Genomic DNA, 1153433 nt, shown 5'->3' with positions numbered 1-1153433 from the left:
TAGGTCATTCCAGTTGTATTTTTCCTGTGCATTCCCAACACCCTGCAGTAGTGATGTACATTTCCTCTAGCTCACAAAGGACACTCTTGCATCTGTTTCATGAACCACAATTCTCATCCACCTCTTGGTTTACTGTGCTAGTCAGTTCCTAGATTATTCTCTAGCATTCTGTCAACTGGCATTTACATCACTAGACTACAATTTTCAGCCACATCCCTATTTGTAAACTAGCTAGTACTATTTTTACCATACATTCTATACATTTCCACACTTTTACAGTTAAGCAAATTAAAACTTCTACATGCATTAAACATCAATAGTCCATCTCAGTCCTTCTCTTATCTCTGTTAAGAATCCACCACCTATTACCAGGTCTTGAAGACATTTTCCTACAATTTCTTCTAGAAGTTTTATGGTGCTTTTTTTTTTTTTTTTTTTTTTTTTAGGTTTTTGATCCATTATGAGTTAATTTTTGGATAAGGTATGAGATAGAGGTCCTCTTTCCTTCTGTTGGCTATAGATATCCAGTTCTTTCAGCACCATTTTGCTGAATGGACTGTTCTGCCCAAGCTGTGTGGGTTTGAAAGGCTAAGTCAAAAATCACTTGACCATACACATGAGGGTCTGTTTCTGAGCAGTTTGGTTCCATTGGTCTATGTATCTGTCTTTACACCAGTACCATGCTGTTTTTACCACTATAGCTTGGTAGTATGATTTAAAGTCCAGAGATGAGCGTTCGCTTTTCTTTTTACGACATTTCGGGCTATTCAGGACCCCTTATCCTTTCAAATAAATTTGCTGATTGTGTTTTCAATTTTTTTTAAAAGGCTGGTGGAATTTTTATCAGGGTTGCTTTGAATCTGTATATCAATTTGAGTAGAACTGACATCTTAATGATATTTAGTCTTCCAATCCATGAGCATGGAATGTTCTTCCAGTTATTTAGGACTTTTAAAATTTCTTTTAACATTGGGTTGCAGGTTTCTGAATACAAGTGCTTTACATTGTTAGGTAAGTTTATTCCTGACTATTTGAGTTTTATCTGTCATAGTTTATTTTCATCACTCTTTTGGCACTTTTAGTTACTTTTATTGATATAATCTTCATTTCTAAACTCTCTTCCAGGCCTCTCTCTCCTGTCTTTTCTTTTCAGGCTCTAGCACACCCTTTAGCATTTCCTGAAAATCTGGTCTCTTGCTTAGAAATTCTCTCAGTTTCTGTTTATCTGTGAATATTCTAATCTTGCCCTCAATTTTGAAAGACACTCTTGCTGGATATAAAATTCTTGGCTGGAAGTTTTTCTCTCATAGTATCTTAAATATAGCAGACCACTGTCTTCTTGCCTCTATGGATTCTGGTGAGAAATCAGCACTTAATCTTATTGGGTATCCCTTATATGTTATGCATTGCTTTTCTCTTGCTGTTCTCAAAATTCTCTCTTTATCTTTGGCCTTTGACATTCTGATGAGTATGTATCTCAGAGTTGGTCTATTTGGATTTTTTCAGATGGGAGTACATAGTACTTCTTGGACATGGATATCTATGTCCTTTAATAGAGTTGGGAAATTTTCTAACATTATTTCTTTAAATATTCCTTCTGCCCTTTTTCCCGTCTCTTCTCCTTCTAGGACACCCATGACACATTTGTTTGCCCATCTCTGACTGTTGTTTATTTCCCTGAGACCTTGTTCAATTTTTTCCACTCTTTTCTTCATCTATCCTTTTGTATGTTCACTTTCAGAGGCCATTTCTTCAAGCTCACTAATCCTTTCTTCTGCCTCCTCAAATCTGCTATTATATGATGCCAATGTTTTTTTAATTACATTTATTGTGCCTTTCATTCCCATAAGATCTGCTGTTTTTCTATGTATGCTTTCAAATTCTTCTTTGTGCTCATCCAGTGTCTTCTTTTTTAAAAAATATATATATATTTTTTTTAAGATTTATTTATTTATTTCTCTCCCCTAACCTCACTCCCCCCCAAGTTGTCTGTTCTCTGTCTATTTGCTGTGTCTTCTTCTTTGTCCGCTTCTGTTGTTGTTAGCAGCATGGGAATCTGTGTTTCTTTCTGTTGCATCATCTTGTTGTGTCAGCTCTCTGTGTATACGGCACCATTCCTGGGCAGGCTGAACTTTCTTTTGTGCTGGGCAGCTCTCCTTATGGGGCGCACTCCTTGTGCGTGGGGCTCCCCTACATGGGGAACATCCCTGCGTGGCAGGGCACTCCTTGCACGCATCAGCACTGCGCATGGGCCAGTTCCACTCAGATCAAGGAGGCCTGGGGTTTGAACCGTGGACCTCCCATGTGGTAGATGGACGCCCTAACCACTGGGCCAAGTCCACTTCCCTCCAGTGTCCCCTTAATATCCTTAATCTCTTTAGCCATCTCATTGAATTTATTAAGGAGATTTGTTTGAACATCTATTTTTAGTTGCTCAACTCCTGTATGTCATCTGGAGGCTTATCTTGTTCCTTTAACTGGGCCATATCTTCCTGTTTCTTGGTGTGGATTATAATTTTTCATTGGTGTCTTGGCATCTGGCTTACTAGAGTATTTATTCTGGGTGTAATTTTTCTCTTTATTTTATGGCTTCCTGTCCTTTATCCCTTGCAGGTTGTGCAGTAGGAGCCAAGGATATAATTGGTGCTATAAGCTGTGGAGGCTCAAGACACCCTCATTGCTCCAGGGACCGATAAAGCGTTTTCCAACTTTCTCCATTCCCAGAGGTAGGGACAGAGACACAGTTGTGTGGAATAATCCAAGTAATGCAGGCCTAGACTGTAGTTGCCCAGAGACGCTTCACAACCCTTTCTCCCCTGCCTGGGGCATTGATGAAGCTGCAGGTGTGGGCAGTAATCTATGCAGTGCAGGTCCAAGATGACTGCAGTTGCCCAGTAGACTTCTGATTATTCAGTTTGTGCCAACCAAAAGTACCCTCAGTTACCTGGATATATTGGTGCTGAGCTAGCCAGCCTCCTTCCTGCCAGAGGTGGGACTGAAACCTAGGCCAGGGCTGCAAGCTAATGTGGGTGAAAGAAACCGGTTCCTTCCATCACTGTGATTTTCGGTCCTGGCTTCCCCTCAGGCTGGGGGCAGAGTCAAAATGGCAACCACTGGCCTCTTTCCAACTTGGACAATTTCACATCCCAGCTGGACAATTTCACATCCCAGCTTAGCCATCCGAGCTTACCAATCCCTAGCTGAAATCAGCAGCCAACCATCTCCTTCTCCCCTGTTTTTGGAAAATGAAACTTCCAATTCCAGGCACAGAACAGCTCCTGGGGCAGCTCATGCCTCCAGAGTAGGACAATCACTGGCCTCCGCAACTTGGCTGGCAGTTTCCTGGGAGGATGGCACAGATCTCTGCAGCTTCCTCCCTGCCAGAGGTGGGGTTGGGGCCTAGGCTAGAGCTGCAATCTGACCTGGATGGAAAGAAGCTGGTCCCCACTAGCACTGGGATTTTCAGTCCACCCCGCTTCCCCTCATGCCAGGTGCAGAGTTAAGATAGCAGCTCCAGGCCTCTTTCTGACTTCAACAGGTTCAAACTTTAGCTGTTCTCAGGATTATACTTTAGCCTGCTGAATTTTACTCATCAGGAGCTGAAGTTGGTGCCCAACCATCTCTTCCTCCCCCATTTTTGGGAAGTGGAGCTTTCAATTCCAGCCGCAGAACAATTCCCAAGGAGGATGGGCACCAGCCTCCAGGGCATGGAGCGCTCTACTTATGAGTCTTCTCTGCAGATGGGCAGCCTCCCTCTTCTATTCCTTCAAGGATGTTGCAGGATGCCCTTCTGGACTCCTGGAGCCCCCGGACAGGTTCCTAAGCTAGCTCAGATAACTCTGGTTGTTTACCAACTGCCCTGTGGCAGGAGCTGATTCTAGGAGCTCCTTACTCCACCACTATCATGCTGTAATCCTCTCTCACTGTAGTTTTGATTTGTATTTCCCTAATTGATAGTGATATTGAACATTTTTTCATGTGTGTGTGTTTTGTTTTATTTTTTTGCCATTTGTGTTTTTTCTTTGGATAATTGTCTATTCAAGTCTTTTGCCCATTTTTTAATCAGGTGGTTTGTCTTTTGATTGTTGACCTGCAGATTCTCTTTATATATCATGGATACTAAATCCTTATCAGACATGTGATTTCCAAACATTTTCTCACATTGAGTCAACTGCATTTTCACTCTTTTAGCAAAGTCACTGGAGGTGCCAAAGTATTTAATTTTGAGGTGGTCCCATTGATCTATATTTCTTTTTGTTGCTCATGCTTTTGGCTTAAGATTTCAGAAACTACTGCCTATCACAAGGTCTTGAAAGTGTTTTTCTACATTTCCCTCTAGGAGTTTTATGGTTGTTGCTTTTATATTTAGGTCCTTAATCCGTTCTGAGTTAATTTTTGTATAAGGTGTGAGATAGAGGTCATTTTTCTTTCTTTTGGACATGGATATCCAGTTTTCCCAGCACCATTTGTTGAACAGACTGTTTTGGTCCAGCTGAAGGGCTTGATGGCCTTGTCAAAAATCACTTGACTATAAATGTGAGGGTCTATTTCTGAGTTCTTGATTCAGTTCTATTGGTTGATCTATCTTTGTGCCAGTACCCTGCTGTTTTTACCACTGTAGCTAAGTAATATACTTTAAAATCAGGAAGTGAGAGTCCTCCAACTTTGTTCTTTTTAAGAACTTTTTGACTATTCAGTATCCCTTACCCTTCCAAATAAACTTGATAATTGGATTTTCCATTTCTACAGAAATAGTTGTTGAGATATTTATTATGATTGTGTTGAATCTGTAAATCACTTTGGGTAGAATTGACATCTTAACAATATTTAGTCTTCCCGTCCATGAACACAGAAGGTCCTTCCATTTATTTAAGTCTTCTTCAGTTTCCATTAGCAATGCCTTTTTAATTCTCTGGATACAGACCCTTTATGCCCTTGGTTAAGTTTTATTCCTAAATATTTGGTTATTTTAATCACTGTTATAAGTGAAATTTATTTTTCTGATTTCCTCCTCAGATTGTATATCATACATTGACCATGGTTACTAGCAATGTTCAATATTTGCACATCAATTTTAACAAATGTACCATCTGCATATAAAATGCTATTAATAGGGGAGAGGGGAGAGGGGGGAGGGCATTGGGTATATGGGAATCCCCTACTCTCTCTATGTGACTTCTTTAATCTAAAACTTCTTTGAAGATAAAATGAAAAAAATAAGACACTAGGGGAAAATACAGAAGAAAATGTCACTGTACATACAAGACAATAGATCTTACAGTGATGAAAGACAATATCTAAAAAAATTTTATTATTCAAATTTTTTTATATTTTATATTTTATCTGTTACTTTTAAAATATTATTATTATTTCATTTTCTTATTAAATTTAATTGGTTATTTTGTTGGCTTCATTTTCGGAGAGGCTTTGAAACACAGAAGGGTCACAACTGTGGCAGGGGAGTAGGACTGGTGTGGTGTGTACATGATGGGGGGATGCTTGGGGAGGAGTTCACCTGGGGCATGTCTCTAAGGCATATGAATATGTTCAAGTGCTTATGGGGCATTGTCTTGGTGGGTGGAGACCTACACAATAACCAAAAGAATATTGAATTCCCATCCTGGGGAGTTCTGCTACATTCTCTAATAGGATAGCAAGAATACCCCAAGTACAAGGGCAGTGCTTAGTGAAGGAGTACAAGCCCTTATGCCAGGCCCTTGATATTGATGATTGCACATATGAACCATTTCTTGTGAAATTGAAACTTAGTCTAGTATTGTATATTGCCTAAGAGTTACCTCCTGAAAGCCTCCTTGTGATGGAAAAGCCAAGGATGAAGGATTGCCAGCAGTCAACCCTAGAATGATACAGTTTTCTGGAAGAAAGCATCACCCACCTTGATGATGCATTAATTTTAGTCTTCTCCTAGGCTCAAACTGTGAGCCAAAAAATTACCATTATTTAAGCCAACCCATTGCATTGTATTTGCTTCAGCAGCCAGTAAACTAATACGGCCAATTTCTATGTGCCAGGCAAGTGCTGAACAGCAAGTCCCTCATGCCACCACCAGGTAGATTGGGTCTGATATATATGCTTCCAGTATGTGCACGAGGGTAACTCTGCTCCCTCTAGAGTGGGGACCAGAGGTCTGCACAGGGAGTTGGACCAGACTAGCACTAAGCTGATGAGGGCTGGGAGAGGGTCCAGCTAGGGTACCATGCAATCTTATTGCTTTCAAGTAACCTATTTCTTGATTTGGTGCATGCCCTATTACTGAAATCCTTTAACTGTTTTTTGGAACTTTTCAAAAGATGTTTCTGCCAGTTCTTGCTGGTTGCTGAAGAGTTCTGCAGTGGGTCAGAGCTCTGAAACTTCTCATTCCACAATCTTGATTGGAGTAGAGCCTTGTCATTACTTTTAATGACAGAGTTCTTCATTTCGACCTCATGTTTGGTCTGATTTCTTTATCAACTATCACTCAAATGTTTGGGAATATGTTTCACATCTTTATTCACAAAACAATTTGACTTGATATAAATTCTTAGGTAACCCTTTATTCTCTCTTCTTATACTTCTAAATATATTGCTGTAGTATCTCCAAAATTTGAGGTCAATCTGCGTTTTCCTTCCTGAATGCCATTTACTCTTTTTTTTTTTTTTTTCCTTCAGCAGCACATGCTCTGAGTTATTTATTTTTTATCTTTTTGTTTTTGTTGTTCTTGAAATATCCATGCCAAAGAATAACTGTCTTCGGGGTCTGGAGACATGGGTTTCTGTATTTGACCTAATGTATGACTTCATACAAGTCTTTGAAATGCTCTACGCCTTAATTTTCACATAATATAGGAGGATGGATTACTTTATCTGTTAGAGATCTTTTACATCCAAATCCAAAAACCACCATTCAAATACATGGCTCTAAACAATCTATTAAAATCCTTTATAAACAGAGTATTATAACAAGTTTAAATTCATTATAATAAAGAAGGGAGAAAAATGTGGACATGGTTTAACTCTTTCTCCTTGCACAGTTTTAATGGGTTACATTTAACATAAATTAATGCTCACATGTATGATATTATTTAGAGGATATGGGATAATTATTAGGAGAAGAATATAACCAAAGCATCAGGCTTTATTCACAAGGTCCAGATCCACTCATCCTCAGAAGCATCATAGTGAGAGGAAAGAACACTGAGCTATGAGTGAGAACATCTGAGACCAGATCTCATTAATGTAACTGACTCATTTGTATGAGTTTCAGCAATGGATCCAGGCAGACCTAGGTTTGAGTCTTGGCTTTGCCATTTCCTAGCTGTGTGACACCAGGCAGATTACAGAGCCTCTCTGAGTCACAGTTTCCTAGTATATGAAATGACATTAATTATTCCATCTTTATACTGATGTTGTGGTTATTAAGTGAAGCAAGTTTATTTAAATGGATGCTTAGTTCTCTACCCTCCAGCTACATTCTCTCTGTGCTCTCTTCTCATTTTAAAATTCTATGAATCTAATTAAAGTTGGGATAATATAGTATATTATTCATTTTCCTCCACTTCTCTATTTTTGTAAGGTGCTTGCCATTAGCCTGGTGTAATATTTTTTCTATTACTTGGAAATCTCATTTTTAATGAAATTTTTACTGAAGACCCATTTATAGTCCTTAATTAGGCATGACAGATGGGTATCCCTGAGACTACCATTTAGTAACTGCAAAATAGATACCATAAAAATGCATAAAGAAGAAGAAAACTGACTTATAACAGCTAGATTCTCCTCATTCCTTTACCTAGAAATTTCATTAGATTTGGGGAATTCTCTAAGGTCAAAAAGAAATTAGATGTGCGAACAAGAAACAACATTTTATTTCTAAACAATCTAGCTGCAGAATCTGAATTTGACATGATAATCTTGCCCAATTAAAGAAAGGAACAAGTTAAATATTTTTGAAACAATAAACAGGTATGGGTGAATACACTGTATTTTGGTTTTGTTAAAAAATGCAAAAGAGAAATAAAGTGTATGCTTAACTGCTTTAACTCTTGTAATTTTGTTTTTCGAAGCCATTTATCATCTAGCCAGGTGAATGATGAAATCATTTAAATTCAATTCCGCCCCAAAATAGTTCATAGGTTACAAATAAAATTGTCACATTTTCCATTTATAAAAAGAAAAGGTAGGAGATGAACAAATTAGTAGCCTAACAACCCCCTTAGGCACTGTTGTATTAAGTCTTATTAAAGTAATAAGCAATGTGGTAGAACCAACATTGGAATCAGCTCTATTTACTAGCAGTGTGACCTAGAGGTAATTGCTCCACTTTTTTGGGCCTCATTCCCTTCATCTTTAAAGTGGGATTTTAAAAAATACTGAAAGGGTAGTTTTAAGGATCAGATTAAAAAAAACAACCTTGAACTGCACTGTAAAAGGAAATGTTGTCACTAATAATGGTTAATAATTAAAATAAAATCCAGGCTTCTATTTTCCTTTTTATTTCATTTCTCAGAATCCCAAATTAAGAATAATTTTATTTTTCCTTTTTCTCTCAATTTTGTAGGGGAAAAGTAAGAATTTGAGAAACGATCACATTTCTTTAGATCTTAGTGCCAAATGTAAAGTGTAAATAGAATCCGTCTAATGAAATCAACACATCTTTGTTGAACCCCTCATGTGTGCAAAGTGTTGCATTAGCCACTGTAAGGAAAGAATGCAAAGGCATCTTAATTTATGGAACATTATGAAATAGAATCATGTTAAGGAAAGGCTGCCTCATCATCAGTGTAAACGGTGCTGAACATTTGAGTCATCTTTTTAAAAGAACTTAATTCTTAACCTTCCCATACCCCATGCTAGATACCTTCCTTTTGCCTTTTTGGAGCCGTCTCCCAGCTTTTCCGCCTTACTATCTGTCCCCTGGCACCATCAGCAGGCTTCCTTGCCCTGCTCAAGTTCAGTTAGTGTAGATCCTGGCAGGAGACTGGAGGGGAGAAGTAGGGGGCAGGTGGGGAGTTTCCCCTAGGTAGGCTGACTGTGCCCCTCAGCTGAAGGTCACATCTTCTCTGTATGCTGGAGATTGCTCCTTCCTTCACTCTTGCTGGCTGGGGGTGTTAATGAGTATGCTAGATCGAATTATGTATCCAGTTCAGACATATTCTGATCTTAATCCAGGCCCTGTGGGTTGAATCCACTGTAAGTAGGACTTACGAAGACGCTGTTTTTAGTTATGGTGTGGCCGCCTGAAGCAGGGTGGGCTTTCGTCTGGATTATTGGAGGTCTTATAAAGAGAAGAAATCTGAAGCCGGGTCAGAGAAGGCCACAAGGAGAAGCCAAACATCTGCGGGAAACGACGCCGTGTGATGGAGGGAAGAGATTCAAGCCAAAGAACTCGAGGATTATGGCAAACCAGCACAGAACGCTGCTGACCCCAGAAGAAAGCAAGCCTGGTTGCCTCCAAAAATGTGAGAGAATACATTCTCGTTGTGTAAGTCAGCCCACTACGTGGCATTGGTTATGGCAGTCTGGCAAGATATTGGGTATTTGGGCATCTGTACTTCCCTTTACGGTTGTCCTACACCCTACCACATCTTTATAGTCTCTTTAATAAACTCTTCTTTAATTACTGATTTTGAATATCCCTTTGTTTCCTGCAAAGACCCTGACCTCCTACCTGCTTTACCTATCACCCACCCACTTCCAAATCTAGGTCCTTTTTGGTTTGAAGACTCTATACCAGGGTTTCTCGGATTTAAAAACTTGAGAATACATTTATGACCTCTCAAAAGTCCACTGAACCCAATCAGAAAAGCATTAGTCTATTTAGTATTTCACCCACATCCTCAGCATAAGAGCTCCCTGGTTAACCCTTTTTCTATTTAATGGAATCTGACTTTGTTAGGAAGAATTTCAAATAGAAATTATATGTTATTACTTATTTTTTATAGTTTATTATATATTACAAAATCCCAATAGTCTACCACTCCTAAACTTTTTTTATGTCTTTTTTATTTTTATTTTTCTATTTGTTTATTTATTATTCATAACACATGCAATTTATCTATGGATATAAATTGCATTGTCACAATCATCACTAATATTGTCCCGTTTTACACTTAGCATAATAAAAGTATTTTTATTCCAATGAATGTATGAATATATATCTTGATATTTAAAACTCATAAGAATTTTTTTTGTGGATATTTGTTTTTATTTCTCTTGGGTAAGTAACTACACTCCTAAACTAGAAAAATTAGAATCTAAACCACTGCTATTATTTCATAAATGAATGAATTAATATTTAGAGAAGAAGAGGGATTTACTCAAGACCATGCAGCTCTCATTGACCAAAGCTACAATCTACCTCCTGAGTTCTAATCCAATGCGATTTTCTGCCCCACCATCATATCCAGTTTGCATTATCTTATAAAGAAAATAACAATAAATAAAATGGTGTGTGCCTGAATAGGAAGACTTTTCAAGGTATCTATTCTAAGAAGATAGGGGAAATTATAGATTTATGAAATATTAGGGCTAGAAGATACTTTCAGACTCTCCCTGGGTATATAGACAGGAAATCTGAGCCACAGGAAAGAAAGCCCCATATTTCCTGGAATATTTCCATAACATTTTCCACATCATTTTCAGGAGCTATAAGTGAACTCTGAATAATTTCATACCCAGAGCATGACCATAAATCTATCTTTTTTCTCCATTGTTAAGATCTTAAGACTCAAAGAGGCTATTAAGATATAGAATAATGAAAAAGCAAAGTATGTTATCTGACAGCAAATATCACTAGAACTGACCTGTAATTTGAAATATCAGTTAGTTAACAACTCCATTTATATTCTCTTGATGGCAACTGACAAAGGCTTTCAGAAACAGGATATCCTTGACCTGCGAGCCCACAAAGTCAAGGTACCTCTGGTAATGCATTGTTGCATTAGTATGTTCTCTGAGGCTAATGTTTACAAGGGATGTCATCACCTGTGCAAGACGTTCAAGATAAAGTTTTCAATCTCCATCTGAGAAAGGAGCGATTGCCATTCAATCTACGGGAACACTTTCTTAGCGTCAAAAGATGCTATTAGCACTGAGCTGGCATCATTTTTCATCTTAAAGAGGATATTAAATAAGCACGGTAAATTCAAACAGGTGAACCTGCATGCACTAACCATAAAACAGCACATTGTTCAGGCTGAATTCTTTTATGAATGCTGATTCTTGAGTCAATTGCCCAATAACTTTGCCAAATTGTTAATATTTATATTGAGGAAGCCCATGAAATGGAGGTCCTTGGCCACAATATGATAAAATCAGCTCCAATTTTCTTCTTCTGCCATTATTAGTGGATACATTGGGACTTAGAAAGAAACCTTGGCATTTTGTTCTCTGATGTCCCTTTCATTTAACTCGCGTCTACTCACCCCTGGAATCTAGACATTACCCTTTCTCACCTCTAGAATAGAGAGACCTTTTTTAATACAAGCATTTTTTTCAATCAGGGTAGAAATTTTCTATTAAAAAAGAGATGGATGATGGGGGAAGGTGGCATGGAAGAGGTAAGGTGTCTCTGGGTCAAGGATCCTACTGAGGAAATTTATAGATTAGTAACTTAGGAAAGTGATTGGACTAGATGACCCCCAAGGTGGCTTTCAACTCCCTAATTCTTTGGTTTGCCATGGTCTGCATTTGTTATAGCTGAATGTAATCCATAGAGGTTTGCTACAGTATAACCTAGACTTCTGTGAGTCTCACTGAAAAACATTTCTGTCCCTCTTCTTCCACTCTGTCCCCCTTCCCAAATGGCAGTGCTATGACTATCTGAGACTCACCTGGGCTAAGAGAGTATCCTCGAGGGCTGCAGAGGTATTCCAAGGCCTGCCCTTTTGTGTGAAATCCCTAAACTGGATTCAAAGCAAGAGAGAGTCCAAGGGTATATCCCATAATGGCCACTGGAGTGTTTGGCCCAGTGTAGAGCTGAGTGAGGCCCTGGAATCACAGTTTGGGGTTTGAATCCTCTCAGAAACTTGGTCCAAATGAATAACCTCTCTGAGTTTCAGTGCTCTCATCTGTGAAATTGAGTACAGATATTTACCGAATAAGGTGTACAGAAGGATTAAATGAGGTAATAATATATGAGGTTTGCACTGAAGTTCAGATTTAGCTTTGAGATTTAGCCAAAATCTGCTACGCAGCCTTAACTTTGGCCTTGATTTTTAGAAAGCATAATAGACGATTTACCTATCTCAGCATCATTTTTGGTATCCCCCATCTTAAGAATGACCAATGATTGTGTGCTCTCATTGGTTATCCAAGACCAATACAACACATAACAAGATCAGTAGTAAAAGCAGAGGTTCCCATCAGACTTAATGTTAGTATCTGCATATTCACCTTCCGTATAGGTAAGTCATTTCTGACCCTGCTTTATTTTTCTACATAGCCTTTATCAGGACCTGAATTAATAACATAATATTTATGTATTATCTATATATTGTCTGTCTCCCTATCTAGTATGTGAACTACAGAAGGATACGAACTTCATTTGTTTTTTTTACTGCTGTATCCCAAATGCCTAGAACAAAGCCAGCCACTTCACAGGCACTCAGTATATTATTGTTGAATAAACAGATGAATATGCATGGACCCTAATGTCTACCTTCAAACACAGGTATGCAAAAATAATCATTTTTTAAATTTTTTTATGACTAACAGAATCCGCCTTTCACCAGATTGGCAGTGTGGGATTCCACAGTGGAGGGTGGACGGTCGCACCTGAAAGGTGGGGCTGTGTGCATATCAAGGTATTAGAGGGTGGACACCAGGTCCTCGTGGTCATTCTTCCATGACCCGCATAGGAATATCCGTTCTGGTCACTGCTGAGTCATTCCTCCTACTCCACTGAGCTTCTTCTGTTTAGTAGTTTTCTCTGCTACTTCCGGGCCACTGCTGGATGCACAGGAATCATTTTGCCCTTTCCATGCCATAGTGGAATTCAGGGGGACTTGGAGTGCCTAAAGACCTGGTCTACCTAGACACTGCACAGTCATTTCTCTTCTGGAGTCTTATCTCTTACTCAGGGGTCTACCCAGGAGAAGGCTCAAGTACCCTCAGATTTCAGATCCCACAAAACCATCTGGGTTCTCCAGTGGCACCATCCTCCCTGGCCTGGGGCTGGGCTCAGAGAGTAGGACACACAGAACCTCTTTCTCAGGGACTCATCAGTGCTTCATCTACCCAGAGAAAGAATTTTTGGTCACTCTGGTAATCAGAGCCTGTGCTTTTGAAACCCAAAGTCAGAAAAGCAATTCCCTTTTCTCTTCTCTCTGTAGTTATAGTCTATTTCTGAGCCAATGAACAATAACCAGCTTAGCCAGTCAAATATATAAGAAGAATCAAGAGATAAATGGAAATATAAAGAGAAAAATGTTTATTAACATGCCAAAGTATTGTACTACACACACCAAAAAAGAGTAAATTTACAAAATAACAGTCTAGCTCTTTCACAGCCTCTCAATGATCTCCAGCCCTCTCTTGCTTGGGAAATGGTGGAACAATTTATATAAGAGCTCTCAAACCTCTTTATAATAAGCTTGTCTACTTATTTCCAACAGTGTTTATAAAAGACAGAGTACTAAATTCCTAATTTCTGGATATACCAAGTACCATGCCAGGTGACATGACTTTCTCATTCTACTTAGTCTGATTAATCTTCACTTCTTCTAAGAAGTCTTCCCAAATCCTCCTATAAAAAGGTTAGCAGTCACTCCTTAGTGCCCTTCACTGTGTCCTATAGCATTGTCAACTAATTCAAAGGCTGCTGCAGAAAACTCAAAAAATTAGTGGTTTAAACAAAACATAAGTTTATTTTTCTTTCAGATAGATGAAATCTGGACATAAGAAGACTGAAGGCTGGCTTCATGGCCATCAACAATCTCGGCTCCTTCTGTTCTGCTGTTGTACTATTTTCTGCTAGCCTGACTTCCACCTCATGCCCAATTTAGCTGCATAGGCTCCGCTATGACCCCCAAACTCCAGATGCGTGTGGAGGCAAAAAGAAGAAAGGGGAACTTAAAACAATATCCTTTTACCTTAAGGACACATCCCAGATGTTACACACAGCAATTCTGCTGCTCTCTCATTGACTATAACTTACTTTCACACCTACCTGCAAAAGGACAGGTAGCTGGAGCACAATGTTCCCAACAATTTGGAGTTCTTTTTTCTAAGACAGAAGGACGGATGGATAATAGTAGGCACCTAGCAGTTTCTTCCACCCCGTGAACGCGTCTAGAAAAAGTTACCACATTTATTTACCTGTCTTCTCAACCAGAAAGAAGGGGAAAAAGGTGTTTATTCATGTTTCTTCCACAGAATCTAGCACAGGGCCTGATTGGAGTAACACTTAATAAATCAAGAAGGAGAATTTGAAACATCTGCAACGGCACTTAACATATGTAATACATAGTTCTTAAATAAAATACAAAAGCCAATAAAAGTAAACCAAGAAAAAAAAAAAAAAGAACCTGTTTCTATCACATTTTATGAAAAAATTAACAGGCTCAGCAACATGAGGACTTACCCAAGATCTCATGCTGTGTGAGCGGCAGAGGTTAAGCAGGAACAGAGCAAGGGCCACCGGACTGCAAAGCCAAACTCCTTCTACTCTGTGGGCTCTTCTAGGCTTTCCTTCCCTGTCACTTTTCCTTACCAACTAAGTAAGCCCTTCCTCATTTGATCTGACTCTCAACCTTCTACGCCAGGTACTCCTTCACTCCATCACAGTACTCATTCCAAGGCCTGGCTGATAAGACCATGTTTTGCTTTGTCTTGATCACTGCTTACTTCATTTGCTTCGAGTTTTGCTCACTGTATTATCTTAAAATGGGGGCTGCAGCACCTGGACCACCAAAAGCAAAGCTTTCAGAGTCCATTCCTACCCAAGATTTCTGTCCCACTTGGTGAGACTCCACTCAATGTCCTTGACTCTCATTATTGCTAAGGTCCCAGAAAGGTAGAGCCTCACATCCTTCTCCTCTCCATCATGATAGTGTCCTAAAATAGCTTACTATCTAAAATCTATTCCCCCAAATCCACTGGTTTAGGATATTCTATTTCCATTGAGATAATACAAATTATTTCTAAGCATATGTAGCTACATAATTATAATTTTATAAACCTTTTAACCAAATACATTTCATATGCTTATTAATTAAACTAATAAAATCCCCAATAAAATTTCATACTGATCTATATTACACATCACATCTCACTACGTTGCTTCTCAAACAGGGAAATTCTTAAACAATTTTAGCATATGGCTCTACAACTAGAAGATTAGACTATAAGGTTATGGAGGAAGGGACAAACTCTATTTCTTAAGTGTCTAGATGCTCTGGCCCTGGCCTTGCCTCACAACCTATTAACTTTTTTTTCCCCTGGTTGATCCACATGGTCTAGAGCTGGCACATCAGACTCCAGCTCTAATTATTCATTCAATTATATTCAGCAGCAAATTATGTTCTCCTAAGAACACAATATTAAGTACGCATGACCAAGAATGTAGAGTTTTTCAGTTCTCTCTAAAATAGATATGTACAAGAAACCAATTAGATTTAAGCAAAGGAGAGTTTGTTTCTCTTTGAGTTCTACATTTTCTGATCAAGCTAGGTGGTAATGGGGAGCTGTGATATTTTGAAGCTGTTTGTGAATCCCAAAAAAGATCTTGAATCATGTTCTTGGAGTTAATCCATGCCTGAGGGTTTGGGACCCTTTGGTTGGCTTGATCCGTTGGGAACATTTGATTGGATTACGTCAGTGAGCTGTGACCCAGGGTGGGTCTCCAGACTCTTGCTGGAGCCCTTTGTAAACAGAGGACTGAAAGCACAAACACGCACAGAGGAAAAAAGCCACAAAGAAAGCAAGCTTCCATTTCACCCTCCCATGAAAAAAAGAATTCCAGGCTTGCCTGCAGCTGCAGAAAGAGAGAGAAAGCTCGAGAGGCTGAGAGAGAGTCCAGAGGCTGGAATCAGCAGAGCAGCCAAAGCTGAAGCAATGGTGCCCCACAGAAGGCAAGGCCCATGGAGCAACTCAAAACTGAAAGAGTCAGGCCCCGAGGCAAGGGGAGAGATGAGTGGGCCAGCATTGTGCCCTGCCATGCACCTGCCTGCCCACATCTACAACTTGGGAGACAGCATCTCTTGATGATGCCTAGATCTGGACATTTTCACTGCCTTGGAACTATAAGATTTCATCCTAATAAATTCCCATTGTAAAAACCAACCCATTTCTGATATATGGCATTGGCAACTTTCAACAAACTAAAATAGAATTGTTTTAAGAAAAATTTTACTAGAATAACAAACAGGCCAAACAAGGGTAAACAGTCCTCATTTTCCTTAGGGTGTGTTTATGAGAGCCCTGCCATCATCTCAATAAGCCTTTGATTACAGTCAGTGAGTGGCAAATTAAAACACCACTGGCACCCAGGTACAGAGCTGAAAGCCTCCAAGTCACTGGAACCTGGAATAGGTCTGGAAATCCTGAAATTTAAAGGAAGTGTTCAAAGCCATAAAAACAATTCTATTTAACTTAATTCAAGAAATATGTATTGAGCACCTATTACACATCAAAAATTGTACTGGACACCAGGGATGTGTAAGTAAATAAAGCATATACTATCTTCCATGGGTTTACTGTCCACAGAAGGATATATATATATATATATATATATATATGTAATTAACTGATGCTTGTCACACTGTGGCATGCATTCCAACAGAGGCATAAGAATATAAACACACATACAAATATAAGAATAGCCAATATTTCCTGAGTGCTTGCTATGAACTCTATATGCATTATCTCATTTATTCCTCACAGCAACCTGTGAGGTAGATGTTGAGACACTGTAATTTGCAAGCAGGAGAAGGTATTGATAGAAAGGAGTAACACATTATGCCTTCAGGCATTGGTAAAGGCTTCGTAGAGGAAGTAATATTTGTTGGCATCATCAAATCTGGTTCCTGGTATAGCACCCAGCAGGCAACGACAGAATTTCATAATAAAGTCACTAATAGAAATTTCATACTGGGGGATTTCCAATAAAATTGTTAATGGGGAAACTGCCTTTACTAGATAACTAAATATGTTGTTCTGGGTCATTAAAATTGCATTATGCATATACTGAGGTTGGGATTGGCTAAAACACTCTAGAAGGATGCTAATCTGATCACTAGACCATGTAGAGTAAATTTGTTCAGGGATGAGCCAAAGTTAAAAGTATAAATCCAGCTGTAAATAAGGAAATAATTGGAACTGACTGCATCCATTGATGGGAGTCTCTGGCCAGCTGGAAACTTTTAAAATTTTTATTTTTCATGAAATATTTCGAATATTTTAAAAAGTAGATATAATGAATATATAAGGTATAAAGAATAAGTGAGTGAACATTTATGGGCCCATGACCAGCTAAAGACATAGAAAATTATTAATTCTGTTGAAGCCCCCGATATCCTTCCCAGCAATTTTTTAAAAATTTCCCTACCTCCCTACGAAGGATTTTTTTTTAAATTAATAGACTATTAGAACAACTTTAGGTTTTCAGAAAAAAAAATTGAGAATTAACTACAGAGTTTTCATATACCCACCATCCTACCCTCCTTTCCCACATAGTTTTCCCCCATTATTAATGTTTTGCATTAGTGTGGTACATTTGTTAAAACTGATGAACCAATTATTTTACAGTATGTTACAATTTTATATATTGTATAATATATATGTGGATACATTATTACTAAGTAAAGTTCATAGCTTATATTAGGATGCACTTTTGGGGTTGTACAGTTATATTGGTTTTGACAAATGCATAATGTCACATATCCACAATTATAGTATCATACAGAATAGTTTCACTGTCCTAAAAATCCCTTTGCTCCACCTAGTCGTCTTTCTCTCCCTTTCCCTGAACCTTTGGTAACTACTGATCTTTTTACTGTCTCTATAGTTTTGCCTTTTACAGAATGTCATATAATTGGGATCATACAGTATGTAGCCTTTTGAAACTGGCTTCTTTCACCTAGCAATATGCATTTAAGGTTCTTGCTTGGAATTTTGTGGCTTGACAGCTCGTTTATTTTATTGTTGAATAATATTCCATTGTATAAATGTACCACTTTTTATCCATTCACCTATTGAAAGACATATTGCTACCAATTTTTGGCAATTATGAAAAAAGCTTTTATAATCATTCATATGTAGGTATTTGTGTAGACACAAGATTCCAATTCATGTGGGTAAATATATAGGAGTTTAATTGCTGGATCATATGATAAAGTCTATGTTTAGCTTTGAAAGAAACTGCCAAATTGCCTTCCAAAGTGGCTGTGCCATGTTAAATTCCCACCAGCAATGAATCAGAGTGCCTGTTGCACTACATCCTTACCAGCATTTAGTGTTGTCAGTGTTTGGATTGTTGTCAGTATTTACCATTGTAATAGATGTGCAGTGTTATCTTGTTGCTGTTATTTTCTTTTTATTTAGAAGTTTTGTTTCTTGTTTTTTATCATATAGTAAAATTGACTTATTTTTTTAAATATACAGTTCTATGAATTTCTTTTTACCTTTTTTTAAACTTTTTATTTTGAAACAATTTCAAGCTTACAGGACAGTTGCAAAAATAATACAAACTCCATACAGAGAATTCCCACAAACCCCCATACTCCCAGGTTCCCAGATCCCCATATTTCTACCTTTGCCATATCATTCTAGCTAGCTAGCTAGCTAGCTATCCATTATTAAAATAAAAACATGAGCAAAATTTGGTGTAATCTCAGAGAGTTTTGACTCAATTCATGAACTGGGGACATTCTAATCACCACGAAGTAGAGAGGGATTCCACTAAACAAAGACTCATGGGCTTTTATAGACAGAATAAGTGAGTACGTTGGGAGGAAATTTTCATTGGTTAATGGAGATTACATTTCCTAATATGTTTAGTGCAGGTAGCTGCTTAGAAATGAGGAAGTTGGCTGGTGAAAGGATAGGGAGTTGGTGATAACTGATTGGCTCATTTAAATTCTGTTCTTTTGGGTTGAGCCAGGCATTACAGGAATTAGAAATATACTTAGATTTTGGTTTCACTGACATGGAGCTTAGCACAAGTGCCTCCGGTTTTCCCTTTTGATCCAGCCCTCAGTGAAGCCAAGGGCTAAGATAAAAATTTAGGGCATTAGACCTTGAGCCACTCTCAGTGACTGCTGAGAGACTGCTGGCTCTAGATGTCGCTTAGAGGTGATTAGCTCTGTTACATATGTCGAGGGATTGGCCATTTCTGTTCTTTTAGCAATTCTGTTGTTCTGGGTTGATGGACATCATTTGGTGAGATGGCTGTTTGCAACCATTTAAAACTTTGGAGAAGATGCAGTGCACTAGGGAGACTATTATAATTGTTTTGAGTGGTAAAATGCCCAGTGTTTGGAATTTGCTTTTGAACCAAGGATCTCAGTAACCAAACCAACTGAAATCAAAAAGATGAAAAATGTTCCTGAGGAAGGACTTACTTGTTTGAGCCATGTAGCTTGTTTGACTATTTCATGTCACTGCATTTCGACTTCCCCAGAAGTGTTTATATAAGTACAGCAGGTGGTATTGATGGCAGTACAAACTCCTCCTTGCTCAGCCAGCAAGTAGTCAAGTCCAATTCTATTACAAAAAAACATCTCTAGCTAAAGAAACTAAAGATTTTTGTTGTGCAGCAATAGCCTTTGCAGTGAAATCAACAATTGCTCCTACAGTTTTAGATAAATTTCTAAAAGTAGTTCATTGGTGTTAATTCCTAACAAAGCAATAATAGTCTAATTAAAGAGACCCATTCAGCATCAGTGACACCCACATACAATTTGCATTTGGCCCAAGGATGTAAATTAAGTGGGGTAGTCCAGTGTGAACTTCAGATTTGTTATGAATTTCTCAGGGTGTCAGAGAGTACATTGTCTTATTGCCATTGTTGTAATTTGAGGCTTTTATGGACCCCAGAAAAGATCATGTCCTTAGAGCTAATTCATTCCTGTGGGTATGAATTTTTATAGGTGGGACCTTCCTTTTCCTTACATTACTTTAATAAGGCATGACTCAGGGTAAATCTTAATCCTCTTACTAGGATCCTTTATAAAAGGGATGAATATAGACAGACACACAAAGAGAAATCCCCAAAAGCTGAGAGAGAAAGCCACGAGAGGAAGAAGCATAAATCACTGGAACCCAGGAGAGAGAAAGTCATAGCAGCAGGGAAAAAGCTGGAGGAAGCCAGATGCTAAAAGCAATGAGACCTGAAGGAGAAGGGAGAGACAGTTGATACTGCCACAGTGCCCTGCCACGTGGCAGGAGTACAGGAGGCTGGCAGCTGGACCTCAGGGGGAAAAGCATCTCCTGATGAAGCCTTGAATTGGACATTTTCATGGCCTCAGAACAGTAAGATTACAAGTTAATAAATCGTCATTGTAAAAGTCACCCCATTTCAGGTACATTGCTTACTAAACTAAACTAAACTAAACTAAAACATTTTGGCACTGGGGATGGGTGATTCAATTACAAACTCTAAAAAAGTTTTTAAAAAGGGTTTTATCTGGATAATGAGTTAAGGCAGGAAGAATTGTGAGATGCTAGATTTAAAAAAAGGTCCATATTAGACCTAGAAATATTATTGCTAAGATATATATGCAGAAGAACTGAAAGCAATGACATGAACAGACATCTATAAACCAAGGCTCATAATAGTATTATTCACAATAGCCAAAAGTTGGAAACAGCCCAAGTGTCCATCAACTGATGAATGGATAAGCAAATTGTGGTTTATACACACGATGGAATATTATGCAGCAGTAAGAAGAAATGAAGTTGTGAAGCATAAGACCACATGGAACCTGGAGGGCATTATGGCAAGTGAAGCAAGTCACTGTACAAATACTGTATGGTTGTACTACTATGAACTAAGTATATTGTGTAAACTCATGAAGTTAATAATTACAACATAGGTCACCAGAAAATAGAATGGAAAGCTGAATTAGTTAAAAAGCTGTAAATCTTTGGAAATAAACGGAAATGGTGAGAGCACATCACACTACTTGTAACTAGCGGAGCTATTATTTGGGTATGACAATGAATGGGAAAGTCTAAGGTCATGTATATTACTAGGAGGAAAGCTCAAAACTTAACATGGGACCATATACCATAGTGTAACCTCATGTAAAATACAAATATGGGTGATATTACATACATAAGACTGGTTTTATTTATTTATTTCTCTCCCCTTCTCCCCACCCCCCACCCCCACCCCCGGCTGGCTGCTCTCTGTGTCCATTTGCTGTGTTCTTCTGTGACCGCTTCTATCCTTATCAGCGGCACCGAGAATCTGTGTTTCTTTTTGTTGCATCATCTTGTTGTGTCAGCTCTCTGTGTGTGGCGCCATTCTTGGGCAGGCTGCACTTTCTTTCATGCTGGGTGGCTCTCCTTATGGGGTACACTCCTTGCGCATGGAGCTCCCCTACACGAGAGATACCTCTTCGTGGCACGGCACTCCTTGTGTGCATCAGCACTGAGCATGGGCCAGCTCCACACTTATCAAGGAGGCCCGGGGTTTGAACTGCGGATCTCCCATGTGGTAGGCGGACACCCTATCCATTGGGCCAAGTCTGTTTCCCCGTAAAACCGTTTTGACAAACTATAAATACACATATACTAGAGAGAAGGAAACAGAATAGCAGCTATGTATGGCAAGGTAAGCATAGAGAGATTGAGAGGTGATGAGTTTTGTTTGGTTGGTTGGTCGGTTTTTGTTTTTTAGTATTATTATTATTACTGGAATTATGAAAATGTTCTAAAAATTATTGGATTGATGAATGCACAATTCTTTGACTATACCAAATATCATTGATAGTACACTTTGAATGGATTTATGCTTTATTAACAAGTATCAATAAAATTGATTTGTTAAAATAAAAAAGCCCACATTGCTTTGAAGAGATGGTTGGTAGAAATATGAACACTAAAGCTACTTCTGATGAAGGTTTCTACAAAAATAATGAATATGCCATTGTAAATTGGAAGAAAGGCAACTTTAAAGTGGCAGAGAATTTAGCAAAATTGAGTTCTGGTGCCAGATGGAAGGCAGAATTTGAAAGTGGTGATTTTGAATATTTAGCTGAGGAGATTTCCAAACTAGATGCGGAAAGAGTAGCTTGGCTTCTCCTTGCAACTTATAGTAAATTGTGAGAGAAAAGGGATAAGTTGAGAATTGAACTCTTGGGCACAAAGAAACCAGAAATCAATGGTTTAGAAAATTCTGAGCTTTAGAAAGCAAGGCCCCAAAGAATAGTGCCCCATGTGAAGACTTAACAAAACATGAAACCAGTCAAACATTTCAATATAAGTCAGGATTGGAAATCCAGTTTTTTAGAAAGGATCTATGGGAAGTCTTACTGTCTGATGATTGGGACCCCTGTGTGCCGCATGTGAAACCAACAAGTTTTTTGTGAGATCTGTATGCATGGAACCACTGCCAGCCTGGACCCAAAGGGACATTTTCAAAAAGGGACAAGTTAGAGGAAAAAATGACTTCAAAGGCAGAACCATGGAAGCAGAGATCTGGACTGAAGACATCTTCTCAAGACTGGAGAGTGAACCCATCCAGGTATATTGAAAGGGTGAGTATGCCCAGGCATACTTGAACAACCCCATTGTTGAAGGAAAGTTCTCCTGCCCTGGTTTCACAGCAGGTGGAGTACATTCCCCAGGGATTGGGGAGAGTCTGGCCACCACCCCCACTGTTCTAGGGGGTTGAGTTTGTGCCCCAGAGATTGGGAAGAGTCTGGTCGTCACCCTGATGTTCTCAGAGAGTGGGGCCTAGCTTTCTACCCCTACCCAGATGCCTAATGAGGATGGACCTGAGAACATGGAGAACATGGCCGCTGAGCAAGCCCTTGGAAAGGGTTGGATGGCTGCTCCATCAGGCCCCAAGGACAAGAAATGATGGTTCTATAGCTGACTTTCAGACCTTGAAATACAATGGAGTATGTCCTGTAGGGTTTTGGAACTGTTTGGGAACCTATGGCCCTGGTTTTCCTTCCCTATGGAAATGGGAATTTTATCCTATGACTGTCTCTTCTTTGTATATTGGTACCAGATCATTTGTTTCACAGGTCCACAACCAAAGGAGAATTTTTCCCCAGGACAGACTATGCCTATAACCAATTTTTATGAGACTTTGTACTTAATATTGTTACGGAAATAATTTAAGGCTTTTGAAATACTGTGATGAAATGAATGTATTGCATATGGAGAGAACATGTTTCTTGGGGTTCCAGAGGGTGAGTGTGGTAGTTTGAGGATTTTATGGGCCCCAGAAAAGATCAAATCCTTAGAGTTAATCCATTGCTGTGAAGAACCTATTGTAGATGGGACCTCCTTTTGATTAGATTACTTTAGTAACTCATGACCCAAGGTAGATCTTAATCCTCTTACTGGGGTCCTTTGTAAACAGGATTAATATGGAAAGAGAGACAGAGAGAAACTCCTAGAAGCTGAAAGAGAAAGCCACAAGATCAGGAAGCTGCTATCAACAGAATTCAGGAGAAAACCATAGGAACAGAGAATAAGCTGGAGAAAGCCAGAAGCTGAAAGCAATGAGACTCAGAGGAGAAGGGAGAGACAGAAGATGCTGACATTGTGCCCTGCCACGTGACAGGAGTCCAGGATTACCAGTAGTTAATCTTCAGGGAGAAAGGCATTGCCTGATGAAAGCTTGATTTGGACATTTATGGTCTCAGAACTGTAAGCTGATGAGTTAATAAATCACCATTGTAAAAGCCAATCCATTTCAGGTATATTGTTTTCAACAGATTTTAGCAAACTAAAACAACTGTTCAATGACCTATGTGGAAGTGACCCAACCAGAAGAGGTCTTATTTCCTCCACAAAAAAAAAGTAAACCCTGGAGGTGTGCAGTCCTTCCCTAGAGATGCCAAGGTCATCTTGGGGATGCCTCTAGATATATAAGTGAGCCTTTGTTATTTTCATTATACTGGAAGTTGTTTCATCTTGCCAGGTTACCCAGGGATATGGGAAAGAAAGGTGACCTGTTAAAGGCTGAGCTTTTATCTTTATCATGGGATATAATGGAGTCCTTTCTAATGTTTTGTACAAACGTGAGAGAAGGGTAATCAGTTCCTGTTTTAGTGATTCTGACTCAATAGAGAGGAGAGAGAGATCAAGGATGAGTGATATTTTTTAAGGTGGCTTCTGGGACCTGAGTGTGATTTACCATTATTAAAACAACTGGGTCTCAGGCATCATGTACAGATCATGGTTTTTGGTGACAGATCCAAGAATCAATTGGTTCCCCCTTTTGCAATGACCTGGGGAAAATGAATGATAGCACTGTCTTTTCAGACTGTGGCAAGAAGGGGAAAAGAGACCAGCAAGAAGAATGTAAACCTTTTTTGGTGGTAAATTTTCTAAGCAAGTTGGAAATGGTATGCAAAAGGGATGTGGAAACAATAGAAATGCAATGGTAATTGTAAATAATAATATGGTAAGGAACATGACAGGAATATAGAACTTCATAGGGTCTTGTTTCATGATGTTGGGTGGAAGCTGTTCACCTTGTGAAGCCCTCTACTTCTTGTCCTAGTTAAGTTTTGTTTGTAAGTCTCTGGTTTGGTCACAGATCCAGTTGTTGGAAAGCAGAGACTTTTTAAGTTGTAAGATATGAATCCAAGGTTCAATCACTTCTAGTTTCACTGGAGTGTCTAAAGTTAAGGGTACCTGGTAAGGTCCTTTCCATTGTGATTCAATAACTATTTTGCACTGATGTTGCTTCCAATATACCCAAATCCCAGAAGTTAAAGTGTGGGGAAGATTCAGGTCTGGAAATACATTCCTCAACTGTTGGAGATAATCTTTTGCAGAAGTCATTAGATATTTACAATATTGAGTTATCTCCTGCAAGGGGTAAGGGATTAATGTTAAGATAAAGGCCAATTAAGACAGGTCTTCCAGTGAAAATTTTGTAAGGAGAAAATTTATGTTTCCCAAAAGGTGTGCTTCAAATGGCCATCAGGGCCAGTGGAAGAATTTTAAGCCAAATAACAAGGTTTCCTCAGTTAATTTGGACAATTTAAGTATTAATATGCCATTCGTTCTCTCCACCTTGCCTGAGAATTGAGGGTGATAGGAACAATGGTAATACCAATTTGTTTGTAGAATCTTAGTGAAAGCTTTAATGACCTGCTCAGTAAAATGAGTGTCATGGTAACTAGAAATCCTGAAGGCATTCCCCAGATGAAGAATATGTTTTCTTAAAGTTTTTTTTTAACAACTGTTAAAACACTGTGTTATGAACAGGGAAAGCCTTTGTCCATCCTAAGAATAACAGACAATGACTAGAACATAGTTATCATTCATGCTGGGTGGCAATTGAAGTCTAGTTGTAAATGCTCAAAGGGGCCAGAGGGTGGCGATGTATAACCTCTACTAACTGGAATGGTTTATCCCAAGTTGTGCTGTGGACTAATTATTCATTATTATAAATGCAGGCAGCAGTATTATAAAAATTTCCCCACCAATATTTATTCAGTATTTGAGCCATTTTGTTGGCACTCTGGTGACAGAAGAAATGTAAATTTCTGAGGACTGTTTCACTTAAAGACTCAGGAGGTACCAAGCAACCATCTTTACTCTCCCAAAAAAGTCTTCTGGAATTAACAATCTTTCATCTAGCCAAGTTTGTTTTTCAGTTATAGGGACATTGTCTTGTTTTACCCTCTGAGCACATTTGATTAAAATTAGGGACTGACGTGTCTACGAGAGAAAATTGAGTGAGGACCTCTGAAGGTTTTTGTGTTGCCACTGTCTTTGCATGGAACTCTGTTAGGGTATTTTCTAGATGAACTGCTTGTTTTTTTTGTTGGGGTTCTTTTTGTCTTGTTTTGTTTTTTTAGTTTTTGTTTTGGTATGAGTCTCAACTTTAATATTAGCAATAGATTGAGGATGTATGTTGGCAGGTAGTAAATCACTTACTAGTTGTCCATTCTTTAATAGGGGATCCTGTTGAGGTAATGAAACTCCTTTGTTTCCATAACATTCCAAAATCATGGACAACTTGGAAAGTATACTGAATATAAATGTTAACTATTTCTGAGATGGCAGTATTTGAGCTCTACTAAGCATATGGTTTTGCTTGTTAGGCCAAGGTAAATGGAGGTAAGTTACCTCATTCAATTAGGTAATTGGGTTGCCACTGCATATCCAGCTTGTAATTTTCCATTATTTCCTCAGATATAGGATCTGTCAACAAAGAGAATAAGGTCAGGGTTGTGCAATAGTATTCAAGTAAGTTAAGACAGGGAGTCATTAATCGAGAGATAATCAGCTCACATCTGGCAAAGGCCATGGGGTAGCAGGATTAAGGCTATTGTATATTTTTAGAATTAAATTAGAAGGTGATAGTAAAAAGAATTTCATTGGAAGTCACTTGGCTGAGAGTAGATGCTGAGTAAATTCAGAGTTTAAGATGCTTTGGATATATGAGGGATTTATAAATATACATCCTTCCCAAGTGGTATTTCCGCAGATGCTTCAACTATTTTTGCAATTGTGGCTACTGCTCTTAAACAGGCAGGGTATGCTCGAGCCGTGGCATCTAATTGTAAACTCTAATAGGCAACAGGTCTTAGTTTTTCCCCAAGGTCTTTTGTCAGTATGCTAAGAGCCTGTCCTTTACTTTCAAGTGAATAGAGTAATTAGAATAATTTGATAGCCTCAAGGCTAGAGGGGCTAATAAGGCCATTTTAATTTGTTTAAAGTCCTGTTCTTGACAGCCATCCTAAGGTGAAGTTTTGGGTGTAGTGGCTTTAGTTAATTCATAAAGAGGTAATGTCAATGAAGAAAAATTTGGAACCCAGAATTGTCAATAACCTCCCAACCCAAGGAATCCCCTTAATGTTCTTTAAAAAAAACAGATTTCTCTTTACTTAATATACTTTTTGTTGTGGACTTGGGAATCCCTGGATCATTTTTATTCTTTTGGATGATAGGTGAAATACTTCAGCATTTAAATCATGACCCAAGTAGTGGACTGTCTCTCGAATAAGCTGTAGTTTTTCTTTAGAGACTTTATGCCCCTTTTGAGCTAGCTGTTGGAGGAAATAGAATCTCTTAGAGTTCTCTTTAGTGGAGGAAGAGAGCAATAAATCATCCGCATATTATAATGGAGGGGAGCCATTAGAGAATTGTAGGGTGTTCAGGTCCTGATGTAACATTTGAGAGAAATAAGAAAGTGCATCTGTAAAGCCTTGAGACATAACTGTCCAAGTATATTGCTGATTATTCCACATGAAAGAAAATAGATATTGACTTTGTGAATGTACTAGAATGTTGAAGAATACAGAACACATATCTACAATTGTAAACCATTTAAAATTAGGAGGAACTTGGGATAACAGGGGATATGGGTTTGGAACTACAGGAAAGCGAGGGATAACTAATTTGTAAATGGCTCTTAAATATTGAACAAACTGCCATCCACAACCATAGGTTTCTTTACAGGTCAAATAGGAGTATTACAAGGACTAGTGCAAGAAATAAGGAATGTATAAGAGCCTATAGAGTCCTTGTAACACTAAGTCTTTAACTCCTGGGGTTAAGTGCAGGCAATGGCCTCAAGTTTAAGTGGATGTTGAGGACATTTTGATAAGGGTTTGGATGTGTCTAGCTGTATTTTTATAGGTTGAGCACTTTGGATTCTCCTTATATTAGTACTGAATATATCCCATAAAGATTCTAGTATAGCAGATAGATCAGGGGTATCATGAGTCATTTCTTCATCCTTAATATCTAATAAAGTTTGCAAAGAGCATATAAGGCTTGCCTCAGTATCTTCGGAAAATTCTAAAAGCAGTTCTCCCTCTGGGGAGAAGCGAATTAAGCCTCTCATTTTTGATAGCAGGTTTCTTCCCAAAAGATTTATGGGGGCAGAGTTGCAAAGCAAATAGGAATGTTTTTCAAAAAAAGGGCCAAGAGACACTTGACTTGGTTGGGATAAATACTCCTGTTGGACTTTCTTGCTAACTTCCACTGTTATAATTTATTTATTTTTTTAAAGAGGCAACAATTACTTATTTTTAACAATTCTCCCCTTCCCCCTTCTTCTTCCCCTCCCTCTCCCCCCTCCCCTGCTGTTTTTGCTGTCTGTATCCATTCACTGTGTAATCTTCTGTATCTACTTCTCTTTTTGTCTTCTCTTCTCATTTTTCTCCTCTAAGATTCACCAGGATTCCATTCTGAGGACCTCTGATATGGAGAGGTTCCCTGTCACTTGTGCCACCTTAGTTCCTGGTTTCTGCTGCACTTCGCCTTGACTCTCCCCTTCTTCTCTCTTTTGTTGCATCATCATCTTGCTGCGTGACTTACTTGAACAGGCACTGGCTTGCCACATGGGCACTGGCTCACCACGCAGGCATGCTTTTGTTTTTTTAACCAGGAGACCCCAGGGATCAAACTCGGGTCCTCCCATACAGTGGGCAAAAGCCCAGTGACTTGAGCCACATCTGCTTCCCATGTAATTTGCTTTTGACTCTGAGGGACCTGTTCTATCAGTGTGGAGGTCAGAATTGAAAGTGTGGGTAGAGTATCTACAGGAATTTACATGTTTCCCATTTATTTTTAATTCAGTTTCATCTTGGAGATATAAAGGGATGGGGAAGAGGCCACTGAGTTCCCCAGAGCCCTGTCACTAGTTGAGCAGGGTGTTCTTCATGCCCTGGTAGAAAGTTTTTTCATTTTACCGAGGACAATCATCTCTCTTTCAATGGCCAGGTTGATTGCAAATTAGGCACCTTTTTCTAAGTCATCATTTGTTTTCTGGATATAAAATTGCAATTGGTTTGAAACTGATTAGTTAGTCTAGGTTTGGGCCCTTGTAATTGCTTTAACTGCAAGGATGTAAGTTTGACTGTTGTCTGTTTTTTTAATGTTTCTAAGTTTCTTTTAAAATTTTCAGCCATAGTTATAATTTCAGCTAGATCTGTTGCCTCCCAATCTATTATTTGTCTTATTTATTTCCCCTTATTTTGGGGAATAGGCCATTTGCAATTAAAGTCACCAATGTGGGCTGAGTACCAGCAGATATTTCTTTAAATCCTGAACAATATGGAAAAAAGTGTTTATAATCCAGTTTTAAAATCTACCACAGATTTATATCTTTTTTTGTTTGTTTACAGGTTTGAATGATTGACGAATCAGTGAGTGGAAAAACTTTAGGAACGGTATTTAGTAAATTAGCTGCAAATTTGTACACTTTTTCATACTCATGGGCAGAAAGCCCTTGGAGATTTAGGGGTTTTAAATATCTTCCCCAGGCTCCAGTCAGTCTGCCTTGCACATCCATTTTTGAGCCTCCCCTGAGCCTAGGAACATGTGGATTAATTGATAAAGATCTGGCAGCCCTGGGTCATAGAATCCTATGTATTTTAAGTTACTCACAGAATTTTTGAGGGTCTTCCCATGACTTGGGAAGTTCCTTGATTATGACTCTTAATTAAGCCTTTGACCATGGAGAGAAAGTTATTCCTGGTGGTAACTTCAGGGCTTTAACATTAAAAGGCAACTGTTTAACTTCCTAATCCAGAAAGTAGGGTAACTCTGTTAGGAGTGTGTTAATCGAGAAGGGGTTTTCAGGCAAAGGTTGATAAAAAGGAGCAATTGGGGTAAGAGTGGAGTGAGCCAAATGCTTGCTGGTGTTTGAGCCTTAATTTCTCATTCACTTTTTCCAAGAAGTCCTTTAAGGAAGATATTTTAGTGTCTTGACTGTTTTTTTGATGACTCTTGGAATACCAGTTGAAAAAGGCATCCCATCCTGTTTTATTAGGGATTGGCCTTTGTCAAGTGCACTTCTAAAAGCTATTGTAATTCTAAATTATGCTTAGTGACCGTTCAGTCATTTAGTTAAACAGGCGAAACTCCGTGTCCTGTAATTCCTAAACATAAAAGGTCTTGGGGTGGCAGCTGGCCTAGTTCTCTTATTCCGAGGGGCCCATAACCAGCAGCAAAATGCTACAGCCAAAATGCTGTGAGCAAAACCAAAGTGTAAGGAGGCAGGTTTCTTATAAGGGAAATTCCTGCGGAGAATAATCACCCCCGTTAGCCCCTTGGCAGTGAGATCAGCGTTCAAACACAAAAATGTGGAGCCCAGAAGGAAGAGGACCCACCTATGTCCCTGAGAGGGCAGTGAGAAGGACAGTGAACACAATGGTTCCAGCAGGGGCCCGTCATTCAGGTTATTCGCAGAGTCTTAAGCAGTTTCCTTAGGTCCCTTCCTGGTCGCCACAAAAATCTGTTAAAATAAGCACTTGAGTAAAAAATTTTTTTTCACTTGAGTAAAATTGAGCAGAGAGTTTTATTGAATCAATTTGTGAATTGGGAGATTCCAATTGCCATAAGACAGAGAGGAATTCTGCTGATCAAAGAAAGCAGCAGTCTTTTATAGACAGAACAAGGGAGTACAGTGGGAGGAAATTTTCATTGGTTAATGCAAATGACATTTCCTACTATGGTTCGTGCAGATGGTTGTTTGGTAATGAGGAAGTTAGATGGCAAAAGAAGGGAGGTGGTGATAGCTGATTGACTGATTTAAATCCTGTTTTCTCAGCAAGCTAGGAATTTATAGGGAATAATAATTTAGATTTTGGTTCTGCTGACATGGGGCTTAGCATGGGATGGCTCCAACTGGGCATAGTACATTTTATTTTTCTCTGTCTGTCTATCGTCCATTTCCTGAACATTTGAGAGCAGATTGCACCATCATACTCCTTGAACATACAATACTCCTGTGTACATTTTCTATGTACAAGGATATTCACTTATGTAACACCTTAAGTGCAGTTATCAATTTCAAGAAATTTAATGTTATTATAAAGCTTACATTCTAAATTCGATTTCTTTCCCTTATCTTTCAATAATGTCCTTTTGAGACTTTTCTCCTCCTTTATTAAATCCTATCTCGTATCAAATATTGCATTTAATTGTCATTATCTCTTTAGATTCTCTCTCTCTTTTTTTTAATTGTGGAAACATACACAACATAAATCTTCCCATCCCAGTCCTTCTCAAGCATGCCATTCAGTGGGATTTAATCACATTGACAATGTTGCAGTATCCTGATCACCATCATTAGTATAACTTTCCCTTCTTCCAATATAAAAACCTATACCCATTTTGCATTAATTCCTATTGCTCATGCCCCTCACATCTAGTAACCTGTACTCTACTTTCTGTCTGTATGAGTTTACATATTTTTTTCTTCTTTGTGGTTAACATGGAGCCTAAATTTAACATTCTATTTCTTTAACAATCTCATTTGCTTTGATACCAACTTAACCTCAATAGCATTCTTAAACTGTATTCCTACACCCCTCAATCCAACCATCATTACATAGTTCTTGTAACAAATTATATATGTATACATTATGAGTCCAAAATCACTGACTTATCATTACATTTCATGCCTTTTAGACACTGTAGGAAGTGAAAAATAGAGTTACAGATATAAAAGACAGTAGTACTGGTATTATTTTTTTTTTTACTGTATATCTTTATTTTTTCATATGGCTTCAGGCAATTTGCCTAATGTCTTTTCCTTTCAACCTCCAGATCTCCCTTTGGCATTTCTTACAGGGTTTGTCTAGTGGTGGTGAAATCCCTCAGCTTTTATGTACTTGAGAATGTCTTCATTCCTCCTTCACTTTTCTAAGACAGTTTTGCCAGATACAGAATTGTTGGTTGCCAATATTTTGCTTTTAGCACTTTAAATACGTCTACCCACACCTTCTTGCCTCCATGGTATAAAAATCAGCACTTAATCTTATTTAAGCTCCCTTGTACATGGCACTTTGCTTCTTTCTTCTAGCTTTCAGAATTATCTCTTTATCTTTGGCATTTGACAGTTTGCTTATAACAGTATGGTGTAGATCAATTTGGGTTTAACTGTTTGAAGTTTGTTGAGATCTAAGATGTATAGATTCAGGTCTTTCATTAAAGTTGGGAAGTTTTCAGCCATCATTTCTTTGACTTTTCTCTCTTTCTTCTCCTTCTAGGACTCCCACAAGGTGCATATTGGTACACTTGATGATGTCCCACAGGTTCCTCAGGTTCTGTTCACTTTTATTCTTCCCTCTTTCTGCTTCTCAGACTGGATGATTTTAATTGTTTTATCTTCAAGTTCACTGATTCTGCCACCTCCAATCGCCTGTTGAACCCTTTAGATAGTTGTTGGTTTTTTAAAAATTCTGTTACTGTGGCCTTCAGAACCTTCCAATAATTTCATCTCTCTACTGATATTCTATGTGGAGGGCAAGTTCTGAGACAGTAAGTCCCTCAGGCTACCATAGACATATTGGGTCAGACATACATGCACCCATTATGTACACAAAGGTTACTCTGCTCTCTCTGCAACTGAGACCAGGAATCCGCACTGGGAGCATAGTTCCAGCTCTGAGCCAAGCCAGTGAGGGGTGGAGGAGGGGTGAGGCAGGGTTCCATGAAAGCCTACCATTTTAAGTAGCTTGTTCTTGATTCAGCTTTTGCCCTGTTACTGCAATCTTGTTTGATTTGCAATTTTCCAGTGACATATAATGTTAAGTATCTTTTTATATTATTATTTACCATCTGAATCTTTATTGGTGAGATATCTGGTCAGTTCATTTGCCTATTTTTAAATTGGATTGTTTGTTTTCATATTGTTGAGTTTTAAGTATTCTTTGTATATTCTGGATACAAGGCCTTCATTAGATATGTATTTTGAAAATATTCTTTCCCAGTTTACAGTTTGTCTTTTCATTCTATTAACAGTGTCTTTCACAGAGCAGAAGTTTTTATTTTAATGAAGTCCACCTTACCAATTTTTTCTTTCAAGGGTCATGCTTTTAGGTGTTTAATGTAAAAAGTCATCACCAAACCCAAGGTTTCCTGAATTTTCTCCTATGTTTTCTTCTACAAGTTTTATAGCTTTGTGTTTTACATTTAGGTCTAAGGTCCATTTTGAGTTTATTTTTATGTAAGGTAAAGGTCAATGTCTAGTTTCAATTTTGTATGCTGGTGTCCAGTTGTTATAGTACCATTTATTGAAAGACTTTCCTTTCTCCACTGAATTGTCTTTGCTCCTTCATCAAAGGCTTGTTTGACTAGATTTGTTTGGGTCTATTTCAGGGCACTATTCTTTTCCATTGATCTATTTGTCCTTTTTTTTTGCCAATGTCATACTCTCTTGATTACTGTAGCTTCAAGTAGTCTGGAAGTTAGGTATTATAAATCTTTTATCTTTTGATACTAGGATTCTCATTTTTTAAAATAAGTTTTACTACATATCCATGTCTTTGTAAAATACACACTATTAATTTTTATACATTTGAAATTTATATAAATTAAATCATACTCCTTGTATACCTTTGTTATTTGCTCTTTTCACTCCACATTATATTATTGATAATCCTTAATGTTGAAGCATGTAGTTGTATTTAATCATCATGCTACTGTATAGTATACAATTTATTGATCCATTCTCCTATCAGTGGACATTTGGATTGATATTTGGGTAAACATGATGTGAACATTCATGTACATTGTGTACATGAGGAAGAGTTTTTCTATGGTATTTTCCTAAGGATGAAATTGCTGAGTCGTGGGATATGCTTTTCTTCAACTTTAAAAAGTAATGGCAAGTAATTTCCTAAAATACTTGTACCAATTTACACTCCTGTATGGTCTAATGGTCTTACATTCTTACCAAGACCAGTCTGATGGGTGTGAGCTAGTAATTCACTATAGCTTTAATTTGCATTTCCTTGATTACTAATTATACTGAATGTTATCTTACATTTACTAGCTTTAGGGTTTTCTTGTTCTGTGAAACGGCTTTTCATGTCTCCTGTCCATTTTTCTCTTAGGTTATTTTCTTATTTGTCTTCTGATAAACAAAGTTTCTTATGTTAATGAAATCAAATTTATTACTTTTTTTCTTTTATAGTTCACACTTCATGAGAGTTGTTTTGTTTTGTTTTGTTTTTTAGAAAATCCCTATGCTAAAGTAAAGATTTGGCCTACATTTTCTGTTAAAATGTTTAAAGATTTCTTTTCACTTTTAAACTTTTAATTCACCTAAACTTTAAATTTCAAATATGAGGCAGAGATCTAATTTTATTAGTTAAAATAAGGCTTGGCAACTGTCCCAACACCTTGATTGTGGAGTCCATTTTATCCCTTATTCTGCAATTGTAGCTATGTAGATGTCAGAGGTCTGTTTCTGGGCTCCCTGTTTTGTTTAGGTGGTCTCCTTTTCTACCATTACATAAACCTAATTACTAGAACTTTTTAATAAATCTTTCTAGCTGGTAGATCAAATTCTGCCACCTTTTTCATTTTCCTTTTATAGGCTTTTTTTTTTTTTTTTTTTTTTTTTTGCTGTTTGCCCTTTCCTGTTTCCTATGCACTTTTATCAAGCTTTTTAAAGAATCCAGTTGATATTTTGACAGATGAATTTTGGCAGAGGTTACCACCTTATCTATGAACAGGTCATGTGTCCATTTATTTGGGTCTTCTTTTATGTCTTTCAGTAAAATCATGCATTTTTCTACAAAAAGGATGGAGACATCTTTTGCTAGATCTATTCCTTGGTATCATATTTTTTGTTGGTATTGGAAAGAGTATTTTATTTAAAATTAAAACTTTTATAACTGTTGGTGGCTTTTTATTGCTATGCAATTGATTTTTAAAGTCGATCTCATATCTAGCAGTTTTGTTTAACTCTCCTAATATATGTGTATGTGTATATGTGTGTATATATACATAAATACATATTAGGTCTTCTACTAAGAAAATTTCAATGTCATCTGTGAATAATGACAGTTTTGTTTATTTCTTTACAATCATGGCAACTTCTGTTTATTTTTCCTGTCTTACTCCAGTGGCTGGGACCTCCAGTAAGATCTGAATAAAAATGATAATATTTACCTTCAAAAAATTAGAATACTTTCACAAATCTTCATAGCATTCTTGCATAAGTCATGCTAATATTCTTAGAGATATTGTTACCTCATTGTTAATGTAGGAGCATCAAAATGAGAAAAAGGCTCAACTCTGCTCTCCAGTGTAGTGGTTGGCTTCTCGCAGGTTGGACCTGAAGAGATGATTGTGCAGGTATAGGCTTTCTTCAGAGGAGGGGCAGAAATGCTTGCAGAACAGCAAGTTCAAAGCCCTTGGACTAGTATCATCTCACTGACCATATCTCCCTTTATCCCATATCCTTGGAAAACCCTTTCAGCTCATGAGTAGCCGTAAGATTTGTTTGTGCTCTCTTATTTAAATTTTTCAGCATTCAGTCCCTTGCCTTTTCTTTTAATACTTTATTACAAAACTTGAAATTTTCACAGTCAGGAACAGTTTTTGGTCCATTCTAATTATTTTTCTGGCTCATGAAAGTGAAATCCAGCAGTTTATTTTTAACTATGTTGGCCATATAATTTATTGCACAAACAAGAACAGTTTTGAAAGTGAAAAAGGGTACTAACTAGGTAGGACACCTGAGTACATTCATAAACTGAGACTTTCCTGAGAAAAACAGTTTATAGTCACTCCAGCTATAAAATTTTCTCTTTTTAAAATTTTTGTTAATTAGAGAAGTTGTAGATTTACAGAAATATATAAAAAAAACATTTCCATATATCCCCTATTATTAACACTAGTGTCATACCTTTGTTACAATTGGTAAAAAATATTATAATTGTACTAGTAACTATACTCCACCATTTAAATTAATGAGTATTTTTCCCCATATGCAACCCTATTAATACTTTGTAATAGATGGTACATGTGTTACAAATGATCAAAGAACATTTTTATAAATATATAATTAACTATAGCCCATTGTTTAGAGTACGGTTCACTATATATTACAGTCCTATGTTTTATCTTTTAATTTTTATTCTAGTGAAATAAAAGAGGATCTAAAATATCCTCTTTTAACTACATTCACATATATATTTTAGTGCTATTAATTACACTCACAAAGTTGTGCTATCAACACCATTGATTTCCAAAACTTTAACTAAGCAACCTACATAGAAAATCTGTGCAAATTAAGCATTGACTCCCCATTCCTTACACCCACCATAGGCCATGGTAACCTATGTTCTAACTTCTAACTCTGCAAGTGTGTTTATTCTAATTTTCATATCAGTAAGGTCATTTTTTTTGCATCTGTCTTATTTCATTCAACATAAAGTCTTCAAGGTTCATCCATGTTGTCTCATGAACCAGAACTTCATTCATTTTCAATGCTGAACAGTATTTCACTGTGTGTATATATCACATTTTGCTTATTATTCATAGGTTGATGGACAGTTGGTTTACTTACATCTTTTGGAAATTGTGAATAACCCACAGTAAACATTGGTGTGCAAATAGCTGTTTGAATCCTTTCTATTAGTTATTCTGTGTCTATACCTAGTAGAGGTATTGCTAGGTCATATGGAAATTCTATATTCAGCCTTCTGAAGAGCAGTCTTCCACGTTAGATACACCATTTTACATTCCTGCCAGCAATGAATGAGGGTTCTTATTTCTCTGCATCCTCTCCAACACTTGAAAATTTTTTTTTTAAATACTGGCCACTCTAGTGGGTATGAAATATCTCATTGTGGTTTTGATTTGCATTTCACTAATAGCTAATGTTGTTCAGCATCTTTTCATGTGCTCTTTAGCCATTTGTATATCCTCTTTAGAGAAATGTCTATTCAAGTCTTTTGCCCATTTTTTAATTGGATTGTTCATCTTTTTATTGTTGAGTTGTAAGTTTTCTTTACATATTCTGGATACTAAATCTTTATTGATATGTGGTTTCCAAAAATGTTCTCCCATTGACTAGGTTGTATTTTCACTTTCATGATAAAGTCCTTTGATGCACAAAAGTTTTTAATTTCCTTGAGGTCCCATTTATCTACATATTATTTTATTGCTTGTTCTTTGGGATTAAAATCCAAGAGACCACTGCCTAATACAAGATCTTAAACGAAATATCCTGCATTTTCTTCTAGGAGTTTTATAGTTCTAGTTTTTAAAATGAAGTCTTTGAGCCATTTTGAATTAATTTTTTGTATATGGTGTAAGATAAGGGTCCTCCTTCATTCTTTCACATATCAATATCCAGTTCTCCCAGTACCATTTGTTGAAGAGACTATTTTTTCCTAATTGAATGGACTTAGCACATTTGTCAAAAATCAGTTGACCTCAGATGTAAGGATCTATTTCTGAACTCGCATTCAATTCCATTGGTCTATATATCTTTACTTCTGCCAATAGCATCCTGTTTTGACTACTGTTGCTTTGTAATAAGCTTTAAAGTAAGGAAGTGTGAGTCTTCCTATTTCATTCTCCTTTCTCAAGATGGTTTGGCTATTTGGGCCCCCTTACCTTTCCAAATAAATTTTATAAGTGACTTTTTAATTTCTTCAAAGGAGGCTGTTGAAATTTTGATCAGGATTGCATTGAATCTCTAAATCATTTGGGGTAGAATTGATATCTTAACCATATTTAGTCTTCCAAAACATGGATGTGGAATGCCCTTCATTTATTTAGGTCTCTTTTTATTTCTTTTAGAAAAGTTTTGTAGTTTTCCTTGGCTAAATTTATTCCTAGATATTTGATTCTTTTAGTTCCCATTGTAAATGGAATTTTTTCTAGATTTTCTCCTGAGATTGCTCATTACTAGTGTATAGAAACACTACTGATTTTTGTGTGTTGATCTTATATCCCACCACTTTGCTGAACTCATTTATTAACTCTAATAACTTTATTATAGATTTTTCAGGACTTTCAATATATAGGATCATGTCACCTGCAAATAGTGAAAGCTTAAGTTCTTTCTTTCAAATTTGGATAGCCTTTACTTCTTTCCGTTGCCTTACTACTCTGGCTAGAACTTCCAATACGATGTTGAATACCAGTGTTGACAGTGGATATCCTTACCTTGTTCTAGAAACCTTGCAGTCTTTCACTATTGAATATAAAGTTAACAGCGGGTTTTTCAAATATACCCTTTATCATGTTGAGGAAGTTTCCTTCTATTCATATTTATCTAAGTGCTTTTACCAAGAAAGGATATAGAATTTTGCCAAATGCCTTTTCTGCATCAATGGAGAAGATCATGTCTATTTTCCCTTCATTTTTTTTTAAGATTTATTTTTATTTATTTATTTTTAATTCATTTTTTAAATATTACATTCAAAAAATATGAGGTCCCCATATACCTCCCACCCCCTTCACCCCTCTACTCCCCCCATCCCTTTGTTTTTAAATGTGCTGTATTACATTAAATGATTTTCTTATGTTGAACCACCCTTGGACTAAACTACCTGGGATAAAATCTACTTGATAATGGTATATAATTCTTTTAGTGTGCTGTTGGATTGATTTGCAAATATTTTTGGGAGGATTTTGCATTTAGATACATAAGAGAAATATTTCTATAATTTTCTTGTAGTATCTTCATCTGGCTTTTGTATTGGGGTAATATTGGCCTCATCCAATGAGTTATGTTGCATTCCCTCCTGTTAAATTTTTGGGAGAGTTTGAGAAGGATTGATGTTAATTCTTCTTAGAATGATTAGTAGAATTCCCCCTGAAAGTCATCTGGTCCTGGTCTTTTCTCTATTAGATTTTTGATGACTGATTCAATCTCTTTACTTGTAATTGGTCTGTTGAGTTCTATTTTTTTCTAGAGTGGGTCTAAGTGGTTCATGTATTTCTAAGAATTTTTCCATTTTATCTAAGTTGTCTGATTTGTTGGCATACAGTTTTCCATAATATCCTTTTCTGATCCCTTTTACTTTGTGGGGTCAGTTGTAACATTCCCTTTTTTGTTTTATTTATTTGCAGCTTCTTTCTCTTTTTTTGTCAGTCTAGCTAAGGGTTTGTCAATTTTATTGATTGTTCCAAAGAATTAACTTTTGGTTTTATTATGCTCACTATTTTTTTAAATTCTCTATTTCATTTATTTCTGTTCTAATCTCTTTTATTTCTTTCTTCTGCATGCTTTGGTTTTACTTTGCTGTTCTTTTTATAGTTCCTCCAGGTATGAAGTTAGGTTTTTCTTTTAGTTCCTTCTTTTTTAATGTAAGGATTTAGGGCTCTAAATTGCCCTCTCAACAATTTAGTCAAGGTTCTCTAGGGAAACAGAACTAACAGGAGATAACCATAAAAAGTATGAGATTTAATTAAATTGTCTCACATGGCCATGGGGATGCACAAGTCCAAATTCTGTAGGGCAGGCTGAAAACTAGGAACTTTGCTGAAGGTCTTTGATGAGTTCCTTGAGAGTCACTGACTGTCTGAAGTAGAGATAGAAATTCTCTCTGAATGCTGACATCACTTCTCCTTTTAAGACCTTCAACTAATCGGATGAGGCATCACTCATTACCGATGGCAAGTTCCTCAGTTGATTGTAGATGTAACAGACCATCTATGCAATCAACTCACTGATGATTAAAGTCTATGAGGGAAGCAGATTTAGCCCAATGGTTAGGGCGTTCCTCTACCACATGGGAAGTCCACGGTTCAGACCTCGGGCCTCCTTGACCCATGCTGAGCTGGCCCATGCACAGTGCTGATGTGCACAAGGAGTGCCGAGCCACGCAGGGGTGTCCCCGTGTGGGGGAGCCCCCCGTGCAAGGAGTGCACCCCGTGGGGAGAGCCGCCCAGTGCAAAGGAGGGTGTAGACTGCCCAGGAATGGCGCCACACACATGGAGAGGTGACACAGCAGGATGATGCAACAGAGAGAAGCACTGATTCCCGTGCCACTGACAACAACAGAAGCAGACAAAGAACATACAGCAAATAGACACAGAGAACAGACAACTGGGGTGGGGAGGGGGAAGAAGGGGAGATATATAAAATAAATAAATCTTTAAAAATAAAATAAACTCTATGAAATGCCCTGTATTACAATTAGCCCAGTGTTTGCTTGACCAAACAATTGGGCACCATTATTTGGCCAAGTTGACATATGAGTCTAACCATCACAACAGCCTTCCTTGCATCCCATAAGTTTTGATGTGTTCTCATTTTCAATTATCTCAAGATATTTACTGATTTCCTTTGTAATTTCTTTCTTGGGATATTTAACTTTCATATAATTGTGGATTTTCCAGTTCTCTGCCTATGTAGTCTCCAAATAGAGAAGTGGAAAATTGTATTCTGAATCTTAATGTCTCCAACTATTATTATAGAGGCTTCCATTTCTCCCTTCAGTTTTGCCAGTGTTTGCCTCATGTAGTTTGGGATATTGTGCTTAGGTACATAAATATTTATGATTGTTATTTCTTCTTGGTGGATTGCCCTTTTATTAATATATATTGTCCTTCTTTGTCTCTTATAATAGCTTTTACTTAAAGTCTATTTTGTCCTATAGTAGTATGGCTACCCCAGTTCTTTTTTGGTTACTAGTTGCATGGAATATCTTTTTCCATCCTTCCACGTTCAACCTATCTGTGTCTTTGGGGCTAAGGTGAGTCTCTTGTAAACAACATATAGTTGGATCATAACTTTTTTTCCATTGTTCCAATCTGTGTCTTTTGATTGAGAAGTTTAATCCATTAACATTCAGTGTTATTACTGTAAAGGCAGTATTTACTTGAGCCATTTTGTCCTTTAGATTTTATGTCTTCTTTTTTGTCTCTCTTTTCCTTTATTTCAACATCTTTTTCTATACAGTTGATATTTTGTGATGTATCTGACACTGATCTCTTCCTCATTTCTTTTTCTGTATTTTTTAAATACTTTCCTTGTAGTTATCCTGGGGAATGTATTGGACAACATACATCTATAACCTACAAATTTGAAAAGATACTAACTTAGCTTCAATAGCATATAAGTTCTCTGCTACCATATCTCTCCATTTCCCCTCTTTATGTTGTTTTTGACCCATATTATCTCTCTAAATTTTGCATGTACCTTATCAGGAAATATGACTTTTTCTTGTTAATTGTTTTGTGACTATTGTAGGAATTAAAGAGTAGAGTTGTCTATTAATGATACATTACTATTTGGTTTTGCATTTACTCTTTTAGCTACTTTTACTAAAGATTTTCATTTCTTTACATTGCTCCAAGCCACTCTCTCCTGTCTTTTCCTTTCAACCTGCAGAACTCCCTTCAGTAATTCTTGTAGGACAGGTCATTTTTTGTGAGCTCTCTCAGTTTCTGATTAAATGTGCTCTTCTTCATTTTTGAATGGCAGTTTGCTGGCTATAGAAATTTGGGCGAGCAATTTTTCTCTCAGTACCTTAAATATATCATACCACTGCCTTCTCACCCCATAGTGTCTGATGAGAAATTAGCACTGAGTCTTATTGAATGTCCTTTGTATGTGATGAATAGCTTTTCTCTTGCTGCTTTCAGAATTCTTCATTTTTGGCATTTGACATTCTAATTAGTATGTGCTTGCAATAGATCTATTGGATTTATTCTGTTTGAAATTGTTGCACTTCTTAGACATGTATATTTTCGCCTTTCATAAGAGTTGGGAAAATTTCAGTCATTATTTCCCCAAATACTTTTTCTTCCACTTTTCCCTTCTCTCTTTCTGGGACACCATGGTGTGTATGTTTATGTGCTTCATGCTGTCACTAAAATCTCAGACACTGCTCACTTTTTTTTCTATTATTTTCTCTACCTGTTCTCCTGTTCTCCTGACTTCTATCTGATTTCTATTGTTCTGTCTTCTAGTTCACTGATTCTTTCTTCTGCCTGTTGAAATCTGCTGTTGTATGCCTCTAGTGTATTTATAACCCCCATTATTGTACCTTTCATTCCCATAATTTCTGTTATGTTGCTTTTAAACTTTCAAATTCTTCTTTATATTCACACATTGTCTTCTTAATATGCTTTGGCTCTATATCCATATTTTCCTTGATCTCCTTGAATTGATTTAGGAGATTTGTTTGAACTTCTTTGATTAATTGTTCCAAATTCTATGTCTCCTATGAAGTTTTAATTTGTTCCCTTGACTGGGCCATACTTTTCTGTTTCTTAGTATGCCTTGTAAATTTTTGTTGATGTTTGGGCATCTGATTATTTTGCTGAGCTAATTCTGAAGGTCAGTCTCTCCCTCTTGTCTAGAGTTTTATTGTTGATTGACTTTATGTGAAGGCTCTTCTTTGATACTTGATTCAACTTACCCTGCACCTTTAGAGTAACCAATGTTTAACTGTTCATATTTTCTCAGCTCCTCTTAATCTGATTCTTGCCCTGGATATGTGATACACTTTTTAAGATTGCACTTTTTATGTAATTGTTTTGCCTCCAGGAGAAAATTTCCTTTCCTCTGTTCCTTCTCTGGGAATCTTAATCTGTTCTGTTTGTTTTTGTGCAGAATTTTCTCTGAATTTCCTATAATTTCTTTAAATTCTCTCCCTCATTCTGTATCCCCTTTTCCTTATAATTTTCAACTCTGTGAACCACCCTGCTTTACACCAGGTCAGTTCCCCACTCTTTTTTTGTGACACATTTCTGCCTTTGGTTTCTTCCCCACTAGGATATTCCGTCCCAGTGACCCAGATAGGATCAATACAGAAAGTGGGTCACTCCAGAAAATTCTGTTTTGAGTTTAGGTGATCCTGCTGACAGATAATGGTTATGCACACCTCTTACTACTAGTTCTGCCAATGTCTCCCTGCTCTGGTACCCTTTTGTATGTGGTACTCTTCAGCTTCTTGTGCTCTACCCTTGGTTTGTGTGGACTTGGGTCCCATTGCCTAGATATGCATGGGGTTCTAACTCACTGCTGTGAGTGGCTTTACAGTCTGCATGCTTGGCAGGAGGGACATGACCATGTCACCTCTGTGTGCCTCCCAAGCTACATGGAGCTGAGTGAGGGTGAGCTTTCCAGAATGGTAGATCTGGGAAGAAAGTCTCCTACCTGATCTTGGAGATTCTTTTTCTTTTCTTTCTTATTTTTTAGATTTGGCATTTGTGGAGTTCTTCTCCTGTCTCTGTCATCTTCCTCAGCTTCAAGCAAGTGGAATTTGTCCTTTCATTAGTAGATTCTGAAGGGAAACTTTTCCAGAGGATGTCTTCTATTGCCATGTTGATGACATTACCTATAATACTTTTAAAAGTGTCCATTACTTTCTCAAACTCCCCTCCTCTATGATATTTATTTGTGTCATGTTTCATCCCTGAATCAAAAATTTTTCAGTTTTGTGTTATGAGAGATTCACTCAACCACTGTCTGTCCTACCAGTCTCCACTTGCAAACTATGAAACTGCAAATGAGATTTAGCTTAATAAATATTCCATATAAAATGATGTAAAATTATTTGAAAGACTATACAATTGACCACAAACTCAGTGTTTCACATCTTTGTACTGTTCTTTTGTCTTTTTATGTAATTTTTAAAATTTAGAGCTGTAAATTTCCCTCTAAGCACTACCTTTGCTGCAACCTATAAGTTTGGGTATGTTGTACCTTCATTTTCTTTTGCCTCAAGATATTTCCTAATTTCCCTCATGATTTCCTCTTTAACCCATTGGTTGTTTAAGAGTATGTTGGTTAATTTCCAAATATTTGTGAATTTTCCATTTCTCCTTCTGTTATTGATTTTGAACTTTATTGCATTGTGGCTCAAGAAATCATCAAAATCATATGATTTCAATATTTTTGAATTTATTGAGGCTGGTTTTGTGACCTTGAGTATGGTCTTTCCTAGAGGAATGATCCATGTGCTGAGAGAAGAATATGTATTCTGTTATTGTCAGATGAAGTGTTCTATATATATCTGTTAGGTCTAGTTGGTTTAAAGCATTGATTAAGTCTTTATTTCCTTATTGATCTTCTGTCTAGATGTTCTATCCATTTTCAAAGGTGGTATATTGACATCTCCTACTATTAATGTAGAACTATCAATTTCTCCCTTCAAATCTGTCAGTATTTGCTTATACTTTGGAGGCCTGCTCTTAAGTTCATACATATCTATAATTGTTACTTCTTCCTGTTACACTGGCCCCTTTATCAGTGCATAATGGTTGTCTTTGTCCTTCATGACAGTTTTTGACTTAAAATCTACTTTTACTGATACAGGTATAGCTACCCCAGATCTCCTTCAGTTAAAATTGCATGGTACATATTTTTTCCATCCTTTTAATTATGTCTTTGAATTTAAGGCAAATCTCTTGTAGACAGCATATAGTTGAATCATGCATTTTTATCCTTTCTGCCAATCTGTGCCTTTTGACTGGGAAATTTAATCCATTTACATTTAAAGTTATTACTAATAATGCAGGACTTTCTCCAACCATTTTTATATGTAGTCTGTAAGTTTTATATCTTTTCTGCACCTCCCCCCATTCCTCCATTAATGTCTACTTTTACATTTATTTAATTTTGGGCACTTTACAATTTTGAGTTCCTTCTCATTTCTATCTGGGTATAGTTTTCATATATTTTATTTGTAGTTACCATGGGTTAAAATTTAACATCCTAAATATATACCAATCATATATGATTTGATACCATCTTGACTTCAGTAGCATTCACACATACAATTCCTATATTTTTCTATCTCCCCACCATATTTTGTACTTGTTATAAATTACATCTTTGCATATTGCTTTCATTGTCCCGAGCTCCTGTTGCCTGTAGGGCAAATTCTGGGGAAAGCATGCACACTAGAGAGAAGCTTCCAAAGTCATTCTTTCCCAACTGAAACAAGGCCAGGGACCCAAAAAGTGAGTATTATCTGGCACCATAATGCCCTGGAGAGGGGATAAAAGAGGGATCAGGAAGCATACCAGTAGGTTCTTTCTTGCTCCCCAATGATGCACTTTCTTAACCTGCCCAGCAAATGCAGGCCTTCAACTTTCCTTCACAGCCTGAGGATAAATATCGTGTTTCTGTCTTCTCCACTGCCTTTGTTCAGCTTGGAACAATGCCTGCCCTCAGAACCACTCCCCCAGCAATCCAAAGTAGCTAATGAAAAGCCATAATCAGTCATCAACCCGTGCCCATGCCAGATCTTGAGAAATTAAAATTTTGTGTTTCTTTCTGGCTCTAGCAACTATGATAGGGGCTGGACCCCATTGCTGCCCTGTACAAGAGTGGGGATGGATGCTGGTAGCTGCCGTGCAGCCTCTTCACTGGATGCTGTACAGTGCTCTGCTAGACCCTGTTTCTACTGGACTCAAGTTTCAAAATAGTTGATTCAGACAGTTCCTGCCTGTTTAATATTTGTTCTGGTGGAGGAACTGATTTCTGGAGTTTCTTACTTCTCCATCTTCCCACATTTCATATTTCCTGATATTCCAAATGGTCTCCTGAAAGCTTCTTGTTTCATATTTTCCTGGAATGATGTACCTGAAGAGCTAGATTCAAGATGAGCATTGAGTCTACTTTTTTATAGGTACATAGGGACAGACAATTTCACAAAATAGCAAATGGTAATAGTAGTTAATATTTATTGAAATCCGACTATGTACCAGGTTTGTAGTAGGTAAAGAGTTTAATGTATTATTATTTCATTTAATCCACATGAGCCTGTAATGGAAGTACTACTGTTATCATCTTCATTTTACAGATAAGAAAACTGCAAAACTTTCTTAGGGTCATACAGGAAGAGATGGAGCTGGGAGTTGATTCCAGAGCTAAAGTTTTAAACACATCAGAGTATAGAGTATAGGTTGTAGTCTGTATGGCTTAAGTGCCAAAGCATTGATGCTTGTCTTCAGAAACCTTTGCCAGCCAATTTTGCAGACTTATCCAGCATACCTAAGACCTGGGCCCCATGGACTACAGTAAGATACAAACTTATTTCCTCATCCAGTCATCCATTCAGTCACCAAAAATATACACTGCTACAGAAATACAAAGAAGGAAGGTTGCTTTCAGAATGTGGAAATACAGCAAAATTTCACTGATGAGGTTAGACCTACTTGGTCTAGAAGGGAGGATCCTCAAGGTCAGTGACCATGACATTCATCTTAGTGACCTTCCACAGTACATCTCATGGTGTCTGGTCATCTAAAGAAATGAAGTATCCCAAGAAAATGTGCTTTTCTAACTTGGATCAAAATTGTAAATGAACATAAATGCATTCAAGTGGTATAGCCGAGCTATCATAAGGAGATAGGAAGAGTCTAAGGAGTTATCAGCATTTCATTAAAATTCCTAAAATCACATGATCTAATAATAACTAACATTTTCTCTGCTTGTGCTTTATACCAGCCAGTGTTCCTCATTGCTACATCTGGCATCTCAAGCACCTCAAGAACCCTATGAGTATGCACAATTTGCCCAGTGTCCATTTGGAAATACTAGAAGTCTTTAGTAATTGTTGCCTTATTAAACTAAAATTAGTGTGTTACTAGAATTTACAAAAGCTTCTAATCTAGGGTTCTTCTGAGCCTGGCTACTCTTCAAGGTTTGGCAAAATTGGGAAACCTATACTGCAGGGATAAATAAAATTCCCATTGTATGGGGGGAAGAAAGCTTCTTACCAGAATATTGTTCATGTTGTCTTGGGTGATTAAGGTTTTCAACAGCAGCTTTTCTTGCTTTTTAATAACTATTGGTTTGCTTTCATCATTTTCACTTCACATTTTTGGGGTTGGTTAATTCTACTCTGTTATGACTTTTTGGGGCAGGGCCTATATTTTTTCAATACCTAATATAGAAGAATTGGGTATGATTTCAATTATTGTACACTTTTTCAATTTTGTTATCATTTTTTATACTAGAAAGTAGGACTGGTTGAGATAGATGGGTCAAGGAATCTTTTTATTCTTTAAGCAGGCTAGGTTAAAAAAAGAAGTGGGGAAAACTGACCTAGAATAAGGATAAATAAATGTCATCTAGCACTCCCTTCTTGCTTTCTCAGCTGACATCTCTAATAAGTTATAGAACATTTTCCCACTAAGCTAATATGCAGCTTTAGAATCCTTCTCAACTTAGCATTCTGGGTGGCATGTGGGCAGAGGAGTCAAAAGCTATTTGCAGTCTTTATCCTATAGCTTTACTCTAATCTTTGATTGAAAAAAAATACACAATGTATTTATTGCTTATAAGTCATTGTTTTGTCTGGCACATTTAGTACGATCCAACATAATCAACATCATGACTCAAAGAGCAATGTTTAAGCATCATGCTGAGGACATCATATATTATCTCATTTAGTCTTAGTAACCAGGTAAGGCAAGTACAACCAATCCCCACTTTGTGATAGTTTCATAGTTTAATTCTCAGAGGCAAATCTATTTCCAAGCTATTGACAGTGTTGTAGTCCCTGGATCCTGACAACTAATGGCATCTCAGCTTTTGGGAAAACGAAGGAGCACCCTGAAGAATATTCTAAAGAAGCTTCCAAGAGCAAATATCTAAGCGATCCTAAAGAAATATGAATGTAGGTACAATGAGTAAGGTATAGTCCTAAAAGATGAGGCAAATACATAGTGGAGGTTTTTCAAGGAAGACAAGTTTAGGGTTGAAGTTAATCCTCTTTATATAATACAGATAAAGAACAGAAATATTCTGCAAGAGTCTACCTTATGTCAGGCTCTTCGACAATTACCTTCATAACACTTAATCTTCACAACTAGCTAGGAGGTGAACATTATTAACTCCTTCTGCAGAGAAGAACACCAAGATTGCAAGAGATTAAGTCACCTTTCAAAGTCTCACTTCAGGGGAATAAGGTCAATCCAAGTAGGCTGATGGAAAATCTTAGAGCCCCCTGATGAGGCAGCCTGAGAAATGCATCAGTCCTAAATGATTTTTTGATTGGGCTCAGAATAAAAGCACTGTCATAGTAAATCAGAGCCACCAGGTCCTACAATTTGAGATTGGCTAAAGTCTGTGACAGACTCCAGAACAAATCTCTAAGTCAGCTTTCAGTTTAAGCGGTAAGAGGGGATAAAGAGTGACCCCAGTATTTGAACACTGTCTTGCTAAGTAGCTTTTTATTTTAATTAAATATTTCTTCTCTCTACTACAATAAACTCTTTTACCTCCTCGCAAAAGTACAGGTGCCAAAGCCCATCATCCTTTATTTTACCCCCATTGTATTGTCATCAGATAAATAATTCTTGTAATCATTTCTGCTCAACACTTGCCAGTGAAAATGCATCAGGAAATGTCAACCTTCCATTTCTCATCTTAAAGATGACAACATTAAATAAGAACAGAAATTCACACAGGTGAACCCATCTGTGCTGAGCATAAAACCACACAATCTTCAGGATGAGTTATTTCAGAGTTTAAGCTTTTTGAGTCAGATAGCCAACCCTGCCAAATTATTAATGCATTGGGCGTTTTTATTTTCTCTCAAAAAGAGACAGAATTCAGAAAGAAGTTCCCACTCACGCCCCCTTAGAATCTTAAATTTAAATCTAGGATTTCATGGTTCTAAATTTCTTGACATTTTGAATACAATCTGAGTTTTAAGGACATTTTACCATTTTTCTTCTTGGGCTGCATTAAAAACATGTCTCCTGTTAATTCACTATCAGTGAGCATTTCCCTAAAATCAAGTAAGTTTCCGCCTCTTTCCCCAACCCCCTAGGATAGTGACATCAGTGAAACGTCACTGAAATCTCACTTACTTGCTATTACAGGTAGTGCAGGAAAGTATAAGATAGCTATTACCGTCAGGATTCTGGAGCTTTAAACTTTCCAATTGGTTTTATTTTTTCTTAATTTTTAAAAAATGAGGGCAATTATGCCTCCTTTCATAAAATATTTCTCTACATGGAGTATAACTTATGCACCAATAAAAGTTTGTAAGTTCCTCCCTAGCAAGCAAATTTTAAAAAGTAATAATTTTTTACTTACTTAAAGAGTATATTGCTGGATTTTGGTTTTAGTATTACCGTCATAATAATAAATACCAGTCTTTTCAGAATTATTTGTCAAGTCTTCCATTCTTACGTATAGCAAGGTTCAAAATTAGGAGCTTAAACATGAAAATTAGGCTTAAACATAATTACCTAACTTCTCAGTCCCTACATAAATCCTATATGTGTATAAATATATAGATACACACACATATATATACTTTTGCTATAAGAAATAATATGCATATTATAGATATAATTTTAAAAATATATACATTCTTTGTGTATATATATTATTTCATTGTTTTGTGTATACATATTATTTCATTGTTTTCTTGGAAAAGCTTTGCTAAAAACAATACAAAATAAAATTCATCTATACTCCACCACCCAGAGTACAGCTCTGCTAATATTTTAATGTAGATTTCCCTGTCTTTTCTCTTTCCCGATAATAAGTATGCAGTAAGGTATTCATTGGTTGGGGATAAAAAAAAAAAAAAAAAAACCTCACTTGAAGCAGGTAAAGCAAAAGGGGAAAGGGGGATTTGTTATAAGGATAGTGGTTGTCTTCCTGAACCCACAAGCAGGAAAGTAGGCAAGCATCAGAACTAGACTAAACCACTGCAGGGAATTGGCAAAATTTGTTTTCTCTGTGTTTTGTCTCTATTTCCTGGTCCTGTGGCAGAAAATGGCTAGTAACAGCATCTTGTGATTTTAAATCTCCTCTATTCAAGAGAGCAGCCAGACTGATAGTGGACAGTCTTGGTCACTATACCAAATCCCCCTGAAAGGGAGTAAGGCTTGCTTAAAGAACTCTTCCCCAATCCCATCAGCTATGGCCAGGGCCCATGTATTGACTCTATAAACCTGGCTGTTTCCCTTGTAACCATGTGTGTGGCTTGGATAGAAAAAGAATTGTTATGGGCTTGGTAGACAGCGTGGTGTCTCTAGTTTTTATTTTGCAGAAGTGAAAATAAATTATACATATTGTTTTATAACTTTCTCTTCCTCTCTTAATACATGATGACTAATGGTCAAATGAACTTCTTTTATTCCCCATTTAATTTTGTTATAATCAAACTTTCTCTGCAATTTGTTTCCCTAATGCTGTGCTTCCTAATCTTTGACATATGGCACCACACACATAGAAAATAATATTTGTGTTTCATATTCAGTAAACTAAAGAGACTATGAAAGCATTTATATAGGGCTTGGTGAAAAATTGTGTTTTCTTTATATTATAAAATTATGGTAGAAAAAGTAAAATAGTAAAATATAAAATTGAGGAACATGTTAAGTATGAGATTTGTAGAAAGCTTCCAAAAAAAATATTTCAAGGTATTTAATGAGAAACTTGGGCTTGCTTTCACAACTCTAACTTTAACAGGTTTTATGCTTGAAATAACTATGCAAATTCCTAATGAAGAAGTTTTCATGATGATATTTCAAATTCTTTGTAGACACTGTCACTGAGAAACTTTGTTTGCACAGGGAGGTGACAGAAAATTTTAAAGCTTTTTTACAATTATTCAAAAATGCACACATTTAAATTATATTTAAAGAAACCAACAGCTCTTCCTGTTCTTTTACCTATTAATGTAACATTGTAATTTCTTGCCAACAGAATTTGAATCCAACAAAAATTTTTCATATTAAGTATTTCAGAATAATGATAATGCTCTAATTTTCAGAGTATACATGTATTCTTAGTGCAGCTATCCTGAAGCTAGCTAAGATGCTGCTAAAAAGGCGCTTTGCCACAAATGGACAGACAGTTTAGATACATGTACATAGAGAGATTTGAGGTTATCACAGGGAGCTGTACACACCCAGAAGCCCCCACCCTGGACCAACGCCACCTGATGCAAGTGCCCATACTTCTCTCATTAGCATCTTGGACCCTTCATTAACGTTGGATGCTGAGATATCCCAGTGGTAAAACCATCCCTTGTCCATGGTTCAGCACTGCATTGTGGAGCAGAGCACAAAGGGGGAAGCCTGTGGATACTGCAGGACACACCACAGACCACTAACCCCTCAGAGAGCTGGGGATGATGCAGCTCCCAAGCAGAACCCCACAGTCACAGGCGCTCAGTATCTCATGGCGTGGCTTTAATCTATGTGTAGGAGTTGGGCAATGTTCTGGTCTAATGAAATGCAAGTTTTATTCCTTTTATTCCACTAATGCAATGGTTGTCAAACTGTGTTCTCTGGAGCTCCAAGATTTTGTTACAGTTTCCTTATGTGGGTGTAAAGCACTGTCCAGTAGTTAGAGTTTGTTGTTGTACCTCAACCAGATCAGTCGTCACTATCTCCTTTATTTACAGGTGTGAGGGTGGAGATCTCAACTGCTAAAGTCAAGCAAGCTTTAACCTACTGCATTTGTATTCACCTTTAAAATTAAAAATAACCTATATGAAGTCAGATACGTCTATCAATATCAAGTCTAGTATTCCTTCCTGTGAAAGATGTAACATTTTACTACACCCATCTCACCTTTACTGTCCAATTTTTGTTAAACATCATCTTTGACTTTAAATCTCAATCTTTTCAATATATTTGGCACTATTTATCTTCTCTTTCTTTTTTTTTTTTTTTTTTGGCATTTGCCATAAGTTTTCTAACTACATTAGCAGTAGAATTAATGCTATTTCACTAGACCCAGCTTTAACTGCTTTTTCTTTTATAAATCTTACTGATTTCTAATTTCTTTATTATGATTAATTTCTTGGTTCACTGGAGCACTTATTCAAGTAATTTTTTCAAGAAGGGTATACCAAGCATATGCTTTCTGATGCCTTATGTATTGGATTTTGTTTTTCTTCTGATCTCCCCCATGAAGGCAAGTGTGGCAAGAGCTGGAATTTAGGGAACACAATATTTTGACCTTCAAAATTATGAGATCAGTGTTCCATTACTTTCTGCTAGTGTTAATTTTAGAAAAGAAGAGTTCTGCTAGAGTTAATTTTAGAAATGTCAATTATATTATTTTCCTGTTTAATGAACCCAGTTTTCGCCTCCTCTCAAACCTGCATGCTTAAAGCATTGAGAAATCATTGAAATTTAAAATTTTTCCCAATATATCCGGTCCTTTTAATTATTTTTGCCCAATATTCAATGAACAATTTCAAGACTAGGACTCAAGTGTTTCCGTCACTTAAAAATATTTTTCTTTTACTATTTCTTGTATTGTTATTTCTCCTCAATCTGATATGTCCTCTCCTAAAGGTAGTTCAATTATGCGATATCAGATCACCTAGATCATGTCTCATGTCTCTTCTTTCCTTTCATTATTCCACTACTCTATCCATTTCGTTATTGACTAGGGACAGTTTCTCAAGGAAGCTGCTCATTCATTAATACAGTTTTTTCCTGTCTTCAGTTTACTATCTGCTTCCTCCATTGAATGAATTAATTCAGAGATCATGTACTTCATCTCTAAGAAATATTTTTTACTTTCAGAGTGTTGCTTTTTTAGGACTGCCTACTTCTGAATCATAAAGACAATATATATTTATTGAAAATACAAATTAGAGATTATCTGAGATAATTCCTGTTTCTTCCAATGACTCATTTTCAAAAGACAATGTTTCTGCTGGTTCATTAGAATGTCCACCTTTTTTTTTTCTTCTTTATTTTCTTTTAAATATTACATTCAAAAAATATGAGGTCCCCATATACCCCCCACCCCACCCACGCCACCGTTCCCACATCAACAAACTCTTCCATCATTGTGGCACATCTACTGCACCCGGCGAATATATTCTGGAGAACCGCTGCAGCACATGGACAGTGGTCCACATTGTAGTCCACACTCTCCCCCAGTCCAGCCAGTGGGCCACAACAGGACACACAACGTCCAGCATCCATCCCTGCAGCACCACCTAGGACAACTCCAAATCCTGAAAATGCCCCCAAACCATATCTCTTCTTCCCTGTCCTGACCATCAGCAGCCACCGTGGCCACCCTCTCCACATCACTACTACAATTTCTTCCCTTACTAATCACAATAGTTCCCCAGCAGAACACCAGTAAATCCACTCTAATCCATATTCTATTCCTTCTATTCCTCCATCCTGTGGATCTTGGGATGGTTATGTCCAGTCCCCCCCTACATCAAGAGGGGACTTGGATTCCACATGGGTGATGGATGCAATTCTCCTGCTGGCAGCTGTAGGCACTCTTGGCTCCCCGGTGTGGTGGTTGACCCTCTTCACCTCCCTGTCAGCTGGCCTGGGTAAGTCCAAGAAGCCAGAGAGTAAGAGCCGCAAGTCTGCTGAGGCCTAGGGCCTGGCCATCCCATGGACAGTTCAGAGATTCAGGTCTCCTGAGTATACACCCTCCCAAATGCCAACCACAGGTCTGGTAAAAGTGAGAATGTCCACTGTTTTTAAACTCACTGTCATGTCCAAATGAGTTTTCTGTTTGCCAGATCTGCAGAGAGACAGCTATGCTTGCCCAGCACTGGGAGTTTAGGCAGACACAGATCCTGCCACAGAGAATATGGGCCCTCATCAAATATTTCAAGCTCAAGACAAATAGAAAAGGAGAGGATTTAGATTTACTCCAGTTTTGCTTTGCAATTTTAGAAGTCTGGTTACCCCCAGGAAATCAAGAGTAAGCTACAGACACAAGCAGTCAGTGCAGGAAGCTCCACCTCTTGGCCAGCAGTTCTTTTCCTTGTCATGGCAGCCTGAAAGTTAGTAACACTGCTCTTGTTTCCCTTCTCTAACTGGCAGACCTGCTTTCATCAGAAGACAGTTGTGGCAACATTACTGTACAATTTATCATCTGTGCTAAGTACAACCCTATGATGGGATTGGTTTCCTCATCTATCAAGGGGGGAAATACTAGTACTTACTGCATTGTGCTGTTGTGAGAACTAGGGGAATAATTCTATGGAAAGTCCATAGAAGCCTCCTGGGACATAGTCAGTACTATGTCAGAGTCCACTGTTTCCATATTTACTTGCCCTCTGGGAATTTTGATACCAGCTACCAGGAGTGCAAGTGGATGAAGATACCCCTGAAAACCCACACATGTATCACACATGTAACTTCCCTGCCTCCAGCCCCTGATGCTTCAAGTTCATGGGTATTGTGACTTCCGCTGGGATCCCTTGTCTGCCCAGGCACGAGCTCTTCCTCCACCTGCAGAGATGTCAACCCTGGGAGGTACTCTGCTCCATCTGCACTCACCATCCAATTACATTAACTTGCTCTTTTCAATGGGAATTTTGAAGAAAGAATGTGTTTCTTCCCTCCTTCTGACAGTATCTAGTATGTAGTCCTTAATTTAGGTTTGTTACCTGAAATACTATCTGTAGCATCAACTCCCTTCTAATTTCTAAAACTTTCCTGTTTTTAAGTGTGTGAGAATGTCAGAGAAATTATTTTAAACTCCTTTAAGGCTTGGGAGTTCGAAAGGCAATTGGTCAGTTGTGTTAGACAAGAGGCCTGGAAATTTACTGAAGGGCTTTAAAAGAGTTGAAACACCTAAAAGAACATATCCTAATCCAAGATAGACCAGTTGCTAAAATCTGTTCAAAGGCTTTTAGAGCTCCTACACTCAGCTACTTGTAATCACTGTATTTAGATAAGAGAGGACTAAGCTGGTCACTTTGGTATATTGAGAAATGGTGCATGAGGTTTGAGATTGAGAACAACGAAGCAGAATCGTGGGTCTAACATTCTCCCTCACATCAAGAGTGCGAGAGAATCCAAATAGCTCTCTACATCATGGAGACTAATACTGCTTTGCAGTTTCTGTAATAAGTTCAAAATAATACTGAGTTTGGAAAATAGAATGGAAATCATTTTGGAGCAACCAAAATTAATTCTTCCTTAATGATTAAAAGCATGGTATATCCAAAATAAAACAAATATCAAAATGGCAAGAGTCAAACTACATAAACAAGCTAAAAGGGTTTGAAACATAAGAAAATAAAAGCAATAATTCAGACCTTTATGAGGTTTCATCCCAGTGGATTTGGTCATATGTGGGTATATGTGGTACAAAGAGAAGTTGGTCAGGTAAGTTCAAAGCCATTGTTACTTATGACAACTTAGCAATGCCTAAAATGAGGCTAGATCTTAAAAAGAAAGGAGCTTTTACACCCCTCTCCACCCTGCTCTGTGCATTAAACTCTTATGTAAGTCACTGAGACTTTGGGATTTATTTATTACTGCAGTGTAGCCTAGCAGTTGACTTTCACTAAGTTATGCTGTGAAAATGAATAACCACAAAATCTCAACATCTTACAACACCAAGTGTTTATTTCTTATTCACATTAGTTGTGACTGTGGGTTGGCTCTAACTCTGTTCTATGTGACTTCTTTACTCCAGGATCCAGGCAACGAAGCAGCTCCTATCTGGCACGCTGCTGTTCTTGTGCAGAGTAAAGGAGAACTGGTAGAACTACATGATGCCCTTTAAATCTTCTGTTTGGTACACAGCACTCTTATCCCCATTTTAGTGGCCAAAGGTAAGTCGCATGGCCAAGCCTGACTTCAATAGGTCAGAGAATTATAATCCCTTCTCAGAAATGGGTAGCAAATAATTGGGAACGATCACACAATCTATCACACTATCTTCCTGACTGGCCATGAACCTACAGATTTGGTTCTGCTGAAGTTTGGTGGGGAATTAAGATTGAAAAACTAAGCAGGCCACTTCATATAGCAAAATAGTAACAGTTTATTAGGGAATTTACAGACCAGGAAACTGGTCCTGGGTGGCCACAGGACAGTGTAGTGCTCTGCGCTGCCCGGCGGGTTACAGGGGATTATATTGGGTAAGAACAAGGGAGGCACAGAGCAAAGTTCACAAGATTGTAAGCATGTCTCTTTGAAATTACAGGTATGTAGCAGGAGTGGTTCTAGTACCGATAGCTATTCAATTTAGGAAATGTGTGTGTGCACTTTAAGATGCACTCACAGGGTGGGGGTAGGGGGATTGTTGAATCTAGGAATTTATGGGTTTTCTTTTTTGTGGCCTTAAACTTAACCACCCCCTAAAACCCACTCCTACATTCTACATGGCCCTGTTGTGCAAATATCCCTGAGTGGCAATTGAGGGACACATCTGGAGGCAGAATTCACAGTAAAAATATAAGATACATATACTAATACCTATGCTTGCTAATGTTAAGAGGAAAATTGGTAAAGCAGATTCCCAAACCCCACTCTGTTAGGTTAAAAGGCAATATTGCCCAAGGCATTCCATCTCCAGCAACTGTCTATACATCCAGCCATCAATCTGGTTATGGGCCACTTGAGTTTCCCATTTCAGGAATTCATTACCTTCTGTTATAAAGATTAGAAACATTAACCTTGGTACAAAATATAAGATGTTTAGTAGGAACTAACATGGGGAGGTCATGGCCATTTGGTAATAGGCAATTTACAAACCCATCTCCTGGAAAGATAATTCCCAGCATTGGTTTCTCCCCCCGGGAGTTGTACAAACCTTAGCCCCCAGTGGCTCTATGGCATCAAATAAGACATTAATTGTAAAAAGAACACTGTGTTAAGCCATAATAAGAGAGCAACTTCTTCCCCAGCTTCTATAGAGGAGGCTTTCTGTAAACCAGAGCAACAGAGACCTTTTACATATAAAACAGAAGTTAGAGTTATTGCTGATTCCTTTCCTTATCCCCAAGGAATAAGAATACGTAATCATTTGGGTCGCATTTTCTAACATCAGACCCACCAAATTTGGTGGGAGCCTTTGGGTATGGCCTGTGGCAATTTCAATATGAGTCCCTGTTCCATTATAATTGGAGGAGTACCTTGTTTCAATGTTACTTCTATTCTTACTGCTAATGGAGTGGACATCAGGGTCCTGAAACATTCATATACTGAGGTTTGTCCAGTCATTGATGCACTATTTATCAGCCTAATTGCTTCCTGTAAACAAGGTGCCCATACATGCAATGAGTGTTTGGGAGATAACTGCTGTAGCTGCTGTTTCAAAATATCATTCTCCCTTTCTATCATGCCAGTTGTTTGGATGTCGTATGACAGATGAAAACACCAAGCAATTTTTCTTTCCTGTGCCCAGTCCTGGACTTGGTGACCTGTAAAATAGGTGCTTTGGTTGCTGTCAATGTGTTATGGGTAACCATACATACTGGAACACTTCTCAAGCCCTCGTATTGTTGAAGCTTGGTTCACTTGTCAACATCCCAAAGCTTACAGAATGCCTGAAGCTGTATCCACACAGGTTAGTGTGTACTTTTGGCCACCAAACAGAGGAAGGGCCTATATTAGCCAAAAGGGTGCTGATGCAAAATCCCAGAAATCTATTGGCTTTTATAAACCAACAGATTTATTTGGGGTAGAAGCTTGCAGTCACAAGGCCCTGGAGTCCAAACTCAAGGTACCATAAGAGGTACTTTCTCACCCAGAGTCTGTTACATGTTGACGCAAGATGGTGGGTGATGTCTGCGATGGTTCAGACTTCCTCCTCCTCCCAAGATCCAGGGTCCCAGCTTCTTCCTATCTCAGCCGCAGGCTGGGACAAGTCTTGTCTCTCCCAGGGCTCATTTCTCTCTGGACTCAGCTGCTCTGCTCTCTTCACAAGTCCAGCTGTAAACTGTCAGGCGAATGACTTTTCTCTCTTTTCAGGGCCTCCACCATGTCTGATGGAGCCTTCTCTCTTGCCACACATAGCTGTGTGCTTACTTCCCAGGCTCCAGGATCCAAAACACTGTCTCCTTTGCCTTGTCATTTTCTCTGTGAGTCTATGCCCACCAAAGGAGCGGGGACTCGACATCCCACCGACATGCCCAATCAAAGCCCTAGTCATAATTTAATCAAGTAAAAGTGAAACCTCTGAATTCAATACAATCTAAGAATATCACTAGCTCAGAGGAACAGACCAGTTTACAAACATAATCAGTATTTCTTTTAAGAATTCATCAATAATATCCAACTGCCACAGGGCCCGATATAGACTACTTGCCAGTGTTGATTTGCCTGCATTCCCCATGTTGTCTGCCTCATATTATGTAAGTAGGGAGCACCTCCATTGAACGCATCTTGGACAAGACTCTCAGGACATAAGCACATTACTATATTTCAAAGAGATACAACTTTTTATGTAATTCCCTTACAGTCTTAAGTTCCTTATGTCCCAATTTACAGTATAGCCAATCTGCTTGGTCATGGTTTTCATCAACCTATCCAATTTTAGCTAAGGTGTTGGCTTCCAAATTTTCCAGATGTGTGTGTGATGTATGGGCTAGAATGTGCCAGACAGTTATTTTGGCATCAGGGCTTTGTTCTCAAACCCTGGTATCTTCCCACAGGGCTTTACCCCAGATGTCCTTATTCTGTTGCCACTGTCCCATCCAGAGAGTTAGACCATGATACATGGTCCAGCTGTTGGTACATATGGAAATCAGCTTAGGCTTATAGACTTTAACATCCAGACAGTTCACAGCTCAACCCACTGACTGCTCTGACATTCTCCTTCATCCATCCATATGGTGTCCATAGTTATTTGAACTGCTATTGAGTGCCATCGAGGGGGTTGTCCTCTGCCTTAACCATCAATATACCAGGCAACTTCCAATGGGGCTCCTAACCACTCTACTCTTGATCCTACTTTCTCTATTGCTGGCATGGATGGTGTAGGGGAATTCAGATTCTCGACAAATATAACTGGTCCCATAATTTATATAACTCTTCAGATAGTGAGCTAGTGTGGCAAGAACTCCATTGTTGTAAATAAGCATGCCATTTTTGTAGTGCACAAGCACTTTTAGGCTAAATACAAGTGTCTTTGAACCATCCACTTATTGGCAAAGATGTTCACAAAGTTATTGGCTAGATATACTGCTAACTGTTGTTTTTCAGGAGGACTATCTATGGTTGACTATCTACGAATACTTCAAATGGCTGAATTATTTGAGCTAGGTGGAGTATAAAGTATCTCCGGTAATTTAATAAGCCTGAAAAGGGTTGCAGTTCCTTTATGGTATGGGGAGTTGAGCACATTTGTACTTTATCTATGACGGCCGCTTGAACAACCTTTGTCTTACCCAACCCAGCCACCCCTAGGAATTTTACAGACTGTCTGGGACGCTGGATCTTGGCATCATTGATGGCTCATCCTTGTGCCTTAAAAGGCACTATAATGGTGGGGCTGCTATTTCTAGAGATTCAGTACTATCAGAAGTAAGCATAATACCATTACTATAGTAAAACTGCTATATTTGGTAGCTTTTCCCATCTTTCTAGGTTAGCTGCCACCATCCCATGACATACAGTGGGGTTATGTAGGTACCAACCTCCCCACATGAATGCAAATTGATCTTGGCTATTTTCAAATAGTGGGGTACTAAAAAAGGTATTAGTTAAGTTTCATACATAATGGAACTCTTGTAACTGGGAGAAGCATTGCAATATTAGGCACTGCTGCATGAATAGGAGGAAAAATCTTGCTCAATTCTCAATAATTAACCATCATTCTTCAAACCACCATTAGGTTTTTTCACCCACAACGCAGTATTCTGTGCTGGTCATATGATCCCCACTGTGGCCAGTTTTTGTAACATCTCACTGATTTCAGCATGTCAACCCAGGAGGCAACATTGTTAGGTATGAATGATTCTCTTGGGTGGAGGCAGGTACAATGGAGGCCAACCAGCAACAATACTCTGTATAATTGGTTTCACCATGCGGATGTGAACATGAAATTTACCAGTGGTGATGAAAAAGTCTTGTAACACATCTACCCCTAATTATATTCAAGAATGGGAGAAATACATACAATATACTTTCGGGGGTGAGGCAACAGTTTTGTAATGTTAGGGTAGTTTGCACTACTTGCACGGCTTTTCCCCCATACCCATCTTTCACTTTTGGGGCCCATTAAATCTCTGGAGATTCCCGTAGATGAGTGTGCATTCTACTCCAGTATCAATAAGGGCTACAGTGTGCAGTTTGTTGGAGACAAGGAGACACCTAGCCTCCAATCACCTGCTGTCACCCTTATTTTTAGGCAACCATGGCCTCATGCCTAGGAGTCAGGGATAAAGAGAATCGACCCCCCTTATAACAGACTTACTTTCCTCAGGGGTGCCGTGGGAGGGATAACAGGTAGCACGGATTTAGATTTAGCAGAGGTTGATATAATTTTTCCTTAGGCAACTCTTACCAGAGTCCTACTAACATAGCATTAGGTTATTTATCTATTTTTTCTATTGGGGTACCTGTAGCAATTAAATCAGCCCATAGTTGTTTACAGGTTGCACGTACAAGCTCTTTCTCCCCCTTCCCTTGGGAAGTCTGTTTGATTACTTTCCTTTCCCCTTTTGACTATTCTTTCCATCTCCCCCAAGTCTGCCACTGCCTTTGCCACCCAGTGAATGGCCTGGCCAACTACTGGGCTTAGAATAGCTACCAATGCCCCATATCAGGCTAAAGGCATGGTTTGGAGGATTATATCCTTCTTCCTGGCCATGAATAGTTCATCATCAAGTCCACAAAAGTGTTCAGCATATGCTGCATGCTTCATTCCTAATTCTCTAACTATATACTTTAATTCCTCCATTGATGACCATTTGCCTATTATGGGTGGCATATCCCCTCATAAGGCCAGGCCAATTTTGCAGCTAATATGAACCATACTAATAAATTTTGAATGGTGTCTTTTGCCATGCCTGGTAAAGATGCTGACAAAGAGAGGGACATGTAGTTATGCTGGTCATTTTTGCTATTTCCACTCTTGAAAGCATAATACCAGTGGGGGTATAGGGCCACGTTACTGTCTGCTTCTGAGGAGGAGTCTTTTCCAGAGGGTCATCAGGACCCTGGTGGTTTTCATTTTTGTAGCTAATAGACTTACTTGTTTAGGCTTGCCTTCAATTTCAATTTTCTCCTCCGATTTACCCTCTTCTGCACTCTGGCAGGGATCCCATACATTCAGATCCCAACCTTCTTTCTGGATAACCACTTGAACCTGCCGCAGCATTCTCCTCCATTTTGTGCATATTCACAATTTTACATGCCATTACTTCTTACGGTCCCCCTTAGGTCTGCACCTTTTTTGCTAATACATTGGCATTGTTGGAATGTACTAACCTAATATCCTTTTCTAGAGTTAAAGCCTCTTCTAATCTCCTCACTTCAGCTTCTGCTTTTAAATGGGTTTTTGGTAATATATCTAACTGCCCATAATAAGAGCCATGTGGTGGCAGCAATTGCTTCTTTTCCTTGTGATTCCCATTTGACCTCCAGGTTTCCCTTCAGGTCAAATAACACGCTGGCTGGTGTTTTCAGGGCATTTCTATACTCATGCACTGAACCATACTCTTCCTCAATGGGCTACCGCCCACATTATAATGGAAGTTGGCCACCCAAGATTAGGTCTACAGATTCTCATTTCCTTTGGTGTGTTTCATTTTCAGTCTCCTGGCTGGCTTGCCAATTGTTTGGCTGTGAATCTGTAGAATTGGTTCTGCTGAAGTTCAAGGGGCACTTAAGAACTTACAATGAAGCAGGACATTCCCTATAGCAAAATAGTAACCGTTTATTAGGGAACTTACAGACCAAGAAGCTGGTCCTGGGCGGCCACAGAGCATTCAGAGTAGCACTCCATGCCACATGGTGGGTTACAAGCAGTGATATTAGGTAAGAACAAGGAAGGCACCAAGCCCAGTCAGGATTTGCAAGATGAGAAACATGTCTCTTTGTAGTTATAGATACGCAGGAGGAGTGGTTCTATTATAGATAAAACCCATAAGTGCATGAGCACTTTAAAATGCACTTATGGGTTTTTTTTTCCTTATCTAGGAATTTATGGCTTCTCTGGTTTGTGACTTAATACTTACTTTAATACAAATATTGGTACTAGAAATGGGAAGTTGTCATAAATTCAAAAACAAGAAATTAATACATGCAGTATTGGCCTAGTAGTAAACAGTAATGAAACTGATACATGAAGTTGGAAAGCTTGAGGTTCATGTAATGCATTTTGTAAAACCATCTTTTGTAGTAACATGAGAATCAGATCATATGTCTACCAAATAGGCATCTTTAGATGAAGACATCGGAAAATGGAAATTTAATTGTTTGTTGTTATTGACTGTGTTCAGCAAAAATGAAGTACATAGAGATTTCAGAAATGTGGGATCTTACAGTGCTAGAAAGGTGACTGTTTCCAAACCTGTAACAGTAAGAGATGAGATTTTAAAATGGATTTTGATGACAAACTGAAAAACAACTTTGGGTATTTTGAAGTAGACCTGCTTACTCACCCTGGGCCATCTGAACTGTTAAGTGAAAACTAAATATCTATCTTACTTGAGCTACTGTGTTTTGGGATATCTTTGTTAAAGCAGCTTAGCTTGCATACTAACACACAACTGTAAATTCACTCTTAGTAACCCTGCTTCTAAGACTGAGTTATGTGATAGAACTCTTGAAGGCCAGAACAATTGTCCAAGTTTGTTTGACACCTAACCTAACTTTAACTAACATCTTGCTCATTTAACCTTTATAATTCCCAAAAGAGAGGATCTGATCAAGTTTGTTTGTCTTCTACTATTATGAAATGTCATTTTTAGAAAGATAGCAAAGAACTCAAAGGCAAGTTCCCTGCCCTGCAAGAAATTATAATCTGGTATAGAATTTACATTGAATGCAAAGACAGGTAAAGAAGCAAAGTCAAATCTAAGTACTGACATTCTCCCCAATTCAGTTCAATCCTTCCAATAGCTATTGCAAAACAGAGAGATAGAGAGTTATGCAGTTTCTATCTTAAGAAAGGTACAATTGACTAAAGGAAGCATACCAATAAGTAGGCAATTGTGAAATATGTGGTAAGTGCTATTACAGAAGAAAATAAACATGGGATGCTGTGGGGAACACAGAATTGGGACACATCTCAGTTGGGTACAAGGATTCAGGACAAGTTTTGCAAAGGAACAGATGCTTTAGCAGAGTCTTAAAGGAGAAAGCGAAGGAATTACCCTGGCAAAAAGGGAAGAGTTAGTATTCCAGGCAGAAGGAGCTATAGGTGTTAAGTCAAAGATGTGAAGGACTTGTCTTTCCTCCTACCTTAGGGTCTACAGTGGAATATTTTATCCAAATCTGACCTTTTTTTCCTGAGAACCTGGGCCCTTGGACTTTAGAAGCCAACTATTGTGTTTTCTTTTGTTGGGGGACTATTTTCAGATGGCCAGCCACATGTGTGAGAAGTAGCTAAGGCTTAATATTCTTTCTCTCACATGGTTGACAGTCCTTCTTGGTGTTTCTGCCAGTCTTGTATTAGCTCTTGTTCTGGACTCTCTTTTCAAAGATGTTTATATAGCGGGCAACCTTGGTAAATAGAGATGGTGTCTCCCTCCAAGACAGAGAGATTTGTTTCCTGACCCACAATAATATAAATAATGCCTCCATCTAGGGCAAAGTTTGAGCAAGTTTACTAGCAGTACCCTTTAAAAAATAGGTCTACCCTAAACTCGAGATTCCTCAGTTATGACACAAACCTATTATGCACTCAGCATTATCTAAATCTGCCTCTATATATTCACTTTGAGACTTGGAAGCAGGGGGAACAACTGTGAATATGAAACTCATGCTGCCTGCTATGCCATGGATAATCAAATCCTTTGTTTCTGACCCAGCAGTCTCATCTCATCTGCCAGCATCTGTGATTGTGACAGGCTAACTTGTTAGCTTTACATTACTTGGAATTCCAGAGATATTTTCATTTTGGGTCAGAAACATTTTCTATAGCCCATGGATGGATTTCCATTGGAGAAATTTAGACATCAGCAAAAGAGAAAGACATTTTTTAAGCAATGGACACTTTCATAGTGTCACCACTTGTCCAACTGTGTTAGGACAGCCCTGGCTAAGTGCCTGGGCACTGGTCACCCTCTGAAGTAAAGGACTGAGAAAACCAGGGTGAGTGCAATCTTTAAAAGGAATTAATGTAACCTCCAGGAAGATGGTGGACTAGAAAGACAAGGAACTGTCTTCTTTCACAGAAAAAATAGCTAGAGGACAAGAAAAAACAGCCTGGAAAAAATCTTCTAGGGTTTAGGACACCACGGGAAGGCAGGACACCTCCCAGAGGGAAGAGGGCAAAGGAAAAGAATCACAGTGGCAAAACTGTGAGTTAAAAGCTGCAACTGTAGGGCGGCAGACTTGGCTCAGTGGTTAGGGCGTCCGTCTACCACATGGGAGGTCCGCGGTTCAAATCCCAGGCCTCCTTGACCCGTGTGGAGCTGGCCCATGCGCAGTGCTGATGCGCACAAGGAGTGCCCTACCACGCAGGGGTGTCCCCCGCGTAGGGGAGCTCCACATGCAAGGAGTGCGCCCCGTAAGGAGAGCCACCCAGCGCCAAAGAAAGTGCAGCATGCCTAAGAATGGTGCCACCCACACGGAGAAATGACACAAGATGATGCAACAAAAAGAAACATAGATTCCCGTACCGCTGACGACAACAGAAGCGGACAAAGAAGAAGACGAAGCAAATAGACACACAGAACAGACAACTGGGGTGTGGGCACAAGGGGAGAGAAATAAATAAATCTTAAAAAAAAAAAAAAAAAAGCTGCAGCTGCAAATGCTGACATCCTCCCCCATCTTATAGACCAGGGACACTTAATCTTTTTGTTCCAAAGACCCTTTTGCCAGTCAGGTGGAAACCACAGACCCCTTACTAAGTCTACACTACACTGTATATTGTGTAATAAATATATCACTTATCACACCTGCACCAACATGTCCTCACAAGAATGTTTTTTTTAATTTCAATTCAAGCTCAGGGACCCCTGGTTAAGAACCCCTGTGATAAACATTTTTTAATTCTCAGGCCTCAGGTCTGGTGACTACAGATAAAGGAGAGCGCAGTGATCCACCTCTCCAGGAAAGGGGAAAGAGAGCGACACAGCCTAAGGCTGACTCAGCTTTTGACGCACAAATTTGGTCTGCTGCATCCCACAAGCCCTTCCAGGTCGGATGGGACCATACCATCATTTGTCTTGGGAGCCTGCAGGGGACTAGAGAGATCCCACACTCTCAGTCTCCCTCTCCTGACCAGGACTGGTTGTTGAGGATGCAGAGGAGAGTGGAATTATTTCCTACCTAGGAAAAAGGAGGGAGCTGCCAGCAAAGGTTGGAAAACTGCCCCTGAGAAAGTTTGAATTAAGAGGTTCTTAGCCTCCAGGTAGAAACATCTGTCACATTGATCTGGTCCGAGTTGCAGCAAACACAAACCGACTAGGCACTGAAATGAGAGGACTTCCAAAGAGTACCATCTGCTAGCAGATTAAGGAAGTACACATGAGGAAATTAAAAGTCAATAAGTAAGAGGCTTTTTCAGGCCTTTACAACCTCTCACTCCAAGGCCATAGGAAGTGGGTCTGCAACTCATAATTAGGTCCAGGGCCCAGCTTTAAGCAACTAACAGGGACAATCCTAAAGACCCAAAACAGGTTAACCAAGAACGAAAGAACAGCAGTAACACACAGTCTCCTGTCACTAAAACCCTACAAAAGAGAAAGAAACTGAGCATCTGAGTAAACTCAACACCGTAATAGATGCCTAAACATCAGCAAAAAATTACAAGCCATACTAAGCAAATGGAAGAAATGCCCAAGAAAAGGAATATATCAAAGCCCCGGAAGAGACACAGGATTTGAGAAAACTAATCAATGAGATGCACACAAAGTTCCAAAATCTTTAATTAATGAGTTGAAGGACAATATGGCTAAAGAGATAAGGGCATCAAGAAAACATTGAGTAAGCACAAGAAGAATTTGAGAACCTGAATTTAAAAGTAACAGAGTTCATGGAAATGAAAGACATGATTGGTGAGATCAAAAATACATTAAAGGCATACAAGAGCAGACTCAAAATAATAGAAGTAAAATAAGTGATACAGAAAACAGAACAGCTGAAACTGAAGAAAAGAAGAAAAGGGCCAATCCACCAGGAAGATACAACAGTCATAAATATCTACACACCTAACCAGGGTGCCCCAAAATACATGAGGCAAACTCTGGCAAAACTGAAGGAAGAAATAGACATCTCTACAATAATCATTGGAGACTTCAACACACCATTCATATCATTAGATAGAACAACTAGACAGAAGATCAACAAGGAAACAAAAGTTGAACAATATAATAAATGAATTAGACCTAATAAACATATGCAGAACTTTGCACCCAAACTCAGTGGGTTACACATACTTCTCAAGTGCCCATGGCTCTTTCTCCAGGATAGACCACATATTGGATTACAATGCAGGTTTCAATAAATATAAAAAGATTGAAATTATACAAAGCACCTGATCAGATCATAATGAAACAAAACTGAAACTTAATAATAGATGGGAAAGAAGTAAATTTGCAAATGTGTGGAGGCTAAACAACACACTCCTAAATAATCAGTGGGTCAAAGAAGAAATTGTAAGTGAAATTACTAAGTACATTGAGACAAATGAAAACAAGAAAACAACTTATCAAAACTTATGGGATACAGTAAAGGCACTCTTGAGAGGGAAATTCATGGCCCTAAACACCTAGATTTAAAAAAGAAGAAAGAGGTAAAATCAAAGATCGAATTGAGCATCTAGAAAAACTAGAAGAAGAACAGCAAACCATTCCCAAAGCAAGCAGTAGAAAAGAAAAAGATTAGAGCAGAAATAAATGAAATTGAGAACAAAAAATGCAATAGTGAAAATCAACAAAACCAAAAACTGGTTCTTTGAGAACATCAATAAAATTGACAAACCCCTAGCTAGACTAACAAAGAAAAAAAAGAAAGACGATGCAAATAAATACAATAGGAATAAAAGGGGAAAGTTATGACTGACCCCACAGAAATGGAAAGGATCATGAGAGGATTTTAAGAGTAATTCTATGCCAACACCTAGACAACCTAGATGAAATGGACAAATTCCTAGAAAAGCACAACCTACACCTGACACTACAAGAAAACAAGAATTTAACAAACCAATCACGTTTAAAGAGATTGAATCCGTCATCAAAAATCTCCTAACAAAGAAAAGTCCAGGACCAGAAGTTTTCACAGGTGAATTCTACCAAACATTTCAAAAAGAATTAACATCAATCCTTGAAGAGGAGGGAAAACTACCCAACACATTTTATGAAGCCAACATCACCCTAATACCAAAGCTAGATGAAGACACAACCAAAAAAAAAAAAAAGAAAAAGAAAATTACAGACCAATCTCTCTAATGAACATAGACGAGAAAATTCTCAACAAAATACTTGCAAATCAAATCCAACAGCATACCAAAAGATATATACATCACAACCAAGTGGGATTTATTCCTGGTATGCAAGAGTGGTTGAACATAAGAAAATCAATCAATGTAATATACCACATTAACAAATTGAAGGGAAAAAATCATCATGATCATCTCAATTGATGCAGAAGAGGCATTCAACAAAATCCAGCATCTTTTCTTGATAAAAAAAGACTTCAAAAGATAGGAATAGAAGGAAACTTCCTCAATATGATAAAAGGCATATCTGAAAAACCCAGTCAACATTATACTCAATGAAGAAGAAAATGTACGGAAACATCTTAAAAACCTTGTGATAGGCAATGGTTTCTTGGACCTTACTCCAAAAGCATGCACAACAAAAGAAAAATAGAACAATGGAATCTCCTCAAAATTGAATGATTTTGCACCTCACAAGACTTTGTCAAAAGGGTGAAAAGGCAGCTGACTCAATGCGAGAAAATGTTTGGAAATTACATGTTTGATAAGGGTTTAATAACCATGATATATAAAATAAACAACAAAAATAAAATAAAAACTACATGAATAAAAAAATGGGCAAAAGACTTGAATAGACATCTGCCCAAAGAAGAAATACAGGTGGTGAAAAAAACACATGAAAAAATGTTCAACATGACTAGGATTAGGGAAATGCAAATTAAAACTATAGTGAGATATCATTTCACATCTTGTAGAATGGCCACTATTAAAAAGACAGAGAACTACAAGGGTTGATGAGCATGTAGAGAGATAGGAACGCTTATTCACCATTGGTGGGAATGTAGAATGGTACAACCACTGTGGAGGACTGTTTGGCAGTTCCTGAAAAAGAATAGGTTTGCCATGTAACCTGGCAATATACTACTGGATATATACCCAGAAGAACTGATAGCAGTGACACAAACAGACATCTGCACACCGATGTTCATAGCAGCATTATTACTGATTGCCAAAAGTTGGAAACAACTCAGGTGTCTATCAATCAATGAATGGATAAACTGTGGTGTTTTTCACATGATAGAATATTATGCATCTGTAAGAAGTAATGAACTCTTAAAGCATATGACAGCATGGATGAACTTGGAGGACATTATGTTGAGTGAAGCAAGCCAGACACGAAAGGACAAATACTGTATGATTGCACTACTATAAACTAAATATATTACATAATCTCATGGAGTTAATAATTTGAATATGGGTCACGAGAAAGTGAAATGAGGTTAAAGAATGGAAAGTGGAGGATTACCTTGTGCAGAACTAGTAAAAAGGATGTGTGTTAACCTTTGGAAATGAATAGAAAAGGTGAAAACCCAACATAATGTTTGTAACTAGCAGTACTGTTACATGGGTATGAAAGTGGTTTAAAGGGAAAGTCTAAGGCAGGTGTTCTTAACCAGAGGTCCATGAGCTTGAGTTGAAATTTAAAAAAAGTATTCTCGTGGGGACATTTTGATGCAGGTGTGATATATTTATTAAATAATATACAATATAGTGTGGACTTAGGAAGGGATCCGTGGTTCTCACCTGACTGGCAAAGGGGTCTGTGGAACAAAAAAGGTTAAGAACACCTGGTCTAAATTCATGTATATTACTAAAAGGAAAGCTAAAGAATGTAACATGAAACTGTATAGCATAGTAAAACTGCATATGAAATACAAATATGGGTAAAATTGCATATATAAGACAGTTTCTTTGAAGCTGAACAAATGTATGTTAATATTTCAAGATGCTAATATGAGACAAAAAACATGCTAAGTGAAAGAAAACACACAAAGTACTGCATATTGTATGATTCTACTTATATAAAATGTAAATGTCACACTTACACATGCCTCAGCAGGGTCCCAGAGACAACCAAAGTAGATACAACCCCAGGTGCTGGTTCTCCTGAGGGCTACAGAGACCCACAGGTTCTATGGTCATGGCAGATGGTCTGGAGTTCAGTGCCATGTCAGTTGGCCCCGTTTGGCGTTTGTGTTCCTGAGTGTGATGGAGTGGAACTCAGATGTTACCTTTCTACACATGTCTCTTCTGTCACTTTTACTGGACCTGTGGTTGGCACTGGGGTTGGTATATACTCAGGAGACCTGAATCTCTGGACTGTCCATGTGACAGCCAGGCCCTGAGCCTCAGCAGACTTGCAACTCCTACCCTCTGGTTTATTGGACTTACCCCAGCCAGCTAACAGGGAAGTGAAGGTCAACCACCATACCAGGGAGCTAAGAGTGCCTTAACTGCAAGCAGGAGAATTGCATCCATCATCCATGTGGAATCTAAGGCCCCTCTTGATATAGAGGTGGAGTGGACATAACCATCCCAGCATCCACAGGATGGAGGAATAGAGTATAGATTAGAGTGGACTTACTGATACTCTACTACGGAGCTATTGTGTTTAGTAATGGAAGAAATTGTAACATTGATGTGGGGAAAGTGGCCACGGTAGCTCCTGAGGGTAGGGAGAAGGAAGAGGAGATAAGATGTGGGGGCATTTTTGGGACTTGAAGTTGTCCTGGATGGTACTGCAGGGACAGATGCTGGACATTGTATGTCCTGTCATGGCCCACTGAGTGGACTGGGGAAGAGTGTAAACTACAATGTAAACCATTATCCATGTGGTGCAGCAGTGCTCCAAAATGTATTCGCCAAATGCGATGAATGTCCCATGATGATGAAAGAGGTTTTGATGTGGGAGGAGTGGGGTGAGGGAGGTGGGGGGTATAAGGATCTCTCATATTTTTTGAATATAACACTTTAAAAAAATCAATTTATAAAGATGAATTTAGATTAGTGGTTATGTAAGGCTGGGGGAGGACTATTAAGGGGTGGAGTTTTTCTTTTAGGAATAACAAAATAGCTCTAAAACTTTTTGTGGTGATGAATGTACAATATTGTGATTATACTAAAAGCTACTGATTATCCACTTTGGATAGATTATATGGTATGTGAATATATCTCAATAAAACTACTTAATAAAAAATTTTAAAAGATGGGAAAAAAGGAAATTACTGATGTTCTCCAATGCATTGCAAAAAATGTCATTTAAAACCTTGTAATGGCTTAGGTATATGCTCATTTTTAAAATATTGTTAAATGCAGTATGTCAAGTTCTAGAGTGTGGCTCTGTAGTTAAATCAACTTTGTGGGAAACCATACATTTTGAACTTCCTGCCTTATGAGCTATTAAGGCTCTATCTTCCCTAGAGATAGTAATCAGTGCTATCTCAGCAACACAGTGTCTATTTCCAGCTTGTGGGACAGTAGAAAGAATGGATTTTTAGAAGCCAAGCAAATTTCTTTGAAGATAATGATATGGAAGTTGCATATTCACTTTCTACTCATACTCTTTTGGAAGAAGTTGGTCCTATGGCCATACCTAATTGCAAGGGAACTAAGAAATTTTACTTCCAGCTGGGTTGCCTCTGGCTATGACCTGATAAAATTTAGTGAGGTGAAGTAGAGATTCTGTAGTTACAGGAAGAGGAGAATAGACATTGAAGGTCATAATGCACTGTAATGTGCCTTCTTGCAATAAACCCAGTTATCAAAGGTAATTTGGATGAGTCAGTTCCTTAAGAAGTCCAACCAATGCACATGTTCTCATACTCAACAAGTGCTTCTTAGTTGATCCAGTCAGGTGAAGAGGTGCTTCTTCTATTGACTCAGAATGGCCATGAGAGCTCTTGTAAATGTTCATTGTAGGTCCAGAGAGAGGTCTGGAGCTGAGGCCCATACAGAAATAAAAATTCTTTGTGTTCCTGGCCAACTAGATTGACTTAGTATGGAAAGCTCAATACCACTCACATTGAATGGTAACAGACACTTCTCTACCAGGAGTTACCATAGAGTAAAAGTTACTGGTGGTGGAGGTGGCAGTGGAAGTGATAGTGATGGTAGGAGGAGTGATGTGGAGAGTGGAATTAATCCTCCTTTCTACTACATGAGCCTGTTTAGGAGAAGATAAAGAGAGAAAAAATATCTGCCTTTCCTGTATGCAGGTGGTTTTAGAATAAAGAAGAGAAGCAATGTCTGCTTAAGACTGGTCTTGTTTCTTTCTCAGTAAATTATCTAAATAATTCAACAACCTATTTTCCTGCTTGGTGCAAAAGAACCACTTTAAAAAGATGCCAACCAGCATTTTATTCGATATTGTAAGAATTTGGAAATGAGTTGCTACATTGGGTTTGGATCCCAAGAGTGATTCAAATCCAAGTTGAAAAAAAACAACAATAAAGAAACAAAAAACCTCCGCTCAACAAGCCCTCCATCAGGATTTATGTGTGTGAAGTGAAAACATACTCAACTAAATGAAAACTAACTTGGGAGCCTAGTGTCATCAGCACAATCTCTCATTAGCGGCTCATAGCCTGAGGGAAAGACACCTCTAACAGCTTAATCCTTCCACAGCATCACACACGCCACTAGAATCTGAAATAAACCATTTTCACAAGATACTTTTACTTATACTACTTTAGGTTGTTTTCACTCTATGCTGTCAATTCCAAAATGGCTCTCTCTCCTGCCCTCTCCTCAGCTCATGTGTTCTTCTGGCCACACATCTCTTTTCCTTCTGGATCCTCCACATCATTGCTAGAATAATCTGACTAAAACTTAATTCTTATTAGTTCAGTCCCCTCCCCTGAGTTCTCTTCAGTGGCTTTTCACAGCCAAGGACAGTGGTTCTCAATGTCTTCCCCGACTACAATACACAGTACAACTCTATCTTTAGATACAAGAATCCACTCATCATTAACCAAACCCCAAATTTTGTGGAGAAGCAAAGCAAATGCTGTCACAAATATTTGTCAGAAGTACTTGATAGAAAAGTCACCAGCCAAACATCCTATTTCATGAGCAAAGTAGCTAAATACTGCCAATCATTTTTTAAGGGAAGTCTTGGTTTACCTCGCCAGAACCCCAAGGTTCTTTCTATTTCGGGGTCCTTGTATCCTCCTGGCTCTTCACACAATTGGTTCTAACTTCATTCCAGTTCCTGCCCCATTACCATCTCCTTACAGAGGTCTTCCCTGACAGCTCCAATCAACACTGTCTATTCCTTTGCCCTCTTTGATTTTTCTCATTGCATTTATCACTCTCTGAAATCTTATAATGAATTTATTGGCTTTCTAATTTATTTTCTTCCCACCCAACAAGAATATAAACTGTTATGGATTGAAACATGTTCCCTACAAAGACATATTCACGTCCTAACACAAGATGCTGTGGATGTGTACCAATCTGTAAAGAGGATCTTTGAAGACATTATTGGTTAAGGCGAGGTCAAACTGAATCAGGGTGGACCTTAATCCAGGAAGACCAGAGTCCTTATAAGCAGAGGAAATTTGAACAGTCAGGAGTAGGAGTCAGAAGGAAACAGATGGTCAAGCGACAGAGGTGGAGACTGGGTTACGGATAGCTGGCAAGTTATTGACTTTGGAGAAAGCATGACTTGCTGACACCTTGATTTTGGACTTCAAGGAATTACAACAGTAAATTCCTATTTAAGTTGACCAGCCTATGGTATTTGTTTTAGCAGACCTAGGAAACAAATGGCAAGGTGTTGAATTTAAACTAGAGGTATCTGTGAACTTGAGACTTTTAAAAAAGATTTATTTATTTATTTATTTATTCTCACCCCCGTCTGCTCTCTGTATCCATCCATTCGCTGTGTGTTCTTCTGTGATCGCTTCTATCCTTATCAGCGGCACCGGGAATCTGTATTTCTTTTTGTTATGTCATCTTGTATCAGCTCTCCATGTGTGCGGCGCCATTCCTGGGCAGGCTGCACTTTCTTTCGCGCTGGGTGGCTCTCCTTATGGGGCACACTCCTTGCGTGTGGGGCTCCCCTATGCAGGGGACACCCCTGCGTGGCACGGCACTCCTTGCGCGCATCAGCACTGCGCATGGGCCAGCTCCACATGGGTCAAGGAGGCCCTGGGTTTGAACCGCGGATCTCCCATGTGGTAGGCGGATGCCCTATCCATTGGGCCAAGACTGTTTCCCGAGACTTTTTAATAGATGTATAAAAAAAGGTAATGTAAGAATGCACAAATATATGTATATGTATGCATGCATATACACATAGATACCTTAGCCTTGTCCACTGAGAAGACCTAGAGGCAATGCCACTCCAATAGAAATAAGCACACCATAAACCAAAATCTTGGTTTCTGTATACCATCCTACCTTAAAAGGAACCAGGGATCCTCGGAGAAATGGCTAATTCCAGGAGTGAGGTAGGGGAAATACAAGATAAGCCTGGAATAGCTTCTTGGACCAATATTAAAGGAAAACTTAAATAATGATGAGGATATATTAAAGGGACACAGGAACTAGGTTGAATAGGATTCCACTGGCCAAATTTGGGAAATATGAACATCAAAAGAAATACTGATTGTAACAGATTAAAACCCATTATTGAATAAAATAAAAATCAGTGAGTTCATGCTGCTCAAAATGAATAAATTAATGAATGAATGAGGAAGATGGAAAAACTTTTCCTTACAGTAGCAATCTAACTAATAACTGTGAATGGAATGATAGAAATAGAAAAACACCATGTGGCAAACAACATTTTTGTAGCTGTTTTAGGCAGAAGTCGTCATTAGATGAGGCTAGAGAGTGACCGTCTAATGATCATTTGGGACTTTCTCAGATCAGTGTATAGGACATATTACATAACTAATAATTAAAAGGGTTTTTTTTCCCCCTTTTCTTTCACAAAGTGACAGGAAGACCAACTAATAAATAATGTTTTTCACCAGCCTTATAATAGCATAAGCCCATATTTTATTTGTTTTAAGTTTTGGATTCCATTGTTCAGGTTACAGGTATCTTTAATTATGTATGAATGTCAGTATGTATGTATATATGTATGTATGTATTTATCTATCTATCTATCTATCGTCTAACTAATCTACTGCCTCCATAGAACAGCAAGGAAGGAAATATAGATCATGGCTATGGCAGCATTGGCAGCTTTCAATTCAAAAGAACAATTTTTATTCTCCTCGTAGAAAAAGAACCCAGAGTCATAAAGACAAGAAGTAAAAAAAGCTGCTAGAGGGTCATTAGATATAATCATGTGAGATACTGACTTGTTGGTTCCTTGAAATCTGTATCTTGATCATGGAGAGTAGAAGGAAGCAAACAAAGTACGCATTTTCATAGATTTATAGCATATGTTGCAACCTATAGACACCAACTTTAAAGGATTTAAGAAACATAGTCTTTAGTAGTCCATTGCTCCAGTTTAAGAGTAGCTGCTCCTGACTGTAGAGGTAAATGATAATGCCAGTGATTTCCAAAAGCATCACCCAATTGCCCTTTATTCTGCTGTACTGTACATTCTTTCGTCCAATTTGTATAGATCACCATAACACTGCAGAAGGCATTAGTATACCCAGGGTTAGTGCTGGCAGAGGAATGATGGGTGGGGAAAACAAATCCACATCCTCTTACTGAGGCTATGAGATACGTACCCTTATCTCCATTTTACAGATTAGGAAACCGAGATAGAGAAGTTAAATAACTTGCCTGAGGTCACACAGTAAATGGCAGAGCCAGGAGTCATACCCATTTAATCACTGTGACCTTAGCCACCAGACCTCTCTGTGAGAAGTTAGGGTGACTCAACCAATGGAATAACCAGATATTGGTTTTCTGATAATTGCTTTATTGCCCTTCATTCGCTGCTATATTACCTGCCTGCTTGGAGGGTACTAGAACGAGAGCACTGAGGATTTATAAACCCTAAGAGAGAAAGCGTAAACATTCTTTACAAAGCATAATCATTGAAAGTACTAAACATATCAAGTTGTTTATCTTACAAAGATGAAATGTGAAACCTCATTAATTTTTAAGTAGCATAAATTTAGTAGCATATATTTTCACCAAACAGAAGTAACGGAAATCTTTGTCACCCTCCTGTATGAAATACTTCAGTTATTCCCCATTGTTATTAATATAAAGTCTAAATTCTTTAGCCAGGCAAACTTCATGAACTGATCCCTGCCCAGCCACCCCTTCCCTATTCCTACCCCGCACCCCCCAGCCATATTGCCTCTGTTACATCCTCATTCCAGATTCCAATCCTACTTGAAATACAAGCATGCTCTTCCAAGTCCCCGGGCATTTGCCCAAGTTGTATCTTCTGCCCAGAAGGCTCTTCTCCTTTTGGTTTAAACCTGCCTAGCCCCCAGGGTGAGCTGGGCCCCTGCTTTTGGGCTACTACTACACCATGGCAGACTGCTGTCTTTGCACTTTCCATCCTCCTCAAGGCAATCCTTTATGTGATTGCCCTCTGTTGAGAGCCTGCGGGCTTCTGAGAAATTTTTTGCATTCTCAGTACCTAGAACTCTGTCACAGTGTAGGTTCTCAATAAGTGCTTATTGGGTGAAACAATTAATTCCTTAACCCTAGAAGCCACTGCATGTCAAGTGACTTAGAGTCAAATCTCATCACTTTTCAAAGGGTCTTCCCACTTATGACACATAAATCCAGGCAGTAACTTACATAAGAAAAATTAAAACCCAACTCATTGGTACATGTAACTAATTAATGTAAATATGAAATGAGGCTAACCATGGTAGCAAATGTACAAGTTGAAAAAAGTTTCACGACTGCAAAATATTATCATTTGGGTATAAAAATGTGTGTGAAAGAAGGTCTGAGTAATTATTACTTTCAGTCTTATCCCATACATCCCATTCCCATGAATCTGAGGGTTTATAAATTCTGTCTACTTGGTAATAGAATTTATCATGGTAACTTACAAAAAGAAGAAATGATCTACATATATTTAAACCCTTGATGTATAATAATGCATTAATTGTAAACAGTTTCTCACACTTGATCTTAGCCAACAGGCCAAGAAGCGATAGTTTCTCAATATTTCATTTCAGGTACCATGCTCTTAAAGAGGAGGGAAAGTCACATGTATCTGAGGCTTCTACTATGTGCCAGGGACCGTGCTGGGTATTCAGTTGTCAAGGTGAAGCCTCATGATAGTGATAAAAATATTTTGTCTGGTTGACCTGATTGTTTTTGCTGTTGAAATTGATGGGGCATTTGCTAATTCAGATTTTAGATCAGTTTCTAATTTCACGACAGATTACTCCACAATATTCACATTTCTTCACTTTGCATTTCTTTTATTAAGTATTTATAAATAAAACTGTAACCTATAGTGAATATTCAAACACTGGAAAATACCAGCAAACATTAGTGGGTAGTTATGGAAAACGTAACATTTGGATTCTCTATCAGTGTAAAAAGCACTATACAGATCTACATTTTTAAAATGCCAATTTAAAGACTTATTTTGCTTCCAAATTTTTTTTTGGGGGGGAACACCACTCACAGAATTTGTATGAAATATATAAGCCTGTACTCTTATAAATATTTATTATATTTACAAGAACGACATCCTTACCAACAGACAGGGTCATGAAAACACACATAACATAGCAACAGTTAGAAGTACGACTAATTTAATAGTGACCACCTCTCTCCTTCATGCTTCTATCCCAATCCCAGAAATGTTGACCTTAACCTTCAATTCTACCTGTCAGGCTTACCTGATTTTGCTTTCAATGTGACATCAGTAGAGTCTTTGAAACCAGCATTTCCCTTTGTTAACTGTTAAGCTTAATTCTTAAGGGAAAATCATAAAACTTAAATTTTCTAATTAGATGTCTCTAATTTTCTCAAATTCTTTACTGATTTTTCTCAAGATTCAGGAAATCATATAAATTCCCAAGAAATGCCAGACAGAATTCCTGCACAGATACCTGCCAGTGAAGTCTTCTCTGTGCACAGTATATAAAATGCTACAGTCCCCCAAATCCTACTCTTTAACCCCCATACTCTCCATTACTTTTCTCCATAGCAATATCACCAAGTGACATGATGGATATTTGTTTATTGTCATCTCTCTCCAACTAAAATATAAATTCCATGCAAGCATGAACTTTATTTTGTTTACTCCTGCAATTCCTAAGTGCTAGAACAGTGTCTGATACATGCTTTACTTTGTTCTATAACAGTGTTTGTTGAACGAATGAATGAATGAACAAATGAATAAACATTTTCAAACAGTTTATGTTGACGTTAAGTACAAAGCTTAATGCCAGATTGTCTGGTTGTATCACTGATGCACCCATGTTTTGAACCCCATGAAATCAGGTCCAACTGCTGTCAGGACCCTTGCCTTACCAGAGATGCAGCTGTTTATTTGAGGAACAACAGGAGAGGTAGTTACTTCCGAGGTATCCACTAAGACCTGCAAGGCATCACCAATTCAAGCCTTTTGTTGAAGATGCAAGGTTCAAGTTGGCTTTTAAAAATGCTGACTTTTTAAAAGTTTAACATTTCAGTGCTGCTTAAATGAAACCAGCTATGTTAGATGGCACTTTGGCTATGGAACATCTCCAAACAAAAGTAAGAAGATAAGAAATTAACATGGGAAGAGAGGCAGAAAGATGTATACCGATCAATCACGCTTACTACATTAGCAGAAATATTGCAAGGACATTCAAGAATGCACTTTTAAATTCATTTCCAAAACTCTTTAACTGGTTTCCCCTCTTGCAGCTGCTACCCCTTATGTTGAATGCAGTGTTAAAGACCTAAAAAAGAAAAAAACCTTCCTTCCTCCAGTAGACCCAGCATCTTGGCTTCCTGATTTAGCCAGGAGCACAGGGAATTTTTGAGCGTGGGCTCTCACTCCTCTTTTGGATTGTTACACTGGGTTCTGCAATGATAGTCCTTTATCTTTAATATTTGGACTTTTTTTTCTTTTAGGGATCACAGTGTTTGTCCCTAACTGTGTTTTCCCATTTTACTTTGAGACATTATAAATAATAAAACAAAAAGTCCATTCCTAATGTGAAATCTCCCTCTATTGAAGTTCCCTGGACTTCCTGCATAGTTGTTTATGTACCCTCAAATTCTCCAACCTTAAGAGAGCCATGGGGTTTATGAATACCAAATAAAGATTAGCAATGTACACACCCACTGAGCTGAGTTGTGGTAGTAAGAGCTCTCAGAGGAAGTCAGAAAACCTGAATTGAAATCTTGGCTCTACAAACAGGCCAATGACCTTGGGTAAATTGCTTACTGTCTCAGTCTCAATTTTATCAAAATTAAATGGTGATGATAAAAATCATTCATTCACTCATTCACATTTATTAAGCACCAACTGTTTGCCAGGCATTGGAAAAACGAAGATAAAAAATACAAAAATCCCTAAATTCAAGTGCTCATAATCTAGATCAGGAGACAGACATCTTAGCAGATGGCCAGTGAGAAAAATGGGAAGAACCTTAACAAGAGTTGTTTCGGTTTGGAACAGCAGCTGTGGGAGGCAGGAGGACCCTACCTGGCAAGATTATTGAGAGATTCAAATGGCATAACGAATTTGAATCCTTTGAAAACTCCAGAGGGAGATTTCCATGTGTACCCGATGCTGGTGGTGTCCCACCCACATCTCCTGCCTTTGTCACTTCAGTGCAAACTGGGACTTAAAATTGCCAGCACCTGCACCTCTGCCTAAGGGTTTTCCAGCCTCCAGAGCCTGCTTGCTTTGCCACCTGTGCAGCCCACCACAGAGCCAAGAAATCACTACTCTCCCCACCCATGCCCAGAGCAGCCCTAAACCAAGTAAATACCACGGCTTCTCACCCCTAGAATGGAATAACTGAGGCCTAAGTTCTACACTGGCTACCCAAATTTTCCTAGCAGGAGGAAGCTCCAGTCATCCACAGTGGTAACTTGCTCGAAAAGGCATCATTAATTGTCTACGCATCTTCCCTATGTCTCTTCCCTGCTCCCCCAACGGTTTCCTTCACCTGCCAAGCAAATACATGCACATCAATGCTTATCCCAGGGGATGCTTCTGAGAGAACCCACACTAACACAGCATGTAAGCCTTTTGTATGATTATTCTATATCATTTTGAAATGTGGCCAGAATTATACACACTATTTTGCATGTAAAAAGCACTGTTTTGTATTTGTAAATCCTCTTCTGCAAAGTTAAGATTTGATCCACTTTGGTTGTCATAACATAACACTTGCCTAAGAATTTCTTGAATCCATCCTAACCAACCTTGCTCTGCCTAAAGCCCTCATCTCTCACGTGGATTTGCACAAGTCTCCTAGCTGTTCTCTCTGGCCCCAGCCTTTACCCCGACAAATTCATCCTTCTCAATGTCTCCAGAGAGATCCACCTAGAAAGCAATTCTGACCAGGCTGCTGTTAAGTCCAAATGGCACTTTTGTGCAAATTTTAAAAGGCTCCTGTTACTTCATTTTGTCATATTCTATTATTTGTACAACAATATGTTTGATGGTCATTTTCAAGTAAATTGTCAAAATAAATATACAAACCTGCACTGTCTGGGATGAGTGATGCCCACTTAGATTGGCCTCCTTGTGCATTGCACAATCTACCCAACTGTACATGACTGCCCCACATGTGACCACAATGGTTCTGACCACTCCCTGCCTCTCCCACAAATTTCTTGTCTTTCCCAGCACTGACCATGAGTTTTCATGCTTCCATGCTTCTGTTCATGTTGTCCCCTCTGCCTGGGGACCTGGGCTTTTTCCTTGTCTTTTTCTAGTGATGCATTAAAAATGGCTTTGTCAGAAGTAATATCTGAACCCCTCTGGCTTGAATAGGTGTCCCTCTTCTGTGCCCCCTTGAAATCTCTGTTTATAATTCAACTTATACCCTTGGTGCATTGGGTTATAATTATCTGCTTATCAGTTTGTCTTCTGCAGTGAGGGCTTTCTTCATTCTCTTTGCATCCCCAGTAGTCCAGTGGAGTCAGGGCATTTAGGAAGCAGTGGAGTACAGTGTAGAGGTTGTGACATAGACTCTGCAGTCAGGCAGACTGGTCAAATCTTGGTTCTGTCACTTTCTAGCTATGTGACCTTGGGAAAATGAACTCACAACTCTACATCTCAGTTTCCTTGTTAGCAAAATAGAAATTATATTATTACCTCCCTTACAGTGATCGTGAGGCTTAAATAAGCCACTGCATGTAATTAGCACATTGCCTGTAGCAGGCACTCAATACATATTGACTATTATTTTTATTATAAGGTCAGTAAACACTTAAAGGGCGACGGTATCTCCCTTTATACCAAACAGGCAGTCCTCTAGGAATGACCAGAAAGAGGCATGGGGTAGTCGAAATATTCTATATCTTGATAGTGGGGAAGGTTAACAGGTATATACATTTCTCAAAACCATTAAATAGTACTCTTAAGTCTTGTGCATTTTACTGTAAGCAAAATACACTTTAAAAATAAGAGAAGTAAAAAGTGCATCACAAAATGAGGAACTGCCTTTGGTTGTTATATCTTAAAGAATGGATGTAAACTAAATTCTTGTATATCAGATCAATTTAGAGTTCAGTAGAAGAACTTGGCTAATGGAAAATCTTATAAAGTTTCTGTTCATTTATTCTTTAGCGAAAATTTATTTAGCCTAATTTTACTACATACTATCTGGATGACTTCAGATAAATGATTTATCTCCCAGTGCCTAGTTCACTTATCTGTAAAATGGGGATAATCCAGTTCCTAGCTCATGGCTATTGTGGAGGTTAAATGAGTTAATATATGTAAAGCTCTTAGAATAATGCCTGGCACATAGTGAAGGCTAGGTAAATGACAGTGATTGTATTAGTCAGCCAAAGGGGTACTGGTGCAAAATACCAGAACTCTGTTGGCTTTTATAAAGCATATTTATTTGGGGTAAAAGCGTACAGTTTCAAAACCCTAAAGAATCCAACTCAAGTTTCCTTCCTTACCAAACTCTGTTGCCACAGGTTGAAGCAAGATGGTGGGTGAGGTCTGCGAGGGTTCAGCCTTCCTCTTCCCGCTTAAGACTCTGTAGGTCCAGTTTCTTCTGATCTCAGCTGTAGGCTGGGATAAGACTCATCTCTCTTCCCAGGCCGCGTTTCTTTCCAGGCTCATCTGCTCTGGTCTCTTCACAAAGTCAGCTGTAAACTCTCAGGCGAATGGCTCATCTCTCTTCCCGGGACCTCTGCCAGGTCTATGGAGCCTTCTCTCTTTTCTTGTGATTCTGCATCCACATCCTCCTCGAGTGAGTGTCTGTTTATATAGCCCACCAAGGGGGTAGGGACCCAATCCTGCATGCCCTAATGACATGGTCAAATCAAAGCCCTAATCTTGAATCAATCAAGTAAGTGTAAAGCCTTTGAATTTAAATTAATCAAAGGGTATAATGCCCAGAGGAACAGGCCAGTTTACAAACATAATCAGTATCTCTTTTTTGAATTCATAGATAATATCAAACTGCCACAGTGATTAATACCATTATCCTCAGTTATGTGCCAGGCTTGTTGGATATAAATAGTAATATGACAAAATCCCAGTTCTAGAAAAGTTATAGTTGATAAGGGAGCATACATAATAAATTTATGACTAATTATGACACATAAATAAATATGACTATGCTTGGTATAATAATAAATTTGACCAAAGTGCTTTGAGAACATAAATGACCTGCTGTCTTGGCATGGAAAATTCTTTCAAAATGAAATAATCAGCCACTTAAATCAAATTTGGTAGCCATTTATAGTTTTCCAGTATGATCTCTACTGTAATTATTTCTCCTTTCCCTGGCATTTGAAATCTGGAGTTCCCAGGGCTCAGGCCTGTGACCCCTTCTCTTCTGTCTCTAGACTCACTCCTTGGATGATCTTATCTCTTCATGCTTGTGACATCTAGTTCATGTCTCTAACCCCAATGTCGTGCCTAAACTCCAACTGCCTGTGGTGGCTCACACTGAAGAGCTCCGAATCCAAATTCTTGATTCCCAGCCCCCCAAACCTGCTTCTCCCACTGGGTTTCCTAACTCAGAAATGGCAGCTCCATTTTCCCAGCTGCCTAGGCCAAAAGCCTGGCAGTTTTCCTTGCCTCCTCTTTCCTCCACCAAATCCTGAATCCAGTGACCGCTCCTCCTCCAAACTTTATTAACTCCTCCCACCTCAACTGCTGCATTAGCCTTCCAAATGGTCTCCTTGCTCCTACACTTGCTTCTCCTCAGAGCTATTCTCAACACAGCACCCAGGTGATTCTGTCAAAACATTGAGGATACACTGCCTTCTCCTGCATTAATTCCTCCAGTCCTTGTCATGGCCTTCAACGCCTTGTGGGATCTGGCCCCCAATTTTCTCTCTGATCTCTTCCCTCCATTCCAGCCACACTGATCTCCTTTCTGTCTCACCAACATGCCAAGAAATATCTTCCTTTGTGGCCTTTGCACAAGCTATTCCCACCGCCTGGAATGACCTTTGCCCTCACTTTACTCAAGCCTCTCATCAAATGTTATCATCTTAGCTAAAATAGCACCTACACCCCCACTCCCATCTCTAATGTCTCACCCTGCTCTGCTATTCTTCCTAGTGCATGACCTTCTATTATATTGTTTTATTGTCTTGGCTTGGCTATAAGCCTCATGGGGGCAGTGTCCTTGTGTATCTTGATCACATCCCCAGGGCTTAGGACAGTGTCTAGTGTATAGTAGACACATGAGATTTATAGAATGACTGAATGAGTTACTATTAACCTCACCTTAAGCAGAGCTTCACTTACAGATAAGTTAACAGTCTGCTTAACTTGCTCAAGGTCATGCAAGTATTAGAAATGATATTCAAACCCTAGTATTTTGTCTTCAAACCCAGTTTATTAATCATAATCTAAAATATGAGTAATGATAGTTTGTTAGTATTGTTCTAGACATTTTTCACTTGTAGAATCTCATTTAGCCTTCACAGTCATGCTTTGAGGCTGGCACTATGACTACTGTTATTTTACAGGTGAAGAAACTAAGGCAAAGCAAGTAGCTTACCCAAGGTCACAGAGCTAGTAGAGCAGTAGAGTCAGAATTTGGACCCTGGTAGCCTACCTGCTTGCTCTCAACCACCAAACCACTAAGCCTAGTCCATGAAATGAAGAGAATTAAATAAACTGCCGAACACAAAGAGACAAACATCAAATTTGCTCTAGAATGTTTTGCCATGATTAAACTATTTGCTTTTCTTGCATTTAGCAAAACTTTTTCTTTTTTTTTCTTTCTTTCTTTTTTAGATCATAAGGTGAAAAGCAGTTTCACATTATGTGGTTTTCTGTTTTATCCATCTTTGGGCAAACAAGGCTGTTTCTTAATTGAGAACTCACTCAGGAATCGTGGGTAGTGCTCGTGGTTTCTGACGATCTGTCTCCCCTCCTCTTTTGGTGGCTTCGTGGGGACTTTGCAGCCCCTTGCACAGATGGGCGCTCCCTCTGAGCTTTGATTCCCACCTCCTCCCTCCTCTCCTATTGACATGCCTTGTTTCATAAATTCTCAGCTTCCTTTTACCACATAACCTACATTGTAACAATTTCTTTTCCTTTCCTTTCTCCTCCTCAGAAGTAGGAATCTATTCAATTGGATGTGATGGCACCACAGGCAGGAATGTGGCAAAATTTTAAATGGTGAGAAATCCATCTCAGCTACCTGGATTTTGAAAAGCGTATTGTGATTTCTCAATTCATTTTGTATTGAGCTGGAAAAGTTAGATTAACTATAAAAGCCTTATCGACTTGTCTGCTTGTCTCCAACTCAATCAAATGTTTGTGAATGATGCCTATTTTCTTCTCTTTCCGCTATCCAAATTATTAGAAAGATGTACATGAAGTTACACAAACACTGTTGCATTAAGAATATCAAAACCTTAAGATCTTAAAGGAGCAAACACTCAGAAGTCGAAAGACAAATCAAGAATTTTCCCTGTTTCCAAGTTAATAGTTTCCTTTTTAATGTAATAGTCTCCACTTACCTGGGAACAGACTGTTCTCAAGTTATCAAAAACAAGGCTTAACCCCTGTTCCTTTGTCCTCAAACCCAGTTAATTAATCATAATCATCACATATTAGTAATAATAGGTAAGTCTATTAGTACTGCTATAGACACTTCATTTGTATCTCATTTAACCTTCACAACAATGCTTTGAGGTAGGTGCTATTATTATTGTTAACTTACAGTTGAGGAACCTAAGGCATAGCTAAGTAATTTACCCAAGGTCATGGAGCTGGTAAAGGTAATCTCATAGTGGTCTCTTCATCCAGGTATCTGAAATGCCTGACATGTGATAGGAGCTCAACAAAGTGTTTCACATAGTAACTGCTTAATAAATTCATACTGAATATATAGTACCTGGTCTTTTACTGACTATCTGAAGTTGTGTCTCAAAACAGCACATAATCACATATCCACACACACACACAATCACACACACAAATCTATATGCACATTAGGTTGTGAACTCTTAGAGGAGAGGATCAGTTCTTACTCATTTCTGCATTTCCTGATATAGAAACCTCCAGATAGCAAGTGATCATTAAATGAACATTGATTTGAAGGGCACTGAGGACTTTAACTTGTTACTTGTTTTCTCTCTCTACCCTTCCCCCGCCCTTACTTGTCCATTTGGCTCTCAAGGCAGAGTGCCTAAAACCATTGCATCAATCTAGTGGGCTATTTGAGAGCTAGAGATCTTGATTCAAATCAAGCTCAAAATTACATTTGTAAATTTACCCTGATGATCACATACGTAGATTTATCAACTAGCTAATTGCTATACCATGAGGGGATAAAAAACATAAGCTTAATGAATTTGGTCAGACATGCTGTATAACAGATGTCCAACATGCCATCATGAGCTTCAATGGTAAATATGATGCCTCTGTTCGGCATGGCAAATTATATTAGAGGTGCCTTATCATTTACTGGGTAACTTGCTGAATGGAGGGGGAACAATCCTGAAAAAATGCAGGAGCTTCCTCTAGTAGCATCTCAAAGGGAGCCCTGGAGAAACACAGATAATCTGCTTGCAATGATTCATCAAGTTGGTCTTTTGTTTCACTAATTTGAGTGTCAAGTGCATCGGTACAATAAAGAATTGCCAAGACCCGATAAGATTCTCTTCTGGCTGCTGCTTTTCCTGCCCTAACAACTGGCACTATTCATGCCTAAAGCACAAAGTGAATAAATAGCTCCAAGGCTGGCGATGTTGGGCAGTGTTTCCAATTTTTTGCTTTTCCTTGAAAGACTAAATCTGATGCATTTCTTGCTCTCCCACAAACAGGTTGCACTGATATTCATTGTTGCACTCAATAATTTTAACTTTCGTAATACTAAGTACAGAAGGATGCCTCATAAGTTAAAAATAGTTCCTGTTGTATGATCAGTCCAGCAATGGATTAGTGAAGATTTTAAAAGGACTGTAATGCCTTTTTTGGCCTCGAGAAGGCTGTTATTGTGTCCATGGTTTAGTTGCCTGCTGATCATTTCCATCATAATATAATCTTTAACATTACACTGTTAACAAGTGAGGTGTTAAGTAATACATTAAGACAACTATTTTCACTAGGCAATTTCAAAAGAAATACGTTGTTAGGTAAATTAGACATTTAACAAATACCATTTGTATTTCAGTACAGGAGAGAATGGGCCCTTAAAACAGGTTATACATATGAGATTCCCAACATAAAACAATAATTATGTTTAATTTTCTAATTTGAAGCTCTGAGTGTGAAATCATATCAGGGCATTAGATCAACATAAGGAAAGCACCAAAGACCTTAGAATTCTTATGAAATAAGCAGTGAGCAGTTTTATCTCTAGCAACCAGAAATATTTCATTAAAATTAGGAAGAATCTGCAGGTTCAGTTAATCGTGTGGACATAATGTGCTGAATGTTTTTAAAACTGTAAAATCACTTATATGAACAAAAGAAACCTCAAAGTTCAGATAGAAATGAAAAATTGTAATTATTTAAAACAAGTAATGAGTGGAGTAAGTTAGATGAAATATTACGATACAATGATTGCATGAGAATGACTGGATTTAAAAATTACGTTAAGGAAAAAGAGAATAAATCTTATAATTGGGAAACTAAAATAATAAATATTTTTGGAGAAATAACTTCGTGATAGATTTCTCCATGCAATAAACAGAAATGCATAAGCTATAAATAAGATCATTTGGGCGACTAACTAGTGGTTATCAAAATCACAAAACAGAAAATATAGTTTACAAATTTTCAAGTGGCTATCATATTCAGACTCCAACCGGGTTATCCTTCCTTTTTACTTGATAACTTCATAAAAGAAAAATAAGCACGCCGACCACAGAGGTGGGTACACTGGCTTGGTTAACTCTCTCGCCCCAGAAATTCCACTCGGCGGCCAAGATGATTATTTGGGGGCGGGGAAGGGGGGCTCTGCAGAGGGTTTTAGGACCCAGCAGGCGGCGGCAGGCGGCAGTTGTGTAGATCACTGAGAGACTACGAGGGTCCGGTTCAGTTTTAAGTCTGTCTCTAATCTCTGCCACAGCGGCGCTTCCCGGGTGCAGCGGCCCCAGCGCCAGCTCAGCCGCGGCCGGCCGCCGGGCGACCATCAGAGCCGCCTCCGCCCCTTCACCCACCATGGAAACCCTCCAAGAAAAAGTGGCCCCGGACGCGCGTGCCTGAGGATTCCGCACAAAAGAGGTGCCCAAAATGAAGACCCTGATGGTGAGTCAGTTGTTGCAACTCCTCTGGGCTGAGGCGGGGACCCCGGGGCGCACTGTCCCGGGGACGCGGGGAGGAGTCCTGGGAGCGGCTAACCCTGCACCGTGAGGTCGCCTGTTAAAAAGGGACAACTTTCCACCTGCTCCGCGTTCCCTCCCGATTCCCCGGCTCTGCTTGACCCGGAATCCCAGGCCGGGCTGGGGAACTCGGGTGTCCTCGGCTCCTGCGTCCCCCGCGAGAGGTCCGAGGGGCCGGCGGAGAGCGGGAGAAGGGTGGGGGTCGGGGCGGATTGCTCCCGCGATGGGAGATGCCCCAAAGCAACAGCTTGGCAGAAACTAAGAGGTGTGGGGAGGAGGGTCTTTGCAGACTTTCTTGCTTTCCTTGTCGGATTTCAAACTTGAAAGAATTGCCACGGGAGAGCCCCAGTGGCCCAGGAAGGACGGGGTGCAAGGGCTGAAGATTCCAGTAGCTGAGTTGGGCAGAGCGCCGCCTCCCCAAGGTGCGAGCCCACCCCTGCCCTCGCCCGCCGGGCGCCCTCTCCTCGCTCAGCCCGGCGCCTCGCAGCACCTGCCCTCTGCCGAGAGGTCTGGGCCGCGGCGGCGGCGGCAGCGGCGGCCAAGAGCAGAGACGCGCCGGGAGCATCCCCTGCCGTACGCGCGAGGATTGTGCCTCCTCTCCCCGCTCGTGGAGGGGCTGGAGCCGGGGCTGGGGCTGGGGCTGGGGCCGGGGCCCGGGCCGGAGCCACCTCTCGCCTCCGGACCTCTCCCGCGCCACTAACCGTGGCGCCGCGTGTCCCCGCCGGGCGCGCTCCTCCCTGCTCAGCGCTCAGCGGCTTTCCTCCGCTCTCTCCCGCCCGCAGCGCCATGGTCTGGCTGTGTGTTTAGCGCTCACCACCATGTGCACCAGCTTGTTGCTCGTGTACAGCAGCCTCGCCGGCCAGAAGGAGCGGCCCCCGCAGCAGCAGCAGCACCAGGCGGCGACCAGCAGCGCGCAGCCTTCGGCGGAGAGCAGCCCCCCGCCGCGCCCCGGGGCCCCCGCGGCACTGCGGCCGCTGGACGGATACCTCGGCGTGGCAGACCACAAGGTGACGGCTCGCCCGCCCGCTCGCCGGCTACGCGACCCCCGCATCCCGCACGCCTGAGCCTGCCCCGTGTCCAGGGGCTTGGATGGGGCCGTGAGTCGGTGCCGTTGGGAGACTGGAAGGGGGGAATGGAGCCGCTGGGGTGGAATGGGGTAGTTCACGCTCGGTTATGAACTCCTATTTGGAGAAGGATGCAAAGTTTTTAGGGAATAGGGGCGAGGTGAGTGGACGCCAAAACCTAATTTCCTAATACGACCTCGTTCTGGAACTAGAACTCTCCCTTGTCCCCAGAACTGCACCTGCCGGTGGGTGTCCGGTTCTTGAAACCTGGGGTTGGCGGTCAAGTCTCACCCTGGTGGGAGGAGGCGGAGGATGGAGCGAGTACAAGCCCGAGCGCTCCTCGGGACCCGGAACCCGGGACCCGGACCCCGGACCCCGGACCCCGAACCCGGACCCGAGTGAGGAGCTGCCAGCCCATGATCTGTGCTCTGCTGGCGTTTCCCCCCTGATCTCGCCTCCTGACTTCTCTGGGTTGGCTTATCCCAACTCTGGGGAGCATGCCCATGCAGGCGCCAAAGCCTTGAGGCACAAACCTAGCTTCCTTTGGTTTGAAACTCATTGTTCAAAGCCTGTGTTCCTCTCCCTTCCTGGAGGCTGCTCAATGGCTTGGCCAGTAATTAATAAGATGAATTTTTAAAAATCGGGCCTCCTTTCCCTGGAATATTAAATCTCTGGTTTCAGTGTATGAAGCCTCTGGGAGAACCCTAATCAAGTTTCCTGCTTCTGAAGAGATATTTTAATGCAGTTTAAATGAATCCCTCATTATCTGAAGCTGCTAATATATTTTTATTGAAACACAATTCTATTCTGTATCTGCTCAATAAAAATAGAGGGTTTCTTGAAACTTCCCAACTATTCGACTAAATTCTATGGCCGTGAATCAAAATATTTAGCAGGTGCTTCTTTTGTGTGAAAAGGTTGTTTTTACTGTGCACAAAAAAGCCAACTTTTAAAAAAATGAAAATCAAAATAGTGCCACTCATCCTGTGCAATGCATAGTGCTATGGATTTTGGAGGATACAAATGAATTTAAAGCAGGGCCAGCCTTCAGGGATCTTTGAATGCCTGTTTGGAAAAACAACATACCATGAAATGTGTATAGAAAGATAGATAAACATAGATACAGATGCATGTCAAATGCCAGATATAAAAAGTAAGTGCTGTAGGGTGTGCAGAGATGAGAAAGAGCATTGAGCTGGAAAGATCAAGGAAAGTTTCTTTGAAAAGGTGGAGTTTTACATAGGAGAATTCAGGGAAGCAGAAAGGAAGGCAAGATGTCACTGGAAAGTAATTTTGGGGGAGAAGAGGGTGCTGGTAGTCTCTTAAAATCCCAAAAGCAGAGGACCATCAATTTTACAATTACAGCTTCAGTTTTCTTTCTAAGTTGTTGATTGATTACACACTTTATATTTTCATGTGCGAGTGATCAATAAAGGCTGGAGTTCTGGGAAAGTTTAGACAATGACTTTGGCTGTGGATGGATGTGATGTTTATGGTAACTGTTGTATGATAAATATATTGAACTTGGTGGATTTTCATGGCTATCCTTTAGTGAAAATGACCATCTAACATTTGTGAAGTCTTGATCACAGGAATTTCAAAAGGAAAATTTGCTGGAAGTTTTCATCTTCCTTTGGAAAAATTCCTGATACTTTCTTTCCTGGGCTTTACTATTAGACAGAAACCAAATGATAGCTTAATCATAAAACAAAATATGATGTCCTCCTGTTCATTTTCAAAACAATCCTCATGCAGATATATTTTATTTTATTTTTCAGTGTACTCAAAGTCTTATTCCATTAAAATGAAGAGCAAACAGCCCTTTTCTACTTTGTAAGGAATGTTGAGACTTTACATAAGAAACTGAGATAATCTGTAGTAAAAGGGTTTTATAAATGGTGAACTATACTGTATGATAAATATCGTGAAAAGTCATTAGAATTCTTAGCAGAGAATTTTGAAAGTGACCAGGAAGGTCTTTGTAGATAATTATCAATCAAATGAAATTCTTTTATAGGAAACCAACATCTCACAAAAGTCCATGCCTAAAGAAGGTTTCAGCTGAGCTTTCCCCACCTCAAGCAAGGGAAAAAATGCAAATCTTAAAGTCTGTGTCTTCTTTCTAGGCATTATCCCAATTGTCCTATTGAACTAAATGTAAATTTCTCTCAAAACGCCATCATTGACCCTCTTTACTGCTACAATTTAGCTGTCTGAAAATTGGGCAGAGGTCCATTTCTGATGGTCATCTGAAGGTGCATGTGTGATATATTTATGTTCTTTCCAAAATTTGCTGTTTAGATTTTGTTTGGGATCTTCCTATAACCTTGCTTAGGCAGAGGTGGAAATCATGGGTTAAAATAGTGCCAGGAATTGTTGGTCCAATTAACACAGGAGAGGGTAAGAAATAAAAGCTTTTCTATTCTTACCATATTTTTCTATTCTGCCATATGATACTCTAATTGCTTTTTTTCCCCACTCTCACATCAGGTCTTAGAAAAATTATAGGATATGTTGAAGTGATGACCACCAAGCCATATATGTTGCTTATTGAATCATAATTCCAACAGATTTTTTCTTGCTATTGATTTAAAGAGTGTAGAGAGAATTACAGATGCCACTTAGGAAAATTTCCATATCTCTGTAGCTGTAGGTCCCAAAGACTGATAAGTATGTAGTGCTTATGTTCAGTTACATGACGGTATTAACATTATAACTCCAAGATTAAATTCAACAGGTGGTCCTAATCCCCAGCACCTGAATTTCACAAATTACAGTCTGTCTGCAATGATAGTCTTGTCTCATAAGGCTACAGACTGAATTATTGTTGAGATTAAATCACTATGTGCTTTTATTGAAAGATATGCTGCAAATCAGGGCAGTAATCACTGATGAGCAATATGTGTTGAAGCTTAAAAAATCACTTTCCATGGTCATATTCGCCATTTCCTTTTTACCAAAGATGCGAGCTGAAATTGTAATTCTAGCATGATTAAATGAAGTCTACTCAGAGTTTCTTGTAATAGTGAAGGCATTTCATTTTTTGTTAGATAGATTCTTACTCTCCATTCCAGGCTCCTCTTCCCAGACCTTTTCCCACAAATGTTCTACCATCTCATTTCTATCTTGCCACGTCTCTCTTTGCACCTACTGTGTCTGTGCCCTGCCATTACTCTCTTGTTCTCTGTTTCGGAAGCCTTGATTTCTAACCAGATTGTCCAGGTACAAGCAAGGAAGACAATTTTCATCTGCATTTGAGACTACAACATATAATGTATAACCAAATGGGGGGGAAAAAGCACAAGTACATATACATTAAATCAACAAAATGACCCTCAGAGGAAAGCTCCAAGTCTCACAACAGAGCTGAAAGGGTCATGGAGAGCCATTCTATCTCCAGTCTGGATCTGGTCTGGCCAGATAAAGTCATTTGCCATCTGGTGGATGTTGTGAAACAGAACCGTGAGCTGATTCTTATTTCCAGTGGAAAGGAGCCCTTATCACAGCAATCCCACTGTCACCTCGGCTCTCCTTCTCTGAGACCCCTTATGAAAAGCCAGTGATTAATGGGGTCAAGCTAACCAGCTCTCTCCTACTTTAGGAGTAGCCCCCTTGGGAGCAGATGTAGCTCAAGTGGTTGAACACCTGCTTCCCATGTACAAAGTCCCAGGTTCGATCCCCAGTACCTCCTAAAAACAAACAAACAAGCAAATGAAAAACACCACCTCACTGGGGAGCAGATGTAGCTCAGTGGTTGTACACCTGCTTCCCAAGTACCAGATCCTGGGTTCAATCCTGAGTACTGCCTTAAAAAAAAAAAAAAAAAAGGTAACCCCTAAAGATGGATTTTATACATATCATTAAAATACTTATCCTTGGACTTATCCTTGGTTCTTTCCTTCCTTAGATATGCAGTTACTCAAACAAAACAATACTGCTTAGTGGTGGTAGAACTATTACAATGAATTGGTAAATGTCCAGTTGGCATGATAAGATTGATCAATGCAAGAGTTGAAAAATAATTAAAAACCATACAAAAGGCACATGCTGTGTACCTTATTTTGAAAATATGGAATAAATAGAAAAATATTAAATTCTTAAGTGAAAGTTTACATTATTTAGTGAACCTCATTTTATGACATTTAAATCATCTAATGAATAATAATTTGGATCTCAAAAAAATTCAAAGATTAGCTAATTTTAAGTGCTTGGGTATCAAAATTGTAAGGCTTGTCAATAATGATGAAACCCTGTTTCCACAAAGCACCAATAAAAGGAATCATGGAAGGAACTGTTTTCATGGGTAAGGAGTCTGACAATAATGTGGTTGCTTTTTAATAGGAAAAGTGATTGTATAGCATTTGTTATAATGGTCAGCCTTCCTTGATTCTATGAGAACCGTGAGTATTTCTCCAGCTTCTCATAGGGGTAGTCCCAAGCTAGCTCCATGCCAAAGCCTAGACCACATGTGGTGGGTGAGTTTGACCTGGCCCCCTCTCAAGGTCCAGGCGTGCTGACCTTCTTGCTGATCCTTGAACACTCACTCTCTCTCAGGACATTTTCACTTTCCATTCCCGCTCCCTGGAAAGTTCTTCCCCAAGATCTTTGCATGGTTGGGTCCCTCTGGTCTTTCAGTCCTCAGATCACACATCATCTTCTGTGGACCACACTCTAAAGAGCCCCTCTTCAACAGTCCTTCTCTATCGTATCACCTGGGTTATTTTCCTTATAACACTTAGCAATATCTGAAATACTCTTATAAGTTTACCTGTTTAGTGTCTTCCCTCCCACCCCCCACCAAATCTAAGCTCTGGGACTGCTGAGTATTCGTCCATTTTGTGGACTAGTTTAACTCTAAGGCTTAGAACAGTACTTGGCATTAATGGATACACCAATACATATTTACTGAAGGAAAGATGGAAAGTGGGGAAGGAATGATACAGAGCTAACCTCACCTTTATGTTGGGTTCTTTCTCTAAAAGAAACATTAATGGAGTCCCAAAGCCTGGAATGTTTTGACTCAGATTCATCTGTCATAAATTTGCTTTTCAAAAAAAGAAAAAAAAGGTAAAGAGAAGGAAGAGTGAATGGGATTTAGGAACTTGCAGTTTTAACAAGTTTCCCTTATGGTTCTTATGTATATTAAAGTTTGAGAAAGACTGAATATTTTTAGTAATTAACACAATTTATGGTTCTGTAGTTAATTCATTTCTGGGTTCATGAACTAATCATAGCTCTTTATAAATACTCATTGAATGCCTAATAGTTGTAAAATTAGGTATTCTGGAGAGAGAACACAGTACCTACCCTCAAAAAAACTTACTGGAAAAAAAAAAGACAAGCAAGAAAAGTTAAATAACACAACTGCTAAATAATAATATGAAACCAGGAAACAATTGATCAGGGCACTGACATTAAAAAAGCAGGTAATTCCTGTGTTCTTTCTCCTCCTGTGATATAAATACTAATATTACCTTAGGCATTATAAAGCTTTCAAACTAACATTCTGTTATTTAGTAATCCCTCTCCAGTTATGAAAGTCCTAGATGGCATCTATTTCCAATAGAGGGCTGTTTCATCGACAGTGAAAATCTTTTATTTAGTGTAGCCATCTTCATCAGTGATCTTGGTTAGATCTTATGCATTACCTGCTATAGCTTCTACATCAGCACTTGCTGCTTCATCTTGCACGTCTATGTTTTGAAGATGGCTTCTTTCCTTCAACCTCATGAAACAACCTCTCCTAGCTTCAAACTTTTCTTCTGTAGCTTCCTTGCCTCTCTGAGACATCAAAGAATTGAAGGAGAGTTAGGGCCTCACTCTGGATTTAGACTTTGGCTTAAAGGAATGTTGTGGCTGGTTTGATCTTCTATCAAGACCACTAAGACTTTCTCCATATCAGCAATAAGACTGTTTTGTTTTCTTATCATTCCTGTTTTCATTGGAGCAACACTTTTAATTTGCTTCAGAAACTTTTCCTTTGCATTCATAACTTGGTCAATGCCTTTCTCAGCTCTCGACATGCCTTCTTTCCTATGCTTAATCATCTCTAGCTTTCGATTTAAAGTGAGAGATATGTGACTCTTGCTTTCACTTGAACATTTAGAGGCCATTGTAGATTTATTAATTGGCCTAATTTCAGTATTGTGCCACAGGGAATAGGGAAGCCTGAGGAAGGGGGAAAGATAGGAAAGGGTCAGTTGGTGGAGCAGTCAGAACGTACACAACGTTCACCAATTAATTATACTGTCTTATATGGGTGTGGGTCATGGTACCCCAAAACCATTATGATAGTAACAGAAAAGATCACAGATGACCATTAGAGATCTAATAATGATGAAAAAGTTAGAAATATTGCAAGAATTACCAAAATGTGACACAGACACACAAAGTGAGCACATGCTGTTGGAAAGAATGCATGGAAAGACTTGCTCAACACAGGGTTGCCATAAACCTTCAATCTGTAAAACACACAATATCTGAGAAGCACAAAGCAAAGTGCAATAAAACAAGGTATGACTATCAATTTCTTCTCCTGTGACAATTTGTAGCTCTGTAACTAATTCAATTCTGTGTCCTTGTATTAATCAGGGCCCTTAAACATACTCAGAGAATTTTAGAGCTAGAAGGGAAACTTAAAAATCATCAAAAGGGATTCACGAGTGGTTGTGTGATTTGCCCAAGGCCATGGGTTAGTGGCAGAAACCAGGCTAAACTGTGGGTCTCTGAAGTGAAATCATTACCAAGGGGAAATTCAGTGCCAATATCTTCTAAGCAGTGACTCAACATTATTTGGACAGAATTTATTAAAATAAAAAGTCTAGGCCTACCCAGTTATTGGAAAGAAATAAATATTTAAACATCTTATTATTCTGAAATGAATATGAGAATATGCCTCTGGATAGCTAAAAAGAGCCTTCCACCAACAACTGACTTAGCAATGAGGGCTCTAAAGACTGCATAAAATGCATGGTAACAATTGTAATTTGGGCAATTTGAAAATCAGAGTACATTTTGCCTTTAAAAAGTAAACCAAGGCAAAAGGAGTATCATGCTTAATTATTTGCAGAAAATGCCATGACCAGAAAGCTCATTTAGCTGAATTTCCTTCTCTATAGTGGAGAAGAAAGCTTATCATCAAGACCTCCATTACCCAAGGGTTTGAAGAATTGCCATTCAGCAAGTACTGTTGATTCCCCCCAAATTCTTAGATGTAATACTTATCCTGGGATAGAAACACTTTAAAGAAATAGAGAGTCATTTTTACTTTGGTGAAGAAAATTAATTTTCACAGTTCTTGAAGTTCATTGTGAAAAAAAGCCTTTTTATTATATTCTCCCTTAAAGGCCAAGGTGTCCACAATATTTCTGGCAACCTCGTAGTTTGAGTATATGCTAGCAGACTGCAATGTGTGTGGTGTTAAATCATTTTTTAAATAAGAAAGCGTATTCTGGAAATTAATTGCGCTGGTGGGACATTTCCACTGACTGAACTGCAAGCATTATCATATTTCTAAATTACATATCTTCTCACATTCCTTGTATGCCTCCAATGGCTTTCCTTTGCCCAGAGGATCAAGTTCATGCTCCTTAGGAAAGCTCACACAACCCTACAGGGTCTTTCTGTCCTACTTTTCCAGCCTCGCCTTCCCACAGCTCCCAGGTTCCACACATCCTGGGAACACAGCTTGTCACTTCATACTTACCTGCCTTTCCTAAAGCAAAGACTACCCTTTCTCCTTTGATCCACCAGACTTAGAACCATCATTAAGATCCAGCTCAAGTAGCTTCACTTTAAAGTCTTCCCAGATATGACAGCTGTGCAGAGTAGATCAGACCTTCTCTTATAGCACACATACATCAATCAGTTAACCACATATTGACTGAGTTCTTACCAATTGTTAGTCACAGGAGAAGAAATGAAATGAAGGACCATTCTCTGCCAAAGGGAAATCACAGTGAAGGTATAAATATTGTGATTACTGAACATTGGTAAGTGCTAAAATAACCATATCCTCTATATCGTACATGTACACACAATAGTACAATTATTTATCCACAAGCTTGTCTTCCTGGCTAGACTATACTTTCTGGAGGCCAGGAATATAACTTACCCATCTTAGTATCTCTAGAACCTGAAACAGTATTTCATACATTTTGATGCTTGATAAATCTTTGTTGAATAAGGGAATTTTGGTGGGCAGAGTCCTGTTTTCATTATAGGTAATGTGAAGAGATTTGCAGCAGTCTGGCTAATTGACTTATTGATTATAGGAATGGAAAGAACTGATAAGTAGGGGCAGAAAGGCTTCATTTTCTGGTTCCTTTTTGAATACAGCACTATATTTGCTGATCTTTCCAGAATGGTAGACCACGTGTCGAGATATAGGAATGCCATTGTTTGAGGACAGTTTGTTATCATGGGAAGCAGGGGAACATGCTCAAACTTTTTACTTGTTGTGAGCTCTTTGTCAAGTCATATAACTTCTAGTCTGTACATGAAGGGGTTAGACTATATTCCCTGATTCCCTCCTCTGTCAAGCTTTATTGTGAGCCTATCATACACCATAAATTGTGTAAGGAACCCAGGAGGTAGAGATGGATTAGGTATGATCCCTGACTCCACGGACCTTACATCTATCAAGAGAGGAAAAGGTAAAGACATAAAATTACAATGTAGATTTGGACAGAAGTATTTATATACTTTGGAAATTGGATTTATCCTGAAAACTTTGGGGAAGTCTTTGAGGGAGGGGTAAATTAGAGGGATGACTACTTCAAATGTGTGTTTCATATTGGTCACTTTGGATACAGTCTGGCACAGATTGGAGCAGTCCTGGGCTATGGGAAGAGGGGCCAGTTAGCAGAGTGTTGCTGTGATCAGGGTGAGGGCTGCTGGTGACCTGGGAATGAAGAGATTTTTGAAGCTTTGACCTGCCCGTGGGTCTACTATTCCCTGTCTCACTACGTCATGAAGACAGTTTGAATGCAGCTTCTGGAACAGCAGAAGGTTTGTGCTTCAAGACTGCTTCCCAATAGATGGTGAAGAGACTTTGAGGATGATCCCAGATGGTGCTTCAACGTTGTCTGATTTCGAACCTCACTGTGCATCTTAATACCACATACTGACTTGAACAAAACAACAGTGTTATGGTTAAGACTGAAACAAGCTGTTTGTGGAGACTCCACTCTGCACCCTAGCAACAGGAATTAAACCCTCCACCTGCAGCTGAGCCGGTGGGGTGTGGAATAACGCGCTGGCAGAAACTTCATTATGTAAAAGTTCTATCAGGAAGACTTTATTCTAGAATAACCTTATCAAGGGAGACATTGTTGCATAATAAATCTTACCAGGTATGATCTGCTGTAAGGACGCAGTGGAGAATGGTTTCCTCTCCTTTCATTTCCCATGTAGCTATAGAGAGAGCAATTATCGTTCTTTTAAATCACTTAAGTTTGTTAACAACTTCTAAGGAAAGTAAAGTTTCCATTTCACTTGCCTCAGAAGGAAATTGGTCATAAAGTAATGTAAAATTTGTCAAGAGGGAATCTGGTTCTTAATTCATTCAAAATAATTTGATTGGAAGAAGAAATACAAATATCTAAATGAACTCCAGTTTTATGGGACCTATATTTGGAGCTCCTTGGCAATGTCACATCTGCCAGGCTGCTCCTGGGGATTTCCAGGATGTCTCGAATTACCCAAAATGGTGTCTGCTTCCACTTGGTACTGCAAAGCATAAAGCCAGTTCATTTCATTTTTATTCTGCTTGTTTTAAGTTTTTAGCAATCAGAACGGTGTGCTGAAAGTGATAACATCCTCTTTGTGTACCAGAACATGAAAAAGGGTAAGAGGACTGTAGAAATCTGTGCATGTTCCACACAACTAATGCCCCGCCAGACCCAGGGAAGTTTTGCCTTGGTTCTCAGCTGTCACTAACACCTGGAGGACTTATTCCCATTACTCTCACGAATGACCATGTGTGGCTGTTGGCTCAGCTTGAAATGTAATGAGTCTTTAATCCCAAAGCTCAGAAATAAAAGTCAGAGAGAGATGTAATGGAGATATGATGCCTCGACTGAATGAGCCTGCGAGAGTGGAGGGTGAAGATGTCATCATGAGACCAGGACCAAGAAAAAGGACCAGAGTGAGAAACTGCACCAATTGTTTCTTCACCATTATCGGAGGGGCTCTATTTTTGGCTATCTGGACATGAAAGGCTGATTGGATTCCAGAAAGGCAAGTACATTGTCTTGTCAAGGCTCTTGCAGTATCTGTGAAGGAGTCACAGTTATTTGATCTTAGTACATTTGAATGTGATTTGTCATAAGTCAAAAATTAATTCTTCTGATTACTTCCCACAACAGTTGGGGAGGAGAAGCAGATCAACCTTTGCCTCAAAGGAGCAACAGGTTACCCCTCTGGGATGAATGAACTTGGGTCCTCCAGGGAGTATGACTCTCAATACTGAGTGCTTCTGTAAAGCAAAGGGCCATTTGTAAAGAGCCGGCCAAACATCTTGATGTTATGTCATCGCTCAGAATGTTTGAAGCACGGAAAGAGACCAGATCTTCTACTCTATAGCTTCCAGGGTATTCTGCCAGCACATTAACACCAAAACTCAACAGCATTTCATGCAAACTATGTTGCTAGACCACATTTGAGAGCCTGGAATGCCTTCCGTCTGGGAAAAGCTGCTTCTGTCTTGTCCCCACTAAAGCACACTGAAAAAAGAAATAAAGAAGAAGAGAACCAGAGGGCTAGTTCGGCAAACAAAGCTACCTTCTACCCAGTTGTAAATGCATGTATACGCCTTGTCTTCAAAATCAGAAAAGGTGAAAAGAAAAAAAAATGACAGATATTCATAAATCGACCACCAACTTATAAGTACTATTACCTTTGTAATTTAGTTTCTTACAGATTTTTATACGTATCGGAAATGTATATATGTGGCATTTTAAGTATTTCCTTCCACTTTTTATCCATACTGTAAGGCCCTATGTTGGGTTGCTAGGGTGCATGTTTGTGTGTATATCATATTATCAATAGAGTGTGATCAGTGGACTAAAGGAGGATGGGAGCGTTATTGTTGGATTGTAGTTCTAAAGACTTACCTTGCTTTAATAGCTTAAAACCAAGATAGGTTCCAAATACAGTTACTGGGAAATGTGTCTTCATGTTTGTGCTAAACTCTTCACTTACTGATCCTGAGGATGTACACATACCTCTCCAAAACGAGCTTAAAAACTTCTCTCTTCCCCTGTTGTTTACAACCCTCCAGCACTTTTAACTGTGGCAATGCCTCCATTCCCACCTTTCATGCCCTGCCTGTTTGCTCAGCTCCGGAAGGAGTGCCAGCGGTCGTTAAGTTTTAGTAATCATTCCCAATAGTCCCTTAATCTTTCTGGTCGCTTGCCTCTAAATTCCCTCTAACCCAGCAGTAGCGAGCATGGACTCTGTCAGAGCTGACTGCCATCTTCCTGGTCAGGGTGGGCCCTTCTCGCAGGTGCAACCTCGCATTTTCCTTTCTCCCTGGGTGACTGCTCTGTTATCTGGCAGGACCAGATCTAATTCCCTGTCCACGTACATTACAGGTTTATTTCCACATCACTGTTTTTCCTAAAATAAAATTTCACAGCACAATGATCATTACCTTTTTATAACTAGCAACCTTTCTCTGTGTATCTTTTTTAAAAAGACTTATTTTATTTATTCCCCCCCCCCATTGTTTGCACTCACTGTGTCTGTTCATTGTGTGCTCGTCTTCTTCCCACCTCTGCTCCCTGCTTTGTTGTGTCTCTCATTATGTTTTCCTCCTAGTGTCTCTTGTTGAGTCATCTTTTTGCATCAGCTTGCCACTCCAGCCTGTCATGGCAGCTCGCTGTCTTCCTTGTCTTCTTTAGGAAGCACGAGGAACCGAACCCAGGACCTCACGCGTGGTAGCTGGGAGCTCAATCACTTGAGCCATATCTGCTTCCCTATGTATTTTATTCATCTTCAGGTTTTAGAAAACACTTTAATTCCTTTTCTCTTACTGTAACCCCAAGTTATTGAATTTTATGGCAATTCTTTTCTTCACAACTTTATCTTTTTGTACCCGATGAGGAGTCTGTGTTACTTTCTATTTCTTACACTTTTCAAATTTGTATGTTAGCCATTACTTCTTGCTTTTGGCATAATTTCAGAACTCCCCTCATTATTCTTCCAGTCATGGGTAGAATAACTGTCAGAGGCACGGGGTCTGCTTCTCCCATGACAGCTAACTTCAGGGAATATATCTTGGTTGGTTCCTTCCAAGTAGAGGGATGAGTCTGAGAACACGAGAGATCTTTGCCAACCAGCTCTTCATCAAGTCAGTCCTTTATTTTGCTACCCGAGCTCTCTCCTTCATCTTCAATATTGAAAGCATCATTGAATCCTTTCCTTCTATTTATTGAAGGGCTTCCCTCCGCTTTCCCTCCCTTACCCTTCTTCTGGCATCACCTGGGTCTCCATGTTTATCACCTTCACACCTACACAGGTGGCCCTACCTTCAACTGCTCTCACCTCCACACAGAAAATAAAAGAGAAAAAAAGAGAAAGAATGAAAGCACTAACTGAATTAATTGTATTCCTGTACCTAAAAATAATGTTTTTAAAAAAAGGTAAAATACTGGAAAATAGGAGGGGGGAAATGTTCTCATTATCCTACCCCTTTATTTCAGCTAATGTTTTTGTTTTGCATTCTTTATTTTTTTTAAACAGAAATGTCAGCATAGTATATGTACAAAAAGGAAAAAGTGCATGTGAATAATCTGTTTTGTTTTTATGTTGCTGATATTAAAATAGTCCTTAAGTTTTTCTTTGATTAATGTTTGCCTTTTATATCTTTTTCCATCCTATACTTTTCAGTCTTTCTGAATAGTTATATTTTATGTTTGTCCAGGCCTGCCCATAATATTTGCAGAGCGTGATGCAGGAGTACAAATGGAGGCCCCCATACATTCTAATTGCTTTAATCAGCAATTTTCATATTTCAAAGGTTTCATCCAACCTATTCTAGTTGTAGATTTGATGAGAACAGTTTTCTTGCTTATTTTTATTGTTTTGGTCACTAATTAATTCTTCATTAAGTTAAAAAATTATCAAGTCCAGTTTGTGAGTTTTATGTGCTTGATGGATGTAATGCTTTCATTATTTCCAATTTTTAAACATGTAAACAGATTGCCACTTTTAAAGTTTTCCATTTCTTTTTTTAAGATTTATTTGTTTCTCCCCCTCCCGCCTTGTGGCTTGTACTCGCTGTCTGCTCATTGTGTGCTCTTTGTCTGCTCCTCTTCTTTTTAGGAGGCTGTGAGAACTGAACCTGGGGCCTCCAATGTGGGAGGGAGGTGCCTAATCACTGAGCCACCTCCGTTCCCTTCTCTTTCTTTTTTTTTCTTTCTGAATTTCCTTTTGGTGTATTTTATTTTCTCATAACCTTAAATTCTGGTCATCTTACTTCCCTCCTCCTCCCCTCACACACACTCTGAAGTGACAGTCTCCATCTTCAGCAGAAGTACAACCCACAAATCTTCATGGCATTCAAGCACAGTGGCCTTTGTGACTGGGATTCAGGACAAGAAATGCAGAGTAAGCATTTTTTTCTGGGGCCTGAATGCTTTTAAACAAGAAGTGAGTGTTTAGGATTTTGGATTGTGCTGTGACAGAATGGCAGGAGGGTACCTGCCCATGTAGTCTTCATGAAATTTGTGTGCGTTTGTGCCACGCTGCAGCTTCTAAAACAATGCTTCTCAGCCATTAAATCCACTTATGAATCACCATGGAATACTATTTAAATGCAGATTCTGAAACTTTAGGTCTGAGTTGGCACCCGAGAGTCTGCATTTCTCACAGGCACCCAGGTGATGCTGCTGCTACTGGCCCAGGAACTGTATTTTGAGTAGCAAGGCTGGAGCATACTGCCCAGATCTGGGATCCTCTTGTCCCATATTAAGGGTACTACTGTGTATGTCCTATAGGAATAGCGTATAACTGTAACTTATTTTAAATCCAAAATTACAGTCATTTTCCTTCAATGATTCCAAAATTGAGTTTAATTAATTTACATTTATAGTGATTTCTGCCCTTTGTTACTGATACTTGGGATAATTTTCCTAGAATTTACACTTCGGATTATTTGCCTTTTTTTCAGTATTTTTATTTATTCTTCTCCCTTATCCCTTTCTTCTGGATTTTTGTTTGAGGATGTTTTCACCCCTTTTTTTTTTCCCATAAAGTAAATATTTTATTGGTCATCAACATGTCAGACACAAGGGATAGAAGCACTCAACAAAAAGCAAAGGACTCTCCTTGCAAAGTTCACAATTTCCACCTAATAACCAGCCAGGTGCCTTTTAGCCTGCCTCTTCTGAGTGCTTCTCCCAACTCTAGGTCCATAATCAGATGAGGATGGCTTTCTAGGTATCACAGACCTAAAAAAGGAGGATACCTCTGCTCCAGCAACAAGCTGGCATCTTCAGACATGTTAACACTGTTTGGAAACTCAGGGGTAACCTGCAGAATAAATGGAAACACCTGGCCTCGGGTCCCTCCCAGCCCAGGTCCTGAGACATTATAGGAAAGTTGAGTGGCAGCTGCAGGTACTCTGCTGACCTGGCCTGTCAAAGTCTCTCCAGGTTGCTCTCACATGCAGTTGGAAATTCACCCCTTAATCTATTGTTTTAAATCTATATCGTTTTGGAAATTAAATATTAATTTTTATCTTTTAATGTCATTCTTGAAATTTTAACATGCATACTTACTAAAGTCTTAGATTAATTAATATCTTTGTTCTCCTATCAGATAAATGAAGGACCTACCAACCCAAACACTAATCTTGTATACTCTTCTATTCCAGTATTTTAGTTCTCTCTTTTTTTAAAGCCTAACAAGTTGGATATTAACATTATTATTGTTGTTGTTTCAGATAGCCAATGTTTGTAGAGATTTACCTGCACATTACCAATTTCCCTGCTCACCATTACTTTTACAACCTAGATCTCCACTTTCCTTCTTCCTGAAATATATTCTTTAGGAGTTCTTTTGATGAAGTTCTAAGGGTGGTTAGCAAAATTTTAGATTACCTGAAAATAATTTTATTTTGTCCATTTTCTTGAAGAGATTTGTTTGGTATACAATTCAAGGTGATTGGCTATTTCCTCTATCATTATTTTGAAGATCTAACTCCTGCTTTTTCCCCCTTGCATTATTGCTAATGATTTGTCTGCCACCAGGCTAATTGTCATTACTTTATACATAATCTTAAGCATTATCTCTTTGTCATTCCCTTATTCTATCTCTTCACAATCATTTATGTATTTTTTTCACAAAGCTCTATTTGAATAATTTTTTCTGATCTTTCTTTCAATTTTCTAATTCTTTGTTCAGCTGTGTCTAATCTAATATTTAACTCTTCCACCAGATATTTTATTTTAATAATTTTATGTATCATTTCTAGATTTCTCCGCAAATCATCCTGGTCATTAATATATTGTTTTCATTTCATTCCATATGATTTATTTCTGTATCTGATACTCTAGTATCTTAACTCTTTGAAGATATAAATATTTTCGTTTGTTTGTTTGCTGGATTCTATTCCAGGGTATTTTGTTTCCATATGTATTTAGTTTGTGTTTGTATAGATGGCTATGTTTATCATGACTTCATGTTCATTTAGACTATGTCTGGGGGAATCCTTAGTGACTTGTGTTGAGAATTTTCTAAAGAAAATTTCCATTTACTCCTGTCATGCTCCTAGGCACCCTACCGTATACAAACTACCATTTTAAGATAAAAGCCTAGATCTTCTGCACAATAGTGTACGAATGTGAACCACAAATCTACATGATTTTTTGTGAATTCTCAAGGGAGTCCCCACCCTTCATCCAGAGCCAAGAGCAGAACAGACAGATTTTCTTATATTTTCCCTGTTTTGTGTGGATTTTCCTTTTTTCTAGTTTACTTTTTTGCTGAGGATTTGGCCTTCCAGGATCTCCCCTTCTTGCTCAGACCCAAAGCTATGTCTCCTGTCCCTCCACATGACTACTGAAATCCAAAACTTCAGTTTAAAGGATTAGCGGTTACCCTTAGGGTAGCAGCTGTCTTCAGTGCCCACACCATCCTAGATTTGTACTCCAGCTTCATTTTGAGCTCTTTGTATTTCACTTCCTTTAATGTTAGGTCACATCATAAAAAAGAATTAAAAAACATTTTATCCAAGGAAAATCTAAGGTCATGTATATTACTAGAAGGAAAGCTAAAAACCGTAACATGGGACTGTATAAGGTGGTAAAACCTCATGTAAAACACGAATATGGGTGATATTGCGTATGAAAGACTTTTTTGCAAAATATAAATATACTAGAGAGAAGAAAAAGGATAGCGACTATGTATGACAGGGGAAGCAATGCAAAAATGTAATAATTCATCAATCATTTTTCAAAAACATTTTATTCTGAAATACTTTCAAACTTACAAGGCAGTTAAAAAAAATAACATAAACCCCATAAAGAGAACTACAACATATCCAGATCCACCATTTTAACATTTTACCATATTTTCCATATCATTCTCTAATCCCCACTTTCCCTCTCCCTCTTCCTTGAGCAATCGATTTTCTGAAAACTGAAGTATTGCATACATTATGCTCCTTAGACACTTAATTCTGCCATCTACATTTACTCGGATCATATATAACCACCTTAAGTGCAGTTATCAAGTTCAAGAAATTTAACATAAAAAACGTACAATCTATGTTCCAGTTTTTTCATATGATAGTGTTACTTTGAGCCTTTTCTCCTCCTTTGCAAGATCCTATCCAGAATCATATATTATATTTGATTGTCATTGTCTCTTTTGTAGATCTTTTCTTTTTTAATTGTAGGAACATATATATACAACATAAACTTTCCCATCTCAGCCATTCCCAAGCATACCTTTCAATGGGATTAATCACATTCACAATATTGCAGTACCCTCAACACTTTTCCTTTATTAAAACTCTCCCATCTCTCCAAGCAGAAACCCTATACCCATTATACATTAATTACCCCTGGCAACCTTTACTCTAATTGTTGGCTCTATGAACTTGCATATTTTCCAATATTTTCTTTGAAGTTACCATGGGGCTTAAATCTAACATCCTAAATATATAACAATCTAGTTTGCTTTGATACCAATTTAACTTCAATGGTATACAACAAGCTATAGTCCTAGCCCCTCCACCACCCACCTTTATGTAGTTCTTCTCACAAATTACGTATTTATACATTGAGTCCTAAACCACTGATTATCATTACATTTTTAAAAAATTTATTTCTTGCCCTGCCACTGAGATTTCCCTCTCTGATAAGTACCTGGGGCTGCTGGTTCCTGGATTTTGGGCTCAAGGCGTGGCCAAGCCTTTTCATTAGACCTAACATCTCCACCAGGCTGTGGAATGGAAACACAATGAAACAATAGAAAAGGAGGTGAGGGTGGTGAGGGTGGGAGATGGCTGCTGAGCATGTGACTGTGATTTCTTCAGCACTGTTTAGGCTGCTGAGCTCTAACATCTGTTGTAGAGCTGGTCCATTGCTGATAAAGTCCCTCAGCTTTTGCTTATCTGGGAATGCCTCAATCACTCCCTCATATTTAAAAGACAGTTTTGCTGGATATAGAGTTATTACTTGGCAATTTTTTGCTTTCAGCACTTTAAATATGTCACTCCATTCTTGCCACCATGGTTGCTGCTGAGAAACTGGCACTTAATCTTTAAAGGGTAAAGACAGCTGTGGCAGCTTGGAACAGCATCATTACAAATAGGCAGAGGGGAAGAATGAGAGACTGTATGGGACTTTGCTATCCTGTACCAAGGAGCACAGCATCTTACCACTCCAAGTTTACACAGATGTGAGGCAATGCTATAACTAGCCTGAAAAAAATGAAGGGCTGCTCTGTTCTTCGGTATCTATCCCACATCTTTGCTAGTTTCTAAATTCATTTAAAAGTCATTTTTGCACTGAGGATAAAAAAATATTAAAGTTAAAGTATTTCAATAACCTTTTTTATGTCATACAAATCCAATAGACAGATGCCCACTAAAGAGATTATAGTTTGAATACTTAATCCCAATTTGGATGTGTTTATACAAGGCAAACCTGGCCTTAAATGCAATGTACACAATTTAGTTTAAGTATAAAATATTAATGCAAAAACACAGCTATACATAAAGCCAGAGAATCCGGCAGGTGTATGTGGCATGTTGCTTCTCCCTTGAAGCTTTCAGAATGCTCTCTTTGATTTGGCATTTGGCAGTTTGATTTTAATATGTACAGTGTTGGTTTATTTAGGTTTATCATGTTTGGAGTTCATTGAGCATTTATATTAATGTCTTTCATTAAATTTGGTAAGTTTTTCAACCATTAATCTTTGAATATTTTCTCTGCCCCTTTCTTCACCTTTGGAGTTTCTTAAAATGTGTATTTTTTTTTTTTTTGTATCATCTACAGTGATTTATTGAGTGCTTTAATAATACAAGTGTACATCAACTGATCCACAGTCAAAAGTGGCAGGTCCCTAAGAAATTTACAAGTACTTTAAGTAAATCAAAGTACATATTATTTTGTTCAATCCAACAGTCTTCTGTGTGGGGGACAGAAAGCTAGTGATAAGCAGAGTTTCAGTAGTGCACAGTGATTCTGATATAAGCTTTTGTACAAAAACGTGTTCCCAGTAGCATGCACCCACTGATAAAGACTTCAGTACAAAAAAATTAACCCTACCACTACATTTAAGTGAAAATGAGATATAATTCTGACTGTGTTTTCCTGACTATCACATGAAAAGAACAAAATCAAAATAAACAGCAATAAAACAAAATCACACAGTAATACAAAGCTTTGTAAAGAAGCTCTTACTATTACAGATCCAACATTGTTTGCAGGGCTACTGATGCACTTGGCGAATGTGCTTGCACAGGTCCGCAGGGGCGGCAGGCAGCAGGTCCTTATGTGGCGTACCGCTTAGGTCTGGCCATCCGGTCATGCTCCATTCTGTTTGTCATGTACTGTATGGCAATGCTGTCCACCAGAGGGTCGGCAGGGTTGCAGTCTATGAGAATGGAGCAGATGGAGAGGAGAACTTTAGAAATGGTTAGGACTGGACTCCAATTGTCCTTCAGGATGTCCAGACAAATCATGCCTTGACTGTTAATATTACAGTGATAGATTCTTGTTCAGAAGGTAACCTTAAGGGGTTTAAATGGATAGTCTGGTGAAAAAGTAATGTCAAGAAAGAACACTCCTCCTTCATAGACTGATCCTGGGGGTCCCAAAATAGTTGACCTCCATTCATAAATGTTGTCTCCTTTGGGTCCAGCACTACAGTTGGGAGGAGGGTCCAGTGTAATCTCTGCAAGTTCCTTTTGGATTCTTTTAGCACTAGTTGACAATTTAGCAGATGTTTTGCTAGATAGTTTTCCCTCCTTTTTCTTGGGCTGAACTTGCTCTCTTTCTGGTTCTTGCTGAACACTTCCACGTTGGTCTCCATCAGAACTTCCTCCGCTAGTGCTTGGACTGTCATCAACTCTATGTGCCTCAGTGGACATTTTATATCCCTCAGAGCCGCCACTGCCTCTGACCGCCCCCATACCACCTTGCCAAGCTGCTGCCCACAGCTGCCACTGTGGTCACCCCTGACCCCAGGAAAGTGCCACCACCACCTCAGGGAGCCGCCGCCACTGCCGCCCAGCTGTCCGTGCCTAAAATGTATATTTTGGTATGCTTCATGATGACCCACAGGTTCTTCAGACTCTGTTAATGTTCCCTCATTCTTTTTTCTTTATGCACCTCAGAATAAATGTTTTCAATTGTCTTATCTTCCAATTCACTGATTTTTTCTTCATCCAGCTCCAATCTGCTGTTGAAGGCCTGTAGGAAACTGTTAATTTCTCTTACTGTCATCTTTGCTCTGTTTAGTTCCTTTTCATAATTTCCATCTCTCTATTGAAATTCTCTTTGTGTTCCTCTCTCACATTTCTAATTTCCTTTAATTCTTTGTCCATGTTTTCCTTTAGCTCTTTGAGCATATTTAGGACCATTTTTAAAAAGTCTTTGTCTAGTATTTTCCAGGTGTGGTCCTCCACATGGGTGATTTCTAATGCTTTAAACTTTGTATGTTTTGCGACCTTTCAGTGAACACAGCATATTTTGGTATTTTAATGTGTTGTTGCTGGAATTTAGACTCTGAAATATCTGATCCTTAAGCTTGTATCCAGATAGCCTTGAGACAGAGCTTTCCTTGAATGCACTGAGCTAACCAAAAAAAAAGGAAATATGTCTTTCTCAGTCATTGTAGATAGACTTGTGCAAATGCTCTCTTTCAGGGCTTATCCATATAATTAGTTTACAGGATATCTCCAGTCTGAAGTGTACAGGCCTTCCTGGTCCTTTCTGCACTTGTGTCTTATCTTGGACATGTGCATGTGGCCCTAGGAATTCCACCATTTACATGGATATGAATGTACCCTCTTCTCTAAGAAACAATTTTCTCATGGTTGGGTACTGCACTATATCTCCTACAGCCAGCAATCCCTTGTCCCAAGCAGTATGACTCTACTGTTCTCCCACAGCATTGTGTAGAATTCTTCTATATGCAAGTTCTGAGACAGCAAGTCTCTCAGGCCACTAACTGACAGATTGCACGAGACATACATGCTCCCAGTTTGTGCACAGGGGTTATTCTGCTCCATCCAGAGCCTGGACCAGAACTCTGCACTGGGAGTATGGGTCAGCTTCACCAGGCTGATGAGCTATGGGAAAGGTCAACCAAGGTGCCTGGGGTCCTCCCACTTTTGAGTAGATTTATTTCTAGATTACCCTTATTTCCTGTTACTGTAGACATTTAACTGTTTTCTGGTTCTTTGAGAAAGATATTTCTGCCAATTCTGCTAGTTGTTCAAAACTCCTGTCAGGGGATGGAGCACTGAAGCATCTTACTCCTCCATCTTGAATGGGGGGAGGTCATTCTTGTTCCCCTGATCCTTTGCCCATTTTTTAGTTGGGTTATTTGCTTTTTTATTGTTGAGTTATAAGAGTTCTTTATATATTCTGGGTCAAGTCTCTTATGATATATATGATTTGCAAATATTTCTCCCATTCTCTGGACTTTTTCACTTATTTGATGGTGTCTTTTGATGCACAAGTTTTTAAAATTTTGATTATTCCAATTTACCTTTTTTTGTTATTACTTGTGCTTTTGATATCATATCTAAAAAGCCATCGAATAATCCAAGATCACAAAGACTTATTCCTATATTTTTTCTAAGAGTTTTATAATTTTAGCTCTTACATTATGTCCGTGATCCAGTTTGCATTAATTTTGCAGGTGGTCTAAGGGAGAGATCTAACTTCATTCTTTTCATGTGGATATCCAATTACCCTGGCACCATTTTTAAAACAATTATTCTTTCCCTATTGAATTATCTTGGCATCCTAGTCAAAATAAATTGATCATAAATGTAAGGATTTATTCCTGGACTGTCAATTCTCTTCCACTGAGCTTTATGCCTATCAATCTAGCCATAACAGGCATCATATGTTCTTATGTGCCTAGGAGTGGCACGAACAATGATTTTCAGATGCCTGTGCAGCTGAGAGTTTGGTGGTTTATATAGACTAAGAATAGGTCTTTTTTGAGCACTATTGAGTAAGTAGTTAAAAGGTTGTAAAATATCTCAGGTCTCTCAAAGCTCACACTAGCAGGAAGCTTGATTTCACAACTACTACATGACAGTGTTGAATATAAGTACTCCCATGAGAGTGTTACTATGGAAAAAGAAAACACTATACCTCTTTCATCGCTGTTTCTGTTCTTTAGGGCTTCTTTGTTTATTGCTGGTGTTTCAAAAGATTGGATTTTTAAATAAGCAGCAAAACCTTAAGATAGATCTTAAATAGAACCATGCTTAAGACTTGCTTCGTTTTAGTCACAAAGATTTTCTATTCTCCCTGGAAGACATTCACCATTACTTGTAAACAGTGAAGATAAATGTGGTTTCGAATACATGTCTTCATGAATAGGCTGTATGTTTTTGAATCAAGGAAAAGCAGTGTCTCAAACTTTCCCTTCAATTCTAGAAATATCTGAAGGTATTTAAAATATTCCACCCAAATTAATCTCATCCCTGAATAAAACAGTGCATGTCTAAAGTAGGAAAACAGAAGACGCTTAAACAACACCACACAACAGCATATTTTTAAAAGTAGGGGTCACTTCCAGCTGAGATACAGGAAATCTAGAAAAGAAGGAAAAATTTTGACTTGCCTTTATCTGGCATTCTTTAATAAACACACAAAGAATACAGCAGATAGTACAAATGGTACCTTCAAAAACCCAACACATAATTAAACTCCCTCTTTTTAAGGTTTTGTACCTCTGTCTATCCAGTTGTGCAAAAAAAGGGAAAAAGATTAAAAGGTTAAAAAACCTCTAACTGCTTTATAGGCAATTCCCCAAAATGAATCAACATGTGTCTATTGCCCTGCTATAATCTGTTCTCACCATCTTGTCCAGATTCATGGCTGTAGCCCTAAGCATGTGAAGTTCCTCGGGAGCAGGATTTTGTTCTAAATATCACTTATGTAATTACTCTTTAATTTACAGCCATGCTCTGAGCTGGCATAAGGAATATCACAATGAAGAAGATGTAGTTCCTGCCCTCAAGAATTGTGAGAGCTTTCCCATCTCAAGGAAACATTTTCCGTTAGCCCAGAATTAGAATACAAAGCAAAATGCTTATTAAACCTGCCAAAAGGAGGCAGTATTTGCTGATACTTGCTGAAAGCGTTTAGGTGGACATTATAACCTTGAATAATATGAAAGCAAGAAAAGGAAGTGGAAAGTCTAATTTCAAAAGTGAACAAACTGATAAAAATAACTAATTATCCTTTCAAATCTTTCATTTTTACACTATGAAAGTAGAAACAATTTTTCCTAAATATATGACTGTAATTTCCTCACTGATTAAAAATAAATCATATTTTGATAAATTTATTGCTAATGAATATTTTCCATAATTTAAGAATACTGGTCTGTTGACATTATCTGAATATACTGTTAATTCAGATAATGAATTGTGAGCAGTTTTTGGATTAATCTTTGCTCAGAACAGTGGTGTTTGGCAAATAGAATGATGTTTATATTCAGCACATTATTAGCCTCATTAGATGTCAATGTAGTTTTCACTTAAATATTTTGTAACGGTCCTCTCTAGCTGCGAATGAAAAAATGTTTTGCTTTGTTTAGAACATGGAGGTTGAGGAAATAGAACAGTTGCAGTAACTTTCCATGGAACATTAATTCCAGCATCCTTTTCTGATTAAAATAATCAGTAAATTTATGTATAGCCAACAGCAAGGCCACAACATCCCCCTGCTCTGTCTTAGCAGCTGCCAACAGAGGGCAGCACTTGAGGTTGTCTCCAGCCAGGGCAGGGTGTCCTTCTCTTTATCAGGACAGCGTGCCACCTTGTGAATATGGGTTAAAGCTTAGGCCTTTATGTGGAAGAATTTGGGCCACGCCGAGGTGACATATGATCTTATAGTCTACTGTAGCATCATTTCAGCGCTTTTATTATAAGTCATCAGAAACTGTATTTGAGAGACATGAGGATAAATTATGGTACATTCAGAAACTGCTAGAAAAAAACAAGAAACGAGAATGGAGCACTTTGGGAACATCAGAACTAATGACTGATAAATGTTTTGTACTGGCTATGAGGAGATTTACCTCTTGTGGAGAGACTCTACTGCATTGATCTTCCTAACTGGTTAATACTTTCCTGACTCTTTTGCCTAGTGTAGCAAGTAAAATCTTATTTATTCTTTTCGGAAGTTTCTAAAGGGTCTTTATCAATGTGGATATTGCATTTTCGTCATATTATATAGTTGATTTTTAATTTCTCTTAGGTGTGCTATGAAGTGGTCATATAAAATAGAACAGTCTACTGCTAATTACAAATATGATATGATTTGCTAACTACAAATATGACATGATTTTTTTCCAAGCCCAATGGTACAGAAAACTGAAAAAGAATGCCCTAGAAATATTCTTAGGCATCACTCCTCCCATGAATTCTTCTGCATGGTTTTTCTCAGGGTCATAAGGTATTATCTTCCCATCTCCAGAAAATTGCTAGAAAAGGATACTTTGAGACTATCAAGTTCCCTTATAATTGTGATTATGTTTCTTTTTAAGAACATATAACAATGGAGTGTGATGCTCTAATTGGCTTCTTCCCAGGCTTCCTGCTCTCCACCTGTTCTGGGTGTGAGGTCCCATGAATACATGGGCTGTAAATGGTCAGGGGGTGATTTTCAGGTGAGAAAGATGAAAAGATGTGAAAGTCTACTACACATATCATTGAGGCGAATAAGAGACCTGCTCTTTTATAAAGGGAGGTTTATATTAGAGATTTAGATGATGGGAAGAAGAGGGGAAAGGACTCAAATTCATAGTATTATTGGGTGCTATGATATGCAACCAGTCATTAAAAGATGCTCATAACAATACTATTTATGATAGTCCCAAATGCTCATCAGTAGTCAAACAGGTAAAGAAATTTTGGTGTGTTCAAAATGGAATACCATGTGGCAGCAAGAGAGAGTGAGTTATAAAAAGCACATGATATGGAAAAATCTCACAAAGCTGTTATTGCTGAGTAAAAAGAGCCATTCACAAAACATACAAACTGTATGATTCCATTTGTATGAAGTTTGAAAATAGGCAAAATGAATATTTGTTGTCAGAAGACAGATTATTGTCTTCTTGTGGGTGGGGGACTGTGAATGGAAGCAGAAGGAGGAAGAGATGGACTTCTGGGGAGCTGATCATGTTCTAATTTTTTATATACATGCTGTATACATGAGTAAAAGTCTATTGACCTGTTCCCTTTTATTTATATACCTTTCCATATCTATATTATACTTTGTTAAAAGTGGAACAAAAAAAATAAATAAAAGCTTTGTTTCCTTTCAGTAGAGATAGGCAGCAAATCTTGATTATCTCCAATGCAGGAGTAGAGAATTTCCCCAAGGATGAAGTAGAGGAATAATCATTTGCAGAAATTGGAGTTATGGGGCATTTCCTGAGCATGGAAAGAATATAGACATTCCAGCTTAGCCATTTCATCCTTACTGTCTTGGGGCTGAACTATCCAGCAATTCTTCCCCGTGACAGGTTCATGATGGCTGTGGTCATCCCTGCCGCTTTGGTCAGGTGCTCTGACATCCTCCTGACCAGATTCACATAGAGCTAGGAAGCACAGAGTGTTGTGCAGAGGAGAGCAACAGAACTTACTTCTCTTTGTGGCTCCACTGTGTGCTTGTGTCCAGATCAAAAACCACCCTCACTTAACTCTCATGCATTGATGCTATGGATTGAATTGTGTCCCTGAAAAAGATATGTTCACGTCCCCACCCCTGGTCCCACGAATGGGATCCTATTTGGAAATAGGGTCTTCAAGATGCTGTTACTTATGATGAGGTCAGCCTGGATGAGGGTGGGCCCTAATCCTTCATGACTTGGTCCTTATATGAAGAGGCAATTTGGACACAGCCAGATCTGAGTGGAGAGCGCCACAGATTGCTGGCAAAACACCAGGCATGGAACGGGTCCTTCATTATGGATGTGGAAGGAAGCATGGCCCTGCAGATCCCTTGGCTTCAGACTTCTAGCCTCCAGAACCGCGAGACAAGACATTTCTGTTTTTTAGGTCACACACTTTATGGTACTTTGTTGTGGAAGCGCTAGCAACAAAGACAATTGATAAGTAATAAAATTGTTAACTGTTAGAGCAGTGTTTTTGGAACTGTGATTTGGGGGTGGGGAGTGTCCTTGAAGTCTAGGAAAAAATAAAAATTCTGTGCTTTGATAGTGAAAAAACAATAATTGTTCCACTTGTAAAGACAAACCTCTATTATTATTATATTATTATTATTACTTAGGAGGTCCTGGGGATTGAACCTAGGGAAGCAGGCGCTCATCCACTGAGCTACATCTATTCTCCAGGGAAAATTTGTTTTTTCTTTAGTTTGTTTTTAGGAGGTACTGGGAATGAACCTGGGACCTCATATATGAGAAGCAAGCACTCAACCACTTGAGCTACATTCGCTCCCCAAAACCTCTATTTTTAATTGAAAATATATTTTCATAGACGCAATCCTTAGTGTTCTATATCAGCCTTTTGTAAATTGGGGACCATGTATGAATTTGAAAGGGTCTTTAAGGTGTCACCAATAAATATGTTGGCGTATGTTTATGTTTGTTTGATGTATGTAGGAAGATTTGGGGGTGGGAATGATACATTAGTCACTTGTGTTTGCTGCAATCTTTTCTTAGAGCAGAGTGATTTTTAACTGTTGCTAGCATTGAGAAAGGTGCCTTCTGTAGTGCTACTGCTGAACTACATTAATCTCTTAAGCATGCAGAAATTTAGCATGACCTAACTGCTTGAAAGGAAGCAAATGCTTCATCATTTTGGGGGAGGAAAAGCCATAATGAGCACTTCCTTTCTCTTTTTCTTAACTGAACAGTGGCAAATGATATTTCAGCTATTATCTAGCAACAGAAATCCTGAGCTTATGTAAAAGAGAAAAAAAAAAGCCTGCCAAAATTCCTTTCTTTTGGACAGTAAGGAAGTTGAGTTAAAAGCCCTTTTGAGATGGAGAATATGACAGGTGACACACCCGCTAAACAAAGTGGGCTTTCCAAGAGCTTCTAGAATAAAATGAATCTCGTTAAGTTTCTCACACTGGTTTTTTGTTGGCAACACTTCTCAGAAATCATTTCCTCCATGGGGGAAATAGGGTGGAGGTGTCTTATTTTATTACTATTGCAAAAGGTGGAAGTATGAACTAGTATGAGAATGGCAGTTAAAATAATATCTGAACTTTTGAACTTCCTGATCAGAAAATTATTCTTGAAAGACTCTGCAAGATGGGGAAAGAGAATTAATGCCTGCCAAAGTGTTGAATTTTAGAGGAATACCATTATTAGCTATAGTACTTCTCCCCTGTATATATATTTTAAAATTTTATTAGAAAAGTTGTGAGTTTACAGAACAATCATGCATGAAATACAGGATTCCCACACCCTACCCCACCATCAATACCTTGCATTATTGTAGAACATTTGTTAAATTGATTATAGCACTTTTTTGTAATTGTACTATTTTTTTTAACAGTGGTTGCCTTTGTTATAATTGGTGAAAGTTTATTAAAATAGTACTATTAACTATCATCCAGAGTTTACATTAGGTATATTTTTCCCATATACCACCCTATTATTAACACCTTTTATTAGTTTTGTTCATTTGTTACAATTTATGGGAGAACATTCTTATACATGTGCTTACTACTAACTATACTCCATTGTCTACAATAAGGGTTCTCTGTGCTATACAGTCCTATGTTTAATCTTTTAATTTTTCTTCTAGTAACATATAAGACCTCATTTCCCCTTTTAGCCACATTTATCTATGTATTTCAGTGCTGTCAATTTACAGTCACAATAATGCTACCATCACCACCATTCATTTCCAAACCTTTGTAATCAGCCTAAATAGAAATTCTGTGAAAATTAAGCATCAACTCCCCATTCTCTAACCCCAGTCTATCCCCTGTTGACCTATATTCTATATTCTAACTCTATGAGTCTGCTTATTCTAATGAGATCATATCAGTGAGCTCATACACTATTTGTCCTTTCGTGTTTGGCTTATTTCACTCAGCATAGTGTCTTCAAGGTTCAACCATGTTGTCACATGCATCGGGACTTCATTCCCTTTTTACAGCTAATAATATTTCATTGTGTGTGTGTGTGTGTGTGTGTGTGTATGTGTGTGTATGTACCACATTTTTTTATCTATTCATTGTTTGATGGATACTAAGGTTGTTTCTATCTTTTAACAATTATGAATAATGCTCCTATGAGCATCAGTGTGCAAATACCTCTTCAAATTCCTGCTTTCAGTTCTTCTGAGTATATGCCTAGTAGCACGTTTGCTGGGTCATATGGTAATTCCATATTTAGCTTCCCGAAAAATCTGCCAAATTGTCTTCCATAGTAGATGTACCATTTTACACTCCCATCAGCAATGATGAAGTGCTCCAATTTTTCTATATCCTCTCTAACACTTGCAGTTTCTGTGTTTTTTTTTTAATAGTAGGCATTCTAGTTGGTATGAAATGATATCCCATTGTGGTTTTGATTTACATTTCCCTAATGACTAATAATGTTAAACATTTTTTCATCTGCTTTTTAGCCATTTGTATTTCCCCATTGGAAAAATGTCTATTCAAGTCCTTTGCCCATCAGTTGATTTCTTTACACTTTTTAGTTCTGGAACCACCTGTCTTGCAGCAATTCAGTTTAAACACTACCCCCCTTATTTTTCCTTTACGAGTCTTTTCTGCCTCTGGTTTCTTCTCCTTAGGGTATCCAGCTCTGGGGATCAAGATGGGGTCAATCCAGAAAGGTTGGTCACTGCAGAAAAGCCTGTTTTACATTTAGATGGTCCAGCCCACAGACACTGGATTGAGGAAATGTAGCACCTGCCAGCACAGTTCTGCAAGTCTCTCTATACTTCCCCGCCCTTCACCATCTCAGGCCCCTTCGTATGCAGCACTCCTCAGTGGCTTTTGTTCTGCCCTGGGTTTCTGTGGACTTGGATCCCCATGCCTGCGTGTGCCTGGGGCCCCACTCACTACTGTGAGTGGCTCTCTGGTCTATGTCCCCTGTGGGAGGTGGGAGGTGGGAGAGATCCGAGCTGCTGCCTCTGAACAACTCCCAAGCTGTGCAGTATCGAATAGCGCAGAGGAAAGTGGGCCGTTGGTCAGAGACGGAAGTTTGCTACCTGATATTTTTCTTTTTCTTCAATTCAGCATTTGTGGAGTCCTCCAGTCTCTACCATCCTCCAGAGTTCTAAGCAAGTGGGATTTGTCTTCTGTAATTTTTTCATTGTTGCATATAGGCATGACAAGGATTTTACAGAGATGCTTCTGATTGATAAGTTGGACTATATTCAGAAAGTTCTCTTAAATAGAAAGGTGTGTGTGTTCAGAACTTGCTCTTGTCTCTCTCTGCTTAGAAATGTGCATGATTAATGCCAGATAGCTGTTTTATCTCCAGTCCTCTCTCATGACTTGTATATCTGCATATCTAACTGCTTACTAGACACATCCCCTTGAATGTCCCACAGGTATCCTAGTTCAAAATTGAACTTGTCTCAACTTTCTCCCACCTCCTAAAATTGGCTCCCTTAAGAAGTGTTTTCCATTTCCATTTTCTATTAACCATTATTAAGCCATTTTCCTAAATCAAGTATCTAGGCATCATTTTTTCTCATGTCACACCCTCCCAATTACACATCTCCTAAGTGTCTCCTGAATCCACCCACTTTATGCATCCCCACAACTACCCGTCTAGAGGAGACCGCCAGCCTTCATCCATTTGGGTTTTTGTGCATTCTTCTAACTATTCTTCCTACTAGTTAGGAAGCATCTCTTTTGCTCCTTTTAATTCATTACCACCAGAGGGAACTTTATAAAACTCAACACTCACCCATCGTTCCCTTACCTAAAGCTGTTCACTAAGCTTCTATTTTTCTTAGGATAAAATCCTTAACGTAACTTACAGGGTTCTATTATGATCTTGCCTCTACTTACTGCTTTAGCCATCAGTGACCCCCCATTCCTATTACCTCTGGCCATTCCCAGCTCTCTTTGGTGACAGCAATTGTCAGGAAGTTCAATGGAGGCAGAAACCTGTCACATTTGCTAATAGTCCAAGTCAACTCACAAAAGCCACTAAGACCAAGACAAGGGTCCTTTCCACAGAGCGAGGGTAACAGATAGGTCAGACATTTGGTGTATTCTTGCCGGCTGCAACTCAGTAGTGAGAGAAACCCTTTTCTGTAATTTCTAATATCCCCAGGCTCTGGGCAGCCCCTTTAATTATCACTCAAGTCCTTCCCCACATGATCTCATCTTTTATCCTGAACTCAAATTATTCTTTCTCCTCCAAGGGTCTACCCCTTGTTACCCTTTCCCTGGTTACTCTGTGTTTCATTGCCTTATAAAGCATGAGGAAAAAGGTCCCATAATTGGGACTGATGCTTGAACTTGACCTCAGCTTCGCCCCACTTGTTGAATTCCAGCTTAAACCTGAATATAGAATATATAGGCTCTACCTGGTCCTCTCTTTTGTATTTTGTCCTTGTTTCATGTAATTTATTAAACATGGCCTCTAAAAACATTAATTTTGTGCAGTATATTTCTATTAGAGCAACACATAATATTTCCAGCATGTAAGACCACCCAGGAACCTCTGGAATGGTTCATTTCCCATATGCTCGATTAGCCTAAAACCTTATTTTTGTTTTTTTTAAGATTTGTTTTATTTATTTATTTCTCTCCTCCTCCCTTGTTGTTTGAGCTCACTCTTGCTCTATGTGTCTGTTCATCATGTGTTGTTTGTGTCTGCTTGTCTTCTTTTTAGGAGTCATCGGGAACCGAACCCAGGACCATGTGGGAGCAAGGCACCCAATCATTTGAGCCACATCTACTCCCTACTTGTTACGTCTCACATTGTGTTTCCTTGTTGTGTCACCTCATAGCGTCACCTCGTTGTGTCATCTCTCCAACCAGCCTGTTGCTCCATCCCATCGTGTCAACTCACTGTCTTGCTAGTATTCTTTAGGAGACACCAGGAACCAAACCTGGTCCTGTGTGGCAGGTGGGTTCCCTACTGCTTGAGCCACATCTGCTTCCCCTAAAACCTTATTTTAATGCAATAGTTTTATTTTCTGATGATACTATTCTTGCCTCTCACCATTTTCCCTCTCCAACCTAAGGTTCTGAGCAGACCAAGTTTCTTTTAGGTTCTTATACTTGCTAAGTCTTTCCTCAAAATGCATTTACATAACAGATTGCCTCTGCACCCCTGGGATCTTATTCCTTTTTGTTTAGCTACTTTATAGTCTTGATTTAGGCCTCGGTTTCCCCAGGAAATCTGAGTTGGAGCATGCTCCCATTCCCTTTGAAAAACACTTAACACATTATGTTGGGTTGTCTTCAATGTTTGTAAGCTCTCTAACAGCAGAGTTCATGTCAGTTCATGTCCTCCTTATTCACTGTTGCATCTGCAAAGCTTGGTGCAGTCCTAGGGCTTGATTAAGTATTTAATGTTCATTTGTTGAAGGGATGAATAAATTGATCATTCCAATAATAATTTAGTCAGTGAATCAATGAAATTATATTTCTATGTGATTTTTGATGCTGTGAATAACTGAAATTTTATTTTCTGCAATTATATTTTAGTTACACTCCTTAAAGAATCTGTATTATCCCTTCTTTAAATGGTAATTACCCAGTGTTTATTAAATCCATGCTGCTATACAGTAAAATACTTGCAGCATCTAATAGTGCCTTAAGAAACCCATTCAATAGTGAAAACTCTGCAGGCATCTCTCTCAGCACTTGGCTTTGTAAACTGAAATTATTGTTTTTTGTGTTACTGTAGTCTGTAAGTGCCTGAAGGGCAGAGAATATTTTATATTCATCTTTGTATCCTCAGTACCTCCATTCTAGTGCAGTACTGTTAGTCAGTAAATGTTTCTAAGATCCTAAAATAGGCCAGAATTTAAATTTTTCTCAAATCTTTCCTCTCCCTGACACTTACCTCAATACTTAAGCTCCCCAACCCTCAGTTTTCTCATCTTTAAAATGGGAATTCTGTTGGTATTTTTAAAATCATCTCTGGGTTGTTAAAAAGCATTACATAAAATATAATGTGAATAAGGAACTCAACACAGTGCCTGAATCATAAAGAAATTATGAATAAACTAGATTGAAGGGCAAATTCAAGTCCCTGTGTGAAGAATTCTGGAGGGTCAGACATAATTTTTCACTGTCACAGGCTTGCAAGACATGGCCTCAGATATAATAAAATCTTTACAATAAGAATAAAAGAGCAATCTTTCTAATTTTTATATTAAGGATATTTGTCTGAAATATAAAAGCAAAGAGAAATTGGAATGAAAATAAAGTACACTATGCAGCAATTTATAAAGAGCTCAAATTTGTCAGTTTCATAATTTGTCTTATTAATATTCTTTTGAAAGGAAGAAAATGAATTGGACAAATAATATTCTCAAACAATAAATCCTTGAAGATGAGATACAAACTTGGAGACAGCTTATAGAAAAAAGGGCAAGAAAATCATAGTAGGACCTGCTCTTTTCTAATTAAAATTCCATAGAGTTGCTTACAGTATGTTTGTGTTTTATTACTTTAGTAATTACTCTTACTCTTTTCTTTCAAATAACAGTAAGAAATCACCAAGGAAAAAGGCTTTCTTGTTATAATGTGTTTAGGAAAGTCAAGATGTTAAATATTCATATTATAAAACTGAGAAACAAATTTAAAGGAAAAGAACTGTACCTTTAAACCTTAAGCCTCAAATTTCCCAGCATATTATGCTTTAGTTTACTAAAACTAAGGTATTTTCTAGACTGCTGTTTTATTGTTGGGTTCATTTTAAAAACTATTTCATTTCTTGTATTGATTTGTGTGGTGATTTTCATATCATTTAGTGTTTTTTTGGTGGGAATTTGTAATCTTTTCCAATTGTTGCCTATTCCTCTGTAATTATTGTAATTGCATCTTATTATATAATTTGTGTAAATATATGCAATCATGGATTTAGAACATGCAGGGGGTGATATGCAGTGTCACAATTGCAGTGGTTAAAGATGTATAATTTTTTTAATCTTTGAAAAAAATAAAAGCTAAGTAAATATGGTAATTTCAGGGGAAAGCATTTCAGCTGTTTAAATTGATTGCTTAAAGAAGTCAACCGAACTTTTTATTTAGATGTACATAAGAAGTTTTGTTTTTCCCTGTACTTAAAACTTAGAGAAGATTTGGAAAGTTTAGTTTAATTAAAAAAATTTTTTTTTTCTTCTTTATTTCTTTTAATGTTACATTCAAAAAATATATGGTCCCCCACCCCCCTTACTCTACTCCTCCCACATCAACAACCTCTTCCATCATTGTGGCACATTCACTGCACCTGCTGAATACATTTCGGGGCACTGCTGCACCACATGGACAGTGGTCTACATTGTAGTCTACACTCTCCCCCAGTCCACCCAGTGGGCCATGGCAGGACACACACCATCCAGCATCTGTCCCTGCAGCCCCACCCAGGACAATTCCAAATCCCGAAAATGCCCTCATATCATATCTCTTCTTCCCTCTCCCTACCATCAGCAGCCACCATGGCCACTTTCTCCACATCACTACTACAATTTCTTCCCTTACTAATCACGATAGTTCCCCAGCAGAACACCAGTAAGCCCACTCTAATTCATACTCTATTCTTCCATCCTGTGGACCCTGGGATGGTTTTTCCAGTCCCCCTCTATATCAAGAGGCGGCTTAGATTCTACATGGATGATGGATGCAATTCTCCTGTTTGCAGCTGTAGGCAGTCTTGGCTCCCTGGTGAGGTGGTTGACCCTCTTCACCTCCCTGTTAGCTGGCCAGGTAGGACCTGAAGTTTTAGTTTTAAATAACCAGTTCGATATCTGGTGAAGCACTTATAAAGAAAACTTCAGTGTTATCTTTAAAACTTAAAATGCTGAAGATTCTATGATCCAAACAATACAGGTTATTATTAATATGAATTCTAAAGAAGTAATTATTAGTAACCTTTAGCTGCACATTATCAATATTAACATCTGTCTGTAAGGTTATAGATGTTGATATAAAGATACAGATAATGGTGATATATATGCCTTTCAAAATCCCTCTGATTCTACAATTCTGTTCCTCTGATTAGGCATCGGGTTAATGGTATCTTTAAATAAGTATGGTATGTTTAAATGCTACCCCCAAATAGCGTAATTCAGGTTCACCATCTACTGGAACTCTAGATGATTAAAACCAGGCTCTAATCAAGCTAACTCCTTTAGCGCTAGGATTCCATGTGCACTGGGAAAGTACATTCTATTGAGCTGCATTCATCTTTAATTAAAGAACTGTATTTACCCTTAGAAAATGAGGCATAGACATTTAAGTACATATTCAGGGAAGACTTGAGGCCAGAATAAATCTTGGTTAAGATTATAACACATTTATAAAGCTTCCTTGGTAGTAATGACAATCATTTTGTGTATTTAAGAATTTGGTAGGTGAAGGGAAACATGTTTTCTACCAAGATCAAGGCAAAATTTATTTAGTTATCTGCATTAAAAACTAAAACAAAGCCTCCCACTGACTCACTGCACTAATAGCTTTAGGAAAAAAGGGTTGAGCCAAGAAGGGAATCTAAAATTTGATTGAAAAGCACCCCTGTACCTGTGTTCTAAGTAAACAGGTCTGAGTCACAGAGAGTTTGCAGGCAGGCACGATAACAGATGAAGGAGGGCTGTAAGGAAGCCAGTCTCACACAGCTGCACTCAGCTCCTCCGTGTTGTCTCTTAACAACCTGTCCCTTGTACAGCATCTTAAAAACAGTCTTGCGTGGCCAGAGAGACTCTCAGTCTCTTGATTTCTCTTTAGCTCCCTTTTAAAAAGCAAATTCTTTATGGCCTATTCAATTGCCACGCTTTGGAGTTAGGGACTGGAACTAGAAACTTCATGATCATGAAAGTTTCTCTCTTCATTGTGATCTTAGTTTTAATTGTATTTTTCGGTGAGTGGAAAAAGTAAAGTTTCTTTAACCATCAAGAGTTTTGTATCCACTGGCAAATGAATCAATTATTAAAGTATGGAACTTTGAAGCAATCTTCAATTACTCAGGGGAAACCATAAGACTTGAATACACTGTTTCATATTTCTCTTTTAATGCTCCAGTTGAAGTATAAATTCCAGTTAAAATAGGTTTTAAAAAAATAAGTTTATGTTTGCCATTCCAGAATTTGCTGCTTTTGCTTGCTTTCCTTTTAGGTATTTTTCTTGCAGTTAGATAGAATTTGATGTTGTGTTATGTATTAGTCAGCCAAAGGGGTGCTGATGCAAAATACCAGAAATCGGTTGGTTTTTATAAAGGGTATTTATTTGGGGTAGGAGCTTACAGATACCAGGCCATAAAGCATGAGGTACTTCCCTCACCAAAGTCTATTTCCACGTGCTGGAGCAAGATGGCTGCTGACGTCTGCCAGGGTCCAGGCTTCCTGGATTCCTTCCTTCCTCAGGCATCTTTTTCCTGAGCTTAGGGTTCCTCTCTTCTGGGGCTTACTTCTGTTCCCTCTGTGAGCTTACTTCCTGGAGCTCCAGCTTAAGGTTTCAGCATCAAACTCCAGCATCAAAACTCCAATATCAAAAACTCCACGTCTGTCCTTTGCCATGCCTTTTATCTGTGAGTCCCCAACCACTAAAGGGTGGGGACTCAATGCCCTACAGGCACAATATAATCTCATTTGCCCAGAGGAAAAGACCAGTTTACAAACATAACCCAATACTTCTTTTTGGAATTCATCGATAGTAGCAAACTGCTACACCTTAGTTACGGCTTCACGGTTCAAACAATGAGCTTTCCCTACTGTTTGGTTAAACAAAAAATGTTAGCATAGTTTCCCTGCAAATTATTCTTTGTTGAGATCAGTATTAAGTGCCACTAAAAATGAAGTGTAGATATTAACAAGGTACAATAATAATAATAAAGGACAAACTAAAAAAATACTGGAAAAAAAAACAAATTCTAAGTTGAATTGATGTACCATTTTGAAATTAATTCCCTTCTTCATTAATTGTGACGTCTCTTCAAGGACTCCTTTGGGTGAGTGGAAAGCCAGTTGGTCAAAGCTATAAGACCCCTAGACCCCTTTAATTAGACTAACTTGACTGCAGGAAGGGATATTTTGATCCCATTATTTGACCCTGCCTTGAGCCAAGATCTTATGCATCTGTTTAAAATTTCAGTTTATAATAAGTTACTGGTAAAATAATCAACACAAACTAAAGATAGGCGAACTAAAAAACATCCAGTAAAATTTTTGGTAGACCACAGCTGACTTGTTTGTAAACATTGAACATTGCAAATCAATCTATAAAAAACTAGGCTAAGAATTGAGAGCAGGGTCAAAATAGCCTGATTTGTTCATGAAATATTATTAAACTAGGATTACAAACAAATATGTACAGTGTTCAAATTTTTGTGAAAAAAATGCTGAACCTATATAGACACACACAATATATTCCAGTTACCTCTGGATAGTGGGGTTTAAATAATTCAGATGTTTCAGTTTACACAATTTCTTAGTAGATAATCTCTTACCCAGGTAACTTATAAAAAGTTATTTTTTTAAAAAAAAAGAAAGTTAAGTTGGATAGAAATTATCTTCTTTCTAAAAAGTAGAGTTATAGGGAGGTGGATGTGGCTCAACTGATAGACCATCCGTCTACCATATGAAGGGTCCAGGGTTCAATCCCCAGGGCCTCCTGACCCATGTGGTAAGCTGGCCCATGCACAGTGCTGCTGCGCCCAAGGAGTGCCGTGCCACGCAGGGGCACCCCCATGTAGGGGTGCCCCACGTGGAAGGTGTGGCGCCCTGCAAGGAGTGGCACCTCACATACGGAAAGCTGACGCAGCAAGATGATGCATCAATAAAGAGACACAGATTCCCAGTGCCGCCTGACAATGCAAGCAGACACAGAAGAACACACAGCAAATGAATATAGAGAGCAGACAATGGGGGGGAAGGAGAAAGAAAGAAAGAAAAATAAATCTTAAAAAAAAAAAAAGAAAGAAAGTAGATTTATAATTGTGAATCAAGACGATAATGTACCTGACATCTTTTCTGGCTTCTCCTACAGATGGAGAATGAGGAAACAAAATGATCTCAATAAAATATTTAAATGTGTGGGTCCTTTGCCCCACAGCATCATCAGTTTTAGGAAAGTCAGAATAATGAGACCCTAAGCTGAGCAACAAACATGCTTCTCACTGCTTTAGTGTTTGCTAAATTTTGGTACTTTGGCTAACGTGTGGATTCTTTCCTTACCTGGGCATGCAACACAAAAAAACTGTAAATGGACTGTGTCCATTTCTCTCTCTCTCTCTCTCTCTCTCTCTCTCTCTCTTCTAGTGTGTGCTCACATACACACACAAAACTTTAAAATGAAATTGATTGAAATAGCCACTATACAAAAGAGTCATGGAGATTCTGTTCTGCCTATTTCCTGTTCTTTTCCCCATTTCTTGGTCTTCTTAGGTTAGGTTTACTGAAGTGTCATTAGTTATTGGAAAAGAGCCTTAAAGTCCTACCTTTAATTCCTCAAGTAAGCACCTCTTTGTTCTTCTTAACCAATGCCATGGTTCTCGGCCCTTCATTATCTTTCATCTGAGTGCAGGATTTTCTTAACTAGTTTCCCTGCCTCTGGTTTTACCCCTTCAAATTAATCTTCCATGAAGTTGCCCGAGTGATCTTTCTGAAGAACAAATGTGACCTCAGTTCCCCCAACATAAACGGCTTCAGGGTGCCCACATTACCCTGAAGATTAGCATGTGTTAGACCATCCCTCTCACCTCACCCTGCTTGCCCTCTAGCCCAGTCAGACTGTTTTCCTCCGGTGGTATTAAACAGCCTTGGTTTTCCACACTCACCACGGAATGTCTGCATCATTGTTCTTTCACTCCTAGAGTACCCTCCCTGCAGCAGCTCCCCACCTTTTTCCTTGAATGAATTTCTATTCATTCTTCAAGACATGGCTCGGGCATCTTCTCCTCCAAAAACTTTCTCCGCCACCCTCCTTCAGCAAAAGGACAAGGTGCCTCTCATCTGTCACCTAGAGGAAATTTACAGGTGGTTGCATTGAGCATAATTGAAACTTACATCCAATTATCTCATCTACGAGAGTGTAAGGTCCTTGATATTAGAACCTGTATTATTCATCATAACATCCCCAGTGCCTAACAGTATAAATGCTCAAAAAACGGAGGCTGAACTAACCTAAAGTCCCAAGGGTGAAGCCAAGAGCTCTTACTTTAAAAAAAAAAAAAAGGTCTGACCTTTCTTCATTATAATCCTGGCAAACTCAGAATACCTTTATCCTAAAATAACTTTGTAATTAGGGAGTCGAAGCTGGAATGAGAATGTTATTATATGAAACTTTAAGCATTACACAGGAAACAACAGAAAACAGCCATAACCACTCTCACAGAGGACTCCTAGTAAAATCAGAGAGAACACCATAAATACGGCATTAAATAAGGTGGAAAGCTATGCTAAGCCTGGAGATGGAAATATTTGTGGGAAAATAAGGCAGTGAGAAATAATGTCCTGTATCATGTTCTGACATGCTGTATTCATCTTTCTGGTGATAGCTATATTTCATGTGTAAACTAGGAAAAAAAAGGGAAAGCGAAATGTAGACATATTATATCCAGGAAAGAAGAGTCAAGTATCTTAGAATAGTTTCTCTAGTCTACTCTACATATCTGACCTTTTGAAGTGCTTATGAATTTTTTAATCTTGCCTTCTACAGAGAAATAAGAAAATTTAGAAATTTAAAAATCCTGGCTGCTGTAAATTCAGGGATTTCCATGAATCAATCTCAAATTGTATTTCACATCTTAAAGGAAAATGGCCATATGACCATCTTCGATGAATTGCTAACTCACATGCCATAAAGTCTGTGGAGACATTTAGACCTCAAAGTGCTAAAATTTAGTCTTAAAAAAACCCTGCCAGTTCAGATATAATGTGTATCATTGAATAATCCTACTTCAGCCTAGAGGCTAATCTTAGAAAAGAGATGTGGCGAATCAAGCTATTTGTACTGGAAAGTGACTGTCTAATCAATCAGATATTCTCTTCAAGAATACGAGTGCAGAAAGACGAGCGATAGAATAATACCGAACCAAACAGAACCCTGGTAACATGCAGGAAGCAAGGGCCACAAGGAAGCAGAAGATACAAGGTAGAAGGAGAACAGAGCGGGTTAGTATTTGGTTAGAGCACTAGGAATAATCATTTAGTGGGCGATAGTTAGTGTAGAAGTAGACGCTGACCAGCAGACTCGGAAACAAACTGAATCTTGGCTAGAGTGAAGTGAGAATAAGGAGCAGCAGGAATGAATGGGAAGTGAAAAGCAGAGAATGTAGATTACCAGCTTGAGAAGTTTAGTGGCAAAGGGAAGCAATAAAGTCATAGTTCAATGAGAGCTATGCCTGAGGGACTTTATTTCAAGTGGAATGGAATTGGGAGCAAATTTGTAGGCTGAAGAGAAGTTTGAGAACAGAAGAGAAAGCAGTTACTGAACATAGAATGACCTCCAAGGAGAAAGAATTGAAACAAACCTGGGAGTGGGTGAAAAGATGGAAGAAAGAGCATTCCTCTGACAAGAAGAGGTGAAGAGAAGTTGGGAAGACACCAAGGACTTGAAAAGTAAATGAGAGAGAAAAAAAGCTCTTCTTTTCCTTCTCTTGGGGACTTGAGCATCAGTATAAAGAAGAAGAGTGAGAAACTGGAAACTAGAACACAACAGAGAAAATCAATTAAACAAAAAGCTGGTTCTTAAAAAATATCAATAAAATTGATAAACCTCTAGCAAGACTGACAAAGAGAAAAAGAGAGAAGATACGAACACCAATATCAGAAATAAAATGGGATATCACCTCAGTGTCTGCAGCCATTAAAAGGATAATAAACAAATACAGTGAGCAAACTTATACTCATCAACTTAAAAGAAATGGGACAATTTTTTAAAAATCACTAACTACCAAACCTCAACCAAGATAAAATAGACAACGTGACTAGTCCTACAACCATCAGTAAAATTAAATTTGTATTTTAAAAGTCCCCCCAAAAAGAAATCTCTAGGTCCAGATGGTTTCACTGGAGAATTCTACTAAACTTTTAAAGAAGAATTAGCATCAAATTTATACAATTTCTTCCATAAAAATAGAAGAGCAAGAAACTCTTCCCAAAATATTTTATGATATTAGTATTATCTTGATACCAAAACCGAAGATATCACAAAAAAGGGAACTATAGATCAATATCTTTAATGAATTTAGATGTAAAAAAATCCCCAACAAAATATTAGAAAATTGTACCCAACAATGTATAAAAAGAATTATATACCATGACAAAGTGAGATGTACTCCTGGTGTACAAGGCTAATTTACCATTTAAAAATTAATTTATTCTAGTATATCAATAGGCTAAGAAGAAAAATATATGATTTGATGCAGGTAAGCATTTGACAAAATCAATGATAAAAACTCTCATCAGATTACGAATAGAGGGAACATAATAAATGATATCTGCCAAAAAAAACTATAGCTAGCTTCATAGTTAATAGTGAAAGACTGAATGCTTTCCCTCTATGATTTGGAACAAGGCAAGAATGTTCCCATTCACCTCTCTTATTCAGCATAGTACTGGAACTTCCAGACATACCAATTGGAAAGAAATAAAACTCTGTTTGAAGATGACATGATGTCCACATAGGAAATTCCAGGGAATCTATAAAAAAACCCAAAACTAATAAATGAGTTCAGCAAGGTCATAGGATACAAAATCAATGCAAAAATCACATTTCTATACACTAACAAAGTACAAGTGGAAAATAGATTAAAAATACAAAACCATTTACTCCAAAGAAATGAAATGGTTTGGAGTCTGTCTTGGATTTTTGCAAATACATCAATTGAAAGTCCTGTAGAAAACATGGTCAAATAGACAGCATGATGTAACAAAACATGTACAGAATCTATATGCTGAAAACAAATGTTGATGAAAGAAATTTAAAAAGACCTAAATAAATGAAGAGATCTACTGTGTTTGTGAATTGAAAGACTCAAAATAGTAAAGGTATCAGTCTATCTTAGGGCTAATACAATTCCTATCAGGATCCTAGCAAGGTTTTTGTAGACATGGATAAACTTACTCTAAAATTTATTTGGAAAAGCACAAGTCCCTAGGATAACTAAAACAATCTTGAAAAAGAATAGAGCAGGGAGCAGATATGGGTCAAGCACTTGGGTGCCCACCTCCCACGTGGGAGGTCCCAGTTTCAGTTCCCAGTACCTCTTAAAAAAGATGAGCAGACAACAAGATGATGTAACGAGGAGACACAACAAGGAGACACAACAAGCAGAGAGTGGAGGTGGTTCAAGAGGTTGGGCACCCACCTTCCACATGGGAGGTCCCAGGTTGGGTTCCTGGTGCCTCCTAAAAAAGAGGAGCAGACACAGTGAGCACACAAGCAGACACAGTAAGCAGACAGTGAGAGCAAACAATAAGCAGACAGACAAGGGAGCCATCTTGGGGGGGGATAAATAAATAAATCTTGTTTTAAAAGCTTAAAAAAGAGAATCCAGCAGAATAATAACTCTATCTTCTATCTATATAGCTATATAGCTACAGTAATAAAGACAATGTAATATTACAAAGGGATAGACACAGATTAATGAAAAAGAATAGAGAATACAGAAATAGACCTACATAAATATGACCAACTGATTTTTAAAAAATTCTCATTAGGCAACTCTGGGAACCAATTCTGGGACCTTCCAGAGTGAGAGAGAGGTGATTACTGACATGCACCACCTCAACTCCCTGTTCTGCTACATCTTCTTTTCTGTCTTCTGTGTCCCTTGTTGCATCATCTTGCTGTGCCAGCTCTCCACTTCGGCCAGCACTCCTGCGCAGGGCAGCTTTCCTGCCCTGGGCAGCATTCCCACGCATGGCCAGCACTCCACGTGGGCCAGCTCACCCTCACGAGGAGGCCCTGAGCATCGAACCCTGGACCTCTTATATGGTAGATGGGAGCCCAATTGGCTGAGTGACATCCATTTCCCCCAACTGATTTTTGACAAAGTTGCAAAAACAATTGACTGGAGGAAGGATAGACTTTTAGATAAATGGTTCTGGAGCAATTAGACATCCATAGGCAAAAACCAACAAACGAAAACAACCTTAACCTAAAACTCACACCTTACACAAAAATTAAGTGGGTCTTGGACAAATATGTGAAGTATAAAGATATAAAACTTCTAGAGAAAAAACTAGGAGAAAATGTGGGAGCTGGAAAGGGCAACATGAGGAATCCTGTGGTGATAGAAATGTTGTGTATCTTGACTTTATCAACATGAGTATGCTGGTTGCAATGTTGTACAACAGCTTTGCAAGATGCTACCCATGCTAATTAAGCAATATTACTTAATGAAAAGAAGAAAAAGAAAAAGTGCATAATGAGGAATAGAGGTTAGTGACTTGCAGCCATAGCAAAGTGTTTAGAACAGACCACGTGGAAAGCACTTCTTTGCCAACTAGTGATATTTTTAAAAGATTATCCAGTTCCATCACTAGTCCTGCAGAATAATTGGCACAATTAAGTATTTTTGGAAAAGAATGATCCAAGATATGACCGCCCTACCTCATTTCTACTAAATATCATACACAGAAACTACACTGTATCAGCCTCAACACTTTAAAAATTAATGTGCAATTCCAGTGAAAGGATAATGCATGCCTGCACACTTGGCTTTTGCAAATACATCAAATGAAAGTCCTATGGAAAACATGGTCAAAAAAGCAACATGATGGTACTAAAATTAGCACTGGAGCCAAGTGAGGGAAATCAGCTCTGCTGTGATACCAAAGAGGAGGAGAAACTGATTTCTGCTGGGTTGTCTTAATTTGTGTGTGTGAGCCCACATGTTCATATGTGGAAGCTGAGGCCTTAATTAACCCCAGATAAAAGAAGTAGTATTTTTATTTTAAAAGTCCACAAAACAGTATCTGTTCAATGGCATTGCTTTCTCACATCACTAAGCCTGTCTACTCCAATCCCAACAGTGAGAAGTGAAATGCAGCAAACAGAAGGGGTAATTACCTACTTAAGTATCTAGGGGCAATGTTTCTATATGGCAAGATTCATTCAAATCAAGTTTGTTGAAGGCAGGGATATCTCATTGCATCTTTTTATTCCAACCACAAATACCTTTATGTAGGGGGCACACAAGTATTTGTTGAGTGGTTGTTGAGTGGTTGGATGAATCCACACATACTTTTGAGAACTTGCTTTGTGTTGAACAGTTTGTTGAACTTTGGAGGATGCCAACGTATTTAAGACACTGTCCTTTCCCTAAAATATTTATAACTGGAATTTTTGCCTGCCTCCTTTTGTCTCTGTTGTCAGTTTTACTGATGGCTTAGTCCAAACTTGTTTCCTTAAATTCCTCACAGACTTTCACACACATACCTCTACATAACTCCTAGTGTGCAAGAACAACCTGTACATCAGCAGTTCTGTGAAGTTTAATACTCAAGATTTCAGACCAAGGATAAATTCAGCCAAGGGAGCCAAGAGGTTCCATGAGGCTTTGAAGGTTTAAGACATGTGTGATCTTGGGGGTCTGAACTTCTCTGACAAGTCCAGAACCATATGCAGTAATTAAGATTATTTTTCATAGTTTTCAAAAATAAAAAGAGTAAGTAATACTGGTTGGTATGGTGTAGCAGTTTGATATAGTTATGAATTCCAAAAAAAAAAAAACTGGATTATGTTTGTAATCTGGTCTGTACCTGGGCATGAATAAGTTATGATTAGGGCTGTGATTGAACCACATCATTAGGGTGTTGAGACCCCACTCCTTGGTGGGTGGGGACTCATAGATAAAAGGCACGGCAAAGAACAGAGTTGAGGGTTTTGGACTTTTGATGTTAAAGTTTGATGCTGAAGCCTTAGACTGGAGCTCCAGGAAATAAGCTTACAGAAGAAACAGAAGCAAGCCCCAGGAAGAGAGAACCCTGAGCCCAGGAAGAAGGAAGCCCTGGGAGGAGAGAAACTCTGAACCCAGAGAGAACTAAGACCCTGGAAAGGAAGAACCCAGGAAGCCTGAGCCCTCACAGCTGTTGGCAGCCATCTTGTTCGAACATGTGAAAATAGACTTTGGTAAGGGAAGTAACTTATGCTTTATGGCCTGGTATCTGTAAACTTCCACCCCAAATAAATATCCTTTATAAAAACCAACCAATTTCTGGCATCAGCACCCCTTTGGCTGACTAATACTATGGTTTCCTTGAACATTTCTGTAATCTACTTGAATTTGTCAGTTCAAAACTAAAGGCCTATTTATCTTTGCCATCAGAGTAACTCATACTTAAAGGTTGTAGAGCTAGAATGAGCCAGAGTCCATTATTCTGCCTCTAGTCAAAATTGTACCCAAATACAGAATAAGAGCTGTCTGTCCTTTGCTTTAAATTTTTGAGTGACAAAGCCTTCCATAGCAGTGCATTTGGTAGTTTTAATAGCTCCATATTAGGTACTGTCACCCAAAGAAGATACCTAAAAAAGAGAAGCAACCAAGTATGTGGGTCCTGTGTACAATAGTTATGTTTTTAAAATAAATATAGAAATAAAAAATCCTAGACTCAATTTTTGCAGGATTCCATTAATATAAACATTTTTTCCATGCCTTTAATCTGTGAAGGATACAAGTTGCAATTTCAAAAATTCTGCTTGTTCTGCTTTTGTCAACTTTAGAGAGATGATATTAAAAAGAAAACAAAACTCTCTAAGGGAAGCAGATGTGGCTCAAGCGACTGAGCTCCTGCCTAACACATGGGAGGGCTTGGATTGGGTTCCTGGTACCTCCTGGAGAGGACAAGCAAGACAGCTAGCTGATGTGATGGGCAGGCACAGCAAGCTGATGCAACAAGGAGACACAAAGAGGAAAGACAATAAGAGACATAACAAAGCAGGGAGCTGAGATGGCTCAAGCGTTTGAACCCCTCTCTCCCACATGGGAGGTCCCAGGTTTGGTTCCCGGTGTCTCCTAAAAAGTAGATGAGCAGACACAGAGAGTGCAAACAATGAGGGGGTAAGGGGGATAAATAAATAAAATAAATCTTTTAAAAAAAATCTCCAGAAGAAATGGCTGGGACTTAGACTGACACATTTTAATCCATAAACCGGCAATACTAAAACTATGTCTTTAAACCCACCTGCAGCTCTGTAGAGTGCCCCTTGCAGGTTTTATGGACTACCGTTCTGAAACTTAGCTGTGTCTGCAGAGCTTGGATACTTCCTTGCCTCTCACTCCAGCTGACACATCGTGAGACAACTGAGCAAATGAGTCTGGCATGTAGGCTCAAGGGAAGAAGGCACAAGCAATTCCAGGACTCTTTTCTTTCTTTGTTACATTATTTTTTCTTGTTATAAAAATAAAGCAAAATAATGGTAAAAAAAAAAAAAGAAAAAGAAAATATAGAAAACTCTAGAAGAAAGTCACTTATCTCACTATCAAGTAATCATATTTTGTCATAAAAATATTTTTATAAAGGGCAGTGAAGCAATTCTGTATGATCACATAATGGTGGGTACATGACATTATGTACCCTAATGTAAACTATAGACTTTAGTTAATAATAATATATCAATATTGGTTCATCACTTCTGACAAATGTACCACACTAATGCAAGATGTTAATAACAGGAGAAACTCTGTGTGTGTGTGTTTGGGGGGGCGGATGGGGACATATAAGAATTCTGTTTATTCTGTGAAATCTTTCTATAAACTGACAAATGATCTAAAAAATAGTTTATTGGTTTTTTTTAAATGGCATGCCTTTTTAGAAAATTCGAGCAACATGGGGAAAATATATCCCATCCACAGAGGCAATGATTGCTAATATTTCTATAAATACACAGTCATCTGCACATGCGGTTATCCCTGTGTTTATAAAGAGTCATCCTCTACATTCTCTATCTGCTCTGGCTTATTTTATTCAATTGAATTTCATGGAGATCTTTCCATATCAGAAAATATAGATAGATAATGATTGCAGAGAATTCCTTTGGATGGATGGATGGATGTCTGTTCTTGAATTTACGCAGTCTGTCCATTACTAATGAGTATGTAGGTTGTTTCTAGATTTTTATTCTTTGAAATAATGCTTCAGTGAATCATATTGTCCCTGTATTCTTGTACTTAACCTAATGTCTTCTTGAGATAAATTTCTGGAAGAGGAATTGCTGGGTCAATCTTTATGTATATTTCAGGACTGCCAAATGAAACTTGTGAGAATTTATGGTCCTATAAACCTTGTATAAGAAAAACGGATTCCCCATTCCCTTATCAGTATTATTAATATCTCCCCAATTTATTAGGTGAAAATGAAATATTTACACCATTTATTGGGTAAAAATGGTAGGTCATTTTTACCAGTTGTTTTTCACAACAACAACACAGTTGTTGACCACTAGTGAGGTCAAACAGTTTTTCATATATTTATTGACCTTTTTATTTTTTGTGTGAAATTTCAAATTGAGGCTTTTGTTTTGTTTAAAATTACATTGTGTTTATTTTATATTATACATGGTTACAAAATGTCTGTCATGTATTACAAATATTTTCCCAGTTATTCGTCTTTAGGATGTGTTTACAGAAATTTTAAAATTATATATATATATATCTTAATACCTTCAAATAACTCATAGTACAGAATTTTGTATCTGGCTTTTCTCTTTGTAACATTATATTGTTTCTATTTTCCCTTGTTAGTAAACATTCAAGTAAACTATTTTAGTAAATATATAAAAGTACATTTGAGGAATGTGCCATCATTTATCTATTTCCTTACTGTTAGTCATTTATACTGTTTCTAATGTCTCATCATTTTAAATAATGATTTTTTGGAGGCCAATGAGGTGGTAAAAATCGGGAAAAAATAAAGTAGCTGTGATTCTCAAAGGTCTGGTAATAGCAGAGATTGAAAGTGAAGTGTGACTGTTTTCTCCTTATGGGAAAAAGGACAAGGATTTGGCAAAGGCTCAACTGTGATGCCTTATAAAAAAAAGATGAGGTTAATGTTAAGAAAAAGTAACTCGTGGCAGGGGGTAGGGAAAATAATTTGGGAAGCTTATTTCATTTGTGTGTTTTAGTGGACAGGATTTAATTATCCTCCAAGTTTCCCTTTTTGTGATTTTTCCCTTTTATTTTAATAAGACATGGAGTCTTTTTCCCCTTATTTTAGGTTCCTAATTATCTCCACTGTATTTTGTTAGTCTTGACAACAATAAAATATATCCATTCCCTTGGGTTGTCTAATAAGCAATATTATTGCATTATTCAAGCATTTAAATTTGACTAATGAGTTTATCCATAACAGTTGTTTGTGACTCTGTTAAAGTCATTTATTTGTGATTCTGGTATAATTGTGCAGGCCAGTATTAATACTGCTTTTCAGAAGAGTAACCATATGCTATAGGGCCTGATTTGGGGTTCGGAGTAGAAAGTGGTGATCTTTTCCATGTGTGATTTATTGTAAGAAAACAAAGTTTGATGCAGACAATCTGGGAATACTATATTTGGAGGTAGCCTCCAATGGACCTTGTATTACTTTGCTATTATTCAAAAGCTTATTTTGTGGAATTTCTAATACCAATCATTGTGAAATGGAGTTTTCTACTAGGGTCGTTGTTTCTCTCTCTCTTTTCCATGCTAGACCAGGCAATGAAATAGAAAGATCTAGAGCTAGAGCTTTATCTTAATCTGAATCGTTTTGAATACTGCACTTGTATTTTCATCCTTCATTGATGTTTAGCGTGGTGTGATATATTATAGCCTGTAGTCATTATAGTGTGCCACATGAAAATTATGCCTTTGGAAGTGTGGCTTTTAATGAATGGAGATGCTTGTGGTTATGTGTGCCATATTAATTGTGTCATATCAAGTCTTTAATATACTGTAATTCAGTAGGGGTGTTTTTTTCCAATTTCATAGAAATAAGTGCAGCACATTAGTTCCATTACCTTACCTAGGTTTTAAAGCTGTTTTGAAACATTGATGGGTTTGCTTGTAGCTTCCATGGACATTTCACCCAAATCACATGGGTGAGAATCTACTCCAATTCATAAGGGTCAGGTACATAATTGGATAGCTATAATAAATGAGAAAGGTGCCTTATTTTGCAGATGTGCGTGTCTATTTTCTTATTTTGCCAAGGGTACTATAAAAAATACCACAACAGGTTGGCATGACCAACAAGAGTTTATTGTCTCATGGTTTTGGAGGCTCAAAGTCCAACATTAAGGTATTGGCAAAGCTTACTCTTTCCTGGAGTCTGATTGCATTCCAGTAATCCTCCATCAAATGGCTCTCTCTTTCTCCTTGTGTCTGTTCCTCTGCTTTCTGCTGGCTTCTGGCTTCTAGTTCTATATCCAGCCTCTAGCACAAGGTGGCATTACATGAATTAAATTGAATGAACCCAATCTCATCACCTGTTTTAGTTTCCTAGGCTGATCAAATACCGTGAATCATATTGGCTTAAACAATGGGAATTTATTAGCTTATGGTTTTGAGGCTGAAAGAAAGTGCAAATCAAGGCATCATCAAGGTGATGCTTTTTCCCCAAAGATTGCAGCACTCTGGACCTGGCTAACAGCAATCTTTGGTTCCTGTACCACATGGCAAGGCACATGGTGGCATGTCCTGGTCTCTCCCTTCTTTGCAGGTTTTCTCAATGTCCAGTTTCTTGCTTCCTATGGCTTTATCTCTCTCTGTCTGAATTTCATTCTGCTCATAAAGGACTCTATTAATAGGATGAAGACCCATCCTGGACCACATATTAACGAACGTAATCTCATCATTAGAATCTACTTAGGGAAGTTCCTTTGGATTAAGCAATTGAGCTCCCGTTTACTATATGGAGGACCCAGGTTCGATCTTTGGGACTTGCTGGTAAAAAAGAAAAAAGGCGTCTCAGACCTGTACTGTGCAGAGAGGTGCAGGCCACTGCATGACACAGTGACACGCAGACCCCCACACAGCGAAGTGGCGCACCAAGAACACAATGATGCAACCAGATAGAAAAAGAAAAAGATCCTACTTAAAATGGGTTCACACCCACAGAAATGGGTTAAATTTTTTTTTTTTAAAGATTTATTTATTTATTTAATTTCCCCCCCTCCCCTGGTTGTCTGTTCTTGGTGTCTATTTGCTGCGTCTTGTTTCTTTGTCCGCTTCTGTTGTCGTCAGCGGCACGGGAAGTGTGGGCGGCGCCATTCCTCGGCAGGCTGCTCTTTCATTTCACGCTGGGCGGCTTTTTCGTCACGGGCACACTCCTTGCGCGTGGGGCTCCCCCACGCGGGGGACACCCTTGCGTGGCACTGCACTCCTTGCGTGCATCAGCACTGCACATGGCCAGTTCCACATGGGTCAAGGAGGCCCGGGGTTTGAACCGCGGACCTCGCATATGGTAGACGGATGCCCTAACCACTGGGCCAAAGTCCGTTTCCCAGAAATGGATTAAATTTAAGAACATATTTTTCTAGGGTATGTACTGCTTCAAGCCACTGCACTATCCTAATATGTTAAGTAATCAACACACACAATTAATGATTTAAAAATTATAAAATCCAGCTTCCTTTAAGGCTCTCTTTCTTCCTTCCAAAATGTTTTTGAGGGCTTGCTCTATTTGGACATTGTTCTTGGCCTGAGAATAGAGTGGTGGAAATGACAGAAATAAGCTCTGCCTTTAGGGAGTTGCAATCTAATGGCATAACACAATAGTCTAGTTTGTCTGGTTCATATGCTTTCAGCTTTTAGGTTGGATAAACAAACCAAGCATCCCCCCAAATGCTAAAAGTACACTGCATCTGGGGGCTTTGCTACTGGTAGCATAGTATAGTAGAGAAGCATTGTGTAGAGCTGTGCTATTCAATACAGTAGGTCCTAGCCACATATGGCTACTAAAACTTGAAGTGTGCTAGTCTGAATTGAGACATACTGTAACTAGGAAACACATATAAGTTTGAAGAGTTAGTATGAGAAAAAGAATGCAAATTACCTCAGTAATTTTTTATATTGAGTGCATGTTACAAATAATAAGATTTTGGATATTTTGGGTTAAGTAAAATGCTATTAAAATTAGTTTCACCTGGTTCTTTATTTTTTTTCAGTTGGCTACTAGGTTTTTTTTTTTTTTTGAGGTACTTGGGGCTGGAGATTGAATCCAGGACTTCATATATGGGAAGCCAGTGCCCAACCACTGACCCACATCTGCTCCCCTGAGTTGATTTTTTCTTTTGTTTTGCTTGTTGTTTGTTTTGGTTTTCTCAGGAGGCACTGGAAACTGAACCCAGGACCTCCCATGTGGGAAACAAGCGCTCAACTGCTTGAGCCACATCCGCGCCCTAGAAAATTTAAAATTGCAGATGTGGCTTGCATTATGTTACTATTAGTGTGAGTGTAGAAAGAAGTAGAGCATAGTCCAGAGGCAGAATGTTTTGCTTTAATTCTGATCTTGTCCCTTACTGGCTCTGTGGCCTTTGGCAAGTTGCTTAATGTATCTATACTTCTATTACTTACCATCTTGTACAATCAAGAGAGTGATAGTACCTAAATCATAGTTTTGTTATAAGAATAGTTTATATGTGTAAATCACTTAGAACAGAGTCTTGCATGTAGTAAACACTATTTAAGTATTAATTTTATAAGCAAATAAATATACTGGTCACTATTGCTTCTGTCCCAGTGAGTAGAATTTCCAGAAGGGTAAATTAGTTTTTGACTAGTGGCTTTGTGAAAAGTCTATTTTTCTAGGGGCAGTAGTTGCAATCATAGACTGTCATGATGAACATGTTTATGGTTTACTAATTCAGTTTCCTTCTAGCCATCCTCTACTTTCTCCAGAACAGATGGAAAGAAACCAAGTAAAACACAAATGAATTAATTATGTAATGATCTAGCATGCTTTTTGGGGAAAGAATACTGAAATGAATGGTAAAGCTATAGATTTTTCTCTTCCACATTATTACAGTCCTCTACCACTTTTGTGGGCACACAGAAAGAAGTCTAAAATGTGAAAATCCTAGCTTCTAAGTTAGGGAACAGATTTTTTAAAAACAGATCCATTAATGAGCGTCATTGCCAGTTACCCTTCAACATTTATGTATTTGTTAACTACAATAGGAAAAATAAATTGAGTTCAGTAAAAAATTAAGGTATTTGTTAAATCTCTATGTAAAGGAAAAAACATGTATTGGTTGCAGTGGACACATTCTAAGGTTGTCCCAGGGACCCCTGCCTTCTTTTGTGATCCCTTCCTCTTGAGTGTGGGCAGGACCCATAACTGGCTTCTAACCAGTACAATAAGGCAACAGTGATGGGATGTTCATGATTACGTGGACGTTATAGAATGGCATAAGCATGTAGCGACCCTCTTAGAGGAGTCTCCCCTACCCTTGTTGGTTTTGAGGAAGCAGGAAGTCCTGGTGGGGGGCCCCACATAGCAAGTAACTGCTGGCAGCTTCCAGCAGCTGAGAGTGGTCTCCACCAAGAGCCAAAAAGAAACTGAAGCCCTTTGTGTTACAACTGCAGGGAATTAAGTTCTGTCAATAGTCTAACTGAGGGAAGCAGATTTGGCTCAACTGCTGGAGCATCCACCTACCTCATGGGAGGTCTAGGGTTCAAACCCAGGGCCCCCTGACCTGTGTGATGAGCTGGACCACACGCCAATGCACGCAAGGAGTGCTGTGCCATGCAGGGGTATTCCCCACGTAGGGGAGCCCCATGCGCAAGGAGTGTGCCCTGCAAGGAGAGCCACCCCGCATGAAAAAAGTGCAGTCCACCCAGGAGTGGCACCATACACACAGAAAGCTGATGCAGCAAGATGACGCAACAAAAAGAGACACAGATTCCTGGTGCAGCCAACAAGAAATACGAGTGGACATAGAAGAATACACAGCAAAGGCACACAGAGTGCAGACAACTAGGGGAGGAGGGAGGAAGGGAGAGAAATAAATAAAAAATTAAATCCTTAAAATAAAATAGCCTAACTGAGCCTACAGGCAGATTCTTCCCCAGTTGAGCCTGAGATGAGACCATAATTCCCCTCAGCACCTTGACTGCAGCCTTGTGAGACCCTAAGTAGAGGACCGAGCTAAGGCATTCCTAGACTCCTGACCCACAGAAGCTCTGAGATGATAAATGGGTGTTGTTCTAAGCTGATAAATTTATAGTAATAAGGTTATAACACATAGATAACCAACATGCTGGTGCTTTGGCCTAAGTATACATACCCCTAAACAAGATAAACATATTGAAGTTATTGGAACTTCCCTTTTCTTTTTGTCTTTTTTGTAGCATCTGCCCTCTTAGAGATTTAGGTGGTTGCTTCTTGGACTTTTGGCTAAGAATAAGTGTAGAGATTTAGGTATATATTCTTAATAATAATACCAGTTACTTTTTTAAAAAGTTTTATATTTTAAACAGCTTACATGTAATAGACTTTTGGAGGGAAGATAATGGTTCCATTTCCCATTTATTGGTCCAATATGACCATGTGGCTAGGAAGGTATCAGACACTATTTCTAGGTTCTCATAAAGAGATGAAGACCAGAAAAGATTTTCCACATGGGTAATTGGAGCTATTGAAATGTATAGATTCAGTTGATTACCTGTAGGAGGTAAAGACAAAGTACAAGACCTAGGGAAAAACAACTTTTAAGGGATGTGCAGTAGAAAGGTCAGTGAAAGGGGATACCAAGACAGAGAGATAAGCAGAGATCCAGAAGAGAGTGATTTCAGAGATGCCAAGAATTTCAAAATGAAGAAACAGACAAAAAGGAAAAGTGAAATGAGGCCTTGAAAATAGTTCATTAGCTTGAGAAATTAAGAAGTGATTGTTGGCCTTCATAAGTGGGTAAATCACTAAGAAAATCAGGAATGAAGAAATAGGGGTAAATATTCCCTTAGGTAATGGCATAAGGGAAAAATCGACTCAAGGAACGAGTGATGGAGGAGACATGATCTTTGTGTCGTGAAAAGTTACTAGAGGAGAAGTTGTCAGTATAGGAAAGGAAGGGGGTCATTGTTAAAACAAGGCCCAGGAAGAGGTTAAGGGGCCTGAGAGGGTGGGCAGCACAAAGAATTAGCCTTGATGGGAGAGAACACCTGTTTCTCTCAGACTAGCCGGAAGGAAGGAAGTGAGCCTAAGTGGGAAAGTGGGTGTATTCGTAGGTGTGGGGGTGAGAAGTCAGGGAATTTACATGGCCTCAATTTTCTCATCTGCTGAGAGTTAGTGGGTAGGGTTTTAGAGAATTAGATAGATAAGTAGGTAAAACTGCTGATGGAAATTGGAGGGGAGCCTCAATGAACACAAATGAGATGCGTGTTGAGCAGAGCAAGAGGAACTGAGACTCACAAAAACTGAAAGAAATACCATCATGAAATCTACCATGGAGCTGAAGGTAAAAGGGATTTTCATTTGTCTCTTGCAGGGTTAGAAACCTGAATTTGGGAGAAACCTTGCAGCCCTGCCTCAAAGCTGGTGCCAAGGCCATCCCTCCTGCTTCCACTCACAGACTATTCTCCTGTCTCCTGACTGACAAACTAGGTTTAAATTTTTAAAAATTAGCATAGCCACAAGGAGAAAAACCTTTAAGTCTTCAGACTGGAAATGATGGGAAAATCCACCTACAGGAGATATTCCTTGCAGGGGGTGGCATGCACACCCTTCTCACTAGGAGGGGAAACACGACTTTACTTTCTGCTTCCAGTTGGTAATACTTCCAGGGCCCACCTCTTACTTCTCCAGATTTGGGTCAAAGGAGGTTAAGTGTCATCCCTCATCTTCCTCTGGAAACTGTGTACGTGCATTGTAACTCTTCAGAGGTAAATGCTTTTTTCTTCAAGAGAATCTATGGCCATAAAACTTGGATTGTTTTCATTTCTTAAATGAACTCTTAAATTTTTGCTTATAGAGAAATGGTCTATGAAGGAAATAGTCCCCCTATCCAGATGATCTGTGTGTAGATGGAGCTCTGGCAATGGCTTCCACCAGAGCCAATATTCAAATCTTTTGCAATCATTAGAGCAGCTTAGTCTTTCATTTAACATTTGTTAAGCATCTGTTATGTGCCTAGCAATGTTCTAGGCTCCAGGAAGGACCACTCTTTCACAGGGAGCTAACACTCTTGTGTGCCTCTGGTGGGGGCAAGGGGAAACTGAAGTAAACAAATAATATAAAAATATTCCAAACAAGTGCTATGTACAAAATAAAACAGGAGACATGACAGAGAATGTCTGGGAAGAGGCTGACTTTGGACACTTAGAATATAAAGAATTTGGAAGGTTTTCAAGTTGGAATCAGAAAGCTAAAGGGTCTGTGAGTAACTTAGCAGGAACATAAATGGCCTAAGACCTTCTGTGTCCATATTTTTCGAAAGCTGAATCAAAGGAGAAATAACTTATTTTCCGGGAGCCCGGGAGCCTTGAGAAAACCTCGACATCGGCTAAAGTTAATATGGCCAGGCCATCCTTTCTTCTGCCAAAATAATGCCCCAGAAAACCAGAAAAGATGAAGGCAGGAAACCTTACAAGATGAGGAAAACCATATTTTAAAAACTTAGTCTTATGTCAATAAATAGCCAACCTCTTAGTGTATTTGCATTCAGAACTCTCTCCTGTTATTCCTCCTTCATTTACACTTTTAATCAATCTATTATATAATACTGATACATTAACACTATTCCCGTTTCATGGGATGGCCTCAAAACTTCACCTTTTTCTTTTGTTTAGGCACTGGGCTCTGTACTTTAACTTTATGCAGACTCTGGAAAATGGAGGTTTCTGAGGTTAGGTTTGTAAGATCTATGAGTGGCAGTCTCCCTTTGGCCACACAGAATTTGAAGAGTGGAATAAAAAATGGGAATTTAGTTCAAACTCCAGCAGTTTTTTCACCTCAGAAATGGAGCTGGCTGTGGCTAGCCCCAGGGAATGTAAACAGAACCTTACCTGTAATTAACCTAGGGCTTCTCTTGTTCTCAATGTAAATGGAGTTATAATTGTATTTCCTTTAGTAGAATAGAGAGCCTGTATTTCTGAGGGGAACTGGCAGTTGAATAGAGGACAAGCTATCTGTCTAACTCTGACAGCTCCCTCCTATCTCCTAGAAAACCTGAATGATGATAAAAACTGGAGTTGCATTTGATGTAAGGCATATGGTAATTACTATAATAATATTATCACCCGGGTTCTGCAATGGTTTTGTCAGTGAGGTGCAATTTCACATATTGTCTGCGATAAAATCCCCATTTTTGGTTATTGATAGCAATGCCTTTCTAAAATGGTATAGGTGTTTTGTGACAGCTGCAGAGTTCCTGCTTCATATACAGGTAATTGGGTTGAGAATAAGGCCTGCATTCTAAAAACTGATGATGTGAGAAGTGCTGAAAGCCCAGGGAATACTGTGAATATTTTCCTAGTTATTAACAGGCTAAACGGGAAGCCTTGGTTAGTCAGTTATTCTGAAGCAATCCTGAAAAAAAAAGGACAGCCCCCTTTAGAAAGACTCTATGGGGTCTTCAGTTAAGATTTTGAAATTTTGTGCTGATCAATTATAATATGAATCTGCGGGGAATATTTAACAGCTATATATAGTATTTACAAATTAGACTATAATTACTTTCGTTTCATTCTGTGTTGGTTGTTTCATAAGTCAAATTTTACTTTACTTAATTGCTGAGTTAATAGAAATTACTTCTGCTTAATATGTATGTGGGCATGTAATAAACACTTTTATTTATTTGTCACAGGAGGAATTAGTTCTGTGTATGTTAGCCTCAGCTAGTTGTATATATTTAATTTCATAGCTCTTTTCGGGGAACCAAATTTTGAAACACTAAAAACATGTTAAAATGGACTACTCTAAATCTTTTTTTTAAATTTATGTGGGAAATAAATAGTAACTAAAGATAGTATATCAAAATGTTTGTATTGCTTAGATTAATAAAAGGAAACTAATACAATGTCTAAGTAGAGGGAAACAAAAAGATTATGGGGTTTTTCCATTTTAATGTTACCCCTTGTGCAGAATTAATTTTTTAAAAATCCCACCAAAGACCCATAAAACAGTGAGCTCTATTCAGGAGTTATTATTTAGGCACAAATCATCACTAGTGGCAATGTTCAGTGAGTGTGGCAGAGTATATTTCTGTTGAATTGAATAAATAGGTATATGTAAAGGTATAGGTTGGGAAATTGATTCTGTTGTGAAGTGCCAAGTAACAAGAAATAATATTGCCAATTCGGGACTGAAAGTGGTATTGCGTTAGTTGGTTATTATGATTTATATGCTTTGCTTAATTCTTTTTTGGTTGTTTTGTTTCGTTAAAGGAAATGTTGAGCATTTGAATTGTGAAGCTAACACAAAAACCTTAAGCTTTTTGTATGAAAGACCTATAGCAAGCTGGTCATTCAAATCATTTTGATTCAATTTAATTCAACCAATATGTATTGTGTCTGCAAAGTCCAAACACTTTCTAGCCCCTAAGGATACAATATTGAACAAGATAAAGTCCTATTCTCATGAGCTTACACTTGTAGTATAAAGCATGGATTCTGTGCCTGACCCTGTATACAACATCTTGGGTATACTTAAGAATAACTCTTTGGGGTATACTTCAATGTCTTACCAGGCAGACTTGAGACTATAAGATCATTTGTTAGAAAGGGAGAGAACCAGGAACTGCTGACTCCCCCACACTCTGCACTTCTCTCTAGTGTAGTGGACAGGTTATCTTCTACAGGGATTAAAACATTCTTAATATTTCCAAAGAAATTTGCTAAAACAACATGTAATAAAGATACCTCTATGTAATGGTTAAGTTCTTGAATCAACTTGGCCAGGTTTTGGTGTCCATTTGTTTGGTCAATCAAGCACTGGTTTGATTGTTACTGTAAGGATATTTCATGGGCTTAAAACATCACTTAGTTGATTGCATCTATAGCTGATTAAATCAACAATCAACTGAAGACACTGACTTGAACTATGAGAGAAGTCTCATTCAATCAGTTGAAGGCCTTGAAAGGAGAAGTGATTTCAGCAGTCAGAAGAGATTTCATCTCATTTCAGTCTACCATCTCTTCCTGGGAAATTCATCAAAAACCTTCATCCCAGTTCTCGACTTGTGGCCTGACCTATGTAATTTGGACTTATCCATCCCCACAGTTCAAGTGAGTCAATTCCCATCTGAAAAATTGAATATTTACGTAACACACACACATATATCTATGAATGTATGTATATATATCCTGCAGTACTATTTCCCTTGAGAATCCTGACTAATAAATTCCAGTTGGATTGAATGTGTTGTGCATATTTGTTTACTCATTTTGTATTTCCTTTTGCAAATTGTTCTTAGACTATTTTACAGGTATCTAGTATTTTACTTTGATTTGAAGCTCATTATGTAACTAAGAAATTATACCTTTGTCATATACACTATAAATAATGCTTATACACTATAAATAATATCACTTTATTTTGCAAATATTTTTCAGCCAAATGTCTGATTCATTGTCTCCTATTTGAAGCAACAGATCTATCTTCAAATTTAAGTAAGAACCAAATTTGCAGTTAATTCGTTTGCTCTTCTCTTAAAATATAGTAAGGAAAGGCACACACCAAAAGTAATGGCCCATTTCTTCTTGTGAATGATCCTTTTTCCTTGAAGGAAAATCCATTGACAAGCTTCACTGAAGGACTTTCTTTCTTTGAGACATTATATTAGAGGGTGAGGGGAAAGGAGTAATTTCTACAAGGTAGTTCTCTTTGTGGGTGCAACCTTAATTTAGAGAATATTACCGTAATATAATAGTACTTGTGATGTTGACTAAATGGAACAAATCTGAGATATTAATTTTCAGTTTTAGATTCATTTCTCTTTTGAAATGGCACTAATAGTTGAACTTCAGATAATATCTTAGATACCAAAAATTTGTCTAAGGCCATATTAGAGGTTATGTGGCAATGGGGTAGAAAAAACACTGGACGCTATACAAGAGTATGTGAATTTTCACCTACAAATGTTAGGGCATAGACTGGATGGTTCTAAGGCCGTTTCAGGAGTTTTCAATTAGAATTATTGGGAAAGTCTTCCGTTTTTAGATAGGGATATTTTCCTCCTATTTATGATTTTTTTTCCTTTGTCTCTTCCTGGAAGATTCAGGGACATTCAAGAATTCAGTTGCACATGTTGAGTTTTAGATACCTGAGTTGGTTCTTAGTCATATGGGTTTGAAGTTCAAATGAAAATTTTAAATTGAAGATACATATTTGGGTGTTGTTGATATGCAAATATTTTTTAATACCATGGAAATGGATAACATGAAAAACATGTAAAATGAGAAGAATTCAGGAAGGAGCCCTGAAAATCCCCAGAAATTAATGGGTCTACAGGGGTCTGTAGAGGAAAAGCTGGCAATGGGGACAAGGAACTATGTCCTAGGCTTAGAGGTACCATTTGATAGTCTCATAAGATGTAGCATTGAATAAGATGTCATGGTTAGTGTCAAGGAGTTAACACAGATAATAAATCAAGAAAACAAAGATCTGTAATCTAAAAGGATGCATTCGAAGTGTCCATATAGTATTAACCCTTATTAATATAAGAAAGAGGCCTCTTATCTAGCTTTAGAGGAAAGGGGATATATTAGCCAAAGGGGTGTTGATGCAAAATACCAGAAATTGGCTGATTTTTATAAAGGGTATTTATTTGGGGTATGAGCTTACAGATACCAGGCCATAAAGCACACGTTACTTCCCTCACCAAAATCTATTTTCATGTGTTGGAGCAAGATGGCTGCTGACATCTATGAGGGTTCAGGCTTTCTGGGTTCCTCTGGGCTCAGCTCCTCTGTTTTCTCCACAAGGTCAGCTTAGACTATGAGGCTCTCTAGGCTTTGTCTCTCTCCACAAGTTCAGCTGTAGACTATCAGGTGAATGGCTCTGTCTTCCAGCTTCAGTATCAAACTCCAACATCAAAACTCAACATTAAAAGCCCCTAACTCTGTCCTTTGCCATGCCTTTTATCTGTGAGTTCTCACCCACTAAAGGATGAGGACTCAACACCCTACTGGCACAAGAAGTTTACGTAATTACTTAATCAAGTAAACCTATGAATCCAATAAAATTTAATATTTCCAGAGTAAACGATCAGTTTACAAACATAATCCAATATTTCTCTTTGGAATTCATCAGTAATATCAAACTGCTACAGGGGGGATGGGAAAGTCATCATCATGGGCATAATTAATTTGGGCCTAGAAGGATGAAGGAGAAGTGAGAGTTGAAGACATTCCAGGTAGAGGGGCAAAGCCCAGCCAAAGAAGGGAGAGGCCATAAATAAGGTGTTCAGGAGGCAGCATGGGCTAAGCGGGCTCTAAACAGGCCTTACCAAGTGAGCCGACGGCTGAATGGGACAGGCCCGTACGGCCCTAGCGTGAAGAGCTGTAAATGCCAAAGTGAGGACCTATTCATAACCAGTTAGGTAATTGGAAGTTACCAAGTGATTCTGGTGTGGAGAAACTTGCTCTACATGATCATTTAAAATGAGATTTAAAAATCATATGAGTAGACAAATTGTTTTTAGCTTATTGATTAAGCATAATAAATTAACCCTTAAACACATCCAGACCCAGAGAGTTTCCTTTGGGCAGAAGCGACAGCTAGAAGAAAATGCTAAAGACTCAGTAAGAAAGAGTCCCCTCGTGTTGACAAGACCATCGTCGGACTCCATCAGTTCCACCGAGAAGCAAGAATTCTCCAAATTGAATCTAGTGTTCATTCTCCCAGAAAGAAGAATAAACACCTTCTGACTAAATGGCAAGAAGCTCCCCCTTTCTCTGTGTTGATGCAAGGATTTTAGGACAGAATCCAAAATCAGAGGATAGGGGTAAAATTAGCAGGGATGCCCCTGAGGTTCCTGAGACGCCATGTGATGTTCGTCCCTCATTCAGCAAACACTACCCAGCTCATTCTGTGTGCCAGATGCTCAGAAAATCAGCCTCGTTCATTATTGACAACCACCCAATGGAAGGAATTCAGAAGATGCTCAGGAGGGCCTGCAAATTTTTTCTCCCCAACCTACCTTACCAATAATGTGATAACATTTATTCTCACAATTTCTCCCCCTCAGTAAGGTCCTTGAAAAGCTACGACTGAATCTGACCAAAATCAAAGGCTGAGAATTGCCTATTTCCTCTCTCAATTGTCCTCACTGTCCCTCAGTCTGTCGACATTCCATGCACAAGATTCGTTGGAAGAAAGAGGGAATGGAGTCAGAGAAAGAGTTAAAACAGGGGTTCTTAACCAGGGATCTGTGAGCTTGAACTGAAAACAACAACAACAACAACATTATTCTTATGGGAGTGTGTTGGTGTGGGTGTGATATATTCATTAAATAATACACAATATAATGTGGACTTAGTAAGGGGTCCATGGTTTTCACCTGACTGGCAATAGCGTCCGTGGAACAAAAAAGGTTAAGAACCCCTGAGTTAAAGGTTGGTGAATTGCTTCATACAACAGATGAGGGCGCAAAGAGGGCAGTGGCAGCAGGATTTGATGAGGATGGGTCACATGTCAAGTCGATTTCAAGAGAGTCAATGGGAATTTGTGACCCTTAGATCATGGGAGGTGAGAGAAGAGAGCCTCAAAACGGACTCTGGGCATGTATGTGTGCACGCATGCGCACGTAAGAGTGTGGTGGAAATAGCTATGAGACTTGTTTGGGATATACTGCTTGGAGGTGCTAGGCTGAGGTGATATGTAGAGTATTGAATATCATCTGTTTCCCCAAGAGCGGGCTGGGTGGAGAATATAATAGTCTGGAGGTCAGCAACATAGCAACAGTGACAGAAGCCAGAAAGGAAGAGAAGTTCCCTGGGGAGAAGGCGCAGCATGGAGGTGCTAAAGCAGCCCAAAGGTGGTTTCTGATTCTCACTTTTCATTTCTGTTTGTTTGTCTGGTTTTGGTGTTGGATTTTATAGGCTTTTCTGAAAGACTTAAGTTTCCCAAAACCATATACACTAAAAATAACAGGATTTATAGTTTGTAACCAGAACATTTACAAAAAAAAATAGTCCTAATAAGGTAATAGCACAACTTAAAAAACATGTTAAATTCCCGATAAACAGTGACAAACTGTCGTAAATATAGGCTTTATCTTGAAAAAAATAAGACAAGGATGAAATGTTGATAGCTTGATGGAAGGGGGTGTAAAGAAAGGATGAGACTGCTGAGTTGTAGAGAAAATAGCAAAATGCAGTGATTGGGAGAAGCAACCACCAGGCACTGCCAAGGCAGAGTACACGCAAACTTAGAGGAGGAACAGGGAATGAATGCATTGAGCTGACTTTAGCTCAGCTGCTGTTATTTGGCAGCACAAAACATTACAATGGACAGAAAAACCCAGTGTGAATCCATCCCTGATACTGATCTCTACCCTGTAATTACCAGAGGAACTAATGCACATAAGAGCAATGTATGGGTTTTTTTGCCTCCTCTGACCTAACCAATATTTATGTTTTCAGTAAGGTCCCAAAAGAGGTCAGAACCAACTGTACTCCCATCTGAATACCTTTAAGATTTAGGGGAGTCAATATCCATTTGTCACAGGCTCCACCTTTCCCTGTTGGCTTGTATCCTTCCCATCTCCCACCCATTTCACACATTTATGTTTCCTGACTTTTCTCTGTTGGGTTTTAGTTTGCAAACCCCTGTAGAGGAAAGACAAGAATTCCAGGTAAAAGAAGTGGTCAGCAGAAGGGTAGAAAGGGCGTTAGGGGAAAATGTTAGAGCTGAAACTGAAGGAGGAGACTTTCAGAAGACTAGAGTAACAAGTATAAAATGCCACAAAGAGATGAGAAGGATATTGGAAACTTGGTAAGAGCAGTGTGATATGGTGGGGGCAAAACCACACCAGGGAAAGGGAGCTAGAGGGGAATGTGCTCTACTCTTTCCAGAAGATTGATAAGGAAAGAAAGGAGAGAAGATGGCTGTTTTTATGAAGAGACATGCTGAGAGAACTCTCTTGGTACTACAAGGAATATTTGAGCATATTATTTCTAGATGGAAGAGAAATAGCTACTGAGGAGGAAAAAGGAAATGGTTGGAGACTAGAGATCAAGAGTGAAGAAAAAGAATAATGGAACAACACTCCAGAGAGCTTATTCTCATTATATAAGTCACTAAACAAATGTGGATTCATTTTTGTTCATTTCTAGCTACTTCTGACTGAAAGTATGATTTCTAGCTATATATGAACAAAACCCACCCCATTCCCTGCATATGCACACCAATAAATGCTCTGTGAAGTTCATCTGTAAAGGTATCTGTACCTTAGTAGTTTTCACAGGAAGACCTCTGCTGATAATGCTGCTTTTCTGCATGGGAGTGAACAGCTAACTGGAAGAACTAGGTATCATTGAAGGCCATTTCTGCCATGACATGGCCCTGAAGATGGTTAGCAGATATTTAGGATGAGTGGACCCCTTTTCTTACTGATGTATCACCTGCTTCATTATGCTTAACATTTCAAACATAATTAATTTTTAAGTGTTTGCATCTAATTATCTGCTTTACTTAAGCATCCAACTTCTGCAGCTAATGTTCTCAATGAAATATTTACTAAACAACAAATCCTTTGAATTCCTCAGAGCCAAGTGTTTTTAATTTGCAGCAAACCTTTCCTCCAGGAGGCTTCTTTTGCACCCTAGCCTTCTGGAAGTGGCTGCATTCTGAGTGCTTGTGGCTTCACCAGCCGCAGCGTTTTGTCTCAGGGACACTGTCAACTCTAATGGGATGGATCGCTGTGCTCACTACGAGCATTAGGAGGTTGAGTGCCTTTGGGACACTCACGCCATCTCCCTTTCCATTTCCCTCCCGTTTAGGGCTGGAACATGCATTAACAAAGAGCCAGTTCTAGTTCTGGGAATGCACAACAGCATTATTTGTGGTCAGAAGGAACAGGCACAATGAAAACTAATCACAGCTCCTACAAGAGATAGTAACTCACCCAATTGATCAGGCAGATTATCCAAAGAAAATCAAGACCCACTGTCAACGGGAATGCCATTTCCAGAACAGAGCTCCCATGAAACAGGCTTATCTGTCCCAGCATCCCTGTCACAGCTATCCTGTGACTCTGGCAGCCTTCCTAAGGAAGGAGGGGGAACTCACGTTCAACAAAACATGGAGTTGATTAAGTTAGTTTTCCATGAGTGGAGATGGAAGAATTGTTCTAGTCAACTTATGCTCACTAGGAGGGTCTCCCTTATAAGCGCACACTAGATCAGTGGAGGGCAAAGAGTGTGAGGGATTTGAGTTGGACCTTCATTCATTCCACAACTCTTAACTCACCATCTTCTGTGTGCCAGCCACTGTAGTAAGCACCAGAGATCAGAAGCAAATAAGACAGACCTTACTTCTACCTTCGAGTGAATATGAGACTCCAGGGTTTGAGTCATCCCTGTACCACTTACTAACTGAGTAACTCGGGAGAAATTACTTAACCTCGCCAAGTATCCATTCCACCCTCTGTCAAGTGGAGATTATCATAGGGCCTTCCTCATTAGGGTAGTTGTTATGATGAAATGAGTGAATGTATGTAGATTCAGAAATTGTAAGACTGGCACCTACCACTGGCTTCACTGGGTTTTTATGGCTTAGTTATGCATGTGTAGTTTCACTGAAAACTTTTATTTGGGGTCTCACAAAATGAGCATTTTTAACTATTTGGGGCCTCACAAAATTAGCATTTTAATTATGCATATTAAATAAAAATTGTCATTCCTGGGCACAACTCTAGTGTAAGTGGCAATTGGGGAGAAGTTACAGAAGTAACTATGGTGACCAGATGTTATAGAAAGTAACTTTCTGAGTTTGGGAAAGTGGGTCAGATGCATTAGTATAATACCTGACATAAAATAAATGCTCAATAAAAGCTAGCTGTTGTTAATGCTGTTGTTATCACTAAACTTCATATTAAACCTGAAACTCATGATGGACATGAGCCTGACAAATAAAACTGACCTAACGGAGCACTACTCTGGTGTATATAAAAAAATTAATAAAGGTTAGCTGATCCACACGTGCACACACACACATGAATGCACACACGCCCCAAAATTCATGCACCTATATACACTCAAGCATGTGTACACACACACACCCTTATACACATAAGCCCCCACACACATGAGTGCACATGCATGTGCACATGTGTGTGTATCTGTATGTCAAGGTTTTAAAGGCATGCATTATCTCAGTAAGATCTTAGAAAGGAAATGGCTGACTCCCTCAGGATCATGAAATCTGAAAGCCTGATTGGTGAAGAGACTTTCCCCAGGTCACTTAGTGGATGGTAAATTGGGGGCTAAAATCTGACCTTTTGCTCCAGCTGAATGAGTTCTGCTCTATCCCACACTGCCTCTCTTCTAATTACTGCATCTCATAGGTAATGGCAACAAAGATAAATAACATTTATGCCACAGCAGAAGACTGCAAACACCTTTCTCATCCATGTCAAGCCTAATTAGAAGTTTTAGAACATGTCAATTTTGCCTTCCCCGTTTCCTACCCTTCTGCTGGGTTCCTAATGAAAATAAAACCCAAACATGAAAGACTGGCAATCATAGTTGGTTTCATTGGATCACTGTGGCTTGGTCATGCTTGCATAGTTGACTGAAAACTTTTGTTTGGAGCCTCACAAAATTAACATTTAAATGGTGGATATTAAATAAAATTGTCTGCACTGTGTACAGCTCTAGTTAAGTAGCAGTTGGAAACAAAATATACAAGATGTGGCTGTGGTGACCAGATATCAGGATTGACAACTTCGTGAGCCTGAGAGGTTGGTCCGACAGTTTGTAACTTCTTGTTCACACAGGTCTTCCAAATACTACCTTTGTGTTTCCTTAAATATCGAGCATCGTACTCAGTTGTTTGCACCAAACATGCAAGCAGTATTTAGGAATGCTAATAGGCAGCTCTTTCTGTAATGGGTCTAGATTTATCTTTATGTTACCCACTTTCCCATGCCTAGTAGTTTATATTATTGACCACGTAATAGGCACTATCATTAATAGCTATTTTTGTGTGAGGTAATGCACAGAGTTCTGCTTGAGCCCCACAAATTGAATTAATAGAGCTGGTTGCTGCCCTCACTTGCTGTGGTACTTTGAATACCCCCCGAAAAGAGAGATCCACCTCCTAACACCTGGAAACCGAGTGTGATCTTACTTGGAAATATGGTCTTTCCAGTGTAATTAAGTTAAGGGTCTTGAGATGAAAACATCCTAGATTACCTATATGGGCCCAAAATCCAAAGATAAAGTGTCCTTATAAGAAACAGAAAAGGAGAAGACATGACACAGAGAAGAGGAGAAAGCCATTTGCTGATGGAGACAGAGATATGAGTGATGCAGCTATAAGCCAAGGAACACCTGGAGCCACCAGAACCTGAGGAAGCAGGAAGTGTCTTCCCCAGAGACTTCAGAGGGAGCATGGCCCGCTGGATGCTTTTCTTTTGGCCTCCTGGCCTCCAGAACTGAGAGAATAAATTTCTCTTTTTTAAAGCTCCCCAGAATGAGGTCATTTGTTATGGCAGTGCCAAGGAAGAAATAAACTTGCCAACTGGAAGTCCAGGGCTCTCCTCTGACCGAGGGATTTAAGATGGAGCCAGTTTCTCTGAGAGTCCGCTCTGAAGAACACTAGTTCTGTGAGTGAAGAGATGAGTGGGCTTTCTGAGGTGGAAGGATTGGCTGTACCTGCGTAAGTGAGAATAATGTTTTGAGAAGCCCAATAATGGGATTCTGGAGAAAGAATTTACATATTCGTCTGCACTGATGCTTAATTTGTAATAGGATTGATTTTTTGCTTGTTTTCTCACACCTGCTTCCATTTCTCCCCTCCTCATGTGTCTGTGGTGGAAGAATGTCCCAAATTTGCCTTTTATGATCTGTAAGTTGGATTTTAGGGCTACCTATTTTAGCAAATGATATTCTTATATTTAAAAAACAGACTATTTCTATTAATAAATCAGCATTCATTTTTTTCTTTTACCATTCATTCTCATGTGTCTACCATATGAAAGGCCAATGTTCTTTTAGGGTTGAAAAGTTCACTCATGGCAGAGATACTAGTCAAATTGCACCCATTAGATTACCCTTCAAAATATTTGGAGCAGTTTATATACACCCAATATCAGTGTTTGTCATTACCATTTGTGTACATATGCATTCATTCAGTCAGCCATTGTTGTGTTCCTTAAGTCCTGTGTGTGCCAGGCACTGGGCTAGCCCCAAGTGCACAGCAGGACACAGAACACACACGGCCCTGCCCCTGCAGCCCTCAGCATAGAAGGGCATCTTCAGAATCTTGGAAGACTCTGGACTTAGTGTCTGAGAGCCCTTCAATCGCTCTTTTTTAATTGGCTTTCTCTTGGACTCTTCTCCCGCCCAGCCTGAATTAGAGCAACCAAGACTTTCAAACGAGCTCTGAAATGGATGAGGTCTTTCATGGGGCCTCTGGGAATGTGTGTGGCAGAAATTTCCTCCTATCACTGTCCACCTCCACCGACATTTAGCGCAGCCCCTCTGCAATCCCAGGTCTAGACAAAACCTTCTTTGAAATGCGTAGCAGCCAATTTACACTGGATCTGGCACAGAAATGTAACCATGGGAGAAGTTGTCCTTCTAAAAGGGCTCATTCTTCTAATCTGAGTCATCATAAATTCCATTAAGAACAACGTTGTTTTTCTCCCTAAATTGATAATAACATGAAGAGGGTCACTCACAGAGAGTTTGACTAACCAACTCCAGTTATTTTCTCACTAAAAACTCTGCCTCCTTTCTCGGGCCACAGCTGACGTTTGCTGAGATGTTCATCTGCCCAGCATGGCTCTATGCATATTGGAGGTATTAGTTCCTTTGCATCTCAAAATCATCTGAGACAGGTGCTATTATCCCCATCTCATCGATGAAGAAACTGAGGTAAAAACTTGCCTATTTTTCAAGGCAATTAAGTGACATAAGGTGGGATTCAAACTTGGCAGAGCCCACTGTCTTAACCATTTTGTTAGACTTCCATCCCAAACCCAGAGGAACATACGTCACTATTTTTCACTGAAGATTGGTTGGCCAATCAGTAGCTGAACTGCAAAGAACCCAGATTCTTTGACTGCAGATACTGATCTCTTTGCTCTAGACCAAGTAAAAAATAATCATAGAAAAGAGGGAAACTGAATACTAAACTGTTGGGGCATTGTATGCTTGATGGAGTTAAAAGGGTCCTGAATTCTGTTTCGACTTGTCCAAAACAGCCTTCCACGCCCTGCAGGGGTGGAACTAGCTTCACTGAATTCTGCTACACAGCATGCAATTCTGAAGCATTTCCAAAGGCAGCCTCAGTTCCCCCAACACAACAGTCCTTTATACCAGATTAGGAAGAAGGACATCTCAGGTAATGTGAGAGGTTAACTGGAGTCTTTTTTTTCCTGGCGCCTCAATGTATAATTTGTGCTTTTAATTCTATGTTGTGACAAGACATTGCATCTAATTCAGGGAAACTATGTATGAAATGTAAAAGCACGTTAATAACCAAGATTTGGTTAATGCACGTTTCAAATGGTGTGGGATTTCTTTGGAGTACAACTATACCTGGATACTGAGTTCGTTAACAAAAGTAGGGTGTGGGCTTGCACATGTAGGATGCAAGAGAGTTGTGGGTGCCCAGCAGGTAATTTATTTAGTGGTCATGGGCTTGATAGGCCCAAGTGTCAGGCAGATCAAAAGAGGGGACAACTGTGCATGCCCGGTTTTGCCTCTCTTCCCCTAAGCTTGCCCAGGGCAATAGTTTTCGCCCTGGTAGGAACTCCTTGTAGGGACGCAGGAGCACCACCCCTGAGCCACAGTGCCAGAAATCCAGACCTAAACTTGTCCCGGTTCAGACTAAGAACACTGACAACAATTCCTATGGAACTGCCTTCATTTTTTTAAAAGAGAAAAATAGAGTGCGATTGTATCAATTATAAAGCAGTTCCACAGCTAATACTCTATAGGTCAAGATAATCTGGAGCCAAGAATGGTGATATTCATTATAACAGGGCATGAAGAAAATAACGTTTTATTAATAAAGGATGTTTGTTTAATCACAGGCCCAAGGGCAATGTGTACAGTATAAAAACATATTAGGGCACCCAGGATAAATTAGCTTATCTGCTTCCTTTCCCCCTTTCTTATCCTAGTTATTTATTGTGTCCCCTCTCTACACCCTCCCCCCAAACACACACAAGAATGTAAGCCACTTGGGCATGGGGATTTTGGTCTGTTTTGTTTGTTGTGGAATCCCCAGTATCTTGAACAGATTCTGACATATATTTGGTATTTTGTTCAATATTTGTTGATAAACCTGTGAATGAATGAACTGCGATTTGAAGAACGATCCTTTCTGAAGAAGGTATTTGTTAAAATAGGCTAGCCTGTTTCTTTGTAAAGCATTTCCTTGATTAAGGGGCAGGCTTTGAGGGTAACTTGGGATAAAGAGTTTGTGATTTTAGCCTGCAGCCTAATGACATTGCTCTTCCTCAGAAACTACTCCCTGCTTCCCTCCACCACCTCTTCTTTCCCAGCATTTATTCTGGATTTGTAGTTATAGCTTTTTCTCCTCAGAATTCACCTGAGGAAAAATTGTGGTTTCCTTACATTTGAAGCTTAGCAAATTGAGTAAAACCAGCTTAAGCAAAAGGTCTGGCCATCTTTCAAAATGTCAGAGGCCTGGAAGCTGAAAAGAGAAGGCACCATAGCTGCCTGGTTGGAGGCAGGGGCGGGGGATTAGGGATTGCCGTGGGACTCAGGGCAGCTTGGACCCAGACCTGAGGTGGTTCTCCTGGAAAATTGTGACTGACTCTGGATACTATCTTATCCCAGGCCAATGCCAGAGTCCTGAGTAAAATGGCTCTGTGGTGGGCAGGACATGAGGAGCAGGTGGTCAAATGGGATTTTATTTCCTCCTCTGTAAAACTCCCCTTGCTGGCCTGAGTCCCATCTAACTCTGACCTTCTAAGATTATAGGATTCATCCAAACTTGTGAAAGAGTCCAGAGGGCCCAGGGTCCAGGCTGAGTCGTTCCTTAAGCGTAAGATTATGATTTCTAATAAAATGGATTTGTGATGCCTGAGGTGATATTTGTGAGAGAAAAAAAAGGAAGATTAAAAAGACTGTGTCAAAATAGTGTTTTGATTAGACCAGCAGCATAATTTTAGGGAATGGAAAACTGTGAAAGTGGGCTTGGGACTAGCTCTCCTGGGGTGAACCAAGGTAATAAATCATTACTCTATTTTCCTTATTTTTCAGGTGTGATATTTTCTACATTTTCTAAACTTTAATTTCCTATGTTGTAGAAAAATAGCTTTTAAAAGACAGCCCCATATATTTAAGCTTTTATTATTATATTTGCCTTTTTTTAAATTTATGGAAGATATTTAATTTATCCTTTTCAAGAATATATAATGTTCCTGGAAGGAGAGAGAATAAGACAAGCTCCTTAGTTTAAGAAGAACTAACTGGTAAATTTCCCTCCAGTTTTCCAGGCCTATGGCAAATAACTTCCTTTCTGTCAACTGAACTTTACATCCCAACTTCCATTTATCTTAATATAAGCCATGCATTTTCTCCTTTTCACTGTGATATAAAGATTATTTTTCTTCTGAGTGAAATAATGGTTGCGAAGTCTTTTAGGTATTCACAGGAAAAAAAATAGCCTTTTACTTTTGTATTTTTATTGATTTCAGGAATGAGACAAAGAAAAATCCCCCATTTTACCATAAATACTGTTAATACAAAGATGAATTCTTAGTGTACAGAAATGATTGCTTTGAATGTAAATGAGTTTATTAAGAGTTTCTATCTAGATTCAGAGAAAACGGTGAAAATATCCAGTGATTGTGGCTAAATTTTAGAGTTTCTCCTTCAGTTGCTTAAATAAAACCTTGTATTTTCAGTGCACCCACTAAAAAAGGTGCAATCCACAATTTTGAAGTTTATTAGAGAGTGAAAGTATATACTTCACCTCCATTATAATTGCTGTTCATTCCCAAACTCACTCCCAAGGCAACTCACCCATTTCCTCCACCAGGTCCAGGATAAATATCATATTTTAAATGAGAAAAACCAGGTTGACTTATGATTTGACCAAACAGGTAGTGAATAGAGTTAGGATGCTGTTTTAAGAGAAGAATTAAGGAAGTCTGATTTTAATCTATGAAATAATGCTACAGAATTTAAGGCTGTCTTTAGTTTAGTTCTTTGCATTAGCAACAAATAATTACCTCCAACCAGAATGAAATGCAGGTCAAGAGTGGTTCCAAGTAATCTAGTTGAAATGTTACTTGTTTTATTGAACCTGCTAATACAAAGCTTTTTTTGGAAGAGTCAAGGAAGAAAAATGCCTCCAACTCAAACTGTCTTTTGAGTCTTTTCACAGGAGTCATCCAGAGACCAGCTGAAGTTGCCATTGTTTATTTTTAATATTTTAAATTTATTCATCTAAGAATTTTAAGTGATTTTTGGATTTGTGCTTTTGGTGTCTAAATTCAGTGATGCACTCTCTGTACATAAGGATAAACTCACACATGCATGTTTTTCGTACATATTTTCAAATCAGTGCACCTATATCTGAATGGGTAGATGGATGTCCTACCAGATTACCAATTTAATTTAAATGGATATGAATTATAAGTTTTAGTATGTGAAAGTATAACTGAGTCCAGTGTCCTATTGTGAGATACTAGATTTATGAAGCATACTTAACTCAAATTTAAACATATTTTTATTTACTCATAGTCTTCCATGGTTCTGATCTGTATGAGCAATAATTCAAATTCAATAATTTATTTTATTAACAACAGGGTAACTTTGAGAACCAAAATGCAATCGGTTTCAGAATCCTTTAATTTTTCATTAGACATTAGCTGAACTTTAGGATGAATATATTTTATATACTTGGACTAAGGACAATATAAAGAATGCAGGAAATCAGTAGATATTAAGCTTTCTAACCTAAATAAATAAACTTGAATTTGTTCAGGTTTAAATTAAATAATGATTACTAGAATATTTTGAAAGTACTGAAAGCTTATAGTTACAAAACATCTGAAATATTTAATTCACCTTAGGAGTTTTATATTTTAAGGGTTTTGTCTGGTAAATATTAAAGAAAAAAAAAAGAAGCAATTGGGGGAAACTAATACTTTGGGAAAATTAAAGCAGAGGAGAAAATTTGGGCATTTGTGCCAACACATTTGTATTTCTAAAAAGGATAGCAGAAGAGGATCTCCAGACTAATGCAAAATATTTAATCCTGCAGAAGTCACTTGTCCTGCATTCCTGCCCCTTGTCATCCTCAGATGAGGTGAGATTGATAGATCAGAAGAAAAGTCAGGAGAGGGTAAGCTATACTTCAGTAACAAACTCCAAAATGTCAATTGTTTAACACAATAAGTGTTTATTTCTCATTCACTCAAAGTCTAAACTGAGTCAGATGGCCCTCTTCCATCTTCTAGCCTGCAAGTTTTCTGTGACAAGGAAAGAGACAGCTAAATGTTTTATCACATCTTTACAGGCCAGGTTTGGAAATGCCTTTCCACGCTTCCTCAACTCAGCCATGTGGTCCCAACTTAAGGCAGGGAGAGTTGGAAAGTGAGTGGCCAAACAAGAGAACCTGAAGTGTCATAGGGCAGTTTCAACTCCCTTAAGCTCACCTGTCCTTAGGGGCCAGCAGCTCTCTTTTTTCTCTTCTCGAGGCTACATTGTGGGCCCTCCAATCCCCAGAATAAAATGTTCCTCCAACATATACATACCCTCCAGGGAGAGCACTAACTCCCACACCAAGCCTTGAGAGCATAGAATTCCAAAATGGCACCATTGTTTAGTGTTAAAAACTTCAAATTATCCTGCACATCAGAACTATTGAAATAGGGATACAAATTTATACCATTAAAATAAGAATATAAATATACTTCTCACTCTACCTCCTTTCTTCCTTATGTAACTACGCTCACTATAGTGAGTATAATAAAGTATTAGGTGGTGGCAGACTTGGCCCAGTAGTTAGGGCATCCGTCTACCACATGGGAGGTCCACGGTTCAAACCCTGAGCCTCCTTGACCCATGTGGAGCTGGCCCATGTGCTCAAGGAGTGTCCTGCCACGCATGGGTGTTCCCGTGTAGGGGAGCCCCACATGCAAGGAGTGTATCCCATAAGGAGAGCTTGCGCCCCGTAAGGAGAGCCGCCTAGCGTGAAAGAAAGTGCAGCCTGCCCAGGAATGGCACCACACACATGGAGAGCTGACACAACAAGATGATGCAACAAAAGGAAACACAGATTCCCGTGCCGCTGACAACAACAGAAGTGGACAAAGAAGATGCAGCAAATAGACACAGAGAACAGACAACAGGGGTGGGGGGTGGGGGGAAGGGGAGAGAAATAAATAAATAAGTCTTAAAAAAATAAAATAAAGTATTAGGTTGGTGCAAAAGGAATTGCAGTTTCAGACCATGAATTTTAAATCTTGATATCTAGCCTCAAACACATCTTTATTAATCAAAATAGGAACATTACAATCAATACATTTTTGCCAATGAGAAATAAGTTTGTTTATTTCTGTAGTGTAAAAATCTGTACTTTGGGATTCGATGAATTCTTGGAAAGCATTTTCTGCATTCTCTTGGCTGTGGAAGCGTTTTTCCTGCAAAAAGTTGTTGAGATGCTTTAAGAAGTGGTAGTTGGTTGGCAAGAGGTCAGGTGAATATGGTGGATGAGGTAAAACTTTGTAGCCCAATTCGTTCAACTTTTGTAACATTGGTTGTGCGATGTGCAGCCAGGTGCTATTGTGGAGAAGAATTGGGCCCTTTCTGTTGACCAATGCTGGCTGGAGGCATTGCAGTTTTTGGTGCAGCTCACTGATTTGATGAGCATACTTCTCAGATGTAATGGTTTCGCCAGGATTCAGAATGCTGTAGTGGATCAGACTGGCAGCAGACCACCAAACAATGACCATGACCTTTTTTTGGTGCAAGTTTGACTTTGGGAAGTGCTTTGGAACTTCTTCTCGGTCCAGCCACTGAGCTGGTCATTGCTGGTTGTAATATAAAATCCACTTTTTGTCACACATCACAATCCAATCGAGAAATGGTTCATTGTTCTTGCATAGAATAAGAGAAAACAACACTTCAAAACGATGTTTTAAATTTTCAGTCAGCTCATGAGGCACCCATTTATTGAGCTTTTTCATCTTTCCAATTTGCTTCAAACGCCAAATGACTATAGAATGGTCTATATTGAGTTCTTCGGCAACTCCTCATGTAGTTTAAGAGGATCAGCTTCAATGATTGCTCTCAATTGGTCGTTGTAAACTTCCAATGGCTGGCCACTACACTCCTCATCTTCAAGACTCTCATCTCCTTTGCAAAACTTCTTGAACCACCACTGCGCTGTACGTTCATTAGCAGTTCCTGGCCAAATGTGTTGTTGAGGTTGTGAATTGTCTCCACTGCTTGATGACCCATTTGGAACACAAATAAGAAAATCGCTTGGATTTGCTATTTGTCTAACATCATTTCCATAGTCTAAAATACATATAAAATAAACAGCAAGTAATAAGTCATTAGCAAAAAAGCATAAAGCAAGAAATGTACATTAAAATGATGTATAACATCACCACATTTATTTAAGAATGTATGCCAATATCAAACGGCAAATTTCAACAATGCAAAACTGCAATTACTTTAGCACCAATCTAATATTAGTCTAATTTCCCTACTCAGAAAACATCTCAAAAACCTCAAATTTCCTTCCTGGACCACTCGTTATCAAACTTATCCTCATTTCTTGAAGGATAACTATTGCTGAGCTGTCTCACTTTCTGCTGAATATTCTGTGACATTGTGGTCACCAGTATGACACTTCATGGACTCATCCAACCATTTTGAATGTCTTCCAAGTGCCAGGCCCAGGGCCAGCTTGTTCCTGAGGCTACACTCCCTCTCAGGGAGCTCAGAGTCCAGTACCTGACATCCAAGTTAGGGCAGATCCATTATAGGAAACATAACAGCTCTTTCTGGTAACCCATGCTCTGAGTTGTGTTGCTGGGTAAAAAAGAAAGACAATGGATTCTGAGATACTAGTTGCTCCAGAATAATCATATCCAGCAGGGACTGGATACATTAAAAAAAAAAAAAAAAAAAAGATTTGCTGTTCTCATGGGAGATAAGAACTGGAATTTGTTCTTCCAAAAACCAATTTTTCAACTCTCTGCAACAGTCTTTAGCTATCAGACTTTATTTGAGAATTGGGAAGGAAAAGAAGGCTGGTTCTGAACATTGTATGTGCCTGCCTTTAGCTCCCTTTTGCCACTAGAGATTCTTTTTGCTAGCAGCGATGCTAGTCCACAGTGTGGCTGGTATAAGGAGCAGAAGCTCTAAGGCAGGACTGCAGGAGAGGTGTTTTTAAGTCTTCCAGTAACTAACTCTGTGATCTCGGAGGAGTCCTTTGGCCTCTCTGCACTCTAGTTTCCTCAAGAGTGAAATTGAACGTTTGGCTAGACAAGGGCCTTTCTAGCTGACACCCTGTTATTCTGGGTGTCTGCTCCGGCCTCTGTAATTGAGGTCACCAGTCCTGCATCACATGGGTCTGCAGGGCCGATGAATTGGAGCAGTGTCACCAGGTTGATCAACTTGAGAGGCATCCCTCCCACAGTGACTTGCCAAGAAAAAAAACATTAGACACATTATCCCTGGAGCTCATTGGCATTGATTTTTTTTTCTCTCTGCAACTTCCAAATACTCACCATGGTCACAAACTGAAGAAGGCAATAATCCTCCAGCCTGTACAGTCGCTAATGTGGAATGACTAGATTTTTTGCACCCACTAACCCATCATGGGGACAGCCTTATCAAAGGGAACTTAATGCATTGCTGGAAGAGAGGCCATGAGTTTAGAAGGAGGGAGTTAGAGAAGGCAAAGCTCTGCCTGATACTCTGCCTGGCACTAGGAGCCCAGCTCAGCCCACGGGGATTTGTCACCCAGCCTTGTGAATTTTAAACCTTTAGGACTGCAAAGATGCTCAGTCTTCTCCCCATGTTCACACACATTTTACAGGTGAGGGAACTTAATCTCAGAGAGATTGATTTGCTCAAGGTCATGTTCAGTGGACAAACTGAGATGAGAATTTGCATCTACTTACCTCTACACCATACTTACTAAAAAGTTCATAGACACTCTAACTGAAGCCTGAATCTGGTATACAGAATAAAATATGATCTTAGTGATAGTACCAATAATGATAATTGTACATACCATATATTTATATTACATGTGCTTATATTATATGTATATCATATGTTGATTAAATATATATATATCATTCATTGAGCAGCCACTATTAATGAGCTCTATTTTTCACAACTCTATGAGATATACCTTTATTATTATTCCCATTACAGATAAGAAAATGGAAACTTAGCAAGATAAATTAACTTATTCATTTGGTGACATAATAATCTACTTATTCCATTGAACCATTTTTTAAGTTCTCACTATGTGGAGGCATTAAACTAGTCATGTGGTAAGATTTAGAGATAAATTAGGAAAGAACTCTGCCTTCGAGGAGATAATAGTAACATGATACAAGCCTCAGACATATATAACAGTAAATATGGAGAAATGGGACTGATGTCAAGAGAGCGGTATGACTAGATTCTGGGGGAATTCAGAGAAAGGTACAGATTTTTTTTTTCAGATTGAATGGGGTAGGGAAGGAAAGACAAGTGAGGAGGAAACTGCTTCAAAGGAAGGGAGTAGGTGTTGGGCACTTAGAATTGAGAGTGCAAGCCCTTCCTGAATAAAAGAAAGCCCAAAGCCTGAAAATCTGTAAATACAAGGAGCTGAATAGTAAATCGATTAGAAAGTTTGACTGTTGACAAGTACATAGGCCACATCAAAGAGATAGTAGGTAAAGACCAAATGTGACTAAATCATAAAGCAGCTGCCAAAGAGATCTTTCTTTCTGCTTTGGTTAAAGCCAAAGAAATAGAAAACCATTATGAAATTTGAAAACTTGGTGCCTAAACTAAAAGTAAAACTGTCCCAGCCCAATGTGAAATCTCTTCATAGAGAAAACTAGAAAACTTCCCTATAATCAACAGGGTTTACACTTGTAATAAGCCATTGATTCTGAATACACAAATCCAGATATTCCCTGGGTCAAATCTGTCTCCCCAAAAGATGGAATCTACAAAAGCTAAAAGCCTCATCCAGTTTCCCCCAACGCTGATATTCTTAAATAACTACAGTACAGTATCAAAACCTAGAAATGCATACTAATAGACTACTGACCTTCATAAATGGTCATTATTTTTTACATACACTTTGTGCATGTGTGTAGTTCTGTGTAATTTTATCCGATGTAACCACCACCACAGTCAGGATACAGGACTGTTCTATCACCATAAAGGAAACTCCTTCAAAACCATGAGACAATAAATTAGTGTTGTCTAAGCCAACACATTGTGTGGTGTTTGTCACAGCAACTCTGGTAAACTAAGATGATGAATGTCCCAGAATTTAAGTATTTAGGTTGAACAGGAAGAACATTTAGATTATATCCAGTTTTTGGCTATTACAAATAGGGCTGCTATAAATATTCATGTATTAAGTTTTTGTGTGAACATAATTTTTCATTTTTCTGGGATAAATGTCCAAGAGTGCAATTGCTGGATCATACAGTAAGTACATGTTTAGTTTTATTAAAAATTTCCAAACTAGTTTCAGAGTGGCTGTAACATTTTACTTCCTCACCAGGATCTTTGAGAGACCCAGTTTCACTGCATCCTTGGCAGCATTTGATATTGTCACTATTTTTCATTTTAGCTGTTCTTATAGTTGTATACTGATATTTCATTGTGGTTTTAATTTGCATTTCCCTAATGGCTACTGATGTTGAACATTTTTCATTTGCTTCCTTACCATCCATATCTCCTCTTTGGTGAAATGTCTCTTCATGTTATTGGCCCATTTTCTAATCAGATAGCTTGTTTCTTTACTGTTGAATTTTGAAAATTCTTTATGTCATATATGTAATTTACAAGAATTTTCTCCCAGTCTGTAGTTTGTCTTTCATCCCCCAAAAAAGATCTTTTGCAGAAAAAAAAAAAAAGTTTTCAATTTTGATGATGTCTAATTTATCATTTTTTTCTTTTTGAATCATGATTTTGATGTCATGTCTAGAAACTCTGCCTGGCTCCAAATTTCAAATATTTTCTTCTATGTTCCTTTATAAAATGTTTACAGTTTTCTGTTTGCATGTAAATCAATAATCTGTTGAATTAATTTTGTGTATTGTGTGAGGTGTTTTTTTAAAGATTTATTTATTTATTTTTCTCCCCTCCCCCCCACCCCAGTTGTCTGTTCTTTGTGTCTATTTGCTGTGTCGTCTTTGTCCGCTTCTGTTGTTGTCAGCGTCACGGGAATCTGTGTTTACTTTTGTTGCATCATCTTGTCATGTCAGCTCTCTGTGTGTGCAGCACCATTCCTGGGCAGGCTGCACTTATTTTCGTGCTGGGCAGCTCTCCTTACAGGGCGCATTCCTTGCGCGTGGGGTTCCCCTACACGGGAGACACCCCTGCATGGCACGGCACTCCTTGCACACATCAGCACTGTGCATGGGCCAGCTCCACATGGGTCAAGGAGGCCCGGGGTTTGAACTGTGGACCTCCCATGTAGTAGATAGATGCCCTAACCACTGGGCCAAGTCCACCGCCTATTGTGAGGTTTTAAGTCAAGTTTCTTTTATTTTTTTACATGTGGATACCCAATTGACTGGGCACCATTTTCTGAAAAGACTTATCATTCCTCCATTGAAATTTCTTTCATTTTTAATATAATTTATTTAATTGTAGGTTTAATTTTAATAGTGACTGTGCACAACAACCAGCTCGTAAATTTTCTGAAAATTTTAACTGTTGGTTCTGTGTGCCAGTCCTGGTCAGCTCCAGCACACCATTAACTCAAATTGTGTTATAAATTATTGGTTATTGGGGGGAAATAGAGAGGTGATTAAGGATAGTGAATATTTGTAAACATTGAAATATATAGCTGCAAAACCTTATAGAAGTGCCAAAGCTCAGAAGTGGCATTAGTACCATCTCATAGGTAATTAAAACTCAGGTTCAGGGGCTCTTTCACACTTAATTAGCTTTTGGGTAAGGGACAAGAATTGAATGGAATTCATGCTCTTATTTTGACTTTTGTAATGAATAAATCTCTCTCAAACTAATTGGGTGTCCATGAAGTTTGGTAGACTATTCATGGTCTCTGGTCAAATGGAACTAGATCTGAATCTGACTCTCTTCACCAGCTTAGGTACATTATTGACCTTTCGTTTTGTTTTGTGTTAAAATAGGGAGAATACCCAGTATCAAAAGCTGTTTTAATTCATTTAGCAGAATGAATGTCTGTACAAGGAATTAGGGATCCAGTGATAAGCAAAAATGTCCTCAAATGAACTTACTGTCCAACCGAGAGACAGACAGTGAATGTATATGCACATTAGTATGAAAGTATTACAAATTGTGGTGAGTGGTAGTGAATGGCATAAAGGGGAAAAAATCATGTGCTAAGATTCAACAAGTCCAAAAAAAAAATCTGCACACTTCCTAGTGCACGAATGTTGCTAAGTGGTAGCTAATCTTATTATTACAGATTTTGGGAAGATCAAGGCAGCCCAGGCAGGTTTGGAGGGCTCATCCAAAAGCCTAAGTCCCTGTCCTTTATGTTGCATAATATAATACCTGCTTTGCATGTAAAGCTGCATTTAATGTACTTTAAGGTCCCTTCCTACTCTAAGAATCTGTAAACATCATCATATATGTCAACCAACAATTTGTTTACATAGAATTGCAGAAAAATTCAGCAATCAATGTGGTAGTTATGGGGACAGGTGCTATCTGTATTTCTATTTTTAATAACATTTTCTACTATATGCCCTACTCAATATGTCCTTTTTAAATGGACTAAATTAAGAATGAAGAATTTAGGGAGCTAGAATCCTGACACCTGGGATGATGAAATGACTGCTTAAGTGTTTACCACTTTTATTTTCACCTTCTAGTATAAATTGGGTTTTGTTTGGAAGTAAATTATTGTTAATCAATGTTTTTTCATAATGAAGTCCATAAATCTACATTAAACAAACATCCAAAGTTGTTGATATCCTTTTGCTTTCCTGCTTAAGCTTGTATATTTTCATGAGAATAATTCACTGGGCTTCATCCGAGTCTTTTTACTTATTTGTTTTATTTGGGGGCAGGTTTTCTATTATACCTCCCCTGACTTACTGAGCAATCAGTCACAGTGTCATTTTGTCTGTCTGGGGCAGCCAAGGCAAGGCAAGGCTGTGGCGGTGTCTGAGAACTCCTTTCTGTCTTGGCTGATGTCCTCATTGTTTAAAACAAAAGGAATAATGTTTCCTCTTTACCACTATCTCCACGACCTCCATTTTTCAGTGGGAAGATGAGAAGAAAGAGGGACACAGCTATTTTCTGCATCCCTTCTTTTTCTCATTCTTTTCTGAATATCAAATTAACACTGCCTTATTGTAGAAAATTTGGAAAATAACGTAACTACAAAAGAGAACATAAAAATTATCCATGGTCCTACTGTTAACAGAATTCTTCCCCATACCTCAGAACACTGGCAGTGATGATTCCCAAATCAGAGTTTCACTCTGTTAGGGTCACTGCTTCAGCCTGCACAGCAGTTTGAGACCAATGGGAGAAAGCCATGTCCCCAATCTGGGCCCAAGGTCCAGGAGGAGAAAACACAGTTAACATACGTATAATACTGTGTTGCAGGAACTAGTCTAAGTGCTTTGCAGATTGATTTCTTGCAACAACCCCATAAGAATACTATTATTACTGCTGGTTTTCCAAGGTCACAGAGGCAGTAGGAGGCAGAAATGGGATGTAGACCCAGGAAACCTGGTCCAGAGTCCATGGGCCAAAGGACTTTATATACTGCAGAAAGCTGAATAACCATTTCCACTCCTCACTCTTCCCTCCGGCATATCCCCTTCTGCGTGAAAGGAAAGCCATTTTTGTATCTTTGTCTCAATTCAGGCTCAAGACTGACTTTATTCATATTTTGACTTGTTATGTGGTATTGTCTATCATTCCCATATATGGAATATATTTTGTCCCTTTGTCTTCTTTCCAGAACCTGCCCTACCATCTCTTCTACTAAAGGCCAACTGTATATCTGCAACCTGGCAGGATAACTCCAAACTGTCCCAGGTTCTGAACACAATGGCAGTTTTACATGATAACCAAAGTCACATACTATCTTGAATATAGATAGAGAAGAGAGACAAATAGATGATTTTAGTACACTTTTTAACAGCGGTGGGGGGGAGGGGAGGTTTTCTAAGGGTTCTAGGGGGAGGGCAGAGACTCCTTCTAATTATCTGGAAAATCACCTTTGTTGATTGATATATTTCCATTAATTTTATTTCTATCAATATATTTTTTAAGTTTATTTTATTTATTTCTTATTTTCCCCCAGCTTGTGATTTTGAAACATTTCATACCTACAGAAAAATTGAAAATATTTTCACTGAACACTTTTTACCATTACTTATATTCACCGATATTAATATTTGGCCACATCTGGTTTATCTCTATCCATTCATCCACCTACCTGTCAATCCGCCCACATGTACAGATTTTGTTGATCCATTTGAAAGTAAGTGGTGGGTTTTTTTTGCATTTTTTGTCTTTATTTATTTTTTTAATGTTACATTAAAAAAATATGAAGTCCCCATATACCCCCCACCCCCCTCACCCCATTCCTCCCCCATAGCAACAATCTTCTCCATCATCATGAGACATTCATTTCTTTTGGTGAATACATCTCTGAGCACCGCTGCACCTCATGGTCAATGATCCACATCATAGCCCACACTCTCCCACATTCCACCCAGTGGGCCATGGGAGGACATACAATGTCTGGTAACTGTCCCTGCAGCACCACACAGGACAACTCCAAGTCCTGAAAACGTCTCCACATCTCATCTCTTCCTTCCATTCCCCACACCCAGCAGCCACCATGGCCACTTTCTCCACACCAATGCCATATTTTCTTCAATTACTAATCACAATAGTTCATAAATAGAATATCAGTAAGTCCACTCTAATCCATATTCTATTCCTCCATCCTGTGGACCTTGGAATGGTTGTGTCCACTCCACATCTATATCAAGAGGGGGCTTAGATTCCACATGGATGCTGGATGCAATCCTCCTGCTTTCAGTTGTAGGCACTCTTGGCTCCATGGTGTGGTGGCTGACCTTCTTCACCTCCATGTTAGCTGAGTGGGGTAAGTCCAATAAACCAGAGTGTAGGAGCTGAAGTCTGTTGAGGCTCAGGACCTGGCTATCATATGGTCAGTCCAGAGATTCAGATCCCCTGGGTATATATTAAACCCCAGCACCAACTACAGTTCTGGTAAAAGTAACAGGAGAGGCTTGTGAAAAAAGATCACATCTGAGTCCAGCTCCATCACACAGAAACACAAACTCCAAAGAAGGGCCAACTGACATGGCACTGAACTCCATCTGCCATGACCATAGAACCTGTGGGTCTCTGTAGCCCTCAGAAGAACCAATACCTGGGGTTGTATCTACTTTATCTGTCTCTGGGACTCTGCTCAGGTGTGCATAAGGGCAACCCCTCTGATAACCTCCCAGTTCTTTTTGGAGACTCATAGCCATATAAACTCATTTGTCCTTTCCATTTCCCCCTTAATTCAGGTCAAAAAGCATCTTTAACTCCTGGTATTATATGTAGACTGATATATTCTCCTGGTCTGAGTTGACCCTTTTATTCAAGGTCATTTTCTAGTTACATCATCAGCTGGTACTTGGTAGTAATCCCTCGGCGCCAGGGAGGCTTATCCCCAGGAGTTGTGTCCCACACTGGGGAGAAGGCAACGCATTTACATGCTGAGTTTGGCTTCAAGACTGGCCACATTTGAGCAACATGGAGGCTATCAGGAGGTAACTCTTAGGCACCCTGCAGCTCTAGGCCTTGTTCTTATTTCAGGTGCACAGGCTCACAAGCATAGTCATTAGTATCAAGGGCTTGTTGTTGGACCTTCATTCTTTTTTGGTCTTTGCCATTGCACTTGGGGGATTGTTGCTGTTCCTTTAGGGACTGTGATAGAGCTCCCCTGGCTAGGAACTCAGTACTCCCTCAGTTGTTGTTTTTAATTGTATCCAGAAAGTAAGTGTTAAACATGATACTTCATATATAAACCCTACAACCAACTGTATCTCCTAAGAAAAAGGACATTCTCCTACATAACCATAATAAAATACCACAGTCCAAGAAATTTAACACTGATACCAGAATCTAAATGTACAGGCTTTATTCAAACTTCCCCATTTATTTAAAAAAATATCCTTTATAGATGACTTTTCTTCCAATTCAATATCCAATAAATGATAAGACATTGCATTTGTTTATTATGTCTACTTAGTCTCCATTAATTTTGAAGGCTGTCCCCCTTTTTCCCCATGTCATTGATATTTCTGAAAAGTTCAGGCCAGTTGTCTTTGAGATTGTCTCACTATTCTGAATTTGTCAGATTATTTCTTCATGATTAGATTCAGGTTAAACATTTTTGAAAGAGGGAAGCGGACTTGGCCCAGTGGATAGGGCATCCACCTACCACATGGGAGGTCTGCAGTTCAAATCCCAGGCCTCCTTGACCCATGTGCAGCTGGCCCACATGCAGTGCTGATGCTGGCAAGGAGTGCCCTGCCATGCAGGGGTGTCCCCCATGTAGGGGAGCCCCGTGCGCAAGGAGTGCACCCTTTAAGGAGATCCACCCAGCACGAAAGAAAGTGCAGCCTGCCCAGGAATGGTGCCACACACACGGAGAGCTGACACAACAAGATGACGCAGCAAAAAGAAGCACAGATTCCCATGCCGCTGACAACAACAGAAGCAGACAAAAAGAAAAACACACAGCAAATGAACACAGAGAACAGACAACTGGGGCAGGTGGGTGGCGGTGGGGGGGCGGGGAGGAAGGGGAAAGAAAGAAAGAAAATAAATCTTAAAAAAAATTTTTTTTGAAAGAATACCACATAAGTAACATTGCATACTTCCTGTTACATCACATCAGGAGGAACATAATGGTGGTATGACCCATTTCATTCATGCTAATTATGGTCATTTGGCCAACGTGCTTTATAATGCACTTTCTCCCCCCGTTTTTTAAACTATTGGTCATATCACCTTTTTTTGTGTATGTATATTTCTCTTCTGAGTGTTTGAATTTCTGATTAGAGGTGCTTTTAAATATCTGTGATGTTTTTATGGGTATCTAATTCAGTTTGAGGTTGTGGTACACTTTTCTTGTGCTTTGTAGTTTTTGTTGTTTTTCTTTTCTTTATTTTTAAAGCAGCTTTAGATCACATAAATGTTACATCAGAAATATAGGGGATTCCCATTAACCTATTCTCTCCCTCATACACACACTTTCCCTCATTAACTACATCTTTTATTAATTTGGTACATTTGTTACAATTGGTGAACAAATATTGAAGCACCGCTACTCAGCATGGTCTCTAGTTTACATTATGGTTTACTCTTTGAACTACACAATATTACAGGTTTTGACAAAATGTGTAATGGCTTATACATCATTGTCATTGCAATATCATGCAGAGAGATTCCAAAACACTCCATAATACATCTATTTTTTTCCTCTCTCTCCCCTCAGACCTCTGGTGACCACTATCTTTATATTCAACAAGTTCTTCCATTACTAGAATAATTATAAGTCTACTTTAGTCCATAGTTGCATTCCCACCTTATGTTTGTTCATTCCTCTGTCTTGAGGATTTGGGGATGGTGATGCCCTCTCTGCTTCTGACTGAGAGGGGCTTAGATCTCATGGGCCAGATGGATGAAACTATCTTGCTTACAGTTGTAGATACTCTCTGTTTTGGGGGATAGGTACTGCACAACATCATTCTTTTGTTAGCTGTCCTGGGTGAGTCCAATGGGAGAGTAGATGTTGGCTGTAACTCTGCTGAGATTCAGGGTTCACTGGGCATATCAACAGCTGGCAGACTTAAATCTCTGGGACATATATTTAATGGGTATATTGCTTATTTTAAGTTCAAATAGGTAGGGCAGAAGAACCATGTGCAAGAAAATTATACAGAAATCTAATTCTGATACTTTGTGGGAGATAGGTTGTCATATATTCCAAAGTAAGGTCCACTGACAGGGTACCAATTTCTGTGGGTTGTCTGCCCTGCTTACAGTGTCTAGATGTTCCTCTAGAGGCACTTTTTACTGTAGCAGTCAGTGAGATCCTCCTGACTCACTTTTACTTCCCAACTCACTTTGAAATCTCCTGGCCATAAAAACTCATTTGCATTTAATATTTCCCCCTTTTGGTCTATGTCTTTTTCCAAATGCATTACTGGTTGGCACTTGGTATTAATCCCTTAGTGCAAGGGAGGCTCATCCCCAGGAGTCATGTCCCATGTCAGGGGAAAGCAGGGAATTTACATGTGAGTTTGGCTTAGAGAAAGACACATTTGAGCAACAAGGAGGCCCTCAGGAGGTAACTCTTAGGGAATGCATATTACCAGGCCAAGTTTCAATTTTGCAAGAACAAGGTTCATAAGTACAAGCATCAATATCAAGGGCCTGGTGCACTGGTTCACCCCCCTTTGCTAGACACTGCCCATGTACTCAGGAGATTCTCACCACTCTACGAGAGAATGTAGCAGGACTCTCCAAAATGGAGATGCAGTATTCCATTGGTTGTTCTTTGGGTCTTCACCACCACACATGTAGTTGTCTTTGAGCTGGGAGGGATATTTTCACCAGCAGATATATTTTTATCTAATTTTTCAAAGTCTTGTCAAGATTTTGTGTGGATGTTATCTGCGTTTTAATTTAGAAATGTCTTATAGTTTCCTGGACCAGCAAAAATAGATAATTTTGTGTAGGCAGGGTAAGTTTTGGGGGAGGCTCACTTGATTTCTTGGTTCAAGAGCACTATCTTCTTTTGATATGTAGAAGTTGTGTGCTTCCTTTAAAATAGATGTTGCCTTTTCTTTTTGCATGTGGTAAAGAGAGGGAAGGAGGTGTGCCTTCTTTTTTCTGATGGACCACCAATTTCCAATATTTGCTTCCTTCTTTTTCTTCACTACCTAAGCTCGAAGGGTACCTCCCTCTTCCAAACACCTTCCTCTCCCAAAGTAGGGCCTGTCCATCTCTGGACATGTGCACCTTCAAGCCCCTTCCTTTTATATCCGCAGTAGCAGTGATCTGATACACCAGCTCAAAGACTTTTCTCAGTATTTATCCTCTCAGTGTGGCACTTTCTTTCCGGGAATAACTTTATCTGGGCTCTGGCACTTTTGGGTCCCCATAGTCTTTTCCTCTTTTCCACACATTCACCACCTGACTCTCATCTCCAGCAAAATGTTCAATGCTGGCTCTGCAGGTTTCTGATTTTTATTTCCCTACCTCTGTGTAAATTGAGATTTGTAGTGTTCTCTGTCTCTTAGTTATGCTGTAGACAGGAATTATGGTGGTTTTATTTCCACCCCTTGTTGATCTCTATAGGTTTGGGAGAATATGTGAAGCGATACATATTCAGTTAATTTACAGAAACTCACAGCCTCCATATATTTATTCTTTTTGATGTCTTAACATAAATAAAATTGTATATTTTGCATTTTAAGCTAATGTGGAAGGATAATTATATCTATCTTTTTCTCTTTTTCTATAGTTTGCTTTTTGCATTTTATGCTTTAAGGAATTCTGCCTTGCATTTAGCTTGCTGACCTAAGCTTTCTGTTCTGGCCTATGGGCACAATAGAATGTAAGGAACCATGGGCTCATTTGCTTAGAAATGGGCATATGGGCAGGAAGAGGGGCACAGGGACACCTAATTGCAAATTTCTTACAGACATTGAGTACCAGCCTCTTAGCACTTGGGGGTCTCAATTCTGCTGAGTTTTTTGAGGTCCATCTGCCCTTCTGAATTGGCTGCTCATCACATTCTTCAGATAGCTTTATGGATTGTCACATTCGTACTCACTTGTTTATGTCCCAAATTCTCTTAACTTTTTTCTTTTTTAAAAAATTAATTTATTGAAGTATATCACTCATACATAAGCACACATAAGCAATAAGTGTACAATAATAGTTGTGAATTTGCAAAACAAACATGTATAACATCATACAGGACTCTCATAACTCACCCTACCACCAATAACTTACATTGTTGTTAAACCTTTTAAACTAATGATTAAAGAGCATTGTCAAAATATTACTACTAACCAAAGTATTTTTCCCCCAACCAACCCTATTATATTATTTTGTATCATCTATATATGAACATACCTAAACAATTAAGTGTATAGTAAAAGTTGTGAACTTAACAAAACAAACATGCATAACATCATACAGCGGTCCCATACATCAACCCTCCACCAACACCTTGCATTGTCACAAGATGTTTGTTACAAGTTTTGAAAAAATATTGTCAAAATCTTACTACTAATGATAGTCCTTATCTTACATTTGGTGTGTTTTTCCCCCAACCCACCCTATTATTATTTTTTAAATATACTTTTTATGACAGAAGTTGTAGACTTATAAAACAATTATACACATGTGCAGAATTCCCAAACAACACCCCTCCATCAACACACCACACTGTAGTAGAACATTTGCTACAGATAAGATAATACCATCTGATTGTTACCATGTCCATAGTGTGCATTTGGCACACATTTTCCATACTGCCCCATTATCAACAATAGTACATCTTTGGCAGAGATGCAAGAATATTATATTATTACGACTAACCACAGTCCATAGGTTACTCCAGCTATATTTTTTTTCATGCTTCTCCACATTCCCAACACCCTGCAGTAGTGATGTGCATTTGCTCTAGCTCACAAAGGACACTTTTGCATCTATACCATCAATCACAATTCTCATCCACCTCTTGGTTTACTGTGCTATTCAGATCCTAGATTATTCTCTAGCATTCTGTCAGTTGGCATTTATATCCCTAGACTACCATTTTCAGTCACATCCCCACTTATAAACTAGCTGTTACTCACTATGTGTTACCATCCACTATACATTTCCACACTTCTACAACAAAGCTAATTAAAACTTCTATATACACTAAATATCCGTAGTCCATCTCAGTCCTCCTCTTACCTCCTTTAAGAATCCACCACCTACCACCAGGTCTTGAAGATATTTTCCTACAATTTCTTCTAGAAGCTTTATGGGTCTTGTTTTTATTTTTAGGTTTTTGATCCATTTTGAGTTAATTTTTGGATAAGGTGTGAGATAGGAGTCCTCTTTTCTTCTTTCGGCTATGGATAACCAGTTCTTTCAGCACCATTTGTTGAATGGATTGTTCTGCCCGAGCTGTGTGGGTTTGACAGGCTAGTCAAAAATCACTTGACCATACATCCATACATGTGAGGGTCTGTTTCTGAACCATCAGTTTGGTTCCATTGTTATATGTCCCTGTCTTTAGGCCAGTACCATGCTGTTTTTACCACTACACTAGGTAATATGATTTGAAGTCTGGAGATGAGGGTTCACTTTTCTTTTTTATGATGTTTCTGGCTATTCAGGACCCCTTACCTTTCCATATAAATTTGATGATCATGTTTTCAATTTTTTTTAAGTGCCAGTGGAATTTTTGGGGGGATTGCTTTGAATCTGTGTATCAATTTGAGTAGAATTGAATAGAAATTGAGTAGAATTTCTTTTAACATTGAATTGCAGTTTTCTGAATACAAGTGCTTTGCATCATTGGTTAAGTTTATTCCTGACTATTTGAGATTTATCTGTCATATTTTGTTTTCACCACTCTTTTAACACTTTTAGTTACTTTTAATGACATAATATTAATTTCTAGACTCTTCCAGGCCTCTTTCTCCTATCTTTTCTTTTCAGGCTCTAGCATACCCTTTAGTATTTCCTGAAAATCTGGTCTCTTGCTTAGAAATTCTCTCAGTTTCTGTTTATCTGTGAGTATTCTAATCTCACCCTCATTTTTGAAAGACAGTCTTGCTGGATATAAGATTCTTGGCTGGAAGTGTCTCTCTTGTAGTATCTTAAATGTATCAGACCCTGTTTTCTTGCCTCCATGGTTTCTGGTGAGAAATCAGCACTGAATCTTATTGAATATTTTTGTATGTTATGCATTGCTTTTCTTTTGTTGTTTTCAGAATTCTCTCTTTGTCTTTGGCCTTTAACATTCTGATGAGTATGTGTCTCGGAATTGATCTATTTGGATTTTTTCAGATGGGAGTACATTGTGCTTCTTGGACATGGATATCTATGTCCTTGAATAGGGTTGGGAAATTTTGTACCATTATTTCTTCAAATATTCCTTCTGCCCCTTTTTTTCCTTCTCTTCTCCTTCTGGGACACCCATGACCCATATGTTTGCACATCTTTTGCTGTCATTTATTTCCCTGAGACCTTGTTCAATTTTTTCCATTCTTTTCTTCATCTGTTCTTTTGTATGTTCACTTTCAGAGGCCATTTCTTCAAGCTCACAAGTCCTTTCTTCTGCCTTCTCAAATCTGTTATTATATGATTCCAATGTTTTTTAAAATTTCATTTATATCACCTTTCATTCCCTTAAGATCTGCTATTTTTCTATGTATACTTTCAAATTCTGCTTTGTGCTCATCCAGTGTCTTCTTAATATCCTTAATCTCTTTAGCCATCTCATTGAATTTATTAAGAAAATGTGTTTGAACATCTATGATTAGTTGTCTCAACTCCTTTATGTCATCTGGAGGCTTATCTTATTCCTTCAACTGAGCCATAGCTTCCTGTTTCTTGGTGTGAATTGTAATTTTTGTTGGTTCTTGGCATCTGGCTTACTAGAGTATTTATTCTGGGTGTAGTTTTTCTCTTTAGTTTAGGGTTTCCTGCCCTTTATCCCTTATTGACTGTGCTGTAAGCTGTGGAGGCTCAAGCTGCCTTCATTGCACCAGGGACCAATGAAACTTCTTCTAACTTTCTCCTTTGGCAGGGGTGGGGACAGAGTCACAGTTGTGTGGAATAATCCAAGTTGTGCAGGCCTAGACTGTAGTTTCCCAGAGAGACTAATGAAGCTTCACACCCCTCTCTCCCCTGCCTGGGGCATCGATGGAGCTGCTGGTGTGGGCAGCAATCTATGCAGTGTGGGTCCAGGATGACCACAGTTTCCCAATAAACTTCTGATTTTAAGTCTGTGCCAGCCAAAGTTACCTACATTTACCTGGATAGGCTGGCGCAGGCCTCGCTAGCCTCTGCCTGCCAGAGATGGTGCTGGAACCTAGGCCAGAGCTGCAATCTGATCTGGATGGAAAGTAGCCGGTCCCCACCAGCACTGGGACTTTCAGTCCGCCCCACTTCCCCTTGTGCCAGGCACTGAGTGAAGATGGCAGCTACTGGCCTCTTTCTGACTTGGATAGGCTGAAACTTTAGCTATTCTCAGAATTATACTTTAGCCCACTGAATTTACTCAATAGTAGCTGAAATTGGTGCCCAACTGTCTCTTCCTCCCCCATTTTTGGGAAGTGGAACTTTCAATTCCAGCCATGGAACAGCTCCCAAGGCAGCCTGTGCCTTCAGTGGAGGATGGGCACCAGCTTCTGTGGTGTGGTGTGCTCTACTCTTGATTCTTCTCTGCAGATGGTCAGTCTCCTTCCATTCTTTAAAGGTAGTTACAGTTTGCTCTTCTGGCTCCTTGAAGACCCCAAACAGGTGCTTCAGCTAGCTTTAGATAGCTCTGGGTGTTTGCTAACTGCCCTGTAACAGTTGCTGACTCTAGGATCTCCTTACTCTGCCTCCATCTTGCTGGTTCTCCCTCTCATATTAATTTTTAATCTTCTCATGAGCACCTACTACTTCCTCTTCTCCCAGGGCACCCAGACCAAGGCCTTGCCCAAAGTAGGCTCTCAGGGAATATTCAATTGCCTTTGAAAGCTTTTTTCCATGAGACCAAAAGAGGTGTTATATCCAAAGCAGGTTCTTTTTGGCGGACTGATTAGAAAAGAAAAGCACCTGAACAGAAATGCACCCTCTCTAAGTCCTGACTCCCTAACATCCTAACATCCTAGGCCCTCTTCATTTTGCTCAAGAAGTGGTAAGAGAAAAGTCTGTCAATAACTCCACTCTCCCCTCCCCCCATGGCTTTTTGCATGCTGTCTCCTCTCTGTGTCCATTTGCTGTGCGTTCTTCTGTGTCTGTATTTATTTATTTTTATTTCCCCTCCCCCATTGTTGCTTGCTTGCTGTTTGCTCTCTGTGTCCATTTGCTGTGGGCTCTTCTGTGTTTTTTCTGCTTGTCTCCCTTTTTTTTGTTGTGTCATCTTGCTGAGTCGGCTCTCCACAGTGCCTGTGGGCCAGACGGTGCTCCGTAGTGTGTGGGCGAGCCTGTCTTCACAAGAAGGCCCTGGGATGCAAACCCAGGGCCTCCCATAAGGTAGGCGGGAGCCCAACTGATTGAGCCACAGCTGCTTTCCAATAACTCCATTTTAATGATATATGAGTATAGCCAAAAGCAGCCACCCAAATATGTACTGGTCATTGCTCAAAGCACTTTTGGAGGGGCTAGGATACAAATACAATCAAGAAGCTTTCTATTGTAAATCCAAAACTTCTGATGTTATGGGAGTTCTGCAAGTTATCCTATTTAGAATTGTTATTCATGACACACATGCCCCTGGGCTGTACGTAAAGACAGAGAAACAGACAGAGGGACATGAAAATTGGATGATGTTACCTGCCCTTGGATAAAGCCCTTCAGTGGTTTTACTTACTCTTGGGGTAAGAAAGTAGTCCTGAAGGCCATCCCCATTCCCTTTGCTCCCTGTACACCAGTCTCACTGGATTCACTTTAAAGTCTCAAACAGTCCATCCATGCTTCTTGCCATCAGAGAATATTTGCATATAATGTTTTCCTGCTGCCCGGAATGCACCTTTCCCATCATTTTCCTTAGTTAATGCTTGTATTTCAAGTCTTCCTTGAATACCCCTGTTATATTCTCCCATACCAACTTTTCCTTCCCGGGTATTTCTTGCATTGGTAATTTTACATTTTTTGCACAATCTTTTCAGTAATGTTCTTCCCCACCAGACTGTAACCTCCATAAATGTAGGAATAGAGTTTCTTTGTGCCAACCATTGAATCTTATGCACTTCAAACAAAGCCTGGCTCACAAGAGGTACTAAATAAGATTTTGAATGCATGAATGAATTGATTAATGTACAGCAACTGATGAGAGCTAAATGTCCAAAATGACACAAATATGGAACAATCGTTTGTCAGAAAAATAGTTCGCCGATTTAAAAAATAATCATGGTTTGGCAATCTGTGACAAAGATGCTGAAACAACTGTCTATATACATAGCCTGAGAGACAGATGGGATAACTAAGAGAGAAAGTGTGGAAGAAGGTTGAAGAAAACCTGATAAAAAATTCAGAGCTACTTGCTGGTTACATCTACAAGCACAGTGTTCATTTCTAGTCACATCACTGCCACAAGGAATTTAAAGACACAGTGAGAAGAAGAGACTTGGAAGAGCAGCCTGGATGATCCCAGATCAAATATCAAGCCGCTCACAGAAAGTTTAGAGATATAGAGTGGAAAGTCAAGAGGACTTGAAGGAGTTGCAATTATAGATCCAAAGCTCAATCACTGAATGTAATAATGTCACCTGCTTTAATTTTAACAAAGATCTGTGTATACAACTCAGATACTACAGTGGAGGTCTGGAAAACTCAAAGCAAATTTATGAAATATTTTTATTTTCATCAGCAACTCAGGGACCTAAAGGCATAGATTACTGTTGGGTATTGAACTTAATATCTAAAGATAAAGCATTGTTGAATCTATGAATGGATTCTCTCTTTTCTCTGAAATGCACAGACATACACATTCTATTTCATTTATTTTAAGGAAAATATAACAAAAATATAGCAAAGAAATGGTGTTAATTTGGATCTTTTAAACCAAAATACTACATATTCATCTTGCATTTTAATCAGTCTCTTTTTTCACTGTCTGAAAGAAACAGAAATATGCCCGTTGTTTTCCACTCAGTGTGTTCTGTTGGCTCCAAAAGTGAAGGGAGATTTATAATTCTCTTCTGTTTACCAAGGGCTTTGAAGGGAATAATTGAACATTGACTTTTTTATATATTTGTTTTTTTAGACTTCTTACAGTTATGTAGATGGAATTGGCTTCTTAAAATAGTTCTTGAAATACATCTCTTCCACCCTGTGTATAATCTGTGCATATGATTTTGGGGGACATTTATGGAAGATCTAGTAAGAATTGAAAAGAAGGGAGCTGACTGGGAACACTCAGAACTAATACCAGGCTAAGGGGAGATTATGATAGTAGAGAAATGTTGTCCTTTAATTAGACCTTCAATAATTACTCATCCCATAAAAGAACATTACTAAAGGCTCAAATAAGCATATATTTTTTCCAAGTAGAAAAAAGTCTAATTTAATATTATTTATTGGTAATAGACTCAGATCGCACAGTGAGTGCTGCAGTCAACCAGATTTGCCGTGCATCCACAACCATTGCTATTAGAGCAGATACAGTTGTATCTACAAAATCACCATGGAAATGTACATGCCCAAAGACTGACTGGGTGTGAATTTTTTTACTTAAAGAGCCCTCAGCTCGTGGGAAGAAGGAATAAGTAGGACTAACTAAGTAAGGTGGGAACTAAGGAACCACTTCAGAACAGGGTTGAACTGAAGAATGGCATGTCCAAATCACAAGCTGGCTTAGGTGATTATCATCTACAAAGGGAGTGGGATGGGGGTTCTAAATTCAGAAAGTAGGCAGAGGTGACCAGAGGTCTCCAGACTGCTTCTCAAAGGCAGGTGAATACTTTGGGTATTTCCTTTTCTCTCCATTTCTACCTCTACTCCTGTGGTAAGCAGAATAAAGACCCCAACGATGTCCACCTCTCAATCCCAGGAACTTGTGATATTTTCTCTTACATGGCAAAAGAGATTTCGCAAATGTGATTAAGGTTTAAGGACCTTGAGATGGGGGAGATTATCCTCAATTACCCAGGTGGACCCAACCGAATCACATGAATCCTTAAAAATGGAGAATCTTTCCTGAAAATCAGAGTCAAGGGAGAGGTGAACATGGAAAGTGGTAGGAAGAATGGTAAGAGAGATGTAGTATTCCTGGCTTTGAAGATGGAGCGAAGGACCATAAGCAAAAGAAAAGACAGGTGGCCTCTAGATGCTAAGAAGGACAAGGAAATGGATTCTCATTTAGAGCCTTCAGGAAGGAATGCAGGCCTGCAGATACCTTGATTTAACCCAGGTTGGGCTTCTAACCTACAAAACTATAAGCTAATAAATTTGTATTTTTAAGCAAGCCACTATATGTAAGGTAATTTGTTATAGCAGCAACAGAAAACTAATACAACCCACAATCCAAGCCACCAGCATCATTCATTAGAACTACTGCAGTAGACCTCTAACTGGTTTCCAAGTCTCCACTTTTGTCCTCTACAACCCACAATTTTTCAAAGCTATCTTTTTGAAAAATATCACATCAGGTAGAATGGGAAGCTTTAGGGCTCTGTCCTCCCACAGAAGTTTGGAACAATCGGCAAGAATTGGCAGAAACATCTATCTTAATGCTCCAGGAAACATTTAAAAGATTGCAGTAACAGGGCAAGCACCAAATCAAGAAAAAGGCAACTTAAAAAGCAGTAGGATCTTCTGGTGGCCTGATGGGCCATGCTCCCAGTGCACATCCTGGTCCCAGTTATGGAGGGCGCAGAGTAACCCTCATGCATATACCAGGAGAATGTATGCCAGGTCCAGTAAGTTTGGTAGTGAAGTGAGGCACTGACCAGGATACTCATCACAGGTTTGCCACCCTAGAACTGAACCTTGTGTAAAAGAGAGCTCAGTGAGCGCTCCTACAGAAGGCTGTGGAAGAACAATCAAATCATGGCTGCCTGGGCAAAGGATTGCTGCCCGTAGTAAGGCAACCAGTTCCTAGGAAAGAAGGGACATTAGTAAACAGGGAATTCCAAGTTGGCATACCCAAGACTAGACACTTTCACAGAAAGGATCTGGGAGGCCTCTACACTTTGGCCTCCAGCATGTCTGTAAACTCATTGTATGGATAAATTCTGAGGGAAACAACTCCCACACGTCTCAATAAGATTAAGTGTTGACTTCTTATCAGAAACCATGGAGCAAGAAGGCAGTGAGATAACATATTTGAAGTGCTAAAAGCAAAAAAGTTGCCAATCAAGAATTCTATATCAGGCAAAACTGACTTTCAAAAATGAGGAAGAGATTAAGACATTCCCAAAGAAACAAAAAGTTGAGGGAGTTCATCACCACTAGCCTGATATTAATTCTTCTACTCCAGAATTATATGTCATGTTCGTCATATTTATTAAAACTATACATATTTTAAAGCACACAAAAATCATTGTTATTGTCTTATATGATTAACATTTAATTAATTATCCAGAATGGTGGTTTGAAGCTGTATATACCCCAGGGAAAAAAACAACAAACATAGTCTTAATCTAATCCATTCCTTTGGATGTGAACCCATTATAAGTAGGACCCTTTGATGAGGCTACTTCAGTTAGGATATGGCCCAGCATAACCAGGATGGGTCTTAATCCTATTACTGGAGTCCTTTTAAACAGAATGCATTCAGACATGAGAGAAACAAAGCCACAGAGGGAGCAGCCAGAAGCTGAAATTCAATGGAACCCAGAAGAAAATGGAGACATCAGGAGACAAGGCCATGTGCCTTGCCATTTGGCAAATGAAGGACCAAGGATTGCTGGCAGCCAGCCCCCAAACACCACAATTTTAGAGGAGAAAGCATCACCTTGATGGTGCCTTGATTCGGACTTTTACTCAGCCTCACACCATGTGAATAAATTCCCATTGTTTCACATGACCCATGTCATGGTATTTGCTTGGGCACTCAGCCCAGGCAACTAAAATATGCAGTTACCTTTTTATTGCTCCTCTTTGTTTTTATATTTCCAATCTTCCATGTGGGATCATTTCCTTATGCTTGAAAATCCTTTTGTGTTTTTAGTGTTGCTCTGCCAGTGACAAATTAACTTCATTTTCAGTTATTTTTAAATGCCTTTGTTTCACTTTCATTTTTAAAGCATACTTTTGCTGGGTGTAGAATTTTAGTTTGACAGATATTTTCTTTTAGCACTTTAAAGGTATAATTCTTTGGTCTTGTTTCTTTGTTGAGAAGTCACCTGCCAGTCTAATTTTTGCTCCTTTGAAGAAAAGCTGTCATTTTTCTCCAGTTTCTTTTTAGTTATTTTTAACCATAATATTTTTATCATAATATTTTACAATACTGTTCCTAGATGTGGGTGTTGCTTTATTATTATTCTGTTTGGGGTTTGTAGGACTTTCAAAGTCTATGGTTTGATGTTTTTCTTCATTTTGAGAAAATTATCAGTTATTATGTCTTCAAATATGGCTTCTACCCCTATTCTCCCTTTCTTTTCCTTCTGCTACTCCAATTATATATTTCACATAGAAATCGTCTGTGTAGCTGCTATGACTCTTACCTCTGTATTTTCCATCCTTTTTTCTCTTTCTGATTCACTATGAAAGTGTTGAAAGTGACTTTAGCCTCTCAGCTGCCACTCCAGAGAAAAGTAATCTTAAATCCCAGGCTCCATTTTCTTGGTATTTTGATTCCTGAACCTGAACTTGATGACTTTTCACTACTTTTTAGCTCTCCAATGACTTCAACAGACTTAAAAAAATCCTTTTCCAGGTTTTCTCATTGTTCTTGATGGGAGAGTTGGTCTAAATTAAACTGGTTCTCCACTGAACTAATTCAATTTTGGCCCCACATTGTTTTTATTAACGTTTTGAATAAGTAATTTATGTGCATTTTTCAAATATCAGAAAGTATAAAACATTTTATAAGCAAAGTCTCCTTCCCACTTCAGGCCTCCACCCATCCTGTTTCTATCCCTCTCAACACGTTAAAAGTTTATAACTGTTACAAATTTTTGTACTGATTCTTCCAGAAATATTTTATGCATATACAAGTCAATAGAAGGATACATTCTTTTCCTTTCCATTTTATACAAATAATACATACTTTATAATACATCTTGAAAGCTTTTTATATCTATACATAAAGATCTTCACCCTTTTTAATAATGTATAGGTTTCTCTTATTTGTATAGACCATAAATTTACTCACTCCCTTATTAATCAGATTTTGGATTGTTTCCAATCCTTTAATTTAATAAACCTGACTAACATAGTTCATATGTCATTTTGCACATCTGAATGTATAGCAATAGAATTCATTCCTTGAGATGGAGTAGTTGGCTCTATAGATAGATGCACCTGCCATTTTCGTTGTGCCAGTTGCCTTCCATATGATTGTACCATTTTACACTCCCATCATCAATTATTGAGATGGCCTATTTACCCATATTCTCACTTAAAGTATTCTTTGGGATTTATTTTGCCATTCTGATTAACTAAGAATGATAATTCAGTGTGGCTTTATTTTCTATTTCTCATTATGAGTGAGTGAGCATCTTTTCATAAGTTTAAGAGCCATTTGATCATTTTAATTTCCTTTGCCCCATTTTCCATTGGGTGTTTGTCTTTATTGATTCATAGGAGCTCATTTTATATCAGAGCTATCATCCATTTGTCCATCCAAATATTTTAACCAGTTTGTAAAACATTTTTTAAATTTCCTGATTTTCTTTGGAAGGGGTTGCTATGGATTTTTCTTTGACTATATAGAATTTTTCAATCTTTTATGGATTTTATGGCTTCTAGATTTTTGTGTTATAGCTGAAAAGTCTTCATCACTCTAAAGTTATAAAATAATCTTCCCATTTTTACCTCTAGTGTTTTTAATATTGGTATCTATAATACTCTTGAAATTTTTTTTATGTCAATATCATGTATTAAATATAATCATCATCACTTTTCCCATTGGTTTAAGTTACTACCCTTCATTAGATGCTAAAGCCCCATGTGTATTTAGATAGCTTTCTTTTTTTTTTTAAGATTTATTTTTTTATTATGTATTTCTCTCCCCTTCCCTCATCCCCCATTGCCTACTCTCTGTGTCCATTCGCTGTGTGTTCTTCTGTGTCTGTCTGCATTCTCAGCAGCACCAGGAATCTGTGTCTCTTTGTTGTGTCATCTTGCTGCATCAGCTCTTCGTGTATGTGGCACCACTCCTGGGCAGGCTCCCCTTTTTTCCATAGGGCAGCTCAATGCAGGGTGCACTCTTTGCGTGTGGGGCTCCCCTATGCGGGGGACACCCTTGCGTGGCATGGCACTCTTTACATGTGGCAGCACCACATGTGGACCAGCTCACCACACAGGCCAGGAGGCCCTGGGTTTGAACCCTGGAGCTCCCATATGCTAGGCAGATGCTCTATCAATTTGGGCCACGTCCGCTTCCCTAGATAGCTTTCTAAGCTTTATATTCTGATTGGATAGGTTTATTTGCCTCATTATATTCCAAAACTACATCTTTTTAATTACTGATTATTTTAATTATTATAAGCAAGTCCCCCCTTCTTATTTGTTTTCTTGGATATTCTAGTTTAGGAAATTAAGAATTAACTTATTTGGTTACAGGGGGAAATCATGGCGTTTTTATTAGAATTGAGTTAAAATTATAAGTTAAGCAAGGGAGATATCTTTATGATGTTGAATCTTCATATCAAACAATGTAGTATGCCTTTTCATTTGTTGAAATCTTCTTTTGTATTCTTCAGAAGTGTTTTAGAGGTATTCATTATTTTCTATTACAGGTTTGCAAAATTTTTGATAAATTTATTCGTAAGTATTTTATTATTTTTATTACTGCATAAATGGGATCTTATATGAAGGCTATTGATTTCTGTATAGTAGTTTTATAACATGATATATTGATGTATTCTTTTATTGCTTGTATAGGTTTTCAAATATAAAACCTTACATTCCTTCTCCTTTCCAATTTCTTTACCTCTTATTTTTTTTCTTATCCAAATTTTATGAGGTTGGAACCTTAGTACGCTGTTAAATAAAAATTTTAGTAGTTGCATGGTATTCTTCTAATGTCTTTCCATTAATGATGTTGGCTTTGTGGCAGAGATAGATATTATTTCATGTTATGCCAACTATTCATTGACTATTGTTTTATTGAATATTTATCAAGAACAAATTTGGATGGTGTCAAATGTTTTTCTTTATTTATGGAGATATTCATACTCTTTTTCTCCTTTGATATATTAAAATTATAAATTATATTTACATATTTCCAATATCAACTCATCTTTGCATTCCTGGAATAAATTCCATTTGGTCATAAAGATATTTGTCCTTCTAGAAGACAAGAATTTTTAGAGCAATTGTATTTATTTTACTCAAAAATTGAAAACAATCCACAGGTTTATCAACAGAGAAATTGATAAATTGGGATTTTTTTTCTTACATGAAATATTAGGCGGCGGACTTGGCCCAGTGGTTAGAGCGTCCGTCTACCACATGGGAGGTCCACCCTGGGCCTCCTTTTTTCCTTTTTTAAGATTTATTTATTTATATAACCCCCCCCTTCCCCTGGTTGTCTGTTCTCTGTGTCTATTCGCTGCTCTTGTTTCTTTGTCCGCTTCTGTTGTCGTCAGCGGCACGGGAAGTGTGGGCGGCGCCATTCCTGGGCAGGCTGCACCTTCTTTCCCACTGGGCAACTCTCCTTACGGGGCGCACTCCTTGCGCGTGGGGCTCCCCTATGCGGGGGACACCCCTGTGTGGCAGGGCACTCCTTGCGTGCATCAGCACTGCACATGGGCCAGCTCCACACGGGTCAAGGAGGCCCGGGGTTTGAACCACGGACCTCCCATGTGGTAGACAGACGCCCTAACCACTGGGCCAAGTCCGTTTCCTGCTGGTCCTCCTTGACCCATGTGGAGCTGGCCCATGCGCAATGTTGATGTGCACAAGGAGTGCCGTGCCACGCAGGGGTGTCCCCCGCATAGGGGTGTCCCCTGCATAGGGGAGCCCCACGCACAAGAAGTGCGCCCTGTAAGGAGAGCCACCCAGCGCGAAAGAAAGTGCAGCCTGCCCAGGAATGGTGCCTCGCACACGGAGAGCTGACACACAAGATGACGCAACAAAAAGAAACACAGATTCCCATGCTGCTGACAACAACAGAAGTGGACAAAGAAGACACAGTAAATAGACACAGAGAACAGACAGCAGTGGGGGGGGGGGGAGGGAGAGAGAAATAAATAAATAAATCTTTAAAAAAAAAAAGAAATATTATACATGAATAACATTGAATAGTTTACAAGCTTATGCACTAAGATGGATAAATCTCCCAAACATAAACTTGTAATCAAGTCTCCCCCACCACTCAACAAAAGCTAGACACAAATACTGCATGATAGCATATATACATAAGCATATGCATTTATATAAAGTTCTAAATGGGCAAAATTAAACTATAGTGTTTAGGGATACATCCTTGGTTGATAAAAGTTAAGGAAAAAGAAAAGAGAGGGGTGATTGGGCAGTTGCCTGAGGAGTGCTGGCAAAGTTTGAATTTGAATTCTTGACCTGAGTGATATGTGCATAGGCATGTGCTTTATAGTAATTCATAGAGTTTCCATTTACATTTAATGCAGTTTGCCTTTGTGTGTATATTAGATTATGAGTTAAAATATTTTGCTAATATTTTATTTCAGATTTTCACATCATGATTCAGAATAGACATGTCTATAGCTTTTTCCTTGATTTTACTCAATGTTTGAGATACTGATTTCATAAAAGAACTTTGAGATGTTCCTTCTTTGGTCTCTGAAAGTGTTGAAATCACAATGGAAACAACTGCTTTTCAAAGATTTGGTAGAATGCTCCGGAATTCTTAGGATTCTTTTGTTTTTCTTGTCGGAGGGGAAATTCTGCAGTGGTAATGAGCCCCCAAGTGACACCCGTGTTGCTTGCTGTCCCCACACATTGAGTAGCAAAGTGCTAGTTCAGTTATTTCTTATTTTATATCTATTATCTATATTAATTTTCTCCCTTCACTATTTGTGGCACTTATTTTGTTCCTCTTCTAATTTCTTGAAACAGGTCTTTAATCCATTTATTTTCATTTATTTAAGTCTATGAATTTTCTTATGAAGACTGCTTTAGTAGAGGCAAGAGATTTTGATATGCAGTATTTTTGCCACCATTATTTCCTAGATATTCAGAGCATTCCTTATGTATTTCCTCCGTGGCTTAAGGACTATATAAGAAAGAACTTTTAAATTTATAAGTGTGCTACAACATGGATGAACCATGAAAGCATTATGCTACACAAAAGGAGCCAGTCACAAGGAGCACATATTGTATGATTCCATTTCTATAAAATGTCCAGAATAGACAAATCTAAAGCCAAAGAAAGTAGATTAGTAATTGCCTAGGGCCGAAGAGGGTGATAGAGGGGCTGAGGAGTGATGGCTAAGGATGTGCAGCTTCTTTTTGGGGTAATGAAAATATTATAAAATTGATGGTATTGATAGATAAACAATTCTGTGAATATACTGAAAGCCACTGAGTTGTATACTTTAAATGGATGAAATGTATGGTATCTAAAGAAAATTCTTTAAAAAATAATGCCTCCTACTGCTAGAATTTTTTTTTGCTTATTTCTCCTTGTAAATTTCCTTTGTAGGTTTTACTTTGTCAATCTTCATACTTTTTAATTTTTAATTTTTATTAGCAAAGTTGTGAACCTACGAAACAATCATGCATAATGTGAATAATTCCCATACATCAATCACCCCACCACCAAAACCTTGCATTTTTTTTAACATTTTGTTTTTTTATTTTTAAAGAAGCTATAAATTACATAAATATTACATAAAAAATATAGGAGATTCCCATACACTCCAACCCCTTCCCCTCCCACACTTTCCCACATTAACGACTTCCTTCATTAGTGTGGTACATTTGTTGGAATTGATGAACACATATTGAAGCATCCACTGACCATGGACTATAGTTTACACTTTGCCCCACACATTTTATAGGTTTTGACAAAATGTATAATGGCCTATTTCTATCATTGCAAATAGCAGGACAATCCCAAGGTCCCAAAAATGGCCCCATGTTACACCTATTCTTCCCTTTTCTTCCCCTCAGAACCTCTGGTGGCCACTGTCTTTGTTTCAGTGATACAAGTTCTTCCATTGTTAGAATAACAGTAAGTCTGCTTTAGCCCATAGTTGCATTGCCCCTTAACGTTTGTTCATCCCTCTGTCTTAAGGAGTTTGGAATGGTAATGCCCACTCTGTTTCTGATTGAGAGGGAGCTTAGATATCATGGGGCAAATGGATACTCTTTGTTTTTATGAATGGGAGTTATTTATCATCATCATTTTGTCTGTTGTACTGGGTGCGTCCAATGAACGGGAGAGCAGGTGGTGACCACAACTCTGCTGAGATTCAGGGTTCAACCGGCATATGAACAGACTGAAGGTTTAAGTCTCTGGGACATATATTTAATGGGTATAGTGTCAATTATAGGTTCAGTTAAAAGGGGTAGTAGAATCATGTGTAGGAAAATTATACATGAGTCTAACTGTTACAGTGGGGAAATAGGTTGTCATATATTCCAAGTAAGGCCCACTGATGGGATGCTGATTTCAAGGGATTGCGTGCTTGGCCTAGTGTCTGGATGTCTCTAGAGGCTGCAGTATACCACTTTTTGCAGCTTTGTTTACTATGACAGTTAATGAAATCTGCCTGAGATATGCAAAAGTGTAACCTCCGAAATGTCCTCCCTACTAATTTTGAAATTTCCTAGCTCTAAAAACTCTTTTGTATTTAATATTTCTCCCTTTCAATGAAGGTTTTTTTTTCCAAATCCATTGCTGCTTGGTGCCTTGTATTAGTCCCTGGGTGCCAGAGAGGCTCATCCCTGAGAATTACGTCCCATGCCAGGGGAAAGGTAATAGGTTTATCTGCTGAGTTTAGCTTAAAGAAAGGCCACATTTGAGTAATGAGGAGGTTTTCAGGAGGTAACTCTTAGGCAATAGTTATTATTAGATGAAATTTTACTTTTCAAGAATAAGGTTCATAAGTACAAGCATATGATTTGTTAACTTTTGATTTCCAGGTCTTGTAGATGAAACCATAAGCACATTTACTCTTCCAATTTCTTTCTTTCTTCCCCTCTCAACTTTTCAGTTGTACTATATCTGTCACTCTAACCCACATTTCTTCTAGTTTAGTGGTTTTATTAAAACCACTTTTCTCAAACTTCTTAATTGCCACAAAAAGATAACAGAGAAATAATATTCCAATAGTTTTTGCATCTTTATAGCTGTAATTGGTTATATTTCTTTAATTGGTTATATTTTTTCTTTTATACCTTTCCTAAGTTCTGTCAACTCATATCTTACCTCCTTCCCTGCAATCCTGCCATATTCTCCCTGCATTATTCCATTCTCCCACATGGAGAAGATTGCAAAATTTTGGACTTTTCCTCTCCTCCAAAATCTATTGCAAAATATTTGTTCGCAAAGATCATCAGTTCCTTGGTAATATTTTATAGAAGGATATTCTTTGTTAATACATTTTGTTCCTTTTTTCTCTTTTGTTTTAGAGTATTGTGTACAGATGATGTGATAGCTTCCTTTTTTATTCTTTATTATTGAGTGATTTCCATTTTCCTAGACCGGCTATTTATGAAACTGTTCTTGAGGAGAGGTCAGATTAAATCCATCTTACACAGTTTCTCAATGCAAAGGTTCTCGGTTTCTGCAAAGACAGAATACTTCTACAAATATGTTGTCTTTTCTGCGTGAATTTTCATTTATCCTTGCGTCTCCTTTTTCAGTGAATCCGCCATGGTCCTTTTGAGGTGGAGAGGGATCTTCTATTTTCACACACCTTTGCCAGTAAGGGTATAACTTCTGTCTCTCCAGGTATACCTCTTGCATTCAGATTGTGAATTTTTGTTATCCTTCCTAAGATCTGTGAAAGCTGAGCTCTTCCAACTGATATCTAAAGATCTCTCTTCAGCCTTTCTTCCCTTCCTCCAAGGAGAACTCAGTCATTTTTAGGAAATCTTAAAAATATTTTATCATCTCTCAGGAAATTTATTAAAAATTGGGTTTGCATTTTGCTTCTTCCCTTCCATTAGGGTGGTTTTCAGGTAAAGAAGGAGTGTGGCTTCATTCCACTGCCATATATATATATATATATATATATATATACTGAGTGTTTTAACCCGATTCCCAACCTCCACCAAATAGACGTTCTTATTTTGAAGACTTTTTCTCCTCCCACCTGAGTTTCTTTGTACAGAGGCCAAAAATAGTACAAGAATATCTTCTTTGCAGCTGCAGACATTGCTCATCGTATGGCAACCTGATTTATGGAACTTTTCCGCAACAAAATTGATGGTTCTGAGCATGAATTCAAACAGCAGTTACCTGAACATCCAGACACAGGAGCTTTCATTCCCCAATCTGTCAGCTCCATCAGGTGGAAATGTGTACCTTCTCAGCCTTCTGCTGTCTCCGCAGTTAAGTTCTATATGGTTGAGTAGAAATGCCCAGAGGAAGAATCTCTAGGCACTGGCTCCAAGGTCTCTGGGCAGACAGCCAGACTCTAAAAGAAGGCAACCTGTGCCTCCCCAGATCCATTCCTGCTCCACCCACAAAATCTTTCCAGGTACAGTGAGTGCATAGAGCCAAAGGAAAATAGGAAAATGGATCTCTGAGTCAGCACTGGTTGACAAATTGTTTATGAACTAACCTCTTCTTGGTGGCAAACAGATGGCACACTTAACTTGGATAGTTTAAGAGCTTAATAAAAGGATTATTAATGAGCCCTCTGGAGTTATAAAGCCTGTGGCAGAGTTTAGGAAAAACAGCAAATAGAAAGTGCAGTATCTTAGGGTTTGTAAATAGCAGGGAGTATTTACCATCTCTAGGCCTGAATGGGCTAGGAATGGGAGTGATTACAAGAATCCAAAGAGGACAGTTGTATAGAGAAGGCTTGCTGAAAGGAGATGTGGCTTTCAACAGAGGGATAGAATCATCCTGGGGTGGAAGGGAAGGAGGGAGTTGGAGGAAAAGAAAATCCTAACCTCACTGTCCTCTCACTCTCCCAGCTCCTGCACATGCCCCCTTTGACCAAGGCCAATGGAAATCCAGAGGGTATTGATGCCCACTGGTCCACCCATAAAGGTCAGTCTCCTGGGGAAACCTGGCAGAGAAGAGAGAGTGGATCCAGATCAAGACAGAAGTAAAACAGCACCCCTATGGATCCACCAACTGGCTAAACAAAATTCTAAAGGAATCTTATTCTGTAGCAAACATGTTGACTTACAGAAAGCAAATACAAGTTTATTCTAAAGAAAACATAAGTCTGAGACCATGTCAATTAAGAGGTAGAATTTACAGCTCAACACAGCTCTCGCCCATTATGTGCAAATGAACACATACCTAGATTTGAAAATGAAGGCATACAATTATTTAACCACATATCCACTAAGCATTACCTGAAAATCAACAACTTTTTATTACTATTTTATCCTGAATTCCCCTGACCACTTACCCATTTCCATAAACCACCCTCCTCTACTACTTATTTTTAAATCCTGGATTTCCTACCTCCCCCTTCTTCTCTGCTAGTTCTACTTCTCTCCTGGACAGCCTTTTCCCTTCTTAGACATCAACTTCCATATGTTCTCTAGTGAGACCCCAAACTATTTCTTTTTCCATCTCTGTCTGTCTCATGAGCTCCCAGTTCATAGATCAAACTGTCTACTAGACATTTGCACCTGGATGCTGAACAGGCATCTAAAATTTACATGTTCAAAATGCAACTCATTATCTTACATTCTCACAACCCACAACCCTCTACCCTCCCACACACACTCCAGTTTCTATTTCTGAGTAATCAACCTGAATTAATATTTTCTGCACTTGATTTTGGTTTTCTAACAAAAATAAACATATGGAGCTTCTTTTTTAACAGAGAAATAAGTAAATATTTTACATTGTTCATTGATAGCATTTTTCATCAGTAGTTTCTCCAGTGAGGAGGAAATCAGTAGTTTATATATCCCATGAAGGTCAGTTTTTCAAAAGAAAGTCCCACTTCCAAATGGTCATAAGCCTGTTATGTAGGAACCACATCTTCCCTGCTTAGCACTGTATCACCTGTGCCTGCCACTGAAACGAATACTTCTTGAATGAATGAATGGCTCTATGTCTTTCAACTCTCCCCTTCTATTTCCACCCCATCCCTTCTTCATCTCTGTTGCCTCCATCTTGATATAAGTTCCTCACTATCTTTTTCCTATATCAACAAGGAGCCATCTAAGGGTCCTTCCTGACTCCAAATCATCCCTCTCTAATCCTTTCTTTTCCCTGCGGTGAATTACCATTCTAAAATGGACCAATTCTGGTCCTACTTTCCTCTTCTTTAGATAATAAAATAAAATTTAAAATCTCACTCACTCTGCTGGGGCCCCAAACTGTTGCTGTGCATTTGCCTTTCTGTGTGCCTTATATTAGAATTTGAATGCCTTTAGGCAAGGCATGCCCTCTCCAGTTACCTGCTGGACTCCTTGTTCCCACTGGCCTCTGACCAGCCTTGGTAGCCTTGCTATCTCTTACCTATAGGATAAAGATCCAATTCCTTAGCATGATAATCACCATGCTTTTCTAGCCTCTTCTTCCTCCTTACCCATCCACTGTCTTGGAACTTGGATGCCCCAAGTTTGCACCGTTCCCCAAAATGTATACTGTATGCTGCGTATCCTTCTCTCTCCCTGGGGAGTTCCTACTCACACTTAAAAGAAACGCTTCAAATAACACCCCCTCCCTGATGCTTTTGTGAAATCCCTATTTGCTTCTTCCTCTGTGATTTTGCAGTATTCTGTCATCGTTGCACTGCACTGTAATTACACCTTTATATGTCTGTCTGCCCAGATACTTCTCTAGCCCCAAAGTCCTAGATAGTATTGTAATTTTTCTTTGCATCCCACCCTCCAGTGCAAAATTTGGAAAATAGAGTTCAATCAGAATTTCTTAAATTAATGAACACTTTATTAACATACACATTTTGGGCACTCTTAGTATCCATTTAAACAGTATCATCTCTCTTATGTCTCAATGTTATGTTTCAATGCAGCTTTCTCTAATGAATTTTGTGAAAAATATTGAATATTGCTATACTATTCTCTGGTCATTTGGGGGCTTAATGCTTATTTATATTTTTCTCCTATTACCAGAAATAATGACTGTAACGACTTAGTTAGCAAATTTCTGAGATTCCTGTTTAAGGAAATTGTTATCACTGGGGAAATTTGAAAAGCTTGACCCTGCCAGGGCCCTATTCCTTGTATCTAAGCAGCTAATTCTCTCCTGTTTTATGTTTAGCTTTCAGCTCTGGAAAATGCTCAATGTATGCCTCCTTTGTGAAAATTTATCCGACTGCCTCCTCTTTCTTTCATTAAGCTCTCCCAGTAAAGCTGTATTCCTTCTGTTTTCAATTGTGAGTTTTTCTCCTCTGGAGCCTTCTGACTTAAAATCTATTTGAGGAAGCTTTAGATGAAATTGAAAAAGAGGGAAAAAGGGCCTGTTTTCAAAGGATTCCCTCCTTTTCACTTAACATTGGAGGGAATTTCTTTATCACTAAACAGACGTGTTAGAAAATAACACACTGTGAGATACACACACAACCGCGGTATCATTACAAATATATTCCCCCTACCAGAGAAGGCAACAGGCACATCAGTCTGCCACTCTTGCAAGGTCATATTTCACAGAGACTACCGAATTATGTTATGAAGCCAGTGATTTAGCGCTGTCATCTATTTTGATTGACATCAAAACCCCTCCAGGACAGTAAATGTAAAGATGTTAGTAAAAATCACTTACAAAATGCCTTGATAGCTCCTGTTAATGGGTTTTAAAATGTGGTACAACAACTTAATCAAATTGGACAGGTTCATAAAAGAATTAATTTGGTCATTGTCTCCCTTTCCAAAATGACTTTGTTTCACTCAAAAAGGTGAGATTTTTTTCTGTGGCTAAAACAGTCACAACTAAACCCAGAATCACCGTGACCTGGGGCAGATGACCCACCTCCCAAAGTTTTTCTAGAGCTGTCTGTATTGTTCCCTCCTTGTTGAATGAGCTGTTCACCTTAAGGGTCATTTTAATGAAAGAGAAAAAGAACATGCACCGCGTATTAAAATTCACAGAGCATATTTAGATCTTCCATATTGGGCAATTTGTATAAATTAAATTAAAGACACTTGTAGTGGCACTGAAATGCTATTAAGTGCCATCAGTGCAAGGGGATTCAGGAGTGTCACCATACAGCCCCAGACCACAACAGTCATTTCCTGTGTGGTCATGAGCAAAACACAGGAAAAAACAGGACAATAACCATTCAATGGCAGGCAAAGGCCTGCTTTCATTTTTTGTTAGCCTTTTGGACCAAATGCTGGAAAAAATGATTCAAAAGGTGGATGTGGCCAACATAAAAATGTGGGCTTGTGTTCAGACTAGAGTCCTAAGAAGACCCATTTCCTGTCTATTCATGCTCGATCCACAAACTCGTAGTGCACCTCAAGACTGGGTCTGGTTCTAAAATCAGTTTTAAGGAAATTACATGTGGCCAGAATTTTCTACCAATATGTGTAAGTCATCAGCATGGGTACAAACCGCTGTCGTGAGCTGACCACCACGTTAAGTAATAGACTTGCATTTAGGTCCCTGATATGTAAAACTTGTTTTAGGAATCACTTTCAGCCAAGCATTGAGACCCAAGGGGAGCTAAGACAGAGTGAGGGAAAAATCAGACTCTTAGAGCCTACCTCGGACTTACTATGGGCCACATTGTTACCGATGAGCCAGTAACATTTTTTAAATTGCAACTTCTCTTTCCCTTCTTTCCCCTCTTCTTCTCCCTGCTTTCTCACTCTCCTAGAGTTAAATTCCTGTGTGTAGTGCTTACCACAGTTGCTATTTGACATTTATTAGTGTGTTTATTAAATTTATGCCTGTGTCATCCATGAGAATGGCAGTTCCATTTGCAAAGGGATCATGGCTCTTGATTCACCATTTCATTCTCAGCCCCTAGCACAGAGACCAGGAGGAGCTGAATGAATATTTGTTAAATGAATGAGTAAATGGAAAAGAGAGACTGCTAGACCATAACCACATTTGCTGAGACCATCAATGTCTTCGAAAACTCTGCTCTTAGTAAATGTGGCTCAATCATGTTTCAGTGTTATAGGCCCCTTTATCATTTAAAAAGAGCTTTCACAAACATGGCCTTGTTATAAATATGACAGGCACGATCATTCCCTACTTTTCAGCAAAGAGGCTGAGACGTGGAGAAATTAAGCACTTGCCTTAAGTTGCACAGCTAAATTGTGGCACAACTAGGTCTTGAACCCCTGTCTTCTAACCCTGAGCCAGGCCAGCTGGTGTTCCCCAAACAGCGCCCTCTCCTAAATTTATGGGGATTCCTCTGTATCAGGGTCTATGAATTCTGAGCCCATGGAAGGCAGTCATCATAGCTCCCAACAAAGCTGTATTCAGCACCCACTCTGCACCAGACAATGCACGAAGCTTTTGGCAGCAAATAGAACAAGATGAAGTCATTGCCTTCAATATTACTCACAATTTAATGATGGGTACAGGGTTTCTATTTGGAGTGTTAGGAAATTTCTGGTAATGGATGGTGGTGACAGTAGCACTACTTCATGAACGTGATTAATCCCACTGAATTGTGTGCTTGGGAGCTGTTGAGATGAGAAATTCTGTGTTGTACATGTGTTACCACAATTTAAAAAGTAAGAGATAGACTGAAGAGACCATGCCAATTAAATGTAACACATACGTTTGGATTGGAGCTTATAACAGAAGACAAAATGCCCAAAAGGACATTTTGAAGACATTCGAAAGAATTGGACTATAGACTGTAAGCTTCATATCAATGTTAAATTTCTTTTTTTTTAAAAGATTTATTTATTTATTTCTCTCCCCTCCCCTCCCCCCACCCCATTGTCTGTTCTCCGTGTCTATTTGCTGCATCTTCTTTGTCTGCTTCTGTTGTTGTGGCACGGGTATCTGTGTTTCTTTTTGTGGTGTCATCTTGTATCAGTTCTCCGTGTGTGTGGCACCATTCCTGGGCAGGCTGCACTTTCTTTTGTACTGGGCGGCTGTCCTTATGGGATGCACTCCTTGCGCGTGGGGCCCCCCTACGCGGGGGACACCCCTGCGTGGCATGACATGCTTTGTGTGCATCAGCACTGCACGTGGGCCAGCTCCACATGGGTCAAAGAGGCCCCAGGGTTTGAACCGCGGACCTCCCACATGGTAGACGGATGCCCTAACCACTGGCGCATCAGCACAGCACATGGGCTAGCTGCACACGGGTCAAGGAGGCCCAGGGTTTGAACCACGGACCTCCCACATGGTAGATGGACGCCCTAACCACTGGGCCAAGTCCGCCGCCCAATGTTAAATTTCTTGAACTTAACTGTACTTAGATTACATATGTGAATATCCTTGTTCTGAAGAAATATGCATAGAAGTATTAAGAGTTCAAGAAGCATGATGTATACAAATTACCATCATTTGTTTTGAAGATAGATAGATGATAGAGAGAGAAAGAGAGATGATAGATAGAAAGATAGATAGATAGATAGATAGAATGATATGGCAAATGTGGCAAACTGTTAAAAGTTGATGGAGCTGGGTATCTGGGTGGGAGTATGTTGGACTTCTTTGTATGGGTTTTGCATTATTTTTGCAACTGTCCTGTAAGTGTGAAATTATTTTAAAAATAAAAAGTTATAGGTGGTGGACTTGGCCCGGTGGTTAGGGCGTCTGTCTTACCACATGGGAGGTCTGTGGTTCAAACCCCGGGTCTCTTTGACCCATGTGGAGCTGGCCCATGCGCAGTGCTGATGCGCGCAAGGAGTGCCCTGCCACGCAGGGGTGTCCCCCCATAGGGGAGCCCCATGTGCAAGGAGTGCACCCCGTAAGGAGAGCTGCCCAGTGCAAAAGGAAGTGTAGCCTGCCCAGGAATGACACCGCACACACGGAGAGTTGACACAAGATGACGCAACAAAAAAAAGAAACACAGATTCCCATGCCGCTGGCACCAACAGAAGTGGACAAAGAAGATGCAGCAAATAGACACAGAGAACAGACAACCGGGGTGGGGGGGGAAGGGGAGAGAAACTAATAAGTAAATAAATATTTTAAAAATAAATAAAAAGTTATAAAAAGAAAACACAATCTAATGCCAGCACCAAGTTTAAACATAAAAATGTTCAACTTCTACTGTTGAATTTTTGTGTGGTTGAAATCCTAACCTGCCTGCAGGTGCAGTGATATGCAGGTTAACTGGAAGGAAAAGCAAGGCTTGGTAGCATGTACCTGCTTTACAAGTGTTAGGGATGCTCATGATAGTGCATGCTTGCAGAACTGAGATCAGGAGGCTGGCATTTTGGAATTGGCTCTAGAACTTCCTTTAGTGTGTACAGTCAGAATGGCAATGGCAGTGTCAGAAGTTGTTCTGGAAAATATAGGCAGCAAAAGAATTTTGTCTTTTCCCTTATTCCAGCTTGAATGTCTCCATAGAATTCCAAGTGAGAAAAGGATCTGCAAAGGTGTGAGGTAGAAGTCACATTACAACATTCGAGCAGGTGAGATCATTAGAGATGACAGGGAAGAAAATGGCATTTTAATGAATGAGAGTAGTCTTCCAGGACTTGTACCGGGGTGTGTTGTATTTTAACAAGAAGAGTTCCCAGAAGGGTCAGTTTCAGGAATGTCACATGAGCCCCTGGAGTAGAATAGGTGGTGGATAGACTGTCACACTCACAGGTTGAGTGTGCTGGGTAAAGCAGTGTGGGAAAAGAGGTGAGGTCCCATGAAATGCCTATTACAAAACAAATCCATTTTTTTAAACTTGTTTCACAATAAATGACTTTGAAACAAAAAAAAGAAAACTACAAGTGAGTAGAGTAGTACTGCAAGTGAGTAGAAATGCAGGAGTAAAACCAACCAAAGGTTTAGTTTTCACATGTAGCACATATATGTTTGGTTTCATATTACTTTGTAGAGGCAATAACTCCTAGTTCTAAGAAAGGGTAGAAAAATACTCACCAAGGAGACATTATGAGAGGAACACAACAAGGTTGAGAAGGGTTCATGAAATATGGATCCTGGCCAGATTAGGTGGCTTTTGGTTCATAAACAACCTGAAAATCTTCTATAGAAGTTTTCCAACACAGCAGTGCTATCATCTAGAAGATGCTACATATGGTTTGTAGCTATTTTGTAACTTTTATTAGTTGATTCCCCTTAAACAGGATCCAGGAGAGATCTAAATCTCCCCTTATGGAATACTGTAATGGGTCGTGTCAAGATCCAGTATTTTTTTCCCAGTGTACTAAAGAAATAAAATTAAAGATCTATTATACAGGTTACCTTTGAAACTAACAATTAGGACAATTTGGGGTTGTACCTAATGTATAAATACTCTGAAGGTGATATTTTAAAGAAAAAATGTTTGGGACAATTACATTATATACTTGAACAAAATGCATTCTCATTTCAGATCCACTGACAATATGCAATGCCTATGATGACGAGATGAATTATGTTTTATGCTGAACAGAAGGAAAGGCCTCATTTGCAGAAGAGAAAACCTAATTTCCTTTACATGCCACTTACATATTGGTTTTTTTTCTCATTATCATTACCAAAATTTTTCTAAGTTTTAAAATGCCCTAGAGACTTTTGCAAAGCCTGAGCCATCATTGAGTAATCCAACAAAAGTCCAGAGATAGTAAAAGTTCCATGTCTAATATGTGTGAAATGTTAGGAGATGAAACTCTCTTTGGTAATTATACTCCAAAGAATATAGAATAGTTTCTGCCGTATGAATTACCTATCTGAGGATACTATTTGAAAGTCCTGTCTTGTGTAAATAACAGTCAACCTCTTATAGAAGGGAAGCTGTATTTTCATACCTTGAATGGAAATTATTTTAGAATCATTTCTATGCAACATTTTTTCACTATTGCTTAGACCTAGTGACTCTGAAATAGGAATAAACTCATACGGCTTGTTCTTTTCAGATAGAGTGATTCAATTTATTCTTGCTCCAATTTTGTAGGAAAATAAAAAGGTTGGAACTACCTTTTGGATTCAATGTCTTATTTCCCCTGGATGCCCAAACAAATGGCAGATGAGCAGCTTTGTCAGCTTTGGATTCTAGGACAATATGGGGTTTCACTTATAGTGTGTTTTATCTGAAATCTGGTGCTTCTCCATAAATAAATGAGGGATTTAGATAATGAACAAAATTCTTCATAGGTAACCAATGTCTTGTGGCTTTTCCAGATATTTCTCTGGCTCATAAAGTGGCAAACCACTTACTTTAATTCCAATCTACTGTGCAAATATGTTCTTTTGCATTTTACACTAAAACAATTTTGGGTGGATGTGGTCTAGCTCAAATTTGTTACTGTCCTGGGGTGATGACCTAGCAAGTCTGGAATGGTATCTTAGTTTGCCACAGCTGCTATAACAAATACCACACACTACTCACTTTAAACAACAGAAATTTATTGGCTCACAGTTTTGGAGTCTTCAAGCCCAAACCCAAGACACTGGCAGACCATTCTTTCTCTGAAGTCTGTGGTATTCTGGAAGTGACTGACCAGTAACCCATAATTCAATCTCTACCTCCATCACATGGTCATCTCTCTCCTCATCCATCTCCTATGCTGTGTCCAAATTTCCTCTTCTGATAAGGATCCATTCATGTTGGAATCAGGCCACACTGATTCATGTCGGCCTTACTTTAATAGCATCTTCAAAGATTTTATTTACCAATAGGTTCGAATCCAGGGAACCTGATGTTAGGACTAAAGCATGTATTTGTGGGGGACATGATTCAAAGTATAATAGGTGGAATCCAGGAATGTGTAGCTTTTAATCAGCCCTCCGGGTGGTTTTTATGATCAGAAGAGTTTAGGAAATCTTTATCAGTTACCTATTGCTGCCAAACAAGCCACTCCCAAAATTAGTGGAAAAATCAACATCCATTATTTAGCTTAAAATTGTACTCAGTGGCTTTTCTGGACTGGGCTGGTCTTATCTAATCTCTGTTGATCTAGCTCATGTAGCTGTGGTCAGTTGGTTGGTCACTTGGGGTCTGGCTGGTCCCACATTGCCTCAGCCATATGTCTAGTGGTTGGTTGGCTGTTGGTTGGAACAGTGACTGAGTCTCAAATCTCTCATCACCCAACAGGCTAGTCCAGGCTTGTTCACATGGCGGCAGAGTTGCAAGAGAAGAAAAAGAGCAAGCTCCAATGTGCAAATGCTTTTCAAGTCTCTATTTGTGTTACATTTGTTTGTCCTATTGACCAAAACGAGTTAACTGGTCAAGCCCAGAGTCAGCATGGAGGATTCTACTAGAGTGTGGGTAAAAAGATGTGGGAAAAGAGTGGGATTATATAATATAATCACTCTACCACAGTTTACCTGGTTAATTCCATTTTCTGATTAACTCTGGGTTATCTGCAAACTTTCTCTTGCCATAGAAAACAAATGAATAGAGAATAAGTGTATGAAGTTCATGCATGCCTCAGAACTACATGTCCCAACATGCCTTCAATACAATCCATTCATGTGTTCATTCATTCATTCAGTAAATAGTCATTGTGCAGCTACTTGAGTCTAGAACTCTTTTAGGTGGTGGCAATAGGGACAACAGCAAAATAGTTCAAGTCCCTACCCTCATGAGACTTACATTCTACTATATAGATGGATAAATTTAGGGAATTAGAATAAATGTGTTTGGATCCCCACACATAATCCAGAAAATGGTTTAAAGAAAAAAATACAATCTGAAAATAACTTTCATTTTGCATTCCTCACCTCTCTGCTTTTCTGAATATTTGAACATAGGAAAATAGTTTGGTTAGTTGAAAGTTTCAGGTAGTTTAATACCAGGAAGCAGATGTAAAGCCATATAAGGACATGAAATTTTACTTTTAACTTGTAATCTTTGTTTAAGGCAAATAATTTGTCTCTTACTCCCTTTAAATTTTTTAATGTATTCTTATTAGAGAAGTTGTGAACTTACAAAACATTCATGCATGTGTGTGGAATTCCCATATAACACCCCTCTGCCAACACATCGTTGTGGAACATTTGTTACAAATTATGAGGTAATATCATCAGATTATTACCACTAACTGGTCTATAGCATATATTTGCGATATTTTTTCCATACTCCCTATCATCCACTATGTTATTCAGTCCCTAGGTTATTCTCTAGTTTTCTTTCAATTGGCATTTACATCCCTAGACTACCTTTTTCAGCCACAGTCCCATTTTTTGCATTAGTCTAACTCACTATAATGTTCAATATCACTACTTTTGCATTGGGGAAATGCAAATCAAAATGACAATGAGATATCTCACCTTGCATAGAAGGACCATTATATTAAAAAAAATACAACAGTAGGTGCTGGAGAGGATGTGGAGAAATAGAAACATTCTTTCACTGTTGGTTGGAATGTGAAATGGTGCAGCCTCTGTGGAAGACAGTTTGGGGGTTCCTCAGGAAGCTAAATATAGAACTGCTCTATGACCCAGCAATTCCTCTACTAGGAATATATCCAAAAGAACTGAAAACTGTGGTGTGAATAGACATTTTCACCCCGATGTTCATAGCGGCATTATTAACAATTGCCAAAAAACAGAAACAACCCAAGTGCCCATCAATCAATGAATGGATAAGCAAAATGTGTTATAAACATATGACAGGATACTATGCTGCAGTAAGAAGAAATGAAATTGGGACACATATGATAACATGGATGAACCGTGAAGACATGCTAAGTGAAATAAGTCAGACACAAAAGGACAAATATTGCATGGTCTCACTAAAATGAAAAAAAAATACAAACAATAAATTCATGGAGTTAAAACTTATCATATAGGTTATTAGGAAATAAGAGAAAGGCTGAGAAGGAGTACTGATACTCCCTTTGTATTTTATGCACAATTCTGAGGTTAAAATTTTTGACCCCATCTGTTTGGAGTCATGAAATGTCTTGGTAATGGATAGTGGTGATGGTGGCACAACATTGTGAATATAATTAATACCCATGAGTGTAAACTTATAAATGGTTAAAATGGGAAATTTATGATATATATATTATATGTATTGATATTGATATGTATTTAAAGTAAGTACAAATAAAACTTTTGGCCCCATAGCTGCCTGAAGGAGGGAGGCTGATCTTTACTACTCAAAGGTCCACATAGTTGAATAGTGAAGGATGTTGAGAGTAGGCATTTTCTTTGGACACATTCTTCTTCCTTTTCATGATTGTGTGTGTTTAGTCCTGGGGAGTACAATGGGATTACATATATTTTAAGGTAGTCCCTCTTTGCTGGAAAGGGTTAATTTTTATAGACTAAGAGTATTCGTCAGCACCTGGAAAGGAGATTGGCTGATGCCCAGCCAGGGGGCCAGAGGTCCTGGGACACTCAGCACTTGAAAAATTTGCCAGTTAAAACTCATGTGCAAGAGGACTCATTGGATTCCAATCAAGCTTCATGTTTCTATGTAACTGGGCATCCAGTGGGGAGAACTAGGTGAGATAGCATTCACTTTGGAGTCAGAATGACATGTCAATTATAAGCAGAGACATTGGGCAAGTGATAACTTCTCTGGGTCTCAGTTTCTTTATCTGAAAGATGGGACAATAACACTTCCTACCTCATAAAAATTGAAAATATTAAGATAATATATATATACACATAGCACAGTGCCTGACAGATAATAGGTACTTGATAAGACTATTAGGTAAAATGCTATTCTAACCTACAGTGTCATCACCATAAGGCATGTCTTTGACCTGTTTCTTGGGTCCAGAATCAAAGCTGCAGGAGAGTTATTTTGTGAACCACCTAAGCCCCAACCCAAACTTAGATGAAGGCATTTCTGAAACTAAATTTTGCTGTTATTCTGTAGCCAATCAGAGATTCTGTTTGGACTACTGACTACTATTTGAACAGTTTTTAATAACTTAAAACTGCCATATAAGCAGCCAAAAAAAGCAGGCCCTCCTCAACAACATCAACAGAAATAAGCACCTAAAACACAAAAAACCTCGCCTGGAATGATTTTAGGGTGCTAGAAAGAGAGCCCCAAAATATCTCCTTTGTAACTTTGTACCAGACTTTCTGTAAGAGCCCACTACCAAAATGTGAATTTATTTAATCTCCTGTTTTCCTCTCTGGACTTAGCTGAAAGTAGCCTGGCCCAGTAGGAGTTTGGTTGGGAACAGACATTGATTAATGGGATGGGAGTTCTAATTAGTAAGCGGAGAAGGGATAGGGAATTTCAGATCATGGGCGTGGAAATCGTGCAACTTGTATTTTCTGGAACTTTCAGATCTCACCATAAACTGGGATGCTAGGAAGAGGGTCAAATGCTACCACCAGGTAGATAGGGGGAATTGAAAGACTTTAGTGCAGGGAGATAAAGGAATTGGGGAGGGGAAAGTGGGACCAAAGAGAAAATAAATGAGGGTAAAAGGCAAATTTTTCAGCTGAGTTATATGAGCAGCATTAACTGTTATGCAGTGTGGAAAAATACCATCTTCCTGTCCTTCCTCATGTGACAGGAAGTTGATCTGTCTGCCTAGATTTATTTCCCTCTGAGGCCGTTTTTCTCTTCTCACTTTTGTCTCACCTCTTACCATGTTATAGGTGATCTTTTTCCTCCTGAGGATATCATAATTCTATCACTGTGAAAATTGAAGTGTCTTCAAGTTTCCTACTGGTCCTAGAGAATATTTTCTTAGGACAAATTGCCAATTTCCTCTTTTCTGGAAAATACTAAAATGCTTTCTTTTTAATAGAGTGCCCTTGATCCCTTCCCATTTGCTGTTCTTTCTAATTTCCAGGCTGGTGCTAGAAGAATTGAATTGAAGGGATTGTCAGTGTGGTAGCAAATAAATACATTGAGAACATTAAAATATTTGCTCTGAGAAAGAAGATTGCTTGGGCAGTGACTGTCCATGAAGTGACAACACCATACACATAGGGCTTCATTGGGCTTGTCTTATCCAAACCCTCATACAGGGCCTGGTGCACAAAAGGTCCCTGATAAATATTTGTTCAGTGATTGGACAGATGGTCTATGATGTAAATTGACAAGCTTGCCAGATATAAGTGCAAACCATGGGAGCTGATACCTCTAAGAAGTAGCCTTCGGCAATTCTGCTATGGGAAGTGCTTCCCACCTTCCCTGGAGAAGTTTCCCCAGCCTCAACATCATCCTTCAGGGAAATGTGTGGCCCTGGGTCTTTACCCTAGCAAGCCGGGAGGCCAGGGGAGAACTGCATCTGAACCTGGACCTTCTGCAGTGACTCGCTGGCCACTCCTCTCCTTAAAGATGGTAAAGATTGTGCTCTAATTGATTTGGAAATGGAAATTCTTAGACTATTTATAGCAGCACCTGTAGCTTGGGGACAAATTGATTCAATTCACCAGTTCTTCTGAAAGTGATGTTTGAAAGGAAAGTTGATCTGCTTATCTTCGTAAAGAAACCTACTTGTCATTCTGATGTCAAGGTCCTCAAGAGGCAGAAATTTCTTGACCCTCTTCTGTTTCAATGCAAATAAGAGGCTTTGATCATTTTCCTTCAAGTCTGAAGCTGCCTCTGTCATTGGCCTCTGAAAATCAGGGTAAGAATACTCCAGCACTTTCTGGTAGGTAGATGATTCCTTCCTGGGAATAAGCTACAGCCTTTCCAAGGTCTGCCAGGGCCAGTGCAGTAACTTGTGAGATGAGATGACTGAACAGGACCACAGTGATTCAAGCTAATGAGAGTTTTTTACCTTGGGAAGCATTGTCTTCCAAACAGAATTAAAAGAGGAAGAAACATTTTTATTTTATGTACCTGGTTTCTCTGAACCACACAATCAAACTGGAATGAAGACTAGGGTCTCAAAGTATGATTGTGGAGGCAGAAAAATGTTAACCCTAGAGTAATAGAGTGCTCATTTGCTATCAAGTGTCAGAAAAGCCATTAAATATATCCTCTGGAAATGTTCTTTACCATTTAACAAATACCACAAGTGATTCTATACATGTTGTGGTTTGGGAATAACTATCCTTGAAGACAATCTCCCATTTGTAGTTTACCTAATTGTGCCTTTGACTGACTGAATTCATTATTTTTATTTTGTATTTAATAATATTATTTTATTTGGCATATACAATCATTTTTATATTTGTATATGTAGTGTTTAAGACTAATTATTTTGCATGTAATATTTTTATTTTGTAATATACTGATAATTAGTGTTAATGGAGTGGGTATATGTGTTGCTTATTATATATGATACTTTCCTAAGTGCTTTACATCCATTATCACAATTAATCTTTACAGGAACTTTTTGAAGAGGTAGTATAATTATTTCCAGTTTACAGATGAGAAAACAGAGGCATAAAGAGGCTAAATGACTTGCCCAAGAGTCCATAGCTGGCAAGAGGTAGAGCTGGCATTTACACCCAGGCCTGGCTGATTCTGGTGCTAAGACTTTAACTACCTCATTTCCCTTATCCAAGTGACCAGAAGCTTTTGGGAATTTGATTGGAGACAGTTGTGTCACTAGGCATGGAAAAGTATAAATCTGGGGGAAAGGAAAGAAAAGTGCCTTCTCTCCTGAAGTAATGTCTAGGTTTTTGAGTCCTAGATAAACTTACACCACCCATTTGTGACCAGGAGCATATTTAGTTTATTAATGACCAAGTTCATAGAAAAAGAAAATTTTCAGAACCCCAAAAGCACGTTGCCAAGATGGCTATGGATCCATAGCAACTCCAGGTCAGCACGTGCTCTGGAAATGAGGAAGGAAACGCATGAATGTGAAGCAGCTCTTAGGCCTCACCCAACCTGAGAGTGGAGAAGTGGGATGAGGTCTACTCTTCCTAGTAAAAGAACGAGTACAAGGTAAAAGAAAAGAAATCAAATCTCTGGGTAAAACCTTTTTAGATTTTCTCTTTTAGAGAGCCCCTTCTGCACTGGCAGAAAAGCTAGAAGGGCAAGTCCTAACTGAATTTAATGAGCCTCCTCTTGATGAGGCAGTCTGTGGCCATTAAGAGCAGTGGAAGGGCTTTTTATAATAAGCTGACCTAGATGCTTTTAGATAAAGTTACAAAAGATTATGGGTGGGAAAGTGGACTTGGCCCAATGGATAGGGCATCCGCCTACCACATGGGAGGTCCGCTGTTCAAACCCCGGGCCTCCTTGACCCGTGTGCAGCTGGCCCATGTGCAGTGCTGATGCGCACAAGAAGTGCCGTGCCACGCAGGGGTGTCCCCTGCATAGGGGAGCCCCATACGCAAGGAGTGCGCCTGTAAGGAGAGCCGCCCAGTGCGAAAGAAAGTGCAACCTGCCCAGGAATGGTGCCACACACACGGAGAGCTGACACAACAAGATGACACAACCAAAAGAAACACAGATTCCCAGTGCCGCTGATAAGGATAGAAGCGGTCACAGAAGAACACACAGTGAATGGACACAGAGAGCAGACAACTGGGGGGGGTGGAGAGAAATAAATTAAAAAAAAAAAAAAAGATTATGGGTAAAGTTTCCTAAAAGATCTTAGAATTCACTGATTCATTCCTAAACATTAAGGTGGCAGTTTAAGTCTTTTGTGGCCCCCCAGAAAATCCTGTTCTTAAGGTCAGTCCATTCCTATGTGTATAAACCTATTGTAGATAGAACCTTCTAATTAGATTCAGTTGAGGGACCTTCTATTTGATTAGATCACTTCAGTAGGGTGTGACCCAAGGTTGGTATCAATCTTCTTATAGGAGTCCTTTATAAATGGAGGAATAAAAAGCCACAGAATACAGACAAAAGCCACAGAGACAGAGAAGCCTCTAGAAGTTGAAATCAATGAATCTGGGGAAGAGAAAAGCCGCATACAGAGCAGCCGAAGCTGAAAGCAATGAGGCCCAAAGGAGAAGGGATAGATGAGAAAAAAGCCACCATGTGCCTGTTTGCCCGCAGCTGCAACTTGGGGAAAAAGCATCTCTGATGATGACTTTATTTGGACACTTTCACAGCCTCAGAACTGTAGCTTTTAACCTGATACATCCCATTGTAAAAGCTCACCCATATGGTATATTGCTTTGAGCAACATTTAGCAAAGTAAAACAATTTATCAAGAGCTTTCAATAAAACAAGCAGACCTATGTTATTGGGGGGGGGTACAGTGAAAGGGAATACAGTAAAAGGAGATATGGAAATGAGGAAAGAAATAGTCCCTGTCCCCAAGTATCTCACAGTTGTGTATCAGAGACAGACAAGTAAACTAGCAGCAGCAGCATGAAGCAAAAGCTCTTAAAATCTTCTGGGGATGGGGATGTCAAGTTCAAGAAAGCCTCCTAAGTGAAGGTGGCCTTGGATAATTCATCAAGGGTTTGCAGTTCCCCAGGGTGGTAATTCCAGGGTATCCCAGGCAAAGGGAGCAGTGTATGCACAAGAGAATATAAGGCAGAGGCAGCCTCACAACCCTATAGTTGCACTGGGAACCACCAGAACTAGCCATCTCGTCACCCCATTCTTATCTATTCTCAAAATATCTGGAACCCTGCGAACCCCAACCTGGAGACCATGTCTCAGTATGAAGTCAGACTCCCTGCTTCCTAAAGCCTCCTCTGTGATTCTACATATGATTTCACATTAATGCCACCTGGACAATGGGTAATCTTAAAAGGCATTCACTCTCTTTCATGATTTTGGAATTGTCAAAGAGGAAAGAAAGGAGCTAATATTTCCCGAGCAGTTCCTGCTGCCAAGCACAAGGCTAGGTGTTTTTGGTTTTGGTCTGGTTTGTTTGTTTTTTTAATAGAATCACCTTTACTAGGAGCTTTCATACCAACCTGTAGCTCTTTATCTTAAACACTGGGAAGCAGCCTCTTTTAACCCACAGATGTTTAGTGGCTCTGGTTTTCTCCCAGGGTTATATCTGCATGTGGGTACACCTCCTTCCTCTGTGAGGAGAAGCAAATCCCAATGCTACATTGTACTTCTTTGAGTCTGGCTGCCTGACAGCTCACTCCCAGCTGCCATTCATCCCTTAGGGACTATTACATTTATTTACATTGACAAGGTGACTCACCACTTTAAATGAAAGGATAAACAATTAATGTCCCAGCTCCTGGCAGAGGGCTGGCCTTTCTCAGATGCCATTTAGACTTGTCTTGAAGAGGGCTGTGCAAAATGGCTGCTCAGACTGAACTTTAACTAATTATTCAATCAACGATTTGGCAGGTCAGTCAATGGGAAACGATGTACAGTCAGCTGGAATTGATCACACTTCATTTCCCATCAATTGTCAAGCCAAATTGTGGATAAAGTCATAAGCAAAGGATCATTGCCCGTAATTCTTGGGACCGTGTTTCCTTATCCCCTTGGCTTTCTTCGATCCCAGGCTGATCAATAAAAACAAGAGTCTTTTGCTCCTACAGTATGAAATGATCACCACCTTCTGAGATGGAAGAGGAGGGGGAGAGCATTTTCTATTTCATAATTGATGCAGCTGCAGCCATTTAATCCCCTAACCTTGTCAAGCATATCAGCTGTGGATGTTGGATTTTAAATCCCGTGATCCATTATGTGTCACTTACTTCCACATCTATTACCATTCCATCGGCCAAGTGACAGGATTCCCCATAAGGTCCTTTGAGTACCTGGGGCCCTTCAACTTTTTGCCTATGAATAGGCATGTGGAACTTCCCACATGGATGATTTACCAGCAATTAGCAGGAGGCGATGACAGATTTAGTGTAGCTTTTCTGAAAGTTATGAATAAAGAATGTGAGGAGGAAGAATTTTTTCCCAAAAATATGGCTCAGAATGGTCCAAGCAATGAATTTTGTGACACTAACTACTGTCCTCACAAAAGATGTAAAATGGGCCATTGTCGACTGAGTTGATTGGCAGCTTCTCAAACCCACTGCTGGCAGGTTGGTAGGGTCCTAGCGGGTAGGCCAAATGGGTGAGGGGAAAAGCAGGGACACAGGCTCAGATTTATACACACGCTTCCTCAGGGCCTCTGTACCCCAAACCAACAGATCTCCTTCGTTGCACCCTGATGGACCGTTATGCAAAGAATTTTCCAGGACAGGCCATCAGCCACCAGAAAGTAATCAAGATTCAAAGTTTCTGAGAAACATGGCCACTTTAACTTTTGAAAGCCTCTGTGCAAATATCACCACATTTGTTCCTCACAGATAATTTGTGAAGTGTTAAGAGTAGGGCTACTTGAATCTGCATTTTACAGTTTAGGAAATGAAGGTTTAAAAATTCGACCTCCCTAATGTCATGTGGCTACTTAAGGGCAAAGATAGGTCTCAACTCCAGATCTCCAGGGCCAGATACTTTTTTCACTAAGCCATATTTCCTCAACCAGTAGCGTAGGAGTTACTGGTTTGCTTGTGCATATACATATGCTTTATTCTCTTGTTTATTCAACAAGTATTTACTGAGCACTTATTATGTGTGACACCCAGTATTAGGCACGTGAGTGCACCCTCAAAGAGCTCACAGTCTGATAGGATAGGTCATCAAGCCGGCAGAAATGATACCCTGTGAACAATGAAGCTTGGGTGCTTTGGGAGTAGAGAGGAGGGACACCTACTTCAGTCTGAGCAGGTTAGCAAAATCTTTCCTGAGGAAATGTCGTAAGACCGCAAGGACAAGGAAGAGGGAGCCAGGCTGAGCGAACTTCCCAGGTGAGGGAAAGACGACTTCCACAAAGCCCTTGTTAGCATCCTCCTCACCGGGAGGAGTGAAGGCGTGTGGTCAGCAGCAAGTGCTTCTGGAGGGGCTTCGCAGCGCTAAGGCCTCTGTGTAAAGCGCACAGGAGGGATTGCCCGTTCTAATGTTTTTCCCTACAAGGCCAAATAGCCTAAGTGATTTGACTGAGGTCACTCGCAGCTAGTCACAGGTGGAGCTGGGATCTGGGGCCAGGCCTCGGCCCCAGCTGCTTTTAGGTTGGTGTGGAACACTGCCTTCGGCCCCTTCCTGTGTCAGTCCTTCCACTCAGAACACCCACTGGGATGCATGCTTTTTAAAATTACATCTTCTTCTTTTCCAAATAGTTTCATAATGGATAAAATTAACATGATCCTCAAGCCTTTAAACTGTTCTACATCCAAAACAGGAGGGGGAAGGGGTATTATTGCCCTGAAATTAGCATCTTCAACTTTCTAAATATTTCCTTTTTAATTTGGTAAAAATACCATACTCATAATTGTTTTATATACAATGTGGTAACCCTCATTATTAAGACCTCTTGTTTCTAAGTGACATGAACCAATTTAAAAGGAAGCAGAATTAGCAATGGCTGGAATAGTACATTATGTTCTACAAGTCTGGGTGCAATCATTTCAAAAAATTTAGCCTGGGCCTTCTCGTAACATTTCGAAGTTGGTGAGCATGAAGGGCACAAACTCGGCTGGAGTTGCAGGCTCCGTAACCAGGACAAGGGTGGAAGCCAGTGAAGATGCAGCACCTCCCCGCTCCGATTGGTCCTCCCTCCAACTCTTTTAGTTAGAGCTATTCTTTAAGGATGTCAATTTCTATTTCCTTTAAGGATATTTCTAGTTCTTTAAGGACGTCAACTTCTATTTCCCTCAGCATCAGAATGCCGATAAAGTACAGTAGGGGATGTTTCCACAAGATATTAAAATGACATCTGAGTCTTACCCTGTTCACTGAAGAAGGCTGGCAGCCATCTAATCAGTTTAGTTTTAACGACTGGAAATACAAATGCCACCTGGAGCCAGAAGGAGCAATCAATGTGTGAGGCTGGTCTGGGTGAGAGCCAAAGGGAGAGCGGCAAATACCCGCTCGCATGGGAGACAGAGCCTCTCAGGTTTCAAAGGAAGTTGAAATTCAAATCTTTGGGTTTGTCGTGTGTGTGTGTGTGTGTGTGTGTGTGTGTGTGTGTGTGTGTGTGTGTGTGTGTTTATGGGAAAACTCTTGATTTTAAAAGGTTGCAATCTCTGGTTTATATCCTTAGTAGGAAGAAAAGTGATGGTTTATTGTATATTATTGACAGTTCCTTTGTAGGACTTTGTAAATCTCAGTAATAGCAAAAGAGATAAGCATGGGATAAGGATTTGGCATTAAATAATGAAAACATTATTTCTTCAAAATATGGAAGCCATAGTGCAGAGCTATGTCTACACAGAAGCAATATAGTTCTGTGGAAATAGAGCTAGGCATGAAATGAGAATTTCTGAGTCTCAGTTATCTATGGGCAAGGGCTTAGTTAGTCCCTGCCTCGGTTTCTTCATCTGTAAGGCCAAAGACTTGCTTCAGATTCTATCTGAGCTCTTTTCTAACTTTAACCACAGTGACCCCTCCCAAAAGAAATCCATGTGCATCTCATCAGTGAGTCCCCCTTAGGTTCTGAGAGGTTTTTTGTTTAATTCTGAATTGTGGGTTCTCTTCCATTATGTAACTTCAATCGAAACTAAGAAGATTCTCTCAAGGATGCAGGGAGTCAAGAAATAAGAAAGGAAGGAAGCTCCAGAAACAGTCACCCTTTGGAAAATTTGTAATACACCCTCATTCTCTTGCATCAGGAATTTTCCTATTCGGTGCTTCTGGTGTTCTCACTTTGTAGATCATAATTAAGCCTCCTCCAATGAAGAATCCTAACAATAGCAGCCATCTATGGAGCACATATCACTGGCAGGTACAAACACACACGTTCTTCTCAACAACCCCAAAGCATAGGTTCCTAGAGAACTGTTCCTGTAAGTATTTTGCAGCTGAGAAAACTGAGGCTCAGAGAGGAAAAGACATTTGTACAAGGTACACAGCTAGTAGGAGTTACATCACCCAGTACTCTGACTCCAAAGTCCAAATCTTGTGCTTTTGGACTCTGAGAGTCAGGCCTCAGTTTAAACCTTGCATCTGCCAGTAGCTGAGTGTCATTGGGGAACTAATTTTAACCTCTTTAAAGTCTCTGTTTTCTGATCTGTAGTTGGGAAGTAAAAGGTACCTGCCACAAGTTTTGAGGCTTAAAGAGCCCAGCAACTGGGATATAGGACACCTTGGATAAAAGGTTGCTGTTATTGTGACCAGCCCATTTTTATGCTCTACTCTCTTCATTCTCACTGAACTGCCAGAAGCAAGAGGCGGCAAAGCCACCCTGCCAAACAGGAAAGCAATGAAATCACAGAACAGACGAGCATGACATTTCACCAGAGAGGCAGAGACAGAGGCTGAGAAAGGCCGCGGGCAGCCTCAGCCCAGCCTCTCAGTCCTGCCAACTGGACAGATTGCTTCCTCGAAGGCACGAGAGAGCAGTGGAACCACATCAATTCTTCTGAGCTTCTCAGAGGATAAAAACGCCATGTCTCCTTACGCTGTTCCATCGTATAGAAATGACATCGTAGGACAGGATGACGGGGCAGGAGGAAAATATGCCTGGTCTTCCCAAATGAAATTTATTACAGGCAGAAGTATTAAATATGTCCCACAGCTCGGTGGCACGACGTGTGAAAAGCCGTCCTTTCTCTAGGTAGGAGCTGGGAAAGTAGAAGGTGGCTCTCCTGGCCGGCTGAGTAACGCGGGAGGGGCAGCCTGCACTTGCCACGGCAGAAGTGCGACTGGGCCGGAGAAAGCCTGTCAGTGCAGAAAGAAGCAGTCCAGTCAGGCCAGGAGTATTTTTGCAACTCTTCGTTTTTGTGGCACAAGATGCTCAAATACCCATGCGTTCTCACCATGGGAGCCTGCATCTGTAGAGCTAAAGGGGAGTCAAGAACTGAAAGTCGTTATGCAGGCAGTTCAAGGACAAAGTTCCCCAAACTATCTGGAGCACCATCTCCATTCTCCACTTCATGTTCATTCTAATGGCTGCCCTGGAAGAACTTCTGCATGGAATTTATATGAGCCTGGCTTTATGGAAGAGTCATGTCTGAGTCCTTGGTTTAACATGATGTGAATAGCAGAAGTGTTCCTGGAAGCGCTTGCAATTGCAGTGTTTAGGGGGTTAGTTCTTTTAGTGGGAAAAAAAACCCCACCTTGGATGTGCCTGCAGCCCTTCCCTTAGCAGTCCTGTAATTTGTGAGAAAAATTGTCTATGCCATATCTCCTGCTAAATGTGTCTGTATCTTTTGCTATGTAACAAACTACCCCATATTTGGCATAAAACCGTAAGAAACATTTAATCATTGCTCTGTCTGAGTCCTGCAAGTTGACTAGATTGAGCTGGATGGTTCTCACTCAAGGTTTCCCGTGTGGTTTGAGGCAGCTGGTGGCTGCGCGAGCCTCTCTGAAGCCTCCTGCCTCCCTCTCTGGAGGCCGATGCTGGGAGCTGACCGGAACACCTACAGGTGCCTTTCTGGTGAACCGGGCTTCCTCCCACATGGCCACTGGGTCTCAGGGTCGAATGTCCCAAGACAGAGAGCCAGGCAGAAGCTGGTTCACCATTTCTGATCTAGGCCCAGAAGTTGCTGCGTTCTGCTCAGTGGAAGCGAGGCACTGAAGTCAGTCCCTAATTGGGACAGGGGGTAGTAGAGCCCAGCTTTTGGTGAGAGAAGTATCAAAAAATTTGAGGACGAACAAAACTTCAAAGCATTCTTTTAAGAAAAGTAGCCAAACCAGCTTCCTTTCCTCCATCCGCCTGCTTAATCAACACATCCCCTTGCTTCATCAACTCAGGTCCTGAGGAATTACAACTCGAATGAGTCTACCAGAATACACAAACCAAATCGGTGCTGGGGTATGTGCTTTTATCTTTTCCAAGATGTATTTGTCTGTGAAACTACAGTGCCGGCTCCTCTTTCAGATGCCTCCAAAATTAGCAAATGATTCTCAAGCAGTGCAGGTAAAGCTCCTGAGTAATAATGACTTCATTACACTTTGGTGCCACCGTCCCTAGAGTCAGGCTGTTTGATGTGATTTGTATGTCTCCTGACATTCTCCTTAAGATAAGCAATAGGCAATAACCATTCCTTGAAAACCTGCATTGTTCACATGAGGCTTTGTCCGGGATAACAGCTCCTGTTCATCAAGATGATACATTGCACTCTGATTTTCTACTTCTGTCTTTCTTTGTGGATATTCCTTTCTCCTTTCTGATTGCTTTTTCTTCTTAGATCATTACTCTCGTTGATAGTGCCAGGTTATCATTGGATCCCATCTCCCTCTCCAATAAGCCTGTGATTGATACTAATCTTCCTCATGGGACACATTTTATAGGATGCACAGTGGAAGCCACTCTCTAAATCTTTGCTTTATGTGAGCTGACAATTTACAAGGTTGCACCTCACACTCATCTCAGGAGGCTTGAGGGGAAATTTGAGAACCGTGTAATCAGACCTCCTAATAAGAACAGAAATGCCTTTCATACACAGATGCTGTCTGCCATTCAGCAGGCTGCGCTGCACCCCTGTTTGTCTTTTTTTTTTTTTTTTTTAATCCTAGCCAACAAAATGCACATCTAGGTAAGTGTTATTTGGGACACGGCCAAGTTCTAGAAGCCCAGCATGCATCATTTCTCTCTTCCGAGGAGAGTGGTATTTTAATTACTCTAATGAAAGCTTTTGCTTGCCATAAATCCAATAAAAACAGAAAATTAAGGTGGTTGCAAATACCTCATTGAAGCCGAAAAGCCTTGCTTCCTAATATAACTGCCTCTTTCCCAGGAGACGTTGTTGCCCTCTTGGTTTGACACCTACTTAGGCTGAAATTTTTTTCACACCAAAGAAAGTGTTTTGTGAAAAGTTTTGATTTCTCATGAGAAGTTTGTACCTCTACAACATGCGGGGCAAGGAAGCCAGTGTTAGGCGGTTCTTGGTTGCAGCAGTATTAGACTGTATTCCTTAAATGCATGCTTGCAGCCAGAAAATAGATGTGCTTGTCAGACACAAAACTTTTAAACGACCCTAATTAGAATCATGATTTGCTGATTAGCTTACATGAAACTCAGAGGAGGAGGCCTCTGTCTCTTCAACCTCAGCCTGGTCACCACTGTGGACCAGGAAAGCAAAAGGTCATGAAAACCAGGCTTGTTTTATATTTTCTCTTCAAAATTCACAGCTGGTTATGTCAACTGGGGAAAATAAACATGCAAAAACCTACTTCTTGTGACAAGCTGGATTTTGTTCCCAATCTTGTTCTCACATCTGAAATTGGGATGCTCCTTTGAATTGGCACTATTAGGAGAGCTGGTATCTCACAACTCTGTTTTTCTTTCTCTGACATCTGTGTTCTTTTTGGATTAATATTTCTAGGCAAATCGAGGGCTTTCCCTTCATAGGACCAAACTTAATTTTTCTGGGTAGCTGACTAAAAGCCCCTTTTCATTTCTAGGCACAGCTCCTCATGAGCTGACAGTGGGCCTGTGTGCTGCCTTGGGGTTAGACTCAGTTTCGGGGCTCCCAGAGTCTGGCAGAGCCTGCACCGGCTAATGCAGTTTAAGCTGTTCCTGCTCAGGCTCCCACCAAGAGGCATGGAAAGTAACCAGAAGTTTGTGCTGACATAGCAGCATCAAGTAACAGAGCCCAGAGCCCTTCCGCACTGTGGGGTGACACGGGTCTAGGAGGAGTCTTCATTAAGGCCTGCCTGAAATCTGGGGCAGTCTCAGAAATCATGGCAGGAAAGGAGGCAGGAGCCTTCAATGTTAGAACTTGGGGCTGGCGTTTTTCTTTCTGTAGCTGCTGCACTTTATTATACTGTGTTTACACAGCTCAGGCAGAGAAGCTAGAGAGTGATCGTGAGGGCATGTCAGAATCCAGCCATTGTAATGCCTACTAGAAACACAGGAGCTTCAAGGCAGAGGGAACAACGGGGAGAAGTGACCTGGGTGCCACAGGCAGATGTCCTGTGCTGATGCTGGCTAAACACAGCTCACGAGGAGGGCCCTAGGCAAAATGCTGCAGCCTGGGCCCCTGGCACGGAGCAAAGGGCTGCTTGATTCATGTGGGCTTGGAGGCTTGGGGACTTCTCAAAAGAGGGACCGCATCTTTCTTTTAACACCCCACCATCAGACTGGATCAGCACCCCCAGCAAATATTCTCATCGTACCCTGTGCTTTCCCTTCATAGCATTTATCACCATTTGTATTATGTATTTCTGCAAATATTTGATTCATATCTGCTTTTCCCACTAAATTGTATGCTACATGAAGACAGAAGCTGTGACTATTTCACTCTCTATCATATTCCCAGTACCTAACTTGGTCCCTGACAAGAGTTGGCACTCAAGAAGTATTTGTTGAATGAATGGATCAATTGATAGATGCTGATGCCCTCCAGGCAGTCGATGCCTCATTCCTGGCACAGAACATTGTACTATGCATGGAAGGCCAAGGAAGTGGTGTCCTCCCAGGGACAAGCTGAGAAGCCTCAGCCAGCCTCGGGGACTTAGAGGGCAGGTGCCTCCCTGCAGAATGAAGAGCAGCTCGCTCTGGCTAGAGCTATGAGTGGAAAGTCCAATGAAGATCTCAAGGGCTGAGTCTGATCCAGGGGATTTCAGAAATGTCTTTGGCATTTGAGGACCAGAAACTCTCTGTGGGTCTCCAGAGAGGACGTGTGGCAGGAGGAGGCACCATGCTGCAGGCTGTTTAGCATTCGCCAAACATGCGCTGAGGGAACAAAGACTCGAATGGTTCACAGAGCACCAGAATCCCCAAGTGCCAAGTTCAGGGATTTCAGAGAAGCTGCCCATGCCATGGCTCCATCTGCTCTGAACCACCCTTCTGTTTGACTTCCACACTGAGCAAATCATCTCCCAGACTCTCTGCCCCTTCGAGCTTCTGTATCATGCCCGTGATTGCCAGCTCTCCCTCTGTGGACTCCATTTGTCCCAGGTGTAAGCAGAGTAAGCATCCCCCAACCTGGAACAATTTGAGAGGTGCTGAGAAAACTTCATCAACTCTGAAGTCTCTCACCCCTCACCCCAGAAGGAATTGAAAGTTCTTGGTAAAATGGAGAGATTTTCTTTGAGAATGCCGGATACAATTTATTTTGTGAAAGTTCATCTTTCTCTGGGCACTGGAATTGTTTCGACCAGATGGGTCATGGGGTAGGTCAATGTTGATCAGGAAATTCGGTTAAGAACAGTCTGGGACGTGGGGTACTGCTTGTAGCCACAGAGGGGTGCTTGGGTGACCACAAGGCTGGGAGCTCGAGCGTGCTGCTCTGTGGTGGAGTGAGGAGTATGGGGGTGGAATGGAGGTGATGCAAGCAGGAGGAGAGGAAGGAGGAGCCTAAGGGAAGACCAAGGTCAGCTAGTTCACACTCTCCCCCCTGTGTCAGGATCCCAGGGCCTCCCTCCCTCACTGGTGCAGCCTGTCCCCAGCCCACTTCTTTCTGACTGCATAGCCCCTACCTACCAAGGCCCTCTGGGCTAGAGTAGAGACAGGCAGGGAGAGGCAGGAGAAAAGATAGAGGCAAGTCTGCTCAGTCTGTCTCTCACACAGCTTGTGTGCAGAGGGACGCCGGGGCTCGTCCAAAACAGACATCCAGAAAAACCAGTACTTTTCAAGTTTGTCTATTAGGAAGAAGTACTGCATTATGGGAAAGGAACTGGGCTGGAGGTTTTCACTTAAATTCTAGTCCTGGCTTTGGCACTGACTCATTTTGAGACTTGGACGGGTTACTTCACCCCTGGGGCTGCTGTTCCTTCTGTGGTTCATCTGTGCTTTATTTTAAAGGTCATGCCATCTTTGACCTGTTTGCCGGGCAAAAGCACTCTGGGAGATTTGGTTAAGGTGAGATTCTGGTCCTTTAGCCAGGAGAGGAAACCTTCCTCTTCAGACTCTGCGAGCACTTTGGATCAGCCTCATTTCTTCCCGTGGTGATTTCTCCTCTCTCTCCAACCCTGCTCTCTCCATAGAAGGGCACAGCATGGCTTATTGCACTTAAAATGGCCTTGCCAAAATGGCCCTGCACGTGTCCTGGCTGGGTTGACTTAGTGTGGAGCTGGGACTGATCCATTGTTCAGAGGCCTAATTGCATCCTTGGCTCTGCCTTGCAGGAGGGCACAGGGAGCTTACCTCAGTGATTCTCAAAGGCAGGGGAAATATAGCCCTGACTCCCTGCGCCAAGTAGTGGCCTAAAGTCCTGTATTCCCCAAAGTCAGCAGAGAAGGCCTTGCTGGTGGCACCTGCGGGACTCCTCCCCGGGCAGGCTTGGGAGGAAGCTCTGCCCTGACCCAGGCACGAAGAGTGGACAGTAGGTTTCAGGCACTCCACATACTTTATTGGTTGATATCTGGTCAGACTCTCCCAATTATGTATCTTTAACGGGTGGCTGGAGCATAGTGGACTACTGAGAAAGATTTCCTAAATGAACAAATGGGAAACAGTGCTCTGCTGTGGAACGCACTGTTGGATTCTGGCCCCATCCTAAGCGACCTGGCTGTTCTTAAACTGATCAAGAGCAAGGCAGGCAGAGGTCCCAGGCAGCAAGCACATGGATTTGGGTCCTTAGCTGCCCCCGTGTCTTAGAGGGAGGCTGAGGGTGCGGAGCTGACAGAAGAGCTCCTTCCCCTCCACTCCAAAGAGGGGAAGTGATGAGTGCTGATGACACAGAGGAGAACAGCAAGGTGCCCATTTGTACTACACAGTATTTGTGGGTCCTGACAGAGTCTATAACGAAATTAATCTCAAGAAATGTATTCACTGCCCTCTAATCACAATAAAACTGAGCGTTGTTCTATTATACTGAAGGCGGATTGAAAGACGTCAAGGTTTCTTTATGTCTGGACCCAGCCTCTGAGTGCCTAGACTTGGGTACAGGGGTGAAGGTCCACTTGGGTTTTCCCTTGGCCTCCTTGACATGTCTGGAAGCACAAGCTCAAGACAGGTGATGATTTATTGAGCACCTACTGTGTGTCGGACGCTGGACTCAACTCTATAGATAAGAGAACATGCCCAAGGCCTTGGTAGACTAGTGAGGAACTCTGGCAACTAATCAGCAGTAGTGATTCAGAGCTGCAGTAACCCAGCTGTGACAGGGTAGAGCGCTGAACTGAGGTGTTTACAGTAGGAAGGAGAGTAGTGAATAAAACAGAGAGAAGTTGAGGGTGGAGTTAGATACCCAGACTTCTGTTTTGTTGACATGAAGGAACGGGAGGGGTTAGATGTGACTCCCAGTTTTCTGGCTTGGATGAGGATTAGAGCTTCACTGCCTGGGAGGAAGATGGACAGATTTGGGGGAGATTGAAGATAAGTTCAGCTTTAGTTATACTGAGGATGAGGTTTCTATGTGCCATCCAAGGGGGAAAGTCCATTAGGAAGTGGGATAATTGAATACCAATTGGGTCTAAAGAGTGGGAGAGTTTCACTGTTTTAATATTAAGCACCAATAATGTTCTCAAGACATGTCCTCCTGTGTTTAACTGAAGACTGATTTACAGTCCTAGTATCCCTCCAAAGTAAGTCTTATTTTTGAAGCAAACATCACATCAGCCCTGTGTGTAAGCGAATATGAGCTGGCCAGGCCAGCGGGGAATACGATCTGTCAAGAGTCTGTATTTAACAATGCCTCCCTCCAGTGACCCCTGCCCTGCGCCTTCTGGCCTCTCACGCTGTCAGCTGTGAAGGAGAGTTAGTCCTTCCAGCCTCAAATTGCTTAACCCTTCTATGGCATCCCTAGACAAACCCCAAGTATCTCTGAATTCTCAGGCATTTCCAGCAAGAAGTAAGACAAAAGAAAGTACCATCCACCTCAGTTCAGCCTGACAGAGTGACTCACTAAGCCTTGAGCTTAAAACTCAAGAAATGGGAAAGTTCTGGTAATGGATGGTTTGAATAATTAATCCCACTGAATTGTATGCTTGGGAGTGGTTGAGATGCAAATAGTTTTGTTGAATATGTTTATGGTCCTACAATTTTAAAAAAAGAGAGACTAAAGAGATAATGACAATTAAATGCAATACATGATCCTGGGCTGGATCTAATAGTGAAGAAGAAAAGGTCCAAAAGGACATTATGAAAAAACTGGAATATAGACTTTCAACTTTATATCAATGTTAAATTCTTGAACCAGATAGGTAAGTGAATATCCTTGTTCTTAGGAAATGTAAATGCAAGTATTATGTGTTCAAGGAGCAAGACATATACAATCCACTCTCAAACGTTTAGAAATAGGCAGGTAGATGGATGGACAGTTGGGTGGATAAATAGATGGATCATTAGAATGATATGGCAAATGTGGCAAAATGTTAAAAGTTGGGGGATCTCTGTACTGGGAATGCCAGGAGTATGTTAGAGTTTTCTGTATGGAATTTGTATTATTTTTGCAAGTGTCCTATAAGTTTGAAATTATTTTCCCAAAAAAGTTTAAGAATGGGGGAGGTGAGTGGCATATGGGATTCCCTTATGCCATATAGCATTTACGTAATCTAAAACTCCTTTAAAAATAAAGAAGTAAACAACTTTTTTAAAAGAATGGGGGAGGAGGAAGAAAGGAAAAATAAATAGATAGATAGATAGATAGATAGATAGATAGATAGATAGATAGATAGATAGATAGATAAATAATAGCCAAACCAAAAATAGAGGTTCCTATTATCAAGGCATGGGAAATTTCATCGGAGATAGGAAAAAATGATCAGAACTTCTTCAAAATTTCAGGATTTTAACATTTTAATCAGGCCTCTGATTAGAATTCAAGCTGGAGGAAAACATCATAGCCCCCTGAGTGAAGCATGAATGAAGGCACAAAACTGAATCATAAAACTTTAGGAATTCATAAGTTCATCCATTAAAAGATTGGGCATCTTACTACATTTGTGTCAATTTGGGAGACATTTTGAGGCACAAAGATAAAAGGTTACCACCGCCTCCCAGAGGTGACAATTGTGCCGTCATCAGTGAGGAAATAACTGCAGTATAAACTGGATATGCTAATGGCAGAGAAGCAGGCTAGAGGTTCTTTGAGGATTAATTCATTTAATTCTCACAGCATTGCGAGATATGTTCTATTATTACCTTTCTATCATAGATGAGTAAACAAAAGTACAACAAAGATTTTTCCCTATGTCACTAGGTGGTAAGTGATGGGATCTGAGCCCAGGCAATCAGGATTGAGGACGACTTTATTGAGCTATTACCATTATATCATAGATGAGTAAACAAAATTATGACAAAGTTAAGGTTTTTCTCTATGTCACTAGCTGGTAAGTGATGGGATCTGAGCCCAGGCATTCAGAATTGAGGACGACTTTATTGATTAAGTGGCCTTTCTTAGGAACTTGAATGGTTTTCAGTGACTGGCGCCAGGGAGGTGGGAGTACATTCCAGGTAGAGGCTGCTCTGTGGATAAGGCAAGGGTGATGCACATTTGGATAAGTGAGTTGTGGTCTAGTTTGGGGACTTTAGGGTTATTGAAATGGATCAGTGAAAAATAGGATATGAAGGGTCACTTTAAGAAAGGTAGGGATCCTTCTATAGGTAATAGGGAGTTATGGAAGATCATTGAGTTGAGTGATAGGATTAGAACTGTACTTTAGAAAGAAAATGTGGTTCCTGCACTCTAGCCACTTAATATGATAAGTGGAAAAGGGAAACAGTTTCCTGGCTGCCTGATATAATAATTATAGTTACAATGGCTGCTGTCACAAAGAGTTTTTTTTTAATGTATAAATAATTCAAAAATGACCGTTTCTTCCTGCTAACATAAGTCCGAAGAGTGGGGGTTCCTAATAGCTCTCATCCAAACAATGATTCAGGGACTCAGTCTCCTTCCATTCTGTGGCTGTGCCATCTTCAACACAGAGCTTCCAATTACACTGTGCTGTGTATCAAGGCTGCAGAAGGAGGTTGAAGAATGCCCCTGCTTCTTGACACCTGCTTGCATTCCATTAGGAGGCCCATGGCGCCCCCTAGAGGAAGGGGGTTAGCAATGTAGCCTCCAGCCGACAGCCACTTCTATCTATTGACAGCCACTTCCCTTCTTTCAAATGATTCTACACTGCGGAGGGGAAGCATGAATTTTGGTGGACGGTTAGCCAACATTTTCACACCTTAGTGAGGAAAGAAAAGCTTATTTGCCCTTCAGCAATAACTTTTCAAAGTAGTCTAGTACCTCATTTTGAAGTCCAGTTGAAGAATGAGTTTTGCAAGCGAGGCTTAAAATAATGTAAGCCCAGTCCCTTTTAGTACTAAATCTTATTTATCTAAACTATTTTTGAAGGTTCCAAATTGATTTTATACTCTCCTACCTAAGTGAACAGAGTTTAACTTAATTTAAACTTTTCTTGATGACTTATAATCCCCATTATGCCTGTCACTTATTATAATGCAGTGTGTTATATACCTTCAGTTTTTGAGTGGCATGGAAATGTTTGTTCCTGCACTGAATGCCTCTAGAATTCTAGGCTGTCCAGCTAAGTTTCCTCTTTAATCTTTCTGGTTCCCTCAGAATGTTTACAGGTACTGTTTCTTCTCAATGCCCCTCATGTCTTTGTTTATCAATGTTTTCTCATTTCTCCTGGCATTTTCCTTATCTACGAATCCCTTTCCTCTGGAGCTTTTCTTTTTTCTTCTTTTGTGGCACCTCAGTTTTCTTTTTTCCCCATCCTTCCATTCACCTCTGTTTGGCATTTTATGGTAGAAAAAGCAAGCACTGGCTTGGGAGTGGCATTGACCTGGTCACCAACACTGGCTGTGCCTTAAAAACTCAACGACCTTGAGCGATTTAACCTCTGACCCTCCATTTTCTAAAATGCAAACCAAGGTAATAATAAATATATTGCAGGTTTCCCTGGAGGATTAACTGAAATAATAATACCATATAAAACTTTCTCCATAAAAATTTGTAGTCTTTATTGTTATTGTGATAATTATGGGACCTTGGTTTTATTGGCACCACCAATAAAAAGAAAAAGAGCCCAGGGAAGTGGCACCCAGATAAGGATAGAGCTAGAATATGGGAGATGCCTCCTGGATAGGATAGCTAAAGCCATCAGTCAGGCCTTTGAAATGTTCCCAGGAGTTATGGATCTACTTGAATGTATTCCAAAGAAAGATCTAAAATAAATGGAAGAAGCCAACGGAGATACAGCAAGAAAAGAAGAAGACTGGGTAAAAATTCTCCCTGTTTCTTTTTTTAAAAAAACACCTCCCCCTAAAAACAACACTTCCAAACCCTGCAAATTTCATATGCTATTAATCCTGTCTGCCTTCATGTGATCCCAAGCCTCCTGGAGGAGCTGTGATGCGAATAACTATGTGTTAAGCAAAAGTGATTTTTCAATAATATGGAGTAAGCCATTCTATGGCCCAGAGGATGCATCATGTTTAGCAGGATTAAAGCAGGTGGCAAAGTACCTCCCCAGTGTGTACATCATGGCTGATGTCCATCAGTGGTCAGCAAATGAGGACACTGTGCTTGCACTGATAATCCTGTTCTTAGCCTCATGCTTTATTTATTTAACCAATGGCTGCTTTGCTGGTAGCTCATCAAGATGGTGTTTACTGAGCTTGGCAAAGTGAAAAATTATGATTTTGTTTACTCATTTGTTTCCAGATGGGGTGCTGAATTGTTATCCAAGCTGCTTCTGACGGTTGTTTCACTTGCAGAGCCTCTAAAGTAGGCAGTTCAATAAACAAGTCATCAACAAGAGAACCAAAGTGTCAACACTGACACAATCTGGTTATTTGCTACTTGGCAGTAGCCAATGTCCAGAACATCAAATAATGACTCATTCTGGAAACTCCCTTATCCTTAGATAATATAGTGAATAAAATTCAGATTGCAGTGCAATTGGTGGAATTTGTGCTACTCAGTTTTCCACGAGAAAATGAATATTTGCCCCAAATTAAATATTCTATTTTAAATGAATTTGTCTCTTGGTCTGAACTCAGGAATAATGAATGAAAACAGAAACCAAAAACAGTAAGCCAGGAGAATCTATGGCTCTGGAAAGATCCCCTCACCAGAATTAACTATTATATTTATTTGTATAGCAAATATTCAGTGAGCACCTACTGTGTATTCGTTTCTGAGGATACTGTAGTAACCTAACCTCACAGGCATGAATCCAGTTCTTAAGAGCCTTGTAATTTTGTGAGGAAGAGAGATACTGAATTATTGATTGCAGATGTGATGGGAATTATAAAGGGACAAACAGGGTGCTGAGCTAGTTCTGCAGTTTAGGGATGGTTTCCTGAGGAAGTGATGCTTTGAATGAGAGAGAAGTTTAAAAAGTAGTAGATAGGATGCTCAGGGGGTATGGTCTGATGTGGGACGGACTCCGGGGGAATAGCTGAAGGCTCATTTTGCCAAGGTGGGTTGTACCATTGGGAAGAGACCCAAGAAGTGAGAGTTGGGGTGGACCCACATCCTGGGGAGGACTAATGCCGTCAAATAGAGAGAACTGTATCTCTCGTGAGAAAGGATGGCTCCCAGGGCATTAGTGCAGTTGAGAAAGTCAGGTCCTGAATACTGCTGCAAGTATCTCTGGACATGGCTTCTTGGGAAATGGAGATTGGCTGGTGTTGTGGGCCTCAAGGGGAGGGGGAAAATGGATGTGGAATGGATGGAACCAAGGTAAATATGGGGGCAAGAGAGGAGTTCTGTGAGAGTACACGAGGATGAATATAAAACATGTACTATTACACCAGAAACATATAGGGGACGACAGACTAATAATGTAAACCATAAGGCAAAACATGGGATAACTAAAAAATTTAGAAAACTGTACAATCTAAAGTATGGACCACATAGTAAGCACAGATGTCACCTTGTTTGAAAGCTATTGTCCCGGAATCTGTACATCAGTATCAGGAAATATGATATGAATAAGCTAAAAGATTATCGCTGTGGAAGGGAAAAGGTTTTATGGTGGATCTGGGGAAGTACTGTATATTGTATATATGAATTTCGGTGATCTAAGACTCTTGTGAAGCTGACATTATGTTGGGATTCACTTTACAGGAAGTTTTGGATCACAGAGTGGTTCAACAATGGCAGCGGAGGAATACTGATATAGGATGTTATTGACAGGATATATATGGCTGACAGGGAGTTATACAGGGCATATGCCCAGGCTATATAGTAATGTCTAGATATACTCATAGTGGAAACAATTAAAAACAACAGCTGGGGCGGGTACTGGGCGCCTGGCTGGGGGGTCACGGTCATGGACCCTGGGGAGCAGCAGCAGTCCCCCAGGGGCAACGGCAAGAACCAGGAAGGAAGGAGGGCCCAACAGTGGGTTCCTGATACTAATGGCTTTGCTTTTGAGCCTATACATCTGCAATAAGAACAAGGCCTAGAGTAGCACTGTGCCTGGGGGTTTCCTCCTGACAGCCTTCATGTTACTCAAATGTGGCCACTCTCACAGCCAAACTCAGCGTGTAGATGCAGTGCATTCCCCCCAACGTGGGACATGACACCCGGGGATGAGCCTCCCTGGCACCGAGGGATCACTACCACATACCAGCTGAAGATGCAACTAGAAAATGACCTTGAATTAAAGGTTCAATACGGATCAGCAGAATATCCCTGTCTACATATAATAACATGACTTCAAAATGCTGTTTGACCTAATATAAGGGGAAATGGAAAGAAGAAATGAGAATATAAGGCTATGAGTCTCTAAAAAAGAGTCTGGAGGTTGTCAGAAGGAATGCCCTTATGCACAACTGAGCAGAGTCTAAGAGACAGATAAAGTAGATACAACCCCAGGTATTGGTTCTTTTGAGGGATAAAGAGACCCACGGGTTCTGTGGTCATGGCAGATGGCCCTTCTTTGGAGCTGGTGTTTCTACATGATGGAATTGGACTCGGAGGAGATCTCTTCCCACAAGACTTGCATGCTACTTTATTGGAATTGTAGTTGGTGCTGGGGTTTAAGATATATTTAGGGGATTTGAATCTCTGGACTGATAATATGACACCCAGGCCCAGAGCCTCAACAGACTTCAGCTCCTACACTTTGATCTATTGGACTGACCCCACTCAGCTAACATGGAGTTGAAGAAGGTCAACCGCCACACCATGGAGCCTAGAGTGTCTACAACTGAAAGCAGGAGGAGTGCATCCAGTATCCATGTGGAATCTAAGCCCCCACTTGACATAGATGTGCAATGGACACAACCAATCCAATGTCCACAGAGAAAATGTGGAATGGGTGTGGGAAGGGTAGTCATGGTGGCTGCTGGGTTTGGGGAATGGGAGGAAGAGATGAGATGTGGAGGCGTTTTCGGGACGTGGAGTTGTCCTGGGTGGGGCTTCACGTACAATTACAGGACATTGGAGATCCCCCCAGGGCCCACTGGATGGAACGTGGGAGAGTGTGGGCTATGATGTGGACCATTGACTACGGGGTGCAGTGATGTTCAGAGATGTACTTACTGGGTGCAATGGATGTGTCGTGATGGTGGGGGGGAGTGTTGCAATGGGGGGAGTGGGGGGTGGGGGCGGTGGGGTTGATTGGGACCTCGTATTTTTTGAGTGTAATTTGTAAAAATAAATAATTTTAATAAAAAAAAAAGATTCAACCCAAATAAATACCCTTTATAAAAGCCAAAAAAACAAATAAAATACAAATTTTAAAAATAATAATATAAAAAAAAAAAGTAGTAGATAGGAAAAAGAGACAAGGGATAGACATTTTTCATATTCTTGCTTCACTTAAGCTTGAAAATAAGTCTGCAAGGTAGGGATTTGTGCTCTCTTTTATAACTTCGAACGCTGAGGTTCAGGGGAAGGCACATGTCTGATGCAAAGGCCCTGAGGAATGCCTTATGAGTGGTTCTACTAGGAGCTAGAGGAGTGAGCTACAAGGTTGTAGAAGGTCAGTGTGATTGGAGTGTAGACAGCCATGAGGAGGTGGGGTACAGAAGAGTTTGGTGAGGTAGCAGGACCCAGGAAGCCACAGCAAGGACCACATCCTCAAAGCAACAGGAGGCAAGTCATGTAGATGTCCATATTAGAAAGGCCCCTGGATGGTGTGGAGAATTGACTGAAGATAGCTGGGGAGCGCTCGCTCTTAGGCTTGGCAACAGTAAGGTGAAGATGATAGTGGATTAAACCAGGAATGGGGTGAGGGAAGCAATAGGCAGGTGGAGAGAAGTGACCAAAATTCAACAGAGGTACAGGAAGTTGAGTTGGCCCACTAGTGAGTGACCGGAGGTGAGGGGAGATGGTGCAGCAGGTCATTCAAGAGGGTCTCTAAGAATTAAACCATAGTAATTCCAATAGTTCCTTCTTATTGAGAATCCACCATGGCCATTTTAAACATGGGCAAACTGAGGCTGAAAGTCGGGGAGTACCTGCCAGTAATGACAAAAAGTGTGGAACCCAAGTCTGATGCCAAAGCAACTGCTTTTTCCACCTTAACACAATAAATTTATTGTTATTCAATTAAATTTTTTTTCTCATTTGTTCTTCTAAAACCTTAGTTCTTCCTCCATTTAATTCAGCTCTGAGGTAGAACGTCAAGTCCTCAAGGTGCTCTCACCTTTGGCTATCAGTTCTTAGTTATCTCCCAGATTTGGACTATGCAGTATTTAGCTTCTTGCCTTTCCAATACAGCAGAGGCCAAGGAAGCCAGTTTTATAGGATTAGGCTCGTGGCGTCACAATAAATACCACCTTACGCCAATGAAAATGCAGATTTTTGTTTGTTTTTATAAACTCAAGGGGCTTTACCTCCAATATTCTCCTAGAGGAAGTAATTGCAAAGTGATCTTTGAAGGAAATCACATCTGGAAGTTAATTAAAAGGTTGTGGGGTGAGGCTGGGTGGAGCACCAACCAGTGTGCTGTCATTGCCGAGAAGAAATGGGCTCCAGTCCTGCTAGTATCACAGAGAAGTCATCCCTGCCACATTTGGACAGAGGGACGTCATCTACTGCTGGCTTAGAAAGTAAGACAGTCCTATATGAAGGGGTTTCTTTATTTCTTGAGCTCATGCCATACATAAGCCATGTACCAGGCAGGACCCCTGCCCTGGTGACACTCACTTTTTAATGAAGGATAGACAATAAAGAGATACAAATTTTAAACCAAGATTGTGGTAAGTGCCATAAAGGACATGTACAGGTCATGATGAGTGATTAAGTGTGCTTCAACCTCCTCATCTAATGAAATTCGGTCAATGATAGAATCTGCCTCTTGGAGAGGACTGTCTTCAGGATTGAGTGAGATTATCTATCTGTTTTGCTTTAAAAAAAAAAAAAAAAACAGTGCCTGGCACATTAGTTAACCATTTGGTCAGTGTTATTTGGGTTAATATCTTTGTTATAGAGTAAATGGGGGAGACCCCTTCCAGTTGGGGCAGTCAGGCCTCCTGGGGGAGATGACTTAAGCTGAGAACTGAGAGGTAAAAAAAGGTCAAACATGGCAAGAACTGAGGAAGCAAATGCCAGAGATGAGAGAAGGAATGCCTGGAGAATGGAGAGTGAAGGGGGGAGTGAAGTGAGGGGGACTATGAGGCAGGCAAAACTCTGGCCAGGTAAAGAGTTTGGATTTTATTTTCAAGCAAGGTAAGGGCGTGGCATGACTTATGCTTTAAAGCGTCACCCTGGTGTCTGCACAAAGAAAGAACTTCAAGGCTGAAAGCTGAAACCCAGGATAGAGCATTGGTAGATGGGGTGCTGCTAGGAGGGTGATAGGTAGAGGGTAGAGGCCTTGTCAGTGGCAGAAAGGTTCTGACTGGCCACACCTGGGAGGGCCAGTACTGGCCAGATGGAAGTCCCAGCGGCCAAACTTCTGAAGCAAGAGCCGCCCCTAACCAGACGCAAAGGCATTCAGTGTTTTCCCTATGTATTAGTTTGCCAGGCTGCTATGACAGATATCATACAAATGTTGGCGTAAACAAAAAGCATTTACCATCTCGTGGTTTGGAGGCTAGAAGTCCGGAATCAAGGCATCAGCAAGACGATGCCTTCTCCAGGAGTCCGTAGCCTTCTGATGCTGGCCTGCAGCCATGCTTGGGGCTCCTTGGCTTGTATCTCTGCCTCCCGTCACATGGCCGTCTGTCCTTGTGTCTACTCTTCCGGTTTCCTCTGACTTCTGGTTTCTCCCTGTGGCACCCTCTGACTCATTGTGCCTGAACTTCTGTTTATAAAGGAATCCAGTAAAACCAATTAAAGGTCTCCTCTCATTCGATTGGGCCACAACTTAACTATCTTCAAAAGGTCCTATTTACAAATGAATTCACACCCAAAGGAACGCATATTAAGATTAAGAAAATGTGTTTTGAGGGGGTACATAATTCAATCTATTACACCCAGTAATAGGGGATTTAGACATTCTGTAGATATTCTCAGATGCAGGTATTCCCAGTTACTTATTCCAAATAAGTGGAATGGTGGTGCAGAGGCAGGCAGCCCAGCTGAGGACAGCTTGTCAAACAAGGGAAGGGATATTCCTTCTTGTTCATCTGTCTCCTTAAAGCCACATCCATTTTTAGGTTCCATTTTAACTGTATTATTAATCCATGATTCCTTTTCCATGAGTCTGCGGTGACTTTGAACAATCAATGGACATAGATGAATTTTCTTAGAATTTTAGGAGTAAGGAGACCTGGGGGTTAGTCCAGGTGCTACCTTTAGTTATTTTAGCTTGAGCAAGTCCCATAACCTCCTGAGTTTAACTTCTTTGTATGTATTGGCTTAGCCGAGTTGATGAGGGTGCATCAAGTCTGAGAGGGCTTATTAAAACCCTCTGCAGGGCTTATTAAACCACAGATTGCTGGGCTCACCCCCAGAGTTTCTGATTCGGTAGCCCTAGTATAAGGCCCAAGAATTTGCATCTCTATCAAATTCCTAGGCTTTGTTGTTGCTGCTTGTCTCAGAACCTCACTGAGAGAATTACTGGCCTAGATAATCTTAGATTTCTGCCAGAGATGCTATTCTATGAAACTCTTTGCAAGGTAACATGAGGCTAAAGTGAATTTTCCACTTTAGCTTGCAAAACCTGCTTTACATATAATAATATTTCCCAGGCACCATTCACCTTATTTTTCACTTTGGATTTATCTGCTAGACATAAGCGTGCTGATTAAATGGGCCCACTTTCTTCCTCTCTGCTCTCTGCACATGGAGACCATCCACCATCCTCCGGGCAGTGGGTCCCACACACACAGGACTCCTCCAGAAGTCAGCGGAACATTGACTCAGCGTTCGATAGTGTCAGCTGCCCTTAGTGGCACTTATTTGGGGTGGAAGGTGGGGCACACTTTGTGAAACTAGAAACTGGAGAACGAAAGGCATCAATAAAGCTATGAAAAGATAATATCATTAGTCATTAGGAATGTGCACATCAAAAGTCCAAGCAGACACTTCCTCTCACCCACTAGAATGGCTGTAATCCAAAAGACAGACAACAGCCGGTACTGATGAGGAAGTGGAGAAATTGGAACATTCATATATTGTGGGTGGGAATGTAAAATGGTATAACTACTTTGGAAAGCAATTGGGCAACTTCTCAAAATGTTAAGCATAATGTTGTCATATGACCCAGCAATTCCTCTCCTAGGTATCTACTCAAGAGAAATGAAAGCATATGTCCATGAAAAAAGTTATTGCATGAATATTCATATCAGCATTTTTCTTTTTTTATTTTTAATTGCCTTTTTAAAAAAGATACTTAGATCACAAAAAATGTTACATTAAAAAAAATATAAGAGGTTCCCATATACCCTACACCCCAGCCCCCACACCCCCACCCCACATCGACAACCTCTTCCGTGTATATGAAATATCCAGAAAAGCCCAACCTGCAGAGACTAAAAAGTAGAGCAGTGGTCCTTATGGTTGGGGTGGGAATAGGGAATGACTACAAAGGGCATGAAGTTTCTTTTCAGGATAATGAAAATGTTCTAAAATAAGAGTATGGTGATGTTTGCACAACTCTGTGAATATACTAAAAGTCATTGAATTGAACACTTAAAATGGGTGAACTTTTCATCTTAATTTTTTTTACCAGAGAGTTGTAGGTTTACAGAAAAATCATGCAGAAAATAGAGTTCCCATACCCTCCACATGAACACAGTTTTCCTTATTATTAACATAGCTTTAGTGTGGTACCTTTGTTGCAACTGATGAAAGAATATCATTCCAATTGTACTATTAACTATAGTTTGTAGTTTACGTTAAGGTTCACTGTATTGTACAGTCTTACATGGCTTTTTTCCTAGTAGCATACATACAACCTAAAATTTCCCCTTTTAAACATATTCAAATATATAATTCAATGGTGTTCATTACATTCACAGTGTTATGCCACCATCCAAACCCTTCCACCACCCAAACAGAAATTCCATACCATTTAAGCAATAACTTTCCATTCCCTATCCCTATTCCAGCCCCTGGTGATCTATGTTCTAGTTTATAGCTCTATGAATTTGATTATTATAATTATTTCATATCACTGAGGACATAAATAGTTGTGATTTTGCGTCCAGCTTATTTCACTCCACATGATGTTTTCTAAGTTCATCCATGTTGTCACATCCTTTTTACAGCTGAATAATATTCCATTGTAGGTATACACCACATTTTGTTTATCCATTTGTCAGTTGGTGCTTTTTCCCTCAGATACACAAATAATTATGAAACACTTGAAATGACTTAAACTGTAAACCAAACAGTACAATCTGATAAATATTCCATGCATTGCAAGTTAGATAATTTAAATTACTAAAACTTTAGCTTGAAGCTATGTTTAGCAAAAATAAATGTATTGAAATCTCTTAGTACTAATACAACTATTATAATTCTTCAAAACAGACTAACTTTAAATCATATACCTGAGCTGACTTTTAGAAAATAAGCACATTATGTGTTAGTTGTTTTTAAAACAACTTTTAAAGGTATCATATATAAAAGTCACAAATAGGTACAATTATATAAGTTCATATATTCACATAAATGTAAGTGTATTATATGGAAACATGTCTTGTAAACATTGAATGTAACTACAGTTTGTGTGTGTGCAAATGTGATTAATATGTTTATTGTGGTTGCTTCCATCTTTTGGCAATTGTGAATAATGTCTCTGTAAACATGTGCAAATATCTGTTTGAGCCCATGCTTTCAATTCTTTTTGTATATACTTAGAAGTGGGATTGCTGGATCATATGGTCATTCTATACTTAACTTTCTGAGGAACAGCCAAACTGTTTTCCACAACAGCTCCACCATTTTACATTCCCGCTAACAATGAACAAGTGTTCCTATTTCTCCACATCCTCTCCAACACTTGTAATTTCTGTTGTTTTTTTTAATAGTAGTCATTTTAGTAGGTGTGAAATGGTATCTCATTGTGGCTTTCATTTGCATTTCCCTAAAGACTAATAACATTGACCATTTTTTCATGTGTTTTTTGGCTATTGTATATGTATTCAATTCTTTTGCACGCTTTTAAATTGGATTGTTTTAGGGGGAAATGGAAAGGACAAATGAGTTCATATGGCTATGAGTCTCTAAAAAAGAGTCTGGAGGTTGTCAGAAGGATTGCCCTAATGCACACCTGAGCAGAGTCTCAGAGACAGATAAAGTTAGATACAACCCCAGGTATTGGTCCTTTTGAGGGCTAAAGAGACCCACGGGTTCTATGGTCATGGCAGATGGGGTTCACTGCCATGCCAGTTGGCCCTTCTTTGGAGCTGGTGTTTCTGCGTGATAGAGCTGGACTCAGATGGGATCTCTTTACACAAGCCTTTCATGCTACTTTACTGGAATTGTAGTTGGGGCTGGGGTTTAAGATATATCTAGGGGATTTGAATCTCTGGACTGACAATATGATAGCCAGGCCCTGAGCCTCAACAGATTTCAGCTCCTACACTCTGATTTATTGGACTTACCCCACTCAGCTAACATGGAGTTGAAGAATGTCAACCACCCCACCATGGAGCCTAGAGTGCCTACAACTGAAGCAGGAGGATTGCATCCAGTATCCATGTGGAATCTAACCCCCCTCTTGACATAGATGTGGAATGGACACAACCAAGCCAAGGTCCACAGGAAGGAGGAATACAGTAAGGATTACAGTGGACTTAATGATATCCTATTCATGAACTATTGTGGTTAATAATCGAGAAAATGTGGCATTGGTGTGGAAAAAGTGGCCATGGTGGCTGCTGGGTGTGGGGAATGGGAGGAAGAGATGAGATGTGGAGGCATTTTCAGGACTTGGAGTTGTCCTGGGTCGTGCTCCAGGGACAATTGCCAGACATTGTATGTCCTCCCATGGCCCACTGGATGGAACATGGGAGAGTGTGGGCTATGGTGTGGACCACAGGCCATGGGGTGCAGCGATGCCCGGAGATGTACTCACCAGATGCAATGGATGTGTCATGATGATGGGGGGAGTGTTACTGTGGGGGGAGTGGTGGGGTGGGGGCAGTGGGGTGAATGGGGACCTCATATTTTTTGAATGTAATATTTTTTAAAAAATGAATAAATTGAGTAGAGTTTGGAGAAAAATAAATAAATAAATTGGATTGTTTGTCTTTTTGTTGTTGAGTTGTAGGATTTCTTTACAGATTCTGGATAGCAAACCCTTACCAGATACAGGTTTCTGAATATTTTCTCCCATTCTGTAGGTTGTCTTTTTACTTTCACGGTGAAGTCCTTTGATGTACCAAAGTATTTTATTTTGATGATGTCCTATTTATATAACTTTTCATTTGTGACTTGTGCTTTGGGTATAAAGTCTAAGAAACCATTACTGACAAGCAGATGATTTTCTATGTTTTCTTCTAGGAGTTTTATAGTTTTGATTCCTATATTTAAGTCTTTGATACATTTTTGGGTAATTTTTCTATATAGCTTGAGATAGGGGACCACCTTTATTCTTTCGCATGTAGATATCCCAATTTTCTAGGACTATTTGCTGAAGAGACTATTCTTTCCCAGTTGAGTGAATTTGGCAGCCTTGTCAAAAACCAATTGACTGTTCTCACTAATATGAACTGAATAAAAAGAACAAACACATCAAGTTAAAACCTAGATTATAGGTTAATGGGAGATAGGAGGCGGTTAAAAGGGGGTACTAATACTTAATGTATTTAGAAGTTTTAATTAACTTGACTGTAAATAGAGTTGATGGTAACACATTACAGTGAGTAGAACTAATGAAGCTGGTTTATAAATGGGATTGTGGCTGAAAAGGATAGTCTAGGGGTATAAATGTTAGTTGAAAGAAACCTAGAGAATGGTCTAGGGACTGAATAACATAGCGAACCCAGAGGCAGATGGGAATTTTGGTTGATAGTGCAAGTGTAAGAATGTCCTATGAACTAGAACAAGTATACCTCACTATTGCAAGGTGGTAAGAATGTGGAGAAGCATGGGAAAAGTACAATTAATGTAACCTACAGACTACAGGCAACAGCAATACTATCATAGTCTTGCATCAATGCCAAAGATGTACTGTGTTAATGACAGGGGGGTATGGAAAAAATACACCAAATGTACCCTATAGACCATAGTTAGTGGTAATAGTGTGATGATATTATCTCATAATTTGTAACAAATGTTCCACAACAATGTTCTGTGTTTGTGGAAGGGTGTTGTATGAGAATTCAACACATGTGCATGATTGCTTTTTTAAGTTCCCAACTTCCCTAATAAAAATTTATTTTTTTAAGAAAAGGACTGTGCTATGGATCAGCTCTGAAAAAAAAAACTGTTGATGTGAGAGTTTATTTCTGAACCCTCGATTTGATTTTCCATTGGTTTATATCTGTCCTTGTACCAATACCATGCTGTTTGATTACTATGGCTTTGTAGTAAGTTTGAAGATCAGATAGTATCAGTCCTCCAACTTTGTTCTTCTTTCTTAAGACGGTTTTGGCTATTTGGGGCCTCTTACCCTTACATATAAATGATGATTGGATTTTCGGTTTCTGCAAAAAAAGCTGTTGGAATTTTGATGAGATCGCATTAAATCTGTAAATTGCTTTGGGTAGAATTTGCATCTTAACAATATTTAATCTTCTAATACAAGTGCATGGAATGGCCATTCATTTATTTAGGTCTTCATTGATTTCTTTTAGAAAGGCTTTTTTAGTTTTCCACAAAGAATTCTTTATATCTTTGGGTAGATTTGGTCCTTGATCTTTGACTGTTAGTTGCTATTGTAAATGGAATTTTATTTTATTGATTTTCTTTTCAGACTGTTCATCACTAATAAGTAGAAACACTGCTGATTTGGGGTGTTGATCTTGTACCCCACTTTGTTGAATTCATTTATTACCTCTAGTGAGCGTTGTTGTGGATTTTTCAGGATCTCCATAAAAAGTCATGTCATCTGCAGATAAGGCAAGTTTTACTTCTTTTTTTCCACTTTAGATGCCTTTATTATTTCTTTTTCCTGTCAAATTTCTCTAACTCGAACTTCCAGTACAAAGTTGAATAACACTGTTTACAGTGGGCATTCTTGTCGTGTTCCTGATCTTAAGGGAAAGCTTGCAGTCTTTCACCTTTGTGTATGACGGTCACAGTGGGTTTTTCATATATGGCCCTTATTATGTTAAGGAAAAACAGGTTCATTTTATGATTTGTAAATTATATCTCAAGAAAGCTGTTAAAAGATAAATTTTTAAAATACAATGCCATTTTTAAAAAATTTAATCGCATCATGAGATTTCGTGGACATTTTTTTGAAGGTCATCTAGTGCTGAAAGTGGGAATAGCATGAACTTCCATAAACTGTGCTTTAGAAAAAACAACCTAGTTATCCAGGCAGAAAAATATGAGGAACTGGTTACTGGCAGAAAGATGATACTTAAATGCAATAAATGTATTTATTTAATGCCCTTTACGTGCCACAAACTGTGGTAAATTGGTTACATGCCTTATCATTCAATCATTAACTTAAAAATATTTGTTGCCCACTTTCTATATGCTGGACACTTTTTCTAGGTGCTGAATCTAGAATATGAATAAGGCCAACCCCCTCTTTTCATGGTGCTTACATTCTAGTAAAAAGAGATGCAGTAAACTTTAAACACAAAGGTCACCACAGGTGCTTCATGGGGATTTCTGTTCTTGCTCTTTGGACTGTGACAGAAATCAGACCGTATTCCCTGAGCACAGTTCCTCAAACAGGGATTGCCGCTGTGGCCACACAGCTTGTGATGAAAGCTGCTGTACTCCCTTATTCCCTCATTTTGTTTTTGTTTTGGGGAAAGGAGATACGTGGGATGGAAGGGATGTGGGGGAGGGGGAGCATAAGGGGAAGGGAGATCAGTTAAGAGTGTGCTGCAGGAGTTGAGGAGAGATGGTGGTGGCTTAGATGCAGGTAGTGGCATCAGGGAGGGTGAAAAGTGGTAGAATTTGGGATGTATATGAGAGAAGATATCGAACAGGTTTAGATGGGCTGTAGGAAGTAGAAAAAAAGCTTGTATCAAGGATAATTCTTGATTTTTTTGGCTTGAGAAAATTGGTGGAAAGTGCACCATTCTTTGGGATGGCAAACCTTTCCTTTGAGACAGACTTTACTGTCTCCATATGACAGATGAGGAAACTGGAGCTCAGAAAAGCAAAGCCACTTGCCCAAAATTATCCATCTAGGGAGTGGAAGAAACATGTTCAAGGCCAAGTAACTCCAAAGGCCATATTTTATTTTATTTTTTTAATAAATCAATTGTATTGATACATATTAATAAAGCATAAGTCCATCCAAAGTGTACAATGAATGATACTTGGTGCACTCACATAACTATGCATTCATCACTTCAGTCATTCTTAGAGCACTTTGATTATTCCAATAATAAAATAATAAAGAACAAACAAACAAAAAAACAAAATTCATCACCTCTCAATTTCTCTATGCTTCCCCTGCCGTACATAGCTGCCATTCTTCTTCCTTATCTCTACTATATTTGTATTTATATTTTGTAAAAACAGTCTCATAAATGCAATATCCCCCATATTCGTGTTTTACATGAGGTTTTACTCTTATATGGTCCCGTGGTACAGTTTTTAGCTTTCCTTCTAGTAATATACATGACTTAGACTTTCCCTTTCAGCCACTGTCATACCTGTACAATAGCACTGCTAGTTACAAATACCATGATATGCTTTCAACATGTCTATTCATTTCCAAAGATTTACAAACAACCTTTTCACCAATTCTACAAAGATTATCCCTCAACTTTTCATTCTCTACCCTCCTTCTATTTTCTGGTGACCTATATTCTAATTATTAACTCCATGAGTTTAGTTTACACAATATATTTATTTCATAATAGTGCAATCATACAGTATTTGCCCTTTTGTGTCTGGCTTGCTTCACTCAACATAATGTCCTCCAGGTTCATCCATGGTGTCATATGATTCACAACTTCATTTCTTCTTACAGCTGCATAATATTCCATCATGCATGTACACAATTTGTTTATCCATTTATCAGCTGATGGACACCTGGGTTGTTTCCATCTCTTGGCAGTTGTGAATAACTCCACTATGAACACCAGTGTGAAGAAGTCTGTTCATGTCTCTGCTCTCAGTTCTTCTGGGTATATACCTGGTAATGGTATTGCTAGGTCACATGGCAAGGCTATATTCAACCTCCTCAGAAATTGCCAAACAGTCCCTTACAGTGGCTGTACCATTCTATACTCTCACCAACAGTAAATAAGCTTTCCCATCTCTATACATCTTCTCCAACATTTACAGTTTTCTGACTTTTTAATAGGTATGAAATGATATCTCATTGTGGTTTCAATTTGTATTTCCCTAATCACTAGTGATGTTTAATATTTTTTAATGTGTGGTTTTTTGTTTGTTTTTTGTGTATATGTCATTTGTATTTCTTCTGTGGACAATTGTCTTTTCAAATCTTTTGCCCGTTTTTTAATCGAATGGTTTGTCTTTTTATCGTTGAGTTATATGATCCTTTTGTATATCATGGATATTAAACCCTTATTGGATATGTGCTTCCAAAGGCCATATTTTAAACACCACTCAGTACTTTCTCCTGACTGTAAAACTCTTTCATCCTTAGCCAACCAATAGATGAAAATCATTTAATATGGCAGTGGGTAGAATGAGGAGGACTTTTGGGTAGTGTAAAGCTGGTGGGTGGGCTTGTCCTTGAATAAGAGAGAAAGTTGCAGCTTGGAAGAGGAACATTTTTCTAGTGAATCACATTAAATAATCAGAGTGGTTTAAACCTAAAACCTAGTGTCAGACTGAACTGAGATTGACAGCTAATAAAAGCCTAGTAATTACAGGAAAACATCAGACTGAAAAGTGTAGAGATTCTAGAAACACCTGCAGCTATTTAATATATCTTATATTTGCTCCAGACCAACAGGCAGCTCCCAAAGCAAGACTGGTCTCATTACTGAGCTAATGGACATTATGCTCTGAGGTACCTTTTCCTCTGCCAAATAAATCAGAATTTTAAAAAGTGAAACCTGATATTGCCATGCTGCAAATATTTGCAAGGACATCACTGAGTGGTTTAGGTGTCAAGTTTAATTTGCCTTGGCCTGCTCCATTCTCTAAAGAAAACTCAGGAGGCATCTGCCTCTCTGCCTTTGCTCTTTGGGCTGCGACAGAAATCAGAGCTGATTCCCTGAGCACACTTCCTCAAACAGGGATTGCTACTGTGGCCACACGGCTTGTGATGAAAGCTGCCATGCTCCCCTATTCCTTCATTTTGTTTTTGTTTTGGGGGATGGGAGTACACATGGAAGGAGAGACTTTTTCACCCATTGTAAAATACTCAAATACTCATAAGCCCCCACTAAATGACAGGCACTGTCCTACATGCTGGGGAAGATGACAAATTATCAGAGAGGAAGTGACAGCAAAAATGAAATGGCCAAGTTCCAATATGTGTTACAACATGGACAAACCTTGAGGACATCATGTTGAATGAAGTAAACCAGACACAAAAGACAAATGTTGTATGATTCCACTCATCTGAAAGATCTACAATAAGGAAATTCATAGAGGCAGAAAGTAGATTAGAGACTCTCAGGGGCTTTGGGGAGGGAGGAAAGGAGCTGTTGCTTAATGGAGACCGAGTTTCTGCTTGGGGTGATAGAAAAGTTTTGGTCATATAATAATAGATGGTGGTGATGGTAGCACAGCAGTGTAAATTAATGCCAGTGAATGGTACACTTAAAAATGGTTAAAATGGAAATTTTCATTTTTTATCTATTTACCACATTTTATATTTATTTTTCACAATTAAAAAAAAAAGTAATGACAACCTTGGGGTGAGCACCCACCTGTCTGTGTGCACGTACACTGCCTCTCGAGCACCAGCCGCCCACCTGTCTCCCACGGGCAGCCTCCCAGGCCCAGACTGCAGCTCTGAGCATCAGCTGCCTGGAGAACCGGTAACCCCTCTGTGCACTGTAGATTTTCTGGGCATTTTTCACCTCACAACAGCTCTAATGACCTTGGCATCACGCTCTTACTAGGGATTAATAACTGGCTGGGCTTAATGGCCCTTACTGTGTCCTGGGCCATTTTCCCAGCCAGCCATTAATTCCAGGCAGTGCCCTGGGCTCTGGCCATTAAGGCTCCCCAGCCCCAGAGGCTGCTCAGGGCAAATGACCACAGCCTCCTTCTGCAGACAGAGGCTTCCAGAGCCCATTCCCCCTTCTCTCCACAGTCTCGGTACCAAGAACTGGAGTTAATAAGCGAATTCTTGTTAAATACATCTACTTTTTCTATCTCCGAAGGTAGGTTTTCTCAGAGGTCCATGAAGACAGGAGGCTGACATTCATTTTTTCATCTATCCACCTACCCATTCATTCAGTATTAATAAGTGGTTGATATGGTTCTGGATGGAAAAGAGATTTCCAAGATTGGGGTGATGTAATGCCAGTGTCCATGTTTCCTACCACTGGATGGAACACCTTCCAAATGGGGCTTTAAGGAAAATGTCCCAAAGAAGTGGGGAGGCTGAATCTGGGAGGATGAAGTCAAAGAATATGCCTGGTAGGAGGTGGGTCCTCCAGGAGCCATCTCCCCTCTGGTGTTTCATCTCCCAGGCAAACTGGCAATGTCGCAAGTTTCCCTTCTGGCGGTCTGCAAAAAGTGATTCATCAACCCAGCCTACCCATGCCTAAAGGAAGTTCTGTAAACACTGCATCTGGAGTCTTAACTCACCAAGGTGTGAATATTTCCACCCACGGCATTAAGATTAGAGTAGGACTGAGAAGTGGAGGAACAAGGATCTCTCAGAGGAATGTAAAACTTTCTGAGGCTAAGGGTCACACAAATTGTATAATAATTAGTCATTCTGCCTCCCAAAACATGGACAATTCCTCTGAATGCAGAAAACAGACTTTGGTTCCTCCTTCATTGGAAGTGATTCAGCCTTTGGTACATATTCTTCTCAGCTGCTGGAAGTATATCATTATGTTTAGAACAGCTATTGTCATTTCATTGGCACCACTTACTGAAAGGCACATAAGGCACAATTCAGGCTTTGATCTTTTTTGCATTGTTTGGTGCATCTGCACAACTCAAAGAATGGTTCTTGGTGCCTGAGGTTCCCAGCGCCTTGGAGCTAAGGCAGGTGGCAGGAATCCTACAGGCAGCCTTCTGGGACCAAGGGGACCCAGGGGTGTTTTGCTGCGAGTGCTCAGTTATCACAGAGGTGTGGCATGGTCAGGAACCTTGGACTTTTCCAGAAAGGATCTTCATCCAGCCTCCTGTGGGAAAAGGAGAGAGGGCCTTGGAATCCCCTTAAGGCGATGGCTGGTTCACCTATCAAACAGCCTTGAGCTGTGAGACTCACTGGCAGAATAATTAATTATGGAGGAAAGAGATGCTGCTGGACCTTACGTCAAAACATTTTCCAAGTGAAGTATAAATCAAACTAGAAAATTCAGGAGGCTAGTTGTATGTGAGGTTGATGACAAAAAGCCTTAGTTTCCAATGGCATGAACTCTTAAAAAGTGACCTTGTCAAGCAGATGTACTGAGGTACCTCAGGGGTATATTCAGTGCTCAGTAAATGTCTATTAAATGAATGAATGAATGAATGAATGAATATCATTTGGCCACAAGTATCTTGTTGATCCTCTTCCTAACCCCATTTTTAATAGGTGAAAAAGTTAAGTACCTCATTTGTGGAAAAAAGTTAGTTTTTCATGATGAATCTACTGATCCTAATCATCACTGAATAACATGCTGTTTGCAAATGATCCCTCTCGACTTTGTACAATTTTTTTTAGTGGGCTTTGCCTTGAGTGGCAATAAAGTAAGGAACCATCCCAGTTTGTCTAGGGCTGAGCTGTTCCCCAGGGTGCAGAAGGTCCAGGGCTGAAACTGAGGAAGCTTCAGGCAAACCCGGTCTGTTAATTGCCAGAGGTGTCAGAGTCAGAGTCAGTCCTATGCCTCTGCCCTGTTCCACCATGAACCCCTTATCAGCCCTTTCCAGCCAAGGTTCGGCCTCTCCTTCCTCACTCTGCACCACAGTTAGACCTCTGTCACCCCTGCACTATGGAGAATCTTTTGGTGGAGGAACACTTCTCCCGCGTTGTCTTAAATTGTTTTACCTGTGTTATCATTGCTTGGGACACTCTTTGACTACTCCCTCCTTTTTAAAATGGTCTCATCTGGTGTCCATTGCACAATCATGTCCTGATTGCCCTCCCGGCCCTCTAACTCTTCTAGCCAGGCTCAAACTCCCCTGCAAATTTGATCCAAGGCACCTTGTACTTCAGTATATTTTAGCACTTACTGCATATTCCCGTAATTGTTTGTCTGGGAGACACCCTCTCCTTGGACTATGTGCTCCTTGGCAAGAAGGAAAGAACCTTATATCTTTCTATATGCAGCACCAAGTTCAGGGCCTGGCATGTAACAAGGACTCCATGTTTGCTGAATAAATGTTGCTTGAACTTTCCCTTCTCATACTTCATGTACAGGATGTGCAGGTAAAACAAGGGAAAGGAAAACTTCGTATTCCCTCCATCCTTTGACCGTTGAAATTGCCCCTCATCCCCAGCAGTTCACCCAGAGGATTCAAAGGACTCCTCACTCCAGGCTCCAGCAATTGCCTGAGGGGTGCAGGGAATACTTTCTAGGAATCTGGGGTGTGATCTTCCTCAAAACGAAGGCTTGGTCTTAACCATGTCTCACCATCATGGACTTAAGGCTGTAGCTGGATAAGTCTACTGTGAACAGCTTCTGAGGCACTGGAGATATTGGCTAGAAGACCCTTACCACATCCACCCTTTGCAGTGCCCTAAGAGCTCTAACAACACTGCTGCCTAAGCAGTAGCACCACTGAGCTTCTGGGAGGGAGGAAGGAAGGTAAGCAATGTGTAAAGGAAACATCTGTGGCACTTTATTCTACTATACTGCTATGGCATAATGGTTAATCCCATGGGCTCTACAATGAGACTGAGCAAGTTCAAATCCCAGCTCTGTCACTTTCAAACCATATGATCTTGAGCAATTTGGTTCACTTGTCTATACCTTGGTATTATCATTTGTAAAATGAGAAGGATGGTAATAGGATTTACCTTATAGGGTTATTTGAAGAATTAATGCAGTTATATAAAGAACTCCAAACTGTGTCTGGCACATGATGAGCAATCAATAAATATTACCTGACAGCTCTTTTCTTTGTGCTCCAGCCTAGATGTGCTCTGCCAGCCCCTCTCCTCATATTCCATCACACTTTATCACACTCCTGCTCACCCTCACAAGACTACAAGATCTCTGAGGGCTTCTTCTGTCTCCGTCTTTGCATTCTTACAGCCCAGCCTGGTGCCTGCCACCTAAGAGGAACTGGGTATTGACTGAATGATGAGAATTGGCAATGATAGACTCTCCATTTCATAAGCACGTGTGTCAGCTGTAAACCCAAAGTGATAAGTTCTGTTTACTGAGTACCTTCAGCAGGCTCCACACTGACTGGTCATTATAATAGCAGCTATAATTTATTGAATGGTCACCTTATGCCAGGTCCTATGCTAACTACTAGGTTCAAGCACATAATTGCTCGTTTTGCAGATCCAATACTAGTAGTTTCAAATGGTCCAAGTTAATTCTGTGCATCCTTGTTGTTGTTGTTGTTGTTGTTGTTTTCACTCTGCCAGAGTAGAGTGAGACATGATCCTCAATTTAGAGTTGAGAAAACTGTGACTTGTTGAGATTAGTGGACTTGCCACAGTCTCAGAGCTGATAGGTGGTGGATGCAAGGCAGGAATCATCCCGCCAGTACAAAATGATAGAAGATGACTTGCCCCCGAGGTGCTTTCCTTCTGGTTCCGAAGACAGAGCCATGGCTCAGGAAACTCCCAGAGTAAATACAAGGCTGAACATACAAGGTACCAAATGGGGTCTGATTTCCTGAGGCTGTGCAGGGAACCAGCATGTCCTGCTCAAAGTGAACAGTGAGGAAGGGAAGAAGAAGCGGGACAGCTAACAGTGCAACATTCCCTCACCACGGTCTTGACTGTCATTTTCTCATGCACTTGCTAGCCTTGGCCTCAGGTCCTAATTACATTATCTTCAAACAGCAACTAAGAGATATCTCTCATTAAACATGCACAGAAGAATGTTTAATTTGTTAGAGCTTAGGTGCTCAGAAAGCAAATCGCTGGTGTGCAGGGTGTTGGAATGAGTGTTGCCATTGGAATTGGTCCTGGCGGGCACTGCACGGCCGGGACTTCCACAAAGCACGTGCTCACTGCAGCTGAGAGAAGGACAGGGTGGTGGAATCTCCGAATGAGGCCTGTGGCTCTGAGCTTGAGGCTTTCTTCACATTTATAAAGATGTACCGACTCAGTTTCTCTCCCTATCCCCTTAAAAAGGGGAAACAAGCTTGATTATCATTTCAAAATTACGTATCCAAGAGCTGATACTTTGCTTGTTATTTCCCACGTGGTTCCTTGACGATGCTAATGTAAGATAACAGTATTTCTATTCATTCAAGAATATTGATAAATGTGTAACTCCCAATAAGGAGCATGAAAAGCATCAGAACAACGCCACAGAAATTTGCTGTGTAGTCTTTTCTTTAACTGAGAGGGAACTTGGGATTCGGAAAGATGCCTGGTTGAAAGTGATTAGTAACTAGTGAGTAACTCTATTACTTTCTCGTTATACACCCTTAGGTAACTTCCTTAACATCTCAGTCTGACTGTACTCATCTATAAAATGGTGACAATAGCAACCTCACCAGGTTGATGCGACAGTTTGATGGTTCTATAGTATCAGTGAAGTCCCTAGCCCAGTGTTTGGCAGGTCAGTGCCCTCTCTCTTATTCTCTTGTGCAAATCTCCTGCTCACCCATTTGGACTAGAATGTAAAGGCTGAGGAGGTCATAGCAGAAGGGACATACTCGCGGGGAGATGGGCGTCTTTGGAGGTAACCTGCTGCTGTCAGGCGAAGCCTCTCGCTGCTGACAGCGTCCTTCTCCCCCCTGCCTTCCAGCCCCTGAAAATGCACTGCAGGGACTGCGCCCTGGTGACCAGCTCCGGGCACCTGCTCCGCAGCCGGCAAGGCACCCAGATCGACCAGACAGAGTGTGTCATCCGCATGAACGACGCCCCCACGCGGGGCTACGGGCGCGACGTGGGCAATCGCACCAGCCTCAGGGTCATCGCGCATTCCAGCATCCAGAGGATCCTCCGCAACCGCCACGACCTGCTCAACGTGAGCCAGGGCACCGTGTTCATCTTCTGGGGCCCCAGCAGCTACATGCGGCGCGACGGCAAGGGCCAGGTCTACAACAACCTGCAGCTGCTGAGCCAGGTGCTGCCGCGGCTCAAGGCCTTCATGATCACGCGCCACAAGATGCTGCAGGTCGACGAGCTCTTCAAACGCGAGACTGGCAAAGACAGGTAGGGGGGGCCCGGGGTGGGGGGCGGGGGGAGGGGACATGTCTTTGCTGGCCAAGTCTTCAAAGCCAAGCTTCTGGTAAAGGCTTCCTTGCAGGCTCATGTCATTGGTAGAGCTCCCCTGCAGGGTCCTTCTGAAGAATAGGGTGCTCAAGATGAAATTACAAGGCACAGGGAAAAGAAGCAACAAGGCAAGTATCTGGATAATTCAGGCCCAAGTCCCTTTCTTTTTTTTTTTTTTTGAGGAAGAGGCTACATAACTACTAACCTACACTGGTAGTAAGTGCAAGATAAGAGCTTTATTGCACTTCATTTAACTTGTGTTCTCACCTCTGTGTGTGAGGTGTATTTCCCTTTCAAAGGCAAACATTTCTTCAGTCTACAAATGTTTATGGAGTACCCACTACTGATGCTAGGAAGTCAAAAAACAACGCAGCTCTCAACTCTGCCCTCACACAATGTAAAGTCTTACAGGACAGAAAGACATTTAAAAAGTAATGGCCGCGTGAGGAGAAGAAAACGGTGCTGTGATGCGGAGTAAGGAGATCTGACGTGGTCTAGAGCAGTAGTTTTCCAAACAATTAGTTACAACTCCATAAACAGGACATACTGTAGTGAATCACTATGAGACTTTTTTTAATGTAATGGAAAGAGTGGAACAGAATGGATGGTAACATCATGCATCCCCAAAGTAAAGAAAAATATTGTTTCATGAAACCTTTGTTTTGATTTTATGCATATGAATATACATATAAATATTTTCTTTTGGGGGTGATGGAAATGCTCTGGAATTCTGTGATAGTGGTGGTTATACAATCTTGTGAGTATATTTAAAACCACTACATTATTTTTAAATTTTAAAAAAAATTTATTTTAAAAAATAAAATAAAATGAAAACCTAAATGTGTAGGTACATATATGTATAGCTACTCAATCCTGATGCAAAATGCATTTATCTAGGTTGAAATATATTGAAAAGCCCTGATCTAGGGGATGGGAATGAAACTTTCTTGACAAGGGGCACTTAAGCTGAGAGCTTGGCTGAGAAGTATTCGGGCAGGTGAGGAGAAGTATTCGGACAGGTGAGGAAGGACCTGAGAGGAATAGAGAGTGATGTATGAGTAAAAGTGAGCACGGGGTGTGGAGGAGAGTCCTCCCAGGCAGGCTGGTGGGGTGGGGAGAGTGGCCCGAAATGTGGCAAAGAGATGAAGGGCCAAACGGGCTGGCCGAATCTATGGGAGATAAAAAGACACTCAGTGTGGAGGGGGCAGTGCAGCTTTAGGTTGGAATTCTGGCTCTATCATTCACCAGCTCTGTGACCTTGGACAAGTTTTCTAACCTGGCAGAGACTCAAGTGACCTTGCCTGTGAAAAGAAGATAATGACTACATCAAAGGATTGGTCTAATGATTAAATTACCTTGTTTCTTGACTTCTAGAACATGCACTTTTATAATCAAAGTACATTTTAATGATGTAATTTACCCTCTACTTATAAAAAATTGAATGCATTGCTTTATCTTAAAGCTAAACAAATTTGATAAATGACTAAAGAATATAAAGTGTTGAACCCCTTGTTTGGCCAGGATAGGCAGCTCATTATTAGAGAATAGGACTGGAAAGAAAGACAAATGTCCGGTGTCCCTATATTCTTTGTATGGAGCTTTTCTTTTAAATCCTGGAAACCTTGTGACTGTTTGAGAACTGGTACGGGCAGGAGTGGGCATTGAGACTGACAGAGGAGAGTCTTAGCTGCTGCCCACTCTGGTCTCTGTCCCCGGAGGCCGAGCAGATGCCGTGCTCAGCCCCTGCCGGTAGACCTGGTCGGTAATCCTAATCCTTGTCACGGTTGCTACAAAATCCAGTCACTTAGTGCCCTTTAAAAGCACAAATAAAAGAGGCCATCACTCATTTAAATAAGATATTTAAACAAGAAAGCATTTTATAAGGGATGAAGAGAGAGGGAAGTTAAATTTACCATTTTATTTTCTACTGGTTGAAAAATTTGAAATAAATAGAAGCACTCTCTCCAATAGAAAACAGGTCTCTCTTTTGAATTATAATGACTGTATTGTGGTTCTTCAGAGAAACAGACCAGTAGGCTATAGATAGGAAATTGGCTTATGGGACAGTGGAGGCTGGCACATGTGGACTCCACAGGGACCGCAAGCTAAAGGTAAAGGTGATGCTGAATTCCTCAGGAGAAGCTGGCTGGCTAGAAATTCCTGCAAGAGCCAATGCTGAAGTTGAGTCAGAATTCCTCTTCTGACCTCTGAAATCCTCAGTGCTGGCCTTTAAGAGCTTCAGCTGATTGGATAAGAGCAATCTCTTTTGTTGATCATGGATGCATTCAATTGATTGTAGATGCAAATCCCATCTTGCAATACCTTCACATTAACAAGCAGACTAATGCTTGTCTGAACAACTGGATTCCAAGTTGACAAGCCAAGCTGACACATTGAATTAACCATCACAATAACTATTTGCTAAATTTAAGTATTCCTGGAACACTGCTGTAGTGTTAGTCATTTAGGATAATAATTGCTCCTGGATCTTCTTAAGGAATTATTTCAGATTGACAAGTTGGAGACTAAGCCATTCTGTTCTTTGGTCACTTAGATCTTTAGGAAACAATTGCATATTAAGGCACATCCCACTCACTAAAATCTGACCTGGTTTTGTTCACCAGGTCCTCTCCCCATGATCCTAACTACTGAAAAGGGAGCCAAATCCTTGTGGATTGGCTTCTGGACCTCTTTCTGTAAACAGCTGTGTGCTGGGCATCCACACAGCCCCTACAAAGGGAAGTCACAATTAGGGGTATAGAGTGCCAAAGTACATTGTCGCTTCCAGAAATTTTGGGCCTCTCATCTTTAGGAAACTAGCATAAAGACGCTACCATTGGCTCAATATTCTTGTGTCTCAATAGTCTTAGCCTGCAGCCCACTCCAGGGATTTTTTTTTTTTTCCTCTCTTTCTCTCTTTTTTTGGGGGAGAAGAGGGGACAAATATAGCCCTTTGGAATAAAACTATTTCTGTAAATTAAAACACAAAACATTTAGGGTCCAACAATATTTCCTTTATGTATGCTTTTCTTGTAACTCAGCACAACAGTAGCATGTATAATAGATACACAAAGTGTGGAATATCTAATTTCTTGCAAATTTCATGATCAGGACATTCATTTCAAGTTAATATTTAAAAGATATAGGATAATTCAATAGATTTTGAATTATAGAAGTTTCACCCTACTTCAAACTAGAGGAAAAAAATGACTCAGGAACTATATGCAATTAGAAACCATGACAAATGACATTGATGGCCAAGTAGTATTCTTTGATATTAGAAAGTAACTGTACTTGAAAATAACTTTATAATTGAATAAGGGTACATTAGGAAAATATGATTCAGAACCAATATTATAGTAATTAGATAAAGGAAGCATAAATGAAATAACTGCAGGAGAATATTTCCATAGAGATTATAAATGAGATTCTGGTAGAGCAGAAAGGCCTTTAATTGTAATTTAGTGTGCACTATAGAATTATCAGCTCAGTGTGTTACTTCATCATATAAAAGAATATCTGATAATTTTCCCTAATAAGCACATGACAGCTCTTCATATTCTTTCATTACAGCTGATTAAGTGTAAAAACAGTAGACATTCCTTTGTCGGAAAAAGAGTGGAAATCTTTTTAGAAAGATGGCACAAAGCAGTTGCATTTCTATAACATGTGATCCCAAAAGGCTATTATTTAGGGAGTCTCAGGAATTTTAAGTGGCACTTTAAAGAGTTCTTTACTTAAGTTTCTAAAGAAACTTCAAGTCTTCCACTTTGTATTCTCCCCATTTTTACTCTCCCCCTTTATATCCATGAAACTTTTTTCTGTAATGCCGCATCCTCCTGTATTTCAGGCTGTGACTTGTGATCTCTCCTGCATCGCACAAAACAAAGCCAAAATTATAGGGGAGTTCCTGCCCCTGGGAAAAGCCCCCATTGGCCTTTCTGACAGCCCTAAAAACAAAAGGTTGCAGGCTTCGTTCCCAGATCTGTGCCTTGGGGATATAAGTGAACCATCATTCTCTCCCTGAACTCCACATCCTCCTAGTTATTCACTCACCCAGTTTAAGTCTAGAATAACTGGTCAATGCATAGTCACAGCCACATAGATGAAGATGGACTCTAACTTAAGGGAAGGCACTTCCCTCCATCACTCCTCCCCATTCAGTCAGCTCAGCTCCCTCCCTGCTCCTCCAGTCTCTAATGTCTTGGGCATATATCTCTGATGAGTAGGAAGGGAGTGTCTGCATACTTAGGTGGACTGAACTTTGTAATTACTGCCTGACTATTAATTGGGGCTCCTACACAAGACCCCTGTAGAGAGTAGTAGAACAATATCTATTTCTTCATGGATGCTAGAAAGTGCTGAAAAGAAGGGCTGAATTATTTACTTTGTTTGCTCCAACCTAGCAACCAAAAGAGGAGGAAGGTACCTCAATATATCAACACACCAGGCTCTCACTTAGTCCTCAGAAATAGCCCTGTGAAATAGAAAGTCTCATACCTGCTTCATAGATAGGAAATCAAGGCTCAGAACCAGCAGTACCTTGCCTGAAATCATCCAGCTGGTTGGTGATAGAAACAGTAAGATTCCAGCCCATGTGGGTCCCATCTTTAGAAGCTTTTAAATGTACATCCTGGGATATTACTGGTTAGGATACCACGAAATGGGGCGGAGTGTGGGGGAAGAGCAGAAGGATTAAGAACTAGAAAGTTGAAGCCATGAACTCAGGAATGACTAAATCACTTGTGCTTGTCAGGTATTTGGCAAGACAAAGGACTCCTTAAAATGTACTCTTTCTTCCGTGGTCCATACGTGAAATGAAAAGAATGCAAACTATTTAACAGAAGGTCTTCCTTCTTCTCAGGGAGGGCTGCTACATGCTGCATGTAGAAAAGCTTTCTGCCACTCTTATTCTGTTATTCATATCACAGATGGTGCTGTGGCCAGGCAAAGTCAGACAGTCTGACCTTGGGGATAGGTGTTTGAAACTGGCTAATGAGGCATGCCATAAGCACTGAAAAAAAAAAAAAAAAACAACATAAAAGCAGCAACCCCTAAAGAATCGAAATTAATAGCCACATAGCATGGGAGACCAAGGGAGCCATTCTCAGAGCCAAATTATACCCTTATGTTACATCTCCACAGTTATCCCTAGGCTTGGCAGGTCATCACAGTGCAGTATGGAAGTTTGAATGGGCAAATGAATGAGTGTCAGAACACACAGATTCATTTCTTAAAATACTGGTTATACTCTGTCTTCAAAGGGCCCTGAATGTTCGAAGGAAAAAATAAAGCAAATGTTCAGTTTAAGCATAAGCATTCCTGTGGCCCTTTTCCTCTGGTCATTTGTCTTCCCAAATGAAGACATGCATTCAAGATGTGGGTGTTAATTAGGCTAATCAAAGGCTATCAAAATTAGATAGATACCATGTAATACCAAATAATAGATAGAAGTAGATGATTGATAAATAAATACAGACAGACATACACACCTATAAGTTTATTCATATTTAATAAGCTCTTCATTATCCAATCTGCTTGCAGAATAAGGAGTATTTCTAGTTTTTCAAATATTCTTATTAATAAAGAGTTATCACTTACACAGGAATTGTCATCTTACGAAAAATTGAGTGTGGTAGCATACACTTAACCTTGGAAGTACTGATCATCATCTTTGATGATATAGAGGTAGAAGTCTCTTGAGCATCAGGTAGTGCCACAAATCCAACCATGGTGGAGCCTCAACAGCAGGTATCATGTGGTGTTGGTAAGAGATTTCTGGATATTTACCAGATTGTAGTTTATGTGTACATATGTGTGTGTGCGTATTTGTTTATAGTCAACTTTGTTCCAGAGAAGATTTAAGATGGTTTGGGGTATAATAACTACTTTGCCAGTCTGCAGACTTGTTGTTCCTTCCAGGAAGATCTCCAACACATGGCTCAGCACTGGCTGGTTCACGATGACGATTGCACTGGAGCTCTGTGACAGAATCAATGTTTATGGCATGGTGCCCCCAGACTTCTGCAGGTAGGATTTATTCTGCAAGTGTGATTCAGCAGGAGTGTTGTGTGGGGTTTATAAATATCTGGTTCCAGAAATCAACCACAAAACTCATCTCACTGTCTTCTTGGAGCAATTAATTAACATGTCCCAAGGTCTGGTTCTAGAAACAACAAACAGCATTTAATTATGTGATATAAAATATTGAAAGTTTTTATTTGTACTGCTGGAGAATTAATCCATCTTGTGGGCTTCATTTACCCTCTGAATATTTATCAGCCAAAAGGAATGCAGTAATTGGCATAGTATTAATGATGAACAGCATTAAGAAATATTAGTTTTATTCTCATTTGAAAGATTGATGATAATTTTTTATGTATTAAAGAGGGCAATTCCTTTGACAGTGAGAACTGTTTTCTAAAATTAAAATATTCCTCTGAGCTCCTTTTGCTTGCCACATTAGTAGCCTCTGGTTTGTGCTTCTAAGGCCAAGAGCACAGTTATAATTATTTTGATATATCATTTTAAAGAGAATATGCATGTATCTCTGCTGCTACTTTGTTACCTCATAGTATGTGCCCTGGCAGACTTCTGCGTGTATCAACAAGTGCACTGAGAAATATTCAGAGCCTGATTTTTGGAAGTCTGCTTGAAAACTCACCCATAATTTAAAGTAGGGATGCCAATAAATGCCCACTTTTTAGGAATGCCTGTTGTCCTAGATATGACCTCAAACCTGATCTTTAAATTATAAACCTGGGATGGGGTTGGGGTGCATTTTAAACCTGTTTGTTAACAGGCTTAAATCTTTGTGTCTTTTAAACCCAGCAACTTCTCTAAGGTCAATGGGCCTTTTAGGCAAAAGCTACAATTGGGAGGTTTGAAGCAAGGGTGAGATAGAGTACTTCATCCTAACCATGCCATTGCCATTTTGCCACTTTCCTCTCAACCTGTTTAACCCAAAGGCACATAGCCCCAGTACTAGCCCATAGGAAAGAGTCAGGGCCACAACAGAAAAAGCCAGGTGTGGACAGAGGCAGCCTTTGGCATCTGCCAGGACTCGCCCATCTCCAGTGGTGACAAAATGTAGCCATGAGGGGTGGACTCTGTAGCCAGACTGCACAGGTTCAAAGCCTGACCGCTTAGTGGCCATGTGATCTTGAGCCAGTTCCTTAATTTCTCTGTGTCTCGTTTGCCTCATCTACAAAAATAGATGTGCTGATGGGCTCTGCCGCAAAGGGTTGTGGGAGGATTAAATACTCCTGTAAAGGGCGTGGAACAGCGCCTTGCACATGGCAAGCCTGAGATAAGAGTCAGCATGGATTCTCACCCAGTTCCTCATCACTTACTTCATTGCCCTTGTTTCCCTGTTTAGCATCCCACATGCAAAAAGTAGGTAGGATGGTGTAACAAAGCTAACTGGCTCCTCGAACCAACAGGCTAACAAAGGCAGTGGGAATAGCACTAACGGGCACACAAAGAGCCGTCAAAATTGATGGTTATACAGCAGATGTAATTATGCAATATTGCCATTAGGATGCCAGAGAGAAAAAGCATGAATAAATTGAAATGTTAATGACTTAGAGTGTTCAAGGAACTATTCTATTTTTTATGAAAAACAAATGAAAGGCAAGTTAACCTGTCATTTCTCTTATTCAGAGTTAGTTCATCATGACTTTACATACAGAAGATGGAAACAATTTGTGGAAAGATACTAACAAGGAGACCGAGAAAATGTTGATGGACCATATGTTGACCCCCGGCTCTGGGTTTCTCCTCCTCAGTTACTATCCCAAAGACTTAATTGTTGTTTCACAAGGTGCTTTTAGCAAGAACTCTTCAAAACGATCCCTACACCCTTGGTTCTGTCAGGGAAAGTGGAAAATATGCTGTGTGTGGTCTGCGGAGAGGGTTAGGACTAGAGAGAGAAACCTGCTCTCAGCCATCATGCCTGTTAGGGAAGGGTAAAAAGGGGTAGACCGAGAGCAGCATAGATGCATTCCCAGGTTCTTTTTATCTTCATTCCCAGCACGTTGCCTGAACCACACACCAGGCACTTACCATGATGACTAAGAAGGCAGACAGAGGTAGGCTTGCAGTATCGTTCTGCCAGGTCCTAACCGGGTGACCTTGAGACTTGGTTTCCTCATCTGTAAAACAGGGATAAGAAAATAATAATAAGAGCAATCAGGTCATGGTGGGATTAACCAAGGTAATTGATATAGAGTGTTTGACCCAATGTTCACACTTTAGAAACAGTCATCATTATTCCCAGTTATCTTGGGTTTTCCAAGCTGCTCTCACACATACTAAACAGTGGGTTAGCCTAAACAATGAAAATGTATTGGCTCACAGTTTTAAGCCTAGAAGAAGTCTAAAATCAAGATATCAGCAAGGCTTTCTTTTCCGCTGAAGACTAGCATTCTGGTGCTGGCTTCCGGCATTTGCTGGGTTTCCTTAGCTTGTGTTTCTGCCTCCCATCACATGGTGATTTCTCTTTTCTGGCTTTTGTGATTCCCCAGTCCTCTTTATAAGGCTCCAGCACTCTGGTTTAAGGCCCACCCTCATTCACCTGGTCTACACCTTCATATAAATAACATCTTCAAGAGGTCCTCCTTACAGTGGGTTCAGCACCCACAGGAATGTGAATTAAGATTAAGAACATGGTTTTTTTTCCGAGATACATAACTGAATCCACCACACTAGCATTTGGGAGTTGCCCTGAAGGGTGTGAAGCATTTTGGGGGATTCAAAGAGAAGGACAAGCTCTTGTCTCCTAGAAGCTTATGATAAGCCTTGCCCACAGCAAAATATAATGAACAGGGCTAAGTCGCTTACCTTGTGAATGAAAAGGAGGCAGCATTTTGCAATCCTCCTCCAAGAGTCAAGTGACTCTTACAAACTGAGAATGAAACATGAACTTGTCAATTAGTCTTGCTACTAGTCTGACCATCCCCCCGGTGTCTTTATTTTGAAAGAAGCTGTATCCATGTGGCAAAGAACATGTAGGTCCAAATCTATCAAATGCCAAATGTGTGGTACACAGGTAATGAGCTCTAGGGCTTAAGAAGTAAGATATCACCAGGGCCAAAAGTGGCAAAGGAAGATTTTTTGAGATGGCAGAAGTTGAACCTGCTGAATCCTCCCCAGCATGTAAACTACCTGAGGCCACATATTTTTGTATGTTTTGTTTACTCTTGAAGCTCTCGTGTATTGGAAAGTATGTATTTACTGTCTGGCATATAGCAGCTGCTCTGTAACTATCAAGTGAATGAATGACCTGTCCTCCACTCCCTCCTTTGCCCTGAGTAAAAAGGGCTTTGTAGATGAGTCAAAACAGCCATTTCTGCCTCTCAGAAGCTGTGTGACCTTGAAAAAGCTATGTGACCTCACTAAGCCTGAGTGACCTTGGGCAGATTATTCAGGAACTCCAAGTCAGGGAAGCCTTCACGTCCACATCTGAAAAATGATGATGACAGTACTTCCCACCAGAATTTATGTGATGTTTCTATGAGGTAACAGAGAAGATGTGCTTGGCACAGATCTGGTGGACATTAAACACATAGTGGGTTACCAGATGTAGGGACTCACTAATCTGTAAATGTGAATAGCCATAGTGCTTTTTAAGGAGATGCCCAGATAATACCAATTATTGGTGCCTAGTTGGTGAGGAGAGCCTAGTTGCTAGAAAGGGGGTGGGATGTATGCCTTCTGTGTGAACTGGATCCCACTTCTCTTCACTGTTGGAAATTGGCTCCACGTGGCTTCAAGTTCCTGAGGTACATCCAGTGGGGCTGCTCACAGTGTACCTATTACTTCCTTAAAGTGCCCCGTCTCTCATTGGAATAAATACTTAGCCACATGGGGCCATATTCAGCAAACAAAAAAGTGAGCCAACTGTTCATTTTTTGTCAAATTAGCTGTTTCAGATCTTAAGACACAATTGGTACTCTCAAAAGAAGTAATTTACTAAATTAATCATAGAGACTTTCACTCATTGAACTGACTCACATTGGACACTGGGGAGCTAATCAAAGATGAATGAGGGGAAGCAGATGTGGCTCAACTGATAGAGTGTCCACGTACCATATAGGAGGTCCAGGGTTCAGTACCCAGGGCCTCCTGGCCCATGTGGTGAGCTGGCCCATGTGCAGTGCTGCCACATGCAGTGAGTGCCATGCCATGCAGGGGTGACCCCATGTAAGGATACTCCATGCACAAGGAGTGTGCCCGGCAAGGAGAGCCATCCCACATGATAAAAGCACAGCATGCACAGGAGTGGTGCTGCACACATGGAGAACTGATGCAGCAAGATGACACAACAAAAAGAAACACAGATTCCCTGTGCTGCCTGACAAGAATGCAGTCAGACACAGAAGAACACACAGTGAATGGACACAGAAAGCAGACAACCGGGGCAGGAGGGCAGGGAGAGAAATAAATAAAAATACATCTTTAAAAAAAAAAAAGATGAATGAGACAGGGTCTCTGCCTTCAGTTGCTTGAGTCTCACTTGAAAGCAGTTCAGTCATGAGGTACTGAAGGTTCCACCAAGTGCCTGGTAAGAGAAAATACTCCCTCTCTTCTGTCAGCAGCATCTGACCCCCTGAGCTTTATTGAATCAGCCCTCTCTGGCTTTCAAACTGTACTCTGAGAGCTCTTACATTCCTCAGACTCGATCAGCTATAATGGGGTGGGATCAAGAAGTCAAGGCAACAGAATGTTGGAACCTGCAAGCCCATTTCATCTAGAGCAGACCCACCTCTATCTGTTTTACTTACGATCTTTCATAGAAGTTTTCTTTCAACAAAGTATCCTCTAGCAAATAAGAGCTTGGATAACCTCTGTCCTAAGATCCAATCACACTGCTTTCAAATCTAAATCAAACTCTCACACACTTTTCAGGAGAATTTAATTATCACTTCTTCATTGCCAGGGAAACCGAGGCATAGAGCGACAACACACTGAACTCTCCTACTGTCATTTCTAACAGCTTAGCATGACAGGGATCCAGAGAGAGTGTCAGCTGCCACATGCATGGCATAAAGAAGGGTCTGGGTAGGGGAGGGATGAGGAACTAAATTATGTCTTGGGGGAGCAAACAGCTAAGGAATCCACGACAGTCTGATTTCTGAGACAGTGTCGGTAAGACACTCACCCATCCGGCCTCAGGCTGTCCTTATCCAGCTAGCTTCCTTGGAGGTGTGGCCTTCTCATTCCACCTGAAGGGCCTGGGTTACTCCCATGGGTATGGCCAAAAACTTCTGGTAGCCTCTGAAAGTATTAAGTGCATGGAATCTTTGGGAAGAACTATAACCCTGCATCTGTAGTGAAAACCACAAATGGAAGCAATTAATGTATAACTGGCCCTGGTAGCAGTTGAGAGACCTATCTTATTCAAGACTTGGCAAAATCTAATTCTAACTAAAAGGTATTTGACCTAAATGCAAACTTTTGCTCTTTAATATGGTACAGTGATAGGCCCTGACCTCTGCAGTGCTTTCCTCTCCAAACCCTGCAGTGTTGTTAGATAAAACCACAAATCTGACCCTATCACTTGAAATCTGTCAGTGGCTCCCCTAAGTTTTTAGAGCAGCATTTGTATACCCTAGCTTAGCACACAAGCCCTTCACGATCCAACTCCTGCATACCGCTTTAGTCTCATCTTCTGTACTCATACAGATTTATTTTAGGCATACTGAAAAATGTGTAATGAAGTCACCCTGTAGTCACCTGCCTTTGCCCTAGCTTGAAATGCCCATCCCTTGCTTTCTTAATCTGGCTGATTACTTCTGGTTCTTTATAATATTGATGACTAATATTTGTGTGCACATGTCACATGTGAAGTATGAATACATTCAATATTACTTTGAACCCTTGTAATAATCCCATGAGGCAAACATTGTTATTGTCACCATTTTACATCCAAAACTTAAAGGCAGGAAACAGCTTGCCAAGGTCATAGTGTGGATATGTGCAGGGCTAAGACTTGAATTCAGGTCTCCAGGGCTCTAGAGCGAAACCTTTTAACCCCTCACTCCACCGTTTCAGATGAAGCAGGCACTCCTTGTTGAAGGACTCCTGGACATCCTGCTGGAGTCAGATCTCATCTGTGCCCCCACTAGGCCCTCCCCTCCTCTCTACCTACCCATCAAACTGGTGGATTTGTTAGGCTCCTTCATTCACCTATAGGCTCCCTAATGGGAGACCCACATTTGTATCTTTAGCACTTGTCGTGTCTGGCACATAATGTATGTTCAGGATGTATTGGCTCAATGAATATATATATTTAAAACTTTTCTCTCCTTGGAGGTGTTTCAAAAGTCTGATTCTGAATTTCTCTTGAGACCAAAAGTGCCAAGGAAATGAGAAGTATAATTAGAAAAGACCAATGTTAGATTTATTTTGAGGGACCCCAGAATTCCCTAGTGGCCACCCAGAGGTCAGACCCTCATGTCATTTTCAGCCAGGGCCAACACTGGGCCCTCAAATAGAGGCTGGGGCATCAGCTCCCACCGGCTTCCATCACCATGCTCCAGGCCTCATTCGTGTTCAGAAACCCACAGAAAACTAATGCCTTGCCACCAAAATATATTATCCTGTGGACGGTAGACCCTTAAATCATTCCATATACGAAGCCAAATCCATTCTCTTTAGATGAACTATAAATTTCAATGAAAAATCTGTTATCATTGCTTTCCAAACTAAGTTATGCTGAGTATTTTTAACCTCATTTTCTATTGTAAATTATTTGCTATAATAATGGGCCAAGCATTTGAATTCTACCTAAAATAATCTTTTTTCTGGTCATATGTAGCACATTGCCAAGTTTACAACTCTCTGCTACCCATCATTTCCCAAGTATTAATTAGTAGAGTAATGACTCAGAGTGATCACTGTCATGGAACTAAATTAATATCCCAGCCATAATGTGAAGGACATCTCAAAGGTATCGTGAATATCAGAGAGTTGATCCTGCTAGAATTATTAGCTAGTGAATATTAACAAAGCTGCCAGCATAGCAGGGAAAGTTCCTACCTGGTGACAGTCCACCACGAAGAATCAGATACTTAGAACAGGTTGGAATGATAATGCCACCCATATGGTTTACATTTTATGAAGTAGACTTAAAATACTTCGTTGTATTTCTTCCTAGATGCTTATTGTTTCTTCCAACTTTGCTGTCATTTGACCAACTCTTACTCACTTTTGAGTGTTTTTATGGTCCTCTTTCTCTCTTCCGTGAATACCATTTATCCTTGCTGAGAACTTAGGGCACACCTGAGGTCGCCTGAGTCATGGGGAGTGGGTGTCTGCAGGTGACTCACTTTGGCTCTTTGCCCCCTGAAGGGAGGGCAGCTGCAGGCTCTTGTTTGCTATGTGTCCCAGACACATGGGTATTATTATGCAAACTTCCATGGTATGCAGCAGTTTTTCTTCTAAAAGAGGTTCCAGGGGCAGAAATCGAGGCAGCAGAGTAGTTCAGTGGGTCTTAGAGGCCTGGGTGAGATGTCCAGGAAGAGCTGTTATAGGAAGATTTTCCTCTGAATGTCCCAGGGTGTCTCCAAAGGTCCCAATGCACACCAGTTTCTAGAACAGCCTAGACACGTGGCAACTATTCATTTGACTCTATTCCTCAATCATTTCCAGAGTATCTACTCTATGCCAGGTGCCATGCCAAGAATGGCAGTATATTTAGAAAGATTGGCTGAGCACTCTAGAGAGTGTCAAAGGCACTGTCCCTTCCTGGGGACATGTGTAGTCTTAGAAAGAAACCAGCCCCAAATCCAATGAGCAGGGTCAGTCCAGACCGTCCCCAGAAATGGAAGTATCCTTCCTTGCTTGTTTACATTATGGGGTTTCTTTCTAACTGTGCACCTTAGCTCAATAAGATTAAAAATGAAACATTACAAACCCAACATCCGTGAACATCAATGGGCAGAATTACAAATGAGCACCATGCCTCTGCTTCTCCCCCTGACCAGCTACCCAGAGCGAGCACCAGGCCTGGGCACCCACAGAGTGAGGTGCTCGGGAGAGACAGCAGCACAGAGTTGCTCCCAACCATGGGCTGCTGATCCCAGTGGGAACCTGCGGTGCCATTAGTACAGAAATCCCCATCTGGTGAGACAGCAGTTTTCCAAGACATAGAGCCTCCCTCTTAAAATACAGGTTCTAGGGTTCCCTGGCCTTGGTCTAAATCTCAGCTCTGAAACTTCCTCAATTTCTCCATGCATGAGTTTTCTCATCTATACAATGGGGGTAAGGGGGTGTTGTGAGGATGAAATTCCTATCTGTAGAGCACCTAGCACGGGTCAGGTCTGAAAGGGTCCAGTCTTGCCGCTTGGCTGGTAAATGAGGGAGGCCGTGTGCTTCAAGTCAGGCACTGGACTGTCTTCCTAGTGCCACCTGGAGGCTCAGTTTCTTTTCTTATCAAATGGAACCTTAGAGGGCTGATGAAGGTAAAAAGGAGATAACCTGAGTTAAGCAGATAGGTTTAGCAAATATTTACTAAGTCAGTCGTTTCAAACTCACCTGTATTTTATTTTATGTTTTTATTTTAAAAATTTATTTATCCATTTATTTCTCCCCACCCCTTCACTCCACCCCGCATTGTCAGCTCTCCATGTCCACTCACTGTGCGCTCCTCCATGTCTGCTTGTCCTCCCTCAGGCGGTACCGGAAACCAATCTCAGGACCTCCCAGAGTGGAAGAGAGGCACTCAGTCTCTTGCACCACCTCACCTCCCTGGTCTGCTGCACCTCTCACTGTCTCTCCTCTTTGTCTCTTCCTATTGAATCATCTTGCTGTGCCAGCTTTCCTCACAGGCCAGCATTCCTCTTGGGCTAGCCTGCCCTCACCAGGAGGCCCTGGGTATCGAACCCTGGACCTCCCATATGGCAGACGGGAGACCAATTGCTTGAACCACATCTGCTTCCCTCAGCTGTATTTTAGAAACTCCTGAGGAGCTTAAAAGTACAAATTTATACATATGTATGTGTTTTGTTAACTTTTCATTTTTAAGTAATTTTTGGCTTAGAAAAATTGCAAAACTGGTACAGCAAGTTCCCATATGTTCTTCATCCAGCTTCCCCTGATGCTAAATTTGCATAACTATGGTATAATTATCAATTCTGGGAAATTGACATGGGTACAGAACTCTTAACTAAACTAGCAACTTTATTCACATTTTATCAGTTCCTACACTAATGTTCTTTACCTGCTCTAGGACCCGATCCAGGATCCATTGGCATTTACTGTTACCTACTTAGTCTCTTCTAATCTGTGACATTTCCTCCTTCTTTTCTTGGCTTTCATGTCCTTAACACTTTTGAGGAGTACTTGTTAATGATTTTGTAGGAATGCCCCTCACATTGGGTTTTTCTGATGTTTTCTCATGGTTATATTGAGGTTAGGCATTACTGAGAAGAGTACCACAGAGGGGTTATGCTCTTCTTGGCACTTCCTATTGGGGGCATGTGAAATCAGTATGTCTTCTTATTAACAATAGTAACCTTAATCTCTTGGTTAAGATAACATCTACTATTATCTACTAACTATCTATTAACTACTAACATCTCCCCATTTTGATGTCATTATTTTCCCATTGTCATTAGTAAATATCTTTGGAAAATTACTTTAAGACTATGCAAATAAGCAAATAACTTGTTTCTCCTCATGTTTTCCCCCACTAATGTTGCATTCATCTGCAGATCTTACCTGCAACAATTACTATTGTGTTATTCTAATCATGACTTTTCTCTTTCCCTTATTCTTTCTACATTTATTAATTGGAATTCTTCTGTAAGAAAATGCTATCCATGCTTCCCCATATATTCAACCTTATTCATTGTGATGGTTAAGTTCATGTATCAACTTGGCCAGGTTATGGTGTCCAGTTGTTTGGTCAAGGAAACACTGGCCTGATGGTTACTGTGAGGACATTCTGTGGACCTAAAGCATTAGCATGTTGATTGCATCTCTGGCTGATTACATCTACAATCAACTGAGAAGATTACCTTTAATAATGAGAGAAGCTTCATCCAATCACTTGAAGGCCTTAAAAGTAGAAGTGATGATTTCAGCTGTCACAGGGGAGAATTTTCATTTCTTCAGCCAGCTAGCTTTTCCTGATAAATTTATCAAAAACCTTCATTGGAGTTCCCAGTTTGTGGCCTGCCCTACAGAATTTGGTCTTGCCATCCCCACAGTGGCATAAGCAGATTCCTATAAAAAGTCTCATAATATTTATATAAAAATATAAAATGTTGTATAGGTATAGGTATAGAGATATAAATTAGATGTAGATATAGATATAGATATAGATACAGATATAGATATAGATATATAGATATATCCTGTCAGTTCTTTTTCTCTAGAGAAACCTGATTAATAAAGGTTTTGGTGCTGGGAATGGGTGGAGGGCTGCTATTGCAAATACCAAAAATGTGGAAATGGCTTTAGAACTGGAAATGGATAGAGCTCGAAGAATTATACTTGATAGAAAAGATCTAGGTTGCTTTGAAGAGACTGTTGGTGGAAATATGGATGCTAACGGCACTCCCAGTGTAACCTTAGAAGAAAATGATGAATGTGCTATTGGAATCTGGAGGAAAGACAACCCTTGTTTTAAAGTGGCAGAGAACTTGGTCAAATTGAGCTCCGGTGTCAGATGGAAGGCAGAACTTGAAAGTGATGAATTTGGATATTTAGTTCAGGAGATTTCTAAGCTACATATGGAAAGCAAAACCTGGTTTCTCCTTGTAACCTATAGTAAAATGCAAGAGAAAAGGCATAGACTGAGCTCCTGGGCACAAAGAAACCAGAAATTAATGGTTCAGGAAATTCAGAGCTCCGAGAGACCGAGTCCCTGAAGAATAGTGCTTCATGTGAGGGTTTAACTAAACATGAAACAGCAATTTCTGTGCAAGTAAGGACTGGAAGTGGAGTTCTCCTGGAAGAATCTTTGGAAAGTCCTCCTGTCTGATGGTGTGGATCCCTGTGAACTCTATACGAAGCTGACAAGCTTTTTTGCAAGAACTATATGAATGGAATAACTGCTAGCGTGGACTAAAGGGAACAGAGAAAGGACAAACTGAATGAAGAATGACTTCAAGGGAAGAACCATGAAAGCCAAGGTCTGGACTAAGGCTACCTCCTCGGGCTAAGAGAATGAAAAGGGCAAATCTGCCCAATGCTTGGAGAGGGCAGGCCTGCTGCCCCATTTCTCAGGAAGAGTGCTGCTACTCTAATGGTCAGGGATGGTGGGGCCTGTGCCCTGGCCTTCCTGGAGGGCCTGGCTGCCGCCCCTGTATGGGAAAGGGCGGGGCTGGTGCCCTGGGAATTGTAGAGTCTGACCACCACCCAGTGCTCTGAGAGGGTGGAGCCCATGCCCCAGCATTCATGGAGAACATGGCCACCATCTGATGCTTAGAGCGGTTGGAGCCTTTACTCCAGGGTGCGGGAAGAGCATGGGTACTGTGCAGGCACTTGGAAGGAGTGGGGCTGCTCCTTCATCAGGACTGGAGGACAAAACATCGATTCAGAGACGACTCTCAGACATTCAAATCTAATGGAGATTGCCCTACTGGGTTTCAGAATTGTTTGGGACCTTCTGGGATAGAAATGTTTCTCCTATGCCTGTCTCTCCATAATCAATTTTTTTTGTAAGACTTAGTATTGTTTCTGAAATAACTTACTGCTTTTGGGATGTTGCAATGGAATGAATGTATTTTGCATGTAAAACTTTTTGGGATCTAGCACATAGAGTATGGTGGTTTGGAGCTGTATGTACCTCCAGAAAAACATGTTCTTAAATTAATCCATTCCTGTGGGTGTGACCTCATTTTAAACAGGACCTTTTGATGAGGGTACTTCAGTTAAAATGTGGCCCAGCCCAATCAGGATGAGTTTTTGTTGTTGTTGTTTTTAATTTTATTTATTCATTTTTTTAAAAAAATATTACATTAAAAAAATATGAGGTCCCCATTCACCCCCACTGCCCCCACCCCACCACTCCCCCCACAGTAACACTCTCCCCCATCATCATGACACATCCATTGCATCTGGTGAGTACATCTCTGGGCATCGCTGCACCCCATGGACAATGGTCCACACCATAGCCCACACTCTCCCACGTTCCATCCAGTGGGCCATGGGAGGACATACATTGTCTGGCAATTGTCCCTGGAGCACCACCCAGGACAACTCCAAGTCCTGAAAATGCCTCCACATCTCATCTCTTCCTCCCATTCCCCGCACCCAGCAGCCAGTAAGGCCACTTTTTCCACACGAATCCTATTACTGATTCCTTTTAAAGTAGAATGAAATTCAGACAGAGCTAGAAAGCCACAGGAAGCAAAAAGCTAAACATCAATGAAACTCAGAACAGAAGTGAGAGACTAATTGACACTGCCATGTGCCTTGCCATGTGACAAGCTAAGGACCAAGAATCAGTGGCCACCAGCACCCAGAATGCCACAGTTTTCAGGAAGAAAGCATTGCCTTGATGAGTTGGACTTTTCCCAGCCTCAAACCATGACCAAATGTATTCCCATTGTTTAACCCAGCCCATTTCATGGTATTTGTTTGAGCAGCCTAGGAAACTAAAGTATTCAGTTATTCATTGGAATCAGCATGGTCTCAAGGATATTTAAGTTCATAGATTGTATAATCTAATACTGTTATTTATTTTGATGCCCAAATGTAAGTTACTTTTTAAAAAATCCATGCCTGTGCCCCTCTCCAAATCATTTAAACCAAAATCTAGAGGGGTGGACCTCAGACAATGATTATTTTTTATAGCTTCCATGTATGCTAAGTGTTGGTTCTTTCAAGTTCCTCATCTTCTTCCCCTGAAAAAAAAAGGCCTCCCTTCTCACATCATTCTGGCCTTGGAGGCTGATGTCAGGCTACTGATACTTGGGGAACTGGCTCTGTGATTATCAAACACTGCTCCCCACCTTCACTCACTCAGCTTCATCTGGTCCCAAACAGGAAATGGAGTACTGGGATAGTTCCTTTTACAGCAGCTTCTTAGCAGAATTCTGCTGAAGATTACTGCTACTTTATTGGGGCTGATGGAGAAAGGAAAAGCTATGGCAGCCTTTAGAAAGTCAGGTTTGAGAAAAGTCCTCAAGAGTTATGACCTTAAACTAGAATGAGCTTTCTTAATGAATGGATCCCAGCTGATGGCAGGCTTACAACTAGGGAGAACTGTATCTGCAGGTACTGCACCCTGCCTTCCCAGTGCCTCACAACGGTTTTCTGCTGGTTGGACAGATTTTTAAAGTGTGGATACAACTTCCATTTACTTGAATGACTTATTTTGATGCCTTTGAAATCATAATAACAAAATAGCAAATTTAACCCTCCCTTTAGGAGATCAATAGGGAACCAGATAAGTTTTCATTCAAAGAGATGGTCTTCCTGAATAAGAAATTAATCCTATAGCATCCTTTAGCCAGTTTCCAATCACTCGCTATTCCTAGGTGCCAAATCAATCTCATGATATTTTTAGAAACCTAATTGTTCTTCTAGTCAGACTGATGCCAATAATGTGTCCAAAACTTTGATGAATCAGATTTAAAACCTTATTCATGATGAAATAAAAGCTTAACTCTGAATATACCATGGCAGCATGAATTAGGCATGGTTCTCAAAATTATGCCATATGAATCCAGAGAGATTTGTCTTACAAGTTTCTATTCCTTTTTGTTCATTTTTTTCCCTTCATAATGGGGAAAAATGACAAAAATTTAAATCCTGCCATGTCTGAATTTTTCCTAGTAGGCATTTTCAGTATTGAAAACTCCTTCTATTGAAAATGTAAGTGTACTTCAATTTCTAGCATAAGTAAATAAGTGAAATCTATAATACTTAGTCAGAACAGAGCAGGAACGATTGTTTCACTATAGAAAATTGAGATATGTCCAAGACGGGCATATTAGTGATCCAAAATGTTAATTCAGCACAAAGTCCAAGCCAGGATGAGGAATGTTTAAATGATGCATGTCAAAAATAAATCTCTCTTCCTGGAAGAACTTTAACCTAAAAGCAGAAGCAGCTCAAAGGTTTATTGTTGTCAGAGCCACAAACTTGACACCTCTCTTGATAAAACACTTCGATCTCTGCCCCCAGTAAAGTTGCTTCTCTAAAAGCCATTTGTGTATTGATCTACATTGAAGAAAACAAATAGGTGTCTAACAGAATGAGCATCCTTGGGAAACCTAGCTACTGTACTTAGAGTAGAGCCCAAGGGACCAGAGGGGAGTCACTGGTCATCAGGTGCTGAAAGGTGGTTAACAGGAAGCTGGCCTGCCTGTGCCATTTTTCTTCTAGTGTCTGAATCAAGGCCGGCTGGTGAACAAAGCTCAAGGCAGAAAGCCTTGCTGTTGGGAAGTTTTGACTAATCTTATCATTTAGACTTCAAAACACAGCAGAGGTGAGTGGACCAACCTAGAATGGAGACCAGCCTCTGAAACCACGGTTCTTTGATGTTAAATCTTTTCATAATTACAACAAAAGCCTCCCACCCATACCACCTTGAAGGAAGGAACCAGAGTTTTTTGTTTGAGGATGAGAGAGGGATATTAAGGTAGAACAGTGCTGGAACTGCTAGGCTACATTTAGAATTTCTGGATCTAAAGACTGTAGATTTTGAGACTAGTACATAATCTAGAGCAATCGAGAAAAATGGTGGCATCTTGCTTTCTGTCTTCTTTTCCCTTCCATGGGATCAAAGTAAGGTCATCCGTGTTCCATGCTTAGAGGAGACGTTTTCTTTAGAGGCTTGCTGTTAACCTGCTAACTCCATATAAATTTCTCTCAACACCAGGAATCTAAAAAATATGTATGGAACACCTACCTAGCATTATTCCAGGAACAAACCAAAATCCTTCCCTCATCAACAGACAATAAATAAGTATACACCAGTTACAATTTCAGAGAGTGATAAATACTATAAAGAAAACGAGAGTGAACGAGTGGAGGGAGTAAGCACCAGGGAAGGCCTGGCTGAGGAGGTGGCATTTGAGTGGATTCCCAAATGGTGAAAAGGAGGGAGTCATGAGGAGGCTATCATGAGGGCAGGTGACTGCCCTCAAATGCAAAGGCCCCAAAGTATGAGTGCGCTTGGCAGAGTTGAGGACCAGGAAGGCCAGTGCAACTGGAGCCCAGGGGACAAGGGGGGTGGAAGAGTGGAGAGGAGCTGACCATCCACGCTCTGTAGGCCATGCTCTTAGAATAGCAGGACGGCTCTGAGGTTTGGGGGTCGTTGGGGGATCTGTTTTATATATATTTATATATATATTTTTTAAGATTTATTTATTTATTTATTTCTCTCCTCCCCCCCAGTTGTCTGTTCTCTGTGTCCATTTGCTGTGTCTCCTTTGTCATCTTCTGTTGTTGTCAGCGGCACGGGAATCTGTGTCTCCTTTTGTTGTGTCATCTTTCTGCGTCAGCTCTCTGTGTGTGTGGCACTATTCTTGGGCAGGCTGAACTTTCTTTTGCGCTGGGCAGCTCTCCTTATGGGGTGCACTTCTTGCACGTGGGGCTCCCCTACGCAGGTGGCATCCCTGCGTGGTGGGGCACTCCTTGCGCGCATCAGTGCTGCACATGGGCCAGCTCCACACGGGTCAAGGAGGCCCGGGGTTTGAACCGTGGACCTCCCATGTGGTAGACGGATGCCCTAACCACTGGGCCAAGTCCGCTTCTCTGTTTTATATTTTTAAATAACTCTGTAGCTGCTTTTGATAAATAGACTGTAGGTGGGCAAGAGTAGAAAAAAGTTGTAGCTGAGTCTTAGGGATATGTAGTTTCAAGATCTGGGAAACCTAAATGCTTTATAGCACATTTTTTATCTCTTTGTTCGATAATCATGGTCACTGCACTTACTTAATAACCACAAAACCTCTTCACTTGCTTATGGCTTAAACATTAGAAAAACTGTTTCCTGAAATTCATTGAACCAGGAAATATGATTTGTGCTTAAGAAAACATCTCGCCTCAAAGAAGTTTTTTTTTTTTGCTTTTGCTTTAATCTGTTATCTCCTTTTCTTCCTGTAGGGATCCCAACCACCCTTCAGTACCTTATCATTATTACGAACCCTTTGGGCCTGACGAGTGTACAATGTACCTCTCACATGAGCGAGGACGGAAAGGCAGTCATCACCGCTTTATCACAGAGAAACGAGTCTTTAAGAACTGGGCGCGGACATTCAATATTCACTTTTTTCAACCAGACTGGAAACCAGAATCACTCACTATAAATCATCCTGAGAATAAACCTGTGTTTTGAGGAATGAACATGCCAGATCGAAGTCCCAAGTATCCACTATGGCAGACACCAGAGCACTGAACTTCCTGAGCCACCTGACAGGAAAAGGGAAGAGAACTCGAAACAGGAAACGGCATCCCTCCTCAGAAGTACCATGTTCAGGTGCTTACCAGGTGTGACTGCAAAGCAGGGCAGTCGGCATGTAAGGAAAATATCCAGAATTAAGACATTCTAATGAGTGATCACCTCTCAGAGGGGTTATCTTAGGAACTGAACACTCATTTTAATGATGCTGCCAAGGCTAAAAAACATTGTGGATTTCTTTAAATATTGCCTTCAAAACCAAAACATGAGCAACTCAACAGTATTAGCTGCATTCCTTTATAGAAATACTACATCAAAAGACGTTTTTATAATCAAGTTTTATCCTAACCTGATCTATAACCATTGTCATCTGTTGGACTCTGTATGTGTGATTTGTAAAAAGCAGCCTGAAAGGATGGATGTGATTTCTGAGGAGCACATCTCCACTGACTTTCATAAAGCAAATGTCTGATATTTATTTATTGAAAGTTTTTTAGTGTACCCTAGGCCAGTATTTTTATAGATTATGATTGTGTGGTAATTTATCCTTTCTAACTTTTTGATCCTGAGTGACGGTTGAAAAAGGCCTAGAATTGGGTGGATGAGTTATTGTGTTCACGAAGCTCATAGCTAGCCTGCAGGTGGCACTTGGCTTGGAAATGTTGTGTTGCATTTTTGAACCCCTGGGCCCAGGAATTGTTCTTTCCTAGCAAGAATAGCTGTGGTAATTTCCAATGTGCAGAAATGTTCCAAAATGACAAAAATTTAAAACAAAAAACTGTATATATTTTTAAAAGATGCTAAGAAGAAAACAGAAAAATAATTTTCTTCAGCAATGCTTGATGTAAGTCACTCCACTTTTTAAAGTCCTCATTTCCTCTTCTGCAGAAAGAGCTCACCAGATGACCTCTTAAGTTCTACTCCAAATCTAAAATTCTGAGAGCTTTTCACCCACCCATTTAAGGAATTTGCACTTGGAATGATAGGCTCCATGTCAGCAGGCCGTTATTTCTTGTGACCTTTTATATTCCCCTAACTATCCTTCCTTTTGTGATTAGAAACATACATCCTTGCTGGTCCATTGGCTAAATTCTTACCCTGCTTCTCTAGTGCTTCTTGCACCCTCACCTCCCCCCACTCTGCAAAAATTTCTGTGGTGTTCCCGGCTACAAGAGCAAGATGTGCCCTTCTGTAAGGCGAAGAGAATTCAAGGAGGTTCCCTATCGTGCAACTCACTTATCCTACGCACTCTTCAGACTCCCTCACGGCAGATCTTTATAGAGTTTTATTCACTGTCACCCCTTGGTCTGGAAGAGTAAGAAGGACTTATATTATTCAGAGGCAAGATCAATTAGTATTAAAGATTTTCATTTAAACAAGTAATACTGTTCAAAAATAGTCTTTTTAAAATATGACAGTGATTTCTTTACATGTGGCTTAGGAGGCATTAGTTTGTCTAATGCCAAATTGGAGGCACCAGCAAATATTATGTGTGAGGACTGACATTGTTTTATAGAACATGATCTAGTCTGTGATTAAAGATTTTTCACATTACCACTTCTTTTCCCATTGTTTAATTAGTAATGTTAGTGATATGATTATATCAGTGAGATTCCATTCCCTTGCACTAACTGCAGGATAAAAAGTACTATTAATTATATGGATTACTGTTGAGATGCAAACGTAGTGCAGATGTTTACATAGCAAAAATAAAGTTGGTATTATTGTGATGTCGCTTAAGCTTTTAAAAGCCAGTAAAATTGAAATGTCTGTCTAAAACATAGTGGGATGTGATCTTTAAATTTCCTCATAGTTGCTATTTTCCTTTTTTGGTTTTATTTTTTTAATTAAAGAAGGTTTAGTTTTAGAGAAAAATCATGCAGAAAATACAGACTTCCCATATACCACACACACACACATACACACATACACCCATTATTAACACCTTGCATTAATATGGAATATTTGCTAAAATGATGAAAGAATATTATTATAATTATACCATTAACTATATCCATGGTTTACATTAGGGTTCACTGTGTGGGATACTCCTATGTGTTTCTTTGGTTTTATTCTAGTAGCATTATATAAAACCTAAGATTTCCCTTTTTAGCTACATTCAACTTTATAATTCAGTGCTGTTAATTTTATTTACAACGCTATGTTACCATTACTACCACCCATTGCGCAACCTTTTCCATCACCCTAAATAGAAACTTTGAACAATTTAAGCATTAACTGCCCCTTCCCTACTCCTACTCCAGCCCCTGGTAACCTGAATTCTAGTTTTTGACACAACGAGTTTGCTTATTCTAATTATTTTCTATCAGGGAGATCATATAATATTTGTCCTTTAATGTCCAGCTTATTTCATTCAACATTATATCTTCAAGATTCATCCAACTTATCACGTGTATCAGAACTTTATTCCTTGTCATGGCTGAATGATATTCCATTGTATGTATATACCACATTTTGTTTATCTGTTCATCAGTTGATGGACACTTGGTTAACTTTCATCTTTTGGTAATTGTGAATAATGCTTCTATGAACATCAGTGTGCAAATATCTGTCCCAGTCCCTGCTTTAAATTTTGGGAGTATACTTAGAAGTGGGATTGTTGAATCATTTTATTTCAACATAATCTCTTGTGCAGCATGTATCAGAACAGTGCTTTATAAATTTATGAAAAAGTATATGAATTTTAGCCTCTTCATTTATAAGTCACCTTTACCATGAAGAGGTTATGTTGGTCAGATATAATTGTCTCCTTTGACAATATTTACATTTGCAAAAATTTGGAAAGACTTAATTGGGGCATCCAAGGATATAGCTATATTACCTAATCTAATCATATCTCAAATGTCTATGTATCTTCAGGTTTTAAAAAATGAACATTTTTTTTAAAAAATGAACATCATGATACCTCCATCTTTTTATAAATTTTCCCTTTCAAATACTCAAAAGAGCAAAAAAACAACCAAATTCTGAAATTGCTAGCTTCACAGGGAAATGTTTTGAATCTAAATGTAGCTGGCCATTCACATTTTAAATATATATACACAGTGTAAATAAGCATAAGAAATGATAACTTGGGCAGTGATTTTATTACAGCCTTTTTTAAAATGTCCAGAATGCTGACAGATTGTGCTGATAGACCTGGTTGTGGGCTATTGAACTCTTGTCATGCCACTATCAGTTCATGACTGTTGGTCTTAACACCACTCAATACCAAAAAGACGTAATCTCTGATATAAAAGATGACTACACAACCATGTTTACAGACCTCAGTGATTTCAAGACGCAATTGGGTTTGAAGCATTAGTATACTCGTTATGTTACATACCTTTTCTTCTCTGCCCAACTGTGCCATCAGCTTCCTCCCAGCATTTAAGACCACTGTAATACAATGCCACAGCTGGCCGATCCATGGCTTCTGTTATTTCAATGCAAGGACATTTGGCAGAGACCATTACAACAGATAGCCATTATGGGCAAAGATACAGGAATTCACAAACAAAATCAATCACTTCAAATGGCCCATAAAAAGAGGAATCTCACATTTAATATTCCACAGTAAATATTCACCCAAGAAAATGTACATTAAAAGAACATTAGGAAGTAAATATCCAGTGTTTGGTGTGGGGACCTAGCTGTGTGATTTCCATTATGGCTAATGGGTATTTGGCAGCTAAGTCCCTGTGCTTCACTAACCCTGGTATGTGCTCCTAAGGGCTTGACATAAAATAGCAATTCAGGGACTTTTAAGGTCCTAAGATTTCAGAGTCAGATATTTTTTGAAAAATAAATGAATGCAATACACAAATCACTGTGCCTGAAAGAGAAATGCATATTGTTTCTTGAGATCCTTAGGTGAAAATCAGATTTGTGTATCATATTCCAAAGGACACCTCTCAAGGCAGATTAACTTTATTTTCTGAAGTCCTCTCCATTACTGATATATTTGAATTATACACCTCGTTTTGAGATGAAGAAAAACTCCTCTTGAAAATAAAAATTATTGACTTAGAAGCCAAGTGAATGCTGGAGAAAAGTTGAAACCCTCTTACATTTAAGACAGTGTTAATAAAACTCATATGTAATATTTAATACCTGCCCAAATATTTGCTACTCACGTAGTGGTGACATTCTTTCAGCTATATACTCTGGATCATGCTGGGGTGCTGATTCAAATGGTTAAATAGATCTATTTTGGGGAAACAATCTATGTTCCTATTCTTTTTCTTTGCACTATTAGGAGGTGATGTTAAAACGTCTACATAGTTCATACCTGATACCCATTCAGTCTCCTTCACTGCTTCTCACATGGACTTCATTCAGTCCCTTTTCCACCATCCTCTCATGATTTTCTTCTTTTGTCTACAAGATGCTCTTAAACCAGCAGTCTTTTGGGACTGTTTGGATCTTCCTTGTAGGATTTTAAACTAGAGAACTATCTGGGGAATAGTCTTGGGGTAGGTACTCATGAGCAATGACCATGGGAGGTGGGAGGAGTACATTTGGACAAGGTACTTCGGAAGTGCCATCCTGGTTTGCCTGGGTCTGTGGAGCTGGGGTAGGAGTGGTTTCTAATGTGTGGGACTTTTGATGCTAAACCTGGACAGCCCTGGATAAACTGGGACTGTGCGTCATCCTGTCAGGAGGCCATCTCAAAGAGGATTTAACACTTAGGCACTGGGGAAAAGAATGAACCATTTGCCTATGTTGTAGTGCATGACGGTAGATACTCTTGGAAGGGGAAGTGGGGAGAGAGTGTTTGCAAGGCTTAAACATGAGCTTATTCTAGCTCACTCACCTCCACCTACTCAGGGTATTACGCCACCATAGAAATGCAAAAAAAAAGCTAAAATCCTGTTTGTTTCTACTCAGTGCCCTAATATTTTATGCTACCTTGGATTGTCCTTTGTCTTTTTACATATTTGTATATATTCTGTCAGTCTAATTAGCTTGTAAGCTCCTTGAGGGCAGGGACTGTTTCTCCTTTGTCTTTGTAGCCCCATGCCTAGTACAGTGCCTTGCATACAATAGGCACTCAATAGATGTCTGTTGTTGATGATCTCTTAACATTGACACTTTCAATTAGTAATTGTGTATAAATACATTATTCCATTTAAAAGTACCAGGGACAGAATAGGTGATAAAATAGTTAAATTATAAAGTAGAGAACCAAGGAAAGAATTGAGTGGCTTTTATTGGGTCTATCCTTAAACTTATCAACAACGTTTTATGAACAAAGCTGACTGTGACTGGGGTATGATGATGCTGATAAAGTCATTAAGTTTGCTTATGTTTTGGGGTATACTGAGCACACAGGCAAGTAAAGTTTTGCAAGCTTTATGCTCTCTCTGTTAGCAAGCTGCTCTTAGCACAAACTAAATTTAATTTTGCTAAACACTTTATACCATATGAAGAAAGGTAGAAAGGCAGCTTAGGCTCTGACTTCAGTGAGCTCAGCTGAAAGAGGGAGGCTACAAAGAGATGCAACATGACAACTTCCTAAAACTTCTGGGAATCTACCTGTGGTTACAAGCATACATTTATCTTTTAAAAAAATACAATAAAACAAACAACATTTCCATGAAGCAGATCCAAAATGTTTTCTTCTCAGAACGTAAGGGGAAAAGCGGTCCTCAGACAGAGCATCCGAGGCTCTCAACTCACCAGCACCTCGTGTCCAGTTATCTCCAGCACTAAGTCAGTAAAGGTGAGATCACTGGTAATGGATGCCTTTATCGGACCAGTCATTATCTTCTTGAACATGTGGACACTCTGAATTTCCCCTCTATCGTTTTCCACTTTCCCACATGCTTCCATTTTATTTTTTTAAAGCACAGGATAGGGGCTAGAGGACACTACCTTAACTAAGAAGAGTGACTGTTTTCGAATGAATAGGACTATAGATTATCCCAGGTTTTCAAATTTTTTATTATAATCTTAAAATGTTATCTTATCAAATATTAAGACAGTTTGCTGTCTTTGGGGGATATTAAGAAAAATCTAGTATAGACCATATCCAACTACTTATCTTAAAAGAATGTCTTTGCTCACCAACTAAAGCATCTCAAGAGTTGGTATCTTTACTTCTTTACCATATGATTACTTTTTCAAGTTAAAAGCCAAATATAGGAAATCCAGCAGATTAAATCAAAACAATTGTATTTCAATTACTACCTACTGGGTGCTTTGCACAATGGCTGTAGCTTTATATGTATTACTTCATGCTAATCTTAATTGATTTTGCAAATAAGCAAACAAAGCAGACAAAGAGGTTGTATATCTGGCCCCAGTCAATGCAGATGAGAGCACACATGCGACCTGCCACGCACCAGGTACTCTTCTAAGTGCATTACATACAGAAATGCATTGAGCCTCCCAATAGCCTATGAGGTAGGTTCTTTTATTGTTCCCCTTTTACAGATGCAAAAACTGAGGCACTGGGCACTTCATTAACTTAACTAAGGTCACTCAGCCAGTAAGTGGGAGAGACAGGTTAGAAGTCAAGAGTCTGTCTCTGGTGTCTGTCCTCAGTCACCATGTACTACTTGCAGAAAATTACTCCTCTGGGTAATGTACTTTCTATTAGAATATTCATCCTGTAACACTTGATATATACCAAATAATACATGGCAAATACGTAAATTATGAAGCAAATATAAGAATTAGAACACTATACTAAAGCTACTTTTCTTCTTTGTCCCTGAGGTAACTACTCTTTTGGATTTTCTGTTGATCATTCCCTTGCTTTTTAAATAGTTTTATTACATGCAGATATACTTGTAAATAATGCATTGTTTAGTTTTGTATATTTATCAACATTATAAAAATGCTATGATACTATGTATAATCCTTTGCAACTTGCTTTTGCTTTTTTCCAAGATTATCCCTTTACTTTACATGTAACTCAGTTGATTTTCACTGTTGTATAATGCCATTGTGTGAATACACCATAATTTATTTTTATTCATTCTCCTCTCTGAACATTTGGGTAGTTTTTTGTTGGTTATAAATATGTGCAATGCTTTATGAACATTCTTGATAAGTACTTCTAGTAAATATGTGCAAGAATTTTCTAGATTATATATCTGAGAATAAAATTGCAAAACTATAGAGTAAAACTTGTTCGTGTGTGCACGATACTGCCAAATCATTTGCATTGGTTAGACACTTTATATCCTAGAAATGGTTATCCATGTCCTTGCTAACACTTGGTATTTTCAGACTAAATTTTTGCCAATCTGGAAGATGTAAACTGTTTCTCATGGTGATCTTAACTTGTATTTCCCCCATTAATTATGAGGATAAGCACTTTTTCCTATGTTTATTCCCCATTAGTGTTACTTTAGCTATGAAATGGCTATTCATATCTTTGCTCACTTTTCTACCAGATTACTTTTCTTTTTCTTTTTTCTTTTAAGGAATCATTAATATATTTTTAGATACTTGTTGTTGTTGTTGGTATATGTCTTCTTCCAATTTGTGACTTGTTTTTCTTTTTCTCTCTGATGCCCTTTAATGAACAGAAACTTTTAAAATAATTTTAATAGAAATAAATTATGTTATATAACTTCTTAAAAGATTAGAGCTTCTTATATCTTATTTAATAAATCCTCCCCTACTCCTGATCATTAATGTTTTCCTAGTTTTATTCTAAAAATTTATTCTAAAATTGCAAAAGCATTTGTCTTTCTCACGGCAACCAGGGATTTATTTTTTTCTATGACGTGAAGCAGGAATCAATTTTGTTTTTATATCAATACCAATTGTCCCAGCACCAGAATCCTTTCAATTTTCTATATACATGGGGATTTATTTCTATTCTCTGTATTCTGCTCCATTTTGATCAAATTGCTTATTCCAATACTACTACTACACTGTCTTAATTACTATAGTTTTATAAGTCTTATTATCCTCCTCACCTTATTCTTCTTCCTGAGGCATGTCTTAATCTTTTTTTTTTAAGTTACTTTATTTTTACACTTTTACTGAGGTATAATTTTTACTCAATTAAGTTCACAAATCTTTTTTTTTTATTGACTTTGTAATAATATTACATTAAAAATATATATATGCGGTCCCATTCAACCCCACCTCTCCCCCCACCCCCAGCAACACTCGTTCCCATCATCATGACACATCCATTGGATTTGGTAAGTACATCTTTGGGCACCTCTGCACCTCATAGTCAATGGTCCACATCATGGCCCATACTCTCCTCCATTCCATCCAGTGAGCCCTGTGAGGATTTACAATCACAAGTTCACAAATCTTACATATGTAAATTTATGAAATTTTACTGTTTAGAGCTACTATGAGTAAAATGATTGTGAACATTCTTGTACATGTATTTGGTGGATATTTCCCTTGATTATAAGGCAAGGAGTGAAATTGCTGAGGCATTCCACATATTAGACACTGCCAGTTTTCCAAAATAGTTGCATAAATTTGTTTCACATACTTGCCAACACTTGCTACTGTCAGTTCTTTTAATTTTAACCCAGTTTATAGGTGATACAGTGGTACTATATTGTGGTTTTAAATAAGCATTTTCTTTGAGTAATGTTGTTCAGCATCTTTTCATATGCTTACTGAATTATTGGATATCCTCTTTTGTGCAGTGCCTACTCAAGGCTTTTGCCCATTTTTTATTGGGTGGTCACTGTTTGTCTTTTTGATTTACAGGAATTCTTTATATGGTTTTTGATTCAGGTCTTTGTTGGATATATGTGTGCAGAAATCTTACTAGTATGTGGCTTACCTTTTCATTGTCTTAATGGTATATTTTGATAACTAGATGTTCCTAATTTTAATAAAGTTCAATTTACTAATACTTTATATCTTTATATTATATTTGAGATCTCTTTGCCTAGTCCAAAGTCATGAAGGTAATCTCCTATGTTTTTTTCTGTAAGCGTTATTGTTTTACCTTCTATATTTGGTTTTATAATCCATCTCAAGTTATTTTGGCCATATGATGTGAGATAATGGGAGTTTCAATTATTTTCTCCTTGAGGAAATCCAATTGACACCGCACCACTTAATGAAAATACCTTCCTTTTAGTGGTGTTTGTTGGTAAATCAGGTTACTGTCTATGTATGGATTGTTTCTTCACTCTGAATGCTGCTCTACTTTTTTTTATCCTTGCAACATTAGCATATTATTGTAATTACTGTAACTATATAAGTCTTGTATCTAGAAGTGGAAATTCTCCATTTTCTTCATGTTCTTCACTATTACCTTGGCAGTGTTTTGATTTTTTAAAAATGCCTACTGGTATTTTGATTGAGATTAAATTGTACCTATTGATCAGTTCAGAGATTACTGACATTTTAAGAATATCAAGTCTTCCAATTCATGAATATGGTAAATTCCACTATTTATCCTGCAGTGTTTTTAAGTTTTAAGTGTACAAGTCTTACATGTTTTTTCCTTTTTTTTTCTTTATTTTCTTTTAAATGTTACATTAAAAAATATATGAGGTCCCCATATACTCCCCACCCCTCCCACATCAACAAACTCTTCCATCATTGTGTCACATCCACTGCACCCAGCGAATATATTTTGGAGAACCGCTGCAGCACATGGACAGTAGTCCACATTGTAGTCCACACTCTACCCCAGTCCACCCTGTGGGCCACGACAGGACACACAATGTCCTGCATCCATCCCTGCAGCACCACCTAGGACAACTCCAAATCCTGAAAATGCCCCCACACCATATCTCTTCTTCCCTCTCCCAACCATCAGCAGCCACTGTGTCCCCCCTCTCCACATCACTACTACAATTTCTTCCCTTACTAATCACAATATTTCCCCAGCAGAACACCAGTAAGTCCAATCTAATCCATACTCTATTCCTCCATCTTGTGGACCTGGGATGGCTATGTCCAGTCCCCCTCTACATCAAGAGGGGGTTTAGATTCCACATGGATGCAGGATGCAATTCTCCTGCTTGCAGCTGTAGGCACTCTTGGCTCCCTGGTGTGGTGGTTGACCCTCTTCACCTCCCTGTCAGCTGGCCAGGGTAAGTCCAAGAAACCAGAGGGTAGGAGCTACAAGTCTGCTGAGGCCCAGGGCCTGGCCGTCACATGGACAGTTCAGAGATTCAGGTCTCCTGAGTATATACCAACCCAAATGCCAACCACAGTTCTGGTAAAAGTAACAGAAGAAGCATGTGTAGAAAGATTATATCTGAGTCCAACTCCATCACACTCAGGAACATAAACTCCAAAGTGGGGCCACTCATATGGCCCTGAACTCCAGAGCCATCTGCCTTGACCATAGAACTTGTGGGTCACTGCAGCCCTCAGGAGAACCCGCACCTGGGTTTCCATTTACCTTGGTTCTCTCTGGTACCCTGCTGAGGCATGCATAAGCATCACCCCTGATGACCTCCTGGCTCTTTTTTTGGAGACTCATAGCCATATAAAGTCATTTGTCCTTTCCGTTTCCCCCTTTTATCAAAGGTCAAAATGCAATTTTTAAGACTTGATATTACAGGTAGGTTGAGATATTCTGCTGGTCTGAGTTGACCTCTTTGTTCATGGTCTTTTTGTAGTTACATCATCAGCTGGTGCTTGGTAGTAATCCCTCGGTGCCAGGGAGGCTCATCCCCGGGAGTCATGTCCCACACTGGGGGGAAGGCAATGCATCTACATGCTGAGTCTGGCTTAGAGAGTGGCCACATTTGAGCAACATGGAGGCTCTCAGGAGGTAACTCTTAGGCACCCCACAGCTATAGGCCTTGGTCATATATCAGGCACACAGGCTCATAATCAGAGCCATCAGTATCAAGGGCTCATCGTTGGACCACCCATCTTTATTGGTCTTTGCCATTGCACTTCGGGGATTGTTGTTGATCCATTGGGGAATATGATAGAGCTCCCCTGGTCAGGAATTCAACACTCTCTCATCTGTCATTTCCAACTGAAACCACTATGAAAATATCCAAACCTTTCTATGTACTCTATATACATGCCCTGGAGAACTCCCTCCCAACTGTGTGCTCCCCACTAATGACACCTCACACAAGTGCTCCTCCCCCACCATAGTTGAACTTCTCTGTAGTCCAAAACTTCCGCAAAAAGCAAGCCCAATATATTGCCAGGTTCCTTTAATAGAAAAATGAAATATAGTGATGGGTTTAAAAGTTAGATATAGAATACATAGAAATTTAGAAAAATTAAATAAAGGAAAAATAAATTGGGGTATAAAAGAATAAAAAAGCTTTATTTTTGACATTTTGACTTTCATCACTGCTACAGTGTTGCCCTGTATGTACAGTGGCAAGGCAATTTCTTCCATTTTTTCCTCATTGTCTACCTCCTTTCTTTTTCTTTCTTTCTTTCTTTCTTTTTTTCCTGATTATTAAGTTTCTCTTGACATAAGTTTTAGGTCACAGTAATTCACATATACAATATATGGTATCCACATATCTAACATCAAACCCTTTGTCCCTTCCCCAACAGTGATCTTTTTACATGTTCATTTTATATTTGCTGCAGCTAATGTACAGATATTGAAATGATAGGTTTCATACATGGTTCCATTTGGGTTTATATCATGGTTTATATTTTAGACTATACAATTTTCTAAATTTTTAGTTATCTTATGTTTTACATTATAGTTTACATTTTAGCCTATAGACTTTTATACATTTTGGTGTAATTTAACATGACCTATATCCATCATGGCATGATCTTGTGGAACACTTCCCACAGTTACCCTGATTCCATGTATTCAACACCTCTTTCCCCCTCCACACAGGGCCCACCATGACAATCAATCTTCATTACTTGAGGGACCATATTCAGAGATACTTGCAAAAATGTTGAGGGCTTCACATACTTGACTGCCCTAACCCATTGGGAGCCACCGATTCTCTCAAGAGATACAATTCCCTCTGTTTGAGAACATCAGTCCTCCCCAGGATGTGGATATACCTTCACTCTCATTGTATGGGCCAATGATATAATCCACTATGACAAAATGAGCACTCACACACTCCCCAGAAGCTTGCCCTGTGTCAGATGCCCACCCCCCCTTAAACATCCCAAACATGCAACCTTCTATATTACATTCTCTAAAGAGTTTTCTCTGCACCACAATTTCAACCACATATCTGACAATCTCCCATAACCAAATGTTCCCCTGACCCTCTCCCCAATTTCTTGGGCAATCTGACCCATCCTCCCATCCCTAGTGCCCCTAAAGCCCACACAGCCCCACCCAAAGTTATCCCTATCCCCCATTTTATCCCTTCCCTGTACAAATACTTACCTCCAGCTTATCATAGATTTCACCCAAGTAACTGTCAGCTCACAACCTTCCTCTATCCTCCAACTACCTTAAAGTTTGTCATCCAGTCTCTAGCTCTCTGAGACAGCTTGGTTTACTTATTTCATATAGAGAGATCATGTAGTATTTGTCCTTCAATGCCTGGGTTGCTTCACTCAACATAAGGTTCTCAAGATTCATCCATGTTATCACATGTGTTTGTACTGTATTTGTTCTTATAGCTGAGTAGTATACCATTGTATGTATATACCACATTTTATTTATCCATTCATCTGTTGATAGGCATTTGGGTTGATTCCAACTTTTGGCAATAGTGAATAGTGCAGCTATGAACATTGGTGTGCATATATCGGTTTGTGTCCTTGTTTTCAGATCTTCTGGGTATGTACCCAGCAGTGGAATGGTTAGGTCATATGGCAAATCTATAGCTAGTTTTTTGAGAAACCGCCAATCCAGAATGGCTGGATCCTTCTGCATTCCCACCAGCGGTGGATGAGTGTTCCCATTCCTCCACATCCTCTCCAGCAATTGGAGTCTTCTGATTTTTTGATAGCTGCCAGTCTTATGGGAGTAAGATGGTATCTCATTGTTGTTTTGATTTGCATTTCCCTAATAGATAGGGATTTTGAGCATTATTTCATGTGTTTTTTAGCCATTTGTATATCATCTTTGGAAAAGTGTCTGTTCAAATCTTTTTCCCATTTTTTAAATGGGCTGTTTGTCTTTTTATTTTCAAGATATAGAATTCTTTATATATGCAGGATATAAGTCTCCTATCAGCTATATGGTTACCAAATATTTTCTCCCTTTGTGTAGGCTCTCTTTTCACTTTCCTGACAAACTCCTTTGAGGTGCAGAAGGCTTTAATTTTGAGGAAGTCCCATTTATCTATTTGTTCTTTTGCTGCTTGTGCTTTTGGTGTGAAGTTCATGAAACCGTTTCCTAGTACAATGTCCTGTATATGCTTCCCTATTTTGCTTTCCAAGGTCTTTATGGTCTTGGGTATTATATTTAGGTCTTTGATCCATCTTGAGTTGATTTTTGTATAACGTTTAAGTTGGTAATCCTCTTTCTTTTTTTTTTATATGTGGATATCCAGTTCTCTAGGTGCTATTTGTTGAAGAGGCCATTCTCTCCCAGTTGAGAGGGTTTGGTGGCCTTATCAAATACCATATGGCTGTATATATGAGGATCTATATCAGTAATCTCAATTCGGTCCCATTGGTCAATATGTCTATCCTTGTGCCAATACCATGCTGTTTTCACTACTGTAGCTTTGTAGTATGTTTTGAAGTCAGGTAGTGTGATTCCTCTAATTTCATTTTTCTTTTTCAATATGTCTTTGGCTATTCAGGGCCTCTTTCCTTTCCAAATAAATTTCTTGGTTAGTTTCTATAGTTCATTAAAAAATGATGTGTTGATTTTTATTGAGATTGCATTGAATCTGTAGATCAGTTTTGGTAGGATAGACATCTTAATAATATTTAGTCTTCCTATCCATGAACAAGGAATATTCTTCCATTTATTTAGGTCTTCTTTGATTTCCTTCAACAGTGTTGTGTAGTTTTCTGTGTATAAGTCTTTTACCTTTTTAGTTAAATTTATTCTAAGGTATTTAACTTTTTTATTTACTGTTGTGAATGGTATTTGATTCCTGATTTCCTCCTCAGATTGCTCATTATTGGTGTACAGAAATGCTACTGATTTTTGGGCATTTATCTCTCTCCTCTGCCTCTTCGAGTCTGCTGTTATTTGCTGAGAGTGTATTTTTTATTTCTTTTTTTTTTTTTAAAGATTTATTTTTATTTTTATTTAATTCCCCTCCCCTCCCCCGGTTGTCTGTTTTCTGTGTCTTTTTGCTGCGTCTTGTTTCTTTGTCCGCTTCTGTTGTCGTCAGTGGCACAGAAAGTGTGGGCGACGCCATTCCTCGACAGGCTGCTCCCTCCTTCGTGCTGGGCGGCTCTCCTTATGGGTGCACTCCTTGCGCGTGGGGCTCCCCTACGCGGGGGACACCTCTGTGTGGCACGGCACTCCTTGCGCGCTCTTGAATTGTGCTGTTCATCACCATCATATCCATTATATTTTTGCATATGATTTCAATTTCTTCTGTATAGTCTCCAACTGTTTTCTTCATATTCTTAATCTCTTCTTTCACCTCATCAGATTGGTCCCTAATATATGTTTTGAGATCTTTAATTACTTATTCAATGTTCTGCTCCTCTTCCTGGTTTTTGGTTTGTTCATTGGATTGGGGCATGTTTTCCTGATTAATGGTTTGGTTTGTAGTTTTTTGTTGCTGTCTGGTCATCATTTTATCTTGACAGGTTTAGTCAGTTGCTTAGCTTCTTTGTCTGGTTTGGAGTTTAATTAGTTGTTTTTGCGTACATGTTAAGTTTTTTCTGTCACTTTGTTCTTCTTATTCTATTTCCTTGTTGTTGGCTAAGTTCACTGGAAGGAAAATATTAGGGCCAGAGGAAGCAAAAGGAGTAAGAAAAGAAAATGAATAATAGCAGTATTGATAGTAAATATTAACAGAGGAACCATGTGAGATATAGGAGAATGGATATTAGACCCATGTAAGGTATGTAGAGTTATAATGGTAAGAAAAGTTGAGTATGTAAAAATCTGAAGATGGGGAGGAATACAGTGTGAATTAAAAGGGCTGTGTGTTCAGGAGAGAGGGAAAGAGAAAAGAGAGGACAATAATACAAAGAGTGAAGGCAGATAATAGAACAAAAAGGCAGAAAATATAAAGGGAGAAAATAGAACAAAGGTATTAGTAATAAAAAGTCAAAAAAAAAAGGGGGGGCTAATAAAGAGAGGTGCAATGTAAAAGAAACAATCAATGATGGAGGATAGAAAGATGTAGAGGAAAGGGAATAGTGTTGGTGGCCAAAATCAATACACGCAGAAAAGAAGAAATAGAGGATAAGCAGATTTGCCACTCCTCTCTTCCCAGACTCTCCCCAAGTCAGCCGGTATGTTCCTCCAAGCACAAGAAAAGAAAAAAAGAAAAGAAAAAAAAGGAGGAGGGGGAACACCAGAAAATCGAACCTACACTAGCCAGACCCCCTACTGCACCCTCCACCGAATCCCTCCCACCCACAGAGTAAGTCCAAAACCGGAGGGCTAAGGCAATTCCAGACCTCCGGGAGTGCTGGACTTGGGAAAGGGAAGTCTGGGACTCTGCAGACCCAGGGCACATAGGTCCGTGGAATACAGGCTATGGGGGCTCAGGGGACATGGACCTGGGGACTACGCATCTGAGGACCACGGGGCACAGGAACACCATCGCTCACCAACAGTTCTCAGGAAACACCTCAGCCGCCAGCCCCAGGGGGAAGGGTCCTGCCAGTCCACAGCTTCCAACCTCTGTACTTGTAAGCTGCAATTCTACCTTTAGCAAGCACCACCTCTGCCACTCTCTCTCCAAATCGATATCCACACACCCTCCGCCCTGCAAGCCTCCAAGAGCCCCCTGCAAACCCACCTTGCAAGCAAGACTCCAACCCCACTCAGCCACCTCTTTGCAGGAGAGACCATAAGGCACACTCACTCAGACGCCATCTTGCCCACCTCCCTCCATATTTTTTGTTACATCTATTCCTAAGTATTTTATTTTTTGGTGCTATTATAAATGATTTTTTTCAATTTAATTTTCTAACCATTCATTTTGAGTAGAGAGAAATTCAATTGATTTTTGTATACTGATCTTACATCCATCATTATAACTAATTGCATTTGGTGATTCAAAGATTATTTGTATATTTATTTGAATGTTCTTCATACACAGTCATATTTCTGTGAAAACTAGCAGTTTTATTTCTTCCATTCCAATCTTTGTACTTTTTTCCTTATTATATTGGGAAGACTTCCAGTCCAATGTTGACTAGACGTAGTGAGAGTGTACATCTTCATCTTCTTCCCAACCTCAGAGAAAAGTGTTTAAGATTCACCAAAAGAATGATGACAGTTATACATTTTGGTAAATATACTTTATCCAATTAAGAGGGTTTCCTTATATTTCTAATTTGATAAGCATTTTAATTTTGAATGGTTATTAGATTGAATTAAATGTTTGTTCTACATCCATTAAGATGTACAGGGAAGCAGATGTGGTTCAAGTGATACAGCTTCAGCCTATCCTATGGGAGGACCTGGGTTCAATGCCTGGGGCCTCCTGGTGAAAAGGGAGAGAAAGTGTACTTGCATGGCAAGCCAGTGCCCGTGTGAGTGCCCACGTGGTGAGCCACTGCCCTGAGCAAGTGAGTCACACAGCAAGATGATGACACATCAAAAGAGAGACAAGGGATGAGTCAAGGTGAAATACAGCAGAAACCAGGAACTGAGGTGACACATTTAACAGGGACCCTCTCTCCCCATTAGAGGTCTCCAGGATTGAATCCTAGAGGAGAGCAAATGAGAAGAGAAGCCAACCCAGACAACAAAAACAGCAGGGTGCGAGGAGGGGAAAGGGGGAAAATAAATAAATTTTTAAAAGATACAATATTTCTTTTCTCCTTTGTTCTGTAATTGTGATGAATTACACAATTACTGCTTTTTTGCTTTTTATTTTTATCTTTATTTGGAGTGTTTATACCATTTATGTTTAATGTAATTACTGATGTAGATAGAGTTATACTTAATATATTGGTATTTAATGTTTTAAATTTGTCCCAGTTATTCCTTATTCCTTTATTTCTTCTTCCATGCTTTCTTTTTCATTGAGTGATTTTTAAAATCATTCTTTTTATCTTCCACAAGGTTTTTAGTCATACATTCTTTTATTATTCCTTAACAGTTATTCTAGCTTATAATAATTATTACTGAATTATTGAAGTCTATCCCTGATCTGTAGTTTTCCACTTCTAAAACAATGTAAAAATATTAGAAAGTTTACTTCATTCACCCTTCTTCCACTTTTGTGTTATTATTATATATTTATTTCTCTATTATAAACCCCACAAAACATTATTATTTGTTAAAATAATTCTTTTTCTTTCATAATTACCCACATTTTTATACTTTCTGGTGCTTCATTCTTTCCTGCATTTTTATGTTTCCACCTGGGATTATTTTTTTCAGCTTGAAGAACTCTCTTTAGTATATTTTTTAAGGCAGGTCTGAGGGGAGAATTTGCTCACGTTTTGTTTGCTAGAAGGCATTTTTATTTTGTTCTCATTTCTGAAGGATATTTTTACTGCACATTACATTTACTTTGGCAAATCTTTTTTCCTCTCAGCACTTGAATGATATCATTCTATGGCTGCATTTTTTTCCATACTGTCTGTAGAAAAGTGAGCCACCACTTTTATTGCTGCTCCTTTGAAGGTATTTCTTGTTTTCTTGGCTGATTTTAAGTGGGTTTTTTTGTTTGTTTTGGTTGGTTTTTGGTTTATGCGTTTTTTTGTTTGTTTGTTTGTTTTTGGTCTTTGATTTTCAGTAATTTGACTACAATATGATATGACAAAAAAGAGATTTAATGGTTCATCATTAAGTATAGTGTTTCTTATAGGAATCTCATACACACTTTTTTTTTTAAGTTAAGACTCATTTTTCTTGATTAATTTCATTAGAAATCTGCTGTTTTCATTAGTCTTTTTTAAAAACCAGCTTTTCTCTTTACTGGTTACACATTTGTTATCTTTTTTACCTAATTTCTGTTCTTACATTTATTGTATCATTCCTTCTTTAAGTTCTGTTCTTCTTTTTCTAATTTCTTACATTGAAAGAAGTTAGTGCTTTAATATATAGTTTCTTTTCTAATATAAAAAATATCTTTACAAAGTACAATTTTCTCTGCACTACAGAAATTATAGTTTAGTTTTAAAATTATTGTTGTACTTAAAATTTTCCATTATAATTCTTCACCTACAAGTTATTCAGATGTTCTTATTTTATTTTTAACTTTTTATTTTGAAATAATTCCAAACTAAAGAGGTTGCAAAGACAGTGCAAAGATTTCCCACATAACCTTTATCCAGCCTCCCCAAATGTTATATCATATATAAACATCATACAATTATCAAGATGAAGAAATTAACCATTACACAGTGCTATTAACTTATCTACAGATATTAAAATTTTGCCAACCCACCCATAAATGACCATTTTCTTGACCAGGTTCAGGCCTGCCTAGGATCCCACATTGCACTTAGTTGTCATGTTTCCATAGTTTCTTATCTGGGACACTTTCTTTGTCAAGTTTAAATTCAGGTTATGCAGGACCATGAAAGTAATAATGAGTTCTAATAAGTGCATCTTCTCAGGAGATACAGGATGTCACTATGTTTTATATCCAGTAATGATAGTTTTGGTCACTTCATTAAGGTGATATAACATGCTTTTTCACTGTAAAGTTACCATATTTCCCATCATAATTAGCAATCTTATAGGAAGATATTTAGAAAATATGCAAATATTCTTTTCATCATAGTTTTACATACTCATTTTAGCATCCATTGATGATCCTTGTCTGCAACAATTACGGCTGCAGTGTTTGATAAATAGTGATTTTTATATTTCCATAATTTATTCTATATTAGTTTTCTTTGGAATGGAATTCTGAGCTATCCCTTCTTCCCCAAGGGGTGGGGGGCTCAACATCCTAATAATGTGGCCCAATCAAAGCCCTAATCATAACTTAATCATGCCCAGGTACAGACCAGTTTACAAACATAATCGAATATCTATTTTTGGAATTCATGACTATGTTAAATTGCTACACTCCATGCTCTGAATACCAAAAAGACATTATAATATTCAAATAAACCTTAAATTAGTAACAATGCAACTACTAAATCATATCACAATCAATATAAAGAAATACAGTTTGTCTTGGGGCAAAATCTTATCTGCTATAGACCTCTGAAACTTACAAAATAATTTATGTGTTTCCAGTACACAAATGGACAGACAAAGGATAAACATTTTCATTACAATAAGGAGAAATTGGGAGGGAAACATGAGGCACAGGTCATCTAGAGTTCAGTAAACCTTCAGGGCATCTTCCCTTCAATTTCAGTCTAAGAGTCATTCTTAAGATGATGGTTTCTTCTCCTTGGTGCCTTATGGGAACCCACCCTTTCCACATGCTTGCCAAACGGCCATTTTCTTGGTTCCACCCTCAAGCATCTGGGTGTCGACCAAGATCCAGACCTCACCCTCCAAGAGTGTTGGGGTGATTGCCATACCTTACCTGTATTAGTCAGGGTTCTATAGGGAAACAGAATCAAAAAGGGATATCTGTCAATAGTAAGAGATTTATTAGAGTCGCTTATGCAGCTGTGGGGATGCACAATTCCAGGTTCCACAGGCAGGTTGCAACCAAGGGCTACAATGAAAGTCCAATGAAGGTTCTTGACGAGTTCTGGGAGATGTTGACTGTCCAAAGATGAACTGGGAAATTCTCTCTCAATGCTGGAATCACTTCCCCTTTTAAGGGATTCAACTGATTGGGTAAGCATCACTCATTGCTGATGGCAATCTCCCCGATTGATGTAATTATAACCAACTATCTATGATTTACCACTGCAGTAAGGTCAATGGTGACTAAAGAACATAAATGTCCTTGTATTACAGTTAGCCCAGTGCTCGCTTAACCAACAACTGGGCACAATTACCTAGCCAAGTTGGCACAATATTCTAACCATCACATTACCCTGTCTTTGGGTTTGAGTCTTAAACCCCCTAGTACAGTGATATGAAAACAACATTCCCCCTCACCTTTGGCAAACAGACTTAACCCACTCAGAGCAATGAGTTGACCACCTGGCCTTCCGTAACCTTTGATATACAGGCTCAACCCTCTCAGAGCAACAAGTTGACCACCTGGCCTTCCCTAATCCATGGGGCACAGGTCCACCCCTTTCAGACCTGTGGGGTGCTGACCTTAACCACAACAATCCTTGGAAAATGTGCTCCACCTTCTCTATACCCTTGGGCAGCAAAACTCTCCCAGAACATTGGACAGGGGTATCCGTCCTCTTCAACCGCTAGGGTAAACTCACCCTGTCTGTAAACATGGGTGGAGTTCTTCTCTTGGCCCAAGGTGATGTCTTAATTCTAGATCTCAGCTTCCATGATTTTCCTCTTCAAGCGGTTTCTCTTCAATCTCTCCTTTCCATGTCCCTTTTAGTCCAAGCTGACAGTGGTTTTGTTCATACAGTTCTCTCAAAAAGTTTGTGGGTTTAGCATGCAAGAAGAAGGGGTCCAAGCCATCAGACAGTAAGTCTTTCCACAAGTCTTTCCAAAATAACTGTATCTTCAATCCTGATTTACAAGTTCCAAGTTTAGTTAAGTCCTCCAATGGGGCACTTTCATCTGGGACCTTGATTTCCAGAGGCTTGGAATTTCTAGAATCAGTTTCAGTTTTCTTTGTTCAGTCTTCAGTATCTCTCTCTCGTCTAGCATTTTGCTATAAGCTGCAAGCAGAAGCCAAGCTTCATTCTCTGGGTTTACTTTGGAAATTCCTTCAGCTAAATGCCCAGGCTTGCCATTTTCAAATTCTGCCTTCTGTAAAACACCAGGAGTTAATCTTGCTAAGTTCTCTGCAACTTTAAAATATGGATCGCCTTTCTTCCAATTTCCAATAATAGCTTCATCATTTACTTCTAAGCCATCATAAAAAGTCTCTTTAGCATCCATATTGCTATCAACAGTCTCTTCAAAGTAATCTAGGCCTTTTCCATCAAGCATTTCACAATTCCTTCAAAAATAGCCCTTACCCATTTATAAAACCATTCCAGCATTTTGGTAATTCCAAAAGCACTTCCCCACTCCTCGGTACCAAATTCTGTATTAGTCAGTGATGCAAAATACCAGAAATTGGTAGTTTTTATAAAGGTTATTTATTTGGGGTAGGAGCTTACAGATACCAGGCCATGAAGCATAAGTTACTTCCCTCACCAAAGTCTATTTCTATGTAGTGGAGCAAGATGGCTCTGTCAACATCTGCCAGGGCTCAGGATTACAGGGTTCCTCTTTTCCCAGGTCCTACTTCTCTCTGGGCTCAGGTCCTCTATTTTCTCCATGAGGTCAGTTGTAGACTATGAGTTCTAGGCTTTGCCTCTCTCCACAAGTTCAGCTGTAGACTATCAAGCAAATGGCTCCGTCTCTCTCCCTGGGGCTTCTGTCGTGTCTAAGGAGCCATCTCTGTTCCTGTGTGTTCTCCTGGCTCCAGCTTAAGTCTTCAGCATCAAACTTCAACATCAAAAACCCTCAACTCTGTTCTTTGCCATGCCTTTTATCTGTGAGTCCCCACCTACCAGGGGTGGGGACTCAATGCCCTAATGACGTGGCCCAATCAAAGCCCTAATCATAACTTAATCATGCCCAGGTACAGACCAGATTACAAACATAATCCAATATCTATATTTGGAATTCATCTCAAACTTTATCCAACTGCTACAGTTACCAAAGGGGTCCCTATAGATGTACCTTCCATGAGACTACAGGTTTCTCTACTATATTAAATATGAGGTGTAGAAGGGGAGGCGAAGTCAGTCAGACTCAGTCATAACTGGGAGAAGGCCATAGACAGTTGATTGGCAAGAAGACTCTTGCTTTCATGATGTGCTAAATCAGGGTTTCAGTCCTCAGAAGAACTCTTTGGACTTCTGCCAAGCATTTTCAGCATTGACAATAGCAAAATAGCAAGTTCAGACAATATTGACAATAACAATAGGTTTCACTAAGGAAGTGAGACCAAAGCTGAACCTCAAGGATAAGTATGATTTATGTAAGTGAAAGTGAACATAGACAAAGCAGCAGAAAGCTACAAAGGGTGGAGAAGAGAGCTTAGAAATAAAACAACAAGCATAGGTTTGGATGAAATCTAACAGTTTCAAGTTGAAGGAGGTAGACTTTTTGGCAGTATATTAATAAAGTTCATTAAGCATAGAAGTTGTATGAATAAAGCAGTGTTTCCTGGAGTTCTAGTACTGCTAAAAGCTTTTTCTTATGCTAAAAAACTTTTTTTAAAGAAACACATAAAAATAACTTCAAATATCAATGTTTCACTTTTTACAAGATTACTCCTTGTTCTCAATGTAATTATAAGTGGCTCTAATGTAGAGAGAAAAGAATCTGTTTGAATTATTTTATTAGTAATAAATCTGCATCCTTAATACCAGGCTTCTTTCACTGTGGATTATTCTTGCCACTTTATGTGTGTGCATTTGTGTGTGCATACATGTGTGTTCATGTGACTGTGTATGTGTGTGCACAGTTATAGTCTGTCTATCCATAATGGGTTTCCTCATCAAGCAGGCGTCAGAACTTTTGGACTGATTCTGGTTCTTTTAAAATAAAGAAGTGAACATAGCTGAGGGCAGAAAAGGGAGCCCCAGTTCTCTGATCTGATTCAACACCTAAAAGACGGCCACTCAAAGCCAAGAGCAAGGTAGTTCTGCATACACAGTGGAGCAAAAGCCCTGTAAACCAGTACATCTTACAAGCCCACCCTCTACTCCCTTCCCAGCTGCGTGCCTCTCAATCACTTTGCTAACCCTCTGGTTTCTGTAAACTGGGGTTCTTCCTATAATTTCTATTTGTAGTGAGAATTAAATGAGAATTCATGAAAGGTTAGTGTAAACCATACAATGGTATATTGATTTTCATCAGGTTTCCAGCATGGGCAGATGTACAGCCTACTGCCTGGTCCAGAGAACTGTAGACATGCTTGGAAAGCCCTCTAAAAGAAATGGCTACATATTTCTGTAGACACCCATGAGGTCAAAATGTTGTTATGACCTTCTCCATGTTAAACATCCACCAGCCATTAAGCACTTCCCACTCAATGCCCTTCCCTTCTCCTTCTACCTTCTCTGGCTTCTTGTCTTTATTTTATTTTTAAATAAGCTTTACATTACATAAATGTTTCATCAAAAATATAGGGGGGAAGCAGATATGGCTCAGGCAACTGGGCTCCCGCCTACCACATGGGAGGTCCCTGGTTTGGATCCCAGTGCCTCCTAAAGAAGACAATGAGCTGATGGCAGCAAACTGACACAAGAGACACAAGAAGGAAAAACACAATGTGAGACACAACAGAGCAGGCAGGGGAGGTGACTCCACTCTTGAGGTGGCTCCTAAAGAAGTCAGCAAACTGATGTGACAGGCAGGCGTGGCAAGGTGATGCAACAAGAGATGTAAGGAGGAAAAGCATAATGAGACACAACAAAAGCAGGGAATGGAGGTGGCTCAAGCAATTGGGCACCTCCCTCCCACATCAGAGGTCCTGGGTTTAACTCCAGGTGCCCCCTAAAGAAACAAGGGGGACAAACAGACACAGCAAGTGCAAACAACAAGGAAGGTGTTGAGAAATAAATAAATAAAATAAATCTTAAAAAATATATACATATATAAATTCCATATATATATATGTAGGGGATTCCCATATACCCTACCCCCTCCCTCTCTCATACTTTCCTCCATTAACATCTTTCATTAGTGTGGTACATTTGTTACAATTGATGAACAAATAGTGAAGCATTGCTATTAACCATGGTCTATAGTTTACATTATGTGTTACACTTGCACTGCACAATTTTCTAAGTTTTGACAAAAGTAGAGGTGCTTGGGAAGGGGAGGTAGAAAGGGAAAAAAAATTTCACATGCATGGGTGATAAAGATGTGCATATGGACTGCTGACACAAAAGGGTCTCTAGGATAGCGAGGAGAGGAATCTAACTAGAGGGTCCCAGGGAGTCCTCTGGATCCTGTCTGGTAAGTTACAAATGTCTTTATTTTAGCTTGTCTTTTGCAAAGTAATTTAACCAATTAATAGGATACACTTTTCTATTGAGTTAGTAACTATTGGCTTATCTTTTTTTCTCCAACAGGTTATTTCATCTCTTCTGAGAAAAAAAGCTTTCAGGAATTATTTAATCTTTGTTTTGAGCCCAATTGATTATTACAGGACCTCTCCCTCCTTTGCATAAGTCAACAGAATCTAGTTTCATGGGGTTATGGGGTATGGGAGCACAGAGCTTTTGAATCACTTCCTCTCTTCTCTCATGTACATTGCACCCTCCCTGTTCAACACTCATTCATCTCACCTGGACGACAGTGACCTTCCAGAATTACCTTTCTTCAATTCATTCTACCCACAATGTAAAATTAGTCTCATAAAGAACAAACCTTTGCTCAGAACCTTTCTCTGACTTCTGACTGTCTGCTAGATTTTCCTCATTCCGTAGCTTGGAATTCATGGACCCAGGATCTGTCTACTGGTCTCACCTTGTGCTGCTCCTGGAATGTGTCCTTAAGCTCCATATATACCAAGTAACTGAAGATGGCTCCAAGCTTTGCTCATGCTCCTCCAATACCTATAATGCCAGTCTTTCTCCTGAGTCCCCACCTGTCAACAAGGCTTCATCATCACAGCCTTTTCCATACCTCCATACTGCCTTTGAGGCTTAGTGGGCGTAAATGTCCACTGGTGGCAGGTCAACTTCTGTTTCCCACCTTCCAGGTCACATTTTCCCATATTTTCTTCAGGTAATCCCTTCACTCACAACCATCAGGTTTGGACCCTATACACAGCTACAGAGGTGGACTCTGACTGGCTTAAACCTACTGGCATATTGTGTCTCCCTAGACACAAAAATTGTTTCATGGGTAGGAACATGACCCTATAAAGGAACACATACTCATCCCCTCAGCTCACGGGCCTTTAGAGTTTGGGACTGCTACAGCCATTTTTGCTAACACCAGGACAGCCACCTTCAGAATGAAGCTATCTCCAGGGAAGCAGAGCTGAGAAATGGATCTTAGACTTTCGCTGGCTCCTGGCTCAAGCTAAGTCTGAAGATAACTCTCTCCGGGACATGCTGTTATGTGAATAAATTCTATTTTTTATTTAACCATCTTTGTGCTGGCTTTTCTGTCACTTTCAAAACATTTGCGTCCAATTGATACTCTCAGTTCAGTGACACCATCTGGAAACTCCTTGATGCCCCCAGCTGTAAGACTTCTCTTCATCAGTGTCCCAGTTCCCCATCCCCCACTGTAAGCACGTTAGAGACAGAGGATGTGTCATTCACATACTTAATAAAGGTTGGACGAATAAGGATACAACGTATGGATCCGATCAGCAACAGGGAGTCATAAAGTGAATTTTCAGTACAAAGATTTACAAAGTCCCTGCTGGACATTTTTCTTGGCTGTGGTTCTCCTTGCCCTCATTTGAGTCTTCTTGGTAGTAAGTTTGGAGATGCAAATATAGCCAGATATTGCTGGGAAGCCATAAACTGATTATTGTGTAGCATTTCTATGCCATCCCAATAAAAGCAGCAGAGATTTTAAGGAAAACAAAGAACCACAAAAACTCTAGCTAATTGATTTCAAACTGTGGGTTATGACCAATTAATGAGTTCTAAAATCAGTTTTGTGCATTGTGAACAAGACTTTAAAAATAGAATTATAATACCATAGAAAAGAAATGTAAAGGGTGCGTTACATGAAGAAAGTATTCTTTTGTATCGATGAATACACATATCTGTACATTGAGTCACAACGTTAAAGTGTATTTCTGTGGGTGGAGGCAAAAGATTTTTGAAAACCATCGTTTTAGCTCCCATGTGAGATGATGATATAATACAAAACATAAAAGAACAGAAAATAATATTGTGCATGATATTAGAGAGGGCATTATTTTGTAAAACTTCTCTTTCTGTCATTTAGATAAATACACACACAGGTATACCAGGTCATAATATGAAATGGATTTCTCACTGATGGGGGCAGCCAAAAAGTTTGAAAACCACTGAGCTGTCTCCTATCTGAGACCAGAAATGCTATATAATAATATGATTGTCTGAGCTGTAGCCAGTGATGTGAAAGGAAAGAAGAGTCCATAATAAACTCAGCACCAAAGCCATGTAGGCAGGCGACGTGCTTGTCAAATGATGACAGCACAAGGCAGTAGTGAAGTGTCTGTCAGCTAGGTAGCAGGATTGCTCCTAGAGCCCAGGCAGATAACAGCGCAGGCCAGGCCAGGGCTCTATCTTTCCAGCCGGTTGCCCAGCCCCTTAAGGCATTTCAGTAAAAGCCACACAGATGTGTGGTCCAGGAACCTTTTGAGAAAGAGAAAATGCAAGAGGTTAAGCATTTGGAACCGCTTGCTATCTTTGTTTTTGGCCTAAAGAAAGCCCGAGAGGCATTTTGCAGAGAACCTCAGAACTTGGGAGTCAAAGGTACAGAGGCAATCTACTGGGATTTGTGGTGGCTTTAGTATCTGGAGAATAGCAAGAACCTAGATGTCTCTGTAAAAGCAGGTAATTAAAAAATGTTTACTCTTTTCATGTTTTAAATTATTCATCTCTTTGTTGTCTATATTTATTTTTACTTTGTTTTGTTCTCTAGATGTTTAGCACTTAGAGAATATTATATTCCTTTCACTAGTTTTAGCTTATTTTTAAACTTTCTTTAAAATAAATTGTTTCAGCTTCCTGGCTTACTCTTTATATTCCACTTAATTTTTACCTCCATTGTTTTCACTTTTTAAAAAAGCTTTTGTTTCCTTTTTTATACTTTAGCTTTATTCACAACTATTCCTTGAAATTCTAAGCTTTTGATTTGACCATCTAAATTTTTAATTCTTTTATCTCATCTGTCCCTAGTTATACTTTTAGTTTCTGAGCTTCTGGTTTTAATTTTTTTGTTTAACATATTATTTTTATTCCTTTTATTTGGTTTCTCTTATTTCAGCCTCAATGTTGTTTCTCCACCTTTGATTTTATTGGCTTATAAATATGTTGACTTATTTGTAATCTTAATTATTATATTCCTTTTATAGTGCACATTTATCATGGCTGACAAGAAACACAGATGCAAAGCTCAGGCTCTTAACCATGATACTATCCAGCCTTCTTAATCTGTAAACACTTTTATAGCTAACCAAAAATAGTTCCCACACCAGTCAGTCTTCCTCTAACATGTTTTTTTCCTGGTTTGATCCATCTCTCTCCTTGGCAGGGTTATAGGAGGATCTACCGGTTGCCTGTAGCTTCCCATCCCCTTGTTTTCCTTACAAGGGGCAAGGAGACGCCGCCTAGAGCCCAAAGAACCCAGCGTTTTTAAAACAGAGTCCATGCAACCCTAGTGGTAGGGCTTCTACCTGTATTGCAGGTCTTGTGAATGACCTGTGCTGGCTACCTGTCTGAGCTGTATTAACAGGTGGTCACTTCCATTTCTTTTTTTTTAAATTTTTTTAGATTTATTTATTTATTTTCCCCCTTCTCTTCCTCCTACCCTGCTGTTTTTGCTGTCTGTTTTCTTCTTTTCTCATTTTCTCTCCTCTGGGATTAACCAGGATTCAATCGCAGAGACCTCTGATGGGGAGAGAGGTTCCCTGTCAGTTGTGCCCCCTCAGTTCCTGGTTTCTGCTGCTCTTCACCTTGACTCTGCCCTTTTCTTTCTTTTGATGAGTCATCACCTTGCAGCGGACTCCCTTGCGCAGGGCACTGGCTCACCATAGGGGCACTCACGTGGGCACTGGTTCCCCATGCGGGCCCATTTTCTCTTCTTCTTTTTCACTAGGAGGCCCCAGGGATCAAATCCAGGTCCTCTCATATGGTAGGCGGAAGCTCTATCACTTGAGCCACATCCACTTCCCTGCTTTCATCTCTTAACCCTCAGTTTAAGTCTCTCAGGAAAGCCTTCAGAAGAGGGTGGCGGTGGTAAGAATGGGCTCAAACACTTTGCCTATCACTCTGGAAGGGAAGAGGCATAATCAGAACAATTTAAATGACTGTGGCCAGGAATCTCACCATTTAATGCCATCTGGTTTCTGCTAGGAGGTGTATCAGTCAAGGTCCAATGAGGAGAAAGAAATCAGATAGTAATTTGAATAAGGAAATGGAGTAAGAGGAGATCCCCTAGTGAAAGATTAAAGAGAACTCTAAAGAATAGAGGAAGGGCAGATAATTGGAGGAGTCACCACCCCTAGGGCTGAGGTTTAATACTCAAAGAGTGGTCACTCCCTCCCAGGGTCAAGATGCAGGTATTATGGGACAGGGAGCAGCAGGGCTCCCTGGATGGCACAGAAGTTCATGATGTGTCCTCTCAGCTAGGGTGCTAGCAGGAGCTGTCCTCAGGGAGGAGGGCACCTAGGAAATCACCAGCTGAAGGGATGTAGGGAGAGTTGTTCAGAAGGACACTATAGCCAGCAGCCCTCAGGGACGAACTGTCTGAGGGGGTGCACTGGAGAAGGAGCTCACTGGGATGTGTCCACCACCTGCACAGCAAAGCCCCTGGAGGCCCCTTGCCTGGGCCAGCCAATAGGAAGAGAAGCTTCTTTCTCCTGCAGCGTTCATCTAGCACCCTCTATTGACAAAGTTTAACATTGCGCTCCTTGCAAAGGAAAAATCCTGAAAGAGTTCAACTCCCTTAACACAGAATAGGTAGATGGATTTCAAGCTGAGAGACAATGAATTCATAACTGGAACACTACATCCCTGCTGGGGATTGAATCATGTCCCCCACAAAAGACATACTGAAGGCCTAACTCCTGGTCCTGTAAGTATGAACCCATTTGTAAATAGGAGCTTTGAAGGTGTTATTAGTTAAGGTGTGCCCAAACAGAAGGAAGTGGGCCTTCATCCCCTATTGTGTAACTCCTTATAAGCAAAGGAAATTGGACACAGAAGTAAATCTGGAGAAAACAGAGACAGATCTCCATGTGATGGAAACAGGGATTGAACCACCACTAGAATGCTGCAGACTTCAGAGAAAACATGGCGTGCCTTAATGTTGGACTTCGGGGCTCCAAAACTGTGAGACAATAAATTCCTGTTGTTTAAGCCAACCAGCTTGTGATATTTGTCATAGCAGCCCTGCCAAATTAGGATGATGCCTTTGGCCCCTTAGTTTCCTTTCATATTCACCTTTCTACACATATTTTAACTTTTGTCCAACAATGAAACACCTATATTTCCATCCAACAAAACAGTGTTATCCTCTTTACAAGTGAAGTAATTCTCACCCTTCACCAGACTCAGGAGATGCATAGTTCCAACAGGCACTTTATCCATTACTCACTATACTAATTATTCCTCAAATTCCATCACAGTCCCACTGAACATTTTGGTACCTAAAGACTACATTGTAAGGTTAACTACCACCAACTTGTATAAAAATTAATATGGGAAAAAGGAGAAGAAAAGAGTTTGTATATACAAATACACATATAACAAGCAATGAGAAAATATGCAAAGCTACTATAATTCTCATTTCTGTAGTTGATTATAAGATTCTAAGTTCTATCTACAGTTTCCTTCTTCTACCAGTTCTATATTTCCATTGCCCTCAGCCAGAAACTTAGATGGTTGTTTTCTTACCTGGTAGAGGGATTCAAACCTTCATTCAGAAGGGTCTGAGTCCTAAACTGTCCTCCCTTTTCGGTGGTTGTAATTTTCAATTACCCATTAGTCATGGAACTAATAAGGAGCACCCCAGAGGACCCCCGGATTCCACACATAATCTTCCATGTCCCCAATGTATACCAAGAAATCGACTTCCCTTTGGCAGTTGGGCTCAATCTCTCTAGTCAATAGAGTAACTCATTTTTTGTCTTTTGGTTCAGTGACAGAAGAGGTCAGAATGACCCAGTGGCAATTAAGTCTTCAAAATCAGTAGAACCACTGTGTCTTCCCTGATGGAAGCATTCCTCCTTTGTGGTGGTGGGGCAGTGGGGAGGGTATGATCTCTAGACTGGCAGAATTCATATTTGCCAGGACAAGAAGCAAATATTCTGTGAATGGATTCTTAGATGTTACAGTGAAAGGAATCATTCCCACTTCCATCTCTTTGTTCCCAGATATCCTGGCTATAGGGAAAATAGCACTATGTAATTGTCTCCAACTCAAAGCCTATATCACATCCTGTAAAGCAGAACCCCATCCTTTCACAGTGTTGTCTCCCAGCTGGTGCATGGGAACATCCAGTAAACCATTCCACTTTCAGTAAGGTCGCGCACCTCCGAGTTACAGTGTATGTGATAAATCCGGTTAATTCCATGGGCTTAACTTCTACACTTCATTTGCTATAAAGGAGTTCCTTGTTCAGATGCAATGATGTACAGAATGTCACAGTGGTGAAGCAGGCAATCTGTGAGTTCATGGATGGTGGCAGGCACAGAAACATTAAGAGCAGGAAATACAAATCCACGTACAGAATATGTGTCTATTCCAGTGAGGACGAATTTCTGCCCTCTCTATGATGAAAGAGGTCCAATATAATTAACCTACCACTAGTTAGCTGACTGTTCTCCCTAAGGAATGAGGCTCAATGTAGGTCTCTGCTCTTGGCAGATTAGGCACTCAGCAGCGGAGTTAGCTTGACCAGCCTTGGTAAGGGGAAGTCCAAGATGATGAGCCTATCCTGAGTCTCCATCCCTGCCACCATAACCGCTCTTGTCATGGGCCTATTGAGCAAGCGCTGGGGTCGCTGGGAGAAGAGTCTGTCATCCATAGGGCATGTTAATTTGTACAACTGACTATTAAGAAACTTCTCTGCAGTGGCTACTTGTTAGGAGTATTTATACGAGATACAGAAATCTTCACAATCTGTGGCTGTTCAGAAAAATGTGGAACATAAAATAAGAAAAGAAAATAGAGAAGAAAAGCTGGATAGCAAGGAAAAAGATGGCACATTCAGTTTGGAATATGTTGAGTTTAAGATTCCTGTGGGGCTTTCAAGTAGAAAGGGTGCTTCTGGAACTCAGGAGCAATATCTGGATATAGAAAATTGCCAGTGGTATGGAGGTAATAGTGGAAACCACAGATGGGGGATAAAAATATGCAGGGACAGTGCAGATTTTGAAGAGTTTGAGGACAGAGCTCTCCAGAACATCTGGCATGGGCTGCAAAAGAGGAGCTCCTGAAGAAAACTGGAAAGCGACCCATATCAGGGAGGCAGACAAGAAAGTTTCTAAGAGTGGGAGCAATCAACAGTTGTTACTTACTAAGGGGAGATTATAAAGATACAGATGGTAAAGTGTCCATCAGATCTGGCAATTAGGAGATCATTGATATGAATAAAGGGAAACGTTTCAGGGAAGTGAAGGGAGCAGAAGCTAGATTCAAAAGTGGAAGCCGAGTCAGTGAACTCAGCCACTAATTCAAAACAGTATGCTATGAAATGAAGTAGAGGACACATCTAACATTTAGAAAGGGAATAGGATGAGATGAATTTTTAGGGTAAGAAAGACTTGAACATCTTATAAAATGTAAGGGAAAGCACCTCTATGCAAAGGAAGAAGAAAGAAATGGGACGTAATGTACTTGGCAAGCAAGATCCCAGAAGGGATGGGATCAATTACAGCATGTAGAGGGATACCTACTCTAAGGCGCAGGAGGTAGAGGTTGGAATAGGAGAAAAGATAAATTTATAGGAGGTAGAGCAGGAGGTTGACTTGGTTACCTTCCCCCAATTTAATTTTCAGATTTTCTGATAACAGAAAGGACTGTTAGTAAAATGGGAGGATTGGAGAAAAACTACAATTTTGAAAAAGCAATAGTGGGAAAAGGAAAGGAAAATGTATAGAGATATCTAATCTGGTTGCCTTTGAATCCTGACTCATTCAAGTTTTACTTCTTCCTCAAAGTCTTTTCTGCCACTTTAGCTGACAGTAAATAATAGTATTATAGCAATAAAAATGCAAGTTCCTCTTTAAAACTCCCTATCCTATAGCTTTTAAAAGGCACTTGTCATTTTTCTGCTATGTATTTCATCTTTTCACGTACATTCTTTCTATAATTAATTTGTAACTCTTCAAGAACAAATCATATTTCTTTGTAATCTTCTTAGCACCTATGAAAGTGGGTAACACATTTAAAAGTGTTTCAGTAATGACTGCTGTGCAACAAAGCATCCTAAACTTAGGAGGGTAAAACAAACATTTTTTCTAATTTTATCTCTCAAGGTTCTGGAGCACGATTACGTGGTTCTCACTTGGAGCCCCTCATGTAGTTGTAGTCAGGAAAAACCTGAAATCTCCCTCATTCACATCTCTAGAGGTTAATGCTGGCTATGGCTGGGACTTCAGTCGGATCTGTTGGCCAAAGTACTTATACATGGCTTCTCCCTGTGGTTAGGTTTCCTCAGGAAATGGAGGCTAAATTCCAAAACAAGTGTCCCGAAACAATGAGCCAGATGGATACCGTCTCACCTTTTATGACCTAGCTTCAGAAGTCATGTAGTTTATTCTGCTACATTCTATTTATTAAAATTAGTCACAAAGGGTGGCCCATATTCAAAAGGAAACTCCACCTCTTGATGAGAGGAGAGTCAAAGATTTTGCAGATACTGCAAACAGTAAATGCTAACAAGATGCCTGGTTTTAAGCATTAACTACTTTGTTAATATCCTCAGAAAAAAAATGAGAATATCTACAAATTATGAAATTTTATGAAATTGTTTAATGCTACCCGGTGGGATGCATGAGTACAAACTCTGTAGGGCAGGCTGCAAGCCAGGAACTCCAATGAAGGCCCTCCATGAATTCCCCAGGAGAAGCTGTCTGTCTGAAGTAGAGATGGGGATTCTCTCTTCTCACTGCTGAATCATCAGTTCTCCTTCTAAGGCCATCAACTGATTGGATAAGACTTCTCTCATTGCTGAAGGCAATCTCCTCAGTTGATTGTAGATGTAATCAGCCACAGATGCAATCAATTCACTGAGGATTTAAGTGCTTGTAATAACAATTAGGCCAGTGCTTGCTTGACCGAACAACTGGGCACCATTACCTGACCAAGTTGACACATGAGCCTAATCATCACACATGAATATTTGTTTTACAAGTAAATTTTGTAATCTTCTTTTATAATCTCTTTTTAGGAAATAAAATTGATGTCACAGATCAGTGCTTCTACTTTCATGTGCATATGAATTACCTGGGGATCTTGTTAAAATGCATATTCTGATTCAGTAAGTCAGAGGTGGGACCTGACATTAGGCATTTCTAGCCAAGGAACTGCTGCTGTTCCATGTACCACATGTTAAACAGCAAGTTAACATGATCCCTCTGTTTTCTGGGTTGAGCCTTATATAGAGGTATGCCACAAGAAATCCTGCATGTGCTTTACGTGACCATGACCCTCTGGCCAAGTAAATTCCTAATGCTCATAGTAGAATTTTAGAACTGGAATTAAAGGAGGGGAGTAATTTTCCTTTCTGGTCGAGTAAGCAAGGATATGAAATTCTGGAGTTTCCAGTCATGTGAAAAAGTCAGTTTCTAGGAGGGATCAAGGGAATAAGAATCCAGGTGGCATTCTAGTCCCTGGTAAGGCTCCAACCAGATCCCCCTGGTAAAGGTTATTTGAAATATTCTAATATCCCTCCTACAAATTTCCATCTTGGCCTAAACTTGTTTCAGTTTGATTTCTATCATTTAAACTATAAAAAAAAAAAATTAAAAAAAAAATTGACTAACATGGGAAACGGGAGGAGATGTTTTTCTACTGAAAATACAGCATCTACTGTCAGAGTAATAATGTAGAAATTCATACTAGATTATTATCCAGAATGGGGTTCTGTGAGCTTGAATTGAAATTTATAAAAACATTATTCTTGTGGGGATAAATATATCTTACGGGTATGATATATTTATCAAATAATACACAGTATAGTGTGGACTTAGTAAGGGATCCATGGTTTTCACCTGACTGGCAAACGAGTCCATGGAACAGAAAAGGTTAAGAACCCCTGATCCAGACGATCTGGGACCTGGGGTTTGATAGACTAACAGTTAAATAACAAAGTTCCCAACAAAGTGCTAGTTCATGGAGAGAGAAGACACTAGAAACCTAAGTCTGAAAGAAGACTGAGAAAAGCCTCAATCTATCTGAAATAGGAAAAATCCTGCATGAGAGGGAAGAGAGTCTGTGAGTTAAATTTATTGGGTAGTGTTTGTAGCAGTTTAATATGGTTATGAATTCCAAAAATAGATATTGGATTATGTTTGTAATCTGCTCTATACCTGGGTGTGATTAAGTTATGATTAGGGCTTTGATTGGGCCACTTATTAGGGCATTGCGTCCACATCCTTTGGTGGGTGGGGACTCACAGATAAAAGGCATGGCAAAGGACAGAGTTGAGGGTTTTTGATGTTTCAGTGTGATGCTGAAGCCTGAAGCTGGAGCCCCAGGAAGTAAGTTCACAGAGGAAACAGAAGCAAGCCCCAGGAAGAGAGGAAACATGAAACCAGAGAGAAGCAAGACCCTGGAAGAGAGGAACCCAGGAAGCCTGAACCCTCACAGATGTCGGCAGCCATCTTGCTCCAACATGCAAAAATAGACTTTGGTGAGGGAAGTAACTTATGCTTTAAGGCCTGGTATCTGTAAGCTCCTACCCTGAATAAATATTCTTTATAAAAACCAACAAATTTTGGTATTTTGCATCACCACCCCTTTGACTAACACAGTGTTGAAAGAATGTGTGTGTGTGTGTGGAGGGGGAAACTGTTACCAGAAATGATGTCTGCTGCAAATGGAAGGGAATAGTGTAGTCTAGAAGTACCAAGGCTGATGTTTAAAGGGTGACTCCCACCTGGCAGATCTTGTGACTGGGCAATGATATGACTTGGGCAAATCTTAAAAGTCTTCTAGGGAAGCAGCTGTGGCTCAATCAGTTGGGCTCTCACCTACCATATGCAAGGCCCTGGGTTTGCATCCTGGGCCTCCTTGAAAGGCAGCCTCCCCTGCATCCTGTGTAGCACTGCCCAGCCCACAGGCACTGTGGAGGGCTGACTCAGCAAGGTGACACAACAAAAAAGGGAGACAAGCAAAAACACAGAAGAACACGCAGCGAATGGACACAGAGAGCAGACAGCATGAAAAAAAAAAGTCACGGGGAATTAAAAAAAAAGAAGTCTTCTAAAGTCGCTGAGGCTGCAAGCAGCCTGGGTGAAAAAGAATGACAGTGGCCACTTTTTCATGTCTGGAGTAAATTAGTTTTTAATAACCAATTTCTTGGTTATACCTTCACCTATATTCATCCCGTTACTAAAGAGCTACACAGTTAAATTAAACCAAATATTTCATACTGTTACCAGATTTTGTTTAGGTTCTTGGTTATACTGCAGAAATGAATTTTAAGAGCATGCTGGGTGAGTTTGGCCAGTAATTTATTCAGGTAGAGAGGGACGAGAAATGGGAGAAAATAACAGAGCAGGGGTTTCAGGTAGAGAGGAAGGGGTTGAAAAGAGATAAAGCAGGCTGATTTACAGGCTACAATTCCCCATTATAGGTTATAAATCCCCAGGTTTTACTTGCATGGCCACATGGCAGAGGAAAAATGGTAAGAGTGGTGCACAGAGGGCAGGAATGGGTCCAGACGCAAGAGAACTGAGCGCACGTGCACTCAGCCCTGGCGATCTGCTTTATAAACTATTAATTATTCTACCCCTCTGCTAATGGCTGGGGAGGGGTTCCAGCTGTTTGCTGTTTTGATTTATCACCCCACCTATCAATCCCCCAGTGAGGACCCAGTGATAAACTCCTTGGAGAATATCCGGGGCTTTTCCTTGCTTCCAGAAGAAGTCTTTGTTCTGGATAGCAGAATCTTGGGGGTTACTGATGTCCATGTGGACTCTCTGCCAGGTTCCAGATCTGTCTATTGATTCCCTATCTTACTAGCTTGCTTCAATACCACATTTCCAAAATAGTTTTTTGCACTAAAAGAAAAAGACTGGTTCTCACCAAGGTAAATTGTGAATGAATTGAAAGGTTTTCATATTTAAGCAGCAGGTGTTCAGAAATGTTTCAGATTCTTAGTTACGTGTCTGCAGACAGGCACATACCAAGCAGACAGCAACAGAGCAGCAAATATTTTGAAGAACACTTTCTTTGTGGTAAATGCCCTGGGGTATGAGATGTGACAATGAAGTAATGAGGCTGATTCCATAAAGCAAAAATGATCTTATTTCATAGCTATACCTTGTGGTATGCTTATAAAATATTTCTTTCACAAGTTAAACAATATCTTTTACAGATGGGTTTAATTTTGGTATAATCAACTGAAAAAAGTTCTATGTTAATGCAATACTTGTGGCAAAGAGTCTAGAAACACACAAGTCAAAATTTCAAATTATGATTCCCACAGTAACTGTAACTCTGCTATACAGCATACATAATGGAAGAAATGTTATCAATATATACCATAGTAGAAAATATTCAGTAAGCAGAAACAAGCTGAGTTATGCTTGTTGTGGGAATCATCATTTTCAACTAGCTGAGGATACAGAAAAATTGAAACCATAAATGCATGCATTATTTTTTAAATTTAATTCTAATTTTTCTTTACCCAATTTAATCTGCTTTGCATCCAAACTGCATTTCCCTTTCATCAACTGCAAATGACGGTCGTTTGTAATTTAAAAATTCACATCACTTGCTTTCTTTTTTAAAGGCAGGCTGTCTTTGCAGGATGGCCTCATTATACTCTGTCCCTCCCCCAAATGTCAGGACATGTCCTCTGGGATCCATTTATCTATATTCCTTTTCTCTTTGAAGGACACAGTGGGGGAGGAGAAAAGAATACCAAAGAGAATAAGAATCATATGAGTAGCCAAGAAAGGTAAACAAATGCAAGAGAAAGAGGGACATTGCCAGTATTAAGTTCCCCCTTGGTATATTCCTAGGCAAAAATAAGAACAATAATATCACCATATATTTACTAGTTCCAAAGTGTTTAGTCATAACATTATCTCATCTCACAACACTGTGAGAAAAGTAAAAAGAAAATACCTTTCAGTTGTTCAGCTTTGTGTTTCAAGTAGATTATATTTAAGCATGTGTTTTTATGTTAACAGTTAACATCTGGACCATTTAATTACATTTAAAATATTTCTTAAAAATACCACTCACCACATCAGAGGATTCCTTATTATTGAAGGCAGAATATAGTTTATGTAAAAAGATTATGGCTTTGGGCTAAACATTTAACATATTTTAATCTTTTTGCTTTAACTATATTTTGAAAATTCAGTAATGGAACAGAGAGAAATAACTGCCCTTTGAAACTCTGGCTAGGCAAAATTAATCCTATATAGTATACCCAGTATTATATTTCCCAGTTTTGTTTTAACTAGGTCACCTTTTATATCCTCTGAAAAAGAATACTTCTACTTTCCAGAAGTCTTTACCATCAGGACATGTTTCATTATGTTCAAACTAAATTACTTTGGCTCAAGAACAGTCATACTTCCTTTATCACCCTAAGTAGCTCCTCCCTGCCATAGTGCTCTAACCTTCTCATTCAAGTTTTTTGTCTCAGCACTACTATGATCAGGCTATTCAAATTTAAGTTTGCTCCCCGCCGCCCCCCTCCCCCCCACTGCTCCCTTTCTATGTTCAAAGGGATACTTCTCCATATAATCAGATAGAAATTTTCCTTCTTCACTTACATAGTGCACCAATAAAAATATTAATTAAAAGAAGAACCAGAGCTGGCAAAAGCTGCAATAACAATTGTTCTATTAGGTGATAAGTTAAACCTTTGCCTAGAAATTATGACCATTTTGTATGTAATTAAAGTACTACAAGAAAACAAATCCTAAGAAATATTAAGTTTAGGAGATTTTATTGTGGAGGAAGAGATGTCTTTTCAATGTTACTAGAATTATAGAACAATAAAACAGATTTTTGCAATGACTAAAAGATTAACATGCAAGTTCTTGGATAAAACAGGTAAACATATGAAGGCATCCCAAGACAACATGAATAGTGAACATTCAGTTTTTTTCCTCCTCATATGAAAACTTTTGAAAAGAAAGAACAGTATCTGGGGTTGATCACAAAGCACAATTTCAATACTATTTCTAGTTATGAGGAAGATGCAAAGATGTGTGGTAGGCTAAAAAAAAAAATCAGTGATGGAGATATGAGCTCTTTCATTGTCAAAGACCAGAAAGGAGACTTCAGGGTTATAATTACAAATGTCCCAAACAGTTCCTCCAAGTTATAGAATTGTTCTCAGGGAAAGTGTCAATCCAGCCAAAATAAAATAAAATAAAGTGCTTTTGACTATCTCTTTCAAGACAGAAACTGAAGAGGAGGGAAAAAATTCTAGAAGATCATGCTCAGAAATGGGGGAAAAAGGGTGAGAAGGTTGTTTCTCTTGAGTAGTTAATACGTCAAATTCCAAAATGTCTTAAATTTTCCAGATAAACTGAGCAAAAAAGGTCCTGAAAACTGTAAGTACCATAGATTACAGATCAGTTCTTTATACTTACTTTTTAATAAACCTGAAGATTCCACAAGTGACTGATGGTAAAATATTGACACATTAAAGAACCAAAGGAAAATCGGGAACACATGGTCCAAAAGCAGAATAGTGTTAATTGAACTACTATGCGGTCATCTATAATATGTTCTTAAAGAATACCTGAGGAGAGGGAAAAGGCTGGTAACACACTGTAAAACGAAAAAGGAGGCTACAAAATGGTATATTCTATATTGTCTCTATTTTGTAAAAAGAAAAAAAATTATGTACACAGGAAAAACTTGGGAGAGAATACAAAAAGATTTTAACAGAAGCTACTCTGGTAGTGAGAATTTAATGTCTTCACAGTTTTTTTTTTTTTTCTTTCCAAATGAACAAGGGATGAAGGGAAATTATTTTCAAATAGAATCAGTTTTTTTTTTTTACCTCTTTAACCCATTTTTGTCATAACACATAAAATGAAAAACGGAAACATATCTAGTGCCATGAAGCTACTGCATTATAATTTTCTTTAAATTAAAAAATCAATATATTTCACCCAAATTTATAGATTCCTTATATTTTTTGTCAATTCACACAAAAGCAATGATAGAAAAAAATATAATAATAACATAAATTTTTATCCAAGGTTGGAGTCTTCTGTGTAGTCTTCTTCATACATTGTATTTAGAAAATGAACTTCATATGCTTGATTCCATAAGTTTTAAAGAAAACCATGATAATGAGTGCCCACAATCCCAGAATAAAACCCCCAGGAGGATGCCAATCTTTGAGCTTCGGTTTCTGCAAAAAAGAAAAGAATATGTAAGAACCATATTAAGGACATTTACCTCATATGAAATTTTTACTATTGTTGCTATCCAAAGATATTCAATTTGGCTAAATGATCCCCCTTAAAACACAATCAGTGAAATATTTATATTTCATCAGTATTTGCTTTATTCGTTATTGAATTATTTACTATTTTTAAATGAAATTCTTGATTTCTTCTTCTGACTGTTCATACCTAGTGTATAAGAACACTACTGATTTTAGGGTGTTGCTCTTATAACCAAATTCATCCACTTTGCTGAATTCATTTATTAACTCTAGGAGTTTTGTTGTAGATTTTTTCAGGGTTTTCTGTATATAGGATCATGTTATTTTGCAGAATATATAAAACAAATCCCACAACTCAACAATAAAAAGACAACCCAATTTAAATATGGGCAAAAGACTTGACTAGGCATTTCTCCAAAAAAGATATGTGAATGGTCAAAAAACACATGGAAAGATGTCAATATCATTAGCTATTAAGAAATGCAACTCAAAACCAAAATGAGATTCCACTTCACACTAGAAAGGCTATTATTAAAAAATAAATAAATAACAAGTGCTGGAGAGGATGTGGAGAGATAGGAACACTCATTGATTGTTGGTGAGAATGTAAAATGGTATCGCTGCTGTGGAAACAGTTTGGAATTACTCTGAAGGTTAAGTATAGAATGACCATATGACCCAGCAATTTACTCAAAAGAATTGAAAGCAGGGACTTCAACAGATATTTGTTTGCCCATGTTCATAGTGGTATTATTCACAAATGCCAAAAGGTAGAAGCAATCCAAGTGTTCAACAACAAATGAATGGATAAGCAAGATGTGGTATATACCTACAATGTAATGTAACGCAGCCATGAAAAGATAAGCGGTTCTGATACATGCAACAAAAAGAATGAACCTTGAAAACATCATGTTAAGTGCATAAGCCAGGCACAAAAGGATAACTATTGTATGATTTAACTTATGAATAAATAGAATGAAGAAATTCATAGAATTAGAAATGAGAACATAGGTTATCAGGGACTGGGGAGGACTAGGGAATGGGGAGTTAAAACTTCATTGGTACAGAATTTCTGTTGGGAGTGATGAAAAAGTTGTGGGTAATGGATGATGGTGATGATAGCATAACATTTTGAATGTAGTTCACATCAATGAATTATAAATCTGAATATGGCTAAAGGGAGAAATTTTAGGCTATATATATGTACTAAATAGTTTTTTTAAAATGGAAAATAAGTTAATCCCTCCCTGGCACCCAAAGAACTGAAAGCAGGTACTTAAACACGTGTATTTGCACACTGATGTTTATAGGGACATTATTCATAATTTCACAAAAGATGGAAGTGACCCAAGTATCCATTAACAGATGAATGGATAAGCAAAATGTGGTATATCCATACAATGGAATATTATTCAGCCCGAATAAGGAATGAAGAGCTGATAAAGGAAATTTTAGATTATATATATGTTACAAGAATCAAAATTCTTAAAAAGCACTATAGGACTGTAATACACAAGCAGTGACCCCTAATGTAAATTATGGACTATAGTTAATAGTACAATTACAACATTTTTTCATCAATTGTATCAAAGCTACCACACTAATGCACTACCAGGGAAATTGTTAATAACAGGGAAACTGGGGAAGGTGGATAAGAGAAATACATATTTCCTGCATGATTTTGCTGTAAACTATAACTTCTCTAACAACAACAAAAAATTTAACAGCCCCCATTCTCCATCCTTCCTTGTGCCCATAACCTTTGTAATGTGGCTAAGTAGTTGATGCTCATCAAAAGATGGAGTCTTCAAATGTGGCCAGTCTCGAAGCCAAACTCAGCATGTAAATGCAATGCCTTCCCCCCAGCGTGGGACACGACACCCGGGGATGAGCCTCCCTGGCAACGAGGGACCACTATCAACTACCAACTGATGATGCAACTGGAAAATGACCTTATACGGAAGGTTCAATGCGGATCAGCAGAATATCCATGTCTACATAAAATACCATGACTTTAAAATGCTGTTTGACCTAAAGTAAGGGGGAAATGGAAAGGAGAAATGAGTTTATATGGCTACGAGTTTCTAAAAAAGAGTCTGGAGGCTGGCAGAAGGTTTGCCCTCATGCACAACTGAGCAGAGTCAGAGAGACAGATAAAGCAGATACAACCCCCAGATATTGGTTCCTTTGAGGGCTAAAGAGACCCATGGGAGTTATGGTCATGGCCGATGGGGTTAACTACCAGGGCAGATGGCCCCTCTTTGGAAATGGTGTTTATGTGTGATGAATCTGGACTCAGATGGGATCTCCCTTCATAAGACTTTCATGCTAATGTGCTGGAGGTGCAGTTAATGTTGGGGTTTAAGATATATTTAGGGGATTTGAATCTCTGGACTGACAATGTGATAGCCAGATCCTGAGCCTCAACAGACTCCAGCACCTACAATCTGATTTATTGGACTTACCACACTCAGCTAAGATGGAGGTGAAGGACAACCACCACACCATGGAGCCTAGAGTGATTACAACTGAAAATGGGAGGATTGCATCCAGCATCCAGGTGGAATCTGAGCCTCCTCTTGACATAAAGGTGCAATGGACACAACCAATCCAGTGTCCACATAGAAGAGGTGGCATTGGATTGGGAAAAGTGGACATAATGGACAAAGGGTATGGGGAAAGGCAGGAAGAGATGAGAGGTGGAGGCGTCTTCGGGACATGGAGCTGCCCTGGATGGTGCTTCAGAGGTAATCACCGGACATTGTAAATCCTCACAGGGCCTACATGATGGAATAGAGGAGAGTATGGGCCATGATGTGAACCAATGTATATGAGGTGCAGAGGTGCCCAAAGATGTACTTACCAAATCCAATGGATGTGTCATGATGATGGGAACGAGTGTTGTTGGGGGGGGGGGGGAGAGGGGGGGTGGGGGGGTGGGGTTGAATGGGACCTCACATATATATTTTTAATGTAATATTATTACAAAGTCAATAAAAAATAAAAAAATTAAAAAAAAAAAAAAAAAAAAAAAAAGATGGAGTCTTTTTCAAATCCTTTGAATTGGTTGGCCTCATGACATCTTTTGACTAACAGAATACAACATGAGTAACAATATCCCAGTTTTAGGCCAGCCTCAAGAGGCACTGCTTGCATCTGTGTTCTCTCAGATCACAGCTACCATTATGAGAAAAAGCCTAAGCTTGTCTTCTGGAGTACAAGACATTTTGTAGTAAATAGCTTACATGCCCTAGCCAAGAACCAGCCAACCAACCCTCAGAAGCAGAACAACATGACCAATTCAGAGTTGATCACAGGCTCATGGGGAGCCAAGCTGAACAGAAAAACTGCCCTGCTAACCCAGACTAAATTACCAATTGCAAAATTATGTTAATGTTTTAAGCCACAAAATTTTGGAGAATTTGTATGCAGCAAAAGTTAAGGAATATACCTATTGACTTGGCAATGTGGAAGGGAAAACACTGTTCATCATCCTAAGTAAGTAGAAAGAGTTTCTATTAACATATTTGTAGCTTCAGATTTCTGCAACAATGGTATAAATAAGAACAGGTAGAGGACATCTAATCACCCCCTTGTCTACCATTACACATGAACTTTGCTAGGGTAAGGGAGGATAGTCAAGACAATCTCCTCTCTTCCTCCACAAGTCCACAAAGTAGGGTTTTCCACAGTCACCTGTCTCGCTTGAATAGTATTCACCTCTGGACTGCTGTAGCTATCCAGTGAACATACCTGTCACACTGTCTTCCAGAAGTAGAGCTCAAGAATGTTCTCTTTCCTTACTATAAAGGTGATGCAGTGCTGTTCACTTCTAGCTCTCCCTTATAATCTTCCTGGAAAGAGATTGACCCCATCTGCCACGATGCTCGGAATTGCTCTCATGAAAGTGAAGTGGGGAAATAGACTAACTCACTTAGCCTCCCTCTAGCCTTCCTCTTTCATATATAGCCTTCCTCTTTATCATATCAGCAGTCTAGATATGATACCTAGTACCATTCTTTTTGAAATTTGCAAGTAGTATCAATCAGATGTCGACCCCTGGTAGAGAGACAAGCATGACCCAGGATCCCTATGAAGCAGGTTAGTAAAATGGGGAATTAATAGACGGATCTGGAACCTGGCAGAGTCCATGTGGACATCAGTAACTCCCAAGATGGCTGCTGGAAGACCCCCACCCCCAGGATTTTGCTGTTCAGAACAAAGACTTCTTCTGGAGGCAAAGAAAAGCTCTGGATGTTTCCTACGGACTTTATCATTGGGCCCTCACTAAGGGAATGATGGGTGGGGTAATCAATCAAAACAGCAAACAGCTGGAACCCCTCCCTGCCATTAGCAAAGGGGTAGAATAATTAACAGTTTAAAAGCCAGGAACAGGCTTGAGCATGCTCTTGCCCTGCTCTCTTGCCTCTGGACCCATTCCTGCCTTCTGCACGCCGCCATCGCCATTTTTCCTCTGACATGTGGCCACGCAAGTAAACTTGGGGATTTATAATCTATAATGGGAAACTGTAGCTTGTAAATCAGCCCTCTTTATCCCTTTTCACCCCCTTCCTCTCTACTTGAGACCCCTGCTCTGTTATTTTCTCCCATTTCTCTTCCCTCCTTACTTGAATAAATTACTGACCTCGGCATGCTCTTGAAATTAATTTCTGCAGCATAGCCAAGAACCTAGATAAAATCCAGTAATACCTATATACCATATCCATATAGATTTGCAAAGCAGTTCATCTAACCACGGATAATAAAAGTGATTTGTTTCAACTCTGATTTTAATTTTAACAGAAAGCTGACATAGTTTTTCTTTAACCATGAAAATAACTTATCTGTTGTAAGAATATCAACTATTAACATAGTTATTAGTTAATTTTACTTTGGAATTTGGGGCTAAATCCAGAGATAACTCCTAGGAAGGAGTAGCAAAATGGTAATTATGTGTAAACATTATGGTTAGATACATACAACCCCAAGAAAAGCAACAGAAAATAATTGATAGTAAAGAGACCATATTTTAGATAGATTAAAAAATCATAATCTTACAATATGCCAGTAAAAACACTCAGAAAATAGAATAGAAAAATAAATCATTAACAACAGCAATCAAAGATACAAAATACCTTTGATATTGATGGGTGTACTTTTGAACCTTGTTCCTGTGAAACTTAAACGTAACCTAGCAATATATATTGCCTATGAGTTCCCTCTTGAAAGCCTCCTTGTTGCTCAAATATGGCCTCTCTCTAAGCCAAACTCAGCATTATAAACACACTGTGTTCCCTCCCATCCCCCGGCATGGGACATGACTCCTGGAGATGAGCCTCCCTGGCACAGTGGGATTATTACCAAGTGCCAACTGGCAATGCATTTGGAAAAAAGACCTTGACCAAAAGGGGAAAATATTAAATACAAATGAGTTTTTATGAGATTTCAAAGTGAGTCAGGAGGTCATGCTTTGCACATCTCAGCAGGATCTCATTGACAGCCACAGTAAACAATGCCTCAAACATTGGGGTTCCTCGGGGTTCTCGAGACATCTAGACACTATGGGCAGGGCAGATAATCTCAGAAATTTGGCACCCTGTCAGTGGGACCTACTATGGAACATATGATCCCCAATGTAACACAGTTAGACTCATTTATAATTTCCCTACAAATGGCTCTCTGGCTCCTTTTATTTGAACCTATAATTAGCACTATACTCATTAAATATTTGTCCCAGAGACTTAAATCTTTGGTCTATTCTTATGCCAGTTGAACCCTGAATCTGGAGAGTTGTAACAACTACTCTGTAGCTCATTGGACTTGCCCAGGACAACAAAAGGATGATGACGAATGATGAACATGCCAAAAACAAAGAGGATCTACAAATGCAAGCAAGACAGTTCCATCTATTTGCCCCATGAGATCAAAGACCCCTCTGAATCAGAAACAGAGTGGACTAAATCCTCAAGATTGGGGGGTGGGGGTATATGGGGACCTCATATTTTGAATGTAACATTAGAAAAATAAAGACAAAAAAAATCCTCAGGATTGAACAATGAACAAGCGTAAGGAGGAAATGCAACTGTGGACTAAAGTAGACTTCTAGCAATGGAGGAACTTATATCATTGATATAAAGGGAGTGGCCACCAGAGGTTCTGAGAGGAGGGAGAGGGAAGAATTGGTGTAACATGGGGCATTTTTGGGACATTGGAATTGTTCTGCCGACACTGTAATGATTGATACAGGCCATTATACATTTTGTCAAAATTGTGTGGAGCTAAATCTGCTCTCCTGCCCTATTTTTCTGATGTAACAGTTATATAATCTAAAGCTTCTTTAAAAATAAATAAATAAATTAAATTAAATAACTAGGAATACCATAGTAGGAAGTGTAGGACAAGCAAACTATATTATTCTATAGACAGGAGTAAACCATCGAAAATATAAAAAAGGATATGATAAACCTATAAAATATTCTGGCACGAGAATAGAAAAATCATTAAAACAGAAGAGAGAGTAGGCAATCAGCCCAGAATCCAAGAATTTAATATACAGTAAAAGAGCTATCACAAATCAGAAGGCAAGGGAACATTATTATTAAGTGCTAGAACAATGAATTAGCATTTGAAAAAATTAAAGTTTGTTCCTGATATAACACTATAAACCAAAATATACTTTGCATAGTTTAGAATTAAATGTAAAACTAGGAAAAAAGATTAAAAATCATAAAAACAAATAAAAATAAGATATTAATAATTTTTCCTTTTTTAAAAATTAAACTAGTAAATGTTATTAAAGATGGTCAAATTTTGGGGAAAGCAGTTTGTTAACATGTTCAAAAGTCTTTTAGAATGTTCATACCTTCTTGTTCATTTATTATACTCCTAGGATCTACGTTAAAAAACACTCAGAAATGCTGACAAGATTTTGCACAAAAATTTTCTTCTTGGTATTATTTACATAATAAAAAATAACAAACAATCTATATAAACAATAATATGGAGAATATTGTGCATCCACATAATTAGTCATCCAAAATGTTTTCATTTATCCCAGAAATGCTAAGGAGGTTCAACATAAAAAAGTCAATGTAACCCACAACATTAATAGAATGAAGGAAAAAAAAAAAACCATGATCACCTCAATTGATACAAAAAGCATGTGACAAAATCCAACACTCTTTCATGATAAAAACACTATGAAAAATGGGAATAGAAGGGAACTTCCTCAACATGTTAAAGGACATTTATGAAAAACCCACATCATACTACAGCAAAACCTGAAAGCTTTCCTCCTAAGACCAGGAACAAGACAAAGATGCCACTTTCAACACTACTCTTTGATATTTTAATGATATTGATATTTGAAGTTCTAGCCAGAGCAAGTAGGCAAGAAAAAAAATAAAAGGCATCCAAACTGGAAATGAAGTAGTAAAACGATCTCTATCTGCAAGTGACAAGAAACTTTAAATACAAAATACAATCGATTTCACAAGAAAACTAGTAAAGCGAATAGACAAATTCAGCTGAGTGACAGGTTACAAAGTTAACACACAAAAGTCAGTTGTATTTCTATACACCAGCAAAGAATATTATGGAACAGAAATTTTTAAAAAAAATTCCATTCACAATAGTTCCTAAAAGAATAAAATACCTAGGAATAAATTTAATCAAGGAGCTGAAGGACTTGTACATTGAAAGCTATAAAGTACTGCTGAAAAAAAATTAAAGTAGACCTCAATAAATGGCAAGGCAGCCCATGTTTATGGATTGGGAAACTTAACATTATTATGCTGTCAGTGCTACCCAAAAGCAACCTACAGATTCAGTACAATCCCCACGAAAATTCTAGCAGCTCTTTTTGCAGAAATGGAAAAGCTGACCCTCATATTCATATGGAGTTGTAAAGGGTCCCAAACAGGCAAATCAATCTTGAAAAAGAACAAAGCTGGTCTTACACTTCTTAATGTCCATACTTACAACAGTACAGTACAGTAATTAAAATAGAGTAGTAGTGGCATAAATATAGACACAGATCAAAGGAATAGATTTGAGTCCAGAAATGAACGTGGTCATACAAAACTATGACCAACTGAAATACACATTTTTTTTATTTTTTATTTTTTATTTTTTTTTATTGACTTTGTAATAATATTACATTAAAAATATATATGTGAGGTCCCATTCAACCCCACCCCCCCACCCTCCCTCTCCCCCCCCCAACAACACTCGTTCCCATCATCATGACACATCCATTGGATTTGGTAAGTACATCTTTGGGCACCTCTGCACCTCATAGACAATGGTTCACATCATGGCCCATACTCTCCTCCATTCCATCCAATGGGCCCTGTGAGGATTTACAATGTCCGGTGATTACCTCTGAAGCACCATCCAGGGCAGCTCCATGTCCCAAAGACGCCTCCACCTCTCATCTCTTCCTGCCTTTCCCCATACCCATCGTCCACCATGTCCACTTTTCCCAATCCAATGCCACCTCTTCTATATGGACATTGGATTGGTTGTGTCCATTGCACCTCTATGTCAAGAGGAGGCTCAGATTCCACATGGATGCTGGATGCAATCCTCCCATTTTCAGTTGTAATCACTCTAGGCTCCATGGTGTGGTGGTTGTCCTTCTTCAGCTCCATCTTAGCTGAGTGTGGTAAGTCCAATAGATCAGATTGTAGGTGCTGGAGTCTGTTGAGGCTCAGGACCTGGCTATCACATTGTCAGTCCAGAGATTCAAATCCCCTAAATATATCTTAAACCCCAACATTAACTGCACCTCCAGCACATTAGCATGAAAGTCTTATGAAGGGAGATCCCATTTGAGTCCAGATTCATCACACATAAACACCATTTCCAAAGAGGGGCCATCTGCCCTGGTGGTTAACCCCATCGGCCATGACCATAACTCCCATGGGTCTCTTTAGCCCTCAAAGGAACCAATATCTGGGGGTTGTATCTGCTTTATCTGTCTCTCTGACTCTGCTCAGTTGTGCATGAGGGCAATCCTTCTGCCAGCCTCCAGACTCTTTTTTAGAAACTCGTAGCCATATAAACTCATTTCTCCTTTCCATTTCCCCCTTACTTTAGGTCAAACAGCATTTTAAAGTCATGGTATTTTATGTAGACATGGATATTCTGCTGATCCGCATTGAACCTTCCATATAAGGTCATTTTCCAGTTGCATCATCAGTTGGTAGTTGATAGTGGTCCCTCGTTGCCAGGGAGGCTCATCCCCGGGTGTCATGTCCCACGCTGGGGGGAAGGCATTGCATTTACATGCTGAGTTTGGCTTCGAGACTGGCCACATTTGAGTAACATGAAGGCTGACAGGAGGAAATTCCCAGGCACAATGTTGCTCTAGGCCTTGTTCTTATTTTAGGTTTATCAGCTCACAAGCATAGTCATTAGCATCGGGGGCTCACTGTTGAACCCTCACTCCCTCCCGGTCCCCGCCACTGTACCTGGGAGACTGTCGCTGCTCCCCTAGGGACCACGACAGAGCACCACTGGCCAGGAACCCAGTACCCCCCTGCTGTGGTTTTTAATTGTTGCCACTATGAGTATATCCAAACATTACCATGCACCCTGGACATATGTTCTGTACAGCTCCCTGTCAGCCATATATCACCTGTCATTGGTATCCCATACCAGTATCCGTCCACTGCCATTGTTGAAACACTCTGTGATCCAGAACTCCCCGAAATTTGAAGCCCAATATAATGTCATGGTCCCTTACTAGGGAATGGCATATAGTGATGGGTTTAAAGGATAGATAAAGAACTTGGATAAAGTTAGATAAAGAGCTTAGATAAAGAATGTTGACTTGAAAAAATTCCACATCCTATCTTTTTCTTTTTTTTTTTTTTCCCCCCCTAATTATTCAGCTTTTCTTCACAGGAGTCCTAGACCACAGCAATGTATATATATAATATACAGCACTCCCACACATCCACCAGAAAACCTTTTCCCTTCCACAGTGATACTCTTACGCCCTATTCATATCATATTTACTTAAAGTGATGTACAGAGTCTGAGACATTAGCTTTCTAACAAGGTGACATCTGTGCTTACATTATGGTGCATACTTTAGGATAGACAGTTCTTTACATTTTTAGTTATCCTATGTTTTACATTATGGTTTACATTATCAGTCTGTCATCTCCTATATATTATGGTGTAATATTGCATGTTTTATATCCATCCTTGTGTACTCTCAAGAAACTCCTCTCTTACCCCCCATTTACTTTCGTTCCACACATTTAACGTCCATTTTCCCTTCCACCTTGGTGCCCACAGTGACAGCCAACCTCCGTTTCCTGAGGAGCCACTTCCAGAGATAGATGGAATAGTGTTCAGGGCCTAACTTGCTCAATTGCCCCAATGCGCTGGGAGCCACCCTTTCTCTCGAGGGATACAGTTCCCTCTATTTGATGGCATTAGTCCTCCCCAGGATGTGGGTCCACCCCCACTCTCACTACTTGGGTTTCTACCCCATGGTGTCACCCACTCTGGCAGAATGAGCATTTAGACATTCCCCAGGAGCCCGTCCTGCATCAGACCCTCCCCTCCGAGCATTCTAAACAGGTAACCCTCTTTATTATATTTTGATATGATTTTCTCGGCATTTTACTCTCCACCAACACCTGACCCTCTCCTGTGTTCGTATGCTACCCCTCCCTCACCCCACTTTTGGGCAACGTTACCCATCCGTCCCTCCCCAGCCACCCTCAAACCCGCAAAGCCCCAACCAAAGGCACCCCCTTGCCCCCCTTTTATCTCTTCTTTGTGTTCATACTTACCACCATCTCGTCTTAAATTCCACCCCTGCAGACATCGGCTCATATCCTTCCTCCACCCTCCGATTTCCTGTAAGCCTATCGTTCAGTCTCTTGCTATCTAGGGCAGCTTGTTTATTTCATATCATTGAGGTCATGTAGTATTTGTCCTTCAATGTCTGGGTTACTTCACTCAACATAAGGTTCTCAAGATTCATCCATGTTATCACATGTGTTTGTAGTGTGTTTGTTCTTACAGCCGAGTAGTATTCCATTGTGTGTATATACCACATTTTATTGATCCACTCATCTGTTGATGGGCATTTGGGTTGATTCCAACTTTTGGCAATAGTGAACAATGCTGCTATGAACATTGGTGTACATATATCGGTTTGTGTCCTTGTTTTCAGTTCTGCTGGGTATATACCCAGCAGTGGTATTGCTGGGTCATATGGCAAATCTATGGCTAGTTTTTTGAGAAACCGCCATACTGTCCTCCAGAATGGTTGGATCCTTCTGCATTCCCACCAGCAGTGGATGAGTGTTCCCCTTCCTTCACATCCTCTCCAGCACTTGTATTCTTCTGTTTTTTTCATAGCTGCCAATCTTATGGGTGTAAGATGGTATCTCATTGTAGTTTTGATTTGCATTTCCCTGATAGCTAGAGATTTGGAACATTTTTTCATGTGCTTTCTTGCCATTTGTATTTCTTCTTCGGAGAAGTGTCTGCTTAAGTCTTTTTCCCATTTTTTAAATGGGTTGTTTATCTTTTTATTTTCAAGATATAGGAGTTCTTTATATATGCAAGTTATAAGTTTCTAATCAGATATATGATTGCCAAATATTTTCTCCCACTGTGTGGGCTCCCTTTTTACTTTCTTGACAAACTCCTTTGAGGTGCAGAAGGCTTTAATTTTGAGGAAGTCCCATTTATCTATTAGTTCTTTTGCTGCTCGTGCTTTTGGTGAGATATTCATAAATCCATTTCCTATTACAAGGTCCTGTAGATGTTTCCCTACACTGCTTTCTAAGGTTTTTATGGTCTTGGCTCTTATATTTAGGTCTTTGATCCATCTTGAGTTGATCTTTGTATAAGGTGTGAGATGGTAATCCTCTTTCATTCTTCTACATATGGCTATCCAGTTCTCCAGACACCATTTGTTGAATAGGCCACTCTCTCCCAGTTGAGAGGGTTTGGTGGCTTTATCGAATATTATGTGGTTGTATATGTGAGGTTCTATATCAGAGCTTTCAATTTGATTCCATTGGTCTATGTGTCTCTCCTTATGCCAATACCATGCTGTTTTCACCACCGTAGCTTTATAGTATGTTTTGAAGTCAGGTAGTGTGATTCCTCCAATTTCATTTTTCTTTTTCAGTATGTCTTTGGCTATTCGGGGTCTTTCCTTTCCAAATAAATTTCATAGTTAGTTTTTCTAGTTCCTTAAAGAAGGCTGCGTTGATTTTTATTGGGATTGCATTGAATGTGTAGATCAGTTTTGGTAGGATAGACATCTTAATAATGTTCAGTCTTCCTATCCATGAACAAGGAATAGTCTTCCATTTATTTAGGTCTTCTTTGATTTCCTTGAACAATCTTGTATAGTTCTTGTGTATAAGTTCTTCACCTCTTTAGTTAAATTTATTCCTAAGTATTTGATTTTTTTATTTACTATTGTGAATGGTATTTGTTTCTTGATTTCCTCCTGATCTTGCCCATTATTGGTGTACAGAAATGCTACTGATTTTTGCGCATTGATCTTATAACCTGCGACTTTACTAAACTCATTTATGAGTTCTAGAATCTTCGTTGTAGATCTCTCAGGGTTTTCTATGTATAGGATCATGTCATCTGCAAATAATGAAATTTTGACTTCTTCCTTTCCAATTTGAATGCCTTTTATTTCTGGTTCTTGCCTCAGTGCTCGAGCAAGTACTTCTAAGACAATGTTAAATAGGAGCGGAGACAGTGGGCATCCTTGTCTTGTTCCTGAGTTTAGAGGGAAGGAGTCTAGGATTTCTCCATTGTAAACAATATTGGCTTTAGGTTTTTCATATATACTCTTTATCATGTTCAAAAAATTCCCTTGTATTCCAATCTTTTGGAGTGTTTTTATCAAGAAAGGGTGCTGTATTTTGTCAAATGCTTTTTCTGCATCAATAGATATAATCATGTGATTTTTTTCCTTCAATCTGTTTATATGGTGTATTACATTGATTGATTTTCTTATGTTGAACCATCCTTGCATACCTGGGATGAATCCCACTTGGTCGTGGTGTATAATACGTTTAATGTGTTGTTGAATATGATTAGCAAGTATTTTGTTAAGTATTTTTGCGTCTAGGTTCATTAGAGAAATTGGTCTGTAATTTTCCTTTCTTGTGATGTCTTTGTTTGGCTTTGGTACTAGGGTAATGTTGGCATCATAGAAGGAGTTGGGTAATGTTCTTTCTGTTTCGATGTTTTGGAATAGTTTCAGCAGGATTGGTGTCAGTTCTTTCCGGAATGTTTTGTAGAATTCACCTGTGAAGCCATCTGGCCCTGGGCTCTTCTTAGTTGGGAGATTTTTAATAACTGATTCTATCTCTCTGCTTGTGATTGGTTTGTTAAGATCATCAATTTCTTCTTTTGTCAATATGGGCTGCTTATGTGTTTCTAGGAATTTGTCCATTTCCTCTAGATTGTCATTTTTGTTGGAATATACAATAATTTTAATGTTTTGGACAGACACTTATAATTTAATAATAAGGAAATAAAAGCAAGATGCAAATTGAATATGAAATAGGATCTTTATTTCCATAACAATACTCAAAGAAGAAAAATATACTAAAGTTTTAACAGTGTTTCTCTGGGAGAAGTAGGATTATGGGTGGCTTTTAATCTCTTCTCTATACTTTTGATAATATGTTTTCTACAATGAGCATGTATTTCTTTAATAATATTTTGGGAGGGAAAGGTGTATGCAGGGAAAACTTATATTAAAAGACTCTACCTAAAAATAGTTTGGCAGTAACTCAAGAAACTGAATATAGAACCGCTGTATGATCCAGCAGTCTGTTACTAGGAATATATTCAGAACTAAGGCAAGGACGCAAACTGATAGATGCACAATGATGTTTGTAGCAGCATTATTCACAAGTGCTAAAACATAGAACTAGCCCAATGTACATGAACTGATGAATGGATAAACAAAATAAGGAATATACATACAATGGAAAGTATTCAGCTACAAGAAAAAATGAAATCAGTATGCATATGACAACATGGATCTATCTTGAGGACTTTATGTTGAGTGAAATAAGCAAGAGACAAAAGGAAAAATATTGTACAGTCTCACTAATATGAACTAAATACAAGGAGTAAATTTACAGAGGTAAACTTTAGAGTATAGGTTACTAGGAGATAGACTGTAGGTTGAGAATGGGAGATGATGCGTAATGTATGTAGAATTTTTAATTACGTTTATCATAAAAATGTAGAAATGAATAGATTGATGGTTAACACATTATAGTGAGTACGACTATATGCTGATTTATAAATGTGATTGTGGCCGAAAGGGGAAGTCTGTGGATGTAAACGTCAATTGAAAGGAAGCTAGAGAATATTCTAAGGACTGTATAACATAGTGAGTTAATTAGTGGATGAAAATTGTGGTTAATAGTATAAATATAAGAATGTCCTTTTGAAAATGTTAAGAACATGGTGCTCCTTAGGAATATTATAAGTAATGTAACTTAAGAACAACTGTTAACAGTAATACTGAAATATATTTGCAGCAATGTCAAAGAAAATATAATATCAATTTTAAGGGACAGCAGTGGAGGGGTTATTAAGGGGGTATGGGAATTTTCCTTCTGGAGTAATGAAAACATTCTAAAATTGAGGTGATGATAGCACAACTATGTGATGAAAATCAGCACCACTGAGTGTACACTTTGAACTGATTGTACAAAGCACTGGACTGTATAATACAGGAAACCAGCGGTGGAAGATGGACTGTGGTTAAGTGGAAAAATATGAGAATATTCTCTCATGAGCTATAATAAACATATAATGCTAATACAGGGTGTTAATAATTGGATGGGTTGGAGGAAAACACACCAAATGTAAGATATGGGTTATAGTTAGTAGTAACATTTTGGTGATGTTCTTCATAGTTGTAACAAATGTTTCACAACAACTCAAGGTGGTGGTGGTGGTGGGATGTTGTTTGGGAGCCCTGTATGATGATATGCATGTTTGTTTTGTAAGTTCACAACTTCTACTATGCACTTACTGTTATGTATGTTCATGTATGAATGATACACGTCAAAAAAAATTTTATTTAAAAAAAAAAGACTCCACCTAGGAAAATCGTTATATATTCACTATTTCTAAATTAGGAGATGTACTACAATGATGTTTAGTACTTGATATCCTTCTTTAAGAAAAAGTAACATGAAGCATAAATAGCATGACAGCAACATAATATAATAATATGCTTTTTCAGTATGTAGGTAATGATATTGCTGCTGTATAACAATAATGCTATTTTTAAAACAACTAGAGGCAACATTTAGACATTCTACACTGACTTTACGTACAATCAAATGACAGATTGTTATAATTATTGCATTTTGTAGTACAGTTGCATCTAAGGTAAGTTTGTATTTTCTGTATATCTTGTAATTTAATTTGTGACCATCTTAGAGCTTCTCTTAAAATGACTGATTTTATGTTGTTAAGGAACTCTTAACTGCTATTAATTACATCCTTAAAAAAAAACTTGCATAGTAACATCTATAATCAAAGGTGAAAAGCACACATAAAACACTTCAATGTGTCATGAGCAAACACTTGAAAGCTTAAGGGCTGCCTATTATTGAAATGCCTAATATTTCAAATAAAAAAGATAGGTAGCTAAGCAACACTGCACTTCCAATTGTGAACAGTATTCTGTCTCTTCATGTTGCTAGGACAACATTACTATACAACATCAAAATAGTTAAAAGAGCATAAATCTAAATTTTTAAATTAAGTATAAAGAAGCTGAGGATTTTCAAAATTGTACTTGTTTATTAGGAAGCAAATGGAAAATTTCCAAGATTTCAAAGGAATTCTTTTTTTTATAATAAGCATAATCTAATATTTAAGTTAAAGTATATTTTAAAGAAGAAAAAAATTACGAAACATATTTACCAAGGATACAGTTATAATATTATAATTCGCTTAGAAAATAGCTGTTCGTTTTCAACTATTTAATCAGTGATAGATTATAAATATTGTCAGTTTACATCATTTATGTAAAATATAATTTCTACTCTTTAAATTATATTAGCAGTATAAATCAAACAGGCAGAATTTTAAGATAGCCCCCAAGATTCCCTTTCTCTGGTGTGGATGCCCTGTATAATCCCTTCTATTTTGAATTGAATTGTGTCCTCCAAAAAGATATGTTGAAGTCCTATCTAATCCTCAGATTGTATATTTGGAAATAGGTCGCTACAGATGGAATTAGGCAAAGGAAAATGAGATCATACTATTAATCCACACATATTAGTCCAATATGACTGGTACCCTTATAAGAAGAGGATATATTTGGACACAGAGGGAAAAATGCCATAGATGACTGAGGCACAGAAGCTGTGAATGCCAGCAAGCCACTACCAGATGTCAGGAAGAGACATGGAACACACTATACTCTGCAAATTTAAGAGGAAGCATGGCCGTGATGGCAACTTGATCTTGGACTTCCAGATTCCAGAACTGAAAGCAATTATTTTCTGTTGTTTTAAGCCAACTGAGTTTGGTATACTTTGTCATGGCAGACACCTTCTTGAGTGTAGACAGGGCCTGTTAATATGATGGAATATCATTCCTCCCGTGATTAGGTTACATTATATGGTGAAGGTCAGGGATTCTGCAGATGAGTTGACTTCCAGTTAATCAAAAGGATGATTACTACAGGGGGGTTGGACCAAATCAAATAATCCCTTTAAAAGAGGGTCTAGAGATCAGAGACAGAAGTCTGAGAGATTGGAAGCAGAGACAATCTTCTTTAGATCTGAATGCTAGGAAAGTCATAGACACACCTGGCAGCCATCTTCCAGCCCTCCTCTGCTACTTCCTCCACCCACCAACCTTCTCTATTGTGTCTAGATGTTGTGATATGTTTCCATAGCCCTGGGAAGATGTTGGATCTAATGGAATGGTCTTACCCTACCTTCAGTCTGGGAACAAGCCAGAGTGGGAACTCTGCACAAAGGTTGCTTAAAGCATGCTTTTTGTTCAGTGGCAGGGCCCCCTCCCCCTGGAGTATATAAATACCCAGCCTTTGGGCAGCACAGATTTGTGTCACACCTCCAACACCAAGTGGGTCATGCTGGGCCATCATCTACCAATCCTGACTTGAGCAGTTGGTGGAATCTCTTCTCCCTCTCTTGGAAAGTGTGCTGTGTAATAAAGCAGTAATTTGCTGAAAGTTTCTCTTGTGCTAAGCCAATGCACTATACAGCAACTCACTCCATACGGGAGGAATCAAACTTCCATTTTGTAGAAGAATATGACAGGGAAAGGGCAGGCAGCCTCTGAGAGCTGAGAGTCTCAGTCCTACACCTACAAGGAACTGAATTCTGCCAAAAACCAGAAAACTTTAAAGAGGACCCCAAGGCTCAGATGAGATTACAGCCCTGGATAATACCTTGATTAAAGCCTTGTGAGACTTTGAGCAGAGGACTGTGTCAGGACTCCTGACCCATGGAAAATGTGAGATAATAAGTGGGTATTATTTTAAGTTGCTAAATTTTTGGCAATTTGCTACATGGTAATAGAAAACTAATTCACAAACAAAACTGGATGAGTAAACTATAGATTAATAGTAAATGAAACTATTCATTATATCTGACATCTGTCCCTTGGATGGAATAATAACTTTGTTTAAAAAAAACAGAAGTAAATAGAATGGAATATTCTAGTGTAATCTTTTTCCCACTCTTTCATGCCTATTCATTCCATATGACTCAGTTCAAATATCACCTTCCTGATGAAGCCTGTCATCATAGCCCAGTAAGAATGAATTTCTTCGCAGGATACCAATAATATTTGGTTTATATCTCAAACTAAAGTTATTTTTTGGGTGTGATCCTACCACATTTTGATCTCTTTGTGATACCTTTTTTTTTTTTAAAGACTTATTTTCCTCCCTTCTCCCTTCCCTCTTCCCCTCCTCCCGCCCTGCTGTTTTTGCTGTCTATGTTGTCTTCTCTTCTCATTTTCTCTCCTCAAAGATTCACCGGGATTCAATCTTAGAGACCCCTGATGTGGAGAGAGGTTCCCTGTCAACTGTGCCACCTCAGTTCCTGGTTTCTGCTGTGCTTCACCTTGACTCTCCCCTTGTCTCTCTTTTGATATGTCATTATCTTGCTGCGTGACTCATTTGCATGGGCAATGGCTCACCACGCAGGTGCTTGCACTCACCCCGCGGGCACTCATGCAGGCACTGGCTGGCCCACATGGGCAGGCTTTCTCTTCTTTTTCACCAGGAGGATCCAGGGATTGAACCCGGGTCCTCCCATATGGTAGGCAGAGAAGCTCTATCACTTGAGCCACATTCACTTCCCTCTTTGTAATATCTTATCAATTTGTGAACCTCATCAGGGTCTCATAAGCTTTGAATATACCAGCATAATCAATTTGTCTGATTATGTATTATTTTCCTCTTGAAAAGAACAAATCAAAAGTGTCCAAATAGAAATAACCAATATTAAAGACTAATAGAACTTAAATTGCAGGTTTCAAGATAATCTCAGAATTAATAGAACAGGTAAACAAAAATCAGTAAGAACATAAAATACTTGAACATTATCAACCAACTTGATATAATTGATATTTCTTTTACTCCATCCATTGATAAGAGAATACAAATTCTTTACAAGTGCACATGTAGCGTTCACCAAGAGAGGCCAAATTCTGCCTTATAACATAAGTCTCAATAAATTTTAAAGAACTGAAATCACACAGAGGATGTCTTTTGCCACAGTGGAATTAAACTAGAAATCAGTGACAGAAAAGAGACCCAGAAAATCCCCCCCAAATACTTGGAAATTAAATAACACACTCCTAAATAACCCCTGAGTCAAAGAAGAAATTACAGGGCAAATTAGAAAATATTTTTAATTGAATGAAAATGAAAATGCAAACATTTCAGAATATGTGTCATGTAAATAAAATAATGCTTCATGGGATATATATAGCCTTAAATACTTATATTAGAAAAGAGTTCAAAAATCAATGATCTAAGATTCTATCTGAAGAATCTAGAAAAAGAAGAGCAAATGAAACCCAAAGCAGAAGGAAGAAAACAAAAAGATAGACAGTGAAATCCCTAAAAGAGAAAAAAAAGAAAAATTGATAACTAAAACCTACTTCTTTAAAAAGTCAATAAAATTGATAAATTTCTGGCAAAACTGATTAAGAAAAAAAGAAGACAAGAAGAATGAAAGAGGAGATGTCACTGCTGATAATACAGACATTAAAAGACTAATAGGATATAAAAATAACTTATAGCAATAAATTTAACAATTATGCAATGAAAGATTCTAACTACCATCTTATCCAATTTCAAACCCAAGTAGTAAAAAAGACTCATATTTCTTTATAGTCTTACCAAAAGGTTCTACATTCCTTATGGGCGTGGAAAGGAGGAGAGACACAGTCTAGAAAGAAGAAAGGGATCTGCATTCCCGGTCTAAAACAAAAGGGATCCATACTAGTCAACACCCAGAAAGAACTCAAGGGAGTGACACAGAAAGTAACCAAAAGTTGCTTTTGTAGTTAATAATGTCTGACATTTTTTATTGTTTATCATATGCTATGCATTATTCTAAGAATTCTCAATACACTAATAAATTTGCTTTTGAAGTAATAGCATTACCCAGATTTACAGATGAAATTAACAATTCTTATGACTTCATACCCATAGTCTAATTTAATCCTTACAACAGCATTGTGATGTAATTATTACCTTATTTTAAATATGAAAACACTAAATGAATAAACTGACTATTCACACACTAGGAGCTTTAGTAAGTGATTTTGCAAGGATTGAAACATTGTTTAGTTGGATTTCAAAATGTGAGTTCTTAATCACTATTAAACTGCAGAATTCTTTTGTGGTAATGTATCCAGGCTTCTCTTCTACCTGGCAACTCCCTTAATCTCATAGAGATGATGGGTTTTATCTATGGAGCTATTAAATAAGCACAAGAGTAGCAAACTACAGAGCATATATTGGATAGAGTTGGTGTTATGATTTGGGGGGATGAACTGGAACTGGGACATAAAGGTTTGGTACATATGTCAACCTGGGAAGAGGTTAAGTGGTTACGAGGCCTCATGCTTAGAGACATTGGCTGTCCTACAGTGTGCAGCTCTCCTGGCTATTGAAGGTCAAGAAGCATAGTTTCTATGAAGGCATATGTAATTGTGTCAATCTCTATTTTATACTGGCACAGCTGCCTAGAGTGGAAAGGTCTTTGCCACAATATGCAATTTTGATAATTCTAAGCAAGATATATTCCCATACATATATGCCCCTAATTTATATTTTACAGATAACTGGTTATCTTAAAAACTACCAGAATTAACATTTTTGTTGGGGGGGGAGGGTAAGAAGGGGGAGGAGAGTAATCCTTGTAACATTTATTTCCAGGTAGGAAAGGATATTTAAGTGCATAATAACAGATATAAAGATACTATCTCATCATGTTCAGCATCTTTAAAATGTAAAAATCCAATGTAAAAAAAAAAAACTATGTGAGAAATGTAAGTAAAACATGCTTTCCTAGTAGCTGACAGATGTTTTCAAAATTCAGAAATTCTATTTTGAAAGGAGAGAACAAGAATCACTTTGCTCTGTGTGGTTCACTGAACTATGTACCCCAATTTAGACATGTTTTTTAAAGATTTATTTTATATTTTTATTTCTCCCCACCCCCTCGCTGTTTGCACTTGCTGTATGCTGTGTCTTTAGGAGGCACTGGGAACTGAACCTGATACCTCCGATGTGCAAGGGAGGCACCTAATTGCTTGAGTCACCTCTGTTCCCTGCTTTGATGTGTCTTTCACCATGTTTTTTCTTCTTCTGTCTCTTGTTGCGTCAGTTTGCTGTGCCTGCTCAACACATCAGGTCACTGTTTTGCAAGTTTTCTTTAGAAGGAACCAGGAACATCTGCTCCCAGCTTTGCTGTGTCTCTTATTATGTTTTTCTTCTTGTGGCTCTAGTTGCATCATCTTGTTGTGTCAGCTTGCTGTACCTGCCCATCATGCCAGCTGGGTGTCTTTAGGAGACACCAGAAACTGAAGCACAGTCCTCCCATGTGGTAGGTGGGAGCTCAGTTGCCTGAGCCACATTCACTTTCCTAGACATATTCTCTTTTTTTTTTAAGATTTATTTTATTTTCCTCCCTTCCCCTCCCCTTACCCCCACTCTCACCCTATTGTTTTTAGTGTCTGTATCCATTCACTGTGTGATCATCTGTATCTATTTCTCTTTTTGGTCTTCTCATTTTTTCTCCTCTAGGATTCACCAGGATTCAATCCTGGGAACTTCTGATGTGCAGTTTCCCTGTCAGCTGTGCCTCCTCAGTTCCTGGTCTCTGCTGCACTTCACCTTGACCCTACCCTTTGTCTCTCTTTTGTTGCGTCATCATGTTGTTGCATGACTCACTTGTGTGGGCACTGGCTCACCTTGCAGGAACTCTTGCTATGCAGGCACTGGCTTGCTGTGCAGGCACTAGCTCACCACGTGGGCACTAGCTCACCCCACAGGTATGCTTTCTCTTCTTCTTTTTCACCAGGAGGCTTTAGGGATCGAACCCAGGTCCTCCCATATGGTAGGCAGAAACCCTATCACTTGAGCCACATCAGCATCCCCCAAGACATGTTCTTAATCATCATTCCTATGGATGTGAACTCATGTAAATAGGACTGCTGAATATGTTACTTTCAGTTAAGGAGTGGCAAACTGAACCAGGTTGGGGCTTATTCTGAATTATTGGAGTCTTTATAAAAGAGAAAGCCACTGGCAAGAGCAAAAATCAGAAGTCAGCAGGAACCCAAAAGAGAAAGGAGTGGACATAGTCGTGTGATGGGAAAGTGACGAAGCCCAAGGGTTGAGAGCAGCCTAAACCAGAAGGCTACAGTTTTGGGGGAAAAAGCAAACCCTGCTGATATCTTGATTTTATACATCCTGTAGCCTCAAAGCCATGAGACAATAAATTCCCATTGCTTAAATAAGCCATTGTATGTTGTCATAGCAGCTGGGCAAACCAAAACATATTACATCTGTTGCCTTGTATTTTCTAGGTTTTTCATTGATAATAAATATTCCCTGAGGGCCTACTATGTGAAAGCCTCTGGGGTTATATGGCTTGTAAATGTGGATAATTTTTCCCTTCCAAAAGTAGTAATATATGTTAACACAGGCTTCTTGTATTTATAATTATAGGTCATGAGAGAGGTCATTCTCTCTCACATTTTATAGAAAAGATACAAATCTGTACTTCTTGAAATAAAAGTTCAGGTATATGTAATAGTTTATAAATTAGACATTTTTGTGAGTATTGATAATTCTGACAAAGAAAATATGTCAATGTTTTACAGCAGGGGTCAGCAAACCTTTTCTGGTAAGAGTAAAAAAGTAACTATTTTAGGTTTCTGTGACAAATACTCAACTCTGCCTCCTTAACTCTGCCTCACAGGGCAAAATTAGCCATAAATGTTTGTAAATAGAGGCTTGGCTGTGTTCCAATAAAACTATTTATAAAAACAGGTGGTAGGCTAGATTTGATTTGTAGGCAATGGTTGGCCAACTCTTGCTCTAGGGAATTTTCTAGAGATTTTTATCTTTTATTCAGCATTTTGTTGATGTTAAATTGACAAAAGAAATAATTTAGCATTTCTCAAAAGAGGATCAAATGGTATTTTAAATATGATGCCTTCATAACATCCATCAGTTTATTAAAGATGATCAGAAATCCTATAGTAAAGAAACATAATTTTTGTTGAACTAAGCATTTTACAAACTTATTTTACTATGAAGTTCTTTTTTAACCCAATAACTACTATCCTGCAGAACCAGCATTTCAGAGAACAAATTATGGGTAACTCAGAGTTAAGCAAATATAAATCCCATAGTTATAGGTATGAACATGAGTTTAAATTGCATGGCAGAATATAACATATACAAGAAAATTTTTTAATGCACAGATTCCTGATATCAGCTTGTTTGCTTGCCATTTGTATCTCTTACAGAAGCAAAATGAAATAGGTGCACACACCAAAAAATTCTGATCATTTATGTATAGCATCTAGTTTTATTCTTGTTAAATGAATTTATTCTACATGTGCCTTCAGAGTTGCCAATAAGATACATAGATCAATGACTTATTCATTCAATCATTCATTCAATGAATATTGACTGAGTGCCTGCTTTGTACCAGTATTATGTAAAGTATTGGGGTACAGAGGTGAGTAAAAACAGACATGATCCATGGAGCTCACAGAGACCAACAATCAACAGATAAAATAAAAAATAATTAGAAGTAGAAAGATAATTCATCCATAAAAACCCTTTGATAGAAGGGATTCTGGCTATTCTCTTCACAAAAAATTCACAATATTCTTTGCACAGCAAGCAGATGTTAGAGAAAATTGATGCTTAAAATTCCCAAAGGAATATACAGAAAAACATTATTTTCTATTTGATTCTGATCATTAGCAATCAATGCAATTCCCTACAAAATTCAATGGTTATGAAAAAGGAGTAAATGCTGACCCATTCCTCCGCCCACTATTTAGGCAATGAGTAACTAAGTGACTCTTGTTGCTTATTTTTTTAAAGATTTATTTTATTTATTTCTCTCCCCTCTCCGCGTTCCCCCCTCTCCCCGCCCCAGTTGTCTGTTCTCTGTGTCCATTTGCTGCATGTTCTTCTTTTTGTCCGCTTCTGCTGTTGTCAGTGGCACAGCAATCTGTGTCTCTTTTTATTACGTCATCTTGCTGCATCAGCTCCCTGTGTGTGCGGCAACTTTCCTGGGCAGGCTGAAATTTCTTTAGTGCTGAATCAGCTCTCCGTGTGTGCGGTGCCATTCCTGGGCAGGCTGAAATTTCTTTCGTGCTGGGTGGCTCTCCTTACGGGGTGCATTCCTTGCGCATGGGACTCCCCTACGTGGCGAGGCACTCCTTGCGCGCATCAGCACTGCACGTGGGCCAGCTCCACACAGGTCAAGGAGGCCCAGGGTTTGAACCACGGACCTCCCATGTGGTAGACAGATGCCCTAGCCACTGGGCCAAGTCCACTTCCCGCTTCTTTATTTTAACTCATTCTCCATCCCAATAAAATTGTGCTCTTATATATGTTCTTCTAAATATGGGGGAAAGGGAGTTAACATTTTCAAGAACCAACATTTGTTGAGTATGAATGTGCCAGGTGCCTTACAAAACTGTCTTGTAATAATTCTTCAAGGACAGTATTATTAACCCCATTTTAATGATGAAGAATTAGGACTAAACGATGTAAGTAAATTGCCCCAAGGTAACACAATTATTAATTAGCAGAAGCTTGGTTTAAACCTAGTGCTAACTCACTCCAAAGACCATGCTTTTTCCACTATACCATGTCTTCCTTAAGACAGAATCTCAGAAAGCTGAAGAGAAAAGCAATAACCTCTCAAAATATGTGAAGATGGTTGGCAGATAGAACCAGGATTAGACTTGTTTTATATAGCCTCTAGTGCTAGAACTAAAACCAAGGAGTGGGCAGGACAGAGAGATTTTTTTCAATTAAATACAAGAAAGAACTTTCTAACAGAGTGGTCCAAAGTCAGAAAGGGCTGCTTCGAGAAGTGTGAGAAGACTTTTCTTTCATTTACAGTTATCTTAATATATAGTAGACAACCTTTTGATGGGATGCCATCAAAGAGATACATGGATTGGTTGGTCTAAAACAAGTCTACAGGAGTAAGTGTAGCTCAGAGGTTGAGAGCCTGCTTTGCATGTACAAGGTCCAGGGTCCAATCTCAGGTATCTCCTAAAAATATAATAAAACAATGAAAAAGGAAAATAACAATGCTGTTTATGGAGTAGGTGTAGCTCAGTGGTTGAACATCTGCTTCACATGTACGAGGTCCCGGATTCAATCTCCGGTACCTCCTAAAAAAGTCTGTAGGGTCTTCTAACTTTAAAATAATATGACTCCATGCAAGCAGTGAGGAATCAATATACCTAGATTTTTTTTTTAATGATTTCAAACCATTAGGAAAATTTTCTCATTCTAATATGAAAAATGCTAATTAATTAGCACAACTTACTCTAGCTGAAAATCTCGAAAGTATATCTGAATTACATTTCATGCCCTACCAAAAACAAAAACAAAAAAACACCAACACAGTTATAATGATTAATGCTTGTTCCCAGTTACACAATTCTTTTTTAAGTTTTTTAACAAAATTTATTTCTCTCCCCTCCACCCCCATTTGCTCTCTATGTCTATTCGTTGTGTGTTTTTCTGTGTCCACTTGCATTCTTGTCAGTGGCACCAGGAATCTGTGTCTCTTTTTGTTGCATCATCTTGCTGTGTCAGTTCTCTGTGTGTGCAGCGCCACTCCTGGGCAGGCTGCGCTTTTTTCACACAGGGCGGCTCTCCTTGGAGGGCGCATTCCTTGCATGTGGGGCTCCTGTACGCAGGGGACACCCCTATGTGGCATGGCACTCCTTGTGCACATCAGCACTGCATGTGGGCCAGCTCACCACACGGGTCAGGGGGCCCTAGGTTTGAACCCTGGACCTCCCATATGGTAGGCGGATGCTATATCAGTTGAGCCAAATCCGCTTCCCCACAATTATTTTTAAAAGGGTAAATAGTTAAGGAAAAAATTTAAGCTTCTATAATGGGCTTTAGTTACTTTTCTGTTTTAGTGAAAGTTAAAATCCAACTCCTTGATTTTGAGAAGAATTTGTATAACTCTTTTAAATGTAGTTCAACCAAGGCATGAACACAATGCTCTCAAATGTTAAAGTCTAAGGAGTAGCATTTTCTCTTTTGAGATATACAGTCTATTTAAAGGAAGAACAAATCAGTAAGCCTCCCTCTGTGCTTAATTGAAGTCATTCTTGGAAGAAATAAGTCAATTTTGGTCTAATTAATTTTCTGAAAATCATTTGTTGATACCTAAAAAAAAAGCACAAACTAAAATCCTGTTAAAATAAATTACCTAAAGCTTGACAAAAGCATTTTTAACAAAAGTAGTCACTTTTAATCATGGTAGTCATTATGAAAATGTTTAATATATTTGCACAACAAAAACAAAACTTACAATTATTTTTCCATACTCTACTTGTGATGATCTTTCCATGAATAAAGTCCCTAAACATGGTCAAATCAATGTCCATGCTCTGATGTAGCCCTGGCCACCTTCTACAATAGTTGCAGATAGTAGTTTAAAGTTTATACACTATTATAATTACTATTTTATTTTATTTTGGCAGCAAAAGTCAACTGAGATGTGTGAAGAAAGAGGTAAAACAAGAAATCTGAAAATGCTAAAGATTATTGAAATGTTGATAAAATCTACTCTATCATAAACTTTATAATTTTAGAGTAGATAGCTATTTAGCAAAAGAAAAAATTTTAATTAGTGTCTCACATATCCATTTATAACTATTATATCTCATTCTAGCAATATTACAGATGTAACAGAACCACCTAAAACTGAGTAAATCTATTTCATAAGATAAGATGTCTATTGGTATATTTTAAACTAGATACTCCTTAATCAAAATGAGGTACCATGGATAGTGTCTGCTTTCAAAGTAGTAAACTGGGAGGTAGAACTGGTAAATAAAAAAGATACACAAACAAAATCAAACAATTAACTACCTTGATAAGACACTGTATTGTTTCCTGGCTGCTATAACAAAGTACCACAAACTGGGTGACTTAAATCAGCAGAAACTTCATCTGGTGGCTACATGTTCAAAACCAAAGTGTTAGCAGTGCTATACTCTCTCTCTCAAGACTCTAGGAAAGGATCCTTCCTTGTCTCTTCCTGGACTGCAGTGGTTTGCTGGCAATCTTTGGCACTCTTTGGCTTGCAGCTGTAACACTTCAATCTGTCGTCATTGTCAGGTGGCCCCTTTGTGTCTGTGGGCAGATTTCCCTCTTATAAATATACCAGTAGTGTTGGATTAGGGCCCACCTAATCCATTTAGGTTCATTTTAACTAATCACATCTTCAAAGACCTTATTTCCAAATGAGGTCATATTCATGGGACCACAAATTTTAGGTCTTGAACCTATCTTTTTGGGGGACACAAGCCAATCCTTAATAGGAACTGATAAATACATTCAAATGTAGATCAAAGTAAAGCAAGTGCTATTTGAAAGAAGAATTTCTACTTGTCTAAAAGATATCAGAAATTATAATTTGACGTAATTGAAATAATAATGTGTTAATTACCACCAAATGTGATTGGTACAATGAAATCAATGTTAATCCTGAATATTTAAAATCTATGACTAAAGATATTGATTCTTTAATATAAAACATGACTATTCTTGACATGTATGTATCTGTTTTAAAGTGAATGATAACCTCAACTCTTAGCAGGAAGCACATTAAGGTGATTTCAGGTCAATTTAGATGACAGATTAAATAACTCCTAGTTACACTATTTTGATCTGTTTCAAACCAAAATCTAACTACTGCCAAGTATATAAAATAAAGCTGAAATTAAGTGAATTTTTTTTGTCTATATACAAATAATCAGAGAGAAGAGATCCCTTTGGACTACATTTTCAGTAGTACTTGCTCTTGGTGAATGACTGGGTTTGACTGATGCAAAGTTTATTAAGATGCATATAGGGGGAAATGGACTTGGCCCAGTGGTTAGGGCGTCCATCTACCACATGGGAGGTCCACGGTTCAAACCCCGGGCTTCCTTGACCCGTGTGGAGCTGGCCCATGTGCAGTGCTGATGCGCGCAAGGAGTGCCAGCCCACGCAGAGGTGTCCCCCGCATAGGGGAGCCCCACGCACAAGGAGTGCGCTCGTAAGGAGAGCCGCCCAGCGCGAAAGAAAGTGCAGCCTGCCCAGGAATGGGGCCACACACACTTCCCGTGCCGCTGACGACAACAGAAGTGGACAAAGAAACAAGACGCAGCAAATAGACACAGAGAACAGACAACCGGGGGAGGGGGGGGATTAAATAAATAAATAAATCTTTTAAAAAAAGATGCATATAGGGAAGTGGACTTGGCCCAGTGGTTAGGGCGTCCATCTACCATATGGGAGGTCCGCGGTTCAAACCCTGAGGCCTCTTTGACCCATGTGGAGCTGGCCCACGTGCAGTACTGATACACGCAAGGAGTATCATGCCACGCAGGGGTGTCCCCCGCGTAGGGGAGCCCCACGCACAAGGAGTGCACCCTGTGAGGAGAGCCGCCCAGTGCGAAAGAAAGTGCAGCCTGCCCAGGAATGGCACTGCGCACATAGAGAGCTGACACAACAAGATGACGCAACAAAAATAAACACAGATTCTCGGTGCCGCTGATAAGGATAGAAGCGGTCACAGAAGAACACACAGTGAATGGACACAGAAAGCAGACAACTGGGGGGAGAGGGGGAAGGGGAGAGAAATAAATAAAAAATGAATCCTTAAAAAAAAAAAAGACATATATATATATGTATATATATATATATATATGTATATATATATATATATATATACACACACCAATGCCAGCCAAAGCAATAATGTATCCCTCCCCTGGTTTTTTGTTTGTTTTTGCTAAGACCTCAACATACCTTACTGCATTGCAGATTAAACCTTCCTAATAAAAGCAAAGGCTGCATGAAGCACGAATGATCTGGTTCTATTTTTTCCCAGTGTATAATGTACAATGCACTTTTTCTTCCTTGTGCAGATTCTCTACCTTAAAAGTGGGTACAAATGCATATCTAAGGAACTAGCCAAGGAGCAGCTCCCAGTGGGACCATCTCCCCACTTTCAGTAGTGCTTAACTCAACCCCAGGAAGTCAACCTTTGTTCAAAATCTAACAATTTTCCACCAAAACACCCTTATTCCCCTAATATTACAGTTTATACTTCACTCTTAAGACAAATATAACCAGAAAACCTAAGAATATATCAAAAGCTATGTGATACATTTTGGCATAAAAAAATAAAGAAAATGAAAACATGCTTTATATGTGACACATTTATAAAATCAAAATATACTATAAAAGATCAAAATGCAATCTAGAACTGCTATATGATTCCACCATGGAATCTGTTTAATAAAATGAAATCCATCATAAAACACATTATAACAAGTCTTTACTATTTACAAAAGATATTTCAAAAGAAATATTTTATAATATATTTTCTATCCATCAAAAAGCCTTTTGTCTTAATAACTAAAATAATGAAGCTTTAATACAAAGGGAGTCAAGTTAATTACCGTCAAGTATCTTAACATTCAAAATAAAACAAAGGGCCAAATATCTAATATTCATTAGAGATGTTTGCTTTCTAAATGTTATAAATTCTAAATTACTTTGACTTGTGAAATAAATATGTATGTGTCTAGTTGTTTTTAAGTACTGATGGCTTTAGTTGTGTGTAGCTAATTCTCAAGTATTCAAGGACCACCGATACAAATGAATAACTATCAACACTCTTTGACATTAATTTTTCTTACCACTTTGGTCATTCCACTATTAGGCTGCCCACAGGGATGGGGAACGGATCAAGAATTAGTACAGGTAATCTTCAACCAGTGAAGCAGCTATATTCTAAACATTCTTTTTATCATCAGTTTTATGAAGTCAGGAAAGTTGTTCTTGGAAATCAAGCTGTAAACTATGATTAGGTTATCAGGATAGTTCACAAAAACCTATTAAATTTGTAAGGTTGTAGAATTACTGAACTAAATATGGATTCTCAGAATGGATGACCACATAGAATCAACTTTTTTTTTCAAGTGGAGGCACTTACAGGTAAACTTCTAAATAAGCAAAGCTAACCTTTAGCACCTTCCTCTATCACCTTTTTGTATCCAATCAGATCTCTACCTTATCTTCAACACTCATTCCTCTTAAATAGTCCAATATACCCAATAAATTTGGGGGCATGGGGTAGTGGAAATATAACACCAATATTACTTCAATGCCACTAACCTACAGTTACATTTTCCTAGTGGAAGACTGAACGTCAGCTCCTATCATGAGCAAATACCACTGTATCCTTGTAGAAACTCAAGTAACTTGTCTACACCTACAGCAAAGGTTGTAGACATAACTTTGGAGCCTCAATACCTTACTAAATCTCAGTATTACCATTAGGAAAGTAAACTGCCTAAATAATCCCTCATCCTGTTTTAAAATGGGGAGCCAAAGTGAGGAAGAGAATTCTAGAGGAATTCTCTTCAAGCCAGTTCCTAAATAAAGGAATATTTGTCTGCCAAAAATATTGAATCAAATTTGTTGATATTTACTTCCTCTAAAATTAACCAGAATATTCCTTATACCTGATACTTCATTTATGAAATTTTCTGGGCAGAAAGTTCTTCTGTAAGAACTTTAAAAATGCTCATAAAGAAGTTTAGCATAGTAGTTAAAAGCATGAACTTTGGAGTTTAAAAGACCTACACTGAAGTACTGGTTTTGCCACTAATGAGCTGGAAAACCTTAGGCATGTTATTTAAAACTTTCTGAATCTCAATTTATTCACATGTAAAATGGGAATGAAAACAGCTTCTTTAGTGGTACTAATTTTATGATGATTACAATTATCATTAAACTTTGGAATATTGGGTTTTGCACCTAGTTGCAGCTACAGGACAAAAATGGAAAGGAGTAGATGAATTTGAGAGTGATAGAATTAAAAATCATTTAAATATGGATATTATGGGGGAGGGGGGAGATTTATAGATGAAAAGAAAAGAAAGAAAGAAAGAAAAGAAAGAAAAAGATTTTAAAAAGTGAAAGTTTCTGAACCTGCATGATTGAGAATATAGTGGCATTAATTAAGATATAAAACATAATAGAAGAAACATGTTGGAGATAATTGTGACACATCCAGGTATAGATGTCTTATAGATAGTTAAAGTCTGTCTGGCAACTGAAGAGGTCATGATATTTGAGGGCCACAGGCATATAAATGACACTTGAAAGCCATTAGGATAAATTACACAGCAGGAAGTGCATACACATTGTATGTCCTGCCATGGCCCACTGGGTGGGCTGGGGGAAAGTGTAAACTATTATATAAACCATTATCCACGTGGTGCAACAGTGCTCAAAAATGTATTCACCAAATGCAATCAATGTCCCATGATGACGAAAGAGGTTGTTAATATGGGAGGAGTGGAGTGAGGAGGGTGGGAGGTATATGGGGACCTCATATTTTTTTAATGTAACATTAAAAAAAATAAAGACAAAAAAAAGACAGAATCTTAGAGAGGGATCTAGTTAGAAATCAGAAAAATAATTCAAAAGAAGTGATCAGAGAATTTGAGGAAAACCAGTGTACAGTGCTGGATCAAGAACAAAGAGAAAAAGTTTTCAAAACGATTAACAGTGCCAAATATCACAAAGAAGTTGAGAATTAAGATGATTTTTAAAATTAGGAGAAAGAATGAAGCCTGAAGGGAAAGCAGGAATGCAGAAGACTTTTCTTTTTAAAGGCTTAAGGACACTTAAGCCAGTAGTGAAAGACTATAAAGACAAGAGAGAAAGGCATAAGCGATGGAGCAAGGTCCCTGATGAAGTAAGCAAAGTTATCCTTGATACACTTTCACACACTTCTGACTCTAAGATGGCTACAAAAGATAAAAACTCATGCAGTTATAAATACGTTTGAAGCTATAGGGAAAGTATGCTGAAGGAGTTCTTGCTTAATGACTTCAATTTTCTCCAGAAGTAGGAAGCTAAGTCATAAGAGGAGAATGAAAGGGGAAAGAGATGAGATTGAGGCATGCAGATTGCGGCAAACATTTGGAATATCAGCTATGGGAAATTGGAGAGGGACCTCTATTAGTCAGCCAAAGCGGTGCTGATGCAAAATACCAGAAATCCGTTGGTTTTCATAAAGGGTATTTATTTGGGGTAGGAGCTTGCAGTTACCAGGCCATAAAGCGTAAGTTACATCCTTCACCAAAGACTTTTGCCAAGTGTTAGAGCAAGATGGCTGCTGACATCTGCCAGGATTCAGGCTTCCTGGGTTCCTCTCTTCCCAGGGTTCCTTTCTCTCCAGGCTCAGCTCCTCTGTTTTCTCCACAAGGTCAGTTATAGACTATGAGGCTCTCTAGGCTTTGCTTCTGTCCACAAGGCCAGCTGTAGACTATTAGGCAAATGGCTTGTTTCTCTTCCCAGGACCTTCTCTCATTCTTCACAACCAAGCTCCTCTGTATGCTTACTTTCTGAGGCTCCAGCTCAAGACATCAAAGCTCCAAATCTGTCCTTTGTCATGTCTTTTATTTGTGAGTTCCCATCCATCAAGGGGCGGGGACTCAACACCCTACTGACATGGCCCAATCAAAGCCTATATCATAATTTAATCATGCCCAAGTACAAACCAGTTTACAAACATAATCCGGTATCTATTTTTGGAATTCATGAACCACATCAAATTGCTACAGGACCCAACTCAATTTATTCAGCAGCAATTAACCCAGATGAAGCTGTCACTGTCCTCACTGTTGTTATAATGTTATTTAATCATCATCATCACATTTCTAATGTATGGCTTGCAAAAGAAAGACTTGTCCAAAATCAGACAGTTATTAAAAAGTGAAGCTTAAATTCAAATCCCACTCATTCATCAAGCATCCTGTGATATCATTCTATCACATCATGCTACTTCCTAGGAAATGCTGTAATGAACATAAAAACATAAATCTTTCTTCCCTAAACTAATTCTTTCCTCTGAATAAAACCCTAGAAGTAAAATTACTATTATTATTTATAAATACACGTAAACTGGCAAACTATTTTTTAAAAAGGTTGTATTAACATATCTCATCAGCAACTTTTTTAAAGCTTTATTTTTATTTATATTTCTACCCTTCCCCTCCCTCCAGTTGTCTTCTCTGTGTCCATTTGCTGTGTGTTCTTCTGTGTCCACTTGTATTCTTGTCAGCGGCACCAGAAATCTGTGTCTCTTTTTGTTGCATCATCTTGCTGTGTCAGCTCTCCATGTGTGCGGGCCATTCCTGTGCAGGCTGCACTTTTCTTTTTTCAAGCGAGGTAGCTCTTCTTACAGGGCACACTCCTTGTGCGTGGGGCTCCCCTACATGGAGGACACCCCTACCGGCATGGCACTCCTTGCACGTATTAGCACTGCACATGGGCCAGCTCACCACACAGGTCAGGAGGCCCTGGGTTTGAATGCTGGACCTCCCGTGTGGTAGGTGGATGCTCTATCCATTGAGCCAAATCCGCTTCCCCCTCATCAGCAATTTGTGAACATGCCAATCACACTGCCTCTTCACCAAACTCAAATATTCTCATTTAAAAAAATCTTTTTAAATTTGGTGAAAATAGGAATCTATTTGTTTATATTTTGAAATATTTAATGATTAGGGATACTGACATTTTCATTTCTAGGACAGAAGTTCAATATATCAGAACTATGAAAATAAATTTATAGATGGACCAAAAATTATCAAATTCACACAAAGTAGATGGAATATCACTATTGTAATGTTGATCACTATTTTCAAACAGCTCTATGGTTTCATTTATTCCTTGAGAAGTAACGTTTGTGAATGTCACTACTACACATAATAAATGAAAGCTGAGGTTAATTTATATTAATTAAAAGACATATCCTCCTTGATATTAAAAGAATAGTTCATGGCCTTCAAGTGGTTCGATTTTATTACTTGCCTTTTAATTGGAATGAAAACAAGTGAATAGTATATTATTTTCACTACACTTCAGTTTTAAATTGCTAGGTTAGGGAAAGCTTTATGAGATTTTAAAGCAATCTAAGTTAGTCTCTAGGCAGGGGATATGGATTCAGCGCCCTTTTGATGAATTTACCAATATTGAGAATTCAAAAGGCACGTTTTCAAAAAAGAAGGTATCACAGATTTTCTAACTGATAGGCATGTCAGTCCACTTTTAGGAAAGTTATTTATAACGGGGTAGTCATTAGTAGAATAGAAAAACATTAAAATGCCAGTGGAACAAGATAAAGACAAGTAACCATAAAATAACAAAAGGACTGAAAAATTATTCCAATCCATATCATAATGACAGGAGCTAGAGTCTCAGACAATATCTCAGAATGCAGAACAGGGAGAAGCGATTCTCAATTGTACATATTTTTAAATATCACAATTTTTATGTCTAAGAGTTTAGGCTATGCACACACTACAAATAATCCCCTGCAGTAGTCCTTAACCTTTGGTGGTGCTGCTCTGCAGGGAACATTCAGAAATGGTGAGGGCATTTTTTTGGTGTCCCAATGACTGAGAAGTACAACTGACAAACAGTGCCTGGAGGGGCAGAGATGCCAAACTGTGATGTATAGACAAGTCCTGCACAATGGAAGAGCTCTCCCACCCAAATGCGAAAAGAGACAATGGACACATTGGAATACTAATTATGAATTAATTAAACTGAAAAAATTATCTCTAGGATTTAAAAAGGATTAACAAAGAATAGATAAAATAACACTTTAATGATAATCTTTGTTTTAAGGCTGGACCTGGCAAAATACTACTGCCTGAACTTCTCTCCAATACAGGACCTTATTTTACCCAAATTCAACACACAGGAATTCAGGTATATGTAATTGGCAATTAAGAAAAATAAAGGTAGAGAGAGAATTAATTTTTTAAAAAATTATTTCTATGATTCATTTTGTTTACTTACTGTTACTAGGTGTTTATTTGCCTTATTTATTAAAAATAATGAGAGGTATGTTCGTATAAGAAATACTTACTAAATAACGGGGTTCATTATTATGTACACCCTATAGAGCTGGGTAGTATGGCAGCAGTGGGGCAGTTGCACAGGAGGAAGGGGCAGAATGCTGACCCAGCCTGGGTCTCCAGGTAACACCACCTTCCATCAAGCGCCTTTCTAGTCTCCCATTGGCCCTGCCAATTTTTTTCCTCTGGGGGAGGGGGTGGAGAGAACTTGCAACGGGGAAGGCTTCTGGGAAACACCTGGGTGAGAAAAATTTCTGTGATTAATTTTGTTTACTTATTGCTATTAGAGTGTTAATCTGCCTTATTTATAAAAAAAATGTGATAGGTTATGTTCGTATAAGAAATACTTATTAAATAATAGGGTCCACTATTAAGTGTGATTTTCAACTTCCACAAAGGGTTTTGGAATGTATTGGTCCATAAAATGAAATCCTACTGTAAATTAACTCTTTAATGGATTCATAGCACTTTAATACTCTTTTGTTCACTTTGTCTGAATAAAAGAGAATACTAAGTTTACCTCTATCACCATCTTGTACAGTGTGTAGAGATGTATTAAAAATATAAACCTTGTAAATCTATCAATCTTATCAAAATATTAAAGAATTAGGGGTCTTATAATTGAAATGGAAATCCAAAAAAAGACTGGAAATGGATAAGAAGAGAAGGAAAAATGTAATAACATATCTTTATCAAGGCAAAGTATTCCTTGATATATAACATTTGAGTAATTTGAAGTTTTTTAAAGCTTACATGAATTTGTACTTTTGTTTACACAGAGCCTTTGACTTAGTAGAGAGTCTTGAATTAATGAAGAAAAGATTGGTTCATAATGTTAAATTTCAGAATTGAATCTCAAATATATCTTGAATCCCAAGAATGCATCGACCAAAAAGTCTCTAATGAAGATGTTTAAATCATACATGTATCTTCTTGTTTAACAAAGGAACAGGCTGAGGTAATAGAGAGAGAATTTCACAAATGGGGACAATTATCATTAGGACAAAAAAAGAGACTACATGCAGGTTTAGATTCAATTAGTATTTACTAAGTTCACACACACCATAGCGCTGATGGCAAAATGTAACCCAGTGGATAAGAGCAAAGGCTCTTGAGCTAGACTGCTGTGATGGTTAATTTCATGTGTCAAAATGGTTAGGTTATAGTGTCCAGTTGATTGGCCAAGCAAGCACTGGCTTGATTGCTATTGTTAGGGTATTTCATGAATTTAAATTATTAGTCAGTTGATAGTTTTTAGGGCTGATTATATGTACAATCAACAAAAGAGATTGCCTTCAGCAAACTGAAGTTTCCTCTTCCAGTCAGTTGAAGGCTTAAACCTGTACTCTAATTTCTGGCTCTATGAATTTGCATATTCTCTAATATTTTATTTGTCATTATCAAGGGGCTTAAATTGAACATCCTAAAGCCATAACTATCTCATTTGCTTTGATAACAATGTAACTTCAACAGTACACAAACTATATAGCTATAACCCTCCATCCACCGAATCCTATGTAATTCTTGTCACAAGTTACACCTTTACACATTTATGAGTCCAACTCCATTGACTTATCATTAAATCTACACATTTGTCTTTTAGATCCTGTAGGAGGTAAAAAGTGGAGTTACACGCCAAGAATACAATAATATTGGAATTTAGATTTACCCATGTCATTACACTCACTAGAGATCTATGTTCTTCAAATGGCTTTAATCTATTGTCTATTGTCCTTCCCTTTCCACCTACAGAACTCTATTAAGCATTTATCATAGGGCTGGTCTAGTGGTGACAAAGCCCATCACCTTTTGTTTATTTGGAAATGTCTTAATTTCACTTTCATTTTTGAAAGATAGTCATGCTGGATATGGAATTCTTGGTTAGCAATTTTTTGTTTTCAGCATTTTAATTATGTCTTCCCATTGCTTTCTTGCCTTCTTGGATTCCAGTGAGAAATCGTCACTTAAATCTTATTGAAGCTTCCTTATATGTGCCCCATTGCTTCTCTCTCGCAGCTTTCAGTATTCTCTTTATCTTTGGTATTTGATAGTTTGATTATAATATGATGTGGTGTGGGTCTATTTGGGTTTATCCTGTTTAGAGTTTGTGGAGCATCATGGATGTGTGTTCATGTCTTTCATCAGATTTAGAAAGTTTTCAGCCATTATTTCTTTGAGTATTCTCTCTGCCCCTTTCTCTCTTTCTTCTCCTTCTGGGACTCCCACAATGCATATATTGGTATGCTTGATGGTATCCCACAGGTTCCTTAGGCTCTGTTCACTTTTATTCATTCTTTCTTTTCTCTGCTCCTCAGATTGAATGATTTCAGTTGTCTTATCTTCAAGTTCACTGATTCTTTTCTTCTTCCAGCTCCAATCTGTAGTTGAACCCCTCTAAAGAATGATTAATTTGTTACTGTGATCTTCAGCTCTGTTTGCTTTCTTTTCATAATTCCCATCTCTCTATTAATATTCTCCTAACATTCTCAACTATCATATTTCTAATATCCTTTAGTTATTTGTTTATGTTTTCCTTTGGTTCTTTGAGTATATTTAGGGCCTTTTTTTTTCTTCAAGTCTTTGCCTGGCACGTCCCAGGTCTGGTCCTCTTCATGGATGGTTTCTAATTCTTTAACCTTCTCCTTTGCCCTATCACTTCCTGTTTCTTTGTATGTTTTGTTGAAACCTGAACATTTTGATATTTTAATGTGTTATAGCTGGAATTTACTGTGAGGTATCTGGTCCTCAAGAATCCAGGTTTTGTTATAGTAGCACTTTCCTTGAATTGCTATTTCTTTTCGAATGAGTTTTGGTATTTATCATAGCTAGTGCTGCTATGACAGGGTTAGCTTAAACAATAGGAATTTATTGGCTCATGGTTTAGAGGCTAGGAGAAGTTCAAAATCTAGATGCTGACAAGGCTTGCTTTCTCCCAGAATCCTGTATCATTGTGTTGCTAGTTCATCACTAGATTTGGAAATCCTTTGTTTGAATCCCTGCCTATGTCAAATGACACTGCCTTCTATCTCTTCCAGGCTCCAGTGACTGCCTATTATCTATTGTCAAAAGGAAGGAAACCTGCCTATGGTTTTCTCTGGCAATATCTGAATTTCTTCAGTTTATGAATGACCCCAATAACCCATTTTAAGGCCCACATCTTAACTAAAAATAACATGTTCAAAACATTTTATTTATAATGGGTTCGGACCAAAGGAATATGAATTAAGATTAAGTACATCTTTTTTTTTCTGGGAAACATAACTATCCCCACAGTATTTCTATCATTCTAGGAATTTTTCCATTTCACCTAAGTTGTATAAATGTTACATAAAGGTCTTCATAGCACACAATTAAAAATTCTTTTAGTTTCTGAAGGGGTTGTGGTGATGTCCCCTCTTTCATTCTTGATTTTGGGTAATCTGTGCCTTCTGCATTTTGTTTTGTTTTCTTGGCCAGTCCAGCTAAAGTTATATCAATTTTGCTGATCTTTTCAAAGAGCCAACTTTCGGCTTCATTGATTCTTCTTTATTGCTTTTCATTTTACTTTTAAATTTTTATCAAACAACTACCTAAACATTGTTTTAGAAGCTAAATAACATGACTCTCATAAGGAAATATAGCTGTCCCCTTACCACCTCAACCCCAATTCTCCTTCCCCAGAGGCAATCATCTTCAATTATTTTGTCTGTTTCCTATGGTATATCCTCCAATTCTTCTAGATAACATGCATATATTGCCAATACTTTTATTTCAATCTGAGACATTACCTACTAAATTTATATACAAGAGGATTTTATTCTTTGACACCACCATTCCCCTTACCCCTTTAATTTAAAATAGTCAAGTGTTTCATTGTTATAACTAGGTAATTTTTGTTTGTATTTTAACCACAAAATATAATATGATTATATATTTTCTTGTATGCCTTTCCTTCTTCCTGAAGTTAATACTTGCTTCTCTTGTTTGCTTAATTTTCTGTGTATCTATTACTAATCTATTCTTAACTTTAAAAGTTCTCTTACTATGTTCAAATACATCAGATAATTTACCATCAATTCCACTGATTCCAGAGACATCCTGCTCTATTTGTATTCTTTGCTCTTTAAATTTCTACACAGCTGTTACCCCAGGTGTCACTCAAAGTCTTCTCTTCACCATCAATCTGGTAATTTTATTATCTTCTTGCCTTGCAGAGCAATTTCTTATTTCCTAAAGCATATGTTTTTTTGGAATTTTTTGGGTTTACTCTTTCATTTATTAAAGAACATCTCTAGTGACTTCTTGAAAAAGCATGAATGATAAAAATATTTGAGGCTGAATTTTTTCCTGTATCATGGTATTTAAGGATAATTTGCAGTTAATAGAATCTTAAGTTGGAAATGGTTTTCTCACATAATTTTGAAGATATTTTTCCACTGCTTTCTTGTTTGCAGCTGCTATTGGTAATTCTGAAAGCACTGATTCTTGGTTTTTTTTTTTTTTGTTTCTTTCTTTCATTGTGGCCCTTTTGGGGGGTCTGGAAGATTTCAGTGTCTTCTTTTTATCTTTATTGTTCTAAAATTTCACAAAAAATTGGTACTTAGGATTGAGTCTTTCTATTATTCATTATGTTGAGCACTTAGTGAACCATTCAGTTCTAGAATAGTTTTCTTGCCTTGTATCTTTAATAATATCCTCCACTCCATTTTCACTGTCCTCTTTTTTTTATCTCTTTAATTACTCAGATGTTGGACTTTATTGGCTATTGTCTGGAACTGTGAAGGGTATGAAATTTTACAGTATTTGCAAGCTAACAAGTTAGCATGACACATTTTCATGGATGCTTGCAAAAATCAAGAATCTCCTGGGTCACACAAAAGACTGTATTAATTATAGCAGCATCAGCTTCATGTTTGCGTCTGACTCTCTGCCCCCATGTTCCCAGGAGGGCAATACAGCGGCAGGCCCAGGTAGATGCCGCACACACAGTAGGTTTATGTAACACCTGAGGAATCCTGAAATTTAGAAATTCCAATTTTTTAAAAGAGCTGAAAGCAAATCTACTCAATCTTATTCTGGAGGAAGACATTATCTTTCTGTACTTTGCTTCTGAGGGGCCACTATCTAATTCTTTCAAGGCTGTTCACAGTAACAACATTCTTGACAAGATAGGCCAGAACAAAAGACTGTCAGTTCCTCTGTCATGAAACATACAGAAATGTGAGAGACCCATGGAGAACTGTCTAGCCCGAGAACTATTTCTCTTATTTTTTCATATTTTCTCTCCAATTTTCCTTCTCTTTGTCTTTTTGTTCTATCTTCTAAGCAATTTTCTCCATTTTGGCTTCAAATCCTTCTATTGAAGTTTTTTATTTCTACTCTAATAGTTTTAATTTCCTTGTTTTCTGAATATTCCCTTTTTGTTTGATATCTTGTTTCATCAATAAAATACCTTCTCATTTTTTTTTCTGAGGATATCATTATTATGATGATTTTTAAGTTTTCTTTTGTTCCTGGCATTTTCTCTGCTATATTCTCTTCTCCTATTTCCTTTGGTCTTTGTGTCTCATCATGGAGACTTTCCCCAAAGTCTGATTATTCTTGGTTGTACCTTCATTGTTATGAGACAGGCAATAAAAAAAACTGGCCTTAACTTCTTTGTGCATTAGCAGCACTGTGATGGCTAATTGATGAATCAATTTAACTAGATTATAGTGGCCAGTTGCTTGGTCACACACTAGCCTAGATGTAAGTGTGGAGGTATTTTATAGACACGATTAGCATTGGTAATCAGTTAACTTTAAGTAATGTGGGTCAGTCTCATCCAAACAGTTGGAGGCCTTAAAAGCAAAACCCTAAGGGTTCCAGAAAGAAGAAAGTCTGTTTCAAGACTACTCATCTATTCCTCTTTGAGTTTCCAGCCCGCTGAGCTCCCTTACAGATTTCAGACTCAACATAAACTTTTCCAGAATTTCTAGCTTTCTGGCCTGCCCACAGATCTGACTTGCTAGCCCTCCACTATCACGAGTCAATTTCTTAGAATACATCTCTAAACACACACACCTTGCTGGTTATGTTTCCCTGGAAAACTCTGACTGATACAAGGACTTTTCAACCAGTGACTAACCAGTGGAGTGAATGAACTGGGATTTGGCTATTAAATTGGGGTCTTATAAATGTCAAAATGTATATTGCTTTCTATTGCACTAGTATATTTAATGAGGAATCCTCCAATCTTCTGCCTGGAAATATGTAAGCCTGGTTACCAGTGTTCTGAGAGCTAAACTGGAAAAGGGCACTGGGGCGTTCATGTGCAGTTTGTGAATATTCATTTATCGCTTTACTTTACATATGCTGTCTCACCTTTACTCCCAGCTGCGACTGACATTTCCAGGTCCAGAGCATCTCTGGTTTAATGTCTTCAGATAGTAAGAGTGGGGAAAGTATAATTCACAGCCTGCATTAGGTGGACAAAGGGGCTCTAACAGCTCCATCAATGAACTTAACACTATGCACCTAGTCTTTGAAGGACCTAGTACCTAAAGTTTCCAGGGGTCTGAAATGCAAATTGGCTTGTTTGTTACAGGTTACCCCCATACTGCAAGCTAAGGTCCAGCATTTCCACTCTGCTAAATTGGTTACCATTTGTTAAACTACTTTTCTCCTTTTAAATTTTGTAATGCTTTCTTGTCTGCTATTCTCTCTTCTCCCATTCTTTTTGTCCTTTGGGGTTTCTATCGCTTTATGTTTTTACTCTTATTTTAGTGGCATTTTTTCAGGAGGAAGGAAATAACATGTGTTCAACCTGCCATGTTTGACTAGCTTATAAGCATAATTATAAATTTTGGCACAAATTAGCCAAATTGCCCTCATTTGGCATTTTGTACTAATTTACACTCCCCTCCAGCCCTATAAGTACCCCAGTCATCACTGAGCATTACTATTTTTCAAATCTTTGCTAATCCAAAAGGTAAAAAAAGATAATTTCTGATTTAAAGGAACAATTTTTTGATTACTAATGAATGTTTTCATCAGTTTATTGGCCACTTGCACTTCACTTTTTGAGGCATGTCTAAGTTCTTTGCTCCTTTTCCATTGGGGTGTTGAATTTCTTTCTTGTTTCTTTGTGAAAGTTCTTTATACAGAGACAAAGTAATTTTTTAAGGAAAACATTTTTTGACTTTGATATCTGCTTTTTAATTTTGATGTACAGAAGTTTTCCTTTTTTATAAAGTCAAATATATCAATTTTACTTTGTATTTTTGCCATTATTTTCATATGCATCATAAAAGAACTCATAAAAGTTCTTATCAATAAATATTTGCCAACATGCTATTCTATTGTTTTCATAGTTTTCATTTTTTGCATTCAATTATAATTAAATTAGAATTTATTTCCCATGCGTTATGAGGTATCTTGTCTTTTTCCCCAGACATAATCAATTGTTCCAGCATCATTTATTGAATAATTCTTTACTTTCCCCCTTATCTGTGGTAATTCCTTTATGATTTATATATCCCATATACATACTACTCTGCTTATATCTATTCTGCTCATAACATCTACCTAAATTTTTGCTTCAGGGTCACTTATAAATAAACAGTACGAGGTCTAAATATTTTAATATCTGGTAGGGATAACTAAAATTGATTCTTAATACAAAATAAAATAAAAAGACATGCCTAAATAGATGAGACTAAAGAAGAAAAAGTATTATGATACTAACAGCTATATTATGTAGTCATACATTACTGACCTTTTCAGTACATTTCTCCAAAATATTTTATTTCAAAGAACTTTTAAGTAACATCTGTATTTGAGACAACTCTAACATAAATTATTAACTACATGCAAATTTCTCCTAATACTTTGATTATTTTTATATACCTACTTGTCATTATTTTATAAATCAAAATGAATGAACCTACTGTTTAAAAAAATGTTATCGGGAAGTGGATTTGGCTCAACGGATAGAGTGCCCGCCTACCACATGGGAGGTCCAGGGTTCAAACCCAGGGCCTCCTGACCAGTGTGATGAGCTGGCCCACTTGCAGTGCTGATGCGCGCACGGAGTGCTATGCCATGCAGGGGTGTCCCCTGCATATGGGAGCCCCATGCACAAGGAATGTGCCCTGTAAGGAGAGCTGCCCAGTGTGGAAAAAGTGCAGCCTGTCCAGGAGTGGCGCCACACACACGGAGAACTGACGCAGCAAGATGATGCAACAAAAAGAGACACAGATTCCTGGTGCCACTGACAAGAATATAAGTGGACACAGAAGAATACAGTGAATGGACACAGAGAGCAGACAACTGGGGGCGGGGGGGGGGGAGGATGGGGAAGGGGAGAGAAATAAATAAAAAATAAATCTTTTTAAAAAATTATATAAAATAAATAAAAAATGTTATCTGATCCATCTGCATGCAATTCATTTCACAAACAAAAAAAATACCAATTTTTCATAAAAGCACCATATTATAGTCATCAATGTAAAATCTTAATTCTAATTAAAGGTATTAAAACAACAGCGTAAATGTAAATTTTACTTATATAGGAAAAACATCCACTTATTTCTATATCTGACCCAGTAAGATAGTTCTATACCTGTCTTCCTAGTAAATAGACTTAGAGAAAGAAAAACGACCTTTAAAGAGAAATTACCAAGAAGCACACAAGGTTAATAAAACCACTATCTTCATACATATTTTTTCTGCTATTTCTTCACAATATTCTAAATTCTAACAAATTGAATAAATCCCAAAAAGGTTAAGTTAATATTTCATATATAGTAGTGTGCCCTGCATAAATTATTCAATTTATGCTTCCCCATGATTTGTGCTTTTATTTAGCTGCGGAACCCCTAGAAATTCTAAAATGTTACATAATGAATCCTACAATAAACATTCTTTCTCAGAAATGTTTAATAAATACTAAATTGTTGGCTATGAAAGGAATCTGAGTATCATTACTGGTTTGTCAACAAGCTCTTTTTGACCTTCTTTTGAAACCCCTTAACATTCTTTGCTTCTCAGTCTTATGTCAAAGACACCTAAGTACAACAACAAATAGTTACCATCTTTATCCAATGTCTTCTATGTATCAGACACTCAATTTAATATCCCTAATAAAATTCACCAACTTTTGAGAAGGATTCATATCACTCTGGCTAACAGGAATGAAATGGAAGAAGGAATTATCAGTGGAGAAGGAGGAAAAAGTGAGAAAATCAGAAGACAAAAGAGGAGTCAAAAGATAGATAGGCAATGACAACAAATAAGGAGCATCCTTCATGATTTCTGTTCTATTCCTCTAACTGCTGCTAGTCATTCTGGTAACATGCAAGCAAGTGAGGAGAAGATATGTTAAATATTAACAGACATGCTGTGCACACCAGCCACTTCAGTGTATACTAGCAGGGATGGGGATAGTCTAAGATCATATAATATAAAACCTAAGTGGCAGAACACTGAATTTCTCAGTATCATGAAGCTATGTCAGCCACCCCCTATCCCCTGAGCTGTGATTCCCTCATCCTGGGAAGGAGGAGAAGCAAAAAAAAATCCTGGGTGTGAGTGACTTTATCTAAAAATGACTAGATTAAGTTTTCTGCCTTTAGGTAGAAACAGAAGAAGATAGAGGTTTAGTTGATAAGAAAACAAATCCAATTATAAGAAAATAAAGAAAAACATTTCCTTTACTGAAACATGGCTTCTGAAAATCATACACACTATATCAACTATGCTGAGGGGCATTCATATTATCACATTGTTTCCAGTTTTTGTGTTTTGTTTTGTTTTTGTGGTCATAAGTAATGCTACTTTATTTTTTTTTATTTTTGTTTTTATTTTTTTAAGATTTATTTTTTATTTATTTCTCTCCCCTTCCCTTTCCCCTCCCCCACCCACCCCAGATGTCTGCTTTCTACGTCCATTTGCTGTGTATTCTTCTGTGTCTGCTTGTATTCTTGTCAGAAGCACCTGGAATCTGTCTCTTTATGCATCTTTTTTTTTTTTAACATTTATTTATTTATTTCTCTCCCCTCCCCCCCGCCCCGCCCCAGCTGTCTGTTCTCTGTGTCTATTTGCTGCGTGTTTTCCTTTGTCCCCTTCTGTTGTTGTCAGCGGCACGGGAATCTGTATTTCTTTTTGTTGCACCATCTTGTTGTGTCAACTCGCCCTGTGTGTGGCGTCATTCCTGGGCAGGCTGCACTTTCTTTCGCGCTGGGCGGCTCTCCTCACGGGGTGTACTTCTTGTGCATGGGGCTCCCCTACACAGGGACACCCCTGCGTGGCAGGGCACTCCTTGCGCGCATCAGCACTGCACGTGCGCCAGCTCATCACACAGGTCAGGAGGTCCTGGGTTTGAACCATGGACCCCCCATGTGGTAGGTGGATGCCCTATCTGTTGGGCCAAATCTGCTTCCCAGTAATGCTACTTTAAATATCACTGTATGCAGATTCTTATATATCAATACTTTTATTTATATATTAGTAGTTCAAGACAGATTCTCATGAGTGGAAACATAGAGTTGAATGGCATAAATATAAAATATGAAGGGACAATGCAAGTCAGTGTTCTAAAAAAAATTAAGAATCATCTTTATCAACATAGTAGTTAAGTGCCTTTTTCCCAGCATCTGTGCCAGAAATAGGTGATTTTAATTTTTCCATATCTTTACTGAGATAGAATCCACATACCATGAAATTCAACTTTTACGGTGAGCACTTCAATGGCTTTTAGTATATTCACGGAGTTAGGCAACCACCACTAAGTTTAGAGCATTTTCATCACCCCAAAAAAGAAACCTGGTATCTTTTAGCAGTCAGTCTCCATCCCATCCCCTGACCTCATTCCAACTCTAAGCAACCAATCTACTTTGTGTCTATAGATTTGCCTATTCTGGACATTACTTATAAATGGAATCACAATAAATGGCCTTTTGTAATTGTCTTCTTTCACTTAGTATAATGTCCTAAGGGTTCATCAATGTTGTAGCATTTACCACTATTTTTATTGCTAAATTATATTCTACTGTATGGATATACTATATTTATCCATTCATCAGTTGATGAACATTTGACTTGTTTCTACTTTTTTGGCCATTATAAATGACAATACTATGAACATTTATATTAATAAATAGAATTTTGTGTGGACATGTTTGCATTTATCTTGGATATGTATTATACTTGGGAGTGGAATTGCTGAGTCATATGGTAACTCTAGGTTTAATCTTCTGAGGAACTGCCAAATTGTTTCCCAAAATGTAATTTTAATTGTTGCCAGTTTGATGGGTATAAAATAATTTCACTGACTTAGTAATGTGCATTTCCTTACTAAGTTTGAGCCTCCTTCTTCATTTATTGGCCATATAGGTTAGTTTTTTTTATAAACTGCTTTTCATATTCTTTGTCTTTTTATCATCTGGGTTGTTTTATATTTCTTTTGTAACCATCAAGACTTCTTTATATTGTATAATTTACTGCTGTTTTCTTTGTGAATGTATTTGTAGTGAATATAACATTTGTCTTTTAATATTGTTTATGGTATAGTTTATTATAGAAAATGTTCATTTTTATGGAGCTGAACATATCATCCGGGTTTCTTTGTTCATTAAGAAGTTCTTCCCTACTTCCAGATTATACATGTAGTTGCCTAAGTTTTCTTCTAAGGTTTTTATTTATTTATTTATTTTATACCTATGCAATTTTTTTGTGTACAGTATGAAATAAAGGTCTAACTTTATTTTCTTTCAGATGGATAGCCTTTGTGCCAATGCTATTAACTAAATTAACCCCTCTTTTTTGCATTGAAATGAACTATCTTTATCATATATTAAGTTATTATATATAGTGAAATCTTTTTCTGAATTCCAATGTTTTTCAAACCACAGGTCAGGATTCAAATGTTGCTTGTGAAATCACTTTAGTAAGTTTTAATCTACATTTAAAAAATAATAGACTAGAAAAAAATCAGAGTATATCTACATGTAATAAGGATAAATATCTCATGAAACTTTTATTTCAGTTTTTTACACTCACACTCATACACACACACAAAAGGTCATTATGTATGTAAAATATGTTTCTTACTATGAATTATAATAAAGTTTGAAAGCTACCTCTTCATTGTTCTATTGGTCTGTTCTTTTGCCATATCATATTTTTCAGATTATAGTGGCTTTACACTAAGTTCTGATATCTAATAAGGCAAGCAACTCCTTTCTTTTGCATAATTTTGGGTGCTGGACATTTATTCTTTCACATGTACCATGTAGGTTTTCTCCTACCATAAAAAACAAATTTAAAAAACTCTTCCCATCCAATTAGAATTGCTAACCTAGAAGAACCTATATTTTTATATTAACTTTTCCTAACCAAGTATTTAGTATGATTTTCTGTTTCCAAAATATGGTATGTTTCCATGATTCTTATTATATAGGTCCTATGGCTTACTTGCTAAATTTAATTCTAAGTACTTTAGAGTTCTTTTCATTGTTGGAAAGCAGTTTCCCCATGCTATTGCTGTGTACTTGGAGCAAACACAGAGAAACTATCAATTTTCTTTATTTACCTTACATACGGCTGTCTTACCAGATTCTGTTATTAATTATATTGTTAATAGCCTGAATATCTTTGGTTTGTTAGATGTACAATCATATTTACTAGGACCCCAAAGAAAATGATAAATAATTTGGTAGGACAAAATGGCAAACACTGGGAATATAGCCTAGTTCCAGATTTTAAAAAGTTTGAGTAACATAAACAAGAAACATATTACTCAAGAAACTGAGACTCATTTCTTTTTCTCTTCTATTCCTCAAGCTGCTCTTTGTACTATAGCCTCTATCCCCACTCCTTCCCTCAAAACCTCCATACAGCTTCTAAACTGTGCTACTAGTAACAGTCCCTGTCTTTTAATGCTCAGGTGATAAGGAAATAAAGAGATGTTCCTGGCTCTCAGGTAGAATTAAAAATGCATATCCAATCATTCAGATATATGCATAAATGGCACAAGGGAAGATGCTGAAGGGAATATCAGGAAAGTCCAGAAAGATAATCAAATATTAATAGTAATATAAGACATATAAATAAATAACTTACTTCAAGATAGAAAAGATACATGCTCCAAAAATAGCATAGGTAAAGCACAATACAAAATTAGAGGAGAGAGAAGCATTTCCCATAAAAATAATTATAGGTGGTAGTTAGTTATATATTATACTTTAAATATGTCATAGATTAAAACACTTTTGTGGTATTGGCTAAATTTAATTACATCATTTGAATCACTAATCTCTTACAGGAAAAATTACTTTAAGTAATCCACTTATAAATGAACTTCTAGTGACATAATTTGTGTTTCTTACAGCAAGACTGGATAGACCCAAAAGTGCAGGACAATACAGGGAAATAACAAAAGGAATTCAGTAAGACCCTGGTATGTAAATGACCTTTCCTGATTATCCCTTAATTGAGAACAGAATTAATTTTATTCAATAAAAATAAAGATAAAATAATCTCCACTATGCAAATTTTGTAAGAATCAAAATTTTGTAAAATTAGGTAACACAGGATTTTAATTCACTTCTAAATTAATACAGTATCTTATATTTTTAAAAAATCATAATCTAGAATTTTTACCAGGGTCAAAAATTTTCATTTTTGAATTCATATAGTGTATAATAGCAAAACACAGCCACTACATAAACCAGGAAGTTTATTGGTTCATTCATGCTATAAAAATATTACTGACATTTAATCTGGTCAGCTATCTAAAAGTTAATTCTGTTTCCAGTTACAGATTTTATTCTAGGTGAACTGTTCTGGGCAGATTCTATTTACCTATTCTGAACAAACCACAAACTGTTTCATTGCTCACTCTTACTGTTAAGAACATATTGACTTGCTGCCTGCTCTGCTGTTTAATTCATTTATGCTGAGAGTCAGGCATGAAGACAGAATTTTAAATGTGACATTTGCAGGCTGTTGGGTCATTTAAGCTCTACAACACCAGGGAATTCCTGACAGATAAACTGGACCTGATTACTGAGCACAGATGAGTTTCCCAGAGGGCCAAATTTCTGACAATTTTTGTAATTCCTCATAGAGTTTTAATATTAAATTTTAATGTCAATGAAATGATCTATATAGCCAACATTTTAAAAGTAAAAGCCTGTTTCCTTTAATAACTGCAAACTGGTTTCTAATCAATCCGTATCAGCTAATGAAAGTTATTTTTATTGACAACGATATGTAGAAAGACTCACAACAGTAATTAATATTCATAAAAATACTAAGAAATTCTGACACTTAAGGTCTTTTAATATGTACTATAATCTGTAAGGTTCTGAAAAACTACAGGGTCTAAAACCATAACTCTAGTCAAAAAACCCCTTAAAATTATTAGACTCCAGCCCAGTAGGGCAGAGGTTATATGCTGTCAAAATTACAGTACAAAATCTTAGTCTAAATGCTCTTAACACCGTCTTCTATAAGATTACAGTTAGGTAGAAGGGATGATAGAGTCACTATAATTGGAAATGGAAAAACTGCACCCATATGACATTCAGAACTATACTTTAAAGGGCTGATAATGAGGTGGAGTGGAGAAAGTAGGGCAAAATTGTTTTCTATTTTCAGCTACTCAAAGTTACACCAAATATTTCCTCAGCAATTTTTCCTTGCCAATAATAAGGCTCAAAATTAAAGTTTTCTGAAATTAAGTTTCTTGTTAAGTAATACACAGAATATAATTCTAATTTACCCTGTACTTTTATACTAAGTAAGAATTCTAGTGTTACACAGCAAGTAGCCTTTTAATATTGTGCTTTGAATGAAACTTGCTGTAATAGGTGTAGCTTAAATAGGGATAGACAGCCTCAGGGTCTTCAGCTACAGCATATTGATTCTGAAAAACTAACAAAAACAATTACTTTTCTGGGATTAAAAATTTATTTCTTTCAAAAGAATAAAATGTGAAGCAAACCTGGTGTATTATCTGAGCTACAGGAAGTTGTTCAGCATATTTTAAAGGTTCCATTAGTTCCTCATCCTTGTGGTCTTCCTTATATCTAGAAAAGGGAATTTAAAAATATGAAGCAAAGATAAATGACTTTTAAACATGCCAAATATAAAATATATTAGAATACATATATTTAATGTATTTTAAAAAATAATTTGTATTTATCAGAAATCTTTGAAAAACCACCTACATTAATTTTGAAATAACATGATTATAAATGTATCCGGTTGCATTAATTAACAGGTAATAAGGTAACATTAGCTAATATTCTCAGATACTGTTTTTCACTCTGAAGGTTAAAAATGTTTAAGAAACTCACCATTTTTATTGGGGAGGTGTGCTTTTTAGCATAGCATTTAAAGATTTTCAAAATCTGGCTTCAATCATGTTTAAGTATTATCTTTAGCAACGCTTTCTCTATGTGATCTTGTTCCAGCCAAAGACTAATACTTTCCCCGACCCACAATGGACCCTGCTCATCCAAAACTCTCTGACACTGCCTATGCTATTTCTTCTATTTGGATCTACTACCACTTTCTGGTTTACTCTTCTTTCAAACATATAATTTTTTATATTCCTCTAGGTACATTTTTTATCTCATTGAAGATAACCCATCTCCTTCTTCTCTTCTTCTTCTTCTTTGTATATCCGATGTTAATACACACAAACATTTGTTAATGAATGTATAAATATATGAATAAATAAAATGAAGACAACAGCAATGTTCTGCAAGGTTATTTTATATGGGAAATATTTTCTTTAGTATCTATATTTACAATGCATTTCAGAGTTGACAAAATACATATCTAAAAGAGTATAAAATAGGAAAGTACGGTTTAATAATAAAAAATAAAATCTTCCTAAATGAAAATTTGATGAAATGGTTTTTAAAAAGTATTGACCTTTTACAAATAGAAGATGACATTAGATTTTACCTTTTTTCTGTACACTAAATGTCAATTTATCAACTAAAATTAAAATTTAAAAAAAAACACAACAATCTAAAGTCTGAGTTATCTTGAAAATAAATCAAATTTATGAGATTGACCTAAATATCTAGGGTTAAAGTTAAGGCCGTGGATGAAAAATCTGGAGTATCTCCCAAAATAGGGGTAGAAACACAAACACAAATTTTGGATAGGACTGAGGAGGTTAAATAATCTCTGATCTAGGTAAAAGTTTGTGTATACCTTGCAGAATTAGCATAAAAATAATTAATATATTTTTGTGAAACTTTGAAGACACTGTCACTAATGATGAAAAACAATCTCAAGTATCATGTTTTAAAATATTTTACAGTAAACATTTTAAAAGCCTACCCATATTTTTATGTATTAAAAAACATAAGCAACAAAAGAAAAACAGATAAACTGGACCTCAACAAAATTTAAAACATAGGCTTCAAAGGACACCATCTAGAAAGAGGAAAAACAACCCACAGAAGGGAAGAACATTTTTGCAAATCATGTATTTGATCATGGACTTGTATATAAATGTTATAATTTAATAATAAAAAGACAAATAACCCAATTAAAAAATAAGCAAAGGGTGTGAACAGGTATTTCTCTGAAGACATAAAAATAGCTAATTAGCACATGAAAAGATGCTCAACATTATCAGCCACCAGGAAAATGCAAATCAAAACCTAAGCCAAACTCAGCAAATAAACACACTAGCCTCCCCCCAACCTCCCCTTACCCCAGTGAGACAAAACTCCCAAGGATAAGCCTCCCTGGCACCAAGGAATTAATACCAAGCACCGACCAGCAATGCATTTGGAAAAAGACCTTGACAAAAAGGGGGCAACATTAAATTCAAAAGAGTTTTTACAACTAAGAGATTTCAAAGTGAGTTGGGAGGTCATTCCAGAGATGATTCTTAACGCACACCTCAGGTGGATCTCACTAACTGCCACAGTAAACCAAACTCAAACAGGGTACTCCGAAGTACCAGACACTAGAGGTAAGGCATACAACTCCATGAAATCCAGACACTAGAGGCAAGGCATACAACCCCATGAAATCCGTACCCCATTGGTGGACTTTACCTTGAAATATACGATAAGCTATTTTCCCAATGTAACAGATTTAGACTTAATGATACTTACCCCTTTTACTTAAAACTATAATTAGCACTATATCCATTAAATATATGTACCAGAGAATTAAATCTTTGGTCTGTTCATATGCTAATTGAGCCCAGAATCTCAGCAGAGTTGCATCCAACACCCACTCTCCAGTTCACTGGACTCACCCAGGATAACAAACAAAATGATGATGATGGACAACTTCCATCCCCAAAACACAGCATATCAACAACTGCAAGTAAAGCAGTTCCTTCCATCTGACCCATAAGATCTAAGCCCCCCCACAATCTGAAGCAGAATGGGCATCACCATCCCAAAATCCTCAAGACTGAGGAAGGAACAAACTTAAGGGGGGAATGCAACCATGGACAAAAGTAGACTTATTATTGTACTAACTGAAGAATTTGTAACTCTGATATAAAGACAGTAGTTACCAGAGATTCTGAGGGGAGGGAGAGGGAAGGCTAGGTGGAACATAGGGCATTTTTAGGGCACTGAAATTGTTCTGCAGGATAGTGCAATGATGGATATAGGCCATTATACATTTCGTCAAAACCTATAAAATTGCATGGTGCAAAGTATAAACCATAATGTAAACTATACACCTTGGTTAGTAGCAATGCTTCAATATTTGTTCATCAATTATACAAATGTACCACACTAATGAAAGATGTTTTTAATGGCGAAAAGTGGGAGTGGTGAGGGGTAGGGTATACAGGAATACCCTATACTTTCAATGTAACTTTTCTGTAATCTAAAACTTCTTCAAAAATAAAAGCATTACATGAAAAAAAAAAAAAAACACAGTAAGATACTATTTCACTTCCACTACAATGGCTATAGTTTAAGAAAAAAAGAAAATTGGCAGGAACATAGGAGTGTGAAATGGTCACTTTGGAAAACAGTCTGGTAATTCATCAAAAGGTAAGTTATCATATGACCCAGTAATTCCATTCTTACTCAAGAGAAATGAAAAGTTATGTACATGTAAAACTTTGTCAGCAAATGTTTATAGTAATGTTATTTATAAAAGACAAAAAATAGAAACAATTCAAATGTCCATTAACTATTGAGTGGCTAAATAAAATTGTGGTATATCCATACAATGTAATATTATTTGGCAATAAAAAGAAATGAAGTAATGACACTCTGCTACAACATGGATGAACCTTGAAAAAGTATGCTAAGAAAAAGAAGTCAGTTACAAAAGGCCACATAGTATGTGATTCCATTTATATGAAATGTCTAGAATAGGAAAAACTATAGAGACAGAAAGTAGTTTGATTAATGGTTGCCTAAGGCTGTGAGGAGGGAGAGTTGGGAATTAGAATGTGATGGCTAAGAGCTATAAGGTTTCTTTCTGGGGTGATCACAGTATTCTAAAATTTACTAAAATGATGGTTGAATATACTAAAAGACACTGAACTGTATATTTTAAACCAGTTATTTATGCGCTGTGTGAATTATATATCAATAAATACTTATAAATTCCATCAATCTCCATCTTTCTCACAAGTATAAGTTACCAGTAGTAGGAGTCACTAAGTAAGGAGGGACTATGGAAAAATGAAGGTAAAGTAAAAGACTCAAAATCCAGCAGAACTTGCTATAGGTTAGTGGTGATTTTGAGTCAATCACTGTTTAGGAAAACTGGGAGTAGGAACATAAATAAATAAATAACTTTACTGATATTAGTGCTGATGGCTTAGAATCCAGAACCTCACAGTTACTAGCTCACAGATGCTGCCCATTCACCATGGAAGGTATTCTAGTAACTCCGGCTGCATAAGAAGTTACTCCAAAACTTAGTGGCTTCAGGGAAACGGACTTTGGCCCAGTGGTTAGGGCGTCCGTCTACCATATGGGAGGTCCGCGGTTCAAACCCCGGGCCTCCTTGACCCGTGTGGAGCTGGCCATACGCAGCGCTGATGCGTGCAAGGAGTGCCGTGCCACGCAAGGGTGTCCCCCGCGTGGGGGAGCCCCACGCGCAAGGAGTGTGCCCGTGAGGAAAGCCGCCCAGCGTGAAAAGAGCAGCCTGCCCAGGAATGGCACCGCCCACACTTCCCGTGCCGCTGACGACAAAAGAAACAAGACGCAGCAAATAGACACCAAGAACAGACAACCAGGGGAGGGGGGGAATTAAATAAATAAATAAATCTTTAAAAAAAAAAAAAACAAAACTTAGTGGCTTGAAGCAACAATAATAATTTATTATCTTCCATGGTTTCTGCAGGTCAGGAATTCAGGAATTACTTGGTGGATCAGTTTAGGTAAGTTACTTTTTATTATTCAGTCATTTACACAACAAATATTTTTAAACATCTACTGTATGCCACATCCAAGAGCTTTGGATACGTTAACGAACAGGGCAAATGATATGAGGTTTTTACTCATTAGGACCGGGCTACTTTCAGTTCATGTTCACACTAAAGGTACAGAAGTTTATAGTCCCAGTTTATTGTAGCAAAGAGTCTCCTGTTAGAATTTAGGCTTTGATACTGTCCTCTCAACACCTGGATATCAAAAGTTAAGTTTATAGCAAAACCTATGAATTATTCTTTGCAAAACAATGAAATCTTAATTTACTCAAGCCTTAGATCTAATCCAATTAACAGGGAATATAGGATAACATGAGGATTCAATCAGCTAAACTCAGAATGTGGAATACTCTACAGGACAAATGATTCAGTTTGTCAATAAATAGCATGAGAAAAAGAAAGAAAAAAGGAACTGTTACAGATTAAAAGAGAATTAAGAGACATTTTAACTAACTGTCATGGGTGAACTTTGGATCTTGGTTAGAATAAGCAAATTTTATGAAGGCTTGAGAAATTGAGCTCCCGTCTACCATATGGGAGGCCCTGGGAATCCTGGTTAAGGCCAAGCTGGCCCGCGCCACCACTGAGAGCAGACAGCAAAAGCAAACAAAAAGGGTGGGGGTGGGGTGAGATAAATTAAAAAAAAAAAATTTGAAAAATCATAGGGAATTTTAACATGGACTAGTAACAAGATATTAAGGTATTGCTAATATTGTTAGGTATGATGATATTCTTTTACATATAAAAAATCCTTTTCAGAAATAAATATTGAAATCCTGACAGGTAAAATAAGATATTTGGGATTTGTTTTAAAATAATTTTAAAAGGGAGGGGTGGGAGGAGGGATAAATGAAACACAGTTGGCAAAATGTTGAAAATGTTAAAGTTGGGTGATGATAGGTACCAGAGGATAACTTACATGATTCTCTATTTTCCTGCCTGTTTGAAACTTTCCATAATAAAAAGTTGAGTATTTCTTTGTTTTTCTTTTTTTTAATTTATTTTAGATTAAGTTTTAATTTTCCTGGATTGTAAAAGATTCTCAGAACAAACATGACTCGTCTATTAATCTAACTCTCTGGGTTCAATTTTCTCTCTATTTTAGTCAGCTAATTTCTTCTGCCTTGCTAGCCTTTAAAGGCTTTAAAAAGAAGACATCTTTCATATTTTATCCAACATTTTTCTTTTCAGCAGGAAGACTGGTTGAATAAACTAGTCCACTACTATCAGAAACTAGAGGTTTATTTTTTACAAAACTTTTTTGAAATTTTGAATTACTGGAAACTACATGCAAGGTACTGTACCAAGTACAACAAGAGACACAAAGATACTTTTTCAACCAGGGTTCCTCATCTGAACTACAGAATAAACTTATTTGAAAGACTGTTTTCTCAATTCTCTCAAGGATGGTACAAAACTGACACCAGTCTAAATGAACAGAAGAGAATTTAGAACATGCAATGGATGTTTGGGACATTAGAGCTTAATTCTCTTGCTTAATTACTGGTGAGAAAGTCTCTAGTTCAGCAGTTCTCTCTTTGGTCTTATATACTTTTCAGTCTTAAAAATTATTGAGGATCCCTAAACTTTTATTTGTATTATATCTCTTGAAATTTAATGTATTAAAATATAAAACGGAATAATTTAAAAATATTAATTCACTGAAAAATAAACCTATTACATTTTAACATCATATTTTAATGGAAAATATATTTTAAAAAATTGGTGAGAACAATGACATTGTTGTATACTTTTAAAAAATCTCTTCTATGTCTAGCCTAATAGAAGACAGCTAGAATTTTGTGTGTCCTTTTATATTCAATCTGTTGTGGTTTGGTTGCTTTGACTGAAATATATGAAAAAAATCTGGCCTTACACAGATATGTAGTTGGAAAAGGGAGAGTATTTTAATAATCTCTTCAAATAATTGGAAACATTTTTCAATAATTTTGGTATTTTAGTTTCTTAAACATAGCTTACCAGATGGAATCTGAAAACATATCAAACAAATTTTGTTATTTTTTGTTCTTTCTTATAATGTAAGTGGATCTTCACCCATGCATGCAATTGTAACAACATCATGCAGTGGTATTTCAAAAATATTAATTCACTGACTTATGCAGAGCTTTCAAATACTGACAAATATCACCCTATAATAATGCAAAATTAGATTTTTCAATATCATGACTGGTATCATGAAAATTCTGTAGATACTAGAAAGCTTCAGAGCTTACAAGGGTAGATACAATTTTTCCAAAATTTTAATTTTTGCTCAATAGTCCCAATTTTATCATTGGCAACAGACACTGCCAAGTTGTTTGTCTTGAGGTGATAGATTCGTACTCAAGAAAACACCTGTCAAATATCTAAGTCTGAATAAGCTTAGTTTTTCTGTCAGTTCATCTTTCAGAGTAAAAATGGTGTTCACATGAAAAAGATGATTAATTCAGCTCACAACTCAAACATGCTTAACTATGTTTCTTTAATCATACTTCTTATGCAGAAATGTTTTAAGAATACTTTGCATTTTATCATACAGAGTATTAAAAAGACATGTATGCAAAACCTATATTTAATAAGATTAATAATTTTTCTTTCCTCATCAAGGTCATTCAGTAAAACTGACATATTTTTATTTAATTATTTTGTACATGTGTGTGGTGGTAAAGAATATAATGACTATTAGTATAGTTTGGTATATTGTCTTGATTCCTGTTAAGGCACCAGCAGTTTCAATAAATACCTGTTGAAAATATGAATGAAGATCAGTTAAGTAATGGTAATTCTAAGAGTACACAGAAATATGAAAGTTATTCTTCACTGGTTATTCCAAAATCTAATGTTTATGATGGAATAAGATTTACTCTCAAAATGCCTCTCAGTCAAAATAAAAATATTGGAAATCTATCTATTTGTTTTGAGATACTTTTTTTTACATGCTTAGCAGTTTTTATGAAAAATTCCAAATGTTTCTATTTTTTTCATTTATTTATTTTTTAAAGATTTATTTATTTATCCCCCCCCCCCACCTTGTGGCTTGTTCTATTCTTTGCTGTCTCTTCTCTGTGTCCATTCGCTGCGCGTTTTTTCTGTATCTGCTTGTCTCCCTTTGTTGCGTCAACTTGCTGTTCTCTGCAGTGCATGGGCCAGCTTGCCTTCACAAGGAGGCCCTGGGACGCAAACCCAGGGCCTCCCATATGGTAGGCAGGAGCCCAACTGATTGAGCCACAGCTGTTTCCCTTTATTTTTTGCTGAACTTTTTGAAAAAAGTTGCAGATATTATAACAGTTTACATCTAAAACCTTCAGCATGCATCCAACAAGGATATGTTTGAAAATTTTCTTAATAACTGCAAGAAATTTTTAAAAAGTTGCTGAAAGTACAATTCACAAGCAATCTTGCATATCACTATGGACTTGGGAGCTTTTTATTTATTCAGTGTTTTACAATCAATTAAAATAACATGATTATTCATTTTGAATTTATTGATAGTTTTTGTCTATTGTTGTCTTGCTTTATATGTTATTAAAAAGTCTGATGCTAAGCTGGTTTTCTTTCTTTTACAATTATTTAAATTTAAAATTTTTCTGCATTTCTTTTTATTTTTTACACTTTTTTTATTAAAGTTAATAGCTCACAGAGAATGTTACATTAAAAAACATAAGAGGTTCCCATATACCCCACTCCCCACCCAATCTCTTTTGTAAATTGTATTTTTTAAAGACATATACATCACACAAAAAAGTTACATTAAAAAATATAAGAGGTTCCCATATACTCCCCAACGCCCCCTACCCCATTCCTCCTACACCAACAACCTCCTCAATCATTATGGCATACTCATCACACTCAGTGAACACATTTTGGAGCACTGCTGCACCACATAGATAAATTTACCCTGTAGTTCACACTCTTCCCCAGTATATTCAGTGGGTTATTGCAGGATATATAAAGTCCAGCATCTGACCCTGCAATATCATTTAGGACAACTCAAAGTCCCAAAAATGCCCCCACATCACATCTCTTCTTATTTTTAATATTTATTTATTACTTTTTGACTCAGAGAACAGATATTTTTATTTTTTTTTCTTATACAAGGATATATATGTAACAGTTGATTGCTCTAGTTAAATTCTCCCAGGTATGCAGTAGTTCTTTCATTTTTTTATTTCAGAAAAGTTTTTTAATTATAATTTTAAATGTTATTTCTGTTTATGTTCAGTTTATTTTTCTAAAATTCAGTGTCTTAAACTAAGTATCTTTGTCTATCAACATCTCTGATTCTTTTCATCTTTTATTTCATTTTCTTGCCTCTTTTACATTTTTATCTTTATGCCTATTACTAAACTTTTGGTTTCTTTCCAAAGTTCAGTCAGCTCATGTTTCACACATCTTTCTGTTTTGGTTTTTTTTTTTGAGTTTTTGAATGTCTGATTCAAGGTGTCCTTTCAGAATGGAAGTACTTGCTTAATAGAGGTTATTCATGGTCAAGTGTTGTCTTTCTATTTTCCTTCACTTTGTAGCTTTCTTTTATTTGTTTCATCCTCTCTCCCCCTTTCATTCTTTGTGTGTGTTTAATCTGTTGAGAAAGTTTGATTTACATGTTCTGTTTTTTTCTTACAGTAACTTTCCATAGATGCTGGCTTCTATTCTTTTAATGATTATTTGTGTTTTTATTTCAGAATCAGCAATAAACAAGTCATATTGGTGGGGGGGAAAGGAGGAGTTAGCTTATGAGGTTTCCCAGCTCAAGAGCACCCTCTTCTGTTGCTTCTGGGTAGTTCATTTTAACAAAAATGGTAACTTTTCAGGGGGGAGAAGAATTTCTCTTTTTTTATACTGTGTTGTTTCCAAAGGGCCCTTATCTTCAGCTCCTCCCTCCCTCCCTCCCTCCTTCCTTCCTTCCTTCCTTTCCTCCTTTTACCACCCTTCCAAGGAACACCTCTCCCTCCTTGTGTTTTTCCTTCTCCCATAATTAATGCCTTCCCAAGATTTCCTAAGGTTACTCAAACTTTCTAAGGTCCTGTCTCTCAAATCCTCAGTAGCTAATGCTCTGATCCACCATAGCCCAGACCTAGTATATAATTAGGAGACAGAGAAAACTCCAAATTTATTTTTATTTTATATGTGACTGCCACCATAAGGGAACTTGGAATTTTATCTAGCAAAATGACAAAGTTCTTTTTCTAAAAGTCATCCTAGTTTTGTTGGGGGTTTTTTGTTGTTGTTTTGTTTGCTTGTTTGTTTTCCTTACTCATGAAATTTCTGGTCTTGCACTTACTGGAAGGAACAAAGTTTTCCTAAGTGCTGCTTGCAGGTCCATCTTAACAATTTAGGAGAGGATACTAGCTAACATCAATTGCTAGTCACTACAAGCACATTACATGTATACTAACAGTAATACAGTAGGAAAATACTTAGCTAGTGCTCACTATGTGCCAGGAATAGTTTAAATTATTTTACATATATTAGTCTATTTTTTCCCCAGTATTCCCCTGAAGTTGTTACTACCATCATCCCCATTTTATAGATGAAGAAATGAACCCCGCAATTATAAATAACTTGCTTGGAATCATTCAGCTGGTACCAAGACCTGGATTCAGAAAAAGTTAGTTCAGCTAGAACTCTTAATTTTCTGAGTCTTTTCAAGGACCCTTCCATTATCTCATTCAAAGGACTCACTAAGAGATCTACTTAAATAAATTCATAAGGAAGTAATTTCCACTTGGAAAGTGTTGTCTGTTCCTTGTTTTACTTTATTTTTTTTTCTGTGTTTTTGTAGAAGATAATAAAAAATGGAATTTATTTACTCTGTGAAGGGATTTTCGATCCAATACAGTGATGCTACCAATTCAAATCTAAATGCAATTAAAATATTGTCCAAATCTCTGCATAAATAATATAATACTACTGTTTAAAATTGCAAAGCCTATAAAGTTCAGCTTTACAGCTCTCAGTCTCTTCTGTATCCTTTTTCTCTTTCATAGATGCCTAATGCCCTCAAATATCTTTCTCCTCTTTACTATCCATGAACTCCTGAAAACACTGTAAACTTATTTACTCTGCCTTCACATAAGGTCATTTCTGATTCAGAGAGGGGTAGAGATTTTATTCTAGGATGCCATATTGAGACAAGATTATGTATAAAATGATGTCATGTATTGTAGGCAGATGGCTAAGAGATCTTTTGAAACACTGAAAATATATCCAACTAAACAAAGAGGAAAGCAGAGACACTGTGTATGTTACATACAAACTAATAAGTTAAGATCTACAAATAATTCAAGACACATCATCTCGGGTAATCTAAAATCATTAAGAAGAAATTCCCTAAACATATCAAAGACAGGAGCCAAACAGTTACTGTAATCTCTTGAAGATGATAGCTCGAAAGAACTACTTCAAACTAAAAACTAAAGAACTACTTGAAACTTAAAGTATATAACAGAGCATAGTGGGTTGAACTGTGGCCCCCCAAAAGATAAGTCCAAGTCCTAACCCCAGAACCTGTAGATGTGACCTTATTTCAAAAAAGGGTCTTTGCAGATGTAATTAAATTAAGGATCTTGAGATGAAGTCATGTTCCATTTAGGGTAGGCCCTAAATCCAATGGCAAGAGTCCTTATTAGACAAAGGCAAAGGGATTTCTGAGACACATGGAAACAGAGGAGTGGTCCTGTGAAGACGGAAGCAGAGACTGGAGTTGTGAAGCTGTAAGGCATGGAATGCCAAGCATTGCCGGCAGCCTCTGGAAGGTTGGAGAGACGTGGGAAGGCATTCTCCCTCAAAGCCTCCAGAAGAAACCAACCTTGCTGACACCTAAACTGTAGATTTCTGGTCTTCAAAACTGTAAGACAATTTAATTTCTGTAGTGTTTAAACCATCCAGTTTGTGATACTTTGTTACAACAGTTCTAGGAAACTAATAAAAAGGGAAACTATTTTCTTCTTATAAACCTGTTTGGGAAAAAGGATGAAAAATCTCTATTCTTAAACTGCATTTTTCAAAATGTTCAGACGTTTTAAACTGACAACACATGCTGATATAATTGACAAACCTGCGCCCTATGACATTCCTGAAAGTTTAAAGACATTTAAAGGGGGGAGGGGTGGATGGGCCCTCAAGTTTATTGTCAATAGAGACCAGCACAAAATGCTGTTACAATTTCAGAAATGTTCCAAGAGTCACTGTATTATTTTTGTGTTGAGAGGATATACATCAATGACACAACAATATAATGCATCATCTTCCAGGAAATAAGACTACTCTCCCAAATTCCCAGCATCACCATTCTTCTAAAAATAAAAATAAAAACTTCTGAAAGAATATACAAAAATATAACCTCAGTTATAATCTACTTTAGAGAAGCACATGAAGATGATGAGCCAAGAGAAAGAGATGTAAAATGAGGTAGAGAATAAAAGTTAACTCTCAAGAAAATGGAGGTTACACTAACCTATGGCCTACGTGTTGAAATGCATCTAATTTACTTTCAGTATCAATGTAGTATAAAAATGCATATACTAGTTAAATAAAATGCCTCCCAGGTAACTCAGGAAATCTGATAAAATAAAATTCCAGAAAATGAAGCTCTAGATCTTTTGAGGAACTTTACAAGTAACCCCTTATATGGAAGAAGATATAGACAGACTTTCCAAAAGTTTGCATCATCAGCTAACTTGTACACATAATGAACTATAATTGCAGAGTCAAAGGCAATTCTAATATAGTAGTGGGAGGGAGCAGAAGAAAAATTGTTGAAATTATTGTGCATTTCCCTGTACTACGTACTTGAATAAAACTATCAGGAGTTTTATGTATACTGTTGTAGTCATTTTAAGTTTGCTTTCACACACATAACTACATATACATGAAAAATAAATGGAATGTTCACAAATGGTTTCATTCCTAAATTATACTATGTGTATAATTTTGCCACTTGCCTATTTCATTCAAACATTATGTTTCTGAAGCCAAAACATGTTGATGTGGTTATTAACCTAGTTCCTTATTTTTAACAGCTGTATCATATAAAGAAGCTCCATTTTATTTACACATTCCCATATTGAGGGATAATTTTTGCCAATATATAAATTATTACAAACAATGTAGCAATAAATATCTTTCCAGGCAATTTCTGTCTATGTGTGAAAGAGATTTTCTAGATCAGGGGTTGGCAAATTACAGTATACAAGCTAAATCTGACTTGTCTCCTGTTGTTATACAGCCCATGTGCTAAGATGACTTTCATACTTTTACATGGCTGAAAAAAAAAGAAAAAGAAGAAGAATATTTCATGACATGAGAAAATTGTGAAATTTAAATTTCAGTGTCCATAAATAAGGCTTTATTGGAACAGAGTCACATTCAATTGCTTACGTACTATATGTCTGCTTTTGCTCTACAACAGGAGAGTTAAGTATTTGGGACCTGCAAAGCTGAAAATATGCACTATTTGGTCCTTTACAGAAAAGTTTGCTAAACTCTGTTCTAGAATATCTGTTTGCTTATAGCATCTTAACTTATGTACATTTTAAATATTACTAAAAATGACCAAACTACTACCCAAAGTGTATGTATCGATTTATATCGGTGCCAGAAATGTGTAAGCTCCCATTTCCCTGAATGAGATACTGTATCTCATTACTTTAATTTCCATTCCCCTTTTAAAACATCCTTAAATGATCATTGGACATGAGTCTTTCCTTTCTTCTAAACTATATTTCCTTTGCTAATTTTTCTGGTGTGTCTTTCTCTTTCTTCCTTTCTTTCAAATCAATGTAAAAAATTACTTATACAATCTGGACAGAAATTCTAAGTCAGGGATTCTTAACAAGGGGTCTGTGAGCTTGAACTGAAATTAAAAAAAAAATTCTTGTGGGGGCATGTTGGTGCAGGTGTGATATATTTATTAAATAATACACAGTATAGTGTGGACTCAGTAAGGAATCCATGGTTTTCACCTGACTGGCAAAGGGGTCCTTGGAACAAAAAAGGTTAAGAACTCCTGTTTAAAGTAAACGTTGCAAATAATATCACCCAGACTTTCTCCTGTCTTTTAACTTTGTCTACTTTTTTTGGCTGTACATAAGATTTTAGTTTTGTTGAACCAAATTTTATCAATCTTTTATTAGCTGTGCTTTCGGTAGTATGACATCTTTCCCCGCTCCAAGTAAGAAAGATACCTTCATATGTATATATATGTGTGTGTGTGTGTGTATACATATATACACACACATATATATAAACTTTTTTTTTTTTTGAGGTAATGGGGGAGGGATGGAACCTAGGACCTCATATGTAGGAAGCCGGCACTCAACCACTGAGCCACATCAGCTCCCCGGAGTTGGTTTGTTCATTTGTTTTTAGTAGGCACCAGAAACCAACCCAGGGTCTCTCATGTCAGAAGCAGGTGCTCAGCTGCTTGAGCTACATCTACTCCCTAACTTTCCAATGTATTTTGTTTTTTATATTTAAATCTTTAATCCACTTGGAACTTATTTTTATGTACATTGCAAAGAGGAAATCTAATTTTACTTTTTTTTCTCTGAGGCAATACAATTGCTTCAACATGATTTTTCCTATTTTCCCTCTAATTTTTAATAAAACCACATCTATCATACACCTTTATACACAGGTCTCTTTTTGAGCTGTTGCATTGATTTATTTGTCTACCTAACTTAAACCAATATTACATTATTTTAATCATTCAACTTTAAAATATAAAGTCTCGGTCTCAGATAGAGCAAATCCCTCTTTCCCTGTACATTCTTTATTCACCTAAAGGGACTTGACTGTACTTGCTCCTTTATTAGTCCACATGAATTTGCTAGGAAGTTTATCAAGTTCTATGAAAGAATTTCTGGAAGAGCAGAATTCAGCACTGGTTAAGAGTGTGGGTCAAAAATCAGACAGCCAGCATCTCCATGTATTCATTGCAAGACCCAGGGCAAGTTACATAACCTCTCAGCATCTGTAGTAATAAGTAAAAATGACAACATTACACCACCATTGTTTTGAGGATTAAATGAGTTAACACAGAGTTACTATATGTGGCAGTTTGAGATTATTTTTGAATCCCCCCCAAAAAAGAGATTATGTTTGTAAACTGGCCTGTTCCTCAGGGTGATACCCTTTGTATTAAATTCAAAGGTTTTAAGTTTACTTAATAAAATCCGTTCAGGGCCTTTGACTTGACGACATCAGTAGGGCGTGACTCAGGGTTGAGTTCCTGCCCCTTGGTGGGCTGATATAAACAGAAACTCACTCAAGGAGACACAGGAAGAGAGAGAGCTCCATAGACACAAAAGAGAAGAGAACTTGGTCATTTTGGTCCTGCATGTAACAGAAAGAAGGATCAAAGAGCTGAAGCCCTTGGAAGAGAGATGAGCCCTATGCCAGCCTACAGCTGAGATTGGAAAAAGCTGGGTCTATGGACCCTTAAGAGGAAGATGGCCTGAGAGACCAGGCAGAGATCGTCACCATCTTGCTTCAACACATGGCAACAGACTTTGCTAAGAAAGAACCTCTTATGGTACCTCGAATTGGACTCTTTAAGGCCTTGAAAGCTTTTAACCCAAATAAATACCCTTTATATTCCATACAATGGAATATTATTCAGTCATAAAAAGGACTGAAGTACTGTTACATGATTCAACAAGGATGAACCTTGAAAACATTATGCGAAGCAAAAGAAGCCAGTCACAAAAAGCCAAATATTGTCTGATTCCAAGCTGGCATAGGGCTTGACTCTTAGGGCTTCCTTTTTCTCCTGGCATAGGGCTTGTTTCTTTCCAGGCCTTGTAGATCTGTCTCAGCTGCTCTGCTCTCTTCCCGATTTCAGCTATAAGCTATAAAGCAGAATGCCTCATCTCTTCCTGGGGCCTCAGCTGTTTGAGCTTTCTCCTTTCTGTCACATGGCAGGATCAAAAATGACAGAGGTCTCTCTCCCTGTGTCTATCTGTGTGAGTGTCCATTTATATCACACCCAGCAAAAGAGAAGGGACTCACCTGAGTCACATCCTGTGATGTAGTCAAATAAAAAAAGCCCTAAATCAATCTTTACAGGTAAAGGCACCTCAACTGAATTTAATACAATCAAAGGGTATTACACCCAGAGGAAAAGATTAGTTTACAAACATAATCTTTCTCTTTTTGGGATTTATAAAATAATCTCAAACTACCACAAGTGGTACCAGATGAAAATGGGATTTCTTTCTGGGGTGAGGAAAACATTCTAAAATTATGTAGTGGTGATGGCTGCACAACTCTGTGAATATACTAAAACCATTGAATTGTACATTTTTAAAGTGTGAATTTTATGGATTGAGGATTATATCTCAATAAATCTATTACATTAGGAAAAAATCATGACTATGCATATAGACTTGCTCCCTTATCCTCCTTCCACTCAATGCTAAAATAATATAAGCCTTTTCCTACTTCTGTACCTGCCAAAAGCATGCTAGAAAGATAATTAATCAGCCTACAATTTATGATTTCCAATCTCATCTAAGGATTGTTGGCACCAGTCACAATCTTTTTATTTGTTTTGAGTTACCTTTCTCTCCCATTCCCCTTAACAATCATTCCAAACACTTGCTGCTTCTGTCAAGTTGCCCAGTCAAAATCTGCCCCTTCATCAATCCTGAAAATCAGTGCTTCCAAACAAGAATGGTGCTGGGTGGGAACAAGAGGAGTCTGATCATTACTATCACCAGTAGTATTTATTCAACATAGCATCCTCTCCCCACAACCACCAGAAAATTATTCCATGCAAACTAACTTTCCCCTAATATTTTTAAGAAATTATAGCACTGAAAATAATTACTTTCAATTTCTTTCTCTTCCTTTAGACAGGTGGTCAGGGAAGGCTTCTCTAATAGAATGACATCTGAAAAAAAAAAATCTAAGTACTTTGTACTATTGAAATCCTTATTATTAGTTCCATAAGAGTAGAGACTAGATTTCACTCTGCTCCTCATATGTGCTCGGCTATTCTTTCATAATTAGAATTCAATAAATGCTTATTGAATCAAATTGAAAGGTAAAAGAATGGAATTTCTGTAAGATCATCCAAATCTTGAGATCACATAAATTACCCTAAGACATTAAAAGAATTTCCAAATGTAATTGAGGAATCATAGTTGGTACACTTGAGAAACTATGGAAAACTGGAGAGGGACCAGAGGGTAGAAAACAAATATTTCCCACAATGTAAAAATGGATGTAGCAGTTTGATATAATTGATGAATTCCAAAAAGAAATATTGGATTATGCTTGTAATCTGATCTGTACCTGGGCATGACTGACTTATGATTAGGGCCCCTTGGTGGGTGGATAAAAGGCATGGCGAAGAACAGAGTTGAGGGCTTTTAAAGTTGGAGTTTTGATTTTGGAGTTTGATGCTGAACACTTAGACTGGAGCCCTGGGAAGTCAGCACGCAGAGGAAAGAGAAACCAGCCCCAGGAAGGAAGGAACCTTGAAGCCAGAGCAAAGCAAGTCCCAGGAATGTAGGAATCCAGGAAGCCTGAACCCTCGCAGACATCAGCAGCCATCTTCATCCAAATATACATTGGTGAGGGAAGTAACTTATGCTTTATGGCCTGGTATCTATAAGTTCCTACTCCAAAAAATTTACCCTTTATAAAAACCAACCAATTTCTGGTATTTTGCATCAGCACCCCTTTGGCTGACTAATACAATGGGGAAGAGACAGTCAATAGAAACTAAATATGGATAAGTTTAACAAATTTCCATTTTGGTGTATTAGTCAGCCAAAGGGGTGCTAATGCAAAATTCCAGAAATCAGTTAGCTTTTATAAAGGGTATTTATCTGGAGTAGAAGCTTATAGTCACAAGGCCCTAAAGAATACAATTCAAGGTACCATAAGAAGTACTTTCTCACCCAGAGTCTGTTGCCATATGTTGACGCAAAATGGCAGGCGATGTCTGTGAGGGTTCAGTCTTCATCCTCCTCCCAAGGCTCCATGGTCCCAGCTTCTTCCCATCTCAGCCACAGGCGAAGACAAGTCTTGTCTCTCTCCCAGGGTTCACTTCTCTCTGGATAAGCTGCTCTGCTCTCTCCACATGGTTAGTTGTAAACTGTCTCGTCTCTCTTCCCAGGACCTCTGCCATTTTCTCTGTGAGTTCCTGCCCACCAAGGAGGCAGAGCCTTGACATCCTACTGATTTGACCCAATCAAAGTCCTAGTCATAATTTAATCAGCAGAAGTGAAACCTCTGAATTCAGTACAATCTAAGGGCTCACTAGCCCAGAGGAACACACCAGTTAACAAACATAATCAGTATTTCTTTTTGGAATTCATCAATAACATCAAATTGCCATACCAGGTTCTTGAATGACATTATTAAATAAACGTAAAATAATGGCCACAAAATCAACTTAGTTTATAAAAAATAAAAACAACCCACACTAACGCCATCCCATTTAAAAGAAAAGGATTACTAGGCTGCTATATTACTGAAAAGCTGTAGATATTAATACAGTGCTTTTTTTTTTTAATATCCCCCCTCCCCCAGTTGTATGCTCTCTGTGTCCATTCACTGTGTGTTCTTCTGTGACCGCTTCTATCCTTATCAGCAGCACCGGGAATCTGTGTTTCTTTTTGTTGCGTCATCTTATTGTGTCAGCTCTCCATGTGTGTGGTGCTATCCTTGGGCAGGCTGCACTTTTCTTTCACACCGAGCGGCTCTCCTTACGGGGTGCACTCCTTGCGCTTGGGACAGGAGGACACCCCTGCATGGCACGGCACTCCTTGCGCACATCAGCACTGCACATGGGCGAGCTCCACATGGGTCAAGGAGGCCTGGGGTTTGAACCGCGGACCTCTCATGTGGTAGGCGGACACCCTATCCATTGGGCCAAGTCCGCTTCCCTATAATGCATTTTAGTTTTAGTAAATATGTTGATGAATTTTAAAAGATTTCTATGCAAAGCAGAAAAGCACTGTGTGACAGATCCTGATGTCTATCTAACCAACAACCAATCCCCAGTTCTTAATTTGGCATAAAATCCCAATTTGATTAAAATACCTGATGGGACAGTAATTTCCTCAGGACGGAGGTACTCTCTCCACTAGCCCTGGTAGATAGGTGAATCACCAACCACATCTAATCAAACAAAGCAATTCCATTCTCCATGACAGGGATTGGCTTAGGCATAGACATATGACACAATTACACAAAAATTACAGAAAAAGATAAGGTTGCTGGGAGGTTTCCAGAAAATATCTTGGACTTCATTGTAAGGGAACCTAATGCATTTAACTGTAAGCAGCCATCGTGTAGTTATTAGGGGAAAGCCAAGACAGTACAAGAAAAGCTGACCCAGAGTCCTGACATCTTGGACTGAAATAAACAATCCTGGAAGAATCTCTCTCTGAAGATTTTGTTATGACAAAATTAATTCTTATTTCATTTAGATTTAGATACTTTGTGACCAAACACATTACAAATGATATGCAAGGACAATTCACTAATTCAAAAAGCATATATTAAAGTATGAGGACCATAGGGATACAAAGGTATTGAAAAACAGAATGAACAATAATGAACCACTATCAAGATGGATGGAGGTCTCAAGAGGCGAACCATAAGTTGATACCCAGCCATTTCCTTTTCAACGTTTACACCATTCAGGTGGCAACAAACAGAAAAATATACACACACATACATACATATATACACACATGTATCAGGTGAGCAAATGAGGATTCATAATGTATCAGATAGGCTGCATTTCACCTCATTTCCTGGCTCCCACTCTGCTTAATGTCCAATTACTTTTCTCTGTGCTGAATGGAATTCCAGCCCACTGACCTCTTTGCTCTTCCTAACACTACAAATCTCCAAATAGATTCCTATTTAAGGGTCTTTGCACTTTGTACTTAGCCCAGATACTCATATTGCCGGCTCCCTCCCTTTACTCAGCTTTCTGTTAAATGTCACATCATTAAAGTGAAGCCTACACTCTCCAACCTAAAAGAGCACCCCCCAACTTAAATTTTACTACCACCTTATCCCATTTTTTGTTTTTATCACAGCAACTTAAAACATAATATGGATTATTTTGTTAGTATGTGTTCCATCACTAGAATGTAAGTTCCCTGACAGCAGAGACTGCTCGCATTTATCACAAGCACCAGAAAATACATAACATATAACACAGCATATAACACAACACATAACAAACAAAAAAGCTGGTGATTTTAATTTGCATTTTCCTGATGATTAATGAAGTTGAGCACCTTTTCATATCTTTACCGGTCATATGAATATTCTCTTCTGTAAAGTACCTGTTTAGATTTTCTAGATGTTCTCACAGGGATGTCACATTTTTCTTGCTGATTTATAGGAGTTGCTCTACTAGTCTAGATAAAGTATGCTTTGCAAATAATGTCTCCTACTCTGTAGGCTACCATAACTTCTATAGCTTAGTAACAGGTCTTGCTGTCTTGCAATATATTGCCTTCCAGCTTGGTCATTCAGTGACAAGATTGCCTTTACTCTTCTTGGCCCTTTAATTTTCCACATAAATTTACAAATCATCTTCTCAACTTATACACAACATACACACACAGCAAAAACAATCTACTGAGAATCTGATTAGAATTGCCTTGAATCTATAGACCAAGCTGAGAACTCTGTGGATCAATTTGGCATATTCATAATGTACTTAGGTCTTCTTTAAATTCTCAGCAATGTTTTATAGTTTTCTGCATAGAGGCACTGCCGACCTTTCATTAGATTTAGCCCCAGGCATTTAATTGTTTGATGCTATTTCCATTCTAAATTGTTCTTTGAGAATATATAGAAATACATTTCTTTTTTACAGTGACCTTTTATCCAGCAACCTTGCTAATTTTACTATTTAATATTAATATTTCTTTATAAATTATCTTGGATTTTCTACATATATATTCATATCAGCTGCAAATTGAGACACTTTATTTCTCCCTTTCCAGTCCTTAAAATCTCTTATTTCTTTTGCCTGACTTACTCGACTGGCTATGACCACCAATAAAATATTGAATAAAATCAGTGATTAGAACAGCATCCTTATTTTGTTCCCAATCTCAGGAAGGAAGCTTTCGATATTATATCATTAAGTATATGTTTGCTGCAGATTTTTTGAGGTATATTTTATCAGAGAAAGGAAGCTGCTTTATATTCCTAATTTGCAATGAGTTTTTAAATGCATCTATGAGATGACTGTATGATTCTTTTCACTTTTTTATCTGTTATTTTGGGGAATTATATTGATTCCCAAATATTAACCCTACTTTGCATTCCAGGTATAAAACACACTCAATCATGGTGCATTATTGTTTTTATATACTGTTAGATCTGAACTGCTAATATTTGTTTAGGATAATTGTACCTATGTTAATCAGAGAACTTGTGGTGCAATTTACATTTCTGTAATGTCTTTGATAAGATTTTGACATCAAGGTTATGCTAATTTGTGCTAATTGCACAAAAAGAGTTTGAAAGTGTTCCCTCTTTTGTTATTCTCTAAAAGATTTTTGTGTAAGACTATTCATTTTCCTTAAATGTTTGGAAAAATTCACTAGTGAAGCCAACTAGGCCTTTGGTGTAGTGTGTATACAAGTTGTAAATATGCAGATTCAAGCTTATCAAAGATAACAGACTATCCCAATTTTTACTACTTCTTCTGATTGCTTAGATAACTTGTATTTTTCAAAGAATTTGTTCATTTCATTGATACTACCAAATTTATTAGTGTAAGTTTTTTTTTAATAATAATAAACACATGTTTTAAATGTCTATCATCTATAGCAGTGTCTTCCTTTTCATTCTGATATTGGTAATATGTGTTTTCTCCCCCCTTTTTCAGCCTTATAAGTGGTTTATCAAATTATTAATCTTTACAAAGAATGAGCATTTGGCCAGCACTTTCCCTTCTGTACATTTATTTCCTATTATATGGTTTGATTTGCTATTCTATTCCTAACTTCTTGATTTTAAATTAACCAATTTTCAGCTTTTCTTTCCAAAGAACATCTTTACATATATAAATTTCCCTCTAAGACTTGATTTAGCCATATTTCATAAGTTTTTATATGATCTAACTTCAATATAATTCAAGATAAAATATTGTCTAGTTTTCTTATAATTTTTCCCTGATCCACATAGATTAAAAATACTGTTTAATTTCCAGGTAACAGTGACTTTCTAATTATTTCTGTTACTTATTTCTAGCTTAATTCTAATCTCATCATTCTCTGAATGATTTCAATCTTTCAAAATTAGTAGGAACTTACTTTAAAGATCAGCAGATGGTGAATTCTGCTAAAGGTTCTATGAGGACATGGAAAATATGTGAATTCTATTTTAATTGGGTGCAGAGTTTGATAACTATGTAGTTTCCAATCTTTATCGCTTTTGTTTGGTTGTTTTTATTTGCTTTTGTATTAATTATTGAGAGATATGCTTGAGTTTAGCACTATAATTGTGGAACTATGATTGCAGTTTGTCTATTCCTTTAGTTTTCTCAATTTTTGCTTTCCATAATTTGAAAACATATTATTTGATACAAATGTAGAATTGTTGTATATTCCAGGTGAACTGGTACCTTTGTCATTATGAAGTATGCCTATTTATCTCCAATGTTTCCTGCTTCAACATTTACACATTTACTTTGTCTAATATTGGTACACCTACATTAGCTTTTTTTTTTTTTTTTGGGTTATATACACATCTTTCTCCATTTTTTTGCTCACAACCTTTCTGTGTCCCTAATTTGAAGATGTCTTATAAAACAGCTTATTTTAGGATTTTGTTTTTAATTTAGTCTGATTACCTTCCTCTTTCAAATATAGTATTTGGTTCATTTATATTTAATGTAATAATTGATATAGTTGGGTTTTCACGTTTTAATTACTATCCAATTTCTATTTGACACATCTATTTTATGTTTTTCTTTCCTTTCTTATTTTCAATAAATTAAATATTCTATTAATCTTTTTTGTTGTTGTTAAAATAACGGTTACACACACTTTTACCATTATTTTAGTGTTTACCCCAGACATTATAACACCCAAGTCTGACTTATTAGTCTAATACATCTGGTCACTCTTACCATTTCTTCAATAATAGTACAACTTTAGAACACTTTAATTCCACTTATCCCCTCTAGCCTTTTCATTATTTGTCATATATTTTAATTCTACAAGTATTTTAAATTAAGAGATTGCATTTTATTTATATTTTGTCCCATCATTATTCATTTATCTTAGCAGATATATTTGCTGACTTTGGTGCTCTTCATTCCTTCCTGAACTTCTGTATTTCCTTCTGTGATCATTTTATTTATGGCTAAAGAATGCAATTTAGGTGTTTATTTTTTTAACAAATCAATTTTTGATACATATTAATAAAGCATAAACCCAAAGTGTACAATCAATGGTATTTGGTGTAATCACATATTTGTGCATTTATCACTTCAATCATTCTTAGACCACTTTCATTTTTCCACTAATAATAAACAACAACAAACAAAACACATCACCTCTCAATCTCTCTGTTTTCCCTGCTGTACATAGCTGCTATTCTCTTTCCTTCTCTAAAGTATATTTGTATTTATATTTTGTAAAAAGTCTTATAAAAGCAATATCAACCATATTTGAGGTTTTACTATCATATACAGTCCCATGTTAGTTTTTAGCTTTTCCTTCTATTAATATATACAACCTTAGACTTTCCCTTTCAACTACTGTCATACCCATAAAATAGCTCTGCTAGTTACAAACACCATGATATGCTTTCATCATTTCTATTAATTTCCAAAGATTTACAAACAACCTTTTTACCACTTCTGCACAGATTAACCCTCAGCTTTCCATTCTCTACCCTCCTTCTATTTTCCAGTGATTTATAGTCAAATTATTAATTCCATGAGTTTATACAATATAGTTCATAATAATGAAAGCATACAGTATTTGTCCTTGCTTCACTTGATTTGCTTCACTCTACATAAAATTAAACATATAGTTTTAATTTATTTCAGGGGTACTGGCAACAAATTTTCTGTTTTGCTTGACTGAAATCATTTTTATTTCACCTTAATTGTTGAAGGATATTCTTCAAGTGCATAGAATTATAGATTAGGTTTTTTTTTTTCCTTTAAATATTTTAAACATTCTATAGCTTTATGACTTCCACTGTATAAGTCAGTATTAAAATAATGCCTCTTTTCTTCTCTGGTGGCTTTTAAGATTTTTTTTTTTTTTGTCTTTAATATTTGAGCATTTTGATGATAATAAGCCAAGTTGTTATTTTGTTTGTATTCATTCTGCTTGGGGTTAGCAGAGCTAATTGAATCTGTGGTTTCCTGTGTATCGTAAGTTGTGGGAAACTTTTGTCCATTATCTCTTTAAATATTGCCTCTGACCCATCTGCGATCTTTTCTTTACTTTGGGATGCTAATTATACATGTTATACCATTTAAGTGAGCCCCACAAAAAAAGTCTCTTACTCATTTCTGTTTTGTTTTGTTTTTCCCATTCTTTCTGTGTTTCAGTTTGGATATTGTATTAGTCAGGATTCTCTAGGGAAACAGAATCAACAAGAGATATCTGTCAATAGTATGTGATTTTATAAAAGTTTCTCATTCAGCCGTGGGGATGCACAAGTCCAGGTTCCACAGGCAGGCTGCAACCAGGGACTCCGATGAAAGTCCAATGAAGGTTCCTGACGAGCGAGTTCTGGGAGACTTTGGCAGTCCAAAGACCTGCTGGGAAATTCTCACTCAATGCTGGTATCACTTTCCCTTTTAAGGCATTCAACAGATTGAATAAAGCCTCACTCACTGCTGTTGGCAATTTCCCTGATTAATGTAATTGTAATCAGCTATCTATGATTTACCACTGCAGTCAAGTCACTGGTGACTGAAGTCCATAAATGCCCTTGTATTAGTTAGCCCAGTGCTTGCTTGACCAAACAAATGGGAACAATTCACATATCTTCTCTTGCCCTATATTCCAGCTCTTTAGCCCTACCTTTTGTAGTGTTCAACCTGCTAAGTCATCCACTGAGTTCTTAATTTCAGATATTATACTTTTCAATTCTAAAACATTCAATTGTTTTAGATATATTCAAATTTTGTGGTGAAATTCTCCATGTTTTCACCAACTTTTAAGAATTTTTATCTATTTTCTCGAATATTTTAGTTATTTTAAAGTTCCTGACTACCAAACATGAGAGATGTTGAGATTTGTTTTTCTCACCTACTATGTGGTCAAGTTTTGCATATATTACATGTGGGCTTGAGGAGGATGTTTACTCTCTAATTGCTGAAGTCGTGAGTTCAAGCTTATTAATTATGCTGCTCACATTTTCAATTTCAGTACTTTGGAGATCTGTTTATCAATGTCTGATAATGTAATATTAAAATCTTCCATTACAAGGGTGAAGTGATCAACCTCTTCTTCTAATTATATAGACTTTTGTTTTAAATGCTTTCTGGTTATGTTATTAGGTAAATAAAAGTTAACATTCTTTGCCTTCCTTTTTTTCTTTTTTTAGTTTTCTCTATCCTCTCCCCTCCCCCAGTTGTCTGTACTTGGTGTCTATTTGCTGGGTATTCTTCTTTGTCTGCTTCTGTTGTCAGCAGCATGGCAATCTGTGTTTCTTTTTGTTGCATCATCTTGTGTCAGCTATCCGTGTGTACGTCGCCATTCCTGGGCAGGCTGCACTTTCTCTTGCGCTGGGCGGCTATCCTTACAGGGTGCACTCCTTGTGTGTGAGGCTCCCCCAGTGAGGATCCCCCAGGCAGGGACACCCTGCGTGGCAGGGCATTCCTTGCACACATCAGCACTGTGAGTGGGCCAGCTCCACACCGGTCAAGGAGGCCCAGGGTTTGAACCGTGGACCTCCCATGTGGTAGACAGACGCCCCAACCACCGGGCCAAGTCCGCTTCCCAACATTCTTTGCCTTTCTGATGAACTAAACCTCTTACTATTATTAGTTACCCTACCCTATTTATGCTTGCTAATGCTATTTTATTAAACTATTTTGTCTACTATTAACACACGTACATAAACATTCTTTTGGTTAGCACTTGCCTAATAATCCTTTCATTATCAGCCATTTGTCCTTATGTTTTCTGCCTTTATTTTGATTTCTTTTTATTCGCATATGGTGATTTCTGTTTTAAACTCTGAGGTTAAATTTACTTAAGTTTATCGTGATATACAGCATAATTATAGTTATTTGTCTCCTTCCTCTGTCATTTCTATTTGCCCTGCCTTTTCTACCTTTCATCTTCACTCCTTTCTTACTTCCTTACTGATTTTTTCTTCCAATTTTTACTACTGTAATATTTTTCTGTTGTTGTTAAGTATTCATACATTTTACTGATAGTACTTTGATTAACAGAAGGTTAAAGAATCTCTTTTAATTTCATAATACTTTTAAACAATTTCCATTCAACTTATAATATATCAAATGAACTCAACTATTTTATTAATTCACTTTTCCCCAAGGTGAAAGATATTTTTGAGGACTTGACTCAGAGAAGACAGGTTTGAACACTATGTTCTTTTAAAGTGTTGAGATTTATTTATTTACTTTTTAACAGTCAAGGAAATTATAGGGTTAAGTATATGAAGCTATTTTGACAAAAAGATTTTTCTTTTGTATACTGAATAGTCAGGAGAAAAACTTTTTTGTAAACTTTTGCTAAAACAGACCACTACTAAAACTTGAATGCATATGGCAAGCTGTAGAAGGTACTGTGGTAGCATTGAGTAAGGGAATGTGTTCTGTGAAGGCAGAGTTTGTCTTGAAATAAAGTAACTATGCAGTTATGAATGGTTATAAGAATTTTGTAGAAACATTGCTTAAACTGAAATATTCAAATAGCTAATTAAAGAAAGTCATTATTAAATAGAAACTGAATTGATGATTAAAAGCCACCAAAATCTGCATATTACAGTGGTGATAGGGAAAAATAGTTTTAATCCATTGGAAATCTTAGGTTTTCATAAAATAATGAGGAAAATAGTTTTTCCTACTCCGCTAAAATAAAATACCTGCTAATTAATGTAATCATGATTGTATGTACTCAGAAATTTGCTTTGAGACAGTTCCCAAAATCATTTTAGTAACTTATATATGTTGGGTGTATAGAATGTGTCTTATTGTTAAGAAAAAAGACGTAATTTTGTCTTAAGATAAAACAAAACCTGAACGAATACAAAAAGTACTGATGGTTCATGAAAAAGTAATTTTTGTAGTTAAAGTTGATTACTATAAATTTTTTTTTTTCATTTATTTAATTCCCCCTTCTCCCCCAGTTGTCTGTTCTCTGTGTCTGTTTGCTGCGTCTTGTTTCTTTGTCCACTTCTGTTGTCGTCAGCGGCACAGGAAGTGTGGGCGGCGCCATTCCTGGGCAGGCTGCACTTTCTTTCGCGCTGAGCGGCTCTCCTTATGGGGCGCACTCCTTGCGCATGGGGCTCCCCTACATGGGGGACACCCCTGCGTGGCAGAGCACTCCTTGCGCATGGGCCAGCTCCACACGGGTCAAGGAGGCCGGGGGTTTGAACCGCAGACCTCCCATGTGGTAGACGGATGCCCTAACCACTGGCCCAAGTCCGTTTCCCTATCTATAAATTTTTTAAGCCATGATATCAAATACTGTAATATTTTATGTTATTTCCTCCATTTCTATTCATTTAGTGGTTAATCTCAAAATGTAAACTGTACACTCACCTTACTACCTACAGTTATTCAACATACTACCCTTCTTCCAAATAATTAAAAAAAAACAAAAACCTCAGGATACATAAATCCAGTTATTACTTCTCTTCTTACATAATACTGATGTTGATTAGTTATTTGATTTATTGACTCCCCTAAGTCATTATCATCATCATTATCTTCATAATTATATAATACACTCAGCCTTTAGCTAAATTTACTCACATTTTTAACCAACTTATTATCTCTGCATTCTTCCTTGAATCTCAGACCTTCCTTCTGGACTCATTTTCCTCCTTCAAGGGAGTATATCCCTTTAGACATTGTTTGAGTGTGGTTGTGCAATACAAAAACTCTCACCCATCATGTTTGGAAATGTCCTTATTTTCGTGTTTGTTCTTTAATGAGAGTTTAGCTGGGTAGCAAAATCTAAGCTGACACATATTGTCTCTATATACTTTATCGCTATTACTCCATTATTTTCAGTTACCATGATGGTTGCTGTCAACATGGTTGTTATTCCTTTATGGATAGCATCTATTCTCTCAGGCTCTTTTTAAAGCCTCTTCCTTGTTTATGGGATTCTAAAATTTTAGTATGATGTGTGAATTCTTTTTGTGTATCCTGCTTTGGATTTGCTGAACTAGCTTCAAAATGCAAAATTATAAGCCTTTCTCTCTTTGAATACTTCCTCTCACCCATTCTATATTTTCTCTCTTCCTGGAACTCTAATTAGTTAATAGTTTCTAATGATACCTTCCATGACCCATAACCTGCCTTTTATCCTTTCTATCTCTTTTTTAAATTTCACACTGAGTAATCTTTTGTCTATACTTCACACTGAGTAATCTTTTCAGTTCTTTATCTTCCATTTCACTAACTTTCCCTTCAGCTGTGCATAATCTTACAAAAAATGGCTAAAATATTTCAGTGCTCCCTATATCTATCCACTCCCTTTGCAGAGTGACTTTGAAGCTCCTTCCCATCAAAAGTTGTAGTTATTCCCCAACATTTGAAGTTAGTCTGGCTTTGTGATTCCTCTGCACAATAGAATTGCAGCAAGAGTAACAGTATTTCAGTTCCAAATTTAGGCCTCAAGAAGTCTTGCACACTTCCACCTTTTCTCTTTTAGGATTCTGGCCTCTGCCATGTGAACTTGCCCAAGCTAACCTCCAAAAATGAGAAACAGCATGAGAACCAAGTCAAGAGCCAAGAATCCAGAAACATCAGATAGTCCAGCCAAAATCAAGAGCCATTCATCCAGCCCAAAGATGACCACAAATACTGAGAAAGTCCAACAGTGAACAGAACCATGCAGCATAGCCCACCCTAAATTTGTGACCCACTAAACCATAAGCTGTTTTAAGTGACTACATTTTGGAGTGTTTTTTTATACATCAAAAGCTAGATGATACATCCACTATTTAACCTACTCGCTTGAAGAAATAACCAAGTTGTGAACTGTCTTTGGAGGGAGCCACATGACAAACATCTAAGGGCAGCCTCTAGGTTTTGAAAACAGTTCCCAGAAGATAGTCAGCAGGAAAACAGGGATGTCAGTCCCACAATTTCAAGGAACTGAATTTGGTCAAAAACCAGTAAGCTTGGAAGAGGACCCCAACGCTCAGATAAAATCACAGCCCCAGGTGACACTGATTTCTGCCTGCTGAAACCATGAGCAGAGGAACCAGCTAGCCTATAAACATAGAAACTGTGAAATAATAAATGAGTCTTGTTTTAAGCTGCAAAGTTTATGGCAATTTGTTACACAGCAATAGAAAACTAATACTCTTGTGGAGGCTCATATCTCGAACACTTTTTAACTTTAGATTGTGAGCACATATTTGAACTTAATCTGTGAAGGTTCCGAGGAAGCTCAGCTAAGAGTAATTCTTCCAAACAGAATTTGCTTCTGTCTTGCCTTGAGGTACTATCACCTAGTACCAATTCAACTTAATGTCTTTTAGACCAAGAAGGAAAACACAACACTAAATGGTGTGAGAGCTGGACTATGGTTACATATTCTCAGAGGAGCCTCTTTTTATAGCACGATCTGGAGACATATCAAATTGGAGAACTTTGTTGTTGCTATTATTGTCATCCTCTGCAAGTTGTTAAAGTTTGTTCCAGTCCACTCTTTGTTTGAGGGGAAAGTCTTGGAAGGAAAATGGCTTTAAGCAAAGGTCTTAAGCTCAAATAAGCTTAAATGGACCTACAGCCTTTTGTCCTGTCTCTCACAAAGCCATTCTAGTATCAGTAAATATCACCTAGGCAGCACTCTACATTCTAAAACTCTACATTCTAGTATCAGTATTACCTAGGCAGCACTGCTTCCATGTCCACTTACCACATGAGGTTTAGCTCTTTATGTGCTTTTTCCCAAGATATTTCTCTATTTTTGACCCTTGTAAAACTTCCTGTTGTGAGCCACTGTTAAGCAATGGGTTCCTGTAAACACTTTCTGACTCACAAATACAAAAGGCCAGCAGCAGAACAAGGTATACAATACCATGGGAGGGTATGCTTAAATCAAAATTCAGCTGGACACATCATGGGTTTGCTCCAAGAAAGGAAACCCACCCAGTGACACTCTCTTTTTATATTAAGTCTTTATAGGTCTAGCAAATGGAGAAAAAAGTCTGAGCTTGTTATCCAGTAAGCAGGGAAATTGCATATGTTTGGAACCCCAGTTGCTACCGTCTATAAACACCGTGGTAAGTTGATTTTATACACCCCCTTACACAGAATAAGAAGATACCACTAGTTCTATTTCAATCCAGAAAAGCCAATACTGTCACTCATTAAACAATCTTGCTTATCTCTACACACATAATTTCTTGTCAACTCAGCTATACATTTTTAAATAACTTTTTTTGTGAGTAATTTATAGAGCATCTAGGTATTAGAAAAGTCTAGTCCACAACAATTCTGAAAGTGAAGTCAATCAATAGATCTTTATTATCAATTTCAAACTATCTCTCTAACTCATATTAATTCCTTGGTACTGGAAAAATGAAGGTTCCTCTCTTTCTGCCTCTCTTTTTCATTTACAAGGTATTTTTTTTATTGAGAAATACTTTCTCATGAGGAAATTTCAAATTATGAATGCCAGAGGCCATTAAAGTCAAGTTATACTTACACATCTAAGGAAAAAATGGGAATTCTCATATTCAGTGTCAACTTGCTGGCAATTTTCATGTACTCTCCAGTATCAGAAGTTATCTATTTTTTGGATATCAAGGTTCACTATGCCTAATTTTCAAAGAATTAGAAATAATAAAACTATCCTTAACTCTTAAGACCCTACAAGACAAATTTCAATCATTTTCTATGGTTTAGAAGATAAGTATTCCATTGTTATAGTGTACTAAAGAAATTATGGGGAAGCGGACTTGGCCCAATGGATAGGGCGTCCACCTACCACATGGGAGGTCCATGGTTCAAACCCCGGGCCTCCCTGACCCGTGTGGAGCTGGCCCACATGCAGTGCTGATGCACACAAGGAGTGCCCTGCCACACAGGGATGTCCCCTGTGTAGGGGAGCCCCACACACAAGGAGTATGCCCCGTAAGGAAAGCCACCCAGCACAAAAAGAAGTGCAGCCTGCCCAAGAATGGCACTGCACACACCAAGAGCTGATACAAGATGACGCAACAAAAAGAAACACAGATTCCCGGTGCTGCTGATAAGGATAGAAGCAGTCACAGAAGAACATACAGTGAATGGACACAGAGAGCAGGCAACTGGGGGTGGGGGGAAGGGAAAGAATTAAATAAAAAATAAATCTTAAAAAAAAAATTATGAACATCAATTACTTTTTAAAACATAAGTCAAAGCTTTCTCTTTAGTTAGATATATAAGACTTTAAACACATAGATCATGTTTACTCAAAGCAATTACAGCTGTAATAACTCCTCTTTGAGCAACAGAAACTAATTCTGGACTAATTAAACTCAAAGGGAAATTTATGGGCAGCATATCAGAGAGTACTCAGAATTGACTAAAAAGCTGAAGGACCAGGCTATGAACTGGCAAAGGTAGGTAGGTATCAGCAAATAAAAACTATTCAACTCTGTCAAGATACAACATTTAGAATGAATAACTACTCATTTTTTCCATTTTGCACCAGATTTCACTACAGATTTAAAATCCTACGAGTAAGGGTCCAAACAGCTTGCCTTTGATCATACGTCTGCTACTTAAAGCAAGCATGGGGAAGGGGATTAGAGAGGATTCAACTTGTATGAACTAACATCGGGGTAGGGTAGAGGCAATATACCAAAGAAAACTGGGGCTTTGAGTTAAAAATAGACAGGAAGAAATCAGGCCTGCTCTTTCAACTCTGAAAATCTGCCCAATCAGTTCAGTCGATTCTTTTAAAAATACCTCATGGCAGACACTGCACTAAGGATACATTGTTCCTGACCTGACCTATTTCTGTAGTTTAAACTTCCTGCCTTCCATTGTTACTGAATCCAGAGACTCTATAATATCTCTACTCTCTCTTTCTACCCGACTCCTGTCAAAAATTTTGATAGTAGTCATTTGAAGTTGGCATCTCAAAGCTAAGGATTGCCTGTACTTATAATTTATGGACTCACCATATAGCTTATTATTACCTGCTTCAGTACATTAAAGAAAAAGTGCAAAAAAATTGTCTTAATACCAATACCTCACCCACCTCTCAATATATATCTTTGGTATAAAGAAATAAACACTTTTAAAACTAGATACAGGAAGCAGATGTGGCTCAAGCAATTGAGCTCCTGCCTACCAAAGAGAAAGTCCCTGGTTCGGTTCCTGGTGCCTCCTAAAGAAGACAGCAAGCTGGCATGAGGGGCAGGCATAGCAAGCTGATGCAACAAGATGACATGACAAGAGACAAAAGCAGCAAAACATAATGAGAGATACAACAAAGCAAAGAATAGAGGTGCCTCAAGAGATTAGGCGCCTCCCTCCCACATCGAAGGTCACAGGTTCGGAAAAGATTTATTTTTTAGCTCTCTCCCCTCTCCCCCAGCCCCTCCATTGTCTGCTCTCTGTGTCCATTTGCTGTGTGTTCTTCTGTGTCCACTTGCATTCTTGTCAGCAGCACCAGGAATCTGTGTCTCTTTTTGTTGCGTCATTTAGTTGCATCAAATCTCCATGTGTGCGGCACCACTCCTGGGCAGCCTGTGCTTTTTTGGTGTGAGGCAGCTCTCTTTGCGGGGGCACACTCCTTGCACATGGGGCTCCCTTATGTGGGGGACACCCGTGTCGCATGGCACTCCTTGTGTGCGTCAGCACTGTGAGTGGGCCAGCTCACCACACAGGCCAGGAGGTCCTGGGTTTCAACCCTGGACCTCCCATGTGATAGGCAGACACTCTATCAGTTGAGTCAAATCCGCTTCCCCCAAATATCTCTTAATTTCTGACTGTCAAAGTAGTTCAGGAGTGCTATTGGGTAGCCAAGCAAATTAGGTCCACTAATCCTCACAGCATGGTGCAAAGTAATTCCCAGTCAACATCCACACTTGTTACCATGTGACTAGTTCAGGTATTCTGAGATCATACCCATGAACTTGTGTTTCATAAATTTAGTTTTTCACATCTTGATGAAATAGTTGGAAATATTAACATTAAAAGCTGATGCCATCAGATGACTAAAGAGAAAAAGGCTCCCAATATTGAAGTCAAAGTGAAGTTCATCAAGCTCATTAATAAAGGCATTTCATACCAATATCAGCAGCATCCTTCTCTAAGTGAAAGCACTCTCAGAATAATATGTAACAATTTCATCAAATTAAAGAAAATGTAAAGTCTAGAATGTCACTGAGTATAACAACTTTGTATACATGAATTCCAAGAAGGGTAAAGATTGAGAATAATGTAGCTAGTGAATGCTTGTAGATAAATATCATCTGCAGCACAAATGAAAATTGTCAATAAATTTTTATTTCACGTAAACATTTAATTACTATATATTAATTCATGGCCAAAATCAAACAATATTTTTGAGTCTCCTGCTTTTTATTTTTATGAGAAAATTAATTTTGAAACGAGCACTTTAAATTACCTGGCACATTACAGGAATTTATCTATTACACTGATAAGAACACATACTTTAAATAATATGTACTATATCAGTGTAATGAAAACGCATATGAATGAATTTACCTTCTATTTTTAGGTACAATTTGGCTTTATTAAAAATAATATTATCATGAAATTTCAAATTATCTATTAGCTCTGAGAAAAATCTTACTTTTCGAATAAATTTAATAGATGTACCCAAAAATTTGCAACAACCATGGCCCTGTCCCTTCCCACTTTTCTTTTTCTCCTCCACAATAAAACCTATAGAGAGCTGAAAGCTATATTATTATGTCAGAACGAGTATCCCAAAAGATTGTTTTTTAAATGCAAGTCGACATGCATTGTTTTCTTTTTTTTTTAAGATTTATTTATTTATTTCTCTCCCCTTCCTCCCCCACCTCCAGTTGTCTGCTCTCTGTGTCCATTTGCTTTGTGTTCTTCTGTGTCCACTTATATTCTTATCAGCAGCCCGGGAATCTGTGTTTCTTTTTTGTTGCATTATCTTCCTGCATCAGCTCTCCATGTGTGCAGCACCATTCCTGGGCAGGCTGGACTTTCTTTTCACGCTGGGCAGCTCTCCTTATGGGGCGCACTCCTTGCGTGTGGGGCTCCCCTATGCTGGGGAAACCCCTGCATGGCACGGCACTCCTTGTGTGCATCAGCACGGCATGTGGGCCAGCTCCACACAGGTCAAGGAGGTCCTGGGTTTGAACCTTGGACCTCCCGTGTGGTAGGTGGATGCTCTATCCATTGAGCCAAGTCTGTCTCCTCCAAAAGATTGATAGGCTCAATAATGAACTAATACTTTAAAAATTATCATTAGTAAGTTAAAAACTGGAAGAAATAATCATACAGCCTTAAAATAGTTTTTAAAAATAAACTGCACAGGTAGGCATAGGAAGGACAATTCCTGTTAAAATGAGCCATATGTGGCATGGCTCATAAAAATGCAAATCAAGCCATATTAATAGAACTATAGTATACCAAATAAAGGCAGTAACACTCCCACTCTATCTGCTGCACTGGAGGAAAGACATCAGTATCACTGTGATGATTTTTAGATGACACCCTTTTAAAAAGCATTGACAAAGTATGCTCATTTTATATACATTACCACAATTCTCAAAATAACTCTGAATGTAGCAATTATATTACAATTTTACAGATAAAATATGTGCATTTCAGAGACCTTAAATATGCCTAAATGAATCCAAGTCTACTCACCCTGTGCTTTTCTACTATACCAGGATGCCTCAAAAGTTCATTTTAGAAGCAGAAGGCCATATAACAATACTTCATCTAAAGAACACACAAAAGCCAAATAAAAATGCATACCATGATTTCTAAAACAATGGCAATTTCTGAAATGGGATTATAGATTTATATAATTAATATAATGTCTTCTGTCCCTTTCTTTACCTAAGAGCTACAGTTCTAAAGTGTTACATGTAAATCAATCTTTTAAGAATTGAATACAGTTTTCTCCATTAATAAATTATAAAGATTGCTTTTATCTTCATTACTAATTAATCATAAAAAATCTCCACATACATATCTCAAATTTCTTGGTCAAGTAGTTAATAATATGCAAACTAATGTCTAAAAATATGCCAGAGGAGTGGTACATCCAAAGGATCCTTCAGATCTGTTTTATAGCCAAACTTCCATATCATTAGGTTTATTAAAGCAAAACAACTAGCATATAAGGAAATCTTTTATCATTGTTTTTTTAAACTGGTAATTCAAAATTAAAAGTCTCTTTCTCCTTTCAAGTGTCTGAAAAAAACAAACATCATGATTTACTTGAAGGTACAACCTACCTCAATGTCCAGCATTTAAAAAAATTGGATTGTTCAATATTTACAAATATATACTACTACTGCCATCTTCTGGTAAAACACAATTTCTCAATTCTAGTACTTCTACAAATGAGAAAACCCCAGATATGAAATACATATTTTCTTCAAATAAAAGAAAAATAAATAATTTTAACAAATGGATAAATATGTAATACAAATAGAATTCTAGCAATATTTAATTTTTACCAGTATAGGTAATATGATCCCTCAATATTGTGAGCACTTATTGAGCACTTTACTATGTCTGAGGCACAGGACTAAGTGCCTTATAAGCTAAATGAAATTTATAGCCATAGTTATTATTCCCATTTTATAGTTAAGGATATTGAGAATCAGAGAGATCAAGTAGTTTGCCCAAGGGTACACAGCTAGTTAATGGCAGAGGAAATGAAATCAGAAGTTGATTCTCATAACCTTGTTTTGATTAATATGCTGTAATGCCTCCTATTATATAAGATAAGAGACATTAAGTTGGTTTGTTAACTCATTTAGGATATTAAGGCTTAATTTAGTGAAGTGGAGCAATAATATTACAATTATTAAGTAGAACAAGGCAATCACTGGTACTTAAAATTGAACAGTTAAAATAAACCTTTTCCATATAACTCAGAATTTTATTCTCTAAATATCCCAAAGGATTGCTCCTAATGATTTCATAAATAATACAATATCATTTTATATTTTATACTACTTAAATTTTTCAGTTTCTATATGCTTAGTGTTTAAATTAAAATTAATTTTGCTTTGATAGATTTTGAAATATTAATAGACTCTAGTTGGAATCTACTATACTGGGAAGCATGATATTTACTAATTTATATTCAGGGAGGCTTTATATATGCAAAGGGGTATAGTACTATATTCTGCTATATTATTTATATAAACTGATTTTTTAGGTCATAAATCAACTCAACGGATGTTTTTATTAATTGTAAGCCATGCATTAAGTTGTTAAAAATAAAAAAGCTGCCCATGAAATGATCAACTCATTATTTTGAAACTATGCACTAAAAACTTTATGTATATACAAAATGACAAAATGGATTAAATATCAATTTTATACCTCAAATGAATCACATCTAATTTATGCTCTGAAATTCTACTTTAATAAGTTCTTGAATAACTGAAGTTACAGTTATAAATAACAATAAAAAATAAGTGGCCAAAAGAGATGCTTAAGATAATTCAGAATAATACTAATAAGTAAATTCATCACTTTGAGAAGTAAAGTAATATACAGATAGGTGGGAGATAAACCCTGTCAACTGTTATTCGAGCCATTTTGGTGAACCTTTGGTTCATAAAGTTACATAATCCTATCAATTTACTATGGGTGATTTTCAGTGAACATTTGACTACAAAGTTTCATGTTCCTCACAACCGATTTGCCCATCTCTCAAACACACTTTTACTGAACATGTGCATTTAAGTTTTTATTTCATTTCTTATTAAACATTATAGAGATTAGAAATCAGATGTTCACTAATATAATACTAAAGTAAGTCCTCTACATTTTTATAAACTTTTGAAACCAGCTTAGCAATCTCTACCAAAAAAAAAAACCTGCTGGGACTTAACTGAGATTCAGCTGAGGAACTATTAGAATTAATAAGAGTCAGAATACAGAGTCAATATACAAAAAAAATCTATTGTACTTCTGTATTTTAGAATAAACCGGAAAATAAAGTCTTTTTAAAATACCACTTAAAATGGCATTGAAAAAAAAAACAACACACACACAAAAACTTAGGAATAAATTTAATGAAAAGTGTGAAATATTTCTACACTTAAAACTATAAAAAACTGCAGAGAGAAATTGGAGATCTCAGTAAATGTACAGAAACATGTTAATTAATTGAAGTACTCAAAATTGTTAAGATGTCTATACCTTCCAAAATCAATACACAGAACTGGTCAAATCCAAATCCAAATCCTAGCAGGTTTTGTAGGGGTTGACAAGCTAATTTTAAACCTTATATGAAAACACAAAGGATCTAGAATAATCAAAACAACTATGAAAAAGATAAACAAATTTGGAGGATTTAACCTGATTTCAACACTTCCTATAAAACTACAATAATCAAGATAGCATGACAAGGATATAAAGACAAATCTAGCTTGATGCAACAGAAGAGAAAACAGAAATAGACCAATATTTTATATATGTCCGTGTAACTTCTGACAAAGATTCAATGTTATTCAATGAATAATGAATAATCTTTTCAACAAATGCTGCTGCAAGAACTGGATAATCATATGGGGACAAAAACCAACCACAACCCCTATCTCATACCATGTTCAAAAATAAATTCAAAATGATTCACAGACTCACTCCACTCTGATCACAATGGCTGAGTAAGATGCTTCAGGACTCCATCCCCCCACAGAAACTGTGAAGAACCAGCAAAAACTGGGAGAAACACCTTTCTAAAATTTCAAGAAAACAGTTAAAGGACTGCAGTAACAAGGTGAGCACCAAATAAAGAAAAATAACACTTAAAAGTAGTAGGAGGGAGCCGATGTGCCCTAAAGTAGCTAAACACCTGCCTCCCACATGGAAAGTTGCATGTTGGGTTCCGGTGCCTCCTAAAGAAAACAAAGTACAGGTAGACAATGAACAAAAATAATGAGCAGACAACGAGCAGACAATGAGCAAAAACAAGAAAACAATGAGCAAACAACAAGCAAAAACCAATGAACAATGAGCAAACAGATGAGGGAGCCAACTCTGCAGGAGGAAAAAGTAGTAGGATCTTGTGGTGCTCTGATGCCCCACCTGCTCAGCAAGGAAGTGGTCTGTGCTCCCAGTGCACAGATCCCTGGTCCTGTTTATTGAGGGAGCAGAATACACCCTCATGCACATACTAGGAGAAGTATATTTGGCATGTAGAAGGCAATTCAAAAAACTCTCCTACAAAACACAGGGACAGCTGCCTGGGGCAAGGGATAGCTGGCTATCGGACATGCAGTACAGTGTGAAGGATCATGAGGAATATGTCTCCTAGGAAAGAGGGGATATTTGGTATCATATAAATGAGGGAATTCCTAGGACCACATGTGAATATCCAAGACAAGACTTCTGTACAAAAATGATCAGGGACATTCCTACACTTTGGCCTGGAACTATTCTCTAAACTCATTGTATGGATAAGCCCTGAAGTAGAGCACTAGCATAGGTATGCAAAGACCACCTCCTCCTCCTCCCCCTCCTCCCCAGTGAACTTGAGGATAAGACAATTGAAACATTCAGTTAGAGAACTCAAAAAGACTCACACCACAACATATTATAATCAAACTGTCAAATGACAAGGAAAAAGAGAATTTTGAAAGCTGCAAAATACAAGCAATGTGTCATGTACAAGGGAGCCTCAATAAACTTAAATGCCAATTTCTCATTCAAAACCCTGGTGGCAAGAAGGCTGTGTGATAACATATTTGAAGTGCCAAAAGCAAAGACCTCCCAACCAAGAATTCTATATCCAGGAAAACTGTCTTTCAAAAATGAGAGAAATTGATAAATTAGCAGATAAACGAAAGCTGAGTGAGTTTGTTCACACAACTGTACAAAAGATGCTAAAGAGAATTCCGTAGGTTGAAAGGAAAGAACACTAGACAAAAGAACACAGCCACATGCGAAGTAAAGATCTCTGGTGAGGGTAACATCAGTACCATTGTACTTTTGGATTGTAATTCTTTTTACTTCCTATAGGATCTAAAACACAAATGCATAAAATTTAATGATAAATCAGTAGTTTTGGATTCATAATGTATAAACATGTAATTGGGGCAGGGGTGTAGGAACTTAGCATATACTGTTGAAGTTAAGTTGGTATCAACATAAACAATATTGTTATAGACTCAGGATGTTAAATTTTAAGCCTTGGTAGATAACTACAAAGAAAATATCAGAGAATATGCAAACTCATAGAGAAAGAAATTAAGAGTACAGGTTGCCTGAGTTGCGTATTGAGGAATAAGTAATTAATGCATAATGCATGTAAGGTTTCTGTTAGGAAAGACGGGGAAAGGTTTCAGTAATAAAATGTGGTAAAGGGTCTGCAATATTGTGAATGTGATTAATTCCACTGAAAGCATGTTTCAGAGTGGTTGAGATAGGAAGGTTAATGTTGTACACATGTGCCCACAACTGAAAAATTAAAAAGAAAGAGCAAATAAAGCAACAATATATTATCCTGGATTAAATCTAGCAAAGAACGAGAAAAGGCTGAAAGGGACATTATTGGAACATATGAAAAAACTGGCATGTAGATTGTAAAATTTAAATCAATGTCAAATTTCTTAGACTTGATAACTGTACTTTAGCTGGTAAAATAATTAAATATCCTTGTTCTTGGAAAATGAACCTGACAGTATTAAGTGTTCAAGGAACATGATGTGTATAACCCATACTCAAGTGTTCAGAAAATTGACTGATTGACAGACAGACACAGAATGATAAGGTAAATGGGGCAAAATGCTAAAATTGGTGGATCTGGGGATCTGCAGTGATAGGAGTACACTGGAGTTCTCTGCAAGGAGTTTGCATTGCTCTTGTAACTGTCCTGTAAGTTTCAAAATATTTCCCCAAAATAAGTTTTTTTAAAAATAGATCATAGATCTAAACTTAAACTAAAACTATATAATTTCTAGAAGAAAATATTTATGTGCTTGGGTTAAGAAAGACTCCTTGCACAAACAGCACTAACCATAAATGAAAAACTTATTAATGGATTTCATCAACATTAAATCTTTACTTTTCAAAAGATACTAGTTTAAAAAATGAAAGGCAAGTCACTGATTTGGAAAAAAATATTTTCGTATTCTAACAAAGAGCTTGAATCCAGAATATATGAGGAGCTCTTAAACTTCAGTCAGAAGATAACCCAATTAAAAAAAAAAAAGCAAAATATTTTAAATAGACACTTCATGAACAAATTTATGAATGATCAGTAAGCACATGAAATAATGCTCAACATCCTTTCTTATCACAGTGAGCTACTACTACACACCCACTAGAATGACTAAAATTAAAAAGACAATACCAAGTTTTGTCAAGGATATGGAACAATTTAAACTTTCTTATGTTGCTGGTGGGAATGCAAACATAGTCAATTTGGAAAATAGTTTGGAAGTTTCTAATAAAATTAAACATGCACTACCACATGATCCAGTAATATCACCTTCTAGGTGTTTACTCAAGTGAAATGAACTTTTTTTAAATGAAAAAAAATTCCTCTATTAAAAGTTTGAAGCAGAGATGGTAAAGATAATGACGACAACAATCATGGTTATAATTACGACAATGATAGAATAATATTACTATAGTGATAATAATGATTCAATAATAATAATGTGATTTTAAAAATAATGAGTGGAGTGGGTGTAGCTCAGGGGTTGATCGCCTGCTTCCTAGGTACCAGATCCTGTGTTCAATCCCTAGTACCTCCCAGGAAGATGGAGATGATGACCTGCAATGCCTGTTCTGATCCGCTCAGGGACGTTACCATATCGTTAAGGCTCAGGTCCTTGAAACCTGACCACAACACCCTCACCAGCTCCACCACAGACCCAACATCCCCCTCAGCTGCGGACGCCATCTTAAATCCAGGCACCCCTCAGGAAGCCCCCCCAGCTCCACACACCCCAAATGTGAGCAAAGCATTGGAGCATCACCCCCAATTCTGGCCCAGAGATCACCCACCTGAAATGAAAACTTATGTTTATGCTCACACAAAAATCTGTATGTAAATGTTTATAGCAGCTTTATCCATAATCTCCTAAATTGAGAAAAAACAAATGTCCTTCAATTGGTGAATGGATAAAAAAACTGTGGCACATCCAAACAATATAACAGCATTCATAAGAAAAAGGAGCTACTAAAAAATGTTTAAATAAAAGAAAAGAAAAAAAAAAAGACCTTATGCTACATTTGACAATGCAGATGAACCTCAAATGGAATATACCAGTCAAAGAAGTCAGACTCAAAAGCTACAAATGTATGGTTCCATGTTATAACATTCCAGAAAAGGCAAAACTATGGAGACAGAAAACAGATCAATGGTTTCTAGGGGGAACAGAGGGGATTTAACAAAAGAGATATGAGAGAATCTCTTGTGGTGAAGGATTTGCACAGTGATTATACAACTTTAGGAATTTGTCAAAAACTCATAGAAATATACACCAAAAAGGATGCTATAAGTAAATTATCCCTTAATTTAAAGAAACCTCAAAAAAAACAACTACAGGGGGAAGTGAACTTGGCCCAGGGGATAGGGCGTCCATCTACCACATGGGAGGTCCACAGTTCAAACCCTGGGCCTCCTTGACCCATGTGGAGCTGGCCCATGCGCAGTGCTGATGCGCGTAAGGAGTGCGGTGCCACGCAGGGGTGTCCCCCGCATAGGGGAGCCCCACGTGCAAGAAGTGCACCCCATAAGGAGAGGTGCCCGGTGTGAAAGAAAGTTCAGCCTGCCCAGGAATGGCGCCGCACACACAGAGAGCTGACACAAGATGATGCAACAAAAAGAAACACAGATTCCCGGGCCGCTGACAACAACAGAAGCCAACAAAAAGAAGAACACACAGCAAATCGACAGAGAGAGCAGACAACTGGGGTTGGGGGGTTGGGGGGAAGGGAGAGAAATACATAAAAAATAAATCTTAAAAAAAAAAAAAACTACAGCTACACAAAAATAAATGAATACCACAAATATAATATTAGCATTAGAAGCAAGATACAAAACATATACAGTATGACTCCACTTACATAAAATTTACCAAACAGGCAAACTGATGTATAGTATTTAGGTGATAAAACAGAAATGAACAAGAAAAAAGAGGAGTGTGATTCGAAAGAATAAAAAGGAGATAGGGCATAAATATTCATTATAAAGAATTTTCATAAAGATTCAGGTTTGTCAAATATAAAATTCAAAACAAAGGAATAAAATTTGATATCATTAGGTCCAAGCATTTCAAGGAGGATGGGACAGTTTTTATCCTTCCAAGGCTCTCTTCAGTAAATATTCTATTCTGGCATGATATTCATATCATAACACTTTCAATAATTAGCAATAGGTTTGCAGGGAAAAGGAAAGGTACCAATACATTCTGGGTGCCTATAAATTCTATATGCACTATCCTAGCTTTCATATGTTTTCATTATCTCGAGTTATGAGAAAAGCACTCTATTAAATCCTAAGAGAACCAATATACATATTTTCATACAAATAAACTAAGAGTTAGAGAAGTTACCTAATTTATCTAAGATCACACAGCCCAGAAATGACCTAACCAGGAATCAATTCCTGATGTATCTCTAAAATTCATGACCTTTAACCACTGTTATTTTTTGTGAGTCAGAAAAATAATGATGAACTTACATAAAGGGTTCCTAACCTCTGCTGAATAACAATGGCATAAAAATAGTTTTCTTCAGTAACAGTTGTGAGTGCAGTAAGCAATATGATAAACTGAATGAATGTTATTACCAGGTAAACTTGATGAAGCAAATTTAACAATTTTATATGACTGTTATAGCCAAATTGAAATAAAAACTTAAAAAAAGACTTTTTAAACTCACTGAATTTCAAACACGCTAAAATAGAAATGACATAATGTGGGAAGCTGCCTCTGACACTGGTATTGTATCGGCCATCTTGTTACCAAACACCATCTTAGATACTAACCCGGTTAAGTTTCTATTTCCCCATCCTCGCTGAAGTAGTTAAGTTTCTATTTCTCCATCCTCACGCCACTCCCCCGGGCTCCGATTGGGCACTCCCTAAAGTGCGCGAAAGTCTTTTCGCAGACGTTGCCAAACAACCATCTGCGCATGCGTGTGGCACGAAAATCGAAAATCTAGTTACCCAATCATTTACCGACACATGCGCTGCCGTCGGTACGTACCACCTCCTTCATTCCTGGCTATAAATATCCCTGATTGACCCTCAATAAATGAGACTTGATCAGAATCCTGTCTTGTCTCCATTCTTTGTGTCTCTTGTCCCTTTCATTCCCGCTCCCTCCCTCAGGTCTTGGTTCGACTGACCCGCCGGTCAGGTCAACATAAGAAACTTGGATATACTGTAGTCATGACTCACCATATCCTTGGCACTATCTTGTACACAAAGTCTCTGAGTGAGGAATATGGTTACCAATGGAACCACAAAACAAACTCTATCTATAAGCTATCCTCTGAAGTATGTAAGATATTCAGAAAAGGGAAGACAGTTTCCTATCAACCACTCAAAGTATAAAAAAAATTCCACCAACATACTAGAATAACATAGGACTTCCCAAGGAAAATGTCTCATCCAAGTTCCTGAACTCTAACCCATTCACACATCCATGGTTTTTTAGTCCTGGGAGTTAAAAAAAGTTGGTTGGGAAGGATCATCCTTGACCCCACCTCAAAATATTCCATCCAATTTTCAATAAATAGCATTAAAATTATTTTAATAAATTAGTGTACAGCCTAGCTCTACAACCTGGAAAGTTTTTCTCTACATCAGTAATACCCAAACATTGGTCTCTGGGTTAGTACTGGAGTAGGTGAATAAGACTCACCTAAGGAATCTGCTAAAAATACTGCTTCCAAGGTCCCCTAAGAGGGATTCAGATTCAGTGTATCTAGGGTAGGCCCTAGAAATCTGTTTTTAAGTGCCTAAGTTGATTCAGTCAATGTGCTATATCTGTGAAACACTATTTGAGGTAAAGATTATGATATAGGGTTAGGGTATACACGTATTCGAAAAAATATTAATCTTCAAAAAGTAATCAATGGATGATTTATCAGTCATCAAACTATACAAGCAACCTCTTAGGGGAAAAAAAGACAAGAAGTGTAAATACTAAGATTTTCAGAGCAGAAAAAATGATAGTTGATTACTCTTTGGCACAAATGTTTTACAGCATAATTCTTGGCAAAATGCAGAATATCCAAAATTAAATAGTAGCAGGTCATATGGGTTATCCCTAAGCAGAGAAAAAAAATTTTTTTATCCCTTGAAGTAAGTTGGAGGTTAAAACATTAATGTTGTTAAAACCAAAAAAACCTAAAAACTTAAGAAACCTTTTCACAGGGCATATGCCCAGGGTATATAGTAATGTCTAGATATACTCATAGTGGAAACAATTAAAAACAATAGCTGGGGGGGTACTGGGCCCCTGGCCGGGGAGACACTGTCGTGGACCCTAGGGGAGCAGCGGCAGTCCCCCAGGTGCAACGGCAAGAACCAGGAAGGAAGGAGGGCCCAACAGTGGGCTCCTGATACTTATGGGTATGCTTTTGAGCCTATACACCTGCAATAAGAATAAGGACTAGAGTAGCACTGTGCCTGGGAGTTTCCTCCTGACAGCCTTCATGTTACTCAAATGTGGCCACTCTCACAGCCAAACTCAGCATGTAGATGCAGTGCATTCCCCCCAGCATGGGACATGACACCCGGGGATGAGCCTCCCTGGCACCGAGGGATCACTACCACATATCAGCTGAAGATGCAACTAGAAAAGGACCTTGAATTAAAGGTCCAACACGGATCAGCAGAATATCCCTGTCTACATATAATAACATGACTTCAAAATGCTGTTTGACCTAATGTAAGGGGGAAATGGAAAGGAGAAATGAGAATATAAGGCTATGAGTCTCTAAAAAAGAGTCTGGAGGTTGTCAGAAGGAATGCCCTTATGCACAACTGAGCAGAGTCTGAGAGACAGATAAAGTAGATACAACCCCAGGTATTGGTTCTTTTGAGGAATAAAGAGACCCACGGGTCCTATGCTCATGGCAGATGGGGTTCACTGCCATGGCAGATGGCCCTTCTTTGGAGCTGGTGTTTCTGAGTGATGGAATTGGACTCAGAGGGGATCTCTCTTCACAAGATTTGCATGCTACTTTAATGGAATTGTAGTTGGTGCTGGGGTTTTAGATATATTTAGGGGTTCTGAATCTCTGGACTGATAAAATGACACCCAGGCCCAGAACCTCAACAGACTTCAGCTCCTACACTTTGATTTATTGGACTTACCCCACTCAGCTAACATCGAGTTGAAGAAGGTCAACCACCACACCATGGAGCCTAGAGTGTCTACAACTGAAAGCAGGAGGAGTGCATCCAGTATCCATGTGGAATCTAAGCCCCCACTTGACATAGATGTGCAATGGACACAACCAATCCAATGTCCACAAAGACAATGTGGAATGGGTGTGGGAAGGGTAGCCATGGTGGCAGCTGGGTTTGGGGAATGGGAGGAAGAGATGAGATGTGGAGGCATTTTCGGGACGAAGAGATATCCTGGGTGGTGCTTCACGGACAATTACGGGACATTGTAGATCCCCCCAGGGCCCACTGGATGGAACATGGGAGAGTGTGGGCTATGATGTGGACCACTGACTAGGGGTGCAGTGATGCTCAGAGATGTACTTACCAGGTGCAATGGATGTGTCACGATGATGGGAGAGAGTGTTGCTGTGGGGGGAGTGGGGGGTGGGGGCGGGGGGGTTGAATGGGACCTCATATTTTTTTAATGTAACTTTAAAAAAATAAATAATTTTTTAAAAAAAGAAACCTTTTAAAACCCAAAAAGCTTAGGTAAGCAGAGGACAGGAAATGTAAATAAAATCTGTCAGAAAAGGGTCCAGTCTCAAATTTCCTGCTAGAATCACAGATTTTTCAATCACTAAAGACTACCCCAAGAGAGAAGGAAATTCCAGTACAAGAGACAAAAAATACAATAACGAAAAATTCATAGACTTAAAGCTTAAAGTAAAAGTCAGACTAGGTAAGTTTCTTACCTAACTTGCCAGGATAAAAGTTGAAGGGTTACAATTCATATTTTCATGGACTCCATTTCCCCCTCCCCTTGTACAATGGCTACAAAAACTTAAGACTTCAATATTTTGGAAGATTAAAATGTGCCAGTCTTCACATTCATAATCTAGCGGATGTTTTCCCTACACAGTAAGGACACAAAACTGGTAGTCTGAGTAAAAAGTATGCGGACATGGAACTATTAATATCTAGGAAGCCCAACTCTTAGAGGTGGGCAGACTGCATATTTATCTGCATACTTATCCAAAGTAGACCTACACGTATTCCTATGAAGCAGATTTGAAGCGAGTTATATAAACTCAGCTTATTACAACCAGTCTGTGATGGTTAAATTCATTTGTCCACTTGGCTATGTTACTGTGACTTGTTGTTTCATCAAGCAAGCACTGGCTTAATAGTTACTGTGAGGATATTTTGTAGATTTAAATCATCTTAAGATGATTGCATCTACGGCTGGTTACATCTACAATCAACCACAGAGACCCATTTAATCATTTAAAGGCCTTAAGGGGAGAACCGATAATGCCAGCACTCAGAAGGAAGAATTTCCATCTCTACTTCAGCCAGACACCTTCTCCTAGGGAATTCATCAAAAACCTTTACTGGAGTTCCCAGCTTGTGGCCTGTCTTAAGGAATGTGGACCCACAGTCGCATAAGCCAATTCCTATAATTAATCCCATAATATTACATATATATATATATCTCCTCTCAGTTCTGTTTCCCTGGAGAACCCTGGCTAATACAGATTCTTATATAACCTCATCTGCCCTTACAAATAAGGAAGACAGTTAGTAAGACATATGCTGAAGCAAAGTATTATTACTAATTAGATGACTGCACCCTACCCAATATATGTTTCAGAAAACATACAAAACAGTTTTTCCATATAATTTCACAGTCCATTTTAATACTAAAATTTTCCATCATATTTAATTTTGTCTAGTGTACTCTAATATACGAAACATGAAATATGGATAATCTAAACCAATAGGTTGCATTATTTCCCTAGTATACGTAAAATATGTTGTTTAAAAAATAACTGCCAATTTTAATAACAATGACTCTTGATTAGTTTTAAACTAAGATTTGAAAATATATATATATTCTAGCCCATAATTACCTTAACAAAATAGATTTCTTCTGATATATGGATCTCTCATAAATATATTTTCTGTAAACGTCTGATTGCCATTCATGTGTACTTATAATACCATCTACACACAATGAGATAATATTTCTAGGATCCATGTAAAAGTTCCCACAGTATACTGGGAATTTACTTCTTATAAATCAATCAAATTTAATAAAATATACTTATAAACGCTAGAGGGAGTGTTAACTCAACAGTGCCTGGAATCTTTGATTTTTAAAATAATTTTCTCCCTAATTAAAGAAAAATTAAAATAATCTTCAGCACCAAAATTTTTTACTTTTATACTAAAATATGGAGAGTACTTGAGTCAAAACCCATTCTTACAGAACATAAAATAAGCAAGAATTCTACCTAAATCATTTTTTATCATACAATTACTACACATTAAACATTGTGTTGAGTGGAGAGAAGAAAATATAGGTACAAAGAAGTATAAGGATGGTCCTCATCTATAAAAGAAATGAAAACAATGTTCAGATGATTAAGAAAAGGGGAACAGATATGAAATAATTAGAATAAGCAAAATCATGGAGTCAGAAACTAGAATATAAAAAATATATTCTGTATATAGAATATATAATAAAGGAGCCAGGGTGGGGTATGGAATGGGGAGGTAAAGCTTAAAATGTATAGAGTTTCTAGTTGGGTTAATGGAAAAGTTTTGTAATAGATGGTGGTGATGTAGCACAACATTGTGAATGTAATTAACAGAACTGAATTATATATTTGAATGTGGTTAAAAAAGGAAATTTTAGGTTGTATATGTTACCAGAATAATTTTTTTTTAAAAAGACCATACAACACAGTGAAACCCTAATGTAAACAATGGACTACAATTAATAGTACAATTATAAAAATGGTCTTTCATTAATTGTAACAAATGTACCACACCAATGCAAAGTGTTAAATAACAGCATGGTGTATGGTAACTCAATATTTTATGCATGATTTTTCTATAACTTCTCTAATAAAAATAGAACAGAAAAAAAAAAAAAAAGAAAAGGCAAACCTTACATTTTATAGGCTTCAGTTCAAGGGAAATTGTAACATGAACTTGATGTAACCCTAAGTTTCAATTTTAGTTGCTAAGTATTAAAATATAATTTAACCATTTTACTAAAATAATTTAAAAGCTGCTATTTAAAGAAGAAACAAAAGTGATATTGTTGTAGAATCTCATCTGCTGTCTTAAGAAAATATTTTTAAAGCCAACATTTATAGAGAATTAGGGAGCGCAATCCAAATCTTTGAATATCTGGAATAGTAAATAGTTAATAATAATAATAATATCAACCTTAAACCTTAGTAAGAGGAGTATGTAATACTGTTTATTTATATTTATTTATTCCTACAACATTCATGGGCTCAATACAAATCTTTCAAATACTGAAAATTGTAAATAATTTATGTGCTGCCATTTGGTGATCTAGAAAACTTTCCTAGATAACAGTTTCCAATAGATGGCATTAGATAATCATAAATAACAAAGTTTGATGGCAAATAAATTGTCTATAGATATTTAAAAAGTGTTTATTAAATGATTAACTAAACCTAATAAAGTTATTTTACCTTTAAAAATATTTAGAGAAAAAAACAAACAGAATGTTATATATTTCTGAAAGTTACAGTCCAAAAACCAACCAATTTCTCCCTATCTCCCTCTGTCACAAAACATATACAGATGCTCACACACATACACACTCTCACAAATAATCTATTAATACGGAAGTTCCTGTTTCATACTTCTCTCATTCCTCTTCCCATTGAATTACCAAGAGCCCCCAAAGAAACACTGAACAGTGACACCTATTGATGGAGGGCAACTATAAATTTACAATATACCAAATATGTTATTTCAGATTAATACAGGGAAATGCAGCAACAGGAAAAAGCTGGAAATGTAAATGAACCAGGCTCACAAACTACCCAGACTCCAGGAACCAAAATTTGAGGTAGCCAGAGAACAAGTCAGATCACTAGATGCTGGAAAAATCCTAAACATGGGGAGGATTGTATTATAGTTTGCAGTATACATTTGGTACCTCCATTCTTTAGGAATTCACTTTCCCTTTTTATATTTATCTGCCTTGCATCTGCCACATTCCTAGAGCCCTTACTACACCCTAAATGCCCAGCTGGCAACCTCCCTATTCAATGTCCCATTACTAATACCCTTTACTGTAATAGATGACAGCACATACATAAGAGACCACCAGTGGATTGAAATGTTCACATACCTGCATTTTCACAAAAGTCTTCTGAATGACTGTATACACCCCCACTGACAGAAAAGCATAACTCTGAGATAACCAGTTATGGGGAAAGTTTTACCTTCTTGTCAAGTCTCAAATCACACTACAATAAGCATTATGTTTTAGATTTCTAAAATAATCCTAATCATGATCTTAGCTTCCCACTGATATTTGTTGTTTTTGTTTTTGTCCATAAATCTGAAAGCACACTAGGGTAGGGTCTATATTAAGTGAAGATTGAGTAGAAATGGGTAAGCAGAGAGGAGGGCCTATATAAAGTGAAGATTGAATAGAAATACATAATTTTATTTATAGTAGGGTAGGGTCTTCATAAAGTGAAGATTGAGTAGAAATGGGTAATTTTACTTATAAACACCAACTTTTATCTCTTAACATTATGTTACATCAAAATTTAAGATCTGTGAGACTAGAATATTCTATTCAAATAATAATTTAAGATGAATACCTGTTTTCAATTATTCCTGAATCTGGCTGCAAACTAATCGTCTCTGTTGTAATTTCCACTTTTCGTACACTTCCAAAGAAATCAGTTATTAGGACATTTTTAGGATTCCTCTGAAAAAGATCAGTGCGATGTCCAGGAGTAGACACACACAGACTTTTGGGACACACCTGAAACTGTACATAAAAAATAGTGAATACACATACATATAAAATTTTGGTTAAATCCCATGGCTGTTTAAAGCTAACCCAATCTAAAGAAGGTATTGGTTCTAAAGATTAAAGTTTCATTACTATTATAGTTCTTAACCATCTAAGATATACAAGTATTAAAACAGTGATAAAAGGGAAGTTGGGCATGGGGGACAAAAAACATCCACTTTCTTGAATCATATGCTACAAATTATATTGAATCCTTAAATCCTTAAATGCCCTGCAAACTCAGCTCAACCCCATGACAAGAGAAGTGCACTTGTTTTGCATCTATATCCATCTACCAGTGTAGTTTCCAAACATTTTGCAATCATAACCCATCATTCAAACTTTTTATTCAACTAAAATATTATTTATAATAGCTCAATATGTAAAATGATGAAAATAGAGGAGTTCTGGACTGTCGAAAGTTAAAGCACAACCTCCCCTTGCTCTCCTGCTATGAATCTATGTAAAAAGTTTTATAAATCAAATAAATTCAAGGCACCTCCACAGACATGCTAGTGCTCTAAAGAATACCTGCAAACCGCAACTTTACAGCTACACAGATCTCAATATAGTTTTTGTATAATTTTATTTTGATATTCCACATGAATGAATTACTGATAGACACATATTCATTCACTCAGCAAAGCATAAAAAGTGTCTATTACATACAGGTCAGACTCTTATCTTCCATAGAGGACACAGAGTTGGATAAAACATAATCTTGTTCTCAAGGCTTTCAGTCTAGTTAGAAATAAATAAACCTAACAAAGTAGAAAAAGGTGGCAGGTTTTATTTCAGAAAAGGATAAACTTGTAATAGTTGGAAGATGAGAAAAAAGAGGGAAAGGTATTTAAGCTAATTTTTAAAGGAAAATCAGGATTTACAGACAGGAAATGAGAGCATTCGTAATAAAGAAGCAGTTACAGATATGTGTAAAGTGTAATCTAGAAGGCTAAAGAACAGGCTATTTAAAGGGAAACAATTATAGGCACACTAGTAAAGGACAGAGCCCAAAAGTACCTACCCAGTTGTGGAGACAAGACCCTCTGCATAGGTAATCGCTAACACGACCAAGCGAGAAGGGCAGAGGAGCTGAAATTTATAAACACAGTGCATTAAGCACTATGCTAAGCAGCTTATAAATATCCTTATTTAAGGAGTCATTCTGAGGTGTGTAAAAATTATTGCCTCCACTTCAAACTAAGGTTCAACAAGATTAAGTAATTTGCCTAACAATACACTGCAGGCAAGTGGAGGATCTAGCTAATCCCAAATTCTTGCCTTCCCTGTTCAGGAAAGCAGTACAAGGAAACACAAAGAAGAAAGTAGAATATAAATTAAAAAGCAAAGAAGGGAAAAAATGGGGGGGGAGGGGAAACTCAAGAAAGCAAAATGCCAAGTAGGAAGGACAAAGCAGATGGAAGGCTGAGGAAACAGAGTAAAAGATAGAACAAACTAAGTAGAAATAAGATGGAAGTCCCAAATGGATTGAAAGTCTCTCAGGCAATCCTATATGAGCAATTTGGTAGCCTTTATTAAATTATGGTTATATCCTTAAAGTAGTAAAACCATACCTGACAAGAACAGCTAAAGATAAGGCAGGTCGGATTGTGAAAAAGATTGAATGAGAGGTTAAGGAAGCTGCATTTTATTCAATAGATAACGGGAAGATATTGAAATGTACTGAGTTGGGCAGAAAAAAGACCAAACCTGGGTTTTACAAGTACAGTAAAAAAAAAAAAACAAAAAAAAAAAAACAGTGTAACCATAGAATCTAGGTGGTAGGTATATGGGTATTCACCAAAAAATTATTTTAATTATGCTTCTTGTTATAAATTTTTCATAATAAAATGGTTTTTTTGGGGGGAGGGGGATAACTGTGCTTTCTATTAGTTCAGCTTCTGTGCCCCTACAGTTATGCCATTTTCTGATAGCATGCTATCCTTCTTGTCTTCTTTCAAACCTGAACACCCAACTCTTTCAAAAAATGTTTAATCCCAATGTATTTAAAGGAACCATAAAAATGTGCATTACTATCATGTCTTTTCATTGATTCAATAAATATTCACTAAGCATCTACAATTATACCAGGTACTACAATTAAGTTTTTAGATAATAACATGCATAAAACATGGTCCTATGCCTCTTAAGAAGTTCGAAGCTTAGGAGGAAAGTCAGAAACATAAACAATTACAGTACAATGCTAAAATTATAACAGAGGCACACAGCAAGAGTTTTATGATCACAGAGGAAAGAACATTACTTGGTAGGTCCAGAGATTTCATATAAGAAGTGATGCTTTTGGGACATTTTAGGACATTGGAATTATGCTGCATGATACTGCAATGACAGATACAAGCCATTATACATTTTGTCAAAACCTATAAAGTTGTTCACTGCAAAGTATAAACCATAACATAAACTTTAGACCATGGTAAGTAGCACTCCTTCAATATGTGTTCATCAATTGCAACAAATGTACAGCACCAATGAATGATGTTGTTAATGGGGGAAAGTGTTGGAGGCAGAGCATGTGGGGTATATGAGAATCCCTTATATTTGCAAAGTAGTATTTATGTAATCTACAGCTTCTTTAAAAATAAAGAAAAAAATATTTAAGGATATTAGTTGAAAATGATTCAATTATATAATATCTGCAGTTTAATTATTATAAGTATACCAATGTTTATTTCTTAATTTAGACAATTGTATAATGGTTATGTAATAAGTTAACATTAGGGAAACTGGGACGGCATATCTGTGTTTTCTTTGAAATTTGACTGTAAATCTAAAATTAGTCAAAAAATAAAAGCTCATATAAGATAAAAAAAAAATTAGATGACTAATTTGGACATTGATGGGGTCAAAACAAAAGCTAAAACAGCATAACTAGAGGTTTAATGGACAGCTGAGAACAACTGCTATCCCCTCAACATTAAAAGGCCCTATACAAATCACTTTTATTTTAAAAAAAAAAGTGATGCTTTATAAATATAAGTTCTTCAACTGTTACCAATGATACTATAAGTTTTCAAGGGGCTACTCACCACGTCTGCTGCTCCTGAAGCACCTAATATAGTAGTCTGAATATAGGTCATACTTAATCAATTTTACCACAGAAAATAGTAATAGTATAAAATGTAGAGATGTGTCAAACAAATGAAATACTAAACTACAAGGCAATGGATCACTTTTATTGAACAAAAATAGAACAATCACCATTAAATTTAAAAATTGGAGGTGGGAGGGATTAAGATAAGATGTTACTATGGAATGTTTACTAGAAACTAAATAGTAATTGCAAGCAATAAAAAAATATTAGTTTCTTCAGTCTTTCCATCTGCCTCTTTCACTACAGTATACTCAGTACTTGGCACTTAGCAAACTCAAAAAATGTTCATGAATAAATTGAAAAAAAGATGGAAAAACACAGATATACAGTAATTTCAAGCTTTTTATCATGCCTATTTTCAATAGCAACTTGAAAGTAGATCTATTTTAAAAGATACAACCAACATAAAAAAGTCAGGAAAAAAGTTTGAAATTCAACAAATAATGTCAAACACTACTAGAAGTTGTAGGGCACACAAAAATAAAGTAAGATCCCTCTCCTCCAGGATATTCCTGTTAAATGTGAAAGACATTTGTTGGGGATTGAATCATGTCCCCAACAAAAGGCATGTTCAAGTCCCAACCTGGACCCTATGGGTGTGAACCCATTTGTAAATAGGACCTTTGAAGATGTTAGGGTGTGCCAAAAATAATGAGGGTAGGCCTCCACCTTAATCCAATAAGGCTGAAGTCCTTTGAAGTAAAAGAAATTAGACAGGGAGAGAGAGAAATCACTGAGAGCAGCCAGAAGTTGGAAGTCAACAGAATCCATTAGAGAGTGGAGAAGATGCTGCCATGTGCTAATGTGGGAGAAAATCCAAGGAACCACAAAGACGACCAGCCAGATGAAAGATACCGACCCCAGAAGGAAGGAAACCTTATAGCTTCTGAAACCACAAGTCGATAAACTCCTATTGTTAAGCCAGTCCTTTGTACGGTATTTGTTTTAGCAGTGGAGAAACTAATATAATTTGCATACACAAAAAGCTAACTAAATTTTAAAAAGAGATTGTAAATGCTACAAAAAAAATAAAATTCAATGGGATCTCAGGAAAAGTAAAGATAAGTTCTAACAGGGAAGACTGAGGAGAAACTTCCTGAAGGAAGTAGGATCTGATGTGAGACCTGAAGAAGAGGCAGAATCTCAAAAAATAAATCTTTTTAAAAAGTGCATTTCTGATAAGGAAAGTGTATGAACAAATGAATGAAGAGAGGAAAGTGAATGAAGAGAAGAAAGTACCTTAAAGAACAGCAAGTAAACTGGGCTCTTGTAGCAAAGAGAGAGATACTACTCTAAAGTAAGAATCAAAACATTTTAAAAGCTATCACTAGGGAAGCAGCTGTGGCTCAATCAATGAGGCTCCTGTCTACCATATGGGAGGCCCTGGGTTTGCGTCCCAGGGTCTCCTTGTGAAGGCAAGCTGGCCTGTGCACTGTGGAGAGCTGATGGCCCACGCCCCACGGAGAGCTGATGGCCCACGCCCTGTGGAGAGCTGACAGCCCATGGAGAGCTGGCGCAGCAAGGCCATTACTCAACACATAGAACAGAACCCTAGTAGTAAAGGAAATAATAGACTTTATTTATCATATTAAGACTAGAGTATTTATGTTCTATATTTAAAACAGGAAAATACTTACAAGATCATTCATATTAGTTTGGCTAGCTGGATTAATTTCTTCTAAAAATTCCAAAACATAAAATGTGTATCTATCCATAAGATGGACTCCAATCGCAGGATCAGGCTGATGCTGTGAGAAGAAAAAGAAAAGTATATGTCCAACAGCAGCATTATAACAAAATGTTTGAAATATAATTAACATTTCCTTCTAAGGTATTAAAAATCTAAGAATAAGAAAGAACAGAAATATTGATAGAGCATATAAATGATTTCAGAAATAGCTACACATTCCAAAGACCATGAAGTTTACAAATGGGAAAATGCACCTACCGAGAGTGAATCTTCTCCTACTTGGCTACTAGCTAGAGCCATTATGTTAGGAGAATAAAATCGTTCATACATGGATGCTCCTTGACAAGTATCAATAATAAATAGTAGCTCATTGTAGCTGAAAGAAAAGAAATAATATCTTTGATGTGAATAATGCTGTTAATCATACACTAACTAATATTTATACACTACTTCCATAAGAAAAGATGAGTAAGTCATATTGGTCATTTCATTTGCTGACATCTGGAAACTTTTCAGGAGAATTCCCAACAACAATTTGGTAGAAAAGTTAAAGGTATAGTCCTATCGAGGGAAACTACTTCAACAGGGAGCAGTGGAGTACTGCAAAGTGGCTGCCCCAACTCTTTCATCCTATCTTGTCTATTCCACATGTACTTAAATCCAAACGAATAGTCAACAAATGCTTATTTGGTACCCATACTATCCTAGAAACTGAACTATGTTCAGAAAAAAAAAATGACATTGTAACCATACTCAAAGAGCTTAAAAACTTAACTGGGTGATAGTGACATAAATGTATAGCTAAACTGGAATGTGCTGTTACAAATGTTTATTGAGAGCCTACAATGTGCCTGGTACTCTGCCAGTAATATAACAGTTGACAGGACTAACATAGTCCCTGTTTTCATAGAGCTTAGAGTCTAACAATATCAAAATGCTCAGAAATCACTGAGAAGGGAGTAGAAGAACTGGAAGGATGATCAGGGAGACGTGATGCTTTACATGAGCAATTAAAGGATGGGTATTAAGTTTATCTAACATAGAAAGGGGGAACACATTCTAGCAGAGAAAAAAGTAGGTACTGGGAAGCGGACTTGGTCCAGTGGTTAGGGCATCCATCTACCTAATGGGAGGTCCGCGGTTCAAACCCTGGGCCTCCCTGACCCATGTGGAGCTGGCCCACACACAGTGCTGATGCGCGCAAGGAGTGCCACCCCACGCAGGGGTGTCCCTGCGCAGGGGAGCCCCATGCGCAAGAAGTGCGCCCCATAAGGAGAGTCACCCAGCGCAAAGGAAAGTGCAGCCTGTCCAGGATGGTGCCGCACACACGGAGAGCTGACACAGCAAGATGAAGCAACAAAAAGAAACACAGATTCCCATGCCGCTGATAAGAATACAAGCGGACACAGAAGAACACACAGCAAAATGGACACAGACAGCAGACAACTGGGGCAGGGGGGGAGAAGGGGAGAGAAGTAAATAAATAAATAAATCTTTTTTTTAAAAAAAAAAGGCAGGTACTAAGACACCCAAACATGAAAATGCATAAAATAATTGAAAAAAGAGAATTATACTGTGTAGATATAGTTTATTATAAATTTGAGAGACTGGAGGGAAATTAGTTTCAAAGAGATAGGCTAGGGTCAATTTGTAAAGGATCCCATATGAGGTATGAATCATGAATTTTATCTAGAAGTTTTAGAAAGTTACTGAAAGATTTTGTTTTGTTTTATTTTGTTTTTTGAGGTACTAAAGACTGGCAATTGAACCCAGGACCTCATATGTGGGAAGGTGGCACTCAACCATTGAGCCACATTGACTTCCCTGAGTTGGTTTTATCATTTGCTTTGCTTGTTGTTTGTTTTTGTTTTTTCAGGAGTCACAGGAACTGAACTCAGGACCTCCCATGTAGGAGGCGGGACGCTCAACCACCTGAGACACATCTGCTCCCACCAAAGGTTTTTTCAGTGAAAGAATAACTTAATGAGTTCTAATTTTAGAATGAGCTAGTTAGCTATGAAAGGGGAAATATGTTTTCTGAGGGTTTTTCTCAGATACTGGATGCAGTAAATGGCTAACATTGCACCTAGAAAAGAAAGCATGAAATCTTGAGCCACAATATCCAAAAGGATGGTGGAAGGCACAATTAATATGACACATTTGTTCTGAGGTAAAATCTGTGGAAGTTCCTAAAAACATCTAAGGATGTAGAAGTGGTATAGTAAAGCAAATAAGAGAACATACTTTGGAATCAGGCTACTTAGGTCTGAATCCTAGCTCTGACACTCACTAGCTATGTAAACTCTCAAGTTATTTATTTTCCCTGTGCCTCAGTTTACTCATTTGTAAAACTGGGAATAATAACAGTACCACCTCAAAGAGTTGCTTAGGATTAAATGAGACAATACATGAAAAACATAATGCCTAGGGCCTAGATGCATTTAATAAGTAAACTATGAATAAGATGTGACAAATATCTAGTAAAAGCTTCTTCCTTGACACTTCCACACATTCTGATTATGATTCTATTTTAATATTTGCAATATTTATTTGCAGCATAATTGTTTACATTCTCATATCCATTAGATTTTATGTACTTTGCAAATAGAGTAAACATCTTATTTCCTTTTATGCCATGTGCATAGAAGGTAACCTATAAGTGCTTATTGAAAATAATCAATGTAAGAACCATTCTAATGCTTCTTTAAATTCACTTATTAAGTTCATACATATGACAACTTTCAACCTAAAGCATGCTTATCGTGGATTATCAACAATGTCATCCTTAATGTGAGTTGTTATAAATTTCATACTAATCATAATTTTGGCAATTATTGTCCAAAGAAGAAATAACATATTGCTATCACACTGAGGGCTAGAGAATGTGCTGGAAAGTAAGAATAGGCACAAGTTTAAAAAATAAGTTTATGTTCTAATCCCCATAAATAATGTAGAACTTGGTTGGAGGGACTCTTACTTCCTCTGAAAAGGGTACTAAATAACAAGAGATGTGACCTCAAAAGATTGATTTTGTTCATGTTCTGCAATAACCTTGAATTTTTCTTTTAAAAACTACTCAGGTCAGTGGAAATAATGAATATAAACTTAAAAGGATAGAAAGAATGATTAAAATAAGTTAAAAATCTTATAAAATAAGAACAACAAATCTACTGATCACAGCAAAATCACATACTAATTTATCTTATGAAAGAGTCATTTGCTAATTACCGTCTTTTCTGCCACATTTGTTCAAAAGCATCTGCAAGTTCTATGTTAGTAATTTCTTCAGAATCTTGAAATTTCAAGAAACCATTTCCACCATGTCCTTATAAGAAGAATGAAAAAGATCAAATAGATTCCTTTTTTCAAAATGCAATCTACATACATGCTAACATATGCATTTATTTTAATCACTGTAATATGTTAATATCTGCTCATTTATATTCTAAAATAAGAAGCAGTGTGAAAACAAATTAATTTTCTGTTATACCAAATTAAAAAGAGTAATGATAGGCTTTGTAAAAACTAGTACATACAGTATCTTAGAGAGTTCTATCTTTCAATTCCAGAAAAGCTCATTGTATACTTTTCTACTGCCTCCATTATTACATCAGAAATGAGTTTTCATAGATAAAAATTCTTCAACACATTAAGCAAACATTGTTGATGAGACAGGAACTGAAGACACTAGTTAGTCCTATGGTATGCTAGTACTATTAAGTTACTAGCATACTTAGAAATGCTAATACTACTAGGAAGTACAGTTCTCACCTAAAAATTGATGTTTCCACTACCGTTAACCACCATTCCATAAGAGTTCACCAGAATTTCTGACACTTAGTATGTATGATAGAGTTATTCTGTCTAGATTCAAACATGCAAGCTTTGCCACTTACTATGTTATTTTAGGCAAATATACTTCAGTTTCCTCAGCTATGAAATGAGAAAAGTATCAGCAAGCCCATCAGTAGCCTGCCTACACAACTCCTTTTAAAAGGCATCCTCCTCTGGGCATCAAAGTAGAAAACATTGTCATTTTAGTGTCCCTTCTAGATATATGCAGTCCTATGCTCTCACAGGTGGTTGATGGCTATGCCTTTGTAGGGGAAAGAAAAGTACTCCTCCCTCCCATTAAGTACAACCCTGTGCCAAGGCACACAGCTTAGGAAGTGTAAGCACATGCTAGATTTCAGCTCCTACTCCCTCGCTTGGCCAGGCCAGACAGCTGTGTATGCAGTATCCAACCCCATAATCATAAATGAGGATTAAATTAGTTAATACATGTAATATATTTAGAATATTGCCTGATACATAGTAAGCATCAATAAATATTAGTTATTATCATTTTTATTATAATAAGCCCCCTTATTATCTCAGACCATGGGTCAGCAAACTTTTTCTATAAAGAGGCAGACAATAAATGTTTTAGGCTTATGGGCCATACAGTTGAATGGAGTACCCACTAAAAAAAAACTGAATATCTTTTAATCAAGATTCATATTTACTGAATACTACTATAAGATAGGCATTGGTGATGAAAAGAGGAAAAAGACAAAATCAATGACACCTTGGAATTCAAATTCTAGTGAAGACAATATACCCAAACAAGAAAGTAATAATCATTTAAATGCTGTGATGGAGATTAGGAGAGCCAAGGAAATGTAAGAGGTCAAAGGTAGGGCAATTATAAAATGCAATGTTCATACCAGGACACTACTGAAGGAGAAAAGACAACAACTGTAAATTGGGGCTGTCCCAGGCAATTGAGGGCATGGGTTACTGTAGACACAGAAAATAAGTCACTGAAGGAAGTGACACCTGAGCTGAAACTTAAAAGATAAGGAATAATAAGGCAGCAAGGTGAATGAGAAAACATCATAAACAAAGATAATAGTTGAAGCAAATGTCTGGAACACAGAAATAGTCATGTGCTTGCAAGAACATTAGAAGAAATATAAGAACTATGACTGAAAAATTATACTATGAAGGACTTTATCTCCAATAGCCCTTAAAATATAGTCAAAAGAAAAAAGAAAAAAGAAAAAATATATATAGTCAAAAGACCCCATATGATGTTATTATATATGTTTGCTCTGTAAATTCACAACTTATACTATCACTTATTGTTTATGTATGTTCACGTATAAATGATATAAAAATAATAATAGTAGGGTGGGTTGGGGAAAAATACTTTGGTTAGTAGTAATATTTTGAGGATACTCTTTAATGATTAGTTAAAAAAATATGTAACAATAATGCAAGGTATTGATGGTAGGTTGAGGTATGAGGGCCCTGTATGATGTTATGTATGCCTGTTTTATAAGTTCACAACTATTACTATACCTTTTTTATATGTATATGTATGTATGAGTGATATACTTCAATAAATTTTTAAAAATTTACAGGGATAGGTTGTTAAGAAAACAGGACAAGACTAGTAATAGCTTATATTTACTACAGATTTAGCCATACCCTTGCTAAGTGTTTCATATGTAATAAAATTTTAAAAAATAAAAAATAAAAAAAACATAGTTGAAAGATTACTTCCTCTCATATCTGGGACTATATGTACCATATATTTTCCTGAGCCCCACCCTGAACCAAAACTGAATCAGAATTTTAGAATAAAGCCTAATTATCTGCATTCCAGGTAATCCTTATCCACACTAAAATTTGAGACTCAATCAATGGGAAATCATTATAAAGTTTTAAGAAGAGGAACAGATTTTCAATTTCTATTAATCACTTTAGTAGAATAATTAAAAGGAGAACAATATTGGGGGGGGAGGGGGAGGACATTATAGTAGGACACTAAGTAAAAGGTGAAGAACTTTACCAGGGTAATAGTCAAAAGATTGGCAATAAGAAAATAAAGAAAAGCACAAATGTTATACTGTTTTTAGATAGCAATTTCAAGCTGTTATACATCATGGGTAAATAGAACCACATGACAATTTTACCAAAAAAATCATTTACAGTGTTTAAATTTCTTTTCATTTGTATTTCTTTTTGAAAAGAGTTTCCTTTTATTGCATGATAAAATCCCTAACTTCTAAAATTACCTGTCATATAAATAAGAATATTGCTTCTATCATCAGAAAGAAGACGTTTTGACCTAGGAGTACTAGGTGGGATCCTTCCAGTTAAGACCCGTAAAAAATTCTCCACAGTTACCTGAAAATAATAAGAAAAAATGGGAAAACTGATAAATTATTTATACTTTCAAAAACATCCCATCCTCTTTATCTATATATCACTCAGCATAATGAAAACAAAATACAAAGAGAAGTATAACTCAAAACAAAGTTGCTTCCATAAATATATATATATACTAAAAACTAACAAAAAAATAAATAATTCCGAACTTAAAACTTTAAATGCTACGCAAAGTACTGCCTTTAAAAATTAGCCAAAAACTTAAAAATTATTAATCTGTCTGCAGAGGCAATTCTTCAGGGAGATACAAAATACATAAATATGTAGAAAAATTCAGCTGCATTGTAACTATTGCAGTTAAACTGTTCAAATGCTCAAGTCAATTTAGATTACGCATGAAAGAGAATAGTAACAAAATATTACTATTACCCCAAATTACTTATCTTTGATTTTTTTATTAAAGTACTGAGTTTCTTTCACATGTATATTTTTGTCACCCTACCATTTCCATGTGTCTGACCACCTCTACTACTATGTCCTATCATAACCTTCCACACATTCTTAAAACCAAGGAAATGGTGAAGTTGCATCTTTAAAAACTAAAAAGAAATTTTGGACAGCAAAAATTTTTTTTCAGGATTGCCAGATAAAATACAGAACACAGTCAAATCTGAATTTCAAATAAACAATGAATATTTCCCATGCAAAATTTGGGATATACTAAACAATTATTCCTTACTCATCTGAAATTCAAATGTAATTGGATGGACAACACATTCTTGGCAATAGAACCTGGATATTTTCAGATAAGTTAGGGAAAGTTCTCATTCTGCATTATAAAAAGGATAGCCAGATATCAACTGTTACAAAAATGAAATAATACAGAAAATCTTAATAAACTATTTAAACTGTTTTGTTAAAGAGACTTCCTCCACTGCCAGAGATCTCGAATAGGCTCCTGGTTAGTCATCCAGAAGCCATTCTTCCCCCCACTCCCAGCACCCACTAAGATGGCTTCCTCTCTGTTTTGCTTGGTTTTTTTGCTCATTGTCTGTGTGGGGTTTTTTGGTTCATTGTCTGCTTTTTTTTTTTTTTTTTTTGGTTGTTGTCTGTTTGTTGTTTGTTATTTTTAGGAGGCACTGGGAACCAAACCTGGGACCTCCCTTGTGGGAGGCGGCTGCTCAACTGCTTGAGCCACAATTGCTTCTTGCTCATTTGTTTTTTGCTCATTGTCTGCTCATTGTCTTTGTTCATTGTCTGTTCATTGTTTGTCTTCTTTAGGAGGCACCAGGAACCGAACCTGGGGCCTCCCACATGGGATATGGCATTTAACTGCTTGAGCCACATCCACTCCCCCAGAAGCCATTCTTAACATAATTAATGAATTTGGCTTTCACTCTGGGAAGGGAACTACATTTTTCTCTATTTACTTCCATTTTTGTTTTAATATTTTCTACAGAACTAGAAGCTTTGTTTTAGAAGGTTGTTTTTGTTTTTGTTTCTGTTTTTTTGAAGAATTCTAGTGTTGATGGTTTTGAGACTTTTCATTCTGGTTTGATTTCTGTACATTTTTGGCTGGAGTATCTCATACAGAGTTCCTCACTGGAGCTTTTTCTTCAGTTTTCTCATCTTCAGTAGCATCTTCTTCAGCAGCACGTTTTACTTTGTTTTCTAAAATCCTGCTATTATATCCAGATTGCTTTCCAGATATACTTAAGAGTTTCACATCATTCTCCTCTTCATCTTCCTATTCTGCATCTTCATCCACAGCTAAGTGCTGTCCTCTAATACATGCATAGGCGCTGAACCACACTTCAACCATAAGACCACAGGGGGCATTATTTCAAAGCCTCCAAGGGAAACTAATGGCTGTACAGACATTTTCCCAGTTTCAAAATTGGGGTGCCTTCAAAATTCATTGCCTCTGCTTTATCAATGTACAATTCATCCTTTGTACTAGCCCCTAAACTTACTGTTCTTCAAGATAACTGGCAATAATCTTCATGATTTTCTACCTTAAAGTGATAATCTCTGTTGGCCTGTAGTTCACTACTGAAAAAAACGTTCTGGGGCCTCAGGGGCTCATGCCCATGTCCACTGAATCTTCCAGCAGTTGGTGGTATGCACTTAGGTGGGAAAGAAGGTAGGCAGAAATAAGCAACTACTGTTCAAGAGACAGGATAGAATCACACCAGAGTTATCTTTGATTTTTTTAATGCAAATTGTTATTTAGATTTCAGTAAGAATAGCTCTAACATGTAAACAAATTTAAAGCAGATTTCCCAACCTGAAATTTCTGGATCTCTGGGATTCTTTAAAAGTATATTTAAAACCATGGAGTATAAAAAGCACAAGTGTAAACTGAACAGCCAAGTCATATATTATTCAGATTTAAATTTAAAATTTAAGTATAAAATCCATTTACCTTTCTTGTTAGACTTTTCCCTAGATCATACATGAGTAAAATGCACATGAATACATATACATATACATACATATATTGTTTATGTATATATACTGTTTAGTGCACATTTTTCTTAGAAGACAGTAAAATGTGAAGTGTTTTAGTAGGACTTTTAGTGAATGAGGAAAGAAAATCTTTGGTCTACATTTTGTGATGAATAAGCAAACAGGTAAAATCTCAACCAATCGTACACATTTAATCCTTGAACAAATCTTGTTGTGTACCTACGATGAGCTATAGGTGCTTACTAGGTATAAGATAAATAAGATCCAGGCCATGTCCTCAAGGAGTTTACAATCTGGGAGGGAATAGATATAATTTTAGAAGTGCTTCAAAAATGGCCTGGGAACATAGAGGAAATTGTATCTTACTTTTGGAAGGCTTGGTAAAAGGGAAAGAAGGATTTTCTTAGAAGACTTCATGCAGAAAGACTGCAAATTTTAAACATACTCACAATCTACTATTAAATTTAAAAAGAAGTTTCAAAAGAAGAAACTATAGTATAATGCCATTTTTTATAATTTACATTTTTATTTTTAGCCATATATACATTAAAACATTAGAAGCACATTAAAAGTGGTTACCTCTAGATAGTGGAAATTTGGGTGAATTTTTTGTTAGTCATTTTCTAATTTTTCCTCAATTAATATATTTATTAGAAATACTAAACTTGAAATCTTGAGCCAGATATGAAAAACAAGCAACGCATTTACTGTAAAAGAAAGTTGATTCTTGAAACCTCAATATAGTAAACATTCTAACATATAAGTCAGTAAAAAGTTTTTCTATTTTAGACACATACCTGAAAATGCTCATGTTTTAACAGTTTTACTCAGTTTCCTTAATATGAACTCCAGAAACAGAATTATGTTCAAGGCCTCAGTAACAATTATGTACAAAGTTTAAAGAAAAAGAATAAGACAATTTTATTTTACCACTGTTTTAGAGCTAAAAAAAAAAACAAAAACTACATTTCAAAAATGCTGTTGAATAAAACAATTTACCTCATAGCTTCTATAATCCACTTCCACATCATCTCCATACACATTTAGCTCCATATTCTTGTGACTAAACACTGTAGCTGGTTTGGGATTTCTAGGGTTGCATGCCATATCATCCGCAAGCATTAGAACAATGTGGCTAGAAAAACAGAGAAAAAAAATGCTTTCAGTAAATATACTACTTAAATAAAACCAAAAAAAATTAAAAATAGATAAATTTTATTCATATCATGTTACAACTATGTTTTCTTTTCATCATTAAAAATAACTCTACAACTAAACAATTACTAAGTACATATTTTTTATATCCTTATGTAGCACAAGTTTTAGAGAAATTAGAGCAATCAGTCATGAATCCATAGAACTTGAAGTTACTAAATTAAAATTTTTCCCAATAGAAGATATTTTATGACATACAGCAAAGTAAAGCAATATAAAGGAACTACACTATCTTCTCTAAACCTTTTAAAGAATTTTGGTAATATTTGATATGGTTACAGAATCCACATTAAACTATGATGTTTCAAAGAAATGAACTTTCAAGAATTCCAAAAACTTAAAAATGAAACATGCAATCCATCAACAACTACAAACAGTATACCACCAAAGCACATCTCCAATCCAATCACTAGCTCCAATTCCATCTCCCTAATACCAGTTATTTCTTGCCTAGAATCTGGAATTGCTTCCTACCTGGCTCCCTGCTTCTACTCTTGTTCCCTTATTGTTCATTCTTATAGCCGCCAGAATGACCTTTCTTAATATCAAATCATTAGCCTTTCCCACTCAAAACTTTCCAAGGATTCCCCATTATAATTAGAATAAAATCAAAACTCCTTACCTTGGTCTAAAAGGCCCAAGTAAGCCCATACCACTCAACTCATGTACTCTATCTCATTACCCTACTTCATTTTCTAAAGAATATTTATGAATCTAAAATCTCAATCACCACTACCACCCCAAGGCCCCATTATAAGCTTTCTGAGGGCTAGAGCTTTATCTGTCTTGTTCACCAATATATCCCCAGACTCAGTAACAGTGCCTGACATATAGTACGGTAGTCAATAAATATTTGCTGAATTAAAGCAACATTTTCATTTTTGCATAACATTTCTTTGACAAAAAATTATAAAATTTCTTTTACATAATTCTGAACTTGATCCTACTATTTACACTGGTGAACATGATTAAGCAATTCATCATTCTACCATATATTTGAGCTTCCCCAACCTAAGGAAGAAATTAATGTGTCATACATATTTAGTTTGGCAGGAGACAGCAAGAAGAAAATGTTCTGCTGCATATGTTCCAAATACATTAACGTTCAGAAATGAAACATTATGAATTTTCTTGAAACTTGGCTAGATTTTTATTTTGAAAGTGTTCCAACCCTGCCACGTTCAAAGATCATATCTTCAGCTGTTACTGATTCATAATCACAGAATGGTAAAAGTTATTCCTCTTAAAATGAAAAAATATATCTTTTCTTTTTTACTTCTTAAAGAGATCATTAATTTATATTGTTATTATCAATTACATCTCATTTAGTTATAGGCCACTATAGAATAAGACTGAACTGACCTCCAAATCTCAACATAGAAATAAAAGCATTCCTTCGTTAAAGATTAACTTCATTTTTATGAACTAGATGATTACTCAATATCTATACAATACCATACCATAAAGTAGCAAATTTAGCTTAAAATCATAAAATTAATCAACATTTTCCTACAAATACTTTTGAGCTTCAATAAAATTCCCATCACCCTCAATTAATATAATCAATATATCATGAACATTATAAAATTTGCAATAATATGGATAAATGAGAAATAAGGAAACAGACTGGGTTTCAAAAGTTTAGAAGTCCAATCATAGATTCTAATCATTATTTCTCAAACTTAATAAATGTTCAGAACTCTTTAGGTGGGAAAAAAAAATTCTCACTTGGTCCAAGTATTACTTTAAATTATTTGTATAGGGGTACCTAAATATATACAAACATAAAAGCAAACTCCTGTGGTAGGTTGAATTGCGTACCCAGGGGAAAAAAACAGGTTAATAATCTTAATCTATGCCTGTAAATGGATTATAGCTAGGACCTTTCAAAGCCCTTTGTCTGGCTAAAGTGTGACTCAACTGATCCTATTAATCCTATGACTAGGGGTTTATGAACAAAAAGCCATGTGGTAGGTAGGAAGCAAGAGACTAGAAGTCAACAGAACCCAGAAGAGAAAGGAGAGGATATCACCATGTGACAGAAAAGCCAAGAACCCAAAGATCATAAGCTGGTCAGAAGACACAGACCCCAGGAGGAAGACGGCCTTCTAGCCTATGAAACCATAAACCAATGAAATTTCCTTTGTTAAGCCAAGCCATCAAGTGGTGTTTGTCTTAGCAACCAGGAAACTAGGACAACTCCTTAGGCTTACTGTTCTCATAAAACTAAAAACTAAAGACAAAGTTATAAATTAAATTCTAACAAAACTAACAAATTAATAATATTCCAAGAATATTAAATCCACTTTTAGTATGATACTGTTTTGTTAAACTAAATGATTGCTGCTATATTTAACAGAGGAAAGAGACAGCCTCAGAACTGATTCTACACTTATTTTGTATTTTGATATCCACACTACAATATAATTCAATGATAGAGAAAATATCTCTTCACAAAGTATATTGTACAAAATGCTATACACTTCCAGGCTCTGTTTACTAGTTCAGGATAACCTTATATTTAACTAAGACTTTGCCAATAAACATACACTGAATGCCAGTTATAATGAGATCCACTTGTTGACTTTTTAAAGTGTCTTTTTCACTTGCATATCAATCAGGTTAGCATCACAGCAGTTATTTAAATTTTCTGAATCAAAGTATCAAATCAATCACTGCTGGAATCAAGACCAAAAAGTCTACATTGAAGACATACTACCACATTCCAATTGATAATGATAGCAAGACAAAATCCACAAAAGATATCCAATCGATATATACAATATTCTTAGAATTTGGCAAGCCTACACTACCATGTGTGATGACTCAACTCTCTCACACTTCATTCTATTCAAATTCTAGCAAAACCTCCATCACACAACAAAACATATGGTAATATGGCCTACTCTCCATGCAAAACTGAAAGAAAAAGTGAGCACTGAAATTATATGGCAGTTCAGCTATAAAGTTATTATTTACATAAACAGTTTCCACATTTTTTTAAATCATGCACTCCTAACAGTAAAAAAAGAAAAGTGAAGATACATCCATTTATCTAAGATATATGTATTTACATATTTACTACTTTAAATATATACATTAAAAAGTGAAGTATAACTTCTTTCTCTTTTTATATTAAAAAAAAAGGGAGTATGGATTAGAGTGGCCTTACTGATATTCTATTCATGAACTATTGTGATTAGTAATCGAAGAAAATGTGGCATTGGTGTGGAGAAAGTGGCCATGGTGGCTGCTGGGTGTGGGGAATGGGAGGAAGAGATGAGATGTGGAGGCATTTTCGGGACTTGGAGTTGTCCTGGGTGGTGCTGCAGGGACAATTACTGGACATTGTAGGTCCTCCCATGGCCCACTGAATGGAACGTGGGAGAGTGTGGGCTATGATGTGGACCATTGATCATGAGGTGCAGCAATGCTCAGAGATGTATTCACCAAATGCAATGAATGTCTCATGATGATGGAGGAGAATGTTGCTATGGGGGGAGGAGTGGGGTGAGGGGGGGAGAGTGGGGTGAGGGGGGTGGGGGTATATGGGGACCTCATATTTTTTTAATGTAATATTAAAAAAAATGAATAAAAACAAAAAAATAAAAATGAAAAAATAAAAAAATAAACAAAGGGAGTGGATATGGCTCAAGCAGTTGAGTGCCTGCTTCCCACATTGGAGGTCCCAGGTTCAGTCCCCTGTGCCTCCTAAAAACAAAAACAAACAAGCAAACAAAGAAAAATGCCAACTCAAGCGAGCCAATGTGGCTCAGTGGTTGAGTGCCAGCTTCCCATACACAAGGTCTGGGGTTCAATTACAGGCCCTGGCACCTCAAAAAACAAACAAACAAACAAAAAAACAGAAACAAAACTGCTACTATTTTTTTCTGTTACCACACTTTGGTATCTGATGATTATATAGATTTTTAAAAGATTATAGTTAATATGAAAATGAAATTTTAAAACTTCCCAAAAAAGAAGTTGTGGTAGATTAAATTATGTACCCCAACTGAAATATGTTCTGAAGCTTAATATGCCTTACTATGGGTATGAGCCCATTGTAAATAGGATCTCTTGAAGATGTTATTTTAGTTAAGGGGTACTCCAACTGAATTAGATTGGGCCTTAATCTGGTTTACTGGAGACCCTTATAAATAGAAAAAGTTCACATATAGAGAAAGCCAGGGGAGGAGCCAGAAGCAGGAAGTCAGTGGGAACCCAGGAGGAAAGGACAGGGCATTGTCATGTGACAAGAAAGAGAAATAAAGCCAAGGAACCCAAAAGATTGCTGGCAAGCCAACATCAAAATGCTAATGACCCCAAGGAAGAAAGCCTTCTAGCCTCTGAAACCAAGAGACAATAAATTCTCATTTAAGCCAACCCATTGTGTGGTATTTGTCATAGAGGCATTGCAAACTAAGACAGAGGCATGAAACCCAATTTGAGAAACATGTAGGGGAAAAAATGGCCTAAAATAAATACTTTCCCATTACTACATTTGTCAAACATTGCAGAAAGAGGTTAGCTCTGATTCAGTCTGCTAAGGCCATTTATTACCTCCTTCCGTGAAAATTCTTCCTTGATTACAATAACCAGTACCCAATGGACAAAAAATGGACCAAAAAAAAAAAAAAAACCATTTTAAATAGTTGACTAATTCTTCATAGTACTGGCCTATATTAGAATATGATATTTCAAAAGTAATTTTCTGCTTAAAATGGACTGTTACTAAAACTTTTGCACTGAATGAAATTTAAATAAATTACTGTATTGGTCAAAATGTTTTCAACTGTTCAGTTAAAATTGCTTTACATCCTGTAGCCATGCTACAGGTACAGTCAGATATACTACCTTGGAGCATCTTTACCTACCAGAGCTAGGATCGCCAGGCTTACCTTCGATAACGTCATCATCCTAATTTAGACTAGTAGCTGAAATTAAAGCAGCAGGAGATATAAGGGCCTTGATTCTTTTTAAATCTCACCTTTCTGTCTCATACATGTTGCTTTTTTTCTGACATAAATTATTCAAGATATTCTCCAAATTACTGCTTTTGCAGCAATGTAATGACTGTTGGACCAAGCAAATTCAACAAATTTTGTTATGTAATCAGTAGCTTTGTGCCAGGGTAATTAACTTTTAGGGTTTTTTTCTTTCTCCTTTTCCACATCTTGAGGAATCTCCAAGTTAATAACTTTCTCCAATGCACTATGAAACTAATCTTAACAAATCTGCTAGTCACAGATGCTGAGCTATCAAGATTTTATGGATTACTTTCTATTTGCCAAATGTCAAACAACTGCTATTACTAAACTATAGGATGCTAGATACTTTATATTTGTATTATTAGAAATAAAAATTCAGAAAAAAGAAAAAAAAAACTGCACTGTCAGCACAGAAAGAGTGATGAGTAGTACATATTATTGTACTACCAAATGATATAAGGGTAGCGCTAGCTATAGGCTCGTGTATTTAAAGTCATACGTGACTTAGTATAATAAAATAATAGCTAACATTTATTGAGCACTTGGTATGTCTCAAGCAATATACCAGTAAGTACATTTGAAGCATTATCACACACATTTTTTCTATAAGATATGCATTATTATCATTCCTAATTTTACAGATGACAAAACTGAAACACAGAAATGCTTCAGCTCACATAGCTAGTAAACAGTGGAATTTGAATTCAAATCTAGATTTGTTTGACATAATCTTTAACTTAAAAACTGTGCTGCATTACCCTGAAAACTATGTGAACTGGCATTTGAAAGGATTTAATATGTTTTGCATTATATTGATCATTTAATCAACTCTTGATTAAATTAAATCTAAGAACTCATTGTTTTTGCTCAGTATTTATGGCTCATAACTGAAATAAAACTCTTGAAATTCTAAATAGAGCCATTCAGAGACCTTAGCAAACTCTCAAACAGAAGAATAGCACTAAGCATTTAATTTCTCCTTTAAATTTAGTGAAGAATAACAGAAAAATGAGTGAGTGACCTTTTGAATGCAAAAATCAGAGAACAGAATTTCAAGGAGATGCAGAGGTTAATGTCCTAGACAGTCTCTCAACTTCTTTTAACTCTTTTAAGCACTGGCGCTACATCCTGCTAATGTACTCCTTTTCTCACAAGGTCTTTTCAAAGATCAAGCCTGCCATTTTCACTCTCAATCATCTGCTCTAGTACTCTATGCCCTAAGTCTTTCCTATTTCACCTCTACCTCCAAATTCCCTCCAATGTTAACCACTCTTCCTACAATGGGGCAGGGGACAAGAAGCAGGAAGGTCCGACCATACCCTTCTCCTTTCCTCTCAAGAGTTAAAATCACTATTGTATAGACAAATTCTCCATCTCTCTCTTCCTATTTTCCACTGCTCTACTACCCACTAAATAGTTTACTGACTTTCTCAAACACATTAGCCTCAAAGCTTGGAATCCAATCTGTATATTACATTAACAAAATTACAAATTACCATATTTCTTGAACATTTTAAATGACTCACAGAAATAGTCAATCTAGGAATTTTGCATTCATGAATGTCATTGATCTAGTATAGGGGTTCTTAACTTTTTTTTTTTTTTAAGATTTAATTTACTTCTCTCCCCTTCCCCCCCATTGTCTGCTCTCTGTGCCCATTTGCTGTGTGTTCTTCTGTGTCTGCTTGCATTATCTGGTGGAAGTAGGAAACTGTGTCTTTTTTGTTGCATCAGCTCTCTGTGTATGCAGCACCACTCCTGGGCAGGCTGCACTTTTTTCACACGGGGCAGCTCTCCTTGTGGGGTGCACTCCTTGAGCGTGGGGCACACCTATGTGGGGCGCCCCTGCATGGCACAGCACTCGTTGTACACCGCAGCACTGTGCATGGGCCAGCTTCCCACATAGGTCAGGAGGCCCTGGGGATCGAACCCTAGACCCTCCATATGGTAGGCAGACACTCTATCAGTTGAACCACGTCTGCTTCCCAGTTCTTAACCTTTTTTGTTCCACACACCCCTTTGCCAGTCAAGTGAAAAACACGGGCCCCTCTCAGAATGTAGCAGCAGAAAGTTTTATGACACTCAACTAGCATCAGGTCTAACTACCATAATTTCGAAGTATGGATGAGCATAAGCAATTTTTCAAGATATGCAACTGTAATGTGATATGAAATGAATACTACTATAATTTACTGCATAAGTTCATAAGTGAAGGAAATGCTGGATTTCAGAGAAAACAAAGATAATAAGTTGATTTCTTCCAATTCAAGTTCACAGATCCCATGAAATCTTTCCACTGAACCTTTGGGAGTCTGTGGACCCCTTGTTAAGAACCCCTAATCTAGTATAATCTATTTTTGACAAAAGACATAAGATATTTTTTAAAACTTGGCATGTAACATATAGTCCATTATAACAAAAACCAATATGTACAATCTTTCACATATTCTTGTATTTAAAGAAATTTTACTTTTCTTATAGTTCTAGTAATGATCTATACTGATTTAGTCAGACTCCTTTACTTAACTACTTTCATGAAAAGTACCTTGGAATCTTTCTCAGAACCAACAGAAGATTTCAACAGTTACTATGCAACCTCTTGAGAAGGCGAAAAGCAATTTACTAGGACTTGACGACATAGCCCAAGTCACACAATTTGATTGAGAAATGGATGCAAATACCATTACTAATGCTTTGTCTAGTATTTCCATTCTCAAATGGCAAGAAAATAAAAAAGTCCTTATAATTTTCTCTAGGCATTACACAAGATAAATAACTAAGATATTCTTTCCATGAAGAGGACCTAAATGGTTATGTTCATTTTGAGATATCACTTTCATTATTATTTTTTAATCTATTTGGCAAAGGATAAAATATAGAGACACAAAACTGGTATGTTTTGTAGAATTAGTACTTTGCTACTGTTTCTGCTCTTCAACTCGAGCCTAAAAGTCAACTAGAACAAAAATTGAAGGGGAAAAATATAAAATGGGAAGTGTCACAGAAAAGAAATCAAAGAGTAATTAACTGGAATAAGCTAGATATAATGGGATACAGTATGGGATAGTAGAGACAAATGTGTTTTGCTTACGGTGTGACGGGCACTGTGCTGGGTCCTTTCAGATACTTAATTCTGGCACAAAGGAATACGCTGCCTTTCACCCCAGTCCCAACAGTGAGCATAGCCAAAAGAAATCCTTTAGCAATTTCCATACTCATATTTACAAACACTATAGGGACATCACTTTTCTTCAAAAGAACCTCATTGTAATGCTTCTATTTTCATGGTTCAATAAAAAATATGCTTCAAATTTAATCACATTCTTTATTTTAAATAAGCAAATCATTTCATTTTAGAGCTAAAGATTTTAAGTGTTGGGAAGCAGATTTGACCCAAAGGATAGGGCGTCCGCCTACCACATGGGAAGTCCAAGGTTCAAACCCAGGGTCTCGTGACCCATGTGATGAGCTGGTTCACACACAGTGCTGATGCATGCAAGGAGTGCTGTGCCACACAGGGGTGTCCCCCACTTAGGGGAGCCCCATGCACAAGGAGCGTGCCCCGTAAGGGGAGCCGCCCAGCGCAAAAAAAGTGCAGCCTGCCCAGGAATGGCACCGCACACACGGAGAACTGATGCAGCAATATGACACAACAAAACAAGACACAGATTCTGGGTGCCACTGACACAAGCGGACACAGAAGAACACACAGCAAATGGATAGAGAGCAGACAAGATTTTTTAAATCTTTAAAAAAATATATTTTAAGTGTTTTCACATTAAAAGAACTGAAAATCTTCACAAACTCTTTTAATTACAATAAAATCTGAATTATTAAGAATGCCTAAGGGATGGGGTATGTGGTAGTTTGGAGCTGTATGTGCCCCAGAAAAAAACACGTTCCTAAACTTAACCCACTCCTGTAGGTATGAACCTATTGTAATTAGGACTTTATGATGAGGTTACTGCAGTTAGGTTGTGGCCCACCTCAAACAGGATGGGTCTTAATCCTATTACTGGAGTGGTCTATAAGTGAGTGAAATTCAGATACAGTGATAAAGTCACAGGAAGCAAGAAGGTGAAATTCAACAGAACCTGCAAGAGAATGGCAAGGCCAAGAGAGATCACCATGTTCACTGCCTTGTGTCAGAGGAGCTAAGGATCAAGGATTGATGGAAGCCAGCCACAGCAGAAAGCATCACCCATCACCATGGGTCAGGAGGTGAGTCTTGCCTCACCACCTGGCAAGACTACAGGATCACCAATAGCTGATTTTGGTGAGAAAAGCACCTTTGCTGATGCCTTGATCTGGACATTTCTTGGCCTTGAAACTGAAAGTATTCACCCCAAATAAAATTCCCATTATAAAAGCCAACACATATCTGGTATTTTTGCATAGACAGCCTCTAACAAACTAATACAGTAGGCAAGGAGAACACAAAGGACATTCTCTGTGTTCCAGGTGAAATAAATGATCAAAAATAGAAGTGGGAGTGACCAAATAATGTAGTATATATGACAACAGATCAACAAATGAACAAAATCAATTGGAATAGCAAAGCAGTTAGTAAAAACTGAAGGCTACTTGAAAATTTTATATCTGTCAGAGAGAGAACAAGGAGTCTATGAAGGATCTTCATCGTGGAAGTAAAAAGATAAAAACAGTGTATGGGAAAAATAATTCTAACAGCTGTGTGTAGGACAAATTACAGGAGGAAAGAGATTAAAGGTAGGGAATAAATAGCTGCAAAGTTGATGAAGTACAGACATGAAACAACACAAATGGGCAATGGTAATAATGAAAAGAATATGAAAATTGGGGTAAAACCAAAGAAGCATTTCTTATATTTATTTAAGTAATATGAACTACACTTTGACAACTCCAGTTACTACATTTGACTTGTAGACATACATTTTAGAATTTAATAAGATATTTAAATAACCAGTGTGCATAATTATATCAATCTCTATGGGACTGTTTTAAGAATAAAATGAGATAATATATATTAAAAGAATTCTCTAATTGTAAATGTTACAGAAATATTAACTGTTGCAATTTGTTAGAATGGTGATAATTGAGATATAATAGAAGTTATGTAGCCATAAAATCAGAAGATCTGAATTAAAAATTCTGGTTCTATCATTTGATGGTTATATGACCTTAAGCAAGTTTTTTAACCACCCTAAATAACCATTTTTAATATGTAAAATGGGGGAAACAATTTCTCATAAAGACCTCAAGGAATAAATGAAATAATTCATTATAAAATCCCTAACATTATATTAGATTTTGATGGATAGTGAATGTACATTGCAGGAAGGATGAGGGAGGGAGTAAAAAATAGGGGCCATTTTGGCTGACCTTATTGGAAAGAAAGACACAAATGAAAATAATGGCAATGTCCTTTCCCATATTATTTTAATGCGGAATTACACAAGAAGGTTGCTGAAATATCTTATTAATGCCCCACTTTATATATGTCCTCTTATGTACAAAGACCTAATCTATAGCAGCATAAAAAGCAACAATCAAAAGTTATATTAAAAAGCGATTTAAAAACAACAAAACCAGGCAATTAGCAATTTTTTAAAAAGTTATTTTTAAAATAATCAAAATTAGCATAACTGTCCAAATAGCTCCCATTTTTAATTCTAATATTCATTACCTGAGAAAAGTTAAAAGTTTTGGACAAGGGATAAAAAGGAAAAATTACATACTGAGGGAAATTAAATGGTAAGAAGGTAGGGAACAAGTAAGGTTGAAGTTGACTTGTTTTAGGCAAGACTTATATGGACTTCAAACTGAAAGAAAGAAATCAATCTGAAGTGCCTTGTTGAGATTACCCCACACATGGATCCCTAAAGCAGGAGTTAGGAAAAAGTTTATAAAATCAACTACAAAGCACTGTTAGCTCAGTGGGGTTTGAGAAACAAGATTAAAAGAGAATACCAATAAACAGTATACCTAAATATTTCTTTTCTGGCTAGTCCAGTAAGGTACACTTGTCTACAGATCTTTGGCATACTGTTCACTCATTCATTTACCTCTGCACAATCTAACAAAGAAGGTACTATGAGGAATACAAACATAATATTAGACCCAGCCTTCAAAAAAATAAGATCATTATATATAAGAAAGTGCCATAAGAAATATAAATAAAATATGGATTGAATTTGGGCATAGGAAAACTGGAAGGGAGGGAGGAAGGAACTATATCTGGAAGGACCAATGTCAGGCAAGGGACAAAGGCCAATACAGTGACTAACAAAAAGGAATTTGGCTGAGCATTGGGATAGAAATGAAATGATCAGAATGTCACACTAGGAACCAGACTGCAAAAAGCCTTGAGTACCAGGAGAAGGGATATGGATTTATTCTGTATATACTAAAAGTTTTTAAATAAGAGAAGGTGACAAATAAAAGTTTAATTTAGGAATATTCACCTCACATCAGTGACATAATAGAAATATGGAGTAAGGAAAAAATAGTGTTAGGTGAACTCAGAAAAGCTGTTGATTTAATTATAGAAATTATAGTTCATCACACAGGGATCATTACAAAAACTCACATCCAACCAACTTATAGGAGAGCTAAATCACATTTTAAGAAAAATCATATACACCTTTACCTCCATAATGTAACTTAGTCTATACACTCAACAAAAAGAGAGAGAGAGAGAGAGAGAGAACAATTTCCAGTCCTAATAATATAAGCATTTCCAGAGTAGATGAGATGAGAGGCATGAATCTTTATTCCCTCCATCAGTCTCAAGTCCCATGAGCCTCTCATAGCATGAGGATCACAATTCTATTGTTAAAGACATGGGGTTTTTTTTTCATATAACATGACCCCTAATTATCAGTAAAGCACTTCACCAAATACTCACAAAGAGAAGGGTAATCTGTTCCAACACTGGAAGGAAAACTGACTGTGATAGACTTTACGAAAGACAATACTATACTTTATATGCTATTTTTAAAACTTTTCAAGAGTAATTTTGGCTCAAATACTAGAAGGAGCTAAAGTGGAATTCAGTTCAAAACAATTAATATTTGAGGGTATAATTTTCTACCCTCAAATATTAATTGTTTTGAACTAAATGTTCCAGAATCTAAAGCCAGATTACAGAAGCAATGGTACAAGACAGCTCTTCTCCATGGAACAGAGGTATGAGAATAATCACCATCAGGCTGGAGAGTACTCATGAGAGACTGAAGAGTACATCTTTTCACCTTCCCGCAGAAAAATAAAATCCCTTTCTCCTGAGTCAATATTTTGAAATAGTATAAAAAATTCTGTATAAAATAGTATAAAAAATTCACCTTATTTATTAAAATCTCTTTAACATCATATTAACATTTGCTAAAAGTAGACTAACAATTTAGGGGTTAGAAATGTTTTTTAAAGTACAAACTTCTGATTGTTTTGTTTGAGCAACTGATAAAATGTTTCCAAGTCACATTTTAATTTATGTATCCAACAACACCTGCTATGTGCCAAGCACTGCACTAGATGCTGGAGGTACAAAGTGAAATAACACTCAATCCCTGTTACCTTTAAGGAGTTAAAATCTAATGAGGAAGGCATACAATAATTATAATAAAAGTATACACAGGATGCTATGAGAGCAAATAAGGAGGCCAGGAAATGGTTTTTTGAAGGAGTATTTGAGTAAAGAGAATTTGGAAGTTCAGGTAGAAGTTAGGGTTGTTTTTCCCAAACTTGGTTATGCATCATAACTGCATATGTCTTGGCCTTATTTCAGATTTAATTTATTAGAATCTCCAGAGATAGAGCTGGGAAATTCATATTTTTAACATGTGCCGCCAATGGTGCAGAATTACAGACAAGTTTGGGCAGCGGTGAGCTAAAGTAAAGTACAGAAAACCATGCCAGGCAGAGAGAATAGCTTAGTATGGCTGAAGTTCGTGAAAGACAGAGAGCAGATGAGAGAGAAATTAGAACAAGTGATTTAACTAATGTGACATTTTAAACAGGATATGGAATTTTAAGTAGGTGTGAACTTCTAAACAAATAAACAATCATCTGTGTCATGTATTTTAGTGAATGACTTGTGACATGAATTAATTTCTTATTGAAATGTAAGTGAAACTAAATGCAAATAGTATGCACTTCAAGACAAAGGTAAAATGCTCCATTAAACAAATAAACCAAAATAGAACTATAGTCATCATTTTTATTAAATGCTTTGACCAACCATTTCTCTCAGGATACATTTCTGGAATCATGACAGAGGTTATGATAATATTGTTTTAACTTGAAAATGTTCTATAATGTATAAAATAAATTCAACCTGCACCTTGAAACTCAAGCTTTAAAACTGAAAAATGTTCCTAATGATTTAAAATTTTCATATTGTTGTTTAATACTAATTAAAAATTCACCTATAATTGTATCTTTACACTCAATTCCAGGTAGGAGTAAAATGGTACAAGTCACCAAAAAGAGGAATGTTTGCCATAATAGGCTAAAAGCTAAAGAAATTATTTTTTATTGATTTCTATGTGTAAAATAAATTGTTTAAATCACAAATTGTTTAAATCTCCAACTCACTACCCAATAAAGGTTCATAAACAGAGATGTAGACAGGAAAAATAAATAAGCTTTTAAGTAAATTCTTCAGAAACCTAGGAACAAACTTATTTAATATAATATACAAAAACATCCTATTACAACATTCTATTTCTAAAAAGTCCCTCTAAATTTTATTTAAACTGTTTAAGAGCATCCTAAAGACTCAAAGAACAAAGATTCATTTACCAACATGAAAAGGACCACCAAACCATGCACAGGGATTCCCTAGAGGACTACACAGGGTATAGAAGTAATAGCAGTTAAAAACCCAAAGACGGGAATGAATGTGGCACAAGCAGTTTTGCCCCCCCCTCCCACATGGGAGGTCCGAGGTTCAGTTCCCCAAGCCTCCTGAGAAAACAAAAACAAACAACAAGCAAAACAAACGAAAAAACCAACTCAGGAAAGTCAGTGTCGCTCAGTGGTTAAACACCAGCTTCCCACATACAAGGTCCCAGGTTCAATCCCTGGTCGCTGGTACCTCAAAAAAAAAAAAAGCCAAAGGACTAACTACATAGACCTCTTTGAGGGCAACCCAATTGACAAATTATAATAATTGGCTGATTGCAAGAATTATACCCATATATTTGATGTAACAAATAATACTTTCTCAGATTTCACTTAATGTATTTTTAATGGTATTATATTATCTAGTTTTTTAAATGTCCAGATGAAAGATGGAATTAAATTATAGCTTTATCAACATCTCAGGCTAAAATTATCTCTTTACACAGAATGTAACATAACTTTGCTTCCTGAATCATTTACTGCTTCCTTTCTGCTCCTGCAGTACTTTATACATAACTATTTCTTTAAATCCTGCAAAGAAAATACCATTATTACCATGCAACAGATTAGAAAACAGGCTTAGTGTGGTTAGGTGACAACCAAAATGACTACTAAAGCCAGATTTTGAATGCAGATCTGTTTGACCCCAAAGGTCTTTCCATACTATCTCACAGGTAGAGGGGATATGGAACTAAATAAATCAAACCTAAATAACTGAAATGACTGCAGTTTTTTTCTGGAACTGCTCTGGTAGGAGCAGAAACAAATCTACCATAACTGACAAGCCAGATATAAAGAATGCATATCTGGGGGTGGAGGTGTGAGGATGCTGCCTGGCATCTGAACTCCCTCTCTGTAATTAGGAAATTTCCCAATATGTGAGTCTTTAGAGAAAGCAGAACCCACCTCCTTATAGAGAAGCTAACAATGCCATATACTCATTCTTCCAGCTGCCCTTGAAGAATGGACATGAGCACTTGACCCAGGCTCTGCCAATATGATATTCCCACCATGGGCTCTATAGCAGTTTGATAATTGTTTATGAATTCCAAAAGTAGATACTGGATTACATTTGTAAACTGGTCTGGCATATTAGATTCTACTGGATTCAGAAGTCTCACTTCTACTCGATTAAATTTTGATGAAGGCTTTGGCCCATGTCAGTAGAACTGAGTCCTGCTCCCTTGGTGGGCAGGGACTCACTGAGAGTAGTAGGAGTTTTGATCCTGGAGCCCGGGAAGAAGCCTCACAGAGAAGCAGATATGTGAGGAAGGAGAGAAGGCTCCATTAGACATAGCAGAGGCCCTAAGAAGAGAGACAGCCATTTGCCTGATAGTTTACAGTTGGTCTTGTGGAGAGAGCAGAGCAGCTGAACCCAGAGAGGAATGAGCCCCAGGAGACAGATGAGACTCATCCCAGCCTACAGCTGATATTGAAAGAAACTGGGACCATCGAGCCTTAAGAAGACAAGGATGGCTGAACCCTCACAAACGTCGGCAGCCGTCTGCTCTGACACACAGCAACAGACTTTGGTGAGGAAAGTAACTTACACTTTATGGTCTTGTGACTGTAAGGTTCTACACCAAATAAATACCCTTTATGAAAGCCAACAGAGTTCTTGTATTTTGCATCAGCACCCCTTTGACTGACTAATACAGGCTCTGAATTAAATGCTAGAGACAATAAAAAGCCTGGAGGGTAAAGGTTGAATTTTGGCAGCAGGCAGCAGTAGCAATATTTTTCCATGTTTCCAAAAGCAAGAGTAGCAGTCATATAGTGGCATATAGTGAGTCTAGTGTTCAGCAACGACAGCTGCATTACTGTCGCTGGACTAGTTCTATGCTGTGATTTTTAGCTGTGTCTTTTCTGCTGCATAGCCTCTCTTGTTCCTGACTAAAGGCTAAAGCTTTCCTAACAACTTAGTGAACTAATCAATATGCTTTCAATAAATTCCTTTCCTGCTTGCATTAGTTAGAATTGCCTTTTGTTGCTTGCAATTAAAAGCCCTGGCTAAGGCATTTAATAATTAAATGAATGACACTAAACAATTATAATTCATCAAAATTTTTACCTTAGTATCTAATTGTTCTTTTATATAATTTGCCTTTATGGTTTTAAGTAGCATCTACTTTATACACCTGGTATGGTCTAAAAACAACAATAAATCACAAATAAGGGTGATTTTCACTGAGGTTCTGAGGTAAAAATTAATAAGGTTTCTTACCTGTCAGGAATACCTAGCCTCTTGACACTTCTATAAACAGAAAGTGTATTTGCAACATGTCGATAATTAAACCAGAATCGGGATGTGCACACCTGAAGTATTAAAGTATATTATTTTTGTGAATCAAAATAAGTCATGGAAATACAGTATTTCTTTAATAATATAATGAGATGCCTAAAGAAAGAATATAACAAAATTCACACTTATAAAAACTAAGAACTTGATTGTCAATAAAATCAATCTTGTAGAGAGAAGGCCTTTATAACTTGGTATTAAATAATAAAGATCATTAAGCTTAAGAGAAAAAAAAACTTTGAATAATTTAATCAAATTTTGAACCAATTTACTCTCAATTTATATGACTTGATAATGCACCCATTTCTAAAATATTTAAGTTCTTTAGAATAAAAGATAATGCCCATAATCTCTTCACAGAATAGAAAATTATCTACCTTGAGCTATATAATACTCCTTTCACTCTAAATTGCTTCCTAATTTTAGTTGTAAGAAACATAAGACACAGACTAAAACATGACATACAAAACAAGAACTGTTATAATAAAGAAGCTATTGAACTGAACTGAAAAAAAAAGAAAAAATTTCAACCAACTTTTACACTAAAAAAAACCACTCTGATTCCTGAAAACGATATCAAAGATCTAAGACCTTGCTTCAAAAGTTGGCTTCTTGTGGATCCATTTTAAGGGGCATAAATGAAGAGGGTATCCACCAAGCACCACATGTCTGTACTGACAGTAGGTAATGACAATTTTGAGAATAGTATAAATGCTCTTGCCGCTGCCAAACAGAAATGAACTACAGGATTTTTTTTCTTAAAAGTGAACTCTCAACCTGCAAGCCAGTAAGGAAAAGACTGAAACTTTCATTACATAAAAATATTAAAACTCCATAAGTAAAAAATATCATAAAATCCTAACTCAAATTAAAAACCCAAAATAATATTACAAGGGCTAATTTCCTTAACTACAATTCATTAAGGAAAAGATGAAAAACTCAATTTTGAAAAATGGGCAAAGGATAAGAACAAGCATTTCATATTAAAAATTATTAAAAATGGACAGTGAAACTCTTAAAGATACCAACTTCAGCTCAAAAATTGGATTCAAAAGTGTTAATATCAAAAGGTCTGCCAATGCACAGCATTGGAAAAGGTATAGGGAAATGAGTAGTCACATATTCTTGATGGTAACTAGGAAGATAGTTTGCAAAATACATCAAGTTTGAAAATGTACATATCACTTGATTTAGTGCATAAAGGTTTAAAAAAGTATGTATACAAGGATTTTCACTATAACATTACACATATTGGCAAAAAATCAAGAACAAAAAACTAGAAACAAAATCACTGCCCATCAATAGCAAAGAATCTACAGGCTTCCTAACTAGAAGTAGAAATACTATAAAACATTTTATATATGAATTAGTCATAATAAAAACCAGTATTTTAGTGCAATTTACTATACACAAAAGGCTATTCAAATCTATTATATTATTTAGTAAGTACGAATGTAAGAAACTGCCTTCATTTTCACCAGTAATTTATTAGGCAGGAAATTAAGGTTTAATTCCTTGTCCTTCCTTCCAGCCAATCCTTTAATACATTTTTTCACTGTCAATTTTATTATATTTTCTAATGATGTATGTATCATTAAATAAAAACATAGTAGTGAAACAATTATTCAAATATTTTCCAAGCATAGGGAAAACAAAACTGAAAACATGTATTCTAGTTTGGGGAATTAAAAACATGAATTTATGAATCTAGATAAACTAAAAATGGCAATACACACATGCACACAAAAAAGGCAGAAGAAAAAAATGGGCCAATAAGGAAACCTCCCTAATAACCTAAGCAAAACAAATTAAAACAAAACATAATTTGTTGCCCAGCAGCAGTTATAAAAAAAATAAAAATTAATAAATTGTATTAAAACTTAATTAATTGGTAAACACAGGAGACTTAGGTTTAGAAAAAGAGGTACAGGCTTTCAGGAGAGCAATTATGCTCTATAATTTCACATTCTGATGCCTAAGAATTTATTCTAAAAAGAAAATCAATTAAGTTCTCAAATATGTATATACAAGGATGATCAGCACAGTTCTTTTTAAAATAATGAAAACTTAAGAACCTAAACGCCCATGAACTGGGGGTTATGATGCATTTGTAAAATAGAAGACAAGAGAGACTTTGGAAAAGATTATGTCTCTCCATATGTACTGGTAGGGAAAGATCCCCAAGATCTAATACCAAGGGGTAAAAATAGAAAATATATACTGCTAAGGGGTTGTAAAATAGCAGGTTTAATATGATACTACTTATATAACATCATATATCTATATATCCTTTGTGTGTGTATATATATATATGAAGAGAGAAAGGGGTAATGGAGGTTCACCAAAGTGTTGACTCTGGAAGGTGGGGCTTAATGACATTTTTCTGTCTTCTTTTTTTTTTAATTGAGGTGAAATTCACTTAAAATTAACCCTGACTTCTTTTAAACCTTACTCTATAATTCAAATTTTCTAGAGAGGTCATTTACTGTTTTTGTAAACAATTTAAGAAAATATAAAGCAGCCTACGTAGAGAGTACCTACAAACTGATATTATACAGAAGAATTACAATTACTAGTTTCTAGCATTAAAATAAAAGGATTCAACATTTAATAAAATGCTTCAACATTTAATAAAATGCTTCCTTTAAAAAGTGGCACCCTAAGGTGTACTTATACTTCTTTACAGAAAACCACTTGACAGATATATTGAGGGTAAAGATTATTAGAATATTATTAGTAGTACATGCTGTCAACTTAAAAGATGGCCAAAATCAAAATAAGGAATTTGCCGTAAGATATAAGAAATAAAATTTTACTTTCAAAAATTTGAATCATGAAATTTCTCTAACACATATCTAAGATGAACAATAAGGTATACATTTATAGAATATACTTACCAAAACGGCCCAGTTATTTGTATGGCCACTTCTGAAGAACTGTTCTGCTTGTTCCTAACAGTGAAATAATAATAAAAAGATTAGAAGAACCATAATTTCCCAGGACAAAGACTAATAAAGGAGAGTTAAGATTTATGAAATGTTTACAGTTGTTATAATAATAATAATTCATCATTATGAAAGTTTATAGAGATCCGAGTATTGGCCTTATCAAGAACAAAATGAAAAATCAAAAGAGGTTATAGATTAAGGTATGATAGGGGGAAAGGTCCTGAACTGGAAGTCTAGAGATTCAGACTCAGTTCTGGCTTGGACACTGATTAAACAGAGTAGCCTTGGACAAGATACTTTCCCTCTTTGAGACTCAGCTCCCTAAATATGGAAAATTAAAGCAATGCCAACCCTACATCTATTTTTTTTTCATATTTTTATTTTACATTAAAAAGTACACAATCAATTCCAAAGCAAGCACTGGATTTTATGTCAGTTTATAATAATTTAATGTGCCTGCAAATTTTTGTGCAAATACATGTCATCTTTAAAATTAAAAATATGCATAGTACACTTTGGAAAAAGTTTAGACGCAACCATTTTTCCTTACAAAAACGTTTACATACATAAATATATAGCACTCCCTAATTCCTATTTTTTTTTAAAGATTTATTTATTTATTTATTTAATTCCCCTCCCCCGGTTGTCTGTTCTCTGTGTCTTCCTGCTGCGTCTTGTTTCTTTGTCCGCTTCTGTTGTCGTCAGCGGCACGGGAAGTGTGGGCGGCGCCATTCCTCGGCAGGCTGCTCCCTCCTTCGCGCTGGGCGGCTCTCCCTATGGGTGCACTCCTTGCGCGTGGGGCTCCCCCACGCGGGGGACACCCCTGCGTGGCACGGCACTCCCTGCGCGCATCACCACCGCGCATGGGCCAGCTCCACACGGGTCAAGGAGGCCCGGGGCTTGAACCGCGGGCCTCCCATGTGGTAGACGGACGCCCTAACCACTGGGCCAAAGTCCGTCTCCCCCTAATTCCTATTGATTGTACTTTTGGTTTAACTCCTAACCTCCAAGGAAATTTGAGAAACATGCAAGTATGTTCACATTCCTTGGCCATTGCACTTAACCAGGAAAAGTATTCTGTAAACATATTTTCTTGGCTTCAAATTACCCATATCTTCCCTCTTAAAGTAAATCCATCCCACTTCCACCATCCCCCCCATGTTTGTTTGTTTGGCGTGTTGTACAAAAATACAAATTTTTAAAAATGTAGACAGATGTCTTTATTAAATGCCACAATCGGAATTTTGGTGGTGTTTGTGCTCCCAGTGCCTCAAAGTCCTGAAAACAAAGGAAAAAGGGAGTCTGTACTTCCAATCTTATGGAAAAAGTAAAATACCTTGTTTCGCTAATGCTGTGAACAAACCATTTGATAAATGGTAGTTTAATCAGACATTAACAGGGGAAACATAAGCTATCTCACTATTATCTTAATGACAAACTGAGCTCACCCAATCAACCCTTCAGAATAGCTTTCTTTAAGGAAGAGTCAAAGCTGCTCTTTTTCTCTTCCTGTCTTAGTAACATAGGAGAACTGGGTTCTCCCTTGGTTATGTCTTCCAAAAGTAAATGTGCTAGCAAGTTCAGTATTTCTGCTATGTTTCAATATTACTGAATTTATTTTCTATTCACTTATTTTCTGTCTCCAAACACTCATGCCCTTTCACTTATATTTTCAGTTTACCAGACCTGTCCGTTGGGGCTTCATCCCAATTCTTTTTCCATCCCTCCACTTTCCCTTGTCCACATTCATAACCCACTCACAACATTCCTTGTCTATCAAGTTGGAACAGGCCACATGTATCAGTAAGTGTCTATCCTTTATGTGCTAATTTGTACATGAGGTCAATTATTGCTGAGCCTTGGTCCTCCTTCAGGACACCCATTCTGGGTGACAATGTACAAACTAGAAGTCCAAAGTTACCCATCATGACTAGAAGATTCTGTCTCTTTCTCAGCCCAGCTAATAAACTGCTACCTGATATTAAATCAATAATAGAATCTGGTCTTTGAAAACTAATTTCTGCTCTTGGCTTGCTCCATTTTCCTGGGCATCAAGTGTCTTGACCACTCTGGCTATCCCTAGTCTCTTCAGCTTTTCCACTAAGTTCATCTTCAACTGGTCAACATCAGGAAGGTTCCTCGAAGGTCTCAACCCATACATCTCCTGGGGGAATGTTTCACCTGGTTGGGAGGCCAAAAAATGTTCAGATATGTGCTCAAGGCTCAAAAGGCAAAGGAGAAGGGCAAGGTAAGATGGAGAATTTGATGGAGTGAAAGGAGTAACCAGGGCTTTGGACAGAGGCTAGAGGAGGGAGTTCTCTGAAATGGGGTTGTTGTATATTTTAGCAGAGATATCTCACTCTTGTACAAGTTTGGCCAAGCTCGCAATGCTACTGAAGGTTATAGTAGAATCTCATCATTCACCAGTGCTGAGCCTATAGGACATAGCAGGAGAATTCACAGCTGCAGCTGATGCACTGTTACCACTACTACTTCCACAGGATAATGAAGGGAACCCAGGCTGGGGGTGACCTGAGTGATTTCAGAGGGATGCAATATAGTACAAGTGCTGAAAGTGAATGTCAAGTTTGTGCATGACAGACACTTTTCTGGGTTTAAGGCTGCAACTATAACTGGTCCACCTGCTGAAGTAATGGGTAGTTGGAAGGTCCCTATTACTGACTTGGATATTGAAAGTTTCTGTTCTACTTGAAGAGTCTGCTCAACCTGAAAAGTGATATTCTCTTCTTCATCCTCTTCTAAATCTGAAAGGCAAGAGATGGTATCCTTGGGCAACTGCGTAAAGCCTTTAGTGATGACAGCTGGTTGTGGATCAAAGATGGTTCCCAAATCTGGTTGAGCAAGATGCTGCCAATAGTGCAGTTTGTAATCCTTCAAGGAACTTGACAATTTGCAATTTTTCTGGCATAAAACCTCGAAGGCAACTGGCACTCTGTGGTCTCTGACTGGTTGGTGCAGAGAGAGGCAAGGTTCTCTGTGGGGGGTGCCACAGCCACCAACCCCTTCTTTCTGGTCAGTCAGTACCTGGATCTTCTGCTCCCATTCTTCAGCAAAGAAGAGCTTCTCACTTAGTTTTGTCAATTCAAACTAAGGCATGACAGTGATGCAGCCAAATCGCTATCTCCAGAGGGTACTGGTTGACCCATCTTCTGAGAGTTCCATGGAACATTTTACAACTTGCTCCCCTGGCTCAGGAGTATTTCATCTTCTGCTTGCTGTAAACCAGACTCACAAAGCTTTACTATCATGATGACACTCAGGAGATTAGAGCCTGGAATGGGTAGCAGAGCTGGGAAAGGGACATAGTGGCTCTGTGAATCATTGGCAACCTTGACTGAATCAAATATCCATTTCAGTTGGGCTTTTTGCTTAAAAAGATTCCTCATCCAAATTTACCTTTTTATGCATGGTTCCTTTAATCTCAGCTGCTAGAAATTCCCAGTAAAAGCCCCAAATGACTGAGAGAAGTAGAGATGAGCAGAAGAGCTAGATCTATTATGAAATGCCTTTATTTTTTCCTGGGATTCATGTAACACACCATAGTCCTGTCCTGCAACTCGTGTAATTCCATTATTAGTTGTCTTTGAACATCCTTGAAAGCTTGTAGGTAAAGCCTCAGTCCTTCCGTTTCAGTCACATGTTCTTTAAGTTTGTGCTGAAGATCTACAATCTGAGACAGGAGAGAGGATATTCTTCTTGGTATCAAATCAGTTCATTACTCTTCCCTGACAATTCTTCAGTAATTCTTGACATCTGAGCATTTGTTTCACGAAGCTCTTTAACACAGTCATTGACAAGTTGTTGTTCCTTCTCTTCATAGGTAATAGTTTCCATCTTAATGTGACAAACCTTGGATTGAAAAGTCATGTTTTCTTCTTCCAGTTCTTTGAGATAAGCTAAAGGACTCATTGAACCAGAGAGCTGTACAAAAGCTGCAATCAGTTACACTCTCTTCAGAAGCAATGGAGACAATTCAAAGTAACTCATCTTTCTTAGATAGCTCATGCTGCAGCTGATCAAAGGCTTCTCTTAATTGGTCCTTCAGGGCTTCATTCTGTTCAGACAAGACATGGTTCTGCTTTAAGCAAGCTTGTCCAATTTGATTCACTAGCTCCAGATTGTGATCCCTCTCAGTCAGAAAATGTGTAACCATGTCAATGTCATCATAAGTTTTGGTCATCTTCTCTACCCTGTCTGTGCTCATGTCACAGAAAGTCTCTTCAGCATGGACTACATTTTGGTGCTGCTGTAAGGACTGAGTCTAGTCTTGCTTTTCATATAGAAAGAGAGAGTCCACTCTTAGCTTATACTGGGGTAGCTATTCTTCTAGGAGACTCACCAGCTCAACTTCAGGGAGGACCTCATTGGAGCAGACATCAGTGATGCTCTCCAAATCTCTATGATTGAAATTCATGAGGTTTCCTTCACCTGTTGGTGATATAGAAATGGCATTCTGGGATTGACTTATGTAGGATCCTTTCTTGCTTTGGTTGAGAAGGACAGCTTTGGTATGAATCTGAGTCAAGGAAATGCACCAAACCATTCAATAAAGAAATGGATCTAGACATATGGATTTTTTTCCTTTAAACTGATTGTTCTGAAGAATCAAATGACATCTGGAGCAATGAGCACTGTCATGTGATTATCATACCTTGGATAGTCATAACCTGTTAAGTGAATAAATGAGGTCTTTGGTCAAGTTACATCCTTGCAATGAGTGGCCTAGCATGTTCCACCCTCTGTCTGTGCTCCCTCAGGGACAAGCCCCTAAAATATCTGCAGCATGGGAGCAGGAGCTGGGGCTACCACTGCTGCCAGTAACTAACTGCCCGGGGATGGTAGGAACCACAGAAACTTCACAAAACCATCACTCAGCAACCTCGGCCCTGCAGCAACACCCAGTCACTCAACCCTACAACTATATTGAAAGACCTATAAAGATGCGTGTGCAAGAACTTGTTTGGAAAATTAAGAATTATAAAAATGAAAGCTGTATTATACAATTCATATCTTAATATTTTCCATACCTGAGTACTACTAAGAAAGTAGAAGTTTATCCCAATAGAGAACACAAGATTTGTTCAACATTTTTAACAAGACTGTTATTTAAAATGCAACCTTACCCCACTATTTTCCTTACCATGATTTTTTCCATTATATCTATCTTCTTATATTACATATCTTTAACTTATTTTATTATATGCATTATTGTCCATTTTTCCCCAATAGGATTTAAGTGCTAGAAGAAAAGGGGTTTTTATCTGTTTCATTCTCTGATTTATCCCACATTAACTTGACACATGGTAGATTTTCTTATTTTATTGAATGATACATGGTGCAAATGTGCTTACTGGTAGTGGACAAGAGTCTGTTCTGGAAAACTGAAAATACTTGGATGAGGGGGTCAGAATAAGGTCAGAAGATATTATTACATAAAGGCTGTTTTATAGAGTTTTAAGTTTCAAAAACTCCTTTTAGGTTATACTCTGATAATCCTTCTATTAAAGTTGTCACTCTGCAATGAGACTGTAAGATAATATGTTTATGCCAGCACTTTCTCAAAGATTAATATTTCACTTTAAGTAATATACTACAGATAGTTTTTATCCTCCTAAATATGATGACGGAAGGTATAGCAGTTTGATATTATTGATGAAGTCCAAAAAGAAATAATGGATTCTGTTTATAAACTGATCTTTTCCTCTGGGCATATTAGATTATATTAGACTCAGAGGTTTCCTTGATTAAGTAATCAGGTAAACCTCTTGTGCCAGTATGGCACCAAAGGGTAGGGACTTACAGATAAAAGGCATGGCAAATGACAGAGTTGAGGGTACTTAATGTTGGAGTTTTATTTTTGGAGTTTGATGCTGAAGCTGGAACCCTGGGAAGAGAGGAACCCAAAGCCCAGAGAGAAGAAGACCTGGGAATAGAGGAACCCAGGAAGCCTGAACCCTATCAGATGTTGACAGTCACCTTGCTCCAACATGCGGAAATAGACTTTGATAAGGGAAATAACTTACGCTTTATGGCCTGGTATCTGTAAGCTCCTACCCCAAATAAATACCCTTTACAAAAACCAACCCATTTCTGGTATTTTGCATCAGCACCCCTTTGGCTGACTAATACAAAAGGTAACATAATCTTTCTACCTCCTTAGCCAAAAAAAAAAAAAATTATCATACCTCTTTCTAATTTCTCATAGATTCTCATGGATAGTCTATTTTTTTTTTTTTTTTTTTTTTTTTTTGAGGTGCCAGGACCAGGATTGAACGCAGGACCTCGTATGTGACAGGCCAGCACTCAACCCTGAGCCACATCAGCTCCCTTGAGTTGGTTTTTTCATTTGTTTGCTTGTTGCTTGTTTTGGGGATTTTTAGGAGACACTGGAACTGAATCCTGGATCTCCCATGTGGGAGGCAGGTGCTCAAATGCTTAAGCCACATCTGCTTCCATGGGTATTCTTCTTTTATCCTTTAACTATTTAATAACCATCGTTGATACACTAAAATCTCTGCAATTTTTCTAACTCACTCTTCGATGTTGGTCTCCATATTAAACATTAAGGATCAGACATAAGTGTTGAAAATTTCATAAAGATTGATGAGTTTTATGTTTGTTGACAGAATTATGGGGATGAGTAGTTTGTTTTTAAACATTTTATCTCAAACACATTCAGGTCTTCCACATGTGATTCTAATTTTCCAGTTAGTCTTCAAAATGAATGATTTATTTCATGTCTTGATTCACATAAAAATTAATATCCTTTCCATTGAAATTTCATTCAACATTCAATCCTGCTATGTGCTGGATGCTTTCAATTACCGTATTTGAATGCACCACTATATTTGACTGAGCACATCCTTTCTAACATATTGCCATGTACCATTTCACTAATTTGTTAAAGTAATTCTAAATACTTGCCATCTTGAGACATTAAAAACCTTAGCATTCACTGCCATCCTGATACCTAAAAAATATGATTTTAATTATATATTAAAATAATAGTGGATATAAACCATACGACCTCAGATCTGCTCTCAGATAGTATTAATTACTAGAATAGTCAGACTTTCTGGGGTTAAATCTGAACTCTATTACTTACTAGCTGTTTAAACTTAGGAAGATTACATCAGCTTCTGACTCCATTTCCCCTTCAATAAAAAGATAAAAATACGACCTGACTCACAGAAGGTAGAAATAATGACACATACACAGTCACTGCATAACAAATGTTAGCTTTTATACTATTCAGCTAACAAGAATGAAAATTTTAAATGTCCACTAAAGTGTGTGTACAAGCTGCCTAGGTGCTAAAGAAAATTATGTTATCATTAATAGAGCATTGATTTGCGAATTAAAAGACCTGGGTTTTAGCCTTGGTCCTATCCTCCAGCTGGGTGTGATGTTGGGGTAAGTCATTTAGTTCTTTCAACTTGACTTTCCTCATGTAGAAAGTAAGAATTGACCTAGATAATCTGTAATGTATCTTCTAGTTCCAAATTCTTATATCATTAAGATATAATATTTTGTGATTGTTTAGACAATACAGTCACTGCAAAGCCACTCATTCATTTTAACATATAGTTAATGGAGTACCTGTTATGTACCCAGTACCATATTAAGTATGGTGATTAAAATATCACTAAAAAGCATGTTGCTTTCCCTCAAGAATCCCACAATCCTATAAAGGAGATAAGCATGCAAACACACTACACTACAATGTAACATTCACTCATTCATCACATTCAATGGGTTCCATTGACCTACCTGATCAGAACATGATGGACAAAAATGGCCATAGTACTTGCCTTCAATTGGATAAACACTTGCTAAGTACTTAACAGCATACTAAATTCTATGAAGAAAGTTACATAGTATGATGAAAGAGTATAATAGGGGAACCTAATCTGGTCTGAGGAGCTCAGGGGAGGTTTCCCTAAAGAAGTTAACATTTGGATTAATATCTAAAAAAAGAGAAGGAAGATAATTCTAGGCAGAGGAAGCATGGGCCCTAACAGCAGGAGGGTACTTAAAGGTTTTTAGAAACTGAAAGGTTAGCATAGCTAGAAGTCTGAAAGAGAGAACTGGAGGTGTATGTAGGGCTAAAGTATGCAGGGCCTTTGTCAGTCATAATGAAAATTTTATTCTTTATCCTTACAGGTGCATCAGATGACATAAACAGATTTGCATTTTGAAAAGTTTACTCTAGCTGCAGCTTGGAGAAAAGATTGGAAGGAAGAATGAGTTGAGGCAGACCAGTTGGAGAGCTACGCAAAAGATCTAAGTAAAAGATGATGGAAGAATAAAAGTATAAAGCATGCATGTGTTGAGTACTATACCAGATAAGTATACAAAATACAACAGTAAAGCAAAAGTGGGGATAGGAAAAGGTTCTACAGAGTTCATGCTTTTGTTAATGAATGTAGGAAACAGGAGGTATAAAACTTAGAAATGTAAAAAAGCATAGCAATAATGTATCTATAAAATGGTATGCAAAAGGAAGTAAGAAAGTCTACTAGAATGAACAAAGAACACAACTTCTATTCATATTTACTTATCTAAAATATGCTTTCATAATATCAAATATATAAGTTAAAAGTAATTTATAACACACAGAGAGTGCATGCTCAATGTCTTTTTTTTAACTGATGTTCTGTGTTCAAAAATGTTTGGAGGGAAGCAGATATGGCTCAACTGACAGTGTCCGCCTACCATATGGGAGGTTCAGGGTTCAAACCCTGGGCCTCCTGACCCATGTGGTGAGTTGGCCCATGTACATTGCTGATGCGTGCAAGGAGTGCCATGCCACACAGGGGTGTTTCCCATGTAGGGGAGCCCCACACTCAAGGAGTGTGCCCCTCAAAGGGAGCCGCCCCACGCTAAAAAAAGCGCAGCCTGCCCAGGAGTGGTACCGCACACACAGAGAGCTGACACAACAAGATGACACAGCAAAAAAGAGACACAGATTCTTGGTACCGCTGACAAGAATGCAAGCAGACAAGAACACATAGCAAATGGACACAAAGAGCAACAATGGGGGGGGGGGGGGAGGGAGGATTAAATAAATCTTCAACAACAAAAAAAAGTTTGGAGTCCACTGGTCTAAGTTCTAGGTGCTGAAGTGGTGGGGAGCAGAGGTTCCAATATGGAAAACAAGGACCAGATCATGATGTTCAGGAGAAACACTAAAAGGATTCTATCAAAAGGATAAGGTGGTCAAGTTTATATTTTATGAAATCAACCTAGCATCAAAGTGAGGAAGTTTGGAAGCCTAGAGGAAACAAAGGTACCACAATATTGTAGGCAAGAAATGATCAGGATCTGATTGAGCCAGTGGAACTGGAGAGGTGAAAAAAATTTTTAAAAATCAGACATAGAATTTAGTCATTTTTAGAAAACAGAGCTAAAGAGACGACTGAATTAAAACTCTCAGATTTCTAGCCTAAAAGCACTATTACTGGGCTAGGAAATGCAGGAGAAAAGGTGCATCTGATAGAAGATAAAACTGTGGACACGGATTTTCAAATGTCTGCTGACTGTTCTGATACCGTAGCCAGCTGGATATGCAGGCCTGGAACTCATGCTAGAGAGCTAATCGTAGAACTGGACCGCAGAATCGTCAGAGTACAGGGGATAATCAAATCTTCATAGAGCACCACAAGATCCTGTGACCACATATTTAAAATCGGGGGGGGGGGGGGGGGGGACACACACTTGTGACGGGAGTGAGGAAGAGCCGAAAATTAAACACCGCACTTCTCCGATTCTATCAAAGGGGATTCAGAAGTAGGAAAAGAAGTGCTGCGCTCCTAGGCCGACATTTCACCTGCCCCTTGGCCATATTTCACCTCCTAGAACTACAGACATTAGGAGCAAAAGATCAGACCCTCGACTCTCTTGGAGGAATTTTTGTTTTTAACTCGTCGTTTTAAAAGGTTGAAACCGACTGACACGGTCCTGTGCAGGTCCCCAGTGGTTTTCTTCCCACAGCCCAGCCTGGCTCAGAGGCTTCCCTCAACTAATCTAGATCGGACATCTGTTTGGAGCGCTAAGAGAGAATACAGCCGTCCTCTCAGAGCCCTGCTGCTCAGAGGAACCTGACTCCTACCTCGATCTGCCTAGCGATCAAGCCGCCGAAGGACAACAGGAGCAAACCTGCCAGGGAGAAAACAAGCCGGTAAAAGGAGAAGGCAGCTGCCATATTTGCCAGCTTCAGACTTCCCGCACCTAACGGGGCGGAGCCAGTGCCGTAAAGCTGAGCAGAGGCTTTTTTTTTTTTTTTTTTTGCGACGCCAGCTCCTCCTCTTAAGACCCGCGCTTCACCTGAGGTTTAAGTCAAAGTAGCGAGACTAGTGAAAGAGGTGAGACGGCTATCTTTAATTGCAGACAAGACAAGTGAAAGAGATGAAACAGCTATCTTTAATTCAACTAACGTTTAAGAAATTTTTGAATGGTTAGAAGAGGAAAAATCTGTGTTCCATAACTTTTAAGATGCTATTTCTGTTTTTGCATATTGCTGTCAGTTCTTTGAATATGTGATGCAGGGTGACGGGGGAAGTACGAGGGTTTGGCACAAAAAGATAACTAAAGAGATAAATTTCAAAAGGAAAAATGGGAGTCACACTTAAAATTAAAATAATAAACATGGAGAATTTAGTAATTTCTATTACTTCTATAGTTCTGTAACAATAGAGCTAAAATTTAACACAGAGACAATCTGACAATTTAATCCCATGTGTATAAATACCTGGCATGTGACAGTTATATATGTTCCATTCTTTGTTTTATGCATTCAATTTTAAATTGTACTTTTCATCTAGCAAGACATAAATATTTTTTTCATGTTTCTTCATAATCCTTGTGATTTTATAATTTACTGGTATATGGTACTCCATCCATTAGCGAGGTATTACCCAAATTGCTCTTCTTTGGACAGTGTGAAGTTTTCAAGTTTTCCAAGTTTAACTGTCAGTATAAGATTATAGAGAGTATCTTTGTGCATTTGACTTTTTTTTTTTTTTTTCATTCTTTGGATAATTTTCCTGGAATAGGAATCTTGGGTCAAAAGAAATAAAATTTTTAAGGCTGTCAATGATGTTGCCTTCCAAAGTATACAAACTTACAGTGTCACTAGAACACACAATCTAACACCAAATTACCATTTTTCCCCCCTAAATTCTTTGGCACAAAATGTAAACTCAAGTTTGCTTTATTACTAGTTCTTTGGTTAGTATCAAGATCTAATATTCCTTGGGCTTATAAACTATTCAAATGTCCTATTAGATGTAAATTTTCTGTTATAATTTTATGTTTTACATATGAATTTGAATATCCATACAAATAAATGACACCTTTGCCATGTATTTTTAAAAACTATTGCTTTTCCCATTCTCTTGTCTCTCTTTCCATTTTATTTGATTTTTTTTGTTACTGCATTTTGTGACATGTTTAATGTTAGGTAGTCAAACTTCAGACTTTTCTGTTGTGAAACCTAGGAAGTTAAAACACTTCCAGAATGTCTCTTTTATTCATTACTTCACAAAATATTTATTGAGTACTTATGGTGTACCAGGCACTATAGGAGTATACTGCAGTAAGAAACATTTAGAAGGTTCTTTGTCTCATGGACCCTACATTCTAGTAAGGGAAAGCAGGCGATAAGTAAATAAGTAAAAAATAAAAAAATAAAAAATGAATACAATGAATTCCTATAGTGATACAGAGAGAAGTAATAGAAGGATAGAAGGAGACACTACATCAGTTAAGTGATCAGGGAAAACCTCTCTGTAGAGGTACTTTGGAGCAAAGACTTGGATGACAAGAAAGAACCAGCTGTGCAAAAATATGAATGCTGCTCATTTCTAATATTTAATTCTGTTTTCTACTAGTCTTTTAATTTTACGGTTAATTTTTCATAACTAGAATATATTTTGATATATACTATAAAATATTATCAGTTATCTATTGCTACATATTAAACCTTTGTAAAACTTAAGGTATGTCCAGAATCAGAGACAGTGTGGATTCAGTGAGGCACAGTTCTGTGGGAACCTTTGCTATCATGATTTACCACTACTTTTAACAAAATTAGTCTTCAGTTATCCCAATATAACTTTCTCTTTTTTCATATTTTATTTTATTTATTTGTTTGTTCTTTTTTATTATTAAATTTAAAGAAGCTTTAGATTGCATAAATGTTACATCTAAAATATAGGGGATTTCCATATACCTCACCCCTCCCCCTCCCACACTTTTCCCCATTAACATCTTTCATTAGTGTGGTACATTTGTTACAATTGATGGACACATTGAAGCATTGCTATTAACCATGGTCTATAGTTTACATTATGGTTTACACTTTGAACTGCACAATTTTATAGGTTTTGACAAAATGTATAATGGCCTGTATCTGTCATTGCAATTCCAATGTCCCTAAAATGCCCCATGTTATACCTATTCTTCCCTCTCCCTCCCCTCAGAACCTCTGGTGACCACTGCCTTTATAACAATGTTACAAGTTCTTCCATTACTAAAATGATATTAATAATAAGTCTCCATTTGTCCATAGTTGCATGCCCCCCTCAAGTTTTTTCATTCTTCAATCTTGAGGATTTTGGGGTGGTGATGACCACTCTGCTTCTAGTTGAGAGGGGGCTTAGATCCCATGGGGTAGATGGGTGAACTGTCTGGCTTGCAGTTGTAGATACTCTCTCTTTATTGGGATGGGCATTGTCCATCATCATTGTATTAGTCAGGGTTCTCTAAGGAAACAGAATCAACAAGAGATATCTATCAATAGTAAGAGATTTTATCAGAGTCTCTCACATGACTGTGGGGATGCACATGTCCAGGTTCCACAGGCAGGCTGCAACCAGGGGCTCCAATGAAAGTTCAATGAAGGTTCTCAATGAGTTCTGGGAGACATTGGCTGTCCAAAGACAAGCTGGGAAATTCTCACTCAATGCTGGAATCACTTCCCTTTTAAGGCATTCAACAGATTGGATAAAGTGTCACTCATTGCTGATGGCAATCTCCCTGATTAATGTAATTGTAATCAGCTATCTATGATTTACCACTGCAGTAAAGGCAATGGGTTCTAAAGTCCATAAATGCCCTAGTATTACAGTTAGCCCAGTGCTTGCTTGACCAAACAAGTGGGCACAGTTACCTGGCCAAGTTGACACATTAGCCTAACCATCACAATCATCCTTTTGTTAGTTGTTCTGGATGAGTCTGAAGAAATGGAGAGTAGATGTTGGCAGTAACTCTGCTAAGATTCAGAGCTCAACTTGCATATGAACAGCCAGAAGATTTAAGTCTCTGGGACACATATTTAATGAGTATAGTGCTAATTATAGGTTCAAATAAAGGGGGCATAAGAACCATGTGAAGGAAAATTATAAATGAGTGCAACTTCAATACATTGGGGTGGAGAGGTTATCATGTAGTCCAAAGTAAGCCCCACTGACGGGGTGCTGAATTCCTGGTTTATGCCATGCATATAGATATCTGTAGAACCCTCAGAAGCCCCACTGCTTGAGACACTGTTTACTGCTGCAGTCAGTGAGATCCTCCTAAGACATGCATAAGCATAACCTCTGGAATGACCTCTTGACTCAATTTGAAATCTCTTAGCCATGAAAACTCATTTGTATTTAATATTCCCCCCTTTCAGTAAAGGTCTTTTTACAAATGCATCAGTAATTGTCACTTGGTAATGATCCCTTGGTGCCAGGGAGGATCATTCCTGGGAGTCATGTCCCACATTAAGGGGAAGGTAGTGACTTTGGCTTAGAGAGAGTCCACATTAGACAAAAAGGAGGCTTTCAGGAGGTAACTCTTAGGCAATATATAATACTAGGCTAAGTTTCAATTTCACGAGAACAAGGTTCATAAATATAACCATCAATATCAAGGACCTGGGATATTGGTCTGTCCTCCTATGCTAGGCACTGCCCGGTTACTCTAGGGATTCTTGCCACTCTATTAGAAACTGTAGCAGGACTCCCCAGGATGGGAAATCAATATTCCTTTGGTTATTGTGTGGGTCTCCATCCACTGAGACTATATCCCATGACCACTTGAACACATTCATATTCCATAGATGCATGCCCCAGTTACACTCCTCCCCACACAGCCCCTCACCACCAATACCCCACACCAGTGATCCTCCCTTGCCACAATTGCAACTCTTTCTGCAATTCAAAACTTCCCCAAACCAAAGCCAAAAAAAAAAAAGAAAGAAAACTAAATAAAAAATACACAAATTAAAAAAATTTTTTTTTGCTTTGTGTCTTTGCTTCCCATAAGATCTGTTATCTTTTATGAATAGTGACAATTTCTTCTGTATGTTCCTCCACTGTCTTATTTTTTTTCACTTTATTTTTAAAGAAGGTATCAGAAAAGTCACATAAAAAATATAGGGGATTCCGATATATCCCATCCCCTTTCCCTCTCACATGCACCCCTATTAATAACATCTCACATGAATATGGTGTATTTGTTACAATTGATGAACAAATATTGAAGCATTGCCACTAAACATGGTCAACAGCTACTATTATGGTTCACATTTTATACCGAACACTTTCATAAGTTCTAACAAAATGCATAATGGTCTGTATCCATCATTGCAAAATCATGCAGAACAATCTTAACTCCCTAAAAATGTACCATGCTCCATCCGTTCTTCCCACCTTCTCTCCTCGGAGGTAACGTGGTAACCACTAGGTTGCAATTTTTTAAGAATAAGGTTCATAATTATAAGCATTAATATTGAGTGCTTGACATATTGGTCTGTCTTCTTTTGTTAGGCATTTCCTTGTTTATTGTGTGAGTCCCCACCCACTGAGATAATACCCTATGGCAAGATGAACACTTTCATATTTCATAGAAACATGCCCCAGGTGTGCCCTTTCTCACATATTCCCCCACCCCTGACAACCGGCTCCAAAAACCCTCCCCTGCTGTATTTGCTTAAGGAATAGTCCTACCATTGTAGTTTTAATCACAGACCTACAAATCCTCAGTTATCTCTTCCTTCCTCCAGCCCTCCCCCCAGTTCCATGGATAGTCAAACCCAATCCTCCCTCATCACTCTCACATCCCTGCACCCCTATCACCCCATCCACTGCCAAACCACCACCTTCCACCTTATCACAGATTTTGCCCACATGGGCATTGGCTCACTACCTTCTTCTCCCTTTCTGTCTCCTGATAATCTATCTTCCAAGCTCTAGCTCCATGAGTCTGCTCAATGTACTTAGGGCCTATCAGTGAGTTCATGCAATGTTTGTCCTTTATGATTGGCTTCACTCGACATAAGATCTTCAAGATTCATCCATGTTATCCTGTGTGTCAATACCTCATTCCTTCTTACAGCTGAGTAATATTCCATTGTATGTATATACCATAATTTGCTTATCCATTCATCTGTTGATGGACACTTGGGTTGCTTCCAACTTTTGGTAATAGTGAATAATGCCACTATGAACATCGGTGTGTATATATTTGTTCATGTCCCTGCTTTCACTTCTGGGTGCATACCCAGCAGTGGGTTTGCTGGATCATATGGCAGTTCTATAGTTAGCTTCCTGAGGAACTGCCACACCATCCTCTACAATGACTGCACCATTCTACATTCCCGCCAGCAGTGGATGAGTGTTCCCTTTCTTCTGCATCTCTCCAACACTTGTAGACCTCTGTTTTTTTAATAACCACCAGTCTAATGGGTTTAAGATGCTATCTCACTGTAGTTTTTATTTGCATTTCCCTAATAGCTAGTGATGTTGAGCATCTTCTTATGTGCTTTTTAGTCATTTGCATTTCCTCTTTGGAAAAGTGTCTATTCAAATCTCTGGCCCATTTCTGAAGTGGGTTGTTTGTCTTTCTATTTTGAGGTGAAGAATTTCCTATATATCCTGGATATTAAGCCCTTATCAGATAAATGGTTACCAAATATTTTTTCCCATTGCATAGGCTGCCTTTTCACTTTCTTGGTGTACTCCTTTGAAGCACCAAAATTTGTAATTTTGAGGAGGTCCCACATCTATTTTTTTCTTTTGTTCCTCGCACTTTAGGTGTAAAGTTTTTTAAACAATTTCCCATTACAAGGTCTCATAACTGCTTCCCTACATTATCTTCTAGGAGCTTTATGGTCTTGGTTCTTTTATTTAGATCTTTGATCCATTTTGAGTTAATTTTTGTGTGGGGCATGAGATGGTGATTCTCATTCTTTTGAATATGGATATCCAGTTCTCCCAGCACCATTTGTTGAAGAGGCCCTTCTATCCCAGTTGAGTGGCCTGGTGTCCTTGTCAAATATCAGTTACCGTATATGCAAGGATCTACCGTATAATTTTCTACACAATCCTTAATTTTCCATTGCATCATGATATCTTCTTTATCAAATTCTTACAAGAAATAGAAGTGTCTCTGAGCTTTCTGTTTTTTCCTATTAAAATACATGTCAATCTTGAGGCCATCGCCATGTTATTTTAAGTATTGTTGCTTTTAATAGATTTTAAAATTTGACTGTTAGGACTAACCCTTTCATTGCACTTTTTCCCCCCACAAAGTTTTTGATGATTTCACTTGGTAATTTTCCAGCTCAATTTTATAAACTTACCAAGTTAGGAGAAAAAAATCTATTTGAATTTTGGGACAGGCTGAATAATGATTGCCCAAAGATAGGTGCACTATGTTACCTTACATAGAAAAAGGGACTTTGCAGATATGCCTAAGGTAAGGATTTGAGATGGGGTGATTATCCTAGATTATCTGGGTGAACCCAATGCAAACACATGCATCCTTACAAAAAGGAGGCAGGGGATCAGAACAGGTTATGTGATCATGGAAAAAAGAGGGAGATATGATTTGAGAAGAGAAGCAGAGGGCAGTTAGAATGATGTGGGGCCACTAGCCAAGGAATTCTTACAGTTCTTAGAAGCTGGAAAAGTCAAGTAAATGTATCTGCCCCTAGAGCCTCCAAAAGGAATACAACCCTTCTGGTCCATTTTAGACTTCTGACCTCTAGAATTGTACGATAATTGTGTTGTTTTAGTCAGTAAGTTTGTAGCAATTTGTTAAAACAAACTTATAAAAATAATATACACTTTTACTGGGATTATACAAAATCTATTAATAAATTTAGGGAAACTGTCATTTTTTAAAATATTTTATCTTCCCATTCAAGATCATGAAATTCTCTCATTTATTTGTAGTTTTTAAAATTTTTCATAATAAAACTTCAAACCTCAGATATCTACAATTAAGCTTCTTCCTAAGTGTTATTTATATTTGTGTTATTGTTGATGGAGTTCCTTCTTCATTATATATTCTGATTGGTTATTGCTAATCTGCAGGTCTGCATTTGATTTTAATATACCTATTTTGTGTCCAATTGCTTTACTAAACTTTCATTTGCTTAATAATGGAAATTAATAAAAACTCTTTGGCTTTTACAGTTTTACAATTACATTATCTGTGGATTATATTTGTATCTTTTCTTTTCTAATATAATTCCTTTTATTTCTTTTTCACAGTTTATGTTTTAGCTTAGTATTAATAACTAGTTAAAATTAATATTTAAGTATTGCTTATAATAATAATTATTCTATAATATAAGTATAATTACCCTATATGCAGTAACATATTAGTATTATATATTACATATTAATTTATATTATATAATATATTATATTATTTTATTAGATACAATAAAAGTAATAATGTATTACATTTAATCATATATTATAATAAAAATAATGGTGATACCAGGCAGCTTTCCTTTTTTTGTTTCTATTTTCAAAGGAATGGTTTTAGCATTTTTCCATTATGTCTACCATTAGGTCTTGGGTTAGAATAAATATTCACTGTTAAATTAAGGAAAGAGATTTCAATTATTCTTTGTTCTTTCATTGAACCACTGATTTTCAAGTACTGAATGCAGCCAGTTTCATACCTAAATGTAGGACACATGAGCAGTTTTAAACACCATTCAACACGGGGAACAATAATTCTATGTATTTAACAAACAAAAACACTGATACTTAAGAAAACGTTAAAATTTGGTTAGAATCATTAACCATAGTCTATGTTTAGACTAGAATTGAAATCAATTATTCATTAAGTTTCTAAATGATTTAACACTTAAAGAGAAAAACAGACATTTGTTTGATGAAAATTAACACCCACAAACACATACATGCATGCACAATCAAATCCATAGCTTCTCTAACAAAAATTTTTATTACTGTTTTATGTATGTTATTACTACATAAAGTCTGTTTTTATTGTTGTTCTTCCAAACAAAAACTAAGATTGCCCCTATTGACTCTAGTGTTGTATCAATGTTTATTTTTACCAACACCTCTTAGTTCTTCTTCTCCCATATCTTTTTTCATCAGAATTGTTAAGTTCTCTGCATATAGATTCTATACATATTTATGTAAGTATTTCTCTTTTTTTGGTGCTCTTCTAAATGGTTATTTTTAAATTTCAAATTCCCATTGTTCATTGCTGGTATCTGAAAGCAATAGAGGGAAGTGGATGTGGCTCAAATAATGGGGCTTTCGCCTACGATATGAGAGAAACTGGTTTGATCCCAGGGGCCTCCTGGTAAAAAAGAAAACAAGAAAGCATGCCTGCACAGTGAGCCAGTGCCCACATGGTGAGCCAAGTGCCCGCATAAGTGCCCACATGGTGAGCAAGGGTCCACACAAGGGAGTCATGCAACAAGATGATGATGCAACAAAAGAGAGATGAAGGTGAGAGTCAAGGTGAAGCGCAGCAGAAACCAGGAACTGAGGTGGCACAGGGCACAGGGAAATTCTCTCTACATCAGAGGTTGCCAGGATCGAGTCCAGTAAATCCTAGAGGAGGAAGAATGAGAAGAGAAGACAAGAAGAGAAATAAATATAGAAGATGACACAGCAAATGGACACAGACAGCAAAAACAGCAGAGCAGGGCGGGGAGGGGGAGGCATATATAAATAAATAAATTACAAAAAAAAAAAGAAATAGAACTGACTTGATACATTAAAATTTAACCTATAAAAAAACAAAAGAGAAAAAAAGAAAGCAACAGACTCTGGTATATTAAATTTGTATCTTGTGGCCTTGCTAAAATATCTTATTAGTTCCAGGAGGATTGTTTTTTCTTTTTTTCTTTTTTTCCTTTCAATACTTCGGGATTTTCTGTGCAGACAATCATGTCATCTGTTAACATGGATGGTTTTATTTCTTCCCTTCCTATTTATATACTTTTTATTTCCTTTTCTTGGCTAATTGCACTAGCTAGGACTTCCAGTATGATGTTGAATACGAGTTGTGAGAGGGAAAACCCTTGTCTTGTTCTCAAAGTTAGGGGGGAAATGTAGAATTCTTTATCATTAAGTATGAAGTTAGCTGTAGATTTTTTGTAGATGTTCTTTATCAAATCGAGGGAGTTCCTCTCTATTCCTAGTTTGCTGAGAGTTTTTATCATAGACGGATGTTGGATTTTGTCAGATCATCTTTCTGCATCTATTGATATGATCATATGATTTTTCTTCTGTAGCTTATTGATGTGGTAATTACATTAATTTATTTTTGAATGATGAACCAGCCCTGCACACCTAGAATAAATGCAACTTGGTCATGTGCATAATTCTTTTTTTTTTTAATTTTTAAGATTTAATTGTCTTTTTTAAGCATAACTCTTTTTATACATGGTTGGATTCAAATTGCTGATATTTTATTAAGGATTTTTGTATCTATATTCATGAGAGGTATTGGTCTGTAGTTTTCCTTTCTTATAGTGTCTTTATCTAGTTTTGGTATTAGGGTAATGCTGACCTCATACAAACAATGAGTTAGGAAGTGTTCTTTCTGCTTTTATTTCTGGAAGAGATCTTAGAGAATTGTTATCATTTCTACCTTAAATATTTGTGAAGCATTCTGGGCCTAGTGCTTTCTTTTTTGCAATATTATTAATTATTGTTCCAATTTCCTCAATAGATAAAGGCTTATTCAGATTATCTATTTCTCTTTGTGCGAGTTTTGGTATGCAAAAAGTGAACTGAGACATTTTAAAAAATTGTTGTTAAAGTTTATTTGGGCAATAAATGATTTGCAAATTGGCCAGCACCAAACTGAAAATGCTAAGGAGCTCCACCAAGAATATGGAAAGTGGGAAGCAAGTTAGAAAATACTCTGATTGGATAGCTAAGCTGTCTTGCCATATTTGGGCTGTTTGTAGTGAAAAGCCCCTTCTTAAGGTATCTATTTTTGACTGGCTAGCATTAAGTTTCCATTTTACATGGGAGGGGAATCCTTACAAAGTGGGGAGTAGACATACCTTGTTTAATACATTATGTCCATCCTAATAAGCTATCTCTCCTAGATTGGTTTATCACCAGGGGTTGCTTATCTGCAATTCTGTAGGGTGTGTTTCATTGTTCCCTTTTCTTGGGAAGTCCCTGCAAGTGCATTGTTTTTGTCTTTTAGAAAATCCTATCTCAGAAAGGGTCCCTTCTGGCAATGCCCATGCAGCCCATTTTATTTTACTTAAAGATAGTTTGCATCTTTCAAGGAATTAGTCCATTTCATTTAAGTTATCAAATTTGTGGGCTCAACGCCGTTGATATATTCCTTTGTATTCTTTTAATGTCCTTGAGTTCAGTAGTGATGATCTCTCTTTCATTTCTGATACTGGTAATTTGTGTGCTCTTACTTTTTTTCTTCTTTAAACAAATGTAAAAATCTAAGAGGAGTTCCAGTAGGAGATCAACCATGTAAGGGAAACCACAGTAGTTTTCCTAAAGAAATGAACTGAGCTGAATTAATGAGATAATGAACCAAAGAGGGAGATGAGCTAAGAACTCTTAAGGCAGAGGAAACAGCCCTTGCAAAGACCTTGTGCCTGAAAGGGCTTGGCTTCCTAGAGGAACTTTTAGAATTACCTTGTGCGTGCAGTTCAGAGAACAAAAGAGAAAGTGGTGGATGTAAAATGAATTGGCTTGTAGGTCAGGTTAAGGCTTACCTTCTTCCTAAGAGTAATGGAAAGCCTCAGAATGGTGATGGTTAGGCTGACTCCAGTGAGGGGGATGACTGCAAGTGGGGCATTTAGGAGACCATTGCTACGGTCCAGGCAAGAGATAACAGTAGAGTGGACCAGAGAGGTAAGAGTGGTAAGAGTGAAGATGGTGACAAATGGAGAGAACCAATATGGATTTGAAAATTCAACCAGCAGAACATAGTGATGGAGTATTTTGGAAGGCAGGAGAGAGGATGATTTCAAGGATGAACTTTTGGCTGTCTGGCTTGTACAACTGAATGCATGGTAGTGTCATTTTTTAAAATATAGAGAACACAGGAGGAGGATCCAGTTTAGGACTCGAAGAAGTAAAATTTGTTTTAAATATCACCCAGAGCAATTTGGAAGAGAAACATGCCTTGATCTTATTATAAATAATTTTGTGATTACTAAATAATTTTGTTATCAAATAAAATGAGTCAAAAGGATAAATTTAATCAGAGTCAAAACATGGCCCCTAGAGAGATTTTGCAATTTGCTTTATCCTACCCAGTTTAATTGCTACAGGCAAGTCTGTATGCTACAATGATCGGCACAAGTAGTTGATGCAAGAAATTTCATCTAGAATTCAAAATGTTTCTTTGGGCAAGATGAAATGAAATAAAAGGAAATTAGATATGTAATAAAAATACAAATTTAAAAACTAATGAAAAGAAAGCAAAAGAGCTTTTTTTTCCAATGTACTTGCATCATTTCCTAGTATTGAATTTGATGTTGGACGACCTTAAGTTCTATATCTAACTGGCCTCAAATTTTTTCTTCCCTCCTTCTTCAGTGAGCCATTTAACAATAGTTTGTTAGTCTGTTGTAATCTGTTTCCATCTCATGACCTTTTCCTTAGCTGCAAAACTAACTCATAATAACATTATTTCAGTGCAAGACTAGAGCAACTGCCCTTCAAAGCCTCTTTTTTTTTTTTTAAATATTGTACTCTCACTAAAATGGCATAATGACCTGGACATGAAGTCAAGCCAAATACATTAGTGATTTTACATATGATTTTAGAGAGTGGATTATTAATTTTTTACAACTTAAGATGTTTTCCCCCTGTTTCATTATTAAAGGTTTATTCAATGAAACGATATTTAAAAGCTTACAAATCTGAGAACTAAACTCTACATGAATAGGATGACAGGATATTCAAGACTATTTTTATATATATATATATATTTTACTAACAACCTGTCCTGGTAGCTGGGAATAAATGGTTCCCTAAGAAGATTATGGATTATATTGCTTGGCTTCTACCTCAGATTCATGTTTGTTTCATGACTTAGTGTATTTTGAGTTTGGTTGGTTTTTTTTTTCATAGTCTGACCTTCAGGAGTTCTGTCTTTGTTTTACACAGAAATAAACATTTTTAATTAGGGAAAAAAAACCATTAGTGATATAAAACTTGACGTTTCAGTAGTAGTGTAGTCTTCCTTTGTCAATCAAAAAGCCACTAGTTATATTACAAAGCTAATTGATAGAGAGTTTCATGCTATATGAGCTAAGAATTTCAGACAAGTGCAATTGATTTTATGCAATTGGCTTTTATTTAATTGTACATTAATTTTATTCATTAAGCACCTTGTGAGAGTCTTCAAAATTGCAAGGACATTAAATAGATATTTTAATTCTACCATATTTAGGAAAGTATGGGACGTCCTGAACAGCCTCTCTAAGGAAAATGTTGGAGTGGTAAGGAGGGGTGGGAAGAGTATGTATGCTTTACAGAAAATTGTTGGAAGGATTCTGTGGCAGGCAGAATAATGCCACCCACCCCCCAAAAAGACATTCATCCCCAGAACATGTGATTATGTTACATGACATATGTTATATGACAAAAGGGACTCTGAAGATGGGCTGACATTAAGAATCTTAAAATGAGAACATTTTCCTGGATTATCCAGGTGGACCCAGGATAATCACAATGGTCATTAGAAGAGGGAGGTATGAGAGAAGGAGATGTGAGACTAGAAAGAGAGGTCAGAGTGAAACAATTGCTGAAACAGGGCCTCCAGCAAAAGGAACATGAGCAGCCTTGGGGAGCTGGAAAAGGTAAGGAAAAGGATTAGCCTCTAGAGGCTCCAGAAGGAGCCCAACTCTGCCACCTATTTTGGGCTGACCTCCAGAACTGTAAGATAATACATTTCTTTTATCTTAAGCTACTGAATTTGTGATAATTTCTTACAGTAGGAGTAGGAAACTAATATAGGTACTTAAACTGTTAACAGTAGTAACCAACCCCCGTCCCCACCCCAAAATTTGGGAATGAAGATTAGAGTTTCAGGGGACTTTTACTTTCCAGTCTTTAGTAGTGTTTGAACTTTTTGTTTTATCATGGATGTATATTGCCTTTTAAATAAAAATAAATAATCATTAAAAGAAAAATGATATAACAGTAAATGAAAAGACAATACGGAAAATTGTATATGGAGTAATTTCTCAGCCATGTTAAAAAAATAGAAAAAAAGAAAAAGCCTTACCAAAATGTTCAGTTTTTATTCCTGAGTATTGGGATTATGGACATTCTTTTTTCTTTTATCCCTTTGTTCACTCAACAGTTATTCATTGAGCACCTAGAAAATGTGCTGGGAAACTGATAACACAGTGAGGAAGAAGATAGACACAATCCTTGCCTCATGGAATTTACATATAGCAGAGGATACAGATGTTAAACAGATAATCACATAAATTAATAATTAATTATATTGTGATAAGTTCAATAAAGGAGAAATATAGGGTGTAATAGAGCAGCCAAACCCATTCGAGGAACGCTTTCCTGAACGACTTCAGCTTAGATCTAAAGGATAAATGTGATATGCCAGGCAGATATGAGAAACAAAATTTTCTTAGTTTTCTACAAAGAGCACATATCACTTTTATTATCAGAGAAAATGAATATTTTTTAGTGTTTTTCAAAGGAAAGGATTTTCTATCTAGTAACAACAGTTGCTCAGCACTGGAAATGATCTGTTCTGCTTGATTTAGGGTATTTCACAAAATCCAGTTTAATGATCAGACATTTTTTCTCTCTCAAACGCTTCAGTCAAATGAAATACTTAAGAAATTGAGGCAACTAGACAAAAAGTAAAATAATAGCAAAGTATACCCCTCGTCTTGCACTTACATTACAAAACTATTAGATTTATTACCTTTTGGTAGCCAATCTATCAAAAAAAATTTGTGAAATTCACTTAATATTTACCTGGAGGGAAATGAGACCCAGTTTGTCTTCCAGTTAAAGTTCTATTTTTATCAGATAGAAATAAGGAACTCAAGTGAAGGAACAGAGAGCAAGTTTTATTTGGAAATCAACACAAAGTGTATCACAAAAATAATTTTTCTCAAAGGAATTTCTTAAGTGAAATAGGTATCACTGGGTAATAAAAAATAAGGATTTCAAATTTCTCAGAAGTAGAATTTTCTAATAGTTATAATTTTCAGGGGAGTAATAATTTTCCAAACTATGAGGGGGATTTGGGGAGATAATATCTACAATAATTATGCACTAGTGATTTTCATAGGTAAGGATTAACATCCCTAAGAAAACCAAAAGGAAAAAAAAATTGAGTCTATTAGTAAATGCCAGCAATATGCCATCAATTTTGTGATGACTGTTTATTTGCTTGTTTCTTGGTACCCTTATGTGTGTCTGTAACACTTTGAGTGGTGATGTCCTTTCATGAAAATCAGCAAAAATATGCTCTGCTTAACAAAAAAAATACCATAACGTAGAACTGACTTATAATGATGATGATGTAATGAGAAGTGCCATTTGCAAAAGAGATTTATGTCAGCTAAATTGAAAAGAAGAAACTAAAAAGTAATGTCATCAAAAACGGAAGATTTAGATGCTTGATGGTCCTAGGACAGAGAAACGTTAAGATACGGACGACCGAAGACATAGGAAGTGACGGAAGAATGCGGAGGTGTACGAAGTTTCAAGATGGAGGTGACTGCGTGGATGACCGAGGGACCCTGGGAAAGACCCTACAAGGTAAAGGAAGCCAAGAATCGCCCATATCCTACTTCTAGCAGCCCTGCGAACTCAGCAGTTGTTTGTTTGTATGTTTGTTTTAAATGAACGAGTAAACAATACAGATTTGAAACATGGGACGGAAATCTACATCATCCACCAAGAATGGAAAATTTATGAATCCAACACACCAGGCCCGAAAAGAAGCCTGGAAGAGAGAATTAAAGAAAAACATTAAACAGTGCAGGATGTTACCAGCTGCAGTTTTGAAGAGGAAGGATCCCAAGCAGATTATCCCAGACTTGGAGAAATTGGATGAAATGCAGTTTACCTCCCCGCAACAGCCACAGTTAAATGAGAAGGTGCTGAAAGACAGATGTAAAAAGCTGCATGAAATCTTTGAACATATTCTATGGCTCTATGAAAAAGAGAATCCCAATATTTACAAAGAATTAAGAAAGTTATAAGTAAAATATGAACAGAAGAGGGCTCAACTTAGCCAATAGTTTGATGCTGTCAAGAATGCTCAACATGTGGAAGTTGAAGTTATTCCTTTGCTGAATATGCCTCATGCACCTTCCAACATCTGGATCCGGGATATTCCACTTTCTGGTGTCCAGCCACCTTCCATCTCAGGCAGTTTCTATACTTCCTCTTCTTGGACATGGTGTTTCACATTTACCCGCTGGCAGAAAACTTCTTGGTCCTCCCCCTGGCCTACCTGCTCCTCAAATCTTGCAGATGTATGGCCATAAAGTGGGCTTTGCCCTAGATCTTCCTCCTCATAGGCAAGATGAAGATACGTTTTATAGTCCTGAATTTACTCAGTGATGTTACCATGATGATGTTTCCAGCACTAGTGAGGATAACGGCTACCCTGAGGTCATGGATCAGGTTAAGCATGATAACAGCACTGATGACAGTGACACTGACAGATCAGATAGAGAAAGTGAGGGGAATGAATTTGTGCACCATGATGGTGGTGAAAGAGACAACGATGAAGAAAAAAAAGTCAGTTCTGAGTGTAGGATTTGCAGATATGCCTGGAAAATCAAGGAATAGAAAGAATATGATGGAACTGACCCCTCTTCAAACCATGATACTTTGAATGGCAGGTCAGGAAATCTGAGAAGCAGAATTGTCAGAGGTGATGATGATGATCTGATGATTCTGAAGTAGAAAAGTGATCACAAAAATAATATAAAGAGAAATCTCTTTATGATGGCAAATCCATAGCTTCTTCACAGCAGGCTCCTCCATACTCTGTTCCTCCTTCTCAGATATAAGCACCAACTATGCCAGGACCACCTTCTCTTGGACTGCCACCTGCACTACCTTTGTGGCCACCTGGACCACGTACAGACCTTCTTCCTCCATTCTTGAAACCATCTAGAATGCCAGGACTCCAAGGGCTTTTACCTAGACTTTTACCTCCAGGACCACCACCTGGCTGACCCCTTGACCCTCCCCCAGGCCCACTCTAGGTCTGCCTCCTGGCCCTCCTCCTCAGGGACCTCCACCAAGGCTACCTGTCCAGGTACCCTTCCACTTTGTCCTGGCATGATGCGCCCACCGTTGGTGCCTCCACTTGGATGTGCCCCACCTGGGCTATTCCCACTAGCTCCCTTGCAGAACCCAGTGGTTTTAAGTGCCCCACCCAATTTGATACCATGACTGAAGGTGGATGATAAAAGTGTAACCACCATTGAGAGGAAAGCCACAGAAACCCTCAGTGCAAGCCACAGATCATTAATCCCAAGAGAGAGATTACTCGATTTGTGCCCACTGCACTGAGGGTACATCAGGAGAATAAAGGGCTACTGCTACCCCCCAAAGAAAGCCAAAGGATGCGTCTCTTGCCAAAGCAGCCCCCAAATCTGGTCCTTCTGTTCCTTTCTCAATACACACTGAAGATGATGTCTGTGAAGCTTTCATGAAAGAGATGGAAGGGCTGCTGTGACAATGTTTGATGCCATTACAGGCTTTGTTCACATCAGTGGTTCATGGAGAAGGAGGCTTTTATTAAAGATAGGTGAAAGCTACTTCCACCATCATGGTATTTTCTAATTTCAGTGCAAAAATATCCTAAAGTTTAGCCTTGGTCAGGAATTTATTGCATTTTAGAGATGATATTTCATTTAGAATAGATTGATCACTGAAGCACTATTGTTAACATCCATTTCCTTTTATATCACCATTTCCATCCCATTTCTTCTCCTCCAATTCTTGAAACATGTTATCAATGGAATCTTACTCATTTGTTTTCACTTTCCTCTCTTGTGTGCTGTGGGCTCTGGAGTAGAGATTTCTGAGGAAATGGTTTATTTCACCACATCTTGGCTTTTGTGTGTTATTTATTTATTTATTTTAAAGACCCTTTAGATTACACAAATTTATATTAAAAATATAAGGGGTTCCCATATGCCCCACTCCCTCCTCCTCTCACACTTTCCCACATTAACAACATCCTTCATTAGTGTGGTACATTTGTTACAATTGATGAACACATACTGAAGCATTGCCACAAACCATGGATTATAGTTTACATTATAGTTTACACTCTGTCCTATGCAATTTTGTAAGTTATGACAAAATATATAATGGCCTGTATCCATCATTGCAACTTCCTGCAGGACAATTTCAATGTCAAAAAAATGTCCCCATATTACACCTATTTTCTCTCTCCCTCCACTCAGAACCTCCAGTGGCCACTCCCTCCACATCAATGATAAAAGTTCTTCCATTGAGAGAATAATGGTAAGTCTAAAGTAGAACAATAGTGATAGAGTTGGACTCATTTGTAGTTTCCCTACTCGTGGCTCTTCTGCCCCTTCTATTTGAACCAATAATTAGGACTAAACTTGATAGGTATATGTCCAAGAGACTTAAATTTTGGTCTGTCCATGTGCCAGCTGGGCCCTGACTCTCAAAAGAGTTGCAACACCTGCACTCCAGTTCATTGGACTCACCCAGGCCAACTAACAAGGTAATGATGATGGACAACGCCCATCCCAAGGAAGTAAGCAACTGCAAGCAAATAGTCCCATCCATCTGCCCCATAGACTCTAAGCCCCCTCTCAAGTAGATGTGGAGTGGGCATCACCATCCCAGAATTCTCATGATTGGGGAATGAACAATAGTCTAAAGTGTTTGAGTTATTTTAAATACTTTCTTGTAAATATTTTGTAATATTTTACTTGTAGTGAAATGGATCACAAAGTCATTTCCTAACACAAAGCAAGATTTGTGGAAGAAAATGTATAATTCTTTGATTAGAATTATTTTCCATTGGCCTAAACTTTGAGAGTTTTCTGGAAAAAATAAACATTCTACACCTACAACAGCAAAAAAGGAGAATTTGGAGTTCAGATATTCTTGTTACAGGTGAAATAAATAATATTCAAGAATGTATGTAAATATGATATAAGTAAACCTCTTGGCAAAACTTCTAGTCACAAAGCAAGAGCTCAATGAACAAATCTCAGATATTATTATTGTTCATTTTTCCCTACCTTTCCCAGAAGCATCGCCCCTCTCTTATGCTCCTATATCATCCTACATATATTTCTATAGTAGCCCTTCTTTCATGGAATACAAATTGAACTCCTTGAGGCCAAAGACCATGCCTTCTTTTTATCCCCATGACCTAGTGTGATCCTAAAAGGTGCTTATGAATGTTTGGTAAATAAATAGATAAGTGAGTTTTCAAAGAAAATTTACATTAATTGGAGAAAAGAATCTAGAAATTATGAAAATTTTATATTAAAAGAAAATGAAACATATCAATGAAAAGTACAGCCCACATTATTGTTAAACAAGAAAAGACAATTGCAAGGACCAAATTCAGTAAAATAATCTACAAAAAATTGACATGGTATGTCAAAGAAAACAAAATGGGTCAATTATTATCAAGAAAAAATGGGGACTTTCTAAATAAGCTAAATCTATGTATTATATAACATAAAACGTGATTTTAACTATCTTGTTTTAACCCCCAAACAAATATATTTTAATCACATTTGCCAACATATAGCAAGATGGATAGATTTTAATTGCAAAATAAGCAGAGCAATTATAGTGGCTGTTAGCTAAAGGCAAGAGGAAAAAAGTAGAAGGGCATGGATAATCCATAAGTGCTAATCATAACTAGACCTTTAGTGTTAACTGTATGTTAGTGCTGGACAGATTCATCAACAATTGAGAAAGTCTTTGAGAGGCATAACATTTTTCACCAGCCTAAAAATTCCTCCCAGTAATGACCCCGAATTTACCCAAATGTCACTATTTTCCTGAAGAGCTATACTCAACATTTTGTAAAGTTAACTTGAGTATATATGGGTAAGCAACTGTTCATCATTTCTGCTTAATAAATTAGGGTTTAAATTTCAGTTTTGTAGAATTAAATTAGACATCAGAAAGAAATTCATGCCCTAATTTTTTAAGGAGGTTCTGAACTATACTCCTTAGAGATTTTTAAGAACATTGAAAATACTGTATCTTCACAATGGTTTTGTCAGTAAGACCTCTACAGTTATCATCTAAAATTATGTTATTCTATATGTACTTTTTTATTTTTTTGAGGTACCATGGTCTAGGGATTGAACCTGGGACCTTGTATATGGGATGCCAGTGCTCAACCACTGAGCCACATCAGCCCCCCGAGTTTGTTTTTTTATTTGTTTGCTTGTTGTCTGTTTTGCTATATGGGTTTTTTTTTCAGAAGGTACCAGGAATTGAACCTGGGACCTCCCATGTGGGAAGCAGCACTCAATTGCTTGAGCCACCTCTGCTCCCCTATGTACTTCTCAATCCTCCTATTTGTGCATTTGGTTTCCTTATTGTCTAAGAACTATTAATAAAATAGGGAGTCCCTTCCAAGGACCCCAATGCCAATAAGTAGTCAGTCTTGACTAGAAATATTTTTTCAACTCCCTATTTGCTGATATTCTTAAGTTTAACCTAACCATCTTATATAGAATGACCATGAATCATTATTTATGGAGGTTAATGCCCACCTTTAAGTCTCTTCCACCCGCAATGACAGAGTGGTTAAAAGTCCAGCCTCTGGGGTCAGGACCACTTGGGTTTCACCAATGTTACTAGTAGTGTCTCCTTGGGCAAGTTATTTAATCCCTCTCTATATATATTATATATTTTTCTCATATATAAAATGGGAATAATAATAATGCTTATGTCAAAGAATTGTTATGGGCTTAAATAAATTGATGCATAAAGGAGTGGAAAAGCCCTTTCTTAGGTTAGCATTGTGTCTCATACCTAGAGAGTGCTCAATTAACGTTAGTTATTATTTCCCTCTTTTCATCCCCTATTGTCAGCCCCATTCCCTGTCTCCAGTGAAATTCTTCAGCTTGTTCTCTGCTTGCCTTATCAAGACACCACATTACAAATCTATGAAGGCAAAAATTATTTGGATAGTCTGACTTTAACTTTACGACAAAATTAACTTTCATTGCCTTTCCTGAATTTCATTTAAAACATTTCTGTTCAATGTTCTTGCAAAATTCAAATTGATATTTTTAATATTTCTACCCATGAACATAGTAAAATAAACAGAATTACATTACGATTTATATTTCCTGACATCTCTCTCTGTAATGGTGCATTCTGGCAAAAATAAAATAAATTTTTCCCATAAACTAGAGCTTTCCTAGCATTTTTATTTGATCTGTCAGTTCTGATGAAAGAGTCTAATGTTAAGTGTGGTTTCAAAAGCTTTTTGCCAATAAGAGATGGATTGTTTTGAATAGAGAAGTACTCATCAGTGAAAGATAGGTGTAACTATTAAGTCAGTAGATTTCTCTAGCTGTGGCCTCATTGTTTTAAAAAGCCAAAGGAAAACAAAAATTTAGTTCTTAAGGACATCATTAGGTACAGACGTCTAAGAACAAATTTAATCAAAATAAAATGCATTTTTGCTCCTTTTGGTTTGCGTCAGCACCACAAAATTAATATGAATGCTCTGTTTAAATATTATTTCTTTTGACAGTTGAAGATTTTTATCATCTGAGATCAAAGCTGATTTTTCAAATAAGCAAAACTAGTTTTAATGTCCCCTTGTGGCTCCCTCCATTTTCTTCCATCCCTTTTTTAAAGGGGATTTGTGATTATTCCAAAGAAAGATGTTAATGAGATCATTTTAATACATGTTCAAGGATTAAAAGGAAATCGTGTTAAAGGAGACAGTTATCGTAAACTGATTTTGGACATTTTAATGAAGACACAATTCAAGCAAGAGACAGTACTTTCTCAGTAACTACTATATGCCAGGGATCACAGTGAACACCAAGGATATATTCTGAATATCACAATTCTTAGTTGCAAGGGCTCATGCTGCAATAAGGGAGCTAGGAAGGAACAACTTGAACAAGTAATTGTGTAAGTGTGTGGTAGAGCTATAACGGTATATCTAAGCCCCTACCGGAGTACAGAGAAAACGGTAATTCATTCTAACCTCTCTAAGCTAGTCTCCCTATTTGTATAATGAAAATTATTATTACCTCCTAACTTATATGGCATTTAAAAAGACTAAATGAGATAATAAATGTACAGTGCTAAGCATAATGCCCGGCATATGGAAAGTGCTCAATAAATGTAGCTGCTGTCATTATTTTTACTATTGCTGTAATTAATATTAGAGAGAGTCAGGGAATGTTTTACTGAGCAGTGGACATAAGGACTGGGTCTTCGGGGATGGGGAGGAAAGAATAAGAATTTTCCTGTTTGGAAGGTACAAGCAAAGTGAGTGAAGATACAGAATCAGGGAAGCGGACTTGGCCCAGTGGTTAGGGCGTCCGTCTACCACATGGGAGGTCCGCGGTTCAAACCCCAGGCCTCCTTGACCCGTGTGCAGCTGGCCCATGCTCAGTGCTGATGCGCACAAGGAGTGCCCTGCCACACAGGGGTGTCCCCGGTGTAGGGGAGCCCCACACTCAAGAAGTGCGCCCCGTAAGGAGAGCTGACCAGCGCAAAAGAAAGTGGAGCCTGCCCAGGAATGGTGCTGCACACACGGAGAGCTGACACAACAAGATGATGCAACAAAAAGAAACACAGATTCCCATGCCTCTGACAACAAAAGAAGCAGACAAAGAAGACCATGCAGCAAATAGACACAAGAACAGACCACGGGGGGGGGGGGAGGGGAGAGAAATAAATCTTTAAAAAAAAAAAAAGATACAGAATCACATAAGGGCATGCTGTATACTTTTGAGGAAGGAGCATAGGAGCATGGCTGTGAGTGGTTGGAAATGGCACTAGCCTGCGAGGAACCTTGCACTCTGTGCAAGAGTGCACAAGCGTTATAAACTTACAAGCAGCAAAGTAACATGAGTAAATTTATGTTTACGAAGACAGCGGCAAAGAGACTGGAGATCATCAGGTTGGGTGAGTAAAGAAGTAACAGCTAAAGCCTACATAATGCTTGCTTTGTGCATATGGTAGCTGTTTACCATATATTTATGTGTATTAATTCTCATACAGTCCTATAAAGTAGATGCCATTATTACTTATAAAGGAGTAAACTGAGGTAAGCAGTTATTGAATAACTTGCTTAACTTTACATGGCTACTATGTGTTGAGGCTAGAATTTCAAACTCAAGTAGGCTTGCTCCTGAATCTGTAGATTTGACCACCATCTTTCACTGCTTCTCAAGTAATAAGAGTCAGGCTAGGGGGGGAAAAAAAATAAAAAATGACAAGGGAAATTGCATACAAGGAATGTTTTGAAAGTAGAATCAACAGAATTTGATGACTGATTATTAATTCAGTAAAGATTTATCTAAGACCCACTACATGGCAAGCACCTGCAACTACAACAATGAAAAAAAAAACAGACAAGGGCAAGGCATCTGTGAAGCTTATTTGCCAGTGTGGCAGCAGACAACATGTGACTCACGGCAAGAGTGAAGAGAGAAATAGAGTGATGGGTAATAGAGATTAATAGAAGGGGATGAAAGAATGTCAAGTGGGGTAGGAGACATTTTATTTATAGGTGATGCCAGGTCAAGTAGAATTAGGCTCAAGGCAGTTGAAAATGTGATATTAGAGGTTAGGGCTGAAAGTAGACACTATTTGTATAGATTATACCATATGAAGTTGTAGAAATGCTTCAAATTTCAAAGAGGAGGCCTTGACGAAGAGAGAAACTGAAGAGCCAAAACCCAGAACCTCTCTGTTTAGGACAAGAGTAAGAAACGAGAAAAAGGAACTGATGGAAGAGGCAAGAAGAAAAGAAAAATTGCCTGGTATCACAGAACCTAGAGAGAAATATGCAAATGGAAATGGTCACCAGTTAAGAGTAGATGCTGTGGGATAACAGCCCGAGGCATTCACCAATGTACCTTCTAGCCCCCTCTGTATCTTCCTTCTTTGCCCATTCCCTCACACTTCCTCATAAAAACTATCTCCCCCTACTTGGTCACAGTCATCTATTGCCTCCAGGGTTAGCAGGATGTACAAAGAAGTGGTCAACACTCACAGCTTTTGAATTCCTAAATTCAAAAGTCTAAAAGGTAGGCTTTTAAAACTAGTTGGTTTTTGGGTTTTAGAAATCTGAGTCCTTTAGAATTGAGACATAAGATTTCTTTCATTTAAAAAAATCAGTTTGAAAAAGAGCCAGAGTAATATCCACTGGCCATCCTCTGGGGAGCAGAGCTTCAAGAGGGCAAGCAGAAAGCTTCGACATGGCAGGTCCTTCTGAGAAGCCTTTTCCCTGCCTGCTCCATGAGTTGTCCTTGGCAGGGGTGATGATAAGTCCATAGTATTAACTATGGGGGAGTTCCACGGAGGGGACTTGTGTCTTTCACATCTGGAGCTTTGAAAGTGAGGCAATTCCAAAGATGATCCCAAAGATGTGCTTTGGGCCACAATGGGGTACGGCAGTGGGTCAGAGAAGCCCAGTGCCAGCTCTGGATTGCTCACAGCCCCAGAGAGGGGAGGGACAACCACTAAACTTTCTGCCTTGCCTCAGAGAAGAAAGAATACAAAGGAAGCAGCTAGAGGTGCAGAGGGTCTTGTAGTTCTTAAAAAAGATGGCATCTGCAATATCAGTGTGGACTATGAAAGCAGATAACCAGGGGCACACCTGATAAATGTTAACATGAGCAATTTCCAGCCTCCTTGGACAACTCCAGAGGTCTCTGCTCACCCAACGCCACGATGACCCCTCCAGCGCCTGTGCTCCTCCCACCTCAAAAGAAATGCCATCCTGGGGAGACAAGATCAAAGGAAAACACTCTGAAATAATCTGCTTTCAACCCTGAAATAAATAAGAAATTTCTGGATTTGCCTGAGTTTTCCTCAAGTAATAAGATAAAGCTTTCTGCCATCATATAGGAAAGGAGCTGGAAGTAGAAATTAAATTTAGTTATAGAAAAATAAAATTAATTGCCATCTTCTGCATACATGAGGTTGTGACTATGAAATTTGTATCCGCAATACATACAAGTCTAATAACGGTCTTAATCTTTAAATAATCACAATATTCTACTTTTGATGCAGGCAAAAAAAAAGAAGCAGAGAAAACGCTTAAAATTAGCATAAAATTGTACCAATGTAATGTGTAACAGTGCCACAAGGATTACATATGAGTATAGATGTAAGAGGAAAATGAATTTAGTATTCCACTGTATAAAATTAAATGATACATACTCAATTTTCATTACTGCTTTTCTAACTATGGATATAAAATACTGTTAAATGTAATCTGTACAGTTTGTCAAATATTAGTTGTTATCTATTCTAAGAATGTAGAAATGGAAACTTCCAGAAACAAGTTAATAAAATACTTTTGAAATAACTTGGACAAAAGATCAATTTTTACTCCAAAATCCCATATCAGGGAAGAAAGTGCTTCTAAAAATCCATTACAAGGAAAGCGGCTGTGGCTCAATCAGTTGGGCTCCCGTCTACCATATGGGAGGCCCTGGGTTTGCGTCCCGGGGCCTCCTTGTGAAGGCAGGCTCGCCTGCACACTGCGGAGAGCCGCAGGCTTGCAGGCACCGTGGAGAGCCGACTCAGCAAGGTGACGCAACAAAAAGGGAGACAAGCAAAAAAAAAATGCAGAAGAACGCACAGCAAACGGACACAGAGAGCAGGCAGCAAGCAAGCCGCGGGGGGGAGGAGTAAATAAATAAATAAAATACAGACACAGAAGAACGCACAATGAATGGACACAGAGAGCAGACAGCAAGAAAGCCACAAAGGTGGGGGGAGAGAATAGATAGATAGATAGATAGATAGATAGATAGATAGATAGATAGATAGATAGATAGATAGATAGATAGATAGATAGATAGACAGACAGACAGACAGACAGACAGACAGATAGATAGATAGATAGATAAATACAGACACAGAAGAATGCACAGCAAATGGACACAGAGAGCAGACAGCACGCAAAAAGCCACAAGGGAGGGAGGATTAAAAAAAAATCCATTACAAGGGAGTGGATGTGGCTCAAGCAGTTGAACTCCTGCTTCCCACATAGGAAGTCCCAGGTTCGGGCCCTGGTGCCTCTTAAAAACAAAAAAAACAACAAGGAAAACAAAAGAAAAAACCAACTCAGGAGAGCCAATATGGCTCCGTAGTTGAGCACTGGCTTCCTACACATGAGGACTGGGGTTCAATCTCTGGTCCCATTAGTTCAAAAAAAAAAGAAAAAACAGTTAAAAAAAAAATCTATTACATTATTCCAGCCAAGACATGTGAGTGAAGTATAGTGATGATTTAGTCTAATACAAAATAAAGCTTTATAAATAAAATCTAACTTCATTTACTTCTCTGAATTAATGTTACAGAATGTACAGAATGTACAGGATGCCACTTAAGTGCCAACCGTTGGGTTTGATCAATTTAAGATGCAAGTAACCTGTTTTTCTCAGGTACCCCAACTGGACAGCAGAGGTATAAGGGGTGAGCATTGCAAAAAACAGGTAATGAATGCAGTCTATGGCTCTGAACTTCCACCCAGCAGAATTGCTGGAGTTCATCAATATTGCCTCACAAAATGTCCCAGGAACCTCTGGCCTTTTCCACCTTAACCTTAATTCCCCTACCAAACAGGACACTTATTGAGTAGTTCAGGAAGTCTGTGGTCCCCATTATTTGTTCCATAGTCCTTAGCCACTCCTTCCCTTTAAGTCCTAGATCTTGTTAATACCAAAAATTACAATCTACATTTCAAGCATCCAACTTATTACCACCACCTCTAATTTTCCAGCTCACATATTTATAACCCTGTTTATAAAGTGGTTCCAACTATCTCTGGTCCTATAAAAACCAACAATCCATTGATTCTACCACCTTTTCATCTTCCCTTACCGCACCTCAAGTCCTCACACCTCTCTCTATGCAGTGTAACTTTCATGTTCAATCATTGTAATCAATTTTCTTGTATCCTTGCTCACTTCACTATACTCTGGTTTATAGCATATAAGCTTATCTAAATCCTAACCTCTGTTATAGCCAACTCTCTTTTTTTTTAAGATTTATTTTTTATTTATTTCTCTCCTCTTCCTCCCCCACCCCCCCAGTTGTCTGCTCTCTGTGTCCATTCGCTGCATGTTCTTCTGTGACCGCTTTTATCCTTATCAGTGGCACCGGGAATTTGTTTCTTTTTGTTGCCATCATGTTGTGTCAGCTTTCCGTGTGTGCGGTGCCATTCTTGGGCAGGCTGCACTTTCTTTCGCACCAGGCGGCTCTCCTTACAGGATACACTCCTTGCACGTGGGGCTCCCCTATGCGGGGGACACCCCTGCATGGCAGTGCACTCCTTGCACGCATCAGCACTGCCCATGGGCCAGCTCCACACGGGTCAAGGAGGCCCGGGGTTTGAACCACGGACCTCCTGTGTGGTAGGCAGATGCCCTATCCATTGGTCCAAGTCTGCTTCCCTATAGCCAACTCTTGATCAACAACACACCCATACCCTACATCTAATCCATCATCAAATATGTCTTCAGAATACATTCTGAATCCAACTACTTTTCATCACCTCCACCATCAACACACTGATCCAAGCCACCATCACCATCATCTCTCCCTAGGTTATTGCAATAGCCTCCAAACTGGCATCTCTGAACTTGCTCCCTAGACTCCATTCTCCATTCATTAGCCAGAATTAATCTATTAGCATGTAAGTCAAATCATGTCACTCCTATGCCCAAGAAACTCCAATAACTTCCATTTCATCCAGGGTAAAAGTCAAAGTCCTCACAATGATCTACAAGACCCTACCAACCAAATATATACACTAAATAAATATTTGTTGAATGCATGAATGAATGAATATTTCTGGATAAAGAACCATTTAAAATACTCATCCATAATACCTAAGGATCCCCTTTCTGTGCTCTTAAGAGCTGCAGGCTCAAAGTGAGTTATGCCTGATGTATCCTCTAGACAAGTACTGAAATTTTTTTCTTAATTTGACTTGAACTAAATGTGGTCAAGAATCAAATTGTGTTTATTTCTGTAATGCTATTACTTAATATGGTCTGGGCACAGAGTAGATACCCAATATATATTTGTTATATATACTAAAAAATACCATGTATGAGGTAGGAAAGGATTTATGTAAGATTAGCGAACCTGCCCAGGGTGGCTTGAGACCTTCATTAACCAGTATTAAATAAATAAATCCCTGTTGATTCCCATCCTAAAGGATACTGCAGAAGACTCTCACATGAGAAAAAGTTTCATCAGAAACCAACACCTGCCATTTGGAATGCCTAGGCCTATAAATTTCCAGTTGGAATCTGTGTTGGAAATCCCAGTTTTGTTTCTGTATCCTTGATCTTTTAATCAGTATGGCACATCTTTCCCATAGACCACAGACACACAAGCCTCTTATACTTCAGTGTCAGTTTCTTGCGAGGGTAACTGCCTAGTTCTTTGGAACAACCAACAGGACTCTCCAAAGTCAATTTCATCTATGTCGTGTAGTCTATAGTTTAACGCAAACCATCCTAAACAAATTCCTCTCAAACATGAGGAATCTCATCCAAGTGTTTTTGGATGCTATAGTAACAGAGAGACCAATAGACAGAAACTTCATCTTATTTACATAAAATAAAAATATATATGCTTCTATAAATATAGATGCCATCCAGAAGGAAAAATAAGGTACTATTAATAGTAGTTACCCCTGGGCCATAGGATAACATTTTGGCATAGAGGGCAAAAAAGTAGAAGTTTGCTTTTGACTTCCTTATTTTAGGAAAGTTTTAAAATCCTTAGGCCTATGTTATTTTATTCATTTTCCACTCAACAAACATTTATCAAGCACCCTATATACCTATGTGGCTAAATCAAAAGTCTATTGTTATTCATCAGAAAAGACAATTTCATATATTTCAGCAATAAAAATCACACCATGTGGATGAACATTGGAGAGAGTCTGCTATCGTGCCCTCTTCAGCTCTACTGGGAGTTTTCACCTCCTGCACATTGCCTGTACTCAGTGCATGTGTCAACTGAATTTGCCCTTTTCTTTGCTCATAGAATAATATAGGCAGGGTAGAAAAGTCACAATCTCATTTAGTGGTGATTTTTCCTATTAACTCCTCATAGATAGCAGGTGTACAAAATTATCTTTCCCACCAGAGCTTAGTGGTCACTCTACATTCCAATGTGAGGGTCCTTGTTATCTCAACTCTCCTCCTTCTCTCCTGCTAGAGCCCCTGTCTGGAGCTCTTTGTAATTTGGAAATATTCTTAAGTATCTTAAACTCAGGGAAAAATAATTTGAATCTTTGTAGACATTCTGAAAAATCTACTTTGTTTCTGTGTTGTTATGTCCATGGCCTCATTCAAACCATTTCAAAATTATAATAACAGTTAACATTTATTGAGCCATGAGCCATCCACTGAATTTTCATAATTCTTTAAGGCAGTACTAATTTTATCCCCATTGTTCATATGAGGAAAGGAAAGCAGTGAGAATTTAAATAATCTGCCAAAAAGCTTAAGCAACTTGCTGGAGAGGGCAGAATCAGGATTTAAACCCCAGCAGTCAGACTGAGGAATCTGCCCCACTAAACCATCAAGATATACTTCCAATTTTTATCCAAATATGAAGATTTACTTTTCTGTCAATTAAAAAAGGATCCATTTATAAAGAGAAAGTGAATAGAAAGTGGCCCCAACATCCTGCACAGGGGCATCATAACTAAGAAGTTGTGGTTAGGGAATGGCCTGGAAGTAAACTAAGTCACAAGAAAAAGACAGAAGAACTAGCAGTATCAGTGACTTTTCTAATCTTGATTGAGTCATTAATTCCATGAACTCTCTGCAAAGCACTGAAGACTCACAATGGAATGAGGTATTCTTTAGTGGGAGAGGTTTGCAATTTAATAGAGGAGACAGAGTAGTAAAGAGATAATTTCAATAAAATGTGGCAACTCATGTTTGCACAGGTATTGTGACAGGTCCATCTTGGGAGTTCTTGGAAGGCTTCCTGCTGGAGAAAATACAAATAAATGCATGAGCTGAGTCTTGGATTAATGATCCAAAAATGCAAGGGACATGAGCAAAGACAGTGAGCCATGAAACAGCAATGTCTGTGTATAAAGCTGAGAGCTAAGGGAGTGTGGCCTGCAGGTGTTTAATTCAAGCAGTATGATATTACAGAATGAAGCATGGAATGTAAGGAAGAGATGGACTAGAGAGGTGTCAAGGATAATGTCCTATAGGATTTTTAAAAAAATTTCTCCCCCACCCCAAGATGGCTCCTTCATCTATTTGCTTATTGTTGGCGCTCAGTGTCTGCTCATTTTTTGCTTATTGTCTGCTCATTGTCAGGTTTTTTTACCCGTTGTCTGTTTTTTTTCCTTTAGGAGGCACCAGGAACCGAACCTGGGACCTGCCATGTGAGAGGTGGGTGCCCAACTTCTTCAGCCACATCCGCTCCTTGCTCATTTTATTTTTGCTTGTTGTCTGCTTGTTGTTTTGCTCATTGTCTGCTTGTTATTTTCACTCGTTGTCTGCTCGTTATTTGTTTGTCTTCTTTAGGAGGCACCAGGAATTAAACCTGGGACCTTCCTGTGTAGGAGATTGGAAATCAACTGCTTGAGCCACATCCACTCCCCACTAATTTTTTTTTATTTTCCAGGACAAAATGGTTCCTGCTAGTTCATAAAGGAGGAATTGGGGCCAGAGGTAACCTAATTAGCTAACTCTCCATTTCCATGTTAGGTAAGAGAATCTCAGCCATTATATGATATCCCAAAGATTCACAGTATTTACTCTTGTGGTCTGCTTAATAACAGAAGTCCGTGGTTGTAATTTAATTTTTGGCACTCTCTCAGATTGTCTCAGGAATGTACCACTGTCTACCAGCAAAGTTGTAAATACCTATGAGACAGGAGTAATAGTCTTCCCTATTATGACCCAGAGCTACAAATAGCATGCTAATCATGTGGCAGTCCTTCAGTAAATATGTACTGAAACGAGTAAGAACTAATGAATTTTTGAAAAGATTTATAGTTGCAAACTGAGAAAATATTTCCCCCTAAAATTTATATTTTCCTTTTGCAAAGTACATGTCCTTTTATTTGTTCTCATGTCACCATCATTTCCTAAAGTTATCACAAATAATAAAAGCACTTCAAAATTTTCTTATATAAAAAACAAGTGTGAAGAATTTCATTCATTTCTAAAGGTAACTTTCACATTTCACTCTCTTTCCTTTTCCTTTGATTCCAGGCTTAAAATAGCCTGGAAAGAAATGTCAACACCCAAGAGAATTTAACCCCCAGAATGGTTTTTGGGAAGCATTGGATGTTTACATTATATAGTAGGAGAATTAGCTGTGGCTAAGAGAGTCCTTAGAACTTATTCATTCAAACCAAATTGTAAGCAAGCATCAATGATTCTGACATCCCTGTTGCAGAAAAAGGAGGACAGATCATATAGTAAATATACTAGTGGTAATTGCCAGTGTTTAACATTTTTTGTGCATATGCTAAGAATTGTACTTGAACTTCACATGCATTGTTTCTAAGCTTTAAAATAAACCTACACAGTAGCTCTGGTACATTGAATTATATACCCTGATTAAAGGTACCTTCTTAATCTTTTTTTTTAAAGATTTATTTATTTATTTATTTCTCTCCCCTCCCCCCGACCCTGGTTGTCTGTTCTCTGTGTCTATTTGCTGCGTCTTGTTTCTTTGTCAGCTTCTGTTGTCAGCGGCACTGGCATCTGTGTCTCTTTTTGTTGCGTCATCTTGTGTCAGCTCTCCACGTGGGTGGCGCCATTCTTAGGCAGACTGCACTTTCTTTCGCGCTGGGCAGCTCTCCTTATGGGGTCCACGGGGCACACTCCTTGCGCGTGGGGCTCCCCTATGCGGGGAGACCCCTGCATGGCACGGCACTCCTTGCGCGCATCAGCACTGCACAGGGGCCAGCTCCACACGGGTCAAGGAGGCCCGGGGCTTGAACCGCGGACCTCCCATGTGGTAGACCGGCGCCCTAACCACTGGGCCAAGTCCGTTTTCCCCATTCTTAATCTTAATCAGCATCCCTGTGGGTGTGAACTCATGTGTAAATAGGACCTTTTTTTTTTTTTTTTTTTAAAGATTGATTTATTTATTTAATTTCCCCCCCTCCCCTGGTTGTCTGTTCTTGGTGTCTATCTGCTGCGTCTTGTTTCTTTGTCCGCTTCTGTTGTCGTCAGCAGCACGGGAAGTGTGGGCGGCGCCATTCCTGGGCAGGCTGCACTTTCTTTTCACGCTGGGCGGCTTTCCTCACGGGCGCACTCCTTGCGCGTGGGGCTCCCCCACGCGGGGGACACCCCTGCGTGGCACGGCACTCCCGGCGCGCATCAGCATCGCGCATGGCCAGCTCCACACGGGTCGAGGAGACCCGGGGTTTGAACCGCGGACCTCCCATATGGTAGACGGACGCCCTAACCACTGGGCCAAAGTCCGTTTCCCAAATAGGACCTTTTGAAGCTGTTATTTTTCATTAAGGTGTGGTCCAACCAAATCAGGGTGGATCTTACTCTATATTACTGGGAGGCCTTATAAAGAGAAGAAATCAGAAGCCTAGGAATCAGAGAAAGCTTTAAGGAAGAGCCAGAAAACAGAAGTGAGTGGAAACTGGAAGAGCAGACAATTGAAGTGAGGTATCACACGTGACTGGTGGCAAACAAAGGAACCCCGAGGATTGCAGCAAGGCAGCACAGCATGCTACAATTGTTTGGAGAGAAAGCATTTCTTTGACAGTGCTTTGATTTTAGATATCTAAGCGAAAACTGTGATCCAATAAATTCCTGTTGTTAAGCCAATCCATTGGTTGGTATTTGTCATAGCAGACTGGCAAGCTAAGATAGTAGCTATTACTTACCTTTTTATAAAGTTGAGGAAATTGAGGCACAGAAATGAAGCTATGTGCCCAAGCACCTAATAAACAGTATAGTGGGGAGAAAAAGCTGCTCTATTTCACATGAAAATTGATTTAGTCATATACAGTTCTTCTGCATTAGATTACTTCTACAATATATTACTTCTTAAAAGAGAAGCTAATTTTTTATACTTTCTGTGGTCTATTATTTGTTTACCTAATAATAGTGTATAGGGGCACAATAATTCAGACTTGAAAATGCAGGTATACAAAGTGTAAATTCTTTATTTTGTTGGCAACTATTCTAGATCTCCCGCCTGAGCCCTTGTCTATTGATAAATGGGAACAAAGACAATTTTTAGTTCAATATGTTTTAAATTTTAGTCTGACACAATCATTTAAATCCTCCCTTTTGGTAGTAGTCAGTCTCTCTTGGGTGAAAAGTGTCCCTCAGACAGCCTCCCCTGCTTCTCTCCCTGAAATGGCCCTCAGGTGAGTGAGGGTAGGGTGTGCCCCAGGTGGGGAGGTGGCAGAGAAGACTTGCAGTCCTCAGCCACCAGGTCCTCTGCTTCCTCTGGTGTCCTGTGTGAGATCCCTTGTTTATCTGCTGCTTGACCTGGAGCTGCTAGAGCAACTCATGATCTTGTTCCTATTGGTTGGTCTGAGCCCAATCCTACTTCCTGCTAACTCAGCCTCATCTCAGACAAGGGAGAGGGACTAAAGAAGTTTCCTTCCTTGACTGCTGGGGCTAGCTGATCAGTTTCATTTTGTTGGATAAAACCACTATTCTCTTTTATGAAAACTCCTTCCCTGGTGGTGGCAGAGTTGTCCCATTTCTGTTGTTCTCACCACTGATAGGGTTTCCAGTCTATTATCTCAGTCTGGGCTAAGTGAGGACCCTAAGACATCCCACTGAGGAAGTACTCAGATTTTAAAACTCTCCTTGAGCACTGGTGGTTCCTTTTGAGACTGGGCCTGCTCAGTTGGTTGATTCCTGGCTGGCATTATGCTACATGCCTTTCTTTGCCTCATGCTGCAGCAGTCCCCAACAAGGCTGTACCCCCATCTCTGAGGCAGAGGTGGGGCCCATCTACTGTAGCTCTTGAAAACAGGGAACTAGCAGGGTAAGTTTCTGCTGCCAGGCCACCTGGCCTACTACAGTCATGTCAGCCCTCCCCAGTACTCTTTCCCTCACTCTAATAGCTCCAGCAAGGACAGAAAGCCATGGCTCAGCAGACATCCACCAGGCTTTGAAAAGTCTGTCTGTCCATCTTACCACTACTACTCCAAAAAACTTTATGAGAGAATCTGTTGGGTTCTCTCCCCAAGCTTCAAGGAAATAAATGGTTGAACACTTTCTCTTCTCTCAAGGAAGAAGAGAAGATGACACACTCTATAAAACACTCTATCTCCCCAAAAAGGTGACCTTTTTGTTTCCAGTTTCCACCCAAACACATGTTAATTCAGCTCTGTAAGGGCAGAGACTGTCTTTTTTGTTCTCTGCTGCATTCCCAATGCCTAACACAGCTTTTGCTTATAATGGGTATTTAATAAATATCTGTTAAATCAATGAATGAATGAATAAGTCAATGAGTGGTGTAGCAATTTGATATTGTTTATGAATTCCAAAAATAGATATTGGATTATGTTTGTGAACTGGTCTTTTCCTTTGGGCATATTAGATTATTTTGGATTCAGAGGTTTCACTTCTATGTGATTAAATAATGATTAAGGCTTTGATTGGGCCACATCAATAGATTGTTGAGTTCCCACCTCCTTGGTGGGTGATGACTCACAGAGAAACTGCACCACAGAGAAGGGAGGTTGGAGTTTTTTAACTGGAGCCCAGGAAATAAACACAGAGAAGGAGATACAACAGATGCCCTGGGAAGAGAGATTGCCTGATAATCTACAGTTGGCTTTGTAGAGAGAGCAGAGTTGTTGAGCCTGGAGAGAAAGAAGCCCTGGAAAGAAAGGACCCCAGGAAGCCCGAACCCTGGCAGACATCGGCAGCCATCTTGCTCCAACACATGGCAACAAACTTTGGTGAGGGAAGCAACTTATGCATTATGGCTGGTAACTATAAGCTTCTACACCCAAATAAATACCCTTTTGAAAGCCAATAGATTTCTGGTACTTTGCATTAGTACCCCTTTGGCTGGCTTGGTTTGGGGGCTGCAAAGTGAATATGGCAGAATCCAGGAGAGAAGGAGATAGAAAAGCCAAAGGTTGCCAGGGCCCAGAGGAATTATTCACACCAGGAAATTGTGTTTCTTCTGCTCCTGGATTGGGAAGGGAACCCTGGGGAATATGGGCTTACAGCCTCAGCCCTAGGCCCCTTCATGACCTTCCAGGAGATCCAGGACATAGACCTTCACTCACGACCTTGTGCGCCATTTCCCCTTAGACAATTGCATATTGCGTTTCTTTCTGTTTTATTCTAGAACAGTGGCTCATAGTAAGTTAAAAATACACCGATGTGTCCACAATTTCAGTGGAACAGATGACTCACAGTTCAAATCACATGAAGGGAAATGATTATAAGTCAGCTGTGAACTTATTTGTTCCAGAATAATTTAAGGCACTAGCCTGCCTAGTTCAATGAAGGTACTAAAGGAATCTTTTCTACATGTGATCCATAGTCATGAGTAGAATTGATTTCCCATTCTCCTTAGGGTGCTTTCAATGTTCCATGTGGTACTATAATAGTAAAGAGGTTACATAATGTTAGATTGAATTTTGTTTTCCATTGAGGAGGATACCACAGGAAAAAAATGAGATTCCTCCTTTCCTGTGCTCACATTCAAACTTCCAGTCATGGGAAATCAGAGCAGAGAATAAGGATGTGCTCTTAGCTCATATGAATCATTCAACAAATTATTACCAGACATTCCAGTTCTTCCTCTATCACAACCTTCATAATAATTTATTATTATTACTACTTTAATCAGTGTCTTCATTGGTAGAATGTAAGCTACTTGAGGAAAGGGACTTTGTAGATCTTATTCAATATTAAATCCCCAGTCCCAGCATGCCTGACATATTGCAAATGTTGCACATACATTTGTTGAATTAATGAAGGGATTATTGAGTGTCTTCTATGTAGAAGGCATTGTAAAATACACTGGGTGATACCAGGATGAATCAGAAATGACTAACTCATGTCTAGAAAAAGAGGTAAAAATGTATACAAAACAGCAAAAAACAATAATAATAAATAATTGCATATAAAATAGGAAAAACAACAATAATAAATGTGGAAACTATTTATTGAGCACTTACTGTACCAGGCTATATTCTAAGTGCTTTTTGTGTATTAATTTCTTTAAACACAAAGATGTCATGAGGTTTATCCCCATTATACAGCTGAGAAAACTAAAGCATTGAAATTAATTTATTCAAAATAACACAGGCGATGGAGCAGATCTGAAACTGAAGCAATATGATTCTGAGGCTGTTCTCCTAACCATTAGTCAGAAAATGGTAAATGCCGCCAAAGAAGGACGGACACCCACTGGCCCAGGTGAATCCATTCATTAGATCTGCCTTGTCTCTTCCAAGGTGATACCTGGGCTGGGAACTATACCGTCAGGCTGAGATGAAATTAAAGATGCAGGTGCTGAATGTGGATCTAGTTGAATTAGAGGACTGGAATATAGAATTATACCACCAGGTTCCTCACATTATCATAGATCAATTGTTTCAAAATAAAAGGCCTTGTATAGAAATTCAGCAGTAATCAGCAGCCATCCACTAAACTGTTGTCCATGGGTCAGTTAGATAATATAGGCCTTCTGTTTAGAATAAAATATTTCAGAATGCTGGTTTAATGAAGACATCAGACAAATAAGAAAACAGTATGTTAAAATATTAAATCTTATAGAGTGTGGGAAATATGGAGCAGGTATCATCTACAAATATTTTACATTAATAGAGAGAAAAATATTCTAAAGAACTTGGAAATCAAAGATTTTATCAAAGTTAAGTCAGTGGCAGTCTCAAAAAACAATATGAAACAGGGAGGTATTTATGATATACAGCCTACATATTTAACTATTAGAGACTGAAAAAATGATGAAGATTTTGGATATGAACTTATGGAGGTGCTAAATAACAGTATATTAAACCTAAGCAGAAACAATAGGAAGGAAGGAAGGAAGGGAGGGAGGGAGGGAGGAAGGAAGGAAGGAAGGGGTTCATTTGCTTCATTGCAAGGAGTGAAAAAGTTTATCTGTGAATCAGGATCAAAAAGGCAAAGTTGCTCACAGAGGACATTGAAACCATTTGTACATATTCATTTTTAGTGGGAAAGTGGAGATGATGGTCATTGCTGCAAAAGAAAGGACAATCAATAGCACCAGCAGACCTAAGAGACTGTACATAACTGTCTACTGATTTGATCCCAGCATTTTCTGGTGCTCCCTGATTGTTGAAGACTGCTATGAAAGTGGTTCTAGTTCACTGTCAAATCATATTTACTCATCAGAGAGCCCTGGCTTTTAAAAAATATGTATATTCCACCAATAGATGTGCTTTATTTCAACATCTGCTTAAATATGAATTAATGTGGAACAATAAGTTTCTCTAAAGGGTTAAAATGTGTTTATTGAAAAATAGAACTTGGCCTGCCCTTCCATTTGTCTCTGAATTCAGTTGACTGACTCATTCGTGACAGTAGTCCCTCAACACTTATCATTTTCATCATGCACAAAATCTAAAATCTTTGGGTAGCACGTCTCATTTCTCTGGAAATCGTTTAAACTTCTTCCAGTTGCAATACGGCAAGGTTTTTATCTGCTCATATTCAGTCCATTGAAGACACAAACATCCCTCAATTCTCTTGCTTAAATTTGCAAACATGAGTGACTCTAGCAGTGGAAGAAATTATATCATTGATGTAGAGACGGTGGTCTCAGGCGTTGCTGAGGGCAGGGAGAGGGAAGAAGAGGTGTGATATGGGGCATTTTGGGGGCTTGGAGTTGTTGTAGCAGTCTGATATAATTGATGAATTCCAAAAAGAAATATTGGGTTATGCTTGTAATCTGATCTGTACCTGGGCATGATTGAGTTATGATTAGGGTGTTGAGTCCCCACCCCTTGGTAAAAGGCATGGCAAAGAACAGAGTTGGGGGCTTTTAATGTTGGAGTTTTGATGTTGGAGTTTGATGCTGAAGGCTTAAGCTGGAGCCCCAGCTTAAATTAGCTCACAGAGGAAAAAGAAGACAGCCCCAGGAAGAAAGGAAACTTGAACCCAGAGAAAAGCAACCCCAAGAATGTAGGAACCCAGGAAGCCTGAACCCTCACAGACATGGGAAGCTATCTTGCTCCAACACGTAAAAATAGACTTTGGTGAGGGAAGTAACTTATGCTGGCCTGGTATCTATAAGCTCCTACCCCAAATGAATACCAACCAATTTCTGGTATTTTGCATCAGCACCCTTTTGGCTGACTTTAATACAGTAGTCCCGAACGATATTGCAGGCACAGATGCCGGACATTATTTATCCTACCATAACCCACTGGATGGACTGGGGGAGAGTGTGAACTATGATGTAAACTATGGTCCATGCGGGGTGGCAGTGCTCCAGGGTGTATTCACCAAATGCAATGAATGTGCCTCACTGATGAAAGGGGATGTTGATATGGGAGGAATGGGGGTGAGGAGTGAGGTATATAGGAACCTCTGGTATCATCCTTGAAACTTTACTAACACATTTACCAACAAGGCATTTTTACAAATAAGAAAAATTTCTCTTAATCAAAATGAGGTCATCTGGTCCTTGTAAAATGGAGATGGTTAACTCTGTCAGGGATTCAAGTTGTCTGGTCATTATTACTTAATAGAAAAATATACTTAACATAGCCATTGTGCCCCAAGCATAAAGTTAAAAACAGGTTAGGGGAGTGGATGTGGCTCCAGCAGTTGAGTGCCTGCTTCCCACATGGGAAATCCTGGGGTTTGATCCCTGGTGTCTCCTAAAAAAAACCCCGAAAAACAACAAGCAAAACCAACAACAGGAAACAACTCAGGAGGAGCTGATGTGGCTCAGTGATTGAGTCGCTGGCTTCCCACATAAGAGGTCCAAGGCTCAAGCCTGACCCTGGTACCTCAAAAGAAAGAAAGAAAAAAAAATCAGGCCTTTTCTAAAGAACAAAGGGCAAGACAAGGACTAAGGATGGAGAAGGGAAATTCCTTCCGAGAAACTCCACAGTGATGAGAAGCTAAGTGTTTTTTCTCCAAAATGCACTAGCTCTCTGGATAAGCAGAAGAGGCTTACAGAGACACCTGCAGTAGGAGCTCAGCAGAATCCCTCCTGAATGCCTCAGATCCTCATGGCCAGTTACACATCTTTCAGGATAAAAGTGACAAAGGTCAGCATGTAAAGAGAGGAGGTGGGCATCCTCAAGGAGATGAACTAAAAATGTTTCTGCTGCCTCTTGTGAGGTCAGCAGGGCCTGGGCTTGCCAGATAAAGTCCATACCAGGAGAGCATTTAGTGCATATTTTTCTTTCCAGGAGACTGAAGGGCAGCTTATCAACAGAACTGAGCTCTTCTGAAGCTTTCTTATCTCCTTCAGGATCCATGTCTCTGTGGGCCACACTGACCTAAGGAAGTGCTGAGGAGGAGTGGAGGAGTGAGGGGGCACTTCTGGCTTGTGCCTGGGGGTCTACCCTCCCTCCCCAGCTCCCTTGCTTTCTAGCCTAGGGCTTTGAGAGAGATTCTGTTGACTTTACTAATATTTGCACGAACACATAAAATGAGTTTACTTTGACAATTGGTAATTTAATTCATTATATATCCTCAACGTCCTTGAAAGTAAACTTTACAACGATGGGTTCCAAATTGCTGCTGTGGGAAACACTCTTTATTTATGAAGATTCAACTATGAAACAAATGGGATTATCGGTAAAATCTTTTCTTAAATAGCTAAAACATTTTTTTGATGATTAAATAAAATTATATTTATTAAATATAGTACAGTGCCTGAAAAAATAGCAAGTGCTTAATATAGGTGGTTTTTTCCTTACGTTTTTATTTTGAAACACTTTCAAACTTGAAAGTCAATTACAAAAATGATACAAACCCTATACAAAAAACTCTAACATACCTCAATCTTCCCAGATACCCAGATCCACCAATTTTAATGTTTTGCCACATTTGCCGTATCGTTCCAGGTATCTATCATTTTATCAGTGCAATTACCCAACTATGTGTGCATCTGTCCCCCTATTTCTCAATCCATTTTCTGAACACTTGAGTGTAAGTTGTATATATAATGCTCCTTGAATCCTAAATACTGCATGTACATTTCCTAAAAGCAAGGGTATTCACTGTGTATCTACCTTAAGTCCAGTTGTCAAGTTCAAGAAATTTAACATTGACATAAAGTTTATAGTCTATATTCCCTTTTTTCATATGTCCCAATAATGTCCATTTAAGCCTTCTCTCTTCCCTGGTTAGATCCCATCCAGGATTGCGTATTGCCTGTGTCATTGTCTCTTTAATTCTAAGCATACCATTAAGTAGGATTGATACCATTCACTATGTTATGATACCCTCACCACCATCCATTATTAAAACTTTCCCATCTCTCCAAACAGAAACCCTATACCCATTTTTGCATTAACTCCCCAGTTCCCTTACAATATGGGACACAGGAGTGAGAACAATGCTGGCAACACAAAGGTGTAAAAGTCACTTGCTGAGAGGTGATTGGTAGAGCCATAAAACAAATGAGTGGAAAGGTGTTTATAATAAATTGAAAGGGAATTTAATGAATGCCTTGACTTCAAGGTAAAGATAATAATACTTTTTCTCTCCACTCTTATTGAATGGCAGCTGTCAAGCCCAAAGATACGAAACTGCCAGGGCCATGTTAGAAATCACCTTCTTTTGAAAGCAAGTGCTCAGCATAACAGAAAATACAAAATCTTCCCCTTTTCCTTTCATACATTGGTTCTAACATTGGGACTTCCAACATTTGCCAGCACGAAAAAATTTTCACAAACCACACCTGCCAATTTCTGAAAATTATAAATGGGAATTTTATGGAAGACAGGAGGAACACAATTAGAAATTTTCTTAAAACGTATATGGCACAATGCTCTGCTGAATTTTCTGGAGATGAGAGGAGTAATGGCCTCTGGGGCTTGTAATTTGAAAATAGATTAAGTGATTAAAAGTACTGTTTTGCTTTATTTAATGGACATGTAGCAATGGCCAACAGCTTCTTTGAATAGCATGAACAAGGTCATGGTCATATTTTTTGTACAGATGATCATGATTCTGCAAAAGTAGTGACCAGCGACAGATGGATGGAAAGCCACCTGTCACCAAGCACCAATTGCCAGGGATTAGAGGACACAGTATTTGTTTGATTGATTTAAATTCGCATCTTGTTTTCTAGCTACAGGCACAAGAGATAATAGTGAAAATGTGAAAGCAATTCAAATGTGTAGGCACCAAATTACAGTAATGAAAAGAGAAACTTGGGTCTATAACTTGATGTACTTAGTTCCCCCACATACCCAAGTTTTGTCACTGTTAAAAGGGTTTGTAAATTATAATCCTAGAAAATAATGGAGTAAATCAATTTACAATTTCAAAGCACATCAAGCAATGGGGCTGCAAATGCTCAAAAACAGAAGTAATATTTAAATTTGTTATAAACTATTCAAGTCATTTTAGAGTACTTGTTATGGATATGACACTGTGATGAGCAGCATAAGGTTTCACTTATGAAGGTGTTTACATTTTGGGGGCTGGATGAGATGATAGAAACAAATGCACATAAATAAGCTACAAGGCAAGTATTTTAGTTTGCTAAAAGTTGCTGGGAGCAATATGCCAGGAATGGATTGGCTTATACAGTGGGAATTCATTAGGTTACAGCTCTGAGGCTGTGAAAGCATCCAAGGCAAGGAAGGCATCATCAGAAGATGCTTTCTCTCTGAGCTGGGCAGTGAGAGATCAGGCACATGGCAGGGTCCACTCATCTCTCCCCTCTCCTCCAGACCTCATTGCTTTCAGCTTCAGGCTGCTCCATCTGTGGTTTTTCTCTCTCCCAGGTTCATTGATTTCAACTTCTGGAGCCTTCTTATATTTCCTGTGTCCATGACTTTTTATTCCTCTGTTTATAAGGGACTTCAGTAAGAGGATTAATACCCACTCTGGGTTACACGATCTAATCAAAGGCCCTTAACCAAGGTAATTTAATCAAAAGTTTCCACCTGCAATAGGTTTGCATGCACAGGAATGGATTAGCTCTAATGACATGATCTTCTGAACTCCACACCAGCTTCAAACTGTCACAGCTAGATAGAGATTCAAATAACATTTTAGAGAGGACAAAGTAAGAAATTTTTCAAATCCATTAGGGTTGAATGAAGATGATATTAATACAGAAGGTTCCATTTATATGGGACATGGATGCTATGAAGACCATTTCAATAAGTGGAAAACAGAGGAAACCAATTTTAAGCTGAGGGAATCAAAGTCAGTAAAGGCTCAGAGACAGAAAAGTGCAGGATGTGTTTGGGGTGTTTCAAGGTGATAGCTTGAAAAAGTTGAGTGTATGGGTTATATGTGAGAGGTATAGTGGAAAATATAACTAGTAAGGCAAACAGGAATGAGATTACAGAGGGCCTGGAACTCTATACTAAGAAATTTCCAATTTATTCTCTAGACCGGCACTTTCCAGTAGAACTTTGTGATGATAGGAATGTTCCATATCTGCACTAACATAGTCGCCACTAGCCACATGTGGCTATTGAGCACTTGTAATGTGGCTAGAGCAGCTGAGAAACTGAAGTTTATATTTTATTTAATTTTAATGTATTTAAATTTAAATAGCCACATGCAGCTAGTGGATACCCTGTTGGATGGTACAGACTATGAAAGCCACAATTTTTTTTTTTTGTTTTTTTTTTGTCCAAGAGAGCAGCATGATTGGAGAAATTCTTTAGAATTATTTTTTCATTTGCCTAATCTAAAATGTTGATCTATTTGGGGATGATTACTTTAAATTAATCACTGCTTATATATCTTTAGTAGCTCTTTAGTTTTATCATTTCATCTAGTTAGGAAAAACAGTGTGAATGTTAATCATATCACAGGAGAGCAATTAATAGAGGAAACATGGCTAAATGGAATTGGTAAAAACAGTAGCAGATGGCAAATTCTGGGAAGTTTTAAAAATTTCTAGCACACCAACCTGAATGCCTTGTGACTATTGAGAAACAACACATTTTATTCCTTGGATGGAAAGATTATATCTTACTCATACTAGGCTGATCAATGTATGTATTACTAATAGGTTATTCATGAAACATATAGTAAAGTGACAAAATTATGCAATGTAAACACTTAAGATGAGCCAGCTGGTTGTGACACGTGTGTGATTTAGAAATTTTAGGCCTCTAGGCTCACAGAATTGCTCTTTGCCGATAATGACAAAAAATGATAAAAATTCAAATGTGTTATTTGTATTCTTTAAAAACAAACTTTTAAAAAATTTATCCTATACTGTTGTTTTTCTCCAAGGCTTATATGACTCAAAAAAAGCTTTTATTCCCAGGCATGTCAGAATGTTTGTTTAAATCAAAATGAAAATGCTCTGTCTATATTTTACATACAGTTTTGAAATTTAGAGGCTCCTTGGAGTTCCCGTTGTTTCTTTATTTGTATACTTATCTCAGCCAAGTTAGGTTGACTGATGAAGACTAGATTTGATGGAATTACAGATTTCCCATTGGCAGGTAAAAAGATTTTTGCAGATGGACATTGAAATTTCAAAATATTAAGTTTCAAGCCTATCTTGAAGCCTTTCAAAATATTAAGTTTCAAGCCTTTCTTGTCTGTGAGCACTGGAACACTGAAGGTTGCCATAAGCCAAGGATTGAGGCTGAAAACAAAAATAGGATCAGTGACAAGAAGGGAGCACCTACTATGTGCTCAACCTCTTCAGAGCTAGGTGTCCTTGTTGCTTTTCTGGGTTGCACAAGGTTCCTTACAATGTATCTACTTTCCCAAGTTATTATCAGAAGCTTGAGGCCAATTAATTTGTAGTCTGCTTACTATCCTTAGGCCAAAATCCATGAAGTCATCCTTGACTTTTCTATTTCTTTCCTACCCCGTATTCCATCTGTCAAGAAATCTTGCTTGTTCTATCTTCAAAGTATTAATGTATTTAGACTCTAACCATGTCTCATCATCTCTGTGCCAACAGTCTGGTCCACGCCTTAGTCATCCCTCACCTGAATCACAAGAGCCTCCCAACTGTTCTCCCTGCTCATAACTTTGCTGTCCTACCTATTCCTAAACCAGCAGACACAGAGGATCCTTTTAAAATGTCAGTTCCATCATGTTGGTCTTGACTCAGAACCTTTCACTACTTTCCCATTTTATTTGAAGTAAAAGCCTGGAACTTACAATGGTCTTCAAGGTCCTATGTGATTTAGCCTCATTCCTCTCTGCCTGCTCCAATGCTGCTCCTCACCTTGCTCCAAATACACTGGCCTCCCTGCTGTTGCCAGAACATTCCAGGCATCCTCCACCCTAAGACATTAGAACTGGCTGCTCCCCTGATATTGGCAGGGCTCACTCCCTTGCCCCCTCAGATATATTTTGCTAGAATGTCACCTTCTCAATGAGGCCTTCCCTTACCATCCTATTTAAAATTGTGACCAGCCTTCTGGTCCTCTTTACAATGCTCTTCTTTTTCCCTCACAGCATTTATCACTGTCTAAAAACCACAAAATCATATAATAGACTTATTTATGATAGTTAATGTTTATTGCCTCATTCTCCTAGATATGCACTCGATGAATATATTTTCTCTTTTTTTTAAGATTTATTTTTATTTATTTCTCTCCCCTTCCCCCCCCCCCCCACACCCCGGTTGTCTGTTCTCTGTGTCTATTTGCTGCGTGTTCTTCTTTGTCTGCTTCCGTTGTTGTCAGTGGCACGGGAATCTTTGTCTCTTTTTGTTGCATCATCTTGCTGTGTCAATTCTCCATTTGCATGGCCCCATTCCTGGGAAGGTTGCACTTTCTTTCGCACTGGGCGGCTCTCCTTACGGGGCACACTCCCTGCGCATGGGGCTTCCCTACATGGGGGACACCTCTGCGTGGCACGGCACTCCTTGAGCACATCAGCACTGCGCGTGGGCCAGCTCCACATGGGTCAAGGAGGCCTAGGGTTTGAACCACGGACCTCCCATGTGGTAGACAGATGCCCTAACCCCTGGGCCAAGTCCGCTTCCCGGTTTCTCCTGTTTTTGTACTTTATATAAATAGAATCAAATAACATGTATCTTTTCTGTCTACCATTTACTCAAAGTTTTATTCATGACACTCATCCATATTATTATATGTAGTTGTAGAATCTTGATTCTCCCTGCTTATAGTATTCCATTTGTGACTCTATCACCATTTATGTATTCTACTGCTATTGAACATTTAAGTAGTTTCCAGTTTAGATTATTTAGAATAGTGCTTCAGTGAGATTCTATTACATATCTGCAGGTAAACACATATGTGCATGCTCAGCTTCAACAGTTATTTCCAAACAGCTTTCCAAAGTGGTTATACGAGTTAATATTCTCCCAGCACTGCATGGGAACTCTGATTGCTTCACAGCCTCACCTACATTTGGTATTTAATGACTTTCTTTCAATTTAATCATTCTGATGGATGTATAGTAGTATCTTATTGTGGTTTTAATTTGTATTTTCCTGATGACTAATAAAGTTTGCCTTTTCAGATATTTATTGGTCAGTTAGATATTCTTTTGTGAAGTGTCTTTTCAAGTCTTTTGCCTGTTTTCCTAATGCATTGCCTTTTAAATTAATTTGTAGGCGTTCTTTATACATCTGTGCTCTTTATTGGATATGTGCATTGTAAATATCTTCTCACACTCAACAAAGTGCTTCTTAATTCTTTCAGTGGTGTCCTTTAAGGAAAAGAAGTTCTTACTTTTAATACAGTTTGTCTTATCACTTATTTTTTATTATTAACATGTCTTAGGCCCTATTTAAGAAATCTTTGCCTACTCCAAGGTCACAAATATGTTCTTCTATGTTTTCTTCTTCAAAATTTTATTGTACTGCCATTCAGATTTGGATCTAAAATCCATCCAGAATTGATTTTGTATATATAGTTCAACACTTCTTAGCTGTGTGATCTGAGACTCAGTTTCACTTTATTCTTATCCAGAAGAGTTAAATAATACATACTTCAAATTATTATTGTGAGAATTAAATGAGACAACGTGAAAGTAGTTCACACATTAGGTCCCACAACATGTAAGGCTCTTTGCTGAGCATTCTGATAGATACAAAGATAAATCCCTTCCAAAAGGTGCTTACAGTCTACTGAAGGACACAGAGAGCTTTGCAAACAGAGTGTTCTATATGGCAGAATATGACAACTACTCTAATTGAATCACAAACAAGAGCATTATCATGGGAGGGCAACAAGAAAGGTAAATAATGGAGGAACAAGGAATGATGAAAGCAAAATGACAAAAGGTAATATTTAGCAAGGTAGATGAGAATTAAGTCATGACGGAATTTTTTAAAACTGGTAGTTTTTTTCTATTAAGATAAAATTAAGACTAAAAGATGTAACTTCTTATTAGTGAGAATGTAGTAAAGCTGGACCTCTCACCTATTCAAACATTGTTTACGACACTCTAAATGAACTAGACCCTTCTGCAAATTTGGCAGAGGTTCAAGCACTACAAAGTGTATCTTCCATTTTATTCAGTACCCCATTTTTGTAAATTTATTCTAAGGAATAAAATTTTTTTGAAAAAAATATGCACAGAATTCTTTAATCCAGAGTTGTTTATAGTAGCATAACAGTAGAAGCAACCAAAATGTCTAGCCATAGAAGAAATGATTAAATTGTTTTTATCAATGCTTCTGAATGAGCTATTACAAAATAATAAAAATAGATGAATATGTAGACCATGGAAATGTGTATAACTACAGGTATTAGATGTTTATGAAAAGCTATGTATCTGGTGGGGGTGGGGTAGAGCTAGAAGGGAAGACAGTTAAAAGTTAAATAGTTTTTTGAGGGTTGTGAGAAAATTTGAAAAAAAATTCTATTTTTTAAACTTTTTTAAAAACCTTTTTTTGAGTCTTTTGTGGAAAATCCTGTTCTTAAAGCAAACTCATTCCTGTGCCTGTGAGCCCATTGTAGATGGGAACTTTTGATTAGATTCAGTTAAGGGACTTTCTTTTTGATTAGATCACTTCAGTAGGGCATGGCCCAGGGTGGATCTTAATCCTCATACTGGAGTTCCTATAAGTGGAATAATAAAGGCCACAGAACCAGAAAAAAAGTCATAGACAGAGAGGAATCCACTTAACAGAGAGAACATCATGAGAGCAAGAAGATGAAAGCGTGGAGTATGTGGGAACCTCTTATATTTTTTAATGTAACATTTCTTGTGATCTATGTATCTTAAAAAAAAAAAGACAATTTAATAATAATAAAAACAGAACTGTCAGCTATTACCCCCAAATAAAAATTCCCTTAATAAATGTGAAAAAAAAAAAAAAAAAAAGAAGCTGAAAGCAACACAGCCTGAAGGAGAAGGTTAGAACCGGTGAGCTGCCATTGTACCATGCCACATGGCAGGAATCCAGGATTGCTGGAGATCTTTGGAGAGAGAGCTTCTCCTCATGCTTTGATCTGGACATTTTTCTCAGTCTTGGGACTGCAAACTTATAAACGAATAAATCTCATTGTAAAAGCTAATTCATCTCTGGTATATTGCACTGGCAGCCTTTAGCAAACTAAAATACTTTCTAAATGCTTTTATTTTTTATTTATTTCTCTCCCCTTCCCCCCCCCCAACCCTCCCCCCATTGTCTGCTCTCTGTGTCTATTCGCTGTGTGTTCTTCTGTGACCGCTTCTATCCTTATCAGTGGCACTGGGAATCTGTGCTTCCCTTTGTTGCGTCATCTTGCTGTGTCAGCTCTCCGCATGTGCAGTGCCGTTCCTGGGCAGGCTGCACTTTCTTTCGTGCTGGGCAGCTCTCCTTACTGGGTGCACTCCTTGCACGTGGGGCTCCCCAACGTGGGGGACACCCCTGTGTGGCATAGCACTCCTTGCACACATCAGCACTGCGCATGGGCCAGCTCCACACCAGTCAAGGAGGCCCAGGGTCTGAACCTTGGCCCTCCCACATGGTAGGCAGATGCCCCATCCATTGGGCCAAGTCTGCTTCCCTCTAAGTGCTTTTATATCATATTCCATATTCATGTTTATATGAGTCTTGTACCTTTGTGCTACACCATAACAACCCTTCTCCACATATCTATTTCTATCATATTATTGATATGTATTATAACATTTATCTATTTAATTTTCTAGGACCATCTTTCCCTACTAGATAGTAAATCCCTTGAGTCTTGTACTTTGTATTCCCAGCTCCAAACTTGAGGCCTGGAACAGAAAATGTTCATAAATGTTTGATAAATTAATGCATTAATTAATAAATGGATAGATATTGATGAAGAAGCGAGATAGGTTTTTACAAATCTTAGCTATTCTTTGTATATAAATTATCTCACCTGAAAACTTTCCTAATTCTTTCAGCTATTATGGAAGACATACATTTCAATCTCTTACCTCCAGAATCCAAGTGTCTGACTGAGCCACTGAGCCAGTGTGGGGTAAGGAAATACAGCAGTGAGAAGTTCTCCTTTAGCTAAAGAACTGTATATCACACCATTATATCAGCCTGAGTTTACCCAGATTTCACAGGCCATTGTCAACATTTCATATCTACAAAAAGTGAAAATCTCAGAAGAACTTCTAAAAAGGATACATGCAAACAAGTGGCATATTTATCAGGACTATATTCACAAACATAGAAAGTCTTACATAATTAGGTCTTTTATTTCTGAGTAAACAACATATTTACAAATGGCCCTGGCACACACAAATGGTTCAGTGGGAGGGTGGTCAATAAGTGAGAGAAATTGAATAATTAGAAGGGTGATATTCTTTCTGGTACTAAATAAGAGAAATTCAACACTCAAAAATTCAGTAATTCCATCTCTGAACCATGAATTTTTCAAACAGAAAAAGAATCCTGAACAATTGAAAATTCCTAAACTTGTTGCTACACATGGTTTGTTATGCTTGCTGTGTTTCAAATAAATGTGTTTTTCCCTCTAATAAAAAAATAGCATCTGCTGAAAAATGAAAGGAAGGACGGAAGGAAACAGGGAAGGATCTGTAGAAAATATGGAAAGGTATAAAAAATTGCAAGCCTTTGTGAACTTGAAAGCACTAGACAAATGTAAGGCCTAATGATGATGTTCTAGGGGATGAGGATGCACAGTGATAAAAGGGCACAGTTTTGCAGTTGGACTGACAGAGATACTATTAGCAGAACATTGAAATCAGGCTCTCTGAGTCTTGGTTTTCTCATCTATATAATAAGAATAGTACATATCTCACGGGACTGATTTAAGAACTAAATATGAAATATACTTTATGTAAAGTGCTTAGTATACTGCCTGACTCATAACCAAAATTCAATTACTATTTACCTTGGATTATGGTTAAACTTGTTATCTCATTATTACAATCAACCAGAACCCTCCTGGAGCAGGGAAGTGCAACACGAGAAATATTTTGTCCTTCATTGCTAAAATTTCCTATAAGTTAACTGGCCCCAGTTAAATTATGAAAGGCCTAAGTATCTATTAGCTGTGGGTGAGGGTGTGAGCATGGGCTCTGGCCATCTCTGGGGGGGTTGGCGATAGAGTCCCTTGAAACTTTTCTGCATGAATGGGGCAAATGGTTCTTGCTTGTAGATGCTTGAGTAATAGGGACAGAGGGGTTTGGCCCTTTGCTGAGATATAGATCAGCACTGTGCCATCTCTCGAGATGACCCAGGGAAACATTTCCACCAAAAGCCTCCTCCTCAAGGATATCTGACCTTCTAGAAGGTCCTAATCATCATTTCCAGCGGTTATTTCCATTCCCACTTCTTCTGCCACTCCCAAAACTCATATGGGCCCTTTGCCCCTTTGATTCAAATCAATGGTTTGATTTTCAATATTATCACATGTATTGCTACCTGATATTTTCTTGTTTATGGGGTTTTTAGGGGGAGGATATTTTTATTGTTTATCTGTTGTTTATCATTATCTGATGTTGTTTATGCATTTTTATTTATTGATCATCTGCCCTTCTTAATGTCTACTCTCCAATAGAGCATAAGTTTCCTTCCATCCAGGATGGAGTCTGTCTAGTTCATTGTCGTATGTAAGGACCTAGCATACTCTCCCAAAGTGAGGACAGAAGAGATTCCTATCTGGAGACACTAGCCATGTAGTAATCACTTTGATTTGTCAGAGCCCACAGGAATGCATCCTTGAATAAGCAAAGAGCAAAGGGCCATGAGCCCTTTATGTACTCTTAGAAATTGTAACCTGCATTAAAAATTTCATCACAGGAAATTGGCAGGCCAGCTCTCCCATGGTAAGGATGTATTTGGTATTCTCTTTCCTTTCTTCCAAACCATCATTAAGCATTATACTTCCCTCACATAGCCTTTCCCTACAAGTCCACAACTCCTTTTGCAAAAATTATTATGAACATCTTGTCTCTTTCACACATCTCTCCCCAGACTGGAACACTGAATGTCAGTGCATAAAGCTAGTTGAAAACTTGCTCCACTTACTACACTTTTCAGGCTATCTAGAATGATTAGTGCAATGAAGACTTTCTTTATAAAAGCAAGCTGCCCATTATTTGTCCAGTTACATTAAAGTATACTTGGAATAATGCAGCCACTCAAAGACTGTGATCTGAAAGGTGGAGATGTGAGCTGTGTTCTGCCATATTCTTGGCCTATAAAGGATATCCTTGAAAAGTTCCGCAGAAAGTGGCCTCTTCAGTCCTGGGAGATTCATTTCAGCTCTGCCTGCTCATAAAGTAAGCCTTCATGCCATGGACCTTAGTATTTTCAAGCATTAGTGCTATAAAGAAAAGGCAATGCTTTCACTACTGCCATAGCCTGCTCTTCAGTAAGGTAAAGAAATGTCAGAACCTGGGACTATAAGTGACTTGGCATATTCTGAGGGCAGAAACAAATTTCCAGGAATTGAAACATGTGTCTCAAACTCAGTTAAGGCTACTTTATGACACATAGTCTCAAAAGTGTTCAGAAAACATTATTTACTTTACTAGTTTTTGTGCTCCCTCTCTCGGATAAAATAAAGCCACAAATATAATCAAACCTTGAATAGCAGTTGCTTGTGTAACAAGGAATAGAACAAAGAAAAGTTCTGCAAAGATGAACTTGAAATGGACGTTCAAACACTCATTCGTGAAGCAGTGTGTCTTCTGTCTCTGGACAGGCCCCAGGTGCCCGTGTCTATCAACACCTCTTTTCCCTCAGACAGTCTTAGTTTGCCAGAGCTGCGATGACAAATACTACACATGGTTTGGCCTAAACAATAAGAGTTTATGGGCTCATGGTCTTTGAGGCGTGAAGTCCAAAATCAAGATGTCAGCAGGCCATGATTTTCCCCCCATTTGGTAGCATTCTGGTGATGGCAGTTCTCTGTCACCAGATCTCTCTATTCTCTCTGGCTTCTTTTGACATCTAACTTGTACTGATTTCTGGCTTCTACTTCTTCTGGTTTCCAGCTTCTACTGATTAACTGCATCTGAATTTTCCCTTTTATTGGGTCTCTAGTCATAAGGATTAAGACCCATCCTGATTCAGCTGGCCACACCTATAAAGGATCTTTGAAAATCCTATTCACAAATGAGTCCACACCCTAAATTTAACATATTCAAAGACACTGTTTACATTTCACAGGAATACCCAAAGAAATGCAGATTATGACTTGAACATGTCCTTCATGGCGTACATGACTCAATCCCCAACACACCCTCTCCCACAGATTCAAGCCTTGAATTTAGAGACCATTTCTTCAGGGTAGCGTGGACCAACTATCAAACAGGCAATGAAAGAAACTCGTAATGAGGAATAAGTCATCTTGGGAGCGTGGTGGGTTCCCCTTGGCCATGGTCTGTAACAGGAAGGAGCTCAGTTAAAGCTGCCTTAGGGCTCCCACCCAAGCTCATCCTGGGTGCTCCCAGAGCCCACATTCCACTGACTGCATGCCTCAGATCTGGTTAATGATGCTCACCTACTTTTTTATTTTCCACACAGGGTGGCTCTCCTTGCAGGTTGCACTCCTTGCACATAGGGCTCCCCTACTGGGGGGTACACACCTGCGTAGCAGGGCACTCCTTGCGCGCATCAGCACTGCACATGGGCCAGCTCACCACACAGGTTAGGAGGCCCTGGGTTTGAACCCTGGGCCTCCCATGTGGTAGGCAGATGCTCTATCAGTTGAGCCAAATCCACTTCCCCCAAGTTCACCTACTAAGCACGGTTCCAATGTAAGACCTCTCCAGCCTTCCACCACCATCCACTTCTCTCCTCCACCTTTCCATTCTTCTCCATGAAGATAATTAACTAGTTGACTACTTACCAATCCCTTTGTTACTAAAGAGTCCAGGCTCACTATAAATCCTTATAGCGAAATCTTGCAAGGGTTTTGATGAAAAACAACAACAACAACAAGAAACCAGTTAGCATTTCCCAAAGGACAGAGATAGTCAAGATCTAGAAATTATCTTGGAAGGGATGGATTCCACATCTCGAATTCCAGGATTCCACATCTCGAATTCCACTTTCTTCTTACCTCCAGCTTACCATCATAAAGGATCCTTAACCTTACGAATAAATTAAGTCTGTGACTATTTTCTTCCCGGAAGCTCCTTGGAGACGCGGGGACAATGTGGGGAAGGGGACGAGGGGGATATACAGGCCCGGAGAAGTGAAAGGGTCGCAGGTTTCAAAAGACCCTGACCCTGATGCCTCGGCCACCCGGTCCTCGGTCGCTACGTCCCTGGGTCGCGCTCAGGGAAGCGCCGCGCTCTGGCGGCGGTGCGGCACGGGTGGGTGTGACTGCCAGCCCCCAGCGCGCTCCCGCCCCCACCCCCGCACCCCGCGCCTGCCAGCATAGCGTGACTGGTCGCCGCCGCAGACCCGGCTCCGGGAGGCGCCCGGCACGCGGCGCTGAGCTGCTGCCTCGCATCGGCCGCGCTCGTCTCTCTCCTCCTTTCCCTCCGCCCCTCCTCTGGCGGCCGCGCTGCCTAGGAGCCCGGGAAGCCGCGGCGCCGCTGCTCCGAGCCAGCGCTCGGACGCGGGGACCTGCACTGACGCGGGCGCAGTGGGAGTGCAGAAACCACAGCACTGGGGAGAGGCGAAGCGGACCCTGACCACCGCGGGGAGGGCTGAGCGCCCGAGTGTGTGCGCGAGGGAGCCAGGGCTGCACCCGTGCTCGGCGCTGACCCCGCCAGCCCAGCCCAGGTCGCTGCAACCCGGGAGCTTACCCCGCCCTGCGCCTCCAGGCACGCGCGGCACAGCCATGAACACCAGCGATGCCAAGGAGTATCTGGCCCGGAGGGAAATCCCTCAGCTTTTCGAGGTAGGGAGCTAGGGGAGAGAGAGGAGTGGGAGGGTCAGGGGAGGCATGCGCGGGGTTCAGGGTGGGGAAGCCGAGCCCCGTCCCACTTTCCCCATGTGGGGCACTGAAGCTCATTCGCCCGCTCCCCCAGGAGTGGCCGTTTTGCCCGCGGGTTGCCGGGGCCCTTGTCCGAAGGCGGGGCTCAGAACCCGCATCTCGCAGATCAAGTTTCAGTCTTCTAGCCGGGTTCCGGACTTCACCCAGCGAACCAAACCTCTCTTTTGGGGACACACAGTGTGGGCTGCCAGCCGCGGCCCGGTCTCGGTCTCTGAAGGCAAGGGCCAGGCCAGGTGGGTACCCGGCGCCCAGGCGCGAGCAAGGACGCGAAACTGAGGGGTCGAGTGCCCTGGTCCCTCCACGTGCCGAGGCTCGGGACACCCGCGGGGCCGGGGCCGTGTAGACTAGAGCAGCCCTCCTTAGGGATAGCTTGGAGAAGGGAGATGGAGATGCAAAAAGCAAATCCCAGCGCATCAAGTGCAGCGCTACCTCCCTAGTGACAAGCACCCCGCGCTGCTCTGCGCTGTCAGTGAATGAACTCCCGAGCACGTTTTCCCACGGTCTTGGAAGGGATGGTTCTCCCCCCTTGCCTCCGCGTCCCAGCTTTCGCCCATCCTCTCCAGCTCACCTAGAGATGAGCAGTGACTCCTGTTGCTCGGGCTTCAGATGGCAGCACAGCCTCGTCCGCATAGGAGTCCCGGGGGGTGGGGGAACACTCAGAGAATGGGAAGTGAGGCTTGAGGGGTGAGCTCCGGGAACCTCGGTTAGTCGTAAGCCACAGCCTCCGTCGGGGGTCGTTTTGCTTCCTTTCCTTCTCTCCATATGTGGATTTAAGAACATTCCTGAATCCTGTGTGCTTTTGCTTAGGTTTTAAAAAAAATTGGAGCGAGCCAAGCTTCACAGGGCGAGCCTGAGGGGAAAATCCATTCACTGCAAACCTGGTCATTGACTGATATAGTAACTAACAGCCATGGGTTATTCTTTTCCCTGTTTTTGTTTGTTTGTTTGTTTGTTTGTTCTATTAAAAGGAGTTTAAAACACCACTTGAGAAAACAATTTTGTTCCAGTTTTCCCAAACTATCTTTAAAATGGACTACCCTAATTATAGACCTTCATTCTCTCCCATCTCTATAAGTCACCCTTGTCAGGTTCATCTGAAGACAAGATTTACAAGTAAACCACCACTGAGCTCAAGCTTTGTACGTGAAACCCAAATCTAGAAAGTATTTTACTCATATATGAAAAGAATCAGTGTGGTTGCATAAGGACAATTTTGGGAGTGTGCAGAATCCTTAAGAGTTGTCCTTTCTTTTTTAAAAAAAAATTCACAAAGTGAAAATGGAGATGAGGAGCTGAAGGTTTTTGTCACAAACATTACTACTGAGGTTAATTTCATTCCTACACTTCTAAAAGAATAGTTAGAAACATCTGTAGGACAGTCACCTGCTTGCAAAGTGTTGCTAAATAGTACATCTTTTTTCTTCATAAATGTGGGTACTATTTTTGCTCCTCCATGGAAGGTAACCACAGAGAATGCTTGAGAGTTTATTCATGAAAATATACTCTGTGTTTGCAAATAAATGATGGCAGGCATTTCTGTTCAGGTTTTATGCTTTCCTGCAGATGCATGAGATGTTTTAAAATAGTGCACACCCAGAAAAGAAAGCCAACTTACTTAGGTGAAATGCAGTAACACAGTGTGCTTAGATTCATTCTGGCACAATGGGAAGATGGAGGGAGAATGCTGGTGACTTCTGAAAGCTCCCAGAAAGATGGATCTCTGCTGTGCACAGCACAAGAGGGAAACAAAACCTGGCAGTTCTCCATGTGCTGGTGTAAACAGCAAAACCAAATGCTTTGAGGATTTTCTTCCTCAAACCACAATATTTTCAGTATACAAAGTTAACAACTAGATAACTATCAAACCCAAAATATTGACCCCTCAGCTGTGGATATTAGACACCATTATAGATGAAGTGACTTATTATTAAGTCTACATATTGTCAAGTAACAGGAGATACCTAACTGACTTTTTCAAATTTCTTCCTGATTTGAGACATCACATAGGTCAAATAGTATACAAGTTTGAACTGTGTTTCCATTTTTATATCAAATGTTAACAAAACACATTCTCCGGATTTTGTGGTGGGTTCTTAACTACCTTATGCTATATGTGTACTAATGTACCATATGGCAGAGATTTAGCAATTAATTTGAATTCTGTGGAAAGCCAAATTTGATTATTCAGGACCTCAAAGGGTTAATTCAAAGAAACTGAGTACAGTAATAAGGCCTGCTGGTTATCTTCATTCCCTGATAGTGTCTGATTTAAAAGAAAGGATTTAAATTATTCTTGAAAGGGTGGAACCCATTCCCCCCTTTTAAAATCAATGCCCTTTGGAATCAATTTTGTTTAGAGAGGCTAGAAATGTACATTTTGCAGTAAAATAAAACAAAATCAACCTTCACGGAGTATGTTCACCCATTTTAGGGAATGGTAAGGGTAAAAAAAGATGTAAAACAAAATCTTTTTTGTTATGTGATTTATATTGTAGATAGATTATGTATGGGGCACAACAATCTGGTGTTTTCTTTTACCTGATATCATATTCTAGAAAGATGTAGAGAGAGGAATATATGGGTTATGAAATCAGGAACATCGGAGTTGGAACCCTGTACCTACCATTTTTTTTGCTGAGTAACCTCAAGCAAGTCTCTATCATCTCTGAGCCATTATTTCCTCATCTATAAGATGGGGATAATAATGCTATATAGGACAGAGAGTGGATTAGATAAAATAATAAATATAAAAACACAGAGTAAGCACTGACTCAATGTTAACTGTATCAGTATGAAGAACGTCAGGATTGAAATTGTAGTGTGTGTATATGTCACACAGATCATGACATACAAACTGGATGCAGATGCCCAACTTTAGTTTTTCCCTCTTCCTCCACAATTGATCTCCTCTGACAGAATTATACACTCTGTCTCACAGCTTAGGACTTCAGAAAACAAATGCACCTGGTAAGAATTACCTACCATGCTTGGTTCAATTGAAGAGGAATAATTTGAAATTAGAATACTAAATTTAGGAAAAGGTGTGTTTTATGCACTAAAAATCTATATTGGTGATAATAATTCTCTGTGCTTTTTTCCTGAAATACATAAAAGGGAAATATCTTGCATCAGTCCAGGTCCCAGGAGTCAGCATTTCAAAACGTGTGGCATTCTTAGACACCAGTACATATGACACATTGAATGAACACTAGGAACACTAGTAATAGCAGGATCATGCTTTTTAAATTTTTTCTCATAAACTCAAAAAGTATATTGTGGTGACTTATTACATATCAAATAGCAATTTTTTTTGAATCTCGGACTTCATGTTTGAGTGATTTTTTTTTTTCTAACCAGAAAACCATTCAATATGTATCTACCATGTGTCAGGGAAAGTGTCAGGTTCTGGGGATTAAAAGATAAATAAGAGCCTCTCTGTATTGTTGAAGAGTTATAGTTTAGAAGAGGAGACTGACACACAAACAAATGATTTCAGTATAAATGATGAATTTGATGGTTTATGCTGAGTTCCTAGAGAACACGGAAGAGGTAGTCTACAGACCAACCTGGAGGTTCGGAGGAGACTTCCTGATAATAATAATGATAATGATAATAGTAATAATAACTACAACCACCACCAACATTTATTGGATACTTCTATGTACCAGGCACTGTACACATATTAACTTCTTTAATTCTCAAAAAACTCTATGAGATAGATATTATTATCCCCATTTTACAGATGAAGAAACTGGGGCTTAGAGGTTTTAAGTATGAGTAGAAGTATGGTAAATAATGACTAAGGACATTTTCACATGCTGCACTTAATGTCACTTTGATAGGGCTCTTCCATTTTAAACTATATGATTGCCTGAATTGTTTACAGAGGGAGAACTCTGAGCTGAAAACTGACTGAGCAAAAATTTGAGGGATTATTTTAGTTGTGCAGTCAGATCATAATTTTAATTCTGATTGTTTATTAAAAGACAAAGGAACAGAACAAAAACGACCCAGAATTCAAAGATGGGCTATAAGACTATTTTTAAAAAGGTGGTTTGAAAACGTATTTTACTTGGACATACTTTATTGTTATATTTCAGAGTCTTTTGAATGGACTGATGTGTTCCAAACCTGAAGATCCAGTGGAGTACTTGGAAAGTTGTTTACAGAAAGTAAAGGAACTAGGTGGCTGTGACAAGGTGAAATGGGATACATTTGTCAGCCAGGAAAAGAAGAGCTTACCTCCGCTCAATGGAGGACAGTCACGGAGATCCTTTCTAAGAAATGGTAATGTATATGTAGAATAATAGACACTTTGTAGTCATAACAAGTCTCTTTAAAACATACCATGTAGACTATAAGTAGGGATTTAATTTACTGGGTTTCCAAAAACTGAGGAGAATATATAGCCCCAGATTCACCTGATTGACCTGTCTTTGCTCCTGATTCTAATAACCTCCACAATAAGACAAACAATATTACATACCATTGTCACACAATTCATCAAAGACTTAATGAAGTTGTATTACTGACTTCTTTTTTCATTCAACAAATATTTATTTTGCACCTGTCACATGCCAGGCACTCTGCTAAATGTGCAGTGTACAGCAGTCAACAAAAAAGACAAAAATGTCCTGCCTTCATAGAGCTTACCTTCCAGTGGAGAGTGATGGGCAATACATGTTAGTAAAAAAGTAAATTAGGGCAGCGGACTTGGCCCAGTGGTTAGGGCGTCCGTCTACCACATGGGAGGTTCACTGTTCAAACCCCGGGCCTCCTTGACCCGTGTGCAACTGGCCCATGCACAGTGCTGATGCGCACAAGGAGTGCCCTGCCACACAGGGTTGTCCCCCGCGTAGGGGAGCCCCGCGTGCAACGAGTGCGCCCCGTAAGGAGAGCCGCCCAATGCGAAAGAAAGTGTAGCCTGCCCAGGAATGGCGCCGCACACACGGAAAGCTGACACAACAAGATTACGCACCAAAAGAAACACAGATTCCTGTGCCGCTGACAACAACAGAAGCGGACAAAGAAGACGACGCAGCAAATAGACACAGAACAGACAACCGGGGTCGGGGGGAGGGGAGAGAAATAAATAAATAAATCTTTTTTTAAAAAGTAACTTATATTGTATGTTAGAAGGCTGTAAGTGGTAGAGAAAAAAATAAAACAGCAGAGGTGTGATAATTAGTCTTAGTTTGTCAGGCTGCCATGACGAATACAACACAGCAGATCGGCATAAACAAACTCACGGTTTTGGAGGGTATAAGTCCAAAATCAAGGCCTCAGCAAGGGGATGCTTTCTCCCTCAAGTCTGTAGCCTTCTGATCCTGGCTTGCCTCAGTCCTTGGCTTGAATCTTGGCCACCTGTCATGTGATGTCTTTCCCCCCTTGTGCTGCTCTTGCAATTTCTACAGCCTCTGGCTCCTTCTGTACGGCTTTCCCCAACTTCCGACTTCTGGTTTCTTCTCTTTATAAGCATGGATTGCTCGCCACTCTCATTCAGTTGGGCCACACCTTATCTAAAAATAACATCTTCCAAAGGTCCTATGTGCAGTGCATTCACATCCACAGGAATAGGGATAAATGTCAAGAACATTTCTAAATTGTCTAAATTGGGGGTACTTAATTCGAGCTACCACACAATTCTAAATGAAGTGGCTAGGGTTAGCTTCCATGAGAAAAATACTTGAGGAAGTAGACCAAGTGAGTATTTGGGAGAACAGCTAGAGAAAGGTGGGAGACTGAGTGCCTATGCGGCTGGAGGAGAGTTTGCAGGCGAGGTCAGGGAGGCAAGGGTGGTTTGGGGTCACAGATCATTTATGGCCATCGGAAAGACTTGTGGTTTTCCTCTGAGTGAAATGGGAAACCCCCGAAAGCCTTTGAGCAGAGGAGTGACATGACCTGATCTACATTTTAAAAGGCTTGCTCTGACTACTCTTCATTTTCATCTACAATGTACCTGGAAAGCCTTTTGCACAGAAATGTGTTTGGGCAGGGGCTTGGCTGGGGCCCACCACGGGGTGGTCTGTGCAAAGCTCTATGTTACCTTAGGAGGGCTCATGTGAAACCTACTCTGAGGTTGGGGTACAAAAAAATCTTCACAATAGAAATGTAAATCTGTCCTAAACATCGTTTTTTAAAAAAAACTTTTAAAAAGTACGAAATGTAACACACTTATACCAGAAGGTGCACAAATCATAAATGCACAGCACAGTGAATTCTAATAAAACAAATTCTCATGAATTCTAATTAAGCAAATACTCATGGAGGGAAGCAGACTTGGCCCAGTGGTTAGGGCGTCCATCTACCACATGGGAGGTCCAAGGTTCAAACCCCGGGCCTCCTTGACCCGTGTGGAGCTGGCCCATGCGCAGTGCTGATGCATGCAAGGAGTGCTGTGCCACACAAGGGTGTCCCCTGCATAGGGGAGCCCCACTTACAAGGAGTGCGCCCCATAAGGAGAGCCGCCCAGCGCAAAAGAAAGTGCAGCCTGCCCAGGAATGGTGCAGCACACACAGAGAACTGACACAACAAGATGATGAAACAAAAAGAAACACAGATTCCCATGCGCTGACAACAACAGAAGCAGACAAAGAAGACGATGTAGCAAATGGACACAGAGAACAGACAACTGGGGGGGGGGGGGCAAAATAAAGAAAGAAAGAAATCTTTTAAAAAAAATACTCATGTAACTACTACTTAGGTCAAGCAATGGGCCATTATCACAGCCTCAGAAGCCCTCAGGCAGCCCTTTCCAATCACAACTTGCTTCCCATTCCCTACAGTAATCATTCTCTGAATTTCATGGTAATAACTTGTTTTCCTTTTTACATTTACCACCTATGAGTGCAGTATTATGTACTGTATTTTTGTGTGTTTTCTTTGGTAACTGGTTTCTTTACTTCAACGTTACATTTTTGAGAGTCATCCATGTGGTTTATAGCTATGGTTCATTTACATAGCCATATATTCCACTGTATGAATATATTTCAACATTCTACTGTTGATGGATGTTTGGGTGGTCCCCGGCTTTGACTCTTCTTATACAGGTCTCTAGGTGTACTTCTGCAGGCATGTCTGTTGGCTATATACCTAGGACTAGAATTGTAGGACTATAGGGTTTATGTAGGTTCATCTTTAGTAGATTATGTCAGTTGCCTTTCAGAATGATTGTATCACTTTGTACTCTTTCTAGCAGTGTGTGGAAATTGCTGTTGATCCCTATTCATCTCTATAGTTAGTCATGTCATTCTTTCTGATTTTAACAATTCTGGGGCTGGAAAATGGTATGTAATGACATCTCAAAGTGGCTTTGGTTTGTTTGAAGCAATTTTATTGAGATATATACATATACCACACAACCCATCCAAGGTGTACAATGAATGTCTTTTAGTATCATCACACAGTTGTGTATTCATCACCATAATCAATTTTTGAAGATTTTCATTACTCCAGAAAGAAAACCCCCATACTGTTTAGCAGTCCGCTCTCAATCCTTCTATTCTTCCCCAGCCCTACATAACCACAACTTAATACTGACCCTATAGATCACTTTGTATTTATATTTTATACACATATAATCATACCATATGTAGTTCTTTGTGTCTGGTTTCTTTCACTTAGCATTTATACATATAATAATTGTAAAAAATATTTTTAAATAGAGAAGTTTCAGGTTTACATTAAAGTCATGCAAAAAAAAAAATACAGCCTTCTCACATACCTCCCTATTGTTGACACTTTGCAGTGGTGTGGTACCTTTGTTTCAATGATGAGGAAATATTAAAATATTACTGTTAACTCTAGTCCGTGGTTTGCATTAGATGTATTTTTTCCATAACCATCTTATTATTAACACTACTGACATTATTTTGCAAATTGTTACATTAGCAAACTAGGAATTTTTCTTAAAATTGCAAATAAGATCTTGCCAAGTAGAATACAATTAAAACTGGTAGTTACAACTTAATGATTCAAACTTTTCCTTTAGTTAGAGATTTGGATTATTAATATGTTTCCAAAATCAGAGTTCATATTAATGCATCTGCATGAATGCATGTAAAATTTATACTAGTTAATTCAACTACATATATTAAGCAGCTACTAAATGCTCTGTGTTAGATTAGGCATTTGGGTGCTACATGAAAACATGAAGATAAGAATTTGTTTAACTGTAAGGGATAGTTTGTAACAGAACTGGACATCACTAGAGGATATTCATGGTTTTCTGATCTCTTTCTGAAATATGTTCTTATCAATATTACTGGCTCATTATGAGCCAATCAACCTTTCATGCTTTAGGTGAAGTTGAGAATTATAAGTATGTGCAAAATGGAACCAAATCCAACCAGGAGTTTCTTAGTTAATTCTTTCTAATCACCAAAATGATCATGTTTTTTATTTTAAACCATTCTCAACAACTATGCCACAAAACATGTCAGCTACATTGGCAGAATTTGAAGTGGAAACAATTCTATTTGCAATAAATATAAGAAGGAAACACATCTTAGTGTGAGCTTTATCTTATTTGGTCATGACCCACTTAGATTTTATCTGAAGGCAGTGTGGGGAAAAGTCAGTGTATGTTAAAACACACAAGCAGAAGAGGGAAAGCAGAAATAATGTTACCCTAGAAACATCTCCAAATAGGAGACGAGTCCTTCCCTGTCCATGTAGGGGTCAGTATGAGGTGATTTAGGTTTTGGTACTCAAATGTTTTGCTGGAAGATGATATGACTCTCCACCAAATACTACTAAAAGGCATTCCAAATATCAGAAGTTGCTATTTACAACCTTTTCCAGAAACTTTCAAATATTATAACAGACCAACAGTACAGAGGAATAATTTTAAAATATTTGGTGTGAGAAGATAGATTAGTTTTCCAAGTCAGAGAGAATAGTTGAGTGCATTACTGTCTTGAGTCTCTCACTCCAATCCGTCCTACATATAGGAAAAAATAAACCTAGTCAGACCTTTTGTGGTAAGTCTTAAGGTTAAGGTCACGTCCTCAGATGCTTACTAAATTGAATTTGTGCTACATGTTTTATTTTGACCCTGAGGACCATTCCAATACTAAGGAGATTTTCACTGTGTCTACTAGTAGTCCCAGTTTCTGGTTGATATCAGAAGAGAGTCCCAAGTTGAAATTTTCACTTTTTGGGTATCAGTGAAGTTCCTGGTTCACTGGGAAAAGCCCAGTGTACACTGAGTAGTGAGTGAAGAGAATTGGAGTTTGGAGTTCCAACTCAAACTGTGTAGATAATTTAAATTTGGCATCTCTGTGGGCTGTAGGAACCCCCGGAGGTACCAGAGTACCACTTACCCAGTTACCGCTGCAGCACACCACTTAGTTACTGCTTTGGTGAACAAATGATACTCTGGTAGGCTTGAAGAGTTCACACAACTTCCCAAAATGGCTGACTTGTTTCCCAGGGTGTCACACTGTTAGAATCTGTCTCAATATTAAATACATGCTCCTACCCTTCTTAGTTTAAGTGAAATAAATATGGGGAACTGCTTTCTAAACCATAAAGCACTAATAAACCTCAGGCATTACTGTATTTATTCTAAGATATTTTTATATTATTGAAATTAAACCTAAGATGTTATGACATTCAGTTAACTGAAAAGCTGCTCTCTGACTGGTTATCAAAGTGAGTTTAGCAACAAAATGAAAACTACTTCGTATTGTCACTTGGCTTGATTATAGTAGGAGCCAGACAGGCCAAGTATAATAGAAAATGGTAGGGACTGTGGCCAAATCAGAGAAAAGAACTAAGAGCACATTCATCATCTAAAGGCAGTCAAATAGAAATTTTTGAAAAATGCTCAGCTGTACAAAACACATATATGGGGCCATATTGGACCCACAGATGTCCAGCTTGGAATTCCTGATCTAAAAGTATAATCGAAAACAAGAATGGAAAATGTTGGTTTAATTTTAATTAGAATTAAAACTGCTTGCTAATTCTAGGGTCTCCATATCTACCAACACTTTACTGAAGTTCCCACTTGGAGATCTTTCAGTTTCATCAGCTAGAACCTTTCCACGTCCTATGGTGAAAAGAGTGTCGTAGCACACTGTCTTATGTCTAAAACAAACACTAAAAGATGGAAAATGGTTTCTAAATGAATGTGTCCTGTAATAATAAAATTTTATTTTAGGAAATGCTTGACACATATGTGCTTTATAGGCTTTAGCTGTAATTTGTAGAGTAGGTAATTGAATTCAACAAAATTGCTAACTGCCCACCCAGTAACTTAAAGCATTATGCTTATTACTAGAGATAGAGTGGTTCATGCATTTTTGGCCAAAATATTGACATAACTATGCTAATATATGATTACCATGATAAATTATTCAATGATATAAAATATTTACATCATCTAGAAAAATTGCTCTCAAGTAAAAATATGATAAAAGTAAGGATAAATTATTGGTTGACAGTTCTTTAAAGTATTTTACTGTAAGTGTGAGATGAGTATCCATTGTTTTCCTGCCATCCACAGTTTGAACAGATAATAACCTCTGAATAAGAATTCTAGTTCCATAGCTCCAAATGTCCCTAAAGCTTCTCCTCTTAAATGTCTCATTGTCATGTTATAGTCAATGTCCAAAACCAAACATATTCTATTTGCTTCAAAGCCAGCACTCTTATCCCCTTTTCCTGTTTCTATGAAGTCAGTCAATGAGTCAGTCAGGTAATGAAATAATCATTTATGGGATACTATTATGTGCCAGATACTTTCCTAGGACTGAGTATGCAGCCCTCAAAAAGAACAGACTGGAACCTGCCCTCATGGAGTTTATCATCTATGACTGAAGTCAGACATTAATATAAAATAACAAGCACAATGGATGCTATAGGGAATGCTGTGAATTATGGAACTAGCCATGTTAATGGGGGGATGGATCCAATCTAGCCTGTGGTTCAGAGAAGACTTCCTGAAGGAAGTTACATATATGCTAATAACTAAAGACAGAATGCCGAGTAGATGTTATCCAGAGAAGGATGGAGGAGATTGAGAGTATTCCAGGGAACAGAAACAGAAGTTCCTGAGGGGAGGGAGAGGCTGTGATGTCAGGAATGAGAGAAGCCTGGTATTTCTAGAGCAGAAGAGAGAGGACAGAGAGATATTGTATTAAATGCAATATGTCCTACAGAGAGCAGACAATGGTGGGGGAGTGGGGAAAATAAATAAATAAATCTTTAAAAAACTGCAATATATCCCTTACTCTTTTAGACTTGAAATCTGGAAACTGTTTTTTAATTGTCACTTCCCTTCACATCTCATATCCCAGCCTATATCATATCTTTCACATCTCACCATTCATTTCCATTTTGCTTACTACCACTCTAACCTAAACCCTCCGTTTCTCATCTGTGGATTACTTTACAGCCCCCACCTACTTTTTCTGCTTCTAATCTCTCCCTATTAAACTCATTCTCACTGCCACCATGTTAATTTTCTTAAACTCTATATTTCATCATGTCCCTTTCTCTACCCAAAAAAATCCTCCTGTGATTTTCCACCAGATAAAAGCTAAATCCTGTACCCTGGTGTGACAGTTTGATATGGTTATGAATTCCAAAAATAGATCTTAGATTATGTTTGTAATCTGATCTGTACCTGGACATGATTGAGTTATGATTAGGACATTGCGTCCCCACCCCTTGGTGGGTGGGGACTCACAGATAACATGGCAAAGAACAGAGTTGAGGGTTTTCTGATGTTGGAGTTTTGATGTTGGAGTTTGATGCTAAAGACTTAAGCTGGAGCCCTGGGAAGTCAGCGGGCAGAGGAAAGAGAAGCCAGCCCCTGGAAAGAAGAACCTTGAACCCAGAAAGAAGCAAGACTCTGGAAGGGAGGAACCTAGCAAGCCTGAATCCTCACAGCCATTGGCAGCCATCTTGCTCCAAAATGTGAAGATAGACTTTGGTGAGGGAAGTAACTTATGCTTTATGGTCTGGTAACTGTAGGCTCCTACCCCAAATAAATAACCTTTATAAAAACCAACCAATTTCTGGTATTTTCATCAGTATCCCTTGGCTGACTAATGCAGTATTTGGTACTGAGAAGTAGGGAAGTGCTTTTGCAATTACCGAAATGCTAGAATGATTTTATAAATGGGTAAAGGGTATTTGTTGGAGGAAGTGTGAGATGTTTGGAAGAAAAGGCCTAAATTGCTTTGCAGAGATTGCTGGTAGCAATATGGAACCTAAAGTTTTAATTACTTTTTAAGATTTATTTTTTATTTATTTCTCTCCTCTTCACTCCCCTTCCCCCCCCGCCCCCCCCCCATTGTCAGCTCTCTATGTCCATTCGCTGTGTGTTCTTCTGTGGCCCTTGCATTCTTGTCAGTGGCACTGGGAATTGTGTCTCTTTTCATTGCGTCATCTTGCTGCACCAGCTCTCTGTGCATGCGGCACGACTCCTAGGCAGGCTGTGCTTTTTTCATGTGGGGCAGCTCTTGCGCTTGGGGCTACCCAAGTGGCAGACACCCCTGTGTGGCACGGCAGTCCTTGTGCGCATCAGTACTGCACGTAGGCCAAGCTTACCACACAAGTCAGGAGGACCTGGGTTTGAACCCTGGACCTCCCATATGGTAGGCGGACACTTTATCAGTTGAGACAAATCCACTTCCCTAAAGTCATTTTTGATAAAACCCTAGAAGGAAATAATTGTGAGATGGGTGCTAAAGAGACTTTTTATGATGCCTTAGAAGTTAATGATAAAACTATTACTGGAAACTGGGGGAAAGGCAATCCATGTTTTAAAGTAGCAGAGAATTTAGCAAGATTAACTCCTGGTGTTTTATGGAAGGCAGAATTTGGAAATGGCTAGCCTGGGCATTTAGCTGAAGAACTTTGCAAAGTAAACTCAGAGAATGCAGCTTGGCTACTCCTTGTAGCTTATAACAAAATGCTAGACAAGCGAGAAAAGCTGAGAACTGAACTGTTGGGCACAAAGAAAACAGAAACTGATTTGGGAAATTCCAAGCCTCTAGAAATCAGGCTTCCAGATGAAAGTGTCTCATTGGAGGACTTAATTAAACTTGGAACTTATAAATCAGGATAGAAGATGCAGTTATCCAGGAAAGTCTTGTGGAAAGTCTTACTGTCTAATGGCTTAGACCCCTGCTTCCTACATGCTAAACCAACAGACTTTTTGAGAGAGCTGTATGAACAAAACCACTGTCAGCCTGAAATAAAAAGGACATGGGAAAGAGAGATTGAAGGAGAAACAGCCTTAAGAGGAAAACCATGGAACCTGAGATCTGGAATTAGACAACATCTTGGGCCAAGAGAGGAACCCCACCCATGTGTACAGAGAGGGTGAGTTTGACCCAGCAGTTGAAGAGGGTGGATGTTCCCACCTGATGGTTTGGGACAGTTTTGCCATCCCAGGGTACAGAGAGGGTGGAGCACATTCACCCAAGGATTAAGGTGGATAAGGTCAGCACCCCACAGGTCTGAGAGTGGTTGACCTGTCCCCCAAAGGTTAGGGAGGGCCAGGTGGTCAACTCATTGCTCTGAGAGGGTTGAGCCTGTATGCCAAAGGCTAGGGGGAATATTGTCTTCACATCACTGTAATAGGGGGGTTAAGACTCTAACCCAAAGATTGGGTAAGGTGTGGCAATCACCCCAACACTCTTCGAGGGAAAGATCTGGAGCTTGGTCCACACCCAGATGCTTGATGAGTGTGGAACCAAGAAAATGGTTGTTCGGCAAGCCCGTGGAAAAGATGGGATCCCATAAGGCACCAAGGAGAAGAAACCATCTTCTTAAGAATGGCTCTCCATTCCCTAGTAAGGGACCATGACATTATATTGGGCTTCAAATTTCGGGGAGTTCTGGATCACAGAGTGTTTCAACAATGGCAATGGAGGGATACTGGTATGGGATACCAATGACAGGTGATATATGACTGACAGGGAGCTGTACAGAACATATGTCCAGGGTGCATGGTAATGTTTGGATATACTCATAGTGGCAACAATTAAAAACCACAGTAGGGGGGGTACTGGGTTCCTGGCCAGTGGTGCTCTGTCGTGGTCCCTAGGGGAGCAGCGACAGTCTCCCAGGTACAGTGGTGGGGACCGGGAGGGAGTGAGGGTTCAACAGTGAGCCCCAGATGCTAATGACTATGCTTGTGAGCTGATAAACCCAAAATAAGAACAAGGCCTAGAGCAACTTTGTGCCTGGGAATTTCCTTCTGTCAGCCTTCATGTTACTCAAATGTGGCCAGTCTCGAAGCCAAACTCAGCATGTAAATGCAATGCCTTCCCCCCAGCGCGGGACATGACACCCGGGGATGAGCCTCCCTGGCAACGAGGGACCACTATCAACTACCAACTGATGATGCAACTGGAAAATGACCTTATACGGAAGGTTCAATGCGGATCAGCAGAATATCCATGTCTACATAAAATACCATGACTTTAAAATGCTGTTTGACCTAAAGTAAGGGGGAAATGGAAAGGAGAAATGAGTTTATATGGCTACGAGTTTCTAAAAAAGAGTCTGGAGGCTGGCAGAAGGTTTGCCCTCATGCACAACTGAGCAGAGTCAGAGAGACAGATAAAGCAGATACAACCCCCAGATATTGGTTCCTTTGAGGGCTAAAGAGACCCATGGGAGTTATGGTCATGGCCGATGGGGTTAACTACCAGGGCAGATGGCCCCTCTTTGGAAATGGTGTTTATGTGTGATGAATCTGGACTCAGATGGGATCTCCCTTCATAAGACTTTCATGCTAATGTGCTGGAGGTGCAGTTAATGTTGGGGTTTAAGATATATTTAGGGGATTTGAATCTCTGGACTGACAATGTGATAGCCAGATCCTGAGCCTCAACAGACTCCAGCACCTACAATCTGATTTATTGGACTTACCACACTCAGCTAAGATGGAGTTGAAGAAGGACAACCACCACACCATGGAGCCTAGAGTGATTACAACTGAAAATGGGAGGATTGCATCCAGCATCCAGGTGGAATCTGACCCTCCTCTTGACATAGAGGTGCAATGGACACAACCAATCCAATGTCCACATAGAAGAGGTGGCATTGGATTGGGAAAAGTGGACATAATGGACAAAGGGTATGGGGAAAGGCAGGAAGAGATGAGAGGTGGAGGCGTCTTCGGGACATGGAGCTGCCCTGGATGGTGCTTCAGAGGTAATCACCGGACATTGTAAATCCTCACAGGGCCCACTTGATGGAATAGAGGAGAGTATGGGCCATGATGTGAACCAATGTATATGAGGTGCAGAGGTGCCCAAAGATGTACTTACCAAATCCAATGGATGTGTCATGATGATGGGAACGAGTGTTGTTGGGGGGGGGGGAGAGGGGGGGTGGGGGGGTGGGGTTGAATGGGACCTCACATATATATTTTTAATGTAATATTATTACAAAGTCAATAAAAAATAAAAAAATTAAAAAAAAAAAAAAAAAAAAAAAAGAATGGCTCTCAGACTTTGAAATCGAATGGAGAATGTCCTGCAGGTTTACTGAACTGTAGAAGACCCATGACTCATGTTTCCCTCCCAAGTTCTCCTTATTGTAATGAAAATATTTATCCTATGTCTGCCTATTTGTGTATTGGAAACAGATAAATTGTTTTGCAAGTTTCAGAGATCTATAAGAGACAGGACTTTGCTCCAAGAAAAACTGTATTTCTTTAATTCATTGTGATATGATTTAGTACTTGCATTTTTACTGATTTAAGGTTTTTTCGAATATTGTAATGTCTTTCTGGAATTCAGGGGGTGGAGTGTAGCAGTTTGATATGGTTATGAATCCCAAAAACAGATATTGGATTATGTTTGTAATCTGATCTGTACCTGGGCATGACTGAGTTATGATTAGGACATTGCGTCCCCACCCCTTGGTAGGTGGGGACTCATAGATAACATGGCAAAGAACAGAGTTGAGGGTTTTTGATGTTAGAGTTTGGATATTGGAGTTTGATGCTGAAGACTTAATCTGGAGCCTCAGGAAGTAAGCTCACAGAGGAAAGAGAAGCCAGCCCCAGGAAGAAAGGAACCCTGAACCCAGAGAGAAGCAAGACTCTGGAAGGGAGGAATCCAGGAAGCCTGAACCCTCACAGCCTTTGGTAGCCATCTTGTTCTAACACATGAAATTAGTCTTTGGTAAGGGAAGTAACTTATGCTTTATGGTCTGGTATCTGTAGGCTCCTACCCCAACTAAATACCCTTTATAAAATCAACCAATCTCTGGTATTTTGCATCAGCACCCATTTTGTTGTCTAATACACCTGGTATTCAAGGCTCGCAACATTGCAGCACACTCTACCTACCCACTTTGTCTTCTGGCTCATCTCTGTGGGATACCGTCTATTTTAGCAAGGCTGTTCTCATCATTATTAATTCAATAAATATTGAAAACTGACCATGTGCCAAGCATAATTCTAGATCCTAAGGCTACAGAGTTCTAGATGATAGGTGAGGCCTCTGCTCTCATGGAGCTTATATTCTAATGGTAGAAGACATACAATAAATGAATGAACAAATAAGTAAGTGAATGAATGAAAACTAATAGATGGGAAGCGATAGGTGCTGTGCAGAACATTAGAGTTAAGTCCTTGAGATTAACTGGGGGGCCACACTAAATTAGAAAATCAGGAAAGTCCTCTTATAGGAGGTGACGCTTGAGCTGGGGTATGAATGACAAGAAGCAGCTAGCCATGGGATCTTCGGAGTGAGAGCATTTCAGCTGTGGATTTTGGGTCAAGTGTGGAAGCAGACAAAACAGTGAAGAGTCTATTACAGTGTCCAGGTAAAAGGTGATTGTGTTGTGGGCATTGTGGTGGTGAAAAGAGCTAATTGTAGCTCTTACTACTTTATGAAAAATATTCTCTGTCATCTACAGACTATCCCACTCCTTTTATGGAACTAAAGTGAGGCCAGTGAGTGAATAGTTGATAACCACATTTCTTGTACCAAGAGAAAATGGAAAGTCCTAATTGATCAACACCCAAAGGATGAGATACCAGCATTATGGCAGTCCAAGATTAATATAATCCCCTCTGTAGAATCCCTTAGGCCAGGGGCCTCCTGTCTCCTTTGAGCTGGTGCCTTTGGGTACTTAGGTTTCTCTATGCTTCCAGGGATAGGGGGAAGGGAGCCATGAACTACATCTTGACAATTGGTTTAGATCATGTCATCTGCCTGATTTGGGCTTGCCAGCTCTGTCCTTTTGAACTTATCATTTGTACATTGGATTCTGACACTTGTTGTTTCCACCAACTGGGGTATGCTTTCCATATTTCATCACTAATATTTGTATTCCAAAGTTCAGATACTGCCTCTTCTGCAAGTTCTTTTCTACCATTCCAGTCCAAAGGGATCTACCCATTCTTTGAACTCCTGTGGTGTTTACCATGAGGGGTGTTCATTTTAGCACTTAGTAGTATAGAGTCCTGCCTGGTCTGCATACAGTTGTCAGATACAAGCATGCAAACTGTAGATTGTAATCTCTCATGGGACAGGACTACATCTTATTCTTCCATCAACTCACCTTCGACACTAACACACCTGGGAATAAATGGCAAGTAATTTTGCCAATGTAGATATAAAATAAACTTAAATATTCATGTTTACATTTTAAGTGAAGGAGGTTAAAGATAAGTATTAGGAAAGTAAAATTAAGTGATATTAAATGATATTCCAAATGTAGAAATTCTTTACTACACTTTTACCTGGCTTGTACAAAATCCTAATTTTTTATGCATTTTTTTTCAGTGGGTTATTCCATTGGGCCATTAGGGTACCTGGATCATAGTGAGTGCACATCTGTATTTATTGAATGAATGAAATACATGATGCATAAGCATCGGCTCCAGGGACAGCTGCATATTGTCATGAAGGCTGTACACTTTATAACTTCAAGGAACACCATTCACAGAGGACAGAGTGTATACAATCTATCCAAGCAGGAGGAGGCAGTAACTGAGAAAGTACCTCAAGGGCAAGGGTCAGCAAACTATGGCCTATAGGCCAAGGCTGGTCCACTGCCTGTTTTTGTAAAAAAGTTTTATTGCAACAGAGGCATATCCATTTTATTTATTTGTTTGTTTGTTTATTGTTTTCCTGCAACCATGGCCATGTTGAATATTTGCAGTAGAGACTGTATTAGCCTCAAAGCCTAAACTATCTACTATCTGAACCTTTAAGGAAAAGTTTGCTGACCCCCAGGGAGTTTTCTTCCAGTTGAAAACTAACAAAATCATTTAGTTTTTAAACTTATTCTACTAATTTTTTAAGTGTAAGAAATGTTTTATTATGCTTTTTTTCCCCCCCGTTTCAAAATTATCTTACTCTTTTGCAGTGATGCCTGAAAATTTGAACTTTCCATATCGGCGATATGATCGACTCCCTCCAATCCATCAATTCTCCATAGAAAGTGACACCGATCTCTCTGAGACTGCAGAGTTAATTGAGGAATATGAGGTTTTTGATCCTACTAGACCTCGACCAAAAATCATCCTTGTCATAGGTATGAAGACAGAAAAATTTTTCATGCAATTCCTAACTTAGTTTATATATTTACATTTTCAAAAAATTATGGTAATTATACATCTTATTTGCAAATATTTTAGTTGGATGATGACAAGCTGTAGAAATAAAAGCTCAAGAGACAGTGGATGAAATATTTTTAGCACAATTTTCAATAAAAAAGAGAGATCGCTATAATTATATGATCTAATGCCTGTTGCATTTTTGTATTTCTGTGCTGTTATAATGTTGCAGAAATTCTCTATAATGAAATGAAAGTAAGTAATCTCTTCAGTATTTATTGGCTTGTTTTTTATTTATTTAATCTTTAACAAGATAAATGAATCCTTAGTAGTTTCCTAACATGATGTGTTTTTTTTCCCTTCGACTCAACAAATTGAGTTTTTACTCACGATTAACTTTAGAGGGAAAAATAAAGAATAATTTATTGGTAAAGACTCATATAAATGAACCTTCTTTATGGCAAATGACACAATAAAATCCAAGTTTCAGTGTTATTAGTCAAGCAAATCTAATAGAATGGTGTTCTACACAGTACATTTGAGTATTGATTAAAATAATTATAATTGTCAATTTTTAAAATTGCCACAATGACTCTTATGTTGAATGTGAAAATAAGAGTACTATGCCATTTCACAAGGAGTAGATATTCAAATGTTTTAAATACTTTTGCAAAATGCATTTTTGACCACTTTTGCACATTCTAACTTTCTCAAAATCTATGAATCAATGCAAATAAGTAGTCAATGTCTAACTGTCCAATCCAACTTAGCTTTCACAGAGATGACTAAGTGTGAAATGCTCGAAGCTAGTAACAGGGCAAAATGTATATATCCCCGTTTTAGTTTGCCAAAGGGCTGCCCATGCAAAGCACCAAAAATCTGTTGGCTTTCCTAAAGGGTATTTTTTGAGTTAAAAGCTTACAGTTACAAGGCCATGAAAAGTCCATCTCAAGGTTGCTTTCTCACCAAAGACAGTTGCCAAGTGTTGAAGCAAGTTAGTTTCCCATCTCTGGCTGTTTTCTCCTTCCCTTCCAGGTTTCCTCTTCCTCTTGAGGCTCTGTGGGCCCAGTCTCTTGATGCTTCTTGCTTAAGTGAAGTCCTCTCTCTCCTGGCATAGGGTGTGTTTGTTTCTGGGCCTCCTATTATCAGTGTCAGTTGTTATGCTTTCTTCTGCATCTCAACTGTAAGCTATCAGGCAAAATGGTTTATCTTTACTCAGGCTTCAGCTCTTCGAGCCTTTTCCTTTCTGTCACATGGCAGGTTCAAAAACGATAGAGCTCTCTCTTCCTGTATTTGTCTGAGTGTCGGTTTATAACAGACCCAGCAAGGGGTGGAGACCCAACTTGAGGTACACCTTACTGACATAGCCCAAGCAAAAGGCCTAAATCGATCTTATCAAGTTATCTAATTAAAGGCCCCGTCAACTGAATTTAATACAATCAAATGTTTGTATTACCCAGAGGAATAGTTTACAAACATATTCTTTCTCTTTTGGGGATTCATAAAATAATCTCAAACTGCCACAGCTTTTATAAAGGGGATTTATTGGGGATAGAAGCTTCCATTTCCAAGGCCACCAAAAATCCAAACCTAGGCATCTTCAAAGATGCCTTCTTTCCAAAGTTAGATGCCATGTGGTAGAGATGGCCGCTGATCTCTGCCAAGGTCTCTGCCTTCCCCTCCGGAATTCACCATCTCTGGGAGCACAGCTCCTGGAGCTCAGCTGTCAGCTTTCAGGCATAGAGCTTATCTCTTCATGAGCTGCTCCATGGGCCCAGCTTCTTGGAGCTTCATGTTTAAGTGATCCTCTAGTCCACTCACATGGCAGGATCGAATATGGCTGCTTCATTTTCCTTGTCTGTGTGTCTCCATTTTTATCAGACCCAGCAAGAAGGCAGAGATTCAACATGAATCACTGATGTAGTCTGATCAAAAAGCCCAAAGGTGATCTTATCAAGAAATCTAATCTAAGGCCTCTCAACCAAATTTAATGCAATTGGAGAGTATTACACCCACAGGAATAGGTTGGTTTAAAAACATAATCCTTCTCTTTTAGGGATTCATAAAATAATTTCCAGCCGCCACACCCCCCATGCAGAGAAATAGTGCTCTCAGAGGACATAATAATGATGGCAACTAGGGAAAAATGCACTCAAATAAACACACCAAGCTATAACAAGAATTTAAATTCACTAGACTAGGAGGAGTGACAGTTGCATATTTCAAAATGTGATGAAATATGAAGCTGCAAATATATTTAGCCCTGAATTGTTAAAAACAATATGGTGGGAAGAGAGTAAGACATAACCTTTCTAAAAATCAGAATATACTTATGACTTATAGTAACCACTATTATGACACGTATCTTTACTACTGAAAAATGGACATTTTTTTTCATATTTAAAACTTTGGGATCCTCATCTGTAAGGCAAGGAAATACTTTATTAAGAATAGAAATGAGGTAAAGTATAATTGGAATTATTTCACCATTTTATACTTTATATGTGACTAGAACACATTCAACTTTGCTATTGCTGCTGTGATTAAAGGATAGGTGATTGTTAGTATGATGAACAAATGAGAACTTGATTGTACCTGAAAATGGTGTGGTACTAAATTGTTCTTGGGGAAAATAGCACAGTGCATTTTATATGAAGATGATTAAAATAGTTCAATAAATAAAAATCTTTGCAGAAATTCTAAATGTTCAACTATTCCCACTTCACTATTTTTAACTCAGTAAAATCACCTTGCTTTCTAAAGGCATGATTCTGGTTATAGGTTTACAGGCTGTATCATAACATTTTATGTATTACAAGAATGATTCAGAACCAATGAGCATAAATACGTCTTAGAGGATAGAGATAAAGGAAGACAGAAAAAACTAACCCTTAGGTTGTCTGAGAAAATTGGGGCAATTTATGACTTTTGATGAATTGCAAAATAACTATACCTGAACCTTAAAAATTCTTATTAGTTTTAACCTAAAAGGAGGCCCACATGATATTATAATTAAATAAACAAATATTCCCTTCTGGCAGTCAGATTATTTTTTTTAAAGCTGGTCTTCTAGGCACAGATATGACTCTGTCTTATGTTAATGTATTTTTTTAAAAATCTTTTTTAGATTTTTATTTATTTATTTTTCTCCCCTTCCCCCCACCCCAGTTGTCTGTTCTCTCTGTCTATTTGCTGCATCTTCTTTGTCCGCTTCTGTTGTTGTCAGCGGTATGGGAATCTGTATTTCTTTTTGTTGTGTCAGCTTTCCGTGTGTGCAGTGCCATTCCTGGGCAGGCTGCACTTTCTTTCACGCTGTGTGGCTCTCCTTACGGGGCGCACTCCTTGCACGTGGGTTGCCCTACGCGGGGGGACACCTCTGCGTGGCATAGCACTCCTTGCGCGCATCAGCACTGCGCATGGGCCAGCTCCACACGGGTCAAGGAGGCCTGGGGTTTGAACCGCGGACCTCCCATGTGGTAGACGGACGCCCTAACCACTGGGCCAAGTCCGCCGCCTATGTTAATGTAAACATAAAATCCAAGACTTCAATGGATCCGAATGTTCATAAGTACTAAAGATAAATAAATAAAACAAAATGAAGCCTACTCTAGCTTTAGAAAAAGAAAGTAAAATTAATTTATTAGGAAATTTCAGTAATGAAGCTTATCCAATAAATTAATGCTATTCTCTGCAAATTGTTATATACATACATATATATATTTATAATTTTTTTTCAGTCAGATGGTATCTCCATTAGTTGACCAAAAAACTCCACAATTTTCCTTGAAGTTGCCGTAAGTTTTTCACTGTGTTTGAACTTTTTATAATTCAGTAGAATTTATAATCTCTGAGTTTGATGGTTTCTGAGATCAAGTTTGGAAATGTAGTTTCTGAAAAATTATTTCAATTCTTAAGAAATCTAATCAGTTTTAATTTATTGATGGAGTAGGTCATATAATTTTTTTCCTCAAGCCAATCCATAATTTATCCATATGTTAATTGGCAAAAAAAAAAAAACTATTTAGAACCAAAACTTACTTTGATTTTCAAAGAAAAGAACTTAATCTAGTGTAGGTAGTTCATAATGTTCAGTCTGATAGGATAGGATTTAGAATCTTTTAGAAAGAGAATGATCAAAATGTAAACAAATTCCAGTCCTAAATTTAATAAAGCAGTAAAGAGGTGAAAGCTAGATATTATTAAGTACATTTTTGGGGAGTAGGGGTAAAAATTGTTTCTCATTATGTTTGTTGCTATTTTAATCCTTCACATTAAAATTTTTAGGGAGGAAAACAGCCCTGATCAACCAAGTCTGTTTACTGAGAACTCTTTTCACAAGGAGGAGGCAGAGAAAGAGGAATGAAAAAGAACAGGACAGGCAGGGGAAGAATTTTGGTTACTATCTGAACAATAGTCCTTCTTTCATACTTATAATTTGCAACAAGAAGAGAAAATATTTACTAAATAATTATATATAAAATAACCTCAACACTAAAGAAACGATACATTGTATTAGTAGTGAGAACAACTCGTTTTTCTATTGAAGTTTTGTTTGCAATATGGCTTAAAGTATTATATTACGTGTCAATGAATATTACCAAAACAATGTTACTTGTCAGACATTAACATTTTTTTTCTTATTTTAACATTATTGTAAAGAGGTGTTTGACTACAGAAAAGTTACATCCAAAATATAGGTGATTCCTGTATACCCCACCCTCTCCCCTTCTCACATTTTCTCCTACTAATAAGACCTTACATGAGTATGGTACATTTATTACAATTGATGAGCAAATATTGAAGCACTGCTACTAACCATGGTGTATAGTTTATATTATGGTTTACACTTTGCCCTGCACAATTTTATAGGTTTTGACAAAATGTATAATGACCTGTATCTATCATTAGAAAATCATGCAGAACAATTCCAACGCCCTAAAAATGCCCTATTTTCCATCTAATCTTTCCTTCCCCTTCCCTCAGAACCTCTGGTGACTACAATCTTTAAATCAATGTTACAGGTTCTTCTGTTACTGCATTAAGTCTACTTTGGACTATGGCTGCATTCCCCCCCTTAGGTTTGTTCGTTCCTCAGTCTTGAGGATTTTGAGATGGTGATGCCCACTCTGCTTCAAACTGAGAGGAGATTTAGATCTTATGGAATAGATGGAAAGAACTGGTTTGCTTGCTTTTGGGGATGAAGGTTGTCCCTCATCATCATTTTGTTAGTTGTGCTGGGTGAGTCTGATGAACTGGAGAGTAGGTGTTGGCTGTCACTCTGCTGAGATTCAGGGCTCAACCAGCATATGAACAGATCAGTGATTTAAGTCTCTGGGGCATTATATTTAATGGGTATAGTGCTAATAGACATTGACTTAAAAAAATGCTTTTGCCTATATTCGGTGATTATATGCTTCAGTGCTTGAAAATGTTTCATTTTGTTAATTGCCATCACCTAACTAGACTGGGCTGATTACTATGTGCTTTATTATGAAATTTATTCTGTCTCTAGGTGCAATTATTCTTGGTTGCTTAGAAATATAAATTTAACTAGAAAATTAATCTGATATGATTTGGAAATTAAATCTGAGGCATATGTATTTATATTTTATGATTATTTTAGTATTTATGTTTTAAAAAATAAATGCAATTACCAATGATTAGTAATGAGTTAAGTGGCAAAATGTTGATTATTTCATACTAATGAAACAAAAACCCAAAATTAACATGAGTTCTATGAAATTGTTCTACTTTAAGGACTGATTCCATTCACCCTGAATGTTAGTCGTATAAAATTTTCTCTGAATTTAAGAGAGATAAGACAAAGACATGCTTAAGCAAACAGAGTTCAAAAGAGAATTAAATAATATATGTCAATATTGGTGTGCTTTTGGTTTAAAAATAATTCTTACATTAACTGTTAGCATGGAAAATACATTTTTGTTATTTCAATCATTTTCTTTTGTATCCCATAGATTTTTCTTTGATTAGAAAGTATATTAGATTTTACATAGAAAAATAGTAAAGATTTCTTTAAATTGTATTGATCAAAAAAAAATTTTAAGTTATTTACTAAAGCAGGAAGAGGGGGAAAAGTTTCTTTCATCTAATATAGTTGGTAGACAGTCCTACACTTTCTGTGGCTAAGTCCACACTCGCTCTGCCTTCAGAGGTAACACTGGGAATAGATGTTACCCACCCTGGTAATGGTAGCTCAGAATCTGCATCTCAAGAAGTGAGTAGTTCTATTAAAGGAATATTATTAGGTTATTATTATTGTATCAGAAGGTCACAATTTTTTCCTGTTTTGACTTTTAGGAGGTCCAGGAAGTGGAAAGGGTACTCAGAGTTTGAAAATAGCAGAACGGTATGGATTCCAGTACATTTCTGTGGGAGAATTGTTAAGAAAAAAGATCCACAGCACCAGCAGCAACCGGAAATGGAGTCTTATTGCCAAAATAATTACAACTGGAGAACTGGCCCCACAGGTACTGCGGTGTAATTTGCTTCTCTTCTGCGAAGATTCATGTATCATTTGTGAGTGAGCCAGGCTTACCTGTGGTTTTTTTTATCGTTTCTTTTTGTAAAAGGAAACCACAATTACAGAGATAAAACAGAAATTGATGCAAATACCTGATGAAGAGGGCATAGTTATCGATGGATTTCCAAGAGATGTTGCCCAGGCTCTGTCTTTTGAGGACCAAGTAAGATTGTCTCTTTATATTTTAAATGACCTACTTTTCACTTAATACATTGAAATTAAAAAAAAAAAAAGATTTCTTGGATGACTTACTATTTTTGATGAATGCTGGTCTGGAAACATTAGCAAGTATACCAGTGTGTGTTGGCAGAAGCTCATTTCCTTGGCAAACATGTTTAAAATTTGAAGACAACCTCTGCCAAAAAGAAAAGATAAAAACTAATAATTCATTATTTTAAATTAAAAATGCAAATTTCTCTTAACCCTATTTCAAAATACCTGTCCTAAGATTACTTTTTATCTTGAATTTTTAAAAACAAGCCTTATTCAGTACTATCCAGGCATGTAAAACTTCACCAGGTACTTACATTCCTACCAATTAAGGAAACCCTCTTCATTGAATTGTGAGATGGTGAATGACTTATCAATCTTAAAGTAAGGTTCAGGTTTCCAAAATTTACTCACACGTGAGTAGACTATGCTTGTTTAACACCTCACACATTTGTTTTAAAGAGAAATAAGCCAGTTAAAATCTTTCATAATCTCTATTTAATCTTTTAAAAACTGACAAGACAGTGTTTCATTAAAAGTTTTTGATTACAAAAATAATATATGATCATAAAAAATTTAAGCCCTGGTGTAAAAAGCAAAAGTCCATTAACATCCTCCTTTCATCCACTGCCCTTTCTCATCCAAGAAATAGAAATGTTGTTTGTTATATATTCATCGGGGCTGGTTTCTCTACATTACACACACATACATGCATGCACATGCATGTACATACACAAATACTTTTGAATTTTTATTAGTTATTTCTATACCTCCCTCCAAAAAGCCTTTCTTAAGTTATGCTCCAATCAGTGCTTTTTTTTGTTTCTTAAAGGTTTATTTATTTATTTATCCCCCCCTTCCCCCAGCTGTCTGCTCTCTGTGTCCGTTCGTTGTGTGCTCTTCTGTGACCGCTTCTATCCTTATCAGTGGCACTGGGAATCTGTGTCTCTTTTTTGTTGCATCATCTTGGTGTGTCAGCTCTCCGTGTGTGCAGCACCATTCTTGAGCAGGCTGCACTTTCTTTCGTGCTGGGTGGCTCTACTTATGGGGCGCACTCCTTGCGCATGTGGCTCCCCTACATGGGGGACACCCCTGCGTGGCACGGCACTCCTTGCGCGCATCAGCACTGCTCATGGGCCAGTTCCACACGGGTCAAGGAAGTCCGGGGTTTGAACCGTGGACCTCCCATGCAGTAGGCGGACGCCCTATCCATTGGGCCAAGTCTGCTTCCCTGCATTTTTCTTGACCATGTTTAAAATATCTTTTGCCATGTGGTAAGTTCATCCATAGTTTTCTGTTGGCTTTTGCAGCTGAGTCTTAAGAAAGTGATGCCTGTGTACTCACAAGCACATTCTGTATTTTCTAGTTATTTTCGGTTTTGTTTTGAAGGTTCAGATATTTTATCTTCGTTAATTTTGGCATATAACTTGAAGTAGAATTTTATCATGTTTGAATGGAAACGGACAACATGTTCAGTGGTCCAAAGATCACTTATTGACTAGTGTATCTTTCCCTCATGGATTTGGAATGACTTAATATCAAATTCCTCTATCAATGTTGGTCTGCGTATGGTTTCACTATCAACTATTTTGTCTGTTTATGTATTTCTGCACCAATATCATGGTTTGATTTGAAGACCTCTAACTTATATCTTAATGTCCAAAGGGCAGTCCCCTTCTCTTCTTTTTTGAATTGGTTATTCCCACACATTTAATCTTCTTTATGGAGGTTTAGAATTAGTTTGTCAGATTCATGAAAAAAATCTTGAGATTTGTATTTGAATTTTTTTGTTTTATAGATTAATTTTCAGACAACTGACATCATCCCACTCTGATTGCCATATCACTCCATTTATTCAAGTCTTGTTTTATGTTCTTCAGTAAGTAAAGCTGTGTCGTTTTCCATACAAAAGTCTTGTACATGTTTGTTATCTTTGTTGCTAAGCAGTTTATGGTTTTGCTACTATTATAAATGAGTTCCTTTTTTTCCTAACCAGTTCTTCTTAGCGCTCAATTATCTTGGTAGAATTATTGTTTGTGTTGGTGGGTGTATCTGTCAGTCTGTCTTTCTCCCTAACAGGCTTCTGTTCTGTTCTCCTTAAAACAGAGCTTTATCATTCATGCTGCAAATGTCCTTTCTTCTTCCCTTTTTGCCAGTGCTGTCCCTATGACCTCCACGCCTCCCCTGCCATACTACATTCAGATCTACTGAGTGTTGTTGATTTGAAATGGCAAATGAATACTAAAGCCATGGTATCCAGGCAAAGAAAAGATTCAAAGGAGTGCTTAAAAAGTGATCTTGAGTTCAATTTCTCATATCTTATGTAAATCTATGGGGTTAGTTACAACATCGTGGGCTTGACTCTCTTTTACTATGTGCTCTTAGCCAATTTACTGACCCTCTTGAGGCCTCATTATCTTCCTTTGCAGAATAAGGATCACGATACTTCACAGGCTTGTTGTAAAGAATAAAAGAGATAATGTATCTATAGTGTTTAGAACAGTGAGGGGCTCGTAGAAAACTCTTCACAAAAGGAAGTGGTTATTATTATTAGATTGGGTGACTGGACATCTAAACATGTTGAGGATAATACCCCATAGTGTTATAAAGGGGAAGGGCCCTCACCAACTCTTTATTCCCTTTTGTCAGGGGCTGGTATTTGTTTTTGTTTTTTAAACTTTTTGTTTCTTTTTTAAGATATTGGAGCGGGAGATTGAATCTGGAAACTCCGGTGCTCAGCCACTGAGCTACATGGGCTCCTCTGAGTTGGTTTTTCTGTTAGTTTGTTATTTGTTTTGTTTTTAGGTGGTACCGGGGATCAAACTGGGACCTCATGCATGGGAAGCATGAGTTCAATGGCTTAAGCTACATCCGTCACCAGGGGCTGTTTTTCAATTTGTCTGGTGGATCACTTAGAAGCTGCCTTGAGGTGTTAGGATTGCCCACAACAGCTCTGCTTTTATTTATGTTCTGAGGTTCCATATAAGATTTTGAAGGAAGTTTTCTACTGTCAAAAGTATCTGGAAACCACTCCAGTGCTTCTGTCAGCCTGAAGCCTGGGGCATTCAAGCTGCTGGATAGGAAGCACCTGAAAGCCCACTAATATCTGCTAACATTGGTTCACTCATGTGATGTGTGTCTTAGTGCAGTGACATCTATGCAGGCCACGATAGATCAGAGGTGTGTTCAAATATGCGTCTTGGTTTCACATATTTAAATGAACCCCAAACGCCCACCATTCTGTGTACTCTGTTTTGATTCCACCTGATTTGTCTCCTAGTATCTCCCTCTTAAAGGGTGGTCCTGCAGTGCTGCCTACTTCCCTGTCCAATTAGGCTTGTCCATCAACTTCTACATGATATTACTGTGGAGAGAGGTTTGGCATCCCTGGCTACCATTTTGGGTACCTGTGGAGACTTTTTGGTGATAGTGCGGACTGGTTTTCTTTCAAATGTATTCAAAAATATATTTTGTATTTTTGTGGTCCAAATGTGCCAAAGATCCAGACTTCTACTTTCTATTGTATTTATAGATACCAATTGGTATAAAACTGACCTAATTTTTCCACTATCCCAATACTTTTTATACTATGTTGTATAAAGTTTCTAGAATGCTATACATATCTCTTAATTGATTTTTATCATGTTGCACTTTACTTCCTAACATTAGCTGTTATTATTCCATTTTCCAGGTAAAAATGAAGGCTCAGAAAAGTTAAGTAACTTGCCTAAAGCCACCAACAACCAAGGTATATAGCTAGAACTCCAGTCCTGGAGGGGCCACCAATCTAGACTGCCAGCTTTCTTTAGCCTATGATGACAGACTGGCAGCCCTTAGGCTAAATGTGGGCTGCAGACAATTTTCTAAAAATGTTTACCAAATTCTAAAATTGGGAGATTTCAAATTAAAAAACAGATGTCTGGCTTTTCTTGAAAATCTGGCAGTTCGGGGTCCAGGTTCTTACATCTGGGTAGTAGCTGCCGTCGTTAGACAGGGCAGGAGCTCTCCAGTACCTTGCAGCCCCTCGGCTGCCTTTGGCCAGCCTCTCTTACCACCACCAGCCTGGTACTGAGAAGGCATCTGGGTCCATCCTTACAGTGCAGCTTGTGCCCCGCTTTCTCAGCTGAGGCCCTCCTTTGGCAAAGCTGAGACCCAAGAGACTGCTTAGCCTTCCCCATCTCTCATTTCTTCTGCTGTTAGAGATTCTGTTGGGATTCTGTTTTCCTTTTCCAGTACAGCCTGTGACCTCGCACAAGATGACAACATGGTCAGCTCCTCTCCCTGAGGCCGTTCCTGGCAGTGAGTCAGTCAAGGTTCCTGTAAATGCTTAGCCTGTTGAAGAGCAGAAATCTGCTGTCTGCCAGGCACCCCCATCCTCTCTGAGGCCAGGAAGTGCAGAGTTAGCTATTTGCCTGATTAGCACAGGGGAAGGGAGGAAGAAATAGTAAATTAATAATAGTTGTAATAATAACAATGTACCAGACATGATTCTGAGCACATCATATATGCTAGCCTTCAAAACAATCCTTGGATGTAAATAAAACTGTTATCCCCATTTTTACACATGAGGAAATGGAGGCTAATTCTAAAAGAGATTGGATAGCCTGTGTAAAATCACAACCAGCAAGAAACAGAGATGGGATTTGAACCCAGGTAGGCAGTCCTGAGCCTACATTCTTGACCTCCATCTGCTTTATTTTAAAACAGATTAATATTTCAGAATATTCTCTAGCTATAGTCGTTGTGATATTACTTTTGTAACCTAAAATCTACTAATACTAAGTGAAACAAGCAAAAGGTTTGGGGATGGAACAAGGTGTAAGAAGATGTAAATAAAGTAAATTGGATAGTTTAAATTCCAATTTAAAGATATGCTTTAATTTTAGCAGAGGGATACAATGAAAGGGAGAGAACACCTAGAAGGTCCTTAACATTCCAGATTATAAAAAGACCCAGGAATCTCAGGAGAAGAAATTTCCTTCAGACAGGAGCTTTTTATAACTTATGCATTGGTCTAACATTTTATAAGACAGAGTTCAAAGATTTGATTCAAATCTAAACTAACTTTATGATAATAATTGGATTTAACTGCTATTTTGCCACAAACAATAGCTCATGAAGAAATATTTAAATTACAGAAATTTAATTTAACAGATATTTATTAAGCAACTACTATGTTCTAGACTATTATATTTACTGCTGGAAACATAAAGCTGAATGAATCCAAGAGTTTTTTGGAGGAAAATGCAATGTATAATAGAGATACATACAATGTTTAGTGTGTGTTCTCCTATTGTTTTTATTTTAAATTTTAATTTTGAATAAAGAACGCATTTACCTAGTTACATAGGATCCAAGATGACAGACTTTCCTACTCTTCTCCTCCAGTTCCCATCCTGGAAAGCAAACAATGTTACCGTTTTCTTATGCATCCTTCCAGAGATATTTTGTACAAGGAAATATGTATATAGATACTTTCTTCCATCTTTTTGCTGTTTTCACTTAATGAGTTTTGGATCTTATCTCCCATGAGTTTTTTATTATAATATCATTAGTAAAAATTATTTGAGAATGAATCATTACTATACATTATATTGTAATGTATTTAATACACACACACAAAGAAATATTAGATGAAGGTGAAATAAAGTATTTTTAACAATTTATGTTTTATTTTAGTACAAAAATCTTTATTTTCCTTTCACTAGCATATTTTAAGCACAATGCAATTTAAAATGCAACTCAATTTTGGAGAGACTTGGTTTAACTCTTCCTGAGGCACAGTTCAAAGATTTGATTAAAAACTAAAGTAATTTTATAGTGACAATTGATTTTAACTACTGCTTTGCCACACACACAGAAAGAAAGACCTTAGTCTATATATGTTGTCTATATATTAAGTATTTTTGAGCTTTATTTCTCCTACTTGTTTAAATTTTTTAAAAAATATTTTTAAGTAGAAATTCTGTTACTTCTTTCCAGAACTCCAGCTCATCATCTTCTACTATCTTCCTGGGCTGCCATACACTCTACTTCAGGGGCTTAAATAATGTCTAATACATAATGACTCAGAGATCATCTGGAGAAATAACTGAAGTAGTGGCTTCTTACCATAAATTCAAACTCTTATTTAAAGCAGCAGTCTCCCATCATGGTGCTTTTGTTTTCTATGGGGTGTTATTTGGTTTTGAGGTGTAATGTTCATAGTTAAAGTAATGATGCCTAATGATGAGCAGCACTAAGCATTTTTACTTGAATTGTAGTTTGTTTGGAATCACCTAGGGTGGGTGAGATAATAGGAATGGTATATGAAATCCCCTCAAAGACACTGTAGCTTTCACCAGTGTTTGGAGATTATTTCTTGTATGTAAATTAATGGATTCAAGATTTTCCCTGCTATATGGCCACTCCACTCAATCACATTCCTTCAGGCTTCTTGAGTGAGGAGAAAAGGTTCCAGGAATTGTGCTAAAGGTGTAACCCATGAGCATATGCAGCCATATAGCCTTTGTGAACTCCCTCCATTATGCACTGTGGGATAAAAGAGGGTGGGATTGCTGGCACAGGTATATATAACTACCTGTTAATTTTTTTTCTTTGCTAGCTGTGATTTTTTCCTAGGAGCTGTAATTTAACCTCAGTTTTGCCTTTTAAAAGGAGTCTAAAAATAGAGTTAAGTTCTGAGGTTGAGTGAGTGCGATAGAAAATTCTTGGCTAGATAAATATAGTAAAAACAAAGCTTAGAGATAAAAGAAAATCAATCCTCAGAGAGCTGTCATCCTACTTGCATGGTGAATTGATTTGACAGACTCATAATTTGATTTGCTCTTCCTAAGGGGGACTAATTTGATTTGCTCCTAAGGGGGAGTGATTTAATTTTAATTAAGCAAATTTTTTCCTAAGCATTAACACTTTCATGAAATATTTTAAAGAAATTGTTGATGTTTTCCCTGGAACTAATGCCTTAGAAACTTGCTTATAATTATTTAAAAATTAGGTTTTGAAATTGAAGTTATATGAGGACAAGATGGTTGTTAATTTACTTTTATTGCAATGTGTTGTGATACTATAAAAGGTCATTAAAGTTAAAAGGCTGATAAGATTTTTTATAATTGTCCTATTTAAAGGCAATTTCTCAACTCCATTTATAGATAAAATCATGGTCATCTTTGACTTTGCTATGTATATTAGTTAACATTGCTAACTAACAAATCATTTCAAAACTTAATGGCTTAAACCAATAATAATTATTGACCACCTCTCATGGTTTTGTTGGGTCAGGAAATCAAGGACAGCTCAGCTGAGTGACTCAAGGTCTCTTGGGAAGTTGAACTTAAACAGTGGTTGGGGTGAGGGTCATCTTGAAAGTTATTTTATTCACACGGCTCATGTTTGGTTTGGAAACACAAAAAGCTGGAGGCTGGCACAGCTGGGGCTCCTCAGGCATCTTTTCTTAGCACTATTTCATCACACCACATGGAGGTCATACGGTAGCTAGATTTCATGGCTCCTCAGGCGTCCAAACACATGTAACCCAAGAGAGCCAGAAGGAAGCCCTATCACCTTTTCTACCCTAGCTTCAGAAGTCACATAGAGTCCGTTCTACCACTTTCTATTCGTTAAAAACAAGTCACACAGGCTGGTCCATATTTAAGAGGAGAGGAATTAGAATCCACTTTTTTGGTAATGGGATGAGTGTCAAAAAACTGGTGGACATGTTTTAGACCACCCCACTATGACACTCAACAAATATCTGCCCACTCTTCTTCACTTTGCTCATACCTGTCATCCCTTCCCTTCCTTTCTTGCTCTCCCTTTTCACATCAGGTACTCACTCCCATCTATTTGGACTCTGTGAGTCTTCCCTTATCTACCTTCCCTGTCCTTTTTCTTTTCCTCAACCAGTCTATCTTGTGCCCTGTGGCCAGATTAATCTTTCTGTCATTAATTCATTCTTCTGGTTGAAAGCCTTCAATGACCATTATTGTCCATAACCACATTATGGTTTATACCGGAATCAGGTATGTCTTGTTAAATGCAGATTCCTCAGGACTCTTCACAGAATTATTGAACTAGAATTTCTGTCTGGTGGAACCCAAGAATCTATACAAGTTAACTAGTTAAAGTTGATTCTTAAGCACATTTTAAAAAAACGTTAATTTAGTACTTAATAGACACAGCAAAGTTTCACAGCCATAGCTTGTTGCCTAATAGAGGCCTATTGCTAATAATAATGAAATAATGAAACTAGAGCACACCCACAGTATCTCAATAATGCCAGCTTTACAGCTTCACTCATCTTCATATTTACTTTCTTGAGTGGAAGAGAAGTTCTTTAAAATGGGAGAAATTTCTTATGATATATGTTTCTAGTATAAACGTCTTTGGGTACATGTGTCTTGGTAGAATTACTGCCCTATGCAATCTGATTTGAGCTGTACTTGGCTTGTCTTACCACTATACCTTAAGCAACTTCATCTTTGCTCCTTTACTATTTAAGACTTAGTCTTTTGTTTTTTCTGATTGTCAAGTCTCACCTTCTCTTGGATATATTCCCTTAGAATCCCAAGCCTGGGAGATTTCTCTCCACCCTTGCTTGTATAGCAAATTATTTTACTGTTTGTAACATTTATATGGCACTTTTCATATAATACCTTATATTGTTAATTATTAGTTCATCAGATTACTGTCAGTGAGGTAATTTCCAGCAGGAAAGAGATAGCACATTCAAACAGGCTAAACAGTAGAGTGTTTAATAAAGAATGTGTGCATAGGATATGAGAAAACCAAAAGGGATAGGTTTTGTCAACCCCAGGGCTGACAAAAGTAGGACGTGCTACCATCCCTAGACCAACAGGCCCAAGAAAAGGGAACAGTTACTTGCACCCAGAGAATGATAGCTGAATGGAGAGGGGTTCCATACAGGAGCCTTGACTTAGAGAGGGGTATTCAGATCATGATGACCCCACAGGGTGGGACCCATGGGAATAAATCCAGACTTTCCTCTCCTTCTTCCTTTGATCTCCTGTCAGTGCTTACTATTGAGCAAATCCAACTGAAAGCCAAGGCAGTCCATTGATGCATTCCAGAAGATCCAATCAACCAGGACACAAAGACAGGTAGAGAATGCTAAAGAGTGGAGCTGAATGGGTAAAAAGAGATATATACAACACAGTCGCAAATTCATTAAGGGTAGAAATGCTTGCATAAACTTTTTTTCTTTCTCACAGATCCACAATGACCTGCATATAGTAGTTTCAATAATAATATCTTCATTCTTTTATGCCAACATACATTGGCTTCATTTCCCCCAGAATGCATGATAAGCATGAGTGGCAAAAGGCTTTCCCATTGTTAACATTTTGTATTTTCTGCACAGTGATTCACTCAGGCATAAATTACTATATTTCCTTAATTTCCAGGACCAATTCCCTTAATGTCTTAGATAGAAAAGGCCAGTTCCTTGAGAAAATGCAGATACAGCTATAATTTGACTCTCCTAAGTAATTACCAAAATTATAAATTCTAATTAAATTGGCCATCATATATTTTGGAAGTACAAAATTCTATTCTCAGATCCCACCAATTTAGCTTCACTGACTTTAGACACATTATACTCTGTATATGTGCACAAACATGCTCCATGTTGTGAGAAAATAATGTGGGAATTGTTGAATTTCTAAAATGAATAAAGAGTTTAATTGTTTATACTACAAAAGAATTCCTACCATTACAGAAAAATTCAAATGAAACTTTAAATATTTGGGTAGAAATGAACATACTTCATTTTTACTATTTACATAGCTTTTTTTTTTACAGTTTACAAAGTAATTTTATATCTCATGAACTCTTAAAGCACCGTTCAAGGTAGGTATTACCCACAGTTTTTGGATTGAGACGTTAAGGCACAAATTTAAACCCAAATCAAACAGCTCTTAAACAGAAGTATTTCGAGAAGTACTCAAGTTTTCTTACTACAAATTTGATATTCTGAAATTCCACTTCCAGTAATGGTAAAATAGCCCATATCAGATCTACTCTACTATGGATAATAATTATAAACTCTGGACAAAATATGTATTTGAAAACCTGTTGGAAGGCAACAGAGATTTAGCAAATCTTGACAAACTGGAGAGTGCAGTAAAGACATTTTCAGCTGAAAGAAAATGGAAAGAATTTGCTGCTAGCAGATCTGAATTACAAGAAATGCTAAAGGAAGCTCTTCATATTAAAGGGAAATAATGCCAAATGGGAAATCATATCTTTAAAAAGGAATAAAAAGCACCAGAAATGGCAAATATATAGGAAAATGTAAAATACTATCTTTTTTCCTCTTAACTTATTTAAAAGACATATGATTATTTAAAGCAAATAAATATAAAATTATATTGTGAGGTTTGTAACTTATATAAATATGATAGATATTGTAGGCATAAAGTAAAACATGGGACTATGCAATTGCAAGTTTCTTACATTTTATGTGAAGTGGTATAATATTAGCTCTAAGTAAACTATGAAAAGTTGAAGATACATGTCATAATCTTAAGAGTAACCCCCAAAAATACAATTCAAAGGATTACAGCTGCAAATGGTAAATTTAAAAATAAAATTCTACAAAAGTCTAATTAACCTTAAACAAGACAAGAAATGAAGGACCAAAGAATAAAATCAAATGAGCTAAACAAACCAAACAGCAAAATAATGACCCTAAACCAATCAAGAATTACATTAAATGTAAATGGATAAACACCCCAGTTAAAGGAAGTGACTGGCTTTTTAAAAAAAAAATAGCAAAGCCCAATAAATTATAAGAGATGCTTTTTAAAAATAAAGACACAGATAGGTTGACAGTAAAAGGACAGAAAAATATATACCATGCAAACACTACCCAATAGGAAAGCTGGAGTGACTTTATTGATATTAGATAAACTAGATTTCAGGACAAAGGCTTGCATCAGAGATAAAGAGAAACATTTCATAATGATAAAAGGATCAATTTATCAGAAATATATAGAAGTTATAAATGCACATGCACCTAATAAAGTTTCAAAATGCATGAATCAAAATTGGATAGACTTAAAGAGAGAAATAGACAAATCCACACCTGTAGTTGGGAATTTTAACACTCCTTTCTCAGTATTTGATCTAATAACTAGAGTAAATATAAGTAAGGACATAGATAATCTAATGAATAATTGACATATTTAAAACACTATATACAATAATTGCACAATACACATTTTTTTTCAAGTGCATTTGGTACATTCACCAAGATAAACTACATACTAGGTGATAAAATAAGTCTCAATAAATTTTAAAAGCTTGAAATCTTACAGAAAATGTTCTTTGACCATGAGGGCAGAAAAAGTATTTGGCAATGTTTAGTATCAGTTCATGTAGATAACTCAGCAAGTTCTGATTAGAAAGAGATTCCTTCGATCTGATCAAGGGCGTCTATAAAAAAAACCTACCACTAACATCTTATGTAATAGTGAAATATGGAATGCTTTCCTCTTACTCTTGAGAACTACAAAGATGTACACTTTATCATTTCTTTTCAACATTGTTCTGGAGACTCTAAGCAGAGCATTAAGGCAAGAAAAAGGATAAAAGGCATAAATATAGGAAAGGAAGAAGTAAAATGGTCCATATTTGTGCATCATATGATTGTTTACAAAGAAAATCCTAAGGAATCTATAAAACGCTATTAAAACTAATAAGTTAAATTTTATATATTAATCCAAGATCAGTATACAAAAGTAAATTATATATATTAGCATCAAATATCTATATATCATCATAGGGAGAGCCACCTGTGGCTTATTCCTTAACTTCCCATGATGATTCTTTAAGAAAACATTGATTAGAAGAATAGCATCTTTATTTTTTAATAGCATTGTTTGATTACGTAGTCATTACTACCTCGCTAAATGTGTGGATGGGGTAAAGGGTGATATGGTTATGTTTGCATAATAAGAGTAGATAGTGACTAGTTTTCTAACATGGGAAGTAGCCCTTGATTATTGCTTAATCTGTATGTAGCCCTCAGTTTTCTCTCTTTATTCTTCCTTAGTCATGGCCTAAAGAAAATCTTCCTGTTTATGTTTTAAATAATGCCCTCTGTAAGTACTTGATTCATAGAAGAGTAACTCAGTAACTTCATCCTGCATCTCCTGTCCTGTGGTCCCTGCCTCTGGAGTTGCTGAGTCATTGCAAAGGTACAAGGCTAAGCAAACATAAGCATTTTCTCACTCAACTGATACCAAGAGTATAGCTTTTACATTATGGAGAGTCTTAGGATTTTAAAAAATACTTTAAAAATGTTCTTGAATTGAAAAAAATAGGTAGGGAAGCATACATAGCTCGGTGGTTAAGCACCCACTTCCCATGTACAAGGACCCAGGCTCAATCCCCAGGACCTCCTAAAACAAAAAAAGTAGTAGCCACTGGTCTCAATTTGTAGTTGGGAAAATTGAGGCTCAAGGATGTGTTAAGTAACTGGCTGGAATTCAAAATCTAGTTAATGTCAGATCTGGAATAAGCAACCCAAACTCCTGAGCCCTTGTTCAGTATTCTCTTCACCCAACTACCATATCCCTGAGCAATAAAAAAGTCAGATCTAGTCTCAAAGGACTGGGAGTTACTATGCAAAAGAATGTCTCCAGTCAGATCTAAAAGACAAAGTTCCAGGGGGTAAAGAAACAGGAGTTTATGCTTAAATTATTCATAGTTTCTATTAGGATTGATGGAAATGTTTTGGTAATGGATTGTGGTGATGGTAGCACAGGATGGTGAATGTAATTAACAGCACTAAATTATGTATTTAAATGTGGTTGAAAGGGGAAATTTTTGGTTGTATGTATGCTACTAGAATGAAAAAATTTTAATACAAAGGACTGTACAACAGTGAACCCTAATATAAACAATAGGCTATAGTTATTAATACAATTATAAATTGTAACAAATGAGCCACACTAATGCAAGGTGTTAATAATAGGGTGGCAAATGGAAACTCTAAATTTTATGCATGCTTGTTCTGTAAACCTACAACTTCTCCAATAAAAAACAAAGCAAAATAAAACAAAAAATACCAAAAGCAGTTCCAAAAATGTTTTGAACAGTGGACAGCATCATTAAAATGAATATCTAATTTCTGAAAAATCTATTATGAAGGAGTAAGCATGTTCGGTTGTTTAAGGTCTGCTGTATTTATTTCAAAGGTATTGTTTCTTCATCATCATCTCATGACTTTTTTTCCAAGCAGATACCTGCGTTCTATAAATAGTGTATTGTCCAGTTTTTATCTGCAGAGTATATGGATTTTTATTTAGGAAAATAATTTTGAATTGTATATGAGGAAAATCTCCTTAAAAGAACCAGTTGTTAAACAATAGAACAAATGATTACAGCCAACCATTGACTTCTTCCTTGGAAATTTTTAGGGATTCTTTAACTTTACTTTCGAAGCATTCAGTATTTACTGAAAGACGCTGAAAAAATGAGTGAGCAAACAAATAAACAGAATAGAAAGGAGAAATATTTAAAAAGGGTTTCCAGTTCAGTTTTTCTTCTGCCCAAATCACTCATACATTTCAAAAAATGAGGAAACAATAAAGCACTAAATTAATAATCTAAAAATATCATGTTAGAGTGATTATACTTCAAGTCTCTGGCTCCCTGTTGGAGCAGAAAGGCCAGGCTGAAGGCAGCCACAGACAACAGATGCTGAAAATCGGGGCTTAACGAAATGGCACCAGCTCAATTTGAAAAGACCCATTTTTAAGCTGTTGTCTTCTAGAGTCTTGGAAAATTACCTTTTCATTAGGGGAAAACAAGTTAAAGATTAGCCTGCTGAAAATGCCAAGTACAATATTAAAAATGGATGTCAACGATTTGCAGAAATAACTTTTTTGGTTTTGATAAAAATGTTTCTTCTGTCCACCACCATTGAAAATCCAGTTACTTGAGAATAGAACATGTTAGAAAAATGTTCCTCATCATTTGTGTGTGTGTGTTACTCTTAGAAGACTTTAGAATAATGAGACTGAAAAGAATTTCCCCCCTTATATGTATAAACATGGGATGACAAGATAATTTCATTTCATATACCACATTCAAATGATAATGGCTCTCTGAGCTGCTGTGTTGAGAAGGATTCTGAAGCTGTATCTAGTGTATAATAATCATTAACAACAATGATTCTCTGCCAATCCCAGGTGTAAACCCTCCTGGGTGGAGCTATGTCTATGGGTGTGTAGTCTGGAGAGTGTAACACTTTGAATTCTCATCCCAGAGGTTCTAGAACACTGACTCTACCAGGTTTTATTGATTCTCTGCTGTTTTTTTTTTACTTCACTGTATCATTTATCTCCTCTCTAGTCTTCTTTTTTACCTTCCTTCTGCTCACGTTGGGTTTAGTTTGTTCTTTTTCTAGATCCTTTAGTTTGAGATAGGGTCTCTGATTTGAGATCTATCATCTTGTTTTTTTAAATGTAAGCATTTAAAGCTATACATTTCTCTCTCAACTGTCCTTGCTGTATCCCATAAGTTTTGGTATCTTGTGTTTTCATTTTCATTCACCTCAAGATATTTCCTAATTTTCCTAGTGATTTCTTCTTTGCCCCATAGGTTGCTTAAGAGTACATGTATTTGCAATTTTCCATTTCTCCATTTGTTTTTGGTTTCTAGCTTCATACCAGTGTGGTCAGTGAAGATACATTGTGTGATTTCAATATTTTTTAATTTATTGAGACTTGTTTTGTGACCTAACATATGATGTATACTGGGAAATGATCTGGGAATATTAGATTGTGTTATATTCAGAGGTTTCACTTTTACTTGATTAAATTTTTTTTTTTTAAAGATTTATTTATTTATTTAATTCCCCCCACCGGTTGTCTGTTCTCTGTGTCCATTCGCTGCGTCTTGTTTCCTTGTGTGCTTCTGTTGTCGTCAGCGGCACGGGAAATGTGGGCGGCACCATTCCTGGGCAGGCTGCACCCTCTTTCGCGCTGGACGCACTCCTCAAGGGCGCACTCCTTGCGCGTGGGGCTCCCGCACGTGGGGGACACCTTTGCGTGGCAGGGCACTCCTTGCGCGCATCAGCACTGCACATGGGCCAGCCCCACACGGGTCAAGGAGGCCCGGGGTTTGAACCACAGACCTCCCATGTGGTAGACGGACGCCCTAACCACTGAGCCAAGTCCGTTTCCCTACTTGATTAAATTATGATTAAAGCTTTGATTTGGCTATGTTGGTAGGGCATTGAGTCCCTGCCCCCTTGGTGAGCGGGGACTCACAAAGAAAGCAACATAGCAGAGGAGAGAGTTTGAGTTTTGATGCTGGAGCCCTGGGAAGTAAATACAAAGGAGAAGAACACAGAAGAATAGAGACAACTCCATAGACACAGTAGGGACCCCAGGAAGAGAATGAGCCTGATAACTTACAGCTGCAGCTGAACCTAGAGCGAAGCAAGCCCCTGGAGAGAGATGAGACTTCCCAGCCTACAGCTGAGATTGGAAAAAGCTGGAACCACAGAGCCTTAAGAGAAGAGAAAGACTGAGCCCTTGCAGAGACTGGCAGCCATCTTGCTCCAACATGTGGCAACAGACTATGGTGAAGGAAGTAACTTACACTTTATGACTGTAAGCGTCTACCCCAAGTAAATACCCTTTATAAATGCCAACAAATTCTGGTACTTTGTATCAGCACCCCTTTGGCTGACTAATACAATGGGGTAAATATTTAACACCATAAATCTGTATCAATCATGTTTGCTTTGATACCAACATATCTTTAATAACATACGTGTACAGTGTTCCTAAACTCTTCTATTCCTCCACATTTTTTATACTTTTTACAAATTATAACTTTGTACAGTGTATGTCCAAAACCATTGATTTATCCTACTTTTTAAGCATTTATGTTTTAGCACCTGCTTGAAGCAAGAAGTGAAGTTACATAAAAAACAATATAATACAATAGTAATGGCATTTATAATTACCCTTATGGTTACATTTACTAGAGATCTTTATTTCTTTATGCTGATTTGATCCATGATCTAGAACCCTTCCCTTTCAGTTTGAAGAACTTCCTTTATCATTGTTTGTCAGGCAGATCTAGTGGTGACAAATTCCCTCAGCTTTCCTTTATCTGGGAATTTCTTATATCCTCCTCATTTTTGAAAGGAAGTCTAGTCTGGTATACAATTCTTGGTTCACAATTGTTTCTTTCAGCACTTTTAATATTTCATACCACTGCCTTCTTGCCTCTGGTGTTTCTGATAAAAAATCTTATTGGAATTCCCTTGTACTTAACTTGTTGTTTTTCTCTTATAGTTTTTGAAATTCTCTTCTTGTCCTTGGCATTAAACAATCTGATTACTGTGTCTGAGTATTGTTCTTGAATTTATCCTGTCTGGAGTTTGCTGAGCTTCTTCAATGTACATATTTATATCTTTCATTAAATTGGGGAGATTTTCTGGCTTTGTTTCTTTGAACAGTCCTTCTGCCTCTTTCCCTCTCTCTTCTTCTTCTGGGTCTCCCATTATATGTGTATTGGTACACTTGATGGTGTCCTACAGTCCCTTAGATTCTGTTTGTTTTTTTATTATTTTGTCTTTCTTCTCCTCAGCCTGAATCATTGCAGTTGTCTTGTCTTGAATTCACTGATTATTTCTTCTGATACCTAGATGTTGTATCAGATTATTTCTTCTGATATCTAGATGTTGAAACCATCTAGGGAATTTTTCATTTCAGTTCTGTGTTCCTCAACTCCAGTATTTCTCTGGAAAGACCCCCATATGGTTCATTCATTGTTTCCCCCATATCCTTTAGCTGTCTCTATGTTTTCCTTTATCTTCTTGAGCATATTAAGAATCATCATTTTAAAGTCTCTGTCCAGTAAGTCCAACGTCTGGTCCTCTTTGTTGATGAATTCTGGATTTTTATCTTGTTCCTTTGGATGGCCCATCATTTCCTGTTGGTTTTTTTTTTTTCCTTTGTTTTATAATATTTTGTTGTACACTGTACATTTTAATGTTTTAAAGTATTAACTCTGTGATTTAGTCTCTGAGCTATCCCTTAAATTTGTATCCAGGTAGTGATATGTCAGAGATTTTTCTTGAATATCAGGACCATAAATGCAAAGAAAGCAAAAAGCACCTTTCACTTTCCTTTGCAAATTGACCGGGCTTTGCTGGTGGTGGCCTTCAGAGCCCAGCCCTCCTACAGTGCAGGTCAGCCCAAGGCAAATGGCAAGTATGGGGTTCTCTCTGTCTTATCTGAATCTGGGTGGAGCTGGCTAGGGACCCTACTTCTTCCCCTGGGCCTGTGCTTGCTAGAGGCACCAGAAATTCCCTGTTTGCAGCCCTCACCAGTCTGAGTGAATACCCCTTCCTCTCCCTTTGGAACACAACTCCTCCCAGTCCTGGGTGCCCTTTCAAGTGGTTTAATGCTGGTAGTTCTTGCCTCCAGGCTGTTTCAACTTAATTGTTTCTCACACTATCTTAGCTTTCCACAAGTGGCTTCCTGTCCTCAGGACAGCCTGAATTTGTTCCCTGGCTCAGTCTCAGACTTCCACCTGATAGACTGGCACTCACACACATGCACCCCAGGATGCACACAGGAGCCACTCTGCTACCTCTGGAACAGGAGCAGGGACCTATAACGGGACTGCAAGCTGACTGTACCCTGTGTTGTAGAGAGAGTGAGGGAGGGGCCAGCAAGGGCCCCAAGAGCTTCTGCTATGGCTTTCAAAGCTGTATTTTCTTAATTCAGCACTGGCCTTCTTAATGCAGTCTTTTAACTGTTTTCTGTAGTTGTGAGGAAGGTTACTGTCTTTAAGGACCTCTGCTGCCTTTTCCCCACTGGGGTTGGAACAATAGCTGCCCCTCCAGCCAGCCCCCAGCCATCCGAAGCAGCTGTTCAGAGGTGGAGATCTGGAATCAGACCTCACATCCTGGAGTTTGGAGGATTAGTTCTTTATGTCCCAACCTGGTACCAGCAAGCAGTCCCCCTGGCGCAGGCCACCAGGCTGAGGGAAAGGAGAAAAGGAGCTCCTGCAGGGAGGGTGAAACTCACCAGTCTGTCCAAATTGCCAGCTTCTTCCTTCTGTTCTTCCCTGGATGCCACATGGTGTTCCTCAAGACTCCAGAGTTTCAAAGTGATTGATTTAGATAGTTCCTGCCAGTTCAAAAGTTATTTGATTCCCGGTACTTCTTACTTCACCATCTTCCCGCAACCCTTTCCTGGCCAATTTACACTTAATGCACTCTTGAAGTTCATTTCCTCCAAGAAATCCTTTTAAAATATTTGAAAATGTGCTTTTAGGTTTAATAATTTTTAAACCACTCTTCTAACATGCCGTTTGAATACATGTAATATGTTTTAAAGCATAAGAGCAGGTGTCAAAAATAGGTAGATCAGGGGAAACTGCACTGTTTTTTTGCTTCTTAAAATGAATGTAGTTTTTATTATTTGATGGAACAAAAAATATGTTTTGTTTTTAGCTCTAGTATTTTTTGAAAATGAATTAATATGCAGCAGATCAAATAGGGATTTGGACCACAGGAACTTTGTGATACTTCTTGCCCTTCTTTGCTTCAATGAATTTTTTAACTTACTTGGCAATATAAGTCAGGTTTGCGTCCATGTATCCATGAGTCTCGTGGATAATTCTTCCTATTGTCAGTATCATGGATTTAAATGTTAAATGTTTGTAAGGAAGCAAGGTATAGAGAAGGGCTGGTTTAGAAGTTGGCTGAAAGGTGAGCATTAGCAATATGATGAGGCCTTCCACTTCTTTAGCATCTGTCTCTTCAGTGATTTCCTTGGCTGGGTCTGGCTACATCACCCAATATCAACCAAAATTTACTTCTTAATAGATTCTGTTTTCTGTGGTCTAATCGATATGTATCATGTGCACTAGTAAAAACTGGCCACTATTGTTAAATAAGTTAACAGATTTTATTTACGTTCTTGGCTATGCTGCAGAAATGAATTTCAAGAGCACACCGGGTGAGTTAGGCCAGTAATTTACTCAGGTAGGGAGAGACGAGAAATGGGAGAAAATAACAGGTGAGAGGTCCCAGTAGAGAGGAAGGGGGTGAAAAGTGATAAAAGGGGCTGATTTACAAGCTACAATTCCCCATAATAGATTATAAATGCCCAGGTTTACTTGCATGGCCACATGGCAGAGGAAAAATGGCGAGAGCAGAGCGCAGAGGGCAGGAACTGGTCCAGAGGCAAGACAGTGGAGGGAGAGAGCGATCATTCAGGCCCCGCTTGGCTTTTTGAACTTTTAATTATTCCACCCTTTTGCTAATGGCAGGGGAGGGGTCCCAGCTGTTTGCTGTTTTGATTGATTACCCCACCCATCAATCCCCCAGTGAGGATAAAGTCCTTGGGGAATATTCAGGGTGCAGGGGTGGGGGTTTTCCAGCAGCCATCTTGGGGGTTATTGATGTCCACATGGACTTCTTGCCAGGTTCCAGATCCATCTATTGATTCCCTAGTTTACTAGCCTGCTTCACTATGAACCAGTCAGGTATTGCTCGTCTCACACATGTAGAAACAACTGACATATTTTTGGACTCTAGCTCTTTGCCTTCATTCCTTTCTCCCCTCCAAATTTAGAAAGTCCTTTTGTTTTATGTCAGTACTCTTTACCTAATGCTGGCACTAATAGTTCCCCTTATTTCCTAAATCATTAAAATGAAGCACATCTATAAAGACAATATTAGGAATAACCATCATGTGTTACATTATATTTTATTTGACTTCAATTCTTAACGGGCACATCATTGTAGACAGTTCAAACTCATTAACTCTTCTAGATGACTTTCTTGTCTCCCTATTCAAAACATACCCTGCACCCCCACAGGCTCTCACCGTAAAATACAAAATCTTACTCCTATGTTTGCAAGGTAAAACCCCATTGCTTTGCATGGAATACAATGCCAGGCCAATTAGCCTTACTCTGCCTTTCCAAAACATCACCTTCTGGCTCATAGGAGAAGACTAATAAATATTAGATGAGTAAACAAAGGAATGAAATAAATACCATTTATTGGTATTGGTGGTAGCAAAAAAGACAGTTTGGGTAAAAATAGTATTGTAAGCTCACATTTTTTTCCTTGTTGTCAACCTGGTACATATTAAATAAAATTTAATCTTATACTTTTCATTCAACACCTACATTTTGGCAGTTTTAATGTACCACAATTGCTTTTATTGAAATGAATATTTGCACCATAATAATCAAACCACAGAAATGTACTTTTCATAGACTAACGTTAATGATATCTTTCTGAAACCATTAATGATCTACTCAGTTCAGCAGATATGATTAATCTGACTTGTGACAAATTGCGAAAAGGACAGAGAAACCTAGACTTAACTAAAGTGGTAAGAACAATATGCATTTTGGACTATAAGAGATTATTACCACAGGGTCATGGAAATGGATTTAATGCAGTTTTTAAAAAAGAAATGCCCATGCAAAAAGAAGGTTTCCACATACTATTAATATTTTTCTTTTTAAGTAAAACAAAAGTTAATTTCTCTCATTTTTGAGCTTAATTATATTGATCCACTTTAGATTTTAATTGTTATTTTTTACTTTTAAAGATCCTACTACTTCACTGGGATCCTCTTTTGACCACTCATTTCTTTATATATGGTTTCTTACACTATAAAGCAGACGTTCTCAAACTGTAATGTCTATCAGAATCACCTAAAGAGCTCTTTAAAGTTTAGTTCCCTGAGAGCTAGCCCCAAAGTTTCTGATTCAGTGGGACTGAAGGAAGCTCATAAATTTATACTAGTGCAAGGATTACCCTTTCAGTAACATGGCTATAAAAATTCTCCTTCACATCTAAATCAAAGTTTGCCTCAGTGAAACAGATTGGATCATTGCAAACATGAGGGATTAAAATGATATTTGGCAGACAACTGGGGGAGGAGGGCAGAGAAGGGGAGAGAAATAAATTTTAAAAATAAACAAATCTTAAAAAAAAAGGTATTTGGGAAAAACTAAATCCTACCCTCAGTCTAGCAACCCTGCCAACAAAGTCCCAAAGTCAAATACATAAGGGATAGCAATGGACAATGAAAAACCATTCTTTTGGGTGAAACTCTGTCCCAAAACCACTGAGAACCCAAGAGTTGGTAACCCAGCCAGTGTGATAGCAAAATCCATACGTATTATTTGGAAAAAGAGGGCAGAAAAAGAAAATAGATGGCAGAACTTCATATTTGCCAGGACCCTAGTTAATCTGTTCTGAAGTCTAGAATCTTCCACTTGTAAACGTCTTAATTTGGAGAAATCTCCCACCAAGGAATTAAAATCATCCACTATCTTGAAAAAAAAATCACCTACCTGTCTAGATTATCTCTTCTCTAGAAAGACAATGTCTAAAATATTCTCATGAGCTATATATTCCAAGCAAAGTTTGTACATGTTCTTCGTAGGCCCACGTGCCCATAGGCCCACGTGCCTATCCTTCTCTATGCATTCGTTGTCTTGGGGAAAATCACTCTTCCTTTCCTTTGTTTCCTAGTTAATTCTTCCTTATCTTTCAGATCTCAGCTCAACTGTCAGTTCCTCATAGGACCTTTCATTACCTCCCTGATAAAACCAGCTCTCCCTCTTATATGTTCTCATTGTACCAAGTATTCCACCTCTCCACAGTTAGACTTTTACATTTATTTCTGAGCCTTTCATTAAAGTTTGTCTCTTCCATTGGCTATAAGCTCCATCAGGATAAGGACTAGGATTTATTTTTTCTCATTTTTAGTCTTTGGTGCTTAAACACAGATTTTAAGCATATTATTAAATGAATTATCACAAACATGCTTCACTTGCTATACATCCTTATTAACTTATGATATTGTTGATTTTTTAAATTTTAGCAATGTGGTGGGTATGTAGTTTCAGCTTGCATTAATGATATTGGCATCTTTTCAGTAATCATTTGGATGACCTTTTTTGTGAAAAATGCCTGAGTCTCTTGCCCAATTTCTTACTGGATTTTCTCTTTTTCTTATTGATTTTTTTAAAAGATTTGTTTTGTTTATTTGTCCTCTGTGTCCACCTCCATTGTTTGCACTCACTGTCTGCTCTCTGTGTCTGTTTGTTGTTGTGTGCTCATCTTCGTATAAGGAGGCACCAGAACGGAACCTGGGACTTCCCATGTGGTGGGGAGTGTCCAATCACTTGAGCCACATCTACTCCCTGCCTGTTGTGTTTCTCATTGTGTTTCCTCATTACATCATCTTGTTGCATCACCTTACCTCACCAACCCATCCCGTCAGCTCACTGTCTTGTTCCTCTTCTTTCAGAGGCACCAGGAACCAAACCTGGGACCTTCCATGTGGTAGGTGGACTCCCAACTGCTTGAGCCACCTCTGCTTCCCTCTTATTGATTCTTAAGATCTCTTTTTTATATTTTTGAAACAGACCCTTTGTCAATTGTGTATGTTGCAAATATATCCTCTCACTTTGTAGATGTCCTTTTCATTCTCTTAGAAGTATTTTTCAATAAATATAACCATTCTTTTAATTTTAAAACATTCCAATATATCAAACTTTTCTTTAAAAGCTAGGGATTTTTAGGACCTGTTTAAGATATCCTTGCTTACTTAAGACCTCGAAGGTATTTTCTCACATGTTAGACCCTAGAAGCTTTATTATTTAAGTCTGAAAATTCATCTGGAGCAAATTTTTGTGTATCATATAATGTAAGGAGCCAAGAGACATTTTTTTCCATATGGATATATAACTGACCCAGAACATGCATTGAAAAGACTGTCCTTTCTCCACTGCAGTGGAGTATCACTTTGGTCATAGGTCAAATGCCCATATATACATGGGTCTGTTTCTGAGTTCTTTCTCCTGTTCCAATGGTTTCCTGGTCTTCTTTATACCAATACCACACTGTCTTAATTACTGTAAATTTATAATGAGCCACACTCTGACAATGAGTCATATCACTTATTCTTTTCTTCAAGATTGTCTTGAAGATTGCTTTAGTTATATTTAGCCCTCTGTATTTCCAAATAAATTTCACAGTCAACTTTTCAATTTACACACCAATACAAACAGAAAAAGTCTGCTAGAATTTATATATTGCAGTTGAACATATAGATCAATTTGGAAAGAATTGGAGTCTCTATGATATAATATTCCCTTTGTAAATCTGGCATAAACCTCACTTTATTTAAATTTTCTTTAATTTATGCCAACATGTGCAGCATTCTTGTACCATTCTTCTTTAGACTCTATCCTTAAATAATTAAATGATTTAAAGCTTAATTAATGTTTTAAATTCATTTCTAATTGTTGTTAATATAAAGAAATAAAATTAAATTTTGTGTTTTTTCCTGGTACACAGAGACCATGCTAAATGGGATTATTTATTCTAATATTTTGGATTTTCAACACAAACAATCATATCTACAAATAATGGCAATTGCATTTCTTTCTTTCCAATCCTTGTACTTTTTCATGTTTTACTTCTTTTTCATATCTTATTGCATTTTCTAAGATCTCAAGTATAATATCTAGAAGTGATGGACATCTCTGTTTCATTACTGATCTCGGAGGGAAATTGTTTCAACATTTCCCAACTAAGTATAATGTTTACTATATTTTCTTTCTATTCTTTATCAGATTAAGGAAGTGCTTTTCAATTCCTGGTTTGTTGAGAGTATTTATCATGAATGAATGTTAAATTTTTACCAAGTAATTTGTCTGCATTTATCAAGATGATCATATGATTTTTATCCTTTATATTGTTGGTTTGGTAAATTATTGTGATTGATTTTTGAAATGTAAGCTAATTTTACATTCATGGAAATGAAATTGGTCATGATGTATAATGATGGATTCATTTGCCAATATTTTACTTAGAATTTTTGGATCTATGTTTGACATCAATTGACCTATTACTTTTCTTTCTTCTAATGTCTTTGTAAGCCTTTGTTTCTAGATTATGCTGGCCTCATATAATGAATTGAGAATTTCTCTCTTTTAATATTTTATGAAATGGTTTATGTTAGATTACTGTTGGGTACAATTCACCTGTAAAGTCTTCTGGGTCTGGATTTTTTTTTTTTTTTTTGAGTGTGAGATTTTTAAATTATGGATTTAATATCTTTCAAAACTATAGAACCATTCTAATTTTATGCTTAACCTTTAGTCAGTTTGGGGGAGTTGTGCCTAGTAGCAATCTGTCCATTTCATATAAATTTTCAAATTATTTTCATAAGTTATTCTTCACATTCTCTTTTATCATCTTAATCTCTTTAGGATCATTAGGGATACTTCCTTTTTTTATTTTAAATATTTATTATTTTTGCCTTTTCTCTTTTTTCTTGATTTGTATCACCAGGGATTATAAATTTTGTCAGTCTTCAAAAAACAAACCTTAGCTATAGTATTTTAATTTTCCATTTTCTTAATTTGTGTACTTACCTTTACTTTTCCCTTCTTTCTATTTTCTTTACATTTAATTTTTCTACCATTTTGGGATGGATGCTAAGTCACTGACTTCAATCTACCTCTTTTTTTCCCCTAACATATGCATTTAAGGCAATAAATATTCCTCTAACTACATCCCACAAGTTTTAGAGTGTTGTGACAGTTTGAGATTCTTCTTTGAATCCAAAAAGATTATGTTCCTAAACTAATCTATTCTTGTGGGTGTGGTACCCTTTGAATGCATTAGATTCACTTTAGATCACTTAATTAGGTTGCTTTTGATTGGACTGCATCAGGGAGGTCTGACTCAGGTTGCTCTCTGAGGAAAAGCCAAACTGTCTTTACAGTGACTACACCATTTTACATTGCCAACAGTATGGTCAAGTGCTCCTATTTCTTTAGATCCTCTCTAATGTTTATTTTCTTTTTGGGGGGAAGGATTAATAACAGTCATTCTAATTGGTGTGCAATTGTATTTTACTGGGTTTTGATTTACATTTCCCTGATAGCTAATGATGTTGAGCTTCTTTTCATGTGCTTTCTGGCCATTTGTATATCTTCTTTATAGAGATGTCTATTCAAGTCTTTTGTACATTTTTAAGTTGGGTTGTTTGTCTTTTTGTCTTTGTGTTGTTAAGTTGTAAGATTTTTTTATATATTCTGTAAATTCAGCCTTTATCAAATATGTGTTTTTCAAATATTTTCTCCCATTGTGTAGGTTGTCATTTTATTTTCATGTTAAAGCCTTTTGAGACACAAAAGTTTTTTTATTTTGGTGAGGTCCCATTTATTTATTTTTTTCTTTTCTTGGTCATGCTTTGGGTATAAAGTCTAAGAAACCATTGCTTAACACAAGGTTCTGGAGATGCTTCCCTATGTTTTCTTCTAAGAGTTTGATAATCTGGCTCTTATATTTAGGTCTTTGATTCATTTTAAGTTGATTTTTGTATAAGGTGCAAGGTAATGGTCCTCCTTTTTTTTCCCAAGTGGAGATCCAGTTTCCCAACACCATTTGTTGAAGAGACTATTTTTTCCCCATCAGGTGGACATGGCATCCTTGTGAAAATCAAGGATTTGTAAAAACAGTTGCCCATAAATGTGAGGGTTGATTTCTGAGGTCTCAATTCAATTCCATTGGTCTGTATGTCTGTCCTTGTCCCAGTACATGCTCATTTGATTACTGTGTCTTTGTAATAAGTTTTAAAACCAGGAAGTGTGAGTTCTCCAAATTTGTGTTTCTCTTTCAAGATGGTTTTGGCTATTCAGGGCCCCTTACCCTTCCATACTAATTTAATGATTGGCTTTTTCATTTTTGCAAAGAAGGTTATTAGAATTTTGATTGGAATGGCATTGAATCTGTATATTGCACTGGGTAGAATTGATATCTTAGTATTTAATCTGATAATCCACTGTGTTAGTCAGCTAAAGGAGTACTGATGCAAAATACCAGAAAACAATTGGTTTTTATTAAGGGTAGTTATTTGAGGTAGGAGCTTACAGTCGCAAGGCCATAAAGAGTAAATTACTTCCCTCACCAAAGTCTGTTGCCACATGTTGGAGAAAGATGGCTGCCTGTCTCTGTGAGGGTTCAACCTTCCTCTTCAGGCTCTGTGGTCGCAGCTTCTTCTGAGCTCAGCTGTAGGCTAGTATAAGGTTTGTGTCTCTCTCCAGGGCTCATTTCTTCCCAGGCTCACATGCATTGTTCTCTCTACAAGATCAGCTGTAGACAATCAGGCTCTTCTCTTCCTAGGGCCTCTGCCATGTCTATGGAGTCATCTCTATTCCTCTGTGTTCTCTTGTATACTTACTTCCTGGGGCTCCAGCATCCAAAACTAAATTCTGTCCTCTACCATGTGGTTTTCTCTGTGAGTTCCCACCCACCAAAGGGGCAGGGACTCAATGTCCTACTGACATGGCCCAATCAAAGCCCTGATCATAATTTAATCAAGTAAAAGTGAGTCCTCTGAAGTTAATACAAACTAATATGCCTGGAGGAACAGAACAGACCAGTTTATAAACATAATCCAATATTTATTTTTGGAATTCATAAATAATATCAAACTACTTCATTCATGAGCAGTGAATGTATTTCCATTTATCTAGGTCTTCTTGGATATCTTTTAGCAACATCTTATAGTTTTCTGTGTGCAAGTCCATTACATCCTTCATGAGATTTATTCATAGCTATTTCATTCTTTTAATTGACATTGTGAATGGAATTTTTTTCTTGATCTCTTCCTATTGGTCATTGCTTGTGTATATAAACATTACTGATTTTTTATTGTTTTGTTTTGTTTTGTTTTGTTTCCACAGCTAAAAAAGTTTATTCATATGGCCACAAAGTGACCTCTAGTTTAAAGTCCAAAACATTTAAATGAAGTCCATTTAAGTGTTGTTTTCTTTTCAAAGGAATACTATAAAATAATCACATTATTTTAGTTCTTGAGCCAACAAGTGTACACAAATGTTCTTATACAGTTAAAATTAGAAGACCAATTTCAGTGTGCCAAAGATAATAGCGTTCAGTTGACTTTGCAGAGTTCACGGAAAGAAATTTAGAGATTTCTTAGAGAAGTGACCAAGTTCTGGGTTGTTCCTACAACAGGGGCAGGATCCACTCCCTATTTCAGAGTTGCTCTGTGATAGCTGGATCATCTTCATCTTCTCACCTAGGTTCATCAGTTTTCTTTGTGGCTTTCCTGGCAGGGGCAGGCCTGCTTAGTCCCGCAGTGGCTGCCCCTGCCAGACAGGGAAGGGCTGACCCTGTCGCTGCTGCTGGCACCAGCAGGAGCGCGGCCAGGTGTGCACGGAGGCTGCAGGTGGAGCTCTCCTGCACCTGTCTGTGCTGCTTCCTGAGAGGTTCACCTTGGGGCTCAGCTCACTCCTCGACTTCTCTTTCATGGTCACCAGGGTCTCCAGTAACCCAGGTTCCCGCAGGAAGCCCCTCTCTCGCAGCCCCAGCCTGCGGCTCCCGCATCTTGCTCTACTGCGCCTGCGCCGCCGGGCTCCTCTGCAGGTCCTGCCTCGTGACCCCAGGGGGCAGAGGAGTATCCTGAGGCAGCAGAGCGGAGAGCCCCCAGCCAAGGCAACCCCGCAACCCGCGCCTGGGCAGCTCTGCCCCTATACCCCCAGCCGCTGGTGGGCCAAGCTGAGGAGCCCAAGGTGCTGTTCAGTGCTTGATCTTCCTGTGCAGACCCTGCTGAGTTCCTGGATGACTCCTACTCCTCCTGCTCAAGACCCTGCAGACAAGCTGCGGGTTGCTGTGCCAGCCCGTTCAGGAGTCTGCAGACGAATTCAAGTAACTCTTGGTCTGTAGGGTCCTGTGGAATCTTTGATATCAGGATGATGGTGGCCTCACGCAAGGAATGAGGAAATTCTCTCACCTTCTATATTTATATTTGGAAGAGTTTGAAAACTATTAGTTTTGAATTATTCTGTATATTTTTAGTATAATTGACCAAGGAAGCCATCTGGTCCTGGACTCTTCTGGGTGGGGAAATTTTTGATGATCGTTCAATCTCTTGTTAGAGGTCTGATCTTATTTTCTATTTATTCTTCAGTCTGTTTTGGTAGTTTGTGTGCTTGTAGGAAGTTGTCAGTTCTACCTAAGTTATCTAGTTTGTTGTACTATTGTTCATGATATTCTTTTACTGACCTTTTACTCCTCTAAAGTCTGTAGCTTGAGTGTAGTTCATAATTTTCACTGAGTTGTGAATTTTCCAGTTTCCTCTCTCTTTGGCAGGAATGATTTTTTATTGTTGACCTTGTACCCTGCCACTTTGTTGAATTTGTCTGCTGGCCTTTTGCGTTTATTTTGGATTTTTCAGGATTTTCTGTATATAAGAGCATGTCATCTGCAGGTAGGGAACATTTTACTTTTTCCTTTCCAATTTGGATGCCTTTTATTTCTTTTTCTTGCCTTATTGCCCTGACAAGAACTTCCAGTACAACATTTCGACAGTGGTGACAGTGAGCATCCTTGTTTCATTCTGATCTTAGAGGGAAAGCTTTCAGTCCTTCACTATTAGGTAGGATGTTAGCTGTGGGATTTTTATATATGCCTTTATCATGTTGAGATGTTTCCTTCTCTTCATAGTGTTCTAAGTGTTTTCATCAAGAAAGGGTGCTGGATTTTGTCTAATGCCTTTTCTGTATCAATTGAGATGATCATTTGGTTTGGTTGTTTGTTTTTCTTCCTTATTGTGTTAATGTGGTATATTACATTAATTGATTTTCTTATGTTGAGCCAACATTGCACTTGATCATGGCATGTAATTCTTTTAATATGCTATTGGATTCAGTTTGCTAATATTTTGTTGAGGATATTTGTATCTATATTCATAAGAGATATTGAGCTGTTGTTTTCTTTTTGTGTGGTAACTTTACATGGTTTTGCTATGAGGGTGATGTTGGCCCCTTAGAATGAGTTTAGTATTCCCTATTCTTCAATTTTTTGGAAGACTTTGAGCAGGATAGTTGTTAATTCTTATTGAAATGATTGGTAAAATTCTCCTGTGAAGCCTTCTTTTTATGGGTTTTTCTGATACTAGCAATTGGTTTGTTGAGATCTTCTATTTCTTCTTGAGTCAGTGTAGGTAGTTTATGTTTTTTTAAGATTTGTCCATTTCACAAGGTTATCCTACCATTTTTAAGTTACCTATTTTCTTAATTTGGCACTTGCCCTGTTACTGCAATCATTAATTAATTTTCAGGGCTTTAAGAAAAATGGTTCTATCAGCTCTTGTTTGTTGCTTGAAACTTCTGTGGGGGAACAAAGCCCTCTGCTACCTTGATTCAGTTTCTATTTTTTAATTCAAGTATTATATTCAAATTTAATATAATTACTTATGTATTTGGGGTTAAATCAGTTATTTCACTATTTACTTTTTATTCTCCCCACTTGTTTTATGCTTTTCTTCCCCTGCCCTCCTTAAATCTTTCTTTTTAATCAAGTACCTTTTATTATTCAATTTTTTCCTTCTGTTGGGTTGTTGGTAATACTTTCTTTTACAAATTTAAGTGGTTATTCCAGAGCAGAGGTCAGCAAACTAAGGCCCATAGGTCAAGTCCTACTGACTGCCTGTCTTTATAAATAAAGTTTTAAAGGAATACAGCCATGTGCATTAGTTTACATACTGTTTATTGCTACTTTCATACAAGACCATATGGCCTGCAAAGTCTAAAATATTTGCTATCTGGCCCTTTACCAAAAAAGTTTGACAAGTCCTTGTTTAGTATCCTTAGTTTACTAAAGTCTCATAGATATTAGTTCTTTTACCACTTCCTGAGCAATGCAAAGACCTTAAAAGTGTTGAACTTAATTTACCTGTCTCCTAAACTTATGAGCTGTATCTATATTTTTAATACCACAAATATTATTATTATAGTCTTTGTGGTTAGTATTTTTTAGGCTTACCCAACATATACCATTTCTGTTGATCTTCATTCATTACTCTCTTCCAACTTCTATCTTGGATCATATTTCTTCAGCCTAAAGAAATCCCTTTAAGGTTTCCAATAATAAAGAATTTCTAAAGACAAATTCTCTGTTTTTGTTTGTTTGAGAATATCTGTATTTAGTCTTAACTTTTGAAAGATATTTTTGCTAGTAGAGAAATCTCGGATGGCAATTATTTAGTATCAGCAAGTTTAAGATATCATTTTATTGCTTTCTGACTTTCATTGTTTCTGCTGAAAATTCAGCTATCAATCTTATTATTGCTCCTGTGAAGGTAATTTGTCATTTCTTTCTTTTCTGGTTGCTTTAAAGATTTTTGTCTTTGTAGGTTTTCAGCAGTTTTACTATGTGCTTATGTCTAGTATTCTGTTTTCTGAATTTTCTTCTTGGTTTTTATATTTCCTTGTGAATCTGGGACTTGATGTTTTTTTGTCAGTTTGGAAAATTCTTAGTTATTATATTTTCAACTCTTAGTTCTTCTTCATTGTCTCACTTCTTCCTCTTCTAAAACATTCTACCCATGTCTTATATGTCTCTTTTGCTCTTTTCCATACTTTTCCGAACTTTTTTCTCTCCTTGCTTTCTTCTGGATACTTTCTTCTGACCCATCTTTTAGTTTACTACTTCTCTTTTCAGTCAAGTTATTCATATGTGAAACACATTCAATCACCTTAGTCTAATAAGGATTTAAGATGTTTCTAAATCAGATTTAGTCCCGTGTGGGCTGGTTCAATCTTAATATTATAGTATAACAATTTAGAGTTCCAGCTAAATACCTTGGGTGGGGTCAGAGATGGTAATTTCTAGAGCTTCACTTCTTGATGGACCTCATACTCCAATTTTTGTCCCTGAGCCCCATAGTTTGTTGAAAGCTTTGCCTGGAAATTATCTCTATGTTAAATGATATGAAGTTCAGGTATCTATCCTTTTTTCCTTCTATTATGATCAAGTATATCTCCTAAGATAATGATATATATTCAGTAAATGTTTAATGGGTAAAAGAAATAATTTATTTTGCATTTTTCCCATAGGCAGATAAGGAAGAAAATTTTAGCCCAGTATTAGAAAGAACTTCCCATTATTAGAATCATCAGTAATGAAAGGGATTGCCTCATAAGTACAAAGTACCCACTAACAGAAATGTTCAGGCAGAACAGTCAAGTTTAAATGTTCAAGTTTAGAAACCATTTGACAGGAAGGTTGTGGAGATGATTACAGGTTTGGCATTAATTTGGGTTAGATAACCTCCAAGTTTTTTCCACATCTTAGTTTTTGTGATTCCTGTTTTTGTTTCAACTGTGAGCTTCTCTTTATTTTAGTACTTTACTTCGTGGTTTCTGACAGTGCAGTGTATCTGAATTTTATTGCCTATGGCCTTTAACATGTCTTTGTAAAGAATAGGGTAGTCAAAAGAACTGGCGTCTAAGAACAGGAAGTATTCAAATGAGCTCACTCTGCAGGCTGCACAGTGAATATGTCTTTGCTTATATAAAAGTAGTCACCAGTTCTTTTTAACTAAACAATCATTCAAGTAAGGGACTTAAAGAAAATGGATAGAGTGAGATTGACTTGTCTATAGAATGACAGGGGAAAAAATGATGTGGTTGGTTCAACCGGTAAAACAATATTAGCAGTTAGGAAGTTTACTGCCATGGAGACAAAAGTGATACCCCAGTTTTTATTCTCAGTTATTTACCTAGTCACTCATTCATTCAAACAGCAAGTATTTTTTGAGAACATAGGCTGGGAGAAGATGTTCTAAGAATCTTATGATAGTCACTTTGTTCAGGGATATTTCTCAATGTTTCACGAGTGGATTTCATTAAAATCTTCTAGGGGCTTCATGCCTTTTGATACATAATGGAGTCTACTTCTACTTTATTTTTTAAGAAATAAATAAATGAATAATTTTAATATTGTTCCCTCTAAAATCTGAAGCCACATAGAGCAGGTATTTGTAGGGGTTGGAAGGTGTCATATGACCAGAACTTGTTGTTCACTTGGTTGAGCAGTCACCTTGTTATCACTAACTGCCATGGTGGTTTTGACTGCTTTACATTTTAATTTTTTATTTCCAGTCATAATGTCATTTAATTTATACCAAGGAAATTCAGCAAATTAATGACAATTATAAAATTGAATAACTTTGTAGATTCGTATCAAGGTAATCTTTATCAGATTTCAAGTTACATTCATTGTTCAAATACCTTATATAAAGTTCAAGCCATCTATAGTATTTCAAAACCCAATAGCAAAAGTCAAAATATAATAATGATTATATATATGGCTAATCATGACCTCACTGTGTTATATAGATAGAAGCACTTACAATGCAGTCTGAAACAAAACATAAAATTTTAAAAGCAAATCATTTAATTGTTTAACTGCAAATTGCAAGATTTACAGAATGCAAAAAGTTTTTGTCTGCATTCAGGACTGAACTAGTAGTTCAGGGTTTTTTTCCTACATTTTAATATACATTATCACCAAATCAAGCATACTGTAATGTCTTTTTAATTTATTTGTAAAAAAACATTTTTCCTTATATGAATTATCTAAAGCAAATTTTTTAAGTGTGTCATTTATTACATTGAGTAACACTCAATATTACCAAAGATTATAATAAATATGAACTTAATTGTATAATGTTAGATAAAATAAGTGTTTTATCTTTATATATTTTCATTATCATACTGTAGTAGCAGAGAGAAGTCTGGTGTACACGGTATTGAAGGCCAGGTCATGAGAATTCTGAGAAGGAAGTTGATTTATTTCAACCGGCCGGACTTAGAGGACTCTTGTCCTAATAAAAACCAAGCCCTGAATAGGTTTTTTGGGTCCCTTTTATACAGAGGAAATAAGATGTGATCTTTGTTCACAAGCCTCTCCTGTTACTTTTACCAGAACTATAGTTGGTACTGGGGTTTAATGTATACCCAGGGGACCTGAATCTCTGGACTGACCATATGATAGCCAGGTCCTGAGCCTCAACAGACTTCAGCTCCTACACTCTGGTTTTTTGGACTTACCCCACTCAGCTAACATGGAGTTGAATAATGTCAACCGCCACACTATGGAGCCTAGAGTGCCTACAACTGAAAGCAGGAGGATTGCATCCAGCATCCATGTAGAATCTAAGCCCCCTCTTGATATAGAAGTGGAGTGGACACAACCATTCCAAGGTCCACAGGATGGAGGAATAGAGTATGGATTAGAGTGGACTTACTGATAATCTATTCATGAACTATTGTGATTAGTAAGCGAAGAAAATGTGGCATAGGTGTGGAGAAAGTGGCCATGATGGCTGCTGGGGGTAGGGAATGGGAGGAAGAAATGAGATGTGGAGGCATTTTTGGGACTTGGAGTTGTCCTAGGTGATGTAGCAGGGACAGTTACCAGACATTGTATGTCCTCCCATGGCCCACTGGGTGGAACGTGGGAGACTGTGGGCTATGATGTGGACCACTGACCATGAGGTGCAGTGGTGTTCAGAGATGTATTCACCAAATGCAATGAATGTCTCATGATGATGGAGGAGATTGTCGTTAAGGGGGGAGGAGTGGGGTGAGGGGGGTGGGGGGTATATGGGGACCTCATATTTTTTGACTGTAATATTAAAAAATAAATAAAGACAAAAAAAAAAAGAGTGGGGAGTAAAATGGTGCTTGTATGCAAAAGGACTTTTTGTTAGTTTATTCAAGTGTTTTATCTGAGTGTTAGATACGTTATTTCCTCCAGCTTTATTTAACATATATCCCCCACATTCCAGGTACACTTGAGTTAACACATATTCCCCACATTCAAGGTAAACTTTTAACATGAACCCCCCTGCATTCCAGGTAAGCCTGACACATTTGGCTTGCATCCTTCCTGAATATCCAGAGCCTATAGAGTTTATACTTCTCAGTTGGCTTTCTAGGCATATTTGGATATAAAATAAGTTTGAATTTATACACAGACTATATTATTTCCCCCCTCTTTGATGCCTGCTTAAGGTTATTAGGCTTCGTCATCACTATTGTCAGAGTCTCGCTGGACTGACTGGTATGTATATAGAGCCATGAGATGGGCAGCTGTCTGCGTTTTTACTATACCATTTATTAGGGTGCGCATTGTGTTTATGATGAAAGGGAGGAGGCAAGGAAGGATGGTGCAAACTCCTATGAGGAAGGCAATTATTCCCAGTAGAAGCTTGAAATTGTTTACTATTGACTGCCAACTTCCAAATGGATTACTTAAATTCCAGCCATTCTAGGTCTGCACTGGAACATGGGCAATTTTTCCATTTTGCTTGTGATTTCATCAATAACCTTTCCAGTGCTATCTAGTTCAAGGCAGCAGTTAGAGAGACTGAATTTTCCACAAACTCCCCTTTCAGCTGCCAAGAGATTGTCTAGGGCGAGATGATTTTGATAGATAGCATTTCTGAATTTAGTTTGCTGTTGGGCTCATAAGTTTAGAGCATGGGCAGTTTCATTAATTATTGTTTCTACCACGGCTTGTAAGCGGATGATTAGGTTTAGCATTTAGATAGGGGTTCAATAACCCCACATGCCATCTTCTGCCCAAATCACTGTCCCATAGTACTGGATTATATGCTCAGGGGGCCATTCTTCACTTCCCCAGGTAATGACAGCCCTCTCTTCTCTTATGTTTTGATACACTGGCTGGCTTAGCTCTTTCCCTTCTGCTAAGGGAAATGAGGAAAAAGGAGGGTTTTATTGTACCGAGCATACAAGTACCACACCAGTTTCGGGGAAGTTCTCGGAATGCAGCTTTCCCACAAATCCAGTACAGACCATTTAGGGCAGTAAAGGAGCCTTTTGTGGTGGAGTTCCACACTGTGATTAATTTGGGGAAAGTACAATTTATGAGAATGAGGTCAGAGTCATTCCATGGTCCCCAAGGCGCTGTTGTATTGGTGGTATAATTCTGGAATTTTCCCCCTGTACATGTTAGGTTTTCAACAGATATAGAGGAGGTTAGGCAGGCCCTTGAAGCACAATATTTCCTATGACAGAAGTTTGCAAGGCCACATACTATCTCGGGACAGCTGGGAGGACAGTTTCATTATAAGGTTGGCTGTAATTGTATTCTCTAGTTTCCCAGGGCCATTGGTCTCCCATATTAGTACCTCCATATACATAGCACGAGGAGACATTTAAGACTGCCCCTGCTACTTCAACTAGATTTATGAAAAGGTTTCTTGCTGCTTGTGGAATGGAAAAGGGCTTTTCCATTTCTTCACAGAAGGAATGGAACACAGAGTGGGCTTTACTTGTGAGTGAGTGTTCCCGATACCCAATCCAGATGTAGGCTCCTGGGTCTATTTCTTTACCATCAATGTAGAGGCCCATTTGGACTCCCTGAGTCTGCCAGGATTCAGGTTTAAGGATGGTGAGGTTTAAGGGGTTACATTGACCACATGGGCAGTTAGCCGGGGCCATACCCTTGGTAAGGATGGCTGTTTGTTTAGTGGTGTCTGTGTTCCAGGTGGCCCAGTTGACACAGGACCAGTAAGGGCAGTAGTATGCACTTATGTATTTGTACCAGTAGTCCCCTCCCACTTGGGCTGCACTTTTCATTTCTGGAGCACACATGTACTTATTGTTATGAGTATATTTTTGTTCCCAGCAGAGCCCTCCACAATTGGTGTTCCAAGGTATTCTGGAGTCTATAACTTGATATGCATCAAATAGGAGGGACGCTCATTGGTTCTGGCTTGTGACTGGGGTAGAGCTAAGTAGCTCCCCATTTTGATTAAGCACCCTTATTTCCCATTTATGGGAGACTGTTGGGGGTTTGGGGTCATAACAGGTTATTTGGCCAGATGCGTTACAGACACTATAGGAGATTCCTTGAAACTGGCAGGTGGTTATATGGCCCTTGCAGGTGTAATGCCTATGATATATTAATGTGGTATTGACACATACCCCCATTCGCACCTTCTGGATACATGGCTCACACTCTGTGGTGCCGACCTGGGACCACGAGAGGGTCAGGACTAGAAGTAGGGAAAATAACCAAAGGGGCATTGTAACTGGGATTAAACCGGGTTTCTGTTCTTCAGCTGTGTGTAAACAATCAGCTTCCCGGGTGTGACTGGAGCAGAGCTCGGTGTTCCGTCCTCAACCTTTGGCTGTGCGTGGACCAGTCAGCTTCCTCGGTGTGACTGGGGCAGTGCTTGGTGTTTTGTTCTTTCGCAAGATGAGTTTGGTTGAGTTGGGGGTATCTGAAATACAGGTCCAGGACTCTGGGGCAGCTCACTTGACCCAGCTATGGTGTATCCACGGGGTGATTTCAGCTTCTTTAAATGCAGTGGGGGTGGATAAAATGACAAGATAGGAACCTCGCCATGGATGGGTTAGTGGAGCTGATTTCCAGTCTTTGACCCAGAATGTATCTCCCGGCTTGTACGGGTGTATGGAGCTGCTTAAGCTAATGGGGGCCCTTTCTGGACCCAGTGATGCAGGTTTTGTAGGGTTTTTCCTAAGCTGATCATTTGCTGAACTACTGATAATTTTCCTCTTTCTCTGAGATCCCCGTCTGTATTTTGGATTAAGGGGGTGTCTCCCAAAAAGGATTTCATAAGGGATTAGGCTTAGCCTTCGACTTGGCCTGGCCCGAACTTGGAGGAGAGCACTCGCAAGTACTTGCACCCATGTTAGCCCAGTTTCTTGGCAAATCTTGGTGATAAGTCTTTATTGTACAGTTCATTCACTCTATTTCTCCTGAGCTTTGAGGATGGTAAGCGGCGTGCAGTTTCCATTTTGAGTGATTTTGGAGATGAAGGCAGGTCGGTTGTCAGAGCCAATTGAGAGGGGTGGCCCATATCGAGGAATGATTTCCCTGAGGAGCACTTTGGCTACTTCTTCAGTTTTTCTGTTCGAGTGGGAAAGGCTTCCACCCAGTCAGAAAGGGTGCAGATGAGGACTAGGCGATATTTAAGCTTCCGAATTGTGGCATTTTAGTGAAATCAACTACTAAATCTTCAAGGAGCATACTGCCGATTCTTTGGACTCCTGGGGTTCCCGTGGGCCCCTGGCGAGGGTTATTTTTTTGCACATGTCACGCACTATTGGCATACGGCATGGGTGATAGCAGCTAGACTTGGGATGTAGAAGAATCTTTCTAACACTTCTTTAAGATGGGTTTTTCCCAAGCGTGTGTTCTTGTGGTAGTCTTGAACTACAGTTGCAGCTAATATTTGTGGTACAACTATTCTGTGATCAGGCAGTGTCCATCGGGCAATGATTGTCCTTGTGTCTCTCCCTCACAGAGTATCCACTCTCTTGGCTTGAGTATATTGTGGCTCCCAGTGATTCAGAGGCTGTGGGATGAGAGCAGGCAGTGCATACTGGAGTTTCTGATAAGTAAGAGGTTGAGGAATGAGGACAGAGGCCAGGTTTTCAGATAGGGATCCTTCCCGTGCCACTCTTTTTGCTTCAGCGTCTGCCCTCGATTTCCCTGGGCGACAGAGCTGTGGCTTGTCTGGTGTCCCTTGCAGTGTATCACGGCCACTTTGGTAGGCTCCTAAACTGCTTCTAGTAGCTCCAGTATCTGTGTGCCATATTTAATGCTCGCTCTTCTCAAGTTAATGAACCCCTTTTGTTTGTATAAGGCTCCATGCGCATGCAGGGTAAGAAAGGCGTATTTGGAGTCTGTGTAGATGTTAGCCTTGGCCCCAGCTGCAAGTTGTACAGCTTGGGTGAGGGCAGTGAGTTCGGCTTTCTGTGCTGATGTGTTATCCGGGAGGCGCTGGGCCTCTACTGTGGTCTCAGATGTTACTACAGCGTATCCCGCTCACCGATTGCTTCCTTGTATAAAGCTACTCCCATGAAGAACTCCACGTAAGGATTTGCCAGTGGCTGGTCTTGAAGGTCTGGCCAGCTGGAATATACTTCTTGCAATGTTTCCAGGCAGTTATGGGCTGGATCCCCGGCTCCACAGGTGACAAGGTGGCAGGATTTAGGGTTTTTACAAGTTCCAATTGGATGGACAGATTTTCACATAATAGGGTTTGATATTTAACCAGGCAGCTGTTAGTAAGCCAGTATGTTCCTTTGGCTTCTAAGATTGTGATTACTGCATACGGAACCTGGACAATTATAGGCTGCCCAAGAATTAATTTTATGGCTTCTAGTGTTAGCGTTGCTGCAGCTGCTACTGCTTGCCGGCATGAGGGCTATCCCTGGGCTACAGTGTCCAGTTGTCTGGAGAGATAAGCTATAGGTCTTTGCCAGGAACCGAGGTATTGAGTGAGCACTCCTACTGCGATGCTTTGGCGGTTGTGAACGTAGAGGTAGAACGGCTTACTGAGCTCTGGAAGCCCAAGTTTCAGTGCTTCCATTAGAGCTTGTTTGAGAGCAAGGAAAGCGGTTTTCTATGGGCTTCCCCAGAGCAGGGGATCACAATCTCTCCCCTTTGTGGCTTCATATAAAGGGCACGTGAGAACCCCAAAATTGGAGATCCAATTGCGGCAGAATCCAGCTGCTCTGAGGAACTCTTGCAGCTTCCAGTGGGTGTTGGGCTCAGGGAGACTATAGATTGCTTTCCTTCTTTCAAGTCCCAATTCACTGCACCCCTGCATTATTTTATAAACTAGATATTTAACCTGAGGTAAGCAGATTTGGGCTTTTTTCTTAGACATCCAATAGCCTTTTTGCTGTAGATGAATTAAAAGGGCATGGGTTCCGCCAGCTCAGTCTTGGTAGGTGGGACTTCTGAGGATGAGGTCATCTATATATTGGAGGAGGAAACAGTTATGGCTTTCTGGTTTAAAGGATTTGAGATCAGTGGCCAGGGCTTGTCCAAAAATAGTGGGTGCATTTTTAAATCCCTGAGGCAATCATGTCCATGTTAGCTACTGCTTTTCCCCTGAGTTCAAGTTGTCCCACATAAAAGTGAAAATTGGCTGGCTCCGGGGTGCTACCCAAATGTAGAAGAAGGCATCCTTAAGATCTAAGCATGAAAAGTAGATTGCCAATGAGGGTATTAAGCTGAGGAGAGTATATGGATTAGAAACCACAGAATGGAGGTTTATTACTGCCGAATTAACTGCTCATAAGTCATGGACTGGGTAATAATCCCCATCAGATTTTTTAAACTGTAAAGAGTGGGGTATTCCACAGAGACTGGCATGGCTTTAATATGCCTCCATTCAGTAATCTCTTGCACTTTGCATGGAACTGCATATTGCTTTATACTTACTGGACTGGCTTGGGCTTTATTTCAATAATAATTGGAGGAATGTCATGTGCCATCCCTATTGGGTTTGGGCACATCTTCAAAGGGGAGCTCTGTGGCTGTGGATTGGCCAGTTTTGCTGAGGCAAAACAGTCTCCATTCCTCCTGCAGAGGAAGGGTTAGCACTATTTTTCAGAGGGTCTTGTGGTCCCAGCGTAAGTGTGGATTGCCCCGTGGCATTAAAGGTAATTTAAGCCTGCAGTTTAGACAGCAGGTCTCGACCCAGGAGGGGGACTGGGCACTCTGGAAGATAAAGGGTGACCTCCTTACCCCCAATGTTACAGGTCCTGGCTTGAAGGACGGGCCATTGGGTACTTTTGCCAGCTGCCCCTACAATAGTAGCTTGTCTTTTTGATAGAGGCCCAACTAGCTTCATCATTACAGAATGTTGAGCCCCAGTGTCAACAATCATATGTATGGTGCCGCCCCCCATTTGGACTCCAATCACAGGCTCCGTGAGGCTGAGAGAATAGGAGCCCGGTCTGTCCTAATAATCTCTATCAGAGTCCTCTATTTCTGCTAGTCCAATGATTTGATTTGCAGGGTTTTTTTTCTGAATTTTTACAAACTCAGGGTTTGGTTTGTGATGCTCCGCTAGCTTTCCTGGCTAATGTTTTGGCTGCTTGCATTGCAGTGACAGGGTTGAGTGACTGGCTGGGACACTCTCGCTTCCAATGCCCCTCTTCCCTATAGTACATGCACTGATTTCACCCTAGGGGCAGGCCCTTCCCTCTCCTTGGGGCTTCCCAGTTTACTCTCCTTGACACAGGATTGGATCTTTCAACTATTGCCATTGCCACATGATCTGCTTTCTTTTTCATCTTCCAATTTTCTTCCCTCCTTGTTTCTACATCGGTTGACATATACCTTAGTGGCTATTTCCATGAGCTGAGAGATATTCATACCAGCAAACCCATCCAACTTCTGCAGCTTTCTTTGGATGTCAGCCTGTGATTGGGCAATGAAGGCTGCACTTACCATTGTTTGGCTTTCGGGAGCATCTGTGTTAAAGGGTGTATATACATGGAACTCTTGGCACAGTCTTTCATAGAACTGAGCCAGACTCACTGAGAGCCTGTCGGATTTGGGTGGTTTTTTCCATGTTTACTGCTTTCTGGCTCCCCGCCCTGAATCCTTCAACTAACGCCCTATGGAACGTTTCCAGTCGGTTGAGCCTGGTTGTGTTATTTGGATCCCACTGGGGATCTTCGTCTGGGAACTGTGAGTGGGCATATTGGTCACTGTCCAGAGTTCCCTCAGGTGGGTGCTCTCTAAGCCAGGTTAGAGCCCCCTGTGTGACACGCATTCTTTCTTCAAAGTTTAATAAAGTCATTATAAGTTGTTTACAATTAGCCCAGGTGGGTTTGTGGGTCTGTATGATGGACTGGAAAAGGTCTGTCATGGCTTGAAGCTCCTCCAAGAATGGTGGGTGTGGCTTTTCCAGTTAGAGAGATCCATTGTAGTAAGGGGCTGGTAGATGAATATTCGGTTTCTCCCCTGAATCTGACTATCTGCATCGTAATAAATTGGGGCCCAGGCTTCATGGAGAGGTAACTAGAAGGCCACCTTTCTCTCTGCTCCCTCTGCCCCCAGGGCTCCCCATGGTTTGAGTCGCCACTTTTCAGAGTCTCCTTTCCGACTGATCAGCAGCACTGTGTTGCCAGGGGCAACTGGCTGTGAAAACAGCTGGTCTGCATTTTTCAGTGTGGGAGGTGCCAAAGACCACTGTGGGGACGGTGTAGGTGCCCCCCCTGGTGCAGATGGTGATAAAAGCAACTGCGGAGATGGTGTGGGTACCTCCTCTGATACGGATGGCGATAAAAGCAGCTGCAAGGATGGTATGGGTGTCGCACTTCCCCACGCAGATGACAACAACAGGGTGCTGCTTAGGGAAGCTTGTTCATTCTCATTCCTCAGCACTGCAGCGGTAGGAGCAATCGCATAAGGCGGCAGGAGGTCATTTTCATTTGGCCCTTCAAAAATGGGTGGGTCAGCACTGGACTTGAAGCGCACTTTCTCTGGACTTTTTTTCATGGTGTTTGTTTGGTCTGGTTCCTGAGATGGCACTCCCCAGTTTTTGTATTAGGCAAATCCTGGCTTCCTTAGTCGTGCACTTCCCTGACCAGGGCGGATTTTGACTCACAGCATTTTGCCAGGCACTGATATAGGGGAAGTGGTCTGGGTGCCCTGGGTTTCCAGTTACTACATCATGGACTTTATGAGTGATCTGGGGATCTAAAATGCTCTTGTGGGGCCAGCCTACACTGAAAGTTGGCCATTCTAATTCAAAAAGCATTTTAAGCTTTCCTGGCTGCAACCTTATGCTGTGTATTTCTCCACGGAATGCACAGGGGAAACTTTTCAGCATACAACCTAACGGGGTCCTACTTTGTGTGTTTCCCATGTTTCCACATGGCACAACACTCACTCAAGCTTTATGCTTCGTCCATCCCCAGCTGCATCCCTCGCAAGAGCTTATGGCACCTCTTCACCTTAACAGGTCACTATAAACCCCTGACTCAGAAGAGGGTCCTTTTGCAAGGAGGCCTCCCAGACTGCCCTTGATTATATGAGGTCACCATGGAACCACAGATCACACATGCCCCACAGAAGTGATTTTCCATGTCTCACTCAGTCGCCACAATCATACACACACAACCACACCCCTTTTCCTTTTCTTGGACCTAGAAAGGAGATGGCTTCCTCCCATATTCTCAGGAGTACTGGGGCTTCCTCCTTTAGAGAGCTGATAGGGCTCCCTCCTAATTTTAGAATTAGGCTTTTCCTGCACTATACCCCCGGGGGTCTTACCCTTCTAGCATGTGGTGCTCCTTGCTTCATTCTTAGGGTCTCTTAAACCTTTTGGTGCATCCGGTTCTTCCAGGAGGTCTCTGGTGAAGTACACAACCTCTTTCTGGACTAAAGTGGGGAGTCCAGGGGTGCCTAGGCTGGGTTTTGCCCAGGCCCTCCCGGCCTCCTCGGAGACATCCGGGAAGAGCAAACAACCATTGCCGCCTCTGACCTTCTCAGCATAATCCTGGATGAGCCCCCAGAAATGTAGTAGCAGAGAGAAGTCAGGTGTATGCTGTATCAAAGGCCAGGACACAAGAATTCTGAGAAGGAAGTTGATTTATTTTGACCAGCTAGACTCAGTGGACTCTTGTCCTGATAAAAACCAAGCCCCGAATAGAATTTTTTGGTCCCTTTTATACAGAGGAAATAAGAGTGGGAGTCAAACAGTGCTTGTATGCAAAAGGACTTTTTGTTTCTTCAAGAGTTTTATCTGAGTATTAGATAGGTTATTTCCTCCAGGTAAGCTTGATTTAACACATATCCCCCACATTCCAGGTAGGCTTGAATTAACATTCCCCATATTCCAGGTAAGCTCTTAGCATGAACTCCCCACATTCCAGGTAAGCTTTTAACATGAACCCCCCCACATTCCAGGTAAGCCTGACACATTTGGCTTGCATCCTCCCTGAATATCCAAAGCCTATAGAGTTTATACTTCTCAATTGGCTTTCTAGGCATATTTGGATATAAAATAAGTTTGAATTTATGCATAGGCTATATTAATAAAACCACACAAAAATTACCAAGTGACTTTTAAATTTTTTAAGGTTTCTCAGAAATGATTTACAAGTTTTAAAAAATTGGAAAATACTAAACCATTAGGATGGATTCTTTCCCCTTTATATTTTAGATGGTCGTCCAAAGAGGTTGAACAATTTGTTCAAGGGCAAGGAACTGATAGATGGTAGAGTCTAGATTCAAACTAAGGACTGTCTGATTCTAAAATTAATGCTTTTATTCATTTATCCTAGTGTGTGCCTGTGCTTACACCCTGGTAGTAGAATGGGGGCAGCAAGAGTATGGATGGCTTTTCAAAGTCAAATCAGTAGGTAGTGGGGATAGTTCAGAGAGGTTAAAGTTTTGGTGACCAAGGGTCAGAAATGATACAAAGGCTTCTAGCTGAAAGATCTGGGAAAATTTTGTTATTGTCATAAAAATGAATAAACAGGGAGGCAGACTTATCCCAATGGATGGGGCATCCGCCTACCACATGGGAGGTCTGCAGTTCAAACCCCAGGCCTCCTTGACCCATGTGGAGCTGGCCCATGCGCAGTGCTGATGCACGCAAGGAGTACCATGCCACACAGGGGTGTCCCCACGTGTAGGGAGTGCACCCCATAAGGAGAGCTGCCCTACGCCAAAGAAAGTGCAGCCTGCCCAGGAATGGCACCACACACACGGAGAGCTGACACAACAAGATGATGCAACAAAAGGAAACACGGATTCCCAGTGCCGCTGATGAGGATGGAAGCGGTCACAAAGGAACACACAATGAATGGACACAGAGAGCAGACAACTGGGAGGGGCGGGGGAAGGGGAGAGAAATAAATTTTAAAAAATAAAGAAGTCCTTTAAAAAAATGAATAAACAAATTTTAAAAAGCAATGATGGGAATTTCATTTAAGTAGAAAGGTATTAAGATTAATTTTGACCTTGCTGAGTCACAGGTAACATTAAGACTTATGGGTAGATCTTTCATATGAACATTTTTTTAAAGGTTTATTTATTTATTTGTTTATTTATTTCTCTCCCCTTCCTTCCCCTCCCCCCCTCAGTTGTCTGCTATCTGTGTCCATTTGCTGTGTGTTCTTCTGTGACCGCTTTTTTCCTTATCAGCGGCACCAAGAATCAGTGTTTCTTTTTGTTGCGTCATCTTATTGTGTCAGCTCTCCATGTGTGCGGTGCCATTCCTGGGCAGGGTGCACTTTCTTTGTGCTGGGAGGCTCTCCTTATGGGGCGCACTCTTTGTGCATGGGGCTCCGCTACATGGGGGACACCCCTGCGTGGCACAGCACTCCTTGCACGCATCAGCACTGAGCATGTGCCAGCTCTGCACAGGTCAAGGAGGCCCAGGGTTTGAACTGTGGACCTCCCATGTGGTAGGCGGATGCCCTATCCATTGGGCCAAGTCTGCTTCTCTATATGGGCATTTAAAAATGTAGGACTGAGGTGCTATTAAAACATCAGCGCTGAATATGTAGATTTAGAAGCCATCAGCAAAGGGTAGTTGCACTGTGACAGTGGAAGGGTGTTTAAAGAGAATGAGAGCCTGTAGAGGGGGCAGAAATATGATCCAGGTCTTCAGGGTTTGAGGAGGAAAAAGTATAAATGAAGGAAACTACAACAGGAGCAATAATAAAAACTAACAGAAAACAGACAAATAAGCAAACATCAAAACAGCATCAGAAAACCCACAGGAAGTTAGAGGAGAACCAGGACCATCCAGTGTCGTGACAACCAAGAGATAATAAACATGGTTAAAATTTATTGAGCACTTAAACAATGGACTTCATCTATTCTGTGTATTTTGCACACATTATCTTATTTAATCTTCATAATTCACAGAGGTAGGTTCTTATAGCTCCCTTAGCACTTGAGGACACCAAGGTTTGGCAAGATTAAGGCATATGTCCATCATTCAGCTAATATGTCCTGAGGTGAAAATGGGAATTCAGTTTCCTAGCCTCTAAAAGCCCATTTTCTAACCAGTGGTCTCCACTGTACATAAAACAGTCCATTTTAACATGGGAAGAAAATGTTTGAATTATGATTATTACATCTCATCTGTCTTAATTTCCTAGCTGTTAAAATAAATACCAGGACGCGGAGGTGGCTCAGATGATTGGGCTCCCATCTACCATATGGATGGCCCCGGGTTCGATTCCTGGAGCTTCCCGGTGAAGGCAAGCTGGCCCATGCTGCCATGAGGAGCTGATCACCCACACTACTGTGGAGAGCTGATGGCAGACAATGAACACAAACAACAAGGGGAAGGGGGAGAATAAATAAATGAAATAAAATAAATAAATCTTTAAAATAATAAAATAAAATAAATACCATACAATAGATTGGCTTTAACAATGGGAATTTATTGGCTTATGAAACTAGGAGAAGTCCAAAACTGAGGCATCCATAAGGTGACATTTTCTCCCTGAAGACCGTGGCCTTCTGGAGCCAGCAGCTGATGATCCATGGTCCTTGGCTTTTTTATCACATAGCAATGTATATGGCAATGTATTCTCCTTTCTCCTCTGGTTCTCTTCATCTCTGTCTTTTTCTGTGGCTTTTTTTCTTATTTGCAATTCCCTTTGCTTTTAAGAACTTCAGCCATATTGGATTAAGGCCCACCCTCATTCGCTTTGGGCACACCTTAACCAATAGCATCTTCAAAGATCCTATCTAGAAATGGATTCGCACCCACAGGACCAGAATTTGGATGTGCCTTTTCCAGGAGACATTATTCAATCCCCAAGAACAGCCTTTTAAAATTTTATTTTTGTGCATCTTTTGCAATATACATCATATGTCAGTGTAGTAATACATGAATATCATTTATAAATTAATAAGAATATGTATATTTTGGTGTATGCTCAAAAAATTTGCTAATGGGAGGATGCAATAAAAATTTCTAGAGACCATTGTTCTAAACCATACATTTTTGAACGGTTGCATCATCAACATTAAACTTCATTTACCTCATGTGCATCTTGTTACCTTTGAAATGCAATTAGTTCAGTAAAATTAAAAACTTTTTATTTCACATGTTCTTTTCTTGTCATTCTTTAGCATTTTCAGAGATTCATGAGGTCTTTGGGCCATTTAGTGTTTTGGGATAGTGGAAAGTATGTAGACCTTAGACCAGACAAACCTGGTTTCGAATATTAGCCTTCTATCTTACTAACCACATGTGGCCTCAGACAAGTAATTTCTCAGAGCCTTAGTTTGCTCATCTGTAAAATGGATATAATATTATTTACCTTGCAGATTGTTGTAAAGTTTAGCAATAGTATATTGAAAGAACTTAGCACTGGACCTCACATACAGTAGGTACTTTTAAAATGGTAGCAAATAGAAATAATAGCAGTAGTACTTGTTTGCTGTAGAGAACACCTGTAGCTTAATAGAGATTTCCTTCTAAAATCAGGTCACATATACCTTCGGCAAAGTTTGGTCTGTATTGTTCTCAATTCAACCTGGAAACTTATTTGAGCACAAACAAAGTGTTTTCCCATAATATGTAGGGCTGCTGCATACAGCCATGCAGGTAGAAGTATGCCGTTTGCATGAACTATAACGGGAATGGCTCCTCCTGGCCTTGTGGAGAGCAGCAGCAAACATAAGGCAGCCTCAACAGAACCAAAAGAGATGCATGCTGCTGCCCACACTGCATTGGTTTATTGAATGCCTGTCTACTTGGATGTTCTTCACAGATCTGTACTCCTGACTTGGTGGTATTCCTGGCTTGTGCCAACCAGAGGCTCAAAGAAAGATTACTGAGGCGTGCAGAGCAACAGGGACGGCCTGATGACAATGTGAAAGCCACCCAGAGGAGATTAATGAACTTCAAGCAGAATGCTGCTCCGTTGGTTAAATACTTCCAAGAAAAGGGGCTCATCATGACAGTAAGTGACACTTCTACATGTCCAAACAAGAATGATATTTCATATTTCTGTTTAACTGCTGTCCTCGTTTAGAAAGCTTCTTTACCTTAAAAAAAGAACAAACAAAAAAACTGGCTTGTTCTGGGTGCACAGCCAATGAAAAAGTTGATCGTCTTGCCTTGATTTGCCTCTATTGAGCCATAATGATTTAAAAAAACACTTTCATTTTGATTTAATCAATTTTGAGTAAGACGATAAATTTTAATCTTGGCTAGAATATCCTATCTCAGGTTTTGAAATAAATATTTGGATAATTTTAAGTAATACTTGCTCAATTTCTCAACTCTTCTGTCTTTGGAAACTTATTAAAATTATAAACTTAGATAGTTACATGGGGTTTTATTGGACTTAAATTGTTTTATTTATCATAATGTATCTTGTAAAGAAATGATTCTCACTGTGTGAAAAAACTTGCCTAAAGGTTTGACTTGTCATAAGGAAGTAATGTTTCAAAATGGAAGGACTTAATCATTCTGCTCCATTTGATAAATGCATATATTAATGCTTCATAAATGTTTAGTTATTTGTTTCCTGATTAATGATATTCAAAGTGCCAAGGAAAGATATGGTTGAATTATAAATTAATACAATTATTAGAAACAAAAAGTTAGAGGTGAAGATTCAACTAAATTTATGATCCCCAAACATGAGAGATTTAAGTATTGAAACAAAAAAGACAAAGAGGATCATAGGCCATCTGGAGAAAACATTTTTCAGAAGAGGACACTACAACTAGAGCAATTTGTGACAGCTGGATGATAGTAGACCTTGGCAGAACCCTTCTTGGACCCTTTCCACCAGACCAGGGATTCTTGTCTAGAAGGGTCACAAGCCCTGTTGAGAATCTGATGAAAGCATGCATGCACTTCTCAGTAAAATGTATGTAAGATGTTTTTCATAGATTTTAGGTAAATCAGCTATAGCCCATCCATAGAGTTTCTGTGGCCCAACAATTGCTGGTTAAAAATCTTTTCATAAACTAAGGTGCCCTTAAACCTGAAAGAGACAATCAAGACATTTGAATAATATTCTCTTTGCAGACTTTTTATTATAGCACTATAAGAAAATATTTATTACAATTTGCTCTTTGAATCAAAGTTGTCATGTTAGAGAATTGTAAACCTGATCTGAAAATTGTTCACAATGTCCAAGTTCATTTTTTGGTCTAACACAGACATTGAATAACAGGAAAGATTTAAGAAAATCAGGGTGGGTGTTTCTGTGGCTATTGTTTGTTGGAGTTGTTCTTTGTTTTTCTTGCAAATCATCAAAGCTGACTTCTGCATTGTATCATGAAAAAAGAAATAAATTTACGCTACAGACCAAACCCCATTTGTAAGGTGCAGAACCAGAAATTTAATTGATGTTTGCAAGACTTAAAGGTATTACTGGAGTGTCTCTGTGATTACTCCCTGCTTGTCACATTCGTCATCACAAGCAGAGCAGATTTCCCAAATGAATGCAGAGTGGAGATTGTTAATTTACTAATATTTTGCATGGAGGTGAAATGCCATTGCCTCTAATTGAGGGAGTCAATAATGATGTGGATGGCAGTCTGCAACCCCACTCACTGCTAAAACCAAATGAGCTTTAAGATACAGGTCTCTAATTACTGGGAGAAGACTAGCCTTGGAAAGTCACCTTTTAGAAAATGATGAACACAAACACAGGCTGAGCTCTGGTGAATATAATTTGAGAAAATAGTCTGACAAATGAACATGTACTGCATCCTGAAATGCGTGCTCTGTTTAAGAACATGGATCAGAGCTCACTCCTGAATGAATATATGTTTAGTAGCACTTCTGGTGTTAAAGATGAGTTAAATAATAACAATCCTAATTAGCCACAAGCATATTAGAATATTAATACAAATCTGTGGGTTAATGGATCACACCCAAATATTTCCTTTGCTCTGTAGTTTTTTGGGTTTTTTTTTGCTTTTGCTTCTAATTGCCCCTCTATTCCTTCAATATTTATTGAGAATGAGTGGGTTCCAGATACTTTGTTAGATGCTAGGTGTGCAAAGCTAAGTAAATCAAGAAAAGAATCTTCATTTTATTCACTGATATGTTTCAGGCACCTAGAACAGTACCTGCCCACTACATAGTAAATTCTCAATAAATGAACAGAACTTAGAGTCCATGGGGAAAGAAATATTAAACAATGAGTTATGAAGTATGATTAGTATAGCAAAGGAAGCTCTCCGGGGTGACCTCACGTCACTTGTCCTTTGTGTTAGGCACTGGTGTTCCTGGCAGTGAATAGAACAGACCCATTCCCTGAGTAGAAATGGATCTTTTCTCTCAGTGCTTGGCTCTTAAGGAACACAGAGTCCATGTCCCTCATCTATCCCGTTGAGAAACTTCACTAGGGTTTTGGAATCTGAAACATCTCAATTGCAATACCAGCTCTATCGCCATTTAATAGTTTCGTGATGCCCCACAAAATAGTAATCTCTAAGCCATGGTCTCTTGTAATTGGAGATGATATTACCTACTCCATGATGTTGTGCCAGAGAAATGAGCGAATGCGTGTTCCGTGGTAGATGGTGACTATACAAAGGCCGTGGCTAGGGTGCGCCGTGTGGCCACTCATAGTTCAGCTGCACCACCTGTGAGCTGTGTGACTTTGTGCAGGTTACTTGTCCTGTGACTCAGATGCCTAACCTATAAAATGAGTATATCATCAATCCTGCCTCCATGGTGTTGTGAGATTAAATGTATGTGAAGTGCTTAGAACAGTACCTTGAACATTAAGGGCAACTTATGAGAGTGATATTATTTTATTACTTTTTTTATTTCTTCCTCTCTTCTTTCCCCCGTTAATGCTCACCTTTTGGAACCTACAATTACAATTCTCTGCTCCTTGAGAAAACTTTGTCACCTTTCCCCCCTTAGATATGATATTGAAGAAATCCCATATGAAGAATTTGATTTTAAAAACTCCATACCAAATTCATGTTTTTTTCTTTAAAAGTGTCTGCTAATCAGTAATAAAATCGTTTCAATGTTTTCTTTACCTTCTATATTGTCCATGTAATCAAGCCATATAATAGTTGTGTCTGAATAATGTTGAATTGAATTCTGTTGAATTGAAACAGAAATGGCTCCATTATTTTTCTTTTTCACTTCATCACTGACTGTGTTGTCAGGTTTGACTAAAGAGAAGATCCAATGTGACTAAAGAAAGAAATCTAACAAAAATAAACAGGAAAACCAGGTTATTGCCTTGATAATATGTCACAGGGACCCCTATATTCATTTTATTCTATTGTATTTGTCTATATACAGTCATGTGTGCAGGTATGAATGAAAATATTAATAATATGACATGCATTGGAGTATTACCCAGCCTTAAAAAAGAACAAAGTTCTGAAACATGCTATTACATGGATGAATCTTGAAGACATGTTGAGTGAAATAAATCATACACAAAGAGACAGACCTTGTATGATTCTACTTACATGAAATAACCAGAAAATGCAAGTTCATAGAGAAAGAAAGTAGAGTTTACTGAGGGTGGGGGGTGAGAGTGAGGTAAGGGAATGGAGATTTACTGCATAGTGGATATAAGGTTTCTGTTTGGGATGATGGGAAAATTCTGGTTATGGTTGGTAGTGAAGATAGAGCAACATTGTGAATGTGATTAATCCCACTTAATGATATGCTTGGAATGGATGAAATGGGAAAGTCTATGCTGTATATATGTTTGCACAACTAAAAGGGAGAAGGAGAGAGACTCAAGAGACAATGACAATCAAATGCAATAATCCTACACTGGATCTATTAATGAGGAAGAAAGGGCCCAAAAGGATATCTTTGGGACATATGAAAAAACTGGAATATGGACTGTAAACTTTCTATCAATTTTAAATTTCATGAACTTGATAATGTAAGTTATCTTAAGTTAATTTAAGATGGTTATATTAATATATGGGAATATCCTTTTTCTTAGGAAATATACAGGACAGAGAAGTGTAGTGTGTTTAAGGAGCATGCTGTACACAACCTATTTTCAAATGTTTAGAAAACAGGTAAATGGATAGATACATAGGTAGATGGATAGGTAGACAGAGAATGATAGCAAATGTGGCAAAATGTGAAAAGTTGGTGGATATAGGTATATGAGTGGGGATGGGGGTTTTGTATTGTTTTTGCAACTGTCTTATAAGTTTGAAATTGTTTCAAAATAAAAAGTTAAAAAAATAATATGAACACAGAAGGCTAGTATATTAGGGACTTTTTCATAAAATCTTCTCAGGCCATTTTTTATGTGTTTTTTTTTTTAACTTACCATCATTTAAATTACCATGTAATCACTCATCATGTCTTTTAGGGCTTTATGCTCCCAATTAAAGATTAAGGTTCTATGAGTTCTCAAAATTTGACTGAAGTTTTTCTTTGATACTTGTTTGGATATTACTGGAACTAGGAAAGCTAATTATTTAGTGTAACTGAGTAGGCTGTGTCTCATGGTATTTTGAAACACTTGGACTGGATGACACTGTATAATTCTTGAGCAATAATTTCCCTTTTATAGATTTTTAAAAAGCCTCCCTAGAATGTTTAGTGATGGTTTTCCTTTTATTTTAAAAACTTGAAAAAAAAAGAACAAAAAAAACTAGGGTCTTTTTAAAAATCATCTTCACCAAGTTGGAACCCTTTTTTAAGAAATAGCATTCGTTAAGGCAGGTCATATCTTTGTAAAATTGATGACCTCTTTTTAAAAATACATAGTTTTGTGTATTTTTTAAGAAAGGGGCCTTGTAAAATGTGTGAAAAATAATAAGGTGAGATGTAGTGGTTATGTAATCATTTTTCAAAATGCATTCATGGGTGCATTTGATAGTCCATTCCATGAGAAAAACATTCATGTGCATTGAATAAGAAACATTTTATATGGGTGATAATCACTAAGGACCCACTTTAGTTTTAGATTGTAGAGTAAGCAAGTGGTCATTTCTCTTCTGGACTATTTGTAGGAAGAAGCAAGAGAAGCATAACTTAAAATGAGAAGTTGTAGTCATAGGATGTATAGATTTTCCACCTGGATTTCCCTAGCCCAGAAAAATTTAACTGTTAAATTTAACATTTAACTGAAAAATGTTAAATCAGAACTATTTCTTCTTCACCAACACCACTTTTCCTAGGGAAGTGGCCAAGGACTAATTATAAACCACCTTGCTGAGTAGAAAGGCCACATTGACCAGCGTCTCTCTAATTTCAGTACTTACTAGATGACTAAATTTAAAAACAATATAGAAAGTGGGGCTAAGATGAAGTTGGACTTTTTATTTTACTAAGAGTATTAGAAAAGAGAACCATCCACCATTACCATCATTTGGAAGGGAAGGTTTTAACCTACAAATGTAGGAATGAAATAAGCTCCAAATAATGCCTCTGAATGAATCTCTTTGGTTTTTAGAGAAACTCCCATTCTCCTACTTTTCCCCATTTGTGAATTAGGGAACACTTCGTCACAAACTGGCACCAGTCTAGGGACTGGCATAGAGAACTCATCCTTGTCAAAATCACACTATTGTTGATTCGCAGACATTGTCACTGAGACCCAGGAAATCCCATTTGCACTAATTGGCCCTGTATCATTTCCTTCGAATTTGAGAATCCACCCATGATATATTTCAAATTTACCACTGAAACCACGTAATTCCCATCCCACCAGACACCCTTACCCAAAGGAAAAATAAAGAGGAATAATAAAAGTTAATTCAGACAGAACCGCTGAATAATTATTTGTTAATTAACTTCAAGCTTCAACACAAACATTTAAAATACAAGTACACATATCCCTAAACATGCAATGCACAGCCATCGGGTAGTTATCACCATCCCCAGTAGCACCACTGCCTGGGTTGTGCAAATGAGAAAAAAGCTTAGAGAGAAAAGAAGTCTAAACACCATGAACCAGCAGATTCAGCAATAAAACCATGAGAGGCAAAGAAACTACACAATGACAGTTTGTCCCGTCACCCCCCAAAAAAACATTCTTCTGAAATTAGTAGGAGGAAAATTCTGGTATTGCCTCCAAATACTTAAGACGTTGGTGAATTTGTATATGTAACATAAAATTGTTTCTTTTAAGTACCAACAATTTTTTTATCCTGTTAAAACATCCATTATCGTATAAACAAAAACCCCTCACCCCCCCAAGTTTCCAATTTGATGGTTTTAGTAACTAAGGCAGAAAAATAACCAAAGAGGAGTCTTAAAAGGTTAATATATAGCCAAGGCTATGGAGTTACTCGGGAAGATATCTACTTGGGTGATGATGGTATTTATATGCACCTGGATAGGAGGCCTCTGATTTATTTTTCAGTTGTCCAGAATATTTTCATGAACGTCATTATTGTGGTCTCTAAAAATGAAAATACAGTGACACCAGTTTTACTCTGTGATCATTTGTATAGAAAGGAAAACAGTCACGGCTAAAGCCATTTGCTCACAAAGTGGCAACCTACATATAGCAAAGCAAATTCAACAATCCTGGAGGCAGATTACACTGGTTACTAACCAGCATCAAAACAACAGGGAAAAACAAATGGATTCTGCATTTATAGCTAATTCTGGCACTCTGTCTCTGTAGCAAGCGAACGCCTTGACTCACAACTTTTCTATACCCAAGGCTTGCTCAGTATCAGTCGTGTTCACACCCAGTAGGCAGAGAGCAAACCAAATGACTCAGCGACTGCATCTCCTTTCAAAGTTGAAATTCATGCCGATTATATGGCAATCTTATTGTCAGCGCCTGATGATAAATTCTCTTAGCACCAACAAATTCAACATTCTCCCTGTGATGTTTCATGCAGGTGTTTACAATAAAATGAGGAACTTAAAGAATGAACATACTTCTTTCCCTAAAAGGATATACAATATTTTTTGTTAATTTTATTATCACAGATATCCATGAAACAGAAAATGTAGCCAAAGTGCCCCATGAACAACTTTTTAATCATCTTAAATAAAAAGTAGGACTCTCACATGATAACCATGAAACAAATGATATGAACAAAATAAAGATTAATATTCAGGGGAACACCTTGGAAAATACACATTAAGAAAATTCCAAGTACTGTTATTGACATTTCTCTCTAAGAATACTTTAGTTGAGGTTTGAGCTATTAATATTTCTATGGAGTTGGTTTTCAGAACACCTTGTCAGTATTTGTATTTTTTTTAAAGTAAATAAAACAGATTAATAAATAGTTGGTAACTGAATGTCATGTCTCATAACAGCTTCCGCTAAACTATTTCAGTTCTACAGTCTCTGATGGGGTTAAGGGGAGGGGAGTGTGAATGTGTGTGTGTGTGTGTGTGTGTGTTTCAGCTGGTTGATTCTCTGGGAGACACTGTGTTTAGAGCAATAATTTTGATGATAGTGTCAACAAACTTTCCAAACTTCCAAATTTAGGTCTTAATCTCTATAAAAAATGTTATATTGAGACTTATTGGGAACATGATTAAGAAAATGACAATTTTGGTAAACTTCTTGGACTAAATGTTTTCATGTTTAAAGCCAAACTAACTGAAACTGATGATATCTTTAAAAAAACAAGGCACAGTAGTTAAAATAAGGAACAAAAAGAAAGACAGGCAAGTAAGGCTTGTCAAGGTTAGCAAATACAAGAAACAATTATGAATAGATGTTGCCTGAAAAAACAATAACATTTCTGAGTACCTATTATGTACCTGATATTATTCAAAATGCTTCATATGTGGTAGCTCATTAATTCTCACCACATCTCCATGCGATGGGCACAATTAGTAGCTCCATTGCGCAAATGATAAAACAAAAGCACCTGAAAGTAAAGCTTGCCCCGGATCCCACAAGAGCCATGGAGCCTCAGACCAGACTCTGGCTGCTGAGTCCAGAGGCCCCACTTGCGCTCATTGTGTTGTCCCTTCATTAAAATGTGACACTTGCATTCCAGCTCTTGAGAGAAAGCCCTTCACAGCTTTCCCTGGGCATCTATCGTTTGATAAGCACCTCTATTTAGCTATAATCACTTCATTTCTGTTTTTCAGAAAAGAATAAGTAAGAAAATTAATTCTCCTGGCAATTTCATTGAGAGCTTTCAAAAAGGTAATTTTACTATGTAAAAGATGTAACATAATTAAGATAATTCATAACACTGATTAATCTGAGCACACAGTACTAGCAAGGAAATTCTACCACAATAACCAGTGGTAAGGCCGTATACTTTTATTTATCTATACTCACCCATCATCTCCATACTCAGTTCTGTATTTCGAATGTAAAAACATGGCGTCTTTCGTGCTGCAGGCAAAACCTCTCCTTACCTATTTGAGCCTTATAGTTAGTTCATCTTCTTCCTTATGATAGTCCTTTCACAGTCATCCACACAAACGATTTTACCAAGGGCCTCGGTATGAATGATGCCTTTTCATCAGACAACGGTGATCCTTCTATCATTCAACAAGATTCTATCGGTGGTTAGGGCATTCTTCTACCACATGGGAGGTCCGTGGTTCAAACCCCGGGCCTCCTTGACCCATGTGGAGCTGGCCCACGCACAGTGCTAATGCATGCAAGGAGTACCGTGCCGCTCAGGAGTGTCCCCGTGTAGGGGGGAGCCCCACATGCAAGAAGTGTGTCCTATAAGGAGAGCCGCCCAGCACAAAAGAAAGTGCAGCCTGCCCAGGAATGGCCCCGCACACACGGAGAGCTGACGCAACAAGATGGCAGCAACAAAAAAGAAACACAGATTCCTGGTGCCGCTGACAACAACAGAAGCGGACAAAGAAGAACACACAGCAAAACAGACAGAGAACAGACAACTGGGGTGAGGGGGGAAGGGGAGAGAAATAAATAAATAAATAAATCTTTGATTAAAAAAAAAAGATTCTATCAGCCCAGTATTGCTTCATGGCAAACAAGAGCACTTTCCCATATACAAAGTACCATGTTGGGCTCTAGGGTAATAAAAGAGGATGTGGGGATAGATCCCGCCTTCATGGAGTAGATGATCCAGACATACAAATATACACATAACTTGAGTTCAGCCCAGGAAGGAAGAGGTAAGTGCCACACAGCAGTATCATAGGCCAGGAAGAGCCAGGGGCAGGGGAGTGACTTCCTCCTGGCAATATTAGGGAGGACTTTGAGGGCAACATCAGGTCCTTGAGGTGAGGGGAGGAGTTGGGATCCAGAAATGGAAGGAAGTGCTCGGCTAAAGAGGAAGGGTTTTCTGTGGGCAGGGACAAGCTTTAAAATCCCTGAGCAAGGAAGTGACATCATTAAGCTGGTAGCTATGTGTAAAATAGAGTGAATGGAGGAAGCATCTGGAAAGGATTTGCTATTGCCCTGAACTAGGAAGACAGACAGCCCTACATAGAGGGCATAATTCTGTTATAACACTGCACAATAATCAGTTATCACCAAAAAGAAAAGGTTTATATCTTTTAAGAATGTATTTGGCTACCAGTAACAGAATAGCTGTTCCACCACCTTTAATGAGTTTCTTCATGGTAGCTGAGCTGCTGCTGCTGCTCTAGTCATCAACTCTACATTCCAGGCAAGACAAAAGGGTTAGAGCAAAGAGCTGGGAAGATGCATCGAATGCCCTTCATCAGGAAAGCAAAAACTTTCCCATTAAATATCTCATTGGCCAGAACTTGTTTCCCCTACCTTTAAGGGAGTCTGGGAAATGGAATATTTAACTTCCTTGCTTGTCATGTAGAGGAAAGCATAGGAGAAAGGAACTGGAAGAGGTGTAAGTGAGCCAAACCTACATCAATCACCATAAGATAAAAACATTTTTCTGTTTTCTCTGTTTAAGAAGTTATGATAAAATACATTTGTGAGTAGTTTTATCAAAAATGGTTAAAATAGAAAATATCTGTGCTTAATAATAATAATAGCTACTTTTCACTAAGTACCTTTAATATGCCACACTCTTTTTCATCTTACAATTTCTCTAATTCTGCACTTTCCTTGAGGACAGGGGTTGTGTTTTAACCATGTTTGTGTCCCCAGTGCTTAGCACAGTGCCTCGTACAGAGGAGGTCAAAAGATACTTGTTGATTAACTGAGTAAATGTGCTTATAATTTCCCACCAGTGCTTAACACAATGCCTAACAAATAGTAAGTGCTCAATAAATGTTTGAAGAACTGAATGATCATCCTCCAGATAAATTAATGTAGGAGCTGTATTACTCTGCCAAAGGGGTGCTGATGCAAAGTACCAGAAATCTATTGGCTTTTATAAAGGGTATGTATTTGGGGTGAAAGCTTACCATTACCTACAGAATCCAACTCAAGTTTGCTTTCTCACCAAAGTCAGTTGCCATTGTTAAAGAAAGATGGTGGGCGATTTCTGGGTGGTCTCTCAGGCCTTCTTCCTCTTAAGGCTCTGTAGGCCCAGCTTCTTCCAATCTTATCTGTAAACTGTCAGGCAAATGGCTCATCTCTCCCCAGGGGCCCAGGATCAATCATGACAGCTATCTCCTCTTCCATGTCTACAGTGCTCTCTCTTCCTGTGTCTTCTTCTGTGAGTGCCCATTTATATCAGCCCCCATCCCTGAGTCATGGTTGAATCAAAGCCCTAATCTTACCAGGTAATTTAATCGAGACATTTCAGCTGAATGTAATGCATTCAAAGAATATCACACCCAGAGGAACAGACCAGTTTACAAACATAATCTTTCTTTTTGGAATTCATAAATAATCTCAAACTGCCACAACCATTCTAATTCCTTGTCAAACACCCAGCTACTCCCACCCCCTGCCATTACATTTGTGCACTGTATAAAGTAACCTTAAGAATGTACTCCATTTCATCAGTTTCTTTTTAGGCCATTGTTAAGAGATTTCCAGCTAAAATGAAGTATTCAAATATTAATGAGGATATTAATTCTGGACATTCTGAGCTCCTCCAAGAAGTAACAAAACAATCCTGAATTTAAAAGGATATCTACAGAAAAAGCTCCTGAATGTGTATAAATTGTAGCATGACTTAGGATAGTCTCTTCAGTAACCTAGTTAGGAGGGACTGTTCAGCCAACACGGTGCCAGATGCATAGAGAGTGCTTGAAAATGTTGGTGGAATTAATAAATTAGTCAGTTGGACTGAACGAATTTGGTCTGATAAGTTGAATGTGAACAAGAACATGTTTAGACATCATTCATTTGGATTGGATAAGTTGCTTTTCAATAATATTTTAAACTTGGACTTTGGAAAATTCGTGCTCTCCCTCTGTGGTCTGGCCTCTAACCATTGCCAATCCACAGGTTATTTGAAGGTGTCAGCAACAGAGAGATTTCTCAGGAAATACCACAGAATGTTGCTTCAAAGAGTTTCCACAATTGCTGTCAAATTCAGGTTCAAGGCAGACAAAAAGAAACAACGAATTTTTGAAATAAAGAATCTTGTTTCTTATTAAAAGTTTAATCTGAAAGTGTTGATATCGTACATTTTGAGATACAGTTTTTCCTCTATTCTGAAACCTCTCCTTAGTAATATGAATACAGATATCACCATCACTTGATAATGTTTATTTTTAATTTTTACCCAAGCTTTAGAGTTCATATGTGCATGTTAAATTAATTCTGGCAAAAGTCCAAAAAGGTGAATGCTCCCTTGCAACTAAATGATTAATACAGCAGTACTTTCAAACTAAACTCTGGCTGTCTCTGAAAGTCTTATAAAGCCCTTAGGTGAAATCCTCCTGATCCTATTAGCAGTGTTGAATGAGTGCAGCTTGCTTCTTAATGCCTATTTGATCAGTTCAAACTGATTTTTTATATTAACATCAATTAATTAATTTCATAAAACTGCATGGGTAGGCAATCCATCATGGTGCTGCTCTACTCGCTATGCTGTGAAATGACAGCTTGACTTTAAAATTGTAAGAGAAGAGAAGAAACATAGGAAACGTCAGTTATCTTAAATTGTCTTCCTTTACTTGTAACTGCTCATGCATTGCATTCTCTTCAGCTAAGGGCTGTCCACACACCCTGCCCCTGCCAGCTGCCCTGATTATCCCTACCACTCTGCTTTGCCTTGCCATAGTATTTGGCCTTGCCATAATACTAGAGAAGTCTTCCTCTGAAAATCCACCCTCATGGGGACAGAAGCCCCACCCATTAGCTCCCATAGCACCCCATTAGGATTCCTATCATGGCCATTATTATACTATTTTCTAATTCTACCTCTACTTTATAATTTCAGTCTCTGTACTCCCACTGTCTACTTTCTTCTTTAGAATTCCACCATCATTGTCAATATTTTATTTTTAGCCCTCAACTTGGAACCCTTGGGTTGGTCTTCAATATGTATTTACTAAATGAATGGAACTTATTAATGGGTTGTCAATTATATGATGGCCTTCATTAGATATATTTGTGCACTTAATACATATGGGGGAAGAAAGCAAAAACAAAGCCAAAAAAGACTCTTCAGCAAGAAAACCTCTTTTTGCATCTTCTCTGCAGTTGGTCCTAGGTAACACCTTCTAAGAATTCTAGTTTTTACATTGCAGTAGTAAACATTCTTTGCTTTCTTTTTAAGTCTTAGGCATCTTGGCTCAAAATTTTAAGTATTAAATTGCACATTATGTTTTTATTTTTTGTGCTACACTTCCATAAGATGAATTCAAATTCTTCAAATAATGCAAATTTTGGAAATAATGTAGACTGTATAATCCCAGGGGAACATAAGCTCCATGAGAGCAAGTATTTCGACTCATTTCTTTACCACTAAATCTCAAGGTCCTAAATTAACACTGCCTGACACACAGTAGGTGCTAAAAAAATATTTGCTACATAAACATGGATTTAAACCAGTTGCCCTAGTCATATCCTGGATTTGGAGACCCAAAGAGGAGAACCTAGAATAAATGAACTTGGCAAATGAAAGCAACACCAGATCAAAGGAGAAAAATGGAGCTGGTGGTGAAAAACTCAGAGGTCAAAAGCAGACAAGTCATGGTTCCAGGTCAATCACTTTGTGCAAGTTTCTGAGACTCTCAGGGCCTTGTGTCTGTGATCTGAAAACTGAATCTCATAATACTTACCTGCTGGGTAGGTAGTGAGGCTTGAGTGAGAAAAGGTAATTAAAGCATTCAGTGCAGTGCCCAACACAGAGAAGGAACTAACCAGACACAGGCTGTTATTATTTTGATGGTGGTGTCTCCCATACTGGCCAGAAGTATTATTAGTGCTGTAGCAGCCTTGGGTGCTGTGTACTTTCTCATTCTGGTTCTTTTATTGAATTGGATTTATGATGAGAGAGATTCCTGTATTCTAGTGGCATTTTTTAAATCTCAGGAAGGTGCCTGCTGCATATCCTGTGAAGTGATGAACTGAGAAAATTGAACACAGCTGAACAGTCTGAGAGAAGCATTGCCAAACCTGTCACCAGCTATAAAAACCCTTCAGAAGCTATTTTATGGGCTCTCAGTGTTGATTTCTCTCTCTTCTTCCTTCTTCCAATTTTGCTTTCACCTTCTTCACTGATTTTTCTCCCTACCTCCCCCTCTAAGTAGGGTCTCAGTAGGCACTGAGAACATTGACAGGGCTGCCTGTTTCATACATTTATTCAAGCATACATCATTCAAAACCACTGCTCAATTTCTGATATAGCCAAATAAATCCCATGATAGAGAAACGCTGCAAGACTCTCAATGATAAATATGACAGTAAACAAAATGTTGTGTGGTATGGTGGGCCAAGAGCTGGTTTTGAAGTCATGAAGACTAGGGCTTGAATCCTGTAAAGTTTCTTAACCTCTCTGAGCTGAAGTATCCTCATCTGTTAAAGGGTAATGGAGATAACTGACTTGCACAAATAAAAGTATCCATGTCACGTGGGTGGCTAAACACATAGTATCTGTAATTATTAAGGAAATCTATACCCCATTCCCCAAAATGTTTAGAAACTGGACTAATCAAAGTATGTGCTAAATAATAGTAATAAAATAATTTTGAGCACTTAACTGTGTTCAACAGCATCATTCAATTATGTTTTAAAAGATGACATGTGCCTGGTGATAAATTCTCTTCTATCACGTGCTCAGACATGTCTAAGGTATATCCATTAAAAGTGGTAGGTTGGTTCTAAGAGAAATCTGAAATCGAGTTCTGAAAGCTCCTTATTACTTTTCAAAATGACTAAATCAGGAGCCAACACCAACAGCTACTTGTTTTAATGGAGATGCTTTTCAGAAGAAATGTCAACCACAAATCCCTCTTGGCAGATGCATGCCATGTTATTTTCTATCATTTTCTCAACATTGCCAAGCAGGAGCTGCCTGGAGGATGAGCAGCTTTCAAGTTTCTATTAAGAGGAAGAGAAATGGAGTCTATTTACTTGTGTTTTTCATTCTTTTTATATAAGAATTTTATGGTTGCTTTTTAAAACAAGTAATGTTTGTGGAGGTGTTGTGTGTGTGTGTGCGTACATGCGTGTGTGTGTGTGTGTGTGTGTGTGTGTGTGGCCACCTGCCTGGGCGGATGTAGGTGTGGCGGCTGAGAAATGCAGAAATGTATTAGGTGAAAGTAAAAATCACCCAATGTTCTGCAACCTAGAAATAAACATTTTGTGTCTTTTCCATGCAGTGATTTTCTAGGATATTTTGACAATATCATAGTCAAAATCATATTGTATCTTGCCTTTACATTTCTTAACTTCAGATTATATCATGAGCATGTTTGCAAGACATCTGTTGGGTAATTAATTAACCACTTCCATGGCTCAATCACAGAACTGAACAGAGGCTCAGATTAGAACTCATGTGAGAGTCTCTCAAAAGTCACTTACAGAGAACACAAGTGATATTATTATTATTATTATTTATTCAGATCCCAATGTCGGGGGAAGTCGAAAGGCACTTAGTTATTGAGCATCTGCCGAGCAGTATGCAGGTCAATGTAGGAATCCAGGAATGACACAAGGCATAACCCCTGGCCTCAGAGTTCACTGTCAGGTCCTGGAGATGAAGCTTAAATACGAAAAGTTAGAGAAAGGTAGAGAGCGAAATTCTCCTACTGTCTTTAAGTATATTGCCCTTAATTATTTAAAAAGGGTTCTCAGTTCTTGAATTCCCTTTATCTTTGGCTTTTTTTATTTTAAAATGAGTCATGCTTCAGAGAATTATTTTTCCTTACCTCAGACACTAATTTTACCTGCAATAATGTGATTTATCAGTTCAAGAGTAAATTTCCTATCCCCTCCAAAAGACAGGGAGAGAAAGAAAAGAAAGAAACCTATTTTTTTACAAACTCAGATCATTTCTAATGATTGACTTAACTTAAAACCAGTGTTTTCACTGAAGGAAAAAAACTGAACTACAAAAATGGGGGGAGGGATAGGACAACAAGAAGAAAAAAAGAATTATAAAGTCAGAAAGCCCCTTAAGATTCTACTAATTTGTGCTATAGAAATTTTTTTAACTATTTCTTTTTTATTCTGATTTTTTATTTAATATTTTTAATTAGAAAAGTTGTAAGTTTACAGAGAAATCATGTAAAAACACAGGGTTCCCATGTATCTACACTGTTTCCCCTTCTCTATTATTAACACTTTTTGTTAATGAGGTACCTTTGTTAACTATTTCTTTTTGTCATAACCATAGTAAGGGGATTTTTGCTGAGTAATTATCATGTAACTACGGAAAATCTGTATGTGTTTGGTTATGTCTGGAAGGTGGAATTAAGATTGATTTTTACATTATCTTTTTCTACAACTTTTTCTACAATAACATGTATTTTGTTGATAATCTGGAAAAAAAAAAGATTAAAACTTATTTTTAAAACTGCAAATGCTTGAAGATCAAAAATGCCAGTAAGTCAGCCAGTTCAAACATATGGAAAATGGGGGAATTCAGCTCAAATAAACAAAACACAGCAGTGGAATAGCTACAGGAAACCAATGAAATATTTTCCATAAGGGAAAAGTAAAGCTAAGCTTACTTGAATTCTTTGCAAAACCTCTCCCCCAAAAATGTACTAGCTTTACTTCATATTATTTATTTGACTTCATGGTATTTCAAAATATTGTCAAATTAATGGCAGTGTTTATTTCCCCTCTATGGTGTCTACCAGGAATTAATGGTATCAAAACTTAAACAACTTTAAGCTAGAAATTGAATTAACAGACCAAGGGACAAATCATGGTTTAGTTGATGCTCAGACATAGATTGATGATAGAACTAAGTGGTTTTGCAAGATTTAGAAAGAGATGCAAGAATTTTATAAGAAAAGATTCAAAAGGAACAGAGAACACAAGGAGAGAAATGGGTTTTCTTAGGACTCACACATAGAAGGTTGTCTGTCCATGCATTAATTCAAAGTATTGTCTTTGATGAATAGATGATGATTAAATAAAATTGCCTAGAGAGCAAGTAGCATCTTGAGGAAAGGCAGCATCTTAAGGCTGTTGAAAGAAAATGAGGCAAGGAGAGGAAGCAAATGATCAAAGACATGGGAGAAAACCAGGAGAATGTGCTATCATTGAAGCTAAACTAAGACTGTTCCAAGGAGAAAGGAGCCAAAATTGCTTCTCTGGGAAGACAAGCAAAAGTCCAGGACTGGGGGAAAAAAAAAAAAACACTTAAATTTTAACAATTGGAAGGTAGGTCATGGATTTTATCATCCACTGCTTGTTTGGTGGATCGACAGAGACAGAAAGCAGATGGGAGTAGGCAGAGGAATAGTGGGAGGTGAGGAAATGGAGATGGATGGGCAGGTGTAAAACACTCTTTCCAAAAGTTTGACTGAGAAGAAAAGAAGCAAAATAAGGTGCTTTAGAAAGGGAAGGAGTTGAGGAAAGAGTTTTCAGTTTGTGTGTTGGTTTGTTTTGGCTGTGTATTATATTGTTTTGCTTTAACGGAGGAGAGACTGGAGCATGTTTAAAGCTGGTAGGAGGACCCAGTTGAAAGGCCAAGACTGACCCTCAACCCGCTAAGCTAAACAGCCTTATCTAAAAATACAGAATAGATCAAAACCAGGGAGCCAATTAAACCCAACAGATAGCAAACAGATAGAAAGTCCTTACAGGCTAGAGATAAAAAATGAACAAAGATAAACTCCCTGCCTTTCAGATGCTGCAGTTGATGGAAACTCACATACAGGAAGGCTGTACAGGGCAAAAGGCAGGAGGCCACATGATTAGTATATGTCAAAATAAAAGACAGAAGTAAAATACCAGAAAAATAAGAAATACCAATGCAAGTTCACAAGGCAATATAAACTCTCTCCACTAGCCTGGTCTGCTTAATGTTCCCAAATCTGCCATTCCAGTTACCCTGCCCTTTCTCTTCCGCTGTATCTTTCACATCCTGTCCCTTGTTATCCCTCATTATTTCACCTTTTATCCAAGACTATTCCAACTTCTATCAATCTCCTCTGTCTCTGACTGCCTTTACTACTTAATGTCTGTAGCACACGTTTTGGCTCCTGTGAGTCAGTGTGGCATTAGGGGGAGGAGAACCACCTTTGGACTCACAGCCGCCTGGGTTCAAATCCAGCTTCTGTCTTTTACTACCCACAGAATCTGGGCAAGTCCTGTATCTACCTATCTCCAGAATGAAGAGATAAATCTACCTATTAAGGTGGCTAGCAATATTAAATAAGATATGCATAAAACAATTGATAAAAAGTTTGGAGTCTTATCCCAGACTGTATGTGTTCAAATCCAGGCTCTGCGTGGCATCCGGGGCAGGTTACTTCGCCTGTCTCTACCTCAGATTCCTCCTCGTTAATATGGGGCTCACAACTGCTACCTACCTCACAGAGTTGTGGAGAGGAATGAGGCAATGCACGTGCTTAGAACAATAACTGGCACATAGTACTATGTAAATGTTTGCTGCGATTATCATTTTCTTTGCTGTCATGCATTATTACAAGAAATGATAGTTGACTACAAATGTTTACAATGTACCCTCTAGCATTATTAACAATATTTCTAGTTTTCAGATAATTTCATTCCAATGAACACAATGCTTTAATTTTTAAAAATTTCTTTTGTAATCTCTTGATTTCTCTTTTTATTATGTGGTTTAAGAAATGGGCTGTATAATATATATTCCCAATTATAGTTTATACTTAGAACTTCCATTGTCCGCCCAATTATACGCACTTTTCTAAAATATCACAACTCATGAATTACCAAAAAGACCATATGGCATCAATCTGATCATTCTTCACAACCTGTACTTCCTTATCCTTTAAATAAAAACAAAGAATTACAAATAATAAAGCTTTAAACTACACAAATTACAATTTAAAAAAAAACAAAAAAACACCCACAACAGAAAACTACTCTAAGCAGGACATAAACAGCCAATGCACAGAAGAAAGAAAAATGATCAGGGACGCAGACTTGGCCCAGTGGATAGGGCGTCCGACTACCACATGGGAGGTCCACAGTTCAAACCCCGGGCCTCCTTGACCCATGTGGAGCTGGCCCATGTGCAGTGCTGATGCGCACAAGGAGTGCCCTGCCACGCAGGGGTGTCCCCCGCGTAGGGGAGCCCCACGTGCAAGGAGTGTGCCCCGTAAGGAGAGCTGCCCAGCACGAAAGAGAGTGCAGCCTGCCCAGGAATGGCACTGCACACATGGAGAGCTGACACAAGAAGATGATGCAACAAAAAGAAACACAGATTCCTGGTGCCACTGAGAAGGATAAAAGCGGTCACAGAAGAAAACACAGTGAATGGACACAGAGAGCAGACAACTGGGTGGGGGGGAGAAAAATATATAAAAAATAAAAATCTTTTAAAAAAAAGAAAAATGATAAACAAGCAAAAATGTTGCTTTGCTAGTCATCAGAAAAATCAAATCAACATTATTATACATGTCAAATTAAAAGAGATTGTTTGAAGTATAATACTCTCTTTTGGCTGGGAATATGAATTGTTACAACCTTGGAAAGCAATTTGACAACAGGCAGCAAGAGCTTCAGCATGTGCATGACCTTTGACCTAATAACTTCAGCCCTAGAAATTATGAATAAGAATATTCATCAAAGATACACTCATTTCCTTGGTGATCTCATCCAGCCCTGTGTCTATAAATTCTCTATACACATTGCTGACTCCCAAATTTATATTTCTAAACTTGACCTCTTCCTTGAACTCCAGACTCCTATATCCAACTTCCACTTGTCATCTCCACTTAGATGTCTTATACCATCTCAAACTTAACATGTACAAACTGCCCTCCTGCCCCTGATCCCTGCTCCACACAACCTGGCTCCCATAGTCTTCTCCATTTCAGTTGATGGCACCTCTAGCCTTCCCACAATAGCTTGAACCAAAAACTTTGTAATCTTTGATTTCTCTCTAGTCTCACACCGCACATCCGATCTGTCAGATCTAAGTCCTCTTGGCAACTCCTTCAAAATATAGCCAAAATCCAGCCCCTTCTCACCACCTCCACCACTACCACCCTAGTCCAAGCCACCACCATTTCTCCCTTGAATTATTGTAGTGGCCTCCTAACTGGCCCCCTGCTTCTAACCTTGCCCTCCTGGAGTCATCTCATAACATTTATAAAAGTTAATCATACTATGTCACTGTCCTGCTCAAACCCTTCAATGGTGTCATCTCAGGCAGAGTACAAACTGAAGTCTTTACCATAGCCCACAAGGTTCTACCTGTGATGTGTGTCCTGCTACCTCTCTGGCCTCATTGTCTACTATTTCCCGCATTATTCCACTTCCATAACTGTCCTCCCGACAGATCTCAGAATGCCCCAGGCACATTTCTACCAAAGGGCCTTTGCTTTTGCTATTCCCTATGCCCTGATATTCACATGGCTTGCTTCTTACCTCCTTTAAGTCTTTGTTCAGACTTGACCTTCTCATTGAGATCTTCTTTGATCCCCTACTTAGAATTGCAACACCCCTTCCCTGGGTCTCCTTATCCCCCTTACCTGCTTTTATTTCCCTTCAATACACTTATCACCTTCTAGAATGCAATATAATGTATTTTATTCATTGTCTACTTCTTCCTGCTTGATTAGAAACTCCACAGAGTCTGGGAATTTTTTTTGATCTGTTTAATTCTTTGCTATATCCAAGTGCCTACAATAGTGCATGGCACATGGTAGGTATTCAATTAAGTATTTGTTGAATGAATGAATGAATTTACAGGAACAAAAAAAGCGGAGGTAAGGTACAACATTAGGACACCTGTTAAATATATCATGAAACATTCAAACAATGAAATGTTTATGAACATTAGGAGTTGTGTTCTCAAAGACTTTTTGTTTTCTTTCTTTTTTCTTTTTTTTCTTAAATTTCTTTGTTTTTTCCCAGACTTTTAATACCATGGGGAAATGTGTGAACTTAAAAATTGTTTCATAAAATTATACATTAATTTAAGATCTGTAAGCAAATATAGCAGACTCATCTCTAGTTGTCTCTCAGTGGTGAGGGTATAAGGAATCTGCCCAATTTTTAAAAAAATATTTTTGTAGTTATCTTTTATTTCCAAATAGTCTACATAAACATTACTTTTATAATCATTTTTTTTTCAAAAGCAATGTAATGCATTTGGTTGGAAATAGGATAATAATATAGCTACTGTTTATCGAGGGTGTCAGAGACTTTATTTACAGGTGCTAAATCCTGTATATGTATTACAAAGGAGACAGAATAACCAAGTTTTGAGTCAGATAGGTTCAGATACTACTTTGTCACTTTAAACCTCACTTTACTCATCTGTGAACTAGGTTAACAATTGCCCAGAAAATTTCTGTTTGGATTAAATGAGTTAATATATATATAAAGCATTTGGTATAATGCATAGCACATTGTAAAACTGCAATAGTTGGTAGGTGCTATAGCTATTTTTGTGTTGTTTGTCATTATTATCTTTCATCTGTATAACAACCTTTAATAGTAATATGGATACAACTATTAAATTTAGAGAGATTAAGAATATTTTAAAAGTGTGTGGCAGAGCCGCAATTCACTCCCACGTCTGCCTCACTGCAAAGCCCATGCCCTTTCCGCCACACCATTCTGCCTGTACTCCAGGAATAATGGTTGCAAAGTTTTACTTTCACTGTGAGTACAATATGTGTGTTATCAAGCTGTCTGTACTCAGTTGCTTTATTTTTGACACTCTGCTTTGAATTAATGTGTGAACAGGAACCACATGTCTTGGAGTTATATATCAGGAAAGAACATGTGGTTTTAACTTATGGACAATTTTCAGTTTATAGTCTCTCTTTACTTTTCCATAAGGTCAAGTAATAAATACAAGGGATTATCACTAGACTAAAATGCTGCTAAATCATCAGTGATTTACAAGTGGCCTTTAGAATACATATATATATATAATAGAGTTACTTTGTGCTTTTATTATTTCTTGACTAAGGATAATTGATGTGTTTTAGCCTTCACCCATCACTACTAAATGTTGATGGCTGAATGTGAATAGTATCATCACATTTCAGAAATGCTGAGACTCTGCAGTTACTTTCTGTCGGTCTTTAGTTTCAAAACTAATTATACTCGAAAACTTGTGAGGTGCACTGTTGGGGACTTTTCCCCTTCTGATTGAAGTATGTGATAATACTTTAATAATTATTGATGCATCTCTAAACATTAATATAATATATATGTAATCTTTATTTTACAATCCAGCTTCACTTAACAATCAAAGATGGTTTAAATAAACCGCACTCCTTAGTCAATCCTATTCTGTTTGTAACTCCTGCCAGGTCTACCAAATGTTTGTTTGTTGAAAAGGTGCTCATTTTCATCCGTATTCAAAATCTTATTCAGGTGGGTTTTGTTATCCATTTTACAGATAAGAATGCCAAGAGTTAGAGAGGTTAGCTAACCTTTCTAAAAACAGGTAGTAGGTAATAAATCCATGCTTCAAACCAAGATTTATCTAATTCCAAAGCCTATTCCCTCTCCTCTACACACTCTTAATTTTATTCCACAGAGTATACATTTTAGCAGATCTAGTTTTAAAATATAGAGAGTGGTCTAAATTTTTAATGCAAATATTTAGCAAATTATTTAGTCTATGAAAAGATGCAACTTCAATTTTCCCTGATTTTCTTCTTCAAATAAATGATATATATCAAGACATATTACATCTCATCAAAATGTCACAGACTTTCCAAATTATTCAAGTTAACATTATTCTCTGTTGTCATCTTAGTCTTTATCATACTTATTAACCTTTGTATCTCCCATATCAATTCAATGTGTGCGTTACACTAATTTTGGCCTCTTCCATTTGTATAGCTGAAGAAAATCCAGACAGCATTGTCTTTTGTGTAATCATGCAGTGTATGAAAATGGTAAACACAAATTGTTTAAAATGAGAAGAACCTGTAATATTAGAAATATTTGTATTGCAAGAAAGCCTTGTTTTACTAATCATCATCTTTAAAGGATAGTAGACATTTTGACAAATGCATAATGGACAAATTCCTCCTAAGTTATTACAGGAAAATAGGCAAGTTTTGGAGTTTGGAGTACCACCCTGCCCTTCCATAAAATACACTTTATTTTTTTTTTTAATTTATTTAAATTCCCCTCCCCTCCCCCGGTTGTCTGTTTTCTGTGTCTTTTTGTTGCGTCTTGTTTCTTTGTCCGCTTCTGTTGTCGTCAGCGGCACGGGAAGTGTGGACGGCGCCATTCCTCGGCAGGCTGCTCCCTCCTTCGCGCTGGGCGGCTCTCCTTATGGGTGCACTCCTTGCGCGTGGGGCTCCCCTACGCGAGGGACACCCCTGTGTAGCAGGGCACTCCTTGCGCGCATCAGCACTGCGAATGGGCCAGCTCCACACGGGTCAAGGAGGCGCGGGGCTTGAACCTCAGACCTCCCATGTGGTAGACGGACGCCCTAACCACTGGGCCAAAGTCCGTTTCCCATAAAATACACTTTAAAGCTGACGTTAAGTGCCGATTCCAATCTGGCACTTACTATTTCTGTGAAATGGCAACTACATCTGGTTGGAGAAAGCCATATAACTTCTCCGTACTGCTTGTCTTCCCCTTCTCAGCAGACTGTCTTCTGCCCTTGCAGTCTGCGGCCGAGGTGACAGGAGCTGCCTGCAGGGAATCCGAGTCTGGAGACAGGAGGCTGCAGCCTTCCTGGCTCTGATCCCACCAGGCTGGTTCTCACCTGTGCACGCCTGTCCCAACCAGCGGGTACCCAGCTCTTGTTTTCACACTTCACCTCCAGCCCTGTGGAGAATCCCAGCAGTGAGCTTGGCTGCCTGCTGCTTTTTTCCTAAGTCACTGAAAAGTGATTAAGCCCCAAATCTCAAAGCTGAAAAGAATCAAATTCTTTCCTTCAGCCTCTAGCAAACCATCCCCCACATTCTCTCAAACTCACAGGCAGCCTCAAAGCCTCACAGGCTCTCTCAAGTCAACTTTCACACCAAGCAGAAGAAATTTTAAGCACTTGGAGGGGGGGACGCATTACATTATTGTTAAACTATGTTTTAATGAATGAGGTTTAAAAGCTACAAAGATGGATTAAGGTTGTCATATGGGACAAAGGAATGGGTTAGAGATACTGAATGATATTCCCACTCTTTCATTCTCCCATTTAGTATAATTTTTTTGTACTGGAAAGCCACAGAACATGGAAAGGAAGGAACGTACCACCTTACCTAGTGCAAGGAGAGGCTACACTCCAGCCTCCACTAAGGCCAGCCCAGCAGTGCAGGGCCAGCCTGGAAACCAGGGTTCTAAGACTTTTCCTTCCTACCAGCATTGCTTTAAAACAACCCGGTGCCTCCTTAATCATTCAGTGATTCCCAAGAGTAGCTGGCTGTCCAGTGCTATCCTGAAGTTAGCACTAAGTGCCATACTTTTTTCCTTACAATTCCTTTCTGAAGTCTTTCTTTACTAGTTTGGCTTTTATCCTTTTTCTTTCTTTTTTTCCTTCATTTTAATCATCTTTGCATGGCTGGATGTGACATTTCATTACCTGCTGACTCCATCCCATGCTGAACCAGAGAGGATGTGGGCAGGGGAGGCTATAAATATCCTTACTCTCTTTCCATTCACATGTCTTCACAGAATTAAGTGGCTTCTCTTTTCAGTCAGAATTTTCCAGCTCTGATTCATGGTAATGTGCTTTTATTCCTAACTATAGTTCTCATGTGACCAGGATACCTTTTTGCCATCTTTTAGAGCCTTCCATGAATGTATTTCTATTATAAGTCTATTGCTCTTGTCCAGGAACTGGCTATCTAGCCTGTCCAGAGGGGCAGGGCCCAACCTGATATCATTTTCCTTCAGCTCTCCAAAGGGAAAGAGTATCTTATAGAGCTGGAGGTGCTGTTTGCAAAGGGGGTGTCAAAGGAGATGGCAAAAGCAACAAGCACCTTTAGGCCTGCTAGTAAATTCCTCTTTGGCTGGGGTCTCCTCATATGGTTCAGTTTTATTCTCACTGTTGCCTACTTTACAGGCTTTTGAAAACCCACTTGACAGCCTAGTGCAAAGAATTTGGGCCTCCTGTGCTCACTTACCACCCACCTGACAGTGGAACAGTTTATCTTCCAGCAGGGTCAGTTAGCTTCTCTATAAAATGGAAGTAATAACTCCTAATCCCCATAATTATTAGGAGGATTTTTAAAAAGATAACTTATATAAGGAACCTCACTTAATAAGCAAATTTCACTTCCCCTTACTTGGTGCACAACTTAAAGAATGATGTATTTTAAAGCTTTATTATTAAGTCCTGGTACTTATTAGCCCTCTGTTTTGGGTTGAATAGTTTTCCCCAAAAGACATGATCGAGTCCTAACCCCCGGTCCTGTGAATAGGACCTGATTTGGAACGAGGGTCTTTGAAGAGGTTATTAAAGATGAGATCTACCTAAGTTTACCAGGGCCACTGTGATAAATACCACAGACCGGCTGGCTTAAACAACAGCAAATTCATCGGTCAACAGTTTGCAGGCTCTAATTCCAAAATCAAGTTGTAGGCCGGCCATGCATTCTCCTAAGTCTGTAGTGGTGGCTTGCCAGCAGTCAGGCTCTGCTTCTGTCGCACAGTGATCTCCTTCTCTTTCTCCTCTGGCTGCTACTGCCATGTCCAAATTTCCTCTGCTTATAAGGACTCCAGTCATATAGGATTAAGGCAGATCCTGTTTCCATTTGGCCTCTTCTAAATAGGATTTCAAAGAGCCTACTTACAAATGAGTCCACACCCACAGGAGTAGGGGGCAGGGCTTGAACATGCCTTTGTGGGGACATGATTCAATCTAACATGGGGCCAACCTGGATTAGAGTGGCCCTAATATAAGTACAGGTGAATTTGAACTCAGAGACAGACAAGAAATAAAACGGCCATGTGAAGGTGGAGGCGAATTATACTGCCCCAAGCCAAGGAACCTGTGGGCCACCACGAGCCAGACGAGAGGCATGGGAAATATTCTTCCCAAAGAACTCAGAGGGAGGGTGATCCTGCCAACACCTTGAGTTTGGAATTGCAGCCTCCAGAACTGTGAGAGAAGACATTTCTGTTAAGTCGCCCAGTCTGTGGTACTTTGTTACGGCAGTTCTAGGAAATGAAAATGCACTTCTTGGAAAGATGCATCTTGGGAGAAGACGGAGGAATCAAAGTAACAGAACTTCATGACTTAATTAGTTCTAACCGGTCTGCTTGACCCCATCAGAAATAACCAGGGGGAGACCTGCACTCCTCAGTGAATGCATGGCTCATCTGAATCTTTGGATTTCCCTTACCTGCTTTCAAGTTTGCTTATCTTTCTTATTCCCACCCTTACTAACGCAGTATGTGCTTTCATCATGTGACCCAATCTTTGGTAAATCACTTCAAATAATAACCTTCCCTATTACTATATTTTTAGTCACTGACACCAGGCCCTGAATACTACCTCTAGATTTTTTCAAACATGCATTTCCTTGGAAATTTAACAGTGATTTATAGAAAAGTGCTTTACAAAATGCCAAGGACAAAAATTGCACAGCACAGTATGAGAAGTGTATGCCATTTTCTCCCACAGTAACGGGTCGTGAAAATGCTGGGACTTAGTCCAATCATAATAATACTCCTTTTATGAGTACTTACACACCAAAATTTAGATATCTAAAGGCTTCCCACATGCCACCCCCACCTTTTTCATGAAAAAAATTATTATTTAATTTCAGCTCTCTGGGGAATTTTTTTTTTTAAAGACATTCTAGCAAAGCTAGGCTTACTGTTAAATCTCTGCATTCATATCCTAAAACAGAAATATGACTCTTAGACATTCTTAAACTATTTAACTTGCTAATATCAAAATGCCAGTACTTCATAATGAGTTTCTAAACCTTGTTCTCTCCTAAGAAGAATTATCTACCAAATCATGTTGGTATAGAAGGGCTCAAAAAGCAATACTGGGAGGAAGCAGCTATGGCTCAAGCAATTGGGCTCCCATCTACCACGTAGGAGGTCCAGGGTTTGATGCCCAGGGCCTCCTGGTGAAGGCAAGCTGGCCTGTGTGGCAAGCTGACCCACGTGGAGTGCTGGCCTGCGCAGAAGTGCTGCCCCACATAGGAGTGCTGGTGCAGCAAGATAACACAACACAAAGAGACATGGAGGGGAGATAATAAGAGATGCAGCAGATCAGGGAGCTGAGGTGGTGCAAGAGAATGAGCACCTCTCTCCCACTTAGGAAGGTCCCAGGATCGGTTCCTGGAGCTGCCTAATGAGAATACAAGCAGACACAGAAGAGCAGACAATGGGGTGGAGTGTGGGGGTGGGGAAGGGATAAATTATAAATAAAATCTTAAAAAAAAAAAGAGAAATATTGTGTAAAAGAAGCTCCATAAGTCTTCTTGCCATCTGAAAACCACTAGACAAAAACATTGAGCCACAATTTCCAAACATTTTGATGTTCTTCTTTCTAAATAAAATATAAATAAATGAAATATAATGTGGGTACACATGTTAGTCAGCCAAATGAGTGTGGGTGCTGATGCAAAATATCAAAAATCTGTTGGCTTTTATGAAGGGTACTTATTTGGGGTTGAAGCTTACAATTACAGGCCATAAAGCACAAGTTACTTCCCTCACCAAAGGCTATTGCCATGTGTTGGGACAAGATGGCTGCCAATGTCTGCCAGGGTTCAGGCTTCCTGGGTTCCTTTCTTCCTGGCACTCCATTTGTCTCTGGGCTCAGCTGCTGTGTGTGCTGCACAAGGCCAGCTATAGATTATCAGGTGAATGGCTATTTCTCTCTCCCCAGGGCTTCTGCCATGTCTAAGGAGCCATCTGTATTCCTCTGTGTTCTTCTCCTATGTGTTCACTTCCCAGACTCCAGCTCAAAACTTCCAGCTCTGTCCTTTGCCATGTCTTTTCTCTATGATTCCCTCCCCCACCCACCAACCAAGGGGTAGGAACTCAATGCCCTACTGATGTGGCCATCAAATCCTAACCATAATTTAATCAATTAAAAGTGATAACTTTGACAGACCAGTTTACAGACATAATCCAATAACTATTTTTGGAATTCATAAACAATGTCAAACTGCTACAATATGCATAGATGAAAGCATCTTTTATATTATGTTTACTGTTTGTTCTTAGAGTTTTAGCATGCTCATCTACCAATTAAAATTTCTACATAAACATCATTCTCTTGACTACCTTGCATTCCTTGGTAGGGATCTAATTTGCTTAACCCTTCTTTTATTCTTCGATTCTTATGTTTCCAAGCTTTTACTGTTAGAAAGATGTGACAAGCATCTGTGCCTATATCCTTGTCCACATTTTAAATTATTTTCTTAGAGTAGTTTCCAAGAAGTGAAAATTCAATTCTGATTCTTTTTTAGACTCCTGATACATACTGCAAAATTACTTTCCAGAAAGTTTATAAAATCTTATACTCCCACCAGCTATGTGGGAAGATTTCCCACCTCCCTGCACCCTCACCAGCATTGGGCACAATCATTTTAAAAAATATTTTATAGTTGAGGCATAGACTTCAAAGGTGAAAGAAATCTTAGTTGCATTTAGCATAAACTTTGTTCAAAGGAGAACTTGTCTTCCTGACTCTATAATTGTAAATTCCTCAAGAATAAAGAATCTGTCTTATTTATTATTATAATCCCAACACAAAAAGTAGAGCTTCACACATGTCGTGATTCAATAATATTTATTGAGTTAATGAGTGAATAAGTGAATATGTGAATGAATGGACATCCTTGACAGTCATCAACTGCCAGATATTATTCAAAATTTCATTGTAAATTTTAGATGCTTTTGCATTTAAAAGAAACATCTAAATCTTAAATATTATACTGTATTCAAAATATCAAAAATGTAATTTAAAAATTACTATTATTCTAAATAACACATTTCAAAGGAAAATACATGTATGTCTTTTAGCCCATAAGATACATACATTGGATAAAAGTATTGTTTCTGAGATTTCCATTTGGAGCACAGGCATCTTCCAGCTGAATTCTAGCCCAAAGTCTATAAACATTTACCTGAAATTAGATTTATATCTCGGTTTCTTTTCTAAAACATGTGCCAAAATTATAGAATTTAGGTGTCTTTTTTTGTTGTTTTTTTAAAGATTTATTTTATTTATTTATTTATTTATTTCTCCCCACCCCCTCATTGTTTGCACTTAATCACTTGAGCCACCTCCATTCCCTGCTTTGTTGTGTCTCATTATGTTTTTCTTCTTCTATCTCTTGTTGTGTCAGCTTGCTGTGCCTATGTGTCATACCAGCTCTCTGCCTTCTTTAGGAAGCACCAGAAACCAAACCATGGACCTCTTATGTGGCAGGCGGGAGCTCAATCACCTGAGCCACATCCGCTTCCCTATAGAATTTAGTTTTAGTCTCTTGTGTGCATACCATACTCAGTACTATGGTATAGTATAATAACCCAAAATGGATATACAAATTTCTTTTAAAACCCAGAAACACTCCAGAAAAGTTGTCTGAAGCTTGTCTCTGAACAGTGCCCAGTTTTGTTTTCCTAACCAAGTAAATGCTCTTCAGCTTGCTTTGATTCTCTCTTTTATCTCACTTGACAGTAAAATGTCCAATTAACTTTCCAAGTAGTTATCATGAAATTCTCCCAAATAAGAATTTCTTTTGGAGTTGAACTTCTCCATTACATTTCAGTTCAATTCCCTTATGGTAGTTGAGGTAATGCTTTTTTTAAGAACCTAGAGAACGAGGCCAAAGGGTCAGGTTTAGAAGTATTCCTTCCAACTATTTTCTATAAGTACAGGTTTGTTTTAAGGAAAAAATATATTATAGTAGGTAGACCTAAACGTTATCATTGACAAACCATTTAATACATTGTTTTAATGTTCACTAAGTATATGGGATTCCTAAAATTTAATTATATTAGTAAATACATTCTTAAACTTTTCCTTTTGACTTGTACCTTATATAACATAAATAACAAGACCACCATTTAATCAAAAGATGCCAGGCAGTGAGCTAAGTGATTCATATTTATTATATCATTTAGTCATATCAGTAATACTGTACTATAAGGAATTATTAGGCTCCTTTTGTAGATGAGGAAGCTGAGTCTAGAGAAATGTGAAGGTACTTAGCCAAGGTCACACTACTAGAGAGTGGGAGAGTTGCAGTTCAATCCACATCAAAACCTTGTGCTCAAGGTGGTGCTGCCAAGGAGGTTGGCCAGATCACTGACCTAAAGCAAGATGTAAAAAATATTTTATCTGGCATGCCATACCTGATGAGTAGCCCACGTAGACACTGTGCTAGGTGGGTGAGCAATGTGAGTTCTATCAGAAAGAGTGTTGGGTTCACTTAGCAATGTCTGCCGGCAAGGGGATTTACCATCCCAAACCTAAAAGAAATAAAACCAGAGTATGTGGGAATGAGAACTAACAATCAAAAGCTATACTTCCCCAAAGGGTTGATGCTCTGTGCCCCATCTATATTCTCCTGGTGCTTTGTTAAATGTGAGAACAGGCTCTTTTTTTTTAATCTCTGTAGGTGACAAATATTTTGATGGACTGGATTTTCAGCGTTCTGGAAGGTTGCTTCCTAGGTCCATGTCTGAGAGTATTGTGCAGTAGGGGATCTGTAGAGCTGGGAAATTGGGATCCTACTGATCATCTTAATGCTGCACTAGCCCATACAATAGAATGCAGCCATTCAGAGAGGCTACAATAATCAAACAGATCCAAAGTACTATTTCTACATGGGAGATAGTGTGGTATAGAGGAAGAAGCGCCTGATTTGGAATTTGGAATCCTGGGATTAACTCTCAACTCTGCCACTTGCCACATGTAGGATCTAATGACTTAACTTCTTCTGTATCTCTTTCCTCTACTATGGCAGTGGATAATCATGTTAATACCTATTTCTCTGGGTTAATACCTATTTTCTCTGGGTTCTCTGGGTCTGTGAGAGAATGTAAGTGAAAATGTGCTTAAATTATCCAGAGAGCTTTGTTTTTAGTTTTTAGATATCGTGTAATAGCTAATGATTAATTTTTAAATTTTTCAACAATTTCTTATGGAAAAAAACAACAGTAAATTCATGCTGCCGTGTTTAACACATTCACCACAGCCTCATATTCCTGGCAGTGCATGAAAACTCAGAGAGCACCACTTATTTATGTCACTTGAGACTACAGGCACTGCACAGTAATTAGGAAACATGACAATAATTTCATTTAAAGTCTACAGCCACACAGTAAAGGCTCCATCCTTCTCTCTTCATACCCAACCTTAGCAAATCAAGAGGTAAGGAGAGCAGTTTGCATTTTAAGCAGGCTCTGATGGTGGCGATTTACCAGTGACTAAGTACAGGAAGCCTACCAAATCTATGGTTGATGCAAAAACAAGCTAAAAAGCAAAAACTTCAATGCATTCATGCTAGCAAAAAGCTTGTCTTATTTTTCAAAATTATTATTATTGTCAACTGATCAGTGGTGCATGTAGCTATTCCTGTGGGTCTTCTCTTTAATTTTTGAAAAGAACCATTGACATTTTAATGTTGCTTTACTAGGGAAGTTGCACAATATCAGACAAAGAATAAGAGATATGGATGAAATAATAAATAAACAGAAGTCCGTTTTCATTAAGTGACACCATTAAATAGCACTGTTGTGTACTAAACTTGTAGTAAGCATTTGTATCACTTTACTTGAGTACTTCAAGTGAGGTAGCAATATCCTGCCCCCAAAGTATGAAGAAACTACTTTTCCCATGTTTTGTGGGCTTTTTCTCCTATTAGAATTTGTGTTATAGTTCTTGGTTTCTTTCTTGATGCTTCTCTTTTCTCCTTATATTATGTGGGCGCTCCAAAGACATTCATCAGACTCCCTAACAGGTGATCTTCTTGGAGGTCCCATGGGCAATTTAACCCAACCTGTCCAAGACTGAATTTATAATTTCTGCCCTTCTCAAAACTTGCTTCTTCCCCACATTCTTTATCTCGATGAATGTCAACACTCTCTCCTCAGGAGCCCATGTCAAAAACCTCAGTCATTCTAGACCACCTTCTCTCACTTACCTCCCTGTCTAATCACGGACAACGTTAGAGTCATCTCAACTTCTAGATATCTCTTCAGGTTGTCCCCTCTTCTTTATTTCTGCTGCTGTAGCTTTCATTTAGACTCCCATCACTTTTTCTCTCATTACCACAAAAGCTCACTGCTTTACCTTTTCCAGCGCCGTCCCCAGCAAACACCCACATGCTTTACAAGATATATATGTATATATAATCATGTTACTCAACTGCTTCAAAATCCTTCAATGCTTCCCATATCACCTATTGAATAAATGAGGATTTCTTAGTGTGGCACTTAGGGCTACTCTACCATGTTTCCTTCTCATTATAATGAAATATTAGTGGTTCCATAAGTAATACAGTTTTATACCTCTGTGCTTTCGTAAAGGATGTTATATATTTATGATATATTTTGTATATATCATTTTCCTTTGAGAATTCCTATTCCTTCTTTAAGAATTAACTTGAATGTCATAACCTTTATGAAACCTTCCCCCTTTGTGTTCCTGTAGCAACTTGTAAACACCTCTGTGATAGCACTTCTCAAGTTGTTTTATCATAAGTGTTCTTTTCTAAAATCATGAAACAATTTTATTCAAATTATTCATAAGTATCTTTACTATCAATGTATTTGTCATCCTTAAAACCATTCTTTAAGTTCTCTAACTCAGTTTTCCAGAACACATCAACTTTACCTCCTTACAAACCCTTTGAGACATAGCACTTTTTTTTTAAAGATTTTTTAAAATTTCTTTCTCTCCCCTTCCTTCCCCACTCCCCCCACCCCCCATTGTCTGCTCTCTGTGTCCATTCCCTGTGTGTATTCTTCTGTGTCTGCTTGGATTCTTGTCAGTGGCACCAGGAATCTGTGTCTCTTTTTGTTGCATCATCTTCCTGAGTCAGCTCCGTGTTTGCAGCACCACTCCTGGACAGGCTGCACTTTTTTTGCATGGGGTGGCTCTGCTTTATGGGGCACACTCCTTGCGCATGGGGCCTCTACATGGGGGACACCCCTGCATGGCAAGGCACTCCTTGGGTGCATCAGCTCTGCGCATGGGCCAGCTCACCACATGGGTCAGGAAGCCCTGGGTTTGAACCTTGGACCTCCCATGTGGTAGGCAGATGTTCTATCAGTTGAGCCAAATCCACTTCCCTAAAAATCCATGTAAGATGCTATGATGGTTAGTTTTATGTGTCAATTTGGATAGGCTCCAGCACCTATTCAATCAAACAGTAATCTAGGTATTGTATGAAGATATTTTATAAATGCGGTTCATATTTACAATAAGTTGACTTTAAGTAAAAGAGATTGTCCTCAATAATCTTCGTTGCCTCACCCAAGCGGTTAAAGGCCTTAACAGTTAAACTGAGGTTTCCCTGGGAAAGAAGAAATTCTGCCTATGGACTGTGGTGTCAACTTTTGCATGACAGTTTCTACCTGGTGGCCTGCCCTACAAGTTTTGGACATTCCTGGCCAACCTCCACAATTGCATAAACCAATTCCTTGCAATAAGTGTATCTATCTATCATCTATCTATCTATCTATCTATCTATCTATCTATCTATCTATCTATCTCCTATTAATTCAACTACTTTTGTTTCTAGTTTAGAACCCTGAGTGAGACTAATATTGGTGCTGAGAAGGGGTGCTACGGTAACAAATACCTAAAATTTGGGCATAACTTTGGAATTGGGTAATAGGTCTGTGATGGTTTGATACTAGATGGACCCTAGTAATTCATGTCCTTAGAGCTAATCCATTCCTGTGGGTGTGAACCTATTGTAGATGGAAACTTTGGATTAAATTAGTTCAGTAAGAGGTGAGCCAGGGTGGGTCTTAATCCTCTTACTGGAGTCCTTTATAAATGGGGTGAATATGGAGAGAGAAACCCTAGAAACTGAGAGAAAGCCACAGGAGCTGAGAGAAAACCAGAGTAAGTCAGAAGCTGAAATCAACAGAACCCAAGAGAGAGAAAGCCAGAAGCTGCAGCAACGAAACCCAGAAGAGAAAAAAGAGACCAGCAGATGCCTCCATGTGTCAATCTTTAGGGAGAAAGCATCCCCTGCTGGTGCCTTGATGTGGGCACTTTCATGGCCTTAGGTCTGTAAGCTTGCAACCTAATAAATCCCCATTGTAAAAGCCAACACATTTCTAATATATTTCTTTTGACAGCTTTTAGCAAACTGATATAGAGTAGAAGTTGGAAAAATTTTGAGTCTGATGATAGAAAAACCCTCATTTGCCCTGAAGACACTGTTAGAAATATGGATATTAAAAGTGATGCTGGTGAAGGCTCAGAAGAAAGTGAGGATCACAATAGAGGAAGCTTTTATCATTTTAGAGAATACGTATGTTGTCATGAACAAAATGTTAGTAGAAATATCAACATTAAAGGTACTTCTGGTAAGATCTCAAAAGGAAATGAGAAGCATCCTTTTGGAAACTGGAGGAAAGGTGATCGTCCTTATAGAGTGGCAGAAAACTTGGCTGAATTGATTCTACAATGGTGTGGAAAGTAGAAGTAGTAAATGATGAACTTGGATATTTAGCTGAGAAAATTTATAAGCAAGGTGTTGAAGATACAGACTGGTTTCTCCTTGCTGCTAATAGTAAAATGCAAGATGAAAGAGAAAAATTGCAGAAGTAACTGCTAAGCAAAAAGGAACCAGCACTTAATGATTTGGGAGGTTCTTGGTCTCTCCAGCTTGCAAAGGATGCTAAAATTAGAAAATTCACTCTTGGGAAAGCATGCTCTAGAGAAATACCCAAGGGTATGGCTGGACAACCTTTTGCTGAAGAGATTAGGCATATGACTCATAGATCCCATCAACCATCTCAGCAGAAGCCAGGAATTGAGATGGGGTTATCCATGAAAGATCTATAGAGAACCCTCTGGTTTAGTAGTGTGGCTCCCACACCCACCAGGTATTTCAGAAGTTGGATCAGTAGAAACACACTGCCATCTCAGACTGAAAGGGGCAGAGACAGGATGAAGTGAGAAAAGGCTGTTATACTTCCAGAATTGCACAGGCAAGAAGTGAGGTGATAGAGTTATTTGTATGGTAAACAAGCGTTACTCTTTATGAAAAAGGAAGAATGGCCCTGAGGATAGAGCTGCTGTAAGTGGTGCTGCTGTAGGAGGAGCCTCTGCAAATCCAGAGGACAAAACCCTGAGCCATAGAGGGTTATTATCAGGCCTTGAAACCTAATGGAATTTGCCCTGCTGGGTTTCAAACTTGCTTGCAACCAGCCACCCTTTTATTGCATCCAATTTCTTCTTTTGGAATGGGGTTATCTATCCTTTGTGTGTCCCACCACTGTGTTTTAGAAGCAGATGGTTCGTTTTCTAATTTTACAGGTCCACAGATGGAGAGAGATTTTGCCCCAAGATGAATTTGCCCCAGGATGGATTATACCCATAATTAGATGACTTAGGTGACAAGATTTAGAACATCTTGAGCTGATGATATTTAGTTGAGATTTTGGACTTAGAGTTGGTGCTGTAAAAACTCTTGGGAATGTTGGGATGGGAATTAGGGAGTGAACTATAGTAGGTTGAATGGTGGCCCCCCAAAAAGGTGTATACTAACAACTGGAACCTTAAGTGTGGCCTTATTTGGAGCAAAAAAAAAAAAGCATTTGCAAATGTAATTAAGTTAAGGATCTTGAGATGAGATGATCCTGGATTACCTGGTTGGGCCCTAAATCTAATTATAGGTATCCTTATATAAAATGAAAAGGCATTTAAAGATGGAGGTGGAGATTGTACTTATGCAGCCACAAGCCAAGGAACACCTAGAGTCAACAGAAGCAGGAAGAGACAAGGAATGGAATATACCCTAGAACCTCTTTATTAAGTGTGAACCTATTGGCACCTTGATTTTGGACTGTGAGAGAGTAAACTTCTATTTTTGTAAGCCATCTAGTTTGTGGTCATTGTTGTAGCTGCCCTAGGAAACTAATGCAGATGCTATCACTGAAATTTTATCCCAAGTCTTGAGTACCCATTTGAATAATATTTGAGGTTTGGGGGCGGTTGTAGGGTTTTTATCTATATGTGCATTTTGGTGGTCTCTGCAATATAACCACTTACAATATTTTTAAAATTTTTAAATTGTGAACTATATCATAAATACAATAGAGCAAATTTAATGTACCTGTACAATTTTAGTAATAAGAAGAAATCAAACATCCATACCTCTCCTCTCAGCCTAAGAAATAAAGCATTGCCAATATATTTAAAACCCCTTGTATGACCTTCCTTAATCCCATCCCTTGTCCAGTGGTAACTATTCTGAATGTTTCATTATATATGTCGCTTCCTCTAGACCTTGAGTTTTCTGAAGGTTTAAGCTGTTTTCATATTTATACAATGAAATGAATGTATTAGAAAAATATACCATACAATATTAAGGAATTAAGGTAAAAATGCAAATAATGTAAAGTCAACTGATGAAATAACTGAGTCATTTGGGACATTGTTCTGGGAAGGATTCTTTGAGGAAAGATATTTTGAACTATGCATTATAGGAGAATTGAGGAAACTGCCCGTTTCTGTTCAAAATGTGGAAATTTGGAAAGAACATCACTCTTACCCTTATAACAACAACAAAAAAGGGCAAACATTCTACAAATTAATGACCTTCCTTAAACCCATCAGAGTACTGAAATTTCAGGGAAACCAAAGAGTCAGAAATCTAGGGAAAGAAAGGTATCTGCAGGGAAACGCAGGGTACAAGCACTTGCTTACCTGGAGTAAATCCAGCCATATACTTGTAAGAAGAATTCAGTTAGAATAATTAACAAATTGGTGGAGACCAAATATGGACTGACAAAGAGCGTAAAGAGCCCCCCTCTGTGGGGTCACATATAGAGAGATTGGCACCCATCAGGTGCTTATGAAAAAGTTGTTGAGAATCCTGAGAAAGAGTCCCTTGTGGTACAGCATGGAGGAGAGAAACAACAGCTACTATGGGAGGATCATGAAAACCTTTCTGGACCCTTCTTCTTTAACCTATGGAAATAAGGCCTTAATTTATGGGGAGAAAGCCACAGTATCTCCTTAGGGCATTTGTGAAAATCCACTGCAGCTGGGGGAAAGAAACAGAAAAAGACTTCTACTCCTGGAGGAGGAGCAGGAATACGTGCTGGACCCAGAACTATAGCTATGGTTAGCAGAAGAAGCACTAAGGCTAAAACCATGGAAGTCAGGGACACATTGCCTTCCTAATACCAAGACTTATCAGAACTACAGAGAACACCCCCCTCCACCACTACCACCAGGATAGTAAGCATCATGTAGCAAGTAGTAATAGAAGACTCGTAGAAGAATTGCAAGAATATGGAAACAGATCTCACTGAGGCTAAACATAAAGACGGGACCTAAAGCTCAAGGTGAAACAAAAATTGAAAACAACCTCTGGCAGGTTACCCCACACTCCAAACAAAAAGTATCCGTAAAGGAATTTGAAGCTTGTGGTTAAGCACTGAGGGCAACCACTGCAGCAACAAACCTGACCTTAGCAGCTTAACTCCTGACTATATGGAATCAAACCCACACTAAAAGCTGAGTTTCCAAATATAAAAATTATTTAACTCACTCCCTACTGTCCTGTCCATGATATCTGGCTTTCAACAAAAATCACAAGGCATACAAAAAAGGCAAGGAAAAAAGACATACTCCCAAAAGACAAAGTTCAGCAGAAGCAGATATGATAAGAGATATTTGAACCATCTGACAAGGAATTTAAAACAACTATGATTAACCTTTTAAAAACATTAATGGAAAGGATAGACAACATGCAAGATCAAATAGTAGAGAGATAGAAAGCATAAGAATCAAATAGACTTTGGACAGATTATATGGTATGTGAATATATCTTAATAAAGCTGCTTAAGGGAAGTGAATATGGCTCAAGTGATGGAGCTTCCACCTGCCATGTGGGAGGACCTGGGTTTGATCCCTGGGTCCTCCTGATGAAAAAGAAGAAAAGAAAGCATGCCCACGCAGCGAGCCAGGGCCCATGCAAGTGCCTGTGTAGTGAGCCAAGGTGAAGTGCAGCAGAGACCAGGAGCTGAAGTGCCACAATTGACAGGGAATCTCTCTCCACTTGGAGGTCCCCAGGATCGAATCCCAGTGAATCCTAGAGGGGAGAGGATGAGAAGACAAGACAACACAGACAGCAAAAACAGCAGGGCAGGAAGAGGGGAAAGGGAAAAGTAAATAAAGAATAGCCAGAAATAGCAGCTATGTACAGCAGGGAAACAGAGAGATTGAAAGGTGAGGAATTTTCTTTGTCTATTTTATGTTTATTGTTATTATTATTAAAATAATTAAAATGTTCTAATAATGATTGAAGTGATGAATGCACAACTCTGTAATTATACCAAAATCATTGACTGTACTCTTTGGGTGAATTGTATAAATATGTTTTATTAATATGCATCAATAAAATTGATTTGTATTTTTTTAATCAAATAGAAATGTTAGAAATGAAAAATACAGGGAAGCGGATTTGGCTCAACTGATAGAGCATCTGCCTACCACATGGGAGGTCCAGGGTTCAAACCCAGGGCCCCCTGGTTCATGTGGTGAGCTGGCCCACATGCAGTGCTGATGCATGCAAGGAGTACCGTGCCATGCAGGGGTGTCACCAGCGTAGAGGAGCCCCATGCACAAGGAGTGTGCACCGTAAGGACAGCCGCCCTGTGCAAAAAAAGTGCAGCCTGCCCAGCAGTGGCGCCGCACACATGGAGAGCTGACACATTAAGATGATGCAACAAAAAGAAACACAGATTCCCAGTGCTGCTGACAAGAATGCAAGCTGACACAGAAGAACACATAGTGAATGGACACAGAAAGCAGACAATGGGGGGAGGAGGGAAAGGGGAGAGAAATAAATAATAAATCTTAAAAATAAAAAAAAAAGAGAAAAACACAGTTTAAGATAAAGAGCACCATTAATAGGCCTTTCAGTGGACTCAACACAGCCAAGGAAAGAATCAGAGAACTTGAAGATAGCTCAATAGAAAGTATCCAAACTGAAACACAAAAATAAAAAGCGGTGGAAAAAGAAAAAGAAAACAAAACAGAACTTAGCATTCAAGAGTATGGGGCAATATCAAATGGTCTAACATGCATGATTGGAATCCCAGAAAGAGAGAGAATAGGGCAGAACAAGATGGAATGATGTAAGTTGAAGAATATGTTTGTAAAACAATTTTAAGCTGTGATTTCCTCTTTCCTGTTAAATGAGTCATTCATATTCCATAAGAAGGCATAAGAAGCAAGATGCTCTTAATAGAGGAAAATGTGGGTAGGGAAGGGAAAAGGTTATATGGGAATCCTCTATACTTTTGATGTAACTTTTCTGTAATCTAAAACTTTTCTAAAAATGAACTTTATTATTACAAAAATAATAAAGACCAGTGATTAAATTAGGAGCCATACGTGGTATAGAGCCTGCACTCTGGGTGAGCCCTGGCAGCATGCTTCAGATGGCTGCTACCCCAGAGAAAGGTGCCTCTCTTGCAATGGATGCAGTTGGCATCTTTAGCACCCCCTCTGGAGATTTGTCCACTGTGGTTTGTAAAGCACATTAATCATAATCATTATCACAGAACCCAGAAAGTGGGAGGCTTTGGATTTCTTGCTTCTTTTTTCTGTTGACATCAGGGTTATTCTTCCTATAGATTTAGGAGCCCTACAGATTAGCATCAGAGATTCCTGAGGGCTGATACTAAGTACAGATTTAAATGGTCACGGATTAAATTACATTTAAGGTTCTTGGTTCATAGTGATCCAAGTAACTTTCATGATGGCAGTAGGAAACCCTGCAAAAGCAGTAAATCTGATGGTGGAGGAAACTTCTGTGTCATGAATTTATTGCGTTAATTAGTGACTTTCTTAACTCCATAACTAGGATATTTGAGCTTTTTTTAAAGCAGAGGTTGTCTGTTTTTAAAGCATAGACATGGTGTCGAAGTTTAATTTGAAAACGAAATAAGTGTAGGGTGCAGAAACAGAGTATATTTTGTCAATGCTATTTGCTCTCCATTGCTTTTACTGCATGGGCATTTCTCGGATTATAACTTGTGTAAGACATGAACTTGAAAAACATAAATCACTCATCTGGGTTGGTGCTTAAAGTGTGCCTTTCATTCAGACTTTGAAAGACTTGATTTTATATCTGTTTTTGTAGCATGTCAACAGCTTGCAGGGTTCCAAGGAAGTAATAATTACTAATGACAACATCCTGAAGGTTCCCATTGAGTCCAGAGAGTAAGGAGTGTTTGAAACTGTTAATAAGGCATACACTGAATAAACCATCTGAAATGTGAAAGCTGCGAGAGTAAATCTTCTGTTTGGCATCCTCCCCAGCAGGGCTGGGATGGCGGGAGGAATTGCTGAGTAAACCATCACTTCAGCCCTGTAGTCAAAAAGAAAGTTCAGGAATGTGCAAAACCCAAGCCCAGAGCTCTCAGTCCTTCACTATGCAATAATAATAGCTCGCATTTACCAAGCACTTGCCAAGTACCACATTCTTTGCTAAGCACTCTACAGCCAATCCCCACAAAACCCCGCGTGGTCGACACTATCGTTATCTCTGGGAAACTGAGGCTTAGAGAGGTTATGTAACCACCTGAGATCATTCAATTAGTGAATAATAAAGCTAGGCCAAGAGCCTGGTGATTAACTCTGGAGACCAAATATCTAGCCAGTTGCACTCTACCACCTCTGTGACAGTTTGAGATTATTTTTGTGAATCACAGGAAGAGAAAGATTATGTTTAGAAACTAAACTAATCTCTTCTTCTGGGTATGATACCCTTTGATTATATTGGACTCAGTTGAGGGGCCCTTGATTAAATTACCTGTTAAGATTAGGGCTTTGATTTGACCACGTCAGTAGGGCATGACTCACTTTGAGTCCCCGTCCCCTCAGTAGGCTGAAATAAATGGACACTCACTCAAGAAGACACATGCTGGAAGAGAGAGCTCTATCATTTTTTATCCTGTGGCCCCAGGGAGAGATGAGCCATTTTGCCTGATAGTTTGCAGCTGACCTTGGAAAGAGAACAGAACACCTGAACTGATATAGAAAGCCCAGAAAGAAATGAGCTCTATACCAGAAGAGAGAGGAAGCCCTGAGATACAAGCCCTCAGCCAGCCTGCAGCAGACGGAAGGGAAGCCGAGAGGGGAAGGCTGAGCCCTTGCACAGATCAGCAACCATCTTGCTTCAGCACGTGACAACTGACTTTGATGAGAAAGCAATCTTGAGTTGGACTCTTATGGACCTTGTAACGATAAGGTTTTACCCCAGGTAAATACCTTTTATAAAAGTCAACAGATTTTTGGTACTTTGCATCAGCAGACTAATACAACCTCCCACATTAATTTATCTGGAGGATGGTCATTCAAGTCCTCAAACATTTTTGAACACTGACTACATGTTAAGCATTGTGTTAAGCACTGGTGGGAAATTATGAGCATATTTGCTCATTTAATCAACAAACATCTTTTGACCCCTTCTCTGTACAAGGCACTATGCTAAGCACTGGAGACACAAGCATGGTGAAAACACAACCCTCAAGGAAAGTGCAGACTTGAGGAGGGGACAACACAAAACTCATCATATGGAGTACTGTGGGCCCTCAGGATAGAGGTGATATAGAGGCAGGACAGACAAAGAAGGTTGGGGAAAGTCTCCAGGACTAAGTGGTCCTGAGCTGTGATACGAAAGAAAAAATAGGGATTCGTTGGGCAAAGAATAGGACCAAGAAAGGAGCATGGAGGTGAAAGAGTGTGGCATGGTCAGGAAACAAATTCATTATGACTGGAGTTTAGAATAAGGAGAGGGGACTTGGCAGAGGTGAAATTTAAAATCCTAATTCTACTTTTCAGTTTAATGCTGTTAACACTTTAAGGTTCAGGACCTCTTGGAAAATTAATGAAGAAATTCTCCCTTTCACGTGTAAGAGACTCAGTTTAGCCCAGATTCCAATCGTCCATTTATTCCTTCAACAGATATTTAATGCATGCTGACTCTGGCACCAGACGTTCAAAGAAGAACAAACAATAGGCCTGCTTTCAAAGACAGAATACATGAAAGAGCCAGACAAGTAGACAAACAGGTAGTTACAGAATACGTGTTTGCTAAGTCCTCAGTAGCACAGTTTCCTTGTCTTAAAAGAGGTTTGCTTAAGGATTCTGAGCTTAAGGAATTCTGAACCCTACTTCTGGTTCCCAGTTAGCTCAATCTTATCGTTACCGATATTCTCCTATTATTACCAACTAGCATTCCCTATTATACATATTCAGCTATCTCTAAAAACTCCCTAATTTATCCAAAAGCAACTAACATCTTATTAAGCTGAATAAATTCCATTCTGATGTGAGAACTCAAAATAAATAAGCAAAGTCATAGACTAATAGAAGAAAAACTTTAACCTGGTTATTAAATTTGGGGGATTTCTCATGAGGCCTTCCCTACTGCACACAGCCCCCACTCCAGCACAGAGAGATGCTGGACTGGTTGAAGGTGATTACCATCCTGCCTGGGTATTTCAGCCGCGGTTTTCATATAGCAGTTCCTCCATGAAGTTTTGCAAAACACATTCTCAACTCTTTCTTCCATTGAGGATTCCCTTTTTGCATAAAGATGATATTAAGGCCTATCCATCTTATTCCCTATAAACTAGATGAACCTAATTCTTCTTACATGTCCTCATAAGACTCATTTCTTAGTTCTTTAATTATTCTTTTGTTGCTATTTAGAAACGATCTTCAAAGAGTGGGACATGGACAAATGATGGTAGTGGCTATTGGATTTTAATATCACTATAGTTCCTAAAAAACAGAAAGCAAAATTTTTCCTATTTTTATTCTGTTTTGATGGTACTTGAGAGGTAGCATCATCATCATCATCATCATCATTAAAAATCATACCATTTTAGGATTTGAGCTAGAAGATACATTAGAAACCATCTAGCCTAACATTCTTGGTTAACAGTTGAGGAATCTGAGGCCCAAAATTGGGGATGACTTTCTCACAAGCATACAGAAGGTTGATAGTGGGGACTGATGTTATCCATGACATCTGTAGTGGCAAAATTGGTAAAACAAAAACAAAAACAAAGTTCAACAGAGAAATAACCATAAAAACTCTGGAAAAAAATATTAAGGCATCTTAAGGCTAAGCTGAGACTAAATCTTTACAAATTCATTGGTAAACTGCCTAGATGACCAATTTATGAGCCTATGTGTAAAATATGCTAAATAAGAGAAATGCAAAGTGAATAAGTGACTATGTTCATCTGTTCATTTGGCATTACTAAATAAATCATATCCAAGAATACAAAAGCGTGATTATGGTAAATATCAGCAAAATTATTAGAAAAAATAATGAGCATGTTAATAAATAGTTTTCAAGTATACATTTCATAAAATTGTGTATTTATTTAGATATTCTTAAAGTAAAAAATTAAGCATAAGATCTTTTGAACAAGATTTACTTGAATTTATAAGTGTTCATACTTTAAAAAATGCATATTACAGGCATTTCCAAACAAAATGAGGGTACACTTTATTGTACTCATACTTCCTATTAAAATGGCAGATTCCTGATTCCTGCCATTGTAATAAGTTCTTGAAAAATGGAGTGTCAATTGGGGAAAGAGAGAAAAAGATCACTACTTGCAAACAATTTATGGATAGAAAATCTAATACAATAAATTAAAAGCTATTTGAGATGATTTAGAAAATCAAGTAAACTGATTATAAATGAGAAATAATGAAGAAAAAATATCTCATTTACTGTACCAATGAAAATAATGACTATTGTCTACTTAAGCTACTGTGCATTCTCTAGCACTAAATAAATAAAATTGCCAAAATTTAATGGGAAAAACACAAGATTTGATTAAGGGCCAATATAAGCCTTGCTGTTTAAGAAATCTCCCAGTTAGTGCAATTCCAATAAAAAAGTCAAATTGTAAAAAAGTTAGTGAAATTATTATAAAATAAAAATATATAGATATATGTTAAATCAAGTATTTCTAAATGGTGATAATGGTTTCAGAAATTAATAGTTGTCAATATGGAGAAAAATCAGTTTAACTCACACATTATACCATAGGCCATGATAAACTCCACTTAGATGAAGCAATTAAATATGTGGGAGCTTTTTAGAAGAAAGTACAACAGTATAATTTGTCCAATTCTGAAGAGAAATGTATTTCCTTTTACTTTTTGGCCAATAGAAGTAGATTAATTTTATTAAAAAATAAAAATATATTGTAGTAGGGATATAATGACCAACTTGAAATGATAATTACCTTCACATCTGAAGAAAGTTCTAAGCTCACTAACAGTTCCTCATTGGATAGATGGTCATGAACAGGCAAGATTTAGAAGAAACGTTTGCACTTGGTTGGTAATCAACAAAATATTAATTAATCAAAACAACTATGCAGTGCCAAGTCACATCTATTTAAATTACCAGAAATAATGAAACTCCACATTGACAAAACTACAGAGTATACCCACATATTGTAGGCAATAGCATAAATTTTGTAGTATCATTATGGAAGACAGGTGAAAGTCAATAACAATATCTTTCAAAATGAGCATGCCTTTTTATGCAGTGATATTTCCAGGATTATGCAATGATGGTGATGATAATTATAGCTTCTATACTTATTGAGAGCCTACTTAGTAGACACTGCACTAGATACTTTACAAATACTGTTTCACACCATTACTGAAACAGAGCAGTTGAATATTACCGACACTATTATAAAAATGAGGAAACTGAGATCCAGAGAGGTTAAATAAGTCATGTGTGTCAGAGAGATTCGAATCTTGGTTTACCCATTTTCTTTCTACCATACCGTAATGTGTGCCCATGATGGTTAATTTCATATGTCAACTTGGCTATGTTATGATGTCCAGTTGTTTGGTTAAGGAAGCACTGGCCTCATGGTTACTGTGACAGTATTTTGTAGACGGATATAAATCTTCAGTTGATTGCATCTATGGCTGCAGTCAGTAATCAGAGAAGTCTCCTCATCCAATCAGTAGGAGGCCTTAAAGAGAGAATGAGGATTTCAGCAGCTAGAAGTATTTCTACCTCTACTTCAGTCAGCCTGCTTCTCTTGGGAAAGTCAACATCATCTTCATTGAAGTTTCCAACTTGCAACCTGCCCTATGAATCTGGACTTGCCAATCCCCCTAGTGACATAAGCCAATTCCTATAACAAATCTCTTAATATTTACACACACACATCTCTTGTTGGTTCTTCTCTGGACAACCCTGACTAATACATGCCTCTGAAACAACGGAAAAGGAAAAAAAAAAAAAAGGAAGAGAAATCAAAAGAAGAAAAGGAAAGGATAAGAAAAGAGAGGCGGCGGACTTGGCCCAGTGGTTAGGGCGTCCGTCTACCACATGGGAGGTCCACGGTTCAAACCCGGGTCCTCCTTGACCCGTGTGCAGCTGGCCCATACACAGTGCTGATGCACGCAAGGAGTGCCCTGCCACGCAGGGGAGCCCCACGCATAGGGGAACCCCACGCACAAGGAGTGTGCCCCCGCCCCTGTAAGGAAAGCCGCCCAGCACAAAAGAAAGTGCAGACTGCCCAGGAATGGTGCCGCACACACGAAGAGCTGACACAAGATGACACAACAAAAAGAAACACAGATTCCCGTGCTGCTGACAACAGAAGCGAACAAAGAAGATGCAACAAATAGACACAGAGAACAGACAACCAGGGTGGGGGGGAAGGGGAGAGACATAAATAAATAAATAAATCTTAAAAAAAGAAAAGAAAAGAGAAAGGAAAAAAAGAAATGGGAAATCTTTTTTGTTTCATTTCTGCATGACTCATAAGGCAAACTAGAAATAACCCGATGCACAACAATCATGATAGAAGCCAATCCAAGTATACAACAGGATCTATCAAAATGGGCATACTCTTTTTATGCAGCAATAACTTCTAGATTTTTTTCATGACAACACTACTGCTACTAATAATAACGACAAATCAGTGAATAGCAGGACTCTGGATTATTTGGTAGTTGCTGGAGTAAGAGGCAGTACAGTATAATGGAAACGAATTGCCTGAGTGCCAGTCACAGCTCAGCCCCTTACTCGATGTAAACCAGTGATGTTAAGCTCTTAAACTTTGCATTCCTCTGTTTCCTCATCTGTAAAATGTGAAGAGAAAAATAGTGCCACTTCATAGCAGATTGGTGGACCAAACCAGTTGATAAAAGCAGAGCACTTAGAACAGGGCCTGATGTACACATGCCAGTAGAAAAGAACACAACATGTATTTACACATTGATGATATGCAAAAAATATGCAAAAATCTATGTGAACACATTCAAAATAGGTCATAAATGCAGAAAATATTTGATGTTTTAGAAAGAGCCCTATTTGTATCTTTCTGAAATATTTGAAAATACATTGTTGGAAATTATAGCTTGGCAAAGGCAGTACTTTGTCAAGTGCTTATACAGAATATAAATATGAAACCAAACAGTTACTTTCCTGGAGGGTTTGACAGATAATGGAAAGAAAATATAAAGGAGACCATAATGACTATCACTGTTTTACATACCTTCCTTAGCAACCATTTATGCAAAAACAGTGTTTCATATTCCTATAAAAGGCAACCTGTTAGGAAATAGAACTCAAAATCCTTCGGTGACCTATTTAGCGCCACATAATTCAGAAAAGAAAACAAATAGTTCTGTGGACTGTTTAATACCCTGAAGGAATTTAATGCCTAACTGGATAAAATCTGGTCCAAATACTCATTTTTGGAGGCCAGATTAGAGGAAGGAGACAAACAGAAACATATATTGTTTAACTTTATGAAGACAGAATATCCAAAATGTTACTGATATGTGAGAAAAACTTCCCTCCTCTGAGAATTCCACTCATTTAATATCCGTCGGTTAATCAATATATATTTGGTGAACATCATCTTTATTCCTGGGACTGTACTGTATACTATAATGCAAAAGTCAATGCCTATTACAATAAGACTTCCCTAAATATTTGACGTTCTGTAATTTCTGCTTTATCAACTATATTATTTATAAATGAGATGAAAATTATTTCAAAATCATACTCCCTTTTACACAGTAGAACTATTTATTATGTATAAAATTTTAAATCCTTAAGTAAATTAGATAGATAGATAGGTGGATAGATAGATAGATAGATAGATAGATAGATAGATAGATAGATAGATAGATAGATAGATGATAAATAGTAGGTAGACATTGAAGGAAAGCATACAATTTAAGATCCAGTTGTAAGTAATATTTTAATCAGAAGTCAAACACTATTATTACTATATTTAATCCTGCTTTTAAATACCTGATTAGAAATTGATTCCTCTTTTATTTCCAGTTTTAATATTAAGTAGATTTGGGTCTGATCAAGAATGACTCATTGACTCATATGTGTATTTCCTCTCCCTCCTGAAAGCCACTACTATGATGTTTAGTAAAAGAATAAAAAGTTGCATAAACAACAAAGACAATGATAACAGAAGAGGCCCATCTACGAAGAAGAGATTCCAGTAAATTTTCGGAATACAGAAGGCAGGTGAACTATGAGTGAACGATTTAACAGGGAAGAGGAAGTCAGCTTAAAACATATAAAAAGGAGGTTATAAATTTAAAAACAAAAATAAAATAAAAAAAAAAACCAAAAAAGCAAAACCTTGGAGGGGGCAGGATTTAGATGCACGAGGTGTGGCAGAACTTCGGGATGGGACTTAGCACCGAATAGAGCAGTTAGATTAAAATTTAGAGTGGCTAGAAGCATGGGCCCTGCCTGCTGAACCCATGTACAGAACACTGTTACTCATGCCTCGTCCCCTGAGAGAGTTTTGAAGGCTCTACTTTGAGAATTTAACCAGGAAAAACTCAAGATGCAAAAGCACCAAGTAGAGCAGCCAGGTGGGAAGATACAGGGTGAAAGTGGGATGGAAAGCCCACCCCTGAGACCCCAGAGCACAGCACTTTCCTCTCCCCCAGCGTTGCTCCAGCAGCCAAGACCTTCTTCCCTAACCAGAGATCAGAATCAACCTCCCTGTAGAAACTGATGGGCCAATGAAGAACGTTCTGACATTTGGGGTGGGGTGGGGGAGTCCCTCTGCAAAACGGCCTCACTCATAAATATGTCTGGTCAACCAAAAAGGCTTCTGAGGAAAGGTTCCCTCATGAAAGAGGGTACAGTATAAACAACAGAAAATAATGAGCCTGGAAGAAAAGGAGATATGCAGGAAATGAGAGAAAACATTAGCAACACTGCAGTTATATCTTCAAAGAAATATGAGAAAATTGTGTCACCACAGAGCAGAAATAGGATGCCATGAAAGAGAGTTAATTATTTAATGAAAATATCAGTATGTTATTATTAGGAGATCACAACAATGCAATGACGGAAGGTGGGAAGTGGTATAAGAGATGAATCCTAAAATTGGGAAATCAAGAAATAGTTGTAAAAGAATATTATCTATAATAGCAATAACTTTCAAAACGAACAACTAAAATAAAAATGTGTTTGCCAGCAAAAGAGTAGACTGCTATTTTTCATTAAACCTTTCATACTATATTCTGTTATTTTTTTTAGTGCTGGAATTTTTTTACTTTTATTTGTTTTTAAACAAAAGAAAGACTTAGAATAGTCATAACCTTTCTTAGTATGATAATTGTGTTGCTGGCATTGTGTGTAAATTGATATTTATAGATCAATCAATATTATCTTTGTGCCCTTAGTAAGCCCAATAAATTATTGTAGGCTCTTGGGAACACAGAGAATTGTACGACCGTTCATTCCTTCAAGGAGTCTAGTTTATTTGGGATGGCAGTATTGTAAGACAGCATGTTTCAACATTATATAACATTATATATAAAAGACTGGAACTGTCTCAGAACTTTGGAAGGAGATGATCTGGGCTGGGGTTCATGGAGAAAGGAGATATGAATTGAGCTTTGAAAAGAATGAGATTAAGCAGAGAACTTTCCAGTGGCTATAACATGAAGCACATGGGGCAGAGGCTAAGATGTGATTGTGAGATGAGTAGTAAACCAGATTGGCAGCAACATAAGATTTATGTTGGGAAAAGGAAGAAACAAGCATGAAAGGGCAGTGTGGAGAGACCACAGCAGGTGTCAACTTTATCTCCCAGGAAATGAGAAGTGCCTGGAAGTTTTTTTTTTGTTTGTTTGTTTTTTAAAGATTTATTTACTTATTTAATTCCCCCCCTCCCCTGGTTGTCTGTTCTTGGTGTCTATTTGCTGAATCTTGTTTCTTTGTCCGCTTCTGTTGTCGTCAGCGGCACGGGAAGTGTGGGCGGCGCCATTCCTGGGCAGGCTGCTCTTTCTTTTCACGCTGGGCGGCTTTCCTCACGGGCGCACTCCTTGCGCGTGGGGCTCCCCCACGCGGGGGACACCCTTGCGTGGCAAGGCACTCCTTGCGCGCATCAGCACTGCCCATGGCCAGCTCCACACGGGTGAAGGAGGTCCGGGGTTTGAACCGCGGACCTCCCATGTGGTAGACGGGCTCCCTAACCACTGGGCCAAAGTCCGTTTCCTGGTGCCTGGAAGTTTTTGAGCAAGATGTAGGCGAGGTCACCGTGGTGGGGGCGTGTGGGATCCTGTGACCAGGAGACCAGTCCAGAGATCAGGGAGGAGTGGAGAAGTCATTGCAATATTCCAACTGGGAAGTGAGAGTGACTTTAACTAGAACAGTGGAAGAGGCAACGGAAAGGAAGGACTTTAGAATATTAAAGATGGAAAAAACTTGGGAATTCACAACATTTTTCACCTCCAAGAAACTATAAAATGATTTTATCCTAATGGTCAATGGACACTTCTAGAATAACATGACAGCCACTTGGAAACTTTGATCAGCATGAGCAAACCTGTTACTTTACAAAGTTGAAAAGCCAAGCAAAGAAACTTGAGGTTTTATTTGTTTTTTAAGAGCATTCTTATGGATCAAAGTACAATTTTCATTAGGCATTCTGAAATTAAAAATTAAAAAACCTAGAAAAGTATTTATGGATGCTGGTCACTGCTTTCCTAAACTCTAGGGAAAGTCCCAAGTTAGAAACCACTGACTGAATCTAGAGTGTCTCCATCTGCAAATGGACTTAAGTTACATAAACCAGATTTAAATGATATATAACTTATTCACAGAATAAAGCCAGAGTAAGGTTTTTGCATCTTGTTCAGTTACCTAGGTTCTGCTGAAAATTAACAGCACTTGGTATCTGACAAATAATACTTGGCAATATATTTTAGGGGATAATTATAAGTAAGTCATTTGAAAAGCAAATAGTTATCCCCTCATTTATCTTTTGCCTACGACTGGATTTTCCATTATTTAAGGTTTGCTCAAGGCAAGATAGTCCAGTAACTCTGGGTTAAAATTGGCTGCTAAAACCACCATCTGGATACTTTTTTTAAAATATCAATTTCTCAGCTACTTATTTTCCTATTATTCTGTCATTTTAAGAACAAACATTACTGTTCCTTGATCCATTAAGACATAATGGTACATTAATGATCACATTGTTTAAATGTTCCATTGTCATGCACATTTATAAATGGGGCTTTAACAGACTAAAGGTCTGCATTCCTCATATTTCAATCTGTGACATTTTTTTCTTCTATAACTCTGCAAACAGAATAATGCTAGTGTTTGGCATTGATTGTTTATGCAGACCAGCCTCACTCATCTCCATGGTGACATACATATTTTATGATACAAGTGGAGTTGCTAGATTAACAGATGTTTGCCATTAAAGGGAAGGAAAAGTGAAACAGCAGTCACAGCATCTCTGTGCCCTGTGTGTGATCAATGTAAAGTGCTATATATGGGGAGCAACTTAATATATGTATTGTATTCTGAATTTATCATCACCCACATTCTCACTCTGTCCATAAGCTCTCCTCAACATTCAGGCAGAGCCTTTGTCAAGAAATTTTTTACATCTCAGAGCAAGCCTAAATCTAATTCTGGATCTTAATTTTTTTTCTCCATATTAAGTGTTCCTCATGTATGGGAAGCTATGATAATGTAAAATGAAATGTGGGAGAAATAATTTTAAAATCTTGTCAGCTACATAAAGCCTGACATTTAAAAGAACTATTATGCACCACTGAAAACAAAGAGTGGGAAGGATGAAATCTATTTAAAAAAAAAAAAAGTGAAGTGGATTTGGCCCAATGGATAGGGTGTCTGCCTACCACATGGGAGGTCCAAGGTTCAAATCCAGGGCCTCCTGACCCGTGTGATGAGCTGGCCCATGCGCAGTGCTGATGAGCACAAGGCATGCCATGCCACGCAGGGGTGTCCCCCGTGTAGGGGAGCCCCATGTGCAAGGAGTGCACCCCATAAGGAGAACCACCCAGTGCAAAAACGTGCAGCCTGCCCAGGAGTGGCACCGCACATGCGGAGAGCTGACACAGCAAGATGACACAACAGGACGAGACACAGATTCCAAGTGCCACTGACACAAGCGGACACAGAAGAACACACAGTGAATGGACACAGAGAGCAGACAACTGGGTGGGGGAAAGAGGAGAGAAATAAATAAATAATTTTTTAAAAATTGATTACAGTTTTGAGCTTTGGTTTGGCCAAAAGGAGAATGCAAAGTGGAGCAACTGGAATGCTTGATGTTCAGTAGACAAACTGAGTCACGGACCACAAATTCGATAAGCAAATTCAGAATATCAGAAATATATGGAAAAAGGTAGAAGAGAAGTTGGAGGACTTGAAGGAGGAACTAACTTGTGGAATGAGAAGTATTCTGTCTATAAAATTAAAGGGTTAGAGATGACCAAACAGCATATTTAAGGATCTGTAGACAGCATTGATTATAGTGAATGGCTTTTTCGACTGAACTAAAGCCCAAGTTGCAAGGGACTATTTTAGGGGGCCCTATGGTAGATAGAAGCTGGATATCCAAAGGATAACTTCCTGGTATTTCTAGAGGGAGAGTGTGGAATTATTGATGTGATACACTGTTGGTGAAAGCCAAGACCACATCTGGTGGAGATAGTGGAAATAGTGGAGATGGGAAAAAATAGTGGAGATGGGAAAGGAGTAGTAACATTTTGTTTTAAAGCATGTGGGAAAGAGGTTTGCAAATTCTTGAATCACGTGCTTTGAAATGAATGAGATTAAGTGGAGAACCATGTGGAGAACTTTCCAGTGGATGTAACACAAGGCATATGCGAGCAGAGGCCAAGATGTGATTATGAGATGAGTAGTAAGCCAGGCTGGCTATAGCTATAGCTGAATCTGTAGCTACAGCAAGAACAGTTTTTGGATCTTGTTGATAGGAAAGAAGAAAGAGGGAGAAATAAGAAGCATTATCTGGAACACAGAGATTGCCTATACATAGAAATGCTGAACTACATAAGTAAAGAATAAAGTGAGTGAAAAGGAGGAAGAAGTCCATGAAAAAGTGGAAGACAGAGGAAATGAATAAAACTTTAGCTTTTTTAGAAATTAATAGGATGATTAATAAGGAATTTGTGTAAATTTGGGAGGTAAAATAATTGCAAATATATCCATTATTTTAACACCACAGTTTCTTTGAAATTTTTTAAAAATAAAGAATAATTTCATAGGTAGACTTCAAGTATGGGTCTATCTGAATTCAGGAGTAAGAAGATGGCCTCAGCTGGATACTCAAGGTCCATCGTAACCTTCAGGTTCTGTGAGTTGGTGATAGATCACCAGATATTAGAATACTTAGATGTTAGATAAAACACTTTCAGAATAGTAAGTAGTTCATTCTGCTCTTGTCCAACTATCATATTTAGTTAAAATCAGTTATGCTCAGTTTCATAAAAAAGCTACCTTGATGTAGCACAATCTCTAATTCTGTGAAATGTCTTATACCACACATTCATCTGCAATTATTCATAATTGTATTATTTATCATGATTTATGAAACAAAATTTGCAAGTTTTGACCAGAGCATGTGTTTCACTATATGAAAATACTATTTTGCCAGGCTATTATATTTTTGGAGGGCCTCTTCACTCGATTTCAGTGAACAGTTAACTGATAAAGACTGTTACCCTGAATGTATATGTGAGAGCGGGGAAACCCGTATCAGCTTAGGGTTTATCCAAGCTAACAGAGTACTCCTACATAGAAGGACAAACCCAGACCACTTGTAAAAGGGATAAAAAAATGAAAAATAAATCAACGGAAAGAAGCACTTAACCAGGGAGATAATCAACAATCAGCATTCCACCCAAAAAAGAAGAAAGGCTTTTATTTCAATTTTGAAAAAACATAGGAAATGAAAACAAACCCCCAAAAAGTTTTTTTAAAGATCTTAAATGAGATTTTTTTTGTTGTTCTGTTTAATTTACATCCATTATAATTCCATGATTTCTTAGGTTCAAAGTGAAGAAGTTCTAAAGAAGCTGACCAGTAAAGAAAGACATAGAGAACCCTTAATAAGAATACTTTCAAAATATTGTATTCATTCACTTTGAGAGAACAATAAATTATTTTATCTATGTATTTTAAAGACGCTCTAGAAATACTTGGTTAGCCATATTTGTGTATTTATTTGGTTTTTATCAGCATTTTTGTTAAAACAGTGCATGGCTATGCTCTGTCTTGGGTTGAATTTTCTAACATCAGGGCACCTGGCAGGATGTACTCTCAAAAGACACCTGTCACTGAGGGAGGGAAGAAGCCAGGACTGGGTGGAGGAAAAAGCCAGGCTCAAATAAATGTTGTCAGGAGGTTTCTAGCCTCAGTCTGCTCCCACAAGCAGCTGTGGAGAGTGAAAGGCGCAGAGGTGGCCCCAGGGGGTGGAGGCTGCTGATGAATTCTCTGGAGAAGGTAGGGGGTGAACTGTTAGGACCAACCTTGCAGCCTCTGGGGTTTGGCTCCACCAACCCAATATATATATTGATCTCTCGTAGTAACTTCACATAAGAAAGACCTCAGGTTGCTATTGTTGCACAGTGCCTGTAGCAGGTGCTCAGTTTAGTGCTAAAGGGTAAGTGACTACACAGAGAGACGCTACAGGAAAAAAAACAAAAAAAAACACCCTGAAGAACGAGATAATGAGAAATAGGTAATAATAATAATAACTAACATCTACAAAACATTTGGATGTGCAAGACTCTCTGCATGGATTATTTTTGTCAGGTAAAACTGTAATTGTCCCCATGTTATACCCTTAGAAACCAAGGGTTTCATTACCCAGAGCCACAAAGCTGGAAAACAGAGCCTGTGCTCTTAACCTCTTCATTACACCACATGCTCAGAAATGGGGAAGGTGAAATGGGGTAAAACAAATACTGGAAGCTGCTGAGCCCGAGTGTTTTCAGCTTCATAGAGTAGCTTTGTTTTCCTTTTGTAAAACAAAATTAACAGCTGTATCTCCCTGCTCCTAAAAGGAGAGGTATATAGATTCTGAGATAGTCCCTGAATAAGAATTAGAAGTTCTGGAATCCTTAGATCATGCAGAACCATTGAAACAGCCAGAAGATTCCCAGGCTTTTGTTGCTGCTACATCATAGATTAACCATTGACTATGTGTATATATAATTATACATTCCAAGTCAGATGTTTATGTTTAGGCCTGGCTATAGTTAAAAATATGCCATAAGTACTATCAGAAGGCGTGAGATGGAAGTGCATGTTAATTTTTCAGCATCCCTCAAGGCACCATTTCCCAGACTCAAAATCGCATGAATCAAATGAGAAAAAAAGCTTTGGGGCCGTTCTAATGAGTTGCTTAGCTCTTCTTCAGGGTAATTACTGGTTTGCTTTGTGCCCTACATGAGTTAAGTGACAAAGTTTAAGCCAAGACCTCTTTAATTTGCTTGCTGTATTAAAGAAAAAATTAAAATAACACATTTTAAATGAATACTAACATTGTCTTAAAGTGAGATAAGTATCTGGCTACTTACCAATCTTTAACAATTATGTGTCTGAATTTTAAAAAGACAGAACCTGTATTGATTTCTCTTTAATATGTCCTCAGGGGATTACATTCAGCTACCCCAGCTGTCATTCATTTTTTTTTTTCCTTCTGACTGAGCATTCACAGAATCCAAATCTGCACATTCACAATAATGGTTCTGACTCTCCTGACAAGACAGCTAAATGGGTCACGATTTTATGCCAACAGGAAATAACCCTTTAGTGGCCAACGGAATGACTGATTTTTATACAGTGTGAAAACTGCCTTGCTAATCTAGTATTAATACCAACGCTGTAGCTTCTATTCCATATTCATCACTTTGCCCACTAGCTCTCATTATTCTTTCCAAAACTGTGCTAATCTAGTATTAATACTTTACCCACTAACTCATTATTCCCTCCAAACAGGAAATAATGCTGGGAGTTCCTTTTAAATATTTTAGAATTCAAGAAAGCATTTTACAATACTGTAGTTATTACCAGGTTTCAGGGTAAACACAGAAAACTGGCCTAGTTCTTAGGGCACGATTTTTGTAAGCCTTATACTTCTTTTTGAGGTAGAGCCCTCGAAATAATAAACTTTCATTTATTCATTTATTCTCTGGCTGAACGCCTCTTTATATTAGTGACTGTTCCAGGTCTGGAAAAGATTTTGGAAAAGTAAAAGCGGTGAGGTACAGCTTGCAGTCGCCTGTGGTATTTATTTTTTTTATTATTGCTATAATGATATTCATAAAATAAATGTAAACTAGGGTGACTGAAAAAGAAAAAAACAGAAGCAATGATGAAACCTTAAGAAGTTGTCAGGAAGAGGGATAAACCATTTTGGCCTTAAAAGACTTTATCCCATTTTAAATACTTCAAAAAAATGATTTGACATAAACTACTATTGGCTGCTGCTCGTACAGTAAGAGGTAACATTTTTTGAGATATCACTGTGTGCCAAGATCTATACTAATAATGGCTTCTCTTACTTAACCCTTTCAGCAATCCACAGCCCTATGGAGTAGGCACAATTATCACCTTTTTGTAGATAATAAAAAATTTTAGAGATCAGCAACTCCTCCGAAGTCCCTCAATTAGTAATGGTAGTGCTGGGATGAAGCAGGTGGCCTAGCTCCTGAGTCGCACTCTGCTCCCGAACACTTCCCCTCGGTGTTACATGTGAACAGAGCAAAACAGTGTGTTTTTATGCATGTCCTCTCCACATCGAGGTAGGGTCTTCCATTAAAGGTGAGTAACAAGGTACCATTCGAGCATGAGGAAACTTTCATTAACTCATTCATTAAAAACACTTACTGATTACACATCAATGTTCATAACAGCATTAGTCACAATAGACAAAAGGTGGAAACAATCCAAGGGTCCGCTGGCAGATGAATAGATAAATAAAATGTGATACATACATACACTGGAATATTATTCAGCCATAAAAAGGAATGAAGCTCGCTACATGCCACAACATGGAAGAACCTGGAAGACTTCACGTTGAGAGAAATAAGCCAGATGCAAAAGGACAAATGTTGTATGATTATACTTACATTAAACATCTAGAATATGCAAATTCATAGGGACATCATAAAGTAGATTACAGGTTACCAGGGGCCGGGGAAGGGACAGCATGGGTTGGTAATGTGGAATTATTGCTTAATGGGTACAGAGTTTCTCTTTAGGGTACTGAAAGAGTTTGGTAGTTGAGGGTGATAGCACAACATTGTGAATGTAATTAATACCAATGAACTGTCTACCTGTAAGAGGTTAAAACAGGAAATTTTATGTTTAACATATGTGTCTTAGTTTGCTGAAGGCTGCCAATGCAATATAGCAGAAGTGGGTTGGCTTTTATAATGGGAATTTATTAGGGTAAATGCATACAGTTCCAGGGTTGTGAAAATGTCCAGACCAAGGCATCATTAAAGATGCTGTCTCATCCAAGGTTGGCTGCTGGCAATCCTGGAGTCCTGACCCATGGCAAGGCAAAATGGCCGCCTGTTTCTGCTTTCTCCTACATTCTCACTTTCTCTCCAGGCTCAGCGGGGGGTGATCAGGCACATGGCTCATCTCTCCCTTCTCCTCCCAGCCTCTTTCAGCTTCAGGCTACAGTGACTTTCTCTCAGCCTCTGTGCTCCCTAATTCCAGCTTCTGAGTTCTTTTCTGTCTCTGCCACTTCTTTCTGTGTGTCTCTGCTTTTAGTCCTCCATTTATAAAGGACGCCAATAAGAGGATCAGTACTCACCCTTATTGGAGACCTGGCTATGTGCTTTCTGGTTTGTAAATTGTACTCAAGTATGAAAAGAATAGCTCTACTGATATTCTTTGTGAATCTAATTGAAAGCGCCCTTACCTGAACCTAACCAAAAGGTTCTACATACAATAGGTTTACGTGTGCAGAAAGGGTTAGCTTAAGAATATTATTTTCTGGGGTCCATAAAAAGCTCAAACCAGCACAGTATGTTTCCACAATTATACGAAAAAAACATTTATTGAGTAGATACTGAGTACCATGCCCTTAAAGAGTTTGCAGTCCCGTGTAGGTGACAGCCACTTGAACCCTAACATTAATACAGATAAGGGCTGCCACAGAGCTATATAGAAAAGTGCAGTGGAAGAACAGAGAGGAAGAATGGTGTAAGTAGTCATAGAGGTAAGGAGGATTCAGAAGGCTATGTGAACAAAGTAGTAACTGTAAATGTGCAAATGAGAAAGGAGATTGAAAGCCATGGAATGATATATGTTGAATTTCAGGATAACCCAACATGACTAGAAAAGTACCAAATAAAAAGAAATCCATTAAACAGTTTTATGTCTGAAAAATTGGAATGCATCTTTTTTGCAAATTAAAGACAGACTATAAAGTCAGAGTTAGAGTTAGAATGTTCCCTGCTCATCAAATTAAAAACAAAATCTCTGTTCATAAAAAAAATAAGATAAAAATTTTAGCAGAAAAAACAAGAAGGCTATGTGGGACATATAGGAGTAAGGATTAAAGAAAAGTGTCATAAAAGTCCTGTCTGGGTTTGGCTGTCCCACCAGATCTAGTAGACATATTCTTTCCATACTTGAGAACAGTTTACAGATCAGAAAGCACATAGCCAGGTCTGCACCATTTTTATTGGATTGAGAATATTAGGTTTCCACTTTCAAGTATCAAACATCAGTATTAATTACATTCACAATGTTGTGCTACCATCACCATCATCTATTACCAAATTCTTTTAGTACTCTAAACATAAACTTTGTACCCATTAAGCAATAATTCCTCATTACCAACCCATGCTCCCCCTTCCCCAGCCCCTGGTAACCTGTGATCTACTTTGTGTCCCTATGAATTTATATGTTCTAGATGTTTAATGTAAGTGTAATCATACAACATTTGTCTTTTTGCGTCGGGCTTATTTCTCTCAACATGAAGTCTTCCAGGTTCATCCGTGTTGTGGCATGTAGCAGAGCTTCATTCCTTTTTATGGCTGAATAATATTCCAGTGTATGTATATATCACATTTTATTTATCCATTCATCTGCCAGCGGACCCTTGGGTTGTTTCCACCTTTTGTCTATTGTGACTAATGCTGTTATGAACATTGATGTGTAATCAGTAAGTGTTTTTAATGAATGAGTTAATGAAAGTTTCCTCATGCTCGAATGGTACCTTGTTACTCACCTTTAATGGAAGACCCTACCTCGATGTGGAGAGGACATGCATAAGAGGTGAAAATACAATCTTCTTTACTATATTTATGATGCACCAGTAAAATACCTTTGCCTGCTACTCACAGCAAATGGTAGGTATTCAAATATTTTTTGAGTAATTGAAAATCAACTTTTAGAACTTTCCAATGAGCTTGAAAATTCAAGAATATATTAAGGATAGAGAAACTGATTGTGACTCACACAGTTTTTAAGTTACACAAGACCTGACAATATCTAGGACAAGAGAACTTTAAATCTGCAGCCCCCTCAATAATATTCTCTTCTTCCTCTGTTGGGGGAAGGGGGAGTAAGCTGTCCCTGCAACGAAGGATTGCAGCTCAAGGAAGGAGGAAAGAAGACTAGGGACATTCTGGGAGAGTTCAGAGCAGGTGCTGATCCCCTACACTCCTGGGGAAAGTGGCAAATGTTCTTTTTTTAGGATAAGGATAGAGCTTTGCTTAGCAGAAAAAAAGGGTCCTGCAAGATGTGACAAATTTTCTAGGTGTCCTACAATGACACAATGCCATTTTGTAAAATCTGTTGTATTACTTTTTTTGTGTGTGATCAAGGCTGTCTCATTCTACAAAGACTGAAGGCTGCTTATAAAACAGACATTAATTTTGTTTTTTTCAGGCTCAGCTTTTTGCCTTGAGGCTCCTTAACAGATTCTGGTTGGCTTCAGTCTCCACTGACATCTTCCATGTATCCCAAGTGGAATGTTGTCTATAAAAATTGGAGGAGCAGAGCGGGTGTAGCTCAGTGGCTGAGCACCTGCTTTGCATGTACGAGGTCCTGGGTTCAATCCCTGGTACCATCTAAAAAAATTTTTTTTGGAGGAACCTGTTGTTTTGCAAAAATTATGTACTTTTTTTGTACCTTAGTAAGCTTATCAATTCCAGGCCCCTTTAGGAAAATGTTTACCATATCTGTGGTTGCAGAGGGAAAAATATAAAGATAAGACTTGGCTTGAAGCAGCATGGAGGCAAAGATGATTTTCAGTTGCTGTGTTCACTCTGCGTTTGAGTTAAGTCAAACTTCCGCAGAACAGAATCTCTCATTGCTAATTTCTACTGGGAGGCTAGGGAGGATTTCTTCTAGAGTCTCAAGCATATCTGAAAATAAAAAGAGGTAGATGAATAATTAAACAAAAAATAAACAAAGAGAAGGTAAGACCAGGACCTACATGGACAAGTTTCCACAGGGTGAAATAGAGGCACAATCTGCATCTCTATCCCCTGCCTCACTCCTTTTCTTTCCCCTCTACTCACTCATCACAACTACTGCCTGAAAGATCTGTTAATACCATACTTACTCAACAGAATCAACACAGGACTACACTCGAATCTGAATTTATTGACTGCATATTTGGTCGAGTGATGGGTAGCCAACAAGAAAGAGGGAATAGAGTTATTTTTCTATCTGATTCACTTCAGTTCAGTTCAGTTCAGTAAATAAAATACAGTTATTGCTTACAGATGGCAAGTATTCTCTTTTACACATTTTGTTTCTTGTCAAAGGTCTCACCTGTTTAGCAAAGGGATAAGAAGAGTAACCATCCTTACACAAAGTCTTGGCACAAGAAACGTATAAAAAAACACTATAAGGGATTTTCAAAAATCCATTTGCCCATTAATTTCCTCCCCCTATTCATAGACCTAAATATAAATTCCAAATTACAGATCTAATTTATCTTAATTTTCTTTTTCCTCTTGCTATATAGTTACACTTTTCCTAAAACTCAGCGCAAAATTGCTCAGTTTGGCTATTAAGGTGTTACACAATCTTCCAAGTTTCCATTTCGTAATTACTTTTTACCATCAACCTGCTATTGCCATCTTGCTAATAAGTTAATTGCTCTGAAACAAAGCCTGGTTTGGTATTGTGGGAACCCGGTACAAACAACATTATCACTAAGTACTAGCTAGGGATCACTGAGTAAAGGAAAAAATGAGGATGGCTGTTTAAATGGCTCTGAATTTGGAAATGACCTTAAAGCTAAGGATAGGGGAGGGAAAAGAAATGAATGTGGAATAACAGAACTGAGGATTTATTCTCTGCAGAGCCAGCATAGCTTCATTCTTCAGAGCAAAGCCTGGTGGTCAGATCTGAGTTCATATCCAATCCCTGTTCCTTACTAGTTCTATGACAAGTAACTAGTACTTGTTACTCTGGGTCAACTATTTCCTCTGGAGAGTGAGACTTTGGGGTTGATCTGAGGTTTAGTGGAGATGTTTGTGAAGTGCCTTGCCTGTTGCCTTGCATGTAGTAGGTGCTCAATAAATGATAACTACTGTTACACACATGAGCCTACCTCAGGTATACACACAGCACACACTCACTGTAACCTCATGTCCAAGGATCTCTAGTAGACAATAGTCTGCTACCAGACTTAAAAACTCCAAGAAGGTCTTTTGAGCAAGAAGATACATGTCCCATCCCTTCTCAGAATGTGAATCCCGAGTTCTCAAGGCAGAAGTCACCCTCTTTTTCTTCAAGGAATTTATGCCTTTCACAATTTCATGCCTTCTAACTGCTATTGCCTCTAGCTGGAATGTTCTTCCTTCCTTTATTTTGCTTAGTCTCACTTGTTTTTCAGAACTTGATTCAGAATATCAGCTTCCTCAGGAAATCCCACCCCTGTCCCCAGCACTTGGAGCTCCCCATGCACAACCCCGTCACATGCTTCCCACACTGAAGAGTAATTAATGATTTACTTATCAGTCTCTCAACCTAGACTTTAACATCCATGAAGGTAGAGATGTTGCCATCTTTGGTTCTAAATTATAAAAGTAACTTCCCCCTGGGAAGCGGCTGTAGCTCAATCAGTTGGGCTCCCATCTACCATAGGGGAGGCCCTGGGTTTGCATCCCAGGACCTCCTTGTGAAGGCAGGCTCGCCCGCTCGCCGTGGGGAGCTGGCGACCTGTGCACCATGGAGAGCTGGTGCAGCAAGATGACCCAACAAAGGGAGACAAGCAGATACAGAAAAAAACGCGCAGCGAATGGACAGAGAAGAGACAGCAAAGACAGGAACAAGCCCCAAGGGGGGGAATAAATAAATAAATAAATCGTTTAAAAAAAAGTAACTTCCCCAAAGCCACAACTCTGTGTCTACTTCACCAATCAGGGGAAACATTAGGGTGATCGTTCCAGCAACCATTTTACTATCCATAATCAATATTATTGTGATAAAATATGCTTTCATAAATGTTAAATGATATCCTATAGATGGAAAAGAGAAATACAATCTCCTTCTGTCCTGGTAAAAATTGGATGTTTCTATTAACTAAGAAGGAATCTGACTTAAAATCCAAACGCTTTTTCTACTTCGTTAATGATGTGATTCATTGTAAAGTCCTGTGTATATATTGCAGGATACCTTTCCCTTAGTTTACTATTTTCTAAGCTAGTCCCTTTTATTCCACTGATCTTCATCACTCTTCCACATGATTATGAACTGACAGTATTTGGTCATGGTAGAAAAAAAATTTAAATAAAAGGATGAAGCACCTCCACTAAGAGAAAAAAAAATAAGGAAAAAGAAAAAATAACCAGACTGAGCCTGATCTTACCAGGCCTAAATTAGTCCATAGTGGCACCTCTGGAGTTGGGCAGTACAGTGAATTTTTTTCAGGCTTCCAGGGTAGCACTGAGAGCTCTATAGCACGGAGACACTTGAGCATTAAAGAGAATGAAGCCCATAATTAAAATGAAGCCAGGGAAGTGGACTTAGCCCAATGGAAGGGCATCCGTCTACCATATGGGAGGTCCGCGGTTCAAACCCCGGGCCTCCTTGACCCGTGTGGAGCTGGCCCATGCACAGTGCTGATGCACACAAGGAACGCCGTGCCACACAGGGGTGTCCCTGGCGTAGGGGAGCCTCACGTGCAAGGAGTGCACCCCGTAAGGAGAGCTGCCCAGCGCGAAAGAAAGTGCAGCCTGCCCAGGAATGGTGCCACACACACGGAGAGCTGACACAACAAGATGACGCAACAAAAATAACACAGATTCCCGTGCCGCTGATAAGGATAGAAGCTGTCACAGAAGAACACACAGCGAATGGACACAGAGAACAGACAACTGGGGGGGAGGGAAGGGGAGAGAAATAAATAAAAACTAAATCTTTAAAAAATAATAAAAAAGAAAAGGTGCCAAATGTCACCCAAGGCTGAAATTTGACTTCTGGGACTCTAATCATTTCTTTATTTTGGAAACCTTCTTGAGAGATGTTTAAATCTTTGTCTCACAATCTTGCGGTTTTGCAAAGCCTCAAATTGCTGGAATGCTAGGAGAAGAGAGGAAGAAGAGAAAGGAAGGAAAAAAGGGTATTTTAATTAATTGAATTATCTGGTTAATTCAATTCAATGAGTATTTGTTGTCGAACTTCTGGGCTCACAACCCTGTTAAGTGGGGTAGAGAAAAAATAGAAAATGTACAGTGTGATTCTTTTCTACAATGAGCATGTCTTTTCTTACCTTCTCCGTTTTCTCCATTTAACCCTTTCCTTTTCAAGTCTTTTCAAATTAGTTTAGGCTTCTTTGATGCCTTTGTTATGTATTAAAAAATTAATAAGATTTAACCTTCCTTCTGTGTATCTTCAGTGCCTGGTACAATACCTGACATAAAAAAGGTGCTCAATAAGTCTTTATTGAATAGAAGTGAATCATACAGGAGGTACAGGACACTGGATAGACTCTATCTTGGTCCCAAGACATGTTCTAAAATGTTATTTATTTGAAAAAATCCATTAGCTCAACCAATTTGCTGTGCATTTATCTGTATCTTAGTTAAATATTGGGAGAGAAGGAATACATCATTTATTCAGTATCATTTTGATAAAAACTTAAATCTTTTTGGTGTTTAGAAACAGGGGTTTATTCCAGCTACCTCCACTAGAACGCGCATGCCTTTTATATGCTTTTTAGCGGCAACATGATTTTCAAAGTGTTCCATCATAGGGCCCACAGGTTAGTGAGTAGAATACAGGGGTACTGATAACTGCTCACGATGTGAACATTGGTCGGTGTATTAGACAGCCAAAGGGGTTTTGATGCAAAATACCAGAAATGGGTTGGTTTTTATAAAGGGTATCTATTCAGGGTAGGAGCTTTCAGACACCAGGCCATAAAGCGTAAGTTACTTCCTCACCAAACTCTGTTTTCACGTGTTGGCTCAAGATGGTTGCCGACATCTGAAAGCGTTCAGGCTTCTTGGGTTCCTCTCTTCAAGGATCTTGCTTCTCAATGTGTTTAGGGTTCCTCTCTTCCCAGGGCTTGCTTCTTCCTGGGGCTTTCCTCTGTGGGCTTATTTCCTGGGGCTCCAGCTTAAGGCTTCAGCACCAAACTCCAACATCAAAAACTTTCAACTCTGTCCTTTGCCATGTCTTTTTTCTGTGAGTCCCCACTCCCATGCCCTAATGACATGGCCCAATCAAAGCCCTAATCATAACTTAATCATGCCCAGGTACAGACCATATTACAAACATAATCCAATATCTATTTTTGGAATTCATAGCCATATCAAACAGCTACAGTCAGACTAAGGATGTTCACTCTAGGGCTGTACCTGAGCCTGCAAAATTTAAATAATAACCATTACAGTCACCCACTCATAACTCAAAAGTTATTTCAGACCCTGATTCCTGCCACCTATGTGGATTCTTTATTTTGGACTTTTTCTTTCAATAGCATCCTCTTGCATAGCCTAGGACCTGGGCTTCCCCTACCCTTTTTTTTTAATGGGTAATTATAATACATTATGATATGTTTTGTTTTGTTTGTTTATTTTCCTCCTCCTCCCCTCCCCAGTCCTGCTGTTTTTGCTGTGTCCATTTCCTGTTTGATCTTCTGTATTTTCTTTTTGTCTTCTCGTCTTTCTCCTCTAGGATTACACCAGGATTTAATCCTGGGGACCTCTGATATGGAGAGAGGTTCCCTGTCAGCTGTGCCACTTCAGTTCCTAGTCTCTGCTGCACTTCACCTTGACTCTCCCCTTTGTCTCTCTTTTGTTGCATCATCATCTTGCTGTGTGGCTCACTCGCGCAGGCACTGGCTCACCACACAGGCACTCGACTTGCTGTGCAGGCATTCAACTTGCCACACAGGCACTGATTCACCACGCAGGCACTGGCACACCATGTGAGCAGTCACGCAGGTACTTGACTCAACACGCAGGCACACGGCTCACCACACAGGCACTTGCACGGGCTCTCAGCTCACTGCACAGGCACTGGCTCACCATGTGGGCACTGGCTCACCACACGGGCACTCACGTGGGCACTCAGCTCACTGCGTGGGCACTCAGCTCACTATGCAGGAACTGGCTCATCACGTAGGCACGCTTTCTCTTCTTCTTTTTCACCAGGAGGTCCCAGGGATCGAAACCGGGTCATCCCATATGGTAGGCAGAGGCCTTATTACTTGAGCCACATCCACTTCCCTCTCCTCCTTTTTTTGGGTGGTCTGGCTTTGGATCCACCATCCCCTAATGAGATAACCAGAGCAAGGAACTCTCAAAGTCTCCTGTCAGTCTCAGGGACCAGGGAAAGCTGAAGCTCTGGCTGGGAATTGGCCAGGAGCAACTGAGCTGGACCTTGTGTCTGTAGGTGACAGTGGTTGAAGCCTTGGAGCAGAACCAGAAGCAGCTTCTACAGGAAGTGCCAGACCCTGTTCTAGTTTCCTAGGCTGCATAAAGATATCATGAAATGGGTTGGCTTTTAACAATGGGAATTAGTTACCTTACAGTTTGAGACTGAGAATAATGTCCAAATCAAGGCAGAGTCAAGACAATGCATTCTTCCCAAAGACCAGCTGCCAGCGATCCTTGACTCCTCTGCCACATGACAAGGCACATGACACCTCTGTTGGTCTCACCCTTCTATTCTGGGTTCATTGCTTCAGCTTTTTGCCTCCATGGCTTTCTCTCTCTTTGTCTGGATTTCATTCTCTTATAAAGGACCCCAGTAAGAGGATTAAGACCCACCCTGGGCCATGCCTTACCCAAAGTTATGCCATCAAAGGTCCTACTTAAAATAGGTTTACATCCATGGGAATGGATTCATTTTAATATCATTTTCTGGAGTACACACAGTTCCAAACCACCACTGACCCAAAGCAGAAATCTATTCTCCTACCCTAGAGGGGCTCCTGGAAGGGCACCAGACCTGCTCTTCCTTTGACTACTGAGGAGTATTAAGTGGTGACAAGGGGAGAAAATGGAAACCACACTGGATGACCTCAGTCCTCTCAATAAACTAAAAGACAGGGTTGGTTGCCAAGAAGAGTTTCAGAAGGCTGCTTTGGAGAATGCAACTAGAGTCAACAATAAACAAAAGGATTGCTGAGTATTAACCAGTTTCCCTGTGAAATGTGATTTTTTAAGCTAAAGACCCCCAAAGAGGGCTCTGGCAAAAATTGGGAAGTCTTCTACCTCTTACAGTCAGCTTTGTTTGTCCCTAATCCTTCCCAAGCTCATGGCCTCCTGGCAGGGAACTTTTGCCAACAACCACAGCATCCTACATACATCTTGCAGAGAAGTAAAATCACCTCTTACAGCCCCAAAAGGGGAGCTAAGATAAAGAACATTTGAGTATATTGCATCTGGCCCTGATTTGGCATCTGAGGATTCTTGGGGGTCCAACCTGAGAGTATTTCTAAAAGTTTTGCTTTGTTCCACAAGTGTCCAGTCAAGCTCTAAGACTGCCCTGATGGAGCCAAGAGCTAAAACTGGTAGCATATGTCAGGTGGTGAGGTTCGGTTTGATGTAGACAGATGTGCATTTTGGACCTAGCTCTGCCACTTTCATGATCTTAGACACGTTATTTAATTTCACTGAGGCTCAGTTTTTGAATCTTGTAAATGGATATAATGATACCACTTTATAATATTGTTGCAGGGGTTGAATGATTAAAGTGTATAAAGGAACACCTAATACAGCGCATAGCACATAGTAGATTTTCAGTAAATGGTAGCTTCTTAGTGCCTTATTTAGAGCCCTTTTTTGGGATGCTGATGTAGATTCTGACAAATGTTCTCCGAGCTGATGTAGTAAGAGAGATCAAAATTATCTTCATTTAGTCTTTTCTACATCTCTATCACAGCATAAGTCAAAGTCTTATTCCATTGTTAAGGTTTCAAGTTGAAGAAGAAGAAGGGTTATTTTTCTTTAACAACTTCATAAATATTGCAATTATTTTCCCTGAAATATCTTTGTAGTTTTGACTTTTTCCCAATAAAATTTTCCAGTTTCTATCTATAATTTGCATATTCTGTTAAATAAAGATTCTGTGCAGAAGGTTGAAAAAATAATTCTTTTAGTCAGATATCCATAGATTCCAAGTATTCTGTACTCGTGACTTTACATGCTGTTTTTGTTTTTTGTCTGTTTGTTTGTATGTTTTTAAGATACAGGGGCTGTTGGGAATGGAACCCAGGACCTCATATGCAATGCAGGAAACTTGTACTTAACCACTGAGCCACAGTGGTTCCCCTGACTAGGTTTTTTCATTTGTTTGCTTGTTCTTCGTTTTTGGTTTTAGGAGGCACCAGGGACCAAACCCGGGACCTCCCATGTGGGAATCAGGGGCTCAACCACTTTGAGCCTCATCCACTCCCCTACATACTGTTTTAGTTGCTAGGCTACTAAAAGCAAATACCATAAAATGGGTTGGCTTTTAACAATGGGCATTTCTTAGCTTACCGTTTGAGGCTAAGAACAGTGTACAAATTAAGAAATCATCAAGACAATGCTTTCTTCCTGAAAACTGGCTGCCAGCAATCCTTAAGTCCTCTGCCTTATGGCAAGGCAAATGGCAGCATCTGTTGATCTCTCCCTTCTCTTCCACGTTTTGTTGCTTTCAGCTTCTTGCTTTTGTGGATTTCACTCTTTCTTTATGCATTCATTCCATTTATAAAGGACTTCAAGAAGAGGATTACGACCTGCCCTGAAGGGAAGCAGACTTGGCCCAATGGATAGGGTGCCCCCTACCACATGGGAGGTCTGCAATTCAAACCCCGGGCCTCCTTGACCCGTGTGGAGCTGGCCCATGTGCAGTGCTGATGCGCACAAGGAGTGCCGTGCCACACAGGGTATCCCCTGCGTAGGGGAGCCCCACATGCAAGGAGTGCACCCTGTAAGGAGAGCCACCTGGCACGAAAGAAAGTGCAGCCTGCCCAAGAATGGCATTGCATACACGGAAAGCTGACACAACAAGATGACGCAACAAAAAGAAACACAGATTCCCGGTGCCACTGATAAGGACAGAAGCAGTCACAGAAGAACACACAATGAATGAACACAGAGAGCAGACAATGGGGGGAGGGGGGAGAGAAATCAATGAAAAAAAATAAAATCTTTGGGGGGAAAAAAAAAAACCTGTCCTGAATGAGGTAAGCCACATCTTAACTGAAGTAACCTCATCAAAAGATCCTACTTACAATGGGTCCACACCCACAGGAATGGATTAATTTTAAGAACATGGTTTTCTGGGGTACATACAGTTACAAACCACTGCACATACCAGTTATGTCTGTTTTTAGATCCATCTTCTTTCAAGTTTTGCCCTTATTTCATTCTGCTGAGAAATAATGTGTTCTACACAGCTCGGTTCAAGCAGGGTCATACCACGGGAATTCTGCTCATCAAATTCACTAATTAATTCAGCTTTCTCAGACAGAATGTGATCTCCATTTCCCCACCCAATCCACTTAGGTGCTTTCTTTCAAATTTTGTGATTAATTATGAAGTTTTAGAAATATGGAGTTCTGCAGAATAATAGCAATAGTCATTACTCCCTCACTGATAACTACAGATTTCACTCTAGTCACTTCAAGTTTTTTAAACAAATCAATTTTATGGATATATATAAATAAAGCATATGGCAAGTTTTTAAACTACTAGTATTTTAGAGCAATTTCAAATTTTTGTTCAAGAAAAACATAGTCACTGTGAAGAGAACACCAACAAACCAATCTTGTAGAGTATGGTCTCCAAATATATAAAAGAGAAACATTCAGCAGCGAGTTATTTGCATGTTTGCAAATAATGAAGGCTATAGGTGCAGAGAGTGCTTAATTGAAATCACTTCCATGAAATAAGTGAGAAGTAAAAATTTCAAAAAGTAGGGAAAGGGGGTAGGGATTGTGAAAAGATGGTGGGTGGGAAGTTCCAGGAATCAGTCTTTCCATCAGAAAAGCTATTAAACAGGCAGGAATTGTCTAAATCAACTATTTCAAAACTCCAGAGTCCAGTAGACCCCTGTACAGTATCCAGGGACGAGCAGGAGGAAGAGGATGGTTAATTACTGTAAATACCGGTAAATTGTCATCTGCACAGCAGGTACTATGATCCAGAACCCTCTCTTGGCAGATAGCAGTGGATTCCAACTCCTGGCATAGCCTACTGGTGCCAGAAAGGGACATTAAAAATCCACTTCCCCAAGATCCAGGGTGGACACAGACCAAATGCTGATCACAGCTTTTGGTTAGCCACTTTGGATTTCTACGAGCACAGCTGTGAGGGCAGCCACTTTTACAAGCGCAGCTGAGGAGACTGAGAGACAGTTCATTTCCTCAGAGCTAAGGAGAAGAATTGAAGGAGTGCATTTGCTGTGCAGGTCAAGAAAGCACAGCTTTGGGGAGCCATGTGGAGCCATGGAAGTATTTTCTGGCACCCTTCCTGGCCATTCCTCTTTCCCTCTCCAGGGCAATTTTGAGCTGGCTGGCACTCCCTTTTTGAGTCCCTAACCTTGTTCCAACTGAAAAGACTGATTTGGGAAACTCCTCCCCAACTTTCTTCTGTCTCAGAATTTCCCTCCAGGCAAAAGTAGTTTGAGACAATGAAAGCAGAGTTAAAAAACGACTGAGGTGAATGGCCTGCAGCAAAGGGTTTTAGGACTGGCAGTGGAACGCAGGGGAGAGGAAGTAGGTCTGACTCCCGAGAAGCTGAGGGAGTATTCAAACTCCTGTAAACAGGGCAACTCCTAAGGTGACTAGCAAGAACTAGCCCAGAACAAGTCACAAGCCCAGAAAAGACAGGAAAAACCCTGCACTTTGCATTCACCTTGAGTGGACCTTCCTAATAGGAAGGCTGAAGCACAAGAAAATCTGTCTTATCACCAGTTGGTAATAAAATCAAGAAATAGACATCTCAGGAAATAAATACCAGAGTTAAATTTTGAAATATTAAAATGTAAAGTGTGCAATAAAAGATTACAAGACAAACAAAAACGGGAAATGATGGCCCATCCAAAGGAAGAGGACAAAAATCCGGTATATCAATGAAGAAGGCCAAACTATGGACATACCAGACAAAGAATTAAAAAAAAAAAAAAAGAGAGATTTTCAGTAGGCTCAAGGGCCTGAAGGAAAAATACAGAGAAAGAACTAAAGCCTATCAAGCAAACAATGAACAACAATATGAGAATGTCAATAAGGAGAGAGAAATTTTAAAAGGAACCAAACAGAACTACTGGAGTTGAGGACCACAATAACTTAAATGAAAAATTCGTAGCAGGGTTTCTACAAAATGAAGCTGGCAGAAGACAAAATCAGCAAACTAAAAGACAAGACAATTGAAATGAGTCAGACTAAGGACCAAAAAGGAAAAAGAATTATAAAAATCAAAATTAGCCTAAGACACCTCTGGGACACCATTAAACATATAGGGCTCCCAGAAGGATAAGAGCTAAAGGAGCAAAGGGCTATTCAAAGAAATAGTTACAGAAAACTTCCCAAACTTAGCAAAAGACATGAATATGCACATCCACGAAGCCCAGAAAATACCGAACAGGAAAAACTTGAAGAAAAATATACCTCATCACATACTGACCAAACAATCAAATGCAATGGACAAGGAAAGCGTTCTGAAAGCTACAAGAGAAAAGCAATGTGTTGTGTTGCTTTTTCTAATTGGAGTCCCAATTAGATTAAGTTCTGATTTCTCTTTAAAAATCAAGGGGGCAAGAAGGCAGTGGGTGAAAATACTAGAAGTGCTGAAAGAAAACAATTGCCAGTCTACTAGGCTGACAAAAGCAATATACAAGAAATGAGTTGGCTATTTATAATCCCTGTTTGTAAGATACAAGCCTACAGTTTCAAGGCTGAGAAAAAGGTCCAAATCAAGGCATCATTAGGCAATGCTTTCTCCCCCAAGACTGGCTGTCAGTGATCCTGACAAAGCACATAATGGCACCTGCTAGGCAATTCCTTCTGTAGGCTGCCTTGCCTTAAGCTTCCTGCTTCCATGGTTCTTTCTCTACTTCTTTGGCTTTCTCTCTGTATTACATTCTCTTATAAAGGACTCGAGTAAGAAGATTAGGAGCCACCCTGGGCCATGCTTTACTGAAGTAACCTAATGAAAAGGCCATACTTACATAGGTTTACATCCACAGGGATAAATTAGCTTTAAGAACATGATTTTCTGGGTTCCATCCAGCTTCAAACCATCATACCAACTAAGAATTTTATATCTGGTGAGATTTTCTTTCAAAAATGAGAGAAAGATTAAGACACTCCCAGATTAACAAAACCTGAGGTAGTTCCTCATTACTAGACCTACCTTACAATCAATGTTAACAGGAGTTCTTCCAGTCAAAATGAGAGCACACTAGACAGTGGTTCAAAGCAGAATAAGAAATGAAGACCTCCAGTAAGGTCATCATTTGGGTAATTATAAATGTTAGTACTTTTGTATTGTATTTTCTGGAATGTAAATTCCACTTCTTACTTCCTACAGATACTAAAATGCAAATGCATAAAAGTAATGATAAATCTCTGGTTTGGACATACAGTTGTACAAAAATATAACTGGTAATAAGTACAAAAAAGGTGGGGACCAGAGGTGTATAAGAACAGTGCATGTATAGGCTGTTGAAGTCAAGTTGGTATCAAATCAAATATAATTGCTATATATTTACATTGTTAAATTTTAGCTGTATGGTAACCACAAAGAAAATATATATAAAACATCCAGATAAAAATGATAAGGCCCTCAATATGCAACAACACAAAAAAATCAAATAAATATGAAAGTAGGCATTAATGAAAGAATCAAGGGACAAAAAAGGTATAAGACTTACAAACACAAAACAGCAAAATGGCAGAAGAAAGCCATGCATTATCAGTAGTGGCTTCAAATATAAATGGACTAAACTCTCCAGTTAAAAGGCAGAAATTGGAAGAATGGATTAAAAAGTATGACTCAGTAGTATGCTGCCTAAAATAAATTCACCTTAAATTCAAAGACATAACTAGATTGAAAGTAAAAGGATGGGAAAAAATATACCATGTAAGTAGTAACCAAAGAAAGTTGGGGAGCTACACTAATATCAGATAAAATAGACTAAGTCAAAAACAGTTATGAGAGACAAAGAGGACCATAATTGTTAAATGGGGATAATTCAACAGTAGAGATATAACAATTATGAATATAGGTGCACCTAACAGCAGAGACCCAAAATATATGAAGCAAATACTGACAGATTTGAAGGGAAAAATTGATGGTTCTACATTAATAGTAGGAGACGATTATAGTCTGGAACTGGGTGAACCCCAGAAAATCTGTTTTTGAAGCTAATCTATTTCTGTGCATGTAAACCCATTGTAATGGAATCTTTTGATTAGATTCAGTTAAGTGGTCTTCCTTTTGTTTAGATCACTTCGGTAGGGCATGATCCAGGACTGGGTCTTAATCCTTTTCCTGGAGTCCTTCATAAATGAAAGAATAAAAAGCTTCAAACACAAAGAAAAGTCAATGACAGAAGAAAGCCACAGAGAAGACTCCAGAAGTTGAAATCTATGAGCACAGGAGAGAGAAAACCCACAGACAGAGCAACTTGGCGCTGAAAGCAATGATGCTGGGAGGAGAGGGGAGAGATGAGTGGACCCTGCCATGTGCCTGATTGCCCACAACTGCAATTTAGTGAGACAGCATCTCTTGATAATGCCTTGACTTTAACACTTTGATAGCCTCAGAACTGTAAGCTTATAGCTTAATAAATCCCTATTGTAAAAGCCAACCCATTTCTGGTATATTGCTCCCAGCAGCTTTTAGAAAACTAGAACAGAGAGTTTAATACTGCACTTTGAATAATGGATATGATATCTAGACAGATATCAGTAAGTAAATACAAGAATTGAATGATGTTCTAACCAACTAGACCTGACAAATATATAGAACACTTCAACCCACAATAACAGAATAAACATTTTTCTCAAGTGCATATGAATCCTTCTCCAGGATAGACCATATTTGAAGTCATAAAATAAGTCTCAATAAATTAAAAAACCATTGGAATCATGCAAGGTATTTTCTTTGACCACAATGGAATTAAACGAAAAATCAATAACAGAGGGAGAACTGGAAAATTCACCAATACATGAAATTGAACAGTGTACTCTTTTTTTTTTTTTAAGATTTCTTTATTTCTTTATTTCTCTCCCCTTCCCCCCCCCCCCCCACCCCGGTTGTCTGTTCTCTGTGTCTATTTGCTGCATCTTCTTCTTTGTCCGCTTCTGTTGTTGTCAGTGGCACGGGAATCTGTGTTTCTTTTTGCTGCATCATACTGTTGTGTCAGTTCTCTGTGTGTGCAGCACCATTCCTGGGCAGGCTGTACTTTGTACTTTCTTTCGCTTTGGGTGGCTCTCCTTACAGGGCGCACTCCTTGCACATGGGGCTCCCCTATGTGGGGACACCTCTGTGTGGCAGGGCACTCCTTGCACGCATCAGCACTGTGCATGGGCCAGCTCCACATGGGTCAAGGAGTCCCAGGGTTTGAACCACAGACCTCCCATGTGGTAAACAGATGCCCTAACCACTGGGCCAAGTCCGCTTCCCTGAACAGTGTACTCTTAAACAACCAATGGGTTAAAGAGGAAATCACAAGGGGAATTAGGAAATATCTTGAGGCAAATTAAATGAAAATAAAATACACCAAAACTATGGGATGCAGCAAAGGCAGTGCTGAGAGGGAAATTTATAGCTCTAAATGCTTACATAGAAAAGAAAGATTTCAAATCAGAAACCTACCTCAAAACTGGAAAAACTAGAAAGAGAAGAGCACCTTAAACCCTAAGTGAGCAGAAGGAAGGAAATAACAAAGATTAAGCAGAGACAAATGAAAGAGAATTTTAAAACTTTAGAATCAACACCAAAGTTGATTCTTTGAAAAGATCAATAAAATTGAACCTTCAGCTAAACTGATAAATTAAAAAAGAGTACTGTGACACAAATGACTAAAATCAGAAATGAAAAAGTGATGATTACTACAGATACCACTGAAATAAAAAGGACTATAAATGATACTATGAACAAATGTATGCTAACAAATTAGATAATTTAGAGGGAATGGTTAAAGTCCTCAGAATACACAAACTACCTACACTGACTCAAGAGAAACAAAAGATCTCAACAAACCAATAACTAGGAAAGAGATTGAACAGTAATCAAAATCTCCCAACAAAGAGCAGATGACTTCACAGAGGAATTTTCTCTACATTCTAAAAAGAATTAACACCAATCCTACTCAAACTCTTCCAAACCATTGAAGAGGGGGAAATACTCCCTGATTTATTTATGAGGCCAGTGTCACTGTGGTGGTTTGAAACTGTATGCACCCAAGAAAAGCATGTTCTTAAAGTTAATCCATTCCTTTGGGTATGAACTCATTGTAAGTAGAATCTTTTGTGGAAGCTACTTCAGTTAAGATGTGACCCACCTGATTCAGGGTAGGTTTTATTCCTCTTACTAAAGTACTTTATAAACAGGATGAATACATAGAGAGAAAGCCATGGAAGCAAGAAGTTGAAAGCAATAAAGCCTGGAAGAGAGGGGAAAAAATCAGCAGACACTCCTTGCCATGTGGCAGAGGAGTCATGGACTGACAAGAACCCGTCTTTGGGAAGAAAACGTTGCCTTTATTATACCTTAATTTGGACATTTTCATGGCCTCAACACTATAAGCTAGCAAGCTAATAAATTTCCATCATTTAAGCCAAAACCATTTCATGGTATCTGCTTTGAGCAGCCTAAGACACTAAAACAATCACCTTCATACCAAAGCCAGATAAAGATACCTCAAGAAAAGAAAATTACAGACCAGTATCTCTTATGAATATAGATACAAAAATCCTCATAAAATATTACCCAGCCAAATCCAACACCACATTAAGAGAAGTATACACCACAATCAAGTAGGATTTATCCCAGGTGTATTAGTCAGTCAAAGGAGTGCTGATGCAAAATATCATAAATCTGTTGGCTTTTATGAAGGGTATTTATTTGGGGTAGGAGATCACAGATAACAGGCCATAAAGCATAAGTTACTCCCCTCACCAGAGTCTATTTCCACATATTGGAGCAAGATGGCTGACAACATCTGCCAGGGTTCAGGCTTCCTGGGTTCCTTTCTTCCCAGGTCTTGCTTCTCTCTGGGCTCAGGGTTCCTTTCTTCTCAGGGCTTGCTTCTTTCTGGGCTCACAGTTCCTCTCTTCCTGGAGCTTGCTTTTGTTTCCCCTGTGTGCTTACTTTCCAGGGCTCCAGCTCAAGACTCCAGCATCAAAAATGCCAACATCAAAAGTCTAACATTAAAAACACCAACTCTGTCCTTTGCCATGTGTTTTATCTTTGAGTCCCCATCCACTAAGGGGTGGGGACTCAACAACCTATTGATGTGGCCCAATCAAAGCCCTAATCATAATTTAATCATGCCCAGGTACAGACTAGTTTACAAACATAATCCAATATCTGTTTTTGGAATTCATAACTATAACTGCTACACTCTACCCTCTGAACTCAAAAAAAGACGTTACAATATTAAAACAAATCTTAAATCATTAACAATGCAAGTACTAAATCACATCACAATCAATTTAAAGAAACACAGTTTGTCTTGGGACAAGTCCTGTCTGGGTGTAGACCTGAAATTACAAAACAATTATCTGCTTCCAATATACAAAATGAACAGAAAAAGGACAAACATTTTCATTACAATAAGAAGAAATTAGAAGGAAAACATGAGTCCCAAGTTCAGTAAGCCTGCAGGGCATCTTCCATTTTATTTCAAAGTCTGAGAGTCATTTTTAAGACAATGGTCTTGGTGCCTTATGAGAACACATCCTCCCCATGTGCTTGTTCAGTGACCATTTTCTTGGTTCAGCCCTCATCAAACATCTGGGTGTTAAGTAAGCTCCAGACCTCACCCTCCAAGAGTGTTGGGGTGATTCCCACATTTTACTCAATCTTTGGGTTAGAGTCTTGCCCGCCCCCCCCCCCCCCCCCCAGTATGGTGATGTGAAGGCAACATCCTCCCTAACCTTTGGCATACAGGCTCAGCCCTCTCAGAGCAATGGGTTGACCACCTGGCCTTCCCTAATCCATGGGGGACAATTCCACCCCTCTCAGATCTATGGGGTTTTGACCTTAACCGCCCTAATCCTTGAGGAGTGTGCTCTACCCTCTCTATACCCTGGGGTGGCAAAACTTTCCCAGAACATTGGGTAGGAACATCCACCCTCTTCAACTGCTAGAGCAAACTCACCCTCTCTGTACACATGGGTGGGGTTCCTCTCTTGGCCCAAGATGATGTCCTAATTCCAGATCTCAGCTTCCATGGTTTTCCTCTTAAAGCTATTTCTCCTTCCATTTCTCCTTTCCATGTCCTTTCTTCTCAGGGCTTGCTTCTTTCTGGGCTCACAGTTCCTCTCTTCCTGGGGCTTGCTTCTCTTTCCTCTGTGTGCTTATTTCCTGGGGCTCTAGCCCAGACTCCAGCATCAAAAATTCCAACATGAAAACTCCAACTTTAAAAACCCAGCTCTGTCCTTTGCCATGTGCCCCTTTTAGTAGGTGGGGACTCAGTGCCCTACTGATGTGGCCCAATAAAAGCCTTAATCATAATTTAATCATGCCCAAGTACAGACTAGTTTACAAACATAATCCAGTATCATTTTTTTGGAATTCATAATATATCAAACTGCTGCACCAGGTATGCAAGAGTGGTTCAATGTAAGAAAATCAATTAATGTAATACACCACATTAACAGAATGAAGGGAAATACCACATAATTATCTGAATTGACAACAAAAAGGCATTCAACAATGTCCAGCACCCTTCTTGATAATAACACTTAGAAAACTAGAAGAGAAGGAAACTAGAAGAGAAGGAAACATGATAAAGGGCATAGATGAAAAACCCACAGCTAATGCAACTCTTAATGGTGAAAGACTGAAAACATGGCGTTTAAGATCAGGAAAAAGACAAGAATGCTCACTGTTACCACTGTTATTCAACATTGTACTAAAAGTTCTAGCCAAAGCAATTAGGCAAGGAAAAAAAAAAGCAAGGAAAGGAAGAAGTAAAACTCTCCCTATTTGTAGATGGCATGATCCTAAATACAGAAAATCCTGAAAAATCCACAAGAAAGCTCCTAGAGCTAATAAATGAATTCAACAAAGTGATGTTACAAGATCAGCACCCCAAAGTCAGTAATGGTTTCTATAACTAGTAGTGAGCAATTGAAAGTGGAAGTCAAGAACAAAATTCCATTTACAATGGTAACTAAAAGAGTCGAATATCTAGGAATAAATCTAACCAAGGAGGTAAAGGACTTATATGTGGAAAACTATAAAGCAGTACTAAAAGATATTAAAGAAGACCTAAATTAAGTAATGTACATTCCATGTTCATGGATTGGAAAACTAAATTTATTAAGATGACAATTCTACTCAAAGTGATTTACAGATCCAATGCAATCCTAATAAAAATTCCAATAGTGTTCTTTGCAGAAATGGAAATGCCAATCATCAAGTTTTTATGGAAGGACCACAAATAGCCAAAGTCAATTTGAAAAAGAAGAAGTTGGACAACTCATACTTCCCCAGTCTTAAAATTTATTACAAAGCTACAGTAATCAAAACAGCATGTTACTAGCACATGGACAGGCATACAGATCAATGGAATCAAATAGGGAGCTCAGAAATCAACCCTTACATTTATGGCCAACTGACTTTTGCCAAGTGGGCAAAGACCAGTCAATTGGGAAAAGAATAGTCTTTTCAACAAATAATACTGGAAAACAATCTCCATTTGCAAAACACCTTATACATATACTTCACACAATATACAAAAATCAACTCAAAATGTATCAAAGACATTTATATAAAAGCCAGAACTATAAAGTTTCTAGAAGAAACCCTTGAAAAGCATCTTTAGGACCTTTGTTATGCAATGATTTCTTAGACTTTTTACACCCAAAGCACAAGCAACAAAAGAAAATGTAAATAAATGGGACTCCATGAAATTTTAAAACTTATGCCTGAAAGGGCTTTATCATGAAAATAAAAATGACAGCCTACACAATGAGAGGAAATGTTTGGAAACTACATATCTCTTAAGGGTTTAATATGCAGAATACTCTACAACTCAACAACAAAAAAAAACACAATTTAAAAATGGGCAAAAGTCCATTTCATGACCTTTCTCCAAAGAAGACATAAAATAGACAAAAAGGCTCATGAAAAGCTGTTCAATCAATATCACTAGCCCTTAGGCAAGTGCAAGTGAAAACCACAATGAAATACCATTTCACACACTAGAATGGCTACTATCTAAAAAAAGGAAAATTACAAGTATTAGAGAGAATGTGAAAAAATAGGAACACTCATTCATTGCTGATAGGAATGTAAAATATTGTACCACTGTGGAAGATTATTGAGTAGTTCATGAGAAAGTTAAGTATTGAATTACTGTATGACCTGGCAATCCCACTTCTAGATATATACTCAAAAGAACTGACAGCAGGGATTCAAACAAATATTTGCACACCAATGTTCATAGCAGCATTACTCACAATAATCAAAAGATGGCGGTAACCCAAGTGTCCACCAACCAAGGAATGGATAAACAAAATGTGGTATATATACACAATGGAATATTATTCAACCATAAAAAGGAATGAAGTTTTGATACATATGACAACTTGGATGAACCTCAAATATAGCACACTGAGTGAAGTAAGCCAGACACAAAAAGAAAAATACTGTATGATCTCATCAACATGAAATAATTAGGAAAAGCAAACTCTTAGAGTCAGGATTTAAAATATAGGTTACCAGGGGCCATGGTGGAGGTAGAGAATAGGGAGTTAAAGGCTTTAAATAGACAGAGTTTCTGTTTGGGATGGTGGAAAATATTTGGTAATGGATGGCGGTGATGGTAGCACAACATTGTGAAAGCAATTAACAGCACTAAATATATATTTGAATATGGTTAAAGGGGAAAATTTTAGATAGTATCTGTGTTTCTAGAATAAAAAAAAAAAATTTTTTTAATTCATGCATCTGTGCAACACTAATAGTGAACCCTAAGCAAATTATGGACTATAGTTAGTACAATTATAAAAATGTGTTTTTATCAATTGTTACAATTGCTTTAGTTTGCCAATGCAAAAATACCAGAAATGGGTTGGCTTGCAGTTCCAAGGGTATGAAAATGTCCAAATCAAGGCATCATCAGAGATGCTGTTTCATCAAAAGTTGGCTGCTGGCAGATTCTGAATTCCCGCCATGTGGCAGGGCAAAATGGCAGCCAGACTCTGCCTTCTCCTCTAGGCTCACTTCCTCCCAGAGCTCAGCTGTGTAATCAGGCATATGACTCATCTCTCCCCAGGCCTCATCTCTTCAGCTTTAGGCTGCACCACTGATTCCAGCCTCCCTCTCAGTCTCTCAGGGTTTCTTGTCTTCCTGAAGCTCTAGGAGATCCTGGAGGCTTCTCTCACGTGGCAGGGTAAAAATGGCAGTGGCTCTTTTTCTCTGTACCTCTCTGCATGTTTCTCCCATTTATTTAAGACTCCAGTAAGAGGATTAAGGCCAACCCTGGGTCCTATTATCTAATCAACGACCATTAATCAAAGCAATCCAATCAAAATGTTCCTTAATTGAATCGAACCAAAAGGTCCACATACAACAGGCTTCCATGCACAGCAGTAGGTTAGCTAAAGAACATAATTTTCTGGGATCCACAAAATACTCAAACGAGGAAAGCGAACTTGGCCCAGTGGTTAGGGCGTCCACCTACCACATGAGAGGTCTGCGGTTCAAACCCCGGGCCTCTTTGACCCATGTGAAGCTGGCCTATGCACAGTGCTAATAAGCGCAAGGAGTGCCATACCACGCAGAGGTGTCCCCCGCATAGGGGAGCCCCACGCCTAAGGAGTGCGCCCCGTAAGGAGAGCTGCCTAGCGCAAAAGAAAGTGCAGCCTGCCCAGGAATGGCGCCACACACACACAAAGAGCTGACACAGCAAGATGATGCAACAAAAAGAAACACAGATTCCCGGTGCCGCTGATAAGGATAGAAGCGGTCACAGAAGAACTCACAGCGAATGGACACAGAAAGCAGACAGTTGGGAAAGGGGGGAGGGAAGAGAAATAAATAAAAAAATCAATCTTTAGAAAAAAAATACTCAAATCAGGTGTTGGGGTCCGAGCCAGGCCCCTCAGTCAGAGTGGGGAAGTCAGGGCTGTTAGCGAAGAAGGCTGCATGGACAGCCGCGGGGAGTTTATGCATATTGAGTTCATTCCATGCTTCTGCTCCTTTAAGGTTTCTTTGTTCTCTCCACTCCTCTGTTTACATGGGCGCTGCTTTTATGTTCCTGCTATCAAAATATATGATTGTCTCTTACAGTGGCATACCTATCATGTTACATATACTGATTAGCTGGTGTATGAGTCTGTCAGAGTTTTACGTTCATCCCCCGGAAGCTGACAGTTATTCTGTGTCACTGTGTCCCGGATATAGCAAAGAAGTATCCAGGACACTTAGGCTGTTTAATTATTTGGCTCTAGCGCCCCCTACATTCCACCCCTTAAACGGCCCCCATCTTAAGGGCTCACTGCCACAGTGCCACACCCTGGACCCAAAGTCCACAGCAACAATATAAGGCACAACAAAACATAACTAAGAAAGTTACAAAACCAATGCCGATTAACACAACCCATTTCCAAATGGATCTTAGATGTTCCCACCAAAACCCGGTTTGAATATTGACTACAGTATGATTACAAAGAAACCAGGGAGTCCATTCCCTGTTCTCCAGGAATCATTGGCATGTTGTTCAATACACTGGGGTACTATTTCCTTAATGTGACATGTTCAGCTGGAAGCCACCCCCACCCATTATTGATAGCAGAATCCCCCGAGGGGGCAGATATTGTCCATATCTCTGTGGAGTTGTGCTTCTACTTGTTTTTGTATAGTTTCCCATTCTGGTGTAGACCGGTTGGTTGTCTGGTCCAGTTAGCTTCAGTCACCAGGGCCCTGGTCCACGGAAGGCCTTCTGCTCCTTCTGCTGGCAGGTCAGTGCATATCCAGCACTGGTTATGTTGTGAACACGAGCATAGGTATGAGCCCATGACTGGTTATGTTGTGAACACGAGCATAGGTATGAGCCCATGACGGTACAGTATTGGCGGCTTTCAACCTGGGCAGAAAGACAGTAGGACCAAAGATACCATGAGAGGTAAATTACATCCCTCAGGCAATATACATGCAACCTGTTCATCTTGGGACAGAATGGTGGCAGGCATTGGTGGCTGCCCTGGTCTGGAATACCATACCTTGTCTCCCCTCACTAAAGTCGCCTGCATATGGAATAGCTCCGCTGGAAGCCATGGTATGGGCCACATTTGTAAGACAAAGTTCCCCTCAGAAGTGTTCCCCATGAGTTTTCAGGAAGTGCAACTCATACCTCAGAAGCCCATGGTGTCACAGTCAATATCCTCTTCATGCCATCTCCATATGGAAGCAGGATGGCTCTCCAAAGTGGGGACTCTAGTTATAACAGTCCATGGCCATGTCCACACCGCTGTTTGTCCTGACCCTAGGGCACGTAATACCAAAGTTGCATCTAAAACTTTAGGAAATCAAGTGAGTATGAGGTATTCATTATTACATGTAAGGGTAAAGCACGTCCCCATACAACCAAGTCTAGGGGCAAGTGCCCTGTTTTCCATGGCTGCTCACTTAGAAGGTGTACTGCTGCTCACTTAGAAGGTGTACTGCCCACAGCAAGTGGACAGGCCACCCCTGCAAGGTTGGCTTCTTTGGAGACATCATGCATAATTTGTCCCTTAATAAACCATTATACCATTCAGTCATGCTTGCAGCCTGCAGTCAATATGGCACATTTAAATGCCAATCAATGTCTTATTTTTTGCCCAGGTTTGTAGTTTGGAACCTGTGAAATGGGTGCCTCTGTCACTCCACACTTCAAGGGGATGCCCATACTGGGCACTTAAAATATTCAATGCCACAATGGTACTCTTTTGGGTGGCTATTCGGAATGGAAGGGCAAAAACTAAACCTGTATTAGTATCCACAGCTGTGAACAGGAACTCATATCCTTTATCAGAGGACAGAGGTCCACTATAATCTACCTGCCATACCTGTAGGGGTCTATCTCTTCATTTTACCACCTCTTCTTTCATGGGCAACTGACATCTACATCGGTATTGTTTAGCACAGAGCTCACAGGTTGTTACCATGTTCATTGCATCTGTAGCTGTTACTGGCATACCATATCTCCTGACTATCTGCAAGAGGGTTCAAGCCCCCACATGTCCCATGTGCCTATGTAACCCGGCAGACCATCCATCCATCAGACAGTATAAAGCTTTTACTTGTGCTAGACTGTCTGCACCATCATTTCCTGGGTTTGTGAGAGGTTTATGCCCTGCAACATGATAAACAACATGACAACACTCTTGTCCTTTGGACCACAAGTCCATCCACAAATTTTGTCCCAGAGAGGTCTTTTACCAATCATCCATTCTTGCTGCTCCCACTGGGGCAGCCATAAAGTTAGTTTTTTATACATGACCCAACTCTCTGTACACACAGTGAGGGGGCTGAGTTCATGCATTATAACTAGCCAAAGGCTCTCGGTTCAGCCCACTGGCTGCTTTGACCAAATCTGTTTTCAAGCCAGATATCTTCTGTATCCATTCAGATACCTACAGCAGTCCAAGACTTCACCATGCATTTGCTGAACCCATCTGTATACCAGGCATCAGCTGGTGTAGTGCCTGTTCCATCCTTCTACAGGCTAGGCTCTAAAGCCTGAGGACCAGGAAGTCCTCTGGCCAAGGGGTTAACTTGACACTCTACTGGTCCTAACACTTTCTGCAACTGTGCAGACAGGGGCTAGTACTCAACATTGCCCACTATTCCAGATATGTGCCCCATGTGGCCAATGTGGATGTCTGAACCACCCCAGTCCTGGGGGCATTCAACTACAAATGTATGCATCCTGCCACAGGGAGGGAGGTTCGTACTAAGGCTTGTTGTGGTCCTGTAAGTAATTTACAAAGGGTGGCATATACTGCCACTAACTGGTGCTCAGTGAGAGAATAGTGGGGTTCTGCCCTTTTTCATAGTTGGGACCAGAACCCTATGGGCACCCTGCATTTCCTATGTGTTTGCCAGAGGCCCCAGCCATACCTGGCATCATGACAAGTGACATCAAGTTGGAAAGGCAGGGAATGGTCAATAACTTGCAAGACCTGAGCCTGACCAAGTGCCTGCTTGGCAGCTTGAAAAGCATGTTCATGGGTATCAGTCTAATCCCAAACACTTCCCTTATTCTGGAGGGCATACAAGGGATCTGTGCAAAATGACATATAAACACCCTCCAATATCCTACTAGGCCAGTAAATGCTTATAAAACTGCTTTACAGAAGTAGGTCGGGGGTACACTTGTAGTTTATCCATTACTGCCTCAGGGATAACTTTTGTTTTACCCAACCAAATAACTCCCAAGAATTTGATAGATACTCCGGGCCCTTCAACCTTTGCTTCATTGGCCGCCCAACTCCATGTCATCAGCCTATCTCATCGGTCTTTAACTGCTGCTTCTAAATCTAAAAAAGAATCAGAGGATTTATACATCCACCGAGAGAGATCCTGCACAATCAAACCATGTCAGATGGTTGAGCTATGACTATACCCTTGAGAAAACACCAGAAAGGTCCATTGGTGTTCTTCCCACATAAAAACAAAGTGTTCTTGACTCTCTGGTGCAATATATACAGAGAAAAAACATGAGCCAAATCCACCACATAATGATATTGTCCCAACACATGTGATAGCTGATCCATGACCTCAGTCAATGATGGGACTGCTGCATGTAAAGGTGGAGTCACTTATGCAGTTCATGGTAATGTACCGTCATGCACCACGTTCCATGGGGCTTCTGGACAGGCCACACGGGGGACTACGTGAGCCTCTGGTCCTTTGACCTCCCTAATCAGGTTCCTCGGCCCATTTGCCAATTTTCATAGACACTGTCCTCTGGTTCTGCCCATAAAACATCTTATAAATGGAGACGACATCCCATTAGTGGGGCCTTTTTCTCCCACAACTTTGTGTACTGCTGTTCCTGCATCAGCTCCTTCCAGAGAGCTAGTAGCACTTCATTAGTTGCTGCTTAATCTTATCTGGATTCACACTGACAACAATGAGGTCTGCCCACATTTGCAGATGAGACACTTTCAGCGGCTTCAAGGACATGCTCCCCCAGGCCTGTGTTGGGCTGGTCCCTTCTCCTCCCCCATATGGCCCCCTCCTTGTGCTGCTCCAGAAGGGGGAGGAACTGCCTGGAACATCATCTGGCACATTCCTATCTCATGCACAACCTCAACCAGGTCCACATTAGTGGCCCATTTACTAACAGTCTCTGGGAGCTCCCCAGCATCATGCCATATCATCCCATACAGAATCCTGGGTGTGGTGGGGGACCCAGCCTAGGGCTCATCCCAGGTTCTCATAGGACAACCATCGACCTCCCTGAGAGCCATCTCTTTCTCCAGTACACTCAGGCAGGCTTCCAGTCCCTCCTGCCACACTGTACGTCTCTGAACGCAGGCTTGTGCAACCAAAATTTCCTTGTGCTGTTCCCACATCATAGTCAGGAACAACCAGGGCTCTCTCCCAGACCAATCCTTCTGGCAAAGGGTTAACACAGCTCCCAAAGATTCCAGTGTCTTAGCGATAAACCCCAGAGTGGGATGAACCATATCCCAGCTCTCCAGAGGAGTCCATTACAGGAGAACCACTGCCACTGGATGCCAAACCCGCAAGTGGGCCACATCCCCATTGTTGGGTCCACTGGGGCTGAAGATCCGCTCACGGTGCTCGGAACATCCTGCTGACTACTCCAAATGTTGGGGTCCAAGCCAGACCCCTCAGTCAGAGTGGGGGAGTCAGGGCCATTAGCAAAGAAGAAGGCAGGCAGAGCCATGGGGAGTTTATGCATATCGAGTTTATTCCATGCTTCTGCTCCTTCAAACTTTCTTTGTTCTCTCCACTCCTCTGTTTACATGGGAGCTGCTTTTAAGTTACTATTATCAGAATATATGGTTCTCTTACACGGCATACCCATCCTGTTACATTTACTGATTAGCTGGTGCATGGGTCAGTCGGAGTTTCAAGTTCATCCACCAGAAGCTGAGTGCAGTTATGCTGTGTCACTGCGTCCCGAATACAGCAAAGAAGGATCCAGGAAGCTTAGGCTGTTTAACAATTGGGCTCTAGCGCCCCCTGCACCAGGTCATCAGTAAAAGGTGTTAATAATAGGGTAGTATATCGGAATCCTGTATTTTATGCATGGTTGTTCTGTAAATCCATGACTTCTCTAAAAGAACAAAAAATACGTTTTATAAAAAGAAGCAATGATACTTATGGTATACTTATGAAACAATACTAATAGCACAGCCATTTATTTCTTCCTCAGCTGATAAAGAAGAGGAAAAAATGGGAGACCTATATTTAATGAAAGGTGGAATCTGGAATAGAGAGATTGAATTAGTCTCCTCCCTTTCTCACCCATTTAGAATATTTTATAGATCTAACATTCCTAGCTAGCAAAAGTAAGGATGCAGAAATCCCTGTCTCTATGGAAAAGATTTGGGCCACCTGTTGCAACTGAAAATCAGAGCCAAAAGGAAACAAAAACAAAACCTCATTTCTGCTGTTAAAAATGCAAACCATCACTGTGGTTTTCTCCTCAGATGGGGCATAATACTACTCCCTCAACTATAATTTCCTTTCCTAATCTAGATATACTTTGTATGCCCTGGAAAGCTGTTACAACATTTGTTATTCAAATTAAAACATGTGTTGTGAGTGAACTGGGGAATTTGGTAAGCAATTCATTTTGAAATTTCCAGTTGACCGTCAGCCCTTTTACATTAAATGACATGAAACAGATTATGTAGACCAGATCCTCTGTGCATACTTTCTCTCAGAATAAGGAAAGAATTTTTATAATATTGCTAAGCATCAAAAAGCAGCCATCTCACTCCCCTCTCATGTGGGAGGTCACAGGTTTGGTTCCCAGTGCCTCCTGGTGAAGGCTAGGAAACAAGGGGCAGACAAGAGAACTATCTGGGGGAGGAAGGAATAAAGAAAAATAAAGTAAATAAACCTTCTTTTTTAAAAAAAAGTCACCTAAATATAAAGTGCCCAGCTAATTACAGAATTTCAGAGCTGAGAGCAACCTCAGACATTGTCTGGTCTGGTGCCACATACCTCCTCCCTTTTTCTGATCCATGAATTGTAAATAAATGTTTATTCCTAGAAAACCTCATCATTCTTTACTGAGTAGCATGATTACTTCTGCTATCTCTTCATTTTGAAGTTAAAAGCCCAGATCTTTACAGCTCAAAACCTTTTTCTTTGACAAATAGAGTTACAATACACTATTTAGAAACCCAAACTCCAAGAATGCCTTGGTAAATATTAGGGTTTCTTGACTTTGACTTTATGACATTTTAGCCCAGATAATTCTTTGTTATGAAGAGAGGTATCCCATGCACTGTCAGATAATTAGTAGCGTCCCTGGCCAGTAGCTTCCCTTCCTCTCACCTGTTGTGACAACCAAAATTGCCCTCTAATATTGCCAAACGTCCCCAGGGGACAAAATCACATTTGAGAACGAGCGATATATATGATTTGTGCAGAAACAAATAATAAGTAGAATTTTTGATGATATAAAAGCCATGTCTCCCTTTAGCATGCGCGCAACCTCTACAACAGATTTTGCTAAAGTCTTTGCCAACTAAGTGGCGGTTGTTCTGGTGGTACTCAATCACAACACTCCCCAGGGCCCCTGGGCCATGTTATTTGTTTTAAGAATCGAAAAAAGTTTCCCATGCTAGTCTCTAGGGCCACTGCTGAAAATGAGGAACTCTGGATTACACTGTATGGTCCTCACGTAGGAGTAAACTGACTTCAATAACATCCGCATAATCCCAGAATTGAGTTACTTATGTGGATGTCAGTCCTCCGTTCTCATGGTTCCATGGTCATCTGTCCATAAGCTTACGTGGTCAGTTGAAGCATCTATCTACACATAGTAGATACTCACTATTTGTTGAGTGATTTCATGAGTGGTGTTTTAGACTGGACAATCAGATACTTTAATCTGAACTAAAAATGTCCTGTTCAGATCAGTTGGAGGATACAGAATCTCCTAGAAACTCTGAGTCTCTTGTATTCCTACTCAACACACACAATTTAGAAAATAAAAAGGTATGTGTGTGTGTGTGTGTGGTGTATACAAAGCACAGAAGCAATAAAAGATTGATAGGACATACTTCCTCAGTCATAGACCTCAAATAAAGAAGAAAATGAAGGGCCACAATTTATACCAGGTTCTGTTCTGTTGTGTGAAACACACCATCTCTTTAGTCCTTACGGCTGTCCTTTCAGTGGGTGCCCTTTTATAGATGGTCAGAGCAAGGAGGAAATAAGTTTCCCAAAGCCAGACAACTGCTAGAGGAGAGAACAGAAATTCAAATCAAACTCTGACTGAGTTTTAAACCTCCTGAGCCTAGTTTATAGGCCTCTCCAGAACTGCTTGACCCCACATGCCCCCTGGGCCTCAGAGGCTTGTTGAATGCAGGGGCCTGGCCACCACTGCCCTGCCCGGCCTCGCGACTCCAACATGTGGGCAGCCCTGGCAGGCCTCTTCAGGCTTCGGGGCACAGCCTTTATTGTGCCCACCAGGACAGGCACCCCAGCAGACCCAGGCCAACCTGACCGTACCTACTAGTAAGTCAGGATCTGCTCCTCCTCTCAGCACTTCCAGATTCAGATGCTGCACTGTACCCTGGGCATGGAATCTGGCTTCCCAGTGGCTGTCCAGAAGGCTAGGCTTAGGCAACACAACCAGGAAGTATGGGGGGGGGGGGTAACATCTGATAGGAGGAAGTGGATGTGGCTCAAGAGATTGGACTCCCGTCTACCATATGGGAGGTCCAGGGTTCAAGTCCTGGGCCCTCCTGGTGAAGGCAAGCCAGCCTGGGCCTGAGTGTAGAGCTGGCCCTTGCTTCACTTCTTTTTCTCGCTCACACTTACTACCTTGCAGTGCACGCCACGCCAAATAAAGAGTTAACCTATACGGTTTCCTCTGTTTCCTAGGGAACCCAGACTAAGATATAAAAATATGCCCCTTTATAACATTGTAATTCCATCACCCATTCCTTAAAAATCCAAGAAAAAAATAAATAAAAGCAAGACCCCTCTTAGAAGATTTTACTCTTTACTGATGATAGCTGGCAGATATTTTGAAAGAAATAAAACCAGCCACAGTACATGGGCATGGGAAGCAGTGTAATAAGGTGGCACTAATTGTACCTTCATGGCCTGCTTTTCTCCTGTTGCTTTGTGTAAAAGGGGCTGTCTTAACACCAGCAGAGGAGCTATATATCACTTACTTTAATAAGATTCTTACTTTAATAATCATGTGCAGCCTAGTAGGATAGTAAGTGTCCTAAGTTCAGGTTCTTACACCTCAGCTTATTAGCTCTGTGGTTTGACAAAGTCATAATATCTCTGAGAAGATATTTCCTCACCTGTAAAATAGATATAAGACTATCTTCCTCACATTCCCTGTGGGGCGGAAATGACATAACATAGTGAAAGCACTTTAAAACACTCCACAGATGTTAAATATCTTTAAAGCGATGTAAGGAAATAACATCCTAATTTAGGTTTCCCAAATTGGCTTCACTAAAATTAGTGAAACATTTCGGTAGGATAATATCAAGAATAAATCACTTAAATCTTCTTAAATATCTTCAAGATCATAATAATTAAAAAGATTAAAAACTAAAACCATGAGACTCCTGCTCTCAGCAAAGGTAGAATAACAGAAACTGAATTTTTTTACCTACATGAAACAAAGAAAAAACAACACAAAAAATATTTTTAACAATTTTTAAGGAACTAGAATCAGGCAACAGAGTGATCCCTGAGAGATGGGAAACAAACGCAGTAAGCTCTACAATTGCCCTGGCTTACTGCCTGGAAAGATTCCAAGCTGCAGTGTAGGGAGGGAGAAACCTGGCAAGCCTGGTGGACTGACTCCTGAATTATAGGAAAGGAGCTGAGAGTCCAAAAACCCAACATGCCTAGAGTTCACAGGACGTAGCATCAGAGAGGAGAGAAATGCACAGAGAACTCCAGAGATATGCAGGGGGTCCCCCTCTGGTATTCAGCAGAGTACTGATCAGCGCATGCTTGTGAGGAAAGTACTAAAACTTCTAATACCACACAAAAGGATTAGAGGGAATAGTACCTGGTGTTCACACCAGACTGGGAATAGTGCCAATTTCCACCAGCCAGCCTAGATAACCTCTTAATTTACAAGACACTAGGTAGAGTACTTGGAAAAGTCTTGCCTCAAGTATGGGGAAAAATAAGCTCTAAAATAAACAGTACTCATGTCCAGCCTAGCAAATCTTAAAAGCAAGGTCTGAAATGATAAAACTGTTTTCAAGTAACTTACTGCAGGCCAGAAGAAAGCTCAAGAATATTTATAGCAATAGAAAAATATCCCATGCCCAACAAAGTGAAATTGACAGTGTCTGGCATCTCATCTAAAATGAACAGGCATGCAAACAAACAGGAAAATATGCTCCATAATGACGGGAAAAAAACATTTGAAACTGATTAGGAATGGACACAGTTGTTAGAATTAGCAGAGAAGGACATTTAAATAGCTATTATAACTGTATTTGAAGTAAAAAACTTAAATAGAATTATGGAAGATATAACACATAGATTCAATTCAAACTTCCAGATGAAAACTACAATGTCTGAGATGAAAATTAAACAGCATTGAACCAAGAATATATCCATACAATGGAATACTTCTCAGCAATAAAAAGTAGGGAACATTGATGCAACAATATGAGGGGGAAAAAAACTCAGAATAATTGTGCTAATTGAAAGAATCCAGACCAAAATAAATTACATACTAAAGGATTCCATTTTATAAAATCCTAGAAAGTACAAACTAATATACAGTTATAAAAAGCAGATCAGGGAAGCGAATGTGGCTCAAGCATTTGGGTGCCCACCTACCACATGGGAGGTCTGGGCTCATTTCCTGATGCCTCCTACAGAAGTTAAGCAACACAGCAAGTTGATGCAACTGGCTAGCTCAGTGAGCTGATGCAACAAGATGATGCAATGAGATTATGCAATGAGGAAACTTGACAAAAGACACAACAAGCAGGGAACGGATGTGGCTCAAGTGATTAGGCACCTCACTCCCACATGGGAGCTCCCAGGTTCAGTTCCCTGTGCTTCCAAAAAAAAAAAGACGACGAGCAGGCATTGAGAGCACACAACGAACAGACACATAGAGCAGAAAGCAAGCTCAAACAACCAGCGGGGAGAAATAAATAAGTCTTAAGGAAAAAAAAGGCAGGTCAGTGGTTACCTGAGAGCAGAAGTAGGAGGAAGGGACTACAAAGGGGCATGAGGAAACTTAGGGATGGTGTATATGTTCATTATTTTCATTTTAGTGATGGTTTCATGGGTGTATACATATTTCAAAACTTATCAGATTGGGAGAGTTGAGCATGATGGCAGTGTAAGACACACCAGGATGTCATTTCCCCCACAGAAACTTTGATCAAACAGCAAAATCTGTCAGAACCCCAGAAAATAGTTAAAGGGTTGCAGTAGCTGGGAAAGAGCCTAATCAAGAAAATATGCTTTAAAAATGTGGTAGGAAGCCGTGAAACCCATGATGAATCCTCCTACTCCTCCCAGCACAGTGTGGAGCCAGCCTACGCTCCCACTGTGGGGTCCTAGCCCCATTCTGGAGGAGTCAGTGTAACCCTTATGCACATACTGCAGCGCCTGTATGTCGGTGCCAGTCTAGGTGCCAATCGATAGGGTGGCAACATGAAGACTGAATCAGGAAACTCATCTGTAGCTTGCCCTCGCCAAACACGTCCTGCAAGCAGATGCATCTTGCAGACATCTAAAGCAGTATAAGAGACCATTAAGTCATTGCCTCGCTTTGTTTGTTTCTGCTAGCTACTGGCACCCTGTCATATCACTATCTGGATACAAAACTTAAGGGACAAAGAGCTCAGGGATTGATCTGAGAGTTAACACTTTGAAATATTAAAATGCACAGTGTGACAAAAAGGATTACAAGAAAAGAACAACAAAGAAACAGGGAATGGTGGTCCATCTAAAAGAACAAGATAAATACCTAGAGATAATCAATGAAGAAGACCAGACTTTGAATATACCAGACAGAGATGTTTTTAAAAAATGATCCTCAATCAGGTCTTGCCATAGCGGTCTTTATTCTTTTACTAGGCACTGCCTATGTTCTCAAAGGATTCTTGCCCTTCTAATTGAGAACATAGCAGGACTCCCCAAGATAGGAGTTTAATATTTTTTTATTTATTGTGGGTGTCTCAACACACTATAACAAGACGAACACTTACATATTCCATAGACGCCTGCCCCAGATGCATCCTATCCCACATATCTCCCACACCTAAACTCCAACACCAGTAACCCTCTTCTGCCATATTTGTCAAAAGAACATTTCCAACATTGTAGTTTTAACCACAGACCAACAAATCCCCAGATTTCACCTGCTCCTTCCTCCAACCCTCCCCCCAGTTCCATGGATAGTCCAACTCAACCCCCCCCAATCTACTCCCCCTCACAGACCAGCACCACCGAACCCAATCACATTACTGCATCACTCTCATGCCCATCCACTGCCCAGTGGCCACCAGAGGTTCTGAGGGGAGGGAGAGGGAAGAATGGGTGTATTGTGGGGGCATTTTCAGGACGTTGGAATTGTCCTTCATGACATTGCAATGATGGATACAGGCCATTATACATTTTGTTATAACCTATAAAATTGTGCAGGGCAGAGTGTAAAATATAATGTAAACTATAGTCCATGGTTAGTAGCAATGCTTCAATGTGTGTTCATCAATTCTAACAAATGTACCACACTAATGAAAGAGGTTGTTAATATGGGAAAGTGTGGGAGAGGGAGAGGGTGAAACATGCAGGAATCCCCTACATTTTTATGTAACATTTATGTAATCTAAAATTTCTTTGAAAATTAAAAAAAAACTTTTAATTAATAAAAAGTAGATTAGTGGAACAAACAGAAAAAAAAAAGATCTTCAATATTCTCAAAGAGATAAAACACAGAGAACAAAATAAAGGCTATCAAGAAAACAATGAATGAACAGTGTGAGAATCTCAATAAATATTGAGATAGAAATTTTAAAAAGGTACAGAACAGAAATACTGGAGCTGAAGTTCACAATAACTGAAATAAAATATTCCTTAGAGGGGTTCAACAGCAGTTTGGAGCTGGCAGAAGAAATAATCATTAAGCTCAAAGACAAAATAATTGAAATGAGTCTGGCTGAGGAACAGAAAGAAATAAGAGTAAAAGAGGCAAACAGAACCTAAGAGACCTGTGGGACACCATCAGGTTTAACAATTTATGCATTATAGGAGTCCCAGAAAGAGAAGAAAAAGAAAAAGGGCAGAATAAATATTCAAAGAAATAATGGCAGAAAACCTCCCAAATTTAATGAAAGACATGAATACACACATTCAAGAATCCCAACAAATCCCAAACAGGATACTCAAAGAGAACCAGACCCCTCACATAGAAGCCAAATTGTCCAAACTGTGGGCAAGGAGGGAGTTCTGAATGCTTCAAGAGAAAAGTAGCATGTTATGTACAATAGAGTCTCAATAAGATAGTGTCAATTTTTCATCAGAAACCACAGAGGCAGGAAGGAAGTGGGATAAAATATTTGAAGTGCTGAGAGAAAACAATTGCCAAACAAGAACATGATACTGTATTTCAAAAATGAGGGAGAGATTAAGACATTCCCAGATAAACAAAAGTGAGGAAGTTCATCACCACTAAACCATCCTACAAGCAATGCTAAAAGGGGTTCTTCAGGCTGAAAGGAAAGGACACTAGAGAGTGGATTAAAACAGCATAAAAAAATAAAACACTCTAATAAAGGTAGCCATATGGATAATTATAAATGCCAGTTATATTGTGTTATATTTCTTGGTATAGAACTCCACATTCTTCTTTTGCAGGTCCTAAAATGCAAATACATAAAATGTCATAATAGATCTTTGGTTTTGCTCATAGAAAATAATTTGTAACAAGTACAACAAAAAGGTGTAGGGGACAGAAAGGTATAGGAACAGTGTATGTGTATGCTATTGAAGTTCAAATTGTTTCAAGTCAGACATGGTTGCTATACATTGAGGGTATTAAATTTTTTTTAAAGATTTATTTATTTTATTTATTTCGCTCCCCTTCCCCCCTGCAGTTGTCTGTTCTCTGTGTCTATTTGCTGCGTGTTCTTCTTTGTCCGCTTCTGTTGTTGTCAGTGGCACAGTGGAATCTGTGTTTCTTTTTGTTGCGTCATCTTGTTATGTCAGCTCTCCATGTGTTGTGCAGTGCCATTCCTGGGCAGGCTGCACTTTCTTTCACGCTGGGTGGCTCTTCTTACGGGGTGCACTCCCTGTGCGTGGGGCTCCCTCACGTGGGGCACCCCTGCGTGGCACAGCACTCTTTGCGTGCATCACCACTGCACATAGGCCAGCTCCACACGGGTCAAGGAGGCCCAGGGTTTGAACCGCAGACCTCTCATGTGGTAGATGGACGCCCCAACCACTGGGCCAAGTCTGCTTCCCAAGGGTATTAAATTTAAGCCCCATGGTAACCACAAAGAAAATGTAAGAAAAATGTACACAGAAAAAAATTTAGAAGGATCCAAAAATGGCACAATACAAAATGTTAAATAAATATGAAAGTAGGCATTAATGGAAGAATTGAGGGGCCAAAAAAGATATGACTTACAAAGACTAAATAACAAAATGGCAGAAGAAAGTCCTGCATTGTCAGCAGTTACGTTAAAACTAAAGGGATTAAACTCTGGTGAAAAGGCAGAGATTGGCAGAATGGATCTTTAAAATGACCTAACTGTATGCCATTGACAAGAGACTCACTTTAACAAAGACTAACACTCCTAGAAGAATAGATAGGGAAGCATCTTTAAGACCTTGCATTAGGCAATGGTTTCTTAAACTTTATACCCAGAACACAAGCAACAAAAGAAAACTTAGATAAATTGGATTTCATGAAAACTAAAAACTTTTTTGTATCAAAGGGTTTCATCATGAAAGTAAAACATTAGCCTACACAATGGGAGAAAGTATTCGGAAATAACATATCTGACAAGGGTTTAATATCCAGAGTATATAAAGAAATCTTACAATACAACAACAAAAAGCAAAAAAAAAAAAAGCCCAATTTTTAAAAATGGGCAAAAGTCTTGAATAGACATTTCTCCATAGAAGATATACAAATGGCAAATAAGACCATGAAAAAATATTCAACATCATTAGCCATTAGGGAAATGTTGATGAAAACCACAATGAAATACCATTTCACACCCACTAGAATGGCTATTAAAAAACAGAAGGGAAGCAGATTTGGCTCAACTGATAAAGCATCTGCCTACCACATGGGAAGTCCAGGGTTCAAACTCAGGGCCTCCTGGTCCATGTGGTGAGCTGGCCCGCACGCAGTGCTGATGCAATCAAGGAGTTCCGTGCCATGCAGGGTGTCCCCAGCTAGGGGAGCACCATGCGCAAGGAACGCGCCCCGCATGGAAAGCTGCCCTGTGTGAAAAAGATGCCTGCCCAGGAGTGGCGCTGCACACACAGAGAGCTGATGCAGCAAGATGATGCAACAAAAAGAGACACAGATTCCCAGTGCTGCTGACAAGAATGCAAGTGGACACAGAAGAACACACAGCGAATGGACACAGAGAGCAGACAACTGGGGAGGGGGGAGGAGAAAGAAATAAAAATAAATAAAATAAATAAAAATAACACATTAGAAGCATACAACAGCAGACTTCAAATAAAAAAAAAAACAGAAAACTACAAGTGTTGGAAAGGATGTGGAGAAATAGGAACACTCATTCACTGTTGGTGGGAATATAAAATTGTGTGGCAGCTATGATAGAAAACAGTTTGGCAGTTCCTCAAAAAGTTTATAATGAATTAACAAATGACTCAGCAATCCCACTCCTAGGTATATACTTTAAGAACTGGGGAGTGAATGTGATACAAGCTGTTGAACATCCATCCTCCACACATGAAGTCCCAGGTTCAGTTCCTGGTGCCTCCTAAAGACAAACAAATAGTGAGCAGACAGCAAGCAGAAACAATGAGCAAGACAATGAGCAGACAATGAGCAAAAACAAAGGAGCAGGGAGTGGATATGGCTCAAGCAGTCGAGCACCTGCCTCTCACATGGTAGGTCCCTGGTTTGATTCCCAGGGCCTCCTAAAGAAAAAACAAAACAGACAAGAGAGACATCTCAGGTGGGGAAGGGTGAAAAGAACTGAAAGCAGGGGCTCAAACAGATAATGCTTATCCTAATTGTTTAGGATGAATTATTTTGGTAATGGATGGCAGTGATGTTAGCAAAACATTGTGAAAGTAATTAACAGCACTGAATTATTTATTTGCGTGTGACTAAAAGGGGTAATTTTAGGTTGTACGTGTTACTAGAAGAAACATTTTTTAAATCTATAAGACTGTACAACACAGTGAACCCCAAACTAATCCCTGGACTATAATTAATAGTACAGTTATTGAAATGTTCTTTCACCAATTGCAACAAATGTACCACACTAATGTAAATTGTTCATAATAGGCTGGTATGTGGGAACTCTGTATATTTTATGCATGATTTTTCTCTAGTAAGAAAAAAGAATCCATGAGTGACATCTAAATTTAACAAAATAAACAAGGAAAAGAGACAGAAAAAAAAACTGATCAAATTGTACACTTTAATCACGTGAAGTTTATTGCCTATCAATTAGAATTCAATAAAGCTACTTAATAACTAAGTATATAAAGCTCAATATAAAACCACAAGCTGTTTAAAATTGTTTTAATTTTGTGAATTTTATAGAATGGTAAAATAAATATTTAAATCTAATATTTAGATCTATAAATATTAGAGATTGTCCGGTTTGGGAGTTGTTTCTTCTTTCTTTTTTTTTACCGATAAATTAGAAAATCTTTTCCTCTGTTGTTCAGAGCTATATATTTTCATGTTTTTCTTTAATTAGACATACTAAGAGCTAGAAAGCCATGAGACAAATTTCAGTAATCATTTTTTCCAAAGCTTTCTTTATAAATATAGGGAATGCCATGCATTTTTCCTAACCATAAGTGACTGTAAGTTTACTCTCCAATGCCCTTCTTTCTTTTATATGAAGTCTGGGCATAAAAACACTCTAAATTTCTGATTAAAACCTCAAATGCTTTAATTCTTAATAGTCTGCTTCATTAGATATACAGTTGTGTAATGCTCATTATATTTTAGAGTGAGCTAATTTATATATTCTCGTGTTCCAAACTTGTCTGTCCTTCTGAATTCCCCCAGTTTGATGCAGACCGAGATGAGGATGAAGTGTTCTACGACATCAGTGTGGCAGTTGACAACAAGTTATTTCCAAACAAAGAGGCTGAAGCGGGTAAGTCAGTGTGTTCGCTGGGCAACAGCACACTGTGATCACCTGCCAAATGTTTGGGTTCTTGTAGAAATGGTTAAAGGTGAACAAATTTCCATCCAGCTTGAGGCCCACACTGTCCTTAGCCTCGTTATCTAAAGGCTTTGCTTATTTAAATGTATTGGCTATTTTGAGATCATTAAGTTTGGTCTTTTTATACTTTCTGGTTTAAACACAGAAGTACAAAGTAAAATAGGAAAGAAAGGCAATTCCAGGATGCCCTCTAATTGCATTCCTCACAGGGTGGTATCAGCAGATCCCACCATTAGACAGGCAAGAACAGGCAAGGGTTCAGAGAGAGTGGCATGGGCTCCCAGGCCATGCAGAGCTGCCTCGGTGAGAACAGACTGGGACACCCTCCGGACCTCTGGCTTCTGGTCCACAGGAGAGAGAAAAGGAGGGGAGGGGAGGCAAGGGGAAGTGAGGCAAGGGGGAAAGGCTATAAATCTGCCCATCACGGTTACTGCTTTTCTTCTTGTCCTTGCATTCATGTAAAATTAGCAGGTGGTCACAACACAACATAGGACCTATGTTACCATAGAAGGGAAAAAGAACCCAATCTAGTCCATGCTTGGTGAAACAATTTTACATTGCAATTCCTCCAGGACTCCTAACTCATGCACTTCTCTCAGTGCTGCCCGGAAAAAGCCTTCCCTTCTATCTGAGAGCCCCTTCCCTGCTGCAGTTCTGCCCCTTCTTTTCCTGAGCACGCTCAACTAGAAGTCTGACATGGGACCGTTGTCTGGGCAAGCATATCCCCTAGGATGGGCAGTGCGTACGGTTCTGTCCCTGACCCTCATCTCACTCTTCACATGCTCTGGTTCTGTATCATCTCATTACCCTTCATAGTTTCAACTTCAGTTCTACATGACTGACTCTCAAACCTTCATCTCTATCTTGACCTTTCTCCTGAATTAGAGCCTCACTGGGAAAAGAAAAGAAGCTCTGGGCTGTAATGAAAAAAGGCTAAAAACTTTAAAAATCACTATTTGAAGCCACCTCTGAGCAACTTCAAAGAAAGGCAAGGTAAAAATAAATGCAAGGTGTCAGTCTTTCTGGGCAGACCCACAGAACTCAAAGAACAGACACAGGGAAGCAAATGTGGATCAAGAGATTGGGCTCCCATCTACCATGTGGGAGGCCCTGGGTTCAATTCCCGGGGTCTCCTGGTGACAGCAAGCTGGCCTGTGATGCAGACAGTTGATGCAGCAAGATGACGCAACAAAAGGAAACACAGAGGAGAGACCTGAGAGAGGCAGCAGAGCAGGGAGCTAAGGTGGCTCAAGCAATTGCATGCCTCTCTCCTACACCAGAGGTCCCAGAATCAGTTCCCAGGCCTCCTGAAGAGACGAGGAGAGAAGACAGAGGACACAGAAAGAACACACAGCGAATGGACACAGAGAGCAGACAGCCAATGCAAACAACAAAGCTGGGGGATAGGGGGAAAAAAACCACATAAACTCACCTCCCAAATTTTCCAGTGATGTTTACAAAAACTTAGCCTATTGTGGGAAAAGGTGGAATATTGAGAAGCATGAAGATCCTATAAACAAGACTACTGCTGCTCTGAAAAATATCATGCTTTTTAAATTCATATTTTATTTAGAACACACTTTAAAAATAACCCTCTAGCAACAAATATGTAACTGCTGGATGTCCTCAACTACAGTGGAGTGGAGGAGCTGATTTAAGCTGCTCCCCTCTGGAATTCCTCCTCTTTCTCTGTGCCTCTCCTGTGACCCTTCTCTCGAGTAGTGCAGCTGCTCTAGCTTCTGCCTGAGGTCAGGTGCTATGTCCTCACTTTCTTGAAGTCGCCTCAGTGGCATGCAGAGTGTCTGTCCCAGAGCAGTGTTTTCTAGGGGCCCATTCTTTCCTCTCTACAGCCCCAAGCTTATGAACAGAGGAGACTGTACTTGTTGCTTCAACTCTGGTAGCTCCCTTCCGCTCCTGAGCCACGCGAAACCTGGGTTCTACTCCAACCTTAAAATAAACTTGTTCTATCTAAAACAGCCCTTGGTGATTGAAGCACAACTGGGAGGAAAGGTGGTAAACTAGAAATAAACAATGCCTCCCCTGCAGGAGGCAACCACTATGCACCTGCAGGCTGTGGCTGCCGTTAAGGAACGAACAGGCATTGCTGGATCTTCCTCTCTTCCAAGAGAAAACAGAAACCTGCACTTGTAGGTGAAATCTCCTGCTTGATAAATGCTGGTGACTCACTCAATTAAACAAGTCATGTCTGTGGCTCTGGGCTGAATTGTCAGCCCTGGGTTCCATCCTTCAACTCTTCATTTCTCTTTTTTTTTTTCCTTCTATTACTTTTAAAATTACAGACGTTGTAGGTTTAAAGAAAAATCATGCAGAAAATACTAAGTTCCCGTATTCCGCCCCTCATTTTTAACACCTTGCATTAATGTGGTACATTACTTAAAATTGGTGAAGGAATATTATTATAATTGTACTATCCAATATAGTCCATGGTTTACATTAGGGTTCCTTGTTTGTGTTGTATAGTCCAATGATTTTTTAAAAAATATTTTTATTCTAGTAACTTACATCCAACCTAAAATTTCCCCTTTTAGCTACATTCAAATATATAATTCAATGCTGTTAAATAATTCATGATGCTGTGCTGCCATCACCACCATCCGTTACCAAAACTTTTCCATTACCCCAAACAGAAACTCTGGACAGTTTAAGCACTGATATCTCTTTGACCTTTCTCTCTGTGCAGAATCTCAGCTGCCCCACAGCTCTCACATCACCTCCATGTGAACGATTTTCAGTTCCATTGCTTTCACCCTGACCTTTATCCAGAGAGCCAGGCAAAAGTGTTCTTGCCCTCACCTCCCACACCAGATTCTTCAGAGGCCCCTTGGGAATCCAGTCCTCCTTCTCTACCCCCATTGCACTCATCTAAGGCTTGGCCATTTCTTGCTTGAGTTATTACAGGACACTTACACCTCACCCCCTGTTCTCTCCTGTCTGGTGTGAACTCTGTTGCTGCCATAAGAATCCTCCTAGAAGGCAACTCTGATCATCCTGCCTTCCTGCCAAAACCTTGCAATGTCTTTCGTGCAGGCTGGGAAAGCAGAAAGGCCCAAATTCTTAGCTTTTCTACAATGGCCCTCTTACTGCCACAGCATCACCTCCCCTCATCCAGCCCCCTAGAGTCCCTTGAATGTCTCAATTACCTTCCTGCCTCTGGCCATTTGCACCTGTTCTTCCCCCATTGCTTGGAACACCTGTCTCTATGTTCTTGCTTCAGCTTTCCCAACTACTAGCCCCATCTGTCAATAGGTCAGATCCCACTTTGTGTCTCAATTTAAAAGTGAGTTCTCAGGGGACCTGAATCTCCGGACTGTCCATGTGATAGCCAGGCACTGAGCCTTAACAGACTTGCAACTCCTACCCTCTGGTTTATTGGACTTACCCCATCCAGCTAACAGGGAGGTGAAGAAGGTCAACCACCACACCAGGGAGCCAAGAGTGCCTACAGCTGCCAGCAGGAGAATTGCATCCATCATCCATGTGGAATCTAAGCACCCTCTCGATATAGAGGTGGAACGGACATAACCATCCCAGGGTCCACAGAATGGAGGAATAGAGTATGGATTAGAGTGGACTTACTGATATTCTATTCTGGAACTATTATGATTAGTAATGGAAGTAAATGTATCATTGAAATTGAGAAAGTGGCCATGGTAGCTGCTGAGTGTGGGGAGTGGGAAGAAGAGATGTGATGTGGGGGCATTTTCAGGACTCAGAGTTGTCCTGGGTGGTGCTGCAAGGACAGTTACCAAACATTGCATGTCCTCCCATGGCCCACTGGGTGGACTGGGGGAGAGTGTAAACTGTAATGTGGACCATTGACCACGTGGTGCAGCAGTGCTCAGAGATGTATTCACCAAGTGCAATGGATGTCCCATGATGATGGAGGAGGTTGTTGTTCTGGGAGGAGTGGAGTGAGGGGGGTGGGGGAGTGTATGGGTACCTCATATTTTTTTAATGTAATATTAAAAATAATAATAAAGACAAAGAAATTAAAAATAAATAAATAAATAAATAAATAAATAAATGTGAGTTCTTCAAAGAGGATGTCTCAGGTCCTATCCCAGAGTAGATTAGGCCCATCACCCATTGCACAGGGCCCTGTACTTTTCCCTCCGAACTTCAGGGTATTTATCACAGTTCTGATTAGATAATTGGGTGTGTGATTATTTGTTAAAAATCTGTTTTCCTTGTTAAAGACTTTATGAGGACAAAGAGTATTGGGGGGAGTGTGTATATGTATTTGTTTTAACCACTATTTCCCAGCCCCTACCAGCACACACCCCATAGGAGGCCTTTATTTCCCAGCTGGGCACCTCAGCTGGTTTATTCATGTGAGCATTGACTCACAGCCACACCAAGGTTTCTTCTGCTCCAGAGCAGAGTTCGTATTTTCTCCGTCCATGCTGTCACTCATAGCATGCCATTCCCTGCACATCCGCACTCTTCAAGCCCCAGCTACAATTTCTCCTCCCCTGGGGAGCTGTCCGTTAATGCTTGCAGCAGAACTATCTGGACATACCTCTTAATCTTTCTGGGCCTCAGTTTCCTCATCTGTAAAAAGAGGATATGGAGTGACTGTAGCTCAGTGGTGGAGCACCTGCATCCCATATACGAGGTTCCAGATTCAATCCCTGGCTAAAAATAACATGTACCTCATAGCATTGCTGTGAAAAATAAATGGTCATGCAGAGAAAGCCTGTGTCTGGCCCTATGGAAATGCTATATATAAGTTAGGATCTTGGCTGAGGATTTGAGGGTCCTAGGGAGAGACCACATATTATCAGCATAAGTTCCCCCCATTTTCCTAGGTCTACATCTACTCTCTTCTCCCTCTTTCTTCCTCCCTTCCCTAACTCCCATCCTAGAGGAACTAGAAAATTCCCCTTACCCTTACCCAGAACAGCCCACCACCCAGGTCATTCAAAGTGCTCACCTTCTAGTCCCAGGTACTTTCAGAATATTTTCCCAAATAAATACAATGCTTTTCCTCAAAGGACTTCTGATATGAAATGTTATTAACACTCTCCTCCCCTGTTAGAATTAGGGCTGGATTCTCAGCTCCTACTGGGGGTCTGGCTCTTAGGAGACAGGTAATGTCTGAGAGTTAATGAATGAGGTCAAGCCCTGCACAGGTAAAATATAAAGGTCCTTTTACACTTTTTCATTCATTCAGATATACTTGCTAAATGCATGCAATTTATATGTTTTGTTCTCAGATTCAGAAATGAAATACAACCATACCTTCAAGTACCTTATAGCTTATTGGAAGAGACAGGACAAGGGAGACACTATTTTTGGAGATGGACAGATACAGTGTTAAAAAAATTTTTTATATGTTGACACCCTTCACTGCCCAAGAAGCCTTGCTTTTCAAAAGTGTCTATTTATTTGGTATCAGAAGTGGGAGGAGGACCTTCCTAAAACTGGATTGAAGATCTACCAGGAGGGGAAAAGTTAGTAATATGTCCCAGAAAACAATACAGTGAGCCTTAGGGCACCCCAAAGTCAATTTGCATCATCTTCCCAGTTAAATCTAAGGAGAATACCTGAAAATAATATTTCTAAAGACCATTCTGCATGACATTGAGCATTCTCTGCGAAGTTGTATATTTCAGCTCAGACCTTTTTCCAGTATCTACAGAAAAGATATTTTTAAATCTGAAAAGAAACTGAGAAATTCATTATAGGGGGGAGGCGAAAGCCATACTATTACCTTTTGAACAGATTATATCCTAATTTTGGTGTCTTTTTTGAATAACAATATTATCACAGTTGTTTTATACATTTAATTTTCCAACAAAAGAAGGCAAAAATGTGTGCATACATCGTTATTTACCTCCCTACTTTGTATGTCAAACCTTGGACTATTATTAAAGGTCTCATTTTCAGCAAACTAAGCAACCAATATTAAAAGAAAATGGAAGCTATTCAATCATTATCTGAGCTGATAATGATATTCTTTGCCTAGTGCCTTCTATGATATATTAATTCTGTTGCCAAGAGCAACAGCATGCAAAAAATTCCATTCCTTAATGACACAATAAAATTTCTGTTAAAAGCATTTTATTAAGAAAGTCAATCACTTTTCCTTATAAGTATCAGTTTTTTATTTTTTATTTTTTTTTAGCAAAGATCTTTTCATCCTACCATTGCTGAAGATAATTTTCTAATAATACTGCTCTGGCTTCAAAAATTAATGTGTAGTATCTATTAAGTGGGTTGTTTAAGAGCCCTTCACATTGTACTTTTTGAAAATAACTGAAAGTACAGTTCTAATTAAATAGAATAAGTAGGACACCCAAACTAACTATATGTTAATAAGCTTGTATGTTCAGATCACATTTCTCACTCTACATGAATTGCTCTAAATACACCTGGGGTGTGGGTATCATTTGAATCCAACTACCTATCATCACTTCCACTAGTTGGTGGAAAATATCCGTATTGTGGAGGTAAAGAAGGCTAAAGAAAATTGGCATTACCTTTCATGACCCTGCCAATAGCAGCCACCTAGAGAGGAGCATTGATTGTCACATACTGGAGTGAGACTGATTCCACTGCCGATTATTCCATTTCCACAGCCACTAAGTTACCCACCTGTTATCGACTTCCACTGTTTCTAATTTTTTTCAGAATGTAGAAGAGATGGCACACACCTCCAGGTCCTCTCCTGGAGAGTACCGTAGTGAAAGATGATATTTATACAGCCATTTGGATTGCTACTGCTTAGAATTTGGAATCAGTGGGTGTGTTAGAAAGAGAAATGAGAGCTACAGATTGTGTATTCAATCTTGCTCACTTTCTACATGACCAAGGCCAAGTTATTTAACTTCTCTACATTGTATTTTCCTCTTTTCTAAAATGAATGGGTATGTAATTCAATGAAATACTGGTTCTAAAATGTCTATAATTTGGAACACTATACATTCTCCTTATGAGATACAACCTGCCTCACAACAACACAGAGATACCACCTGATCTCCCCACCAGACTTCAGGACAGCCAAGTATTAGGCTCTAACAACCACTTTATAAACATTTTTATTTGAAAAATATCAAATGATAGAAAGATAGAAAAGTTAAATATACTCCTATAGCTTTCTAAAAGTATATAGAAATTATATATATAGATTAAAGTCTCCCATATCACCCCTCTAGTCTCACTCAGTTAATAGCATAGTGCATAGTCTTCCCAACTTAATTCTAGTAATTGCCATATTAACAATGGCATTACAAGGGTGTCTCTGACAATATGACTGGCATCACCTAGAGTTGTGCCGTATACAACCTGTGCAACCATACTTGGCAACTCTAGGATGGTTACTTTTCAAAAATGATTTGATATTATTCAGTCCCTAGATTATTCTCAGCTTTCTTTCAATTGACATTTACATCCCTAAACTATCCCTTTCAGCCAAAATCCCATTTATAAACCAACTGTGTTTGTTATACTCACTATAATGTGTTACCATCAACTCTATTCATTTCCACATTTTTACAGTCAAGCTAATGAAAAATTCTACATACATTAAATGTTAGTAAGAATGTGGAGATGCATGGGAAAATACAATTAACACAATTTATGGATTGAGGTTAACAGGAATATTATAATAGTCTTGCATCAGTATCAAAGAGGGGACTGTATTAATATTAAGAGAGATTGAAAAAAATATGTATGCTATAGACCACAGTTAAAGGTAACAGTCTGATAATGTTCTCTCATAATCTGTAACAAATATTCCACAACAATGTAATGTGTTCATGTAGGTGTACTGTATGGGAACTCTGCACCTTGCGCATGATTGTTTCGTAAGTTCATAACATCTCTAATAAAAATATATATATATAAATGGTTTGATCAACTTGAAAGAAATTATCACCCTTTAAAATTTTTCTAAATGTATGAACACAACAAACTATGGTGTTACTGCTTAGAACTTAATTTGGTAATGGGCTCAGTATTTAGTTAATTTGGTAAATAGCATGAGTAGGAGAAGAGAAAAGACCATGTGAGGATATACCTTGATTCTCTTTTTAGGGGAAAATATGAAAGCAACATCTCTGAAGAAGATCTGTTTATGAGAAATATGTGAGATGCTTTTCTTTTTTAAAAAATCAATCTTGATTAAACATTACTCATTGCGTATTCTGACTAAGAATTACTTGACAAGGCCAAATTTATGATGAAACAAGGGCTGGTTTGTTTCTTCACAGGGTACAGTAGCATTTTATGGGCAGCACTGAATTCGTCTTTCTAGCTAATTAGGAGATATATATCTCCCAGGAAGAAAGAGTCATTAAATTAAGACAATGAATCAATTGTGTTTCAGAAGCCCCATTATGAAAATTGCCAGTTTAAGTTTGAGCCTTGGGGATGGATAGGTAAGTGAGTCCCTAGGGAAAATCGCTCTATTAATACAATAAATTAACGTGATTTTTTTCACTTTCAGAGACTAAGTTAACCCACAGGCTCAAGGAGAAACTTCTCAGGTTCCCATGGGATGGGCCAACTCAGCCCTGCTTGTCCTGGAAACCCCTTGTTCTTCTCCCATCTGTGCTCTGCTCTTGATGTTCCTACCACCTCTGTTGCTATTCCATACCCTGAAACCTCTTCTCCTCCTGGCCAACTCTTACCCTCAAAGTTCAGGTTCATAGATTGGTTCCTCTGTGGAGAATCCCAACTCTACCCCACCTCCACTACTTGTCAGAATAAACACCTTTTTCTCATTGGTTTCTGAACTTAACTGTTGACAAACCAATCTTCCCCACAAAATGGGCTTCTTAAGGGCAGAGACAGTGTCCAGAGGATGTCCATCCCAAGCATGGTGCTGGGCAGATAGAAAGAAATGTTTGTGAATTTAATGTAACTGTAAGTGTAAAGACAATATGGAAACCCAGTGGAAGAATGTTTCTTTAGAACCATATGTAGATAGTCTCTACCAGCTAATCTTTTCTTTCCTAAACTTAGGTTCAGAAGACCTCGATCCTTCTATGATGTTGGACCCTGGAGAAATTATTGATACAGGATCGGATTATGAAGATCAGGTAATTAAAACCTAAAAACATTTCTCTGTTTAAATGTTTTAACTTTGAGCCTTTATAAATGTTTTAAGAAGTTAGAATGCTATATCTTCATTTTATGAAATTTTTATAGAAAACTAATAGCATATTCAATGACAAATTATAGTAGACTACAGCTTTCTGTCACCAACTTTGACTCTTTAACCTTCTCTTATCCAAAAATCCAAAATAACAGTTAATTAGGGAAAGGTTTGTGGTTGAAAGACACATGAGAAAGACATGAAGTTCTCTTGCCCAAGAATTTGTCTATGTCTCCATCCCTTTCCCACTAATAAACCAACAGTATTTACTGAGCATTAACTATAGGTTCAGTGCTCTGCTTTCTATTTCTAAGCTTTGAAAGGGACTAATGACCAAGGAAAACATAGCCAAGAAGTTAAATATATTTTCTCTTTGAATAAAGAAATGTATCTGGGTCATTTTTCTTTTAGCAGAAGAACACTCCCACTGCTATATTGTAATGGCTGAAAATAGTTGGCAAATGATCCAAGTCTCTAAGTAAGCTTTATTTTAAGAAAGGGGTAATATTTGAAATTTCCTTCTACTTCTTATCAGTGCTTCTCAGCAATGGCCAAAATCCAAGTGACATTGTTCTTTTTTGGGTTTTTTGGTCCATCTTCAACTAATATATATCACAAATAAAGCAAACAGACCTCACTAGTGTCCATATGCAAAGGATGAATATATTCAGAAGCTATTTTCACGAGCATGAGGCTGCTTCCTTCCTATCACACACAAGGAGAAGGCATTGACAAGTGATATAATAGCTACCATGTATTTATAATAGTTTCTATCAGATATTAAGCATTTTATACAAGCTAAATAATGTTCTAAATTTCTTACTTTATTGCACTAATTCTTCACAAAATCCTAGGAAGTCAGAATTATTATCTCCATTTTACAAGCAACAAAATTTAGACACAGAGTAATTTGCCCAAGGTTACACAAGTAGTGCCATTGTGGGGACATGGACTGAGGGCACATTCCTAAGGCCACACTCTGTTGCCTTCCATTCTAGTCTCCGAAGACAGGCCATTCAATGATGTGTCTTGGCACCTTTTCAGTGGCTAACCCTTGAAGACCCAACAGAGGCAAATGCCAAATAACCTCTATTGAAGATGAGTTAAAAATCCAATATTACAGACCAAAGAAAGAAATGAACCATAATTTTAAAAAGCCAGCTGATTCAAAAAATGGAAGATTTCACACCTCAAGAACTAGAGATAACAGAAAAATCTGCAAGAGACTTTAAAATAGGAATATTTAAAATATTCAACAAAATAAAGGGAACATTAGAAACCATGAGACAAAGTACAGGAAAGAATGGAAAAGAAGAGGCAGAAATTAAATAGGAAGAAATAGAAATTCTAGACCCAAAAAAATATGGTCATTGAAATAAAAATTCAATTAACAGGTTGAATAGTAGACTAGACTTAGTCAAAAGGAGATTTAGTGATAGAACTGAAGAAATTGCCCTAGAATAAAACAGAGAAGTAAATAGATACCAAATATGAGAGAGAACTTAGGAGACATTGAGGGCAGAATAATTGGGCCAGGATATTCTAAAAAGAGTTCCAGTAGGAGAAAATGGAGGGGATGAAGCAGAGATTGTATTTTAATAGATAATGTTTGAGAATTTTACAGAATTGAGAAAAGATAAGCCCCCAGATTGAAGGAGTACATCCAGTCTTGAGTAGGATTAAAAAAAAACACTGACCTCTTTTTTAGTCATTCGACAAATATTAATTGAGTACCTAATGTGTGCTACATATTGTTTTAGGCATATGGAATATATAATTGTATAAAGCAGACAAGGATTCCTGCCCTCAAAAAACTTACATTCTAGTGGGGAAGATGGAAAGTAAACAATAAACAGAAAATTAGTAAATTTTCTAGAATGTCAATAGTTGTAAGTTTGATTAGAAAAAAAGAAAAGTAAAGCAGGGGAGGAGGACAAATTGCAGTTTAAATAAGATGGTCAGGAAGGCGTCATTAAGAAGGTGAGACTTGAAGAAAGTCTTGACATATAATGTAAAGCATGAAAAAGAGCATGGGAGACAAAAATAAAATCTTAAAGTGAGTAGACAATGTTGGCAGCAGCAGATTAAATGATGCACTGGCTTCCTTCTATTGAGCACCTACTGTAAACCAGACACTGTGTTTTACGATTACATGAATTATCACTAATCCCTACAATAACTTAAAAAGGTACCTCTGTTTAGTTCCAATTGAAGCTGAGGAAATTGAAGCTCATAGAAGTTAAATGACTTCCCAAGTCCACACAGCTAACAAGTAGTAGAATCAGGAATCAAACTTTGATCTGCTCACACCAAAGTCCATTTTCTATTTTTACTATAAAAAAAAAAAAAGTTATCATTTTTGTCCATTGCCAATTCCATTCAACACTTTTTAGTTCTTATCTATTTTAATTTTTGCTGCATTTGACACTGTGAACAAGGAGTCAACAAAATTTTTTCCAAAGGGCTGGGTATTAAATATTTTAGACTTTGCAGGCCACATGGTCTCTGATGCAACTCTTCAACCCTTGCCCTTGTAGCACAAAAGCAGCCACAGGCAATATGTGAACAAATGAGCTTGCCTGTGGTTCCAGTAAAACTTTTGTTTATGGATACTAAAATTTGAATTCTACACAATTTTCACATCATTTTTCCCCACCATTTGAAAATGTAAAACCCATTCTTTGCTGGCAGCTGTACAAAAATAGGCAGCTAGGTGGATTTGGCCTGCTGGCTGCAGTTTGCTGACCCCTGCTGTATACTCTTTCCTCATTCTTGACATTCTCTCTTCCATTAGCTTCTAAATTTTTAGAGTGTTTTTACATTGTTCTAAGTGCTTCACATTTGTTACATCATTTTTATCCTCATAGACAACCATATGGCATAGATGTTATCATTTTCTCCCCTTTTATTCATAAGGATACCAAGGCGCAGAGAAATTAAATGTTTTGTTCAGAGTCACAGAGCTGAAGAGGAAGAGCCAGGATTAAAAGGCAGTGGTCTGACTTCTAACCTGGATAAGGAACGATGGGCTAGGCTGTGCTGCCTAACAAAACTCAAAATCTCAGTGCTTTCCTTCCAGACATTCTTTTGCTCTTGGCCTCCATGGAATGGGGAGGGAAAGGATGTAAGGAAGATGCCACTGCTCTTAACTACACCTTGCTCCCTCTCACATTCAGAATACTGGCAATCCCAGTTATGAGGCTCTACCTAGAGGCAAGGAGACTGGAAAATGGAGCTTAGGGAGGGAGACTGGTTTGGTGAGCACCAGCTTAGGCCATAAGGCTTCTGCTCTTAGCCACATGCTGCAGCTCCTGCCTCCACGGGTTCACTCTCTCCCAGTACTCTCCCTACATTTCAAGTCACTTGTCCTTAGTCTTCTTGCTGAACCCCTCTCCACTGGTTCATTGTTTAAATGTGGGTGCTCCCCAGGATCCTGGCTGTGGCCCCTTCTCTCATCGCTGCACCCATTCTCCTTGGGGAAGCTCAGTCACAGCCATGATTTAAGCTTTACTTAGAGCTCCCTGGTGAGCTCCAGTCCCAAATGTCTGTCTACTAAATAGCACTAGCTGGATTTGCCATGTGCATCTCAAACTCAGCACATCCAATACCACGCTCACCATCTTCCTCCACAAAATCTGTTCTTCCTTCTGTTTTCCCTATTTCTGTGAATGATGCCACCATCCCCCCAGCTGCCCAAGCCAGAAGCAAGACAGTCTTATAGCCTCCTTCCTTTTTCTCTCTCCCTCCATCAATGTGATCAAGCTGGCCCGTTTCAGTGTGCAGGTACCGATCCTCTCCTCTCCAGCCCCACTGCTGTCACCGTGGTTCACACTCTGAGGCTGCTTCCCTGAGGCACTGAGACAGCGTCCTAACTAGTCTCCCCGTTCCCAATGTCTTTATCCAGTAAAATGATCTTCCTGAAAAGCAAATCCAGTCATGGCATTCCACTGCTTAAAACGCTTCTGTGGTGGCTTGGGAATTTCCGAATTAAATCAGAAGCTCTTAGCATAATACACAGAAAATTAGAATCAAAATTTTATTCTAATCCAATTAGAATCTAACCCCCTATATACTTCTCCAGGCTCATCTCTCAGCAACCACCAAAACACAGTGCATACCACAGCCACACTGAGCCATTTGCAACTCTGCCAAAGGGGTTGTGCTTTGTATAAACCCTTTCCTCTAAATGGAAGCTTTCCCCCATCCCCATCACCCCTGCCCTGGATAACCCCAACTCATCAGGACCAAGCTTCTCCTCAAGGAAGCCTTTCTTTCATTACACATCACATCCCTCTTCTCAGTGGGGGGTGTGGGGTGGGGTGGGTGGGCAGGGCACAAGATCCTGTGTTACAGTATTCTCTTGCATTGCAAGACTGTGCTCTGCTCTGTGTATCTTCAAAGTCTGTAATCTGGCTCATGGCATGTATTCAGGTAATGTTTGTTTTCTTAAAGGCCAATCAAATGAATTGTAAATTTGACTTAATGTATGGTTTTGGGGGGGATAATTTGTTGAACTTCTTTTCAGTTTCCGTTTCTAGAAAATGACGATGATCCCCTTACTTAAACATATTGCTACAATAACTAAGAGAGGTAGAGAATGCAAAGTACCTTGTATAGAACAAATCCTCCGTATATGTGAGTCCCCTTGCTTCCTTCTGCCCTTAATAAGACTGAGCTTTTTAGGAATCTGTGCCCTTCTGTAGCTGACAGAGGCCACCACTTCCTCAGCTAAATGAATGCCAAATGTCTGAGCATTTAAAGCTGCTGAGCCCACATGCTGGATTCGAAAATAGTGCCAGGCTGACAAAGGTCACACCATGGAATGCCTGCTGTTCCTCTTCCTGTGTACTTTCTCACTCACTGTAAACCCCTGCTCAACACATAAAACTACAGCTTGTGTTCTCAAAACTTGAAGCCACACTTCTGCACCTTCAGCTAATCCAGGAGAACAAGCAATTGCCCCTTTGATAACAGTAGTGACTTTTCCCATAAGGCTAAATAAAACACTGATGAAGACAGTAGACCAATCAAGCAGCACTCTCAACTCTGAAGCTCAAGTCACAGGCTTTCATCCTATGACAGTATATTGAGCACTTACTATGTTCCAGGCGCTGTGCTGGGTGCTGGGAAATGGTGAGTGCACAAGTCATAGATCCTGCCCTGATGGAACTCATGCAAGAGAGCGATGAATGAGCAGTGAGGTTGAGCTTGGGTTGGGGAATGGTGGTTATCCTAAAGAGACCATCCTTCATTCATTTATTCAACCAATGTAGACTGAACACCTGCAATTGATCAGGCACTGTCTGGGACCCTGGGAATTCATGGGAGAAGAGGGGCACATAATATCTCTTCTCCTGATGGGCTTACTTCTTTCAGAGAATAAAAAGGAGGATCCTGTACTTCGTGAAAACGATACCTAAAGGCTGGACACCTCTATCAGGAAAAATACTTGCTTTTCGTATCAGTTAGAAAGCACGGAGCGTACATTTACACATTATCTCAGATCGTTTCCTCCTGCTTCCGCCCTACATTGCTGACAATAGAAATCACAGTTCACAACACTTTTTTTTTCTTTTTTTTTTATTGACTTTGTAATAATATTACATTAAAAATATATATATATGTGAGGTCCCATTCAACCCCACCCCCCCCACCCCCCCCCTCTCCCCCACCAACATCACTCGTTCCTATCATCATGACACATCCATTGGATTTGGTAAGTACATCTTTGGGCACCTCTGCACCTCATAGACAATGGTCCACATCATGGCCCATACTCTCCTCCATTCCATCCAGTGGGCCCTGTGAGGATTTACAATGTCCGGTGATTACCTCTGAAGCACCATCCAGGGCAGCTCCATGTCCCAAAGACGCCTCCACCTCTCATCTCTTCCTGCCTTTCCCCATACCCATCGTCCACCATGTCCACTTTTCCCAATCCAATGCCACCTCTTCTATGTGGACATTGGATTGGTAGTTCACAACACTTTTGTTGGTTTTTTTCCCTTGAAATCTGCACTGATCTCTACCTTAGATGTCTCTCTGACGAAAAAAAAAAAAATTCCTGGCACAGACTGGGTTCACAGAACTTCCCTCCACTCCACCTCAAGCTTATCTCCAGCCAGCTTCAGAGGGGCAGGCAGTGGCCTGTCTTCAGGCTCAACCTCCATCTAAGTCCTTGATCCTTCCCATCCCGTTCTCCACCAAGCCCTTGTTTCATTAGTTGGTCATGCTTTATCTTCCTCAAGGCTCTTATCCTTGGAATGTCTTTATCTACCACCCCCACCCCCACTTGATAAAAAGAAGGGGTAGTCAACAGTGCCAAGTGTGACAGAATGGCCAGGCAGAATGTTGTCTATCTTCTCTCCTCAACACCAAACTTGGTGAAAAAGAAGTCAGCTCCCCAGCCTCTGTGTCCTCACCTCCTGTTCTGCTTCATAATACAGCTTCTGCCTACCCGGCACCCTTAAAAGACCTTTAAAAGTGATTTCATTGCTTCCAAGTCAAGTGGACACCTGCTAGTTCTTACCTAGTCTGGGGTCCAGGACATTGATGACCACTTCTACTTTCTCAAAACTCTTAACTCCTTTGGCTTATGCCATATGTATGGTCGTTCTTTGCCACTTTCTCCCGACATTTTTTTTTTCCTCCGCCCACCCCTTAAAATGTTGTGTTCTCCGAGTTCCATCCCAGGACTGCTTCTTTCACTACACAACTACTTCATCCATACCCTTGCCATCAAGTTATTAATTTACTTATCCATCCAACCAATATAGTGAGGAAATTTTACGTAGAAAACTCTATATGAGGTGCTGCGGGTGGGGGGTGCAATGCTAAGCAAAAGAAGACACAGCCCCTGCCATCATGGAGCTTACATTAGGAAAAAAAGAAAATTTTTTTAAAGAAGTGAAAAAAAGTCAAAATTATGTTTGTGTTTAAAAACAGATTGTATGGAATGGATGTAGCTCAAGTGGTTGAGCATCTGCTTCCCATGTCTGAGGTCCTGGATTTGATCCCTGGTCCCTCCTAAAAACAAAACAAATGAAAAAACTAGCTCTCATTGAGGAGTGGATGTAGCGCAGTGGTTGAGCACCTGGTGCCCATCTACAAGGTCCTGGGTTCCATCCCCAGTACCTCCTAAAAAAAAAAAAAGATTGCCCTGGCTGCAGTGTGGAGAACATGTTGGAGGAAGGCAAGAATGGATCCTAGGGAGACCAGTGGGAGGCTGCAGTGGTCCAGAAAAGAGATTAAAGATGGTGCCTTGCACTGAGTTACCAGAAGGTATATCTGAGGGAGATAAAATCAACAGGACTTCATGCTTGAATGGATATGGGAGCCAAGGAGGGGGTGAAGTGTTGAAGATGACTCCTGCTTTTTTAACTCGGACAGCTGGATGGATGGTGGTAGCATTCACTGTGAAAGAACACTATGAAAAGACCAGTTCTGTGAGGAAAGAGCAAGTGCATAATTTTAGACATGCTGAGTTCAAAAAGTCTTAACACACTCAAGTAGCGAATTCAAGTGAGCAATTAAATATATAGATCTGATGCTCAGAGGAAAGATCTGAGCTGAAGATATAAATTTATGAGCCTTCTGAATACAAGTCTGGTTGAGGCTGTGAAAGTGGATGTGATATTTAAAGAAAACAGAATTGAGAAGAGGAACAACGGCTGCACCTAGAGGAAATTTAAAATCTGGACAAAGGAAAATGAGGCTGCAAAAAAAGAGATGTAGGGAGAGTCTGTTAAAGGAAGAAAATCGGCAGAAGGTGGTGTCCCAAAAGCCAAAGACGACAGTATTTCAAGAAGTAGTGGTTATCAAATGTTGCTGAGAGGACGAGAAAGAAGGGGGCTGGAAAATGGCCATTGTTCACAGAATCATGGAGGTAATTGTTGACCTTAGCAAGAGCTATTGGTGGAGATTGTGTGCTTATTTGCTTGCTTGTTTGCTTCTAAGGGAAGACACTTTAGCAGGTTTAAAAACTTATAGAAACGATCCGCTCATTAGGGAAAAGGAGAATATATGAGAGAGGAAGTTTTCTCGGAATGCAATAAGATTGCATTTCTCTGAATGCGCAGAAGAGACTGACCTTAGACACTTTATAACACATGGGTTATAATAGAAGGAACAGGATAGGATGGGAGCAGGGATTTGTGTGTTTTATGGTTGGAAGTTGATGAGTTCCTGTCAGATGACTTCCAGAGACAAAGCCAACTGTTCAGAATACAAAGTTTGAAGAGAGTAGAAGATTGAATTGTTGTGGAATCCAGTCAAGAGTAAACTAAGGAAGCCAATAGGATTTCTAAGCTGTCTGAGAGCCCATTTGAGATTAGTGACTGGAAATTTATTTTGACAAATTCATCCTTTTAATTTTTTTTTTTTCCATTCATTTAGGAAACATTTGTCAGGCACCCCCTAGGAGCCAGAAACTTTTATAGGCCCTAAAGATAGAGTTTGTGGAACTTCCCATGGGACCCAGAGAAGGTCGATAGTTTGGTTCACTTGGTGACAGTTTTGCCAAGCATTGCGCTACCAAAAGACAGAGAGCAGAGCTTTAGCAAGAGTGTAAGAGATGGTGGACTGAGGAGTCCAGGCAGGACAGGGGAGAAGTGGACAGAGGACAGATAGGGAGCAATGCCCAGAAGATAGAAATGCATCTGACTTCTTTAAAAATATAACTCTATGTCACAAATGTGTGTTAGCCCCTTATTAAAAAGGCTATTTCATCCTAACCATCCTGCAAGGATTGTTTGAAATCCTCCTTCTTCCTTGAAATCTTCTCTAGTAATTAGAGTAAATGTTAACTTCTTGCCTCCTCCACTGAACACCTAAAGCACTTAAGGTTTACACTGTAAGTCTTGATTATATAGAATTTTGTACTTTGTTATATACTGACTCATATTACTCTCTGGTGGTCTCCTACATGCACCCATTGTGAGAAAGAGCATGAACTGTGGAGCCAGATACCAGTGCCACACGTACAGGTTGCGAGTTGCTACTTACTCTCTTCGAGCCTGAGTTTCTTTATCTGTAAAAACAGACATAACTTGCAGGCTCTTTGGGTTTAAAAAAGGTAATCTAAATAAATGTCCATGGCAAAGTAGAATACCCAAGAAATGTTTTCTCTCCTTTTCTTTCCTTCTGGAGGGATAGAATTCTATCATGTACGTCTTTTGCATCCAGTATACAGTGACAGGGGCACTGTAAGGATTAAAATAGTCTAACTCAATAAAATCATAATGCCACATTCCCAGGCCAGAACAGATAACAGAATTTACTGTGCTGTGTGTGTCTGTGGGTCTTTAAACTGAATTTCCATAGATATATTCAGCTTCTAAATCAAGAAGTATTATATCCAGCCAAAATATATGTAAGGTTTTATTTGTAAAGCTGATTTAAATGCTTTCAATGGCCATTGAAAGGCACCACTTTAAATCAGCTTTAGTAACACAGTGCTGCTCATAAATTGGGGACTTAGTGAATTGTAGCTCACTCACTGAATGATGTTCTAATGGATAAGTGAGATTTTTGTTGCAAGTCTGACGGGGTCAGCTGAAGCCAGGTAGCTGGAATGACCAGGTTTGCCTCTCAGCTCTGCAAGAAGTACTTGTACTAGGGAAGGAATATTGGAGAAGGTTGTAAACTTCGCTTTCCCCAAACACTAAAACAAAAATATCTGCTACGCATTCAAGCAGTCAGCCCTTCCTGGCTGTCTCCACTGACCATGGGGAGTTGGAGCTGATTGATTCTGTAAGAAGAAAGCCCCATTTTTAAACCTCATAAATAATAAGGATATGTTTCCACTGTTCTCGGCTGCAAGGTCAGGGATTATCCTTCATATTTTCAGTGTAGATATTAAATATTAAACAGCAACATTAGATCACTTATGTTAGAGCCAAGAGTTCAATATCTTTCCACACTCTGAAGACATAAAAGTAAATGCCTCATCACTATGCATCTCTGTCATGCCCCATCAGAGGACTATACAAGTCTTTGCAGAATGAAGTAAGAACTGATAGAATTCTTTATTTCAAAGCCTTAGGATGTACTCCACGGGTGAAAATATATAAAGGGCTGATTGGTAGGACTGATTGCCTTTCTCTTTTCAAAACCCTATTAATTTCATCAGACAGGTTTTATAATGAATTTCATGGGCTTCTCTGACATCTTATTATCCAGAATAACCTTGAATGCCTGTCATTTTGAAGGCAAAATGAAAACATTTGGAACAACACAATAGTAACATTGCCTAATAAAGAAAAGGAAATAGGAATCATGCGTGAACCCATCATCCGACGTGTCTTGGAGACTTAGAAGACAGGAAACTTGTTAATGAGAAACCAGGTAACCTTCTGAGATCATTACATATTTACAAAAATAACAGGAGGGGAGAGGCAAAATCTGAAAACCGAATCTTAAAGCAAACACAGGCTTATGCAAACTTAAATGTGAATGGTGGGAGAGGGATGAGATGAGGCAGTCCTTTGCACCTCCAAGGCAGTTGCCAAGGTGAGACATTACCATTGTCCATGAAATTATCTTTCTCTTTCTATGAGGTTTTGGGTCACACTGTATATCCTTACTTAAATTTTCCTGTTGGATCCTTGTTTTTATCAGGGGTGATGGTTGTGGCTACAGCAAGTAAAGACCCCACGTTTAGAGTACAGGATGGGTTGAGTTCTGGTTCTGCCACTTAGTGGCCTCGTGCTGTTGGCAAAAGAGTAGCTAGGATGTTGATGGACCCAAAAACCATACCATACAAGTGTTTGAAGGATCTGGAAATGCCTCAGTGTGCAAGTTCATTCCACTAGGGGTGTGAAGATCAGTAGGCTCTTGCTCTTCTGTCCACTCCATGACAGGTGGGCTGTGCAGTCTTCTTCAGGGCTCTATTCCAAATACCTTGCACAGCACCTGACCCATAAACAGTGCTTAAAAATCAATTGTTCAAACCGCTTATGTTTTTCATGGTTTTTAATGTAACGTTCTTTGTGATCTATTAACTTTAATTTAAAAAGTGTAAAAAAAAATTTAATTGCTCAGTGAATAAATTCTGTTACTGTAAAGGACTATATCATATTAGAAAAGGGAGTTAGACTTCTGTAATACTGTAGAAGAGAGGATTGGGCCCTAGGAATGGAAATTAAAAAGAGATGGATCAATACACAAAGGAGTTTTCTAACTAGTGTTGTACAGTTGACTACCCCGTTGAAATTACTCAAATTCTAGATAGCCATTCTTTAGAAATGGCAAAAACAAAAAGTAAAGTGATTTCTGCACTGGATGGGAAATTTTGTGTTCCTAAGGTCCTTTCCCATTCCTAAATCTACTTTATTTAAGAAAGGGCCAAGGGGTCTGCATGGGGGCAGGGGGCAAGAAAAAACACCTTCACCTCCCACCCACCATCCCAGAAATACCTTTATCTTCCCACCAGCCTGCCTCAGTCCTGAAATCCCATTACTAGGGAATCTGAAGGGGTTGATATTGTGTCACTAGAAGGATCCTTTCAATTTTTCATTCATTAACTGACTTCATTTAATCAAATGTAACTGCAACAGAATAAATTTTCTGTCATCTTAAAACATTGCTAATTGTACAATCCTTTGCAGCTTCAAGTGCAGACCAGTTTAAAAAAAAAAATTGTATCCTCAAATACCAAGAAGTCACAGTAATTTTCTTTAAAATTAGGAGGAATAGAAACAGACTGAATCACCAGCTATTAACCCTGCAGTATGAAGGGATTCCCTACCACTAAGCAGAGTGGTGGTATACAAGTGTGCTCCATGCAACGCGCAGGGGCTGGCGATTAGACTGCCTGGGTTTGAGTTCTCATTTTGTCAGCTACTAGTTGCATGGCCTTGAGTTTCTCTGTATCAAACTTTCTTCACCTTTTAATGAGAATTAAATAGAATAATATATATTAAACATTTAGAAAATAATATCTAAAATGTATTAAGAACCTGCTCTAAGTCAAACACAATGCTAAACACTATTCATAACTAAGTTTTCGTAACACTCCTACTCCTAGTCCTAAATTTCACTTGAGGCTCAGAGATATCAAGCAATTTGCCCCAGGTCACACAGCTAGCTAATGGTACAACTGTGACATAATTCAACTATAAGGTCAAGCCTGTGCTCTTAACTGCCACATTATATGGTCTCCTTACTCAAGAGATTGCTTTCTAGGCTGCACTTGTGAGGAATTTTAAGACAAGATCCTGAAGGAATAGTAATAATAGCTAAAATTTTTTCAATATTTACTATGTTCCAGGCACTGCTTCAATAGCTTTACATGCAGGAAACCTCTCTGCAACCTTACGATGTTTTATTATTATTCCCATTGTACAGATGTAGAGCTGAGATCCAGAGAGGTTAAGTAGCATGTGGAGGTTTCAAAACCAGGCAGTCTGACAGCTCTGAGACTATCTTTCAACCACTACATTATGGTTCTACTTCAGCCTAGCCCTAGGTGGGGCAGGGGGCTTTGGAAAACCAGGGAATCACATTCAGCTCCAGTATCCAAAGAAAGACAGTGTGCCTGGATGAGGGGGAATCAACAGTAGTCTGAGCCCATTTACCTCTCGGATGGTTTTGCTAGAGCTGCCCACAGGGCAGGAGTGGGAAGGGGCCCCGAGAGGAACAGATGGGAATGACTTTTGAGGCTGCCACATGGTGGTAGGTATGGGACTTTTTGTGTGCCCTCTTGTCTTTAATGTAGAGGCTCGATGACTCATAAAGAACACACTTGGTTCTAAACAGTAAATGCAACAATGCTCCTTGTAAGGCTACCTTGTTTTTCATTAATCTTGTCTGGGGGAAGCTGGCAGAGAATACAATCTAAAACTTCCAGCTTCTTACTGTAGAGTCATAACCTTGAAGAAAATCAGAGTCAACAGCTTTTATTAAGTATCTATCCTGTCCCAAGAGCTCTCATGATGTGGATTAATCCTCACCACAAACCTAGGAGGGAAATATCATTATCTCCAAGGTCACACAAGTAATAATGTCTTCGCTCCAAGTTTAATGCTTTCCAATAAGCCGTGCTGCTGCCCCAGTTTGTAATAACCACACCCAGCAACCCTCTTCCAAAACCAAATCTATCTTGTCTTTTATCCTAGTATTTGCAATCACAGGAGTTAAGCTCTTCACAGGCTAATAAAATGAGCAAGCCTTATAAACAGATGTCTAAGATTGTAAGAAATGCAAAGTCTGTAATTGTTTTTCTTTTGGTGCATAATATCCTCCCACTTCCTTGTTATTTTTTAATTTAATAACTTTTTTCTTATTTATAAAAGCAAAACTACATACTTTTGAAAATAATTCATAAAAATATGAAGAAGAAAATAAAAATTAAATTCAATCCCTCCACTGAAAGCTTCATTTTTGGAGTATTTCCTTGATAGATTAGGTAGATAGATATTAAATAGACAGATGATAGATGTTATAGATACATACATAAACATTGATACATAGATACAGAGTAAAGCTATAATCAAAATTTTATTAATAACAAATAATTTCCCATGTTGTTGAATAATTTTTGTAAATTAGTTTTAATAGCAGTATAAAAATCATTTTATAGGAATACTTTATCATTCCCCTATTGCAAGGCACTTATTTTACTTTTCAACTTTTCACTGTTATAAATAATACTGCCCTGGCACTTCTTTACACATAAACTTTGCCCAAATCTCTTATTATTACCCTAGGAGAGATTCCTAATTAGTGGGATTATTTGGCCAAAATGCATGAAGTGTAGAATTGCAATATTTCCACTTTTTTCTAATGAGAATTACTTCAGTAATAAAGCAAGGAGCATTGATGAGGCAGAAGGATTCTAAACCAAAAAAAAAAAAAGGGAAGATTTTTAAATAAGGCTGTTCATTTAAATTGCTTGAAATAAGAGCTGGCATACTGGGTCCAATTTAACGCACCATGACTCAGATACAGTGCGTACATTAAATGCTAAAATATCTGCAGTCCGTTTATCAACAAGCTAATCCTCCAAAATGCCAGTCACCTATGTGGCCAGGCTAGAGGAAATGGCTTGCAGCAGAATCTCTCATGCTCCGCAAGTCTGCTCCTCATTCAGTCCTTAATTCAGCAAATACTTACTGAGCTTCTTTGGGTCCAGCCTTGTGCCAGTGCTTCCAGGCCCTTCTTCCTTTCTCTAGAAACAGATTGTATTATTCAAAATATTCCGGAGTTCTTATCATTTTCAAATGCACAGGCTTTCTTAAATACCTACAGCTAGTTCCCAGAAAGTCGCCTTTAATCTTCTTATGTTTCATTTGGCCTCACTTTTATCTGTGGAGGAGATTTTACAGGAACAAAAGAAATTTGTAAAAGCAAAATTAGGAAATGAAAGTTAATCAATTTTTAAAATAAAACATCCCAGACAAACTTAAAGAGAATAATATAACAAACACCCTTTACCCACAACCCAGCTTAAGAAATAAAACATAATAATTGAAGCCCTCTATGTACTCCACTGCAACCACATTCCTCTGGCTCTCCCCAGAAGGGTCCAGTGCTCAGAATTCAGTGTTTCTCTTTCCCATGTCTGATTTCTATTTCTCCTGCATGCATAGTTGTGTCACCAGCATGTAAGCTTTGTTCACTGCTATATCACCAACACTTAGAATACTGTCTGTACATGGTAGGAAGTCAACACATATTTATTGAAGATTAAATAAATAATGTATCCCTAGACAATATAAGTGTTTTAAAAAATGTTTTCAACCCTAACAAATGGTCATGTATTGTAACTATTCTCCTTCAATTTGCTTGTTTTGTTCAATCTGTTTAATAATGCAACTCTGCTTCATTCATTTTCAGTGCCATATAATATTCTAGTGTGTAAGTATAATGTATTTTAGTTACCCATTCTTCTGATGATGGACGTTTAGATTGCTTCCAATTTTTAATTTTTTTTAATTGGAACAGTCTTCTTATTCCTGGTACTGTCTTCTTATTCAATTGTGTTGAAGTTTCTCTAGAATAAATAACAAGGGTAAAAGTAGAGCAGACCTGTCCTTTGCCTCTGCTAAATCAATTCCTCCTAAAGCTCTACTGTGGTGAATGGAAAGACTGGAAATCAACTCAGATCTCTTAGCATCAGCTTCTTCATAAATAAATTGAAGCCAGTTGGTCAGCCATTCTCTCAATGAATCTGTACCTCTTCAGCTCTATTATATATTTCCAAATTGTTCTCACTAAAGTGATCCTTTTAAACATTTAAATGTAACAATTATATATCAGATGCAATTTGATTTATGTGATTCTTTGAATTCCTGAAGTTATAGTATATTTGGAAAATATGTATCCACAGTAACTCAATTAGAAGCATCTTCAACAATGGCATAATAGTTACATGAGAACTGTAGGTGTCCTCCATGTAACATTTCTATATTTTTCCAAATCATTTTGGTCTCAAAGCCCCTGTCATTGTATGGGATTTGTGACCCCTTCCTGTCCTACAGGGTCTTACTAGAGTCTGGGGAGCCTTACCTGGTCCAAAAAGTTTGAGGAAGAGTCTTCCAGGCTTCACTTCAGTTCTTTTTTGTTTGTTTGTTGTGGTTGTTGTTGTTTTAATTAAATTGTCTTTTTTATAAGGTGCATAGATCCCCGAAAGTGTTACACTGTCTTCAGTTCTTTATGGCCGACATGAGGTGCTTATTATTCAAGCCTATGTGGTCCCCTCACAGGCAGGCAACTCTGCTCGCAGCATCCATGCCCCACGAGCAGGCAGACCTCGGGGATGGCTGAGAGCCCAACGGAGGTCTTCGCATCTTCTAGGGGTGTCAGCATGAGAGTGGGACTTAGGTCTCTTACATCCATAAATACCAATGACCTTTTTGTTCTGGAATATTCTCCCTCTCCTGGTTAGAGGAGGTTATGTTGACCTATTTCCCTCTCCTCAAAGCCTATTCCCAATCGTACCTCCTTCTTGGACAGTATTACTCCATCCACCCTAGGAGCCTTTGCACTCTCTTATTTTTTTTGTAATGAACCTATACTAGAAAATAAGACATGATTACTTTTCAATCACATATTTATTTCTTGAGGTTTTCATCATGTTTATTTCATCAACTTTTGTTTCCTCTGAACATAATTATATTCAAATAACATATATTTAAATTCTGTAAGTCAGACCATAGCTACCTAATTGACTTCATGTTTTCCAAAGAGACTTAATGGATTTGCCCAAACAGGAAATAAATATTTATTACAAAAAAAAAATCATTATCAGGTAGACTCAGGTGGAATAGATTACATTTCTCCTTGCAGCTCTTCACTGTGGAAAATTTTAACTAATTCCATCTCACACACAAGTAATTGGATGACATTAATCTTACAGATTTTCTTGGGTGGGTCTAGGTTACCATTTAAATGGAGTAATCTCTCAAGTTTTGTTTTTTCTTTTGTGGAGTTTAATTTGTAGACTATAGTCTTTACTAAGGACTAAGATCTCAAGTCTCATCTGCTCTCTGGATAAAATTCTTGTGCAACCTGGTTAATCATGTTCCTTTTCCTTTGCATAGGAGGGTTTTTTTCCTCCTGCCCAAGCAGTCATGACCAGATCTCTCTTGCTGAGCACTCAGTATGTGTCAGGCATTAAGCCTTTTGCATGCGTTATGCTCACACAGCCCATTTCATAGATTAAAAAACTGAGACTCAGAGTGTGGATTGACTCTGCAAATGTAAAAAATTGAAAATGTTGTAGAAGCAGGTCTTAAACCTAATCCCCTCTGACTTCAAAACAAATGCTATAAACCCAGTAGTTGTCACCCCAGTTGTGCATTAGAAAAGCCTACAATTTGGTAAAACTATCCAAATCCCAGCCCCACCCCCAGAGAATTTGAGTTAATTGGCCTAGGAGTGAAGCCTGGGCAAAACTGGGTTTTAAAATCTTCCCAGGTGATTCTAACATGCAGCTAGGGTGTGATCCATTGCCACTACCCTAAGAGCTCTGATGGCTGAGAGGAATCAAGTGTGCAAAAGTACTAGTGCAGCTCAAAAGCACCAGGAGCAGTGGGTTTCCACAATCTAAGAAATGTGATCTTTTCAATGTGATCTTTTCAAATTAGTTTAAACTTGAAGAAAATATGTTCATTGATGAAGGTGATCCTGCAGTCAGAGCAAAGGTAACTGAGGTGTCTGGAATTTTGCAGTTTCCATACAGTTATTCTGCTCAGCCTTTGCCTGCAGTAGCAGACAGTGTTGATGGGGGGGAAACACCAAGAGAACCCCTAAAATAGCAAGTAACTCCACAATAGTAAGCGATTTAATAGTTTTTAGGGAACTATAAAGATAAGACTCAACTACTAATTGAGTTCTGTGGTGAATTTTTTCTTGTTTTATTTTCTCCCCTGCAAATGTCTCTGATCTTGCAGGGAAAAGGGGCTTACCCACACCCCAGCTGCAGCTCTCCCCTCTGTTAGGAAGAGACCTCGCTTGGCATCTCAGAAGGTTAACAGACCAAGATCTGACTTTACACACCACTGGAAAAGAGAGCCACCTTGACGAGGACACATTTCTCCATCCCCAAAATCGAGTTCAGGCTTAGAAGATGAGTAGAGGTTGGTGGAATAGAGAACACACGTGGCAGGCAGAGGGCTGGCACGTGCAAAGGCCCAGACTTGAAATAACAAGGATGGGCTGCAGTCCCAAGTAGGGTCACCAACCTTCCTGGTTTACTGCAGACTTTCCCAGTTTTAAAGCTAAATGTCTCTTGTCATGGGAAACCTCCTTAGTCTTAGGCAAAGTGGGATGGTTGACCACCTAGTTCTGAAAAACCTGAGGCATAGGGAGGGAAGAACGTGCCGGACATCACTGAAGCCCAAAGACTGGTCTTCCCACTTGCCCCACGCAGTCTTTTCCGAGGGACAATAAATGCCCTCTGTGGGGGGCCCTTCTGACCCTCTTTCTGGGGTCCGAGGTCTGGAAATGGATGTCTTCCTTGTTATGTGGCCTCTTTTTCTTTTTTTTAGAGCAAATCAATTTTATTGATACATTTTGATAAAGGATACAGTTCATCCAAAGTGTCCAATCAATAGTATTTGGTATAATCACATGCGTTCATCACTTCAATCATTTTTAGAGCATTTCATTATTTCAATAATCAACAAAAAACAGACAAAGAAACAAGAAAATTCCTCACCTCTCCATCCCTCTATGCTTCCCCCACTGTACATAGCTGCTGTTTCTGGCTAGTCTATCCAAAGTGTAATCAATGGCTTTTAGTATAATCACAATGTTATACATTCACCATCTTAAAAATTTTAGAGCAATTTCATTACTCCAAAAAGAAAGACTCCATATCCATTTGCATTCCTTCCTCAGCTCTACATAACCACTAATCTCATTTCATCTTTATAAATTGATTTATATTTATGTTTCATATAAATGGGCTCATATAATGTGTAGTATTCTGTGTCTGGTCTCCTTCACTTTGTATGATGCTTTTTGTTTTATATTTGTCTGATAGTAACACTTTGTAGTATCAACTTACATTTGTTCAGCTTCAAAGAAAAGCAGTCTCATTATATGCAATTCTACCCATATTCATACCTCACATGCTGTATTTACATTTCACATAATATATTTATTTCATAATAGAGCAGTCATACAGAATTTGTCTTTCTGTGTCTGGCTTGCTTCACTCAACATAATGTCCTCCAGGTTCATTCATGTTGTGACATGCTTCACAACTTCATTTCATCTTACTGCTGCATAATAGTCCATCAAGTGTATACTCCTCAATTCGTTTATCCACTGATCATTTGATGGACCCCTGGGTCTGTGGTAGCTTTTTGAAATAGGATCCATGGAAAGTTGGAAATTTTTTTAAGTCTTCCATTACTGAAAGGTTTTATTCTTTCCTTATAAATTTCTGATATATTAACTGTGTGTTTACTCTTACCATGGCAATTAACTTTCCTCAAATGTTGAAGTCATGGCACTATTGTCTTCTGCCTCATCATTCTGGGGAATCTGGTGTTATTCTGATTTTTTGTCCTATTATGCCTATTTCTTCCTGTCCCCACACAATAGAAGTTTTCTAAGATCTTCCTTCTTTTCATGCCTGGTGTCCTGAAGTGTCACAATGAGGTATCTCAATGGATCTTTTTTCTTTTTTTGGGCTGGGCATTTTCTGTGGCCTTTCTGTGTGGAAACTCAGGTCCTTCAATCCTTGAAAATTCTTTAATCATTTTTCTCCCCTTTGCTATTTTTATTCTCTCATTTTGCTTTTGGATGTTAGGTTATCAGAATTGCTCCTCTAATTCTTTTCTCCCATTTTTACCTCTGAACTTTTGGTTCTGCTTTCTGGAAGATTCCCTAACTCTACCATCTAACTGGTCTACTGAATTTATTTCACCTATCTTAATTTTCAAGAGCTCTTCCTTCTTTTCTAACTATTCCTTGCTCATATCATAATTTTTAAATTTATGGATACAGTATTTTTTCACATCTTTTTTTTAAAGATTTTATTCATTTGTTTCTCCCCACCCCCTCATTGTTTGCCTTTGCTGTGTCTGTTTATTGTATGCTGGTCTTCTTTTTTTTTTTTAGGAGGCACCAGCACTAGGAACTGAACCCAGGACCTCCCATGTGGGAGGGAGGTGCTTGAGCCACCTCTGCTTCCTACTTTGTTGTGTCTCTCATTATGTTTTCCTCCTATGTCTCTTGTTGTGTCATCTTGTTGTGTCAGCTCACTGCACCAGCCTGTCTCCTGAGCTTGCTGTCTTTCTTGTCTTCTTTAGGAGGCACCGGACACTGAACCTGGGACCTCCCATGTGGTAGGCAGGAGCTCAATCACTTGAGCCACATTAGCTTCCCCTTTACATATCTTTTTAAGAACAATGTTCAGATTGTTAAATTTTCTTCGTTTCTTGAGTTATCTTTATTTCCTTTGGATTTATTTTTCGTTTGTTCTTTTGAGCCTCTTTTGTTCTCATTTAAAGGTTTCTTAACAAATTATGAGATCCATGACTATTCCTTTATGTTAACGGTGAGACAGGCTAACATCTCTGCATGCTTGGGGACCACTAGGGTAGGAAGCTCATCCAATGGCAGGCTTTACTGCAGAGTGCTCGGGCAGTGTATTAGTTTCTTATTGCTGCTGTACCAAATTATCAACATTTATCATCTAACAGTTATGGCAGTCAGAGGTCCTAAAATCGAGGTGTTAGCAGAGCTTTGTGCTCCCTGGAGGCCCTAGGGAGGACTTCATTTCCTTGCCTTTTCTGGTTTCTAGAGGCCTCCTGCATCCCGTGGCTCATGGCCCCTTCCTCCTTCTTCAGGGCCAGCAGTGCAGCATCTTCAAATTTCTCTCCCTCTCTCTCTGACCTCTGCTTCCTGTGCCACATCTCCTGCTCTGACCCTGACCCTCCTACCTCTGTCTTAGAAGGACCTGAGTGATTTCACTGGGCCCACCCAGATAAACCAGGGTAATCTTCTCTTCTCAAGAACTTTAACTTAATTATCCCTGCAAAGTCCCCTTTGCCAAGTAAGATACTGTATTCACAGGTTCTGGAGATAAAGACGAGGATGCCCGTGCGAGCCATTATTCAGCCTACGTAGGCAAGGACTGGCCATCTCCCTACCTGCCCCCAGTGCCAGAATGTTTCCACAGTCGGCCATGGGCGCTTCTCCTTTTGCACACAAGTAACTCCTGGTCTCTTGCTAGGGTAAAGGGACTGGAGGCTTTGTCTTCCTATTCTCTTTCTCCAAAGAATCCAAGCAATCGTACAAAAACAGAAATCTACTTTTATCAGTCTCCTTGTCCTTTAAAACCTTTTCAGTTTTTTCTCACTGCCCTCAAGAGTAACTTCAAACCCCTCACATGGATTATGAAATCATGATTCATAATCCCAGCTTGACTCTCCAGTCTGTAAACATTCTCCCAGCATCCTATTCTTCCTCTACTGTGGCAATTTTTGGAGATTATAGTTGCCTGTTTACGTCTCTGTATCCCCTGACTCCCGTCAGTAGGTTGGAAGATCACAAAGGCAGAAATCAAATCTATCTTCCTTCATTTACTTAACCCAGTGGTTCTCAAACTTTAAGGAGCCTCAGAACACCTAGAAGTCTGCCTGAAATACAGTGTGCTGGACCTCACCCCTACAATTTCCGATACAGTAGATCTAAGGTAAGGCCGGAGAATTTGCATTTCCAAAATGTCTCCAGGAGATGCTGCTGATGTGTGCTCCAAGGATCACACTCAGAGAGCCACTGACTTAACCAATACTTACCGAGCACAACTTACTGAGTCTTGCTCACCTGTATCTCCACAGCAGCTAGCACAGTACCTGGCATGAAGCAGGCATGCAATAAATGGTGTCCATCATTATTATCATTTCTAATGTAAGAATTGGAGAAGGAAGTAGGGAAAAGAGATACTTTTTAAATTTTTCTTGAATTTCTTGAACTAGAAGATACTTGCTTGGATATCAGTGACTTCTGAACCATTAAAATACATTTCATCATATTTTAAAGAAATGAAACTCACCCTCTTTTATCTGGTATAATGCAAGTACCCAGGGGGAAACATTGACATGCAGTGAAACCTGTGAAAGCTTTAGATCTTAGGGTTTTACAATAAGCAAAGAGGTCACATCAGGCTCAGGGGGACATATAGTATCTCAGAGATTTGATACCGTTCTTGCACTTGCCCAAGAGCATAAATTTCATTAATAAATTAGGCATCAGGCAGTTAAAAGGAAACTTTTCAAATACAGGGGCTGTCTCCAAAGGATACTGATAAAGTAATTCAGGCCCTGTAGAATGGATCACCATAGGTACAAAATAAACGAAGATGTAGATTGTGTCATTGATAGCTTCCTTGCAAAAGAGGAATCAAATGAAGGGCATTTAAAACAATAGTAAATGTCACAGGAAATAGACAAAGCAAGACAAAGAATGTATATTTGCATGTAAACCCTCTCCTTCCTCCTTTAAACAGGGAAGTGTTATCAAACCCAGATTAAGATTAGAACATTATTTGTTTGCTCACAAATGTTGGTCCCAATAAAAAGATAAGAGACATACTCTCTACTGTTTGGGGGTAATTTGCAATTTAGACATATTATAAAACTTTAAGGACCTCTCATAAGTCCAGGGAAGACTGTACCTGAACCTTAGGGAAAACATAGAACTAGGGGCTGAATCGTCACCAAGACTCTCCATTGTGTGTCTGTTGCCTTCCTGCTCCACCTCATTTTTCTCTTTGCAGGCCTATCTCTTCTGCTATTCCAATTCACGTAATTGTAAAAGTGCAACCAACTGCTCCAGCCAATGAAGAAGCCCATCTCTCCCAGGCCCATTCTGAATTCCTAGGGAAGGCTGCTGTTCGTCCAGGCTTGGTTCAGGTGCACTCCTGAGCCAGTCACCTCTGGCCAGGGCCATGTTTCAGGGGCAGGATGGGTGCTGGGCAGATAGTCCGATAGGTGTCCACAGTGTTGAGAAAGTAGAGAAGCGCTATGGGATATTGAGTACTGAGCCAAATACTTGCCTTTTATACACAAGGCACTGTGGGGGAGATGGAAAGATGTAGAAGATCCAAAGTGAACTCTAATACAGGGCAAAGTATGATACAACATGCTCTATGAGCACCGTGGAGGTGACAATTAATTCCGGTGGGAGGAGAGGAAGTGATCCTGGAGTTCAGCCTTAAAATGGGTCTTTTAACAAGAGGAGGTGGGTAAGTAGCTAGGTGAGTCATCCTAGGTAAAGGCTGAATATAGAGGTTGGAAATGACAGCACACCTAGAGGGAGAGGCAGGAAGGAGTGTGGGAGCAGACAAGGACACGCTGGGTCCCAGGCCAGGGCTGTGTGCACTGCAGGGGTGGCAAGTCCCTGGCAGCTTCTGAGCAGGAAGACGCAATCAGATCTGCATTCTAGGAATATAATGTCGCCACCCATGCGGAAAACGGAGTGAAGTGGAGAGGCTGGTTGCGGGGAAGCCAGGTAGGTGGGTATTTTAATAATAGAGGCAAGAAGAGATAAAGGGAGGTTGGGATCAGGGCAAAAGCAGAGAGAACGATGAGAGCAGAAAAAAAGATGGAGAAGAACTAGGGAAAGGGCTCTCTAATTGTAGGACTGATGCTGCAAACTCTCTGCCTGGAAGGAGGGTACTCCTTTCATGGTGTCCTCCTAGGAGGAGCTACCCCTTCCTTGTTCTCTGCTCCTCGCAGTGACTTCCCTCCCGCTCTGCACACTGTGTCATTTGAATGTTGTTAACTGGCTGACAGGTCTGAATCCTGATGAAATTTCCAAACCCTCTCTCCCCACAGGATATACTTTTCTCACTCACAAAAGTGAAGTGCTACCACTGCAGAGTCCTGTGGAGAGAGTATTCTGCTATTGGGCCAGGAAAAAAGGCGACAGTTCAAGATTACCTTTTCTAAAAGCTCACTGCAACTTTCAGTAGATGAAAAATTTGTATCCGCAGTTCATTGTAAGCAAATGAGTAGCCTGTTCTTGAGTTGCCGTGGCAACTGCTCCATTAAGTATAAAAAAAAAAAGAATCTGAAGAAACAAATGTGCTATTGTTGCTCTTGAGCTTATCATTCTCAAAAAGAAAAAAAAAGTAATACATTAAAAGAGTTATTTTTCCCCAAGTGTTTCGTAAGACTGCATTTCTTCCATTGGCATTTCAACCAGCAAGTCCTCTTTGCCTCCTCAAAGCCACGCAGAGGGCGAGACTTGTTTTCATTCCTGACTAGGAACCCCTTAGGGACCTCAGATTTCACCTCGGAATGCCCTGTGGTAACATTTGCTCAGCCCAGCTTCCATAGAAGGCTGCTGGGAACGATTTTGCACTTTTCAGGTGGTGGAGTGAAGTCTGCATTGGAAGAGTAGGCTGGAATGGTGGGCACGGTCTAGGTCCACATTTGCCCCCAAACTTGTTTATAATTGAACAAGAGACATGACTTACCTGAAGGTGTGTCTAATAAGCCCTGACTGGACATTTTAAGAAAGAAGGGATATAATATAACAACACCTTTCATTTATACAACGATGTACTGTTTGCAAAATACTTTCAATCATCTCCTTTTCTTTCAGCAACTACCCTCTGGGTGGACATTAGAGAAAATCCCCAAACCATGCTCCACACAGAATCTACAGTAATCGTTATAAGAACGCAGACCCGGTCATGTCACTTTCCACCTCCAAGCCTCCAATGTGTTTCCTCCTGCTGCTGCTGGAGTAAGGCCCCAGCCCCTCCCACCCTCCCCCGGGGTTTGGTGTGAAACCTCAGCAGACTCCAGGTTCCCAGGCACTGAGCCCGCCCGGTGGCTTCCCTTCAGCTTCTCGGAGGGACAGACAAGTGCTCCTTCCTCTGGGCCTTTGCACCAACTGAGTGCTCTTCCTGGGACAGTCTTGCCTTTCTCTCTCCACCTCCCCTTTCCTTCTCTACTTTGCCAACTTGGAGCCACTCACTCCTCAAATCCTAGCTCAGCCACTCTCCCAACCCCATCCAGATCACAGCTCCTGTGCTTATTTTCCTAGAGCCCATCAACATTACCTCTACATCCACTTACATGACTATCTAAGTAACGTCGGTGTCCCCAGCAGAGGCCCCGAGGCTGCCTGCCGTTGACCCCAGCCCAGGCATGCTGCCAGACAGAACAGACCCTCGGTTGAGTGACTACAACTCAGAGCCCTCACTGATGTTACTGAGAGCCCACAGCAGGGTTTGTACTCAAACCCAGCTTTTCAGGGGCCCAGTACTTTTTCTAACATAGTATGCTGTATGGCAGATAGTAGAAATGAAAATATTCCCCACTATGTGAAACACCACATAAATATAAAGCATTAAGATTTACAGAAAATACATTGGCTTCTATGGGACCAGATTAATTTAGGGGTGGACATGTAACAAATAGTAATTCTCTCGGAATATGTGCCTAGTGCAATATACTCCTGGGAGGAAATAATATTTTCTGCACTCATTCATTCATGCATAGGGAAAAGCACAGGAATCTCTGGAGTCCAATAATTATTTCATAGACCACCTAGTTCACATATGGCAAATCCATACTGGATTTTGGTATTTCCTGAACTAAATACTAAAGTTCAAATCCACAATGTAATCTCCTACATATTTACTCCCTTTTGGGACTTTCATTTGCTAATTTTAGCACATGTGCAGAAAGGCATAAAGAGGATTGAATTCCACCCTTTAGAACATTCTCTTTGTGCTTTAACTGTTCATGTCTTTGACCTGCAGGGAGAGGAGATGGCTCTGGTGTGTCTAAGGCCAGTTCTGTGCCTCTTGTCAGGTAGAGCAGTTTTATAAACAGGAAGCATAGCCCACATTTATATCATGCCCTTTCTCTTCATATTTCATCCAATCCTCTCAACAGAATCACCCTGTAAGTAGGAATTAGTGAAGGAGGCAGAGAGCAGCAGTGGCAGCTCTAGGATGTTTACAGAGGAGGGCATGAGGTGCTGGGGATGGGTGGAAAAGGGGCCAAGGACTGGCCCAAAGCCATGCTGGTACAGTAAGCATTCAGCTTGTAAGTAGAGCACAGGTTTACTTAGGGGACCTCAGGGGTGCCGTAGGGGAAGAGGAGGGCAGGGGTTGCCGCATACAACTGTACCATGCAAATGGTATTTGCCAAAGCTGTAAAACTCTCATTTGGTTTCTTTTCTTTCCTTTTTTTTTTTTTTTTTTTTTTGATCTATACCTTTCTTTTTTCCTATACTGAATATTTAATAAGGGAAAAAATTGATTAAACTTCCCCTCAAGGCAGGCCACTGCTAGCCCAGGTGCTACAGTTGTGCAAATTAGGAAATGACTCCTGTCTATGCAGACTCATCTGTGGGGGCGCACTGGTTGGTGAGTGGAGCACACTGAGTCGCAGTCCCCGTGCAGCCCTGGCCATGAACCGCTGCACAGTGCACACTCACAGAGCTGTACTCAGCAGTGGTGCCTCAAAAGAGGCCACCACCAGCTTCTAGCTGCGACGAAAGGGCTGCTGTCTCTCAGCCGCTGGTTTCAACAATCCACTTGGAATGTCCCAGCTGTTAGGGGTTGGCTCATGTAGGCTTGTCTTACCTGAGCCTCCTTTATTTCTGCTTTGGGGAGTTCTTTTTTTTCCTGTGCAACCTTTATGAGGGATTTTTAGAAATAGGAAAGAGCAGGGCGGTTTTCTTGGCTCCTGCCTCTGTTTGTTTCTCTGGTAGTGGGTTAAATGTGTGCTTTTCCAATGTGATGTCATTATTCCTTCTTAATATTCCCCAAATGCTCTTTGCCAAAGGCTTCTCAAAGACAGTGAAATGTTTCTCTTTTACCTCTTGTGGAGCTTTGTACAGAGATTTTAAAACAAAGAAGAGTATAAGTCAGGCTTTCAAGTACACATATTTCCAGCAGGCGCGCAGCTAGGTGACTCTAGAAGCCAACCAGGTTAGCTGTCTTCTGCATTGAAAATGATAGCAGAGAACCAAAACAGAAAGGACAAAGGTCCTCAGGCTAAAGGATTTTCAAATATTGTTTCAAAATAGGAAGTGTTGTGTATCAGTTAACTACTGATGTGTAACTATCTGGAACTTAGTAGCTGAAATCCACATCCATTTACTATTCTTTAGAGTCCAGGGCTGGCTGGGCAGGTCACTGATCTGAGCTAGGCTGGGCTGATCTCAGCGGGGCTCACTCGTGCATTCGCGGTTAGCTGCTGGCTCTGCCAGGGGCCAGCTGGCCCAGGACGGCCTTGGCTGGGATGGCTCAAACTCCACTCCACCTGGACTCATCCTCAAGCAGCTGGTCAGAGCTGTCTTCATAGCACTGTAGGGGCCAAGGGAAAAAGTGAAAGCACGAAGATTCATAAGCATAGCCTTGAAACTGGCAGACACTTCATTCTCTTTCATTCTTTTGGCTGAGGAGAGCCACCAAGACAGGCTCAGGTTCAAGTAGCGGAGAAAGAGTCCATCTCTCAATGAGAGCAACTGCAAAGTCAAATTGCAAGGGGCAGGAATACAAGGAAGGCAATAATTTGAGGCTCCCTTTACCATTAATGCACAGGCTATGTGATATGATGGCGCAGGAAAGGACAAATATCAAAACTATTCTTTTAATCTCTAATATGTCTTCTCTCAAACCTTTAGGAAGGTAAAACTATAAAATAAAATATTCAGAACCTTAGTTTTCTCACTTATAAAATGGAGGATACATACCTCCTGATATTAGTATGAGCATCTGTTGACATGCCTGGCAGGAGCTCAATAATAGTTCCCTTTGCCAGCGACCCTTGAGCACCTACTGCATACAAGAAAAGAGAAGACAAAATACATTTGAGGCACAAATGGGAATTCTGTGTAGGGGTCTTATAGGGTTAATATATATGCATGGGTAAAAATTACTTTCAATATAAAGTAAGTATTTGACAAATAGCTTAGTCTATATGTAGTAATTCCTGTAAACTTTTGCAGGGGGAAATATCTTATAGACAGAAACACAACACAGACCCCTGTAATTTGTCTCCATGATTTTAAATTTTCTTCTTTTACTGGCATTTTTAGAAAATACGTTTTTTAAAAGTTGATGCCCAGCTTTTAGGTTAAGATAGGCCTGGGTTTAAATCCTACTCTCACTTTTTCTAGCTCTATGATGCAGGCACAAATCATAAACTATAAGACATAGCTTTAAATCTGTAAACGGGGATGATGATACCTCCTTCTGCTATGGTGAGCAAATTAAGTGAGGTAATGGCCAATAAATGTTGTTACTGCTATTATAAAACCAATATAATAAGATGATACAAACTTTAGTTCTGGGTTTAAAACACACTGAAATGCTTTTTTCTTATATCCAGTGCCCACTTCTCTCCCCTGTTCCCACCTCCCCTACAAACCCCTAAATAACTCTGCAATAGCACTGATCTTTTTTTTTAAGATTTATTTGTTCACCCACCCACCCACCCTCCACCCCTACCCCTCATTCTTCTGTGTCTGCTTGTCTTTTTTTCAGGCGACACCAGGAACCCATCCTGGGAACTTCCAAAGTAGGAGAGAGATGCACCATTTCCTGTACCACCTCAGCTCCCTGGTCTGCTGCGTCTCCTATTGTCTTTCCTCTGTGTCTCTTTTTGTTGAGTATTCTTGCTGCACCAGCTCTCTACTTGGGCCTGATTGCTGCACGGGCCAGTACTGCTGCATGGGCCAGCACTCCACTCAGGCCAGCTTGCCACACAGGCCAGCTTGCCTTCACCAGAAGGACCTGGGAATCGAACCCTGGACCTCCCATATGGTAGACAGGACCCCAATCGCTTGAGCCACATCCACTTGCCAGCAATGATCTTTATTTCATGAGCATTTTTGATAAGTACAGAAGAAGATATCTCCAGAGTTGATTCAGCAGCTCCATATGGTCATACCAGGCCCAGATGTCTTCCTTCACTCCCATCTATCATCATCAGTGTCTGAACAATGCCTCCTGTATTAGCCAGAGGGGTGCTAATGCAAAATACCAGAAATTGGTTTTTATAAAGAGTATTTATTTGGGGTAGAGGCTTACAGTTACCAGGCCATAAAGCATAAGTTACTTCCTTCACCAAAGTCTTTTGCCACATGTTAGAGCATGATGGCTGTTGATGTCTGCCAGGGTTCAGGCTTCCTGGGTTCCTCTCTTCCAGGTTTCATTTCTCTCTGGACTCAGCTCCTCTGTTTTCTCCATAAGGTCAGCTGTAGACTATCAGGCAGCTTCCTCTGTCTCTCTCCCTGGGACTTCTTCCGTGTCTAAGGAGCTATCTCTATTCCTCTGTGTTCTTCTCCTGTGTGTTCACTTCCTGGGCTCTAGCTCAAAACTCCAGCATCAAAACTCCAACTCTGTCATTTGCCATACCCTTTACCTGTGAGCCCCCACCCACCAAAGGGGTGGGGACTCAACACCCTACTGACATGGCCTAATCAAAGCCCTAGTCATAATTTAATCATGCCCAGGTACAGACCAGTTTACAAACATAATCCCATATCTGTTTTTGGAATTCATGAACCATGTCAAACAGCTATACCTCCCTTCACAGTCACAAGGTGGCAGTGGTGTGTCCAGCCATTACATCCTCACTCAACCAAATGCAAACAGAATGGGAAAGTGATGCTGATTTTCTCCTTGTGTCTCTCTCTCTTTTAGGTAGGGAGGAAGTCTTTCCTCTGGAGCCATGTCCCCCTCCCCCAAAACATGGCTTCTCACATCATCTTGGCTTAGATTTGGTCCCAAGTCCATCCCATGCTGCAAGGGAGGATGGGAGAGCAACTATTTGGCATTTCATTATGCAAAGATGGAGGTGTACTCTGCCTACAAGAAAGAAGGATGGAGGGATATTGTTACATAGTCATCTAAGAGTATCTGCCAAAGGGGATTATGGAGGAAGACAGAAGGGGTGGCATTGTCAGGACTCTAGAGCTTCTCATTCTACCTTCACCAGTAGAAGCTACATTCTTATCTGTTTTGGATATTAGGTTTTATATGGGATTTTGTTTGAATAAAAGCTTCCATGGATAAAAAATCATTTACAAACTTTTGTTTTTCAGCACACATTCAAATACCTAATATACTCAATGACTTGAAACTATTTGTCCACTGTTAAATTCCCAACACCTAGAACAGTTTCTAGCATAAAGTAGGAACTTGTATTAGTTTCTTCTTGCTGCTATAACAAATTAACACAAATTTGGTGGATAAAAATAACACACATTTCTTTTCTTTTTATCTTATCTTATCTATCTTATCTGAAGGTCCAAAGAGTTTCACTGGGCTAAAATCATGATGCCAAAAGGACTGCATTCCTTCTGCCACAGGCTTTAGGAGAGAATCTGTTTCCTTTCCTTTTCTAGCTTCTAGAGACTGCCACATCCCTTGGCTTATTGCCCCCTTTCAGTGGTTACATCACTCCAACCTCTTGTGTTGCTATATCTCCTCCAACTCAGGTTCTTCTGCCTACCTCTTTCCTCTTGTAATCACAAGGGTCATGAAGATCCCTATAATTACAATGGGCCCATCCAGATAATCCAGGATAATCTCTTCATCTCAAAATCCTTCACTTAGTCATACCTGCAAAGTCGCTTTAGCCATGTAAGTTAACATATCCAAAGTTCTGGGGATTCACACATGAATATATGGGAGGGGGCATTATTTTGTCTACCACAAAGCTCAGTAAATATTTGTTGAAGAGTAGAATCTTAGCAATGGAAGCCTCATTAGAGGGCATTAGGTCTGATCTCTTACAAGGTCTAAGAATCTCTTCACTGGCAAGTAGTTATTATACCTCTGCTTGAATACTTCTAGTGCTGGAAAGCTCTGCACCTTACAAATCAACCCATCCAGGGTTGGACAGCTATGGATCTTAGACATTAGCCCTTTCTTCCCTTTATTACTTCTGCCTTTCTTCCTTCTGGAGAAGTCTCCTCATTGTATCTTCTAAATGGTTACTCTTATATTTTGAAGAAATTATCTTATTATAATCATCATTTACAAATGTTTAGTTAACACATCTCTATGGTAGTCATTAGGAGTATTAAAAAAAATAAGAAGAAGCCCTGTCTTCATGGGTGTATTGGGAATGTGAATCCTACACACAGCAAGTTAAATAACAATATGATTAAATGAGATGATCCATGTACAGAACTCAAGACTGTGCCTGGCACATAGAAAGTGCTCAAAGGATATTACCTGTTCTTGTGGCTGTTATTACCACTCATGCTTTTGGCTCTGAGCCAAATGAATGACACAGACTCTAAGCCCAATGGGAGTTTAGTGGTGGAGCAGCTCTCCAAGCTTTCTCCTCCTGACCCCTTCCTCAGACTTGTAACCTCTTAGTAATCCCCCGGCACCTCAGGTCTAGAAATTTTTTCCAGTCCCAACTCTTTGGGGAGAACACTTATTTTGACTGGCCTCCTTGATTTCCAACTCCAACCTGTATGTCATCTGTAGTTCTCTTTTCTCTATGCCCACAGCCATTAACTAACCCCTTTCCATCTCCCACTGAACCTCTCCATCTAGTACCCCAGGGAACGGAACCCAGACTTACAAGTCAAAAAAATTAAAGTGGGAGAAGTAGGCATGAAGTCAGAGCTGGATCGTAGATTTAGGAGTGATCCATGCAAGGCATTACTTGCATCTAGAAAAGGCATTAGGATACGCCTGTGATGAGCACAGAAACCTGGAAGGAAGAGGACTTGAGAAGGAGCAGTCCGAGTTCCTTGAGCCCTCCACTTGCTCACCTCGGCCCAACCTACCATCCCCAAATCTTACTATCTTTTTAAAGAAAGATGGTGGGACAAAGGATGACTCCTTTGGACCATGTTCTTCTCCCTAAATACACATGAACATGCATATAGTGCGTTCTACTCTAATAATTAACATGATTTTCCATTTTGCTGTTTTTTTTAAGATTTTTTTTTTTTAATTTCTCCCTCCTCCCCTTGTTTTGCACTCACTGTCTGCTCTCTGTGTCTGTTTGTTGTATGCTGTCTGCTTGTCTTTTTTTTTAGGAGGCACTGGGAACCGAACCCGGGTCCTGCCATGTGGGAGGGAGGCTCCCAATCCCTTTAACCACCTCCACTCCCTGCTTGTTGTGTCTCTCATTGCATCATCTTCTTGTGTCAGCTCACTGTGCCAGCCTGTCTTGTCAGCTTGCTGTCTTGCTCATCTACTTTAGGAAGCACCAGGAACCAAACCCAGGACCTCCCGTGTGGTCGGCGGTAGCCCAACTGCTTGAGCCACATCCACTTCCCCATCCGTGATGTTTTTACCTCTTAGCTAGGCATATGATTTAAAGTCTGGAAGTGAGGGTCCTTCAACCTCATTTTTCCTTTTTAAGATGTTTTTGGCTATTTGGGACCCCTAACCCTTCCAAATAAATTTGATAGTCATGTTTTCCATTTACTTAAAAAATGCTGGTGGAATCTTTATCAGGATTGCATTGAATCCATATATCAATTTGGGTAAAATTGACATCTTAATGATATTTAATCTTCCAATCCATGAACATGGAATGTTCTTCCAATTATTTAGGTCTTCTTTTGTTTCTTTTAGCAATGCATTGTAGACTGAATACAAGTGCTTTACATTATTGGTTAACTTTATTCCTAAATATTTGATTCTTTTAGTCACTATTGTAAGTGGATTCTTTTTCCCGACTTCTCCTCAGATTGTGCATTGTTAATATCTCTTAAGTCTATTTCATCTGTTATAAGTATAGCCACTCTGGCTTTTTGTTGTTGTTGTTGTTACTGCTTGCATAGAATATCTTTTTTCAGCCTTTCAATCTATTGGTATCCTTGGATCTAAGGTGACTCTCTTGCAGGCAACATATAGATGGCTCATATTTTCTTATCCATTCTGTCAGTCTATCTATATCTTTTGATTGGGAAGTTTAATCCATTAACATTCAATGTTATTACTGTAAAGGCAGTTCTTATTTCACTCATTTTGACCTTTGGATTTTATCTGTTATATCTTATTTTCACCATTCGTTTGACACTTTTAGTTAATTTTACTGATACAATCTTCATTTCTAGACTCTCTTCCAAGCCTCTCTCTCCTGTCTTTTCTTTTCAGGCACTAGCACACCCTTTAGTATTTCCTGTAAACCCATTCCCTTTGTTACGAACTCTCTTGGTTTCAGTTTACCTATGAATATTCTAAACTCACCCTCATTTCTGAAGGACAGTCTTGCCAGATATAAGATTCTTGGCTGGAAACTTTTCTCTTGCAGTATCTTAAATATATCACGCCACTGCCTTCTTGCCTCCATGGTTTCTGATGGTAAATTGGCACTTAATCTTACTGGATATCCCTTATATGCTTTGCATTGCTTTTCTCTTGCTGCTCTCAGAATTCTTTGTCTTTGGCATTTGGCATTCTGATTAGTATATGTCTCAGAGTTTTTCTATTCAAACTTATTTGGATGGGAGTATGTTGTACTTCTTCGACATGACTATCCCTGTCCTTCAACAAGGTCGGGAAATTTTCTACAATTATTTCTTCAAATATTCCTTGTGCCCCTCTTCCCTTCTCTTCTTTGGGACATTCATAACATGTATGGTTGCACATCTCTTGCTGTTGTTTAGTTCCCTGAGATCTTGTTCAATTTTTTCCCTTATTTTCTTCATCTTTTCTTTTTATGTTCACTTTCAGATGCCATTTTTTTCAAGGTCACCAATCCTTTCTTCTGTCTCTTCAAATCTGCTGTTTTGTGATTCCATTGTATTTTTTATTTTATTTTTTGGACCTTTCCTTCACATAAGATCTGCTATTTTTCTATGTATGCTTTTGAATTCTTCTTTGTGTTCTCAATATTCTTAATCTCTTTAGTCATCTCACTGAATTTATTAAGGAGATTTGTTTGAACCTCTATGATTAGTTGTCTCAACTCCTTTATGTCATCTGGAGGCTTATCTTGTTCCCTTAACTGGGTCATATTTTCCTGTTTCTTGGTATGGATTGAAAGTTTTGGTTGGTATCTTAGAATCTGGCTTACTAGATGTATTTATTTTGGGTGCAGTTTCTCTGTTTAGTTTAGGGCTTTCTTGCCCCTTCTCCCTTGCTGGTTGTATAGTAGGATGTAGCGAATGCTGCAAGCTGTGGAGGCTCAAGCTGCCCTCATTGCCCCAGGGACCAATGAAGCTTCTCCCAACTTTCTCCTTTGCCAGGGGTAGGGACAGAGCCACAGTCGTATGTAACAATCCAAGTTGTGCAGGCCTAGACTATCATTGCCCAGACAGACTAACAGAGCTTCATGCCCCTTTCTCCCCTTCTTGCTGCCAGTGTGGGCAGCAATCTATGCAGTGCGGGTTCAAAATGACTACTCTTGCCCTGGTAAACTTCCGACTATTCAGTCTGTGCCAGGCAAATGTACCTGCAGTTACCTGAATCGGCTGGTTCTGGGTCTGCCAGCCTCCTCCCTGCCAGAGGAGGGACTGAAGCCTAGCCTAGGGCTACAGGCCAATCTGGGTGAAAGAAACCGGTCCCTACTGTCACTGCGATTTTCGGTAAGCCCAGCTTCCCCTCATTCTGGGGTCGGAGACAAAATGGAGGCTGCCGGCCTCTTTCCAACTTGGACAGGTTCAAACTTTAGCTGTTCTTAGAGTTTTACTTTAGACAGCACAATTTACTAATCAGTAGCTGAAGGTGGCCAACTGTCTCTTCCTCCCCTGTTTTTGGAAAATGGAGCTTCCAACTCCAGCCACAGAATAGCTACTAAGGCAGCTTGCGTGTCAGAGTAGGATGATCATCAGGCTCCCTGGTATGGTCTTTATTTTTCTGGAGAGGCTGGCGCAAGTCCCCCCAGCTTCCTTCCAGAGGGGAGTGGGGCTGGGGCCTAGGCTAGAGCTGCAATCTGATCTTGGTGGAAAGAAGCCAGTCCCTACCAGCACTGTTACTTTCAGTCCACCCCGCTTCCCCTCATGCCAGGTGCAGAGTTAAGATGGCAGCTACCAGCCTCTTTCTCACTGGGACAGGCGCAAACTTTAGATTTTCTTAGGATTATACTTTAGCCAGCCGAATTTACTAATCAGTAGCTAAGGTTGGTGCCCAACCATCTCTTCTTCCCCCATTTTTGGGAAGAGGGGCTTCCAATTCCAGCCATGGAATATCTCCCAGGGTGGTTTGCACCACCAATGGAGGATGGGCACCAGTCTCCAGGGCGAGGAGGGCTCTACTTATGAGTCTTCTCTGCAGATGGGCAGTCTCCTCCTTCCATTCTTTCAAGGTTGTTGCAGGATGCTCTTCTGGTCTCCTGGAGCCCCAAACAGGTGCTTCAGATAGCTCTGGGTGTTTACTAACTGCCCTGTAGCACAGCTGACTCCTCTAGGAGCTCCTTACTCTGCCACCATTTTATTGGTTGTCCAAATCTTTTTTTCTTTAAAATTTCCTATTAGAGACACCAACTTTTCAATTATTCATAAAAGAGGTAAAATACCATTCTTCCTAGAGAACTAGATCTGTAAACCACTGCTTAAAGCAGTCCATGTAGGGAACCTGCAATTTAATAAGGCTGGGAAAAAGTTAGCCTGGCATCCCCTAAATTTTTTTCATCCTTGTTTACTCAGTAACTCAAGGACTTCCAGAGCAAGCAGACCTCTAATTGTGTGTACTTCAGAAATGGGACTTGTTGTAGAATAAATTCTTAGCTGTAACTAAATTATGTGCTACCTCCCATACATTGCTTTTTTCAAATTGCCCATTACTGTAAATGAAAACATGCTTTAGGAAAGAACTGTAAACACTGATAACATTTCTCAAGGACTAGTCCCCCTCTTTTCTGATAAAAACGCTTGTATTTTCCAATATTCCTGCTCAAGATCTAAGGGATTTCAAAAGTTCATTTCCAGTTTACCAGTAAAAGTTGAACATTGCATTTTCAAAGCTCTTGATAAGCATGATCCAGCTTCAGTCCCTCTTTTAGCAAATGAATCCATCTTCATCTATGCACATGGAGCCACAACCATTTATGACAACACCCCTCCTTGATCACTACACTCTGTCCTCTTGCACTCCTGTACAAAGACACACCATTACACCCCATCTGGGGCAGCAGTAGAGAGACAGAACACAGGCTTAACAATTCAGAAGCTCGACTACCTGGGGCATCCAGTGCTAGTCACATTAAGTTCTCTGAGTCTGAGTTTCCTCATCTGAAAAATAGGAAATATAAAACTTTCCTACCTCCTGGTGTTTTTCTGAGGATCAGATGAAATCACGCACATTGAAAAAACTCTAAATGCTATATATATAATAGTTGCTATCTCAGCTCTGATAATAATTTTTAAAATTATGTGTGAGGTGTTTTACAGTGACTGCTTTTTAATAGCCATAAATAAAAAATTCCAAAAATTTCATATTCAGGTGATGAGATGGGAAAATAGCCTAGTATCTTTTTGGTTGTTCTGTATCATCATCTCCATTTCCTAGTAAGATTCTGCTTCTAAGAATCTTCCACGTCCATTCTTCTAAGAATGCCCCACTACTACCTACATGTACTGCCTTACTATTGTTTCTGATGACTCCAGATATAGAGTCATTAGACCAATTTTAATAAAAACCTAGGAAAATCATAATATGCTAACATTTCATGATTCATGATTTTCCCAGAATTTGAGTTATCTGCTTAGTCCTAGTCGAGGTATGAAAGAATTAGAAAAGACTGCTCTTCACATTATCTCAGAAACTAAAGAGTCTTTTTGAAGTCCATTATTTTAGATTTTAAACTTGGTATCTGTGCTTCAGTGGGGAAAAAAGTCTTTATTGCAGTATTTGTTTACAAATTTTAGAGCAAGAAAATAATTCCAGCTGTAACATTTTGTTATCAAGTATGGTGGTTTGGAGCCACGTACTACAGAAAAATATGTGCTTAAACTTAATCGATTCCTGTGGGTGTGAACCCATTGTAAGGAGGACCTTTTGATGAAGTTACTTCAGTTAAGGTGTGGCCTAACTCAATCAGGATGGATCTTAATCCTATTACTGGAGTCCTTTATAAGTGGAATGAAATTCAGACAGAGAGCCACAAGAAGCAGGAAGCTGAAGGTCAACAGAACATGGAAGAGAAGGGAGAGGCCAGGAGAAGCCACCATGTGCATTGCCATGTGAGAGAGGACCCCAGAACCAAGGATCACTGACAGCTAGCCCCAGAATGCCAGTCTTTGGAAAGAAAGTGTCACCTTGATGACACCTTGATTTAGACTTTTTCCCAGCTTCAAAACTGTGAGCTAATAAATTCCCATTGCGTAATCCAACCCATTGCATGGCATCTGCTTGATCAACCAAGGAAACGAAAACATCAGATAAAACCTCTTTCTCATAGTCCCACATTTTTATATCACAAAACACACACACTGGTTAATACAGCCAAGTTACTCTGAATTAGGAAGACCCCAAAAAATGACCTACTACTCGTCTTTCCTAACCAGGAAAGGTTTTTATTTTGTGAGTCCCAAAATAATTTTTAAAAATCAAAAATGTCTAGTTAGGGAGGATCAGTAGGCATATCTACATGCACAATCCCCACCTCTGTTAATAGTAAGATGATACCAGTGAGGATGTATCAGAAGAGCTGACTTCAATCCTCAGTGCCACCCTTCAGTAGCATTGGAAGTTCAGTCACATTCCCATCCAGTGGCACTAAAGAACCTCAGTTATGCCATTCCTCATTCATTGGGTTGCAGTGAGGACCAAATGAGATAATGTCTGTGAAAGGCTGTCAGAGTCATAAAGCATTTTAAATGTCAGCTTCTTATGATGTGATCTGCTTGTAATAATGCCACATGGAATCAAAGCAAGTTGAAGAGAGTAATTCCTTATGATTTATGAATCCATCTATGATGCTAAGTTGTTCTATTTTGATTTGTTACCTAAAATTCAATAATTCAAAGAATTGGGAGTGACAGGACACTCATATCTTAAGGGGGTGATGATAGGAGCTCTAATCATAAAGGAAAACACATATACACAGCTATTAGCTGCTCTTCCTACAAATAATAACATCAGAATCCATCTTTGCAAAAGTATTTTCTTGACTATACATCTAAGCTGGGAAATAAAGTTGAATATGGGTTTCTTTTGCCCTGTGTTGACTGGAGAATGAAGGATAGAAATTAAAACAAATCTGTGATCCAAATTTGCAGTTTCCCCATAAATCCATTAATCTTACCTTAAGGTTCTGAATGTACCCCTGCAACAGGATTCTAGATTTCTCCCCCTCAGTTACCAATACATAACATTGGAGAGATGCAGCAACCTGAATTTGTTGTTGTGTTAGCAGTTTTGCTGCAGCTTTTTTCACCTTCACCCATGTTAATTGCCTCATTGCAGACATTGTCTCAGCTCCACGTAAATAGCATTTACATGAAATCTGTGCCTATATTTATACCATCCCTGTCGGTTTGTTCTGAAGTTTGAGTATCCCAACTTAGTTTTGTACTATGCAAAGTCACCTATGTGTCATTGTGCCCACAAAACCTAACTCCATAATTCAAACTTACAGGCAACAAAGGGCAGACTGGAAGGAACAGCAACAACAGTAAAAGGTGGTCCCACAAAGAAGCACGCGCAGGCTCTCAGAAGGTTCCCTTTGGTGAATGGGTTGCTTTTCCCAAGTTGTATCTCACTGAAAATCATGCTGCAATGAAACCAGGCATAAACACCTTCTCAAATGTTTTCCAAATAAGTCTATTTAACTTAGTAACTGGGGTTTAGTGATGAATTTTTGATATTATACCAAAAGCATGATCTGTTCAAGAAAAAGCAAATATGTTGGACTCTTAAAATTTAAAACTTCTGGTCTATGAAAGTACTGCTTTTACTCCTTACCTCATTGGCATTCTGAATTTAACCCCTTTCACTTTAGAATAAAAATGCAGAACATACCTCATTTGAAAAGAAAGAAGATTTAGTGCCTCCATGGGCTCTTTGGCATCTTTTTTCATGAAAACCAGAAGCATTGCCACTCATTCAGACTTATTACTTGTTAGTGTGTGTGTGTTTAAGGTGCCAGATTAATTTTGTTTGCAAAAGATTCCCATTGAAGCCATGAGGTTTATTGCGTGTCAGTGGAAACTAACACACTCCAATCAAACACCCCATTCACGTGGGCTTTCCTGTCAGTAAATACCGTGCACCCAGTCCTGGCTGAGAGCTCATGAAGACAACAAGGATGTCCCAGAAACCTGTTCGCCATCGATGTACTAATGAAAATAAAACGGGGGCTCATTCAAGACCTTTGGCAAACAGAACAGAAGGCTGCGAATAAGAGCTATGGACAAAAGCAGGTCAGACTCAAGAAGCTAAACAAAGGTCAGATAGGTACTGATTTATGAATTCAAAATAATCATGGATCATACTCCCAAAACCCGATAACCGCATGCAAGAAAGATCTGATACACTTCAACCTCAAAGATGGGCCTAAATCTGATAATCCAACAATAATATGAAAAATGAAGGGAGAGGACTCAGTAGTTCTCTTTTAACAATTACCTGAATATTTTCAATAGCTGTTTGACAAGCAATAAACAGATCCTGATTAAACATTTTTCAGCAAACATTACTGAGCCCATTGCTATGTAGCTTCTTCTTAGGCAAACATATTAATTGCTTCATATATGTTCCTTTCTTAGCTCAGCTTCCCTAACAGCAAAGCCTGGGAAGGGGATTCTTGTACAAGTGCTTTCAGGAGAGAGAGAAGCAGGAGAGGGTAAGTTTAAGAGCTAAGCAAGGAGGTGGTCTCACCTAGAGTCTACTTCAGCATGATTCCAACTGGGAGCTTTAGGGCACAACTTGCTGCACAAAGTTGGTCTCAGCTTAGGGACTCGTATTCCGTGAGCCCTTAGCAGCAGCTGGGGGATGGGCACACCAGCCAGGTTAGGGGCAGGACCCCACAGCACCATCAGGTGCCTATGCTGATGGAGCTCAATCTATAGAAGCCATCAAGTGCATACTGGACCAAACATTTGGTATAAAACAATTTATGAATTGTTGTAAAGTTTTTGGTTTTTTATTATTTGCATATATTACCTATTAAAATTAAATGAAAAATTTTAAAGGCAAGCATCAATCAAAGCTGGTTCTTGTCCCAGCCCCAACCTCATTAATGATATGATGACGTGACCATGGGCCCCTTGCATGACTTCTCTCAGTATCAGTTTCTTCATCTGTATAAAGGAGGGCAGGGTTAGATTAGACAATCCCTATACTCCCATCTCTGAAATGCAATGATATTTTTTCTTTTTTAAAAATTTTATTGAAGTATATCATTCATACATAAACATACATAGACAATAAGTGTATAGTAATAGTTGTGACTTACAAAACAAACATATATAACATCATACAGGACTGTCATACGTCACCCTACCAATACCTGGCATTATTGTTAAACATTTTTAACTAATGATTAAAGAGCATCGTAAAATGTTACTACTAACCAAAATATTTTCCCCAACCCACTCTATTATTATTTTTTATACCATTTATATATGAATATACATAAACAATAAGTGTATAGTAAAACTTGTGAACTTCCAAAGCAAACATGCGTAACATCACACAGGGGTCCCATACATAAACACTCTAACAACACCTTCCATTGTCATGAGACATTTGTTACAAATTAGGAAAAAATATTGTCAAATGCTTACTACTAATTATAGTCCTAATCTTACATTCAATGTATTTTTTCCCCAACCAACCCTATTATTATTTTTTAAATATATTTTTATGACAGAAGTTGTAAACTTACAAAACAATCATGCACACATGCAGAATTCCCAAACAACACCCCTCGATCAACACACCACACTGTGGTGGAACATTTCTTACAGATTATGAGATAATATGCAATTATTACCACATTCATAGTGTACATTTGGCACACATTTTCCATACTGACCCATTATCAACACAGTACATCTTTGGCATAGATGTAAGAGTATTACACTATTACTGCTAGCCACAGTCCATAGGTCACTCCAGTTGTATTTTTCCCATGCTTCTCCACATTCCCACCGCCCGGCAATGGTGATGTACATTTGCTCTAGCTTACAAAGGACACTCTTGCATCTGTACCATCAACCACAATTCCCATCCACCTCTGGGTTTACTGTGCTGTTCAGTTCCTAGATTATTCTCTAGCATTCTGTCAATTGACGTTTACATTCCTAACTATCTTTTTCAGCCACATCCCCATTTATAAACCAGCTGTTACTCACTAAGTTATCATCAACTTTGTACATTTCCACACTTTTACAGTAAAGCTAATTAAAACTTCTACATAAATTAAACATCAGTAGTCCTTCTCAGTCCTCCTCTTATCTCCGTTAAGAATCTACCACTTACCACCAGGGCTTGAAGATACTTTCCTAAATTTTCTTCTAGAAGCTTTATGGTTCTTGCTTTTATATTGAGCTTTTTTATTCATTTTAAGTTAATTTTTTTATAAGGTGTGAGATAGGGGTCCTCTTTCCTTCTTTTGGCTATGGATATCCAATTCTCTCAGCACCATTTTTTGAATGGACTGTTCTGCCCGAGCTGTGTGGGTTTGACAGGCTAGTCAAAAATCACTTGTCTATACAGGTGAGGGTCTGTTTTTGACGATCAGTTTGGTTCCATTGGTCTATGTGTCTGTCTTTATGCTAGTACCATGCTGTTTTTAATACCATAGTGACAGAATATGATTTAAAGTCTGGAGGTGAGAGTCCTCTAACTTTGTTTTTCCTTTTTAATATGTTTCTGGCTATTTGGGCCCCTTACCCTTCCAAATATATTTAATAATCATGTTTTCCTTTTTTTTTTAAATGTTGGTAGAATTTTTATTGGGATAGCATTGAGTCTGTATATCAATTTGAGTAGAACTGACATCTTAATGATATTTAGTCTTCCAATCCATGAGCATGGAATGTTCTTCCAATTTTTTAGGCCTTTTTAAATTTCTTTTAACATTGAATTGTAGTTTTCTGAATACAGGTACTTTACATCATTGGTTAAGTTTATTCCTAAATATTTGGGTTATCTGTCATATTTTATTTTCACCACCCTTTTGATACTTTCAGTTACTTTTATTGATATAATCTTCATTTCTAGACTCTCTTCCAGGCTTCTCTCTCCTGGCTTTTCTTTTCAGACTCTAGCACACCCTTAGTTGTTTCCTGAAAAATCTGGTCTCTTGTTTAGAAGTTCTCAATTTATCTTTATCTGTGAATATTCTAAACTTGCCCTCATTTTTGAAAGACAGTCTTGCTGGATATAAGATTCTTGATAGAAAGTTTTTCTCTTCCAGTACCTTAAATATATCATACCACTGTCTCCTTGCCGCCATGGTTTCTGGTGAGAAACCAGCACTTAATCTTATTGGATAGCCCTTATATGTTATGCATTTTTTGTTTTGCTTTTCTCTTGCTGTTCTCAGAATTCTCTCTTTGTCTTTGGCATTTAACATTCTGATTATTATGTGTCTCGGAGTTGGTCTATTCAGATTTTTTTAAATAGGAGTACATTATGCTTCTTGGACACAGATATCTATGTCCATCAATATAGTTGGGAAATTTTCTACCATTATTTCTTCAAATATTCCTTCTGCCCCTTTTCCCTTCTCTTCTCCTTCTGGGACACCCATGACATGTATGTTTCACGTCTCTTGCTGTCATTTAGTTCCCTGAGATCTTGTTCAATTTTTTCCATTCTTTTCTTCATCTGTTCAGAGCCCATTTCTTCAAGCTCACCAATCCTTTCTTCTGCTGCCTCAAATGTGCTATTATATGATTCCAATGTATTTTAAATTTCATTTATTGTGCCTTTCATTCCCATAAGATCTGCTGTTTTTCTGTGTATGCTTTCAAATTCTCCTCTGTGCTTATCCAATGCCTTCTTAATAAGATTTATTTGAACCTCTATGATTACTTGTCTCAACTCCTTTATGTCATCTGGAGGCTTATCTTGTTCCTTTAACTGGGCCATATCTTCCTGTTTCTTGGTATGGATTGAAATTTTTTGTTGGTGTCTTGGCATCTGGTTTACTAGAGTATTTAGAGTAGAGTTTTTCTCTTTAGGGCTTCCTGTCCTTTCTCCCTTGCTGGTTGTGCAGTGGGAACCAAGGATATAATTGATGTGGCCAGTCTCAAAGCCAAATTCAGCATGTAAATGTGTTGCCTTCCCCCCAGCATGGGACATGACTCCCAGGGATGAGCCTCCCTGGCGCCGAGGGATTACAACCAAGTACCAGCTGATGATGTAACTAGAAAATGACATTAAATAAAAGGGTCAACTCGGACCAGCAGAATATCTCAGTCTACATATAATACCAGGAGTTAAAAATGCTTTTTGACCTGAATAAAAGGGGGAAATGGAGAGGACAAATGAGTTTATATGGCTATGAGTCTCCAAAAAGAGCGGGAAGGTTATCAGAAGGGTTGCCCTTATGCACATCTCAGCAGAGTCCCAGAGACAGATAAAGTAGATACAACCCCAGGTATTGGTTCTTCTGAGGGCTACAGAGACCCACAGGTCCTATGGTCATGGCAGATGTCAGTTGACCCTACTTTGGAGTTTGTGTTTCTGTGTGATGGAGCCGGACTCAGATGTGATCTTTGTCCACAAGCCTCTCCTGTTACTTTTACCAGATCTGTAGTTGGTGCTGGGGTTTAATGTATACCCAGGGGACCAGAATCTCTGGACTGACCATGTGATAGCCAGGCCTTGAGCCTCAACAGACTTGCAACTCCTACACTCTGGTTTATTGGACTTACCCCACTCGACTAACATGGAGGTGAAGAAGGTCAACCACCACACCAGGGAGCCAAGAGTGCCTACAACTGAAAGCAGGAGAATTGCATCCAGCATCCATGTGGAATCTAAGCCCCCTCTTGATATAGATGTGGAGTGGACACAACCATTCTAAGGTCCACAGGATGGAGGAATAGAGTATGGATTAGAGTGGACTTACTGATAGTCTATTCATGAACTATTGTGATTAGTAATCGAAGAAAATGTGGCATTGGTGTGGAGAAAGTGGCCGTGGTGGCTGCTGGGGGTAGGGAGTGGGAGGAAGAGATGTAATGTGGGGCATTTTCGGGGGTTGGAGTTGTCCTGGGTGGTGCTGCAGGGACAATTACCAGACATTGTATGTCCTCCCATGGCCCACTGGGTGGACTGTGGGGGAGTGTGGGTTATGGTGTGGACCATTGACCATGAGGTGCAGCGGTGCTCAGAGATGTATTCACCAAATGCAATGAATGTCTCATGATGATGGAGGAGGTTGTTGTTATGGGGGGAGGAGTGGGGTGAGGGGAGTGGTGGCTATATGGGGACCTCATATTTTTTTAATGTATTATTTATTATTTAAAAAAATAAAAATGGAAAAAAAAAAGGGTATAATTGGTGCTATAAGCTGTGCAGGCTCAAGCTGCCCTCATTGCCCCAGGAACCCATGACACTTCCCCTACCTTTCTCCTTTCCCAGAGGTAAGGACAAAGCTATAGCTGTGTTTAATAATCCCAGTCATGCAGGCCTAGACTGTAGTTGCCCAGAGAAACTGATGAAGCTTCACGTCCCTTTCTTCCCTGCCTGGGGTGGGGATGGAACTGCAGGTGTGGGCAGCAATATATGCAGTTGCCCCGGTAGACTTCTGATTATTCAGTCTGTGCCAGCCAAATGTACCTGAAATTACCTGGATAGGCTGGTGCAGGATCCACCAGCTATCTCCTTGCCAGGGTGGAGCTAAAGCCTAGGCCAGGGATGCAGGCTAATCTGGGTGAAAGAAACCAGTCTCCACCATCACTGTGATTTTCAGTCAGCCTGGCTTCCTCTTATGCTGGGAGTAGCATCAAAATGGGTTATACTTTAGCCATCCAAATTGACTAATCAGTAGATGAAATCGGTGGCCAACCTTCTCTTCCTGCCCTGTTTTTGGGAAATGGAGCTACCAATTCCAGTCACAGAAAGTTCCTGGGGCAGCATAGGATGATCACCAGCCTCCCTGGCGTGGCCTGTAATTTCCTGGAGAGGCTGGCACAGGTCCCCCCAGCTTCCTCCCTGCCGGAGGTGGGGATGGAGCTTATCCTAGAGTTGCAATCTGATCTGGATGAAAAGAAGCCAGTCCCTACCAGCACTGTGATTTTCAGTCCACCCCACTTCCTCTCATGCCAGGGGTGTGGTAAGATGGCGGCTACCAGCTCTTTCTGACTTGGACAGAATCAAACTTTGGCTGTTCTTAGGATTATATTTTAGCCCGCCGAATTTGCTAATCAGTAGCTGAAGTAGGTGCCCAACCATCTCTTCCTCCCCCATTTTTGGGACATGGAGCTTTCAATTCCATCGTGGAACAGCTCCCAAGGCAGCTTGTGCCTCCAGTGGAGGATGGGCACTGGGCTCCATGGCATGGAGTGCTCTACTTATGAATCTTCTCTGCAGATGGGCAGTCTCTTCTTCCATTCTTTCAAGAATTCTGCAGGATGCTCTTCTGGTCTCCTGGAGCCCCCTAACAGGTGCTTCAGATAGCTATGGGTGTTCACTAACTGCCCTGTAGCAGGAGCTGACTCGAGGTGCTCCTTACTCCACTGCCATCTTGCAGGTTGCCCCTGAAATGCAATGATTTTAACAAAGGAAGAGAGCAGGAGGCTCACTGAGGAATAACTGATGTTTGTCTATACGTGGAAAGGAGTTAATAATGTAAATGTGTCCCCTGAATGACTCCTCCATTTAAAAATTCTTCTATCACCTGGAATAGCTCTGGATAAACAAGAAAATCTATGAAGAAAAGAAAAGCAAAAGTAAATTTGCCCTGAAGGTGTATGTTCTAGAAAGGATGGCAAGGATCTATCTTCAAAGTGCTTTCATGGCAATTTACCTCAAGGGAGCATTAATGCAAATAGGCAACCTCATTTAACTGACTCCTGCATCAAAGTGAATTAGAAACAAGAAGGTCCATAAAACATGAGCTAGAGGCTATCCAGGTACCTCCTCTAGGGACAACAGTTTGGCAGAAATCTATCAAAACTATAAAGGCATTTACTCTTTGACCCTGCAGTGCCCCCTCTGGGAATTTAACCTACAATTTTACCTATACATGTATAAAATGATATATATACAAGTTTATTCATGGAGCCATTTTTTCTGAAATAGCCAAAGACAACTCAGTGATCCATAATAAATATATTTTTTTAAAAACTAGTTAAAACAATAAACAAACAAAAAACCAACTCTCATTGGAAAGCAGATGTAGTTCAGTGGTTGAGCACCTGCCTCCCAAGTATGAGGTCCTGGGTTCAATCCCCCGTACATCCTACAAAAAACAAAAAACAAGAAAACATGGCATCATCCATACAATACAGATGAGAGAATTATATACCTATATGGAAAGCCCTCCAGGATATATTGATAAGGGAAAAAGTAAGAAGAACAATATTAAAGAATAAGGTGCATATTACAAACACATAAGCATGTATAAATGTGCTACTTTCTGTGTTTAAAAAAAATGAGGTAATAAGAATATACAGGGAAACAGATGTGGCTTAAGCAGTTGGGCTCCCATCTACCATATGGAGGGTCCAGGGTTCGATGCCCAGGGCCTCATGGTGAAGGCAAGTTGGCCCGCGCAGTGAGCCAGCCCACACAGGAGTGCCACCCCGCGTGGGAATGCCACCCCATGCAGGAGTGCTGACCGACGCAGAGAGCTGGTGCAGCAAGATGACACAGCAAGAGACACAGAGGAGAGACAATGAGAAGACATAGCAGAGCAGGGAGCCAAGGTGGCGCAAGGGAACAATTGCCTCTCTCCCACTCCAGAAGGTCCCAGGATCAGTACCTGGAGCCTCCTAATGAGAATACAAGCAGACACAGAAAGAACACACAGTGAATGAACACCCAGAGCAGATAACAGGGGGGTGAGGGCAGAAAGAAAGAAATAAAATAAATCTTTAAAAAAAAAATTTTTTTTAATAATATACATTTTTTTCTTGTGTATCCGTTAATACTTGGAGGTAGTTTTTTTGTGTATCTGGAAGAATACACGAAAAGCTTTTATAAGTGGTTACCTGTAGGTCGTGATGGGGTGGGAAAATGGAAGGAATGGAGACTTAGGTAGGCATGAGAATTCTCACCAAATGCCCTTTTTTATAAATTGTTGTGGGATTTTTGAGGTTTTTTGGTTTTGTTTTGTTTTTTACTATTTGCCTATATTGCCTATTAAAAATACAATGAAAAGTTTTAAAGGCAAGCATCAATCAAAACTGGTCACTCCCAACTGCCCTCAATTCATGCTTTAGTTTAGTTCGGAGATTGGCAAACCATGGACGGCAGGCAAAATTTGGCTACTGCCTATTTTTGTATATAAAATTTTACTGGACTACAATCTTTCCCATTTGCTTACGTATTACCTGTGGCTGCTTTTGTACTACAGATAGCAGAGTTAAGTAGTTGCCTCAGAGACTGTGTGGGTCGCAAAGCTGAAGATATTTACCATTTGGCACTTTACTGAGTTTGCCAACCTCAGCTTCAAATTATGGCATTAATAGTAAAACAGCTGTGACTATAGCTAATCATGAGCCCAGGTACTGAAGGGTTTTGTCTTCCTGAAAACAACTTTTCTGCCCACAGGTAAGTTATGTACCAAGGAATGTTTAAGGAGAGCATAGACTCTGGAAAATGCCCAGGTTTAAACCTGGGCTCTGTTCCTAAACGCTGTGTGACCTTGGACAACGTCTCTGATTCTCAGCTTCTTTATCTTAAAATGTGGACAATAAGAGTGTTTCCCCCATAGAGTTGTCTGGAAGGTGAAATACGTTAATATTTGCAAAGAGTTTAGCATAATACTTGTCAGTATTATTATCATCTAACATCATCACTTTTTTCAAAAACAGGGTGATGACCAGTTAAATGTATTTGGAGAGGACATCATGGGAGGTGAGTTTTCTTTACTGATTCAGATCAAAGTGATCATTTTAGTAGCTTTGAGCATGACTTTCTTATTAAATGCCAGCTGAGAGATGATAAAATTCCAATAGCATGTATCTCCCCCTTAGCCCGGGACTATGGTTGAGATGCGAACTCTCTGGATCTCTCACCTTTCAGTCCACATAAAGAACCAAAGGGATGCCTTACTAAAAGATGTATTTCCCAACTGTGCCCACAGAACATTATCCTCAGATGCTCAATGAAAAGGGGATGTTCTGGTAAAATATGTTTGGGAAGCATCTTACACTTTACCCCCTTTGGAAAATTCACCTAAAAGATAGTATAGCAAGGCTCCAGGAAATGCTACAGTGAAGGGAGCTGTTTAACCTTAGTTCACATTTACTGGTATCCCAGATTCTTTTTCCTGTCAGTTACTATCCTGCAGAGGCAGTGTACCATTGGAATGCATCATAGGAAACACCAGGATTAAACTGTTTTGTAACTTTTGTCATACTAAAAGTCTTTCAAAAACTAAAAGAATCCTAACATAAATAGCTGTACATATAACTGAAAATAGATAAAATTATGTGAATTCGGGACAGTACAAAAGTGAATGTTCATGACCGCCATGGGTAAAAGTACCGTCTAACAAATCCACTCAGTAGTAAATGTTATTATGGCCCATGGAGATACATTCATGGTATTAACTGTGGTTTGGCTTTTTAAATAGCCCCGTCTCAAATCCTGCACTGATCCATGAGCTTGAAGTGATAGAAATGGTGCCATTTGATGATGGCAATAGCATGTGGAAACCAGTCACCGATGGCATCACGATGATTCATGGGGAAAGGCACATAAACATGTGCCATGTAGCACAGCTGTCAGCCAAATGCAAATAATCTACTTAGTCCTATCTGTATAAAGGATGGCTGATGGTCTAAGTAAAGTTTCTTTTTTCCTGTTTATAAAAATTCACATACTCATTGTGGAAAAAATATTTTAAGGGAACTGTAAAAAGTAGAAAATAAAAGTCATCTATAACTTTATGACCTATAAATGACCCTGGTTAACATCTGGTATATATTATTTGAGGCATGTCTCTGTATCTATTACTACACGGGTGAGCAAATATATATATGTACAAATAGCATCTCCAACTTTTTTGTACAGATCATAACATGAGCAAGTTCCCATATCATTAAAAGCTTTCCACAAACTTAATTTATTAAGACTATACTTATGAATGTACCATGATTTATTTAAAAATCACTATTTTTAAAAACTGGAATAGGATACCATCATACAAAAAATAACCATAGCTACTTTCCTAAAGTGCAAGTAGATGAAAAATTGCTCACTCTCACCAAGAAAAAATCGCAGGTTGGAGAACATGTGGGCCCCCATGTCAGGAGAACCAGTGTATCTGCCTGTAACAGAAACCTACAGGTGACAGAATTTTTCAAGCGATGATAGGTTAGTCTTTAAAGAGAACAGAGCATCTGCTTGATTAAAAAGAGCAAGGAAATGTAACCTTTAATTTGAAAACCAAAAGGTTCCAAAGACACGAAGGCATGAAACTGGAAACTTGGTTCTTTCCTCTGCTTCTAGAACTTTCTCTCCTGTCTCCTTCCCTATCATGCCACATTCTCATTCTCTCTCTCTCTCTCTCTCTGACTTGGGTCTTTCACTCTCCTGATAGCTTCTTGGAAAAATGTACCATTTATATATAAATTTTATGACTGTCAGAATAATGATATAACTTTCAAAAGTAGTTACCCTCTACATGTAATACCTTTGAACTCCAGAGTCTTTATTTTTAAATTCCATGCAAATATATGTTTGTCTATTCAGTGAATCTTGCAGTATCTCTCTTAGCCTGGAGGTTAACTAGGATAATAAATCACTCAAAATTATCTTCACTTCTGTACAGACTCAGATATTTTCAGTTGGCCAGCACGGTGCTTTAGAAACTTGGTTTTGAATGTTAATTCCCGAGGCCATAGTCCACACCATTCCACACCGCCCACTTCACTCATTTTGAATCCTTTCCCAGCCTATGCCTAGGCACATCAAAGAAATCTATCTGGAAGCCATCGTAGTTCCTATTTGTGTGCAGTCAGCCCACCACACCCTCTGTGGGTGCTGCCCTAAGCTCTCAGAAAGGAGCCAGGCTGAGGATAGAATTGCTGCTACAAGGGCCTGCTCCTTAAGCTGCTCACCATCCTCATTATGGCTCTCTCTGATGGACAATCACTTCACAATGTGGTTCCCACAAATTCCAACTTTGGACTTCACAGCATCCGGAGCTAACCTGCAACTACTCTCTTCACCCACCCAAAAACTCTGCTCTGGGGCAGCAGCCTGACCTGAGCAGGCAGCACGATAACTCTCGTGTTATAGCTGGCTGACTCGCCAATACATCTGCAGTCCACACATTGTAAGTAAAGCTCTATGGCCTTATGCAGGGGGATTGCTTGTCTCTGCTCCACTCTGAAACAGCTGTAGACAGACGGCTGTTTCTCCTGTCCCTGAGGTCCTCACTCTACACTTTTTTTCTGTTTGAGGCTGCCCTGCTTCCAGACTCGAGCGGTCACCACTGGCATTTTCTGAGCCCAGAGACCCTGAGATCACAGAGCAGTTCCAGGTTCAGATGGGTGGCTGCACTCATCCCTTCAGGCGACCTTCACCCCCACCCCAAGGATACACAGAATCAGGGTTGACTTTAGGAAGTGTCTAAACGAGCAACAATGATACCATCATAATTTTGGCCAAGGGACTAAGGTCCCTCACATGACCCACATGAGCCACAGAACTGTAGCTATTTGAACAGAAAGAGATGTTAGAGATTGTTGGGTCCATCCCCTTCATTTTATGGATGGAGGATCCAGTGTTCAAGGGAGGAGTCACTTGCCTAAGTCAAGCCAGTTGGCAAGGGGACCAGAAATGTAACTCTTGTCTAACCACCCATCAGGGCATCGCTCTGCACCATGTGACAATTGAAAGTTCTTCAGGGCTCCACCAACTCCAGAGGGTTTTGCACTTTGTCTAAAATTCCTAACACAAGGGTTTTTTTTTGGCCTTGAAGCATGTATTCCCAAAATACAGTCTACACTCACCTGGATTCTTCATTTTTGCTTTGTCTCTCTACTATACACAATTTATTTAATATTTTCTTTAAATTGACTTATTGGTTTTACCTAAATACATTTATTTTTAAAATATATTTTATTAGAGAAGTAATGAACTGTTAAAACACAATCATGCATGTGTGGAATTCCCATACAACACCCCTCCACCAAGACATCACATTGTTAAGGAACATTTGCTACAGATTATGAGACAGTTTATCAGACCATTACCACTAACTATGGTCTATAATGTACATTTATTATATTTTTTCCTTACCCCCCTATTATTAACACAGTACATCTTTGGCATTAATGCAAGAATATTATAATATTGCTGTTAATTATAGTGTATAGATTACATTAATTGTATTTTTCCCATGCTTCTCCACATTCTTACCACCTTGCAATAGTGATGTACATTTATTTGTTCTAGTTCATAGAAGGATATTCTTGTTAAATACATTTTTTAAAAGATTTATTTTATTTCTCCCCTCCCCCACTCTAGACATTGTGTTTGTCGTTGTGTGCTCATCTTCCTTTTTCACAGAACCCTGGACCTCCCATGTGGGAGGGAGGCACCTAATCACTTGAGCCACATCCACCCCCTGCTTTGTTGTGTCTTTTATTATGTTTTCTTCCTTGTGTCTCTTGTTGCATCATCTTGTTGTATTAGCTCTCCATGCCAGCCTGTCATGTCAGCTTGCTGTCTTGCTCATCTTCTTTAGGAGGCACCAGGAACTGAACCTGGGACCTCCCATATGTTAGGTGGTATCTCAACTGCTTGAGCCACATCCACTTCCCACATTTATTTTTAAAGGAAATTTTATACCAGCATCTTAACTGAAAAATAGCATCTTATGCTGTAAACAGAAACTATTAGAAAAATACTGTGTTTCAGACTTTCTACTTGTGTTTTAACACCTCTTTATTACGAGGGAAATTAGCAAATGTTTTAAAATGTGCAATAACACCAACTAAAACTTAGAAAATTTAAAATATTTTTAAAAATTAGATTTCTTACTTTGTGACTCATATTATTGAATGGCTTTTCCATTTTACCTGAGGGTGGGAGTAAGGTTGAAATGGCCATCAGTACCTATTAATTAAGGTCTAGTAACACATTTACCCAGCTTCAAACTTCCTATCAAATAAAACTACAAAATTTGGGTTTTAACATTACATGAGTAAAACCAACGTTTCAATGCAATATTTCTTGCCAGTAACTTAAATTATTCTTATTTTAAAGGTTTTATGGAAGACTTGAAGAAGTGTAAAATTATATTCATGATTGGTGAGTAACAGCCCTCAAATTTCCTAATGCAATTGCTAATAATAACTTGGAAGGGAAAAAAAGCTTCATTTATCACCCTCTTTTGAAGTGTTGTCCCTTCTTTGGTCAGTTTAACATCCCCTAGGCTTCTAGATTGCAGCTTTCATTTACACGGTCTTATATTGTTTTTGCCTTGTTTTTTGTTTTTTTCATTCTAAGGAGCGCCAAACCCCTGAGTTTAGCTACACAGTAATTAAGTGCATTATAATCCTGTAGGTAAGAGAATGCTGTGTGTTTAAATCTAACACATATCTTTCCCGTTTGAACGCTGGACCTCTCCTCCCTAAACTAATAGTAACTACATACAGCAGTGACTACATATTCAAATATACCTCGATCACCATACCCTGGATTTTGCACAGCTGACAGTCAATATAATCTAATTTGTTCTATGCCTGAATACAGTGAAACTCACTAGTTTCTTAATTATAGATAACCCCACTGGCAATAACCAGAATTTTCGGAATACCTCCTATGTTCAAGTTATCTCATTAATCCTTGCACAGTCTTATAAGGTTGTGGTCTATTCTTGTGGCACATTTATTTAACATATAAGGAAACCGAGGCTCAAAAAGGTTTGGAACTGTCCAAGATCACATAGCTAATAAGTGTGAGAGCCAGGATTTCCAGTTTTCCCCAGGGAAATGAATAGGACAAGTTGGGTGGCAATTTAAAATGAGCAGAATAGCACAAAATATAATCAGCGCACCTCCCAAAACTTAGTACTTTTTCCTCCAGCCATCTAATCTTTCAAGTCTATAGAAAAATTAAAATACTTACCTGCACATTTTCTAGAACATATCTATTTATATTCCGAAAGAATAAAAAGGTCCATACTTCCTCAATAAGAGGGAAAAGAATAGTTATCAGGACCCAGAATTATAATCAGATAAACTTAGAATCTTGCAGCCTATAGACAGGACACTTCCTTGGATTTCTCTTCTTTAATCTCCCTCATTGTCATATGAGGAAACTGAGTTTCAGAAAAGTTGAAGAGTTTGATCAAAGTCATTCAACCAATTGGTAGCAGAACAAGGACCAGAGTCTATGGCTCCAGTTTCTCATCAGGGACCTCCTGATGCCACCACTCAGGCAGTCATTTTGGTTGCAGTCCTGAACTTAAACTGTCTCACACATTCAGTTATCCAACAAACAATTACTTAGTGTTGGGCCCCACAGGAGGCAGTGAGCAGGGTCCGCAGAGCTTCCATCTTAGATGAAGAGAAAGTTGTAGTAAAACTCGTCACAAACCACGAAGAGCGTTAGGAAGGAAACAAAGAGCTGAAATAGAGGATGACCTGGGTCGAGGGTTTGGGGTAGAAGTGGATGATTACTTGAGCTGGGGTGATTGAGGAAGGCTTTCCTGAGGAGGTGACATTTAAGGGGAGAGCTAAAGAGAAAGATGGCACTAATGAAGGGATGAATGAGTGGCAAGGAGAAGGAGAATTCTAGTCAAACAGAGCAGCGTGTCTCAGCACTGAGAACTCCTGGTGTTTTCCTTAGTTCTATTTCTCTCCTGCTTGCCTCTTGTTGACCTTAGCCTTAGGACCTGATGAACTCTTCCTGCATTTATTTTTTTCTTTCTCTTCGGAAAGAAAAAGTGTATTACTTATGGCCCTTACTGAAGAGAAACTCATCATCATAATTTCAAAGGAAGATCACTTGAACTACAGATTACTACTATACCTCTTTTCCATATAAATTTTAATAATCAATTTTCTTCTGTCCAGCTTCTATTTTAAGGGTCAAATTAGAAAGAGGAGTGACCATTTCAACTAGACATCTGTAATTCAGAGTAGAAGCCTTTATTATCACATAGAAATCTGCATTTTTAATAACGTGGTTAAAAAAAAATTCTAGAAATAGTACGGCATATTGTGTAGCTGTTGTTTAAGTCTCTAGGAGTAAAACGATTTCTGATTTGCCCATTGTTTACCACTCACAGTTGAATTTTGAAATGTGTTTTCGAATGCCGCTTCTATCTGTCCAGGCATAACTAAAGTCTGAGATCAGCTCAGTTCACCTATTACTAAATCCTATGATTTTCAGAAAGTCAAATAGAAAGGCGTAAAAAGCCTTGGCATCAGACAGAGCTTGCACGCTCTGAGGTCCACAGGCCATGCTCCAAGAACTGTTGCTCTGGGCAAAAATTTTTCTTATATCCAACCGAGCTCTCCTGTAATTCAAACCTATCGATCAGTCACTACCCTAGGGAAAAAAAATTCAACTTACTGTTTGGGCATAGAAGGTACAAAGTCCCTTTCATAAGAGGAAAATCAACTGCGCTTCTTCTAGGGTATTTCTGGACTCTGCTTGAAAATTAAGGCCTTAGTTCTAAATGCTTCCTTGACAGATGGCAGAATGGTAATTTGGGACTGCATTATTACAGGTCAATTTGAAGCTTGTAAAAATACTCATGTCACAGGCACATCAATAGCTGTTTTGGTGGGTTTTAAATAAAAAAAGAGTCCGTTGATTTCAGTGGAACAAATGTGATTTTGTCTATATGAAAATATGGCTGAATTTTTCACTTTTTAAATTATTTTCTTGACATTTACCAGAGCCACAGTGCAGCTGCAGTATTAGCCAGAGGCTAGGCTGACAACCTCGTGTTAGTCGTAAAAGCAAAATTAATATTCCTAAAGCATTCTTCCTCTGTTTTAAAGTGTCCATTGGTTCCCTCTTACCCACAAAAAAGGTCCAAACTCCTCAGAACAGCCTTCAAAGTGCTCTCCTGTCCGGCCTCAATCTGTCCTTCCCATTTCTCACTGTACCCCCAGGTGAGCCTTTGGCTCCAGCCACAACTGCATTTTTATTATCTCTTGAAAATGTCTTCTCCCCTATCTAATCATGCCCCAAGGCCAGGTTTAAGGTCTAGCTCCCTGTGAAGTCCTCACTAATCACCAGCCTTCCTCCTCTGTGCTCTTCCACCCCTTGTGTCTGCAGCACCCATCTGGGTGCCCCATTAATGCCTTGAGAAAAAAGATTTGTTGGAATAATGGAATCTTTAGGAAGCAGTGTAGCCAGTTTCCATAACAACTGAAATAGCATTTGGAATTCCTGGAATGGAAGCTGTAGCAGGTTGTTGCTGCTGTGGCTGTTTTTGCAGGACAGTTTTCAGGTTAATTAGGAGCCTAATCAGATGCTCCTTTCTCTGTGTGACTGCCGCCCTCTCACTAAGAACGAGCAACAGCAACTCTTTTTCCTGATGCTGTTTCTTGCTCATTTTCAAGGCAATAGTTATAAGTGGGGATGGGGGCAGAGGTGATAGCATTGACAGTCATCTGAGCATAAAAAATGTTAAAGGAAAGTGTACCATCTGGACCATAGAGAGAGGTGGCGAAATGGACCTCCTTGACCTTTTGAAGGTTGTGTTTGTGAAAAAACAGTTCAGTAGCTGTTTATAGAGAAACACTTTTCAAAGGACAAATAAAGGCCCTTACAGGGTAAGAGGTGATTTAAAGGATGGTAAAAACTTCTATAGACTTTGGTTATTCACACATAAGATATAAGAACCTGAGCTGATGTACAGGACTAAGACTCAGACATTGCTGAAAATGGAAGGTTATTTGGAAAATGTGAAGTTATCCTTTTAAAAACCTCATTCTGTCCTACAGTTTTTTCACAAACTACTGCCTACATTTCTTTCTTTTTGTCCTTTCCTTTTTTTCTTTTTCTTTTTTTTTTAATCTCTTGGTCTTTATCCTTCTCTTTAACCCATTTGGGCATCTTTTTCCTTTCTCCATTTTTCATTGCCTGCCAGTGCCCAAAATGTTACTTAACCTGAATTCCCATCAATTCATATCCAACACGCTGGTACAAGTGTCTGATATTGTAGATGAGGACTAATGCTAGTGGTATAGGGAGCAAGACATCACTCCGTGGCTACATCTCTCAGAGCGGCAGGGGCACAGATGGCCTTGTGTACCTTGGCCTTGCTGCTATTATCAACTCCTTTTAAGTAAGCTTTGGGAGGCACTTTAAAAATATTTAGTGCTGTTCTATGGATTTTTAACCACTGCACAACTTGCCTTATTTATTTCCATGAGGATAACTGGAGAAATGAGAATTTTTGCTAGAAACTCACTATTTCAGTGCCTTTCAATGTATCTTTATAGCCCTATTTTCATTTCATTATTGCTCTATTTTTAAAGTATTATGACTTAATTTAATTTTAGAGAGTATCTACTTGGGGTTCAGGTTGAACATTTTTGATGGAATCCATTCACATATTTGGCTAAATTAAAAATTAAGCCAAGCCTGATTGTTTGAAATTGATGTAGCTGTAGCAGAAACCAACTTTACTGAGCACTTGATACCTGCTAGGCACTGTACCAAACTCTTTAAAATGTTATCTTCTTTAATTCTTGTATTCACCCAATGGGGTTTATTATTGCCACCACAACTTCGTAAGAAAGACTTTAAAGTCAAATAATTTGCTGGTAAGTAGCAGATCAAGGACTTGAAAGTTCAAATTTTTTTATCACTGGCAGTAATTACTGCCAGTTATTCTCCTTGAAGTGTCAGCTCACTTTGTTTATTTTCAAGAAGATGTCTGTCAGATACTCAAGTCTGAAAAACCGTAATTTGTCCATTAGTCTTTCAATTAAAAGAGCAACTAGTTCTACAACTCAGACAATCACATAAGTGCTATCCCTCCAGACAACCATTCTACCTAGCTGTGCTGAAGTGTCTTAACTGCTTCACTGAAGGTATTCTTAAATGACATTGGCTTTTTTCTCTTTTTTTGGCTCAAAGTACCTGATGGTAAAGAACACAATGACCAGTAGAATTTGATGCCTCTGACTTGATTTGCATCTGCTTTGCTTCTGCCACGTTATAAATATAGAAGAGTAAACAACAAAAGCCTCTTAGTATTATAATGAAAATAAGTGTGTGTCAACCACACGTCGAGCACCACTGTCCCAGGGTTCACAGGGGAGAGGGGAACACAATGATCCTGTGTAATAGAGAGAAACCCCAGACTTAGGACTTGGGGGTCTTGGAGGAAAAAAGTCCTGTGGGCCTTGTTTTCACTTGTCCTTCCAAAAGCAAATAACCTCACAGATGTGAGGAAGGGGTCAGGAGAAAGAAGCACAAGGACCAAAAGCCCCGTTTTCACTGGGCTCCCACAGGCCTGGAGAAGTTATGCGTGTGATGCATGCGCAAAGATGCCTGAAAGAAGAGCCTGCATGCTTGCCAGAAGATGGCAAAGAGGAAAGTACCAGGAGGATGAGCAGGAGGCCCCAGAGCAGGGCTGGATGGGAACTGGAGGGGGTACGCTTCAGGAGATCAGCAGACATAGGAAAAGCCAGGGCTGGAGAAGGGTGAGGACAACCCTCCAGGGGGAGAACAGCCCTGACGTAGGCACTGAACTCCAAACTGGACCATCAAAGTTATCAAACTCACTGGGTCAGACCAAGAAAACCAGACTAAACTAGTTTGAGTTTCCACTCTGAGGTAAAAAGACATAATTCATGAGCTAGGCTGTGTTCAAGCTGAGAGCTAAATTCCCATCTACCTCTTACGTCGGGTGGCCTGCCCTAACTCTGAAACATCATCCTTGCTCCCCACAGACTTCTAATGGCCACAGCCCTTTCTCTGCCCAAATTGATGCAGATGCTAAAGCCCCTTGGGCACTCCCCAAAGCCTGACACTGTACTTTCAAAGTCCAAGTCATTCAGGATGGGAGAGTGGAGGCAGAAAGACATAGGCTACTTTCCAAGAGAGCCAAAAATGCATTTCCAAGCTGATGAGATGTCTTTCTAATGTTGGAGAAACAAGAGCATTGTCTGCTAACAAGGAACCTACTTAATTATATAAACGGTTTCCCTACAAAAAGGCTCTAAGTAATACTGAACTAGAATTTAAGACTTTCTACACTTAATCAAACCAATTTAATAAACCTTTCTCAAAGGCTTACTATGCTCAAGGAACTGAGAGGCATAAAATAGTCCTCAGAACACTGCAGGACATGAAAGAAGTTTTTTGCTTGGTTGTTTAGTTTTTTCAGTTTTCAAATTATTTTCTCAAAGAAAGGAATGTTGCCAAATTAACAAAGAGTCTTTGAAAAGGGCAAATTGCTGCTAAAAAGAAAAGAACGTAAGAGCACAAGTTTTACTAGGTTAAGTGAATGAAGACCTCACACTCATTGTCTCCCTCCCCTTTAGTGGAAATTGTTTTGGAAGCACCATTAACTCGCCAAGTGAGTCATCTAGTGAAGTTTTAAGAACTCAGCCTGTCCACTAATGGCTGAGTGTATTCAAGGAAATGGTAAATGTTCCTTCTCCATGTTCTCCTGCTGATTGATTAGCAGTTGAGTCAAGGCCGTATCTCCAGGCCTGACTCACTGAAATCCTTGTTTGCTTGCTTGTTCTGAGACCCGCTGAGAATGAATAGTGAACATTGTCAGTTGTTACAGACCCTGGCAGGACCCACCAATGGAAAGGAAAAACCACAAAAGACTTATGTTTATATTTAAGCTCTGGGTGCCCTTGGACCAATCCCTTAGCCTTTCTGAGTTTCTGCTTTAAAAAAAAAAAAAAAAAAATAGATAAGGCTAAGTAATAGAGGCACAGTCTGCCCAACTGCTCCTACCCCAGATGAAAAGTGTTGAGTAGGTTTGATAAACAGCAAGGTGTTGCATCATTGCAAGATGGGGGAAGCAGCCCATTGTAGAGTACAGTGGACTGGCCTTTAGCATTTACCAACCAATCCGTCCTTGTCAATGCAATATTACATATATTTAACTTACTGAGCACATTCAACTTTGCTTTAAGGCTGATAGCATTGTTATTCCCATTTTCCATATGAGGAAATGAAGTTCGATGAGGCAAAATGTCTTCCTTATTGTCACAGAGCCAGTAGGGAGCAAAGTCCAAGCTAAGACAAGAATCCAGTTCTTTTTTTCCTAAATCCTGTACTCTACCAATTATAAGCGCATTTGCTTAGGAAGGAGAGTTGGGCATGTGCAAAAGCGGAATCCAGGAGCAACTCATGAAAACAAGAAAGGCCATTACGGAGGCAAAGAATGTCAAGGCTTGGAAATTCATGTTGCAGCAGAGAAAAGAAGCAGGAGGATGCTGGCTATAGCATCTAAGACATCGAGACTGAAGATAAAGCCAAATCTGCTTCCCTTTTTAAAATAACAAAATAATGTCTGGTCTCTGTACACCCAAATTTGAGCAGGCCATGGAATGACACATCGATGACTGTTCTAATTGGAAGCATGTACAACAGAGATATAGCCCCAAGGAAGTGAAGCTTGAAGATAATTAGACAAGTCATAGTCCCCATTCCCTACCCCCAAAATATTTATTTCAGTCACCTAATAACAATATTAAAACTAACATATACTGGTTGTTTACTATGTTCCAGATATTGTGCTGTCTATATATATTATCCTATTTAATACCCACACCAATTGTGAATACTCATATTCTTCCCTATTTTACAACTGAGGCTCAGAAATGTTAAGTAACTTTCTCAAGGCTACATAGTTAATAACAGAGTTGGGACTCAGACTCAAGTCTCGCAGATTTCAAACTCCATATTCTAAAAGTTTCAGTAGATAGGTAAGTAGCAAGGCCCAAACATAGGTGAGGTTGGGGAAGTAGATGGCAGGAGAGTATCATGATAAGGGAAGAGCTTGACATAATTATTTGAATAAGTGCTTCAATTTTCTATTTCACTTTGTTTCAGTATATTCAGCTATTGATGTCTGAAAATAAAGACAAAATAATAAGAGATTAAATGAATATCAATGAAACAGACTTCTGAGTACCAAAGCCTTTAAGAGCTACGTTTCTCCCATTTGTGTGAAATTCCATATTAACTTCAAAACAGGAAACAATTAAATCCACACAAAAGTATCCTGAACTATTATTGGAGCCCCCAAAATATATTGCTTTCAGAATAAATGATTCATCTTTTACTGAGAAGACATATCATAAATACCTTTTTTTGTGTGAGCATTACCAAAACTGTTTTGGAGAGTCAAGGGAAACAACAAGCAGATGCTGGGTGAGTCTGAAGGAACTGGCTGCCCCTGTGATTCTGGATGGGTTAGATGGAGTACCTCAACTACAAATAGATCCTAAACACTGGATTAATTAATATGGAGGTGGAATAAAAACTAGAGTAGACCAGGGGTGTATTGACCTCAACAGAGTGCTTAAACTTCCCTAATAATAAATATACCCCCTTGCTATTGTATTAAATTATTCCACTACTTACCTATTCCTTTGGATGAACTGCGTTAATTCATTTGACAAATATTTATTGATTTTTTACTATATATTAGTAAAGTGACAGGTCTAGGTGTACAAAGGTAAAAGATGGGGTTCCCTAATCACAGGGAGCTCATGTTATAGGGAGGAAGCAAATAAAGAGCATGGCTTGGTCCATGCAATGGCAAGGACATAGGGATGGAGAAAAAGGCAAAGGAAGGGGGCAGCAGTTGCAAGGAAAAATCAGAGCTGAGTCTTGAAGGAAGAAAAGGAATTGGTCAAGTTTTGAGTGGGAAGAAAGTTGGGGTGAGTCTGCAGCAAGGGGAGGGAATGGTGTGTACAAGAGAGATTCTCAGGGAAAACGGACTTGGCCCAGTGGTTAGGGCATCCGTCTACCACATGGGAGGTCTGCGGTTCAAACCCCGGGCCTCCTTGACCCGTGTGGAGCTGGCCCATGCGCAGGGCTGATGCGCGCAAGGAGTGCCCTGCCACGCAGGGGTGTCCCCCGCATAGGGGAGCTCCACGCGCAAGGAGTGCACCCCGTGAGGAGAGCCGCCCAGCGTGAAAGAAAGTGCAGCCTGCCCAGGAATGGCGCCGCCCATACTTCCCGTGCCGCTGACGACAACAGAAGCGGACAACAAGACGCAGCAAATAGACACCAAGAACAGACAATTGGGGGGGGGCAGAATTGATCTTTTAAAAAAAAAGAGAGAGAGATTCTCAGAGGTGAGGGGAATGGAGACCAAGAAGAGGCAGAGCTGGACACAGAGGCAAAGCCCAAGTCACATGTGGTATTTTGAAGCTGTATGTACCCCAGAAAAACATGTTCTTAAATTTCATCCATTCCTGTGAGTGGCAACCCATTTTAATCAGGACCTTTTGGTGAGATTACTTCAGTTAATGTGTGACCCACCTTAATCCTATTACTAGAGTTCTTTATAAGAAAATGAAATTCAGACACAGAGAGAGAAAGCCACAGGCAACAAGAGGCTGGACATCAAAGAGAAGGGAGAGACTAGGAGATGCCACCATGTACCTTGCCATGTGACAGAGGAATCAAAGATTGCCAGCAGCCAACCCCAGAATGCCACCATCTTTGGGGAGAAAGCATCACTTTGATGATGACTTGATTTGAACTTTCTTTTAGCCTCAAAACCAAAAGCTAATAAATTCCCATTGTTTAAGCCAACCCATTTCATGATATTTGCTTGAGCAGCCAAGGAAACTAAAACAGCATAAAAGGCTGCAAATGCAGAGCAGAAATATGAACTTCATCCAGTAGTGATGGATGTTAAGGCTTTTACTTTTAACATCATCAGATTCAAATTTCAGAAAGAGCACTCTGGAGCAGTGTGAGGGAGCAGGGAAGCTAGTCAGGAGGTCATCGGGTGGTCATTTGGTGAGGAATGAGCAGGCCCTAAACGGAGGTAGGGGCAGTTGAGGTGAAGAAGATGAAACAGATCCAAGAGACTTTTGGAATCCACAGGACATAAAGATCCATTGTGTGTGCAGATGAGTGAGAAGAATTCAGCATGAAGTGGCTGGTTTAGACATTGTGGTGGATGGTGGTGCCATCCAAGAAGGTAAGGAACATGGAGAAGAAATTAATTTCAAAGGAGAGATGAACAGTTCAGTTTTAAACTACGATTGAGATACTTATATGACATCCATGTGGAGATGTCCTTTAAGCAAGAGGTTAGAGAGCTCTGGTACCCCAAATATAAGTTCTGCCTGGAGACACAGATGTGGGATTCACCAAGATTCAATGGCAGTTGTAGCCATGTGTGTTTGAAAGAGCACCTGGTAAGCTTAGGTGGAGTGAGTCTAGAAGATAGTGGAGGCCTGGAGCTTTACAATCACCCATGCTGAAGATAGGCGAGGAGAGAATGGAAAGGAAAAAGGAACATCAAGAGCAAATATTGTTATAAAAGGCAAGGAAAGAAAGTTTCCAACTGGGAGAGGTTTAAAAAAATGCCCCACAGAGATTAAATTTAAAATGTAATAAAAATTATCTGTTGGGTTTAGCTACCAAAGAATTATTGGTGACCTTGGTAAGAGCAGTTTCAGTGGACTAGAAAGGGGTAAAGCTAATGGGTAAGGGCTGATTGGGAGGTAAGGAAATGAGGGTGTGTTATAGACTGGACTTCCAAAAAACTTTCCTCAGAAAAGGGAAAGACAGGATATAAAGGGAAGACAAGGTCAAGGGCAGAATAGTTTAAAAATAGTGTCAACTACATTTGCATGAAGAGAGAAGCAGTAGAGATACTAGTTAAGAGCCTCAGTTATTTGAGTTCAAATCCCAGCTCCCCCATGTCCTGGCTGTGTGACCTGGAGCAGTGTTCTTCAGTTGCTTCACCTGCAATGTGGAAATAATGATAGTAGGTAGATCATAGGATTGGTGTGAGGATGATGTCACAGCGTTTTTAGTAAATATTCAACTAGCATCTGCTCTCATTATAACTGTTATAAGCTGAGTGAGGGAAGAGACCCCATAAGAGGGAAAGGATTTTGAAGAAAAGGGGGCAAGGATGGGATCAGAAGTGAATTGGAACTAGGAAAGGATACCTACAAGATGGGGAAGCCATAACAGAGGTTAAGAGAGTGGGTAAGTTCCTGTTTCTGTTTCCTCAGTATTGCTACTTGAAATAAAACTCTTGCTAAAGGATAGACCTAGTAAGTTGTGTTTCATCTAGAGCAGCCGTGGTTGGCTCTGATCAAGTCGAGTTGAAGTGAGAATGTGTTTGTTTAAACCTGACCATATGAGGCCATTTCTTCTCATTGACACATTCCTGCAGTTGTTTATGCAATATAAATTTTACTGTGGGATGTCATTTTGCCTTGAAGAAATGAGTAGAGTAACCAGCCAGTAATTAAGGGCACAGTGACTGTTTTGGCCTTCCAAAATGTAACATCTACAAAATATTTACCCTTGCGTTTTGCTACAAGCCCCTCTAAACCAAGAGTTTCAGAGTCTTTTTATGAAACTTATTTCAAATGAAATATATTTCAACCAACCATCAGAAGGTCAGGGCATTGAAAGAATCATTCCTCTTTCTGCAGATTGCAGCTATTCTACTTTAACATGACTCTTCCTATGACCCAGGTGACATTTTTCTCATATATGTCTGAGTACACCTCAGTTCTCACAAGAGTGGTCTCACCACATAGAAAATATTTTTTGAGGAAAACACCTCACTGATTTCATCCAGTGACTGCCAATACGAAGTGTATACCTTCATGATTGGAGTTTGCCAATGAGGAGCCTCACCAGGGGACCTGAGCCAGGGAGGAAAGTGAAATGGGGGTGCTTATTCCCGAAGCCCCCACCTGCCAGGTCCAACTAAAAGCCACTGCCCTCTCAAGCCTCCTGAGCAATAACTGCCCCCTTCCCTTACTCCTGCGCTAGCTCTTGTGCTTTCCCTCTGGCCCATTCTACCAACACTTTCATAATTAGTCTCATTATAAGTAAGTCCTCTTAGAATTATCTGTATTTGAGAGTGTTTTCTGTTTCCTGGAGGACCATGACTGATACTACCTATAAGCATCACTGGATAAATTTAATCTCTTCCCCCTCCTTTCTTCATTTGGCCAAAAGTGTGCCGCACTTTCCTGGATTTCCTCCTACCTCTGTGACTGCCCTCTCTCAGTTCTCTTTGCTGGTTTCTCCTTCTCTCCCCAACCTCTTAACATCCAAAGCCCAGAAAAGCCCCTTCTCACCTGCGTATGTATTCCCTCAGTGACCACATGCAGTCTCAAGGCTTTAAGCTCCATCTGAACAATGACAACTCCCAAATGTATTTCTCCAGCCCAGATCTCGCTCCTGAATTCTAAATGACTATAGTCAGCTTTTTACTCAACATCCCACTTGACCTATAATTGGCATATCAAATTTAATATGCCAATCACTGAACTCCAGACCTTTCCCCCCACACCCACCCAAACACACTCTCCTCACAGTCTTCCTATTTTTATTAATAGCAGCTCCATCCTTCTACTTGTTCAGGTCAAAATGTAGAGTCATCCTCTCTTTCCCTCACATACTACACCCAAGTCTTTAAAACCTATGTGATTCATGTAAAGTGAGTTCTGGAAATGCAGACCAACCATTCTGACTGTTTGGTGATAGTGCAGTAGGATAATGTAAAGTTCCCTTAGAGCCCACACAAGTCTAGAAAAAGATGCAAAATGAATGAGGGGACTTACATCATAGAAAATTTTACTTGATTACCAAATAAACGCACCTTGTACTTTTTAGTTACCATGAGATTCAGGTCATCAGCTTGGTCTGTCTAATACTTACTGACTACCTTCTTTCAATCAGTTAGCAAAAAAATAATGAGAAACTCCTGTTTGCCCAGCTACATGCGTTCAGCCTCATTTTTCACATGTATATGTGGGGAGATGGGGTACAGGGTATATATCTTCTGACATATCACCAAGCCTCACAAAGTTGACAATATGACTGGGGAAAAGAAACTGTGATAGTAGTGAAACCAGCAGAAATAACTAAGCCTTTGAGTGAGCCCTTGATAGAAGCAAAAATGACTCTGGACCAGTAATACATTAAGTGATTGTGGTCTATAACTTTAGAGTCCAAAATCAATGCAACAATGAATAAAATTATTTTCTTGAACTAAAGTGCCCTTTGGCAAACATTTCACACACAAACACCCCAGCTTCAATAATCTGCCCCTTTAGCCAACAGAGTACTGATTTATGAGGCTGTTTCCCTGCTTTCCTAGTAGCTACAGACAAGTCAGAGAACTTCATCCTATCAGCTGCAGGAGCTGCAGGAGCTGCAGGAGCCCTGGGGAGCCGCCAGGTGTTGGCACTGACCCTGAAAGAAATGTTCCTTGTGGAATGCCTTCTACTAGGAAATGTCAGTGCCACACTCCACCCCATCAGCCCCAGCCCAGTCACCTCAGTTAAAGTGGAAGAAGCCCTTTGTTCTAGTCACGTATTTCCCTTCTTAGACTAACTCTTGTGGTAAATTCTTCGATGGTCAGAGAAGCATACAGAAGACATTTTTGTTTTCTTTAGAAGTCCTCAGCATGGTCTGGGTGGAGCTGATGAAACAAGGTCTCTGAGCACCCCTCACCTGTTGCTGAGACAGGAAGAGAACATTAGGCTATGGGAAAACTGGCCAAGTTTGAAAGCATTGTGGGCCATTAATTGAAGGGTGGATTTTCTTAAATCTCCCAGATAGAGACCATGCCTCTGTTGGTTTGCTTTCTTTTTGTGTCTGCAGCACCTGGTAAGATGCCTGGTATTTAGTAGGCATTCAGTTTCTGCCTTTTGAGTGAATAAATGAATGGAATGCAATGAAATAGAAGAAGGTAAGAGCTTAAAGTTTCTGTCCCCATATTCCTCAAGCTCAATTGTGGTAAATAAGTACCTATTATCAGGTAAAACTGTATTAACCCACCTTCCACTAATGACCATCTCAGGGTCATAATGATAAGAGCAGAGGTTTGAGATGCAGCTATAGAGCTTGGCCATTTTTAGAAGCCATCTATTAGTAAGAGGCTCTTCCTTCTGATGGATTCAGAAAGACCAATATGAAATCTTCGTAAAATATCCTTGGCCCCTTCACATACACACACACTCACACACACACACACACAAGAGGAAGGACAAGAAGAAAGAACATGGCTTTTGGTAAATCTTGCTGAGTAAGGCAGTATGTGGCGTCTGTATCAGAATCTAATTCCAAGCCACTACTATGTAGCTGGCTTAGACACCAGGAAGCAAATAGCTAAACAAATAACTAGCAAGCCATTAAGTTGGTAGTACTGATTCCAAGTGTTACATTCTTCAAAGAAGGGAATGTGAACTGGAGTTATTGGTAAAGTGCCATTAAGGATATGAGAGCAAGCAAAGGCTGAATTATGCATTCATTACTGTAGTAAGTACTGTGGAGAATGTAAAAAAAAAAATTTTTTCTTAATGTTCCCACCCCTCAAGGAGCTTATAATCTATTTGATGAAGTAAGAATTCCAAGCTGATGAACCTATACAGGACAGTGTAGAATTAATGAAGGAGCTGTTCAGTGAGTGTTACCAGCAATGAGAGGGAAAGAGAAAGCACAATGACAAATGGGCAGGAGCCTCTTCCTGAAGAAGTTGAGACCTGAAAGGAGCCCCAGGGAATGACTAGGATCCCCTAAATTTTGGAGAAGGCTGAGGAGGGAGTGATTCCAAGAAGAGCCATTTCAAGTAGGGAGCAAATCACAGCAGAATATGCCCCTCATGGTCTAGGAACAGGAAGGAGATGAGCCAGATCATGGAAGACCTCGATGCAGAGGAATGATGCAATGAAAGTGATATTGCCCTTGATACTAATGACTATGCTTGTAAGCCTGTGCACCTGAAATAAGAACAAGACCTAGAGCTGCAGGATGCCTCCTCTTGAGAGCCTCCATGTTGCTCAAATATGGCCAGTCTCAAAGCCAAACCAGCATGTAAATGTGTCACCTTCCCCCCAGCATGGAACATGACTCCTGGGGATGAGCCTCCCTGGCACTGAGGGATTACTACCAAGTACCAGCTGATGATGTAACTAGAAAATGACCTTGAATAAAAGGGTCAACTCGGACCAGCAGAATATCTCAGTCTATATATAATACCAGGAGTTAAAAATGCTTTTTGACCTGAATAAAAGGGGGACATGGAAAGGACAAATGAGTTTATATGGCTATGAGTCTCCAAAAAGAGCCAGGAGGTTATCAGAGGGTTTGCCCTTATGCACACCTGAGCAGAGTCCCAGAGATAGATAAAAGTAGAAGCAACCCCAAGTATTGGTTCTTCTGAGGGCTGCAGAGACCCACAGGTTCTATGGTCATGGCAGATGAAGTTCAGTGCCATGTCAGTTGGCCCTACTTTGGAGTTTGTGTTTCTGTGTGATGGAGCTGGGCTCAGATGTGATCTTTGTCCACAAGCCTCTCCTGTTACTTTTACCGGAATTGTAGTTGGTGCTGGGGTTTAATGTACACCCAGGGGACCTGAATCTCTGGACTGACCATGTGATAGCCAGGCCTTGGGCCTCATTAGACTTGCAACTCCTACACTCTGGTTTATTGGACTTACCCCACTCAGCTAACATGGAGGTGAAGAAAGTCAACCACCACACCAGGGAGCCAAGAGTGCCTACAACTGAAAGCAGGAGAATTGCATCCAGCATCCATGTGGAATCTAATCCCCCTCTTGACATAGATGTGGAGTGGACACAACCATTCTAAGGTCCACAGGATGGAGGAATAGAGAATGGATTAGAGTGGACTTACTGATATTCTATTCATGAACTATTGTGATTAGTAATCGAAGAAAATGTGGCATTGGTGTGGAGAAAGTGGCCATGGTGGCTGCTGGGGGTAGGGAGTGGAAGGAAGAGATGTGATGAGGGGGCTTGGAGTTTTCCTGGGTGGTGCTGCAGGGACAGTCACCAGACATTGTATGTCCTCCCATGGCCCACTGGGTGGACTGTGGGAGAGTGTGGGCTATGGTGTGGACCATTGACCATGAGGTGCAGCGGTGCTCGGAGATGTATTCACCAAGTGCAGTGAATGTCTCTTGATGATGGAGGAGGTTGTTGTTATGGGCGGAGGAGTGGGGTGAGGGGGTGGGGGCTATATGGGGACCTCATATTTTTTTAATGTAACATTAAAAAACTAAATAAAGAGAAAAAAATATTAAAAAAACAAAACAAAACATGTGATATTGACCAAGAATCAGTCCAAGGGTGATAAACAGGACAGGCAAGAAGCCACCAAGAGGGAAAACTGCCCTCAAATTCTCCCATATACAGCTCATCTTTACACCTCTGCTTTTGCATTTGAAGTAGCTTGGGCCAAACAAAAATAACTGGTTAGAATCCTTGTTTTCAAGTCCTCTCCAAAGAAGAAAGAAGCCTGAATTAAAATGTAACCCCGATGTGGCACAATATCACCTGGAGATGTAAAACATAGTAAGGAACTGTGCCCAATTTACTCACTCTTCTCTGGCACAAGAAGCACAGACCCAGAGAGAGGTCAGTCTAGCTTAATTCCCCTTCCAATTCAGGAAAAGTCTCTTTAACTTCACTGGCATTCATCCATGTAAAATTCTGGGATTAAACAGTCATAGAACTGATATGACATACTACAGTCTCAGAGACTTACATTTCATATATTTTGTTGCTCTTCTGGGTGGCTTCCCCAAGGTTACCTCATATCCCAAGATGGTTCCTGGAGCTACGGGCATTCTGTCCTAAGTCCATTAAACAGATAAGAAGAAATGTGGAGAGGAACATCCTGGAAATTGCATTCACCAATTCTACTCATATCCCATGAGTCAAAAGAATGCTTCTACCTGCAAAGGAGGCTGGTAAATGTACTCTTTATTCAGGTAGCCATGTGTTCACCTAAAAGTGACCAGCTTTAATTACTTCAAAAGATAGGCATTGTATTTCTACCACAGAGTCTAATGCAGCCTACTCAGAGCAGCGGGGAAGGTGAGCTTGACCTAAAGAAAAATGAAGTTTTGGTTTTTAATCTTTCATGGTAGAAGCGAGCTTACCAAAACAAGAGACGGAAGCTACTCCCCTGTAAATTGGGTGTTTCAGTGCCCACGGCAGCAGCAGACTTCAGCTTGGGCCTCCCAGAGGCTTACATCCACTTTGAAAGCAGGACAATGGCCTAGCAAGTGGGCAGAGGCTGCAGACCTGCTTCTGAGGAGCTTATCCCAGACCTTCCAACAGCCCTCTTGGGCTACGCTCCGAAAGTCCATCATCACCACCCCTTCTCTCTCCAATCCCAGCGTGCTATCCATGTACTCGGCAGGACTACTGTAGCCTTGGACCTTAGTGGAGGGCACTGGCTGTACTCTCTGCTCTCCCCTGCAGATGAGAGGGTCTGTTTCTCTGTTGGACAGCTATTGTCTTTAGGAAGGTCTCTGTAAGACCGCGTCAAAATCAGCTCTGCCAAAGCTCCCTTATTTAGGCTTGTTGCAGAGCAGCATAGAACAAGTCAGCTTTCTCTCCACCATACTAGCCATTCAAATATTTGAAGACTTATGTGGTTTTCCTGTGAGTCATGTCATCATCAGATTAGAAACACTCAGCTGCTTCTGCATTTTACCCACTAGGTTATAGTAACACAGTTATAAGCTCATTGAGAGCATGGTCTTTTTTTTTTCTTTAAGGAGGTACCCCTGATTAAACCTCGGACCTCATGCATGGGAAGCAGGTACTCAACCACTGAGCCACATCCGCTCCCCCCACAGTCTTTTCATATTTGTGTCCTCAGTACTTAAACACAGTGCCTCATGGGAACTGTGAGTATGGGTTCTCCATATTTATTTATGGAATGAATTAATAAATTCCACTTTTGTAATTTTCCACTCCCTTGTGTCTTTGAACACATGTAGCCAAAATCTCTCTTAAACAGAGTGGCCAGAATAATTTTTAAGGATTATTATTTGTTACAAAAATAATACACCTTCATTCTAGAAAATATGCATCAACAACAGCAATAACAAAAAATCCCCTAAAATCCCAATGCCCTGGGATAAGTGTGATTAAGATTTTGATGTATATTCTTCTTAGTTGTTTTCCTTAGCACATATTAAAAAATAGACATTTTTCATCAAAATGAGATCATGAGATTTTAAAATCTACTTTTTATACTTAATAAAATGTCTTGGGTATCTTTCTAAGATGGTAAAAATAAATATACTATCATTTTTAAAGGTGTTTTTGTAATTGAACTGAAACAGGAGAACAGAAAAGTGCACAGATCATAAGTGCTCAGCTTAATGAATTTTCACTACGTGGATACACCCATCTTACCAACACCCAGATCAAGAAATTGAATATGATCAGCACTGCAGAAGTCTCCCTTGTGGCCCCTTCTAATCATTGCCCCCTGAAAGACTGCCATCGTCATTTCTGAACTTTATATAAATGGAACAATACACTATGTATTCTTTCATAGCTGTCCTCTTTAATTACATCATTTTAATGATTATATAATATTCCATTGTATTGCTATATTACAATTTATTCAGTTTATACTTATGCCTATTGCCATCCAATATTTTATCTCTAGTTTGTTGCTTTTGATAACAATGCTTTGATGAAAGTCTATATAACTAAGATACTGATTTTTCCCTTAGGATAAAAGAATAGACATGGAAAATTTTAAGACTTTTGACTTACATTTTCAAAATGCCCTTCAGAAAGGTGGTTCCAATTTTTTATTCCCATCACAAATTATAAGAAACCAGTTTCCAAGGTGTAGCCCAGAACTGAACAAATATTCTAGATGTGATCCAACTAGCATTTACAGCAAATATCCCTACCTCTCTTACATATCTTCACACTTCCTTATATTGTACTTAAATAGACTGCCAGCACAAATATTCTCCAAGGTCTCTAACAAAGACAGAATCATAAAATGATAACACTAGGACTGACCTTAGAATTTATCTTGCTCAGTAAGTTTATTTTCAGATAGAATACAGAAGCACAAGAGCAGACAGATTTCCAATGAAAGCCAAACTAGAAAGCCACCTATAGAAAAAGAGCTGAAAATAAATAAAATAAAATGTTTTTTTTGGCAGTTAGGTTTGGGGAGTGCGTCTATGACAGATTTTTCTCCTTTTCTTACTGTTCTGGGTTATCTAACTCTTCAGTAAGAAGCATACATTTCTTTCACAGTGGAGAAAATTATTTTCTTTAATTAATAGAAGGAAAAATAGTAAAGGCTAAAGTTATAAATTGCTTATTATATTCATTTAATACACACCTGAGATCTTAGTATAGTGTAGGCTACAAAATAGGCCAAACATGACTTGATGTGTTTAAGAAGAATTTGGAATAGGCAGAGTACTATAGAACAATAAATTCTAAGAAGCAACTTTTGCAAAGACTATAGAGTCTACTCTGTAAGTTTGGAAAAATAAATGTGCATGATTACCCTGGAGCCCCTGGGTAAAGAAACAAACAACAGGGTTTTTTTTAATGGTGTTTTCTCTTAAGCAGTTTGCAAATCCTGTCCCTGGTTTGGAAATGGACTTAGGGTGGAGGGTGATGTGGACTGCAGGAGCTCACCAAATTCATGGGGCAGAAATGTTTAAGAATCACTGCCAAGATGCCAGCTGTTTCCTCTCATGTGAGCCCCAAACCTTCCCTGTCTTCTGTCCATATAAGAGCTAGAGCCAAGGAATCCAGACTTTTGGCTTAATGAGACATTTCACATGTTTCACTGTGGCTCTGGTGGCTTTTGGCTGAATGAATCGCAGAGTGATAGCTGTTAAGAGTTGTCAGAACAAGAGAGATAAAATACCATCCCTAAAGTCTCCCAGCTAATAAACGGTAAGCAGATTTAACAAATCCGAATACAGGATGCCTAGATAAATTTGAATTTTAGATAAACAATGAGTTGTTTTTCAGTACAGTGTGTTCCATGCAGTATTTAATAGGCATTTATATTTTATCTGGCAACACTATGGGGTCATGAGGAAAACCCAGCTCCTGATAACCTCCCCAATTGCCTGAGCACCATGAGATGCCCTTCAGCTTGTCCAATTCCAGCAAGAAGAACCAGAATGGCCTTACAAATCAAAGACTTTAGAACTTAGTGGTTACCAAGGTGCAGTTTGTTTGTGTTTTATCTGTCTAATAAGGTTGCAAATAGCACTTACTTCACATAGTTGCTCTAAAGGTTAAATGAGTGATGACAAATAAAACCCATAGAACCGATTATTATTAGATAAAATATTAAGCCAAAAGCATGTGAACCCAATACCTTTATCTGCACAGTCTGCAATGACTTCTCAAACATGCTTTATCTCGGAACCACCCCCTGATGCAAAGTAGGCCACAGTTCCCTCCAATTCTCTGCTACTTGATGGTGAGAAAACAAAAAGTTCCCCTCATCTGCAAGAGGAAGGATGGCCCTGGTTTTGAAAAGGCAATGAGGTTTTTATTAACCATTATAACTAATATTCATTCATGATAGAACCGTTACCTCAGCATCATTGCCTTATACATATTAAAAGAAGGCTCTACAAAGACTCCCTGCAGAGACCACTGGGGAGCTCACAACAATTGGCCTAGTGTAGATGTTTTCAAATCAGCCTAATCATTTGAGTCACCTACGGAATTTTCTTAACTATCATCATTTTTTTATTATGAAAATTTTTCAAACCTACAGAAAATTGAAAGAATTTTAAAGTGAACACCTATGAACTATCATGGATTGAAATGTGTCTCCAAAAATGATATGTTGAAGTCCTAATCCCTGCTACCTCAGAATGTGACCTTATTTGGAAATAGGGTCATTTCAAATGTAAATAGTAAAGCTATGATAAGATCATATTGGAGTAGGGTGGGCTCTTAATCTCATAGGACTGGTGGCCTTATAAGAAAAGACACACAGAGACACAGATGTGGAGAAGCCCGTGTGAAGATGGAGACAGAGACTGGAGTTATGCACTTACCAGCCATGGAAAGCCAAGGGTTGTCGGTCATCCCAGGAGCTGAAAACAGGCAAAGAAGGATTCTTCCCCATGAGCCATCAGAGAGAGCCAGGCCGTGCCAACACCCTGATTTCAGAATTCTGGCCTCCAGAATTGTGGGAGAATAAATTTCTGTGATTTTAAGCCCAAGTTGTGGCACTTTGTCACAGCAGCCCTAGGAAACTAAGACATGTACACACCACCTAGATTCTATCATTAACATTTTATTATACTTGTCTTACCACATATCTGTCCATCTATCCAACCATCAATACATCTTTCTTTCTTATACAGTTCAAAGTAAATTGCAAATTTTCTGTACTCTTTCTCTGGGGAATTTTCTATAACTATAGATTCTAAGACCTAACACTTAGAGGTTCAGAGAACTGCTGATTCAGGATTTTTCTAAGGCTCCTCAGATGATTCTGATATAAACAGGCAAGTTTGGAAGAGTATCAGTCAGGAAAAGCTAGGTAATGTTGCTGTAGCAACAAAAAATCTCTGGTGTAGAAGAACAAAGATGTTTTCCTTCTTTTTCACTTTTTATTTTTTTTGTTTTTTTGGACTGATGCTGCATGTTCATCAAGAGTCTTCACTCTGGGAACTATGCTGGTGGAGTCCCAACTTTGTGGACCGTTACCAGTCTCATGGCCAAGAGAAAAGCGACATGGCAAGCCATGTACTAGATGTAAAAATCTCTGCCTAAAAGTGATACACATCCACCTCTGCCCACATTTCATTTGCTAAAGCAAGTCACTAGGGTAGTCTTAAGTTGAAAAGGGTGGAGATGAATAACCCTTCTGAAGGAGCAGCACTATGAAAGGGAGGCTGGAATGTTTAGGAAAAGCAATACACTCTAACACAGAAAAACGCTGATTTAATCCAGCCTTTTCATTTTACACACAAGGAAACTAGCATTCCAGGGAGCAAAGTGACCCCTCAAAGATCATTCAGCTGGTTCAAAGCAGGCATGGGTCTAGAATCAAGGTCTCCTGACTCCCTATTCCATATACAGGGATACTTCCCTGAAGCTCCCGGATAGTGCCCCACTCATTCATGGACCTGACATTTACTGAGTGCTGTTGAGGATTGAATCACATCCCCCATAAAAGGCATGTCCAGGTCCCAGTTCCTCATCCTGTGGATATGAACCCACTTGCAAATAAAGCCTTTGAAGATGTTATTAGCTAAGGTGTGCCCAAATTGAATGAGGGTGGGCCTTAATCCAATATGGCTGAAGTTGTTATCAGCAAAGGACATTGGCCACAGAAAGAGTAACCACAGGGAATGTCCAAAAGCTAGAAGTCAACAGAACCTGGAAAAGAAAGAAGACATTACCACATGCATTGCCACGTGATAGAAAAACCTAGGATCAAGGATCACCAGCAGCCAGCCCCAGAATGCCATCATCTTTGGGCAGAAAACATTGACTTGCTGACTCCTCAACTCTAACCTCAAAACCAAGCCAATAAGTTCTCATTGTTTAAGCCAACTGGTTGTAGTTGTTGTAATAGCTGGGGAAATAAAACAAGTGCCTATTATGTATCAGGCCCTGATAAAAAAGATACAGTACATGCTATGAAGGAATTCCCAGTCCTATGGTAAGTTCTTTTTTTTTTTAAATAAGTATGATTTTTATTGCTATTGTTGTTTTTTTATTTATTTCTCTCCCCTTCCCCCCCCCCAACCCCAGTTGTCTATTCTCTGTGTCTATTTGCTTCGTCGTCTTCTTTGTCCACTTCTGTTGTTGTCAGCAGCACAGGAATCTGTGTTTCTTTTTGTTGCATCGTCTTGTTGTGTCAGCTCTCTGTGCATGCGGCATCATTCCTGGGCAGGCTGCACTTTCTTTCACACTGGGCAGCTCTCCTTACGGGGCACACTCCTTGCTCATGGGGCTCCCCTACACGGGGGACACCCCTGCATGACAGGGCACTCCTTGCACGCATCAACACTGTGCGTGGGCCAGCTCCACACGGGTCAAGGAGGCCCAGGGTTTGAACCACGGACCTCCAATGTGGTAGGCGGACGCCCTAACCACTGGGCCAAGTTCTTCTATATAACCTTCAGTTGACCCTATCACTGACATAGTCCAACCTATCCACCAAATAACCTGAAGCAGCTGATGCCATTCAGAACTAATAGAGATGTTGTCTTTGAGGATAAAGATCTGTTTTTCCTAACATTTCTGGTCAGGAAGAGTCATTTCCCAACAGCAGCCTGCTGAAACACATCATGCTGTTGTGGTTCATCCCAGACGTAGACTGTTTAATGTAACTCGTTGGCCCAGATTGGTAAAGGACCATTCCTAGGGCACAGTCTGTTCACGATCAGATGGCATAAAAGCTTTTCTCTGAATGGAATCACTTAGTTACACAAACCTGAAGCCCCACCTTGAGACCCCTTTTCATTGAGGGAGAAAGAAATATTTCAAGAGTCAGAAAATGAATAGATGCTTAAACAGATCTGAAGATTATCTAAAAATATGGTAGCTTGATTTGCAAGAGACATTTTATATACTCACAACTGTGAGTATATATAACTGTGAAGACTACCTATCTTTAAAGAACATTAAAATAGTACCACAATGTAAAAATACTGTGTCTAATCTTTGTAAAATCATGGAATATGAGAGGTAGAAAGTGCTTTAAAGATCACCAAAACCTGCTGCCCCATTTTATAGGTAATAATTGATAAGTGTATTGAGCGTTTCACTGTGCCAGGTACTATTCCAGGCAATTCACATGTATTAAATCATTTAGTCCTCACAATCAATGAAAGTTTTTTGTTATCACCATTTTGTAATTGAAGAGACTGATGCCCAGAGAGCTAAGTGCCTTGAGCAAAGTCATCCAGCCAGATAGAGAAGGTTCTGCAATGTGAACCTAGACCCCAGGCCCTTTGGTCCTTTTGTGTGAATGGGACTGAAGTTGTCTTTTTGGTGGGAACACAAGGCTCCTAGGCATTGGCTTTCCTTAACAGTTGTCTGTGACACTGTGCAAGGTTCTGTGAGAAACACTAAAGTAAACTAAGTAGTTTCTGCTCTCTGTTAGCATCAGGCTGACCAAGGAAAGACAAGAGAGAGGACAAGCTGTGTCCTGGAAATTAGGGGAGGAGAGGGTTTCAAGAAGATATTTGTCAGTAGTGCTAAATGCTACTAAAAAGCCAACGAGGAAGCAGACTTGGCACAAGAGATAGAGGTCCGCCTACCACATGGGAGGTCCACGGTTCAAACCCCAGGCCTCCTTGACCCACGTGGAGCTGGCCCATGCGCAGTGCTGATGCACGCAAGGAGTGCCCTGCCACGCAGGGGTGTCCCCCACGTAAGGGAGCCCCACGCGCAAGGAGTGCACTCTGTGAGGAGAGCCGCCTAGCGTGAAAGAAAGTCCAGCCTGCCCAGGAGTGGCACCGCACACATGGAGAGCCGATGCAGCAAAATTACACAACAAAAAGAGATACAGATTCCCAGGCTGCTGACAAGAATAGAAACAGACACAGAAGAACACCCAGTGAACAGACAGAGGGAACAGACAACTGGGGTGGTGGGAAGGGGAGAGAAATAAATAAATAAATAAATCTGTTTTTTAAAAAAGACTAGAAGAAGCCTATTGAATAATATGACAATTATGCAGCCACTGTTGAACTTTAAAAGATTAATTTTCAGAGAGTGATGGGAGTTAATAAATGATACAGGCAGATTTAGTCTACTGAAATAAAAGAGAGAGAATATGAGGATAAACTAGAAGATACAGAAGCTTGTGGAAATGTTTTTATTTGGGTTGAGGAGACCTGAGCATGTTGTTATACAGAAGGAAGGTTCCAGCTGAGACCAATAAATTTAATGTGTACAAGAAAGAGAGGATCAAGTTCTTGGAGCATGCAGTAGGAGAGGATCCAATCATCATTCAATTATTCATTCTTTCAATTATTCAGTCACTATTATAATATGGCTACTATGTTTCAGTCCCTAGTTTGGGCCCCATAGTGAGCAAAGCAGACCTGGCTCCTGCCCTCAGGAACCATAGAGGTTAATAGGGGCAACAGACTATAAGAGAACAATTTAAAAATATATATAGTTATTATATACCATGAAAGAGCTATGAAGGAAAATTCAAAGGTGATACAAGAGTCGAGGTAGAGATGCTAGTCTCAGGTGAAATAAATTGTACAAAATCTTTGAAAGAGGAGAAAGATGGATAGAGGACAAAGAAAGAACACACAAATGTTTAGAGAATGTTCAGGAAAGATGATCTTCATATTCCTAGTGAACAGGAAAATTTAAAATGTCTGTCAAGAACAGTGGGGAAATCTTAATATCCATCTATGGAAATTCAGTGTGATAGCTAAAGAGGTATATGTTTGCCAAGAAATATTAAAAGCTCTTATGAAGTTATAGAACATGAGCCAATTGGCTTGGTTTTCTGACTTTCTCAAGGAATTCTTAGCAACCTAGAGTACATGTTAAAAAAAAAAAAAAACAAATGATAGAACTGGGCAAAAAAAGCAGGTTGGGAGTTTTTCTGGAAGGCAGAATTTGGGAGGAAGTGGGGAATGATTTACAGTTACTTGCAGAGACCTGGTATCTAGGCTGGCTGCGGAGGTGAGTAGAACCCAAAGGAAATGGACCAACTGGATGAGGCCATGATGACGGCAAAGAGCAAGTTGAGAAGTGAGGTCAAGGGAGAAGTAAAAGTCAGAGGAAGATGTGATTGGCGTGGGGGGATAGACCCAAGTAATGATGAGCTCTGACATTTAGCCAGATCCATAGGGAACAGAAATCAGGTGGGTGATAAAGGTCATTGGCTCTGAAAAGGGTTAAAAATTCAAAGCTGGGATGGGATGGGAATTAAGGCCCCAAAAGATTCTGCTGATGTCAATTAAATTATACACAAACACACACACACAGGTTTATGTCCAATTACCTACAAGTGCTCTGGACATCTCAAAATCATGACTAGAGCTAAAATTCGTTGTTGACTTTGGATTGTGTTCAGTTCAAACTTCTATGTGCTAGATGATACATGCGGACGAAACTCAGGAAGAGCTAGGGAGCTATATAAAACCACCACCCCACTCCCCATTATAAGCATCAAACATCAATTTTTTGGCAGAGAGATGGTACAAGGGAAATTTTCAATGCAAATTCAAACAAGGGGATATATTTGAGAGTCTTTTTAAATGTGGACTCAATAAAGCTCGGCAAGTGGTCAGATATGGGAGCTGAGGGGGAAAAAGAGTCAAAGCTGGAATGAGGGAAGCAGATTTGGCTCAACGGATAGAACGTCCACCTACCACATGAGAGGTCCAGGGTTCAAACCCAGGACCTCCTGACGCATGTGGTGAGCTGGCCCATGCGCAGTGCTGATGCATGCAAGGAGTGCCATGCCACACAGGGGTGTCCCCTGCATAGGGGAGCCCCACGCACAAGGAGTGCGCCCTGTAAGGAGAGCCGCCCAGTGGGAAAAATGCACAGCCTGCCCAGGAGTGGCACTGCACACAGGGAGAGCTGACACAGCAAGATGATGCAACAAAATGAGACACAGATTCCCGGTGCCACTGACAAGAATAGAAGCAGATGCAGAAGAACACACAGCGAATGGCACAAAGAGCAGACAACTGGGCGGGGCAGGGAAGGGGAGAGAAATAAAAAATTTAAAAAAAGATGGAATGAGGCAGAAAGCTAGTTATTTTTTCTCCCCATTTTACAGATGAAAAAACTAAGACTCAGAAATTGAGGGACTCTTTCATGGCCACATGAGCCAGGATTTACTGCGAGTCCCTCTGTTCTGGGCCTTTCCCCATACTTACATCCTGCTCCTCCCCTACCTGCTACTCTGTGCAGAACCCTTTCACACACCAGGTGATGTTATTGACGGTACCAAACTCAGCCATATGCTCTTCTTTTTCCATATTTCCCCTGTGTTGGCAAAGGTAATTATGTTCTCGTTAATCATCCTCCCCCTGCCTGGGGGAGGCCCCTCCCAATGTTTCTGCAACAGCAACAACAAAAAAGCCATATCACTCTGCTGTGATCCTCCCCATTAAACTGCGAATTCTGTGTTGGAACAGACCAAGCCTCTAAGTCTTTTTATTGTCAGTGCTGAGCTATGTTGGACTGGCACTAGCTGCCCACCAGATGATTGTCAAATGAATGGCTGTATTAATTCCTGGTGCTTAAGTCCAAGTTGCATCCTGCAGTTAACAAGACACAATAAAATGTCAGCCAAGGACATTATAACCAGCTCTATGCCATTACTATTTAAAACACTTTAAAATGAAAGTGTAATCAAAATTTAAGTGCATGCAGTGGTTCATATTTGGGATTTACCTAATTATCTACCTGACATTTTATTCTTTCGGACTTTCTTTCTGAGCCCAGAAGAAACCAGCTTTGCCATTTTATTCTTTTTTTTTTTCTTCCTTTTACCTGAGGGCTTCCTGCAACAATTGCTTTGGAAGCAAGACTTCTCTTGAGGAGCACAGCTAATGAACACAGGAGCTGTCTCCTAAGGGGTTACTCCAGTGAATGAAAAGCAAACAGGAAAAGGTGACACAGGTGGGCATACTGAGGTGATGCAGATTGTTTCAATTCTACCTCCAGAGAACCCCAGGTACTGAAGAGAATGCCCAAGCTAGGATACAGAGTTAGGCTCCTGGGCTTGCGATTTTCTTGCAGTCTCATATCCATTCCTTTCTGGTGGTACTGTTGGGGGATCTTAGGGGAAGACGATATCTGAGCTATGAAGTGAGAGTTCACAGTATTTGCCCATTTCACAATATAGCACCTTTGGCCCCACATGGAAGAATTTTAAATTACATTTGAGGTTGAGAATAAAGTTATTCACCTTTAAAAAAAACAAAAACAAACATTGACCAACCCCTTCAAAATGGAATCTCATATTTCAGACTGTCTTTGTGAATAACACCACATGGTTTTGTGTATGGGTTTGTTCAGAGGCTTAAGCCTTGAGTGATGATACACTAAAACTCAGCAAGATGACAGTAAATTTGACAGCTCCTCGTCTACATCAGTCATCTTGTCACCTGAGAACACAGTCCACTCGTTCTGATGGGTGCTTCCTCAAAAGACATTTCTCCAAGGAATAATTATTCCTGGAGGGATATCAAAGCCCTTTTGTGTATGTGTGTTTTTAAATTTTAGTCCTGAATTAAGACCTCTAAGACATGTAAATGATAGTATATGAAAACTCATATTTCTACCAGCAGTTTTTGTGCTTTCACTGCAATGATAAAAGCACTTTGTTCTCAAGTTCAGAGCCAAGGGAAGAATCAAGCTATTGTGCAGATTACTTAAAATTCCACGGGGCCTGTACCATTTGGCTAAAGAATGCAAAGAATCTGCAGCTGTTGCTCCCACAGAAAGGCTCCTAACTAGGGCACCGTTTGCTATTCAGCACACAGCTGTTGTTAATTTGAACTGAAGATTTTTAATTGCCTTTGTGTCAAGATTTATTAAATATCATTTTACAGGACCAAAAACCTGTAATAGTCCTATTAGTAGGATGCTGAAAGAAGAAAATAATTGGAACACAGTGTTTTGGCCTTTTAAGCCAAGTCTGAAAATATCTTTTCCACATGACCAGCCTCCAGCCATCCCAGGAAAAGAATTTCCAGGTAGATCTGACCACATCAGCTCTCATGGCCTGTGTAGGAGCTCAGCAGCTTGCTCCCCTTAGCCATTTATCGGGAAGCACTTCTCCTGAGTGGCCTTCTCTTGTTCCCACACTCAGCTTCTATTATGTCCTCAGACAGAAGTGATAGTGCTTGGAGCTAACGCAGCATTAGCTGGCAATTGGCTGCTCCTTCTAAGTGGTCTGCATTATTTTTGTGAGCCTTTGTAATTGCTGTTTTCCTATTACATCTGGCCCATCCATGACGTTGCTGGGAGGGGTCTGAACCCTCCCCATTTGGTTCAGAGCAGCCGTACTAATGAGCAGAAGGCAGAAAATGGGGACCTTTCCTGGATTTTCTGCCAATACAAACGGAGCTGAGAGACCCTTCTACTATTCAGTTAGATAAGGCTGTGATTCCAAAGTAAAGCTAGCTTAGCATTGTCTGTTTTTATATTGGGGTGTATATTTTTACGTACAGTAAAATGCAGAGATCGTAAGTGTATGGTCCCGTGAGCTTTGACAAAATACGTAGACACATGTAACCAACACTGAAATCAAGATACAGAATATTTTCACCAGGCCTGAAAGTTCTCTTGTGTCCTTTTTCAGTCAGCATCCCCATTGCCTCTACCAAAGGCAACCCTTGCTCAGATGACTGTTACTGTAGAATAGTTTTGCCTTTTCTTAAATGTCATGTAAATGGAATTATACAATATGTATGCTGACTTCTTTTACTTGTCACAATGTTTTTGAAATGTATTCAAGATACTGTGTGTATTAATAGTTTATTCATTCCTTTCCATTGCTCAGTAGTATTGCATTGTATAGATACGTAACACTTTCTTTTATACATTCTCCCTGTTGATGAACACTTGGATTGTTTCCAGTTTGGGCTGTTATGAGTAAAGCTGCTATGAGCATTTTTGTGAAAGTCTTTTTTGGTTATAAGGTAGGTGATGTATAACTTTATTAAAAACTTCCAGCTTTCCAAAGTGGCGGTACCCTCCCAACAGCCATTTATGAGAGTTCCAGTTCTCTGCATCCTTACCAACACTTCCTGTTGTCAGTTTTTTTAATTTTCACTATTCTAGTAAGTGTGTAATAGGATCCCATTGTGGTTTTAATGTGTAATTCCCTGATAATTCATATGTTAAAATATGTTAGCATATTTTAATATGTTTATTGGCCATTCATATATCTTCTTTAGTGAAGTGTCTGCTCAAGTTTTTGCCTACTTTTAAAATATGGTTGGTCATCTTTTCATTATTGATTTGTAGAAGTTCTTCATGTTCTGGATACTGATGCTTTGTACACTCATCAATCACGAATATTTTCTCCCAGTATGTGGCTTGCCTCTTTATTTTAACAATGTTTTTGTTGTAGTTGTTATTGTTTGTTTTTTGTTTTAGCTACCAGGGCTGGGAATTGAACCCCAGACCTTGTATGTGGCAAGCAGGCACTCAACCACTTGAGTCACATCCACTCCCTTAACAATGTCTGTTAATAAGCAGAAATTGCTTATTTTTATGAAGTCCAATTTATCAAACTCTTGTGTTTATCTTTCATAATAATCTTTCATGATTACTGCAAATTCATTTTTAGAATTTTTGAAATTTCCTTTTCCAATGTTTCAAAGGAAATGTGCTCTTGTAATTGAGGCTTCTCTTGATGGCTCAAGTTTCAGGGAAATTCGCTTGAAAACAAGAAAAATCCTCAGGAATTTTCAGATATGTGGCAAAACGGACTTTTCCTATCATTCAAAAAAAAAATGTGGGTGGCTCTTTGGAGGATTTTTCTATTTTCAAAGAAATCTGTAACTAAATGATTCCCAACCAATTCTATTTGTAGGAATATGCCCTAAAAATTCCAGCACATGTTCACCAGGAGACATATATCGAAATGTCCAGAGCTAATGTTTGTGAGAACACAATGCTGAAACCACCAAACGTTTGTTAACAAAGAATAGATAAATAAACCATGCTGTATTCATACAATAGAATTCTACATAACAGGGAAAACAGAAAAAACAGGAGTTTTGCTACATAAGACCACATGGATGAATAACAAACATACAATTATATGAAAATGCAAGTCAAAGGAAAACTACATATGATCTGTTCCATTAGGTATAAAGTCAAGAAACAGTGGAACTAGACAATATACTGTACAGTAAAGGGTGACTAGACTCTGGAGGGGTGAAATGCCACTCTAAGGTGTTGGGATTGTCATCTGTGGGAAGTGGGAAGCCATTGAATGTGTTGGATCCAAGGACTGAAATGCTTTCTAGGCAGATGATCCTGTTAGCAGGTCTTTCGGACTCCAAAGTCTCATTCGCTTCCCCAAGCAGAGGAGGAGTGATTGTCACATGCCACGCAGCGATCAAGAGGATTGGAACTGTGTGGCTCCACAGTGAGGAAAGAGAAGGGACTGAAGCCAGATCCCAGGCTGTCAGGTTTTCCAGGCTTTCCACTTACTAGCTATACAGCTTAAAGCAATTTAGTTAACTTCTCTGTGCCTCAGCTTTCTCATCTATTAAATGTAAGCCTGCCTTGTTTTGTTTTTTTTTTATTTTTTTTTATTTTTAAAGAAGCTTTAGATTACATAAAAGTTACATTAAAAATATAAGGGATCCCCATATGCCCCACTCCCTCCCCTTCCCACACTTTCCCACATCAACGACATCCTTCATTAGTGTGATATATTTGTTAAAATTGATGAACTCATATTGAGGCATTGCTACTAATCATGGACTACAGTTTACTTCATAGTTTACACTTTGACCCACACAATTTTGTAGGTTATGACAAAATATACTATGGCCTGTATCCATCACTGCAATGTCACAAATCCGATGTCCTGAAAATGCCCCCATATTACACCTATTCTTCCCTGTCCCATCCCTCAGAACCCCTGGCAGACACTGCCTTTATATCAGTGCTAAGAGTTCTTCCATTGCTGACTGAATTCCCATCCTGGGGAGTTATGAGTAAGCCTGCCTCTGAAGGTTATTTTGAATTAGTACTCAAAAGATGCTTAAAACAGTGGCTGGCACAGTAAGCATTTGGCAAAGGTTAGCTGTTATTTTCAGATGTAAAATCAGTAGGACTTAGCAACAATTTGAACTTGGATGGTGGGGCAAGAGAAAAAGAGTCAAAGATATCCTATTCATCAAAGGAATGTGGCAGATACTCAGAATTAATAATAGCTAGAAAAAAAAAGTGAGGGACATTCTCCAAAACACCTGATGTATAATCTTCGACAGGGTTCAAGGAAACAAAGAGACCCAAAAGGACACTACAACTAAAGGCAGCACTTGATTCTGAACTTGACCCATTGGCTTCAGAAGACATTACTGGGACAATAAGGAAAACTCCACTGCAATTTGAGTAGGGTCTGAGTAGGGATGTGGTTACATGGGAGCATGTCCTTGTTTCCTTGTTTGTAGGAAACTACCCTGAAGTGTTCTGGACCAATGAGGCAGTATGTTGACAGTTTATTCTCAAATGTTTCAGAAAGTTCTTTGTGCTGTACTGATAACTCTTCTGTAAGTCTGTAATTGTTTCAGAATGAAAACAATTTATTTTAAAAAGTTACCACTAGCATTTATTAAACATTATGTATCATGCCCTCTGTGGCCAGTGCTTCCCACTGGAGTGGATTCAGTTCCCCCAAGAAACTTTCCTGACTTGCATCTCTACCAAAACGGAGTCATGTGCCCTCTGTGCTCCTGGAGCACCTGAACTCCTGCCCACCGTGTAGTAACTGCCTATGGTCTGTGCCTCCTCCTCAACCCCCATCCCCACCCCCGCCATAGGCATGAGGGCAAAGACTGTATCTCACTCTGTACTGGATCCGTAGCTCCCAGCACACTTCTCAGTATACAGTAAGTGCTTAATACATGCTTGGCGAATGAAGAACGAGGCTCGCTCACCATGGTAACTACAGTAAAAAACGAGGCATGACTGATCCGTGATTTCTCTTCAAGGTGGCCCAGGCTCTGGCAAAGGCACGCAGTGTGAAAAGCTGGTGGAAAAATATGGATTTACTCATCTCTCAACGGGTGAGCTCCTGCGTAAAGAGCTGTCATCAGCCTCGGAAAGAAGCAAGTTGATCCGAGACATCATGGAACGTGGGGAGCTGGTGCCCACGGTAAGCAGCACAACCTGCCCTACACAGCCGCCTTCCCTGACAGGAGAGAGATTCAGGAGTGTTGCCATTTGTCTAAGCTACTGGAACAAAGCACCCCAAAGGGACAATAGCTCGAACAGATATGATTTTATTCCACTCCCGGGTAACAATCCAGAGGCAGGCAGGAGGTCCAGAGCAGACAGCCCCTCTGCCCTAGCAAGACCCCAGGCCCAGGTTTCTTGTCCTGGCTCTGCCACCCTTTGGTTGTGACGCTCACCAAATGGTCGCAGCTGGCTGCCCACCACATCCACGTCCCCACCCCCAACAAGGGGGAAAGAGAGGGAAAGGGCATCACGCAATTTCCGTTTAAGGAAGTGACCCAGAAACTCACACTCCTCAGTTGCTTGCATCCCACCGGCAGGAAACTAGTGGCCTGGCACACCTAACTGCCCGGGAGGCAGGGAAATAGAGTCTGAGTCGCCATGTCCCCTGCTAAAAGAGGAGGGGGGACTAGATAAAGGACAGTTAACAGTGTTTGCCACAGGCAGGAAGGGGTTCGGCCCCACCCCCAAACTGCTTATAAATACTCTCTGATAACGTAATGCCCTTTAACAAGGAGCTAAACTATCCATTTTAATTTTAAATTATTCTGGAACAATTCCAGATTGCCCTGAGAGAAATCAGAAAGGAGGAGACGATAAGAAGGGCTCTGGAACCTATAGATTGGACAAGTTGGGGAAGGCTCCAGGAAGGACAGAATGGGGCATCAAAGACAAAAAGGTCCTATTTTACAATTTTCTCCCAAACTGGTCTTCACTTTTGAGTTAAAATCTTTAAAGCAGAGATGAGAACGGTGTGGCCAACCTAGGGTAAGAAATTTCCAGAAAATAAAAAATAACACGTTGACCTAGTTCAGAGAAATATGATAGTATCAATTTAAAATTTGGTATTTTTCTTGAGTAGTTTAAGTATAAAGAACATCACTTTTGTGTGTCTTTTCCTTATCAAGTCACCATTCTTCTCTAAGAAGCTAGATATCATCAGTATCAAAAAAATATTGATCATATTCCTCCATACTGGGTCCCATGCTAGGCTCTGTAATATGAGCTTGTACAGTTCAGTCCCTAAACTCTAATGGAGCTTCTTGCTTCCTCCCTCACAATGCAGTCTATTTCCCAACCAGAAACCAGAACAGTCCTAGTAAAAGAAGAGCCTCTTAGTTGGCCTTGCTGCTCCCACTCCTTCCCCCTACAGTTTGCTCTTCTCACAGCAGGCAGAGTTATTCCTTACAGTTTGCTCTTCTCACAGCAGGCAGAGTTATTCCTTTAAAATGTTTACCAAACTGTGTTATTCCCTTGCCTAGAACCTTCCCATGGCTTCCTCCCATAGTTAGAATGAATTCCAGAGTTTCCTGTGGCCACAAGGCCCCACGAGTTCTGGCCTCCTGCCCCCCTCTCCAAATTTATTTCCCTCCACTCTTATCTGCTCGCTCCCACTGTCCTCCTCATTGTTCCTCCCACAAGCTTGGCTATCCCTGCCTCCGGCCTTTGCACTTGCTGGGTCCTCAGCCTGAGTGCTCTTTTTTTCGGATAGTCAGATGGTTTGCTCCTTTATCTCGTTCAGGTCTTTGCTTAAATGTCACAATTTATCAAGGAGGCCCTCCCTGACAACCTGTCTAAAATAACACCTCCAGCACTGTGTATGTCTTTGCCCTGCTTAAATTTTGTGCAGAGCAGTTCCCTCTAGCTGACCCTTCATTGTATGTTTGGTTTTTGTCTATTGTCTGTTTTCCTCACTAGACTGTAAGCTTCGTGAAGAGTTAAGTCACGATTATCTAGGAATAGGCCATGCCACCTTGTGATACCACATTCCCTGAGCCCCTGCCAAAGGCCAGGGGCTACCAGAGTGCCAGAGAACAGTGGGATCCCACCCATTTTAGCAGCTGATTATGTGTTTCTTACACCCATTGCCAAGCTTCCATGTATCTCCATCATTTTCCACATACCCATGTTAAAAAAATTTCTATAACAGAGACAGCAGCATTGCTAGAAGAAAATGTGATTTCATATCTATTGAAAATCTTCTCAAGACAGTGGATGTCAATTTTAAAAAATATTTATGGGCAAAAATTAACAGTGGAATACATTTTAAACCCTGTTTGGTCTAGTTTTAAGCCACCACTACACCTAGCTCATAGAGGGCCACCATATGGAATAGGGCTACCATATTTCAGCTCATCTAAGATGACACCTGTTGTAAGACACCCTAGTTAACTGTAACCTGTGAGCATATACCAGTAAGAAAAAAAAAAAAAAAACACTATCAACCTATGGCGCAGCACTGATTAAAAGATGCCTACCGGGAAACGGATTGGGCTCAACCAATAGAGCATCCGCCTACCACATGGGAGGTCCGCAGTTCAAACCCTGGGCCTCCTTGACCTGTGTGGAGCTGGCCCACGCGCAGTGCTGGTGCGTGCAAGGAGTGCCATCCCATGCAGGGGTGTTCCCCGTGTAGGGGAGCCCCATGCGCAAGAATTGCGCCCTGTAAGGAGAGCCGCCCCGCATGAAAAAAGTGCAGCCTGCCCAGAAGTGGCACCATGCACACGGAGAGCTGACGCAGCAAGATGACACAACAAAAAGAAACACAGATTCCCAGTGCTGCTGACAAGAATACAAGCAGACACAGAAGAACACACAGCAAATGGACACAGAGAGCAGACAATGGGGGGTGGGGGGAGGGGAGAGAAATAAATAAACAATGAAATAAAAGATGCCTACCGATTTCATAGACATTAAAATGCGAAGGGGGACAAAGTGAGACTTTGGATGAAATCCGTATATTGCCGTTTGGTACTAAACTTGTCGACACCTTTCCCTTCAACGGGAGGATGGAGGAGACCAGTGGTGATTCAGGGGGAAGAGCTCAGCCCTGACGTTTCCCTCCGTGCAGGGCGTCGTCCTGGAGCTCCTGAAGGAGGCCATGGTGGCCAGCCTCGGCAGCACCATGGGCTTCCTGATCGACGGCTATCCTCGGGAAGTGAAGCAAGGGGAGGAGTTCACACGCCGGGTAAGCTGCTCTTCTGGGGATGGTTCCAGAAGAAAAATAGGGACTATCACTGAGTTTGGGGGATAAATTCAAAGTCTGACCCATTCCCAATTACATTAATCATTTCCCAATTACATAAATCAAAGTTTCCATTACAAATGGCAGAAATTCAAACTGGCAAAAAAAAAAAAAAAAAAAAAAAAAAACCGGGGGTGGAGGGGGTGATTGGGGGTTAGTGGTAGAATCTGTTGGCTCAAGAAACTGAAAAGTCCAGGGATGGTTCAGACATTCTCCATCTCTTGGGTTTTCTTTCCTCTTTGTTAAAATGTATTCCAGGCCTATAGTCTACCTTCTAAGTGGCCTCACAGAAAAGACTGACTGTTTCTGCTTCCGGTGGGTCCTGCAAAAGACCCAGGGTTGTGTTTCGCTGTCTTGACTCGGGTACAGGCCTATCACTAAACCATCCACAGTGGCCAAGGGGAAATCCGGTGGAACATGCTGATCTGTCCAGCCGGCGGGCCAGGCCAGGGGTGGGAATAGAGGAGGGGGAATGCACACCCCACCTGGACCACACGGACTGAGAGAGGGGAGGGAAATTCCCCAAAGGGAAAACTATTAGGACGCCCTTACAAGAAGACAGGGGCATGGATACTGAACAGACAGAATCAGCAAATATGCACCACTCTAGCCTTCCTGACCCATGAAGGGGTTCATGGGTGGCCGAGGACCCCTCACAGGGGAGCAGCCGTGAGACTAACCATCGTAGCTGCCATTCATTGAACCTGCTAGGGGCCGGGTCCTGTGCTACCCACTTTACATATATTGCTTCTGATGTCACAAAGCCCAAGCAAGAGGGACACAATTGTCCCCACTTGTTAAACAAGGACTCCAGAATGTGCAAGTATAAATATTGATACAGGTATCTATGTAGACTGGTTTACAAAACACCCTTATATCATTATCTCATTTGATTTTTTTTTAATACACTTTGAGACTGATAGGAGAGAGATTTTCCTCGTGTTAAAGGGAATGAATTAAACGCACAGAGGTTAAACGACTTGCTCCAAGTCACATGGCTCCTTAAGTGACAAAAGTAGGACTTGTGTCCAGATCCGTTAGCTCAGCAGTCCGTGCTCTGGCCAACTGCTGGCAGGGCCAAGACGGTGGTGACCCATCTCCATCCGTCCCGAACACTGCGACATTGATTAATGCACTTCCATGCCTCCTGGGGGTTAGCTGGCCCTCCTTCACAGCCACTGTTGTATAGTACTTCGCTAGCTGGTATCTAAATACTTAAAGGATACGATTCCTTTCCTTCCTCTGCCTTCCTTCTGGCACCCAGAGTCAAAGAACACATTCGCTGGCCATGCTTGAGCAAAGCAGCCTGGATGGCCAGGGCGGGGCCCTGGCTGGCCCTGGGCCGCGGCAACTCTGCCCTAGAGCCTCCGGCTGCCAGGGCTGGGGGGACAGAGACAAGGGGATATGTGGAGTGGAGCCCCGGGACTGTCACAGGTTCCAGGCGGTTCTCCCTCCCCCAGAGCTGACTACAGGGGAGGCAGAGCACTCACTGGCCAGAATCCTAACAAGCTTCTCCTCACAAAACACACCACTCAAGTGCTGAAAAGCTGCAAACCTCAATGTAAATCAACTACTTTATTTTTTGCAAAATGGAATTGCCAGATTTTTTTTATTCCAATCTTCTAGCCGGTGTCCAAGCAGTGGATCATGACCCGGGACACACACTGGATTTTTCCTACACCACCTCTGACTCGGGGCCAGTGCTAGGCTGGAGATCAGGGCAGGTGTGGGGACCCACAGTTGTGTAAACGTGCCATTACGGTGCAAATACTGGGGATAAACAACAACACAATTTATCATTCTTACACTCCTTTCGGGGCTTTTGAAGCAAATCCCAAACCTTGGCCTGTGGGGCTCTGACGTGTTTTGAACAATGACAGCACTGTTGGCATCCAGGTAGAGGCTCCCAAGGTCACATCTTTAAAGTACATCAGTCATGTGGTCCGAGAACATGGGATCTGGAATCAGGAACCCTGGATTGCCACCTCTGCCGCCTATTAGTGTGATCCTGGGCAAGTCACTCAACCTGTAAAACAGGGATGATATACCTGTTTAGAGGGTTTGTGAGCATCAAATGACATGGCACACATAAATGTGTTTCTTATAAAGCACTCTAAAATATTATTGAGTTTAGGGTCACTCTTTTTTTTTAGGTTCTGGGGACTGGGGATTGAACCCAGGACCTCGTATGTGAGAAGCCAGTGCTCAACCACTGAGCCAAATCGGCTTCTCTGAGTTAGTTTTTCATTTGTTTTACTTGTTTGTTTTTGTTTTTAGGAGGCACCAGGAGCTGGACCTGGGACCTCCCGGGTGGGAGGTGGGCACTCAACCACTTGAGCCGCGTCTGCTCCCCAGGTCACTCATTTTTCAATCACACTTCATACATACCTCTAAAATCCCTGCTCCATCAGCCCTTCCTCCTTTGCTTATAACCCTAGTAGGAGGTCTTAAGGGTTTTATGTGGCCATTGGTCTGTTCCTTGGCCTTTGGATAGGAATGAATTCAAATCATCTATACACTCTTCCCTAAAGTAGTATTTCCTCTCCCAGTGTGGATTCCATTGAGATAGGTTTTGAAATGTGATAGAGAAGAATCTTAACTAGAATTAAGAAGCAAGAAAGAATCATCAAAATGGTTACAGGACAGTTTCAATCAAGACTAAAATTCATGATGACATTGAAAAAACATCCAAGCTCTCTATTTCATTACCGAACCTGCAAACCTGGACCCTCAAGTGCCTCAAGTGAGTTCTTTAGATATGGACCTATTGCCATGAGGAGCTTGCAGAGACAAAAAGTGACACTGATTTGTCCTTGAGTACAGTAAGTTTAGAAGATTCTGATATCAGTTAGGCAGGTGTGCAAGAAACTACAGCCAAACCTCCAAACTGGCACCTGCTTTAACCCGACCAGAACAACTAGCAGAAGGAGCTGGTATTGACTCATTTATGCCCCGCAGGGACCCCATCATTTGTACTGCCTCCTCCAAATTACAGGCAAGAAATTAATTTGAAATTTGGCAGAGATGAATAGAAACCTCCAATTTTCCCCCAGAGACTCAGAGTAATCAGCCTGGTGGAGAGCCTGGTGAGTGATTAATGTACATGCATCAGGCCCACAACTATGTTTGAAGACCATTCAGGCCTTGTGAATGTTTTTAACTAGCCTTCAGAAATCTCACCAGCCTTTCTGCATACCAATCTGTGATACACAGATTGATGTGCCTGGGGCCTGGGACCATCTGTTGCCTAAAAAACCCAGCTCAGTAAGTTAGGCCAACTCTTTTGCATACTTATAGCTGAGTTCTCTGAGACAAAAGATCCTTTGATGATTTGCTTGACTACTGTATATGACATGGCTAAAGGGCAAACACAAACTCATGTCCACAGTTTAGGGAGAAATAAGTCTATGTGTGGGTTTTCTATTACTTTCTATCTTCTATTTCCAAGGTTAGGTCCTCCCCTACCCCGACTGAATTAATGAGCTGTGTGTTCACTACTCAGCAGCGTGTTTATCCAGAATGGTATTTGGGGAAAGGAAGGTTAACAGTGTAGTGTGTCAGTGTAGTGTGTGTGTGTGTGTGTGTGTGAGAGAGAGAGAGAGAGAGAACTAGGAGGCGGAAGGAATATGAGGGAGGATCTGGGGTTTCTGATCACCAACCCCATCCCCCTCCATGGCTGAGGACCCCTGATTGTAGTAACTTTGGCATTAACAGACCTTTATTCAAAGGTTGGCTTTGTAACTCTCTGGTTATTTATAATAATTTTGCATATCTAAATTCCCTCTTCCACAAAAAGTAGCTTAAAAGTACTTACCTCATTGCCTATTAGGAAGACTAAACATAATTCTTGAAAAGTGTCTTACACATTTAAAAGCCTTCTTATAGTGTTCAATAAGTTATATTTCAAAAGTTTGAAAATTTTTGAAAATTTCCCTTATTGTAAAAATTTTAAATGTATAGATATGAGACAGTACAGTAAACTATAAAACAAAAAATAACCATGCAGAGATAACACCTATTAACATTTTGATGCATGTTCTTCCAGTTGTTGTTATACCTATTTTTAAATAGTTAAAATCAATATAATAATAGCTGTTATTTTTTGAGCAGTTACGGCTCAAGGAACTGAACTAGCTGCTTTACATATGTCATTTTATTAATCTCAGTTCTGTTCAGTAGGTATTATTATCCCTGTTTTATAGATTATGTGACTGCTATTATTATTATCTTATGGAGGAATGTGTGCTTAGCCTGTCTCCCTGGTGTAAAATTGAAATACTTTCCTGTATTACTCAACAGAGCCAAACTAAACACATATTAACAGAAGAGCAATGCATGGGTTTGCTCTTGGCATTTCCCTCCCAGGAGACTCTTAGCTGCAAGTCTGCCCTTTGCCAGAATAGACAGATAATTTTCCTGAGTGTGTGAATGATGACAATTACTGTCCTTCTGCGTGACTACTCTTAACTATTTTGTAGCACTTTTCATCTAGTGAATCAGTGGTTCTATTTATAAATACATTCTAATTTTTAAAAATGAGCTTTTAGGGAGTGGATGTAGCTCAAGTGGTTGAGCACCTGCTTCCCGGGTATGAGGTCCTGGGTTCAATCCCCAGTACCTCCTAAAAATTTAAAAATAAAAAAAAAGAGTTTTAACAAACAGACAAAAGATTACAAGCCTGGTCAGGGAATTTCTACTTGGTCTGTTCTAGCTGTTTGAAATGGTGGGGAGTCTTGAGGATCGCCTTGGGATTTTCCCAATCGGGATTTTCCCAATCTCTTCATCTGACTTTTCGTGGCTTTCAGAACTTTGGGCAGGGCCGGGCCAGAAGTTATGGTGGAGGGAGTGGTACTGTTATTATTAAGGTTGAGTGTTCAGGAAAGCTGACATAACCCAGTTGCCCTTCTTCTAGGGAAGCTCCCCACAGGGACATACTACAGGGGTGAGAGCAAACGGGAAGTAGGAGTTGTGCTTTATCAATAGGCAGGAGCCCTGCACAGCCCTCGCCATCGCCCGCCAGGGCTGGGAGACTCTGGCAAATACGCTGGAGCTTGTGACTTCAGCTAAAAGCCTGGGTGGAGCCTCTGATTCTCTCTAAACCCAAATCTGACCAACAGAGGATTTTACAGCTCAAAGGGACGCGCCCATCCTAAGACCCCCATTGAATGGTATGAGCTCACATTTAGGTAGTGCTAGAAATCCCTCAGCACGTTACATGTATTAACCCATTTCATCCACACAATAATCCCGCAAAGTAGGTGCTATTATTATTCTCATTCTAAAATGAGGAACCTCCAGCACAGAGAGAGAACAAGATGGTTTTATTCTGAACAAAAGTGAGCTCCAGGATGACCTAATTGTTAGTCAGAAGACAACCGAGATAGGGGTCAGGGGAAAGCGGGGAAAACTCCTCCCCCTCCACCTGCTGGAATTACCAGTGCAGATTCTGATTCAGTATATCTGGAGTTAGGCTTAAGACTGCATTTCTAACAAGCTCCCAGGTGATGCCAGCGCTGCAGGCCTGAGAATCAAGGTGGTGCTTCTCAGCACTTATTTTGGTCCAGAGAGTCATTCACTGCCAGCTCCTGCTCAGACACACAGTACGTATGTTTGTACCTGAAGGAGTCCCTGAACATGCTTCCTGTCCCAAGAGTGGCCTGAAAAGGATCCCACAACTGAAAAAAAAAAAAAAACCCTGGCCTTCCCCCGCTGCTCTATACCGAACTGCTCCAGGGAGCAAACTCTGGAATCGAACTTTAAGCTGCCTCCCAAGCTCGCCCTCTGCTGGCGAATTTGGGTCATTTTCTCCTAAACCCTTGCCAAGCCTTTCTTGCTGCCCAAGTTCTTTTTTTCCTTCCAATTAATACAAGCAGAAAAGTTACACGACATGTTCCAGAAGTTTATTGCACTCTTCTATATCCTGGAGACTTTTTCGACTCTGTTCCTTAAAGAATATCCCTTAAAGGGGCCAGATAAATATTTGATTAATACTTACTAGCGCCTCAGGTTTCTGTGTGTTGCCTAAAAGGCCTTCCTCCCACCCCAATTTTCTTTTTGCCCCACTCCCAGGCCCGTCCCACAGGGCTGACAAGCCTTCCTCAACTCACAGCCTGAACACTGCAGGGTCAGCAGAGAGCAGCAATTGCTTTTGACCAGGGTTGGTGTTGGCAGTGGAGGCAATACTGATATCTCCCTGAAATACAAGGGGCAAATGAATCATTAAGGGAAGGATGGGAAGATGAGGAAATTAATGGTACAGATCATTTCACCATCATTTATTCATTAAAACATTTCTTACACACCTATTATATGCAAGACTTGGGACCAGGAGCTGAGGAGTCATAACCCCTGTTCACAAAGAGATCACAGCTTAGCAGAGGAAATAAGCACAACAGCTCATACATATTGAGTGTTTGCTATGTACCAAGCACATATTTATATTACCTTATTTAACTTTATTTAATCCTCACAGCAATTCTTTGATCATCCTCATTGTACAAATGAGAAAACGGGGGTGCAGAGAAGTTGAGTGACACTTCCAATTAAAGATGAAGTTGGGTGGCTTAAAACAACAATTTGTTATTTGTCTCATGGCTGCAGGGTTGGATGGGCATAGCTGGCTGGTTCTCACAGCGTCCCTGATGCAGTCACAGTCGACGGTGACTAAGGCTGCGTATGCATGTCTGGAAACTGGGCTGGCATGTCTAGGACAGCAGGGGAATGGTCGGGCATCTCTCTCCACAGGGTCTTGCCATGGCTACACAGTCTCAAGGTGGTTGGACCTCTTAGTGGCAGCTGGCTTCCCCCAGAGCAAATTTTCAAAGAAGCACAAGTAGAAACTGCAAAAGATTTCATATGTCCTAGCCTCTAAAGGCATGTGACATGACTTCTCCTCTATTCTGTTGGTCACAGCAGGTCGAGGTCAGCTCAGATGCAGTGAGTTGGAGGAATGGATTCACAATGCGGGGAATTGCTTTTGAATACAGGGAAGCAGGGAATTGAAGAAGACAATCTTGGAGACAAGTTACCACACCAGGATTTGAACCTAAGTGGCCTGATTCCAGCCTTTGTGTGCTCATACTCTACACTCCTCCACAAAATCCCCGCGCATGTCACAATATGGTGCCAGTAGCTTATATAAGATATAAAGATGGTCAAAGGAGGAAGTGATTAGCTCTGCCTCAGTGGGTCAGGGAAGCCTCCACAGAGGAGGAAACACGCACACACATCTCCCCTTAGTGTGCATGGCAGATTCTGACTACGTTGGGTAGCAGACTGCATAAGCTCTGTGTTAAATGAGGTGAGCCAAAGGCTGAGCACATGGGACAGCTCTAAGGCAACATGTGAAAAAGGTACTGACCTTGAAATGAGAGCCGTGAAGTCCAGACCCAGCCCTTCCATGATGTAGTCCTGGGGCCTTGAGAGGAACCCAGAGGCCAAGGAAGAAAAGAAATGAGGGCCTTAGACCTTTACAGAACATCAGCAGAATGGAATTTCTGACCAAGGCGTTTCCCCCACCCCCACCCCTAACCCCCAGATTGGAAACCCGCACTTGGTGATCTGCATGGACTGCTCGGCAGACACCATGACCAACCGCCTTCTCCAAAGGGGCCGGAGCAGCCCCCGCGTGGACGACAGCACCAAGACCATCGCCAAGCGCCTCGAAACTTACTACCGAGCGTCCATCCCTGTGATCGCCTACTACGAGACGAAAACACAGCTGCATAAGGTGAGTCGTTTTACTCTGTCGTCTCGGAAATGATCCAGTTTCCTTATTTTATGCTCCAAAAAAAAAGGCGGCGGGAGGGAGGGGAGGAGGGAAATGCTGGAAAATTTTTGGTTAAGGAATCTGGGAATTAGAACTGCACAATCTGCAAGATTCGGGCCAAAATATGGATTCCTTACTTACAAAATTAAATATCCGTCATCATGTGGACCGTCAGAAGCTGGTCCTATAATTTTCCCAAATGCTGTCTTCGTTTCCTAGGGCTGTTGTAACAAACTGGCTGGCTTAAAACAACAGAGATTTATTGTCTCTCAGTTCCTGAGGCCAGAAGTCCAAAATCTGGAGGGAAGACTCCTTCCTCGCTGCATCCCAGCTTCTGGTGCCTTGCCGGCCATCCTCGGGCTTCTGTCTCGGCCACGGTCATCACATGACCTTCTCCTTGTGTCTCTCTGTGTCCAATTCTCCCTTTCTGATGAGGTCACCCCTTCTTATTAGGCCCACCCTAATTCAGTTTGACCTCATCTTAACTAATAACATCTTCAGAGACCTTTCTTCCAAATAAGGTCACAGTCACAGGACTGGGATTAGGATGTGAGCCCGTCTTTTGGGGGGACCCAATTCACCTGAACAGACACTGTTACAGTTGCTGAAAACAAATCCATTTTCCGAGAGGAGAGAGTCCTGGATGAGGCATAGGTCCTGCCTCTTTCTGTGCGGCCTCTAGATCACAGGTGAACAGGATGATCCAAAAGGCCCCTTCTGGATCCAAAACTCAATGACTCTGAATTTCTAGCTTTTTACACAGTTCGTTGTTGGCAATTAACTTCTTTTCCACAATTTTCTACAATAACTGATGCTATTAAGAAAGGAGGCATAGGGGGCCAGGAGAGCGGGCAATAGAAGAAACAGTGAGGATACAGTGGGGGAGAGGGCAGTGTCAGCTTAGTGATCATGAGCTATAATCCATCCTGGGTCACCATTAATTTCTTAAATTTGGGCAAGCTATCCAATCCTCAGTCATTCATTCACTCATTTATAAATATGTATTAGGCACATCCTATGGCCAGGCATGGCCATAGTAGGCACACAGATAATAAGATGCCGGTCATATATAGGCAGGTTGCCTGAGGAGGACTAAGCAGAGTCTCTGAGGTGGCAAGGGGGCTTCTTTGAGGAGTGGGGGTACTGCAGATGAAAGGCCGGGAGTCGGGAAAAGGACTTGGCCCAGTGGTTAGGGCGTCTGTCTACCACATGGGAGGTCCGTGGTTCAAACCCCGGGCCTCCTTGACCCACATGGAGCTGGCCCACGCGCAGTGCTGATGCGCGCAAGGAGTGCCCTTCCACGCAGGGGTGTCCCCCGCGTAGGGGAGCCCCACGCGCAAGGAGTGCACCCCTTAAGGAGAGCTGCCCAGCGCGAAAGAAAGTGCAGCCTGCCCAGGAATGGCGCCGCACACACTTCCCGTGCCGCTGACGACAACAGAAGCGGACAAAGAAACAAGATGCTGCAAATAGACACAGAGAACAGACAACCTGGGGAGGGGGGGATTTAAATAAATAAATAAAAATCTTTAAGAAAAAAAAAAAGAAAAAGAAAGACCGGAGTCAAGTAACCCAGCTTCACTGTGAGATAAAATTCCAAGGAAAAGAGGACAGAAGAAGGAGGTGGAGAGATAAGATGAACCCTATGTGGGAGCAAATAATTATCCTGTGGGTGATGGAAGCTCCTGGAAGAATTAGAAAGATTGTTTGGTCAGCCTTGTGGAGAATGGACTGCAAGAAGGCACAAATATGAGACTACTGGGAGGCTAGTACGGGAATTCAAAAATGAAATTCAGAGGCCCCAAACTAGAGTGGAGAGAGTGGGGATCCACCTCTGGCTTTTCACAGCAAGATGATAGGAGACATCAATAACAAACTTAAAAAGAAAAGAAAAGAAAGAAAATAAATAAATAACGAACTTGTTGCTGAGGCAGCTATCTTGTCAACTTGCAGAGAAAACAATTGCTACTCAATTATTTTCTTCAATGCCTATTAATGGTCCATTTTCCAGAATCACTAGAAGCTGTAAAGCACCCCTTGATTTACTTCAAGGATGTTAAATATGTGGCATGGTAGCCAGCACCACCAGCTTCCACACCCATAGCAGACATTGCTATCAACTCTTTTCTGTGGTTTCCCAGATGTGGCCTCAGAATGTTTGTCAACACAGAACTCCAGGCAGCTACTACCAATCAACTGGGCTCCACATACAAGATGAAACCTATTCGCTGTGTTTTGTGCAGCCTCTAATTACCATATAAGACATAGATAGTTAAAAACAAACAAACAAAACAAAACAAAAACTTGTATTATGTAAAAACAGTCCTAAGAAGTTAGAGTTGCAAAGGCTTTTTCAAGATTAGGTAATCCAGTGATTTCCAGACAGAAGGGAATTTCTTCCGAAAACTCCCTAATAATTCAAGGTTTAAACACTTTCAAGGTCGAAAATTCCTTTTATCTTTCTATTATATTATTCTTACCTAAATTCAACAAATCCACAGACGATTGCTCTACAGGGCTAACAAAGTTCTCAGATAAAACAGATTTCTGGAATCCTCTTTAGAAATATCTCCCTGCCGTTTGGAGATGCCGGCAGGGGCTGTGGTGAGCTTAGGATCCACTTCCCAAAGGTTTAAAACGGCTCCAGCCCTAACTACAGAGCAGTGTGGACTCCAGCCCTCAGGGCTCCCCTTGCAGAGGGCCTTGAGGAAAGGGGCTTCTTCCCACAGCCCCTGCCCAGGGCTGTCTCCCACCCACACAGCTGCGGCGAGGACAAGGCAAAGCCAGAAGGAAGGGTCAAAGATATAAACGAGACGACCAAGCGCACAGCACAGGAAAGTGAGACTTGTTTGCAGGTAGCCCGCGGGGTTTGCCAGCTGCTGGGCTACAAAGGGGAGGACCGGAAAGACGCAAGTGAAGGGGAAGGAATTGATGTCCTGGGCTTCTGTCCAGTCCTCCTGTATCAGCTTAATCTCTGCTGGTTTCTAGGTAACAGCTTGAGTCTTGTTCCTGTGATGCTCTGTAGGTTGTCAGCACCTAGCCCCTGTCTCTGGTTTTCTGAGCCCAAGGCAAGGCCTCTCATAGCCCAGGCGGGCTTCTGGATCATTTGGGAGTTTTCTTAAACCCAGAGTGTGGGTGGCGAATGCACTTCAAGATGCGAGTGAGACAGATCAGCAGCTCAGCGAAGTTTGCTTACGAGATAGAGCCGCACCTGCTGTCCACACAGTACCTCCCAGAAACAACCACCCTCGCCCCCGCCCAAGGACTTCCACCTGACCCCGCAGCATTGCCAGCTGCGCTTAGCTGAATCCGTCAGCTGACACCCCAGCCTAGTGACAGTCAGGCCTTACGGCCTCACCGAAGGAAATGCAGTGAAATTTTAAACAAAGGTAACAGAGAAGCCACTGCGGTAACCTTTCATGTCTTTATCATGCCGTCATTGTACAATAAAATTAAAACTTCTTATAATGTAAAACAAAGGAATAGAAGTATATGTCACACAAATATAAACCCTGACGTTCTGCCCGATTGCCTCATCTCGTAAAGCCAGCTGTGCCCTGCATATGAGAAAGAACTGGGACTGAGCTTCCCTCCGTTCTCCCAACCCCGCCTGCAGACCTCATTCATCAGCGCCGCACCTTCTTCCCCACTGGGTCTGGAGGCTGCCTCCGGCACGCTCTGACCGAGCAATTCCAATAGCCACGCCCGATCGCCTGGACTTGCCCACCAGGGGAGGCTTTTTTTTCACCCTGAGTGAGAGAATTTATTATTGAATAAATGATTGAAATGTAGCCCTTGGGGGTGAAAAGCGCAACCCGCCAAAGACTCCGAGGTGGAGAAAACACGGCCTGGGGGAGGCAGAAAGCTCCACGCACAGTTGCGCGAATGAGCTCGGTGAACTGGAGGGAGTCACTTCACCTCTTCTCCCTTCAGTTCGTCTTCGGTAAAATAAAGTGGATATGACAGAATATAACCTCCTGGAACCCTCTAGATCTGTCACTCTATGAGTCTCAAGAAAAGATAATTTTTTTCTTTATGCAAGTAACACGTTTGTTTTAGAAAATATAGAAGGCGAGGCAGTTCCACGACTCAGAGACAAACATTCTGGTGTATTCTCTCTAAACCTTTTTGCTGTGAATTTTCAGCATGATTGTAACCATAGGCATAGTAATTAGTACTCCTTGGTTTTGGGTAACAGGCACTAACTCCTGCTGGCTTAACCTAAAATATAGAACTTCATTATAACCCTGTGGAACCCAAGGCTGAAACACAGTCGGTCCCAGCAGGCTCCTGCCGCCCCTCCCTGCTTCTCACATGTGCCTCCTTCTGTCTCTGGTCAGGTTTTGCTCTCTTTTTCCCACTCACAAGCCAGAACATGAGCATCCTACAGCTTCCACACGGGTTACAGTAACAGTCTCCCAGTTCCAAACTCCTGATAATTTCTGACTGGCCTTTCTTTGATCAGCATCTGCCAGTTCCTATGAGCTATTCAGAGCAGTGGGGTCATGTAGGACTTTTTTTAAAAAGATTTATTTTATTTACTCCACCCCTCCCCAACCCTGCCACTTGCACTCATTGTCTGTTCTCTGTGTCCATCCGCTGCGTGTTTTTCTGTGTCTACTTGTCTTCTCACCTTCTCTTTAGGAGGCACCAGGAACTGATCCTGGGACCTTCCAACATGGAGAGAGGCTCTCAATTGCTTGAACCACCCCAGCTCCCTGGTCTGTTGTGTCTCTTTGTGTCTCTCTTTTGTTGTGTCATCTTGTTGTGCCGGCTCACCACACGGACCAGCTCACCTTCACCAGGAGACCTCGGGAACCGAACCCAGGATTCCCCATATGATACGTGGGAGCCCAATCGCTTGAGCCACATTTGTTCTGTGACTATTTTATTGAGTGTACTCTATGTGTCATATACTATTTTCGGTGCTGGGGACACAGCAGTAAACAAGACAGACAAAGTTTCCCACTAAAAAGAGAAAAATAATATGCAAGAAAATAAAATGGTTGCTAATAGGATTGAGTGTTGGAGCACAGTTATTGAGACAATCAGTTTTGTAACAAAATATTTTGATTGTTGTTTCCCCTGTTTTTCAAGTTGCTTGCTAATTGAGTAAATAATAGATGGAACCATTAGACAGATATGGCAGCATAAAGGTCAACCCTGTGAGAACAGTTCTTTGTAAATGGAATAAATTGATTAATAATTTTTTGAGGGACACAGCAGACTTTGTGCAGTGAGCTGATAGTCCAGTGGCTGAGGGCCGAGATGGACCAGTCCTAAACCTCAGAGAATTAAATAAAGCAGAATGAGTTGTTGGGGTGGGTATTTTAAGTGAGTGTTTGAAAAATCTCTCTGAGGAGATGGTGTATGAATTAAGATCCAATTGATATAAACATGGTTGTTGGGACTCTTCCCTGTGAACTGGGTGGGACAAAGAATTCCCAGAAAAGTCTTGTAAGCTGGAAAAAAAAAAGTTCCAGAAATACCTACTCAAGTGGCATACACAAAATTGTATAAACAGATACTTAAAACATCTTTTTTCTAAGAATCAAAGTATCAACTAAATGTTAAGCAAAGAAACAAAAAAACACCAGAAAATGTAAGAGTATAAAGATGAAAACAAAGTTATCCAGAATTCTCCCACCCAAAGATAATAACTAATGACCTTGATATATTTCTTTCATTTGCTTTCTGCTGTTCATTTTTTACTTATTTTTTATCATGGTACAATTAACCCACATACACACCAGGCCTTAGATGAAGAGGGCCTCATCATCGATACTATCTGTCCCTGAGTTATTATACCTAATCAATTAAAAACGTGAAAAGACCACCCAGGGACTCATTCAGTATGAGTTTTACAGATGCAGAACATCAAGTTCCTTGGCAACTCTGCTTTCATGGAGCTGGAAATAAGCTTTTTGTTCAGCAGCTCTTCTGCTGCAGTGTCCCAGCTACATAAATAGTTTAGACATTTATAACGTAACAGTATACATCACTGTTTGGGCTAGTCATCCAGCTTGGCAGTGCACTCCCTATAAACTGAGGGATAAAGTCTCTGGTTCTACCTTGAAAGGAGTGGAAGCAGAAGGCACCAATTACCACCACTTGCCTGCAAAAACCTCTTGATAACTCTTAATCAACTGGATTCCTAAGTTTGGGGTCTAACATAAGTAAAGGAAGATCCAAAATTGTGCTTATACCTTGAATTCTCTGTATTTGAATTTTTAATGTTGATTCTTCTTTCGGTTAGCTAAAGTAATTCTTGAAATAATTTTTCTCAAGCAGAGTACATCTAGGAATATCTGAAAGTGTCATTATGGTGACTTCACACACAAGTGACAGTTTTGCTGGATGTAAAATTTAGGTCATAATATTTTTCTGTCAAAAGTTAGTAGGGGAACAGATGTGGCTCAAGCCTTTGAGCTCCTGCTTCGCACATGGGAGGTCCTGAGTTCAGTTCCTGGTGCCTCCTAAAAACAAAACAACAAGCAAAGAAATGAAAAAACCAACTCAGGGGAGCCAATGTGGCTCAGTGGTTGAGAGCCAACTTCCCACTTTTTTTTTTTTAAGATTTATTTATTTCTCTGTGTCTATTTGCTGTGTGTTCTTCTTTGTCCACTTCTGTTGTTGTCAGCAGCACGGGAATCTGTGTTTCTTTTTGTTGCTTCATCTTGTTGTGTCAGCTCTCTGTGTGTGCGGCGCCATTCCTGGGCAGGCTGGATTTTCTTTCACTCTGGGCGGCTCTCCTTACAGGGTGCACTCCTTGCACATGGGGCTCCCCTATGCAGGGACACCACTGCGTGGCAGGGCACTCCTTGCGTGCATCAGCACTGCACATGGGCCAGCTCCACACAGGTCAAGGAGGCCCAGGGTGTGAACCGTGGACCTCCCATGTGGTAGACGGACACACTAACCACTGGGCCAAGTCCGCTTCCCCAACTTCCCACTTATGAGGTACCAGGTTCAATCCCTGGTCCCAGTACTTTAAAAAAAAAAAAAAAAAAAGTCAGTAAAGATTGCTCTACTGCTTTCAAATATTTAGTGTTGTAGAGGAAAAGGCAGAGACAAATTTGGTAACTTTTAAGAAGTTTGAAATTTTTTTTCCATGTAATTAAAAAACTGTGTCCAGTTGTAAGTCTATTTTCATTGATTTTTGCTGAGATACACAATTTTTTTTTTACTTAAGTGTGTTCTATAATAATGCTTTCATTATTGCTTATGTACCACTGTCATTGTTTCTTATTGTTTCTCAGAAACATAATTCTTGGGTCTCCTTTCTCTGCCTTATAGATCAGCAATATCCAATAGAAATATGAGAGCCACATACATAATTTAAAATTTTTTAGCATCCACATTTAAAAAAATAAAAAGAAACAGGTGACACTAATTTTACTAAGTCTTTGAAATCTGTATGTATCTCAATTTAGACTAGCCATATTTCAAATGCTCAATATTTATATGTGGCAAGTGACTTCTATATTGGAGTTCTATAATGATAGCCTGGTCTATTATTTTCACTTCTTTGTCACCTACACTCTAGGGAATATCCCAAATTTTTCTCCCTTGTTATAAGTTTTTCATATTATTCCTACTCTCTAGCCACCAACATTGATTATAATTTTCATATGCATTTTGTTTCTTTTCATCTCATGCTGTTGCCTTTTCAATCTTGGCCTTTTCTTATTTCATGACTTTCTGCTCTTGTTTTATAGCAGACATGTCTTCTTATATACCATTTAAAAGAAAATAGTGTACATTAATTGTTCTTCTGTGTTCATATAGTACTTTCTCCCTTTTTGTCTTTATCGTGCTTTGTTATAAATACTTCTTTATTTTTCCATTTCTACCAATAGAAAGTAAATTATCTGCTGGCAAGCATTATATTAGTCTTGTTCACAGCTTTATCACCAATGTGTAGCACAGAGCCTGGCACAAATCAAGTACTCAATAAATATTTATTGCTGAGTGTTCAAAGAATTGCATTAGAAATTTTTCCAGTTCATGAGGTTTTCTCTCCTTTTGAGTGTCAGGATTGTGTGTCTTTCTCTATAGTTATGTTTGTTTGTATGTTTTAAGTTTACTTATCTTCTGTTCTGATTACAATTGCTGTGCAACAAACCACCCCAAAACTTACTGGCAAAAAACAATTATCTGGTATTCATGGATTCAGAATTTGGAAAAAGCACAATGGAGATGTCTCTTTCCCACTCCATGATGTTTGGGACCTCAGCTGGAATGGCTTGAATGACCAAATGACTCAAACAGCTGGAAACTAAAACAGCTGAGTCTGGCATTTCTATTTGAAAGATGGTTCTTCATTCACATCTGGCACTGGGTTGGGATATCTTGGCTGGAACTGTCAACCAAAGCACTCACAAGTGGCTTCTCTAGAATGGCTTCCCCTTCTCAGATCACAGCTCCTTGGTTCCAAAGGTGATTCCCAAGCAAGAGCTTCTAGTTAGTAAATGTCCCAAGAGACCAACGCAGAAGCTGCAAGTTTTCTTCTGACCTAGCATAGGAAGTCATGCTTCTGCTCTATTCTATTTGTTCAAGCAGCTCACTTAGGCTAGGCCAAATTCAAGGGGAGAGGGATTAGATTCCACCTGTTGGTGGGTAAGGAGCAAGATCACATCCTAAAGACTATGTGGGGTAGGATATTCTTGCAGCCATCTTTGGAGCTATCATTTTCCATGTCCTCCTATTGAGAGGTGGTGGTGGAGGGGATTTTCCAGATTTGATGCTGTCAACAAACAGATTGTACAGGTTATCATTAATCTCACTTTGTGTTCCCTTGAGTAGTGACACCTTACACTCAGATCTCATGCTGGAAGGCAGACAGGAACACACAGATCCACATCCAGTCTCCAGTGTTATGGAGACTTTACCTGATGGAAAATTACGGGACTGAGATGTCATAAGCAGGGGGCACCACCACCTCCACAATGCACTTGCTCCAGGCTCTTCCTGTTTGCCTGTCCTGCAGCACACTCACTCTTCAGAGTTTGGGATGGGCTACCATCACATCCTGTCATCTCTCATCTTCACTTCTTCTTCAGAATCACAGTCTTAAATTGGATATAGAAAAAGAGGTACTGGTGGGGAGAAAGGAGAATAACTCTAGCCTCTGAAAATTGTGACCTTATAACAGAAGGACAGATGCCTGGTCATTTTTTTAATCAGAAGCAGGTAAGGGAATCCAGTTCCATCGACAATAGGTGACAACCTAAAGTTTCAGAATTTCTGTGACTTTCCTAGGTCTTCATGGGTATTTTACTGGGAAGTTGGGACCAGCTATATTAATGGCTGTTTGTCAGATCCTATTCCCCAGAAGGTATGCCTGGAAGAAAGAAGGTTTCTCTTGAGATTCTTTGAAGAGCAAATAGACCAAAGAGAGGAGAGCATTAGCAGGTGACTCAGAGGTTCTAGCTGTGTTAAAATTGTCACTTGGTAGCTGAGATTAAATTTATGTCAAAGGATTTTTTTTCAGATTACTAAAGAAAAACATGCTCATGGTAATAAGCAAAGATACAGATATATAAAGACACACTTAATAATCCTCCCGCCATCCCTACCTCCCTAAATAACCAATGTTAGCAGTTTATTGGGTATCTTTCCCCTTCCCTTCCTCCCTCTCTTTTTCTTTCTCCTTTCCTTCTCCCTTCCTCCCCCTGCCCCTCCTCTTTGTCATCTATTTGCTGTGTATATAAACACACACACACAAACAGTGGGGAGTACTAATTTCATGAAAATAGGACCATATGTACACACTTATCTGAACCATCTCTAGTTCAATACATGTTGTGATATACATTCTTTTTAATAGTTACCTAGTATTCTATAATATGGATAGTCTATAGTTTATTCAAGCAGGTTGGTTCTACAGCACTTTTTTTTTTTTTAAGATTTATTTTTATTTATTTATTTCCCCTCCCCTCCCCCCGTTGTCTGTTTTCTGTGTCTTTTTGCTGTGTCTTGTTTCTTTCTCCGCTTCTGTTGTCGTCAGTGGCACGGGAAGTGTGGGCGGCGCCATTCCTGGGCAGGCTGCACTTTCTTTCGCGCTGGGCGGCTCTCCTTACGGGTGCACTCCTTGCGCGTGGGGCTCCCCTGCATGGCAGGGCACTCCTTGCGCACATCAGCACTGCACATGGGCCAGCTCCACCCGGGTCAAGGAGGCCCGGGGTTTGAACCGCGGACCTCCCATGTGGTAGGCAGACGCCCTAACCACTGGGCCAAAGTCTGTTTCCCCCAGGTTGGTTCTAGTTTGGCTGTTCTCTACTTCTAGCAACTCTGCTGTAAACAAACTTGCTTGGCAAAGCTCTTTCTAGTAAGAGAGGCTGCCAAGCTATTTTAAGGAGAGGCTTTTTTTAACCTACTCCTTTCCAATTCCCTTTATGTTACTTTGGGATTTCCCAGTACCTTGATGCTTGGCCTCTTTTATCAGTGAGTTTACCTATCCATTCTGAGTCTGAAACCCCACTGTATTTCATCTGGACCTGCCTGTAGTAATCACTAATAACCTGGATTTGGCCATACAAGTAAAAAATAAGGTACATGATGAAGAGAGTGACCTAGAGAAACACTAAGGTTCTGTCCTCTCACTTGGCAAATGAGGCATGACTCTTCCATCTGTCTCTGAGAGACTGAAGAAACTCATTCTTTATGACTCTGCTTCAAATGGTCTCTCTACCCACCGCCTTCTTGATTGTCAGAGCATCACTAGATTCCCACATAATCCCTTTGATTCAAGCAATATTCTTTGCACCCCTATGGTCCTGTTGAAATGAGAATGCTTGCTGCATGCATATATCCTCCCAAAACAGCACCCTGAAGATAACACCAGACCTTTGTACCTCTTCTGTACATATTTTCTTGATTTTCTTCCTCTGTGGTCGATCTCACCATGAGGTAGGTTTTGCCCTTGCCCATCTCAGGGAAGCCCCTTCCCTGGGCTCTGCTTTAACTCAGCATCTCTCCAGAAGCCACTCACCTTGATTCCATTAGCAAAAGAAATGATGCTATTCCATATAAGGACTTTAGCAAATTCTGCAGATTTTCATTGGGCATCCTTAATGTGTGACACATGCTGCTCGATTTTGGGATTCAAAGAAGAAAAAGACAACACCCAGGTATGAAACCCTGCACCCACTGCATGGTGTGAGTTCAGTAAGAGGATTTACAGGATGTTCCAGGTACTTTGGGAGCACAGATCTTGGAGCCTGGGGAGTAAGAATGAAGGTAAAGATGTCGAAGAGGAACAGATAATTGAGTTGAGTCCTGGAGTATGAGAAGTTCATGCCAGACAGCAGAGAGGGGACAATGGGATCAACGCATGAAAGAGCCCAGTTATGTGGCACAAAATGTAGAACCAAGCAGAGGAATTAAAGCAGAGGCAGATTAGGCTGAAGAGCAGCGTTGAGATGAGACTGTGGAGCCTTGAACTCATTCATTCATTCTACTGTTCTTCATTCAACAAATTTTCTAGGCTAGCACCATCTGAGAGAAATATAATGTGTGCCACATTTGTAATTTAAACTTTTCTATCTAGTTGCCATATATATATATGTTTTTTTAAAAAAAAAAGAGTAAAAAGAAACAGGTGAAATCTAATAATCTTAACTATATAGTAAATTAAAATATTTTTATTTATTCTAACATATCTTAAATATTATCATTTAGGCAAGAAATCAATGTAAAAATTATTGAAAATGTGATTTTATATTTATTTCAAACAAAATCCAGTGTGTATTCTGTACTTAGAGCATATGCCAATTCAGATCTTGATTAGATATACTTGAATTCTTATACTATATTTAGATTTCATAAGATTTACAGTTGAAAAGCTAGATTTCACCAACCCATGTCGTTCCAAAAATGTATTTTTTTTTCCAGTAATGGAACCAAGTATCAGTTTTAAAAGTTAAGTTTGAACTAATTATGAATAAATCATATTAAAAATTCACTTCCTCAGTTACAAATGTTCAGAAGCTTTTTGTGGCTAGTGGCTACAATATTGGATAGCACAGTTCCAGATTATTTTTGGAAGTTTAAACTCTTTTCTGTAAGCAATAGCGGGAACCATTGAGTAACTTTAAACAGGAAAATGACTGATCAGATCTGTTTTAGAAAGTCACTTTCAAAAGGGACAGATTTCTTTCCATGTTTGTGAAAAAATTTGTTAGTGAAATGAAACCTTCACTCTGAACTGGGAAGGAAGAGAAATGAAGGAAAGATATTCCATGATAGCCTTGTAAGTGGACAAACTGCATGTACTTAGGAAAGCCCAGTTTATAGAAAGCCCTATTTAATGTGCAGATTATAAATCATTCTTATCTTTTTTGCTAACGCCTGTCCTCACAGCTCTCTAAGGTAAAGGTATATAGAACCCTCCTTTCCATGGCATTGAGAATGAGGAGAAATATGTGGTCTGACTGGATATGTATAATGGATGACTCCCCATGAGCAGACCTTTACATGCCTCTAATTTTGAAACATGCACCTAATGATTTTTCCCAGACTGTGCACAGGTTCTGCAAATTAAGGTTAAGGTCTTTGCCTTCTCTGAGTCCCTGCTGCTGTCCTTTGGCAGTGAGGGTTCCCTGGGGTGCAAGGCTGTGTCTGTTCCAACAGAGGACAAGATTAGAGGAGGAAGAAGGGGGCACACAGTCAATCCCAAAACATTCTGTGACTGCTTGGGTTTATCACAGAATCCCCATGGTGTAAATACATGAATAACAAAAATGAAACGCAAGCAATGTTTTAAACAGTGTGGCAAAATTCAGGAAAACCCCAACTAAATCTGGGCAGTATTTGAACCATCCAACTGTTCCATGGTTTACAAATTGAACTAAAGAGTAGATAAAATGTGCGATTCCCAAAGCGATGTAACTGGTTTCCTAATTTAGCAATATGTTCTGCTGACTGCTGGGCAGAAATATTATTACTCTCTGCTCTACTTTTCCTTTGAGAGGTCTAGTGAAATTTGGTAATTTAATCCTATTTCCTGTTCACTTGCTTTTTACCTTTTTTTAGAAAAAGAAACTTTTTCTTTACTGATCAGGACATCAGTAACTGCAGGATTATATATCATGTCTTAGATGAGAAAGGATAAGATCCTAAAGTCAGAAGCCCATATACTTATCTAGTTTTCAATTAAATTAAATACATTAAAACCTCATACATTCTGACTTTGGTGGTTCAGAATTGGAGGTCTTTCAGGAAAAGAACACTATGAAACTTACTTTTGAGCATTCATGGAAATAGAGAATTATTGTAGAATGATATAAGCATTTATTATGGAGAGAACACTTACCCTACTGTTACCGGGGTCTAGGTTCTTGGCTTCATTGCAAGAAAGGATTCAAAGATGAGCCACAAATTAATTAAATAAGCAGAGATTTTATTGGGGGGCGGGGCAGGTAGAGCAAAAGAACAGAAGTACATCCCCAGATATGGAGACAGGCATTCTCAGAGGAGAGAAATGTGAAGCTCTGCCCTAGGGTCCCCTATTTTATGGGAGTACAGGACTCCAGGATTTGCACTGACTGGCACATTTGAGACAAAGCCAGGGAACTCTATCAGGTGACATGATTTTCTTTAGGGGTTAGGGGTTGCTGTCCAGGGGTGACTGGCTTCTGATTACTGTCCACAAGCTCCGCAGGACATGCTGACTGGAGGTGGTTAGTCTCTGGCCACTGTCCATGATGCATGACGTCACTGTCCATGAGGGGGTGGGGGGATAACCTGAGCGGGGAGGGGAGCCCCTCCTGCCCCCTCCCTCTTTCCTGCCATGTCATGATGTTCCTGGCTGCCTTAGGGGGGGTGTGCTTGTAAGCTGCCCCTTCTTAACTTCCCTGTGTGACTCAGCAGCTTACTGCTGGCCAGCAGGCCAATGCCTGTTTCTCTCATCAGGCTTATTAGGTTTTTCTGCCCCCTTCTCTCCTGCCTCACTACTTCAGAAGACATATTCTTTTCAAGTTTGCACAATTGCTGAGGAAGTCTCATTTACACACAACAATCAGTATGTTACTGGATTTTGTTTAGGTTCTTGGCTATGCTGCAGAAATGAATTTCAAGAGCACATTGGGTGAGTTAGGCCAGTAATTTATTCAGGTAGGGAGGGATGAGAACTGGGAGAAAATAACGGAGCAGAGGTCCCGGGTGAAGAGGAAGGGGCTGAAAAGTGATAAAGAGGGCTGATATACAGACTACAATTTCCCTTTATAGATTATAAATCCCCAGGTTTACTTGCATAGTGATCCAAGCAGGGGGAGAAGGAGGCCACAATCAGGATCCAAAGGCAAGAGAGAGCAAGTTAGGCCTTGCGCCTGCTTTATAAACTATTAATTATTCCACCCCTCTGCTAATGGCAGGGGAGGGGTTCCAGATGTTTGCGGTTTTGATTGCTTACCCCACCCATCAATCCCCCATGAGGGCCCAATGATAAAGTCCTTGGGGAATATCCAGGGCTTCTCCTGGCTTCCAGAGGAAGTCTTGTTGTGGATGGCAGAATCTTGGGGGAGAGGGGAGTCTTCCAGCAGCCATCTTGGGGTTACTGATGTCCACGTGGACGTCTTGTCAGGTTCCAGATCTATCTAGTGATTCCCTATCTCACTAGCTGGCTTCAAATGTGCTAATTGCATGGAATTCTTATCTGTCCACTAAGGACATTAAAGTCCAGCACCTTGTTAGCTGGTTTAAATTTACTGATGTTTTAAGTAACTGGAACATTTCCAGTACTCAGAAAGTACTTGGCAAGCTGGTTATTTTCTATTCCCTTTGAGTTGTGAAATTATTTATGAAAATATAAAAGCCACTTATTCTTCTCTTAAAATAGTCTCCTCATAGAAATTAGATGAACGTGGAGAATTCATTTTGAGATTCAGGAAGAACTATGGTAATCTGTGGAGAACCCAAGGAGAAATTTAGGAAATAGAAAGGTTTTGGTCTCATCCAGTTCTGCTGAGCTCTCTTAGGCCCCTTAGAAATCCAATCCCTGCCTTTCCCATTACACACGCATACACACACACACACACACACACAGAGTTTCTAAGAAACTGTTGCCTCGCTGCTTCTAGAATTTTCTAGAATTTCTCAAAATTTTGCTTCTTGGGCCCAATGAGACTCTTAGATAGCTGCATAAATTTTCCATTGAACCAAGTAAGCGGCTGCTTTTTCCATCTAGAAAGCCTGATTATAGGATTTTAGCTTTAAATCTCCTCACGTCCCTCCACAGAGGCAAACACCAGAGCACATGACTCTGGTTGGGTGCCAAGGAAGTTTCTTTTATTTAATTAAATAAGTAAATCTCTGTATTAAGCCACAAAGCAAAGAATTTGGATGGAAATAGAGGTGGGAAATGGTCCATAAAGCCCCTGAGCCTGACTCACTCCTGCAGCCTGGCCCTCAGCTTTCTACAAAGCATCCGCTCTGGTCTGATTGACACTATCCCACTGAGAAGCCTTTGGTCTTCTGTCAGAAAATAACAAGCATCACCATTCAAGCTCTTGTACTCATTAGCCTCCAGTCTCAAATCAGGTTGCCTGGTTTTTATAAAAGAGAATCACTTATGTTCCTATAAAATCTGGATTGTGGGCCAGAAAATGAGCCCCAAGAGCATATTTGAGCCCCACAGCAGCTTGTTTCTGTGAGGAAAGGGAAAAGTGAATGTGGAAATGGAGGATACATTCTTTTATTCTTTGTTTTTTTTCTTTGCCCACCTACCTGGAGCCAGACACAGGGGATACAATGCTGAGGAATGACCTTGTCCTCACAGAGTTTACCGTCAGGCTGGGCATATAGATATATGGGTTAGTGCTGAGTTATATCTGGCCAAGCAGTGAAAAGTTGAATACCATAGCCTATTGCAACTGGTTGAATGTGCTCAAAGAGCCATTGGTTCACTGTGATGATATTAGTCCATGGTAAGACAATGAACTAAACAGTGGTTACAGTGAACAAACGTGCTAATCAACTCTAAAAGAAATACTACGTAACCATCGACCCGAATTATGTGTGACCCTCCCTGGTGTTCTGTTGAATGACCAAGTTATCAACTACAAAAAATGGAGGAAAAATAGGGAAGATACAATCAGTGATCATTAAAAAATTATTTGTATTTCATAATTTATCAATGTTAAAAGAGACTGAGCATTAGGAAATAATATGAGAAACATAGACATGGGTTTCTTTGGGAAGGAAGATAAATTTAGAAAAGCATATACATAAGGTCAGGGCGTGTTAGGCAGTAATGGTCAGAGAAAAACATTGTATTAGAGGAGGGAAAATCTATCAGGGCTAGTTAAAAACAGATTATAAGTCAGTTAAATGCAAGGAGCTAGTAGAGGTCAGCAAGACTTTGTGGAGAACAAATAAAGATGAAAATGCTGCAAAACATCTACCACCTTATGAGGTCAAAGGAGGACCATTAGAACAAATTGGAGTTTGTCCATATAAAGCAGACGATATACCAGAGCTGAAAGTCCCCATCACAGGTGTCCCTCAATTAGGTAATGATATTATAATTTTAAAAAAACACTGGCATGCAAATGAAAGAGACACTGGTGGGGATCGATCTGTAATCTAATTAGCTTCCTCTCAGGGGACGATCAGGCCAGGACTGTGGGAAGTCTTGGTACCAAGGGCAAATAATTGATTCAGCAGGAGGACAGACTTAATATTATGCCAAAAAAAAAAGAAAAGAAAGAAAGATTATGCTATCCTTTGTGCTCAAACTACTTATGGAACTTCTTGGGGATCATAGAACTGATGTCCCCCAAGGACCTGGTGCAAATAATAAATGTTTGTGGATTCACCGCCCTCACTTCTGGTAAGAAAACCTAGGAGAAAAAGGGATAAGATGAGTTACTATCCCCTTCCTCTCCTCCTACCTCCCAGGGTTTGATAATTATTTTATTATAGTTCTTGGATACATTTGAGGCTTTAAAGCCCTAGTTTATCCCATCAACTTTAAACTGTCTCTCTCAACTGACCAATATGAAAGATGAAGTTATTGGCAGCCCTGACTCTCCCTTCATTTCCCTTCCCTTTTTATCCCCATTCTTGATATCCCCATTCTAACCCTTTACCTTCGCACAGTTAAGGCTGATGGCATTTATGTTTTGTTTTATAACTGCAATTTAGTTTTCTTAGCATGGGTTCACTCATTCATTAAAAAATAAATTTACCGAGTGCCAATGTGCCAAACATTGGAAACTCAATGGTAAGGAGACACAGACCCTGCTGCCCTCGTGTTCTTTGCAGTCCAGAGGGGAGGAGAAACAGTAATCAAATAATCATAGAGCCAGACGTAAGCCTACAACAGGAAAACAACAACAACAAAAGAAAAACTACACCTGGGGCAAGTGCCATGGAGGAGATGTTCACAGCACTGTGAGATGGGCACTTGATCAAGTCAAGGAGATCAGGGAAGATTGCCCTGATGATGTCACATTACAGCTGAGAGTTTAAGGATGAGGAGTGATTAATTGGAAAAGATTATGAGTGTTTCAGGTAAAGGGAACAACGTGTGCAATGACCACATGATGAGAAGAGCCATGACGGTGTTTGGAATTAAAGAGGGCCTGCTAAAGAGGGGGAGACTGCTGCAAAGTGAGGCTGGAGGGGCCAGCAGATACTAAGCCACTCAGGAGCCTTTAGACAATATTAAGTTCTATATTTATGCTAAAAGGAATGAACACTGTTACGGATTTTAAGCAGGGATTTGACACAATCAGCTTTACAGTTTGCAGCGATTGCTCTAGTTGTCCTATGGGTAACAGTTTGAAGAAGGAGTCAAATTAGATGGAAGTTGAGGCTAAAAACTTGAGAACTAATAAGCAACATATACATTATAATGACTATAAAGTATTGTTCATTGCAGAGGCAAGGAGCAATAAGACAATACTCATTGAGGTGTGCATAGAGAATGTTCCCAGCATCAAGATCATCACCTGTTTAAAATCTTGCTACATTTTCATTTTTTGTTTCATATTCCTATGTCTTTTTGTTTTCCCTAAAGTTTCTAAATATTTTTGTTTTTCTTATTGAAAGAAGAAACTTCCTATCACTATCTATTCTATCCATGCATGGAATCATTCCGTTCTTTTTCTTGAGCCCTCCAACTTCCTCTTCTAACCCGAGCTGATTATTTTCAAGGCCTATTGCACAGATGTCACCTTGGAATTTCTTTTCTTTAGACTCATGTTAATTCCATCATTTCCTGAGTCCCATGTTTTTCTCTAACCTGGTTTTCACCCTCATTTTTTTAAAAGTATAACCTCAAGTAATTTCCTTTGGGAGGGTACATAAGAAGGAAATAGTTTTTTTTTAAGATTTATTTATTTATTTATTTCTCCCCCTGCCCCCATTGTTTTATTGGGTTTTTTTTTTTTTTTTTTTTTTTGCACTCACTGTCTGCTCATCTTCTTAGGAGGCACTAGGAACCAAACCCAGGACCTCCCATGTGAGAGAGGTGCCCAATTGCTTGAGCCACATCTGCTCCCTGCTTATTGCATCTCTTGTTGTGTCTCCTCATTGCATCATCTTGTTGCATCAGCTTGCTGTCTTGCTGGTCTTCTTTAGGAGGTACTGGGTATTGAACCCAGGACCTCCCATATGGGAGGTGGCCTCCAACTGCTTGAGCCACATCCGCTCCCATGCAGTTTTTTTTGTTTTTTTTTTTTTTTGCATGTCTGAAATGGGTATAGAATTATAGATTGAAAATAATTTTCTGTCAAAACTTTGAAGACATTACCCTTTTGCCTTCTGGATATCCAATATTGTTGATGGTTTTTAAGCCAGTCTGATTCTCATTCATTCATTCAACCAGTATTTATTGAGTGTTTCCTACATGATAGATACTGGGGGTTTTTTTTGTTTGTTTGTTTTTCTCTCCCCTTCACCACCCTCTCCCCCTCCCCCCCCCCCCCCCCCGCCAGTTGTCTACTTTCTGTGTCCATTTGCTGTGTGTTCTTCTGTGACCGCTTCTATCCTTATCAGCAGCACCGGGAATCTGTGTCTCTTTTTGTTGCGTCATCTTGCTGCATCAACTCTCCGTGTGTGCAGCGCCACTCCTAGGCAGGCTGCATTTTTTTTGTGCTGGGCAGCTCTCCTTACGGGGCGCACTCCTCGTGTGTGGGGTCCCCTACACAGGGGATATGCCTGTGAAGCACGGCACTACTTGTGTGCATCAGCACTGTGCGTGGGCCAGCTCACCACATGAGTCAGGAGGCCCTGGGTTTGAACCCTGGACCTCCCATGTGGTAGGCGGACACTCTATCCATTGAGCTAAATCCGCTTCCCAATAGATACTGTCCTAGGTGTTGGAGACATGACAGTGAATAATACCAAGTCATTCCATCATGGAGCTTCCATGCCTGTGGGGGAGAAAGTGAGGATAGAAAGATGATATAAAAAGATAGGTAAATAGATCAGTAATTCAGTTTGCTGAAAGCTTCTGGGGGCAATATACTGGATAAGGGTTGGTTTTTACAATGGGGATTGGTTTGTTAGTTTAAAAGCTTACAGTTCTGAGTTTGTGAAAGTATCCAAATCAAGGCATCATCTGGATATCCTTTCTCCCTGATGCAGCCGTGTGCAGTCTGCTCACCTGTCCCCTCACCTCTTGTTGCTTCCAACTTCTGAATAAATGGCTTCCTTTCAGCTTCTGGGTTCCATTGATTTCAGCTTCTGGGTTCCTTTCTGTCTCTGTGGATTTTGTTTGTTTATTTCTGTGACTTTGTGTTCCTCTCTTTATTAAGAACTGCAGGAAGAGAACTGAGACTCACCCTGGGCCACACAATCTAATCAGAGGTCCATAACTGAAGTAATTTAATCAAAAGATCGCACCTACAATAGGTTTTTATGCACAGGAATTGATATCTTTCAGGCAGGGGTTCCTAACATTTTTTTGTTCCACGAACCCCTTTTCCAGTCAGGTAAAAACCATGGACCCCTTACTACATCTCCATTATACTGTGTATTATTTAATAAATATCTTATACCTGTACCAACACGTTCCCACAAGAATGTTTTTTTGAGTTTCAATTCAAGCTCAAGGACCCCTGGTTAAGAAAATTTGCTTTAAGAACAGGATTTTTTTCTGGGATCCACAAAAGCTTCAAACTGCCACTATTAGATAGATGATATAGATAGATGATAGATGATAGGTGATAGACAGACAGACAGACACAGATAGGATCAGGAAGGAAGCATTTGAGGCAGAGTGAACAGCAAGTGGGAAAGAAGTGAGTTAGCATGTTGGAGTTGTAAAGAGACGTACAAAGCTAAAACCCCAAGGAAGAGTGGTAGAAATCAAGGCTCATAGACAAATTTTTTCTCTCTGGAAACTTGTGGGATTTTCCTTTCATTGTTGGTGTTCTAAAATTCTACAGGGATGTGTTTTGGTGGTAGGACTTTTTTACTCATCCTACTCAGTATTCAGTGGGCCTTTCAGTTCTAGAAAAATTGCTTATTTCTCAGGTAATTTCCTTCTGTTCATTTTCTCTTTTCTTTCAGTCACTCCTATTGGGCCTTTTGTGTTGACCTTTTATGCCTCATGTTCTCTTTCAGATTTCCATTTATTTGTCTCTTTGCTTAACATTCTGGAACATTTCTTAATTTTAACTTCTAGTCTTTATATTAAATGTTTCACTTTATCATTCATATATTAATTTCCAAAAACACTTTCTCACATTGCTCGTTTTTCAATGCATGCTTGCCTAATGAATGTAGTATCTTTCTGAAGGTACTGATAAAATTAGATTTGATTACATTTTTTAATGTTTTCTGTCCCATAAATTACTTCCGTTTCCTCCAAGGTCAGTAGTTTGCTTTGCTTATTTTGCCTTTCTTTTTCATTCTACTAGCTGTTTTCATTTTTGCCTGGGGGTCTCTCATGCTCTTTCAGATCTTAAGAATGAAGGACTGGGTTGATTGTTGTAATTGCTCTAAGTAGCTGTGTGATTTTCAGCAGTTTTGGATATAGGTCTCTTTTCTTCATAGATTATTCCTCTGAATAAGAAAACTGATGGGAGCTTTGAGTACATGGGTGGGGTTTGTCAAATGGTAGGCTTCTCTTTGGCAGAGGGGGCTTGGAAGGAGTTGGGAATCACCTAATAAACAGGGGGTGAGGGCAACCAAATTTCCTATATGGAGGCTTTACTCTGGGGCACTAACACTCAGCCTAAAAGTCTTAATACTCCCCAGGAAGTTCATCCAATTCCTCTAGAAAAGGGTCCTGAAGATTTATCTAGATGTAAATGTGAGCTATCAGCATCTACAAAAGAGGGAGAAAAAGGAGGGTTGACTAATGTGCTTGTTCCAATTACAAAGTTAGCCAATCCTCCTCTTTTCTGCCCTTTCCTACCTCTGAATCTCCTCACCCCAAGACCATAGGTCTTCTGGGATCCCCTGGACAGAGTGACTCTCATCTCACTGCAATCCTTCTTACAAGTATCCTGGGCTGTAAATTCCTCTCTTCTGTTTCATCTGTCAACATAACTTTCATCCACTTTTCATCTTCCAGACATTTTTAAAATCTCATTCACAGATGAACTTCTTGTTCTCTTCCCTCTTTTTCTCTCTTTCCTTGTAATGGATACTTCAAGGAGAGAATAAAAACTTGGATGTTCAGTTCACCCTCTTGAAGAAAAACCCATTGAGAATTTTAAATCAAGGGAGGCTCCAAGGGGGCGCTGGAAAGCTTCAGCTCCTCGCAATAATTTTCATCAGCTCCTGTCCAAGAACACCCAGTATATGTCCTTCCAAGTAAAAACAGGTGCATGCAGGCAGTTTCACTGCTCCTATTTAAAACCTCTGGTGGTTTCTGTAGAAACCTACATGAGTCAGAGTCAGATAAGAGGGGTTGACTGAAGACAGGAAAACTACCTAGGACATGGGTCCAATATGCCAGGGTTCAAACTAGCTCAGCTAAAAAGAGAGGATTATTCTAAGAACAGTGAGTAGTCTCAGGGGAATTCAAAAAAGAGCTCAATAGCTTCAGGTAGGGAGTAAAGGAAGGCAACTTCGAGGACCCCAGGGATTCTTATCTGTCATTTGGGTGCCTCCCTCTGCATTTCTGCTCTCTTCTCCTTCCTCCTTTCACTGACCTTCTCTGGGTTACTCATCCTCAAACGATAAGACTAGACTCTACTTGACTGCTCAGCTCAACATGCTCACCACCCATTAAAACTCCCCTCTGTTTCTCTTAATTCAAGTCCTTGAGAAAGGAAGAATTGACCCAGCTCAGATTTTTTGAGTTGGGACACACGTGTATATCACTGACCAGCCTGACATAGACTCAGCTAAAGTCACATCATCACTATGGTCAAGGAAGCAGAGCCAGGTGACTATCCGAAAGTGCTGTGGCCAGTGGTAGACACCCTGAAAAGAAATGTAAGGAGGACAGACATCTCAAGGCATGCCTTATACATTCAGGTAAAAGATAAGGCATGATGCAACAATAAAAAGGAATAAAGTGCTGATACATAAAACATAAATGAAACTTGACAACATTAAGCTAAGTGAAAGAAGCCATATCATGATTGGCATATGGTGATTCCATTTATATGAAATGTCTACTATAGGCAAACCTATAGGGACAGAAAATAGATGGTGGTTGCCCAGGGCACATGGCAGAGGGAACAGGGAGTGACTGCTTAAGGTTCAGGGTTTCTTTTAGGAGTGATGAAAATGCTCTAAACTTAGACTTTGGTGATTGGTGCATAATTGTGAATATTACAAAAGCCATTGAATTGTACACTTTAAATGGGTGACTTTTATGGTATGTGAATTATATTTCCATAAAGATGTTTTTAAAAATAAGGCTCTGATATAAGGTGGGAGCAGAGAAAATAAAGAGTAAAGGGCAGAAGTGAAAAAGATGTTTTGGAGGATGAACGAATAGGACTTAGGAAATAAATTGACTGTTGGTGTAGAAGAAAAAGGGAGGGCCCTCTCCCAGCCTATCCATGTTGAATTACATTATAAAGGTTAATTCATTTCCCTCCAAGGGAGATCTGGGGTCATGGGGTTGGCAAACAGGACATTTACAAGGCTGATGAAAAGTAAGCACCCTCTGGCATCTTTGTTGCCTTTGGACAGGAGGCCCGGTCCTGTGGTCACCAAGCCACACATGCCCTTAGCAGTCCATGACTCCAAGGATGACTTGCAGTCCACAGAGGGATCCCAGCCCCAGGAAGTCAGAGAGATCTTGCTCCAGGTAAAGTTAGCAGGAAAGGTAATCCCCTTTCATAGATACAAGCCAAGAGCCCTGACTCAACTCTCACTGGTTCCTTCTAGGGGCCATGAAATGGCCAGCCCAAGTCAAATCAACCAGATGGTCTCCAAATAAGAGGCTGGATCACAGCTCAGCAGAGCAAAACAACTGCAGACTGATTTGGTATTTGGTGTCCAGCAGTTGAGCTGTGTGTCCATCTTTTCTACTAGGCAGGTCAAGAAGCAGAGCCCAAAAACCATAGCTTCCCCAGCAGAGAGGAAGTGGTGATTTCTATATAGTGCTTCCTCAGCTCTTTTCACCATTTACCGCAACTAGATGTTTAACAGATCAACTCATCATTCTGTGCAGTTGGAACACAACTTGCCAATATTGTCTATAGGAATTATGCATCTGTTTTCAAAAGTGAGATGAGCCTATAGTTTTCTTTTTGTGAGTGCTATTTTTCAATGATGGTATCAGCATTTTGGGCACCTTGTAAGAAATACTGGGTGGCAAATAGCTAAAATTATTTTTTTTTAAAAAGAACAAAGTTGGAGGACTTTCACTTCCTGACTTTAATGCATATTATAATACTTAGCTAAAGTGGTTTTAAAAAAACTACACACACACAAACAAAAAACACAGCATGGTACTGGCATAAAGATTGATATGTTGACCAATGGAATAGAACTGAGTATTCAGAAATAGATCCTCAAATTTATGGCAAAGGCAAAGTGATTTTTGACAAGGTTGTCAAGTTCACCCAGCTGGCCCAGAATGGTCTGTTTAACAAATAGAGAACTGGATATCCATATCTAAAAGAAAGGAGGAGGACCCCATCTCACACCTTATACAAAAATTAACTCAAAATGGATTAAAGACCTAAATATAAAAGCTACAATCATAAAACTTCTAGAAGACAATGTAGGGAAACATCTTCAAGATCTTGTGGTAAGCAGTGGTTTCTTAAACTTCACATCCAAAGCATGAGCAATGAAAGAATAAATAAATGGGACCTCCTCAAACTTAAATACTTTTGTGTTAAATTTCAAAGGACTTTATCAAGAAAGTGAAAATGCAGCCTATTCAATGGGAGAGAATATTTGAAAAACCACATATCCAATAAGGGTTGGTATTCATGTTATATGAAGAGATCATACAACTCAACAATAAAAAGACAAACATCCCAATTAAAAAATGGACCGAAGACTTGAACAGACATTTCTCCAAAGAGAAAATACAAATGGCAAAAAAGCACATGAAAAAAACGTTCAACATCATTAGCTATTAGAGAAATGCAGATCAAAACTACAATAAGAGATCATTTCACACCTTACAGAATGGCTATTATTACAAAAACAGAAAACTGTTAAGTGCTGAAGAGGATGTGGAGAAATAGGAAGGAACACTCCTTCACTTTGGTGGGATTGTAGAATGGTGCAGCCTTTGTGGAAGACAGAAGTCCCTCAAAAAAAAATTAAATGTATAACTGCCATATGATCCAGCCATCCCATTACTAGGAATATATTCAGAAGAACTGAAAGCAAGGACACGAACTGACACTTGCACACAGATCTTCATTGCAGCATTATTCACAATTGCTAAAATATGGAAACAACCCAAGTGTCCATCAACCAATGAATGGATAAACAAAACGTGGTATATACATACAATGGAATATATTCAGCTGTAAGAAGAAATGAAATCAGGATGCATATGTCAACATGGATGAAACTTGAGGATGTTATGTAGAGTGAAATAAGCCAAACACAAAAGGACAAATATTGTATGGCTTCACTAATATGAAATAAATACAGTGAATGAACTCTCAGAGGTAAACTCTAGAGTATAGATTACTAGGAAATTGATTATGGAGCTGATGCTTAGTGTATGTAGAATTTTCAATAAGGTTTATTGTGTGTGGAAATGAATAGAGTTGATGGTTCAATCAACGGCATTTGGTAAAAAAAGTTGTACATTCATCACTTCAATCATTATTAGAGCATTTTCATTATTTCAATAAAAATAATAAAAACAGACACAAGGAAATTCTTCTGCTCTCAATCTGTTTCCCCTGCTCTACATAGCTGCTATTTCTGACTATTCTTGCACAATTATTTATTTATTTATTAAGCCATTTTATTGAGATATATTCATATACCATATGATCTATCAAAAGTGTATAATCAATGGCTTTTTTTTTTAGCTGTTAAAAAGACCTTTATTGTAAAATTGTAAAATAAGTAGAAAAATTGATTGAAAGAAATTACAAATTTTAAGAGAGTCCAAGTTAGATTTAATATAAGAAACAGATAATACAGCAACAAACATTGATAAATGTAAATAATTATAATATAATAGAAATTAATCATAACATTTTTATATTACAGCTCTAACTATTGGACATAATAATCTCTAAGAATGAAATAAATTATTGGTTTAGTTATTTAATTTCCATTTAAGCCATAATTCTTTCTGGATAATCAAATTCCTATTTGGGAATTCTTCACATATTATTGGAATGAATTACCACAGATAACATGCCAACCCGTCATTTTATGCAGCAGAAAAACTCAAAATCTTTTTAAGAGTAGTCATACTAAATCATTATTGATCCAAACAGAAATGGATTAATGAGTATGCATAAGAAAGGAATAAAGAAAAATGAAGTATCCAAAAGTATATCTCCTCCAGTCCTCCTCAACTAAAAGCAAGTGTTTATTTTTATGAATAAACTTACGGAACACTGATCACAGGAACAATTTGCTCATTGCACAGAGTAATTCTTGTTCATATACTATTATTTTACATTTATCTGGTCTACCCCAGCTCTTTTTTGGTTACTGTTTGCATGGAATACCTTTTGCGAGATTTTCCCTTTTAACCTGGTTGTGTCCTTGTGTCTAAGATGGGTCTCTTGTAGACAAAATGGATGAAGTAATGCCTTTTCAGTAATAAAACTATATGTTAATGGATTGAACTTCCCAATCTAAAGACACAGATTGTTAAAATGAATTTTTTAAAAATTAGCCATCTATAAGTAGCATTTTGAGGATGCTCTTTCATAGCTTGTAACAATTGTTTCACAACAATGCAAGGTGTTGGTGGTAGGATAATGTATGATAATGTATGGGAGCCCTGCATGATGATATGCATGTTTGTTTTGTAAGTTCACCATTTATACTATACACTTACTGTTCATGGATGCGCATGTATGAATAATAAGCTTGAATTTTTAAAAAGTTAAAACAAAAGTAAGTATTGAGTGGTTTCCCACCTTTTTCTGAATTCTGGGACATTTTTAAAAAGATAATTATTTGTTCCTTGAAAGTTTGGAAAAACTTGCTAGTAAAACTATCTAGACTGCTACTTTTGGGAATAAAATCTTTAAATGTTTTTTAATTTTCTTAAATTGCTCTTGATCTATTCAAGTGTTCTATTTTTCTTCAATTTTGATAGTTTATATTTTCATAGAAAGCTGTTTCATCTACCTTTTTACTGTAATAGTTGTATTAGTCAGCCAAAGGGGTGCTGATGCAAAATACCAGAAATCTGTTGGCTTTTATAAAGGGTGTTTATGTGGGGATGTGTCCCCATTGTGCAGGGCAACCGGGAGTTCCATGGGCGGGATGGCCCAGACTGCCCAAGGGGTGACTGAGGGCCTGCCTGCATGGCAGGCATTGTAGGACGGCACCCCCAGGCAGTGAGGTCCTTTGTGCATTTTCCTGGCGCCTGCACCCCAGTCCTCCTGTCCTTGTGGCTTCACCCTTACAGACCATGTCAATATATTTGGGACAGAAGCTTACCGTCACAAGGCCCTAACGAGTACAACTCAAGGTACCGTAAGAAGTACTTTCTCACCCAGTCATTTGCCATGTGTTGAAGCAAGATGGTGGGTGATGTCTGCGAGGGCTCAGCCTTCTTCCTCTTTAGGCTCCATGGTCCCAGCTCATTCACATCTCAGCTGTAGGCTGGCATAAGGCTCACCTCTCAAGGCTTCTCAACTGCTCTGTTCTTTTCAGCTGCAAACTATCAGGCTCATCTCTCTTCCCTCGGCCTCCTCCGTGTCTATGGAGATGCCTCTCTTCCTGTGTTCTTCTCTGTATCTACTTCCAGTTCTTGATTGAGCATCTCTTTACATAGTGCACAAAGGGGCAGGGACTGAGCCTTGCACGCCCTAATCTTGATTTCATAAGGTAAAAGTGAAACCCCTGAATTTAATACAATCAAAGGGGTATCATGCCCAAAGGAACAGACCAGTTTACAAACATAATCTCTTCTTGGAATTCATAAATATCAAACCACCACACTGGCGTTCAGTGGTGCATACTATTCTCTTACATTTTTACAAACCAGTTCTGGAGCTGAAGGTTTTAACACTTCTTTGATTGCTAACTTTTTCTCACTACAGCTTTTATTGTCCTAGCTGCCCCTCACTTACCTTTCCCGTAAGCAGGCAAGAAGCCTTCCTGTCAGCCATCTTATCATATCTGGACTTTCTTAAACCACAGAACCATGACCCACACAAATGTGGAGCTTGGAGGATTTTAAAAATCGCCACTTTCAGCAGAGGACCTACTTGACAGGAAAATATAGGACCATTACAACTTAGCCTCCTATTCCTCCTCCTGCCAGTGTACCTGGGTCCTGCATTGCTGCATCCTTTACTCCTGACTCAGGAGGAAAGTTCTTCCTCCAATTCAGTGCTGATCTTCCCTTTACTTTGACTCTCAACAGCCAACTTCTTGCCATCCAAGGTGTACTGAAGGACCAGTACCATCTGTCATCCCCTCTGTCACATGTTCAGTCTCTCAGGGGTAAGAGAAAGGAGTTGGGCAGCAGTGCCAATAAAGGCAATGAAGGCCAATAAAATTGCTATTAGCAAGCAGAAAAGGGTCAAAACTAGATTTTTAAAAGTAGGTTTTTAGAAACAAAGAGAATACTACATACTACCATATACCATTACATCTATTAATATATATATATATACGCTAAAATAAATGAAGCCCTTTCATTCTAGCCATCACCTGCCAGTTGCACCCCATCCCTGGTCTTCCTCTTGTTCTTAAGCAATCCAAACTCATTGTCTTTCCTTCACTTCTCTGCCCACTAGAGTCCAACTACCATTTCCACCCTAACGTCCCTCTTTAAAGTCACTCAACAACCAGAATCAGCCTTTCTTGACTTGGGAAAGATGACACTGTGCACCAATCATCTCAAGTTCTCTCCTGTCCTGAATCTCAGGGCCTTAATCCCATTCTCTTTAGTCAGCTTTCCTTCCCTCACGTATCCATAGATGTTAGTGCTTCCCAGGGTTTCGCCACATACAACCATGAACGAATCTTGCACTCATCTGATGTTATTAACCTGCTTGGTAACCTCCAAAGATTCCCCATTACCTAGATGACAAAGTCCAGAGAAATTGAGAATAGAAAGGGAGTAAGAGAAATATGAATAGTGCTTAAGTCAATATGGACTCAGCCCAACCATGGCCAACCTCTTTGCTTGGGAAACAATGCAATGACAATTTGGAAGCCGAGGACACATCATCTCAAACTGTCTTAACAGCCTCCTCTCCTTCCTCCCCTAACTCAAGGAGCATTTGCTCTTTCCTCAACAAATGACCCACTGTTCCCTGGAAAATCTAGTTTTCAGGTCTTGAATCCTTTGTACAAGCTGTCCCCTCCTTAGGGAAAGCCCTTTCTCTTCTTTATCTTCAAATATATGTCTATTCCTCTAGCTTAGCTTAAATGGCAAAACCAAACAAAACTGAACAATCCTGATGTCTGGTAGGGGTCTCATCCCCATTAAATGTGAACTTAGATTCAAAATAGCACAGATTATTAGGACTGAAATTAAACTTGGAGGTTATCAAATCCTAGTTCATCCCCTTTATATTATGTAAGAGGAAAGTGAGGCCTGGAGAGGTACAGTATTGTTACTCCTACTACAATGCTCTTTGCCTTACACTTCCACCTTTTTTGTAATTCTTTCCAATTAAAAAAATATATATCAAAGATTTGCTAGGTACCTACACTGGATTATTCCAAATATTCTCACGTTATAGGGTATATTTTCAGAGCAAACTATAAGCAATCTTTTATTTTTAAAATAAAAATGTTATTCACAAATATTTAAGACTAATTTTCTCTCCTTTTTTCTTTTAAATACAGATAAATGCAGAGGGAACACCAGAGGAAGTTTTTCTTCATGTCTGCACAGCAATTGACACTATTTTCTGAAGGCAAAAATGCATGTATGATAAGGGGATGGAGACAGAAGAAAATACTAAAGGTTCATTCCTTAACAGTGTTTCAAGTTAAACCTTTTGTGTTCCCCCAAAACCTGACATTGCTGTTTGCGTCCCAGCTTTATCTATTTCTGGAAATCATGCATGGTTTTTTGGTATTATGAAACCTTTTCTTCATAAATCAATTATCTGAACTCACAGCACGCAACCCTTTTCTACAATATGCTTTGCACCTCAGAGCTAAGTTAGCATGTGAACAGCAGTGCAATGCCAGTCTGTGTCAGTTATGTTCCCAAGACTTGGAGAGTTTGATCGTTTGATTCTACTTTCATCAAGTAGGGAGTTGTAGGGAGTTGGCATCCCTTAATCCCCACCATATTTACCTTACTTTCTCAATGTTTATGTGCTGATCCCTGATGAATGCCCTTAACATGGAAGGCAGGCCAGAGCATATTCCTCTGGGCTGTTTTCTCAACTATCATTCATTAGTGGCTCAGAGTCAGAGAAGGTGGATTGACTAGACAACGCCAAATGCACCATTTAAATGCATCAAGCAAGTATAACTTGCTAGAAATAAAGATGTGAAATTGAAGGTAACAACAGTTAGACTAGTCATTAGTAATGTTTCTCTATTCATTTTTAGGAAACTGGCTACATGGAATACTGTCATAATGACTAACAGAACAAACTGGATAAGATGTGTATAACCTACTTGTCTATATATGTATGGTGGTGCATTTCAGCAATTATAAATTATTATCGATATCCAAAGATAATTTGAGTATGAGATTACTACAGTAATTGGACAATTTCTATTTATAATTTCAAATTGTCACATACTTACTTAATATCGTTGCCAGGCAATTAAAAAATACTGTAACAACAAAAAAGCTGATGTAAGTGGGAGGGACATGCCAGTAAGTGGTGTTTAACATATTCCTATGTTGTATTTGTTTCATATGGGCCCTTTCCAAATTATTGCGAACTTATCATGTCCACATGTAAAACTGTGTTTTCTTGCATCAAGCCAGTGAAGTTTGGGATTTCTTTTGTGCTATCAGTTGCCAAATCACAGCATATTATATATTCTACCAGAAAAACTGTATCTTCCACTGTCACAACAAAATGCCATAGTTTCAGTTTGCATGGGTTTTTTTTTTTTTTTCCTTCAATGGTTGTGCAGAAAAGGATCTATTTCTGGGAAAGATCGCATTTTTAGTCTTTTTTTTCTTGAAATGGGTATATACGAATAAAATAAATGGAAGACAGGATAATTTTTTTCTATTTATTTGTAATTCACTTCACTCTGGAAAACATTTGAAGCCTTATTTCAAAAAGAATTTGAAGCGAACACTGCAATAGTTGATATTTATGTCCATATGGTTTTAATTTTGTGACAGATCAGTTTTGAGTTATTACAGGGAGAATTCTCAATGTATTCTTCATACATGGTAATTTTCATATTTCCTTTTTCTCTAGCACTCATTCTTAAGACAGTCAGTGTTTGCTAAAAAAGAAATTAAATTTCTTTGGTTACAATTATACCTCTATTACCAAAAAGGAACAAGTTTCTATAACTCACACAGTTGTCAAATACTTCATTACAGTCAAGTTGTCGTACTCTCTAAGACTAAGGGGTATCTAAGCAAATTTAAAAAATGGGGCACAGAATGAAAATTATCAGTTGTGCCAGAAAACACAAAATGTAATTCTTTGTAGGTATTTATTAACATTCTTCAAGCACACACCACATACACACAAACACAGCCCATGCCCACCACAGCTTTAAGAGTCTGGGTGAGGGAAACGAGACAGCAAGGCGGCAGATGGGCCCAGCCATGGCTTTCATGGCTGTAGTGGTCAGCTCTCTTGTGAATCAAGTTTTCTACAGAACTGCTAAAACACATGTTACTGATTTGAATAGTCTGAAATTACATCCCAACTTCAAAGCCATTGGATGGATTTTAAAACAGAAAAAGATGGAAGAGGGCTTTGTCTAGCAAAAGACCCTGTCTATACATAGGAGACATCAATACACAACCTAAATTTATTTACAGTGCCCAACATTTAAAGCATTACCTAATTCAAAAGGCTGTACCCTCTCTGACCAATGACTACTCTTTTTCTCATTTGGCTTAATCTATACTGGCCATCTTCGTGTTCCCTGAACAAGTCAAGCACTTTACTGACTCAGGGACCAGGGACCTTTCCTGTTGCTATCCTTCTGCCTTTGCCTACAGAATATCCACAGTTTAATTCCCTCATTCCATTCAGGCCTCTGCTCAAATTTACGCGTTCCATTAAGGCATTTTTTGATTAATCCATCTAAAACGGCAGAGGAGTTTTGAGTATTAAACAAGTTTTGTTTTTTTTTAAAGATTTATTCCCCCCCCCCGTTTCTGTTCTCTGTGTCTATTTGCTGCGTGTTCTTGTCTGCTTCTGTTGTTGTCAGCGGCACGGGAATGTTTCTTTTTGTTGTGTCATCATGTTGTGTCAGCTCTCCGTGTGTGCGGCACCATTTTTGGGCAGGCTGTACTTTCTTTCATGCTGGGCAGCTCTCCTTATGGGGGGTGTGCTTGCACGTGGGGCTCCCCTACGCAGGGGACGCCCCTGCGTGGCAGGGCACTCCTTGCGCACATCAGCACTGCGCATGGGCCAGCTCCACACAGATCAAGGAGGCCCGGGGTTTGAACCACGGACCCCCCATGTGGTAGACGGACACCCTAACCACTGGGCCAAATCCTCTCCCCTAAACAAGTTATAGTACATGTAAAATCATTTACTAGTCCTAATGCTCAATGAAAAGTGGTTCTCTGTTAATATTTGAATGCTTTGCTTTCATAATTAGGACTACAACCCGGCATTTCCACTACAGTGCCCTTTCCATTACATTACTCTAAACACATGGCAGAGATTCATGGTGCAAATGGGATTTGAGAGAGGACCAAAACCATCTCAGATACCTAAGGTTGAACCATACCTTCCAGATAAGACTTACAGATAAGGCTTCAGTTCTCACATAGCCTTGTAAAGGAGGTCTCAGACAAACCCTTTAAGGGTCCCATACACAGTACATTCACAGATACAACTTGAACATGGGTGGTTTATCCTAACATCCTCAAGAAAAAAACTCACCTACAGTAAAAAACTCATCAAAATTGGTAATACAACCATCAGATATTTATTGAGAATCTACTAAAAGTAAGGCCCTAGAGATACAGAGGACATAGATGGCTTTGGATCTGATGGAGCTAAATGTGATAAAGCTCTCAAAAATGCATTTTATCGGCTACCATGAACTTGGGGAAAAGTTGGTTATATATTTTTTCTGGGATCATGTAAACAAAAGGATATTTTTCATCAAGATAAGAAATAAAAACAATGACAATGCCTCCATAATCTTGTGGAAAAACCTACTTGTGGTAATCTGGAAAACTCCCAATTCCATCTAGTACACCCAGAAGAGTTGCCTTCAAATGTGTTATCCACAGTAAGAAACAGTTTATAGCATGCCACACATTTATAACTGAAAAACAAATTTAACAAAAAGGGAGTAGGGGAAAGAAAGAAAAATGGACAAGGAACACTATTAGGTTAAGTGAGAGGTCCCCAACATGCAGGGGGACAAATCCTACTGAGACAGAAAACAAGCCTTAGTCCCAACTTTGCCAAAAGTCTCATGACCTCATGTTTGCTGTCAAATTAGAATATGTAAATTACATTTATGTGTTCTTTTCTCATTCACTATTGCACAACATTTCAGTACATTTCACCCATTTACAGTTAGGCTTCTCTATTCTGGACATGTGCTCAGGTCTGTGCTGTAGGGATCCCACCAGGAAAAAAGAATGAAAAGCAATCCCTGTCCATCCCCACCCCTAAACATCTTAATCAGCCCTGATAAAGAGAAGATTCTTGCTAGAAAAATAGGTAAAGAGGTAAACACTGACTCCGGAGCAGTCTAGGTTAAAATCCAAGCACCACCACTTTACCAAGTGTGTTAATTATTTAGTTATTTAATCTCTCTGCCTGGATTTCCTCAAATGAAAACAGGATGATAAGTGAACCTGTTTCATAGGGTTGTGAGAATTAAATTAGTTACTGTAGGCTTGCTTGGCACACAGTAAGCATTATACTATATGCTATTATTAGTGCATCACACTAAAGGAAACTTCCTTTGCACCAACTTTATAGCAGTGGTTTTAGACGTCATTAACAGGTAACTTCAGTTCCTAGCAAATAATTTGAGCATATTATTTCAGGAAATATGCCTGACTTACTGATTATCACTTAATAAGCAATGCTTTAAAACAAGTAGGTCTCTGTTGTCTTTTATAATCAATACTTTTTTGTAAGCAGATGGAAGGCCTACTCACAAATGGCAACCCTGCCCATTCCTGAGCCTCAATTTTTTTTAAAACCACCACCACTACCATTCAGGGCCTTTTAAAGCCACAAGAACTATTTGCTTGGAGCTAAAAAATAAACATTATCTCTACTCAAACAGAAACTATTCCTCATTGTCACTCAAAATTCTTAAATCTTTGCCCCAAAAAAACAGATTCAAGTGCATTCTTTTGTCTATTCTGTTCATATAACAATTATATCACATACAGTCCTCTTCCAAAGCATATTTCATGCTTTATGGGATTTTAGAATGGATCTGAGTGATTCTCCAAAACTAATCAGCATTATTTCTATGAAAACACAGAAGCACAGAAGTTACCATCAAGTGCAAATGTCTTGCCAAATTATAGGTTTTAAGCAGATCTTCTAGCATAGTCACATATTTAATATAAAAATACCCAAAATGCAAATGATTCCCCTCTTTTCCCCACTAATAATTCCAGGGTAATAAGTAAAACTTAAGGATGTTTCCTTACTTCTGAAGCTATATATTGTATCAAATCAATCTTTAATCAATATATTACTTTAAAATTCTCATTTTTCTGTATTTAAAATTCCATTATTTTTTTCAATTAAAAAATTCAGGGTATGATTTTAGTATTAACGTTCCCTTGATTTAAAATTGGAAAAAGCAGAGAATCTCAAAATTGGGTCATATATTATATTTAATCAGTCTTAGAACACATATATTGTTCTTTTCCTATAGTCCAGAACAATTTTCAGGAAACAAAGGGATTTTTTAAAAACCACCTATTTGAATTAAATATGTGGGAACTTATTTTCACTAAGTTTAAATTTAAGTTTAGTTTTCATAAAATCTGCATATCAATAATTTCCTTTTTCTTTAACCATGATATGTTTCTTTTTTATAAACTAGTTTAATTTCGTGTTTCAGCAGACACTGAATGACATTATTACCACCTACTACAGAGCTTCTCAATTTCACCCTCCTTTTCACAATTAAGTATATTTCTTACTCTGTATAAAGGACAAATGTGTGAACCAAATCCTAAGAAAACCCAATTCCTGTTTTCAAAATAGGTAAAAAAAATGTTAAAAATCCAAAATTTAACCAAAAGGAAGTCACAACAAACATTCTAGAATATAAACAGACAGTATCCACATAGTTTATTTCTCACAGTTCTCCTGACAAATGAACATTATTCAAGAACATACCGTATACACAGATAAGAAGAAACATACAAAATGTTTTAAATGATGCACAACAAAATCCAGCAGTATAAAAGAATGCATGTGAACTCTTGCTCACTGTGCAGACTAAATTTAATCACTTGTTTAAATAGTAATAAAAATACAATCTTTTATGGATCTTGTGCAGACTACAAAAGGGGGAAATTATTACCATATATATGATTTTTATATTAGGCAGTTTTCTTTGATGAGTTGCACTGACAACTCCAAATACAGAGGCAGAAGGCTGTGTATTTTAAAGGAATTAATGTTATGAATTAGAGACTTTACACAGTTACTACCACTGGCACTTTTCACCATAGTTTGTACACATCACATGATCATCTTATATAACATTACATTTAAAAAATATATCTGAGTGACACTTTTATAACATTCACACACCATGAGCTGGTTAAGGAAGCAATGCCACGGTTGCCTCCTGTAGTGCTTCACTGTTGGTAATAAGGACAGTTCATTGTGGTTAAAAGGAATTAGACATCAATATGGGTAAGCAGCTCCAATTTACTAAGGGTATTAATGGCCATGACTGGGACAGTGAGTTCTTTTAAAGTGTATATCCTAGAAGCAAACACCATCATTGGTTAAAACGTTGTCTAAAGAAGTCAGTTTCTGTGCTGAAAACTATTTTCACAACAAAACTGAAAGCTACTAAACTGTTTTTTATAAATACTTTGTCTTCTCATTATTATGTTTACGACCGAGTTCTCTGAAACCTTTGGAATTTACTCTCTTTAATGAGTGTTCCATCTCACCCATTTGAGATCACCACCTAAAAAGGCATTAAGGTGGTAGTGAAAAATTCACCAGGGAAACCTTTGCTCACCAGGAATGTTCAGCCACTCAACAGTGATCTACAGCCACAACTGTGCAGAGCTGTACTTGACGAGAACACTCAGGAAGCTGTCATGCTGTGAGTGTCATTTTAGGGAAAGCAGAGAATCTTTCCAAAGCACATAATTAACAATGATACCATTGCTATGTGTTGAAGAAGACTAGTTAAGTGATGGTCTCTTCCATGTCATCTGTTTGCTGGAAAGTAGTTTGGATCAAGGTAATTATAACTGGTGCCCTGGGACACACAGTAGTCTCTGTCTAAGAATGTTTCTGACCTATAAATAGGTTCTAGTTGGTGATCTTCCTTGTGAATATCTGTTTCATGTAGGCTGCAAAAACAGAACAAAATAAAACAACAAATACATCGTTACATGGCATTGGAAGCATTTTGGTTTACATAATACAAAACTTCTGCAAAGCTCTACCTGTTTAATCCATTAATCTATCAAAATCTCTAACATAAAGTTACTTGAGATGTGGAATGATTAAACAATGTTATTTAATTGCCTAGAACAACCAAGTTTAATACTTATGAAATGTGGTTTATATACTAAGAAGTTTCAGAAATAAAACACACAAATGACTGAAAAGCTCTTTATTTGTAAAATTTGAGACATTCAATGAAGAAAAACTTACCAGTCTGAACAAGAGTCACAGAAATCCAAAGACATATCTGGAGGACAATCCTGGCAGTGCCATCGAATGCCCTGGATAGGTTCTATACCACAGTTATCACACTATAACAATTCAAAGAGAAAAAGTATTAAGCCATATTGTGCCACAGCCCTAATTCTTTCCGAGAAACACATGATGTTCACATAGACCACATGCTGTACAGTGGTACAAGACAAGAATGATTGTAAATTGGATACAATTTCTAACTCAAAGCTCATCCACTTAAGAAAACATATTGACAAATGTGGATGGAAGTGACATTATAAGGCATAGTGCTGAATCTGATTTAATATATTTAAAATTTTTTAAAGAAAATCATCTGCAAAGCTGGGCATTTTATTAGTAATGACCATTTACTTGAAAGATACTTCAGACCAATGGACTGTGACTATGACTGAGAACTACCGCCTTAATACCACAGCTAAAACCAAACAAATGTCACAGAACTGTTTCATAGGTTCCTCATAGTCAACATAAAACACAGGCAACCACAAAATCCTCTCTGAAATTTTCATCTTACTGAAGCTTCTCATAACCTCTACCCATCATGAAAAAAGGGCAGAACTACTTCTTTCTCAGCAGGACTGCTCTATGTTTTGTCCAGTTTGGGAAACAAAAAGTAAGTCTCATTTCTAGTTTCTATGACCATCAGGTCAACTTGAGTTGCTAATTGACTGATAAACAAGCCATGGCTGGGTCCTGTAGGAAAATTATGAGAAGTGCAGCAAGTTTCCTCTTGAAAGACAAGAGCCGTCAAGAAAATTTCTGACGGAGACACTGAACAAACAAGAGGGAAAATCACTTAATATAATCTAGCTAATGGCTGCTCCAAAGAATCAAAGGTATAATAATTTTATTTTCAATTTCAGTTTATCAGTCAGAGGACATAATATTTCTTTATATCACCACCACATCAAATCTACAATTTATGATCTCATTATTACTTCCTCCAATCTTACCAAGTCAATTCTAATGCCTAAGTTTCTCAAACCTGTTTACCTATATCCACAGACACCACTCAAGTTCAGGATATCCTCATCTTTTGTCTAAATACCAAAAAAATCTCTAGCCAGTCATCACACTGCCTCCTCCAATCCATTCTCTATACTATGGCCAAAGTGATCTTTCTCCCCTTTCATTTACTTTTCAAAAAATTACACACTTAACATAAATAGTACAGTATTGTTTCAAAGAATTAATAATACATTAGCCAGAGATTAAGAACTACCCATTTCTAAACCCGCTCCCTTCCCTAAAGGTTATGGACACTAACAATTTAAGTAATTACTTACAAATGCAAATTTCATGTTACTCTCTATATAAAATCCTTCAGTGGTTCCCCAAACTCTTTGGATTAAGTTTAACCTCCTCAGCAAAGTTTCCAGGCACTTCAACAGCTTTAACCTTCACTACTCTCTTGTACGCACTCTAGCCGTAATGAATTATTTTACTTATCTTATCTAAATTCCTCATGAGAATGAGCAGCAGTAAAAAGGCAGGGACTGAGTCCATCATGTTTACTGCTGAACCCCCAGTACTTAACAAAGTGTCTGTGACGTAAAGGGCATTTCAAAATTTTGCAGAATGAATTAGCCTCTCGAAAATATCTGAGAGGCTATGATAATTCTGAATCTGAAAGGGGAAAAAATCGTTTTCTGATTCATGAACAGCAGCAAAACGAGAAGTAGCTAGACAGAAATTTCTCATTTCATATTTTACTTCAATATATACATGTCTGTCTATTTATCTTCTTTCTACTGAATCATAAACTTCTTGCCATCAGAAACTGTGGCAACTTACCTTGTATAAATGAAAGGGACAAGTTAAACTTACTTTTACCTGTATGTTTAGAGTTTTGGGGTTTAATGCTCCTGAAATCACCTTAAAAATATCTTTTCATCCTTTCAAAAGTTAAACAAATAGTAAGATTAAGTAGAATTTACCTTGAAGCCCACATGTTGCACAAAGCCACTTTCAGCTTGCATCTGCTGAAGTTTCTGCTTCTTTAACTTTTTAAACTGTAATAGCTCTTTATATTCAGGTAAATTCCTACACATAATAGGAATACTTTCTTCATCCTATTGAAAAGAAAAAAAAAATGTTAGTTTGAAAATTAAAATGAACTAGGTATTAAAAATACTGATATAGAAAATTTTTTCTATTGACAATATATCTTCCACTTTTAACATGCCACCTTTAAGGGTTCAAAATAACTGCAGCTATTACAAATGTTGAAGATTAAAATTTTGGAGAAAGTTCACATTTTACTGTAATAGTAACAGTGAATTGTAGTAGATTGCCTCATAATGCAGGTGCCAGGGTGTACATGACTCCCACATCTGTCACACACTAATTCAGATCTAACCCAATCCCTACTGGTTCACAGCTCCTTGAGAGACTCCTTAAAATCTTCTTCTTCCTGATTTGCAGAAAGCTTCTCTTCACCAATCTAACAAATTTTACACATCCTCCTGTAAACATATCACCTTCTTAACAAGAAGGAAATCAACCTGTCTTCTGTATTCCTAATGGTAATGGCCCCCTCTCATATCCAGGGTGATGAACGGAGTTACAAAGATGAGTATTTAGAATAGATTGTTAAAGAATGAATGGTAAAATCTGTAACATATTAAGTTGAAGTGGCCCTTTAAAAAAAATGACTTTCAAGGTATAAAGGCCATTTGTGATTCAAAACTTTTAAACTCCCATATCCTAAACAAATTGGCTAGCAATTTTGTAATCCAAATTCTAACATAAAAAATTAGTCTACCTAAATTGCCAAGAACATTCTTCATCCTCCAGGAAAACTTCAACATCCTCGTAGATGCCGCACCTAGCCTCCATTTTTAGATCTAGTCTACTGAAATGACATTTGTCTCCATTCCTTCCTGGTCCCCCATTACAATAACCATATCCTAGACCTTGCCTTCAATTTTAAGTGTTTCCTTTACCTCTAAAATATTAAATTTCGATGTTATCTACAATCTTCTTTCCACTTCTCTCATGCTCTGACCTCAAATAATTTGCTTTTTAAACCTTATTGAAATTGCTAATCACTACTCTTCTTCCTATTCTCCCAATCTACTAGCCCTCTGCCATCCAGATCCATTTCTTTCCTTTTCTATCTAATGATCCCATGGTCACTAATTTCTCCAATTCCCTGACCCCCACATTCCATTTACCCCAATCCTGGACCAGTAAACTTCTGTCCCTCCAATTCCTCCTGCCACATGTTAGGTATTATTAACTATTGTTTATTTTATGTCAAGGAAACTGATGCTTATAGAAATTATAACACTTTCCCAATATCAACAGTTAATCAGTTGCAGAGTGATTTGAGCCCAGGTATATCTAATTATATAACCCCCTACCCACCCAAAACCCCAAAGTAGAAATCTAAATCTAAGAGACATCCTTAAATGTTCCTTCTCTCAGGAAGCGGATTTGGCCCAACCCATAGGGTGTCCATCTACCACATGGGAGGTCCAGGATTCAAACCCAGGGCCTCCTGACCAGTGTGATGAGCTGGCCCACTCACAGTGCTGATGCATGCAAGGAGTGCCATGCCACGCAGAGGTTCCCTGTGTAAGGGAGCCCCACGAGCAAGGAGTGCGTCCCGTAAGAAAAACCGCCCAGTGCAAAAAAAGTGCAGCCTGCCCAGGAATGACGCCGCACACGGAGGGCTGACGCAGCAAGATGACGCAACAAAATGAGACATAGATTCCAGGTGCCACTGACAAGAATACAAGTAGACACAGAAGAACACACAGCAAATGGACACAGAGCAGACAACTGGGGGGGGGGGCGGGGAAGAGGAGAGAAATAAATCTAAAAAAATAAATCTTTAAAAAATAAAATTTTTCTTCTCATATGTAACCTGACAAATTTTGTCACTACTTAAAATTTTCTAAAATCCTTTCCAAATTTGTTGTCTAGTTCCCATTTCAGACATTTCAAACAAATGCAGGGAGTACACATACTCAGAGATTTTTTTTTAAGATTTTATTTCTCTCCCTTTTTCCCCCATTGTCTGCTCTCTGTTCATTTGCCGTGTACACTTCCGAGTCCGTTTATATTATCCAGCAGTACTAGGAAACTGGGTCTCTTTTTTGTTGTGTCATCTTGCTGCATCAGTTCTGTGTGTGTGCAGTGCCACTCCTGGTCAGGCTGCGCTTTTTTCACACAGAGTGGCTCTCCTTGCAGGGCACACTCCTGTGCGTGGGGCACCCCACACAGGTTAGAAGGTCCTGGGGATCGAATCCTGGACCCTCCATACGGTAGATGGACACTCTATCAGTTGAGCCACGTTGACTTCCCAGACTTAAAGATTATTCATTTCCATTTTAAGCATATTATAAAATATGGTCAGTGTCGCGAAGATTAAGAAAAGTTAAATCAAACTCTATTTTGCTAATTTTGTCAAAATTAACTTCTTTTAAATACCCCACCATCACTCCTCATCACTCCTCATCTCCCTCAAGGGTGAGACTAATCACTTCCTCAGAGGTCTTCCCCATAAGCTTTCAATTTAAGTGCCTCTTAAATCATAAGACCCATTTTTTTCCCTTTGAAGCACTTTCAAAATTTGTAATTTTTTTGTGTAATTGCATATTTATCTCTTCCCATTAGACTAAAATTCCTGAAAGCAAAGATCGCACATATTTTTTTCACAGCTGTTTTTTTTGGTCTCCCAGCAGAACCTGATGTATGTGTTCAAGAAATATTTTTCCAATGGATAATTCTAATAGTCACAAACTACAAAAGGACACATTAGTGCCATATCTTTAAGATATGGCTGGTACTATTTAGCCATTTTTCTAAAGACAAGATTAAAAAGAAAAAAATTTCTAAAGACTACAGTTTATTTTATTGAAGACATTTGAAACAAAAGTATATATCTGTATTTGATTGGTATAGAAATAGAAAAAAGGAAAGCTTACTTTTATTTGCTTTATATCCTTTAAGCAAGGAATCAGAATTATGTTAAGTATTAAGAAAATGAGTTCAGGAATAGTAGTAAAATGATTTTAAAAAGTTAACAAAAATAAAGAAGAATCCCTATAAGTAGAAAGTAAAACTAAATGAATTAACCTAAATTAGTATCAAATTGGTGACAATACAGAGGATTATTCCAATTGTACTTAAAAACAAAACAAAACAAGTATAAATTACTTTACACTTGTAGGAAGATATATATATCCTAAGGCAAAAAAGAACTGCAAAAATATATATAAATTTTTCCCCCCATAATCATATTGTTGATGGCAGTGTTCGTATTATATTCTGAGACTACTGTGAGCAGTGTAAGACAATGAACGCATTATTTCTTTGGCACTGGAATTTGCAGCATAGGAAAAAGGAGATACAGATTTAAGAACAACAAGGTTAAATAAAAACCCAATAGTGCTTAACTTGAATTTGATATAAAAATATGAACTTATAATGTCTTTTAAACCAAAATACATTCCCTTGCTCTGTCTACTAAAAAGGCCTAGTAACAATGATCAACAGTATTAGGCAGCATTCCTTGAGTCAAGATATAGTCTCCATTAATACTTCCCATTCATAGGACTTACGGGTGATTCTAGGCCTGAGGCAGGATTTTCCTTGTTCTGCCAAACAGCAAGGAACCGATCAAAAACTACTGCCATTTTGTCAAAAGAACTGAGAAACCAATTTGCATAGGCTTCAACTGGCCAAAGATGGGCCAATCTGAGCTCTAACGAAGACAATAGCATCAGTGGCTTGAAATGCATTAATTATATTTAAGTCCAATAGTTCTTAAGAATATAAAAATACAAACTAAAAACTTCACTGGCTATCTTTGAAGGATACTAGAGAATTCTTTTTTTTTTTTTTCTTTTTAATGAAAATAAAGGGAAGAATCAAGCATGTATCCTGCCTTTTCTAGACAGGTTTTTGGAACCTTACGGTAACCAAATAGTTGATAAGGGGGTTCTCCTACATAGCATATTCGATCAGATAAATGAAGAAGAAATGAAAGAATTAGAAATTATGTTGTTTAACACCCACAGAATTAATGCACATAGGCAATAATAATGGATGCTATATCAAAAATACACAGAGACAATCAGACTGATGAAAGTGCACATGAAATAGTCCTGCCCACCCTAATAAACAAATCTGAACACCATCTTTCCTAGACCTACTATCAATTTTCAGGAATTTCAGGGAACAGAGGAAGAGGTTAAATGACACCAAAAGGAGATGGGACCAGTAAAATCTACACTGTGGTGTAAATTCTACAGGACAAATGACACAGTGTTACATCAAGAAAAAAATTGTGAGAAGGTAAAAAGGAGACAGAGGAGATAGAAACAGAGACAAGGAGAACCAACTGCAATGTATGGACTTTATCTGGATCCAATTCCAAACAAATTGAGAAAAGAAAAATTATACGACAGTCAGGGAAATGTGAACACTATATATTTGATCATAAACAGAATTACCCGAAAAAATTACATTTTTCTAGACAGGATAATGATACTGTGGTTATCAGATATACATGTTGAAATATTAAAGGACAAAGTGATATAATGTCTGGGATATACTTCAAAATAATGAAATAATCTGTGTGTGTGTATGAGGGATGGGGGGTAATTGGGGTGAAAAGGTAGTATAGATGAAATAAGATTGATAATTGTTGAAACACGATGATGGGTGCATGTGGATTCATTATACTATTTTCTCTACTTTCATGTTTGAAAATTTCTTTATAAAAATATTTAAAAGGAAGCAGATGTAGCTCTAAGGGTTGAGCATCTGCTTCTCATGTATGAGGTCCCAGGTTCGATCCCTGGTACCACCTAAAAACAAAACAAATAAACAAAAAAAACAACTCTCACTGGGGAGTGGATGTAGCTCAGGGTTGAATGCCTGCTTTCATGTACAAACTCCTGGATTCAATCCCTAGTACCTCCTTAAAAAAAAACAAAAAAACATACATATATGTATTTAAAGCACATTATTTTTTAAAAACTATAAATGTGATTATTAATTAAAAGAGAAGAAACCAATGGTCTCTGAAAAATAGGAACAATTAGAAAATTCTGATATTCTCTTCTGTACCCTGGCCTATCTAATAACTAAACATCACTTACTGATGCCTCCTCGATAGCTGTATTCATGTGGCTATGAAAACAGGTTCGGTCATCATCTTCATCCATATACACTGGAGGTTCGTGGGATGTCATGAAAGTGGAAGGTTTAAAGAGATGCTTATTAAGGGGATGCTGTCGTCTGCTTGTTGAAGACTGAGGAAACAAAATTTTAATTGGGACAGTGGAAAATCATTAGAATCAAAACCAAAAATAGGATACTTCCTGCAAATCTAATAATCAGGTAAAATTTGCACAATACAATGGAATGTCTGAAAATATCATAAATTAACTCACTGTTCTTTCTATGCCAATGTCATTTATTTATTTTTCCCTTACACACATCTCAATTTATTCAAACCAGAATTTTTTTTAAAATTTATTTCTCTCCCCTTCCACCCCCACCCCAGTTGTCTGTTCTCTATGTCTATTTGCTGAGTCTTCTTTGTCCGCTTCTGTTGTTGTCAGCGGCACGGGAATCTGTGTTTTCTTTTTTTGTTGCATCATCCTGTTGGGTCAGCTCTCTGTGTGTGTGGCACCATTCCTGAGCAGGCTGCTCTTTCTTTCGCACTGTGTAGCTCTCCTTACGGGGCGCACTCCTTGCACGTGAGGCTCCCCTATGCGGGGGACACCCCTGCGTGGCACGGCACTCCTTGCGCGTATCAGCACTGCGCATGGGCCAACTGCACACGGGTCAAGGGGGTCCAGGGTTTGAACCGCAGACCTCCCATGTGGTAGATGGACACCCTAACCACTGGGCCAAGTCTGCCGCCCAAACTAGAATTTTAAAGTGGCATTGCATTTACTAGGTTCTCACCTTTAGCAAACTGTTAATAGCTTGTGACTCTATGGTAGTGTTAACAGAAAAGCAATTAATTTTATCTACATTAATCTGTGTTAGGTTGTTTCATTATCTATTTACAAAATTAAAATCAGTGTCTTAATAAAAACAGATCATGGGGGAAGCAGATGTGGCTCAACCAATTGGGCTCCCCTCTACCATATGGGAGGCCCTGGGTTTGTTTCCCAGGGCCTCCTTGTGAAGGCAAGCTGGCCCGCACCCGCACCCATGCCTGTGGAGAGCAGACGGCCTGCGCCCACTGAGAGCGGACCGCCTGCAGCCACGGAGAGCTGACACAGCAAAATGACGCAACAAAGGGAGACAAGCAGACACAGAAGAACAGGTAGCAAATGGACACAGAGAGCAGAAAGCAAGCAAGCCACAAGGGGGGGATAAATAAATAAAAACAAATCTTAAAGAAAAACCCAAGAGATCACATGTGCATGTTTCCTTTCCAAGTCTGTAAAATGAAGGGCTTTTTCTGGATGAATTTCATCGCCAGTTTTTCAAAATTAACCTCATGGTATGAGCCCTCCGGAAGGAACTTCATAGTCACCTGGCCTCTCAAAAGACAGCAATGCCTCATTCACAACAAGGCTGCTATTTAGGAACATCAATATCCTCACCAGACTTCAATTAACCCCAAAGATGCTTTAAAAAATGTCATGTCTTTACTAATTTTCATCAAATAATCTTTCACATTCTGCAACTTTTTTATGCATCTTATTATCTCCACACAACAGCTACAACATAGCACTGATAGATATGACCACTGTGCCTACTTGCTAGTCACCAACTTTCAAGTCCCAACGTAAAAAACTCAATGTCATTTAATTCTCACAATATTCATATATAGTAGTTGTTATGTCCATCTTAAAGTTGGAGGAAGCGAGGCATATTAAGGTTAAGTTTCTTGTTCAGGATGTTACAGGTAGACAGTAGTAGAGCCAGGATTGCAAATGAGGTCTGCGTGGTATCAAGCTCACTCTAAACCACTATGCAGATGGTCTCTCTTGATTGTTAGCAAAGACACAAACACTGACCTCAGCTACATGGAGAATAATCATTTCACCTGTTCCAAAATTCAGACTCTAAATATAGCAAGGAAGATTTTCATAGCCAAATGTCAGTTAACTTAAAATACAGTACACCCAAAGGATAGAACACATTTGGATTTCTTTAGTATTCCATTTGTTAGCATCATTTCCATTTTAGCTATGAAATTATAAGGTATATAACACATCTATTAAAAAATTAGAAATTAACCATGAAAATTAGAGTTGTTAAATTGAAGATTGGTTATCAAAGTTCCAAGACTTGAAAGTTACAGGCTGAACTCTACATAGCTAAGATAGGTAATGCTGTATTTGAACAAACAAACAAAATGTTTAAAACAACTGGCAAATTAAAACAAGCCTCCAAAATTTGGAAAAAAGAAAAACACATGGAAAATATGGTGCTGTACAGACAATATTCTTAATGAAAAGTTGCGTAAAACAGCTTCAGTAAGGAAGAGTAATGGACTTAATGTACTCTTAGCTTTTCTCTTTATGTGACCGGTGGTAGCAGTGGGGATACACAGCAGAACCAGGGTACTTTTTAAAGAAATGAAAGGAGGACAACTATAGGCCTTTATTTTTTGCTATTAGAGCTATATAATATGGCTATATAATATGATACAGACTAGACAACTTACTCAATATACCTTAAGCCCCTGTTTTCTGATCTATAAAGAGATGATAGAGCAATACCTGGCACAGAGCAATCAATAGTAGGAATATCAGCTAACTATTCATACTATTAACAGTATAGTAAAGGTGATAATACTAACTATATTTCAAGAATTGCAGGGAGAATTAAATAAAATATCTTAAGAAACATTACTATTTTGGATTTATGTATCATCTACAAAATAGAAATTGAATGTGTTTATTAAACAGTTAAACATCCTAAAAAGTATAACAACTGCCTTTCTGATATACATTCAATCTCAAACCTTTCAAATAGCACTCATTCCTATAAACTAACCTATTCTTAAGAAGATAATGAATAATCATCATTATAGCTCACTGAATTTCACTGAGTACCAATAATAGAATTCTACCCCTGCATCTGTGCTCAATTTAACGAAATGCTTGGAGTAAACAAAATTTCAAATAAAAAACTGAACGCTTTCTGACAAATGTCTATATTTTCACATACCAATTCTGACTTTGATGATTTTAATCCAAGATCTAAGCTTTACCTTCATCTATTTCTTTTTACCTTTTTGGAGTACATATATAAATTTGGTGTTCTGCCTGGGACTGGAATGCCAGCTTTAGTCAGCTTTATGAAATACTTCTGCACTCGGCTGGCGACCTGAGGAAACATGACAAGCCTTTTAATATAATGATGTGACATATAAGACCAGAATAGTTTTAAAAATAAAAATGTCCATGTGTATCTAGTGAAGACTACCAATTTAAATTTTGTCATAGATCAAGAAATATCTTTAAACTGCCACCAAAGACTCATAGTTTAAAACCTAGACACACACCAAAAAAAACCATTAAAATAAATTTAAAGTTGTCTGATCTCAAGGCTATGCACATATTTAAATTTGTGGACACTCATACTAGCATTAAATCACATCTATTAATATAGATAGGAACATGAAGGAGGAAACAAGATACATTTTCAAAAGAACAACCAGGGAATAATGACTAAGGCAATGTTACAAATATATTAGCATAGTATTAAATGAACTAAAAGGTACATAATGGGTTTGCTAAATAAGCATTCAAGAGACATTAAGCCTATTATATTTATATATTTTTAGTATTTAGTGATGAGGCAACTAGAATGATCTCTAGTAGCCTCTGAAACCAATGTGAAAATATACAATGCTGGTCTCCTGGGGTTCTTGTGGAGGTGATATCATCAATACGACAATGTAAAAGAGGGAAAAGTTTTCCCACAGAATCATCTAATAAAAGGACAGATTCAACTTGCTTAGAATTTTGAAGGACAAGAGAGACTGGAGAAGGACTCCAAAACTGCTGATTCAAAAAATATGTAATAAATAATCTACAAAAGCAGGGCAAGAATCAGAAGAAAAAGAACTAAGAAAAAAAATCTGAACAGTTAAAGATAGACTACTCTAAAAGTCTGGAATAAGTTGACCAAAAAATCAAAGAAGAGCCTTAATATAAAGTCAATTAACTATAAACCCAAGACAAGAGAGAGGAACTGACCTTCAGAGTTAAATCAAGATAACGATGTCCAAACATCAGCAAAAAATTAGAAGCCATACAAAGAAAGAGGAAGATATGGCTCAGTTTAAGGGGACAAATTAAAACTTCAGAGAAGACACAGAAATTGGAACTACTAATCAAAGAAGTTCAAACAAACCTCCTAAATGAATTTCAAAGAGATGAATGCATGAAGAGATAAAGAATATTAAGAAGACAATGTCTGAATATGGAAAATTTATAAACAGAAACCTAACAGTAATTATGGGAATGAAAGGCTCAATAGTAGAGATTTAAAATACACTAGAGACACATAACAACAGAATTGAACTGGCAGAAGAAAGAATCAGTGAACTAGAAGACAGGACAATTGAAATTATACAGGCAGAAAAACATATAGAAAAAAGAAGGAAAAAATTGAAAAGAAATTTGGGTGACAACACAAGGTGCACAAATATACACATCATGGGTGTCCCAGAAGAAGAGTAGGGAAAAGGGGCAGAAAAAACATTTGAGGAAATAATGGTAAAAAATATCCCAACTCTTATGAAAGACATAAATATACATATCTAAGAAGCACAATGTACCCCAAACAGAAGAAATCCTAATAGACCTACTCCAAGATGCATACTAATCAGAATGTCAAATGCCAAAGATAGAGAGAGAATTCTGAAAGGGGGAAGAGAAAAGAAATTCATTACGTACAAGGGGTCCTCAATAAGACTAAGTGCAATTTGTTATCAGAGGTAAGATATATTTAAGGTACTATGAGAGATAAAGATTTCTGTGGATCCCAGAAAAGATCATGCTCTTGAAGTTAACCCATTCCTGTGGGAGTAGGACCATTTAATTGGACTGAATTCAGTTGTGGGCCTTTTGACTGGATTACTGCAGTGAGGTAGGCCTTGGTTCTCATGCAGAAGTCCTTTATAAATGGAGGGTTGAAAACAGAGACACACGGAGAAAAAGATACAGAGATGAAGAGAAGGAACCCAGGAGCTCAGAAAGGAACAACAGGCAGAGTAACAAGAAACTGAAGCAACAAGACCTGGAAGAGAAGCAGAAGGCTCCATGTGCCTTGCTATCTTAAAGAGGAGTCCAGGACCTCTAGCAGCCAATATTTGGTGGGACAGCATCTCTGATGATGTTTTGATTTAGAAATTTTCACAGCCTGAGAACAGTTAAGTTTTTAAACTAATAAATTCCCATTATAAAAGTCAAACTGGGGCGTGGATGTAGCTGAAGTGGTTGAGCACCTGCTTCCCATGTATAAGATCTTGGGCTCATCCCCCCGGTACCTCCTAAAAACAAACAAATGAAAAACTTAACTCTCACTGGGGAGCAAATGTAGCTCAGTGATTGAGTACCTGCTTCCCATGAACAAGGTCCTAGGTTCAATCCCCAGTACCTCCTAAAAAATTAAAAAACTTAAAAAAAATTTTAAAAAGCCAAATCATTTCTGGTATGTTGTTCCAGCAGCTTTTAGCTAACTAAAACAGGCATGGAAAGAGAAAAACTACCACCAAAAAATTCTTTATCCAGAGAAACTGTCCTTCAAAAATGAGGGAGAATTTAAAATATTCCCAGATAAACAGAAACTGAGAAAGTACGTCAACAAAAGACTTGCTTGCCCTATAAGAATTACTAATGGGAGTTCTACAGGTTGAAAGTAAAAGACAGCAGAGTGGCTTGGAGTGGTGTGAAGAAAGGAAGATCTTCAGTAAGGGTAACTAAAAGGGTAAATGCAAAACCCGTAGTACTGTATCTTCAATATACAACTCTTCTCTAAATTCCTATAACACTGAGAATACAATTGAACAAGTAAAAGAACTATTTCCTGATAATGGACATATAAAATATAAAGTAGAAAAGTGGGACAAAAACAACATAAAGAGGGAGAAAACGAGGGAGATTGGAGCTGTGGTTTGAATCTTTTGTGCACCCCAGAAAATTCTATTCTTAAGCTAATCCATTCCTATGCATGTAACCTATTGGAGGTAAGATGTTTTGATTAAATTACTTCAGTTTAAGCCTTCAATTAGATTGTGTGACCAGGGTGAGTCTTAATCCTATTACTGGAGTCCTTTATAAATGGAGGAATAAAAGCCACAGATACAGAGAAAAGCTGCAGAGACAGAGAGTAACCCAGAAGCTGAAAGAGAAGGCCCCAGAAACCGAAGATGCCACTTTAGCCAGAGGCAAAGACAATGAGGCTTGAAGGAGAGGGGAGAGAAAAGCAGACGCCACCATATTCCTGATGACCCACAGCTATGGTTCAACGAGAAAAAATATCTGATGATGCTTTGATTTGGACACTTTCATGGCCTCAGAACTCTTAAACTAAAAAATTCGATTGTAAAAGCCAACTCATTTCTGGTATATTGCTTTGGCAGCACTTAGTAAACTAAAACATATGCAGATAATGTGTATGCTATTAAAGCTAAGTTATCTTTTCAAATTAGTAAGTTATAGATGTACTATGGGTAATATAAACCCAAGGGCAACCACAAAGAAATTATTTCTAAACTATACAGAAACAGAAATGAGAAAGGAACCAGTCAGATATATCACAAAAGATCAACTACACAGAAAAGGAGGCAGCAATAAAAGAAAAGATGAAAAACAAAAAAGATATGACAGAGAAATGGATGTTGCTCAACCAGTCGGGTACCCACCTACCACACGGAAGGTCCTGGGTTCAGGTTCCAGTGCCTCCTAAAAGACAAGAAGATGCCGTTCCCACCGCTAAAGAACTAGATGCTGCAGCAATGAGCTAGACACCACCCCCGCCAAAAAAAACAGAACAGTATGCCACACCGTGGCAATGAGCAGATGCCACAAGTCAGCAGATGCTAGAGCCCATGAGAGCAACTGTGGCACAGTTGTTGGGCACTTGCCTCTCATGGGGGAGGTCATAGGTTCAGTTCCCAGTGCCTCCTGGAAAAGGTGAGCTAACAATGAGCAGACAGAAGAGAGAAACATCTGGGGTGGGAGGGGGTGGTGGTAAAGAAATAAAAATAAATAAATAAATCTTAAAAAAAAAAAAAAGATATGACATATAAAAACCAAAGGACAAAATGGCTGAAGCAACTCCTGCTTCAGAGTAATAACACTGAAGGTTAATGGTTTAAAAACCCCAAAAGACACAGATTTGCAGAATGGATTAAAAAGCACGAATCAATTATATGATGTTTATAGGAGATGTAATTTAGACTCAAAGACACACATAGGTAGAACATGAAAAGATGGCAAGAGATATCCCATGCCAAAGGTAACCAAAAAGGAGCTGAGGTATATTAGCTATACTAATATCAGACAAAACAGACTTTAACTGTGTCCTAGCCTCTGTTATTTCTTTTCTTACGTTTGCTTTGGGATCAGTTTGATGTTCTTTCACATAAAAATCAAAGGACAAAACAGCTGAAGTCTTACCTTTACAGTAATAACAATGAATGTTAATGGACAATGAAGTAAATGAAGTGAATGAAGAGAACAAGTGAAAAGTTGTTATAAGAGACAAAGAAGGTGGGAGGAGTGGGATGGGGATGTGGGGGGTACAGGAACCTCATATTTTTTAATGTAACATTTTTGAGATGTATATATCTTCAAAAAGTATAATTTATAAAAATGATGGGGTAGGGGGTGGGGAGTGGGTTAAATGGGAACCTCTTATATTTTTTAATGTAATATTCTTTGTGCTCTATTAACTTTAATAAAAAAAAAGTGTTTAAAAATTAAAAAACATTTCCATCATTCCAGAAAAAACAAAAGAGACAAAGAAGGACATTAACTATTAAGAAAGGGGGCAATCCACCAAGAAAAGATGATAATCATAAATATTGATGCACCTAAACATAGTGCCCTAAAATACATGAGGAAAACACTGGCAAAACTAAAGCGAGAAATAGACACCTCTACAATAATAGTTGGAGACTTTAATACACCACTTTCATCAATAGACAGAACATCCAGACAGGAGATTAATAAAGAAATAGAGCACTTGAATAATATGATCAATGAACTAGACCTCACAGACATATACAGAACACTGCACCCCCAAACAGCAGAATATATATTCTTCTCAAATGTACATGGATCATTTTCCAGGACAGACCACATACTGGGTCACAAAACAAGTCTCAATAATGTTAAAAAGATTGAAATTATACAAAGCATCTTCTCTGACCATAATGGAATGAAGCTGGAAACAAGCAGAAAACTGGAAAAATGCATAAATATATGGAAGCTAAATAACATACTCAAACAATCAGTGGGTCAAAATGAAACTGCAAAGGAAATCAGTAAATATCTTGAGATGAATAAATATGAGATTACAACATATCAAAACTTATTGGATGCAGCAAAGGCAGAGCTAAGAGGGAAATTTATAGCCCTAAGCACTTACATTATACAAGAAAAAGAGCTAAAATCAAAGATGTAAGTGCACATTTGAAGGAACTAGAAAAAGAACACTAATCCCAAAGCAAGCATAAGAATAAAAATAACAAAGACTAGAGCAGAATTAAATGAGATCAAGAATAAGAAAAAAAAAGAGTATTAACAAAACCAAAAGCTTATTCTTTGACAAGATCGATAACAGTGACAAACCATTACCTAGACTAACAAAGAAAAAAAGGAAATGAACAATATCAGAAATGGGGGGGGGGGGACATTACTACTGACCCCACAGAAATAAAAAGGATCGTAAGAGGATACTATGTATAACTATATACCAACAAATTAGACAACCTAGATTAAATGAACAAATTCCTAGAAACACATGAACAACCTACACTGACTCTAGAGGAAACAGAAGATATTTCAACAGACCAATTAACAATAAAGAGATTCAATCTGTCATCAAAACCTCCCAACAGAGAGAAGCCGAAGACCATACAATTTCACAGGTGAATTTTACCAAACATTCCGAGAAGAATTAATATCAATCTAATCAAACTCTTCCAAAAATTGAAAAGGAGGAGGAACCACTACTTCATTCTATGAGGCCAAAATTACCCTAATTACCAAAAGCCAGATAAAGATGCCTCAGGTAGGGAAGATGTAGCTCAGCGGTTGAGCATCTGCTTCCTATGTATGAGGTCCTGGGCACAATCCCCAAAAAAAAGATACAAGAAAAGAAAATTACAAACCAATTTCTCTTATGAATATAGACATAAAAATCCTCAACAAAATACTAACAGTACATTAAAAGAATTATATACATGATGATCAATTAGATCAGGTATGCAAGGATGGTCCACATAAAATCAGTTAATGTACACACAACATTGACTGACAAAATGAAGGACATAGAAAAGGCATTTGACAAAATCTAGCATCCTTTCTTCATAAAAACACTTAGGGCAAGGTCACGCACTGGTATTCAACACTATACGTGATGTTATAACCAGAAGAGTTAGGCAAGGAAAAGAAATAAAAGGTATTCAAATTGGAAAGGACAAAGTAAAGGTGACATGATCCTATTTGTAGATAGTCCCTAAAAATCTATAACAAAGCTATTAGAGCTAATAAAGTGGGAGAAAAGGACAAATAATGTATGATCTCACTGATATTTTAATTTTAGTAAGCAGAAGTCACAGAATTAAAATCTAGAATGCTGATTACCAGGGGCTGGGTTGGGGTAAGAGAAAGGGGAGTTAATGATTAATTTGTACAGAATTTCTATTTAAGTAGATTGTAAAGTTTTAGATATGGATGGTGGTGATGGTAGTACATTATTGTGAGTAATTAACAGTACTGAATTATATATGTGGATAAAAGGAAATTTTAGGTTGTATGTATGATGCTAGAATAAAAATTTTAAAATAAAACATAGTACTGTACAATACTGTGAACCCTATTTTAAACAAGGGACTGGGGTAAAGTACAAATATAAAAAAGTTCATATGTGAATTATAAGAAATGTACCATGCTAATACAAGCTGTTAATAATAGGATGGCATTTGGGGATAAAAATACACCAAATGTAAACTACGGACTGTACTTAATAGTACAATTTTAATAATTTTACATCAACTGTAGACAAAGGTACCATACCACACTAATGCAAGGGTCACAAATAGGGGGAATATGGGAATGCTGTAATTTTTACAAGATTTCTATTTAAATCTACAACTTTTCTAATCAAAGAAAATTAAATTATATAAACACACACACACAATGCTAATAAGAAAAAAACTACATGCTATACCACTCTAGTTATGTGGCAGATCTGTTAAATCAGCTCCATATCCTTCACAAAAAAACTGCCAAAAACATGCCAACAATTTGGGGCAATCTCTTCAATTACCTGTTTTGCTGTCCTATTGCCTAGTTCATCTGCTATCTTCTGCCAGCGTCGAGATTCTACTTCTTCAGGAGGGTATTTCAGAAGTAGCTGTTCAAGCTTTTTCTAAGCCAAACCCAGGACCAAATTTAAGAAATTAAGTAGTTATTCTATTTGAAATACTGAGTTCCTAAATAATTATATTTAAATTTCATCTCAAAGTAAAATACTCCTTCCCCAAATGTGGAGGTTAGATTACTAGAAATTCTCATGGCAGAAAAATTTCTATTTATCAACATTACAGGGATTTCACTGGGAAAATGAGATTAAGGAATAAACCTATGAAAAACTTGTAAAGGTTTTCTATTCGCTTAAAGTAAAAAGACAGCACAAGAAAAAGTAAATTAATAAAATTGACATTTTACACTTATGATTTCTAGCAGCCATTTTTTCTTGCTAGAAAATGTTTAGGCTCTCTGTTAGAATTTTGAGAAAAACATGTAAAAAATCATTTGGATTTAGAACATTAAAAGGTTTTTTTCTCCTTTGTGCAAGTCTCTATTCAAATATCTTATTTAATATTCTGATTTACCTCCTTTACTCTCCCGCAGTTTAAGAGATGCAGAGTTATATGGATAATTTAAATAAATAAAGGTTTCCTAGAGCTTTTTATAAACTACTAAACTCATTATAGCTGTGGGGTTAATTCTCTTATGACAAAGAGATTTGTCTCAAACTGTACCCACAAGCAATATAACAGAACACTCTAACTTGGCACTGTTAGCTCTCCCGCCACAACAAAAACAAGAATGCACTTTGAGACTCAGTATTACTTGGCCTCAGTTTTCTCTTTCTCCCAAAGGTACATTAAAAAAAAAACAAAACAAAAAAAAACCCACTCTATTCCATTTCCTTACCTTTTTCTATTTCTCTCCCAAAACCCAGGTTCCTTCTTTAAAAAACTATCTCCAACAAGAATTCAGATAGCGTCAAAATCCAAAATTCTTGAAGTGAGTGAAAAAGTATACAGAACTAAGTCTAAATTTATTAAATTCAAGAAAGGCTTACATACAATATAATTTTAACAGTTTATTTATTTTAACCTACAAAATTGAGAAATAGCTATTACCTGTTCTTCTACAGTCCACAACTGGTTAAACGTTTCAGGTTTTGTATCATCACACAAGCGTCCTCTTATCATCTGTGTACAAAACAGGGCTTTTGTCAGAAAATTAGGAAGACTATCCTTTGATATAGCCAAATAAAACACAAATTGTGAAATTTTAGATTATTTTATATTTTAGTAAATTTATCTTTTAATGAACACATAATTTTATGTTTACAAAATGCTTCCACATTCCTTTAATTCATTTTGTTTTACATTCCTAGCAATCCTGTGATATAAATGACAGCAACTTCATTCTAAAGAAAAAGAAATGTAGGTTCAGCAAGGAGACATGAAATTTCTTTTGAGGTTCACCTAAATAATGGCAAGGTCAGGAATCACATTTTAGTCACATTCCATTACACATGAAGAGCTACTATTTTTAGATTAACTACTCTGCATCAGACACTGAGTGAGACACATTACATGTAGTACTCACTTAATATCAAAACAACCCTATAGCATAAGCAATACTAATTCCATTTTATATGAGGCTTAAAGACAGTAAGTAATTTAAATGATGTCAAGTTTCACATCCTAGTAAGCGGTGCATTTGTAATTCCAATTTGCATTTCTCTCACCTTGGAAGTTCATGTTCCCACTACATTCCCCAAGAAAGACTGCTTTAAGAATATAAACCAGCCAAAAAAAAAAGCTTGTATACATCAAATAATCCTAAAGAAAATTAAAAGGCAAATTTAAGATCTGTAAAATTCAGAAAAAGGAAAAAAGGGATTTGAACCGGCAAATTGCTATGTTTTATCTACAACTCAAAATATTTTACTCAAACACTTTACACTGCTTACCTGAGGACGACTGTTTGAACCTTCTGGGCCATCACTCAAAGGCAACATAGAGTATGAAAGGGACTCCCCATCCTTTTTAGGATCTAAAGGACTTTTTGGTCTAGCAGGTAAACCTACTAAAAACAAGAGCATGTAGAGAATTATTAAAGCAAGACACTGCCAGATATTTCTCTACTTAAAATTCTTATCATGTAATTTCTTACCTTTATCAAAAACTAATTTAACTCTCCTAGTATGTCTTTTACGGTTTTTAAATTCTCTTTCAAAGTTCCCAAGGCTATTGGTATATTGGTCCCATGCAATCTCAGGCAACTGAACAACTCTCTGTGGATATGGAAGTCCTATATCAGCCTGGGGAAGGGGGGAGAAGGGAGGGATCAAAATGATAGTCTCAATTTAATTCAGGAAATTATCAATTATAGTCAAATTTTCAGATGATAATCCAAATCTTAAAAATCATCAGCTAGCTACTTATATTAACTGTTTAAATACAATAGTCAATAAAATGAAGTTATATAACCTAAACCTTAAAATGGTAAAGAAGGAAGAATTAATTTGGTGAAATATGTACTGCTTTTCTTTTTTTTAAAGATTTATTTCTTTATTTCTCTCCCCTTCCCCCCCCCCCACCCCAGTTGTCTGTTCTCTGTGTCTATTTGCTGCATCTTCTTTGTCCACTTCTGTTGTTGTCAGCGGCACGGGAATCTGTGTTTCTTTTTGTTGCGTCATCTTGTTGTGTCAGCTCTCCGTGTGGGCGGCACCATTCTTGGGCAGGCTGCACTTTCGGAGCTGGGCAGCTCTCCTAACGGGGGCGCACTCCTTGCGCGTGGGGCTCCCCTACGCAGGGGATACCCCTGCGTGGCAGGGCACTCCTTGCGTGCATCAGCACTGCGTGTGGGCCAGCTCCACATAGGTCAAGGAGGCCCAGGGTTTGAACCGCTGGGCCAAGTCCGCCACCTATAAGTACTACTTTTAGATAGGATTCTAAAGCCGAACTATATAAGCACACTTTACAAATACCAAGACCAAAAAATGGTAGGATCTCTAAGAACAGCATAGAAAACATGTTTAATTGTAACAGATGGGACTTGACACACAGAATTCATTTTAAATATATCTCTATGCTCATCACTTATCCATAAAATAATGACAATTATTTTCACAATCTGGAAGCCCTTACCACATTTACGAAAAATTATTACATCCTGAGATTCAAAACTACACTTTTAATTTACTTGGAATTCAGTTATTTTACCAATTCTGCCTAGAAGTCATTAATTGTTCTAATTAGTAGAACCAGGTCATATATTGATCTATATTTTGATGGGGATTTGGGGTACATAGGTGTATTCATTTGTCACACCTCACCTTGATGCCAGCAACTTTGAAATGCAACAAAAAAGATTGAAAGATATATGCATCATAAAACAAATATAACAAAGAAGTAACTGTGGGATCTAGGTGGTAGATACATGTGTGTTAACTATAAAATACTTTCAACCTTGCTGTGTTTAAAAATTTCTATAGCAACAAATTAAAGGAAAAAAAGGAAAAAATAAAAACAAATTAAAAATAAATTTTAAAAAAAGTTGAAGGATAAAATCAGGTATTAAATTCTGAAACTGACAATCAAAATTCACTTTTGATCCTGAAATCTCAATATTTTTTGCTTATTTCATCATCATCATCCTCTTCATATTATATATTAGTCTCAGGGTCAACTTTCACAAAATTAGATAGAAGACAGTGTCTTCTAAAACAGTGATGATAATGTCATACAACTCTAACAAATCATAACTATTCCCTTATTTCATATACCCATGTATACCAAAAGCTTCATTAATTCTAATTGGAAGTTTTTAGATGTCCACTAAAACAAGGAGATCACATGTCAATGACTTAACTACCATGGCAAACCTAAAGAAATTAGGTAAATTAAGGATGTATGAATAAACACAGAAAAATGGAAGAAACAAATTTTTAAATAAAATCAAGTAAAAAAGTTTTCTTTCAAGGACTTGCCATTTATTAAAGCATCTGGATTTAATATACATCTGAACTTGTTGTAAAAAATTCTTAAAATGATCTCTATCGTATTTCTTTCTAAGATAAAGTGAAAAGAAATACAATTCTAAACCAAACCTGGAAATTGAGAACCAATAAACAGCCAGCTGCATACAAATTTAGTACACAAGCCTAACTGCATCTTTTGCCTGGCCAGGAACATAAAGGTGTCTATTATCAAATTTTATATTACCTACTTTTTTTAACACCATCTGTTTTAGTTTAATCCATTACAAGTGATACATACTATTACTTTTTGCCACAAGCAAGTTTGTAAATAAGAGCAATGCAGAATCAACATCTAAACAGACCCACTTTAGCAGACAGGGTACAAACTTTAGAACTTTTAACAAATCAATATATAGATTTAACATCTATTATAATATTTGATGTTTTCTGAAAACATGGAGCGAGAAGAGTATGTTTGCCAAGTAAATAATATAGCTAGAAAAATTCAAATAATAAGTTAACACAGCTAAATAAACAGTTCAGGGTTGCTCCCCTTAACATATGGTAGACCATTTTTGTAACTCAATAAAAACAGGTAACTCTTAAAAGATCCTAAAGTTGCCATATTAGATAGAGTAGGTTTTTTAAAAGGCAAAGACATTTCCTTTTCTTAGTTTTTCAGTCTTCTCATATAATGCTTTTCAATTAATGCTAATTAATTTTAATCCTCCCAAATTTACTGAGCAATTAGTGGGTCCCTAATTCAAAATGCTTATTATAGCACCAATGCATAACTGGATCTTCTCCAGATTTACATATCAAGAATGTTATTATTAAGATGTTATCACTTTTAAACGGATAAACATGAAAGTTCTGTTTTAAGGAAAACAAAATTATGAAGCTTTTTCACATTTAAAACAAAAAGGCATTTTAAAATAGAATTTACACTTCCTACTCATGGTTTTTGGCTGCCATAAAGACGTCAACAGAGATTTTCTGGTTTTATCGCCATTGTTCTCTATCTCTACATGCTAATGTGTAAAAGTAACCAGAGAGAGTGGGTGTAGCTCAGCGGTTGAACACTTGCTTCTGATAAAGGAGGTCCAGGGTTGTCCCTTGTACCTCTTGAAAAAAAAAAAAAACAACACACACAACTACTAAAAGCAACCAGAAACAAAAGCAGTTAATAAAAAATGTGAGTTTTTTTTCTTTTAGTTTTAGTAATACTGAATTCCTGAAAGTAGAAGACGACGACACTTTAAGATGGTAAAAGTAACAGTAAAAGATCAGTAAAGTGGCTAGGGAATATGACATAAAATTCCTATACAAATATCCAATAAAAGTTCCGACCTATTTTCATTTGAGTATATTTTATTGTGTGTTTGGTGGGGGGTAGGAAGTAGTAGCCTGCCTTTGGATCTATGTTTAATTACAAAAGGGGGAAAAAACTAAACTTTAAAAAATATATACATATGCTCATATAAAAAGAAAAAAATCAAATACTCTAAGTTATTACCAAATACATCTTATTAAGTCTTAAAAATTAACACTCAATATATACCTTCTTCTGAAGTTTTTCCACAAATCCAATGGGATTTTTTAGTGCTTCTTTCTGGTGTCTGCCTAAACTTTCAAGGTCTTGAACTGCTTGAGAACGCTGAGCCTCGAGTACAGCAATCGTCTGCAACAGTCTCTGATAACTACAGAGACAAAGAAAAATAGCTCACTAAAATTTTCTAGTAACAATAATATATAAAAACTGAATTCAAGTCATAGTCTACTATAAGTCATACAGTCTTTTTAAAGTTACCTGAAAGAGTTTAGTAAAACATATTACTGGGAATAAATGAGGTAGGTCTTCCTGAGTTACGAAGTACCTAGTCAGAAAACATCAGTTAGAGAAAGCAAAGCCTCTTCTCCCTTCTTAAGTTTCTAGTTCTTGGACCTGAACAAGTACAGATAGTAAGAAAGCATCTTGACTCTCCAACAACCAAAGTCATTAAGACACTGCTAAATTAAAAACAAAAATTAAAATCATAAAATTTTAGCACGAGGAGGGATCACCAAATGCAGGCCCTCTGTCAGAATTTTAAAAATCGGAGGCACATTTTCTTGTCCAGAACACCAGTCACAGAACACTGCCACATAATTCAGACGTGATCTCAGGTCTCATGACTCTCATTTGCTCTATTATAGTCCCTCTTATTAAGGAGGTTTGCTTTTACTTCAACAAATCTTAGTCCTATTTTTTTCAGCATTTAAGATAAAGATAGATGTTCAATGCTTAGATATTGAGCATTTATAAAGAAGGTTTAAATTTTTTTTTAATTTTCCTGCCTGCAGAGGATCCACTGAACACAGCTAACATATAGTTTCTTTAACGACACAAATCTACTACTTGTCATTATCCTGAAACCTCACCATGATGTACATATATTTCATATATACTAATTCATTCTTTTTTTTTTTTTGGTCCAAATTATATTGCCTCTATAATGTCTAATTAGGTATTAGCTGCTGAATTCCACATATCAACACATATAGAAAAAGTCACTCCAAGTTTACTTTAAAATAAGTGGTTACCTCCTTAAAGTATTAGTGAAACACAATTTTTCTATGTGGCTTCAAATAAATTTCATTCTAATTCCCACAAGACTGTAAACTCCATAATGGCAGACACATTTTTTTCACCATTTTGTTCATCTAGTTGCATAGCACAGTTCCCAGCATACAGATATGCAATAAATATTTTTGAATTAACAAATAAATGGACAGATGTTCTGTGCAACAAAAATATAATGAACCCTTTAAGTTTTGAAGTCAGCAAACTTAGTAGCAATTTCAAAAATGAAAAAACGTAATAACATTGCATAACTGCAGCATGACATTCTCTATTAGAACATTTTCTTAGCCCCTTGCCTACCACATACATTACTACTATTCTCAAGTCCCTGGTTAAGTAAATCCTGAGATGTTTAACAATTAAGGTGAACACTGATAATACTGAAGCGGGAGATTCCTCTCAAGCTAGAGATGTTCATTTAAAAGTTAGAACTCTAAATTGGAGAGTGAGTTCTGTAGAAGTCACTCTTGGAGAAGTTACAGAGGTTAGTCTAAACTCACTCTCACTAAGTGTCCCTTTGCTTTGAGGTATATGGAATATACAAACTTGGCTTCTGCCGGCTGTTTCTACTAGGCAGACTCACTCAGGCTCAGTTTTAGGGTGATGGTAGTGAGCTGAGTTTTGGAAGCTCTCCTTGCTACAATATTCTTAACTGCCTTAAAGTCTAGAACCCTCACCCCACTAGCTGAATAACCACAGACTTGACATGTTTTTTCTATATGTTTTAAAGCAGGGACTGCACACTTTTACTATCATTGACAGAAAAACAAGTGTGAGCCTAAGAAGCTCTCAGCAAACTGCTGTACACACAGTAACAATTAATAAGGCATAGATAAGAACAGTTTGGGGAAAAAAGTTTAGGCTAGCAAAAAAATGGTACAGTCAGTAATAAAGGTGGTTGGCCTTTAAGTTTATTAATTAATAGTGAGAAGAAAGGCCTCTATTTGGAGCAAATACTTTATAATTATACTATATCTAAATTTTTCTACATCTGACTAAAAAAATTTCCGACAGACATGATAAAGAAACTTACTCAATCCCTATTTTGCTTCTCTTTTACCATGATAAAATGATCATCAGATTGAAAGGTCTAGGACAAACACTGGTAAAGATGTAAAGACAAGATCAAAATAAGTGAAATGTCTATATGACAATAGTGAATTCAAGCCTTTTATCCCAGATAATTTGAATTACAGCCTATTCAAGAGATTTTTCCAGTAAGATGTCTATATATATATCCCTATGCAGAAATGAATAACAAAAAACTAGGATGACATCAAAAAAACAATGTAAAATAAATAATTCTATTTTCAAATCCCCACCTATCCATCCATCACACAGCCAAGAGCCAACTACAGAAGCTGATCCAGGCATCAACCCAAAGCAAGATTCACTGGTTCATTAATTCAACAATTTACTAAGTAAACAAGGTACTATCATAAAAGTTTTAGAATTATCAAGATAAATCAGGCACAGAACTTTGGTATAATAGGAGAGCTACAAATTACACAATCAAAGGTAAAAAGGAAATGGATGGGAGTATGAACAGGTCAGGACTGGCCATGTTGCTGGAGTTGGATGATAAGTATATAAGGGTTAATGAACCCTTTAACCATTTATCTCAGTGTATGTTCGAAATTCTCCATCATGAATTAAAAAAAAAAACTCCACCTTTGGTTCAAATTAATGCAGAGAGGGGAAGGATAGAAGGGACTAGAACAAAGACAAAGGAAGTGACCATTCTACTTCCTCCTGGGTTGGTCAGATGACACCTGCCACTGCATTCAGCTCTGCTCATGGACAGATGAGATGGATAAGAAACTATAACTACTATATTGTTATAAGAAATAACAATAGCTTCTAACATTTACTGAATGTATTATATGCCAAACATTTCTGTATTTTAAGTATAATAACCCAATTTCACAATAAACTTATAAGACAAGTGGTATCTTTATTTTACAAACAAGGAAAGCGAGGCACAGATTAAAAGATGGTACCAGCTACTTATGGTGAGGCTAGGATGTGGAAATGGTTAAATTACTTTGAAACTAATTAGAAAGAAAAGAAAATCTCCAAGAGAAATATTATTTCTGTATTTAATGAACAACTATGTAGAAAAGGAAATAGATTTGTTTTATAGGTTTACTGTGGGTTAAACAAGGATCAAACTGTGACAAAGGCACAAAAATGAAGAAACACCTTCTCAGTCAAAACTGGTAAAAGACAAAATGTTAGTACCCAATCACTACAGATGTTCATACAGATATTTAGAGGAAAATCAAGCACTAGAAATTCTGAAACTCTTCAATTTCAGTAAAACAAGCTACTTTCACTTCTGACACTCACTGAATGACATAAAAGAGAATGATCTTTTAAATTGTGTATACTTTTACATGGATGCAAGCATAGGTATAGTTTGCCCCACACACACAACTAAATCAAAATTATTTGTTACCTATTTTTAAAGCTGAATCATACACAATGCTACGAATAATAAGTTTACCTGTGACAAAGAATTATTTTACTTTTGTTCCATGTTTCCAACATAAAATAAACTTTTATATTATATAATTACATTTGGCTTGAAGTCTATATCTTAGTTATTTTTCACTACCTTTCAGTATCCAAGTCCTCTTGAATTCTTTATTAACTTCTGTCAATATAAAAATATTTATATGAAAGAGTATATAGATAAAAATCCTGATGTCTGAAAAAGAATATCAAGGAATTAGCAAACTGGATATTTATTTTATTTGCCCAGCTTCTAGACAGTAATATTACACATTATATACACTGTAACCAAAACAGAAGGAAGAAGAGGGGTGGAAGAGTAGGAATAGGAACAGAAAAGAAAGGAGACAGGGGAGAAGGAGGAGAAGAAAGGAGAAAGGAAGGAAAAAAATAAAAAGGAAAGATTTTATTTTTCAAGGGAACCAAAATATTTGTCAAGGAACCAAGTTTCCATTTCTATTATAGAAACTCTAAGATTTGTTATCTTAAAAAACTATATCCACGTTCACCATCCTGTCTTCTGTGACCCCAAGCTTGACCCCAAACAGTATAAAATATGCTTGGGGTCCAAAGCAGCCACATATTGGTCACACGGCAATTAGCTGAAATGTGGCTGGAAAAAAAATGATCCAAGTTTACAGTAAAAGCAGCAGTAATAATGGCTCAGTGAGGAAAGCCGAATGTCTAGCACTGCTGGAAAAGACACTTTTAATTACCTAATTTTTAAAAAAATATTTTGTATGATCAGTTTTTTGAAGTCCATACTAAGATATATTTTCTACAGAATTTTCTTACCAAGGACTCCTTTAAGATTGAGTTTTTGAACAAAAATATAATCAATGTTTACCGCTGAACACATCTTTGCTGAACGTTATAGAGCAGACCTGCTTAATTATGACTTGAACATACTTGATGAACAAAACTTTTTTTTACATTTCCTTTTCAAACTCCTTTGTTACAGTCCCATGGCAGAAAACACTGGATGCTACAGAAAAGTATTATCGTGACAGAATACTGTCACTCTGGCAAATGTTCCATTGTGACTTAATATTGCACAGATTTCACCTTTTTTCTTTTTTACAACAGCTTTTCTTTTTTTTTAAAGCCATTTTGGGAGTGGATATGGCTCAAGTGGTTGAGCATCAGCTTCCTACATGGGAGGTCCCAGGTTTGGTCCTTGGTGCCTCCTAGAAACAAAAAAAAATACAAAATGCAAACAAATGAAAAAACCGGGAAATGGACTTGGCCCAGTGGTTAGGGCGTCAGTCTACCACATGGGAGGTCCACGGTTCAAACCCCGGGCCTCCTTGACCCGTGTGCAGCTGGCCTATGCGCAGTGCTGATGCACGCAAAGAGTGCCCTGCCACGCAGGGGGTGTCCCCGGCGTAGGGGAGCCCCACGCGCAAGGAGTGCGCCCCGTAAAGGAGAGCTGCCCAGCGCGAAAGAAAGTGTAGCCTGCCCAGGAATGGCGCCGCCCACACTTCCCGTGCCGCTGACGACAACAGAAGTGGACAAAGAAACGAGATGCAGCAAATAGACACAGAGAACAGACAACCGAGGGGGGGGATTAAATAAATAAATAAATCTTTAAAAAATAATAAAAATAAAAAATAAAGGAAAAAAAAAGAAAAAACCAATTCGGGGGGCCCATGTGGCTCAGTGGTTGAGTGCCAGCTTCCCACTTACAAGGTCAAGGAGTGGGAGAGGAAGAGGGAGGGAAAAAAACACCCTGATGAAAACACTGAGGAAAAACTTGTACCTGAGTTTGTTCACTTCATCCTTCCTGTCTGTTAGGTTGATAGATATGGTTATTTCATTCTTTAATTAATGCTTAATGTTCCCTGAAGTAACTTTAATTAATTTAATATTGTTTCAAACTCTGCCATTTCTGGAGTACCTGTTATTAGTATTTATATGTATCAATGCACTCACTGTTTAGTATGTTTTATTTGCAGTAAATTGACCTCCACTTTCAAAAAGTTTCCTTTCGAAAACACCCACCCCCCTCCTTAAGTTTTACATTCCTTACTGTTTAACTAAATATTAAGCAGTTTTTGATGATGTGGGAACTCACATGTTTGGGGGAAACAAAAATAAAATGAATCTGTTATTAAATCAGAAAGTTTAAAACTCAGATCAAATGTGCCTTAATGAACTTTTTTTCATTTAGATTTCAGACAATGATAAGATTGCCATTTTAATATAAATCAATGGAGATCTGCTTATCTGTAAATAACCTATTGCTCATTTGGAAAAATAAACCAGTGAACAGTATTTTCCTATTGTTAAAAAAAAACCACCAATGAGGAAACATTTTTAAAGTCCAGATTGGGGAAAAGCAACAAAAAAAGTGGGCTGAACTTCTCACATAATCATTATATTGTGTCAAAAAAATAAATGGGAAGCTAGTCCAGATTAAGGATCTGTAACTGATACAGAACCCCCTATTTTTTAAAATAAAGTTTAAACTATAGCCATGTCCATTTGTTTATATATTGTCTATAACACTTTCTCACTAAAATGACAGAATGGAATAGGTCCAACAGAAGAGTCATGATCCACAAAGCGTAAAAAATCTGGTCCTTTAAGAAAAAGTGTGCAGAAAGCAGATGTGACTCGAGTGATTAGGCTCCCATCTACCATATGGAGGGTCTCAGGTCCAGTTCCTGGGACCTCCTGGATAAAGCAAGCCGGCCTGCATGGTGCAGAGAGCTGACACAACAAGATGATACAACAAAAAAGAGACACAAAGGAGACAGTGAGAGAAAGAAAAAACCAGGGGGCTATGTGGTTCAAGCAATTGAGTGCCACTCCCATTTCAGAAGGTCCTAGATCAGTTCCCGGTCCCTCCTAAAGAGAAGTCAAGAAGAAAAGACAAGGAGACAGAGAAGAACACAATGTGAATTGACATAAAAAAGCACAGAGCAAGCATAAGCAGCCAGGGTGGGGGGAGACAAATAAATCTTTGGGGAAAAAAAAGACATGCAAGAGTTCTCCAAGTCCTGTTCTAGGTGAAAAGATACTAAAGAAACGTGACAATCAAATGTAATGTATAATATTGATTAGATCCCAGAGGAAGAAAATGCTATAAAGGGAAAATTTAAATATGAATTAGGGATTAAATAACTTTATTATATCAGTGTTAAATTGCTGGGGCATTATAATGATATTTAAGATTTAGTGGGAGAATGTCTTTGTTTTAGGACATATATAATATATAAGGACGAGCCATTAAGCTTACAACTTACTTTTATATGGCTCAGCAAAAAAGCAGTATTTTATAAGGGGGAAGTATGAGGAGAATGGAAGCAAGGGAAAGGGAGTGAAAGGAAAGAAATAGGGGAAAATACATGCTATTTGTTAAATTTCATTCTCAACAGGACAAAACTGTATAAAGTGGACTGGTTCTCAAGAATAACAATCAGAACTTTTAAAATAATAAATTCTAGCCATCCTAGCAATTCACCAGTTAAAACGATTTTGAGAGAAAATGCCTCAATTGCTCTAACTAACCCATCATTTCACTCTAGCCTGGTATTTCTACTTTCTGTGAAATACTAAGTTCACTATACATACACATGATTTGACAGAAATTCTTTTTGGGTAAGCAGAATACATGCAATTTTTTTCTAATTATCTATTTGCCGAAATAGGAACTGTATAATACAATACTTCCTTCATGAATATTTCAACTACCAAAAGATTCTATGGAAGTGCAAATTCAATAATTCACAGTCTCCCACTAACTTTCTATGAAAATCGAGTCATTAGAGGGAAAAACAAAACAAAACAATCAAGGCCTTTTATGATATTCTACATTAAGATAAAAAATAACACCTCAGCTTCTGACAATATATCTCACCAAATATCAAGATAAACACTATATTGAAAACAACTAAAAATACTGAATTAAAAAGAAGCAAATGAAAAACCAGGTACTTGTTTGTTTTAAAAGCTTGAAAGATCAGCAAAATACTAAGGCTTTATTAATGGGACAAAATCTAAGCAAAGGCATAAATTGGGAGAGGCAAACCAAGTGCATTAACTCTGCTTTTGCCTTGAGTGCTAGTACTGAACCATGCAAGCTTGATCTCAATATTCTGGACTTCACATGGCCAGGAAACAGAAGACAAAGTCATGATGACAGAAAATCTAACAGAAGACCCTCTTCCCATCTAGCTGGGATCCCAACCCTCATTCACTCCCATTCCCAAGGAGAGCTGCCTTTGCGAAGAAGTGTATAAAAATCTCAACCCTGAACAGTTGGTTACCATAAAACAGTCCTTGATCATATTTATTGCCACAAATCATATTTGGTGGCCAAGAAAAATCCAAGCCATGATTATAGCTTAAAGCAGTCCTGGATTGGTACTCTCCCTAAGTTACCCACAGAAGTAAATGCAATCCTCTCTGGAGAAATATTCACCCTAGTCCTCAAAGATAACATGTAAATAATTTTCCAAAGAAAGTGAACAGCTCACATTAAAAAGTTACCAAGCCAGGGAATGGACCACACAGGAGGTCCCAGGTTCAATTCCCAGTGTCTCCCGAAGAAAAACAAAAAAACAAACAACAAGCAAAGCAAACGAAAAAACCAACTCAAGGAAGCCAATGTGGCTCAGTGGTTGAGGATGGCCTCCTATGTACAAGGTCCCAGGTTCAATCCCTGGTGCTGGTACCTCCAAAAAAAAAAAAAAGTTACCAAGCACACAAGGAAGCAATACACCAAGAAAAAGAATAAAAGATAAAAGATAAAAACATGAACTTAAAAATAACTTCAGGGTATAGAAACTATGAGGACATAGCTTCGAAAAGGAATCACATAAAAAAATTTTAAGTATAATAAAACTAAAAACTTGGACAAATTTCCACATCTTGAAATTGTAAACCAAGTAAATTCAGAACACCGCCTACAGTGAAAACAAATTTTTAAAAACCTGGATAAAATATTTAAAAGTTCTTAAAAGCATCAAAGAGCTAACAAGATTATGAGGTACCACCATGCCAAGATTAAGATAGAAACCAAAATGATAAACACATGGGGAGTGGGTCTAGCTCAGAGGTTGAGCACCTGCTTCCCATTTTTGAGATCCCAGGTTCGATCCCTGGTACCTCCTAAAAATATATACAGACAGACAGACAGATATGTGGGGGTGCACTTTTGCCCTGGAACAAAATACTGATCCAGAAGAGGAGACCAAAAGGTTGAGCAGTATTTCTGACAACTTCAAATGGTAGAAATTCAAAAGTTGGAGTTAAGGTTCTACCAATAGGTCTCTGGGAAACCAGCTCACACTTTGAGTTAGGAACTGGAAATAAAGAGCCCTCTCAGAGTAGACTAGATTATCCCAGAGTTTATAATTAAGTGATAAGGTTAAAGATGCACACAATCCAAGACCCAAACATACCATTGTGACTACATATATACACCCTCAAAAAACTAATGAATGTGCACAACAGGACATATATTTACAGTAACCTTATTCATAATAACCAACAACCAGAAATAAGCCAAATGTCCATCTAAGAAGAATGACATTTGTGTGGTATAGGCATATAACAGAATACTACACAGCAATGAAAATGACAGACATCTATTTACATCAACATAGATGAATATACAAACATAATGTATCACAAAAAAGTACATGCTCTATGGTTCCATTTATAAATGTTTCAAAAACAGAAAAGTAAACATTACAGTCTAGGGATATACACAATGATAAAACCTTTTAAAATTGAAAAGAATAATTCTGAAAAAAGTAAATAATGGTTACCTCTGTGAAGAAAGATGGGGGTGTAACTGAGCAACTAACCATGGAATTTTATTCAAGTCATTAAACCTTGGGTTTCCATTTCCTTAGTTATAAAATGAGAAGAATTGACCAGATAAGTGATTGTAAGTCTTTTTTAAGTGAAACATTGTAGAATTATAAAATTCTAAGATTCCAACTACCTAGGATTGTGCCACTCTGGTCACTTATACTATAATTTTTCCTGAGTTATAAATAAATTCAATTTATATTATATACAGAAATACAGCATTGTCACTTTATTCATACAGAATACCATTTATAAAAGCCAACAGAGTTCCGGTACTTTGCATCAGCACCCCTTTGGCTGACTAATACAAGTGGCTACTTAAAAAGCATGTAATACTAGCCTGAACTTGCATGAACCAAAACACTTTTGAACACATTCAAATGAGCATACTAATTGTATATATCACTACATCAACCACTGTGAAGTATACACATTGAATAAACATGCAGCCCTACCTTCAAGTTCATTACAATTTTGGTAAAAGGGTTTTCATGTGTGTACTTATATTTTAAACACGGAAAAACTAAAGAGCATAAAAATTCCTAGTCAAGTCCCAGAGTTTTTCAGAATTATCATGATTAATATACAAGAGAAAAAGAAGTATGTAAAATTTGACTATGATAAGTGCATAAGCCTGACATGATTCCTGGGAAATAAAAGCAATGTTTCACAGAAAAAGTAAAAACCAAGTTAAATTCTGAAAAAATATGTAGAATTATCAAAAGGAAAGGCAGAAGAAGGTTGGAGCATTCTAGGCAGAATAAACAGTACAATCAAAAGCAGGGAAGTATGATTTAAGATGAGAGAATAGTGAGTAGCAGAGTATGGAAAGAATAATACAAAATGAGGACAAGCTGATGGGGCCAAAAGATAAAGGTTCTCATCCCATTCTGATAAGCTACAGTCAAAATTAAATCAATTACCTTAAAAGGCCTTCAATTTCCTCCTCAACAAAATAAGAAAAATCACTTTCAACATCCAGAATCCCCAGGAAATAGTTCTTGAACATCTATATTTTTTAAAAAACGGCACAGATTATTCTGAAGCATATCCTAAATCAAGAAGCACCCCACTAATAAATTAGGGAGTAAGTTTTGAACAACGATGACAGAAGCAAACATTTGCATTTGGACAATAATATGGTGGCAATGTGTAAGATAAAACTTGAGAAATCAAAATGGCAATGGAAATCACATAGAAAATTATGTCGATGATTAATAAGGTTATATTCTGAATACTGTATTTAACACTGAAATGTATCTAGAAGTTGTTAACCAGGTATGGTTCTGGAATGCACAAGAGTTAAAAGAATTTATAAAGTATATTAAGACCATCTTCAAACTATAACGAGAGCCTGTTATAGAGAAACAGGAATAGATTTATTTATTTATTTTTTTTAAGATTTATTTATTTAATTCCCCCCCTCCCCCGGTTGTCTGTTCTCTGTGTCTATTTGCTGCCTCTTGTTTCTTTGTCTGCTTCTGTTGTCATCAGCGGCACGGGAAGTGTGTGCGGCACCATTCCTGGGTAGGCTGCACTTTCTTTCTCGCTGGGCGGCTCTCCTTACGGGGCGCACTCCTTGCACGTGGGGCTCTCCTATGCGGGGGACATCCCTGCGTGGCAGGGCACTCCTTGCACGCATCAGCACTGCGCATGGGCCAGCTGCACATGGGTCAAGGAGGCCCGGGGTTTGAACCGTGGACCTCCCATGTGGTAGACTGACACCCTAACCACTGGGCCAATTAGATTTATTCTAAGTCATTCCAAAGTCAAACTCACATCACTGACTTAGACATTCTGGAAGATGTTTAAGAAAAGATTTTCTGTTAAAATTAAAATGAACAATGGTATGAGCTTCAAAAAGTACCAATGGTATGGTACTCCAAAAAAGAAGTGAGGTTGATAAATTCAAAGAGATACCACCATTAAAAGAGGCTGTAGAGGGGAGTTATATTAGGTGGAAGTTTGGGCTACATTCCAGCAATGTCATTCCAAGACAATGTCTCTAAAGATACGAAGAAAAGAACATTTTAAAAATATATTTTTGGGGAGTGGGTGGCTCAAGCAGTGAGCACCTACTTCCCACGGTCCCACTGCCTCCTAAACAAAAACACAAGCAAAAAAAAAAGAACAAAACAAAACAACTCAGGGGAGCACCAGCTTCCCACATATGAGGTCCTGGGTTCAATCCCAAGCCCCCAGTACCTAAAAAAAAAAAAAGCTCAGTCTGAAAAGGGTACATACTATATGTTTCCAATTTTATAACATTCTGAAAAAAGGCACAACTTTACCTATGGTAGAAAGATCAATGGTTCCCTGGGGTTTGGGGAAGAAGGGAGAATGCTGACTAGGTGACACAAAAGGAATTTTTTAGAGCAGTGTAACTATTCTGTATGATACCACAATAGTGAATATATAATATTATGCATTTGTCAAAACCCATAAAATTTTACAGCACAAAGAATGAACCTTAATGTATACTAATTTTAAAAAATCATTTAGATGGTCAAAGAATCCCAAGCAGGGATGCAAACCATGACAAAAGACTCTCTATATACTGGGACTGCACAGTTAAATAAACAGATGGTGGATGTTGGATGATGAGCAGATTTGTTACTATTAGAGTAGGAATTTTCAGATAAGCCAGGAAAGGTAGATTGATCCATGTGGTAATAGATTAGCATTAGAGTGAGCAGTATGAACTCATGCCTAATTTAATATATACACAGGTCATTACATATAAAAATATTTATAGGGGAGCAGATGTAGCATACATGGTTGAGCACCTGCTTCCCATTCATGCCGTTCCGGGTTCAATCCCTGGTACCTCCTAAAAACAAGCAAAGAAAAACACCAACTCAGGAGAGCCGGTGTAGTTGTAGCTCAGTGGTTAAGTACCAGCTTCCCACATACATGTCCCAGGTTCATTCCTTGGTACCTCAAAAAAAAAATACACAAACACACACACATATATATTTATAGATATGTCTTTATACACAGGTTAGTATACATACATATATTTCCTTGTTCTGTAAGCTGAGACATCGAAATAAAAGCAAGGACACCCAGTAACAACTAGCATACTTAGTGGTTTCTAATACTATTCTCCAGTAAAGATAGCCAGGGGTTCTTAGGGAGCTGGCCGATTCTAGGACTTCTAGGAGCAGGAAAACAGATATCGACAATATTGATAGAGTAATACTAGATTATAACCCAAAGTATAAAATAAATGTATGAGTCCATGTTGATAAAAACAAATGCTTAAATAAATAAGTAGAGTGAAAGAGAATCTCTGAGACGGAAGAATTCCAAATAATTTCTGTAGATAACTGCCCTCAAGGAGGGAGGAGTGTAACTCCCAATTCTTTAAGTGTGGGCTGCACATAATGACTTCCTTTCAAAGAATACAATATGGAAAGGGGGAATAAAGAGCAACTTTACCATGGAGAAACCTAACAAACACTATCCTCAGCCAGGTGACCAACTTTAACAACAGAGATAAGTCATGTTAATAGTATGTACTGTTTTAATGAGGCTCTGAAAATGGTACTTTAATTCTGTCGGCTTCCTGCCAAAAACCCAGCTATCATGAGAAAAATATCCTACAAATTATAGAAGGGTACCCTACAGCATACCTGACCAGAACTCATCAAAACTGTCCAGGTCAACAAAAATAAGGAAACTCTGAGAAACTGCCACACCAAAAGAAACCGAAGCAGACATGAAAACTAAATGTAATGTGGTATTCTAGATGGAATCATGGAAAAGACAAGACATTAGGTAAAAACTAAGGAACTTTTTTCCTCAGGGTCCCACCCTGATATATCCTGAGATGCTTCAGCATTTGATCCTCTCACAGAAGCTTTGAACAACCATCAAGAACTAGCAGAAACATATTGTCCCCCCCGTAGGGGAGCCCCACGTCCAAGGAGTGCGCCCGTAAGGAGAGCCACCCAGCACGAAAGAAAGTGCAGCCTGTCTAAGAATGGCGCCGCCCACACGGAGAGCTGACACAAGATGACGCAACAAAAAGAAACACAGATTCCCATGCTGCTGACAACAGAAGCAGACAAAGAAGACGCAGCAAACAGACACAGAGAACAGACAACCGGGGCGGGGGAGGGAGAAGGGGAGAGAAATAAATACATCTTTAAAAAAAAAAAGCTCCAGTTAAAGGACTGCAGTAACAAGGTGAGTGCCAAATAAAGAAAAAGGCTTCTTAAAGCAGTAGGACGTTCTGGTGTGAATACCTGCCTTTGGGAAAACTGATAGTTTTGATTCTTGCTGGTGTGGTTAAAAACTGAATAAAAGGTATAACATTTTTTAAATTTTGATATGTGATCACAAAACAATTATAAAACTTATGTTTTAAACAGTAATTTAAATTGTGAGACTGGTTGTAAATGTCTGGAATGCAGCTGATGCTTTCCTTGAACTGTTAAATTGTCTTAAGTCGTTTCGTCATGTACAATTTGAATTTGTAAAAAAAAAAACCAAAACAACAAAATCTCCAAAATCTGACAAAACTAATAACCAGAGCAAAACTATTGTACCTTCTATTTATTTTTTATTTCCGTCTTGGCAACTGTTTAAAGAAAAATAATTTTTTAAAAAATCTAGATTTGTTTTTTCAGGTTCAGAGTATATGAGGAATTTAGAGTCCCTCTTTTACCTCGTATGTCTTCTGTTAACATCTGTTATGCCTTTTTCTGAAATTAAGTCTGAAACTGGAATGCCTTTGAGGTCAGATGAGTCCACAGAGGTCCTTTGACGTAAATAATTCAAATTACATTTGTAGTTAAGTTTTACTTCAGTATGTATTCAGACCCCTATTTATAGCCCATAATATGAAGGGTGATTTTAATATTAGAATTTGTTGATGTGCTTGAATGTCCGCTAGGTTTTTTTTCCCTGTAAACCATGACCATATGATAAATTTTGTTTTGTTATGGTTTCCTTTTATTGATGAACATACAGTGGGTATTTCCTGGAATAGCCAATTTTTATTAAAACTTCTCTGGAAGAAAAAAAAAGCGATAGGATTTCTTTGTGCCTTGGCTGGCCCCTCTCACTACCTCACTGCCTCACTGGCCCATGCTTCTAGTATGGATCCTGGTCTCAATTCTGAAGGGAGCATAGTAACCTTAATGCACACACTAGGAGCATGACTGTCTTGCCTAATCTCTCTGAAGGTGGCCTGAGGGACCTTGCTGTTCCCAAACTTACCCTGCATGAAGACGGTGGCTCAGAGAAAACTTAAAGAGACTATCAAAATAGAGATGGAAATTCTAATTCCCTAGAGGGATTCAACAGCAGAAATAGAAAATTTCCTACAGCTGGCAGAAGAATCAATGAGCTTCAAGTTAAGAAAATTGAAATCATCCAATCTGAAGAGCAGAAAAAAGAACAAAGAAAAGTGAACTGAGGGAAGCAGATGTAGCTCGAGTGGCTGAGCGCCTGCTTCCCATAAACAAGGTCCTGGGTTTGAACCCCAGTTCCTCCTAAAAACAAAAGCATAACAACAAAGCACACAAACAAAAAAACCAACTCAGGGCAGCCAGTATAGTTCAGTGGTTGAGCACCAGCTTCCCCACATATGAGGTCCAGGGTTCAATTCCCAACCCCAGTACCTATTTAAAAAAAAAAAGTGAACAAAGCCTGAGGAAACTAAGGGACACCAAAAGGCATACCAATATGTACACTGTAGGAATCCCAGAAAGAGAAGGGAAAAAGAGACTATTTAAATAAATAATGACTGAACTGTCCCAAACTTAACAAAAGACATGAATATATCCAAACAGGATAAACCCAAATAGACCTACACTGTACCATATTATAATTAAACTGTCAAATGTCAAAATTAAAGAGAAAATTCTGCAAGTCGCAAGAAGAGTAGCAACATGTAACATAAAATGGAGTCTCAATAAGGTTAAGTAGTGATTTCTCATCAGAAACCAGAGGCAGGAAGGCAGTGTAAAAGGCATTTAAAATCCTGAAGACATAAAATTTCCAACTAAGAATTCTGTACCCAGCAAAACTGTCTTTCAAAAATGAGGGTGAAATTAAGACATTCCCAGATAAGCAAAAGCTGAGGGACCTTTGACACTTTTAGACCTGCTCTACAAGAAATGCTAAAGGGAGTTCTACAGGTTGAAAGTATAGAACACCAGGCAAATGCCTGAAGCCACATGGAGAAATAAAGATCTCTGGTAAATATATGACATGTAAATATAAATACCAACACTATTGTATTTTGGAATTGTAACTCTTTACTTCCTAGAGGATCTAAAAGGCAAATACATAAAATGAAATCATAAAACAATGGTTTTAGACTCATAATGTATAAATACGTAATTTGTGACAAGAACTACAATAGTTTATGTATGCTATTGAAGTTAGTATTGATGCAACCAGACTGTTATAAATTTAGTTTGTTAAATTTAAGCCCCATGGTAACCACAAATAAAATATCACAGAGTGTGCAAACTCATAGACACAGAAAGTAGAGCACAGGCTACAAGGGGTGGAAGGCAGGGGCAATATGTAGATAATGCAAAAGGAGTGTAACAGAAACTATTTGGAGTGAACAGAAAGTTAGAATAATGGATGATGGTGAGGGTACTGCAACAATGTGAAATGTGATGAATCCCAATGGATAGTATGCTTGGGAAGAGATGGAATGGGAAGCTTCATGTTGTATATATGTTTCTACAATTAAAAAAATAAAAAGGAAAGAGAAACTGGGGAGATAATGAAATTAAATGCAATACATATCAGATGATACCGAAGAATGGAAAAGGCTCAAAGTATATAATTAGGACATAAGAAAAAACTGGAGTACAGAATGTAAGCTTTATTATCAATGTTAAATTTCTTGAACTTAGTAACTATACTTAAACTGATTACATAAGTATATATCCTTGTTTGTAAGAAATGTACATAGACGTAGTATGATGTGTGTGACCCATTTCGAATGTTCAAAAGACAGATAAGAGATAGAATAAGGCAAAGGTAGCGAAACGTTACAACGGTGGATCTGGAAAAAAAAATTGATAGGTCTAGGGTATCTGAGACAATGGCGTATGTTGGAGATATGTATGGGTTTTGTATGGTTTTTGCAATTATTTATTATTATTTGAAATTATTTCAAATTAATTTCTTTAAAAAAACACAAAAACTAAGGAACATTAACTAAAGTATGGACTTTAGTTGATGATAACAATGTTTATCAGTTCATTTATTGTAACAAATGTACCATACTAATGTTAAGGTGTTAATAAGGGAAACTGAATGTGGAGTATATGGGAACTCACTATGCTATCTTAATTTTTCCATAAATATAAAACTGTTCTAAAAACTAAAATCCATTTTTAAAATGCAGGAGGTTTTTTCCAGTTTCTTCACTGAGGTACTGGGGAGCCAATTTGCGTAACATCGCCCTCAGGGCTATTGCTCCACAAAAAAAAAGTAGTAATAATATTTTTAAACTTTTATAAGGAATCAAGTGGAAAACGTCTAGCCTGAGTCAGGAAATATATATCCAGTGGCAACTCTGACACTTACTGTGCAATTTTGAAAATCACTCTGGTCTAGGTTTCTACACCTGTAATTGAGAGGGATAAAACAGTCTCTGAAACAATTATTTTATCATTATACCAAATGTAAAGTGAATAACACAGCTCTTTACCCAGTAGATCACAACAGCTACAGATTTATTAATTCTGCTCCACTCATTTATTAATTCAAATATTTATTCATAAGTGTATATTCATCCTAAAATAGCAAAGAATCAAAGATACCAAGGATGACTGAATATAAAAATCAGAAGTATTAAAACGGGAGAGAATAATACAAGAGTATGAGGCCCAGGGTATGTCCAGTTTAAGGTTCCAAATTCCACACACTATTCATGTTTATCCACCTTCAAATCTTATTTCCTTTTCCCAAAAATAGTTTGTTTCTTTAAATACCCATGGATCATATTTTATGATCATTAGTATTAACTTGAGTTCACAGCTTCCCAGTATAAAGAATATGCACAAGTCCCTAAGTCTCTATATCCCTTTGATACTCTTCTTAGGAACACATCTTTTTTAAAATGTCGGTTCAATTATAATAGATGAGACACAACTTGGCTAAAAGCACCCAACTTATTCTAGACTGATAAGTGAATGCCAGCTCAGCCCTTTAGTTTCTCCTAATGTTATCAGGATTCTATAACCCGTCTTTAAAACCTTTAAAAATTAATTAGCTATTGTCAGTAACAGGTTTTCCTTATTAAAAACAATGATATCCAAATTTTTTGCACTACACACCTCTACTGGTAAAAAGTGAAAATTGTGGGGCATGCTCCTAACATGTATATTTATTTATAAATTATATCACTGCACTTATTATATACACATAAACCAAAATATCAAAGAAATTCTTAAGAACAAGAGAAATACATATAAATAACATTTTCTTCCTACCTCTTCATAGATCATCATGAGCACCCCCTAGTATAAATATACCCCATTTTATTCTGCATTTTTTATTGTGTTAAAATTCACAGAAAAGGCACCATCTTAAAATGTACCATTTAGTGGCAGTTAGTACATTCACAGTATAATGCAACCATCACTACTCTAGTTCCAAAACATTTTCATCACCCCAAAAGGAAATCCCATACCCATTAGCCATTCCCCATACTTTCTTCCCCCAATCCCTGGCAGCCACTAATCTGCTTTCTGGATTTGCCTATTCTGGACATTTCACACAAATGGAATTAAACAATATATATAGTCTTTTGTCCAGGCTTCTTTTCTTAGCATAATGTTTTCAAGATTCATCCATGTTGTAATATGTATCAGTAAATACTTTATATCTATGGCTAAATAATGTTCCATTGAATATATATATATCACATTCCACGTATCCATTCATCAGCTGATGGACATTTGGGTTGCTTCCACCTTCTGCTATTGCAAATAGTGTTGCAATAAACATTTATGTACTAGTTTTTGCATAAAATCCTGTTTTCAGCTCTTTAGGGGTATATATGTAAAAGTGAAATAGCTGGGTCATGGGGGAATTCTATGTTTAACTTATTGAAGAACCACCCAACTATTTTCCAAACACTTTACATTCCCATCAGCATTGCATAAGGATTCCTATAACCCATTTTATAGACACTAAATGGTTAGGAATACAATTAGACCCAAAACATCAAATGGTCTACAATGGGCATATTTTGATAGCCTACCCTCCCTACCAACCTCTTTTCTGGAAGATATTCTTGTTGAAGGGTATGTTCAAACATGGATATTGTTTTTTTTCAATAATCCAACCCTTGACCATTGATAATATAGCCAGGGATGGATATGTGATCCAGGGGAGCTAGTTTACTGGCTAGTCAATATTCAGGTTTCCTTTGGTGAAGAGGCTCCAGATATGAAAAGTCATGTAAAAGTTGGGGCCAGGGCAAGCATATCTGCAAGCCAAAATCATTTGCAAACTGACAATAGGGGAAAAAAAGAGGAACATATATAAAAACTCTAAGTAAACAGAAAAAAATGGTCTGCACAGCAGAGAGAGAGGCAGAGGTGAAGGAGTACAATCTCAAATGCTGACAGCTTACAATTTTATGAGATCTGGCTAGACTTTATTTCCTGACCTTGGATAGTCATAAAATTGTCTAGTGTTTATTTATAATAAATGATTTTTTAAAATTTTGAGTAACTTAGAGTGGGTTTCAGATTCCTGCAGCCAATAAGCTCTTACTAAAACAAACACTACCTAGCAAGCGCTTGCTAAATGAAGTAAGCACTGACTACCTTAACTTTATTTCCTTGTTGGTTTAAATAATAAAGGTTCCTTATTACTTACTGAATTTGAATCCCTTCTATGTTCCATTTAAAAGGCTTTCACAGGGAATTCTTTAAAGCATCTGTCAGTATTTTCATTTTTAATCCACATTTCTTATAGCTTTTTAAAAAAAACTTAAAAAAAGACTCTAGGTTTCTTATGGTTGTTGACCTTTCAACCTGTTCCAGAATTCTTGAGTTTTTCCTCTTAAAATGCAGATTAAACTGTCAATATTATAAAATTATACAATCACCTCCTAGAAAAAGATCCTGACTTACCAGTCTGATCAAGAGTCACGTATTTTCCCTACTCCATAGTTTTAGAAGACCTATTCTAAGAAAATATCCATTGTAATATTTTAAAAGTTCAGTTCCTATTCTGGTGTGGCAAAAACATAAATTGTTTAAGTAATGGAGACAAGCTAGTAACTTCTAATTATAACCTAATATTCCAATTAGGCAACACACTTCAAAATAAAGCCAAAATACAATGAGAGCCCACAGGCTGTCATTTCACAGTAACTCCAAAAAGGCAGAAGACATGTCTTTTCATTTTCATTTACTTATAGCATCTATCCAAAACCATGACTTTATAGAGAGAAAGATGAGTTCTAGTCTCTACTGAATATCTTTAATAGGACAGTCACACATAAACAGGCAAGGACAAACATTTTTTTTCAAGTCCTTCAATTCAATAAAGACAACCCCAATCAAGTTTTACTATTCTGTATACTTTCTAAAGCCTAGAAAAACTCTAGTTTATAAAAATACTATAGTTAAAGCCATATAAAGTATTCTGATCATACCAAATTTATTTATAATAGGTCTTCCTCTCTTTGTGGTCTGGTATTAACAACTGAGCTTATATTTTTTATAGAGTCATGTAAAAACAAAATTTAACCACCAGATAATATGTAAGGACAACCCATTCCTGAACACAAGGCCCCCATACCTTATTTCTAAGCTTAGTAAAACTATGTGAATGATTCTGTGGCTTATTCTTTCTTTACTTTTTAAATTTAATGTCCAGACTTTTTTAATTTAAAAAATCATCACTAATACAAACTCCATAAATTTAGAACCTTAAAAGTCAAAATAATGATGCAAAAAAATTCTATGAAAAACTCTGACACTTTCAAAACAGGAGTAGCCTTACAATTTGCCCATATTTTTAAATGAATTGTGAAATAAGTCATATTTTGTTGAACACAAATTAGGGGAGTAGATGTAGCTTAAGTGGTTGAGCACCTGCTTCCCATAACCAAGGTCACAGGTTTGATCCCTGATAACGCCTAAAAATAAAACAAATGAAAAAACCAACTCTCATTGGGAGTGGATGTAGCTCAGTAGTTGAGTGCCTGCTTTCTACGTAAGAGGTCCTGGGTTCAATCCCCAGTGCCTTTGCCCCCACATGGGGATGCCCCACGTGCAAGGGGAGCCATCAAGCTTTTAAACAGTGCAGCCTGCCCAGGAGTGGTGCCATACACACGGAGAACTGACGCAGCAAGGTGACGCAACTAAAAGGAGACGCAGTTTCCTGGTGCCGCCGAGGGTGCAAGCGGACACAGAAGGAAACAGCAAATGGACACAGAAAGCAGACAACGGAGTAGGACGGGGAGAGAAATAAATAAATCTTAAAAAAAAAATTCCCAGTGCCTCCTAAATGGAAAAAAAAAGTTATAGCAGTTTTTTGATTTATAAAGTATAGGTAATAAAATGACCTACTTCATAAGGCTATTCTAAAAATTAATGAGCTAATGAATACATTAAATACATAGAACAGAGTCTGACACATACAAAGTACTTAATAAAGAGTAATAAGCATCTGATCACACATCAATCATTTTATTTTAGAAATGAGGGGTTAAAATAACTTGCAATGGAAAATATCCCAGTATCATACCAAATAGTGATACATTAAATGTTTTACATAAAGTTTAGAATCCAATAATTAAGTTTATTTAAATAATTAATGAATATCTACTACATGTCAGACACCATGGTATGCCCTGAAGACACATTAACCAACTAGAACAACATGGTTCCCTTAAAGAGCTTGAGGTCTGCTGTGTAGCTTCACAGCATTTATAATTTATTACGATAAAGCACACAAGGAGCAACTATTCAGTCGTGAGAAGATAAAGATTTTATCAGAGAGTATATTGTCTACTTGAGATAGCCTTCTCTATTTGCACACAGAAAAAGACAAAGGAAATAGGTGTAATGAACTAGAACAGGGAGTTAGGTACCTGAGAAGGGTCTGGCATAAAAAAACATAATAATCAAGGAACTAAAGGTTTTATGAGGATAAAAAGTAGGGTAAGAAGCAGACAGAAGAGAATGTTTTAAAATCTCACAATAGTTCATTTTCAAGAGATTTTATCCTAAGACATTTACTCTAGCTACAGTACCACTTCCATTGGGAAAGCAGTTAAGTAGCAATCCAGAGAGAGATGATGATGACCTAGATTTAAGAAAAGTGGCGGTGAAAATGAAGAAATGTGTTGAAATCAATAAGACTGATGGGGAGGAGGGTGTAACAACAAAGCAACTGAAAATTCCTCACATTTTTCTAGATGGGGCAAGTGAAAGAAAACACGAAACTAAGTAAAAAAGTAAGTGTTGAATATTGAGGCTTAATCCCTAATTTAAAATTAATATTATTGGTGTAAGGGGGATTATGATTGTGGAAAGTGTAATTAATGTTGGTGACAGGAGGATGAATTTTTGTGCTTTGTGCTTTCATTTTATTTCGGTATTGTGGAGTGTGGAGGAACTAATGGCAAATTAAATTTTAGATATGTTTCACTGAATTTACTGTGGGACATCAAAATGGAGACATCTAATAATAAACAGTCTGAAGCTAAAGAAAAATCTGAGCTAGCGGTATACATTTGGAAATCCATCAGCATATAGATAGTAATTTAAGCCACACATTTCAGTGAGAACATGCAGAATAAAAAGAAAAGCAGTAACCAAAGCCCGAGCCATGTCAAAAGTAAGGGGAAGGGCAGAGAAAGAAGATAGTCAAAATCTCATGTATATAATTCATCAATTAGAACTACAGAAATTAAATAGTCCCAACTACTTTTGAATAGATGAGCATACTGACAACCACCAAAACTAAAACTCCTACCTAACACTAGTAACTGAAGAGGGTTGTAATTGTCTCTCAATCACTCCAGAGTCCAATCACTCTGCCTTGACAACTAATTGAAAATAAAATTAAGAAAACATTAAGACTCTAGATTTAAAAGAAACAGCATTTTAAAAATCAAAACATTATCTAGTTATGACTGGTACCCAAAAAACCCCACTATGTATGAAATGAAATATTACACTTATTGTTTCATTTAAGTTAGCTCTTCATATACATGTGTGTGGTGGTTTGATATTGTTTATGAATTCTATAAAGAGATATCGGTCATGTTTGTGTGGACTGATAATCCTTTGATTGTATTAGATTTAGCTAAGATGTCTGACTAAATTATGTTAAAAATAGGCTTTGATTCAACCTTGTCATTAGAGTGCAACTCAGCACTGAGTCAAAGCCTCTTGGTGAGCTGACAAAACAGACTCTCACATGGAAGTAGATAACCTGAAAAAGACATGGCAGAGGAGAGAACTTGGTTTTGATGCTTGAACCTGAGAAAGAGTTGAGTTATTCACCTGATTGTTTACAGCTGACCTTGTCAAGAGACCAGAAAGAAATGGGCCCTGAGAAGAAAGACGGGCCTTATGCCAACCTACAGCTTAGGTCGAAAGAAGTGAAAAGTTGTAAAAAGAAAAGGAAGGTTGAATCGAAGTTCTCCAACATAAAAATAATACAAATCACAAAAATTACAGCACCAGGGAAAATAAATTTCCACAAAATACTCCACCTTTATTTTATTTCCAAAAAAAAATTTTATAAGAAATGGGATTAAATCAATAGTCATATAAAAAGAGGAATACTCACCAAGACTGTCTGAAAATATTACATAGCAAAACTCATCCAGCAAAAAGAAACCCAAAAAACTAAAAACTAAATCTAATAAAAACAAACAAACAAACAACAACAAAAAACCAGCTAACTAAAATCCATATTCATTTTCTTTCAGGGTTATCATTTCAAACCTGGTAATCATTTTTTTCATATTTTCTTGTGTCACTTTCTCTTTTATCACCCTCATGAACTTTCTCTAAACCAGTATTCCAATATTTACTTCTGCCCCAACCATAGCAATACCTCATCAGCATAACTAAAACAATTTCAAGTCTCTTTTATCGCCATTCTTCAGTTAAAATGCCTATTAGTCCAATTTCTCTGATTTTAGCTCCTTAAAGAAAGAGGTTGCTTAAAACCCATTTTTAAGGTACAAGTAAAATCCCTAACTACCACGTAAGTGTCTACAAAAAGTAATTTCCAAATGGTCTAACTGCAGGTTGAAGGTGAGTATCATAAGGAGGATATATACCCAGTGCATACTAGTATTAAATCAGAGACTTTCATTTCCAATCCTGACACCAGAATGACACTCTGGCCATAATAAATAGAAAACCAGAGAACCAATTATTTTCAGACACTGGACAACAGGCAACACAGTACTGTGATCTATGAGAGAGGACAAAATGAACACAAGTCCTACGATCACCCTGACTTCCTACATGGAGGGTCTTACCAGTACTGTGTGGCCTAGGGAGGGATCTTGCTGAGCAGAAATGGAAAACAGAGTTTGGGGAAGGTGAGGCAGCTGAAACTTGTGGGACAGAGCACCAAAGAGAAGCAGCAACACAGAAATTAATGTGCATCAAGGTCCCCTAGACTCCTTGGCTGAATATTAAATTACATATGTGTAACATGATACTCCAGAAAATCAAGATAAAGAATACCTATCAAGGAGCTATACACGGAATAACTACCAGTGTCCCTCAGTCTCGGGTTGAAACCTGAGAATCATTCAGGTTGCAAGCCCAGTCAAAGAAGACTTCTTTAAACATTCATCAGACACACCAGAAAGGTCATGACGTAGAAGTAAAGCAAAACTAGATCAAGAGTACAGGTTACTCTAGACTTTCCCTAACAAAGTTAAAAGCACAAGCACTACGAGACTTAAGCAAGCTTATTCCCAAGTAAATTAACTGCTTCAGAACAAATTTCCACACTTTTTAAAGAAAGACAACAATATCCAGATACTCCACAGCATATCTGCCATCCAATCAAAACTTGTAAGATGGGGAAAGGATGTGGCTCAACCAATTGGGCTCCTGTCTACCATATGGGAGGCCCTGGGTTGGCATCCCAGAGCCTCCTTGGGAATGCAAACTGGCCTGAGCCCATGGAGAGCTGACAGCCTGCACCTGTGGAGAGTTGGCACAGCAAGATGATGCAACAAAGGGAGACAAACAGACATAAAGTGAATGGACAGAGGGAGCAGACAGCAAGCAAGCGGCAAAGGGGGGGATGGATAAATAAAATAAAATGAATCTTTACAAAAAAAATTATAAGATGCAAAAAATAAATCATAGCACATCCCAGAAGTCTGCTGAGAGGACCCTGAACAAATTAATCTCCTCTGGCCACTTTCAAATGACCCCGATGTTAAAATCATAGTTCAAGGAGAGCAAAGGAGCAGTTTACAACAACAATATAAAGATGTAGGGGTAAACAGACCCCTTAAAGAGTGAAAGCATAAAACAAATTAGAATTAGAAAGGTTGCAAGACCTACCTTTCCATTTATTACCACACATTATAACATCTGATGGTGTGAATCATCAAAGAAACAGTATATATAGTATGTTCTGCTAATATGTAAAAATATTTGCACCAACTATAAAAACTGAAATAAAGTAACTGTAACTAAGGAGAAAGCTTCAATTAGCCTCAAAATGCTAGATAAGTTATTTTATTATATAGGTTTTATTGATGATGAGTGTTTATCATTTATAAAGAAACAACTCATCCATTCAGAATTTAGGTATCTGGCAACTCTGTGAAACAAAGCCCCAAAACCAGGAAGCAAACAAACAAGAAAAAACAAATTAAAAGAAAACAATGTCCCATGAACTAATGCTTACACGCACTCATTCAGAAAGAAATTCCTCAGTGGATCACTTGAGAATCATGAGACATAATTCTTGTTAAGCTTGGTTAATCAGATATTCAAGTTCAAAGAGAACAAAAAGCAGCAAATTTGAAGGGAAGGCTGGGTTTATTAGAGGAAGCTACCATGATAGTGTAAGTGACATGAAAGCCAACAAAATGAAAAGAAGAAAATAAGAAGCTAAAGAACTTAGGAAGGCAAATTATAAGAAAATAGAAAGTAGAGTAACCCCAAAACAATTTAAATAGGAGAAAACAGACTTGTACTGTGCTGGCAGAAAAGTATCACTGCATAACCTCTGTCAGCAAAGATGATCTTGAATCAAGAAGAAAAGTTTAAATTACACTTAGGGGGAGCAGACGTAGCTCAAGTGGTTGAGCACCCGCTTCCCATGAACAAGGTTCCAGGTTCAATCTCCACTACCTCCTAAAAACAAGCAAATAAACAAAAAAACCAACTCTCATTGGGAAGCAGATGTAGCTCTGTGATTGACTGCTTGCTTCCGATGTATGAGGTCCTGGGTTCAATCCCTGGTACCTCCTTTAAAAAAAATACACTTACGTACAAATATACTTGTATTACAGCAAAGGATCACTTTTAAGAACCATCTAGGATAGTTGAAATAAAAGATGTTGGTATTCAATGGAAAAAATAAAGAATTCACTAAATGATTTGATTAGTAAAAGGATTATTCTACTTATAACCAAAATTTTACACTTAAGGCAGTTATTCCCTCTATTCCCATTAACTTTGTGCCAAACCACTGGGACCAATCAGGTTACTATTCTACAGCCTTTTCCAGTGAGTTGAGAGGGTACAGTGAACATGAGTTTACCCTAGTAACTTCTAACTTTAATATCCCTAACTGCATTCTAAAATCCCAAAACAGAGTATTCTTTTCCAATTACCCAAATCCTCTCCTTGACGTCAAGTTTTAGTTGTAGCTTTTATTTTTCTAGTTTGTACATGGCAGTTATTTTTCACAGACATACAAGATGTTTTTCAAAACATAAATATGCAAGTATTTCATTTAATAAAGAAGGTTACTTACCTACAATGCTGGTTCTCTGACAGATAATACCAGATAGTCATGGCTACAGTATACAGAGTTTAAACTCAGGCTACAGAATTTTTGAAAACTGTGTATTCAACATTCTGCACCATGTCTCAACTTAGAAACCCAGAAGTCCATGGAATAAGTCCTCACTGGATGAGGTAACCAAGTGCCCCAGACTAGAAGGCAGAAGTTCTGATCCCATCTCTACCAATAATTCATCATGGTGCTTTAAACAAATAACTGAAAAACTTTAGTTATGAGTTTGGAAATGAATGAGATTACAAAATGCCATCTATACTATCTACTTCCCCAAGTTGTGTCAAATGTGAAACTATGTGAAACTGCTTTGTAAATTAAGAAGTGCTATGCAAATATAAATGTAAAATTAACCTTATCCAGGATAGGTTAACTCCTATAGTGCTGTCTAAAAAAAGTTGATGCCTAACCTTGGGATTTTTCTGACCCCTTGCAATAAATTATTTGTCCAACAGTTAAGACAGTAGGCCCTCAGAAAGGTAATCTACAAGAACTGTTTAGGATTTTCTTTATGAGTTTCTGAAACTGATAGAAACATCAAAATAATTCAACTGTTAAACAAGCATGTTGCAACAGAAGGATATAATGTAGTTACTTAGTATGGTTAACATTTTCAGAGAACCAAGTTTAAAATTACAATTCTTGTACTTTTTGATCTGGCTTGAAAATAAGATTTCACCTGGAGACTGCCTGAGCAATACTCTTTGATGAGCAATAACTATCTTATACTTTCATTATATAGAAATTTTAAAACTAGTATCAACATTAGCATCAGTGAGTTATTCTTTGCAAGATCTCAAAAATTGAGAAACCCTTACTTTTTACCCACTATCTGTTCATGAAGGCTACAATTAATACCAATGGTTCTTAAATTAAGCTATTCAAGGCCCTTCAAATATAAATTTATTAAAGTAATCTTACACAATGAGAGAATTCAGAGGTGGCTGGTCATATTTCACTTTCATTTGAATATTGTTTTCCAGTGATTATTTCTTTATTTGGAAAAAAAGCTCTGAACATTAATGCCTAAGGACCTGAAATCTTCCATACTTGCTCTCCCTAGAGCAGAATTTCAAAACTTAGAAATCAGTTTTAGTGTTTCTGATCCAAAATTAACAGAAAAAGACCAATTCCCAAATAGAAAGGGCAATTCACAATTAACTACACAATTTCAATCAATTGGAGCATTTAGGTCAAAAAGGGGGTCATCAGATTTTATCAACTACTTTAACAGAATCTATCAACTTTGAAGATGAGGGAGATTTGAAGTAAAGTATATTTCTTTTCATTCCTCCCATCTCCCCTAATCTTTGAGAAGACATTTTTAGCAGAATATCCACAGCTTGAATTTTGCTACAAAGAAAGATATTCTGTAGTTCTTTGCACACTGTGGGGTTCTCCATTTGGGAAATAAATATATGAAAGCACACAGTGGATTTATGGGGCTGGAGAAGGGGGGTGGCATTCTTATAGAAGCAAAATGGAAGTACCCAGAACATGCGCAGATTCTTTTCCCTGAACTATACTTTACCTGAATCAGGTCTAGGGCTAGGATTCAATCCATAGTACTTTTCCAAACATTACAAGTGATAAGATGACCTTATATGTGATATCCTTGCAAATAAGATAAATTATAGGCTGAATGCTGATAGACAGTTGCTGATTAAATAATCAATTCTAACTTAGAGGAAAGCTTCGACTTGAATAAGGGAGAATTATGTCTTTCTGCCTCTGGAAAATAATTATTTCCTTCTCACTATTTTCTATTAATAACCTATTTTTTAAACTAGCTATCAAGAAATATTCATTCCCTTCTGGAAGAAATACTCATGTTTAAGCTTGGCAATACCCAAGCCCAGTTTTAAAAGGCAATTATCTAGATAAACTCCTCCAGCAAAGGGAGAATAAAGAAGCGAAAAAGTATTTGATGTGTGTATATGTGGATATATAGGAGGAAAACAATTCATCTACCCCAAGTGCCTTTTATCAACATTTCCACACTGCCAGAATTTCACTTGGGCCTTGAAAACACTAGATATGTATTATGAAATTATTCTTAACAAAAATAACTTCAATAAAAAGAGCCATGATTATATATCTAATCATCTCGTTGGTAATATCCTACCATTCTAACCAAAAAGCATAGGAATTGGGGGAGAGGGGGAGTGGAGAGCACGATTTTGCTGAGATTATATCTGACATCATAATCAAACACCCTCTCCAAAATTTTCTTAAATTATCTCTAACCAAGATGCTAATAAAAATGTTCCCTCTCTTCTTACTTCTTCCCTTCAGGAAAGAAAGTATGTTCAAAATGATGTGTCAGAACTTGGGATCTTCAAAAGATTTGGAGCAAAACAAAAAAGCAAGAATGAGTGACATCTTTCGTCCAAAGTCCCAATGAGGCATTAATTTGAGAGTATTTCCCTAACACACCAACCAAATTCTAAAGGACTCTATAATCTAACGTACCAATGAAACTGTATTGCTGTCATTCTCAAAGAGTTATAATATGGAACATCACCCTTTAAATGTTATGTCACAATCTTTGGATAATTATTTCATGGGAACAATATCCTTCAGAACGAAAATCAGAAGAGCTCTCACAAACTACTATGAATTATTAGAATAATACTTTCTGTGCATAACAACCAGCCAAGCCTTAAGAGAGCATCTTCTCTGCCAAAGAAACAACAAAATGCAAATAAAACTAAAACAATATTGTCTTTGTAAAAAATTCACACTTCTTGAGTTTTTTGGATCTTACCCCAAGATATATGCTCTGCTTCCCTGAGCCTACAGAATAATACTCTGCTTTTAAGAATTGACATTATATATTATCAACAGTTAGAACTCAACTTATGTCTAACTGCGAAAAAAAAGTTCATTTATGAGTTGTTTTTCATTTCAAAAGGGACCTCAATCAAACACTTCAAATTCATGAAAATGCTAACATTTTCACAGAAGTCAATTTATAAAATGCTCAGATAAAAAGACGCATTAAACCCAATATTGAAATACTATTTAAAAACAAAAAAAATAAAAATCTCAGAAGAGATCTATGCTAAAAGGCCACCTTATTTCCATATATAAATATCAACTATTTATAATATATCGCAAAAAGAACATTATATCCTACGAGCAGGACTTGATATATTGATTTGATACATATCATGATCTGGCAACTACCATAACAAAAACATTGAAAAAGTAAGCTCCCTTAAAGCTGAATATTTTTAGGCAGCCTATATAATCTGATTGTGGTATTAATTCAAAAGGCTATTCTGTAGGGAAAAAAAAGGTGATCATTTATACAAATAAGCCTGTCTTTTACTGCTGCTGATCATGATATTTATGATGAGTACTGTTTGTTGGAGGTACTTCCCAGATTACTCAGACACAGCTCTAATTCATTTGTGTCATTCCCAGAATACTTTAAAGGAAATCTAAGCAAAATTAGGAAAAATTTGGACACAAAATTCTTTAAAGTTCCAAAACTTATAGCAAAGGTTGAGAACTTGTAATATTTTAAGATATTATCTACCTTTATATTTAGTATTAGGAAAAGCCGTGTCAAATGCTTTATGAAAACTAAACAGCTGTCATAATGTTAACAGGGACATCTATTTCTCCAAGTAAAAGTCACAAAAAGTAAAAACTGATGCATAAAGCACATTTTTTAATTAAAATAATGTAACTGGGAATTTTAAAAAGTAAGATTTCCCCATATGTGGATGATGTCTATGCAGGATGATGTCCACACACTCACTGTTTCACACTATCTGAAAGGCACAGACATTTCATAAAACTAAAACTACAAATCAAAGTGTATGGTGAAAAATGAAGTTTCTCTTTTATAAATGGACTCAAATTTTAGAAAATGCAATTAAAAAAAACAAAAACACCATTAATTCTATTTCCATGTATCTTTTCTAATTAAGACATGTGAAATGTCAGAACTAGAAATACTATAATTGTTATGGAGAAGAGTAATAAAATTAGGTTTTAAAGTCATTTTTTTGGAGGTTTTTTTTTCCAGAGTTGAGAAAATCATTATGTTAAACCTAAAATTTCAGCTAAAGCCTTAATTTCAGCTGTAATAAAAATGCTATGAATAGACAAAGAATAGATACTGAAAACTTGGGGAATAATAAACAAAGCAGAATTCATGGTTACCATATTTACACATACTCTTTGTTGTGTTTCAGTGCCACATGATCTGATTCAAAGTAATATACATCAGGATCATCATCTTCCTCTTCTATAACGTGCTGATTGGCACTCTCTTTGGCAGATGGTAAATGTCCAATATTGAGTCTTGCCTCTGATGGTGGCTTACTTAGTCCTTCACTTCCATAATTTTCAGAGTCACAACATATCCCTTTTTCATTCTGAGAAATTTCATCTGGATTTGTATGAGACTCACTTATATTATCACTAACAGTTGCATTTGTTTCACTGGGACTAAGATTATTCTCCTCAAATTGTCCATTTTCTCTGCAAGGAGAACTGCTTTTAGTAGGACTACCTCTGGTAGGGGCTGCCCTTCGTGGTGAAGTTCTCAGGGTATAACGATGTTCTTGAGGTTCTGCTAAAGACATCATTTGAGCTGAAACACAGTCTAGAACAGAAGATGGTGCTGGTACTCCAGACACTGGCATACTCTCAAGATTTGTGTCCAGGACGTTATTGGTGCTTTCATTACACTGCTCTTTTGAGGCACTATCTCCCACCACATCTACTTCCTCCTCAGAATCCCTTAAAGATGACTGAATTTCAGAAAAGGGCCCTGCAGCTAGCTCCGTAGTCAGCTGATTAACATGTTCCACAGGAAAGCAGGCAGTTACTATTTTGTGGTCCTCCAATTTGACCTGCACTTCTGATTTTGTGCAAGGCACATTATGGTCTACAAAACTGTCTTCCTTCCTACTATCAAGGAACACTGAGGTTTGGGTATCCGAATCCCCATTTTCAGCTACTGATCTTTCCTGCAACACATAGGAACGAGTGCTATTTTGTTTAGTGTTCCCTTCAGGCTGACAGTCATCACAGTTTATAACAGCTGAATCACTGTCATCAACACCACTGACAGCCAAATAGCCTGTGATTTCTTCAACTACTGCAGAATTAAGTGGCCCTTCCTCACTGACATTCACCTTTTTAATTTCCCCTTTCTCACCATCATCCAGTATAAGACATCGACAAGCTCGTTTAGTCCCTTGAAAATCTGCATCATTGTCCACTACTGTGCTCCTCTGTTCTACTGACTCCTTGTCTGATTTTATAGGTGAATCTTCTTCTGAACTGTTTGGTGCTTCAGATCTTAGACAACGCTTAATTCTTTTTAAAACTGGTGAAACAGGTTCTGTTTGCCTTCTCTCACAATTTTCTACAGCCTGCCTTTCTATGTTATCCTTTTCCGAAGAAGACAGTCCTCTTTTCCTAGGGCTTACCCATGATTCTCGAGTACTTTGCTGTTTTAAGTCAGTGGTTCTTCCATTACTATTTCCTTTCTGAATTTGTACAGGCTCTGGTCTCTTCTTTGGTGACCTTGATCGTACTTGAGAATGAGAAGAGATTTCTTCAGGATGAGCAATGCTACGATTCCTTAAAGTTCTACCACAAAAAGATTCATCCAAGCCGTTTAACCCCACTGTTGATCTTGTAACACGAGTAGATCGGGAAGCAGCCATACTATGGCAAGTCCCTACAATACGGTCATCATGATCCACTCATTGGGAAACCTTCAAAAACGTAAACAAAATAATGAGAAAAAGGTAATAGTTAATATTCCTAAAACAAAAGTATAAAGCTATAACTTTTTAATCCAATAGCCAACATTAATAAATTACATGACACAATTTATTTTATTACCATTTCCAATAATGATATTAATAATAACTAACTCCTATATAGGACTTAATATGCTCCTCTTATTCTGTCTTGCTGTATACTTGCTTCTCAGATACACAGGCACAAAGTGCCCAGAAAAGATCTATTTCAAAGATGGGATTTCATTTTGGTTATTAAAATAATAATCTTGAATTTATATAGCAGCTATCTTATAAAAACTATCCTAATCATTTTTCATTCTCTCAAAACCTTGAGAGGTTTTAGAAAGGCAGGCTATGCTTTTTAATAAACTCTTTAAGAAATGATCTTCTGGTCAAATCCACTGATAACCAACTCTATGAAGCATCAAAAAAACGCTGCTTACAGCAGACTATTTTTAAATTAAGTAGATGGATAGAAATCACAATCTTGGCTTGCACTGGCTAAGAACAAAACAGAGCAAACCCAAGCCTCCCTAGTTCCTAGAATAGTAGTCACTGATTAGCAACTGAAAGGAAGTATTCTAAAGAGGATAGAAGAAAACAGTAAAGAAGCCCCAGAAGTAAGGATTTATTTTGCATTTAAGAAATCAGGAGAATATATAATAAACCTTCCTTCTTCTAAATCCTGTGTATATGTGCATGGCATAGTTTTAATGGGTGATTTGAGAGATGAGTAGGTTTTCTGGTATGGAGAATTGGTGTTCCTAAGAAAGAAACAGGTGGAAAATTGAAAAGTGACCTAACCTGATCTCTTTGGATAAACCCCTCTCTAAGAGGTTTATTGATATTGTCCAAAGGTCTCTTCCATCAAACGAAATAAAGGAGATGTTAACATTTCAAGTTTCCTTTCTTTAGCTCCTCTTCTGTTTAGCTTTCACAAGATATCTTGTCATTTTCCTACTTAACTATGAATGGGGTACAAGATGGAAAGAGAATTAGGCCATCATGGCTGTGGTGCAAAGTTTCACGGTATCCCTTCCCTTCCTCTTGCCATCCTTCCTAAAGCCTCACTCTCGTAACTCTCCAAGTGCTATTTTACTCCTTACCCCACCAAATCAAACAAATCTGTCCTTTACACCTCAACTAAAGAAACAGTGGAAAGGTTATAAAGAACTACAGAAGACACAGACAGCAACATGCTACCATATACGAAAAAGAAATATGAAGAGAAACTGTCTCCCTGTTCCTGCCTGCTGAAAAATTTTGAAAGTGCCCTTTAAAATATGTTAAGTTTGCAAAATTGAGTTTGTTTCACAATATGGCATACTAATTAACCGTTTTTAAAAACCTTAACAAGACTAACAAAACCAGCCCTGGAATTAAAACATGATTATTTGTTCTAGAGAATCCTACAGCAATTAAGTGAATAATAAATATAGGACAATGGTCAAAAATACAATTCTTACAATAAACTTTTACTGTTTACATATTCATTAGAGGGTCCTGACATGTAATTCTCTTTTGCTAAAATCTTGTCATAAAGATTAACTGTGTATATATATTTTATTCATAGGTAATAAACACTGACTCTACAACAAAGTTTCCACTATTACAAAAAACTTAAGTCAAACTTCAAATGATGTTTTTAAGAGCAAAGTGAAAAAGAGTAAAAGCAATGTATAGTTTCACATAACTATATTTGGAGCTCTCAAATCTGAAGATTTTTTATTTTTAAATACCTATATAAATGTAGAAAAGAAACCTAACAAAAAGTTTATTTTGTAAATAAACTTTACTTACAAAATCAAATGCAAAAAAAAAAAAGCAAAGCAAAACAAAACAAAATTGAATGCATATATTTTTAAATAACAATTATATTCATAATTTAAAGGTATAGTGAAAAAATAATACTGGCAATATTTTATAAATGCAAATATGTATAGTTTATAAACATAAAGAATCTGTTATTTTTTAGTTTTTAAAATTCCATGCTAATTAAGGAAATACAAATCTCTTAAATGATTACAATAACAGATATTCCTAGCCCTTTTTCTTTCTACACCATTCTGAATAAGAGCAAAAATCTCTGCCTTCTACTATAAACTTCCTAAAGAGACACTAATTTGGATGAAATAAACCTATTATTATTATTACCCAGAACTACATAAGAGCATATACATATTTTACTATAAAATAACAGCTACAAAATGAGGGCCTCTTTTATTCCTTCACCATTTCAGTGATTAAATACCAAAACACTTTTTAATGTGTGAGATTAAACCTCTTTGTTTCTTTTGCTCCCTAAAAATGCTTTTATTCCATTTCACAATTACAATGAAGTCCAAAGTTTAGGGTTCTTAAGTCCTGTGTTATTGGGCTTTGTTTAAAGTAAACCTATTTCAGGATCCTTTTGGTATGTGAAACTCTTGCAACTCAAATTGTGCCCTAAGAACCAGAATCTTGCGCATCTCCTGGAAGCTTTTTAGAAATGCAGACTATCACAGGGCCTTTCTCCAACTTATTGAATCAGATTTCCAGGTGATTTATATGCATATTAAAATTAGAGAAGCACTGCCTTACAGTACTGCACCCAGACAATATTCTAAAAAAATAATATAGTCATCAAATTTTAAACTAAACTAGAACTATTCATATTATGCCCTTTAAATCCCTTACTTGATTTGAATAATAAAATACTTATAAACAAAGTCATGCTCCATCTGGCCAAGGAAGCATCCAATAAAAGACTATAAAAATCTCTTAGCTGAAATTAACATATTACATGGCACTTAAAATAATAAATTGGTTTAAATGACAAAGATCGGAGCTGAAATTATAACAATCTACCACCCTTCTGATGATTTTTTTCTTCTGTTCTAACCTCTTCATATCTTTTCTATTTTGGAAAGATAAAGGTACATACAGTTTATAATTATCTGGTAAACTAAGTTCAAAATTCAATTATACAAAAGGGACTAAAACCGCCCATATTATGTCAATTAAATCTCACCTTTGTTTTGTCATGTTTGGCCAAGCACTAGAGATTAAAGTAGTGTTTTCCTCATTTTAGCTGCATAACACAAGAGTTACTAAAGAAATCCAGTGAAGAGGTTTGGAGCACAAAATTATATTCCTGCCAAATATTAAGATTTCTAAGGGAATACAAATGAGCTCTTTTATAAACTAAGTATATCAGTAAATACCCCCACTGGTTAACTAAACAAGAGGCATATGGTGAAATCTTGGCCCTCACTGATTTGGACCTACAAATTCAATCACTCTAGTTTTGAATTAAGGGGAATCATTAGCTAATATATTCATGTGGGAAAACCCAACCTAGTAACTAGACTGAAGGCACTTTCTAGAATACAGAAGGAAGAGAAATGTAATCGATCACCAAAGCTGAACAGACTCCCTTCCTCTCCTCCCCACTCCCTAAGTTTTCATCCTATTGGAAGGGGTGAAGTCATCCAAATTTCAGCCTAACCATTCAAGATTAAGCACCAAATACTACCTATAATTCTACATATAACTCTCTTATTTGTTGTTCAACTCACCTCCCCCAAATTTGACTCTTTTACCTTAAATCTGAAGGTGTCCACAATAGTCCACATAATTTTCCAACCCCTATGATCACGTATGAATAACTGTATCATAAGAACTGAAAGGAATAAGAACAAAAAAAGCCTATCTAATGAAACATGGATCCAGTCATACTTTTACATTAAGAGAAAGAAACCTCAAAAAATATTTCAAAGACACTCCCTATAATCTTTTATTCCTACTATAATTACCCAAGTGGTATACTTTATTTTGTGAACTGAAGGGCTGGCAATTCTCTATTAATACCAAAGTTTCTAGCTGATATATACTACTCGATTTTCTCAAGTGAACAATTTTTAGGAAATTGGCCATGATATCTGTTTGCATATTCACATACACAAATCAAAGTAAACAGAAGAAAGAGCAAGAGCAACTAGGAAGTTTCGCCAACATGGATCTTTTCCTAATTGTCTATAACACAAAACTTCTTACAACCTCCCACTACTTGGGAGGGATATCCCAAAAATTTAATGATGTTCAGGCTATGCTTGTCATACAATTCTTTTAAGACAAATTATTTCAGCTGTGCAATACCAGCATACCTATAACATTAAAAGTAGGAGAGGAAACCATGGGGACCCATTCATGGAATTCAATTTAAGATTCTTAATATTCATCTCTTTGAAGTCTGGGAACGCTACCATGTACTACTGCTTTATTTAAAGTGTTTTAAATAAGAGAGCGAGAGAGAGAGAAAGCGCTATAACAGATGACAGGTAGAAGGAGCAGTGTAAATATACACTTAAGACAAATCGGGAGAAATAGAAATCAAGGAATTTCAAAATGCCCCTTGAGTCAAAAATACATAGGGTGTCCAAGTTAGGTAAAATGTCCTAGAAATTCCAATGTACTCAGCCACTTTATTAATCCCCCTATTATGAAAAGAGTAAGAAAATATTTCATCTCCTAACCCATTCCCTGTAGTTCCATACTCTTATAAACAGCCAGCCAGACAACACGCAATTTTCCACGCAGAGGATAAAGCACAGAAAAATAACACGTACCCACGCCCCACCCCCAAAAAAATCAAATTAAAGTTGTCTTCACTACTCCGAAAACTAAATGACTTACCTGTATAACCAAAGATCTATCATTGTGGAAATATTATCTCTTTTCCTTATATCCTGAAGAGTTGGAGCTATCATCTAGAATAGAGCTTAAGCATCAGGGTTTCAGACTCTCAGCTGCAGCCATGGAGAGTACTAGAACTTCCTAAATTTCTTTCTTTAAATTAAAATAATAATAAAAAAAAGAATGGAAGAAAATTAACTTACGCTAATAGATTTACCCCTTCTATAATAAGAGGAAATAGTAGCAGATAACAGATATCTGTTCAATGTGACAGCTTGGTACTTCTTGCGTAGCCTCAGATACACCAAGAAACTGGAATTGGATTTTTAGAAACCAACAACAACAGAAATAAATAAATAGCTTGAAATGTATCCCAATACCTTACAACAACTCAACATTAATTGTGAACAGTTCTTTTCTAGAGTCTGCTCTAAGATATACAGATATTTTTCAGAAGGCGACTCAAAAATGCCCAAGATAAGGAGATTTCTCATAATAGAATCTTTTCTTTTTATTCTACAGGTCTTCCCAAATTTAGGACTGGAAAGTATGCAAAATTAGGGACTGAATAACAAAAACAATGTAGTTGTGCCTAGCAAACAATCGATTCTTCTATTAGTTATAGGACATGGATGCTTATTAAAGTGCTACAAGACTCAATCATAAAAAGGTAATACTTATTTGTGGCATACAGATTTTCAACAAGGACAAAAACAAGAAAGCATTAGTTCCCAGTTAACCAGAAATTTTAATTAACCTAATTACATTCCATTCTTCGGATAGTCTGGTTAATTACAGTTTCATTTTCTAAAAATTTAGTCAAAGAATTTATAATCTGGCTAAATGAATGCCCATCTGGGAACAGGAAGAACACAAGGAAAAAGATAGGCAAGATGTTTACTATAAAACTGTCACTTTATTATAAACATAAAACTAGATATTCTAAAAGGACACTATTTTAGGTAAAGGATTACAATTTGAAGACTGATGTAATTATCATACTTTGTATACTAGAGTAAAACAGATTACTGTCTTAACTAGAAGGGGAACAAGGTTAATAACCAATATCTACAGATACAATGTCCCCCAAACATGCCTTGAAAATTCATTAAAAGCACAAGGTAGGAAAATTGTCTAAACTTAACTATTTAGTAGTATATTTTAAAACATTAGTTCTAAATTAACACGGAGAAGGGAATGAGTGCTATAAAAATATGATCCTACAAAAAATAACCCTGGACTTGAAATTTTTTTAACAAAGACTATAGCTGACAACTCCCAATCCTGAAAGCCTTTTAATGACATCGCAAAACATGACATTTTATAGCATGTGGAGGTGGTAACAATCATTACAGGCTAAAAGAAGTCCCACAACTTAAAATGTATCTCTGAGCATATTAGGAGGCACTCACTCTAGCGCTCTATCAAATTCTACTCTACCACATTCCTACCCCAGATAACAGTTCGCTATAGGTACTTATGATATTTACCAAGCCAGTATATCTGCAACTATATTTTTGCAGGGGAGTTTGACCAAGAATAAAATATACAGGATCCTGCATAGGCGTTTCTTAAAAATCTGATATACAGAAAAAGACACCTCAGTAAATTACTTCTACTAATTGAAGGCCACTTGGCCTTAATTAAGATTACATTTTTTCTTACCTTTTTACAAGTGTTTCGCCTAGTATTTGATTCCCAAGCGTCTGCATTTATCTGTCATCACTGTAAATGTCCATGTTACATTGAACTTCAGGTATTAATTATTTATATGGTTGTACTAGCACAACTTGATATCTGTGAAGGGAAACCACAATATAGTCACAATGGATGTGTTACTGTTCACAGATTTGTGGATAAAAGCAATGTATTTCTAAACACACAGCACATTTCCTTTTCTAATAAATTCCATAAATAAATCCTGTCATTTAGCTATAAAATGTGTCTCTTCAACAGACTAAGATAATTTACTAACACTCTTACAAATTCTTCTCAGAGCAAAGTCCTAGATACAAATTTTTAAAATTAAATTCTAAATTAAAATTATCACAAATCTGAAACCTTCTTCAATTCCTTTTCTAAATACAGATATAGCTATACCTCATTTTCCTGCAGTCTACAATAGCTCAAACATTAATTGAAAGTACCTTTTTTGTTTTTACAATAATATTATGGAATATATCTATAATGCTTAAAAACACTGTAAAAAAAAAAAAAAGATAATGACTTTCCCTTAAATGTGATCTTAAAACGTTTAAACTCTATTAAAGCAATCTTTTTGGTTGATTATACTATTCCTCTGAAAGAATAATTTATAAAAATTATTTTGTAAGTAAATAGAAAATAATTGAATGAGAATATCAAGATGTAGCTGTACAAACATTCCTTAAAAGTAAGCTTCTTAAAACATGGCCATGGCTATTGAGCAGCCTTTGAGTATTATATAAAACGGTAAGTCAATTCAACCAGTTAAATGGTTGGAAAATTAACTACAAAAGAGTGCTCATTCATATATATGCAAGAAAGTCTATGAATGACATTTTAAAATGATACACCATGATGTGCCATTCAAAATTCCTATAGGGAAACAGGTGTAGCTCAATGGTTGAGTATCTGCTTCCCATGTACCAGGTCCTGGGTTCAATCCCCAGTATCTCCTAAAAAAATAAAAATTTAAAAATTCCTACCTAATAAAGAGTAGAAATCTATGTGAAAAACGCAGATAGTCTTAAACCTGCTTTGTGTTCTGAGGAGAAAATTTGTTGTTAGAGTCACCAACCTGCCGAATCTTCTCAGTGAAAAGTTTCATTAACAACAGGGCAGACAGAATGATAAAGAAACATGGATGTCAATCCTCAAACACAACTCTCTATCCACTTGCTTTTTAATGTTAAAAAAGACCATAGTAATGCCTTAAAAAAAATTTAATACAGATCTAAATATTAAAAAATGTACAGGTTGCCACAATTTCTCTAATAAGCAAGCAAGTTAAACTAGCCAAGACTCTATAAAAGTCTGTACATTGTGTTCGTTCCATTCATTGTGCATTTCAACTTCAAGCATTCTAAATAAACGCTATATGCTTTCTGGAGCAAACTCTTTCAATTATGACAAGCTACAATAATATTTTCATTTAAAATATTTAATTATAGAACCTTGATTTCAGAGGTTTTTAAATCTAGCTATTTTATCTTAAAAAATGAAAGTATGGAAAACTGAAAAACCATTTAAATCCTATTACTAAAACCTTCCTATTTATTCCTTGCTACAGAGCTTTGTTTGTTTACAAGTCCTAATAAAATTCATTGACTATTCCAGCATTCCAAAAGCCAATCCAAAAACCAATCTTCACTGAAAAGAATTACTTTTCCTACTATTTGCAGGACTAACACTGGTACTACTGTGTTAAATAATTTACATAATCTTAGATTCATGGCACACATAAATCACTTCAAACGACTACTGAACATCTCACTAAAAGAATGTTATCAGCTCTAGTGATACAGCAAAGTTATAAGCCATGCAGTTTAAATTTACTTAGTAAAAGAACTAAATGGATAGTTGATGGTAACTTATTATAGTGAGTAGGAAAAAAAAAGTGAAAGAACTGTGAAGTGTCAGCAAAATACTATCTAAATTATAAGACACTGTAAATTTTTTTAGTTTTATAAGAACTTGAAAAATTCCAGAAAAGGTTTATATTACAGATTCCTATTTGGTGACCCATTCTTTGGTTCTTACAAGTGAAAATTTTAAATTTAAATACTATAGGTACACTATAGTATGTCTTTAAATGATTTTAAGAAAAAGTTTGGGAGACAAAGTCAGTAATACAAAGCATTAGGACATAGTCAAAGAAACACTTTTCCTAGACAATTAAGTTTACCATAGTTACTTGCTATGAAGAGGTAAATCAAATTTTTACTTGATAAAAGTATGACTAATGAAGAGCACATTTTCCTGGCTCACTAAATTGTTTTGAGCCAAAGATTCAGTGTCTTGGATGCCTTCTAGAGATTTCACAGCCAACAGAAAGGCTTAATAAAAGAAGCATCAGATTAAGTGGAAAGGAAATGGAAGTGTGTTTCCCAGTTATCAATCATTAACTGTTTGTATGACAGGATTTCTTCATGAAAGTACAAAGACAACTTACAGAAGGGGAGAAAGTATTTGGAAACCACATATCCAATAATGTTATTTTTTTTATTTGTCAATAATGGTTTAATATCCAGAGTATATAAAAAAAAATCCTACATCAAAGACAACCTCATTTTAAAAATGGCCGTTAAGACTTGTATAGACATTTCTCCAAAGAATACATACAAATGGCCAAAAAGTACATAAAAATGCTCAACATCATTTGCTATCAGTGAAATGCAAATCAAAACCACAATGAGATACACATCTACTAGGATGACTACTATTTAAAAACAAGAGTTGCAGAAGATGTAGAGAAACAGGAACACTAGTTCATTGCTAATAAGAATGTAAAACAATGCAGCTGCTATGGAAAACAGCATTAGTCAGAAAGTTAAGTACAGACTTAGCAATCTGACATCTAGGTATATATGCGAAAGAATTAAAAGTAGGGCCTCGAACAGATACTTGCACACTAAAGTTCATAATGGCATTATTCACAGTTGCTAAAAGGTGGCAACAATCCAAGTGTCCATCAACAGATGGATAAACAAAATGTGGTATATACCTACAATGAAATATTATTCAGCCATAAAAAGGAATGAAATACCAAAAAAAAAAAAAAAAAAAAAGAAAACAAGACCAAAAAGCAAAAGAAAAAAAGGAATGAAGTGTGGATACATGTGACAACATGGATGAACCCTGAAGACAGAAGGTTGAGTGAAATAAATAAAAAGCAATACAGTAAATTTTAACTTAACCATATAAATAGTCATTTTAATATAACTACTTCAAATGTATGGTTTTAAAGCACTTTAAGGGACTGGGTGGAGCTCAGTGATTGAGCACTTGCTTCCCATATACAAGGTCCTATGTTCAAAACCCGGTACCTCCTTAAAATAAAAAAAGGGGGGGGGGGGGCCGGGAAGCCGACTTGGCTCAACGGATAGAGCATCCGCCTATAACATGGAAGGTCCACAGTTCAAACCCAGGGCCTCCTGACCCATGTGGACCTGGCCCACGCACAGTGCTGATGCGTGCAAGGAGTGCTGTGCGAAGGAAGGGTGTCGCCCACGTAGGGGAGCCAGCCCCACACGCAAGGAATGCGCCCCGTAAGGAGAACTGCCCAGTATGAAAGAAAGTTCAGCCTGCCCAGGAGTGGCGCTACACACATGGAGACACAAGATGACACAACAAAAAAAGAGACACAGATTCCTGGTGCCACTGACAAGAATGGACACAGAGAACAGACAACTGGGGTGGGGAGAGGGGTAAAGGAAGAGAAATAAATAAAAATTAAAAAAAAAATTTTTTTAAGGGTGCAGTTTAATAGTTTAGTTTTAGAAACAGTTACTTGGAAAGAATAAATTCTTGTGACCATGGAAATGGTTTCTTACATATAACACCAAAAGCACAAGCAACCAAAGAAAAATAAAGATTAACTGGATCATCAAAATTAAATAGTTTGTGATTCAAATAACTCTACCAAGACAGTGAAGACAACCCCCAGGTTATATGCAAAACCTGATAAGGGCCCAGTATCTAGAATATGTAAAGCACTTACAACTTACCAATAAAATGACAACCCAATTTCAAACTAGGGAAAGGATTTAATTAGGCATTTATTCAAAGAAGATATACAGACAGCCAATAAGCAAATGAAAAGCTGTTCAACATTATTAGCCTTCAATGAAGTGTAAATAAGGCCATAGTGAGAAACCAGTTCACATTTACTAGGATCACCATAATAAAAAATATGGACAAAAGAAAGTGTTCATAAGGATTTAGAGAAACAAACCCTCATATATCGTTGGTAGGAATATAAAACGTTACCACTGCTTTGGGAAATAGTTTGGCAGTTCCTTGAAAAGCTAAACAGAAAATATTTATCATATGACCCAGCAATTCTAATCCAATAGAAATGAAAACATACATTCACACAGAAACAATGTTCACAGAAGCATTATTCCTAGTAGCTAGAAAGTGAAAATAACCCAAATGTCTATCAACTAATTAATAAGTAAACAAATGTGGAAATCCATAGAATGGAATATTACATAGCCATAAGAAGGAGTGAAATTCTGATGCATGTGGTATCATGGATGAACTTTGAAAACTCAATGCTAAGCAAAAGATGCCAGATGCAAAAACCAAATATTCTATGATTCCAGAACAGGCAAATCCATAGAGACAAAAAGGAGAATTGGTTGGTAGGGGCTGAGAAATGGGGGAAAGAGAATTGGGGAGTGACTGGTAATGGGTATAGGGGTCTCCTATTGGGGTGACGAAAATTCTACAGAATTAGATAATGATGATTACTGTACAACTTTTATGAAAATACTAAAAAACACTGAACTGTACACTTTTAAAGGACAAATTTTATGGTATATGTACCATGTCTCAATTTTTTAAAAAGGTAAGAGAATATTATAAACAACTCCATGTCAATAAATTCAACAACTTAGATGAAATGGACAAATTCCTTGAAAGACACAAACTTCCAAAGTTAAAAGGAAAAATGGATTCCTTGAATATCTTACAGAATCTGATATTGTAGTTAAAAAGTTATCAACAAATACAACTCCAGACCTAGGAGGCTTCAGGGATGAATTCTGCCAAACATTCAGGTAAGAAAAAACATGCAACCTCTTCCAGAAAATTGAAGAAGAGGGACTGCTTCCCAACCCACTGAGACCAACATTACTCTATACTAACACACAGACATTACAAGAAAATAAAACTATACACCCATATTCCTCATGAACATAGATGCAAAATTTCTAAACAAAATTTTGGCAAACCAAATCCAATAAGATATAAAAGGATAATACATCATGACCAAATGGGGTTCATTCCCATTTACATGTTATTTAAGTTTGATTCGATGTAATTCATTCCATATTAACAAGTCTGAAAATCAAAATCGTATTATCATCCCCATAAATTCAGAAAAAGCATTTGACAAAAATCCAATGTCTATCTCAAGTTAGAGAAAGCACAGCACTGGTTGCCTGGAGAAGCAATGGAAAAGCAACAAGAGGGAGAGATTACAAAGAACCATGAGGAAACTTTGGGGGATTGAATATGTTCATTATGTTGTTCATAGTGATGGTTTCATATTGTACTCGTGTCAAAACTTATCAAACTCTATACCTGAAGTATGTACAACCAGTTATTCCTCAATTAGGACTATTCCAAAATAAACCAAAACAAAAAACCAGTAACAACAACAACAACAACAACAGTAATTAACAAAAACAGAACACTTCTAAGAATATGGATTACAAATCTAAGCTCCCAGGAAGTGGCTGTGGCTCAAGTGATTGAGCTCCCACCTACCACATGGGAGGACCGGGGTGCACTTCCCAGTGCCTCATAAAGACAAGCAAGACAGTGAGCCTACAGAACAGGATGGCTCAGCAAGCTGATGCAACAAGAGGATACAATGAGTGACACAAAGAGGAAAACATAATGAGAGACAAAACAAAGTAGGAAGCAGAGGTGGCTCAAGTAATTAGGTGCCTCCCTCCCACATGGGAAGTCCCAGGTTCGGTTTCTGGTGCCTCCTAAAAAGAAGACCAGCACACAAACAGACATCAAATGCAGGCAACAAGGGGATGAGGGGAAATAAATAAAATAAATATTAATTAAAAAATCTCAGCCCCTTAATAGGGATATAAAATTGTCCCTGGCCTTTACATTTTACCTAATTCTATTCTATATCCTCAGCAGCTAATCTTATCTAAACTGCAATCTCCTATTATAAGGTTTTCACTAATGAATAAGTATCAAAATGATCTGTGACACTTAAGAAAAAGAGAAGGCTGAAGTTTCTGGTTCCATAGATATGGAATTTCGTCCAGTCATAATTTATTTTTTCTAATTTTTATTATTTTATAAATTGTATTGAAGAATACCATACATAGAGAAGTACAAAAATCACAAATGTACAGCTTACTGAATTATCACAATGATGGAAAGGCAGCAAAAATGAAGCAAAAAGGTAATTTAAAGTAATACAAAGCCATGTTATATCTATAATTTACCTTAAAACATAAGCCCACTAAGGCTCTTTGTTGTTTTTAAAAAATCAAAACTAACTCAACTCACATTTGACTCTGTTAAGCACCACAAAAGAAATATTGTATAGTAAGAACTGCTATGTTATATATACAGAATATAAAAATCACAATCTCAACTATATCCACACAAATAACCCAAGCTAGGCACAATTAATTGTTATCCAATTATCATTTTTTTAAAATACATTCCAGATTTCAATTAACAGAAAAGCACCTATCTCATACGTGTTGGGATGATTAAGTATAAAGTGATTAGAACAATGTGTATCACACAGTAAACACTCAATATACATGCTTGATTAAAAAAATTAAAAACAATGTTCATTTATTGGATATGGTAGTTTGAGGATTTTAAGGAACCAGAAAATCATGTCCTTAGGGCTAACCCATTACTGTGTGTGTAAACCTATTATTGTAGGTGGATCCTTTTGATTAGATTGATTCAGTAGGGTGTGACCCAGGGAGAGTCTTAATCCTGTGACCCACGGAGAGTCTTAATCCTTTTACTGGAGTCCTTTATAAGCAGAATGAATAGGCAGGAGAAAAAGACTTGGGAGCTCAGAGAGAAACCCATGAAGATGGAAAAGGAAGCCAAAGAAACCAGGAAGCTGGAAGAGACAAGATCCAGACAAGAAGGAAGATACCACCATGTGCCTTCCCATTTGTCCAAGGAGTCCAGGATTGCCTGGCAGTCAGTCTTGAGAGAGAGAGTGTCCCCAGGTGCCTTGATTTGGACATTTTCATGGCTTTAGAACTGTAAGCTGTTAAGCTAATAAATCCCCATTGTGGGGAGCAGATATGGCTCAAGCAGTTGAGCACCCACCTCCCACATAGGAGGTCCCAGGTTCAGTTCCAGATGCCTCCTAAAGAAGACAAACAATGAGCAGACAACAAGCAGATATCGAGCAAAAACAACAAGCAGACAATAAGCAAAAACAACAAGCAAAACAATGAGCAGACAATGAGCAAAAACAAAAATAGCAGGGAATAGATGTGACTCAAGCAGTTGAATGCCCATCTCCCACATGGGAGTTCCTGGGTTTGGTTCCTAGTGCCCCTAAAGAAAAAAAATTTCCATTTTAAAAGCCAACCCATTTCTGGTATATTATTTTTGGCAGCTTTCAGCAAACTAAAACATTATGCATTCATTTTTTTCCAGATAAGTCTAGAGCAGCAAACGAAGGTATAGAGCTAAGTGATTCAGTCAGTCATACCTATTCTTAATTTCATTTTCTTCATGTAAACCCAGGGATAAAAACAGAACTACAACTTTGGTTTGTTTTGATGATCAAGTTAAGACTGATACACATAAAATGCTTAGCAGTATGTGTAGGTTTAGAGAGTAAAATCTTCCTCAAAAAATTAGAGTAATGAAATAATTATAATATTTTTGTGACAATGACTATATATTTTAGATAGATCATACAGTATGTGAACATATCTCAATAAAATTGCTTAACAAATAAATAATTGTGCAAGAATATCCAAAATCAGCAGCTACATACAGCAGGGGAAACATTAATAGAGCAATTGAGAGGTGAAGAATTTTCTTGTCTGTTTATTATTATTGAAATAATGAAAATGCTCTAATAATGACTGAAGCAATAAAAGCACAACTATGTAATTATACCCAAAACCATTGACTGTACACTTTCAATGAACTATATGCTTTCTTAATATATACCAATAAAATTGATTTGTTAAACAAGGCCTAGAGCAACTTTGTGCCTGGGAATTTCCTTCTGTCAGCCTTCATGTTACTCAAATGTGGCCAGTCTCGAAGCCAAACTCAGCATGTAAATGCAATGCCTTCCCCCCAGCGTGGGACATGACACCCGGGGATGAGCCTCCCTGGAAACGAGGGACCACTATCAACTACCAACTGATGATGCAACTGGAAAATGACCTTATACGGAAGGTTCAATGCGGATCAGCAGAATATCCATGTCTACATAAAATACCATGACTTTAAAATGCTGTTTGACCTAAAGTAAGGGGGAAATGGAAAGGAGAAATGAGTTTATATGGCTACGAGTTTCTAAAAAAGAGTCTGGAGGCTGGCAGAAGGTTTGCCCTCATGCACAACTGAGCAGAGTCAGAGAGACAGATAAAGCAGATACAACCCCCAGATATTGGTTCCTTTGAGGGCTAAAGAGACCCATGGGAGTTATGGTCATGGCCGATGGGGTTAACTACCAGGGCAGATGGCCCCTCTTTGGAAATGGTGTTTATGTGTGATGAATCTGGACTCAGATGGGATCTCCCTTCATAAGACTTTCATGCTAATGTGCTGGAGGTGCAGTTAATGTTGGGGTTTAAGATATATTTAGGGGATTTGAATCTCTGGACTGACAATGTGATAGCTAGATCCTGAGCCTCAACAGACTCCAGCACCTACAATCTGATTTATTGGACTTACCACACTCAGCTAAGATGGAGGTGAAGAAGGACAACCACCACACCATGGAGCCTAGAGTGATTACAACTGAAAATGGGAGGATTGCATCCAGCATCCAGGTGGAATCTGAGCCTCCTCTTGACATAAAGGTGCAATGGACACAACCAATCCAGTGTCCACATAGAAGAGGTGGCATTGGATTGGGAAAAGTGGACATAATGGACAAAGGGTATGGGGAAAGGCAGGAAGAGATGAGAGGTGGAGGCGTCTTCAGGACATGGAGCTGCCCTGGATGGTGCTTCAGAGGTAATCACCGGACATTGTAAATCCTCACAGGGCCTACATGATGGAATAGAGGAGAGTATGGGCCATGATGTGAACCAATGTATATGAGGTGCAGAGGTGCCCAAAGATGTACTTACCAAATCCAATGGATGTGTCATGATGATGGGAACGAGTGTTGTTGGGGGGGGGAGAGGGGGGGTGGGGGGGTGGGGTTGAATGGGACCTCACATATATATTTTTAATGTAATATTACAAAGTCAATAAAAAACAAAAAAATTAAAAAAAAAAAAAAATTGATTTGTTAAAAATCATATTATTTAATTTTAGAAGTAGAAACCCTCAGACTACTTTTTTGAGGAGTCCAGAGAAAATTTATGAATCATAGCTGAAGTTATGAAAGCAAATTAAGCCAAGGAAAACGAGAGAAGAGGTTCTTGGGACAGAAACTCAGTAAGCAGCAAAGCCCATACATGCACCAGGAAATAAGAGAAATAAAACAAACTGACAAATAACTATTCAGAGAGATGGGACAAAAACCTGAGAAGAGTAATAACAAAAGAATCAAACTCTGTTTTTAGCCACTGGATTCTAAAAACTGATCTTGAATGAAATCAGTAAAATAAGGATATACAATTCACTTTCCATAAAGCTAATTTACCCAATTTAAAGGATTCTTTAATTTGAATTTATGTCACTCCTCTTTCTTGGCATTGAAAAGTCTATTTTATGAAAAGAGGTTGTGTATATTTTCTAATTTCATTTTTTAATAAAATTACAATTTGGCAACTCTATACTGTGCCTCAATATTTTTTGAAAATTGTACTGGTCTGCAAATTTTTTTTAACTTTTAAAATTAAAAACTTGGAACCAATGCAGTAAAACATCATATACATATATAAAGAATTATCAGGCTGCCACTTCTAAATATTATTCAAAAATCCTACTGCATATTACTAGATTAAAGGATTATTTGGTAAAGTAAAAGCACAAAAACAGATAAATACAAAATGATAAATGGAGTTTAAAAGACCCATTTAGAAGCAATTTTTGAATTAACCATTATAGACTTTTTTTTTCCCTATGAATTTCAGAACTATATATGCTGATTTTATATCTGATGATTCAGTTGATACCACACTCTTCTCAAAATATATTATTTCATTCTACTACTGATGATTTTACTAAAGAGATGAATTTTTTTAAAATTTAAGTAGCATTTATTTTAAGGAGTAGTAAGAAACAAGGTAACTAGTTTATCAAACCAGGGTTTAGTTTTTTATTGTCTTTTTTTTTTTTTAATTAAGGCTAGGCAGAAAAAAAGTCTAGTCAAAGAAAAATCTAACAAAAAGAATTGTACAAGTTATAGCAAGATATAACAAAAACAAAAAGCTATAAAAGAAAGCCTGGGAAACTATTAATTATTATGGACCTAGAAACCAACAGCAAATTATCTTACATAAATACCCAAGATTAACTCCACATAGAAGATAAATTATGTTGTTAATAAAATTCATGTTATATATGTTAAAAGTTATCTTATTTTCCAATGGCTTGTAAATTCAATTTAGAGATGAATTAACAGTAGAAAATCTTCTGGCCCCAAATTACACATACTTTCCCATGAACACCGGCTTTTTTTTTTTTTTTTTAAATACCAGGACCAAAATTCATGTTATATATGTTAAAAGTTATCTTATTTTCTAATGGTTTGCAAATTCAACTTAGAAATGAATTATCAGTAGAAAATCTTCTGGTCCCAAAATATACAAACTCTCCCATGACAAGTGGCTATTTTTTTAGGTACTAGGACCGGGGGATTGAACCCTGGACCTTGTATGTGGGAAGCTGGCATTCAATCACAGAGCCACATCGGTTCCCTAACAACGGTCTTTTAAAATTGGTTTTTAAATAAATATATAGTACCAAATTAAAGATTTCATTTCAAAAATATCCATTTTTTACAGCAATGGAATGAAATGTTAAAAGCCATCAAGAAGAAGGTACTCTAAGAATATTTTAAAGGTATCCATATTTTTCCAAGTTCAAAAAATGGATTGTATCTTAAAATAAATAATGAAAACTTGAACATTGTTTCCAAACTTTCCTTTGAATACATCAGCTATTTCTGTTTCTCCAGACTCAGTGTCAGGAAACTTGACCCAAAAATAATAAATGTTTGGTGCCTTTTCATTTCTGAGACTGCTTACTTTATAAGTCACTGCTGTTTTTTTACTTTAGCTTGAAGTAAGCTCTTTATAAAGAGATAAAAATTATAAAATCAAAAGTATTTTTCCCTTTCCAGAGGTGAATTCTAAAATCACTCTCTAAAAGCTCAATCAGCCAGACTCAGGGAATCTAGTGGTTTGTAAACAAACCACTAAATGTTCTTAATTATATATCAACAGAGCAAGTTTATTTCTGCAGTGGAAGGTCTGGTCTATTAAGCAAATAAAAGCAGCTAGGAAGGTTGGGATGGAAGATATTTGAAAACAGTAGAAATACACAAAATTCAGTCCAAAATATTCTGGAAATGAGTCAAAGGTGATCTATTACATATTTATTGTTTACAGACATCTACAGCATATATTTGTGAATCACCTTAGTATAGTGAAATACCCACAAGTTATGGGTTCAAATGTCAACTGAACCACTTACTTGCTATGGGACCTTGAATCAACCTCTGAGGCCCATTCTTTAACTGTAAAATGGAGTAAATAATTCCTATTAGGTAGAATTATCCAGAGAATTAAATGAAATAATTTATGTAAAGTATCCCAATACAGAGAGCATAATTAATAAATATATATACTAATGATTGTTAACAATACAGCAATCACTACACTTTATATGAATTATCTGATTTAAAACTCCAAATTAATTATTTTACCCAATATTACACAGCTTGTTAAACAGCAGAGCATAATCTTAAGTATTCTGTTGATACCATGCTTGATAATAACAAAGAACTTTCTCATTATGTCTTTTTTTTTTTTTAATGTTACATTAAAAAAATATGAGGTCCCCATATAGCCCTCACCTCCCTCACCCCATTCCTCCCACATCAACAACCACTTTCATCATCGTGGCAAATTCACTGCATTTGGTGAATACATTTTGGAGCACCACTGTACCACATTCATTATGTCTTCTTAATAACCTCAAAAGTAGACAAGCTAAAAATAAAGACAAAAAGAAAAAGAAGAAAATAAAAAGTACGGGAAAAAAAAAAATGTACACAAGCTAGGCATCATCTTTATTGACAGAATTTGAATTTAGGTCTCACTGCCTAAACCACAATCCCATCCACAAGACTCTGGCTCTCTGCATCATAGTAATAATTCTATAAACACTTTCAATGAAGAACTCCTTCCAGGAGATAGTAAAAAGGGTATGTCTGAAAAATAGATGATAATTTTCATTAAGACTTCCTCCTAATGGCTGTCAACATTCAAGTTCCACAAGTTAAAATAAAGATTTGCTTAAGAATATCAATTACAACCTTATACTACTTATATGCATTCTGTGATAACAGGCCAGTCATAATTGAAGAGATATTTTGACAAGTCTATTACTGTTTTCTGTAGTATGTTTCTTTTTTAATGAATGATATCATTTAAAAGAGAATAAGAAAGATTTCTAATTCTCTAAGTCAGTAAGTCTCTTTTGCAAAGACATTTCCTTTTGACTGATCATAGAGAGGGAAATAGTATCCATTTATTTGTGCAAAGAAGTGGAGGTCTGAACCAAGGTAGCACACATAAGACTTGACATAGAAAATATTCATTGTTTATATACTATTTATCTCCTAGGATAAACTTAAGGACAAGCAAGCCCATTAAACAGTGTGTTCTGATCAAAGAGTATTTAATTGAAAATTAATTTTTTCTTCTGTAATTACTGTTACTTTGATTGGGTTTTAGTCATGACATTATTTTTAAATTTTTAAAAAGAACTACTACTTTTTTAATCAAAAGAGTTGGATGAGCAAATATGGTCACCAAATTTATGACAAAGGTAAAACTACAGTGCAGAGGGGAAGAAAGGTTTTTCAATAGTCAACTGAGTCAAGTGGATATCCATTTTGAACAAAGTGTGTCTTGACCACTGTGATGGTTTAAAGCTGTTGGTACCACAGAAAAACATGCTCTTAAATCTAATCCATTCCTGGAGGTGGGAACTCATTGTAAGTAAGACCATTTGATGAGGTTAAGGTGTGGCCCACCTCAATCAGGATGGGTCTTAATCCTATTACTGAAGTCCTTTATAAGTGGGATGAAATTCAGACAGAAAGAGAGAAAGCCACAGCAGGCAAAAAGCAAACCTGTAAGAGACGGGAGAGAGCAGGAGATGCAGCCATGTGCCTTGCTATATGACAAGCTAAGGATCCCAGGATCACCAGCAGCCAGTCAGAGAATGCAAGTCTTCAAGGAGAAAGCACCGCCTTGATCATGCCTTGATTTAGACTTTCTTTTAGCCTCTAAACCATAAGTAAATAAATTCCCGTTGTTTAAACTGAACCACTGCATTGGTATTTATTTGAGCAGCCTAGACCACTACTTCACACTTTACACAAAAATCAATTCAGACTGGGGATTTAAAGGGGAAAGGTTAAAAAAACAAACAACAACAAAAAACACTTTTTAGGAAAAAAATAGGGAAACTTGTTTACAGATATGGAGTAGGCAAATTTTTCTTAAACAATTCCCATAAAAGGCTATTTTAAAAATTGACTAATTGGATATTTAGATTTAGAATTTCTGTTTGGCAAAACACCATTAAGAAAAAGAAAATGCAACCCAAAAAGTGGAAGAAAATGTTTATGTTCAAAACATATTTTAAAATTCCTATAAATAAATAAGAAAAAGGCAGAAACACAATACTTTTTAAATGGGTAAAGAAGACCACATACTACACACACACAGATTCAATTAACCAAAAAATATATGAAATAGTGCTTTAATATGCTCCTCTGACATGCTACGGGAAGGAGTGTAAATTCATATAACCACTTTGGAAAACTGGAAATACCTACATTTCAGTAAGTGCATATACTCTGACCTAAATATTTCAATCATATGTATATACCCAATAGAATGTATACATATGTTCAATGAAAGAAATGTATAAAAATGTTCACGGCAGCACTGTTCGTAACTAACTCCAAATGCCCTTCAACAAAATATGGATAATTTATTGATTATTCACACAATGAAATTGTATACAACAATAAAAATAAACAGGCTACAGCTTCATGCGCATGAATATAACATTTTAGCCAAAGAAGACAGACACAAAGAAGTGCATACTACATGTTTACATTTATACAAAATTTGAGAACAAGCAAAAGTAACGTGTGGGTAATTTGCAGAAGTGTACTGTGGTAAATATAAACTCTTATCACCCAGCATTCAATTCCTTCTCCCTTCTTCTGGTAACAGAACTATCTTCTTTCCAAAAGAGAACTCATTCCACTGACTGAAGCATGGCTGACCACACCTTTATGAATAGAAACGTACACATAAATACACAACTTACACATGATGCAAGCAGGGCCTATCCAGACCCTCCGTGAGATCTCCTGCATGGCTACTGAGACAGGCAAACAGCCAGACAAGACTCTCTCTCAGGTAGCAATAAGCCTAAAACTGTCAGTGGCTTAAGCAACAGAAGGAAGCAGAGTCCTAAGATTTTATTTAAAACACTTCAATATATTTATATGAAGCCAGATAAACACTGTAGAGGTTTCAGTTTAAGTCAAAAAATTCCTTTTTATAACTGATGACTTAGAAGAAGAAACAAGATGAGAAAGCATCTATATCATAGTTTGGCTCAAATTAGCTTGGTTAATTACTGCAACAAACGAGCATAAAATTGATTCCTGAACTAGCAAAGTTGAACTAGCTCAGTTCAAGATACACTGAGCATCTATTATATACTCACATTTATCATCAAGACATAATCTCAGCTTGCACGACATTCATCTTTAATGGATATTTGCAAACCTCAAGAGTTCATAATTCGGGAAGCGGACTTGGCCCAGCGGTTAGGGCGTCCGTCTACCAAATGGGAGGTCCGCGGTTCAAACTCTGGGCCTCCTTGCCCCCTGTGGAGCTGGCCCATGCGCAGTGCTGATGCATGCAAGCAGTGCCGAGCCACACAGTGGTGTCCCCGCGTAGGGGAGCCCCACGCGCAAGGAGTGCGCTCTGTAAGGAGAGCCGCCCAGTGTGAAGGAAAGTGCAGCCTGCCCAGGAATGGCGCCGCACACACGGAGAGCTGACACAACAAGATGACGCAACAAAGAGAAACAGATTCCGGTGCTGCTGACAACAACAGAAGCTGACAAAGAAGAACACACAGCAAACAGACACAGAGAATAGACAACTGGGGTAAGGTGGGGTGGGGTGGGGTGAGGTGGGGGAAAGGGGAGAGAAATAAAAAATATATAAATAAAAATAAATAAATGCCAATTCTTAAAAAAAATAAAAAATAAAAAAAAACTTTAAAAAAAAAAGAGTTCATAATTCATTAAGTCCTATATGACATATCTGATGTAAAGGTCCTTCCACATCAATGTTTCACTTTTTATGCAAAGTATGTTTTCCTTTTCTGAACTTGCAGCTTTTCTCACTAAAGCTATATTTCATAGCTGTGTAACTATATGCAATATTCTATTTCTTCTAAGTAACAGATACCGTTCTATAGCACTTGAAAATGCTTACAAATAATTATGATTAAGTCTTTGCACTAAAATATTTAAAACAAGCCACAGTTATAACCATTTTAAATTCAAATTCTGCTATGTTGTATTTAGTGGTTATGAATTTGCCAATTAAATATAGAGAAAAGGCTATATTTCCTTTAATTTTATTCAATGATTTTAATTTTAAGGATGTTATTTAAATCAGTTTTTATTTTAAAAGACAGCAGGTAATAAATGGATTACATAACCCTTTCTAAAAGACATGCTCCATCTGAGGAATTCTCAATCATTTTGGTCAACACAACATTCAAGAACAACAATTAGGACTAGGAAACATCTTAAGAGCATATAAAATAATCAAAAAGAGACAAATTAAGTTGAAAAATCATGAGTTGGATTCATAGTTACGATAATTTACTGCTCATCTTTCATTGGATAGAATCCTTCCAAAAATGTCTTTTGACACCAACATCAAAGTTAGAATATCAAAACACAGAACCCTTAATCTTATCAGATATAAAGCAATTCCTCTTATTTTTGCATTTTTACTGTCATACTGAGTACAGAAAATTTTCACCAGTTTACTAATCCACTGATGGAGTTTCCAGAATAGTAGTTCTAAGCTGGATACTAAACCCACCAAGACTCAACAGAGGAAGTAAAGGACCTCTCACACTAGTTTCAGTATTTTGAGTACCACAACTGCCGTAACAAATCATATATTTACACTGTAGTCATTAGTTCAACCTACAGCACTTTTCTTAGCCTCTGACTAGGAAGTTATAATTCATATGGGAACACTAGTTATCTCAAAGTTAATCAGAAGTATAAACATAATTTGTTTAGCAAACAAAACCTTTCTAAATATAGTTTGTGAGAGAAAAATAATAACCAGGCTTTTTTATACGGAAAAGATGGAAATATCACCCAAAAAACACACATACGTAAAATACACATAGAAGATAATTAAATCTTAACCAGATTCTTCTGCCTAGGATAAATTTATTTAGTCGGCCTAAGTATATCATGTGCTTATAACACACGATACTGGAAAAACATGTTAAAACATTTTCACAAGCATAGAGAAAAAGAAAACTGCAAGACTTCATATTTATTGTTCCATCTGCCTGGAATATGTTCTCCCAGATATCCACGACTGACTCCCTCCTGTCCTTCAATTCCCTGCTCAGGTATCACCTTATCGAAGAAAGCTTCTCTCATCATCTACGTACAACACTGCCTGATAGTCATGCCTTGCCTTTACCACAAACCAAAATCTCTATCCCTTTAATCTTTCTGTCAGTTTTCTCCATAGTACTTATTACCATTTGAATATAGTAGGTTGAACAATATGAAAATGTCAGATTTGTAAGTCAAAATGGGCAAATAATGGCAAATTAATATTGACCAATTATTTACTTGTTCTATCTTAAACAACTTGAATAGAAACTCCTGTAGGACTTTATCTGTTTTCTTCACTTATATACCAGAGCCTAGAATAGTATCTGGTGTTCAACAAATATTTGTTAAATTAATGAACAATGGTGATACAAAACATATTAATTTAGACAGACCCATAATATAAAGTGTAAATACAGGTTATCTCATTTAACTATCATTTTACATACTAAGTATGTTCCCTTCCGTTATTTCTATACGCATTTTTAAAAAAATCAGAACACACACATTTAGTTTTAGTTTTGCATTCTGCTTTTTTCCCCCTACTGACATGCCACACAGTTACTACTAAAACTGTTAATAATCATATAAAACTTTAAAATAGTCCATAATTTAACCAGTTCAATTCTTTTAGGCCCTTCAAGTTGTTTCTGATATTTTATTTTTATAAATAATCCTGTGATGAACATCCTTGTAAATTACATGTCTACATTCCTGAATATTTCCTTAATATAGGCTTGGTTATAGAACATGAACTTTTAAATTTTTTAGGTCCTTGATGTACATTGTCAAGTTGCCTTTACAATGAACCTGCATTTGTTAACAAAAACTCATTCCATTTTTAAGTCACTGTGGAAAAAAATTTCACTGAAATATGCTAATGAGACTTTCAGTTTCTGGTCCAATACATAAAAAGCTTTAAAGTCATCATTTCCAACTTCACAATAAGAAAAAAGCTGAAGAAACTGAAAATCAATAACTGCTCTGTAATGGATGCTTTGCTGAACACTCAGTGTGGACTACCCTGAGAGTTAAAAACTCTGGGGGCCCAGTCTTAGAGAAATTCTAAACTTTTGTTGGTTTTACATCCAGGAGCCCACAAGGTACTCAGGATGTAGAAAGGAGTAAAATCCTCTACTGCCTCCTGTAGGAGGATGGAAAACTAACCATCTTGAAGTATGTTTAGAAAATTCTGTTCTCAAAAGAAACTGTTTTAACAAAGCTTAACCCACTTGTATTTTAATAATACCTAACTTACCTGGGGTAAAGGAAATACCCACCTCCAGCCCCTACTATTTTTCCTGTCTCACGTAAGAGGGAAGAAAAAAAGGATGTGAAGCACCTGTGAAGGTGATAGTCCAGGGACACAGGCTTAATAAAAGACTAAGACCTAACAGTAAGTTTATAAAATGGTCCTCCATCCCCCACACCTTACTACCACATCAATCAAATATAATGAACTGTGGAGTACTGCTAAAAGAACTGTTAGACTCAGACCCTATTTAAAAATCAGTCTCTAGGGAAACTCAAAGACCACAGAGAAGACAAAAACAAGGACACAAGAAGAAATTTTAGCATCTGATACCTAAACTACAGCAAACAATAAATATAGCCCTTAACCAGATAAACTTAACACTCACACTAAAGGTCTATTGACCTCAGTCCCTTTTATCTAATATATCATGTATATTTTATATTTCTTGGTCTTAATTGATCTAACAGAAAAAAGACTGTTCAAACAATAACAGCAACAACGTATTTGGTGATTGCAATTTATGGATAAGTGAAGTGAATGCCAATAATGTTATATGAGAGTAATTTAGAATGCTCAGAGGAATCTGCATTTTTGGGTACATAAAGCAGTCTAGTGCTATTTGAAAGGGGACTTAGATTAGTTATAAACGTACATTGTAAACTCTTGGGAAACCACTAAAAATTTTTTTAAAGTGATATAACTGATATGCTAATTGGAAGAGAAAATGGCATAAATGCTCTTTTCAAATTAGAGATAGCAGAAAAACAGTTAAAGACAAAAGCAACAAAACACAATGGCAATAGATGGAAAATAGTTACAAATAATAGTAGCTAGGAAACCAACTACAAAAAACACTTTAAATGTAAATTTAAATACACCAATTAAAAAACAGGAACTATCAGAGGAGATTAAAAAACAAGACCCAACTATATATTGTCTACAAGAACCCACTTTAAATATAAAGTGATTGATAGATCAAAAGTAAAGGGATGGCAAAAGATATACCATACTAAAACCAATCAAAAGAAAGCTGGAGTATCTGTATTAATTTCAGATGAAACAGACTTTAGAGCAAGGAAAGTTATCAGGCATAAAGAGGGGCATTACATAATGATAAAGGGAAAAATTTCCCAAAGGAGACAGAATAATCATCATGGCATATGCACCTACCGAGAGAGCATCAAAACACAGGCAAAACAGAACTGCAAGGAGAAATAAACAGAGCTTCCAATTTGTCAATGATTAACAAATCCAGCAGGCAGAAAATCAGTAGGGATAGAGTTGAATAGCACAGTCAGTCAACTGGAACTGACACTTATAGAGTATGTGATGGTTTGAAGCTATGTATACCCCAGAAAAACATGTTCTTAAAGTTAACCCATTTCTGTGAGTGTCAACTACTTGATGAGGATACTTAAGGTGTGACCCACATCATTCAGGATGGGTCTTAACTCTATTACTCCAATCCTTTATAAAGAGAATGAAATTCAAAGGGAGAAAGAAAAAAAAAAGCCAGAGAAGCAAGAAGATGAACTCAAGAAAACCCAGAAAAGGGAAACAAGTAGACACTACCACATGCCTTGCCACATGACAGAGGAACCAAGGATCGCTGGCAGCTGGTCTTCAAGAAGAAAGATTCACCTTGATGATGTCTGTTTTCAACATTTTTTCCATCTCAAAACTGTAAGCTAATAAATTCCAAATGCTTACAGCCAAACCCATTTTATGGTATTTGCTGGGGCAGCCTAGGAAATGAAAAGAGAACTTCATTCAACAACAGGAGAAAACACATTCTTCTCAAGCTCACTTGGAACATTTGCCAAGACAGACCACATTCTGAGATATAAAACACATCTTGTGGAGGGGGTGGAGCTCAGTGATTGAGGACCTGCTTTGCATATACAAGATCCTGGGTTCAATCTCCTGTACCTCCTTAAAGAAAAACTCAACAAATTTAAAAGAATAGAAATCATACCCTAAGTTCATAATGGAGTTAAAAAATAGCAGGACAACCCCCAAAATACTTGGAGATTAGACAAAACACTTGTAACACACAGATCAACGAAGAAGTCTGAAGGCAAAGTAAAAATTATTTTAACTAAATTAAAATGAAAATATAACAAAATGTTTGGGATGCAGCTGAAGCACTGCTTAGAGGAAAATTTACAGCACTGAATGCATATATTACAAAAGAAAGATGGAAAATCAATCATCTGAGCTTTCGTTTTAGGAAACCAAAAAAAGGGTAAATTAAATCCAAAGTAGGCAGAAGGAGAAAATAACAAAAAATAGAGCAGAAAGCAATGAAACTGAAAACAGAAAACCAACAGAACATAAACAATACCAAAATCTGGTTCTTTGAAAAGATGAATAAAACTGATAAACCTCTAAACAAAGTAACCAAGAAAAGAGAGAGGACAAAAGTAATATCAGAAATAGACAGATGGATGAATGGATGGCATGATAAGGCAAATGTGGCAAAATGTTAAAACTGATGTACCTGGTTATCTGGGGGTGGGGGTGGGGTGGGAGAAGGGTACGTTAGAATTCTCTGTATGATGTTTGTACTATTTTTGCAAGTATCCTGCAAATCTGAAAGTATTTCAAAACGAAAAGTTAAAAATAACTAATGTTTGAAATGAAAGAAGCTACTGAGGGTTACTTTGGATAGCCTGTATAAGGTGGGGGTCATATAGTATAGGGAAACACATGGTGAATGATGAACTATGGTTAAAAGAACAAATATGAGAATGTTCTCTCATGAACTGTAACAAACACATGATACTAATACATGAAGTTAATAGGATAGTTCGTAGAAGTTTAAAAACTCACAATTTCTCAAAATTAAAAAAAAAATTAAACAAGAAAAAAAGAAAACATCAGAAAGTCAGAAAGTAGAACCAGTTACCAGGGGCCCAGTGGTGGTGAGGAATAGGGAGTTAAAAGTTTAAAATGTACAGAAATTCTATTTGGGGTGATGGAAGTAAAATATTGTGGCTGTAATTAACAAAACTAAATTTGTTTATTTGAATATGGTTAAATGGGGATATTTTAGGGTGTGTATAGGAAAAAAAATGCAAAAATTTAAATAACCAAAATTAAATACCACCACCTAGCCTCCCTCTTCGCATTGAGCCTCATTTCTGGCACAACAGTCTACTCATTCTCATTCCTCACCTCAGCTTCCCTCTGTCCTACTAATCCTAAACTGAACTTTTAAGACACATGAGTACTATGAACTCATTATAATGTTTTGTTCCTAAACCACTCTTCCTCCTGTAACCCCAGTCTTGGTCAATCATCTATCATGTTTCCTTAAGCTAGAACTCACAGTTTTTCTAGAATTCTACCTCTTCGTCACCCATAGTTCTGACCCTGTACCTCTCTCCTGGACGGTTACAACAGTCTCCCAACTACCCAGTCTCTCTGTCACCATCTATACTACTACCAAAGTGACTTCCTTAAAACACAAGGCTATCACATCACCATGGCATGTAAGGCTATGTAAGGTTAGCTATGATCTGTTCTGTAGTATCTTTAGTCTCCTCTTACTTATACTTTAATCATACTAAACAATAGTTTCTTAAACATGCCAGGTTGGTTCATATATTTTTGTGCCTTCATTTATGTTTCTGCCTCTGCCTAAAAGGCCCCTCCTATACTCCCAGGCTATCCCACTCTAGTCCTACAGTCTGTAAAATCTACCTCCTAGTAAAGACTTACCATGTTCTTCTGTGTGCCTTTACAAATCAACACCCACTCACTTTTCCAACCCCCTTTGGAAGTGGTCATTCCTTCCTTTGAGTCTCCATGCTCTCTCTTCCCTATGCAGTTCTAACACAGTCCCACTAATACTCTGTTGTCTTTATTTGCTGACATGTACATCTTCTCTCTACTGGACTACAGGTTCCTTCAGGACAAGAACTGTATCTAAATCATTTTAGTTCATCTTGTACTTAACATTATTCCTGACATGTAGTTGGGGATTATGAAATGCTTGTTTACTGAATGAATTAATGAATGAAAAAATGAAGTCTATGTATATTTATTTCTACACCATCTTGTGGCAGTTCCTAGAAATGGCACCTTTTCCAGAATTCACAAGTCCTATGAATAAAGAAACATTTCCAATTCCTATTCTATTTCCCCAAGTTCCCAACTGTCCAAAATACTCATATGGAAGGAAGAGTCAAATTATCTAACTTATGAAAGCTCTTCTTTTACCATGAAGAGGAAAACATTAAAAAACAAAACACAACAAAACTAAGAGTGGATGTGGCTCAAGCAGTTGGCTCCCACCTCCCACATGGGAGGTCCCAGGTTTGGTTCCCAGTGCCTCATAAAGAAGATGAGTAGAGACAACAAGCAGACAGACGAGGGAGCTATCTCTGGGGTCGGGAGGGGGAGTGCTGAAATTTAAGAATAAAAGTTTGGAGGATCAAAAAAGAGTGTGTGAGATACTGTCATAAGGATATACATGTAAATGAATAGAACAGAAGTAGCCACACATCTATGGCCAAATGATTTTTGACACAAGTGCCATGCCCACTCAATGTAGAAAGAATACTGTCTTCAACAAATGGTGCTCGGAAAGATGGATATCCAAATGCAAAAGAATCAAAGTGGACCCCTACCACACACCATATAAAAAAGTTAACCAAAAAGGGCTAACAACCTAACTAAAAGCTGAAACAATAAAACTCTTAGAAGGGAAGTGGACTTGGCCCAATGGATAGGGCATCCATCTATCACATGGGAGGTCTGCGGTTCAAACCCTGGGCCTCCTTGACCCGTGTGGAGCTAGCCCATGCGCAGTGTTGATGCATGCAAGGAGTGCCATGCCACGCAGGGGTGTTCCCCGCATAGGGGAGCCCCACATGCAGGGGGTGCACCTCGTAGGGAGAGCCGCCCAGCACAAAAGAAAGTGCAACCTGCCCAAGAATGGCGCCGCACACACGGGGAGCTGACACAAGAAAACGCAACAAAAAGAAACACAGATTCCTTGTGCCGCTGATGAGGATAGAAGCAGTCACAGAAGAACGACACAGTGAATGGACACAGAGAGCAGACAACTGGGGGGAGGGGGGAATAAATAAATCTTAAAAAAAAAAAAAAAACTCTTAGAAGAAAACATAAGGAAATATCTTTAGGCAATGGTTTCTTAGACTTTACACCCAAAGCATGAACAACAAAAGAAAACAGAGATTAGACTTCATCACGATTAGAAACTTTTGTGAATCAAAGGACTTTATTGAGAAAGTAAAAAAAATAACCTAGAGAATGAAAGAAAATATTGAGAAATCACATCATTAAGATTTTAATATCAAGAATGCAAATTCCTGAAATTCAACAAGACGACAGATTTTAAAATCAAGAATATTAATTTCTTGTCCTGGGTGGTATGCAGGGACAGTTACTGGACATTGTATGTCCTCCCATGGCCCACTGGGTGGACTGGAGGAGAGTGTAAACTATAATGTGGACCACTGACCATGTGATGCAGCAGTGCTCAGAGATGTATTCACCAAGCACAATCAATGTCCCATGATGATGGAGGTTGTTAAGGGAGGAGTGGGGTGAGGGGGGTGGGGGATATATGGAGACCTCATATTTTTTAATGTAACATTAAAAAAATAAAGACAAAAAAAATTTGAAAATGTAAAAAAAAAAGAATATTAATTTCTGAAATTCAACAAGACAACCCAATTTTAAAAAATGGACAAAGGTCTTCAACAGACATTTCTCCAAAGAAGATATACAAATGGGGATGTGAATGTGGCTCGAGAAGTTCGCCTGACTACCACATGGGAGGGCCCAGGTTCAGTTAGCAGTGCCTCCTAAGAAAGACAAGCAAGACAGAAGCTGATGCAATGGTCTGGTGTAGCAAGCTGACACAACAAGGTGATGCAACGAGATGATACAATTAAGACATGAGGAAAACACAATGACGGACCCAATAAGCAAGGAGCAGAGGTGGCTGAAGCGATTGGGCATCTCCTTCCCACATGAGAGGTCCCGGGTTCAGTTCCTGGTGCTTCCTAAAAAACAAGGCAAGCACACAAAGAGCACACAGAGAGCAGATAGCAAGCACAAACAATGAGAGGTTGGGTAGAAATAAATTAAATCATTAAAAAAAAAAAAGATATACAAATGGCCAATAAATACTTGAAAAGATGCTTACCATCATTAGCCATTAGGAAAGTGCAAATCAAAACCACTTCACATGCACTAGGATGGTTATTATTAAAGAAAATGGGAAATAATGTGTTGGCAAGGATGTGGAGAAACTGAAATTCTCATACATTGTTACATCCTCATACATGTGAGAATGTAAAATGCTGCAGGTGCTCTGAAAAGCAGTTTGACAGTTCCTCAAACAGTTAAACATAAATTACCATATGACTGTGTATTCCAATATTCTTAACAGCACAATTCACAATAGCTAAAACGTGGATACACTAGCATACATCAACAGATGAATGGAAAAACAAAATGTTGTATATCCATACAATGGAATGCTATTCAGCCATATAAAGGAATTAATTTCTGATACATGCTACAACATGTTTGAACGCTGAAAACATTATACTAAGTGAAATAAGCCAGTCACCAATAGACAAATATGTATGATTCTAATGTATCTAGAATAAGCAAATTGAGACAGAAAGCCCAATTCAAATGTCATAGGATTTCTAAAATCTTTCCTAATGATCCATTAGAATTAAATGTTCTCTTCTTTGCTACCATAGCCTTAATTTTCCTATGGCAGTATATAAGTTGTACGGTTTAATGTGTCTCCTTGAAGTAACAGTATTACTTCATTTCTATTCTCTTAGCACAGTGCCTTAAAATTGGTGAATTAAACAGAATTCTGATTTTACAATTTTTAAAATCTGAATTCCACACTTGTGCAGTTTGATATTATTTATGAATTCCAAAAAGAGATATAAATTATGTTTCTAAACTGGTCTGTTCTTCTGGGTTCGATATCAGCCTGTATTAGAGTCAGCTGAGATGTCTGATTAAATTGTTAAGATTCTGGCTTTGATTCAATTGATATTAGCATGAGACTCAGTGCTGAGTCCCAGCCCTCTCTGGTGATAAACCGAGGAGGTTATCACCAAGCTGTTTTATCACCAAGCTGATAAAACAGGCTGTCACACAGAGAAGATACACAGAGGACCCTGTGGCTCTGAGAAGCGAGATGAGCCTGATAGTTTACAGCGGACTTTGTGAAGAGAGCAGAGCAGCTGAGCCCAGAAAGAAGCCCCAGAGGAAGAGGGTCGAGCCCTATGACTGCCTACAGCTAAGAAGCTGGGACCATGGAACCTTAAGAGGGAATATGAAGGCTGAATACTCGTAGACATCACCCACCATCTTGCTTCAACACTTAGCAACTGACTTTGGGTAAAAAAGTTCCTCTTACAGTTTCTTGAGTTGGACTCTTTAGGGTCTTTGTAACTGTAAGATCATGCTTCTACCCCAAATAAATACCCTTTATAAAAGCCAACAGGTTTCTGGTACTTTGCATCTGTACACCTTTGGCTGACTAATATAACACTTTTAAGCACTATAAGTTTCTAACCAGTGGTTTACAGCAAAACTTTTTTGTTTTACCTTTTTTCCCCTTTTATTAGAGAAGTTGTGGGTTTACAGAAAAATTATGCATGATATAAAGCGTTTCCCATATACCAACCTATTATTAACACCTTGCATTGCTGCAATATGTTACAACTGATGAAAGCATATTTTTATCTTTGTACTATTAACTACAGTCCATGGGTTACCTTATGGTTCAGTGTTTGTGCTGTACAGTTCCATGGATTTTTTTAAAATTTTTATTCTAGTATCATATATACAAATTAAAATTCCTTTTAATCACATTAATTCATATATAATTTAATCACATATAATTTAGTGCTGTTAATTACACCCAAAATGTTGTGCTACCATCACCACCATCCATTACCAGAACTTTTCCATCATCCCAAATAGAAACTCTGTACATTTTAAGCATTAATTCCCTACTCCCTATCCCATTTTGTCCTCCAGTAACCTATATTCTAGTTTCTGACTCTATGAGTTAGCTTATTGCAATTATTTCATATCCGTAAGATCATACAGTATCTGCCCTCTTATGTCTGGCTTATTTCACTCATGATGTCTTCAAGTTTCATCCATGTTGTTGCATGTATCAGAACTTCACTGCATTTACAACTGAATAATGTTCCATTGCATGTATATACTACATTTACTTTATCAGTTTATAGTTTGATGGACACTTGAGTTGCTTCCCTCTTCTGGCAAATGTGAATAATGCCATTAGTGTGAAAATATCTGTCCAAGTCCCTGCTTCCAATTTGTTTGGGTATATACCTAGAACAGGAACAACTTTGAAAGTTGCTTTAATCATCTACCCATATCAGCAGTATTTCTCAAAAAACTTGTAAGCACAACTACATACCTTTATTCAAAACAATAATGAAAATATTAGAGGACAAGGCAAAATTTCAGATCTCCCTCAAAGTCTGACACAGATCCCTTCATTAAACCCCTTAAGAAAGGCTATTTTATAACCTTTTAATGTAATGTTTTTAATGCCGATTAACTAGCCTACATTTCTTTACCTCACCTCCCAGATTATAAGTAAAGAATCATGTCAAAACTACCATTTTACTTTTTCTGGTCTTCAAGCACACTTTGAGTCACCATAAATTAACAAAAAGATATCAAACATCTCTCAAGTTCTTTCAGGTCATTAAAATGATCTAAAACCACCACATTAGCCAGATAGGTAGAAAATGGATTCCTGGATTCCATTCAAATGATGAGGCAACCTGGGTTTGGTTTACAGAACTATTTTCAGGCAACAGAATTAAAAAGCAGTCGTAAAATAATTGTGAAAGGCCTTAAACTTGAATTCAGTATAAATGAAGGGGCATCATCTGGAATCCTACTGTTATCATTAGAGTAATTTTAAAGGACCACTGTGTCCACCTGTGGCATGAGAAAAGCCACCCGAACAAAGGCAATTTTGAAAGTTGATATGCAGCCTTAAATCTCTGGCTGATAAACAGCCTGTCAAAAGATGGTAATTGAAATGTACCATAAACCATGTTATAGAAATCTGAACTTGCTAGAAATAACAAAACTGTTCCATTAGGGAAGTGACTTTCCAAATTCCAAGAGGATTTAGAATTAAATATTGAAATTAAGTATATCAAACCCATGATATTAATATTTCTGTGTTAAGTTTAAAACAATTCTATGTATTTTTTTCTTAAGGTTCTTGTAATATTTAAGGTAATTTTAACATTATAAAATCTATCAGTTTAGCCTTATGATTCTAAATTTAAAACAGTAAATGAATTCAGACTCATAATTTTAAGTTTAGGGGGGTGGGAAAAAGTTTAAATTGTATTTGAACTTTGTATGACATGCTCCTTGTTGTAGATGTTGCAGTTGTTCCCTATTATTGCAGATGATGTTGCAGTTCTGATAGCAAACAGCTGCTCGGTAGTTTCCAATAAATATGACATGGAAACTACGGTTGAGGGTGGCAGTTCCAGAAGCTGGCAGTCCCAAGATTGGTTCCCAGTGTCACCTAAAGAGAAGATAAGCAGACACAGAAGAATACAAAGAGAACGGACACAGAGAGCTAACAATGGGGGGATGGGGTGTGGGGGGATAATTAAACAAATAAATCTTTAAAAAATCAAAAGGTTGTAACAGAAGGAAAATTCCTCAGTAAGATAAAGGGCATACATGAAAAACCCACAGCCAATATCATACTCAATGTGGAAAGGTTGAAAGCAAGATCAATAACAAGACAAGAATGCCCACTGTGATCACTGTTATTCAACATTGTGCTAGAAGTTCTAGCTAGGGCAGTTAAACAAAAGAAATAAAATCATCCAAATAGGAAAAGAGGAAGTAAAGCTCACTATTTACAGAGGATGTGATCCTGTATTTGGAAAATTTTGAAATGTCTATAACAAAGCTACTTCAGCTAATAAATGAGTTCAGCAATGTGGTAGGATACAATATAAACACGCAAAAATCAGTAATGTTTCTCTACAGTAGTATTAAGAAGGAAAGCAGGGGGGAAAAGTTCATTTACTATAACAACAAAGAGATGTAAATATCTAGGAATCAAATTAACCAGGAGTTACAGGATCTATATCCAGAAATTAAAAAACAATGCTAAAAGAAATCAGTGGGGAAGCGGACTTGGCCCAGTGGTTAGGGCATCCGTCTACCACATGGGAGGTCCGTGGTTCAAACCCCGGGCCTCCTTGACCGGTGTGGAGCTGGCCCATGTGCAGTGCTCATGCACACAAGGAGTGCCCTGCCACGCAGGGGTGTCCCCCGCATAGGGGAGCCCCACGCACAAGGAGTGCGCCCCGTAAGGACAGCCGCCCAGCACGAAAGAAAGTGCAGCCTGCCCAGGAATGGAGCCGCACACATAGAGCTGACACAACAAGATGACACAACAAAAAGAAACACAGATTCTGTGCTGCTGACAACACCAGAAGCAGACAAAGATGACTCAGCAAATAGACACAGAGAACAGACAACCGGGGCGGGAGGAAGGGGAGAAAAATAAATAAATAAATAAATCTTAAAAAAAAAAAAAGAAATCAATGAAGGCCCAAACAAATGGAAAGACATTCCGCATGCATGAACTAGAAGACTAAATATCGTGAAGATGTCAATCCTACCCAAACTGATTCATAGATTCAATACCATACCAATCAAAATTTCAACAGCCTACTTTACAGAAATAGAAATGGCCGTTACTAAATTCATCTGGAAAGGAAAGTGCACCCAAATAGCCAAAGGCATTCTAAAAAAGAAGAGAATTGTGAGAGGAATTGCACTGCCTGACCTTGAAACATATTACAAAGCTACACTGCTCAAAACAGCATGGTACTGGCATACAGATAGACACATTGATCAGTGGAATAGAATTCATAGTCCAGAAATAAATCCTCAGCTCTATGGTCAACTGGTTTTCAACAAACCTATCAAAGCCATGTTAATGGACAAAACAGACTCTTCAACAAACAGTGCTCAGAGAATTGGATATCCATAACAAAAAGAATGAAAGAGGGTCCCTATATCACTCCGTATACAAAAATCAACTCAAAATGGATCAAAGACCTAAATATAAAAGCCAGGACCATAAAACCACTAGAAGAAAATATAGGTAAACATCTTAAAGACCTTATTGTAGGTGGTGGTTTCTTGGACCTTATACCCAAAGCAAGAGCAACAAAAGAAAGATAAATGGGACATCCTCAAAATTAAGCACTTTTGAACCTCAAAAGACTTTGTCAAAAGGATGAAAAGAGAGCTGACTCAATAGAAGAAAATATTTGGAAATCACATATCTGCTATGGGTTTAATATCCATGACAGGGAAGTAGATGTGGCTCAAGCAGATGGGCACCCGCCTACCACATGGGAGATCCCAGGTTCAGTTTCCTGTGCTTCCTAACAAAGACAAGCAAGACAGCAAGCTGTTGTGACAGTCTGGCGAGACTGGTTGGCATGGCAAGTTAACGCAACAAGATGACATGACATGGAGACACAATGAGAGACACAACAGGCAGGGAGGTGGCTCAAGTGATTGGGTACCTCCCTCCCACATGGGAAGTCCCAGCTTCGGTTCCCAGTGCCTTCTAAAAAGAAGATGAGCAGACACAGATAGCACACAACAAACAGACACAGAGAAAGCGTAAACAACAAGGTGGGGGGAAGTAATAAATAATAATCTTTTACAAATAACCCATGATATATAGAGATGATCCAGCTCAACAATAAAATGTCGAACAACCCAATTAAAAATTGGGCAAAAGACTTGAACAGATCTACAGCCAAAGAAGAAATACAAATGGCAAAAAAAAGTGAAAAAAATCAACTTAACTAGCAACTAGGGAAATGCAAATCAAAGCTACAATGAGATATCATTTCACACCTATTAGAATAGCCACTATTAAAAAAACAAAGAACTACAAGTGTTGGAGAGGATGTGGAGAAATAGAACACTTATTCACTGCTGGGGGAATGTAGAATGGTACAGCCACCATGATGGACTGTTTGGTGGTTCCTAAATCAAATGAATAAAGACTTGCCACGTGACCCTGCATTTCCACTACCATTATACACCCAGAACTGAGAGCAGTGATACAAACCGACATCTGCACACCAATGTTCATAGTGACATTGTTCACAACTGCCAAAAGAAGAGACAACTGAGGTGTCCATCAACCAATGAATGGATAAACTGTGGTGTATTCACACAACGGAATATTATGCAGCTCTAAGAAATGAAGCCATAAAGCATATGACAATATGGAAGAACCTGGAGGACAATGAGTGAAGCAAGCCAGACACAAAGGACAAATACTGTATGACTGTACTACTATGAACTAAATATTGTGTGATTTCACAGAGTTAATAACTTTAATTGGGTCACAAGAAAATAGAATGAGGTTACAGAATGGAAAGTTGAGGGTCAATCTGTGCAGAACTGGTAAAAATGATATGTTGGAGATGAATAGAAAAAGTGAAAACCCAACATAATGTTTGTAACTAGCAGTACTATCATGTGGGTATGAAAGTTGGTGAAAGGCAGTCTAAGGTCATGTATGTTACTAAAAGGAAAGCTAAAAAATGTAACATGGGACTGTATAGCACAGTAAAACCACATGTGAAATATGAATATGGGTAAAATTGTATATTTAGAACCACCTTTCTTTGAAACTGAACAAATGTTAATACTATAAGATAATATCAAACTAAAAAAAATTATGCTAACTGAAAGAAACCAAAGTACTACATATTGCATGATTCCATTTATATAAAATGTAAATATAAATCAATTTATAAAGATGAAATTAGATTAGTGGTTACACAGGGCTGGGGAAGGACTGCTAAGGAGTGTGGAGTTTTTCTTTTTGAAGAAATAAAATTGTTCTAAAATTTTTTATGGTGATGAACGCATAACATTGTGATTGTACTAAAAGTCACTGTTTATAAAGTATGTGAATATATCTCAATAAAACTACTTTTTTAAAAAAATGTGCAAGAATAGCCAGAAATAGCAGCTATGTACAGCAGGGGAAGAATAAAAAATTGAGGTGAATAATTTTGTTTATTATTATTGAAATAATGAAAATTCTCTAACAGTGATTCAAGTGATAATGCACAACTATGTGATTATAACAAATACCACTGATTGTACACTTTGTTGAACTGTATACTTTATTAATATGTATCAATAAAATCAAATTAATAAGAGAAAATTTTTAGTTCTTAGTGTTATCTCCCTAATCAATGAACCTTTCTTCCTTATGACTTGTTTTTGAATTTTGCTAAAACTAGTCCTTTTAGTTGTATATAAGCAGTTTTTGCAAACCTTAACTTAATCAGCAATCTAGCCTCTTCACATCCTTAGTATGCATAAACTTTATGTATTAACCATTAGTAACATTAATTATGTGGGGCACTGCTTTCAAAATGTGAATTTATTAGAATTGAAGTTAGATGTCTTATACATTTTTCTTCCATCAATAAGAGATTTTCATTTTTAAGAATCTTCTGTCATTACAGATCACTTATACTATGTGTGGTCATTTCAATTTTTTCCTGAACTATCTGAAATCTTTCCTGTAAATCGCTCCCTATATGAACTCTAAAGTAACATGGTCACAACCTTTTCATTACTATTTCAATTTCAAGCTGGGAGGCAAAAAGTATAGTGGGAAAAGCACTGGAATCAGACCAATATTTATAACTTGATAGCTGTATGACAAATTTCACTAGCTGTGTGATAAACTTCACTGAGTCACCATTTCCATGTCTATAAAATAACAAATAGCACTTACTGAGGCCCTATTTTAGGTCAAGCACCTTATATACTATATGTATAAGTAGAAACGACTGTACCTATAATATAATGAGGAAAATTAACGATTAGAGATAAGTAACTTAATATTACAGAGCTTGTAAGTGCTAGAAGTGGGATTTAAACCCAGGTCAACCTGATTCAAAGATCTGATTGTTTTTACTACACCACGGAAAAAAGACTATAAAATGGGCCCACCTGCCTAAAACAAATATTCAATAATTAATTTCTTACAGAATCGGACTTGGCCCAGTGGATAAGGCATCTGTCTACCACATGGGAGGTCGGCAGTTAAAACCCCAGGCTTCCTTGACCCGTGTGGAGCTGGCCCACGCTCAGTGCTGATGCGCGCAAGGAGTGCCGTGCCACACAGGGGTCCCCCCCCCCCAACGTGCAAGGAGTGTGCCCCTTAAGGAGAGCCACCCAGCACAAAAGAAAGTGCAGCCTGCCCAGGCATGGCGCCGCACACACGGACAGCTGACACAGCAAGATGACATAAAAAAAGAAACAGATTCCCGTGCCGCTGACAACAGAAGCAGACAAAAGAAGAACAAGCAGCAAATGGACACAGAGAACAGACAACTGGGGCGGGGGGGGGGGGGGGGGGGGGGGAGAGAAACAAATTAAAAAAAAAACTGCTGGCAAAAAACAAGAATTTATCAAAAGCTCTGATAATTTTTAATAGTGTACTGTTTAATCCATTAGTTAAAACCAAGAATTATCTCAAACTATGTTAAATATATTCTTCAGATATTTTTATGCTAAAAGAACTTTACGATTCTGATATGTGCCACTACATGAATGAACTCTGAAAACATCCTGTCGAGTGATGGCTAGAAAAAAAATTCTTAGATTCTTTAAAAAAAAAAAAAAATTTATGCATTAGGAACTATAGGTAGGTTCTTACTACTCAACTACAGTATGGTGCTAAGTCAAAGGACTTCTAAAGCACATCAACTAACAAAAAACCTACAATAGGCTGAGGGTAGGAACGAACAGTGACTAACAAGAAGCAAAAGGGGTATTTTTGAGGTGATGGATTTTTTTTTTAAGGCAGTACCCGGGACTGAATCCAGGACCTCCTACATGGGAAGCAGGCATTCAACCACTGAGTTACATCTGCTCCCCAATGAGAACTGGTTTTTTCGTTTGTTTTTAGGAGGTACCAGGGATCGAAACCGGGACCTCATACACGGGTAGCAGGCACTCAAACACTTGAGCTACATCCACTCTAGCTGTTTGATACTATTTATGAATTCTAAAAATAGATATCAGATTATGTTTGTAAACTGGTCTGTTTCTCTGGATGTATTAGACTGTATTATCTTTAGAGGTTTCACCCTTACTTTATTAAATTAAGACTGGGGTTTTGATTTGGCCACATCAGTAGGACATTGAGTCAACATGCGGGCAGAGGACAGAGTTTTGATGCTAGATCCCCAGGAAGTAAACACAAAGGAGAAAAACACACAGAAATAGAGACAACTCCATAGATAGGACAGAAGTTCCATGAAGAGTGAGCCTGACAGTCTACAGCTGACCTTGGTGGAGAGACCAGAGCAGCTGAGCCTGGACAGAAATGAGCCCCAGGGAGAGAGACAAGCTTTATATGAACCTATGGCTGAAACCAGAGGAAGGCTGAACCCATCAAGAGACCAGAAGCCATCTTGCTCACACACGTGGCCTACAGACTTTGGTGAGAGAAGTAATTTACTCTTTATGGCCTTGTGACTGTAAGCTTCTACCCCAAATAAATACCCTTTACAAACCAATAGATTTCTGGTACTTTGTATCAGCACCCCTTTGGCTAATACATGCTCCTTGGAAATGTTTGAAAGCTGGATTGTGGTGATGGCTGTGTAACTCTGTAAATTTACTAAATGTCACTGAATTGTACACTTAAAAAGAGTTAACAATGACTCTTTGACCAGTATGCCCCTTCTTATATTATCTCCTTGAAATTAACACCAGCGTTTAGGTTTACTATTCTGCAAATCTGTATGTCTTACTTCAGTTGAACCCCAAAGTACACACTGGGGACTCTATGTACTGACCTGAACTGTGGTCCTCTTTAATATACAAACACAGTCCTTGAACACATGACACAACAGTGAAAAATTTTATCTGAAACACTAACCAGTAAGGGCTACCTCACTAAAATTACATGAAAAAACAAAACACATACAGGAACAAAAAGTTCAGGTGAATAACATTGATGAATAAATTTAGAATTCTATTTTTAAAGACCAAGTATTCAAATCACAGCTACCTCTCTCCAGTTCTGACTTGTCTGATGTCTAAAATACAATATACTAGCAAAAAGTCCTTGAATATGAGATCTGAAAGAAACCTAAACGTCACTAAAAATATGATATAGTTCATTAGAATACCATCTATACTGTGGTAGTATATATATATATAAATGGTCCTCAAACTCCTGCATGCATTTAGCACCTGTAAGACACAGAGCCAGCTACCTAGCCTCTCTGCTTCAATTTGCTCATGTGTATTAAGAATAAAAATAACTCTCTATGGAGGATTGTTCTAAGGATGAAATGATAATGAAGAGTATTCAGTTATGTGCCTAGTCCACCGCCAATGTTGAATAAGTTTTCATTATTAGTATTACTTTTAGAACTTGAATAAAGTTTTTAAAAATTCTTCTATAGCAGTCCTTCTCAATCTTCAATAGGCCTATGTATTGCCTGGGAATCTAGTGGTTTAATTTCCTGGCTGCTAAAGCAAATACCATATAGAGGGTTGGCTGAAATAAAAGGAATTTATTAGCTCACTGTTTTGAAGCCAAAAGTCAAGGCATCAGCAAGGATATGCTTTATCCTTCAACACTGTGGCATTCTGGAGCTGGCGGGTAGCAATCTTTAATCCTTGGCTTTTCCTTAAGATCACAATGCACTGGTAGTATCTTCTTTCTCTTCCGGCTGTTGACTTTCAGCTTCTGGTATGTGTGCAATTTCCTTTGCTTATAGGTCTTTAGCCTTATTGGATTAAGGTCCAGCCTCGTTCAGTTTTGGCACACATTAACGAATAACATCTTCAAAGGTCCTATTTACAAATGGGTTTACATTATAGGACAAGTGGCTGGGACTTCAAAATGCCTTTTTGGGGGAATTTGATTGAATTTCCAACATCTACATTAATTAAAATGAGATTGTGATTCAGTAGGTGTGGTGGTACCTGAGATTTGCATTTCTAATAAGCTCCCAGAGAGGTGCCAAAGGACCACACTTTTGTACTTCAAGGATCTAGGAAGAGCAGTGGTTCTCAAACTTTATTGTAGGTGGTTATGTAAAACATGTATTTCTGGGTTATATCTTCAGAGTTTGAGAGAATTTAAATTTGTAACACGTTCCCAAGTGATGCTATACTACTATTCCCAGGACCATATTATGAGTACTGACCAAGTTCTCAACTAAGATGTACATTATAATCACCTGTGTATCCCTTTTTCTTTTTTTTAAATGCTGGTACCTTAAATCACATCCAAGTACTGGTTCTCAAACTGTGGTCCCTTAACCTACTAAATCTAAAACTCCAGGGGCAGGGTACAGCAATCTGTTTAAAATAAAACCCAAGAAAACACCTTCTGGGTTATCATGATGCATGCTAAAGTTTGGAAAACTATCTGCCCATGTATGTGTCAAACCGGAAAATGACTACTTCACTAAGTACAAATAGCACTTATTCATATTTAAAGGTAACTGTGTAACTGCTAAAAATTCAATTACCCTCTTCTTCATTCTTTATAAGATAATGTTCTACTACAGCATTATGTTCCCCCAATTCAGACATCTAAAATTTCCAAACATTTTTTTAGAAATTAGGCTAAAACTTCACATACCATTTAATTACAATAACAAAAGCTCAGCAAATAAATAACTAGAGTCTGAAGTGTAGGTACATGATCCCCTTAAATTATTCTTGAATAAAATGATTCTTTTCAACGGCTCCAGGCCATTTATTATAATGACTGAAAAGTACCCAAAACTAGTTTATAAAAGAAATTAAGTGTATTTTCCAGGAATAATCATTGCATCAGCAAGAAAAATTATTTGCAGGGACATATTAATAAATCTTCCACTAATGCATTTCTTTAAAACTAAGTAAAATGGGAAGGGTAGAAAAGAACACACAAACTTACTATATTTACACTTCAAGTAAACCTGAAATGGGATACTAGGCAAGCTTCAAACTTCTAAACTGATTCTCAATTTGTTAGTGGTCTATAATTTGATTTTATAATCTGCAAACCATAATGTTTTACTGCTCATAAATACAAAATAAATATTTTTAAAGTACAATGGCTTAAACATAAATTGGGACATTTTGGGAAGAATGGGGTTCACAACATTATCTGAAATAGAATGCTACACGGTGTCAAAAATTAGAAGAGGGAATCACTGCTTAAGGAATTCAAAGAATCAAAACAAAGTTGCCAAGTCACAGGCTCAAAATCCAAGTCATTATTACCGATTAAAATCTATACCAAACTTTCAAAACAGTTTTTAAGCGGGGGGGGGGGGGGGGGTGCTAAAGTACTGTTATAGGCCATCAATAAAGTATACCATTTGCCCAAATAGCTTTGAAACACAAAGAGAGTTTGCAACACAGTCTGATAGCAAAAGCCTTTCTTTAATAAATTTCACTCCTAAGGGTTCTTTTTTATTTTTTAAGCCACTAAAAAGAATTTATTGGGAAATGGGAGAAAGAATAGAGTCACCTAAGAAATGAGGGACAAAGACAGAAATACAAACCACAATTTGGTACAGGTTCCTCTAGGCAGAGAGCACTAAGGGTTCCTGAAAAACATGAATGCCATGAGAAAAATATGTAAGTCAAAGTGCTGAGATCTCCAAGTGTAAATTAGATTGAGTTTTAGGATTTCTCAGGTTATTCATATTAAAACAGAATGAAGACACAGTAACATGGTTCAAATCTCACAAACATAAGCCATGGCACCCCAAAGACTGTCAGCCAGTCAGAAGATACCCATCTGGGAGGAAGCAAGACATCTAGCCTCTAAACCGTGAGCCAGTAAATTCCCGCTGTTAAGCCAATTCATTGTATGGTATTTGTTTTAGCAGCCAAGAAAATCCAAAACAAACATTAAGTTTGTTTTCTAATAGGAAGTATACAAGAACAACAGGATCTATTTTCATTGAACTTCTGAACAAAAATAAGTAAATAAATATAAAAGGATAAATAGTGCTGGAATACAATTAGTAACTCCTATTTCCTAAACCCATTTAGAGCCGTTTCTCAAACTCAACACACCCCTTAGAGGAAAGCATAATTCAGGTAGGAACATAAGATATAAATTACATTCCAATCCCTTTAAATCTTATCCAAGCCAAGAGAGAAGGAACTCTTATCACATCAAGTTTCTTTTCTGCAATTCTTATGTGATCCCCAAGCAAACCATGCATTTTCAAAGATTTATTATGGTTTCAGGCTCACAAAGTTACTTAATCTGATTCTTCTTCCTAGAATTAATGTAATAACAGCAAACCCTAAACAACAGAAAATGTTCTTATTATTTAATAAAACAATGGCATTGGAGCCTTAGTATTAAAATATAAGTATATGTACCTCTTTTTTCTTACTTTAAGATCATGAGTAATTATTTCATAAAGATAAAACCCACAGCATCATAAATAATAACTTTCAATAGTAAAAATGCTCTACTTGGTGTGCATGTCCTTCATTCATACTCATGTGCAATTTCTTACATTATTCATTATTAATTTTCAGTAAATGCACTAACGCCATTTTAGTATTTGAAGGAATGTACTGCAACTCTGTAACTTGAACCCTAAAAATACTAATTAGCACTTTCTCAAAGTATTAGAGGCATATGATGTCAAGTTGTATATTACAGTTTAAAAAAGGAAATATCTTAAGCTCACATCCTAAATTGATCTTAAAAGTGAACTTCTCCAATTTCACAAAATCTAAACTTATTTCACTCTTTATAACTCTAGCACTGTACTCTTCTTAATATGTTCATATTTTGCCTCAGCTCAGGAGAGGACAAACAGCTTCATTCAGTAATATTAAATTCTGGGGTATGAGAAAATAATTCAAATTTTGGCCGACAAGAAAACGAACTACAAAACATTGTTTTGCAAAGAATGAGTTTTATTATCCTCAACTTACAAAGTGTTCTTAAAAAATCAAGGAAAACACAACCTTGGGCAAAAGATATTAAATATGCCATAAGAATCATCTAAAAAATAGTAGTAATATTTTTTAAGTTTGATATAAACAGTATAAAATATAAACACTGAAAATGTAAAAACAAATATAATAAAACAATTAGAAAATAAAGAATTATTTAATAAGCAAGAGTTGAGAGAGCTACCAATTTGGAATTTAGATTCTCATTTCACACCAACGCCAAATGAGGTAAACAGTTAAATTTACTTAAATCTAACTTAGAAAAACTAAAAAAACATAAAAAAAACAAAAAAAAACCCACAGAGTTAAATCAGCATTGTTAATTTATTACATTTTAGAGGAAGGGGACTTTATAAGGTCAGACGTAGAAAAAGTATTCTAAGTGTTATTTATTACATTTCTGCGGAGGAATTTCATAAGATCAGAGATAGAACAAAATTAGAAAATCAAGAGATTGTATTTTTAAGTTCTGTTTATCTCAAAAAATCACGAGAAATACATCTATTAAGCATAAAGTAATATTTCATCTCAGCAGTATCAGAGATGTTTTACACCCTATTCAAGTCGTAATTTTTATAAATATTTAATGATGAATAATATTTTAATGTTGACAGCCACTCCAATGGGAATATAAATTGATCCTTTTTGATAAATACTGTGGCAATGTTTCATGAGCCTTTAAAATGTTCCTAAAAGTCAATAATAGGAATATACTATAAAGAAATAATGCTATATACAGAAAACATCTTACGGATAAATATATTCTTTCACAGTTAATAACACATGGAAAAATTAGAATAAGGGAATAAGATGATACATTTACATTGAACGTTACACAACCATTTATAATGATGGTTATGAAGACTCATTGTAAGAATGGGAAAATGTAACCTAATGTTAGGTTAAAAAAGCAAAGCAGAACACAAAATTAAATGTATGGTTTATCCACAGTACATAAAACGTGTACTTTTCAATTATGGAAGAAATATATCAAAATGCTAATAATAGTTCTATTAATTCACAAAATTTACAGTCCTCAAGACAGCCTTTAAAATAATTAAAAATACACACATAGGGAAGCAGAGATGGCTCAAGCGATTGAGCTCCCACCTACCACATGGGAAGTCCTGGGTTTGGTTCCCAGTGCCTCCTAAAAAGACGACGAACAGACACAGAGAGCACACAGCAGAAGGACACGGTGAACGGACAGCAAGCGCAAACAACAATGGGGAGGGGGAATAAATAAATAAAATAAATCTGTTTAAAACACACACACACACACACACACGCTTTATACTTACTTGGGTCAAATACTATCTACCATCACTCCAGTACTGAAAAAAGCATAAGGTTTACATTAACATATTGAGAGGTTGAGAAAGCAAACAGATCAGCAAAAAATCCAATACAAAATGAAACATTTCTCATTTCCAGACATTCAGCTGGACTAAGGATGAACTCAACGTAAGAGTTCAAGACAACAGATATGAATCACAAGAACAGGTCATTTATTGAATCTAACGACCTGTTTTGAAAATTCCTTCATTAGCAAATTTGCCTATCTTAAGACAACTAGTTGTTTATATTGATATCCCATATTAAATGTTTTAATAAAGCTTTGCTTGGGAGGTAATCCCTTGGGGAAAAAAACAACAGAAAAATAAAAACAATAAAATAAAACAAAGGAAATTCCAAAAACAATAAGCAATGTTTTTATTTGGTATCATCAGATAAGGAGTTCTGTAAGTTTAATTTTCCAGAAAACTGGAACTTACTGCATTAATTAACAAATCTTTAAAAGTGTTTGATGTTTGGAAATGTTTATAACAGTATTTTCAAAAAACATCAATATCCTACTTCCTTAAACATAGTACATAGGATAAATTTCATTTATGATTAAGGTCATCATGTGATACATCAACCCCTATAATACTGTAATTCCCTCAGAAATTAATGATTACAGTACTATGTCTACATACAATGGCCATGGTTAATCTATTTTTTGATAGTTCTTCTTCCCTTGAAATAAGATGTACCTAACTCAATGGCTGACACTTTGTGGATTCTAATCTGTGGGCCAAAAATCAGATAACCCACCCTGTTGGGGCTGTAAAATTTGAAGTTACCGACTCCAGTAACAGTAGATTGCTTATTATTAATTTTCATTATTTAAGTTTATTATGCTTGCTTACAGTTATTTTGAAGACTCAGATACCTTTTTATGCCCAAAGATCTCCTATATTCTGAATGGCTAAGATTACCAGCACTCAATAAATGTTAGCTGAATTACTGACTCTAATTTGTAAGTACACTGGAATTTAAAAAACAACAATAGCAACTGAATGATTTGATTAATCAGAAGGTGATATTCTCTTCAGGTACGCCTACTCAATTCACATGTCTCTGACAAGACAAAAAAACTACCTGCATAAAGTAAAAACTGAAAAGAAAAGCAGAAAGAATTGAGGAGGACAAATTCAAATAAAATAGCAGAGTCAATACTTAAGATGTGGGGAAATATATACTCATTTTATAAGGTATAACTACAGTGATTATTAACTACAGTGATTATTAATAGAGAAATTGCACCACAGTGTATACCATCTCTACATTAAACACTACTTTAAAAAGCAGTCTTTATTCCAGCAAATATTCTTCATGGATAATTCCAAATTGAATTTTCTTATGGAATGAGACAGGTTTTTTTTTTAATGCCCATCAACACACACATTTCTCTCTACTAAAAATCTTTACGTTTCACTAATATTTTTGGTCATTTACTACAATCACTTTTAGAACTTATGCAGGAAGAGATAAGATATAAAATTTATATTCATGATATAATTAATATTAAGCCAAAGTACTGCTCTGTATAATTTACAAAGTTATAGGTCTTTGTAAATTAGTATTTGTGTGTCAGACCATAAGAAAAAGTCCAAAAGACAAATCTGTATTATATTATCACTGGAACTAACTTCTTATGATTGCTGAAGCTCATTAACTCACCTATGACAATAATTGATAAAAAGAAAAAAAGTTTGGGTTATTTAAATTTTCTTCAAGCAGGCACAAATCACATATACATTTCTCCTCTTCCTTTAATTTCTTAGTATGTATTTACCAAATACTGTAAATAATTTAAGTGTTCATAAAAGACTGGTAATTTCCAAGACTTGCTACCCAAAACCAGTTATAAAGCCAAGGTATTAAGAGCAAAAAACATGCTATTGCACAGATTAGATGCACAAATGGATTACTTAAGGCCCAATTACCAAGTAAACTTTGTAGATCACTTTGCAAAGGCCATTCTAGAAGAACAATCTTTGAAGCCATTCATCATTGTCATCATTTCCTACTTCTAACACAATAATTATTCAAGTTTTTTTAAAAACAAAAAAGACGTAAGACCCAGCAATTCCACTTCTATGTATATACCTAAAAGAATTAAAACAAAAACTTATCTGTACACCAAAGTTCATAGCAGCATTATTCACAATAGCCAAAAGGTGGAAACAATCCAAGTGTCCAACAACGAATGAAAAGAAAAACAAAATGTGGTATATACATACATCAGATTATTACACTGTTTAAAAAAAAAAAAAAAAATGAAGTCTGACACATGCCTGATGGATGAATTTTGAAATAATTGTTAAGTGCAATAAGTCAGATGCAATAGGACAAACACTGTATAATTCCACCTATATATTTAGAATAAAAATTCAAAGACAGAAAATAGATGAGAGCTGGGATTTGGGGGTTGGGGGGTATTTGCTTACTTAATAGGCAGTATCTGTTTTGTATTATGAAAAAGTTTTAGCATTGGATGGTGGTGATGGTAACACAACATTGTAAACGTAATTAATACCACTCATTTTAAAAATGGGTAATTGTGTAATATATATGTTACTACCATTTTTTAAAGAAAGTTATTTAGTGAATGGGCGTTACCTAAGTATTCACCAAGTTTTAATTAGTTATTGACTTAAGTTGTTGACTCTTTTAAATGGTTGATATCAAGCAATTTTGGGGTGGAATGCACAACTGTCTAAAAAAATTATTTAAAAAGAAAAAAAATTGCCTTAATAGTGATTCCAAATTTTGGGAAACTTACCTTCCCACCATCATGAACCTGCCTATTCTTGTACCTAGACTTTATAAACCTTTGACATTCCTCTCTTCTCTGCAACTTTTCTAAGCCCATTTCCACAACAACCCACACAACCACAAGTCTACTTTTCCTCTTACCCACATTACATCTCTAAACAAACATTTCTACTTTTCAATGTTCCCACTTTCACTGTTTAAAGAGACAATCTGCCCATAAAGATGGACACTTTTTTTGTATGACAAGTCTGATAAATAATATTGCTGGGAGGTTTTGAAAAAATATATACCAAAAAAATGACAATCACAAAATAACTGTTGCTTAGCAACTTCTGAGTTTATTTCTGTTTGTATTAACTACTGTTTCATCTACCACTCTCCAGTTGAGTCCATTAATTTGCATGGTTAGAACTATTAAGACTTTAATTGAGCTGATAAACCTTAAAAACTTCTGGAAAACTCTGATACACATATGTGGGTTACACTTTAGAATATATAAGTAATATAATGCATAAATATGTAAACATATAAAATTTAAAATATTAAACAAAATATACAAAACTCAAGCAATAAAACATTTATCCCATTAAATTCTGTTTTATGTGGTCTTTCTGTGCAAAACTACCAGCATACACCAACTTAAACTTTGTTGTGGACTTAAAATGTCACATTCATTTCTGCAATTTCACTTGGTTCTTTTATTTTTAGGCATATGTCAATACTATGATAAAAGTGGCTTGCAAGACACAAAGGTTGCTGTGAGTCATCACTAACTAAAAAATAATGCCAGCATTCGAGATATTTTCACAAGACTACTAAAAAATCAGAACAAAGAAATAAAAATTGCTTTTTATCTAAGCAGGTATGCATGCATGAGTCCAGAAAATAAACATATAACATTAAATAAAAATGAGTAGAAAAACACCTCATTTTACTGGTTGCTAACGTTGTGGTAGTATATAATAAAATAACACACACACCCCAGTTTTCTTCCCTTTCATTAAAAAATGAAAAAATATCTGGAATAATAAACAGCAACCACCAAAACTGTGCTACTTAGGGAAAGAACTTTAAGACTGAGAAAGAAAAATTTGGTGTTAGAATGTAGCAGGGAGCTTTTTACTCTATATATTTCTCTGTATTAAGTGTAGAGGCAAACATTACTTTAGTAGTTTAAAAAAAAAATTATGAATGGATTACCCAGATACCGCTTTAGATTTGTAATTATGTCCCCACTCTCAATACTAAATAAATTCCAAACCTTGCTCAAGAATATGGAAAGGTAGAATGTAAATTCATTCATAAAACACTGGAACGTAAGAAAGAAAGAAATATCAACCTCACTCAAAGAAAAATTGAACTCAATACTCAAGTTTATGAAGAGAAGTCATTTTGTTTTTATTTTAAAATTTGAGCTAAAACATTCCGCTATTACTTAAACATGCACCCTAAAATAGCCAACCCTTAAACATCAAAGACGGTAACTTCAGTAATAGTAATTAAAACTATAAGTAATTATCGATAATTACGAGTTAACAGACATGTACAAAAAGATTGAAAGAACTATTTTATTCTGACATCAAATATTGTGAGAGAAAAGATCCCTCCAAATACTGCCAAAAGTTGTTCTAAATACAAAGTTAAGTTACCAGGATGAGAAGTTATCAATGGCCAAATAAATGGGAGTAAATGATGCCCAAAGAAAAGTGGTGGAAAACGTTGTTTTAAACATTTTAGAATAGCGGTGGAGAAAGGTGTTGCAGCAGAAACAAGCGACAGAACGTTAGCAAATCTGGAATACTTCAGAAAAAGGCAACGAGGGGGAAACACTGACAGGAATGTTCGAAAGCAAGAGGAAGGGTATGCAATGGTATCTTCACGTCTGCGCAAACGCGGCTCTGAACTTGGAGTATGTGGAACGGAGGTGGAACTATAACTGCTCCGGGTAGAAGGAGCCCAGGCTCAGGGGAGCAAACGCTTCTGCAGGTGGCGGAGCGCCCGCAGGAGGGTGGGGAGGAAGACCGTGTCGCCTCAATGGGCACTATACTCCCTTCCAGTCTAGAGGAGGCTGACACAGCACGTCTCCCGGCACCAAGAGGCACTCGCCCCAGGCCCCTCCCTAACCACTTGCCTTGTAGAAAGAGTTGCGAGTCCCAGGCCCCCGGAACCCAAGGCTCCGCCATCCAGGACAACTGCTTCTGCCAAGGTCCCGCGAGAATCCGGAGGATCTCGCGATACAATCCCACTAGCATCTCGCGAGTTTCATCTGAAGACAACATGGCGGTTCAGAAAATCAGTATTTTGAAACTTAAAAGTGCTTAATTAGCGGACTGGAAAAAATGTAGCAAAAGGAGGAAGTCTTATCATTAAAAGGATATCTCTTATCCCGTTCCTCTAAGCAAGAAGAAAAACAGCAACCAACCCTAAAACCTCCAACAACCACGACTATACTAAACAGCGCACCCCTCGGCTTCAGTCTCCTTCTCGGAGTGTCACGTGGAAACGGATTCTCGGCGTGCCCATCACGTGGGCTGGGACACAGCGAGCGCGCGCCCGTCACCCTTCCAAAAGCCTTCCCCGCCCCCCCTTAGCCCGCGCACACGTGCGCGCGCACCTCCGCCCCACGTGGGGGCTTCGCTATTGCCGCCGCTGCAGCCTCCTCGAGCCCACCCCCTCCTGGTACTCAGCTCCAAACCGGGTCCCAGATCCGATCGCCGACCGGGCCCCCTCCCACATCCCCTCCCACATCCCCTCCCTTCTCCCTACTGCGCGTCTGGCCCCGCCACGTGCCCCGACCGCCTGCTCACCTTTCGCACGGGGCGGGACGCCGCGGGTCACTTGAAGAGGCGCAGTTGTCGTGGCCTCTCTCCGCCCCCGCCGCGGCACTTTCTAGGGCGGCCGCCGCCGCAGGAAGCTCGACAGCGGCGCCGCGGCGCTTCCAGGTGGGTCCCCGCCTCTCACTCCTGCCACTTCCCGCAGCACCAGCGACTCCTTCCGGTCCCCTCCTTTCTCTTCTTCGCGGGGACTGGCGAGCGAGGACCGTTGCAGGCGCGCTCACTACACCGCCTGCTGGTAACCGAGCCCCGTGCAGCGACCCGGCCTGCTGACTGGGGGCCGCCGTTGCTCGCTTCTGCAAACCGCTTCCGCCCCCAGGCGAGGGGCGATCTTCTGATGACTGGGTCTTGTCCATCCCCGGCGACGGTCTATCTGAACCCTACCCATGAAGGAAAGGCGTGCCCATAGCTCCGCTTTTGGAAATCCGCTTCATCTTGTCCTTTGTAGCCTCTCCAGAGTATTTGTAAACTCCAGTTCCTTTAGCAAGGTTGTCTCACGCTAGGGAAATGTCCAGTTGTATATTATATACGCTCCTGCCTATCACATCTCCTCCTCCATGGCCCCTTGCTCACGCCTCTGGCTTTACAGCTGTTCCTACTGCACGCAAGCTCGATCCACTTCAGGCCTTTGCGCTTACTGTTCCCTCTGGCTGGACTACTTCCCCTAGATTTCTTTTAACTCGTTCGATGCACATTTCAGTCCCATATCACAGATATGCCAAACATAGCACACTTGTTCTTTGTCTTACTCCTTATCCTGCTTTTATTTCTTCATAATAGTTCACTTCCAGACCTTATTTATTTGTCGATCTCCTCACCACCAATAAAGTAAGATCCTTAAAGACTGGGATGTAAGTCACTTTTGCTCATTGTTAAATCCCCAGCGCTCAAACCGTGACTGGCACAAAGCAGTGCTCAATACTCTATCAAAGCGAGTCAATCAACTATATTGAGCATGCAGAAAAATAAAGCCCAATAGTCATTGATGAAGATAATCCCATTTGGTTGATAGTACCATTGAAAACCTTACCGTTTCTGAGCTGTGGGAAAGTTGAACTAAATCTTTCTTTCCTGTATGTATTGGATATTATGTTCCAAAAATATCAAATCCAGTGGTGGAAGCCTTTGACTAAAAGTCTTCTGCAACAGTCAAGTACTACTTTTTGTCTTTTGTTTCCCTTTTCAGGTCTTCGAAAAAAAATTTTTCCAGGCAAATGGATATGTCGTCTTTTATGTTGCTAATAAAAGTTATTAAACAATTAATATGACTTTTTGTTTAAATTGAGAGTTCAACTCAGAGTAACATCTTTGAAACAAAGATATATTGTTGTATTGACAAGCCTTTATTGAACCTACTTGGTGCCAAGCCCTATAGGAAGACTAGAGATACAAAAATAAACACAAGGTTTCTCCAACTTGCTCTATGGGCTTGTAAAGCTAATTTCTATGTAAAATAATGATAACAACCATCTTTCATTGAGTACTATGTTCCAGGCAATATGCTATGTGCTTTTTATACATTTTGTACTTTTGGCTTCTAACAATCTTATAAGATCCTATTTGTGGTGGACAGTAAGATGTACTGCTCAGATCCCCCTTCAGGAATGAAGGACTTAATATCCCAATCGAAAAGCTGGCTACATCCAATGACTGATCAAAGCAGTGATGGGGTAGGAGGGGCTGAGCTCTTTTGTCAACTTGGGAACTATTTTGATAAATAATTCCATCGTTACAACACTGTTAGGTCAGCTGAGGCATTCCATTAACCTGCATGGCAGCTTGACTTCACCCTTTCCCAAACTGAACTTGCCCCCCTCCCACAGATGATGAATTTCCTGCATATTTATCATATAAGATTCTGCTTCTTGGGGAACCCAGTCTGTAACGTTATTTTTCTGATTGAGGAATATCACATTTTTCCAAGGGAAAAAAGAAAAAAAAAAAAAAAAGACTTCCTACCTGAGGGAATTAGATGAATAATGGATTATGGGAGTATCAGGGAGAAACTATAACTCTAAAAAGAGAACCCATCAAAGGGACTTAAGCATAGGCAATCACATGACCTGATTTACATTTTTTAAAAGATTCTCTCAGGCTGCATTATGGAAAATGAACATGAGAGTGAGACAAGTAATGTACAAACACCATTTAAGAACTACTGCAGGGAAGCAGATGTGGCTCAACTGTCCACCTACATGTAAATATCCCAAAAGTTAAAGAATCATTATTATATTTTAAGGGAGAATGATTTTATCAGAATGGTAATTTTGATTAAAAGCTTCTTTAGAGGTAGACAAGACCAGTGACAGAAAAATTATTTAAGAGTATTGTAGGAAGATGGCAGAGCAGAAAGCTCCAGGAACCAGTTCCTCCACCAAAACAACTATTGAACTGACAGGAACTGTCTGAATTAGCTACTTTGAAACTCCAGAGGCTAGTGAAATACTGTGCAAAATCCACCAAAGAACCGGAGGAAGAAGTTGTGGTACAAAAAATGTAAAACAATGAATGAAAACAACTGCCAAGCAATCATTTTATATCCAACAAGACTTTCTTTCAAAAATAAGGGAGAGATTAAAAACATTTCCAGATAAATGCTCAGAGGGTTCATTACCACTAGATTTGCCCTACATCCAGTACTAAAGGAAGCTTTTCAGACTGAAAGGACATAGTAGATCAAAGTAGCATTAAAAAATTAAGACTCTGGTAAAGGTAACCATATGAGTACTTATAAATGCCAGTACTATTCTATTTTTGTTACGTAACTCCACTTTATATCCTACAAATGCCAAAATGAAAATGCACCAAAAAAACGATAAATCTAGGTTTTTGGCCATACAGTGTACAAAGATATAAGTGGTAACAAGTATACCCAAAAAAAAGGTGGAGACCTATATGATGTTATGCATGTTTTGAAAGTTCACAACTTTTATACTATACACTTGTTTAAGTATGAATTACATGCTTCAATAAATTTTTAAAAAGAAAGGTGGAGAACAGAGGGGGACAGGAAAAGTACAGCTGCAGAATACCAAAATTAAGTGATATAAAACCAAATATAATTGTTATATATTTAGGATGTTAAATTTTAACCTCATGGTAACCAAAGGAAAATTAATGAAAAATATAGATAGAAATGCAAATGCATAAAAAGTTATGATAAATTGATGGTATTGGACATACACAGTACAAAGATATGATTTGTAACAAGTAACAAAAATAGGTGGACAGAAACAGAGCTGGAGGAACAGTGTATGTGTATGCTACTGGAAGATAGGTTGGTATCAAAGCAAACATGACTGTTACATATTTAGGATGTTAAGTTTTAACTCCATGGTAACCACAAGGAAACTATATGAAAAATACATTCAGAAAGTAATGGGAAAGGATTCAAAATGGTACAAAACAAAAAAATATTAAGTATGAAAGCACACATTAATGAAAGAATTCAGAGCCAGAAAAGGCATAAGATGTGCCAAGACAAAATAGCAAAATGGCAAAAGTACTGAATTATCAGTAATAACTTTAAATAAATGTAAATGGGTTAAACTCTCCAATCAAAAGGCAGAGATTGGCAGAGCAGATTAAAAAAGCTTGACCTAGGGAAGCAGATGTGACTCAAGCAACTGAGCTTCTACCTATCACATGGGAGGTCTGAGTTCAGATCCTGGTGCCTCCTGGAAGAATCAAGCAAGACTGGCCCAACAGGCTGGAATGGTGAGCTGATGCAACAAGATGACACAGTGAGATGACGCCATCAAAAGACATAGCAAGGAAACATAAGGAGAGAACAACAAAGCAGGAAATGGAGGTGGCTCTTGTGATTAGGTGCCTCCCTCCACATGGGAGGCCGGGGGTTTGGTTCCCAGTGCCTCCTAGAAAGAGAAGACATAACAAATGGACATAGTAAATGCAAACAATGGGGGGGTGAGGGGCGGGAGGAGGAATGAATAAAATAAATCTTTTTTTTAAAAAAAGCATGACCCAACTGTATGCTATTTGTAAAAGCATATAGATTTAAAGACACAAGTAGATTCAAAGATATAAGTAGATTGAAAGTGAAAGATTGGAAAAAAATATACCATGCAGGTAGTTTCCAAAAGAAAGCTATGGTAGCTATACTAGTATCAGATAAAATATAGTTTAAGCAAAAAACTGTTAAAAGGGACAAAGAAAGTTATTATATACTGATAAGTGGGTCAATTCAACAAGATGACATAAAAATTATAAATATATATGCACCTAAGAGCAGAGTCCCAAAGTATATGTTGCAAATACTGACAATTTTGAAGGGAAGAAAAAGACAATTCTACATTTAACAGTAGATTTCAATACACCACTTAAAATAATAGATAGAACATCTAGACAGAAGATCAATAAGGAAATAGAAGACAAATAATATTCTAAACCAGTTAATAGACCTATATAGAACACTTCGCCCAAAGAGCAAAATACACAGTCTTCACTAGTGAACACAAATCATTCTTCAGGACAGACCATATCTTAGGCCACAAGCCAAGTCTGAATAAATTCAAAAATATTGAAATCACACAATATATCTTCTCTGGTCACAGTGGAATAAAGCTGGAAATCAGCAGGAGAAATGGAAAGTTCATGAAATAGTGAAAATTAAGTAATATAATCTTAAATGACAAATGGCTCAAAGAAGAAATCACAAGGTAAATTACGAAATATCCTGAGGTTAATAAAAATGAAAACAAAATTTATGGGAAATAGCAAAGGCACTGCTGAAAAGGAAACTTATAGCTCTAAATGCTTACCATAAAAAACACGTAAAACCTCACATCAGAGATCTAACCTAAAAACTGGAGGATCTAGAAAAAGAAGAGCAAACTAAACCCAAAGTGACCTGAAGGAAGGAAATAACAAAGATTGTAGAGTGGAAATAAATGAAATAGAAAATTTTAAAATAATAGAATCAACAAAACCAAAAGTTGGTTCTTTGAAAAGATCAATAAAATAAAAAAATCTTTAGCTAGACTGACAAAGAGAAAAGACAAATAACTAAAATCAGAAATGAAAAGGTAGACATTACTACTGAACCTGCTGAAATAAAAAGGACAATAAGAGGATACAAGCACAACTGTATCCTAACCAACTAGATAACTTAGATGAAATGGACAAATTCCTAAAAAAACACAAACTACCTACAGTGACTCAAGTATTAATAGAAATTTCAACAAACCAATAACTAGTAAAGAGATTGAACGTGTAATTTTAAAAATCTCCCAACAAAGAAAAGCCCAGAACCAGATGTTTTCACAGGGAAATTTAACCAAACATTTCAAGAATAATTAAGTATATCCTGCTCAAAGTCTTCCAAAAGTTGAGGAAGAGGGAATACTCCCTAACTCAATCTATGAGGCCAACATCACCTTTAAACCAAAATCAGATAAAGATACCACAAAAAAACGATAGGCCAATCAATATAGATGCAAAAATCCTCAAGAAAATACTAGCACAAATCCAACAGTACATCAAAACAATTATACACCATGATCAAGTGGGATTTATCCCAGGTAGGAAAGGGTGGTTCAACACACGACTGAAAGCTTTCCTTATAAGAACAGGAACAAGACAAAGATACCCACTGCCATCACTGTTATTAAACATTGTACTGAAGTTTTTGCTAGAGCAAATTAGGCAAGAGAAAGAAATAAAAAGGCATCCAAATTGGAAAGGAAGAGGTGAAACTTCTTCTATTTTGCAGATTACATGATCCTATATACAGAAAATCCTGAAAAAAACAAAGCTCCTAGAGTTAGTAAGTGAATTCAGCAAAGTGTCAGGGTACAAGATTAACACCCTAAAAATGAGTAGTGTCTATATACACAAGCAATGAACAATCAGAAAATATTAAAAAAACATTTAAAAAAAAAATTCCATAAACAATAGCAACTAAAAGAATCAAATATCTAGGAATAAACCTAACCAAGGATGTAAAGGACTTGTACACAGAAAACTACAAAACATTGCTAAAAGAAATCAAAGAACACCTAAATAAATGAAATGACATTCTGTGTTCATGGATTGGAAGACTAAATATTGTTAAGATGTCAATTCTACCCAATGCAATTTATAGATTCAATGCAAAATTCCAACAGCAAATCAAAAAGGCAATCATCAAATTTCAATGGAAGGGTAAGTGGCCTCAAATAGCTAAAGCCCTTTGGATAAAAGAACAAATCATGGAACTCACACTTCCTGTTTTAAAACTTTCTACAAAGCTACAGTAATCAAAATGTCATAGTACTGGCACAAAGACAAATACATAGACCAATGGAATCAAACTGAGAATATTTTTTTTTTATTTTGAAAAGTTTTTGTGATGGATGGTGGTATGGAAGCACATTTTGAATGTAATTCACACCACAAAATTATGTAATTGAATGTAACCAAAGGGAAAAATTTGGGGTATACATGTTGAATAAAAATTAAAGAAAAAAATCAGACTATACAGCACAAATAGTGAACCTTAATGGAAATTATGAACTATAGCTAATAGTAGAATTATAATAATATTGTTTTACCAATTGTAACAAAGGTACCACACTTATGCAAATTGTTAATATGGAAAATGGTGTGAGGGGGATATATGTTAAGTCTGTATTTTATGTACATTTTTGCAAATCTACTTCTCTAATTAAAACAAATTTAAAATTTTTATAAATAAATAATATCACTTAAAAATTCAAATAGGTCCTTTTTTTTTTTTTAGGAGGTACCAGGGATTGAACTTGGGACCTCATACATGGGAAGCAGGCAATCAACCTCTGAGCGGCACCCGCTCCCCACAAATCAGTCTTAAATGGCTGGTTATCCCATTAAATTTCGAAACATTAAATACAACACTAAATGATATATTATTTTGCATACTACTGATTAAGAAGTAACAAGAAGACACTAATTTTAACAAACTTTACACCCTTATCTTTAATGTTTATCAAATAAAGTCAACATCTAAGCTATAAGTTTTAAAATCATTTTTATTGAACTAATTTTAATAACATTGCTTTAGGTGGTGGCAGCTGTACCCAATCAAAACAAAGCCATCATGAATGCTATCAACATCCCCAAAGTAATCCGGTATGTTTTAATATTTTGAATATAATAAACTTTTGACATTGCATAATTAAGCCAAGTTGTAGTGCATACTGTACTATTCAAAAAATTGTTATGCATTTCATTAAAAAATCATTTTGTAAGTGGCTTCAGCTTTATTAACAATCTCATTGACACATTCCATACTTCATGCGCTCAACATAAAAAGTGACCTAAAACTAACTCTAAGGTTTTTTTTAAAACATACATTAATAATTTCTATTCAGGGTTACAGGAATTGAAGTTTAACCTTTTACAATATAAGAGACAATAAGTTACTGGTATATACTAACACAAATTCACCCATACTAAATATATCCTTGATACACTCAAAAAACCTATTTTGAAAATTTCAATATGCTAGTTTATATGCTGCAGTGCAAAAAAAAAAAAGTGACAGCCTAACATTTCCTGAGCTTTAAAAAATTAACAATTTTCTGACTTAGGATCTAGGATAACAAAAAAGTTTTCAACACAAAAGTATTTACACTACAAAGGATACTCTGGATGTGCATGTAGTACACAGATCAAAGATAATCTACTGATTACCAAAACCAACTCATCACAATTGTTCCTTCTTCAAAAATATTATATTGAAAGATCTTATGGTAAGTTATTTAGCATTAAATATACCAACCTGTAGTATATTATACATTTTAACATATTCTTCCATAATGCCCAGTAAAAGGGAATAAAAGGGATAAACAAAAATAAAGGAAATAATCATGCTTTCAGGAATGTTTTGCATGTGTATAAGACAGAGGGAGTGAAAATAATTTCTCATTGTGTCCTCAAAATTACAAAGCTCGAGTTTCTACTTCAATTTTTTCTTCTGTTTGCAGTATGTCAGGATCGACATGAACAACTGGAGGTCGTAGGATAACTTCAGGCCCACCACCATATATGGACTGTAGAAAATTCCATGTTTCTTCAGAAATTTGACCAGAATCTGCTCCTAAAATTATATGTATACAGAAAGAATATTTACAAACCTAGATTCATATTGTTTAAAGAAAGATACTAACACAGAATGACTAAAGCTTTCAAAATCTACTTCAGCATGAATCCTCTAGGGATAATTTAGAACATTTTGAGACTACCAGTCTATTTTGTTTTGAGCTGCAACTTTATGGTCTGTTTTCTAAGGGTAGAGATCATTTATCCTAGTTCTCACCAAAAGCCTTAAAACCTTTCCTGAGATAGAAATTAAACACTGGCTTCTTTCTATTATTTGTCCTATTTCATGTAAGAAATACTTTTTTGAGGTGGGTAAAAAGATGCCAAAGATGGTTACTGATGAACAGTGAAAAATCACTAACAAGTAATGGTTGAAAATAATAAACTCACCTTGTCTGAGCATCACATTACCACATTTAGTGATTGCAATTTTAGTGTTGTCAATAGGACCCGGAGGATCTAAGGCAAAAGGAAAAATAAATGATCAAAACGCATAGTTTTCAAAGACATACACCAAAGAATTGCATAATTCCGTTTCTGAAATACTTGAAGGCTGTAACTATATAATTTTAAATTTTTAGCCAGATCATTATAATCAATTCTTAATTGTTTTATCCCGAAATGTTTTTCTGTTTGTTTGGTTGACCCTTTTTAGGTCCCAAAACAGAACCAGAAAATCAAGTTGGAGAGGATTGCTCACAATCATCCAAAGTCTAAAAGAAATGATTTCTTAACTAGTCACATAGGAATTAGTGACAGGTTAAAATGAACTTTTAATGTTGTTCAAATTATGCATATTCTATAGCAAACTCTTTTAGATATTGAAAACATCTTACTTTCAAATTATTAAATATTACCATACAAAATTATTTTTTTAAGTCCATACAATAGTCTACATTGTACTGGATAAACAATAATTCAACAAATCCCCTATTGTATTTTTTTTATTTTTTTAATCTTTTTTTTTTAAAGATAAATAGATCACACAAAATGTTACATTAAAAAAAATTTTTTTTAAACTTTTCAATATAAAATTGGAGAGTAATTTTGTTCAGTCCCTTTATTTCTGCTACAAATAAGCTATAATTCAAAATAGGTTTTTAAAGTTAGAAACAAGAAAAGAAACTAGAATGTACAATCAGCAAGAGGGCAGGTGGGGAGAAGGATCTTCTGTCACTAATGTAATCCCAAGCCCTAAGCACATATATATGCTCAATAAATATTTGTGGGATAAATAAATTTTAAAATCTGCAAAGATTTTCATTTTTCAGTTAACCACTTACCTCCGTCCTTACCCTTCACAAAACTTTCCCATTCTCTAAACCACTGCATACTGATGCAATAAAATGTAGATGGAGAATCCTCTTCTTGGAATGCTCTGTTGAGCTATAGGAGGAAAAAAATCAATCATATAATATCTAGGACTTGTTTTGTAGTAGAACAATATCATTTTACTTCATCTGGTAAAGCCAATTCCTCATGGAAAGTAATATAAGAGTAATACATGTATTGATAGCTAACTAAGTTATTTTAGTACCAGGATGTATCATGGTACCTACTAATAAACAATTTTAGATTAGGTCTCAAAATTTAACAAGTATGCCCAAAAGGATCATAAAAGATTGGATAAGTGAGGATAGTAAAGGTAAAATCCTTCAAAGCAACAAATATTACACACATTTATTAGAAATCTAATTTGTAGGCTTTATTTAAACATACTATATGTAGTGTATATACCTTATTCTTATTCACTTAGGATACTGGATATATTTCTTCACCACTCTATTAAAAATATCCCTTATTTGTTTTTTATGGCTGCACAATATTCCACCGTACAGATGTACCGGTCTCCTACTGGTTATTTTGCTACTATAAACACAATGCTACAACAAATAATTTTGTACATATCATTTCACAGGTAATATATATATATGTATACGATAAAACTCTCAAAAGCAGTGGGAATCACTAAAGATTTGCAATCCTTCTCCATCCCTACAGTCTTAAGAATGGTATTTGACTCAAACTAGGATAAACTCAACTAGGAATTGAATCTTCAGTACCTAATGATTAAAATGGAGTCATTCCCATGCTGAATCTCGTTAGCCAGATACCCAAGGCTACCTTGGTTGCTGAATTGCCTGAAGACCTGGTTATTCAATTTTTCTTTTTAATGAATTTCTTTTCTGCTTAAATTAGCCAGTGCAAGCAATTATTACTTGCAACTAAAGAAATCCAACTGAGGGACTTCCAGAAAGATTCCATTTATATAAAACATAAATATAAATCAATTTATAAAGATGAAATTAGATTGGCGGTTATGTAATGCTGGGGAAGGATAGAGGGATTGAGAGGTGACTGCTAAGGGGTGTGGAGTTTTCCCTTTTGGAGTAATGAAATTGTTCAAAAACTTTCTGTGGTGATGAATGTATCACATTGTGATTATAATAAAAGCCACTGATTATACATGTTGGGTGGATTATATGGTATATGAACATCTCTCAATTAAAACCGCTTTAAAAAACAAATAATAAACGTGCAGGAATAGCCAGAAATAGCAGTTATGTACAGCAGAAAGACTGAGAAGTGAAGAATTTTTATTATTGAAATAATGAAAATATTCTAATTATGATTGAAGTGATAAATGCACATCTCTGTGATCATACCAAATACCACTGATTGTACACTTGGATGAACTGTATGCTTTATTAGTATTTATCAATAAAATTGATTTGTTAAAAAAAAAAAAAAAAAGAAGCACAACTAATAGAAAAACTGGTATAGAATGCAAAATGCAGGCAACAGAGCTTCAGGGAAATGAATGGTATTTGGAATTTATCTAATTTGTTCGTGTGTGGAAAGGCAGTGAGACATCTAAAAATATTTTATGATAGGCCACTAACTGCCCCGTGAACAAAGACAATCATGTTGGGATCATGTCACTTCTCTAATAAAAACCCTGAAATTGTCCGCATTGAATTCATTCAAGTAAAAGTCAAGGAGGATACTTTATAATCCTAGGAAGCCCTTCATCATTTGGCCCCATTAATCTTTCTTTCTTCCTGATTTATTCACATTCGTTCACGTTGACCTCTTTGCTATTTCGAGAACTAAGATACATTCCTGCCTTTTACACTCTCCCCTTTTTTTTTTTTTTGAGTATCTGAATGACTCATCCTTACCTCCTCTAAGTCTCTGTTTAAATGTCACCTTCTTAATGAGGCCTATCTTGACTACCATGTTTACAATTGCAACTTGACTCCTTCCTCCACCACTGTAGTCCTCATCCTTATTCCATATTTTCTTTTTCAATAGTACTTATCACCCTCTAATGTACTATATAATTTATTAAATATAAATTCTTTGAGGGACTGTGACAGCCTCTGGTGGTTAACAAAAAAATCAAGGCATATTTATCTCAAGGCATGAAATAAAGTTAGGACTGTCTGTAATGTACAACTCAAGAAAAGTTAGAAAGCAGATTTCTAAAATATAAGGTCAGACGATTCTGCCAGATCCTTCATTATAATGTCTATTAAATTCTCAGTATTACTAAGTTTAAACACTTTAAGGGCTCTGTTTATCTTTTGTTTCTCCTTCATGTGTCTAGGTGGCGACTTTTCAAATTTAGTTAAGCACAGTCATCCCATTCATCTAGAGATGTTTTTACCTAGTTTTCAGAAATTTCTCTGAACTGTGGCTCCAAAACATTCCCTCTACTCTGTTTTCTGAACTATTAGACAAACACTGGGATTCTATATCTATTCAACAGGTCAAACCTTTTCTTTCTGCTTCCCATCTGTTTATCCCTTTGTGCTTCATTACAGGAACCTTCCTTTGCTGGATCTTTCAGCACACTAATTTACTCTCCAGCTTTATGTATTTGGCTATTAAATCAACCCATCTGAGATTTTTAAAAAGATACAATATCTTTATGGCACTCCCTGAGAGATTAATCACTTATTTTAAGTCATAATTAAGGAAAATGCAATTATTTCTGGGTATCACAAGCTCTCTCAGACAATAACGTCTTTAACTAAGTGATCCACCTGCACCCAAGTGATCCACCTGCACTGCTCTATCCAGGCAGACAATCTTAAGCTTGCTTCTTTAATCCAATCTTACTTGCTTTCAATTTTTCAGAAACTCCCCTTTTATTTTCTGGTTAACCTAGAACACACCTCCTTGTATTCCAGGGTTATTTTTTATATTAGCATACTCGATTTTTTAAGTGGCAGAATAAAAACAAAACAAGAAACCCTTGAACTCTTGTGTTTGGAATTAATATAGGTTCACATATATATGTATTTTTTTATTCTTCCCCTCCCCCACCCCACCCTCACTCTGCTATTTTTGCTATGTCCATTCACTGTGTGATCTTCTGTATCTATTTCTCTTTTTTATCTTCTCTTCTCATCTTTCTCCTCTAGGATTCATTGGGATCATCACTGGGGACCTCCAATGTGGAGATAAGTTCCCTGTTAATTGCACCACCTCAGTTCCTGGTCTCCACTGCGCTTCACCTTGACCCTCCCCTTCATTGCGTCTTCATCTTGCTGCATGACTCACTTATGCAGGCACTGGTTCACCATGCAGGCACTTGGCTCGCCACAGGGGCACTCAGCTTGCCACGAGGGCACTGGCTCACCACTCATGCACTCACGTGGGCACTCAGCTCACCGTGTGGGCACTCAGCTCACCATGTGGGCACTCGGCTCACCAGGCGGGCACTCGTGTGGGCACACGGCTCACCATGTGGGGACTTGGCTCACACATGACTGATTGTTGAGGACTCAGAGGGGAGTTGAAATATTTCTGACCCAAGAAATGGGAAGGGGCAGGTACAGAAAGCTAGAGAACTATCTCAGAGAAAGTTTGAATTACAAGGTTCACAGCCTCCAGACAGGAAGCTCTATCACATTGATAAAAGTTTGTGTTGCAACAAATACACTCCCACCAGGCACTGAACTGAGTGCTGCCAAAAAGCACCATCTGCTGGCATACCAAGGAAATGCATGCAAGAAAATTTTTTAAAAGTAGGAGAGACTTTTTCCAGCTTCTGCAGCCTCACTCCCCAAGGCCCTAGGAAGTGACTCTACAACTAATTACTGAGTTCAGTGCCTAGCTTTGGGCAAATATCAGGACAATGCTAACATTCCAGGTCAAGCTAAGAATCAAGAAGCCTCCTGCCACTAAATCCCTAAAAAAGAGAAACTGAGCATCTGTGTAAACTGTATCCTACTCTTATGCCCAGATATCAGCAAAAAATTACAAGCCATACTAAGAAAACAGAAGACATGATCCAAGAAAAGGAATATTTCAAATCCCCAGAAGAGATGAAGAATTCAAGAGAACTAATCAGCAAGGTGCACACAAATTTCCAAAACCAAATTAATGGGCTGAAAGACAATATGGTCAAAAAGATAAATTACATCAAGAAGACACTGAACGAGCACAGGGAAGAATTTGAAATCCTAAACAGAAAAGTAACAGAGCTCATGGGAATGACAGACACAAAAGGTGAGATCATGGCGCCGCACACACAAAGAGCTGACACAACAAGATGACACAACAAAAAGAAACAAAGATTCCCGGTGCTGCTGATAGGGATAGAAGCAGTCACAGAAGAACACACAGCGAATGGACAGAGAGAGCAGATAGCTGGGGGGGGAGAGGAGAAAAATAAATAAATAAATAAATCTTTTCTAAAAATACATTTGAGTCATGTATGAATCATATACTTCAATAAAAAAAAATTTTTTTAAAGACCAGGTAGGAGTTGAAGACCTGTATTCTCTGTACCTTGCTACTCATACACTAGTGTGGCAAGGAAGCACAACAGACCACTGATCAACTAGGAAGCCATACAATGTTGGCAATCCTGGGATAAGTTAAGATTCTCTTGGGCTCCAATCAATTATAGAAGAACTTTAACCATCAAATTTCTCAGTTCTTTGGAAATGTATACTCTCTCATCATCTATTATAGTCTATTGCATTCTGGGGAAATGGACTTGGCCCAGTGGTTAGGGCGTCTGTCTACCACATGGGAGGTCCGTGGTTCAAACCCTGGGCCTCCTTGACCCGTGTGCAGCTGGCCCACGCACAGTACTGATGTGTGCAAGGAGTGCCGTGCCACGCAAGGGTGTCCCCTGCGTAGGGGAGCCCCACGCGCAAGGAGTGCGCCCAGTAAGGAGTGCCGCCCAGTGCGAAAGAAAGTTCAGCCTGCCCAGGAATGGCACCGCACACACGGAGCTGACACAACAAGATGACGCAACAAAAAGAAACACAGATTCCCATGCCGCTGACAACAACAGAAGCGGACAAAGAAGAACATGCAGCAAAAACAGACACAGAGAACACACAACTGGGGTGGGGGGGGAAGGGGAGAGAAATAAAATTTTAAAAAATAATTAAGTTAAAAAAAAAAAAAAAGAAAATTCTGAATGAAGATATATATAACAGTAGTTATTCCTGGGGAGTAGGATTACTGGAAAGGGACTTCCATTTTTACTTTACATTCTTTCAGATTTGTATCACTTTTTTAATGTGTGTGGAAGTTTGAGATTATTTATGAATCCCCAAAAGAAACATTGTTTGTAAACTGGTCCCTTCCTCTCAGTGTAATACCCTTTGAATGTATTAGATTCAGCTGACATGTCTTGATTAAATTACCTGTTAATATTAGGGTTTTGATTAGACAATGTCAATAGGGCATGACTCAGGATTGAGTCCCTGCCCCCTTGGTGGGCTGATCAATAAATGGACACTCACTCAAGAAGACATGGAAGAGGAGAGAGCTTGGCCATGTTTACTCCTGGGACCCTGGAGAGAAGTGAGTCATCTGCCAGACAGTTTACAGCTGAAGAGAACAGAGCAGCTGAGCAACTGATAAAACCTGGAAAGAAACAAGTCCTATGCCACACTGATATAGGAAGCCCTGACAGACTAGCCCTATGCCAACCTACGGTTGAGACTGGAAGAAGTGGGGGGGGGGGAGCCGCGCATGGAGCCTTGAGATAGAAGGAGAGATTGCCTGTAATCTTGCTTCAACATGTGGCAAATGACTTTGGTGAGACAGCAACCCTGAGCTGGACTCTTTAGGGCCCTGTAACTATAAGCCTTTATCCCAAATAAATGCCCTTTATAAAAGCCAATTAATTTATGGTACTTTTCATCAGTACCCCTTTGGCGGACTACTACAATGTGCTATATATAAACAATTCAAAACTAAAAATAGACTTGTCATTCAAACGTTACAGTCAATCTATGAGAGGGAGAGAGGGAGGGAGGGAGGAAATAATTATTCTTTACTTTTAAGGGAGATTTTACCAATATGGCTTAAGTTTAAAAGGCATTTGGAAGAAAATTATTTTCATTCGCTTCTCTCCCTTCACAAATATTTGATTACTTAATTGTATCCAGAGATTCTAGTGTACCTAATTTTACAATGGATAGGCTATATTCTTCATGTATATTAGATGATCAATAAATGTTTTCAAATGAATGCATTAAATAAATCTTAAATCCTAAAAAAAAAATACAGTTGAGGCACACAACAGCAGACTTGCAATGATAGAAGAAAGAATAAGTGATAGCAAAGACAGAATGGCTAAAATTGAAGAGAAAAAAGAATGGAAAAAATTGAGCAGGGGCTCAGAGAGTTGAATGACAACACAAAATGCAACAATATACGTGTCATGGGAGTTCCAGAAGGAGAAGAGAAGGGAAAAGAGGCAGAAAGAACACCTGAGGAAATCATAGCTGAAAATTTCTCAACTCTCATGAAAGAAATGAACTTAAATGTCTGAGAAGCACACCATACCCCAATTAGAATAAATCCAAAAAGATCTACTCCAAGACACATACAACTCAGGATGTCAAATGTCAAAGATAAAGAGAAAAGTCTCAGAGCAGCAAGGGAGAAGCAAACCATCACATACAAGGGATGCCCAGTAAGACTGAGAGCATATTTCTTTTCAGAAACTATGGAGGTGAGATGACAATGGTATGATACAATTAGGATACTGAAAGAGAAAAACTGCCAACCGAGAATTCTTTATCCAGCAAAACTGTCCTTCAAATATAAAGGTGAGTATAAAATATTTACAAACAGAAACTAAGAGAGTTTGCAAAAAAGAAATCTACCTTTGTAGGAAATATTAAAAGAAGTCTTAGAACCTGAAAGAAAAAGACAGGAGACAGGCTTGGAGGAGAGTATAGAAGAAAAAATAGCAGAAAGGATAACCAAAAGAGTAAAAACAGACAAAAATAAGATATGACATATGAAAACTAAAGAATAAAATGGAAGAAATAAATAGTGCATTTACAGTAATATCATTAAATGTGAATGGATAAAACTCCGCAATCAAAAGATACAGGCTGATACAATGGATTTTAAAAAAGAACCATCCATATGCTGCTTACAAGAGACTCACCTTAGACCCAGGGATACAAACAGGCTGAAAGTGAAAAGTTGGAAAAAGATACTCCACATGAATAGTAACCAGAAAAGAGCAGAGATAGCTATACTAATAATATACAAAACAGACTTTAAATGCAAAAAAGTTATAAGAGATACAGAAGGCCATTATATATTAATAAAAGGGACAATCCACCAGGTCTATAACAGTCATAAATATCTATTCACCTAACCAGGGTGCCCCAAAATATATAAGGCAAACACTGGGAAAAGTGAACACAGAATTAGACATTTCTACGATAATCATTAGAGACTTCAACACCCTACTCACATCATTAGATAGAACCAGACAGAAGATCAACAAGGAAACAGAGAACTTGAACAATATGATAAATGAGTTAGACCTAACAGACATAGACAGAACACTACATCCAAACTCAGTAGGTTATACATTCTTCTCAAGTGCCCTTGGGTCTTTCTCCAAGATAGACCACATGTTAGGACACAATGTAGCTCTCAATAAATACAAAAAAATTGAAATTACTCAAAGCACCTTCTCAGATCATAATGGAATGAAACTGGAAATCAATGATAGACAGGAAAAAAATTAACTCACAAATGTGTGGAGCCTGAACAACACACTCCTAAATAATGAGTGGGTCAAAAAAGAAATTTCAAGTGAAATAAGTAAATATACTGAGACAAATGAAAACCAGAACACAATGTATCAAAACTTATGGGATACAGTGAAGGCAGTTTTGGGAGGGAAATTTATAGCCCTAAATGCCTATATTAAAAAAAGAGTACAACTGAATACGAAATAATCACGTTTCCATGTTATAGAAGTATAAAACACAAAATATAAAGAGGTAATGTTTGGCAAAAAAACAACATAGAGGAGAAACAGAGTGCTCCAGGAGCAGAGACTATAAACTATTAAAGTTAAGTTGGAACCTTTTCAAACTGGTAGGTTATTTTAGTATGTAAGGCTGCTCAAGCAAATACCATGAAATGGGTCAGGTTAAACAATGGCTATTTATTCACTCATGGTTTGAAGCTAAAAGGAAGTCCAAATACAGCCATCATCAAGGTGATGCTTTCTTCCTGAAGACTGTGGCTTTCTGGGACTGGCTGCCTGCAATTCTTGGTACTTATCACAAGGCAAGGAATATGGCACCATCTCCAGGTCCCTCCCTTCTCTTCTGCATTCTGCTGCTGTTCAGCTTTTGGCTGCTTCCAGTGATTTTCTGTCTTAAATTCATCCAGCTTAAAAAGGACTCCAGCAATAGGATTAAGACCTGTCCTAACCTGGCTGGGCCATCTCTTAATTAAAGTAACCCATTAAAAGATGGAATCAGTAATCAAAAAACTCCCGAAAAAGAAAATGTTCAAGAGGTGAAACAGAAACGCTTGTACAATGTTGGTAGAAACGTAAAACGGAGCAGTCACTATGGAAAACAGTTTGGCAATTCCTCAGAAACTGTAGAATTACCATATGACTCAACAATCCCACTTTTAGATTTAGAAGCAGGGACTCGAACGGATATTTGCATACCTTTGTTCATAGTGGCATTATTTACAAATGCAAAAAGATGGAACCAACTCTTTTGGTTGCTTGGATAAATGTCCCTCACTTGGATAAATACAATGGAATATTATTCAGCCATAAAAAGGAATGAAGTTCTGATATATGCTACATTATGAATGAACCTTGAAGGCATCAAGCTGACAAATACTGGATGGTCTCACTGATATGAAATAATTAAAATAAGCAAAACCATCGAGTCTAAATAGGATCACATTAACAAAATCAGGTGTTAGGACTTGAACATAACTATGGGAACACAATTCAATCCATAAGAGAGGTTACCATATTAGCTGGAATGATGCGTCCCAGTTATGAAGGGTAAATAACATAACAGGAGCAAGGAGGATTATGTGTGGAACCAAAGAAATTATCTAGGGCACTATATTAGTTTCCTATGGCTGCTGAAACAAATTACCACAAATGAAATAATGATATAAAAGATATTCTCTCACAGTTCTGGAGGCTAGAAGTCTGAAATTGTCAACTTCTTTCTAGAGGTTCTAGGGAAGATTCCATTCCTCGTCTCTTCCCAGCTTCTGGTGGTAGTCAGCATTCCTTATGGCTGTATCACTTCAGTCTGCCTCTGTCTTAACACAGTCTTTTTTGTGTGTCTCTTCTCTACATATCTTATAAGGATACTTGACTTTGGATTTAAGGCCTACCCAGATAATCTAAATTGATCATATCTCAAGACCCTTATTTAATTACATCTGCAAATACAGTTCACAGGTTTGTGGGGTTAGGTTATACACACACACACACTTTTTGGAGGAGCTACCATTCAAGTCATTAAAGGCACCATTTAGTACAGAGATTAAATTTAAATGGGATTAAGAGAAATCTAATATAGGCAAGACTACTGAGGATGCAGACCTTTCATGACTGAAGGTCTGGGTCATTTTACCAAGTAAACACACCCACACCATTTGAGGTACTGGCTGAAAAATAAATGGGTAGTGATCAGGTTCAGAAACTACCTTAGCTAAACCTATTTTCTTCCTTGCCTTGTGTACATATTGATAAATATTACCAATTTATTTTTCATTCCTCTACTGTTTCATAATGTATGTTGTGATTAACCTTTAGTTTGTTAAACTATAGGCTAACAAAGGGAGATAGATTGTGACTGTGCTGACTAAATCCAGAAATGGATATAGTAGTGACTGTGAGCACTATACCAATTTCTCAGGCTATTTCTGTCTGCCTAGTTTAGAGAAATGGTAAATGCAGTATGTGTTGATACACAACACAGAGGCACCATGTTAGGTAAAAGTATCATGCCAGTGTTGCTATTGTTCTTGTTATTTGAATGTCTGAATGCATATGGATTACAAAGGGGCAGGCTTTACTAGATTACCTGTTAATCAACATCATTTCCATTCAATCTTACATTCTCTCCTGCAAACAGAAGAAGCCTACATTTCCCAGGATCCCTTGCCAGGAGTGTTCCAAATTTGATACTGACAATGATACATGTAATAAAATTGAAGGTACAAGAAAAAGAAAAACTACATTTTTTTCTCTGATGGCAGGTATGGTTGGATTAAGGCATCTAAGAATCCCTCACTTGGTGCTTTAGAGAACAAATATCTTTAATAGCAGAATCATGTGTCTTCAGAGAATCCTCCTGAGAAAAATTCACAAAGAGCCGTAGCAGCAGTTTATCTAGTTTCCAGGTATTCGCCTGAGAATCACCACTGGCAGACAGCTAAGATAATTTCCAAGGACTTTAGACAGTTTTTTATTTTCAATTGTTTAGCTTTGAAACAATGTCAAACTTACAGGAAAACTCCAAGTACAGTTTTCCCTAGACCAATTCAGAAAAAGTTGCTGAACTGATGTTCTTTTCCTCTGAATATCTTAGGGTGTATTTCATATACACAGGAACATTCTCTTGCATAATCACAACACAAATGGACAAAAATCCAGAAAATTAACATTGATACAATAGTAGCACCTAATCTTCAGATTCCATCAAGTTTTCCTAATCTTCTGAATATTCCCCTTTAAAGCAAAGGGATGCAGTTAAGAATCGCTTTTTTGGATGCAATTTTATCTCTTCAGTTTCCTTTAATCTGGAACAGTTTCTCAATCTTTCCTTGGTTTCCATGATATTTATAATTTTGAAGATTACAGGAGAGTTGCTTTAGAAAATGTCCCTTGATTTGGATTTGTCTGACTTTCCTCATTTCACAGTCAGGTTATACATGTATCAAAGAAGTGATGTACTCTTCCTTATATTCCCAGTTGACACAAGATCTTGATCTGTCCCACTACTGATGATGCGCGCTTCAATGAGGTAGTACCAGGCTTCTCAACTGAAAGCTACCCTTTTAAGTATTTTGTGGGACGTGATTTGAAACTATGTAAATATTCCATTCTTCATCAATCTTTCAATTCATTCACTTATTTATTATCAGTATGGATACATTATCTCTTGTATTGTTTAATGGATGATAACCTTACTACTGTTATTTTGAAGTTCAACTTGCCCATATTTGGCCACCAGGGATCCTTTCAAGCTGAATTCTGTGTGTTTCTGACATGATCCCGTCATTCTTCAAGCACTTCTTTAATTTCTGGCACAATAAGATGTTCCAGTCTCATCTTATAATTTCCCTGTCCTAGCCCTGGAGTCAACCATTTCTCCAAGGAGGGGCTGGCTCTTTTTATTGGAAAAAGATGTTTAGAAGCCAAGATTTGAAAGCTAGGTATGCCTATTCCTCAGAGTTATCCATGTTCCCAAACCCTTTCAGTGAACAGAGCTAGGAGACATTTCATATGTTTCTATATATGTGCACAGCGACACAAGCACACATGCATTTACATTTCTATTTTTCTATCTATATATATTGATATATATACACACAGAGCTTCCTCTATCCCCAATCTAATACCACAGTTTCATTTTCATTTTCTCCATTTCCTTATTTATCTGGCGAGAAATTTGGCTTCTATTATCCTTAATATATTTACTTATTTGATCAATTTCCCATATGGAACCAGCTCCCACTTTCACAAATGACAAACACTCCCCCTCTCCCCATAATCCGCAGCCAATATAGGCATTATTCCTTCTCATCCTGCCAAGGTTCCTTCACCCTGAATCGGACGACACCACTATGCAGAAGCCTTCTTCACCTTGCCTGAACTCTGAAATCCCACTCTCAGCCACTGTCCCCTCTCCCACCTCCAGCACAGCAGCCTACTACCTGAAAGTCAGTAATGGTCTTCTTCACCTTTACTGCCATGACCTTTCAGTGATTGTGTCAGTCTCTCATTCGTATTCTGTAAGTCTCTAAATCCTATTCTATTCAGAATACTTAGAATGGTTTCTGTTGACCAAACCTTAACTGATAGAGTCATTAACCATTGGTCTATATACTCATGGAATGAACTGTTTCTAATATTCAACTAAAATTTGCTTCACTGGATTTAAGAAACAAAATGATGCCCAACTAAAGAAAATGTACATCTAAAATGTCTTCCCTTATATTTGTGTGAAATTCCTTATTTTAGTCAAGGGCACGAACAAACAAAGAGAAGCAGGTGTGTCTAAGTGTTAGGCAGCCATAAGATAGAATGTCCAAGTAAATAGTTGGAGCTGTGTTACTGACAGCAGCACTTTATTCTTGGTATTAGTAAAGCCTGGCTATTCAGCTTTTCCTTTTAATTCTGTGGCGACACTTTCTGTTGCTTGAAATCAAAAAAACTATTCATAAAATACACATGCTATGGAAACTGGGTATTATTATAAATATCGAGTCCCCCAAAAGGTAAAACCATATTATATTTCACAATGCAATGGAAATATATAATATGCAGTTTGGTAGATGCTTTCAAAACAACACTACCTTAAGGAAATCTACAATTTACTATTTCAATAAGGAGATCTCTTACCAGTGCTATTTATTGCCAATACCTAAAGATAAAAACCCAGAAAGGGAGAACTTAATTCATTACAGTTGTAGTGACCTTCTTTAAGTCTCTCACTGTTATGTACTCAGAACACTCAAAACAGATTACAACCCTTTCATCCAATCATTTCCTTTTTTTAGCATAATGTCGTTCTGCTAATTACCAGTTCATCTTTATGCTAGATCATTTTTACAATTTGAAAAGCATCACTTTTTTACCCGAATAAAAACTTCCAATTCAGATTTTCTTCTTTTCTCAATTTTTTCTGCCTCAATCTGGCAAGTGTGACAAATGTACAGATGGTTGACAGCTGGTCCTCCTCCATACCTAAAACATGAAAAATTTTAAATTATGATAATCTTGTTGAAGGGTGATGTTCTAGGAAATATGTTTCTAACTCCTAGTCAATAGTTACACATCCATCAAAAAATTATCAGTCATGCTTAAACTAATGCAAAATCAAATAATGATACATGCTCTTACTTTAGGTTTTGTGTTTTTCTCTCCCCCTCCCCTGCCAACCTACTGTTTCTGCCACCTGTGTCCATTCACTGTGTGATCTTCTGTGTGTGTTGTTTTGTTTTGTTTTGTTTTTGTATTCTCTTCTCGTTTTCTCCTCTAGGCTGCACTGGGATTCAATTCCAAGGACCTCTGATGTGGGAGAGAGGTTCTCTGTCATGTGCACCACCTCAGTTCCTGGTTTCTGTTGCATCTTGCCTTAACCCTCTCCTGCATCTCTCTTGTTGCATCATCACACTGAGCAGGCCTGGCTTCCCTTTACCAAGAGACCCCAGGGGTCAAACCCAGGTCCTCCCATATGGTAGATGGAATCCTAATCGCTTGAGCCACATCTGCTTCCCTTAGTTTAAGTGTATGAGAATCAATGGTTTATTGCTTGACCTACTCATTTATATTTCCATTACAGATAATTCTACTATTATAAAATATGTCAGAAGCAACAATAAAACAAAGTAAAAGAAGTTGCTGTCAAAAATTAGCACATAAGGGAAGCAGACTTGGCCCAATGGATAGGGCGTCCATCTACCACATGGGAGGTCTACGGTTCAAACCCCAGGCCTCCTTGACCCGTGTGGAGCTGGCCCATGCACAGTGCTCATGCACGCAAGGAGTGTCCTGCCACGCAGGGGTGTCCCCCACGTAAGGGAGCCCCACACGCAAGGAGTGCACCCTGTAAGGAGAGCCGCCCAGCACAAAAGAAAGTGCAGCCTGCCCAGGAATGGTGCCCCACACACGGAGAGCTGACACAACAAGATGACGCAATAAAAAGAAACAGATTCCCAGTGCCGCTGATAAGGATAGAAGCGCTCACAGAAGAACACACAGCGAATGGACACAGAGAGCAGCGAACTGGGGATAAATAAATAAATCTTTTTTAAAAATTAGCACATAATATATAAATCATAGTCATATACAAAATTATAGTCAAGTTTAATGCAAAGAATTATTTCTAATATTCAAGTATGGAAAACAATTAGTGAGAAAATTATGATACAAAAAGTTTTTATATACTTACGTTTTTTAAAAAAGATTTATTTATTTATTTCTCTCCCCTCCCCCCCACAAGCCGGTTGTCTGTTCTCTGTGTCTATTTGCTGCGTGTTCTTCTTTGTCCGCTTCTGTTGTTGTCAGTGGCACAGGAATCTGTGTTTCTTTTTGTTGCATCATCTTGTTGTGTCAGCTCTCCGTGTGTGCGGCACCATTCTTGGGCAGGCTGCACTTTCTTTTGTGCTGGGCGGCTCTCCTTACAGGGTGCACTCCTTGCATGTGGGGCTCCCTTACATGGGGGACACCCCTGAGTGGCACCGGACTCCTTGCGCGCATCAGCGCTGCGCATGGGCCAGCTCCACACAGGCCAAGGAGGCCCAGTATTTGAACCACAGACCTCCCATGTGGTAGACAGACACCCTAACCACTGGGCCAAGTCCACTGCCCCATTTTTTTTTTTTAAGATTTATTTATTTTTCATTTCCCTCCCCTTCTCTCCCTCCCCACCCACCGCCCACTGTCTACTCTCTGTGTCCATTAGCTGTGTCTTCTGTGTCTGCTTGTATTCTTGTCAGCAGCACCAGGAATCTGTCTCCTTTTGTTGAGTCATCTTGCTGCTTCAGCTCTCCGTGTGTGTGGCGCCACTCCAAGGCAGGCTGTGCTTTTTCCATGCAGGGCAACTCCTTGCAGGGCGCACTTCTGCGCATGGTGCCCCCCCTATGCAGGGAACACCCCTGCATGGCAGGGCACTACTTGCACACATCAGACTATGCATGGGCCAGCTCACCACATGGGTCAGGAGGCCCTGGCTTTGAACCCTGGACTTTCCATATGGTAGGGAGACGCTCTATCAGTTGAGCCAAATCTGCTTCCTAAACATTATTTTTTAATTTTTTAAGTAAAACAACTTTAAACTGTATAAATATGTAAAACTTTTAGTGTACAGGAATCCAAAATTCTTTTTAACAATGTACTTTAATGTGTTCATACAACTAGATTTGCCTCCTCCTAAGTGTATGTGAGCTTACACTATATTTAACAAATTGGAAAAAAAAAAAAATTGGCAAAGGGTTTGGGGTATTAACTCAATTTGCTTTTTAGGAGGGTGGGGGGGTAGAAGTAATCCAGGAGTTGGTTGTTGTTAATATTATTTTGTTCTATTACTTAATATGTGAAATACTGTACATAGAGCTGATGAGTTGCGGGATCAGATGCCATCCCTGGCCAGTGTTTGCTTTCTCTGTATATTGGACATACGTGTAGAGTTTCTGCAACTTAACTGTGAGGTTGAGCCCTGAGCTCCTAGTAGCAGCAAAGTTCAGTTTTGTAGGTAAGTGTGCCTCAGTTGTACCCAGCAAGCACGGGAGCAGTGGGCCCAAGCTGGGCCACTGAGCAGATTAAATAAATTCGGCACTTAACATACAAAGTAATAATAATAATAATAATATAAAATCCACTTTAAACAGTTTCACAAATTGATTTTCACATCACAGCATGAAATACTATACTGTCTGCTTTAAAACACAAACCTGCTATATAGGTTATCCCAAATGTTCTGAGGCAGCATCAAAACCAGGTCTTCAATGTAACTAGCTTTCCGTGGAGGAATACCTAAAAAAAAGTTTTAGATCTATCTCATTATTTAATTACTTTATATTACTTGCAAAGGTTAGATTCATTTTTTGACAACTGATGAATCACTACCATTTTTCAGTCCTTATTCTTAACACCACCACCTCCAAATAGGTTGATAAATTTGTTCTGGTGATTATGTTTTCTAAATATAATCATATTTCTTCAAACAGTCACATAGAAACTTCAGTTAACCATGATCTTCAAATATTTATCTTTATTAATCCTTAAAGTCCAAATCTGCACTGGAAATCAAAAAAAAGAATAAAAAACAATTCTTTCCTTCACAGAGTTTATGAGCTAGCAGAAGAAATCATATGCATAACTACATATAATAAAAGACAGAAAACTGGCATTAGAAAGATTTACAGGGATTCAGAACAGGAATAACCTATGTCAATAATTTAAGTATGAGCTCTATCCCAATCAAGATGGTGGGTCAGATACTTCAGGGCACCCTCCATATAAGTTTTGAAAAACCAGCATTAACTGGCAGAAATATCTTTCTCAGGGTTCCAGAACACAATTAAAGGACTACTGTAAAAGGGCAAGAATGGAATCAAGAAAAAAAAAACTTCTTGAAAAGGTAGGATCTGGTGGTGCCATTGGAAAAATGGACAAGTTAATGGTGTATGTCACTCCTATTGATATGTCACATCGCAGGATATTTCCTAACTCCTTGCTTTCAACATGAAAAAGAAAAGGTGATGAGAGGGTTATTTTATTTGGCTATCTATTACTTCAAAGAGCAAATGACACCAAAATGTATACTGTTTTGTTTTTTAATCTTATATTACGATGTTAAAAAACAGTAGTTAAGATTATGTTTTTGAAACTAGTTAGATTTCAGATTTCAGAAACTGTTGCAAACCTTATAAAAATTACAAAACTTATTATAAAAGTATAATAGAATAGAACAGAATCAAGTTAACTCATATAACCACACACAGCAATAATTCCAAGGTTTAGGTTTCTATATCCAATAAAGGATTTTTCTATGCCTGGTGGTCACCAAAATAATTAATGAGAATATCAAGTCTTCATCCATGAAGGTTAACCAAAGTCTCACATTAAGGTGTTATTTATCATAGGAACAAACAATAACATAGTCAATCACAAAGTTATACATTGTAACTTTAGCAAATAGTTATATGAGGTTTTTGTTGTTGTTAAATCCCAAGTACATTTCCATACTTGGAATAAAAAAGCAAGCTATTCATTTAGATAAAAATGATAAGGGTCACTGAATAGTTGGTAGCCTAAATCACTAGTACTGGAAATGCCCTTCAGCTGAGAAAAAGTGTGTCAAAGAGCTCACTGTATTGTAACTGGCTAAATGTCTTTCTCAACTACGAAATTAGAGCTGTGAAAACAGAAATAGTATCCCTGTATCCTCTGTGTTTGGAAAAGATAATAAATATGTATTTTAAAAACAGGGGACAGATTAACTATAATTAGAAAGGAAAAGCCAATATCTGAAAAGATATAGAATTAAATGCATTAAGTTGAACTACAAATAGGGAAATGGGATATAAGTAGAAGAGGTAAATTCTTGGTTCTTTTCTAACAAGTAAATTATTTACTAGCACACTCCCACTACTACTTTACATTAGAGACTTTCTTACCTCCATGAATACAGAGAAAGTCATTATTTGAAATGGGGCCAGGTTCAGCAAAGGTCTTAAATTTATTTAGCCACTGTCGAGATATGTAAAACTGAAGGAGGCTTGGTTCCATTATGTTCAACAAATTTGATATCTTTCGCCTCTCTTTTTGTGCTTCTTCGCTGCTTTTCCTATTAAAAACAATGATTAATTAAATGGAATACGCATTTACACTACAGAGTAGTAAACAGATATTTTCTATTCATTTACATTATTCATGCACATTAACCGTATGGCCTCATTAGGTCATAAGAAGAAATATACATTTTATCCATACCCCCCCACAACTACACTGTATACCCTTGAGGGGTAGCATTATATCCTGTTTCAGTAGCTAGTACTATTTAATAAGACACCAAAAATATCAAAATATATTGATATAACAATACCTCCTTTATAAGTTATTTTAAGAGAGATTTGGTACTAAATCTGTTTTTATTAAAACCAATCCTTCTAAAACAAAATATACCCCCTTGCCCTTCATGTTAAATATGATTTAACTTTTTCTTAACAAGAAAGGATCATTCTGCATGGAACTTTTTTTTTAACTCACATCATAAAATGAAAATAAAACTTCCAATTTTTACTATACAATCCATTTTGAAAGCCTCAGAAGTCACTAATTGCCCCAAAGTGAGATGCTCTTTTATATATGCAAGAATTGTCTAGTCATGAGATAAATACCTCCTTACCTGTAGAAAAGAACATAAGCTTCTGCATTTTGTACAGTAGATTCTGAAACTTCAGTGACACTTTGATCATCAAATTCATACCACAGACTATTTAAATTGTTTCGGCAGTAGGCTATATAGTGTCCACCTGAATTAAAGGGGAAAAAATCATAACTCATTACAGCAATATTCATCGTACACAAGAATGAAGATTAATTGCTTTTTTGGTAACTCCAGTGTCTAGAACAGCTCCTGAGATAAAGCAAGACCTATGCTCATGCTTTTTTCTCCTAAATGTTTCATCACTACTACCACTTGAGGAACGAAAATAAGTGGTCAGAAAATGTGTAGAGACAGACCCTTGATATTGATGACTGTGTGTGTGAACCCTTACTCTTGAAATTGAAACTTAGCCTAGTATTATTGGGAGCCTAAGAGTTGCCTCCTGGGAGCCTCCTAGTTCTCAAATGTGGTTTCTCTCTAAGGTAAACTCAGCATATAAATATGTTACCTTCCCCCCAGCATGGGACATGACTCCCAGGGATGAGCCTCCCTGGCACCAAGAGATTACTACCAAGCACCAACTAGCAATGCAAGTGGAAAAATACCTTGGCCAAAAGGGGGAAAAGGTAAAGACAAATGAGTTTATACAGTTAAGAAACTTCAAAGTGAGTCGGGAGGTCATTCCAGAGGTTATGCTTATGCATGTCTCAGCAGGATCTCTTTGACTGCCAAAGTAGATACTGCCCCAAATAGCAGGGCTCCTGAGGGTTCTGGAGACATCCAGACAATATAGTCAGGCAGATAGCCCAGGAGTTTGGTGTCTTGCCAGTGAGCCCTACTTTGGAATTTATGCTCCCCAGAGTACAGAGTTGGACTCAGTTGTGATTTCCCTAAACATGGCTCTTCTGTCCTTCTATCTGAACCTGTAATTAGTACTAGAGTTGGTAGGTGTATGTCCAAGAGACTTAAATCTCTGGGGTTTCCATATGCTAGGCCCTAAATCTCATTGAAGTTGCAACACCTACTCTCCAGTTCTTTGGACTCACCCAGGACAACTAATGTAGTGATGTTGGATGATAATGGACAACTACCATACCAAGGAACTGAGACAGTCGACAGCTGCAAGCAAAAGAGTCCCATCCATAGGCCCTATGGGAACACAGTACCCTCCCAAGAAGAGGCGGAGTAAACGTTACCATCCTAGAATCCTCAGGATTGGGGAATGAACTATGGACTAAAGTAGAATTACTGGTATTCTACCATAGACTTATTGTGATTCTAGCAATGGAAGAAATTATATCATTGATGTGGAGGTAGTGGCCAATGGAGGTTCTGAGGGCAGGGAGAGGAAAAACAGGTGTAATATGAGGACATCTGGGGACCTGGAAACTGTCCTGAATGACACTGCATTAACAGATATAGGCCATTATAAATCTTGTCATAACCTACAAAATTGTGTGGGAGAGAGAGTAAACTACAAGGTAAATTTTACTCCACACTTAGTTGCAATGCTCCAAAATGTGTACACCAATTGCAATGAATGAATCTTACTAATGAAGGATGCTGGTAATGTGGGAAAATGTGGGAGGTGTGGGGAGTGGGAATATGGGAATCCCCTGTATTTTTTATGTGACATCTGTATAATCTAAGTATCTTTTTTAAAAAAATTAAAAACCCAGTGTAGAAATTATCATGCTAAAGTCCTTATTATTTAACTTTATATAAAATATAATTTCCAGTATTCTAAACTTCATAGTAAAACATAAATATTTCCGAAAATTTTCTGACATGATTTTAATAAGCAGCAGCAAAATCTTATTGTTTTTTGTTTATTTATTTATTTAGGTCATTCAGATCTTATTTAAGGTATCAACTGTTCAGATGTCTTACTTTTTAAAAGAAAATTATGAACTAATGTCAAATCTGTATACTTACTACTTGCTGTTCCATGATGGCAAATAACTGACAGAAGATCATAGGTCACAATTTGAGCAGGACTATCCTTGGCAAGAAATGGCTGAAGATCCAGGCCTTCAAGCGGAAATGAAACATGGGTACTGATTTTGGTGGAAAACATCAGTTCATGTCTGAATCTTTTAAGGTGGATGCATAAAATCTAAGAGAGAACAAAATTCAAATCCTAATTTGTTGCAACAAATGGCTAAAAGCATTCCAAATGATGAAATCAAAAGATATTTATTCTACAAACAAAAAATCAAGATAATCAAAATAAAATTATAAAGGTAAAAGTATTTAAAATTCCATTTAATTTTGTATGCTAAAGTAGCCTGTTAAGTATTCATGTTAAATTAAGTGTCAAGGTTATATTATGGTAACCTAAAATAAGAATATGATAACCTACTAAGAAATACACAGAAACTGGTCAATAGAACTACTCCATTCTTCAACGAACCACACTGTTGAGATTTTTACATTGTGTTACATTAATGCTTTATGTTCCTACAACATAAAATGTAGTTATAATAAAGACTATACCTCAGGAAACTTTTGTACTTTACAGAACTTTACTCCATTCCTCAACCTAAGAGGGGGGAAAAAACGGAAAACCACTTTAAGTAAATCTGTTTCCCACGAGTCTACAAAAACTTCAGTATATTTAAACGTATAGAAAAATCTTTCAGAAAATGCAAAGACAAAGGCTTCCAACTACAAACGTTCACATTTTTAAACACACACTAAATATCCTAATAATCACAACACTGGATTCTCTTATTGTAAAAAATAATTTAAACCAAGGTAAGTTAATGAAAATTTAGGGAGTTGTATAATTATTTGATGAAAATTAATTTTTTAAAACAAATGTGCTACTTTCTATGGCCTGGCTAAGCCTTTATAACATCTAAATATTAAGTAAAATTCGGTAAAGCAAAATCTCAATTGTATATAATTGTATTAAATTTCTTATCCTCAAATATGGAAGCAAAGATAAAAAAGTTATTAATAATAAATATTAATTTATACTTGACAATTCTCTACTTTTGATTTGAGGAGTAGATGCAAGTTTCTTTTCCATCCTCACCCTATTTTTCATTGTTGGCTTTACTTAAAGGAAGGATCCCCCTTCCAGGCCAACTTCATCTTCAGCTCTCAGCTAGGGCATGAAGAACAAACTGGTATTAAACACTTTTTAATTCCAAGAATATTCACTACAGGCATATTTTTTTCTAGAAAGTACAAGGAAGTTTTTCATCGCTGTCAACCAAATATTATACCAGTTCTTTTTGTCATAAAGACCAAACAGCTGTAGGTCTATATTTCCCTGGGTTTACTGCCAAAAGCTATGAGTTTTATTATGTATTATTATGAAGCCTCTAGATCTCATTAATAGGTCATTATTTTTCTATTAAAGAACAGGAAAATTTTTTCAATTCAGTCTACCTCAAAAATACCTATCCATTTTGTGTCTAACCACTTATCTTCTTAATCATCCTATTAGCCTGAACAACCAGATACTATCACGAGATAGAAAAAGGAAGCTACAGTAGATATTAAAGAATAAAATCTGACTTTGTCTTTCTAGTCTGCCATCCCATGGCAGGTAATATCAAAGTTGGGATAAATATCCTTTCTGAATTTTAGACTTATTTGAAATGATATCTTTCATTAGTCTGTTAAAATGGTAGTTGCCTTATTGATGATGAGAAAACATGACCTAGTCAATGAAAATGTATGTCATATATCCAAGTACATCTTTCATAATATCTGGAAAATGTTTTATGCAAAATCACACTTATTTCATACCGCAAATTGCTTTAACCTCAATTTTGTTCTACAAAACAACCAATCTCTCTGTTATTACTAGGACAAAGCTTCCTGGGCTAAATTTTTCCATACTATCGTGATAAATTAAGTCCCTATGCCCAGTTCAAATAACCAAGAAATATATCAAATACAAAGCATCCAATCAAAAGCATTGTCAATGTCACTTACTTTTTGCATTTTTCACAACTGTACATATTGTCACCTGCAAACAGAACATACCTGGTCAATCTTATGAAATTAAAAGCAAATTATTCTTGTTCAGTCCTGCAATTCTTTGGGTTTATCACATATCCCAGTGGAGTAAAACAAGGCTCAGGTGTTTTATCTCAGACATTGAGAGAGTTCATGATATTCACCTTACCTAAAACATCTTTCTCTCTCTCTCTCCACTTCTTAAAACCTTGAAGGTGACTTCAAGTAAATTATTGATTCAACAAAATTTACTGACTACCTGCCATATGCCATGGTCTATGCAAGACACTGGCCACACAAATAGAGGGAAGGACCTTGAATAATATGGAGGGGCTTGCAGACTAGTCTAGTGCAGATATATAAACAAGTCCATTATATAGGTTGAACTTTTCCTTCTTTGAGTGCCGAGAACAACTTTAGTATACTTCATGTATCGTATCATCATGTACTACAGGAACTTATATAAACTCCTTCAGGATATATTTATGTCTTATTTATATTCATACTGCGATGGTGGCTACTGATACTGTGCCATTATGGGTAAGAACTTATAAATTTAAGCTTCCTTAAAACTTAGTTTTTATGAAGACATTTTGTTTAGTCCCAGTAGTGCTTTATGTTCACCCACACCAATTTAGCCATAGATGAAAAACAATTTCTATTTCTTACCTTTTAGTTCATCTCTGGCAAAGAAGGCAGCAAGACAATCTTGCAAGGTTACTACTGGACCCCAAAACCAGCTAGGGACACATGAGACAACAAACCTGAAATATCATTGATAGAAAACAAAGGAAATGTTCTGCCATAGAGCAGAAACAACAGTTTTAACAACAAAAAAAAAGAATATAAAGAAAAAAATACGTACCTCTTCACATATTCCATGAAAAAAGCTATCCACCCTTGTGGAGCATACGCATCGCCACATGATCCTGCTTTGACTATAGAAGTTGGGTGACTCGATGAATGCAGCTTAGCAAGGTCTTCCTTGCCAGGAATTGGCAAGGAGAGATCTTGAAAGGTCTCGAGGGTTACAGACACCTAAAATTGTTTTGTGTTTTAAAATGGGATGAAAATAATCCAGCAAAAACATTTACAAGAGTAGAATTTAGACTGCAAAGGTTAAAGCAAGTTTTATAAGCAAAAAAAAGACAAAATAATCAAATTCCTTTTACAGTAACAGCAAAAAACACTCACTTTGTCCCAGGTACTGTTCTATTTTAGATAAACTAATATTTAATTTCCCATAAGCCCTGTGAAATAGCTACAAGCATCTCCATTACAGTTGAGGATACTGTGGCATATAGAAGTACCCAAAATCCAGCCACTGTGTCTTGAGATTCAAACTCTTTAGCACTACTACATATGTTTCTGGAAATGGGCCTTTTATAACAGTTTTCAGTATATGTGCTACTGAAGTAAGCACATAATAATAGCTTTTAAAATGTGTTTTAAAAGAGATAGAGATACACAAAAACCTGGCATCAAATTTTTAATTAGCTAAAACATTTCTAGAAGATTCTATTTTTAAATATTTGATACTAAAATAGCCTTCATTAAAATGATCCTATTGAAAGTCATTAGATTTGACTTCAGATTCTAACAGGATAATTGAAAATTCAGTTTTGTTTGGTTGTTACAGAGAGAAGCTATTTTATATTACAGACACCAATATCACTTAATTCTAAAAAGCCTGATTTCAATCATATGAATTTAGATAATATGGCTGGTGTGACTAATTTGCACTAAGGTAAAACCATTCTTTTAAAAAAGTTCAAAGAAACTTTCAGGGATTTATAGGAAAAGACATAAAAAAGGATATTATTTGCTATATTCACATTAACGTTATAATAGAGGTGATATTTTTTTAAAAGTTGGTTTTAATTTATGCTACTGTCACTATGAATTTGTCAAAACCTTTATTATATGAGCCCCAGTTTTTAATGGGAAAATATTTACTATCCAGAAGTATAACCAAAAGTAGGAGATGCATTTACAGTCTTGAGCCTGTGATAGCAACAATTTCGCAGCCTTGAGAGAATACCCATGTGTTAAAAATTTCAGAACTGAGTTATTTTTTCCTACTATTGCAGGTCTGTCTAATGATGGGGTTAAGACCATCCCTCAAAAAGGATGTTGCTATTACTTAAAAAAAAAACAAGTTCTACTCCTAAAATCAAGAACCACATGTATGACCATCAGTAGTAAAGAGAAGAAATTATAACTTATTTCTAAACTTTTTTTTCACTCCATTTTGCCAGGTTTTTAATAAAGCGCATTGAGCAGAAATGTTCTGTGTATTATAATTCCTTTATACGCACCCTGTCACAAGTCAGACACTGCACTGAACTAATGATTGTTCCATCAAATATGTCTGAAATAACACTTCTGTATTTCTTGTGCTGTTTTTTTTTCTTTGGAGATGATGTAGATTGAGCTGGGATTTAAAAACAAGTATAGAACATTAAAAAAACATAAAGTAGTCCTTTAACATTTTTCTCTAGAATATTTATCAGTAAAACTTACTTTGCCAAAATATAAATCAATTCATAAAGATGAAAGATTAGTTGTTACGTAGGTCTGAGGAAGTAATGCTAAGGGGTTTGGAGTCTTTCTTTTGAGTAATGATATTGTTCTAGAATTAAGATGACGAATGTACAACATTGTGATTATACTAAAAGCCATTAATTATATACTTTGGATAGAACAGCCAGAAACAGCAGCTATGTACAGTGAGGGAAGTATAGAGAGATTGAGAGGTGAGGAATTTTCTTACTTGTTTTTTGTCTGTTTTTTTATTATTATTATTACTGAAATAATGAAAATGCTCTAATAATGACTAATAATGATGAATGTACAACTACGTGATTATAGCAAAAGACCACTGATTGTATAACTTGGAGGAACTGTATGCTTTATTAATAAGTATCAATAAAATTGATTTAAAAAAAAAAACCCTTACTATGCCAAGAGGAAATTTTCAAAATACTATTCATGATCATTAACTTTAAAAAAACCAGAAAACCAATCAGATAAGACTTAGGCTCATTTAAAACAACTATACATAAGGGGGAAAAAGTATACATGATCACTGGCCACCATCAAAATTGTATATATGTGAATTAGGGTGCATGTATATGTACCGTTGACAAAATAAAAAGTATTTTGAATTAGTACAATATTCAGGTCAATTTATGCACACCAATATTAGCTTGGTCTCATCAGTGGATTGTTTATTTATGTTCTGTAGGTCGAGGAAGGGAAGAAGAAAGGAAGAGGGCTAGAGGTTAGCAAATAGGGGAGACGGTAAAGACAAATTAGGAGGGCTTCAGTTTCCCCACCTTGATATCAATCAGAAGTTCTGCTTTTACTTGTTCATTTGCTTTTGCTTCCAAATAAGGCTTTATTTGAAGAAAGCATAGTGAGGCTTTAAAAAGTTTGAAAACCACTATACTGGGTTTCTGAGCTCACCTACATCTCTAAAATTACACAGTTCTGTTTAAACCGTTTGCTCATTTTTACCATGGTATTTGCTTTTTATTAAGTTTTGAGAGTTTTTATATATTTTGGATACAAGTTACTTTGTCAGATACGTGATTTGAGAATGTTTTCTCTTTCTTTTCATATCTTAACGAATCTTTCCATTCTCTTGGAAGTGTTCTTTGCCAAGAAAAACTAAATTTTGAAGTCCAATTTATCAGTTTTTTTCTGTTATGTATGATACTTTTGATGTCATATCTAAGAACTATTTACCTAAACTCAAGATCAAGAAGATTTTCTCCTGTGTTTTCTTCTAAGAGTGTTTCTAATACTGGAATTCTCATACATTGCTGGTAGGAATGCAAAATGGTATGGCCACTTTGAAAAGGTTTGGCATTTTTGTAAAATGTTAAACATGATACTAACATAAAACCCAGGAACCTCACTTCTAGGTCTTCAACCTAGACAAAGGAAAACATATATTCACACAAAAATCTGTATGTGAATGTTTATGGCAGCATCATTCATAATTGCTAAAACCTGGAAGCAATTCAAATGTCCTTCAGCAAGTGAATGGATAAACTATATAGCCACATAATGGAATATTGCACAGTAATAAAAAGGAACAAACAATGTAGGCATACAACAACTGAATCTTAAATGTATTATGTTTAGTGAAAGAAGCCGGTTTCAAAAGACTATATTCTGCATAATGCCATTTATGACATTCTGAAAAAGGCAAAACAACACAAATAGAAAATACAATATGGGGAGCAGGTGTAGCTCAGTGGTTGCATGCCTCTTGCCATGTATGAGGTCCCAGGTCCAAGTTCAATCCCCAGTGCTTTTTTGAAAAAAAAAAAAAAGCAAGAAAATACAATAGACGTGGGTAAGTGTCGGACTACAAAGGGCACTGAAGTGATGAATGCACATAAGGGAATGGTTTGGGCTGTTGAAACTGTCCTGTATCCTCTTTGGGTGGCGCCTTTTTGAGGTGGCAGTAACAAGAATCTACACAAGAATACTTTAACTTATCAAATATCAAAATAAGCATTAAATTAAGACCCAAAGAAAAGGAACAATACTTCTAAACTCTAGTAACAAAAATTTTTACCTTTTTTATGTGTGGGTGCCAATCCTGACCACAAATTGCCTGATTTAGGGGGGCTTGCTGATAAACGTGGATTAATGCCATCATTTGATGGAAGGATCTGTGGTGTAGACAGGTCATTCAAATGGACGTCACTGATATATTCTGTAATATTTAAATTTTGTATTATTACCTTAAACAGTAAAATTCTTCCACATGTCAATTAATGTTAATTAATTTAAAGGTTTCTTAATTTGAGATTTAGTTCTACTTTCATTTGGCTACTAGTTTTTTACTATTAAGAACGATGACTAATATTATATAATCATAATAAGGTTCATTACAGTTAATTAAGCTCCTACACTAAAGCAGACAAGAAATATTTACTTGCTAAAACAGAATTTGTTAAAATAAGAGGGCAAACTCTGAAGAGTCCAATTTTCTAGACTCATGTTTAACAATCGATAATAGAATTCAGGTGAAATGGTTAGTTAAAAAGAATGAATTCTTATATACTTAAATTACCCATAAAATTCCTCCTTATCCCCAGGTTCTATGATTTTATGATTTTTAATTTTACACTCACAGGCAAATAACTTTACTAACTAGAAAGCCCCAAAGTAACAACCATTTAAGGCATTCTTATAAATTCCCTTTCTTCAAATTAGTACAGCTGAATATAATGTAATATACTCCACACAAAATACAAGCTAAAGCTGTTTTTATTGTGCTTAATAGTACTTATACTGATTGTGAATGTTGACATGTAATACATTAGAAACATGTTCTGATAATTTCAGTGATATGCCATGCTAATCCCCCCCAAAAAAAACAGAATATGGTGAAATTACTAATCTTAAAAAGAAATATATCTTTTTGTACCTATTATGTCTATAAATAATACTATCATTTTCATGATTTAAAGTGTTAAATTGTCACCTGAAGCTCTGCTATGTATTTGCACTTTAACAGTTTCCTGGTTGTTCAAGTCAACTGTTTCAGATACAGTGTCTCTATCTTTATCTAATTCTCCTTCAGAATTCATTTTATTAATCTTATTGCATATCTTCTCTTTTTGCCAATCTTTTGACAATTCTGAATTGTTATCATCATCCTGAATTAACATTGTTGTTTCATTATTATCTTCAGAAAAGTCTCTAGAGCCATTTTCATTTTCTGCTTTATCACTGCTGCCACAAGATTCACAGGACTGAAAATCTATATCTGATTGGCTCTTATCTTCTTCCATGCTTTCCTCAGTTGTTATAGTTTCAGTATTTTCCTCTACTTCCATGACCTGCTCTTTCAGTTCTTCATGAAGCAGATCCATTAAACATCGAAGAAATTCTTGAGCATCCTAAAATATCATTAACATAGATAATACCACTTCATTAAAACTGTGTGCATGTAGAAATTTTAGGAATATTAAAAAATGTGGTTATCAATTGATTTATAAATGTATAACATTATATTGAGGAAATTCAACTTTGTAGAAAGTAATGCATTGGTGGGATATACTCAGTACTAGAAAGTTATACGAATAAAACAAAAGGTATTAATAAATAGAAGATAATCTACAGATCAGCTATTATTAATGCTGTTTTTAAAAACTGGAAGAATAAAGCATAAAGAAGAATTTACGTCAGGAATTCAGAGATGTCCTAAATTCAAATTCTATATAAGTTTGGCTTAAAGGTCATAAACATTTATAAAGGTTGAGTCCCCAATCTCTGTATCTTTACTAAAAATTATCTCAACAAGCGTAACAGTTTACTGGTTTTCATGTTTCCTAAAGAGAACTGTAGATGGGTGAAAGAGCTCCTTGTTCAATTTGCTTCTCCTCCAACTGGTTAACCTTAGATCATTTTGCTTTTAATAGTATTAAATTTGGATAATATTAAAATACTAAAACACATGCCAGAAGTATCAAGAATTAAAAGTAAAAACAGAAAGCATAAAATATAGAAGATATGTAGGACATTATATGTCCTGCCATAGCCCGCTAGATGGACTGGGAGAGAGTGTAAACTACAGCGTAAACTATGGTCCATGCTGTATAGCAGTACTCCAAGATGTATTCATCAATTGCAATGAATGTACTACACTAATGAAAGGAGTTGTTTATGTGGGAAGGTTGGGGGGGGGGGTGTGAGGAGTGGGGCATATGGGAACCTCCTATATTTTTGGCGTGACATATTATGTGATCTATGTATCTTTTAAAAAATGAGAGAAAGATGTATTTTTTTTTTTAAGATTTTTAAAAATATAGAAGACAAACATTTAACTGATCTCTGGATGTAGAACTTTTCTAAGCTTTTAAAAGCACTAGAGGGGAGCAGATTATCTCAACTGGCTGAGCACCTACTTCCCATGTCCCAGGTTCAATTCCTGGTACCTTCTGAAAACAAAACAAACGAAAAAATGAACTCTCATTGTGGAGCAGATAATAGCTCAGTGGTTGAGCCTTGGTTAATTCCCCAGTACCTCCTAAAAAAGAAGAAAAAGAACAAGGAAAAGAAAAAGGAAAAGAACTAGAAGAAATATGGACATATGTGCCCACACCAAAAATTTTAAATTTCTAGAAAAATTTAATAAAATTAAGAGAAAGTAGAAAAAAATATAATAATGATAAAGAGCAATAGAATCCCTTGGTAAGTAAAGACACAAAGAATGATGACCCAAAAGATAAATGGGCAAATAAAATAAATTAGAAAAGAAGAAATACAAATACTTTTAAAACATAAGCATTTTCTACCACCTTTATAAATGATTAATACAATTATGAATAAAAGTCAACATGAAGACTTACCTGCTGGGAATACCCCCGAAATGTTGGATTTACAGTTTTAATCCCTTGAAACAAATTAGTAGGCACAACAGATCCTGGCCTGAGGGGAAAAAAAACATTTTTTAAAGATATAGATTACTGTAACTTCAAATTTTTTAGGAATTAATCACCAAGTATCCAAAGTATTAAATAAACTGAATATAGCCTATGTTTCAAAAAATAATGCAGAAATTCCCAGTATTATTTTCACAGGCTCATCAGAACATCTCATCGATATGAGCAGTATGTTATTAGTCTCCTACCCCAGTTAAATGATCATGCACCACAGTGTGACTGTTGAAAAGAATTCTATCCTTTCTTAAAATAAAATTCCTATGCTGGAAAAATTAAGAAGTACCTTAGCACAATATTTAAATAAAATTTAAAACCAGATATAAAATACCCCTAAAACCAAAAACAAAAGAGAAAGTAAACTAAATGTATTAAAAGGCCAGACACTTAAATAATTAAAAGTTCCGTTCTAAGGCCATTACATATCCAGCCATAACCTACAGAGTCAAACAGGAAAGCATGTAAACTACAATGCAAACTAAAATCCATGCTTAGTGGCAATGCTCCAAAATGGATTAGTCAATTGCAATGAATGCACCACAATTATGAAAGATGTTGCTAATGTGGGAAAATGTGAGAGGTGAGGGGAGTGGGGCATATGGGAATCCCCTATACACTCTCTGTAATATTTATGTAATTGAAGTATCTTTTAAAAAATAAAAAAAAGTTCTGTTCTAGAGAGTCAAATATTTCAAAAGAAACTCAGAGGCACCTATGAGTATAGGTATGTTAAAACTTAAATAACTGGTGAAATTTTCACATTAAAAGCATTAAGATTTCAAAATCCTACATACAGGTGAGGCAGTCATTGATAAACTTGAGAATCACCAAAATAGTAAGGCTTTGGTGATTGTTTTCTTAGGGGTGTGGTAAGCAGTTTTCTCAGGAACCATTAAAAAGGATAATGCTAAAAAGCAATTTCCCGAATAGCTGTAAAATAAAATTATTAAAGATTGCAAAGTATTTTCCAAATGCTATACTTTAAAATTTTTATTTTTTAAGATAAATATATCACACAAAACGTTACATTAAAAAACTTAAAAGGTTCCCATATACCCCACTCACCAACCCCCCCACCAGCTCTCCTCCCACATCAACATCCACTTTTATCAGTAAGGCAGATTCACTGCATTTGGTGAATATACCCTGGAGCACTGCCACACCTCATGGACCATAGTTCACATTGTCTAATGCTACATTTTAGAACAAATGAACACAAACAGCAAAACAAAAAATGGTTTAAGTATCTATGGTCTGATTTTAGCTTTGTGAGAATACTAGCACCTGCATTCAAGCTCTAAAAGTTTCAATAACAGCAACCTGACCAGCTTCAACACTTCAACATTATATCTACCTTCTTCTAAACTTCTATAATATCTTCATTTGAATATTCAACTTCAAACATAACTGAATTATAAGATGTCCATAAATCTGGTTCTCTTCTACTTTTTTAGCACTGTAAATATACCTCAATTCTTTTTAATATTTATTCATTTAAAAGAGTAAAGAAGACTAATATATTAAGTACATACCTGCTTTTATGCCACAATTCAGTCATTAGTTTGAGATAACTTTTACAAATAGCTGGTTTCTTATCTGTTCGAGCAAGTCCTCCACAGTCAAGAAAAAACTGTGTCAAAGGTGGGCTAATTTTTTTTAAAAAAGAAAAATGTTACGAGTGGGATTAAAGCTTGATACTGACTGACAACACATTTCTCCCTGTACCTATTATTTCTTTGCTTCCTTTTATACTTTCACCTTGATTTCATCTTATTCTTCCTCAACCCATTCAAATCAGATTTGTCCCCACCATGTATCGAAATCCTCTAGGTTGCCAAAATCAATTAACACCTTTTAGTTCCCTCTCAATAGAATTTGTCACAGGTGATGACATCCTCAGTTTTGAACCTTTTTTTTGACCACTGTATGCACTTTTATTCTTTTCCTTCTTACCTCTCCAGTTACACTTCTCTCTCTCTTGGCTCTTACTGTTCTTACCAGACATCTAAATATCAGTGTTCTTCAAGACCCGATTCTGTGATTTTCCTCTTCTCACTTTATACTCTTTTCCCTAAGTGATCTTAAATGTTCGTGTATGCCAATGATGGTCACATTCATATAAAAGCAAACATCTTATCTGAATTCCATACTTGCATCAAAAACCCAAACTGATGGCTTTCAGTTTTGAACCTAACATGCTCAAAACCTAACTTTCAAGTGAACCTGCCCTTCTCCAGGTTTGTATATGCTGGTAAGTTACTACTGGGATGGGCAAAGGACCAAATCCATGTCTTCAATAAATTTACCATCCTCTGAATACATTTGACCAACAGCCACTACGCCATCTTTTAGTAACATTGTAACCTTATCATCCACATTTTTTCCAAACAATTCAAGGAAGTTGTGAAATAAAGTAGTAGACACAGCACTATGTCAAGAACAAAGGACCTGGAGTAACACACATAAAAGCTCAGATTTAAAATTCTACTCTAATACTTACTAGGCTGATAACCTGTGAGTCTCAGTTTTCTCATCTGTATAAAGATGATAAAAGGAACAACCTACAGAGTTCTTTCATAGTATGATATTATTACTAAACTTTATACCTTCTCCTCCCTTTCTCATCCACACCACACATATTCTATTAACCAATCATATGTCTGAAAATAACTATCTCCAATTCATCCACTTTTTTTTCTCTCCCCTTCCTGCCCCCTTCCTCCCCCAGTTGTCTACTTTCTGTCCATTCACTGTGTGTTCTTCTGCGACCGCTTCTATCCTTATCAGCGGCACCAGGAATCTGTGGCTCTTTTTGTTGCATTATCTTGTCGTGTCAGCTCTGTGTGTGCAGCACCATTCTTGGGCAGGCTGCACTTTCTTTCACGCTAGGCAGCTCTCCTTACAGGGAGCACTCCTTACACGTGGGGCTCCTCTTCGTGGGGGACACCCCTGCATGGCAGGGCACTCCTTGAGCACATCAGCGCTGCGCATCGGCCAGCTCCACATGGGTTAAGGAGGCCCAGGGTTTGAACCACGGACCTCCCATGTGGTAGGCGGACGCCCTATCCATTGGGCCAAGTCTGCTTCCCATCATCCACTACTTTTTATCACACTGTTGTGGTGCAAGTCACACCTCTTCTTACCTAAATTACTATAGCATCCTTCTAACCGATCTTCCTAATTCCATTCCTGTCCCTTCCAATATACTGTCCACATGACATCCACAGTGATCTTTTTAAAACATAGCTTGGATTATTTAATTTCTGTTGTAAAACAACACTTGAATAGCTTCTTGCTACTCTGAAAATAAAGACCTAAATCCTTAATGCAGCTTACATCACCTGGACTGTATGTCATGTCATTTGCCCCCACACTCACTCAACTTCTATCATACAGGTTTTCTTCTGGTTCCTCAAAATTGTCCTCAAAAATGTCACATTCTTTCCTACTTCAAGGTTTTCAGTTTTGATCATTCTGCCTGAAATGTTATCTCTATCCTTTCACCCAACTAAATTCACACTCAAATATTACTTCTTCAGAGAGACCTTCTCTGATATCTTAATAAGATTGGATTCTATTTCACAGACAAAGTTATTTACAGAAGATTTTATCTAAATTAAAATGAGATTTTTAGGTGGATTGGTGAAAGGATATCCTAAAGCAAGGGAATTTAAGGAAGCAATCAGGAAATAAATGTTCAGTTGCCAACTACTATTCTAAAAGGTAATTCAGTAGAAAAGGCATACCCCAAAGCCAATATTTTCTGAATTCTGGTACAGACTCATTGTCTAACCTGTGTTAATGGTCTAACAATATGTAACACCTGGCTCTTAACTACCTTGTAAGACTATGCTTTTAAAAACCTGAATGTTTTATTAAAGACTTTAGACATGAAGAAAAATATAGTGTTTTCATAGAATCTCTGAACTAAAATGATTTCAGGAATAAATTAGTTTAAGCTCCTCATTTTTCTAAATGTAAAAAACAAGTAATTCACTCAAAGACATACAACTACCTAGAGTCTAAACCAGTACAAGCTATTCTAAGAAAACTGCAGACATGGATAGAGTAACGCCAGAGACAACAATGGATTGTGTCCCAACCCAGATTATTGCCTATTTTAGCTTGGGAGTTAGTCAAGATGACAAAAGGGGAAATCATTTTTCCAGGAATATTTTATTTAAGGTTTTAGTTAATCCACAAAATTCTCTAAATAGGGGCCTTGCGGAAAGTGGGGGGGGGGGAGGATTGTGTTCAGGGAGTAAAGGGAGGAAGTATAGCCAGTGATTCATGGGATCCTGCTGGCTAAGGGAACACAATTAATTATTTGACATTTTGCTGTTAATGTGTATTTCTTTCTTTCCTCTCGTCCTTCTACACCCCACCCAGCCCTTTTATTTTAGCTTACTACACTAGCTTGTATTTCTGCTTAAAGAGACATTTTTAAAAATGGTACAAAACAGTAAAATTTCTCTACTTACCAATTAGAAAGTGCCTGCAAAGCTGCATTCATATAACAAGTATTCCCAATATTTTTCAAGCCTGTAAGGCCTATTAATAAAAGATGAAAAAAAAAAGAAAAGAGTCAAAAATGCAAAAATGACTCAATTGTATGGGTGCTTAGAGAGTAGGTATGGGTCTCAAATGATGTCAGGGACCATGGAAATACAAAATAGCAATTTGGGCAACTCAGAAAGTCAGACTTCTTGAAATCTTAAAATCACCAAATTTTTGACTTGAGGAGAACTTTGGGAATTAATTAGTTCAATCTCTAAAATTTACAGAGGAAGAATAGCCTTTCCAAATAGTCATTTAACTAAGAATACTTTTTTTTTTTTTAAAGATTTATTTATTTAATTTCCCCCCTCCCCCAGTTGTCTGTTCTCTGTGTCTATTTGGTGCGTCTTGTTGCTTTGTCCACTTCTGTTGTCATCAGTCACACGGGAAGTGTGGGCGGTGCCATTCCTGGGCAGGCTGCACTTTCTTACATGCCGGGTGGCTCTCCTTGCGGGGCACACTCTTTGCGCATGGGGCTCCCCTACGCGGGGGACACCCCTGCGTGGCACGGCACTCCTTGCGCACATCAGCACTGCGCACGGGCCAGCTCCACACGGGTCAAGGAGGCCCGGGGTTTGAACCGTGGACCTCCCATGTGGTAGACGGACACCCTAACCACCGCGCCAAGTCCTTTTCCCGAGAATACATTTTTAAAGAACACTAATTCTGAGACTTAACACTTCTCATTACAACCAAGTTTAAATGTTCTGAGGAAATAGTTTAATGACAATGGAAAAATCTCATGTTTTGAAAAACAAACAATCTTACCCTTTTCTTCCCCGTTTCAATTTATTTCATTGAAAGCACTATTTATGAGGTTGAACCACATGAAACTGCTGCTATTCACTCTCCAAATACAGCAATATTATATATTTCATTCTAACACAATTTAGCGGTCACTGAATAATTTTTATTTCTTCTATTCAAATTTACTTGTATAAGCTTACTCCATTATTAAATTAAAAGATGAAGTAACATGAGGTATTTCAAAAATGAAATGATAAATGTCAACTGGATTTAGAACAAAAACACAAGGGAAATTTAGCCTTCTAAGACTATGTAAATCATGGCCAAATTAACAACTGTTGGATAAGTATTTGATAAAACCATCTACAGATTAAATTCATTCCCATAGTTGCAAACGCCCATCTTACATGAACATAGCTTTTCACATTCACTCTCTCAACTAATTCTCAAAACACAGTATTGGGTAGGACAGGAATAACTTGCCTCATTTAATAAACAAGGAAACTAAACCTCAACTAATCAGAAAAAACCACAGGAAGTCCACACTGAAGTTCGATGCTCTTTTCATTACAGCATGTTAATTGCTCATGGTGTTGGCTAAAATACCCCAATATATAAAAAATATTTATATATATATTTATATATATGTATATAATATATACAAAGTGTATATGTAATTTATATATATATGTATATAATATACACAAAGTGTGTGTGTGTGTGTGTATATATATATAACCTCTACTGCCATGAGTCTTTCTATCAAAGCTTTTAATTTTCAGATATTTAAATATACATAAAAACACACAGCATTTCCAGATATTGTCTAATCTGGAATATTTAAGGGATGTTTTGCAGAGATTACATGAAATAAAAGTTGTAACATACTATTTGATCATGTTATTATATCAAAACTGAAATTGTGGGCCCAAAATAATTTGGAAAATTCTGATGGTTTTCAATGTGGGGTTGGGAGGTGAGGAACAAGGAAGATTGTTTTCCTGGTTCCTTTTCCGAATGAATGTTGTCCCTTGGAAATTCTACTTAGATGATACCTTAATATCTCCTCATCATTCCTTATCACTGACAGGTAAGAATCAAAAAACAGATTGAGAACCTCTGTTCAAACTGATCTCAAAAGGCAGGCTAAGCAAAAACTGTCAAGATTCAATTGCAAAAGTATGATGAAGACCCCAGCTTTGAAGGGATGATTACAGAGATACCAAAAATCCCTCTTTAAATTCACCAGTTGCATTTGTTTAGCAAACATAATTTTGCTAGACCAAATTCAGAATTCCTCTTTTTTTTTAAATTATTGTTTCTGGAATCCCTTTCAGTTCTAGATTTTGAAAATGTCACATTATAATTTCCTAAAGAAATAAGCAGTGCCATACAAAAGAGTGCTACACAGCAGATTTATTTTACCTCTTGCCTTAAGTTCATCTTCTTCTTCCACTTCTATATCCAGATCATCAAATACAGCAACCAAGGGAGTTTTTAATGTTGTATTACTGGGTATTTTAAAATCCTTGATTATAAAAAAGATAACAAACTTAAACAAGCTGTAGATTAAAAAACTAACATAATTTTAACTCATATAAGATCTACACTCTAAAAAAATTAAGAGATTTTATTAGTAGAACCCTGAGTAAGAATCTGTGGTATTAGCAATTAGAGTTTAAAAAAATAAGGATCAGGAGAAACAGATGTGCTTCAAGCAGTTTGGCACCTGCCTATACATGGGAGGTCCCAGGTTCAGTACCCAGTGCCTCCTAAAGACAAGCAAGTTGACACAATGGGCTGACACAGCTAGCTGGCTCAACAAGGTGATGACGCAATGAGGAGACACAATGAGGAAATACAATGAGAGACACAAGCAGGGAGCGGAGGTGGCTCAAGTGATTAGGCACCTCCTTCCCACATGGGAGGACCCAGGTTTGGTTCCCAGTGCCTCCTAAAAAGAAGACGAACAGACACAGAGCGAACAGTGAGCACAAAATGAGGGCAGAAGGGGGGGGAATAAAATAAATCTTTTAAAAAATAAGGAGCTACATGAGATAACAGCATGCACTTGAGGAATAAAGCCAACTTTTATAACTTTCAGAATTTACATTCAACAACTAAGTGAGATCTCATTGCAGCTAAAAAAATGTTAGTACACATATCTGAACATTGTCTTTTCAGATTTTTACTAACTTTTTACAGGAAAAAAATGCAAAAGTTTATTCAACATAAAACACTAACTTACATGTAGACTTCTACACTCTTTCTTGATACTTGTTACCATACTTAAATAAGTATATGTGCATTCTTTTGTTATATTAGATAGTTCAAACATTTACTTTACATGGTATTATAATAATCCAATATTAACTCCTCAGAAATGGCTTGATTCAGAGGTTGCAACTGGTGGAGCTCATATATGAGAGCTCATAAGAAAATCAGTATTTCCAAATTCTCTTGTAGTATCAGAGGATCTAATTACATTGAAACCAATTAGCAAAAATCACTTGGAGGAGGAATCTGAATAGCAGTGTGTATTTAGCATGTATTCTTTGGTTCTCAGCCCTATTCCACCTCTACAATACATCCATATACACTATACCGACTCACTTTCTATTTACTTTACTAGCATCTGGAGATACTGGACATTTGAGAAGGCCTTATATTCCCACTTTTGTTTTTTAAAATAATCCAAAATTTAACACCTGAAAAGAAAAATCCCATCTAAAAAACATTTTAGTAGTTACATATGCATAGTTTCCAATATTTTGAGATTTTTATAAACAATGTTGTGAAAACTGACCTCAAAATGCCTATAAATTTTGTACCTTTAAAATTCATACAAATAACTTTTTTCTTCCAAACAATTTTCCAACAGTGAGGTCAACAGGAATTTGCATGAGATTAATTTCACACTTTTATGTGTGTTAACAGATTTACAAGACATTAGAAAAGGATCAGTAAATTTATTCTGCATGCATTAGAGTTTGCAATCATGATTTATTCTGGCAGGAATGGCAACAGATAGCTCTGTTTTAACTCATTTTTCTTTAGTAATAATGCTAGTTATTTTCTCAGTGTTTTTACTAATATTTCTTCTTTTGTGAACTATTAGCACTTATTCTTTCAACCATCTTTCCAGGTGAACAATGTATACTGACCATACAGATTACTGATTTCTTATGTGATGTAAATTTTTAGTTGTTACATTACATTTTTTTATAATAATGTAGATGAGTTCAATAAAACTGTTATTTTCACATTATCAAGACTTTCAAAAAAGGTTTATAGTACATTATGAATGCCAAACAACTATCAGTGAGGAAATAGCAATGATGGTGATTTATGAACAAGAGGCATTCAACTGTGGAACTTGAAATGGAACAAATATACTTTGTCTAAAACCTAATCACTTAATTATATAGTGTGAGGCAAGTAAATTATCATGGATGTCTACCTCAGAATCTGATACAAAGATATAACAGAAAAATTTAATAGAGTTGATACCAAGGAACACAAGAAATACAATGTAAAAAAATAAGAAAAAGAAAAAAATTTTTAAAAAGAAATAAAATATGATTTCTACGGTATACATTGGGGGAAAAAATGGTTAGTTTGTTAATCAAACCATACAGAGCAAATGATAATCAGAATACAAGTTAGAAGCAAGCTATTCTCATTCCTTTGTTTCTTTTCATATTTTTTATGATTTAAAAATTCTGAAATTTAAGTGATCTTTGCAAGCCTACATATTTGTAATAGTTCCTAAAAAAGGAGAAAAATCTTTAACCAAAGACAGATGCTAAGCTTTATTATATTCTGTATCTACTTCTCAATAAAGTAGTAAAATGTTCATAGTAATACAAATGGGGAGACACACTGAGGAAAAAGAAGGAACAGCAAGAGGGAGCTAAATTAGTAACTGCCTTTCCCTATTACAACAAGCCTATCACCTCTTCTAGAATCAGATTTCCTATAAAAACAAATTAATATTATTTAAACCAGTTTATAAAAATCACTTTAAAACTCTTTGGGTGCTTTTCCATTTTCATCTTCAAATAGGTATGCTATAAAATCTTATTCTAATCTATCACTCTAACCCAAAAAAAAAAAAAAAAAGCTATTATGAGTGTGTCATTTGTGGGAAAAAGCCATATTACATAATTTTCCCCCCAAGGTTTTGGGGCCGGGGATTGAACCCAGGACCTCGTATGTGGGAAGCCAGCACTCAGCCACTGAGCCACATCGGCTCCCTATGTAAATTTTTGAAAGTACAGGTTGGATAAGATTCTTTTAAATTTCAGTTATATGACAAAATTTGAAATTACTGCCAGGAATTAATTATGTGACATTTATAATTAAATGGGTTTAGATTACCTGGATACTATTTTCTTGTGTTTGGTGAAGTTGTCTTACATGAGGCAATGAAGGCTGAGTTCCTAATTTTCTATCCAAAAATACTTCTTTGCTGCAAGCATAACACCATACCCGAAGAGTGGTAAGGTTCACAGTTAGATAATGCTTTGTCTCCTATATAATTCAAGAGGGAGGGGGAAGGGAAAATAAAATTAGGCATATTTGGAAAGATCATAGAACTGCAAAGGCCAGTTTTGCTTGCCTTTGATGAATAACACATCACACTCACCAAAAAAATTTCTTTAGATAAACTGCTAAAGTGTAATGAATTGTAACAATATCTAAGCCTAATCTACAAGTTATTCTATTATCAGTTTTTTCCACTATTCATTATATGAAGATAAACACAAGAGTATAAGGGTCTCTGCTTTATAATTAGGAAGTTAAGTATAATACAAGACAATAAATCAAGAACAGCACAGTAACTATGCTCAGAAATCAGAATGGCAAAAGAATACAAATGATGTGAATCAAAACACAAAACCACTCAAGCAACAGTGAATATACAATCTTAGATAAAAGTCCAGCCTTTCTCAACTGGAGTTCTGTAAGAGCTATTAAGGCCTACAGAAAATGATTTGAGTATTTTCTCAATTCTCCCAAGGATGGTAGATAGCTAATACCATTAGATGTGAAGAATAATTATATACTATTATGCCTTAGAGCCTAGGGGAATTCAGGTTTTTTTTGTTTGTTTTGTTTTGTTTTAAAGATTTATTTATTTCTCTCCCCTTCTACCCCCCATCCCGGCTGTCTGTTCTCTGTGTCTATTTGCTGCATCTTCTTTGTCCGCTTCTGTTGTTGTCAGCGGCACAGGAATCTGTGTTTCTTTCTTGTTGTGTCAGCTCTCCGTGTGTGTGGCACCATTCCTGGGCAGGCTACATTTTCTTTCATGCTGGACAGCTCTCCTGACGAGGCGCACTCCTTGCGCATGGGGCTCCCCTACGCCGGGGACACCCCTGCGTGGCACGGCACTCCTTGCACGCATCAGCACTGCACATGGTCCAGCTCCACACGGGTCAAGGAGGCCCAGGGTTTGAACCACGAACTTCCCGTGTGGTAGACGGATGCCCTAACCAGGGGGCCAAGTCGGCCACTGGAATTCAGGTTTAATTAATTCTTTTTTTTTTTTAAAGATGTATTGTATTTCTCTCCCCTTCTCCCCTCCCCCCCGGCCTGTTTTCTGCTTTCTGTGTCCATTCAATGTGTGCTCTTCTGTGTCCACTTGCATTCTTGTCAGCGGCACCAGGAATCTGGGTCTCTTTTTGTTGCATCATCTTGCTGCGTCAGCTCTCCATGTGTGCAGTACCACTCCTGGGCAGGCTGCACTTTTTTCATGTAGGGCAGCTCTCTATGCAGGGCAGACTCCTTGCGTGTGGGGCTCCCCTACGTGGGGGACTCCCCTATGCGGGGGGACACCCGTATGCAGGGGACACCTCTGCGTGGCAAGGCATTCCTTATGTGCATCAGCACTGCACATGGGCCAGCTCATCACACAGGTCAGGAAGCCCTGGGTTTGAACCCTGGAACTCCCATATGGTAGGCAGATGCTCTATCAGTTGAGCCAAATCCACTTCCCTAGTTAATTCTCTTGAGGAACACCAGTTGAACACAGCTGGATGCTGAAGAGATTACAATGTGAAAAAGTCCATTCTCAAGAAACTTAGTCCAACAACCAAGATGAAGTAGAAAGTTAGGCCTCTGATAATTGTAAGCATCAACTGTCTGACTTTACCCTCAATAACCTCCTACTATTTCATACATCTGGAGGTATATAAACTTCTTAAATCATACTTTCTAAATGACAGCTTCAATCTAGTATTTATCTTTTTAGCAATTCAAACCCCTCACCTTTCACAAAGTATAAGCTAAGGTTCAATTAAATTTACCTAGGTAGTACAAATTGTAAAAAAATAATTCTAATCATTTGTATGTTTTCACTTTTCTACAGACTCTCTTTTAAAAAAAAAGAATTGCTTTTTGTAGTAATGGAATAATTTGAAAATTTTTTGTTCTGATGAATGTACAACATTGTGATTATACTAAAAGCCAATGATTATACACTTTAGATCAGAGGTTCTTAACCTTTTTTGTTCCACGACCCCTTTGCCACTAGGTGAAAAGCACAGGCCCTTACTAGGTCCACACTATTCTATGTAGTATTTAATAAATATATCACACCTGTACTAACACGTCCCCACAAGAATAATATTTTTTCTGAATTTCAATTCAATTCACAGACCCCTGGTTAAGAACCCCTGTTTAGATAGACTGTATGGTATATGAATATATCTCAATAAAGCTGCTTAATAAATAAATTTTAAAATGTACAAGAACAGACAAAAATAAGAGCTATGTATAGCAGGGGAAAGAGAGAGACTGAGAGGTGAAAAACTTTTCTTGTTTGTCTGTTTTTGTTTATTATTATTACTGAGGTAATGAAATGCTTTAATAATGATTGAAGTGATGAATGCACAACTATTATACCAAATACCATTGATTGTACAAATAGGATTCATTGTATGCATTATCTGCATGTATCAATAAAATTCATTTGTTAAAAAAAAGTTTATATACATACCTGAGAATGTATGGTGCTGTGATCTACTTGTGATTCGCCACAGCCAACATATGAACATCTGTTCTATAAATAATTATACAGAAAGGAAAACAAGGAATTTCATAACCTAAATATACATATATACTTACATAAACATTACAATTAATTGATGACTTATTTTAACTCAATGATTAAATAACTTTCCATAGTCAGTAAATTTAACAAAAAGGTCTCAGACACAAAAGAATAAGATTTCTAAAATAAAAGCTATGTACTCTAATAAAACGTAAGCATAATTTACCTCAGCATGATTTACTAAAACTTTAGAAAAGCTAAGTTGAAATCATTCCAAAGTTTAATGTTTTAATTTTGATGATCAACATGATCATTTAAAGTATGTTTATTTATGAAGTTCTTTACATGTCAAAAATTCCTATGGTTATTATTCAGATCTAAATTTTTGTAATAACAAACTTTGAGAAAATAATATACATACCTCTAGACATGCCCAAAGATTTGGTCCTCTGACTTTACAATCCTGACAAGTACCCTATGAAAAGAAATCATTTCAACATTGTTATATGGACATGACCAAACACATGCAATTCACTAATATCATATATTTTAAAACTGTGATTCATTAATATAAGAACACTGTAGTAACTTATTAAAATAGCATATTTGGGAGAAAAATGAATGATTTTTTTAAGGAAGAAAGAAAACCTGTATCTTACCTGAGATTTTTGTATTAAATCTTCTTTTGTTATTTCCCCAACTGAATCCAAATGTGGACAATGACTTCGAAAAGCTGACATTTTGCTAGAAATTTTTTCCTGTTTCCCAAGGCTTTCAGAATGAGGAAATACCTATAGGAAAAGTGACCCAAATAGTTTTTTTTAAATTATAACATAATAAAAAGGAAATTCAAAAATAACATTAGAGGGAGCAGATGTGGCTCAAGCATTTGAGCTCAGGCCTCTCACTAGGGAAGTCCCAGGTTCAGTTCCCGGTGACTCCTGAAAAAAAACAGAAAACAAACAGCGAGCAAAACAAATTAAAAAACCAACTCAGGCAAGCGGATGTGGCTCAGTGATTGAGTGCCAGCTTCCCACATGCAAGATCCTGGGTTCAATCCCTGACCCCTGCTACCTAAAAAAAAAAAAAAAAAAAAAAAAAAAAAAATCAGGAAAACAGATGTGGCTCAAGTGATTAGGCTCCTGTCTACCATATGGGAGATCCAGGGTTCAATTCCCTGAGTTTCCTGGTGAAGGCGAGCTGGCCAAGCAGAGAGGCAGCCCAAGTGGAGTGCTGGTCCATGTTGCGAGCTGGCCCAAGCGGAGTGCTGGTCCAGGCAGAAGTGCTGGCCCACGCAGCAAACTGGCCTGAGCAGAGAGCTCACACAGCAAGATAACACAACAATAAGAGACAAAGAGGAGAGACAATAAGAGACACAGCAGACTAGGGAGCCGAGGTGGCGCAAGAGATTGAGCACCTCTCTCCTACTCCAGAAGGTCCCAGGATCGGTTCCTGGTGCCACCTAAAGAGAAGACAAGGAGACACAGAAGAACACACATAGAATGGACACAGAAAGCAGGGGGTGGGGATGAGGGGGAAAAATAAATTTTTAAAAAGTAAAGAAAAAAACGATGCATACTTTAAGTTTCTCCTACAAAAGGGTATGTTAAAACATACACAGATGAGTTTCATAAACAAGGTTAATTTGAATGCTGGAAATTGATATAGAATAAATATTTTATTAAAACAGACACCTACAGATCAATATAAGCTTGCTTCTCCATGACTTTTGCTGCTTTTTCCCTTTTCCAGCAATTGATTTTTTAGAGATAAATAAGAGAAAGGAAAAAATTCAAATCATTCAATTTTGAAGCATTTTTTTTCGTTCTGTGGAAAGATTAAACCTTGGGCTAGAATAAAAAAGTAAAAGAAAGAAAATTCTCATCATTTTCTTTTTTTTTCCCTCCTCCTCCCCATACCCTGCTGTATTTTGCAGTCTGTGTCCATTTGCTGTGTGATCTTCTGTACCTATTTCTCTTTTTGTATTCTCTTCTCATTTTTTCTCCTCTAGGATTCACCAGGATTCGATCCTGGGGACCTCTGATGGTGGAGAGAGGTTCCCTGTCATTTGCGCCACCTCATTCCTGGTTTCTGTTGCGCCTTGCCTTGACTCTCCCCTTGTTTCTCTTTTTTGCTGCATCATCATCTTGCTGCATGACCACTTTCACAGGTACTGGCTTGCGCATGGGAGTGCTTCTTTTTTTTCACCAGGAGGTCCCAAGATCGAACCCAAGTCCTCCCATATGTAGGTGGAAGCCCAATCACTTGAGCCACATCCGCTTCCCTCTACTCATTTTCATACTAACAGCAAGCCTATGCATGATATAAATGAGAATTCAATTGTCACAATATGCATTTCCTGTCAGTTTCTAAACCTTGATATTACTGTCACCTTGACCGAGCTAATTCCTTATTGTAAGGGATAATGCTGTGCATTGCAGGGTTTTTTAACAGCATCCCTGCTTCTACCCACTAAATGCCAGAATACATTCTTCTAAGTAATGAGATAGAAATTTTTAAGAACCAAACAGAACTAATAGATAGAAAGACAAATTAACTGAAATGAAAAATTTCGAGGAGGGTTCAATAGCAGATTGGAGCTGGAAGAAGAAAAAGTAAGTGAACTTGAGGTCAGGCTGAGGAGTAGAAAGAAAAAAGAACTTAAAAAGCAAAAATAGTCTATAACACCTCTAGGGCACCGTCAAGCGTACCAACATAAATATTATGGGAATCCCAGAGGGAGAAGAAAGAAAGAGGCAGAAGGTATATTCAAAGAAATAATGACAAAACTTAGCAAAAAATGTGAACATGCAAAACCAAGAAACTGAGAGAGCACCAAACTGGATAAATATGAATAAAACTAACCCCATCACATGTTGGTAACACAATCAGATGCAGAGGACAAGGAAAGAGTTCTGAAAGCTGCAGCGGGAAAGCAACTCATTATGTACAGGAAAGTCCCAATTAGATAGAGTGCCGATTTCTCACCCGAACCCAATTAGTGCCTATTTCTCATCAGAAACCATGGAGGCAAGAAGGCAGTGGGCTGAAATAATTAAAGTGCTGAAAGAAAACAACTGTCAACCAATAATTTTATATCCAGAGAGACTTTCTTTCAAAAAATAGGGAGCATTTAAGACACTCCAGATAAAAGCTGAGGGAATTCATCAGAACAGAACCTGCACTATAAACAATGTTAAGGGGAGTTCTTCAGACTGAAAGGAAAGGACACTAGACCTAAGTGATCCAAAGTTCCTAAAAGAGGAAGGGCAGGAAGAGATGAGAGGTGGGGGCGTATTTGGGACGTGGAGCTGCCCTGGATGGCGCCTCGGGGGTGATCACCGGACATCGTGGATCCTCACAGGGCTCACTGGATGGAATGGAGGAGAGTATGGGCCATGATGTGGACCATTGTCTATGAGGTGCAGAGGTGCCCAAAGATGTACTTACCAAATCCAATGGATGTGTCATGATGATGGGAACGAGTGTTGTTGGGGGGGGGAGAGGGGGGGTGGGGGGGTGGGGTTGAATGGGACCTCACATATATATTTTTAATGTAATATTATTACAAAGTCAATAAAAAAAAAAAAATAAAGAAAAAAAAAAAAAAAGTTCCTAAAAGAAATGATATAATTTGTATAAAACGTTTCACAACAATGCATAGTGTTGGTGCTGGGACGATGTATGGGAGCCTTGTATGAGGTTATGCACATTTGTTTTGTAAATTCACAACTTCTACTATACATTTATTGTTTATGTATGTTCATGTATGTTCAATAAAATTTTGTTTTAAAAAAAGTAATGAAAGATCTATGGTTTGGGACATACAAAGTACAAAGATATGTGTCAACAAGTACCAAAGAAAGGGCAAGGGGGAGGGGGACAGAGGTATACAGGAAAAATATACATGAATGCTATTAAGGTAAGTTGGTTTCAAAAGAAATATGATTGTTACATATCTAGGATGTTAAATCTTAATCCCATAGTAACAATAAGGAAAATAGATGAAAAATGTATCCAAACAGAAATGAGAAAGCACTCAATATGGTACAACACAAAAAACCAAATATATGTAAAAGTAGTCATTAACAGAATTAAGGAACAACAAACAAAAATAGGTATAAAGCTTACAAAGCCTAAGTAGCAAAATGGAAGAAGAAAGTCCTGCATTAACAATAGTGACTTTAAATGTAAACTCTGCAGTCAAAAGGCAGAGATGGGTAGAATAGCTAAAAAAGCATGACCAACTAACTATATGCTGTCTGCAAGAGACTCACCTTAAATTCAAAAGTACAAGTAGGCTGACTTGTAAGGATGGAAAAATATATTCCATGTAAGCAGTTAAACAAAAGAAATGGTGGGGTAGTTATATTTAATATCAAATAAAATACTTTATATTGAAACAATGAAAACGCTCTAATAATGAATGAAGTGATGAATGCACAACTATGTGATTATACCAAATGCCACTGATTGTACACTTTGGATGAATTGTCTGCTTTATTGATATGTACCAATAAAATTGAGTTAATCAATGAAATAAAATATTTTAATCCAAAAGCAGTTACCAGGGACAAAGGAAGTCATTATATACCGATAAAGAGGACAATTCAAAAAAATGTTAACAAGTATACATACACGCACAACTAACGGTAGAGCCCCAAAATATTTTTAAAAATTGACAGAATTAGGGGAGTGAGTGTGGCTCAATGGTAGAGCGTCAGCTTCCCATGTACAAGGTCCCAGGTTCAATCCCTGGCACCTCTTCAAAAAAAAATAAATAAATAAAAGATTTGAAGGGAAAAATTGATAGTTATATGTCAACAGTAGAAGACTTTAAAACACACCTCTCAATAATGGATAAAACAGGTAAACAGAAGATCAATAAGGAAATACAAGGCTTGAACAATACTCTAAACCAACTAAATCAAACAGACATACATAGAAGACTTCACCCAATAGCAACAAAATACACATTCTTCTTGAGTGTACATGGATCCTTCTACATACATGATAGGCCATAACTTAGGTCACAAAACAAGTCTCAATAAATTAAAAAATATTGAAACCATATAATATATCATCGACCACAATAAAATGAAGCTAGAAATCAATAATAGAGGGAGAAATGTAAAATATCCAAATATGTGGAAATAGTAACGACATACCCTTAAGCAACCAATGGGTTACAGGAAAACACAAGTTAAATTATGAAATATCTAGATGCAAATGCAAATGCAAATGAAAATGAAAATGAAAGCTTTCCCTCTAAAATCAGGAACAAGATAAGAATGCCAACTACTACCACTGTTAGTCATCATTGTATTAGAAGTCCTTCCCAGAGCAATTAAGCCTGAAATAGAAAAGGTATCCACACTGGAAAGGAAGTAGTGAAATTTTCCCTATTTGCAGATGATATGATCCTATATACAGATAATTCTGAAAAACCCAGAACAAAATTCCTAGGCCTAACAAATGAACACAGCAAAGTGGCAGGGCACAAGTTTGACATCTAAAAATCAGAAGTGTTTATACACACAAGAAACGAACAATCAGAAGATATCAAGAAAAAAATTCCACTCACAATAGCAACTAAAAGAATCAATTATCTAGGAATAAGCCTAATCAAAGATGTAAAGTATTTATACACAGAAAACTACACAACACTGCTAAAAGAAATCAAAGACCTAATGGAAGGACACTCTGTGTTCATGGACTGGAAAGCTGAATATCATTAAAATGTCAATCCCTACCCAAAACAATTTGTACACTCAATGAATTTCCAATCAAAATTCAACAACCTTCTTTGCAGAAATGAAAAAGCCAATCATCAAATTTATATAGCAAGGTAAAGGTCCCAAAGAGCTAAAGCCATCTTGAAAAAGAAGAATGAAGTTGGAGGACTCACACTTTCCAAGTATTAAAACTTACCACAAAGCCACAGAGAAATCCAAATAGCACAGTACTGGCACAAGGACAGACATATAGACCAATGGAATCAAACTGAGAGCTCAGAAATCAACTCTCACATTTATGGCCAATTGATTTGGACAAGGTGGCAAAGAACACTCAAATGGGAAAAAACAGCCTCTTCAAAGAATGGTGCTGGTAAAACTGGATCTCCATTTCCAGCAAAAAGGAGGACCCTACACCTCACCCCAAATACAAAATATCAACTCAAAATGGATCAAAGATCTAAATATAAAGCTAGAACTATTAAACTTCTAGGAAAAAACATAGAGAAGCATCTTCAGGACTGTGTTAGGCAACAGTTTCTTAGATTTCACACCCAAAACACAAGCAACAAAAGAAAAAATAGATAACTGGAACCTCGCCAAAATATAAAACTTTTGCACCTCAAAGGACTTTATTGTGAAAGTAAAATGACAACCTACAAGACAGGAGAAAATATTTAGAAAGCGCATATTTGATAAGGGTTTAATATCCAGAATAAAATCCTTTGACTTAAAGAAAAGATAAACAATCCAATTTAAAAAATGGGCAAAAGACAGATATCTCACCAAAGACAATATTCAAATGGCCAGAAAGGACATGAAAAGATACTCAACATCATTAACCATCAAGGAAATGCAAATCAAAACCACAATGTCATACCATTCCACACCCCATTAGAACGGCTGCATAAACAAAACAGAAAATAACAAGTGTTGTTTAGGATGCAGAGAAACAGGAACACTCATTTTCTGCTGGTGGCAATGTAAAATGATGCAGCCACTATGGCTCACAGGATCATTATGAGCAGTTTCTCAGGAAGCTAAGGATAGAATTTATGATAGGACCCAGCAATCTCACCACAAGGTATATACTGAAAGGAATTGAAAGCTGGTATTTAGATATTTGCAAACCACTATTTATAGCGGCATTGTTCCCAAAAGCCAAAAGCCAGAAGCAGCCCAAGTGTACATCAACAGATAAACAGATAAACAAAATGTGGTATATGTATATACTCAATAGAGTATTATTCAGCAATAAGAGAAATGAAGTTCTGATGCATGATACAAGGTGGATGAACCTTGAAAACATCATGTTAAGTGAAATAAGACACACACAGAAGGAAAAATAATGTATGGTTTCACAATACACTGAGTGAAACTATTAGAATACACAAACTCATAGAGTCACAATCTAGAAAACAGTTTTTCAGGGGATGGGATGGGGATCAGGAATGGAAAGTTAAGGTTTAAAATACACAGGGTTCCTACTTGGAAGAAAGGAAATATTTTGGTAATTGATGATGGTGAAAGCACAATACAGCAATAAAATATATGTCTGAAGGTGGTTAAAAGGGGAAATGTTAGGTTGTATATATGATAACAATCAAAATTTTGAAAATATCCATGGAACAGTACTACACAAACAGCGAACCCTGAGTTAAACCATGGACTATAGTTAATAGTACAATTATAAAAATGTTACATCAATTATAATAAATGTTCTAAACCAATGCAAGGTGTTAATAATAGAAATATACAGGAATCCTGTATTTTTCTGCAAACCAACAATCTCTCTAAAAAGAAAAAAAGAAAATAATCCAAATTGAAACATAAAGAGAAGATTGAAAATGTTAAACAGAGCATCAGTGTACTGTGGGAAAAATTTCCAAATATGGAAAAAAGTATAAATGCACTGGTCCAAGCAACTCAATAAACCCAAGCACAAGACAGATCAACAAACTCCATCATGGCACATGATCAACAAGTTGATTAAACCAATGATAAAGAGGAAATCTTAAAAGTAGTCAAGAAAATAGAGGAACAAAGAATGACAGCAAACTTCTCATTGGAAATACAAGCCAGAAGAAATTAGGAAATCTCTAGAGTACGGAATCCTAGAATGCTATACTCAAAAAAATACCTTGCAAAAGAAAGATAAAATAAAAATTTCTTTAGATACACAAAAGCTGAAGAAATTTTTTTTTAAAAAAAGGAAAAAAAAATATAAGAAAACAAAAAATAAATAGAACTGAAAAAAAACTTAAAAATGAAGCAAAAATAGATATACAAAAGCTGAAAGAATTCATTATTAGCATACCTGTAGTATATAACCTGTATGTATCCTTCAATATTTTTCCATGCATATGTAATCATAAATCAATATAGATGCAAAGCTGTGATGGATGTTTTGCCATTGCTTATTTAACAAAAACATACAATCATTTAATCACTTTTCTTTTTTTTTTTTTTTTTTAAAGATTTATTTATTTATTTAATTTCCCCCCCTCCCCCGGTTGTCTGTTCTTGGTGTCTATTTGCTGCGTCTTGTTTCTTTGTCCGCTTCTGTTGTCGTCAGCGGCGCGGGAAGTGTGGGCGGCGCCATTCCTGGGCAGGCTGCTCTTTCTTTTCACGCTGGGCGGCTTTCCTCACGGGCGCACTCCTTGCGCGTGGGGCTCCCCTGCGCGGGGGACACCCTTGCGTGGCGCGGCACTCCTTGCGCGCATCAGCACTGCGCATGGCCAGCTCCACACGGGTCAAGGAGGCCCGGGGTTTGAACCGCGGACCTCCCATATGGTAGACGGACGCCCTAACCACTGGGCCAAAGTCCGTTTCCCTTTATCAGTTTTCTAAACCCTGTTTTTCTCATGCAATGAAGGATACCCTCTATGTCAACTTTTTTCAAAGATGCAGAATACCATAGGCATGATACCAAACACAAAATACTGAATGTCATGATGCATGCATGCCACAAATTAGTCAATTTTATTCATGAACATACACTCTGTTCCATATGCTGTCATTAATGGTATCCATATATATGATCATACATTGGTCAATTTTTTAATTAGATTTTCCAAGATTACAAAAGGGCTGTAACAGTTTACATTTACCTTAACAATCTACGGGAAAAATGTGCATTTTCTGCACATATCTACCAGCAACAGGTATTTTTTTTTAACCTTGCCATTTGATGGTACACTATGCCTCACTAGTACTTGCATTACCCTGAAAATGAGTAATTTGGAATTGTCTTTTCATGAGTGTTATCGCCTCTTGGATTTGCTTTTTTTAATAACTACTTCTGCAAATCTTTTGCCCATTTTTCTATTGAGTTGATGGTCTCTTCTTGTAAAATTAAACCTGTCTTCTGAACTGCAAATACCATATTTTCAAATTTATTGTTCTGTTTATTCACTCTTAGGGTATCCTTTACCATGACTAAATTTTAATTTTTATAGTCAAATATAAATATTCTTTTATAGCTCCTAGATTTCTAGTCTTAAAGTTTCCTTCACCCTAGTTTACAGGGCTAAATCTACAGAATATCTTTAAATACTTTCACAAGGCTTTAATGCATCTGGAATTCATTTTAACATAGGAATCCAATTTATTTTCATCCAAATGGGCAACTGTAAGACCACCTCTTATTAAGAAATCAACCCATTTCCCAATGAATTGTAAAATCACCTTTATTCTTTATTAAATTCATGTATATAATGGATTTCTGGATTCTCTATTTTGTTCTATTGTTTATGTCAACACCATATTAACCTGACTAGAGAGGCTATACAAAATATTTTAATATCTATAAGACATACCTCCTCCTTATTCTTTTTCACAGTTTCCTTGGCTATTTTCTGACTATATACTGGAAAACGTGATAGTTTTACCTCATATTTCCTAATATTAATAAACGAAGACTTAATTTTACTGTTTTAATGCACTTAGAACTTCCAAGAATATGTTCAATACAAAGGTAATTGTGAGCATCATTTCAAGTTCCTAATTTTGTCTTTTAAATTATTATTTTCTATAATTTCCTCCTATTCCTAATTTCTACTTAAGAGTTTTAATTAGAAATAGTCCTTTTTAAAAACAAATCAGTTTTACTGATACATATTAAAAAAGTGCATAATTCACCCAAAGTGTACAATCACTAGTATTTGGTATAATCACATAGTTGTGCCTTAATCACTTCAATAACCATTAGAGGGAAACGGACTTTGGCCCAGTGGTTAGGGCGTCCGTCTACCACATGGGAGGCCCGCGGTTCAAGCCCCGGGCCTCCTTGACCCGCGTGGAGCTGGCCCATGCGCAGTGCTGATGCGCGCAAGGAGTGCCGTGCCACACAGGGGTGTCCCCCGCGTAGGGGAGCCCCACGCGCAAGGAGTGCACCCATAAGGAGAGCCGCCCAGCGCGCAGGAGGGAGCAGCCTGCCGAGGAATGGTGCCGCCCACACTTCCCGTGCCGCTGACGACAACAGAAGCGGACAAAGAAACAAGACGCAGCAAAAAGACACAGAAAACAGACAACCGGGGGAGGGGAGGGGAATTAAATAAATAAAAATAAATAAATCTTTAAAAAAAAAAATAACCATTAGAAAATAAATAAAATAACGAAAAAATAACTAAATTTTTAAAAAAACATTAGAGCATTTTCATTATTTCCATAATAATAATAAACAAAAAAACAAACAAGAAAATTCTTCACCTCTCAAGCTATCTAAGTCTTGATGAACTTTATTAAATACCTGCTATGCAGCTGTTGATGGTTTACTATTTTCCTTACACCACTTGTTGGTGTAATTTATTATTAACACATTTGATACTTAATCATCCTTGCATTGGTACAATATATCCTATTGAATCATAATGCATTTATTATTAGTCTTCTATTCATTCCTAGATTCTGTGACTAATTTTATTTTGAATTTTTGCATTGAGATTGATTCTTTCGGGGATTATTTTTATCAGGCCCTGGAAATAAAGTATGTATGTCATAAATGGCACTGAATAGCTTTGTATCTTTGGCAGCATAGAACGCTTTTCTTGAAAATTATAATGATCTGTTCTCTATAAATTGAATAAAACTCAGCTGTGAAACAATCTGCTATGCTACCTCTTTCAAGGATAGATCATCATCTTTTCAATCCTTTCACAGGAATTAGTCATTCAAGTTATTCAATTCTTGGGTCAATTTACCAATACATGTTTTGCTTTAAAAGCATCCCTTTCCTCTCCATTTTCAACTTGGTGTCATAGCATTATCTGTGATATTCTCAGAAGATTCATATAAAATTGCATTAATCACTCTCCTATTATCTGGGGATCTATAGCATTTCCTTTTTCATTCCTAATCTTAAATACTTTTACACCAGCCTTTTTTTCCTTCCTACAAAGGGCTTTGCTAGAGCATTGGTCTTCACAAAGGACCAGCTTTGGGTTTATTCTTTTTGCCATTTTTGTTTAGTTTCCAATTCTATTAAATAGTTTTATCTTTAATCTCCTTTTCCTACTTGTGATTTTATATTTTCTAAAAATTTCTAAAAATGAATACTATTTTCTCTTATTTTTACTTAATAATGAAGGCATCTTGGGAAGCACATGTGGCTCAAGCGACTGGGCTCCCATCTACCATACAGGAATTCCAGGAATCAATTCCCAGGGCCTCCTGGCAAAGGCAAGCTGGCCCACACAGCAAGCTGGCCCAAGTGAAGAGCTGACCTATGCACAGTGCTGGACAGCATGCTGGCCCACACGGAGTACTAGCCCACACGGAATGCTGACCCGCGCAGAGTGCTGGCCCATGCAGAAACCTGGCACAACAAGATGATGCAACAAAAGAGACAGAGAGAGAGACAATGAGAGATGCAGCAGACCAAGGAGCTGAGGTGGCGCAAGAGACTGAGCACCTCTCTCCCCCTCCAGAAGGTCCCAGGATCAGTTCCCAGTGCCACCTAAAGAGAAGACAAGCAGACACAGAAAAATACACAGTGAATGGACACAGAAAGCAGAGAGTGAGTGCAAAACAACTGTGGGGGTGAGGGGTAAATAAATAAATCTTTAAAAAAAATAATGAAGGCATTTAAACTATGTTTTCCTCTAAATATTTATTACTGCTGACTGCCAATGAAATTGAAATGTTTTCAATGCTTACTAAACAGTATGCAATCTCACTTGATTTTAGAATGTTTTAAGCCTACCATTAAAAGAATGGGTATGTAAATGATGGTATATTTCATATCACTAAATTCTTAACTGTATGAGCTGGATAGGTAATTTACCAACACGGGTAAATCTAAAAACAGAATGTTGAATGAAAACAAAGCAACATGCAGAATACTGTATAATACCATTCAGTAAAAATTTAAAGCATGCAAAATAATATCATATATTGTGGCTGGATGTACACATCCATTGTAAAAATATAGTCCAGAAAGTTATGTACTCTGTTTCCTCCGAGAAAAAAGGGAATGAGGTAGGAGAGAGAACTTTTAAAGTATATCAGTAATTTTATACACAATTTTTTTTTAAGTCTCAAGCAAAAAAAAATAGAGATTAGGGAAGCAACCGTGGATTAATCAGTTGGGCTCCTGTCTACCATATGGAAGCCCTGGGTTCCCATGCCGGGGCCTCTTTGTGAAGGCAGGCTCGCCTGCACGCTACGGAGTGCCGCTGGCCCACAAGCACCACAAAGCACCGACTCAGCAAGGTGACGCAACAACAACAAAAAAGGGAGACAAGCAAAAAAAAACACAGAAGAACGCACAGCAAATGGACACAAAGTGCAGACAGCAAGCAAGCCGCAAAGGGGGGGGGAAATAAATAAAAATAATAAATACAGACACAGAAGAGTGCACAGCGAATGGACACAGAAAGCGAAAAAAAAAAAAGGGGGGAAATTAAAAAAAAAATTGGGATTAAAATAAATTTTCTCTTTCCTGCTATTAATTTTCTGGTATCTAACACATATACAAACAAACTGTTGAGAAGCAATGCATGTAAACAAAAGCTAACAATGTGTGCCAAAGCTACTTAGTATTCCCTATAATTAAAAATAGAACACTATCCAAAAAAAGGCTTTAATATTCTAGTTACCTAGTTTTACTTAGTCAATTCACTGTGGTCATAAAATCATTCTTCCATTTCTTCACTCCACTAAGATTTATTGATGGCCTCCTATTACAGATGCAACAGGGTAAGATAGTAGTTCTTAGCTACTCCAGGATCTTCTCTCAAAGTATACATGAAAAGAAAAATGCATGGTTCTACTTCTGGCAGTCAGGAGAGATGGGTGTAGAAAACAGCTTTCAGAAGATGAACATTAGAAAAGACACAGGCAACACCTTCAATGAAGTCTTTTTAAATTTGGCCCTTCTTTTCCTCCTCTTACTAACTTACATAAACCATGATTATCAGCCAAATTATTCCACTGACCATTTCTAAAATATAACTTGTACCTTCTCAAGAACCCAATCACCTGTTCATATTATAAATGTCCTACAATATTCATTGGTTGAAAATCTCTCAAAAGCTCACTCCTCTCAAATGCCATCTCCACCAAGCCCCAGCCACAGCTAACATCTTCCTCACCTAAATTCCTTAAGAACTTTTTTAACACTCAAAAGGCTGTGAGTGTTTGTAATTGTGTAAAACCTATCCAACTTGACCACAAGCTTGACCCTAAGCACCTCAAGAGCAGAAACCATGTTTAATTCTTTACATTTTCCAAAGGGTCTTGTGCTGGTGGACCCCTAAATATTGACCTATATAGCCTTCTAAAGCAACTTTGAGAAAAGACATTTATTTTGATACACATCTTGTTTTACACATTCTCAGTAACATGAATACTATATGGTCTTTATAGACAGTTAAAATAAACGAACTGTGCAGATCTGAAGCTTTGGAGTTTTCCTATTTATAAAGATGCTCCTGAAATCTCATGTTCTTTTTAAAAAGTAAAGACTTTTAAAACACTAAAGAGAGCTGTTAATTATTTATGAAGAGCCTGTTAGCTCTTTGATACTTCCAAGAAGATTTTTGCCTTTTAAAATTTCATCCAGCTTTCTTCTTCATCTTTTATGAGAAATGGTTCACATTACCCAGTGTGATGGCTAATTTCATTAGGTTAGAGAATACAGTTGTTTGTTCTAGCCCTGGCCTGATCATTAATGTAAGGGTATTTTGAAATGGGATTTGCATCTATAATCAGTTGACTGTATCTCAGATCAATAAAGAAGATTGCCCTCAGCAAGGTGGGGAATCTTACATCCAATCAGTTGGAGATCTTAAAAGCCAGCAGTGAGGTTTTCAGAAGTCAGAAGAATTATTCAGCCTCAAATTCAGCCAGCTTCCTCTGGGGAATTCAGACCAAGGATTTCAGCACCCCATTTAGCAGAGTTTCCATCTTGCAGCCTTCCCTCAAGAGTATGGACTTGGCAGCTCCTACGGTCGCAAAAGCCAATTCCTCATAATAAATCTCTTTTTATATATATGTTTGTTTTTTAATGACTACATTTAACATTTTTAAAAATCTTTCACCATTTAATGTATTTCATTTTCTTGTGAGGAGTTCAGGGTCTGTTATATGTTATAGTCCACAGTGCTCCAATACCTTAATCCATCTGAATTTCATTTTATTTCAAAGGCTGCTTCAACAAGATTTTAGGCTTTAAGGAAATCCTTATATAACCTCAAAACACTTGTCTTAGGGAAAGACTTTACTTAGCATACTTAACTCAATTGGATTGGCAATGGGATCAGATAAGACTGCATAAGTGAAAGGTCACTGAAAATTCTAATAGCAATACATAAATGTAACATTTAACTCAACTCTGAATTTCAGGTATTTACAAGCACCTATTTTTTTTAAAAATACAATAGAAAAAATGAAAACAAACAAAAATAAAAATAAAAGCATCTATTTGGTACAATCTAACACTTTTAAACTACCCTGTCATATAAAAAGGATTTGCTTGTTCATAGGTTATAAAGAATTCAAAATGGACAGAAAAAGTGAAAGTTGGCAATAAACCAGACCAAAAACAAGAAGCAATCTTAAATAGACTATCCCTCTTAACACAAAGCAGGACATCAAATATTTCACTTCTGAAGTATTTTTTGTACTGACCTTTTATTTTCAATCCTGCCAAAGTAAAGAAATAACTAAAGCTCCCAGTAGGGTGTACCTATTATTACTTTTTCTTAAAATTAGCATTGTCTTTCAATAAAATCCCTACTAATCCCCTTATTTGTATCAATAGTATGCATTATTTTTACAATATTTATATTAGGTTCAAATAAAATTGCCTATTACAATAATCTGATTTGGTCAGAACTTTCCAGATTATACAATTGCCCTGTCTCAACCAGAAACGGAACTAGGACAGCCTCTTTTCAAAACAGATTTTCTTAAAGGAAAAATAATTGGATTAAACAAATTCCATTTATCTATTAAGCAAGAATTCTTAGAATTCTTGGGATAAAATTCATCCTCAGGAGAGTCTATGTTCCTGCCACGATTTCACCCTCTGGCTCAGTTTTCCAGGCATAACGCTGATTATATGAGAATGTAAACCCCGAAAACAGTTAAGTAGAATACAAAACACTTATTAGAATTTCATCCAAAAGCTCAGTTTGCACCCTGTAAATATTCAAATGAACAGCGTTTTGGAGTTGGGAAACACCTAACAGTAAAGGTCTGGGAAACCTCATACCATGGAAATGTGACCCCAACAAAAGGTGTGGATGGTCAAGGCAACAAGGGAAAGCTCCGAAACAGGATCAAATACTGTTCAGAGAACATTTCCGGGGACGAAGACACCTAGTTTCCCCATCCATGACAATGAATAACTGGGCCTCTGGGGCTATACCACCGGGACGGCGATCCCAGCTGCGCCGCAAAGGGAAAACAGAACCAGGTAGCCGGCGCCCACAGACGGGGGCTAGTGACCCTGGGCGCGGGGAGACGAGGCAGAACGGGGCCCTTCCCCGGCGCTCGCCTCCCCTCCGGCTTCCCGTGGAGACCCTTCCCCAAACCAACGTCCGGTTCGCATCTGCCGCCGACCTCGGCTCATCCCGGCAACACAGGGCACAGAGGAGCCGAGGCCTCCGTCGGGCTCGCGCGCCCACCACCACCCCCGGACCAAGAAAACAAGGCCGCCGCAGCAGCCGCAGCCTCGGCGCGCGGAGGGCGAGAGCAGACCGGCTCCCGGCGACGCGCGAGGCGCCCGGCGGCCCCGCGCCCCTCCCAGCAGCGCCGCGCTCACCTCCAGGCCTGCCCGCGGGCCCCACCAGGGCGCCCAACGGCGACCCGGGGCCGCTCCTCCGCAGGCTCCTCTTTTCCTCCCCCAGCCTTGGACTGGGGTAGCGTTCGGAGAGCCAGAGCGCGGCTCCGCGGCGCTGCCCGCGGGGTCGCCCCCTCCCGGCCCGGGCACTTCCCGCAGCGGCCGCGGCTCCTTCCGGCGTCTCGGCGGCCGCCACCGGCGTCTCGGGCGTCAGGAGAGCGCGGGAAGGGGCGTGGCCACGCGCAGGGCCCGCCCCGGGGGCGGGGCCGCGGGCGTGGAGGCCCGACCCCCGCACCAAACTCGGCTGTCGGAGCTGCGACTTCGGGGGCCGCTGAAGTACCGAACGGTTTAAGGCTCTGGGCATTTTTAAATTTTACACATTTTCTCCGCCTTTTATACAGGCACACTAGAATCGTTATTCGCTGTTGTCTCGATGCGTTACAGACCCTGCATTAAGGCTGGTGGCTAAAGGGCCTCAACTGTCCGACCTTGTACGAAGAAATACTCTGTTTACCCAGATTTAGCACTGTATTCCCTACTCTCCTATTCCCTCCACCCCCCCGCCCTCGACGGCTCCCTCTGTTTGCTCGTTGTTTGCGCTTGTTGTCTGTTTTTTTCTTTAAGAGGCACTGGAACCGACCTGGGACCTCCCAAGTGAGAGGTGAGCGTTCAACTTCTTGAGCCACATCTGCTTGTTGCTCCTTGGTTTTTGCTAGTTGTCCGTTCTTTGTCCTGCTCGTTGTCTGCTTATTGTTTTTGCTCAATGTCTGCTCATTTAGGAGGCACTGGGAACTGAATCCCGGACATCCATGTGGAAGCAGGTGCTCAAGTGCTTCAGCCAAATCTGCTGCCCACTTTCCACCCCCCCACACACTCCCCGTTTTTTTCCTCACAAGAGACATAATAGTACTGCAAGTTACTGTTATTCTATTGTGGTTGGTGAAGATACACTGTATGGTTTTTTAACAAATATTGATACATAGTAATAAAGTATAAGTCCATCCAAAGTATGCAATTAATGGTATTCAGTATAGTCACACACTTGTACATTCATCACTTCAATCATTTTTAGAGCATTTTCATTACTCCAGTAATAAAAACAACAATACTAAAAAACAAAAACCAAGCAAACAAAATTCATTATCTCTCAATCTCTCTATGCTTCCCCTGCCATACATAGCTGCTATTGTTTCCTTCTCTCTTGTTTATTTGCATTTCTATTTTATAAAAACATTCCTATATATGCAATATCACCCTTAATCATATTTTACATGAGGTTTCTTTATGTTAAACTGTCCCATGTTACATTTTTTAGTAATATACAAGCCCTTAAACTTTCTCTTTCAACCTGTCATACCCATATAATAGTTCTGCTAGTCACAAACACAATTATGTGCTCTCACCATTTCCATTCATTTCCAAAGAGTTACAATCTTTTTACCAATTCTGCAGCTTCCCATTCTCTACCCTCACTCTATTATCTGAGGACCTATATTCTGTTTATTAATTCCATGAGTTTACATAATGTATTTAGTTCATAGTAGCATATTCATACAGTATTTGTCTTTTTGTGTCTGGCTTGCTTCACTGAACATAATACCTCCAGGTTCAACGATGTCATGTGTTTCATGACTTTATTTCTTCCTACCATTACATAATATTCCACTGTATGTATGCACCACAATTTATTTATCCATTCATTAGTTGATGCACATCTGGGTTGTTTCCAACTTTTGACAATTGTGAATAACACCACTATGAACATCAGTGGGTGGGAAGATTCCTCTTTATGTCATTGCTCTGTATTGTGGAGTCGCGTGGCAAGTCTATATTCAGCTTTCTAGGAACTGCCAAATAGTCCTCCACAGTGGCTGTCCCATTCTGCATTCCCACTAACAGTGAGTAAATGTGCCTATCTGTCCACATTCTCTCCAATACTTGCAGTTCTCTGTAGTTTTTTTCCTCCCCCCCCCCTACTGTTTTTGCTCCCTGTGTCCGTTTGCTGTGTGATCTTCTGTGTCTGTTTCTTTTTGCCTTCTCGTTTTCCCCTCTAGGTTTCACTGGGATTCGATCTTGGGGACCTCCAATGTGGGAGAAAGGTTCCCTGTCTCTTGTGCCACCTCAGTTCCTAGTTTCTATTGCGTCTGGCCTTGACTCTCCCCTCAGGGTCTCTTTTGTTCGGTCATGACCTTGCTGCGTCGCTCATCTGGTAGGCCTGGCTCGCCAAGAAGGCCTGGCATGCCATCACCAGAAGGTACTGGGGATCGACCAGGTCCTCCCATATGATAGACAGAAGCCCAGTCGCTTGAGCCACAGCCACTTCCCTGTCTTTTTAATAGTAGCTGTTCTAGTAAGTGTGAAATGATATCTCCTTGTAGTTTTGATTTGCATTTCCCTAATCATTACTAATGTTGAACATTTTTTCATGGATTTTTCTGTCATTTCTATTTCTTCTTTGGACAGATGTCTATTCAAGCCTTTTGCCCATTTTTTAAATTCAGTCATTTGTTTTTTATTGTTGAGTTGAAGCATCTCTTCATATATCATGGATATTAAAATCTTATCAGATATGTGATTTCCAAATATATTCTCCCATTGAATTGGCTGCATTTTCACCTTTTTGACAAAGACCTGTGAGGTGCAAAGTGTTTAATTTTGGGGAAGCAGATGTGGCTCAAGTGATTGAGCTCCCGCCTGCCACATAGGAGTCACCTGGTTTGATTCCTAGTGCCTCCTAAAGAAGACAGTAAGCTAGCACGATGGGCAGGGAAGGCAAGGTGACACAGCAAGAGATACAAGAAGAAAAACACAGGAAGGGGCACAACAAAGCAGGTAATAGAGGTAGCTCAAGTGATTAGGCACCTCCCTCTCAGAGTTCCCAGGTTCAGTTCCTGTGCCTCCTAAAGAAACAAGGGAGATGAACAGACACAGCAAGTGCAAACAATGAGGGGTGGGGAGGAATAAACAAATTAAATAAATCTTTTTAAAAAGTGTTTAATTTTGAAAAGGTCCCATTTATCTATTTTTTCTTTTGTTGTTCATGCTTTGGGTATAAGCTCCAAGAAACCACTACCTACCACAAGTTCTTTAAGATATATCCCTACATTTTCTTCTAGTAGGCTGTTTTTTATTGTTGTCGTTTGTTTTGTTTTTGAGGTACCAGGGGCAAGGGAAGCCAGCACTCAACTACTGAGCTACATCAGATGCCCTGAGTTGGTTTTTGTCTGTTTTGCTTGTTGTTGTTTTTTCAAGAGGCACTGGTAAATGAACCTGGGACGTCCTGCATGGGAACTGGGCACTCAACAACTTGATACACATCCACTCCCTTCTTCTAGGAGTTTTATGGTCCTGGCTTTTACATTTAGGTCTTTGATCCATTTTCAGTTGATTCTTATATAAACAGTGAGATAGGGGTCCTTTTTCATTCTTTTGGCTATGGGTATTCAGTTCTCCCAGCATCATTTGTTGAAGAAACTGTTTTGTCCTATTAACATGGCTTTAGTAGGTTTATCAAACACCAGTTGGCCATAGAGTTGAGGGTTTATTTCTGGACTCCAAATTCTATTCCTCTGATCAGTGTGTCTATCTTTATGTCAATACTATGCTGTTTTGAGCACTGTAGCTTTGTAATATGTATCAATGTCAGGCAGTGAAATCCTTCCCACATTGCTCTTCTTTTTTTAGAATGCTTTTGATTATTCAGGTGCACTTTCCTTTCCAAATGAATTTGGTGATTTCCTTTTCTATTTCTGTAAAGTAGGCTGTTGGAATTTTGAGTGGAATTGCATGAATATATAAATCAGTTTGCATAGATTAACATCTTCACAGTATTTAGTTTTGCAATCCATGAACATGGAATGTCTTTCCATATGTTTAAGTTTTCACTGATTTCTTTTAGAATTGTTTTGAAGTTTTCTGCATATAGGTCTTGTACTCTTTAGGTTAAATTGATTCTAGGCATTTGTTTTTGTTTTTGTTGTTTTTTTAGGTACTCAGGACCCAGGACCTTGTATGCAGGAAGCCAGCACTCGAACATCTAAGCCACATCAGCTCTCAATTCCTAGGTATTTGAATCTATTTGTTGTTATTGTAAATGGAATTTTTTTCCTGATTTCCTTGTCAGATTATTCAATACTAGTATACAAAAACATTACTAATTTTTGCATGTTGATCTTGTATCCTGCCACATTGCTGAATTCATTTATTAGCTCAAGTAGCTTTTTGTAGACATTTCAGAATTTTCTAAATATACAATCACATCCATAAATAGTGAGAGTTTTACTTCCTCTTTTCCTATTTGGATGCCTTTTATTTTAAATTTTTTCTCATCTAATTTCTCTAGCTAGAACTTCTAGCACAATTGTTGAATAACAATGTTGACCGTGGGCATCCTTGTCTTGTTCCAGATTTTAGAGGGAAAGCTTTCAATCTTTCTCCATAGAGCACAATCTTGGCTCTGGGTTTTTCATATAGGACTTTTTCCATATTGATGAATTTTCCTTTTATTCCTATCTTTCAAAGTGTTTTTTATCAAGAATGGATGCTGGGTTTTTTCAAATGCATTGTCTGCATCCATTGAGATGATCATGTGTTTTTGTTTCTTTCTTTCTATTTAAAACTTTTTTATTTTGGAATACTTTCAAATATACAGGACAATTACAAAAATAATGCAAACTCCTTACAGAGAACTCCAGTATACCCCTCCTCCCTATATACCCAGATCCACCAATTTTAACATTTGCCAAATTTACCATTTCATTCTGTCCATCTATCAAGCCATTTCTAGTATTCTATTTTTTAAATCATTATTAGAGCATTCTCATTATTTCAATAATAATATTGTAGTTTTTTCCCTTCAGTTTGTTATTATGGTGCGTGTTCACTGCAACATGGACTGGAACAGTATAATAGAGGATACTGCCTGGAGACTAAGACCCTGGTAATTCAAACTTTCTCAGAGGCAGCTCTCCAACTTTTGTTCACAGTTCCCTCCCTTTTCCAAGGTAGGAAATAATTCCACTTCCTCTGCATCCTCAACAAACAGTCGTGGTCTGCAGAGAGGGAAATTGAGAGTATTCAATTAAAGCGAACAATAGAACGGTCCCACCGCCCTGGAAGGGCTCTTGGGCAGAGCAGATCAAATTTGTGGGTCAAAAGCTGACACAGCCTTAGGTTGTGTTCCAATCTCCCCACTTCCCTGGGGAGGTGGATACCTGGGCCCCATTTTTTTTCTGTAGATGCTGGCCCTGAGGCCTGAGAATTCAAAAGTGTCACTAGGATGGAGGAGGATGCCTGCAACTGCAATTGCAGATTTTAACTCACTATTTTGCCATCACGATTCTATTTTTTTTAACAAATCAATTTTATTAATTAAGTATACAGTTCACCCAAATGTACAATCAATGGCATTTGGTAAAATCACAGAGTTGTGCATTCATCACTTGAATCATTATTAGAGCATTTTCATTATTTCAATAATAGTAAATGAGAAAGTTCTTCACCTCTCAATATCTGTTTCCCCTGCTGTACATAGCTACTATTTCTGACTTTTCCTGCACCATTATTTATTAAGCAGTTTTATTCAGATATATTCAAACCTTATGATCTATCTAAAGTGTAATCATAAGGTAGACTTATTGGTATTCTACTATAGACTTTTTCTGATTCTACCAATATAAGAAATTATATCATTGATGTGGAGGCTGTGACCACTGGTGACTCCAAGGGCAAGGAAAGGGAAAAACAAGTGTAATACTGGGGCATTTTCAGGAATTGGGAATTGGCCTGAATGACATTGCAATGACAGATACAGGCCATTATATATCTTGCCATAACCTACAGAATTGTATGGGAGAGAGTGTAAACTACAGTGTAAGCTATAATCCATGCTTAATGACAGTGCTCCAAAGTGTGTTCATCAATTGCAATGAATGTACCAGACTAATGGAGGATGCTGGTAATGTGGGAAAATGTGGGAGGTATGGGGAGCAGGGCATATGGGAATCCCCTATATATTTTATGTAACATTTATGTAATCTAAGTACCTTTTAAAAATAAATGAAACCTGTATTTTAAAAAAATAAAGTATATAATCCGTGGCTTTTAGTATAATCACAATATTGTGCATTCCTCATTACAAAAAATTTTAGAATTATTTCATTACTCCAAAAAGAAAAACTCCACACCCCTTAGCATGCCTTCCCTAGCCCTATATAACCACTAATCAAAGTTCATCTTTATATCTTGATTTATATTTACATTTTATATAAAAGAAGTCATACAAGATGTTACACAATATATTTCATTCATGGTAAGGCAATCATACAGTATTTGTCCTTTTGTATCTGGCTTGTGTCACTCAACATAATGTCCTCCAGGTTCATCCATGTTGTCATATGATTTATGGCTTCATTTCTTCTTACAGCTGCATAATATTCCATGATGGGAATACACCACAGTTTGTTTATCCTTTCATTGGTTGATGGACACCTGGGATGTTTCCAACTTTTGGTAAACTTGAATAATGCTGCTTTGAACATCAGTGTGAAGATGTCTATTCGTGCCACTGCTCTCAGTTCTTCTGAGTGAATACCTAGCAGTGGAAATGCAGGGTCATGTGGCAAACCTATATTCAACTTCTTTAGGAACTGCAAAACAACCTCCACAGTGGCTGTACCATTCTGCCTTCCCAACAACAGTGAATAAGTGTTCCTATCCCTCCACATCTTCTCCAACACTTGTAGTTCTCTGTCTTTTTAATAACAGTCATTCTGATAGGTGTGAAATGATATCTCACTGTAGTTTTTGTTTGCATTTCCTTAATCATTAGTGATGTCGAACATTTTTACATGTATTTTTTTGCCATTTGTATTTCATCTTTGGACAAATGTCTAATCAAGTTTTTTGCCCATTTTTAAATAGGGTTATTTGTCTCTTCATTGTTAAGTTGTAACATCTCTTTATATGCCATGGATATTAAACCCTTATCAGATATGTAATTTCCAAATATTTTCTCCCATTGAGTTGACTGTCTTTTCACCCTTTTGACAAAGTACTGTGAGATGCAAAAGTGTTTAATTTTGAAGTGGTCACGTTTACCTATTTTGTCTCTTGTTATATGTGCTTTGGGTGTGAGGTCCAAGAAACCACCAAATACTATCAGGTCTTTAAGATGTTTCCCTACAACTAAAGAAGACGACGCAGCAAATAGATACAGAGAACAGACACCGGGGTGGGGGGGGGGTGGAGAGAAATAAATAAATAAATAAATCTTTTTTTTAAAAAAAGATGTTTCCCTACATTCTCTTCTAGTAGTTCTATGGTCCTGGCTTTTATTCTTAGGTTTTTTATTCATTTTGAGTTGATTCTTATATAGGGAATGAGATAAGGGTCTTCTTTTATTCTTTTGGTTGTGGTATCAAGTTCTCCAAGGGCCATTTGTTGAAGAGACTGTTTTGTCCCATTAACGTGGACTTGATAGTTTTGTCAAACACCAGTTGACCATAGAGGTGAGGGATTATTTCACGAATCTCAATTCTATTCCACTGTCAATGTGTCTATCTTTATGCTAGTATAACGTTCTTTTTTTTTTTTAATTTTTTTTCTCTCCCCTTCCCCCACTCCCCCAGTTGTCTGCTCTCAGTGTCCATTTGCTATGTGTTCTTCTGTGACTGCTTCTATCTTTATCAGCAGCACCAGGAATCTGTGTTTCTTTTTGTTGTGTCATCTTGTTGTGTCAGCTCTCCATGTGTGTGGCACCATTCTTGGGCAGGCTGCACTTTCTTTCGCACTGGGCGGCTCTCCTTACGGGGTGCACTCCTTGTGCATGGGGCTTCCCTATGCGGGGGACACCCCTGCGTGGCTCGGCACTCCTTGTGCGCATCAGCGCTGCGCATGGGCCAGCTCCACATGGGTCAAGGAGGCCCAGGGTTTGAACTGCAGACCTCCCATGTGGTAGGCGGACGCCCTATCCATTGGGCCAAGTCTGCTTCCCTACAATGTTCTTTTGACCACTGTAGGTTTGTAATATTTTCAAGTTCAGGCAGTGAAATTCCTCTCACATCACTCTTTTTTTGTAGAATGCTTTTTGCTATTCGGGTGCACTTTTCCTTCCAAATGAATTTGGTAATTTTCTTTTCTGTTTCTGTAAAGAAGGCTCTTGAAATTTTTGTTGGTATTACATTGAATCTATAAATCAGTTAGGGCAGGATTGCCATCTTCACGATATTTAGTCTTCCTAGCCATGAACACAGAATATCTTTCCATATGTTTAGGTCTTCATTGATTTCTTTTAGCATTGTTTTGAAGTTTCCTGCACATAGGCCTGTACTCCTTTGGTTAAATTTATTCCTAGGTATTTGAATCTTTTTGTTGCTGTTGTAATGGAATTTCCCCCCTGATTTCCTTGTCAGATTGTTCATTACTAGTGTATGAAAACATTACTGATTTTTGTGGGTTGATCTTATATCACCAAACGTGAACTCATTTATTAGTTCAAGTATCTTTGTCATAGACATTTCAGAATTTTCTAAGTAGAGGATCGTGTCATCCTCAAATAGTGAGAGTTTTACTTCCTCTTTTCCTATTTGAATGCCTTTAATTTTTTTCTTACCTAATTGCTCTAGCTAGAACTTCTAGCATAAGGTTGAATAACAATGGTGACAGTGGGCATCCTTGTCTTCTTCCCAATCTTAGAGGGAGAGCTTTCAACCTTTCCGCATTGAGTATGAAGTTGGCTGTGGGTTTTTAATATGTACCTTTTATCATACTGAGGCATTTTCCTTCTATTATTACCTTTCAAAGTGTTTTTATCAAGAAAGGTGCTGGATTTTGTCAAATGCCTTTTTTGCATCAATTGAGATGAGCATATGCTTTTTTTCCCTTTTATTTGTTAATGTGATGTGTTACGTTGACTGATTTTCTTATGTTGAACTAACATTGCATACCAGGATTAAATCCCACTTGGTCATGATGTATGTCTTTTGATGTGCAGTTGGATTCTATCTGCAAGTACTTTGTTGAGAATTTTTGCATCTATGTTTATTAGAGAGATTGATCTGTAAATTTCTTTTCTTGTAGTGTTTGGCTTTGGTATTAGGGTGATGTCAGCTTCTTAAAATGTGTTGGGTAATTTTCCCTCCTCTTTAATATTTTGAAAGAGTTTAAATAGGATTGGTGTTAATTCTTTTACAGATGCTTGGTAGAATTCACCTGTGATACCATCTGGTCCTGGACTTTTCTTTGATGGGAGATTTTTGATGATTGATTTGATCTCTTTAAATGTGATTTGTTTATTAAGTTCTTGAATTTCTTGTAGCATCACTGTAGGTCATTTGTGCATTTCTAGGAATTTGCCCATTTCATCTGAGTTGTCTAGTTTGTTGGCATACATTTTCTCATAATATCCTCTTAAGATCCTTTTTATTTTGTGGGGTCAGTCATAACTTCCCCCCTTTGGTTTCTAATTGTATTTATTTGCATTTCTCTCTTTTTTTCTTTGTTAGTCTAAGTAAGTGTTTGTCAATTTTATTGATCTTTCCAATAAATCAAGTTTTGTTTTGTTGATTTTTCCAATTGTCCTTTTGTTATCTGCTCTAATCATATTATTTCTTTCCTTCTGCTTGCTTTGTGATTGTTTTGCTGAAATTTTTTTCTAGTTTTTCTAGTTGTTTGGTTGAATCTTTGAGTTTAGTTCTTTCTTCTTTTTTAATATAGGCATTTAGGGCTATAATTTTCCTTCTCAAGACTGTCTTCACTGTACCTCATAAGTTGTGTTTTTTTTAAAGATTTATTTTGTTTTATTTATTTATTTCTCCCCACCCTCTTCCTTGTTTGCACTGGCTTTGTCTGTTCATCTTCCTTGTTTCTTTGGAAGACACCAGGAACTAAACCCAGGACTTCCAATGTGGGTGGGAGGCACCTAATCACTTGAGCCACCTCTATTCCCTGCTTTTTTGGGTCTCTCATTATGTTTTTCTTCTTGTGTCTCATTACATCATTTTGTTGCACCAGTTTGCTGTGCCTGTCCATCACATCAGCTCACTGTTTTGCTCCTCTTCTTTAGGAGGCCCTGGGAAACTCTGCCCCCTGCTTTGTTGTGTACCTCATTATGTTTTTCTTCTTGTGTCTCTTGTTAAGTCAACTTGTATCAGCTTGCTGTGCCTGCCTGTCGCGTCAGCTTGCTGTCTTCTTTAGGAGGCACCAGGAACTGAACCAAGGGTCTCCCATGTGGTAGTCAGGATCTCAATCACTGGAGTCACATCTGCTTTCTCGTATCCCATAAGTTTTTGATAAACTGTATTCTCCTTTTCATATGTCTCAATATATTTACTATTTCACTCGCAATTTCTCTTTTGACCCACTGATTATTTGAGAGTGTGTTGTTTAGCCTCATACATTTGCAAACTTACCTTTTTCCCATCTATTATTGATTTCCAGTTTCATTCCACTATGATCTAAGAAGGTGCTTTGTGTAATTTCAATCTTTTTGTATTTATTGAGAGCTGCATTATACCTGAAGATGTGGTCTATCCTGGAGAAAGATCCATGGGCACTTGAGAGGAATATATAACCCACTGAGTTTGGGTGCAATGTTCTGTGTATGTCTGTTAGGTCTAGATTGTTTATAATATTGTTCAAGCTCCATGTTCTCTGTTGGTTCTGTCTAGTTGTTCTCTCTAATGACATGAATGGTGTGTTGAAGTCTCCAATGATTATTGTAGAGATGCCTATTTCTCCTTTCAGTTTTGCCAGAGTTTGTCTCATGTATTTTAGGGCACCCTGGTTAGGTGAATAGGTATTTATGACTGTTATATCTTCCTGGTGGACTTTCCCTTTTATTAATATATATTGGCCTTTTATATAACTCATAACTTTTTTTGCATTTAATGTCTGTTTTGTTCACTATTAGTAAAGCTACCCTGTTCTTTTTTGGTTACTATTTGAGTGGACTATCTTTTTCCAACCTTTCACTTTCAGCCGGTTTGTATCCCTGGGTCTAAGCTGAGTCTCTTGTAAGCAACATATGGATGGCTCTTTTTTTTTCTTTTTTTTATCCATTCCATCAGCCTGTATCTTTTGATCGGGGACTTTAATTCATTCACATTCAATGATATTACTCTAAATGCATTATTTACTTCCATATTTTACTCTTTGGTTTTCAAATGACATATCTTGTTTTTGTCTGTCTTTTTATTCTTTTGGTTATCTTTTCTGCTATTCTTTCTTCTTTACTCTCCTCCAAGCCTCTCTCTCTCCTGTCTTTTTCTTTCAGGCTCTAAGCCTTCCTTTAATATTTCCTGCAAAGGTGGATTCTTTTTTACAAACTCTCTCAGTTTCTGTTTGTTTGTGAACATTTTATCCTCACCTTCATATTTGAAGGACAATTTTGCTGGAAAAGGAGTTCTTGGCTAGTAGATTTTCTCTTTCAGTATCCTAATTGTATCATACACTGTTCTCTCACCTCCATGGTTTCTGATGAGAAATGCACACTAACCCTTACTGGGTGTCCCTGTATGTGATAGTTTGCTTCTCTCTTATTGCTGTCAAAATTTTTTCTTTATCTTTGACATCTGACATTCTGAGTAGTATGTGTGTTGGGGTAGGTCTATTCAGATTTTTCCTGATTGGGGTATGGTATGCTTCTTGGACAATTAAGTTCATTGCTTTCATGAGAGTTGGCAAATTTTCAGCTATGATTTCCTCAAATTTTCTTCCCCTTTTCCCTTCTCTTCTCCTTCTGGAACTTCCATGACATGTATGTTGTTCAACTCCCTGAGCCCTTGCTCAATTTTTTCCATTTTTTCCCCTCTCTGTTCTTTATTCTCTTCATTTCCAGCTGTTCTGTATTGTGTATCACTTCTTTCTTCTTTCACTTCAAGTCTGCTGTTGTATGCCTCTAATGTGTTTTTGATCTCACCTATTCTGTCTTTCATTTCCATGAGCTCTCTTAGTTTTCTATTCAGGATTCAAATCCTTCTTTGTGTTATTTCAATGTCTTCCTGATGTCATTTATCTCTTTAGCCATATTGTCTTTCAACTCATTAATTTGATTGGATATTTGTGTGCATCTCATTATAGTTGTTTCAAATCCTGCATCTCTTCTTGGGTTTTGATATATTCTTTTCCTTGGGCCATTTCTTCCATTTTCTTAGAATGGCTTGTAATATTTTACTGATGTCTAGTCATCTGATTAGGATGGTAGTTTACTATGATATATGGGAGCCCAACTGGTTGAGCCACATCTGTTTCCCTCCTCTTTGATTCTTAATTCAGCCTGGATCAGTAGGATTGGCCCAGTTAGTTGCTCAAAACTTGACAGTGGACCCAGTAATGTGTTGCAGACCTGCTTCCTGGGGCCTTGGCGAGGGAGGTTATAAAGGCCAGAAAAACTCTTATTTACTTTGAATTTTCCCACATGCACTTCCTTGGTCTGCCAGCAGATGGTGCTCTTTGGCAGCCCTCTCAGTTCAATGCCTGGTTGAAGTTTGTCTGTTGCAACTCAGTCCAGATCAGTGACATCGAGTGCCTGGAGGCTAAGAGCCTTGTAATTAAAACTTTCTCAGAGAGAGTTCTCCAGTCTTCTCTGGCAGCTCCTTCCTTTTTCTCCAGTAGGGAATAATTCTGGACACCCCTCTGCATCCTCAGCAATCAGTTAGGGTTAGTAAAGAGGGAGATTGAGAGTATCAGACCTCTTTAGTCCCTTGTTGGCTCCCAGTGCAAACAATGGTGCAACCCCACCCAGCTTGGAAGAGCTGTCGGGACAGAGAAGACCAAATGTGTGGGTCAAAAGCTGAGTCAGCCTTAGGCAGTATCCCTTTCTTTCCCCCTTCCTGGGGCAGTAGATCCCTGGAGCCCCCTTTGTCAGTAGCCAGCCCAGAGGACTGAGAATTCTAATGTGTCTTTAGTGTGGGGAGGTGCCTGCAGTAGCAGCTGCTGGTTTTAACTCAGTTTTGCTGTCACAATTCTTTTCCTTTATTCCTCTCTCTCTGGGTGGTGTCCAGCCTTCGCCTCTGTCCTAAACCCTAGAAGATTTCCTTCCAGGCCATTTCATCCTGTCCTCTAGCTATTTTTTTGGGAAAGAAGAGAGTCCTGTGTTTTCTAGTCTGCCATCTTCCCAGACACTTCCCAGAAGTGTCTTAACTTTTGTCTATGGACTCCTTTGCATATGGACGCCTTCTCAAAATAAATGTTTCTATGTGTAAAAAATAAAATACATGGGATTGAAATGGAAACCAAATATATTAAATATAGTTCAAGTAACTCAGTTTAAAAGCTTAGATAAGAATTCTAGTGCCCTCACAAGTATTATTTCATTTATCTTCCCAATGTCCAACTGAAGGAAACTGAGGCATAAAGATGGTAAATATTCTGCCCAGGACCATGCACCTAGTAGGTAGCACAGATAGGATTCACACTCAAGGAGTCTGACTCCACAGTATTGTTTTGATATTAAGCACATAGGATCCCCAGAATTCATTAAGGGGAGACATTGCAAATAATGCAGTACCTGGACAATATAAACAACTGGCGGTGTTCCATAAACAGTACCACCTTGTTGGTGAGCATTACATAGTAACTGGCTGTGTTAGTCAGTCAAAGGTGTTCTGATGCAAAATACCAGAAATCTGTTGACTTTCATAAAGGGTATCCATTTGGGGTAGAAGCCACAGTTACCAGGCCATAAAGCATAAATTACTTCCCTCACCAAAGTCTGTTGCCACATGTTGGAGCAAGATGGTTGCTGGCATCTTAAAGGCTTCTGGCTTCCTGGGCTCCTCTCTTCTGGGGTTCATTTCTCTCTGGGCTCAGCTCCTTTGTGCTCTTCACAAGGCCAGCTATGGACTAACAGGCAAACGGCTTGCCTCTCTTCCTGGGACCTCTGCTGCGTCCAATTGAGGCTCTTCTCTCCTTTCTCAGGTATCTGCTTTTCTATGTGTTTACTTCCCAGGCTCCAGGATCAAAAACTCCAAACTCCCTTCTCTGTGACGCAGTTTCTTTGTGAGTCCTTCACCCACCAACGGGGCTCAACGTCCTACTAACGTGTCCCAATCAAAGCCTCAATCATTATTTAATCAAGTAAAAGTGAAACCTCTGAATCCAATATAATCTAATATGCCCAGAGGAATAACCTAATTTACAAACATAATCTACTATCTATTTTTGGAATTCCTAAATAATATCAAACTGCTACACTGGCTATCTGGGGAGAGATAGGTCATTAGAATTAATCCAGGTCCGATTACTTTTTCTTGGCTAAGGGTGGCAGAAGACATCAAGTCCACATATGAGACTCATGTCCACTTACTATATTGTATGTTATACCCTGTCCTTATGATTTAAGCCACTATTTGTTCAGTTTTCTGTTACTTATAGCCAATGCACAGCAGCCTAACTCATACACCCAGTAACAACTAAAATGAAATAATCTGTCAACCCAAGAGTAGGGAAGCTTGGAGCAAATTACATTTGATTTAGAAAAAGAAATGAAATGTGATACATCCTATATTCCTGTTAAAAGTAAAATTCATACTTTTTGGATACTATTACTTTATTCGTGTTTATTGCACAGTTAAAGGCAATAATGTTCTTAAGAAAGTTACTGTAAGTTATAGTCATCATTATTATTGCTCTTCATATTAGGCCAAATGTTGTTTGGAAGTTGTGGGAAATAGGGAGGACATAGCATGGTTGAGATTGGGATAATAAACAAAAATAACCTTACAAATTTCTGGTTCTTTAAGTCCCATGAGCTCCATTTACTTTATAAGTGCAAAATATTTCCACAAAAAACTCAGCCTGTGCATTCTTAGTCATTATTCATCTAGTAATATCATACATTGGTATTATTTTTCTTTTTTTTTTTTAAAGATTTATTTTTTATTTATTTCTCTCCCCTTCCCCCCCAACCCCCCTGTTGTCTGATCTCTGTGTCCATTTGCTGCATGTTCTTCTTTGTCCACTTCTGTTGTTGTCAGCGGCACAGGAATCTGTGTTTCTTTTTGTTGTGTCATCTTGTTATGTCAGCTCTCCGTGTGTGCGGCACCATTCCTGGGCAGGCTGCACATTCTTTCATGCTGGGTGGCTCTCCTTATGGGGCGCACTCCTTGCATGTGGAGCTCCCCTACGCGGCACGGCACTCCTTGCGCACATCAGCACTGCGCGTTGGCCAGCTGTACACGGGTCAAGGAGGCCCAGGGTTTGAACCGCAGACCTCCCATGTGGTAGATGGACGCCCTATCCACTGGGCCAAGTCCGCTTCCAGTATTATTTTTCTTGTTTTCCATTTGACAGAATGGGAATTTTAAATGCTAATGGAAAACATTTCTAATTCTTGTTCCTTAGATAGGAATTGTAACATTTCCTCTCATGTTTTAGCTCTCCTTAAAAATGTGTTTTGACTTTTCTGCACAAATATGCTTAGCAAACAGAATTCTGAAATCTGTAGTTCTGAAGGAATTTTGTGGCTAGGACTGTATATAGAACAGAAACTTGGTGGGTTTTGTTAGTTTGTTTTTAAATTTTCTACTCCCCCATCCCCAACCCAGTTAATTTATTGTATATTAGAGGGAAACTCAGAGAAATTTATACCCCACCTAACCCATACACCCAATAACACAAATGGCTGTATTCACTATTCTTTGACTGCCTAATTAAGCAGAGAGCCTGAAGAAAAGTTAAAGAGGAATTGAAATCAGTAATAACTGCATCATCAATACAGTGTTGGAATGTCTCTTATTTGTTTGAGTGCTGAGGGCCTATGGTAGAGGTTCTTAATCTAAGATCCATGGATGGGTTTTGGGGGACTGAAATAATATATATAGACCTTATACATTATTAAAGTATATATTTTAATAATGTATGTATTTTTAATGTGTGTATGTATATACACATATGTATATATACATATATTTTTAAATAATGTATGAACTTATCTATGTGCATTTTTCTGAAATGCACGGAACGGTCCTAGATACCCTCGAAGGGGGATAGTTTGATACCATGTCTTAACAGCTTTGTGAAAGGATGCTACAGCTGTAACTTACGGTTAACATTCATGTAGTAAGGAGAATGGGCGGGGAAAAGAGCCTGTGCCCTAAACAAAAATGGCAGGAACTGCTTCACATGTAGCCTGACACGTGAAAAGGCTAGCAGGCCCGGGCCACTTTTCTCTCCACCATTCCACTCCTGACCCCGGAAGGACTCCGCTACCTGCGGCCAGGCTGCCTGTGGCTCTTTGCCGCGCTGCGGCAGGGAAGCAGGCGCTGGCTGGGTCGCCTCCGGTCTGCAGTCCCAGGTACCGGGTAGAGGAAGCGGGACGTGGGGGACGGGTAAGGTCGCGGCGTGGGGGAGTTGTTGAGGTAGAAGGGACGAAGCCGCGGGGCAGGGAGGGGCACGGGCCTGGAGCGCCAGCCTTAGACCTTGGAACTCGGGGTGCTGGGGGCGGAGAGCCCTCCACGACAGAGGGAGTGCTGAATCAGAGGGGTTCGCTGCCGCTGGGTTTCTGCCGCTCCGAACCGCAATCAAGTTCGGGGCGGCGGGGCGGGCTGGGAGCTGCCTCGCTGTTCTCCTTGGAAAAAGAGCAGTGGAGGAAGGGGGCGCGGGTGAACCTGCGGGAGTTGGGTAACTGGTGTGTTCAAGAGTTTCTACCTGGAAGCAAGAGATTTTGGGCAGTGAGTGATTTTTGAATGTGGAAGACTTTCTTTCAGGGTGCTTTCAAAAAGAATAATTTAGCATCATGATTGTGACGTCGGGCCCCTTCTGGAATAGTTGTTCATCTCTTCTTCTTGAGAGAGGACACCAAAAAATCTTGTTCTTGAACAGATCTTTATTATTATTGTTATATATTTTTTTATTGCAACTTAGATTTTTTCCTGTGTTTAAGTTTCTTCTTATAATTCGGTTGTATAGATTTATGTTTTAATTCATTTTTAAATGAAAATTTTAGATTTTCTTTCTTTTTGGATAATAAAATCAAAGTTGTAGAGTGTAATTTTAGGATACTTAGGGAGGCAAACTCTATGACACTTATTTTAAATTGTTAAGTGATTAGAATGGTGAGAAGAGGATAATATCACACAATAACGTATTATTCATGATACTTTAGATCCCCTCTATAAGTCTAAATAATCATGAAATTGCTTTGATGTTTATTTTAATTAATACTTCTCAAGCAACTGAAATGACTAGCTTTTTAATGTTATGTAATTAAACCTTAATATTGTCCTGTTTAGAATCACTTCCTCAGCTGAGGTACATAAAATGCAAAAATAGAGGGTTTTTTGGTAATTCTTTTAAGAGAACCACTGCAGCAAATTAAAGTGTATGCTTTATTTTCGCTTCCCTCTGTTTAAAATTTGGAACCATCTATTACTGAGAAAATTATTTAAGTTGAATTGCTTTCAGTAATTTTTTTTTTCTTTTTGCAGTACCGTACATGGGTTAAGATCCAGAATCTATTCAATTAGTAAAAATGTTTCTCAAAATGAAACTGTCAATTTTGGGAGTGAGGTAGAGAGAATACATGTACGTTTGTTTTCTTTTTTAGTATAGCATTTTAAAAATTTATTTATTTTTTATTTATTTCTAGGAGGTATTGGAAATAGAACCCAATAAAACTGTCAATTTTGGGAGTGAGGTAGAGAGAATACATGTACTTTTGTTTTCTTTTTTAGCATAGCATTTTATTTATTTATCTATCTATTTATTTCTAGGAGGTACTGGAAATAGAACCCAGGACCTTACACATGGGAAGCAGGTGCTCAACCACTAAGCTACAACCATGCCCTACTATAACATTTTAAAAAATAATACATAAAGGCAGTTACAAAAAATAGTACAGAACACTTGCAATGAAAATCAGCCATTCCCTGCCAATCTTCCCTAAACTCATAGCCTCACTCCCCAGAGGACCTCCACTCAGTATTTACATGTTTCTACTCTGTTTTCTCTATCTTTCTCAATAATATGTTCATATCATGATTTGGTGGTTGGAATAAATGTACTTCAGTTAGAACTCATTACACTGAGTTGTAATCAAAACATGGGTATGGGGATCAAGTTTATGCTCTGAGAGTGTTATTAATAAGAATCTTTATAAAAGGAGTGAGATAAGCCATGGTAACAATCACCCACCCTACAAGGTATTACTTTAGGAATGTGACTTGGAAATACCCAAGGCTTATAATCAAGGTGACTTTCATTTGAAAGGAAACTGCTATGTAATCAGTGGTTTTGATACATGTCTGGAAACATGGAGTCTAAAAAAAGAGAGCTCAGCTTATGAGAATTTGGTAATGGTTTATGCAGCATTATCTATGGAAAAGAACTATTGAATTTAGTAGGCATAATGGTTACTGGAGAATCCTACTCTGTGTGCACTGGAGATAGTTTCCATGCTTTTCTTGGCACAAACTTTTATTCAGGGAGGGTGTACTTTGATAGCATATATAAGAAGTCTGATTATAAATAAATAAATTTGTAAACTGATTTATACATCAATATTTTGAGTTTGTTTCGTGTGTGTCCAACTGGGTGGGTACACTGATAAAATTGAGTTTCTGGCTCCACAAAGTAGAGACTCAGACCGTGAGCTCTCAGGGTTCTACTGCCATAAGAATCTCTCTTTGAGTGACAGCTGCCTCCTTCATAGACATCTGACTTCTCTTTTTGAGTTCAATAGAGATAGCAGACGTTACTAAATGATATTAAGGCTCAAGTAAATTTGACTTAGAATATTATTTTCCTTCAGGTAAGTGTAATATCGTGACTAATTAATTGAAAAAAGTTTATCAGCTTTTAGACAGTAATTTAAAATCTACTTTCTACTCATTTCCTTCATGAAACAGCAGTAGATTTTAAATTGCTGTCTAAAAGCTGGTAGACTTTTTAACCGGAAAAAAGAGAATCTAGAATCTGTAGTTTTTTAAGGGAAAAGTACTGCCTGGACTAAGAGTTTTAATCTAGTCATTTTCTCTTTTACTACTTTGATGATTACTAAATGATATTTAGGTTCAAGTAAATTTGACTAAGAATTATTATTTCCCTTTAGGTAAGGGTAATATCGTGACTAATTAATTGAAAAAAGAAAAGAAAAAAAAAGCTGATTAAAAGTTAAAGTTTCAATTTGTGTCTCTCATTTGGTAAAGTAGCCAGATGTCTTTGTGACTGATGTATTTCTATGTTTCATTTAAGGAAGATTAGAAGAGGAATCATGTCAGAGGAAACTGTAAACGAATCACAGTTTTCCTTGAAGACAGCAGCACTAAGAGTGTTTGATCTTCCTCTGTCTTGGTACTATTCTCTCTGTCAGGTAAAAAAAGAAACAAACCCAAAGTTGAATAATAAGTTTATTGTTCAAGTATAAATGCTACAGAACATATTTTGCTTATAGTATTTAAATTCAATTTACTTTTTTATATGGTCTACTCAAATGTTTATTAAAGTAGTTAAAACTCAGTTTTTCCCTTTTTTTGGTTATCATGTTCCTAACTCTTAAAAGGGGATTTTATTGCTTTAAAAAACTTTCTCTATTTTAAGTGAATTTACATAGCCCATTACAATTCTTTTCAATGAATTTTGTTGTTTCAATAGACCAATTCTCATTATTACAATCCTTTTATTTTCATTAAAAATTTTTATTGAGATGTATTCACATACTGTACGATCTATCCAAAGTGTATAATCAATGGCTCTTAGTATAATCACAATGTTATGCATTCATCACCACAAAAAATTTTAGAACAATTTCGTTACTCCAGAAAGAAAACCTCCACAGCCCTTAGCAGCCCTTCCCCAGCCCAATGTAACCATTAATCTAATTTCATTTTTATCAATTGATTTATATTTATATTTTATATAAATGGAATCATACAATACATAGTACTTTGTGTCTGGTTTCTTTCACTTAGCATAATGTTTTATTTGCCTGATATTAACATCTTGTAGTATTAACATAATTTTGTTAAGGTTCAAAGAAAGACAATCTTATGTGTGTAATTTTACCCATATTCATATTTCACATGTGTTTTTACTATGCTATACAGTCCCATGTTCTCACTATTACAATCCTTTTATTTATTTTAATTAATTCGGGGGGGGCATGGAACAGGTGTAGCTCAAGCAGTTGAGCTCCCACCTCCCACATGGGAGGTCTCAGGTTTGGTTCCCAGTGCCTCCTGAAAAAAAAAAATGAACAAAATGCAAAAAATGTGGCTCCGTGGTTGAGCGCCGGCTTCCTACATACGAGGTCCTGGGTTCAATCCTTGGTCTCTGGTTCCTCAAAAAAAAAAAATTTTTTTTATTGGAGAAGTTGTATGTTTACAGACCAATCTTGCATTAAAAACAGGATTTCCATATACGACCCCACTACCAAACCTTGCCTTTGATGGAAGCACATTTGTTAAAATTAATGGCAGCACATTTTTGTAATTGTGCTTATGTTTTTTAAAGCAGGTTTATTGAGATATATTCACATGTGATACAACCTATCCAAAGTGTATAATCAGTGGCTTTAAAAAAAAAATCAATTTTATTGGTACATATTAATAAAGCATACAGTTCCTCTACTGTGTACAATTAATGGTATTTGGTATAATCATATAGTTGTACATTTATCACTTCAGTCATTATTAGAACATTTTCATTATTTCAGTGATAATAATAAACAAAGAACGGCAAACAAGTAAACAAGAAAATTCTTCACCTCTCTATCTCTCCATGCTTCCTGTGCTGTACATAGCTGCTATTTCTGCTATTCTTGCACAATTATTTATTTTTAAGCAGTTTTATTGAGATATAGTCACATACTGTATGATCTAACCAAAGTACATAATTAATGTCTTTTAGTATAATCACAGTGTTTTGTATTCATCACCACAAAAAAGTTTTAGATCTATTTCATTACTCCGCAAGGAAAAACTCCACATCCTTTAGCTGTCCCCTCTTAATCCCTCTATTCTTCCCCAGCCTACATAACCACTATTCTAATTTCATCTTTATAAATTGATTTATATTTACATTGTACTTTTTTCTTTTTGAGGTACAGGGGGCTAGGGATTGAACCCGGGTCCTTGTATGTGGGAAGCTGGTGTGGCTCAACCACTGAGCCAGATTGGCTTCCCTGAGTTGGTTTTATTGCTTGTTTTCCTTGTTATTGGTTTTTGTTTTTTTCTTAAGATTTATTTATGTATTTATCCCCCCCACCTCCCATTGTCAGCTCTCTGTTCATTTGCTGTGTGTTCTTCTGGGTCTTCTTGTATTCTCATTAGGTGGCTCCAGGAACAGATCCTGGAACCTTCCAGAGTGGGAGAGAGGCAATCATTCTCTTGCGCCACCTCAGCTCCCTGGTCTGCTGCATCTCTTATTCTCCTCTGTGTCTCTTTTTGTTGCGTCATCTTGCTGCACCAGCTCTCTGCATGGGCCAGCACTCCTGTGCAGGGCAGCATTCCTGCACGGGGCATTACTCCTGCATGAGGCAGTACTCTGTACAGGCCAGCACTCTGTGTGGGCCAGCTCACCACACGGGCCAGCTTGCCTTCACCAGGAGGTCCTGGGCATCGAACCCTGGATCTCCTATATGGTAGATGGGAGACCAATTGCTTGAGCCACATCTGCTTCCCTGTTATTTGTTTTCTTGTCATTTTTTCAGGAGGCCATGGGAAACTGAATCCAGAACCTCCCATGTGGGAGGCAGGCCTGAACCACATCTTCTCCCACATTGTAGTTATTTTTAAACAATAATTACAATTAATGAAAAGTTATTAAAGTAGTACTGTTAACTATCATCCAAAGTATATATTGTGTGTACGTTTTTCCTTAAATCACCCTATTAACACCTTATAATAGTGTCATACATTTATGATACATGAAAGAATGTTCTTAAATGTGTACCATAAACTATAGTCCATTGTCTACAATAGGTTTACTGTATTATACTGTTCTATGCTTTATCTTTTAATTTTTATTCTAGTAACAAAGTTTTACCTTTTAACCATATTCACCTATAAAATTCAATGCTATTACTTAAATATACTCACAATAATGTGCTACCATTACCACCATCCATTTCCAAACTTTTACAATCAACCGAAATAGAAAGTCTGTACAAATTAAGCATCAACTCCCTATTCTCTAACCTCAATCTATACCCTGGTAACCTATAATCTATTAATAGATTCTAACTGTGAGTTTACTTATTATCATTGGTTCATAACAGTGAGGTCATACAATATTTGTCCTTTTGTGCCTGGCTTATTTCACTCAGCACAATGTCTTCAAGGTTCATCCATGTTTTTGCATGCATTAGGATTTTATTCCTCTTTACAGCTGAGTAATATTTCACTTGAAGTATATATGACAAATCGTTTACCATTTATCTGTTGATGGACACTTGGGTTGCTTCTATCTTTTGACAATTGTGAATAAGCCACCTTAGTGTACAAATACCTGTTCAAGTCCCTGCTTTCAATACTTCTAGGTATGTTCCTAGTAGTGGGATTGCCAGGTCATATGGTAATTCTACCAAACTGTCCACCACCTCCATTTCGTCATTTTACACCACCACCAGCAATGAATGAGTATGCCTGTTTCTCCACATCCGCTCTGACACTTGTAGTTGTCTTTTTTTAAAAAGGAATTTTATTGAGGTATAGTCACATACCATACAATCCATCCAAAATGTACAGTCAGTGACTTTTAGTATAATCCCAGTATTGTGCATTCATTACCACAAAAATTTTAGAGCAATTTTGTCACTTCAAAAAGAAAAACTCCACATACCTTAGCAGTCACTTCTCACTTTCGCTGTCCTTCCCCAGCCTTATATAACCACTAATCTAATTCCATCTTTATAAATTGTTTTATATTTACATTTTATATAAATGGAATTATACAATATGTAGTACTTCGTGTCTGGTTTCTTTTACTTAGCATAATGTTGTCTTGTGTTTTTTTCTTCTTTTTTGCCTGATATTAACATCTTTTTTTTTTTTTTAAAGATTTTAAAATGTATTTCTCTCCCCTTTCCCTCTGGTCTCCCCCTGCCCTGCCCCGTTGTCTGCTCTCTGTATCCATTTGCTGTATGTTCTTCTGTGTCCACTTGCATTCTTGTCAGGCGGCACCTGGAATCTGTCTCTTTTCATTGCATCATCTTGCGGCATCAGCTCTCCGTGTGTGTGGCGCCACTCCTGGGTGGGCTGCACTTTTTTCACACAGGCTCTCCTTGCACGTGGGGCTCCCCTATGTGGGGGACACCCCTGCATGGCACAGCACTCCTTGCGTGCAGCAGCACTGTGCATAGGGCAGCTCACCACATGGGCCATGAGGCCCTGGGTTTGAACCCTGGACCTCCTATATGGTAGGCGGATGCTCTATCAGTTGAGCCACATCTGCTTCCCTGATATTAACATTTGTAACATTAACATACCTGTGTTCAGTTTTGAAGAAAACAGTCTTACATATGCAATATCACCCATGTTCATATTTCACATGGGTTTTTGCTGTTACACAGTCCCATGTTATATATTTTTAGCTTTCTTTTTAGTACTATACATGACCTTAGACTTTCCCTTTATACCACTGTCATACCCATATAATAGCACTACGTTACAAATACTATGATGTGCTTTTACCATTTCTATTCATGTCCAAAGATTTACAAACAACCTTTTTACCCGTTCTGCACAGATTAACTGTCAACTTTCCATTCTCTACCCTCATTTTTTTTCTAGAGATCTATATTCTAGTTATTAACTCCATGAGATTACACAGTATATTTAATTCGTAATAGCACAATCATTCAATATTTCTCCTTTTGTATCTGGCTTGCTTCACTCAACATAATGTCCTCCAGGTTCATCCAAGCTGTCATATGCTTTACAACTTCATTTCTTCTTACAGCTCTATGATATTCCATTGTGTGTATACATCACAATTTGTTTATCCATTCATTGGTTGATGGACACCTGGGTTGTTTCCATCTTTTGGCAATTGTGAGTAATGCCACTTTGAAGATAAGTGTGCAGATGTCTGTTCATGTCACTGCTCTCAGCTCTTCTGGGTATATACCTAGTAGTGGTATTGCCAGGTCTCATGGTAAGTCTATGTTCAACTTCCTTAGGAGCTGCCAAACAGTCCTGCAAAGTGTCTGTACCATTCTACATTCCCACCAACAGTGAATACATTCCTATCTCTCCACATCCTTTCCAGTACTATAGTTTTCCATCTTTTTTTTTTAAAGTGAATACTTTTTTTTTCATTTTAAAAACAATTTATTGAAGTATATCATTCATACATGAACATGTACAGACAATTAGTGTGTAGTAAAAGTTGTGAATTTATAAAACAATCATGCATAACATACTGGGCTTCCATGTATCACCCCACCACAAATAACCTTGCTTCCAAATTTAAGGTCCTTTGGGGAAAATTGAGAGTTGGGTGTTTTCTTTCAGTTTTCTAGAAAAAATTTTAATAGTTGTAACTTGGTCTTACCTGAAGGGAAAGTTGGCCCCGCTGAAATTCAAGCCATGAGACTCGCCTTGGAAGGGACGGGACTATGAGTAAACTCTAGACCCTACAGGCCCTTGAGTAAACTCAGGGATAGCCCTCGAGAGCGCTGAGTCACTGGCCGAGAATAGTATGCATGGGCCAAGCTGCCTTCGTGCCTCCCCCTCCCAACCTAACCAAGTAATCATAAAGGCCACCTTATATGGACATGTCGCAGTCCCAACCAATCAAGTAATGCTTCCGCGTTAGCCCTATATAACCCCTGCTCACCACCCCCTCCCTGGACAGTGCGCATGCGCCGAGCAGAGAGCAGCCGTTTCATCTCCTTCTGCCATTTTGTCTAGTAAATCTATAGTTACCATATATAGACATATTGCTGTCCCAACCAATCAGATAATGTTTCCGTGTTCACCCTATATAACTCCCGTCCACTGCCCCCTCCCCAGACTCGCTCGCAGATCGCGCATAAGCACGCGAGCCCTGGCTCCCCCGCTTCTGCCAATAAAGCTGTCTGCTTCTCCTGGCCAGTGGCTTGTGTGGGTTTGTAGCGCGGTCCCCCTTCGCTGACTAGCAGTCCCGGCCAGCAGTCTCCGGCGCACGGCAGGTGTGGTGCCTTGACAACCCGCTACTCACGAGGGCGGTGCGAGGAAGGCTTTGCCTCCCACCCAAGCGGCAGGGAGCCACGGCCGCACTTACCCTTGGGTCTTGGGTCTCAAGAGGGTCATTAGAATGATTGAGGGATACTTCCAGGTTCTGGGTAACCACAATCTATAGATTAAAACTTTTTTGAGGCTGGCACAAGGGTTGGGATAAATCACTCAAATTCTCTCATGCCCTTACTATTACTAAAATCTAATTCTGACACCTAGACTTTACCATTCTTTGTCTTTGAAGAATGTAAACTCAAAATGACTTTTGTGGTGACATGATAGAAAAACCCAATCATATAATTTATGACTTATCACTCACTCTCTTGAGTTCTTGAAAATTTAGTTAACAGAATGATGCCACAAATGAAGCTGATGCTGTAAGGTGTTTGCCCAATTTCTCTAATCATCAGTGCTCTCCCCAACCAACCCATTGAAATTTATACTCTCTGCTTTCTCTTTTCACATAAACTGCATTCCCTTCTCCTTATTAAAAGAAAATTGAATAGAAATAACTATGCAAATGTTTCCTCATGCCATTTGTTGGTCTCTAGTCTTGGTTCAGTTTTGTTTTTTTTTTAAAGATTTATTTATTTATTTCTCTCCAGCCCCCCAATTGTCTGCTCTCTGTGTCCATTTACTGTGTGTTCTTCTGTGACCGCTTCTATCCTTATCAGCGGCACCGGGAATCTGTGTTTCTTTTTGTTGCATCATCTTGTGTCAGCTCTCCGTGTGTGGCGCCATTCCTGGGCAGGCTGCACTTTCTTTTGTGCTGGGTGGCTCTCCTGACAGGGCACACTCCTTGCATATGGGACTCCCCTATGTGGGGGACAACGCTGCATGGCAGGGCACTCCTTGCGTGCATCAGTACTGCGCATGGGCCAGCTCCATACGGGTCAAGGAGGCCCGGGGTTTGAACCGCGGACCTCCCATGTGGTAGGCAGATGCCCTATCTATTGGGCCAAGTCCGCTTCCTGGTTCAGTTTTAATTTATATGATAAACTAAGTTATTTCAAGTAGCATTTCCTAGATACTGTTTTTCTCTTTGACATTGAACAATACATAATTATATCATTTGTATAATTTCTACTTTTGTAAGTATATTGTCCCAAGAAAGTATGTTTTGTTATATATTTTATGTATTGGAATATTTGTTCCCAGTAATTATGGCGGTTTATTTCTTATAGGCTAGGTCTTTTTCCTTTTTTTTTATTAGAACATTTGTATGCTTACAAACAGCCATGCATAATGCACAGAATTTGCATACATCAAACCTCCACGAACATCTTACATTGCTGTGGAATATTTGTTACAGATTATGAAAATACATGATCAGACTATTGCCTTTTCCATCTTTTTAATAGTGGTCATACTGATAGGTGTGAAATGATATCTCATTGTGGATTTGATTTACATTTCCTTAATTACTAGTGATGTTTAATGTTTTTTCGTGTGTTTTTTTGCCATTTGTATTTCTTCTTTGGATAAATGTCTATTTAAGACTTTTGCCCATTTATCAATTGGGTCGTTTGTCTTTTTACTGTTGGGTTGTAGCATCTCTTTATATATCATGGATATTAAACCCTAATTGGATTTATGATTTCCAAATATTTTTTCCCATTGAATCGGCTGCCTTTTCACCCTTTTAGTAAAGTTCTATGAGGTGCAAGTGTTTACTCTGGGGTAGTCCCATTTATCTATTTTTTTCTTTTGTTGCTTATGCTTTGGATTTAAGGTCCAAGAAACCATCACCTACCACAAGGTCTTTAAGATGTTTCCCTACATTTTCTTCTAGTGGCTTTGTAGTCCTGGCTTTTATATTTAGGTCTATGATCTATTTTGAGTTGATTGTTCTATAGGGAATAAGATTAGGGTCCTCTTTCATTCTTCTGGTTATGGATATCCAGTTTTCCCAGTACCAATTGTTGAAGAGATTGTTTTGTCCCAGTAATGTGGACTTGGAATGTTTGAAAACCAGTTGGCCAATGATGTAAGGGTCTACCTCTGAACCCTCAGTTTGATTCCATTGGTCGGTATGTGTATCCTCGTGCCAGTACCATGCTATTTTGACCACAGTAGTTTGTAATATGCTTTTAAGATAGATGTGTGAGTCCTCAACTTCGTTCTTTTTTCTAAAAAAGATTTATTTATTTATTTATTTATTCCCCCTTCCACTCCCCCATCCCCAGCTGTCTGCCCTCTGTGTCCATTCACTGTGTGTTCTTCTATGCCTGCTTCTATTCTTGTCAGTGGCATGGGAATCTGTATCTCTTTTTTAAATTTTATTTTATTTTATTTATTTATCTATCTATTTATTTATTTCTCTCCCCTTCCCCCCCCCATCCCAGTTGTCTGTTCTCTGTGTCTATTTGCTGCGTTGTCTTTGTCCGCTTCTGTTGTTAGAGGCACGGGAATCTGTGTTTCTTTTTGTTGAGTCATCTTTTTTTTTTTTAATTAAAAAAAAATTTATTTCTCTTCCCTTCCACCCCAGTTATCTGTTCTCTGTGTCCATTTGCTGTGTGTTCTTTTTTGTCTACTTCTGTTGTTGTCAGCGTCACAGGAATCTGTGTCTCTTTTAGTTGCGTCATCTTGCGTCAGCTCTCCATGTGTGCTGCGCCACTCCGGGGCAGACTGCACTTTCTCTTGCGCTGGGTGGCTCTCCCTACTGGGTGCACTCCCTGAACGTGCAGCTCCCCTACGCGGGGGACACCCCTGCATGGCAGGGCACTCCTTGCGCACATCAGCAGTGCACATGGGCCAGCTCCACACGGGTCAAGGAGGCCCGGGGTTTGAACTGCGGACCTCCCATGTGGTAGACAGACACCCTAAGCACTGGGCCAAGTCTGCCGCCCTGTATCTCTTTTTGTTGAGTCATCTTGCTGCATCAGTTCTCTGTGTGTGCGGCACCTCTCCTGGGCAGACTGGACTTTCTTTCACGCTGGGTGGCTCTCCTTACCGGGCGCACTCCTTGTGCGTGGGGCTCCCCTATGCAGGGGACACGCCTGCATTGCACGACACTCCTTGCGCATCAGCCCTGCGCGTGGGCCAGCTCCACATGGGTCAAGGAGGTCCTGGGTTTGAACTGGGGACCTCCCATGTGGTATGTGGATGCTCTATCAATTGAGCCAAGTCCGCTTCCCTCTAGATGATTTTTTTGCTATTTGAGTGCACTTTCCCTTCCAAATAAATTTGATAATTGGATTTTCCATTTCTGCAAAGAAGGCTGTTGGAATTTCGGTTGGGATTGAGTTGAATTTGTAAATCAATTTGGATAGAATTAACATTGTCATGGTATTTAGCCTTCCACTCCATGAAAACAGAATGTCCTTCCATTTATTTAGGTTTCCTTTATTTCTTTTAGCAAAGTTGTAGTTTTCTGTATAAAAGTTCTTTATATCCTTGGTTAAATTTATTCCTATCTATTTGATTCTTTTAGTTGCTATTGTAAATGGAATTTTTTCTTGCTTTCCTTCTCAGGTTGCTCAATACTAGTGTATAAAACACTCCTGATGTTTGCATGTTCATCTTGTTCCCTGCCACTTTGCTGAATTTGTTCATTAGCTCTGGTAGCTTTGTTGTAGATTGAGTCTTTCTATATATAGTATCATGTCATCTGCAAATAGGAAAGCTTTACTTCTTTCTTTCCTTCCAATTGGATGTGTTTATTTCTTTTTCTTTCCTAACTGCTGTGTTTGAAACTTCCAATACAGTGTTGAATAACAGTGGTGACACAGTGGGCATCCTTGTCTCGTTACACATCTTAGAGGGAAAGCTTTCAGTTTTTCACCATTTAGTATGATGTTGTTGGTGTGTTTCTAGGAATTTGTCCACTTCATCTCGGTTGTCTAATTTGTAAGCATGAAGTTGGTCATGGTATTCTCTTATTCTTTTTATTTCTGTCAGGTCAGGAGTAATGTCCCCCTCTCATTTCTGATTTTATTTATTTGCATCTTCTCTCTTTTTTTTTTGGTCATTCTACCTAAGGGTTTGTCAATTTTATTGCTCTTTTCTAAGAACTAACTTAGTTTTGCTAATTCTATTATTTTTTCATTCTCAATTTCATTTATTTCTGCTCTAATCTTTGTTATTCTTTCCTTTTGCTTTATTTAGGATTAGTTTGCCTTTTTTTTCCCCCCTAGTTCTTTCAGGTGTGCACTGAGGTTTTTATTCTAGCTTTTCTTTTTTTAACATAGGTTTTTTATTTTTTTTAAAGATTTATTTTTATTTATTTAATTCCCCTCCCCTCCCCCGGTTGTCTGTTTTCTGTGTCTTTTTGCTGCATCTTGTTTCTTTGTCTGCTTCTGTTGTCAGCGGCACGGGAAGTGTGGGCGGCGCCATTCCTGGGCAGGCTGCTCCCTCCTTCGCGCTGGGCGGCTCTCCCTATGGGTGCACTCCTTGTGCGTGGGGCTCCCCTACGCAGGGGACACCCCTGTGTGGCACGGCACTCCTTGCGCGCATCAGCACTGCGCATGGGCCAGCTCCACACGGGTCAAGGAGGCTCGGGCCTTGAACCGTGGGCCTCCCATATGGTAGACGGACGCCCTAACCACTGGGCCAAGTCCGTTTCCCTCAACGTATACTTCTTAAGAATGAATTATATTTCAATCAAGATATAAAGTGTTGAGCAAGATATAGACACAGTTCCTACCCTTATTGAACTTTAAGTTTGGCAGGGAACAGAGACCCTAAACCCATTCCCCCTCAAAAATAGATGTAATAAGTACTACGTTAGTGGGATAAGTCAATTTAACTCTAGCAGGAATTTTATGCTGAGTAGAGGGAAATAAAGTTATTGGAGCACAAGACTTGTACGTGACTAACAATTCTCTGTCTCCAGAGAACATTAGATGAGGGAGAAAACACGACAAGAACATTAAACAACGGCATCAGGTTATGGAGTGGGGAAGATTGTGAAATCTGAGTATAAGGAATGATGTCTTATTCCGATCTTTGTGTCCTTAGTACCTGGCCCGTAAGTTGATGCTCAATTAATGTTGAATGAATAGGACATTTGTCTAGTTGCATTCTGTCTGGAGGTAAGGAAATGAACTAAATCACCTCAAAAAAGCTCTCTGAGCTTTGTTTTTTCTAAACAAAGCAATAATATAGGAAGCAATTGACTATCCTCTGAGGAAAAAATATTAATAAGTAACAAAAAAGAGAAGTGATAGGCAGGAGTCATATTAGAGACTGTCAAACCTTGTGTGGGCTACATTACTTTTTTTTAAACAAACGATTTTATTGATACATATTAATAAACCATACAATTCATCCAAAGTGTACCATCAGTGGTATTTGGTATAATCACATAGTTGTGCATTCACTTAAATCATGATTAGAATTTTCACTATTTTAATAATAATAATAATAATCAACAACAAAAAAAAGACAAACGAAAATTCTTCACCTCTCAATCTCTCTCTGCTTCCCCTGTTGCACATAGCTGCTATTTCTGGCTATTCTTGCACAATTATTTATTTATTTATTAAGCAGCTTTATTGAGATATATTACATATTGTACGATCTATTAAAGTGTATAATCTATGACTTTTAGTATAATCATAATGTTGTGTACTCATCACCACAAAAAATTTTAGAAAAATTTCCTTACTCCAAAAGGAAAAACTCTATACCCCTTAGCATGCCTTCCCTAGCCCTACATAACCACTAATTAAAGTTCATCTTTGTAACTTGATTTATATTTACATTTTATATTAATGGAATCATACAATATGCTACACAATATATTTCACTTATAGTAAGGCAGTCATACAGTATTTGTCCTTTTGTGTCTGGCTTGTGTCACTCAACATAATGTTCATCCATGTTGTCATATGATTTATGACTTCATTTCTTCTTACAGCAGTATAATATTCCATCATATGAATACACTACAGTTTATCCATTCATTGATTGGTGAATACCTGGGATGTTTCCAACTTTTGGTAATCTTGAATAATGCTGCTTTTAACATCAGTGTGAAGATGTCTATTCGTGTCACTGGTCTCAGTTCTTCTGGGTAAATACCTAGTAGTTGGAATGCAGGGTCATGTGGCAAATCTATATTCAACTTTTTTAGGAACTGCCAAACAGTATTGCACAGTGGCTGTACCATTCTGCATTCCCAGTAACAGTGAATAAGTATTCCTGTCTCTCCACAGCTTTTCCAACACTTGTAGTCCTCAGTCTTTTTAATAACAGTCATTCTGATAGGTGTGGGATGATATCTCATTGTTTTTATTTACATTTCCTTAATCATTAGTGAGGCTGAGCATTTTTACATGCTTTTCTGCCATTTGTATTTCTTCTTTGGACAAATGTCTATTCAAGTTTTTTGTCCATTTTTATACAGGGTCATTTGTCTCTTTATTGATGAGTTGTAACATCTCTCTTTTTTTTTTAAGATTTATTTATTTATTTAATTCTCTCCCCTCCCCCCACCCCACCCCGGTTGTCTGTTCTCTGTGTCTATTTGCTTCGTGTTCTTTGTCCGCTTCTGTTGTTGTCAGTGGCACGGGAATCTGTGTTTCTTTTTGTTGTGTCATCTTGTGGTGTCAGCTCTCCGTGTGTGTGGCATCATTTCTGGGCAAGCTGCACTTTCTTTCACGCTGGGTGGCTCTCCTTACGGGGCGCACTCCTTGCGCGTGGGGCTCCCCTACGCGGGGGACACCCCTGTGTGGCAGGGCACTACTTGCGTGCATCAGCACTGTGCATGGGCCAGCTCCACACGGGTCAAGAAGGCCCGGGGTTTGAACCACGGACCTCCCATGTGGTAGATGGACGCCCTAACCACTGGGCCAAGGCCTCCGCCCTCTAACATCTCTTTAATATCATGGATATTAAACCCTTATCGGATATGTGATTTCCAAATATTTTCTCCCATTGAGTTGACTGCTTTTTTACCCTTTTGACAAAGTACTGTGAGGTGCAAAAGTGTTTACTTTTGAGGAGGTCCCATTTATCTAATTTTTTGTTGGAATTTTGTTTGGTATTGCATTGAATCTATGAATCAGTTTGGGTAGGATTGACATCTTCATGATATTTAGTTTTATAGTACACAAAGATGGAATGCCTTTCCAGTTTTTAGGTGTTCACTCATTTCCTTTAACATTGTTTCATATTTTTCTGTCTATAGATACTGTACTTCTTTGGTTAAATTGATTCCTAGGCATTTGAGTCTTTTTGTTGCTATTGTAAATGAAATTATTATTATTTTTTTTAATGAAATTATTTTTCCTGATTTCCTCCTCAGATTGTTCAATACTAGTGTAGGGAAACATTACAGATTTTTGCATGTTGACCTGGTATCCTGCCACTTTTCCTGAACTCATTTATTAGCTCAAGTAGCGTTGTCATGAAATTTCAGAATTTTCTAAATATAAGATTATATCCTTCACAATAGAGTTTTATTTCTGCTTTTCCCATTTGGGTGCCTTTTTTCCACCTCTAGCCAGAACTTCTAGTGCAGTGTTGAATAACAGTGGTGCCAGTGGGCATCCTTGTCTTGTTACCAATCCTAGATGGAAAGCTTTCAACCTTTCCCCATTGATTATGATATTGGCTATGGATTTTTCATATATGCCTTTTTACCAGTTTGAGGAATTTTCCTTCTATTCCTTTCAATTGATGTGTTTTTCTCAAGAAGGGATGCTGGATTTTGCTGAATGCCTTTTCTGCATCAATTGAGATGATCATGTGTTTTTTTTTCCTTCAATTGTTAATGTGATGTATTACTTTGATTGATTTTCTAATGTTGAACTAGCTTTGCATACCAGGAATAAATCCCACTTGGTCATGATGTATAAGTCTTTTGATACGCTCTTGGATTCTTTTTGCATGTATTTTGTTGAAAATTTCTCCATCTATGTTCATTAGAGAGATTGGTTGTCATTTTTTATTCTTGTAGTATCTTTATCTAGCTTTGGTATTATGGTAATGTTGGCTTTATAAAATGTGCTGGGTTATTTTCCCTTCTCTTCAATTTTTTGGATGAGTTTAAACAGGATTGGTGTTAATTTTTTTCAAAATGCTTGGTAGAATTCACCTATGAAGCCATCTGGTGCTAGACTTCACTCCTTGAAGAATAAGATTCATAATTACTTGCAACAACAATGAGGATTTGACATGCTGGCCTGTCTTCCTCTATTAGGCACTGCCTATGCTCTCCAGAGCTGTTGGGAGATTTTTTTAAATTAAATTTAATTTAATTTTAATTTATTGAAGTATATTATTCATACAAAAACATACATAAACAATAAGTGTATAGTAATACTTGTGAACTTACAAAACTAACATCTGTAACTTCACACAGGACTCTTTTAACTCACCCTGCCACAAATACCTTTCATTGTTGTTAAACATTTTTAACTAATGATTAAAGAGCATTGTCAAAATATTGCTACTAACCAAAGTATTTTTCTCCCAACCCACCCTATTATTATTATTTTTGTATTATTTATATATGAACGTACATAAACAATAAGCATATAGTAAAAGTTGTGAACCTACAAAGCAAACATGCATAACATCATACAGGGGTCCCATACATCAACCCTCCACCAACATCTTGCATTGTCATGAGACGTTTGTTACAAATTATGAAAGAATATTGTCAAAATCTTATTATTAATTGTAGTCCTTATCTTACATTTGGTGCACTTTCCCCCTAACCCATCCCACTATTATTTTCAAGTATATTTTTTATGACAGAAGTTGTAAACTTATAAAACAATCATACACATATAAAGAACTCCCAAACAACACCCTTCCATCAAAACACCAGAATGTGGTGGAACATTTGTTACAGATAAGATAATATCATCTGATTGTTACCACATCCATAGTTCACATCTGGCACACACCTTCCACACCGCCACATTATCAACACAGCACATCCCTGGCATAGATGCAAGAATACCATACTATCATTGCCAACCACAGTCCATAGGTCATTACAGTTGCACTTTTCCCATGCTTTTCCATACCCCCCACCCTGCAGTAGTGATGCACATCTGCTCTAGCTCACAGAGGACACTTGCATCTGTACCATCAACCACAAGTCTCATCCATCTCTTGGTCTACTCTGCTCTTCAGTTCTTAGATTATTCTCTAGCATTCTGTCAGTTGGCATTCATATCCCTAGACTACCATTTTCAGCCCTATCCCCATTTATAAACTAGCTGTTACTCACCCTTTATTACCATCCACTCTATACGTTTCCACACTTTTGCAGTAAAACTAATTAAAACTAATATATACATTAAACATCAGTAGTCCATCTCAGTCCTCCTCTTATCTCCTTTAAGAATCCACCACCTACCACCAGATCTTGAAGCTATTTTCCTACAATTTCTTCTAGAAACTTTATGGTTCTTGCTTTTATTTTTAGGTTTTTGATCCATTTTGAGTTAATTTTTGGATAAGGTGTGAGATAGAATCCTCTCTCCTTCTTTTGGCTATAGATATCCAGTTCTTTCAGCACCATTTGTTGAATGGACTTTTCTGCCCAAGCTGTGTGGGTTTGACAGGCTAGTAAAAAATCACTTGACCATACAGGTGAAGGTCTGTTTCTGAACCATTAGTTTGGTTCCATTGGTCTATGTGTCTGTCTTTATGCCAGTACCATGTTGTTTTTACCACTATAGCTAGGTAATATGATTTAAAGTCTGGAGATGAGGGTTTGCTTTTCCTTTTTAAGATGTTTCAGGACCACCTACCCTTCCAAATAAATTTAATAATTGTGTTTTCAATTAAAAAAAATGCTGGTGGAATTTTTATCAGGATTGCATATCTGTATATCAATTTGACTAGAATTGACATCTTAATGATATTTAGTCTTCCAATCTATGAGTATGGAATATTCTCCCAGTTATTTAGGCCTTTTTAAAATTTCTTTTAACATTGAGTTGCAGTTTTCTGAATGTAAGTGTTTTACATCGTTGGTTAAGTTTATTCCTATTTCAGTTTTTTTTTTTTTAAGATTTATTATTTATTTATTTTTCTCCCCTCATCCCCGCAGTTGTCTGCTCTCTGTCCATTCGCTGTATGTTCTTCTTCTTTTTTTTTTTTAAGATTTATTTTTATTTATTTCTCTCCCCTTCCCCACCCCCACCCCCACCCTTCCCCAGTTTTCTGTTCTCTGTGTCCATTTGCTACGTGTTCTTTGTCCGCTTCTGTTGTTGTCAGCAGCACGGGATCTGCCTTTCTTTTTGTTGCGTCATCTTGCTGCATCAGCTCTCCTTGTGTGTGGCGCCATTCTTGGGCAGGCTGCACTTTCTGTCGCCCTGGGTGGCTCTCCTTACAGGGCGCACTCCTTGCGCATGGGGCTCCCCTACACGGGGGACACCCCTGCATGGCAGGGCACTCCTTGTGTGCATCAGCACTGTGCGTGGGCCAGCTCCACACGGGTCAAGGAGGCCTGGGATTTGAACTGTGGACCTCCCATGTGGTAGGCAGACTCCCTATCCACTGGGCCAAGTCTGCTTCCCTGTATGTTCTTCTGTGACCACTTCTATCCTTATCAGTGGCACAGGGACTCTGCATTTCTTTTTGTTGCGTCATCTGGTTGTGTCAGCTTTCCTTGTGTGTGGCGCCATTCTTGGGCAGGCTGCACTTTCTTTTGCACTGGGCAGCTCTCCTTATGGGGTGCACTCCTTGCATGTGGGGCTCCCCTACGCGGGGGACACCCCTGCATGGCACGGCACTCCTTGCGCGCATCAGCACTGCGCATGGACCAGCTCCACACGGGTCTAGGAGGTTCTGGGTTTGAACTGCGGACCTGCCATGTGGTAGGCAGAAGCCTTATCTATTGGGCCAAGTCCGCTTCCCCCTATTTCAGTTTTATCTGTCATATTTTATTTTCAGCACTCTTTTGACACTTTTAGTTTTATTGATAAAATCTTCATTTCTAGACTCTCTTCCAGGCCTCTCTCCTGTCTTTTCTTTTCAGGCTCTAGCACACCCTTTAGTATTTTCTGAAAATCTCATCTCTTGGTTAGAAATTCTCTGAGTATCTGTTTATCTGTGAATATTCTAATCTTGCCCTCATATTTGAAAGACAATCTTGCTGGATATAAGATTCTTGACTGGCAATTTTTCTCTTGTACTATCTTAAATATTTCATACTACTGTCTTCTTGCCTCCATGGTTTCTGGTGAGAAATCAGCACTTAATCTTATTGGATATCCCTTATATGTTATGCATTGCTTTTCTCTTGCTGTTCTCAGAATTCTCTCTTTGTCTTTGGCATTTGACATTCTGATTAGTATGTGTCTCAGAATTAGTCTATTTGGATTTTTTTCATATGGGAGTATGCTGTGCTTCTTGGACATGGATATCTATATCCTTCAATAGGGTTGGGAAATTTTCTAACATTATTTCTTCAAATATTCCTTCTGCCTCTTTTCGCTTCTCTTTTTTTTTTTTTTTAAAGATTTATTTTTATTTATTTAATTCCCCTCCCCTCCCCGGTTGTCTGTTTTATGTGTCTTCTTGCTGCGTCTTGTTTCTTTGTCCGCTTCTGTTGTCGTGAGCGGCGCGGGAAGTGTGGGCGGCGCCATTCCTGGGCAGGCTGCACTTTCTTTCTCGTTGGGCAGCTCTCCTTACGGGTGCACTCCTTGCGCGTGGGGCTCCCCTACGCGGGGGACACCCCTGTGTGGCAGGGCACTTCTTGCGTGCATCAGCACTGCGCATGGGCCAGCTCCACACGGGTCAAGGAGGCCCGGGGTTTGAACCGCGGACCTCCCATGTGGTAGATGGACGCCCTAACCACTGGGCCAAAGTCCGTTTCCCTCGCTTCTCTTCTCCTTCTGGGACACCCATGACATGTATGTTTGTACATCTCTGGCTATCGTTTAGTTCCCTGAGACCGTGTTCAATTTTTTCCATTCTTTTCTTCATCTGTTCTTTTGTATGTTCACTTTCAGAAGCCATTTCTTCAAACTCACCAATCCTTTCTTCTGCCTCCTCAAATCTGCTGTTATATGATTCCAATCTTTTAAAATTTCATTTCATGCACCTTTCATTCCCATAAGATCTGCTCTTTTTCTATGTATGCTTTGAAATTCTTCTTTGTGGTCATCCAAGGTTGTCTTAATATCCTTAATCTCTTTAGCCATCTCGTTGAGTTTATTAAGATTTGTTTGAACATCTTTGATTAGTTGTCTCAACTCCTTTGTGTCATCTGGAAGCTTAACTTGTTGTTTTTTTTTTTTAAAGATTTATTTTTATTTATTTAATTTCCCTCCCCTCCCCCGGTTGTCTCTTTTCTATGTCTTTTTGCTGCGTCTTGTTTCTTTGTCCGCTTCTGTTGTCAGCGGCACGGGAAGTGTGGGCGGTGCCATTCCTGGGCAGGCTGCTCCCTCCTTCGTGCTGGGCGGCTCTCCTTACGGGTGCACTCCTTGCGCGTGGGGCTCCCCTACGCGGGGGACACCCCTGCGTGGCAGGGCACTCCCTGTGCGCATCAGCACTGCACATGGGCCAGCTCCACACGGGTCAAGGAGGCCCGGGGCTTGAACCGCGGACCTCCCATGTGGTAGACGGATGCCCTAACCACTGGGCCAAAGTCCGTTTCCCGCTTATCTTGTTCTTTTAACTGGGCCATAGCTTCCTGTTTCTTGGTGTGGATTGTAATTTTTTGTTGGTGTCTTGGCATCTGGCTTACTAGAGTATTTATTCTGGGGGCAGTTTTTCTCTTTAGTTTAGGGCTTCCTGTCCTTTCTTCCTTGCTGGTTGTGCACTAGGAGCCAAGGATGTAGTTGGTGCTATAAGCTGTGGAGGCTCAAGCTGCCCTCATTGTGCCAGGGACCAATGAACCTTCTCCCAACTTTCTCCTTTGCCAGGGATAGGGACAGAGTCACACCTGTGTGGAATAATCCAAGTTGTGCAGGCCTAGACTCTACCCCAGAGAGACTGATGAAGCTTCATCCCCTTTTCTCCCTTGCCTGGGGCATGGATGGAGCTGCAGGTGTGGGCAGCAATCTATGCAGTGTGGGTCCAAGATGACCCCAGTTGCCCCGGTAGACTTCTGATTATTCAGTCTATGCCAGCCAAGGGTACCTGTAGTTACCTGGATAGGCTGTGAAGGGCCCGCCAGCCTCCTCCCTGCCAGAGGTGGGGCTGAAACCTAGTCTAGGGCTGCAGGCCGATCTGGGTGAAAGAAACTTGTTCCTACTGTCACTGTGATTTTCAGCCAGCTGGGTTTCCCCCTCAGGCTGGGGGCAGAGTAAAAATGGTGACCATCAACCTCTTTCTGAATTGGACAGATTCACACCCTAGCTATTCCTAAGCTTATACCTTAGCCAGCCGGTTCTACTAATCAGTAGCTGAAATAGGTGGCCCACCATCTCCTCCTCCCATGTTTTGGGAAATGGAGCTTCCAATTCCAGCCACAGAATACCTGCTGGGGCAGCTTGCACTACCAAAGTAGGATAATCACTGGCCTCTGTGGCTTGGCCAGTAATTTCCTGGAGATGCTGGCACGGGGCCCCGCAGCTTCCTTCCTGCCGGAGGTGTGTCTGGGACCTAGGCTGGAGCTGCAGTCTGACATGGATGGAAAGAAGCCGATACCCACCTGCACTGGAATTTTCAGTCCGCCCTGCTTCCCCTCATGCCAGGTGCATAGTTAAGATGGCGGCTACTGGCCTCTTTCTGACTTGGACAGGTTCAAACTTTAGCTGTTCTTATGGTTATACTTTAGCCTGCTGAATTTACTCATCAGAAGCTGAGGTTGGTGCCTAACTGTTTCTTCCTCCCCCATTTTTGGGAAGTGGAGCTTTCAATTCCAGACACAGACCACTTCCCGAGGCAGGTTGTGCCTCCAGTGGAGGATGGGCATCGGCCTCCGTGGCATGGAACATTCTACTTACGAGTCTTCTCAGCAGATGGGCAGTCTCTTCCTTCCATTCCTTCAAAGATGTTGCAGGATGCTCTTCTGGCCTCCTGAAGCCCCCAAACAGGTGCTTCACCTGGCTCCAGAGAGCTCTGGGTGTTTTCTAACTGCCCTGTAGCAGGAACTGACTCTAAGAGCTCCTTACTCTGCCTCCATCTTGTTGTAATCCCCATAAATTTTGATAAGTAGTGTTCTCCTTTTCATTTGTCTCAATATATTTACCAATTTCACTTGCAATTTCTTTTTTGACCCAGTGATTATTTGGGAGTAGTTGTTCAGCCTCCACACATTTGCAAATTTATCTCTTTTCTATTATCGATTTCCAGTTTCATTCCATTATGATCTGAGAAGGTGCTTTGTATAGTTTCAGACTTTTTACATTTATTGAGAGCTACATTGTGACCTAACATGTCTATCCTGGAGAAAGATACATGGACAATTGAGAAGAATGTATAACTGAGTTTTGGTGCAACTTTCTGTATACATCTGTGAGGTATAGCTTATTTAATATATTGTTCAAGTTCTCTGTTTCCTTGTTGATCTTCTATCTAGTTGTTCTCTCTAATGACGTGAGGGGTGTGCTGAAGTGTCCAACGATTATTGTGGAGATGTCTATTTCTCCCTTCAGTTTTGCCAGAATTTGCCTTATGTATTTTTGGGCAACTTGATTTGGTGTATAGATGTTTATGATTGTTTTATCACCTGGTGGATTTTCCCTTTTATTAATATATAAGGGCCTTCTGCATCTCTTAACACTTTTCTGCATTTAAAGTCGGTTTTGTCTGACACCAGTATAGCTATCCCTGTTCTCTTTTGGTTTCTGTTTGCATTGAGTATCTTTTTTCAACCTTTCACTTTCAGTCTATTTGCATACTTGGATCTAAGGTGAGTTTCCTGAAGACATCATATGGATCGCTTGTGTTCTCTTATCCATTCTGTGAGCCTATGCCTTTTGTGTGTGTGTGGGTGGGAAGGCAGGTGCTCAACCACTGAGCGACATCTGCTTCCCAATGAAAGTTTTTTTTTGTTGTTGTTGTTGTTTATTTGTTTTGTTTTTAGGAGGTACCAAGAATCTAACCTAGGACCTCATAATTTTTTAAAAAAGATTTATTTATTTATTACTCTCCCCTTCCCTACCCCCCCACCCCCATCCCAGTTGTCTGTTCCCTGTGTCTATTCGCTGTGTCTTCTTTGTCTGCTTCTGATGTTGTCAGCGGCACGGGAATCTGTGTTTCTTTTTGTTGCGTCAACTTGTTGTGTCAGTTCTCCATGTGTGCGGCGCCATTCCTGGGCAGGCTGCACGTTCTTTGGCGCTGGGCAGCTCCTGACATGGCGCACTCCTTGTGCGTGGGGCTCCCCTACATGGGGGACACCCCTTGCGTGGCACGGTACTCCTTGTGTGCATCAGCACTGTGCATGGGCCAGCTCCACACGGGTCAAGGAGGCTCAGGGTTTGAACCATGGACCTCCCATGTGGTAGATGGATGCCCTAACCACTGGGTCAAGTCCGCTGCCCCTAGGACCTCATAAATGGGAAGCAGATGCACTACCACTTGAGTTACATCTGTTCCCTTCAGGATATGACTTTTGATTGGCCATTTACATTCAATATTATTACTGTAAAGACATTACTTCAACCATTTTATTTTTTAGCTTTCTTGTGATATCTTGTTTTTGTCTGCTTTTTTACTGTTTTGGTTACACTTTCTGATAGTCTTCACTTCTACAGTCTCCTCTAAGCCTCTCTCTCTTGTCTTTTTGGGCTGCAGAGCTCCCTTTAGTGTTTCCTGCAGAGCTGGATTCTTGTTTACAAACTCTCTTAGTTTCTGTTTGTCTATGAATATTTTAATCTCACTGTCATATTTGAAGGACACTTTTGCTAGATAAAGACTTTTTGGCTGGCACTTTTTATATTTCCTTAATTATATCTCACCACTGTCTTCTCTCCTCCATGGTTTTTGAAGAGAAATCTTACTAAGTCTTACTGGACCTTCCTTTTATGTGATGTTTCACTTCTTTGCAGCTTTCAGAATTTTCTCTTTATCTTTGGCATTTTGGCCTTCTGAATATTACCTTGTGGTAGGACTATTGGAGTTGTTATAGTTGGAGTACACTGTGCTTCCCAGATACTTCTGTTTCATTTCTATTAATATTTGGTAAATTGTATCTTTTCTCTTTTCCCCATGGTTAGAGGTTTACCAATTTATGGGTTTTTCAAAGAGCCAGCTCTTGTGTCTATTGATTTTCCATTTCATTGATTTCCATTTCATTGATTTCTGCTTTGATCATTATTACTTCCTCCATTCTGCTTGCTTTAATTGAGTTTGCTGTTTCTTTTTTTAAGGTTGAAGCTTACATTACTGATTTGATACCTTTCTTCTTTTCTAATGTAAACATTTAATGGTATAAATTTCTCTCCAAAGTTAAGTCTTCATTACAAAGCATAAGTCTTTTGTTCCATGGTGTTACTGGAGAAGGTTACTGATGCAGTTATGTTCCCCTCAACAGAGGCTGCTGTTTCCCTTTCCAAATCCAAACCTTTTTAGGATGTGTCCTTTTTTTTTTTTACGAATACCTTCCTGGTGGGATGCATGAAGATAATACCTAAAACTTATATTTTAAGTGGATTATCACTCTGTAAACAGCTCCTGGAGTTTCACCCTCTCTTACAAGTGCACACTCAGTCTCCACCAATTTTTCAGTCATGCTCGCTGAACTCATCATTGCCCAGCTGTATCTTGTCTTTGTAAGCCAAGGTTTGTGTCTTTTCTCTCCCTTCCAATGCCAGTGTCTCCTAAATTTCAGAGCCAGTTCGTTGCTCTCTGAACTTATTCTGATGGGTTCAAGAAGTGTTGCGAACCTGATACTAGTTTGTCTTTTTTGTTGTTGTTCTTATTGAAAGTGACACTCTTTCCAACCCTGACCATCTCCAAACCTTTATTTTACTCTAGCTAGAACTTCTAGCACAATATTGATCTCAGTGCAAAAGCTCTCAGTCTTTCAATGTTGAGTTCAATGCTACCTGTATGTTTTTCATATATGCACTTTACCATATTGAAAAAGCTTTCTTCTATTCCTATCTTTTGGAGTGTTTTTATCAAGAAATGGTGCTGTATTTTGTCAAATACCTTTTCTGCATCAATAGAGAGGATCATGTGATTTTTCTTCTTCAGTTTATGTGGTTTATTACACTAATTGATTTACTTTTGTTGAACCACCCTTGCATACCTGGGATAAAATCCACTTGATCATGGTGTATAATTCTTTTAATGTGCTTTTGGATTCAGTTTACAAGTATTTTGTTGAGGATTTTTGCATCTATATTCATTAGAGATATTTGTCTGTAATTTTCTTTTTTCCTAGTATCTTTATCTGGTTTTGGCATTAGGGTGATATTGCCTTCATTGAATGAATTTGGTAGCATTCTTTCCTGTTCAATCTTTTGGAAAAGCTTGAGCAAATCAGTATTAGGTCGTCTTTGAATAATTGGTAGAATTCACCTGTGAAGCCATCTGGTCCTGGGATTTTTGCCTTGAGGAGGTTTTTGATGACTATTTGATGACTATTTCAATCTCTTGTGATTGGTTTGTTGAGGTCTTCTATTTCTTCTAGTGTCAGTGTAGCTGGTTCATGTGTTTTTGGGAATTTGTTCATCTTATCTACGTTTTCTAGGTTTTTTGTATACAGTTGTTCATAGTATCCTCTTGTGATCTCTCTTATTTCTGTGGGGTCAGTGGTAATGTTCTGCTTCTCATTTTTGATTTTTTAATTTGTATCTTCTCTCTTTTTTTTCTTTTAGCTAAGGGTTTGTTGATTTTGTTGATCTTCTCAAAGAACCAACTTTCAGTTTTGTTGATTCTCTCTATTGTTTTTTTTATTCTCAGTTTCATTCATTTCTGCTCTTTACTATTTCTTTCCTTCAGCTTGGCTTGGGATTAGTTTGCTCTTCTTTTTCTAGTCCTCCTGGTATACAGTTAGGTCTTCAATTTTAGCTCTTTCTTCTTTTTTAGTTAAGCATTGAAGGCTGTAAATTTCCCTCTCAGCATTACCTTTGCTGTGTCCCATAGGTTTTGATATGTTGTGTTTCATTTTCATTCATCTCTGGATATTTGCTGGATTCTCTTGCAATTTCTTCTTTGACCCACTGATTATTTAAGAGTGTGTTGTTTAATCTCCATATATTTGTGAATTTTCCCTTTTTCCATCCATTATTAATTTTTAGCTTCTTTCTGTTATGATCAGAGAAAGTGTTTTATATAATTTCAATCTTTTAAAATTTTTGAGACTTGTCTTGTGACCCAACATATAGTCTATCTTGGAGAAGGATCCATGACCACTATAAAAGAATTATATCCTGCTGTTTTGGGGTGCAGTGCTCTATAGATGTCTGTTAGGTCTAGTTCATTATCATATTATTCAAGCTTCCTGTTACTTTATTTATCCTCTGTCCAGGTGTTCTATCTAATACTGAGAGTGGTGTATTGAAGTCTCCAGATATTATTGTAGAGACATTTATTTCTCCCTTCAGCTTTGCCAGTGTATGCTTCATGTATCTGGGATACTGAGGTTAGGTGTATAAATATTTAGTATAGTTATTTCTTCTTGCTGAATTTCCCCTTTTATTAATATATAATTACCTTCTCCATCCCTTATAATGGTTTTGCATTTAAAATCTATTTTGTCCAATATTAGTATCGCTGCTCCAGCTCTTTTTTGGTTACTATTTGTGTGGAATATCTTTTTCCAACCTTTTACTTTTAATCTAGTTGTGTCCTTATGTCTGAGGTGACTCTCTTGTAGACAGCATATAGATTGCTCATATTTTTTTATCCATTCTATCAGTCTGTCTTATGATTGGGAGTTCAATCCATTAACATTCAATGTTATTACTGTAAAGGCATTACTTCATTCAAGTTGACCTTTTGCTTTCTCTTGTCATATCATACTATTGTCTGTCTTTTACCTTTTAATTTACTCTTTCTAATAATCTTCATATCTACACTCTTCTCCAAGTCTCTTGCCCTTTTTTTTTTCCTTTCAGACTACAGCACTCCCTTTAGTGTCTCATGTAATTTTGGTCTTTTGGTAACATATTCTATCAGATTTTGTTTATCTGTGAAGATTTTGAGCTTCCCTTCACTTTCGAAGGCCAGCTTGCTGGATGCAAAATTCTTGGCCGGCAGTTTCTCTTTCAGTACTTAAATACATTATTCCACTTTCTTTGCTCCTCTATGGTTTCTGATGAGAGGTCAGCCCTCAATCTTATCACGTTTCCCTTGTATGTGATGCTTTTCTTTTCTTTTGCTGCTTTCAGAATCTTCTCCTTATTGCTGGTATTGGTCATTCTGAATAGTAGTTGTCTCAGGATTTAGTCTGTTTGGTCACTAATTCTGTCTTTAAGCAGTTCAAATCTGCTCTTATTTGTCTCTACTGTATTTTTATTTTCATCCATTGTATCTATCATTCCCATAAGGTCTATTACTTTTCTTTGAAGGCTTTTACATTTTTCTTTATGCTCACCCAGTGTTGTCTTAATATCCTTTACCTCTTTAATCATATATTTTCTTTCAATTCTTGCAATTGACTTAGGAGAGTTATGTGATTATCATTGATTGTTTTAAATCCTGTATTTTTTCAGGATATTTGGTTTGTTCCTTTGCCTGGGCCCTCTTTTCCCATTTCCTAGTATAACTTGTAATTTTTTGCTGAGGTCTAGGCATCTGAACATGTTGATGAATTTACTCTGATGGCCAATTTGTCTCTCTTCCCTATTGTTATTTTTTCACAACTTTTCTTTGATATTTGGTTCAATTTATCCTAAGTATTTAAAATTGCCCGGCTTAAGTTAGCAAAATCATGCCAGGGACTCACTAATGGCGCAGATTTTCTCCCAGAAGTTAGAGAGTAGAGAGACCCAAAGGCAGTTTTTGTCCATGCCATTTCCAGACCTGCCAGCAGATGGCGCTCGTTGTGCACCTTTCCACGAAGGCGTCTCTCTCTCTCTCTCTCTCTCTCTCTGTTTTCCTTTGTTTTGGTTTGACCAGAGCCAAGATTCCAAGCAGCCTCCACTGGCCAAATTTATTGAAGAAAAGTTCCTTGACCCCCCTCCCTTTTCCCTTTTAAAGCTGACAGGGAGGAATACATCTGTTCCCTCTCAGTCAGCAGCAGTGAGCTAGGGTTTTACCTCACTTTTGTATCTTGGGGGTGGGGAAGGGGAGACTGGGAGGTTTAGTAACGCACAGTGTATTGTTTCAAGTTCTTCCTCTGTCAGTTCCTCATGGTCCTGGGAGTGGTGTAGCACTGTCCTGGTCTGCTGACCCCCAAAGTAGGTCCCTCAGGCAGCTTTTGGCTCTTTCTCCATTATTTTTTGGGAGAGAGCTAAGCCTTGTCTGCCTAATCTGATGCCATCTTCCCCCAGTCCTCTCTTTAGCTTTATTTTAGCGTTCCTTTGCATTTTAGGCAATTAATGTCTGTTGCCCAAGGAAAAGTTAATTACCTCTTGTTCTAATGTTAGTACTTAGCAAATATTTGTGTTACTGTATTTATCACACTATACTGTAATTATTTGGCAATGTATCTGTCTCTACAACTAGTTAACACATTGCTTGAGGGAAGCAGTATCTGTGTCCTCTTGTTTCCCAGTGATTCCTTATCATTCTGTATATGCTTGCTGAATGGAATTTAATACGATTTTAAAGCATAGCATAGTCCTGGTATGTTGTAAGTTACCAAGTAAATTTTTGTTGTATAATTTGTGAATAAAAGGGCTTACTTTAGTATTTAGAAACTAGTAAACTTCTGTTTGCCCAAGTCTCCAGATAGTTTTAAAAATTTTGTTCAATCTAAAAGAATGATTTAATCATTGCTGTAATTAAAAGTCTCACTGTGATTCAACCAGAAGATTCAGGTACATGAATTACATCAAAATATTAATGGGATTGAATTATTTTGTGCTTCCGTTGACTTTGGGTAATACTGTTTACTTGAGAACTTCAGAGCAGTAAGATATAAATTGTTACATTTTTATGTGTTGTTAAAAATGAAATTGGGTTAGCTGTCATTAAAAGAGTGAAATTTCATTCTCTTGGTAATATATAGAAATAAGTTAGCTGAAGAATAAGTTTAGTTCCCATGTCCTTACTTTAAGTGAACAAATAAAAGATTTTTTTTCTCTAACTGTATCTTTTCCAGATTAAATTTTCGCCAGGAGTTAAAAAGTTGTTTGTGGTATCTGCAGTGAGTGCTGTATCTGTAATTTTTCTGGCCCATCACTTTAAAAGAAGACGTGGGAAAAAAAAAGGAAAAATATTGCCATGGGAACCAGAGCATCTCATACTTGAATACACAAAAAGAGCAGAATCAGACAAAGGTATGTGCAAATAGCTGACCTAAGTCTAGAAAGGAAATTTTATCTCTATATCATAACTAGAGTGCTCTGACTTCAGTTTTAGTCTCCAAAATTTCCTTCCTTAATATTTAAATCATAAGTAATATATATTCATTTTTTAAAAGATTAGTAAATACAGATAAGGAAACAGAAAAAATAAAAATCCCTTGAAATTCCACCCCCCAGAAATAATTACTGATAATACTTTAGCATACATTCTTCCATTGTTGTTTACATTTAAGTATTGTAGTGACACACAAAATTTTATATACAAGAAATGTTTTATATTTTTCAAATAAAATTGTGATCATGACCTTTGTAACTTGCTTTTAAGATATTTAACAGTATATGAGATATTATGTAGATAACATCTTTATGCTGTCATTTTTAATAGGTACATAGTGTTAAGTTTGTACAAATGTACCATAATTTATTTAGCCAAGCCTCTATTATTACCTTTAGGATGATTGTCTTTTCTTGCTTTGTATATAACTTTGCATGTACTTGTCTGGTTATTTCCTTAGTATGTACAATTTTAGAAGTAGAATTGATGGCCTATAAAAGATCTGTAATTTTTATTAGGGATATGGCACATATTGCCAAATTGTTTCCATAAAAATAATTTCTTGAGCATACTGTTTTCTTTTTTTTTAATTTAGTGTAACACATGTTTTGTTCAGCAAATTTTTAATGGATTACTATTTGATGGATTTAATGTTTGGCTATTTCATTGCCAGGCACCATGGACATTACAACAATAATGATGGCCTCACTCATTGAGATTTTATTAGGAGTCAGTTGCTGTGCTAAGTACTGTCTATTCAGGGTTTTATTTATTTCACTTTTACAGCAATTCCAAGAATTAGGACTGTACTCCTATGTTATCATTCCCATTTTATACATCAAGAAAAGTGAGACATGGAAAAGTTAAGTGATTTGCCCAAGGTCATATAACTTGTAAGTGCCAGGAGTTGAATTACATGATGTCTGTCCTAGAAGAATGTGTAGATGGGTAGGGGAGAGAAAAATAAAAAATATATATACTGTAATGCAATATAGATAAAGCTTAGATATAATTCAGGAAAGGAAGTGCTTATATTTTGTTAAATTTAAAATTTGAAGGGTCATTGTTGCCAATATTTTTATACTGATTACAGTATAGACTATTCAAATATTGCTCTATTAGGTGAGTGTTATACTCTTCATTTCAGAAGCAGATTTTAGCAGTGTTAAAAAGCACTATACAGGGAAGCGGATGTGGCTCAAACTGTTGGGCTCCCGTCTGCCATATGGAGGTCCAGGTTTCAATTCCCGGGACCTCCTGGTGAAGGTAAGCTGGCCTGCATGGCAATTTGGCTTGAGCAGAAAGCCGGCCTGAGCAGACTGCTGGCCCATGTGGCAAGCTGGCCTGAGTGAAGAGCTGGCACAACAAGATGATGCAATAAAAAGAAACACAGAGGAGAGACAATAACGCGGCAGACTAGGTTGCTGAGGTGGCACAATAGATTGAGCACCTCTCTCCCACTCTGGAAGGTCCCAGGATCAGTTTCCAGTGCCACCTAAAGGGGAGACAAGCAGACACAGAAGAATGCACAGTGAATGGACACAGAGAGCAGACAACTGGGGCAGTGGGGGATAAATAAATAAATAAATAAATCTTAAAAAAAAAAAGCACTCTACAGAGATGTAATTTTATTAATGGTGTATATTTAGTAATTTTTCCAATTTCATGAAGTATACTTTAAAATAAGATTTTTGAGTGAATGTAATGTAAACTTTATCAATTATTATAATCAGATAATATAACAATTAGGATTGCAGTTATTGCTTCTTTTAATATGAGTATGTTTGTTTGACAGGTTCAAGTTGTTCCATTAGTAGACAGAATTTGATACTGTCTTTGAGTTCCAACAAAGATAAAGGATCTCAGTTTTGTAACTATGCTAATGGAGGAATTTTCAGTAAATATTCAGGTTCTGCGCAGAGTTTGGCCTCTGTAAGTAAAGAAAAAATACACAATTATTTATGTTTGTTTATATAGCTATTGTTATCTTTTGACTTAAATGCTATAAAACCATAACTTTTAGTACAGAAAGAACCTTAAGAAAATCATCTGGTTGAGCTTACTTTCTTTAGGCAAGTAAAATACTTCATTTACCAGATAGTCAGCCAGTTCGATTCCAGGTTTCTTTAAGTAAATGATGTGATACCTTGGGACCCTATGAGAATGGTCATGATACAGAAACATTGCTGCAAACCTAGGTGTTCTACAAATGGCTGAAGGTTCAGGCAGACTGTGCTAGGTCACACAAAAAAAATCACTTGATGAGCTTGCTTAGGTAAAAATGTTTGGCTTGCTGAGGCCACATATATTGTTCTTCCTTCATCTTTGGAGCATTAATAAAGTATGGATTGACAAGTAAGAAATGAAGTTAGTATTCATTTAAATATAATATAGTTTAAAAAATATGTAGGATCTGCACTTGGTACTAAATTCAGAAGAGGAGAAAAAAAAAAAAAGCAAAATATGTTCCTGATCAATTCCTGTTGGAGACAAAGACCATTGTTTACTTCCCGAGAGTGAATGCCTAAACCATATTTTATATATCCCTTTTTAAAACACATTTGTAGAATACCGTATTCTGATTTGAACCTTGCTTCTGTATTTCACTGAAATATATAGCTGTCCCAATTTTTAATGCCTCTGGAAGGACCATCTAGATCAAAGTTTGCAGACTTACAGTTCCTCTGTAAATCTGACCAGGATAATGAAATATATGTGCATTTTGCCATCTGGACTTCCTCTGTATCAGAGAAGTGTCTCTGCCTGAATTTTCTTTACTGGGAGCTATTTTTCTTGACTTAGATGTAAGAGAAAGGGAGTTTCATGATAGTAGTGTGGGTAACAAGTCTTGAGAATCTCTTTATGTATTGGCCTCAGCTGACCTAGTCATTCCTCTTCTCTGCCAGGACCATGAATCCAGACTTCAGCCTGGATTTTATTAATTTATTTTTTCTTTCTACATGGATTTTACAAACAATACCTACCCTCACTTCAACTTTGGGAACATTCCTGGCAGAGCGAGAAGCACGAATAACGTCCAAGACATTGGAAAGCATAGTATACAGTGAATAGTTTGGTTTCACTGGCACTACGTGATAAATCAAGAAGTGAAAATGAAAGTTTGGAGAAATACATCAAGAAGTCTATGAATGCCAAATTAAAGATTTTCAAATTTATTCTAGATTGTGAGGTGCTTTCGAAAGAAGACTTTTGAGTAGGGTTGAAACATGGTCAGTGTAATATTTTAAAAAGGTAAATTAGTCTGCCTGTGGTGAGGTCAATTAGGGATGAAGGCAGTCAAATGCCTTTTCAGCCAGTAGTCAGGGATGTGCTGGAGTGGTTGAAGCAGTAGGTAATAAGTGCCTAAATTAGGGTCATGACAACAGAAGTGGAGAGTACAGGTTCCACAAATCTTGGAAACTAGATATAAAATGTATAGTAAATAACTCAAAGATGACTTCCTATTTCTAGTTTGAGAATCTGTGGGTATGGAAGTAATATTAGTGATCTTGACAGGAGGAAGAATTTTTATTGTGGGAAGAAGCTAAGCTCTTATTTTTTATCTGGTCACTTTGAGATGGCAGTGGAGAGCCAAATGGAATTACCTTGTTGGCAGATGAAAATGTGAGCCTGGAGGAAAGCATATTTGGCTCAACTGATAGAGCATCCGCCTACCACATGGGAGGTCCAGGGTCCAAACCCAGGGCCTCCTGACCCATGTGTTGAGCTGGCCCACACACAATGCTGATGCACACAAGGAGTGCTCTGCCATGCAAGGGTGTCCCCTGCATAGGGGAGCACCACGTGCAAGGAGTGCACGCTGTAAGGAGAGCCACCCAGCCCGAAAAAAGTGCAGCCTGCCCAGGAGTGGTGCCGCACACACGGAGAGCTGACGCAGCAAGATGACACAACAAAATGAGACACAGATTCCTGGTGCCACTGACAAAAATATAAGCGGACAAGAAGAACACACAGCAAATGGACACAGAGAGCAGACAACTGGGGGGAGGGGAGCGGAGCAGGGGAGAGAAATAAATAAAAAATAAATCTTTAAAAAAAAATGTGAGCCTAGATTTCTCAAAAGAAGATAGAACTGGAGCTAGAGATTTGGCAGTCATCTGCAGAGAGGTGATTGAAATGATTAGTTCAGTGGATTTTGCAGAGAAAGGGAGTGTACAAAGATGATAGAGGAGGCTCTTTAATTATAGTTATCATTTAGCAAAGAGTCAGCATTGTAAAACATTCTTGAGAGGAAAATAAGCTAGCTCTCTCAAATGGGGTAGGGGTAGATAAAATTTATATAAATACTTAACTAAAACAGTAAATAAATATAAAATATGCTTGATTTTTTAAATGGAAATGATTTATATTCAGAATATTGTTCATGTATAAATTTGAGTAAATAAGGCTCAGAAGAGTTAGGGTCATATAACTGCTAAGTTTGAGCATAATCAGAATTATTTCTCCAATTGGAAATGACACAGATTGTTCTACAAGGATTTCTATAAATAATTTGTAAATATAAAAGATCACTATATTCTATCACAAGAGCAGTTTTGAAGTAACTTTTTTTTGTTGCTCTTAATTTTAGGTCCAGAGTATCAATTCTTGTCATAGCTGTGCTTGTGGCAACTCTAATTCCTGGGACAAAGCAGATGAGGATGATCTTAAACTTGTAAATATTCCTGTGACCACTCCTGAGAACTTATACTTGATGGGTAGGAATAAAATAAGAAAGTTTTAAGATATTGTGCTCATATTTGATTTGAAACTAAAATACAATGAATCATTCTAAAGGAAAAAAGTATAATTAAAAAAAATTTTTTTTTGAGATACTGGGGCCGACTATTGATTCTAGGACCTCAATGTGGGAAGCTGGCACTTAACCACTGAGCTACATCGGCATCCCTGAATTGGGTTTTTTGTTTTTCTTTAGGAGGCACTGGGAATTGAACCCAGAACCTCCCTTGTGTGAAGTAGGTACTCAACTACTTGAGTCATTTCCGTCCCCCTAAAGATATTTTTTGTATCTGTCAAATATAATCTACTTAACATAACCCACTGTATTAGTTTCTTTTTTTTGGAGGTACCAGGGATTGAACCCAGGACCTCTGACATGTAAAGCATGCACTCAAGCACTGAGCGACACCCACTCCAATGTATTAGTTTTTTTTTAAGACTTTATTTATTTATCCACCACCCCCCCCCAAGTTGTTTGCGCTTGCTATCTGCTGTTTGTGTTCATTTGTTATCTGCTCATCTTTTTAGGAGGCACTGTGAACCAAACCTGAGACCTCCCACATGGGAGAAAGGTGCCCAATCGCTTGACCCACTTCTGCTCCCCACTTGTTGTATCTCTTATTTTGTTTCCTTGTTGTGTCTTTTCATTGCATCATCTTGTTGCATTATCTGGTTGCGTCAGCTAGCTGCACCAGTCTGTCACGTCAGCTCATTGTCTTGCCTGTCTTCTTTCGGAGGCACCAGAAATCGAACCTGGGACTTCCCATGTGGTAGGTTCATGCCCAACTGCTTGAGCCACAGCTGCTTCCCTGTATTAGTTTCTTGACGCAACTGTAAACAAGTTACCACAAACTTAAAACAACAGAGTATATTCTTTCACAGTTCTGGAAGCCAGAAGTCTGATATCAGTATCACAGGGCCAAAGTCAAAGAGTTAGCAGGGCCACACTCCCTCCAGAAGCTCTAGAGGAGAATCTTTTCCCTGCCTCTTCTAGCTTCTGGGTGCTGACATTCCTTGGCCTCGTGGCACCTTGCTCCAATCTGTCTCTGTGCTCACATCATCTACTCCTCTGTATATCAAATCTCCCTCAGTCTTTCTTTTATAAGGGCACTTGTGATTGGATTTAGGGCCCCCTGGATAATCTAAAATAATCTCCCCATGTGGAGATCCTTAATTTAATTCCATCTACAAAGACTCTTTTTCCTTATACAATGATGTTTACGTGTTCCAGGGATTAGGACCTGAAATCTTAGAGTGGCCATTATTCAGCCTACTATACCTACCTAACCTAATCTGTTGACTTTTACTCAATTGGGTTTCATCTAGCTATCATTTGTATTCCTGTATCTAGGGGAAAAAATTTTGCCTGCTTTTAAAAAAATTATTATTATTATTATTGGAATAATGAAAATGCTCTAATAATGATAGACATGATGAATACACAACTATGTGATTATACCACATACCATTGATTGTACACTTTAGATGAGCTGTATGTTTTACTAATGTGTCATTAAAATTGATTAAAAAAATTAATGCACCCCCTGAAAAACACATTTACACATGCGCACACACCCACTCATCTCCCACCAGAAATGAGTAGTGAAATGAGAAGTGGTTGAAAAGGTGGTACAAGTTTTTTTAGGGTTTCTTTGTTGGGACTATAGTTCTAAAACATTTGTTAATATCTGGTTTTTTTGGTTTTTGTTTTTTTTTTTACTTTTTTAGCTACCCTTTTATTAATATACATGACCTTAGACTTTCCCTTTAAACCACTCTCATACCCAATAATAGTGCTGCTAGTTACAAATATCATGTCGGGTTTTCAACTTTTCTATTTATTTCCAAAGATTAATGCACATCCTTTTTACCAGTTCTGCAAATTAACCACCAGCTTTCCATTCTGTAACCTCATTCTATTTTCTAGTAACCCATATTCAAGTTATTAACTCCATGAGATTACACTATATATTTAGTTCATAGTAGTTCATAGTAGTAGTTCATAATTGTCCTCCAGGTTCATTCATGTTGTCATATGCTTTACGACTTACTTTCTTCTTACAGCTGTATAATATTCCATCATGTGAATATACCACAGTTTATCCATTCATTGGTTCATGGTCACCTGGGTTGCTTCCATCTTTTGCTAATTGTGTATAACACTGCTGTGAACATCGATGTGCAGATGTCTGTTCCTGTCACTACTCTCAGTTCTTCTGGGTATATACCGGTAGTGGTATTGCCAGGTCACATTGAAAATCTATATTCAATTGATTTAGGAACTACCAAACAGTCTTCCACAGTGGCTGTACCATTCTACATTCCCACCAACAGTGAATAAGTGTTCCTATCTCTCCATGTCCTCTCCAACACTTGTAGTTCTCTGTATTTTTAATAATGGTCATTCTAATAGGTGTGAAATGGTATCTCATTGTAACTTTGGCTTGCATTTCACTAATTGCTAGTAAAGTTGAACATTGTTTCATGTGTTTTTTTGCCATTTGTATTTCTTCTTTGGACATATGTCTATTCAAGTCTTTGGCCCATTTTTTAATTGGGTCATTTGTCTTTATTGTTGAGTTGTAGCATCTCTTTATGTGTCATGGATATTAAACCATTATCAGATTGGATGTGTGATTTCCAAATATTTTCTCCCATTGAGTTGGCTGCCTTTTTACCATTTTGACAAAGTCCTGTGAGGTGCAAGTGTTTAATTTTGAGGAGATCCCATTTATCAATTTTTTTCTTTTGTTGCTCATGCTTTGGGTGTTAGGTGCAAAAAACTACCACCTAACACAAGGTCTTTAAAATATTTCCCTACATTTTCTTCTAGTAGTTTTATGGTCCTGGCTTTTATATTTAGGTCTTTGATCTATTTTCAGTTGATTATTGTATAGGGAGTGAGATGGGGATCCTCTTTCATTCTTTTTGTTAGGGATATCCAGCTCTTCCAGTAACCTTTTTTTTAAAAGATTAATTAATTATTATTATTACTATTTTTTTAATTTCTGTCCCCTTCTCCCCCACCCCCTGGTGTCTGCTCTCTGTCCATTCGCTGTGTGTTTTTCTGTGACCACTTCTATCCTTATCAGAGGCACTGGGAATCTGTGTTTCTTTTTGTTGCGTCATCTTGTTACGTCAGCTCTCCGTGTGTGCGGCGCCATTCTTGGGCAGGCTGCACTTTCTTTCGCGCTGGGTGGCTCTCTTTACAGGGCGCACTCCCTGCGCGTGGGGCTCCCATACGTTGGAGACACCCCTGCGTGGCAGGGCACTCCTTGCGGGCATCAGCACTGTGCATGGGCCAGCTCCACACGGGTCAAGGAGGCCTGGGGTTTGAACCACGGACCTCCCATGTGGTAGGCGGATGCCCTATCCATTGGGCCAAATCCACTTCCCTCTTCCAGTAACATTTGTTGAAGAGATTGTTTTGCCCACTAACATGGCTTTAGTAGGTTTGTCAAACACTAGTTGGCTGTAGAGGTGAGGATTTATTTCTGAACTCTCAATTCTATTCTACTAACCAATGTATCTATCTTTATGCCAGTACCATGCTGTTTTCACTACTGTGGGTTTGTAATAAATTTCAAGGTCAGGCAGTGATATTCCTTCTGTATTACTCTTCTTTTTTTAGAACGCTTTTGGCTATTAGGGGCATGTTCCCTTCCACGTGAATTTGGAAATTGCCTTTTCTATTTCTGTAAAGTAGCGTGTTGGAATTTTATTGGTATTACATTGAATCTATAAATCAGTTTGGGTAGGATTGACATCTTCACGATATTTAGTCTACTAGTGTGTGCACATGGAATGTCTTTCCACTTGTTTAGGTCTTTTTAAATTTCTTTTAGCTTTGTTTTGAAGTTTTCTGCATATAGGTCCTGTACTCCTTTGGTTAAATTGGTTCCTAGGTATTGAGTCTTTTTATTGCTGTTACAAATGGAATTTTCCCGATTTCTTCCTCAGATTGTTCAATACTAGTGGAGAGAAACATTACTGATTTTTGCATGTTGACCTTGTGTCCTGCTACTTTACTAAACTCATTTAGTACCCAAGTAGCTTTGTCCTAGACATTCCAGAATTTTCTAAATATAGGATCATGTCCTCTACAGAGAGTTTTACTTCCTCTTTTCCTATTTGGTGTTTTATTAATTTTTTTCTTATCTGATTGCTCTAGCTAGAACTTCTAGCACAATGTTGGATAGAAGTGTTGACAGTGGGCATCCTTATCATGTTCTGGATCTTAGAGGGAAAGCTTTCAATCTCTCCCTATTGAGTATGATGTTGGCTGTGAGGTTTTCATATATGCCTTTTATCATATTGAGGAATTTTTTCTTTTATTCCTGTCTCTTGTTTTTATCAGGAAAGGATGCTGAATTTTGTTGAATGCGTTCTCTGCATTGATCAAGATGATCATGTGGGGTTTTTTTTTCCCCTCAATTTGTTAATGTGGTATATTATGTAAATTGATTTTATTATGTTGAACCAGCCTTGCATACCAGGAATAAATTCCACTCGGTCATGATGTATACATCTTTGATATGCTGTTCAATTGTATTTGCAATAATTGGTTGAGAATTTTTACATCTATGTTTATTAGACAGACTAGTCTGTAATTTTCTTGTAGTGTCTTTATCTGGCTTTGGTAATTAGGGTGATGTTGGCTTCATAAAATGTGTTGGGTAATTTTCTCTTTTCTTACATTTTTTTGGAAGAGTTTTAACAGGATTGGTGTTAATTCTTCAAATTCACCTGTGAAGCCATCTGGTCCTGGATTTTTCTTTGTTAGGAGATTTTTTTTTTAAGTATTCAAAAGTCTCATTTAATGAAGCCAATTTTCTAGACCAAGGCCATCTAAGACACTTATGTATCAATCTGTGCCTTTTCCTTTTAATAATCTTCAGGATGCTGGGTCCCCAGGTTCCCATTTGACTGTTTTATTAATACTTCGTTTTCTCAGTCTGTCTTCTTCCTTGCTTCTTCCCCATTGAGTGCCGTGGGCATTTTGTGTGTGCGCAGAAAGGAAAGTGTAGAGTTACTGCAGGAGAACATAGTAACTGGCATGGGCCAGGGATGAACTTGGGGGATGCTCCCTTTGGTGGGGTACTGGTGCCTTGGGAGGGCAGAACTACTCAGGTCTGTTATCACTGAAGATTGGGTTCACCTTCTGGGTGACACAGATGAAGGTAGTTCTCTGGGTCAACTCCTTCAGCTTAGCTGCTCCAACATAGGTACAAGTGGCACAGACCCCTCTGAGGATGTCTCAGATGGTATGTTCTACATCCCCGTTGAAGGGGACCTTGTTGGGAGATTTTTGATGATTGATTTAATCTCTTTAAATGTGAATAGTTTAAGTTTTTCTATTTCTTCTAGCATCATTGAAGGTTGTTTATGCTTTTCTAGGAATTTATCCATTTCATTTAGGTTATCTGGTTTGTTGGCATACAGTTTCTCAAAATTTATTATGATCCTTTTTATTTCTGTGGAGTCAGTTGCAACTTCGCCACTTTCATTTCTAATTTTATTTATTTACATCTTCTCTCTTTTTTTCTTTGTTAGTCTAGTTAGGGTTTGCCAGTTTTATTGATCTACTCAAAGAATAAGCTTTGGGTTTTGTTGATATTCTCTATTGGTTTTTGTTCTCAGTTTCATTTAATTCTGCTTAATCTTTATTATTTCTTCCCTTCTACTTGCTTTGGGATTGGTTTGCTGTTCTTTTTCTGGTATCTCCAGTTGTTCACTTAGATCTTTGATTTTAGCTTTTTTTTCCATTTTAATACAGGATTTAGAGGCTGTAACCTTCCCTCTCAGGACTGCCTTTGCTGTATCCCATAAATTTTAATGTTGTTTTCTCATTTTCATTTGTCATAATATATTTACTGATTTGACTTATAATTTCTTCTTTGACCCAGTGATTATTTAGGACTGAGTTGTTCAGACTCCACACATTTGTGAACTTAACCTCTTTCCTGTCTATTACTGATTTCCAGTTTCATTCCATTGTGATCTGAGAAAGTGCTTTGTATAATTTCAGTTTTTTTGTATTTGTTGACACCAGCAATGTGACCTAATAATGTGGAATGTCCTGGAGAAAGATACATGAGCACTTGAGAAGAATGTATAACATACTGAGTTTGGTTGCAGCATTCTATATGTCTGTTAAGTCTAGCTTGTTTATCATATTTGTCAAGTTCTCTGTTTCCTTGTTGATCTTCTGTCTAGTTCTATTTAATGATGTGAGTGGTATGTTGAAGTCTCCAACTGTTTTTCTAGAGGTGTCTTTTTCTCCTTTCAGTTTTGCCAGAGTTTGCCTCATGTATTTGGGGTACCCTGATTAGGTACATAGATATTTATACTGTTATTTCTTCTAGGTGGATTGTCCTTTTATTAATATATAATGGCCTTCTGTGTCTCATAACTTTTTGCATTTAAAGCCTGTTTTGTTTGGTCTTAGTATATAGCTACCCCTGCTTTTTTTGGGTTACTGATGATTACATGGAATATTTCTTTCTAACACTTTTCTTTCAGCTTATTTGTATCCCTTGGTCTAAGGTGAGTTTCTTTTAGGCAGCATAAGGAAGGCTCATGTATTTTTTAATCTTTTCTGTCAGCCTGTATCTTTTGATTGGGGACTTCAATCCATTCACATTCAATGATATGACTGTAAATGCATTATTTACTTGCACCATTTTATTCTTTGGTTTTCCTATATCATATCATATTTTGGTCTCTTTACTCTTTTGGTTATCCTTTCTGCTAAATTCTTTCTTCTATACTTTCCTCCAAGTCTCTCTTTCCTGTTTTTTACTTTCAGTATCTTAGGCTTCCTTTAATATTTCCTGCAAAGGTGGATTCTTTTTTACGAACTCTCTTAGTTTGTTTGTAAATATTTTATCCTTACCTTTGAAAGATATTTGAAAGACAGTTTTGCTGGATAAAAAATTCTTGGCTCGGAGATATTCTCTTTCAGTATCCTAATTATATCGTACTACTGTCTTCTTGCCTCCATTGTTTCTGATGAGAAATCCACCCTTACTGGGTGTCCTTGGTGTATGATGGTTTGCCTCTCCCTTGCTGCTCTCAGAATTTTCTTTTTATCTTTGACATCTGACATTATGAGTAGTATGTGTCTTGGAGTAGGTGTCCGGATTTTTTCTGATTGGGGTATGGTACAATTCTTGGACATGTAAGGTCATTTCTTTTTTGAGAGTTGGTAAATTTTCAGCTATGATTTCCTCAAATACTCTTTCTTCCTCTTTTCCCTTCTCTTTTCTTCCTGGAACTCCCATAGCAGGTATGTTATTGTGTTTTGTGTTATTCAACTCTCTGAGCCTTTGCTCAATTTTTTCCATTTTTCTCTCTGTTTTTTATTCCTTTCAGTTTCAGCTGTTCTGTATCACTCATTCTTCTGTCATTTCAAGTCTGCTGTTTCATGCCTCTAATGTGGTTTTTTAAGATTTATTTTATTTATTTATTTCTCTCCCCTACCTCTGCATTGTCTGCTTTCTGTGTCCATTCTCTGTATGTTCTTTCTGTGTCTGCTTGTATTCTCATTAGGCGGCTTTGGGAACCGATTCTGGGACCTTCCAGAGTGGGAGAGAGGCGATCTTTCTCTTGCACCACCTCAACTCCCTGTTCCACCACATCTTCTCATTGTCTCTCCTCTGTGTCTCTTGTTGCATCATCTTGCTGCACCAGCTCTCCATGTTGGCCGGCACTCCCGCATGGGCCAGCACTCCACGTGGGCCGGCTCACTGCATGGACCAACTTGCCTTCACCAGGAGGCCCTGGGCATCGAACCCCAGACTCTCCATTTGGTACATGGGAGCCCAACTGCCTGAGCCACATCTGTTTCTCTCTAATGTGTTTTTGATCTCATGTATCATGTCTTTCATTCCCATGTGCTTTGTTACATTTCTATTCAGGTTTTCAAATTCTTTGTTCTCTCTCAGTGGCTTCTTGATGTCCTTTATCTCTTTAGCCATATTGTCTTTCAACTCATTAATTTGATTTTGGAAATTTGTGTGCATCTAGTTGACTAGCTGTCTCAAATCCTGTGTCTCTTCTGGGAATTTGATAGATTCCTTTTCTTGAGCCATGTCTTCTGTTTTCTTATTATGGCTTATAATTTTTTGCTGATGTTTAAGCATCTGATTAGGAAGGGGAGATTACTCAGATGCTTCATTTCTCTCCCTTTTGTAGGGATTTAGTGGTGGACGGCCATGTGGTACTGCTTTTCTTTGATTATTTGTTCAGCCTGTTCTGGATCTTTAGGATTGTCTCTCTTATTTGCTCAAAATTGGCTCTGCACTCTGTAATGGGTTACAGATGTGTTTCCTAGGGTCTTGGGGAGGGAGTTGTAAAGTCTGGACAAAGCTTCTCTTACTTTTTTTTGGCTTTATACTCTTGTTCTCAAGAATAGGCAATTTTTTAAAAAAAATTTATTAAGTAGTTTTGTTGATATGTATTCACCTGCCACATGATCTTATTTACTTATGTGCACTTCCTTGGTCCACCAGCAGGTGGCGCTTTTTACATGCCTCTCAGTTCAGTGCCTGGTTAGAGTGTGTTTGCTGCAACAAGGATGAGCTCAGTGTGATAGAGGATGCCTGGAGGCTAAAAGATTCTTTTTTTTTTTAGAAAATTTTTTTACCCCCTACCTCCCCCCCGCCCCGTTTGTCTGCTCTCTGTGTCCATTCACTGTGTGTTCTTCTGTGTCTGCTTATACTCTATTAGGCAGCGGCTCTGGGAACTGATCCTGGGACCTTCCAGAGTGGGAGAGAGGCAATTGTTCTCTTGTGCTACCTCAGCTCCCTGTTCTGCTACGTCTTCTTATTGTCTCTCTTCTGTGTCTCTTGTTGTGTCATCTTGCTGCGCCAGCTCTTTGCATCAGCTGGCACTCCTGCGCAGGGCGGTATTCCCATGGATGTGCCTCTCCCTCATGGGCTGGCACCCTGTGTGGGCCATCTCACCACAGGGCCAACTTGCCTTCACCAGGAGGCCCTGGGCACTGAACTGTGGACCTCCTATATGGAGGTCCCACAGGAGCCCAACTGCTTGAGCCACATCCGTTTCCTTAAAAGCCTCTTAATTCAAACTTTCTCAGAGATAGTTCTCCAACCTTTGCTGGCAGCCACCTCCCTTTTTATCTAGGAAACATTTTAGGTAGAAAGAAGGCTTTCTGTATTTCACTTCTCAGTATTCCCCTTGGCTTGATGCTAATATGTTTAGGGAGCCTCTCTAGAAGAACCAGATGAATTTAATTCTAAATCAGAAGATTCAAATGCTTTTCTCTGTTTTTCTCTACCCTATTTCTGTCTGTATTTCTTTTGATGGAAATGTATACTGAAACAAAATCAAAATTACTCTACTGTGGCCCCAGACAGTTTGAAGTAATGGGAATGATGACTTGGCAAAAGGATCATTTGCTTCTGGCTGTATCCCCACACTCCAGAGTAGTTAAAGCCTACCATCTCCAATAGTATCACAGTAGATTCTCCTGCCCAAGGGGAGAGAAGAGTAGTTCTTTGCCACTTTTTTGAGAGGTCCCCAGAGAATTATGCCCTCTGTGCTTCTGATTACTTTGTCTAGTAAACCTACAGTTACCATTTTTGTTAATATATTAAAATTTGAATTTAAAAGAAATAGAGCAAAACTAAAGAAGCTGCAGAGTCTCAAAATCTTAGAATTAGGGTTTGTAGGAGCCCTACGGATCATCTAGTCTAATCACCCATCTGTTGTTTCTATCCCCTTTACAAGAGTGATGATATAAAAATTAAAAAAAAAAAAAGTAGATGCCATGTGTTTGAATTTCTATTACAAGACTAATAAAGTAATGTGGTAGTCAGAGCTGTGTTGTCTAGTGAGGAGGGACATAATACTTCCTGAGGAGGTAAGGTTTATCTTTGGATAGCTCTTCTGTTAGATGGTTATTCCATATTTTGAGCCAAAATAATATGTCAGTGGCGAGATGGTGTGAGGAATGAGTGAAGAAATTAGAATTGTATGGCTTGAAGGCAGAAGGGTAGATAGTGGTAATGATTGTCTTTTTTTTCAAAATACTTTTTATTTGGTAATAACTTTAGGTTTACAGAAAAGTTAAAATAGTAGAGCTTGTTTCTGTATACCACTCACCCAGTTTCCCCTAATGTTGTTAATTAACATGTCCATTTGTCAAAATGCAAAAACCAACATTGGTACATTACTATTAAATATACTCCAAACTTTATTTGAATTTCACTAGTTTTTCCACATATGTCTTTATTCTATTACAGGATCCCTTCAATGATACCACATTGCATTCCTTCCTTCGTTCCTTCCTTCATTCATCTCATCCATTTTTAAAAATTGTGATAACATATATGCAGCACAAAATTTCCCATTTTAGCCACTTTCACATGTACATTGTGCATCAGTTACATTTACAAAGTTGTGCTACTATTATCACTGTTCATTATCAAACATTTTCATCATCCAAAACAAACTCTGTGCTCATTAAGCAATACTTTCCCACTCCTCCTTCCCCACTGCCTACCTCTAATCTACTTGCTGTCTGTAAATTTTGCTTATTTTAGATATTTCATGTAAGTGAAATCATACAACATTTGTCTATTTGTGTATGGCTTATTTCATTCAGCATAATATTTTCAAGGTTCACCTACCTTGTGGCATGTAGCATGGATATCACCCTTTTTTTTCAGGAGGTACCGGGGATTGAACCCAGGACCTCATACATGGGAAGCAGGCATTCAACCACTGAGCTTCATCTGATCCCGAGATATCATTGTCTTTTATTTTTTTTAAAGATTTATTTATTTATTTAATTTCCCCCCCCTCCCCTGGTTGTCTGTTCTTGGTGTCTATCTGCTGCGTCTTGTTTCTTTGTCCGCTTCTGTTGTCGTCAGCGGCACGGGAAGTGTGGGCGGCGCCATTCCTGGGCAGGCTGCACTTTTTTTTCACGCTGGGCGGCTTTCCTCACGGGCGCACTCCTTGCGCGTGGGGCTCCCCCACGCGGGGGACACCCTTGCGTGGCACGGCACTCCTTGCGCGCATCAGCACTGCGCATGGCCAGCTCCACACGGGTCAAGGAGGCCCGGGGTTTGAACCGCGGACCTCCCATGTGGTAGACGGACGCCCTAACCACTGGGCCAAAGTCTGTTTCCCATCATTGTCTTTTAAGTGCATTCATTTTTAGGAGAAGATCTAAGCAGCCATTCTTTGCTACATAAAATGAAACAAGGAGTAAAGTCCTAAGTGGCATTTAAATAATACTTCATTTTCAGGGTAGTAGATTTTCCAGATAATTGAAAATACCCGTGAGTTTAAAGGAGCAATATTCTTTAATTAAAATATCTTAAAAAACATCTTGAGAATGACTTGCCCATATTCTTAAGCAGCTTTTAAAGTTCTTTTTCTTTTGTATGCCTAGAAAAATTGAAGTTTTAAAATATTCTGATTTTCTTTGAAGTGTATAATTATTTTGGTAAGCCTTCTTAAAAATTTTTTGGGAAATAGAGTAAAAGAGGTACACAATCACCTATTTTCCCACTAGAGCTTAATGTTGTCCAGGATATGGAATTCATACTTAGACTTTAAGATTTTTTTTTTATTCTTTTAGGAAGTACTGGGGATTGAACCCAGGATCTTGTGCATGGGAAGCAGGTACTCAACCACTTAGCTACATCTGCTCCCCAAAGAGAGTTGTTTTTTTTGTTTGTTTGTTTTTAGGAGCTACTGGGGATCAAACCCAGGACCTTGTACATGGGAAGCAGGTACTCAACCACTTGAGCTATAGTCACTCCCTGGGCTGTAAGCTTTTATAGTTCTAATAGTCTTGTGGACTTTTATCTCTGGCTCAGAAATTTATACACCCAAATTAGCAAATTGGAATCGTAGTGGTTTAGGACAATCTCTGGGGGAACAAAAAGATGTGCAATATCATTCCTTCCAGTTTATCCTGTCTTCCTTTTGAGAACCTGTTATAAGCCTGAGAGCTTCTTGAAAACTAGTGTCTTCTATTTACCTATCAATTTTCTTTTTAAATTAGGGGGAGATTTTGGAAGATAGTATTTTGATTATAAAAATTAGTCATTGTTGGATTTTTGATGAATTCATGACATTGTTCTAGAAAAATTCCAAGCACCATATACATTTGAATTATATTTTTAAAAAATGAAGCATTGGTCATTTTCTCTCTGATTTTTGGTTGCCTAGAACTCTAGGCCCAGAATATATTGGGAAATTAAGATTCTACCATGAAATTATGTGAGTATAAAATTATTCTCATTAGGGATAGGAAAAACAGGTGAAAGAGGGGAGCATTTTCAGGACTTCGGAATCATCCTGAATGACATTATGACAGATTCAGGCTATTATGTATTTGGTCATAACCTACAGAGTCGAATGGAAGAGAGTGTAAACTACAATGTAAACTGTAATCCATGCTTAGTGGCAATGCTCCAAATGTGATTATCAATTACAGTGAATGTACCACACTAATGAAAGATGTTGCTACTTGGGAAAATGTGGGAGGTGTGGGAAGCCGGATATATGGGAATCCCCTATATATTTTCTGTAGCATTTATGTAACAAAGTATCTTTAAAAAAAAAGTGCCAAAAAATTATTCTCTAGTGCCAAAATTTTAGTGAGACTGTTCCATTGGTGACAACTGTGTGAAAACATTCCATAATATTTTGGTGTAAATTTTACTCACAATTGTTCTTTTCTTAATTTTTAGGTATGGAATTGTTTGAAGAGGCACTGCGTCGATGGGAACAAGCTCTAACTTTTCGTAATAGACAGGTTGAAGATGAAGCAAGTTGTAGTTCTATTAAAATGGGTGCAGGAGATGCCATTGCTGAAGAAAATGTAGATGTAAGGGTGATTATTTGAGATTACTCTTCATAATTGTGGAAGAATTAAACTATTTTCAGATGTTGATTCAATGTACTTTCTCTCCAGGGCATGTAATAGAACTGTTTATCCCCCTTTGGATTATGAGGAGTGTTTCTTATTAGAGATTTTCTGTTCACTTCTTTTTTTGGGAGGGGATACCGAGGCCAGGGATTGAACCCTGGACCTTGTATATGGGAAGCTGGCACTCAACCACTGAGCCACATCGGCTCCCCTGAGTTGGTTTTTCATTTGTTTGCTTGTTTGTTTGGTTTTTTAAAAAATCTTATATATGATTTTTGTTATACTCATGTATGAGTTTCTTTTTTTAAGATTTATTTCTCCACCCCTCCATTGTTTGTGCTTGCTGTGTGCTCTCTGTATCCATCTGTTGTGTGCTCTTCTTTTTAGGAGGTACCAGGAACCAAACCTGGGACCTCCCATGTGGGAGGGAGATGTCCAATAGCTTGAGCCACCTCTGCTCCCCGCTTGTTCTGTCTCTCATTATGTTTCCTCGTTGTGTCTCTTCATTGCATCATCTCGTTGCATCATCTCGCCATGCCAGCCCTTTGCAACAGCTTGCTGTCTTCTCTTCTTTAGGAGGCACTGGGAACCGAACCCGGGACCTCCCATGTGGCAATCAGGTGCACAACCACTTGAACCACATCTGCTCCCTGTTCAGTTACTTTTAAAAATCTCTTCTTTACTTTGGGTTTGGTTAAAGTAATTACACTAATCTAAATCATATAGCATTAGAGCTGTAAAGATCCTTTATTGATTATCTAGGCCAGTGGTTCTCAAATTTGAGTATTAACACAGATTTCAGGACCCCATCCGTACAGTTTCTAATTCAGCAGGATCCAAGAGAGATTTGAGAATTAGCATTCCTGACAAGTTCCTAGAGATATTGATGCTTCTGGTTCAGGAACCTTATTTTGAGAACCTTCATCTTTTCCAACTCCTTAATTTTACTGATAAAGAAGCAATCCCTAAGAACTGAGATGATTTTGTCAAAGACCCAGGCCTTATTACAGTATCCATTCACTCATCCAACACTAGTGTTTTTATATTCCTCACTTTCCCTGCCTTTCATTTATAAATAGAAAATGTTTAGAACTTAAACATTAGAAGCTAATATTAACTGTGTGTACGTTTATCTCTCCTTGTAGGATATTATTAGTACTGAATTTATCCATAAACTTGAAGCTCTGCTACAAAGAGCATATCGCCTCCAAGAGGAATTTGAAGCCACCCTTGGGGCATCTGATACTAATTCCCTTGCTAATGATACTGGTAAGATGGATATTTTATATGGTTTTTATGAAATACATTCATTTAAATGTGTGCTTTTCTTCATTTTAATTATGTGTCTTTTGCTTAGTAGATTACGTACTTTTTAGAAAAGAGCAAACAGAAAAAAATTCTGTTAAACTGTTTTTTTTTTTCCTTTCTGTTTTATTTTTCAAGTGAAATTAATACCCTTAAGGTATAAATTTATAGTAGGTTGGATTGTGAAATGCTTGTTATCAAGGTATGTCCTTTCACGCCAAAGACATGTTATTTAAAAATTCATCATTGTGTATTTCTTTATGTTCTAAGTAAAAGAAGTCCAGTTGAAGTGTTGAGGGAAGAAAATAATCTGTGATAATCTGAAAATGGGATAGAGACACACCACTTCAGAAGTGTGCATATAATTCATGGCATGCATTTAAAATATTTTAAGTAATTTTACTTCTTGGGTCCTATTTTAATTGCAGGTCAGCTTTTGATGTAAGTAGTCCATACATACCTTATTAAATGCCATTATTTTGTTTCCCGTTTTTAAGAGAAAAGAACTTGAAAAGACGTCTTATGTGAAGGCTTGTAAGGAAAGAATAGTTAAAATTACCTGGATTTCTATAAATGCCTCCAAAGAATGAAATAAGGCAAAATTGTATTACAGTTTTTTTTTTACAAAAATAATTTGTCTCTTTAGGGTGAAGAGAATTGTTGTTTTTCAGTAAAGAAAATGGTTAAGAAGTGTTAAGTTTTTCCTCATTTACTTCTGAACAAAAGACACTAAAATCTGCTGCATTTTGAATTGTGAAAACACAGAATATCTGTGTTTTGAATTTAGGTAAAAGGTTTTGTTTATATTAGAAATATGAATTATTGCCTATGTGTCATAGCCAAGGTTTTATAAAAACTCTTTCCATTAACTTGGTTATTGTCACCAAAAAATATTCATTAAGACTTGAATATGGGAAACAGATTTGGCCCAACAGATAGGGCATCCATCTACCACATGGGAGGTCCAAGGTTCAAACCCAGGGCCTCCTGACCCATGTGATGAGCTGGCCCACACGCAGTGCTGATCCATGCAAGTAGTGCCATGTCACACAGGGGTGTCCCCTGCATGGGGGAACCCCATGCGCAAGGAGTGCACCCCGTAAGGAAAGCCACCCAGCACCAAAAAAGTACAGCCTGCCCAGAAATAGCACCACACACGGAGAACTGATGCAGCAAGATGACACAACAAAACGAGACATAGATTCCAGGTGCTGCTGACAAGAATACAAGCAGACACAGAAGAACACACAGCAAATGGACACAGAGAACAAGCAACCGGGGCGGGGGGGGTGGAAAGGGGAGAGAAATAAATAAAAAATAAATCTTTAAAAAAAAAAGACTTGAATATATATATTCAAGCCTTATTTATTTTAGGAGATTCTGGGGATTGAACTCAGGACCTCATGTGTGAGAAGCAGGCGCTCAACCGCCGAGCTATACGCAGTCCCCATTAATGTATTTTTAATAGTTTAGAAAGCCATGAGCATTGGGGGAATGTTATGACATACCTAGGAGATTATAGGGTAGAAAAAAAAAGTAGTGATATTCGTATCAACAAATAGATTGTTAGGGAGCAGATGTAGCTCAAGCAGTTGAGCACCTGCTTCCCACAGGTAAGTTCCTGGGTTTGATCCCTGGTACCTCCTAAAAACAAAACAACAAATGAAAAAACCAGGGAAGTGGATGTGGCTCCAGTGATAGAGCTTCTGCCTACTATATGGGAGACCTGGGTTTGATACCTGGGACCTCCTGGTGAAAAAGAAGAAGAGAAACATGCCTGCGCCAGCGAGCCAGTGCCCGTGTGTGTGCTTGCGTGGTGAGTCAGTGCCCCATGCAAGTGAGTCATGCAGCAAGATGATGACTCATCAAAAGAGAGGCAAGGGGAGAAACAAGATGAAGCAAGCAGAGACCAGGAACTGAGGTGGCACAATTGACAGGGAACCTCCCTCCACATCAGAGGTTTCCAGGATCAAATCCCAGTGAATCCCAGAGGAGAGAAAATGAGAGGAAAAGACAGCACAGACAGCAAAAAGCAGCAGGGCGGGATGAGGGGAACAGGGAAAAAATTAAATAAATCTTTAAAAAAAACAAAAAACACCTTGGGAGAACTGCTGTGCCTCAGTGGTTGAGCACTGCACTGGCTTCCCACATACAAGGTCCCAGTTTCAATCTCCGGCCCTGGTACCTCAAAAATAAATAAATAAATAGCCAAAGCCTTATTATTTATATTTCTTTTTTTAAAAAGATTATTTAGTATTTCATTTGTACATGAACATATATAAATAATAAGCATATAGTAAAGGTTGTGAATTTACAAAACAGACATACATAACATCATACAGGAATTTAATTCTTGATACAGGAGAGTGGGGAAGGAAAACAGGGTGAATCCAGGGATGCCAGTGGAGCTGGGAATGGGACAGGTACCGAGGAAGCCCTGGCACCTGGCTGGAGTAGGTTTTGGTCCCATCTACAAGAGGGATTTTCTGCGCCTTCTCCAGGATGGCCATTCTAGGTGTCCTGGTTCTTCTGCCGTGGGGCGGGCGATGTCCCCGCAGCATGGAAAAATCCAAGTCTGGAGGCCAGGACTTGAAAGTGCAGTTTTCTTGTCCCAGGATCCCTATGTCTAGCCAGCTTGGGCAGTAAAATACTGCACCCAATGTGGGCCTCGAATCCACAAACGGGAGATGAAGAGTTTCATGCTCTACTAGCCTAGCCAGCTGGGCAAACGTGGTTCTGAACCCAAGCCTCTCTCTCCACAAGCACCAGAGCAGCAGGAGAGACAGAGGCCCTACCATGTCATTTTCCTCCTCAGCCCAAGTTGGGAGGCAGGGCAACCCTGGGGGCCAGGAGGGATTGGGAAGTCTGCTGTCTGAGAATGGGAATTCCCTTCACCAGGATTTGGAGACTGTTCAATCACCAGTAGCACAAGGTCCTCATTGTTGGGCTAGATAATGCAGGGAGGACTACCATCCTTTACCAATTTTCTATGAACAAAGTTGTACACATCCCCTACAATAGGTAGTTATGTACAAGAGAAAGTGGTTAGTAATTCATGTTCCCTAATGTGGGATATCAGTGGCAGAGAATCTCTTCATTCTTCCTGGAATGCTCATTATACACTAAGTTTGTAATAGTTTTTGTGGACAGTACAGAAAAAGGATTTCTGTAACTAGAGGAACTCTAAAAAATGTTAGTGTATACGGACCCAAGAAAAGCTGGTTTGCTGATTTTTGCTAATCACCAACATGTTAAAGAATGTGTAACTGTAGCAGAATTCGCCCAGTTTTTGAAACTAACTTCCATTAAAGATTGCCAATGGCATATCCAGGCATGCTGTGTGCTTTCCAGTGAGGCATTGTGCCGAGGACTTAAATGGATAATGTCACGATTTTAGATTAGATGATCTCTACCGACCTGTTCTCATAGACTTTGTCTAAACGAAGCACTGGATTTCACCTAAAAACTTCCAATTTGCTTTCTCATTAGTTCCTTTCAAAGTAAGGTCTTAAAGCTGTGACTGACATTTTTCTCATAATGAACTCTCTCAGGACATTGTGCAGCCTTTTAACTGCCACCATTGAAGGCACCTTGTCACCTTAGACCACCCAAATCCAGCCATTTGTTCCTTTCTATACAGTTTCTTTTGTAACTTTTATTAGAATAATATTTACAGCAGTAAGTAGGAAAAAGAACATAGAGAAGGAACTTTAAAAGAACACAAATAGGGAGTAGAAGGAGCTCAGTGATTAAGCGCCTGCTTTTCACGTACGAGGTCCCGGGTTCAATCCCTGGTACTGCCTTAAAAAAAGAGAAAGAGAGAGAACACAAATGTAAAATGGAGGTGGAACAACTAGAAAAGATAGGAATAGGTTAAGTGACAAGGAAAGCTACAGAGAAAAAAAGTAGGAAAAAGTGTAAATATAAGGACAGAAGAAAAAGACAGTCCCTGAGACTTTTATAGCCTTATTCTTGGAATGGAGGGAGGCCTTGCCTACACTGTTCTAATCATCTGCTTGCACAGTTTTTTCCCAGCTTCATGATGAGAATCATGTAGCTGTGCAGCGCTTCTATTTGTTAGTTTTGTAATATGCATCTCAGCTATGGCTTGGTTTGGCATGCCCAAAGTTTCTTTTTCTACTGCATTCCTTAGAGATTGGTGGGATCCAACTTAATTTCTTCAGGTTGTCAGGTTGTAAAAGCTTCTTGGGTATTGCTTCAGAGGGTTTACTTTTCATATCACTTTTGCTCAAGAAGACCCCTTGGAAGATGACTTTATTTCTGGAGCCTTTAAGTTGTTTGTGAGGAAATTATTCTTAATTTGAAACAATGAGTAGGTAGGATTTCTAGAGCCATACCCATAATTAATCTATATACTTGATTAGCTTCAGTTTGGAATAAATTCCTGATCCACCCTTGTCTTAACTTGTGCTGTCACTGTCTCCTAGGCTAGCTGGTTTCTTCTTGCAGCTTACCGATAACTTGGCATTGGAGAGTCCAGTTAACATGAAGCTGTTGTATTTTGTTCCTTCTATGGGAATTGTTGGGAGGTTTTTTATTACTGATTCAGTCTTTTCTTATTGGTCTATCGAGATCCTCTATTTCTTCATGAGTCAGTTTAGGAAATTTGTGTGTTTCTAGGAATTTAGGTCCATTTCATTTAGATTATCAAATTTGTTGGCATATAGTTATTCATAGTATCCTTTTATTTTGTTTAAGATTGATAGTTATGACCCCTCTTTTACTACTGATTTTTATATGCATTCTCAAATTTTTTTTTCCTTTGTCGTTCAAGCTAAAGGCTTGTCAATATTTCCTATCTTTTCAGAGAACCAGCCTTTGGTTTCAATAATTCTATTGTTGTTCTATGGTTTATTTCATTTATATTTGCTTTAATATTTATTATTTTTTTCTTCAGCTCACTCTGGGAATAGTTGTTTTATTTCAAGTTCTTCCAAGTATGAGTTTAGGTTACTGATTTCAGATCTTTTTTGTTTTGTAATATAAATATTTAGAGCTATAAATTTCTATCTGAGCACTGCCATTGCTGCATCTCATAAGTTTTGGTTTAAGTTTTCATTTTCATTTGTCTCAAGATATTTCCTAATTTCCCTGGTGATTTATTCTCTGACCCATCGATTGTTTGAGTATATTTCTCAATTTCTACTATTTGTGAATTTTTCAGTGCTCCCTCTACTATTGATTTCTAGCTTCATTTCATTGTGGTCAGAGCTGATACTTTATATGATTTAAATCTTTTTAAATTTTTTGAGACTTGTTTTGTGACCTAATATTTGGTTCATCCTTGAGAATGATCTATGTGCACTTGATCTGCTCCTATATTCTGCTACTATTGGATGAAGTGTTCCATATATGTCTGTTAGGTTTAGTCAGTTTATGTATTGTCCAAGTCTGTTTATTGATTGATCTTCTGTCCAGGTGTTCTATCTATTATTGGAATTGGTATATTGAAGTCACTAATTATTACTGTAGAACTATTTCTTCCTTTAAATTAGCTAATGTTTGTTTCATATGTTTGGAGCTCTGTTGTTTGGTGCATATATGTTTTAAATTATTTTATCTTCTTGGCGTATTTACCCTTTTATTAATACATAGTGCACTTCTTTGTCCCTTTAGAAGTTTTTTTTAAAGTATTTTTTTTATTGGAGAAGTTGTGGGTTTACAGAAAAATCATGCAGAAAATACAGAGTTCCCATATCTTTTCAAAAGCTTTTGATTTAATCTTTTTAAGGCTAGTGCAGTCCCATTATACATTTCTTTTCTGAATAGCCCTGTTTCCATTTTTTATTCTCAGGAACATTAGCAACAGATCAGTAGTAGTTAGAGCTTTTATAAATGAAAACTATTTTGAGTGTGAAGTTTTTCCTAGACATTTTAGTAAATGGTTTTATTATTTATAAATGTTTTTGTAAGTAAGCAATTATAGTATCTGGAATTAATTCCAATATTTACTATGTTATACTGCTAATTCCTTTGTCTTTCTAAATGTGTTGGGTTGTATGCCAGACAATTTTACGTCATTGTGATGATATGTTGCTTCTGTTAAGATTGTACTTACAGAATTTGCAGCTTTTAAAGTTATGCTGACATATATATTTGAAATTAATTATACTACTACTACTAATAAAAAGTTTTTGATTTAAAGATTATTTTTTCTGATATTAAATAGCCACCCCTGTTCTTTTTTGGTAATTATTTGCATGGAATATTTTTTTCAATCCTTTCATTTTCATTCTACTTGTGACTTTAAATTAAGATGAGTCTCGTAAACTGCATACAGTTGGGTCATACTTTATTATCCTTTCTGCTAATCTCTGCCTTTTACCTAGAGAGTTTAATCCATTTACATTTAAAGTAACTACTGATAATGCAATACTTGTTTCTGCTCTTTTGGTATTTGGGTTAGGTAAATCTTACATGCTTTTATTCCTTAATTTTTCCATTACTACCTACTTTTGTATTTAATTGATCTTTTGTAGTGACTCCTTAAGAGCACAAATTCTTCTTTGTTCTTACTCAGTATCTTCTTAATATCCTTTGTCTCTTTAGTTATATTGTCTTTCATCTCATTAATTTGATTTTGGAAATTTGTGTGTATCTCATTGATTAGTTGTCTTAAATCTTAGGATAGCTTGTAATTTTTTGCTGATGTCTAGGCATCTGATTAGGATGGTGAGTTTACTCAGATGCTCAGTTTCTTTTTTTTTTTGTAGGAATTTAGTGACAGGAGGCTGGATGTTACTGATGTTCTTTGATTTTGGTTCAACCTGTTCTGTCTTTAGGATTGTCCCTGTTAGTTGCTCAAATCTGGGCCCTGGAATCAGAAATGAGTTGCAGACCTGCTTCCTAGGGTCTTGGGGAGGGTGGCTGTAGAAGCTGGGAAAAGCCTCCCTTCTTTACTTTTTTGTTTTGTTTTGTTTTAAAGGATGTAATGGGGATTGAACCCAGGACCTCATACATGGGAAGCAGGAGCTTAACTATTTGAGTTATATCCATTCCCCACTTATTTGAATTTCCCTACGTGCACTCTCAATTTAATGCCTGGATGGAGTGTGTTCACCACAACACAGACTGGATCAGTGTGATAGAGGATCCTGCCTGGAGGCTAAAAGTCTCATAATTCAAACTTTCTCAGAGGGAGGTTTCTACCCTTTTCTGGCAGCTCCCTTCCGCCACCCCCTCCCCCTGTAGGAAACAATTCCACTCCTGTCTGGGTCTTCAACAACTAGTTTGGTTAGTAGAGGGAGATTGAGGAGGCTGATTTCTTTACTCACTTGCTGGCTCCCAGAGCAAACAATGATGCGGCCCCACCCGGCATGGAAGGGCTTGTTGGGCACAGCAGACCAAATTTGTGCATCAAAAGCTGAGTCAACATTAGTCTATGTTCCTCTCTCTCTCTTTTCTTGGGGAGGTGGGTCCCTGGGTCCCCCTTTTTCTGTAGATGGTATGCTGGCCCCGAGGCCTGAGAACTTAAAACTATTGATAGAGTGGGGAGGTTGCTGGTAGCTACAGCTTTTAACTCACAGTCTTGCCATCACGATTCTTTTCCTTTGCCCCTCTCTCTTCTGGGCTATGTCCAGTCTTCCCCTGGTATCCTAAACCCTAGAAGATTTTTCTCCCAGGCCATTTCTGCCTATCTTCTAGGTATTTTTCTGTGAGAGAAGAGAGTCCTGTGTCTTCCTAGTCTGCCATCTTCCCAGAAGTCTCCATGTGCATATTTTTGAGTGGACATTTGTTTTCAACTCATTTGGTAAATACTTAGGAGTGCAATTGGTGGATCATTTGGTAAGCTTTTGTTTGGATTTCTGAGAAACTGCTAAATGGTCTTTAAGAGTGGCTGTAGAATTTTATATTATCACTAGCAATAAATGAAAGTTTGTGTTGCTCCACATCCTCACCAGCATTTGATCTTGTCATTGTTTTGGATTTTAGTCATTCTATTATGTGTGTAGTATTATCCCGTTGTCTTAATATACAATTTTCTAATGACTTATCTTTTGAGCTTCTTTTCATATATTTATTTGCCATCTTTTTATCTTTTTTAATGAGATGTCTGTTTAGATCATTTGCTTAGATTTTAATTAGATTGTTTGTTTTCCTATTGTAGAGTTTTAAGAATTCTTTGTATGTTTTCGATACAAGTCCTTTGCTGGATAAGTGTTTTGCAAATATTTTCTCCCAGTTTGTGACTTATCTTTTCATTCTCTTAACAATATCTTTCACAAAACAGATATTTTTAATGTGAATGAAGTCTAACATCATTTTTTTTCTTTCATGGATCATGCTTTTAGTGTTGTTTTTCTGAGAAGTCATCAGGAAACCAACTCATCTCATTTTTTTTCTGTTATTTTCTAGAAGTTTTATAGTTTTGTGTCTTACATTTAGATCTATGTTCATTTTATAAAATAATTTTGAGGATTGAAATAATACATATAAAGTGCTAAGAATAGAGTAACAGTGTTTATTTAACTGGAATTTGCAACTACTCTGGGCACTCACAGGAAGATCAACATTTTTGTTAATCTTCAACAAAATTTTAGCCAATCTAAAATTTTGTAGCATCTTAGACTACAGGTTTTTTTTTTGTTGTTGTTATTGTTCTACCTGATCCTATATTTGCTAACTTCAAGATAATCTTTAAAATTTCTGGTCATTTGATACCCTTTCTTGTTTTCCAGTGATGCTATATTCTTCATTAAAATATTTTTCTGTCATTTTCAATGGGTCTTTGGGAATAAGGAGAAATAGATACTGTATAAGCCAAAGGGTGCTAATGGAAAATACCAGAAATTGGTTGGTATTTATAAAGGGTATTTATTTGGGGTCGGAGCTTACAGATACCTGGCCATAACGTATTAGTCACTTCCCTCACCAAAGTCTATTTTCATGTGTTGGAGCAAGATGGTACCAACATCTGCGAGGATTCAGGCTTCCTGGGTTCCTCCTGTCCAGGGTCTTGCTTCTCTCTGGGAACAGGATTTCTCTCTTCTCAGGGCTTGCTTATTCCTGGGCTTAGCATTCCTCTCTTCCTGGGGATTGCTTCTCTTTCCTCTGTGAGTTTACTTCCCAGGGTTCCAGCTTAAGGCTTCAGAATCAAACTCCAACATCAAAACTCCAACATCAAAAATAAAACCAACTCTGTCCTTTGCCATGTCTTTTATCTGTGAGTCCCCACCCACCAAAGGGTGGGGACTCAACACCCTGATGATGTGACCCAATCAAATCCCTAATCATAACTTAATCATGCCCAGGTACAGACCAGATTACAAATATAATCCAATATCTATTTTTGGAATTCATAACCATATCAAACTGCTACACTCCACTCTCTGAATTCCAAAAAGACATTATAACATTCCATAAAACCTTGAATCAGTAACAATGCAAGTACTAAATCATATCACAAGCAATTTAAAGAAATAACAGTTTGTCTTGGGGCAAAGTCCTGTCTGCTATAGACCTCTGAAACTTATAAAACAATTTATCTGTTTCCAGTACACGAAAGACAGACAAAGGATAAACATTTTCATTATAATAAGGAGAAATTGGGAGGGAAACATGAGTCATGGGTCCTCCACAGTTCAGTAAACCTTCAGGACATCCTTCATTGATTTCAGTCTGAGAGTCATTCTTAAGATGATTGTTTCTTCTCCTTGGTGCCTTATGGGAACCCACCCTTTCTACATGCTTGCCCAATGGCCATTTTCTTGGTTCTACCCTCAACAAGCATCTGGGTGTTGACCAATCTCTAGACCTCTCCCTCCAAGAGTGTTGGGGGTGATTGCCACACCTTACCCAATCTTTGGGTTAGTCTTAACCCCCCTTGTACAGTGACGTGAAGATACCATTCCCCCTGACATTTGGCATACAGGCTCAGCCCTCTCAGAGCAGTGAATTGACCACCTGGCCTTCCCTAATCCATAGAGGACAGGTCTACCCCTCTTAGAACTGTGGGGTACTGACTTTAACCACCCTAATCCTTGGGGAAAGTGCTTCACCCTCCCTGTACCCTGGGGCACAAAACTCTCCCAGAACATTGGGTGGGAACATCTACTCATTTCAACTGCTGGTGCAACTCCCCCTCTCTGTACACATGGATGGGCTTCCTCTCTTGGCCCAAGGTAATGTCTTAATTCTAGAGCTCAGCTTCCATGGTTTTCCTCTTAAAGCTGTTTCTCCTTCAGTCTCTCCTTTCCAAGTCCCTTTTAGTCCAAGCCAACAGTGGTTTTGTTCATACAGTTCTCTCAAAAACCTTGTTGGTTTAGCATGGAAGAAGCAGGGGTCCAAGCCATCAGACAGTAAGACTTTCTACAAGTCTTTCTGAGATAACTGCATCTTCAATCTTTTTTTTTTTTTAATTTCTCTCCCCTTCCCCACCTCCCTTCTCTCTAGTTGTCTGCTCTTTGTGTCCATTCACTGTGTGTTCTTCTGTGTCTGTTTGTATTCTTGTCAGCGGCACCCAGAATCTGTGTCTCGTTTTATTGCGTCATCTTGCTGCATCAGCTCTCCATGTGTGCGGTGCCATTCCTGGGCAGGCTACACTTTTTTTTTGCACTGGGTGGCTCTCCTTATGGGGCACACTCCTTGCGCATGGGGCTTCCCTATGCAGGGGACACCCCTGCATGGCACGGCACTCCTTGTGCGCATCAGCATTGCACATGGGACAGCTCATCACATGGGTCTGGAGGCCCTGGGTTTGAACCTTGGACCTCCCTTGTGGTAGGTGGATGCCCTATCTTTTGGGCCAAATCTGCTTCCCTGCATCTTCAATCTTGGTTTACAAGTTACAAGTTTAGTTAAGTTCTCCAATGGGGCACTTTCTTCTGGGAGCTTGATTTCCAGAGGCTTGGAATTTCCAGAATTAGTTTCTGTTTTCTTTGTGCTGAACAGTTCAGTCCTCAGTATTTCTCTCTCGTCTAGCATTTTACTATAAGCTGCAAGTAGAAGCCAAGCCACGTTCTCTGGGTTTACTTTGGAAATTTCTTCAGCTTAAATGCAGAGGCTCACCATTTTCAAAATCTGCCTTCCCTAAAACACCAGGAGTTAATCTTGCTAAGTTCTCTTCAACTTTAAAACATGAATTGCCTTTCCTCCAGTTTCCAATAATAGTTTCATCATTTACTTCTGAGGCATCATAAAATGTCTCTTTAGTGTCCATATTGCTGTCAACAGTCTCTTCAAAGCGATCTAGGCCTTTTCCATCAAGCATCTCACAGTTCCTCCAAAAAATACCCCTTACCCGTTTATAAAACCGTTCCAGCATTTCGGTAATTGCAAAAGCACTTCCCCACTCCTCAGTACCAAATTCTGTATTAGTCAGCAAAAGGGGTGCTGATGTAAAATGATACTGTTTTTAACTAGAAACTCTGAACATTATAATAACAGAAGGTAAGGACTGTCCTAGCTTTTGTAACATTGTTGATGTATCTCTCAAGTTTCTTTCAGGAGATAGTGGGGATTGAACCTGGGACCTTGTACATGGGAAGCATGTGCTCAACCACTGAGCTACACCCACTTCCCTTTTATAATATTGTTAATGTTGAGCTTATGGAAGAATAAACTTTGAAGTTTTTCTTTGTTATTGGTAGATTTGGTTCTGTTAAGCAACATCTTTCCTCATTTGTTTCTTGGCATTGTTTTATTTTTGGAAGAGGAGCAAATTTTAAATGGTATAGTTACTCTTCTTGCTCAGTTGTCATTTCTGAGTCATCATTCTGTTCAGAACTGCCAAGATTGCTTTAGATTTTAATATGACATTTAATGTATTCATTATTCTTCTCAACTTTATATTACTCTCAGTTTAGTCAGTGTATCATCAATACTATCATTTAAACTATCAATGAAAAATGTTAAAATGGATGGGGCCAATATCAGCAATCTGAGGCATGGCACTTGAAATTTTCCTGAGGTCACAAAGAATTATTAAGACACTTTCATTTCATGTTCATTGAGCTATAAATTCAACTGAAAATACTTTCACATTTTTTCATCTTTATCGTAAAGAGATCATGGGATACTTTATTATGCCAAAATGCAGGTATATTCATGTACTTAACTCTAATTTAGGATGTTGAGCTTTTTTTGCAGGTAGGTATTTGGCATTATGCATTCATAACTGGTTTTCATTTGCTTGCAAATTATCTTTGTTTTGTAAGGTGTATGTATCAGATTTTTATGGATATAGTAGAGCCTCAGCAAATCTTATTTCACTGATTTGGAATTCAGAATTTAAATGGGATCAATTTTATATTTGTACTATCTCATTTTTTACTACATTAACATTATGGACAAGATTACAGGGGACTATTTAAATCCCCCAGAACACAAAATTCTTTTAACATGTTTAAAATAGTCTTAGCATCCTTCTTTTATAGATAAATCTTTATTGAAAATAAAGGAAGTGGATGTAGCTCACGTGGCTGAGCACCTGCTTCCCAAGGAGGAGGTGCCCTTCGATCCTCCCTGGTACATCCTAATAACAAACAAATGTATGAAAAAAAACCAATTCACACACACACAAATAAAATAACATAAAATAAAATAAAATAAAATAAAATAAAATAAAATAAAATAAAATAAGTATCTGTTCTATTTTTTAAAAAACAGCAACATTCAAAACATTTTTGAATTGTCAGCATTTGTGAGGTATTTGGTTTACTTTAGATAGGTGAACTTAGTAAAACAGATTTTTTAAAACACGATTCTAACATGAGTTGTACAATTGTAAATTTACTAAAACTCATTGAATTGTGCACTTTAAATGGTGAATTTTATGGTATTTAAGTTATATTTCTATATATTGTTAAAAATCCAGTATGGTTGCTCTTTTTTTTAAAATTTTTTAAAATTTTTAATTTTTTTTTTAAAGATTTATTTATTTATTTTATTTAATTCCCCCCTCTCCCCCGGTTGTCTGTTCTCTGTGTCTATTTGCTGCGTCCTGTTTCCTTGTCTGCTTCTGTTGTCGTCAGCCGCACGGGAAGTGTGGGCGGCGCCATTCCTGGGCAGGCTGCACCCTCCTTCGCGCTGGGCAGCTCTCCCTTCAGGGCGCACTCCTTGCGCGTGGGGCTTCCCCACACGGGGGACACCCCTGCGTGGCAGGGCACTCCTTGTTTGCATCAGCACTGCGCATGGGCCAGCTCCACACGGGTCAAGGAGGCCCGGGGTCTGAACCGCGGACTTCATATGTGGTAGACGGTCACCCTAACCTCTGGGCCAAGTCCGTTTCCCAAATTTTTTAATTTTTAATTTTTTGTCTTTATTTATTTTTTTAATATTACATAAAAAAATATTAGGTCCCCATATACCCTCCACCCCCAGTATGGTTACTCTTAAGCTAATTTTAAGTAAGTAAATTTTTGTGAATTTTAAGAAAATAACATTTAATACTAAAAAATATAAATAATGCAAATGCTCCCAAAATTTTTAAAAAATTTGTTTCCAAGCTGGTGGCCTGGTGAATTATAAACTGTGTCTATTATATTGCCACATGGTGGTGCCACTTCAGCTGGTAACCAGAAATACCCTTCTTTGTCAGTATCCTGTGAACTGTATTATTGTGTACATGCATGGGAACTTCTACAAGTGGTTTTGGTGGTTTTTGTGCTGTTATTTTTGTTTCATTGTTAATTTTAAATTAAAATTTAAAAAATATTCTGTAACATTTTCATTCAAGTAGTCATTAAATCAAGTGTGATACTGAAAAGTAGGTCAACTAAATGCTGGTACTCCTACTGTTAACTTAGCAGACCATCTATTGAAAATATTTGCACTAAGTCTAAGAAAATGAAAGAACAGCATTAAAGCAGGAGCATTTTTATTTTAAAAATGAAGTTCTGGGGAAGCGGCTATGGCTCAATCAGTTGGGCTCCCATCTATCATATGGGAGACCCTGGGTTTGCGTCCTGGATCCTCCTTGTGAAGGCAGGCTCACCTGCACACCGCAGAGAGCCACCGACCTGCAAGTGCCGCAGAGTGCTGATTCAGCAAGGAGATGCAACAAAAAGGGAGACAAGTGAAAAACACAGAAGAAGAGCATGCAGCGAATGGACACAGAGAGCAGACCGCAAGCAAGCTGCACCAGGGGCGGGGATAAAAAAATTTGGCGAAGTTTAAGAAAAAAAAAAGTTCTGGCAACCTGGCTCTGAAATAACAATCAGCCTAATGCACTCCTTAGCCAAAGGAGTTATAATCAAAAAGATTTTTAATATTTGGGAAGGAGGAGATATTGAAACAAAAAACTTTACTACAGGTATTTGTCTTTTGAAAAGCATAATTGCAAACAGATTTCACTACAATTATTATGCTCTAGAAGTATGCTTGAAAGAAGAAATACAGCACAGTAGTTGTACTTCAGTACCTCTTTATATTTCTTAGTATGCAAAAATATCTTTGAGTTGAGAAGGGATTGAATTGAAATTTTAAAAAGTTTTATAGTGGTAACATACATACAACATGACATTTCCCACTTTAACCCCTTTCAGGTATACAATTCAGTGGTATTAATTACAGTCACAATGTTGTGCTACCATACCTCCTTTCCAGTATGAAAACTTTTCCATCACCCCCAAAACCTATTATACATTAACTCCATATTTCCCATCCCCAACATCACCCTGGTACCCTGTAATTTCTCTTCCTCTATAAATTTGCATATTCTTATTATTTCCTATAAATGAGATCATACAATATTGTCCTTTTTTTATATGGCTTATTTCCCTCAACATGATGAATTCTACTTTAAGGAATTCATTCCTCATAAAAGTATAACCACCATGTATTCTCTAAGTTGTTGGGGTTTTTTTTGGTCATATTTTGTGTTGGCATTTCCTTAACTATTCTGAATTAGTGTATCATTATTTGATATATTCTAATAGTTAATATTTTAATTACTGGTTTAAACAACCGTTATTCGTTCTGTTCATATTATAAGAGTTAGGCAATCACAAACAAATGAAATGAAAAATTGAATTAGTTCTCTGATAATGAAGAAAAGTTTTTTTATTCATTTGACACAAGGTTTTGTGTTAAATATGGGTGTTGAAATCACTAGAGGGCAGCACATTTTATCCACGTATTGAATGCCTGTGACTCATAAATGCCATTCTGTGCTGTTCCTATCGCTGGGAGTTAAATTTAGGTCAACACTGCTTTTCTGGCATGTTTTGTATACACCTGCTACTGTAACTCAGAGTGGGAAAGAGCTTGGAGGTTATGCACAGAGACTTGAAATCACGTTAGTGTAAATTTCCATTAGTGTGCAAGTTCTTTTACCTAGCGTCATCTGAAAGTGTTAAGTTTATTTTAGTTTCTATTTTACAGAAAATTGTCAATTACGATTGCTAAGTTATGATTTTGATATTGTAATTTTGAAGGTTCAACCAAAAAGCTCCAATATTTTTAAATTTATTGACCATATAGCTCAGTGATTAAGACCATGGGATTTGGCATCAAACACACATGGGTTCAAGTCTTGGCTTTATCACTCTTACCACTCTTATTAGCTGTGAGACTTTTTTTTTTTAGGTACCAGGGCCAAGGATTGAACCTTGGACCTTGAATGTGGGAGGCCAGCCCTCACACTGAGCCACATTGGCTCGCCTGAGTTGGTTTTTCATTTGTTTGCTTGATGTTTGTTTTCAGAAGGCACCAGAACCGAACCCGGGACTTCCCGTGTGGGAAGCAAGCGCTCAGCCACTTGAGCCACTTCTTCTCCCACCTATGAGACTTTAAGCAAGCCTTGACCTTTTAACGACTCAGTTTTTCCTAATCTATATGGTAGGGAAGATATTAGGATCAATTTCTTGAAGTTGTGAGGATTAAATATGAGATAATACCTGTATGCCATTTAACATAGGCATGTGGTTAACACTTATTATCTATTCATTTTTATAATTATATTCTAGTATAGTTTCAACAGGCATAGTGGTCTAACACTATTATTTGAAAATTGCATTTACAGCTAGATAAATGAATATCGTATGTTCATAACTGTTTTATAATGATATTGTTCAATCATATCCTCCAGATGACATTCATTTTTATTTTGGAAATTAATTTTATTTTTTCATATTATAGTAGTCCTGTGAATTTGTATTTACTGAAACAGGTATTTAAGCCATGTTTAAAGTTATTTATTTTGGAAAGTATAAAAAGATACTGTTTATAAATCTACTTTTTTTCTTTGTTAGAAAAGAAGAATGCCATCTGAAAGGTTTGCAAAAAGATCTTTTCCGATTTAGCTAAGAATATTGGCTTTCTTCGATCTCTGCTCTTGCCTTATGCATATAATTAAAGCAAAATTAAGGCAATGAATATTCCTGCCTCCATTTTCTCCCCCTGCCAATAAATCTACACATTGTTCCTGGACCTTTTTGGGGACGCAGCTTTCATCTTGTCACTCCCAGGTTCTCAGACCACTTTTCTAAACTTTTTTTTTCTTTTTAAACTCCAGCCAAAATGAACAAGGTCTCTTCCAGAACTGAAATTCGTCTCTTAAGATTTTTAGTTCTATGATCAATTCCACACTTTTAGTAAATGCCTTTTTTTTTCTTTTTCCTTTTGTTGATGCTATTCCTCTGCATAATTCAATATGGTCATTTTTTCTGTCTACAGAACACAACCCCATTCAATGCTACTTCCTCCATGCATTCCTTTCTGATTTTTCAAGCCTATAAGTGAGATCATAAAATGTTGAAACCTCACATACCTTTCTCTGTTCCTTGATAATGGTATTTGTTGGTGTTTGGGGGTACCATATAAAGACTCATCTGTCTCTCTGGGCCGTGAATAAATTGAGAACCCATAAAAAGAACTAGATGTTGATTATAAAATACTTTTAACTTTATTGTTAAAGTTTATGTCCGGATTGGAGAATGTGGTAAGACTTGCTATACCTTCTTCTCTTTACCCCAGAAAATTCTGTGGAGAAGAGCTAGGAGTACAGAGCAAATTCTTAGATATCTTTTCTGGCCAGTTGCGTAGGGATGGCCTGCTTTACAATCCTTGCCAGTCCAGCTCAAGAGAGTGATATCCAGTGCAAAAGTGATGGGTTTTCAGACCTTTCCCTAGAAGGTATTAGAGACTGAGAGTGAGAGTGAGAGCAAGTGTGTACACATGCACACTAGTGCACACCAAGAGGCAATATCAAGCAGCAGTAACTTTTCTTCTCATTTTCCTGTCTCTGCTTAATGACACTCAGGTTCTCAGCAGTCTCATTATTTAGCTAAATTATTCTTCCCTTGAGAAGGAGCAAATGAAGAGTTGAAGAGCGCAACCTAAAATATTTAACCAAAATAGCCTCTTGCTGGAGGATGGAATGGATGTCCCATATGAAATAGGGAGGTGGGGAGGTTTAGGGGATTTTTTTTTTGACAGTACATTATAATTATTTAGCTATATATGTTTGACCTCTTAATCCTGACCCTAGCCTCTTTGTGGCTAAAGGCATATTTGATTCTTGAAATCTTTTCATTGCCTGCTACAGTGCTTAATTGTGGTATGGATACTTGGTAGTTCTGTGGTTCTTAACGAGATGTTTATCTGAATCACCTTCGTAGCTTTTAAAAACATGGATTCGTAGGCTCTGCTCCAGACCTCTTGACTGAAACTTTTTAGAGATGGGACTCAGTCATCGGTAGTTTTTATAGTGCAGAGGTGATTCTCATTTACTCTTCTGTTTAAGAGGTTAAGAGGCCTTTCAAGAAATACATGAAAGATAGACATATAGATAATGGCTGGATAGGTGGATAGGTAGGTAGGTAGATAAGATGTGTACTGTTAAGATTTTCTGCAAAATAGTGTTATAATTTCAATTTAGTATTAAATATGAAACTTTATTTTTAGTAAAGTGGAAATTTAACCAAAGTTAACATCTTTAAAGGATACGGAGAAGAAAACAGTATATGCTGGTGTCTGTTTACATTTAAGTCTTAAGTATATAGTTATAGCACTGCTACCAGTAAGTTTATTTTGCCATGTAAAAATAGCAAAAACTACTGTTGCTTTGATTCTTGTCCCCTTTCTCTGTCTCTTTCCCTAACAGTTTATGGCTTTGAGGTTTCTTTGTTTATTTTTTAAGTTGCCATGTCCTTTCCTTCTCTACAGGATAAAAGTCCAAGTATAAAGAAAAGTATAGCGAATACTTTTAAGTTTGTCAGAAACTAACCTTTTGCCATATATGCTTGAGATTTTTAAAGATAAAGAATTGTGTTATTGCAGATATAGTTGAAGTATTCTGTGAACGTTTTCCTGATTCTGCTTCACCCTCTCCTTTTCCAGAGGTAATTATCTTGGTGTTTATCACAAACCTGTATTTATATGTATATACATATACAGAAATGTTGCAGTGCACCTTCTTCCATGTTTCTCTCTGTGCACATGTACAGGTGTTCCTCTAGGAGAGTTTTTTTTTTAAAGATACCTAGATTACATAAATGTTACATAAAAAATATAGGGGATTCCCATATGCCCTGCTCCCTACCCCTCCCACATTTTCCCACATTAACAACATTCTTCATTAGTGTGGTACATTTGTTACAATTGATGAACACATTTTGGAGCATTGCCACTGTGTTAGCCAAAGAGGTGCTGATGCAAAATACCAGAAATTGTTTGGTTTTTATAAAGGGTATTTCTTTGGGGTAGGAGCTTACAGATACCAGGCCATGAAGCATGAGTTACTTCCCTCACCAAAGTCTATTTGGAGCAAAATGGCTGCCAACATCTGTGAGGGTTCAGGCTTCCTGGGTCCCTACGTTCCTGGGGCTTGCTTTTCTCTGATTTCAAGGTTCCTTCCTTCCTGGTGCTGGTGTCTCTTTCCTCTGGGTGCTGACTTCCCGGGTCTTCAGCATCAAATTCTAACATCAGAAATCCCTAGCTCTGTTCTTCGCCATGCCTTTTATCTATGAGTCCCCATTATCTGTGAGTCCCCACCACCAAGGGGTGGGAACGTAACGCCCTAATCATAACTCAGTCATGCCCAGGTACAGATCAGATTACAAGCATAATCAAATATTTCTTTTTGGAATTCATCAGTTATATCAAACTGCTACAGCCACTAAGCGTGGATTATAATTTGCATTGTATTAATAGTTTACACTCTCTCCTGCACAATTTTGTAAGTTATGGCAAGATATATAAAGGCCTGTGTATTAGTCAGCCAAAGGGGTGCTGATGCAAAATACCAGAAATTGGTTGGTTTTTATAAAGTGTATTTCTTTGGGGTAGGAGCTTGCAGATGCCAGGCCATAAAGCATAAGTTACTTCCCTCACCAAAGTCTACCTGGAGCAAGATGGCTGCTGATGTCTGCGAGGGTTCAGGCTTCCTGGGTTCCTACCTGGGGCTTGCTTTTTTCTGGGTTCAAGGTTCCTGTCTTCCTGGGACTGGCTTCTCTTTCCTCTGTGTGCCGTCTTGCTGTGGCTCCAGCTTAAGTCTTCAGCATCAAATTCCAACATCAAAATTCCAACATCAGAAACCCCCAACTCTGTTTTTTGCCATGTCTTTTATCTGTGAGTCCCTACCCACCAAGAATCATAACCCAGCCATGCCAGGTTACAGATCAGATTACAAACATAATTCAATATCTGTTTTTAGAATTCATAGCCATATCAAACTGCTACAGCCTTTATCTATCATTGCAGTGTCATTCAGGACAATCCCCAAGTCCCAAAAATGTCCCCATATTACATCCGTTTTTCCCTGTCCCTCCCTTAGAACCTCCAGTGGCCACTGCATCCACATCGATGGTATCAATTCTTTGATTGCTAGAATCACAAGAAGTCTATAATAGAATACTACTAAGTCTACTCTAGTCCATCGCTCATTCCCGAGTCCTGAGGATTCTGGGATGGTATTGCCCATTCTGCCTCTAATAGAGAGAGGGGTTTAGATCCCATGGGGCAGATGGACGGGACTATCTTGCTTGCAGTTGCAGACTCTCTGCTTCTTGGAATGGTGGGAGAGTTTTTTAAACTGATGGTTATGACCCATTGAAATCAGTTTAGTGAGTTGCAGTCAGTATTAAAAAATATATATGTATATGTATATCAGAGTGATACACAACATGAGTACGGATGTATTTGCACATACACATATACATATATATATATAGCTTTACGAAACTTCATTTATATATCAGTTTAGTGAGTTGCAGTCAGTATTAAAAAATATATATGTGTATATATATCAGAGTGATACGTGCGTATGGATGTATTTGCACATACACATATACATATATACAGTTTTATGAAACTTCCATTTCATTTATATATCCATGTGAATATGTCTCCTGGGTTTCAAATTACATTTCTTACTTCAGGTCATGGACAAACAAGAATGACAGACACTGCGATAGAAGTGGAATTGATGGATTGTCTTTGTGCCTGTCTGCTTTAGTAGATATTGCCAAATGTCTCTTTGAATACTTGTACTAATTTAAAATCCCATCAGCAGTGTTTGAGAGTTCCTTCTTGCCCGTTTGTTTAATGTCTTTCCAGTTGTACTAGGACTTTAATTTTTTTTTTTTTCAAGGTGCCGGGACCTTGTATGTGGTACGCTGGTGCTCAACCACTGGAGCTACCGTGGCTCTCTTAAATTTTAGTGTTACCACATTTATCTATCTTTGTCCTTTATGGTTTGTGCTTTCTGTGTGTTGTTGGGCAGGTATAAAGATAATTCTTTTCTTTGGAAAAGAGTTTTGCTTTTCATATTTAGGCCAGGAGATTAAACATTTGTATAACTAGGTGCCTCAGCAACATTTGTTGCATAATATATCCTTTACTGCTGATGTGAAATGACCCTCTGTCATATATCAAGTTTTCTTATACATCTGTCTCTTCTGGGTCCTGTATTTTGTTCTGTTTTTCTGTTTGTTCCTGCGTTGGTTTCACAGAGTCTTAATTACTATAGCTTTATAATAAGTCTTAACACCTGGTGGAGTGAGGCCAGTCGCTGTGTTCTTTTTTAAGAATTACGTTGGCTATTCTTAGCCCTTTATTTTCCATGTGAAATTTAGGACAGCTTGTCAAATTTCATGAAAAACTCTCTTGGGGTTTTGATTATTACTTTACATTTATAGGTCAGCTTATGGGAGAATTTACATCTTTATAATGTTAATCTTTGCATCTATGAACATGATATGGTTTTTCATTTATTTAGGTCTTTTTTTATGTCTTTTATAATGATTTACAATTTTCTCCATAAAAAAGTCTTATACATCTTTACTCCTAGGTCCCTTATAGTTTTGTACTTGGTAATTTTTTTTTTCTCTCTCCATTCCCTTCCCTCCCCCGCCCCCCCGTTGTCTGTTCACTGTGTCCATTTACTGTGTGTTCTTCTGTGTTTGCTTGTTTTCTTGCCAGCAGCATCATCTTCCAGCGTCAGCTCTCCGTGTGTGCGGTACCACTCCTGGGCAGGCTGCGCTTTTTTCGTGCTGGGCGGCTTTCCTTACAGGGCTTGCTCCTTGCGTGTGGGGCTCCCCTATGCAGGGGACAACCCTGTGTGGCACGGCATTCCTTATGCACATCACTACGTGTGGGCCAGTTTACCACACAGGTCAGGAGGCCCTGGGTTTGAACCCTGGTCCTCCCATATGGCAGGCAGGTGCTCTATCAGTTGAGCCAAATCTGCTTCCCTTGGTATTTTTTAAATTTACTTTTTCTAATTGTTTGTTGCTAGTATCTAAAATATGGATTTTTTAAAAATTTGAATATTATTGCCATCCTTTCTGTACTATTAGTGCTACTGTGAATAATTTGTCATAGGTTTTTTAAAAAATTTCTATCTAGATCATATAGTATCTGTGAATGATAACTATTTTTATTTCTTCTTTTCCTGTCTTAAAGTGCTTTATTCTTTTTTCCCGCATCTTAGTGCTCTAGTTTGTTTGTTTGTTTTTTTGCAGTGTTTTGTTTTGTCTTATTATTTATTTTATTTTTCTCCCCTCTCTTCCCCCATTGTTGTGTGTTCTTCTGTGTCCACTTGTATTCTCGGCAGCCCCGGGAATCTGTGTCTCTTTTTGGTTGCATCATCTTGCTGCATCAGCTCTCCATGTGTGCGGCGCCACTCCTGGGCAGGCTGCGCTTTTCTTGTGCTGGGCTGCTCTCCTTACGGGGCACACTCCTTGCGCATGGGGCTCCCCTACGCGGGGGACACCCCTGCATGGCACAGCACTCCTTGCGTGCATCAGCACTGCGCAAGGGCCAGCTCATCGCACGGGTCAGGAGGCCCTGGGTTTGAACCATAGACCTCCCATGTGGTAGGCGGATGCTCTATCAGTTGAGTCACATCCGCTTCCCTAGTTAGATTCTTATAATCTTTTTACCTCTGAAGAGAGCTAAGTAAAAAGGAGTACCACTAGTTAGCTGACCCACTACAAAGAATTAAAGCCTGCTTGTATTGCTATAGCTTCCCAGTAAGATAAAGGTACATAAAAGTCAGAGAGATTCATGAAGGCTGCTGAAGAAAATATAGCTTGCAAATCAATTTTTAAGTATTTATTTAACTGTTTACTGTATGCCTTATGTGTGATGACATTCAGATGAACTAAAGGCTAATATCCCTGTCTTCAGGTTGTTTGTGGTCCAACTGGGCAATTAAGACTTATCTTATGAAGCATTTAGAAAACAAAATAGGTTAGTATATACCTCAGTACTGAGCCAATTCATGAGACTTAGAGCCTGTGCCCCTCAACAAAGCAGAAGATCCGTATTTTAACTTCTCCTCCCCACCTCCATCCTCTCTCATACCTCACAACTGAAGTGGTCTCAGTCTGCTTAAGAGCCTAAGATAAGAACTTGGAAGTAAACAGATCTGGTTTGGGAATACGGGTTAATTCTTTGGTCATCTGCTTCTGTTTCCTGCTGAAATATCTGAATATCTAAAATATTTTATTATTTTGATTCATAATAGACATGTGCTATACATAATTTTATACATAGAAATATTGCACCATAAAAAGATATTCACATTTTTTACACTAAACAAAACTATGCATTGTCTGAATTATTACAGTAAAAATTAGACTTTAAGTAGTCATAACAACTGAGAGATTGGTCAAATGTGGGATTAAAACCCATGCCAGACAAACAACAACAACAACAACAACCCAATGCCAGGAAGCAGATTTGGCCCAATGGATAAGGCATCTGCCTACCACATGGGGGGTCCAAGGTTCAAACCCAGGGTCTCCTGACCCGTGTGATGAGCTGGCCCATGTGCAGTGCTGATGCGCTCAAGGAGTGCTGTGCCACGCAGGGGTGCCCCCGTGTAGGGGAACCCCACACGCAAGGAGTGCGCCCCGTAAGGAGAGCCGCCGAGCACGAATAAAAGCGCAGCCTGCCCAGGAATGGCACCGCACACACGGAGAGCTGACACAGCAAGATGATGCAACAAAAAGAGACGCAGACTCCCAGTTCCGCTGACAAGAATACAAGCGGACACATATACACACAGCAAATGGACACAGAGAGCAAATAACTGGGGGGGGGGGGGGGGAGGGGGAGAGGCGGGGAAGGGAAGAGAAATAAAAAACAAAAACAAAACCCCAATACCAAGGGGAAAAAAAATAAACCCAATACCAAGGAATGACTTATACCTTATGAAGCGTCTATTATCATTATATTGTGCATGGTATGTGTCATTACATGCTTTGGTAATTTATTTCAGTGACAATACATTCAATAAATTAGATTATTCTTTACTCATTTTGGTAGGCTATTTGGGCAGGACCAAGTTGCCGACTTTAATACCAGTTTAAAAATAAACTTATTTAACAACAAATGAAGCTTGCTCCCTGTTTCCTGGAAACATTATTTAGTTGACAGAATTCACACTAATGAAGTTCAAGCTTATTAATCTACACTTTAATTCATTTTCATCTAAAAATAATTGGGCATCATAATTTTGGGTGCTTACATTTTCTCAAAGAGTAGTATATATTTGCAACAGCAGTATTAGCAGGCAACTCTGAAGCCATAAGTTTGATAAATGTTGCTTTTTTGGCTGAAGCAAAGGACTTTGAGATTCTTTTATACTGATGTGTAGGAACATATTTAGCCCTTAAAAGCAAACCAGAAATTTTTCTAGCTCAAAAGTAAATTGCTTTGCATATTTCAGATATGTGTTTAGTTAGGCCTCTTCATTTTTTCACCAGAAAGAACTCATAGAATTTTAGGTCTGGAATACTTATTTAGGAAACATTTGACTGTGTTAAAATGGCATAAGACACCAAAGAGACAGGAAAGATTTCATCCCTGCTTTTAAGCAATGCAGTCAAGTTTTAGAGATAGGCACTAAAAATTATATAACACAGTAGAGTGAGTGCTGTAATAACATGTTTAGAAAGTGCTATGCTGTTTGAGTGAACATTTTGTTTATGGACATTTTTGCATCTGCAACTCAACATGAACACTTTTGAAGTCATAGTTTGAGGTCAGATGTAAGAAAACAAGCCACCTAATAGTTCATGATTACCTTCATTAAGCACCTGTACAGACTAAATTAAAATAGTTCCTAACATTTCAGCAGTCATCTAATATGTGTGCAATATGTACATTATTTTCATTTTAGTTTTGCAGATGGTTTTCTATAAAATAATGTTTTTACTAAGTCCATGTGTGAATGATTTTTAAAACTACAGAATAAGGTACAAATGTAGTGTATTTAATAAACTGTCAAGCAAAGAAAAAAAAAGAAAGTGCTATGGAAAAAAAATCAAAGAAAAGTATATAGTTATTCATGGGGGCGGGGGAGATTCAGGACGCTTTCACAGTGCCTCTTGAAGAAAGATGATCCACCAGGATGATGGTTCAGGAAAGGGCTTTCTGAACAGGAATACACGCTGCAACGTGTGGACTGATATGTATTTAGGGAACTGCAAGTTGTTTGATAAGTTTTGAGAACACAGTATGTATGTTCAGGAAAATGGCAAAAGAGAGCCACTGGGGATTATAAGTCATGATTAGATTTATGTGTTTGAAGGAGGTTCTAGAAGGGTGACTGGTACAATTTAAATATTTTATCCACCTTTCTTTCAGCTCCCTATGCATAGGATATCATTAACACAGTGAGACATTCTTTAAGGGATAATTAGAGCTATTTTCCAGCCTTACTACTGACTGCACAAATTCTCTGGCAGAGAATGGGAGACGCTAAAAAGTGGGACCTCCTGATCACTAGAGAGAATTATTTTTATTTTTATTTTGGTAAGCAGCCGGATAGAACATTTAGTAGTATTGAAAGAGCTAGGCAACAAGAGGAAATACTTCAACCCATCACCTTGGTCATGTGTCAAACATCCCAGACTTGACACTCTAAGACCTTGTCCTCTTCCTTTACTGCAGAATCATTGTAGCTGGAGGATAAACTCCCAGAAGGTTTATTTTTAGGGAATGACATGAATTTGAGGCTTAAGTTGTATACTCAGACCTCTAAATATGTAGAGTGCAAACTGCAGATCAAATGAGAAATTTGGCCTGGTAATTTCCTCCCATGCATTGAGACTCATAATCTTAATTAATTTCACGGTGTTTAGTAATACCAAAAAATTAAGCATAGCTTGTGTTATACCTGCAAGTCAAAATAAGGTTCAGAGATGAAAGCAGTATAATGTTAATTGCTGGGGTCCCAGAAACAAGGGAATTTCCTGCTGCTTGCCTTTGCCTCTTTTATATTCAAGGTACAAGCTTATAGGAGCCAGTGTAGCTCAGTGGTTGAGCGCCTGCTTCACATGTACAAGGTCCTGGGTTCAATCCCTGATACCTGCAAAAACCAAAATAAAACAAACAAAACCCCCCACAAATTTTAGAATTAGCTTGTCAATTTCTATTTTTAAAAACCTATTGGAAAAAAAAAACAGCAAAAAAACCTATTGGAATTGTGTTTAATCTGTAGATCACTTGAGGAACAGACAACAAGGTCTATCTCTCCATTTATTTAAGGGAATGGGTGCAGCTCAGAGGTTGAGTGCCTACTACCCATGTGTGAGGTCCCAGGTTCAATTCCCAGTATCTCCTAAAAAACAGAATATAACTTATCAGCTTGGATTTCTAAGTCCAGGACTTCACTAACCCATACCAGGGCCTTTGTGTGATTTAGAAAAAGAAGTCTCTTTTGCACCCTTTGTAGAGGGCAACCTTGTGCTTTAAAAAAAAAAAAAAAAATTCACCTTCTTCCAGGAAGATGCAGCCCCAGAACATGACCTGGATTTCTGCCTCCACTTGTCCTCTTGGCCAGGTTCTTTGTGTAGTGTTTTGAGTTACCATCCATATCTAGTGGCCCTATTAAAATCTCTGCAACTACAGACCTAACCTTGCTCCTTAATTACTTTTTTCTCCACCCTGGGTTAATCTAAACACTTCTTTCTTCTTCCCCCAAAGTAGAAAATGCTGTTACTAGTAAATCTTGAATGTATGAGTGGTCCTGTTTTCCCTTCCTTCTGTTGCTTCATTTGCATTGGCAGCTACATTCCCGAGTTAGGAATCACAGTGTCTTACGTTGTCCAATCATGGTATGTAAGAAGTTTTCATACATAGGGAAGGCCAGAGACAACTGTTGTGGAAATCTCCTTTAGGGTAATGTCATAGTGTCGGGCTGTTTTGATAAATTATCGTTTCATATAGGCAATACTCATCAAGAGCATAACTCATCAATAGCAGATCAGTTGTCCTTTCTTTGTTTCAGTAGATTTCATTGTTACTCTTTTCAATATTAAAGGCGGATTGGAGGGAAAATCAAGAAAATGTCATATTTCAGTTCTCTTCTTTCACTTTCCAAAATTATGTTGTTTCTGGTTTTGATATTCAACTTTGTTCTTTCTCAAGTCATATTATACAGCATTTTAAAACAAAACAGAAAAAAATGTTCTACTATATGGATGTGGCAGATAGTCCGACAGTATATAAAAAGAGAGGCAAGGAGTGCACCCCCATAAGGAAAGCCGCCCAGCGCGAAAGAAAGTGCAGCCTGCCCAGGAATGGCACCACACACACGGAGAGCTGACACAACAAAATGACGCAACAAAAAGAAACACAGATTCCCGGTGCCGCTGATAAAGATAGAAGTGGTCACAGAAGAACACACAGTGAATGGACACAGAGAGTAGAAAACTGGGGAGGAAGGGGAGAAAAATAAAAAGAAATAATTAATTTAAAAAAGAGAAGCAGTAGTTTTCTAGAGTCTTGATTATTTATACAGACTTTTAACAGACTTTGGAAAACAGCTTGTCTTGTCAGCACCAGGAGCTTTTCCATTTTTAATAAAACCATGGGAAGGATAAGGTTTGAAATCATATTTAAACTGTTAAAAATCATCTGAAGAATAGCTGCTGACATAAAAGTCAGATGACATTGAGACATTTGGCAGGCTTCCTCTTCTTGCTGGTGTTATAAGATCCACAGTGGACGGCCTGCATTTTAAAAGAAGACTGGCATCTTTGGAATGTCCACCAGAATCTGTTGAGGTTAAAATAGACCTGATGGCTTCAATGTGACAGAAAATAGAATGTGCCTAGGGATGGCAAAAGTGAAACATGCAGAAAACCCACTTGGATTGGTCTAAGGAAATAGATACAGGACTGAATTTTCAAGTTCCAGGACTGAAGAGTCTTCTAGTTTTCTTTCTTCCTCTTCCTCCTCTTTCACCTCCTCTTCCTCTTCTTTTTTTTTTAAAAAAGATTTATTTATTTATTTATTCCCCCCCCCCCCCCCCCCCGCCAGTTGTCTGCTCTCTGTGTCCATTTGCTGTGTGTTCTTCTGTGACTGCTTCTATCCTTAACAGCAGCACCGGGAATCTGTGTTTCTTTTTTGTTGTGTCATCTTGTGTCAGCTCTCCGTGTGTATGGTCCCATTCTTGGGCAGGCTGCACTTTCTTTCGCGCTGGGCAATTCTCCTTATGGGGTGAACTCCTTGCACGTGGGGCTCCCCTACACAGGGGACACTCCTGCGTGGCACGGCACCCCTTGTGTGCATCAGCACTGCGTATGGACCAGCTCCACACGGGTCAAGGAGGCCCGGGGTTTGAACCGTGGACCTCCCATGTGATAGGCGGATGCCCTATCTATTGGGCCAAGTCTGCTTCCCCCTCTTCTTTTTAAACTCCAAACATATTCTGCTTTGGAACAAACTTAAGAAAATATGTGAATTATGGTATTATGAAATAAGGAGGTAGACTTGAATCCAGTCAGATTTTTGGCCTAAAATATATTAGTTTAGTAAAAACATTATAGTTGCAATGTTTTGCCAAACAAGAACATAGTTTATGTCTATGCATAAATATGTTAAAAGTTCTGGGTGATTGAGACAGGTTAAAAATATATATTTAAAAAAATTTTTTTTATATTCTCTTATTTAAAAGATCAGAAAAAAGAAGAGCTGCTTTATCCAGAGCCCATGTGATAATCTTATGGCTCAATTCTTAATTTTACTCTTTTTTTTACTTTACTTTTTATTAGGGAAGTTCATTTTTTAAATATGTTTTTATCACAGAAATTATGAACTTACAAAACCATCATGCACATGTGCAGAATTCCCACCCAACAATTCTTCACCAGCATACCACACAATGTGGAACGTTTGTTACAGATTATGAAATAACATCATCAGACCATTACCACTAACCATGGTCCACAGCTCACACTTGGCATATCTCTTCCATACCTCCCACCATTAACACAGACATCGTTGGCATTGATGCAAGAATATTATAGTATTGCTGTTTACTGTAGTCCATAGGTTACATTAATTGTATTTTTCCCATGCTTCTCTATATTCCCACTATCCTGCAATAGTGATTTACATACATTCTAGTTCACAGAAGGTCATTCCTGCATTTATACTATTAAGCACAGTTCTCATCAACCTCTGGGTTCACTGTGTTATTCAGTCCCTGGATTATAGAGAAGTTCATTTTTACAAAAAAATCATGCAGAAAACAGAATCCCTCATCCCCCCTTACACACTCAGTTTTTTTTTTATTATTAACACTTTGCATTAGTATGTACCTTTGCTACAAGTGATGAACAATATTATTATCATTATACTAGTAACTATATAACCATCATTTACTTTAAGGTTCACTGTTTGAGTTGAACAGTCCTGTGTTTTTTAAAAATTTGTATTCTAGCAAAATTAAAAGTTTTACCTTTTAATTATAATCAAATATATAATTCAATGGGATTAATCACTTTCACAATCTTTGCTACCATATGTTGTGCAACCATATCCACCATCCATTACCAAAGTTTTTTATCACCTGAAACAGAAAACCTGACCCATAATGCATTAACTCCTCATTCCCATGCCCCACTTGCTGGTAACCTGTACTCTATTTTCTGTCTCTACAAATTTACATATTCTAGTTCTTTCATATGAGTGGAATCATATAGTATTTATCATTTTGTATTTGGTTTATTCACTCAACAGGATGTCTTAAGGGTTCATCTTTGTTGTTGCAGGTAATCAGAACTTCACTCCTTTTATGGCTGAATAATATTCCATTGTGCGTATAAACCACATTTTATTTATCCATTCTTCTGTGGATACTTGGGTTGCTTACATCTTTCAGCAATTGTGAATAATACCAGTATGAACATCAGTGTAGAAATATCTGTTCAAGTCCCTGCTTTCAATTCTTTTGGGTGTGTACCTAGAAGTGGAATTGCCAGGTTGTGTGGTAATTCCATACTTAACTTCTGAGAAACTGCCAGCCAAACTGTCTTCCATAGTGAATGCATTATTTTACATTCCCAACAACAGTGAACAAGTGTTTCTATTGCTCCACATCCTCTCCAACATTTGTTATTTTGTTTTTCATTAGTAGCCATTCTAGTGGAGGTGAAATGGCATCTATCTCATTGTGGTTTTGTTTTGCATTTCCCTAATGGTGAATAATGTTGAGCATCTTTTCATGTGCTTTTGATCATTTATGTATCTTCTATGGAGAAATGTCTATTCAAGTTTTTTTGCCCATTTTTAAATTGAGTTGCTTGTCTTTTTGTTGTTGAGTTGTAGAATTCATTTATGTATCCTGGGTATTAAACCCTTATTCGACTTGTGTTTCCAAATATTTTTCTCCCATTCTGTAGGTTATCTTTTTACGTTCATAACAAAGTCCTTTGATGCACAAACGTTTTGAATTTTCATGAAATTCCATTTATTATTTTTCCTTTTGTTACCTATGCCTTTGGTATAAAGCTTAAGAAACAAATGCCTAATGCAAGGTCCTATATGTTTGCTTCTAGGAGTTATATAGTTTTGTCTTTATAGATAAGTCTTTGAGTTTATTTTTGCATATGGTGTGAAATAGGAGTCCTCTTTCATTCTTTTGCATATAGATACCCAGTTTTCCCAGGACCATTTGTTAAAGAGACTATTCTTTCTTTACAAGGGCTTGGCACCCTTGTAAAATCAGTTGGACATAAACATAAAGGTTTATTTCTTATCTCTAATTGGATTTGATTGGTCTGCATGTTTGTCCTGTCTCATTATCTTGCTGTTTCTATTATTTTAGCTTTGTAATTAAAAAAAAAAAAAGTATTTTGGTAATAAACTCTAAAATCAGGAAGTGTGAGTCCTCCAACTTCATTCTTCTTTTTCAACACAATTTTGGCTATTTCAGGCCCTTTACACTTCCATATAAATTTGATGATTGGCATTTCCATTTCTGCAAATCAGACTGTTGTTATTTTGATTGTGATTGCATTGGAGCTGTAAATTGCTTCAGGTAGAATTTATATCTTAACAATATTTAGTTTAGTCTTCCAGTCCATGAACACAAATGTCCTTCCATTTATTTAAGTCTTTTGATTTCTTTTCACAATGTTTTGTGGTTTTCTGTGTACACAGCCTTTATATCCTTTACTAGATTTATTCCTGGCTATATATTTTTAAAGATTTATTTTTATTTATTTCTCCCCCCATGCCACCCCGTTCTCCCTGTTGTCTGCTCTCTGTGTCCATTCGCTGTGTGTTCTTCTGTGTCTGCTTGTGTTCTCATTAGGTGGCTCTGGGAACCAATCCTGGGACCTTCTGGAATGGGAGTGAGGTGATTACTCTCTTGTGCTACCTCAGCTCCCCTGTTCTGCTATGTCTTCTTATTTTCACTCCTCTGTGTCTCTTGTGTCGTCTTGCTGTACCAGCTCTCTGTGTCATCCGGCACTCCTGCACGGGGTGGTTTTCCCTCCCGAGGCGGCATTCCCACAGGGCAGCACTCCTGCATGGGGCAGCATTCCTGCAGTGGCCGGCATTCCATGTGGGTCAGCTTGCCCTCACCAGGAGGCCCTGGGCATCGAACCCTGAACCTCCTATATGGCAGACGGGAGCCCATTTGGTTGAGCCAAATTGGTTTCCCTGTTCCTAGATAATTGATTTTTAAAAAGTTGCTGTTAATTTCCTCTTCAGATTGTTCGTTACTAGTGTATAGAACTACTACTGGTTTTGGGGCATTGTCCTTTTACCTTGCCACTTTGCTGAATTCTGTATTATCTCTAGTTGCTTTGTTGTGGATTTTTCAGGATATTCTGTGTATAGGATTGTGTCATCTGCAAATAGGAAAAATTTCACTTCTTCCTTTCCAATTTGTGTGTCTTTTATTTCTTTCTCTTGCCTAGTTGTTCTGCCTAGAACTACCAGTACAATGTTGAATAACAGTGGTGACAGTGGGTATCTTTGTCTTGTTCTTGATCCTAGAGGGAGTGCTTTGAACCTTCCACCATTTAGTATGATGTTAGCTGTGGGCTTTTCATATATGCTCTTTATCATTTTGAGGAAGCTTCCTTCTATTCCTAGTTTCCTAAGTGTTTTTATCAAGAAGTGGTGCTGACTTTTGTCTAATACCTTTTCTGCATCAATTGAGATGATCATGTGGTTTTCTTCATGTGGTATATTGACCCGGCCCGCCCGCGAGCCAGGCCAACACGACAGGACGTCTCCTGTCCGACCAAGTTCGGGGAATCTAGAAACAAAGCAGACGACACAGAGACGGGGACAAGAGACACGAAGAATGGAGACAAGACAGGATTCTGATCAAGTCTTGTTTATTGAGGATTGGTAGGGGTATATATAGTCAGGGATGAAGGAAGTGACACATACTGACGACAACGTATGTGTTGGTAAATGATTGGGTAACTAGATTTTGATTTTCGCGCCATACGCATGCGCAGATGGTTGTTTTGCAGCGTCTGCGGAAAGATTTTTCGCGTGCTTTAGGGAGTGCCCAATCGGAGCGTGTCGCCTGAAACAGTGGCGGGAGAGGGAGAACAAAGAGGAAGAAGAAAGAGGAAGTAGGAAACCAAGGAATGACGGCCTTAGAGCGCAACACAAATGAATCATGGCGTTTTGTGTAGAGAGTGAAAGAGAGACGGCTCCCTACAGTATATTACATTAATTGATTTTTTGTGTGTTGAGTCACCCTTACATTCTTGGAATAAATGCCACTTGATCATGGTGTATAATTCTTTTTATGTGCTGTTAGATTTGGTTTGCGAGTATTTGTTGAAGTTTATGCTTCTATAGTCATAAAGGGCATTGGTTTGTAATTTTCTTTTCTTGTGGTATCTTTATCTGGCTTTGGTATTATGGTGATGTTGGCTTCATAGAATGAGTTAGGAAATGCTTTCTTCTCTTAAATATTTTGGAAGTGTTTGAGCAGGACTAGTCTTCTTAGAAAGTTTGGTTTAATTCACTAATGAAGCCATTTGGTCCTGGGTTTTTCTTTGTTGGGAAATTTTTGATTACTGATTCAAATCCTTTACTAGTTATTGGTATGATGAGATCTTTTAGTTCTTCTTCAGTAATGTAGGTAGTGTGTTCCTAGGATTTTGTCCATTTCATCTAGGTTATCCAATATGTTGGTGTACAGTTGTTCATAGTATCCTCTTAAGATCTTTTTTATTTCTTTCAGTTCAGTAGTAAATGTGCATCTTCTCTTTCTAATTTTAGTTATCTGTGCTCCCTTTTTGTTTTCATTTTCATGATAGTTAACTGTCAATTTTATTGATTTTTTTCAAACACCCAACTTTTGGTTTTGTTGATTCCTTCTATTGTTTTCCTATTCTCTATATCAGTTATATTTGCTTTAATCTTTGTTATTTCCTTCCTTCTGCTTGCTTTGGGTTTAGTTTGCTCTTCTTTTTTCAAACCTCAGTTGTGAGGTTAGGGCTCAGATTCCTTTTTCTTTTGTAATATTAGCATTTAGAGTTATATATTTCCCTCTCAATACTGTCTTTGCTGCATCCCTTAAGTTTTGATCTGTTGTTTCCATTTTCATTTATCTGAAGATATTTCCTAATTTCTCGTGATTTCTTCTTTGACCCATTATTTGCTTAAGAGTACATTGATTAATATCCACATATTTATGAATTTTCCAATTATCCTTCTACTATTGATTTCTAGCTTCATTCCATTGTGAGATTTCTGTATTTTTAAGTTTATTAAGACTTGGTTTGTGACCTAATATATGGTCTGTCCTCGTGAATGACCCAGGTACACTAGAGAAGAATGTGTATTCTTGTGCTGTTGAGTGACGCGTTCTGTATATGTCTGTTAGGTCTAGTTGTTTTCTCTATTGAAAAGTCTTCTGTTTCCTTATTGCTTTTCTGTCTAGATGTTCTAATCATTATTGAAAGTGATGTATTTAAGCCTTCTACTATTAATGTAGAGCAACCTGTTTCTCCCTTCAAATATGTTAATAATTTTTTCATATACTTTGGGGCTCTGTCTTTAGAGATATATATACTTATACTTACTATCTTGTTGAATTGATATATACCCCTTTTCAGTATATAGTGACTTACTTTGCCCTTTGAAGCAGTCTTTGATTTAAAAGGTATTTTATCTGATTAGTATAGTTACCCCAGCTCTCTTGGTTACTCCTTGCATGGTATATATTTTTTTCTATCCCTTCACTTTCATATTCTACTTGTGTCTTGGATTTAAGGTGAGTCTTTTGTAAACAGCATATGGTAGAATCATACTTTTTAAAAAATCCATTCTGCCAATCTCTGCCTTTTGACCGGAGAGTTTAATTTATTTACATGTAAAGTAACTACTGATAATGTAGTTCTTTCTTCTGCCATTTTGCTCTTTGTAAGCCTTATTCTTTTTTTTTTTTTTTTTTTTTTGAGGTACCAGGACCAGGGATTGGACCCTAACCCTCCTATGTGGGAAGCTGGTGCTCAACCACTGAGCTATTCTGGCTCCCCCTTATACATTTTTTGACTTTCAGTTCTTCCATTAATATCTATTTTCATATTTATTTTATTATTTTTTTATTTTACCATTTCTTTCTGTTTATATTTTTCCAATATTTTCTTTGTTTTTACCATTGGGCTTAAATTTTATATCCTAGATCTATAACACACGTTTAATTTGATAACAATTTAACTTCAATAACATGCATGTACACTGTTCCTTTTCCCCTACTTTTTTTGTTGTACTTGTTATAAATTATATCTTTATAAATTCTGTGCCCAAAGACATAGATTTATCAGTACTTTTTATGCATTTGTCTTTAGAAGTAAAAAAAGTGGTTTCATACCAAAAAAATAAAATACAATAGTCCTGGCATTTATAATTACTCATATGGTCACCTTTTCAGGAGGTCTTTATTTTATGATGCTGCTTCTAAACAGTCTAGTTTTCTTTCCTTTCAGTCTGAAGAACACTCTTTAGCATTCATTGCCGGTCTGATGGTGGACTCCCTCATCTGTTGTTAATCTGGGAATGTTTTAAATTCTCCCTCATTTTTGAAAGATAGTTTCTCCAGAGATATAATTCTTGGTTGGCAGTTGTCTTCTTTCAGCTCTTTAACTATTTCAATGCACTGTCTTCTTATCTGCATGGTTTCTAATAAGAAATCTTATTGGGACTCCCTTGTACATAATGCATTGCTTTTCTCTTGTGGTTTCAGAACCTTATCCTTGGCCTTCTGCAGTTTGACTACCATGTTCACAGGCATGGTTCTCTTTGAGTTTTATCTTGTTCAGGGTTCGTTGGGCTTCCTGAGTGTATATATTCATGTCTTTTGTTAAATGTTGGAAGTTTTCTGCCATTATTTTAAAAAATATTCCTTCTGCCCCTTTTTCTTCAATTCTGGGATTCCTATGTTGTGTATATTGGTATGCTTTATGGTTCTTCACAGGTCTCTTGGGCTCAGTTCACTTTTGTTTTCATTCTTATTTCTTCCTTTTCCTCAGCCTGAATCATTTCCATTTTCTTATCTTTGAGTTCTTTGATTCTTTCTTCTGTCAGCTCCCTTCTACTATTGAAACCCTCTAGAGAATTTTTCATTAGTTATTGTGGTCTTCAGTGCTAGTGTTTCTGTTTTTAAATTTCTATCTTTATTAATATCCTCATATTGTTTTCCGCATATTCTTTAGTTTTTTTTCCCTCTGTTTTCCTTTTTCTTCTTTCGTACATTAAGGATCATGTTTTTAAAGTCTCTGTCCATTGTGTCCAAAGGCTGGCCTTCTTTATTGATGATTTCTATTTTTTATCTTGTTCCTTTTCATGGGCCATCATTTCTTGTTTCTGAGTCTTAAACTCTTTTATTACAACTGCACAGTTTAGTATTTTTTTAAGTGTTCACTCTGGGATTAATCCCTGAGTTGTCTATTCCTTAAGTTTGTATCTAGCTAGTAATATAGAGTTCTCCTTCACTGCCAGGAGCTATCAAAGAGAAACAAATCAATCTAAAATAGCTATACAGTCTTTTGCATATTGGTTTCATATTGGCTGGCACCCTCGTTCAGAGTTTAGTCCTCATATGGTTACCTTTACAGGAGGTCTTTATTTCTTGAAGTCAAATTAAAGTACATGGTCCTCTCTTTCTTTTGTGAGCATGCATCTTGTTCTGAGTTTGTGCTTGCTTGTGGCCTCAGGAATTCTCTTAATTACAGGAAACTGAATGCTCCTTCAGTTCCCTATGAAATAGACTTTCTCCCTCTCCCAGGTACTCTAGTATATGCCTTAAAGCACGTTATCCATCATCCCATTATACCTTTACTTAATTTGTTTCTTATACTGCTTTAGCTGTTTTCGAGTTGTTTCTGCCTATAGGGCAAGCTCCTGGATGGCAAGACAGAGATGTGTTTCCTGGTTTATTCTTTAAAGCTGCCACTGGATAGATTGGCCCTGACATACAGGCACCTATACAGTATACCCAGGGGGGTTACTCTACTTCCTCTGGAACAGGGCCAGGACCCCAGCTCCGCTCTGGGAGTGCAAGCTGGCTGCATACCACACCATGGTGGGAGACTAGGAGTTTGGGGGTGGAGCCAAAAAGAGCACCACAAGCTTCCCCTAACATTTTTTTTAAAAGAAACCAATTTTATTGAAACATATTAATAATGCATAAATCCATCCAGAGTATGTAATCAGTGGTACTTGGTAAAATCATATAGCTGTGCATTTATCACTTCAGTCATTACTAGAGCATTTTCATTTTTCCTATGATAATAATAAAAAAAAACCAGACCAAAAAAAAGTATCACCTCTCAATCTGTCTATGCTTCCTCTCTTGTACATGGCTGCTATTCTGTTTCTCTCCCTCTAGTTTATTTGTATTTATATTTTGTGAAAACAGTCTTACATATGCAATATCACCCATATTCATATTTCACATGAGGTTTCTCTGTGTTATACAGTCCCATGTTACTTTTTTTTTGCTTTCCTTTTTATACATGTACTTAAACTTTCCCTTTTAACCACTGTCATACCCATGTAATAACACTTCTAGTTACAAATACTATGATGTACTTTCACACTTTCTATTCATTTACAAACTTTTACAAACAACCTTTTTACCAATTCTACATTGACTGTCAGCTTTCCATTCTCTAATTACATTCTATTTTCTGGTGTTTATTCTAGTTTTTAACCCCATGAGTTTACACAATATATTTAATTCATAATAGCTCAGTCATACAGTATTTGTCCTTTTGTGTCTGGCTTGCTTCACTCATCATAATGTCCTCTAGGTTCACCCATGTTATCATATGCTTCATGACTTCATTTCTTCTTATAGCTGCATAATATTCCATTGTATGTCTACACCACAATTATCCATTCATTGGTGGTGGACACCTGGGTTGTTTCCAACTTTTGGCAATTGTGAATAACATTGCTATGAACACTGTTGTGCAGATGTGTGTTCTTGTCACTGCTCTCAGTTTTTCTGGGTATATTCCTAGTGGTTTTTGCCAAGTCATGTGGCAAGTCTATATTCAACTTCCTTAGGAATTGCAAACAGTCTTCCACAGTGGCTGTCTCCTACCATTTTTTAAAACTGTGTTTTCTTGATTTGGCACTTGCCAAGTTACTGGAACTCTTGAACTGTTTTCTGAGTTTTGAGGAACATGGTTCTGGCAGTTTCTACTAGTTGTTCCAAGACTCTCTTGGGATATGGTACCATGGAGCATCTTATACCACCATCTTGGTTCTCAGTTTTTATTTTTAATCACCCACTCATGTAGAAAGTTTTCTTTTAGGCTCTTATAAAGCTAATGATGACTGACTAAAGAGCTGAACGTCTCTATTTTAGGTTTACAAGATAGCATCAAAAGTTTAATTGGGGGAAGCCGATGTGACTTAGGAGACTGGGCTTCGCCTACCACATGGGAGGTCCCTGATTCGGATCCCGGTGCCTTCTAAAGAAGACAGTGAGCTGGTGCAATGGGCAGGCACCACAAGTTGACACAATAAGAGACACGAAAAGAAAAAACATAATGAGAGACCCAACAAAGCAGGGAGAAGAGGTTCCCAGTGCCTCCTAAAGAAGTCAGCTAGCTGATGTGATGGGCTGTACGGTGAGCTGACACAATAAGATAATGCAACAAGAGATGCAGGGATGAAAAAAAACATAATGAGAGACACAACAAAAGCAGGGAAGCAGAGGTGGTTCAGGTGATTAGACATCTCCCTCCCATATCAGAGGTCCTGGGTTCAGCTCCCAATGCCTCCTAATGAAACAAAGAAGATGAACAGACACAGCAAGTGAAAAACAAGGGGGGTGGGGAGATATAAATAAAATAAATCTTAAGAAAAAAAGTTTAATTAGGGAAGCATATGTGGCTCAAGTGGTTGAGCTCCAGCCTGCCACACAGGAGGTCCCATTTTGGTTCCTGTGCCTCCTAAAGAAGATAAGGCAAGACAGTGAACTGATGGAATGGGCTGGTATGGCAAACTGACCCAACAAAATGATGCAACAAAGAGACACAAGGAGAAAAATACAATGAGAGATACAACAAAGCAGAGAGTAGAGATGGCTCAAATGATTAGGCACCTCCCTCCCATATGGGAGATCCGGGTTCGGTTCTGGTACCTCCTAAAAAAAATAAAAGGAACAGATCTAGAGAGCAGACAGCACAAACAACGGGGAGTGGTGGGGAGAAAGGAAGAAATAAAAATTAAAAAATAAAATGTTTACTTAATTTAAAGGATGGGTATTAGAAACATAGGGAATTTTCCAGGACTCTAAAACAAGTTAAAGTCATAGTACAGGGAAACGGACTTTGGCCCAGTGGTTAGGGCGTCCGTCTACCATATGGGAGGTCCGCGGTTCAAACCCCGGACCTCCTTGACCCGTGTGGAGCTGGCCATGCGCAGTGCTGATGCGCGCAAGGAGTGCGCCCGTGAGGAAAGCCGCCCAGCGTGAAAAGAAAGAGCAGCCTGCCCAGGAATGGCGCCGCCCACACTTCCCGTGCTGCTGACGACAACAGAAGCAGACAAAGAAACAAGACGCAGCAAATAGACACCAAGAACAGACAACCAGGGGAGGGGGGGAAGTTAAATAAATAAATAAATCTTTAAAAAAAATAAATAAATAAAGTCATAGTACAGGAAAAATGACCTAGGGGGAAATATATGATAGGCTCTTTAGAATAGAGTTTTAAAATCATGGAATGGTCAGTTTATGATAAGTTTTTGTTGTTTATATGAACAATATTTAAGTGTTTATAATGTGTTTAATGCTCTGCTGAAAATTATAGGGACCATCAGGATAAAAGAGAGACAGGAGAGAGGGAAGTGGAAGGGAAAAGGAAAAAGACCCTCCTTCTCAAGTTGCTTCAGTCCTGCTGGTCAAACAAGTTATATATTCAGGCAATAGTTTTAAAAAATACAAATTGTTTATTGGTTGGTACATATCTTTTGAATAATACTGTTAATAGCTAACATTTATTAAATGCTTACTGTACATATATAACTCATTTAATCCTCACCCAACTCGATGAGGTAAATTGTATTCCATTTTACAAATGAGAAAACTGGGGTACCAAGAAGATAGGAAACTTGCCCAAGGTTACACAGCTAATAAATAGCAGATTCAGGGTCAGACCCAAGCTATCCCACTGCAGAACCCATGGTTTTAACACCTTAGCTGCACTGCCTCACATCAAAACAACAGATACTCAGAGGTGGAAGATACCATTGTGATTCAATACTTTTTGGAGGACGCTTGTAGTAGATAGTACTTGAGCTGAGTATGGAAAAAAAAACAGCATGAAGGGAGCGGAAGGAGACAGGGTTATAGGTTGGAGAAGAGACAGGAAGGACCAAAGTCTTCAGTAAAGCATCCATACAGCAATCATAATAATAGTGAAAATTATTTAGCCATCATATTACAAGTACTGTGTCTCTACAAATTTCTTACTTAATTCTCACAGCAACTCTTTGGAATCAGTATTATTATCCCCAGATTGCCTAATAGTAAGTGGCTGAGCTGAGATCTAAATACTGGCTGATTGACTTGACAGCCAAGCTTTCACTCATGGCATTACTTTGTGGCAAGCAGGAGTAATCTAAATGTACCCTCAGCTGGAGCTGAGAGTTCTTTCGGTAATTAATGGAAAATAGCATGGGCAGGTAGGGTGGCTGAGAGTATGTAAACCAGAGGAGTCCTTGAGGATTTTCTTTAGAAAATGACTTTTTTGTTATTGTTTTTGTTCATTGTATATAACTGGGCTATTTCTGTCTTAACAATTACATTTGTTAAATGAAATAAAATATCCGAAAGGCACTTGGAATGTCTGGGCACATAATAATCATGCAAAAATGTTAGTTGAATCTGAGTCCTCTAAGGAATTTGTAAGCTCTTTGTACCGTAGGTAAGATATGGGAAAGGAATGCTCCAACAGGACTGTCCAATGGAAATATATTGCAAATCACAAATGTAATTTTGTATTTTCTAATTGGCACATTAAAAAGGTAAGAAGACACAGGTGAAATCTATTTTATTAATACATTTTCTTTAACACAGTATATTAAAAACATCATTCAATATCTAATTAATATGCAAAGTTATTTATGAGATACATTACATTTTTGTTACTATGTCTTTGAAATCCATTATGTAGTTTATACTTGCAGCACATCTCAATTCTGACTAGCTCTATTTCATGTGCTCAGTTGACACATGTGGCTTTTAGCTACTGTACTGGATACCCCAGCTCCATAGTTTCATATCATGGGATCTGGTGTGAGATGACCTGGATTTGAATCATGCCACTCCATTTCTTAACTGTGTGAGTTGGGAGCAGTTGCTTAACCTCTCGGTACCTTAGCTTCCTATTCTTTAAAATAGGGGAAATAATAGTACCTACTTCAAAGGGTTAATGTGAGAATAAATTAGATCATAAATGTAAGTTAGTATCTGGCAAATAGTAAATGCACAATAAATGTTTAATTGTTTTCATCACACTTTTATTGTTAATAAATGGCAAGCTTTCTCAGTTTCCATGTCTTCTTCCTGTAAATATTTGATTATCTCCACTTAAACATTCCTACTTAGAACTCTAAACAAATCATCAACTAACAGAAAGATTGATGTGCTAGGAGAAAAAGGTAGTATGTGCTTGGCATTATTTTCTACTATTACTACTATTATTTTTGGTATTGCCTTACAGGGTGCAGATAATTTTCAATTTACTATTTTTTAATTTATTTTATTTATTTTGCTCCCCTTCCCCCCATTGTCTGCTCTCTGTGTCCATTCGCTGTGTGTTATGTGTCTGCTTGCATTCTTGTCATGTGGCACTGGGAAACTGTGTTGCTTTTTTTGTTGCATCGTCTTGCTGTGTCAGCTCTCCGTGTGTGCGGCACCACTCCTGGGTAGGCTGCACTTTTTTTGCATGGGGCAGCTCTCCTTGTGGGGCACACTCCTTGTGCGTGGGGCACCCCTACATGGGGGCACCCCTGCATGGCATGGCACCCCTTGTGTGCAGCAGCACTGCACATGGGCCAGCTCACCACATGGGTAAGGAGGCCCTGGGTTTGAACCCTGGACCCGCCCTATGGTAGATGGATGTTCTATCAGTTGAGCCACAACTGCTTCCCCTCAATTTACTATTAATACTTAACAGACTCATTGGCTTTTTTGACTTTTTTTTTTTTTCTTTTGAGGTATCAGGGCCAGAGATTGAACTGTACTCAACCACTGAGCCACATTGGCTTCCCTGAATTAGTTTTGTTTGTTTGCTTGTTTGTTTGTTTTGGTTTTAAAGAGACATCAAGAACCAAATGCGGAACCCCCTACGTGGGAAGCAGGCGCTCAGCTGCTTTAGCCACATCCACTCTCCTCTTTTGACTTTTTGAACCTAGTAACATTATAGATTCTTCTCCAGTCAGGGAAAGTAATTCATGGTCTAATAATAATTTAACAGTTTCATTACCAGCATTGAAATATGGGAAGAATTCAGTGTCTTAACTTATTGCCCCTTCCTTTTGAAGCTCTGATTGGGCCTTTTTTGTTCTCAGCCAGTCAGTGTTGTTTTCTTTCTTCTCCTTCTATTTTGACCTTTAGAGGAAAGTTTGTAAAACAAAAAAGTTCAGATTTATTGTACAGTCTTGTGTAACTGTCATGTAGGTTAAAAAATGAAACAATGCCAACTTCCTAGGTCTCCTTGTTCCCCATCCAAGCCAGTAACCAAACTAACCACTGTCCTGACCCTACCCACAAAACTAACCATAGCTCATGCTATTTATTTCCTGGCTTTTCTTCTATAACCTACTATCTATGTATATACATAGCTGTGATCACTGTAGTTTAGTTTTGCCTGTTTTTGAATTTTGTGTGTTTGAAATTGTATATACAGTTCTTCACTCATCATATTGAGAGATTCATCCATGTTCTTGCATGTAACTGCAATCCATTCACTTTCTTTGTATGGTACACTATTTCATTTTATGAATATACCACAGCTTATGTATTCTACAGTATATGGACAGCTGTTTTTTTCCAGTTTGGGTTATTATAAACAGTGCTATTATGAACATATAAGTAAGCATTTCTATTACGAATACGCGAAGATAGAATTGCTAGGTCATAGAAAATGCAATCATGAACTTTTTTAGATAATGCCAAACTTTTCAAAGTGGCTCTACCAATTAAGTTTCTTCTAGTGGTGTATGGGTTTCTATTACTGTACATTCTATTTATTTTTTATTTATTTCCCCCCCCCATTCCCCCCATTGTCTGCTCTCTTTGTCCATTCACTGTGTGTTCTTCTGTGGCTGCTTGTATTGTCATTAGGCTGCTCCGGGAACCAATCCTGGGACCTTCTGGAGTGGGAGAGAGGTGATTACTCTCTTGTGCCACCTCAGCGCCCTTGTTCTGCTATGTCTTCTTATTTTCTCTCCTCCTTGTGTCTCTTATTACATCATCTTACTGTGCCAGCACTCATGCTGGCCAGCTTTCCCACGCAGGGTGGCACTCCTGTGTGGGGCCGCATTTCCCTGTGGGCCAGGTTTCCCTCACCAGGAGGCCCTGGGGATTGAACCCTGGATCTCATATATGGTAGATGGGAGCCCAATTGGATGAACCACATCATTTCCCTATTTATATATTTTTTTAATTTTTTAATTTGAGAAGTTGTGAGTTTATAAAACAATTACATGTAATGTGCAGAATTCCCATATATCATCCTTCCACCAACATTTTACATTGTTGTGGGACATTTCTTACAGATTATAAATGAACATGATCAGACTATTATCACTAACAATGTCCATAGCATAAACTTGGTATATTTTTTCCATACACCCTGTGGCAGTTTATATTATTTATGCATTCCAAAAAAGAGATATAGATTATGTTTGTAAACAGGTCTGTTCCTCAGGGCATGATACCCTTTGGTTGTATTAAATTCGAAGGTTTTGTGTTTACTTGATTAAATCAAGACTAGGGCTTTGATTCGACCACATCATTAGGGTGACTCAGGGTTGAGTCCCTGCCCCCTTGGTGGTCTATATAAATGACACTCACACAGAAATACTCACAGTAGGAGGCAACAGAGGAAGGGAGCTCCTGCGGACCTGGGAAGACACAGAAGAGGCTCCTGCAGACCTGGGAAGACAGATGAGCCATTCACCTGATAGTTTGCAACTGTAGAAAACAATAGCTAAGCCCTGTGCCAGCCTACAAGCTGAGATCGGAAGTTGGGCCTTAAGAGAAAAGAGGAAAGCTGAACCCTCACAGATGTCGCCTGCCCTCTTGCTTCAACACGTGGCAACAGTGTTTGGTGAAGAAGTAACCTTGAGCTGGACTCTTTAGGGCCTTGTAACTATAATCATTTATCCCAAATAAATACCCTTTATAAAAGCCAACAGATTCTGGACTTTGCATAGCACCTCTTTGGCTGACTAATACACACTCTCTATTATTTGTATTAGTATTATACATTTTTTTACAGTTCATGAGAGAACCCTGTCATAGTTGTACTGTTAACCATAGTCCATCTTCCATCACATGGTTCACTGTGATATACAACCCATGCCTTGTACAAACTATCCAAAGTATACTCCGTGGCTCTTATTTTCATCACAGAGTTGTGCAGTATCACCCCGGTAAACCTCTGAATATTTTCCTTAATCCAGAAGAAAAAATTCCATACACCCCTGAGGGACGAAACGGGGTCCCTGTTATGGGACGAGCGGGGTCCCTGTTGCGGGACGAGTGGGGTCCTGTTGTGGGACGAGAGGGGTCCCTGGCGTGGGGAAGAAAGCCTCGTATGGCCACTGAGGCTTCCCTTGGGGGCTCCGAAGGCGTGGAGGGCGCATGACCCAGGAAGGAGTCGCAGAGACAGGCTGATGGCACAAGTCTGGTCTATTGCGGAAGGGGATGCAGATTTATAGGATTGGGGAGTGGTGTGGCGGGTTCTGATTGGCTAGGGCAAATGCTGTTTCCATATAAGGCAATGTTCTGGCATTGGGCTAGTGATTGGCCAGTAGAGTATGTGCTAACTCTTGATAGGCTGACACTGTTACTAAGCTGATAGGTGGTTGTAAGCTGTTGCTGGGCAAACAGCGTACTAAGAGATTAGGTTTAAGGGAGGGGGGAGGGGAAGTGAGAGCTGGGCTAGGCGGGAGATAGGAAGGGGGAGGGTGGTGCCGGCTAGCCGTTAGCAGCCAAGGCCTAGTCAGGCGTGGTCACCTTGTCTAGGCCCAGTGGGCAGAGGCGGTGTCACCTCTTGCCGCACTGTTTGCCACTGAGGCAAGCCGGGTGCCCCTCCTCCCACACTCCCCTATTTTTGATGCTTAGTACTGATACAGTATCTTCTTTGATATTGATGCAAGAATATTACAATATTGCTGTTAACTATTACATTAATTGTATTTTTTTGAAATTACATTAAGTATATTAATTATAAATGACATTAATTGTATTTTTCCCATGCATCACCATATTCTTACCACCTTGTAATAGCGATGTACATATGTTCTAGTTCATAGAACATTCTTTCATTTGTACTATTAACCACATTCCTCATGCATCTCCATGTTCACTGTCATTCAGTCCCTAGATTATTCTCTACCTTTCTTTCAGTTGACATTTCACATCCCTATACTATCCCTTTCAGCCACAATCCCATTTACAAACCAGCTGTGTTAATTATACTCACTATACTATCAACTCTATCTATTTCAACACTTTTACAGTCGATATTGCTATATATTTTTGCCAAGAAATTGCCAATTTTACAATATTTGTCATTCTGGTAGGTATGTAATGATATCTCATTATGGTTTCATCATTTTTTCCTTCCAAAAAATTTAGTAAAAAGTTATCTGAAAATAATGACTAAAACGGAGCCTTTGGTTTTTTATTTCCCATGCTCTTTCTTTCTTTCAATACCACAATTAGGATTTGATGATAGTTTTATAAAAGATCATTTTTAAATTTTAATTGGATGCCAAAAAATAGTTAGTTTGGGATATTGTCGTCGCCCCCAAAAAAGGATGTATTATTTCTCTCCATAATTATTAACTGCCGTTCCAGGAATCATAACAATAACAGAAATAAGAGTATATGGTCTGTGGTTTATGGAATTGGATTTAATGAGTAAATCTTCCCAGTTGCTTGAAACTGGGCTGTTTCTTTTTGTTAGAGTTGTGGTTTTTTTTTTCTTTTTAAATGAAGTACAACCATGTACCTGATCTGGATGACAAAGAATGACTGGTTACTGTTGATTGTGTGAAGTAAAACAGACTTTTAACAACTTATGGGCAATGTCTGCAAGGTAAAGTGGCAAAAGATAAGTGTCTTTGTTCCACTCTGAACATAACTAAAGGCATATGAAACCAAGATTTAGCTTAATTGACATTTAAATCTAATCCTGCTGCGTAAAAGAACTTTTACATAATAAAAATTTGATCGTTGTCTTTTTTGCACAATTAATCCTAAAAATGGAAAATAATTATGAAGATAAAGCTTTGAAGGTTGTAAATACCAATTAAATTTTGTAAATAATTAATCTCTCAAGGGTGAATGTGTTTTTATAGTCATATATGCACTGAAAAGAGAATCATGGGAATTTTTCTCTGATAATTGAGCGTTCCCAAAATACCATTTTCGTTTATTTATAATAGTAAAACAGTTATGTAGTTTTATTGTAAAAATGTAAATTTTTAAAAGAACATGTATTTTTTAATCTTTTTTTAAAAGATACATAGATCACATAAAATGTTACATTAAAAATATGAGGTTAAAAGGAAATGTATTTTTGAAAAATAATTTAACCTCCGATTTTGTCTCACTGATATTCATTTAGTAGAAGGATTTTAAGTTGAAAAGTGTGTATTTTTAAAAGATAATGTAAAGTTCATTTGAAAACAATTATAGTTTAAGCTTGGAAAATAGATAGTTAAAATGTCTAATCTGCTCCCACTAAAAATAAAGTAGGAAAAATTATATGCTACATGTGTTGTTATTTTTGATACTTAAAGGGAATGAACCTTGGACCACTTATGGCTTATCCTCTTTTGCTTGACTTGGAGCTTGGAATATAATTGGTTGCTGAACTTTTGAGTTTCAACGAAATTAATGGTTGGGTTTTTTTAACTTTTCATTTCCTGCTTAGAGTTAGTTATAAAATATCTGTGTTTTCTCATACTTGGAGGGTTTTAAACAGAACTTGAAAAACTTCTGGTAATGGACTTTATTTGGGAAAAAATGATGGAATGGAAATTTGGATGAATGAAAAACCCAAAGAGATTTCTGCTTTCTTTTTAAAGAAGGTGAAGTGTCTGACACTTTTTAGCATGTTGAGAATCAAAACAACAAAAATCTTTATACATTTGTTTTTTGCTTTTTTCTTCTGTTAAATTCTGAAGTATATGAATTGTTTGCTACAATGTAGTAACATGGAAACAAGTATGGTATTTATTTGAAATTTTAACAATTAGTTATTCCTGATAAGAGTATGAGAAGAGATTCACAACACACATTCAGTATTGCTAATAGGTAGCCTGCATTGGTGTTGCCATATTGACTGTTAACAAATTTATTTAAACTTTTGCAGCCCTTTAAAATCATTGGGACAGTTATATTTGACTCTCAAGTAAGCAGAGTAAACTCATGGACCTAGATTTGATCTTTTTTGGACTTTCAGTTTTTTTAGAGTAGGTCTTAAAGCCTAAAGAATTCATAAATATCTCCTGGAATTATTTTTATCTATCAGTTTGTCATAAGTGACTGGCCAGACAACATTTTACAGTTTATGTTAATAATTCAGCTGATTTGAATGACCCTTACCCGATTCTCCCAATCTGGGTAAGACCATTTGCAACTAAATTGCTCTGTTTCAAACTAGCTCTGGTATATGTTGATTTTTTGATATATGGTAGATAATCCAACTTGTTATTGATATATACCAATTTATTACTATTATATAGAAGAAAACCTTTTTAATTCAAATTAATTTTAATCCTTTTTTAAAGTTGCAAATGAACATCTGCTTTACACTACTTTCTCCTCTGCTTGGCAGTGTTTCATAATCATTTAAATAATGAATACTTTGAGAATCTTGTAGATCATATCTAATTACTCATGTTGTTTTCCTCGTAGGTCCCAGTAGTCTAAATAAAGACTGAGGTTAAAGAGAAATCTATAGAATGTGAAATATGGCAGTGACAAGGAATATCAGTTCCTGAACTTTTCACCTTTTGCTTTTAAGATAAAGATACAAATATCACCATGAAGGGGAATGTGGATGAAGTTGGCATGCGAGATACTTTGAGCATCACATCAACTGATTCCTTTGCTTCAGCAGCAGAGGTAGGACGTGTATGTTCCTAATGAGGATTTCTCTTTCTTTTTCATGAAGAGTCCAGTTTTACCATTGGGCTATAATTCATCTCTGTTGACTTTTATTTAGCCTGTACCATTAGGTGGACACCAAGAATACAAAGATGTATATAACATAGTTCCTGTCCATAGGAGCTTATACTTTCTTCAGGGAAGGCACTTTCATATACTCTACATTATGGGTGAGGCATATGTAAGTTAGTATCTTTTTGGAAAGCAGTTTTTCAGCTTATATCAGTATCCTTAAAATGTTCAGTTTTTTTAGCTCAGAAGTTATACTTCTAGATCCTTGTTCTATGCTATGTGATCAGTTTCAAATTATATACAAAAATGAACACTGCAGGATTTTAATAATAATGAAAAACTAGAAACAGACTAAGGTCAAATTTTGGTATATATATAAATTGAAATACAGCCATATCTTATTTTATTGCATACTGCTTTACTATGCTTTGCAGATAATCATTTGTTACAAATTGAAGATTGGTGCCATTTTTCCAATAGCATGTGCTCACTTTGTGTCCCTGTGTCGCATTTATTAAAATTTTTATTTTATTTTTTATGTTTTCCTGTGTCATTTTAATTAAGGTATATACATTGTTTGTTTAGACATAACACTACTGTACACTTAATATGCTAAAACATAGTGTAAATGTAACTTTTATATGCACTGGAAAACCAAAAAATTCACGTGATTCTTTATTGCAATATTCACTTTATTAAGGTGGTCTAGAACCAAACCCACAGTATCTCATGTATGCCTCAATTATATAGACCCATTAACATGTTTTCAGTAATTTTTACTGACATGGAAAAATTAATATATTAAGAAAAAGAGTAGGATATAAAGCTTTATATACATTATGATTGTAATTTTATAAATAAAAATGAAAAACATGGCATATTATACAAGTATATAGGTAGAGTAATAAAGCTAGATATATAAATACACTAATGTGAAAATACTGGTGAACACTGAATTCTAAATTCATGAGTAATTTATTTTTCCTAAGATTTAGACTTTGTGCCAAAGGAAGATGCTTGCAAAGTGGTTATCTTTTAATAATTTTCTTCTAATTAAAAGCTTTAAAAATCACATATGGCCTTTTTTATCTTAGAATATTTTCATATTTATGGTAGATTTTGGATATTAGATGCTGACTTTTTCATACACATAGTAACATATCCATAACTCATGTGTGAATTTGTTCAGTAGTGTGATAACTCTACATCCTGAGCCTTCATTCTGCCTTTCTGAAAGCAATACTGATCCATCATCCTACATCCTCTCATTTTTTCAGTCTATGTGTAATCATCTCCTGAATTGTTTACATTTTTCCCCTTGTATGTTGATAATAGAATGTATCGTTTGTTCCATGGGAAAGCCATTTCTTCTCCCTTTTACATTTTAGATGTAGACATGTTTATCTCTCTATTCTGTAGACACTTAGGTCCAAGGTGGTTTATAAGAAGAGAAATTGCTATTCACTTTACATTTTTTCCCCTGTGAGGAATAATATGCCTAATTGCTCTACTATTCCTTTCAAATAAACAATGTTAAAAATTTTTTTTGCCAAGTGTTCATTGTACTCACTTTAAATCTGTTATTTACATTAGAAAGGTTTGGTAAATTTAAAAAAAATCATCAGGGAAAACAAATACATGAATATCTACAAGAAGGGCTGTACATCCAGAAACATTGTAGGAATGCTTCTAAGTATGAATGTATCATCTCAGAATGTGAATGTGCCAAAATTAATTATTTTCTGTTATGAGAAATATTTCTAAGGGAAGTGTCTGTGGCTCAAGCAATTGAACTCCTCTCTACCATATGGAGGACCTAGGTTCAATCCCTGGCATCTCCTAGTCAAAAAAGAAAAGAGGCAAACCAGATCGGTAAAAATAAATAGAAAATAAATAAAAGTTTGTTAAAGTATTTTTAATTGTGCTTACTATATGCCAAGCAATTAAAGTTCAATAAGAGAAAACTATTTTAATGAAAAAAGTTATGAAGAAAAGAAGATTAGAACTCATTAGGAAGTTTTAGCAGTTTTTGATCATTTGAAAGCTTTATTCAGAATTACCAGAAAGATTTCTTGCCTATTTTGATTAAGACATTTCCTGGCATAAGCTTTCCTGTAAGCTAGGCCAGTCATTTGTGAAAGAGATTAGCAAAATTTTCCTGTAGTAGCTTTGCCAAACATTGGTTTGAAACCACAGCCTTTTTTTTTTTTTTTTCCTGAAAAGTCTTTTTCTTCTTTTAAATAGCAAAATATAGGTATAATTGACATACCATAAAATTCACTTTTTAAAGTTTTTAATATATTCACAGACTTGTGCAACCATCCTCACTATCTGATTTTAGAACATTTTCATCACCCCAGAAAGAAACCCCCTACCCATTGATAGTCACTGCCCCAGCCCTTGGCAACCATTGATTTACTTTCTGTCTGTATGGATTTTCCTACTCTGGTCATTTCATATAAATGGAATCATACAATATGTGTTTGTATGATCTTTTGTGATCTTTTGTGTTTGGCTTCTTTTACTTAGCATAATGTTTTCTAAAAAGACTTTTTAATGTCCTGATGCCACTACATTTTATTCTCCTAATTCATCATTAAGAGTGATGGTCATTTAATAGGTAGAAACTAATAATGCAGAGAGAGCAATTTTTAGCTGTTGATTCAATTTTTCTTAGAATTACCATTCTAAAATGTGGGTATGTATGTGTTTACTATAAAAATTACAGAGTTCTTTCTAAAGAGAAAATTTGATTTCATTTAATTCAGGTACATCTACTTATACTCTAAATGGAAGCTTGGAAAGCTTTTGCTATATCCGTCTCTCTGACTTGACAGTACTTGCTTATCGCCATCCTAAATAATATACTAGTAATAATATACAAAGTGACAATGGTAAATTTTTAGAATAATCATAATCTGATTATGAGGGCTATATCTACCATTTAAAATTTCAGTTTCTTGAATTATCTTATTTGCCCTGGGGTCAATTTTGCATGTTTATCTTAGGCTTTCATTCTTGTGTTGATGGTTTTCTTCTTAAATTTGAAAATTTAAGAGGTGTCTGGATTGCTTTTTTTAGATGTATGTAGATTGTTGGGTTTTATGTGTTTGTCTCTCATGAATAGGAAGGCTGCCTGAGCTTATTAGTTTACTTCTTCGAACAGTGTTGACTGACAGGCTTTTCTTTTCTTAGGATGAGTGGTCGGTCTGAAATAGCTCATGGGGGTAGGAGTTGGAGGGCAGCACCTAGTTGCAGAAAGAAGAGGACCTTACCTCTGGAGGCCCTAGCAAACTTTCCCTAGCAAACTTTCTATCTCCGGGCAGTTCAAGGAGTTTTTAAAGAGAAATGTTCCCTGATTAAAATTTTGTTTTTCTACTAAGCTGTCTGTTTAGGAATGGAGGAGAATGGGTAGGGAGTAGAAAGGGATGTGGAATTATTTCAGTTGTTTGGTGAGAGACTTTCATTTAACTTCTTATTTTCAATCCCTCTTGTTCAACAACTCTGGGCCTGATACTCTGAGACTTTATCAAAAGTCTCCCTTTCAACTATATCCCCTTCTAAATATATTCTGGACTATAGCTTCCTCATCTGTTTCATCTGTCACACACTTCCATTTACTTTACATATTTTGGAAATTTGAGCATCTTTCTTCTGCTGTTAGTATTTTTTCCACTATTGTATTAACTATTGCTGTGTAGCAAATTACCTCAAAACTTAGTGGCTTAAAACAACTATAAATATTCATTATCTTATTACTGTAGCTTGGAAATTTGGGAGTGGCTTAGCTAGATGATTCTAGTTTGATGTCTTTTGTGAAGTTGTAGTCAAGGGGTTGGCTTGGGCTACAGTCATCTGAAGGCTTGAATGGGGCGGGAGGATCTGTTTCCAACATAGCTCATTTACATGAATGGCAAGTTGATGCTACCTATTGGCAGGAGACCTAAGATTTTCATCACATGGACTCCTCTATAGGACTGCTTTAGTATCTTCACAGTATGGTACTCAGCTTCCCACAGAGGGAGTGATCCAAGAGAGAAAGAGGCAGAATCAATGACTGTTATGACCTAGCCTCCAAAATCATACTCCATCATTACCACAATACTCTATTTGTTACACAGGTTAGCCCAATTCGTGGTAGCTTAGTGTATGAGTACCATCAAGAGAAGAATCATTGAAAGTCCTCTTGGAGAGTGACTATTATGGGTGATTCCCTTTTTTATATCTTTTCTATCATTGAGAAAGGGGACACGGTCTGGTAACAGCCTTTTTTCTTTAATTGTAAGCCCTGTTTCTCATTTAGGTGGCTGATTTGAAAGGAAAATGTAACTATGTAAAATTGCTCCATATTATATTTTTAATAAGGCCAGTAAAAAGTGTTTATCAAGAAACGAGAGAAAAGAGACAGTATGCCTGAGGTGTGAGTGCAGGCATTCTCCAGGCAGAGAGACACCTAGGAAGAATAATTTAGAATATGTTTCAAGTTTCAGCTAGCAAAAAATAGTTAACTTTTTTTCATGGTTAATTGTATGTTTCCATCTGTTTGTTTCCATTAAACTGAATTACTGACCTTTGCTTCTCAAGTAACATTTTAGCAATAAATAATGTTAATCAGTTTCAGAAACCCTTAAAAAGTTTTTGGGATTTTGCAAAAAAAATTCTTCCTATAAGTTATATTCTAAAATGAGAATTTAAGCCAACATTTTATTCATTTGCTTTTTCTTTTAAAAATTTAAAATTATTGGTTTAAATAGATGTTTGAGTTCTTATTGTTTCTTAAAAAGATTTGATGATAATGTTAACTAGTATCAAATCATCAATAAATTTCCACAGCTACAGGCCTCCTTTAGAAGGCTTATTTAAATGATAATTTCAGCCAAACCAACAAATAAGCAAGGTAGACCAATAAATCAAAATTTGACTCCAGAATCTCTCATTGTTGGATTTGTTCACTTCTTATTAGTATAAATTATTTTATATAGAGAGTTTAGTTGGAGCTCTGGTTTTGTTCTTAGGAATTTTCCTTTATTTGTAGGTATACATAGAGCCCATTTGTATCGACAGTGGTACAAAACTTTAAAAGTATTGTATTAGTCAGCCAAAGGGTTGCTGGTGCAAAATGGGAGAAATCAGTTGGTTTTTATAAAGGGTGTTTGTTAGGGATAGAAGCTTATAGTTACCAGGTCAAAAAGAATAAGCTATTTCCCTTACCAAAGTATTTTGCCATGTGTTGGAGCAAGATGGCTGCTGATGGCTGCCAGGGTTCAGGCTTCCTGGGTTCCTCTCTTCCCAGGGTTCATTTCTTTCCAGGCTCAGCTCCTCTGTTTTCTCCACAAGGTCAGCTGTAGACTATGAAGCTCTCTAGGCTTTGCCTCTCTCCACAAGGCCAGCTGTGTCTAAGGAGCCATCTCTGTTCCTCTGTGTTCTTCTCCTGTATGTTCACTTCCCAGGCTCCAGCTCAAAACTCCAGCATCAAAAACTCCCAACAACAAAACTCCAACTAACTCCTCTCCTCTGCTCTGCTCTGCTCTGCTGTGTAATTTTATCTGTGAGTCCCCACCCCCTTGGTAGGCAGTCATCGTCCTACTGATATGGCCCAATCAGAGCCCCAGTCATAATTTAATCATTCCCAGGTACAGACCACTGTACAAAAATAATCCAATATCTATTTTTGGAATTCATAAACCATATCAAACTGCCACAAGTATTTACTATCTAAAGAATTTCTATCCTAAGTTATTTTTTTAAGCTGTTAGTTTTTTTTAAATATCAAAATGACTTTGCATTTTGCATAATGTATTTTCCTTAAACTTGGAGGGGAAATGTTACTTAAGGCAGAGAATATATAATGACAGATATTGCATTTCCAGATACCTTTCTTTTCTGTGATTCTGGTCTACTAGACCTATTCATATCTCTCCATATTAGAAATATTGGGTGTGGTAAGACTGATGGAGAGGGTATAGTCTGGTGGTTAGGAGTATAAGATCTGGAATAATATGCCTAGATTTAAATTATTTTTATTTTTATTTTTTTTAACTTTTACAAACATTTATTTAACAAAAAATTTTAATATGAAGAAAGCACTCAACCTAATTTTTACATCACAGTTAAACAGGACTTTGGAGAGGGGACATGTGGAAGCAACTGATTTCTCTGCTGTACATAGCCATTATTCATACTTATTCCAAGGCTTCTAACATGGTGATACTATTTCCTCAGTCTACCACCATTCCAGTGTTATTCTGTTGCCCATAGTTGCCATCTTCACACATTCATCTCTCACAAGATTCATAAAGGGATCAGATTTCCTCAATATTCCTTGGACATGTCTCCTATCATTTAATTTCAATGATAACTTCTTGTCCATAAATTTTTTCAGCTAGGTTAGGTGAGCTTTGCACATGATATTTGCTCCTTGGCTGGCTTAACACTGCCTCAAAACAGAATTCATGCCTTCCCTTAGGTTCCCACCATTTATTTTGGGGAATTAGGGAAAGTTCTGGCTAATGTAAATTTGTTTTTTCATCTATAAAATGCGGATAATACTAGTACTTACTTTATGAGTTGTTATATGATTACATGAAATAATCAAGGTAAAGGATACAGCACAATGCCAGGTTCATATGAGGTACCAAATTACATAGAAAAGAACTTCCATTATGGCAGAGCAAAGCTTCAGAAAATCTCCTCCACAAAAGCAGAGTCATGAAAATGGTCAAAATCAAAATTTTCAGAACTCTGAAAATTAACCAATGACTTTGAGAAATTCAAGGAAGAATGTATTCAGTAAGTACCTGAATCTTTATAAGGCTTATAAATCTTTGTGGGCATTTTAACTTGCTCCATTCCAGTCCTTCTCTACATGGTAGTCTTGAAAACCAACAGCCACACAACTATGGTAGCTGAAAAACAGCAGCCTACTAGCCACTCCAGGGAACTTAATAGCTTTGGAGCTCCCCAAAAAGCCCTATCACCAGAGAAGAGTCACTAATTGACCTATATGTCAACTTCCTTCAAAGCTCCATTCTCAGGACTTGCCTTTCTTTGTCTTGACTTAGAACTTAAAAGGAGTATTCAAAAGGAGTCCTTTGTTCAAAAGGAGTGGGTAGAGAAAAAAAGCTATATGGAAGCAAAGTTTCTGTATACTATTTGAAATCCAGTTGGGATTAAGCCTAACTACATTGTTGTTGTTTTAATAGAAAAAAAATAACTTAAAAAAAAAATCTAAATATTGGATGCCGTAAACAAAAACTCAAAATCTGTTCTCTCTAGCACTGATTCAAACATGTTAGTTTTTTAGCGGTCTGTTTTCCATCAACTCCTTTTCTGCCTGTGACAAAGCCTATAGTCAAAATACCCCCAAAGAGTGACCCAAATGCAACATAGATTACATTGTTTTAAATGCAGATGTTAATTATAAACCCAGGGCAACTACTAAGAAAATAACTAAAAATAAATAAATAATGAAGTGAAAATTAAATGACCTCCTACAAAATATCTATTAACACAAAATAGGAGGTAATGGAGGAATAGAGGAACAAAAATGGCATGATATATAGAAAACTAATATTATAATGGCAGGCGCAAATCCTTCTTTATCAATAATTACATTAAAGATAAATGGACTCAACACTCTAATCAAAAGACAGAATTAGAGTGGATTAAAAAAATCTGTTCAGAATATTAGTGCTGTCTACAAAACATATACTTTAGATTAAAAAACACAAATAGGATGAAAGTAAAAGTATCAAAAGAGATATACCATTCAGACAGTAACCAAAGTAGAACTGGAGTGACTAAACTGATGTCAGACAAATAGACTTTGTTTTTTTCAAAGATTTATTTATTTCTCTTCCCTTCCCCCCATTGTTTGTTCTCTGTGTCCACTTGCTGTGTGTTCTTCTGCATCTGCTTGCATTTGTCAGGCGGTTCTGTGAAATTGTGTCTCTTTTTTGTTGCATCATCTTGCTGCGTCCGTTCTCCATGTGTGCAGCACCACTCCTGGGTGGGCTGCACCTTTTTTTCACATGGAGCAGCTCTCCCTGTGGAGCACATTCCTTGTGCGTGGGACACCAGTACATGGGGGCGTCCCTGTGTGGCATGACATTCCTTATGCACAGCAGCACTGTGCATGGGCCAGCTTATCAAATGGGTCAGGAGACCCTGGGTATCAAACCCTGGACCATCCATATGGTAGGCGGACGCTCTATCAGTTGAGCCATATCCGCTTCCCACAAATAGACTTTTAAGACAAAAATTGTGACTGGACACAAGGACATTTTGTAATGATAAAAGAGTTAAACCATCAGGAAGAAATAACAAATATAAACATGCATGCACCTAAGAACTGGGCCCCTAAATACATGAGGCAAAAACTGAGAGAATCAAAGGAAGAAATAGAAAAATTCAGCAATATTAGTTGGAGACTTCAGTATCCTGCCATAAATAAGCCTCAAAAAAATTGAAAGGATTTAAATCATTCAAAGTACATTCTCTGACCACAAATAGAATGGACTTAGAAATGAATAACAGAAGGAAATTTGGGGAAATTACCAATATGTGGAAATTAAACATTCCAGTGGGTCAAAGAGGAAATTACAGAGGAAATTAGGAGATATTTTGAGTTAAACAATAACAAAAACACTTACCAAATCTTATGGGATGCAGGTAAATCAGTGCTCAGAGAAAGATATATACTCGTAAACACATTCTTTAAAATAAAAAGAAACATCTCAAATCAATAACTTAGGCTTCCACTTTAAGAAACTAGAAAAAGAAGCACAAACTAAATGCAAAGCAAATATAGAGAAGAAAATAAGGAAATATTGTGAACAATTGTATGCCAACAAATTAGATAACCAGATGCAATGGACAAGTTTATAGAAAGAACCACCTACTGAAACTGATTCAAGAAGACATAGAAAATCTGAGTATAAGCCTATGAGCCTGAAATATGAACTAGGTCTAGAGATGCAGGGTACCTAAATGTTACCTCCTGAGAGCCTCCATGTTGCTCAAATGTGGCCACTCTCTAAGCCAAACTCAGCATGTAGATGCATTGCCTTTCCCCCAGCATGGGACATGATTCCTGGGGATGAGCATCCCTGGCCAAGGGATTACTACCAAGCATCAGCTGATGATGTAACTAGAAAAAGACCTTGAATAATGGGGTCAACTCAGACCAGCAGAATATCTCAACCTACATGTAATATCAGGTGTTAAAAACTGCTTTTTGACTTTGGATAAAAGAGGGAAATGGAAAGGACAAGTGAGTTTATCCGGCTTTGTGTCTCCAAAAAAGAGTCGGGAGGTCATCAGAGGGGTGATGCTTATGCATGCCTCAGCAGGGTACCAGAGAAAGCCAAGGTAGATGGAAACCCAGGTGCTGGTTCTTCTGAGGGGCTGCAGAGACCCACAGGTTCTATGGTCATGGCAGATGGCTCTGGAGTTCAGTGCCATGTCAGTTGGCCCTACTTTGGAGTTTGTGTTCCTGAGTGTGATGGAGTTCAACTCAGATGTGATCTTTGTACACAAGCCTCTCCTGTTACTTTTACTGGACCTGTTTGGCACTGGGGTTGGTGTATACTCAGGGTACCTGAATCTCTGGGATTGTCCATGTGATAGCCAGGCCCTGAGCTTCAACAGACTTGCAACTCCTACCCTCTGATTTATTGGACTTACCCCGGCCAGCTAACAGGGAGATGAAGAAGGTCAGCCACCACACCAGGGAACCAAGAGTGCCTACAACTGCAAGCAGGAGAATTGTATCCATCATCCATGTGGAATCTAAGCCCCCTCTCAATAGAGGTGGAGTGGACATAACCAACCCAGATTCCACAAGATGGAGGAATAGAGTATGGATTAGAGTGGAATTACTGATATTCTACTATGGTACTGTTGTGATTAGTAATGGAACAAAATGTAGCACTGATGTGGAGAAAGTGGCCATGGTAGCTGCTGAGGGTAGGGTGAGGAAGAAGAGATGTGATGTGGGGGCATTTTCAGGACTTGGAGTTGTCCTGGGTGGTACTGCAGGGACAGTTGCTGGACATTGTATGTCCTGCCATGGCCCACTGGGTGGACTGGAGGAAAGTGTAAACCATTATCCATGTGGTGCAGCAGTGCTCTAAAATGTATTCACCAAATGCAATGAATGTCCCATAATTATGAAAGAGGTTGTTGATATGGGAGGAGTGGGGTGAGGAGGGTTGGGAGGTATATGGGGACCTCATATTTTTTTAAATGTAACATTAAAAAAAATAAAGAGAAAAATAAATAAAAAAGAAAATCTGAGTAGATATAAACAATTAAAAAGATTGAATTAGTTATCAAAATACTTCTCACAAAGGGAAACCTAGGACCAGGTGGCTTCATGGTGAAGCCTACCAAGTATTTAAAGAAGAATTAACACCAATCCCTCACAAACTATTCCACAAAATAGAAGAGAAGGGAACACATCCTAACTCATACTATGAGCCCAGTATTACCCTGATACCAAAACCAGAGAAAGTTATCATAAGACAAGGAAACTACTGTCCAATATCCCTTGTAAACGTAGATGCAACAAAGGGTCAACAAAATATCAGCAACTGATCCCAGCTACTGATAAAGAGAAATATACACAGTTACCAAGTGGGATTTATCACAGGAATGCAAGATTGGTTTAACATACGAAAAACCAATCAATGTACTCTACTATGTTAATAAACAAAACCGTCCTTATCTCACTAGAGACAAAAAAATGTATATGAAGAATAAAATACAATTTTTTATTAAAACGCTTAGCTAACTAGGAAGAGCAGGGAAATTACTAAACCTGATAAAAGGCATCTATGCAAAACACAGAACTGGCATCATACTTAATGATGGATTGAATGTTTTCTCCCTAAAATCAGAAACAAAGACGTCTACTCTCACCATTGCCATTCAACATTGTGTTACGGTTTCATTTGGGGGGGGAGGTAAAAAAAAGAAATAAAAGGCATCTACATTAGAAAGGAAGAAATGAACCTCTCCCTATTTGCACATGACATGATCTTATATGTTAAAAAATCCTAAGTAATCCACTAAAAATGGTTAAAACTAATGAATAAGTTCATCAGGTTTATAAGATACATATCAATATACAAAAATGAACAATTTCTGTACACTAGCAATAAGCCATCTGAAAATGAAACAAAATCATTACAATAGTGTCAAGAAGAATTTTAAAAAGCTCAGAAGTAAATTTAATAAAGGAAGTGCAAATGTAAACACTGAAAGCTACAAAATATTGTTGAAAGAAATCGAAGAATACCTAAATGAATAGAAAGATATCCCATGTTCATGGATCAGAAGACTCAATATTGTTGAGATGATAATACTCCCCACTTGATCTATAGATTGAGTACAATCCCAGCTGACTTTTTTTTTTAAAGAGATGTTATTAAGCTGATCCTAAATTCTTTTTTCTTTTCTTTTTTCCCTAAATTCTTAAACCCATTCAAGGGACCTAGAATAACCAAACTGTCTTAGGTGATGTAGCAGTTTGATATGGTTCATGAATTCTAAAAATCGATAATTGGATTATGTTTGTAAACTGGTCTGGACCTGGGCATGATTAAGTTATGATTAGGGCTTTGATTGGACCACATCATAGGGTGTTGAGTTCCCGCCCCTTGGTGGGTGGGGACTCACAGATGAAAGACTTGGCAAAGGACAGGGCTGGAGTATTGATGTTGGAGTTCTGATACTGGAGTTTTTGAGCTAGAGTCCTGGGAAGTAAGCACACAGAGGAGCTTGGTGTGAGGAGAGAGAATTGAACCCCTGGGAGAAAGGCAGAGCCAGTTTCCTGATAGTCTACAGCTTGCCTTGTGGAACGAGGCAAAGCCCAGAGAACCTCATAGTCTACAGCTGACCTTGTGGAGAAAACAGAGCAGCTGAGTCCAGAGAGTAATGAGTCCTGGGAAGAGTAGAACCCAGAAGCCTGAACCCTGGTAGACATCAGCAGCCATCTTGCTCCAATACATGGCAACAGACTTTGGTGAGGGAAGTAACATATGCTTTATGGCCTGGTAACTGTAAGCTTCTGTCCCAAATAAATACCCTTTATAAAAACCAACCAATTTCTGGTATTTTGCATTAGCACCCATTTGGCTGACCAATATGGGGTCGGGGAAGGACAAAGTTGGAGAACTCACACTTTCTTTTTTCCAAAACTTACTACAGAGTTACAGTAATCAAGACAATGTGCGGAAAACGGACTTGGCCCAGTGGTTAGGGCGTCCGTCTACCACATGGGAGGTCCGCAGTTCAAACCCTGGGCCTCCTTGACCCGTATGGAGCTGGCCCATGCACAGTGCTGATGCGCGCAAGGAGTGCCGTGCCACGCAGGGGTGTCCCCCGCGTAGGGGAGCCCCACGCACAAGGAGTGCGCCCCATAAGGAGAGCCGCCCAGCGTGAAAGAAAAGTGCAGCCTGCCCAGGAATGGCGTCACCCACACTTCCCGTGCTGCTGACGACAACAGAAGCGGACAAAGAAATAAGACGCAGCAAATAGACACAGAGAACAGACAACCGGGGGAAGGGGGGGAATTAAATAGATAAATAAATCTTAAAAAAAAAAAAAAAAAGACAATGTGGTATTGTCATAAGGATAGACATATAGATCAATGGAATCAAATTGAGAGTTGTGATAGTTCGAATAATGTGTCATCTTGACCAGGTAATGGTGCCTAGATATGCAGTCAGGTAAGCACTGGGCTAATTGTAAAATAAGAACATTTCATGGACATTAATCATCAGGAGTTGATTGCATAGATGACTGGTTACATTACAGTCAGCTGAGGAGATTGCCATCAGCAATGAGTGGCATCTCATCCATGCACCTGAAGGCTTTAAAAGAAGTGATTTCTATATTCAGAGAGAGCATCCCCATCTCTACTTCAGATAGCCAGCATATCCTGGGGAATTCAACAACGGCCTTCATTAGTGTCCTTGGCTTGCAGCCTGCCATATTAAATTTGAAATGGTGCATCCCCACAGTCATGTGAGGCAATTAATAAAATCTCACATTAGTCACTGTTAGAGAAAAATGATGCTCACTGGGACATGGAGACTGACACAATTGCAGACAGGAAGTTTATTGGGAAGCTCTCCCAACCAAGGAGGTCTGAGGAATTGACTTCAGCCCGGCCCCTGGAGGGTGGTAGACATGACTTTATGCACTACATCAATAGCCTGGGAAACTTACAGCCTGGGGTCAAATGGGCAGGGGGAAGTGGGCTAGGAAGTCTTGGAATGTGGGAGGGGTTGGTGGTGCCTGGGATAGAAGCCCTTATCTGCCCTTATCTGCTCCACTTTGTGTTTTCTTGGGAGGGGGGAGGCAGCTTATTCATTGGATCTGGAGTCACAGCGTTATGACCGGTTAATTATTGCAAACCTTGTAAGGGGGAAACTCTAACATTCCTAACTCTTTGATTATCTATAAATGATGAAGGGACCTGAGTAATAAGAGTACTGGGCAGAATGGGAGGGTTTGGGACGTTGACTCAATCTACTACTTCCTGTTGTCAGGGGATGGAGGGGGGTTCCCGTCCTCGGTGGATTTTGACTTCTGGTCCCACAGAAGTTGGTATTGTTCTCACAGGAAAAAGACACCATTCACTTATTCCTGGGTTGTTGTATGATTCAGTGTATGAATCGCACAAGAAGCTATAAGAGACAAGGACAAAAAAGGAGACACAACAATACTATCAGTAATGGTGTTATAATAGGTAAAAGGATTGACCTTAGGAGTGAGGAGAAGTAAGAAAGAAATGAGAATAGTGTTTGTAAGGGGGTGATAAGGGATTTTTTGAGAGGTTAGTACAAAGAGGAGTGGAAGGGTAAAATATAGAACGTCCATTGTAGAGAAACTTTTCTCAGTAAAAGAAAGGAAGAGAGTGGCAAAGGAGGTTTTCTTTGGGGAAAAATAAGAAAAATCTTGTAACCATAGGTCCTGAATGACGTTAAGGTATTGTTCGCGTGAAAGGCTGCAAGGGACAACAAAGTCAGTTAAGTGTAAGGAGAGAATACTAAAAAAAGTGTTGGCTCTGAATAGTACCATGTGTTTATACTGCCAGGCTTAGGTGTACTTTGTAGACAAGGCACAAAAGGAAAGGGTAAAGAATTATGGGAAGTGGATGTGGCTCAAATGATAGAGCATCCGCTTACCATATAGGAGGTCCAGAGTTCGAAGCCAGGGCCTCCTGGACCATGTGGTGAGCTGGCCCATGCTGAGTGCTGCCCATGCGCAAGGAGTGTCATGCCATTTAGGGGTGTCCCTCGCATAGGGGAGCCCCATGTGCAAGGAGTGCACCCTGTGTAAAAAAAGCGCAGCCTGCTCAGGAGTGGCACACACACGAAGAGCTGACCCTGCAAGATGACACAACAAAAAGAGACACAAATTCCTGGTGCCGCCAAGAATGCAAGCGTACACAGAATGCACAGCGAATGGACACAAGAAAGCAGATGACAGGGGGGAAGGGAGAGTAATAAATAAAATAAATCTTAAAAAAAAAAAAAAGAAGAGGAACCTGAAGCATTAAAATGGGCGATACCCCTGTGTTTGGTGTGTTGTCACCTCTGTCCTTCGTGAGTTTCAATCATAGGTCCCCCATAGGTCACAGGTGAACTTATCTTGACCCTTAGGTCTCGTAGTTTGCTGTCTGCAGAAGATGGTGGAGCCGGCTTCAATCTGCATGAATAGGCAGTGAGGAGGCAGAAGGTTCTGGCACAGGAAGAATAGAGTCAGTTAGTGCAGGAATGAACACATTTGTGTTAGGCTGACTGTATTGCTTTCGAAATCTGATGGCTGTGAAGGTATATTGGTAAGAGTAAAAGGGCGTCGATACATGATTTCAAAGGGGCTAGGAAGTGTGGTTTTGAAGGAAGGGTTCGAATTCTAATGAGAACTAAGGGCAGAAGTTGAGTCCATGGTGTCTGAACCTGCATTGTTAATTTGGTTAAGTGTTATTTTAGATCCCGTTCATATGATCAACTTTTCCAGGGGACTGAGGTCTGTAAGGAATATATAACTCCCAGGTAATTCCTAAGGCACTGCAAACCCCTTTTGTGATCTGTGGGGGTGAAGGCTGTCCTGTTATCTGACTGCAGAGAAGAGAGAAGGCCAAATCCGGGAATTATTTCTGTTACCAGCATGTTAATTATGACATCAGCTCACTCAGAGGTGACTGGAAATGCTTCAACCTATCCAGAAAAAGTGTTTACAGACATTAGGAACTAAAGGAATGCTAAGTTGCATGGTTTTATTAATAATTTTAAGATCTTGTACAAGGCAAGAGCTCCCATTTGGCTTTTTACTGCCAGGGTGGGGTGTTAAAGGATGAATTAGCTGGGCACAAAAGACCAGCAGCACAGAGATTGTCAATAGTGGGTTTAAGGCCTTGTCTAGCACTGAGGGACAGGGGATACTGAGGAAGGAGTAGGCGATTTTTGAGACTATTCTATCAGGGATGGTGATTTGCAACCAAAGGAGAATTAGTGTTTCAGACCTGGGGGCTTACTTCTGCCTGCAGTATAGGAGGAATATCAGTGGGAATCAGGGAGGGGGTAGGTGGGGTAGACAGGAGGAGAAGGAAATTGGTTTGAGAGGATGGAAGAGTGGAGTTTGGACAATATGTCATGGCCTAAGAGAGGGCAGGGACAGGTAGGGATTATAAGAAATTGATGGGAGAATGTGTGATTTTCTGTTGAGCAAATGATTGGTTTGGTAATTAAAGAAGGGATGCCGTTGATCCCCACAATAGATTGAGGAAGTGGATAAAGGTCCTGAATGTTCTAAGAGGACTGAATATGTGTCCTCTGTGTTAATTAAAAAGGAGATCGACTTTCCTACAACCTAGATGATAACCCTCAGTTTGGACTTACTGATGGAGATGTGGGGCTGTCTGGAACCAGGGACCTGTCAGTCATCCTGCATTAAGCCAAGGAGGTCTGGAAAGGAGGATCACAGCTCTGGGTTTCTAGAGGGTGCTGGAGGAGCCTTCCTGGAAACAGAGTTTTCAGAACAGTCTGACTTTCATTGACCCTTGTAATGACACACCAGGCAAGGTCCCTGTGGGGACCTGGGATCCAGGCAGGAACATGACCAATGCCCATTCTTTCCACACTTAAATCAGGGTCCAGGAGGCAGCCACAAAGGAGAGAGATTAGGTTTTCTAAGCTGAGGGCAGCAGCTAGTAGGGATGCTTTAGCCTGATCTCATTTAAATTTGGCTTCCTTTTCTCTATTGTTAAAGACCTTGAAGGCCATCTCTAATTTTTGTAACTTCTTTCCAACTTCTGGATAAGATTGTCTGATAAAGTGGGTTGTTACAATTGATCAGAGTTTGACTCAGGATCTAAATTGGTGTATTTATTTAAGGAGAGACTCGATTCATCTACTCATGAAGGCAGCTGGGTTTTTCTTAGATTTCTGTGAAATTTCTTTAATTTTATCATAATTAACTGCTTTCAGTGTGGACAACCATCACACCAGATGGTTGGGTTATGCACACAGCCTTGCGAAAGCACTCAGAATATACCTTTGGCATTTTCACATGAAGGTGAACATAGGCTGGCTTGATTTGCCTAAAGAGATACTAAAGAAAGCCTTAGCAAGTTTTAAAACACAGTGATAGTGACATACTGGATAATTTTTTTTTTTAAAGATTTACTCATTTATTTCCACCCCCCTCCATTGTCTGCTCTCTGTGTCCATTCACTGTGTGTTCTTCTGTGTCTGCTTGTATTCTCATTAGGCAGCTCCAGGAACCAATCCTGGGACCTTCTAGAATGGGAGAGAGGTGATCATTCTCTTGTGCCACCTCAGCTCCCTGGTCTGCCGCGTCTCTTAATTTTCTCTCCTCTGTGTCTCTTTTTGTTGCATCATCTTGCTGCGCCAGCTCTCCACATGGGCCAGCTTGCTTTTACCAGGAGGTCCAGGGTTTGATATATGGTAGACAGGAGCCCAAATGCTTGAGCCATATCTGCTTCCCTGGATATTAACTTTTGCAACAAACTTGCAATGTTTGGGACTGCTGCAGACAGCAGTGGTGTTACTTTAATCTACGATAATCTACTGTTATACAGCACCCCTGGCAGCCTTCAACAGCCAGTCTTTTTCTGCAACCATAGAGCTGCTCCTTTAGTGGAGATGGGGCTAATCAGATGAACAGGTGCTTTCTTGATTTCTAGGTGGAGAGGTTGTTTCTGTGACACATACCATTATAAAAAATAATTAAATATTATTTAATTATAATTTATCTAATATTATGTCAAAATACTTTTAGATTTTCAGTAATTTTATGCACTCTTTAGGTATTCAAATGAACATTTTACTGATACAACTTTGATTAACAAAGGGTTAAAGAATCTTTTTTTTAAAGAATCTCTTTTAATTTCATACACTTTTAAACACTTTCCATTCAACTTATATCAAATGAGCTCAGCTATTCTATTATTTCATTTTTTCCCAAGGTGAAAGATATTTTTTAGGATTTGACTCTAAAAAGACAGGTTTGAACATTATGTTCTTTTTTAAAAGCGGTAAGATTTATTTTTCTTAAACAGTCAAGGAAATTATAAGGTTAAAGTATAAGAAGCTGGGAAGCAGATGTGGCTCAGGTGATAGGGCTTCTGCCTACCATATGGGAGGACCCGGGTTCAGTCCCTGGGGCCTCCTGGTGAAAAAGAAAAAGAGAAAATATGCCTGCACAGTGATCCAATGCCCGCACAGTAAGCCAAGTGCCTGTGTGGTGAGCCGAGTGCATGTGTGGTAAGCCAAGTGCCTACACAAGTGAGTCACACAGCTAGATGATGAATCAACAAAAAGAGAGATGAAGGGGAGAGTCAAGGTGATGTGCAGCAGAGACCAGGAACTGAGGTGGCACAGCTGACAGGGAACTTCTTTCCACATCAGAGGTCCCAGGATTGAATCCCGTTGAATCCTAGAGGAGAAAAAATGAAAAGAGAAGACAAAAAAGAGAAATAGATACAGAAGATCAGACAGTGAATGGACACAGCAAAAACAGTAGGTCAGGGCAGGGGAGGGGGTGTAGGGGGAAATAAATTTAAAAATCTTTAAAAAAGTATAAGAAACTATTTTGATAAAAGATTTTTCTTTTTTATACTGATTAGTCAGGAGAAAAACTTTTTGCAAACTTTTGCTGAAATGGACCACTGATTTGGGGAATTTTGTTCTTTTAACAGAGAAAGAACAAAATTTTAACTTTGTATCAGTACACTATTTGGTATTACAGATTTTAAAACTTTATAGACAGACAATAAATTTTACTCAACTTTAGCTACAAAAATTTCTGTATTCATTCAGGTTTTGTTTTATATTTTAACTTTTCTTCATAACCAGTCATTTTATTTTAGGACAAAATTACTGCCTTTTTCTTTAATAATAAAATGGCTTTTTATATACCCTACATACATAAGTTATTAAAATGATTTTGGGAACTGTCTCAAAGCAAATTTTTTACAACATCATTTGATTATATTAGTTAACAGGTATTTTATTTTAGCAGTGCAGTAGAAACTACTTTCCTCATTATTTTATGAAAACCTAAGATTTCCAATTGAATCAAAATTATCTTCTATCACCACTTTAATATACAAATTGAGGTGGCCTCTGACAGGATTTCCTGTTATACATCAATTCAGTTTCTTTTTAATAATGACTTTCTGTAATTAACCATTTGAATATTTCAGTTTAAGCAATGCTTCTACAAACTTCTTAAAACTATTCATAACACTACATAGAGTATCATTACTTCATTTCAAGACAAATTCTGCTTTCAAAGAACACATTCCCTTACTTAATGCTACCACAATATCTTCTACAACTTGCCACATGCATTGAAGTTTTGTCCTACATACTTCCATTCTGATTTTATGAAAACCAGCCATCTTATCTTAGGATAAAACACACTTTCTTGAACAAACTTATCAAATTTCAGTCAGGACTCCTACAAACTTTTTACTTCTTTCAATATCCATTTAAGTTTCACATCCTTCATTTCATTCTGTGAAGAAAATAAACTATTCATTTCAATTTAGGCAAGAACTATTTTTTATGAAGAGATATGTACATAATGCAAATTTACTTATTAGTGTTCATATTTATTAATATAAGCACTTATTTGATTTTTTTCTTTTTTAGGAATTTTCATTTATCAATTTAATATTACCATCCAGAGGTATTAAAATATACACTGGCACCGAACAGACAGACAAACACAAAAAGAGTTACGGCACACCGACAGAAACATAAAGCTCATTAATTTGACTCATAATTCTTACTCCTTTGGTATGGCTATTTTTACTGCCTTTTCATTATTTTATACCTTTGATTTTATGCCTATAAGATTTTTTTTCTGGGAACAGTGTTGCTTGTGATATGCAAGCTTGTTTTTAGAAACACTTTTATTAGTAATCAGCAACTAGTTGGGAATATTTGAGCACTATAAATGCAGTTAAGCTTTAATTTAGCAGTTTAGACAGACAGATATTTAACACATATATTTTGGATTATTGCCTTTTAGGAGTACACTTAGATTTAGGAGTCAGCTAAAAGCTTACTTGTAAGAGGCGAGCAATTGTAGATTAAGTAAGATTATTAGAGACAGCTAGGTATTGATAAAATGAGAGGGATCTGGGAAATGGACTTGACTCAGTGGTTAGGGCATCCGTCTACCACATGGGAGGTCCGCGGTTCAGACCCTGGGCCTCCTTGACCCGTGTGGAGCTGGCCCATGCTCAGTGCTGATGCGCGCAAGGAGTGCCGTGCCATGCAGGGGTGTCCCCCGCGTAGGGGAGCCCCACGCACAAGGAGTGCGCCCCGTAAGGAGAGCCACCCAGTGCGAAAGAAAGTGCAGCCTGCCTAAGAATGGCACCGCCCACACGGAGAGCTGACACAATATGATACAACAAAAAGAAATACAGATTCCCGTGCCGCTGACAACAGAAGCAGACAAAGAAGAAAGATGCAGCAAATAGACACAGAGAACAGACAACCGGAGCGGGGGGGGGGGGGGGGAGGGCGGGGAGGAGAGATAAATAAATAAATAAATAAATCTTTTTAAAAAATGAGAGGGATCTGAGGAATAGGATCTGAGATGTGTTTGGTATGGGAGGGAATCAGGAGGGAGAAGGGAGTGTGAACATGCATAATGATTTCTGCCTTGGCCACTTCCTGGAGAGGGAGGACAGGAGCTGGGGAAGGAGTCTGGAGAGTGGGGAGTTCGGCTCAAGAGCAGGTGGTGGGTAGGGAGAAGGGAGTGGGTTCAAGGGGAGGTGTGGGGGAATGGGAGGAGGATGGAGTAAGTTGGGGTGCTGTGAGGCATATGGTGGTGGAGGAGGGGCATGATTGGGGTGTACGGTGGTGGAGGAGGGGATTAAAGTCAGAGAAGGGTTTTCTGTGTGCAGAAGGTGGGGAGGGGTGGGGAGGTGAGGCTAGTGCAACCCTGGCACATGTATGAGTAGGGATAAAGTTGGGGCATTAGGCAATGATGACAAGGAGTGGGGGGAAGGGGCATCAGAGGATGAGGAGGGAGGGGGTGGAGGTGATGTCTGAGCTGTACATGGAGGAAGTGCAAGGGGAGCCTGATTAGCTGGATCAAAGTCAGGGTTTTCAGGGGGAGGTTGGGGGTGGAAGGGGGGAAGAAGAAAGCTTTTAAGGAGGTTTTTTAGTATAAAAGAAGAACAGGATTGACAGAGGGAGGGGTGGATACAAAGATGGAAGAAGGCCTGAATGTCAGCAACCTTAGGCCCTTGCCGCTGTGCTGGATAAAGTGTTAGAGAACTTGGGAATCAGAAGTGCATTTTCTGGCTGTTCACTTTCTTTGTCCAATTGGTATTTTGGCCACACAGAGGTCAAATAGAAAATGAGTGTTTTGGGTCTGATGTCTTCTTTTGGATACAGTGTTTTAAGATTGTGAAGGAGACAACCCAGAGGTGTGGTTTTTGGGGGGCCAAAATTGAATTCCCTAGTTTTGGTGGTATGGGTGACACTAAGGATCTGTAGGACAGGGGAGATTCTGAGTGAGACAGGTGTCCCTGAGTTAGTCAGAAATCACCCAAGGAAACAGGAAACTGCACTTGGAACCAGATGTCTCTGGGGAGCCAAGGGGTTTCTTCCCATCAGGACACAGGCTTTCCACCCACCATGGCCCCCCGGGGATACCAGTGAGGATCACTGACCTAGTGCTTAGGATTTTTGGGGTTGTCCTGGACAATGGAAAAAGGAGAAAGAGAGAAAGCAGGATCCTCTGGCAGAGAAATCCTTGACTCATCCAGCTATGATTCGGTGTCCAGTGTTGGATGGGTTCCCTTGGCAGAGGCAGGGTGGAAACTCCACCAATCGATTAGTCTCAATGTTATCCCAGACCCGGGTTTTGGCACCAAATGTTAGAGAAATGGCGCTCACTGGGACATGGAGACTAACACAATTGCAGGCAGGAAGTTTATTGGAAGGCTCTCCCAATGGAGGAGGTGTGAAGAATAGACTTCAGCCCCCCTGCTGGCATGGCAAGGGTCTGAAGAGAGACTTTAGCCTGCTCCTACAGAGTGGTGATTATGACTTTATAATCTACATCAATAGCTGGGGAAACTGAGTACAGCCTGGGGTCAAATGGGCAGGGGGAAGTGGACTAGGAAGTCTTGGAATGTGGGAGGGGTTGGTGGTGTCTGGGGTAAAGTCCCTTATCTTCCCCTATCTGCTGCACTTTGTTTTTTCTTGGAAGGAGATGGGCTGCTTCCTATTCCTCCACAGGCAGCTTGCTCAATGGATTGGAATGGAGTCACAGCCTTATGACCTGTTAATTATTGCAGACCTTGTAAGGGAAAAACAGTCACAGATATCTTCTGTTGGTTCTGTTTCCCTAGAGAAGGCTGACTAGTACAGCGTGGTAGGGGGAATGGTTTTGAGAAACAGAATCTTAAAAATGAAATTTCTGAATTGGTTTTGGGATTTTTGCAATTGGCTCTCTTTTAGATTCAAGGGCACTGATCTGTTTCCAATAATCAAGAGACCACTAACAGTCCATGGTGTGAGTTGGTAATAGAGACACAAAATATCACCACTGGATACAATGACTTCCATGCTTATAAGAGGCAAGATCTGTGTGAGAGTGTTTTTAACACCTTAACAAAGTTTTGTGGAGCTAAAAGATACAATGATGTTGGCTGGCTGTTTCTAAATACACTGGATACAGTAAAAATTTAAAAAAAAGAAAAAGAAAAGAAATGAGCTGAAAGCTTCAAATTTGAAAGTTGTTGCCACATGAATGATGTGAAAGTTTATATGTGTGCTCTGAAAGAAAATCTTGTTTTATGTAGCCTCAGCCTTGAGATCTCTGGAAACCAGACTCAGAGTTTCATTGTATGAGTAGCAGAGACACAACAGAAACAAAAATCTCAACCTCTCAGTGTGTCTGCTGTTAAAATGAAGGCACTGATTGGAAAGGAGTGGAATCCCTGAGGAGACCACCCAATGTCAAGCTTGCACCACCCAACCCCCAGCATGCCCCAAGGAATCCCAACCTTCTCTCCACCCTGAAAAGAAAACTGCCCAATGTCAAGTCTTCATCACCCAATCTCCAGCCTGCCCTAAGGAGTTTCACCTCCACCCTGCCCTTAGGAGTCTGCCATCAACCCCCACCTGAAGATTTTAATCCTGTCTCACCAGTTGAAAATGAAAGGGAGTGCCCTAAGGTCATTGGCTTGTAAGACATTTTTTTAAAATTTTATTTTATAAAGGATATTTATTTGGGATAGGAGCTTACAGATAATAGGCCATAAGCATAAGTCACTTCTCTCACCAAAGCCTATTTGCACATGTTGGAGCAAGTTGGCTGCCGATGTCTGCAAGGGGTCAGGCTTCCTGGGTTCCTCTGGGCTCAGCTCCTTTGTTTTCTCCACAAGGTCAGCTGTAGACTATCAGGCAAACAACTCTGTCTTTCTGCCTGGGGCTCCAGCTTCAGCATCAAACTCCAAAACTCCAACATTAAAAGCCCCCCACAAGCCACACCCACCACCCCTCTTCTTTTCCAGATCTATAACTGACTAAAGTCTCAAGCCCCCAAAGATGAAGTACAAAGTGTGACCCAAGAGGAAATAGGCTATACTCTAAAAGAACTTGAGTTTTCCAATTTATATAGACAGAAATCAGGGGAACATATGTGGGAATGGATATTAAAGGTATGGAATAATGATGGCAGTAATGAAAAGTCGGATCAGGCTGAATTTATTTTTTTATTTTTTATTTTTTAAAGATTTATTTTTATTTATTTAATTCCCCTCTCCTCCCCCGGTTGTCTGTTTTCTGTGTCTTTTTGCTGCATCCTGTTTCCTTGTCCGCCTCTGTTGTCGCCAGCGGCACAGGAAGTGTGGGCGGCGCCATCCCTCGGCAGGCTGCTCCCTCCTTCGCGCTGGGCGGCTCTCCTTATGGGTGCACTCCTTGCGCGTGGGGCTCCCCCACGCGGGGGACACCCCTGTGTGGCACGGCACTCCCTGCGCACATCAGCACCACGCATGGCCCAGGCTGAATTTATTGATATGGGTCCACTAAGCAGAGATTCTGGATTCAGCGTTGTAGCTCAATGGGATAGAAAGGGCTCTAATTGTTTGTTTTGGTGGCTTACTGAAACATGGACCAAAATGCGGCGGCTTGCTCGGTCGGTAGAGGTGGGGTCTGGCTGTGGACGAGGGGTCGGTCCAGCTTTGGACGAGGGGTCGGTCCCGCTTGGGACGAGGGGTCGGTCTGGCAGCAGACGAGGGGTCGGTCTCATAGGGGTTGCGCAGTTCGGCTGACGGGGTTGCCCAGCAAAGCCGGCGACGAAGGGGTCGCCCGGAGAAGCAGGCGACGAACTGGGGACAAGGGAGGCCAGGCCCTTGTCGGGGGCTCTCAGGACTGGAGGGCGCACGGCAGAAAAACTACCGCGGAGACAAGGTAAACACGCAAGTCCCCTTTATTGAGGGAGAGGCAACAGTTTTATAGGGGCTGGGGAAGGCTGATTGGTCGAAGCCATGCCCTGCTCTGATTGGTTGCCGGCGAAAGGTCAGTGGGCGGTACTGGATGGGGGAGGGGTGGTGGTTAGGGATTGGCTGTCGCTGTTGCTGGGGGAAGGGGCAGGGTTTAGTGATTGGTGGCTGCTGTTACTGGGGTAGAGGGCAGACTTGAGTTTCCCGTCCATGCCTGGCTGTTGCTGCTGTCGGGGGGGAGGGAATAGGGCAGACTGGATTTTTCCACCCACGCCTGGCTGTTGCTGCTGTTGGGGGAGGGGAAAAGGGCAGACTGGAATTTTCCGCCCTGCGCCTGCGCAGGGAGAAAGAAGAAGAAGGGTGCCGCCCTACAGGCATCGTGTGGCGCCATCCGGGAGGAGGGGCGGCCGTGGAAGCATGGCTGCTGAGAAGGGGAGACCCGAGGGCACTCTGCGCCCATGCCGAGCTTCCTTCAGGGGTGGCGGTGGGCCCGACCAACCACCCTATTATGGGGGCAGCGGTTTGGAATAGGCCTACCGTGGCCGCCGCCCCTCGCCAGGCCAGCAAACCACACTTCAGCCCGAGGGGTGACCGCACCAAAAGATGGCCTACAATTTCAGGTTGAAGATGCCAGATTTATCCTAGTTTACTGTAGATGAGGGGATCCAAAGGCTTAGAGAGACTTGGAATTCTAGAATGGATTCACCATTTAAGACCTGCCCACCCACCCCAGGAATGTCCAGAGGACACACCTTTCAGCAGGACTCTGAGAAATAAATTTGTGAGACTGATTACATCTTCCCTGAAAATCTCTGTGGTTGCTCTTCTCTGTAGTCAGATTTTACTGTGGAAACTGCTGTCATGGAACTAGAATCCTTAAACAGTGTGGGGATGGTCAGATCATGGGCTGGCATAAGTGAAGTAGCAGCACTTAATCGCCAAACACAAGGTAGGCATGGCTACCACAATGAAAGGCAGGCTCAAAGCAGCAATTAAGAGTCTGAGTCACATAGACCTATGAGAGTGGCTAATAGATCATAGGCACCTAGAAGTAAAATAGATGGGCAGCCTACTAAATTCCTACTTGACCTGCATAAGCAGAAGACTTATAGATTGAGTGGCCAAACTTGACTTGAATTACAGAAACAGAAAGTCATGACCCCTTAATCAATTCCCGGATTTGAGACAGTTTACAGACCTTGTGCCCCTTGAATGAGGGGAAGGCCAGGTCCTCTTGGGGAAGGATCCTATTTCAGTGCCAAAAAATCTGCCTTTAATCTTCCTCCCAGCTTTCACCAAAGAGATCTATAGCTTTTTACCAGGTAGCTGTGCCCTGGGGAAAAGGAAATGATCAGACACTTGGGGTATTATTAGGCACTGGCTCAGAAGTGACATTAATTCCAGGAGACCCAAAATGTCACTGTGATCCACCAGTCAGAGTAGGGGCTTATGAAAGTCAGGTGATTGATGAGGTTTTAGCACAGTTGCATCTCACAGTGGCCCAGTGGGTCTCTGGACCCATACTATGGTTATTTCCCCAGTTCCAGAATGCAGTAATTGAATAGACAAATGTAGCATCTGGCAGAATCCCTGAATTGGTTTCCTGACTTGTGGAGTGAGGGCTATTATGGTAGGAAAGCTCAAGTGGAAGCCACTGCAACTGCCCCTACCTAGCAAAATAGTAAATCAAAAGCAATACTGAACTCACTCCTATAGGGATTGCAGAAATATTGTCACCATCAAGGCCTTTGAAGGATCCAGAGGTGGTGATTCCCACCACATCCCCACTCAACTCTTCTTTTTGCCCTTTGCAGAAAACAGATGGATCTTGGAGGATGAGAATTGATTATCATAAACTTAACCAGGTGGTGACTCCAGTTGCCACTGCTTTTCCAGATGTGGTATCATTGCTTGAGCAAATCAGCATAATCCCTGGTATCTGGTATGCAGCTATTGACCTGGCAAATGCTTTTTTCTCAATTGTTGCTAGTAAGGAACATGAGAAACAGTTTGCCTTCATGTCATAGTATTTAAGGATGTCCAGTTTAAGAGTGAATATTACCCAAGATCTTGCACCCTATTCTGGAGGGATTTAGTATGTTTCTGGTTGTTTGTGGGACAGTTGAGTATTGTTAGGCAGAAATACATATGTCTGTTATTGTTTTTACTTAGAGACAAAGTATGGCTTAACGTGATGTGTATGGCTGTCAAGTTGACAAGGGGAAGACTGTGATGGTTAGGCTCATGTATCAACTTGGCCAGGTAATGGTGCGCAGGTGTTTGGTCAAGCAAGCACTGGCCTAATTGTAATACAAGGACATTTCGTGGACTTAACTTATCAATGAGTTGATTGCATTCAACAATGAACGATATCTGATCCAGTCAGTTGATAGTCTTAAAAGGAGATGTGGGAAGTGGATTTGACTCAACAAATAGAGCATCCACCTACCACATGGGAGGTCCAGGGCTCAAACCCAGGGCCTCCTGACCCGTGTGATGAGCTGGCTCATATGCAGTGCTGATGCGTGCAAGGAGTGCTTTGCCACGCAGGAGTGTCCCCCGCATAGGGGAGCCCCATGCACAAGGAGTGCGCCCTGTGAGGAGAGCCACCTAGTGCGAAAAAAGAGCAGCCTGCCCATGAGTGGCACCACACACACAGAGAGCTGACAAAGCAAGATGATGTAACCAAAAGAGACACAGATTCCCAGTACCCCTGACAAGAATACAAGTGGGCACAGAAGAACACACCCAGCGAATGGACACAGAGAGCAGCGAATGGACACAGAGAGCAGATAAATGGGGCAGGGGGGCAGGGGGGGCGGGAAGGGGAGAGAAATAAATAAAAAGAAAAGAAAATTTAACAAAAGGAGATGTGATTTCAGCAGTCAGGAAACAGAATTCTATTTCTACTTCAGATTGCCAGCGTCTCATGGGGAATTCAACAAGGACATTCATTGGTGTCCCTGGCTTGCAGCCTACCCTATGGAATTTGGATTTGTACATCCCCACGGTTGTATGAGACAGTTTTATAAAATCTCATACTATTTACAGATATGTCCTGTTCGTTCTGTTTCTCTAGAGAACCTTGACTAATACAAGAGTACATAAATAACCCTTTAAATTTACAGTCAATTGATTTTGACAAGGGTAATAAGATCGTTTAATAGGGGAAATAGTAGTCTTTTTTAAACAATTAGTATGGGAACAAATGGATATCCACATGTAAAACAATAAAGTTGGATCTTGTAGCAGTTTGGCATTATTTGTGAATTCCAAAAATAGATATTGGATTATGTTTGTGAACTGGTCTTTTCCTCTGGGCATATTAGATTATATTGCACAAACATAAATATCAGAGTTAAACCTGTAAATCCTTAGACAGTTTAAATCTTTGTGATCTTGGATTAGGCCATGGTTTCTTAGATAGGATACCAAAAACACAAGTGAAAAAAGGAAAAAAATAGATTAACTGGATTTTATCAAAAGTAAAAGTTGGGGAGTGGATATAGCTCAAGTACTTGAGAGCTTGCTTCCCATGTACCAGGTCCCAGGTTGATCCCTGGTACCTCCTAAAAACAAAACAAACAAATGAAAAATACAGGTCTGATTGGGGCGCAGATGTAACTCAGTAGTTGAGCACCTGCTTCCCATGTACGAGGTCCTGGGTTCAATCTCCAGTACCCTGAAAAAAAAAAAGTTTTTGTTCTTCAAAGGTCACAAACATGAAAGTGAGAAGAAAATGGAGAAAATATTTATAAATAATATATCTGATAAAGGAATTGTAACCATAATATATAAAGAACTCTTACAACTCAACTGTAAGAAAACAAAAACAAACAACTCACAAAATGGACAAAAGATCTGAATAGACACTTCACCAAAGAAGATATACTGATAGCAAATAAGCATATGAAGAAATGCTTAACATAATATGTCAGTAGGGAATTGCAAATTAAAACAGCAATGAGATATCACTACATACCTGTTAGAATGGCTCAAATCCAATAGACAACACCAAATGCTGGTGAGGATGTGGAGCAAGAGAAGCTCTCATTGATTGCTTGTGGAAATGCTCAGTAGTGCAGTTGCTTTGCAAAACTGGTTGGCTATACCTAAAATGTTGGGCATAGAGGTACCCATGACCCTGCTTTTCCATTCCTAGGTGTATACCCAAGAGAACTGAAAACATATGCCCATACAAAAACTTGTACACAAATATTTATAGCGGAATTATTCATAATAGCTAGAAAGTAGAAACAACTGAAATGTCCATGAATTGATGAGTGGATAAACAATATGTTGTATGTCCATACGGTGGAATTTTATTCAGCCATCAAAAGAAATGATGCATGCTTCATCATGTATGAACCTTAAAAGCCTTGTACTGAGTGAAGGAAGCCAAACAAAAGACTACATATTGTATAATTCCATTTATTTGAAAATTCTATAATAGGAAAATCCATAGAGACAAAGTAGATTGTCTCATGTTTTCCAAGAAGGAGGAGGAATGGAGAGTGACTGCTAATGAACAGTGCATTTCTTTTTGGGGTGATGAAAATGTTCTGGAATGTAATTAGACAGCCATGGTGGTTGCACAACTCTGAATATACTGAAAACCACTGAATTCTACACTTTATATGATATGAGAATTATATCTCAATAAAGCTATTATTTTAAAAACATGCAAAAAAACTACAGTGTGCCATTTAAATATATCACCTGGCACTGAAAAATAAAATAACTCCAATGGTTTTTTGCTTGCTGGCTATACTAAAGTGTTTACAGTTTAAATAGTTGGATTCAAAATGAACTAAGCTTGCTTTAAAGTTTTACTCTTTTTTAGAACTTAATTTTAAAATAAAATGAATTCAAATCTTGTATCAGCTATAAATTCTGTGAATGATTTCTATGGTTTAACCAAATTTAGTATTTTTTGATGATAGCAAAATGCTATTTTGTATCTTTTATAGTTTTTTTCTTTTATCAAGTTTAGTCAATTTTAACCCAGTTTTCTTAGCTTGCAGAACACAGAGAAATACGGCATACTTACAGTCTAGAGTCTCTTTACCTCTGCCCTTTTTATGAAGAAGCCATGCATTTAGTTGAAGAAGGAAAAATTTACTCAAGAGTTCTTAGGTACCATTTCAGTTTTGCTTATGTTTATGAAAATATTGAAGTGTTATTACTATGTTTGTTTGATATTTATTAAAAATGTTTATGATAATAGGGAGAAATAAGTTTTTGGGTCCAAGTCAAAACATTTTTTTTTACATGTTCTGAATTTGTCAGTGTTGAGAAGACATGTGTTTTGTATTAAGTACCTGCTGTTAAACCTTGTTTGAATCCACATTTATAGTAGGCTTCATCTAGATTGCAGCTTAACAATGTTCTTCCCTGTTTATTACATAGAACTGAAATGTTGGAGTGCCTAGGAGACAGTGATTTTCTTGCCAAACTTCACTGTATTCGACAGGCTTTTCAGGTATTTTTTTTTTTTTTAACATTAAGTGACTTCACCCAGCCACCCATCCCTGCCCTACAATATAGAACACAGTTGCAAATAAACAGGATAGCTTCTTGCCCTTTATTATCCCTATTCCTGAGGACTATTATAAAGTCTATTAAGTTTATTTTGGCTCCCTACAGCTTCCCTTCATTTGTCCCCATTTGTGATTTTGCTCTTCCAGGGCTCCTCAGTCTACTACACTTGGTCAAAAAAAGACATTTTGATGCTGCAGGTGCTTATAAATGATTGCTTAAAATTAAAATCTCTTTTTAACTACCAATTAGTATGTGTTCTCAGTTGTTTTCATTTGAATCAATTGTAAGATCCTTAATTTCCCAAAAGGAAAGAAACCCATTTAATAACAAAAAAAATGTATTTGTTTTCCTATGTTTTGGGGCTGCATAAAATTTTTGTAGACTTTCTAATATGTTGATCAGAATTTAATTCAGATTTGTCTCTCTCTTTAATCTTTTCTGATTATAGGTTTCAAGAGTTCTTTTTCTTTTAGTAAATTAGGATATTCTATGTGGTCCTGCTGAAATAGCACCACATATAATACATGAACTATATTAGAGTTATTTATGCTTAGATGTGCCATAAAGACTGATGTCCATTCAAATAAATTATAGGTCTCTTTTTTCTTTGTTTGGGACTGGTTATTTTTGCAGGTAATTCTTTCAGAAACAGCCAACAGGATATTCCTTGCTGAGAGTGGAAGGAAAATTTTATCAGCTTTAATTGTTAGAGCACGAAAGGTAAAAACTTGTTTTATTGGCAAGTTTTTTATTGTTGATGTTTCATTTCAAGTGAAGATTAAAATACATTGAAAATTTAGATAGAGGAGAATGTTCTGTAGATGGTTGCAAATATTCATAGATAAAACTACATAACACAGTGGAGGTCAGTGATTGAGCACATGCTGCATATGTGCGAGGTCCCAGGTTCTATTCCCCGGTACCTCCTAAAAAACACAAACAAAAACGAACCTAAATAACCTAAAGAACTTTGGTTTCTACTTGGGTTGAGTTACGTTCTTTTATGAAGTCCACATAGTTTTTACCAAGTTGTATCTCATAAATCAGTCCAATATGACATAATGTCTGTGAGTGTCATGGTAAGAATCATCATTGGATCTGCTACTACAGAATTCACATTATTATCACACTACTTCCTGTCTTACCTCCCTCAGTCCTCTTCAGTAAGGGGGTTCCAGGAAATAGTGTAGATCTCAGAAATCTAGATATAGAAATTGAGCTTCCTCTTACTCATCTTCATGGAACTGAACAAGGCAGAAGCAATGACAAGAGCCTCATTAAGACAGTTCCTTATAGTCTTAATGCAAGGTATATCTAGATGATGAGGAAAAAGAATAAACAAGCCTTCCTTGAGCCATTTGCACATCTGGTTTTCCAACCCAATCCCTTTGAACCTCAGGTCCCTCATTTGTATAGTAGAAAGGTAATATAACCCTATCTCAGAGGGTCATTGTGGTGATTAAATAGATAACAAATGGGAAAGCAAGTTAGAAAATTAAGTTCTAAATAAATGTATTGTGATAAGAACTATTTGCAGTTTCTACTGTAAATCTTATGTTGCTTTTTTAGCCTTCCCATGGCAGATAAACCTGATGATGTGGACTAGAATTCCTCCAAAAGGAGCAAATTATAGTGTCTGCTATAATCAAGTTTTCTTCTTAAGGACCAACCTAAATAGGCATATATATTTGAGTAATAAGCATTTTACTTATGATATTTTGCTAACATTCTTAGTAAAATGTTCAACACAATATTAAACTAAATGAATTTTGCATACTTTGAAAATGTAGTTTTAATTCAGTTACCTAATAGAATTAATTTTCAAAAACTTACTTGAAGAATAACTTACTTTCTTTGTAAGCCTGAGCCTTTTATAAAATGAAGTTTAGGATTAAAATGTGTTTTCTTCTACAGAATCCGAAGAAATTTGAAGATGTTTTTGATGAAATGATCTACTTTTTAGAGCAGACTGATCACTGGGATAGTACAGAAATGGAACTTTCTGCTAGAGGGGTAAGTTCAAAATTTTTATATTTATTCCCTTAGTTATTTGCACATAAGTTATATGTGAGGTAAGGCCACTGTATCCTTGTCTTTGTCAAATGACAGTAAAACCAATTGTTTGGTGGTAATGTCTTTCTTCTGGAGGAGTCACAAACTGTAGCAACCACAGTCTTTATAAATTGGGGGTACAGCTGAAAATAATTGTTTTTTAAAAAGTCTTCCTTCTTCCTTGTCCCTTCCTTTTTCCTTTCCTTCGTTCCTTTGTCAAAAAGTCAGTGGGCAGGCACCAGAAGGGCAATAACGTTGACCTGTGCAAGGGCAGTGCTGCATGGGACAAGAGGGGCAGCTCAGTGGGACTGGGGGACTAGCTACATACACAAGATTGAACAATTGATGAAATGTATTAAAAATAATCAGAGCCATGATTCTCAAAGTCCAAGAAGAGAGAAAGAAAAAGCTAGCATTAGAATTGGGAGTTGTCAGTGTGAATTAATAGTTTACAATATATATAAATAGATATAGAAATAAATATAGATATGAAGGGAAGCAGACTTGGCCCAGTGGTTAGGGCGTCCATCTACAACATGGGAGGTCTGCAGTTCAAACTCTTGACCTGTGTGGGTCATGTGCAGTGCTGATGCATGCAAGGAGTGCCGTGCCACGCAGGGATGTCCCCGCATAGAGGAGCCCCACGAGCAAGGAGTGCGCCCCATAAGGAGAGCCATCCAGCGTGAAAGAAAGTGCAGCCTGCCTAAGAATGGTGCCGCCCACATGGAGAGCTGACACAACAAGATGATGCAACTAAAAGAAACACAGATTCCCATGCCACTGACAACAACAGAAGCAGACAAAGAAGAAGATGCAGCAAATAGACACAGAGAACAGACAACTGGGGTGGGAGGGAAGGGGAGAGAAAAAATGTATATATAGATATGAAGGTTTCTGTGTATACACATTTTCGTATACTTCCTAGCTCCATTTGCTGAGAGGACCTGGGAGCAGCAATATCCTGAAAGAAATGAGCACTCCCAACATCCTGATCTTGACTTTTAACTACCATTCTCCCCCAAAAGAACTAGAGCTACTTGGAAAATGACTGATTTCAGCAATGGAATAGGGAAGGTACATAATGAGTCTTACTGTAGTGGAAGCTTAAAGAATGATGGGGGACATGTCAGAAGGGCTTGGAGCTCTTCTTTCTCTTGTTTTCCCTCTCTGCTCTGCTCTTGTTCTTCCTCTCTGTTTCCTTCCAGAATGATTGATCCTAAAGCTTTTAGTAAGAAACAGTAAAGTAGGTGTCTGCACCTGATAGAGAGGAAGCTGCTGTAACCCAGAGAAGGGTTTTGGAGCCTCTGCTGGCTAGGAGAATGCCCACATGGGAGAGCCTGAGCAGGGTGAGGAGGGCATCCAGGTGGATCATGGCTGGCAGGATGGTGTTGAGCTTAATCAGGATGAGGAGTGCTCATAGTGGCTCACCACACGGTGCCAGAGTGCAAGCAGAATGAGCAGGGTATCCACACAACAGGGCAGCCTAGTGTGTGATCTCAGAGCATAAGCACAACGAAGAGGGCATATGTACAAGGAGGTGAAATCAGAGGAATCAGAAACTGAACAAGGTGAGAAGGGTGTCTACACGGGAGTGTGAGGCCAGGCCCAGTGTCAAAGCCCAAGCAAGGTAAGGAGGACATCCCTGTGGAGGAAGCCTGGCATGGGGTGTCAGAGGCCAATCATGTGAGGAGGGTATCTAGAAGAAGGAGTGGCTGGGCATGGGGTATCAGAGTCAGTGGAGTGAGGGGGACTTCCAGGCAGAGAACACCCTACATGGGGAGTCAGAGCCCATGTGCGATGAGGAGGGCATCCATGCTGGTGGAGGGTGGCAGGTGCAGGGTGTTAGAGCTCAAGCAGAGTGAAGAGGACATCCACATGAAAGGGCAGTCTGCTGTGGGCAGGCCAGAGGCCAGGTAGGGTGAGGAGGGTGTCCATACAGGAGGGTAGACTGGCACAGGGTGTTGGAGCCAGAATGTGGTGCAAAGAGCATCTGCATGAGTGGGCAGCAGCATTAGTGGAGATTTGTAACATACTCAAGGGTTGATTAAAGAAGCACATTTATTAAGGACAATCTGAGCCAGCTTTCTCACATTGGAAAAGGGAGTTACAGAAATGTAAAGGGAGAAAACTAAAACATTTAAACATATGTGTCATGGAAGTTCCAAAAGGAGAAGAGAAAGAAAAAGGGGCAAAAAGAGTATTTGAGGAAATAGCTGAAAATATCTTTTCAAACTTTCATGAAAGAAATAAACCTACATATCCAAGAAGCACACCATACCCCAATCAGAAAAAATCCAAATAGACCTACTTCAAGACACATAGTACTCAGAATGTCAAATGTCAAAGATAAAGAGAAAATACTGAGAGCACCAAGGGATAGAAGTAAACCATCACATACAAGGGACACCCAGTAAGGCTTAGTGTGGATTTCTCATCAGAAACAATGGAGACAAGAAAACAGTAGTATGATACAATTAGGATATGGAAAGAGAAAAACTGCCAGTCAAGAATTCTTATTCCAGCAAAACTGTCCTTCAGATACAAAGGTGAGAATAAAATATTCACAAATGAACAGAAATTAAAGAGAGTTCATATTATAAAAAAGAATCTACCTTTGCAAGAAATATTAAAGGAAGCCTTATAGTCTGAAAGTAAAAGATAGGAGAGGGAGACTTGGAGGAGAGTATAAAAGAAAGAGTAGCAGGAAGGATAACCAAAAGAATAAAAAGACAGACAAAAATATGATATGATATATGAAAACAAAGAATAAAATGGTGAAAGTAAATAATGTGTTTATAATAATATCATTGAATATGAATGGATTAAACTCTCCAATCAAAAGATATAGGCTGACAGAATGGATTAAAAAAAATAAGAGCCATGCATATGCTGCTTACAAGAGACTTATCTTAGACCCAAGGATACAAACTGACTGAAAGTGAGAGGTTGGAAAGAGATACACCACACAAATACTAACCAAAAAAGAGAAGGGGTAGCTATAGTAATATCAAACAAAATAGGCCTTAAATGCAAAAAAGTTGTAAGAAATACAGAAGGCCATTATATATTAGTAAAAAGGCCAATCCACCAGGAATAAATAATAGTCATAAATATCTGTGCATGTAACCAGGGTGCCCCAAAATACATGAGACAAACTCTGGCAAAACTGAAGGGAGAAGACATCTCTACAATAATCGTTGGAGACTTCAACACCCCACTCATGTCATTTGATAGAACAACTAGACAAGATAAACAAGGAAACAGAGAATTTGAACAATACGATAAATGGATGAGACCTAACTGAATGTACAGAGCATTGCATCCAAACTCATTGGGTTATACATTCTTCTCAAGTGCCCATGGATCTTTCTCCAGGATCAACCTCAGTTAGGGCACAATGCGTTCTCAATAAAAATAAAAAGATTGAAATTATTCAAAGCATCTGCTCAAATCAGAATGAAACTGGAAATCAGTAATAGATAGGAAAGAGGTAAATTTGCAGATGTGTGGAGGCTAAACACCACAATCCTAACCAATGGATCAAAGAAGAAATTCCAAGTGAAATCAGTTAATATATTGAGACAAATGAAAACAAGAACACAGTTTATCAAAACATGGAATACAGTAAAGGCAGTCTTTTTTTTTTTTTTTAAGATTTATTTTTTATTTATTTCTCTCCCCCTCCCCACTCCCCCCCCCCCAGTTGTCTGCTCTCTGTCCATTCGCTGTGTTCTTCTGTGTCCGCTTGTATTCTTGTCAGCGGCACTGGCAATCTGTGTCTCTCTTTGTTGCGTCATCTTGCTGCGTCAGCTCTCCGTGTGTGTGGCACCACATTGGGCAGGCTGCACTTTTTTTGTGCCAGGCAGCTCTCCTTACAGGGTACATTCCTTGTGCATGGGGCTCCCCTATGTGGGGGACACCCCTGCATGACACGGCACTCCTTGTGTGCATAAGCACTGACCCAGCTCATCACACGGGTCAGGAGGCCCTGGGTTTGAACCTTGGATCTCCCATACAGTAGGTGGATGCTCTATCCATTGAGCCAAATCTGCTTCCCAGCAAAGGCAGTCTTGAGAGGGAAATTTATAGCCCTAACACCTATATTAAAAAAGAAGAAAGAGCTAAACTCGAAGATTGAATTGAACGACTGGAGGAATTAGAAAAAGAACAGCAAACCAATCCCAAAGCAAGAAGAATGAAAGAAATAATAAAGATTAGAGCAGAAATACATGAAATTGAGAAAAAAAAACAATAGAGAAAGTCAACAAAACCAAAAACTGGTTCCTTGAGAAGAGCAATAAAATGGACAAATCCCTAGCTAGATTACCAAAAAAAGAGAGAAGATGCAAATAAATACAATCAGAAATGAAAGGGGTTATGTCTGACCCCACAGAAATAAAAAGAATTATAAGAGGATATTATGCCAACAAACTAGACAACCTAGATGAAATGGACAAATTCCTAGAAATGCACAAACAACCTACACTGACACTACAAGAAATACAAGAACTTAACAAACCCATCATCAACAATCTATCAGCAGGGAAGAGGATGTGGCTCAACCAGTTGAGCACCCACCTACCATATGGTAGGTCCCAGGTTCGAGTCCTGGTGCCTCCGAAAGAAGATGAACAGACACCCACACCTGCTGCAATGAGCTAGACACCTGCACCTACATCAACAAGCTAGATGCTACACCCACCACTATGAGCAGACACAACAGGCCAGCAGATGCCACAGCCTGCAGGGAGTGAATGTGTCTCAGGCCATTGAGTACTCACCTCCAATGTGAGAGATCCCAGGTTCGGTTCCTGGTGTCTCCTGGAGAAGGTGGGCAAAACAATGAGCAGACAGGGATGGAGTTGGGATGGAAAGAAGGGAAGAAGGGAGGGAGGGAAAGGAGGAAGAAAGGAGGAATTTCTCAATATGATAAAAGCAATATGAAAAGCCCATAGCCAACATCATATTCAATGGGGAAAGGTCGAAAGTTTTCCTTCTAAGATAAGTAACAAGACAAGGATGCCAACTGTTAGCATTGTTATTCAGCATTGTACTAGAAGTTCTGGCTAAAGCAATTAGACAAGAAAAAAAATATTAAAGGAAGCAGATGTGGCTCAAGTGATAGAGCTTCCACCTACCATATGGGAGGACCTGGGTTCAATCCCTGGGACCTCCTGATGAAAAAGAAAAAGGGAAAAAAAGTATGCCCACACAGCAAGCCAGCGCCCACATGAGTACCCACATGGTGAGCCAGCGCCCGCACAAGTGAGTCACACAGCAAGATGATGATGCATCAAATGAGGGACAAGGGGAGAGTCAAGGTGAAGCACAGCAGGAACTTAGGTGGCGCAGTTGACAGGGAACGTCTCTCCCCATCAGAGGTCTCCAGGATCGAATCCTGGTGAATCCTAGTGGAGAGAAAATGAGAAGAGAAGACAACACAGACAGCAAAAACAGCAGGGTGTGAGGAGGGGAAGGGGGTTGTATTAGCCAAAGGGATACTGATGCAAAATACCAGAAATTGGTTGGTTTTTATAAAGGGTATTTATTTGGAGTAGGAGCTTACGGATACCAGGTCATAAAGCATAAGTTACTTCCCTCACCAAAGTCTGTTTGGAGCAAGATGGCTGCCAACGTCTGCGAGGGTTCAGGCTTCCTAGGTTCCTACGTTCCTGGGACGTGCTTTATTCTGGCTTCAATGATCCTTTCTTCCTGGAGCTGGCTTCTCTTTCCTCTGTGTGCTGAATTCCCAGGGCTCCAGTTTAAGTCTTCAGCATCAAACTCCAAAATCAAAACTCCAACTTTAAAAGCCCTCAACTCTGTTCTTCGCCATGCTTTTTATCTGCCCCACCCTAAGGGGTAGGGACTCAACGCCCTAATCATAACTCAATCATGCCCAAGTACAGATCAGATTATAAGCATAACCCAATATTTCTTTTTGGAATTCATCAATTATATCAAACTGCTATGGGGGAAAATAAATAAATCTTAAAAAAAAAAAAACATTAAAGACATCCAAATAGGAAAAGAGGAAGTAAAACTCTATATGCAGATTACTTGATCCTATATTTAGAAAATTCTGAAATGTCTACAGCAAAGCTACTTGAGCTAATAAATGAGTTCAGCAAAGTGACAGGATACAAGATCAACATGCAAAAATCAATAATGTTTTTGCACACTAGTATTAAACAATCTGGGGAGGAAATCAGGGGGGAAATTCCATTGACAATAGTAACAAAAAGACTCAAATAGCTAGGAATCATTTTAACCAAAGAAGTACAGGACCTATATGCAGAAAACTTCAAAACAATGCTAAGGGAAGCAGCTGTGGCTCAAGCAGTTGAGCTCCCGTTTACCTTATGGAGGGCCCGGGTTCGATCCCTGGGACCTCCTGGTAAAAAAAGAAAAAAGGCGTTTCAGACCTGCACAGTAAGGCACTGGCCCCCACGCAGCACAGAGAGGTACAGACCCAGTGAGGCACCCACACAGCCAAGCAATGCACCAAAAAGATGATGACGCAACCAGATAGAAAGAAAAAAAAATACTAAAAGAAATCAATGAAGACCTAAGAAATGGAGACGTTCCATTTTCATTGATTGGACAACTAAATATTATGAAGATGTCAATCCTACCCAAACTGATTTCTAGATTTAAAAAGACCAATCAAAATTCCAACAGCCTTCTTTACAGCAATAGAAAAGGCAATTACCAAATTCATTTGGAAGGGAAAGTACCTGGATAGCCAAAACCATTCTATAAAAGAAGAGTGGCATGGGAAGAATTTCACTGCTTGGCCTTGAAACATATTACAAAACTAGAGAGGTCAAAACATGATACTGGCATAAAGATAGACACATTGATCAGTGGAGTAGGGTTGAGAGACCAGAAATAAATACTCACTTCTTCAGCCAGCTGGTGTTTGACAAATCTACAAAAGCCACATTAATGGACAAAATAGTCTCTTCAACAAATGGTACTGGGAGAGTGGATATCCATAACAAAGAGAATGAAAGAGGACCCCTGTCTCAATTCCTATACAAGAGTCAAGTCAAAATGGATCAAAGACCTAATATAAAAGCCAGGACCATAAAACTACTAGAAGAAAATATAGGAAAACATCTTAAAGACCTTGTGGTATGTGGTGGTTTCTTGGCTCTTATCCCCAAAGTACGTGCAACAAAAGAAAAATATGTATAAATTAGACCTCCTCAAAAGCAAACACTTTTGCACCTCACAGGACATTGTCAAAAGGGTGAAAAGGCAGGCAACTCAACGGGAGAAAATATTTGGAAATCACATATCCAATAAGGGTTTAATATTCATGATATGTAAAGAGATGTTAAAACTCAACAATAAAAGACAAACTATCCAGTTAAAAAATGGGGGTGGGGGGGTGGGGGGGGAGGGCAAAAGACTTGAATAGACAGTGGTCCAAAGAAGAAATACAAATGGCCAAAAAAAAAAAAACTCATGAAAAAATGTTCAACATCATTAATGATTAGGGAAATGCAAATCAAAACTACAGTGAGATATCACTTCACATTTCACACCTATCAGAATGGACACTATTAAAAAGACAGAATTACAAGTATTGGAGAGGATGTGGAAATATAGGAACACTTATTCACAGTTGGTGGGAATGTAGAATGGTACAATCATTATGTGGTGTACTCTTTGGCAGTTCCTAAAGAAGTTGAATGTAGATTTGCCATATGACCCTGCAATACCACCACTGGGTACATACCCAGAAGAACTGAGAGCAGTGACACAAACAGACATTTGCACACCAATGTTAATAGCAACATTATTCATGATTGCCAAAAGTTGTAAAGAACCCAGGTGTCCATCAACTGATGAATGAATAAACTGGTTTATTCAAACAATGGAATAAAATGCAGCTGTAAGAATAAATGAAGTCATAAATATGACATCATGGTTGAACCTGGATAACATTATGTTGAGTGAAGCAAGCCAGACACAAAAGGACAAATACTGTATGATTGCGTTACTGTGAACTAAATGTATTGTGTAACATATTGTATGATTCTGTGTATATAAAATTTAAATATAAATCAATTTATAAAGATTAAATTTGATTAGTGGTTTTGTAGGGCTAGGGAAGGCATACTATGGGGTGTGGCTGTGGAGTTTTTCTTTTTGGAGTAATGAAATAATTCTAAAATGTTTTGTGATGAGAAATGAACAACATTGTGATTTTATACTAAAAGCCATTGCTTATACACTTTAGACAGATTGTATGGTATGTGAATATATCTAAATAAAATTGCCTAGTAAATAAATAAATAAATGTGCAAGACTAGTCAGAAATAGCAGCTATGTATAGCAGGGGAAACAGATTGAGAGGTGAAGAATTTCACAATTGTTTGTCTATTTTTTGTTTATAATTATTATTATTAAAATAATGAAAATGCTCTAATAATGACTGAAGTGATGAATACACAACTATGTGATTATACCAAATACCATTGATTGTACACCTTGGATGAATATTGATACATATTGATATGTATCAATAAAATTGATTTGTTAAAAAAAAATCCTTAACATGGGCCATAAAACTCTGCACATTTCTCTGTAGCCATTCTCCCCTGTGCTCTCTTTGCCACAGAAAACTACAGCACACTTTCAGTTCAATACCACTGTTTCTCTCCTTACTTTAAAATCTTTGACCTGTATTTCCTCTGCCTGGGATAACTCACTCCCTCAAAGAAGTCCTCTTTGACATCCAGTCTAGATCAGAATCTCCATCCTAAACTCTCATAGCACCATATATTTTCTCTTTCATTCTGCTTATCACAGCCTGTAATTACATAGTTGTGAGGTTATTTAGTTACTGTCTATTTTCTCCACTAGACTCTTAAGTGTCTAGTTTGCCTATTGTCTGAGCATCTCGGACTAGCACATAGTACAACACAGTATGTATGAGGTTCATACTCTGGTGGAGAAGACAGATGAATACATAGATAACTGAATTACAAAGCAGAATGGGTATTGTGGATGCTGTAATAGAAGCATGGACAAAGGACTCCTAGAACAGAGAGAGAGGGATTAATTTCACCTGATGGGTTCTAGGAGGGAGGCAGGTATTATGTGAATTGTAAGTTGTTTTGATATTTCTCTCTTCTCTACCTCTTTTTTTGGTCAGTGACGTATTCTAATTCAACTCAAAAAAACCTTGCTGTTATAAATTATGAGGCCCTGGCTTAGACTTTATTTCAGTTCTGTGCAATAATTCCTGTTTTAACCCTTATAATGCAGGTGAAAAATCTAAATTTTTATGATGTTGTTCTGGATTTTATATTAATGGATTCCTTTGAAGATTTAGAAAACCCACCCACATCCATACAGAATGTAGTAAATAATCGCTGGCTAAACTCTTCCTTCAAAGAAACTGTAAGTGGTAGTTTACCATTCTCAACTGAATGACTAAACTGAAATATAGCAGAGTGAAAAATGAGGAGATATAAAAATATATATATATTTATTTATAATTTATTCATTTTAATTGTCTTTTTTTAAAAGATACATAGATCACACAAAATGTTACATTTAAAAAATATAAGAGGTTATGCATATTTTAAGAGGAAAAATACAGTGATCGATGCTCACAAATATTATTTTAAATTATGGTAGAAAAAAATAGACCTGTGAAAAAATAAAACAGGTTTAAACTATATTCTTGACTTTGAATGTTCTCAGTTTCTGTTATTTTTCTTATTCAGATCTCTGTGGACAGTGATTTTTATTGGGCTTTAAGTGTCCTCCTGGAAGTAGGTGGGATGGCTATCATGTTTCATGATAAAGTTTGAATGCCTTTTTAAAAAAGGTTCCAATTGTTTATTTCAAATTATTTTGAAATTTTCTGACTATTGAATTATAAAGCATTTCTAATAAATTCACTTTAAAAAAAAACTCTTTTTCAACTAAAGAAATTTTTAATTATATAAGGTACATGTTTTTCATTTCCATAATCGATTTGTCAAAATGACCTTGACCAAAGTTTGATCATGCTAGAGTAGGGTCAGATTTCTTTCTTGTTCCTGTCATTATGGTCATGTTTCTTAGTCTTTATTTGAATAAAACTGTTTAGTTCTGCCCAAAATTATTTCCAACAGTACTAATTCTTGAAGAAAATATATTCTTTGCCATATCTTCATTATTACACATAAAATACTTTTATTTGTGTATATGCATCTATGTGCAGATAGTTTCACTTTTTTCTTTTAGGAACAGAATTTAAGGACTCTGCAATGTGAATTGTAATTACCAAGCTCTTTGGTACCTGGGTTCAAATTTTTTCCTTTAGTGACTTTGTATTTAATTTTAAATTAAAAAAAAAAGAAACTTTTTTTCATTAATATTTATAAACGATGAAAGGAGTCTGGAGTAGTTCATATCAGTAGTTAATGTTTTGAAGTTTTTAGACCCATAATGTGAATTTCCAATAAAATTCACTTTTATAAATGAAAAGTTTATATAGTCATAAGGTTAAATCTTGCTTTTCTCTTCTGCATATATTTAGGCTGTAGCGTCAAGTTGTTGGTCAGTGCTGAAACAGAAAAGGCTGCAGATGAAGGTAAAATTCATTATGCCCTGGACTGCATCATTAAGGAATTTGAGAATCCTGTCGAAGAAACGTCTGAGTCACTTTGCATATAGGGATGGAGATGATAGAGGTTGTCTCAAACTGATATATGACTTATTTTGGGCTTGGGTTGACCCCCTTTTTGACTGCCTTTTCTCTCTTCCTTGCCATTTAGTACTGTGGAGTGGAGCACATATTAAGCCACATGTGGGATTCCCACTAAATGAGAGAAGGTTTAGGATTAGAAATAGCTCTGAGAGTTTTTTTATTTTGGTTTTTCATGTAAGATTTATTCACTTATGCACTCATTCACTGATTCATTATTCATTTAAGGTTTTTTTTCTCTAAAAGTTAAAGGATTTCTCTTTATTATGATACCATCACCACTCAAAACATTAATTCCTTAAGATCCTATTCAAATTTCTCTCATTTTTTCATTGGTTTTTAAAGATATTTTTTATTGAAGTCTATTATTCATACATGAACATGCATAAACAATAAGTGTATGGTAAAGACTGTGAACTTATATACATGCATAACATCATACAGGGGTCTCATACATCACCCCTCCACCAACACTTTGCGTTGTTGTGAAACATTTGTTACAAGCTTTGCAAGAGCATCATCAAAATATTACTGCTAACTATAGTCCCTATATTTGGTATATTTTTCCCCCAACCAACCCTATTTTTTAAAAATATATTTTTATTACAGAGGTTGTGAACTTAGAAAACAGTCATGCACATGTGTAGAATTCCCATACAATACCCCTTCACAACATACCACACTGTGGTGGAACATTTGTTACAGATTATGAGATAACATCATCAGACTGCTGTCACCAACCATAGTGTACATTTGGCACACTTTTTCCGTATACTTCCATTATCAACTCAGTACATCTTTGGCATTGATGCAAGAATGTTATAGTATTGGTGTTAACCACAGTCTGTAGGTCACACAATTACAGTTTTCCCATGCTTCATCACATTCCCACTACCCTGCAATAGTGTTGTACATCTGCTCTAGCTCACAAAAGTATACTCTTGCATTTGTACCCTTAACTACAATTCTCATCCACCTCTGAGTTCAGTGTTAATTCTGTGCCTAGATTATTCTTTAGCTTTCTTTCAATTGACATTTACTTCCCCAGACTACCCTTTTTAGTCACAATCCCTATAAACTAGATGCTACTCACTACAATGTGTTACCATTAATTCTATCCATTTCCACACTTTCACAGTCAAGTACAAATTTGGAATGCTTCATGGATTTGTGTGTCATCCTTGCACGGGGGCCATGCTAATCTTCTCTGTATCGTTCCAATTTTAGTATATGTGCTGCCAAAGCAAGCACTTCACTTAAGATTTTTAAACATGGTTTAATATAGTGGATTCTACTTCATAAAATCCACCTGAGAAATAATTTTTTGATTGTAATAGCAGCTTTATTCAAGTTGGAGCCCCTACCAAAAAAAAAACCTTAAATTTCATTCCTGGCACCATGCTCCACACACTCTAACCCACCTTACCCATGAACATCCTGCTGTTACCATATCACTCTTAGTGGTAAAGGGCTGAACTGGAGGGAGATTGCCTGGGTTAAAATCCCTTCTCTGCCACTTACTAGCCATGTGACCTTGGGCAAATTGCTTAACCCCTCTAGGCCTCAATTTCTTCATTTGTAAAAAGTTGATAGTAATAAAGTCCTACATCATAGGTTTTTTGAGGACTAAATTATTTAATACATATAAGTACTTAGAACAGTGCCTAGCATAGTGTACAATGCAAGTGTTGGCTATTATTATAGTTATGATTTGCCCAAGGACCTATTTGCCCTAGTAATTTCCTGTTACTTATTTTATCATATGTATATTTCTCAATCCAACACATTTCTCTGAGACATTATTGCCAAGTACAGTTTTTCCAAAGCATAGTTCTCCCAGCATTTTACCCGATATTGTCAAAAATGAGTCCAGAGATCCTATATTTTAAAAAAGCTTCCCAAATGATTAGTATATGCTCTGGTGTTTGAGAACTACTGGTGTAGGAGCTAGGGAACAGTTTTTGGAGACTATAGTCTTGAATTTGATTCTCACACTAGCTAGCATGATTGTGGGCAAGTTGCTATTGCAAAATGGAGTTAATACCTATTTCGTAGAGTTGCTGTGGCATGAAATGAAATAATATCAAAGTCAAACTTTAATTAAAATCAAATTTAAAATAACCACAAAAGAGTTTAATAAGTGGTAGTTGCCATAACAATAATGATAAAAACATTATCACCATTAAATCTAACTTTATTTTCTACTTCTTAGCATAAATCTTCTGCCTTAGGCTTCTTTCTGTACCTACATTTACCATAAATGTCTCACCTCTTGGGAGCTACTACCAATGCCTGGAATGCCAAACTCCATCCTCTCTGCTTAAACAAATCTTACCTACCACTGAACTGTATGGGATTTGGAATTTTAACATATGCAGAAATCTTTCAGACTAGAATAACCTCATTGCATCCCTGATAAGTTTTTTTTTTAAGATTCATTTATTTATTTCTCTCCCCTCCCCCCTGCCCCAGTTGTCTATTCTCTGTGTCTATTTGCTGCATATTCTTTCTTTTGTCTGCTTCCGTTGTCAGCGGCATGGAATCTGTGTTTCTTTTTGTTGCATCATCTTGTTGTGTTAGCTCTCTGTGTGTGCGGCTCCATTCCTGGGCAGGCTGCACTTTCTTTCGTGCTGGGTGGCTCTCCTTACGGGGCGCACTCCTTGCGCGTGGGGCTCCCCTACACGGGGGACACCCCTGGGTGGCACGGCACTCCTTGCGTGCATCAGCACGCGCGTGGTCCAGCTCCACACAGGTCAAGGAGGCCCAGGGTTTGAACCGTGGACCTCCCATGTGGTAGGCGGACGCCCTAACCATTGGGCCAAATCTTCTTCCCCTGATAAGTTTTTGGCCTTCCCTAACTATTGAGATTTAGAGCAGGTTATTTAACCCTTCTAATAGACAAAATGATATTACTATGACATTCTTTTACAGGGATGTTTTATTAAATTAAATGAGGACCTAGCACATGGTCTGGAATATAACACTCATTAAATGGTAACTGCTGCTACAATATGCTTTTTAAATTAAGATTCAGAAGATTACTTTGGAGATTGTAAAATAGAAAAAAACTCTTCCAAACAACAGACTCTTACCACATAATTATCACCAGTTGATGCTAGATTTGACAATATCCCTTATTAAAATTTTAACAAGGGAAATTCAAAAAGTTATTAGTAAACTTAGAGGGTTTTCTAAAACACAATTATATATTGTACTATTTCACAAGAAGAGGGAATTATACATTTTATGCTAAATTATATCCAATTCTTTAAATATTAGAGTTTAGTAAAACTAATTTTGTCCTTAATCATTTAAAATCACTTTAAAAATCACTTTAGCCTTTGTCAGTTAATTAAGTGATTTTTAATAGCTGAACCTTGGATGTTTTATTAATCCTAAAAATTATACTGCTAAAAAGCATGTAACATTCTTGCTATTGCTTGGTTACAACACTATGATTGTTTTCTTATGAAGTGTTTTTATGAGGTGAAAAATGCTTTTTATGAAATAATGCTTCTCAGCACATTTGAAACTCTTGACTAGGATATGAAATCTGCACAAAACATTCTGTGACTCTAAAGTTACTTGTAAGTTTTTTACCTTTCTTAGTAAGCTGGCTTCATCATTGATTCTTGGTGTGCTCTCAAAAAGAGCTGACCATATGATGGATTGCAATTTCATTTTGTCCACTAGAGAAAGAAATGGTGGTAAGCTAAAAATAACTTAATTCTTTTTTCCTTCCCAACAGATCCCAGATGGATTTTTTGCCCATTTTTATGCCATTTGTGAGCATATCAGTCCTGTCCTAGCTTGGGGCTTTTTGGGTCCTAGAAATTCCCTTTATGATTTATGTTGCTTCTTTAAGGTATGTACAGTCATTGCATCATTCATTTATTTTCTAAACCAAGAAGCATTTAAGATTTTATTCTGTCTTGATTTTGTTTTTATGAAGAATGTTATTTAAAGGTAAAGTTATAAAAGCCACATACCGTCATTATTTAAAATGCCAGTGAATGATTATTACATAGATTTGGTGCTTTATCCTGGAATAGATTCAACAAGTCCATTTACCTTTTCAATTCCTTCTGTAATGGATACATGTTCTTACATGGTGGTGCCATGTTGCAATCAAATTGCTGTTTTTTCACTTGTTTTTCATGCCTGGGCACTTTTGGAATTTATAAAGCAAACAGTGTCTGTTTAATTCACATGTGGTAATTTAGAGATAAGTCTGGTTCAGGAGAATATGAATGATAAAATCCCAAGTTGTGAGAAATAACCTGGGAATTTAAAGTTTGGATCCCTGTGCCAGCCATTTAATTTTGCCCAAAAAACAAGTTACAATTAATTGTAGATTTTTATGCCTGGCAGAGTGCCAAGAGAAGCCTCACTATTTAGTTATCTTGAATTTAGGCTGAGTTTCAAGGAACAAACATCCAAAACCTTCAAATTGATACTCAATTATGTTTACTTTTATTTGTAAAAAGTTTAGGAAAATATTTATTTGCTGTCATTCAAAATACCTCCCAAATGTAAGGTATGTATTTTAGTGGAAAAACATAGATGAGGAATTGAGTCTGTCATTAATGAGCAGTCTGACTTTGAGCAAGTCATTTTTTGGCCCTTCTTTTCTTCATCTATAAAATGAGAGGGTTTGGCAGGTTGATTGCTTCCAGATATTAATAAGTAAATCTCTGAATAGTGTCTCCTTAGCATTTAATTTCCAGAGGACAGAAACTTTTTTGGGGGGAACGGGGGGGTTTCTGTGTGTTTTTTTTTGTTTTGTTTTGTTTTGTTTTGGCTCTTTGGAGTTCCTTTCTTTATCCATCATGCTATAACAGCCTGAGACTTATTACTTAGTGTACAGCTTGCATAAAATGAGTGTCCACATGAATGTTAATTTACTGAAATGAAGTACCCGTCAAGATCTTCTACTGATTTAAGATTTGAGACCTGAAATTATTTTTTTCGTGTGTTTTAAGTTTTTTATTTAAGAAAATTATACACTTAAAAATTATAATTTACAGTTATTGGGAAGTGCTTAATCTTCTGATTTAGAGTAATACCAGTGTACAGAAATAACATTGAAAACTTCAGTTACTGAATCTTTTACATTTATACAGTGCTTTAGGGTCTATAGGCATGTCTCATAGATTATCATTTTTGACCTTCACATCAGCTTTGAGTTTCAAATAGGACAGGTGGTTTTGCCTCTTGTTTTAGAGAAAGGAAAATGATAACCCAAAATGCTTAAATCGCTTGCTCATAGTTACTTTTATAATGAGATATGGAACTAGTATGAGAACTCAGGTCTTCTGAGTCCTAATTGATCCTCATTACAATATTAGTTACTCTTTAGATTTAATATAATTTTATTCTAATACATGCCAAATTGTTTTGTCTTCATTTTCCAGAATCAAGTTCTTTTCTTTCTCAAAGACATTTTTGACTTCGAGAAGGTGCGCTATTCAAGTGTGGAGACTTTGGCGGAAGACCTCATGCAGTTACTCATTCGCCGCACTGAACTTTTAATGGCCTATGTTGGAGCAGATGCACTGAGGCATACAAGTAGTTGTATAAGTAGTCATGGCCATGTTATGTCCAGTGGGCTGTTAGAAGCCAAAGTACAGTAATTACCAGAAAAACCATACAATTTGAATGTGCTATGAAATATTGTAAGGTAACCATTGGTACGTGTGGTCTCAGGGAGGAGAGAAAATCTAGAAAAGAATGAGTTGGCCGTACTGTATGTACACAGAAGTTCTGTTAGTGAATCCCTGTGTAGTGTACCCAAAGTGGGTTTTTACAATCTTTAGGTAATAATTTAAGTCATGAAATGTGTTGTTTCCAGAAATAGTGCTTGAATTAAAGCCAGTACTTGGGAGTTCATTGATTTGTCTTCTTAAAGTTGTCTGAAATGTCCAGTATCATTCTCAAAAGTGTTTTATGCTTTGCACCTAGAAAATATATACTTTAGCCAAGACCTTTGTGGCTGACATATGGAAGAATCTTTTACAACTGGTATCAACATATTTAACTTTGCCTGAAAATGTATTTTTGATGATAGTTATTCATTTGTGAAATAAACTTTAGGCAGTAGTGGTTTTCAATATGTACTGCTTACATTATTGTATATGCATTTGCTTATGTATTTGAATCAGAGAAATATTGTAATGGCAGAATATCATTATAAAACGTTAAATGAATTGACACTGAGAAGTTTACAATTTACAACTTTACATTAGATTTACTGCACTTGCCAAAATATGTTACTGCTAGTCCTCTTAAGTTTCAGTAAAGAGACTGAAGAACGTTTAGCTTTTTATAAATTAGAGCATTTTTCTTTGAAAGAAAAGATAACATTTATTAACTAAGACAGGCAATTAAAATTTTTAATATGAGTTTTGAGATTGTCTCCCATATCCTAAGGTATTAAACTTGGTACAGTAAAATCATTTCTCCTTTCCCCTTCTACAAAACTGCTTTTCAGTTATCCCAAGAGAACTTAGCATATGGAAACTTGTCATATTATGCTCATATTTTAAATTTTCTCAAACTTTGAATTTTAGTGAGGTTTTAAAGAAGTTTTTTTCTTCCTTGAATATAGAATAAAAATATTTTTAATGGTATAGAAATATATTTCCTATCCTTTATGATGACAATGGGTCATCATAAACAAATGGGTTGTTCATATGAGTAAAGTTCTTCTTCAGAGTATAGCAGATAGTTTCAGAGTTGCATTAATTTTATGTCTAAATCATATACCACTTATCTGGAGTGGCTGATTGAGTATATCAGTGGATTATATTTGTTGACTTTGCTCGTAAAGTGGGCTTTTCATTTTAGGAGTTATTTATACAGAAGTATCTATATATGTTTTTTAAAAATTACATTTTAGATTAAAGTGCCTAGTTTTTGATTAATGAATTAGAAAAGTAAAAGTAAAAAAAAGTCTTCTAAGATTTTAAATTGTATGTATGTGCCACGTTTACACATTAGTTACAAAATATGAAACTCAGAATTTTTATGCTGTTCGCATGTACTTTGTTCCATAATGTATAGATTATAGCATCAAACTAATTAAAATGAAGTATTTCTCTAATAGTTTTTGAGTATATAGCTCTTTGACTTTTCTTAAGTATAGTCTTAATTTAACAATTGGCTATAATTCTTATTCATGAAGAAGAATATCATAAGCATAATAACTAAAAATTATGTAATGTGTACCACTTTTTATTTAACATTTTGTATCTTTGCTTGTTGTTGAGGTACCACTGACCTTGAGATATACTTACACATGCACACAAACACATGCCCATTACCATGTAGGTAAGGTAGTTATTGATTATATTAATTTACTTGTTGGGGGATAAATGTTTTAAGCTGTGGTTTATAGATAAGCTATAAGTAAACTTGATTACCTTTTATTTGAGAATGATATTATTGGAAATCAGCTTTGAAGAATTGCACTATTTAATGATGCTGCTACTATAATAACTCTGGGGAATTTATGTCACCATATAAGATGAATGGCTTTCCAGAATGTGTAATTTTTCCCTTTTACATTTACCCTTAAAATTTTTTTTGACCATATTCAGGAGGTTGGTTCATCAAACTCAGTGGTTGAGTTTGATTGGTTTCTGGTCAATTTAGTAGCTACTACTTTACCAAGATGCTTTGTCTGTGGCCTTTGACAAAAGGGATGAGAGTGATGAAATAGAATTTCAGGGCAATAATTATAGGAAAAACCTCTGTATTGTATGGGAAGAAACTTACCCCTTTTATTTTTTTATTTTTTTATTTTTTTGCTCCTAATAGTGTTATTTATTTATTTATTTATTTTTATTGACTTTGTAATAATATTACATTAAAAATATATATGTGAGGTACTTACCCCTTTTAAAGGAAGCATTTTCCTAAAAACATTTCTGATAGTGGAAGAGTACTTAAAACATACATCCCAGTTTCCATTTGCCTTAAAATTGGGTTAAATAACAAAAGAAATACTTTAAAAACAATAAATGATTACTCTAGAGCTTTTTAGGGTAAAACCCTATTCAATACTTACTCATGGTAATACTGTCAGAAGAGTGTCATTACCACCTTGAGTCGGACCGTTCACTTCCAGGTGTAAATTCTAAGAGGGCCTTGATTTAGTCAGTCCTGCCTGAGCAAATGGCTTTTTTCCTCATTGATCATTGTTCAGGTGATACTTAATATTTCTTTCTTTTTTTTCTAATTTAGTTTTCCTACATTTTTTTTCAACTAAAAAACTAGTTATTCTCAGAGTTTAACAGTATGTTTATTAAATATCAAGATGGAATTATCTTTTAAAAGAAGCCAAATTTTCCATACTATTTTAAGTAGCTCCACTGAACTTTTTCTCTTTCATGAAATAGTATTCTTTATTTGCATCCATTTACTATGATTATATTAATTTGTTGAATTAACTGACTTTATAAAAAAATATTTACAAATGTTTTCTTGCCTTAAGATATAACATTTTCTATTTAATCACCTAAGGAGTGACTATTAGCTTTACAAAAGGGTTCTGTACTTTCTTTAAGCTTTGGAAATAGGAATGCCAAAATAACATTTGATGTACTTCTCTGTGTCCTTTCAACATCACAAATTTTAAATTATGCTTATAGTTCATTTGCTTTTATCTTAACGTGAACTTGTATTAGAGAATTATTTTGAATTTAAATTTCAAAATGATTATAAGAATTACACTGAATTCAAAGCTTTTGTTTTTTGCTTGAATCAATCAGATTTAGAAATATCTCTCTTTATGTGAGATTTAAGAATTTATATAATCTGCAATTAATGGCAATAAGGGCATCCTTAATTTGTTCTTAATGATTATATTGTTTTGTTTAGTTTGAGGAAAAACACGTATTAGGTTTACTTGACTGATATCAGTAAATGTTTCTATTTCCTAAATGTGAGGATTACTCTCATTAATTTGTGTAAAAGTAAAACACAACTGTAGTAGAAAAAAAAACAGCACTGACTCTTTAGCCAAAAATATGCGCTGAAATTCACGTGAATGTATTTCTATTACTGCCAAATAAAACAGTGAATGGTATGTCTTGCCGATGTATTGACTCTTTTAAACAAATTTTATATATATTTGTGAAGTCACACTTGTCTCATCAGACCCTACCCTATAAGAGCTTTCATTCTCCATATAGACCACATAAAATATATCAAATATATATTTTATTATATATATATATAAATATATATATTTTCATTCTCCATACAGACCATATAAAATATATCAAATATATAACGTATATCAAAACATATAGGATGTTTTGATGAATGCCATCAAACATAATGTAAATTTCTTAAATTGATGTACTTATTCTGAACCTTCTTTTCCTGCCAGTTCTTGGTAAGCGTTCAGATATAGTCAGCCAAGGAGAGGGATGATGCCTGGACACCTCTGTCATCACCAGATAGCTGAAAGAGTTCTTCTGGATATAAATACAGTAGTTTTAATGTGGGACTTTTAATAAATAGGATTATTTTAGAATAATTAAATATGTATAGTATAGATAAGCGTACATATTTTTAAATTTTTAACTACTAAATTAAACTTAAGAACTGAAATATGTTACAAGCAACCATGCAAATGAGTTGAACGATCTTTTCCTGCTAGGATCTAGGGCTAGAGGTAGAATGCCAAACTAGATAAGGATCTTAATCTCCTCTTTTGTTTTCTTTATCATTATCTGCCATACCCTTTGTTTTCTCCTGGCTTCCTCTTTGATCCCACTACCTGGACTTGGTGTTTTGTACTTTAAACATCTCTCTTTGAATTCTTATGCATGTTTAAAATATTTCTCTACAAGTATCTCAGTGTCCTATTGTTACACTACATGTAGGTTTTTGATGGAAATCTTTATAAGGTTACTTTGTTTGCCCCCTGTCTTCCTTATTATCCTTATGACATTTTTTACTTCTATTTTTCTCTTTTCTGCAATGTCTCTTCCTGTACCCAGCGTTCTGTTATCCTTTACCCTGATACTTCTTCCCTGTTCACCTCTTTCTCTCCTCATGCTACTGATATCTTTGATTAGCCTGCACAGCTCTTTAGTCTGCTGAGGTTCTTTCTTTGGCTTTTTCTACATCTGAACAGTTGGAATCCTTCAGTAACTTCCATCGGTTGGGCAGGAAAGGAATGAATTCCAGTAAAGGAAAAGAAAAAAAAAAACAACCAAAAAGCAAACCATCTTTCTATGACACTTTTTATTCTTTACTTAAAAGCCACAACAAAGAACTGGTACATCAAATATCCCTAGGTGTTGGCCTTTAACTATCTATTATGTGTGTCACAGATGCTTTTCACAAAGTACATTTATATATAGGAAATTACAGAACTTTTATAATTTGCTGTGTTTGAAATAAACACCACAGAAGTTGAATATAGAAAAGCAGTTTAACATTTGAAGGATTTGAAATACATACTTCCAGAACTTTGCTAATTCTTTCACTTAAT

At 38.3% G+C, this 1153433-nt stretch overlaps 6 protein-coding genes, 1 long non-coding RNA gene, 1 other non-coding gene and 4 pseudogenes across 58 annotated transcripts; 5 read left to right on the top strand and 7 right to left on the bottom strand.

Annotated features, from left to right (window-relative positions):
- The first annotated feature begins 86526 nt into the window (after positions 1-86526).
- Positions 86527-275390, top strand: ST6GALNAC5 (ST6 N-acetylgalactosaminide alpha-2,6-sialyltransferase 5). Its single transcript, XM_004472819.4, has 5 exons — positions 86527-86783; positions 87640-87864; positions 245422-245831; positions 251814-251921; positions 267960-275390. Exons 1-5 carry the CDS (start codon positions 86769-86771, stop codon positions 268189-268191), a joined length of 990 nt encoding a protein of 329 aa, XP_004472876.1. The 5' UTR covers positions 86527-86768; the 3' UTR covers positions 268192-275390.
- Positions 102513-102623, bottom strand: LOC111758999 (small nucleolar RNA SNORA44; annotated as a pseudogene).
- Positions 106928-107539, bottom strand: LOC101426527 (ubiquitin-conjugating enzyme E2 E2 pseudogene; annotated as a pseudogene).
- A 30747-nt stretch (positions 275391-306137) lies between the features above and the next one.
- PIGK (phosphatidylinositol glycan anchor biosynthesis class K) lies at positions 306138-451401 on the bottom strand. Its single transcript, XM_058303341.2, has 11 exons — positions 451259-451401; positions 441076-441129; positions 438104-438195; positions 421793-421928; positions 418231-418342; positions 415397-415493; positions 412427-412544; positions 412116-412226; positions 407170-407342; positions 357348-357432; positions 306138-307579 (listed from the first exon to the last, which is right to left on the bottom strand). Exons 1-11 carry the CDS (start codon positions 451349-451351, stop codon positions 307463-307465), a joined length of 1188 nt encoding a protein of 395 aa, XP_058159324.1. The 5' UTR covers positions 451352-451401; the 3' UTR covers positions 306138-307462.
- On the bottom strand, positions 442857-445782 carry LOC105747541 (trafficking kinesin-binding protein 2 pseudogene; annotated as a pseudogene).
- A 14923-nt stretch (positions 451402-466324) lies between the features above and the next one.
- LOC101427396 (WW domain-binding protein 11 pseudogene) lies at positions 466325-468150 on the top strand (annotated as a pseudogene).
- Positions 468151-503357: 35207 nt separating this feature from the next.
- On the top strand, positions 503358-807417 carry AK5 (adenylate kinase 5). The gene is made up of 14 exons (XM_004472820.3): positions 503358-504093; positions 508290-508476; positions 522544-522711; positions 529052-529221; positions 529324-529437; positions 575952-576143; positions 672182-672272; positions 681330-681406; positions 728812-728854; positions 733220-733264; positions 765642-765805; positions 768737-768853; positions 776448-776639; positions 806070-807417. The coding sequence occupies exons 1-14, from the start codon at positions 504034-504036 to the stop codon at positions 806136-806138; spliced, it is 1689 nt and encodes a 562-aa protein (XP_004472877.2). The 5' UTR covers positions 503358-504033; the 3' UTR covers positions 806139-807417.
- ZZZ3 (zinc finger ZZ-type containing 3) lies at positions 807418-920901 on the bottom strand. 45 transcript variants are annotated; one of them, XM_071217341.1, is made up of 17 exons: positions 919547-919615; positions 914613-914645; positions 894785-894950; positions 886727-886769; positions 874835-874966; positions 873170-873322; positions 866913-868465; positions 836301-836439; positions 832930-833077; positions 832727-832842; positions 831885-831956; positions 830780-830881; positions 823502-823597; positions 820399-820551; positions 815221-815355; positions 813239-813339; positions 811652-812931 (listed from the first exon to the last, which is right to left on the bottom strand). In XM_071217341.1, exons 7-17 carry the CDS (start codon positions 868412-868414, stop codon positions 812787-812789), a joined length of 2709 nt encoding a protein of 902 aa, XP_071073442.1. In that variant the 5' UTR covers positions 868415-868465; positions 873170-873322; positions 874835-874966; positions 886727-886769; positions 894785-894950; positions 914613-914645; positions 919547-919615; the 3' UTR covers positions 811652-812786. The 45 variants fall into 45 exon arrangements, with proteins under 45 accessions (XP_071073472.1, XP_071073442.1, XP_071073452.1 ...); XM_071217351.1 differs by lacking the exons at positions 873170-873322; positions 886727-886769; positions 914613-914645; positions 919547-919615 and adding exons at positions 869300-869460; positions 873373-873481; positions 920223-920401; XM_058303336.2 differs by lacking the exons at positions 886727-886769; positions 894785-894950; positions 919547-919615 and adding exons at positions 911889-911933; positions 920223-920385 and having other exon boundaries at positions 832727-832839.
- Positions 920247-921512, top strand: LOC131279736 (uncharacterized). The gene is made up of 2 exons (XR_009187177.2): positions 920247-920357; positions 921436-921512. It is a non-coding gene; the product is annotated as an uncharacterized lncRNA (long non-coding RNA).
- A 5726-nt stretch (positions 921513-927238) lies between these two features.
- On the bottom strand, positions 927239-987806 carry USP33 (ubiquitin specific peptidase 33). Of its 2 annotated transcripts, none has more exons than XM_004472832.5 (24): positions 987533-987806; positions 972190-972321; positions 971952-972005; positions 971477-971539; positions 968857-969009; positions 965902-966004; positions 963654-963723; positions 960705-960818; positions 959083-959161; positions 957213-957630; positions 956298-956438; positions 954025-954140; positions 952572-952744; positions 952376-952470; positions 951683-951716; positions 950228-950273; positions 949667-949847; positions 947750-947876; positions 947019-947188; positions 945291-945372; positions 942474-942582; positions 929612-929714; positions 928719-928787; positions 927239-928326 (listed from the first exon to the last, which is right to left on the bottom strand). In XM_004472832.5, exons 2-24 carry the CDS (start codon positions 972268-972270, stop codon positions 928169-928171), a joined length of 2739 nt encoding a protein of 912 aa, XP_004472889.1. In that variant the 5' UTR covers positions 972271-972321; positions 987533-987806; the 3' UTR covers positions 927239-928168. The 2 variants fall into 2 exon arrangements, with proteins under 2 accessions (XP_004472889.1, XP_004472887.1); XM_004472830.5 differs by having other exon boundaries at positions 952376-952446; positions 987533-987792.
- A 15818-nt stretch (positions 987807-1003624) lies between these two features.
- Positions 1003625-1152014, top strand: MIGA1 (mitoguardin 1). Of its 6 annotated transcripts, none has more exons than XM_058303333.2 (16): positions 1003625-1003844; positions 1006746-1006859; positions 1033781-1033958; positions 1035836-1035972; positions 1038632-1038758; positions 1051512-1051648; positions 1052836-1052959; positions 1100458-1100558; positions 1129640-1129758; positions 1130032-1130104; positions 1130797-1130883; positions 1132078-1132176; positions 1141495-1141629; positions 1142759-1142812; positions 1146675-1146791; positions 1148341-1152014. In XM_058303333.2, the coding sequence occupies exons 2-16, from the start codon at positions 1006761-1006763 to the stop codon at positions 1148557-1148559; spliced, it is 1806 nt and encodes a 601-aa protein (XP_058159316.1). In that variant the 5' UTR covers positions 1003625-1003844; positions 1006746-1006760; the 3' UTR covers positions 1148560-1152014. The 6 variants fall into 6 exon arrangements, with proteins under 6 accessions (XP_058159316.1, XP_004472892.1, XP_004472891.1 ...); XM_004472835.5 differs by having other exon boundaries at positions 1006742-1006859; XM_004472834.5 differs by having other exon boundaries at positions 1003671-1003878; positions 1006742-1006859.
- LOC111759002 (U6 spliceosomal RNA) lies at positions 1144071-1144177 on the bottom strand. Its single transcript, XR_002793104.1, has one exon. It is a non-coding gene; the product is annotated as a U6 spliceosomal RNA (small nuclear RNA).
- Positions 1152015-1153433: the final 1419 nt, after the last annotated feature.

The sequence above is a fragment of the Dasypus novemcinctus genome, chromosome 9 (assembly GCF_030445035.2).
Source record: "Dasypus novemcinctus isolate mDasNov1 chromosome 9, mDasNov1.1.hap2, whole genome shotgun sequence".
NCBI lineage: Eukaryota > Metazoa > Chordata > Mammalia > Cingulata > Dasypodidae > Dasypus > Dasypus novemcinctus.
The sequence above is the reverse complement of the archived record's forward strand: the minus strand, read 5'-3'. Positions and strand labels throughout refer to the sequence as shown.

Coding starts and splice junctions, on each gene's coding strand:
- ST6GALNAC5 (XM_004472819.4), top strand. Junction 87,865..245,421: donor TCGGCGTGGCAGACCACAAG/GTGACGGCTCGC, acceptor CCTGCCTTCCAG/CCCCTGAAAATGCACTGCAG. Junction 245,832..251,813: donor CGCGAGACTGGCAAAGACAG/GTAGGGGGGGCC, acceptor TGTTCCTTCCAG/GAAGATCTCCAACACATGGC.
- AK5 (XM_004472820.3), top strand. CDS start 504,034: ATGAACACCAGCGATGCCAAGGAGTATCTGGCCCGGAGGGAAATCCCT. Junction 508,477..522,543: donor GAGATCCTTTCTAAGAAATG/GTAATGTATATG, acceptor ACTCTTTTGCAG/TGATGCCTGAAAATTTGAAC. Junction 728,855..733,219: donor TGGAGAGGACATCATGGGAG/GTGAGTTTTCTT, acceptor CTTATTTTAAAG/GTTTTATGGAAGACTTGAAG.
- MIGA1 (XM_058303332.2), top strand. CDS start 1,006,728: ATGTTTCATTTAAGGAAGATTAGAAGAGGAATCATGTCAGAGGAAACT. Junction 1,132,177..1,141,494: donor TGGAACTTTCTGCTAGAGGG/GTAAGTTCAAAA, acceptor CTTATAATGCAG/GTGAAAAATCTAAATTTTTA. Junction 1,146,792..1,148,340: donor ATTTATGTTGCTTCTTTAAG/GTATGTACAGTC, acceptor TTCATTTTCCAG/AATCAAGTTCTTTTCTTTCT.
- USP33 (XM_004472832.5), bottom strand. CDS start 972,270: ATGTCAGCTTTTCGAAGTCATTGTCCACATTTGGATTCAGTTGGGGAA. Junction 963,724..965,901: donor AGATGAACTTAAGGCAAGAG/GTAAAATAAATC, acceptor TTTTATTAATAG/GCCTTACAGGCTTGAAAAAT. Junction 947,189..947,749: donor GCTTATGTTCTTTTCTACAG/GTAAGGAGGTAT, acceptor TGTTTTTAATAG/GAAAAGCAGCGAAGAAGCAC.
- ZZZ3 (XM_071217335.1), bottom strand. CDS start 868,414: ATGGCTGCTTCCCGATCTACTCGTGTTACAAGATCAACAGTGGGGTTA. Junction 831,957..832,726: donor GTTCAAACAGTCGTCCTCAG/GTAAGCAGTGTA, acceptor TTTTGTACACAG/ATGATAAGAGGACGCTTGTG. Junction 820,552..823,501: donor TATATATGTACTCCAAAAAG/GTAAAAAGAAAT, acceptor TTGTTTCCTCAG/TCTTCAACAAGCAGACGACA.
- PIGK (XM_058303341.2), bottom strand. CDS start 451,351: ATGGCAGCTGCCTTCTCCTTTTACCGGCTTGTTTTCTCCCTGGCAGGT. Junction 438,196..441,075: donor CAAATAACTGGGCCGTTTTG/GTAAGTATATTC, acceptor TTAATACTTCAG/GTGTGCACATCCCGATTCTG. Junction 418,343..421,792: donor TGGATTATAGAAGCTATGAG/GTAAATTGTTTT, acceptor TATTATTTTCAG/GTAACTGTGGAGAATTTTTT.